The sequence below is a fragment of the Mobula hypostoma genome, chromosome 23, assembly GCF_963921235.1.
Source record: "Mobula hypostoma chromosome 23, sMobHyp1.1, whole genome shotgun sequence".
Classification (NCBI taxonomy): Eukaryota; Metazoa; Chordata; class Chondrichthyes; order Myliobatiformes; family Myliobatidae; genus Mobula; species Mobula hypostoma.
The window spans coordinates 58,677,956-59,831,388 of NC_086119.1; the positions used below are offsets into that span (position 1 = coordinate 58,677,956).

At 44.2% G+C, this 1,153,433-nt stretch overlaps 9 protein-coding genes, 1 long non-coding RNA gene and 1 other non-coding gene across 21 annotated transcripts in view; 3 read left to right on the forward strand and 8 right to left on the reverse strand.

Moving 5' to 3' along the window:
* LOC134336747 (T-box-containing protein TBX6L-like) overlaps positions 1-9,009 on the reverse strand; it is a 10,383-nt gene extending 1,374 nt beyond the window's left edge. Inside the window, exons 1-4 of the mRNA XM_063031170.1 lie at positions 8,777-9,009; positions 8,039-8,141; positions 3,388-3,552; positions 1,799-1,945 (exon numbers count right to left, since the gene is read on the reverse strand). Coding sequence (XP_062887240.1) covers positions 1,799-1,945; positions 3,388-3,552; positions 8,039-8,141; positions 8,777-9,009 — 648 coding nt within the window. The remainder of the gene's footprint in view (positions 1-1,798; positions 1,946-3,387; positions 3,553-8,038; positions 8,142-8,776) is intronic.
* A 114,217-nt stretch (positions 9,010-123,226) lies between these two features.
* cabin1 (calcineurin binding protein 1) lies at positions 123,227-816,551 on the reverse strand. 4 transcript variants are annotated; one of them, XM_063031768.1, is made up of 36 exons: positions 816,348-816,551; positions 799,763-799,852; positions 798,774-798,887; positions 783,243-783,377; positions 782,580-782,760; positions 746,659-746,788; positions 744,027-744,176; positions 739,071-739,357; positions 727,071-727,236; positions 720,479-720,615; positions 710,399-710,616; positions 700,170-700,248; positions 692,000-692,187; positions 685,220-685,369; positions 680,324-680,518; positions 679,365-679,601; positions 669,262-669,412; positions 655,372-655,484; positions 645,819-645,980; positions 637,226-637,432; positions 633,409-633,554; positions 622,746-623,007; positions 614,299-614,469; positions 612,009-612,098; positions 606,199-606,350; positions 590,674-590,756; positions 515,375-516,138; positions 456,257-456,370; positions 366,742-366,905; positions 339,657-339,753; positions 338,261-338,890; positions 254,598-254,672; positions 182,524-182,803; positions 155,337-155,513; positions 141,567-141,784; positions 123,227-129,289 (listed from the first exon to the last, which is right to left on the reverse strand). In XM_063031768.1, the coding sequence occupies exons 1-36, from the start codon at positions 816,348-816,350 to the stop codon at positions 129,143-129,145; spliced, it is 6,663 nt and encodes a 2,220-aa protein (XP_062887838.1). In that variant the 5' UTR covers positions 816,351-816,551; the 3' UTR covers positions 123,227-129,142. The 4 variants fall into 4 exon arrangements, with proteins under 4 accessions (XP_062887838.1, XP_062887836.1, XP_062887837.1 ...); XM_063031766.1 differs by having other exon boundaries at positions 590,587-590,756; XM_063031767.1 differs by having other exon boundaries at positions 710,399-710,619.
* On the forward strand, positions 420,284-420,387 carry LOC134337122 (U6 spliceosomal RNA). The gene has a single exon (XR_010015934.1). It is a non-coding gene; the product is annotated as a U6 spliceosomal RNA (small nuclear RNA).
* A 105-nt stretch (positions 816,552-816,656) lies between the features above and the next one.
* On the forward strand, positions 816,657-828,221 carry LOC134336984 (uncharacterized). The gene is made up of 3 exons (XR_010015912.1): positions 816,657-816,688; positions 820,715-820,905; positions 827,697-828,221. It is a non-coding gene; the product is annotated as an uncharacterized LOC134336984 (long non-coding RNA).
* A 4,602-nt stretch (positions 828,222-832,823) lies between these two features.
* Positions 832,824-873,066, reverse strand: LOC134337020 (protein PML-like). 2 transcript variants are annotated; one of them, XM_063031770.1, is made up of 6 exons: positions 872,997-873,066; positions 860,872-861,368; positions 845,403-845,980; positions 843,740-843,810; positions 841,081-841,312; positions 832,824-834,605 (listed from the first exon to the last, which is right to left on the reverse strand). In XM_063031770.1, the coding sequence occupies exons 2-6, from the start codon at positions 861,363-861,365 to the stop codon at positions 834,568-834,570; spliced, it is 1,413 nt and encodes a 470-aa protein (XP_062887840.1). In that variant the 5' UTR covers positions 861,366-861,368; positions 872,997-873,066; the 3' UTR covers positions 832,824-834,567. The 2 variants fall into 2 exon arrangements, with proteins under 2 accessions (XP_062887840.1, XP_062887839.1); XM_063031769.1 differs by lacking the exon at positions 872,997-873,066 and adding an exon at positions 866,744-866,813.
* Positions 865,250-869,704, forward strand: LOC134337021 (uncharacterized). 4 transcript variants are annotated; one of them, XM_063031772.1, is made up of 2 exons: positions 865,250-866,356; positions 868,553-869,704. In XM_063031772.1, exons 1-2 carry the CDS (start codon positions 866,344-866,346, stop codon positions 869,134-869,136), a joined length of 597 nt encoding a protein of 198 aa, XP_062887842.1. In that variant the 5' UTR covers positions 865,250-866,343; the 3' UTR covers positions 869,137-869,704. The 4 variants fall into 4 exon arrangements, 2 of the variants coding, with proteins under 2 accessions (XP_062887842.1, XP_062887841.1); XM_063031771.1 differs by lacking the exon at positions 865,250-866,356 and adding an exon at positions 866,449-866,477; XR_010015913.1 differs by lacking the exon at positions 865,250-866,356 and adding an exon at positions 866,944-867,168.
* A 4,471-nt stretch (positions 873,067-877,537) lies between the features above and the next one.
* Positions 877,538-882,099, reverse strand: LOC134336827 (protein PML-like). Of its 3 annotated transcripts, none has more exons than XM_063031370.1 (4): positions 881,878-882,086; positions 879,898-879,946; positions 879,641-879,773; positions 877,538-878,486 (listed from the first exon to the last, which is right to left on the reverse strand). In XM_063031370.1, exons 2-4 carry the CDS (start codon positions 879,910-879,912, stop codon positions 877,747-877,749), a joined length of 888 nt encoding a protein of 295 aa, XP_062887440.1. In that variant the 5' UTR covers positions 879,913-879,946; positions 881,878-882,086; the 3' UTR covers positions 877,538-877,746. The 3 variants fall into 3 exon arrangements, with proteins under 3 accessions (XP_062887440.1, XP_062887441.1, XP_062887443.1); XM_063031371.1 differs by lacking the exon at positions 881,878-882,086 and adding an exon at positions 881,822-881,857; XM_063031373.1 differs by lacking the exon at positions 879,898-879,946 and having other exon boundaries at positions 881,878-882,099.
* An 8,432-nt stretch (positions 882,100-890,531) lies between these two features.
* Positions 890,532-937,884, reverse strand: LOC134337025 (protein PML-like). The gene is made up of 9 exons (XM_063031785.1): positions 937,861-937,884; positions 936,796-936,857; positions 933,507-934,018; positions 914,598-915,181; positions 913,715-913,761; positions 908,345-908,540; positions 903,587-903,639; positions 894,765-894,954; positions 890,532-891,799 (listed from the first exon to the last, which is right to left on the reverse strand). The coding sequence occupies exons 3-9, from the start codon at positions 934,013-934,015 to the stop codon at positions 890,991-890,993; spliced, it is 2,388 nt and encodes a 795-aa protein (XP_062887855.1). The 5' UTR covers positions 934,016-934,018; positions 936,796-936,857; positions 937,861-937,884; the 3' UTR covers positions 890,532-890,990.
* Positions 937,885-951,527: 13,643 nt separating this feature from the next.
* Positions 951,528-1,025,083, reverse strand: ddx51 (DEAD (Asp-Glu-Ala-Asp) box polypeptide 51). The gene is made up of 16 exons (XM_063031374.1): positions 1,024,261-1,025,083; positions 1,022,298-1,022,698; positions 1,010,238-1,010,434; positions 1,007,600-1,007,750; positions 989,001-989,146; positions 986,563-986,634; positions 985,577-985,683; positions 973,426-973,534; positions 972,922-973,067; positions 964,174-964,387; positions 957,361-957,476; positions 957,084-957,200; positions 956,724-956,825; positions 956,250-956,313; positions 955,766-955,900; positions 951,528-951,738 (listed from the first exon to the last, which is right to left on the reverse strand). The coding sequence occupies exons 1-16, from the start codon at positions 1,024,281-1,024,283 to the stop codon at positions 951,709-951,711; spliced, it is 2,130 nt and encodes a 709-aa protein (XP_062887444.1). The 5' UTR covers positions 1,024,284-1,025,083; the 3' UTR covers positions 951,528-951,708.
* A 25,672-nt stretch (positions 1,025,084-1,050,755) lies between these two features.
* Positions 1,050,756-1,055,918, reverse strand: mif (macrophage migration inhibitory factor). Of its 2 annotated transcripts, none has more exons than XM_063031799.1 (3): positions 1,055,736-1,055,918; positions 1,051,347-1,051,519; positions 1,050,756-1,050,970 (listed from the first exon to the last, which is right to left on the reverse strand). In XM_063031799.1, exons 1-3 carry the CDS (start codon positions 1,055,841-1,055,843, stop codon positions 1,050,904-1,050,906), a joined length of 348 nt encoding a protein of 115 aa, XP_062887869.1. In that variant the 5' UTR covers positions 1,055,844-1,055,918; the 3' UTR covers positions 1,050,756-1,050,903. The 2 variants fall into 2 exon arrangements, with proteins under 2 accessions (XP_062887869.1, XP_062887870.1); XM_063031800.1 differs by lacking the exon at positions 1,055,736-1,055,918 and adding an exon at positions 1,052,046-1,052,234.
* A 1,285-nt stretch (positions 1,055,919-1,057,203) lies between these two features.
* LOC134337032 (solute carrier family 2, facilitated glucose transporter member 11-like) lies at positions 1,057,204-1,110,075 on the reverse strand. The gene is made up of 12 exons (XM_063031798.1): positions 1,109,881-1,110,075; positions 1,105,861-1,105,959; positions 1,104,275-1,104,435; positions 1,103,775-1,103,899; positions 1,088,915-1,089,044; positions 1,081,030-1,081,178; positions 1,080,219-1,080,406; positions 1,078,849-1,078,959; positions 1,078,628-1,078,729; positions 1,068,136-1,068,211; positions 1,063,377-1,063,504; positions 1,057,204-1,059,823 (listed from the first exon to the last, which is right to left on the reverse strand). Exons 1-12 carry the CDS (start codon positions 1,109,986-1,109,988, stop codon positions 1,059,599-1,059,601), a joined length of 1,602 nt encoding a protein of 533 aa, XP_062887868.1. The 5' UTR covers positions 1,109,989-1,110,075; the 3' UTR covers positions 1,057,204-1,059,598.
* Positions 1,110,076-1,153,433: the final 43,358 nt, after the last annotated feature.

Genomic DNA, 1,153,433 nt, shown 5'->3' on the forward strand with positions numbered 1-1,153,433 from the left:
TTGTCATTTTGCAGCAACATTGCAATACGTAATAATAAAAACTATAAATTACTACTTATTGAACCAACGTAACTACCTCAGTATTTTCCCCTCTGTTTTTGCACTACTTGTTTTTTATTTATACTACTTATTGTACTACTGAGGTAGTGTACATAGCTTCATTGTCCATGAGAAATCTGATGGCAGAGAGGAAGAAGCTGTTCCTGAAGTGTTGATTGTCTTCAGGCTCCGGGACCTCCTCCTTGAAAACAGCAAGGAGAAGAAGGCAATGTCCTGGGTGATGGGGGTCCTTAATTAAGGATGCTACCTTTTTGAGTCATTTCCTTTTGAAGGTGTCCTAGATGCTGGGGAGGCTCGTGCTTATGAGGGAGCTAGCTTTCTACAGCTTTATCTGATCCCGTGCGGTGGCCCGGCCCTCCATACCAGACAGTGATGCAACCAGTTAGAATCCTCTCCATGGGACATATGTAGAAATTTGCTTGTGTCTTTGGTGACATACTATTTCTCCCCAAACTCCTAATGATATATAGCCAGTGTCATGCCTTCTTTGCAATTGCATCAATATGTTGGGTCCAGGATCGATCCTCAGAGATGTTGACAGCCAGGGACTTGAAACTGTCCCCCTTTCCACTGCTGACCCTCAATAGGATTGGCGTGTGTTCCCTCAACTTCACCCAGCCTCAGTGGAAAAAGCCTGCTTGTGTTTACCCTATCTATACCCCTCATAATTTTGTATTCCTCAATCAAATGTCCCTTTATTCTCCTACGCTCTATAGAATGAAGACCTAATCTATTCAACCTTCCCTGTAGCTCAGCTTCTCGTCTCCCAGCAACATCATTATAAATTTGCACCGTGCTCTTTCAAAAAAGCACAATAGTGCCTCCTCCCCCCTCCAATGATTGGACAAGTTTGGCATGGGCCCCCAAATCCTGAGAACTTTCTACAGGGGCACAATTGAGAGCATCCTGACTGGCTACATCACTGCCTGGTATGGGAACTGTACCTCTCTCAATCACAGGACTCTGCAGAGAGTGGTGCGGACAGCCCAGTGCATCTGTAAATGTGACCTTCCCACTATTCAAGACATTTACAAAGACAGGTGCGTAAAAAGGGTCCAAAGGATCATTGGAGACCCAAGTCACCCCAACCACAAACTGTTCCAGCTGCTACCATCCGGGAAATGGTACTGCAGCGTAAAAGCCAGGACCAACAGGCTTCAGAACAGCTTCTTCTGCCAGGCCATGAGACTGATTAATTCATGCTGACACAACTGTATTTCTATGTTATATTGACTATTCTGTTGTACGTAATATTTATTACAAAGTACTATAAATTGCACATTGCACATTTAGACGGAGACATAATGTAAAGATTTTTGCTCCTCATATATATGAACGATGTAAGTAATAAAGTCAATTCAATTCAATTTTGTTGATATCTTTCCTTTTGGTAGATGACCAAAACTGCACACATTAGTCCAAATTATGCCTCGCCAATATCTTATACAACTTCAATATAACATCCCAACTCCTGTACTCAGCACTGTGATTTATACAGGCCAATGTGGCAAGAGCTCTCTTTACAACTCAATCTAGCTGCAGTAGGGAGTTCCAAACACCCTTGACAACTCTCTGCAACACAACATCCCTGACAGCCCTGACAGCTCTGTCCCCTCTGGCCTCAGCTGGAGTTGGACACCATTCCTGATACACTCCGTCCGGTCTATCTCTGACTCTCGGACCACCCACTCAGTCAACAAGAGGCTACTTGACAGTTTTTGTGGGGTGAGGGCTTCACCTTCTCGTTCTGGTATGCCGTCACTGCCATGAAGACAGTCTCCGGGAAGGTGAAGGTTTGGGAGATGCTCCATCGAACCCCGAAGGGATTCTCCTCCTGTACGATGTGGAAGCGGGGCTGGTAACGGTGCATAGAGTGCAACATAATCTGAAACACAGCACAAACACAGTCAGGGTCTGTGTATAGAGTGCAGCATAATGTGAAACACAGCACACAGTCAGGGTCTGCATAAAATGCAGCATAATGTGAAACACAGCACAAACATGGCCATGGTCAAGCCGGGCGGTTGGAACAGACATCAGACCACTGGGATCACATAGAGAAATCAGTCCTTGTCCCAGGGAGGGAGTGAGGGAGACTGGGAATCAGGGAGGGAGAGAGGGAGACTGGGAATCAGAGGGAGCGAGAGCTGAGAATTATTGGGAGAGATATAGAGAGACTGAAAATCAGAAGGAGAGAGAGAGTCTGGGAAAGGGGGAGAGAGGGAATCAGAGGGAGGGAGAGAGAGTGAGAATCAGAGGGAGGGAGAGAGACTGGGAATCAGAGGGAGAGAGAGACTGGGAATAAGAAGGAAGGAGAGAGAGAGAGACCGGGAATCATAGGGAGAGAGAAAGTCTGGGAATCAGAGGGAGAGGGAGAGAGTGTGGGAGTCAGAGGGAGAGAGCGGGATTGGGAATCAAATCGAGAGAGAGAGTCTGGGAATCAGATCAGAGAGAGAGCGTGACTGGGAATTAGAGGGAGGGAGAGAGGGAGACTGGGAATCAGAGGGAGCGAGATGCTAGGAATTATTGGCAGGGTGATAGAGAGAGACTGCAAATCAGAAGGAGAGAGTCTGGGAATCAGAGGGAGGGAGAGAGAAGGAATCAGAGATGCAAGAGTGAAAGAGTGGTTGGGAATCAGGGAGAATCTGGGAATGAGAGGGAGTGAGAGAAAGATGCATTGGGAATTAGAGGGAGAAAGATTGGGAATCAGATGGAGGGAGGGAGAAAGAGTGGGAATCAGAGGGATAGAAGAAGATAGTGGAATCTGAGGGAAGGAGAGAGAGAGAGAGAGAGAGACACTGGGAATCAGAGATTGAGAGAGCTGTTGGGAATCAGATACAGAGAGAGAGAGATTGGGAATCAGAGGGAGAAAGGGAGACCGACTGGGAATAAGAGGGAGAGAGAGAGAGAAAGACTGGGATTCAGAGATGGAGAGAGGAGTTGGAAATCAGAGGGAGAGTGAGAGGGTCGGTGAATCAGAGAGGGAGATAGGGGCTGGGAATCGGAAAGGGAGGGGTTAGGAATCAGAGGGAGAGAGAGAGAGAGAGGCTGGGAGCCAGAGGCAGCAGAGACGAGGGACTGGGAGCAATCCGCTCTTGCTTCAGGAGAGATGTACTGGGTTACTGGAGTGGTCTAATTTCAGGACTGTAATTATTCTGGAGGGAGGGACTGTGCCTTGGATCCTGGTGGCTCAAGGCAGGAGTGGGACAATGAGCAACATATCCCAAGTCCAACTGCGTCTTGCACATGCCTGCTCCGTGCTTTGGGAATGCTGGAATACTGGGAGAAGTTGGAAGAGAGACCTAGAACGCAGACAGAACCACATACGTGTCCAGACTGATCGAGCGTGTTGTTAGTGAGCTTCAGTTTGCGGAAGTGAACGGGCTGCTTCATCCAGTGGCTACCCAGGGCCGGAGAATCGGGGTGGATGTAGGTGACGCAGGGTGGCTGTGGTTCTGACTTGCCGGCCACACCCCACTGATCCTTGTACCACTGTGCAAGGAGGAGAGAGAGAGAGGAAAGTATCGTTACTGGAATTGGTTTATTATTGTCACCTCTGCAGAAATACAGTGAAAACCTTGTCTTGCATACTGTTCATGCAGATCCGATCACTACACAGTGCTTTGAGGTAGAACAATAATCTATAACAATTACTAGGGGATCAGCTATACTGGATTGGGTATAATGTAATGAACTGGAGGCGATTAGGGAGCTCAAGGTAAAAGAACCCTTTGGAACCAGTGATCACAATATGCTTGAGTTCAACTTGAAATTTGATCTGGAGAAAGTAAATTCTGACGTAGCAGTATTTCAGTGGAATAAGGGAGTAAGGAGGAGAAGATGGCGACGCGACGGCAGCGCACGCGGCCACTTCGCTGGTGATGTCTGTTATCTGTCAAGTAGGGGACCGTGCACAATTCTGATTTGATGGAGACAGACGTGAGAGTACAGAGGAACATCTGGAAAACTTCTGAAATGCCCGCTTCGCTGCCGCTGCTACTGTGTAGTAACCGGAATCTCTGGAGCAGAAGGCCCCAAAATCCTCGGCTTTGCGTGTTACAGCGGCCGGGGAGAGGTCGAAGGCGCTCGGCAGAGGATGGCGCTCGGGAGGCTGTATTGGAGAGGCTGGTCGGAAGCTCGGAGTTTTCGGACGGATGGACTCAGTGTCGGCTGTGGTCGGCTGCTTCCAAGGTATCGGCAAGTTGATGGTGCCTGGAGGTTTATGGCAGGGAGTTTCTCCCTTTTGCTGCCTGCTATCTGGGACTCAGGAGTCGACCGACTCGGGGACTTTTGAGACTTTATTTACTGTGCCCATGGTTTGTTCTTCATCAAATTATGGTATTGCTTTGCACTGCTGTAACTATACGTTATAATTACGTGGTTCTGTCAGTGTTAGTCTTTGGTTTGTCCTGTTTTCTGTGCTATCACTCCAGAGAAACATTGTATCATTTCTTAATGCATGTATGCATTTCTAAATGACAATAAAAGAGGACTGAGTGTTCTCATAATCTAATCTAAAATTTCAGTGGTATGAGAGAGGAGTAAACTGGAAGGAGCTGCTGGCAGGGATGTCAGCAGAGCAGCGATGGTGTGCGTTTCTGGGAAAAATGAGGAAGCTGCAGGTCATGTGTATTCTTAAACTGAAGACATACTCAAATGGTATAATAGTACAACCAGGGCTGACAAGGGAAGTCAAAGCTATTGTAAAAGCAAAAGAAAGGGCATACAACAAAGCAAAAATTATTGAGAAGATGGAGGATTGAAAAGTTTTTAAAAACCTACAGAGAGCAACTAAAAAAATCATTAGCAGGGAATAGATGAAATATGAAAACAAGCTAGCAAATAATATCAAAGTGGATATAAAGTTTTTCAAGTATGTTAAAAATAAAAGAGAAATGAGAGTGGATATAGAACTGCTAGAAAATGAGGCAGGAGAAATAATAACAGGGGACAAGGAGATGACCGATGAACTAAATTAGTATTTTGCGTCAGTCTTCACTGTGGAAGACACTAGCAGCGTGTCAGATATTGTAGTGGGTGAAGGAAGAGAAGTGAGTGCAGTTACTGTTACAAGAGAGAAGGTGCTCAAAAAGCTGAAAGACCTAAAGGTACAAAAGTCACCTGGACCAGATAAACTGCACCCTAGGGTTCTGAAAGAGGTAGAGTTAGAGATTGTGGTGGCGTTAGAAATGATCTTTCAAAAATCATTGGACTTTGTCATGGTGCCAGAGGACTGGAAATTTGCAAATGTTACTCCACTCTTTAAGAAAGGAGGGAGGTAGCAGAAAGGAAATTTATAGACCAGTTAGCCTGACCTCAGTGGTTAAGAAGATGTTAGAGTAGAGTCAATTGTTAAGGATGAGGTGATGGAGTACTTGGTGACATAGGACAAGATAGTACAAAGTCAGCATGGTTTCCTTCAGGGAAAATCCTGCCTGACGAACCTGTTGGATTTCTTTGAGGAGATTACATGCAGGATAGACAAAGGGAATGCAGTGGATGTTGTACATTTGGATCTTTCAGGAGGCCCTTGACAAGGTGCCAAACATGAGGCTGCTTACCAAGTTAAGAGCCCATGATATTACAGGAAAGTCACTAACATGGTTAGAGCATTGGCTGATTGGTAGGAGGCAATGAGTGAAAATAAAAGGATCCTTTTCTGGTTGGCTGCCAGTGATTAGTGGTGTTCCGTACGGGTTGGTGTGGGAACCACTTCTTTTTATGCTGTACATAAATGATTTAGATGATGGAATAGGTGGCTTTGTTGCCAAGTTTGCAGATGATACAAAGATTGGTGGAGGGGTAGGTAGTGTTGAGGAAACAGGTAGGATGCAAAAGGACTTAGACAGATTAGGAGAATGGGCAAGAAAGTGGCAAATGAAATACATTGTTGGAAAATGCATGGTCATGCACATTGGTAGTAGAAATAAATGTGCAGACTATTTTCTAAACGGGGAGAAAATCCAAAAATCTGAGATGCAGAGGGACTTGGGAGTCCTTGTGCAGACAACCTAAAGGTTAACTTGCAGGTAGAGTCAGTGGTGAGGAAGGCAAATGCAACGTTAGCATTCATTTCAAAAGTCTCGAATACAAGAGTAAGGATGTGGTGCTGAGGCTTTATAAGGCACTGGTGAGGCCTCACCTTGAGTATTGTGAACAGTTTTGGGCCCCTCATCTTAGAAAAGATGTGCTGGCATTGGAGAGGGTCCAGAGGAGGTTCACAAGGATGATTTCCTTGTGAATGAAAGGGTTATCATATGAGGAACATTTGATGGCCTGGGTCTGTACTCACCGGAATTCAGAAGGATGAGGGCGGATCTGATTGAAACCTTTCAAATGTTGAAAGACCTAGACAGAGTAGATGTGGAAAGGATCGTTCCCATGGTGGGAGAGTCTAGGACAAGAGGGCATAGCCTCAGGAAAGAGGGGCGCCCTTTCAAAACAGAGGTGCGGAGACAAGCTCTCCTCTACAATCACTCTGAGCACCGGTGCCCCACAAGGCTGTGTACTCAGCCCCCTGCTGTACTCACTGTACACCCATGATTGTGTAGCCAAGTTTCCATCAAACTCAATATATAAGTTTGCTGATGACACAACAATTGTAAGCCGTATCTCGGGTAATGATGAGTTTGAGTACAGAGAGGAAATTAAAGAACCTGGTGGCAGGGTGCGAAGACAATAACCTATCCCTCAACGTCAGCAAGACGAAGGAATTGGTTGTTGGCTTCAGAAGGAGTAGCGGACCGCACAACCCAATTTACATCAGTGGTGCGCAAGTGGAACAGGTCAAAAGCTTTAAGTTCCTCAGGGTCAATATCACAAATGACCTGACTTGGTCCAATCAAGCAGAGTCCACTGCCAAGAAGGCCCACCAGCACATTTAATTCCTGAGAAAACTAAAGAAATTTGGCCTGTCTCCTAAAGCCCTCACCAATTTTTATAGATGCACCGTAGAAAGCATTCTTCTAGGGTGCATCACAACCTGGTATGGAAGTTGTCCTGTCCAAGACCGAAAGAAGCTGCAGAAGATCGTGAACAGGGCGCAGCACATCACACAAACCAATCTTCCGTCCGTGGACTCACTTTACACTGCACACTGTCGGAGCAGTGCTGCCAGGATAATCAAGGACACGGCCCACTCAGCCAACACACTTTTCCTCCCTCTTCCCTCCGGGAGAAGGTTTAGGAGCTTGAAGACTCGTACGGCCAGATTTGGGAACAACTCTTTCCAAACTGTGATAAGACTGCTGAATGGATCCTGACCCGGATCTGGGCCGTACCCTCCAAATATCCGGACCTGCCTCTTGGTTTTTTTGCACTACCTTACTTCCCATTTTTCTATTTTCTATTTATGATTTATAATTTAAATTTTTAATATTTACTAATTTTAACTATTTTTAATATCTTTAATATTTAATATTTGTAATCCAGGGAGTGTGAAGCGCAGAATCAAATATCGCTGTGATGATTGTACATTCTAGTATCAATTGTTTGGCAACAATAAAGTATAAAAGTATAAGGTATTTCTTTTGACAAAGGGTGGGCCAGATGGCCTAATTATGCTGCTATGTCTTATGGTCTTACAGAGAAGGTGCTGTGCAGGAGCAAGGCCCTAATGAGATACATTATGAGGTCAGGAGTCCATCATCTCGTATAAGAGGTCCATTCAAAAGGTGTCCCTTGGCCCAACATAGGCTCTCGCCTGCCCCAGGTACACTGCCCTGTTACCTGGAAATCCCGCTGGGCTCAGGAGAAGAGGTCTCTGGGAGCATCGGAGCACTTCACCAAAGGCAAACCACTATCCCTCCCACTGCCCGCCGATGAGGTTGTGGGGAATAGGCAAGGGAAAGCAGGGCACCCTGGATCCTGGAGTTACACAGGAACTCAGGAGGGTTGGGCAGCATCCTTTTTGGGAAATGGACAGTTGACGCTGTATGGTGAAACCTGCCATTCGGATTGGCGGCTCCCATCCACTCACCTTGTAGCGCATACCGTCAGCAGGCACGAGGTCCACCATGATCATGTATCTGGAGAAGGGCAGCAGGCCTGACACACTGATCTTGCACTGAGGGAACATTCTCCTGAGGGAAGACACCACCAAGCACATCAGACACTTCACAGCCCAACACATCTGCCTCCCCTGCAGCCCCTTCACTCAGTGTTCCCTGTCTTAGCCAAGCAGCCAGTGCTGCTGTCTGCTGGCGATGTGTGTGAGGAGTTTTAGTGGTGACTGTGGCCCTGCATTGTGATCAGCCCTGGTGGGGAGATCACGGTCTTACAGCCACTGCCGGCCCCTGGGAGCGACTGGCCGTTATGATCAGCCCCGGTGGGCAGATCACGGTCTTACAGCCACTGCTGGCCCCTGAGAGCGACTGACCGTTGTGGGGGATCAGGGCCCAGTACCCATGGCCTTTGCTCCATCAGGCAACAGGTGCAGGGGATAGGAGTTCCTATGCTCCATGTCTGCCCTGGGAGGGTAGCAGCTCACCTTGGACACCCGTGGGACATGGGCCACACATCCCCATGAGAGAGAATCCATGCCACCTCCCCCAAAACCTCATTGACTGCCTCCCTCGCCGCCCACTCTACTGGTAATCTGGCAATCACCCACCACTCCTCTGGGCTCTCCTACCTCCTCCCTTTCCCTGGTCCTGCCCAGCCCCTCCCGCTCCCCACACACCACCCCAGCGAGACCACGGTTGCCAAGGAAACCTGCCTGCCCGCTTTGGTGATGATCATCTCAGTGCCGATCTGGTGAAACTTCTGCCACAGCGCCTGGTCCTCCAGGGTCACCCGGACGCCGTTCCAGGACTCGGCCTGCGTGCCCAACCCCCTGGGGTCCTGATGTGCCTTGGACACTGATGAAAGAAATGGGGGAGGACTCAGTGACTGGAAACGGCCAGAAGTCCGGCCTGAGGCTTGGGCCTTGAGCCAACCATGGTGCCTCATGACTAGGCCCTGCCCTCAACGGGGGGCGGGGGGGGTCTCAGGCAAGAATGAGGGGCAGAGTTCCTCAGTGCTAGACACGGTAAGATCCCAACAATAAGTGTGGTGTGGGAAGGGGAGGGGGATGACAGGAAAGCAATAATGGCTGGAATTCCTGGGAGTAATTCAGAAGGAACTGGATTGGTTCATCCCAAAGCAGAGGAAGTATTCTAAAACGAGGATGAGGCAACTGTGGCTGTCAAGGGAAGCGAAAGCAAATTACAATATTACAAAAGTTAGTGGAAAGTTAGAGGATTGGGAAACTTAAATATCACTCCACTCTTTAAGTGAGGGAGGGAAAAGAAAATAAATTACAGGCCAGTTAGCTTGACTTCAGAGATTGACAAGATATTACACTCCATGATTAAGGACGAAGTTTTGGGGTACTTGAAAACTCATGAAGAATAGGCTGAAGATGACATGGTTTCCTTAAAGGTAAATCTTTTCTGTCAAATCTGTTGGAATTCTTTGAGGAATGAATAGACAGGACAGACAAAGGAGAGTTAGTGGATGTTGTTGATTTGGATTTTTAGAAGGTTCTACACATGAGGCTGCTAAAGAAGATAAAAGCCAGGGTATTACAGATGGATAGAAGACTGGCTGACTGGCAGAAGGCAGAGAGTGGGAATAAAGGGAACCTTTTCTGGTTTGCTGCTGGTGACTGTTGGTGTTCTTCAGGGGTCAGTGTTAAACAGTTTGTTAATGATCTTGATAATGAAATTGATGGTTTTGATGGAGCAATTTTCAGACAATACAAAAATAGGTGGAGGGGCAGGCATTGCTGAGGAAGCATAGAGCCTGCAGAAGGATTGGGAGAATTGGCAAAGATATGGCAGATGGAATACAGTGTATGGTCATGCACTTTGGTAGAAGGGATAAAGGAGAGAACTATTGGTTTCCTAAAGATTAACTTACAAGTTCAGTCAGTGTTAACATTCATTTTGAGAGAACTAGAATATAAAAGAAAGGATGGAATGCTGAGTCAGACTGCATTTGGAGTATTGTGAGCACTATTGGGCCTCATATGTAAGGAAAGGTGTACCTTGGAGAGGTCCAGAGCAGCTTTAATACAATGATCCTGACAATGGAAGGTCCATATGAGGAGCATTTGATGTCGCTAGGCCAGTACTTGCTGAAATTTAGAAGAATGGGGGTGGGGGAGAGGTTCTCATTGAATATTGAAAGTACCAGATGAGAGGCCTATCCTCCCCTCAAAACTAATCAATATGCTTTGTCTTTGGCCTTTGGGTTTTCTTTAGTGCTGGAAATGGTTACATCCCGACACGCGGGACAGAAGCAAGGTCGCATTGTGCATTCCACGGACCAGCAAATTCCGGCCGGCTTAACGAACAGAGCAGCAGACACCCCTGCTGAAATTCGGAGGAAAACACACAGAGGATGCAGAGGGGGATCACAAAGCTGAGGAAAGAGGACTGGGTCCAAACAACAGAGACTTATGGAGAAGAGGAGTTCGGTGGGTAATACCATTCCGCCTGACCACCGAGAGCGGTAAGCATGAAGGATTGGGGTGCTTACTGATCTGGTTAACAACGGATGGTGCAATCCGGGGTATATTACGATCGAGGAATGTGTTTGCAGACTGGATATTGAACTTTTTACTGTTGGACTTCGGCCACATTCCACCGTGATACAACACTTGGTGGCACGGGAGTTCGTTCCTGCCTGTGGCCATCGAACGGGCAGCTCCTCCCGTGGAGGGTCAGACACCCTGAGCCAATTGACTGGTCCTGGACTTATTTTCCATCTGGCATAGTTTTGCATTTTGTTGTTTGACTGTTGGGGTTTTTTGTATTGCTATACTTACGCTCTATTCTTGGTTGGTGCGGCTGTAACGAAACCAAATTTCCCTCGGGATTAATAAAGTTATCTATCTATCTATCTATCTCAATACCTCCTTGTGCAATTGGATCCTCATTTCATTTGCAGGCTCCAGTCAGTCTGAATCGGCAGTAACATCTCCACAATCTCCATCGGCACAGGTGTACCATAGGGCTGTGTGCTTAGCTCCTTGTTCTACTCGCTTTATACTTATGACTGTGTGGCTAAGCACAGCTCCAATGCTATACTCAAGTTTGCTGACGACACCTCTGTAGTGGACCAAATCAAAGTTAGTGATAAATCAGCATTTAGGAGGGAGATTGAAAATCTGGCTGAGTGGTGCCATAACAAGAAGACCAAGGAGCTGATTGTTGACTTCAGGAGGAGGAAACCAGTGGTCCATGAGCCAGTTGTCATTGGGGGATCAGAGATGGAGAGAGTCAGTAACTTCAAGCTCCTCAGTGTTATAATTTCAGAGGCCTTCCTGGGCCCAGCACACAGATGGAATTAGGAGGAAAACCCAGCAGTGCCTCTGCTTCCTTAGGAGTTTGTGAAGATTCAGCATGACACCTTAAACCTCAACAAACTTTTATAGATGAGTGGTGGAGACTATATTGACTGGCTACATCACAGCTTGATATGGGAACACCTTTGAATGGCCCAGTCCATCACGGGTACTGTTACAGGAAAACAGCATCCATCATCAGGGATCCCCTTTACCCAGGTCATGCTCTCTTCTTGCTGTTGCTATTATGAAGAAGGTATAGGAGCCTCAGGACTCACACGATGTTCAGGAACATGATGAGGTCCATGAACCAGTCCTCATCGGGGACTGATATTACCCCTCAACCATCAGGCTCAGAACGAAAGGGGATAGATAACTTAACTTGACCCAACCTGCACAGGTTGACTCTGTGGTTAAGAAGGCATACGGTACATTGACCTTCATCAACTGTGGGATTGAGTTTAAGAGCCGAGAGGTTAATGTTGCAGCTATATAGGACCCTGGTCAGACCCTGCGTGGAGTACTGTGCTCAATTCTGGTTACCTCGCTACAGGAAGGATGTGGAAGCTGTAGAAAGGGTGCAAGGAAGATTTACAAGGATATTCCCTGGATTGGGGAGCATGCCTTATGAGAATAGGTTGAGTGAACTCGGCCTTTTCTCCTTGGAGTGACGGAGGATGAGAGGTGACCTGATAGAGGTGTATAAGATGATGAGAGGCATTGATTGTGTGGATAGTCAGAGGCTTTTTCCCAGGGTTGAAATGGCTAACATGAGGGACACAGTTTTAAGGTGCTTGGAAGTAGGTACAGAGGAGATGTCAGGGGTAAGTTTTTAACGCAGAGTGGGGAGTGCGTGGAATGGGCTGCCAGGGACGGTGGTGGAGGCGGATATGATAGGTTCTTTTAAGAGACTCCTGGATAGGTGGTACATGAAGCTTAGAAAATTAGAGGGCTATGTGTAACCCTAGGTAATTTCTAAAATAAGTACATGTTCGGCACAGCATCGTGGGCTGAAGGGCCTGTATTGTGCTGTAGGTTTTCTATGTTTCTATCATTGAACTGATCCCTCAATCTATGGACTCAATTTCAAGGAATCCTCATCTCATACGATATAGGAGCAGAATTAGGCCATTTGCTCCGTTCAGCCTGCTCCACTATGGCGATCCAGTTTTCCTCTCAACCCCAATCTCCTGCTTTCTCTCCAAATCCCTTTATGCCCTGAACAATCAAGAATCTTTCAACCTCCGCCTTAAATATACATAAATACTTTACCTCTTCAGCTGTCTGTGGCTAAGAATTCTACAGATTTACCACTCTCTGGCTAAAGAAATTCTTTCTCATCTTCATTCTAAAAGGACAGCCCTCTGTTTTAAGGCTGTCCTTTAGTCTTAGACTCTCCCATCATAGGAAACATCCTCTCCACATCCACTCAATCAAGGCCTTTCACCATTCCATAGATTTCAATCAGGCCACCCTTCATTGAATTCCAGTGAATACAGGGCCCAGAGCCATCAAGCACTTCAATTTCTCTTCAATATGACAAGCCATTCAATCCCCAAATCATTTTTGTGAACCTCCTTCGAACCCTCTCTAGTTTCAGCACATCCTTTTTAAGGGGCCTAAAACTGCTCACAATACTCCAAGTGAAGCCTCACCAGTGCTTTATAAAGTTTCAACATTACATCCTTGCTTTTATATTCTGGTCCTCTTGAAATGAATGTTAACATCACATTTGCCTTCCTCACCACAGACTCAATTTGCAAATTAACCTTTAGGGTATCCTGCATGAAGATCCCAGATCCCTTTGCGCCTCAGCTTTTTGTATTTTCTCTCCATTTAGAGAATAGTCAAACCTTTCATTTCTTCTACCAAAGTGCATGACCGTACACTGCCTAACACTATATTCCACCTGCTGTTTCTTTGCCCATGTGTCTAAAGTCCTTCTGTAGCCTATCTACTTCCTCAAAACTACCTGCCCCTCCACCTATCTTCATATTGTCTGCAAACTTTGCAACAAAGCCATCAATTCCATTATCCAAATCATTGACATATAATATAAAAAGAACCAGACCCAACACAGACCCCTGTCAATATCTCACGTTCAAGATGCTTATTTTTTTCTCAGCTCAAGGTTGTAAACCCTGAGATACAGGCTGGGCATAGCCAAGCACGCTCATTCCTCGATCGCTCGGAACTTTCAGACTATTCTAGTGGTGTTTAGTGTTGTGGCTTTCTGAAGATTTACGTAGATATTATTGTGCAGGCCTAATTGTTTAATGCTATTGTGTAGTCCCCTTGGGATGATACTCGTTGTGGATATCACTCTCAGGACAATAAATGCCTTGTTCATGTTTCATAGCCTTTGAATTTCCTCTTTTAATTCAGCATATTTCTGGTGTTTTTCACTGATTGATTTCTGTAAGTTGTGTGTATTTGGAATGGCTATATCTATGAAACAAATTGTTCTTGATTGTTTATCCTGTCATATCATAAACACAGTTATTATGGATTGTTCTCTTTATATTTGCACAGTATGTTGTCTTTTACACTTTGGATGCCCAGCCTGTTGATGAGGTCTTTCATTAATTCTATTATGGTTGTTGGATTTATTGAGTATGCCTGCAAGAAAATGAATCTCAGGGTAGTATATGGTGAAATTTATGTACTTTGATATAAATTTACTCTGAAGTAGACGTGGGGAGGATGTTTCCTATAGTGGAAGAGTCTAAGACTACGGGGTGCAGCCTCAGAGTTGAAGGATTCCCCCTTTAGAACAGAGATGAAGAGAAATTTCTTTAACCAGAGGGTGGTGAATCGCCACAGATAGTTGTGAAGTCCAAGTCTTTGGGTATATTTAAAGCGGAACTTGATAAGTTCTTGAGTAGTAAGGGTGTCAAAGGTTATGGAAAGAGGCAGGAGATGGGTTTGAGAGGATTAATAACTTAAGCCCATGCTATTACAGGATGCATGGATAGAAGATCGACTGAGAGAGGAGGCAAAGAGTGGGGATAAATGGGGCCTTTTCTGGTTAGTTGAGATGACTAGTGGAGTTTCACAGGGGTTGGTGTGGGACCGCTTCTTTTTACATTATATGTCAATGATTTGGATGATGGTATTGTGGCCGAGTTTGTGGATAATACAAGGATAGGTAGAAGGGCAGGTTGTGTTGAGGCTTGGATTAGGAGAATAGGCAAAGAAGTGGCAGATGGAATACAGTGTCAGGAAGTGTATGGTCATGCACTTGGTAGAAGAAATAAAGACGTAAATTTTTTTCTAAACGGGGAGAAAATTCAGAATTTAGAGGTGCAAAGGGACTTGGGAGTCCTTGTGCAGGATTCCCTAAAGGTTAACTTGCAAGTTGAGTCGGTGGTGGGGAAGGCAAATGCAATGTTAGCATTCGTTTCAAGAGGACTAGAATATAAAAGCAAGGATATAATGATTAGCCTTTACTAAGCATTGTTCAAACTGTACTTGGAATATTGCGGGCAGTTATGTAAGAAAGGATGTGCTGGCATTGGAGAGAGTCGAGAGGAGGCTCATGAGAATGATTCCAGGAATGAAAGAGTTAATGTATGAGGAATGCTTGATGGATCTGGGCCTGTATCCGCTGGAGATTAGAAGGATGATTGGTGTTCTCGTTGAAACCAACTGAATACGGAAAGGTCTAGGGTGGAGATAGAGGGGATGTTTTCTTTCGATGGCGATTCTAGGACCAGAGGGCACAGCCTCAGAGTAGATGGATGTCTCTTTACAACAGAGATGAGAAGGAATTTCTTTAGCCAGAGGGTGGTGAATCTATGGAATTTATTGCGACAGACAGCTGTGGAGGCCAAGTCATTGGGTATATTTAAAGCCAAGGTGTCCAAGGTTACAGGGAGAAAGGAGAATGAGGTTGAGAGGAATAATAAATCAGCCATGATGGAATGGCGGAGCCAAATGGCCTAATTCAGCTCCTATTTCTGGGCCAGCCCAGCCCAGCACTAACCTACGACACCAGCCTGGGTGCCTGCATTGGGCCAGTCAGCACTCCAGCCGAGGCAACTGCTCGGAGCTGGTCCATTGAGCTAACGTCAGCAGCCTCTACAGATGAAACGAGCTTGGCATCTGCTTCTCCCCGCAAAACAGGCTGGAGCAATGAGAATCCAATCCCCATAGGGCTAACTAACACTGTCTCTTTAAGAAACTAGACATCTTCAACTCGTATTAATTTGGCATAAATAGGTTGAGGTGGAACACAACTTTCTTAGGAGCAAGCTGCCTCCCTGCCGGTAGCAGAGTATTCTGCAGATTGGGGCTGTGTTGGAGAGCTCTCTAATTCACCCATGGAGAAGTGACAACTGCGCGAAGTGGGGTTACTGGTTTCTTTCTGGAATTATCAGAATGTCTTACGTCTCCAAAATTCAGGAAAACCTGCTGAACTGATGCAGTGTTTCAGGTTATGAGAGGGACAAGTGTGGATCTGTCAGAGAGATATAAGAGACAGAAAGACACAATCCATCACTGCAGATTTTTACACCTTCAAACACTCTCCTATAAGTACACAACAATAGCAGCAGCATCTTGTGTTTATACAGCACCTCAAACGTGGAGACCGTCTCCAGACGCTGCTTTCACAGAGCATCTACAAAGTCTGACACTGAACCACAGGGAGAGATCACAATAAGTGACTAAAAACTCTTATTGGGAGAGGGTTCAAAGGAGCTCTTCCTTGAAGGAGAGAGGGGAGAGGACTTGGGAGAGAATTCTAGAGTTCAGGAATTTACCTGCTGAAACCAACGGGGAGAGGGACGTTGAGGGTCAGGTTTAGCAGTCCAGGTATCTCAGAGGTTACAGGGCTGTGAGACGTAATGTGAATTTATCACTTAATAAAAGGCAAGAATGTTTTCACACTAACAACAGGAATTCTGCAGATGCTGGAAATTCAAGCAACACGCATAAAAGTTGCTGGTGAACGCAACAGGCCAGGCAGCATCTCTAAGAAGAGGTGCAGTCGACGTTTCAGGCCGAGACCCTTCGTCAGGACTAACTGAAGGAAGAGTGAGTAAGGGATCTCACACTATGTTTTCACACTAGTGTGAACAAGCAAACCTTGTGTCTGCGAGCCAGGCTGGAGAAGAATGATCCCACTTTTCCCAAACAATCGAGGGAGAACATGTCATTTTCATCGAGTGCAGCCTTGGAAAACTGCAGGAGGTGTCAATACCCACATCAGAAACTCCTGTGCTGAATGGTGAGACCATTTGGCCCATTGTGGACACCCACACCCATCCCATTGCTTTTAAATTCCTTCTGCAAGTTTATACTGAGCCACCCTGCCCAATCACACCTTGTTCTCCACCACACAGCTTTTTCATGAACAATGATGAACTGATTAGTCACCTTCATTCTCTTCCTTTACAATGTCCCATTGACCTGATCGGAAAAGAGCCCATCCCCACCCTCCCCCAGCCCAGCTTCATCCATACAGGGAATTACCCCAGTGAATCCCTCTGCCTGATCGACACCCTTCCTACAGAGTAAGCCAGTGTCACTGACTCTGTCTATAAAGCCAAGCATTGGCGTTCAGTCTCCTTTGAGGCATTGCCTTTCAAGGACAGCTTTAAGAGGCAGTTCCTCAAAATGTTGACCTCCATCATTAAGGACCCTCACCACCTAGGATATGCCCTCTCCTCATTACTACCCGAGAGGGTGAAGACACACACTCAATGGCTTAAAAACAGCTTCTTGCCCTCTGCATCACATTGCTGAACAGACAATGAACCCATGAAGACTACCTGACTATTTTTGCTCTCCTTATTTATTTATTCGATGTAATTTACACAGTATATTTCCTGTCTTGTACTGTACAGCCGCCACAAAACAACACATTTCGTAACGTATGTCAGTGGTAATAAATCTGGTTCTTCAACGTCCTCAACCTCTCAGACACTCCTGGCTTCTTTGGTTTAGAATGCCTTGCCACCAATCCATCACACTTCATTAAGTCCCAGCCACATCCCTTCCACTTCCCTCCTTCCCTCCCCAACTCTGAGCTGAGTACACACTGGGATCCCATCAGCGGGAAAGGGTATGGTCTGCACGGACACAGTTCGGGTAATGTGACAGAGAGGCAGGTGCAGGAATAGAGACGAGCAAAACTCCTTACAACACAACAGAAGTTATACACTGACAGTGTGAACTTACCCTGTGATACCTGCTCCATCCTCTCTGAACTAAACCTCCCAGCTAAACAGAGCAGCTCGTATTAGCGAGGGAAGAGCTGTGTGCCTTCAGTCCAGGGAGCGTGTCCCACAGGAGTGAGGTGCTAATGCTGTGTCAGAGAGAGGGGAGGGACAAGGCAGCTGCCGTCATTTATTGACGATATCCTGGGGAAAAGCAAGCTCCAGGAGCTCTGTCCCAAGGTGTCTGTGATTCCCTTTGAAGTGAGACTGCCTCCTCAGACAATGGGAGGGCACATCCTCTCAGGAGCTGGGGGGATATCAAAGGGAATTACCATGACCAAGACAGGCTCTACAGGAAGTGGGAACGCACCAGTGAGGGAGACCTTCAGCCTGATGTATATTGGAAGAAATGAGTGCAGGTTCTGACTCAACACCAGTGGCCAGGGCACAAATGAGCCCTGAACTCACCTGTGCAGGTCTGGAGGAGTGTGGCTACCCTACAGAACTCACAGGCCCCTCTGGCGAGGACACAGGTCAACAACTTGCTACTAAGTACTACCCAGAAAGCTTCTGCTCAGGCTGCTTCAGCAACAGTCCCACTCAACAGCAGTGGAGCTGAAACCCCACATAGTCCTTAACAATAAAGGCAGACATTCGAAGCCCTCATGTCAACCCAGTCTCTCAAACTGGATCTTGTACCCGGCTCCCTCACCCTGAGTCCTGTACCCAGCTCCCTCACTCTGAGTCCCGTACCCGGCTCGCTCACCCTGAATCCTGAACCCAACATCCTCACCCTGAGTCCTGTACCCAGCTCCCTCACCCTGAGTCCTGTACCCAACATCCTCACCCTGAGTCCTGTACATGGCTCCCTCACCCTGAGTCCTGTACCCAGCTCCCTCACCCTGAGTCCTGTACCCAACATCCTCACCCTGAGTCCTGTACCCGGCTCCCTCACCCTGAGTCCTGTACCCAACATCCTCACCCTGAGTCCCGTACCCGGCTCCCTCACCCTGAGTCCTGTACCCAACATCCTCACCCTGAGTCCCGTACCCGGCTCCCTCACCCTGAGTCCTGTACCAAACATCCTCACCCTGAGTCCTGTACGCGGCTCCCTTACCCTGAGTCCTGTACCCAGCTCCCTCACCCTGAGTCCTGTACCCGGCTCCCTCATCCTGAGTCCTGTACCCGGCTCCCTCACCCTGACTCGTGTACCCGGCTCCCTCATCCTGAGTCCTGTACCCGGCTCCCTCACCCTGAGTCCTGTACCCGGCTCCCTCAGTCTGGGTCCTGTATCCGGGTCTCTCACCCTGAGTCCTGTATCCAGCTCCCTCAGTCTGGGCCCTGTACCCAACATCCTCACCCAGAGTCCTGTACCCAGCTCCCTCACCCTGAGTCCTGTACCCGGCTCCCTCAGTCTAGGCCCTGTACCCTACATCCTCACCCTGAGTCCTGTATCCGGGTCTCTCAGTCTGAACCCTGTACCCGGCTCCCTCACCCGGAGCCCTGTACCCGGCTCTCTCATCCTGAACCCTGTACCCGGCTCCCTCAGTATGGGTCCTGTATCCGGATCACTCATCCTGAGTCCTGTAACCGGCTCCCTCAACCTGAGTCTTGTACCCGGCTCCCTCAGTCTGGGCCCTGTACCCAGCTCCCTCACCCTGAGTCCTGTACCCGGCTCCCTCAGTCTTGGCCCTGTATCCAGCTCGCTCACCCTGAGTCCTGTACCCGGCTCCCTCACCCTCGTTCCTGTACCCGGCTCCCTCAGTCTGGGCCCTGCACCCGGCTCCCTCAGTCTGGGCCCTGTACCCGGCTCCCTCACCCTGAGTCCTGTACCTGGCTCGCTCATCCTGAGCCCTGTACCCAGCTCCCTCACCCTGAGCCCTGTACCCGGCTCCCTCACCCTGAGTCCTGTACCCGGCTCCCTCACCCTGAGTCCTCTACCCGGTTCCCTCAGTCTGGGCCCTGTGTCCAGCTCCCTCACCCTGAGTCCTGTACCCGGCTCCCTCACCCTGAGCCCTGTACCCGGCTCCCTCACCCTGAGTCCTGTACCCGGCTCCCTCACCCTGAGTCCTCTACCCGGCTCCCTCAGTCTGGGCCCTGTACCCAGCTCCCTCACCCTGAGTCCTGTACCCGGCTCCCTCATCCTGAGTCCTCTACCCGGCTCCCTCAGTCTGGGTCCTGTACCCGGCTCCCTCACCCTGAGTCCTGTACCCGGCTCCCTCACCCTGAGTCCTGTACCCGGCTCCCTCAGTCTGGGCCCTGTACCCGGCTCCCTCACCCTGAGTCCTGTACCCGGCTCCCTCACACTGAGCCCTGTACCCGGCTCCCTCACCCTGAGTCCTGTACCCGGCTCCCTCACCCTGAGTCCTCTACCCGGTTCCCTCAGTCTGGGCCCTGTACCCAGCTCCCTCACCCTGAGTCCTGTACCCGGCTCCCTCATCCTGAGTCCTCTACCCGGCTCCCTCAGTCTGGGTCCTGTACCCGGCTCCCTCACCCTGAGTCCTGTACCCGGCTCCCTCACCCTGAGTCCTGTACCCGGCTCCCTCAGTCTGGGCCCTGTACCCGGCTCCCTCACCCTGGGTCCGGTACCCGGCTCCCTCACAGTGAGCCCTGTACCCGGCTCCCTCACCCTGAGTCCGATACCCAACATCCTCACCCTGAGTCCTGTACCCGGCTCCCTCACCCTGAGTCCTGTACCCAGCTCCCTCACCCTGAGTCCTGTACCCGGCTCCCTCATCCTGAGTCCTGTACCCGGCTCCCTCACCCTGAGTCCTGTACCCGGCTCCCTCAGTCTGGGTCCTGTACCCAGCTCCCTCACCCTGAGTCCTGTACCCGGCTCCCTCACCCTGAGTCCTGTACCCGGCTCCCTCACCCTGAGTCCTGTACCCGGCTCCCTCACCCTGAGTCCTGTACCCGGCTCCCTCACCCTGAGCCCTGTACCCGGCTCCCTCAGTCTGGGCCCTGTACCCGGGTCTCTCACCCTGAGTCCTTTATCCGGGTCTCTCAGTCTAAACCCTGTACCCGGCTCCCTCAGTCTGGGTCCTGTACCCGGCTCCCTCACCCTGAGTCCTGTACCCGGCTCCCTCAGTCTGGGCCCTGTACCCGGCTCCCTCAGTCTGGGTCCTGTATCCGGCTCCCTCAGTCTGGGTCCTGTACCCGGCTCCCTCACCCTGAGTCCTGTACCCGGCTCCCTCAGTCTGGGCCCTGTACCCAACATCCTCACCCTGAGTCCTGTACCCGGCTCCCTCACCCTGAGTCCTGTACCCGGCTCCCTCAGTCTGGGTCCTGTACCCAGCTCCCTCACCCTGAGTCCTGTACCCGGCTCCCTCACCCTGAGTCCTGTACCCGGCTCCCTCACCCTGAGTCCTGTACCCGGCTCCCTCAGTCTGGGCCCTGTACCCGGCTCCCTCACCCTGAGTCCTGTACCCGGCTCCCTCAGTCTGGGTCCTGTACCCGGCTCCCTCAGTCTTGGTCCTGTACCCGGCTCCCTCACCCTGAGTCCTGTACCCAGCTCCCTCAGTCTGGGCCCTGTACCCGGCTCCCTCATCCTGAGTCCTGTACCCGGCTCCCTCAGTCTGGGTCCTGTACCCGGCTCCCTCACCCTGAGTCCTGTACCCGGCTCCCTCAGTCTGGGCCCTGTACCCGGCTCCCTCACCCTGAGTCCTGTACCCGGCTCCCTCACCCTGAGTCCTGTACCCGGCTCCCTCAGTCTGGGCCCTGTACCCGGCTCCCTCACCCTGAGTCCTGTACCCGGCTCCCTCACCCTGAGTCCTGTACCCGGCTCCCTCACCCTGAGTCCTGTACCCGGCTCCCTCAGTCTGGGCCCTGTGTCCAGCTCCCTCACCCTGAGTCCTGTACCCGGCTCCCTCATCCTGAGTCCTGTACCCGGCTCCCTCAGTCTGGGCCCTGTACCCGGCTCCCTCACCCTGAGTCCTGTACCCGGCTCCCTCATACTGAGCCCTGTACCCAGCTCCCTCACCCTGAGCCCTGTACCCGGCTCCCTCACCCTGAGTCCTCTACCCGGCTCCCTCAGTCTGGGCCCTGTGTCCAGCTCCCTCACCCTGAGTCCTGTACCCGGCTCCCTCATCCTGAGTCCTCTACCCGGCTCCCTCAGTCTGGGTCCTGTACCCGGCTCCCTCACCCTGAGTCCTGTACCCGGCTCCCTCACCCTGAGTCCTGTACCCAGCTCCCTCACCCTGAGCCCTGTACCCGGCTCCCTCACCCTGAGTCCTGTACCCGGCTCCCTCACCCTGAGTCCTGTACCCGGCTCCCTCAGTCTGGGTCCTGTACCCGGCTCCCTCACCCTGAGTCCTGTACCCGGCTCCCTCATCCTGAGTCCTGTACCCGGCTCCCTCACCCTGAGTCCTGTACCCGGCTCCCTCACCCTGAGTCCTGTACCCGGCTCCCTCAGTCTGGGCCCTGTACCCGGCTCCCTCACCCTGAGTCCTGTACCCGGCTCCCTCAGACTGTGTCCTGTACCTGGCTCCCTCACCCTGAGTCCTGTACCCGGCTCCCTCAGTCTGGGCCCTGTACCCAGCTCCCTCACCCTGAGTCCTGTACCCGGCTCCCTCACCCTGAGTCCTGTACCCAGCTCCCTCAGTCTGGGCCCTGTACCCGGCTCCCTCACCCTGAGTCCTGTACCCGGCTCCCTCACCCTGAGTCCTCTACCCGGTTCCCTCAGTCTGGGCCCTGTGTCCAGCTCCCTCACCCTGAGTCCTGTACCCGGCTCCCTCATCCTGAGTCCTCTACCCGGCTCCCTCAGTCTGGGTCCTGTACCCGGCTCCCTCACCCTGAGTCCTGTACCCGGCTCCCTCATACTGAGCCCTGTACCCAGCTCCCTCACCCTGAGTCCTGTACCCGGCTCCCTCACCCTGAGTCCTGTACCCGGCTCCCTCACCCTGAGTCCTGTACCCGGCTCCCTCACCCTGAGTCCTGTACCCGGCTCCCTCAGTCTGAGTCCTGTACCCGGCTCCCTCAGTCTGGGTCCTGTACCCGGCTCCCTCACCCTGAGTCCTGTATCCGGGTCTCTCAGTCTAAACCCTGTACCCGGCTCCCTCAGTCTGGGTCCTGTACCCGGCTCCCTCAGTCTGGGTCCTGTACCCGGCTCCCTCACCCTGAGTCCTGTACCCGGCTCCCTCAGTCTGGGCCCTGTACCCGGCTCCCTCACCCTGAGTCCTGTACCCAGCTCCCTCACCCTGAGTCCTGTACCCGGCTCCCTCAGTCTGAGTCCTGTACCCGGCTCCCTCACCCTGAGCCCTGTACCCGGCTCCCTCACCCTGAGTCCTGTACCCGGCTCCCTCACCCTGAGTCCTGTACCCGGCTCCCTCAGTCTGGGCCCTGTACCCGGCTCCCTCACCCTGAGTCCTGTACCCGGCTCTCTCAGTCTGAACCCTGTACCCGGCTCCCTCAGTCTGGGTCCTGTACCCGGCTCCCTCATCCTGAGTCCTGTACCCGGCTCCCTCACCCTGAGTCCTGTACCCGGCTCCCTCAGTCTGGGTCCTGTACCCAGCTCCCTCACCCTGAGTCCTGTACCCGGCTCCCTCAGTCTGGGCCCTGTACCCAGCTCCCTCACCCTGAGTCCTGTACCCGGCTCCCTCACCCTGAGTCCTGTACCCGGCTCCCTCAGTCTGGGCCCTGTACCCGGCTCCCTCACCCTGAGTCCTGTACCCGGCTCCCTCACCCTGAGTCCTGTACCCGGCTCCCTCATCCTGAGCCCTGTACCCAGCTCCCTCACCCTGAGCCCTGTACCCGGCTCCCTCACCCTGAGTCCTGTACCCGGCTCCCTCACCCTGAGTCCTCTACCCGGTTCCCTCAGTCTGGGCCCTGTACCCGGCTCCCTCACCCTGGGTCCGGTACCCGGCTCCCTCACAGTGAGCCCTGTACCCGGCTCCCTCACCCTGAGTCCGATACCCAACATCCTCACCCTGAGTCCTGTACCCGGCTCCCTCACCCTGAGTCCTGTACCCAGCTCCCTCACCCTGAGTCCTGTACCCGGCTCCCTCATCCTGAGTCCTGTACCCGGCTCCCTCACCCTGAGTCCTGTACCCGGCTCCCTCAGTCTGGGTCCTGAACCCAACATCCTCAGCTTGAGTCCAGTACCCGGCTCCCTCACCCTGAGTCCTGTACGCAGCTCCCTCACACTGAGTCCTGTACCCGGCTCCCTCACCCTGAGTCCTGTACCCGGCTCCCTCACCCTGAGCCCTGTACCCAGCTCCCTCAGTCTGGGCCCTGTACCCGGCTCCCTCACCCTGAGTCCTGTATCCGGGTCTCTCAGTCTGAACCCTGTATCCGGCTCCCTCAGTCTGGGTCCTGTACCCGGGTCTCTCACCCTGAGTCCTGTATCCGGGTCTCTCAGTCTGAACCCTGTACCCGGCTCCCTCAGTCTGGGTCCTGTATCCGGCTCCCTCAGTCTGGGTCCTGTATCCGGGTCTCTCACCCTGAGTCCTGTATCCGGCTCCCTCAGTCTGGGCCCTGTACCCAACATCCTCACCCTGAGTCCTGTACCCAGCTCCCTCACCCTGAACCCTGTACCCGGCTCCCTCAGTATGGGTCCTGTATCCAGCTCCCTCATCCTGAGTCCTGTACCCGGCTCCCTCACCCAGAGCCCTGTACCCGGCTCCCTCATCCTGAGTCCTGTACCCGGCTCCCTCAGTCTGGGCCCTGTACCCAACATCCTCACCCTGAGTCCTGTATCCGGGTCTCTCAGTCTGAACCCTGTACCCGGCTCCCTCAGTATGGGTCCTGTATCCGGCTCCCTCATCCTGAGTCCTGTACCCGGCTCCCTCAGTCTGGGCCCTGTACTCAGCTCCCTCATCCTGAGTCCTGTACCCGGCTCCCTCAGTCTGGTCCCTGTACCCAGCTCCCTCACCCTGGGCCCTGTACACGGCTCCCTCAGTCTGGGCCCTGTATCCAGCTCCCTCACCCTGAGTCCTGTACCCGGCTCCCTCACCCTCGTTCCTGTACCCGGCTCCCTCAGTCTGGGCCCTGTACCCGGCTCCCTCACCCTGAGTCCTGTACCCGGCTCCCTCACCCTGAGCCCTGTACCCGGCTCCCTCACCCTGAGTCCTGTACCCGGCTCCCTCACCCTGAGCCCTGTACCCGGCTCCCTCACCCTGAGTCCTCTACCCGGCTCCCTCAGTCTGGGCCCTGTACCCAGCTCCCTCACCCTGAGTCCTGTACCCGGCTCCCTCATCCTGAGTCCTCTACCCGGCTCCCTCAGTCTGGGTCCTGTACCCGGCTCCCTCACCCTGAGTCCTGTACCCGGCTCCCTCATACTGAGCCCTGTACCCAGCTCCCTCACCCTGAGCCCTGTACCCGGCTCCCTCACCCTGAGTCCTCTACCCGGCTCCCTCAGGGTGGGCCCTGTGTCCAGCTCCCTCACCCTGAGTCCTGTACCCGGCTCCCTCATCCTGAGTCCTCTACCCGGCTCCCTCAGTCTGGGTCCTGTACCCGGCTCCCTCATCCTGAGTCCTGTACCCGGCTCCCTCACCCTGAGTCCTGTACCCGGCTCCCTCAGTCTGGGCCCTGTACCCGGCTCCCTCACATTGGGTCCTGTACACGGCTCCCTCACCCTGAGTCCTGTACCCGGCTCCCTCAGTCTGGGTCCTGTACCCAACATCCTCACCCAGAGTCCTGTACCCAGATCCCTCACCCTGAGTCCTGTACCCGGCTCCCTCAGTCTAGGCCCTGTACCCTACATCCTCACCCTGAGTCCTGTATCCGGCTCTCTCAGTCTGAACCCTGTACCCGGCTCCCTCACCCGGAGCCCTGTACCCGGCTCTCTCATCCTGAACCCTGTACCCGGCTCCCTCAGTATGGGTCCTGTATCCGGATCACTCATCCTGAGTCCTGTAACCGGCTCCCTCAACCTGAGTCTTGTACCCGGCTCCCTCAGTCTGGGCCCTGTACCCAGCTCCCTCACCCTGAGTCCTGTACCCGGCTCCCTCAGTCTGGGCCCTGTACCCAGCTCCCTCACCCTGAGTCCTGTACCCGGCTCCCTCACCCTGAGTCCTGTACCCGGCTCCCTCAGTCTGGGCCCTGTACCCGGCTCCCTCAGTCTGGGCCCTGTACCCGGCTCCCTCACCCTGAGTCCTGTACCCGGCTCCCTCACCCTGAGTCCTGTACCCGGCTCCCTCACCCTGAGCCCTGTACCCGGCTCCCTCACCCTGAGTCCTGTACCCGGCTCCCTCACCCTGAGTCCTCTACCCGGTTCCCTCAGTCTGGGCCCTGTGTCCAGCTCCCTCACCCTGAGTCCTGTACCCGGCTCCCTCATCCTGAGTCCTCTACCCGGCTCCCTCAGTCTGGGTCCTGTACCCGGCTCCCTCACCCTGAGTCCTGTACCCGGCTCCCTCATACTGAGCCCTGTACCCAGCTCCCTCACCCTGAGTCCTGTACCCGGCTCCCTCACCCTGAGTCCTGTACCCGGCTCCCTCAGTCTGGGCCCTGTACCCAGCTCCCTCACCCTGAGTCCTGTACCCGGCTCCCTCATCCTGAGTCCTGTATCCAGGTCTCTCAGTCTGGGTCCTGTACCCGGCTCCTTCAGTCTTGGTCCTTTACCCGGCTCCCTCACCCTGAGTCCTGTACCCGGCTCCCTCAGTCTGGGCCCTGTACCCGGCTCCCTCACCCTGAGTCCTGTACCCGGCTCCCTCACCCTGAGTCCTGTACCCGGCTCCCTCAGTCTGGGTCCTGTACCCGGCTCCCTCACCCTGAGTCCTGTACCCGGCTCCCTCATCCTGAGCCCTGTACCCGGCTCCCTCACCCTGAGCCCTGTACCCGGCTCCCTCATCCTGAGTCCTGTACCCGGCTCCCTCAGTCTGGGCCCTGTACCCGGCTCCCTCATCCTGAGTCCTGTACCCGGCTACGTCAGTCTGAGCCCTGTACCCAGCTCCCTCACCCTGAGTCCTGTACCCGGCTCCCTCAGTCTGGGCCCTGTACCCAGCTCCCTCACCCTGAGTCCTGTACCCGGCTCCCTCACCCTGAGTCCTGTACCCGGCTCCCTCAGTCTGGGCCCTGTACCCGGCTCCCTCACCCTGAGTCCTGTACCCGGCTCCCTCACCCTGAGTCCTCTACCCGGCTCCCTCAGTCTGGGCCCTGTGTCCAGCTCCCTCACCCTGAGTCCTGTACCCGGCTCCCTCATCCTGAGTCCTCTACCCGGCTCCCTCAGTCTGGGTCCTGTACCCGGCTCCCTCACCCTGAGTCCTGTACCCGGCTCCCTCATACTGAGCCCTGTACCCAGCTCCCTCACCCTGAGTCCTGTACCCGGCTCCCTCATACTGAGCCCTGTACCCAGCTCCCTCACCCTGAGTCCTGTACCCGGCTCCCTCACCCTGAGTCCTCTACCCGGCTCCCTCATCCTGAGTCCTGTACCCGGCTCCCTCAGTCTGGGCCCTGTACCCGGCTCCCTCACCCTGAGTCCTGTACCCGGCTCCCTCACCCTGAGTCCTGTACCCGGTTCCCTCAGTCTGGGCCCTGTATCCAGCTCCCTCACCCTGAGTCCTCTACCCGGCTCCCTCATCCTGATTCCTGTACCCGGCTCCCTCACCCTGAGTCCTGCACCCGTCTCCCTCATCCGAGGTCCTGTACCCGGCTCCCTCATCCGAGGTCTGTACCCGGCTCCCTCACCCTGAGTCCCGTACCCAGCTCCCTCACCCTGAGTCCTGTACCCGGCTCCCTCAGTCTGGGTACTTCACCCGGCTACCTCAGTCTGGGCCCTGTACCCGGCTCCCTCACCCTGAGTCCTGTACCCGGCTCCCTCAGTCTGGGTCCTGTACCCGGCTCCCTCACCCTGAGTCCTGTACCCGGCTCCCTCATCCTGAGCCCTGTACCCGGCTCCCTCACCCGGATCCCTGTACCCGGCTCCCTCATCCTGAGTCCTGTACACGGCTCCCTCAGTCTGGGCCCTGTACTCAGCTCCCTCATCCTGAGTCCTGTACCCGGCTCCCTCAGTCTGGGCCCTGTACCCAGCTCCCTCACCCTGAGTCCTGTACCCGGCTCCCTCAGTCTGGGCCCTGTATCCAGCTCGCTCACCCTGAGTCCTGTACCCGGCTCCCTCACCCTCGTTCCTGTACCCGGCTCCCTCAGTCTGGGCCCTGTACCCGGCTCCCTCACCCTGAGTCCTGTACCCGGCTCCCTCATCCTGAGCCCTGTACCCAGCTCCCTCACCCTGAGCCCTGTACCCGGCTCCCTCACCCTGAGTCCTGTACCCGGCTCCCTCACCCTGAGTCCTCTACCCGGTTCCCTCAGTCTGGGCCCTGTGTCCAGCTCCCTCACCCTGAGTCCTGTACCCGGCTCCCTCATCCTGAGTCCTCTACCCGGCTCCCTCAGTCTGGGTCCTGTACCCGGCTCCCTCACCCTGAGTCCTGTACCCGGCTCCCTCATACTGAGCCCTGTACCCAGCTCCCTCACCCTGAGTCCTCTACCCGGCTCCCTCACCCTGAGTCCTCTACCCGGCTCCCTCACACTGAGCCCTGTACCCGGCTCCCTCACCCTGAGTCCTGTACCCGGCTCCCTCACCCTGAGTCCTCTACCCGGTTCCCTCAGTCTGGGCCCTGTGTCCAGCTCCCTCACCCTGAGTCCTGTACCCGGCTCCCTCATCCTGAGTCCTCTACCCGGCTCCCTCAGTCTGGGTCCTGTACCCGGCTCCCTCACCCTGAGTCCTGTACCCGGCTCCCTCATACTGAGCCCTGTACCCAGCTCCCTCACCCTGAGTCCTGTACCCAACATCCTCACCCTGAGTCCTGTACCCGGCTCCCTTACCCTGAGTCCTGTACCCAGCTCCCTCACCCTGAGTCCTATACCCGGCTCCCTCATCCTGAGTCCTGTACCCGGCTCCCTCACCCTGAGTCCTGTACCCGGCTCCCTCAGTCTGGGTCCTGTACCCGGCTCCCTCACCCTGAGCCCTGTACCCAGCTCCCTCACCCTGAGTCCTGTACCCGGCTCCCTCATCCTGAGTCCTGTACCCGGCTCCCTCACCCTGAGTCCTCTACCCGGCTCCCTCACCCTGAGTCCTGTACCCGGCTCCCTCACCCTGAGCCCTGTACCCAGCTCCCTCAGTCTGGGCCCTGTACCCGGCTCCCTCACCCTGAGTCCTGTATCCGGGTCTCTCAGTCTGAACCCTGTATCCGGCTCCCTCAGTCTGGGTCCTGTACCCGGGTCTCTCACCCTGAGTCCTGTATCCGGGTCTCTCAGTCTGAACCCTGTACCCGGCTCCCTCAGTCTGGGTCCTGCATCCGGCTCCTTCAGTCTGGGTCCTGTATCCGGGTCTCTCACCCTGAGTCCTGTATCCGGCTCCCTCAGTCTGGGCCCTGTACCCAACATCCTCACCCTGAGTCCTGTACCCAGCTCTCTCACCCTGAACCCTGTACCCGGCTCCCTCAGTCTGGGTCCTGTATCCAGCTCCCTCATCCTGAGTCCTGTACCCGGCTCCCTCACCCAGAGACCTGTACCCGGCTCCCTCATCCTGAGTCCTGTACCCGGCTCCCTCAGTCTGGGCCCTGTACCCAACATCCTCACCCTGAGTCCTGTATCCGGGTCTCTCAGTCTGAACCCTGTACCCGGCTCCCTCAGTCTGAGTCCTGTATCCGGGTCCCTCACCCTGAGCCCTGTACCCGGCTCCCTCACCCTGAGTCCTGTACCCGGCTCCCTCACCCTGAGTCCTGTACCCGGCTCCCTCACCCTGAGCCCTGTACCCGGCTCCCTCACCCTGAGTCCTCTACCCGGCTCCCTCAGTCTGGGCCCTGTGTCCAGCTCCCTCACCCTGAGTCCTGTACCCGGCTCCCTCATCCTGAGTCCTCTACCCGGCTCCCTCAGTCTGGGTCCTGTACCCGGCTCCCTCACCCTGAGTCCTGTACCCGGCTCCCTCATACTGAGCCCTGTACCCAGCTCCCTCACCCTGAGCCCTGTACCCGGCTCCCTCACCCTGAGTCCTCTACCCGGCTCCCTCAGTCTGGGCCCTGTGTCCAGCTCCCTCACCCTGAGTCCTGTACCCGGCTCCCTCATCCTGAGTCCTCTACCCGGCTCCCTCAGTCTGGGTCCTGTACCCGGCTCCCTCATCCTGAGTCCTGTACCCGGCTCCCTCACCCTGAGTCCTGTACCCGGCTCCCTCAGTCTGGGCCCTGTACCCGGCTCCCTCACATTGGGTCCTATACCCGGCTCCCTCACCCTGAGCCCTGTACCCGGCTCCCTCACCCTGAGTCCTGTACCCGGCTCCCTCATCCTGAGTCCTGTACCCGGCTCCCTCAGTCTGGGTCCTGTACCCGGCTCCCTCACCCTGAGTCCTGTACCCGGCTCCCTCATACTGAGCCCTGAACCCAGCTCCCTCACCCTGAGTCCTGTACCCGGCTCCCTCATCCTGAGTCCTGTACCCGGCTCCCTCAGACTGTGTCCTGTACCTGGCTCCCTCACCCTGAGTCCTGTACCCGATTCCCTCAGTCTGGGCCCTGTATCCAGCTCCCTCAGCCTGAGTCCTCTACCCGGCTCCCTCATCCTGATTCCTGTACCCGGCTCCCTCACCCTGAGTCCTGTAACCGGCTCCCTCATCCGAGGTCCTGTACCCGGCTCCCTCATCCGAGGTCTGTACCCGGCTCCCTCACCCTGAGTCCTGTACCCGGCTCCCTCAGTCTGGGTACTTCACCCGGCTACCTCAGTCTGGGCCCTGTACCCGGCTCCCTCATACTGAGCCCTGTACCCAGCTCCCTCACCCTAAGTCCTCTACCCGGCTCCCTCACCCTGAGTCCTCTACCCGGCTCCCTCACACTGAGCCCTGTACCCGGCTCCCTCACCCTGAGTCCTGTACCCGGCTCCCTCACCCTGAGTCCTCTGCCCGGCTCCCTCACACTGAGCCCTGTACCCGGCTCCGTCACCCTGAGTCCTGTACCCGGCTCCCTCACCCTGAGTCCTCTGCCCGGTTCCCTCAGTCTGGGCCCTGTGTCCAGCTCCCTCACCCTGAGTCCTGTACCCGGCTCCCTCATCCTGAGTCCTCTACCCGGCTCCCTCAGTCTGGGTCCTGTACCCGGCTCCCTCACCCTGAGTCCTGCACCCGGCTCCCTCATACTGAGCCCTGTACCCGCTCCCTCGACCTGAGTCCTGTACCCAGCTCCCTCAGTCTGGGCCCTGTACCCGGCTCCCTCACCCTGAGTCCTGTATCCGGGTCTCTCAGTCTAGGCCCTGTACCCTACATCCTCACCCTGAGTCCTGTATCCGGGTCTCTCAGTCTGAACCCTGTACCCGGCTCCCTCACCCTGAGCCCTGTACCCGGCTCCCTCATCCTGAGTCCTGTACCCGGCTCCCTCAGTCTGGGTCCTGTACCCGGCTCCCTCATCCTGAGTCCTGTACCCAGCTCCCTCACCCTGAGTCCTGTACCCGGCTCCCTCAGTCTGGGTCCTGTACCCAGCTCCCTCACCCTGAGTCCTGTACACAGCTCCCTCAGTCTGGGCCCTGTATCCAGCTCCCTCACCCTGAGTCCTGTACCCGGCTCCCTCACCCTGAGTCCTGTACCCGGCTCCCTCAGTCTGGGCCCTGTACCCGGCTCCCTCAGTCTGGGCCCTGTACCCGGCTCCCTCACCCTGAGTCCTGTACCCGGCTCCCTCATCCTGAGTCCTGTACCCAGCTCCCTCACCCTGAGCCCTGTACCCGGCTCCCTCACCCTGAGTCCTGTACCCGGCTCCCTCACCCTGAGTCCTCTACCCGGCTCCCTCAGTCTGGGCCCTGTGTCCAGCTCCCTCACCCTGAGTCCTGTACCCGGCTCCCTCATCCTGAGTCCTCTACCCGGCTCCCTCAGTCTGGGTCCTGTACCCGGCTCCCTCACCCTGAGTCCTGTACCCGGCTCCCTCATACTGAGCCCTGTACCCAGCTCCCTCACCCTGAGTCCTGTACCCGGCTCCCTCACCCTGAGTCCTGTACCCGGCTCCCTCAGTCTGGGCCCTGTGTCCAGCTCCCTCACCCTGAGTCCTGTACCCGGCTCCCTCATCCTGAGTCCTGTACCCGGCTCCCTCAGTCTGGGTCCTGTACCCGGCTCCCTCATCCTGAGTCCTGTACCCGGCTCCCTCACCCTGAGTCCTGTACCCGGCTCCCTCAGTCTGGGCCCTGTACCCGGCTCCCTCACCCTGAGTCCTGTACCCGGCTCCCTCACCCTGAGTCCTGTACCCGGCTCCCTCAGTCTGGGTCCTGTACCCGGCTCCCTCACCCTGAGTCCTGTACCCGGCTCCCTCATCCTGAGCCCTGTACCCGGCTCCCTCACCCTGAGTCCTGTACCCGGCTCCCTCATCCTGAGTCCTGTACCCGGCTCCCTCAGTCTGGGCCCTGTACTCAGCTCCCTCATCCTGAGTCCTGTACCCGGCTACGTCAGTCTGAGCCCTGTACCCAGCTCCCTCACCCTGAGTCCTGTACCCGGCTCCCTCAGTCTGGCCCTGTACCCGGCTCCCTCACCCTGAGTCCTGTACCCGGCTCCCTCACCCTCGTTCCTGTACCCGGCTCCCTCAGTCTGGGCCCTGTACCCGGCTCCCTCACCCTGAGTCCTGTACCCGGCTCCCTCACCCTGAGTCCTCTACCCGGTTCCCTCAGTCTGGGCCCTGTGTCCAGCTCCCTCACCCTGAGTCCTGTACCCGGCTCCCTCATCCTGAGTCCTCTACCCGGCTCCCTCAGTCTGGGTCCTGTACCCGGCTCCCTCACCCTGAGTCCTGTACCCGGCTCCCTCATACTGAGCCCTGTACCCAGCTCCCTCACCCTGAGTCCTGTACCCGGCTCCCTCATCCTGAGTCCTGTACCCGGCTCCCTCACCCTGAGTCCTGTACCCGGCTCCCTCACCCTGAGTCCTGTACCCGGCTCCCTCATCCTGAGTCCTGTACCCGGCTCCCTCAATCTGGGCCCTGTACCCGGCTCCCTCACCCTGAGTCCTGTACCCGGCTCCCTCACCCTGAGTCCTGTACCCGGTTCCCTCAGTCATGGCCCTGTATCCAGCTCACTCACCCTGAGTCCTCTACCCGGCTCCCTCATCCTGATTCCTGTACCCGGCTCCCTCACCCTGAGTCCTGCACCCGTCTCCCTCATCCGAGGTCCTGTACCCGGCTCCCTCATCCGAGGTCCTGTACCCGGCTCCCTCACCCTGAGTCCCGTACCCAGCTCCCTCACCCTGAGTCCTGTACCCGGCTCCCTCAGTCTAGGTACTTCACCCGGCTACCTCAGTCTGGGCCCTGTACCCGGCTCCCTCACCCTGAGCCCTGTACCCGGCTCCCTCAGTCTGGGTCCTGTACCCGGCTCCCTCACCCTGAGTCCTGTACCCGGCTCCCTCATCCTGAGCCCTTTACCCGGCTCCCTCACCCGGATCCCTGTACCCGGCTCCCTCATCCTGAGTCCTGTACACGGCTCCCTCAGTCTGGGCCCGGTACTCAGCTCCCTCATCCTGAGTCCTGTACCCGGCTCCCTCAGTCTGGGCCCTGTACCCAGCTCCCTCACCCTGAGTCCTGTACCCGGCTCCCTCAGTCTGGGCCCTGTACCCAGCTCGCTCACCCTGAGTCCTGTACCCGGCTCCCTCACCCTCGTTCCTGTACCCGGCTCCCTCAGTCTGGGCCCTGTACCCGGCTCCCTCACCCTGAGTCCTGTACCCGGCTCCCTCATCCTGAGCCCTGTACCCAGCTCCCTCACCCTGAGCCCTGTACCCGGCTCCCTCACCCTGAGTCCTGTACCCGGCTACCTCACCCTGAGTCCTCTACCCGGTTCCCTCAGTCTAGGCCCTGTGTCCAGCTCCCTCACCCTGAGTCCTGTACCCGGCTCCCTCATCCTGAGTCCTCTACCCGGCTCCCTCAGTCTGGGTCCTGTACCCGGCTCCCTCACCCTGAGTCCTGTACCCGGCTCCCTCATACTGAGCCCTGTACCCAGCTCCCTCACCCTGACTCCTCTACCCGGCTCCCTCACCCTGAGTCCTCTACCCGGCTCCCTCACACTGAGCCCTGTACCCGGCTCCCTCACCCTGAGTCCTGTACCCGGCTCCCTCACCCTGAGTCCTCTACCCGGTTCCCTCAGTCTGGGCCCTGTGTCCAGCTCCCTCACCCTGAGTCCTGCACCCGGCTCCCTCATCCTGAGTCCTCGACACGGCTCCCTCAGTCTGGGTCCTGTGCCCGGCTCCCTCACCCTGAGTCCTGTACCCGGCTCCCTCATACTGAGCCCTGTACCCAGCTCCCTCACCCTGAGTCCTGTACCCAACATCCTCACCCTGAGTCCTGTACCCGGCTCCCTCACCCTGAGTCCTGTACCCAGCTCCCTCACCCTGAGTCCTATACCCGGCTCCCTCATCCTGAGTCCTGTACCCGGCTCCCTCACCCTGAGTCCTGTACCCGGCTCCCTCAGTCTGGGTCCTGTACCCGGCTCCCTCACCCTGAGCCCTGTACCCAGCTCCCTCACACTGAGTCCTGTACCCGGCTCCCTCATCCTGAGTCCTGTACCCGGCTCCCTCACCCTGAGTCCTCTACCCGGCTCCCTCACCCTGAGTCCTGTACCCGGCTCCCTTACCCTGAGCCCTGTACCCGGCTCCCTCAGTCTGGGCCCTGTACCCGGGTCCCTCACCCTGAGTCCTGTATCCGGGTCTCTCAGTCTGAACCCTGTATCCGGCTCCCTCAGTCTGGGTCCTGTACCCGGGTCTCTCACCCTGAGTCCTGTATCCGGGTCTCTCAGTCTGAACCCTGTACCCGGCTCCCTCAGTCTGGGTCCTGTATCCGGCTCCCTCAGTCTGGGTCCTGGATCCGGGTCTCTCACCCTGAGTCCTGTATCCGGCTCCCTCAGTCTGGGCCCTGTACCCAACATCCTCACCCTGAGTCCTGTACCCAGCTCTCTCACCCTGAACCCTGTACCCGGCTCCCTCAGTCTGGGTCCTGTATCCAGCTCCCTCATCCTGAGTCCTGTACCCGGCTCCCTCACCCAGAGACCTGTACCCGGCTCCCTCATCCTGAGTCCTGTACCCGGCTCCCTCAGTCTGGGCCCTGTACCCAACATCCTCACCCTGAGTCCTGTATCCGGGTCTCTCAGTCTGATCCCTGTACCCGGCTCCCTCAGTATGGGTCCTGTATCCGGCTCCCTCACCCTGAGCACTGTACCCGGCTCCCTCACCCAGAGTCCTGACCGGCTCCCTCACCCTGAGTCCTGTACCCGGCTCCCTCACCCTGAGCCCTGTACCCGGCTCCCTCACCCTGAGTCCTCTACCCGGCTCCCTCAGTCTGGGCCCTGTGTCCAACTCCCTCACCCTGAGTCCTGTACCGGGCTCCCTCATCCTGAGTCCTCTACCCGGCTCCCTCAGTCTGGGTCCTGTACCCGGCTCCCTCACCCTGAGTCCTGTACCCGGCTCCCTCATACTGAGCCCTGTACCCAGCTCCCTCACCCTGAGCCCTGTACCCGGCTCCCTCACCCTGAGTCCTCTACCCGGCTCCCTCAGTCTGGGCCCTGTGTCCAGCTCCCTCACCCTGAGTCCTGTACCCGGCTCCCTCATCCTGAGTCCTCTACCCGGCTCCCTCAGTCTGGGTCCTGTACCCGGCTCCCTCATCCAGAGTCCTGTACCCGGCTCCCTCACCCTGAGTCCTGTACCCGGCTCCCTCAGTCTGGGCCCTGTACCCGGCTCCCTCACATTGGGTCCTATACCCGGCTCCCTCACCCTGAGCCCTGTACCCGGCTCCCTCACCCTGAGTCCTGTACCCGGCTCCCTCATCCTGAGTCCTCTATCCGGCTCCCTCAGTCTGGGTCCTGTACCCGGCTCCCTCACCCTGAGTCCTGTACCTGGCTCCCTCATACTGAGCCCTGAACCCAGCTCCCTCACCCTGAATCCTGTACCCGGCTCCCTCATCCTGAGTCCTGTACCCGGCTCCCTCAGTCTGGGCCCTGTACCCGGCTCCCTCACCCTGAGTCCTGTACCCGGTTCCCTCAGTCTGGGCCCTGTATCCAGCTCCCTCACCCTGAGTCCTCTACCCGGCTCCCTCATCCTGATTCCTGTACCCGGCTCCCTCACCCTGAGTCCTGCACCCGTCTCCCTCATCCGAGGTCCTGTACCCGGCTCGCTCATCCGAGGTCTGTACCCGGCTCCCTCACCCTGAGTCCCGTACCTGGCTCCCTCAGTCTGAGTCCTGTACCCGGCTCCCTCAGTCTGGGCCCTGTACCCGGCTCCCTCATACTGAGCCCTGTACCCAGCTCCCTCACCCTAAGTCCTCTACCCGGCTCCCTCACCCTGAGTCCTCTACCCGGCTCCCTCACACTGAGCCCTGTACCCGGCTCCCTCACCCTGAGTCCTGTACCCGGCTCCCTCACCCTGAGTCCTCTACCCGGCTCCCTCACACTGAGCCCTGTACCCGGCTCCCTCACCCTGAGTCCTGTACCCGGCTCCCTCACCCTGAGTCCTCTGCCCGGTTCCCTCAGTCTGGGCCCTGTGTCCAGCTCCCTCACCCTGAGTCCTGTACTCGGCTCCCTCATCCTGAGTCCTCTACCCGGCTCCCTCAGTCTGGGTCCTGTACCCGGCTCCCTCACCCTGAGTCCTGTACCAGGCTCCCTCATACTGAGCCCTGTACCCAGCTCCCTCACCCTGAGTCCTGTACCCAGCTCCCTCAGTCTGGGCCCTGTACCCGGCTCCCTCACCCTGAGTCCTGTATCCGGGTCTCTCAGTCTGAACCCTGTACCCGGCTCCCTCAGTCTGGGTCCTGTATCCGGCTCCCTCAGTCTGGGTCCTGTATCCGGGTCTCTCACCCTGAGTCCTGTACCCGGCTCCCTCATACTGAGCCCTGTACCCAGCTCCCTCACCCTGAGTCCTGTACCCAACATCCTCACCCTGAGTCCTGTACCCGGCTCCCTTACCCTGAGTCCTGTACCCAGCTCCCTCACCGTGAGTCCTATACCCGGCTCCCTCATCCTGAGTCCTGTATCCGGCTCCCTCACCCTGCTCCCTCAGTCTGGGTCCTGTACCCGGCTCCCTCACCCTGAGCCCTGTATCCGGGTCTCTCAGTCTGAACCCTGTACCCGGCTCCCTCAGTCTGGGTCCTGTATCCGGCTCCCTCAGTCTGGGTCCTGTATCCGGGTCTCTCACCCTGAGTCCTGTATCCGGCTCCCTCAGTCTGGGCCCTGTACCCAAGATCCTCACCCTGAGTCCTGTACCCAGCTCCCTCACCCTGAACCCTGTACCCAGCTCCCTCAGTATGGGTCCTGTATCCAGCTCCCTCATCCTGAGTCCTGTACCCGGCTCCCTCATCCTGAGCCCTGTACCCGGCTCCCTCACCCTGAGTCCCGTACCCAGCTCCCTCACCCTGAGTCCTGTACCCGGCTCCCTCAGTCTGGGTCCTTCACCCGGCTACCTCAGTCTGGGCCCTGTACCCGGCTCCCTCAGTCTGGGTCCTGTACCCGGCTTCCTCACCCTGAGTCCTGTACACGGCTCCCTCATCCTGAGCCCTGTACCCGGCTCCCTCACCCGGAGCCCTGTACCCGGCTCCCTCATCCTGAGTCCTGTACCCGGCTCCCTCAGTCTGGGCCCTGTACTCAGCTCCCTCATCCTGAGTCCTGTACCCGGCTCCCTCAGTCTGGGCCCTGTACCCAGCTCGCTCACCCTGAGTCCTGTATCCGGCTCCCTCAGTCTGGGTCCTGTACCCGGGTCTCTCACCCTGAGTCCTGTATCCGGGTCTCTCAGTCTGAACCCTGTACCCGGCTCCCTCAGTCTGGGTCCTGTACCCGGCTCCCTCACCCTGAGTCCTGTACCCGGCTCCCTCATACTGAGACCTGTACCCAGCTCCCTCACCCTGAATCCTGTACCCGGCTCCCTCATCCTGAGTCCTGTACCCGGCTCCCTCAGTCTGGGCCCTGTATTCGGCTCCCTCACCCTGAGTCCTGTACCCGGCTCCCTCACCCTGAGTCCTGTACCCGGCTCCCTCAGTCTGGGCCCTGTATTCGGCTCCCTCACCCTGAGTCCTTTACCCGGCTCCCTCACCCTGAGTCCCGTACCCAGCTCCCTCACCCTGAGTCCTGTACCCGGCTCCCTCAGTCTGGGTACTTCACCCGGCTACCTCAGTCTGGGCCCTGTACCCGGCTCCCTCAGTCTGGGTCCTGTACCCGGCTTCCTCACCCTGAGTCCTGTACACGGCTCCCTCATCCTGAGCCCTGTACCCGGCTCCCTCACCCGGAGCCCTGTACCCGGCTCCCTCATCCTGAGTCCTGTACCCGGCTCGCTCAGTCTGGGCCCTGTACTCAGCTCCCTCATCCTGAGTCCTGTACCCGGCTCCCTCAGTCTGGGCCCTGTACCCAGCTCCCTCACCCTGAGTCCTGTACCCGGCTCCCTCAGTCTGGGCCCTGTATCCAGCTCGCTCACCCTGAGTCCTGTACCCGGCTCCCTCACCCTGAGTCCTGTACCCGGCTCCCTCAGTCTGGGTCCTGTACCCGGCTCCCTCACCCTGAGTCCTGTACCCGGCTCCCTCATCCTGAGCCCTGTACCCAGCTCCCTCACCCTGAGCCCTGTATCCGGCTCCCTCAGTCTGGGCCCTGTACCCAGCTCCCTCACCCTGAGTCCTGTATCCGGCTCCCTCAGTCTGGGTCCTGTACCCGGGTCTCTCACCCTGAGTCCTGTATCCGGGTCTCTCAGTCTGAACCCTGTACCCGGCTCCCTCAGTCTGGGTCCTGTACCCGGCTCCCTCACCCTGATTCCTGTACCCGGTTCCCTCATACTGAGACCTGTACCCAGCTCCCTCACCCTGAATCCTGTACCCGGCTCCCTCATCCTGAGTCCTGTACCCGGCTCCCTCAGTCTGGGCCCTGTATTCGGCTCCCTCACCCTGAGTCCTGTACCCGGCTCCCTCACCCTGAGTCCTGTACCCGGCTCCCTCAGTCTGGGCCCTGTATTCGGCTCCCTCACCCTGAGTCCTGTACCCGGCTCCCTCACCCTGAGTCCCGTACCCAGCTCCCTCACCCTGAGTCCTGTACCCGGCTCCCTCAGTCTGGGTACTTCACCCGGCTACCTCAGTCTGGGCCCTGTACCCGGCTCCCTCAGTCTGGGTCCTGTACCCGGCTTCCTCACCCTGAGTCCTGTACACGGCTCCCTCATCCTGAGCCCTGTACCCGGCTCCCTCACCCGGAGCCCTGTACCCGGCTCCCTCATCCTGAGTCCTGTACCCGGCTCGCTCAGTCTGGGCCCTGTACTCAGCTCCCTCATCCTGAGTCCTGTACCCGGCTCCCTCAGTCTGGGCCCTGTACCCAGCTCCCTCACCCTGAGTCCTGTACCCGGCTCCCTCAGTCTGGGCCCTGTATCCAGCTCGCTCACCCTGAGTCCTGTACCCGGCTCCCTCACCCTCGTTCCTGTACCCGGCTCCCTCAGTCTGGGCCCTGTACCCGGCTCCCTCACCCTGAGTCCTGTACCCGGCTCCCTCATCCTGAGCCCTGTACCCAGCTCCCTCACCCTGAGCCCTGTACCCGGCTCCCTCACCCTGAGTCCTGGACCGGCTCCCTCACCCTGAGACCTCTACCCGGTTCCCTCATTCTGGGCCCTGTGTCCAGCTCCCTCACCCTGAGTCCTGTACCCGGCTCCCTCATCCTGAGTCCTCTACCCGGCTCCCTCAGTCTGGGTCCTGTACCCGGCTCCCTCACCCTGAGTCCTGTACCCGGCTCCCTCATACTGAGCCCTGTACCCAGCTCCCTCACCCTGAGTCCTCTACCCGGCTCCCTCACCCTGAGTCCTCTACCCGGCTCCCTCACACTGAGCACTGTACCCGGCTCCCTCACCCTGAGTCCTGTACACGGCTCCCTCACCCTGAGTCCTCTACCCGGTTCCCTCAGTCTGGGCCCTGTGTCCAGCTCCCTCAGCCTGAGTCCTGTACCCGGCTCCCTCATCCTGAGTCCTCTACCCGGCTCCCTCAGTCTGTGTCCTGTACCCGGCTCACTCACCCTGAGTCCTGTACCCGGCTCCCTCATACTGAGCCCTGTACCCAGCTCCCTCACCCTGAGTCCTGTACCCAACATCCTCACCCTGAGTCCTGTACCCGGGTCCCTCATCCTGAGTCCTCTACCCGGTTCCCTCACCCTGAGTCCTGTACCCGGCTCCCTCAGTCTGGGTCCTGTACCCGGCTCCCTCACCCTGAGTCCTGTACCCGGCTCCCTCACCCTGATCCCTGTACCCAGCTCCCTCAGTCTGGGCCCTGTACCCGGCTCCCTCACCCTGAGTCCTGTATCCGGGTCTCTCAGTCTGAACCCTCTATCCGGCTCCCTCAGTCTGGGTCCTGTACCCGGGTCTCTCACCCTGAGTCCTGTATCCGGGTCTCTCAGTCTGAACCCTGTACCCGGCTCCCTCAGTCTGGGTCCTGTATCCGGCTCCCTCAGTCTGGGTCCTGTATCCGGGTCTCTCACCCTGAGTCCTCTACCCGGCTCCCTCATCCTGATTCCTATACCCGGCTCCCTCACCCTGAGTCCTGCACTCGTCTCCCTCATCCGAGGTCCTGTACCCGGCTCCCTCACCCTGAGTCCTGTACCCGGCTCCCTCAGTCTGGGTACTTCACCCGGCTACCTCAGTCTGGGCCCTGTACCCGGCTCCCTCAGTCTGTGTCCTGTACCCGGCTTCCTCACCCAGAGTCCTGTACACGGCTCCCTCATCCTGAGCCCTGTACCCGGCTCCCTCACCCGGAGCCCTGTACACGGCTCCCTCATCCTGAGTCTTGTACCCGGCTCGCTCAGTCTGGGCCCTGTACTCAGCTCCCTCATCCTGAGTCCTGTACCCGGCTCCCTCAGTCTGGGCCCTGTACCCAGCTCCCTCACCCTGAGTCCTGTACCCGGCTCCCTCAGTCTGGGCCCTGTATCCAGCTCGCTCACCCTGAGTCCTGTACCCGGCTCCCTCACCCTCGTTCCTGTACCCGGCTCCCTCAGTCTGGGCCCTGTACCCGGCACCCTCATCCTGAGCCCTGTACCCAGCTCCCTCACCCTGAGCCCTGTACCCGGCTCCCTCACCCTGAGTCCTGGACCGGCTCCCTCACCCTGAGTCCTCTACCCGGTTCCCTCATTCTGGGCCCTGTGTCCAGCTCCCTCACCCTGAGTCCTGTACCCGGCTCCCTCATCCTGAGTCCTCTACCCGGCTCCCTCAGTCTGGGTCCTGTACCCGGCTCCCTCACCCTGAGTCCTGTACCCGGCTCCCTCATACTGAGCCCTGTACCCAGCTCCCTCACCCTGAGTCCTGTACCCAACATCCTCACCCTGAGTCCTGTACCCGGATCCCTCAGTCTGGGCCCTGTACCCAACATCCTCACCCTGAGTCCTGTATCCGGGTCTCTCAGTCTGAACCCTGTACCCGGCTCCCACAGTATGGGTCCTGTATCCGGCTCCCTCATCCTGAGTCAGGTAACCGGCTCCCTCATCCTGAGCCCTGTACCCGGCTCCCTCACCCGGAGCCCTGTACTCGGCTCCCTCATCCTGAGTCCTGTACCCGGCTCCCTCAGTCTGGGCCCTGTACTCAGCTCCCTCATCGTGAGTCCTGTACCCGGCTCCCTCAGTCTGGGCCCTGTACCCAGTTCCCTCACCCTGAGTCCTGTACCCGGCTCCCTCAGTCTAGGCCCTGTATCCAGCACCCTCACCCTGAGTCCTGTACCCGGCTCCCTCACCCTCGTTCCTGTACCCGGTCCCTCAGTCTGGGCCCTGTACCCGGCTCCCTCACCCTGAGCCCTGTACCCGGCTCCCTCACCCTGAGTCCTCTACCCGGCTCCCTCAGTCTGGGCCCTGTGTCCAACTCCCTCACCCTGAGTCCTGTACCATGCTCCCTCATCCTGAGTCCTCTACCCGGCTCCCTCAGTCTGGGTCCTGTATCCGGCTCCCTCAGTCTGGGTCCTGTATCCGGGTCTCTCACCCTGAGTCCTGTATCCGGCTCCCTCAGTCTGGGCCCTGTACCCAAGATCCTCACCCTGAGTCCTGTACCCAGCTCCCTCACCCTGAACCCTGTACCCAGCTCCCTCAGTATGGGTCCTGTATCCAGCTCCCTCATCCTGAGTCCTGTACCCGGCTCCCTCATCCTGAGCCCTGTACCCGGCTCCCTCACCCTGAGCCCTGTACCCGGCTCCCTCACCCTGAGTCCTGTACCCGGCTCCCTCAGTCTGGGTACTTCACCCGGCTACCTCAGTCTGGGCCCTGTACCCGGCTCCCTCAGTCTGGGTCCTGTACCCGGCTCCCTCACCCTGAGTCCTGTACCCGGCTCCCTCATACTGAGCCCTGTACCCAGCTCCCTCACCCGGAGCCCTGTACCCGGCTCCCTCACCCTGAGTCCTGTACCCGGCTCCCTCAGTCTGGGCCCTGTACCCAGCTCCCTCATCCTGAGTCCTGTACCCGGCTCCCTCAGTCTGGGCCCTGTACCCGGCTCCCTCACCCTGAGTCCTGTACCCGGCTCCCTCAGTCTGGGCCCTGTACCCGGGTCTCTCACCCTGAGTCCTTTATCCGGGTCTCTCAGTCTGAACCCTGTACCCGGCTCCCTCAGTCTGGGTCCTGTACCCGGCTCCCTCACCCTGAGCCCTGTACCCGGCTCCCTCACCCTGAGTCCTGTACCCGGCTCCCTCACCCTGAGTCCTCTACCCGGCTCCCTCACACTGAGCCCTGTACCCGGCTCCCTCACCCTGAGTCCTGTACCCGGCTCCCTCACCCTGAGTCCTCTACCCGGTTCCCTCAGTCTGGGCCCTGTGTCCAGCTCCCTCACCCTGAGTCCTGTACCCGGCTGCCTCATCCTGAGTCCTCTACCCGGCTCCCTCAGTCTGGGTCCTGTACCCGGCTCCCTCACCCTGAGTCCTGTACCCGGCTCCCTCATACTGAGCCCTGTACCCAGCTCCCTCACCCTGAGTCCTGTACCCGGCTCCCTCAGTCTGGGCCCTGTACCCGGCTCCCTCACCCTGAGTCCTGTACCCGGCTCCCTCAGTCTGAACCCTGTACCCGGCTCCCTCAGTCTGGGTCCTGTACCCGGCTCCCTCACCCTGAGTCCTGTACCCGGCTCCCTCACCCTGAGTCCTGTACCCGGCTCCCTCATACTGAGCCCTGTACCCAGCTCCCTCACCCTGAGTCCTGAACCCAACATCCTCACCCTGAGTCCTGTACCCGGCTCCCTCACCCTGACTCCTGTACCCAGCTCCGTCACCCTGAGTCCTGTACCCGGCTCCCTCATCCTGAGTCCTGTACCCGGCTCCCTCACCCTGAGTCCTGTACCCGGCTCCCTCAGTCTGGGTCCTGTACCCGGCTCCCTCACCCTGAGCCCTGTATCCGGGTCTCTCAGTCTGAACCCTGTACCCGGCTCCCTCAGTCTGGGTCCTGTACCCGGCTCCCTCAGTCTGGGTCCTGTATCCGGGTCTCTCACCCTGAGTCCTGTACCCGGCTCCCTCAGTCTGGGCCCTGTACCCAGCTCCCTCACCCTGAGTCCTGTACCCAGCTCCCTCACCCTGAGTCCTGTACCCGGCTCCCTCAGTATGGGTCCTGTATCCAGCTCCCTCATCCTGAGTCCTGTACCCGGCTCCCTCATCCTGAGCCCTGTACCCGGCTCCCTCACCCTGAGTCCTGTACCCGGCTCCCTCACCCTGAGTCCTGTACCCAGCTCCCTCACCCTGAGTCCTGTACCCGGCTCCCTCAGTCTGGGTCCTTCACCCGGCTACCTCAGTCTGGGCCCTGTACCCGGCTCCCTCAGTCTGGGTCCTGTACCCGGCTCCCTCACCCTGAGTCCTGTACCCGGCTCCCTCATCCTGAGCCCTGTACCCGGCTCCCTCACCCTGAGCCCTGTACCCGGCTCCCTCATCCTGAGTCCTGTACCCGGCTCCCTCAGTCTGGGCCCTGTACTCAGCTCCCTCACCCTGAGTCCTGTACCCGGCTCCCTCAGTCTGGGCCCTGTACCCAGCTCCCTCACCCTGAGTCCTGTACCCGGCTCCCTCAGACTGGGTCCTGTACCCGGCTCCCTCACCCTGAGTCCTGTACCCGGCTCCCTCAGTCTGGGTCCTGTACCCGGCTCCCTCAGTCTGGGTCCTGTACCCGGCTCCCTCACCCTGAGTCCTGTACCCGGCTCCCTCATACTGAGCCCTGTACCCAGCTCCCTCACCCTGAGTCCTGTACCCGGCTCCCTCATCCTGAGTCCTGTACCCGGCTCCCTCAGTCTGGGCCCTGTACCCGGCTCCCTCACCCTGAGTCCTGTACCCGGCTCCCTCACCCTGAGTCCTGTACCCGGCTCCCTCAGTCTGGGCCCTGTACCCGGCTCCCTCACCCTGAGTCCTGTACCCGGCTCCCTCACCCTGAGTCCTGTACCCAGCTCCCTCACCCTGAGTCCTGTACCCGGCTCCCTCAGTCTGGGTCCTGTACCCGGCTCCCTCACCCTGAGTCCTGTACCCGGCTCCCTCAGTCTGGGTCCTGTACCCGGCTCCCTCACCCTGAGTCCTGTACCCGGCTCCCTCATCCTGAGTCCTGTACCCGGCTCCCTCACCCTGAGCCCTGTACCCGGCTCCCTCACCCTGAGTCCTGTACCCGGCTCCCTCAGTCTGGACCCTGTACCCGGCTCCCTCACCCTGAGTCCTGTACCCGGCTCCCTCAGTCTGGGCCCTGTACCCAGCTCCATCACCCTGAGTCCTGTACCCGGCTCCCTCAGTCTGGGTCCTGTACCCAGCTCCCTCACCCTGAGTCCTGTACCCGGCTCCCTCACCCTGAGTCCTGTACCCGGCTCCCTCAGTCTGGGTCCTGTACCCGGCTCCCTCACCCTGAGTCCTGTACCCGGCTCCCTCATCCTGAGCCCTGTACCCAGCTCCCTCACCCTGAGCCCTGTACCCGGCTCCCTCAGACTGGGCCCTGTACCCGGCTCCCTCACCCTGAGTCCTGTACCCGGCTCCCTCAGTCTGGGTCCTGTACCCGGCTCCCTCACCCTGAGTCCTGTATCCGGGTCTCTCAGTCTGGGTCCTGTACACGGCTCCTTCAGTCTGGGTCCTTTACCCGGCTCCCTCACCCTGAGTCCTGTACCTAGCTCCCTCATACTGAGTCCTGTACCCAGCTCCCTCACCCTGAGTCCTGTACCCGGCTCCCTCATCCTGAGTCCTGTACCCGGCTCCCTCAGTCTGGGCCCTGTACCCGGCTCCCTCACCCTGAGTCCTGTACCCGGCTCCCTCACCCTGAGTCCTGTACCCGGCTCCCTCAGTCTGGGCCCTGTACCCGGCTCCCTCACCCTGAGTCCTGTACCCGGCTCCCTCACCCTGAGTCCTGTACCCAGCTCCCTCACCCTGAGTCCTGTACCCGGCTCCCTCAGTCTGGGTACTTCACCCGGCTCCCTCAGTCTGGGCCCTGTACCCGGCTCCCTCAGTCTGGGTCCTGTACCCGGCTCCCTCACCCTGAGTCCTGTACCCGGCTCCCTCATCCTGAGCCCTGTACCCGGCTCCCTCACCCTGAGCCCTGTACCCGGCTCCCTCATCCTGAGTCCTGTACCCGGCTCCCTCAGTCTGGGCCCTGTACCCGGCTCCCTCACCCTGAGTCCTGTACCCGGCTCCCTCAGTCTGGGTCCTGTACCTGGCTCCCTCACCCTGAGTCCTGTACCCGGCTCCCTCAGTCTGGGCCCTGTATCCAGCTCCCTCACCCTGAGTCCTGTACCCGGCTCCCTCACCCTCGTTCCTGTACCCGGCTCCCTCAGTCTGGGCCCTGTACCCGGCTCCCTCACCCTGAGTCCTGTACCCGGCTCCCTCATCCTGAGCCCTGTACCCAGCTCCCTCACCCTGAGCCCTGTACCCGGCTCCCTCACCCTGAGTCCTGGACCGGCTCCCTCACCCTGAGTCCTCTACCCGGTTCCCTCATTCTGTGCCCTGTGTCCAGCTCCCTCACCCTGAGTCCTGTACCCGGCTCCCTCATCCTGAGTCCTCTACCCGGCTCCCTCAGTCTGGGTCCTGTACCCGGCTCCCTCACCCTGAGTCCTGTACCCGGCTCCCTCATACTGAGCCCTGTACCCAGCTCCCTCACCCTGAGTCCTGTACCCGGCTCCCTCACCCTGAGTCCTGTACCCGGCTCCCTCACACTGAGCCCTGTACCCGGCTCCCTCACCCTGAGTCCTGTACCCGGCTCCCTCACCCTGAGTCCTCTACCCGGTTCCCTCAGTCTGGGCCCTGTGTCCAGCTCCCTCACCCTGAGTCCTGTACCCGGCTCCCTCATCCTGAGTCCTGTACCCGGCTCCCTCAGTCTGGGTCCTGTACCCGGCTCCCTCACCCTGAGTCCTGTACCCGGCTCCCTCATCCTGAGTCCTGTACCCGGCTCCCTCACCCTGAGTCCTGTACCCAGCTCCCTCACCCTGAGTCCTGTACCCGGCTCCCTCATCCTGAGTCCTGTACCCGGCTCCCTCACCCTGAGTCCTGTACCCGGCTCCCTCAGTCTGGGTCCTGTACCCGGCTCCCTCACCCTGAGTCCTGTACCCGGCTCCCTCACCCTGATCCCTGTACCCAGCTCCCTCAGTCTGGGCCCTGTACCCGGCTCCCTCACCCTGAGTCCTGTATCCGGGTCTCTCAGTCTGAACCCTGTATCCGGCTCCCTCAGTCTGGGTCCTGTACCCGGGTCTCTCACCCTGAGTCCTGTATCCGGGTCTCTCAGTCTGAACCCTGTACCCGGCTCCCTCAGTCTGGGTCCTGTATCCGGCTCCCTCAGTCTGGGTCCTGTATCCGGGTCTCTCACCCTGAGTCCTGTACCCGGCTCCCTCATCCTGATTCCTGTACCCGGCTCCCTCACCCTGAGTCCTGTACCCGGCTCCCTCACCCTGAGTCCTGTAACCGGCTCCCTCATCCGAGGTCCTGTACCCGGCTCCCTCACCCTGAGTCCTGTACCCGGCTCCCTCACCCTGAGTCCTGTACCCGGCTCCCTCAGTCTGGGTCCTGTACCCGGCACCCTCAGTCTGGGCCCTGTACCCGGCTCCCTCATTCTGGGTCCTGTACCCGGCTCCCTCACCCTGAGTCCTGTACCCGGCTCCCTCATCCTGAGCCCTGTACCCGGCTCCCTCACCCAGAGCCCTGTACCCGGCTCCCTCATCCTGAGTCCTGTACCCGGCTCCCTCAGTCTGGGCCCTGTACCCAGCTCCCTCATCCTGAGTCCTGTACCCGGCTCCCTCAGTCTGGGCCCTGTACCCAGCTCCCTCACCCTGAGTCCTGTACCCGGCTCCCTCAGTCTGGGCCCTGTATCCAGCTCCCTCACCCTGAGTCCTGTACCCGGCTCCCTCACCCTCGTTCCTGTACCCGGCTCCCTCAGTCTGGGCCCTGTACCCGGCTCCCTCACCCTGAGTCCTGTACCCGGCTCCCTCACCCTGAGCCCTCTACCCGGCTCCCTCACCCTGAGTCCTGTACCCGGCTCCCTCACCCTGAGTCCTGTACCCGGCTCCCTCAGTCTGGGTCCTGTACCCGGCTCCCTCACCCTGAGTCCTGTACCCGGCTCCCTCATCCTGAGTCCTGTACCCGGCTCCCTCAGTCTGGGTCCTGTACCCGGCTCCCTCAGTCTGGGTCCTGTACCCGGCTCCCTCACCCTGAGTCCTGTACCCGGCTCCCTCATCCTGAGTCCTGTACCCGGCTCCCTCACCCTGAGTCCTGTACCCGGCTCCCTCATCCTGAGTCCTGTACCCGGCTCCCTCATCCGAGGTCCTGTACCCGGCTCCCTCACCCTGAGTCCTGTACCCGGCTCCCTCACCCTGAGTCCTGTACCCGGCTCCCTCAGTCTGGGTCCTGTACCCGGCTCCCTCAGTCTGGGCCCTGTACCCGGCTCCCTCATTCTGGGTCCTGTACCCGGCTCCCTCACCCTGAGTCCTGTACCCGGCTCCCTCACCCTGAGCCCTGTACCCGGCTCCCTCACCCTGAGCCCTGTACCCGGCTCCCTCACCCTGAGTCCTGTACCCGGCTCCCTCAGTCTGGGCCCTGTACCCAGCTCCCTCACCCTGAGTCCTGTACCCGGCTCCCTCAGTCTGGGCCCTGTACCCGGCTCCCTCACCCTGAGTCCTGTACCCGGCTCCCTCAGTCTGGGCCCTGTACCCAGCTCCCTCACCCTGAGTCCTGTACCCGGCTCCCTCACCCTGAGTCCTGTACCCGGCTCCCTCAGTCTGGGCCCTGTACCCGGCTCCCTCATCCTGAGTCCTGTACCCGGCTCCCTCACCCTGAGCCCTGTACCCGGCTCCCTCACCCTGAGTCCTGTACCCGGCTCCCTCACCCTGAGTCCTCTACCCGGTTCCCTCAGTCTGGGCCCTGTGTCCAGCTCCCTCACCCTGAGTCCTGTACCCGGCTCCCTCATCCTGAGTCCTGTACCCGGCTCCCTCAGTCTGGGTCCTGTACCCGGCTCCCTCACCCTGAGTCCTGTACCCGGCTCCCTCATACTGAGCCCTGTACCCAGCTCCCTCACCCTGAGTCCTGTACCCGGCTCCCTCACCCTGAGTCCTGTACCCGGATCCCTCAGTCTGGGCCCTGTACCCAACATCCTCACCCTGAGTCCTGTATCCGGGTCTCTCAGTCTGAACCCTGTACCCGGCTCCCACAGTATGTGTCCTGTATCCGGCTCCCTCATCCTGAGTCAGGTAACCGGCTCCCTCATCCTGAGCCCTGTACCCGGCTCCCTCACCCTGAGCCCTGTACCCGGCTCCCTCACCCTGAGTCCTGTACCCGGCTCCCTCAGTCTGGGCCCTGTACCCGGCTCCCTCACCCTGAGTCCTGTACCCGGCTCCCTCAGTCTGGGCCCTGTACCCGGCTCCCTCACCCTGAGTCCTGTACCCGGCTCCCTCAGTCTGGGCCCTGTACCCGGCTCCCTCACCCTGAGTCCTGTACCCGGCTCCCTCACCCTGGTTCCTGTACCCGGCTCCCTCAGTCTGGGCCCTGTACCCGGCTCCCTCACCCTGAGCCCTGTACCCGGCTCCCTCACCCTGAGTCCTGTAACCGGCTCCCTCATCCGAGGTCCTGTACCCGGCTCCCTCACCCTGAGTCCTGTACCCGGCTCCCTCATCCTGAGTCCTGTACCCGGCTCTCTCAGTCTGGGTCCTGTACCCGGCTCCCTCAGTCTGGGTCCTGTACCCGGCTCCCTCACCCTGAGTCCTGTACCCAGCTCCCTCAGTGTGGGCCCTGTACCCGGCTCCCTCATCCTGAGTCCTGTACCCAGCTCCCTCACCCTGAGTCCTGTACCCGGCTCCCTCAGTCTGGGTCCTGTATCCAGCTCCCTCATCCTGAGTCCTGTACCCGGCTCCCTCATCCTGAGCCCTGTACCCGGCTCCCTCACCCTGAGTCCTGTACCCAGCTCCCTCACCCTGAGTCCTGTACCCGGCTCCCTCAGTCTGGGTCCTGTACCCGGCACCCTCAGTCTGGGCCCTGAACCCGGCTCCCTCATTCTGGGTCCTGTACCCGGCTCCCTCACCCTGAGTCCTGTACCCGGCTCCCTCACCCTGAGTCCTGTACCCGGCTCCCTCACCCTGAGTCCTGTACCCGGCTCCCTCAGTCTGGGTCCTGCACCCGGCTCCCTCACCCTGAGTCCTGTACCCAGCTCCCTCACCCTGAGTCCTGTATCCGGGTCCCTCAGTCTGGGTCCTGTATCCGGGTCTCTCAGTCTGGGTCCTGTATCTGGGTTTCTCAGTCTGGGTCCTGTATCCGGGTCTCTCACCCTGGGTCCTGTATCCGGGTCTCTCAGTCCGGGTCCTGTACCCGGCTCCCTCAGTCTGGGTCCTGTATCTGGGTTTCTCAGTCTAGGTCCTGTTTCCGGGTCTCTCAGTCTGGGTCCTGTATCCGGGTCTCTCAGTCTGGGTCCTGTATCCGGGTCTCTCAGTTCGGGTCCTGTATCCAGGTCTCTCAGTCTGGTTTCTGTACCAGGGTCTCTGACCTTCTCCCGTACCTGCGTTCTGTATCCTGGTCTCTGAGTCTGGGTCCTGTATCCGGGTCTCTCAGTCTAGGTCCTGTATCCGGGTCCGTCAGTCTAGGTCCTGTATCCGGGTCTCTCATTCTAGGTCCTGTATCCGGGTCTCTCAGTCTCGGTCCTGTATCCGGGTCCGTCAGTCTAGGTCCTGTATCCGGGTCTCTCATTCTAGGTCCTGTATCCGGGTCTCTCATTCCAGGTCCTGTATCCGGGTCTCTCAGTCTGGGTCCTGTATCCGGGTCTGTCTGTCCGGGTCCTATATCCGGGTGTCTCTGTCTGGCTGCTGTATGGGGTCCCTCACTCTGAGTCCTGTAGCCAGATCTTTCACCTTGTTCTGTACCTGCGCCCCTCACACTGGGTCTTGTACCCAGGTCCCTCACCTTTCCAATCCCAGCCTTCTTGTACAGATGACACATCACCCTGTGCCTTCTGGATGGCTATGGTGGGCAGGAGACAGTCACCACCGCTTTGCAGTCTGTGGGTTTTCTCAGAGTGCATGGAGACTGACGAAAGGGTGAATCCCAGTAATAGAGGACTCTCTGATCTACAGGTGTTTCCAGGAGCACACCCCGAAACATACATCAGGTGCTACTGGATGGTTATCTGCTCAGAGAAAGTCTCTCTTTGGTCGGCCTGTAACCTGTTGGTCTCCCAGCACAGTGAGATGTCCGTGAGGGGATGGTGCCAGCGACACGGTGCTGGCTGCAGGGAGGTGTGCTGAGGCACACACTGAAGCTCGGTGCAGACAATGCAACGGGTCTGCTAGGTCTACAGTCTGAGCTCCTTCCATGATCATACATGCAGGGGAAGAGACGGGTGTCAGAAAACCCTTCAGCAGGCAGTATTATCTCAGGGAGCCTTGGGACTGGCAATGGGGCTATGGCTTAAAAAATTAATTCTACGGAATGGAATAACCATGAATAACAAATGCCCTGCACTGTCTTTATTCTTCAGTATATATATTCTTATTGTGAATAAAGATTATGTTTAAAATAAAAAAGTGGTTCCACACAAACAGCGCTGTCTGTATTTACACACACAACCTGAGCTGTCTGTATTTCCACACACAACCTGCACTGTCTGTATTTCCACACACAACCTGCGCTGTCTGTATTTCCACACACAACCTGCACTGTCTGTATTTCCACACACAACCTGCACTGTCTGTATTTCCACACACAACCTGAGCTGTCTGTATTTCCACACACAACCTGCACTGTCTGTATTTCCACACACAAACAGCACTGTCTGTATTTCCACACACAACCTGCACTGTCTGTTTTTCCACACACAACCAGCGCTGTCTGTATTTACACACACAACCTGAGCTGTCTGTATTTCCACACACAACCTGCACTGTCTGTATTTCCACACACAACCTGCGCTGTCTGTATTTCCACACACAACCTGCACTGTCTGTATTTCCACACACAAACAGCACTGTCTGTATTTCCACACACAACCTGCACTGTCTGTTTTTCCACACACAACCAGCGCTGTCTGTATTTACACACACAACCTGAGCTGTCTGTATTTCCACACACAACCTGCACTGTCTGTATTTCCACACACAACCTGCGCTGTCTGTATTTCCACACACAACCTGCACTGTCTGTATTTCCGCACACAACCTGCACTGTCTGCATTTCCGCACACAACCTGCCCTGTCTGTATTTCCACACACAACCTGCGCTGTCTGTATTTCCACACACAACCTGCGCTGTCTGTATTTCCACACACAACCTGCACTGTCTGTATTTCCGCACACAACCTGCGCTGTCTGCATTTCCGCACACAACCAGCGCTGTCTGCATTTCCGCACACAACCTGCGCTGTCTGCATTTCCGCACACAACCTGCGCTGTCTGCATTTCCGCACACAACCTGCGCTGTCTGTATTTCCGCACACAACCTGCGCTGTCTGCATTTCCGCACACAACCTGCGCTGTCTGCATTTCCGCACACAACCTGCGCTGTCTGCATTTCCGCACACAACCTGCGCTGTCTGTATTTCCGCACACAACCTGCGCTGCCTGTATTTCCGCACACAACCTGCGCTGCCTGTATTTCCACACACAACCTGCGCTGTCTGTATTTCCACACAGAACCTGCGCTGCCTGTATTTCCACACACGACCTGCGCTGTCTGTATTTCCACACAGAACCTGCGCTGCCTGTATTTCCACACACAACCTGCGCTGTCTGTATTTCCACACACAACCTGCGCTGTCTGTATTTCCACACACAACCAGCGCTGTCTGTATTTCCACACACAACCTGCGCTGTCTGCATTTCCACACACAAACTGCGCTGTCTGCATTTCCACACACAACCTGCGCTGTCTGCATTTCGACACACAACCTGCGCTGTCTGCATTTCCACACACAACCTGCGCTGTCTGCATTTCCACACACAACCTGCGCTGTCTGCATTTCCACACACAACCTGCGCTGCCTGCATTTCCACACACAACCTGCGCTGTCTGCATTCCCACACACAACCTGCGCTTTCTGCACACAACCTGTGCTGTCTGTATTTCCACACACAACCTGCGCTGTCTGTATTTCCGCACACAACCTGTGCTGTCTGTATTTCCGCACACAACCTGCGCTGTCTGCACACAACCTGTGCTGTCTGTATTTCCACACACAACCTGCGCTGTCTGTATTTCCACACACAACCTGCGCTGTCTGCATTTCCACACACAACCTGCGCTGTCTGTATTTCCACACACAACCTGCGCTGTCTGCATTTCCACACACAACCTGCGCTGTCTGCATTTCCACACACAACCTGCGCTGTCTGCATTTCCGCACACAACCTGCGCTGTCTGCACACAACCTGTGTGTGGTTAGCCATATATATATATGTTGTAACTGGGTTACCTGTCTGGACACGCCCCTCTGCTGACTGCCCCTGTGGCTCCTCTCTCAGGACCCTGAATAAAGGTGAATGCGCCATTGCTCCTCCTCTCAGTCCAGGGGCAGACACTCAGCATGGTGGAGCTCACATTTTACTGCTAATAAAAGTCTTTCAGTAGTTACTCTACTTCCAGTCTTTTGGAGTTATTGATGGTGCATCAATTTTATTCACAGTAATTTTAAAACATGGAACACGTTCTGAGACCTGACAAGTTAGATCTCGACCCCCAAACACCTGAAGCTGGAAATGTATTTGAACTCTGGCTGGCTTGCTTCGAATCATACCTAGAGGCGATTGGAGTGACCGAGCCCACCACGAAGCGCAGAGTTCTACTCTCCAGGGTCAGTCCATGAGTCTACTCGATGATCAGAGACCAGCCCAGCTACGACGGCGTGATGAGCACCCTCAGAAGACAATACCTGCAGCTGGTAAACACCGTCTATGCATGGCATTGCTTAGCGACGCGGCAGCAGCGCCCCAGAGAGTCGAGCGCTGAGTTCGTCCGGGCCCTACAGACACTCGTGCGGACCTGCGATTCCCAAGAACTGACGGCCGAACAGCATGCGGAGCTCCTAGTAAGAGACGCCTTCGTCATGGGGACCAGGACAGTGTATGTGCGCCAGCGGCTGCTGGAAAACGCCGATCTTACCTTATGTTCAGCGATTGAGCTGGCCAACACACTGGAGGCCACTCTGCACAACTCTGACGCTCTCCAGGTACGCAATCACCCGACGGCCTCGTGGGCACTGCAGACCCCGCAAACCACCGACGAATCGACCTTGGCTGCCGAGAGTTTTATCCACCCGGACACGGTGCAGCATTGCGGACTCGCGATACTGCCGGTAAGTCAGGGGGTCGCCATGGCTTCTGGGTCACATACAACAGACATCCAGGGGGGTTGTGTAGGACGCTAGTGATTCAGGGCACAGAATATCGAGACTTTACGTTACTGGTCATGCCTCAACTGTGTGCCCCTGTGCTATTGGGACTCAACTTCCAGAGCCACCTGAAAAGCGTGACAATGGAGTATGACGGGTCCCTCCCACCAATCACTGCCTTCAGCTGCATAAAAGGGGACATTGCCAAAGCAGCAATGCATGCGGTGGACAAGGCCATTCCCTTCCAAGTAGAGAGTGACGTCTCCGACTTCGCACTGGCTGCTACCCTCAACCAGGCGGGAAGACCAGTGGCGTTCTTCTCCTGTACCCTTCAAGGCCCTGAACTTCAGCACTCCACGGTAGAGAAAGAGGCCCAGGGAATAGTGGAAGCTATTAGGCAGTGGAGGCACTATCTCACCAGGAAAAAGTTCACCCTGCTGACTGACCAGTGCTCAGTCGCATTCATGTTTAGTAACCAACAGCGGGGCAAAATCAAAAATAAAGTTCTGAGGTGGAGAATCGAACTCTCCACCTACAACAATGACATCATGTACAGGCCTGGGAAGCTCAACGAGCCCTCCGATGCCTTATCCCGGGGAACGTGCACCAGCGCGCAGATCGACCAGCTATACGCTCCACATGTAGATCTTTGCCACCCGGGAGTCACCCGGCTTTTCCACTTCGTGAAAGCCCAGAACCTGCCTTGCTCCCTTGAGGAGATCAGGATGATGACCAGGGACTGCCAAGTCTGCGCAGAGTGCAAACCGCGCTTCTACTGACCCGAAAAGGCACCACTCATCAAGGCCACCCGCCCCTTTGAGCAACTGAGTGTTGACTTTAAGGGCCCCCTTCCCTCCACCGACCGCAATGTGTACTTTCTTAACGTAATTGACGAGTACTCACAGTTCCCCTTCGCCATCCCCTGCCCCGATACCACTACCACGTCAGTTATAAAAGCCCTGCGCAAGCTCTTCACTCTGTTCGGATACCCATGCTATATCCACAGTGACAGAGGGTCCTCGTTTATGAGTGACGAGCTGCGCCAATACCTACTGGCGAGGGGAATTGCAACCAGTAGGACCACGAGCTATAATCCCCAGGGGAATGGACAGATGGAGAAGGAGAATGGCACGGTGTGGAAAGCCACACTCTTAGCCCTCAGGTCAAAGGGACTGCCGGTCTCCCGCTGGCAGGAGGTCCTTCCCGAGGCACTCCACTCCATCCGCTCCCTGTTATACACAGCCACCAATGCCACCCCTCATGAGCGGCTCTTTTCTTTTCCCAGAAAATCGACCACTGGAACCACCCTACCAACTTGGCTGACGTCCCCGGGGCCAGTGCTGCTCCGGAAACATGCGAGGAGCAATAAATACTCCCTGATAGTCGAGAGGGTTCACTTACTTCATGCGAACCCCCAGTATGCCTATGTGGTTTTACCTGATGGGCAGGAGGACACGGTCTCCATCTGTGGCCTGGCGCCCGCAGGAGTACCGGGCCCCTACCCTGAACACTCCGTGGTGACTACTGACCCCGTACCCACCGATATATATACCCACGAGACACCGCACACTCCAAGCCCTACCCAGACACCACACGACTCTCCCATACCGGGCGCGACGCACGCGCACGAGGGATTACCGACGCCTAACCTGCTGGCACCTCAAGTCAGGCCGGAGCCAGCACAACTGTCGTCGTCAATGCAATCACCACCGGTGCTACGTAGATCACAGCGACGGACTCGACCGCCTGATAGACTTGACCTGTAAATATACTTGTTTTAAATATTGTCAGTCACTTCACCCCGCGGGACTCTTTTTAAAAAGGAGGGGTGAATGTGGTAAACCATGTATATATACACACACACACACACACACACACACACACACACACACACACACGCATATATATATATATATATATATATATATATATATATATGTTGTAACTGGGTTACCTGTCTGGACAGGCCCCTCTGCTGACTGCCCCTGTGGCTCCTCCCACAGAACCCTGAATAAAGGCGATTGCGCCATTGCTCCTCCTCTCAGTCCAGGGGCAGACACTCAGCATGGTGGAGCTCACATTTTACTGCGAATAAAAGCCTTTCAGTATTTGCTCTACTTCCAGTCTTTTGGAGTAATTGAAAGTGCATCGCTATGCTGTCTGCACACAACCTGCCATAGAACCATAGAACATTACAGCACAGAAACAGGTGTTTTGGCCCTTCTTGGCTGTGCCGAACCATTTTCCTGCCTAGTCCCACTGACCTGCACCTGGACCATATCCCTCCATACACCTCTCATCCATGTACCTGTCCAAGTTTTTCTTAAATGTTAAAAGTGAGCCTGCATTTACCACTTCATCTGGCAGCTCATTCCACACTCCCACCACTCTCTGTGTGAAGAAGCCTCCTCCAATATTCCCTTTAAACTTTTCCCCCTTCACCCTCAATCCATGTCCTCTGGTTTTTTTCTCCCCTAGCCTCAGTGGAAAAAGCCTGCTTGCATTCACTCTATCTATATCCATCATAATTTTATATACCTCTATCAAATCTCCCCTCATTCTTCTATGCTCCAGGGAATAAAGTCCTAACCTATTCAACCTTTCTCTGTAACTCAGTTTCTCAAGTCCCGGCAACATCCTTGTAAACCTTCTCTGCGCTCTTTCAACCTTACTAATATCCTTCCTGTAATTTGGTGACCAAATCTGCACACAATACTCCAAATTCGGCCTCACCAATGCCTTACACAAACTCACCATAACATTCCAACTCAATACTTTGATTTATAAAGGCCAATGTACCAAAAGCTCTCTTTACGACCCTATCTACCTGAGACGCCACTTTTAGGGAATTTTGTATCTGTATTCCCAGATCCCTTTGTTCTACTGCACTCCTCAGTGTCCTGCCATTTACCTTATATGTTCTTCCTTGGTTTGTCCTTCCAAAGTGCAATACCTCACACTTGTCTGCATTAAACTCCATCTGCCATTTTTCAGCCCATTTTTCCAGCTGGTCCAAGTCCCTCTGCAGGCTCTGAAAACCTTCCGCACTGTCCACTACACCTCCAATCTTTGTATCATCAGCAAATTTGCTGATCCAACTTACCACATTATCATCCAGATCATTGATATAGATGTGAAATAACAATGGACCCAGCACTGATCCCTGTGGTACACCACTAGTGACAGGCCTCCACTCAGAGAAGCAATCCTCCAGTACCGCTCTCTGGCTTCTTCCATTGAGCCAATTCAGTTCAGTTTACTACTTCAGTTTACTATCTGTCTTCACTAAGGAGGACATAAATAATCTTCCAGAAATAGTAAGGGACAGAGGGTCCAGTGAGATGGAGGAACTGAGTGAAATACATGTTAGTAGGGAAGTGGTGTTAGGTAAATTGAAGGGATTGAAGGCAGATAAATCCCCAGGGCCAGATGGTCTGCATCCTAGAGTGCTTAAGGAAGTAGCCCAAGAAATAGTGGATGCATTAGTGATAATTTTTCAAAACTCGTTAGATTCTGGACTAGTTCCTGAGGATTGGAGGGTGGCTAATGTAACCCCACTTTTTAAAAAAGGAGGGAAAGAGAAACCGGGGAATTATAGACCGGTTAGCCTAACGTCAATGGTGGGGAAACTGCTGGAGTCAGTTGTCAAGGATGTGATAACAGCACATTTGGAAAGCGGTGAAATGATCGGACAAAGTCAGCATGGATTTGTGAAAGGAAAATCATGTCTGACGAATCTCATAGAATTTTTTGAGGATGTAACTAGTAGAGTGGATAGGGGAGAACCAGTGGATGTGGTATATCTGGATTTTCAAAAGGCTTTTGACGAGGTCCCACACAGGAGATTAGTGTGCAAACTTAAAGCACACGGTATTGGGGGTAAGGTATTGGTGTGGGTGGAGAATTGGTTAGCAGACAGGAAGCAAAGAGTGGGAATAAACGGGACCTATTCAGAATGGCAGGCGGTGACTAGTGGGGTACCGCAAGGCTCAGTGCTGGGACCCCAGTTGTTTACAATATATATTAATGACTTGGATGAGGGAATTAAATGCAGCATCTCCAAGTTTGCGGATGACACGAAGCTGGGTGGCAGTGTTAGCAGTGAGGAGGATGCTAAGAGGATGCAGGGTGACTTGGATAGGTTGGGTGAGTGGGCAAACTCATGGCAGATGCAATTTAATGTGGATAAATATGAAGTTATCCACTTTGGTGGCAAAAATAGGAAAACAGATTATTATCTGAATGGTGGCCGATTAGGAAAAGGGGAGGTGCAACGAGACCTGGGTGTCATTATACACCAGTCATTGAAAGTGGGCATGCAGGTACAGCAGGCGGCGAAAAAGGCGAATGGTATGCTGGCATTTATAGCGAGAGGATTTGAGTACAGGAGCAGGGAGGTACTACTGCAGTTGTACAAGGCCTTGGTGAGACCACACCTGGAGTATTGTGTGCAGTTTTGGTTCCCTAATCTGAGGAAAGACATCTTTGCCATAGAGGGAGTACAAAGAAGGTTCACCAGACTGATTCCTGGGATGGCAGGACTTTCATATGAAGAAAGACTGGATGAACTGGGCTTGTACTCGTTGGAATTTAGAAGATTGAGGGGGGATCTGATTGAAACGTATAAGATCCTAAAGGGATTGGACAGGCTAGATGCAGGAAAATTGTTCCCGATGTTGGGGAAGTCCAGAATGAGGGGTCACAGTTTGAGGATAGAGGGGAAGCCTTTTAGGACCACAGCAAACTGTTGAGGCCAGTTCATTGGCTATATTTAAGAGGGAGTTAGATATGGCCCTTGTGGCTACAGGAGTCAGGGGGTATGGAGGGAAGGCTGGGGCGGGGTTCTGAGTTGGATGATCAGCCATGATCATAATAAATGGCAGTGCAGGCTCGAAGGGCCGAATGGCCTACTCCTGCACCTATTTTCTATGTTTCTATGTTTCTACTTCTCCATGTATACCTAGCGACTGAATCTTCCTAACTAACCTCCCATGCTCCCGCATGGCCTTACTGAAGTCTATGTAGACAACATCCACTGCCTTCCCTTCATCCACGTTCCTGGTAATCTCCTCGAAAAACTCCAATAGATTGGTCAAACATTACCTACCACACACAAAAACAACAGGAATTCTGCAGATGCTGGAAATTCAAGCAACACACATCAAAGTTGCTGGTGAACGCAGCAGGCCAAGCAGCATCTATAGGAAGAGGCGCAGTCGACGTTTCAGGCCGAGACCCTTCGTCAGGACTAACTGAAGGAAGAGTGAGTAAGGGATTTGAAAGCTGGAGGGGGAGGGGGAGATGCAAAATGATAGGAGAAGACAGGAGGGGGAGGGATGGAGCCGAGAGCTGGACAGGTGATAGGCAGAAGGGGATACGAGAGGATCATGGGACAGGAGGTCCGGGAAGAAAGATGGGGGGGGGGGTGACCCAGAGGATGGGCAAGAGGTATATTCAGAGGGACAGAGGGAGAAAAAGGAGAGTGAGAGAAAGAATGTGTGCATAAAAAAGAGTAACAGATGGGGTACGAGGGGGAGGTGGGGCCTAGCGGAAGTTAGAGAAGTCAATGTTCATGCCATCAGGTTGGAGGCTACCCATACGGAATATAAGGTGTTGTTCCTCCAACCTGAGTGTGGCTTCATCTTTACAGTAGAGGAGGCCGTGGATAGACATGTCAGAATGGGAATGGGATGTGGAATTAAAATGTGTGGCCACTGGGAGATCCTGCTTTCTCTGGCGGACAGAGCGTAGATGTTCAGCAAAGCGGTCTCCCAGTCTGCGTCGGGTCTCACCAATATATAAAAGGCCACATCGGGAGCACCGGACGCAGTATATCACCCCAGTCGACTCACAGGTGAAGTGATGCCTCACCTGGAAAGACTGTTTGGGGCCCTGAATGGTGGTAAGGGAGGAAGTGTAAGGGCATGTGTAGCACTTGTTCCGCTTACACGGATAAGTGCCAGGAGGGAGATCAGTGGGGAGGGATGGGGGGGACGAATGGACAAGGGAGTTGTGTAGGGAGCGATCCCTGCGGAATGCAGAGAGAGGCGGGGAGGGAAAGATATGCTTAGTGGTGGGATCCCGTTGGAGGTGGCGGAAGTTACGGAGAATAATATGTTGGACCCGGAGGCTGGTGGGGTGGTAGGTGAGGACCAGGGGAACCCTATTCCTAGTGGGGTGGTGGGAGGATGGAGTGAGAGCAGATGTACGTGAAATGGGGGAGATGCGTTTAAGAGCAGAGTTGATAGTGGAGGAAGGGAAGCCCCTTTCTTTAAAAAATGAAGACATCTCCCTCGTCCTAGAATGAAAAGCCTCATCCTGAGAGCAGATGCGGCGGAGACGGAGGAATTGCGAGAAGGGGATGGCGTTTTTGCAAGAGACAGGGTGAGAAGAGGAATAGTCCAGATAGCTGTGAGAGTCAGTAGGCTTATAGTAGACATCAGTGGATAAGCTGTCTCCAGAGACAGAGACAGAAAGATCTAGAAAGGGGAGGGAGGTGTCGGAAATGGACCAGGTAAACTTGAGGGCAGGGTGAAAGTTGGAGGCAAAGTTAATAAAGTCAACGAGTTCTGCATGCGTGCAGGAAGCAGCGCCAATGCAGTCGTCGATGTAGCGAAGGAAAAGTGGGGCACAGATACCAGAATTCTGCTAGACGGAGCAGAATTAGTCCTTACTCTTAATAATTTCTCCTTTTGCTCCTCCCATTTCCTCCAACCTAAAGGTGTAGCTATGGGCACCCGTATGGGTCCTAGCTATGCCTGCCTTTTTGTTGGGTTTGTGGAACAATCTATGTTCCGTGCCTATTCTGGTATCTGTCCCCCACTTTTCCTTCGCTACATCGACGACTGCATTGGCGCTGCTTCCTGCACGCATGCAGAACTCGTTGACTTTATTAACTTTGCCTCCAACTTTCACCCTGCCCTCAAGTTTACCTGGTCCATTTCCGACACCTCCCTCCCCTTTCTAGATCTTTCTGTCTCTATCTCTGGAGACAGCTTATCCACTGATGTCTACTATAAGCCTACTGACTCTCACAGCTATCTGGACTATTCCTCTTCTCACCCTGTCTCTTGCAAAAACGCCATCCCCTTCTCGCAATTCCTCCGTCTCCGCCGCATCTGCTCTCAGGATGAGGCTTTTCATTCTAGGACGAGGGAGATGTCTTCATTTTTTAAAGAAAGGGACTTCCCTTCCTCCACTATCAACTCTGCTCTTAAACGCATCTCCCCCATTTCACGTACATCTGCTCTCACTCCATCCTCCCACCACCCCACTAGGAATAGGGTTCCCCTGGTCCTCACCTACCACCCCACCAGCCTCCGGGTCCAACATATTATTCTCCGTAACTTCCGCCACCTCCAACGGGATCCCACCACAAGCATATCTTTCCCTCCCCCCCTCTCTCTGCATTCCGCAGGGATCGCTCCCTACACAACTCCCTTGTCCATTCGTCCCCCCCATCCCTCCCCACTGATCTCCCTCCTGGCACTTATCCGTGTAAGCGGAACAAGTGCTACACATGCCCTTACACTTCCTCCCTTACCACCATTCAGGGCCCCAAACAGTCCTTCCAGGTGAGGCATCACTTCACCTGTGAGTCGACTGGGGTGATATACTGCGTCCGGTGCTCCCGATGTGACCTTTTATATATTGGTGAGACCCGACGCAGACTGGGAGACCGCTTCGCTGAACATCTACGCTCTGTCCGCCAGAGAAAGCAGGATCTCCCAGTGGCCACACATTTTAATTCCACATCCCATTCCCATTCTGACATGTCTATCCACGGCCTCCTCTACTGTAAAGATGAAGCCACACTCAGGTTGGAGGAACAACACCTTATATTCCGTCTGGGTAGCCTCCAACCTGATGGCATGAACATTGACTTCTCTAACTTCCGCTAGGCCCCACCTCCCCCTCGTACCCATCTGTTACTCTTTTTTATGCACACATTCTTTCTCTCACTCTCCTTTTTCTCCCTCTGTCCCTCTGAATATACCTCTTGCCCATCCTCTGGGTCCCCCCCCCCCCCATCTTTCTTCCCGGACCTCCTGTCCCATGATCCTCTCGTATCCCCTTCTGCCTATCACCTGTCCAGCTCTCGGCTCCATCCCTCCCCCTCCTGTCTTCTCCTATCATTTTGCATCTCCCCCTCCCCCTCCAGCTTTCAAATCCCTTACTCACTCTTTCTTCAGTTAGTCCTGACGAAGGGTCTCGGCCTGAAATGTCGACTGCGCCTCTTCCTATAGATGCTGCTTGGCCTGCTGCGTTCACCAGCAACTTTGATGTGTGTTACCACACACAAAGCCATGTTGACTCTCCCTAATAATCTCTGTCTATCCAAATACTAGCAGATCCTATCTCTTAGTACTCCCTCCAATATTTTACCTATTACCAACGTCAAATTTACTGGCCTATAATTTCCCGGATTACTTTTAGAGCCTTTTTTAAACAACGGAACAACATGAGCTATCCTCCTATCCTCCGGTACCTCACCCGTAGATGCCAACATTTTAAATATATCTGCCAGAGCCCCTGCAATGTCAACACTAGTCTCCTTCAAGGTCCGAGGGAATACCCTGTCAGGTCCTGGAGATTTATCTACTCTGATTTGCCTCAAGATAGCAAGCACCACCTCCTCTTCAATCCGTATAGGTTCCATGACCTCACTACTTGTTTGCTTTATTTCCATTGACTCCATGCCAGTTTTAATACAGTTCTAAATACAGGTGAAATTTTGAGAGTGCGGAGTTTGTATGTTCTTGTCAGGATTAAAGGCAAAGTGAATAAGCATAAACCTTGGTTCTCAAGGGATATTGGAACTCTGATAAAGAAGAAGAGAGAGATGTATGACGTGTATAGGAAACAGGGAGCAAATAAGGTGCTTGAGGAGTATAAAAAGTGCAAAAAAAATTTTAAACTGTCCTGTTTACGTCCAACCTATCCTGTCTGCATCAAACCTGCTCTGTCTGCAGACAACCTGTCCTCTCTACACCAACCTGTTCTGCCTGCACCCAAACTACCCTGTCTGCCTTCCCGCACCCATCCCCCAGCAGGCACTTCAGAACCTGGGAACTGGAACAGAGGCCAGTTCTTTCAGCGCCATCACACAAATAGGAAGTGTGGCTGGTCACAGACTTGTCCTAACCCTGCAGCCTTCTCCAGTCCTGGCTCAGGACTGTCCACAGGGATGGGGCTAGTCCTCATAGCTGGCCGGGATGGAGGCTGTCCGACCTGCAGAGGGGTTCATTCAGACCCCATCTCTCCCCCATGCCCAGCCCCTTGTGTATTCCAGTGTCTAGACAGCAGTAAGCACTGTCAGCAGCAAAATATTCATACACCTACTTGAGGAGGAAGTGAACTCCTGGCTCAAAGCCCAGCTGAGATTCATCAAGGAAACTCTTTTAAATTCAAAACTCTGTATTCATGATGTCCTGGTGTCAGCCAGAGGCAACTCAGTCAGTCTGGGCTCCTGGGCTCCTGGGTCAGGGAGCTGTGGTTGTAGCATTCCAGTTCCACATAGCCCTACCCTATCCTCCCTCCCTCCACTCCTCTCCCACCTCCCCTCTCCACCCTCCTCTCAACCCCACCCTCCCCTCCCCCAAACCACTCCCCTCTCCTCTCCCACCTCCCCTCCCCAAACCACTCCCCTCTCCTCTCAACCCCACCCTCCCCACCTACCTCCCCCTCCCCCAAACACCTCCCCTCTCCACCCTCTCCTCTCAACACCAACCTCCCCTCCTCCAAAACACTCCCCACCCTCCCTCCTCTCCCACATCCCCTTCTCCCAAACCACTCCCCTCTCCACCCTCTCCTCTCAACCCCACCCTCCCCTCCTCTCCCACTTACCCCTCCACTCCTCTTCCACCTTCCCTCCCCCAAACCACTCCCCACCCTCCCCTCCTCTCCCACATCCTCTTCCCCAAACCACTCCCCTCTCCACCCTCTCCTCTCAACCCAACCTCCCCTCCTCTCCCACCTCCCCCTCCCCTCTCCCCTCAATCCCACCCTCCTTTCCTCTTCCAGATCCCCTTCCCCCAAACCACTCCCCTCTCCACCCTCTCCTTCGTGCCCTTTCTCTCAATACTCTCCCCACCCTCCCTTCCTCTCCCACCTCATCCCTCCCCAAGCCACTCCCATTTCAACCCTGTCCTCTCAACCCCACACTCCCCTCTCCTCTCAACCCCACCCTCCCCTCCTCTTCCAACTCCCCTTCCCCTATACTCCCCTCTCCACCCTCTCCTCTCAACCCCACCCTACCCTCCCCTCCCACCACCCCCTCCTCCAAATCACTTCCCTCACAACCCCCTCCTCTCAACCCTACACTCCCCTCTTCTCAATCCCACCCTCCCTGCCTCTTCCACCTCCTTTCTCCACCCTCTCCTCTCAACCCTACCCTCCTCTCCCACCACCCTCTCCTCTCCCACCCCATCCTCCCCCAAAATACTCCTCTCTCAACCCCACCCTCCCTTCCCTGAACCCCTTCCCTCTCCCTTCTCTCCTCTCAACCCCACCCTCCCCACCTACCTCCCCCTCCCCAAACACCTCCCCTCTCCACCCTCTCCTCTCAGGTTTACCCCCCTTCTCTATGACACAGAACGGTCCAAAACATGGAACATGAGGGGGTCTAGGGGGATGTTGGTGTGCATCATGGCGGATGAAAACAAATGAGCTGAATGTAGGTCAACAAGAACCCAAGAGTCCTTTATGCCCTGATGGGAGGTAGGAATGAGTGAAAAGGAATTGAATTTACTGAAGAGGGTGGAATGCTGTTGAGAGGCCGAGCAGGTAGTCGTGGCTTCAGCAATGAAATCACCTGGCATTCATTACAGCTGTTCGTATATCAACTCAGCTGTGGGTGACTGCAGGTCCTCTTTTGAGGTTGTTCTGAGCCCCAGCAGGACCCGTGGGAGATGATCGTGCCACCACTAGTCTGTCAAGGAAGCTCTCAGAGCAGCCTTTAAGGAGTGATGGAACTGCTCACATAGACCATTGGACTAGGGGTGATACACCATGGTGTGATGTAGCCTATCGCCGAGGTTCTGGGTCATCACTACCCAGAGGTCTGATATGAATTGGGGGCCATGGTCAGAGGAAACAACAGATGAGGTGCCAAACTGAGCAACCTAGATGCTGATGATCGCCCAAGCCACGTCTGCGGCCGTTGTTGGTGCTAGGCAGACGACCTGTGGCCACTTGGTGGTATGGTCCACCATGGTAAGAAGGTGTGTGAAACCATGGGAGGGGTGGGAGGAAGAGGACCAACGAGGTCCACATTGACACGGTCAAACTGTCACTCAGGGACCTCAAAAGATGGCAGTGGTACCTGAACATGACAGTTTTTTGCCCGCTGGGACTCCACATAGGCTGCAGTCCAATCACACACATCCTTTCTGAGGCCATGCCAAACAAACTTTAGTGCAGCCAGTTTCTGTGAGGCCTTCTGGCTGGGATGCAAGAGGCCAGGTATGCAGTTGAAAATAGTCAGCCTCCAGTTTGCAGTTGGGTTCCAAACTTACTGTCAGCTAGCCGCAGATCTGTGACTACTGTTCAGTAAGCCTGAACCTCTCGGTCTATAACATGGTTAGCTGCCATGCTGGCATAGGCAACCCCTATGTGTATGGCCTCAAAATCTGGCCATCAGAGGCAATCAGTCATGGCATTATATTTCCCCTTGATATGTTGTATATCTGTTGTGAACTCTGATATGTAGGCCAGGCGGTGTTGCTGCCATGCAGACCAAAAGTCTGATATTTTGGCCATCATGTGCACGAGGGGTTTGTGAAATGGCAACCTCCTAAAAGAAAATGAAAATGGCAGCCAGCCAGCTAGGAACCAAGAAGCTCACAGTCAAACGTACTGAACTTCCTTTCGGGGGAAGGGAGCTGCCAGCTGTAGACAGTCAGCGGCTGCCACACACCTCCAACCTACCGTTTGAGCACAGCATCCACAGCGTAGTCTGAAGCATCAGTAGTAACGGCTATGGGTGCCAGTAGGGTCACGCTGGAAAGAACTTGCTCCGTGTCATCAAATGCCCTGGTCATGCCTGCTGACTAGTCATGCACTTGACTTGGGGTGTAGTCTTTTCTTTTAAATCTTTTTATTAATTATTATTGAAAATCAACAACAGAGAAAAATACATCAAAATAATCAAGACAACATATCCCTATGTAAATAAGAGTTAAACTATCAACCAGGCTGAACAGTATATCAATAATAATCAAAAAACAAAGTATTAAAGCTTCTTTATGGAAAAAAAGGAAAGAAAGAAAAAAACAGCCCCGACTAACTAAAGCAGAGAAAACCCCTGATAACTGAAAAGGGGAAAAAAAACCCATTTGAAGCACAAACCCGGAGCTATGCACCATACAAGCTTCCATAAAAAAAAGACATCAAACTGCCAACCAAACCCAAGCATCAGAAAAGGACCATCTTTATTAACTCAAGTCAAATGATAATAACAGGCAAAAGAAACCCACCTTTTCTCGAAGTCAAATCTAGGATCAAAAGTTCGACTTCTAATTTTTTTCAAACTAAGACATAACATCACCTGAGGGAACCATTGTATCAAAGTGGGAGCAGAAGCATCTTTCTATTTTAATAAAATAGCCCTTCTGGCCAATAGTGTGACAAATGCTATTACGTATTGGTCAGATATAGAAATTGGGGTGTAGTCTTTAAGCGCACTCACAGGGTAAGCATAAGTTCAGGAGCTTGTGCAGTGAAGCGGTGATAGAAATTCACCACACCTAAAAACTTTTTGTGCAGTGTCGGGTGGTGGGAAACCCATAATAGTGGCAACCTTTGATGGGAGAGGTTTCACAGCTTCTGCGGAGATGCGATAGCTGAGGAAGTCAATGGTTGACAACCCAAACTGGCATTTAGCAGGGTTAATAATCAATCCGTGTTGACTTAAGCGCTCGAAAAGTGTGTAGAGATGAGAAACGTGCTCAGGTTTGGATGCACTGGTGACAAATAAGTCATCCAGGTAAACAAAAAAAATCTAAGTCTTTTAATACAGAGTCCATCAGCCATTGGAAAGTCTGTGCTGCATTTTTCAGCCCAAACAGTATGTGCAGAAACTCAGAGGGGCCAAATGGGGTTATCACAGTTGTTTGGGAATTTCCTCCAAGCACACAGGAACCTTTTGGTAGCCCCTAACTAAACTGACTTTGGAAAAAATTGACTTTCCATCTAAATGTGTCGAAAGTCTTGGATGTATGGGACCAGGTAACGATCGCGGGCGGTGGCCTCATTAAGGCATCAGTAATCATCACATGGGCAGCAACCACTATTGGACTTAGGGACCATATGGAGGGGTGAAGCCAGGGGGCTATTTGACCGGCGCACAATGTCAAGTCTTTCAATGTTGGCAAACTCAGCCTTCACGATTGCCAGCTTTTCAGGTCCAGTCTATGCACATGGACATGGACTGGTGAGCCATTTGTGGGAATGTGGTGCTCGACCCCATGTTTTGTGACTGTAGTGGAGAATGTGGGCTTGGTGAAGTTTGGGAATTCACCCAACGGTCAAGTAAACTCACACACAGTGGTTGCATGCGTTTGACAGAGTTGTTGTGGGGAACTTACTGGGGGAGCAGCGTAACCACCCAAAGTCCTTGACATCAGTTCTTGAGATTGACTAACAGTCCTTAGGCGCACAGGAAATCTGCACTGAGCAGAGGTCTAGCCACTTTAGCCAGGATGAAGTCCCACATGTAGCGTTGCCCACTGAAGCAGAACGTCAGCCGTCGTGTCCAAAAGTCTGGATCCTACTGCGGCTGCCGCCATTGGCAGCCTCCAGTGAGGTTTCCATAGAAACCATAGAAACCACAGCACAGAAACAGGCCTTTTGGCCCTTCTTGGCTGTGCCTAACCATTTTCTGCCTAGTCCCACTGACCTGCACACGGACCATATCCCTCCATACACCTCCCATCCATGTATCTATCCAATTCATTCTTAAATGTTAAAAAAGAACCCGCATTTACCACCTCGTCTGGCAGCTCATTCCATACTCCCAGCACTCTCTGTGTGAAGAAGCCCCCCCTAATGTTCCCTTCAAACTTTTCCCCCCTCACCCTTAACCCATGTCCTCTGGTTTTTTTCTCCCCTTGCCTCAGTGGAAAAAGCTTGCTTGCATTCACTCTATCTATACCCATCATAATTTTATATACCTCTATCAAATCTCCCCTCATTCTTCTACGCTCCAGGGAATAAAGTCCTAACCTATTCAACTTTTCTCTGTAACTCAGTTTCTCAAGTCCCGGCAACATCCTTGTAAACCTTCTCTGCACTCTTTCAACCTTATTTATATCCTTCCTGTAATTTGGTGACCAAAACTGTACACAATACTCCAAATTCGGCCTCACCAATGCCTTATACAGCCTCATCATAACATTCCAGCTCTTATACTCAATACTTTGATTAATAAAGGGCCAATGTACCAAAAGCTCTCTTTACAACCCTATCTACCTGTGACGCCACTTTTAGGGAATTTTGTATCTGTATTCCCAGATCCCTCTTGTTCTACTGCACTCCTCAGTGCCTTACCATTAACCCTGTATGTTCTACCTTGGTTTGTCCTTCCAACATGCAATACCTCACACTTGTCTGTATTAAACTCCATCTGCCATTTTTCAGCCCATTTTTCCAGCTGGTCCAAGTCCCTCTGCAGGCTCTGAAAACCTTCCTCACTGTCTACTACACCTCCAATCTTTGTATCATCAGCAAATTTGCCGATCCAATTTACCACATTATCATCCAGATCATTGATATAGATGACAAATAACAATGGACCCAGCACTGATCCCTGTGGCACACCACTAGTCACAGGCCTCCACTTGGAGAAGCAATTCTCTACCACCACTCTCTGGCTTCTTCCATTGAGCCAATGTCTCATCCAATTTACCACCTCTCCATGTATACCTAGCGACTGAATTTTGCTAACTAACCTCCCATGCGGGACCTTGTCAAAGGCCTTACTGAAGTCCATGTAGACAATATCTACTGCCTTCCCTTCATCCACTTTCCTGGTAACCTCCTCGAAAAACTCCAATAGATTGGTCAAACATGACCTACCACGCACAAAGCCATGTTGACTCTCCCTAATAAGTCCCTGTCTATCCAAATGCTTGTAGATTCTGTCTCTTAGTACTCCCTCCAATAACTTACCTACTACCGACGTTAAATTTACTGGCCTATAATTTCCTAGATTACTTTTCGATCCTTTTTTAAACAAAGGCACAACATGAACCACTCTCCAATCCTCCAGCACCTCACCTGTAGACAGCGACATTTTAAATATTTCTGCCAGGGCCCCTGCAATTTCAACACTTCAAGGTCCGAGGGAACATCACTCGTTGCATCACTCTTTGCCTTCTCATCATAGGCAATACTGGTAGCACACTCTCTTGAGCACCCGCAGCACACAAGAAACGTCACCCTGAAAGGGTGTCTGTAATGAATAGTAGACGTCCCTGGCAGCTGAAACCCATGGTGTTCACAGACCTCTGATGTCCCAATGTGTTGGCTCTGTCGAAGCTGCAAGGTGGTCAGCACTTGCTCGCATTCATACCAAAGCGTGCATGGTAAAAGCACAGGCCCGGCATTGTCTATTTCACAGGTGCGGCTGTCCTTATGTTGGGGGCCTTGCTGACCAGGCTCATTAAGGTAGAGAAAAGAGGAGGAATGATGCACCACTGCCTAGCTGAGTGTAGACTATCAGCCATTTTATCAAGCTACCTATAGTCTTTCATAGGTGCCTTAGTGAGGGCTATGTGAACTGGATCAGGCATTTGCTGTGCGAAGAGTTTTTTAAAAATGAAACAAGGATGGTAATTTCCCCAGGAGAGACGGCATGTGGTCCATTAGCTCTGACAATTTAGCATTGCCAAGACTGGGTAAGGAGAACAACTGTTTGGCGTGCTCAGACTCTTGATAGTTCAAAAGTCTGTACAAAGTGAGTTTTTAGAGATCGGTATTTATTGTATTCAGACAGACTCACCACTCTTATTGCCATGGAAATGCTGAGTGGCGCTATCGAGTAGAAATATTTGGTGGTGTTGGCGGAGATTTCTCGAAGCACGAATTGATCCTCCATTTGTATGAATCAAGTGACAGCATTTTGCTCCCAAAACTCCAGCAGTTTCAAAGCAACTGCAGTGATAACTCTGGAATCATCCGAGATCACCGAGGTCACTAATGTAGGTTTTCACAAATAAAATGAAGTGAGGCATTTTATGTTTCAGAAAAGCCATAGCAACTGATTTATTGAACCAAAAAAATTAACTCCAAGTGTGCTAAAAACTTTTATGTAATTACCTCATCAAGTCAAACCAGCTTCTTACAGCGAAACCCCAACTCAATGTTGTTGGTGGTGAACTGTGTACATTTCCACCAGTTATGTTACCCTACATAAATCTCTTCCTCCCCTCTGCCCCTCCCGTGGGATATACTTCAGAGAGGTGATGGGACCAGCACCTGAGTGCTTAGGTACTGATGATGAACAGAAGGACCTGTGCTCTATGGATTGGTGACATCCCCTGGCACTCTCTGCCACCCTCTCAAACCTCCGATCCTACACGAAAACCGGCCATCAGCAGCCCAATGCAGTGGAGCTTTCATTACTCCCACCATTGAGGACTTCTGTGAAAGACAATGAGTGGTAGAATTACAGAGAAGTAGAGTACAGAATGGCAGCGTTAAAGACCCACACCACTCTGGACGTACCCTTTCTCATCACCACCATCAGGGAGGAGGCACACACCCATCACATCTTCCTCTCCACTATCAGATTTCTCAACAAACTATGAACTAAGTCGTCATGTTGCTCTCTTTTTCAACATTTATTTTGTTTACATATTTCTTACTGTAACTTACAACAATTTTTAAAATGTCTTACTCCTATTGCCACCCCAAAACAACATATTTAATAACATATTTCAGAGATAATAAACCCAATTTAGATTTTCTGAGCTCCGGTTTTTGCCTTGGGAAGCTCCTGGAATCACCCAGAATGGCCATTCTCCCTCCCAGTGAAGGATCTCCCACTGGCAGGAATTGCCCAGAATGACCATTCTCCCCCCAGAGAAAGTTCTCCCACTGGTGGGAATCGCCCAGAATGGCCATTCTCCCCCCAGAGAAAGCTCTCCCACTGGCGGGAATCGCCCAGAATGGCCATTCTCCCCCCAGAGAAAGCTCTCCCACTGGCGGGAATCGCCCAGAATGGCCATTCTCTCCCCCACCCCATGAAGGTTCTCCCACTGTGCTGTTAAGGAGGGAGCTCTCAGAAATACCACCCAGCAATGTTTCAGAAGCAGCCTCTTTCCCTCTGCCATCAGATTTCTGAAAGGTCCGTGAACCCACGAACACTACCTCACGATTTACTCATCCATAGTACAGCTGTACAAGTTTGCAGGGGTCTTTAGTAACATACTAAACAGGTATTAAACAGGAAATTAGAAATGTGTGCAATAAAGGAACAGCAGTTATAATGGGTGACTTCAATCTACATGTAGACTGGGTGAACCAAATTGGTAAAGGTGCTGAGGAAGAGGATTTCTTGGAATGTATGCGGGATGGTTTTTTGAACCAACATGTCGAGGAACCAACTAGCGAGCAGGCTATTCTAGACTGGGTTTTGAGCAATGAGGAAGGGTTAATTAGCGATCTTGTCGTGAGAGGCCCCTTGGGTAAGAGTGACCATAATATGGTGGAATTCTTCATTGACATGGAGAGTGACATAGTTAATTCAGAAACAAAGGTTCTGAACTTAAAGAGGGGTAACTTTGAAGGTATGAGACGTGAATTAGCTAAGATAGACTGGCAAATGACACTTAAAGGATTGACGGTGGATATGCAATGGCAAGCATTTAAAGGTTGCATGGATGAACTACAACAATTGTTCATCCCAGTTTGGCAAAAGAATAAATCAAGGAAGGTAGTGCACCCGTGGCTGACAAGAGAAATTAGGGATAGTATCAATTCCAAAGAAGTAGCATACAAATTAGCCAGAGAAAGTGGCTCACCTGAGGACTGGGAGAAATTCAGAGTTCAGCAGAGGAGGACAAAGGGCTTAATTAGGAAGGGGAAAAAAGATTATGAGAGAAAACTGGCAGAGAACATAAAAACGGACTGTAAAAGCTTTTATAGATATGTAAAAAGGAAAAGACTGATAAAGACAAATGTAGGTCCCCTCAGACAGAAACAGGTGAATTGATTATGGGGAGCAAGGACATGGCAGACCAATTGAATAATTACTTTGGTTCTGTCTTCACTAAGGAGGACATAAATAATCTTCCAGAAATAGTAAGGGACAGAGGGTCCAGTGAGATGGAGGAACTGAGTGAAATACATGTTAGTAGGGAAGTGGTGTTAGGTAAATTGAAGGGATTGAAGGCAGATAAATCCCCAGGGCCAGATGGTCTGCATCCCAGAGTGCTTAAGGAAGTAGCCCAAGAAATAGTGGATGCATTAGTGATAATTTTTCAAAACTCGTTAGATTCTGGACTAGTTCCTGAGGATTGGAGGGTGGCTAATGTAACCCCACTTTTTAAAAAAGGAGGGAGAGAGAAACCGGGGAATTATAGGCCGGTTAGCCTAACGTCGGTGGTGGGGAAACTGCTGGAGTCAGTTATCAAGGATGTGATAACAGCACATTTGGAAAGCGGTGAAATGATCGGACAAAGTCAGCATGGATTTGTGAAAGGAAGATCATGTCTGACGAATCTCATAGAATTTTTTGAGGATGTAACTAGTAGAGTGGATAGGGGAGAACCAGTGGATGTGGTATATTTGGATTTTCAAAAGGCTTTTGACAAGGTCCCACACAGGAGATTAGTGTGCAAACTTAAAGCACACGGTATTGGGGGTAAGGTATTGGTGTGGGTGGAGAATTGGTTAGCAGACAGGAAGCAAAGAGTGGGAATAAACGGGACCTATTCAGAATGGCAGGCGGTGACTAGTGGGGTACCGCAAGGCTCAGTGCTGGGACCCCAGTTGTTTACAATATATATTAATGACTTGGATGAGGGAATTAAATGCAGCATCTCCAAGTTTGCGGATGACACGAAGCTGGGTGGCAGTGTTAGCAGTGAGGAGGATGCTAAGAGGATGCAGGGTGACTTAGATAGGTTGGGTGAGTGGGCAAACTCATGGCAGATGCAATTTAATGTGGATAAATGTGAAGTTATCCACTTTGGTGGCAAAAATAGGAAAACAGATTATTATCTGAATGGTGGCCGATTAGGAAAAGGGGAGGTGCAACGAGACCTGGGTGTCATTATACACCAGTCATTGAAAGTGGGCATGCAGGTACAGCAGGCGGTGAAAAAGGCGAATGGTATGCTGGCATTTATAGCGAGAGGATTCGAGTACAGGAGCAGGGAGGTACTACTGCAGTTGTACAAGGCCTTGGTGAGACCACACCTGGAGTATTGTGTGCAGTTTTGGTCCCCTAATCTGAGGAAAGACATCTTTGCCATAGAGGGAGTACAAAGAAGGTTCACCAGATTGATTCCTGGGATGGCAGGTCTTTCATATGAAGGAAGACTGGATGAACTGGGCTTGTACTCGTTGGAATTTAGAAGATTGAGGGGGGATCTGATTGAAACGTATAAGATCCTAAAGGGATTGGACAGGCTAGATGCGGGAAGATTGTTCCCGATGTTAGGGCGGTTCAGAATGAGGGGTCACAGTTTGAGGATAGAGGGGAAGCCTTTTAGGACCGAGATTAGGAAAAACTTCTTCACACAGAGAGTGGTGAATCTGTGGAATTCTCTGCCACAGCAAACTGTTGAGGCCGGTTCATTGGCTATGTTTAAGAGGGAGTTAGATATGGCCCTTGTGGCTACAGGGGTCAGGGGGTATGGAGGGAAGGCTGGGTTCTGAGTTGGATGATCAGCCATGATCATAATAAATGGCGGTGCAGGCTCGAAGGGCCGAATGGCCTACTCCTGCTCCTATTTTCTATGTTTCTATGTTTCTATACCAAGTCTCCTCAAACTCCCAGTGAAATGCAGACCCTGGCATGCCTTGTTCATAATTGCAAGAACATGTTGACCTTCAGAGATGTTGACACCCAAGAACTTAAATTGGCTCACCCTTTCCACTGCTGACCCCTGGATGAGGACCGGCGTGTGTTCCCCCAATTTCTCCTTCCTGAACTCCACCATCAATTCCTTGGTCTTTGTTGTAAACAAAAAAGGTCCATTTTAGTGTAAAGTGATCAAAATGGTCATACTGTCACTGAGCTGTAGTGATTAGGGTTGTGCCAGTGGTTCTGAAACCAAACGGTTGAAGAGAAGTCACTGTTCCTGAAGAACAGGGTTTATTTTCCTGTTGTTGCCTGTTCTGTACGTTCTGTTTTGCTGAGCGTTGTGGGAATGTGTGATGACACGTGCAGGCTGCCCCTGGTACATCCTTGGGTGTGTTGAAATGACACATTTCACTGTACATGTGAAAAATACTGCAAACTTAAATAAAACTGCAAATCTATATCTAATCTAAACTTTCTAAACTTCCCCTCACCAGAACCATCCACCCATACTCCATTATGTAGCTTAAAGCTTTACCTACAACCCCAGCCATGAAGGTGCTGGTCCTAGTCTGATTCCAGTGAAGCCTGTCAACAGCTTCCTCTTGCCCCAGTTCTAGTGCCAGTGAATTGAATCCCTCCCAATCCCTGGGCTCTCGGATAGCTATTACTATTTTTTATTATAACCTGATGTGGCTGCACTGTGGAGGTTGTCCGCATATCCAACTATGACAGGAAATCTGTGCTGGGACAGTGTTTAAAGTGCACTGGGACAGTTCCACTCTCTCAATCTCATAATTCTGGGTCCAGTGGTGCGAGTACTCATCACAACTAGGGTCTTCCTTGGTTCCCATCAATGACCATGACGTCTTCTGTGCCTTGTCATGCCCTTTGCTCTCCACAGAGCTTTGCAGAGCTTCAGTATTGTTGTCATCTGCCCAGTCCACTAGAGCTGACTTTGCCCACTACTGTTGAAGTGGTGTCCAGGGGTGTAGCCACAGGTGAGAGTCGAGAGTCCCGTGGGGACTAAAGGTGAGTGAGCTGCCCCAGAATGGGCATGATAAACTCTTCACCCCTCTCTGGATGCCCCAAACACCTCAGTCTGCACTGAGCTGCTGCCACAAAATAACAAATCTCATGTCAGCCCATCGCCTCTTCTACTGCCACACTAAGGGCTTTCTCAGGTTGCAGAGGCAAAACCTTATCTTCCATTTGGGTAGCCTCCTACCCGATGGCATGCATGTCAATTCCACAAACTTCTGGTAATTTGTCCTCTCTCTTCTTTCATTCCTCATTCTGGGTCCCCTTTCACCTCCTCTCACCCCCCTCGGGTGTCCCATTTTCTTCCTTTTCTCCAAGGCCCACCGTCCTCTTACATCAGCTATCTTCTTCTTCAGCCCTTTACCTTTTCCACCTATCACGTCCCAGCTTCTCACTTCATCCCCCTCCCCCAACACATCTACCTTCCAGCTCACATGACTTCACCCATCGTCGTCCAACTTGCACCCCTTCCCCTTTCTGCACCTGCTTTCACTGGCTTTTCCCACTTTCTTTCCAGACCTGCTGAAGGGTCTCGGCCCAAAACGTCAACTCTTTTCATTTCCATAGATGCTGCCTGACCTGTTGAGTTCCTCAGTATTTTGTGTAACACAGGATTTCCAGCATCTCGTCTCCAGTCCCAGGAGATGTCTCACCAATGGCGACACAGCCTTCCGGACCCTCTCAGCTACAGACAGCACCCCATTCCCCCCATTAACACTACCCCTGCATTCCCCAATGTCGTGCTGTCAGAATTGAGCACCTACTGGACAAGTGCAGAGCTGAGGCCAAGCAAGGCTGCAGGCCCGGATGGTCAGTACCAGGGTGATCAAAGTCTGTGCCCCTCAGCTATGTGGAGTACTTCGCCATGTATTCAACCTGAGCCTGAGGCTCCAGAGGGTTCCTGTGCTGTGGAAGACGTCCTGCCTCGTCCCTGTGCCGAAGACGCCACGCCCCAGCGGCCTCAATGACTACAGACCGGTGGCATTGACCTCCCACATCATGAAGACCCTGGAGAGACTTGTTCTGGAGCTGATCCGGCCTATGGTCAGGCCACACTTAGATCCCCTCCAGTTCGCCTACCAACCCCGACTAGGAGTTGATGATGCCATCGTCTACCTGCTGAACCGTGTCTACGCCCACCCGGACAAGCCAGCAAGCACTGTGAGGGTCATGCTTTTTGACTTCTCTAGTGCGTTCAACACCATCCGCCCTGCTCTGCTGGGGGACAAGCTGACAGCGATGCAGGTGGATGTTTCCCTGGTATCTTGGATTCTTGATTACCTGACTGGCAGACCACAGTACGTGTGCTTGCAACACTGTGTGTCCGACAGAGTGATCAGCAGCACTGGGGCTCCACAGGAGACTGCCTTGTCTCCCTTTCTCTTCACCATTTACACCTCGGGCTTCAACTACTGCACAGAGTCTTGTCATCTTCAGAAGTTTTCTGATGACTCTGCCATAGTTGGATGCATCAGCAAGGGAGATGAGGCTGAGTACAGGGCTATGGTAGGAAACTGTCACATGGTGTGAGCAGAATTATCTGCAGCTTAATGTGAAAAAGACTAAGGAGCTGGTGGTAGACCTGAGCAGAGCTAAGGTACCGGTGACCCCTGTTTTCATCCAGGGGGTCAGTGTGGACATGGTGGAGGATTACAAATACCTGGGGATACGAATTGACAATAAACTGGACTGGTCAAAGAACACTGAGGCTGTCTACAAGAAGGGTCAGAGCCGTCTCTATTTCCTGAGGAGACTGAGGTCCTTTAACATCTACTGGATGATGCTGAGGATGTTCTACGAGTCTGTGGTGGCCAGTGCGATCATGTTTGCTGTTGTGTGCTGGGGCAGCAGGCTGAGGGTAGCAGACACCAACAGAATCAACAAACTCATTCGTAAGGCCAGTGATGTAGTGGGGATGGAACTGGACTCTCTCACGGTGGTGAAAAGAGGATACTATCCAAGTTGCATGCCATCTTGGTCAATATCTCCCATCCACTACATAATGTACTGGTTGGGCACAGGAGTACATTCAGCCAGAGGCTCATTCCACCGAGATGCAACACAAAGCGTCATAGGAAGTCATTCCTGCCTGTGGCCATCAAACTTTACAACTCCTCCCTTGGAGGGTCAGACACTCTGAGCCAATAGGCTGGTCCTGGACTTATTTCATAATTTACTGGCATAATTTATATAATACTATTTAACTATTTATGGTTCTATTACTATTTATTATTTATGGTGCAACTGTAACAAAAACCAATTTCCCCCGGGATCAATAAAGTATGACTATGACTATGACTATGAGGCTCTAGTGCTGTCTTTTGGATGAATGTACATGCCTCCCTCAGTCACCCATCCTGGCCCTCTTCTTTGGCTAATTTTACAGTACTGAAGCTGTGGAATCTGCCTTCTGGAACAAGTGCCCAAATAACTTTTTCACTCAGCAGAGCTGAGACTCCAGATCATAAACTCCAAACCAAAGATCCTCAAGCTGTGAGCACCTGTTGTCGTTTCTGTGGTTTCCACTGATTTGTCAGCAAGTCATGGAAAGATAGAGCGACCAATTAGCCAATGTGGCTGGATGTCTTTGGGAGGTGGGAGGAAACCTGTGAGAAATGTACATAGTTACGGAGGAAGATACAAACTCAACACAGAGAGTGCCCGAGGTCAGGATTTGAATCTCTGTCTCTGAAACCGTGAGGTAGCAGCACTACCCTGTGCACAGCTCCCAAACACCACACATCTGCCCAGCTTTCTCTATCTGTCGTATCAATCTGTAAAACACATCATTTAATTTGCTTAATTCTTTAGATGTAAAACTATACATTGGCCTGAGAGTGGTGCAGCAGTGGACTCGTACATGATCACCTTTCACCTCAGCCACATATCATTAACATCAAGTAATCTATTGACTATTATAACTCAGAACCCATCACCCCCGAGGCCAAGAATCCCCAAGAGTCACTGCTCTCCAACTGATGAGGTTGCTCATCCTTCGTCCCAAACAACACCTCCCTTATTCTGAGATATCCATCCTGGGTTCTATACTCTGGCCACTGAATAAGGGTCTATGCAGCCCTCTCGACTTAGCCAAGGAAACACCTCCGTCTCATAAACAAAGGCAGGTCCTGAAAACACAGTCACATTTCCAACCCCAACTAAAACAGTGCAACTCCATAATCAATTAACAATCTCCATCCCCTGTCCAATAAAACTCTACCAAACCCCTGTCCAATAAACACAGTCCCACTTCCACTGTCCAATAAAACACAGTCTCCATCCCTGTCCAATAAACACAGTCCTAATCCTACTGTCCAATAAAACACAGTCTCCACCCTTGTCCAATAAGCACAGTCCCTATCCGACTGCCCAGGAAACATACTCCCTTCCCTACTATCCAATAAACACAGGTCAAAAACACCTGCAGAATAAACACAGTCCCAATCTCCAGTCGAATAAACACAGTTTCAACCCCCTGCCCAATAAATGCAGTCATGGTCCTACAAGTCTAATAAACACAATCCTAATCCCCGCCCAATAAATGCAGCTTCACACCAATGTCCAAAATACACATTCCCAATCCTTTGTCCAATAAACACTGTCTCAATTTACTATCAAACAAATGCAGTCCCCATCCCTTGCCTAATAAATACAGTCCTTAACCCTTTCCCAACAATACAGTCTCAATCCAACTCTCCAAAAATAGTGTCAAATGAACATAGTCCCAATCCTATTGCCCAATAAACACAGTTCCTACCCTCCGTCCAATAAACAGAGTCCCAATTCTATCGTGCAATAAAACAGCACAATTACCTGTCCAATAAACAGGGCCCCATCCTATTTATCAATAAACACAGTCCCAATCCTATTGTCCAATAAACACAGTCCCAATCCTATTGTCCAATAAACACAATTGCTATCCTCCAGTAGTCTGCTAAGTTAACAAATTTCACGTCACATGCCGGTGATACTATACCTGATTCATCCAATAAACACAGTCTCAATCCTACAGCCCAATAAATAAAGTCCCAATCGTATTGCCCAATAAACACTATCAATCGTATTGTCAAATAACCACAGTCGCATTCCTATTGTCACGTAAGCACAGTTCCCATTACCATCCAATAAACACAGTCCCAATCTTACTGCCAAATAAACAGACTATCAATCCTATTGTCCACTAACCACAGTCCCATTCCTATTGTCACGTAAACACAGTTCCCATTCCCGTCCAATAAACACAGTCCTAACCTTATTGTCCAATAAATACAGTCCCAATCCTATTGTTCCATGAACACAGTTCCTATTCCCGTCTAATAAACACAGTTTCAATCCTATTGTACAATAAACACTGTCAAAATCCAACTGTTGAGTAAAAACTGTCCCAGTCCTACTGTCTAATAAACAGTCTATATCTCCGTACAATAAACACATTCCCAATCCTTTTTGTCAAATAAACACAGTCCCAATCCTACACTCCAATAAACACAATACCAATAATTTTGTCCAATAATCTCTTTTCTTATTCCCGTCCAATAAACACTGTTCCAATCCTATCATCCAATAAATAAAGTCCCAATCCTACGGTCCCATGAACACAGTCCCAATCGTACTGTCCCATAAGCACATTCCCAATCTTTCTGTCTAATAAACATAGTTACTATTCCCATCCAATAAACACAATCCCAATCCTATTGTCCATGAAAAACACAATTCCTATCCCCATCCAATACACACTGTTCCAATCTTACTGTGCAATAAACAGGGCCCCAATCCTACTGTCCAATGAACACAGTTCCTACTTACATCCAATAAACACAGTCACAATTGTACTGTCTAATAAACACAGTCCCAATCCAACTATACAATAAACACAGTCCCAATCCTATTGTCCAATAAACATAGTCCCAATCCTATTGTGCAATGAACACAGTTCCTATCCCCATCCAATAACACATTCACAATCCTATTTTCCGATAAACAATGCTCCTATTCCCTTCCAATAAACGTAGTCCCAATACTACTGTCCAATAAACACAGTCCCAATCCAACAGTCCAATAAACACATTTCCTATCCTACAGCCCAATAAACAGTCCCCCAATCCTATTGTCTAACAGAGTTCCTATTCCCGTCTAATGAATACAGTCCCAATCCTACTGTCCAAAAGCACAGTCCCATTGTCTATTAAACACACATGGTACCAATTCTATTGTCCTGTAACCACAGTCCCAATCCTACTGTCCAATAAACACATTTTATTCTCATCCAATAAACACAATCTCAATCCAATTGTCCAATAAACACAGTCCCAGTCCTAATGCCCAATAAACAGAGTCCCAATCCTTCTGTCCAATAAACAGAATCCCATTTCTTCTGTCCAATAAACACAGTTCTTATTGCCGTCCAATAAACACAGTTCCTATTGACATCTGATAAACACAGTCCAAATCCTATTGTCCAGCAAACATAGTTCTTATCCCTGTCGAATGAACACAGTCCCAATCCTACTGCACAATAAACACAGTTCAAATCTTATTGTCCAATAAACACAGTCCCAATCCTGCAGTCTAATAAACACAGTCCCAGTCCTATTATCCAGTAAACACCGTGCCAATAGTATTGTACAATAAACACAGTCCCAATCCTTCTATCCAATATACACAGTTCCTATTCCCGTCCAGTAAACAGTCCTAATCCTACTGTCCAATAACCATATAACAATTACAGCACAGAAACAGGCCATCTCGGCCCTTCTAGTCCGTGCTGAACTCTTACTCTCACCTAGTCCCACCGACCTGCACTCAGCCCATAACCCTCCATTCCTTTCCTGTCCATATAGCTGTCCAGTTTAACTTTAAATGACAACATCGAACCTGCCTCAACCACTTCTGCTGGAAGCTCGTTCCACACAGTTACCACTCTCTGAGTAAAGAAGTTCCCCCTCATGTTACCCCTAAACTTTTGCCCTTTAACTCTCAACTCATGTCCCCTTGTATGAATCTCCCCCACTCTCAATGGAGAAAGCCTATCCACGTCAACTCTATCTATCCATCTCATAATTTTAAATAACTCTATCAAGTCCCCCCTCAACCTTCTATGTTCCAAAGAATAAAGACCCAACTTGTTCAACCTTTCTCTGTAACTTAGGTGATGAAACCCAGATAACATTCTTGTAAATCTTCTCTGTACTCTCTCTCTATTTCGTTGACATCTTTCCTATAATTCGGTGACCAAAACTGTACACAATACTCCAAATTTGACCTCACCAATGCCTTGTACAATTTCAACATTACATCCCAACTCCTATACTCAATCCTCTGATTAATAAAGGCCAGCATACCAAAACCTTTCTTCACCACCCTATCCACATGAGATTCCACCTTCAGGGAACTATACACCATTATTCCTAGATCCCTCTGTTCTACTGCATTCTTCAATGCCCTACCATTTACCATGTAAGTCCTATTTTGATTAGTCCTACCAAAGTGTAGCACCTCACATTTATCAGCATTAAACTCCATCTGCCATCTTTCAGCCCGATCTTCTAACTGGCCTAAATCTCTCTGAAAGCTTTGAAAACTTACTTCATTATCCACAACTCCACCTATCCTAGTAACATCTGCATACTTACCCACCCAATTTACCACCCATCATCCAGATCATTAATGTATATGACAAATAACATTGGACCCAGTACAGAACCCTGAGGCACACCACTAGTCATCGGCCTCCAATCTGACAAACAGTTTTCTACCACCACTCTCTGGCGTCTCCCATCCAGCCACTGCTGAATCCATTTTCCTACTTCAATATTAATACCTAATGATTGAACCTTCCTAACCAACCTTCCATGTGGGACCTTGTCAAAGGCCTTACTGAAGTCCATATAGAGAACATCCACTGCTTTATCCTCGTCAACGTTCCTAGTAACCTCTTCAAAAAATTCAATAAGGTTTGTCAAACACAACCTTCCATGCACAAATCCATGTTGACCACAGTTCCAATACTATTGTCCAATAAACACAGTCCCAACCCTACTGTCCAATAAACACAGTCCCAATCCTATTGCCCAATAGACACACTACTATTGTCCAATAGCCACAGTCAAATTCCTATTGTCAAGTAAACACAGTTCCTATTCCCATCCAATAAACACAGTCCCAATCCTACTGTCCAATAAACACAGAACCAATCCTACTGTCCAATAAACACAGTCCCATTCCTATTGTCAAATAAATACAGTTCCTATACCCATTCTATAAAAACAGTCCCATTCCTATTGTCCAATAAACACAGATCCTATCACCAGTCCCATAAACACAGTGCTAATCCTACTTTCCAAAAGACACAGTTCCTATCCCCGTCCAATAAACTGTTCCTATTCCTGTCTGATAAACACAGTTCAAATCCTACTGTACAACAAACACAGTTCCTTTTCCCGTCAAATGAACAGAATCCCAATACTACTGTCCAATAAACACAGTCCCAATCCTACTTTCCAAAAAACAGTTCCTATCCTGTTGTCCAATACACACAGCCCGAATTCTACTGTCCAATAAACATAATTCCTAATCCCGTCTGATAAACACAGTCCCAATCCTATTGTTCAATAAATACAGTCCCAATCCTATTGTACCAAAAACACAGCCCCAATCCTTCTGTCCAATAAACACAGTTTCTATTCCCATCCAATAAACACATTCCCAATCCTACTATCCAATAACCACAATCCCAATCTTATTGTCCAATAAACACAGTCCCAATCCTACTGTCTAATAAACACATTCCCAATCCTACTATCCAATAATCACAATCCCAATCTTATTGTCCAATAAACTCAGTCCCAATCCTATTGCCCAATAGACACACTACTATTGTCTAATAGCCACAGTCAAATTCCTATTGTCAAGTAAACACAGTTCCTATTCCCATCCAACAAACACATTCCCAATCCTACTGTCCAATAACCACAATCCCAATCTTATTGTCCAATAAACTCAGTCCCAATCCTATTGCCCAATAGACACACTACTATTGTCTAATAGCCACAGTCAAATTCCTATTGTCAAGTAAACACAGTTCCTATTCCCATCCAATAAACACATTCCCAATCCTACTGTCCAATAACCACAATCCCAATCTTATTGTCCAATAAACAAAGTCCTAATCCTATTGCCCAAATAAACACACTAGCAATCCTATTGTCTAACAACCAGAGTTCCATTCCCGTTGCCAAATAAACATTGTTCCTATTCCTGTCCAAAAATCACAGTTCCAATCCCACAGTCCATTAAACACAGCTGCTATCCCCATCCAGTAAACACACTCCCATTCCTATTGTCCAGTAAACACAACCCCAATCCTACTGTGCAATTAACACACTCCCAATCCTATTGTCCAAATAACACAATACCAATCCTATTGTTCACTAACCACAGTACCAATCTGACAGTCCAATAAACACAGTTGCTATCCCCATCCAATAAGCACAGTCCCAATCTTATTGTCCATTAAACACAGTTCCTATTTCCATACAAGAAACAAAGTCCCAATCCTACTGTCCAATAAACATGGTACCAATCTTACTGTGCAATAAACACTGTCACAATCCTATGGTCCAATAATTAGGCGCAATTGTATTGTCCAATGTACACTGCCCAATTTGACCCTGGCCGCCGAGCAACAAGCCAATCCAAGGACTCGGGGCCTTCCCCTCCGGAGATCCTGGATCACACAGTAGCAGCAGCAACGAAGCAGGCATTTCAGAAATTTCAACAGATGTTCCTCTGTGCTCTCACGTCTGTCTCCATCAAATCAGGATTTTGCATGGCACCCTACTTGACAAATAACAGACATCACCACTGGAGTGGCCGCTGTGAGCTGTGTTGCACCGCCATCTTCTCCTCCCTCCTGATTTGACCAATAAACACATTTCCTACCCCGTCCAATAAACAGACCTAATCCAGTTGTCCAATAAACTCTGTTCCTATTCCCTTCCAATAAAGACAATGCCAATTCTACTGTCCAATAAACACAATTCCAATCCTACCGTCCAATAAACACGGTCCGACTCCTACTATACAATACATACAGTCCCAATCTTATTGTCCAATAAACACTGTTTCTATTCCTGTCCAATAATCACAGACCTGGGCTAATTGTTCAATAAACAGAATTCCTATTCCTTCCCAATAAACACAGGCCCCATCCTATTGTGCAAGAAACACAGTCTCAATCTTATTGTCCAATAAACTCTGTCCCTATTCCCTTCCAATAAACACAGGGCCAATCCTTCTGTCCAATAAACACAGTCCCAATCCTGTTGCCCATTAAACACAGTTCCAATCCTACTCTCGAACAAACACAGTCACAGTCCTTCAGTCCAATAAACACAGTCTCAATCCTATTGTCCATTAAACACAATTCCTATTCTCGTCCTATAAACACAGTACGAATCCTATTGTGCAACAAACACCCCCCCAATCCTATTGTCCATTGACAGTCACAATCCTATTGTCCAATATACACTGCCCAATTCCACAGTCCAATAAACACAGTCCCAATCCTATTGCCCAATGAACACAGTTCTAATCCTACACTAAAATACATACAGTCCCAATTCTATTGTCCAATAAACACTGTTCGTATTCCTGACCAATAAAATCAGTCCCAATCCAATTGTTCAATATGCACTGCCCAATTCCAGAGTCCAATAAACACAGGCCCATTTCTATTGTGTAATAAACACATTCCTAATCCTATTGTCCAATAAGCACTGTTACAATTCCCTTCCAAGAAACACATTCCCATACTACTGTACAATAAACACAGTCCCAGTCCTACATTCCAATAAACACATTCCCAATTAGATGGTACAATCGACATGGTCCCAATACCATTGTCCAATAAACACAGTTCCTATTCTCGTCCAATAAACAGAGAAATAATACTACTGTCCAATAAATATTGTTCCTATCCCCATCCAGTAAACACATTACCAATCCTACTGTCCAATTAACAGAGTTCCAATCCTACTGTCCAATAAACATCGTTCCTATTCCTGTCCAATAAACACAGTCACCATCCAACAGTCCAACAAACACAGTCCCAATCCTATTCTCTAATAAACACAATTCCTATTCCCGTCCAGTAGACACAGTCCGAATTCGATAGTGCAACAAACCTTGTTCTAATCCTATTGTCCATAAACAGTCACAATCCAATTGTTCAATATACACTGCCTAATTCCACAGTCCAATAAACACAGTCCCATTTCTATTGTGCAATAAACACAGTCCCAATCCTATTGTCCAATAAGCACTGTTACTATTCTCTTCCAATAAACACAGTCCCACACCTGCTGTCTAATGAACACAGTCCCAATCCTACACGCCAATGAACATAGTTCCAATCCTACACTCCAATGAACTCAGTCCCAATCCTACATTCCAATAAACACATTTCCAATCAGACAGTACAATCAACAAAGTCCCAATACCATTGTCCAATAAACACAGTTCGTATTCCCATCCAATAAACAGAGACACAATCCTACTATCCAATAAACACAGTCCCAATCCTACTGTGCAACAAACACAGTCACAATCCTACAGTCCAATAAACACAGTCCCAATCCTACTGTGCAATAAAAACCGTCACAATCCTACAGTCCAATAAACACAGTCCTAATCCTATTCTCCAATAAACACAGTTCCTATTCCTGTCCAATAAACACAGTCCGAATCCGATACTGCAACAAACCCCGTTCCAATCCTATTGTTCACTTACTGTCCAATAAACACAATACCAATCCTACTGTCCAATAAACACAATTACAATCCTACAGTCCGATAAACATAGTCCCAATCTTATTCTCCAATAAACACAGTCCCAATCTTATTGTTCAATAACCAGTTAAAATCCTATTGTCCAATATACACTGCCCAATTCCACAGTCCAATAAACACAGTCCCATTTCTATTCTGCAATAACACAGTCCCAATCCTATTGTCCAATAAACACAGTTCCTACACCGTCCAATAAACACAGACCCAACCCAATTTTCCAATAAACTCTGTTCCTATTCCCATCCAATAAACACAATGCCAATTCTACTGTTCAGTAAACACAGTCCCAGTCCTACTGTCCAATAAACACAATCCTAATCATACTATACAACAAAGGCAGTCCCAATCCTACTGTCCAATAAACATATTCCCAATCCTACCATCCACTAAACACAGTCTGACTCCTACTATACAATACATACAACCCAAATCCTATTATCCAATAAACACTGTCTCTATTCCTATCCAATAAACACAGTCTCAATCCAATTGTTCAATAAACAGAGTTCTTATTCCTGTCCAATAAACACAGTTCCCATCCTATTGTGCAAGAAACACAGTCACAATCCTATTGTCCAATGTACACGGTCTCAATACCACAGTCCAATAAACACAGGCCCACACCTGTTGTCCAATAAACATGGTCCCAATCCTACAGTCTAATAAACACAGTTGCTATCCCCATCCAGGAAACAGAGTCCCAATCCTGTTGTCCAATAAACACAGTTCATATTCCCTTCCAATAAACACAGTCCCAATCCTACTGTCCAATAAACACAGTCACAATCCTACTGTCCCAATTAACACAGTCACAGTCCTACTGTCCAATATACACAGTCCCAATTCCACTGTCCAATAAACACAGCCCTAGTCCTTGCCCAATAAACACTGTTCCAATCCTGCAGTCCAAAAACACAGTACCAATCCTACATTGCAATAAACACAGTAACAATCTCATCGTACAATCAACACAGTCCTAATCTTATTGTCCAATAAACACAGTTCCTATTTCCATCCAATAAACACAGTCCCAGTCATAGAGTCCAATAAACACAGTCCCAATCTTATTGTCCATTAAACACAATTCCTATCCCCACAAATAAACACTGTCCCAATCCTATTGTGCAACACTCCCAATCACATTGCCCACTAAACAGTCACAATCTTATTGTCCAGTATACACTGCCCAATTCCACGGCCTGATAAACACTGTTCCATTTCTATTGTGCAATAAACTCAGTCCCAATCCAATCGTTCAATAAACTCTGTTCCTATTCTCTTCCAATAAACACAGCGCCAATCCTACTATCCAATAAACAGTCCAAATTCTACTGTTCAATAAATACAGTCCAAATTCTACTGTCCAATGTACACATTCCCAATCCTACTGTCCAATAACCACAGTCCCAATACTATTCTCTAATAAACACAATTCATATTCCTGTCCAATAAACACAGTCTAAATCCAATTGTGCAACAAACCCTGTTCCAATCCTATTGTCCACTAATCAGTTGCAATCCTATTGTCCAATATATACTGCCCAATTCCACAGTCCAATAAACACAGTTCCATTTCTATTATGCAATAAACACAGTCCCAATCCTATTGTCCAATGAACACAGTTCCTAACCCCGTCCAATAAACACCGTCCCAATCCAAATGTCCAATAAACTCTGTTCCTATCCCCTTCCAATAAACGCAGTGCCAATCCTACTGTCCAATAAACACATTTCCAGTCCTGTTGTCCATTAGACACAGTTCCTATTTCCACCAAATAAACACAGTCCTAATCCTACTGGCCAACAAACACAGTACCAATCCTACTGTCCAATAAATACAGTTCCTATTCCCTTCCAATAAACACAGTCTCAATCCTACTGTCCAACAAACACAGTTCCTATTCCTGTCCAATACAGTCCCAATCCTATGATACAACAAACACTGTCCCAATCTTATTGTCCAATAAACACAGTCCCAATCCAATTGTCCAATGAAAACAGTTCCTATCCCTGTCCAATAAACACACTACCAATCCTATTGTCCAATAAGCACTGTTACTCTTCCCTTCCAAGAAACGCAGTCCAAATCCTACTGTCCAATAAACACAATCCCAATCCTACTATTTAATAAACACAGTCACAATCCTATTGACCAATAAACTGTTTTCATATTCCCTTCCAATAAACACACTGCCAAACCTACCGTCCAATAAACAAAGTCTCAATCCTACTGTCCAATAAACACAGTCCCAATCCTGTAGTCCAATAAACACGGTCACAGACCTACTGTCCAATAAACACAGTCCTGACCCATCTGTCCAATAGACACAGTCCAATCCTTCTGTCCAATGTACACAGTTCCTATTACCTTCGAATAAGCACAGTCCCAATCCTACTGTCCAATAAATACAGTTCCAATTGTCAGATAAGCACAGTTCCCATTCCCATCCAATCATCAGTCCTAATCCTACTGTCCAATAAACACAGTCCCTGTCCTATTGTCAAATAAACACTGTCCCAGTCCTACAGTCCAATAAACACAGTCCCAATCCTACTATAAAACAAACACAGTCACAATTCTACTGTCCAATAAACAAGGTCCCAATCCTACTGTCCAACAAACACAGTCCTAATCCTACAATACAATACAATACATACAGTCCAATTACTATTGTCCAATAAACACTGTTCCTATTCCTGAACAATAAACACAGGCCCAGTCCTGTTGTGCACTAAACACAGTCCCATTCTTAATTCTTCAATAAACAGTCACAATCCTGTTGTCCAATATACACTGTCCCAATCCCACAGTCCAATAAACAAAGACCCACAATTAAGTAAACACAGTCCCAATCCTATTGTCCTATGAACACAGTTCCTATTCCCTCCAATAAACACCATCCAAATCCTGTTCTCCAATAAACACAGTTCCAATCCCAGTCCAATAAACAGTCCCAATCCTACAGTCCATCAAAATACAATCCTAATTCTATTGCCCAAGCAACACAGTCCCAATCTTATTGTCCAAGGAACACAGTTCCGATCCCCATAAAATAAACACATTCCCAATCCTACAGTCCAATAAATACAGTCCCAATCCTACTGTACAATAAACACAACCCCAATCCTACTGTACAATAAATGCAGTCCTAATCTTCCTGTCCAATAAACACAGTTCCTTTACCCGTCCAATAAACACAGTCCCAATCCTACAGCCCAATAAACACAGTCCAAATCCTACTGTACAATAAACATAGTCCGAATCCTACTGTAAAATGAACACAACCCCAATCCTACTGTACAATAAATGCAGTCCTAATCCTCCTGTCCAATAAACACAGTCCCAATCCTACAGTCCAATAAACACAGTCCCAATCCTACTGTACAATAAACACAACCCCAATCCTACTGTACAATAAATGCAGTCCTAGTCCTCCTGTCCAATAAACACAGTTCCTTTACCTGTCCAATAAATACAGTCCCAATCCTACAGTCCAATAAACACAGTCCCAATCCTACTGTACAATAAACACAGTCCCAACCCTACTGTACAATAAATGCAGTCCTAATCCTCCTGTCCAATAAACACAGTTCCTTTACCCGTCCAATAAACACAGTACCAATCCTATTGAGCAATAAAACACATTCCCAATCCTATTCTCCAATAAATAGTTGCAATCCTATTGTTCAATATGCACCATCCTAATCCCACAGTCCCAATCCTATTGTCCTTTGGTCATTCAACAAATACACTCAAAAGCTTTTATAGATGTATCGTGGCGAGCATTCTGACAGGCCATGGAGGAAAGAAGAAAGTGGGGGGACAGAGGGAGGCAATGGGCAATGGGTGGGCAAGGAGATAACATGAGAGAGGGACAAGGGGATGGGAAATGGTAAAGGGAGGGCGGGGGTTGGAGGCATTACTGAAAGTTTGAGAAATCAATGTTCATGCCATCAGGTTGGATGCTACCCAAAGGGAATATAAGATGTTGTTCCTCCAACCTAAGTGTGGCCTTATCCTGACAGTGGAGGAAGCCATGGAATCGGAATGGGAAGTGGAATTAAAATGGGTGGCCACCCGGAGATCAATTAAAATGGGTGACCACAGTATTGTAAGTGTTCATAGGTTCAGTGTCCATTTAGAAATTGGATGGCAGGGGGGAAGAAGCTGTTCCTGAATCACTGAGTGTGTGCCTTCAGGCTTCTGTCCCTCCTTCCTGATGGTAACAATTAGAAAAGGGCATGTCCTGGGTGGTGGGGGCCCTTAATGATGGAAGCTGCCTTTCTGAGACACTGCTCCGTGAAGATGTCTTGGATACAGTGGATGCTAGCACACATGATGGAGCTGGCTAATTTTACAACTTTCTGCAGCTTCCTTCGATTTTGTAAAGTTGTTCCCCCACCCTCCACACCAGACAGTGATGCAGCCTGTCAGAATGCTCTCCACTGTACATCTGTAGAAGTTTTTGAGTGTATTAGGTGACAAACCAAATCTCCTCAAACTCCTAATGAAGTATAGCCACTGTCTTGCCTTCTTTATAACTGCATCAATACGTTGGACCAGATTAGGTCCTCAGAGATTTTAACACCCAGGAACTTGAAACTGCTCACTCTCTCCACGTCTGATCCCCCTATGAGCATTGATATGTGTTCCTTCGTCTTACCTTCCCTGAAGCCCACAATCAGCTCTTTCGTCTTACTGGCATTGAGTGCCAGGTTGTTGCTGTGACACCACTCCACTAGTTGGTATATCCCACTTCTGTACGCCCTCTCATCGCCATCTGAGATTCTGATATCACAGAAAATTTATAAATGCCATTTGAGCTGTGCCTAACCACACAGTCGTTGGTGTAGAGAGAGTACAACGGTGGGCTAAGCACACACCCCTGATTGGAGGATGCTGATTGTTGATGGGAGAAGTTGTTTCCAATCCACACAGACTGTGGTTTTACAATTAGGAAGTCGGGAATCCAGTTGTAGAGGGAGGTACAGAGGCCCAGGTTCTGCAGCTTTTCGATCAGGACTGTAGGAATGATGGCGTGAAATCAATAGACTTCATCCTGACATTGGTGTTCATATTGTCCAGGTGATCCAAGGCTGTGTTGAGAGACACTGAGATCACACCTGTCGTAGACCTATTGTGGCAATAGGCAAATTGCAGTGGGTCCAGGTCCTTTTCTGCTATCAGGACGAATGTACAAGAGCTTCAGGTCTCTCACCACCAGGTTCAGAAACAACCACTACTGCTCAACCATCATTCTCTCGAACCAAAGGGAATTACTTCACTTGCCCCATCTCTGAAATGTTTGTACAACCTTCAATGTCTTTCAAAGACTCATCTCATGTTCTCATATTTGTTACTTATTTATTTATTATTATTAATTTTTGTATTTGCATCATTTGTTGTCTTTTGCATAAGGGATGAACACGCAGTTGGTGTGGTCTTTCATTGATTCTATAATAGCTATTATTCTATTATAGATTTATTGAGTATATCCACAAGAAAATGAATTTCAGGATTGCATATGGTGCCATGTATGTAATTTGAATATAAATTTACTTTAAGCTTGTCTTAATCTTGTATGTGCTGTGCAGCTACATGGAAAGCTCTAACAAGAGGTTGGACAGCTTGGGTTGTTTGCTCCGGTGCAGCAGAGGCTGAGGGGAGATCTGGTAGAGGTTTGTAAGATTATGAGAGGCAGAGATAGTCTAGACAGACAGTATCTTTTCCTCAGGCTTGAAACTGTCTATCACAAGAGGCTATGCATTTAAGGAGAGAGGGGGTAAGTTCAAATGAGATGTGAGGGGCAGTTTTTTAAATACACACACACACACACACACACACACACACACACAGAGTGGTGGGTGACTGGAATGTGTTGCCTGGAGTGATGGTGGAGGCATTAGAGACTTTAAGAGATATTTAGATAGCCATATATGAATGTGAGGAAAATAGAAGGATATGGACATTGTGTAGGTAGAAGGGATTCGTTTAGTCGGCCATTAGAGTACAGTACTAATTTAATTGGCTCAGCACAACATTGTGTGCTGAAGGGCCTGTTCTATGCTCTATGGGTGTTCCAGTTACATTCTACATCCAAAGCTGTGCTGGTTAGTGGGTGAATTGGCCACTGTACATTATTCGATTGTGGGTGAAGAGTAAGTCATTGGGAGTTAACGGGGAAGTGGCTCCTGTCTGTGTGCTGCCTGACTGAGATTCCCTTCCTCAATTACAGTCCCCTTTGCAAAATAAACACAAACCTTCTCCCTTGCTCAATAACCACAGCTCTCTGCCCTGATCTGCAAGTTACACTGTGCACTGAGCAAAGGCCAATGGAGCTATCGCATTCTCCCGCCTGCTCTCCCAGAGCCCGCCAGCAGGCGGCACTGTGAGGGGGAGATCTTAGGGAGCTCAGCAGTGGCACCAGGTGGTGACTGCTGGGACTGCAGGTCCGATCCTTCTGGTGGAGCTGGAGACAGTGGCTCAGGAAGGTGGGTGCACATACACGGGAGACCATAAGACACGGGAGCAAGATTAGGCCATTCAGCCCATCAATTCTGCTCAGACTTCCACCATGGCTGATTTAATACCCTCCCAACCCTATTCTTCTGCCTTCTCCCCAAAACCTTTGACACACTCACTAATCAAGAACCTTTCAACCTCCGCTTTCAATATATCCACAGATTCACCACCACTTGTCTAAAGAAATCGCTTCACATCTCTTTTCTAAAGAGACATCCTTGAAGACAGTGCCTCTGGTACCAGACTTTGAACGATAAGAAACATCCTCTCCACGTTCACTTTATCTATCCAATATTCAATAGGTTTCAATGAAATCCCCCCGCATTCTTCTAAACTCCAGTGAGTACAGACCTAGAGCCATTAAATGCTCCTCATACATTAACCTCTTCATTCTTGGGATCATTCATGTAAACCTCCTCTAGATCCACTTCAATGCTAGCACTTTGTTCTCAGATAAGCGGTGCGAAACTCCAAGTACGGCCTGACCAAAGTGGAGTAATGGTGAGCAACAGCACCACATGTGCACTTACACACTGAGAGCCACCTTTTTATATTTGAGAAGTACATTCTATTCTTAATGAATACATACAAAAACAACAACGGAACAAAAGATTACCCCTGTGCTGAACAGACACAAATTGCTAGAAGAACTCAGCAGGTCAGTCAGGCAGCATCTATGGAGGGAAATAAAAGAGTCGACATTTTGACAGCGCTCCTCACAGACATCTCGATGTTCTGGGAGACCACCAAGTCTCAGCCAGACCAAAGGACATCTTTCACTGAGCAGATGAACGGTCTGCTCAGTGGGGCAGAAAGGTAGCAAGAATTTAGTCGGGGGTGATGTGAGGAGGTAATTTGTGCAGATGCAGCAGTGAGAGATAATGGCGTAGTTTAGATTTGTGCATATGCAGCAGTGAGAGATAATGGCGTAGTTTAGATCCGTCAGTGAAGCTCAGCTCCCTGATCTCCCTCCCACTAAACAGTGTCTGTTGGTTTCTCCACCACCTTGCTGGCTAGGTAAACCTTTATAAAATGTTTACCACAATGCACCACTAATAATATGCTTCGCATTCCTCAGAACAGATATTCCCCCCCCCCACACTTTCGTACTGCAGTTGCAACATCTTTGCTCAATCCAGTTAACCTTTCTCAATCCCTTTGTACTTTCCCACCTGTCTTTGTAAATTTACCCAAGTTACTGATAGTAATTGTGTAAAGCTGTGACCTTAATGCTGGCTCCTGGCACACCACACATGACAATTTGACAGCCAGAAAATGGCCGGTCTTTGTGCTTCTCGTCAGCCAGACGAACTTCCCCCCACACCAAGATGTTACCTCGAACGATAACCTTTGATGTGCCATGTTAGCAAATGGCTTCTGGAAATCGAAGCACAGTGTATCCACAGTTCCCCTTGATCCACAGCCCTGTTACATCTTCAAAGAGCTCCAATAAATCAGCCAAACGAGATTTCCCTTTTGGTCAGAATGTTGAGTCAATTTAATTATTCAAATTTTCTCCAAGTGCCCTGTTATAAAGCCATTAATAACCTTCTACTATTTCCCAGTGACAATAATCTGTATATTCCTGCCTCCTGTCACCCTTTTTGAATAAGGGAGTCATATTTATCATTTTCCAAACTCATGAAAACTTCCACAAATCTAGGAAAATTTGGAAAATTAAAATTCACTGCCTGACTACCTCTTCTTAAGAGTCGAGGATGAAGTCCATCTGGATACACAAACCAATCAGCTCTAACAATTTACTCCCTGGAGCCCTGGTGTGATTATATTTCCCTAATACCTCCCCCACATTTTCACTTCTCAGCCCAGTTCTACATCCTACTGTAACCTCTGACAACCCCCCAGACTATCCACAACAGCCCCAACCTTTATGTAATCAGCAAACTTACTAGCCCACCCGTCTACTTCCTCAGCCTCCAGAGAAGTCATCACCCTGACAGTGATATCAAGAAAACTATCTCTCCATCAGTTGCAAAAACAAGGGAGCTGGTTGTGGACTACAGGAGGAATGGAGACAGGCTAACCCCTATTGACATCAATGGATCTGGAGTTGAGTGGGTGAAAAGATTTAAACTCCTCGGCATACACATCACTGAGGATCTCATATGGTCTGTACATACGGCTGTGTGGCGAAAAAAGCACAACAGCATTTCTTTCACCTCAGACAGCTGAAGAAACATAGAAAACATATAAAACCTACAGCACAATACAGGCCCTTCGGTCCACAATGCTGTGTCAAACACGTACTTACTTTAGAAATTAGCTAAGGTGACCCATAGCCCACTATTTTTCTAAGCTTCATGTTCCTATCCAGGCGTCTCTTAAAAGACCCTATCGTATCCACCTTCACCACCGTCACCAGCAGCCCATTCTACAAACTCACCACTCTCTGCGTAAAAAACTTACCCCTGACATCTCCTCTGTACCTACTTCCAAGCATCTTAAAACTGTGACCTCTCATGTTAGCCATTTTAGTCTTAGGAAAAAGCCTTTGAATATCCACACGATCAATGCCTCTCATTATCTTATAAACCTCTATCAGGTCACCTCTCATCCTCCGTCACTCCAAGGAGAAAAGGCCAAGTCCACTCAACCTATTCTCATAAGGCATGCTCCCAATCCAGGCAACATCCTTGTAAATCTCCTCTGCACCCTTTCTATAGTTTCCACATCCTTCCTGTAGTGGGGCGACCAGAACTGAGCACAGTACTCCAAGTGGGGTCTGACCAGGGTCCTATATAGCTGTAACGTTACCTCTCGGCTCTTAAACTCAATCCCACAGTTGATGAAGGCCAATGCACTGTATGCCTTCTTAACCACAGAGTCAATCTGCGTAGCAGCTTTGAGTGTCCTATGGACATGGACTCCAAGATCCCTCTGATCCTCCACATTGCCAAGAGTCTTACCATTAATACTATATTCTGCCATCATATTTGACCTACAAAAATGAACCACCTCACACTTATCTAGGTTGAACTCCATCTGTCACTTCTCAGCCCAGTTTTGCATCCTATCGTTGTCCCGTTGTAACCTCTGATACCCTCCACACTATCCACAACACCCCCAACCTTTGTGTCATCAGAAAATTTACTAACCCATCCCTCCACTTCCTCATCCAGATCATTTATAAAAATCACAAAGAGTAGGGGTCCCAGAACAGATTCCTGAGGTACACCATTGGTCACCAACCTCCATGCAGAATGTGATCTGTCTACAACCACTCTTTGTGGGCAAGCCAGTTCTGGATCCACAAGGCAGTGTCCCCTTGGATCCCATGCCTCCTTACTTTCTCAATAAGCCTTACATGGGGTACCTTATCAAATGCCTTGCTGAAATCCATATACACGACATCTACTGCTCTACCTTCATCAATGTGTTTAGTCACATCCTCAAAAAATTCAATTAGATTATTCCTAATCATATTATGCCTCTCCAAATGTTCATAAATCCTGCCTCTCAGGATCTTCTCCACCAAATCACCAACCACTGAATGAAGACTCACTGGTCTATAATCTCCTGGGCTATTTTTACTCTGTTTCTTGAATAAGGGAACAAATTCTGCAAGCCTCTAATCCTCCAGAACACTTCCCATCCCCATTGATAATGCAAAGATCATTGCCAGAGGCTCAGCAATCTCCTCCCTCGCCTCCCACAAGAGCCTAGGATATATCTTGTCTGATTCCAGTGACTTATCCAATTTGATGCTTTCCAAAAGCTCCAGCACATCCTCTTTCTTAATATCTATATGTTCAAGCTTTTCAGTCTGCTGCAAATCATCACTACAAACGCCAAGATCGTTTTCCGTAGTGAATACTGAAGCAAAGTATTCATTAAGTTCCTCTGCTATCTCCTCTGGTTCCATACACACTTTTCCACTGACACACTTGATTGGTCCTATTCTCTCACATCTTATTCTCTAAATCTTCATATACTTGTAGAATGCTCTGGGGTTTTCCTCAGTCCTGTTCACCAAGGCCTTCTCATGGCCCCTTCTGGCTCTCCCAATTTCATTCTTAAGCTCATTCCTGCTAGCCTTATAATTTTCTAGATCTCTATCCTTACCTAGCTTTTTGAACCTTTAAGAAACTAATGTCACTTCCTGGGGGTGCCTATATATTCAATAAAGTAACTGGATTTCCATCTATATTCCCCCTTACCCCAGAATATACCTGCCCTCCTTATCTCCAATTTCGAATACTTTTTCAAAATTTAGCTTGCTTGAGATGAGAATAGCAACTCCTCTTTTATGTCCTGATTTATATGAGGAGAAAAACAAATTAGTGAAGCCCATTCTCTTTAATTTTCCATGCTCATTATCACTTAAGTGAGTTTCCTGTAAATATACTACATGGGCTTGTTCTTTTTTCATTTTTGATAGAATTTTACTGCACTTGACTGGATTCAACAGCCCATTGACATTAAAAGAAATGAATTTTACTTTGTCCTTAGCCATGTGTATTTATCTGTTAGTACATCATTGAAATTTGCAGAATATAACTTAATTGATCTATTCCCTGAACAAATAAGAGCGAAAAAACGCGAATAATTTAAAAAAAGGTAACGAAGGTGTGATTCCAAGGCTGGGGTCTCTAGATGACCCTGGGTTGGGCTAGAAGGAAAGTCTAGCCGTGGGGGATAGCCCCTCCTACCTGTGGGTTGAGGGCCCCCGTTGCAGTACCTATAAATGTAAGTTAAAAAAAAACTATGTCCATTACACAGAAATGATTTCCCTGTGTATTCCTCCCATGTGTATATTCTCATTTATCTGGGGAAAAAGGAATGAATAAATGAATTTTTTAAAAATTGTTATTAAAACCACATTATAACATGTATTTCTCGAGATAGGTATATCACCATCTGTTTTTGCTTCCGTTTAGTTTATCAGCACTTTTAAAGTTAGCCAAACCTTATGGCTCTTCTGGAGGAGGTGAGGGCTGTCTTCGGAGAATTCAGTCTCTTCCTAATATCCTCCTCTCGTCCTGTTCCCGTTCCTGCTTTCTCGGTTCTCTTACTATTTCCCAAGCAGTTTGGGACAACTGCTCAGCCAGACTTTCCCTTGGTTTGACCACGCTAACGGGCAGCCCTCTGTTGTTCACATCTGTAGTCATGTCCTCCACCGTCTGGTACAGTCGCATCCCTTCTTGGTAGAATACTCTCAGTTTAGCAGGGTACGGGGTTTGAAATTTAATCTTTTTTCCTTTAATATTCGTTTCGCTTCGGAATACTCCTTCCTTTTCTGTAGGACCGCCGGGGGGGTAATCATGATTGAAGTATATTAACTTCCCGTTCCAAAGCACCCTCCTCTTACCCCAGGCCCTTCGTAGAATCTCCGCCTTGCTCTTGGATCGGAGAAATTTAAGTACTATCGAGCGCGGTTTACCTTCTCTGTCTCCGGGAGGCCGCTGGTCCCTTTTTATTTCCATCTCCATATTTGGGGGAATCTCCTATTCTCACACGGCTCATCCTCTTGCTCTTCACATACCCGTAGAGTGCCTTGGGGTTTTCCTTAATCCTGTCTGCTTAAGGCCTTATCATGGCCCCTTCTGGATCTCATAATTTCATTCTTTAGCTCCTTCCGGGCACCCTTGTAATTTTCTAGAGCTCTAGAAACCATAGAAAAACCACAGCACAGAAACAGGCCTTTTGGCCCTTTTTGGCTGTGCCGAACCATTTTCTGCCTAGTCCCACTGACCTGCACACGGACCATATCCCTCCATACACCTCCCATCCATGTATCTGTCCAATTTATTCTTACATGTTAAAAAAGAACCCGCATTTACCACCTCGTCTGGCAGCTCATTCCCCATTCCCACCACTCTCTGTGTGAAGAAGGCTCCCCTAATTTTCCCTTTAAACTTTTCCCCCTTCACCCTTAACCCATGTCCTCTGTTTTTTTTTCTCCCCTTGCCTCAGTGGAAAAAGCCTGCTTGCATTCACTCTATCTATACCCATCATAATTTTATATACCTCTATCAAATCTCCCCTCATTCTTCTACGCTCCAAGGAATAAAGTCCTAACCTATTCAACCTTTCTCTGTAACTCACTTTCTCAAGTCCCGGCAACATCCTTGTAAACCTTCTCTGCACTCTTTCAACCTTATTTATATCCTTCCTGTAATTTGGTGACCAAAACTGCACACAATACTCCAGATTCGGCCTCACCAATGCCTTACACAACCTCATCATAACATTCCAGCTCTTATACTCAATAATTTGATTAATAAAGGCCAATGTACCAAAAGCTCTCTTTACGACCCTATCTACCTGTGACGACACTTTTAGGGAATTTTGTATCTGTATTCCCAGATTCCTCTGTTCCACTGCACTCCTCAGTGCCTTACCATTAACCCTGTATGTTCTACCTTGGTTTGTCCTTCCAACGTGCAATACCTCACACTTGTCTGTATTAAACTCCATCTGCCATTTTTCAGCCCATTTTCCCAGCTGGTCCAAGTCCCTCTGCAGGCTCTGAAAACCTTCCTCACTGTCTACTACACCTCCAGTCTTTGTATCATCAGCAAATTTGCTGATCCAATTTACCACATTATCATCCAGATCATTGATATAGATGACAAATAACAATGGACCCAGCACTGATCCCTGTGGCACACCACTAGTCACAGGCCTCCACTCAGAGAAGCAATCCTCCACTACCGCTCTCTGGCTTCTCCCATTGAGCCAATGTCTAATCCAATTTACTCTTCATGTATACCTAGTGACTGAATCTTCCTAACTAACCTCCCATGCGGGACCTTGTCAAAGGCCTTACTGAAGTCCATGTAGACAATATCCACTGCCTTCCTTTCATCCACTTTCCTGGTAACCTCCTTGAAAAACTCCAATAGATTGGTCAAACATGACCTACCACGCACAAAGCCATGTTGACTCTCCCTAATAAGTCTCTGTCTATCCAAATGCTTGTAGATTCTGTCTCTTAGTACTCCCTCCAATAACTTACCCACTACCGACGTCAAACTTACCGGCCTATAATTTCCTGGATTACTTTTTGATCCTTTTTTAAACAATGGAACAACATGAGCCACTCTCCAATCCTCCGGCACCTCACCCGTAGACACCAGCATTTTAAATATATCTGCCAGGCCCCCTGCAATTTCAACACTAGTCTCCTTCAAGGTCCGAGGGAACACCCTGTCAGGTCCTGGGGATCTATCCACTTTAATTTGCCTCAAGACAGCAAGTACCTCCTCCTTTTCAATCTGTATTGTTTCCACGATCTCACAACTTGATTCCTTTAATTCCATAGATTTCATGCCAGTTTCCTTAGTAAATACAGATGCAAAAAAACCCATTTAAGATCTCCCCCATTTCTTTTGGTTCTGCACATAGCCAACCACTCTGATCTTCAAGAGGACCAATTGTATCCCTTACAATCCTTTTGCTCTTAATATACCTGTAAAAGCTCTTTGGATTATCCTTCACCTTCACTGCCAAAGCAACCTCATGTCTTCTTTTAGCCCTCCTGATTTCCTTCTTAAGCATTTTCTTGCACTTTTTATACTCCTCAAGCACCTTATTTACTCCCAGTTTCCTATACATGTCATACAACTCTCTCTTCTCCTTTATCAGAGTTGCAATATCCCTTGAGAACCAAGGTTCCTTATTCCTATTCACTTTGCCTTTAATCCTGACAGGAACATACAAGCTCTGCACTCTCAAAATTTCTCCTTTGAAGGCTTCCCACTTACCGATCCCATCCTTGCCAGAGAACAACCTGTCCCAATCCATGCTTTTTAGATCCTTTCTCATTTCTTCAAATTTGGCCTTCTTCCAGTTCAGAACCTCAACCCTAGGACCAGATCTATCTTTATCCATGATCAAGTTGAAACTAATGGTGTTATGATCACTGGAACCAAAGTGCTCCCCTACACACACTTCCATCACCTGTCCTAACTCTTTTCCTAACAGGAGATCCAATATTGCATCCTCTCTAGTTGGTACCTCTATATATTGATTTAGAAAACTTTCCTGAACACATTTTACAAACTCTAACCCCTCTAGTCCCCTAACAGTATGGGAGTCCCAATCAATGTGTGGAAAATTAAAATCCCCTACCACCACAACTTTATGTTTCCTGCAGTTGTCTGCTATCTCTCTGCAGATTTGCTCTTCCAATTCTTGCTGACTATTGGGTGGTCTATAATACAACCCCACTAATGTGGCCATACCTTTCCTGTTTCTCAGCTCCACCCATAAGGACTAGCAGTACCTAGTTTCTTAAACCTTTTGTAAGCTTTTCTTTTCTTCTTAACTGGATTTTCTACATCCTTTGTACACCATGGTTCTTTTACCCTACCATCCTTTCCCTGCCTCAGTGGAACATAACTATGCAGAACTGCATGCAAATATTCTCTGAATATTTGCCACATTTCTACCATACATTTCCCCTAGAACATCTGTTCCCAATTTATGCTTCCAAATTCCTGCCTGATAGCTTTATATTTCCCCTTACTCCAAATAAATGCTTTCCTAACTTGTCTGTTTCTATCCCTCTCCAACGCTATGGAAAAGGAGATAGAGTTGTGATCACTATCTCCAAAATGCTCTCCCACTGAGAGATCTGACACCTGACCAGGTTCATTTCCCAATACCAGATCAAGTACAGCCTCTCCTCTTGTAGGCTTATCTACATATTGTGTCAGAAAACAATATGAAACCAACTCAACCCCATCTAAACCCCTTGCTCTAAGGGGATGCCAGTCAATATCAGGAAGTTAAAATCACCCATCACACCATTATTGTTGCACCATTCCGATTTTGATTTCAATATTTTGAAGTTTGTGATTTTGAAATTTGTCAGGTACATAGATGGGAGGGGTATAGAAGATTATGGTCTGGGTGTAGGTCAATGGAACTAGGCAGTTTAAATGGATCAGCACAGACTAGATGGACAGAAGAACCTGTTTCTATGCTGTAGTTTTCTATGACTCTTTGTGGGAGTGCTAGGAGACCGGTAATCTCCCTGATAACTGTATGTGTGTGAGGTGTATCCAGCTGACTATCCTTCCAGACTATTAGGGAACTGGAGCTACAGCTTGATGACCACCAACTCATACTGAAGAATGAGGAGCAGATAAGTAAGATCCGCAGAGAGGCAGTCAGGAGGCAGGTAGCTACGTGAGTTTCACGAGAGGGAAAGGGAAGGATGCCAGTGCAGTGTATCCCTGTAGCCATTCCCCTCAATAGCAGGTGTACCTGCTTCGGATTCTGTCGGGGAGAGGGACAACCTACCAGAGAAAAGCTGTAGCAACCAGGTCTCTGGCACCGAGTCTGGCTCTGTGTCTCAGAAGGAAAGGGTGGGGGTGGGGGAGAAGAGGTGTGCAGTGGTGATAGGGGATTGAATAGCTTGAGAAGCAGACAGGAGATACAGTGCTATGTTGTCTCCCGGGTGCCAGGGTCAGGGACAGCTTGGATCAGGTCCACAGAATTCTAAAGGGGGAGGGTGAGCAGCCAGAAGTCACGCCACATATTGGTACCAACAACTTGGGTAGGAAAAGGGATGAGGTCCTGGAGAAAGAATATATGGTGCTAGGTAGGAAGCTGAAAAGCTGAGTCTTCAGGGTAGTAACATCGGGATTGTTGCCTGTGCCATGCATCAGTGAGGGTAAGAATAGGACGATTTGGCAGATTAATGTGTGGCTGAGAAATTGGTGCCGGGCTCAAGGTTTCAGAATTACAGATCTTTGGGATTACTTCTGGGGAAGGTATAACCTGTATGAAAAGAATGGGTTACATCTGATCTCAAGGGGGACCAATATCCTTGTGGGCAGATTTGTTAGATCTGTTGGGTGGGGTTCGAACTGGTTTAGCAGGGGGATGGGAATCAAAGTGACAGCTCAGAGGTTTGGCGAGTTGCTGTTCAGGGAGATGCAGCGTGCAGAGAGACTGTGAAAGATAGGCAGTGGAAAGGGCCTAATTGCAGTAGAGGGATGGATGGAAGTGTGTCTATTTGAATGCAACAAGGGTGATGAACGTAAAGCATAGGTCAGTATGTGGAACTATGGCATTGGCGCTGTTACAGAGACTTGGCTTTCACAAGGACAGGGAGGACTGCTAGATGTTTCAAGAGTGACAGGGAGGGAGGTAAAAGAGATGCGGGAGTGGCGTTACTGATCAGGGATAATGTCAGAGCTGCAGAAAGGGAGGGTGTGGGGATGGATTGAATTCTGCGTGGCAGTCAGAATCTGGAAGGGAGCACGCGTTGCCCAGCAGCAACAGAGACACTGAGCAACAGATCGGGAGCTAGATTCTGGAAAGGAACAAAAATAACAGGGTTGTTACTCATGGGGAATTTCAACTTTAGTAACATAGATTGCTCAATAGGTTTGTATGTGGCGGAATTTGTTAGGTGTGTCCAGAAAGGATTGCTGACAGGAAAACCGGAGGAGTGATGGTGCTCGGCACTGAACTAGACCTCTCAGTGATAGACCGTAAAACCGTAAAACCATAGTAAGGGATAGCAGCAGAATTAGGCCATTTGGTCCATCATGGCTGATCCATTTTCTCTCTCAGCCCCATACTCTTGCCTTCTCCCCATAATCTTTCGCAGCCTGACTAATCAAGAACCTACCAAGCTCTACATTAAATACACCCAGTGACTTGGCCTCCACATCTGCCAGTGGCAACAAATTCCACAGATTCACCACTCTCTGGTTAAAGAAATTACTCCTTGACTCCATTATGAATGGATGTCCCTATTTTCTGAGGCGGTGTCCTCTGGTCCTACGCTCCCTCATTACATCCTCTCCACATCCATATCTAGGCCTTTCCAACACTCAGGTTCTGTAGGCTGCATAAGTCTAGGGAAGACGTCTCTGGCCCCGTCAAACATGTGAGATTGAGGTGCAAGCCCACCCCAAACCCCCGTTTGTGGGGATGCTGTGTGATTTGTTACCCTGTCACAAATCAGTACCACGACATAACAGAGAGTACACTGCATACAATTAAATGATTCAGCTTTGTAATCCTTAATTTGACTAAAGGATTGGTAAAGAGAAAGTAAAAAAAAAGAAAGGGGCCCATTTTATTGAAACGGTCTAATGTGCACAAGTTGGAGCTCACAGTTTCTCCTTTCGCCGATCCTCCTTCGATCTCCCCGGGCTTCGTCAGATCATGGCCCCGCTCCGGGTCGAGTCCTACCACCTCTCCTCTCTGGCGTCTTCTCCCTTCATCTCCCGCCGAACAAAAGACCCAGATCACCCAGTGTCAGGCACACAACACGAAAACACATTCCCGTCATTGGACAGCTCACATTCCAAAGCACCCGTCATCTCTAACCATAACCTGAACACTGCTTCTACAGAAAGACCATTACGTTAGCAGTGAAACCTTTCCCAGGGTGTTACACCAGATTTCAATGAGATTCCCCTTCATATTCTAAGCTGAGGTGAGTACAGATACAGAGCCATACTGCTCATACAATAACACTTTCATTGTCGTGAACTTCCTCTGAACCTTCTCCAAAGTCAGCAAATTCTTTCTTATGTAATGCCCTGGTCCGTATTTTTTTTACTGCTGTACTGCATGTATTTCACTTTGTGCTGTTCTGTGCGAGCTGCTTGTTTTCCGCTATCTTTGGGTTATTGTTGAAGATAAGAGATGAGGAGACACGTCTGTCATCCAATTAGGACTGAATTGAAGGGGGGGTTTCTCTGGTGAGGGACACTAAGGTTGGGCTTGGGTTTTTTTTTGGGTGGTTTGAGGGAGAAGGAAAGATAGGATGCCAGAGAGCAGAGGTCATAGGATTTGACCTGGAGCGGGACCGTGATTCAACGGTGCCCGGGGTGAGATCGATTGAGGATACGTGACTTGGGGAAACCGTGAGCTCCAACTTGTGCACATTAAACTGGGCCCTTTTCTTTTTTTGTTCTTTTCTTTACTAACCTTTAGGTCAAATTAGGGATTATAAAGCTAAACCTTTTAATGGCATGCGCTGGACTTGTCTGTTATTTCGTGGCACTCATTAGTAACAGGGTGGCAAACTGCACAGCATCCACACAAACAGGGGTTTTGGGTGGGATCGTGGCTTAATCTCACACTTTGGAGGGGCCGGAGATCATCTTCCCTTGACTCACACAGCCGAGGAAACCAGACTGTTTCACTTAGATAAAGTTTTTTTTAAAAAAGTCTGTCACGAGCCTTGTGGCCCATCAGGCCGGTGCTTGTGCTGGTTTCTGTGGCGTGAAGCGACTGAGAGTACGAGACACCCCCCCCCCCCCGGATATGACGTCAGTCTATCGCGCGGTTAACCCCCAGCATTTTGCCAGTACCCATTTTCATCTGGGTGGACTGGAGCAGCGTGATAGTTAAGTGCCTTGCTCAAGGACACAACACGCTGGTGTCTTGGCTGAGACTTGAACCCATGACCTTCAGATCGTGAGCCCAACGCCCTAACCACATGGCCACGCGCCACACGTTTCACTTAGATAAGGGGTCTAAAACTGCTCAAAATACTCCAAGCGAGGCCTCACTGTGCCTTCTTTCTTTTTCAATCTTTTTATTAATTTCATAGAATGAAAACATAACAAAGCAAAAATACAAGTGGTAGGAGGTACATTGTTACATTTAAAATGAGTGATTGTAAAACCAAATAGTAAAAATTAACAAAGCTCCCAATCGTGCAGAATAATAGTGAATAATACAAAGCAAAAAAAAACTGAAGAAAAATCATGAAAAAGAAAAAAAAAACAAACCCCATCCCCAAAAAAAACTAAACTAAAAAGAATTAGTCAACTAAACTAAAAGACTTGGGCAGTACTAACAACTTAAAAATGGGAAAGAAGAAAACCTTAGTGTCGACGTCTCCATTCCTCTCAACCAGCAGTACAGAGAGATAAAACAAGTTTGGAAATGGTCAACTTACATCAAATGAAAATGCTGAATTAACGACCTCCAAGTTTTTTCAAATCTAATGGAAGGGTCATAAACCACACTTCCAATTTTTTCCAAATTCAAACACACCATAGCTTGTGAAAACCAATGGAATACAGTAGGAGGGTTAATCTCTTTCCAATCCAGCAAAATGGATCTTCTAGCCATTAGAGTAAGGAATGCAATCATCCTACGTGCTGAAGAGGTTAGATAATTTGAATCTATCATTGGGAATCCAAAGATAGCAGTAATTGGATCACTGTGCCTTCTAAAGGCTTAGTATTATAACCTTGCTTTCATATTCTAGTCCTCTCAAAAGGAAGTCCAACATTGCATTTTCCTTCCTCTTCATGACTCAACCTGTAAGTCAACCTTTATGGGATCCTGGATGAGGATTTTTGAATTTTCTGCCCATTGAGAGAAGAGTCTACACTTTTGTTGTTTCTACCAAAGTGCATGACCACACACTTCCTGACACTGTATTCCACTGCATGACACAGAGTCCTGACGAAGGGTCTCGGCCCGAAACGCCGACTGTATCTCTTCCTAGAGATGCTGCCCGGCCTGTTGCGTTCACCAGCAACTTTGATGTGTGTTGCTTGAAATTCCAGCATCTGCAGATTGCCTCGTGTTTACTGTATTCCATCTGCCACTTCTTTGCCCATTCTCCTAATCTGTCTAAGTCCTTTTACAGTCTCCCTGCTTCGTCAACAGTGCCTGCTCCTCCAACTATCTTTGTATCATCTGTAAACTTAGCCTCAAAGCCGTCAATTCCATTGTCCAAATCATTGACATATGGCATAAAAAGAAGCTGCCCCATCACCAACTCCAGCAGAACACCACTGCTTGTTATTTCCTCAAAGTTTTCCAACAGATTTGTCAGGTAAGATTTTCCCTCAAGGAAGCCATGCTGGCTTTGGCCTATTTTATCATGTACCTCTAGGTAACCTGATACCTCATCCTTAATAATTGACTCCAACATCGTCCCAACCACTGAGGTCAGGCTAACTGGCCTATAATTTCCTTTCTTCAGCCTCCCTCCCTTCTCAAAGAGTGGAGTGACACTTGCAATTTTCCAGTCCTCCGGACCATGACAAAATCCAGTAATTCTTGAAAGATCAGTACCAACGCCTCCGCGATCTCTTCAGCCACCTCTTTCAGAAACCTGGGGTGTTGTCCATCTGGTCCGGGTGACTTATCTACCTTCAGAACTTACAGTTTGCCAAGCACCTTCTCCCTAGTAATAGCAATTGCATTCACTTCTACCCCTTAATACTCTTGAACTTCCAGCATATTGTTAGTGTCTTCCATAGTGAAGATTGATGGAAAATATTTATGCAGTGCATCTGCCATTTCCTTACTCCCCCCTTATTACCTCTCCAGCCTCATTTTCCAGTGGTCTGATATCTACCCTTGCCTCTCTTTTATTCTACGTATCTGAACAAAGTTTTGGTATCCTCTTTGATGTTTTTGGATAGCCTGCCTCCATATTTCATCTTTTCCATCCTTCTGGCTTTTTGAGATACCTTTTGTTGGTTTTTAAAAGCTTCCCAATCCTCTAAGCACCCACTGATTTTTGCTCTATTATATGCATTTCAGAAGGCAGTGACTTCAATGCCCCGACTTTTACCATATGTTAGGCAGGAATAGGAGTAGATGGTTGTCAGGGCGCTGAAGCAGGGACCCAATCGCAGACCCAGTACTGTGTGCACTGTGATATTTACTGAGTAGCAAATCCCGAGGGGCAACAAAGTCAGCGTCAAAGTTCAGGCAGAGATCAAAACATTCAGAGAAATCCAAAAACCAGAATCAGGAAACAGGCAGGGTCGATATTCAGACGGCTAGAGTACAGATACGAATGCTGGAAAGGCTCAGGAAAATTCACTGGCACAATCTGGCCACAAACAGGTGAAAACACAGGACTGAAATACACTGACGATAAACAGAGAGGCAGATGATAGGTGGAGCACAATGAGACACAGGTGGCAGCAAAACAGGTAATAATGAGAAACAGATGAGAGGCAGAGTACTCTGGCGAAGATCTTTGCATCATCAGTGGGGATGGGAGAGGTTCCGGAGGATTGGAGGGTTGCGGATGTTGTTCCCTTATTCAAGAAAGGGAGTAGAGATAGCCCAGGAAATTATAGGCCAGTGAGTCTTACTGCAGTGGTTGGTAAATTGATGGAGAAGATCCTGAAAGGCAGGATTTGTGAACATTTGGAGAGGTATAATATGATTAGGAATAGTCAGCATGGATTTATCAAAGGCAGGTCGTGCCTTACGAGCCTGATTGAATTTTTTGAGGATGTGACTAAACACATTGATGAAGGAAGAGCAGGAGATGTAGTGTATATGGATTTCAGCAAGGCATTTGATAAGGTACCCCATACAAAGCTTATTGAGAAAGTAAGGAGGCATGGGATGCAAGGGGACATTGCTTTGTGGATCCAGAACTGGCTTGCCCACAGAAGGCAAAGAGTGGTTGGAGGTGGGTCATATTCTACATGGAGGTCGGTCACCAGTGGAGTGCCTCAGGGATCTGTTCTGGGACCCTTATTCTTTATGATTTTTATAAATGACCTGGATGAGGAAGTGGAGGGATGGGTTAGTAAGTTTGCTGATGACACAAAGGTTGGAGGTGTTGTGGGTAGTGTGGAGGGCTGTCAGAGGTTACAGCGGGACATTGATACAATGCAAAACTGGGCTGAGAAGTGGCAGGTGGAGTTCAACCCAGATAAGTGTGAAATGGTTCATTTTGGTAGGTCAAATATGATGGCAGAATATAGTATTAATGGTAAGACTCTTGGTAGTGTGGAAGATCAGAGGGATCTTGGGGTCCGAGCCCATAGGACATTCAAAGCAGCTGCGTAGGTTGACTCTGCGGTTAAGAAGGCATACGGTGTATTGGCCTTCATGAATCGTGGAATTGAATTTAGGAGCCGAGAGGTAATGTTGCAGCTGTATAGGACCCTGGTCAGACCCCACTTGGAGTACTGTGCTCAGTTCTGGTCACCTCATTACAGGAAGGATGTGGAAACCATAGAAAGGGTGCAGAGGAGATTTACAAGGATGTTGCCTGGATTGGGGAACATGCCTTATGAAGACAGGTTAAATGAACTCAGCCTTTCCTCCTTGGAGCGACAGAGGATGAGAGGTGACCTGATAGAGGCGTATAAGATGATGAGAGGCACTGATTGTGTGGATAGTCAGAGGCTTTTTCCCAGGGCTGAAATGGCTGCCACAAGAGGGTAAAGGTTTAAGGTGCTGGGGAGCAGGTACAGAGGAGATGTCAGGGGTAAGTTTTTAACGCAGAGTGGTGAGTGTGTGGAATGGGCTGCCGGCAGCGGTGGTGGAGGTGGATACGATAGGGTCTTTTAAGAGACTTTTGGATAGGTACATGGAGCTTAGAAAAAATAGAGGGCTATGGGTAACCCTAGTGATTTCTAAGGTAGGGACATGTTCAGCACAACTTTGTGGGCCGAAGGGCCTGTATTGTGCTGTAGGTTTTCTATGTTTACTCAGTAATACAGGGGCCGGAGCAGAGCAGGAGCACATGGGGCATGAAAACAAACAAGAGCACATGGCAATACAAAACCACAGACTGACAGCCAGGGGGAAAACACGTAAAAGAACAAAGTTCGACTGGAGGTACTGACAGTAACCCCCCCCCCACCCCCATCTATGGATGCCTCCTGGTGTCATGGCAGGTAGAGCTGGCTGCTGGCGATAGACATCCCTGATGAGCGAGGGGTCCAGGATGTTGCAGGCGGGGACCCAGCACCTCTCCTCAGGACCGTAGCCCTCCCAGTCCACAAGGGGCTGGAGGCCACAGCCCAGTGACGAGTGTCCAGCAGTTGATGCACCGTGAAGGCCTCTGTCCCATCAATGAGCCATGGCGGGGGTGGGGGGGTGTGGTTTGGGGACAGGACACTAGGTGGCTCATGAAGGGCTTGATGTGGGACACATGGAAGGTGGGATGAATGCAGCAGAGAGTGGAGGGGAGCTTGAGATGGACGGCCGCGGGGCTGATGACTTTAGCAATGGGAAAGGGGCTGATGAAGCGAGAGGCGAGCTTGCAGGATTCCACCTTGAGGGGCAGGTCTCGGGTTGAAAGCCACACACGCTGCCCCAGGCGGTAACATGGGGCCATGGAGCAATGGCGGTCAGCTTGACGCTTGTTCCTAGCAGAGGCATGGAGAAGGGCAGAGCGAGTGGGCCTCCACGTCCGCTGACAACGGTGGATGAATGCCTCGGCAGATGGAACGCCAACCTCCTCCTCCTGGGCAGGAAACAGTGGAGGCTGGTAGCCAAGGCAGCACTCGAGGGGGGACAGACCGATGGATGAGGGCAGATGAGAGCTGATGGCGTACTCAGCCCAGGGTATCTGCTGACTCCACGCAGAAGGGTTCTGGGAGACCAGGCACTGCAATACAGTCTCCAGCTGTTGGTTGGCCCGCTCAGTCTGGCCATTGGTCTGTGGGTGGAATCCTGAAGACAGATTCAGAGGCACCCAGAAGATTACAGAATGCCCTCCAGAGGGTGGATGTGAATTGAGCCCTTGTCTGACACAACATCTACAGGTAAACCATGTAATTTAAAAACACGCAGTCCTAGTAATTTGGCTTTTTCTTTGGCCGAGGGGAGTTTAGGTAAAGGAATGAAGTGTATAGACTTGGAGAAATGATTAACTACTGTGAGAATGGTGGTGTTACCATCTGATGGGGGAAGACCGGTGACAAAATCCAGGGCAATGTGGGACCAGGGTCTCTTGGGGATAGGCAGAGGTTGTAACAGACCAGCGGGTGACCGGTTAGAGCTCTTGCCTTGAGCACAGACCGAGCAGGCTGAGACAAAGTTGTGGATGTCATTTCCCATGGAGGGCCACCAGAACCGCCGATTGATGAAGGCCTGAGTACGCTTGGCTCCAGGGTGACAGGATAACCAGAAAGAATGACCCCACTGCAATACCTGTGAGTGGACAGAACTGGGAACATAAACACGGTTAGTGGGGCATTGACTAGGGCCTGCCTCACTCTGTTGAGAAGCTTGCACAATGGATTCAATGTCCCATTGCACTGCACCCACGAGACAGTGAGCAGGGAGGATGAAATTGTACGGCCAGATTTGGGAACAGCTTCTTTCCAACTGTGATACGACTGCTGAACGGATCCTGACCCGGATCTGGGCCGTACCCTCCAAATACCCAGACCTGCCTCTCGGTTTTTTTGCACTACCTTACTTTCCATTTTCTATTTATGATTTATAATTTAAATTTTTAATATTTACTATCGATTTGTATTCAAGGGAGCGTGAAGCGCAGAATCAAATATCACTGTGATGATTGTACGCTGTAGTATCAATTGTTTGGCGACTATAAAGTAAAATCGGGTACTTCAGGGGTCTCAGAGGAGGGAAATCTTCAGGATAGGGCATCAGGTTTTCCATTCTTGGAACCGAGGCAGAAGGACAGAGTAAAAATTAAATCTTGAGGAAAACAGGGACCAACGAGCTTGACGGGAGTTGAGACGCTTGGCCGTACGGATATATTCCAGATTCTTGTGATCAGTCCAGACTTAGAATGGCACCTTGATTCCCTCCAGCCAATGCCTCCACTCCTCCAGAGCTAGCTTCACAGCCAGCAGCTCCTGGTTTCCGACATCGTAATTCTGCTAGTGGGAGTGAGGTGGTGAGAGAAGGCGGCGCGGGGGTGTACCTTCACATCCTTGGCCAAGCACAGAGAGAACAGCTCCTACACCAATGAACTGCCGGTCGGTGTCGGGTTGAATCAGGATGGGGGCAGAAGTGAAATGTTCCTTCAGGTCAGAGAATGCTTTTTCAGCAACAGGGGACCCGGAGAATCTGACAGCCGATGAGGTAGGAGCAGTGAGTGGTCCAGCCAGTGTTCTGTAATTTCTGATGAAGCGGCGATAGAAGTTAGCAAAGCCCAAGAAGCGTTGCAACTCCCGACGAGTGGAAGGATGGGGCCATTCGACCAGCACCTTGACCTTCTGTTGGTCCATCTGAATGGAACCACCTGAAATTACATACCCCAGGAAGGAGACGGTATTGCAATGAAATTCACATTTCTCAGCCTTCACGAAGAGCTGGTTCTCCAGAAGGTGCTGGATAACTCTGCAGACGTGACCTGTGTGTTCAGCAAGGGACTTAGAAAAAAAAATTAAAATGTTGTCGAGATACACAAAAACAAATTGGTTGAGGATGTAATTTACCATGGCTTGGAAGACGGCGGTGCATTGTGAGACCGAGTGGCATGACCAGATACGCATAATGGCCTGAGGTGGTGTTGAAGGAAGTCTTCTTCTCATCCCCTTCGCAGGTGCGGACAAGATGGTAGGCGATACGTAGATCAAGCTTGGTGAAAACTGAGGCTCCTTGCAGTAGTTCAAATACTGAGGTGATGTGTGGAAGAGGGTAATGGTCCTTAACAGTGACTTCCTTCAGCCCCCGGTAATCAATGCATGGACTTAAGGAGCCGTCCTTCTTTTCAACAAAGAGAAAATTGGCACCAGCAGGGGAGGAAGATGGCCGGATGATGCCTGCAGCCAGAGACTCTGGAATGTACTTACTCATGGCTTCTGTCTCAGGTACGGACAGGGAATAGAGGCGGCCCCTTGGGGGAGATGTGCCAGGCAAGAGGTCAATGGCACAATCATATAGACGATGAGGTGGTTGGGAATTGGCCTGGAACTTGCTGAACACAGGCTTGAGGTCCATCTGTTCAGGAGGGATGGCACTAAGGTCCGGAAATTCCTCAGGGGATCTGGGCTTGGAGACAAGGGGATCTGAGCATGGAGGAGGCAGTGGGACTGACAGAATGGGCTCCAGCCTAGAACCTTGCAACTGAGCCAGTCAATTTGGGAGTTGTGTTTATCTAACCAGTGATGGTCCAGGACAATGGGAACTTGAGGAGAATCAATAACTTAAAGGGTTAACTGTTCATGATGGTTGCCGGATAATCTGAGACTCTGGTGCCGTGACATGGGTGACGTTAGCCAGTCTCTGACCGTTCAAGGCGTTGGCAATTAATGGTGACTGGAGAGCAGACATGGGTAGTCCTCTCTGGCATTGATAAAACACCCCTCAGCACTAGGATCGACCAAGATGGAGACTGCTCGTCGTTGGACACCCCACTCCAGAGAAGCAGATATGAGAGTGAGTGGTGTCGAGGAGGGCCGACAGGGGTCACGCTCACCAGTAATACTCATCCTACTGGTGAACATTTGGCTTTTACTGGGCAGGTGGAGATGAAGTGGTCTGGTTGGCCACAGCACAGGCAGGAGCGGGTGATGATTCTCTTTTGTCTTTCAGTCGACGTCAGGCAGGTACAGTCAACCTTCATAGTTTCAGGCTCTAGAATGGGAATTGTAGATGGGAGCAAACAGCAGGGCAATGTAGACTGACGAGGAGCTTGGAACTCACCCAGTGCCCCCAGGGACCCTCTGGAACCCCTCCCTCTGCGGCGCTGCTGAAGGCGAACATCAATACGGATAGCCAAATCCACCAGGGCTTCAAAGGTCCTGGGTGACCAGCTCATCTTTGATGTTTTCGGAGAGGCCGTTCAGGAAGGTATCATACTGTGCCTCTGGGTTCCAGTCACTGGAGGTGGCTAGGGTCCTGAACTCTATGGCGTAGTCTGACACAGATCTGTGCCCCTGGTGCATGGGCAGCATTTCACTGACAGCCTCTCTCCCATGTTTGGAGCGATCAAACACTTTTCCCACCTCCTCAGAAAATATCTGAAAACTGATGCAGAAAGGGGAACTGCCTCCCAGACGTCTGTCCCCCATTCTCTTGCCCGACCGGACAGCTGGGTGATGACGTAGGCTACCTTGGCTCGATCAGTCGAAAATGTTGTTGGTTGTAAATCAAAAATGTGGGTGCACTGGGAAAGGAAAGAGCGGCAGGTACCAGGCTCACCTGAGTACTTTCCTGAAGGAGGTTGCCGGGACTTTTGGATGGGAGGAGTAAGTGATATCGCGGAGGGCGGGACGGAAGATGCAGTCGCAGAATGTCGATGGGCACTCTGGGACAGTTGGAGTGACTGAGTCCGGGCCACAAGATTGGCTACATTAGCAGAAAGCGACTCCACTGGCCTGAACACAGAGTCCAGCTGGTTCTGGTGTCTCCCCAGCATCACTCCCTGTTGTTCCAGGACAGCTCTCAGACGACCAGGGTCTGCTGGATCCATTCTGGCCAGATTGTACTGTCAGGGAGCTGGAGCAGGGACCCAATCGCAGAGCCAGTGCTGTGCACACCGTGACATTAATTGAACAACAAATCCCGAGGGCCAAATAAAGTCAGCGTCAAAGTTCAGGCAGAGATCAAAACATCCAGAGAAATCCGAAAACCAGAATCGGGAAACAGGCAGAGTCGATATTCGGACAGATAGGGTACAGATACGAATGCTGGAAAGGCTCAGGAAAATTCACTGGCAGAATCTGGCCACAAGCAGGTGAAAACACAGGACTGAAATACACTGAGCAATATACAGAGAGGCAATTGATAGGTGGAGCACAATGAGACCCAGGTGGCAGCAGACAGAGTACTCAGTAATACAGGGGCCAGAGTAGAACAGGAGTGGGGACAGGAACACATGGGGCATGAAAACAAACAAGAGCACACGGCAATACAAAGCACAGACTGACGGCTGGGGGAAAACACACAAAAAGACAAAGTTCAACTGGAGGTACTGACAATGGTATGGGAAAGTATTTAACCGGGGAAAGGAAAATTACAATGCTATTAGGCAGGACCGTGAGAGCATCAACTGGGAACAGATATGCTCAGGGAAAAATGCACAGTGGAAATGTGAGGTTGCTTAGGGAACACTTCCATGGAGTTCTGGATAGATATGTTCCATTGAGGTGGGTAAAGTATGGTAGGATGAAGGAACTATGATAGACTGGAGATATGGAACATCTCAAACAAGAGAAAATCTGCAGATGCTGGAAATGCAAACAGCACACACAAAATGCTGGAGGAACTCAGCAGGCCAGGCAGCATCTATGGAAAAGAGTATAGTTGACGTTTTGGGCCGAGACCCTTCAGCAGGACTGGCTTTTTATGTGGAACATCTCACCATGAGGAAGAAAGTAGCTTTTTCAGACTGAGGAAGCAAGGATCAGACAGAGTTCTGGAGAGTTACCAGGAAGGACCTGAAAAATTGTTAGAAGGAGGCATGAGAAGGATTAAGGAAAAAACCCAGGCATTCTACACACATGTGAAGAACAGCAGGATGGTTAGAGTGATCAGGGATAGTAGAGGAAACATGTGCCTGGAGTTAGAGAAGGCGGAGAGGTCTTTAATGTATTCATCATTGACAGAAACCTCAACGATTGTGAGGACAGTGTAAAACAGACTGATAAGCTTGAACATGTTGATGTTAAGAAAGAGAATGTGCGAGAACTTTTGAAAAAACATTTGGATAGCTAAGTCTCCAGGGCCAGACAGGATATACCCCAGGTTACTACAGGAAGCAAGGGAAGGGATTGCTGTGGCTTTGGCAATGGTCACTGGCCACAGGAGGAGTACCAAATGATTGGAGGATGGCAAATCTTATTCTAATGTTCAAGAAATAACTCTGTGACTTATAGACCAGTGAGACTTACTTCAGTGACGGGCAAATTATTGAAGAAGATTCTTGGAGATAAGATTTAGGAGCATTTAGAGAAGCTTAGTCTGATTAGGGATAGTCAGCATGGCTTTGTGAGTGGCACTCATCAGTCTGATTGAATTCTTTGAGGATGTGTCAAAGCACATTGATTATGGAAGGTAGAGCATTGGTTATGGTGTTTAAGAATTTTACTAATAGCATGGAAGGCTCATTCAGAAAGTCAGGAGGCACGGGATCCAGACAAACTTGGCTGTGTGGATTCAGAATTGGCTTGCCCATAGAAGGCAGAGGATTTTAGTAAATGTTCTGCTAGGAGGTCAGTGACCAGTGGGGTTCTGAAGATTTTCATAAATGACTTGGATGAGGAAATGGAAGGGTGGGTTAGTAACTTTTCAGATGACACATGCGTTTGTGGATAGTGTGGAAAGCTGTCGGTCTCAGCAGAACGTTGACAGGATGCAGAGATGAGCTGAGAAGTGGAAGGTGGAGTTCAACTCAGAAAAGTGTGAAGTGCTTCACAGTCATAGTCATACTTTATTGATCCCGGGGGAAATTGGTTTTTGTTACAGTTGCACCATAAATAATTAAATAGTAAAAAAAACCATAAATAATTAAATAGTAATATGTAAATTATGCCAGGTAATAAGTCCAGGACCAGCCTATTGGCTCAGGGTGTCTGACCCTCCAAGGGAGGAGTTGTAAAGTTTGATGGCCACAGGCAGGAATGACTTCCTATGACGCTCTGTGTTGCATCTCGGTGGAATGAGTCTCTGGCTGAATGTACTCCTGTGCCCACCCAGTACATTATGTAGTGGATGGGAGACATTGTCCAAGATGGCATGCAACTTAGACAGCATCCTCTTTTCAGACACTACCATCAGAAAGTCCAGTTCCATCCCCACAACATCACTGGCCTTACGAATGAGTTTGTTGATTCTGTTGGTGTCTGCTACCCTCAGCCCGCTGCCCCAGCACACAACAGCAAACATGATCGCACTGGCCACCACAGACTCATAGAACATCCTCAGCATCGTCCGGCAGATGTTAAAGGACCTCAGTCTCCTCAGGAAATAGAGATGGCTCTGACCCTTCTTGTAGACAGCCTCAGTGTTCTTTGACCAGTCCAGTTTATTGTCAATTCATATCCCCAGGTATTTGTAATCCTCCACCATGTCCACACTGACCCCCTGGATGGAAACAGGAGTCACCAGTACCTTAGCTCTCCTCAGGTCTACCACCAGTTCCTTAGTCTTTTTCACGTTAAGCTGCAGATAATTCTGCTCACACCATGTGACAAAGTTTCCTACCGTAGCCCTGTACTCAGCCTCATCTCCCTTGCTGATGCATCCAACCATGGCAGAGTCATCAGAAAACTTCTGAAGATGACAAGACTCTGTGCAGTAGTTGAAGTCTGAGGTGTAAATGGTGAAGAGAAATGGAGACAAGACAGTTCCCTGTGGAGACCCATTTCATTTCAGAATGAAAATTCATTTCAGAAAGTTGAATTTCAAAGCAAAATACAGGGTTAATCGTAGGATTCCTGGCAGTGTGTTGGAACGAAGGGATCTTGGGGTCCAAATCCACAGATCCCTCCAAGTTGCTGTGCAAGTTGACAGGGTTGTTAAGAAGCCTTATGGTGTGTTGGTATATACTAGTCGGTATATTGAGTTCAAGAGCCAATGTTGTAGCTCCATAAAACTCTGTTTAAACCACACTTGGAGTATTGTGTTCAGTTCACAAGATCACAAGACAAAGGAGCAGAAGTAGGCCATTCAGCCCATCAAGTCTGCTCTGTCACTCCACCATGAGCTAAACTATTCTCCCATCTAGTTCCAATTTCCAGTTTTTTCCCCATATTCCTTGATACCCTGACTAATTAGATACCTATCAATCTCCTCCTTAAACACCCTCAATGATCGGGCCTCCACAGCTGTATGTGGCAACGAATTCCACAAATCCACGACCCTCTGGCTAAAAAAAATTCTCCTCATCTCTGTTTTAAATGGGTACCCTCTAATTCTAAGACTGTGGCCTCTTGTCCTGGACTCACCCACCAAGGGAAACAGCCTTTCAATATCTACTCTGTCCAACCCTTTCAACATTTGAAATGTTTCTATGAGATCCCCTCTCATTCTTCTATATTCTAATGAATACAGTCCAAGAGCCGACAAACGCTCCTCATATGTTAGCCCCTGCATTCCAGGAATCATCCTCATAAATCTTCTTTGAACTCTCTCCAACATCAGTACATCCCTTCTAAGATAGGGGACCCAAAACTGCACACAGTATTCCAAATGAGGTCTCACCAGTGCCCCATAGAGCCTCATCAACACCTCCTTACTCTCATACGCTATTCCTCTTGAAATGAATGCCAACATAACATTCGCTTTCCCTACTGCCGATCCAACCTGGTGGTTAACCTTTGGGGTATCCTGCACGAGGACCCCCAAGTCCCTTTGCACTTCCAATTTTTGAATTATCTCCCCATCTAAATAATAATCTGCTCGATTATTTCTTCTTCCAAAATGTACAACCGTACGTTTCTCAACATTGTATCTCATCTGCCATTTCTTTGCCCACTCTCCTAAACTGACCAAGTCTCTCTGCAACCTTTCCGTTTCTTCAACACCATAAGACCATAAGACCATAAGAGAAATAGCAGAAGCCGGCCATTCGGCCCATCGAGTCTGCTCCACCATTTTATCATGAGCTGATCCATTCTCCCATTTAGTCCCATTCCCCCACCTGCTCACCATAACCTTTGATGCCCTGGCTACTCAGATACCTATCAATCTCTGCCTTAAATACACCCAATGACTTGGCCTCCACTGCTGCCCGTGGCAACAAATTCCGTAGATTCACCGCCCTCTGGCTAAAAAAATTTCTTCGCATTTCTGTTCTGAATGGGCGCCCTTCAATCCTTAAGTCATGCCCTCTCGTACTAGACTCCCCCATCATGGGAAACAACTTGGCCACATCCACTCTGTCCATGCCTTTCAACATACAAAATGTTTCTATGAGGTCTCCCCTTATTCTTCTAAACTCCAAGGAATACAGTCCAAGAGCGGACAAACGTTCCTCATATGTTAACCCTCTCATTCCCGGAATCATTCTAGTGAATCTTCTCTGTACCCTCTCAAACGTCAGCACATCCTTTCTTAAATAAAGAGACCAAAACTGTCCACCGTACTCCAAGTGAGGTCTCACCAGCGCCTTATAGAGCCTCAACATCACATCCCTGCTCCTATACTCTATTCCTCTAGAAATGAATGCCAACATTGCATTCGCCTTCTTCACCACTGACTCAACCTGGAGGTTAACCTTAAGGTTATCCTGTATGAGGACTCCCAAGTCCCATTGCATCTCAGAACTTTGGATTCTCTCCCTATTTAAATAATAGTCTGCCCGTTTATTTCTTCTGCCAAAGTGCATAACTATACACTTTCCAACATTGTATTTCATTTGCCACTTCTTTGCCCATTCTTCCAATCTATCCAAGTCTCTCTGCAGACTCTCCGTTTCCTCAGCACTACCGGCCCCTCCACCTATCCTCGTATCGTCAGCAAACTTAGCCACAAAGCCATCTATTCCATAATCCAAATCGTTGATGTACAATGTAAAAAGAAGCGGCCCCAACACCCACCCCTGTGGAACACCACTGGCAACTGGCAGCCAACCAGAATAGGATCTCTTTATTCCCACTCTCTGTTTCCTGCCAATCAGCCAACGCTCTATCCACATATGTAACATTCCCGTGATTCCATGGGCTCTTACCTTGTTAAGTAGCCTCATGTGTGGCACCTTGTCAAAGGCCTTTTGAAAATCCAAATATACAACATCCACTACATCTCCCTTGTCTAGCCTACTTCTAATTTTCTCAAAAAATTGTAATAGGTTTGTCAGGCAGGATTTTCCTTTAAGGAATCCATGCTGAGTTCTGCCTATCTTGTCATATGCCTCCAGGTACTCGGTAATCTCATCCTTGACAATCGACTCCAACAACTTCCCAACCACTGATGTCAAGCTAACAGGTCTATAATTTCCTTTTTGCTTCCTTGTCCCCTTCTTAAATAGCGGAGTGACATTTGCAATCTTCCAGTCCTCCGGAACCATGCCAGAATCTATCGACTTTTGAAAGATCATGGCTAATGCCTCCGCAATCTCCACAGCTACTTCCTTCAGAACACGCGGGTGCATTCCATCTGGCCCGGGAGATTTATCTACCTTTAGACTATTCAGCTTCCTGAGTACTTTGTCGTAATTGTGACTGCGCACACTTCTCTTCCCTGCCAGCCTTGAGTGTCCGGTATACTGCTGAAGTCTTCCTCAGTGAAGACTGATGAAAAATACTCATTCAGTTCCTCCACCATATCCTTATTACAATTTCTCCAGCATCATTTTCTATCAGTCCTATATCTACTCTGCCCCAGAAGGCTGTGGAGGCCAAGTCTCTGGATGCTTTCAAGAAAGAGATGGATAGAGCTCTTAAAGATAGCGGAATCAAAGGTTATGGGGATAAGGCAGGAACTGGATACTGATTGTGGATGATCAGCCATGATCACAGTGAATGGCGGTGCTGGCTCAAAGGGCCGAATGGCCTACTCCTGCACCTATTGTCTATTGTCTATTACTCTCACCTGTCTTTTACTCTTTATATACTTGAAAAAGCTTTTACTATCCTCTTTAATATTATTTGCTAGCTTCCTTTCATAATTAATCTTTTCCCTCTTAATGACCTTTTTAGTTTCCTTTTGTAAGCTTTTAAAAACTTCCCAGTCCTCTATCTTCCCACTAATTTTTGCTTTTGAAAATCCAAATACACAACATCCACAGCCTCTCCCTTATCAATCTTATTTGAGATTACCTCAAAAAATTCCAATAGGTTGGTGAGGCAGGATCTTCCCTTCATGAAACCATGCTGGCTTAGGCCTACCTTGTCATGCACCTCGAGGTATTTCATAACCTCGTCCTTGAGGATCGACTCCAATAACTTTCCAACTACCGATGTCTTTTTGCTGCCTCCCTCCTTTCTTAAACAGCGGAACTACATTTGTGGCCTTCCAGTCCTCCAGAACCATGCCAGAATCTATTGATTCCTGGAAGATCATTTCCAATGGCTCCACAATCTCCAAAGCCACCTCCTTCAGAACCTTGGGTGCACTTTATCCGGTCCGGGAGACATATCTATTCTTAGTCCATTTAGCTTCCCAAGCACTTTCTCTCTAGTAATCTTGACTGTACCTAATTCTATTCCCTGAGACCGCTGGCTATCAGGTATGTTGCTAATGTCTTCCACTGTGAAGACAGATGCAAAATACTCATTTCGTTCTTCTGCCATCTCTTTGTTACCCATTATCATTTCTCCAGCATCATTTTAATCGGTCCTATATCTACCCGTGTCACTCTTTTACTCTTCATATATATAAAAAAACTCTTAGTATCCTTTTTTATGTTAATTGCCAACTTCCTTTCATAATTCATCTTTTCTTTCCTAATGACTTTCTTAGTTTCCTTCTGTAAGTTTTTAAAAGTTGTCCAGTCCTCAGTTTTCCCACTAATTTTTGCTTCCTTGTACGCAGTCTCTTTTGCTTTTATCTTAGCCTTAACCTCTCTCGTTAGCCACATTTGTGCCATTTTTCCATTCATGATTTTCTTTTTTCTTGGAATATATTTTTCCTGCACTTTCCTTATTTCTTGTAGGAATTTCATCCAATTCTGCTGCATCTAGCTTACTTTTCCAATCGACTTAGGCCAGTTCCTCTCTCATACCACTGTAATTTCCTTTGTTCCACTGAAATATCGATACAACTGATGTCAGCTTCTCCTTTTCAAATTTGAAACTGAACTCAATGATATTATGATCACTACTTCCAAGGGGTTCCATTACCTCCAGCTCCCTAATCGCCTCAGGTTCGTTACACAGCACCCAATCCAAAACAGCCTGGTGGGGTAATGGACAAGTTGCTCCAAAAAGCCATCCCGTAGGCATTCTACAAACTTCCTCTCCTGAGATCCAGTACCTTCCTGACTTTCCCAATCCACTTTCATATTAAAATCCCCCATAATTATCTTGACATTTTCCTTCTGACACGCTTTTTCTATTTCCAGCTGTAACTTGTAGTCCACATCCCGGCTGCTGTTTGGAGGCCTGTATATAACTGCTATTAGTGTCTTTTTACCCTTGCCATTTCTTAACTCGACCCATAAGGATTGCACCTCTTCTGATCCTGTGTCCTTTCTTTCTAGTGATTTGATATCATTGCTTACCATCAGGGTCACGCCTCCCCCTTTACCTTACCTTCCTATCTTTCCTATACACTGTATCCTTGGACATTCAGCTCCCAATCACATCCATCATCTAGCCATGACTCGGTGATGGCCACAATGTCATTTCTTTTAACCTGTAGCTGTACAACAAGGTTATCCACTTTATTTCTAGTGCTGCGTGCATTTAAATACAGTACATTTAGATCAGTAACTGTTACTGATTTTGCTATATTTATATCGCACAGCAAATTATCCTGTCTAGTCACCTGCCTGTCCTTCTTGCCGCCTCATTAGGAAAGATGTGGAAGCTTTAGAGAGAGTGCAAAATGGACTTATCAGGATACTGCCAAGACTGGAGCGCGTGTCTTATTAAGATAAGTTGAACGAGACTTGGCCTTTTCTCTTTGGAATGAAGGAGGATGAGAGGTGACTTGATAAAGATGCTAGGAGGCATAGATAGAGTGGACAGCCAGAGATGTTTTTCCCAGGACAGAGAGAAGGGGGCCATAATTTTAAGGTGGTTGGAAGAAAGTATAGAGGTGCTGCTAGAGGTAAGTTCTTTACAGAGAGTAGTGGGTGCATGGAACACCCTGCCAAGGATTCATTAGGGCCATTTAAGCAACTCTTAGATAGGTACATGCATGATAGAAGAATGGAGGACTATGTAAGAGGGAAGGGTTAGATTGATCTTAGAGTTGTTGAAAAGGTCGGCATCTCTTAATCTCTGTTCCAAGAAAACAACAAGTAACAATTCCAGTTTTGTTATTTACCTACAGTGAAATGTGCCATTTGCATTAACAACCAACACATCCATGGATTGCTGGGCAGAGCACAGTCCATCTTCAACATAGCATGGTCCAACTTTGGACCTTAGAAAGGGAATACCCTTAGAAACGGTTCAAAGGAGGTTTACGAAAATAATTCCAGGAGTTAAAATATGAAGAGTGTTTGATTGCTCTGGGCCTTGACTCACTGGAATTCAAAAGAATGAGTGGTGACCTCATTGAAACCTATCAAATGTTGAAAGGCCTTGAAAGAGTGGATGTGGAGAGGATGCTCCCTATGCTGGGGGAGTCTAAGACCAGAGAACCCAGCCTCGGAATAGAGGGACATCCATTTAGAATGGAGATGAGGAAGAATTTTTTAAGCCAGAAGGTGGTAAATCTGTGGAATTTGTTGCCACGGGTGGTTGTAGAGGCCAAGTCTTTAGGTATATTTGAGGTAGAAGTTCATAGGTTCTTGATTAGTCAGGGCATGAAGGGATATGGTGCGGGGGGAAGGCAGGAGACCGGGCTGAGATGGAAAATAAATCAGCTATGATGAAATGGTGCAGCAGACTCAGTGGGCCAAATGACCTAATTCTGCTCCTGTATCTTACGGTCTTATCTTCTAAATGAATAAGACCACACTTAGCTCTGCTTAGTGGTGTCACCTCACTGTACCCACAGCGCTCGGTGAAGGAAGTTTCACACCCCACTGTGGAATTTCTCAGAGCCAGGAAATTCAAGGCATACACTAGTTTTGGGGTTTAACAAGCAAAACAAGGAATGTAGTTTTTTACACAGAAGCTTCCCTGGGGCCCTTGGAGAGATGAGTCAAGAAGTAACAGAATTCAACAGTCTGTGGACACAAGAGGATACAGATACTGGAATCTGGAACAACACATAAAATGCAGGAGAAATTCAGCTGTTCATACATTGTGCAGAGAGAAATTGACAGTCAACATTTCAAGTCTAGACCCTTCATCTGGAATTCAGCAGCCAGTGGACTGATGGGGCGCAATGTACAGGCATGAAGGCAAGTGGTCTTTTCAAAGAAGTGTGTGCATTGCTGCAGAACTGACTGGGACTGAAAGAAGCAATGAACCACTGAGCAGGCTGATTTAGCAGGAGGGTGGAAGAATACTGTGGCGTGTGACAGGGTTCCCTAAGACCTCATTCTACCCAATTCCGTAGAAAGTCCATTGTGACAAGCTGGGATGGAGCACCCACCTACCTGTGATTCAGTGGAAAGGCTGTGTTACGTACTTTAGAACATTCAGATGTAGTCCCTCAAACTGAAACATGAGATGTCAAGAGCAGAAGCAGAATAACTGATCTGAATGACAATCAGAAACAAGAATCCACTGGGAATAAAAGGGGCCTGTGATCCAGGACATCAATAGCACTTATCAGAAATGGGAGCGTGCAGCCACTCCTCTGCTGGCTGCCAACAGGGCCGATGGTTATCAGGACACCAGCAGCAGCACAGGCTCGGCTGACTCTTGCTGTGCATCTGACTTCAGCCTGGATGGATGCAATGAGAAGTTCTGCTCTCTGCTGGTTTGAGTGCAGTTAGCTAGTATCTTTGCAAGAAACAAAGTTGTGATAGTAGGTGATTTTAACTTTGACTGAGACTCCCATTCTGTAAAATGGGAATAGAGTTTGTCAAATGTATTCAGGAAAGTTTCCTTAATCAATTTCTAGTGGTCTCAACTAGAGAGGGTGTGACTTCTGATCTCCTATTAGGGAACGAGACAGGGTAGGTGACAGAAGTTTGTGTAGGGAAACACTTTGGATTCAGTGATCATAATGCTATTACTTTGAAGGTAATTATGGAGAAGGGTAGCTCTGGTCCTTGCGGTTGATTTGAACATTTTAGAGAAGTTTGGATGATAACATAGATGGCAGGACTATGGTCCAGGTGCGGGTTGATGAAACAAGGGCAATGACTGCGTGGGCCAAAGTGTCTGTTTCTGTGCTGCAGTGCTCTGTGACTCTGGAGCAAATATGAAGCAAAGACACAAATAGGGTCAGATTGGCTGTCAAGCCCTCAGCCTGCCCGAGGAACTATAGTTTATTGATAGCTGCCTTCAGCTTGTAGCATTTCACATGCGGACACTGTAACAGATTTTCTGGTCTTCAAAAAAAAAACATTGTTTATACACAAAAGTTGATTTAAAATAGCTTTACAGTTAAAACATGGCATATACTGTATATAAAAAGCAGTTATCATTCCTGTGACAGAACATTCAACAGTCAAGCCCTAACATTTAATTGTTTTTTGCTGCTAAGCGGTTACATGGTTTAAAAAGACTTTCTTTAAAAATGTAGAAGTGTGCACTCCATGGGCAGAAGTCCTTAGAAAAAATGTACTTTATAAAAAGACATTCAATACTAACTGCAATCTGCAGCTGGGCACTCTGTCAGGTACTTTACATTTCTCAAGATATTCAAATACAAATTATACCCCTGTCATTTACCCTGAATTGTCTCAGCAAGGTAGTCTCTAACAAGGTATCAAAAGCGAATAATCACATTCTGGCTCTTCTTCCACTCAAGTGACCACGGGCAGAACCTGTGCTGAGAGTGCACCTCTCATCACCTGAAAGCTGTTCACTCCCTGATGCTGTTGTAATAAAATGAAAGCTGGTGGTGGCCTTCCTGAGAGCAGGTTGCCCTGGCCAACATAATTATCCTACTTGACCGAGCCTGCTGGTAGCAGGAAGCTTCAATAAGTGGCATTCTGAATGGCACCAATCAAGTGCAAAGTGGTCTGACCCACTTCCTATCCAACAGTTAAGTACCTTCTTCCCTGTATTGGCGCTATGTGAAGAATACAAGACTCAGTCTCTATAGCTGAATTGTAAATTATATCCAACTACTGTCATTGAAGAAAAAGTACCGTGTAAATTAAATTCCTATAGCACTTTATAGAACAATATTTCTTCAATTATTTGGTGGATGGAGCTTCTTTCTTCTTATTGGTTTATTGATGCATTACTAATAATGGTTCCCGACACACCTATCCAAGTTTTGACCCATTTCTCCTTTCTGTCTGCAATTTCTGACCTCTTCCACATCCCTAAATTTGGTCACTCCACCACTTTGATGTCCGGCGGGCCTGAAACCTCAGCTGCCAAGGGCGTACACTTGAGAATTCCCACTCCTCTAACTTGCCACTTCTTCCTTTGTTGCTCAAGTCTACCTTCCTAAAAGCATTTCCAAGAAGCTTTTGGTTCATCTTTAGATGCTATCCTATGAATGGCTGAGGACAATTTGCATTAATGTTACTAAATAAATACAAGTTCCACCTTCTTGTGCCAAAGGTTACTCATGGGACCTATCTAAACTCACCACCACTGTAGGTGACCACTGGTAAACGCACGAGCAAGCCTCAAACAATCTACTGACAGATTCAGTTTGCTGGGACACAACGGGAAGGAGAAACTGTGAGTGTGTGTCTCTCTCTCTGCAAGAGTGAGTGAATACATGAGTGAGTGTGTGTGAGTGTGAGTGTGTGTGAGTGTGAGTGAGTGAGTGTGTGTGGGTGTGTGATCTAATACACGAGTGAGTGTGTGTGTGATCTAATACATGAGTGAGTGTGTGTGAGTGTGTGATCTAATACACGAGTGAGTGTGAGTGTGTGAGTGTGAGTGTGTGTGTGAGTGAATGTGAGTGAGTGTGTGTGAGTGTGAGTGAGTGTGAGTGTGGGTGAGTGTGTGTGAGTGTGAGTGTGGGTGAGTGTGAGTGTGCGATCTAATACACGAGTGTGTGTGAGTGTGAGTGTGTGTGAGAGTGAATGTGAGTGAGTGTGTGTGAGTGTGAGTGTGTGAGTGTGAGTGAGTGTGTGTGAGTGTGAGTGAGTGTGTGATCTAATACACGAGTGAGTGTGTGTGTGTGAGTGTGTGTGTGAGTGAGTGAGTGTGTGTGGGTGTGTGTGTGATCTAATACATGAGTGAGTGTGTGTGAGTGTGTGATCTAATACACGAGTGAGTGTGTGTGTGTGTGTGATCTAATACATGAGTGAGTGTGTGTGAGTGTGTGATCTAATACACGAGTGAGTGTGAGTGTGTGTGAGTGTGTGAGTGTGAGTGTGTGTGTGAGTGAATGTGAGTGAGTGTGTGTGAGTGTGAGTGTGGGTGAGTGTGTGTGAGTGTGAGTGTGGGTGAGTGTGAGTGTGCGATCTAATACACGAGTGTGTGTGAGTGTGAGTGTGTGTGAGAGTGAGTGTGAGTGAGTGTGTGTGAGTGTGAGTGTGCGATCTAATACACGAGTGTGTGTGAGTGTGAGTGTGTGTGAGAGTGAGTGTGAGTGAGTGTGAGTGTGTGATCTAATACACATTCAGATACACAACTGTATTTTAGCAATTCATCAGTGCTTTCCCCATTTTGCAAATCATTTAATAATTTGAAAATGAAACGGTAACTTCAAAACCCATTTAATTATTATAAATTGTGGAATAACCAATGAGTGACAGATTTGCCAGAATCACTTCTTATTCTGCTTATAAAGACAGTGCGGGAATACTGATAACCAACTATCTTTTACTGTATTGTATGCTTTAGTTAGATGTTGATTGACAGCTTTCCTGTAGGCAGCTTTTGTGGGTTCCTATGCCTGATAACAGACGCTAGCCACTTCATTGGATTCACTCGGTAATGCACCAGTCCAGCCCAATGTACTGTGAAAAGGCCCAGAACAATGAAATAACTCCAGTATTAATTGATCTGAATGTACTGCAAAACCCTTTTTGGAAAGTATGCTTCTAATATTGCACAAGTTGGCCAGCAGGTTCAATGGATGCCTGGTGTTGCCAAGCTCTGGAACTCAATATATTTACATCACCCCACCACCTGCCTTATGCAAAAAAACATCTGGCTTTTCCCTTCATGTTTACTGCTAAAAACCTGTTAAATTCACTGTGCTTGCAATAGTTTCAATACTGAGATAATACAAAGCAATCAACCTGTCTGGGCCAGAAAAGGGCAACTTTTTAACTGTTGAGTTTCAATCCTCCATACAGCAAATTTTGTTTAGAGCAGTCTTTCTCAACCTTTTTGGCCTGGAGGAACCCTTGAAATAATTTTCAGGTCTCAGGGAATCCCTGTGTAAAAATTATATCCACAACTCACAGTACAGTAGCATGATCAGTAAATTGGAGATATAATAATCCACAAATAATTGTCTTTAAAGTAGAGAATGAATTTTTAGCCAACATTTCTTGAAAAAAGACAAGTAGTTAAGCTTAACCTCCCTTTCTTGAAATTAAATTCATAAAATTTTAAAACTCATAAGGGAAACGTAATAAATTTCTGTTAAATAATTGGCTTAAGCCAAAATGGGATTTAATTTTTCTAAAGGCAGACTCGGTAGATATAATTTTCTACTACACTGGTAGTTTGTTTGCTCCCATAAGTGGCGGGTAAGGGAAAGTTGGGGGAGGTAATCAAGAGGGGGAAGCTGACGTTCTAGCCCAAGTTGGGCGAGTCCATTCAAGGCTCGGAAAACACACTTCATGCTCGTCAGCCTACCGACCTCCATTCCATGTAATACATCGCTAACCAAATATCAGCCTACCTTCCTTCCCTCCATGCAATACAACATTCACCAATTATCAGCCTACCGTTCTCCCATCTGTACTATACAGCACTCACCAATTATCAACCTACTGTATTCCCCTCCATGCAATACAGTGCTCACCAATTATCAACCTACCATCCTCCTCTATGCAATATAACACTCACCAATTATCAGCCTACTGTCCTCTCTTCCATGCAATACAACACTCACCAATTATCATTCTACCATCCTCCCCTCTGTACCATACAGTGGTCACCAATTACCAGCCTACCATCCTCCCCTCCATGCAATATAACACTCACCAATTATCAGCCTACCGTCCTCCCCTCGTGCAATACAGCAGTCACCAATTATCATTCTATTGTCCTCCCCTCTGTACCATAGAGTGGTCACCAATTATCAGCCTACCGTCCTTCCCTCTGTCCAATACAGAGCTCACCAATTATTAACGGCTTCTCCTATCTTGCATCAAAAACTGAGAATGGACTCAAGCAAATAAGTACGGTCCTACTGGGCCTGCCAGACTGAGCTGAGACTTCTAATGAGATTGCTAATGGGGCAGCTCAGTCCTGCCCACCATGCTGGCACCGTGCATTGTGTCAAATTCAAAAAATGTTTTTTTTAATCACCATCTCTTGCTGACCACCTAGAGACCTCTCATGGAACCACAGTTGAAAAACTCTGGTTTAGAGAATTAAGATGTTTTATACTTGCTTCTGTTAGTATCATCTTTTCTCTTAACATAATCTTTCTTTATCAAAAAATAATCCCTTTTTGAAAAAAAATTCTGAAAAAGAATTCCTCCCAACTGTGGCTTTCTCAAATTTCTGGTTAAGGATACACTGAGATACTCTGTTGCCCAAACAGTGCCATTAATAGCCTCTAAATTATGCAGAAAATTCTAATTGACTTATAGAATGCAGGAAAATATCTAATTTACGGCTCCACCACAGAAAGATCTGGCCCAGAACATGAGGAGTGAGACAAAAATGAAGGTGGACAGTTGCTATATACAGACACTGTCAGTATTCTCAAACATATCAGACCTTGGTGATATTTTCTTGTTTGACACAATGTGACTGAGTGTGCTATTAGTTTCAGATTCCAGAGGTATTCATTGACCTGGTGTTGTTATATTAGTGAATGAAAATTGGATGACTGGCTACAGTTGTTTGGCTCCAGCTCTCCATCCTCCTTTTGGGTCTTGGGCTGACACTGACTACAAATTCAAAACTCTTCTTCTCTTTTTTGAAAGAACGTTGCTCTGTGTGACATCTCCCTTCTTGTGAGTTGCCTCCTCCCAAAAAAAATCTGAAACTCGAGCTTGCATGACCTTCTGATTATTAAATGAAAAGAGATATTACTGAAGAAACTTCCTGAAAAACTTGCTGTTGGGTTGGACAATTACATCTCGATCTTTACCCTCTCAACATCTCCCAGCATCCTACTCCACGTTCCAGACTCCTGGATCTAGCATTGAGAGCAGGCTTAGGTTCACTGAACTCTAAGATATACAGATGTATAATATTGACTAACATCATGCAAAGGAAACTAACATTTATCCATTTATGATTTAAAAAGTTGCAAGGCAGAAAGAGGTTCAGTATAAAAGTAACAGGAATTGCTGAAATCCTCTCTCCCACTAGATTTATGTAATGCCTGACTTCAGCTATGATGCATGGAGGGAAGTTAAGTGCATTATCTTACAAGAAGTTAGCAGAATCTATAGGAAAACTAACCAAGTCCCAATCCATTCTAAACTATGTGACCTGCACTTACTAATTCAAGGCGGGCTCTAAGAAGGGCTAAAAAGTCCAGCAGAAACTACACCAGGAAAGCTGGAAATAGCTAGGAACGGCTGGCAGGCCCTCAGTATTACAGAGCTATCATATTTCCACCATTCTCCATCCTCTGCTAATCATTAAGCTATACCTTTTGCTTGGTGTCTGCCGTAAGTGACTGTTTTTGGATGTCCTTACTTCAGATTTTCCACCCAAAGACTGAACTGGAAACTCAGTGAGGGAACAAGCTCCCTGGGTCAGAAAGGGGACCATTCCAATGGTTGAGTCTCGACCCTGAATGCAGTTAAATCTGCTCTTCCTAAATAAATCAACATTTCTCCTCCAGAAAGGTCTGAGCCTTCCCTTGAAGTTAGAAACAAAGAATCCAGTGAGGCTCAAAGGCTCGCTGCCATGGTGCTTTTAATATTTACAACAGCCAACACTGGTAAGAGAATGCTACAAACTTATCCAATGAGCTTCATAGAAAGTATCACGCACTCCCGTCTCACATAGAAAATTGTACTGCCATTTATTTTTACAACAGTATATGTAGATCCTCCTCATTTAGCTGCCCATAGCTGCAGCTTGAGAATCCAGTCATATGTCCATGTAGTCATCTTCCTCATCATCAGTGTCACTTTCCAATGAAGATTCTTGGCTCGATGTCTCCAGGATCTCTAGTGCTGGCTGTCGCAGAGCCTCTTTCTTCACATTGGCAGCAGACTGTGCAGACAGAATGGCAGTCTGAAGGAGAAAGAGGAGAGGAACTTTTAATCTGAACACTGGAGTCCCAATAACAGAAAAATTTAGCAAAAGCCAATCCACAAGATCATCTACATCAATGGGACGACCATATACAACATGGAACAGTACAGGATGAGAACAGGCATCTTGGCCCAAAATGTTGTGCGGAACTAGTAATGAAGTGCCTAACTGAATAACCCCTTCCTGCCTACACAATGCCAATTTCCCTGTCCTCCATGTGTTTAAGAGAGCCTCTTAAACACCTTTACTGGATTTACGTTTGCCTCCACCACCACCCCCTGCAGCACATTGCAGGTACTCCATAAAAACACTTGCCACGTACATCTCCTTTCTGCATGCCTTCCTGGTTAGACATTTCAACCCTGGTGAAAAGAGACTGGCTGTCTACTCTACCTGTGCTTCTAATAACTTTACTAACATTTATCAGCTCTCCTCTCAGCCTCTGCCGCTCCTCAGAAAACACATTTGTGTAAATTCAGATTTAGTCAGATACAGGCAGATGAACCAAACTAACAGAAAGGCAAGGTGAATTTCTCCAGGGCATATTTAAATTAAGAGAATTGCTCAAATAAACCAAGGAGACCTTAAAAACATTAGACTGATGAACTGCAGATACTTCCAAAATCCTCCAGCATGACCATTGGTTATGTTTTATCCCACGGTGATATACACGGGGAGGTTGTAACCCTGAGGTGCTTACTACAATCTTGGATGTTTGAATCATTTCAAGTCCAGACAAAGAAATTTCCTGCTAGGCTGTCCTACTTCCTCAGCTAATAAATTATTGTTGTTAGGTTCATTGGGCACATTAAATTATCATTGGAATCCAGCTAAACGAGTTGATGGGAAAGGGATTAGTAGAGGATTGGTGTAAATGTGTACTTGAAGGATAGCATATGCCGAAGGGTCAAAGGGCCATTTTCCATGCTGTTTAATTCTATGTTCCTTCAGGTTAAAAACCACTTGAGATCCGCGGGGAGGGACGTGTGCACCAGGGAGTTGCGGAGGGAACAGTCTATGCTCCAAACCTATACTGGTACTGCTCCCCAACTTCTCCTTCGCTACATTGACGACTACATCGGTGCTGCTTCCTGCACGCATGTTGAGCTCGTCAATTTCATTGACTTTGCTTCTAAATTCCACTCAGCCCTCAAATTCACTTGGTCCATCTTGGACACTTCTCTCCCCTTTCTCGATCTCTCGGTCTCCATCTCTGGAGACAGACTGTCCACTGACATCTACTGACTCTCATAACTACCTCAACTATACCTCTTCCCACCCTGCCACGTGCAAAAATGCCATTCCCTATTCCCAGTTTCTCCGTCTCCACCGCATCTGCTCCCAGGATGAGGCTTTCCGTTTCAGGACATCTCAAATGTCCTCTTTCTTTAAGGATCGTGGTTTCCTTTCTGTCGTCATCAATGATGCTCTCACCCGTATCTCCTCCATTTCCCGCACTTCGGCCCTCACCCCATCCTCCTGTCACCAAAACAGGGACAGAGTTCTCCTTGTCCTCACCTACCACCCCACCAGCCTCCGGATCCAGCACATCAGCATATTTTCCTCCTCAACTTCCGCCACCTTCAACAGGCCCCACCACTAAGCACATCTTTCCCTCTCCACCCCTCTCCGCTTTCCACAGGGATCGTTCTCTCCGCGACTTCCTGGTCCACACGTCCCTCCCCACGGATCTCCCACCCGGCACTTATCCCTGTAAGCGCAAGTGCTACACCTGTCCCTACACCTCCTCTCTTACCACCATTCAGGGCCCCAAACAGTCCTTCCGGGTGAGGCAAAACTTCACTTGTGAGTCTGTTGGGGTCATCTATTGCATCCGGTGCTCCCAGTGCGGCCTCCTCTACATCGGTGAAACCTGACGCAGATTGGGGGACCGCTTCGTCGAGCACCTCCGCTCCGTCCGCCACAACAGACAGGATCTCCTGGTTGCCACTCACTTCAACTCTGCTTCCCATTCCCATTCAGATATGTCCATACGTGGCCTCCTCTACTGCCATGATGAGGCTAAACTCAGGTTGGAGGAGCAACACCTCATATACCGTCTAGGTAGTCTCCAGCCCTTTGGTATGAACATAGAATTCTTCAACTTTTGTTAATTCCCTCCCCCTCCCTTCCCCTATCCCTATTTCAATCTGCCCCATCCCCCAGCTGCCTATCACCTCCCTCATGGTTCCGCCTCCTTCTACTACCCATTGAGTTTTCCCTTATTCCTTCTTCACCTTTCCTGCCTATCACCTCCCTGCTTCCCCTCCCCCACCCCTTTATCTTTCCCCTTACTGGTTTTTCACCTGGAACCTACCAGCCTTCTCCTTCCCACCCTCCCTCCACCTTCTTTATAGGGCCTCTGACCCCTCCCTCTTCAGTCCTGACGAAGGGTCTCGGCCCGAAACGTTGACTGTTTGTTTCCACAGATGCTGCCCGACCTGCTGAGTTCCTCCAGTGTGTTGTCTTTACCTTCTGATTCCTCACACATAATGCACCTGTTGTCCTTAGTAGGCCCTACATTTTTCCTGGTTATTCTTTTATCTTCAACATCTATCTCAATCCTGCCTGCCAGTAACACTTAGTGACCCTTTTCTGAACATAGAACACCTTCCTAATTTTTTAAGCATCATCCTATACTTGTTACACACTTGATGGGCCTCCCCCATCTTTAGTTCTCTACACACTTCCTTTCTCTCCCATTGTATATGCTCTCATGACAAGATTTTCCACACACGTCTTCCTTTACCCTTAACCGTGGCTTCCCCTCTATAATAGCTGACAGAGGCCTTGGCAGCATCTCAACTGCTTTCTGTGGTTCTGCTCTCACCCCTTCTCTAAGAGTAAGATTGAGTTCCCTGGGTCCCACAGTTCACTGCAACCAGCCTTTGTATTCAATGGGTCATCCTTCCAGCACCTCTTTCCCTTCAGCATCTCAATGTGATATTTCTCTTGGGAAATCCACTTTTCCATCTGCACCAACTACCTCCTTCTCACGGCACTTTCCCAGGCAACTGTAGGAAGTGTAAGACCTATCTTTTCACATCCTCCCACCACCATTCTTTCACAAACACTCATAAGGCCATAAGGGATAGGAGCAGAATTAGGCCATTCGGCCTATTAACTCATCTCCACCATTTCATCATGGCTGATCCATTTTGCCTCTCAGCTCCATTAACCTGCTTTCTCCCCATAACCTTTGACAGTCTAACTAATCAAGAACCTATCAACTTCTGCATTAAATACACCCAATGATCTGGCTTCCACAGCCCGCCTGTGGCAACGAATTCCACAGATTCACCGCTCTCTGGCTAAAGAAATTCTTTATCTCCATTCTAAATGGACATATCTCTATTGCCAAGAACCCCTTGGTTAATGCTAGGGGCCCGTGCCATAAAGGAGGTTGGGAGTCCCTGGTCTATTCTGAGGCTGTGCCCTCCGTTGCTAGACTCCCCCCTATAGGAAACGTCTACTTCACATCCACTCTTGTCTAGGCCTTTCAGCATTTGATAGGTTTCAAACAGATTTTCCCTCATTCTTCTAAATCCAGCGAGTACAGCCCCAGAACTACCAAAAGCTCCTTTATGATAACCCTTTCATATCTGGAGTCATTCTCATGAACCTCCTCCGAACCCTCTCCAATATCAACACATCCTTTCCTAGATAATAGTCATAGTCATAGTCATACTTTATTAATTCCGGGGGAAAAGGGGCCTAAAACGATTCACAATGTCCGTGCAGCCTCACCAGTGCGTTATAAAGCCTCAGCATTACATCTTTGCTTTTATATTCTAGTCCTCTCAAAATGAATGACAACATTGCATTAGTATTCCTTAGCACTGACTCAACCTGCAAGTTAACCTTTAGGGAACCTTGTACGAGGACTTCCAAGTCCCCTTGCACCTCAGATTTTTGAATTTTCTGCCCATTTAGAGAATAGTCTATGCTTTTATTTCTTCTACCAAAGTGCATGACCATTCACTTCCCTACATTGTATTCAATCTGCCATTTCTTTGCCCATTCTCCTGATCTGTCTCAGTCCTTCTGCAGTCTCTCTGCTTCCTCAACACTATCTGTCCTCTACCCATCTTCGTATCGCCTGCAATCTTGGCTACAAGCCAATAATTCTGTCATCCAAATCATTGAAATATAATATAAAAAGAAACTGTCCCAACACCGACCCCTATGGAACACCACAAGTCACTAGCAGCCAACCAGTAAAGGCTGCCTTTATTCCCACTCTTTACCTCCTGCCAATCAGCCAATGCTCTATCCATTCTTGTATCTTTCCTGTAATACCATGGCTCTTATCTTGTTAAGCAGCCTCATGTGCAGCACCTTTTCTAAGGTCTTCTGAAAATTCAAGTATATAACATCAACTGATTCTCCCTTATTTATTCTCTTTGTTATTTCCTCAAAGAATTCCAAAAGATTTGTCAGGCAAGATTTTCCTTTAAGGAAACCATGCTGACTTTGGCCGATTTTATTATGTGCCACCAAAAACCCTGAGACCTCACCCGTAATAATCAACGCCAACATCTTCCCATTACTGAGGTCAGGCTAACTGGGCTATAATTTTCTTTCTTCTGTCTCTCTCCCTTCTTGGAGTGGGCATTTGCAATTTTCCAGTCCTCTACACCCATGCCAGATTCTAGTAACTCTTGAAAGATCATTACCAATGCCTCCACAATTTCTGCAACCACCTTTCAGAACCTTGGAGTGTAATCCATCTGGTCCAGGTGACCTATCCACCTTCAGGTCTTTCAACTTCCCAACCACCTTCTCCCAAATAATAGCAATAACACTAAGTTCTGCCCCTTGACACTTTTGAACTTCTGGCAAATTGCTTGTGTCTTCCACAGTGAAGATGCAAAATATTTATTTAGTTTGTCTGCCATTTCCTTGTCCCCCATCAATACCTCTCCAGTATCACTTTCTGATGGTCCAATGTCTACTCTCGCCTCTCCTTTACACTTCAAATATATGAAAAAACTTTTGGTATTGCCTTTGATATTATTGGCTAGCATATCTTTATATTTCATCTTTTCCCTTCTTAATGGCTTTTTAGTTGCCTTTTTTTGGTTTTTAAAAGCTTCCCAATCCTCGAACTCCCCACTAATTTTTGCTCCATTATATGCCCTCTTTTTTGCTTTTATGTTGTTGTGACTTCCCTTGTCAGCCCACGGTTGCATAGTTCTGCCTTTAGAATATGACTTCTTCTTTGGGATGTATCTATCCTATGCCTTCCAAATTTCTCCCAGAAATTCCAGCCACTGCTGTTCTGCCGCCATCCCAGATAGTGTCCCCTTCCCATCAACTTCACTCATGTCTCTAAAATTCCCTTTAGTACACTGTAATACTGATACATCTGATTTTAACTTCTCTCTCTCAAAATGCAGGGTGAATTCTATCATATTATGATCACTGCCTCCTAAGGGTTCCTAATCAAATCAGAATAGCCTTTCCCTTAGTCCTGACGAAGGGTCTCGGCCTGAAACGTCGACTGCACCTCTTCCTACAGATGCTGCCTGGCCTGCTGCGTTCACCAGCAACTTTGATGTGTGTTGCTTGAATTTCCAGCATCTGCAGAATTCCTGTTGTTAGCCTTTCCCTTAGTTGGCTCAAGCACAAGCTGCTCTAAAAAGCCATCTTATAACCATTCTACAAATTCTCTCTCTTGGGATCCAACACCAACCTGATTTTCCCAATCTACCTGCATATTACTATCATAGCATTGTCCTTTTGACATGTGTTTTCCATCTCTGGTTGGAATGTGCCCCTCACCTCCTGGCTATTATTTGGAGGATTGTATATAACCCCCATCAGGGTCTTTTTACCCTTGCAATTTCTGAACTCTACCACAAGGATTCTACATCTTCCAATCATATGTCACTTCTTTTAATGGATTTGGTATCATGTTTTACCAACACAGCCACCCCATCCCCTACATACCTGCCTATCCTTTCGATACAATGTGTGCCCTTGGATGTTAACCTCCCATCTTCTTTCAGCCATGACTCAGGGATGTCCACAACATCATACCTACCAATCTCTAACTGCACTAGATCACCTCCCTTATTCCATAAACTGCATGCATTCAAATATAACAGCTTCTGTACTGTATTTGTCACCCTTTCTGATCTCGTCCCCATATTATATTGCAACTCATCTCGACTGCAATTTTGCCATGTTCTTCCTGACAGTCTCACTGTACATTGCATCTAGTTATATACCAACAGTCCCATCCTCAACCCCATCACTCTGGTTCCTATCCCCCTGCTAATTTAGTTTTTTTCTTCCAGGTGTAGCAGCAATTCACCTGCACTTCTTCATTCCAGTGATCTACATTCAATGCTCATGTTATGGGCTCTCCTATACAGGATAAACTAAATGCAGATTAGCTGATTTCTTTGCAAAAGATCTCCAGTGGCCTTTCACTTTAATTCTCATTCCACTCCCACTCCGAGTTGTCTGTCTGTGACCTCCTCCACTGTGCCAACCAGTTTGAGGAGCAACACTTCACCTTCTGCAGCCTTTGGCATTGAACAGTGAATTCAAAAATCTCACAAAACTTGTGTCAGATTAGCTTTATTTGTCACATAGTCATAGGCATAGTTATACTTTATTGATCCCAGGGGAAATAATAAATAGTAATAGAACCATAAATAGTTAAATAGTCATATGTAAATTATGCCAGGAAATAAGTCCAGGACCAGCCTGTTGGCTCAGGGTCTCTGACCCTCCAAGGGGGGAGTTGTAAAGTTTGACGGCCACAGACAGGAATGACTTCCTATGAGCTCTGTGTTGCATCTCAAAAGAATGAGTCTCTGGCTGAATGTACTGCTGTGCCCACCCAGTACATTATGTAGTGGATGGGAGACATTGTCCAAGATGGCATGCAACTTGGACAGCATCCTCTTTTCAGACACCACCGTGAGAGAGTCCAGTTCCATCCCCACAACATCACTGGCCTTACGAATGAGTTTGTTGATTCTGTTGGTGTCTGCCACCCTCAGCCTGCTGCCCCAGCACACAACAACAAACATGACAGCACTGGCCACCACAGACTTGTAGAACATCCTCAGCATCGTCTGGCAGATGTTAAAGGACCTCAGTCTCCTCAGGAAATAGAGACGGCTCTGACCCTTCTTGTAGACAGCCTCAGTGTTCTTTGACCAGTCCAGTTTATTGTCAATTCATATCCCCAGGTATTTGTAATCCTCCACCGTGTCCAAACTGACCCCCTGGATGGAAACAGGGGTCACCGGTACCTTAGCTCTCCTCAGGTCTACCACCAGCTCCTTAGTCTTTTTCACATTAAGCTGCAGATAATTCTGCTCACACCATGTGACAGTTTCCTACCGTAGCCCTGTACTTAGCCTCATCTCCCTTGCCGATGCATCCAACAATGGCAGAGTCATCCGAAAACTTCTGAAGATGACAAGACTCTGTGAAGGAGGAGTGAGTGGAATATGTGTTGGCTGGGGGCCGACAACAGATGGCTCATGTCGGGGATGGGCAGGGGCCACAATGTCAAATCTGTTAAAGAACAGGTTAAGTTCATTGGCCCTGTCCACACTGCCTTCAGCTCCTCTGTTGCTAGTTTGCCGGAACTACCCCTCCTCACAGTCCCCCATCCTGCTCTCATGACTATACCCCTTCTCCACACGAAACCACCACGGTGGGCTTCATAGCCGAACAGGTGAGAAGACAGCTGAAACATTTCAACCCAAGCAAGGCTGCAGGACCGGTTGGTGTCAGTACCAGGGTTCTCAAAGCCTGTGCCCCTCAGCTATATGGAGTACTTCGCCATGTATTCAACCTGAGCCTGAGGCTCCGGAGGGTTCCTGTACTGTGGAAAACGTCCTGCCTCGTCCCTGTGCCGAAGACACCGCGCCCCAGCGGCCTCAATGACTACAGACCGGTGGCATTGACCTCCCACATCATGAAGACCCTGGAGAGACTTGTTCTGGAGCTGCTCCGGCCTATGGTCAGGCCACACTTAGATCCCCTCCAGTTCGCCTACCACCCCTGACTAGGAGTTGAGGATGCCATCGTCTTCCTGCTGAACCGTGTCTACCCCCACCTGGACAAGCCAGCAAGCACTGTGAGGGTCATGTTTTTTGACTTCTCCAGTGCGTTCAACACCATCCGCCCTGCTCTGCTGGGGGAGAAGCTGACAGCGATGCAGGTGGATGCTTTCCTGGTGTCATAGATTCTTGATTACCTGACTGGCAGACCACAGTACGTGTGCTTGCAACACTATGTGTTCGACAGAGTGATCAGCAGCACTGGGGCTCCACAGAGGACTGTCTTGTCTCCCTTTCTCTTCACCATTTACACCTCGGACTTCAACTTCTGCACAGAATCTTGTCATCTTCAGAAGTTTTCGGATGACTCTGCCATAGTTGGATGCATCAGCAAGGGAGATGAGGCTGAGTACAGGGCTATGGTAGGAAACTTTGTCACATGGTGTGAGCAGAATTATCTGCAGCTTAATGTGAAAAAGACTAAGGAGCTGGTGGTAGACCTGAGCAGAGCTAAGGTACCGGTGACCCCTATTTCCACCCAGGGGGTCAGTGTGGACATGGTGGAGGATTACAAATACCTGGGGATACGAATTGACAATATACTGGACTGGTCAAAGAACACTGAGGCTGTCTACAAGAAGGGTCAGAGCCGTCTCTATTTCCTGAGGAGACTGAGGTCCTTTAACATCTGCCGGACGATGCTGAGGATGTTCTACGAGTCTGTGGTGGCCAGTGCTATCATGTTTGCTGTTGTGTGCTGGGGCAGCAGTCTGAGGGTAGCAGACACCAACAAAATCAACAAACTCATTCGTGAGGCCAGTGACGTTGTGGGGATGGAACTGGACTCTCTGACGGTGGTGTCTGAAAAGAGGATGCTGTCTAAGTTGCATGCCATCTTGGACAATGTCTCCCATCCATTACATAATGTACTGGGTGGGCACAGGAGTACATTCAGCCAGAGACTCATTCTTTTGAGATGCAACACAGAGCTCATAGGAAGTCATTCCTGTCTGTGGCCGTCAAACTTTACAACTCCTCCCTTGGAGGGTCAGACACCCTGAGCCAATAGGATGGTCCTGGACTTATTTCATAATTTACTGGCATAATTTACATATTACTATTTAACTATCTATGGTTTTATTACTATTTATTATTTATGGTGCAACTGTAACGAAAACCAATTTCCCCTGGGATCAATAAAGTATGACTATGACTGTTAGTCTATAATCATGTCTGACGGACAAGCCTCGTCTCACATAAAACATAGAACATTACAGCATAGTACTGATCCTTCTGTCCATGGCATTGTGCCTCCTCCAAGGCCATCTAACCCTTCTCTCCTATATAGCCCTCCATTTTTCTTTCATCCATGTACCTATCACAATCTCTAATGTATCTGCCTCTGCCATCACCCGTCAGTGCATCCACCACTCTGTGTAAAAAGCCTATTCCGATATCCCCTCTATACTTTCTTGCAATCACCTTAAAGTTATGTCCTCTTGTATTAGCCATTTCCACCTTGGGAAAAAGGCTCTGAGCCTCTACTCTATCTATGCCTCTTATCATCTTATACACCTCTATCAAGTCACTTCTCATGCTCCTTTGCTCCAAAGAGAAAAGCCTGACATATCAAAGACATATCCTTTGTCCTTCCCATTCCTCTCATCTTTTCTGCACGACAGAGCTAATTTCCTCCCTTCTCTCAGTCATTATTTAATACAGAAATAGGCCCTTCAGCCTAACCTGTCCATGCCAACCAACATTCCCTGCAAAACACACAAAAAATGCTGGTGAACGCAGCAGGCCAGGCAGCATCTATAGGAAGAGGTACAGTCGATGTTTCGGACCGGGACCCTTCGTCAGGATTAACTGAAAGAAGATGGAGGGTCTCAGCCCGAAACCTCAACTGTACTTCTTCCTGCTGCTGCCTGGCCTGCTGCGTTCACCAGCATTTTTTGTGTATGTTGCTTGAATTTCCAGCATCTGTAGATTTCCTCATGTCAACATTCCCTGCTAACCAGTTTCATTTGTATCATGTTCTGAGGAGAGTTTTCGATATGAAGAACTATCTCTGTTGGGTGACATCAATGGAGTTTAAAATAACTAGTGGAGTCCACAAAGTGAGGTTCTGAGGGACTTGAAAGGGAACACGCTGAGGAGGTTTTCCCTTACAGGAACCTAAAATTAGGGGTACGGATACTAAGGGGCTGTCTGTTTAAAATAGAGATGATGAGGAATTCCCTTTCTCAGAGGGTAATTATCTATCCTTTGATTTGTAATGATCTACTCCAGAGAGCTATGGCGATAGTGACTGCCACAGAATTTATTTAATGCTGAGACCTACAGGATTTTGCCTACATGGAAATGAAGAGTTTGAGGAGTAGACTTATAAAATTGAGCTGACACCAAGTTTGAATCAGCTATGATCTTAATGAATAGTGGAGCAGGTCCTAGGAGGTTGACTTCTGCTCCTATTTCTTCTGTTCTTAACATTCCAAGTCTAGTAGAAAGATGTGCTTTATCCCCCCCTTCCCCCATCCATCCATCTTCCTCCTTACCTGGTTTCACCTATCCCTGCTACCTTGTACTCCTTTCCCTCTCTGCTTTCTTATTCTGGCCTCCGCCACCTTCCTTTCCAGTGCTGATGAAGGGTCTTGGCCCAAAATGTTGACCGTATATTCACCTCTATTGATGCGGCCTGACCTGCTGAGTTCCTCCAGCAGTTTGTGTCTGTGTATTGCTCTCTTTCATTGTCCTGTTACCTCATGACAACCTGGAGAAGCTCAAGCAGTTACATCTCATCTTCCCATGAGACACACTGCAGCCAATTTCAGATTAACTCTGAAACTCCTGAGGCAACGTACTGGGGCTAGGATGCCTTGACCTTCAACAACCACCAAATTCCAAATAATAAATTGCCGAGGAATAGGGTGAGTGGCTGCCCTTAATCTCAACAACGTTTGACTGAGTGTGGCATCCAGAAGCCTTCCTAAAGCTCATGCCAAAGGGTGTCAAGGGAGAAACACCCCAAAGGAAGATAATTGCACTTGTTGGAGGTCACAAACACATAAGTAAATTTGAATATTGAATCTTGAATGTTGTTCTCTTATTCCAAAAGGGCAGTAGGGATAAGCCAAGCAACTAAAGGCCGATGAGCCTTACTTCAATAAGGAGAAGAAATATTGGAAAAACTTCTAAAGGACAGGATTTATAATCACTTGGAAATGGAGGGGCTGATTAGAAGGAGTCAGCATGGCTTTGATAAGGATAAATATCACGCAGAAACAGTAGAAGTGTTCCTGTTCAGGTGTGGTGCGGAGCTTGTATAACCCAGTCTCCATGAAAGGGAGGTACCGTCTAGTGGAGCGGACATCATCGGAGTCGTCTGAGTCAGTACTAAGGCTTTGGTTCAACACACGGAGGCAAGGTAAGTTTATTTCTCATTTCTTTTTCTTATTTAACTCTTGAGAGAATGGGCGGTATGTCTGCAGGGCCAGATGTGGGATTTCCAGGAGACTTCCAGCCTCGCTGATGGCCACATCAGACACTGGCACCTGGGAGACAAGCTACCATCCATGTTTCTTTTTCACATGCACAGAACCTCCTATTTGTCCCCCAAATTTTGAGTCCCCTATTACTGCTGCCATCCCCTTCAGTTCCCTATCCTTCTGACCCACAGGGACAGACTCAGTGCCAGAGGCACAGCCACTGTTGCTTCCCCCAGGGAGGTTGTACTCTCTCAACAGTACTCAAAATAGAGTACTTATTGTTGAGGGGGACAGCCACAGGGGTGCTCTCCACTATCTGACATTTTCCCCTTCCCTCTCTTGACAGTCACCCATTTATCTGTCACCTGTAGCCTTGTGGTGACTAACCCCGTGTAGCTCCTGTTAATCACCTCCTCATGTTCCCTAATAAGCCAAAGGTCATCGAGTTGCAGTTCCAGTTCTCTAACACAGTCTCTGAGCAGCTGCATCTCGAGACACCTCAGTCATTCCTCGCTGGAAACAATTTGCTCTTTATCTGATGCCCCAAAACACTGGCTAATCCTAAAAGCTTCTAGAAAAGCCTTTTCCCAGAAAGTGGGCACTGCATCAATAAGCAGATTTTGAGACTTCTGAGTGTCTGACCCAGTCACCTGAACACAACCTGGCAGAGAAGACAAAGGGATTTAAGATGCAAGTCTAAACAAAAACAAATTCAATGCAGGACAAATGTCAGTTTACCTTTAATTTTTGCTTGGTTTCCTCAGAGACACTGCCTTTTGGAGACAAGAGGGTAGGGGTAGGTGGTGTGACTGTTATCTCTGGCGGAAACTTTGCCACAGATGATGGGATGAAGAGTTTTGGCATGTTTGGAGGGACACGTGACTTTATCCGACTGCCATCTCCTTTGCAAGTCTGGGAAGCTGAGATGGTAGTGGGCTCACTTACCGAGCTGGAAGCTGCAGAGAAATAACATAGATTCATCAGATACAGTAAATTACAGCAGTCTCACATATCAGTAGATTTTAAAATGCTCAAACACCTTCCCAAATTAGGGAGCTTTCTATTTCATTCATCCATACTTTCAGCATTTTTACGTCAATTCTGCCTAAAATCTTTTAGCACTTAACCTTTTCCATCTTTCTATTGAAACCTTGCTCATTCCATGGAAAACATATTGTGATTTGTGTACCACCTCTGTAATTTGATTGTGACTATTTTTTAAGTTAAAATTCAACTTTTGGTAAGTATGGTAGTGCCCCTGTCAGCATTAATAAGGAACAATCAGCCCCTGTGTATAGCATAGGACATGTCAGGCCATTACAGATTATATAATGTGGTGTACAGCCTTAGTACATTGAGTCATATCACATGCAGCCATGCATACTAGAGATTTCAGGTTCCATGCACATTATATGGGATAACAAAGAAGTGTGTAATAACTTTTGGTAATTGTGCATATTGCAAGAAATTGAGATCATGTGTACACTTTGCAGAAATCAAAGCCCCTGCCGATAACCATATACTACCTTGAGATTCACATTCTCGCACACGCAGGCATTTACAGAAAAAATAAAGAAATACAATAGGATTTATGAAAAACTGTACATAAACAAAGACAGACAAACAACCAATGTGCAAAATATGACAAATTGTGCAAATCAAAAATAAATAATACTGAGAACACGAGTTGTACAGTCCTTGAAAGTGAGTCTGTAGGTTATAAAACAGCTCAGATTTGAGGTGAGTAAAGTTATCTACTCCAGATCAGGAGCTGATGATTGTAGGGTAATAATTGGTCCTGAGCCTGGTGGTGTGGGACTGAAGTTCAAGTCTATTGTCATTTGACCGTACATATATACAACCAAACAAAACAACATTCTACAGACCATGGTACACCCACAAAACATACATCATACACAGCACATAAAATAAAAATATTACCACAAAGAAGTTAATAAAATACAATATGTAGTACACAGTACAGAGCACAATAAACAGCTTACTATCCTAGTGATGAGACCTCAGTGGTGGCAAGGTATTCTTAATCTCACAGCCTGAGGGAAGAAGTTGATACCCAGTGTGGCAGTCTCAGTGGTGGTAGGGAACCTCAACAATGCTTCGTATATGACACACCGGTAAAGATCACAAACAAGGCATTATCCTCTGTAGGGTCTTGCAGCTTCTATACTACATAATGATACAACCAGACAGGGCACTCTTGATGGTGCTCCTGCAGGAAGCTGTTAGAATGGGGGTGAGGAGACTTGCACACTTCAATCTCCCCAGAAAGTGCAAACACTGCTGTGCCTTCTTGACTAATGAAGTGGTACTGTGGGTCCAGATTAGATGTGTCTGTGTGTGCACACCAAGAAACTTAGTGCTCTTCACTCTCCATAGTCCATTGATATGCAATAGAGAGTGGTCGACCTATGCATTCCTGAAGTCCACAATCATCTCTTTTGGTTTGTCTACATTGAGACTCCGGTTGTTCTCACACCATTTGACAAAGCCTCTCTACCTCCTCTCTGTGTACTGACTCATCATTGTTGCTGATAGGGCTAACCATTGTTGTATCATCAGCGAACTTAATGATGCAATTTGAGCCGAATCTGCTGGTGCAGTCATGAGTCAGCAGTGTGAACAGCCCTGGGAGCACCAGTGCTCAGCGTGATGGAGCTTGAGATGTTGCTGCCAATTTGGACTGACTGAGGTCTTTCCGTCAAGAAGTCCAAGATCCAGTTACAGAGAGGGGTGCTGAGTCCTAAAGAGAACAATTTACCCACCATCATCTGAGGGATGGTCATGTTAAACACTCAAGTTGAAGCCAATGAACAACAACCTGGCACGTGTGGCATCATTTTTAGGTGGAAAAGAATGGAGTGTAAGGCCGAGACAATGGCATTATCAGTGCACTCGTCTGAGAAGTCCAATGTAGCAGGATGGTGAGATTTTATACGATCCATTACCAGCAGCTCAAAGCACTTCATGATTGTTGAGGTCAGTGCCACTAGGTTGGAATCGTTCAGGCAAGTTACCATCACTCTCTTGGCATCGGAATAATGGCGGCTGCCTTGAAACTTGCAGGGATGGTGGACTGTTGCAAAGAGATAGTAAAGATGTCTGTTAAAACCTCTGTTAGCTGTGTTGTACAATCAGTCAGCACCTAACCAATTATATTGTCCAGCCCCGCAGCTTTGCATGGGTTTACCCAGGCTAGGATCTTCCTCACCTTGGCTGCGACCAGAGTCCCTGTTACTCAGGGGGAGAAGGGGCTTTCCTCGATGCCTCATCATTCATTGCATCAAATCATGCATAGAAGGCATTCAGCCTATCAGGATGGGAGGTGTCACTGTCACTGACGTGCAGGGTGGATTGTAAATTGTTATGGTTTGTAAACCTTGCCACAAGCATCAAGTGTCCCTGGTGTCACAAAAGTGTCTGTGAGTTTTCTGTGAGCACTCTCGCTTTGCCTTCCTGATTGCATGTGAAAGCATGGCTCCTATTGACCTCAGAGTCATTTTATCCCTCTGGTAGGTACAGAACCAGCTGCCTGATGGTAGTAGCAAGAAGAAAGCATGTTTTGGATGGTGGGGGTCCCTGATGATGGATATTGCTTTCTTGTGGCAGTGCTCCTTGTAAATATGGTCAATGATGGGGAGGGCTTTGTCTGTGATGGACTGGACCATATTCACCACCTTCTGTAGACGTTTCTGCACCGAGGCATTGGTATTTCACTACCAAGTCATGATGTAACCAGTCAGGGTACTCTGCACTGCGCATTTATAGGAGTTTAAGATTTTTAGTGACATTCCAAATCTACACAAATTCCTAAGAAATTAGAGATGCTTTTCTGCCTTCCTTGTGATGGCAAATATATATATATATTCCTCTTATATGATAATGCAAAAGAATTTTAAGTTACTGACGCCCCCCATCTCTGATCCCTAATGAGGACAGCCTTATGAACCTCCAGCTTCTTCCTCCTATAGTCCATATTCAGCTCTTTGACATTGCAGGAGGTTATTGTTGTGGCACTAATAAACCAAACTTAAAATTGCCCTCCTGTATGCTGATTCGTCACCACCTTTGATTCAACCAACAACAGTGGTGTTGTCAACAAACTTAAATATGCTATTGGAGCTGTACTTAGCCCATAAACATAGGTATAAAGTGTGTAAAGCAGGGGGCTAAGCACCTGTACTGATGGTGATTGTAGACAAGATGCTGTTGCCAATCCATTCTGACTGGGGTTTGCAGTGAGGAAATCCAGTTGCACAAGGAGGTATCAAGACCCAGGTCTTGGAGCTTAGTGATTAGTTTTGAGGGAATGATAGTACTGAATGCTGAGCTGAATTTATGTATTTTCATTGTTCAGGTGTTCCAGAGCTGAGTGAAGGCATCAGCTGTTGACCTGTTGTGATAGTAGGAAAATTGGAGTGGATCTAGGTCACTCCTTAGGCACGAGTTGATAAGCTTCCTGACCAGCTTCTCAAAGAACTTCATCACAGTGGATGTAAGTACTACTGGACGATAGATATTCAGGCAGGTTACCAAGTTCTGCTTGAAGCAGGTTGGTAGCTCAGACTATGAAGCACGAGGCTGAAGATAACTGTAAACACTCTAGCCAATTGATTAGCACTCGGCCAGGTACCTCATCTGGGACAAATGCTTTCCATGGATTCACCCTCCTGAAGGATGCTCTCACTTCAGCAGCAGAGACTGAAATCACAGAGTCATTGACGGCTTTGGAGTTCATGAAGGTGCCTCCATGTTCTGTCAATCAAAGCACGTATAAAAGGCATTGAGCTCATCTGAGAGTGCAAACTTGTTGTCATTTATGTTCGCAAACACAAGGAGATCTGCAGATGCTGGAAATTCATGCAACACACACAAAATGCTGGTGGAACGCAGCAGGCCAGACAGCATCCGTAGGAAGAAGCACAGTCTACGTTTCAGGCCGAGGCCCTTCGTCAGGACTAACTGAAACATTTATGTTACTTGGTTTTGCTTTGTATGAGGTGACAGCATTCAAGCCCTGTCACAGCTGTCAAGGATCCCTCTGTGATCCAAGCTTAGTCAAGAATTGCCATATCTCGGTGAAACAGTAACAGAGAATGCAGCAATCCCTCCTTACCCTTTGATACAGCAATCAGCCCTAAAGTCCTCTATCTTGCTCTCTAGTGACTGCACACTGGCCAGGAGAGTACTAGGGAGAGGTGGTTGAATTCCCATTTGCTTCAGTTTGGCCTGAAGTCCTTGTGATACCTTCTTTTTCTGTGATGGCGGACATCTGGTCACTTCAAGTTGCTGAGTCTTCAGGCTTATTAGGAGATTTTAAGATCACTAGTGCATTTAGATGGTTCAAAACTATGTTTCTTAAAGGGAAATTACAGGCTGCAGATTGCAGCAATAACTGTTGATTACATGTATATTTAGAAATTTTGTGAGCTGCCAACAAAATGTCACCATATATTGCCAGCACCATATTTTGGCATTAATAGTGACCGTTCAAGAGTTACTAGAATCAGGCATTGCTCCACAGGACTGGAAAATGGCAAATGTCACTCCACTCTTTAAGAAGGGAGGGAGGCAAAAGATACAGAAAGTTATTGGCTGACTAGCCTGACTTAAGTGGTTGGGAAGATCTTGGAGTCTATTATTAAGGATGAGGTTTCAAGGTACTTGGAAGCACATGATTAAAATAGGCTAGAGGATTGGGAAGCTTTTAGAACCATAGAACACTACAGCACAGAAAACAGACCGTTCGGCCCTTCTAGTCTGTGCTGAAACTTTAATCCGCTAGTGCCATTGACCTGCATAACCCTTCAGACCTCTCCCATCCATGTATCTATCCAATTTATTCTTAAAACTTAAGAGTGAGCCCGCATTTACCACATCAGATGGCAGCTCGTTCCACACTCCCACCACTCTCTGAGTGAAGAAGATCGCCCTAATCAGTGGTCCCCAACTATGGTGAGCATGTGCTACCAGGCTGCGCGGAAACGATATGATTTGGCGATATGGCACGGTATGAGTCAGCTGCACCTTTCCTCATTCCCTGTCACGCACTGTTGAACTTGAACACCCACTCCCCCCCACCGTCGGCCGGTCCACAAGGATATCGTCAATATTAAACCGGTCTGCGGTGCACAAAAGGTTCCCCCTAAACCTTTACCCTTTCACCCTAAAGCCATGTCCTCTTGTATTTATCTCTTCTAATCTAAGTGGAAAGAGCTTACTCGCATTTACTCTGTCTATACCCCTCATAATTTTGTAAACCTTTATCAAATCCCCCCTCATTCTTCTATGCTCCAAGGAATAAAGTCCTAACCTGTTCAATCTTTCTCTGTAACTGTCTCAGTACTTTTATATTTGTGTGCTGTAGCACTTACTTTTTATTCGCAGTTATTTTGTAAATAACACTATTTTTTGCATCGCAAACAACAGGAATTCTGCAGATGCTGGAAATTCAAGCAACACACATCAAAGTTGCTGGTGAACGCAACAGGCCAGGCAGCATCTCTAGGAAGAGGTACAGTCGACGTTTCAGGCCGAGACCCTTCGTCAGGACTAACTGAAGGAAGAGTGAGTAAGGGATTTGAAAGTGGGAGGGGGAGGGATGGAGCCAAGAGCTGGACAGGTGATTGGCAAAGGGGATATGAGAGGATCATGGGACAGGAGGCCCGGGGAGAAAGACAAGGGGGGGGGAAACCAGAGGATGGGCAAAGGGTATAGTCAGAGGCCTCCTCTACTGTAAAGATGAAGCCACACTCAGGTTGGAGGAACAACACTTTATATTCCGTCTGGGTAGCCTCCAACCTGATGGCATGAATATCGACTTCTCTAACTTCCGCTAATGCCCCACCTCCCCCTCCCGTTATTTATTTTTATATACACATTCTTTCTCTCACTCTCCTTTTTCTCCCTCTGTCCCTCTGACTATACCCCTTGCCCATCCTCTGGTTCCACCCCCCCCCGCCCGTTGTCTTTCTTCCTGGACCTCCTATCCCATGATCCTCTCATATCCCTTTTGCCAATCACCTATCCAGCTCTTGGCTCCATCCCTCCTGTCTTCTCCTATCATTTTGGATCTCCCCCTCCCCCTCCAACTTTCAAATCTCTTACTAACTCTTCCTTCAGTTCGTCCTGACGAAGGGTCTCGGCCTGAAACGTTGACTGTACCTCTTCCTAGAGATGCTGCCTGGCCTGCTGCGTTCACCAGCAACTTTGATGTGTGTTGCTACTATTTTTTGCATTTCTGGTCAGATGCTAACTGCATTTCATTGGCTTTGCATCTGTGCTTGGCAAATGACAATAAAGTTGAATCTAATCTAACTCAACTCCTGAAGACCTGGCGACATCCTAGTAAATCTTCTCTGCACTCTTTCAATCTTACTGATATCCTTCCTATAGTTAGGTGACCAGAACTGCATACAATACTCCAAATTTGGCCTCACCAATGCCTTATACAACCTCACCATAACATCACAACTCCTATACTCAATACTTTGATTTATGAATGCCCGGATGCCAAAAGCCTTCTTTACAAACCTGTCTAGCTATGATGCCACTTTCAGGGAATTATGTATCTGAACTCTCAGATCCCTTTGTTCCTCCGCACTCCTCAGTGCCCTACCATTTACTGTGTATGTTCTACCGTGATTTGTCCTTCCAAAATGCAACACCTCACACTTGTCTGCATTAAATTCCATCTGCCATTTTCTGGCCCATTTTTCCAGTTGGTCCAGAAAGCCTTCCTCGCTGTCCACTACACCTCCAATCTTAGTGTCATCAGCAAACTTGCTGATCCAATTTACCACATTATCATCTAGATCATTGAAATAGACAACAAACAACAATGGTCCCAGCACAGATCCTTGAGGCACACCACTAGTCACAGGCCTCCAGTGAGAAGCAATCATCCACTACCACTCTCTGTCTTCTCCCACACAGCCAATTTTGAATCCAGTTTACAACTTCACCATGGATACCTAGTGTCTGACCTTGTCAAAGGCCTTACTAAAGTCCATGTTGACAACATCCACAGCCTTTCCTTCGTCTACTTTCTTGGTAACCTCCTCGAAAAACTCTATAAGATTCGTTAAATACGATCCACCACGCACAAAGCCATGCTGACTATCCTTAATCAGCCCTTGGCTGTCCAAATACTTGTATATCTGATCTCTCAGAACACCTTCCAATAATTTACCTACTACTGATGTCAGGCTCACCGGCCTGTAATTACCTGGTTTACTTTTGAAGCCCTTTTTAAACAATGGAATAACATGAGCTACCCTCCAGTCCTCCAGCACCACATCTCCGGCTAAGGACATTTTAAATATTTCTGCCAGGGCCCCTGCAATTTCTACACTAGTCTCTCTCAAGGTCCAAGGAAATGTCATGTCAGTCCCAAGGGATTTATCTTTATTCGCTGTAAAGCAGCAAGCACCTCCTCCTCTTTAATTTCTATATGCTCTATGACACTACTGCTTGCTTCCTTTCCTTCCATATACGCTATGCTAATTTCCTGAGTAAATACTGATGCAAAAAATCAACAGAAGGCAACTAAAAAGGAGGTAAAAATATGTTAGCCAATATTATAAAAGAGGATACCAAAAGTTTTTTTCAGATATATGAAGAGTAAAAGAGAGGTGAGAGTGGATATTGGACCTCTGGAAAATGACACTGGAGTGGTAGTAATGGAGGACGAAGAAATGGCAGACAAGCTCAGTAAGTATTTTCCGTCAGTCTCCACTGTGGAAGACATCAACAGTAGGCCAGAAAATAGAGCGTATCAGGAGCAGAAGAGAGAGTAGTTGAAATTACAAAGGAGAAAGTGCTCAGATGGGTTCTGAAAGAGGTAGCTGAAGAGATTATGGAGGCATTAGTAGTGAACTTTTAAGAATTACTAAATTCTGGAATGGTTCTAGAGGACAGGAAAATTTCAAATATCACTCCACACTTTATGAAGGGAAGGAGGCAAAAGAAAGGAAATTATAGGCCAGTTTGCCTGACTTCAGTGTTTGGGAAGATTAAAATTAGAGTCCATTATTAAGGATAAAGTTTTGGGGTAATTGGAGGCACATGATAAAACAGGCCAAAGTCAGTAGGCTTTCCTTAAAGGGAAATCTTGCCTGATAAACCTGCTGGAATTCTTTGAGGAAATAACAGACAGGATAGGTAAAGGAGAGTAAGTGGATGTTGTTTGCTTGGATTTTAAGAAGGGCTTCGACAAGGTGCCGCACATGAGGCTGCTTAACAAGATAAGGGACCGTAGCATTAGAGGAAAGATACTAGCATGGATAGAGAATTGGCTGACATAGAGTGGGAATAAAGGGACCTTTTCTGGTTGGCTGCTGGTGACTAGTGATGTTCCGCATAGGTCGGTGTTATGACTGCTTCTTGTCTCATTATATGCTAATGATTTGGCTGACAGAATTGATGGCTTTGTGATAATTTGCAGACAATAAGAATATAGGTAAAGGGACAGGTACTGTTGAGGAAGCAGGGAGTCTGCAGGAGGACATAAGCAGATTAGGAAAATGAACAAAGAAGTTGTAGATGGAATGTAGTGCAGGGAAGTGTATGGCAGGAGGAATAAAGGCGTAGACTATTTTCTAACTGGGGAGAAAATTCAGAAATCAGAGGTGTAAAGATACTTGGGAGTCCTCATGCAGGATTCCCTAAAGGTTAACTTGCAGATTGAACTGGTGGTAAGGAAGGCAAATGCAATGTTAGCATTCATTTCCAGAAGACTGGAATATAAAAGCAAAGAAATAATTCTGAAGCTTTATAAGGCATTGGTCAGACACACTTGGAGTATTGTGAGCAGTTCTGGGCCCCTTATTTAAGGTGTGCTGGCATTGGGGAAGATCCAGAGGAGGTTCATGAGAAAGACTCCAGGAATGAATGCTCTGGGCATGTACTCACTGCTGCTTAGAAGGATGAGGGGAAATCTCATTGAAACCTATTGTATTAAAAGTCCGAGATAGAGTTGATCTGAATAGAATGTTTCCTATAGTGGGGGAATTGAGGACCAGAGTGTCCAGCTTCAGAATATAGCAACATCCCTTTAGAACAGAGAAGAGGAGGAATTTCTTTAACCAGAGGGTGGCGAATCTGTAGAATTCATTGCACAGCCAACTTTTGAAGGCCAAGTCATTGGGTATATTTAAAGTGAAGGTTGATGGGATCCTGATTAGTAAGGGCATTAAAGTTTATGGGGAGAAGGCAGGAGATGGGATTGAGAGTGATAATAAATCAGCTTTGATGGAAAGGTGGAGGAGACTTGTTGGGCCAAATGACCTAATTCTGTTCCTATGTCTTATGGTGTAATACAGGATACAATAGGCAATAGGTGCAGGAGTAGACCATTCGGCCCTTCGAGCCAGCACTGCCATTCACTGTGATCATGGCTGATCATCCACAATCAGTATCCAGTTCCTGCCTCATCCCCTAGCGGGACCTTTGATTCCGCTATTTTTAAGAGCTCTATCCATCTCTTTCTTGAAAACATCCAGAGACTTGGCCTCTACTGCCTTCTGGGGCAGAGCATTCCACAGATCCACAACTCTCTGGGTGAAAAAGTTTTTCCTCAACTCCATTCTGAATGGCTTACCCCTTATTCTTAAACTGTGGCCTCTGGTTCTGGACTCTCCCATCAGCGGGAACATGCTTCCTGCCTCCAGCATGTCCAATCCCTAAATAATCTTAAATGTTTCAATCAGATCCCCTCTCATCCTTCTAAATTCCAGTGTATACAAGCCCAGTCTCTTCAATCTTTCAACATATGACAGTCCCGCCATCTCGGGAATTAACCTCGTGAACCTACGCTGCACTCCCTCAATAGCAAGAATGTCTTTCCTCAAATTTGGAGACCAAAATTGCACACAATACTCCAGGTGTGGTCTCACCGGGGCCCTGTACAGCTGCAGAAGGACCTCTTTGCTCCTATACTCAATTCCCCTTGTTATGAAGGCCAGCATACCATTAGCTTTCTTCACTGCCTGCTGTACCTGCATGCTTGCTTTCAGTGATTGATGTACAAGAACACCTAGATCTCGTTGTACTTCCCTTTTCCTAACTTGACTCCATTTAGATAATAATCTGCCTTCCTGTTCTTATCACCAAAGTTGATGACCTCACATTTATCCACATTAAACTGCATCTGCCATGCATCTGCCCACTCACCCAGCCTGTCCTAGTCACCCTGCATTCTCATAACATCCTCCTCACATTTTACACTGCCACCCAGCTTTGTGTCATCTGCAAATTTGCTAATGTTACTTTTAATCCCTTCATCTAAATCATTAATGTATATTGTAAACAGCTGCGGTCCCAGCACTGAACCCTGTGGTACCCCACTGGTCACCACCTGCCATTCTGAAAGGGACCCGTTAATCGCTACTCTTTGTTTCCTGTCAGCCAGCCAATTTTCAATCCATGTCAGTACTCTGCCCCCAATACCATGTGCCCTAATTTTGCCCACTAATCTCCTATGTGGGACTTTATCAAAGGCTTTCTGGAAGTCCAGGTACACTACATCCACTAGCTCTCCCTTGTCCATTTTCATAGTTACATCCTCAAAAAATTCCAGAAGATTAGTCAAGCACGATTTCCCCTTCTATGCTGACTTGGACCTATCCTGTTACTGCTGTCCAAATGTGACATAATTTCATCTTTTATAATTGACTCCAGCATCTTTCCCACCACTGACATCAGGCTAACCGGTCTATAACCGATCATACCGATTATATCAATTGTAAGTAGCAGCTTTATCTTTGCTTGACCTGGAAAATTTCTCTTCAAAATTTCTTACTATTTGTAAATCTTTGCTGTTCTTTCTACCTCACATTCATCAGGATTGTGCTAATGCAGAATGTCTTTTTCATTTAGTTCTGAAATATTTGTAATATTTTACCTAAGGAATGCTGTGTTGCATGGAAACACTGGCAGTGAACTGCACATAGCTGAAACATTTGGACCAAAGCTGTGGACCAAGACCAAGGAACTGACTACAGACTTCAGGAGAGGGAAACCAGAGGTGGAGAAGGTTAGCAACTTTAAATTCATGGTTGTTACTATTTCAGAGGTCATGTCTTGGAACCAGCACATAAGTGCAATTGTGAAGAAAGCGCAGCAGCGGCTCTACTTCCTTTGGAGTCAGCAGAGGTTAGACATGACATCTAAAGGTTTGTCAAACTTCTATGGATGTGTAGCGAAGGGTGTATTGACTGGTTCTTTCATGGCCTGGTATGGAAACACTGATGCCTTTGAATTTAAAATCCTGTAAAAGGTAGTGGATTTGGCCCAGTACGTCATGGGTAAAGCCCTCCCAACCAATAAGCACATCAACATGAAATGCTGTTATAGGAAAGCAGCACCCATCATCAGAGATCCCCACCATCCATGTCATGCTCTCTTCTAGCTGCTGCCATCAAGTAGAAGGTACAAGTGCTTTAGAACTCGCACCACCAGGTTCAGGAACAGTTTCTACCCCGCAACCATCAGGCACTGAAAAAAGGGATAACTATACTCACTTGTCTCATCACTGAAATGTCCCCACAACCAATCATCTCACTTCAAGGACTCTTATCTCCTGATGAACCCCAAACTTGAGGTTATTGAAGCACAGTTCAGGAGGAACATGTGACTGAAGTTCACAGAGCACCATTCGCATCCTTCGTCTGGTCAGAAATTGAGCTATTGGGAATCTGGAGAAAAGTCAGTCTGTTCCAATAAAGTGAGGTTCAGAAATCCCAACTGCATGTAATCTACTCAAACCAGTTCTCTTCTGTCATTGACTCCACTTGGCTTTCAATTTGATTAGTTATTTTAGTCTGACTGTCTGAAGGTGTTTTTTCTTATCATTAATACATTTATAAAGACTGCAAATTGCAAAATTAACTTACTTTGCAAGAGTTAAAATGTGAAGGACATTCTGCTTGAGAAAACCAATAGAAGCAATCAAGACGTAATTAGTTCTACCGAATTGCACCCTTGCAAATGAAATGTGTTTTGTATTATTGCTGACATCTAGTGGTGATGCATTGCATTTTGTGCCTGCTACCTGATGAAATGTGTTTTATGTTTTGTGCAGCTGATGTATTTGAATTCAGTGGTTGACAACAGCATCAAGAACAAATTGCTGTATCAGGTAAATATTACTGTACCATGATACAGAAGTGTAATTAAGTAAGTTGAACATTTCTCCAAGGGTTCCCACACAAAATGCTGGAGGAACTCAGCAGGCCAGGCAGCATCTATGGAAAAAAGTACAGTCGATGTTTCGGGCCGAAACCCTTCTCCAGTCCTGCCAAACGATTTTGGCCCGAAACATCGACTCCGCTTTTTTCCATAGATGCTGCCTGGCCTGCTGATTTTCCCCCTGTTTGTTCATGGATTCCCAGTTGGTGGCCTGTCACTTAAGTGCCATTTTGCAGTTTACACTTTTGAACTTTAGCTCTGTTAGACTTGTACTCTGAATAGAAATAAAACTCCAATTACATTTAACATCTACGCTGCCCATGTAAATTTAAATATTTCAGGAGGCTTGATGGATAGTGGCATTTATAAACCTCAGAACTTGCATTAACAACTAATTTAAAAATACATCATTGTACGTGGAATAGGAATGAGCATTCATGTACATCAGAATAAGCTACTGAAAAAGCTGTACACCAACAGGTGCCTGATCCATTCAACAACCTCTTCCAGTAATGAACAATGCTTCGACTGTCCAAAGTGTCAGTTTCATTGCAAAGGAGTGAGGTGTTTTGATATTTTAGTTTTGATTCCAATTTTTAATAAATCAATGTAAATTAGGGACTAATCCAAAGAGGATAAGGGATACTCTAACTTGGGACTGTATTTCCATGACAAGAAAGTAGAAAATGACTAGCATGTCTAAACATTGGATTTCACCTGTTTTGTTGTGCTAAATGTGTTGCTTTTCATGCTAATGCCTGTAACCATTGATGAAGTTGCCCAGAAATACAGTAGAGCCAACACTATAGTGGTTTGCAAAAATGGACACATCCTGCTTTTGTGCAAGATCCACAGAACTCATTTGACCTTGTGATGCTGAACTATTTTTTTCTAAAATTCTAACCATTTTATTACTAAAACCCATGTGTTCATTGATTTGTCAGTTATTCACTAAACAGACCAACAGAATCATTAATGTTTCTACAAACAGAGCACAATGCCACATACTAAAGAGCCTGGAAACAATGCAGCAGCTACTTTAGTAAAGATTCACTTGGTTTAACGCTTAGGCATTTGAGAGCACATCCCTGCAGCTATACATTGGCAAGATTGCAAATATTCAAACTTATGAAGTTACTGCATTTCTTTTCAGTTGAAGCACCATCTGGTCCCACAGCAGGACTAGGCATTAGTAGGGACGGGGGATTGGCCGCAGAGTGCACTGCTGACATGGCCTCTCTTTGCACCAGCATACAGATTCATGGTTTACACACACAGATAGTTTCTGCTGGTTGTACTCACTGTGACTGGAGCAATGTTCAGGGTGCAAGCCCTCATTTGGTTGAGTGTAATTGCCCTCTTCCTGCCAGTGAGAGGTTTCGTGGGATGAAGTGACTGTCGCCATTTTCATCTGTTGGCACAAGTGAGTCTCCTGATGTCGATAGCTTAGCTCTTCTAAAGGTTCCTCAGAGTCCTCATCTGAAGGATATGGTGGACAGAACAGAATCATTCATCATTTCCTTATGTTTTATGCTTTCTAGCCAGACCGACTGATGCTAGTTTTATTGTGCCGTCCACCTTGGTACACATTTCAGTTCCTCTTTGTATTTCCTTCACATGATGATATCATCAATGTGTAAATTACTTAACGACAGATACTGAGTGAAAGGATTGTGACATCTAACCTAAACCAATAACTGTTAATAAAACAAAGTACACGTTACCCTTAAAGCAGTCAAAAACATATATGTTAAAAGTTTCTCCCCATCCCCACATTAAAAAGCATCACTAAGAACAAACGGGTGCAGATGGCCCACTGTGAAGAATAGAGGAGTCTGTAACCTTGTGCGGTTCACACACCGCTCAGATTGTGGCCTGGTATTGCTTCAAATTGCAGGACCTTGAGACTCAGTGACCAATATTGTCCCATTCCAATCTTCAGGGGAAGAGGTCTCCCCCCCCAGAAGGATCACATTATGCTTCTCCCTCCTCAATTCAGTCTCTTTTCCATGGCAACCTCAGGATGCCATGAAGCAATTTTTGTAGAGGTGCACTTTCCCAGGTCAGTGCACAAAGAGCGCACATAGCCTAGACAGCAGCAGTCCTGTGAATGCACAGTACACATTTGAGCAGGCGTAAAGGGCAGCAGACCACAGTGGTGACCTTTTTGTCTTCCTGCACTGCACCCTCTCTATGGGTGCTACACCGTGTCATGCATAGTAACTTCATTACGGAAACAAAAAGTTTTCACTGTATCTCAGTGCATGTGACAAAAAGAAACCAATACTAACCTAATATTGCAAAGTCTGTGTGACTTTCCATTTGGCATTTGCATTGCACACAGAACCCACATGGCACACCAAATGTAAGAGTACATCTGGACATTTATATGGTTATGCGGCTAATAAGAGTAATGGCACCAATATACAGAATATAACCTGCATCATACGTCAACATTGTGTCTTATGCTTTTTATGAGGCACTCAAAATCTCTATCCAACTTGGTTCCTACAGCACTTGAACTATCAGTGAGTCAAAGCAGAAACTGGAAGCATGGGATTGGGAGATTTTTCAACCTGATGAAATGAACATCAATTTTTCTAACTTTCAGTAACTGCTTCCCTCTTCCTCTTGCCCTCCACCGCTCCTGTTTTCCCTAATCCCTGTAGACCCATTACCCCTTCTCTTCCCCCTCCCCCAGCCTCATGGCCTGCCCATCTCCTTCACCCTCTTCCCTTTGTTCCCCACCTCTTGCCCTTCATTCCATCCTACTGTCCTTTCCTATCAGATTCTTCCTTCTTCAGCCATTTGCCTTCCTCACCTATCAACCCTCATCTTTCCTTTCTCCCCCTCCCCCCTCCCCCCACCAGCCCTCCTGGATTTACCTATCACCTGCTACCTCCAGTTCCTCCATTGCCTTATCATTTTATTCTGGATTTTGCCCACTTCTTTTCCAGTCTCAATGAGGTGTCTCAAATATCAATGGCTCATGGCCCTCCATTGATGTGACCTTCCCTGCGAATTCTTACAGCTTTTTGTGTGTGTGGATTTTCGTTATACCTTTTTCGCTATTTATTTATTTGGTAATATATAGTAATTGTATGCCTTTTCACATCATATCAGGCACCAATAATACACCTGATTCTGAGTCTGACCACTCTGCACATTTTGAGATGTGGAAGGAAATCAGGAACTCCTGAGGAAAACTCATACAGTCACAGTGAAATTGTGCCACATCTACTCAGATGTGGCACAATCCAGGGTCAGGATTGAGCCTGGGCAATAGTACCTGATGTAGCACAATAATCATGCCTTAATGAGAGGCCACAAATTTAACAAAGAAAGAGAACTAGTGAAGGACAAGTGTCTGAAAGATAAATGGTGCAGAGGAGATTCATGAGGATGCTGTCAGGGGTAGAAAGTTATAGCTATGCAGCCATACCATCCAGGCTGAGGCTAATTTGTTTTGAATAGCAAGACTAAAAGGAGAATAAGCTTGGGTGCATAAAATTATAAAGGAAATCATTTCAATAGATGGAGAGGTGCATTAGTAAGTTTGTTAATGTATAGGAGGATTAGAGGAAAGCTGAGGACATTTTTTTCACCCAAAGAAAGGTGGAGTCTGGAGCACCAACTGGAAGGAAGGTGGAGGCAGAAGTCTCTACATTCAGGATGTGAGAGGACACCTGAGGCTCTCTGTGAACTGGGAGCTGGGAAATGGGGGGCGGGTGGGGGCTTAAATAGCTCCACTGTTGCCTGGCAGGGCGGGAAGCATGTACCTACCAAGCTTAAGGACAACTTCTATCCTGTTGTTATTGGACTCCTGAATGGATCTCCCATACATTAAAGATGAATCCTTCATCTGCCAATCTACCTTGTCATGGCTCTTGCCTTTATTTTTTTTCCAGCACTCCACTTTCTTTGTAAGTGTATCACTACATTCTGTTTTCCTACCATTAAGTATTTATGTATGCCATGCAATCAGCCTGGATGGCACGCAAACAAAATATTTTCATTGTACATGACAATAAACCAATACCAATAGTTTTATGTTTTATTTTTCCACCTAAAGGGTGATTGGAATCAGGAATGCACTGCCTGAGAGGATGGTGGAGGCAAAAATTCTCACAATATGTGGGCAAGCCCTTGAATTATCAAGACGTAGAAAGTCAAGGACTGGGTATAATTTTGTAGTCATTATTTAGGAGATTATATAGTGACAGTGGAGGTAACTGACACTGAAATTGGACCAATTTCTGGGGTGAGAGAGCTATTATATGGATAAAGAAATTAGATCTATATCTTTTGATGTTTAAAAGAATCAAAGGTGATTTTATTAAAATATAAGGGCATGATAGGGTTGATATTGAGATACTTTCACAAGTGGGAGAATCTTGAACAAGGGACAATGGTCATTTAAAACTGAATAACACATGAAATTATTGAAGAGAATGTGAAAATCTCTGAAATTCTCTAGAGAATTGTGGAAACTGAATGATCAGGGGTATTGAAAGAGGAAGTAGATACTTTTTTTTCCCTAAAGATTAGGGAACTAATGGGAACTAGCCAAAGAGATGAGGCCTGGGTCAGATGAACCTTAATAACTTTGAATGGTAGGGAAGACTCAAGGGGCAGAATGGCCTGCTGCCACTCAATTTTCTTGAGTTTGTATGATCAAGTGCTGGTAAACAGAGTTGGTGTAGATTGATATTTTGATGGATATAATAGGCTGAAGGGTCAGCATTTATGCTATATGATTGCACGACTGTGATTTTTATAAAGGCGTTAAACTGTTCATTGGAAAATAATAAGAGTAAAAGGAGCCTGCAACAGAGTAGATTGGAGAGAAGCAGACTCAGATCCGTGGGTACCCTGGTCCATAGTTGTGCCTCACTGATCAGATTGTTCCCAAGCAGTATACAAAAGCTGTAATGAATTTGACCCGGTTGATTACCCTCTCAAACATGTTATTTGTTTGTAATCGTCATGCTTTTTGATGACTGTTTTAGTGAAGATAATTTTAAAAAGTAATTTCTTAAGAAGAAAAGCTTTTTTAAATAAATAATTCAGGTTTTTGCTAATGGAAAACAATTTTCAAAACGTATCCCAGCCCACACTGGAACATTTATTTAGTGATGCAGCGCCGAGTGGGACCTTCATGCCACACCTCCCCAGCAACCCCACAACCTCGATTAAGCCCAACCTAATCACAGGACAATTTATAATGACCAATTAACCTGTACAATACGTCTTTGGACAGTGGGACGAAACCATAACACCAAGGGAAAACTCACTCATTCCCTGGCTCCTTACAGAACAGCGCCAGAATTGAACTCCAAACTCTGGAACACCCCAACCTGTGATAGCTTCCCACTGACACAGCTTCAACATGTACTGTAGTTGAAGCAAAAGATCTCTCCAGATCATACACTGCTAAAACTAACCTCTGCCTAACAACAACATACAACCATCACAAAACAACTCTACCTGCTGCAGCATCATGCTATGACATAAAACAGTGAGACAAAGGTCTGGATTGTAACAAACAATATTAAACACTTAATTAACTGGGGAAAGAAAGACTCTGTTTGCATTTTAAAATAAAGCGGAACCAGTGCTGGTGAAAGAGGGAGCAGTTGCCTTGGGTGACATCTCACTCGAAACAGGTTGGGACTTCCGTCTTAGAAACTGAATTATTTATCTCCCTAGGCAAGCTTTAATAGTTCTATAAGGTAGTGGTTCAGCTGAGGGGAAATTTAGAAAGCAAAAATAAAGGGATGAACAAACCACACAGGTATTGAAATAGTAATGATACCCAGTGTGTGACAGGAAGGGACGGCAGGTGTTAATGAAGGAAAAAAGACATCACAGGATTTCTGTGATTGCAAAATTTCATAACCTCATGCAGACTATGAAAATGTATACAAGGACAACCCTTTATAACAGAAATGAGGAAGAATTTCTTCAGCCAGAGGCGATGAATCTGTGGAATTCATTGCCATGGACAGCTGTGGGGGCCAAGTCATTTAAAGCAGAGGTTGATAGGTTCTTGATTAGAAAGATTATGGGGAGAGGCAAGAGAATGGGGTTGAGAGGGTTAATAAATCAAACATGATCAAATGGCGGAGCAGATCTGAGGGGTCAAATGGCCTAATTCTGCTCTTATGTCATATGGTCTTATGGCTCTTTAATTAAATACCCATGGTACATATGCAAATAAATATTATCCAATAACCATCAGAGAGATGTAGCTGCAGGTTGACCTCGGCTGGAAACTAAATCTTCCATGGTTTTTGAAATTTTGGGAAGGATGGCAGAAAGGAAAAGTTGCTGGGGTAGAGGATAAAATCAGTGAGCCCTTCTGGAACTGATAATAAATGAGACACATCCCATTTGTTACCTATTGCCCACGGAACCCATCCAAGTGCTGAGGAATCATCTTTTCAGCTTGACATTCATTTCTGTTTTTTAACTCACTGGAGCATGATATTGGCAGTAATCTGTAGAGTATTACAGGAGATGCTCTTCTTTCAAATGTGCAATATGATATAGATGCTGTGAGCAGTACTAGACACACCTAAAAAGATGAGGCATCAGCCAAGTGAAGCTGCAACACTGGAACGAATGTGGTAAATGGTATATAATGGGCAACGAGCTAAATGGTCTCACAATCAAAGGAATTTAGCAAAGTTCTACATTTCAGCTACATCTCCAGCTCAGCGTTTCACTAAATCATTCCTGCAGTTCTGATCGAACAGCTCCAGAACCTGGGTCTCTGTACCTCTTTCTGCAACTGGATCCTCGACATCCTAACTGGAAGGCCACAGCCTGTGCAGATTGGTGATAACATCTCCACCTCACTGACAATTAACAATGGAACACCTCAGGGATGTGTGCATAGGCCACTGTTTTACTTTCTCTACACCGTGACTGTGTGGCTAAGCATAGCTCAAACGCCATCCATAAATTTGCTGACGACATAACCATTGTTGGTAGAATTTCGGATGGTTGCAACCTTGCACTCAACGTCAATAAAATCAAAAGAACTGATTGTGGACTTCATAAAGGGTAAGATAGGGAACACACACCAGTCAGGGATCAGAAGTGGAAAGAGTAAGCAATTTCAAGTTCCTGGGTGTCAATATCTCTGAGGATCTCTCCTGGGCTCAACACATCGATGCACCTACAAAGAAGGCTCAACAGTGGCTATATTTCATTCGGAGTTTGAGGAGATTTGGCATGTTACCAAAGACACTCGCAAATTTCTACAGATGTACTGTTGAGAGCATTCTAACTGGCTGCAATACAGCCTGATAAGAAAGGGGCTTCCCTTCCTCCACCATCAACTCTGGTCTCAAACGCATCTCCCCCATTTCACATACATCTGCTCTCACTCCATCCTCCTCCCCCCCGACCAGGAATAGGGTTCCCCTTGTCCTCACCTACCACCCCACCAGCCACCGGGTCCAACATATTATTCTCTGTAACTTCCGCCACCTCCAACAGGATCCCACCACTAAGCACGTCTTTCCCTCCCCACCCCCCCGCTTTCCGCAGGGATCACCCCTACGCGACTCCCTTGTCCATTCGTACCCCCCATCCCTTCCCACCGATCTCCCTCCCGGCACTTATCCTTGTAAGTGGAACAAGTGATACACACGCCCTTACACTTCCTCCCTCACCACCATTCAGGGCCCCAGACAGGCCTTCCAGGTGAGGTGACACTTCACCTGTGAGTCAGCTGGGGTGATATACTGCGTCCGGTGCTCCCGATGTGGCCTTCTATGTATTGGCCAGACCCGACGCAGACTGGGAGATCGTTTTGCTGAACACCTACGCTCTGTCTGCCAGAGAAAGCAGGATCTCCCAGTGGCCACACATTTTAATTCCACATCCCATTCCCATTCTGACATGTCTGTCCACGGCCTCCTCTACTGTCAAGATGAAGCCACACTCAGGCTGGAGGAGCAACACCTTATATTCCGTCTGGGTAGCCTCCAACCTGATGGCATGAACATTGACTTCCCTATCTTCCACTAATGCCCCATCTCCCCCTCGTACCCCATTCGTTATTTATTTATATACACACATTCTTTCTCTCTCTGTCCGTCTGACTATACCCCCTGCCCATCCTCTGGGTTCCCCCCCTCCCCCTTTTCCTTCTCCCTGGACCTCCTGTCCCATGATCCTCTCATATTCCTTTTGCCAATCACCTGTCCAGCTCTTGGCTCCATCCCTCCCACTCCTGTCTTCTCCTATCATTTTGGATCTTCCCCTCCCCCTCCCACTTTCAAATCTCTTACTAGCCCTTCCTTCAGTTAGTCCTGATGAAGGGTCTCGGCCCAAAACGTCGACAGTACCTCTTCCTAGAGATGCTGCCTGGCCTGCTTCATTCACCAGCAACTTTGATGTGTGTTGCCTGATATGTATGAGGTGGGGGCTACTGCATAGGATTGAAATGAGCTGCAGAGACTTGTAAACATAGTCAGCCCCACCATGGGCACCCACCAGCCTCCGTAGTATCCAAGACATCTTCAAGTAGACACACTGGGGGCTTGGGAGACAGATCAGTGGGTAACAGTCAGGAGAAGGAAGGGCAAGAGTCAGATACTGGAGAATACCCCTGTGGCTGCCCCCTTAACAATACATACTCCTGTTTGAGTACTGTTGGGGGTAATGGCCTACCTGGGGGAAGCAACAATGGCCACGCCTCTGGCACAGAGTCTGGCCCTGTGGCTCAGAAGGGTAGGGAAAGGAAGAAGGCAGCAGTAATAGGGGACTCTATAGTTAGGGGGTCAGACAGGTGATTCTGTGGACGCAGGAAAGAAACACAGATGGTAGTTTGCCTCCCAGGTGCCAAGGTCCGGGATGTTCCTGATCGTGTCCATGATATCCTGAAGTGGGAAGGTGAACAGCCAGAGGTCGTGGTACATATTGGTACCAATGACATAGGCAGGAAAAAGGAGGAGGTCCTGAAAACAGACTACACGGAGTTAGGAAGTTGAGAAGCAGGACCTCAAAGATAGTGATCTCCGGACTATGCCACGTGACAGTGAGCATAGGAATACAGTGAAGTGGAGGATAAATGTGTGGCTGAGGGATTGGAGCGGGGGCAGAGATTCTGATTTCTGGATCATTGGGACCTCTTTTGGGGCAGGTGTGACCTGTACAAAAAGGGTGGGTTGCACTTGAGTCCGAGGGGACCAATATCCTGGCAGGGAGGTTGGGGAGTTTAAACTGGAATTGCTGGAAGGGTGGGAAATGAACTGCAGAGACAGAGGAAGGGATGGTTGGCTCACAAATAGAGAAAGCTTGGAGACGGTGTGAGAGGGAGGATAGGCAGGTGATAGAGAAGGAAAACACTCAGACCGATGGTTTGAAGTGTGTCTATTTTAATGCAAGAAGCACCGTGAATAAAACAGATGAGCTTACAGCGTAGATCAGTACTTGGAGCTATGATGCTGTGGCCACTACAGAGACTTGGATGGCTGAGGGGCATGAATGGTTACTTCGAGTGCCAGGCTTTAGATGTTTCAGAAAGGACAGGGAGGGAGGCAAAGGAGGTGGGGGCTGATCAGAGATAGTGTCACAGCTGCAGTAAAAGGAGGAAGTCATGGAGGGATTGTCTACTGAGTCACTATGGGTGGAAGTTAGGAACAGGAGGTGGTCAATAACTCTACAGAGTGTTTTTTATAGACCAGCCAATAGAAACAAGGACATCGAGGAGCAGATAGGGAGACAGGTTCTGGAAAGGTGTAATAATTACAGGGTTGTCGTGGTGGGAGATTTTAATTTCCCCACTATTGAGGTTTACATAGGGTGGAATTTGAAGGTTTCCTGACACAATAAGCCATAAGAGGAGAGGCTATACTTGATCTGGTATTGGAAAATGAACCTGATCAGGTGTCAGATCTCTCAGTGGGAGAGCTTTTGAGATACTGATCACAATTCTGTCTCCTTTACCATAACATTGGAGAGGGATAAGAACAGCCAAGTTAGGAAAGCAATTAATTGGAGTAAGGGGAAATATGAAGCTATCGGGCAGAAACTGGGAGGCAGGAACTTGGAAGCATTAATTGGGAACAGATGTTCTCAGGGAAATGTACAGCAGAAATGTGGCAAATGTTCATAGTCATAGTCATACTTTATTAATCCCAGGGGAAATTGGTTTTCGTTACAGTGGCTCCATAAATAATAAATAGTAACAGAACCAGAAATAATTAAATAGTAATATGTAAATTACGCCAGTAAATTATGAAATAAGTCCAGGACCAGCCTATTGGCTCAGGATGTCTGACCATCCTAGGGAGGAGTTGTAAAGTTTGATGGCCACAGGCAGGAATGACTTCCTATGATGCTCAGTGCTGCATCCCGGTGGAATGAGTCTCTGGCTGAATGTACTCCTGTGCCCACCCAGTACATTATGTAGTGGATGGGAGACATTAACCAAGATGGCATGCAACTTACACAGCATCCTCTTTTCAGAAACCACCGTGACAGAGTCCAGTTCTATCCCCACAATATCACTGGCCTTACGAATGAGTTTGTTGATTCTGTTGGTGTCTGCTACCCTCAGCCTGCTGCCCCAGCACACAACAGCAAACATGATAGCACTGGCCACCACAGACTCATAGAACTTGGCAGATGTTAAAGGACCTCAGTCTCCTCAGGAAATAGAGAAATTCAGGGAATATTTGTGTGGCATTCTGCATAGGTACGTTCCAATGAGACAGGGAAAGGATGGTAGGGTACAGGAACCGTGGTGTACAAAGGCTGTTAAAAATCTAGTCATTACGAAAGGTTAAAAAAACTAGGTAATGATAGAGATCCAGAAGATTATAAAGCTAGCAGGAAGGAGCTGAAGAATGAAATTAGGAGAACCAGAAGGGGCCATGAGAAGGCCTTGGTGAGCAGGATTAAGGAAAACTCTAAGACATTCTACAAGTACGTGAACAGTAAGAGGATAAGACGTGAGAGAATAGGACCAATCAAGTGTGACAGTGGAAAAGTGTGTTTGGAACCGGAGGAGATAGCAGAGATACTTAATGAGTGCTTTGCTTCAGTATTCACTACGGAAAAGAATCTTGGCGATTGTAGGGATGACTTACAGCGGGTTGAAAAGCTTGAGCATACAGACATTAAGAAGGTGTGCTGAAGATTTTGGAAAGCATCAAGTTGGATAAGTCACCAGGACCGGATGAGATGTACCCCAGGCTACAGCCTACTGTGGGAGGCGAGGGAGGAGATTGCTGAACCTCTGGCAATGATCTTTGCATCATCAATGGGGACAGGAGAGGTTCCGGAGTATTGAAGTGTTGCAGATATCGTTCCCTTATTCAAGAAAGGGAGTAGAGATAGCCCAAGAAATTATAGACCAGTGAGTCTACTTCAGTGCTTGGTAAGTTGATGGAAAAGATCCTGAGAGGCTGGATCTATGAATATTTGGAGAGGCATAATATGATTAGGAATAGTCAGCATAGCTTTGTCAAAGGCAGGTTGTGCCTTACGAGACTAATCGATTTTTTTGAGGATGTGACTGAACACATTGATGAAGATAGAGCAGGAGATGTAGTGTATATGGATTTCAGCAAGACATTTGATAAAGTACCCTGTGCAAGGCTTATTGAGAAAGCAAGGAGGCATGGGATCCAAGGGGACCTTGCTTTGTGGATCCAGAATTGGTTTGCTCACAGAAGGGGAAGAGTGGTTGTAGACAGGTCATATTCTGCATGGAGGTCGGTGACCAGTGGTGTGCCTCAGGGATCTGCTCTGGAACCCCTTCTCTTCCTGATTTTTTATAAATGACTTGGATGAGGAAATAGAGGGATGGGTTAGTAAATCTGCTGATGACACAAAGGTTGGAGGTGTTGTGGATAGTGTGGAGGGTATCAGAGGTTACAGCGGGACATTGATAGGATGCAAAACTGGGCTGAGAAGTGGCAGGTGGAGTTCAACCCAGATAAGTGTGAAGTGGTTCATTTTGGTAGGTCAAACATTATGGCAGAATATAGTATTAATGGTAAGACTCTTGGCAGTGTGGAGGATCAGAGGGATCTTGGGGTCCAAGTCCACAGGACACTCAAAGTTGCTGCGCAGGTTGACTCCATGGTTAAGAAGGCGTATGGTGCATTGGCCTTCAGCAACCATGGGACTGAAATCCAGACTGTGAGTAATTCCACTTTCCAGATAAATGGTCATCCAGAAGGTGAGAATTAACCTGAATCTCCTGCATGCTGCAGGATGCATATCCCATCGGACTTCTCCCTCTTCTGCCAAGTCACTACTTATTAGGATATTTATTAGGAACTGTAATGGCGGCACCAAACTGTGGTCTCCGTCAAGATTATAGCTCAGATTTAATTCTTCATTTTAAGTTCATTGGGTTTAGTGCCAGAGAGGGGATTAAGAGGTTTAGGAACAGGATGTGGGGGAGTAAGAGGTCAGGACTGTGCTCCACATTCAAAGTCTAGCAACGTGGAAGGGTAACAAAGGACACCCAGAGTCTAGGCCTCTGCTCTGCACTCAGTGTGATAAAGGATATCAAAAGTCAAGGTCTCTACTCTGAGCTCAAAGCCAGTGACGTGGATGTGACAAAGGACACCCCTATGATGTCAGACTATCCCAGAATAAGGGGTCCTGGGATCGGATGTCCATGCGAGCAGGAAGTGCGAGGGCTGGAGTTCAAACTGGAGTATGGAAACCTGTCATTAGCTGGTCCGGAAGTCGATACAGAAGATCAAAGCCTGAAGGTTGATTGGAAGTCTGGAAGTTGAAGCCTAAGGGCTGGAGACTGGAGACATGTCCAGGAGTTGGAGAACTGTGTGTGTGTGTGTGTGTGTGTGTGTGTGTGTGTGTGTGTGTGTGTGTGTGTCTTGTCTGTGTGTGTGTTCCATTCCATGTTGTTCTGCCAAGCATTGTGGTCATGCTATTTTGGTGGCACAGTAGCAGGCTGCCCCCAGCAAATCCCTAGATGTTAGTTATTAATTCTAATGACACTTTTCAGAATCAGAATCAGGTTTAATATCACTGGCTTATGTTGTGGAATTTGTTAAATTTGTGGCAGCAGTACAATATAATGCATGATAATGTAGGGAAAAATGAATTACAGTAAAAAAAATACATAAATCAAATTGTTAAATTAAATAAGTAATCTAAAAACAGAAATTAAAAAGTAGTAACATTCATGGTTTCAATGTCCATTCGGAATCAGATGACAGAGAGGAAGAAGCTGTCCTGAATTGTGAGTGTGTGCCTCCTTCCTGACAGTAATAGTGAGAAGAGGGCATGTTCTGGTTGTTGGGGGTCCTTAACAGTGGATATTGCTCCTTGAAGATGTCTTGGATACTACAGAGGCAAGTACCCATGATGAAGCTGACTAATTTTAGAATTCAATCCTGTGCAATACATTTCACTGTATGTTTCCATGTACATGTGATAAATCAATCTAAACCTGAATCCGATAATGTCTTTTGATTTATTGAAGGGGTGCGGGCTTCGCAAGCTGAGTCAGCATTTCATTGCCCATTCCTAGTTGCCCAAGAAGGTCGATGGTGAGCTGCCTTACTAAACTGCTGCAGTTCTTGTGGTCGGTATATCCACAATACAGGATTTTGACCCTACAAAAGTGAAGGAGCTGTACTATATTCCCGAGTCAGGATGGTGTGTAGCACAGAGGGCAACTTCCAGGTTCTGGTGTGCCCATCCTTCTGCTGTCCTTGTCCTTCTGCCTGGGTTTGGAAGGTGTTGTCTAAGGAATCTTGATGAGTTGCTGCTACAAACTGTGCATCAGTGGTGGAGTGGATTGTGGGTCGCTGCTGGGTTGTGGATGGGAGACTATTAAATGTCCTGTATGGTGTTGAAGATGCAAGTGGAGTATTCCATTACACTCCTGACTTGAGCTTTGTAGTGGCTAGGCTTTGGAGAGTTACTCACTACACAATTCCTCGGCTCTGATCTGGCTATTCCAGTTTAGTTTCTGGCCAGTGGTATCCATGGATATTAACAGTGGGGGAGGGGGGATTCAGTGATGCTAATTTCAAGTACAACTCAGTGCCCAAGAAGAGCAGTATGAACTGCCTTATCAACCATCATCCACTAGCACTCACATCTAAGGTGATGAAATGTTTTGGGATTCTGGTCACAGTTCTGGTCACCAACCTATAGGAAAGATGTTAACAAAATTGAGAGAGTACAGAGAAGATTTACTAGAATGTTACCTGGGTTTCATCTCCTAAGTTACAGAAAAAGATTGAACAAGTTGGGTCTTTATTCTTTGGAACGTAGAAGGTTGAGGGGGGGGGGACTTGATAGCGGTGTTTAAAATTATGAGGGGGATAGATAGAGTTGTCGTGGATAGGCTTTTTCCATTGAGAGTGGGGAGATTCAAACAAGAGGACATGAGTTGAGAGTTAAAGGCAAAAGTTTAGGGGTGACATGAGGGGGAACTTCTTTACTCAGAGAGTAGTAGCTGTGTGGAACGAGCTTCCAGCAGAAGTGGTTGAGGCAGGTTCGATGTTGTCATTTAAAGTTAAACTGGATAGATATATGGACAGGAAAGGAATGGAGGGTTATGGGCTGAGTGCAGGTTGGTGGGACTAGGTGAGAGTAAGAGTTCGACATGGACCAGAAGGGCCGAGATGGCCTGTTTCCATGCTGTAATTGTTATATGGTTATGTGGGAGGTTGGTCACGTCAACACCTATCATTGTAAGGAACTGGACTCACTGCAAATTGCCTATCACCTCAAGAGGTCTAAGGCAACTGCGATCTCGGTGGCTCTCCACACAGCCATGGATCACCTGGACAATATAAATATCTATGTTAGAATGCTGTTTATTGACTATAACTCAGCATTTAACACCATCATTCCTACGGTCCTGATTGAAAAGCTACAAAATGTGGGCCTCTGTACTTCCCTCTGCAACTGAATGCTCGACTTCCAAACTGGAAGACCACAATCTGTGTGGATTGGAAATAACATCTCCTCCTCATTGACAATCAACACTGGTGCAGCACAGGGATGTGTGATTAGCCCACTGCACTCATGACTGTGTGGCAAATGCCATCTATAAAGTTGCCGATGATACAACCATTGTTGGCAGAATCTCAGATGACAATGGGAGGGTGTACAGGAGCGAGATAGACCAGCTCGTGAAGTGCTGTCGCAGCAACAACCTTGCACTCAATGTCAGCAAGACCAAAGAGCTGACTGTGGATTTCAGGAAGGGTAAGATGAAGGAATACAAACCAATCCTCATAGAGGGATCAGAAGCGGAGACAGTGAGCAATTTCAAATTCCTGGGTGTCAAGATTTCTGGGGACCTAACCTGGTCACAACATGTTGACACAGCTATAAAGAAGACAAGACAGTGGCTATATTTCATTTAGTTTGAGGAGATTTGGCTTGCCACCTAAAACACTCAAGTACTTCCACCAATGTACCGTGGACAGCATTCTGACTGGTTGCATCACCAGCTGGTATGGGGGACGGGGGGCAACTGCACATGATCAAAGCAAGTGGCAGAAAGTTGTAAAATTAGTCAGCTTCATCATGGCCACTAGCCTCCATAGTATTCAGGACACCTTCATGAGAGTGGTGCCTCAGGAAAGCAGCTTCCATCATTAAGGGCCCCCACCACCCAGGGCATGCCCTTTTCTCACTGTTACCATCAGGAAGGAGGTACAGAAGTCTGAAGGCACACACTCAGCGATTCAGGAACAGCTTCTTCCCCTCTGCCATCCAATTCCTGAATGGACACTGAACCCATGCACACTACCTCACAAATTTTTATTTCTGTTTTTGCACTACTTATTTAATCGAACTAGTTAATATACATATATATACTTACTGTAATCCAATGTTTTTCCATATTTATCATGTATTGCATTGTACTGCTGCCACAAAGTTAACAAATTTCACAGCATATGTTGGTGATATTAAACCTGATCCTGATCAGGTGGTTGTGGGAGGCAGAGGAACTGTAGGATTGCCTTGAGTCAGTGGACTGGGCTGAGTTCAAGAACTCATCCGATGAGAGTGTCCCCACAAAATCGTTCAGGGTTTTCCTCAGCCCTGAATAAAATCCGGAATTTGCTGACAGAGGCATTCAAGTCGGAAGATCAAGAATGCCACAAGAGGTGCAGGTTGGATCTCTGGAATGCCATCTCTTGGGCAAAGTGGAGATCCTGTAATCAACGAGGGATGCTTGACAGCTGTGGCAAAATTTGAATGCCATAACCTCCTACAAGTTAAATCTCGCGACACAGGGGACAGTAGAGCTTTGCTTCCAGATGAGCTCAATCCTTCTATGCTCACTTTGATCACCAGAACAGGGAGGAGCCATTGCACACCTCCATATCTCCTGATGACCCTTTGGTCTCAGTATCTGAAGATGACGTGATGGCTGCCTTCAAGAGAGTGAATCCAAGGAAAGCATCTGGTCCAGACAGAGTACGTGGCCGAGTACTGAAGATCTGGGCTAACCAGTTGGCTAGGCTATTGACAGATATCATCAACTTCTCACTCTGGCAGTATGTTGAACCCACCTGCTTCAAGCAGACTTCAATCCTACAGGTACCCAAGAAGAGCATGGTAATCTGTCTAAATAACTATCGCCCAGTGGCACTTACATCCACAGTGATGAAGTGTTTAGAGAGGCTGGTGTTGAAGCATATCAGCTCCTGTCTGAGTGGTGACTTGGATTCGGACCAATTCACCTACTGAAGCAACAGGTCTACAGCAGATGGTATCTTGTTGGCTCCTCACACAACCCTGGCACATCTGGACAGCAAAGATGCTCTTTATCGATTACAGCTCAGCATTTAACACAATCATCCCCTTAAAACTAATCAGTAAACTCCAAGACCTGAGCCTCAATACCCCTTTGTGCAATTGGATCCTGGATTTCCTCACTTGTAGAGCCCAGTCAGTTCAGATTGGCAAGAATATCTCCTGACAATCTCCAGCAGCACAGGAGCACCATAAGGATGTGTACCTAGCCTCCTGCTCTATTCACTTGACACCTATGACTGTGTGGCTAAGTACAGCTCCAACACCATATTCAAGTTTGCTGATGACACAAGTACTGTAGGCTGTATCAAAGGTGGTGATGAATCAGCATACAGGAGGGAGCTGGAAAACTTGGCTGAATGGTGTAATAACATTCAATAAAGTCAGTAAGACCAAGGAACTGATAGTAGACTTCAGGAGAGGGAAACCAGAGGTCCATGAGCCAGTAATCATTGGAGGATCAGAGATAGAGAGGGTCAGTAACGTTAAATTCCTGGGTGTTACTATCTCAGAGGACCTGTCCTGGAACCATCATATAAATATTATTGTGAAGAAAGCGCGGCAGCTCCTCTACTTCCTCGGGAGTCTGTGGAGATTTGGCATTAATCAAAAACCTGGACAAACTTCTATTAATGTGTGGTCAAAAGTGTGCTACAGGCTGCATTAAAGCTCGGTATGGGAACACCAAAGCCTTTGGGTGGAAAACCCTACAAAAGGTAGTGGATTTGGCCCAGTAAATCAGGGGGAAATGCTCCCAACTATTGAACACATCTACATGAAATGTTGCCATAGAAAAGCAGCATCCTCACCACCCAGGCCATGCTCTTTTCTCGCTGCTGCCATCAGTAGAAGGTACAAGAGCCTCAGGACTCACACCGCCAGGTTCAAGAACAGTTACTACCCCTCAACCATCAGGCTCTTGAACAAAAGGGGTAACTACACTCACTTATGTTATATTGTTATTTCATGCTCATTATTTATTGCTATTTATTTATAGCTGCATTTGCACAGTTTGTTTACAGTTACTGTTCTATAGATTTGCTAAGTATTCACACAGAAAATGAATTTCAGGGTTGTATGTGGTGACTAACATGTATGCACTCTGATAATAAATCTTACTTTGAACACTATTTAAGATGTTTTGAGTTACAGATTCACTTATTTTTATTTATATTTTAATGCATTTTTCTTTCTCTTCTCTTGTTCTCCAAACTCTCAAACTTTACTCTTTACCTGCTAAACACAGCTTTATTCCATTCTAAATTCCCCAGGCACTTCCTTGGCCTTTGCTGTCAGTAACCACACCTCATCAAGTAGCCATTTGGTGCTGACCACCTGATTAGCTGCTACCTGATATTGCTCAGCAGTTGCTTATCACTCACTAACACAGTCAATGTAATTACAAGTTTAAATTACATTAAATACTGAATACAGACTCAAGATTAATTTTTAAAATGAGACCATACCCTCACCAATTCCCACATCCATTAAATTCCCAACCTTCACTTGCAAGGTCACAGTAAAAAAATTAGGGGCTTGGTCACTTTTGAAAAGTGGTAGCTTGGAGGTAAATCATAAACACAAGAGTTTCTGCAGATGCTGGAATTCCAGCGCAACACACACAAAATGCTGGGGGGATCTCAGCAAGTCAGGAAGCATCTATGGAAATGAATAAACAGTCAATGTCTTGGCCGAGACCCTTCATCAGAACTGAAAAGGAAGGGGAAGAAGTCAGAATAAGAAGGTGGAGTAAGGAGAAGGGAGACAAGCGAGTCGGTAAAGCCAGGTGGGTGGGGGAGGGGGATGAAGTAAGAAGCTGGGAAGCTGGGAGGTGATAAGTGAAAAAGGCACCGGATGGAAAAGAAGGAGCCTGATAGGAGAGGAGAGTAAACCATGGGAGAACGGGAGGGAGAAGGGGGGGGGGGTGATAGGCAAGTGAGAAGAAAAGGTAAGAGGCCAGAGTGGGGAATGGGAAAATTACCAGAAGTTGGAGAAATCAATGTTCAAACCTTCAAGTTGGAGGCTATCTAGATGCAATATGAAGTGTTGCTCCTCCAACCTAAGAGTGGCCTCAACACAGCAGACGAGGAGGTCATGGAGCAACATGTCGGAACGAGAATGGGGGATAGGAATTAAAATGGTTGGTCATTGAAAAACTCTGCTTTCTGTGAATGGAGCAGGGGTAAGTGCACAGCCGTTTTTATAATTATCAAGGAAAAGTGTTAAAAGGTTATCCTATTCTTCCAGAAGAGCCATAAGGTTTGGCTAACTTTAAAAGTGCTGATAAACTAAACGGAAGCAAAAATAGACGGTGATATACCTATCTCGAGAAATACGTATTATAATGTGGATTTTATATTACTCAATTTTTAAAAATTCATTTATTCATTCTTTTCCCCACCTAAATGAGAATATATACATGGGAGGAATACACAGGGAAACCATTTCTGTGCAATGGACACAGATTTTTTAACTTACTTTTATAGGTACTGCAGCGGGGGCCCTCAACTCACAGGTAGGAATGCCTATCCCCCACGGCTATACATTTCTTCTAGCTCAACCCAAGGTCATCTAGAGACCCCAGCCTTGGAATCACATCTTTGTTACCTTTTTTAAAAATTATTCGCGTTTCTTGGATCTTATTTGTTCAGGAAGTAGATCGATTAAGTTATATTCTGCAAATTTCAATGATATACTAAGGACAAAGTAAAATTCATTTCTTTTAATGTCAATGGGCAGTCAAGTGCACCAAAATTCTATCAAAAATGAAAAAAGAACAAGCCCATGTACAATAATTTTACAGAAAACTCACTTAAGTCATAATGAGCATGGAAAATTAAAGAGAATGGGCTTCACTAATTTGTTTTTCTCCTCATATAAATTAGGACATAGAAAAGGAGTTGCTATTCTCATCTCAAGCAAGCTCAATTTTGAAAAAGTATTTGAAATGGGAGATAGGGAGGGCAGATATATTCTGGTAAGGGGGAATATAGATGGAAATCTAGTTACTTTATTGAATATTTATGCACCCCCAGGAAGTGGTATTAGTTTTTTCCAGAAAATTACTAATATTGTGGTAACGGAAACAGAAGGTCTCTTGATATGTGGGGGAGACTTACATTTACAATTACAACCAAAGTTAGACTCTTCCAATTGAAAAACTTATAAACAAAGTCCTTACATAAGAAAGTTAACACTCTTTTTGAGGATGTTGGTCTAATTGATATATGGAGGGACCTCTTCCCCGACAGAAGGGATTACACTCATTATTCTGCCCCCCCCATTCCATATATACAAGAATAGACTATTTCACAACATTTGGAAAAGATAGAGACAAAATAATCACCTGTGGAATTGGGACAATAGATGTAAGTGACCATGCACCTATATATTTATCTGTTGATTTTGACTGACAACCAAAGAATACTATTTGGAAACTAAATTCAAGTCTACTCAATGATCCCTATTTTAAGGAACAAATTAAAAAGAAATTGGTCTTTACTTAGAATTCTATGATAATGGACAGGATTCACCTCCCATTCTATGGGATACTCTGAAGGCTGTCTTAAGAGGGAAAATTATAGCGATATCTTCATTTCAGATAAATGAACCACCTTGGGCACGTGGCCAAGTGGTTAAGGCGTTCGTCTATTTATCTCAAGGTCGCTAGTTCGAGCCTCAGCTGTGGCAGTATGTTCGTGCCCTTGAGCAAGGCACTTAATCACACATTGCTCTAGTCTGTGCGAGGAGTGTTGCCCTACACAGACTTCCAATCTGCGCTTTGTAAGGCATGAAAATGCCCAACGCAGGCCTCTCATGGTCTGAATCGACGTTCCCTCCCTTCATATATGAAAAAAATAAGGAATAAAACATTAGAGGAATTACAAAATAAGCTGAAGGAACTAGACAAAAACACAAATTGAGTTTGGCACAGGATACACTAGAGGAAATTTAAAAAATTAGGAATGAAATTAATAGTTTGGCTACACAAGAAATTAGAAAAAATTTAATGTTTCTGAAACATGAGACACTACGAAAGTGGATCTAAATCTATGAAAATACTGGCGTGGAAACTGAAAAAAAAAAAGCAGAAAATACAATTCATTGAATTAGGGATCCAAGAACAAAAATGATTTTTAAAAAAAGTGAAATTCAAGAAGCTTTTGAAATGTTTTAGAAAACTCTATATTCCAAAATTCCAGGGGGAAGCATAACCCAAATTGACACCTTCCTGAATTCTTTAGTTACCCACTTTAAGCAAAGAACAAAATAGAACGATAACTGCTGACATAACTGAAGCTGAACTAAAAACTGCAATTAGAAGGCTTAAATTAAGCAAGTCACCAGGATCAGGTGGATATAAGTCAGAGTGGTATAAAGAGTTTAGAAGTGAGTTAATCCCTGTTTTACTCCCCACACTGAACTGGGCTCTAAGAAAGGCACAAATGCCCCCCAGCTGGAAGGAGATGATAATCTCAGCGATACCGAAAGAAGGCAAGGATAAAATGGAATGTGGGTCATTTAGACCAATATCTGTTCTTAATGTGGATTATAGAATATTTACCACCATCATGGCCAAACGATTAGAAGAGTTTCTACCCACACTGATACATAATGATCAGACAGGTTTTATACAACATCGCCAAACACAAGACAATATATGAAGGACACTTCATGTTATGGATCATATAAAAAAATGAAATTGAAGCAATACTGATAAGCATGGATGCTGAAAAGGCATTTGATTCCGTTAATTGGAATTTTCTTTACAGAGTTTTACATTGATTTGGTCTACATGACAGAATTATTAAAACTATACAGGCACTGTACGACAATCCTACTGCCAGGATTGAAACCAATGGATATTTATCTGACAGTTTTACCCTAGAGAGGGGCACGAGACATGGTTGTGCATGGTCACCGCTACTCTTCGCATTATATCTGGAACCATTAGCTCAATACATCAGACAAAATGAAGGTATCAGGGGAATTACTATCAAAGGGACAGAGTATAAATTGCCCTGTTACGCGGATGACATTTTGATCTATCTAGAGCAACCAACATACTCTTTACCTCCTTTGAACAATATGGCCAATTATCAGGATACAAGATCAACATAGACAAAACCCAACTACTTTCATATAACTATAGTCCACCAAGAGAAATTGGAAGTAGATATCCTTGGGCATGGCACACAGAGTCTGTCAAATATTTGGGCATCATTATGCCAAAAGATTTGGCAAAATTATCGGAATGCAATTAACAGCCTATATATAAAAAAATTAAGGAAGATATAACAAGATGGAACCTAATTCCTTTTCTTGGTCTCAGTTCAAGGATTGAATCTATTAAAATGAATATACTGCCTAGACTACTATATCTCTTTCAGACCCTACCAATAGAGATTAACCAAAATCAATTTAATGAATGGATCATGATATATACGGCAAGGTAAAAAGCCTAGGGTTCGTCTCAAAACTTTGCAATTAGCCAAGGAAAAGGGGGGATGGGGCCTACCTTCTCTTAGAGAATATTATTTTGCAGCACAGTTGAGAGCCGTGATATGCTGGTGCAACCCATCATATGGCGCTCAATGGAAAAACATTGAGGAGAGGATACTTTCCATCCCCATACAGGCAATTTTGGCTATTAACAACCTACAAAGTTACATAAATAATACTGACAACCCGTGGGTGAAATGGACTCTTAAAATATGGAAAACTATTATAAAAGAATATAAACTAGAAAGAGACATTGCAATTCTTAAATGGCGTGCATATGACTCGGATTTTACGCCAAATAAACTGGATGCTAGATTTAAGGACTGGACAGCTAAAGCAATAACAGCTAATAATGGTAGTAGAATAATTTCAAGCGTGTATAAGGGTTTGTCAAATCTTAAAACACATTCGACTTCATACATTAAAACAAAATGGGAGAAGGAAGGAGGGATCATAATATCTGAGGAAGACTGGTCAATAATATGGAGGTATCAATGGAAATGTACCAGTTCACAGAAATGAAGGGAGTTCGGGTGGAAAAACTTGATAAGATATTTTATTACTGTGACGCCAAACCAAGCTATCGGACAATTGATGCTAATGAGAGAGATAAGAGAGACAATGGAGAAACATTCAAAATGCTAATAAGAGAGGAGAGAGAGATTAATGGAAAAGAAACACAATTCAGAATATTGACAGACCGGTTGCTTTGAACCTGAACGGTTTGATGGACAGGTGATACCCCGGCAGGGGATAAAAAGAGCAGGTTCGCTAAGGCACGACACACCACGAGACAACGAGACCCTGGAAAGAGCACTGTGCCCCCACAAGTGGTGGGAGTTTGGAAGTCCAGTTTGCGGGAACCAGCCATAGGCTCACAGGGTGTAAAGGTACGATCGGTGGGAACCTGGTGTGTGTGTCCGCCCTTGCCTGGGTTCTGGGTTCACCGCGGAAGAATGATCGTATCCGGAATGAAGGGGTCACAGTCGGTGACCACAGCGGGATAGAAGACATCAAAAAGGGTCTGCCCAAAACCAACTGCGAAGACATCAAAGGTCTGCCTGAACCAAATTGCATCCCCCCCCCCTCTCTCCAACGGTACAACAGCGATTACTGCGAACTGCACTAAGCTGAAATGAACTCTGCGTCACTGTAAGACTGATCATTTTACCCCTAGACTGCGATAGAGCTTGGTTGATTCCTATTACCCTAGTTCTGTGTATAGGTGTGTATTATCATTGCTAACCTGTTACATTTATATCCTTACGATTAGAGCACTGTATTATTTGTTTCTTTAATAAAACTTTATTAGTTCCTAGTAATCCAGACTCCAACGAGTGTTCCATTTCTGCTGGTTTGGCAACCCAGCTACGGGGTACGTAACATTACACCCTCTCAGAAATCCCATTATGATAGTAACCTCCGTGTTTGCTGGATAAATTGTGGAAATCAAAATGCAAACCATTATCATATTTTCTGGGAATGCCCCGTTATCAAAGGCTATTGGAGTGGGATACATAATGCCCTACAAGACATCTTTAAATGTGAAATACCCTCAGAGAGTAAGACCATATATTTGGGTATATACCTCAAGAATGGTTGAAAAGAGGTAAATATTTAATGAATGTACTCTGGTGGCTGGTAAAAAGACTCTTACCAGGAAATGGTTATCTCAGGAGAGCCCAACTTTAAATGTATGGATGGAAATTACAATGGACATTTACAAAATGGTGAAGATAACAGCATCTATTAATCATAAGTTGGAACAATTTTATTCATACTGGAAAAAATGGTTTAACTACATAACACCTCATAGGCCTGATTTTATTCTCATAAGTCAGTGAATATGTTGTAAAAAAAAAGATCACTCCCTGCTCTGTACATAGTTTTCTTCTTTCAGTTGTTCTTTCTTGCCTCTCCTTTCTATAAGTGTAACAAAACCAAATTTCCCTCGGGATTAATAAAGTATATCTATCTATCTATCTACCTCAGATAAATATTATGTGGGGATTTGTGACAGATATGATTATATGATATATATGTACAGTATCTGAAATACATCTTACGGAAATGTTTGTTTGATGATGAAATTCAATAAAAAATAAACTAGAAAAAAAAAGTTTATCCTATTCTCAGATTCAAATATCTAAGATGAAGCCGAAACATGAGAAGTTGAACTGATGAGATGACCGATGACTCCTGTTGCACGGACTATTAAATATAAATTAGAAGAAACATAGAAACATAGAAAACCGACAGCACAATACAGGCCCTTCTGCCCACAAAGCAGCACCGAACACGTCCTTACCTTAGAATTACCTCGGCTTACCCATACCCTCTATTTTTTTTAGGCTTCATGTATCCATCCTGGAGTCTCTTAAAAGAACCTATTGTTTCCTCCTCCACCACCGTCGCTGGCAGCCCATTCCACGCACTCACCACTCTCTGCGTAAAAAACTTACCCCTGACATCTCCTCTGTACCTACTTCCAAGCACCTTAAAACTATACCCTCTTGTGTTAGCCATTTCAGCCCTGGGAAAAAGCCTCTGACTATCTACATGATCAATGCCTCTCAGTATCTTGTACACCTCTATCAGGTCACCTCTCATCCTCCGTCACTCCAAGGAGAAAAGGCAAGTTCACTCAACCTATTCTCATATGGCATGCCCCCCATTCCAGGCAACATCCTTGTAAATCTCCTCTGCACCCTTTCCACATCCTTCCTGAAGTGAGGGGAGCAGAACTGAGCACAAGTGGGATCTGACCAGGGTCCTATATAGCTGCAACATTACCTCTTGGCTCAATCCCACGATTGATGAAGGCCAACACACCGTATGCCTTCTTAACAACAGAGTCAACCTGCATAGCAGCTTTGAGTGTTCTATGGACTCGGACCCCAAGATCCCTCTGATCTTCCACACTGCCAAAAGTCTTACCATTAATGCTATATTCTGCCATCATATTTGACCTATCAAAATGAACCACCTCACACTTATCTGGGTTGAACTCCATTTGCCACTTCTCAGCCCAGTTTTGCATCCTATCCATGTCCTGCTGACAGCCCTCCACACTATCTACAACACCCCCAACCTTTCTGTCATCAGAAAATTTACTAACCCATCCCTCCACTTCCTCATCCAGGTCATTTATAAAAATCAAAAAGAGTAGGGGTCCCAGAACAGATCCCTGAGGCACACCATTGGTCACCGGCCTCCATGCAGAATATGACCCATCTACAACCACTCTTTCTCTTCTGTGAGCAAGCCAATTATGGATCCACAAAAAACAAGGTCCCCTTGGATCCCATGCCTCCTTACCTTCTCAATAAACCTTGCATGGGATATCTTATCAAGTGCCTTGCTGAAATCCATATACACTACATCTACTGCTCTACCTTCATCAATGTGTTTAGTCACATCCTCAAAAAATTCAGTCAGGCTCATAAGGCACGACCTGCCTTTGACAAAGCTATGCTGACTATTCCTAATCATATTATGCCTCTCCAAATGTTCATAAATCCTGCCTCTCAGGATCTTCTCCATCAACTTACCAACCACTGAAGTAAGATTCACTGGTCTATAATTTCCTGGGCTATCCCTACTCCCTTTCCTGAAAAAGGGAACAATATCTGCAACCCTCCAATCCTCTGGAACCTCTCCCATCCTCACTGATGATGCAAAGATCATTGCCAGAGGCTCAGCAATCTCCTCCTTCGCTTCCCACATTACCCCGTGGTACATCCCGTCCAGTCCTGGTGACTTATCCAACTTGATGCTTTCCAAAACCTCCAGCAGATCCTCTTGCTTAATACCTACATGCTCAAGCTTTTCAGTCCGCTGCAAGTCATCCCTACAATCGCCAAGATCCTTTACCGTAGTGAATACTGAAGCAAAGTATTCATTAAGCACCTCTGCCATCTCCTCCAGTTCCGCACACACTTTTCCATGTCACACTTGATTGGTCCTATTCTCTCTGTCTTATCCTCTTGCTCTTCACATATTTGTAGAATGCCTTGGGGTTTTCTTCCTTAATCCTGTATGCCAAGGCCTTCTCATGGCCCCTTCTGGCTCTCCTAATTTCATTCTTAAGCTCCTTCCTGCTAGATCTTCTAGATCTCTATCATTACCTATAATCTTCCAGATCTCTATCATTATCTGTAATCTTCTAGATCTCTATCATTACCTAATGACTATAAATTGCACATTGCAGATTTAGACGGAGATGTAACGTATAGATTTTTACTCCTCATGTATATGAAGGATGACACAATGGTTGGGGGTATGCTGATGACACAAAGGTTGGGGGTGTTGTGGATAGTGTGGAGGGCTGTCAGAGGTTACAGTGGGACATTGATAGGATGCAAAACTGGGTTGAGAAGTAGCAGATGGAGTTCAACCCAAATAAGTGTGAAGTGGTTCATTTTTGTAGGTCAAATATGATGGCAGAATATAGTATTAATGGTAAGACTCTTAGCACCATGGAGGATCAGAGGGATCTTGGGGTCCGAGTCCATAGGACACTCAAAGCTGCAGCGCAGGAGCCGAGAGGTAATGTTGCAGCTGTATAGGACCCTGGTCCGACCCCACTTGGAGTACTGTGCTCAGTTCTGGTTGCCTCACTATAGGAAGGATATGGAAACCATAGAAAGGGTGCAGAGGAGATTTATAAGGATGTTGCCTGGATTGGGGAGCATGCCTTATGAAAATAGGTTGAGTGAATTTGGCCTTTTCTCCTTGGAGCGACGGAGGATGAGAGGTACCTGATAGAGGTGTACAAGACAATGAGAGGCATTGATCGTGTGGATAATCAGAGGCTTCTTCCCAGGGCTGAAACGGCTAGCACGAGAGGGCACAGTGTTAAGGTGCTTGGAAGTAGGTATAGAGGAGATGTCACGGTTAAGCTTTTTATGCAGAGAGTGGTGAGTGCGTGGAATGGGCTGCCAGCGACAGTGGTGGAGGTGGATGGTCTTTTAAGAGACTCCTGGATAGGTACATGGAGCTTAGAAAAATAGAGGGCTATGGGTAACCCTAGGTAATTTCTAAGGTAAGGACCTGTTCGGCACAGCTTTGTGGGCCGAGGAGACTGTATTGCGCTGTTGGTTTTCTATATTCTATGTTCTAAGGATGTAAGTAATAAAGCCAATTCCATTCAATAACTCTAAAAGATTTCACATTCATAAATTGGAAGAAACAAGGGTTCTGAGTTAAATATAAATTTAAGGGTTTATGAGATAATGGAAAATTGAGCCTAAAGACCACCTTGTAGTTAAGATTTGCAGTTTCGATTGTTAATTAAGCCACTGGCATTCACCCAGAGGAAAAGTACTGGAAGCATTGTCAACATCTGGGATGCTTGAAAAGAAATTGGAAGAAAATCCTCTGTTCTCTTTCTGAATGAGAAGAAATGTTACTGGGTAAGAAAAGAATACTCTTTGCAACCATCTCATTACCGTTGTTGCATGTCAGCTCAATACATACCAATCCTAAAACACTGTTTCAATCTGAAACATCCACAATTTCTTTCCTCTCACAGACGCTATGCGGCCTGCTGAGTTCCAGCAGAACATTGCCTGCTGCTCCAGATTCCATCATTGGCAATTTCGAGTCTCCAAATAATCCTGTTAGCCCTCTACACTTACTGTTGCCGCTCAATATTAGCTCTAATTTACACAACATAGATAGCCCTCCAGCCTCCTCTATGCTGCACTGTAAATACTTTAAATCACTTTTTATAATGCTGTTTACATTGCAAACATATACTAATAGTTATGCACATTTTATTCCATACAACTTTATTTTTATATAATTCTTTACTATTGTTGAATGTTGGTTTTTGTTGCATGTCACACCTTGACCAATTGCACCACAGCAAATTTCTAATACATGTAAATGTATATAGTGAGTAAAATTGATCTTTGATCTGCAATTTAATTATCCTGTTTTTTTCATTTCCTATCTCCATAGTCACCTCCAGTTCTAAAAACTCCTCAAAATCCCCCAAGTTATTTTAATCCAATGTCTTGCATCATCCTTCCACCCTCCCTTTCCTCCCTAAATTCTGAACTAACCTTCGCAGATCTTCCACCTTTTCACCTGTCAGATGATCCTTCTCTAAGGCCCCATCTCTTAGGCTGCGTACATTTTTCCTTAAAGCTCTGGGAAACACATTGTGAAGCTTGCAAGCTGCTGTAGGATTTACCTTGAGTGAGGTACGCCGTACTGGAATGTGTCTCTGTAGATTGGGGTTCGGTGTCCCGCCCCGTTGGCAGTGATGTGACCTCAGAACCTCGCGTCTCACCTTGGGCCATGTGGCTTAACCTCATTTTAGGTTGTAAATCAGCTGGCCTGACGTTCTCAGACACCACTGTGCTGGGCGTCGTCAAAGTGGGAGCAGATGGGGATATGGTGCTGGATGTAGAAGGGAAGAAGCTTTCCTTACAGTCCTTGGAATATTTTGGCGTGGTTGGCGTCTCTCCAGACTGCAAGAAAGTTGAATGAAATTTAACTTAAGATATTTTATCGCAAAATTCAAAATATATCATACACCTAGTTGCCAGAGGACAAGATGACAGATTCATCAGTTCATGCAACTGTGGAGAGAGAAACAGAGTTAACATTTCAAGAGTTTTCATCAAAACTGCGGATGTTAGAAACCAAGTTTTAAGTGACAGAGAAGGGTGGAGAGAACAAAGGAACTATCCGTGATAAGATGAAAGCAGGGGTTCCCAACCTTTCTTATGCCATGGACCAATACCATTAAAAACAAGGGGTCCACGGATCTGAGGCTAGGAATCCCTGGGTGAAAGACTAACAGAGACTAAACTGTATAAGAGCTGAGGCATGATGGCAAACTGGATCCAAAAGTGGTTTAGTGATAGATGGCAGAGAGTAGTAGTAAGCAGAAGAGATTCCACAGATGCTGGAAATCTTGAACAATACACACTAAATGCTGAAGGTATTCAGTAGGCCAGGCAACATCTATGGAGGGGAATAAAGAGTTGACATTCCAGGCAGACTCTTCATTAAGACTGGAAAGGAAAGGGGCAGAAGCCAGAAAAAGAAGGTGAGGGAGGGGGAGAGAGAAAGGAGTATGAGCTAGCAGGTCCTGGAATCATTAACAAGTGATGTATTGCAAGGATCAGTGCTTGGTACTTTGCTGTTAGTGATAAGCTTTAATAATTTGGATGAGATTATAGATGGTCTGATCAGAAGGCTTGCAAATGACACAAAAGTAGTGGGGTTTGTAGATCATGAAGAAAGTTGTCTAAAGACGCATAATAGAAGGGTGGGTGGAGAGGTGACAGATAGAACAATCCAGACAAATGTTAAGACGATGCACTTCGGGAGGTCAGATTCTGTGGGGAGATGTGGAGTAAATGGTTGAAGTACAGCGAGAGAGATTGAGACGTGATGGAGGCCAGGTCTTTGGATGTATTTAAGGCAGAAGCTTAACAGGTTCTTGATTGGACACGGTATCAAAGGTTAGAGAGAGAAGGCCTGGGAGTGTGCTCAGCGGAGGGGAAAAGGATCAGTCATGATTGAATGGTGAAGCAGACCTGATAGGCCAAATGGCCTAATTCTGCTTTTATGTCTCATGGTCTAAATGGCAACTTAGGTACATAGGATAGTGAAGAAGGCACTTGATATTCTTGTCGTCATAGGCCAGAGCATTGAGGATAAGTAGTGTTGCAGTTGTACAAAACATTGGACAAACTGATTTAGAGTACTGTGTACACTGCAGGAAGGACGTGATAGCAATAGGGAGCGTGCGGAAGAAATTCACCAGGAGGTTGCCTATTTTGCAGGACTGCAGTTAAGGAATAGATTAGGTTTATTCTCATTGGAATATAAGAGGTTGACCTTAAAAGTTTATAACATTATGAGAAGCATAATGTTATAGGTTATCTAGTCAAAGTCTTTTCCCCAGAGCAGGGGAGTCTAGAAGTATACAACATAGACTTAAGATGAGAAGGTAAAAATTCATAAGTGATCTGAGGGGTATGTTTTTCATACGGAGAGTTATGAATATCTGGAAATATCTGGAATGAGCAATTGAATTATGACATTTAAAGGATATTTGACAGTAATTGAATAGGAAAGCTGTAGAGGGAAATGGGCCTTATGTGGAGGAGATGTAAATGGGAAATGAATGAAAACAAAGATTATAAAACATTGAACACTACAGCACAGCACAGATCCTTCAGCTCTTCCCTCCCACATGAGCCTTCATTTTTTTTTAATCATCCACATGCACGTCTTGGAGGGCGGTGCGACAAATTGAGGGCAAAGCAGCGAAAATATCACCCTTCACTCCATTAACCGGCAGTCCAGATTTTCAGCCTGGCATAATGGATTCTGGATTTAAACTTTGGATTTCTAAGGGTATTTTCCATCTAGGAGATTTGTTTGATGAAGGAACGATGATGTCTTTTAGTTAAATAGTACAGAAATTTGAAATACCCAACAAGGATCTTTTTTGCTTCTTTCAGATAAGAGATTATATACAGAAGAAAACATCATTGTTAACTGATTTCTATAGTTCTGACATAGAAAAGATGGTGTTTTGTTCTAAGGGTGAAGTCTCTATTAGTAGTTTTTACAGCATCCTGAGAGAATGTTCTTGTGGAGAGACTGAGCAGCTGGGAAGGGTCTGGGAGGAACAGCTGAGAGTAGAAATTACAGCTGAAACATGGGAAGACATCTGTGATAATGCAAAGAAGATTTCAGTTTGTAATAGAACTAAAGCATTGCAACTCAAAATTCTGCATAGAGCCCATCTGACTCCAGATCGTCTCTCAAAATTTAAGACGTGGGTTTCTCCAATGTGTTCTAAGTGTAAAGTAAATACGGGAACTTTCACCCACTGTTTTTAGACTTGACCCCAACTTCAGGCATACTGGAGCGATTTTTTTAGATTATGAGAACACTCAGTCCTCTTTTATTGTCATTTAGAAATGCATACATGCATTAAGAAATGATACAATGTTTCCCCAGAGTGGTATCACAGAAAACAGGACAAACCAAAGAATAACACTGACAGAACCATATAATTATAACATATAGTTACAGCAGTGCAAAGCAATACCATAATCTGATGAAGAACAAACCATGGGCACGGTAAATAAAGTCTCAGAAGTCCCCGAGTCAATCGACTCCCGAGTCCCCGATAGCAGGCGGCAAAAGGGAGAAACTCCCTGCCATAAACCTCCAGGCACCATCAACTTGCCGATGCCTTGGAAGCAGCCGACCATAGCCGACACTTAGTCCATCCATCGGAAAACTTCGAGCTTCCGACCAGCCTCTCCGATACAGCCCCGGCCGCTGAAACAAGCAAAGCCGAGGATTCAGGGCCTTCTGCTCCAGAGATTCCGGTTACTACACAGTAGCAGCGGCAGCGAAGAGGGCATTTCCGAAGTTTTCCAGATGTTCCTCCGTGCTCTCACGTCTGTCTCCATCAAATCAGAATTGTGCGCGGTCCCCTACGTGTCGTGCCGCCATCTTTTCCTCCTCCTCCCATTTTGGGTGAGATGGAAAAGATTCTGAAGATGGAGCTTGAACTGTACCCGGTGTCTTTTCTCTTAGGCTTACCCATCAGTCGTATTATTAATGCACATCAGAAAAAACTTTTCAGCATCCTGACTTTTTGTGCGAGGAAGAACATTTTACTTTGTTGGATATCCGATAAGGCCCCTGGACTTTTTGGTTGGCGTAAATTAATCATGGAATACATTCCTTTGGACTTCTTGACATGTATGGTACACTCAAAAACATATAGTTTTCATTAAATATGGCAACCTTCTCTGCAGTATATAGATGTAAACCTGTCTGCTATACTATTAAGGGCTTTTGTATAGAATGTTGTGGTGAAGTCTATATTTTGATGGAAGTGTTCTGATACCTGATATCTGTGAGGGGAAGAAATGTAAAAAGTGTATCTGGAAATTGAAAGTTTTGTTATGCTGAGCAAAAAAATAAAAAAAATCATCCACATGCCTGACATTTCTTAAATGTCCCTGATGTATCTGCCTTTAACATCACCCCTGGCAGCACATTCCACAAACCACCATTCTCTATGTAAAGAACGTACCTCTGACATCCCCTCTATACTTTTCTCCAATCACCTTAAAATTATGCCCCATCATATTAGCCATTCACCCTGGGAAAAAATCTCTGGCTATCCACTTGATCTATGCCTCTTATTATCTTGTACACCTCTATCAAGATCCCTCTCATCCTCCTTCACTCCAGAAAGAAAAGCCCTAGCTTGCTCAACCTATTCTCATAAAACATGCTCTCTACTCCAGGCAGCATCCAAGTAAATTTCCTCTGCACCCTCTCTAAAACTTCCACATCCCTCCTATAATGAGGCAACCAGAAGCGGACACAAATTTCCAAGTGTGGTCTAACCATGGTTTTATAGAGCTGCAACAGTAAAACAAATGCTGGAACTGTGATATACTGTACATGCTGCAAACACAAGATTACAAGAGGGAATGCTCAAAATGGTGATCTAAGTTTCCAGTTGCTTACCACTTCGCCATCACAATCCCGCAATTTCTTCTGTCACCGTTCCAACTAAGCCTATCACAAACTCAAGGAATAGAGCAGAGGTGCTTGACGAAGCAGACTCAATTTACGATGGGTCTCACCAATGTAGAGGGGGCGCATCATGAGCACTGGATACATTAGAGAACCCCAGCAGATTCACAGGTGAGATGCTGGAAGTCCTGGAGGGAATGTTTGGGGCCCTGAAAGGAGGTGAGGGAGGATGCGAACGGGTAGGTGTAGCACTTTGGCTGCTTGCATGCGAGGACAAGTGCCACAAGGGAGATAAGTGGAGAGGGACAAATGGAGAGGGAATCACAGGAGTGATCCCTGTGGAAAGCAGAGTTGGGGGGTGTGGAGAGGAGGGTAAAGATTCGTTGGGTGGTAGGATCCCTTAGGAGATGGCAGAAGTTGCAGAGAATAATGTGTTGGATGCAGAGGCTCATGGGATTGTAGGTATTTTATTTATCTTTATAAAAAGAATGAGTGTATCAGAAACCATTGCTGAGTCAGTGAACAGTGGTGAGAAATGCCATCATTCTGGACATGGTCTCTATTAATAGAAAAAGACGGATTCCTCGTTACACATGGAAGATCCTGGAAGGGGATCTCAATATCAGTTCAGTTTCACAGCTGGGGGGAGGGGTGGTCTGCTTTACAGCGCCAGCAAGCAGTAATCTGGGTTCAATTCTCACCTCACCGCTGTCTGTAAGGAGTTTGTACATTCTTTCCACGACCGCATGGGTTTTCTCTGGGTGCCTCCATTTTCTTTCACATTCCAAAGATGTATGGGTTAGGATTAGTAATCTCTGAGCATGCTGTGTTGGTGCTGGAAGCATAGTGAAACCTGTGGGCTGCTCCCAGCATAAGTTAAAATCTTTCTCCAAAGATACCTGAATGATACATGGCCCTTCTGAACGCTGATGGGTCACATACTCGTGGTTAACGACGAAAGCATGGGGTAGAGGTTGCTCAGAAGCAGCACACAATGGAATTTATGAGGGCACCAAATATAGTGAGTGCCTGATCTTTATGTAGTTTTCACAGACTGCTTTTCTCATGAAGACTCTGCACACTGAACTCTACACAGTAAAAGGAATGCTTGTTTGAAGCACATATTGTTTGTGGAAATTAGAATATTTTAAGGAGGCACTGAAAACTGAAGTGTTGAATTATTTTAACAGCATGCTGCCTAGATTCATGCCAAGCTCTGAAAAAATACAAAGGGCTCTGCCTAAAGCATGCTTAACTCCACTAAGGTCTGAATCAGCAACTTAAAAATGCTAATGAACACAGCAATTCCCCACTTGAACATAAATCAGGCAAATATTTTGTGTGTATAAAGTTGAGGAAGCCTATGAAGCCACATAAAATCTAGAATGATGCTGCATGCTATAGACCACAGTCAAATTTATTGTTATATGCATAACTAGAGTTATGCACAGGTGCAATAAAAAACCTGATCAGGGCACAACAGCACGGAAGCAGGTCCTTCAGTCCATCTAGTCCAGGCCAAACTATTATTCTGCCTAGTCCAATCAGAATAGCCCTCCCATTCATGTACTTTTCCAAACTTCTCAAGTGTTGAAATTGAACCTGCATTCACTACTTCCGCTGAAACCTTGTTTCACACCCTCACCAGACTCTGAAGAAGTTCCTCCTCAACTTCCCTTAAATATTTCACCTTTGACCCTTAGTAACTCAGACTTGTCACTATGCAAAGTGTAGCGATCTTGCCTGAAGAGGCAAAGCACGATGCTCTGAAGGACAGACTCATCACTATGCTGTTCACTGTCTGGTTAACAGTAGGAATGTGGGGGGGATGGAAGATCATCAGTCATTAGTACATATTTCAGGAATGGGAAAGGAAATGAGCAGGCTCACACCTCGTTGCTCCGGACAGATTATTTCAAAGATAGTAATATTGATGAAGTGTTGGGAGCAAGGTGCCAATAGCAAAAGTGCTTGTGCTAGTGATGTTATGAGTAAAAAAACTGAGATCTCTCTTTGATTGATTAAATCAGCAAGATGATTTACTCTATGATAATAATTCCTTAACAGGGATATGGTCTAAAGTGACAGATAGGATAAACATAACGCAAGCCTTATAAATACAGAATGCCTTTCTGTTTTACCATAGGTTAATGAAGCCCATTTAGAAGCAGCTATGGGAAATCTGCACAGGGATATTTGAAAGGTTTACATGATAAATACATGATCTCCAGGAGAGGCACTTCCACCACCTTCATTCTGGTGCTGTTCTTAAATGTCAATCACTGCCTTCACTTCCTAGAGCCTTCAGAAAAAGCGTGTTTTGCTTGCATCAAATTCTCCTCACTGTACCCTTCCAGCAGCTCTTTCCTCCATTCTCCTCCTTACTGACACAGATTCAGTGAATCAGATTCAGAATCAGGTTTAATATCACATGTTGTGAAATAGTTAATTGATTTCTACACCTGTAGCTGATAGAATCACTATAAAAAAAACTAATGCAACTTTACTTTAACATTTGTAGTACAATTTCCTTTAGGAACTAAATTTTGAATGGAATAACAGATTAGCTACCTTTAATTATTTCTCCAAATACAAGAAATCCTAGAGCAACACATGCAAAATGTCCTGTTTCGAGCTGAGACCCTTCATCAGGACTGGAAAGGAAGGGGGAAAGGCAAGAGGACAAGCTAGAAAGTGTTAGATGGGTGGGGGAGGGGAATGAAGAAGCTGAGAGGTGATAAGTGAAAAAGGCAGTTCTGGAGAAGAAGGAATCTGATAAGAAAGTGGAGCAAGGGAGAAAGGGAAGGCTGAGGGGCGCCAGGGGGAGGTGATAGGCAGGTGAGGAAAAGCAATATGAGGTCAGAGAGGGGAAATGAAGAAGAGGGAAGGGGCTGGGGAAAAATTTACTGGATGTTGGAGAAATTGATGTTCATGCCATCAGGTTGGAGGCTACCTAGATGGAATACGAAATGTTGTTTCTCCAACCTGAGAGTGGTTTCATCATGGCATAAGAGGAGCCCATGGACCACAACTCAAAACAGGAATGGGAATAGGAATAGGAATTGAAATGCAAACAACAGGAATTCTGCAGATGCTGGAAATTCCTGCAGCACACATCAAAGTTACTGGTGAATGCAGCAGGCCAGGCAGCATCTCTAGGAAGAGGTACAGTCGACGTTTCAGGCCGAGACCCTTCGTCAGGACTAACGAAGTGTGAAAATATCGACTGTACCTCTTCCTAGAGATGCTGCCTGGCCTGCTGCATTCACCAGCAACTTTGATGTGTGTTGCAGGAATTGAAATGGTTGGCCACTGGAATATTGTGCTTTTTGTGGATGGAGCTGAGGTGTTTGACAAAACGGTCCCCTAATCTATGTCACTCTCACCAATGTGGAGGAGTTGCATTGGGAGCAGCAGATACAGTAGACAATCCAACAAATTCTCAGGTGAAGTGTTGCCTCACCTGGAAGGGCTATTTGGGGCCCTGAATGGAGGTGAGGGAGAAAGTGAATGGGCAGGTGTAGCATTTCTGTTGCTTGCAAGGATAAGTGCCAGGAGGGAGATTAGCGAGAAGGGACAAATGGTCATGGGAATCACAGATCCTCGTGGAAAGTGAAGAGTGGAGGGGAGGTAAAGATGTATTTTGTGGTAGGGTCCTGTTGAAGATGGTGAAAGTTATGGAGAATGATGTGTTGGATGTGGAAGCTCATCGGGAAGTAAGTGAGGATAACTGGAACTCCATCCTTGTTGAGGCAGCAGGAAGATGGGGTAGGTGCGGATGTCTGAGAAATGGGGGAGATGCAGGTGAGGATGGCATTAATGGTGGAAGAAAGGAAACCTTGTTCTTTGAAGGAGGAGGACAACTCTGATGTTCTGGAAAGTAAAACCTCATTCTGGAATAGAAACAGCAGAGATGAAGAAACTGAGAAAAGGGAATGACATTTTTAAAGGAGACAGGGTGAAAAGAGTCAAGATAGCCATGGGAATCAGAGGGCTTATAAAAGGCATCAAAAAGATTGTCTCAAGAGATGGAGAGAGAAAGATTGGGAAAGGGAAGAGAGGTGCCAGAAATGGACCAAGTGAATATAAGAGCAGAGTGAAAGTTGGGGGCAAAGTTGATAAAATTAACAAGCTCAGCATGAGTGCATGAAGCAGCGCCAGTGCAGTGCAGGAAGAGTTGGGGAGCATTACTAGGGAAGGCATGGAACATGGACTGTTCTACATAGCCAATGAAAAGGCAGGCATAGCTTGGCCTATGCTGGTGCCCATGGTTAGACCTTGAGTCTGGAGAAAGTGGGAGGAGCCGAAAGAGAAAATGTTGAGGATGAGGGCCAGATGGCGGAGGACGGTGATTGAGGGGAACTTGTCAGGTCTGTTGGCCAACGAAACAGCAGGCATAGCTAGAACCCCGAAGATTTCTCTAAATTTCTCTTAAGTATTCATTTTCCACACAGAAATACATGGTCTATCACATAAACATATCACTAAGTTTGACAGTCTGCTCTGCATATTTGTTCTGGACATTTGTTTCAATTAAAAAACTCTTAGAAAGGCTCATGGATGACAGAAAAATGGAGGGCTATGTAGAAGGGTAAAGTTAGTTTGATCTTGGTTGACACAATATCATGGGCTGATGGGGCTGTATTGTGCTGTAATGTTCTATGTTCTAAGGTCTAGATTTCTGATGGCTGGTGTGAAGGTTGATAACAGAGAATGGTACAGGTGCCCCCCGCTTTTTGAACGTTCGCTTTACGAAACCTCACTGTTACAAAAGACCTACATTAGTACCCTGTTTTCGCTTTCAGAAGGTGTTTTCACTGTTACGAAAAAAAAAGCAGCGTGCGGGGAAAATCAGCGCGTGAAAAAAGGCAGCGCGCACCCCGAGCAGCCGCTCTCCCCCAGATTCGGAACGGATTCTCGCCGGCATTGCTTAAACACGTGCCTGTGAGCAGCTGTTTGCAAGATGAGTTCTATGGTATCGGAAAAGCCTAAAAGAGCTCATAAGGGTGTTACACTTAGCATAAAACTAGACATAATTGAGCGTTTCGATCATGGTGAACGAAGTAAGGACAAAGTGAGTTTAGCTTGTGGAAGCTGACGAAGATGATGTTGAAGAGGTTTTGGCATCCCATGACCAAGGACTGACAGATGAAGAGCTGATGCAATTGGAAGAGGAAAGGATAACAATTGAAACTGAATGCAGTAGCGAATGGACCGAAAGTGAAGTCGTCCAGGAACTGAACGTGAAACAACTGCATGAGATTTTCGCTGCAATGATAAAGTACGACTTTAATTTTGAAAGGGTACGTAGGTTTAGGGGATATTTGCGGGATGGTTTGAGTCCTTACAAAGAACTGTATGATAGAAAAATGCGCGAGGCTCAGCAGTCGAGCAAGCCTTCCACATCAGCCACAGCAGACGACGAACCTGGACCTTCGATATCGAGGCAGGCAGTCATAGGAGAAGTTGAGCTACCTGTTTTCTAATGGAAACAAACGACGAGGTGACACCCCAGTGTCCCACCACCTCGTGATTCACAGAGACTGCAGCGGTAGCCGGGGGGCACACAGCACACCTTAAAAGAAAAAAGCCGAAATAAACATGCTAATTAATTAGGTGCCGCCTGACACGTAATTGTCGGCTGAGATCAGAGACGACGCGATTGGAAATTGGCACTGATCTGGGCCGACAATTACGTGCCGGGCGGCACCTAATTAATTAGCATGTTTATTTCAGCTTTTTTCTTAAAGATGTGCTGGATGCCTCCCAGCTACCACTGTACCCCTGCATGCTTCGCGGCTCGGTATCTGTCGGCGGCCTGGAGGGTGGCGGCCACTGCACCACCCAACCTGCGATGACTCAGCCTAACACACCATCATCAGTGTGCTCAGCGCTGAACCAATTCCAGTAAGTGATACTACATTGTACATACATTATTTCTACTTTATATCGGCTGTGTATTTTTACGTGTTATTTGGTATGATTTGGTAGCTTCATAGCTTAAAGGTTACTGGAGAGCGCTTGCGCCGTGTTTTTGCCAACAGCGCTTGCGTGAGATTTTCTGCCGATGGCGCTTGTGTGAGATTTTCGCTACGGAGAACAGTACAGTAATGATTGTGGAAAAGTATTTCTACTTTATATCGGCCGTGTATTTATCATATCATTCCTACTTTTACTATATGTTACTGTTATTTTAGGTTTTATGTGTTATTTGGCATGATTCGGTAGGTTATTTTTGGGTCTGCGAACACTCACAAATTTTTCCCATATAAATAAATGGTAATTGCTTCTTCGCTTTACAACATTTTGGCTTACGAACCGTTTCATAGGAACGCTGTACCTTTGGATGGCGGGAGAAACCTGTATAATGACTATGGGAATGGCAGGTTTGGATAGCAAAAGGCCAAAATATATGGGGAAAGAAGTAAAGCTCGGTCTTTTTAAAATGATGTTCTCAAATGCACCAAGAGTAATTCCAAACAATAGCATTAAGTAGGTGAATGAATACCATCTATAACTTTTCTGGTTAATTAGGGGTAATATCAGGAGAAGAAAAGAAATTAAATGAAGAAATTTGAAGTTAGTATCTTTGTAAAACTTTTATCTTTTTAGAGCCAAATCATTACAATTTCCATACCTTCCAGATTGGCTGTGTGAATTCTTTTTTTTTCCTGAGAAAATCCTAAGAATTTGAAGCTTCTATCCTTCTTCATCTGGTAGACACCCCCACATGTGGTAATAAAACATTATAACTCATCCAGGACTGATTTTTGGCTCTTGTACAGATTTCACTTTGTTTATTGCACTCTGCCTGCCCAGATTCATCATTGGGAATCATTAATGACATGAGGCAGTACTTTCAGCTGGTTCTTCCCTGTGGCTATTTAACTGATTATTTCAGGAGCACAACATGCACAACATCGCAGCTTAATCAGTTCCATCACCACTTGAAATTGACATTCTGGTTCAGCAGCACCACAGCAACCGAGAGAAAAACAGCCACAAAACAAGCCATCAGCTTCATTTATCACAGTTCCAAAACAGGTTGACATCTGCAAGATTTCAATCCTACAACAGTTGACCATAGTATTCTCAGTGAGATGAGCCAGCGCTGATAAATCCAGCAAAACTCTGCCAACATGATTGCAAGGATTCAATATTTGCATGTAAATATATTCATGACTTTGTCCTATAGAACGCACAGATTTAGTCCTGCCTGCAACTAGCATTAAGCAATACAAATTATTAGAAATGTAATTTGAAGCATATAAAATTGTGTTCTGGTAATTGGATACAAGAAGTCTATAAACAGTAATAACAGGAACTAGATCACTGTTACGGTGAGCCTGCTGTCTTCTGCTTCATATAGGAAATTGAATGAATGACTGCAGTTTCAGTGGTGCTAACTTGAAATAGGAGATGACTCCTTCCCTCCCAGCCTTGTTACTACAGCTTAGATCATGACTCCTGTCATTTCACGACTATGTGATTACATTATCTATTCGTTTCTGTCTGAAATGCAGACAAATTCACTGCAATTTGTGACATGCTGCATGCAGATTTACACAAGGCAAAAGATGCGCATGGCATGAAAAAATAACTTACACAAGAACGAGGGAATCCAATAGATGATGGTAACACACATCAAAGTTGCTGGTGAACGCAGCAGGCCAGTCAGCATCTGTAGGAAGAGGTGCAGTCGACGTTTCAGGCCGAGACCCTTCGTCAGGACTAACTGAGGGAAAAGTGAGTAAGGGATTTGAAAGTTGGAGGGGGAGGGGGAGATCCAAAATGATAGGAGAAGACAGGAGGGGGAGGGATAGAGCCAAGAGCTGGACAGGTGATTGGCAAAAGGGGATACGAGAGGATCATGGGACAGGAGGTCCGGGAAGAAAGACAAGGGGGGGGGGACCCAGAGGATGGGCAAGAGGTATATTCAGAGGGACAGAGGGAGAAAAAGGAGAGTGAGAGAAAGAATGTGTGCATAAAAATGAGTAACAGATGGGGTACAAGGGGGAGGTGGGGCCTTAGCGGAAGTTAGAGAAGTGGATGTTCATGCCATCAGGTTGGAGGCTACCCAGACGGAATATAAGGTGTTGTTCCTCCAACCTGAGTGTGGCTTCATCTTTACAGTAGAGGAGGCCGTGGATAGACATGTCAGAATGGGAATGGGATGTGGAATTAAAATGTGTGGCCACTGGGAGATCCTGCTTTCTCTGGCGGACAGACCGTAGATGTTCAGCAAAGCGGTCTCCCAGTCTGCGTTGGGTCTCACCAATATATAAAAGGTCACATCGGGAGCACCGGACACAGTATATCACCCCAGTCGACTCACAGGTGAAGTGTTGCCTCACCTGGAAGGACTGTTTGGGGCCCTGAATGGTGGTAAGGGAGGAAGTGTAAGGGACCGCTTTGCTGAACATCTACGCTCTGTCCACCAGAGAAAGCAGGATCTCCCAGTGGCCACACATTTTAATTCCACATCCCATTCCCATTCTGACATGTCTATCCACGGCCTCCTCTACTGTAAAGATGAAGCCACACTCAGGTTGGAGGAACAACACCTTATATTCCGTCTGGGTAGCCTCCAACCTGATGGCATGAACATCTACTTCTCTAACTTCCGCTAAGGCCCCACCTCCCCCTCGTACCCCATCTGTTACTCATTTTTATGCACACATTCTTTCTCTCACTCTCCTTTTTCTCCCTCTGTCCCTCTGAATATACCTCTTGCCCATCCTCTGGGTCCCCCCCCCTTGTCTTTCTTCCCGGACCTCCTGTCCCATGATCCTCTCGTATCCCCTTTTGCCTATCACCTGTCCAGCTCTTGGCTCTATCCCTCCCCCTCCTGTCTTCTCCTATCATTTTGGATCTCCCCCTCCCCCTCCAACTTTCAAATCCCTTACTCACTCTTCCTTCAGTTAGTCCTGACGAAGGGTCTCGGCCTGAAACGTCGACTGCACCTCTTCCTACAGATGCTGCCTGGCCTGCTGCGTTCACCAGCAACTTTGATGTGTGTTGCTTGAATTTCCAGCATCTGCAGAATTCCTGTTGTTTGCAATAGATGATAGTAATCTTTTAGTCCCTGCAGATCTCGTTAAACAATTAAGAACTAAAGTTAAGATTAACAGATAAAAAATATTTAAAAAGAACTCCTAGTGGAACTAAAATATATTTCAGGCACAACAGAGCACCATGATTTCAGAGGCCAGCAATTTGGTGCCTTATAAACCGTGCAGGTGCTGATAGATAACCAGGACACAAGGAGGGATTCTTTGGCCACAGTGGTAAACCATGCATTGCAAGTAATCTGGGTATATCAGGTTTCAATCAGCAGATCACATCAAAGGAAGGCAAAAGTAAAGTGTACAGGTGTGGTAACATAATGTTTAAGTTACCAAATTAAACATTATACTCCAGACTGCAGCAGGAGCCCATATCCCATATTAACAATTGGAAATAGGAAATCAAATAATAAAAATGGATTATAAACCCATTATTCTTCCTATAAATGGCAACTTAAGAGGTGTAACACGCTATAAGGATTCACTGGTAATGTAATGGCTTCTCTGTAATGTTTCACTGCTAAGGCTAATGAAATGGCTTCTCTGTAATGTTCATTGCTGAGTTAACGGTTTCTCTGTGGCAGCAATGTTTGGGTTACGGCTGGAGATAACAGGACTGCGGTATGCATGCTAGCCAATCAGGAGATTGTTGCTTTGTCTTGTGAATCTGGAAGGAGATTTTTCATGGTCTTTTTGCCGGGGAGAGATGAGGAGGGAAGACGCGAATGGAGAGATCTGGTAGACCGCCAGACAGGGTGGATTTGGAGCGAGAGTCCAAAGGGCAGCAACGATCAGAGGAGGTTGATGGTGGAAGATCCAGCTTTACGCAACAGACTGTTTAATAAGATTGGGCCCTTTTTTTTCTTTTTTTTCGTTTCTTTACTAACCACATAGTCAAAGTAAGAATTATAAAGCTTAATTGTTTGATCGCATATTGTCTACTGCTTGTTATTTCTGGGTACTGGGTTGTAACAGGGGACACATAACGCAGCATCCACTTAAATGAGATTTCTTAAGTTTGGCCAGGCCAGGGGCTATCACCTCCTATATGAAGCCGCTACCCGAAGCGAGAGTTGCAATTGTGGGGGCTACATTCAGGATTGATTCCATTAGATGCTGTGTGATTACCCTGAGCAATGAACCAGTGGGGCAGATATCTGCACTCTGGATGAATTGTTAATTCCACTGTTAAGTACTGTTGAAGTTGCAATTGTGGGCAGAGGTTTGATAAAATGGCTGGCACAGCTCTCGTTTTAATGCAGACCAGCGCTGAGTAGCTGGGGGTGGAGATTTCAAAGACAGGGTTCTCTTGTTTCTGAGGAGTGAGGGGAAAGAGTGGTCGGATTTGGAATGTCTAATTAGTCCACGTCCCCCAGGGAAGAGTGAGAATTCTGAGTTAGTATCCACCCTTACTTCTCTGGCGAATAAATGGAAAAATCAGATTCAAAGTCCCAGCTATGGCAGGCTCCGCCTATTCTCTGGAATAACGCCCACCCTAAAGGGGAGGAGGAGTATGAGACTTGGGCGGAGCGGACCTCTCAATTGTTTGACGATTGGCAGTGCTCTGATGACGTAAAGCAACAGTTGGGGGTCAGAATGGGCAGGTTGCTGACATTGTGCGAGCCGTCAGGTTGAAATCTCCTGTAGCGACAGCTGTCAATTATCTGCAAGCACTGGACAATGCTTTTGGTCCGACTGGAAGCCCAATGGAACTCATGGTGGGGTTTCAAACGTGCGTCAAGAGAAGGGGGAGAAGCTTTCTGCTTTTATTTTTCGGCTAGAGAGACAGCTAAATTGCATGCAGCGCAGAGGGGTCATTCAAGTGGCTGAGGTGGATGAGTTAAGAATGGACCAGATAGCCAGGGATGCCCAGTTCCATGACCTGATTGCTTGGGGTCTCTGACAGTCTCGTAAGGCGTGCCCCCCGCTCCACCTTTTGTTGAGCTGATCAGAGAGGTACGGGAAGAGGAGAACGTGGCGGAGGTGCAGGAGGGCTCCAACGGCAGGGTACCGTCCTTGGTAGTAGTCTCCTGCAGTGAAGTGACCACAGATAGCCTACCACGGAGAGCGGTAGAGGAGATTGTGGCAAAGTTGAGACCGGAGGTATGTCAGCTGTTATCAGCGGGTGTGACCCCCGAATATGATGGAGCTGACGGGGGCCCAATTCCCCAAGGGGATGAACAATGCGGAGGGCTGCTGGCAGCAGGTGTCACGCCAGAAGGAGAGTGAACCCCCAGGTACCTCAGCAGCGAGAGTCGTTGGAAAAACATAGAGGAAACCCAGTGAGGAAATGGCCTGGTGTCTCTGGGGAGACATGCTCCCAGCAATATACAAAGGAACCCCCGAAAGTGAAAGGCCTAATTCCTGAAGGCTTAGTGGGACCATGCTCCAGTGTGTCGCTACGGATAGAGGGTATTTATGCTAAAGCCATACTCGATACCAGGTCGCAGGTCATGTTCTTGTACCGTTCGTTTTACAACCAGTATCTGAAGCATTTACCCTTGACACCATTCAGGGCACTGGAGATCTGGGGGCTTAGTGCTAGTGATTATCCATATGACGGTAATTTGTCAGTGTAGTTGGAGTTCTCGGAGGCCGATGTGGGAGAATCTGAGGTCCTTGATACATTAGTGCTGGTTTGTCCAGACCCTGTGGAGAAGGGCAGCGTTTCAATTGTGGTGGGGACCAACACCCCTCTTGTGAGGAGACTCATGGGGGACCTGCAAGGAGAAGGCTGGCGAGAGCTTTCTGGGAACGTTATCTGTGCACCCGGGGTTTTGTGCTGCTTTTGAGGAAATGCGTGGCAGCATTGGGCCAGATACCGAATTTAAACGAGGGACTGCGTGGTTCACCCAGTCGAAGCCAATGGTGGTGCAGCCTGAGGAAGTAGCAAGAGTGATGGGGACCCCAAATTTCCCGGAGTGCCTGAGGGCGAAGCCCTCTTAGTGGACGAGGAGTGGGAGAGCGTTCCTGTCCCCAGGGTGAAGGCCCTGTGTCAGTTTGTCATCACCGTGAAGGCAGAGGAAAAGGAGGGGCAGGAGCGAGCGGCGGATCAATTGGGGGCTTCTGATGATGCCACCCCCCAAGTTTATTGTAACCTGACTGCTCTGAAGACAAGTCAGCTGCTGGAATTGAGTTCTGGGGAAGTGGCTGCTGCTCAGTGAGATGATCTGGGCATTGGTACCATTTGGGTGGCGGTTGAAAAGGGAGACGTGGCTCGGGCGGAGAGGACGAAACACGCGTCGGTGCCTCCATTACTACGAAAATGGCCTTGGTTGGAGTTGAAGAACCAGATCTTATACTGGGTGACATCACCCCCAGACCGACCCCGGCGTTGCTAGCTGGTTCTGCCCGAGAGGTATCAGAGGATGGCGTTGAAATCATTTCATGATGATTCTGGACATTTGGGTGTGGAAAAGACCTATGGATTGCTCAGAGACCGGTTTTACTGGCCCTAAATGAAGTTGGAGGTCGAAGAATACTGCAAGTCATGCATTGGATGCATATGGCAGAAGACAATGCAAACGCGGGCAGCTCCCTTGTCCCACCTTCAGAGTGCGGGGCCTCCGGACCTGGTGTGTATGGGTTCCCTGTCAATAGAACCCGATGCCAGCAACACGGTGAATGGCTTAGTCATCACGGACCACTACACCAGATACGCTCCTGCTTTTCCTACCAAGGACCAGAGGGCGTCTACAGTGGCAAAGGTGTTATGGGAGAAGTATTTCATTTATTATGGCCTTCCCAGGCGAATACATAGTGATCAGGGAGCGGATTTCAAGAGCAGACTCATCCGTGAGTTACTGGGCATGCTTGGAGTCGAGAAGTCGAGGACCATGCCCCATCACCCGCAGGGTGATCCCCAGCCAGACAGGTTTAACTGGACCTTGCTAGACATGCTTGGGACCCTGGAGATCAGCAAGAAGAGCAGGTGGAGCCAACATATTGGCCATCTGGTCCACAGTTACAATTGTACTCGAAATGAAGCTACTGGGTACTCGTCATATTATCTGATGTTTAGGCGCGAGGCAAGGTTGCCCATTGACCTTTGTTTTGGGACTGACGAGGGTGACTTACCACTGAAGCCTTATCTGAAGTATGTGTCTGACATGAAAAGAGAGTTGAAAAGAGAGTTGAAAAGGGCTTATGAGTTAGCTGGGGTCGTGGCTGCCCAGCAGAATCAAGAGAATAAGAGAAGGCATGATCAAAAGGTGAGGTTCTCCCAACTCCTGCCGCATAAGGAATTTGGGGCTACCTGGAAAGCATAAGTTGGCTGACCGCTAGGCATCTACGCCCCATGTAGTGGAGAGTCAGATGCCAGATGTACCAGCTTTCCGGGTGAAACCAAAGGATGGGAATGAGCCTGTCAAGATTCTCCATCGGAACCACCTGTTGCCCCTGGCGGTCAAAGAATACTGCAAGTCGTGCATTCGATGCATATGGCAGAAGACACTGCCTACGCTGGCAACTCCCTTGTCCCACTTGCAGAGTTCGGGGCCTCTGGACCTGGTGTGTATGGATTTCCTATCAATAGAACCCAAGCAGGTAGACCCAGAGCCCGACTTGGAGCCTACACCTAGTAAGAGGACTCTTCGGAAATGTGGGGGGACTACCGGGCCCCCAACAGGCAAGGTTAGGCCAGCCCCCACCCCTGAGAGGGATACTGATTCGGAGGATGAGGACCTGGATGTGTGGTATATGCTGCCTTTTGCTAACTCCCCAGTGACTGAGGAACAGACTCCCAGCCCTTCTCCCGCTGAGTCAGGTGAAGTTGGGGGGGGGGGCTCTCTGTGGGCTGCCTGGGTTACAGCGGGACCCTGAAGGAGAGGAAGTGGGGCCTGGACACGGGACAGAGGGCTCTGAGTTGCAGGGGGGCACGAATGATAGGTCGGGGAAGGACTTGCCAAGTAGACCAGAAGTATCCCCAGTAGCGTCTGAGCCTGAAGAGTTAGGTGAGGAGGTACGGAGGTCTCAGAGAATTAGGAGACCACCGGATAGGTTGGCCTATGTAGCGCCAGGGAAACAGGGTGTGACCTCTACCATTTTGGGGAGCTATGTCACTGCCTTCTGCACCTGGATTGCGCTTTGTGTTTTGCAGGAAGGGCTGGCGAATTATCTCAACATCATGAGGACATATCTAAATTTGGTGGGGGGAGAGTGTAACACGCTGTAAGGATTTACTGCTAATGTAATGGCTTCTCTGTAATGTTTCACTGCTGAGGCTAATGAAATGGCTTTTCTGTAATGTTCACTGCCGAGGTGACAGTTTCTCTGTAGCAGCAAAGTTTGGGTTTATGGCTGGAGATAACAGGACTGCGATATGCATGGTAGCCAATCAGGAGATTGTTGCTCTGTCTTGTGAATCTGGAAGAAGATTTTTCATGGTCTTTTTGCCAGGGAGAGGTGAGGAGAGAAGACGCGAATGGAGTGATTTGGTAGACCGCCTAATGGGGTGGACTTGGAGTGAGGGTCCGAAGGGCAGTGACAATCGGAGGAGGTTGATGGTGGAAGATCAACTTATCAGTGAGCTCCAACTTTGTGCAACAGACTGTTTAATAAGATTGTGCCCTTTTTTTCCCTTTTTTTCGTTTCTTTATTAACCACATAGTCAAAGTAAGAATTATAAAGCTTAATTGTTTAATCACATATTTTGTACTATTTGCTATTTTGGGGTACTGAGTTGTAACAGGGGACACATCAAGCAGCATCCACCCAAATGAGATTTCTTAAGTTTGGCCGGGCCGGGGGTTATCACCCCCTATATCAGTGGCCCCCAACCACCGGGCTGCAGACAGGTACTGGGCCACAAAGCATGTGCTACCGGGCCACCAGGAAATGATATAATTTGGCGATACGAAGCGATATGGGTCAGCTGCACCTTTCCTCATTCCCTATCATGCCCACTGTTGAGCTTGAGTGCACGTGAGGTCATTACCCATGCGAGGTCATCAGTCGGTATGAGTAAAAAACAAACGTCGCTTGAGAGTTTCTTTGGAAGAGATGGTAGGGGATATAAAAGGCCTAACGATGATGATAACGCAGAGGCAGCTGAGGCAAAGACTGCAAAAAAAAAAGAAAGCTTCCTTCAACAGAAAATATGACGAGTTGTACATAAAATATGGTTTTATTGCGACCGGTGACTCGCACGCTCCAAGCCCCCTGTGTGTGATATGTGGAGACAAGCTGTCTAATCGCTACAGAGATTTATTTCAGGAAAAAAGTCACCACTGGCAGCACACTTCAGTGATGAGGAGTGGATTGCAAAACTCGCTTATCTGTGTGACATCTTCAACCTGCTCAATGAACTCAATTTGTCACTTCAGGGGAGAATGACAACTGTCTTCAAGTTGGCAGATAAAGTGGCTGCTTTCAAAGTCAAACTGGAACTATGGGGACGGCAGGTGGACAGGGGCATATTTGACATCTTCCCAACATTAGCTGGGATTTTGGGAGAGACTGAGACTGCACCGTCTTTCTCACAGCTGGTGCACGATCACCTAACTTCGCTGTTGACAGAATTCGAGCGTTACTTGCCAACCGCAAATGACCCAAGACGTGCATTTGTGAATGTCCCCGGTGAATCATCCATGTCAGTGAGGGAAGAAGATCAATTCCTTGAGCTTGTAAATTACGGTGGGCTGAAAAGTATGTTTGACGTAACATCTCTGCCAGCATTCTGGATCAAAGTCAAGGCTGAATATCCTGAGATAGCCACAAAAGCACTGAAAACGTTGCTTCCATTTCCAACATCATATCTCTGCGAAGCAGGATTTTCTGCAATGAATGCAACGAAAACTAAATTGCAGAATAGACTGGACATAAGGAACCCCCTTCGAGTATCGCTATCTCTAATCACCCCTCGATGGGAGCATCTTGCGGCAGGAAAACAAGCCCAGGGCTCCCACTGATTTACCGATATTGGTGTGTTGCAATGATCTTATATGTTCATACGGGGAAAATACGCGCAGTGTGTTTAATATCCAAACGTTACTTAAAATATTATGATGCTATTGACTTATACGTGACTTCTAATTGACTCATCACTATATTCATGGGAGGAAAATATGCGCTGTGTGTTTAATATTAAATTCGCTACATAAACCCTTTTAGAAACAAAATTGAATGCATTATTAGCCACTTATAAGTGACTTATAGTTTCACCTGTATTCCGGTCGTGATTAACACCCCTACCCCCAGGTCGGCTTGTCCGCAAGAATATTGACAATATTAAACCGGTTTGCGGTGCAGAAACGGTTGGGGACCCCTGCCCTATATGAAGCCGCGAGCCGAAGCAAGAGTTGCAGAGGCTTGTTGTAAAAGTCATCTTGTCAAAGAAAAGGAAATCTGCCATCTTCATCCAGTTTATTTGGTACACTTGCTCGTGAATGCAAATATCCAAAATCAGCCAACCATGTGGCAGCAGGTCAGTGCATTAAAAATAACAGTTGTTCAGGCCAAACATCAGAATAGGAAACATAGAAACATAGAAAATAGGTGCAGGAGTAGGCCATTCGGCCCTTCGAGCCTGCACCGCCATTTATTATGATCATGGCTGATCATCCAACTCAGAACCCCGCCCCAGCCTTCCCTCCATACCCCCGATCCCAGTAGCCACAAGGGCCATATCTAACTCCCTCTTAAGTATAGCCAATGAACTGGCCTCAACTGTTTCCTGTGGCAGAGAATTCCACAGATTCACCACTCTCTGTGTGAAGAAGCTTTTCCTAATCTCGGTCCAAAAAGGCTTCCCCTTTATCCTCAAACTGTGACCCATTGTTCTGGACTTCCCCAACATCGGGAACAATCTTCCTGCATCTAGCCTGTCCAATCCCTTTAAGATTTTATACGTTTCAATCGGATCCCCACTCAATCTTCTAAATTCCAACGAGTACAAGCCCAGTTCATCCAGTCTTTCTTCATATGAAAGTCCTGCCATCCCAGGAATCAATCTGGTGAACCTTCTTTGTACTCCCTCTATGGCAAGGATGTCTTTCCTCAGATTAGGGGACCAAAACTGCACACAATACTCCAGGTGTGGTCTCACCAAGGCCTTGTACAACTGCAGTAGTACCTCCCTGCTCCTGTACTCGAATTCTCTCGCTATAAATGCCAGCATACCATTCGCCTTTTTCACCGCCTGCTGTACCTGCATGCCCACTTTCAATGACTGGTGTATAATGACGCCCAGGTGTCGTTGCACCTCCCCTTTTCCTAATCGGCCACCATTCAGATAATAATCTGTTTTCCTATTTTTGCCACCAAAGTGGATAACTTTACAATTATCCACATTAAATTGCATCTGCCATGAATTTGCCCACTCACCCAACCTATCCAAGTCACTCTGCATCCTCTTAGCATCCTCCTCACAGCTAACACTGCCGCCCAGCTTTGTGTCATCCGCAAACTTGGAGATGCTGCATTCAATTCCCTCATCCAAGTCATTAATATATATTGTAAACAACTGGGGTCCCAGCACTGAGCCTTGCGGTACCCCACTAGTCACCGCCTGCCATTCTGAAAAGGTCCCGTTTATTCCCACTCTTTGCTTCCTGTCTGCTAACCAATTCTCCATCCACATCAATACCTTACCCCCAATACCGTGTGCTTTAAGTTTGCACACTAATCTCCTGTGTGGAACCTTGTCAAAAGCCTTTTGAAAATCCAAATATACCACATCCACTGGTTCTCCCCGATCCACTCTACTAGTTACATCCTCAAAAAATTCTATGAGATTCGTCAGACATGATTTTCCTTTCACAAATCCATGCTGACTTTGTCCAATGATTTCACCGCTTTCCAAATGTGCTGTTATCATATCTTTGATAACTGACTCCAGCAGTTTCCCCACCACCGACGTTAGGCTAACCGGTCTATAATTCCCCGGTTTCTCTCTCCCTCCTTTTTTAAAAAAATGAGCTCTAGGTGACCTTGACCATCATGATTGTTGGTGCCAGATGTGGTGGGGTTTGAGTATCTAAGAAATTCTAATTTTCATGCACAACAGTAAAAATAAAAAAATACTTTGAACATTGAGTTCTAGAATTTACCGAGAATTAGAGTGAGTGTGTCCAGAGACCCAAGTTCTTTGGGCACAGAGCTCGGAAAAAGCGACGCAACAGACTTTAACATCATAAATCAGCAAGTTGTTTGTTATGTCTCTCCTCTCGCTGTGAAACGGTGACATCTCTTCTTCCCTTATTAGGGAGCAAGAGAGAGAGCCTGTGGTATGTCGAATACTGGGTGAACTGCAGGCCTGTGTACTTATTGACGCTTTGCTGCATGCTTGAGTACTCAGTGGGGGGGGGGGTGCCAATTTTTTTTTTTGCTGGTGGGGGAGGGGGATCATTGCTTTGCTGTAGCTTACGCGCAGGAGGGGGGAGCTGGGGGGTGCTTTGGGGTTCTGACATTTAACTGTCATATATTCTTTGGGGCACTCCTCTGTTTTTGCGGATGGTTGCGAAGAAAAATAATTTCAGGATGTATATTGTATACATTTCTCTGACATTAAATGTACCCTTGAAACCTTTGAATTTTGCAAAAACCATCCAGTGAGTGGCAGTTCTGTGGGTGAAAATGCCTTGCTAATGACAGAGGTCAGAGGAGAATGGCTAGACTGATTGAAGCTGAGAGGAAGGCAACAGTAATTCAAATAACCACGCGTTACAAGAGGGGTGTGCAGAAGAGCATCTCTGCGTGCACAACATGTCGAACCCTGAAGTTGATGGGCTGCAGCAGAACACCACATCGGGTTCCACTCCTGACCTAATAAAGTGGCCTCCAAGTGTGTGTACGGTACATTTGGAAAGACATATATCGGCCATTCATTCAGCATTTTCATCTGATGTAATTTGATCATTTCCAAACTTGTTTTATCTCTCTGTACTGTTGTTGGAGGGGAATGGAGTCGTTGACACTAAGTTTTTCTTCTTTTCCATTTTTAAGTTGTTAGTTTTGCCCAAGTCTTTTAGTTTAGTTGATTAATTTTGTTTTTCTTTGGGGATGAGGTTTGTTTCTTTTTTGCTTTTTTTTTTCTTTTTCATGATTTTTTTCCCAGTTTTTTTTTGCTTTGTATTATCCGTTGTTAGTTCTACATGATTGGGAGCTTTGTTAATTTACACTATTTGATTTTACAATTACTTTTTTTAAGTGTAACAATATATCTTCTACTAGCTGTATTATTGCTATGTTTTGTCTCTATATTTTGAAATTAATAAAAAGATTGAAAAAGAAAGGAAAGACATATATTCATCCCGTTCTTCTAAGGGGGTAATCCTGTCTACTAATTTGACTGAGCTTTTTGGGAAGGCAACTAAAATTGAAGAAGGCAGAGCAGAAAACTTTGTTCATAACTGTATTTTCATAGTGCATTTTATCAGGTCTCCTATGGTAGGCTGGTTGAGAAGGTGGAATGGAATTCCACATGGAATCCAAAGCAAAATGGCTAACTGGATTCAAAACTAGGTTGGTGACAGGAGGCAGAGCGAGTGATGGGAAAATCTTTACTTACTGGAAATTTGTATCCTATGTTGTTTATTATATGTATCAACTTGCTTAAAAACACAAGGGGATCTGCATATTAAGTCTATAGATGACACAAGAATTGGTAGTGTTGTGGATAGTGAGAAAAACTGTCTGAGATTTGTTAAAGGGAGACGAGGGAGAGACTTGATCCATCAGGGGTGCCAATATGTGGAACGCACACAAAATGCTGGGGGAACTCATCAGGCCAGGCAGCATCTATGGAAAAGAGTACAATCCACGTTTCGGGCCAAGACCCTTCAGCAGGACTGGAGGAAAAAAGATAAAGAGTAGACTTAAAAGGTGGGAGAGGTGGAAGGGAGGGAGAAACAAGGTGATCGATGAAACCAGGGGCCTTTTTGTAAGAGAGGCCAGTGAACTGTGCAATATTCAAAATTCAAGATTGTTTAATGACATTTTCTGTAACCAAGGGTAAGGAGAACAAAATAATTCTTAGTGGGCTGACAGGGTAAACAAGTTGGATATTTCCCCTGGCTAAGGAGCACAAGACTAGGGGGCATGAATTCAAAGTAAGAAAGACTGAAATAAGGAAAATATTTCTTCACTCAAATAGTGAAGGATATTTGGAATTCTCTTCTTTGGAGGAATGTGGAGGATCAATTATTGAGTTTATTCCAAACAGACTTTTTTTTGGCTATTAAAGGAATCAAAGGATATGAAGCTAGAGCAAGAAAGAGGTGCTTGACTGAAAGTTCAATCAATTTCTTGCTAAACGTTCAACCATGATCTTTTTGTGTCTTGACAGGCTATTTCTTGAGTTCAATGCAAACAATATTTACTTGTTACAGAAGGAATGTACAAAAGAAGTGTGTAAGAATTCATACAAAACTAGCTAATTGCTTGTGATTTGTTCATAGGTAAATTTCGAATTTGTTTTATTCACATTGCTTTCTGACCAAAGATGACACCAAGTATTAAAAATCATGGAGACAGAGTTACAGAGCATGGAATGAGGCCCTTTGGCTAAACTTGTTGATGCTGACCAACTTGCTCACTTAATAGATAAGGTGGATAGCAACAGTCTTCCCCAGGGTAGGGGAGTTTCAAATCTTGGTGATATTGCTTTAGAAACATAGAAAACCTACAGCACAATACAGGTCCCTCAGCCCATGATGCCGTGCCGAACATATAATTATTCTAGAAGTTACCTAGGGTTACCCATAGCCCTCTATTTTTCTAAGCTCCATGTACCTATCCAGGAAACTCTTAAAAGACCCTGTTGTATCCACCTCCACCACCGTCGCCAGCAGCCCATTCCACGTGTTCACCACCCTCTGTGGAAAAAACTTATCCCTGACATCTTATCTGAACCTACCTCCAAACACCTTAAAACTGTGCCCTCTTGTGTTAGCCACTTCAGTCCTGGGAAAAAGCCTCTGACTATCCACACGATCAATGCCTCTCGTCATCTTATACACTTCTATCAGGTCACCTCTCATCCTCCGTTGCTCCAAGAGGAAAAGGTCAAGTTCACTCAACCTGTTCTCATAAGGCATGCTCCCCAATCCAGGTAACATCCTTGTAAATCTCCTCTGCACCCTTTCTATAATTTCCACATCCTTCCTGTAGTGAGGTGACCAGAACTGAGCACAGTACTCCAAATGGGGTCTGACAAGGATCCTATATAGCTGCAACATTACCTTTCGGCTCCTAAACTCAATCCCACAGTTGGTGAAGGCCAATGCACCGTATGCCTTCTTTACCAGACAGTCAATCTGCACGAGGAAATCTGCAGATGCTGTAATTTCAAGCAACACATATAAAAGTTGCTGGAGAACGCAGCAGGCCAGGCAGCATCTATAGGAAGAGGTAAAGTCGACGTTTCGGGCCGAGACCCTTCATCAGTCCTGACGAAGGGTCTCAGCCCGAAACGTCGACTGTACCTCTTCCTATAGATGCTGCCTGGCCTGCTGCGTACCAGCAACTTTTATGTGTGTTGCTAGTCAATCTGCACAGCAACTTTGAGTGTCCTATGGACTTGGACAACAAGATCCCTCTGATCCTCCACACTGTCAAGAGTCTTACCATTAATACTATATTCTGCCATCATATTTGACCTACCAAAATTAACCACTCCGCACTTATCTGGGTTGAACTCCATTTGCCACTTCTCAGCCGAGTTTTGCATCCTATCAATGTCCTGCTGTAACCTCTGACAGCCCTCTACACTATCCACAACACCACCCCCCCCACCAACCTTTGTGTCATCAGCAAATTTACCAACCCATCCCTTCACTTCCTCAGCCAGGTCATTTATAAAAATCACGAAGAGAAGGGGTCCCAGAATAGATCCCTGAGGCACACCACTGGTCACCGACCTCTATGCAGTATGTGACCCATCTACAACCACTCTTTGCCTTCTGTGGGCAACCCTATTCTGTATGCACAAAGCAATGTCCCTTTGGATCCCATGCCTCCTTACTTTCTCAATAAGCCTTGTGTGGGGTACCTGATCAAATGCCTTGCTGAAATCCATATACACTACATCTACTTCTGCATCTTACTACACTACATTCTACACTACATCTTAGTTCCATCCTCAAAAAATTCAATCAGGCTCGTAAGGCACAACCTGCCTTTGACAAAGCCATGCTGACTATTCCAAATCAGAGTGTGCCTCTTCAAATGTTCATAAATCCTGCCTCTCAGGATCTTCTCCATCAACTTACCAACCACTGAAGTAAGACTCACTGGTCTATAATTCCCTGGGCTATCTCTCCTCCTTTTCTTGAATAAGGGAACAAAATTTGCAACCCTCCAATCCTCCAGATTCTGCCCCATCCCCATTGATGACTCAAAGATCATTGCCAGAGGATCAGCAATTTCCTCCCTTGTCTCCCACAGTAGACTAGGGTATATTTCGTCTGGTCCAACTTATCCAACTTGTGCTTTCCAAAAGCTCCAGCACGTCATCTTTCTTAATGTCTATATGCTCAAGCTTTTCAGTCTGCTGCAAGTCTTCCCTACAATCGCCAAGGTCCTTTTCCATAGTGAATACTTAAGTACTTGCAGAATGCCTTAATCCTGCTTGCCAAGGCCCCTTCTGGCTCTCTTAATTTCATTCTTAAGCTCCTTCCTGCTAGCCTTATAATTTTCTAGATCTCTATCATTACCTAGTTTTTTGAACCTTTCATAAGCTTTCTTTTTCTTCTTGACTCAATTTTCAACAGGCTTTGTACACCACAGTTCCTGTATCCTACCATCCCTTCCCTGCTTCATTAAAACATACCTATGCAGAACATCACACAAATATCCCCTGAATATTTGCCACACTTCTGCCGTAGATTTCCCTGAGAACTTCTCTGATAGCTTCATATTTCCCCTTACTCCAATTAAATGCTGTCCTAACTTGTCTGCCCCTATCCCTCTCCAATGCTATAGTAAAGGAGATAGAATTGTGATCACTATCTCCAAAATGCTCTTCCACTGAGAGATCTGACACCTGACCAGGTTCATTTCCCAATACCAGATCAAGTACAGCCTCTCCTCTTGTAGGCTTATCTACAAACCCCATTTCCAGAGAAGTTGGGATATTTTCCAAAATGCAATAAAAACAAAAATCTGTGATATGTTAATTCACGTGAACCTTTATTTAACTGACAAAAGTACAAAGGAAAGATTTTCCATAGTTTTACTGACCAACTTAATTGTATTTTGTAAACATACACAAATTTAGAATTTGATGGCCGCGACACACTCAACAAAAGTTGTTCTTCCTGAACACACCTAACAAACTCCACACCATCTAAACCTCTTGTTCTCGGAAGACGCCAATCAATATTTGGGAAATTAAAATCTCCCATCACGATGACCCTGTTATTATTACACCTTTCCAGAATCTGTCTCCCTGACTGTGCCTCAATGTTTCTGTTACTATTGGGTGGTCTATTAAAAAACACCCAGTAGAGTTATTGACCCCTTCCTGTTCCTAACTTCCACCCACAGAGACTCAGTAGAGTATCACTCCATGACTCAAACAACAGGAATTCTGCAGATGCTGGAAATTCAAGCAACACACATCAAAGTTGCTGCTGAACGCAGCAGGCCAGACAGCATCTCTAGGAAGAGGTACAGTCCATGACTTCCTCCTTTTCTGCAGCCGTGACTATCTCTGATCAGCAGCGCCATACCCCACCTCTTTTGCCTCCCTCCCTGTCCTTTCTGAAACATCTAAAGCCTGGAACTCCAAGTAACCATTCCTGCCCTTCAGCCATCCAAGTCTCTGTAATGGCCACAACATCATAGCTCCAAGGACTGATCTATGCTCTAAGCTCACCTGCTTTGCTCATGATGCTTCTTGAATTAAAATATACACATCTCAAACCATCAGTCTGAGAGCATCCCTTCTCTATCACCTGCCTATCTTTCCTCTCACACTGCCTATAAGCTTTCTCTACGCGTGAGCCAACCTTTGGTTCCCGCCCCCCAGCAATTCTAGTTTAAACTCTCCCCAACAGCCTTAGCAAACCTTCCTGCCAGGATATTGGTCCCCCTGGGATTCAAATGCAACCTGTCCTTTTTGTACAGGTCATTCCTGCCCCAAAAGAGGTCCCAATGATCCAGAAATCTGAATCTCTGCCCCCTGCTCCAATCCCTCAGCTACGCATTTATCCTCCACCTCACTCTATTCCTATACTCACTGTCGCTTGGCACAGGCAGTAATCCCGAGATTACTACCTTTGCGGTCCTGCTTCTCAACTTCCTTCCTAACTCCTGTAGTCTGCTTTCAGGGCCTCCTCCCTTTTCCTACCTATGTCGTTGGTACCAATACTTCTTCGAGTGCAAGAAGGATGAGACCGCGCAGGCGCGTGACGTCAACAGGACAGCGTGGAGAATTTATAAAGGAGACCACCCTATACAGCGGGCTTCGGTGGTAATCAGGAAGAGGTGAGAGCGAAGCACCAACTCTTTTTTTCTCCACCACCCCCCTTCGCTAAACGGCCCGGACAGACAGGAACAGCAGGGCTCTCACAGTTAACAGTACGAGCTAACGCTTTAAAAAGTTCATCTGTTTGGCGAGGTACGTGGGTGAGTAGATTTATTTTACCTGTTTCATTCCTGTAGAATTAGATGGCATGCCTGCAGGGTTAGTACTTTGTTCAGGGTGTCAGATGTGGGAATCCTGGGAAACCTCCAGCCTCCCTGATGGCCACATCTGCGCCAGGTGCACCGAGATGCAGCTACTCAGAGACTGTGTTAGGGATCTGGAACTGCAGCTTGATGACCTACTGCTTATCAGAGAAAGTGAAGAGGTGATAGACAGGAGCTACAGGGAGGTAGTCATGCCTAGGCTACAGGGGTCAGAAAGCTAGGTCACTGTCAAGAGAGGGAAGGGAAATGCCCGGATAGTAGAGAGCACACCTCTGGCTGTCCCCCTCAGAAACAAATACCTTGTTCTGGATGCTGTTGAGGGGGATGACCTGACAGGGGACACCCACGGTGACCGGGTCTCTGGCACTGAGCCTGGCGCTGTTGTGCAGGAGAGAAGGAGGGAGAAGAGGAATGCGGTAGTCATAGGGGATTCCATAGTCAGGGGAATGGACAGGAGATTCTGTGAGCCTGATAGAGATACCCACATGGTATGTTGCCTCCCAGGTGCCAGGGTACGGGATGTCTCGGATCAGGTCCAGAATATTCTGAAGGGGGAGGGTGAGTCTTGGTATATGTTGGTACCGATGACATAGATAGGACAAAGGAGGAGGTCCTGAAGAGAGATTTCCAGGAGTTAGGAAGGAAGCTGAGAAGCAGGACCTCCAGGGTAGTAACCTTGGGATTGCTACCTGTGCCACGTGCTAGCGAGGGCAAGAATAGTAGGATCAGGCAGATGAATGCGTGGCTGAGAGACTAGTGCAGGGGGCAGGGCTTCAGATTCTTGGATAATTGGGATCTCTTCTGGGGGAAGTATGACCTGTTCAAAAAGAACAGGTTACACCTGAACCCGAAGGGGACCAATATCCTGGCGGGAAAGTTTAATAGAGCTGTTAGGGAGGGTTTAAACTAATTTGGCAGGGGAATGGGAACCGGAATGATAGAGCGGAGGAAGGGGAAAACAGAAATAAATCTAAGAGAGTGAGCAGTAAAGATGTCAGGAAAGACAGGCAGGTGATGGGGCAAATTTGTAGCCATTGGGATGAGTTGCAGTGCAATAAAGTTGCAGTGAAAATAAAGCGAAAAGTACCAAATACTGGTCTTAAGGTGTTATACTTCAATGCACGCAGCATAAGGAATAAGATGGATGATCTTGTCGTACAGCTACAGATTGGCAGGTATGATATTGTGGCCATCACTGAAACATGGCTAAAAGATGCATGTCTCTGGGAGCTGAACGTCCAAGGATACACAGTGTATCGGAAGGATAGGAAGGTAGGCAGAGGGGGAGGCGTGGCTTTATTGGTAAGAAATGATATTAAATTATTAGAAAGAGGTGATATAGGATCGGAGGGGTGCAGAATCTTTATGGGTTGAGCTAAGAAATCGCAGGGGTAAAAGGACCCTGATTCAGTTATTTATAGGCCTCCAAACAGCTGCAGTGATGTGGACTACAAATTACAACAGGAAATAGAAAAGGCTTGTCAGAAGGGCAGTGTTATAATAATTGTGGGGGATTTTAACATGCGAGTGGATTGGGAAAATCAGGTCGGCACTGGATCTCCAGAGAGAGAATTTGTCGGATGTCTGCGAGATGGCTTTTTAGAACAACTTGTTGTTGAGCCCACTAGGGGATCGGTTGTACTAGATTGGGTATTGTGTAATGAACCAGAGGTGATTAGAGAGATTGAGGTGAAGGAACCCTTAGGAAGCAGTGATCATAACGTGACTGAGTTCACTGTGAAATTTGAAAAAGAGAAGACGAAATCTGATGTGTCGGTATTTCAGTGGAGTAAAGGAAATTACAGTGGTATAAGAGAGGAACTGGCCAAAGTTGACTGGTAAGGGACACTGGTGGGAAAGACGGCAGAGCAGCAGTGGCTGGAGTTTATGCGAGAAGTGAGGAAGGTGCAAGACAGGTATATTCCAAAAAAGAAGAAATTTTCGAATGGAAAAAGGATGCAACCGTGGTTGACAAGAGAAGTCAAAGCCAAAGTTAAATCAAAGGAGAGGGCATCCAAGGAAGCAAAAATTAGTGGGAAGACAGAGGATTGGGAAGTTTTTAAAACCTTACAAAAGGAAACTAAGAAGGTCATTAAGAGGGAAAAGATTAACTATGAAAGGAAGCTAGCAAATAATATCAAAGAGGATACTAAAAGCTTTTTCAAGTATATAAGAGTATAAAACAGTTGAGAGTAGATATAGGACCAATAGAAAATGATGCTGGAGAAATTGTAATGGGAGATAAGGAGATGGCGGAGGAAGTGAACGAGTATTTTGCATCAGGAAGACATCAGCAGTATACCGGACACTCAAGAGTGGCAGGGAAGAGAAGTGTGAGCAGTCACAATTACGACAGAGAAAGTACTCAGGAAACTGAATAGGCTAAAGGTAGATAAATCTCCCGGACCAGATGGAATTCACCCGCATGTTCTGAAGGAAGTAGCTGTGGAGATTGCGGAGGCATTAGCGATGATCTTTCAAAAGTCGATAGATTCCGTGAGGAATGGTTCTGGAGGACTGGAAGATTGCAAATGTCACTCCACTATTTAAGAAGGGGGCAAGGAAACAAAAAGGAAATTATAGACCTGTTAGCTTGACATCGGTGGTTGGGAAGTTGTTGGAGTCGATTGTCAAGGATTAGGTTACCGAGTACCTGGAGGCATATGACAAGATAGGCAGAGCTCAGCATGGATTCCTTAAAGGAAAATCCTGCCTGACAAACCTATTACAATTTTTTGAGGAAATTACCAGTAGGCTAGACAAAGGAGATGCAGTGGATGTTGTATGTTTGGATTTTCAGAAGGCCTTTGACAAGGTGCCACACATGAGGCTACTTAACAAGATAAGAGCCCATGGAATTACGGGAAAGTTACATACGTGGATAGAGTGTTGGCTGATTGGCAGGAAACAGAGAGTGGGAATAAAGAGATCCTATTCCGGTTTGCTTCCGGTTACCAGTGGTGTTCCACAGGCGTCTGTATTGGGGCCGCTTCTTTTTACATTGTACATCAACGATTTGGATTATGGAATAGATGGCTTTGTGGCTAAGTCTGCTGACGATATGAAGATAGGTGGAGGGGCCGGTAGTGCTGAGGAAACAGAGAGTCTGCAGAGAGACTTGGATAGATTGGAAGAATGGGCAAAGAAGTGGCAAATGAAATACAATGTTGGAAAGTGTATGGTTTTGCACTTTGGCAGAAGAAATAAACGGGCAGACTATTATTTAAATGGGGAAAGAATTCAAAGTTCTGAGATGCAACAGGACTTGGGAGTCCTCGTACAGGATACCCTTAAGGTTAACTTCCAGGTTGAGTCGGTGGTGAAGAAGACGAATGCAATGTTGGCATTCATTTCTAAAGGAATAGAGTATAGGAGCAGGGATGTGATGTTGAGGCTCTATAAGGCGCTGGTGAGACCTCACTTGGAGTACTGTGGGCAGTTTTGGTCTCCTTATTTAAGAAAGGATGTGCTGACGTTGGAGAGGGTACAGAGAAGATTCACTAGAATGATTCCAGGAATGAGAGGGTTAACATATGAGGAACGTTTGTCCGCTCTTGGACTGTATTCCTTGGAGTTTCGAAGAATGAGGGGAGACCTCATAGAAACATTTTGAATGTTGAAAGGCATGGACAGAGTGGATGTGGCGAAGTTGTTTCCCATGATGGGGGAGTCTAGTACGAGAGGGCATGACTTAAGCATTGAAGGGCGCCCATTCAGAACAGAAATGCGAAGAAATTTTTTTAGTCAGAGGGTGGTGAATCTATGAAATTTGTTGCCACAGGCAGCAGTGGAGGCCAAGTCATTGGGTGTATTAAAGGCAGAGACTGATAGGTATCTGAGTAGCCAGGGCATCAAAGGTTATGGTGAGAAGGCGGGGGAGTGGGACTAAGTGGGAGAATGGATCAGCACATGATAAAATGGCGGAGCAGACTCGATGGGCTGAATGGCCGACTTCTCCTCCTTTGTCTTATGGTCTTATGGTCTAATATGTACCACGACCGCTGGCTGTTCCTCTTCCCACACAGGATATCGTGGACGTGATCAGAAACATCCCTAGATCCTAACGCGGGGAGGCAAACTACCATCCATGTTTCCTCCCTACGTCCACAGAATCGCCTGTCTGACCCCTAACTATAGAGTCCTCCATCACTGCTGTCATCCTCTTCCCTTCCCTATCCTTCTGAGCCACAGGGCCAGACTCTGTTGCTTCCCCCAGGTAGGTCATTTGGGGTGAGAGAGGAAAGATTTAAAAGGGACCTCAGGGGCAATATTCATTCACAGAGAGTGGTGAGTAGCTGGCAGAAAATGTGGTTGAAGCAGGCACAATAGCATCATTGAGAACACTTGGATAGGTACATGGAGCTACATGGACTAAACACAGGAAATTTGTGGCACTGTGGTCATCATGGACTGGTTGGGCCAATGGGTCTGTATCCATGCTGTACTGCTCTAAGACTCTGTCTAAGTTAGTCCCATTCACCTGTGCTTGGCTCATATCCCTCTGAACCTTTCAATCCATGTACCTGTGTATATGTGTTCTAAAGGTTGCAATTACAGGTCGACTTTCATTGATCCGACTACCTGTAATCTGGTTCCTTGATAATCCAGCACTGATTATGCTTAATGTGATCCTTCTGTAATTCGGCATTTTCACTAATCCGGCACTCTTCAGAAGTTAAGAGAACCTTGAATGTCCAGTGAAGTAATGAATTTAGCCAAGAAGAAAAAGGAAAAGTGTGTAAAGTTTCGGAAGGCGGATCAAATGAAGCAATGAAGATGTAGTGGACAGTGAGGAAGGTTTTCAAAGCTTGTAGAGGGATTTGGACCAGCTGGAAAAATGGGCTGAAAAATGGCAGATGGAGTTTAATGCAGACAAGTGTGAAGGACAAACCAAGGTAGAACATACAAGGTAAATGGTAGGGCACTGAGGAGTGCAGTAGAACAGAGGGATCTGGGAATACAGATACAAAATTCCCTTAAAGTGGCGTCACAGGAAGATAGGGTCGTAAAGAGAGTTTTTGGTACATTGGCCTTTATAAATCAAAGTATTGAGTATAAGAATCAGAATGTTATGGTGAGGTTGTATAAGGCATCCAGAACAATTGTGTATAGCAACCATCTAGAGACTTTTGCATCGTCTTGGTGAGTGTCCACGTCTCGCATTCGTACGTGAGAATGGACTCAATGACTGCTACGAAAATCCTCTTTTTAAGCCCTCTGGTCAGGTTCGACTTCCAGATTTCCTTCATGTCGTTCATAGCCCTTCACGCCAGCGCCTTCCGTCCCTTTATGCTCCAGATGGCTCTTGATGCAAGTTGGAAACAGCACATGACGAATGTTGAGCTCTATAACAACCTACCGATGCTCACCACTAAAATCGAGGCGAGAAGACTGCAACTAGCGGGGCACTGTCTACGCCACCCCGAGCTACCTGCCAGCCTAGTCATCATATGGGAGCCCAAGCACGGGAGGATGAACCCTGGGTGCCCTCCCAAGACTATGGTCAACACGCTCATGGAAGACAGCGGCGCAGCTAATGTAGATGAACTGAACACACTGATGAGGGAGAGGGAGAAGTGGGGAGTCTGTCATCATGCCCGACGCCGGCCCCCGAGGCCTGAGTCGACGTAGTCGTAGTAGTAGTGTATAAGGCATTGGTGAGGCCGAATTTGGAGTATTGTGAGCAGTTTTGCTCACCAAATTACAGGAAGGATATTAATAAGGTTGAAAGAGTGCAGAGAAGGTTTACAAGGATGTTGCTGGGACTTGAGAAACTCAGTTACAGAGGAAGGTTGAATAGGTTAGGACTTTATTCCCTGGAGCGTGGAAGAATGAGGGGAGATTTGATAGAGGTATATAAAATTATGATGGGTATAGATAGAGTGAATGCAAGCAGGCTTTTTCCACTGAGGCTAGGGGAGAAAAATACCAGAGAACATGGGTTAAGGGTGAAGGGGGAAAGTTTAAAGGGAACTTACCTTTGGCAAGTAAGGTGAAAATAAATCCAAAGGGTTTCTACAGCTATGTTAATGGCAAAGGGAAAGTGACGGATAAAATTGGTCCCTTAGAGAATCAGAGTGGACAGCTATGTGCGGAGCCAAAAGAAATGGGGGAGATTTTGAACAATTTCTTTTCTTCGGTATTCACTAAGGAGAAGGATATTGAATTGTGTAAGGTAAAGGAAACAAGAAGGGTAGTTATGGAAAGTATGACAATTAAAGAAGAGGAAGTACTGGCGCTTTTAAGTTATATAAAAGTGATAAGTGTCCGGGTCTGGACAAAGTATTCCCTAGGACTTGAGGGAAGTTAGTGTGGAAATAGCAGGGTCTCTGACAGAAATATTTCAAATGTCATTAGAAACGGGGAAGGTGTCGGAGGATTGGCGTATTGCTCATGTTGTTCCATTGTTTAAAAAGAGTAAACCTAGCAATTATCGGCCTGTGAGTTTGACGTCAGTGGTGGGTAAATTGATGGAAACTATTCTTAGAGATGGTATATATAATTATCTGGATAGACAGGGTCTGATTAGGAACAGTCAACATGGATTTGTGCGTGGAAGGTCATGTTTGACAAATCTTATTGAATTTTTTGATGAGATTACTAAGAAGTTGATGAGGGTAAAGCGGTGGATGTTGTCTATATGGACTTCAGTAAAGCCTTTGACAAGGTTCCACATGGAAGGTTAGTTAGGAAGGTTCAATCGTTAATATCGAAGTAGTAAAATGGATTCAGCAGTGGCTAGATGGGAGACACCAGAGAGTGGTGGTGGATAACTGTGTGTCAGATTGGAGGAGGGTGTGTAGCGGTGTGCCTCAGGGATCTGTACTGGGTCCAATGTTCTTTGTCATATATATTAATGGTCTGGATGATGGGGTGGTAAATTGGATTAGTAAGTGTACGGATGATACTAAGATAGGTGGCGTTGTGGATAATGAAGTTGGTTTTCAAAGCCCGCAGAGAGATTTAGGCCAGTTAGAAGAGCGGGCTGAAAGATAGCAGATGGAGTTTAATACTGAAAAATGTGAGTTGCTACATTTGGGTAGGATTAATCAAAATAGGACATACATGGTAAATGGTAGGGCATTGAAGAATGCTGTAGAACAGAGGGATCTAGGAATAATGGTGCAGAGTTCCCTGAAGGTGGAATCTCATGTGGATAGGGTGGTGAAGAAAGCTTTTGGTATGCTGGCCTTTATAAATCAGAGCATTGAGTATAGGAATTGGGATGTAATGTTGAAATTGTATAAAGCATTGGTAAAGCCAAATTTGGAGTATTGTGTACAGTTCTGGTCACCAAATTATAGGAAAGATGTCAATAAAATTGAGAGAGTACGGAGGAGGTTTACTAAAATGTTGCCTGGGTTTCATCTCCTAAGTTACAGAGAAAGGTTGAACAAGTCAGGTCTTTATTCTTTGGAGCGTAGAACATTGAGGGGGGTCTTGACTGAGGTGTTTAAAATTATGAGGGGGATTGATAGAGTTGACGTGGATAGGCTTTTTCCATTAAGAATGGGGGAGATTCAAAGAAGAGGACATGCGTTGAGAGTTAAAGGGCAAAAGTTTAGGGGTAACATGAGGGGGAACTTCTTTACTCAGAGAGTGGTAGCTGTGTGGAACGAGCTTCCAGCAGAAGTGGTTGAGGCAGATTCGATGTTGTTGTTTAAAGTTAAATTGTATAGATATATGGACAGGAAATGAATAGAGGATTATGGGCTGAGTGCAGGTTGGTGGGACTAGGTGAGAGAAAGAGTTCAGCACAGATTAGAAGGGCCGAGACGGCCTGCTTCCGTGCTGTAATTGTTATATGGTTATATGGAACATTCGGGGGGGGGGTTTCTTCACACAGAGTGGTGGGAGTGTGGAATGAGCTGCCAGGTGAAGTGGTAAATGCGGGCTCACTTTTAACATTTAAGAAAAACTTGGACAGGTACATGGATAGGAGGTGTATGGAGGGATATGGTCCAGGTGCAGGTCAGTGGGACTAGGCAGAAAAATGGTTCAGCACAGCCAAGTAGGGCCAAAAGGCCTGTTTCTGTGCTGTAATGTTCTATGGTTCTATGAGTAAAAAGAAGCCAGAAAAGGACCAAGGAAGGGAATTAGGAAAGCCAGGAGGGGCCATGAAAAGCCCTTGACAAGTAGGATTAAAGTGAATCCCAAGGCATTCTATACATAGATCAAGAGTAAAAGGATAACTAGGGAGAAGACAGAACCATTCAGGGATAAAGGTGGTAACATTTGCTTGGATGTAGATGATGTGAGTGAGTTACTTAATGAGTACCTTGCTTCAATCGAGGAGGTACTGTTGCGACTCCTATGGAGTATTAAAGTAGATGTCCATTGGGTATGATGAGATTTATCCCAGGTTATTAAAGGGGGCAAGAGGCAAGATTGCTGGGCCCTCAACCAGTATCTGTGTGTCCTCTCCAGCCACAGATGAGGTCCTGGAGGACTGGTGAGTGGCTAAAATTGTACCTCTATTTAAGAAGGGAAACTGCTGGAGAAAATTCTTTGGGATAGAACATATGAGCATTTGGAAACTCATGGCCTAATTAGGGAGAGCCAGTATGGCTTTGTGTGGGGTAGGTCGTATCTTATCAACTTCATTGAGATTTTTGGCAAGGTGACGAGGGAGATTGATGAGGGTAGGGCAGTGGATGTTGTCTACATGGATTTTAGTAAGGCATCGTACAAAGTCCCTCATGGGAGGCCAATCCAGAAGATTAGGATGCATGGGGTCTGTGGGAAATGGGCTGTTTGGATTCAGAACTGGCTTATGCATAGAAGACAGAGGGTAGCGGTTGAAGGAACCCGAAGGAACTTATTCAGATTGGAGGTCTGTAATTAGTGGTGTTCTGCAGGAGTCTGTGCTAGGACCTCTGCTATTTGTGATGTATATAAATGACCTGGATGAAAATGTAGATGGGCAGGTTAGTAAATTTGTGGATGATACCAAGATTGTTGGAGTTGTGGATAGTGCAGAAGACTGGTAAAAAAATACAGTGCGATATAAACCAGTTGCAGATATGGGTTGAGAAATGGCAGCTGGAGTTTCATCCAGATAAATGTAAGATATTGCACCTCAGTAGGGCAAATGAAAGGAGACAGTACACTGTTGAGGGCAAAGAGATCTTGGGATCCAAGTTAGTTCCTTGAAACCAACTACACAGGTCAATAAGGTGGGTAAGTCAGCTTATGGAATGCTTGCTTTTATTAGTCAAGGCAGTGAGTTCAAAAGACTGGAGGTTATGTTGTAACTTCTTAACACTCTGCATAGGCCACATCTAGAGTACTGAGTAGAGTTCAGGTTTCCCCACTCAGGTTGTTGAGGTTCACCAGGATGCTGCCTGGTTTAGAGGGCATGTGCAATCATGAGAGGCTGGATAAACTTGGGTGGTTTTCTCTGAAGCGCCAGAGGCTGAGGGGAGATCTGATAGAGGTTACAGGATTTTGTGAGGCACAAATAGGGTGGACACAGAGTATTTGTTTCCCTGGGTTGAAATTGAGGGCATACATTGAAGGTGAGAGGGTGTAGGGTCAAGGGGATTGTGAGGGGTAAATTTTTTTACTCAGAGTCATGGATGTCTGGAATGTGCTGCCTGGTGTGATGGTGAGAGGCAAATACATTGGAGGCTTTTAAGAGCTGCTGATAGGCATATGAATGTAAGGAGGATGGAGGGATATGGACATGGTGTAAGTAGGGGCGATTAGTGATTTTCTTTTTAGCTGTTTTGGCACAACATTGTGGGCTGAATGGACTGTTCCTGTGCTGTACTCTTCTATGTTCTATCTTTCCAACTTACCACTTCCTATGGCAGCCCGCTACCCCACTGCCTTCTGTGTGGAAAATTTGCTCCTCAGGTCCCTGTTAAATCTTTTCCTTCCCATCTTAAATCTGTATCCTCTAGTTTTAGACTCTCTTGCTCTGGGGAAAAAGACTTAGAACTATTCACCTTTTCTATACCCCTCATGATTTTATATACCTCTATAACAGGGGTTCCCGACCTCTTGGTTAATAGTAATGCTTCATGACATAAAAAAGGTTGGGTAACCTTTTTGAGTAAAGATCAACAGGGTTGTTCAAAAGAGAAATGCCTACATTTGTGGTAATAAAAACTCGAAACTTTAAGTAACAAAGCATCATGCCTCTTACAATGAAAGTCATACTATTCACTTCCTTAGCTATTAACCTCATCAAGCAGATGCTCTCAGATCTAAACTCGTCTTAGAAAGGTGTGGGTGTACAATAATTCCATGCAGTCAAACCTCAAATTCCTGTTTCAAGCCACAGTGTTTCTATATATCTCATTTTAAAGCTCATTGAACCAATTAAAGTTGATATCTTTATTGACAGATTTAAATCTCCAATCAACCAGCAGACTAGACTGGAGAATGGAAGTGCGTGTGCTCTTGATCACTGATCTACAGATTCAATGGATCTAAAACAACAAAAAATCTTAAAATGTCAACACACCAGCTCAAAGATTCCCTAAAATATGTGGGTCAGTTCATTACCCAACAGGGTAGTGTTACGTACCCCGTAACTGGGTTGCCAAACCAGCAGAAATGGATCACTCAGTTGGAGTCTGGATTACTGGAACTAAGAGAGTTTTATTAAAGAAACAAGCAACACAGTACTCTAATCAAAAGGATAATAAATGCAACAGTTCAGCAATGATAAACACACATGTACACAGAATTAGGATAACAGGATCAATCAAGCTCTATCATCGTCTAGGGGTAAATGACCAGTTTCAAAGTGACGCAAAGTTCAGTTCAACTGAGTTCAGTTCAGTTCACAGTAATCACTGCCGTGGCGATGGACAGTGGGGGGAAGGAGAGAGAGAGCAAAAACGAATGAATATTCAAATGGCTTCCACACAGACCTTCGATATTCTTCGCAGTCAGCTTTCGGGTGAGCCCTTTGTGATGTCGTCTGAGGTCACCGACCGTGACCCCTCCGTTTCCAGATACGATCGTTTCTCTGCGGTGAACCTGGCACCCAGCAAGGGCGGACACACACCAGGTTCCCGCCGATCGTACCTTTCCACCCTGTGCGTCTATGGCTTGGTCCCACGACCAGCCCTCTGAAACTCCCACCGACTTGTGGGAGGCGCACCGCTTCCAGGGTCTCGTTACCTCGTGGTGTCGTGTGTATCTTGCCTTAGCAAACCTGTCCCTTTTTATCCCCCTGCTGGGGTATTGCCTGTCCATCACTTCAAACAGTTCAGGGTTCAAAGAGGAGCCGATCTTGACAGCTCTCCTTCCATCCCTTTATTAACATCTCCAAATGCTGCTCCATTGTTTTCCTTATCTCTCTTTCTCCTGACGACAGGTGGCAGACCAACTGCTGATCCCACTGGTGCCAGCACAGGACAGTTAACATCTTAATCTATGTGTACTCTCGTCACAGTAGAAAGGCCTGTACCTCAACCAGGTACCAGGTTCAGTCTCTAAGATGATATACTTGCAGCGGAATCCATTAGCAGGAAGACACAGCATTATAATGATGACATCTTTTATTCATTCATTTTTCAGGGTGTGGGTATCTGTGAAAAGGCCAATCTTAATTACCCATTCCCAAATGTTCCCTGAGAGGGTGAAGGCAAGTTACCTTCAGAACTTTAGTGATGTTACAAAAGAATGACTTGCTTTGCTACAGTCATGAATCAATTACCGTGTCGTAGATCAAGTACAAGTTTAATTGTCATTCAACTATCCATGAGTAAAGCCAAATAAAAGTGTTACTCCGAGGCAAGGTGCAAAACAGAGTACCACCAGTCATACACAGCACAAGGCACATATAAGACATCAGTAAAATATAGTAACATGCAGAAAAATACATAGTCCATGTCCACAAATGTTGGAGCAACCTGCAGTCGAACACAATAACTTTGTCTTCTGCCGAACGAACGCGGTGGGGCGGGGGGGGAGGCAGCACCTACTGCAGTGGAGCACACCAGAGCGCACCAACCTCTCTCCAGGGCGGCTGCAAGCAGGCAACACTACAACTTGAGGCTTAGTCCTAGCTACGACCGACACCACACAACTCCCCTGCCACGCACCAATAAACTAGTGGGTCAGACTTCCTGCATTCCATATTTATGAATTCCAACAGCATCTTGTGATCACAAAAAAAGAAAGAAAGACGATCTCTTGCTGTTAGACTACACAGCTCTTTGTGCACTGGTGCCTGTCTCAGAAAACATCACAGTCTGCACCAAGTCCAGCTCCCTCAGTTTCTCTGCCAATGAGCAACTTGCTGATGGGGTAGACTTGCAGTGCTTTAACTTCTTAATGTCTAGCAAAGTCTTGCAATTGAAAAAAAGTTTTAAAAAAAGGCAATAACACCTTTGGTTGGCCCCAGAGAAGCCGCTGCATCCGAGTGTACTGTCATCTTACCGTAAGTACATGGATTACATATATACCAGACAAGGTAAAAACAGCAAATTAAAATGCAATAATGAATCCTACAATTTTTATGATAACTTACTGGTGCCATGATCCAATTGCTGAACTTATATTAAACAATTACATATTATTTAATTGCATGTACATTTCACCAACTTCTGGATCGCTGGTTCATCAATTTTGTCACTATGCCACAATTGTATCTTAACTGCTGGCTTCAAAACACTCCATATTATTGACATGAAGCCCAAATAATATACTGTATAGCCACTTAGCACCATTCCTATGGGTCCATAGGGATTTCCTACCCTTAAACAATAAATTAACAATTTACATAGAGCAGGGGTCCTCAACCGTTTCGTGCACCGTGGACCGGTTTAATATTGACAATATTCTTGTGGACCAGCTGACGGGGTGGGGAGGGGTTGTTAATCACGACCGGAATATAGGTTATAAGTCACTTATAAGTGGCTAATACACTCAATTTCGTTTCTAAAAGGGGTTATCTAACGAATCTAATAACAAACACACAGCGCATATTTTCCTTGCATGAATATAGTGATGTCAATTATAAGTCACTTATAAGTCAATAGCATCATAACATTTTAAGTAACGTTTGGATATTAAACACACAGCGCATATTTTCCTCGTATGAACATATAAAATCATTGCAACACACCAATATCGCTGAATCAGTGGGAGCCCTGGGCTTGTTTCCCTGCAACAAGACGGTCCCATCGAGGGGTGATGGGAGATAGCGATACTCGAAGGGGATTCCTTATGTCCAGTCTATTCTGCAATTTAGTTTTCGTTGAATTCATTGCAGAAAACCCTGCTTCGCAGAGATATGATGTTAGAAATGGAAGCAACGTTTTCAGTGCTTTCGTGGCTATCTCAGCCTCCTCCATGGATTGTCACCTTGTCATGGTGGAGAGGCTTGTGTGGTCCTGTGATCCCGAGAGCGATGCCGTCTGGAGCTATGATCCTGGTAGGGTCACCCATGGCGGTAAGGTTGAGGGTGAGGTCCCTGACAAAGAACAATCCAACCAAGACCTCAACGGTGGAACAGGCGGACGAAGTTACTTCGAACTCAACGGCTGTGAAGGCGGATGAAGGCTGCAACAAATCCATCAGCTCCTATTGTCGTGGTTTCCACGCCATTGGAATCAGTTGGTTGATTTGTGAAGTATTGTGTGCTTCTTGGAGTGCAACATCAGGTACACGTTAAACAAGTACACACACAGGCGTCTTCACTCTGTGGGCTACTTCTTCAGAACGAAGACCATCATCCTCGACCTCGAGGGATAGCCATGATGACGACAACGACGGCTATCTCAGGATATTCAGCCTTGACTTTGATCCAGAGTGCCGGCAGAAATGTTACGTCAAACATACCTTTCAGCCCACCGTCATTTGCAAGCTCGAGGAGTTGATCTTCTTCCCGCGCTGACATGGCTGATTCACCGGGGACATTCACAAATGGGTCATGGACCCATTCCTCTGCACGTCATGGGTTATTTGCGGTTGGGAAGTAACGCTTGAATTCTGTCGACAGCGAAGATAGGTGGTCATGCACCAGCTGTGAGAAGGACGGTGCAGCTTCAGTCTCTCCCAAAATCCCACCTAATGTTGGGAACATGTCAAATATGTCCCTGTCCACTCGCTGTCCCCACAGTTCCAGTTTGGCTTTGAAAGCAGACACTTCATCTGCCAACTTGAAGACAGTTGTCATTCTCCCCTGAAGTGACAAATTGAGTTCATTGAGCAGGTTGAAGATGTCACTCAGATAAGCGAGTTTTGCTATCCACTCCTCGTCACTGAAGTCTGCTGCCAGTGGTGACTTTTTTCCTGAAAGAAATCTCTGTAGCTGCTCTCTTATCTCAAAAACCCTGGCCAGGGCTCTCCCCTTGATAGCCACCTGACTTCAGTGTGTAAGAGAAGGCATTTGTGCTCTGCATCCATTTCCTCATGAAGCTGCTCAAACAGACGTGAGTTAAGGGCTTTTGCTTTGATGTGATTGATAACTTCAACAATGTCACTCAATACGCTGTTAAGATCAGGTGACATTTTTCGGCTAGCCAGCATTTCCCTGTGTAGACTGGCATTCAGGAGCAACCCCTTCGACTCGGGTAGTGAAACCAGACAGCCGTCCAGTCATAGCTGCAGCCCCGTCTGTGCATATTCCAACACAGAATGACCAGTCCAGTTTGCCTGACATGTAGTCATTCAAAGACTTGAATAGTTCTGCCCCAGTTGTGTTAGTTGGCAGCGGCAGTGCACACAACATACCCTCGTGCACATCGTCTTGAAATATATATCGCACATAAACCAGCAGTATTGCCTTGCTGTCGACATCGGTAGACTCATCGACTTGGATAGCGTACCATGGTGACTCGTTAAGCCGTTCCAACAGCTGTGCTTCGATGTCCCCTGCTATGTCATCGATTCTCTGTGAAACTGTGGTAGCTGAAAGAGAAACCTGTGCCATCTTGTTAGCTGCAGCTTCTCCCAACGGTTCACGGCACATGTCCTTGGCAGCAGGCAGAATCAATTCTTCACCAACAGTGAAAGGCTTCTTAGCCTTAGCAGTACGGCTAGCCACTGAGTACCACGCTCTCGGAGCAGCAGCATTTGTGGAGGTGGTGACGCTCAGCACTTGCTTCTGTCCTGCTTGCTCACGTTTTTTCTGCTCAGAAACTCAAAGGGTTTGTCTTTAATTGCAGGGTGCTTGGACTCAAGGTGCCAAAGCAGTTTTGGGGGCTTCATTGCCTCATTAGACAGCTTGCCTCCACATATCACACACAGGGGGCTTGGAGCGTGCGAGTCACCGGTCGCAATAAAGCCTTATTTTATGTACAACTCGTCATATTTTCTGTTGAAGGAAGCTTTCTTTTTTTTTGCAGTCTCGGCCTCAGCTGTCTCTGCGTTATCATCATCGTTAGGTGTCCCCTACCACCTCTTCCAAAGAAACTCTGAAGTGACGTTTGTTTTTTACTCGTTGAGTAGTTGTAGGTTAATGACCGACCGAGGACCTCGCGGATGTTGAAGTTGAAGAGTGGGCGTGACAGGGAATGAGGAAAGGTGCAGCTGCCCGGCGGCTTGGGACCACTGACATAGAGCACTTACTTCTGCAAAACATCCCAGGACATTTCAAAGGAAGCAGGTATTTTGATGAGCTAAAGTTTGGACACAGCACTGAGATTTAAACTGTAAGCAGGAAAGAAAAATCAGGTTGGTGACATAGTTTGGTATGAATCCACAGAGAAGGAGGTAAAGATAAAAGATTTGATATATAATGCAGAGGGAAATGAGATGGTAATAGGGGTCAATGAGGATCAAATTAATCACATGTCGCCATGACCTAGAAATACATCAGCTTTCCTTCAACATCAGAGAGTAACATTTCTGAAACGCCATACCACACAACACTTTAAGACTGTCAAGATAGCACATCATCATATTGTTAAGGGAGAAGTTAATCACAGCCTTTCACACCTGATTTTCAAATGCAACAACTTATTAAAATCACCACCCGTTTTACCACAATGCACTACCTTTAAAAGTTCAAAGTAAAACTGCCATTGACCAAAATGCAGAAAATAATCTTCCGTATCATCAGAAAGGGCACAGACTGCTGTTCCTATACAACAACACACGTAAAACAGAAAGAAACACAATTTAAATTTATGAAAATTTCCTCAGTATTATTAATAGAAATTTTAGCACTGAAATTGCTCAATTTTAAAAAATGGATATGCAGGAAAGGTTAAGGAAGCTGAGAATTCACATGGAGGACTATAGTATTCCAATGAAAATCACTGCTGAAAATATGAATAAAAAATCATTCTGGAAACAAGAAGCAAGAAGACCCCAGGACCTATCTCATCCATGCCAACCATCAAGTACCATCTATACTAATAACAGTTATTAGCACTTGGTACACAGTGCTGAAAGAGGGTGAGAGGAGCAGAGAGAGACTGTCAAATTTTGGCCATTTTATTTATTATTCAATTCACATTTCTTAGCACATGCACAGATAACGTGGTGGTTTATTTTAAGAGTGTTCTGTGTTGCAGTCTCCTCCCACCTCCAAGAATTTTCTACATTAAAGAAACCACACCAGCATCTCTCGTTCCTCAAAAGGCTGAGAAAATTTAGTATGTCCCCAATAACTCTCACTAGTTTTTACAGATGCAGCACAGAAAGTATCCGATCAGGATGCATCACAGAATGATGTTGCGTAAGACTTCACAAATTTGATGAGAGTTGTGAACGCAGTCCAGTATGACAAAACCAGCATCTCCTCCATTGAAGGAGTTATGCGTATCTCCTTCCAATTGTGTTGAGAAAACAGCCAACATAATCAAAGGCCCCTCCTACCTTGGTCATTTCTCTTCTTCCCTCTTTTGTCAGGCAAAAGTTACAGACCCCTGGAGAATACGTACACTGGGTTCAGGGATTGCTTCTTTCCTACTGTTATATTCTACAGACCTCTTGAGAACGTGTACACCGGGTTCAGGGATTGCTTCTTTCCTACTGTTATATTCTACAGACCTCTTGAGAATACGTACACCGGGTTCAGGGATTACTTCTTGCCTACTGTTATATTCTACAGACTCCTTGAGAACGTGTACACCGGGTTCAAGGATTGCTTCTTGCTTACTGTTATATTCTACAGACCCCTTGAGAACGTGTACACTGGGTTCAGGGATTGCTTCTTGCCTACTGTTATATTCTACAGACCCCTTGAGAACGTGTACACTGGGTTCAGGGATTGCTTCTTGCCTACTGTTATATTCTACAGACCCCTTGAGAATACGTACACCAGGTTCAGGGATTGCTTCTTTCCTACTGTTCTACAGATCCCTTGAGAATACGTACACCAGGTTCAGGGATTGCTTCTTTCCTACTGTTCTACAGATCCCTTGAGAATACGTACACTGAGTTCAGGGATTGCTTCTTTCCTACTGTTCTACAGACCTCTTGTACGACAGGGATGAACTCTTCATCTCTCATTCTACCTCATCATGCCATTTACACCTAACTTGACTGCACTTTCTCTGTAACCGTATCACTACATTCTGCATTCTGTTATTATTTTCCTTTGTATTATCTTGATATACTTATGCATAGAATGACTGGAATGTGTCCATACAAAAATTTTCATTGCATCTTGATATATGTGAAAACAATAAATCAATTACTATTATTATTTTCCGTCGAGGTGTCTGAAACCAAGCCAACAAACTTACATACAACTTGTAAACCCAAACTATTACAGTTACTTGTTGTGTGACTGTATCATTAGACTATCTTACCGACTGTATATTTAATATGTTTTAAAGTATATGTCTCCATTCAAACTGAATGGTGGAAGGTGATGAGCATCTACTGTGACTTACAGTTGCATACAAAAGTTTGGGCACCCCTGGTCAAAATTTCTGTTACTGTGAATAGCTAAGCGAGTAAAAGATGAATTGATTTCCAAAAGGCATAAAATTAAAGATGACACATTTCTTTAATATTTTAAACAAGAAAACTTCTTTATTTCCATCTTTTACAGTTTCAAAATAATAAAAAAGGAAAAGGGCCCAAAGCAAAAGTTTGGGCACCCTGCATGGCAGTATTTGGTAACACCCCCTTTGGCAAGTATCACAGCTTGTAAACGCTTTTTGTAGCCTGCTAAGAGTCTTTCAATTCTTGCTTGGGGGATTTTCACCCATTCTTCCTTGTAAAAGGCTTCTAGTTCTGTGAGATTCTTGAGCCGTCATTATCCTGCGGCCAAAAAGTTCTATTTTAACTTCATCAGTCCACAGGACTTGTTTCCAAAATGCATCAGGCTTGTCTAGATGTTCCTTTGAACCTTTCGAATAGAACTTTTTGGCCGCAATGAGTAAAAGTATGTTTGGAGAAAAAAGGGTGAAGAATTTCATGGAAAGAACCCCTCTCCAACTGATAAGCACAGGGGTGGATCGCCCATATTTTGGGCTTGTGTTGCAGCCAGTGGCACAGGGAACATTTACTGGTAGAGGGAAGAATGAATTCAATTAACTACCAGCAAATTCTGGAAGCAAACATCACACCGTCTGTAAAAAAAGCTGAAGATGAAAAGGGGATGGCTTGTACAACAGAATAATGAACCTAAACACACCTCAAAATCCACAATGGACTATCTCAAGAGGCACAAGCTGAAGGTTTTGCCATGGCCCTGACCTGAAGATCATCGAGAATCTGTGGATAGACCTCAAAGAGCAGTGCATGCAAGACAGCCCAGGAATCTCACAGAACTAGAAGCCTTTTGCAAGGAAGAATGGGCGAAAAACCCCAAACAAGAATTGAAAGACTCTTAGCTGGCTACAGAAAGCGTTTACAAGCTGTGATACTTGCCAAGGGGAGGGGGGTGTTACCAAATACTGCCATGCAGGGTGCCCAAACTTTTGCTTTGGGCCCTTTTCCTTTTTTGCTATTTTGAAACTGTAAAAGATGGAAATAAAGAAGTTTTCTTGCTTAAAATATTAAAGAAATGTGTCATCTTTAACTGTATGCCTTTTGGAAAGCAGTTCGTCTTTTACTCGCTTAGCTATTCACAGTAACAGAAATTTTGACCGGGGTGCCCAAACTCTTGCATGCCACTGTATATACAAACAACCACTGGTCACTTAAGAGATTTGCTTTAGAAACTGATAAAGTAATTTCTTAAGTGGTTCTACCACTGTGAGCCAATCACTGTGGCATTCATTATCACAGATGAGTGAGAAATATCCATAGGAATAAGATTCAATGGTACATAGGATTTAGCATTGAAGAAAATCACAATGTGGACTGTTTCTTTAGAAACACAACCACTTGTTATAATGGGTCTCCTGTAATTGTAAATTCTTCATCGCCAATAATTATTTTAGTGTAAGGATTTATAAATAAAACAAAGATCTTCAACTTTCAATACCTCTATCACCAGAAAAACCCATACTTTATTTCTTTCTTCATCAGCACCTATTAGCTCATAGGTATTGAATTTGCTGCCAGGTTTGATGGGCTTTTCATTTGCCTCTGCTAACATCACACATCAGACCTTGTCTGATTTCCTGATGACACCAATTCCTGCATGGCCTTAGCAGTAGAGCGTATTGTGGCGCATTGCTTCCTACAGTTTATAACAACATTTGAACTCTTCAGTGTATCACAAACTGGAACTAAAGTATAAAATTAACACATCAATAAAATCAAATACTATATACATTATCTGTGACATGACCAAACATGATTTTGTAGCAATCAGGAACACACCAAGTTATTTGTTCTATACACACCTGTATCTTCAAGTTCATGCACAAAAAAGTGCAACTAAGCCAATCAGACTTTCATATATCTTCCCAGTCTGTGGAGTACAGCAGTGATTAAGAGATGAAAATCTGACGTTGTATACGGGGGCAGAGAAGTGGTGGGTGTCTTGATTAGTTAACAGGAGTAACAAGACAGATTTTACATGAAATTTTTCTTTAGTTATATAATGCTTGCTGTATGGGCCAAGAAAAAGGTGGGTTGCATCAGTTCTCTGAAGCCGGTGTTAAGGGTGCTCTCCCATGTTGAATGTAATCATTCCATTAGCCAACAAATTCTTCCAGCAGGTGATGGGGATGAGCAGCCCATGTGCTGATGATAAAAGAGGGTTTCTGTTTGCCACAAAGAGCACCTGGAAAGTGTAGCACTTTCAGAAACATCCACCCAGTATAATTGTTTTGCAAACACTGGCTACAGATGGCAGGACCAATCTCAAACAAGAGAAAATCTGCAGATGCTGGAAATCCGAGCAAGACACACAAAATGCTGGAGGAACTCAGCAGGCCAGGCAGCATCTATGGAAAAAAGTACATTTGACGTTTTGGCCCGAAACATCAACTGTACTCTTTTCCATAGATGCTGCCCAGCCTGCTGAGTTCCTCCAGCATTGTGTGCGTGTATTGGTAGAACCCGGGGTGGGGGGGGGAGGGAGGGGAGGTGATGCGAGGGCACTCCAAGCAACTCTGCGAGAAGGTTATTGAAAAGCACATGTCAGGAGATGGATACAAGAAAATTTGCAAGTTACAGGTTTCCCCCGCCATCCGAAGGTAGAGCGTTCCGATGAAACGGTTCATAAGCCAAAATGTCGTAAAGCGAAGAAGCAATTACCATTTATTTATATGGGAAAATTTTGTGAGCGTTCGCAGACCCAAAAATAACCTACCGAATCATGCCAAATAACACATAAAGTCTAAAATAACAGTAACATATAGTAAAAGCAGGAATGATATGATAAATACACAGCCTATATAACGTAGAAATACTTTTCCACAATCATTACTGAACTGCTCTCCATAGCAAAATCTCACGCAAGCGCCATCGTCAGAAAATCTCACACAAGTGCTGTTGGCAAAAATACGGCACAAGCAATCTCCAGTAACCTTTAAGTTATGAAGCTGCCAAATCATACCAAACAACACGTAAAAATACACAGCCGATATAAAGTAGAAATAATGTATGTACAATGTAGTATCACTTACCGGAATTGGGACAGTGCAGAGCACACTGATGATGGTGTGTTAGGCTGAGTCGTCACAGGTTGGGTGGTGCAGTGGCCCCCACCCTCCGGGCCACCAACCGATACATTGCTGTGAAGCACGCAAGGGTACAGCGGTAGCCGGGAGGCACACAGTACATCTTTAAGAAAAAAGCCAAAATAAACATGCTAATTAATTACGTGCCGCCCCACACGTAATTGTCGGCCCAGATCAGTGCCGATTGCCGATTGCATCGCCTCTGATCTGGGGCAACAATTACGTGTGGGGTGGCGCCTAATTAATTAGCATGTTTATTTCGGCTTTTTGCTTAAACATGTGCTGTGTGCCTCCCGGCTACTGCTGCATTCTCCGCGAATCTGTACAGTATCTGTCCACGGCCTGGGTGTTGGGGTGATGGGACACTGGGGTGTCATCTCGTCATCTGTTTCTATTAGAGCAGACAGCTCATCTTCTCCTATGACTACCCTCCTCGATGTCGAAGGTTGAGATTCGTCGTCTGCTGTGGCTGATATGGAAGGCTTGCTTGACTGCTGAGCCTCGCGCATTTTTCCATCATACAGTTCTTTGTAAGGACTCAAAGAATCTTGCAAATATCCCCTAAACCTACATACCCTTTCAAAATTAAAGTCGTACTTTATCATTATTCATTCGGTTTCAATTGTTATCCTTTCCTCTTCCAATTGCATCAGCTCTTCATCTATCAGTTCTTGGTCATGGGATGCCAAAACCTCTTCAACATCATCTTCGTTAGCTTCCACAAGCCAAACTCACTTTGTCCTGGCTTCGTTCACCACGATAGAAACGCTTAATTATGTCTAGTTTTACGCTAAGTGTAACACCCTTACGAGCTCTTTCAGGCTTTTCCAACACCATGGAACTCATCTTGCAAATGACTGCTCACAGGCTCGTGTTAAAGCAATGCTGGCGAGAATGTCGTTCCGAATCCGGGGAGAGCAGCTGCTCGGGGCGCGCGCTGCTTTTTATCGCACGCTGATATTTTTTGCGCGCTGAATTTTTTATCACGTGCTGAATTTTTTTCATAACAGTGAAAACACCTTCTGAAAGCGAAAACAGGGTACTAATGTAGGTCTTTTGTAACAGTGAGGTTTCGTAAAGCGAACGTTCGAAAAGTGGGGGACACCTGTATTGAATATCCCTTGGAGTACAATTAAGTCAATCACCAGGAAATGGAAAGTATATGGCACAGCTGTAAATCTGCCTAGGGCAGGCCGTCCTCAGAAGCTGAATGACCATAGAAGAAGGGGACTAGCAAGAGAGGCTACCAAGAGACCTATGACAACTCTGGAGGAGTTACAAGCTTCAGTGGCTTAGATGGGAGAAATTGCACATACAGTTGTTGCCCGGGTGCTTCACCAGTCGCAGCTTTCTGGGAGAGTGACAAAGAGAAATCCACTGTTGAAAAAAACTCAAATGAAATCTTGGCTTGAATGTGCCAGTGGGTATGTGGGAGACTCTGAAGTCAGCTGGAAGAAGGTTCTATGGTCTGATGAAACCAGAATTGTGCTTTTTGGCCATCATCATGGTGGTGGCTTTATCATGCTGTGGGGATGCTTCATTACAGCAGGCCCTGCAAAGCTTGTGAAGGAAGAGGGTAAAATAAATGCAGCAAAATACGGGGAAATCCCAGAGGAAAACCTGATGCAGTCTGCAAGAGAATGTGACTTGGGAGATTTGTTTTCCATCAAGACAATGACCCCAAGCATAAAGCCAAAGCTTTACAGGTATGGCTTAAAAATAACAAAGTGATTGTCCTGGTGTGGCTAAGTCAGAGTCCAGACCTCAATCCAATTGAGAATTTGTGGCTGGACTTGAAAAGGACTGTTTACTCACGATCCCCACTGAATCTGGCAGAGCTTGAGCAGTTTTGCAAAGAAGATTGGGGAAAAATTGCAGTGTCCAGATATGCAAAGCTGATAGAGACCCATCCACACAGACTCAAGGCTGTTATTGCTGCCAAATGTGCATCTACTAAATACAGACTTGAAGGGGATGAATACTTATGCAATCAATTATTTTGTGTTTTATATTTGTAATTAATTTAGATCACTTTGTAGAGATCTGTTTTCACTTTGACACAAAAGTCTTTTTTCTGTTAATCAGTGTCAAAAAAGTCAAATTAAATCCAGCGTGTTTCAATGTTGTAAAACAATAAAACACTAAAACTTCCGGGGGAGTGGGGTGGTTTGAATATGTTTTATAGGCACTGTATATATTTTTCAGTGTGACTATATATTACTGCTATCTTATATGTGCTAGGTGTACTTTGTTTTGCACCTTGGCCCCAGAGTTATGCTGTTTCGTTTGGCTGTATTCATCTATAGTTGAATGAAAATTAAACTTGAACTTGAGAGGGAGAGGGAGGGTGAGACTGAGGCTGAGGGGGTGGGGGTGCGGAAACCAAGCTTACGAAAGAGTAGCCCCCAGTTCCCAGTTCGAATATAGAACGTAGAACAAATAGAACAGCACAGGAACAGGCCCTTCAACCCACAATGTTGAGGCGAACCAATAAATTAATAAACAAATGGCCAACTAAACTAATCCCTTCTGCCTACACAATGTCCACATCCTTCCATTTTCCTCACATTCACTTATCTATCTAAACGTCTCTTACGAGTCCCTAACATATCTACTACCATCCCAGGAAGTGCATTCCAGGCACCCATCTCAGTCTCTTTTGAAATGACCCCCTCTCATCTTTAAATGCATGTCCCCTGGTATTCGACATTTCAACCTTGGAAAAAAGATACCATCTGGCCTGAGATACTACCTGTTACCTAAGCCTCTCATAATCTTATAAATCTCTATCAGATTTCCCTTAACCAACTGCTCCAAAGAAAACAAGTCACATTTGTCAAACCTATCCTAGCACATCCTCAAATCCAGAGAGCACCCTGGTAAACCTTGTCTGCACCCTCTCCAAGGCCTCAACATTTGTGCAAAAAACATTTCAGTAGTGTTTTAAAAAGTGAGCAGATTGAGAAGGGGTGGTCATTTCTTCGGCAGTTTGAATGGGGCACGACTGCGCAAGCGCATGAAAGTCGGCCTGTGAGACAGTGGGAGAGTTTAAAAAGCAGATTAACAGAGCGGGCAACTGAGTAGTGGGAGACAGAGTAGGAAGGCTTTGGCTCGAGAGGCTTCGGTGAGCAGAGGCTGAGGACAAGCTTGCTCCCAGTGAGGTAAGGCCTCTGCGCAGGCGCGTGACCTCAGAGCACAGAAGGCTTAAAAAGAACACCAACATATCCAGCGGGCAGCGGAGTGAGAGGGTGCAGAGTGATAGGACTTTGGCTCAACAGGCTTAAGCAGAAACAGGAAGAGGCTTCCTGCGACCACTGAGTCTCATAGTAAGTTACAGGTTTATTTATTTAGTAATAACAGTAGCATTAGAGGTATGCATCTAGGATTAGTGTTGTGCTTGGAGTGCCAGATGTGGGGACCCTGGGAGACTCCCAGCCTCCCCAAGGATTACATCTGCACCAGGTGCATTGAGATGAGGCTCCTTAAGGACCATGTTAGGGATCTGGAGCTGCAACTTGATGATCTTCAGCTAATTAGGGAAAGTGAGGAGGTGATGGATAATACCTATAGAGAGATAGTGGACAGCACCTCTGTGACAGTCCCCCTCAGAAATCGATATATCGTGTAGGGCTCTCAGTATACTAGATGGACTGTTAACTGTTGATCGCTTATTACCAAAATGGCTTCTCTGAAGTGTTATATTAAAATGGCTTCTCGCAATGTTAACTGCTGAGCAAGGGGTTCTCTGTAACTGCAATCTTTGGGTTATACAGTGTGATACTGGAAATTGTATTCATTTGTTAGCCAATGGAAGTCATGTTCTGTATCTTGTATATGTGTGCTGAGTTGAGGAGCGCGGGCTTTTTTCGGGAGGCGAGCAGAGAGGACGGACGTGTGAGGAACAGACAGTGGTTCCCGGGCGGCGGACACCAGACCTCGGGGGTTTGGAGGGTGGCCGGAGTCTCGGAAGGACGTTGTGGATGGAATTGGAGGCATGACCTCCAACGTAAACAACTACAATACAAGGCGCCACATAAGTAACTTATCAGTCTTGTGCACGTAATATTTTAAGTTACTTATGTGGCGCCTTTTCTTGTAGTTGTTTCTACTAACCCATCACCAAATATTTGCTATATAGATCTTTACTTGCACTTTGTATATTGTTTCATACTTGTGTCGTGGCTGATCATTGGGCGACTCACACCTTATCCGCACCAAAGCAATCGCACTGTTTGGCGGGGTTGACGGCTATTCACCCTAGGCAATGGGGGGGGGGGTCAGTGGGGCAAAGACCCTTACAATTGTTTTAGATACTGTTGGAGAGGTTGACCTGACAGAGGAAGACAACCGTGAACAGGACTCTGGCACTCTGCCCAGTGCCATGATCAAGAGAGCAAGGAGAAATGCAGTAGTTATAGGGGATTCCATAGTGAGGGGAACAGACAAGAGATTCTGTGAGCCGGACAAGGATACCCAGATGGTGTGTTGCCTCCCTAGTTCCAGGGTACAGGATGTCTCAGATCGGGTCCAGAGTATTCTGAGGAGAGAGGGCGAGCAGCCAGAAGTCTTGGTACATGTTGGTACCAATGACATAGATAGAAAAAGAGATGGGGTCCTGAAGGAAGATTACTGGGAGCTAGGAAGAAAATTGAAAAGCTGGATCTCCAGAGTAATAATCTCAGGATTACTGCCTGAGCCACGTGCTAATGAAGGTAAGAACAGCAGAATTAAGCAGATGAATGTGCGGCTAAGTAAGTGGTGCAGGGAGCAGGGCTTCATATTCTTGGATCACTGGGATCTATTTTGGGGGAGGTATGACATATACAAAAATGATGGGTTACACCTGAACTCAAAGGGTACTAATATCGTGGCGGAATTGTTTAATATAGCTGTTAGGGAGGGTTCAAACTAAGTCGGCAGGGGGAAGGAAACTAGGGTGTTCGGGTCGAGGAAGAGGAAAATAGAAATAAGTCAAAGATACTGTGCAGCAAAGATGGCAAGAAGGACAGGCAGGTGAATAGACAGGATAATTTGCTGTGCGATAGAAATATAGCAAAATCGGTAACAGATACTGATCTAAATGAACTGTACTTAAATGTACACAGCATTAGAAATAAAGTGGATGACCTTGTTCTACAGCTACAGGTTAAAAGATATGACATTGTGGCCATCACCGAGTTATGGCTAAATGATGGATGTGATTGGGAGCTGAATGTCCAAGGATACAGTGTATAGGAAAGATAGGAAGGTAGGTAAAGGGGGAGGCGTGGCCCTGATGGTAAGCAATGATATCAAATCACTAGAAAGAAAGGACATAGGATCAGAAGAGGTGCAATCCTTATGGGTCGAGTTAAGAAATGGCAAGGGTAAAAAGACACTAATAGCAGTTATATACAGGCCTCCAAACAGCAGCCGGGATGTGGACTACAAGTTACAGCTGGAAATAGAAAAAGCATGTCAGAAGGAAAATGTCAAGATAATTATGGGGGATTTTAATATGAAAGTGGATTGGGAAAGTCAGGAAGGTACTGGATCTCAGGAGAGGGAGTTTGTAGAATGCCTACGGGATGGCTTTTTGGAGCAGCTTGTCCATTACCACATCAGGGGATCGGCTGTTTTGGACTGGGTGCTGTGTAACGAACCTGAGGCGATTAGGGAGCTGGAGGTAATGGAACCCCTTGGAAGTAGTGATCATAATATGATTGAGTTCAGTTTCAAATTTGAAAAGGAGAAGCTGACATCAGGTGTATCGATATTTCGGTGGAACAAAGGAAATTACAGTGGTATGAGAGAGGAACTGGCTCAAGTCGATTGGAAAAGTAAGCTAGATGGAGGGACGGTAGAGCAGAATTGGATGAAATTCCTACAAGAAGTAAGGAGAGTGCAGGAAAAATATATTCCAAGAAAAAAGAAAATCATGAATGGAAAAATGACACAAATGTGGCTAACGAGAGAGGTTAAGGCTAAGATAAAAGCAAAAGAGACGGCGTACAAGGAAGCAAAAATTAGTGGGAAAACTGAGGATTGGGCGACTTTTAAAAATTTACAGAAGGAAACTAAGAAAATCATTAGGAAAGAAAAGATGAATTATGAAAGGAAGTTGGCAATTAATATAAAAAAGAATACTAAGAGTTTTTTTAAATATATGAAGAGTAGAAGAGTGATATAGGACCGATTGAAAATGATGCTGGAGAAATTATAATGGGTAACAAAGAGATGGCAAAGGAGCTAAATGAGTATTTTGCTTCCGTCTTCACAGGGGAAGACATTAGCAACATACCTGATAGCCAGAGGTCTCAGGGAACAGAATTAGGTACAATCAAGATTACTAGAGAGAAAGTGCTTGGGAAGCCAAATGGACCAAGAATAAATAAGTCTACCAGACCGGATGAGGTGCACCCACGGGTTCTGAAGGAGGTGGCTTTGGAGATTGTGGAGGCATTGGAAATGATCTTCCAGGAATCAATAGACTCTGGAATGGATCTGGAGGACTAGAAGGTCGCAAATGTAGTTCATAGTCATAGTCATACTCATACTTTATTGATCCCAGGGAAAATAGGTTTTCGTTACAGTTGCACCATAAATAATTAAACGGTAACAAAATCATAAATAATTAAATAGTAATATGTAAATTATGCCAGGAAATAAGTCCAGGACCAGCCTATTGGCTCAGGGTATCTGACCCTCCAAGGGAGGAGTTGTAAAGTTTGATGGCCACAGGGAGGAATGACTTCCTATGACGCTCTGTGTTGCATCTCGGTGGAATGAGTCTCTGGCTGAATGTACTCCTGTGCCCAACCAGTACATTATGTAGTGGATGGGAGACATTGTCCAAGATGGCATGGAACTTGGACAGCATCCTCTTTTCAGACACCACCGTCAGAGAGTCCAGTTCCATCCCCACAACATCACTGGCCTTACGAATGAGTTTGTTGATTCTGTTGGTGTCTGTTACCCTCAGCCTGCTGCCCCAGCACACAACAGCAAACATGATCGCACTGGCCACCACAGACTCGTAGAACATCCTCAGCATCATCCGGCAGATGTTAAAAGACCTCAGTCTCCTCAGGAAATAGAGATGGCTCTGACCCTTCTTGTAGACAGCCTCAGTGTTCTTTGACCAGTCCAGTTTATTGTCAATTCGTATCCCCAGGTATTTGTAATCCTCCACCATGTCCACACTGACCCCCTGGATGGAAACAGGGGTCACTGGTACCTTAGCTCTCCTCAGGTCTACCACCAGCTCCTTAGTCTTTTTCACATTAAGCTGCAGATAATTCTGCTCACACCATGTGACAAAGTTTCCTACTGTAGCCCTGTACTCAGCCTCATCTCCCCTGCTGATGCATCCAACTATGGCAGAGTCATCAGAAAACTTCTGAAGATGACAAGACTCTGTGCAGTAGTTGAAGTCTGAGGTGTAAATGGTGAAGAGAAAGGGAGACAAGACAGTGCCCTGTGGAGCCCCAGTGCTGCTGATCACTCTGTCGGACACACAGTGTTGCAAGCACACGTACTGTGGTCTGCCAGTCAGGTAATCAAGAATCCATGACACCAGGAAAGCATCCACCTGCATCGCTGTCAGCTTCTCCCCCGGCAGAGCAGGGCAGATGGTGTTGAACTCACTGGAGAAGTTCCGCTGTTTAAGAAAGGAGGGAGGCAGCAAAAAGAAAATTACAGACCTATTAGTCTGACATCAGTAGTTGGAAAGTTATTGGAGTTGATCCTCAAGGACGAGGTTATAAAATACCTCGAGGTACATGACAAGATAGGCCCAAGCCAGCATGGTTTCATGAAGGGAAGATCCTGCCTCACCAACCTATTGGAATTTTTTGAGGTAATCTCAAATAAGGTTGATAAGGGAGAGGCTGTGGATGTTGTGTATTTGAATTTTCAAAAGGCCTTCGATAAGGTGCCGCAGAAGAGGCTGCTTAATAAGATGAGAGCCCATGGAATTACAGGAAAGATATTGGAATGGGTGGAGCATTGGCTGATAGGCAGAAAGCAAAGGGTGGGAATAAAGGGATCGTATTCTGATGGGTTGCCGGTTACTAGTGGTGTTCTGCAGAGGTCGGTGTTGGGGCCGCTTCTTTTTACAATGTATATTGATGATTTAGATTATGGATTGTGGCTAAGTTTGCAGATGACACCAAGATAGGTAGAGGAGTAGGAAGTGTTGCAGAGAGACTTGATCAGTTTAGGAGAGTGGGCAAAGAAATGGCAAATGAAATACAATGTTGAGAAATGTACGGTTTTGTACTTCCAAATGTACTTCCAAAATGTACATTTTGGAAGAAGAAATAATCGGTCAGATTATTATTTAGATGGGGAGAAAATTCAAAAATCGGAAGTGCAAAGGGACTTGGGGGTCCTCATGCAGGATACCCTAAAGGTTAACCACCAGGTTGGATTGGCAGTAAGGAAAGCGAATGCTATGTTGGCATTCATTTCAAGAGGAATAGCGTATGAGAGTAAGGAGGTGTTGATGAGGCTCTATGGGGCACTGGTGAGACCTCTTTTGGAATACTGTGTGCAGTTTTGGGCCCCCTATCTTAGAAGGGATGCTCTAATGTTAAAGAGAGTTCAGAGAAGATTTACGAGGATGATTCCTGGAATGCAGGGGCTAACATATGAGGAGCGTTTGTCTTGGACCGAATTCATTAGATTATAGAAGAATGAGAGGGGATCTCATAGAAACATTTTGAATGTTGAAAGAGTTGGACAGAGTAGATGTGGAAAGGCTATTTCCCTTGGTGGGTGAGTCCAGGACAAAAGGCCACAGTCTTAGAATTAGAGGGTACCCATTTAAAACAGAGATGAGGAGAAATTTTTTAGCTAGAGGGTCATGGATTTACAGAACTCGTGGCCACATACAGCTGTGGAGGCCCGATCATTGAGGGTGTTTAAGGAGGAGATTGATAGATATCTAATTAGTCAGGGTATCAAGGGATATGGGGAAAAAGCCAGAAATTGGAACTGGATGGGAGAATAGTTTAGCTCATGGTGGAGTGGCAGAGCAGACTCGGTGGGCCGAATGGCCTACTTCTGCTCCTTTGTCTTGTTGTGATCTTGTTGTTAGCCATCATTCAAAATTCATGGTGATAAGTTCTTAAGTAAGTTCATGATGTTTCCTTTTTCTATTTCTTTTCCAGGCAGTCACTGGCAAGACCAACATCTATTGCCCATTCCTCATTCTTCTTGAGCAGGGCTCTGAACACTTCCTCTGATGAAGTTGCTCCCAGTGTTGTGGGGAGGAAGTTTCCAGATTTAGATGTGGGGATGATGAAGGAACAGCTATATTTTTTACAAGTCAGAATGGTGTATGACAGAGAGGAACTTGCAGGCGCTGGCATTTTATGTCCTTGGTGATAGGGATGCAGCAAGAGAAGCCCAGACAGGTGCATGTAGTGCACTTAGTAGGTGGTACACAATGCAGCCTCAATTTAACAGTGAAGGGAGTTATTTTTTATACTTTGAATAGGGTGTTATCAAGCGAATGCTTCTCAGGTACAGTAATGGAGCTATACACTTGGTCATTTTGCTCCTTGAAGAGAAAGGAAGTCACTCTCAACTCACTGCTGGGATTTAGCTCTTGGATCAAGGCTGATATGAAGCTGGATGCACTTGGACTTGGTGAAACCCAAACTGAGCCATGAGCAACTGATTACTCTTCAATCATTATTGATGGGAGTTGAAAATTCAACTGAGTAAAACAGATGTCATTCTTTGAAGAGAGTCAAACCAACACAATCAACTTATGCAAGGCTTCAAACTCCCACTGACGCTGAGGCGCACAAACTGAATGAACACACATACACAGTGAAGATGGAACTTTTGAACAGCATTTTATAAACGGGCCTTCCTCAGCTGCCAACAGGCAAGTGTTGTGTTGCTCACTCACTCCAAGTAATTCAGATTTAAAAGCTAGTGGTTTATCAGAGATCAGCAGTCAGAGAACAGTAAAGTAGGTACACAAGGAACATTAGTGCTTCTGCATTGGTCTGTGAATTGCACAGGGACAGAGTGAATTGCCAGGAAGGCAAGGGACCATCTTGACATATGCATGTGGGAGATCTGAACTGTAGTTCCTTTCTTAAGTGTACTGTGTACAATTAATTCTAATAATTCTATTATACTATGCTTCAGGTTTGATCTTTACATTAACATGCATATTTAACTTAGAAATACGGCATTGAAGAGACATTTTTAGAACTTCACACAGATTTCTAATGGAAAGCTTGAACCACAAGATTTGTGACATTTCCCTCAAGACAGGAAACAAAAGCAGCAGGAAAGCAGCAAATGAGTCATCAATTTATTGGAAGCCCATTAGGGTTGGAAGCCCTTCAGCACAATCTAAGACAGTGAACAGCAGAGGAAAAGTACCCGAGGACTTCAACTATAATACTGTGTTCTGCTATTGTAGCAACAAGACCCCAAGCATTAAGCAGAAAAATGAAATGGCCTAAACTTCACTGTAGAAAGGGAAGAAGATTGTACATACTGAAACATAATGCTTGGAGTCTCCAGTCTCTAGAGGGGAGTAAGCAGATATCTTACAGAAAGCGTCATTGCAACGGCACAGCAACACAGTGAGCCACTCAGAATATGTTATTTTGCAAGTGCTGGGTTTTTCTCCTCATATTAGAAACTTTGGACTATGCCACAGATATTAAAAGCATTCTAGGAATAAGCTGATTGAACACTAAGAGGAACAAAAACAGGAAAAGTTAAAAACTCTCAGTAATGCAGGCATCATTCATAGAGAGAGAAAGAGCCAATGCTTCAGATCAATAATGGGAAATGGAAACAAGCTGGTTTTAAGTTGCAGAGAAGGAAATGGTGGAATGAGCACAGGCAATGACCATGTTAGGGTGAAGATGTAGGTTATGCAACACAAAGTGCTGGAGGGACTCAGGTCAGCCAGCATCTATGAATGGAAATAAACAGCCAATGTTTCAGGCCGAGACCTGTCCCGATGAAGGGTGTCAGCCCAAAATGTTGACTTTGTTCCCCTCCATATATGCTGCCTGACCTGATGAGCTCCCCCAGCATTTTGTGTATTGCTCTGGATTTCCAGCATCTGCAGAATCACTTGTGTTTATAATGTGCTGATAACAATTACTTTTTGTGCCAGCAGTCAGACATAAAAGAAGCAAATGAATATTTTGGAATAGTCTGGTCAGAAGAGAAGTTTGGAAACACTCAGCACTTCGGGTAGAATCCATGGGGATAGAAAAGCCCAGTTAAGGTTATGTGGATGAGTGACCTTGTGTCAGAGGCAGCCAGCTCTAATACAAGCAGCAAAGGTCGAATTCAACTGATGTGCGCCCAGATAAGATGTGGTACTGCTCCTTGGCTTTACATTGAGCATCACTGTAACAGGGCAGGAAGGCACAGACAGAGAGGTCAGAGTGCAGTGAGGTGGAGATTTAATGTGACTGGCAGCTAGAAGCTTTGGTCATCACGGTCAGATGCTCTGCAAAGTAATCACCTGACCTGCATTTAGTTTTTCTCCCAGAGAGGAGCCCACAACATGAGCAACAAATGCAATGGACTACAAGTGACTTGCTGCTTTATTTGGAAAGACAAGTTTGGGAAGGGAAGAGGTCAATGGGCATTGTCCGCCATCAGTACATGAGGTGCTGCCTCAAGAAGGCAACATTCATCAAAGATCCCCATCGTCTGGGCCATGACACTTTCTCACAACTGTCATCCGACAGGAGGTACAGAATTCTTAAGTCCAACACCACAAGCTACTTCCTTTCAACTATTCAGTTCTTGAACCAGCTGGACAAAACCCTAATCACTACATAAAGTTTTACAACACTACAACCACTTTGTACGCAAATAACTTTGTTTCTTTTCTGTTCTATTTTCTTTCCTGTAGAACAATTGCGTATAATTTAAGTTTTTCTTGTGAATGCTGCTTATCCGATGCTGTGTGCTTGTGACGCTCAAATAGCATTCACCAAAGTTGCTCATATGTAAGTGTTGGAGCTGTAAACCTTTAACACCAGTATGATGCCAAGTCACAGGCCAGTCTTCCAGTGAAGTGAATATCAAAGTATTTCATTGCACCTGTACATAAATGTACCTATGCATACGACAATAAACTTGCCTTTGATGATTCTATGCTAGAGATGGATGCATGAATCAGGGAGTTGTGAATGAAATGGTTCCTTTGGAAATTGAAAGGGAAGGGACACGGAATTTTTTGGGAATTGGTGGAAATTATGGAGGTTGATTGGAGTACTGCACAGATGCAAAAGCAGTGTTCCTGTGCAGGTCCAACAGACAGCTTGAAAAAGCAACAAGTTTTTCGACGGGAGTCATTGATTGGAGTATTGCGCAGATGCAACAGGTGCGTACCTGCGCAGGGCTGACGAAGATTTTTGACAGGACACCCAGTCTCTATAAAAGAGAGGTAGCGCCTTGTGGGAGCAGTCATCGTTGGAGTAGTCTGAGGCAGAGTAGTACGGCTTTGGCTTAACAAGGCTTCAATGAGACAGAGGCAAGGTAAGTTCATTCCTTCTTTCTGATTCAACTCTTGAGGGAATAGGGAGTATTTCTACAGAGCCACCGTTCTGTTCTGGGTGTCAGATGTGGGATTTCCAGGAGACTTCCAGCCTCCCCGATGGCCACATCTGCACCAGGTGTATCGAAATGCAGCTCCTTAGAGACTGTATTAGGGAACTGGAGCTGCAACACGATGACCTTCGGCTTGTTAGGGAAAGTGAAGCAGCAACAGACAGGAGCTACGGGAAGGTAGTCACCAAGGCCACAGGACAGAGATAAATGGGTGACTGTCAGGAGAGGGAAGGGGGAATGTTAGATAGTGGAGAGCACCCCTGCGGCCGTCCCCTTCAACGATAAGATCTTCATTTTGAGTACTGCTGGGGGGAGGGGGTGTGGAATGACCTACCTGGGGGAAGCAACAGTGGCTGTGCCTCTGGCACTGAGTCTGGCCCTGTGGCTCAGAAGGGTTGAAAAATGAAGAGGACAGCAGCAGTAACACGGCACTCCATAGTTAGGGAGACAACAGGCGATTCTGTGGATACATAAAGGAAACACGGATGGCAGTTTGCCTCCCAAGGGCCAGGGCCCGCAATGCTTCTGGATGCATCCACAATATCCTGAAGAGGCAGGGAGAACAGCTAGAAGTTGTGGTACATATTGGCACCAAGGATATAGGTAGAAAAAGGGAGGAGGTCCTGAAAACAGAATACAGGGAGTTAGGAAAGAAGCTGAGAAGCAGGACCTCAAGGGTAGTAAGCTCAGGATTGCTGCCTGTGCCATGCAACAGTGAAGATAGGAATAGAATGAGGAAGCAGATAAATGTGTGGTTGAAGAATTGGAGCAGGGGATAGGGATTCAGATTTCTGGATAATTGGGACCTCCTCTGGGCCAGGTGTGACCAGTACAAAAAGGGCAGATCCAAGGGGGACCAATATTCTTGCGGGCAGATTTACTAGAACTTTTGGGAGTGATTTAAACTAATATGGTGGGTGGAGGGATGGGAACCAATATGAGAGAGCTAAGGATGAGCCAGCAGGTTTACAGGTAGATGATGGGTGTAACATGAATGTAAGGAAGGAGAAGCCAGTGACTGGGTATGAATGCAGAAAAAGCAAAGAGTTAAATTGTAGCACAGAGGCAAAATTCAAAAGGGCAAAGAATGCAGGATTGAAGATGCTGTATTTAAATGCATGTAGCATTCAGAATAAGGTGGACGAACTCATGGCACAGTTAGAGATTGGTCAGTATGACATTATGGGCATCACTGAGTCGTGGCTAGAAGAAGGCCATAGTGGGAGCTTAACATGAAAGGATATACCTTGTATTGAGTAGGCGATGGTGTGGCCCTGTTGGTAAAAGACAGAATTACATCTTTAGAAAGAGGTGACATAGGGTCAGAGAATCTTGAATCTTTGTGGGTGGAGATAAGAAATTGCAAGGGTGAAAAAAACATTATGGGAATCATATATAAGCCTCCAAATATCCAAGATATGGGGTTAAGATTGTAAAGGGAGCTGGAAAAGGCATGTCACAAGGGTAATGACACAATTGCAATGGGGGACTTCAATATGCAAAATCAGTTTGGGGTCAGATCGCAAGAGAGAGAATTTGTAGAAAGCCTACGAAATGGCTTATTAGAGAAGCTTGTGCTTGACACTACTTGGGGAAAGGCTATCTTAGATTGGATGTTGTGTAACAACCCAGATCTTGGTAGGGAGCTTAACATAAAGGGACCCTTAAGAAGCAGTTATCATCACATGATTGAATTCATACTGCAAATTGAGGTAGAAATCACATGTATCAGTATCACAATGGAATAAAGGGAATTACAAAGGCATGAGTGGGGAGCTTGCCTAGGTGGATTGGAGGAGGATACTGGCAGGGATGAGGGCAGAGCAGAGATGGCTGAAGTTTCTGGGAATAGTTCACAAGGCACAGGATAGATAAGTCTCCCAGAGGAAGAAGTTCTCGAATGGCAGGGATAGGCAATGATGGGCTGACAAAAGTAATCAAGGACTACTTAAAAGCCAAGCATATAAGGTAGCTAAGGTGAGTGGGAAGTTGCATGATTGGGAAGCTTTTAAAACTCAACTAAAAAAGCTATAAAAAGGGAAAAGATGAAATATGAGGGCAAACTAGCCAATAATATAAAGCAGAATACCAAAGATTTTTCCAGTTATATAAAGAGTAAAAGGGAGGTGAGAGTTGATATTGGACCACAGAAAAATGATGCTGGTGAGGTAGTAATGGCAGATGAACTTAATGGGTACTTTGCATCTCTCTTCACTGTGGAAGACACCAACAGTGTTCCAGAGGTCTGTGAGTGTGAGGAAGCAGGACTGAGTGCCATTGCTATTACAAATGAAAAAGTGCCAGGCAAACTGAAAGGTCTGAAGGTGGATAAGTCACTTGGACCAGGTGGACTACATCCCAGAGTCCTGAGAGAGGTTGCTGAAGAGATAATGGATGCATTGGTCATGATCTTTCAAAAATCACTTGATTCTGGTGTGGTCCCGCAGACTGGAGGATTGCAAATGTCACTCCACTCTTTAAGAAGGGAGGAAGGCAAAAGAAAGGAAATTATAGTCCAGTTAGCCTAACCTCAATGGTTAGGAAAGTATTGGAGTCCATTACTAAGGACGAGGTTTCAAGGTACTTGGAGAATAATGATAAAATAGGTCAAAGTCAACATGGTTTATGTAAAGGGAAGTCTTGCCTGACAAATCTATTAGAGTTATCTGAGGAGGTAACAATCAGGGTGAACAAAGGAGAGGCAGTGGATGTCACTTACTTGGATTTTCAGAAGGCAATTGATAAGGTGCCACACATGAGGCTGCTTAACAAGATAAAATCCTATGGCGTTACAAGAAAGATACTAGTATGTGTAGCAGAATGGCTGGCAGGCAGGAGGCAGCGAGTGGAAATAAAAGGGGGCCTTTTCTTGTTGGCTGCCGGTGACTAGTGGTGCTCCTCAGGGGCCAGTATTGGGACTGCTATTTTTCACATTGTTTGTCATTGATTTAGACAATGGAATTGATGGCTTTGTGGCAAAGTTTACAGATGATACGAAGATAGGTAGATGGTAGGTAGTGCTGAGAAAGAAACGTGGTTGCGTCAGGACTTAGACAAATTGGAAGAATGGGCAAAAAAGTGGCTGATGGAGTACAGTGTTGGGAAATGTATGATAACGCATTTTGGTAAAAGGTATAATAGTGCAGACTATTACCTAAATGGGGAGAAAATTCAAACATCAGAGGTGCAAAGGGAATTAGGTGTCCTCATTCAAGACTCCCAGATTAATTTACAGGTTGATCTGTAGTAAAGAACGCAAATGCAATGTTGGCATTTATTTCAAGGGGAATAGAATATAAAAGCAAAGAGAAAATGCTGAGCTAGTCAGGCCACACTTGGGAATATTGTCAACAGTTTTGACCCTGTATCTCAGAAAGGATGTGTTGTCTTTGGAGAGAGTTCAGGAGCTTCATGAGGATGATTCCAGGAATGAAGGGGTTAACATATGAAGAGCATTTGGGCAGCTCTGGAATTTAGAAAAATGCTGGGGGGGGGAGGTGGGGTCAGTGTGGATCTCATTGAAACCTACCATATGTTGAAAGGACTAGATAGGGTGGATGTGGAGAGGATGTTTCCTGAGGTGGGGGTATCTAGAACTCGAGGGCACAGCCTTAAAATTGAGGGTGTCCCTTCAGAACAGAGGTAAGGATGAATTTTTATAGTCAGAGAGTAGTGAATGTGTGGAATGCTCTGCCACAGACTGTGGTGGAGGCCAACTCCATGGGTATATTTAAGACGGAAGTTGGTTGTTTTCTGATTGGTTAAGGCATCAAAAGATATGGCAAGAAGGCAGGTGTTTGGGGTTGAGTGGGATCTGGGATCAGCCGTAATGGAATGGTGGAGCAGACTTGATGGGGTGAATGGCCTCATTCTGCTCCTAAGCCTTGTGTCTTATGATCTGTTGAGGTTGGCTGGTGGGGAGGAAGCTGAGGATATGGGAAGTCTATCCTTGTTCTGGCAGGAGGAAAGGCGAAAACTGCAGGAATCAGAAGGCTGAGTGTCCTACCAATCACAGTAGTAGAGGGAAAACCATAATGACACAAAGGTTGGGGGGTTGTGGATAGTATGGAGGGCTGTCAGAGGTTACAGCGGGACATCGATAGGATGCAAAACTGAGCTGAGAAATGGCAGATGGAGTTCAACCCAGATAAGTTTGAAGTGGTTCATTTTGGTAGGTCAAATATGATGGCAGAATATAGTATTAATGGTAAGACTCTTGGCAGTGTGGAGGATCAGGGGGATCTTAGTGTCCGAGTCCATAGGACACTCAAAGCTGCTGTGCAGATTGACTCTGTTGTTAAGAAGGCATACGGTGCATTGGCCTTCATCAATCATGGGACTGAGTTTAGGAGCCGAGAGGTAATGTTACAGTTATATTGGACCCTGGTCAGACGCCACTTGGAGTAGTGTGCTCAGTTCTGGTCACCTCACTACAGGAAGGATGTGGAAACCATAGAAAGGGTGCAGGGGAGATTTACAAGGATGTTGCCTGGATTGGGGAGCATGCCTTATGAGAATAGGTTGAGTGAACTCGGCCTTTTCTCCTTGGAGCAATGGAGGATGAGAGGTGACCTGATCGAGGTGTATAAGATGATAAGAGGCATTGATCATGTGGATAGTCAGAGACTTTCTCCCAGGGCTGAAATGACTAGCATGAGAGGGCACAGTTTTAAGGTGCTTGGAAGTAGGTACAGAGGGGATGTCATCGGCTAAGTTTTTTTTACACAGAGAGTGGTGAGTGTGTGGCATGGGCTGCCAGCGACGGTGGTGGAGGTGGATACGATAGGGGCTTTTAAGACAGCGGTCCCCAACCACCGGGCCGCAAAGCATGTGCTACCGGGCTGCGAGGAAACGATATGAGTTAGCTGCACCTTTCTCCATTCCCTGTCATGCACTGTTGAACTTGAACATAGGGTTGCCAACTGTCCCGTATTTGCCGGGATAGCCCGTATATTGGGCTAAATTGGTTTATCCCGTATTTGCCCCGCTAAGGTAGAGCACTCCTATGAAACCTTTCATGTCGAAATGGCATGAACCTAACAAATCATACCAAGTAACACATAAAACCGAAAATAAATAACACTAACATATAGTAAAAGCAGGAATGATATGATAAATACACAGCCTATATAAAGTAGAAATAATGTATGTACAGTATAGTCAGAAAGATGAAGGCCAAACCCATTTGTGGGGGGAAAAAAATCGGTACGTACGCGTACACGCACGCGCACATCATGCATGCGCACACAGGTGCCCGCGCAAGGCTTCATGGTCATGGTAGTCTTTCCTGGGGTAAAGTGTCCCGGGATTTGACTGCTACTTTTGTCCCTTATTTGGGAGTGAGAAAGTTGGCAACCCTAACTGCAAAAGACATGTTGAAGTGAGTTTAACCCTACTCGAACATCCGCCCCCCCACCCCCTCCCCCCGGTCGGCCAGTCCGCAAGAATATTGTCAATATTAAACAGGTCCGCGTTGCAAAAAAGGTTGGGGACTCCTGTTTTAAGAGACTCCTGGATAGGTACATGGAGCTTAGAAAAATAGAGAACTATGGGTAACCCAATGTAATTTCTCAGGTATGGACATGTTCGGCACAGCTTTGTGGGCCGAAGGGCCTGTATTGTGCTGTAGGTTTTCTATGTATCTATAATTATGGAAAAAGGATGGGCCCCTATTGGTATGAAATGTCTCATCAGAGCAAACGCTGTGGAGACATTGAGAAACTGGAGAATGGAAACAGTGTGGGAGGAGCTGTAGTTGACTCAGCTGTGGGAATCTGTGGACTTTTAATGGATATTGGTTTCAACAAAAATAGAAAATGTTGGATCCGTCACCAGGCCAGACAGCATTGTTAAGGCTAGTGCTGGAACGTGCTGTTCTTTTCCAGGCACAGGGAATGCATCTTGTTTCAAGCATTGTTTGAAAAAAATAGCATTTGTGCATGTATCAGCAGTTTTGCCACCATCACCTGGGTCTGAGAGGGTGTGAAAGCAGTTTGTGGCCTGATGCGAGCACTGCTGGTTAAACCAGACTGCACAGTGCAAAGGAGATGTTTCTCTTCCCTCAGCATCTCCTCTTGTGACAGTGGCACAATCACTTACTAACAAATAAAATGAAAACCACACATTTGAAAAAGATACTTTGATATTCACTTCACTGGAACACTGGCTTGTGACTTGGCCTCATACTGGTGTGAAAGGTTTAGAGCTCCAACACATACATATGAACAACTTTGGTGAATGCTATTTGAGAGTTCACAACTCATTATGAAGGAGCACATCTGGGTAATTTATAAGCATAGGCTGTGAAAACCACAGATCTTTTCTTTTTTTTTGAGGTGACAAGACTATAATGAAGTGATCTCAACAGCTCTAGTGGAGAAGTGTCACTTTTGTCAGTCTGCTATATTCTGTTGACAGACTCTAAATAACTCATGGTCAGCAAAATGATATTAATCAAATTTAAACTTTTTTTTAAGGAAGAGTTTCTTCAAGCTGAACCATTGACTCAGGTAACCTGCATCTTCAGAGGTGGGATTACACTGATCAGGGAGGTTAAACCACATTCTGCTGATAAGATCGCAGGAAGCTGTTGCTGTTGACATGTCAGTTATCACACAGACCTTCCTGGCTGTTGCCTATTTGCATCTGCTTTTTCAGATTGCAGATCAAGTTCTCCTTTCCTTCAAATTGGTACTGTTTCCAAGTATTACTGGGAAATCAGAAACATTTTCAAATGCTTGCAGTAATTTCAATAAAGCTATTTATTTGTTTACAAATGCAGTAGCACAATTTTATTCCATTCAAGGGTTGTCATTACTATGCAGAACCTGGTTTTGACAGTTTACGCTTGAGACTGGGAAAGCAAGGAATTATGACCCATTTCAAATTTACTGATAACAAACAACAAAGGACCTCTTTTCCGTAGTACTAACATAAACACGTATGCAAAAATAATGAGCAAGCTTCAAATTGCAACATGCGAGTATGCAAGTTGTAACGTTTGTGCCCTGTGGTTTCCTATAGAGTGACAACATGCAGAGCGTGCAGTGTAACACATGGGAAACACTGAGAGCTCTAAAAGCTATGCCTATTTTATTAGATGCTCTTAAAGATTAGCTTTATTTGTCATATGTACATCAAAGCATATGTCATTTACATAAAATGTGTCCTTTATATCAAATCAAATTAGCGAGGATCATGTCGGGCAGCCCACAAATGTCACCACGTTTCCAGCACCAGCCAAGTTTCCCCACAAATTACTATTGGAAAGTGGGAGGAAACTGGAGCACCCGGTGGAAATGCACACGTCACGAGGAGAACATGAAAACCATTTACAGACAGCGGTGGGTCTGGAAGCAATGCACTAACTACTAACGACTGTGCTGCCATTCCGCCCCAATCATACCAATGCACTGTCAAACAGTTCTCTTACACTTATCACAGAAACCACACCACAGAGACGTATTGCATAACGCTTGCTTTGTTCCAGATCATTCTCCCTTCGCTTCCAGAGTTGGCCAAGCCAGACTTAAGTTATGCTGAGGCTCACTATTCTGTACGAGTGCATCCTCCCACTGAGTGCACAATTGATCTGTAGCTTGGAATACATCCTGTGAGTCTAAGGCACCAGACCTTTTGCTATGTATACTGATCTCTCAGCTCCTCTATCTGAGGCTGGATGAAAATGTGAAGCAATTTTGATGCCATTTCATTTCACAAACTGAAATGACTGAAGTGATTGAAGTTATGGACCACTTTCTGATACATTCTCCCTAGGAAGACCAAGATGGGGTCATGGGTCAGAATCAGAACCAGGCCAAGACACTAGCTTTTTCTACACTGTTCAGCTCCACTTGTGTAGATGGCTTTGGACTCGACTTTGACTTTCCAGCAGTGCTAAAACTGGAGAGTGTTCAAAGGAGGTTCACGAAAATGATTCCACGATTGAATAGTTTATCATATGAAGAGCGTTTGATTGCTCTGGTCTTGTATTCACAGGAATTCAGAATAATGAGGGCTGTTCTCATTGAATGGTGAAAGGCCTTGATAGAGTGGATGTGGACAGGATGCTTCCTATAGCGGCAGAGTCTAAGATCAGAGGACACAGACTCAGAATACAGGGGCACCCTTTGAGAATGGAGATGAAGAGGAATTCCTTTAGTCCAAGAATGGTAAATCTGTGGAATTCGTTGCCACAGGCAGCTGTGGAGGCCAAGTCGTTATGTATACTTAAGGCAGAGGTTGATAGATTCTTGATTGGTCAGGGCATGAAAAGATATGAGGAGAAGGCAGGAGATTGGGGCTGAGAGGAGAATTGGATCAGCCATGATCAAATGGCAGAGCAGTCTCAATGGGCCAAAAGGTCTAATTTTGCTCCTATATCTTATCAGCTCATGGTGACAGTCCCATTGTGAGGTCTGGCAGTAATCCAGCATAATATTGGACCATGCTAGAGAAAGAATGTCATTTGTTAATATTGTCTATTTTCTAGCTTTGACAATGGCCTTGCCCTTCTCCAGGTAGTCTCCCAAAGCCATTTCTTTCTACACAGCTATATTTACTCTTCTGCACACAAAACCTAGTGAATGCTTCCTCAAGGATTCTTGCTCATGTAAATGTAAACAGTTTTATCTGCTTCAGGTACCACCATGACCACAGTGGTTATTCAATCAGACTGTGAAGCTTTGGCCTTCACACTGTGTCACTTGGTTTGTTCACTTCCTCCTCTACTTACTCTTTCAGTGCTCTGGGTCTACAGCCACTTGCTTTGATGTTTGGCCTCATGTCTATGTGGGTTTTGTAGATATGAACACATCTACAGTTGTCCTCAAACCTGTTTGCCCATTCCTTCAATCCATTTTTAATTCTCTGACCTATTCATTATACTCCTATAGTGAGAGGGACATAGAGAACAAGCATGTGAGTGAGTGAGTGTGTGCATGCAGGCCAACATGGGAGCACAAATCAATGACAGCAAGGAAGTGTATAAGAGGATAAATGCGAAAAAGCTTTGCAGTCTATGACATGAGGCACAGCATATTCACAGTGTCACCAGGCTGCTTGGCTACTGCTGAAGCTGTCACATCACACTGCCAAAGCCCTCAATAAACTGTACCTCATTCTGTCGCCTCTGATAACCCCTAACAATAGGAACCATCAAAATCCTGCTCTGAAATTAGTATATCATATGTCTCACACTTACCTTTGATCAGTGTAGTTACCCTAAGTTTCAGATATTTCTGTCTAGCATATTCACTTCACAGCCACCAGCCACAAGTTGTGTAGTCTAAATAATGAACAATGTTTTATACCAGAAATTTTCTTTCTACAGAATCTGGGTATAAACTAGAAGATTGACAATTTCAAGACACAAACATCAACACATAACATTTGCACGAACACTCAGTTCCCATCACCCCAGTGAGCTTACAACCTGTATTAGTTACCTGCTTCTGTGTTGATGTGGCCATTTGCAGTTGGCAGAACTTCATGGCTTGCTCTAAAGCCACATCTTCATCAACCTGGCAAAGAAAAAAAGATGATAAAATAAACATGAGAAACCACAACATCTTACAGGAATTCTCAAGCATCAAATTAATGTCCTTGGTACTAACAGTACAGGGGTAAAGGGGTGGGTAGTGGGGGGGCATTGTGAATGCCATTACAGTGAAGTCACAATTACCACTGGTTCAGTTACAACTGAAACGTCGTGCCCAGACTTTAGGGAAGCTATGAAGACTTCAGAGAAGGTGCAGAAAAGATTTTAAAAAGTGATTACAGATATGAGGGACTTTTTTTTTGCAGAAAAACCGGACAAACAGGCTTTGTTCTCTTAGGTACATATAAGGAGATCTGATATGGGCTTTTAAAATTATAACACAAACAAATAGACTTAGATAAAGAGAAATTGTTTTGCAGAACAATCTGGAACAAGAGGACACTGAGTGAAGTGCTTGGCAAAGGAACTGAAAGAGACTTGAGGATTTTTAGAATTTTATACAGCAAGTGGTTGGCTGCCAGGTATAATAATGGAAGCAAACAGTAGTGCTCGATTACAGAATTAGTAGCTGCAAGAAACTAATAAGTAGCTGCAAGAAAAGAATTTGCAACACTTTAGGATAGAGTGAGATTATTTGAATAGGTCATACATTGAACCAATGGACCAAATGGCCCAATACTGTACTGTGATCCTGTAATTTAGGTTAAGTTCCTGACAAGAACACAAATGTTTTTAATCTACTAAAAATGATGAGACCCAACAAGCTGTTTCTGCTTCCTCATGTACCTCAACCACTTCTTGCAATGGAACAGCACAATGGATTTGTGTAATGCTCTAATTAAAAAATCCTCTTTTCAGATGAAGTCCCGGGAACAATTTGGATGGAGCAAATTTTTAATTGACTCATCAAATAGTAAATCCTTCAGTCAGATAACCTGGAGGCGCTAAAAAAAAACTATAGAAACCATAGAAAAACTACAGCACAGAAACAGGCCTTTTGGCCCTTCTTGGCTGTGTCGAACCATTTTCTGCCTAGTCCCACTGACCTGCACACAGACCATATCCCTCCATACACCTCCCGTCCATGTATCTGTCCAATTTATTCTTAAATGTTAAAAAAGAACCCGCATTTACCACCTCATCTGGCAGCTCATGCCACACTCCCACCACTGGGAAGAAGCCCCCCCTAATGTTCCCTTTAAACTTTTCCCCCCTCACCCTTAACCCATGTCCTCTGGTTTTTCTCTCCCCTTGCCTCAGTGGAAAAAGCCTGCTTGCATTCACTCTATCTATACCCATCACAATTTTATATACCTCTATCAAATCTCCCCTCATTCTTCTACGCTCCAGGGAATAAAGTCTAACCTATTCAACCTTTCCCTGTAACTGAGTTTCTCAAGTCCCGGCAACATCCTTGTAAACCTTCTCTGCACTCTTTCAACCTTATTTATATCCTTCCTGTAACTTGGTGAACAAAAGTGAATGCAATACTCCAGATTCGGCCTCACCAATGCCTTATACAACCTTATCATAACATTCCAGCTCTTATACTCAATAGTTTGATTAATAAAGGCCAATGTCCCAAAAGCTCTCTTTACGACCCTATCTACCTATAATGCCACTTTTAGGGAATTTTGTATCTGTATTCCCAGATCCCTCTGTTCCACTGCACTCCTCAGTGCCTTACCATTAACCCTGTATGTTCTACCTTGGTTTGTCCTTCCAACGTGCAATACCTCACACTTGTCTGTATTAAACTCCATCTGCCATTTTTCAGCCCATTTTCCCAGCTGGTCCAAGTCCCTCTGCAGGCTCTGAAAACCTTCCTCACTGTCCACTACACCTCCAACCTTTGTATCATCAGCAAATTTGCTGATCCAACTTACCACATTATCATCCAGATCATTGATATAGATGACAAATAACAATGGACCCAGCACTGATCCCTGTGGCACACCACTAGTCACAGGCCTCCACTCAGAGAAGCAATTCTCTACTACCACTCTTTGGCTTCCTCCATTGAGCCAATGTCTAATCTAATTTACCACCTCTCCACGTATACCAAGCGACTGAATCTTCCCAACTAACCTCCCATGCGGGACCTTGTCAAAGGCCTTACTGAAGTCCATGTAGACAATATCCACTGCCTTCCCTTCATCCACTTTCCTGGTAACCTCCTCGAAAAACTCCAATAGATTGGTCAAACATGACCTACCACGCAAAAAGCCATGTTGACTCTCCCTAATAAGTCCCTGTCTATCCAAATGCTTGTAGATTCTGTCTCTTAGTACTCCCTCCAATAACTTACCTACTACTGACATTAACTACCGGCCTATAATTTCCCAGATTACTTTTCAATTCTTTTTTAAACAACGGAAAAAAATGATCCACTCTCCAATCCTCCGGCACCTCACCTGCAGACAGTGACATTTTAAATATTTCTGCCATTTCAACACTAGTCTCCTTCAAGGTCCGAGGGAACACCCTGTCAGATCCTGGGGATTTATCCACTTTAATTTTCCTCAAGATAGCAAGCATCTCCTCCTTTTCCCTCTGTACAGTTTCCATGATCTCACTACTTGTTTCCCTTAATTCCATAGACTTCATGCCAGTTTCCTTAGTAAATACAGACGCAAAAAACCTATTTAAGATCTCCCCCCATTTCCTTTGGTTCCGCACATAGCTGACCACTCTGATCTTCAAGAGGACCAATTTTATCCCTTACAATCCTTTTGCTCTTAATATACCTGTAAAAGCACTTTGGATTATCCTTCACTTTGACTGCCAAGGCAACCTCATGTCTCCTTTTAGCCCTCCTGATTTCTTTCTTAAGTATTTTCTTGCACTTCTTATACTCCTCAAGCACCTTATTTACTCCCTGTTTCCTATACATGTCATACAACTCCCTCTTCTTCTTTATCAGTTGCAATATCCCTTGAGAACCAAGGTTCCTTATTCACATTCACTTTGTCTTTAATCCTGACAGGAACATACAAGCTCTGCACTCTCAAAATTTCTCCTTTGAAGGCTCCCCACCTACCGATCACATCTTTGCCAGAGAACAACCTGTCCCAATCCACGCTTTTTAGATCCTTTCTCATTTCTTCAAATTTGGCCTTCTTCCAGTTCAGAACCTCAACCCTAGGACCAGATCTATCCTTGTCCATAATCAAGTTGAAACTAATGGTGTTATGATCACCGGAACCAAAGTGCTCCCCTACACACACTTCCGTCACTTGTCCTAACTCATTTCCTAACAGGAGATCCAATATTGCATCCCCTCTAGTTGGTACCTCTATATATTGATTTAGAAAACTTTCCTGAACACATTTTACAAACTCTAAACCATCTAGACCCCTAACAGTATGGGAGTCCCAACCAATATATGGAAAATTAAAATCCCCTACCGCCACAACTTGATGTTTCCTGCAGTTACCTGCTATCTCTCTGCAGATTTGCTCTTGCAATTCTCGTTGACTATTGGGTGGTCTGTAATACAATCCCACTAATGTGGCCATACCTTTCCTGTTTCTCAGCTCCACCCATAAGGACTCAGTAGACAAGCCCTCTAATCTGTCCTGCCTGAGCACTGCTGTAATATTTTCTCTAACAAGCAATGCTACTCCCCCACCTTTCATTCCTCTGCCTCGATCACATCTGAAACATCGGAACCCTGGAATATTAAGCTGCCAGTCCTGCCCCTCCTGTAGCCAAGTTTCACTAATTGCTATAACGTCATAATTCCACGTGTCAATCCACGCCCTCAACTCATCCGCCTTCCCCGCAATACTCCTAGCATTGAAATATATACACCTCAGAAGATTTTTACCACCACTCACAACCTTTCTATTAGCGGATTTGCTTGAACTTTTAACATCATTTATTTTCACCCCAGCCACACTGTCAGCTCTGGCACTCTGGTTCCCATCCCCCTGCAAATCTAATTTAAAGCCTCCCCAATTTATTATTGTCTCTGTTCACTGTCTGGATAAAGTGGTACAATACTGCAGCTACCAATAAGTTTATTTCTGACTCTTCAAAACCATAGGACAACTTCATACTCTAGTGTAAAAACATAGCAGCCTCTGACAAACAGCATTGCAATAAGTTATGTAACTTAGGTACACTGTTTTCTTTAATGATATTGCAAGTAGCCAAGTGTGAATTCTCTAGCTCTTCCTCCTATGACCATAGATTGTCCAATGAAGAAAGCAGAAAGAGAGCCTCAGAATGCCCAATACAGTATCTGAGGTGGAATGCCTATCAGTACTGCACTGAGAACATCACTGGAATGGAATTGAACCTAGCATTAGAGGTTTTCTCATGTATGAATGAAAACTCAATCCCAACCCAAAGTGAGCCACGTCTGAGGATTTATAATTCTTTCCCCAAGGTATAATGATCCCAAACATGATATTAATCTGCTTCAAGACAGAACACCAAATCTTGATTAGGAGCAGAGGGAACATACAGTAATACTTAGCCAATCATCCTCACCTGAGCAAGGCAAGTAAAGCACATCACAATCCCACATGTTCTGCTGCCATCAGCATTTATACTTACCTTTCATAGGCATTTCAAACATTTGGCCACTGTCTTCAATAATAATGGACAACATGCACAATGCTAACTAATAATGTTAATTACTTTTAAGGATTACATGATGATCTGTGGCTTGTTCTTTTGTATGTGTTGATTATGAGATATGTGGGGGTGATGGCAGTGTAGCTGGGATCATAGTTGGGAAATGATGACTTATATCTGTACTGAATAATTAAAGTGTATTGACAACACTCTCAAATGTCAAGAGGTTGAGTAATGACAAAGGAATTAGTCTATTTAACAACAAAGTCAAACTGAATTAGAAATGAGTTATTTAAAGAATAGACATACAATAACCACAGTGACATCTGAAAATCAATGTAAATACTCCAGAAAACTGCAAGCAATAGTTGTGCATAACATCAGTCTCTGTCACTTGCAGTTACATGGGAAGCAAATTGAAATGATAGGAGTTCACCTTGTCTTTCCCACACTGGCTGCAGATCACCACTTTCTAATGACTGAGAAACATGCCTACTCTGCCAAGAAACGCCCTTCCTTCTCCAGTCTCCTCAGCTGGTTATCATTTCTAAATTTCTAAGTTTAAGGCAGTCATCATTGGGTCAAGGCAGGTGCGGGATATGATTAGAAAGAATTCTCCAAAACATGACAGCAAAGATGGCAGGAACAGGTGGGATTAGATATTGGAGTATCATGTAGATATCCTTTACTGGCTAGTTTAACCATTGTTGCCATAGTATATACTAAATTTTTGCTGTAACTGGAAGCACGCAAAGGGATCCTCCAATGATAGTTATCTTTCCTTTCTTGGGTATTGATGTTTCCATACGTGGCCATGATGTAACCAGTCAGGAGACTCTCCACTGTGCTTCTATCGAAGGTTGTCAAAAACTTTAGATGACATGCTGAATTTGCACAAACTCCTAAGAAAGTCGAGGCTGTGGGTGCAACTTGCTATCTGTACTCTGTAACTGATGATTGTGCTTCTTTGTGATGGCACTTAGTCACATCCTCTGAAGTGATAACGCCAAGGATTTTGAAGTTACTGACCCTCTCCACCTGTGATCCTATAATGAGGACTGGCTCATGGACCTCTGGTTCCTTCCTCCTGTCATCAATAATCAGCTCTTTGGTTTTGCTGTAGTTGAGTGAGCGGTTGTAATTGTGGCACATTCATACAGATTTTCAATCACTTTCCTACATGTTGATTCATCACCACCTTTAATGTGACCAACAACAGTGGTGTTATCAGCAAGCAAAGTCATACGTATAAAGCCATAGAGCATAGGACTCAGCACTCAGCCTTGTGGTGCACCTGTGCTATGGTGTTGTGGAGGAGATGTTGTCAATCCATCAATTCCTTCATCTACATAACTATATCATGTCTTTATTAAGTCATTTGTCATATGAACTGCCCCATGTCATGGCATGTCTTTATTAAGTCATCTGTAGCCACATCTACCATTTCTAGTACTGTTCTGATACTTCTCTAAGGGAATTTCTGGGTACTAACTTATAGAAACCCAAATTGATGTCCTCTTTATCCCGATATAGAAACATACAAAACCTACAGCACAATACAGGCTCCTCGGCCCACAAAGCTGTGCCGAACATGTCCTTACCTTAGAAATTACCTCGGGTTACCCATAGCCCTCTATTTTTCTAAGCTCCATGTACCTATCCAGGAGTCTCTTAAAAGACCCTATTGTATCTGCCTCCACCATAATTGCCAGCAGCACATTCCACTCACTCACCACTCTCTGAGTATAAAAACTTACCCCTGACATCTCCTCTGTACCTACTTCCAAGCACCTTAAAACTGTGCTAGCCATTTCAGCCCTGGGAAAAAGCCTCTGACTATCCACACAATCAATGCCTGTCATCATCTTATACAATCTTATACGTTTGCAGGCTTTCTGTGGTCCATCTTAAACACACCCTAAGAACACCAGCTACAGGTGTACAGATTATCAAGTTGCACCCACAGGCCTAGGAATTCCTTCAGACAATTCTTTTTTTTTTATTTTTTAATTTTTATTTTTTAATTTTTATTTTTATTGAAGGAATGACACAATACAGAATATATAATGGATTACATTTTCCTTCATTTTGCTTTAGTATCGTACCCCCAAAACAAACCTCCCCCCCACCCACCCTCCCCTAACATATCATGGCAGCTAATATATCTACAACACAACAATTCACAAATACAAGTACGGACATTTCACAACCGTACCCCCACACTACTTCAATACGACAGCTCATACACATCTGCAACATGTCAGATGATCCAAAATACACTCATATTTACAATTCATCAACCACCCTGTGAGGTAAATTATAAGTGTGTTAAATGGGAGGCAGCTTCCTAAGTACAATCAAATGCCCTCAACCAGTAGGTAATTCCTTAAGACTCCCAAAATATGATAAGAAAGGTCCCCATTTCGAATAGAACTTTTTCACAGACCCCCTCAAAGTGAATTTAATCTTTTCTAATTTCAGAAAAAACATTACATCTTCTAACCAAGCAGCAGCAGTTGGGGGAGTGGCAGATTTCCAAACCAGCAAAATTCTCCTACGGGCCAATAGCGATGTAAATGCAATGATATCCGACTGGCTTGCATTTAAACCCAAATCATCATCTGCCACACCAAATACAGCTATAAGCGGGCAAGGTCTCAGTATCACCCCCAAAACCTCACTGATAATTTTAAAAACCAGTGCCCAATAGTCATCAAGCCGAGGGCATGACCAAAGTGCATGTATTAAACCAGCCGGAGAGAAGGAACACCTGTCACAGCCAGCGTTTGTCCCAGGGTATATGTCTGCCAGTCTGGCTTTACTTAAATGTACCCTGTGTAAAACTTTGAATTGTATGAGCCCCAGTCTAGCACATGATGATGAGAAATGAACCCTATTCAATACTTTTGCCCAATATTCTTCCGCAAGGTCCATACCGAGGTCGTCCTCCCACCTACTCTTAGTTTTGTTTAGATCTTGAACTCCCAAAGACATCAGCTGAGAGTATAGTTCAGAAATCAGCCCCTTATTGTTAAAGCTAAGAGTGAATTTTTCCCATAACATAGCAGGTGGTAGAAAAGGAAAAGAGGGAAATTTTTCCTTGACAAAGTGGCGAATCTGCAGGTATTTAAAAAAATGATTATGCGGAAGGCCATACTTACCGCGCAGGTTATCAAAACTATCAAATATGTTATCAGTATACAAATCCTTAATGCGCATAAGACCGTTCAAACCCCATTGTCTAAAAGCTGAATCGAATGTGGAGGGAGGAAATAAATGGTTTTTATGAATGGGGCCCAAAACTGAAGCTGATATGAACTTATAGTGGCAGCGAAATTGATTAAAAATTTTGAGGGTAGAGAGCACGACCGGGTTAGATGTGAATTGAGAGGATTTCAATGGTAAGGAAGAATACATCAAAGCTGGGAGAGACGAGGAGTGGCAAGACCGTGACTCAAGCAGGCACCAGATTATATCTGGCCGGTGAAGCCAAAATAATACTTTTTGAATGTTCGATGCCCAGTAATAATGAATAAAGCTGGGAAGACCCATTCCACCTATGTCACGACCTCTTTGAAGAATGCGCTCATTAACCCTTGGGACCTTATTTTCCCAAATAAAGGAGGTTATAGCTTGATCAACTGATTTAAAAAATAACTTAGATAAGAAAACTGGCAAACACTGAAACAAATAGAGAAATCTAGGAAGTATAGTCATTTTCACTGACTGAATTCTCCCAGCTATAGTAAGGGGTAAACTGCGCCATCTCTCAAAATCAGCCTTCATTTGGCTAACCTGAGGCCCGTAGTTAGCTTCAAACAGAGATGTAAAAGAGCGAGTAATATGTATTCCTAGGTATACAAAACCATCTTGAGATAAAGGAAAGGGCAAGGATTCCTGTCGGATCTGTAGGGCCAAGTTATTAATGGGAAAGCATTTGCTTTTTTGAAAGTTCAGTTTATAGCCAGAGAAGGCTCCAAATTGACCTAATAATGACACAATAGCAGGACTACTACCTATAGGGTCGCTAACATAAAGTAAGAGGTCATCAGCATATAGGGAAACACAGTGTTCCATGTCCCCTCTTCTAACACCTTGAAATAATGTAGTTGACTTAATTGCAATAGAAAGAGGCTCAATTGCAATTGCAAAAAGAAGAGGGGACAGTGGGCAGCCTTGGCGAGTGCCACGTGTTAATGGGAAATAGCCAGATCGAAAATAATTTGTCTGTATACATGCTAAAGGCGAGTGGTATAATAGCTTAAGCCAAGCTATAAATATTCTGCCAAATCCAAATTTCTCCAAAACACTAAATAAGTATACCCATTCCACTCTATCAAATGCCTTCTCCGCGTCCAAGGCGATAACAACCTCTGGACTTGGAGAATCACTCAGTGAATAAACCACATCAGCCAGTCGACGGATATTAAAAAAAGAATAGCGATTTTTAATAAAACCTGTTTGATCATCTGAAATTATCTTGGGAAGGGGATGTTCTAAACGACATGCAAGCACTTTAGCCAAAATTTTCACATCTACATTCAAAAGTGAAATGGGGTGATATGATCCACATTGAGTCGGGTCCTTGTCCTTTTTAAGAAGTAGTGAAATAGCTGCCTGTGAAAGAGAAGGGGGTAAGGAGCCATTCTCCAAAGATTCCTGAAACACCTCTAGAAGGACCGGTGTGAGCTTACCCTTAAATTTCTTATAAAATTCTATTGGATAACCATCAGGACCTGGGGACTTACCACTCTGCATAGCCATAACGGCATTATTAATCTCTTCCTGCCCAAGAGCCCGATCTAGGTTCTTCACTTCCTCTGATTCAAGAGTTGGTATTTCCAAATTATCTAAAAAACGTTCCATATTTGTTTTATCTGAGGGGAACTCTGAGGCATACGGAGAGGAATAAAAAGTTGCAAAGATGTTATTAATCTCTTTTGGATTGCTTGTCAAGTTCTGGTGCATGTCTCTTACCTGAGGAATAAGTCGTGATGCAGCTTGATGTTTCAACTGATGAGCCATAAGCCGGCTCGCCTTGTCACCATATTCATAATAGAGGCCACGTGTCTTAAGAATTAATTGTTCTGATAGGTTTGTAGATAGAAGATTAAACTTCGCTTGCAAATCAACCCGGCTTTTATATAATTCCGCAGTGGGTGCCTCAGAGTATTTTCTATCCAGGTCCCAAATAGATTTCAGTAACACTTGCATTTCCTTCCTACGCTCTTTATTGGCATGTGAAGTATAAGATATTATTTGACCCCTCAAGTAAGCTTTTAAAGTTTCCCAAAGTAAAGAGTACGATACCGACTCAGTTTTGTTAGTCTCGAAGAATGTGTCAATGTTAGCCGATATATAACTACAAAATTTCTCATTAGAAAGCAAAAGGGGGTTAAGTCTCCACAGAGGCCGTTCTCTAACGTTTAAAGGAAAACATAGGTCCAGTTTCACGGGCGAGTGATCAGATATAACTATAGCAGTGTATTCAATTTGTCTAATCAGAGGTATCAAGGAATTACCTATAAAGAAATAGTCTAGCCTGGAATAGGAGTGGTGAACATGAGAGAAGAAAGAGAATTGCCTAACTGATGGATTCAAAAATCTCCAAGGATCCATATAACCATTTTGTTGCATAAACATCGAGAAGGCCTTTGCCATACCAGAAAATGTTCCCCTAGGGCAAGACCTATCAAGCAGTGGGTCAATAGCACAGTTCAAATCTCCGGAAAAGATTAGCTTATGTGTATTCGGGTTAGGTATTAATGACAAAACCCTATTTGCAAATTGGGCATCGTCCCAATTAGGAGCATAAACATTTACCAAAATAACAGGTATCTGAAAGAGAGAGCCAGAGACTATAATAAAGCGACCATTAGGGTCACTGATTACATCAGATGGTGTGAACTGCCTTCTTTTGGTGATTAATATTGCCACCCCCCTGGACATACTATTAAATCTGGAATGAAAAACCTGACTAATCCATGCTTTACGAAGTCTATTATGGTCCTCCACTCTTAAATGTGTCTCTTGTAGAAATAGTATATCTGCTTTTAATTGTTTCAAATGAGAGAAAACTTTAGCTCTTTTAACCGGACCACTGAGCCCCTTTACATTCCAAGAAATAAACCTCACAGGGTGGCCTCCATCAGCAGCGCTCACGTTAACCATATCAAAAGGCACACAGGGCCTACAATCCAAAACAGTGCGAGGGCATAAGTTGCACACAATAACGCACAATGAAAAGAAAGTCTGATCAATCCGTAACACACAAAAGAATAAACTGCCATGGTAATCCCCCAAAACATTCCCCCCACCCCTTTACACAAACAAAAAAACCCAATTAACCCCCGAAACCTAGATCTACCTCCCCAATTGAGGATGATCGCAGGCAGTACCCAACAAAAAACTTCCAAGGTGTTCCCCATACAGCCCAATTTTCAATCTAATCTAGGGTGGCTCCCCTCCTTAACATTTATCCTATCACTTATACTACCTTTAATATAACATATAGGCTAAAGATAACACAGGTCAATCTAAGCATTAAAAACAAAAAAAAAACACACTGGGCAACTTAAACACCCGAGATATAAATCCCAAATATTTACATTTTGCTGGTTGAAAGTTTTTGTTAATCAGTTTCAGCAGCATAGCAGTTCGACCCTATCGCGTTCCACAAATTAAACTGGAAAAAATGAACAAAGAAGTGGATTGTGAAAATTAACAGTTTCCCTCGGCATGAGGCCCCTTCAATGCTGCATGAATAACCTAAAAAAAAGTCATTGCTCTTCTCGTTCTTCTTCTCCCCAGCGCGAATGGTAAAACTCTTTGGCCGCCTCTGGTGTATCGAAATAATGCTTTTTACCTTCATGCATGACCCGGAGCTGGGCAGCATACAAGAGGCCAAACCTGACCCCTTTCCTGTAAAGCAGGGATTTCACTTCCTTGAAAGCTGCTCGTTTTTTACCCAGCTCCGCACTAAAATCTTCATAAAAAAACACGCGGTGTCCGCGGAAATACAGCTCCTGCTTCCGTCTGTTGATGATGCGTTGCTTATCTTGAAAGGAGTGAAAGATAACCAGGAATGTTCTTGGTCTCGTTTGCTTGGCTCCAGAGACACCGGATGGTTTACGTCCGACTCGGTGAGCACGCGAAAGTACGAGAGGACTTGGGAAAAAATCTGCCCCCAGCATTTCGTCAAAAAACTCGGTCATAAATTTAACAGGGTCCGAACCTTCCAAATTTTCAGGAATGCCGACCACTCTCAAATTGGATCTCCGCGACCGATTTTCGAGGTCATCTAGCTTTCCCTTCAGAACTGTGTTTTCGCTCTGCAACGCTGCAATGGCGGCTTCGGCGCTCACCAGTCGGTCACTGTAATCATTCAGGCCGTCTTCAACCTCACGAATGCGTTCGTCGTGTGTCTCGTAAGCAGACATAATTTGTTCCATGGTAGTAGTCACTGGTGATAAAGCATCTTCAAGTTCTCTTTTTAGGGCAGAATGCACCGCTTGCGTCATGTCAGTAATAAGTACTAAATGAAGCCTCTCCAAGTCATCGGGTAGGGCAGGTCCGGGACCAGCTCCAGCAGCGTGCAACAGCGCCATTACTGTAACATCCGCCTTCTTGCTCGAGGCTTCGCTATCTTTTTCCCCAGCTTTACTTCGAAGGTACATTCTACTTGCCATTTCAATGTCCAGCTATGTCCCGCGTTGTTCACAATGGTAAATATCCAGTTATCTCGAGCATACAGCAAAGACAAACAGGTAGATTTTCAATAAAAATCGGGAGCCACACTCACACGCACCGACTCACTCCATACTTGACCCCGGAAGTCTCCTTCAGACAATTCTGTAAGAAAGCAGAGTGCTGCTACTGTACTGGATGTCTGAATTATCCCACATCTGAGTTTCTCAGCACTCACCATGAAAATTTACCCAGTCTTTTGACAGGGCTTTCGTTTGTCCAAGCATCTACTATCTGCTAAAAACTCCTCCAATGATGTCAACAATTGTGCAGTACTCAAAATTAGTCTCCTGCAAGATATTCAACCTCAGTGACACAAAATTTTATAGTGCTCACTCAGTAAAAAGAATAACCAGTTTTTCACAATTTCCCCTCAAATTGCACTGCTTAAAGAGACAATACTCAAAATAGCATTGTCATCCAGTTCAGTTAGAGGCCTTTCATCTTGCCAACCATACAGTGGCCATCTATGCTAATTACATTTTACTCCCTCAATATTCTCATTCTCTCTCTACAGGTTCTACCAATCACACCAGGGACAGTTTTACAGTGGCTGATTAACCTACCAGCCTACATAGATTTGGGGCACCTAAAATATGGCCCACATTACTGCAGTGTATATTGGAATCCATACTCCATCACTTACACTATATCTTGGATATACTATTTCTACCAATTAAACCAATTTCCCCCAGGTTCAATAAAGTATGACTATGACTACAATATCCTGGAAGACATTTCCAGTCATTTATCCCTGATCATTTCCATAAATACTAAATTGTCATTAAATCCAAGGAGATCCTGGAATTAATCCATGATCATTTCTAGTTTTGCTTGCAAGTTATTCTTGGTCACCTCTAGACCTTGAAATCCATCCTTAGTCAGCTCCAGAATTGCCTAGAATTGATCCTTCGCTGCTTCCAGTTTTCGACATAATCTATCCTTGTCCTGAACAGCATATCCTGGAAACTGTTCTTAGTTACTTCCTGTACATCTTGGAATCTATCCTAGGCTAATTCAATATTTTTCTTTCTCCAAAACAATGTACCTGCCACACTAAGACAACAGTCTTTGGTCAGCAAATTAATTTGAGCTTACAAATAATAAAGCGTTCCTTTTAGCATGATCATGCACTGTATGTGTATTTCCTACACAAGATTTCAATGACAGGTGTCACTACAACTGAATACAAGAAAGTCCCCAGACAGAAAGCTTGGAATCCCCAGCCAGACGGTGCGGTTTAGTGGGCATGCCGGGAACCAGCTGTCACAACAGCAGCTTCAGGCTTCTTCACGCACCAGTGAACTAAGCAAAAATACCTTCTGTGATTAAAACTACAGTACAGAGAGGTGAACATTATAATATTTGTCCAAATTATTACTTGATTTAAATAGCAGAATCTCTTATTTCAAAGAAAATGAGTCACACAAAGCTGGAGAGTTCATTGGGTTAAACAAGAAAATGAAAGGAAGGTTATCAATAGTATTTTTAATATGAAGATAAATCACAAATCATTCATCTCATGGTGTGATCAAGAATATTTGTTTATGTTAAGTGTATTAATAAAGATTAAACTACAAATAAAGGCAAATTTACATAAGATTGCAAACCAGACCCAGGTGACATTATTGAAGTTTATAAAATCATGAGGGGGATAGAAAAAGCAAATAGTCACAGTCTTTTTTTTCTAGGGCACTGCAGTCTAAAACTTGAGGATATAGGTTTAAGGTGAGAGGGGAAAGATTTAAAGGGAACCCAAGGGGTAAGTTAAAGGTTTAAAGAGACTTAAAGATTTAAGATGTAAAAGATTAGCTTCATTTATCGTGTGTATATGAAATCATAGTGAAATGCATTACTTGCGTCAAAACCACAGTCCGAGGATGTACAGGGGCAGTCTGCAGGTGTCGTCATGCTTTTCATGCCAAGATAACATGCTACAACTCACTAACCCTAACCTGTACACCTTTTGGATTGTGGGAGGAAACTGAAGCATCTGGAGGAGACCCAGGCAATCAGAGGGAGAACTCCTTACAGACAGCCGAGGGAATTGAATTGCAATCTTCTGATCACTGGTGCCTTAAAGTGTACCAAGTTCCCTAATTTTGTTTAATACTGTCTGGCCTTTGAAAATCCAAATACACTACATTAGCTGGGTTGTCCATATGTGTAATTCACTAGTTACAACATCAAAAATCACCCACATATTTGTCAAAATAACCGACCTTTCATAAGCCCATGATGACACTACCACTTTCTGAATAATAAATTCCAGCATGTTCCCAACTACTGGTAAATTGGTTTATTATTGTCACATATACTAAGGGCCTTTGATGCCAATTCAAAGCCTCTGCCATTTACTTGTTAATTTTCTAGTCTCAGCTTCTAAAAGATCCATGTCAGAAGGAAATAGAGAGCAATGGCAGCAGGATTCTGGAGAGAGCAGCAACAATGGGTGGATCACAGAAGCAGAAGAAGGGAGCAGGGATCTGAAGATGGTACAAGAAGCAGCTGGCACATAGAAACAGCTCAACCAAATGAACAGTTGAATTGGTCTAACATATTACAGAATATAAAGAAGAAAATAAATGGAAGACTAAAAGATCACCAGAAACCAGATTAATACACATTTAATGTTGAGGTGACTGTCATTGAGACTGATGCTGGGAGCTATTTTGGCTCCCGGCCATGGTGTAGAAAGAGGTTTTTCGGCGAGGAGGCAGCCAGCTAAGACAGAAAATACAGTCTGAATGCCCCCAAAGAAACAACCTTTGGCTTCTTAAATTCTGTACTAAGGTTAACGTTGGTGAGGCATGTCTGAACATATAATACTCACACCGTTGTACCCAGGTAGGTCTCAAGACAGAGATAGAGTAAAGATTTAAAAATTGCTGAGCTAACACAATAGCTCTAGAGTGGAAGAAATGACTGTCAAATTCAGCACAAGCTTGAAGGGATTTTCCAAGGGTTTAAAAGTGATTAGCATGGCACTCTGTAACAACAGCAAAAGTTTGTTTTTGTGAGTTATATGAATTTATATGACTCTTATGAGTCATTCAAAAAGTACCGAACATTTGGTGAAGGCAGCCTTTTTACTCATTCAATTACAAGGCTTTTCACAATACCGGTCACTTTGCATCTTAATACTTTATCTGATACTCTCCTCCAGAACAGCAACACAGTTGTCTTGCATTGTCCTTGAAACAGATGGCAGGATAATCTTTAACAAAAGATGGGAGGGTCTTGCATTTGACGATCACAAAGGTCATGTGTCAAGAAACACAAGTGAGATATTTCAAAGCTCCCTGAAATGTGCAGACACTAAAGATTGATGATCTTTACTGGGGTGAACTATAGGCATTGAGACAATCAAAGTCAATATGTGGCTCCATCTTAGAACCCCCTGACCAAGAGACCACAACACATTCAGAAATACTCCGAAGGAAAGTATTCAAAGAGTTTGCTTCAGAAACCTGTCATACCTCAAAAAGGTGCACTACCGAAATAGGGTTGGTATGAACCTTCTTATAGGGCAATCCAAAATGGGATACAGAATGTGGATCTGTAGAATTACATCCTATCCTGTGATTACAAAGTACTGGTGTCCGGTTAGGAAAGGGACTGAAGGTAGTTTGGATGACCATGGCAAATGGAAGCAGAGTCAGGAGCAGTCTAAAGAGAGATACCAAAATGGAAAAGTATTTTGGAAGTTATGGGATATACACATGGTCATAGGCATATTTGCTCTCTATCAATAAATGGGCTACTTGTTGGAGAGGTAGCTCTCACAACAGTAATGTTGAGTGTCTGGGTTCTCTTCCTCAGACACTTCTAGATTATCTGTGTGAATTAGTTCGTTGTAGCTAACAATCAGAGGTGTTTGAGGGTTCCTATTATAAATACGTAATTCAATTGAACCATTGTTGGACTTAAGATACTGAAATAAATGAAGCCATTGTACCTACTGAACTTGTATTGAATCACCTGCTGTTACCTTTGTTTTTAATATACAAAACTTTGATGTACTTTGAGTTTGGGGAGATTCCACTGGGAATGTCTTCAAGAAAATGCCTGCTTATTGTGATGAATAAAGATTTTTTTGCTTTCACTGTCCAGTGGTGCTAGAAAGTTTGTGAACCCTTTAAAAGTTACTCTATTTCTGCATAAATATGACCTAAAATGTGATCAGATCTTCACGCAAGTTCTAAAATTAGATAAAAAGAACCCGATTAAATAAATAACACAAAAACATTATACTTTTTTATTTACTTATTCAGAAAAATGATCTAATATTACATGTATTTGTTGAAAAAAGTATGTGAACCTTTGCTTTCAGTAACTGGTGTGACCCCCTTGTATAGTAATAACTTCAACCAAATGTTTAACAAATTTCATGTCACATGTTGGTGATGATAAACCTGATTCTGATTCTGATGTTTCCAGTCACCATTGATCAATCCTGCACATCAGCTTAGAGGAATTTTAGGCCATTCCTCCTTACAAAACTGCTTCAACTCTGGGATGTTGGGGGGCTTCCTTACATGAACTGCTTGTTTTGGGTCCTTCCACAACATTAGGATTAAAGTCAGGACTTTGACTCAGCCATTCCAAAACATGAAATTTCTTCTGCTTTAACCGTTTATTGGTAGACTGACTTGTGTGTTTAGAGTCATTATCTTGCTGCATGGCCCACTTTCTCTTGAGGTTCAGATCATGGTTGGATATCCTGAGATTTTCCTGGCAAATTTGCTGGTACAATTCAGAATCCATTGTTCCATCAAGCCATCCTGGTCCTGAGGCAGTAAAACGGGCCCAGACCATGACACTGCCACCACCATGTTCCACAGGTGGGATGAGGTTCTTATGCTGGAATATAGTGTTTGCTTTTCGCCAAACATAGCGCTTCTCAATTAAGCCAAAAAGATAAACTTTGCACTTGTCTGCCCACAGAACGTTCTTCCAATAGCCTTCTGGCATATCCATATAGTCTTTAGCAAGCTCTAGATGGGCTGCAATGTTCTCCTTGGAGAGTAGTAGCTTTCTCCTTGCAACTCTGCCATGTACACCACTGTTGTTAAGTGTTTACCTGATGGTAGATTTATGAACACTGACATTAGCCAATGCAAGAGAGGCCTGTAGCTTCTTAGGTGTTACCCTGGTGTTCTTTGTAACCTCATGGAATACTACACACCTTGCTCTTGGAGTGATTATTGTTGGTCAACCACTCCTGGGGAGAGTAACAAAGCTGTTGAATTTCCTCCACCTTCTGCCTGATGATGGATTGGTGGAGCCCAAACTCTTTAGAAATGGTTTTGTATTCTTTTCTAGCCTGATGAGCATCAACATTTTTTTTCTGAGGTCCTCAGAAATCTCCTTTGATTGAGGTATGGCACACTTCTGAAAATCTGGTGGTGAAGATCAGTCTTTGATAGTGAAGACCCAGGTTTATGCTCTTTAAATAGGGCAGGGCCTCCCATACTCACACCTCATTGTCTTCCCATTGGTTGAAACAGCTGATCCTAATTTCTCCTTTAAATGAACTGATAATCCTAGAGGTTCACATACTTTTTCCAACAAATAAATGTAATATTGAATCATTTTTCTCAATAAATAAATGAACAATTATCATTTTTTTTGTGTTATTTATTTAACTGGGTTCCCTGTATCTAGTTTTAGGACTTGTGCGAAGATCTGATCACATCTTAGGTCATATTTATGCAGCAATAGAGAAATTATACAGGGCTCACAAACTTACTGGCACTACTGGAGTCCCCTCACAGCAAAGCACCACGGCGTTTTTTATTTCCTTACCTGCTGATGACTATTGTTGAACTACACGCACATCGTGAAACCTGTGCACGGCATGGCTGACATATTTGTGGAAAAGGGCAGCTTTTAACTCAGTTCTTTATGAATGAGTGTGGTGTTGCAGACAATTTCCAGATGCACTGGCACCGGGCAGGCTCTCTGACTTATATCCACGGCTGCTGAGACTCCAGGGTGCCCCTGTGGCGACTGAGTGCTGACAGATAATTCTATACCATAAGACCCAATGCTGTTGACTCACATGACTCATAAATACACCTGACATTGTAATCAACTTTTAGAAGTGAAGACCCAAAGCCAAGCATGTCATCTTTTAACCGTGCCATATTTTGAGATCAAGGTTCACATACACAGGCTCAGTTTCATTTGGGTAGTAATACACCTTCAGGTAAATGCAAGTCCTCTTCCTTACAGTACATCCTGCAGTGTCTTTTTGCAGTAAGTCTACTTGAAGAGGTATTGGAATCCAAGAAGATAAGAGGAGCAGGAGTAGACCAGTCCACGTCCACCCTTCACGCCTGCACCAGCCATGCTGGCCTTGATTCTTCTTCAGCACAAGTTCCCCATAAACCTTAATTCTTACCGCTGTGTAGTATCTATGCCAGGACCACCAGAATCAAAAAACAATTACTTTCCCCAAGCAGTAAGGCTTATCAACACCCCCACCCACTAGCTCATTCCTCCACATCCCCAACCATCACTACTTTATCAGTTCCCGTCAGAGTCACCTTATGTACAGACGCTCCCGTGCCTAGCATCACTTTATGGACATACAATCAATGTTTATAAGCTATTTTATGTATTTATATTTATTGTAGTTTTTTATATTATTATTGTGTTATCTTATTCTGTTTTTTAATGCTGCGTCGGATCCAGAGTAACCATTATTTTACTCTCCTTTACACTTGCGTACTTGAATCTTGAAATATTTCTCCATGCCCAACCTAAATAGTCATAGTCACAGTCATAGAGCGCTAGAACACAGAAACAGGCCTTTCAGCCCATCTAGTATGTACTGAAATCTTACAAAATTATCGATGTACATGTGACAAATGAAGCTAATCTTTAATCTATTTTTATCTCTTTATCCTTGATCTTATTCAAAAAAGAGATGCTGTGATGTTTTCTCTAATGGGGAAGTCATGAACAATGGAACTCAGCTGCATAAGTACAGACCATAAAACGTATGCAATAATCCAGCTTCAATCACACTTTCTAGAGCTCTACCACTGAGAGAATAAATTTCCACACACCTGGGTATTAAATGACCTACCCCTTCCTTTGTATCTTGTTCCCTTGTTCATGACTCTTCCACTAATTAAAACATCTCAACATCTAGTCTCAGCATCTTGTATGTTTGAATAAGGTCAAAGATAGAGAAAGATTAACCATTAGCTTTATTTGTCACATGTATATCGAAACAGCGAAACATATAGTGAAATGTGTCATTTTGCGTTGCCATGTTTCCAACACCAACATAACATGTCCATAACTTACTAACCCTAACTTGTGCGTCTTTTGTGACAAGTTTGTTAGTGTTTGGTGACAAGTGGAACCCCCTTAACCTCCTAAGAAACTAAAGATGATGGACTGCTGTCCATCTGTGCTGGACCCAGGACAGGTTGCCCAATATGCTAACACCCAGGATTGAAGGCTACTGACTCTCCCCACTCCAATACCCCAACTTAGACTGGTGGACGTACACCCGCCATCCTGTCAACAATCAATTCTTTAGTTTTACTGACATTGAGTGAGAGACTGTTGTGTCACCACTCAACCCAGGCTTCTTATCTGCACGGTGATTCAGCCAACAACAGTGATGTCATCAGTATATTTGAAGGTGGCATTGGAGCTGTACTAACCCACCTAGTCGTGCATGTATAGTGAGTAGAACAGGGGGATAAGCATGCAGCCTTCTGGTGTGTTCAGATTTACTGAGGAGATGCTGTTACCAATCCTCAGTGATTGACGTCTGCTGATGAGGAACAGAGTATCTATTTGCAGAGGGAGGCGCAGAGGCCCAGGTCTTGAAGCTTGATGATGAGTTTGGATGGGATGATTATGTTGTACATCGAGCTATAGTCAATGAACAGCAGCCTGAGTACAAGTTCTTGCTATCCAGATAGTCCAAAGCAGAGCAAGGAGCCAGAGAAATCACATTTGTGTTGACCTGTTGTGGTGGTAGGCAAACTGGAGTGGATCTAGGTCATCTCTGAGGCAGGAGATAACCACATGTATTTCCTCTGCTCCAGTTCTCACCCCTCCCCGATCCCAAGACTTTTGGTCCAGGACGCTGCATTAGTTCTAAGGAAAGGTTACAGACCTTAAACATTACCCGTTTATTTCTTTCGAGATACTGACTGACCTGCTGATTTTTTGCAGCATCATTTGCTTTTATTTCAGATGTCCAGCATCTGTAGTTTTTATTTTTTTAATCTGGGACATCAGTACCTATTCCAATAGTAATTCAAAAGCAAATAGAAAGAAAACATAGGTGGTTGATGGAGGGTTGGAAAGTTGTTGGCTAGGGAGGGGAAGCAACACATGCTCTACTAGAGTAATTTCAAGCACAAAAACATAAATGGGTTTTCATGGTGGATTTCCATAACCATTTCCATGTACCATTCTGAGAGGATGCCATCAGAAGTTTTAATACTACAAACCACTAAAAACAATGACATTATTAACTCTGGTCTAATCCTAAAAGTAGTTTTTCTAAAGGTACTGTATAATTCCCTTAAAACGAGTGGAGAAAAATCTAGATTTTTTTCAGTAAGGTCCTCACAGACATTTTCTATATCTCTAATTAAGCTAATCACAGCTGAACTCATGTCAAATATTCAAATTTTACAACCAAAGTTAAGTGAAATCTGACACAAAAGAAAATAACATGGATGGTAAAAATGTCGGATACATGACAATAATGGCCATTTATCTGAATTCAGTGTTGAGTCTGGAAGGTTGTAATACAGCAAATCACACGAAGAGCTGTTGTTCCTTGAAGTGAGATTGACCTTTAGTTGGGGCAATCTAGGAGACCAAAGGCAGAGCTCAGAATGAGAATTGAATGGAGGTTCAGAGTTTCAAGATCAATAGCCATCCAGGACTGCACAACCAATTTTTCCTTCCTCAGCTACCATTGGCACCAGATTTTGATTCAAAATAGATTATCAAAAGGAAGAGTCAATACAGCATGGTATTGCAATACCTCCCCCAATGTCCACAATTTCCACCGAGATGCAGCACAGAGCTTCATAGGAAGTCATTCCTGCCTGTGGCCATCAGACTTTACAACTCCTCCCTTGGAGGGTCAGACACCCTGAGCCGATAGGCTGGTCCTGGACTTATTTCATAATTTACTAGCATAATTTACATGTTACTATTTAACTATTTATGGTTCTATTTATTGTTTATGGTGCAACTGTAACGAAAACCAATTTCCCCCGGGATCAATAAAGTACGACTATGACTATGGAACAACAGGGCATAAAATTCGTTGTTTCCCATGATACTCTAAAATTGGACTATAATGTAGCAAATAAATACATTTTACATACTGTTCTACCATACTGAGAATGCGACAGAAGCAACAGCTTGAAAAAAAATCAATGTTCTGTTCCTGTGCTGTCTAATAAACCTTGCATGAACCTACCACATTCATTTTCATAAACACGAGGAATTCTGCAGATGCTGGAAATTCAAGCAACACACATCAAAGTTGCTGGTGAACGCAGCAGGCCAGGCAGCATCTCTAGGAAGAGATACAGTCGACGTTTCGGGCTGAGACCCTTCGTCAGGACTAACTGAAGGAAGAGCTAGTAAGAGATTTGAAAGGGGGAGGGGGAGATCCGAAATCATAGGAGAAGACAGGAGGGGGAGGGATGGAGCCAAGGGCTGGACAGGTGATTGGCAAAAGGGATATGAGAGGATCATGGGACAGGAGCAGGAGGCCCAGGGAGAAGGAAAAGGCAGGGGGGGAACCCAGAGGATGGGCAAGGGGTATAGTCAGAGGGACAGAGGGAGAAAAAGGAGAGGGAGAGAGAGAGAGAGAGAAAGAATGTGTGTATATAAATAAATAATGGATGGGGTACGAGGGGGAGGTGGGGCATTAGCAGAAGTTAGAGAAGTCAATGTTCATGTCATCAGGTTGGAGGCTACCCAGACGGAATATAAGGTGTTGTTCCTCCAACCTGAGTGTGGCTTCATCTTCACAGTAGAGGAGGCCGTGGATAGACATATCAGAATGGGAATGGGATGTGGAATTAAAATGTGTGGCCACTGGGAGATCCTGCTTTCTCTGGCGGACAGAGCGTAGGTGTTCAGCAAAACGATCTCCCAGTCTGCGTTGGGTCTGGTAACAGTGAAAAAAGGGCATGCCCTGGGTGCTGGGGGTCCTTAATAATGGACACTGCCTTTCTGAGACACTGCTCCCTAAAGATATTCTGGGTACCTTGTAGGCTAGTGCCCAAGGTGGAGCTGACTAAATTTACAACCCTCTGCAGCTTCTTTCGGTCCTGTGCAGTAGCCCCCCCCCCCCCCCCGCCATACCAGACAGCGATGCAGCCTGTCAGAATGCTCTCCACAGTACATCCCCCCCCCCATACCAGACAGTGATGCACCCCGTCAGAATGCTCTCCACAGTACATCCCCCCCCCATACCAGACAGTGATGCAGCCTGTCAGAATGCTCTCCACAGTACGTCTATTGACGTTTTTGAGTGTTTTTGTTGTCATATCAAATCCCTTCAAACTTCTAAAGAAGTATAGACGCTGTCTTGCCTTCATTATAATTACATTGATATGTTGGGACCAGGTTAGGTCCTCAGAGATCTTGACACCGAGGAACTTGAAACTGCTCGCTCTCTCCACTTCTGATCCCTCTATGAGGATTGGTATGTGCTCCTTCATCTTACCCTTCCTGAAGTCCACAACCAGTCCTTTCGTCTTACTGATATTGAGTGCCAGGTTGTTGCTGCGACACCACTCCACTAGTTGGCATATCTCACTCCTGTACACACTCTCGTCTCCATTTGAGATTCTACAAACAATAGTTGTATTATCAGCAAATTTATAGATGGTACTTGAGCTATGACTAGCCACACAGTTATGAGTATAGAGATAGAAGAGCAGTGGGCTAAGCACACACCCTTGAGGTGTTCCAGTGTTGATCGTCAGCGAGGAGGAGGTATTATCACTAATCCGCACAGATTGTGGTCTTCCGGTTAGGAAGTTGAGGATCTAATTGCAGAGGGAGGTACAGAGGACCAGGTTCTGTAACTTCTCAATCAGGGCTCTGGGAATGATGGTATTAAATGCTGAGCTAAAGTTGATGAACAGCATCCTGACATAGGTGCTTGTATTGTCCAGGTGGTCTACGGCCATGTGAAGAGCCATTGAGAAAGTTTGTGAATAAATAAATGTAGGCCCAGACAAGATGTAAACAGGAGGAGACACTTGAAATCTGAAACCTAACAAGAGGAGGGAGACTGTAGAAAGGAATTTGGAAGTGAGTGTCAATAATATGGAGTGGAGGCCAAGTCATTGGGTGTATTTAAGGCAGAGATTGATAGGTATCCGAGTAGCCAGGGCATCAAAGGTTATGGGGAGAAGGCGGGGGAGTGGGACTAAATAGGAGAATGGATCAGCTCATGATAAAATGGCGGAGCAGACGCGATGGGTCGAATGGCCGACTTCTGCTCCTTTGTCTTGTGGTCTTATGATCTAATATTTTGGGAGGTAATCTTAATCAAACCTACTCAACAGGAATCTAAGAGTGAGTCTGAACAGAGGGGTTCAGATAGAGAGTGAACCATGGGCGTAAAAATGCTGTTTAAACTTTTTCCAAAGTGCAGCTCAGATTAAAATCACATACCTTGTGTCTGAGAAAGTGCATAACTTATTTCTGGCTGCATTTACCCAAACACACATGGCCAGTTTTAACTGGGAAATCAATAAAACTGCTATGGTTGGAATCAATAAAAGGTACCCTTCAAAGATCACCTTCAATAAGCACCTCTCCAAAGATCAAATGAGGCTGCAAGCTCGTTCCCAGCATACAACTGCATCTCCTGCAAACTCAACCTTTAAACTCAGAGAATTTCTAGTTCCCAATATACTCCTCAAAGGAAAAGAGAACCTGTCAGAAACAATATCAGTGTGTGTGACACAGGATGATGATGAAGGTCAGGTTAGAGGTAGAAGGAAGTGAACTTGGTGATAGAAGGAATGACTAAAAATAAGAAGTTTAGTTCAATCCAGCTGAATGTTCATGTGGTGCCATGCCTGTGGTCTGAAGCAAGGACAACGTTGCTGCCCTTCCAACGTTCAGTCAGAAGTTGGTAAAATCCATCCACAGGTGGAGAATCAAACAAGGTACACTTCTGGTGAAAGTGTAATGTAAAGTGAAGGCTACGGCATGCTAAAATTCAGCTGTGTTTTCCTGGCACTGTCACTTCCCCGAGGAACCAAATTGTCAATTACCACAGGGAAGATTTCTGTAAATCTATGATTGGGGTGGTATTAGAGCATTCTTCAGAAGCTGTTTTAGGGAATGCACTGCGAGAGATAGAGAGTTGAGGTCCCTTACTGATTGACTTCAGAAAAATCTAATCTCACTCAGTATTTCTTATCAGTTATTAACAGTTGGTTTAAAAAAAGCACTTCTGCGCTTATCTTTTACACATTTTGCAATAAAGATTTTTCAGAAATTGAGAATCACTTTTAGCCTGAGATTAAAAGCCCCCTTCCCAAGTATTAAGCTACTAAAGCTTATTCCTCTCTCTGTTTTGGAGTACAACGGTAAGAGGCAGCATCCACAAACAATTGATAAGGTCACCCTCAGTTTACAGCACTCTGGGACAGCAACATACCAATGCTGAAAGGTCCCAAATGTAATCCATCTGACGTTACATACAACGATTTGTCCTTCCCAGCTAGCCAGCTTTCTCATCCCAGCACTGGCTTTAAATTATGCATAATTAGTAGTTCTGTCAATTACTAAATTTTATTCAGCTTTTCCTATTTACCATGTATTTTGCTTGAATTAACACTGTTACCATTAGCTGTGGAGCAGTTGTCCACCAGAGAACTGAAAAACCTCATCAGCTGCCAACTGTTGAATTCTTACACGTTTTCAAGACAAACTACGATTAATGGAATATGATGAATAAGTTCCTAAAAATGTTCAAACATTAACAGACTGCATCACGTAACTCAGAAACATCAGGTATCTTATGCCTCCAAAATTAATAGAACACCAGCCAGCTATCTTCAGCTGGAATCCTTTCTGAACAGGTTCCCTCCTCAGACCTCCCTCTTCATGCATAACAGGCAGGTTCTTCTCTGCCATTTCCATCACCTCCAATACATCTGTATACATATCTCCCTCCCCTTTAGTATTCTGACAAGATTCTCTCTATCATTCCCTTGTTTACTTCTTAGAGGCCTTCCATTTTGCTCCTTCATTCTTTGCCTTACAATATGCTGGAGGAACTCAGCAGGTCGGGCAGATCCGTGGAAACGATCAGTCAACGTTTCGGGCCAGAACCCTTCATCAGGACTGAAGAGGGAAGGGGTAGAGGCCCTATAAAGAAGGTGGGGGGGAGGGTGGGAAGGAGAAGGCTGGTAGGCTCCAGGTGAAAAACCAGTAAGGGGAAAGATGAAGGGGTGGGGGAGGGGAAGCAGGGAGGTGATAGGCAGGAAAGGTGAAGAAGGAATAGGGGAAAACACAATGGGTAGTAGAAGGAGGTGGAACCATGAGGGAGGTGATAGGCAGCTGGGTGAGGGGGCAGAGTGAAATAGGGACAGAGGAAGGGAGGGGGAGGGAATTAACGGAAGTTGGAGAATTCTATGTTCATACCAAGGGGCTGGAGACTACCTAGACGGTATATGAGGTGTTGCTCCTCCAACCTGAGTCTAGCCTCATCATGGCAGTACAGGAGGCCATGTATGGACATAGCTGAATGGGAGTGGGAAGCAGAGTTGAAGTGGGTGGCTACTGGGAGATCCTGTCTGTTTTGGCGGACAGAGCGGAGGTGCTCGACGAAGAGGTCCCCCAATCTGCGTCAGGTTTCACCGATGTAGAGGAGGCCGCACCGGGAGCACCGGATGCAATAGATGACCCCAACAGACTCACAAGTGAAGTGTTGCCTCACTTGGATGGACTGTTTGGGGCCCTGAATGGTGGCAAGAGAGGAGGTGTAGGGACAGGTGTAGCACTTGCGCTTACAGGGATAAGTGGGAGATCCGTGGGGAGGGACATGTGGACCAGGGAGTCGCGGAGGGACCGATCCCTGCGGAAAGCAGAGAGGGGTGGTGAGGGAAAGATGTGCTTAGTGGTGGGGCCCTGTTGAAGGTGGCGGAAGTTGCAGAGGATAACATGCTGGATCTGGAGGCTGGTGGGGTGGTAGGTAAGGAGAAGGAACCCTTTGACGAAGGATTCCGGCCCGAAACATCGACCGATCTTTTCCACGGATGCTGCCTGACCTGCTGAGTTCCTCCAGCATGTTGTGAGTGTTGCTTTGACCCCAGCATCTGCAGATTATTTTGTGTTTATCATTCTTTGCCTTGTTAGTCATGTGTTTAACTTTTAAAGGTATTGATCTGAAGTGCTAACTTGGTTTCCCTCAGAAGACAGATGCTGCTTGTCCTGCTGAGTATTTCCAGCATAATCTATTTTACTACTGTCTTTCTTTTAGCATAATTCCACTATGTCTTTATGGCACATTATGATCAGGGGTCTCACTGAATAATTGCTTCTCTAGGAGTTATGCAGGAGTGTCTGGAGGCCATAATTACAGGGCTGTATAATCAGCAGATCTTCCCTGGGAATATGGACAGTTCAGCTCAAGGACTGGATATTTTTTAAACAGACTAAAAGATTTGCAAGCACATAAAGCAAAAATGGCAGTAATGGTGATAAACTAGTCCTGGAAGAAGACTCCTGGCTATTCTAGCAATGAATGGTTATCATCATTAGCCCACCAAAATGTTCCACTGTCATTTGTTTCTCTTTCGGTCTTTGAAAAGTCCTGATTTCCAGATGCATCACTTCAAATATTGATTCACATAGTGGGAGAATTTAAAGACCAAAAGTACATCAGTCACTTGTAGCCTACAATGATAGTCATTGAGTAGAAGATTAAGCTGACTGCTGAGTGACTGAAGCATAATCATGTGCTAATGATGCTGTTTCAGGCTACGTCCACACTAGACCGGATAATTTTGAAAACGCTGGTTTCACGTAAAAACGATAGGCGTCCACACCAGGCGTTTTTGAAAATACCTCGATCCACATTAAAGCGGGTATTTGGGTGAATCTCCTCCTACTGGGCATGTACAGGACACACAGAAAACAAGCAAAGAGGAAACGGTGTACTTGGTGCACGTTTGTCCAGTTACAGACTAGAAAAACTTAAAAGGAAATTGCCAAACGAAAGACTTGGTGCGTGTTTGTCCAGAAACATTTCCTACAGCCATAGTCTCTTCACAGATGAAAGGGACGACAATGAAAGGGACGACAGCTACAACTAAATGCAATAAGGCTTGTTACTGGGCAAGAGTGAAATTTGCTGTTACCTCATTTGTTTGCCTTTACTTTTGCCATGTCTTTGTGTATATTTTGCTGTATTTAACATGTGCAATAAAACGAGTTACTGGGCAAAAGCGACAATTGCATCTATTGAATGTTTGCACAAGCAATACATTAATAAAGCACCTTGTTAAATGTATAAAACATGTCTGCATCAGTGTTATCTTGTACTTCCATACAATGTTACATTAGACTGTTACGCATCTACTGTCAGATATTGTTGTTGTGGTGTTGGTACACATCTACTGTCAGATATTGTTGTTGTGGTGTTGGTACACATCTACTGTCAGATATTGTTGTTGTGGTGTTGGGGGTTGCGTTCAAGAAAACAATGAAATGCCGGGCTGCTGCCACCATTTGTTCCGGCACGTCATGACAGCAGTTTTAAAATTAGCCGATTACTCCGTACACACTACACCGCCCAGCCAGCATTTTCAGATTTAAACACTGTGGAGAGTGTTTTAGAAAAGCTCCATTTTCAGGGGAGGAAAACGCCATTTCAGTGTGGATGGAGGGTGAAAACGAAGAGAAAAAGCTTCTGTTACGGATTTATCCGGTCTAGTGTGGACGTAGCCTCAGTCATGTCAGAGTGACCTGCACACCAATGAAAGGTGCTGCGATATGGAATTCAACCATAGATATGTTATGTCCAGTGCAGGGCTCTTGCAAAGGAAGCTGTGAAGGGTTAATATGTATGATCCGGGCCCTCTCAAACTATTACTATGCTGGCATTGAGGATTAGAGTGCAGAAGAGGTCACTGCCTGGATTGGGCCATAATTTCCCAGCTTCATTCTGGAAAGTCTATCTCCATTAGGGACTCACTGCCTACCTTTTCCACTCGGCAGGGCCTTGTCCTCAAGTAGCCTTCCTTGTTCTCCTGACCTTGCTGCTATTTTGCCTGTGGCTCTAGCCCACCAGGCTCCAGGTCAGCAGGCTGCTTTCCAACCATCACCAGTTGCTGTCCTCAGAGTAAACCACACAGCATTATTCAACAAGGTCCCGCACCAGTAAGAGTTACTCAGTTGCTGTGGCAAGACTGTGAAATAGTGACAGCAGCCACGGACATAGCATGTAGGTAGCCTTCGTCCCCCTGGATCCACCCCTTCTAAGCAGTACCAGCTGCAGAAAACAGGTGGGAATTCATTTTAAGGAGGTTGTAGGTCATTGACAAAAGCTCCAGTTCTCTGCTGGCATGAGAGGAATGCAAATTCAGCAGTCAGTGATATCATCAGATGCATTTTTGACCCTAGAGACAGTCTGCAGTCCACTTTCTTAATGGTCACAATGTCAACTAAAGCGATCACTATTAAGATCTAACCTGGATTGTAACCAAATATTTTCCTTATACACAGTTTACACACAAAGGTGTTAGAAGACTCAATTTTTGGACATGCATCTTCCACTGTTAATAATATTGTCTGCTTGTTTCCATCCAGCCTAATTTAAGCTCAGTATGTGATCATATCACTGTAATTCTGGCCTCTACAGATTCTACCTTGAGTTTGTCTGGTTCATTATGCCAAGTGCAGACCTGACTTGTGCATTTCCCACTCCAGTTAGTACCACTACTTGTAACCGCATCTGAACTGATCAAATTTCTTTGTGAACTTTTAATTGTTGGTTGAAGTTCCTTTAATAGAAGAAAGCACTTCCTATGGCTCTGGATTCAGTAATGAATGAAATCCAGGTTTACTCAAGATGTCATGCAGACTGGTGGTATTACAGATTCAGCTGAGTGCCTTTCCCAAGGTATTCTTTCATTTTCATATGAGCCAAGGAATTACCATACTTCACACTAGAGCAACACTGTCAGAATTTGGTGTTTACTATACAGTGTGTCATTATGTTGACCTCTCATGATTAGTTTCTCATATTCAGTGGCTACAAGATACAGGACAAAGGTGTAATTAAATGACTTGATGGCTCACTCAATAAACCTGAACTACAGTACTAACAAAAACCCAGCCATCATTGAACTCTTATTGCAGATTTTCTCTTGTTTTTGGTAGTACAGAAAACATCCATTCTTCTGCCTTCTGAGAACTGTGTGCACACATGCTATCCACCCCCCCCATCACTGCAAATCCCAACAATTTCACTAATCCACAAGATCGATCCTCCTCCATTTCCAGTTCTTGTGCATACCCTCATTTCTCTGCTTTGAACATTTTGCCACAGGTGACCATGTCTTCAGTTCTCTAGAATTCCCTTTCTAAACCTTCCACCTCTCTATTTCCTTCTCCTTTAAGTTATTCCTTAGCCTAGCTCAAAGTCAAAGTAACTTCATTATTAAAGTATGCATGTCACCACACACTACCTTGAAATTCATTTTCCTGCAAAACTTTACAGGAAAATAAAAAAAATGATAGAATTTATGAAAAAACTATACATATACAAAGAATGACGAACACCAATGTATAAAAAAAGACAAATCAAACGAGTAATAAAAAATAGATACATAATAATGAGAACATTGCGCTGTAAATGTATTACATAAGGAAGATACCCATTTTGTTTTTAGTATTCCCTCTTGATCACACTGCACACCCACTCATATAAACCCAGCTTAACAAACTACAACAAATCAAAGTTACATAGCGAGCAACAGTTTGGGGAGAAGATATTCTCACTAGGAGCATGGAGGTTTTAACCAAGTAGACTGAGATTGAGAGTATTCCCAGGTCTTATTACACCAATGTTGTGTGCTGTTTTCTGGGATCAATCAAGCCATTGACCCCAATATTGCTGAAATTCAGACTAATAATCATCAGGAAATCTGTAATATCTAAAGCTGATAAAAATGTGGTGTACTTAATTTAAGGTTACATTAAAAGTATTAAATATAATAATTACCATATTTTTGGCATTTTTCTATTGATTTTCACAAGCAGCTTAGATCTCTTCTGATTAGCATGAAGATGAATCAGTTTTTGACGGGATATATAAACAGCACTCTCAACTCTTCCCAGTCACTCCAAAGAAATTACACAACTGCAATACACTCTGATTTATGTTTGGTCCAATCATAGGAATGAATCTGGTCACTGATAACTTACCTTAAAATGCCAAGATAACAGATGTATAATATAGAAACATAGAAACATAGAAAATAGGTGCAGGAGTAGGCCATTCGGCCCTTCGAGCCTGCACCGCCATTTATTATGATCATGGCTGATCATCCAACTCAGAACCCAGCCTTCCCTCCATACCCCGTGACCCCTGTAGCCACAAGGGCCATATCTAACTTCCTTTTAAACATAGCTAATGAACTGGCCTCAACAGTTTGCTGTGGCAGAGAATTCCACAGATTCACCACTCTCTGTGTGAAGAAGTTTTTCCTAACCTCGGTCCTAAAAGGCTTCCCCTCTATCCTCAAACTGTGACCCCTCGTTCTAGACCTCCCCAACATCGGGAACAATCTTCCCGCATCTAGCCTGTCCAATCCCTTTAGGATCTTATACGTTTCAATCAGATCCCCCCTCAATCTTCTAAATTCCAACGAGTACAAGCCCAGTTCATCCAGTCTTTCTTCATATGAAAGACCTGCCATCCCAGGAATCAATCTGGTGAACCTTCTTTGTACTCCCTCTATGGCAAGGATGTCTTTCCTCAGATTAGGGGACCAAAACTGCACACAATACTCCAGGTGTGGTCTCACCAAGGCCTTGTACAACTGCACAATGTGTGATCATCATCTATTATATAGACTAAAATTTCTGCAGCATTCCAAACCTCAGAGCATTGAACTAGTCAGAATAAATTGCTATAAGTGGACATACTATGAAGTGCCTCTGTGTGTGTGTGTGTTTGCTGATGGGTAGTGATAAATCGATGTCTGAGTACATAAAGACCAATCACATTAGAACAGTGTTAACACTTGCAAAACTGCTTGTATGATATTAAATTCAGAATGGTGGCAGACAGTTTGTTTTCTATACCTTTAGTTAACTAATAGGTGATCAATGGCACAGGAGCATGGTGGCTTGTTGACCACCAACCACTACTTTGTGTTAGGTATTATTGTGGAGTTCTAAAATCATGTGAATATAGCAGATATTAATTCAAGCAATTATCACTCTTCAGTTCTTAATGTAAATTGCAATATAATGTAAATGTAACTTGCAAGCAGTAACCGAGAGCACAAGCTGCTGACCCATAGCAGGGGGACTGGATGCTCAAGAGATATAATTTGCAAAGTAAAGTAACCAAGACACTTTCTGCAAAAGCCTAACACAAGACAATGAGTTATGTTAGTTGGCCTGCGTCAAACCAGGAAACATGGGCTAAGTTATTTTGCACCATTGTAACTGAGTACAAGCTGGCAGACCAGACTGCCATTCAGTACATCAAACACGGTATAGTTGATCAATCAATAGTTGGGATAATTGTGTTTTCAGAGTCAATGTCTAGGATCTTTATCCTCAGAAGCGTGACGTAGCGTGCCAAGGTTTAAAAAGAGAAATTTTCAACGGTTCTTGTTTCAGTCGAAGCAAGCAGCTGAGAAGAGTGAAGAAATCTGGTGCGAAAAGTCTTTTTTTTTTAACACTGCTCGGGGAGAAGGGTCTGCACTGCACAGGTGCGTGACGTAGCGCGCCAAGGTTTAAAAACAGACCACCATGTACAGCGGGCAGCGGAGTAAGATGGAGCAGAGTGGGACGGCTTTGGCTTAACAGGCTTCAGTGAGAACAGGCAGAGGCCAGGGTAGGTTCTGGTTGTCAAACTTTTGTCCAGTTTGCTTAGAGCAGAGAGAATGCCAGGTAGGATGTTGGAATGCTCCTCTTGCAGGATGTGGGAAGTCAGGGAGCCCTCCGGTGTCCCTGACAACAACACCTGCAAGAAGTGCATCCAGCTGCAGCTCCGAACAAACTGCATTAGGGAACTGGAGCAGGAGCTGGATGACCTCCGGATCATTCGGAGTCTGGTTCTGCAGTGCAGAAGGGAGGGTGGAAAAAGAGGACAGCGGTAGTGGTAGGGGACTCAATAGTTAGAGGTACAGATAGGAGGTTCTGTGGTCGTGACAGAGAATCCAGGATGGTTTGTTGCCTCCCGGGTGCCAGGGTCAAGGATGTCTCTGATCGCTTGCATGACATTCTGGAGTGGGAGGGTGATCAGCCAGATGTCGTGGTGCACATCGGTACCAATGACATAGCAAGGAAGAGTGAGGAGGTCCTGGACAGTGAGTATAGAGAGCTTGGTAGGAAGTTGAAAAGCAGGACCTTGAGGGTGGTAATCTCAGGATTACTACCTGTGCTACGTGCCAGTGAGGGTAAGAATAGGATGCTCTGGAGGATGAACAAGTGGCTGAGGAACTGGTGTAGGGGGCAGGGTTTCAGATTTCAGGATCATTGGGACCTCTTCTGGGGCAGGTGGGACCTGTACAAGAGAGACGGGTTACACTTGAACTACAAGGGGACCAATATCCTTTCAGGGAGGTTTGTTAGTGCTGTTGGAGAGGCTTTAAACTAGATTTGCAGGGGGATGGGAACCAGAGTGCCAGAGCTGACAATGTGGCTGGGGTGAAAAGAAATGATGTTAAAAGTTCAAGCAAAGCCGCTAATAGAAAGGTTGTGAGTTGTGGTAAAAATCTTCTGAGGTGTATATATTTCAATGCTAGGAGTATTGCGGGGAAGGCGGATGAGTTCAGGGCGTGGATTGACACGTGGAATTATGACATTATAGCAATTAGTGAAACTTGGCTACAGGAGGGGCAGGACTGGCAGCTTAATATTCCAGGGTTCTGATGTTTCAGATGTGATCGAGGCAGAGGAATGAAAGGTGGGGTGGGGGGATAGCATTGCTTGTCAGGGAAAATGTTACTGCAGTGCTTAGGCAGGACAGATTAGAGGGCTTGTCTGCTGAGTCCTTATGAGTGGAGCTGAGAAACAGGAAAGGTATGGCCACATTAGTGGGGTTGTATTACAGACCACCCAATAGTCAGCGAGAATTGGAGGAGCAAATCTGCAGAGAGATAGCAGGCAACTGCAGGAAACATAAAGTTGTGGTGGTAGGGGATTTTAATTTTCCACATATTGATTGGGACTTCCATACTGTTAGGGGTCTAGATGGTTTAGAGTTTGTAAAATGTGTTCAGGAAAGTTTTCTAAATCAATATATAGAGGTACAAACTAGAGGGGATGCAATATTGGATCTCCTGTTAGGAAACGAGTTAGGACAAGTGACGGAAGTGTGTGTAGGGGAGCACTTTGGTTCCAGTGATCATAATACCATTAGTTTCAACTTGATCATGGACAAGGATAGATCTGGTCCTAGGGTTGGGGTTCTGAACTAGAAGAAGGCCAAATTTGAAGAAATGAGAAAGGATCTAAAAAGCGTGGATTGGGACAGGTTGTTCTCTGGCAAGGACGTGATCGGTAGGTGGGAAGCCTTCAAAGGAGAAATTTTGAGAGTGCAGAATTTGTATGTTCCTGTCAGGATTAAAGGCAAAGTGAATAGGAATAAGGAACCTTGGATCTCAAGGGATATTGCAACTCTTGATAAAGAAGAAGAGAGCGTTGTATGACATGTATAGGAAACAGGGAGTAAATAAGGTGCTTCAGGAGTATAAAAAGTGCAAGAAAATACTTAAGAAGGAAATCAGGAGGGCTAAAAGAAGACATGAGGTTGCTTTGGCAGTGAAGGTGAAGGATAATCCAAAGAGCTTTTACAGGTATATTAAGAGCAAAAGGATTGTAAGGGATAAGATTGGTCTTCTTGAAGATCAGAGTGGTTGGCTATGTGCGGAACCAAAAGAAATGGGGGAGATCTTAAATTGGCTTTTTGCATCTGTATTTACTAAGGAAACTGGCATGAAGTCTATGGAATTAAAGGAATCAAGTAGTGAGATCGTGGAAACTGTACAGATTGAAAAGGAGGAGGTGCTTGCTATCTTGAGGCAAATTAAAGTGGATAAATCCCCAGGACCTGACAGGGTATTCCCTCGGACCTTGAAGGAGACTAGTGTTGCAGGGGCCCTGGCAGATATATTTAAAATGTTGGTGTCTATACGGGTGAGGTGCCGGAGGATTGGAGAATGGCTCATGTTGTTCCATTGTTTAAAAAAGGATCGAAAAGTAATCCGGGAAATTATAGGCCGGTAAATTTGACGTCGGTAGTGGGTAAGTTATTGGAGGGTAAATTACTAAGAGACAGAATCTACAAGCATTTGGATAGACAGGGACTTATTAGGGAGAGTCAATATGGCTTTGTGCGTGGTAGGTCATGTTTGACCAATCTAGTGGAGTTTTTCGAGGAGGTTACCAGGAAAGTGGATGAAGGGAAGGCAGTGGATATTGTCTACATGGACTTCAGTAAGGCCTTTGACAAGGTCCCGCATGGGAGGTTAGTTGGGAAGATTCAGTCGCTAGGTATACGTGGAGAGGTGGTAAATTGGATTAGACATTGGCTAAATGGAAGAAGCCGAAGAGTGGTAGTAGAAGATTGCTTCTCAGAGTGGAGGCCTGTGACTAGTGGTGTGCCATAGGGATTAGTGCTGGGTCCATTGTTATTTGTCATCTATATCAGTGATCTGGATGATAATGTGGTAAGTTGGATCAGCAAATTTGCTGATGATACAAAGATTGGAGGTGTAGTGGACAGTGAGGAAGGTTTTCAAAGCTTGCAGAGGGACTTGGACCAGCGGGGAAAATGGGCTGAAAAATGGCAGATGGAGTTTAATACAGACAAGTGTGAGGTATTGCACTTTCGAAGGACAAACCAAGGTAGAACATACCGGGTAAATGGTAGGGCACTGAGGAGTGCAGCAGAACAATCCCTAAAAGTGGTGTCACAGGTAGATAGGGTCGTAAAGACAGCTTTTGGTACATTGGCCTTTATTAATCAAACTATTGAGTATAAGAGCTGGAATGTTATGATAAGGTTGTATAAGGCATTGGTGAGGCCGAATCTTGAGTATTGTGTTCAGTTTTGGTCACCAAATTACAGGAAGGATATTAATGAACCGGAGGTGATTAGAGAGATTGAGGTGAAGGAACCCTTAGGAGGCAGTGATCATAACACGATTGAGTTCACTGTGAAATTAGAGAAAGAGAAGCTGAAATCTGATGTGTCAGTATTTCAGTGGAGTAAAGGAAATTTCAGTGGCATGAGAGAGGAACTGGACAAAGTTGACTGGAAAGGGACACTGGCAGGAAAGACGGCAGAGCAGCAGTGGCTGGAGTTTATGCGAGAAATGAGGAATGTGCAAGACAGGTATATTCCAAAAAAGAAGAAATTTTCGAGTGGAAAAAGGATGCAACCGTGGTTGACAAGAGAAGTCAAAGCCAAAGTTAAAGCAAAGGAGAGGGCATACAAGGAAGCAAAAATTAGTGGGAAGACAGAGGATTGGGAAGTTTTTAAAACCTTACAAAAGGAAACCAAGAAGATCATTAAGAGAGAAAAGATTAACTATGAAAGGAAGCTAGCAAATAATATCAAAGAGGATACTAAAAGCTTTTTCACGTATATAAAGAGTAAAAGACAGGTGAGAGTAGATATAGGACAGATAGAAAATGATGCTGGAGAAATTGTAATGGGAGATAAGGAGATGGGAGATAAGGAGATGGCAGAGAAACTGAACGAGTATTTTTGCATCAGTCTTCACTGAGGAAGACATCAGCAGTATACCGGACACTCAGGGTGGCAGGGAAGAGAAGAGTGCGCAGTCACAATTACGACAGAAAAAGTACTCAGGAAGCTGAATAGGCTAAAGGTAGATAAATCTCCTGGACCAGATGGAATGCACCCTTGAGTTCTGAAGGAAGTAGCTGTGGAGATTGCGGAGGAATTAGCGATAATCTTTCAAAAGTTGATAGATTCTGGCATGGTTCCGGAAGACTGGAAGATCGCAAATGTCACTCCGCTATTTAAGAAGGGGGCAAGGAAGCAAAAAGGAAATTATAGACCTGTTAGCTTGACATCAGTGGTTGGGAAGTTGTTGGAGTCGATTGTCAAGGATGAGGTTGCAGAGTACCTGGAGGCATATGACAAGATAGGCAGAACTCAGCAAGGATTCCTTAAAGGAAAATCCTGCCTGACAAACCTATTACAATTTTTTGAGGAAATTACCAGTAGGCTAGACAAGGGAGATGCAGTGGATGTTGTATATTTGGACTTTCAGAAGGCCTTTGACAAGGTGCCACACATGAGGCTGCTTAACAAGAGCCCATGGAATTACGGGAATGTTACATACGTGGATAGAGCGTTGGCTGATTGGCAGGAAACAGAGAGTGGGAATAAAGGGATCCTATTCTGGTTGGCTGCCAGTTACCAGTGGTGTTCCACAGGGATCAGTGCTGGGGCTGCTTCTTTTTACATTGTACATCAACGATTTGGATTATGGAATAGATAGCTTTGTGGCTAAGTTTGCTGACGATACGAAGATAGGTGGAGGGGCCGGTAGTGCTGTGGAAACGGAGAGTCTGCAGAAAGACTTGGACAGATTGGAAGAATGGGCAGAGAAGTGGCAAATGAAGTACAATGTTGGAAAGTGTATGGTTATGCACTTTGGCAGAAAAAATAAACGAGCAGACTATTATTTAAATAGGGAAAGAATTCAAAGTTCTGAGATGCAACGGAACTTGGGAGTCCTTGTACAGGATACCCTTAAAGTTAACCTCCAGGTTGAGTCAGTAGTGAAGAAGGCGAATGCAATGTTGGCATTCATTTCTAGAGGAATAGAGTATAGGAGCAGGGATGTGATGTTGAGGCTCTATAAGGCGCTGGTGAGACCTCACTTGGAGTACTGTGGGCAGTTTTGGTCTCCTTATTTAAGAAAGGATGTGCTGATGTTGGAGAGGGTACAGAGAAGATTCACTAGAATGATTCCGGGAATGAGAGGGTTAACATATGAGGAACGTTTGTCCGCTCTTGGACTGTATTCCTTGGAGTTTCGAAGAATGAGGGGAGACCTCATAGAAACATTTCGAATGTTGAAAGGCATGGACAGAGTGGATGTGGCAAAGTTGTTTCCCATGATGGGGGAATCTAGTACGAGAGGGCATGACTTAAGGATTGAAAGGCGCCCATTCAGAACAGAAATGCGAAGAAATTTTTTTAGTCAGAGGGTGGTGAATCTATGGAATTTGTTGCCACGGGCAGCAGTGGAGGCCAAGTCATTGAGTGTATTTAAGGCAGAGATTGATAGGCATCCGAGTAGCCAGGGCATCAAGGGTTATGGTGAGAGGGCGGGGGAGTGAGACTAAATAGGAGAATGGATCAGCTCATGATGAAATGGCAGAGCGGACTCGATGGGCCAAATGGCCTACTTCTGCTCCTTTGTCTTATGGTCTAATAACATTGAAAGAGTGCAGAGAAGGTTTACAAGGATGTTGCCGGGACTTGAGAAACTCAGTTACAGAGAAAGGTTGAATAGGTTAGGACTTTATTCCCTGGGGGATAACCTATTCCCTTATTAAAGAACTGTGTGATAGAAAAATGGACGCAGCTCAGCAGTCAAGCAAGCCTTCCACATCAGCCACAGCAGACGACGAACCTCGACCTTCGACATCGAAGCGGGCAGAGATAGAAGATGAGCTGCCTACTCTAATGGAAACAGGCGACGAGATGACACCCCAGTGTCCCACCACCCCAACCCCAGGCCACGGACAGATACCGATTCGCGGAGAATGCAAAGGTAGCCGGGAGGCACACAGAACATCTTTAAGAAAAAAGCCAAAATAAACATGCTAATTAATTAGGTGTCGCCGACATGTAATTATCGGCCCAGATCAGAGACAACGCAATCGGAAATCGGCTCTGATCTGGGCCGACAATTACAGGCGGCACCTAATTAATTAGCATGTTTGTTTCGGCTTTTTTCTTAAAAGATGTGCTGTGTACCTCCCGGCTACCGCTGGACCCCTGCGTTCTTCGCGGCAATGTATCGCTCAGCTGCCCAGAGGGTGGGGGCCACTGCACCACCCAAACTCCGACAAGTCTAACACACCATCATCAGTGTGCTCTGCGCTGTCTTCCCGATTCCGGTAAGTGATACTACACTGTACATACATTATTTCTACTTTATATAAGGCTGTGTATTTTTACCTGTTATTTAGTAGATTTGGCAGCTTCATAGTTTAAAGGTTACTGGAGAGAGTGTTCTTGCCAACAGTGCTTGCGTGAGATTTTCTGCCGACAGCACTTGCATGAGATTTTTGCTTCGGTGAACAGTTCAGTAATGATTGTGGAAAAGTATTTCTACTTTATATAGGCTGTGTATTTATCATATCAATCCTGCTTTTACTATATGTTACTGTTATTTTAGGTTTTACGTGTTATTTGGCATGATTTGGTAGGTTATTTTTTGGGTCTGCGAACGCGCACATATTTTTCCCATATAAATAAATGGTAATTGCTTCTTCGCTTTACGACATTTCCGCTTACGAACCGTTTCATAGGAACCCTCTATCTTCGGATGGCGGGAAAAACCTGTATATAAAATTATGATGGGTATAGACAGAGTGAATGCAAACAGGCTTTTTCCACTGAGGCAAGGGGAGAAAAAAACCAGAGGACATGGGTTAAGGGTGAGGGGGGAAAAGTTTAAAGGGAACATTAGGAGGAGCTTCTTCACACAGAGAGTGGTGGGAGGGTGGAATGAGCTGCCAGACGAGGTGGTAAATGTGGCAACACACATCAAAAGTTGCTGGTGAACACAGCAGGCCAGGCAGCATCTCTAGGAAGAGGTACAGTCGATGTTTCAGGCCGAGACCCTTCGTCAGGACCAACTGAAGGAAGAGTTAGTAAGAGATTTGAAAGTGGAAGGGGGAGGGGGAGATCCAAAATGATAGGAGAAGACAGGAGGGGGAGGAATGGAGCCAAGAGCTGGACAGGTGATTGGCAAAGGGGATACGAGAAGATCATGGGACAGGAGGTCCGGGAAGAAAGACAGGCGGGGGGGAACCCAGAGGATGGGCAAAGGGTATAGTCAGAGGGACAGAGGGAGAAAAAGGAGAGTGAGAGAAAGAATGTGTGTATATAAATAAATAACAGATGGGGTATGAGGGGGAGGTGGGGCATTAGCAGAAGTTAGAGAAGTCGATGTTCATGCCATCAGGTTGGAGGCTACCCAGACGGAATATAAGGTGTTGTTCCTCCAACCTGAGTGTGGCTTCATCTTTACAGTAGAGGAGGCCGTGGATAGACATGTCAGAATGGGAATGGGATGTGGAATTAAAATGTGTGGCCACCGGGAGATCCTGTTTTCTCTGGTGGACAGAGCGTAGGTGTTCAGCAAAGCGGTCTCCCAGTCTGCGTCGGGTCTCGCCAATATATAGAAGGCCACATCGGGAGCACCAGACGCAGTATATCACCCCAGCTGACTCACAGGTGAAGTGTCGCCTCACCTGGAAGGACTGTTTGGGGCCCTGAATGGTGGTAAGGGAGGAAGTGTAAGGGCATGTGTAGCACTTGTTCCGTTTACAAGGATAAGTGCCAGGAGGGAGATCAGTGGGGAGGGATGGGAGGGACGAATGGACAAGGGAGTTGCGTAGGGAGCGATCCCTGCGGAAAGCAGAGGGGCGGGGAGGGAAAGATGTGATTAGTGGTGGGATCCCGTTGGAGGTGGCGGAAGTTACGGAGAATAATATGTTGGACCCGGATGCTGGTGGGGTGGTAGGTGAGGACCAAGGGAACCCTATTCCTAGTGGGGTGGCGGGAGGATGGAGTGAGAGCAGATGTACGTGAAATGGGGGAGATGCGTTTGAGAGCAGAGTTGATAGTGGAGGAAGGGAAGCCCCTTTCTTTAAAAAAGGAGGACATCTCCCTCGTCCTAGAATGAAAAACCTCATCCTGAGAGCAGATGCGGTGGAGACGGAGGAATTGCGAGAAGGGGATGGCGTTTTTGCAAGAGACAGGGCGAGAAGAGGAATAGTCCAGATAGCTGTGAGAGTCAGTAGGCTTATAGTAGACATCAGTGGATAAGCTGTCTCCAGAGACAGAGACAGAAAGATCTAGAAAGGGGAGGGAGGTGTCGGAAATGGACCAGGTAAACTTGAGGGCAGGGTGAAAGTTGGAGGCAAAGTTAATAAAGTCAACGAGTTCTGCATGCGTGCAGGAAGCAGCGCCAATGCAGTCGTCGATGTAGCATGACAGATACTAGAATAGGCACGAAACATAGATTGTTCCACAAAGCCAACAAAAAGGCAGGCATAGCTAGGACCCATGCGGGTGCCCATAGCTACACCTTTAGCTTGGAGGAATTGGGAGGAGCCAAAGGAGAAATTATTAAGAGTAAGGACTAATTCCGCTAGACGGAGCAGAGTGGTGGTAGAGGGAACTGATTAGGTCTGGAATCCAAAAGGAGAGCTTTGACACTTTCCTGATGGAGGATGGAAGTATATCGGGACTGGACATCCATGCTGAAAATAAAGTGGTGGGGGCCAGGGAACTTAAAATCATCAATAAGTTTAAGAGCGTGAGAAGTGTCAAGAACATGGTAAATGTGGGTTCTTTTTTAACATTTAAGAATGAATTGGACAGATACATGGATGGGAGGTGTATGGAGGGATATGGTCCGTGTGCAGGTCAGTGGGACTAGGCAGAAAATGGTTCGGCACAGCCAAGAAGGGCCAAAAGGCCTGTTTCTGTGCTGTAGTTTTTCTATGCTTCTATGGTTTCTAAGCTTTTAGTTAGACCATCTGTGTGAATTACTTTGTCCTAGCAAAGCTGTTTGAACATTCAGACACATTTGACTTCCACTGATCTGTAATTCAAAGGAACAATGTCAACTCAAAATATTGAAATAAATGACGTCATAGAAACTATTGAAATCGTATTGAATCACCTGCTGTTACCTTTGATCTTAAGGGTATAAAATGTGATGTACTTTGAGTTTGGGAGACTTCACTGAGAGGGTCTCCAGGAGACTGCCTGCTTGTTGTGATGAATGAAGACCTTTATATCACCAGCACCAGTGTCTCTACAGTGACTTAGATCACAGTCATGACACTTTGTACTAGGTATGATAGCAACCATGGAAGGGTTTCTCCCTGATTCCTTGTGACTCCAGTCAGCCAGGGCTCCTTCATGCCATACTCAATCAAATGTTGCTTTGATGTCAAGGGCAGTTAATCTCACCATCTCTGGATTATGTTCTGTTGTCCACATTTGAAACTTGGCTGTAATGAGGTCAGGAGCTGAGTGGCTCTGCTGGAAGCCAAGCTGAACACCTGTGAGTAGGTTGTTGCTAAGCGAGCGCTGCTCGACAGCACGATCAGTTACTCCTTTTTTCACTGCAATATAACTCGGAGTATACTAATAGTGTGGTACTTGGCTGGATTGGATTTGTCCTGCTTTTGTAGAGGATATATCCAGGCAATTTTCCACATTGTCCAGTAGGTGAGACACAGTTGGAGCTGTACTGGAACACATTGGCCAAGGGACAGGCATGTTCTGGAGCACAGAGTTTCAGTACCAATACCAGAATGTTTATTAGAACACATGGTCTTTGCTGTATCTAATGCCCTTAACATCACGTAGAGTGAACTGAATTGGCTGAAGACTGCTGGGGAGTCCCTGGAGGAAGATTCTTGATGGATTATCCTGTTGACACTTCACAGAAGAACTTCATATCTTATATATAAAAAAAGTCTTGGAAGCCATTTGGCCTGTGGAGTCTATGCAGACTCTCAGAACAATCCCATCAGTCTCATTCCCCTGCAACTATTCTCTCACACATGTTTATTAACACCCCACTGGATCTACCTCCACCCACCTCCAAAAGGATCAGCCAGTTAAGTGAACACATACACATCTATAGGGTGTGGGAGGAAATAAGAGCACCCCAGGGAAACCCACATGGTCACATGAAGAGTGCAAACTCAACAATGATGATCACGATTGAACCCAGCTTGCTGAACTATGAGACACTTATAAGACCATAACGTATAGGAGCAGAATAAGGCCTTTACGCCCATCAAGTCTGCTCTGCCATTTCATCATGGCTGATCCAATTTCCTCTCAGCCCCAATCTCCTGCCTTCTCTCCATATCCTTCATGCCCTGACAACTATCAACCTCTGCCTCAAATATACATAAAGACTTGGCCTTCGTGGCTGCTTGTGACAATTCCACAGATTCACCACTCTCTGGCTAAAGAAATGTCTCCTCATCTCCATTCTAAAAGGACGCCCCTCTATTCTGAGATTGTGTTCCTGGTCTTAGACTCTACCATCATAGGGTACATCCTCTCCACATTCACTCAATCAAACTCTTTCACTATTCAATAGGTTTCAATCAGTCACACCTCATTCTTCAGAATTTCAGTGAACACAGGCCCAGAGCCATCAAACACTCTTCATATGACAAGCCATTCAACTCTGAAATCATTTTCATGAACCTCCTTTGAACCACCTCCAGTTTCAGCACATCCTTTCTAACATAAGAGGCCCAAAACTGCTCACAATACTCCAAGCGAGGCCTCACTAATGCATCCTTGTTTTTATATCCTAGTCTCTTGAAATGAATGTTAACATTGCATTTGCTTTCCGTATTACCAACTCAACCTGCAAATTGAGCTTAGGGAATCCTCCACAAGGACTCCCAAGTCCCTTTGCATTTCAGTTTTTTGTATTTTCTCTATCAGAAAATAGTCAACCCTTTCATTTCCTCTACCAAAGTGCATGACCATACACTTCCCGGTACTGAATTCTATTTGCCATATCTTTGCCCATTCTCCTACTCTGTCTTTCTATAGCCTCTCTACTTCCTCAAAACTACCTGCCCCTCCATCTATCTTCATATCATATGCAATTTTGCAACAAAGCCATCAATTCCATCATCCAAATCATTGACATATAACGTAAAAAGAATCAGTCCCAACACAGACCCCTGTGGAACACCACTAGTCAGCAGCAGCCAGCCAGAAAAGGCTCTCTTTATTCCCACTCTGACTCCTGCCAATCAGCCACTGCTACCTTAAGGAAACCATGTTGACTAGGGTCTATTTTATCATGTGCCTCTAAGTACCTTAAGATCTCATCCAACATCTTTCCAACCACTGAGGTTAATCTTATTACATGCCTTTTCCAGAACCCTTTGCAATCTTAACACCACATCTTGGCTAACTAGCCTACAGTTTCCTTTCTTCTGCCTCTCTCTCTTCTGGAAGAATGGAGAGACATTTGCAATTTTCTAGTCTTCCGGAACCATTCCAGAATCTGGTGATACTTGAAAGTTCATTACTAATGCCTCCATGATCTCTTCAGTCATTTCTTTCAGAACTCTTGGGTGTACACCATCTGGTCTAGGGGACTTATCTATCTTCAGACCTTTCAACTTCTCGAGAACCTTCTCTCTAGTTATGGTAACTTCACATACTTCATTCCCTCTTATACCTAGAATTTCCACCATACTGCTCGTGTCTTGCACAGTGAAGACTGACACTACGTCACCACTGTGCAGATCAGTGAAGTCATGTTGAGGAAGAAAAGATAAGATGATCATAGTGCATTGAATTGGGATCCAAGCGGCAACGAACAGCTCAAATGGCAATTTCTGAAACAGCTCAGTGAACATGAGTAAGCAATGGAATATAAAGTGTTCAAGCCCTGAAGTAAACAGTCAAGTCAAGTTTATTGTCATTTAACTATATACATTTATAGCATCAAATCAGACCACTTCTCCAGACCAGGATGTAAAGCACAGTCGCACACATAACACACAACAACTGATGAAAGTAAGGGTAAAATCTACAGATGAATTACACATAAATAAACAAAATGCATAAATTAAATATTGTAAAGTACCGAACAGACTAACCAGTCACACTAGGAATGCAGTATGGCAGGCAGTTCAGAAGCCTAATGGCCTGAAGGAAGAAATTTTATTCCATCCTGACCGTCCTTGTTTTTAATGCATCAGAGTCTCCTGCTTGATGGTGGAAAGTCAAAGAGGATGCTGGATGGATGGATGGGATCCTTGATAATAACAAAGGCCCTGCATACACAGTGCTCCTGATAAATGTCCCCAGTGGATGGTAAAGAGACCCCCATGATCCTCTCAGCTGTTCTCACAGTCTTTTGTAGGGATGCTCAGCTGCTCCCATACCAGATGGTGATGTAACTAGTGAGGGCGCTCTCAATGGCACTCCTATAAAGTTCGGTTACGATGGGGGGTGGAGGGAGCCTCACTCGTCTCAATCTCCTTGGGAAGCAGACGCACTGCTGTGTCTTCTAGTTCACGGAGGTGATATTAAGGGATGTGATGTGAACTACCAGGAACTTGGTGCATTTAACTCTCTCTATGGAGGAACCATGTAATTGCAGAGAGGGGTTGTTCATCCACACTTCCCTGAAGCCCACATGATTTCCTCTGTCTTCTCCACGCTCAGACTTAGATTGTTCTTCTCGCTCCACTTCCTCTTTGTACTCTGACTCATCATTGGAGAGTGCCAGTGCTGGGTGTAATGGGACTATAGATGTTACTGCCCATACTAACTGACTATGGCCTTTCTGTTAAGTAGTCCAGGATCCAGTTGCAGAGGAAGGTGTTGAGACTCAGCAAAGACAGTTTCCCCTCCAATTTCTGGGGTATGATGGTGTTAAACATTGAACTGAAGTCTATAAACAGCAGCATAGCATACAAGACCCACTTTCCAGGCGGGACAGGACAGAGTGGAGAGCAGCGTTACTGCATCGTCAGTGGATCGATTTGAACAATAAGCAAACTGGAAATGGTCCAGTGTAGCAGGAGAAAGGCTTTAATGTGCTCCATGACCAGCCACTCAAAGCATTTCATAATTGTTAATGTTAATGTCATCAGACGATAGTCCTTCAGACAGGTCACTGTCGCCTTCTTTAGCACTAGAATGACAATTGTCATTTTGAAAACCAAGGGTACAATGGACTGTTCCAGAGAGACGTTGAATATATCCAGACATCTCACCCTGCAAAAACTCATTTCAGGGAGGCAGCACCATCAATTTGTGGGAGACTTCCGGGAGAGGTGGGATGTCTGCAATAGAGTAGCTCCTTAGCAGCTGGCCAGCTAGTTTAAATAACGTTAGCTATGCTAATGAACAAATGACACCTGTTAAACTCACCTCAACATGTCTTTTACAGTCTTAACCCACCACGGGCAATAGAAAAGTCACTGTTGCAAACAGTGCAGCGAGCAACGCTGTCATTATTTTTGACCCCTATTAGGCAGGGGTACACTTTAGGGTAGTCTGGGGTGACGTACATTTTATATTTTCTTATTTTGGAACACTCTGCCATGGCGCGCACACGCTCTCTCTCTCTCGTGGTCGCTTGCTCGCTCGCTCTTTCTTGCTCTCTCGCTCTCAAAAAAATTGATTTCCGGGATATTGTATATAATTTGCGGGCATCAGGGAGCCACTATCAATATGCGGGAGACTCCTGGAACTTCCGGGAGAGGTGGGATGTCTGTATATCTGTCAGCACCTCAGATAGCTGTGCTGCACAGCCTTTCAGAATCCAATAAAAATAGTTTTCAGTCTTTGGATCTGAAACCCATTGGCAGAGGAGGTAGTAGAACCAAGTGACATATACTATAATTATTTCTTAGAAGCATTTAGACAGATACTTAAACAGGTAAGGCACAGATGGATAGAGTTATTATGCAGGCAAATTAGTTTAGTCTCGATGGACAAACACAAACCATAAATTTTGAGGTGTACACACTTATTACTTTCTCTGCTCAATTTACACTCTGTGGCCACTTTATTAGGTATACCTGCTTATTAATGCAAATATCTTATCAGTCAATCATGAGGCAACAACACAGTGCATAAAAGCATGCAGACATGGTCAAGAGGCTTATTTGTTACTCAAGCCAAACATCAGGATGAGGAAGGAAATCTGATCCAATGCCTTTGACCATGGAAAATGGGGTGGTGTCAGATGGGGTGGTTTGAGTATCTCAGAAACTGCTGATTTCCTGGAGTTTTCATGCACCATTGACTGTAGAGTTTATAGCGAATGGAGCTTAAAAAAAAATCATCCAGTAAATGGCAGTTCTGTGGTGAAAACACACTGCTAATGAGAGAGATCAGAAGAGAATGGCCAGACTGATTCAAGCTGACCATCTCTGAACAACACATCAAACCTCGATGTAGAAGACCATGAACATAATCCATTGCCCCTTTATTAGGTACAGGAGGTAACGAATAAAGTGGCCATTGAGTGTAAAATGTCAGGTAGGTCATAGCTGGAGTACTACATGCAGTTCAAGTCACCACACTATAGGATAGATGTGGTTTTCACTGGAGAGGGTGCAGAGGAGATGCAAAGCAATGCTGTCTTGATGAAGCACCTCAATTATAAGGAGAATGTGGATAGGTTGGGTTTGTTTCTTTAAAAGTGCAGAATACTGAGAGATAGATGAAATTATGAAGGGCATAGACAGGGTAGATAATGAGAAACAAACAAACTTCTATGACTGGAACTTATAAGTTGAAGATAAAGGGTGGAAGATTTAGAGGGATTTGAGGTTAAAAAAAACATTTTTCACCTAGAGGGTGACTGAAACCAGGAACACATCACCTGAAAGGATGGTGGAGACAGGCACTCTCAAAGCATTTAAATATTTACTTGAACACTTGAAATGTCAAAACATAAAAGGCTAAAGACCAGGTGCTGGAAATTGAGATTAATACAGATGGCCTCTATATGCTGAAGCAGTTTGGGTAACAGAAATTTGCTCTTACCAAAATCACAAATCACTACAAAAAAAGATCTAAGGTATAGAATAAAAATTGCCTTCCACACATCTATGTTCAAATGAAAACAAATAAATACAAAATACTTATCAACTGACATTTCTTGATCCGTGGGCAGATGATGTGGAAAACAGTGATGGAGGGCTTTGTTGGAACACAACCCCCCCCCACCCCAACCCACTGATAAATCAGGGGTTGCCTGGATATTATGGGGAGCATAAACATGATGGGCTGAAAGACTTGCTTGTGTACTTTACATTTCTATGACACAAATGTGCAAGTTGAAACCATACTTCAGAGGCACACAATGGTTACAGCATGAAGGTGGTCAGTTGGCCCATCGAGTTCTTACTGTCTCTGCTTCAGAGGCCATTAATTAGTCGCGCTGTCCTGCTCTTTTTATGTATAGAGTCCTACAGACTGATACCATTCAGATACTTATCTAGTAACTTTTAAAATTGTTATTAAACTGGATCATCTCTCCATACTTGTCTTCGCAGGTCAGGGCATAGACTACAACAGTTGGGATGTCATGTTACAGCTGTACAAGCACAGTACCAGTTACCTACCCCTAGGAAGGATGTGATAAAGCTGGAAGGGGTGCAGAAAAGATCCACAGGCATGTTTTGGGGTCTGGAGGTTTTGGGATATGAGGATAGGTTGGGGGTGTTTTCCCTGGAGCATGGGAAGCTGAGGGATAACCTTAAAGGTATATAAAATTAGTTTATCACAATTGACTCTTGCTACTCTACTTACCTTTCCCAGCCTCCAAAACTTGTGGCTACCCATTTGAACATCATCAGCTTCTAGAATAATCTTTGCTTCGGTGGTAGAATTCCTACTTTTGAGTCCGAGTACAGACTCAAAGCTTGTTACGGACAATGCTGACAAGTTCTGGTCCCAAATATCTCGGAAGGATGTTTTCATCCAATGGGTTCTCACTAAAGCCTCTGGCAGTATAAGACAAACCACCTCACTGGCTTATATAAAGCTGGTTAAGGCCACAGAGGAAGTGTTCATGCACCAGCAAACAGCTCTCTGAGGGAAGAGTAAGGCTATGAAAACAACATCTGCTGCTTGTCAACCCACCCCAATTCTATCTAGATGCTTCTATTTTTAGTCCATTGTTCCCAGGTTTGCAGACTTAGCTTCTTTTCTGTCTTTACTTTCAAACTATTGTTGTAGAACATCAGGATTAACCTCTGTTTTTGAGGAACTTCACCAATTGCCAATTTTGCACCTATCAAGTCCTTTGCTTCCTCAAGCAGAGATATTCTCTGGTCCATTCCTCTCAAACCCAAGTCTTATCCAAATCATCTCCATCTGAACTAATTTCAACCAGAGTCCTCTTTGACCCTTTACTGTGTAGTGAACTCACAGAAATACTGCACAAGTTTATACATATAAAGTGTAAACTAAACACAATACATCCCACTCAACGTTTTGATATTCTTTAAACTAAATAATTAAAGCATTGCAAATAATACAAAGAAAGTCAAACTTCTTAAAACTTATGGATAGAAAGATGAAAGAAATGACACAAACAACAAATAAAGCTCCAAAAAGATCAGAAAAAAAAACAAATTTTACTAGTAGTTTGCTTATCAGTGAATTCAACCAGTCATATGGCTAATCAGTGAGCAAACTCAGCAACTTTCCTTCAAATCCTTCAGCACTTCTATTTCATAAAAATATACTGACAATTAATAATTGATCAAAAATCACTGTTAACCATAGAGCAGTTTGCAATCAAATGTGATGAAGTCTGTGACCCTTCTACAAGATGAATAGCACATTAGCACTGCCAGCTCCAGCAGTCCAGGTTTAATCACCATTCTGTGTGCTATCTCCATGGAATTAGTCTACTCTTCCTGACACCAAATGGGTTTTCCTGGGGTGATCTGGTCACCATGCTGGTTGCTAGGTTAATTGTCTGCTGTAAAGTGGCTCCAGTGTTATTGGTAGCAAGAGAGCCAGTGTGCAATTGATGGGGATGCAAGGGAAAAAGTGAGTTTAGTAGATGGGTGCCTGGTGGTGGGCATGGATTCTGTGAATTGGGGAGCTGCACCACTCTATGAAGTAGGCCACAGAAGTGCAACCAGACAAAGCTATTGTATATCCAAGCCAACAAGGCAGAAAGCTGCACTGAATTCAGTAGATGACAATCACCAAATTGCAGATGCTGGACATCTGGAATAGAGATAGAAGATGCCAAAGGTTCTTAGTAGGTCAGGCACGTCTGCGGAATGAGAAACAGTGCAAACATTTCAGGGTAAACACTCATTAGAACACAACAGATTAGATGCAGGCCAATATGTCATCTACAATCAAGACAGACATAAATGAAACAGGTAACTGTAGATCCTTCAATCTCACATTAGCAACTGATAAAGTAATTGACTCAATCAAGTAGTAAAGTTATAGAACATCTACTTGAAAATAACTTCCTAAATGACAGCCAGTGTAGTTTAAGGGTAGATACTACCTGCCTCATCACCTTGATTCTTTTTAAACAACTGAGAACTTCAGTGGATTTCGACAGCTACAGACAGCAAAGTTGGTGGCTCCATATTAAATCCTGCTTCTTAAACTTTAGGTATTAAGCATTGTAGATAAAATCTAACCTAATTCATTATTAAGTGCCATAGAAAAACCACAGCAAGGATTGGCAAGGGGACTGATATCAGGTAGGAGCGGGAATATCATTGAAGCCTTTAAAGATTAGCTTTATTTGCCACATACACATTGAGACATCAAAACATATAGGTGAATGTGCTTGCATCAATAACCAACACGACGTTCTGGGACAGCCCGGAAGTGTCACATAGTATTCCTACTACTTGCTAACCTAGACTAACCTTTGTGTCTTTGGAATGTGGGAGGAAACTCACATGGTCAAGGGGAGAATGTACAAACTTCTTACAGATAGCGATGGGAAGTGAACCTTGATTGCAGGTCTGCACGCATTACAGTTGCAGCTAATGCTTTACAGATTCTTAAGGGTATAAATCAACTGGGGAAAAATATGACTTACAAAGGATAATAGGGAATATTCTGGAGGTAGGTGAATATAGCAGATATTAATTCAAGTAAAGTCCAGTCTTCAGTTTTTATTGTAAATATAAATACATTCAGGAAACTTGCAAATAGCCTTCAATACTTTTTGTAAATTGCAGAGTGTAAACTGAAGTTAAACTGGCTCACAAAGAGATTGCATATGCATCAGCCAAATGTCAAACCAATGGTACAGTATTGTGTTAATTGGCTTGCATCAAATCAGACAACATGGCTACGTTACTATTGGGACTGAGTTCAAGCTGGCAGACCAGGCTGATCTTGTCACTTAGCATATCAAACATGGTCATAGGTAACACACATCAAAGTTGCTGGTGAACGCAGCAGGCCAGGCAGCATCTGTAGGAAGAGGTGCAGTTGACGTTTCAGGCCGAGACCCTTCGTCAGGACTAACTGAAGGAAGAGTGAGTAAGGGATTTGAAAGTTTCAAATCCCTTACTCACTCTTCCTTCAGTTAGTCCTGACGAAGGGTCTCGGCCTGAAACGTCGACTGCACCTCTTCCTACAGATGCTGCCTGGCCTGCTGCGTTCACCAGCAACTTTGATGTGTGTTGCTTGAATTTCCAGCATCTGCAGAATTCCTGTTGTTTATGGTCATAGGTATCTAATCTGTAGCTGAATAGCAGTTGATCTATTTTGTACTCTGGTATCTGGCTCTCTGTCTTCAGAAGTATTTAGAATATCTGTGTCAACAGGGATGTTTGAGCATTTAGGTGTCTCCCACTGAAGATATATAATTCAAAGGAAGCATATTCAACCTAAAATATTGTAGTAAATGATGTGATTGCGATAAATGCACGACTCTATTTCACCATAAGTGCTAGGGCCCAAATTGGATTCACAAATAAACATGCTCACGCATTCCACATTCAGTCAGAATGATCTGTTTTTAGAGAAATGCTTAGGCTATCAAAGGTTTCTTTGAAAATCTTGGGTAAATGTGTGTGAAAATTTGGAACAGAACCATAGGCTGAGCTTATCACAGCCATCATTCTGTGCCAGACAGCTGCAGGATTGTCTTTACCTTCCCTCTCTCCTTCTAATTTTGATTTTATGTGCATTGTAGACACTGTCCCATGAAGATCAGAAGTCAGTTCAAACTGCATGTTAAAAAATCTTCAGTTCTGCTTTGTAATAGGAGGAGTGATTTTTAAAAATGCTATACTTTCCGGGGTCTGACCATGACACATCATTAATTGTGTGGTGACTTGGAGCCCAGTTAACAAATATGCACAAATGCTAAATCTAAAGCACAACTCAACAGCCTGCAAGTTCTGACATGGAAAGGAAATAGCTGAGAGAGTCTGAAAGAGGGAAGGCTGAAGTGAAACAAGGGAGGGTTGGAACAGAAGACAGACAGAGAGAGAAATTATAAGCCATGCCTGCCAATGATAGGTAATGAAAAAAATTTAGATTTCACAATTATCTACCACTTTGAAAATAGAAGTTAAGAGACAGAATCCATTTAAATAATTTTCCTGCTTTTTAACCTCTGCCAGATACTGCAAACCTCCCAATAATCTGCCAAGGACCAGCAGCTGTTAGGTGCCCAGCTCCAGCTCTGTGAAGTGGGCAACTTCAAGGTTGGTCTAAACTAGTCATTTACTAGGCAAATGGATTTCAATTCACTGCAAGAGTAAATGCCTCACATGAATAAATGTCTTACAACTTCAGTATAACAATGTGACATTGAATCCCCCACTATCAAGGTGTTGGGGATGAACATTGAGCAGAAACTGACTGGAAACAGCCATATACAGAATGCAACAAAAGCAGGTCAGAGGTTGGAAATCATGCAGCCTGTCCACAAGGCTCCATCAGCATTGTGATTTAACACTCTCCTCTTGCCTCGATGAGTACAGCTTCAACAACATTCAAGAAGCTATACACCACTCAGAACATAGCCCATCTGACAAGCACCCCATCTACAATCATTCACTCCTTCCACAATAACAAGTAGTTTGTACCGTCTCCAGAATGCACTGCAGCAACTCATCGAGACTCCAAACCTTCAAAAACATGACCTGTACCAGCAAGGACAATGGGAACACCAACACACGGAACTTGCCCCCTGAGCCACACACTATTGTAACCTAGAAACATATCACTGTTTCTCCATTGTCATTTGCCAGAATCCCGGAACTCCACATCTAATAACACCGTGTGTATACCCACACTTCAAAGTCTACAGTGGTTTAAGTCATCTCACCACCACCTTCTTAGAGGCACCTTAGAATGGGCAATTAAATGCTGCCTCATCCCTTGTATGAATAAAAAATTTTATCGCTCTAAAGTAATCAATTCTAAGAATATACACTTAGTGGCTATTCTATTAGTTACAACTATACAGCAGCTCATTAATGCAAATATACAATCAGCCAATCATTTGGCAGCAACTCAATGCATAAAGGTATGCTAACATGGTCAAGAGGTTCAATTACTGTTCAGATTGTGACGAATACACATAGATAAGATGTTAGCTGTCCTGTGTGATCAGCAGTTGGTCTGCCACCTGTCTTCAAGAGAGAGATAAGGGACACAATGAAACAGCACCTGGAGATGTGCAGAGAGCTGTCTGGAGCGGCTCCCCCTTTTGAACCTTGAACTGTTTGAAGTGATGGACAGGCGATACCCCAGCAGGGGGATTAAAAAGGGACCGGTTCGCTAAGGCAGCAGACACACGCCACCCGAGGTAACGAGACCCTGGAAGCGGTACGCCTCTCACGAGTCGGTGGGAAGTACCAGACAATGGCCAGGGTGGAAAGGTATGATCAGTGGGAACCCAGTGTGTGTCCACCCTTGCTTGGGTGCCGCGTTCACTGCAGAGGATCGACCGCATCTGGAGGAGGGGTCACAGTCGGTGACCTCAGGTGACATCACCAAGGACCTGCCCAAAAGCTGCTTGTGAGCCATATCGCCGGTCTGTGAGTGAAGCCGTGTCTGAATGATCAGTTGTTCCTGTTCCCTCTCTCTCTCCCCCCACGTTGTCCATCGCCATAGCAACGATTACTGCGAACTGAATTACTAAACTGGACTGAACTTTGAGTCACTTTGAAATTTGGTCATTTACCCCTAGACAACGATAGAGCTTGATTGATGCTGTTATCTTAATTCTGTGCACATGTGTGTTTATCATCGCTGAACTGTTGCATTTATTATCCTTTCGATTACTGTGTTGCTTGCTTCTTTAATAAAACTTTCTTAGTTCTAGTACTCCAGACTCCAACTGAGTGATCCATTTCTGCTGGTTTGGCAACCCAGTTACGGGGTACGTAACAAGATCAACATCACAATGGGGAAAAAATGTGATCTAAGTCACTTTGACCACAGAAGAATTGTTTGTCCCAGATGGGGTTGTTTGATTTTCTCAGAAATTGCTGTTCTCTTGGGAGAAGATCCTGAGAGGCATTTGATAAGGTACCCCATGCAAGGCTTATTGAGAAAGTATGGAGGCATGGGATCCAAGGGAACAATGCTTTACGGATCCACAATTGGCTTGCTCACAGAAGGGAAAGAGTGGTTGTAACCATATAGCATATAACCATATAACACTTACAGCATGGAAACAGGCCATCTCGGCCCTTCTAATCCGTGCCGAACTCTTACTCTCTCCTAGTCCCACCGACCTGCGCTCAGCCCATAACCCTCCATTCCTTTCCTGTCCATATATCTATCCAATTTAACTTTAAACGACAACATCGAACCTGCCTCAACCACTTCTGCTGGAAGCTCGTTCCACACAGCTACCACTCTCTGAGTAAAGAAGTTCCCCCTCATGTTACCCCTAAACTTTTGCCCTTTAACTCTCAACTCATGTCCTCTTGTTTGAATCTTCCCCACTCTCAATGGAAAAAGCCTATCCACGTCAACTCTATCAATCCCCCTCATAATTTTAAACACCTCTATCAAGTCCCCCCTCAATCTTCTACGCTCCAAAGAATAAAGACCTAATTTGTTCAACCTTTCTCTGTAACTTAGGAGATGAAACCCAGGCAGCATTCTAGTAAACCTCCTCTGTACTCTCTCAATTTTATTGACATCTTTCTTATAATTCGGTGACCAGAACTGTACACAATACTCCAAACTTGGCCTTAGCAATGCCTTCTACAATTTCAACATTACATCCCAACTCCTATACTCAATGCTCTGATTAATAAAGGCCAGCATACCAAAAGCTTTCTTCACCACCCTATCCACATGAGATTCCACCTTCAGGGAACTATGCACCATTATTCCTAGATCCCTCTGTTCTACAGCATTCTTTAATGCCCTACTATTTACCATGTATGTCCTATTTTGATTCGTCCTAAAATGTAGCACCTCACATTTTTCAGCATTAAACTCCATCTGCCATCTTTCAGCCCTCTTCTAACTGTCCTAAATCTCTCTGCAAGCTTTGAAAACCTACCTCATCATCCAGATCATTAATATATATGACAAACAACACTGGACCCAGTACAGATCCCTGAGGCACGTTGTAGACGGGTTATTTTCTGCATGGAGGTTGGTGACCAGTGGTGTGCCTCAGGGATCTGTTCTGGAGCCCCTTCTCTTTGTGATTTTTATAAATTACCTGGATGAAGAAGTGAAGGGATGGGTTAGTAAATTTACTGATGACACAAAGGTTGGGGGTGTTGTGGATAGTGTGGAGGGCTGTCAGAGGTTACAGCGGGACATCGATAGGATGCAAAACTGGGCTAAGAAGTGGCAGATGGAGTTCAACCCAGGTGTGTGAGGTGGTTCATTTTGGTAGTTCAAACTTGAAGGCAGAATATAGTATCAATGGTAAGACTCTTGGCAATGTGGAGGATCAGAGGGATCTTGGGGTCTGAGTCCATAGGACACTCAAAGCTGTTGCGCAGGTTGACTGTGTGGTTAAGAAGGCATATGGTGTATTGACCTTTGTCAACTGTGGGATTGAGTTCAAGAGCCAAGAGGTAATGTTGCAGCTATATAGGACCCGGGTCAGACCTCACTTGGGAGTACTGTGCTCAATTCTGGTCACCTCACTACAGGAAGGATGTGAAAACTATGGAACAGGTGCAAAAGAGATTTACAAGGATGTTGCCTGGATTGGGGAGCATGCCTTATGAGAATAGGTTGAGTGAACTTGGGCTTTTCTCCTTGGAGCGACGGAGGATGAGAGGTGACCTGATAGAGGTGTATAAGGTGATGAGAGGCATTGATCATATGGATAGTCAGAGGCTTTTTCCTGGGGCTGAAATGACAAACACAAGACAACACAGTTTTAAGGTGCCTGGAAGTAGGTATAAAGGAGATGTCAGGGGTAAGTTTTTTTACGCAGAGAATGGTGAGTGTGTGGAATGGACCGCTGGCAATGGTGGTGGAGACAGATACAATAGGGTCTTTTAAGAGACTCCTGGATAGGTACATAGAGCTTAGAAAAATAGAGGGCTATGGGTAACCCGAGGTAATTTCTAAAGTAAGTACATGTTCGGCACAGCATTGTGGGCCTGTATTGTGCTGTAGATTTTCTATGTTTCTATGATTTTCACGCACAACAGTCTCTGGATATTACAGAGAATAGTGCGAAAAACAAAAAGAATCCAGTGAGCAGCAGTGCTGTGGGCAAAAACGCCTTGTTGATGACAGAGCTCAGAGGAGAATGACCTGAGTGGATCAAACTTCAGGAAGGCGACAGTAAGTCAAGTAACCATACGTTACAACAGTGGTGTGCAATACAGCATCTCTGAACTCACATGTCAATCCTTGAAGTGGATGGGCTACAGCAGCAGAAGACCATGAGCCTAATAAAGTGGCCACTGAGTTTATGTATAGTTAGGCAAATTTGATATGACAACTGTTTTCTACCAGTTAAATTTCATCTGTTGTCACCCTCATATGAAGTTTTCATCCTGGCCCACACTTCACTCTTGTGTACAGTCTTCCTTTTCTTCAGTGCCCCACATAGTTGTATCGATTAAAGTCCTTGTTATGTAGTTACATTATTATTGTACCTCTTGTGACTCAGAGGGAATTTGCTTCCATTCCAGTTCTGCCAGCGTTGAAGTGACTAATGAGGACAACCTGGGGCTTACAGACTGTGCGAGAGGCAAGAGGCACCTGATTGGGTGACTGGATGCTTTGGGAAGTGGAGCTGTACTTATCACTGGGCTTGTGAGTGCTTCTGATAAAGAGCTTAGAGGTTTCCACGCTATCCCATGTGGTCATCTCACTCTTGTGCTTATGGGCCCGTATCAGACCTATGTCAGTCAGATTTCTAGTGCCATAGGGAGTGCCCAGGGTAATTATTCACAGAGATGCACTGAAGTGATAACAATATATTGTTTGTATTTTTCATTGTGGTGTCGCTGATAGTGCAGGTTTTCTTCAGCTTTGCTATTTGTTCAATAGAAACTCCAGAGTTTATTTCCCCCCTCCACCCCCCACACAATGCATCTTCTGTAAAGGTTGCTGCAAGGTATATATAGTGCACTACTTTTTTGCTACTCACTGCTAATAGGTACATGCTCTTGCTCCTGGCTGATGGTAACATTACTCTGCTTGTCCCCGTATCAGTTTCCATTCCATCTACAAATAAGAATTCTGCATCTTTTCTGCTATTTCTTCAAGTTTGTCTGTGGTTCTAGCCAATGATCAATAGAATTTCCTTTCCCAAAGAAAGAGAATCTTTGGCAAAATGGCAAACTCCTAACCTTAGTTATTAAGACAACAGGCTCGAGACACAAATAGACGCCAGTAGCAAAGAAATAAAAATGAAACGCTGCTCTGAAAGATGCTACACAGAATCTTCAGCAGCACATGGAAGAAGTGACAGCCACTAAACCTCAGCCAAAATTTCATTCATTTTGAATCTGCCCATGTGAAGATAGGTGCATGCTGATAATGAGAATGAATACCATAAGTCCCAAAACAGGCCTGACAAAGGACAAATCCTGCTGGGTGACCTGCAACATCAATTGTTCTTGCTTATTTAATTTATATCTGGAGTAAATTATGTCAAGAGCATGACAGACCGCCCTCATTATGCAAAAAACATGTAGCTACGTCACTCACAAGATCAGAGCCTAATGGACAGCAATGGAGGGGGATGTGCTTTCACTACAAAATGATTACCGCGGCAGCTTCTGGCATGAATACAAACATGGGAATTTGTAAAACACAGAAACTGTACACAGGTCGGTCTCTACTGTGCTTATGCTATTGCTATTGCATGCACGCTAATGGAACTTCCACTGCAGGCTTACTCTGTGCACAGTGTGGGGGAATTTATGTCTTCCTTTCAACTACTTGTATGGTTTTCTATATTCTGTGGCTGTCTGGAGAAGAGACAAATTTCAGAGCTGTATTCTGCACATATACTTTGATAATAAAATGAACCTTTGAACCTTTAATGCAATGCCATCTGTTAAAAATGAAAAGCAGTGCCAGCAGGGGATTGATTGGTTAGTCTGACATCAGAATTGAAGATAATTCCTGAGTCTATTGTAAACCACGAGATGATGGAGACCCGGAAAACCGTGACAAGATAGGTTAAAATCAACATGGATCTATGAAAGGGAAATCATGCTTGAAAATTTACTGGAAATTTTTCTGAGGGAATGGACAATGGCAGGTGCAGTATCATGTGGATAACTCCGCTGATTCATTTTGGGGGCAATAACAGAAATGTCTATTGAATTAACTTTATTTCTTACATCCTTCACATATATGAGGAGTAAAAATCTTTACATTACGTCTCCGTCTAAATGTGCAATGTGCAATCATAGGAATTAATAATAAACAGAACAGTCAATGTAACACAGAAATACACTCAAATCAGCATGAGTTAATCAGTCTAATGGCCTGGTGGAAGAAGCTGTCTCAGAGCCTGCTGGTCCTGGCTTTTATGCTGCGGTACTGTTTCCTGGATGGTAGCAGCTGGAATAGATTGTGGTTGGGGTGACTTGGTCCCCAATGATCCTTCGGGCCCTTTTTGTTCAACACACCTGTCTTTCTAAATGTTCTGAATCATGGGAAGTTCACAACTACAGATACGCTGGGCTGTCCGCACCACCTTCTGCAGAATCCTGTAATTAAGGGAGGTACAGTTCCCATTCCAGGCAGGATGCTCTCAATTGTGACCCTGTAGAAAGTTCTTAGGATTTGGGGGCCCATATCAAGCTTCCTCAACTGTCTGAGGTGAAAGAGGCCCTGTGATGCCTTTTATACCGCACAGCTGGTGTGCACAGACCACGTGAGGTCCTCGGTGATGTGGATGCCGAGGAACTTAAAGCTGTTTACCCTCTCAACCCCAGATCCACTGACATCAATAAGGGTCAGCCCATCTCCATTACTCCTGTAATCCACAACCAGGTTCTTTGTTTTTGCAAAATTGAGCGAGAGGTTGTTTTATGATTATTTGAATAGCAATAAATTAAGAAAGTAACAACCTAGATGTCCATTCAGTAGAAGTAAGGGTGCAGCTGCAATAGGTAATATGAAGGAAAGTGGTACATCAGTCTCCATAATCAAATGTATGAGCAATAATTAGTGAAACCACACCTAGAAAATTGTGTGTAGTTTTGATTTCCTTATCTGAGGGTGTTCTTACCATGCAGTAGGTATACTGGCGGTTCACCAAAATGCTGGACTAACAGATTAAGAACTATTGGGCTGATCATGTTTTTTTTTAAGAGTTTAAAAGAATGAAAGGGGATCTCACTGTAATCTACAAGATTCCTATGTAACTGGATAAATTAGATGCATGGAGGGTATTCCTAATAATGGAGCAGTCCAGAATCAGATCACAGTCCCAGGACAAGGACAATAGCTGAAGTAAAGAGAATATTATTGCTCCAAAGAATAATGAACCTCTGAAAGTATAGGAAGCCTAATTATTAAATAGTTTCAAGGAGATAAACATTGTTCTTAGTACTAGAAATATAGACAGAAAGCACGATGATCAGCCATGAATACATTGAACGGCTTGATGTGCTGAAGAACTTCCACGTGGAGCTAATTTCTACATTTCTTTGTGAAGAAAGAAGAATGATTAGTGGGAAATGTAAGCAGCCGAAAAAGAAAAAGGAGAAAAAGGAAAAATTAAAGGAAGGAATGTATTTGAAGGCAGGAATTAAATTGAAGGCAAGGGAGAAAATAGAATTAGAAGGAATTGAATTAGAAAGTGAGAGGAAATCCTGTTGGAGTATGTTGTAGAATATATATTTTTGTATTTTCCTTGTAGTTTAACTTTACTATGATTGCTTGCATTCTGAGTATAATCACTAATATACAAGTAATTGTTCAGTGAATTTTCCAGTAAATACATTGCTTCTGTATTGGTCTAGAAACTTCTTAGTTTTCAGTAGCAGATGAAATGCCACATGAATCTGGCTATTTTATAGGTTAATTTTATCACTGGAATTTTGGTCTTCGAGTATGAGTATAACCTACTAACCAGTATGTCTTTGGACTGCAGGAGGAAACCCATGTGTTGGTGGAGAGAATGTACAAACTCCTCACAGATAGTGTAGGAACTGAACTCCAAACTCCACAATGCCCCAAGCTGTAATAGCGTTGCGCTAACCTCAATGGAGGATTATCCAATGTGGTTGGCAGGTTGGAAGAACAAAGATTTTGGAATACATTTCAAAAAAACTGTGGCATGTATTAGCACTGCAGTTATTTACCCAGGCTACCCACAGCATTCATCAACAAGGACAAAGATAATAGGAACACCACTCTCTTCAAGTCACACACCATCCTGACTAGATATTGTATCACTTTTTGTTTACTGTAACTGGGTCTAAATAATAGAACAACCTCCTCAGCAGCACTTTGGAAGAACCTTCAGCAGTTCAAGAAGGCAGTTTACCCACCACTTCTCAAGGACAGACAGAGATGGGCAATAAGTACGGGTCTTGCAGATGATGCCCAAGCCTCAAACATGAACATTCCAATGTTCTGCTGACCAGCTTTTTAAAACATATCTTTCTCCTACAGAAATCAATGCTTATCTAAACCTCTGTTGGCTGTATTCTAACAGTATTTGATATTTTTTGTTTAAATTAAATTCTTGAGATTCTAGGATTTATTTCTTGCTTGTCTCACTTCTGCTCATAACTTACATTTGGAGTCAAGTAACAGTTTGAGAAATCTTCATTGCAACTGCACCAGCCTAGTGCTCATCCTTCCTCAGGTGCACTGCCCAGAACTGTCCACAGTACTCTAGATGTGGTCCAGCCAGGGTTTTGACTAGCTACAATATAATTTCAGCCACTTTGCATTTGACTCTGGAGGTAATAAAAGCTTGCATGAGTATTTCAAAATGATTGTAGTTGGAGCTGCTACAAACAATATTATGTGATAGAAAGGACATCATGTTCAGGATACAACACTTGCAAGTGGTCTGATTTAAAAAAAATTCAGCTCATCTGAAATTAATTTCATTCATATGTCTCACGGGTGGGCTATCAAAATGGATGATCCTCTGGGCTAACATTTATTATTTTCCCTTTTGATGGATATGATAAGACAATGTACAGTGACTAGTTTAAATTGGGTTATTATTCTTCACTTGCCTTCTAAGTTGATTAACAAGACACTGTCATTTAACACGAATAACTTGCACAGTCACACAAGCACAACAGTGTTTTGGTGCTGAAGCAGAAACAAAATGAAACCTCAAAAGGCTATCTAGACTTTTGATTTGCATTAACTACGACACACCCACAAGGGTTAATCTCACCAGGACATTTTTTCACTCAGCATTTCCCGAGACCCAAAAAGCTATCTCCCTGTTCGTTAAAACCAGAAACCATAACTACTAGTATAGTCATTAAATTACAGCGGAGTTGGCTGTAGTTACAATAACATACGTTGCCAGGAGATCAAAACAAAACACAGCAATTAATTTTCAAATTTGTATTATTTTATCCTGGGGCTAAAATGTCAGTCTTCAGACTCAAGCAAAATGGAACACATCCTTCCATTAATGTAAACAGCCTCACTTGTTAATCCATTTCAGATTGTTGCAGCAATATGGATAGAAATTCAATAATGGCATTTCAATTCACAAACATGAGTAAAGGATTTCCCTGTTTAGTTTGCTTATGTCCACTGCACTGTTGACTAGAGCTCAACAAGAAGTTTACATTTGACTCTTCTGACACATGTTAAAACTCCATTTTAATGCATTGGATACACCTTGCACGCTGGACCAACAAGCATCTATTTTACAGCAAAAACAATTTTCAGAAAGAATGTTGCATACTTACCTAGAGCAGGCACAGCTTGGCGTTGTGTGATGAGTCATTGAATCATCTCAGGCACTGCTTACTACCAGCTTGAAACATATATTCAGAACTCTATGCTTTTAGTTCAGCCACAATACTTCATCAAGAATGCAAGATGGTCACTGGTAGAGTCAACTCTTCTGTTGATCACTGTTTACAATAAGTGCTTATTTTAGGATATAACATTTGCTGCTAACACTGAATTACGGCCAGCTGACAAGTCAATGGGATTGACAGATCTGTACCAATTATAAAATGCAGTTAAGAGACAGATGACAGTGGTTAAGGCAGAATTACAGTGCCAGACAAACAAATTCCATTTGGGTTTGTAACACGACTTTGTTACTTGTAAATATATCACCCCTTTCCAGCTCCCAGACCTGCGAAACTGAACCAGAAGATAGCTCCCTCCCGTCCCCCTCCTGTCTTCTCCTATCATTTTGGATCTCCCCCTCCCCCTCTCAAATCTCTTACTAGCTCTTCTTTCAGTTAGTCCTGACGAAGGGTCTCGGCCCGAAACGTCGACTGTACTTCCTCCTAGAGATGCTGCCTGGCCTGCTGCGTTCACCAGCAACTTTGATGTGTGTTGCCATAAGATAGCTACCGCATTGACCTGTTAATTTGCATGCCTAGAGTACAGCACCACAGATCAGATGTTAGAGAGGGGATCAACAAACAAATCAGATCTCTTCGTTATACAGATTTCAGAATCAAGAACCCACGGACCCTAGAATGTAAACAAATTGCAATTTATTTGCAGTATTTGGTTCAGTAGGGAGACATCAGCATCAATCTTTCAACTATATAGCGGAGATCATTAAAGATAAAAAGACAAAGATTAGCTTTATTTGTCTATCGAAACATACAGTGAAATGCACCGATGGCGTCAAATCAGTGAGGATTGTACTGGGGGCAGTCCACAAGTGTCGCATCTGGCGCTAACGCAGCATTCCCACAACTAACTAACACTAACCCATACGTCGTTTGAATGTGGGAAGAAACCAGAGCACCTGGAGGAAACCTGTAAGGTTGTGGGGAGAACGTACAAACCCTTTACGGACAACTGTGGAAATCAAACCCAGACTGCTGACACTGACAAGCAAATCCACTAACCGCTATGCTAACATGCCATCCACACTTTCCGGTGGATGTCCTACTTTCCAGTGTTACCATTAGCCTGATGTGCTGGAATATCACTTACCCACCTGACAGGTTAAACCTCATGCAGGACAAAAGACCCATTAAAATAGATGGGAGCTTTGTGACTTAGATGAATGTCAGACCACACTTTATGAGTAACTAATGCAGTAAACCAGGTAAATGCAAAGGGTCCACAACCTTTTTCTTGCAACAGTAAATAAATTCAGAAAAGTTTGCAATATTTGTCCCAGCAAAGGTATTTGAACATTTAGAGGTTTCTCCGCATGTAGATATGCAACTCAAAGAAAGCATAGTCAACCCAAAGTATTAAAGTAAACAATGTTGTTGTAATTGTATTGAATTGCCTATTGTGAGCTTTGATCTTAAGGGTATAAGAATGAGTTTGGGAGACTCTACTGAGAGAGACTCAAGGAGAATGCCTGCTTGTTGTGAAGAATAAAAACTTCCACATACTGTCTCCTGTCATTTTGATCACTGTTACAACAGGTGACATGGTGAGTAAGTGTGTAAATGACACAAAGAGTAGTGGAGCTGTTGATAGTATGGTCTTCAGCTACAGGGTGAAATGGGCTGAGAAACAGTAGCTGGAGAATATTCCAATTAAGTGCAAGGTTGTGCATTTTGGAAGTGCTAATGAGGCTTGGGATGTACATCATGAATACTAAGGTCCTAGAGAGTACTGAGGAACTTTGGTGTGCAAGTTCAAAGCTCCTCAAAGGTGACAGCTCATGTAGATAATGCAGTTAAGAAGTTAACATAGAACATAGAATAGTACAGCACAGTACAGGCCTTTCAGCCCATAATGTTGTGTCGACCCTCAAACCCTGCCTCCCATATAACCCCCCACCTTAAATTCCTCCATATACCTGTCTAGTAGTCTCTTAAATTTCACTAGTGTATCTGCCTCCACCACTGACTCAGGCAGTGCATTCCACGCACCAGCCACTCTCTGAGTAAAAAACCTTCCTCTAATATCCCCCTTGAACTTCCCACCCCTTACCTTAAAGCCAGGTCCTCTTGTATTGAGCAGTGGTGCCCTGGGGAAGAGGCACTGGCTATCCACTCTATCTATTCCTCTTATTATCTTGTACACCTCTATCATGTCTCCTCTCATCCTCCTTCTCTCCAAAGAGTAAAGCCCTAGCTCCCTTAATCTCCAATCATAATCCATACTCTCTAAACCAAGCAGCATTCTGGTAAATCTCCTCTGTACCCTTTCCAATGCTTCCACATCCTTCCTATAGTGAGGCAACCAGAACTGGACACAGTACTCTAAGTGTGGCCTAACCAGAGTTTTATAGAGCTGCATCATTACCCTAAACTCTATCCCACAACTTATGAAAGCTTTCTTAACTACCCTATCTACCTGTGAGGCAACTTTCAGGGATCTGTGGACATGTACCCCCAGATCCCTCTGCTCCTCCACACTACCAAGTATCCTGCCATTTACTTTGTACTCTGCCTTGGAGTTCGTCCTTCCAAAGTGTACCACCTCACACTTCTCTGGGTTGAACTCCATCTGCCACTTCTCAGTCCACTTCTGCATCCTATCAATGTCTCTCTGCAACCTTCGACAATCCTCTACACCAGGAGTCCCCAACCTTTTTAGCACCGCGGACCGGTTTAATATTGACAATATTCTTGCGGACCTGCCGACCGGAGGGTGGGGGTGGTGTTCAAGTAGGGTTAAACTCACCTCAACATGTTTTTTACAGTTAGGGTTGCCAACTTTCTCACTCCCAAATAAGGGACAAAAGTAGCAGTCAAATCCTGACGAAGGGTCCCTGCCCGAAACTTCGACTGTACCTCTTCCTGCAGATGCTGCGCTCACCAGCATTTTGTGTGTGTGTTGACGAGACACTTGTGTTTACCCCAAGAAAGACTACCATGACCATGAAGCCTTGTGCGGGCTCTTGTGTGCGCATGAGCATACGTGCCGATTTTTTTCCCCCCAACATCAGTTTTGGCTTAATCTTCCCGACTATACTGTACATACATTATTTCTACTTTATATAGGCTGTGTATTTATCATATCATTAATGCTTTTACTATATGTTAGAATTATTTTAGGTTTTATGTGTTATTTGGTGTGATTTGTTAGGTTTTTTTGGGTCTGGGAACACTCAAAAATTTTTCCCATGTAAATTAATGGTAATTGCTTCTTCGCTTTACGCCATTTCAGCATGAAAGGTTTCATAGGAACGCTCTACCTTAGCGGGGGAAATACGGGACAAGGGCGGTCCCGTATGGAACAAACCAATTTAGCCCAATATACAGAATGTCCCAGCTAATACGGGACAGTTGGCAACCCGATGTTCAAGTTCAACAGTGCGTGGCAGGGAATGAGGAAAGATGCAGCTGACTCACATCGTTTCCTCGCGGCTCGGTAGCACATGCTTTGCGGCCCGGTACCAGTCCGCGGCCCAGTGGTTGGGAACTGCTGATCTACACTACCTACACCACCACCAACCTTTGCGTCGTCTGCAAACTTGCCAACCCACCCTTCTACCCCCACATCCAGGTCGTTAATAAAAATCATGAAAAGTAGAGGTCCCTGGTGTCCTTGTGGGACACCACTAGTCACAACCCTCCAATCTGAATGTACTCCCTCCACCACGACCCTCTGCCTTCTGCAGGCGAGTCAATTCTGAATCCACCCGGCCAAACTTCCCTGGATCCCATGCCTTCTAACTTTCTGAATAAGCCTACCGTGTGGAACCTTGTTGAATGCCTTACTCAAATCCATATAGATCACATCCACTGCACTACCCTCATCTATATGCCTGGTCACCTCCTCAAAGAACTCTATCAGGCTTGTTAGACACGATCTGCCCTTCACAAAGCCATGCTGACTGTCCCTGATCAGACCATGATTCTCTAAATGCCCATAGATCCTATCTCTAAGGATCTTTTCCAACAGCTTTCCCACCACAGACATAAGGCTCACTGGTCTATAATTACCCGAACTATCCCTACTACCTTTTTTGAACAAGGGGACAACATTCGCCTCCCTCCAACCTCCGGTACCATTCCCGTGGACAACGAGGACATAAAGATCCTAGCCAGAGGCTCTTCAATCTCTTTCCTCACCTCGTACAGCAGCCTGGGGAATATTCTGTCAGGCCCCGGGGGCTTATCCCTCCTATTGTATTTTAACAACTCCAGCACCTCCTCTCCCTTAATATCAACATGCTCCAGAACATCAACCTCACTCATATTGTCTTCACCGTCATCAAGTTCCCTCTCATTGGTGAATACTGAAGAGAAGTATTCATTGAGGACCTCGCTCACTTCCACAGCCTCCAGGCACATCTTCCCACCTTTATCTCTAATGGTCCTACCTTCACTCCTGTCATCCTTTTTTTCTTCACATAATTGAAGAATGCCTTGGGGTTTTCCTTTACCCTACTTGCCAAGGCCTTCTCAGGCCCCTTCTTGCTCTCCTCAGCCCCTTCTTAAGCTCCTTTCTACCGTATATTCCTCAATAGACCCATCTGATCCTTGCTTCCTAAACCTCATGTATGCTGCCTTCTTCCACCTGACTAGATTCTCCACTTCACTTGTCACCCATGGTTTCTTCACCCTACCATTCTTTATCTTCTTCACCGGGACAAATTTATCCCTAACATCCTGCAAGAGATCCCTAAACACCGACCACATGTCCATAGTACATTTCCCTGCAAAAAGATGATAAGTTGGGGCAATGGATACGAGAGCAGGGAGGATATGCTCCAATGTTATAAAATATCAGTCAGACATCAGCTGGAGTACTGTGTGTAGTTACAGGAAAGAAGTGATAGTGGAGAGAGTGCAGACAGAATAGGTTCGCCAGCATGTTGCTGTTTCAGTTATTCAAAGAGGCTAGATTTTTTTTCCCTGAAGCGGAGTTCGTTAATTGAAGTATATAACATTATTAAGGGTACAGATAATGGCTGACTGCAGAATATCTTTTCATATCAGAGGTAAATAAATTTAGTAAACATAGATTGAGGGTAAGAATATGAGGGTTTCATCCAGAGACTTCACTGCCGAAGAGTGGTGGAAGCAGAAACGCTGACAGCATTTAAAAGGTGCCCAGGCATAGGAAGGCAGTGAAATTTGCCCAGGCCTAAAAGGCTATGGGCCAAGTACTGGTCAGTGTGGACACAGTGGTTCAAATGACCTGTTTCTATGTCGTATTACTATGCATTTTTGCATCATAACTCACTGCCTTTTATGATGGTGGAAATAAACAGGGCTTTCAAAACGGGAACCATGGAGGAAGTAAAGAGAACAACAGGAATTCTGCAGATGCTGGAAATTCAAGCAACATACATCAAAGTTGCTGGTGAACGCAGCAGGCCAAGCAGCATCTATAGGAAGAGGCGCAGTCGACGTTTCAGGCCGAGACCCTTCGTCAGGACTAACTGAAGGAAGAGTGAGTAAGGGATTTGAAAGCTGGAGGGGGAGGGGGAGATGCAAAATGATAGGAGAAGACAGGAGGGGGAGGGATAGAGCCGAGAGCTGGACAGGTGATAGGCAAAAGGGGATACGAGAGGATCATGGGACAGGAGGCCTAGGGAGAAAGACGGGGGGGGGTGACCCAGAGGATGGGCAAGAGGTATATTCAGAGGGACAGAGGGAGAAAAAGGAGAGTGAGAGAAAGAATGTGTGCATAAAAAGGAGTAACAGCTGGGGAACGAGGGGGAGGTGGGGCCTAGCGGAAGTTAGAGAAGTCAATGTTCATGCCATCAGGTTGGAGGCTACCCAGACGGAATATAAGGTGTTGTTCCTCCAACCTGAGTGTGGCTTCATCTTTACAGTAGAGGAGGCCGTGGATAGACATGTCAGAATGGGAATGGGATGTGGAATTAAAATGTGTGGCCACTGGGAGATCCTGCTTTCTCTGGCGGACAGAGCGTAGATGTTCAGCAAAGCGGTCTCCCAGTCTGCGTCGGGTCTCACCAATATATAAAAGGCCACATCGGGAGCACCGGACGAATATGCTTTCACTCTCCTTTTTCTCCCTCTGTCCCTCTGAATATACCTCTTGCCCATCCTCTGGGTCACCCCCCCCCGTCTTTCTCCCTAGGCCTCCTGTCCCATGATCCTCTCGTATCCCCTTTTGCCTATCACCTGTCCAGCTCTCGGCTCTATCCCTCCCCCTCCTGTCTTCTCCTATCATTTTGCATCTCCCCCTCCCCCTCCAGCTTTCAAATCCCTTACTCACTCTTCCTTCAGTTAGTCCTGACGAAGGGTCTCGGCCTGAAACGTCGACTGCGCCTCTTCCTATAGATGCTGCTTGGCCTGCTGCGTTCACCAGCAACTTTGATGTATGTTGCAGGAAGTAAAGAGAAGATGATTTGCAGAAGTCTGGCAAGGACTGGCATAATGGAAATAGCATGATTGATCTTACAAAGATCCATTACAGAATTGATGGCTAAAATCAGCTCCTGTTATGCTGCAGTGATATACCACTAGGATTATCATGGATCATTAAGATAATACACCATCACTGCTGAAGGATAAAATGGACTGAACAGCAAAATGTTAGCCTTGTCTGTGACATGAATATCTTGAAAATAAAGAAAAAGAGCTGTAAAATTGAATATATTATTCACTGTGCATAAACAAAATTAATTACAATGTCTCTGAGTTTACAGATCAAATAACCATCAGCTTTCAAGTAGGCAGTTTGTATTAGTATTGGTGTATGTGCTCTGGCATAAGTTTTGCTCTAGTCTATAGATATAACAAACCGCTGGACAAAATACTACTGATTGAGTTCTTTTCCAAATTAACAATGAAGACTCTCATGAGAGACAGAAAAAGGAGGGAGACAATGGACTGAGAAAGTGCAGTGAGCGAGTGAAGAACAAGGGAAAAATGAGACAGCACGATAGAGTGACGAAAAAGCAGAACAAGTCAGTTAAGTGTTGCCACAGAAACGGGCCCTTCAGCCACTTTATCCATGTTGACTATGATGAATATCTGCACTAATCTCATTTTCTCACATTTGGCCCATTTCTCTCTACACCTCACTTCAATTGTTTACATGATTTGCGTTTTTCCCTTTTCTCTTATGCATCGGGTGTTGGTCTTTTAGTTTTTTTTAAATGGCGTTCTTTTTGGTTTTTTGCTTTGTGGCTGCCTGTAAGCAAACAAATCACAAGGTTGTATAATTTATAATTCTTTGATAATAAATGTAGTTTGACCTATCCAAATGCCTTTTAAGTGGCATAATTATATCAGCCTCTAAAAAATTTACCCTTCAAATCACTTTTAAATTTCTCTTCACCTTAAGACCATAACACATAGGAGCAGAATTAGGCCACTGGGCCTCTCAAGTCTGTTCCGCAATTCAATCATGAGTGATTGATGTATTATTTCCTTTCAAACCCTTTCTACTACCTTCTCACCGTAACTTTTGACATTGATCAAACTCCATGTTTAGTATACCCAATGACTTGGCCTCCACAATGAATTCCACAGATACACCAACCCCATGGCAGAAGAAATTGCTTCTCATCTCCATTCTAATGGAGAGTCCTTTCATTCTGAGGCTGTGCCCTACGGTCCAACTCTCTCCACTACTGGAAACATCTTTTCCAAGCCCACTCTATACAGAGCTAATCTTCAGTAGGTTTCAGTAAGATTCCTCCACGTTGGAGGGGGGATGCAGTGAGGAAGGCAAGGGGGTGTGCAGCCAAGGTGGAGGGGTACAACTGGGTGTGGAGGGTGTAGCAGGTGTGGGGGGGGGGGAGGCATGAGCAGCAAGGCTAAGAGGGAGGCAGAGTGAGAGTGAATGGAGACTGAGATTAAACCAGCAGTGAGGAACCCTCTGTGGGGGCTGCATTCTACATTGTAGTCATGTGTTTTGGGTGCATTCAAAATGTCTCTGCAATATCCCCTCAATCACCACCAGAAAAGGCACCACAGAATGAATAGCAGTGGACTCAAACATGAGAAAATCTGCAGATACTGGAAATCCAAGCAACACACAAAAATTGCTGGCCAGGCAGCATCTATGGAGAAGAGTACAGTTGACATTTCGGGCCAAAACCCTTCATTAGGTCTGGAGAAAAAAGGCTGGAGTCAGAGTAAACAGGTGGAGGAAGGAGAGGAAGAAATACAAGGTGATAGGTGAAACTGGAAGGGTGGGGGGAGCGGTGAAGTCAAGAGTTGGGAAGTTGTTTGGTGAAAGAGATACAGACTGGAGAAGGGGGTATCTGATACTCAGTTACAATTTGTGTTCTTGTTCAACATTAAGGAAACCTCCAAAATACAATGGAAAACTTTGAAGGAAAGAGTTCTAGCATTAACTGTGGTTCTGTTTTTAATTGGTGTTTATTGGCTTGCATCAGTGTTTGCAAAATATGTTAATTTTAGTTATTAAGAACTCCAGTCCCAGTGAGGCATTAACTTTTTGAATCCATAAATGTAATTAAGTTGGAATAATAACAGTGGTAGGCTGATAGGTTTGGGCACTGGTTCTAGAACTGACATGGTGAAGCTATTTCATGATGTGAAATCTTCTTTTACTGATTTTAGGTGAAAACAAACAGGCTTCCTGCCAATTGCTGAACATGGTGTACAAAAGAGGCCTTAACTCTCCTTTTAAGGAGAGAGTGGATTTTATCTTTAACTGGGTATCATTCAGCAGCTGAAGCAAGCAATTTTGCAATCTGCCAGGAAATGGGTTTAACACCAAATGGAATCCTGTTAATCAAAATGTCTTATTTTAGTGCCTGGTTAAATACTGGCGACCTCTCACAAAATTTCTTCTAGGCAACCAACTCAGCATTTTTAGCACAATCTTCTACTTTTGCCTGGATTACTACCCATTGCCACATTAACCCTTGTGGTAATGTTCGTAATGACCATGCTGCTAACCAATTCTTCCCACATATCGGTCAACAGCACATCTTGATAGAAAAATTAAGGGAAATTTTTGGTGTTTATACATCAAGTTGGAAATTAATTGGAGAATTTGAAAAATAGATGTGTCACAACTATGCTTTTGGTGATTTACTTTTGGTCTTTATTAGCAAAAGCCATTCAACATCCATGTATATGAAAAATGGATGTCAAACCAAGTGTGGATTATATTGAAGTGGAAAGCAGTCAAAGTTCAGGAGCTTAGAAAGCCACAGTCACTAACCATATAGCATATAACCATATAACAATTACAGCACGGAAACAGGCCATCTCGGCCCTTCTAGTCCGTGCCAAATGCTTACTATCGCCTAGTCCCACCGACCTGCACTCAGCCCATAACCCTCCATTCCTTTCCTGTCCATATAGCTGTCCAGTTTAACTTTAAACGACAACATCGAACCTGCCTCAACCACTTCTGCTGGAAGCTCGTTCCACACAGCTACCACTCTCTGAGTAAAGAAGTTCCCCCTCATGTTACCCCTAAACTTTTGCCCTTTAACTGTCAACTCATGCCCTCTTGTTGGAACATCCCCCACTCTCAATGGAAAAAGCCTATCCACGTCAACTCTATCTATCCCCCTCATAATTTTAAATACCTCTATCACGTCCCTCCTCAACCTTCTACGGTCCAAAGAATAAAGACCCAATTTGTCCAACCTTTCTCTGTAATTTAGGAGATGAAACCCAGGTAACATTCTAGTAAATCTTCTCTGTGCTCTCTCAATTTTGTTGACATCTTTCCTATAATTCGGTGACCAGAAAAACAAACAAATAATATATTCTATTTATAAAATATTACAAACTACAGGCTTTATTAAAAATATGACAGATTCCTGGCTCCAAGTGCTTCAGAACTCATTTACCTCTACACATGTATTGTTAAAAGTATCCAGAATGATTGCGTCATGGTCTGGTAAGGCAACTCAAATGTGCAGGAACATAAGAAGATGCAGAGTGGTGGACTCAGCCCAATAGATCACGGCACTTCCCTCCCCAGCATTAGTAGCATCTACAGGATCAGAATCAGGTTTAATATCACTGGTGTATGTTGTGAAATTTGTGCATAGCAGTACATTGCAGGGCATAGTACTTTTAAAAACTATGAATTACAATAAGAAATATATATTAAAAATTAAATTAAGTAAGTAGTGCAAAGAAAGAAACTTCCATCAAGAATCCCCACTATCCAGGCCATGCCATCTTCTCACAGCTACCATCAGGAAAGAACAACTGAGGAACAAAATAATTATTACTCCAGACCCCATGCAGCACAAAAAAAAACACAGTAAGGACACAGTAACAATAACAATAACCATATAATAATAATAATAATAAATAAGTATAAATATACAAGGTAGCTTATATACAGAGATTGATAGTATGTTTAAGAAGTAATGCTAGGCACATAAAGTGACTGAAGTACAGGTGGATAGGGGGATGTGGATGGGTGGGTTAGTGGGTGGAGGTGTTGATCAGCCTTACTGCTTGGGGAAAATAACTGCTTTTGAGTTTGGTGGCCCTGCTGTGGATGCTATGCAGCTTTTTCCCTGACTGAAGTGGGACAAACAGTCCACGAGCAGGGTGGGTGGAATCCTTCATGATGTTACGAGTCCATTTTCTGGCACCTTTCTGTATATAAGTCTTTGATGGTGGGTGGGCTGGTGTTGGGCAGTTTCGACTACCTGTTGTAGAGCGTTCCTGTCCGCTGCAGAGCTCTCTTGAAAAAAAAACTGATAGAGCCCTCATCACTACAACACTATGAACACTTTGAGTAAAAGGATTTTTTTGTTCCAATTGTGTTCTTTCTCCAGTAAGTGATGGATCAGCTAAGCTCCCAGCCAGCGAGTCCGGGTGGGTCTCCTATGCCCAGGCACCTAGCATAGGAGACCCTCCCAAGTTCGAGTAAGTGGAGTTGGAGGAGTCAGGGAAGGTTTAGGTGCAACAACCACAGGGACCACCAGGCCGGAAGAAGATCATAGCATGTGAAATGTGGAATATGCGATGGGTGGCATTACCAGGGGAACCAGGAATGACATATCTGAATACCCAACGAGTAACAGAATAGCATGTGTTTACCCTACATTACAGAATGACAAAGTGTTGGATGCTGGTGGCAGTGGTGATGATACTGACCTGCACTGGGCAGTCCTAAACATGTTGTGTATGAATATGCAAACAGGACTAACATGTGAGATTGCTAGATTTGTATGAGAACTCCTAACAACGCCGCGGAAAGGATGCCATTAATACCGATCCTAGTCGATGACAAGGAGGAAGATTGTTGGGGGAAATTAAGCTGCTTCTCAGGTTTTGGCATTCTGCTTTGGGGAAAGCCGGGAGGGAGTGGTCTATTCCAGCCAACCTCACCCCATAATATGGCTGCGGTTTTAAAGAACTTGAGCCTTAATAACCCCTGGTAGAATAAGTGTTTTAAGGGCTGGTACATCCCTACGTATGATCTGTTTAATTCAAAGGTCCCAATTAATTCCCCACCCAACAGGGAAGGGAAAAGAATGCTGGTGCAGGCTGTATGATGAGTTCAAGTCAATGAGATACAGCAAGTGCGAGTGGGAAAAGTACCCAGAGATGGCTGTGGCTATGCCAAACGGTACTGTAAAGATGCGTATTCCTTGGACACTGAATGGCACTAACTGGATACGTGACTGTCAGGCCCACTTGTAGCTCCCGACGGGGTGGTACAGCTGCTGCTATCCGAGATATGTCGTGCCATTCATACATCACCTCGGTGCCCTGGATGAACACCCTATGTTGGCTGGCATAGGAGAGGGCTGTCACAGGGGCAGAAAGGTTCTGGATGATAGCCTTTCCCATGTATGGTATTGCTAGGCTGTCCCAAGAAATTATAGGCATGGTCTCTGCAATAGAGATGCTGGCTAACAAGACGACCATAGCTCTCAAAAATATGGAGGAAACATTAACTCAAGTATAGGACAAGGAAGTAGCTATTTGAATGGTTGCCTTGCAGAATCGGATTGCCTTAGATTAGCTGCTCGCAGAGAAAGGTGGTACTTGTGCCAATATTGGTCAAGAATGCTGCACCTTCATTCCTGACGAGTCGGGGAACATCACTCATCTGGCTGACCACATTAGACAGTCGGTGAGTAAGGTTATGAAAGTAAGGGCCAGTTCTATATCTATTACACTCTGGGGGGAAGTTAGTGGCCTTACGGGGCACTGTGAGGCTGGTGGACTACTATAATACACTGGGGGGGTTATACATTGGGCTTATAATTCTGGGTATTATAAGCTATTTTAAACTACTTATGTATCTGTAAATTAGTGGGGCCTCTGCAGAGGCTTCACTATCCTGAAGGCTGAACTGTCACAGTGTTGCATCTTTGGTGGGGGGTGGGGGAGTGTCATGTGGCTTATTTGCCAATCGGAAGCCACTTCTGCCGTGGCAGTCATTGATTGGTCATTTAAAGAATACAGCTGCTCTTTCCAGTTCCGGGCACCTCGGGGGTATAAGAAAAGAACATGTGGGAGGCTCAGTCTCTTTCCTGGCATTCATGGGGGCCACTTCAGGCTGGAGTCACGACCAGTGCTGAAGGACCATTAGGAAAGAGCATTGCAGATGTAGATGCTCCCTCCTCCCTACCCCCCCACTCAGAGGCCGATGTTAGCCTGTCTTTAAAGACAGTGAACCCTCGCAAGGTGGAAGGTCCCGATGGAGTACCTGGTGAGGCTCTGAAAACCTCTGCCAAAAAACTAGCAGGAGTATTCAAGGACATTTTCAACCTCTCACTGCTACAGGTGGAAGTTCCCGCTTGCTTCAAAAAGGCAACAATTATACCAGAGCCTAAGAAGAATAATGTGAGCTGCCTTAATGACTATCACCCGGTAGCAGTCAATCTACAGTGCTTTCAGAGGTTGGTCAGGACTAGACTGAATTCCTGCCTCAGCCAGGACCTGGACCCATTGCAATTTGCCTATCGTCACAATAGGTCAACAGCAGACACAATCTCAATGGCCAACTAGTGGAGTGGTACCGCACCAACAACCTGGCACCCAATGTCAGTAAGATGAAAGAGCTGATTGTGGATTTCAGGAAGGGTAAGACGAAGGAACACATACCAATCCTCATAGAGGGATCAGAAGTGAGCAGGTGTCAAGATCTCTGAGGATCTAACCTGGTCCCAACATACCGATGTAGTTATAAAGAAGGCAAGACAGCAGCTATACTTTATTAGGAGTTTGAAGAGATTTGGCATGTCAACAAATACACTCAAAAATGTCTATAGTTGTACCGTGGAGAGCATTCTGACAGACTGCATCATTGTCTGGTATGAAGGGGCTACTGCACAGGACCGAAACAAGCTGCAGAGGTTGTAAATCTAGTCAGCTCCATGTACCCAGGACATCTTTAGGGTGCGATGTTTCAGAAAGGCAGTGTCCATTATTAAGGACTGTCAGCGCCCAGGGCATACCCTTTTCTCATTGTTACCATCAGGTAGGAGATACAGAAGCCTGAAGGCACACACTGAGTGATTCAGGAACAGCTTCTTCCCCTCTGTCATCTGATTCCTAAATTGAATCTTTGGACACTACCTCACTTTTTTTTAATATACAGTATTTCTGATGTTATTTTTACCTATTCAATATACGTAATTGATTTACTTGTTTATTTATTATTATTTTTATTTTATTTATTATTATTATTTGCTTTTTCTCTGCTAGATTATGTATTGCATTGAACTGCTGCTGCTAAGTTAACAAATTTCATGTCGCATGCCAGTAATAATAAACCTGATTTCTGATTCTGAATGGAGTTAGAGCATCCATCAACAATGATGAAGCACTGACCTGTTTAGTTGTGTTTCTAATGAATTTTCAATGAATTATCTCTCCATAGAGTGTAGGAGATTGAGAGGTCATATAAGATCACCTCTCTGATTCCTACAGTCTATGCAGTAAAATCCCCCTAGCCAGTCCAACCTCCCCCCTAAAACACAGTCTCTCAAGTTCTGGCAACATCCCTGTAATTTTTTTTCTGCTTATTTTCCTGTTTAATTTAATCTTTCCTATAGCAGGACAACTAAAACTGAATACAATACTCCATGTGCAGCCTCATCATCAACACAACCCCAGCATAACCTCTCAGATTTTATACTCAGTGCCCTGATATATAAAGGCCAGCATAACCAAATACTTTTTTTACCACCCTGTCCACCTGTGATTCCACTTTCAGGGTCCTCTGCTCAATAACACTTCCCAGGCCCTGTCATTCACTATGAAAGGTCTACCTGGATTTGACTTTCTAAAATGCAAAATGCAACAGGCATAGGTGAGTGGGAAGACATTTAAAAGGAACTTAATGGGCAGTTGTGTTTTTTTTTACACAAAGGGTGGTACCTATCTGGAATCAGAGAAGATGGTTGAGGCAGATACAATAACAACTTTTAAAAGATAGTTGGACAGGTACATGGATAGGAAAGATTTAAAACTTTTCAGTGCAAATCTGGCAAATGAGACTAGCTTGTATGGGGCAAACACGAGGAAATCTGCAAATGCTGGAATTTCAAGCAACATACATAAAAGTTGCTGGTGAATGCAGCAGGCCAGGCAGCATCTCTAGGAAGAGGTACAGTCGATGTTTCGGGCCGAGACCCTTCGTCAGGACCCTTAATAAAAAAACAAACTTATTCTTGAATATTAAACCATAAGATATAGGAGTAGAATTAGGCCATTTGGCCCATTGAGTCTGCTCCGCCATTTAGATTAGATTAGATTATGAGGACACGCAGTCCTCTTTTATTGTCATTTAGTAATGCATGCATTAAGAAATGATACAATATTCCTCCAGTGTGATATCACAGAAACACAGGACAGACCAAGACTGAAAAACTAACAAAACCACATAATTATAACATATAGTTACAACAGTGCAACAATACCATAACTTGATGAAGAACAGGCCATGGCACAGTAAAAAAGTTCAAAATCTCTCGAATGTTCCACATCTCACGCAGACGGGAGAAGGAAGAAAACTCTCCCTTCCATGCCCGACCACAGTCCGACTATGAGTCACCCGAAAGCTTCGAGCTCTGATCAGCCCTCCGACACCGAGTACCGAGCACCATCTCTATCCGAACACTTTGACCTCAGCCTCGGGCGCCAGCAGCAGGCAAAGCCGGGGGATTTTGGGGCCTTCCCTCCGGAAGATACTCGATCGTGCAGTAACAGCGGCAGCGAACCGGCATTTCAGAAATTTCTCCAGATGTTCCTCTGTGCTTTAACGTCTGTCTCCATCAAATCAGAATTGTCCATGGCCCCTATTTAACAGATACAATATTTCACCGGAGAGCTGCGCGCGCTGCGTCGTGCTGCCATCTTCTCCTCCCGCCTAATTCATCATTGCTAATTCATTTTTTCCCTCAGCCCCAAATTCTTGCTTTCTCCCTGTATCCCTTTATGCCCCAACTAATCAAGAATCTATCAACCTCTCCCTTCAATATACCCAATGACTTGTCCTCCACATCCGCCTGTGGCAACAAGTTCCACAGATTCACCACTCTCTGGCTAAAGAAATTCCTCCTCATCCCCATTCAGAATGGATGTCCCTCTATCTGAGACTGTGTCCTCTGGTCTTAGACGCTCCCAACATAGGAAACATCCTTCATCAGGTCTCGGCCCGAGATGCTGACAGTTAAATCTTTTCCATAGATGCAGCCTGGCCGGCTGAGTTCCTCCAGCATTTTGTGTGTTGGTTTGAATTTCCAGCATCTGCAGATTTTCTCATGTATAGGATACATCCTCTCTACATTCACTCTATTGAGGCCTTTCAACATTTGATAGGTTTCAGAGAGATAGGTTCTTTATTCTTCTGGATTATAGCAAGTACAGGCCCAGAGCCATCAAGCACTCCTCATACAATAAGCCTTTCAAATCCCAGAGTTATTTTCATGAACTTCCTTTGAATCCTCTCCAGTTTGAGCTCACTCTTTCTTAGCTAAGGGGCCTAAAACTGCTCACAATACTCCAAACAAGGCCTCACCAGTGCCTTAAAAAAACCTCAACATTACATCTGTGCTTTTATATCTTGTCCTCTCAAAATGAATGCTAAAATTGCGTTTGCCTTCCACACCACCGACTCAACCTGCAAGCTAACCTTTAGGAATCATGCACAGGGGCTCCCAGGTCAATTTGCACCTCTGATTTATAAATTCTCTCTCCATTGAGAAAATAGTCTAGGCTTTTATTTCTTCTGTCTAAGTGCATGACCATACACTTCCCAACATTGTATTCCATCTGCCACTTCCTTGCTCTTTCTCCAAATCTTTCTCTACGACACTACATTGATTGGCCTAATCTCAAACAATAACAAGGTGGCCTGCAGGGAAGAAGTCATCTTTCTGATACTGTGGTGTCAAGAAAACTATCTCGGATTTGCCTGCTGGTCACTGATGGAGTAACAGCTCTCTGCTGGTGCTCCTAACTTACTTACTTTTGTTTCCAACCTTTTAAAATGCTACTGTTAGATAGGTTATCATATTACTATGACTACCAAAGCAGCTTTGGAAGCTATTCAAAAGCATACTGAGGAGTTTCAACAATTCAGAAAAGAAGCGTCGGCTGATTCGCAATAACAGCGCTGAAATTAAACAAGTAGGTATGAAATTAGACGATATTCAGGCAACTGTAACCGAGCTTGATAAGAAGATAAAGGAACACCAAGAGGTTATTACTATACTGGATGAGAGAATAGATGATTTGCAAAAGCTATATGAAAAACAATCCAAGTCCAATGAAATACTGAGACAGAAGATTATTGATTCGGAAAACAGAAGTAGGAGGAACAACTTATGAATCTTGGGACTTAAAGAGCAAACGGAAGGAGAATTCCTAAAGAATTCTTTGCAAATCTTCTGATGGAATTATTCCCTGATATTACGAAGTCTCTGCCTTTGATTGATCGTGCTCACAGATCGCCTATCTACGGATCAACTTCAAAATCAAAACCAAGATCAGTCATTATATGTTTCCATGAATTTCAAATAAAGGACCGTCTGATTCATGATGCCTGTGGAAAAGGTATGATTGACTACCAAGGTCAGAAGATTCGTATTGTTGAAGATTTTTCATCAGAAGTTATGGCAGAACGTGTTAAGTTTAAAAAAGTTATGGTGGAGCTTTACAGCCAAAATTTTAAGCCTTCTCTTCATTTTCCAGCTCGACTGAGAATCACAATGGAAGATGGATCATTTAAATGATTTTGTACGAAGGAGCAGACGCAAGAATTTTTAGACCAAGAAAAAATGACTGTATATATATATTGAATAGATTAATAATCTTGCATAAACAGAAATACTATATATTATTAAAAAATGACTGCTTAATATTTTTCAGTATGAATAATTGCTCTTTCTGTTTGATAAACCTGTCTAAACTTGACTTTTTACTGTATATTATTTAGTCTTGGTTGGAACAGTAAATAACTTTGAATTTTTTGGAGCGGTTCCAACAGGCTTTCTAAGGGGATGTTTTCAGTGGGGGTAGATAGCGATTGTTCTTTGACTGATTTTCTCCCTTTGGGAGGAGTGAGGGGGACAGGGATGGGGAGTTCTTTTTTCTTGAAGCTGATTTGGGAATCCAGTCAATTCTGTTGCTTAGCTAGTATATCTCAAGGTATATTATTTGGGTTTAATATACATTTCTTTGATTGCTACTTTAACCTTTCTTATAAACAGTTTTAAAATGGGTGAAAGTATTAATTTACTTAGTTTTAACGTGAAAAGGCTAAATCACCCTGTGAAAAGAAATAAGATTTTTGCCTATATTAAAAAATTTAAGGTACCAATTGTTTTTCTTCAAGAAACCCATGTACGCAAGTGTGACAATTCACGCCTTTTTAATCGATGGAGAGGGTCTCATTTCCATTCCTCGTTTCAGGCCAAAGGCAGAGCGGTTTTGATTCTTATAGATAATAAAGTTTCCTTTGTTCAACATAAGGTAATTTCTGATACTAATGGGCATTCTGTTATAGTATCAGGGAAACTAAATAACAAACTAACGGTATTTGCCAATGTGTATGCTCCAAATATAGATGACCCAGATCTCTTTGAGCGTTTTTTTTTTATTTTTGCCAGATCTAAGTCTGTATGCATTGGTGATGGGTGGAGACTTTAATTGTTGCTTAAATCCAGCTTTAGATCATTCATCTTCTAAACTAATGATACTAAATAAATCAGCCGTGTTTATTAAATCTTTTTAAATGAAATGTGGTATTGTTGATGCTTGGCATTTTTTTCATCCAGTAGACAAGGAATATTCGTTTTTCTCTCACGTCCATCATACATATTCCAGGATTGATTTTTTTTAATTGATTATTTTTTTTTTAAACCTAGCACATTTATTTTTTAACATAGTCCCCTCCTACATGTACACACTTAGTCCAGCGGTCGTGGAGCATATGGATCCCTTTTTTGTAGAAGTGGTCCACTGCAGAGGTGATTGATAAGTTCATGGCCTAAGGCAGATGGAGATGAGTTATTAACTTCAAACTTTCTGCATAATTACTCAAAGAGTTCAACATGCCCTCTCATTGTGCACGTGCATGTAACGAGAGTGTCTTGGACCTCCAGGTGGTCCACAGCAGGGGTGATTGATAAGTTTGTGGCCTTAGGAGATAAGTTATACAGCTCTTGTTACATGCACATGCGGTTCAACTCTTTGAGTGAAAACGCAGAAAGTTTGAAGTTAATAACTCATCTCCTTCCACCTTAGGACATGAACTTATCAATCACTCCTGCTGTGGACCACTTTCTGGAGGTGCAAGACACTGACTTCTACAAAGAAGGGATCAGTATGCTCCACGGCCGCTGGGCTAATTGTGTAAATGTAGGAGAAATAAATGTGCTAGGTTTTCTAAAATTGACTCCTTCTACCTTAAGCCACAAACTTATCAAACACCCATCGTACACCTCACAATTTGAGGAAAGTTTGGTTCTTTATCAGAATCAGGTTTAATATCACCAGCATATGTCATGAAATTTATTAACTGTACAGCAGCAGTACAATGAAGTACATGATAAATAAACAGAGAAAAAATGCATTACAGTAAATACATGTATATATTTATATCTATTAAATAGTTAAGTTAAAATAGGTAGTGCAAAACAAAATTGAAATAAAAAAGTAGTGAGGTAGTGTTCATGGGTTAAATGTACATTTAGAAACTGGATGGCAGATGGGTTGAAGCTGTTCCTGAATCACTGAGTGTGTGCCTTCAGGCTTCTGTATCTCCTTCCAGATGGTAACAATGAGAAGAGGGCATGTCCTGGGTCATGGAGGTCATTAATAAGGCTCCTTCCTAAGGCACCGCTCCTTGAAGATATCTTGCATACTATGGAGGCAAGTATGCATGATGGAGCTGACTAATTTTGCAAATTTCTGCATCTTACTTTGATCTTGTGCAGTTCCCCACACCAATATCAGAACAGTGCTGCAGCCAATCAGAATGTTCTCCATGGTACATTTGTAGAAGTTTGAGTGTGTTAGTTGACAAACCAAATCTCTTCAAACTCCTAATGAAATATAACTGCTGTTTGCCTTCTTTATAGCTTCATCAATATGTTGCATCAAGGTTAGGTCCTCAGAGATACTCTCACCCAAGAACTTGGAATTTATTTTTATCAAAAACCATTACCATTGTGCACATAAGATGTATTTACTACAAGGAAGACATCTCTACAATCTGTCATCTTTGTTTCAGTAGACAAAGTCTTCACCAATATCCAGAAACTTATTACATTTACTCTCATTTGCCTTTACCAGGGACACATAGCTACCCCCAGATTAAGACATTCCTGCATCTCTTTGACATGACGCAAATTAAATTGTTTGACATGATACAGACACAACTCAGCACAATGTCACACTAATCCTAAGGCCATATTGAAAGGACAAAGTGCGTTTAAAAATAAATATACTCCACAGAATTCATAACCAAGTGTACTTGCAGATGATACTATGACACTTTACCAAGCAACATTTTGAGATGCCTTTTACATTTTTAAAAAATCCAATATAAATATTTCTCTGAAGAATAAACTTTTAAAACATAATATCTGTTAAGGTATATAGCAAATATTAATTTCACCAGCAACCAATTTTCAGATTTGAATGTGAATTGTAGGTTGGATTTAAAATGCAGCTTAAGACAATTAGATTTCAGAAGCCTGTATGTGGTCGAGGGTCAGTGGAGATTAATATTCGTTTTGAATGATTGGAGTGTGGGTGCGAAGAAGGTGTGTGAAAGCCATACAGTGGCATGCAAAAGTTTGGGCACCCCTTGTCAAAATTTCTGTTACTGTGAATAGCTAAGCGAGTAAAAGATGAACTGATTTCCAAAAGGCATGAAAGTAAAGATGACATATTTCTTTAATATTTTAAGTAAGAAAACTTTTTCATTTCCATCTTTTACAGTTTCAAAATAAGAAAAAGGAAAAGGGCCAGAAGCAAAAGTTTGGGCACCCTGCATGGCAGTACTTAGTAACACCCCCTTTGGCAAGTATCACAGCTTGTAAACGCTTTTTGTAGCCAGCTAAGAGTCTTTCAATTCTTGTTTGGGAGTTCTTGCCCTTTCTTCCTTGCAAAAGGCTTCTAGTTCTGTGAGATTCTTGGGCCATCTTGCATGCACTGCTCTTTTGAGCTCTTTGCTCATTAAGGCCCAAAAGTTATATTTTAACTTGATCAGTTCACAGGACTTGTTTCCAAAATGCATCAGGCTTGTTTAGATGTTCCTTTGAACCTTTTGAATAGAACTTTTTGGCCGTAATGAGCAAAGGTATGTTTGGAGAAAAAAGGGTGCAGAATTTCATGAAAAGAACCCCTCTCCAACTGTTAAGCACGGGGGTGGATCGATCATGCTTTGGGTTTGTGTTGCAGCCAGTGGCACAGTGAACATTTACTGGTAGAGGGAAGAATGAATTCAATTAACTACCAGCAAATTCTGGAGGCAAACATCACACCGTCTGTAAAAACAGCCGAAGATGAAAAGGGGATGGCTTCTACAACAGGATAATGAACCTAAACACACCTCAAAATCCACAATGGACCACCTCAAGAGGCGCAAGCTGAAGGTTTTGCCATGGCCCTCACAGTCCCCTGACCTAAAGATCATTGAGAATCTGTGGATAGACCTCAAAAGAGCAGTGCATGCAAGACGGCCCAAGAATCTCTCAGAACTAGAAGCCTTTTGCAAGGAAGAAAGGGCGAAAATCACCAAACAAGAATTGAAAGACTCTTAGCTAGCTACAAAAAGCATTTACAAGCTGTGACACTTGCCAAAGGGGGTGTTACTAAGTACTTCCATGCAGGGTGCCCAAACTTTTGCTTCGGGCCCTTTTCCTTTTTTGTTATTTTGAAACTGTAAAAGATGGAAATAAAAAAGGTTTCTTGCTTAAAATATTAAAGAAATGTGTCATCTTTAACTTTATGCCTTTTGGAAATCAGTTCATCTTTTATTCGCTTAGCTATTCACAGTAACAAAAATTTTGACCAGGGCTGCCCAAACTTTTGCATGCCACTGTATGTAATTTAAAGAAAGCATTGTGGACACATTGTAACTATAGAATTGTCCTGCTGTTACCTTTGATCTTTAGCATATAAAACTGTCACATACTATTGGTCGAGAGGCCTCTTTTTCCAAGATTGTCTCAATATGATGCCTGCTGCTCGTTTTTTTGAATAAAACACTTCTATATCCACTAGCTTCGGTGTCTCTCCAGTGACTTTGTTCACGTCGCAATATCCATGCCTTACCTGCTTGATCAGCATGTAGGTCTCCGACATGATTTTCTCAATCTTCCCAAGATCAACAGTCATAACCTTTTGACCTTGCTGCCAGACTCTGTATGCATCCAGCAGTAGAGTTTTCCCAGATTCAGTGTCATCTATCAGTTTTCTCTTCCTGCCCATTTTTCTGACCAGTTGGTTGGCCACAACGTATGACCCTGTTGATCCTTGCTGTTTTGAACTGATACTCAGCTCCTCCAAAGAAAGTTCAGCAGGTTTGCATTCAGAGCCCTTCCCCTCAGTGAGGCCAACAGTTTTGCTGTGGTCTGTATCCGAACCACCAGGAGGCTTGAATGAAAACTCCAATATTCCTTGTGCAGCAGAGCTATCAAGTTCCATTGGTTCACCTGTGCCAGTGTATGGTTTACCGAGCTCACCCAGAACTGCTTCCACTTGTTCCATCTCCACGCATTTCGGAGTTTGGTCCCTTGGAATATCCTTTACTCCATTTTCTGTATTTTTTAAAGGCCCCTCAGTGATGGTGGGTTTTTTTGCCACATCACCTTTGTGCTCCTCAGCATTTGGCTTGTTTGAAACATCCGATGTCATTTCCCCCATTGGAGGAATTATTGATTTTGGAACCTGATCTTCGGATACCTAAGTAATGAGATGGAAAAATGTTGGAGCATTCATTACACAAACCCATTAAATAGTGGCTTACTTTGACACTTATTTCAAAGCAAATGTCCCCATGCCTTCTCCATTGATTCACATCCACCTAATTCTTTTTAACCTGTGGATATCCACAGTGCTGCAGTGCATAGGTTAGAAAAGGACTCGACTCTCATTACCTTCTTGTTTCATTACAGAAGATCTTACAGCCTGACAGAAGATCCTTCATCTCATTTACCCACAACTATCAGGGGCAATGGTATTCCTGATGTGAGAACTTGTAATCTGTGCAGTCACAAACCTAGACTTCAGTCTCCCTCACCAGAAGTGCCACAATGTTGCTTTGAATAGCTTGGAAAGTAACATAAAACATAAGCATAGCTTACAAGCCAAAAAATTCAGATCCCTAGAAACACGTGTATGATATCTGCACCGTTCCCAACATTTCTATCCCAACACCGGTCAGCATTTCTAGAGGCAGTACTTTAACCAGATGCAAAAAGAAAATCAAAGAATTCCATTCGCTGAATATCTTAAATAAGAGCAGAAAATGCTGGAAACACTCAGCAAATTGGACAACATTTGTGAAGTTTTCCACCAATGCTGTCTGACCTACTGAGAAATTCTCACATTTCCTGCTTTTGTTTCAGTCGTAAAAAAGCAGGCTAGGCAATTTTATACACTGTCCAATACAAAGAAGGCACATAGAAAAATTCTTGACAATTATCTATGTAATAATTCATAGCATTACCCCAGATAATTTCTTTAAGTTGTCCTCAAGCACTTTTACTGTCAATATTAATGCCCGCTTGGCAAGCACTTGACGATCCACATCACGTAAATATTTTCTGTGGAGAAGACCAGAGGGAAATCCATAAGAGCAGACCTTTATACATTGATTAATGGAGCCACACAAATTTGTATTGTATGTGAGTCATCTCTTCAATGGCAGCTGAAGCTAAATCTCAATCGACTCTAAAAAAGGAACAATCACATTTCTCATCTCAGTGTTTGTAAATACTTCGAATTTCATTTGCGCATTAAGTCCCAGCTCTAAATGCAATGGTGGATTTCAAAGCAAGTTAGAACAGCTTCACCACACTGACTCAAAGACTAGCTTGTATAGGACAGCATATTTAGTGAGTTGTAGCGACATTTTGAATTTTTGGAGGAAACTGAAACCCAGCAAATAAAAAAGATGTGGAAGTTTCATAGCTTTCCAATTTTCATTCATGCCTGTACTCTGTGACCTATATCATTTCCTTACATTCAAACCTCTCTACCTTGCCCCTCCCTATTTCTAGAATATCCAACTAGTCAAATACTCTGGTCTCTTGGTCAGTTTCCCTCTTCTCGGTACTCCCGTTGGTAATCAGACTTTCCCCTATTGATGTGGAAGCAATGGAAATGGTACAGAGGAGTTTTACCAGGATGCTGCCTGGTTTAGAGAGTATGCATTATGATCAGATCTTAAGGGAGCTAGGGCTTTACTCTTTGGAAAGAAGGAGGATGAGAGGAGACATGATAGAGGTATACAAGATATTAAGAGGAACCCACAGTGGATAGCCAGCGCCTCTTCCCCAGGGCACCACTGCTCAATACAAGAGGACATGGCTTTAAGGTAAAGGGTGGGAAGTTCAAGGGGGATATTAGGAATATTGAGGAATATAGGGAAGCAAGAAAGGATCTTAAGAAAGGACTGAGAAGAGCAAGAAGGGGGCATGAGAAGGCCTTGGCAAGTAGGGTAAAGGAAAACCCCAAGGCATTCTTCAATTATGTGAAGATCAAAAGGATGACAGGAGTGAAGGTAGGACCCATTAGAGATAAAGGTGGGAAGATGTGCCTGGAGGCTGTGGAAGTGAGCGAGGTCCTCAATGAATATTTCTCCTCGGTATTCACCAATGAGAGGGAACTTGATGACGGTGATGACAATATGAGTGAGGTTGATGTTCTGGAGCATGTTGATATTAATGGAGACGAGGTGTTGGAGTTGTTAAAATACATTAGGACGGATAAGTCCTCGGGCCTGACGGAATATTCCCCAGGCTGCTCCACGAGGTGAGGGAAGAGATTGCTGAGCCTTTGGCTAGGATCTTTATGTCCTCATTATCCATGGGAATGGTACCGGAGGATTGGAGGGAGACGAATGTTGTCCCCTTGTTCAAAAAAGGTAGTAGGGATAGTCCGGGTAATTATAGACCAGTGAGCCTTACGTCTGTGGTGGGAAAGCTGTTGAAAAAGATTTTTAGAGATAGGATCTATCGACATTTAGGGAATCATGGTCTGATCAGGGACAGTCAGCATGGCTTTGTGAAGGGCAGATCGTGTCTAACAAGCCTAATAGAGTTCTTTGAGGAGGTGACCAGGCATATAGATGAGGGTAGTGCAGTGGATGTGATCTACATGGATTTTAGTAAGGCATTTGACAATGTTCCACACGGTATGCTTATTCAGAAAGTCAGAAGGCATGGGATCCAGGGAAGTTTGGTCAGGTGGATTCAGAATTGGCTTGCCTGCAGAAGGCACAGTGTCTTGGTGGAGGGAGTACATTCAGATTGGAGGGTTGTGACTAGTGGTGTCCCACAAGGATCTGTTCTGGGACATCTACTTTTCGTGATTTTTATTAACGACCTGGATGTGGGGGTAGAAGGGTGGGTTGGCAAGTTTGCAGACGACACAAAGGTTGGTGGTGTTGTAGATAGTGTAGAGGATTGTCAAAGATTGCAAAGAGACATTGATAGGATGCAGAAGTGGGCTGAGAAGTGGCAGATGGAGTTCAACCCGGAAAAGTGTGAGGTGGTACACTTTGGAAGGACAAACTCCAAGGCAGAGTACAAAGTAAATGGCAGGATACTTGATAGTGAGGAGGACCAGAGGGATCTGGGGGTACATGTCCATAGATCCCTGAAAGTTGCCTCACAGGTAGATAGGGTAGTTAAGAAAGCTTATGGGGTGTTAGCTTTCATAAATCGAGGGGTAGAGTTTAAGAGTTGCGATGTAATGATGCAGCTCTATAAAACTCTGGTTAGGGTACACTTGGAGTACTGTGTCCAGTTCTGGTCGCCTCACTATAGGAAGGATGTGGAAGCATTGGAAAGGGTAGAGGAGATTTACCAGGATGCTGCCTGGTTTAGAAAGTATGGATTATAATCAGAGATTAAGGGAGCTAGGGCTTTACTCTTTGGAGAGAAGGAGGATGAGAGGAGACACGATAGAGGTGTACAAGATATTAAGAGGAATAGATAGAGTGGATAGCCAGTGCCTCTTCCCCAGGGCACCACTGCTCAATACAAGAGGACATGGCTTTAAGGTAAGCGGTGGGAAGTTCAAGGGGGATATTAAAGGAAAGTTTTTTTACTCAGAGAGTGGTTGGTGCGTGGAATGCACTGTCTGAGTCAGTGGTGGAGGCAGATACATTAGTGAAGTTTAAGAGACTACTAGACAGGTATATGGAGGAATTTAAGGTGGGGGGTTATATGGGAGGCAGGGTTTGAGGGTCGGCACAACATTGTGGGCCGAAGGGCCTGTACTGTTCTATATTCTGTGTTCTATAAATCCCCAAGGTCTGAAGTTACATCCTGGATGTTCTCCAAACCCTCCCTCTACCTTTCACACCAAGCTTTTAACCAATGACTGAAGTAGCACAGTGACTATACTTGTGCAGTCCATTGACATTGATTACAAGTGTTGCATAACCCCATCAAGTTCAATGGCAATCTATAATCTGCTGGCCAATGTGACCAACCTCTAACTCTCAAGTCACAAGAGTTTGTTAGGCACAACTGCCCCATTTCTACCCAGCAAGTTAGTCAGTTCAAATGCCATTAAGAAGGTAATAGATGCATGACTTGCCCACAGCACATGAATGAATAAGAAGAAATTCATACCCCAAGGAAAATAGTTCTGAGATCAAAGTTCTCCTGCATTATGTCTATAGTACTTCAGCGCAAGAACAGATTTTTAAATAACTTCAGATCAAATTTGAATAAAATGCTCTGTTTTTAATGTCTGGTTTGGAACACCAATGCCCTTCAATGAAAAATCCTAGAAAAAGTTGTGGGTAAGGCCCAGTCCATCATGGGTAAAACCCTCCTCACCATAGAGCACATCTACACAGAACGTTGTTACAGGAAAGCAGCAACCTTATCAAGGACCTCTACCACCCAGGCCATGCCCTCTTCTCACTGCTGCCACCAGGAAGGTGGTACAAGAGCTTCAGGACTCACACCACCAGATTCAGGAATAGTTGTTACTCCACAATCATCAGGCTCCTGAAGCAGAGGAGATAACTTCACTTGACTACACTTGCACAGTGTACACTACACAGTGAATAGACCATCACTGAACTATTCCCAGTACCTATGGACTCACTTCCAAGGCCTCTTTATCTCATGTTCTTTGTATTTATCGGAGATTTATTAATTTTTTTTTCTTTCCTTTTTGTATTTGCACAGTTTGTTGCCTTTTGCAAACTGGTTTGTCCGCCCTGTTGGTGCGGTCTTTCATTGATTCTATTATGGTTATTCGATTTATTGAGTATGCCCACAAGAAAATGAATCTCAGGGTTGTATATAGTAACACACAGTACATGTATCTAGAAATAAATTTGCCTTTAACTTTTGAACTTTGAAAGAAATGTGACAAGTATAGCAATAATGGTAAGCAACAAAGAAAGGATGTAGTTTTCAAAGAGAACTTTTGCTGTATGGTATTAATTTGGGCACCTGTCAAAGGAGGTTACAAACCATGAAACAGCCAACCAAAGGTGTACTGAGTAAAGAAGATAAGGCAGCTGCCATACAAAGCTGTCTTTAGATGGTTCTAATATAGTTAAACTTATCACTGAAAACAATAATCTGTAAATGTAAACTCTTTCAAATATATTTATCCTTGCACAACGTGGGACTCCAAAAAAAAACTCAAGCAGGTTCTTTAATGTAGGCTAATTGAATATGCCTCCTGACTACAATGGAAAAGAACATGACATCCTTGTCAAAATCACAGACACAACATATGCTTTTTCCCAAAACAATCAGTGCCAGGAAATGTTCCTTTAAACAATAGCCAATTCTTACCAAATGGAGGCTGGCCAGATAAGAAATATATATATTTCAATCTGTTAATACATATTTTTTGACCAGTTGCCTTAAAAGAATTATAATAGGCTTTGGAAGCTTATCCATTTAGAACTTGAATCTGCTCAGTGAAAAATCTGACTCCGCTCGAACACTCCTATGCCAATGCATGCAAGACTAATCTTAATTTAAAAGCAATTCTCACTTACATAAAGGTTAAGTACTTTAATCTTGCTGTCACAGTTAATTTGAAGCTATTTTCAGAGTTTATCTCATAAAATGTAATATTTTATATATATCTCATGGTATCTCATATTCTAACCCTTTCCTTTTCTGGCAAAAGGTTGTGGGGATTTTTTTGGCTTTCATGGCACCTACAGCAAAGTCTGGATCAGTCTTTCTGATTTTCTTGGAAGCTAGCCATCCTGGCAATGCCATCAATATTTACGAACCACCCTCTAGTTACATTGCAATTCATCTTTTGAAGGTGAATTATTCTTCAATGTCATATAATACGAGTTTACTCAGCCAACAGTTAAAAGTCAAACTGGTTAATGTCGTTTGGGGGTCACAGGTACACCGGACTAGATAAGCAAAGGACATCACTGAACCAGTGGATTTTTATATAATTATTAATGAGCTTGATTATTATTTTTACTTAAATCATTTCACTGAAATCAGATTCTTTAAGTAACATAAATTTTAAAAATTTGAAGGAGTCTATTACACTGGACAACAAATTTTTTTGAAAATGTTGCTTCCTCATCATTTTTTTTTTGTTTATGGAAGACCAATTGAAGTTGAACACAAATATAATTTCAGACTACTTGTTTAACGTAGAAATTTGGAGAAACGTGAAATTAACTTTTATTGAACATAATGTTTTTAAGTGCTGATGATTTTCGTTTGTACTCGGTGTCTGGAGCTTCTTGCTTAAGTGTCCAACAATGATCAGCCAGCACTGTTGGATCCTAGCTACCGATACCATTGCTCCATTTCCGCAATGAAACCTTTGGTCACTGACAGCATCAAGATTTGCAGGAAGAAGTCTAAATGGGAATGCAGAAAATGAATCTTTATATATTGCACTGTACAGTTTTGTATGCTTGAAGCATGATGTCAACCAGCTGCAGTGCATATAGTTTGGTACTCCATAAGTTGCTAAAAAAAAATTTTCAACATCCTTGGATACCGACCATGTGGTTTTCTCCGGTCTCACTGGAAGTTCTTCGAAGTGCCTGTCACTGATTACCCGTTTGATTGTGGTCCAACAAAAATGCCTTCTTTAATCTTGGCATCTGTTATTCTGACGTGAATTATGAATTAAAATAACAAATATCGGCAATTTTTTTAAAAATAGTGCATTTTGGGGAAATTTCATGGCTATTTTCCTGATCAGCAGCCCAAAATCCATAAGATACCCCTGAAGTATTCAGGAAGCAAAATTTTTGTTGCCCAGTGTTATCAAAGTCATTTCACTGCCTGTATGTATTTCTTATGTATTTTACAAAATCTCCAGAAAATAGTACTTCTCGCTTGATACATGTTCAATCTATGAATTGTCTGCAGTTTTGTGTAGTAGTAGCATTCCCATATTACCTCTAAGCATTGTATTAGTATAATGCAAACTAAAATATGATGCCACACCCACAAAACATGACTGTTGCCGAGAAGGTACTGAGTGATGTGGTTTTAGCAGAGGAGGTTTCCAGTAGAGTAAATCCAGGATCTATATACAAGGGACATTTCAAGAATATATAATATGAGCTTACAAAAGCTACTCGAACAATTATCCAAGTTAAAACCAAAAGCCTGGGCTCTGTTTTACCTGTCATCACTTTTCCCCACATCTAATATCTTGATACAAATAGATTTTGAATGCAGCAATAAAGGTCCTTCCACCTCTCCCCACCCCATCACCACCAGCTTTGGCTAGAAATTTCAAATGAGCACACAAGTTTATGCTAAATTTACCAATCTTCCACAATTACCTGAAATGCATTACAACCAATGAGAGGAATACTGGATAAAAAGCTGCTGAAAACTCCTTGACTAAGTCCACCTGAAAGAAGAAAAGTCTACTATCTGAAGGACTTCATTCAGACAATATAATACTGCCTCATTTCTCCACCAGAGCATCAGCCTAAACCTCATGAGTAGATGAAGAAATTAATCTATATTCTTTTGATTTTCGGAAAACAAACGAGTTCTTAAGGAGGCTAGGGCAGTGGAGATAATGAGGGAGAATGAGGAGACACAGGTCTATGATGAGGGGTAGTTATTTAAAAATAAAATGCATAAGGACTTCTCACATTGTGGAATTTCCTACCTGAGTATTATGGAGGCCAGACCATTAGGGGTATTTAAAAAGGAAGTAGAACCATTTTTGAAAGATTAGGAAATTGAGGACACTGGGAGCTTCAATAAAAGGAAACTGAATCTGTCGTAGATCAGCCAGTGACTGGCAGGATAGGCTTGGAGGGCCAAATGGCTTACTACTGCTTCCATTTTCTTATGTTCTTACATTCTGTGTTGACAAATGAAGAATATCCATTGATGTGGTACTAAACTACTGATATGTGTAGAATTGAACTGTGTAGGTCAATACTTTCCGGAAAGGCAAGGACAAGCAGAAGTTAGAGAAGCCATAAAATGGGAATGAGCTTTATTATTACTAACACCGTATGGGGCGTCAGGGAGGGGTAGCACCTCTGGTGGGGGAACATGTCACGTCCTTTTCAGGGCAGTTAGTCCACCTTTGGTCCCCACCTGGCACTCAGCTCTCACCTGTGGCTCCCCGTAGCTGTTTGCATGCGACAGCGGCCACACCCCGGGCAACGGCTTCAGCAAGCCGGCTAAACCAGGTGAGGGTAGCAGACAGGTCTCAAACCCTCGGTGAGATAGGGAGTTGTCTTATGTGAAGACAGACTCCGGCGGATTGAGCGGACGAGACCAATGGAAGGTCCAACGGTCAAGAAGGCGGTCTCTGCAAGCGTCGTGGAACGTGTAGAGCAGGACAAGACACAGAAGACATCCTGGTCATCCACTGCGCCTAGTCCCATCTCCAGCCATCCAGACTCTGTCTTGCCACTGGATCCAGATGGGAATTGGGAAGAGAGAGTGAGGCTGACGCTGCGCAACTTTCCCTCACTTAAATCCAAATCACGCGCTAGTCTCAACACCATCATTATGGTGTCGAGGTCCTCATCGACGTCAATGATGAACGAACAACTAACACCCTGGACACGGCGTGTGATAAATCACAGGGGGATGGAGTCATGGAGAGAAACTATAACAGCGTCAGTGTTTATTCATTATATGGATACTCATTCTTAAACACTGATTAGTAAAATTTATATTTAAAACAAATCCCTATTTACGTTTGTATTCTAGCATGTAATCTAGCATGTATTCCAGTATGTAGGGGGTAAATACAACCATAGGTATCATGCTATGATATCTGAGTAGAAATTATTCAGCAATGATTCTTTTTCATATTGAACAAGTGAAACAGAAGGGAGAAAACAGTCAGAGTCCTCCGTATTTGATCTGTAGACAGCAATTTCTAAAATGCATGTATGCGATTCGTGTGAAACTGCACATGTCAAAAAAAGGAAGATAGCAGTTCCAATACAGGTTAAAATGGCAATATCTGCTCGGCAGGCAACTCAAAACTGCACTACAATACGTAAGCAGACACTACAGGAAATTTTGAAGAGACTTCAGTTATATAATAGCTACAGAGATTACTTACAGTAAGACACAGGGTGAAGACACTGGATTGCCACAATGTTCTTTCTTATCTGCAATTTAGGATTGAGTTCAAACCTGGTCTAGGTAGATGAAAATATTTTCTCTCACCTCTAATTTAGCGGTTAATGTGGAATAAATAAGTGAAAAACCTTTAAAGTAGAATAAATCTAAATAATCCTAAAGCAGTATTTAGTCAGCAAATGTTAACAACAATGTTGAAATTGAGCAGCTTGGACCTATGCTTAATGACATTAAGAACATGACCTTACTGAAACAAGATTTCGAGGGACTTAGGCAGGTTAGGGAGGAACCTAGCTTCAAAGTAAGAGCTCACTCATTTGAGATAGAGATGAGGATTTTTTTTAAATCTCACTGGGTGACGGATCTTTGGAATTCCTTAAGCATTGTACAGGATGTTCAAGGTTATAAGGAAGAAAAAGTAAAATGGAGGAAATCCAACATCAGAATCACTAGTGGAATAATATTGAAGAGCCACAGAACTCACTCTGCTCCTGTTCTTTGTTCATATGTAGGCTGGTGTAGTACAAGCACTAAGATAAGTTGCTAAGTACAACAAAACAGAGATGCTTTAACAAGAATCAGGAAAATCAAAAAAACATTATAGTAAAATCAGCAGATCTGGTGAAAAATAATGTTAACAAGAGTTTTAGCCTCCAAGACCTGAAGGTACATCTAAAATTTCATTTACTCTCAGTTAAGTTAGAAAGCAGGCAGCCTTGAAATTCATTTGCTCCCATTACAGCAGAGCAGAGTTCTGCCCTGGTGTTGTTTTAAAATGTTGTCTCAGATCCATCCTCAGTCACTATGTAGATGCAACAAGATAGGCCTTGCTACTTCTATCTAAAGCTTCCTATTTGAACAGAAGCTAGTCCTAAAACAGCCTCCAACTGAACCTACTTATGTCCACCAGAACTATAGACATAGTCATATTTTATTGATCCCGGGGAAATTGGTTTCTATGCACTCTCCTCTAGCTGTGGCTGAACCAACATTTTAGATAGTTGTACCATAATCTCCCTACTCTTATATACCCTGTCTCAGCTAAACAGGTATCCTGTCTGCCTTCTCAACCACCTTATCTATTGTCCTGCTGCCTTGGATACATTCACCAAGGTTTCTCTGATCCTCAATATATTTTAGGATCTTACTGTTCACTGTGATTAACTTAGCCTATCGATCTGGCCAAAATGCGATATCTAGCAAGGACATTAGAAATGCTCATGTACAAAAATCCAGTGGAGCACAAGGTCATAGTACCTGGAAAATGCTCACACAAATGGACAGGGTAGTGAAGAAGGCATATGGTGCAATTGACTTTATAGATTGAGGCACTGACTGTTGGGATGTCTTACTGCAGTTGTATAATACTGGTCAGGTCACTCGTCTGAGTGTTACTGGTACCATGTGACCCAGTACTACCTGTCGCATGGTCGGGTAGTCGGCAACTAAACTGGCTCCCCCACCAGGCTTGGCTGGTGAGGAGGGTGGCAAGACACCCTGCAGGACGAAAAACAAGACCTGTCAAAGGGCGGATGAACCCTCTGGTAGGGTCAACGGCCATCCAGCAAACACTGTCGTGAAGCGCGGAAAGGGCATCCCTTGTATTGAAGCTTGGTCTGGCCATTCACTGCAACAGAACTTCCCACAGCCGTCTTGGACCCCACCATGCCGCTGGATCCGGGAGGGGATGTCGAGAGAGTGGGTCTGGACCTGTGCAACCCCCTACTCACCTAAAATCCATTCACGCACATGCTGTTCCTGAGGAGTGGGGTACCACCCCACTAACTGACTGAAAGGAACCATCATCATCCTATGGGATGGATAATCAGGGAGAGAGAGAAGTAACATTCAGTGTCCTGCATACATTTCTGGTCAACACAACAGGAAGAGGATGCAGTAATATTAAAAAGAGTGCGGAAGGGATTCACTAGGAAGTTGCCTAGAGTGGAGGGCTTTCGTTACAAGGAGAGATTGGATAGGCTGGGTTTAATATCACAGGTAAACAGAAGGCTGAGAGGTGACCTTACACAGGTTTATAAGATGATGAGACATAGGGTAGATAGTCAGAGTCATTTGCCCGGGAATCTATAACTAAAATCATATGTTCAAAAGTGAGAAGCAAAAAATTTAAAAGTGTACATTCAAAATATAATTATAGTATTTAAGTTACTTAGACAGGTACGTTGACAGGAAAGTAGTAGAAAAAGATGGGCTTTCTGTAGGGGGAAAAAGGATTAGCACATATAGCCATCACAGTCAGCATGAATGAAGTGGGCTGAAGGGCCTGTTTTTGTACTGTACGGTTCCATGACTATAAAGTCTATCTGCAATATTCTGCCCTTGTTACAAATTCATAAAACTGCCTTTCTAATTTTCAAGAGTATCATCAATTTTTATGTCACCTATGAACTTGCTGATGATATCTTCTACATTCATATCCAGACTCCTTGCCACTGATATCAGCGATAGCCTGCAATTACCTGACGTATCACTTCAGTCTCTCTAAAGAAAACAAAAGGTAACAAATGGCCAAGAAGGTTCACTTCTTTAGAAGTGTTACTACATTTTTGATGTTTAGAATCCAGAGCACCAGATTTAACTCTTTAAATATAGAGATTTTTTTTTCATTCCTAGTGCCGCATGTGCTAATGTATTTGAATTTATAAAAGGTAAGGTCAAAGGTAGATCTGTGATTTTTGTTTCCAAGTGTTCAGTAAATAAGAGTGCAGAAGATTAACTGCTATCAAAAGTATATTACTACATATTGTCCCTGTTCTTTGGCCTACGTCTCTGATTATAAATCAAGTTTTTAGCAAGAACGATCTGTTTTATAGCAGACTTAGCCTTCACTATTACAGAAGCAAAAGTTACTTGAAGCACCACATTCTAGTCTGATGTCTTTTATCATTACAACAAGATATATACAGTGATCATAGTCTGACAATCACCACCACAAGTAACCACAATGCCTTCACTCCCAACCTTAGATGTTTTCTCCTTAGAAAACAACAGGCACTCTGATGTCAGTGGCAGCTCTGGTTCAACGCTTGCCATTAAACATAACCTCTGTGAGTATGAAATTCCCCTGCCCATCTAAGACAACTACACTTCCCTGTCTGCCTCTAGGTCCAAACAAGCAGAATGCAACTCTGAAAATAAAGTTCTAATTTTAATCAGTGTCACAATTTGGCATTTAGAATTAAATAATTTCATGAATCAGAATCAGATTTATCATCACCGGCATGTGACGTGAAATTTGTTAACTTAGCAGCAGCAGTTCAATACAATACATAATCTAGCAGAGAGAGAAAAAAAACATAATAATAAATAAACAAGTAAATCAATTATGTATATTGAATAAATTACTTTAAAATTTGCAAAAACAGAAATACTGTATATTAAAAAAAGTGAGGTGTTGTCCAAAGCTTCAAAGTCCATTCAGGAATCAGATGGCAGAGGGGAAGAAGCTGTTCCTGAATCACTTGAGTGTGTGCCTTCAGGCTTCTGTATCTCCTACCTGATGGTGACAGTGAGAAAAGGGCATGCCCTGGGTGCTGGAGGTCTTTAATAATGGACGCTGCCTTTCTGAGACACGGCTCCCTAAAGATGTACTGGATACTTTGTAGGCTAGTGCCCAAGATGGAGCTGACTAGATTTACAACCTTTTGCAGCTTCTTTCGGTCCTGTGCAGTAGCCCCTCCATAACACACAGTGATACAGCTTGTCAGAATGCTCTCCATGGCACAACTTTAGAAGTTTTTGAGTGTATTTGTTGACATGCCAAATTGCTTCAAACTTCTAATAAAGTATAACCGCTGTCTTGCTTTCTTTATGATTACATCAATGTGTCAAAGAGCTGATTGTGGACTTCAGGAAGGGTCAGACAAAGGTACGCATACCAATCCTTATAGAGGGATCAGAAGTGGAGAGAGTGAGCAGCTTCAAGTTCCTGTGTGTCAAGATCTCTGAGGATCTAACCTGGTTCCAACATATCGATGTAGTTATAAAGAAAGCAAGACAGCGGCTATACCTTATTAGGAGTTTGAAGTGATTTGGCATATCAACAAACACACTCAAAAACATCTATAGATGTACCGTGGACAGCATTCTGACAGGCTGCATCACTGTCTGGCATGGGGGAGCTACTGCACAGGACCGAAAGAAGCTGCAGAGGGTTGTAAATCTAGTCAGTTCCATCTTGGGCACTAGCCTGGGAGCGGTGTCTCAGAAAGGCAGCGTCCATTATTAAGATCCTCCAGGGCATGCCCTTTTCTCACTGTTACCATCAGGTAGGAAGTACAGAAGCCTAAAGGTACACACTCAGCAATTCAGGAACAGTTTCTACCCCTCTGCCTAAATGGACATTGAACCCTTGGACACTACCTCACTGTTTTTAATATACAGTATTTCTGTTTTTTGCACATTTTAAATCTATTCAATATACATATACTGTGAATGATTTATTTTTAAAATTTTATTTATTATATTTTTTTCTCTTCTAGATCATGTATTGCATTGAACTGCTGCTACTAAGTTAACAAATTTCACGTCACATTCCAGCGATAATAAACCTGATTCTGATTCTGTAATATTTTCAGCTGAAGAATGGTAGGGGTCTAGAATTCACTGTCTGAAACTATGATGGAGGCAGAAATGCTCATGACATTTCAACATTGCTTGTGTGAAATATAGGGCTTGAGGTGCTGTGCTGGAAGGTGATTGTGGGCTGAGTATCTCCTTTTTTGACTTCTACAGACTTCTGTATTATAAATTTCTTTTCATCAGATTAATTGCATCACAGAGTTAACATTATGATTATTACACATCTGACTGACTATCATTTCATTATTGAAGTGGTTTCTGAACACAAATCAAATGATCCATTGGATGTAAATCTCAAAGTATCACGACTGATGAAAAATGCAAGGGTACTTTATGCAAGGGGCAGTAGTTCCAGGCTGATCTAAATCTAGGCTGACATATTTGGAACGGCAATCACCAAGGAGCCCATGGGAGGAACAACAGTTGAGCCAATTAAACCTCTTGTTACAGTTCTGTGCAATCATTACCTTGAGACTTAGTTATTGGAGTACACTTCCAGACAACCTCCTTCATTCCATTCTCCATAGATCTGAGGTCATCTACAACACTGCTGCTCACCTCACTCCTCGGCTCACACAGCTCCCATGCCTTCACTAGCCCCTGTCTGCTGACCGGGGGTTAGGCATCTAATTAATTTTAAAACACTCAGCCTCATTTTTTTCCCCACAAACTTTCCATCATCATCTCTGTAATCTTCTCTAACTCTCTAATTATCCAACAGTTCCATGATCTTCCACTTCAGCCTCTGAAACATTGATGATTTCACTTGTTATGCTGCTGAGTGCTTTCTGTGAAATTCCATTCTAAATATCTCTACCCGACTCTCTCTAAATATGTACTTAAAACTTTTCTTTGACTAGGTTTTTAATCATTTGTATGCTGTCTCTTTGTCAGATAATGATTCTCAGATGTGTCTTGGGTGTTTTAGTGTTTTAAGTTAGTTATATAATATAACTAATCTCTGGGAAACAGATTGTGCACTTGAATGTTGTGACACAGAAGCAGTTTTGTTCGCTGAAGAGGAGCAGAGAGGCTGCAGTATTTCCTGCACACCTCTAATTAGGGCAAGGACATAAAGCAGCAAATGCTAGAAGGGTGTAAAAACAGAATAAAAGAATACTTCAGTTATAGTAAAATAGACCAGAGACTAATGCATAAAGGAAAGACAAGAATGACTAAAATATGTTAAAAATGTTTTTTATCCTGAGTGTTATCAGAACAAGGAAATAAACAGTGCTAGATCTAGTTTGGCCAAGATTAAATTATCAAAGAAGAAAACTCAATTAGAAAATATTGAATTATACTGAAATGAAAGGGATCAGAAACAAAGATTAGAAACAAGGACATTCTTTAACAAGGAAAGGAACAGTTTTCCAGAAAATTGAAAATATAGCATGTACAGAGGAAGAATGAAAGTGGAAATTAAAATGTGTGAGTGACAAAATGGAAATAAAAATGACATTATTTTATGACTATAAAAACTGTAAAATGGGAATCAAAGAAAAGGTGGCATCAATTTAAAAAACAGCAACAGAAAACAAAATAATCTTCATGAAGCAGACAAGATTGTAAAAGGCACTAAAAGTACATTCCATCTGTCTTTACACAATCAGAACAGCCATTAATCCAGTGAATGAGAAGGTAACAGAGAAATAAAATCAGTATCAGGTTTAATATCACTAGCATATGTCGTGAAATTTGTTAACTTCACAAATTTCACAACATATGTCAGTGATATTAAAGCTGATACTGATTCCGATTCTGAAATAGGGTAGGATTAGGAAAACTAACAAGGAGTTAGCAGTACTCAAAAGTATTGTGATTTCCAAGTCAACGCAGAATGCCTCTTAGGTTGTGATGGAATTAAGGATGGAAACAGCAGAGATGCTGGCAGAATATTTCAAACGACCTTGAATTTCATTTCAGGCAGCGTTTTGACCTACCTCCAACTCCAAACCATGCACTCAGAAGTCATCAGTGAGGCTGTGCCACATGGGGCAAGCAGGAGATAGCTTGAGACAGGGAGTGCTCCTTCTGCTGCCTGCATCAGGATTCCTGCAGAGACTCAATGAACCTTTTCTATTTTGAGCAGTTATGGGCCAGAATTTCCCATAGACCAATGAGGACATCACATATACATTTTGAGATTGGTTTCATTTGAGCACGGGGTAATCTCTTGCCATGAAAGAGCTCAGAATGGAATCATGTTCGGCATGAAAATTTCCAATCTTGTTCATCAGAGCCAACTGACTAACCACGACCTCTCTGTGCTGGATTTTTGGCTAAGAAGAAGACGCTGATGCTGATTTCCTTATCCTTTAGAAATCTTTCAGGCCTTGCCAGTTTAGCATCTTTGTTTCAAAGGGTGAAATAGGCTAGGTAACTAGGTAACTATCAGATAGGCCATTTTACCTAAGCTGTAAGGAATAATCAGAAACAAAATAATCTATCACTGGGGGGGGGGGGGGGGTCCCTAAAGATAATAGCACACAAAGAGGTGCTACATGCAAATTGCATCCGATTAATTTTTATTACTTCTGTAATGAAATAAAGGAGGAGCTGATGAAAGTTATACACAAAGTATACAACTCTCAATCTTGCTAAATGTGGTACTTTATCCCTTACTCACTCTTCCTTCAGTTAGTCCTGACAAAGGGTCTCAGCCTGAAACGTCGACTGCACCTCTTCCTACAGATGCTGCCTGGCCTGCTGCGTTCACCAGCAACTTTGATGTGTGTTGGTACTTTATTAAATTCCTTTGCAAGACATAGGATTAAAGGAATGAAAATAAAAGAAAAACTGCAGATGCAAGAAATCTGAAACAAAAGTAGGAAATGCTGGAGATACTTAGTAAGTTCATACATCTTGGGAAAGAGAAACAGAGTTCACTTTTTCAGGTCTTCAACCTGTTTGTCTTTTCACAGATGCTGGCTGACCTGCTGAGTGTTTCCATCAGTTTGTGTTTTTATTATCATAGTGAACAGCTGTATTTCAGTCTGGAGGGAAGTATGTTGTGATGCTCCCAGCAGTTGGTTTTCAGAATACAACATTTTAATTTATACTGACCCCAGATTTGTGCAATGGGAGTATAATTTAAAAGTCTGCAGCTGACACAAAACCTGAAAATATAGTAAACAATGAGAAGGATAGCAGATGTCAAGAGGATGTAGGCAGACTAGTAAAATGGGCAAACATATGGCAGATTAAATTTAATGCAGAGAAGCGTGAAGCAATCTATTTTGGAAAGCAAAATGATGAAGGGGAGTATCAGTTAATTACCATTTTGAAGAGAATGCAGGGACAGGGAAGATCCATAAGAGTACATATACAAATTGTGAAAGGTGCCAGAACAAGTTCATAAAATTTAAAACAGATGGAACAGTTGGACTGAAAAGTTGAGGCAATGGAGATAGGAGCTATTCTGATTCAACAAACCCTACAGATAGGTAGGCTGCCTGGCTACAAAGACTGTAGCGTCATGGTATGGAGAGTTAAAACGGGGTGGGGGCTATGATGGGAAAAGCATAGACACTGTTGGAATGGGGGAGGGGCTGCCATATGAGAGTTATTGAATCACTTATTGAAGACAGAGGAAACGCTTTAATGGTAAAGGAAACTAAACCTCCAAAGCCAGAAGCAAGGATGACACTGTAACAATCTGTCTATGTAGCTCTGCTTCCACCTGCTGAGTTTTCCCAGGGTCTGGGATTCCTGAGCAACACAGTAAAGACAGGAACACTACTAACATAAAAGGTATGTAGCCTCCTTAAAACATTTCAAGAACTGATACACATCAAGTGATTGGTTTAACCAGATGTGATGCCAATTTGAACACAGAATTGTAGGAATTTAGATCAGACCATTAAGAGGTATGATGGAATGAAGTATGGGGTTAACAAAAGCTGGATGAGGTTAGAACATAATAACCTGAAAAAATAGGAGCAGGATGAGGCTATTCAGCACCCCCCAAGCCTGTCCCGTCATTCAATATGCTCCATCTCAAATTTAGCCTCCTTTTTTGTATCAGTTCCCCATACCCCTTAATCCTCAAATCTTTCAAAGGTGTATTTATTTTCTTTCCAAATTCCCTCAATAATCCACCCTCCAGGGGAAAGAATTCCAGAGACTTGGCATCTTTTATGTGGAGAAACAGTAAGCAAAAATTGATTCACCCAATACCTTACATGCTTGGAGAGACGATATTTATTCAAATACTCCAGAGTGATAACTGCTATTGGTGGAGAATGTTTCCTGTACATTTGAGGCCTTGTCATGCTGCTGAACTGACATCAGCTTCTGATGAATGCCCTCTTAATGCACTGATACAGTACTTTTGATTATTCCAACCAAAAGAAGAACACAGCAACTACACACTAAATTTACAGACCTAAAGTAATTTACAGGACAATATATAGCCTGCTGGATTGCCACTCGCTCTTTGCTAGTATCTTCATCTGCATGATCCTTCAAATAGCAATATCGTAATGACAGGGTAACCTTTTATAACAAACAAGAGAAAATCTGCAGATGCTGGAAACCCAAGCAACACACACAAAATGCTGAGGAACTCTGCAGGTCAGGCAACATCTATGGAAAGGAGTACAGTTGACATTTTGGTCCGAGACCTGCTGCAGGGTCTCAGCCCAAAATGTTGACTGTACTCTTTTCCATAGATGCTGCCTGACCTGCTGAGTCCCTCAGCATTTTGTGTGTGTTGCTAACCTTTTATTAATTGTCATTAATCTTAGTAATTTTAGTTCTTTGAAATAACACCATGGGACTCGATACATCTACTTGTAAGAGAAATCGGGATCTCAGTCTAACATCTCATCTGAAATGTCAACATTTTTCCCGTTGTTCACTGTCAGTGCCACTCTCCAGAGTGCTTGGTCTTTGAATTGGAACTGGAACCACAACACTCTGAGTCAGAGCTATGGCACTACCAAATGAGAGTCAACATCTGAAAAGGACAAACATCACATCATTACTAAAATTCCACATTCTAGTATGACTAACTCTAACTGTAACAGGATGATACAAAGATTTACAACAGCAAAATAGCCAAAGGCATGATAAGGTAAAATGTTACTTGAGAAATGCAAAATGCAAAATGTTCAATTGCTCAAGAATTTAGTTTAATGCAAGGCAAGTATGTGCTCACAAGGGTTAGGAACTCTACCTATAGGTAACAAAGAGAAAGAAAGATTTATAGAACTAAAGGATAGTGTGGATTTGGGAATTGGGATGAAAATACAAAAGAAACAACAAAAACAAAGTGAGAAAATTTGCTGATGAATAACAAGACTTCAAAATCACCACCAGTAATGTTAAAAACAGATGCTGTGGAACCGCAAATACGCTGAATCGGAGTAAAACAAAATCACAACGATCTACTGTACCTAAAGACATATAACAACAATATTAGAACATAGCACATAGAAATCTAAAGCACTTTACAGGTCCTACATGTTGTGCCAACTATGCAACCTGCTTTCGAAGCTGCCTAGAATTTCTCACCCACATAGCCCTCTATTTTTCTAAACTCCATGTTATATCTAAAAGTCTCTTAAAAGACCCAATTGCATTTGCCTCCACCACCATCGCCAGCAGTGCTTTCCATACAACCACCACTCTGTGTGAAAAACTTACCCCTGACATCCTCCCTGGACCTACTTCCAAGCACCTTTAAACTATGTCCCCTCATATTAGCCATTTCAGCTCTGAGGAAAAGCCTCTGGCTATCCACATGATCGATGCCTCTCATCATCTTATACACCTCTATCAGGTCACCTCTCATCCTCCGTCGCTCCAAGGAGAAAAGGCCAAGTTCACTCAACCTATTCTCATAAGGCATGCTCCCCAATCCAGGCAACATCCTTGTAAATCTCCTCTGCACTCTCTCCTTAGTATCCACATCCTTCCTGTAGTGAGGTGACCAGAAATGAACACAGAACACCAAGTGGGGTCTAGCTAAGATCTTACATAGCTGTAAAATTACTTCACGGCTCGAACTCAATTCCACGGTTGATGAAGGCCAATGCACTATATGCCTTCTTAACAACACTGTCAACCTGTGCAGCAGCTTTGAGTGTCCTATGGACATGGAACCCAAGATCTCTCTGATCCTCCACACGGCCAAGATATCTTACCATTAATATTACATTCTGTCTTCTAATTTGACCTACGAAAATTGACCACTTTCACACTTATCTGGGTTGAACTCCATCTGCCACTTCTCAGCCCAGTTCTGCATCCTATCCCTCTGTAACCTCTGACAACCCTCCGGATCATCCACAACATCCGAACCTTTGTGTCATCGGCAAACTTCCTCACCCAGGTCATTTATAAAAATCACAAAGAGGAGAGGCCCCAGAACAGATCCCTGGGAACACCACTGGTCACAACCTCCATGGAAAATATGAACTATCTACAAGCACCCTTTACCTTCTGTGGGCAAGCCAATTCTGGATCTGCATAGCAAGGTCTCCTTGAATCCCATCCCTCCTTATTTTCTGAAGGAGCCTTGCATAAGGAACCTTATCAAATGCCTTAATGAAATCTATATACACCACTCTACTTTCATCAACCTGTTTTGTTACATCCTCAAAGAATTCAATCAAGCTCGTAAGGTATGACCCATCCTTGACGGTCATGCTGACTATCCCTAATCAGATTATGTCTCTCCAAATGCTCATAAACCTGCCTCTCAGGATCTTCTTCAACAACTTGCCCACCACTGAAGTAAGACTCTCTGGTCTATAATTTCCTGGGCTATCTCTACTCCATTTCTTGAACAATGGAACAACATCTGCAACCCTCCAATCTTCTCCCATCCCTATTGATGATGCAAAGGTCACTGCCAGAGGCTCAACAATTTCCTCCCTCGCTTCCCACAGTAGCCTGGGGTATATCTTGTCCAGACCCAGCGATTTATCTATATTAATACTTCTCAAAAGCTCCAGCACATCCTCTTTCTTAATGTCCATATGCTCAAGCTTTTCAGACCCTACAAATGCCAAGGTTCTTTTCCCTGGTGAATACTGAAGCAAAGTATTACACAAGTACCTCTGCTATCTTCTCTGGCTCCATGCACACATTTCCACTGTCACACCTGATTGGTCCTATTCTCACATGGCTCATCCTCTTGCTCTTCACATACTTGTAGAGTGCCTTGGGCTTTTCCTTAATCTTGCTTGCTAAGGCCTTCTCAAGGCCTCTTCTAGCTCTCAATTTCATTCTTAGCTCCTTCCTGGCACCTTTGTAATTTTCTAGAGTTCTAACAGGACAAAGTTTCTTGAACCTTTCGTAAGCTTTTCTTTTCTTCTTAACTGGATTTTCTACATCCATTGTACACCATGGTTCTTTCACCCTATCATCCTTTCCCTGCCTCAATGGAACATACCTATGCAGAATGCCATGCAAATGTTCCTTGAACATTTGCCATATTTCTGCTGTGCATTTCCGAGAACATCTGCTCCCAAGTTTTTAACCTAATAATGTCATATTTTTCTACCCTAATTGTCTGCTCCTATCCCTCTCCAGCGCTATGGTAAAGGAGATAGAGTTGTGATCACTACCCCAAAAATGCTCTCCCACTGAGAGATCTGACACCAGGTTCATTTCCCAATACCAGATCAAGTACAGCCTCTCCTCTAGTTGGCTTATCTACATATTGTGTCAAGAAACCTTCCTGAACACACCTAACAAACTCCACCCCATCTAAACTCCTTGTGCTAAGGAGGTGCTAATCAATATTAGGGAAGTTAAAATCATCCATCACAACAACCCTATTATTATTACACCGTTTCAGAATCTGTCTCCTTATCTGATCCTTGATATCTCTGTTACTAGGGGGGGCTGGGAGGGGGGCAAAAAAAAAAACACCCAGTAGAGTTATTCTCCCCTTCCTGCTTCTGACTTCCACCCACACTGACTTACTCCTTTTCTGCAGCCATGATACTATCCCCGATTAGGAATGCCACACCCACGCCTCATTTTTTTCCCTCCCTATCCTTTTTGAAGCATCTAAAGCCCAGCACACTCAGCAGCCATTCCTGCACCGAGACATCCAAATCTTTGTAATGGCCACAACGTCATAGTTCCACACATTGATCCAAGTTCTAAGTTGATCTGCTTTGTTTATGATACTCCTTGCATTAAAATAGACACATCTCAAACCATCTGGCTGAGCGCATCTTTTCTCTATCACCTGCCTATCCTCCCTCACAATTCCCCTACAAGCTGTCTCTACTTGTGTGCCAACCGCCCCATTCTCTGCCTCTTCACTTTGGTTCCCACCTCCCTGCATCTCTCGTTTAAACCCTCCTCAAAAGCATGAGCAAACCTCCTTCCCAGGATATTGGTTCCCCTCCAATTCAGGTGCAACCCAACCCACGTGTACACGTCACCCCTTCCCTAGAAAAGGTTCCAATGATCCAAGAACTTGAAACCCTGCCCCCTGCATTTTCCCCTCAGCAACTCATTCCTCTGTGCTATCTTCCTGTTCTGACCTTCCCTAGCACGTGTCATCAGTAGTAATCTGGCGATGACCACCTTGGGTGTCCTGCTGTTCAGCTTCCTTCCTATCTCCCTAAACTTACCGCACAAAACCTTTACCCCTCTCCTGCCTATGTCATTGGTACTAACATGTCACAACTTCCAGCTGCTCACCCTCCCCATCAAGAATATTCTGCAACCACTCAGAGATGTCCTTTGACCCTAGTACCTGGTAGGCAACACATTACCCTGGCATCTTTTTTGCTGCCACTGAATCTCCAATTTGTCCCCCTAACTATTGGGTCCCCTATGACTATTGCTCCGCCTGACTTCACCCTACACTTCTGAGGCTCAGAGCCAACCACAGTGCTGTTGGTCTGGCTGCTGCTGCCTTGCCCAGATACAGTGGCATGCAAAAGACTGGGCACCCCGGTCAAAATTTCTGTTACTGTGAATAGCTAAGCGAGTAAAAGATGAACTGATATTTCAATCTTTTACAGTTTCAAAACAACAAAAAAGGAAAATGGGCCCGAAACAAAAGCTTGGGTACCCTGCATGGTCAGTACTTAGTAACACACCCTTTGGCAAGTATCATAGCCTGCAAATGCTTTCTGTAGCCAGCTAAGAGTCTTTCAATTCTTGTTTGGTGATTTTCGCCCTTTCTTCCTTGCAAAAGGTTTCTAGTTCTGAGAGATTCTTGGGCCATCTTGCATGCACTGCTCTTTTGAGGTCTATCCACAGATTTTCGATGATGTTTAGGTCAGAGGACTGTGAGGGCCATGGCAAAACCTTCAGCTTGCACCTCTTGAGGTAGTCCATTGTGGATTTTGAGGTGTGTTTAGGATCATTATCCTGTTATAGAAGCCATTCTCTTTTTACCTTCAGCTTTTTTTTTTACAGACGGTGTGATGTTTGCTTCCAGAATTTGCTGGTATTTAATTGAATTCATTCTTCCCTCTACCAGTGAAATGTTCCCCGTGCCACTGGCTGCAACACAAGCCCAAAGCATGATCGATCCACCCACGTGCTTAACAGTTGGAGAGGTGTTCGTTTCATGAAATTCTGCACCCTTTTTTCTCCAAACATACCTTTGCTCATTGCAGCCAAGAAGTTCTATTTTAACTTCATCAGTCCACAGGACTTGTTTCCAAAATGCATCAGGCTTGTTTAGATGTTCCCTTGCAAACTTCTGACGCTGAATTTTGTGGTGAGGACGCATGAAAGGTTTTCTTCTGATGACTCTTCCATGAAGGTCATATTTGTGCAGGTGTCGCTGCACAGTAGAACAGTGCACCACCACTCCAGAGTCAGCTAAATCTTCCTGAAGGTCTTTTGCAGTCAAACGGGGGTTTTGATTTGCCTTTCTAGTAATCCTATGACCAGTTCTCTCGGAGAGTTTTCTTGGTCTTCCAGACTTCAACCTGACCTCCATCGTTCCTGTTAACTGCCATTTCTTAATTGCATTACAAACTGAGGAAACAACTACCTGAAAACGCTTTGCTATCTTCTTATAGCCTTCTCCTGCTTTGTGGGCATCATTTATTTTAATTTTCATAGTGCTAGGCAGCTGCTCAGAGGAATCCATGGCTGCTGATTGTTGGGACAAGGTTTGAGGAGTCAGGGTACTTATAGAGCTTTTAAATTTGCATCACCTGGCCTTTCCTAACGATGATTGTGAACAAGCCATTGCCCTAACAAGCTAATTAAAGTCTGAGACCCTGGTAAAAGTTATCTGAGAGCTCAAATCTCTTGGGGTGCCCAAACTTTTGCACGGTGCTCCCTTCCTTTTTTTCACTCTAAAATTGTACAGAACAAAAATAATACACTAATCTTGCTTAAGATGTTGAAAAGAATGTTTCATCTTTAATTTTATGACTTTTGGAGATCAGTTCATCTTCTACTCACTTTACTATTCACAGTAACAGAAATTTTGACCGGGGTGCCCAAACTTTTGCATGCCACTGTAGATCAACCCACTCATCAGTATCCAAAGGGGTCACCATTTTCTGAGGGGATTGACTACAGGAGCACCCTGCATTGTCTTCTTTCTCCCTTTACTTCTCTTGGTGTTTACCCATCTCCTCCTTGAATTCTGCACTCTGGGTGTAACCACCTGCTCAAAAGACTTATCTATTAATTGGTCTGCCTCCTGGATGATCCTTAGTTCATCCAACTCCAGCTCCTTAATGAGGTGTTTCAGGAGCTGGAGATGGCTGCACTTCCCACAGGCGTAGCCATCAGGGGGACCATCAGGTTCCATGAATTCCCACATCCTACAGAAAAGTAGTATTCCATTGCCATATCTGCCATCCTGTCTGCACTTACCATGGGCAATCAAGACCAGCAATAATGAAAGGAAAAATCTACCCTCCTTACCTGTTTCTTTGGTCTTAACCTCTTGAGTCAAAGCCTCTAAGTTCCCACTCTGACTCTTGCCCATTCCGACGATGGCCACTTCAGTGACGGCCACTCCGCTAGAACCTCTCTCTCACTTATGGTTTAAAAAATAAGAAAAACTTCCATGCAAGGAGAAAGAACTTACTCCGTTTGGTGGTGCACCGCCTGCCTTCTGCTGCCGCTGATGCCTCTGACACATGTTTCAGTAATTGCTGTTCTTTGCTACAAATGGGACTATATACCCATGGGAAGATTACATCAACTAGCTTTCCTCCAGGACAATGGAGCAAAACGGAGTTGTCTTAGGAATCTATCTGCATTGCATGTGGTATTGCCATTACCTCTCTAGTGACCTATACACACGCAACTGCAATGCTGGAATCCAGAGCAACGACAATCTACTGGAGAAACTCAGTGGGTTGAGCAGCACCTGTGGGAAGGGAAGAAATTGTAGACATTTTGAGTCAAAACCCTCTATCGGGACCCTAATGCAAGGCTTTGGCATGGATAATGCCTTTCCCTGCCACAAATGCTGCTCAACCTGATAAGTTCCTCCAGCACGTTGTTTGTTCCACTTTGATAATCTCCTGCCATGACTCCAGCCCTGATGATTCATGTGGACAGTCATAGTCATACTTTATTGATCCTGGGGGAAATTGTTTTTTGTTACAGTTGCACCATAAATAATAAATAGTAATAGAACCATAAATAGATAAATAGTAATACGTAAATTATGCAAGTAAAATATGAAATAAGTCCAGGACCAGCCTATTGGCTCAGGGTGTCTGACCCTCCAAGGGAGGAGTTGTAAAGTTTGATGGCCACAGGCAGGAATGACTTCCTATGACGCTCTGTGCTGCATCTTGGTGGAATGAGTCTCTGGCTGAATGTACTCCTGTGCCCACCCAGTATATTATGTAGTGGATGGGAAACATTGTCCAAGATGGCATGCAACTTAGACAGCATCCTCTTTTCAGACACCACCATCAGAGTCCAGTTCCATCCCCACAACATCACTGGCCTTACGAATCAGTTTGTTGATTCTGTTGGTGTCTGCTACCCTCAGCCTGCTGCCCAGCACACAACAGCAAACATGATCGCACTGGCCACCACAGACTCGTAGAACATCCTCAGCATCGTCCAGCAGATGTTAGAGGACCTCAGTCTCCTCAGGAAGTAGAGACGGCTCTGACCCTTCTAGTACACAGCCTCAGTGTTCTTTGACCAGTCCAGTTTATTGTCAATTCGTATCCCCAGGTATTTGTAATCCTCCACCATGTCCACACCGACCCCCTGGATGGAAACAGGGGTCACCGGTACCTTAGCTCTCCTCGGGTCTACCACCAGCTTAGTCTTTTTCACATTAAGCTGCAGATAATTCTGCTCACACCATGTGACAAAGTTTCCTACCGTAACCCTGTACTCAGCCTCATCTCCCTTGCTGATGTATCCAACTATGGCAGAGTCATCCGAAAACTTCTGAAGATGACAAGACTCTGTGCAGTAGTTGAAGTCCGAGGTGCAAATGGTGAAGAGAAAGGGAGACAAGACAGTCCCCCGTGGAACCCCAGTGCTGCTGATCACTCTGTCGGACACACAGTGTTGCAAGCACACGTACTGCGGTCTGTTGATGGCCTTCTGACCCTATGGCAACACACATCCGATCCCTCACTTTATCACAACCCTCATCTGTTAAGGAAAAGCACTCTGCTGTAACTGGAAGAGTACTGCTTGTAAATTGGTACATCTCTTTAAGGGCTGGTTGCCAATGTTGCAGCTGTGATACAAAATGCAACAGATTAACAAAGCCGTGGAACACTCACAGTGACAGCACAGTTTTACACAGGGAAACCTTGCACAGTAACACAATAGTCTTGGTTGGAGCAAAAAACTGCTCATGTTGGAGATCCAAATAAAAACAGTATGATGGTGTTGGTCAAGTAACGTTAGTGGGTAAGGATTGTTCTGGCAACCTCACAATTGAAGGTCACAATCTTTATGAGATTTTATTCAGTTTTTGGTTGATACAAAATGTTGACTTAATTTCATTATAAAATAGTAAAGGAAATCCTAGTCTTTTATATATGTTCTCGTATATTTCCATATAAAGAAAGGAAGTCATCTCTCCCAACCCTCCCATATTTCTACTTATCTTAGTGCAACTTATTCTCCTTGTTGATCTGTTGATTCTCCTTCCACCAACATGGACTGACACCACTTTACAGTTGCCAAATAACTGAGCAGTGTGGACTTTATCAATTATGTCACAAGAAAAAGTATAATCAAGGATAATATTGACTCTTTAAATATAAAAAAATTAAAGAAATGGCCAACTTGTTCAGTAATCAATTGGTGGCAAGATTTCACAGAACTATACAAGAAAAGAACAGGTAAGGTAACTGTGAGCTATGGCTCAGAGATCTCTCAAGTTAACCAAAACACAAAAAAGCATGTCCCATCTCCAGATGCTGGCAGTTTCCATCACAGGGGTTCAAAGCAAGTCAATAAGGAAATGGCAGATCTTCAGCCATAACCTTCCAAAATAGTTTCAATTCAGAAATTCTCCCTTCAGATTAAAAAAAACCTTCAGGAATAATTTTCTGATGGAGATAGAACAGGAAATCATAAATCTTTCAGAAAATTATTTTCTGTAGGGTTGCTAATGGAGTTGAAAGTTATACATTAAGTGGACTTTCTTACTTCAGACCTTATTGTAAAGGAAGTCAGTGAGAAACAAATGACAATAGTACCCACACAGCTTGGCTGGAGTGAGAGCTACTATAGAGCTGGGTGATTTTTTTTTAACATCATTCGGAGTAACTAAATTGGTGTAAGGTAGGTTTTATGTCAGTAGAGATTGCAGTTGGAAGCTGCAACATGTTGTCCAATTGGCATTTCCGGTGAGGATGGTTGCAAATCCTTCGGCCTTGTCTTTGTCACTCGTGTACCAGGCTTTGTTATTGCCAAGAATGGGGATAGTGCTATGGATTGTGTTCGCCTTAACAGCATATTAGTGCGTAGATATAATTACCTTCTGCTCTTGCTTCTTTTTTGTACATTTGCAGTATGGTTCTTTATACCAATTCAAAGTACCACAACAATGCATTTTACATAACTGAAATATTTATGCAAATTTGAGATTTAGCACTTAAGTAAAAATAAAAGACTGAAGAAACAAAACTGAATAGAATAAATAGAATGAAACCAATATCACTTTAGGGGAGAGTCCAGAAGTACTTGCTGTTTCCTCTGGAGTATAATCCAAGGCAGTGTAGTATGCAATGATAGAATAAAAGAAATAGATAAATATCTGGAATGTTCAGCACTTAACTGTTTTCATGATAGCATCTGCGGAAGGAAATAATGAAGGGAATGTTTCAATTTCTCCAATTTTATGTGAATATTCACATTTCTGTTTCTTTAATCTGAGGAAGGAAACTACATTAGAATCTGTATGCATATAACTCTGAAGTTCCGAACATGTACACTTACTTTCCTTGGTCAGGTGTCCTTTGAAGCATGGAAGATACTCTCAACAGAGTATTATGGTCCTTCAGTTGTGATAAAACATCAAGTAAGATGACAATTGAACGGTTCATATGTGAGGCAAAGCTGCCAGGACGGTCGATTTCATCCACAGGAATACGCCAGATTCCCTACAGAGGTAAAACAATAGTTTGAGTCTTTCAATATCCATCTTTAAAACTTGAGAATTAAAGATAACCATATCGGCATGACTGCAAAATATTATCCAAGATCACCAGATCACAAATTGGTGAGGAAAATTTCACACAACAGTTATTTGTACTTTAAGCTGTAACATTTCAGAAAAGTTCTGGGATTCAGTGCACACTCAACGATTCAGGAACAGCTTCTTCCCCTCTGCCATCCGATTCCTAAATGGACATTGAATCTTTGGATACTATCTTACTTTTTGTTAAAATATACAGTATTTCTGTTTTTGCACATTTTTTAAAATCTCTTCAATATATGTAATTGATTTACTTCTTTATTTATTATTATGTTTTATTTATTTTCTCTCTCTCTCTCTCTCTCTCTCTCTCTCTCTCTACTAGATTATGTATTGCATTGAACTGCTGCTGCAAAGTTAACAAATATCACGTCACATGCCGGCGATAATAAACCTGATTCTGATTCTGGGCTATCCCCATGATGGCTATATTGCAGCACATTAGAATAGAGGTCATAATCATACCCAAAATGCACGTTTACACATCAGTATAATTTATTGCAGAGCACAAATTATTCAGCCACAGAGTGCATTTGTCTCCCACAGAATATTTATTCACCTGCTTTCCATATTCCATTATTTCCTTTCCTTTCATCCGCATAACTAATCTAATCTTGAATGTTGACAGTCCTGCCTGCACCTCTGGAAAGGAATTCCACAACTTCCTAACTGCGTGTTTAGAGGGCTGTCATCTCTTGTTTTCTAATCCTTGTTTCTATCTACATCCTACTTAACCCTGTCATAATTCTAAATATTTGTATAGATCACCTCAAAATCCAAATATTTCATCATTGGCACATGATATAATCTATGCTATTCTACTAACGAAGGCTTCAATTTTTCCAAGGTTTTGTCCTTCAAACCAAGCAGCACCTTATTGCTTCCTTTTCACAAGGCACAACTTCCTTCCTTAAAGTGAGAAGACCTAAATGACATGGATACTCCAGGAAAGTATTAATGTTCTGTACAAGATGATTTCTATCTCTTGACTTCATAGTCTACATACTCTATGCAAAATCTGGAACTTAATTTCTTCTAACAAATAGCCACATCTTACGAATGTATTCTGAGCCCATATCAGAGTTTCTCTTGTCCTTTCTCCATGCCAAGCCTATTATATTTGGAGTGTGATTGCTTCCATCTTCTTACAATCAAAAATGCATTACTTCACAATTAATAATATTGGCTTCCATTTTTCAAATACTTGCCCATTCCTTGATTTTATTTATAATTATCTGGTCTTCAGAAGAGTCAGCTTTAGTAAAATCTATCACAGCAAAGCTACTGGTTCCACATAGTAAACAGAAGTGACCTGAGGAGTAAACCACATGGGCCACACTGCCCAGTCGAGTCACTGAAGAAGTGCCCACAACTGCATGGCTTGCTATTGCATGTTAATTCTCTACCACTTTATCATTTCCAGCTACCTTCTGTGTAGTCCCTTCTTTAAAGTTCAAAGTAAATTTTATTATTAAATTACTGATATGTCACCATATACAATCCTGAGATTCATTTTCTTGTGGGCATACTCAATAAATCTCTAGAATAATAATCATAACAGAATCAATGAAAGACCACCCAACTAGGGCATTCAACCAGAGCTCAGAAGACAACGAACTGTGTAAAAACAAAAAAAAAGAGATCATTAAAGAGATATCTGCAAATAATCATGAATACAAGGAGGCATATTCAGAGGATGTTAATTATTAGCAGTGGTTTTTAACCATTGAAAGAGGTGACCATTTACTTATTTGAAAATAAGCAATGTATTACAATGATGGAGCTCTACTTGGGAGAAGTTTATTGAGAGTTATATTACTGTAATTCATGAAGGTTTATGTCGAGAGTTTTTATTAGGTTATTATTTGAACAATTTTGAACTTTTAATTTAAGAGATTTTAGGGTGCTCCTGGGCTAATCATTTCATGAACAAAATATTTTAGAAGAATGATACACAATTACTTCTTCCCATGGGACTTGAGCCCTAGCGAGAGCAGACAGCTCCTGCCTACATCCTGTATGTATGTGGCAACTAACTCAATGGGATTAGCTTAAAATTTTTAGAATAACTCAGAACATGAATACTGAAGGAATATAATATTTTTCTTTTACAGTATTTCTTGGTACACCAGCTTATTAGTTCTACAAAATATAGGAAGAATAGTTCTTTCATGGCACACTCTAACATTCATGAATCATCTCAAAGTTCAAAGTAAATTTATTATCAAAGTATATTATGTCACCATATACTATGAAATTCATTTTCTTACAGGCATTTGCAGTAAGTACAAAGAAACACAACAGAATCAGTGAAAAACCACACACAATAATACAGCTGAACAACTAATGTGCAAAAGACAATAAAGCACAAAAAGAAAAAAATTTAAATAAATAAGCAATAAATATCAGGAACATAGAAGAGTACAGCACAGGCACAGGCCATTCAGCCCACAATGCTGTGCCAAACCAGCTAAAAAGCAAATTGGAAACACCCAAACATTAATCCCTCATACCTACATCATGCCCATATCCCTCCATCTTTCTTACATCCATGCGCCTATCCAAACATCTCTTAAAAGCCTCCAGTGTATTTGCCTCTACCACCCTACCAGGCGGCACATTCCAGGCATCCACCACTCTCTGAGCAAAAAAAAACTTAACTCTCACATCTCCTTTGAACCTACCCCCTCTCACCTTCAATGAATGCCCTCTGGTTTTAGACATGTCAACCCTGGGAAACAGATACTCCCTGTCTACTCTATGCATCTCTTAATCATGTGAACCTCGATCAGATCTCCCCTCAGCCTCTGCCACTCCAAAGAAAACACCCCAGGTTTGTCCAGCCTCTCATGCGAGCACATGCCCTCCAAACCATTCAGCATCCTGGTAAACCTCTTCCGCACCCTTTCCAAACCCTCAACATCCTTTCTATTATGGGGTGACCAGAACTGTATGCAATACTTTAGATACGGCCTAAACAGCGTTTTATAAAGTTGCAACATAACCTCTTGACTTTTGAACTCAAAGCCTCAAATAATAAAGCAAGCATTTCATAAGGCTTCTTAACCACCTTATTTATCTGTGTAGCCAGTTTCAAAGAGCTATGAACTTGGATCCCAAGATCTCTATGCTCTGCAACATTGATAAGGATCTTACCCATAACGGTCTCCTTGCATTTGCCCTACCAAGGTTCAACACCTCACACTTATCTGGGTTAAACTCCATCTGCCATTTCTCTGCCCAGTTCTACAACTGGTCTATATTGTGCTGTATTCTTTGCCAATCTTCTACACTATCCATAACACTACCAACCTTGTTATCATCCACAAATTTACTAACCCACCCATCTACATTTTCATCCAGGTCATTTATATACATCACAAACAGCAGAGGTCCCAGCACAGATCTCTGCGAAACACCACTAATTACAGACCTCTAGTTTGAACAAGTCCCTTCAACCTTTACCCTCTGTCTTCTATGCGCAAGCCAACAGCCAATTCACTGCAGATCCCATGCATTTTAATCTTCTGGATTAGCCTCCCCATAAGGGACTTTGTCAAGTGCCTTACTAGAGTCCATGTAGACAACATCCAATGTCCACCATTCTCTTGTCACCTTGTCAAAAATCTCAATCAAGTTGGTAAGGAAGGACTTGCCACGCACAAAGCCATACACGCTCTCCTTAATTAGGCCACGGGTTTCCAAACGCTCGTATATCCTATCCCTGAGACCCACCAGTCTATAGTACCCAGGATTTTCCCTCGTTTCATTCTTAAATAGAGGTACAATTTAGCCACTCACCACTCAGCATGCACCTCACCTGTGGGTAGAGTTCATGAAGATACTGGTCAAGGGCCCAGCAATCTCGTCTCTTGCCTCCTTCAATAACCTGGGATAAATCCCATCAGGCCCTGGGGACTTAACCACCTTAGTACTCACTTAGCACAACACTTCCTCCTCCTTGACCTCTATTCGCTCTAATGTATTTATACACTCAGCACTGATCTCCTGATCCTCCATATCCTTTTCCTTGGTAAATACTGAAACAAGGTACTCATTAAGTACCTCACTCACATTCTCCTTATCCAGGCAAATGTTCCCCATTTTATCCTTGAGGGGTCCCATCCCCTCCCTAGTTATCCTATTGTCTTGATGTAGTGGTATGCAAAAGTTTGGGCACCCCGATCAAAATTTCTGTTACTGTGAATAGCTAAGTGAGTAAAAGATGAACTGATTTCCAAAAGGCATAAAGTTAAAGATGACACATTTCTTTAATATTTTAAGCAAGAAAACTTTTTTATTTCCATCTTTTACAGTTTCAAAATAACAAAAAAGGAAAAGGGCCAGAAGCAAAAGTTTGGGCACCCTGCATGGCGGTACTTAGTAACACCCCCTTTGGCAAGTATCACAGCTTGTAAACACTTTCTGTAGCCAGCTAAGAGTCTTTCAATTCTTGTTTGGGGGATTTTTGCCCACTCTTCTTTGCAAATGGCTTCTAGATCTGAGAGATTCTTGGGCCGCCTTAAATGCACTGCTCTTTTGAGGTCTATCCACAGATTTTCGATGCTGTTTAGGTCGGGGGATTGAGAGGGCCATGGCAAAACCTTCAGCTTGCACCTCTTGAGGTAGTCCATTGTGGATTTTGAAGTGTGTTTAGGATCATTACACTGTTGTAGAAGCCATCCTCTTTTCATCTTCGGCTAAAAACTTCTATTCAAAAAGTTCAAAGGAAAGATGCATCTGGGGGTGGCGTCTGGCTTCTATCAGAGGAGACAGTATCTTCTGATTCTCCCAATTTTTTTTTATTTTTCACTTTGATTGTTGTGAGTTTTTTTTCTCATTAAAGTACAATTTATATAAAACAAAGTTCAAAGGAATATCTAAACAAGCCTGATGTATTTTGGAAACAAGTCCTGTGGACTGATGAAGTTAAAATAGAACTTTTTGGCCGCACTGAGCAAAGGTATGTTTGGAGAAAAAAGGATGCAGAATTTCATGAAAAGAAAACCTCTCCAACTGTTAAGTATGGGGGTGGATCGATCATGCTTTGGGGTTGTGTTGCAGCTAGTGGCACGGGGAACATTTACCAGCAAATTCTGGAAGCAAACATCACACCGTCTGTAAAAAAGCCAAAGATGAAAACAGGATGGCTTCTACAACAGTAAGGGAGGAAAGCGTAGCGATGTGCTACACACAGAGCTAGAAATAACGACACGCAGTCTGTAAGTCGCACTCGAGACAAGTTTATTCAAACTTCACGGCACTGGCTTTTAAGCAGTTCCCTTCTAGCCCTCTCCGGGCGGAAATGACGTCAGAGGTGCATTACAAAAGTCTCTCCCCGTGAGCGGGCTATTTTGTGAGCCGGTTCGCTTGTGTAGAAAGTGGGTCGCTACATAACCCCCTCTCCAGAACCGGCGATACACCCCCAATGTCCACAGTCTGGATCAGTCTCTGTTTGGGCCGTCTGCCTCTGCGCCGCGGTGCCTGAACCTCGACCGGCTGCGTCAAGTCCACGTGGGCCGGTTTGAGTCGGTCCACCGTGAAAACCTCTTCTTTCCCCCAATGTCCAGAACATACGTGGACCCGTTTTTACTGATCAGCTTGAACGGCCCCTCGTACGGCCGCTGTAGCGGTGCCCAGTGTGCGCCCCTTCGTACGAATACAAACTTACAGTTCTGCAGGTCGGGCTCTGTCCGTGCTGTGAAGTCGGTATGGGGGCCAGATTGCTGAGCCTTTCGCATAGTCTGTCCAGGACTGCTGTGGGTTCTTCCTGTTGCCCCCTTGAGGCTGGTATGAACTCTTCTGGGACGACTAGGGTGTGCCATACACCAGCTCGGCTGACGAGGTGTGCAGATCCTGTTTGGGTGCTGTGCAGATTCCAGGCAGGACCCAGGGAAGCTCGTCCACCCAGTTAGGCCCTTTCAGGCGGGCCATCAGAGCCGATTTTAAGTGACGGTGGAAGCGTTCCACTAGTCCGTTTGACTGTGGGTGGTAGGCAGTTGTGTGGTGTAATTGTGTTCCCAACAGACTGGCCACAGCCGACCACAGGCTGGAGGTGAACTGGGCGCCTCTGTCGGAGGTAATGTGGGCCGGTATCCCGAAGGGTGCTACCCAGGTTGCAATCAGCGTTCAGGCGTAGGAATCGGCGGTGGTGTCGTTGAGCGGGACTGCCTCTAGCCATCTCGTGAACCGGTCTATCATAGTTAGGAGGTACTGCGCTCCTCGCGACACTGGCAGGGGCCCCACGATATCCACATGAATGTGGTCGAACCTCCGGCAGGTGGGTTTGAACTGCTGCGGCGGGGCATTGGTGTGCCGCTGCACCTTGGCCGTTTGGCACTGCGTGCACGTTTTGGCCCATTCACTGACCTGTTTGTGAAGTCCGTGCCACATGAACTTGCTGGAGACCAACCGGACGGTTGTCCTGATAGATGGGTGCACCAAGCCATGCATGGAGCTGAAAACTTGCCGCCACCAGGCTGCCAGGACGATGGGGCGGGATTGGCCGGTAGCCACGTCACACAGGAGGGTCCTCTCACCTGGGCCTACGAGGAAGTCTTGCAGCTGCAAACCCGAGACTGCGGTCCTGTAGCTGGGCATCTCGTCGTCTGCCTGCTGCGCCTCCGCCAGTGCTGCATAGTCCACCCCCTGGGACAGGGCCTGGATAGCTGGTCTGGAGAGTGCGTCCGCCACGACATTGTCCTTTTCCGAGACATGCTGGATGTCCGTCGTGTACTCAGAGATGTAGGACAGATGTGTTGTTGGCGGGCCGAACAGAGATCGGACACCTTTGTGAATGCGAAGGCCAACGGTTTGTGGTTCGTGAACGTGGTGAACGGCCTGCCTTCTAAGAAGTACCTGAAATGCCGGATTGCCAGATATAGTGCCAACAGCTCCCGGTTGAAGGCATTGTACTTGAGTTCAGGTGGCCATAGGTGCATGCTGAAGAATGCCAGGGGTTGCCAGTGCCCCTCGATGAGTTGCTCCAGTGCCCCACCGACTGCTGTGTTGGGTGTGTCCACTGTGAGGGCGGTTGGAACGTCCATTCTGGGCTGCACCAGCATCGCGGCGTCTGCCAAGGCTTCCTTGGCTTTAACGAAAGTAGCCACTTCCTCTTCGTCCCAAGTAATGTCCTTGCCTTTACCCGACATCAGGGTGAACAAAGGGCGCATGATACGGGCTGCTGAGGGGAGGAAGCGGTGGTAGAAGTTCACCATACCAACGAACTCCTGCAGGCCTTTGACTGTGTTGGGCCGGGCGAAGTGGCGGATCGCATCTACCTTGGCGGGCAGAGGTGTTGCCCCGTCTTTGGTAATCCTGTGGCCCAGGAAGTCCATGGTGTCGGAGTCCGAACTGACATTTGGCCGGGTTGATCGTGAGGCCGAAATCACTCAGGCGGGAGTAGAGCTGGCGGAGGTGGGACAGATGCTCCTGATGACTAATGCTGGCTATGAGGATGCCGTCCGAATAGATGAACACAAAGTCCAGGTCGCGTCCCACCGCATCCATTAGTTTCTGGAACGTCTGTGCGGCATTCTTCAGGCCGATCGGCATTCGGAGGAATCCAAACAGGCCAAACGGGGTGATGAGTGCTGTTTTGGGGATGTCTTCAGGGTGTACCGGGATTTGATGGTAGCCCTGGATGAGGTCTACTTTGGAAAAGATGCTTGCCCCATGCAGGTTTGCTGCAAAGTCCTGTATGTGCGGCACGGGGTAGCGGTCTGGAGTTGTAGCCTCGTTCAGTCTGCATAGTCACCACATGGTCTCCAGCCCCTGGCTGCTTTGGGTGCCATGTGCAAGGGGGAGGCCCATGGGCTGTCGGACTGCTGTACGATCCCCAATTTCTCCATCCTCTTGAACTCCTCCTTCGCCAGGCGGAGCTTGTCCGGGGGAGAGCCTTCGTACGCGGGCATGGAGTGGTGGTCCCTGGGTCGGAATGTGGTGCTGTACTCCGTGTCTGGGCATGGCTGCCGTGAACTGCGGTGCCAGAACTGATGGAAAGGCCGCCAGGATTCTGGTGAATTCGTTGTCAGACAGCGTGATGGAGTCCAGGTGTGGGGTCGGCAACTTGGCTTCACCCAGGGAGAACGTCTGGAAAGTCTTGCATGGACCAGTCTTTTCCCTTGCAAATCGACCAGCAGGCTGTGGGCTCGCAAGAAGTCCGCCCCCAGGCGTGGTTGGGCCACGGCGGCCAGTGTGAAGTCCCACGCGAACCGGCTGGCGCCGAACTGTAGCTGCACTGTGCGGGTGCCTTAGGTCCGATTCCTGCTGCCGTTTGCGGCCCTCAGGGTGGGTCCCGTCACCCTGTTGCGGGTGTCATACCCCGTCGGGGGTAAGACGCTGATCTCTGCTCCGGTGTTGACCAAGAAGCGGCGTCCCGACTGTTTGTCCCAGACGTACAGGAGGCTGTCCTGGTGGCCAGCTGCCGTAGCCATTAGCGGCGGCTGGTCCTGGCGTTGCCCGGGAACTTGCAGGGCGGGCGACAACGACGGGCTCCTGTGCCCCACCGCTGGTGGTAGAAACACCACTGTTCATTGGCCTCCTCACTCCTGCCTCTGGGTTGTGTGCGCTCTATTGCTAGGCCTGGTCGGGCCTGCTGTTGGGCGTGTGGTTTGGTAATCTGTCCAACGGACGCCCCGCTCTCCCTCTTGGCTTTCCACAGTACGTCTGCCCGGGCCGCCACCTTCTGGGGGTCACTGAAATCTGCGTCGGCCAGCAGCAGATGTATGTCCTCGGGCAGTTGTTCTAGGAACGCCTGCTCAAAGATGAGGCAGGGCTTGTGTCCTTCAGCCAGGGCCAGCATCTCGTTCATTAATGCTGACGGTGGCCTGTCTCCCAAACCGTCCAGGTGCAGCAAGTGGGCACCTCGCTCACGCCGTGAGAGGCCAAAGGTTTCTAAGAGCAGCGCTTTGAATGCTGCATATTTGCCTTCTTTGGGGGGTGACTGTATCAAATACTCAACCTGTGCGGCTGTCTCCTGGTCAAGGGAGCTCACCACGTAATAGTAACGTGTGGAATCCGAAGATATCTGCCGAATCTGGAACTGGGCTTCTGCTTGATCAAACCACATGCATGGTCGCAGCGTCCAGAAAGTCGGCAGTTTTAGCGAAACTGCGTGAACAGATGAAGAAGAGTCGATCATCTTTGGTCCAAATCCCGTTTGGACCGTCGCAGTGACCAACGTAGCGATGTGCTACACACAGAGCTAGAAATAACGACACGCAGTCTGTAAGTCGCACTCGAGACTAGTTTATTCAAACTTTGTGGCACTGGCTTTTAAGCAGTTCCCTTCTAGCCCTCTCCGGGCGGAAGTGACGTCAGAGGTGCATTACAAAAGTCTCTCCCCACACGCGGGCTATTTTGTGAGGCAGTTCGCTTGTGTAGAAAGTGGGTCGCCACAAAAGAACATTAATAGACCTTAAAACAATTTAAAACACAAGTAAGAGAAGATAATACCCTTGGTCCAGATAGACTTGGTCCATGCTAAAAAAAGCAAAGGTGATATACCTAACAATAACTAGAAAAGAACCAGCAAGTAACTAAAGTCCTTCTTGTGTTTGTACAGAGAAACAAAGTACAAGAACAATTAACTAATTACACTACTGACAGCAGAAGAAAAGGCAATGGGATCTTCATTCAAAGATGTCAGAGAAAAGTAAGCAGAAAACATTAAGAGTAAAAGATTTAGAAAAACTAAATACAGAAACATAGAAAACCTACAGCACAATAGAGGCCCTTCCAGTCCACAAAGTTGTGCCGAACATGTCCCTACCTTAGAAATTACTAGGGTTACCCATAGCCCTCTATTTTTCTAAGCTCCATGAACCTATCCAAAAGTCTCTTAAAAGACCCTATCGTATTCACCTCCACCACCGTTGCCGGCAGCCCATTCCACTCACTCACCACTCCTGCGTAAAAAACGTACCCCTGATATCTCCTCTGTACCTACTCCCAAGCACCTTAAACCTGTGCCCTCTTGTGGCAGCCATTTCAGCCTTGGGAAAAAGCCTCTGACTATCCACACGATCAATGCCTCTTATCATCTTATACACCTCTATCAGGTCACCTCTCATCCTCTGCTGCTCCAAGGAGAAAAGGCCAAGTTCACTCAACCTATTCTTATAAGGCATACTCCCCAATCCAGACAACATGCTTGTAAATCTCCTCCGCACCCTTTCTATGGTTTCCACATCCTTCCTGTAGTGAGGCGACCAGAACTGAGCACAGTACTCCAAGTGGGGTCTGACTGGGGTCTGACCAGGGTCCTATACAGCTGCAACATTACTTCTCGGCTCCTAAATTCAATTCCACGACTGATGAAGGCCAATACACCGTATGCCTTCTTAACCACAGAGTCAACCTGCGCAGCTGCTTTGAGCGTCCTATGGACTCAGACCCCAAGATCCCTCTGATCCTCCACACTGCCAAGAGTCTTACATTTAATACTATATTCTACCATCATATTTGACCTACCAAAATGAACCACTTTACACTTATCTGGGTTGAACTCCATCTGCCACTTCTCAGCCCAGTTTTGCATCCTATCAATGTCCCGCTGTAACCTCTGACAGCCCTCCACACGATCCACAACACCCCCAACCTTTGTGTCATCAACAAACTTACTAACCCTCCACTTCCTCATCCAGGTCATTTATAAAAATCACGAAGAATAAAGGTCCCAGAACAGATCCCTGAGGCACACCACTGGTCACTGACCTCCATGCAGAATATGACCCGTCTGCAACCACTCTTTGCCTTCTGTGGGCAAGCCAGTTCTGGATCCACAAAGCAATGTCCCCTTGGATCCCATGCCTCCTTACTTTCTCAATAAGACTTCCATGGGGTACCTTATCAAGTGCCTTGCTGAAATCCATATACACTACATCTACGGCTCTACCTTCATCAATGTGTTTAGTCACATCCTCAGAAAGTTCCAGCAGGCTCATAAGGCACAACCTGCCTTTGACAAAGCCAGGCTGACTGTTCCTAATCATATTATGCCTCTCCAAATGTTCATAAATCCTGCCTCTCAGGATCTTCTCCATCAACTTGCCAACCACTGAAGTAAAATATGAGTGACAAAGCTTTCTAAAAGTTTCTGGAAACTGAGAAAATGAAAGGAAAGTGGCAGATGTAACAATGCAACAAGAAGTTGAATTACCCAACCTGATATGAAGACATGCAGCTTTCGCAATAATTAATGGCAGGTACCTTGATTTCCAGGGCAGGTGGGTATCTGGCTGGATAATGGGGAGATAGTGTTGGAGAAGGAATACAATGCTGAGCTTTGGGCTCAGATGTGAGAGAATCACAGGCTTTAAAAAAAGACTGCAAGATACACATTCCTTAAGTATGCCGGCTGTTGAAAGTGAGCAACTTGATCAATTCTTTGGCTGTGTCCTATTGGGAGCCATATAGCCATACAGCATGGACACAGGCCCTTCAGCTCAACCAGTCCAAACTGACAACTGTCAGTCCTAATTTCCTGTATTCATCCTGCAAAGAAGCACCATATACATCTATGTCCAGGGAAGTGCTTTCGGATCAGCACAACGTGACCAGGCTCGGCCTGCAGTTCAGTTATACACTGTCAAACACATCAAATGTCATCTGTCAGGGCCACTCTATAGGTGAGTAATAGCATAAACCCTGACTATCAGGCCCATTTTTGGATTTTCAAAAAGATTTCCAGGGTTATGGAATCTCAGAACTAAAAGGGAAAGATCAGAGAGTCCGGTATCATGCAGCTGTTCAGGATGAAGCTCGACAAGGACCTGCTCAAAGTCCACGAGAAAGTCCAAAATAATCTCATCCTTGCTGTAGCTACCTTTAAGGCAGTGTGGTAAGATTGAGACTGACTGGACTGAAGGCTTCTTTCTCTCCGCTGAGGAACGAGACGATTATTCTTGGTTCCCTTCTCTCAGTTAGCAGTTCAGTTCACATGCACAGTGTCCCCTGCCACCAAGCTGCAGTGACCATCTCATCCTTCTGGCTGAGATGCTCACTGCGGGCAGCTCCAAGGTAAGCAGTACACTACATCTTCTCATCCATGGGTGGGATCTGAAGAGAAATCTATTAAGTTGCTGTTGATAACTGTAGAGGGGACTCACTATCACTGGCTTTGTTGGAATGAAGCCACAAACACATGCCCTCCATGAGCCTTGGAGTTGAATGGTGATTTTGAGCCAAGGCCAGGTGTTTCTCTCTGTGGGACAACACTGGTTTGGACTAACATTCATCACAGTTAATTGCCAAACCAGCTTTTAGTCAGCAGACAAAGTGCTGTGATAAACATTAAAAGAGAAAAAAACAATACAGGCATTTTGTGCACAGTTTTTTTTCTCTCTCAAAAGATACACTCAGCAAAAGGAAGGATATATTTACCTTTGAGCAGTTGAAAAAAAGTATCAAATATAAATTTCATATGAAAGCTTATTTTTCTACTTAGGAGTAATATCATATTTAATATCATAGTTAAATGCGAGCTTAAACCTGATTAAACCCATGCTATTTTCTCTTGTTTTAATTTCGTGTACTGTACTCACCCATTTTAATTTACAGTAATATTGAAAATTACTTCATCAAAGAAAGGTAATTACAGTAATTATTGAATGCCGAATTAGGTTTCTGTTCTTTGCTGAACACAATAGCGAGAGCAAAATTGAAGAAGAATCAGGAGTACAGTTCCAGCTCAAAAGGATGAGTTTCCAACCTGGAGTTACTGTGCAATGGACTTCACTTTTCTTGTGCATCATCCCAGGTATTGCTGTGCACCGTACAAATACCTCTATTCCACCTTCACCATTTAATTAGCACAGATCTACCATTAGCATGCTCAGTTGAGATCTTTTAAAACTAATCTAATCATTTATTTTAATTACAGGTAGTTAGTTCAAAAAGAGATGCCTTGCATCTCATGTGAAAAATAATATTTGCTTAACAGCAATATACTAATTTCAATCACCGTATCTGACATGAAGAAGGTTGACTGAGGGGCTAGCATATATTGTCTTTCACAAGATGTTAAATGTAGGTCTCTGGGTTCAGATTTATACAAAACTGTACTACCTCAAGATGTGCAAGGATGCTCCTACTCACCAATAATCCTTCTTGATAGGATGTATACACATTTCATCTGCTGAGTATCTGATAGCATCATTGGCCCAAAAAAATCACAAATAGCCACTTTTCAAATAAGCGCCTTTTTTATTGGTTGAAATGCTCTGAAACCTCCTGGTTAACAGAAAATTCAAATCGGAAATCCCCTCTGATATTCTGGGGGGAGAAGCCAACTACTAAAATCTTGAGGTTTGAAACTCGGAAACTAAATTAGGATATTCAGTTCAGTTCATTAGTTCATTCGACTAGACTTTCTTTATAATGTTCTACTCATATAGAAAGATCTGCAAAGACAGGGCAGTGCAAACCTTAACAAATACAGAACACAAACAAATTCTCAGTTGTGGCTAATGGCTTCCAAGAACAAATTAACCAGTGGAAGTACTTTAGTGGAAATGCAATTACCTTCCTTACAGAGTAACAATTACTCATTTCACCCACTGGTAGGTAGACAAGAAGTTATCAAGGAATGATACCTGGGGATCAGTGGGACATTAATTAGATTCACACCAAATGTGGCAATACAAACCAAACGCAGAAAGGAGGATCATACAGACTAAGTATAAAAGAAAAAATGGGCAGCACAGTAGTACACGTAGCATTTAACGTAACACTTTCAGTTCCAGTGACCCGGATTAATCTGCTGCCACTGTCTCAATGGTGTTTGCAGTTCTCGTGACTGCAGGGGTTTCCATAGGGTTGCTTCAGTTTCCTTCCACATCCCAAAGACGTACAGGCTGGCAGGTTAATATTCACAGGGAAGTCACATGGTTAATATTCATAGGAAGTCACAGGAAGTCATTCCTGCCTGTGGCCATCAAACTTTACAACTCCTGCCTTGGAGGGTCAGACACCCTGAGCCAATGGGCTGGTCCTGGACTTATTTCCTGGCATAATTTATATATTATTATTTAATTATTTATGGTTTTATTTTTCTATATTTATACTCCATTCTTGGTTGGTGCAACTGTAACAAAACCCAATTTCCCTCAGGATCAATAAAGTATGACTATGGGTGGCACAGGCTCAGGGGGCTAGAAGGGCCAGTTACCGCACTGTATCTCATTGAAACAAAGAGAGATAGAAACATAGAAACATAGAAAATAGGTGCAGGAGTAGGCCATTCGGCCCTTCGAACCTGCACCGCCATTTATTATGATCATGGCTGATCATCCAACTCAGAACCCTGCCCCAGCCTTCCCTCCATACCCCCTGATCCCCGTAGCCACAAGGGCCATATCTAACTCCCTCTTAAACATAGCCAATCAACTGGCCTCAACAGTTTCCTGTGGCAGAGAATAAATAGATGGATAGATACACACACAGACAGACAATCTACCTGGAATGCTAATTGTTCTATACTTTGGAACACACTCACTCAGCAGAAATGGCATTGTATCTAGACTGCAACAGAGCACTCAAATTTTTTAATATCCTAAAAAGCAGGAACAACTAGGCTTCACAATCCCGAAGAAATCACACTCCCACTGTATAAAACCATAAGACCATAAGACATATGAGCAGAATTAGACCATTTGGCCCTTTGTGTCTGCCTAGCCATTTCATCAAATTTCATCTAATCCAATTTTCCTCTCAGCCCCAATTTCCTGGCTTCTCCCCGTTTCTCTTCATGCCCTGAACAATCAAGAAACTCTCAACCTCTGCCTTAAATATACAGAAAGACTTGGCCTCAACAGCTGCTTGTGGCAAAGAATTCCACAGATTCACCACTCTCTGGCTAAAGAAATTCCTCCTCATCTCTGTTCTCAAAGGATGAGGCTGTGTCCTCTGGTCTTAAACTCTCCCATCAAAAGAAATATCCTCTCCACATCCACTCTATCAAGGCCTTTCACCATTCAATAAGTTTCAACGAGGTCACAGCTCATTCTTCTGAATTCTAGTGAATACAGGCCCAGAGCCCACTCTTTATATGACAAGTCATTCAATCCTGGAATCATTTTTGTGAACCTCCTTTGAACCCTCTCCAGTTTCAGCACATCCTTTCTAAGATAAGGGGCCCATTACTATTCACAATACCCCAAGTGAGGCCTCAGCAGTGCTTTATAAAGTTTTAATATTACATCCTTGCTTTTATACTCTAGTCCTCTTGAAATGAATGTTAACATCGCATTTACCTTCCTCACCACTGATTCACCCTGCAAGTTAACTTTCAGGGAGCCCTGCACAAAGACTCCCAACTCACTTCAGGTTTTGTATTTTCGCTCCATTCAGAAAATAGTCACCCTTTCATTTCCCCTACCAAAGTGCATGACCATACATTTCCCGACACTGCATTCTATCTGCCATTTCTTTGCCCTTTCTCGTAATCCATCTAAGTCCTTCTGTAGCCTCTCTACTTTCTCAAAACTTCCTGCCCCTCTGCCTATCTTCATATTGTCTGCAAATGTTACAAAAAAGCCATCAATTTCATCATCCAAATCATTGACATATAACGTCAAAAGAATTGATCCAAACACAGACCCCTGTGGAACACCACTAGTCACCAACACCCAGCCAGAAAAGGCTTTCTTTATTCCCACTCTGACTCCTACCAATCAGCCACTGCTTTATCCATACTCAGACATCCCCCCCCCTGCAAAAACTCATTTCAGGGAGGTAGCACATCAATTTGCGGGAGTCTTCCGGGAGAGGTGGGATGTCTGCAATAGAGTAGCTCCTTAGCAGCTGGCCAGCTAGTTTAAATAACGTTAGCTATGCTAATGAACAAATGACACCTGTTTTTTTTTAATATAAATTTTATTGAATTTTCAAAAAGAATACATGAAAAGATAAAATCTACCCACCCCCCCTCCCCTTAACCCTCCCCCCCCCCATGTATATAGTCCTACCTAAAAGAAAGAAAGAGAAAAAAAAAGAAGAGCCGCCTGGGTATTGGAAGGTTTCCACATGCTCCATGGGATTCAAAATAAATTTGGTATAATTATTCGTTATTTTCCCCAAGTAACCAAATTCTTTGTCAGAGCACTTAAATATGACATCCTATCTTTTGTAAATAAGGGCGCCAAATATTCGAGAATGTTAGATAATTATCTCTTAAATTATAAGTAATTTTTTCAAGTGGAATAGAACTAGCCATTTCATTATTCCAACGATCCATACTTAAATACGAATCAGATTTCCAAGTAACTGCTATAGTCTTCTTAGCTACTGCCAATGCAATTTTTATAAATTCTTTCTGATATTTATTCAATTTAAGTTTCGGTTTTATCCCTTCAATATCACCTAATAGAAATAATACAGGGTTATGTGGAAGTTGAATTCCAGTAATTTGTTCCAATAAGACTCTTAAATTTATCCAAAAGGGTTGAATTTTAAAACAAGACCAAGTAGAATGTAAAAAAGTACCAATTTCTTGATTACACTGAAAACATTTATCAGATAGATTTGAATTTAATCTATTTATTTTTTGTGGTGTAATATATAATTGGTGTAAAAAATTATATTGTACTAATCTAAGTCGAACATTTATTGTATTTGTCATACTGTCCAGACAAAGTCTTGACCAATTTATTTCATCAATATTAATATTCAGATCTGTTTCCCATTTTTGCTTTGACTTATGGGTTCCTTGTTTAATTGTCTGTTCTTGAATCAAATTATACATACAAGAAATAAATTTTTTAATTTTCCCTTTTTGAATTAAAATTTCAATTTCATTAGCTTTTGGCAAAAACATTGTTTGACCCAGCTTACCTATTAAGTAAGCCCTTAACTGAAAGTAGCAAAAGAAAGTATTATTAGATATTTTATATTTATCCTTTAATTGTTCAAATGACATCAATATACCTCGCTCAAAACAATCTCTTATAAATTTAATTCCTTTTTGGTACCAATTATATAAAAGTTGATTGTCCATTGTAAAAGGAATAAGTCTGTTTTGAAACAAAGGTCTCCTTGCTAATAGAGATTTCTGTGTTTCCTTATCAACATTTATCTTATTCCATAGATCAATCAAGTGTGTTAATATAGGAGATTCTTTCTTTTCCCGTATCCATTTATATATAAAATCTTCAGGTTTATTTTCTCCTATCTTGTCTAGTTCTATTTTAATCCATGCTGGTTTTTGATCATCGAAAAAAGATGCAATAAATCTAAGTTGATTTGCTTTATAGTAATTTTTAAAGTTTGGAAGTTGTAACCCTCCTAACCTAAATTTACATGTCAGTTTTTCCAATGATATTGACATCTTACCTTTCCAAAGAAATTTTCTCACAGATTTATTTAACTCTTGAAAAAATTTCTGTGGCAATTGTATTGGTAATGTTTGAAACAAATACTGTAATCTCGGAAATATATTCATTTTTACAACATTGACTCTACCTACTAATGTTATTGGTAGTATCATCCATTTGTCAAGATCTTCTTGAATTTTTTTCAATAGTGGTAAATAATTAAATTTATATAAATTCTTTACATCACTATCAGGTCTTATACCTAAATACTTTATACCATTTACCGGCCATCTAAATTGGGTTACTAATCGACATTGACTATAGTCTCCTTTAGTAAGAGACAAAATTTCACTTTTATCCCAGTTTATTTTGTAACCTGATACCTTCCCATATTCATCCAATCTAGAAGATAATTTATGTAACGAATGTTGTGGGTTTGTTAAATAGATCAAAACATCATCGGCAAAAAGATTAATTTTATATTCCTCTTGGTTAACTCTAAAACCCATAATATCTGGATCCAATCTAATTAGCTCTGCTAATGGCTCTATCGCCAATACAAATAGAGCAGGTGATAGTGGACAACCTTGTAGAGTGGACCTTTTTAGCTGAAATGGTGTTGAAATTTGAGAGTTTGTCACTACTTTAGCTTTAGAGTTAGAATTTAAAGTTTTAATCCAATTTATAAAAGATGTTCCTAACCCATATTTTTCTAATACTTTAAATAAAAAATCCCATTCTAATCTATCAAATGCTTTTTCCGCATCCAAAGCTACTACTATACTCTTCTCAACCCTTTTTTGTGCCAAATGAATTATACTGAGTAGCCGAGTTACATTATCTGCCAGTTGTCTATTTTTAATAAATCCTGTTTGATCCATATGTATTAATTTTGGTAAATATTTAGATAATCTATTCGATAAAATTTTTGCTATTATTTTATAATCCGTATTCAATAAAGAAATAGGCCTGTATGATGTTGGTTTCATAGGATCTCTGTCCTTTTTTGGCAATACTATTACAATCGCTGTTGAAAAAGATTCTGGAAGTTCATGTATTTTTTCTGCTTGACGTATTAGTTCCATAAAAAGAGGAAATAATAAATCTTCAAATTTTTTATAAAATTCAAGTGGAAAACCATCTTCTCCTGGAGATTTATTACTTTGAAGTGATCCTAAAGCTTCTTCAACTTCTTTTAATGTAAAAGGCATATCTAATCCCCTCTGTTCTTCCAAATTCAATTTTGGAAGAGAAACTTGTGATAAAAACCTTTCTATCTTATTAACATCGTTTTGGGATTCTGATTGATATAATTCAGAATAAAAATTTTTAAAGGTTTCATTTATTTCAAGAGGTTTATAAGATATTTTATTTGCCCTTGTTCTAATTGCATTTATTGTTTTGGAAGCTTGTTCTGTTTTCAACTGCCAGGCAAGAATTTTATGTGCTCTCTCACCTAACTCATAATACCTTTGTTTAGATCTTATAATTGCTTTTTCCGTTCTATATGTCTGAAGTGTATTATATTGTAACTTCTTATTGACAAGTTGTCTTCGTTTTTCTTCTGACATATATCTTTGTGATTCTTTTTCTATTCTTGTAATCTCTTTTTCCAATAGATCTAGTTCTGCCATATATTCTTTCTTAATTTTAGACGTATAACTTATTATCTGTCCCCTAAGATATGCTTTCATCGCATCCCATAATATAAATTTATCCTCCACTGAATGAAAATTTGTATCCAAAAAAAATTGAATCTGCTTTTTCATAAAATCACAAAAATCTTGACGTTTTAATAATATTGAATTAAATCTCCATCTATAAGCCACTTCTTCCTTATCAGCCATTATTATTGTCATTAATAAAGGAGAATGATCTGATAATATTCTTGCTTTATATTCCATATTTTTCACTCTGTGTTGAATATGCATTGATAATAGAAAAAAATCTATCCTTGAATAAGTTTTATGTCTATGGGAATAGAACGAATAGTCTCTTTCTTTAGGATTGATTCTTCTCCATATATCAATCAAATTTAAATCTTTCATCAATGATAAAGTTAGATTTACTACCTTCGATTTTATAACAGCCTTGGTTGATCTATCTAAGACTGGGTCTAAGCAAAAATTGAAGTCGCCTCCAATTAATATTTTTTCATGTGCATCCGCCAGATTCAAAAAAGTTTCTTGTATGAATTTTGCATCATTTTCATTTGGTGCATAAATATTCATAAAAGTCCATAGTTCGGAAAAAAGTTGACAATGTATAATCACATATCTCCCCGCAGAATCAGTTATTACATTTTGTATCCTAATTGGTAACGTTTTATTGATCAAAATTGCTACTCCCCTCGCTTTTGAATTAAATGAGGCCGCAACAACATTACCCACCCAATCTCTCTTTAGTTTCTGATGTTCTGTTTCCGTTAGGTGCGTTTCCTGTAAAAAAGCTAAATCTATCTTCATTTTTTTAATATATGTTAAGATTCTTTTTCTTTTCACTGGTCCATTAAGCCCATTAACATTAAAACTCAAAAAATTCAACAAATTAGTCATTATTCTTAACAAAGTTACTCCAATCTAAAACATTACTTATCTTCTCAACTCTCATAGTTCCTTGGGGAATCACTTTAAACTTCACCATGATGCTATGTGTTCCCCCCCCAACCTTCCAGGCAAAAAGAGAAAAAAAAGATAGAAAAAAAAAGAAAAAACAAAATACCCCCCCACTAATGTTGTGAATGAAAAGATACACAACACTACCCCCCTCCATTTTACGGGTTGCGGCAAAAGCCACGCTTGCACACATGATTAACGTAGCAATCGATCAGTGCTTCTTCCAGCTCCCCCGCAACAAAAAAAGTTATATATATATATATATAAACAAAATTAGTATTATTATTCCTAGCTAATTTCCTCCAGTATTAACCTTTCTTACCCCCCTCATATAATTAATACTATATTTATACTTTCATCCAGCTTCAAAAAATCCAACAAATCCATTCTTAAACCCAATCTTCATCTTCAATCTATCTCACTCTCCTGAGTTTGTTCTTGTATCTGGTGAATATTCAGAGAATCTTGCACAAACTGCTCTGCTTTCTGTTAGTCATCAAAAAATCTTTTTTCTCCACCAGACAAAAAAATCTTCAAAGTTGCAGGATAACGCAGTATAAATTGATAACCATGCTCCCATAGGGTTTTTTTCACTGGATTAAACTTCTTCCTTTTCTTCAAAAGTTCGTAACTTATATCAGGGTAGAAAAAAACTCTTTTCCCTTTAATTATCAATGGCCCTTTTCTATCTTTGGCAGCTCGAACAGCTGCCTGTAGAATCCTTTCCTTGTCTTGAAATCTTAAGAATTTTATTAAAATCAATCGTGGATATTGGTCATCTTTTGGTTTTGGTCTTAAAGCTCTATGTGCCCGCTCAATTTCAATTGATCGAACCTCCTCTCCCATTTGCAAAACCTCCGGGATTCATCTTTGAAAAAATTCTATTGGCTTTTCTCCTTCCATACCTTCTGTAAGACCAACAATTTTTATATTATTACGTCTACTGAAATTTTCCAACATGTCCACTTTCTCCAAGAGTCGGTTTCTTTCCGAGTTCCAGACAAGCAAATCATTTTCTGTTTTTTCCACTCTATCATTCATAAGCCCCATTTCTCTTTCCATCTTCTGAAGCTTCTTTTCCATTTTGTCCTGTCTTTCCATAACTTTATTATAGCATCTCTTCGTATCTCTAAGCTCTTCTCTTACTTTCCTTAATTCAGCCGTTGATCGCAATACATCCTCTCTTATGTCTCTATCATCTCCTTTACTTCCACTCGCTTCCAATTCTTCCTCCTCTTCTTCATCTGTGTTCTCTGCAGAATCCAGTTCTGACTCTGAGTCATTTTCAATTGCAGTGGGTGTCGGTTCTTGTAGTTTGCGTTGTGTCGATTTGCGCATGCGCAATTCCATTGTCTTCTTCGGAGCAACCTCTGCCACCGCCATTGCTCCCTGTTCTACCGAAGGAGATCCAACCTGAGTCCGAGGCTCCATCGTTGCAGTAGGCCCTTTTTTCTTCCCCTCTCGCGGCTGCTTCGCAACAGCAGACTTCTTTTGTTGCGGTTTAGGAGGCATACCGTAAAGTAGTCTTACAAAGTTTATAAATAGTTTTCAAAAAATATTTACCAACTTTGTTTTATTTAAACGGTACTTCACTGATTTGTTGCGGGAGAGCTGAATTTACACGTCTCAATCCCACGTCATCACGTGACGCCCCCCAAATGACACCTGTTAAACTCACCTCAACATGTCTTTTACAATCTTAACCCACCATGGGCAATAGAAAAGTCACTGTTGCAAACAGTGCAGCGAGCAACACTCTCATTATTTTGACCTTACTAGGCAGGGGTACACTTTAGTGTAGTCTGGGGTGACGTTATCTATTTATTTATTTATTGGAACACTCTGCCATGGCGCACTCTCACTCACGCTTTCTCTCTCTCTCGTGGTTGCACGCGTGTTCTCAAGAGCTCTCGCTTGCTTTCGCTCTCGCTCGCTCTCTCACTTGCTCTCGCTTTTTCTCACGCACACACGCTCTCTCTCGTGGTCGCTCTCGCACTCTCTCTTGCTTTCTCTCGCTCGCTCTCAAAAAAATTGATTTCCGTGATATTGTGTACAATTTGCGGGCATCAGGGAGCCACTATTCATATGTGGGAGACTCCCGGAACTTCTGGGAGAGGTGGGATGTCTGCATACTAGAATCTTTCCTGTAATAACATGGGTTCGTAGCTTGTTAAGCAGCCTCATGTGTGGCACCTTGTCAAAGGACTTCTGAAAATCCAAGTACATGATATCAACCAATTCTCTTTTGTCTATCCTGCTTGTTATTTTTGTAACGAATTCCAACAGATTTATCAGGCAAGATTTTCCCTTGAGGAAACCATGCTGACTACCGGCTATTTTATCATGTGTCTCCAAGTACCTTGAAACCTCATCCTTAATAATCGACTCCAACATCTTCCCAATCACTAAGGTCAGACTGACTGGCCTACAGTTTCATTTCCTCTGCCTCTCTCCCTTCTTGAAGAGTGGAGTAACACTTGCAACTTTCCAGTTTTCCGGAACTATTCCAGAATCTAGTGATTCTTGAAAGATCAGTACCACTGCCTCTGCAATCTCTTCAGCCACCTCATTCAGAACTCTGAAGTGTACACTATCTGGTCCTAGTAACTTATCTACTTTCAGACCTTTCATTTTCCTCCTCTCTAGTTACAGTAACTTCACACACGTCATGACCCCTGACACCTGGAATTTCCACCATACTGCTAGTGTTTTCCACAGTGAAGACTGATGCAAAATACTTATTCAGTTTGTCTGCCACTTCCTTGTCCCCCATTGCTACCTCTTCAGCAATATTTTCCAGTGGTCTAATATCCACTCTCGCCTCTCTTTTACACTTTACGTATCTGAAGAAACTTCTGATATCTTTAATATTACTGGCTTCTTACTTCCGTATTCTATCTTTTATTTCTTAATGACTTATTTAGTTGTCTTTTGTTAGTTATTAAGAGCTTCCCAATCCTCTAACTTCCCACTAATTTTTGCTTTATTATATGCCCTCTCCTTGGCTTTTATGTTGGCTATGGCTTCTCTTGTTAGCCATGGTTGTGCCATCTTTCCTTTAGAATACCTCTTCCTCTTTGGGATGTATATATCCTGTGCCTTCTGAATTGCTTCCAGAAATTCCAGCCATTGCTGTTCTGTCCTCATCCCTGCCAGTGTTCTGGCCAACACCTCTCTCGTACCTTTGTAATTCCCTTCACTCCACTGTAATACAGATACCTTTGATGTTAAGCGTCTCCTTCTCATATTTCAGGGTTAGTTCGATAATATTATGATCACTTTCCCCAAAGGGTTCTTTTACGTTAAGTTCGTTAATCAATTCTGGTTCATTGCACAACACCCAATCCAGAATAGCTGATCCTCCAGGGGGTTCAACCACGAGCTGCTCTAAAAAGCCATTTCATAGGCACTTGAGATATTCCCCCTCCTGTAATCCAGCACCAATCTGATTTTCCCAATCTACTTGCATATTGAAATCCCCTATTGTAACACTGCCCTTTTGACATGCATTTTCTATCTCCCGTTGGCCAAGCCACATCTTTACTACTGTGTGGGGGTCTGTAAGAATTGTTATAAGAATAAGTGAAAGAATTGTTGTTTTCCGTAGGCTGCAACTACAGATATAGGAAACCCCTGCATTCACCTTACACAATTCATAAATCAATATCAAAAATTTGAGATAAGTAAGGAATAAAATTCACTCTTATGGAACTCATCTGAAAAAGCTAAATAAACAATTTTTTTCATCTGCTGTCTCTTGATGCACATGCAGATAACATAGAAAACATAGAAAATAGGTGCAGGAGTAGGTCCTTCGGCCCTTCGAGCCTGCACCACCATTTATTATGATCATGGCTGATCATCCAACTCAGAACCCTGCACCAGCCTTCTCTCCATACCCTCTGATCCCCCTAGCCACAAGGGCCATATCTAACTCCCTCTTAAATATAGCCAATGAACTGGCCTCAACTGTTTCCTGTGGCAGAGAGTTCCACAGATTCACCACTCTCTGTGTGAAGAAGTTTTTCCTAATCTCAGTCCTAAAAGGCTTCGCCTTTATCCTCAAACCGTGACCCCTCGTTCTGGACTTCCCCAACATCGGGAACAATCTTCCTGCATCTAGCCTGTCCAATCCCTTTAGGATTTTATACGTTTCAATCAGATCCCCCCTCAATCTTCTGAATTCCAACGAGTACAAGCCCAGTTCATCCAGTCTTTCTTCATATGAAAGTCCTGCCATCCCAGGAATCAATCTGGTGAACCTTCTTTGTACTCCCTCTATGGCAAGGATGTCTTTCCTCAGATTAGGGGACCAAAACTGCACACAATACTCCAGGTGTGGTCTCACCAAGGCCTTGTACAACTGCAGTAGTACCTCCCTGCTCCTGTACTCGAATCCTCTTGCTTTAAATGCCAGCATACCATTCGCCTTTTTCACTGCCTGCTGTACCTGCATGCCCACTTTCAATGACTGGTGTATAATGACACCCAGGTCTCGTTGCACCTCCCCTTTTCCTAATCGGCCACCATTCAGATAATAAGCAACACACATCAAAGTTGCTGGTGAACGTAGCAGGCCAAGCAGCATCTGTAGGAAGAGGTGCAGTCGACGTTCAGATAATAATCTGTTTTCCTATTTTTGCCACCAAAGTGGATAACTTCACATTTATCCACATTAAATTGCATCTGCCATGAATTTGCCCACTCACCCAACCTATCCAAGTCACCCTGCATCCTCCTCACAGCTAACACTGCTGCCCAGCTTCGTGTCATCCGCAATCTTGGAGATGCTGCATTTAATTCCCTCATCCAAGTCATTAATATATATTGTAAACAACTGGGGTCCCAGCACTGAGCCTTGCGGTACCCCACTAGTCACTGCCTGCCATTCTGAAAAGGTCCCGTTTATTCCCACTCTTTGCTTCCTGTCTGCTAACCAATTCTCTATCCACATCAATACCATACCCCCAATACCATGTGCTTTAAGTTTGCACCTAATCTCCTGTGTGGGACCTTGTCAAAAGCCTTTTGAGAATCCAAATATACCACATCCACTGGTTCTCCCCTATCCACTCTACTGGTTACATCCTCAGAAAATTCTATGAGATTCGTCAGACATGATTTTCCTTTCACAAATCCATGCTGACTTTGTCCGATGATTTCACCGCTTTCCAAATGAGCTGTTATCACATCTTTGATAACTGACTCCAGCAGTTTCCCCACCACCGACGTTAGGCTAACCGGTCTATAATTCCCCGGTTTCTCTCTCCCTCCTTTTTTAAAAAGTGGGGTTACATTAGCCACCCTCCAATCCTCAGGAACTAGTCCAGAATCTAACGAGTTTTGAATTTAACGCAGTTCCATGTTATAGAGAATTGTTATATGGACTATTTGCTGAGAATGCAGCAACTCCCAGCCATCCCTTCCCGCTGCCCCTCGCAGTACTGTGGATACTGTCTGTAACGACTTATAATAGGTAACAAAAAAACAAAATAGGCTTTTGCAGAAAAAGAAGCCACTCAGGCTTTACTGCCAGTGTAAGAATTGCATCCAAAGCTCTCAAAATAAATTCGGGATGAGTTTGTACAGATTGAGGGCAGCAAAGCACTCTAATTTGAACTATATGGACAGAAAGGGAGACAAAAGTTTTGAATTCTAAACTGTTAGTCAAGAATTTGAAACATGCCCTCAGCCAGTGATGGATATTGATGAAAACTTGTTAGGAGACTGAGGAAATAACAGTGAATAAACAAAAAGCAGACAGCTGGTGGGGCCAAAGCTTCCACTTACAGCATGGGGAATGAGAATGCTAACTCAAATCAAGACATCAAAGGGATATTAATGATCTGTCTGAGTATTCTTTGTTCAATGATAATGTCAAAACAGATCTATTGACAAGAGAAGTTCTCTAAAGCAATTAACAGTATACTAATGAATTTTGCAGAATATTTAAAGCTAGTGCTGACCAAAACAGCATATTTTGTTCTGACAACACACACAAAAAATGTTGGTGAATGCAGCAGGCCGGGCAGCATCTATAGGAAGAGGTACAGTCGGAGTTTCGGGCCGAAACCCTTCAGACTTTCAGGTCTCAGCCCAAAACGTCGACTGTAGCTCTTCCTATAGATGCCGCCTAGCGTGCCATGTTCACCAGCATTTTTTGTGTGTGTTGCTTGAATTTCCAGCATCTGCAGATTTCCTCGTGTTTGGATATTTTGTTCTGAATCTACTTCTTATGTGCCAAAACTGAACAGGCTAAGACCATGCCAAAACAGAACAGACTAAGATCAACTGATGTATAACCAGTGTCATATTCTCCAAGCTCTGAGTTCCGAGTTGTGCTTAATGCATTTTGACAGTTCCCTGCTACTAGCCTGGAGTAATTCAGAATCAGGTTTAATATCACTGGCGTAAGTCGTGAAATTTGTTGGTTTTGCGGCAGCAGTACAATGCAATACATAATATAGAAGAAAAAAATAATAAATAAGTAATCAATTTCAGTATACATATATTGAATAAAAATTATGCAAAAAAAACCCAAAAATAATATATATTTTAAAAAAGAGGTAGTGTTCAAGGGTTCAATATCCATTTAGGAATCGGATGGCAGAGGGGAAGAAGCTGTTCCTGAATCACTCAGTGTGTGCCTTCAGGCTTCTGTGCCTCCTACCTGATGGTAACAGTGAGAAAAGGGCATGTCCTGGGTGCTGGAGGGCCTTAATAATGGACACTGCCTTTCTGAGACACCGCTCTCTAAAGATATTCTGGGTACTTTGTAGGCTAGTACCCAACATGGCGCCGACTAAATTTACAACCCTCTGCAGCTTCTTTCGGTCCTGTGCAGTAGCCCCCCCATACCAGACAGTGATGCAGCCTGTCAGAATGCTCTCCACAGTACATCTATAGAAGTTTTTGAGTGTTTTTATTGACATACCAAATCTCTTCAAACTCCTTATGAAGTATAACTGCTGTCTTGCCTTCTTTATAACTACATCGCTATATTGGGACCAGGTTAGGTTCTCAGAGATCTTGACACTGAGGAAATTGAAACTGTTCACTCTCTCCACTTCTAATCCTTCTATGAGGATTGGCATGTGTTCCTTCGTCTAACCCTTCCAGAAATTAACAATCAGCTCTTTTGTCTTACTGACGTTGAGTGCCAGGTTGTTGCTGCGACACCACTCCACTAGTTGGCATATCTCACTCCTGTACGTCCTCTTGTCACCGCTCCCTAAAGATGTCCTGGGTTCTTTGTAGGCTAGTGCCCAAGATGGAGCTGAGTAGATTTACAACCTTTTGCAGCTTCTTTCGGTCCTGTGCAGTAGCCCCTCCGTAATACACAGTGATGCAGCCTGTCAGAATGCTTTCCATGGTATAACTATAGACGTTTTTGAGTGCATTTGTTGACATGCCAAATCGCTTCAAACTCCTAATGAAGTATAGCCGCTGTCCTGCCTTCTTTATGACTACATCAATGTGTTGGGACCAGGTTAGATCCTCAGAGATCTTGGCACCCAGGAACTTGAAGCTGCTCACTCTCTCCACAACTGATCCCTCTATGAGGATTGGTATGCGTTTCTTCGTCTTACCCTTCCTGAAGTCCACAATCAGCTCTTTCGTCTTACTGGCATTGAGTGCCAGGTTGTTGCTGTGATACCATTTCACTAGTTGGCATATCTCACTCCTGTATATCCTCTCATCACCATCTGAGATTCTACCAACAATGGTTGTACCATCAGCAAATTTATAGATGGTAGTTGAGTTATGCCTCGCCACACAGTCATGAGTATAGGGAGAGTAAAGCAGTGGGCTAAGCACACACCACTGAGGGGCACCAGTGCTGATCGTCAGCAAGGAGGAGATGTTATCACCAATCCGCACAGATTGTGGTCTTCTGGTTAGGAAGTCGGGGATCCAATTGTAGAGGGAGGTACAGAGAGGCCCAGGTTCTGTAACTTCTCAATCAGGTTTGTGGGAATGATGGTAATAAATGCTGAACTATAGTTGATGAACAGCATCCTGACACAGGTGTTTGTGTTGTCCAGGTGGTCTAAAGCCATGTAAAGAGCCATTGAGATTGCATTGACCTATTGTGATGATAGGCAAATTGCAATGGGTCGAGGTCCTTGCTGAGGCAGGAGTTCAGTCTAGTCATGACCAACCTCTCAAAGCACTTCATCACTGTAGATGTGAGTGCTACTGGGCGATAGTCATTAAAGCAGCTCACATTATTCTTCTTAGACACTGGTATAATTGTTGCCTTTTTGAAGCAACTGGGAACTTCAGCCCGTAGCAGTGAGAGGTTGAAAATGTCCTTGAATACTCCCCCCAGTTGGTTGGCACAGGTTTTCAGAGCCTTACCATCTGGACCTTCCACCTTGCAAAGGTTCACTGTCTTTAGAGACAGCCTAACATTGGCCTCTGAGACACAGATCACAGGGTCATCAGGTGCAGCAGGGATCTTCACAGCTGTAGTTATATTCTCTCTTTCAAAGAAAGCATAGAAGGCATTGAGTTAATCTGGTAGTGAAGCATCACTGTCATTCATGCTATTGGGTTTTGCTTTGGAGGAAGTAATGCCTTGCAAACCCTGCCAGAGATGTCACACATCCAATGTTGCCTCCAACCTTGTTCAAAATTGTCTCTTCGCCCTTGAAATAGCCCTCCGCAAATCATTCCTGGTTTTCTGATACAGGCTTGGGTCGCCAGACTTGAATGCCACAGATCTAGCCTTCAGCAGACGACATAGGAAAGGCTAGACGTAGGAAGATTGTTCCCGATGTTGGGGAAGTCCAGAACGAGGGGTCACAGTTTGAGGATAAAGGGGAAGCCTTTTAGGACCGAGATGAGGAAAAACTTCTTCACACAGAGAGTGGTGAATCTGTGGAATTCTCTGCCACAGGAAACAGTTGAGGCCAGTTCATTGGCTATATTTGAGAAGGAGTTAGATATGGCCCTTGCGGCTAAAGGCATTGGGGGTATGGAGAGAAGGCCGGTACACGGTTCTGAGTTGGATGATCAGCCATGATCATACTGAATGGCGGTGCAGGCTCGAAGGGCCGAATGGCCTACTCCTGCACCTATTTTCTATGTTTCTATACCTCCTGGTTCTCCACGGCTTTTGGTTTGGGAATGTACAGTAAGTCTTTGTAGGCACATACTCATCCACGCAGGTTTTAATGAAGTGCAGCATACTCATCCAGGTTCGAAGATGAATCCCTGAATACAGTCCAGTCCTATGTTCCCTCTAAGTTGTGGGCGTGCACACACATTTTTCAACCAGCACACACAGGAAATTTATGTGCGCACAAAAGGTTAGTTACCTAAAATAATATAGTAATTAATAATTATACTTATTCAAAATAATCTTTCAGCTAAATGTTTCTGTTAACTAGTTGTTTTTTCCAATACCACAATGCACATCACTAATTTACAGCTTCTTACCTTTCCTGTTCTGGGATCTGAGAGACAATGTTTCATGGAGTGACAAAGTTAAAGTTTTGCTAAGCCAACAACATGAAGAAAACGTCACAGTAGATACAAGTTCGCTGTTGACTTTTATAAATAGTCTTTGTGTTCATTTAGAAGCAAGGTTTCCTGAAGATGAGGTATAAGAATGATCAGCTTTTGATTTCTCCGCAATTGCAGATTGTGACTTCACATTTGGCGATGAAAAAGTTAATACCTCATGTCTAAGATATCATGATTTTCTAGCTGAAAATACTGTAATAGTTAGACAGTTTAATGATGTCAAATTTTTCGTACAAGAAAAAATTAAACCCAAACTGATTTCAAACTTTGCTCAAATGGTGGCATTTGTACTTCAAAATGAACAGTTTTGCGACCTTGCACAGTTGATGGACATTGGGGGAACCTTTCTTGCGTCTAGTGCGGACTGTGAGCGAAGTTTTAGCCTAATGAATCAACTCAAAAACAAGCTGAGAAACCATTTAGGTGAATGTCATTTGGATATGTTAATGAGAATCAAAAGCTATCAATTGGATGGAAGTTCTATTAGGTTAGATAGAGTTTACAAAGAATGGGTAAATGCCAAAGACAGGAGAGAGAAAAAATAACTGAGTGACTTAAATATGTATGTTATTTTGTTGTTATTCTGTGCAGTTTTATGTCAAATATTTTGTAAACCTACATAAACTGTGCCACATGTGCATTCAGTGCGCACATACTTTTGTCACAGGAAAAGAATTTGCACAACATAAGATTTTTGTGCACACTGACTACTAAAAATTAGAGGGAACATTGGCCAGTCCATCAATTCAAAATTGAATTACAGTAAAAAAAAATACAATAGTTAAATAAGAGGTGCAAAATAGAAATTTAAAAAAATGTCTGAAGTAGTGTTAATGGAAGAAACTGTTCCTGAATCATTGAGAATGTGCCTTCAGGCTTTTGAACCTCCTCCCTGATGGTAGCAATGAGAACAGAGCACGACCTAGGTGATGGGGGTTCTTAGTGATGGACAACACCCTTTTGAAGCATCGCTCCTTGAAGGTGTCCTGGATACTATGGAGGATGATGCCCATGATGGAGCTAAGTTTATAACTTTCTGCAGCTTACTTCAATCCCGTACAGTAGCCCCCCCCCCCACCCCCCCATACCAGACAGTGATGCAGCTAGCTAGAATATTCTCCACGGTACATCTGTAGGAATTTGCAAGTATTTTTGGCGACATACCAGATCTCCTCAAACTCCAAATAGCTACTGCTGCTGCTGCTGTGCCTTCTTTGTAGCTGCATTGATGTGTTGTTTCCTCAGATATTGCTGCCCAGGAATTTGAAATTGTTCACTCTTTCCACTTCTGATCCCTTGATGAGGACTGATGTCATACCCTTTCTGAAGTCCACATTCAGTCCTTTGGTCCGACTGATATTGAGTGGAAGGGTTGTTGCTGCGATACCACTCAACTAGCTGATATATCTCACTCCTGTATGCTCACGCATCACAGACATCACAGAATCAGAGCAAGCAGACACCAACTCCATGAAAGAACAATCTAACCAGTAGAGAGACAGTGCATGACAGACTCTTCCAGTCAAAGAGCCTACGCCATCGAATTACACCATGTGACTGATTAACCTCATTTGTAGCCTCTGTAGAATCATCCTCTCTAGTCTATATTGCCATTTACTCTTCTTATCAAAATGTAATACACAATTCTTTCATTTTCTACCTGTCCACTCAGTCCACCAGTCTTGACTAAGTCTCCTTCAACTCTACTTTATGCTCTTCCTAGCTCATTAAATTTTGTGTGATCTATAAATTTGGCAATTGTATCTTATACTCAAGTCCAATATATATTAAGAACAGCTGTGCTCCCCGGACCAATCATTATATAATTCTATCTGACCCAGAAAGCCTTTTGTTACCTCTGTATCCCATTTTCTATCCATACTCCAATGGAACCTTTTAATTTACACCCTTCAGTCTTGCAGATAACCCACTGTGCGACACCATATTCAATTTTTAGAAGTCTATCTCTCAGCTGCTTTTCTCTCAATGACCCTTTGTAACCTCATCAAGATAGCTAGACAAAATTTCCCCTCACAAATCCATGCTGGTTTTCTCGAATTCAACCACACATTCCAAGTGACTTCAGTTCTATCCCCGATTGCTGCTCCTAGAAGTCTTACCACCATCACAGGTAAACTGTTAGTCTGTAGTTACTGGCTTTAGAGCCAATACACAATAGACAATAGGTGCAGGAGTAGGCCATTCAGCCCTTCAAGCCAGCACCGCCATTCACTGTGATCATGGCTGATCATCCACAATCAGTACCCTTTTCCAGCCTTCTCCCCATATCCCTTCACTCTGCTATCTTTAAGAGCTCTATCTAACTCTTTCTTGAAAGAATCCAGAGAATTGGCCTCCACTGCCTTCTGAGGTTGAGGCAGAGCATTCCACAGAACCACAACTCTGTGTGTGAAAAAGTTTTTCCTCAACTCCGTTCTAAATGGCCTACCCCTTATTCTTAAATTGTGGCCTCTGGTTCTGGACTCCCCCAACATCGGGAACATGTTTCCTGCCTCTAGCGTGTCCAATCCCTTAATAATCTTGTATGTTTCAATCAGATCCCCTCTCATCCTTCGAAATTCCAGTGTATACAAGCCCAGTCGCTCCAATCTTTCAACATGTGACAGTCCCACCATCCCGGGAATTAACTTCGTGAACATACGCTGCACTTCCTCAATAGCAAGAATGTCCTTCCTCAAATTTGGAGACCAAAACTACACGCAATACTCCAGGTGTGGTCTCACCTGTACAACTGCAGAAGGACCTCTTTGCTCCTATACTCAACTCTCCTTGTTATGAAGGCCAGCATGCCATTAGCTTTCTTCACTGCCTGCTGTACCTGCATGCTTGCTTTCAGTGACTGATGAACAAGGACACCTAGATCTCTTTGTACTTCCCCTTTTCCTAACTTGACACCATTCAGATAGTAATCTGCCTTCCTGTTCTTGCCACCAAAGTGGATAACCTCACATTTATCCACATTAAACTGCATCTGCCATGCATCTGCCCACTCACCCAACCTGTCCAAGTCACCCTGCATTCTCATAACATTCTCCTCACATTTCACACTGCCACCCAGCAATCTGCAAATTTGCAAATGTTACTTTTAATCCCTTCATGTAAATCATTAATGTATATTGTAAATAGCTGCAGTCCCAGCACCCAGCCATAGGGTCATACAGCACTACAGCACAAAGGTCCTTTGGCCCACCTAGTCCATGCTGAACTGTTATTCTGCCTTGTGCTATCGGCCCACACCTGCACCATAGCCCTCCATATCACTCATATCCATACACTTATCCAAACCTCTTAAAATATTGGATTCCGCATCTACCACTTCTGCTGACAGTTCATTCAACACTCCTGTACCACACTCTGAGTAAAGAAGCCCCCACCTCCGGGTTTTCCTTAAATATTTCACTTTTCACCCTTAACCTACCAGATCCAGTTCTAGTCTACCAAGGCTCAGTGGAAAGAGCCTACTTGCATTTACCCTGTTTATACTTCTTATAATTTTGTATACCTCTAACAAATCTCCACTCGTTCTCCTATGCTTACAACACTTTTTTTTAAACCCCATCTAGAGAATAGCAGATCTAATTTTGTAATACCCAGGCACCACACTGAACCTACAAATATTTGGGAGAGATCGGCAATAACTTCCCTTACTTCCCCCAGTAACCAGGGATGCATCCCATCTGGACCAGGTGATTTAGCACATGTGCAAGTGCAGCTTGTTTTAGAATTATCTACTGCTTCTTAGTTTTTAGAGAGTTTCCTCTGCTGAAACTCCAGCACATTTTCCTTGGTAATGTGACGAAAAACCAAGTTATCAGAAGATTGATGCTGATGAGGGAGATAAGAAAGACAAAGGGAGAAGCGTTCAAAATGTCAATGAGAGAAGAGAGTGATTAACGAAAAGAGACAGAGTTCCGAGTATTGACAGACCGGTTGCTTTGAACCTAAACTGTTTGAAGTTTGAAGGACAGGCAATACCCCAGCAGGGGGATAAAAGGAACAGGTTCGCTAAGGCAAGACAGACACCACGAGATCACGAGATAACGAGACCCTGGAAGTACGGTGTGCCCCCACAAGTTGGTGGCAGTTTGGAGGTCTGGTCGCGGGACCGACCAATAGACGCACAGGGTGAGAAGGTACGATCGGCGGGAACCTGGTGTGTGTGTCCGCCCTTGCCTGGGTGCCGGGTTCACCACGGAAGAACGATCGTATCCGGAACGGAGGGGTCACAGTTGGTGACCTCCGAAGACAGTAAAAGGGCTCGCCCGAAAGCTAACTGCGGGGAACATCAAAGGTCTGTTGAATCGAAATTTGCATTCGCTCTCTCTCTCTCTCTCCAGCGGCACAACAGCGATTACTGCGAACTGTACTCAGCTGAACTGAACTCTGCGTCACTTGAGACTGATCATTTTACCCCTAGACTACGATAGAGCTTGATTGATTCCTATTATCCTAGTTCTGTGTACATGTGTGTTTTATCATTGCTAACCTGTTGCATTTATATCCTTACGTTTAGAGTACTGTGTTACTTATTTCTTTAATAAAACTTTCTTAGTTCCAGTAATCCAGACTCCAACTAAGTGGTCCATTTCTGCTGGTTTGGCAACCCAGTTACGAGGTACGTAACAGTAAAAACTATGATTTCTGACCAATTTAACCTCTTCTCTTATAACCCTTTACAAAGTTGCATGTCATTAGTATTAAGTTTGTGTTTCCTTCCAGTCTTTCCTTTTGCTCTTGCTTGGACTCTGCTTTTCTATTTAAATTTCCCCTCAATACTTTCTATCATCATTCCTGTAACAATTTGACATTGGTCATCAGCCCTTTTTTACTGCTGTTTGTGACATCAGTGGGCTCTGGCTTTAATTTCCCTGTCCTTTAACCTGAAACATATCCATCTTATAATCCGTCCATGATCAATTGAAAGTTTGCCTGCCAGACTGATTCCAATATATTTTGGCCAGATTGAATTGGCCCTTCCTCGATTAACTACATTCACCTTGTAAAAAAAATCTATACCCTTTTCCCTAGATATTTGTAATTTTATGATATTAAATTCATGTCATATTCATCATTTCCTAATGCTATCCCAATGATACCTGCTCCACGTTTTGGCTTTTCCCATGAACCAATCCCAAGGAAGCCAATTCACTAGGGCAGAAAAAAGTTCTCCTAAACATAGTAACTTTTCCCAGGCACCACCCCTAAACCTACGTATATTTAGGGTGAGTGTCCAGGTAACGCTCTACTATCATCGGGCAGGAGATACAGGAGCCTCAGCTCCCACATCACCAGGTTCAAGGAATGTTGTTACCATACAACCATCAGACTCCTGAACAGGCATGGATAACTTCACTCACCACAAGCCTGCTATGATTCCACAAACTACGGACTCACTTTCAAGGACTCACGTCCTCGGTATTATTTATTTATTTTTTTGCACATTTTGTCCTCTTTTGCACATTGGTTGTTTGTCAGTCTTTGGTTATGTATAGTTTTTCATAAATCTATTGCATTTATTTTCTCATAAATACCTGCAAGAAAACAAATCTCAAGGCAGCATATGGTGACATATGCACTTTGACGATAAATTTTTGGAGGCAGAGCTAAATGGCATCTCCTTTGCTGCTACGGTCCCTTGTGGGAATGGGACCTGCTCTCGTGGTTTCATGACTGGCCATTGTTCAGCACACCAATGACTCGGCCTAAGAGTCTGACTCAGATTTGGAAGCCTTGCATCGCGGGGCTCTGGAGACCAGCGGATCGAGGGTTGGTGTCACAGCAGGAGACCCGTGTGTCGTCGGGGGAGTCGAAATATCTACAGCCTGTGTGTCCGGAGACCCGAGATCTTTGAGATCTTCAGGTACAGAGCTCAAAAAAAGCAACGTAATGGACTTTTAACATCGTAAACTAGTGAGTTGTTTGTTATGTCTCCCAACTCGATGGGAAAACAGAGACGTCCCCTTCTCCCTTATTAGGGAGAGGGAGAACCTGCGGTATGTCGAATACCGGGTGAAATGCGAAGTCTTTGGGCTAACTGCAGGTCTGTGTCTTTGCTATTGCTTTGCTCACGCTTGAGTGCTCAGTGGCGGACGCCCATACTTTTTTTTGCCGGTGTAGGAAGCGGGGATTGCTGCTTGTTGCTGCTTATGCGTGGGAGGGAGGGGAGCTTGGGGGGGTGGGGACTTTGGGGTTCTAACATTTAACGGTCATTCTTTGGGGCACTCCTCTGTTTTCATGGGTGGTTGCGAAGAAAAAGCATTTCAGGATGTATATTGTATACATTTCTCTGACATTAAATTGGACTTTTGAACCTTTGAATTTGACTTTTTTGAATTCAGGTCTCTGCTACTGCTACAATAATATGAATCCACATGTCTAATTGTGCCTGGAGTTCACCTTTCTTATTGAAGATGTTTCTCACGTTTAAGTATGCCATTAATCTATCCTAGACCTTCTTGAATTCTCTCTTAAGTCTAGATCAGGGGTTCCCAACCTTTTTTATACTATAGCCCCCCACCATTAACCAGGGGACTGAAGACCCAGGTTAAGAACCCCTGGTCCAGATCTGGTGCTTTTAACCTCTCCCAATTTCCCTTGTGGCACAGGAAAAAATAAAAAGAGAAATTGAGGGAGATTAAAAGCATCATAATATAAAGCATACAAAGATGCCTACCTTTGAGGTCCTGTTTCTTGATCTCTTTCCAAACTCCTTAAAATATTCTTGTCAGACATCATGCTTTTCTCTTCCCGCATTACTGTTGGCACCAACATGGATCATGACCTCTGGTTGCTCACCCTCTCTCACAGAAATATGCTCTGCAGGTGCTTAGTGATGTCCTTAATCCCAGCATCTGGGAGGTAATGTACCATCCCAGAATCCAACCTGAGACTGTAGAATGCCTTCCACTAATTTTTCCTCTCCCTCACTAACAGCCCATTGACCCATGGTGCTACAGTCTTGAAGTCAAGTTTATTGTCATTTAACTACGTACATGTATAGAATGTATATAACCATATAACGTATATAGAAATTAGAAGTTTCTCTGAACCAGGGTGTATAGTAGTACATGTAACACCTATAACACATTATAACTTATGAACTTATAAAATCTACAGATGAATCACAAATAACCAAAATATAGCATATTAATATTAAATATTGTAAGGTAAAGAACAGATTAACCATGTAGTCTCCTGTTTGATGGCAGAAAGCCAAAGAAGATGCTGGATGAATGGGTGGGATCCTTAATAATATAGTGCCCTATATACGCAATGCTCCTGATAAATGTCCCTGAAGGAGACCCCTATGATCCTCTCAGCTGCTCTCAGCCCTTTGTAGGGATTTCTGGTCCAATGCTTGACTGCTTCCATACCAGATGGAGATGCAACTTGTCAGGACGCTCTCGATGGTGTTCCTGTAAAATGCAGTTAAGATGGGGGCAAGGGGACGGGGTGGAGGCCTTGCTTGTCTCAGTCTTCTTAGGAAGTGGAGGTGATATTAAGGGACCAGGTAAGGTCATCTGTGATGTTAACTCCTAGGAATTTGGTGCACTTAACTCTCTTTATGGAGGAGCCAGGTATTCGCAGAGAGGAATGGTTTGTCTGCACCTTCCTGCTCCACAATGATTTCCTGTGGTTTTTCTCCACATTCAGGCTTAGGTTGTTCTTCTCACACCAATCCACCAGCTACTCCACTTCCTCTCTATTCTCTATCTCATCATCATTCTTGAGAAGGCTAACCACAAACTTGATGACATTGTTTGAGCTGGATCCTGTGACATAGTCATTTGTCAGCAGTGTGGACAGCAGTAGGCTGAGCACACGGCCTTGGGGAGCACCAGTGCTCAGCGTAATGGGACGAGTGATGTTGCCACCCACACAGATTGACTGTGGCCATACTGTTAAGAAGTCCAGCATCCAAATCTAGAGAGAGATGATGAAATCTAGCAAGGACAGTTTCCCCACCAGTTTCTGGGGTATGAAGGTGTTGAACACTGAACTGAAGTCTATAAACAGCAGCCTAGCATATGACCCTATTTTCCAGTTTGGACAGGACAGAGTAGAGGGCAGAAGCTATTGAATCATCAGTGGATCAATTTGAGCGATAAGTGAACTGGAAAGAGTCCAATGTCACCAGGAGAAGGCTTTAATGTGCTCCATGACCAGCCGCTCAAAGCATTTCATAATTGTTGATGTTAATGTCACCAGACGATAGTCCTTTAGACAGGTCACTGTCGCCTTCTTTGGAACTGGAATGATGGTTGCTGCCTTGAAAACCAAGGGGACAATGGATCCGTCAGCACCTCCATCAGCTGGGCTACGCAGCCTTTCCAAGCCCAATGTAGTATATTATCGGGCCCTACAGCTTTGCGTGGGTTGTCTCTGGCCAGGGTCTTCCTCTCCTCAGCTTCAGCCAGATGGAGTGTTCGCTCTCCTCATCACCAGCACTTTTTCTGCACATCAAACTGGGTGTAGAAGACATTCAGCCTTTCAGGCAGTGAAGCATCCTGTCACTGATACACAGAGTAGACTTGTAATCTCTAATCCTCTGAATTTCCTACCACATGCGCCTCATGTCTCTGGTATTACAGAAGTGGTTGGAAATTCTCTGAGAATACTCAAATTTTGCCTTCCTGATGGAGCAGGAAAGCACAGCTCTTGCTTCCCTGAGAGTATTCCCCGATCTAAAGGCAGCATCACGATCCCTCAGCCGTGCATGGATCTCTGCAACAAGACATGGCTTCTGATTTGCCCTCACCCGGATGTGTTTGGTGATCTAACATTCTTAGTACACTTCTCTATGTACACGGTCACAGAATCCACATATTCCTTGTTGTTAACATGGTTGCCATAGGTAGCAACCTTCCCGAACATTCTCCAGTTTGCATTATCAAAGCAGTCCTGCAGTGCAGAGATTACACCCTCACGTCAGGCTTTCACTACCTTTAGAACTGGTCTGATCACTGGTTTCTATGCTGGAATTGACGTTACAGATCAGTGATCTGAGAGTCTCTTGACTTTAGCACCTTCTAATGGAAACCTCTTCCCATCCGTGTTCCAAAGTGACCACTGTTTAGAGAGCCAGATGGTATCAAGGGTCTGCAGGACTAGTTGCCCGCTCTTTTCTGCCATTTGACGATCATTCAGTTCCTCTCTGACTGTGCTCTCCAGCTGGGGGAAGACAACTTCCTGAAATATAGTTTGCTCATGGTCAGGATTAATTTTGCTCAGGCTCTGAAAACCAGAGACACAGCGGATGCAGGTAACAATACATCAGATACCTATGGTTGCCCAGGACAAGGAAAACAGTCCAAAGCATCTCTGTTTACAAATTCTGGGTTATAGACAGGATCCATTTTCACAGGTGTCCATCAGTCGATTTTCTCCATCAAGTTAGAAAACAAATCACGGTATATGGTAACCATATCTCCACAATATCGTTATGAATTATATCAAAAGCATGCAAGGCTGATGAGGTAGAACTGCTACTCAAAGTGAAGAGAGGGATGAAACTAGTTCTGCTGTTTGTAGGAAAGTACGTCAGACTTCTGTATTTAATAGGCAGAACGTTCTGTCCTTAGCAAGGGCCTCACTTTTGTTCCCCTCCATCCACACCTCAGTGAGTTCCGTGCCCGCCATGACGCTTAACTCTTCTTCTGTTGCCAACGTCTCCGAGCCTATTTCTTGGGCAAGGATTCCCCTCCCCCTACTGATGACCCCCTTCTCCCGTCATCAACCCTCCTCCTCCTCCTGGACACCCCGCCCAGGCCTTCTACCTGCACTCGATCTTTTCATCTCCAACTGTCGCCGAGACATCAATCATCTCAACTTCACCACTCCTCTCTCATGTTCCAACCTCACTCCCTCTGAACGCACTACCCTCCAATCTCTCCGCACTAATCCCAACCTCACCATCAAACCCGCAGACAAAAGTGGTGAGGTAGTAGTCTGGCAGACAGACCTCTACCTCACTGAGGCCAAACGACAGCTCTCTGACACCTCCTTTTACTTACCCCTGGAACAGGACCCCACCAAGAAACATCAAACCATTGTCTCCCGTACCATCACCGCCCTTATCAACTCCGGAGACCTTCCAACCTCAGCCACTAAACTCATTATTCCCACACCCCGCACCGCTCGGTTTTACCTCCTCCCGAAGATCCACAAGCCTGACTGTCCCGGTAGACCCATAGTTTCTGCCTGCTCCTGCCCCACCAAACTTGTATCTGCTGACCTGGACTCTATTTTGTCACCCGTAGTTCAGTCCCTCCCCACCTACATCCAGGATACATCCCATGCCCTCCACCTCTTCAATATCTTCCAGTTCCCCTGTCCCAACCACTTCATTTTCACTATGGATGTCCAATCCTTATACACTTCCATTCTCCATCAAGAAGGCCTCAAAGCCCTCCGCTACTTTCTGGATAATAGACCTCACCAGTTCCCCACCACCACTACCCTCCTCCGGTTTGCGGAACTGGTACTCACACTTAATAACTTCTCTTTTAGCTCTTCCCACTTTCTTCAGACCAAGGGTGTAGCTATGGGCACTTGCATGGGCCCCAGCTATGCCTGCCTCTTCATTGGTTATGTAGAACAGTCTATGCTCCAAACCTATACTGGTACTGCTCCCCAACTTTTCCTTCGCTACATTGACGACTACATTGGTGCTGCTTCCGGCACAGATGCTGACCTCGTCAATTTCATCGACTTTGCTTCTAACTTCCACCCAGCCCTCAAATTCACTTGGTCCATCTTGGACACTTCTCTCACCTTTCTCGATCTCTCGGTCTCCATCTCTGGAGACAGACTGTCCACTGACATCTTCTATAAGCCTATTGACTCTCATAACTACCTCGACTATACCCTTCCCACCCTGCCACATACAAAAATGCTATTCCCTATTCCCAGTTCCTCCGTCTCTGCCGCACCTGCTCCCAGGATGAGGCTTTCCGTTCCAGGACATCTCAAATGTCCTCTTTCTTTAAGGATCGTGGTTTTCCTTCTGCTGTCATCAATGATGCCCTCACCCACATCTCCTCCATTTCCCGCACTTCGGCCCTCACCCCATCCTCCCCTCACCACAACAGGGACAGAGTTCCCCTTGCCCTCACCTACCACCCCACTAGCCTCCGGATCCAGCACATTATCCTCTGCAACTTCCGCCACCTTCAACAGGACCCCCCCCCCCCACTGCTAAACACATCTTTCCCTCTCTACTCCTCTCTGTTTTCCGCAGGGATCGTTCCCTCCGTGACTCCCTGGTCCACACATCCCTCCCACCCGGCACTTATCCCTATAAGCGTAAGTGCCACACCTGTCCCTACACCTCCTCTCTCAGGGCCCCAAGCAGTCCTTCCAGGTGAGGTAACACTTCACTTCGCTTCTGTTGGGGTCATCTATTGCATCCAGTGCTCCTGGTGTGGCCTCCTCTACATCGTTGAAACCCGATGCAGATTGGGGGACCGCTTCATCGAGCACCTCCTCTCAATCCGCCACAACAGACAGGATCTCCCGGTTGCCACCCACTTCAACTCTGCTTCATATACCTATTCGGATATGTCCAATCATGGTCTCCTCTACTGCCATGATGAGGCCAAACTCAGGTTGGAGAAGCAACACCTCATCGCGAGTAGAGTTTGTGACTGTTAGATGCAGACCATTCTATTTGGCATGGGAATTCACTATTGTCCTTATAGTCTGTGTATACATTCCCCCCAGCGCTAATGCTAAGGAGGCGCTCTGTGAACTGTATGGGGCTATTAGCGAGCTGCAGAACGCACACCCTGATGGACTGTTTATTGTCGCCAGAGGTTTTAACCACGCGAACCTTAAGTCAGTGCTCCCCAAATTTCATCAGTATGTGGACTTTGCAACGAGAGGGGAGAACGCGTTGGACCTTGTTTACACAAACATTCCCGACGCGTACCAGGCGGAGACCTGCCCCCATCTCAGTTACTCAAACCACATCTCTGTTATGCTAATCCCAGCATACAGACTGCTCGTCAGACACTCCAGACCAGTTCAGAAGCAGGTGAGAACCTGGCCAGCAGCAGCTATCTCTGCTCTTCCAAGACTGCTTTGAGTACACTGACAGGCACATGTTTAGGGAGGCTGCAACCGACTTAGAGGAGTACATGGCAAGTGCATTAATGGTGTCACTGTGGCCAAGACCATCACTACACGCACTAACCAGAAGCCATGGATGACCGTGGAGGTGTGTGCGCTGCTGAGGACCCGTGACTCCACCTTCAGAGCAGGCGACAAGGCAGCCCGAACAACAGCGAGGGCCAAACTGTCCCAGGCCATCAGAGAGGCAAAGCGTGCACATGCCCAGCGAATCCACAGCCACTTCCAGGACAGCGGCGACACACGGTGCACGTGGAAGGGGATTCAGGACATCACCAACTACAACTGCGGTGCTCCCTTGTCTTGTCTCCCTTTCTCTTCACCATTTACACCTCGCACTTCAACTACTTAACAGAGTCCTGTCATCTTCAGAAGTTTTCGGATGACTCTGCCATAGTTGGACGCATCAGCAAGGAGATGAGGCTGAGTACAGGGCTATGGTAGGAAACTTTGTCACATGGTGTGAGCAGAATTATCTGCAGCTTAATGTGAAAAAGACTAAGGAGCTGGTGGTAGACCTGAGGAGAGCTAAGGTACTGGTGACACCTGTTTCCATTCAGGGGGTCAGTGTGGACATGGTGGAGGATTACAAATACCTGGGGATACGAATTGACAATAAACTGGACTGGTCAATGATCACTGAGGCTGTCTACAAGGAGGGTCAGAGCCGTCTCTATTTCCTGAGGAGACTGAGGTCCTTTAACATCTGCCGCACGATGCTGAGGATGTTCTACGAGTCTGTGGTGGCCAGTGCGATCATGTTTGCTGTTGTGTGCTGGGCAGCAGGCTGAGGGTAGCAGACACCAACAGAATCAACAAACTCATTTGTAAGGCCAGTGATGTTGTGGGGATGGAACTGGACTCTCTGACGGTGGTGTCTGAAAAGAGGATGCTGTCTAAGTTGCATGCCATCTTGAACAATGTCTCCCATCCACTACATAATGTACTGGGTGGGCACAGGAGTACATTCAGCCAGATACTCATCCCACCGAGATGCAACACTGAGCGTCATAGGAAGTCATTCCTGCCTGTGGCCATCAAACTTTACAACTCCTCCCTTGGAGGGTCAGACACCCTGAGCCAATAGGCTGGTCCTGGACTTATTTCCTGGCATAATTTACATATTACTATTTAATTATTTATGGTTTTATTACTATTTAATTATTTATGGTGCAGCTGTAATGAAAACCAATTTCCCCCGGGATCAATAAAGTATGACTATGACTATAAGAAAACACCACCTGCCTGTGCTGGTGATTCCTCCCACCCAGATGCGTTGAATAACCTCTACGCTTGCTTTGAGGCAGAAAATGACGTGGCAGTGAGGAAGACCACCCCTCCTCCAAACCACCAGGTGCTGTGTCTTACCATGGCCGATGTGAGGAGAACCCTCTGCAGGGTCAACCCACAGAAGGCTGCTGGACCAGACAATACTCCTGGCAAAGTGCTAAGAGGATGTGCAGACCAGCTAGCTGAGATTCTCACTGACATCTTCAACAACTCCCTGAGCAGCGCCATCATTCCTACATTCTTCAAGGCCGCCACCATTGTCCTTGTGCCAAAGAAGTTTTCAGTGTCCAGCCTCAATGACTACCGTCCCGTCGCACTCACATCCATCATCATGAAGTGTTTCGAGAGGCTCGTCATGAGGCACATCAAGACCCTGCTGCCCCTCTCACTGGACCCCCTGCAGTTCACGTACCGTCCCAACCGTTCAACAGACGACGCCATCGCCATCACCCTCCGCCTGGCCCTAACCCACCTGGACAAAAAGACACGTATGTTTGAATGCTGTTCATAGATTTCAGTTCAGCATTCAACACAATCATTCCTCAGAAACTGATTGGAAAGCTGAGCCTATGGGGCCTGAACACCTCCCTCTGCAACTGGATCCTAGACTTCCTGACTGGGAGACCTCGGTCAGTCCGAATTGGAAGCAGCATCTCCAACACCATCACACTGAGCACGGGGGCCCCCCAGGGCTGTGTGCTCAGTCCACTGCTGTTCCCTCTGCTGACCCACGACTGTGCTGCAACACACAGCTCGAACCACATCATCAAGTTCGCCGATGACACGACCGTGGTGGGTCTCATCGGCAAGAACGATGAGTCAGCATACAGAGAGGAGGTGCAGCAGCTAACAGACTGGTGCAGAGCCAACAACCTGTCTCTGAATGTGAACAAAAGAAAAGAGATGGTTGTTGACTTCAGGAGGACACGGAACGACCACTCTCCATTGAACATCGACGACTCCTCTGTAGAGATTGTTAACAGCACCACATTTCTTGGTGTTCACTGGGTGGAAAATCTCACCTGGTCCCTCAACACCAGCTCCACAGCAAAGAAAGCCCAGCAGTGTCTCTACTTTCTGTGAAGGCTGAGAAAAGTCCATCTCCCACCCCCCATCCTCACCACATTCTACAGAGGTTGTATTGAGAGCATCCTGAGCAGCTGCATCACTGCCTGGTTCGGAAATTGCACCATCTCGGATCACAAGACCCTGCAGCAGATAGTGAGGTCAGCTGAGAAGATCATCGAGGTCTCCCATTACAAACATTTACACCACATGCTGCATCCGTAAAGCAAACAGCATTATGAAGGACCCCATGCACCCCTCATACAAACTCTTCTTCCTCCTGCCATCTGGCAAAAGGCACCGAAGTATTTGGGCTCTCACAACCAGACTGTGTAACAGTTTCTTCCCCCAAGTCATCAGTCTCCTCAATACCCAGAGCCTGGACTGACACCAACCTACTGCCCTCCACTGTGCCTATTTGTCTTGTTTATTATTTATTGTAATGCCTGCACTGTTTTGTGTACTTTATGCAGTCCTGGGTAGGTCTGTAGTCTAGTGTAGTTCTTGTGTGGTTTTACGTAGTTTGGTGTAGTTTTTGTATTGTTCATGTAGCACCATGGTCCTGAAAAACGTTCTCTTGTTTTTACTGAGTACTGTACCAGCAGTTATGGTGGAAATGACAATAAAAAGTGACTTGACTTGACTTGATATACCATCTGTGTAGTTTCCAGCCCCTTGGCATGAACATTCCCTCCCCCTCCCTTCCCCCATCCCAGTTTCACTCTGCCCCCTCTTCCAGCTGCTTATCACCTCCCTGATGGTTCCGACTCCTTCTACTACCCATTGTGTTTTCCCCTATTCCTTCTTCACCTTTCCTGCCTATCCCCTCCCTGCTTCCCCTCCCCCACCCCTTGATCTTACCCCTTCCTGGTTTTTCACTTGGAACCTACCAGCCTTCTCCTTCCCACCCTCCCCCCACCTTCTTTATAGGGCCTCTGCCCCTTCCCTCTTCTGTCCTGACGAAGGGTCTCCGCCCGAAACGTTGACTGCTCGTTTCCACGGATGCTGCCCGACCTGCTGAGTTCCTCCAGCGCGTTGTGCATCTGCAGAGTATTTTGTTTTTCTGTATTTAATATTATAGGAGTTTATTCACAGGTAAGAATGTCTGTAAATTGGGTGCTCTTAACCCAGGAACAAATTAAGTCAACTAACAAATAAAGTCTCAACTGAAAATACCAAACTATTCAGTTCCTTCAAATTTTACCTTCTCTTATGGAACTTTCTAATTGCAAGGTTCTTTGTTCAAACTAAACACATGGGGCTGAGAGGAATTTCCCTGAATTAATTCTAACACAGATCCTGGAGAAGTCAGATCCTGCTGCAGCTCTTGGAGAAGTCAAATGCTTCTTTGGCCTGGATGGAGGTAATTAGATGGCTGTGTTCTCAAACCCAGGATAATTTTATGGCTCTGTTCAGGGGCTCAGGATAATTGTTACAAGCCTAGCACAATTAGATGGCCCTGTTGCAGTTCCTAAGGCAAATAGGTTAGGTGGCTCTGGGTCAATGTTATGCTGCCCTGATGCCTTGTCTGGGGTAATTAGATGTCTCGTTTCTGGGATGTGGTTTGGTTGAAGGGTTGGGGGTAACTAGATGGCTCTGCTGCCAGGCTTGAGGGAAGTAAATTACGTAGAATAAATGTGGCAGCTCTGGGGTAATTAAATGGCTACCAATGTCAGGGGTAAGTAAATGATCATGTTGTTGGGAGTGGGGTAGTTAGCTGGTTCTTACACATCACCTGGGGCAATTTGGTAACAGAGGCTGATCTGGGTGTCTGGGTACTGTCAGACACTGTCAGCTCCTGCACTTCGAGGCAACACCTCCAGACATCTGACTGGAGGTGTTGGGGATATCCATGCCTGCCTTTGGCGCAGGGATGTTGGTGCAGGCTGCTGTCCAACTCTGTGTGTTTGGGAAGCTATGATGCAATGTCTTTATTTTATATTTTATTTAGATCTACAGCACAGAAATGTACCCTTCCAGCCAATGACCCACGCGGCCCAATTACACACACCTGACCAATTACCTACTAATCTGTACATCTTTGGCATGTGGGAGAAAACTGGAGGACCCAGAGGAAACATAGTCATAGTCATATTTTATTGATCCCGGGGAAATTGGTTTTCGTTACAGTTGCACCATAAATAATAAATAGTAATAGAACCATAAATAGTTATTGGCTCAGGGTGTCTGACCCTCCAAGGGAGGAGTTGTAAAGTTTGATGGCCACAGGCAGGAATGACTTCCTATGACGTTCTGTGCTGTATCTCGGTGGAATGAGTCTCTGGCTGAATGTACTCCTGTGCCCACCCAGTACATTATGTAGTGGATGGGAGACATTGTCCAAGATGGCATGCAACTTGGACAGCATCCTCTTTTCAGACACCACCGTCAGAGAGTCCAGTTCCATCCCCACAACATCACTGGCCTTACGAATGAGTTTGTTGATTCTGTTGGTGTCTGCTACCCTCAGCCTGCTGCCCCAGCACACAACAGCAAACATGATAGCATTGGCCACCACAGACTCGTAGAACATCCTCAGCATCGTCCAGCAGATGTTAAAGGACCTCAGTCTCCTCAGGAAATAGAGACGGCTCTGACCCTTCTTGTAGACAGCCTCAGTGTTCTTTGACCAGTCCAGGCGGTCACGAGGAAAACATACAAACTCCTTACAGATAGTGGCAGAACTGAACCTAAGTTGCTGGCACTATAATAGTGTGAAGCTAACCACTACACTACTATGCTGCCCCACAGGAAATATCATTCCTGTTAGAGCACATGATTAAAACATTGACAAAATTAAGACTAATTTGTGATTACAATCACACAAACGTTAACAGTAATTAACCGATGTTCACAATGGGTTGTGTGGAGGTTGCAGGATAGGTCAGATTGTTTTCAGAGCCAGGCTGTGTCTGGTGCTTTCTGTGTAACCCTGTGTTTGTGAAGTACAAAACTAAGCATCACACTCGACAGCTCTATAGAAGAATAGTCAGACTTAAAGTTATATCGCCATAGAACGCTCTCTCATTCTTGGAGAGAAACTGACTCTGAAGTCAGCCTACTTCTGTACCAACACTAATATTAGTATGGCTTGATGGAAATGATGTGAAAGGTTTATTCATAGTTCTTTTGTAAAATTCTATTGTATTTCTTTTTTCCCCGTAAATGCCGGTAAGAAAATGAATCTCAAGGTAGTATATTGGCAACATATACGTACTTTGATAATAAACTTACTTTGAACTTTGAAAAGGTTGTTCACATTGTATGCAGGGTGGTCACTTGCTCATTTGGGGTTTCACTTTCATAAACTGTCCATTATTAGGCAAACCTGGTAATAGTGTTGAACCATGGATTTGTTCGGCTAGCCTTGCTGCCTACATATATCATTCCCTTCATTCTTGCCTGTGGGTATACATACAAAACAAAAATAACTTGCACATATCCCTTCATCGGGAGAGGAAAATTACTGAATTACTGGTCACTATTTCTGGAAAATTTGACTATCTGTTTTTCATGAGCTTTGCAGATCTCAATAAGCAGGCCACATACACCAAGGTGTTCAAGCAACTTGGGGTTTCAGAGCAACCAAAGCAAACCAACATTTTCAACCCATTATGTATTACGAGGAACATTCATCATGCAAAGTTCAAATGTATAAACACCCATGGTCAAGGAGTTCTTTTAAAACTCCAAGCGGTTTAAACTTTAAAGGGGCCACAAGTAATAAAACATATGAATACTTTTATAGAACTCAGCAGACTTCAGGGTCAGGGTCAATAAAATAACGTTGTATGCAATGTATACCAAAGTAATTTTAATTCTGAATATTCACAAGTAGGAATGTACAGGTTGTGATGCTCCATAAAAGCAGGGCTTCTGGTTATCTAAGGGTTAATCACACTTATTAATTTCCATTCCAATCATTAACCCCACAGATAACCAAATTTTACATACTTCTTGCAAAACCATCAAATTAGCATTGCTATTCTGCTTTTGCAAAGTCACAGATATAATTTTGTAAACAATACAATGAATATGAATGCCTCGCCTTAGATTGTTCCTTTTGAAGCAATGTTTTGCACAGCCATGCGATTTATACATTCACAGACAATAAGAATTATTCTGTTCTTCAGGCACCAAGCATACTTCTTAACCCTCCACAAAATGACCAAAAAAAATAGACAAGTAATTAAGGACTGGGGTGGGAGGTAAAAACACTTTTCATCAATTACAAAAAAATCAGCAGTCACGTTCTCACACCCTTTTCAAGATATCTCAATTACTTCAGAGAACCCGAAAGTGTTAAACAGATTATACCAACCATTTTTGTAGGTTGGAACTTTATGAAAACCCCTTCTTTAATTAAATGCATTTGACTGACACACGCTACAAGAAGCCACAAATATTTTACTCACATTTACTTCACCTTTTCGATAATCCTCCACACCATTTACATTAAAAATTCAAAAGGGAAACTAAGCTGTGTTTACCACAAGATGAAACCAAGTTGGAGCAGCTGTAATGCAAATACTTGCCAGAAACACTGCCCTACTGTTTATATATGCATACCAGGGAAAAACACACTACAGACTTCAGTTCATCACACTATGCATCAAGAGACTTCCAGCATGCTTGTGAAGGGATTCCCCTGTCCTAACCAACGGTGATAGAGAGAAAGAGGATGGTATTCACTGCCAACTTCAAGGTACTCACCATTACAACAGTAACTACAGCCTCATCCAATTACCATCGTATTTAATACTCAAAAGCCTCCCATAAATCTCCAGCTGAAAGGAATAACGATAGACAACCATGCGGCCTGGCAAGCGAAGCACTGACAGAGACACAAAAGCGTCTGCAGGTCTGAGGGAGCCAGCATGCTGCTGTCAGACGTTTGTTCCTCTTTCAAGCGTTCCATCTCACGCCCACACAGTACCCCTTGACCCCGGCTTCACTGCTTTTAAGGCAGCTTGAGGCTCAAGGCAGCCAATCACAAAACCCCAAGACAGCCCACCCATCCACCCACACAAACATACATACCCACCTGATTGTACAGTACATACAGTAGGGCTACAAGTAGCTACATATTCCACAGGAAAAAAAAACAAATACTACTGCCTCCAGGTTGTTTTCTGAAAGAAAGACTGTGCAGTGCTTACACAGCCGAGGAGCCTATTTAATTGTGTCCCTCTGATTTCTATCTCTCACCATCTGTGGTAGTGGTGCACCTAGACATTTCCTGGACTTTCATCTGTATTTTTTTGCAACAATGTCAGTTTTAGTCTTTCAGTTAACCCCTTCCATTCTGGGATCCTCATACTTCGTTCAGCAGTCAACAAGGTTGGTTTGTAAAGAACAAGCGCTAAGTAATGATAAGTGAATACTAATTCACTTTCAGCACTTGAACAGGCTTTGAATCAAACCCGAATATATTTTAGTCAACAGCAGCACACGTAAAGAAACACTTGCTTTCTCTCCCCTTCTCCAGCCCCATAGTTACAGCTGTGGAGCTCAACACCTTGAAACAAGCCAGCAGAATTCACTCTGGATGTCATCAGATACAAATTCACATTTGCATTTTATTAAAATTATGTTTTAAGTGGTCAGGACACATACTACTTTATTCTTCTTCCAAAATCGTAAACATTGAAAAGTGCAGTAATGTCAGGTACTTGGAAGGTTTCAAAACGTATATGTTAATGTATGCTGAAGCTACCCACCAGCTTATTATTCACCAGAATACAACGCCCACTGACAAAACTCAGTACAGGCATCATCATGGAAAAATCACTGGAGGCCTAACAAGAATGGACCAACATTTCTACAGTCCCCTTTCCCATTTCTCAATGTTACTGTGAAATTTATGTAAGCACAAGAGAAAGAATCAAAGGGAACACCCCAAAAATGGGGCTGAAAGTGGTGATGGCTACGTTGTGACTAATGGTAAACCAGATTCTGAATGATGATTTGGAAAGTTGAAGGGTACAATACAGGATGGACAAGAGTGACGTCAGAAAGCTTGACACCGAAGAAGGCAAGGCAGACATCCCACCTCTCCCGGGAGTTCCGGGAGCCTTCCGCATATCGATAGCGGCTCCCTGATGCCCACAAATTATTTACAATATCCCGGAAATCGATTTTTTAGAGAGGGAGAGGGTGAGGGAAAAAAAGAAAGAAAGAAAATGAATGAATCCTGCTTGATCTCTCTTTGTGTTAAGTAGACCTATCAGTTTTCTCTGAGGGCAGGCTTTATAGTCAATCTCTCTCTCTCTTCCATAGTCCATCAGTTCAGTTACTGCCATCAGTAATGACATCGAAATGATCCGGACAACTGTCAGTGATGAAGTACAAAAGCCTGGTGAAGAAATTCCCAAGGCTGGTGGTGACAACCTGACTAAGCGAGGCTGTCCTATACGGGCGGGGCACGTTGGCATCTTAAAGGGGATTAGAGCAGGGTTTAAATTGGAGCAAAATTCCAAAATCGTCCGCTAAGATATCTTTAAAAACGTGCTCGCAGCAAGCAAATTCTTCGGGGTTTCTTTCCTGAAACACTTCCACTCACAGGTACATCAAAGCCCACCATGGGCTGGGTTTAAGTGTTTTCAGAAGAAAAACCGATTTTAATAAATACCCGGCCCCCACCGAGGTCTCATAATTAGGACAGCGAACTGTTTACCTGTGCTGTGCTTTTTGAATTACACTTTATTAAATAATATGGTAATATATTGTTTTATGTGGTGTGCGTGATACATGTATTGTGGCTACACCATGGTCCAGACAGAGATTGTTTCATTTGTGAACAATCAGCCAGATGACAATAAACTTGAACTTGAAGATACAGAACTTCTAAATCACTCATTTAAAATCCCCTATTCCGATGTAAAAAAGTAAGTTCTGATCCCGATTATTGCAGGCAGTGTGTGTGTGCGTGTGTGTGAGACTACGGACGTATATGCAATCGGACGTTGTCCGAATGGACGTTAAGCGGCGCACACCTGTAATAAGGATACACCTTATGCTTTTATTTCTTTTAGGGACCACAACATATTAGGGAGGCTAAGTGCAGAGAAGGCTGCTCGAGTATTTCACAGTTCTTTTCAGCAGAAAACCAAAGTCTGACAGAGGACACACATCAAAGTTGCTGGTGAACGCAGCAGGCCAGGCAGCATCTCTAGGAAGCGGTACAGTCGACATTTCGGGCCGAGACCCTTCGTCAGAGAACATCACTAGAGCTGAGGTGTACTTTACATCTTTCATCATTGAGCATAACCTGCCATTCCAGGTGTGTAAGCACACAGGCAAGCTATTCAGGAAAATGTTCCTAATTCAGAAATAGCAAAAAACTATGCCTGCTCATCAACCAAGACAGCAGCTATTGTGAACTTGGCACATTAAGAGAGAATTCAGAAGTCAGCTGTCTCACAAAACACTTGTGAATCTGATGTCTTGCAAGATTAACAAATTCATTGACACAGACTGCTATGAGGTTGAGACTTCCGGTTGAGACCTCCCTGAAATGAGTTCTTGTAGGGTGGGATTTCTGACAAGGGATAATGAGTAACACATACAAAATGCTGGAGGAACTCAGCAGGTCAGGAAGCATATCTGGAGGAGAATAAACAGTTAAAGTTTTGAACTGAGGCCCTTTATTAGGACTGGAAAGGAAGGGAGAAGAAGCCAGAATAAGAAGGTAGGGGGAGGGGAGATGAACTGATAAACTGGGAGGTGATAGGTGGATAAGGTAAAGGGCTGAAGAAGAAGGAATCTGATTGGAGGGGAGAGTGGACCATGGAGAAAGGGAAGGAGGAGGGGCACCACAGGGGGGTGGGGTGAAGATGACAAGCAGGCAAGAAGGAAGAGGTAAAAGGGGAGACGCAATGGGGAATGGCAGAGGAAAAGGGGAAAGGGAAAATTGACCAGAAATTAGAGATATCAATGTTCATGCTATCAGGTAGGCAGCTGCCCAGATAGAATAGGAGGTGTTGCTCCTCCAGTGTGACAGTGGTGATGATGCAGTAGAAGAGGCCATGGACTGTTATGTCAGAATGGAAATAGGGATTGCAATTAAAATGGTTGGTCACCGGAAAATCCTACTTATTGTGGATGGAACAAAGGAGCTCAACAAAGTGGTTTCCCAACCTATTTCAGGTCTTGCCAATGTAGAGGAGGCTGTGTCGGGAGCACCAGAAACAGCAAATAACCCAAACAGATTTGACAGTGAAGTGTTGCCTCATCTGGAAGGACTATTTAGGGCTCTGAATGGAGGCAAAGGGGGGAGGTGGATGTGCAGTTGTAGCACTTGCAGGGATAAGTGCCGGAAGGGAGATTTGTGGGAACGGACAATTGGATAAGGAAATCATGGAGAAAATAATTCCTGTGGAAAGCAGAGAGCGGGGGGAGGTAAAGTTATGCTTGGTGGTAGGATCCCACTGAAGATGGCGGAAGTTGCGCAGAATAATATGTTGAATGTGGGGGTAAAAAAGGAATTCTATCATTGTTAATGTGGCAGGAAGATGCGATGAGGGCAGACATCTGGGAAATGGAGGAGATGTGGGTAAGGGCAACATCAATGGTGGGGGAAGAGAAATCCTGTTCTGTGAAGGAAGAGGACATCTCTGATGTTCTGGAAAGGAAATGGCATTTTTACCGGAGGGAGGGTGGGAAGAAGAATAGTCAAGGCAGCTGTGAGAGTTGGAAGGCTTATAAAAAATATTGGTAGACAGCTTGTCCCCAGAGATGGAGACAGAGAGATTGAGAAAGGTGAGAGAGGTGACAGAAATGGGCCAAGTGAATTTAAGGGCAAGGTGGAGGTTGGAAACAAAGTTGATGAAAATGACAAACTCGGCATGGGTGAACCAGCATCAATGCAGTTGTCATTTTAGTGCAGAAAGAGACGGGGAGCATTTCCAGTAAAGGCTTGGAACATGATGATGGTGTGGTAGTTTTATTACTGAAAGGGAACCCGACAATATCAGTGCGTAGAACATCAGCAGTTTTAATTACTTTAAGATGAGTTATCCAAGTACATTTCACCGATAACTATATCCCTAACTTTTTCAAATCCCACTGCCCCGTCTCTTCCTCTGGTTTCCCTTCAGCTTGTTCTTGCTGATTGATGAGACACTGGGCCTTAAGTTCTGCTCAAGCTCCTAACGACACTGAGATTCTATATTCTCTGAGTCAGAGAAAGCAGCTATGAATCACCTAAGTATCAAAGCTGCATGCCAAAGTTTCACAAGTAGTCCAAGGTACTGATCCACACCCTGAGCAACCATCAACATGAGAAATCAGTAGTGTGTTTTCACCCCCCCCCCTTAAGTGCTTGCATCAGCTAGCACATACTAAAATTGGAACAATACAGCGAAGATCACCAGAGCCCCATTGCAAGGCTGATCCGTGAATCTGTGGTGTTCCGTAGGGAAAAAGAGCAAACACCAGTCTTTTCTGAACATTAGTTCCCCAAGCATTATCTATCTTCAATGAAGAAAATTACATAATGGATTAAAATAAAGAAGCATGATTTCCAGGTACAAAATAAAGGGAAGTCTTACATAATGTAGCACGGTACAGTTTATGTGTTTATTAAAATGTAGTCATTGTTCTAACGTAGGACATGCAGCTAGTAATTCTGTCAAAAGATCACACCCACAAACTGTACACTGATGACAACTTGATCACTTATTTCACTGAATACTGGCCTGAACACTGAAGGCAGTTCATTTCTAAGAAGCATAAGAAATTTTGTCAGAATCAGAATCAGAATCAGGTTTATTATTACTGGCATGTGACATGAAATTTGTTAACTTAGCAGCAGCAGTTCAATACAATACATTATCTAACAGAGAAAAAATAATAAATAAAATTTAAAAATAATAATAATAAACAATTAAATCGATTATGTATATTGAATAGATTTTTTTAAATGTGCAAAAACAGAAATACTGTGTTTTTGTTTTAAAAAGTGAGATAGTGTCCATAGCTTCAATGTCCATTTAGAAATCGGATGGCAGAGGGGAAGAAGCTGTTCCTGAATCACTCAGTGTGTGCCTTCAGGCTTCTGTACCTCCTACCTGATGGCAACAGTGAGAAAAGGGCATGCCCTGGGTGCTGGAGGTCCTTAATAATGGACGCTGCCTTTCTGAGACACTGCTCCCTAAAGATGTCCTGGGTACTTTGTAGGCTAGTGCCCAAGATGAAACTGACTAGATTTACAACCTTCTGCAGCTTCTTTCGGTCCTGTGCAGTAGCCCCTCCATATCAGACAGTGATGCAGCCTGTCAGAATGCTCTCCATGGTACATCTATAGAAGTTTTTGAGTGTATTTGTTGACATGCCAAATCTCTTTAAACTCCTAATAATAAGTATAGCTACTGTCTTGCCTTCTTTATAACTACATCGATATGCTGAGACCAGATTAGATCCTCAGAGATCTTGACACCCAGGAACTTGAAGCTGCTCACTCTCTCCAATTCTGATTCCTCTATGAAGATTGGTATGTGTTCCTTCGTCTTATCCTTCCTGAAGTCCACAATCAGTTCTTTCGTCTTCCTGACGTTGAGTGCCAGGTTGTTGCTGCGGCACCATTCCACTAGTTGGCATATCTGACTCCAGTATGCCCTCTCGTCACCACCTGAGATTCTCCTCTTGTCACCACCTGAGTTTCTACCAATAATAGTTGTATTGTCAGCAAATTTATAGATGGTGTTTAAGCTATGCCTAGCCACACAGTCATGTGTATATAGAGAGTAGAGCAGTGGGCTAAGCACACACCCCTGAGGTGCGCCAGTGTTGATTGTCAGCAAGGAGGATATGTCATCACCAATTCTCACAGACTGTGGTCTTCCAGTTAAGAAGTCGAGGATCCAATTGCAGAGGGCGGTACGGAGGCCCAGGTTCTTCAATTCCTCAATCAGGATTGTGGGAATGATGGTATTAAATGCTGAGCTTTAGTCGACGAACAGTGTCCTGACGTGGGTGTTTGTGTTGTCCAGGTGGTCTAAAGCCGTGTGGAGAGCCATTGAGATTGCGTCTGCTGTTGACCTATTGTGGTGATCGGCAAATTGCAATGGGTCCAGGTCCTTGCTGAGGCAGGAGTTCAGTCTAGTCATGCCCAACCTCTCAAAGCATTTCATCACTGTCGATGTGAGTGCTACCGGGTGATAGTCATTAAGGCAGCCCACATTATTCTTCTTAGGCACTGGTATAATTGTTGCCTTTTTGAAGCAAGTGGGAACTTCTGCCAGTAGCAGTCAGAGGTTGAAAATGTCCTTGAATACTCCCTCTAGTTGATTGGCACAGGTTTTTAGAGCCTTACCAGGTACTCCATCGGGACCTTCCGCCTTGTGAGGTGGCTCTGTTTAACTCCTCATTCAGACTGTGGCACTTCTGACAGTGCAGCATACTTTATACTCCATTGGAACATCTCCAAAATAGAACAAATCATAAACCTTCTGAAATAGAGGAAAGAATATTGCAGGCTGAACCACGGCTAATACTTACAGATGAAACTCAGTAAAATAATCAAAAAGAACTGGTCTGACCAGAGAAGGAGAACTTTTTAAGTCATGCAGATGTTATACGAGGACAATGTATAAGGACAAAGACATAAGGGAGAAGGTAGAGGAACCTGAAGACCCACACTCAACAATTTGGGACCAGTTTCTTCACCATCAGAAAGGTCCATGAACAGTACCTCAGTATTCCTCTTTTACACAACCTATTTATATTTGTAACTTGTAATACTTAAGCCTTTGCTGATTCAGGAGACTTCCATAATACTGAGACAACTTTGGTATTATCTCAGTGCAATCCTACAAAACATTCTGCGGTACAGTATTTTCAAGCATTCACAGAAAGCTCAAGACAGTGCCTGTGATCCAGTAGCATCTAAAAGTAAGGTAAAATTACACATCACACCCACATGTACACAAACTACTAATTAACCTCAAACATAAATAGAAAATCTGGAAATATTCAGCAAGTCAGGTAGCATCTGTAGGAAGGGAAACAAATAAAAGGGCAGAACCTAAAATATTAACTCTATTTCTCTCTACGCATATGCTGCCTGACCAGTTGTTTACTGGCTGCAATTTCTCTCAGGGTGTTAAACTAATAGTGTCTGCAGGATTTTATTTTTTGTATTACTTAGCTGTAAGGTTTTAAGGTAGGAACCTGAAAAGAAATTGCAATTTTGAAGGCAAGTCTGAAAGTCATATAATCTCATAATCTAATCTAAGTGTCAGTGGCTGATAATGAAGGGGCTACAGGCGAAAGCTAGGCCTTCCTCAGTCAGATGAAAAGGCATCCAGTGGGTAATGTTTCACAAGATTTATTGGAGGAAACCACTTCTCTCTAGCAAGGGGAGAAGCTAATGAACGCTAGCATAAATGAAGAGTTATAAAGTGGAAAAATAAATACATTTAAGTTTATTTGATAGCTTAGCAGGACATCTCTGTGATTCCCTCAGCATTAATGAGTTTATTGCAACTATTTCCATATAGCAGCAGCTATTTTGCACAGAGAATGAATAATCAGTTTGTCTAACTTCTGGAAAAATCTCCTACTGGTTTGCCAACAGCTTGAAGACCTGTGCAACATAACATCCACATGTGCAATAAAAAGGGAACCCAAACCAAATATTCTAACGCATTAAAATTTCCAACAATGTAGGGCTTAGTACTGGGCCCTGTGTTTGTCTGAGGTCTGGTGGCAATAGTGTATGGCTCTGTGGACCATGCAAACAGTTAAACTGCAATATCTTCAAAGTTAAAGCACCTTGTTTGAAAAATTGCCAGTCATCTTTTTGTGATATGACAATAAGGCCACTTGCTTGAATAAACCAGTAAAATGCTACTGTATGATCTAAGATCAGGCATTAGACAAATGTGTGGCCACAAAACTACTTCACATTATCATTCACCAGTGAACTCACAGAGCAATAATTGCACAATATATTCTGGCTAGAGCACTCACAAGTGGAAAAACCTCTAATAAGTAAATTCAGTGAATCCATTAAATTTTATAACTGGTATCCTATGCCATTGTAGATAACAAACACTTTGCAGAGTACTCAGGTCAAGTGTGGTTAGTGAGTCAGGATGAAAAGTAAGAAAGGGAAAAAGAATGAACCAGAGAGAGTAGGAAGTAGAGAAAGACAGCAAGGGGAAAGGACATAAGGAGACAAGGACATAAACAGATGCAAGATCAGATTATACTGTCAACTGAGCCTGTACCAACAGGATCATAGCTGATCAACAAGCTCTCATGCCAGCCCAATCAGCAGGTTCCTTGATCAGTGCCCAAAAGTGCATTAATCTTAATTGTGAACATTCTCCTTGATAGAACTGCATCACCATGATAAGTTTCAAAACTCTCTAAATGGAGAAATTTTTCCTTTTCATAGCACCATAGAGTTACACGGCAGCTCATATCAACGCCAAACAAAATGCCCTTCTGACTTTTCCCATTTGCCTGCATTTAGTCCATTGGCCTTCTGTCCTTTACTATTCATTGGAATTGCACCCACCTCCTCAGCTTCCGAGAGCAGCTTGTTCCATATACTCACCAGAATAAAATCAGGTTTATTATGTTATGTACCCCTAGGGGTCATATTTTTTATGCACTATACCTTTAAAAAGAGAGAGAGAGAGTTGTTCAACACAAGCACCTATTAAAACGTGAGAGAGAGGCGAAGACTGCTTTGAGATAGTGTTATGGTTTCTCTGCAGCATGTTTACACTTTTGCAAGGCACTGCCAGCTTCGTGTTCTTACAGAGAGAGAATTGAGGAGCTACTTGATGGACAGCTGGTGTTCAGCATGATGAGATAAATAGAAGGTCAGCTGATAGACTGACAGACACATGGTTTTGGACACTGGATGAGCTTTGTTGTGCCTGCAGAAAGGTGGGTTTTTGGAGGATTGATCAGGAGGATCGATCAGTGGCTCTCACAGTGGGGAGTTATTCGTGTGTCCAACCCTTGCCTGGGTTGATAACTCCAGCACAGAGAACAGTCCCTTTGTTGTGGTCACATTTGGTAACTTTAAAGGAAGAGAAGAGGGGAGAGGAAGGTTTGAAACAGAAGAAACCTAGTGACAAAGAGGTCACTGTTTGGACTCTCTCTCTAAGTAGCCCGTAAAGGTGAGTTTGAGTTCCATTTGAATACGAAGGTGTGGCTGTCATGTAGTTAATCACAAGAGTGGGTTCTCTGGTGAGGGGAGTACCTTTGTGAATACCACTTATGTGTTATGCTTGTTTGGGTGTGGTAGTTCACTGAAGAAAGGCACCCCTGTGGCAAATCACTGTACTTCGTATGTCGTGGAACCGGATAAGTGGCTATCACATTGTGTTTGGGGTTGGTTCCCTTAGTGATAGACTACTGTTGGGGATAATCCATATGTAGATTCTGTTTATATCCTGTGGCCACCGCTTTGGAATGACCCGTAGCTGAATTCGGGTGTGGTACCACTTGTGTTGAAAGGAAATTCGTTGCAGATCATTGTTGGTGATACTTCGTGTGTGGAGTGGAACAACTTCGGAGATAAAACCTACTACTATTGTTATTTTGTATTGCTGTCGTGGAATCTGTGGAATATCGACGTAATTGCCTCCTCTCGACATTTACCCTGGATTACAAATATCTCTCTCATCACCTATTCCGTGGATGAACTGAACTTTCATACTTTACCATCTCAAGACTCTAAGCCTTGTTTCCCCCAAGCTCAATAGTTTGGGAGTTATATTTGCACACATATATACACGTAACACTGCTAACTTGTTTGATTTATCTAGTTATATATGACTGCATTGTGTAGTTACTAATAAATAGTATTAGCGAATAGCAATACCAGACTCCAAAGTGTTTTCTATTTCTGCTGGTTCTTTAACCCGTCACGGGGTACGTGACAATTATCACTGACATACGTTATGAAATTTATTGTTTTGTGGCAGCAGTACAGTGCAATGAATAAAATATACCATAAATTACAAAAAGAAATATAAAAAAAAAATTAAGTAGTGCAAAAAAGAACAAAAGTAGTGAGGTGGTGATCAAGGAGGGTTCAGAAATCTGATGGTAAATGATATAGGCATACCAGTTTAGACTCGCTTTGACTCATCAGGCTGAGGTGAGATCAGGCTTGGGTGAGGTAAAGTATCTTGTTAATTTCTCTCTTTCTGTTCTGATTTAAAAATAGAAAACATACTGCACAATACAGGCTCTTCAGCCCACAAAGTTGTGCCAAACATGTCCTTACCTCAGAAATGACTACAGTTACCCATAGCTCTCTATTTTTCTAAGCTCCATGTACCTATCCTAAAGTCTCTTAAAAGACCCTATCGTATCCACCTCCACCACCGTTGCTGGCAGCCCATTCCACGCACTCACCACTCTGCGTTAAAAACTTACCCCTGACATCTCCTGTGTACCAACTCCCAAGCACCTTAAAACTGTGCCCTCTTGTGGCAGCCATTTCAGCCCTGGGAAAAAGCCTCTGACTATCCACACGATCAATGCCTCCCATCATCTTATACACCTGTATCAGGTCACCCCCTCATCCTCAGTCGCTCCAAGGAGAAAAGGCCGAGTTCACTCAACGTGTTTTCATAAGGCATGCTCCCCAATCCAGGCAACATCCTTGTAAATCTCCTCTGCACCCTTTCTATGGTTTCCACATCCTTCCCGTAGTGAGGCGACCAGAACTGAGCACAGTATTCCAAGTGAGGTCTGACCAAGGTCCTCATTTGGTCCTGATTTGTTTATTCCTCATCTGTTAGGGCATAGTAGTGTAGTGATAACGGCTCCAGGCCAGACTTTTGTACTCTGTGTGGGATGTGGGATGTCTGCGAGACCAGTCTCCCAGATAAACACAACTGCACCAAGTGCACCAGGCTGCAGTTCCTAAGCGAACTGGAGCTACAGCTTGATGACCTTCGATTCGTACAAGAGAATGAGGAGGTGTCAGATAAGAGCTACAGGGAGGTGGTCACTGTTAGATTGCAGGAGACAGGTAACTGGGTGACTTTCAAGAGGAGGAGGGGAACTGCACACCAGTGCAGAGTACACCTGTAGCCATTCCCCTCAATAATAAGTATACAACTCTAGATGTTGTTGAGGGGGATGATCTACTAGGAGGGAGCCACAGTGACCAGGTCTTGGCACTGTGTCTCAGAAGAGCAGAGAAGTGAAGAGGACTGCAGTGTTGATAGGTGATTCCATAGTCAGAGGAACAGAGACAAGGTTCTGTGGGTGTGATGGAGATACTTGGATGGTGTGTTGCCTCCCTGCTATCAGGATTAGGGATATCTCAGGTTGGGTCTGTAACGTATGGGTATACTTCCTTTAAAGCAATGACTCCCCCATCTCCCATAGCACTACATAATTTTTCTGTTGTCTAAGTAATTGCATTGCTATCTCACTCTCATGTTAATAGACCAGATAAAGCCATCTCTTGCACATGTGCTTTTGATATGTAGTTATACACAGACACAATAAATTGGTGATGCTTACGAACCTGAATGTCAGAAAATATGACAAACTGCACTGACAGTTACAGGACAAAACAGCGAGAGTTAAACAGCACAAGAAGGAAACAGTGAAAGAAGTGCTGAATTTAAAGTGAAAATAATGTGGCGATGGCTTCAGTCAGAAAAAATGATGAATTTTATAGTGCTAATAAAGGATAAGAGTCGTACATGGAGAAGGTGGAACTGTATTTTAACACAAAACAATGTCCCTATGCTTCTTAGCTTAATGGGTGCAAGGACGTACAGTATCTTATGCAACCTAATAAGCCCTGCAAAGCCAGCAAGCAAAACATTCGATGAAATTATTATAATTTTACAAAATCACTTGAGCTCTAAACCACTGGTAATAGCTGAGAGATTTAGGTTTTACAAAAGGAACCAGTCAAAAAATGAAAGTATTTCTGAATACATTGCAGAACTGAGCAAACTTTCCAAGTACTGTGGCTTTAGAGATGAACTTTCTGATGCATTAAGGGACAGGTTTGTATTTGGCATGCATAGTCAATGCACTCAAAAGAGGCTACTGTACGAAAGACACCTAACCTTAGAACGTGCATTAACCATTGCAATATCATTGGAGACTGCAGCAAAGAATGCAGCAGGACTACAGAAAAAGAGGTTAGAAAGTGAACTGCACAAAATGTCCCTGAAAGGTGCAAAAATCCAAAGATGTTATTGATGTGGCAAATCCTCCCATGGTGCAAATGACTGTTGGTTCAAAGAAAGCAGAAAGTATCACAGACAAGGTTACATAGAGAGAATGTACAAGGCAGACAAAAAGCACAAGAGTGAGAAGTCTCAAACACAAAACTAAGCAAATGCATGAAGTTACCAAATGTAAAACAGAATCAAACAACAGAGTCTGACAAAGGTGAACTGTCATGTCTGGGACTGCATAATATAACTGAAGCAGATCACAATATCATCTAGACCACAACAGATGTGTCTGGTGTAAAACTGAAAAGGGAGCAGGCTACAGCATCAGCTTTGTCTATAATTCCAGGGGCTGACTACAACAGACTAAGATACCATTAGAGAAGACCTCAGTGATGCTAAAGACCTACACTGGTGAAAAAGCATCTCCCAAAGGCAAACTGAAAGTAAATGTGACGTATGGAGGCCAGACATCTCAGTTACAGCTTTATGTATTGAAAAGTGGAGGGCCAGCACTTTTCGGGTGTGAGTGGTTGAGAAAAATCCAACCAGACTTGCACTCAATCAAGGTTGTTAATGTGACATCAAAACAGGAAACAGCAGTCCCAATGGCAGCATTAACCAGAGACCGTCATAGCTGCTTAATGCTAATGAGAAGATATTTGAGAAGGGTATTGGTAAACTGAAAGGCATGAAGGCCAGAATTGAACCAGATGAAGCAGCAACACCAAGAGTCCATAGAGCACGTCCAGTGCCTTATGCACTATGTCCTAAAGTGAATGCTGAACTGCAGAGCTTGGAGGCGTCTGGAATTCTCTCCAAGAATGAGTGGAGCGGTTGGACCACGGCCATTGTCCCGGTGATCAAGAAAGGGAAGGCCAGAGCCATTTGCGTATGTGCGGATTTCAAGGTGAACATCAACCCAGTGCTGCGTACTGTGCAGTATCCCCTGCCATGAATAGAAGACATTCTTGCATCTTCGGCAGGCAGGGAGAGGTTTTCAAAGATTGACTTGTCACAAGCCTATCTGTAAATGCAGATTGAGTAGTCAAGCAGGAAGTTCCTCACAATCCACACTCACAAGGGACTGTTCCAGTATAATCGTCTCACCTTTGGCCATCGCAATTTGCAAAGAGCAATGGACCAAGTGCTTCAGGGTATCCCAGGAACACAATGTTACCTTGATGACATCATTGATTTGGCAAAAATGATGAAGAGCACCTCCAGATCCTTGGTAAAGTGCTTACCAGGCTGAGTGAGTATGGTCTGCGTGCAAAAGAGAGAGAAATGTGAGCTTCTCAAGAATGAAATCTCACATTGTGGACATGTCATTGACAAGCATGGCTTACATAAGTCACAAGAGAAGATTGAAACAGTGCTACAGGCACACAAACTGGAAAATGTGTCAGAACTCCGGTTGTACTTGGGCCTTGTAAACTACTACACCGGTTTCTCCCAAACATTGTTACAGTGCTGCATCCATTGAATGCACTGTTACAGACAGGAACAACATAGGAGTGGTCAGAATGAAATGTAAAAGCATTCAAGGAAACAAAGAAACTAATAACATCCAATAAACTGCTCACTCATTATGACCAATCCCTGCCCATCAGACTGGCGTGCAATATGTCCCCTTATGGCATTGGAGCTGTTTCATCACATATTATGAAAGATGGATCTGAACGCCCGATTGCACTTGCTTCAAGATCACCGATGAGTGCAGAATGCAACTATACACAAATTAACTGAGAGGTCCTCAGTCTGAGGAATAAAGTTGTTCCACCTCTATCTCTACAGACAAAAGTTTATGCTAGTGACAGATCACCAGCCCCTTGTGTTCATTTTTAATCTCAGGAAGTGAATTCCAGTGATGACTACTACCTGGTTACAACGTTGGGCACTATTCCTAGGAGCCCATTCTTATGACATAGAGTTCAAGGCTACCAAACAACATGGCTTGTCTCATCTTCCAGTATTGGCAACTGAACAAAAGTTTTCATACATTGGTGGACCAGTTGCCGGTAACAAACTCTGAAATATAAAGGGAAACAAGGAATGACTTGACATTGTCAAAAGTCTACTAAATCACAATGCAAGGATGGCCAGCTCATGGTAATCCTATGTTTCCAGAGTTCTCAGTGAGACTAGACCAACTGTCACTATGTCAAAGAATGGTGATGTGTGGATCTCGTGTTGTGGTTCCCTCTAAGCTGCATACCAGAGTATTAGAGAATCTGTATGAAGGACACTTGGGTACAGTCAAGATGAATAGTCTCGCCCGGAACAATGTGTAGTGGCCAGGAATAGTGGACAGATTGAAATCTTGGCTAAAAGCTGTACGGAATGCCAAAAAGTTCAAAATGCACCCCCACAGGCACTGTTACACCCATGGGAGTGGACTTCTTCACATTGACTTTGCTGGGACATTCATGGACTCCATGTTTCTAATTGCTGTGGATACTCAAAGTGGCCTGAGGTTATACCAATGAAGTCAACCACCTCACCAAAGACTGTCTCCGTTCTGAGGACTATCTTTGCCAGAAATGACTTACCAGAACAAATTGTAAGTGACAACTGACCATAATATACATCATGAAGAAAAATGGCATCAGACATTTCAAGTCAGCTCCTCTCCACTCAGTAACAAATGGGCTTGCTGAAAAGTTTATCCAAACCTTCAAGAAGTCCATTAAAGCTATGGATAAGGAGGACATTTCTCTACAACATAAGGTGGACAATTTCCTTTTTGTGTATCGGAAACATTTTTGTGATCATGAACAGGAATCTGAGATCTCACATATGCCTCCTGAAACCAGATCTACGGATGGAAGTACAGAATAAATAGTTCAGCCAATTGTGAAGTGAAACAGCCAGGAGCTTCGAGATTGGACAGGAAGTCCTAGTGTGTGATTACCAAGAAGACAAGTGAACATCCAGTAAGATAGCAACAACAACTGGACCACTGATGTACACGGTGGATGTTGGAGATCAGACATGGAGAAGACATGTGGACAAAATAATGGATGCTCAACCGAAGAACGCTTCCAAGTTGACTGCATCCAACAAATCGGACACATTACAGTAACCAGACTTACCCCTCAGTGATGATGTTACTGACAGCAACGTTACACCAGAAACCAAGAACTCTGTCTTAGACAAGACACCTGCCATACCTGATGCCACTCCACAGGTTTAGAGGCGCTATTATGAAAGAATCAGAGCACCACCTAAAAGACTGAACCTTTAGAACTGTGAAGTTAGTTATGGACTGTTATTGTGAAAGCATGTTTATTTGGAATATGGGTTTATGAAAGTGAAATTTAATGTTTTATACATATACAATTTTATGTTGCATTAATCTAAAGAGGGAGGAGGTGTAATATATGGATTCATTTCTTTTACTCCACCTCCTTAGCACCACTGTTCTCCCTCCCACTGCCCCTCTCCCCACCCCCACCTCCATGTTTTTATTTAATTGATATGTAGTTGTGCACAGATACAACAGGATACATGGTATTCTCCAGTCGAGGGTGAGTAACCAGAAGTTTTGGTGCATCTCAGGAGGTCTTGAAGAGAGATTTTAGGGAGCTAGGTAGAAAGCTTAAAAAAAAGAGGACCTCCAGGGTAGTAATCTCTAGATTGCTGCCTGTGCCACATGCCAGAGAGAGTATTAATAGGATGATTTGGCTGGTGAATGTATGGCTGAGGAATTGCTGTAGGGTGCAGGGTTCAGGGTTCAGATTAATGGATCATTGCGATATCTTCTGGGAAAGATATGACTTGCACAATAGGTAAGGGGTTACACCTGAGCCCGAGGGGGTCCAATATCCTTGAGGTAGGTTGACAAGAGTTTTTCAGGAGGGTTTAAACTGACTTAGGAGGAGGGTGAGAACCGAAGGATGAGGTAGCTTGTTTACAAACGAAGGCAATGTGTAGTGAGACTCCAAGAAAGGAGAGGCTGATGACAGGGCAAAATGGGAGTCAACAGGATGAGTTGTAATGTAAAAGGGAGACAAAATTGATAAGGGTGAATACAGAACTGAAGGTGTTTTATTTGAATGTGCACAGTATACGGAATAAGGTAGATGAGCTTGTAGCATAGTTAGAGATTGGCAGGTATGATGCTCTCGGTGTCACTGAATCATGGCTGAAAGAAGATTATAGCTGGGAGCTTAACATTCAAGGATACACATTGCATCGACAGGACAGGCAGGTATGCAGAGGGCACGTCGTGGCTCTGGTGGTAAAAATGAAATTAAATCATTAGAAGGAGCTGACATAGGTCAGAAGGTGTTGAATCATTGTGGATGGAGCTAAGAAACTGCAAAGGTAAAAAAAAAAGTTACAAATACACCCCCAAATAATAGTAATGATGTGGTCTACAAATTACAACAGGAGATAGAAAATGCATGTCAAAAGGGCAATGTTAGTCATGGGGCAGTTCAATATGAAGGTAGATTGGAAAAATCAGATTGGTGCTGGATACCAAGAGGGGGTATATCTAGAATGCCTACGTGATGGCTTTTCAGAGCTACTCATAGTTGAGCCCTCCAGGGGATCAGCTATTCTGGATTGGATGTTGTGTAATGTACCAGAATTGATTAGAGAGCTTAAGGTAAAAGAACCCTTGGGGGAAGTGATGATATAATCACTGGTGCAGCCAATTGCTTTTAGAAGTCATATAACTAATTAAATTGAAATCACTTGTGTGCAGTCAAGGTGTTTCAGTTGATTGTAGTAAAAATACACCTGTAGCTAGAAGGTCCAACTGCTGGTGAGTCAGTAGCTTGGCAAAACTACACTCCAAGCAACTCCACAAAAAAGTTATTGAAAAGCATAAATCAGGAGATGGATACAAGAAGATTTCCAAGTCACTGAATATCTTTGGGGTACAGTCAAGTCAATCAAGAAATGGAAAGAATATAGCACAACTGTAAATCTGCCTAGAGCAGGCCATCCTCAAAAACAGTGACTGTACAAGAAGGGGACTAGTGAGGGAGACCACCAAGAGACCTACAACAATTCAGGAGGAGTTACAAGCTTTAGTGGCTGAGATGGGAGAGGCTGCGCATATAACTATTGCCCAGGTGCTTCACCAGTCATAGCTTTATGGGGAGTGGCAAAGAGAAAGCCACTGTTGGTAAAAAAAAACCTCACATAAAATCTTGGACAGAGTTTATCTGAAGGCATGTGGGAGACTCTGAAATCAGCAGGAAGAAGGTTCTGTGGTCTGAAGAAACCAAAATTGAGCTTCTTGGCCATCAGACTAAATGCTATGTTTGGCATACACCAAACACTGCACATCATCAAAAACACACCATCCCTACATTGAAGCATGGTGGTGGCTGCATCATACTGTGGGGATGCTTCACTGCAGCAGGCCCAGGAAGGTTTGTGAAGGAAGAGGGTTAAATGAATGCAGCAAAACACTGGGAAATCCTGGAGAAAAAGCCTGATGCAGTTTGCAGGTGAGGGTAGAAATAGAAATGAGGTGGCAGATAAATGCATGGCTGAAGAATTGGAACAGGGGGCAGGGATTCAGATTTCTGGATAATTGTGACCTGTACAAAAGGGACGGCTTGCACTTAAATCTGAGAGGGCCCAATATTCTTGTGGGCAGGTTTACTAGGGCTGTTTGGAGTGGCTTAAACTAATATGGCAGAGGGATGGGAGCCAGCTGGTTCACAAGTAGATGACGGGTGTAACATGAAGGTAAGGAAGGACAAGCCAATGACTGGATACAAATTCAGATAAGCAAAGAGTTAAATTGTACCACAGAGGCAAAATTCAAAAGGGCGAAGAATGCAGAACTGATGGTGCAGTATTTAAATGTGCATAACATTCAGAATAAAGTGATGAACTGGTGGCACAATTCAAGATTGGTCGATATGATGTTGTGGGCATCACTGAGTCATGTCTGGAAGAAGGCCATAGTGGGAGCTTAACATCAAAGGATATACTCTGTCTCGAAAGGACAGGCAGGAAGGCATAGGCGGTGGTGTGGCTCTGTTGGTAAAAGATGGAATTGCATCTTTAGGAAGAGGTGACATAAGGTCAGAGAATGTAGGTGGAAAAACTGCAAGGGTAGAAAAACCATTATGGGAAATCATATATAGGTTTCCAAATTTCCAAGATATGGGGTTAAGATTGCAAAATGAGCTGTAAAAAGCATGTAATAAGGGTAATAACACAATTGTAATGGGGGACTTCAATGTGCAAGGGGATTGGGAAAATCAGGTTAGTGTCGGATCGTGAGAGGGATTTTGTTGAATGCCAACAAGATGGCTTTTTAGAGCAGCTTCTGCTTGAGCCTACTTGGGGAAAGGCCACCTTAGATTGGGTACTGTGTAATAATCCAGATCTTATTAGGGAGCTTAACGTAACGGAACTCTTAGGAGTCAGTGATCATAGTACGATTGAATTCAGACTGCTGCAATGCCCCCAGTAAAGGTTTTAACTGCTAATGTGGTAGGGTATTTTATGTAATGGTGTTTCTGTAGAAGCAGTGTTCGGGTTACTGTTAAAGATGAAGGATGCTTAGGAATGTGAGCCATCCAATCAGGAGAGTGGACTGGGGAGAAGGTTCTAAAGAAGGCTGGGGAAGCGGCTTTGTGACTGACACTGGTGGTGGGTCTTGGTGTTTGGTCAGTGGAAGATGAAGAGAAAAGACGCTGGAGAGAACCGTCGTGGGATTCGATCTGGTGGGGAAACGCGATTCGATGGAGCCAAGGTGGGAGGTCGACCGAGAATTGGTGAATATGGCTTTTGGAAGATTTGAGCTCCAACCTGTACACATTTGACTGTTTAATAATAATGGGCCCTTTTTTGGTTTTTTTCTTTCTTTTCTTTATTAACTTCAGTTAAGTTAACATTCACAAATATATTTCTTTATAACTGTATGCAGTGGGCGATCTGTTATTTCATACCAACAGGCTATTGCAGGGCAGTAAATCACACAGCATTCACACAAACCGGGGTTTGGGTGGGCGAAACATCCCGATCTCACAGATACGGTGGGACCAAAGTCATATACACCTTAGATGTACGAAGCCGGCGAAAGGTGGGTTCTTCGCTATGGAATCCAGTGGCTGTTAGTGAGGGGCTAACAGGCTGCATCTCCAGAGATATCCAGTAAAAGGGAGTTTCAAAGCAATTTGAAAGGGAGAGGCACAAGTCACATGTATCAGTATTGTAACAGAATAAAGGGAATTACAGAAGCATGAGAGAGGAGCTTGCCTAGGTGGATTAGAGGAGGATACTGGCAGGGATGACGGCAGAGCAGAGGTGGCTCAAGTTTCTGGGAATAGTTCACAAGACACAGAATAGGTATTTCTCACAGAAGTAGTAGTTACAGGAAAGCTAATGGCATGGATAGAAGAATGGACAACAGGCAGGAAGTGGCAAGTGGGAATAAAGGGAGCCTTTTCGGTTGGCTGCCGGTGACTAGTGATGTTCCTCAGGGGCTAGTATTGGGACTGCTACTTTTCACATTGGTTGTTTATGATTTAGATAATGGAACTGATGGCTTTGTGGCAAAGTCTGCGGATGATATGAAGACAGGTGGAGGAGTAGATAGTCCTGAGGAAGAAATGCAATTGCAGCAGGACTTGAACAAGTTAGAAGAATGGGCAAAAAATTGGCAGATGTAATACAGTGATGGGAAATGTATGATAATGCATTTTGATAAAAGGAACAATAGTGTGGATTATTATCTAAATGAGGAGAAAATTCAAACATCAGAGGTGCAAAGGGACTTGGGAATCCTTGTGCAAGACTCCCAGAAGGTTAATTTACAAGTTGAGTCTGTGGTAAAGAAGGCAAAGGCAATATTGGCATTTATTTCAAGGGGAATAGAATATAAAAGCAAGGAGATAATGCTAAGCCTTTATAAGACACTAGTCAGGCTGCATTGGAGCACTGTCAATAGTGTTGGGCCCTATATGTCAGTAAGGATGTGCTGTCATTAGAGAGAGTCCAGAGGAGATTCACAAAGATTATTCCAGGAATGAAGGGGTTAACAGATGAGGACCATTTGGCAGCTTTGAACCTGTAGTCAATGGAATTTAGAGGAATGCATGGAGATCTCATTCAAACCTACTGAATGTTGAAAGGACTAGATAAGATGGATGTAGTGAGGATGTTTCCTGTGGTGGGGGTATCCAGAACTAGAGGGCACAGCTTCAAAACTGAGGGACAACTTTTTAGAACAGAGGTAAGGAAGAACTATTTTAGCCAGAAAGTAGTGATTCTGTGGAATGCTCTGCCACAGACTGCCGTGGAGGCCAAGTCATGGGTATATTTAAAGCAGAAGTTGATAGTTTCCTGATTGGTCAGAGCATCAAAGGATATGGTGAGAATGCAGGTGTATGGGGTTGAGAGGGATCCGGGATCAGCCCTGATGGAATGGTAGAACAGTCTCGATGGGCTGCAAAGCCTAATTCAGCTCATATGTCTTACAGACTTGGGAGATTTGTTTTCCAGCAAGATAATGACCCCAAGCATAAAGCAAAAGCTTTACTGGAATGGCTTAAAAACAAGAAAATTAATGTCCTGTTGGTGATGGTCGAGAATATTTTTCAATCAGCACTGTATCTTATGGTCTTGCCATGACATGGTATCTACATTCTGGTGCCACCTTCAGGTGATACTTGCACAACAGGCAGTATTGGTAAATTCTCAATTGATTTCTTCATTAATACTGATTTCATATGCTTAGAGTAGAAAGTTGCAACATTAATGATTTCAACATATAATAGATATGACATTATGTGCATAGCCCATTTTAGAATTTTGTACAGAATACAATAAATGGTCCAGAATAACCAAACCTGTTTCCATACATGAACCACTTTGCACAGATTTGAATTGAATTGAACTGACTTTATTTTTTTTACATCCTTCACATAAGACCATAAGATATAGGAGCAGAAGCAGGCCATTTGGCCCATCGAGACTGCTCTCTCATTCAATCATGGGCTGATCCAAATCTGTTCAGGCCTTTTAACATTCAGAATGTTTCTAAGAGATCCCCCTCATTCTCCTGAAATCCAGGGAATACAGCCCAAGAGCTGCCAGACATTCCACATATGGTAACCCTTTCATTCCTTGAAACATTCTCGTGAATCTTCTCTGAACCCTCTCCAGTCCCAGTATATCCTTTCTAAAATAAGGAGCCCAAAACTGCACACAATACTCCAAGTGTGGTCTCACGAGTGCTTTATAGAGCCTCAACATCACATCCCTGCTTTTATATTCTATACCTCTAGAAATGAATGCCAAAATTGCATTCACCTTCTTCAAAACCAACTCAACCTGGAGGTTAACCTTTAGGGTATCCTGCACAAGGACCCCCAAGTACTTTGCATCTCTGCATTTTGAATTCTCTCCCCATCTAAATAATAGTCTGCCCATTTATTTCTTCCACCAAAGTGCATGACCATATACTTTCCAACATTCTATTTTATTTGCCACTTCTTTGCCCATTCCCCTAATCTATCAAACTTTCTCTGCAGGCTCTCTGCTTCCTCAACACTATCTTCCTCCACCTATCTTTGTATCATCAGCGAATTTAGCCACAAATCCATTAATCCCATAGTCCAAATTATTGACAAACATCGTAAAAAGCAGAGGTCCCAACAATGACTCCTGTGCAATTCCACAGGTAACTGCAGCCAAGGAGAATAGGATCTCTTTATTCCCACTCTGTTTACTGCCGATCAGCCAATGCTCCACCCACGCTAGTAACTTCCCTGTAATTCCATGGGCTCTTATCTTGCTAAGCAGCCTCATGTGTGGCACCTTGTCAAAGGCCTTCTGAAAATCCAAGTACACCATATCTACTGCATCTCCTTTGTCTACCCTGCTTGTAATTTCCTCAAAAAATTGCAGTAGGTTTGTCAGGCAGGGCTTTCCTTTCAGGAAACCATGCTCTTGACATGTGCCTCCAGGTACTCCATAATCTCATCCCCAACAATCGATTCCCCAACAACTTCTCAACCACTGATGTCAGGCTGACAGGTCTATAGTTTCCTTACTGCTGCCTCTCACCCTTCTTAAATAGCGGAGTAGCATTTGCAATTTTCCAGACATCCGGTACAATGCCAGAATCTATCAATTCTTGAAAGATCATTGTTAATGCCTCCATAATCACTCCAGCTACTTCCTTCAGAACCCGAGGGTGCATTCCATCAGGTCCAGGAGATTTATCCACCTTCAGACCATTAAGCTTCCTGAGCACCTTCTCAATCATAATTTTCACTGCACATACTTCACCTCCCTGACACTCTTCAATGTCCAGTATACTGCAGATGTCTTCCACTGTGAAGACTGATGCAAAATATGCATTCAGTTCCTCTGCCATCTCTGCATCTCTCATTACAATATTTCCAGTGTCATTTTCTATCAGTCCTATATCTACCCTCGACTCGCTTTTAGTATCTTCTTTGATATTACTCACCAGCTTCCTTTCATAATTCTCCTTTTCCTTCCTAATGATCTTAGTTTCCTTCTGTAAGTTTTTAAAAGCTTCCCAATCCTCTATCTTCCCACTAGCTTTGGCTTCTTTGTATGCCCTCTCTTTTGCTTTTACTTTGGCTCGGACTTCACTTGTCAGCCACAAGTACCCTTCTTCGAGTCGAAAATTTCTTATTTGGAATATATCTGTCTTGCACTTCCCTCATTTTTCCTAGAGACTCCAGCTTTTACTGCTCTGCTGTCCTTCCTACTCGTGTCCCTTTCCAGTCAACTTTGGCCAATTCCCCTCTAATGCCATTGTAATTTCCTTTGTAATACCATTGTAATACCAACACATTGGAATTTAGTTTCTCCTTCTCAAATTTCAAAGTGAACTCGATCACATTGTGATCACTGTTTCCTAAGGGTTCCTTAACCTTAAGCTCTCTTATCACCTCCGGATCATTGCACAACACCCAATCCAGAACAGCCAATCCCCAAGTGGGTTTAACAACAAGCTGTTCTAAAAAGCAATCCCTGAGTATTCTACAAATTCTCTCTCTTGAGGTCCAGTACTGGCCTGGTTTTCCCAATCTACTTTGGGAATCCAATGGGAAGCAGAGTTGAAGTGGGTGGCGAAGTGTGGGCTCCCTCACTTAGTGGTCCCACCACTAAGCACATCTTTCCCTCTCCACCCCTCTCTGCTTTCCGCAGGGATCGGTCCCTCCCCACGGATCTCCCACCCAGCACCCATCCCTGTAAGCGTAAGTGTTACACCTGTCCCTACACTTCCTCTCTGCCACCATTCAGGGCCCCAAACAGTCCTTCCAGGTGAGGCAACACTTCACTTGTGAGTCTGTTGGGGTCATCTATTGCATCCGGTGCTCCTGGTGCGGCCTCCTTTACATTGGTGAGACCCGAGGCAGATTGGGGGACCACTTTGTCGAGCACCTCCACTCCGTCTGCCACAACAGACAGGATCTCCCAGTAGCCACCCACTTCAACTCTGCTTCCCACTGCCATTCAGATATGTCCATACATGGCCTCCTCTACTGCCATGATGAGGCTAAACTCAGGTTGGAGGAGCAACACCTCATATACCATCTAGGTAGTCTCCAGCCCCTTGGTATGAACATAGAATTCTCCAGCTTCTGGTAATTCCCTCCCCCTCCCTTCCCCTATTCCTATTTCACTCTGCCCCCTCCCCCAGCTGCCTATCACCTCCCTCATGGTTCCCCCTCCTTCTACTACCCATTGTGCTTTCCCCTATTCCTTCTTCACCTTTCCTGCCTATCACCTCCCTGCTTCCCCTCCCCCACCCCTTTATCTTTCCCCTTACTGGTTTTTCACCTGGAACCTACCAGCCTTCTCCTTCCCACCCTCCCCCCACCTTCTTTATAGGGCCTCTGCCCCTTCCCTCTTCCGTCCTGACAAAGGGTTCCAGCCCGAAACGTTGACTGATCATTTCCACGGATGCTGCCTGACCTGCTGAGTTCCTCCAGCGTGTTGTGAGGATATTGCACCCCTTTGGGTTGAGGTGTAACCTGTCCTTTTTGTACTGGTCGTACCTCCCTCAGAAGAGGGCCCAATGATCCAGGAATCTGAAGCTCTACCCACTACACCAGGAGAAGTAAAAATCATGGGGAGTAAAAATCTTTACGTTACGACTCCTGTCTAAATGTGCAATGTGTGATCATAGTAATTTATAATAAATCGAAGTCAAGGTGGTAACACAGAAATACACTCAAATCAGCGTGAGTTAATCAGTCTAATGGCCTGGTGGAAGAAGCTGTCCCGGAGCCTGTTGGTCCTGGCTTTTATGCTGCGGTACTGTTTCCCAGATGCAGCTGAAATAGATTGTGGTTGGGGTGACTTGGTCCCCAATGATCCTTCGGGCCCTTTTTTTCCACACCTGTCTTTGTAAATGTCCTGAATCACAGTAAGTTCACAACTACAAATGCGTTAGGCTGTCCACACCACCCTCTGCAGAATCCTGCGATTAAGGGAGGTACAGTTCCCATATCAGGCAGTGATGCAGCCAGTCAGGAGCCCCCGTAGAAAGTTCATAGGATTTGGGGGCCCATACCAAACTTCCTCAACCGTCTGAGGTGAAAGAGGCACTGTTGTGCCTTTTTCACCACACAGCTGGTGTGTGTACAGACCACGAGGTCCTCAGTGATGTGGATGCCGAGGAACTTAAGAGCTGTTCACTCTCTCAACCCCAGATTCATTGGCGTCAATAGGTGTTAGCTAGTCTCCATTCTTCCTGTAATCCAAAACCAGCTCCTTTGTTTTTGCGACATTGAGGGAAGAGGTTGTTTTCTTGACACCTCTGTCAGAGAGATGACTTCTTCCCTGTAAGCCACCACATTATTGTTTGAGATTAGAGCTGTGGGTGACAATAGACAATAGGTGCAGGAGTAGGCCATTCAGCCCTTCGTGCCAGCACCGCCATTCACTGTGATCATTGCTGATCACTCACAATCAGTACCCCGTTCCTGCCTTCTCCCCATATCCCTTGACTCCACTATCTTTAAGAGCTCTATCTAACTCTTTCTTGAAAGCAATTCTTGGCAATACAGTCAGGAGTATACAGGGAGTAAAGGAGGAGACAGTACACAGCCCTGAGGGGCTCCTGTGTTGAGAGTCAGAGGGGTGGAGGTGAGGGAGCCCACTCTTACCACCTGCTGGCGATCTGACAGGAAGTCCAGGATACAGCTGCACAAGGCAAGGTCATGGCCGAGGTCTTTGAGCTTCCTGTTGAGCCTGGATGGAATTATGGTGATGGAATGCTGAACTGTAGTCCAAGAACACCATTCTCACATAAGCATTCTTCTCTTCCAGACGTGTCTGTAGAGCAGTGGCTATTGCGTTGTCTGTCGATTGGTTGTGTCGGTAGGAGAATTGTAGGGGGTCCAGTGTGGATGGCAGCAGGCTGCAGATGTAATCCTTGACCAGCCTCTCAAAGCATTTGCTTATTATTGACGTAAACACTCTTACTAGCTCTTCCTTCAGTTAGTCCTGACGAAGGGTCTCGGCCTGAAACGTCGACTGTACCTCTTCCGAGAGATGCTGCCTGGCCTGCTGCGTTCACCAGCAACTTTGATGTGTGTTGCTTATTATTGAGATGAGTGCAACAGGACGACAGTCGTTCAGGCATGTTAACTTGGTCTTTTTTTGTGCAAAGTGGATAATTTGAAACAAGAGGGCACTCTACACTGGGAGAGGGAGAGTTTAAAAATGTCTGTAAATACACCTGGCAGTTGTGCTGCGCACATCCTGAGTGCTCGCCCTGGGTGCCATCCCGTCCTGCAGCCTTGCGATTGTCCATTCATTGGAAACATCTGCATACCTCATCCTTACAGATGACCAGATTGCAGGTTGTAGCAGTGGCTTTTCTCAGAGGCTCAGAGTTTGCAACATTGAACCGAGCGTAAAAGCGATTCAGCTCATCTAGGAGAGAGGCTAGGATGCTGGCGGCACCACCATGTTTGGTTTTGATGTCTGTGATAGTGCAGCCCTTGCCACAAGTCACGTGTGCTGTTGTGAATCTTGACTCAATCTTGTCCCTGTATGTTAACTTTGCATAGATCGTAGCTGCTGTTCTTGAGCTCCAGCTGATTGCCGGCAATGTATGGTCTATGTCGCACGGAACTATTGATCCAGGGTTTCCGGTTCAGAAGACCCTGACCGACTTCTGGGGGACAACATCGTCGATACACTTCCGGATGAAGCATGTGACTCTATCCGTGAACTCGGGAGACATCCTCATCGTGGAAGACATTCCGGTCAATGTCATCGAAGCAATCCTGCAGCATGGTCGGACCAACAGTGGACAGTTTTAACCATGGCCACCTCTTGCTTCAGCTTCTGCCTGTGCGTCAGCAAAAGCAGGATCGAAGAGTGGTCTGATTTTCCAAAAGCTGTGCGAAGGAGAGCTTTGTAAGTGTTGTGGAACGGAGTGTAACAGTGGTTAAGTATCTTATCTCCATGAGTGTTCAAATAATGATTTTCTTTTCAGCTGACTAAGCCAAAACCATAAAGTAAACCCAGCCTCAACATTGAACACTCCAAGAAACAAAGCAAGCCAGCTTCCTGGTTCCTTGACTCAAATGCCTGATCTGGACCGAGCCATTTTTTAAACAAAAATTCACAGCCACAGTGGTGTTGTTGGAAATTGATTTAATATTCTGATGAAGTTTATTAAAAATGCACACTTGTTTGCTCATTAGGTTGCTGGGTGGTTAAACAGAAAAAAAAACTGTCAATACTGGTGCTGACTCAGAAGCATTCTTGAAGGGGCAAGTGCTGATAATGCAAAGCCTGATTCACCAATGAATAACACCAGACAAATCACTGTGTGGAAATGGCTGAATTCCTCTTCTGGATGACAACATAGTTAATTTACTTCTCAACAGAAACAGGTCAGCTCATTCTGCAAGGACAAACATGTGAAATACAATCGATTTGAAAAATAACTCCAGAGTGCTGGACATCACTGAATTACCTTAATCGAAGAGAAAGTGAAAGTAAATTTATTATCAAAGTAAGTATGTAGTACATCACCATCCAGTTTCCTCTTTCAATGAGGAGGTTAACTGGTCATTGTAAATTGTTCTGTGATTAGGCTAGGGTTCAATATGCAGGTTGATGTGCGGCATGGCTCGTTGGGCCTGAGGACCTGTTCCATGCTCTATCTCTAAATTTAAAAAAATACTACCACTTGGCACTCACAGAACAAAGAAATACAATAGAATCAATGAAAACTATATACAAAGACTGATAAAAAACCAATGTGCTGTAGAAGAGACTGACAGACATAGAACATGAGATGTAGAGTATGGAAAGTAAGTACACATGTTGCAGCAACACACGCAAAATGCTGGTGGAACGCAGCAGGTCAGGCAGCATCTATAGTGAGAGGTACAGTCAATGTTTCGGGCCGAGTTGTAGTATCAGTTCAAGTTGAGCTGAATGAAGGTCATATGAATGGTGATTACATGTATATGAATGCTCACTATCATACATAGGTGGAAATATCTAAGATGGTATTATTGGCCCAGAGTTTCAAATATTAGTACAAAATTCACCAACAGCCTGATGTATGTTGATCACAAAAGCAACAAAGGGGGTAAAAATTAGAACTACTCGTCATGGGGTTGATAGGGGAGATTTAGGATACAGTAAGATATGACAGTCTGATCAGCTGGGCAGAAAAAATAAAAACTGGATTTAATCGTGAGTAGGTTGAAGTGTTGTATATGGCTCCATCAGTGAAGGAAACATACAATAAATAAGAGGAGGGGTGTGGAGAACCTGAGAGACCTTGGAGTGTGTGTTCACCGATCTATAAGGATAGGACATGATGATAAAGTGATGAACTTAAGAATCACAGTTAGAAATAGTAGGAAAGTAGGCCATCTGACTCTTTGAACTTACAGGATGCTTTCCATTACAGGTCAAGCATAAGCTATAAGAGAGCAATAATGTCATGGTGACTTGAATACAACAAGGGCTCAGCCACAACTTGAGGACATCAAAAAGGTCTTGTAACCACAGTGCAGGACAAATTCAATTGCACTAGAATGTGTGGAGATATGTTGACAGGGCTGAAAAACTGAAGCAAGGGCGTAGGATAGTGAGGCTGGGTTTGTTTATTTCAAATAGACGGGGCAGAAGGGAGACGATTCAGTTACATTCAATTTAAATAGGCAGGACCAATTTCCTTTAGCATAGAGATCAAAACACATGGCACAGTTTAGTAACTAGCACTAGAGAGGTGATGAAGGAGAGATGACTGTTATATTTTTCATACATAAAGTGTTAGAGGTCTGGAACTTACTGCCTGAAAGGATGGTAGAAATTCTAATCACTTAAACTTGGATCTGATGACCTGTAATCTGCAGAGTAAGAAACTCTGTACTGGAAGGTGTGATTAGCTTGGTGGCTCGTCTGATGTTGTGACAAAGAAATTGTTTTCAGACTTTTATTCTGAAATATAGCCCTGCTGACTTTTATTTTGATAGCGCTGCCACCTTTAATTTTAAAATTCAATTGGACCACATCAGGCATGCAGTCATTTTGATTTCGTTCAGATTTTTGATCAGACTAAAATACAAAAACACAAACCTATGTTGTCTTTCTTTAACTTGTGCTATTAAAAATGCAGTTCATAAAGGAGAACCTATCTGAGCAATATTTTGCAGTAATATTACATAGAAGTTTACTCTTGATTATTGCTATAGTGTTTGAACAGCATTGGTAATTTAAGGAATGTTTACATGATGTTAATCTGTTTTCAAATTTTAGAGCTTTTACTTATGTTGTATTTAATAATGTAAGTCTAACTTCACATATTCCTAATTTCTTATAAATGTGTGACTTAATCATAAGTTTGCTGCATTAAGCATTTTTCTGGTTAAGGAAGGACATCCTGGCTGTGGAGGAGGTGCAGCGTAGGTTCACTAGGTTAATTCCTGGGATGTCCGGACTGTCTTACACAGAGAGGTTAGAGAGACTGGGCTTGTACACGCTGGAATTAAGGAGATTGAGGGGGGATCTGATTGAGACATATAAGATTATTAAGGGATTGGACAAGATGGAGGCAGGAAATATGTTCCAGATGCTGGGAGAGTCCAGTACCAGAGGGCATAGTTTAAGAATAAGGGGTAGGTCATTTAGGACAGAGTTGAGGAGGTACTTCTTCTCCCAGAGAGTTGTGGAGGTGTGGAATGCACTGCCTCAGAAGGCAGTGGAGGCCAATTCTCTGGATGCTTTCAAGAAGGAGCTGGATAGGTTCTCCTTTATGAACTGCATTTTTAATGGCACAAGTTAAAGAAAGACAACATAGGTTTGTGTTTTTGTATTTTAGTCTGATCAAAAATCTGAACGAAATCAAAATGACTGCATGCCTGATGTGGTCCAATTGAATTTTAAAATTAAAGGTGGCAGCGCTATCAAAATAAAAGTCAGCAGGGCTATATTTCAGAATATGGATAGGGGAATATTTCAGAATAGGGGAATCAAGGGTTATGGGGACAAGGCAGGAACCGGGTATTGATAGTAGAAGATCAGCCATGATCTCAGAATGGTGGTGCAGGCTCGAAGGGCCGAATGGTCTACTTCTGCACCTATTGTCTATTCTCAGTTTTACTCTTACTCACTTGTATGTGTGACTGCTGCCCAAATAAAGCACAAAAAGCTAGGACTCTGTATCCTGACTCAGAGTCAAAGAAAGGTACAGCAAAGATAAAGGCCATTTTGGCCCATCTAGTCTATGCCATACCATTTAAACTGTCTAGTTACGTCAACATGCATCTAGAATATCTCTCCATAGCATTGCCATTAATGTACCTATCCAAACTTCTCTTAAATATTGAAATAGAACTCGCCTGCACCACTTACACTGGCAGCACATTCCACGTTCTCACAACCCTCTGTCTCTGACTAGTAACGCCATCCCTTCCCCTTAACTGCTCCCACTCTGTTGATCAAAAACCATATTTAGGAGCAGAATTAGGCCCTTTGACTCAAGGAGTCTGCTCCACCATTCCATCATGGCTGATCGATTTTCCCTCTCAGCCCAAATCTCCTCCCTTCTCTCTGTATCCCTTCATTCCTCTGACCAATCAAGAATCTATCAACCTCTGCCTTAAATATACCCAATGAGTTGGTCTACAGCCACCTGCGGCAACGAATTCCACAGATTTACCACTCTCTGGCTGAAGAAATTCCTCATCTCCATTCTAAAAGGATGCCCCTCTATTTTGAGGCTGTATCCTCTGGTCTTAGACTCCCCCACAGTAGGAAACATCCTCTCCACATCTACTCTATTAAGGTCTTTCACAATTTGATAGGTTTCAATGAGGTCACCTATCATTCTTCTGAAATCCAGTGAATACAGGACCAAAACCATCAAACGCTCATCATATGACAAGCCATTCAATCCTGGAATCATTTTCATGAACTCCCTTTGAACCCTCTCCAGTTTCAGCACATTCTTTCTACAATAAAGGACCCAAACCTGCTCAAAATACTCCAAGTGAAGCCTCACCAGTGCCTTATATCCTTGCTTTTATATTCTAGTCCTCTTGAAATGAATGCTAACATCACATTTGCCTTCCTCACCACTGGCTCAACCTGCAAATTAATCTTTAGGGAAAGATTAATTTGCACAAGGAATCCCAAGTCACAATGCAACTTAGAAGTTGGAATTTTCTCTCCATTTAGAAAATATTTTTGGCCACCAGACTAAACGCTATGTTTGGCGCAGCAAACACTACACATCATCAAAAACACACCATCCCTACTGTGAAGCATGGTGGTGATTACATCATGCTGTGGGGATGCTTCACTGCAGCAGGCCCTCGGAAGCTTGTGAAGGTAGAGGGTAAAATGAATGCAGCAAAATACAGGAAAATCTTGTACGAAAACCTGATGCAGTCTGCAAGAGAACTGCGACTTGGGAGATTTGTTTTCCAGCAAAATAATGACCCCAAGCATAAAGCCAAAGCTTCACAGGAATGGCTTATAAACAACAAAGTTAATGTCCTGGAGTGGCCAAGTTAGAGTCCAGACCTCCAGCCAATTGAGAATTTGTGGCTGGACTTGAAGCAGGCTGTTTACTCATGATCCCCATGCAATCTGACAGAGCTTGAGCAGTTTTGTAAAGAAGAATGGGGAAAAATTGCAGTGTCCAGATGTGCAAAACTGATAAGAGACCTATCCACACAGACTCAGGGCTGTAATTGCTGCCAAAAGTGCATCTACTAAATACTGACTTGAAGGGGGTGAATACTTATGCAATCAATTATTTTGTGTTTTATATTTGTATGTATATAAATTAGATCACTTTGTAGAAATCTGTTTTCACTTTGATACAAAAGAGACTTGTTCTGTTGATCAGTGTCAAAAAAGCCAAATTAAATACACTGTGATTCACTCTTGTAAAATAATAAAACCTGAAATTTCCAGAGGGGGCCGCGGTGTGAATACTTTTTATAGGCACTCTATATCCTTATGCCTCTTCTGGCCACAAGTTCCATCTCTGCTATCCTCACCTTTCTTGATCTGCAGGATATTCCGTCAGCATCATTGGTGTATCCAAACAGGAACAGGTGATCTACCAGCTTCCTAACCCACTAGCCATAAACAGGTGTGCTGGAGTTGAATCCGTTGTGACTGTGATGATTACAGACACGCTGACAGTATGTACCACCACGTTCAGGGACAGCATCTATCCCCACTGTTATAAGACAACGGTTCCCTCGTGCAATAAGATGAACTCTTGACCGCACGATCCACCTTGCCTTACACTTTAGTTTCTACCTCTACCTCCTTTGTAGCTGTAACATGTTATTATACACTCAATTAGTGTTTAACCTTGAACTCCCTCAATGCACAGCTGTAATGAATCAATCTGCATATCTTGGTACATGTGACAAATAAACCAATTATCAATTTACCCACATCCATTAATTCTGCCTTTCCAGCTGAGGCTACACAGTTATCAGATCCTCTGTAATACAATAATAGTTAGGGCTTTTCCTGTTTCTGTTCTGAAAAAGACAGTTGCATTGAAGTTCAGTGTGATTGCCACATGCACAGAGGATATTATTCAAGGACAGCTCTCTCAGTGCAGGTCTTGTTTCAGGATTGACACAATTCTTTGAAACTCTGTCTAGTCACATCCTTCAAGCAGTCGATTTAGATAGATAATGCTTGGCTTCATCACTAGAAACCATAAAACTGCCAAGTGTTTTCACACATCTGCAAAATGCGTGAGTCACTAAATTCTAATAATGTACATGCAGAAATGGTATTTCCACTGCCTGAGGTATAGAACTAGCAGTCAACAATCTGGCAGCTCATTCCACACTCCCACCACTCTGTGTCTGAAGAAGCCCCCCCTAATGTTCCCTTTAAACTTTTCCCCCTTCACCCTTAACCCATGTCCTCTGTTTTTTTTCTCCCCTAGCCTCAGTGGAAAAAGCCTGCTTGCATTCACTCTATCTATACCCATCATAATTTTATATACCTCTATCAAATCTTCCCTCATTCTTCTACGCTCCAGGGAATAAAGTCCTAACCTATTCAACCTTTCTCTGTAACTCACTTTCTCAAGTCCCGGCGACATCTTCGTAAACCTTCCCTGCGCTCTTTCAACCTTATTAATATCCTTCCTGTAATTTGGTGACCAAAACTGTACACAATACTCCAAATTCAGCCTCACCAATGCCTTATACAACCTCACCATAACATTCCAACTATCATACTTAATACTTTGGTCAATGTACCAAAAGCTCTCTCTACGACCCTATCTACCTGTGACGCCACTTTTAGGGAATTTTGTATCTGTATTCCCAGATCCCTCTGTTCTACTGCACTCCTCAGTGCCCTACCATTTACCTTGTATGTTCTACCTTGGTTTGTCCTTCCAAGGTGCAATACCTCACACTTGTCTGTATTAAACTCCATCTGCCATTTCTCAGCCTATTTCTTCCAGCTCGTCCCTTACTCACTCTTCCTTCAGTTAGTCCTGACGAAGGGTCTCGGCCTGAAACGTCGACTGCACCTCTTCCTGGAGATGCTGCCTGGCCTGCTGCGTTCACCAGCAACTTTTATGTGTGTTGCTTGTATTTCCAGCATCTGCAGAATTCCTGTTGTTTGCCTTCTATTTGTGACTTTGCATGAACTTTTAACATCATTTATTTTCACCCCACTCCACTATCTGCTCTGGCACTCTGGTTCTGTTGACTTTAAAATCTTATCTAAAACCTTAGCATTGCGATTAGAAACTGTGTTACCTTTTATCATAAAAGAGGATCAAATGGGTTTTGTAAAAGGCCGTAGATCAGCTAATAATGTCAGAAGATTACTTAATGTGATTCAGGCAGGTCAGCAACAGGCAGTGGACGGCTTGGTGGTTTCCTTAGATGCAGAAAAGGCCTCTGATCGTGTCGAATGGCCATATCTTTTTTTCACTTTAGAACAATTTCGTTTGGGCAATAATTTTGTTAAGTGGGTGAAGGTTCTTTCTAATGACCCTTTGGCTGCGATTCTCGCTAATGGTATTAGGTTGGATGATTTTAGTATTCTGAGGGGCAGCCGGCAGGGCTGCCCTTTATCACCACTACTTTTTACACTAGTGATCGAGCCACTGGCTGAGGCTATTCGGCGAGACCCCAAAATATCTGCTCCAGACATAGGACTAAAGTCACATAAAATTACATTGTATGCGGATACGAGGAAATCTGCAGATGCTGGAATTTCAAGCAACTCACACAAAAAATGCTGGTGAACGTAGCAGGCCAGGCAGCATCTCCAGGAAGAGGTGCAGTCGACGTTTCAGGCCGAGACCCTTCGTCAGGACTGACTGAAAGAAGAGATAGTAAATGCTGGTGAACGCCTGCTGCGTTCACCAGCATTTTTTGTGTGTGTTGATTGTATGCAGATGATGTTCTAATTTTCTTATCAAACCCTGCTATATCAGTGCATCACCTTATACAATGCATCAATTCATTTAGCACCTTTTCAGGTTATAAAATCAACTTTACTAAATCAGAGGAATCTGCAGCAGGTACCTGACACTCAGGGTGTTTTCCCCTTTAAATGGTCGCAGACAGGTTTTGTTTACTTAGGCATATTTATCACACCTACGTTTGATCAATTGTTCAAAGCTAACTTTGCACAGTTATTTGACAAAATCAAACAGGATCTTGAGCAATGGAGCACTCTTCCCATTTCTTGGCTTGGCCGAATATCCTTCCTCGTCTGCTCTACCCAATATGAATGATTCCAGTCATTTTTACCCAACGAATACAAATGTTTGTACTTAAAAAAAATAAATGGCCCGTTTGTTTCTTTCACCTGGAACAAAAACAGACCCTGCATTAAAATGTCTAAGTTACAGCTTCCCAGTACTCTAGGGGGTCTGGATTTTCCAGACATCAAAAAATATCAATTAAGTTCCTTTTTATCTTATGTGGTTGACTGGGTTTGCAGGGCCCCCTCCTCAATTTGGCTAGACATTGAATCTTCATAAGCAAAATGCCCTCTTATTGATTTGTTTTTCCTCAATAAGATGAAACTAGTTAAGGAATATTGTCGCAATCCAATAACAATTAATACAGGAGGGCGGTGCGACAAATTGAGGGCAACGCAGCGAAAATATCACCCTTCACTCCAATAACTGGCAGTCCAGGTTTTCAGCCTGGCATCATGGATTCTGGATTTAAACTTTGGATTTCTAAGGGTATTTTCCATCTGGATTTCTAAGGGTATTTTCCATCTGGGAGATTTGTTTGATGAAGGAACGATGATGTCTTTTAGCCAACAAACTTATTCGTAAGGCCAGTGATGTTGCGGGGACGGAACTGAACTCTCTCACGGTGGTGTCTGAAAAGAGGATGCTGTCTAAGTTGCATGTCATCTTGGACAAAGTCTCCCATCCACTACATAATGTACTGGGTGGGCACAGGAGTACATTCAGCCAGAGACTCATTCCACCGAGATGCAACACAGAGCATCATAAGAAGTCATTCCTGCCTGTGGCCATCAAACTTTACAACTCCTCCCTTGGAGGGTCAGACACCCTGAGCCAATAGGCTGGTCCTGGACTTATTTCCAGCCATAATTTACATATTACTATTTAATTATTTATGGTTTTATTAATTTAATTATTTATGGTGCAACTGTAACGAAAAACCAATTTCCCCCGGGATCAATAAAGCATGACTATGACTAATTCAAAAATACATATCTTCACATATGAATTACAAGTAAAAAGCTGCTCTGTTCCTTGCCTGTGAGACCATTTCATAAAATCATAATTGAGCTGTTTTTAAGCTCAACTCCACATTCAAACCTACCCACAATAATCTTTCATCCCCATCTTTATCAAGGATTGGCCTACCTCTACAAGTGACTATGGAGAGGATGGTTCTTCTTATGGGAGTATATAGAACTAGGAGTCACTGCTCAAAAAAAGGACATCCATTTAGGTCTTGAGTCTTTGGATCTACCTTTCTTTTAGAGTACCACATTTACTCTGACAAAATGTGTTTAAATTTAAAAGTAACAGAGAGGATATGTTTGAAATCAGCATGACAAAGGCACATTAAGTAAACACTGATGACAAATAAATGCAGTATGCTGTCCGATAGAATGTGTCACATTCAATTAATATCAAAGTCAATAACAAGCCAACTGCTGGGCATCAGAAAGTTTTGAGTGACCGGTTATTATCATCAGCATTATGAAAGTCTGAAGTTTACATTGTTTATTGTTTACTTATTCATTCTAAAGTATACAAGACCCTTGGTTTACTAAATAGAAGCATAATGACAAATATAACTCACAAAAACAGATCATGACAAATATTAATATTTTAATATGAAACCCAACCAGCCTTCAACCTGCCCACTTGTGAACTGAACAGAAGGAGAGCAAGGAGTGAGGTCCCAGGAGGCAGGATGAGACTGGCCACTTCTGAATTAAAACAGAAACAGACATTGCCACAATCATTTAGCAGATGGAGGGAGAAACAGATTCAACATTTTATATCAATGACTCCACCACAGAACTTCTGATTGAACCTGAGTTTCAGTTTTAACAATGACTTGTGAGGTTTCTCTGGTCCTGGGAAATATGGCACCTAGTGAGAATCAGCTTTACTATCAATGATGTGAGATTTGTTGTTTGGCAGCAGCAGTAAAACAAAAAGACAGATGACAGAAATAAATAAACAGTACAAAAACTGATGCAGTGTTCATGGTAGATGGTATCTGATGGTGGAGTGGCAGAAGCTGCTCTTGAATCATTGAATATGGGTCTTTAAGTTTCTATGCCTCTGCCCTGGTGCAGCAGGGAAATGCAGCAATAATGTCAGTCTGCAGGTTTCTGCTCCAACTCTAAATTAGCCCTTTAAACACATAATTGCACATAATTTGGAGCCTTATGTTTTAGATTTTCAAACACAACTGCTCAAGGAAGGCCATTAAACAAATATAGAATTATATTGTTTTTTATAATGCTTTTTTAAAAAAAGTTATTTTTATTGAGGGAATGACACAATACAGAATACGTAATGCAATACATTTTCGTCCATTTTGCTTTTATATCTTACCCCTAAACAAAACTCCCCTCACCCGCCCTCCCCGAACATACCACGGCAGCTAATATGTTTACAATGCAACACTTCACAAATACAAGTACAGACATTTCACAGCCATACCCTCACATTCCTTCAAGACGAAGGCCCACACACATCCACAACACGTCAGATGATCCAGAATACACTCATATTACAATGCATCAACCACCCTATGAGGTAAACCATATGTGTGTTAAAAGGGGGCAAATCCCCAAGTACAATCAAATGCCCTCAACTGGTAGGTAATTCCTTAAGACTGTCAAAATATTACAAGAAAAGTCCCCATTTCAAATAGAACTTTTTCCACAGACCACCTCAGAGGAAATTTAATCTTTTCTAGTTTCAGAAAAAACATTACGTCCTCTAACCAAGCAGCAGCAGATGGGGGAGTGGCAGATTTCCAGACCAGCAAGATTCTCCTACAGGCCAAAAGCGATGTAAATGCAATGATATCCGACTGGCTTGCATTTAAACCCAAAGCATCATCTGCCACACCAAATACAGCTATGAGCGGGTAAGATCTCAGTGTCACCCCCAAAACCTCACTGATAATTTTAACAATCAGTGCCCAATAACCGGTTTCTTATAATTCTGATAGAATATTATAATCTAAGAGAGAATGCAAGCTTCATTTTGCATCACTTCCAGTTAGTTACTTCAAAACTGTTAAAAGCAGACTATGCTTTGAAGATTTATAAACACAGTCTACTGTACTGCTTCCAACATAACTATGGTCATCATTCCAACAGAGCAGTCGTTAAGACTGCATCTAGATATGTCATGTGTCGGATGAAAATCCCTCAGCAAATTCACACACTTCTGTTGCTCTGACTAGAGCAGCATGATATTTCAGATTTTGAAAACATCACCTTCCCTCAGACTATTCTTACTTTCATAAACAGAGAATTAATTGTTCCCAGGATGTCAGTGAATACCTTTGCTGTGGGCTCCCAGTAATTTCAGACTTGTAATAAATTAACTTTCAAGAATAGATGACCTAAATGAGGAACTGGAGGGATGGGTTAGTAAATTTTCTGATGACACAAAGGTTGGGGGTGTTGTGGATAGTGTGGAGGGCTGTCAGATGTTACAGGGGACATCAATAGGATGCAAAACTGGGCTGAGAAGTGGCAGATGGAGTTCAACCCAGATAAGTACAGAACAGAACAGAATAGCACAGCACAGTACAGGCCCTTCGGCCCACAATGTTGTGCCGACCCTCAAACCCTGCCTCCCCTATAAGCCCCCACCTTAAATTCCTCCATATACCTGTCTAGTAGTCTCTTAAACTTCACTAGTGTATCTGCCTCCACCACTGACTCAGGCAATGCATTCCACGCACTAACCACTCTCTGAGTAAAAAACCTTCCTCTAATATCCCCCTTGAACTTCCCACCCCTTACCTTAAAGCCATGTCTTCTTGTATTGAGTAGTGGTGCCCTGGGGAAGAGGCGCTGGCTATAAGTGTGAGGTGATTCATTTTGGTAGGTCAAATATAATGGCAGAATATAGTATTAATGGTAAGACTCTTGGCACTCTGGAGGATCAGAGGGATCTTAGGGTCCGAGTCCATAGGACACTCAAAGCTGCTGCGCAGGTTGACTCTGTGGTTAAGAAGACATATGGTGCATTGGCCTTCATCAACCGTGGAATTGAATTTAGGAGCCGAGAGGTAATGTTACAGCTTTATAGGACCCTGGTCAGACCCCACTTGGAGTACTGTGCTCAGTTCTGGTCACCTCACTACAGGAAGGACGTGGAAACTATAGAAAGGGCGCAGAGGAGATTTACAAGGATGTTGCCTGGATTGGGGAGCATGCCTTATGAGAATAGGTTGAGTGAACTCGGCCTTTTCTCCTTGGAGTGATGGAGGATGAGAGGTAAGAGGTCTATAAGATGATGAGAGGCATTGATTGTGTGGATAGTCAGAGACTTTTTCCCAGGGCTGAAATGGCTAACACAAGAGGGCACAGTTTTAAGGTGCTTGGAAGTAGGTACAGAGGAAATGTCAGGGGTAAAATTTTTTATGTAGAGGGTGGTGAGTGTGTGGAATGGGCTGCTGGCGATGGTGGTGGAGGCGGATACAATAGGGTCTTTTAAGAGACTTTTGGATAGATACATGGAGCTTAGAAAAATAGAGGGCTATGGGTAACACTAGGTAATTTCTAAAGTAAGTACATGTTCGGCACAGCATTGTGGGCCGAAGGGCCTGTATTCTGCTGTAGGTTTTCTATTTTTTTTTCGAATAAGGTAGGAGTGCAGTCTTCTAAAAGCCTGTTAAGAGGGCAAGCAAGCAGCACTGCCATCTTTAACTGCAAACTTTTAACAAATCTAATTTAATCTTTAGACATACACAAAGTTTACTGAATTGACAGTTTTTTTCTTCTTGCACGCACTTTTCATCAGTGTGATTATCAGTATAACCACACAGACATAGTAGTAGTAAAATACATGTGAATTTTTATAACAAAATACTGACTGCACATAACTGCAAACTCAAAATTTACCTGTTATATCAAAACTATCAACATCCACCATTATCATTTTGTGAAAATAGCAGTAATTTCCAGAGAGAACATTTGCACACCTAAATAGAGAAATATATAAGTTTCTGCCAGCGATTCCTTGCTAATCCAGAGAATGCACCGTTTTATAGCAACCTCCAGCATAAAGAAAGGAAATTAGTAAGCTGGTATTTACAAACTATTCTTGTTGCTATACACCCTGAAAATATTACACTTTGCTGTATACAACTGAGTTTCTAATGATAGATTAGACTTACCTAAATTTCTCATTAAAATAAATCTAATTCTGTCTACTTAAGACTCCAATTTCCTTAGGTAAATATTCAAACATAAAATACCTTAAATTCTTTTAATTAGCTTTAAAATAATGATTAAGGAAGTTCAGATTCTATTTTAAATCTATGCATATACTTTAACTTTACACTTTAAAATTCTCTGTCTAAATATCCTTTAAACATTGCAATGAACTTGCCTTCTGCCACTTTCTCTGACAGCATGTTCTATGTGCAAACCACCTTTCATATGAAGAACCTATCATGCAGATCAGTGCTAAATGCACTCACTTTAAACCAATACCCTATAGTTTTGTATTCCCCTAATGTGGAGAAGAAAAAGTGTGTGACCATTCACCTTATCTACGCCCCTCATGCTTTTTATAAGTTCATCCCCCCATCCACCTGTGCTCCAGTGAAAACAGTCGCAGCCCATCCGGTCTCTCCTCATAACTCAAACTCTCCAGTCCTAGTAACAAGCTTATGAATCTTTTCTACATGCAATACTCAAAAGGCACTCTCACGTGCATCTTGCTACAGCCCATGACATCCCAGCTCTTGTATTCAATGCCCTGACCAACGAAGGCAAGTGTGGAAAAAAATCCTGTTTAATTATTTCTTTTGGTGAGGTCCAGCAACTGCTCATAATATATGATGCATTTAATAAAATGATAGGATTAAATTATTTGAATGAACATTTTTCCATAAAACTTACATTAAAAAAATTTGTCTTGTTCCTCTCATAAAAGAGTCCTTGTGCTGGCATATGCTTCAACTGTTGCCATGGAACAGTGACGCCTAGCAACACATCTCGAGCCCAGTTCAAATTCTGCAGAAAAACCAAAATGATGCAAGTTACAAATCAAGTGATTTAAAGATAACTAGAGACTTTGCCTAAAAGTGGCACCTGATTAAAAAAAATGTCGATAGCATTAAAAAGGAATACATAATGAGATAAAGTAAAAAAGCTGTGTCCTGTGGCTTCCAGTGTTCAGCCATTCCCAAACAATTCTCATCCGGACTTAGCTGGACACACGTTTGGAAGTATTTTAATGGTGTTCTTAATTAAACTGTGAAATTTTGTTCAGACTTAATTTTTTAAAATCACTTGCTGAAGTTATTTAAATTGCTGTTAATAGGTTTTAATTGTCATGTCAATACATTTTAAAATAGTGGATCTTAAGTTTCCTTCCTTCAAGTCAAACAAAACTCCATTAATCCAGCAGGCATTAAAGACTAGCTTTAAATATTAGCTTAATTTGTCGCATGTAGATGGAAACATGCTGCATAGTGGAAGTGCATCCACCACCAACAGAGCCCAAGGATTGTGCTGGGAGCATCTTGCAGGTGTGGCTATGCTTCCAGGGCCAACATAGCATACCTACAACTCACTAGCATTAACTCATGTCTTTGGAATGTAGGAGGAAACCAGAGCAACTAGAGGAAACCTACGTGGTCATGAGAAGAATATACAAACTGCTTACAGCCAGTCGCAGAAATTGATCATGGGTGCTATAAAGCATTGCACTAATTGCTGCACTACCATGCTGCCAGACTAGCAAATTCTCCAGACTGTTGATTTTATTAATTTCCTTTTAAATTGTATTCAGCTCTCCAATATAATAATTTTTCCTTATAAACCTAGCCATTTTCCAAGAGTGCAGAAACCAGGACCCCATGCATCGGAGGAAATGAAGAAAACACAAGCCAGGTGCTAAATTCTTGAGATTTCCAAACAATCAGCAGAAAATCAATAGTTTCACTGTACTATAAATCTGTGTTTATGCGCAAATCCTTATTTGCACTATATAAATACTAGTTTTAAAATTGAACATTTTACTTCCTGGTTTGCTGTCATATAACTCAGATGATTTAATAAGACAAAGAGTCCACACCACTGCTGCCTTCCTTCAGGCTATCTGGGAACCAGGCCTCTGGACTCCATCAATCAAGGCCACTTCCCACTGAAACTTCACTGCGCCTTGCTGTGACTCTGAACTGCTAACAGCCAGTATGCTTTTGGCCAAGTATAACGCAGTGAGCTCACCTAATCGACAATCAACTGAGTCAAAGTGTAATCACCAGAGAGCAGCAAACATTTCCAACCACGTTCTGCCAAAAGTGCCAATGGATAGTCCACCTGGGCTTCTGCCTGAGATCCCTACCATTCAATTTAATTCACTTCACATGAACCAGCTGAGATCACTGCAAACAGCAAAGGACCAGACAACATCCTGGCTGTAGCACTGAAGACTTGCTCCACTCCAACCAAACTGTTCCAGTGCAGTTACAACTCTGGTATCTGCTCAAAGCCAAAAACTGCACAGCATTGTCCTCTTCATAAAAAGTAGGGTAAACATAGGTGAACACGAGGAAATCTGCAGATGCTGGAAATTCAAGCAACACATCAAAATGCTGGTGGAACACAGCAGGCCAAACAGCATCCACAGGAAGAAGCACAGTCAACGTTTCCAGCCGAGACCCTTCGTTAGGGCTAACTGAAGGAAGAGCTAGTAAGAGATTTGAAAGTGGGAGGGGGAGGGGGAGATCCAAAATGATAGGAGAAGACAGGAGGGGGAGAGATGGATGTGGTAAACCGTATATATGTTGTAACTGGGTTAATTGTCTGGACATGCACCTCTGCTGACTGCCCCTGTGGCTCCTCCCACAGACCCCTGTATAAAGGTGATTCCGCATTGCCCCTCCCCCTCAGTCCGGGGGCAGACACTCACCATGGAGGTTGTATTGTACAGCGAATAAAAGCCTTTCAGTATTTTACCCAACTTCAGTCTTTTGGAGTTATTGAAGATGCTTCAATGGATCTAAGGGCTGGAAAGTTGATTGGCAAAAGAGATACAAGGCTGGAGAAGGGAGAGGATCATGGGACAGGAGGCCTAGGGACAAAGAAAGGGGGAGGGGAGCACCAGAGGAAGATGGAGAGCAGGCAAGGAGTTATTATGAGAGGGGCAGAGAGAGAAAAGAGAGAGAGAGAAAAAAAAGAAAGAAAGAAAGGAAGAAAATAAATAAATAAATAAACAAATAAATAAGGGATGGGGTACGAGAGGGAGGAGGGGCATTAACGGAAATTAGAGAAGTCAATGTTCATGCCATCAGGTTGGAGGCTACCCAGACGGAATAAAAGGTGTTGTTCCTCCAACCTGAGTGTGGCTTCATCTTGACAGTAGAGGAGGCCGTGTATAGACATATCAGAATGGGAATGGGATGTGGAATTAAAATGTGTGGCCACTGGGAGATCCTGCTTTCTCTGGCGGACAGAGTGTTGGTGTTCAGCGAAACTATCTCCCAGTCTGCGTTGGGTCTTGCCAATATATAGAAGGCCACACCGGGAGCACCGGACGCAGTATATCACCCCAGCCGACTCACAGGTGAAGCGTCGCCTCACCTGGAAGGACTGTCTGGGGCCCTGAATGGTGGTGAGGGAGGAAGTGTAAGGGTATGTGTTGCACTTGTTCCACATACAAGGATAAGTGCCAGGAGGGAGATCGGTGGGAAGGGATGGGGAGTTGCGTAGGGAGTGACCCTTGCGGAAAGGTGGGGGGGAGGGAAAGATGTGCTTGGTGGTGTGATCCCGTTGGAGGTGGCGGAAGTTACGGAGAATTATGTGTAATCCAACTAACCATGGACGGCCCAGGACGTGCGATAAATTAAGATAACATTTAAATCTTTAAGCAATCTGCATTTCCTTTCAAGTTGCACACTATCCTGACCTGGAAATATATTACCAGTTGTACACTATTACTAGATCTGCAACACTCTGGGAGTAACATTAACTAGGAGGACTGCAGCAGTTCAAAGTGGCAATTTGACCCCCCCACCACCCTCCTTTTCAAGGGTGATTAAGAAGGGATAAGGATGGATAATAAACACTGGCCTCACCAACGACATTCCTAAAGGAGACAGTAGGATCTGAGAGTATTATCCAAGTAGAATGCTGTATCTGTGATTTACTCAGAGCATAAGAAATATATTCATTCTAGTAAAGAATAAAACAGAAATAAGTGGAGATAATTGTGATTATCCAATGCATGTTCACAGATTGATTTCTGGCAGAGAGTACATTATCCAATAAACAAAAAATTAAGTAGACCCTTTACAGTTCATTAAAATAAAACCTGAAATATGAAAAACTCTTTTATATAACAATTACAGCACGGAAACAGGCCATCTCGGCCCTGCTAGACCGTGTCGAACTCCTACTCTCACCTAGTCCCACCATCGCTTTCAGAGTCAAAAACCATATCACAATTACAGCATGGAAACAGGCCATCTCGGCCCTACTAGTCCCGTGCCAAACTCTTACTCTCACCTAGTCCCACCATCACTTTCAGAGTCAAAAACCATATCACAATTACAGCACAGAAACAGGCCATCTCGGCCCTTCTAGTACGTGCTGAACTCCTACTCTCACCTAGTCCCACCATCGCTTTCAGAGTCAAAAACCATATAACAATTACAGCACGAAAACAGGCCATCTCGGCCCTGCTAGTCCGTGTCGAACTCCTACTCTCACCTAGTCCCACCATCGCTTTCAGAGTCAAAAACCATATAACAATTACAGCACGGAAACAGGCCATCTCGGCCCTGCTAGTCCGTGTCGAACTCCTACTCTCACCTAGTCCCACCATCACTTTCAGAGTCAAAAACCATATCACAATTACAGCACGGAAACAGGCCATCTCGGCCCTGCTAGACCGTGCCAAACTCTTACTCTCCAGAAACAGGCCATCTCGGCCCTGCTAGACCGTGTCGAACTCCTACTCTCACCTAGTCCCACCATCACTTTCAGAGTCAAAAACCATATCACAATTACAGCATGGAAACAGGCCATCTCGGCCCTGCTAGTCCCGTGCCAAACTCTTACTCTCACCTAGTCCCACCATCACTTTCAGAGTCAAAAACCATATCACAATTACAGCACAGAAACAGGCCATCTCGGCCCTTCTAGTACGTGCTGAACTCCTACTCTCACCTAGTCCCACCATCGCTTTCAGAGTCAAAAACCATACAACAATTACAGCACGAAAACAGGCCATCTCGGCCCTGCTAGTCCGTGTCGAACTCCTACTCTCACCTAGTCCCACCATCGCTTTCAGAGTCAAAAACCATATAACAATTACAGCACGGAAACAGGCCATCTCGGCCCTGCTAGTCCGTGTCGAACTCCTACTCTCACCTAGTCCCACCATCACTTTCAGAGTCAAAAACCATATCACAATTACAGCACAGAAACAGGCCATCTCGGCCCTTCTAGTACGTGCTGAACTCCTACTCTCACCTAGTCCCACCATCGCTTTCAGAGTCAAAAACCATACAACAATTACAGCACGAAAACAGGCCATCTCGGCCCTGCTAGTCCGTGTCGAACTCCTACTCTCACCTAGTCCCACCATCGCTTTCAGAGTCAAAAACCATATAACAATTACAGCACGGAAACAGGCCATCTCGGCCCTGCTAGTCCGTGCTGAACTCTTACTCTCACCTAGTCCCACAATCACTTTCAGAGTCAAAAACAGAGTGCTGAGGGGTTCAGTGGGTCAAGCAGCATCTGGGGTTGGGGAGAGATACCTAAAACAGGGGTAACATTCTCAAAGCAAAGGGGTCAGCCATTCAGAACACATGAGAAGAACTTTCTTCACCTGATGAATTTTTAGAAGTAAATTTCTGAATTCTCTTCCTTAAAGACAATGGAAGCTTAGTTGCTGAATGTAATCAAAACAGAAATGGATATACTTTTGGATATAAAATGAATCTAGAAGATGGGGTTAAGTCAAGAAAATTATGTTGCTGTTGGAAATGCTCAGCCATGGTCTCAATGAACCAGAGCACAGACGTTAAGTGTCCAAATAGCTGACTTCCATTTCTGTCTAAGTTCTTACTTGCAACAGTAGCACATCCCTTCCATTACCAATTTTTATCATTTAGAGTCATGACATGGGATACCAGCTGAGACCCAATTAATCTGGATTCTACTGCACTCCCATCAAATATACAGTGAACTGACTTTCAGAGTAGTTAGATAGATGATGTGGTTTAACTACAAGCATTCAAATGCCTCAAAAATACTTTATATATAGATACTTGAAGTTGCTCTGTACAAGTTGCACGGAAATCTTTAATTCCATGAAACAAGAGTATGTCACAATCAAATCCATTTCAATACAGTAATTACAAGTACTCATCAAGAATCTATTTTTGTGCTTTTTGACCCTCCTACTTCTAATACTTCAGCTTTGAAAAGAAAACTCCTGTAATGTTAGGAGAATTGGCTGAGAATTACCAGAAATTGCCAGGGTCCGGGATGTCTCTGACCGGGTGCACGACATCCTGGTACGAGAGGGAAAGCAACCAGAAGTCGTGATACATGTTGGGACCAATGTCGTAGGCAGGAAGAGGGATGAGGTCCTGAAGTGTGAGTTTCGGGAACTAGGCAGAAGGCTGAAGAACAGGACCTCAAGGGTGACGTTCTCAGGATTGCTGCCAGTGCTACGTGACAGTGATGGTAAGAATTGGAGGAGATGGCAGTTGAATGCGTGGCTGAGGAGTTGGTGCAGGGAGGAGGGTTTTAGATTTTTAGAACATTGGGATCTCTTCTGGAGAAGGTGGGACCTGTACAGATTGGATGGGTTGCACCTGAACTCGAGGGGGAGCAATATCCTTGCAGGTAGGTTTGCTAGCATGGTTCAGAAGGGTTTAAACTAATTTGCGAGGGGGATGGGACCCAGAGCGATAGAGCAGTGAAAGAAGTGCATGGAGTAAAGCCAGATCTAACATACAGAGAGGCTTTGAGGAAAGAGAAGCAGAATAAATGGTGTAAAGGCAGTAAGGTAGAAGGGCTGAAATGTGTGTACCTCAATGCAAGAAGCATCAGGAACAAAGGTGATGAACTGAGAGCTTGGATACATACATGGAATTATGATGTAGTGGCCATTACAGAGACTTGGCTGGCACCAGGGCAGGAATGGATTCTCAATATTCCTGCATTTCAGTGCTTTAAAAGGGATAGAGAGGGCGGAAAAAGGGGAGGAAAGGTGGCATTACTGGTGAGAGATACTATTACAGCTACAGAAAGAGTGGGTAATGTAGCAGGATCCTCTTTTGAGTCAATATGGGTGGAAGTCAAGGAACAGGAAGGGAGCAGTTACTCTACTGGGGGTATTCTATAGGCCCCCTGGTAGCAGCAGAGATACAGAGGAGCAGATTGGGAGGCAGATTTTGGAAAGGTGCAAAAATAACAGGGTTTTATCATGGGTGACTTTAACTTCCCTAATATTGATTGGCACCTGATTAGTTCCAAGGGTTTAGATGGGGCAGAATTTGTTAAGTGTGTCCAGGATGGATTCCTGTCACGGTATGTGGACAGGCCGACCAGGGGGAATGCCATACTAGATCTAGTACTAGGTCAGGTCACAGATCTCGTAGTGGGTGAGCATCTGGGGGACAGTGACCACCGCTCCCTGGCCTTTATAATTATCATGGAAAAGGACAGAATCAAAGAGGACAGGAAAATTTTTAATTGGGGAAAGGCAAATTATGAGGCTATAAGGCTAGAACTTGCAGGTGTGAATTGAGATGATGTTTTTGCAGGGAAATGTACTATGGACATGTGGTCGATGTTTAGAGATCTCTTGCGGGATGCAAGGGATAAATTTGTCCCGGTGAGGAAGATAAAGAATGGTAGGGTGAAGGAACCATGGGTGACAAGTGAGGTGGAAAATCTAGTCAGGAGGAAGAAGGCAGCATACATGAGGTTTAGGAAGCAAGGATCCGCTGGGTCTATTGAGGAATATAGGGAAGCAAGAAAGGAGCTTAAGAAGGGGCTGAGAAGAGCAAGAAGGGGGCATGAGAAGGCCTTGGCGAGTAGGGTAAAGGAAAACCCCAAGGCATTCTTCAATTATGTGAAGAAAAAAAGGATGACAGGAGTGAAGGTAGGACCGATTAGACACAAAGGTGGGAAGATGTGCCTGGAGGCTGTGGAAATGAGCGAGGTCCTCAATGAATGCTTATCTTCGGTATTCACCAATGAGAGGGAACTTGATGATGGTGAGGACAATATGAGTGAGGTTGATGTTCTGGAGCATGCTGATATTAAGGGAGAGGAGGTGTTGGAGTTGTTAAAATACATTAGGACGGATAAGTCCCCGGGGCCTGACGGAATATTCCCCAGGCTGCTCCACGAGGCGAGAGAAGAGATTGCTGAGCCTCTGGCTAGGATCTTTATGTCCTCGTTGTCCACGGGAATGGTACCGGAGGATTGGAGGGAGGCGAATGTTGTTCCCTTGTTCAAAAAAGGTAGTAGGGATAGTCCGGGTAATTATAGACCAGTGAGCCTTACGTCTGTGGTGGGAAAGCTGTTGGAAAAGATTCTTAGAGATAGGATTTATAGGCATTCAGAGAATCATGGTCTGATCAGGGACAGTCAGCATGGCTTTGTGAAGGGCAGATCGTGTCTAACAAGCCTGATAGAGTTCTTTGGGGATGTGACTAGGCATATAGATGAGGGTAGTGCAGTGGATGTGATCTATATGGATTTTAGTAAGGCATTTGATAGAGTTCTTTGAGGATGTGACTAGGCATATAGATGAGGGTAGTGCAGTGGATGTGATCTATATGGATTTTAGTAAGGCATTTGACAAGGTTCCACACGGTAGGCTTATTCAGAAAGTTAGAAGGCATGGGATCCAGGGAACTTTGGCCAGGTGAATTCAGAATTGGCTTGCCTGCAGAAGGCAGAGGGTGGTGGTGGAGGGAGTACATTCAGACTGGAGGATTGTGACTAGTGGTGTCCCACAAGGATCTGTTCTGGGACCTCTACTTTTCGTGATTTTTATTAACGACCTGGATGTTGGGGTAGCAGGGTAGGTTGGCAAGTTTGCAGATGACACAAAGGTTGGTGGTGTTGTAGATAGTGTAGAGGATTGTCAAAGATTGCAGGGAGACATTGATAGGATGCAGAAGTGGGCTGAGAAGTGGCAGATGGAATTCAACCCAGAGAAGTGTGAGGTGGTACACTTTGGAAGGACAAACTCCAAGGCACAGTACAAAGTAAATGGCAGGATACTTGGTAGTGTGGAGGAGCAGAGGGATCTCGGGGTACATGTCCACAGATCCCTGAAAGTTGCCTCACAGGTGGATAGGGTAGTTTAGAAAGCTTTCATAAGTCGAGGGATAGAGTTTAAGAGTCGCGATGTAATGATGCAGCTCTATAAAACTCTGGTTAGGCCAGACTTGAAGTACTGTGTCCAGTTCTGGTCACCTCACTATGGGAAGGATGTGGAAGCATTGGAAAGGGTACAGAGGAGATTTACCAGGATGCTGCCTGGTTTAGAAAGTATGCATTATGATCAGAGATTAAGGGAGCTAGGGCTTAACTCTTTGGAGAGAAGGAGGATGAGAGGAGACATGATAGAGGTGTACAAGATAATAAGAGGAATAGATAGAGGGGATAGCCAGCGCCTCTTCCCCAAGGCAGCACTGCTCAACACAAGAGGACATGGCTTTAAGGTAAGGGGTGGGAAGTTCAAGGGGGATAATAGAGGAAGGTTTTTTACTCAGGGAGTGGTTGGTGCGTGGAATGCACTGCCTGAGTCAGTGGTGGAGGCAGATACACTAGTGAAGTTTAAGAGACTACTAGACAGGTATATGGAGGAATCTAAGGTGGGGGCTTATATGGGAGGCAGGGTTTGAGGGTCGGCACAACATTGTGGGCCGAAGGGCCTGTACTGTGCTGTACTATTCTATGTTCTATGTTCTGAAACTGTTGATAAACCTGAGGCTGCCTCTGCTTCTCCATATTCCCCTCACACGTCCTTCCAAGCCGGCTAACTGGCACAGTCTGCAATGCATATTGCATAAAATAAAAAAATAAGTGTGGGCACAGTATTATCGGGAGGAGGAGAAGATGGCGAAGCGACGCAGTGCGCGCGGCATCTCTGGTGATGAATATCTGTAATCTGTCAAGTAGGAGGCCGTGCACAATTCTGATTTGATGGAGGCAGACCTGAGAGCACGGAGGAACATCTGGTGAAAATTCTGAAATGCCCGCTTCGCTGCCGCTGCTACTGTGTGATCCGAAATCTCTGGCGGGGAAGGCTCCGAATCCTCAGCTCTGCTTGGCGGCTGGGGCCGGGGTCAAAGTGCTCGGCAGAGATGGTGCTCGGCACTTGGTGTCGGAGGGCTGGTCAGAGGCTCGAAGTTTTTGGACAGACTCAGAGTTGGACTGTGGTCGGGTGCTTCCAGGGTGCTGCATCAGCAAGATTGCGGCGCTGGAAGCTCATGGCAGGGAGAGTTTCTTCCTTCTACCATCTGTGTAGAAGACGGGACTTCAAGACCTTTTTTTAACTGTGCCCATGGTCTGCTCTTATCAAATTACGGTATTACTTTGCACTGTTGTAACTATATGTTATAATTAAAACGCAAACAACAGGAATTCTGCAGATGCTGGAAATTCAAGCAACATACATCAAAGTTGCTGGTGAACGCAGCAGGCCAAGCAGCATCTGTAGGAAGAGGTGCAGTCGACGTTTCAGGCCGAGACCCTTCGTCAGGACTAAATATGTTATATTTATATTTATGTTATAAATAAATATTTATAAAATATGTTATAATTATGTGGTTTTTGTCAGTTTTAGTCTTGGTCTATCTTGTGTTTCTGTGATATCATTCTGGAGGAACAATGTATCATTTTTTAATGCATGTATTTCTAAATGACAATAAACGAGGACTGAGTGTCCGCATAATCTAATCTAATCTAAAACAAAAGAGCCATTAATGTAGCCAAAATCTCTCCCACTAAGTCACAAACAGAAATTACACACTCTGCTACTGGTGTGCAGATATTTCAACAAGGCATTTTAGGTTCTTATTTGCGAACCATCCCTTACAGAGTCTCCAACCGAACCAACATCAAGCCTGGATGTGTTATCACCTCCAATCTATGCCCAAAATTCCCGCAGCGAGTCCCAGTAATCAGCGTGGTGACCATAAATCGGAATTCTATAGGTTCAACTTCCACGAGTGCTTACTGAGGGGTAATGCTTTCTGATTAGATAATTAATATCTGTACAATACATATTATATAGAAGGTGCTTGAATAGCATTTCAATAACTAAGCAACCAAGTGGGATGGAAAATGGTGTTTAGAATACTTACCTGCAGAAAGTAACATTTCCCAATCCTGGCTAAACCTCAGTCACTTTCAGATGCCAGAGAAAAGTAAATTTTGATGAAGGGAGGGGTTGATAGGAAGCTGCAAGCCATGACAACAATTATTGTCAGTATCACAGCTAAACGGTTCATCGAGGGAGAGAGGAAGAGAGCCATCCGCAGTACCACCGATGCGGCAGAGAGGGCCTCAAGATGGCTGTGGCTCAAAAGAGGGAAGCCATGGAGTCATAACCAGAGTGGGAACCAGAGGGCCAGAGCTGACAGTGTGGCTGGGGTGAAAATAAATGATGTCAAAAGTTCAAGCAAATCCACTAATAGAAAGGTTGTGAGTGGTGGTAAAAATTTTCTGAGGTGTATATATTTCAATGCTAGGAGCATTGCGGGGAAGGCTGACGAGTTGAGGGCGTGGATTGACACGTGGAATTGTGACGTTATAGCAATTAGTGAAACTTGGCTACAGGAGGGGCAGAACTGGCAGCTTAATATTCCAGGGTTCCGATGTTTCAGATGTGATCGAGGCAGAGGAATGAAAGGTGGGGGAGTAGCATTGCTTGTCAGGGAAAATATCACAGCGGTGCTCAGGCAGGACAGATTAGAGGGCTTGTCTACTGAGTCCTTATGGGTGGAGCTGAGAAACAGGAAAGGTATGGCCACATTAGTGGGATTGTATTACAGACCACCCAATAGTCAAAGAGAATTGCAAGAGCAAATCTGCAGAGAGATAGCAGGCAACTGCAGGAAACATAAAGTTGTGGTGGTAGGGGATTTTAATTTTCCATATATTGATTGGGACTCCCATACTGTTAGGGGTCTAGATGGTTTAGAGTTTGTAAAATGTGCTCAGGAAAGTTTTCTAAATCAATATACAGAGGGACCAACTAGAGGGGATGCAATATTGGATCTCCTGTTAGGAAACGAGTTAGGACAAGTGATGGACGTCTGTGCAGAGGGGCACTTTGGTTCCAGTGATCATAACACCATTAGTTTCAACTTGATCATGGACAAGGATAGTTCTGGTCCTAAGGTTGAGGTTCTGAACTGGAAGAAGGCCAAATCTGAAGAAATGAGAAAAGATCTAAAAAGCGTGGATTGGGACAGATTGTTCTCTGGCAAAGATGTGATCGGTAAGTGGGAAGCCTTCAAAGGAGAAATTTTGAGAGTGCAGAGTTTGTATGTACCTGTCAGGATTAAAGGCAAAGTGAATAGGAATAAGGAACAACAGGAATTCTGCAGATGCTGGAAATTCAAGCAACATACATCAAAGTTACTGGTGAACGCAGCAGGCCAAGAATAAGGAACCTTGGTTCTCAAGGGATATTGCAACTCTGATAAAGAAGAGGGAGTTGTACGACATGTATAGGAAACAGGGAGTAAATAAGGTGCTTGAGGAGTACAAGAAGTGCAAGAAAATACTTAAGAAAGAAATCAGGAGGGCTAAAAGAAGACATGAGGTCGCCTTGGCAGTGAAAGTGAAGGATAATCCAAAGAGCTTTTACAGGTATATTAAGAGCAGAAGGATTGTAAGGGATAAAATTGGTCCTCTTGAAGATCAGAGTGGTCGGTTATGTGCGGAACCAAAGGAAATGGCGGAGATCTTAAATAGGTTTTTTGCGTCTGTATTTACTAAGGAAACTGGCATGAAGTCTATGGAATTAAGGGAAACAAGTAGTGAGATCATGGAAACTGTACATATTGAAAAGGAGGAGGTGCTTGCTGTCTTGAGGTAAAATAAAGTGGATAAATCCCCGAGACCTGACAGGGTGTTCCCTCAGACCTTGAAGGAGACTAGTATTGAAATTGCAGGGGCCCTGGCAGGAATACTTAAAATGTTGCTGTCTGCAGGTGAGGTGCCTGAGGATTGGAGAGTGGCTCATGTTGTTCCGTTGTCTAAAAAAGGATCGAAAAGTAATCCAGGAAATTATAGGCCGGTAAGTTTAACGTCGGTAGTAGGTAAGTTATTGGAGGGAGTACTAAGAGACGGAATCTACAAGCATTTGGATAGACAGGGACGTACTAGGAAGAGTCAACATGGCTTTGTGCATGGTAGGTCATGTTTGACCAATCTATTGGGAGTTTTTCAAGGAAGTTACCAGGAAAATGGATGAAGGAAAGGCAGTGAATATTGTCTACATAGACTTCAGTAAGGCCTTTGACAAGGTCCGCATGGGAGGTTAGTTAGGAAAATTCAGTCGCTAGGTATACATGGAGAGGTGGTAAATTGGATTAGACATTGGCTCAATGGAAGAAGCCAAGGAGTGGTAGTAGAGAATTGCTTCTCCGAGTGGAGGCCTGTGACTAGTGGTGTGCCACAGGGATCAGTGCTGGGTCCATTGTTATTTGTCATCTATATCAATGATCTGGATGATAATGTGGTAAATTGGATCAGCAAATTTGTTGATGATACAAAGATTGGAGGTGTAGTAGACAGTGAGGAAGATTTTCAGAGCTTGCAGAGGGACTTGGACCAGCTGGAAAAATGGACTGAAAAATGGTAGATGGAGTTTAATACAGACAAGTGTGAGGTATTGCACGTTGGAAGGACAAACCAAGGTAGAACATACAGGGTTAATGGTAAGGCACTGAGGAGTGCAGTGGAACAGAGGGATCTGGGAATACAGATATAAAATTCCCTAAAAGTGGTGTCACAGGTAGATAGGGTCGTAAAGAGAGCTTTTGGTACATTGGCCTTTATTAATCAAAGTATTGAGTATAAGAGCTGGAATGTTATGATGAGGTTGTATAAGGCATTGGTGAGGCCGAATCTGGAGTATTGTGTTCAGTTTTGGTCACCAAATTACAGGAAGGATATAGATAAGGTTGAAAGAGTGCAGAGAAGGTTTACAAGGATGTTTCCAGGACTTGAGAAACTCAGTTACAGAGAAAGGTTGAATAGGTTAGGACTTCATTCCCTGGAGCGTAGAAGAATGAGGGGAGATTTGATAGAGGTATATAAAATTATGATGGGTATAGACAGAGTGAATGCAAGCAGGCTTTTTCCACTGAGGCAAGGGGAGAAAAAAACCAGAGGACATGCGTTAAGGGTGAGGGGGGAAAAGTTTAAAGGGAACATTAGGGGGGGCTTCTTCACACAGAGAGTGGTGGGAGTATGGAATGAGCTGCCAGGACGAGGTGGTAAATGTGGGTTCTTTTTTAACATTTAAGAATAAATTGGACAGATACATGGATGGGAAGTGTATGAAGAGATATGGTCCGTGTGCAGGTCAGTGGGACTAGGCAGAAAATGGTTCAGCACAGCCAAGAAGGGCCAAAAGGCCTGTTTCTGTGCTGTAGTTTTTCTATGGTTTTTTTCTATAAGTAGCTAGCTATCTGGACACAAGCTAGGATCTGATCAGCCCCGGCTGGATCACCTGGAGGAGGTTGTATGATGTTGAAAGACCCGAAACACCCGATGATTCCAGGAACGTCACTGAAGATGTGCCAGAAGCATCAATAGATGTATGTACACAGCAGGTTAAACTATTCAGAAAGACATGCTGGGGATGAGATTTACTATCCTCTCCTGTTTATGATCAGAAATGCCTGTGAGGCACCGTGTACAAGAGGAGTTCCACTGTAATCATTTGAAAATAAACTCTTTGACTGGGCCACCTGAAATAAAATTGGTTTACAGTTGCAGAAATGAGTCAAAATTTGTGGTAAATTGGGATTATACATTCAGAATTAATATGAATCAAAAACTCAGAATGAGTTGGTCTCAGATCTGAAGTTGTTCTCCAACCAGTAGAAATTGACAGGTGAACTCTAATGGCAACAGTAATATGACATTCAACATCAAAGTCTTATATTCTCCATGATTTATTTAACTTGACTTTTCCAAAAGCACAAGAATCAACCTACATAGAAAATACCCATGTCAGTAGTTTCTAAACAATATTTTCCTGAAGTGACCAATAGTATTTTTCTTTTAACACCAATGCTGACTGAAGAAGCTTGCTGTGCCGTTACACGATAAAATACAGAAAGACACGTGCTCAAGGCTGAAAAAGCTTTCAGGAAAAAGAAAGCAGGACTTGTTCAAGGACCCACATGGCAGACTGGTCAAAGAGGTGCGTCAGATTAACCCTGCTACAAAGACACAGATGCATGTTGTACTAGACATGCTGTGTAGTGACTGAGAGAAGTGTGAGCAACACACACAAAATGCTAGAGGAACTCAGCAGGCCAAGCAGCATCTATTGAAGAGTATAATTGACCTTTTGGGCCGAGACCCTTCATCAAGACTGGAGAAAAAAAGATGAAGAATTAGAGTAAGAAGGTGGGGGGAGCAGAGGAAGAAACACAAAATGATAGGTGAAATTGGGAGGGGATGAAGTAAAGAACTGGGAAGTTGATGAGTGAAAAAGACAGAGCTGGAGAAGGGGGAACCTGATCGGACAGGACAGAAGGCACAAGAAAAAGGGAGGAGCACCAGAGGGAGGTGTTGGGCAGGTAAGGAGATAAGGTAAGAGGGGGAAATGGGAATAGGGAATGGTGAAGGGGGGGGCATTAAGGGAAATTCAAGAAATCTATGTTCATGCCATCAGGTTGGAGGTTACCCAGACAGAATACAAGATGTTGTCCCTCCCACTGATCTTCCTCCTGGCACTTATCCTTGCAAGTGGAATAAGTTCAACACCTCCTCCCTCACTACCATTCACAGCCCCAAACAGTCCTTCCAGGGGTGCTCCTGCTGTGACCTCCTGTATATATGTGAGGTCCAACGTAGATTGGGAGACCACTTCGCTGCACCTATGCTCCATCCCCCAGAAAAAATGGGATCTCCCGGTGGCCACCCACTTCCCATTCCAACATGTCAGTCCATGGCCTCCTCTACTGTCATGATGAGGCCACACTCAGGTTGGAGGACCCTCTCTCATCTTATCTCCTTACCTGCTCCTCCCCTTTTCTTTCTTCCATGGCCTTCTGTCCTCTCCTCTCAGATTCCCCCTTCTCCAGTCCTGTACCTCTTTCACCAAACAACTTCCTAGCTCTTTACTTCACCCCTCCCCCTCAGGTTTTACCTATCACCTTGCGTTTCTTCCTCCCCTCCCCCCACCTTCTAACTGACTCATCTTTTTTTCCCAAAGGGTCTCGGCCCGAAATGTCGACTATAATCTTCCATGGATACTACATGGCCTGCTGAGTTCCTCCAACATTTTGTGTATGTTGCTTGGATTTCCAGCATCTGCAGATTTTCTTTTGCTTGTCAGAGCAGTGTAAGCAAGCTGGAATTTATAAACACAGGATCCAAACTCAAGCAGCGAATTGGCTCAGTGGCAGAAATCTAATGCTAAGGGCATTTTTGTGAGCGAAAGCTGTTACTGCCAGGGTTTCAGTCACAATACTGAGAGCTCAGTCCCCACATTTTGCAATACATAATGATTTCGAGAAATACAGCAGGTGATCATAATAAAGAGTCTGCACATAAGACCAAAACTGACAGTATGAATGACAGTGAAGAGATTTAGACTACAGGAATTAGCAACTTCCAAGTTACATGGACAGCAAAAAAGAAGTGCTAAGTAATGCATGTAGGGAGGCAAAATAAGGCAAAGGGAATATACCAAAAAAAACAGGAAGTTGAAAGGCAGGGAGTGTTGGTTCACAAAGATAATGAGCGATATATGACCACAAGACCATAAGATATCGAAGCAGAATTAGGCCATTTGGCCCATTGGCTCTGTCTGTCATTTCATCATGGCTGATCCATTTTCCTCTCAGACCCAATCTCCTACCTTCACCCTGTAACCCTTCACACCTAGACAAATCAACAACTTATCAAGTTCTGCCTAAATATACCCAATGATTTAGCCTCCACAGCTGCCTGTGGAAACAAATTCCACAGATTCACCACCCTCTGGCTAAAAGAAATTCCTCATCCCTGTTCTAAAAGGCTGCGCCCTCTGACCCTAGACTCCCCCACCATAGGAAACATCCTCTACACATCCACTATATCAAGGTCTTTCAACATCTGAAAGGATTCATTGCGACCCCCCCCCCATTCTTCTGAATTCCAGTGAGTACAGGTCCAGGCCATTAATTGATTCTCATATGGTAACCTTTTCATTCTCAGAATCATTCCTGCGAACCTCCCCTGAACCCTCTCCAATGTCAGAACATTCTTTCTTAGATAAGGGGCTCAAAACTGCTCACTATACTTCAAGGACAGGCCCTACCAGTGCCTTATAAAGCCTCAACGTTACATCCCTGCTTTAATATTCTATTTCTCTCAAAATGAATGCTAACATTGCATTGGCCTTCCTCATCACCGATTCAGGCTAGAATTAGGCTGAATTGCATTTTTTTTTAAATCAGCACTCAGAAAATAGGTCAAATGGCCTCCTTCTCCATCAAAAAACTTATTTATACCCGTCATAATTTTGTATGCTTCTCTATGATCTCCCAACATTCTCCTGCACTCCAGGGAATAAAGTTCTAACCTATTCAACCTTTCCCTATAACTCAGGTCCTCGAGTAACAGCAACATCCATATAAAGTTTTCTGTGTGCACTTCTAAACTCATTAATATCACTCCTGTAGGTAAGTGACCAGAACTACACACAATACTCCAAATTTTCCCTCAACAATGCCTTATAGAACTTCAATATAACCTCTCAACTCCTGTACTCAGTGCTTTAATTTAAGAATGCTAACATACCAAGAGCTCTCTTAATGGCCCTATCCACCTGTGATGCCACTTTCAAGGAATTATGGATCTGTACTCAAGGTCCCTTGGTTCTATCACACACCCCAGTGCCCTTACCATAAGTGAGTTTTAGTCTAACATCCTCCCAAACTGTAACACCGTACACATATCTGCATTAGACTCTGTCTGCCTTTTCCAGCACATTTCCCCAGCTAGTCCAGAACACTTTGCAAGCTTTGATAGCCTTCCTCATCGTCCGCCTTGCCCTCCAATCTTGGTGTCATGTCCTATCACAATGTAGCTTTTACACTTAGCATCCACAAAACGGAAGTCTTTTACCAACCAGCCTCTGTTGTACACTACCCTCCACAAGTAGACAGTGAAAAATGTGGCAAACGGTGGAGCCACTTCTCAATGAAAACAGAAATTCATTGATGAAATTCACCATTTGTTCCAGTCTGTGGACATTGCAAGATTTTATTTATTTGTTTAGAGATACAGCACCATAACAGCCCCTTAGTAGATTTATTTGGCGAATTAACCTACTAACTAGTATGCATTTGGAATATAGGAGAAAACTGGGACACCCGGAGGAAACACACATGGTCACGGGAAGAGCCAACTAAAACTCCTTGACAGACAGTGATGGAATTGAACCCAGGTCACTGGCACTGTAATAGTGTTACTCTAACCATGATGCCCAAAGATGAAAACATCAAACCCAGCAAAAAAAATTATGGTTGACCAGGTAATAGTTATCCCTCCTAAAAGCATCTAACATACAGACTACCTACAACAGATAGCTCATAACACTCATGGGAACAGTTACACTACATGTTAACACTGGGAGCTGACAAAAGAGATGCAAGATACACGCACAAACATACACCCAACAAAACTACTTACATTCAGATACATTTTACAATGCAGTTCCTAACAAGAGAGTAAAGATAGTTTACAGATTATAATTGCTCAGCTTCAGCAATGTAGTATTGTATGTACGTACACATCAAACTGACTGTTCTTGAGAAAATAGCTACACATTGCTAGAGCAGATGGCAGTAGCAGACGGTGGAATCACTTTGCAGTTTCCTGCTGTCCACCATGCTGTCAATATGAGCCACGTCCACTGCGGGAAGGAATGGACTCACCTCAAGGTGCCCTGGCACTATGTCCATTATGTGGCACTTCTCATGCAGCACAACTGGTGAATCATGTACTAACTAGGGCTAAAAGGACCAAAGTGAAATCGATGCACATGTTTGGGATGATTTAGACAAGTGCAGGAGGATGCAAAACCACACTCCTTTGTCTTCTCACCACATTCCCCAGCCAAAACCACAACTCTCTGGTACAAACTGAGTTCGTGTTAAACTTCAAGCTGCAGAGAAAATAGCTGATAAGTTTCAGATTTGAGATGTTAGGAAGTATGGACAGGTGAACTGGGAGATCTGGTTTATAAAGCTTGGTTTATGCCTTAACCAAATTTGAGCAAGATCAAATGTCTGCACATTTGTGACTTCTAGCAATTTGAGAAATCTTCTGTCATATCATCTAACATAGCCTGAGCAGTTGTATTAGTAATGGTTGGCAGTGCCCAAGAAGAGTAATTTGAGCAGCCTTAATGACTATTGTCCAGTAGCACTCAATCTACAGTGATGAAATCCTTTCAGAGGTTGGTCACGGCTAGAATCAACTCCAACCTCAGCAAGGACCAGTGCAATCTCCTCCCGGGAGTGGGGAGAAGATGGCCGCACAACAGCAGCGCGCGTGGCCACTTCAGTGATGATATCTGTTACTTGTCAAGTAGGGGACCGTGCACAATTCTGATTTGATGTAGACAGACGTGAGAGCACGGAGGAACATCTGGAAAACTTCTGAAATGCCCGCTTCGCTGCCACTGCTACTGTGTGGTAACCGGAATCTCTGAAGCTGAAGGCCCCAAAATCCTCGGCTTTGCATGTTTCAGCGGCCGGGGAGAGGTCGAAGGCACTCGGCAGAGGATGGCGCTCCAGAGGCTGTATCGGAGAGGCTGGTCTGAAGATCGAAGTTTTCGGATGGATGGACTCAGCGTCGGCTGTGGTCGGCTGCTTCCAAGGCATCAGCAAGTTGACGGAGGTTTATGGCAGGGAGTTTCTCCCTTTTGCCGCTTGCTATTGGGGATTCGGGAGTCAATCGACTCGGGACTTTGAGACTTTTTTTTTTACTGTGCCCATGGTCTGTTCTTCATCAAATTATGGTATTGCTTTGCACTGCTGTAACTATATGTTATAATTATGTGGTTCTGAAAGTGTTAGTCTTTGTTCTGTCCTGTTTTCTGTGATATCACTCCAGAGAAACGTTGTATCATTTCTTAAAGTTGCTGGTGAACGCAGCAGGCCAGGCAGCATCTCTAGGAAGAGGTACAGTTGACGTTTCAGGCCGAGACCCTTCGTCAGGACGTCCTGACGAAGGGTCTCGGCCTGAAACGTCGACTGTACCTCTTCCTAGAGATGCTGCCTGGCCTGCTGCGTTCACCAGCAACTTTGATGTGTGTTGCTTGAATTTCCAGCATCTGCAGAATTCCTGTTGTTTGTATCATTTCTTAATGCATGTATGCATTTCTAAATGACAATAAAAGAGGACTGAGTGTTCTCATTATCTAATCTAAAAAAAAAATTCGCCTCTCGCCACAATAGGTCTACGGCAGACACAGTCTCAATGGCTCTTCACACAGCCTTAGGTGGACAACACGAACACCTATGTCAGGATGCTGTTTGTTGACTATAGCTCAGCATTTAACACCATAATTCCTACAGTCCTGATCGATAAGCTACAGAACCTACGCCTCTGTAACTCCCTCTATGATTGGATCCTCAGCTTCCTAATCAGAAGACCAAAATCTGTGTGGGTTGGTGATAAATTCTCCTCCTCACTGACAATCAATACTGGTGAACCTCCATAAGACACAGGAGCAGAATTAGGCCATTTGGCCCATTGAGTCGGCCCCGCCATTCAATCATGGCTGACCCTTTCTCACCTCTCAGCTCCATTCCGCAGCCTTCTCCCCGTAACCTTGATGCCATGTCCAATCAAGAACCGATCAAGCTCTGCCTTAAATACACCCAACAACCTGGTCTCCACAGCTCCCTATGGTAATAAATTCCACAAAGTCATCATGCTCTGGCAAAAGAAATTTCTCTGCATCTGTTTTAAATGGATGCTCCTCTGTCATGAGGCTGTGCCATCTTGTCCTTGACTCCCTCACCAAAGGAAACATTCTTTCCACACCTACTCTGTCTAGGCCTTTCAATATTCGAAAGGTTTCAATGAGATCCCCCTTCATCCTTCCAAATTCAAACAAGTACAACCCAGAGACAAGCTCTTAACTTGGTAAGCAGCCTCATGTGTGGCACCTTCTCAAAGCCCCTTTAAAAGTCCAATTATACAACATCCACTGCTTCCCATTCATCCATCCTATGTGTAATCTCCTCAAAGAATTCCAACAGGTTCATCAGGCAAGATTTTCTCTTAAGGAAACCATGCTGAATTTGTCCTATCTTATCCTGTGTCACCAAGTACTACATTACCTCATCCTTAAACATTGACTCCAACATCTTCCCAACCACTGAGGTCAGGCTAACTGGTTTATAATTTCCTTTCTGCTGCCTTCCTCCTATCTTAAAGAGTGGAGTGACATTTGTAATTTTCCAGTCCTCTGGTACTATGACAGAGTCCAATGACTTTTAAATCATCATTACTAATGCCACCACAATCTCTAACACTACCTCTTTCAGAACCCTGGGGTGCAGTTCATCTGGTCCTGATGACTTATGTACCTTTAGGTCTTTCAGCTTTTTGAGCACCTTCTCCCTTTTAATAGTAACTGCACTCACTTTTCTTCCCTCACACACTTCAACATCTGGTACACTGCTAGTGTCTTCCACAGTGAAGACTGATGCAAAATACTCATTTAGTTCACCTGCTATCTCCTTGGCCTCCGATATTATTTCTCTGGCCTCATTTTCTAGTGGTCCTACATTCACTCTCATCTCTTTTATTTCTTTATTACATACTTGAAAAAGTTTTTACTATCCACTTTGATATTGCTTGCTAGCTTGCTTTCATATTTCATCTTTTCCCTCCTAATGATTCTTCTAGTTGCTCTCTGTAGGGTTTTAAAAGCTTCCCAATCCTTTATCTTAGCACTAAATTTTGCTTTGTTGTATGCCCTCTCTTTTGCTTTGACTTCCCTTGTCAGCCACAGTTGTACTACTTTGCCATTTGAGTATTCCTTTGTTTTTGGAATACAACTATCCTGCACCTTCCTCGTATTTCCCAGAAACTCACGCTACTTCTGCTCGCTGTCATCTCTGCCAGCATCTCCTTCCACTGTAATTTCTTTTACTCCTCTAAAATACTGCTACATCAGACTTCAGTTTCTCTCTATGAAATTTCAAGTTGAACTCAATCATATTGGGATAACTGACTCCTGAAGGGTTCTATTACCTTAAGCTCCCTAATTACCTCCGGTTCATTACATAGAATCCAATTGAGTACAGCTGATCCCCAGTAAGCTCAACGACAAATTGCTCTAAAAGGCCATCACATAGGCATGCAACAAACTCACTCTCTTGAGATCCATTTCCTACCTGATTTTCCCAATCATGTTAAAGTCTCCCGTGACTATCATAACATTGCCTTTTGACATGTATTTGCTATTTCCCGTTGTAATCTGTGGTCCACATCCCAGCTATTGTTGGAAGGACTGTATATAAATGCCATCAGGGTCCTTTGGACCCTTGTAGTTTCTTAATTCAACCCACAAGGATTCAACTTTTTCTAATTATTTGTCACATTCTTCTACTGATTTGATGCCATTTTTTACCAGCAGAGCTACGCACCCCCTCTGCCTACCTTCCTATCCATCTGATACAACATGTAACCTTGGTCGTTCAGCTCTCCATGCTTCAGACACAATTCAGTGATGGGCACAACATCATACGTCAATCTGTAATTGTTCAACAAGATCATCTACATTATTTCTTATACTCCATGCATTGAGGTATAACACTTTGAGTACTGTATTTGCTAGCCTTTCTCATTCTTCATTACTATTGCACTGATACTCACCTTGCCAGCTGTAATTATGTCCCATCATCTGCCTGCCCTTCCTGACAGTCAGATTGAACACTATCTTGGCTTTTATACCATCTGTCCCATCACTCCGGTTCCACCCCCTGCCAAATTAGCTTAAACCCTCTGCAACAGCTCTAACAAACCTGCCCACAAGAATACTGGTTCCCCTTGGGTTCAGATGCAACTCGTCACTTTTGAACAGGTCATACCTCACCCAGAAAAGATCCCAACGATCCAAGGATCTGAAGCCCTGCCCCCTGCATGAGCTTCTCAGCCACACATTAATTCGCCAAATCATCCTATTTGTATCCTCAGTGGCGTGTGGCACAGGTAGCAATTCAGAAATTACTAATCAGCCGGTCCTGTTTCACACCTTTCTAGCTACCTCTCTAAATTCTCCTTTCAGGACCTCTTTGCTTTTCCAATGTCATTGCTACAATATGTATCAAGAAATCTGCCTGCTCACCATCCCTCTCCAAAATGTTGTGGATACGATCTGTGACGCCCTTGACCCTGGCACCTGGGAGGCAAAATACTGTCCTGGTATCCTGTTCACATCGAGAATCTCCTGAATGTTTCCCTGGCTATTGAGTCGCCTAGCACTACAGCTCCCCTCTTCTCCTCCTTTCCCTTCTGCACCACGGACCCATGCTCAGTGCCAGTAACCTGGTCTCCATGGCATTGCCTTGGGAGATCATCCCCCACAACAGTATCCAAAGGGGTACACCTATTATGAGGAAAATGGCCACTGGGGTGCTCTGCGCTAACTGCCTATTCACATTTCCATTTCTCCTGAGTCACCCAGCGATTCACCTCCTACAATGTAAGGGTGACTACTTCCCTATAACTCTGATTGGTTATCTCCTCACTCTCCCTTATAACATACAACATAGAACAGAGAAATCTACAGCACTCTGTAGATGTTGCACCTGCTAGAAATCTTGTTGCTGTGGCTTGCTCCTGTTGCTCATAGGCCCACTGCTCTGCTCCCTCTATACCCATGACTGTGTGGCTAAGCATAACTCAAATGCTATCTATGAATTTGCTGATGATACAACCATTGTTGGCAGAATTTCAGATGGAGGCAAGAATGCATACAGGAGCGAGATATACCAACTAATTGAGTGGTGCCGCGGCAATAACCTGGTACTCAACATCAGTAAGACGCAAGAGCCGATTGTGGACTTCAGGAAGGGCAAGACAAGGGAACACAAACCAATCCTCAGAGGGATCAGAAGTGGAGAGAGTGAGAAACTTCAAGTTCCTGGGTGTCAAGATCTCTGAGGACCTAACCTAATCCAAATATATTGATGCAGCTATAATGAAGGCAAGACAATGGCTATATTTCAATAGGAGTTTGAGGATATTTGGTTTGTAATCTAAAATACTTGAAAACATCTACAGATGTACCATCTTTATAGGCACCCGTTAGTCTCATGAGACCATGGATTTGCGCCTTGGAAGGTTTCCAGGGCGCAGGCCTGGGCAAGGTTGTATGGAAGACCAAGTAGTTGCCCATGCTGCAAGTCTCCTCTCTCCACACCACCGATGTTGTCCAAGGGAAGGGCATTAGGACCCATACAGCTTAGCACCGTTGTCATCGCAGAGCAATGAGCGGTTAAGTGCCTTGCTCAAGGACACACACGCTGCCTCAGCCAAGGCTCGAACTAACGACCTTTAAATCACTAGACGAACACCTTCACCACTTGGCCATGCGCCAACACAATGTACCATCAACACACACAAAAAGTGCTGGTGAACGCAGCAAGCCAGGCAGAATCTATAGGAAGAGGTACAGTCGACATTTCGGGCCAAGACCCTCCGTCAGGACTAACTGAAAGAAGAGATAGTAAGAGATTTGAAAGTGGGAGGGGGAGGGGGAGATCCGAAATGATAGGAGAAGACAGGAGGGGGAGGGACAGAGCTAAGAGCAGATGTACCATGGAGAGCATTCTGACAGGCTGCATCACTGTCACTGTATGGAGAGGAGGGGCTACTGCACAGGATTGAAAGAAGCTACAGAAAGTTATAAAATTAGTCAGCTCCATCATGGATACTAGCCTCTATTGTATCCAAGTCACCTTTAAGAAGCAGCGTCTCAGAAAGGCAGCACCCATTATAAAGGACCCCCATCGCCCAAGTCGTGCCCTCCTCTCATTATTACCGTAAGGAAGGAACTACAGAGCCTCAAGGCACAGACTAAGCAATTCAGCTACAGCTTCTTCCCCTCTGCCATCCAATTCCTAAATGCACTTTGAATGCACAAGAGCTACCTCACATATTTATTATTTCTGTTTTAGCACTATTTTCAATTTAAATATTTAATATACTTACTGTAATTGATTTACTTCTTTTCTATATCATGTATTACAATATGCTGCTGCTAAGCAAACAAATTTCACAACATATGCCTGTAATATTAAACGGGATTTGGATTCTGACCAACTTCTCTTATCAAGAGAGCAGCAGTCTCCACACACCGAGTAGACAGACAGTCTGGTTTAATGTCCAAGCTCAATTGTCACAGCCATACTTTGTCACCGCGGATCAAAACTGCATCAACATTAGCCAGGGCTGAATTCTACTACAGCAGGAAGAAGCCAGGACCCAGAAATGGACAGGGTCCCTGATTCACACGAGCCGAGAGGGGGGGTGGGGCGGAGATATCTGGTCAACATGGGATAACACAGAGGAAAGCAGCAAATAACATCAAAACAAATTGTGTGATTTCCCCTGAAGGCCTGGCGGTATACTTTCTGGCCATTGTCTGATAACCCCTGTTGGAACAAGCTTCCATTCAGAAAGAGTCAAGTTCAGTCTCTCGGAATCAAGCCAAAAGAAAACACCCTTTCTCTCATATATGAGAAATAACTGACCTGCTGAGGTACCAGCGGGCTGGGGAAATCCACCCTGCTGCATATTCAAAGCGGGTTTAGAAACAAAAATCAGCAAGAGAGAAAATCCAGAAATTCATACAATCCGAGAATTTATAATATTGCTAAGTAGCCATCAACCCCAACACACACAGGGTTTGGTAGTGGTTAGGATAGAGTAAATCAAAACCTACTTTGATTCCAGCTGTATAATGGGATCTAATTTGCACAGCGGAAGTACTGTACTGACATTTTCAGTGCCTTGCACTTCCCACAAGGACATACAGGTGCTGTCCTGGATTTGCCTGGCAAGCTGACAGCCCACTCTATCGGGAATTTGGCAAGGACAACAGCAGCAGAGGAAAGCTGCAAACAGCAGCCATAAATAATTGGAATACATCTGCTGAGTGCCATTTTGGGAGATCTGGCTCCTAGATATTTACAAGAATCAGTTACAACTATTGTTATTATGGTATAGTGCCAAGTTTGGTAATATAAATACATTTAATAAGTGGATTTTAAAAAGACTTGATAATTCTCAAGTGCTATTTTGGTTTCCTCATTTATCTTCATTTCTATTCTCACCTTTTATTTAGTTTCAACTTTTCTCTGCACCTATTATCACACTGCCCATTGCTGGATAGGAAAGACAACAAAAAAAAATTCCAATCAATCTTATTTTTACTCAGACTACACTTTTTAAAATACCTTATTTAGGAATCACAATTTAAGACAGGCAATGTACCTTCTGGTACGCCTACAGTTTCTACCCTGAGAATTCTTCAGAGTCAGCATAACACATTCAAGAATCTCATCTTATTACTCATGTTTCCACACATATTTTCAGAGTCTTATCTCTAAATCCTCAACAGTAATCCTAGCTAACAACTAATATTGTTAAATTCAACAGCTCTTACTGATCAGCTCATCAGCTTCAGAGAGAAACACAATGTCAAGGCCATCAGGGACAGAATTGAGTAGAGAGCTTAAGGTAAAAGAACTCTTAGGGGCAAGTGATCAGAATATGATCGAATTCGCTCTGAAATTGGAGGAGGAGAAGCTAAAGGGACTCTATAGTTAGGAGGTCAGACAGGTGATTCTGTGGACACAGGAAAGAAACTCGGGTGGTAGTTTGCCTCCCAGGTGCCAGGGTCCGGGATGTTTCAGATCGCGTCCAAGATATCCTGCAGCGGGAGGGAGAGCAGCCAGAGGCCATGGTACATATTGGTACCAATGACATAGGTAGGAAAAGGGAAGAGGTCCTGAAAAAGAGTACAGGGAGTTAGGAAGGAAGTTGAGAAGCAGGACCGCAAAGGTAGTAATCTCAGGATTACTGCCTGTGCCACACGACAGTGAGAATAAGAATAGAATGAAGTGGAGGATAAATGCGTGGCTGAGGGATTGGAGCAGGGGGCAGGGATTCAGATTTCTGGATCATTGGGACCTCTATTGTGCAGGTGTGACCTGTACAAAAAGGACGGGTTGCACTTGAATCCCAGGGGGACCAATATCCTGGTGGGGAGGTTTGCTAAGGCTACTGGGGAGAGTTTAAATTAGAATTGTTGGGGGGTGGGAACCGAACTGAAGAGACAGGGGAAGAAGAGATTGGCTCACAAATAGAGAAAGCTTATAGACAGTACAAGAGGGAGGATAGGCAGGTGAGAGAGAAGGGATGCACTCAGATTGAAGATTTGAGATGCGTCTATTTTAACGCAAAGAGTGTTGTGACCAAAGCGGAAGAGCTTAGAGAGTGGATCAGTACTTGGAGATCTAATATGGTGGCCATTACAGAGACTTGAATGGCTGAGGGACAGGAATGGTTAATTCAAGTGCCGGGTTTTAGATGTTTCAGAAAGGACAGGGAGGGAGGTAAAAGAGGTGGGGGCATGGCACTGTTGAACAAAGATAGTGTCACAGCTGCAGAAAAGGTGGACTCCATGGAGGGATTGTCTATGGAGTCTCTGTGGGTGGAGGTTAGGAACAGGAAGAGGTCAATAACTTTACTGCATGTTTTTTATAGACCGCCCAATAATAACAGGGATATCGAGGAGCAGATAGCGAAACAGATCCTGGAAATGTGTAATAATAAGAGTCATCGTGATGGGAGATTTTAATTTCCCAAATATCGACTGGCATCTCCCTAGAGCAAGGGGTTTAGAATGGGTGGAGTTTGTTAGGTGTATTCAGGAAGGTTTCTTGACACAAAAAGGCATTGATCATGTGGATAGTCAGAGGCTTTTTCCCAGGGCGGAAATGGTTGCCACAAAAGGATACAGGTTTAAAGTGCTGGGGAGTAGGTACAGAGGAGATGTCGGGTAAGCTTTTTACTCAGAGAGTGGTGAGTGTGTGGAATGGGCTGCAGGTAACAGTGGTGGAGGTGGATACGATAGCGTCTTGTAAGAGACTTTTGAATAGGTACGTGGAGCTTAGGAAAATAGAGGGCTACAGGTAAGCCTTGTAATTTCTTAGGTAGAGACATGTTCGGCACAACTTTGTGGGCCGAAGGGCCTGTATTGTGGTGTAGGTTTTCTATGCTTTCTAAAGTCAGATGTATCAGTACTACAACAGAGTAAAGGGAATTACAGAGGCAAGAGAGGAGCTAGCCAGAATTGATTCGGAAAGAACACTGATAGGGATGATGGCAGAGCAGCAATTGCTGGAAATTCCAGAAACAATTTGGAAGGCACAGGATACATACATGCCAAAGAGGAGAATTAAGGGTTATCGGGTAAAGGCAGGTAGGTGGAGATGAGTCCACGGCCAGATCAGCCATGATCTTATTCAATGGCGGAGCAGGCTCAACGGTCCAGATGGCCGACTCCTGCTCCTATTTCTGATGTTCTTATGTTAAGAAGAGGAAGAAGTATTTTAAAGGCAAAATGACACAACCGTGGCTAACAAGAGAAGTCAAAGTCAACATAAAAGCTAAAGAGAGGGATATAATAAGCAAACATTAGTGGAAAGTTGTGGATTGGGAAGCTTTTAAAAACCAGCAGAAGGCAACTTAAAAAGTCATTATGGTAAAGATAGAATATGAAAGTAAGCTAATAATATTATCGAGGATACCAAAAGTTTCTTCAGATACATAAAAGTGTAAAGGAGAGGCAAAAGGGGATACAGGTGTCCCCCGCTTTTCGAACGTTCGCTTTACGAAACCTCACTGTTACGAAAGACCTACATTAGTTCCCTGTTCTCACTAACAGAAGAGGTTTTCACTATTACGAAGAAAGGCAGAGCGCAAAAAAAAATCAGCGCGCGCCCTGAGCAACCACTCTCCCCCGGATTCGGAATGGCATTCTCACCGGCATTGCTTAAACACGTGCCTGTGAGCAGCCGTTTGCAAGATGAGTTCTAAGGTATCGGAAAAGTCTAAAAGAGCTAGTAAGGGTGTTACATTTAGCGTTAAACTAGACATAATTAATTGTTTCGATCGTGGTGAACGAAGTAAGGACAAAGTGAGTTTGGCTTGTGGAAGTTGACGAAGATGATATTGAAGAGGTTTTGGCATTCCATGACCAAGAACTGATAAATGAAGAACTGATGCAGTTGGAAGAGGAAAGGATAACAATCAAAACCGAATGCAGTAGCGAATGGACCAAAAGTGACGTTGAGGCAGGCAGACATAGAAGAAGATGACCTGCCTGCCCTAATGGAAATAGACGACGATGAGATGACACCACAGTGTCCCACCACCCCAGCCCCCAGGCCGCGGACAGATACCAATTCGCAGAGAATGCAGTGGTAGCTGGGAGGCATCCAGCATATCGTAAACGTCGGCCCAGATCAGAGGGGACCGGGCGGCACCTAATTAAGTAGCTTGTTTATTTCGGCTCTTTTCTTAAAGATGTGCTGGGTGCGTCCCGGCTACCGCTGTACCCCTGCATGCTTCGCGGATCGGTATCGGGTCGCTGCCGGGAGAGTGGGGGCCACGACACCACTCCAACCTCTGATGATTCAGCCTAACACATCATCATCAGTGTGCTCGGCGCTGTCTTCCCGATTCCCATAAGTGATACTACACTGTACATACATTATTTCTACTTTATATAGGCTGTGTATTTTTACGTGTTATTTGGTATGATCTGGCAGCTTCATAGCTTAAAGGTTACTGGAGAGCGCATGCACCGTGTTTTTGCCAACAGTGCTTGCGTGAGATTTTCTGCCGACGGCGCTTGCGTGAGATTTTCGCTACGGAAAACAGTGCAGTAATGATTGTAGAGAAGTATTTCTACTTGATATAGGCTGTGTATTTATCATATCATTCCTGCTTTTACTATATAGAAACATAGAAAATAGGTGCAGGAGTAGGCCATTCGGCCCTTCGAGCCTGCACCGCCATTTATTATGATCATGGCTGATCATCCAACTCAGAACCCAGCCTTCACTCCATACCCCCTGACCCCTGTAGCCACAAGGGCCATATCTAACTTCCTTTTAAACATAGCTAATGAACTGGCCTCAACAGTTTGCTGTGGCAGAGAATTCCACAGATTCACCACTCTCTGTGTGAAGAAGTTTTTCCTCATCTCGGTCCTAAAAGGCTTCCCCTCTATCCTCAAACTGTGACCCCTCGTTCTAGACCTCCCCAACATCGGGAACAATCTTCCCGCATCTAGCCTGTCCAATCCCTTTAGGATCTTATACGTTTCAATCAGATCCCCCCTCAATCTTCTAAATTCCAACGAGTACAAGCCCAGTTCATCCAGTCTTTCTTCATATGAAAGACCTGCCATCCCAGGAATCAATCTGGTGAACCTTCTTTGTACTCCCTCTATGGCAAAGATGTCTTTCCTCAGATTAGGGGACCAAAACTGCACACAATACTCCAGGTGTGGTCTCACCAAGGCCTTGTACAACTGCAGTAGTACCTCCCTGCTCCTGTACTCGAATCCTCTCGCTATAAATGCCAGCATACCGTTCGCCTTTTTCACCGCCTGCTGTACCTGCATGCCCACTTTCAATGACTGGTGTATAATGACACCCAGGTCTCGTTGCACCTCCCCTTTTCCTAATCGGCCACCATTCAGATAATAATCTGTTTTCCTATTTTTGCCACCAAAGTGGATAACTTCACATTTATCCACATTAAATTGCATCTGCCATGAGTTTGCCCACTCACCCAACCTATCCAAGTCACCCTGCATCCTCTTAGCATCCTCCTCACTGCTAACACTGCCACCCAGCTTTGTGTCATCCGCAAACTTGGAGATGCTGCATTTAATTCCCTCATCCAAGTCATTAATATATATTGTAAACAACTGGGGTCCCAGCACTGAGCCTTGCGGTACCCCACTAGTCACCGCCTGCCATTCTGAAAAGGTCCCGTTTATTCCCACTCTTTGCTTCCTGTCTGCTAACCAATTCTCCACCCACACCAATACCTTACCCCCAATACCGTGTGCTTTAAGTTTGCACACTAATCTCCTGTGTGGGACCTTGTCAAAAGCCTTTTGAAAATCCAAATATACCACATCCACTGGTTCTCCCCTATCCACTCTACTAGTTACATCCTCAAAAAATTCTATGAGATTCGTCAGACATGATTTTCCTTTCACAAATCCATGCTGACTTTGTCCGATTATTTCACCGCTTTCCAAATGTGCTGTTATCACATCCTTGATAACTGACTCCAGCAGTTTCCCCACCACCGACGTTAGGCTAACTGGCCTATAATTCCCCGGTTTCTCTCTCCCTCTAACCTGTCTAGACCTTTAACAGTATGGGAATCCCAATCAATATGTGGAAAATTAACATCCCCTGCTATCACAACTTTATGTTTCCTGCAGTTGTCTGCTATCTCTCTATAGATTTGCTCCTCCAATTTTCTGTTATTTTAGGTTTTATGTGTTATTTGGCATGATTTGGTGGATTATTTTTGGGTCTGCGAACGCTCACGAAATTTTCCCATATAAATAAATGGTAATTGCTTCTTCGCTTTATGACATTCCGGCTTACGAACCGTTTCATAGGAACGCTCTACCTTCGGATGGCGGGGGAAACCTGTATTGAACCGCTGGAAAACTATGCTGGAGAGGTAGTAATGGGGGACAACGAAATAGCAAACTGAATATTTTCCATCAATCTTCAATGTGGAAGACACTAGCAGAATGGTGGAAGTTCCAGATGTCAGAGAATATGAAGTGTGTGAAGTTACCATAAGTAGACAGAAGGATCTTGGGAAACTGAAAGGTCTGAAGGTACATAAGTCACCTGGACCAGATGGTGTACAGCTCAGGGTTCTGAAAGAGGTGGATATCATGGAGGCATTAGTAATGATCTTTCAAGAAACACCAGATTCTGGAATGGTTCCGAAAGACTGGAAAATTGCAAATGTCACTCCACTCTTCACGAGGTAGAAGAAAGGAAACTATAAGCCAGTTAGTCTGACCTCAGTGGTTGGGAAGATGTTGGAGTCAATTATAAAGGATGAGGTCTCAGGGTACTTGGAGGCACATAACAAAATAGGCTGCAGTCAGCAAGGTTTCCTCAAGGGAAAATCCTCCCCGGCAGATCTATTGGAATTCTTTGAAATAGTTACGACATTATAGCTATTAGTGAAACTTGGCTACAGGAAGGGCAGAACTAGCAGCTTAATATGCCAGGGTTCTGGTGTTTCAGACATGATAGAGGCAGAGGAATGAAGGGTGGGGGGGTGGCATTGCTAGTCACGGAAAATGTTACAGCAGTGCTCAAGCAGGACAGATTAGAGGGCTTGTCTACCGAGACCATATAGGTGGAGCTGAGAAACAGGAAAGGTATGACCACATTAATGGGGTTGTATTACAGACCACCCCATAATCAGCGAAAATTGGAGGAGCAAATCTATAGAGAGATAGCAGACAACTGCAGGAAACATAAAGTTGTGATAGCAGGGGATGTTAATTTTCCACATATTGATTGGGATTCCCATACTGTTAAAGGTCTAGACAGGTTAGAGTTTGTACAATGTGTTCAGGAAAGTTTTCTAAATCAATATATAGAGGTACCAACTAGAGAGGATGCAATATTAGATCTCCCATTAGGAAATGAGTTCGGACAGGTGACGGAAGTGTGTGTAGAAGAACACTTTGGTTCTAGAGATCATAACACCATTAGTTTCAACTTGATCATGGATAAAGATAGATCTGGTCCTCAGGTTGAGGTTCTAAACTGAACAAAGGCCAAATTTGAAGAAATGAGAAAGGATCTAAAAAGTGTGGATTAGGACAGGTTGTTCTCTGGCAAGGATGTGATTGGTAAGTGGGAGGCATTCAAAGGAGAAATTTTGAGAACGCAGAGTTTGTATGTTCCTGTCAGGATTAAAGCCTTGGTTCTCAAGGGATATTGGAACTCTGATAAAGAAGAAGAGAGAGATGTATGACATGTATAGGAAAGAGGGAGCAAATAAGGTGCTTGAGGAGTATAAAAAGTGCAAAAAAAACTTAAGAAAGAAATCAGGAGGGCTAAAAGAAGACATGAGGTTGCTTTGGCAGTCAAGGTGAAGGATAATCCAAAGAGCAGGTATATTAAGAGCAAAAGAATAGTAAGGGATAAAATTGGTCCTCTTGAAGATCAGAGTGGTCGGCTATGTATGGAACCAAAAGAAATGGGGGGGATCTTAAATGGTTTTTTTTGCGTCTGTATTTAAGGAAACAGGCATGGAGTCAATGGAAATAAGGCAAACAAGTAGTGAGGTCATGGAACCTATACAGATTGAAGAGGAGGAGGTGCTTGCAATCTTGAGGCAAATAAGAGTAGATAAATCCCCAGGACCTGACAGGGTATTCCCTCGGACCTTGAAGGAGACTAGTGTTGAAATTGCAGGGGCCCTGGCAGATATATTTAAAATGTCGGTATCTACGGGGGAGGTACCGGAGGATTGGAGGATTGCTCATGTTGTTCCGTTGTTTAAAAAAGGCTCTAAAAGTAATCCGGGAAATTATAGGCCAGTAAGTTTGACGTTGGTAGTAGGTAAATTATTGGAAGGAGTACTAAGAGATAGGATCTACAAGTATTTGGATAGACAGGGACTTATTAGGGAGAGTCAACATGGCTTTGTGCGTGGTAGGTCATGTTTGACCAATCTATTGGAGTTTTACGAGGAGGTTACCAGGAAAGTGGATGAAGGGAAGGCAGTGGATGCTGACGACATGGATTTCAGTAAGGCCTTTGACAAGGTCCCGCATGGGAGGTTAGTTAGGAAGACTCAGTCACTAGGTATACATGGAGAAGTAGTAAACTGAACTGAATTGGCTCAATGGAAGAAGCCAGAGAGCGGTACTGGAGGATTGCTTCTCTGAGTGGAGGCCTGTGACTAGTGGTGTACCACAGGGATCAGTGCTGGGTCCATTGTTATTTGTCATCTATATCAATGATCTGGATGATAATGTGGTAAATTGGATCAGCGAATTTGCTGATGATACAAAGATTGGAGGTGTAGTGGACAGTGAGGAAGGTTTTCAAAGTCTGCAGAGGGATTCCGACCAGCTGGAAAAATGGGCTGAAAAATGGCAGATAGAGTTTAATACAGACAAGTGTGAGGTATTGCACTTTGGAAGGACAAACCAAGGTAGAACATACAAGGTAAATGGTAGGGCACTGATGAGTGCAGTAGAACAGAGGGATCTGGGAATACAGATACAAAATTCCCTATAAGTGGCGTCACAGGTAGATAGGGTCGTAAAGAGAGCTTTTAGTACATTGGCCTTTATTAATCAAAGTACTGAGTATAAGAGCTGGAATGTTATGGTGAGGTTGTATAAGGCATTGGTGAGGCCGAATTTAGAGTATTGTGAGCAGTTTTGGTCACCAAATTACAGGAAGGATAGTAAAAAGATTGAAAGTGTGCAAAGAAGGTTTACAAGGGTGTTGCCGGGATTTGAGAGAAATTGAGTTACAGAGAAAGGTTGAATAGGTTAGGACTTTATTCCCTGGAGCGTAGAAGAATGAGGGGTGATTTGACAGAGGTATATAAAATTATTATGGGTATAAATAGAGTGAATGCAAGCAGGCTTTTTCCACTGAAGCATAGGTTAAGGGTGAAAGGGGAAAAGTTTAAAGGGAACATGGGGGGGTGCTTCTTCACACAGAAAGTGGTGGGAGTGTGGAATGAGCTGCTAGATGAAATGGTAAATGCGGGCTCACTTTTAACATTTAAGAAAAACTTGGATGAGAGGTGTATGGAGGAATATGGTCCAGGTGCAGGTCAGTGGGACTAGGCAGAAAAATGGTTCGGCACAGCCAAGAAGGGCCAAAAGGCCTGTTTCTGTGCTGTAATGTAATGTTATATGGTTCTATAGTAACAAGCAGGATAGGCAATGGAGATTTGGTTGATGTTGCGTACTTGGATTTGCGGAAGGCCTTTGACAAGGTGCCTTACATGAGGCTGCCTCAGTAGAAGAAATGAAAGGGTTGCCTATTTTCTAAATGGAGAGAAATTACAAAAAACCGAGATGCAAAGGGACTTGGGAATCCTTGCGTACGATTCCTTAAAGGTTGATTCTGAGAGGAAGGCAAAGCAATATCAGCATTCATTTGAAGAGGATAAAAACAAGGAAACTTTATGAAGCACTGGCGCGGCCTCACTTGGAGTATTGTGAGCCGGTTTGGGCCCCTTATCTTACCGAAGAATGTGTTGAAACTGGAGTGTTCAAAGGAGGTTCACGAAAATGATTCAACAATCGAATGGCTTGTCATATGAAGAGCGTTTGATGGCTCTGGGCCTGTATTCACTAGAATTCAGAAGAATGAGGGATGACCTGCTTGAAACCTATCAAATGGTGAAAGGCCTCGATAGAGTGAGTGTGGAAAGGATGTTTCCCATAGTGAGAGTGTCTGACCAGAGGACATACCCTCAGGATAGAGGGGTGCCCTTTTAGAAAGGAGATGAGGAAATTCTTTAGCTAGAGAGTGGTAAATCTGTGGAATTATTTGCCAACGGCAGCTGTTGAGGCGAAATCTTTATGTATATTTAAGGCAGAGTTGATAGATTCTTGATTGGCCAGTGTATGAAGGGATACGGGGAGAAGACAGGAGATTGGAGCTGAGGTGAAAATTGGATCTGCCATGATGAAATGGAAGAGCAGACACAATGGCCCAAATGGCCTAATTCTGCTCCTATATGTTATGAGCTAGATGGAGTTCTCAGCCCAATTTAATGTGATCTCAACACCATTCAAAATGAAGCTAGTGTAACTGCAAATCTAAGATCAAAAATGTTGCTGATGTGAACATTTATAATATGCAGCACTTTTATAATCTATTTTTAATTACATCAGATATTTATCACCAATTCTGATATTACCCATTTGATTTAGTGTAGATTTTGATTTGAAATAATGTCCTAAGCCTTTTGAAAGTGTTGTAAAAGACTATTAATGATAAAGTCTATTAAATGCATCAAGAATCAGCTCTCAGAAAGATAAACAATCTTCGACTGTCCACTCACAGAAGGAATTTCATGATTTTTACCCAGTGACAAGGAAGGAACAACGATATGTTTCCAACTCAGAATGATAAGTGACTTGGAGGGGAATTTCCGAGTGGTGGTGTTCCCAGGTATCTGCTGTTCTCATCCTTCTAGATTAGGGGTCGCCAACCCGTTGATCGCGATCGACCAGTCGATCTTTGAGACTTTCCCAGCAGATCCCGAAGAAAAATCAAAAATAAATACACAAATACTGTAGTAATGTGAGCATTATAAAAGTAAGTAATACTAATTAGGATAATAGTAATATAGCAATATTTTCACTAGAAAGCTGTTTGTAGAGAGAGATTGTTTCCGGGTTGCGGGGGTTTAGTTCCGTTCTTTCTGCCCAGTGCGCATGTGTGTAGTTCCCTCGCCATGCACCACATTTTCAGCGTAGCCTGCGCTGCACCAAAGTGACAAATCAGATTAGGTAACAGTACAGAGTGTCGCAAACATCAATATACGGCAGTGTCCCCAACCTCCGGGCCGCGAAGCATGCCGGGGCGCAGCGGTAGTTGGGATGTACACAGCACACTTTTAAGAAAAAAAGGCAAAATAAACAAGCTAATTAATTAGGTAACATACATCAAAGTTGCTGGTGAACGCAGCAGGCCAGGCAGCATCTATAGGAAGAAGCGCAGTCGACGTTTCAGGCCGAGACCCTTCGTCAGGCCTAGTTAATTAGGTGCTGCCCGGCACATAAATGTCGGCTCAGATCAGAGGCGACACAATCAGCAATCGCTCGTGATATCCTGATAGCATGGCGGAGGCTCCACGAAAGAAGGCGAAAACATACAAATTCCATCCAGAATGGGAAGAGGAATTTCTATTTACCTTGGTGAAAGACAAGTGTGTATGTATGTTGTGCCACCAAACACAAGCATTGAATAAAAGAGGGAATCTGGAGCGGCACCACAACACCAACTACCAGGAATTTAAAGACACCTACCCCCCGAACAGCGCAATTCGTGCCTGGAAAGTTGAGGAGCTGAAATCGGGGTTGAAGGCCCAGCAATCGTTTTTCACAAAACATGCTGCTCAAAATAAGGCTGCTATTGAAGCATCATTTCGTGTAAGTCACCTTTTGGCTGAACACAAGAAGCCTTTTACAGATGGCGATTTATTCAAGGAAGCCATGGTCATTACCGCAGAGCCTGTTTTTAACGACTTTAAAAACAAAAACGGCATCACAACCGCAATATGTAATACACCGCTTGGCCCTGCAACAGTGACAAGGAGGGTGGAGTCACCGTCAGAGGACGTGGATCGACAAGTGTTAAAGGACTTGTCACTCTGTGAATATTTTTCACTGCAGTTCGATGAATCCCTGGATGTAATGAAAACAGCTCAGCTTGTTGTATTTGTCAGAATGGCTTTCCAGGATTTTACAACAAAGGAGGACTTCCTCACTCTTTTGCAATTAAAGGAAAGAACGAGAGGTTAAGGGTATTTACAATGAGTTTAAAAAAATATGTCCATGAAAATGACAACCCCATTCATAAACTGGTGGCAATTACTACTAATGGGCCGAGCAATGAGCGGTGTGTGCGTTAGTTTTATAGCACTAAAAGTCAGTACCTACTTCGGATCAGCTTATCTATGTGAAATTGCATTTTCACAGATGAAAATTATTAAATCTAAGTACAGGAGCTGACTTACTGACAGACACCTCACTAGGGTTGCCAACTTTCTCACTCCCAAATAACAGACACAAGTAGCAGTCAAATCCTGGGACATTTGTGTTTACCCCGAGAAAGACTACCATGACGATGAAGCCTTGCACGGGCACCTGTGTGCGCATGCGTGATGTGCCGATTTTTTACCCCACAAATCGGTTTTGGTTTAATTTTCATTATTTCTACTTTATATAGGCTGTGTATTTATCATATCATTCCTGCTTTTACTATATGTTAGTGTTATTTTAGGTTTTATGTGTTATTTGGTATGATTTGGTAGATTTATTTTGGGTCTGTGAACGCTCAAAATTTTTTTCCATATAAATTAATGGTTAATTGCTTCTTTGGCGTAAAGCATTTCGGCAGGAAAGGTTTCATAGGAACGTTCTACCTTAGCGGGGGGAATACGGGACAGTTGGCAACCTTACACCTCACAGACTGTCTCAGACTGGCTGTCTGTAGTTATGAGCCAAATTTCAGGGAACTAGCAGAAAGTATTCAGCCCCAGTCATCACACTGAGTGCAACCGTCAATTTTTATTCATTTATTTTTCGTGTTGAAATAAAATTAAATAATGAAACTTAGAATTAAAGGTGTGAAGTATTGTAATATTCTTAAAGAAAGACAGTTATGGCCTGTTTGATATGCTAGTTACAGTGTTTTCTTCTTTGAATTAATTTGAAAGTTTGACAAAAGTATTTTGTGTAATTCAAATACAATTTGCCCAAATAAAAGGCCTCAAATTGGAAGTACAATCTGAGCTGTGTTCTCTCTGAACGATTTAGTAGGTAGATCTTGCCTTTCACTGAGGTCGAGGTAGGGGATCTTGGGCTTAAAAAGGTTGGTGATCACTATTCTAGATGGTAGTGGTTGTGGATCTGAAAGGTGTTGCCTTAGGAACTTTGGTGTGTTGTTGCAGTGCATCTCGTAGATAGTACACACTGCTGCAACTGTTCATTGATGGTGGAGGGATCGGATGCTTGTGGAAGGGGTACCAATTAAGTGGGCTGCCTTGTACTGGATGGTGTCGAGCTTCTTGAGTGTTGATGGAGTTGCACTCATCCAGGCGAGTGGCAGGTATTCCATTATTCCATTACACTTCTGACCTGAGCCTTGTAGATGGTAGACAGGCTTTGGGGAGTCAGGAGGTGAGTTTTACACCAAAGGATTCCTAGCCTTTGACCTGCTCTGGTAGCCACAGTGTTTATATGGCTAGACCAATTCAGTTTCCTGTCAATGGTAACCCCCAGGAAGTTCACTGTATACGTGGTAGCTGTGATTGGTAGTTTGGCAAGCCATGGGAAACAGAGGATTAGAGTCAAGTTTTCCCTCTGTACATCCTGGATGCAACAAAAAGTGAGAAAATTATTGTTTTTCAGTGACCAAAGGCTGCGAAAGAACCAGGATGAATTATGAGATGACATAACCCAAAGAGAGAAAAGGAAATAAATTGTTCATTTTTCAAGTGGATTAAACTCATTAATGGCTCCTTAAGGTTGTCATAGCCAGGGTGGTAGTGGGGATAAGCTCTCACTACCTATTAAATGCTCCCTATCATCACCAGCATGTGTCCTGAAATTTGTTAACGTAGCAGCAGCAGTACAATGCAATAAATGATAATATAGAAAAAAAGTAAATCAATTCAAGTACATATATATTAAATAAGATTAAAATAGTGTAAAAACAGAAATAATATATATTTAAAATCGTGAGGTAGTGTCCATTTAGGAATTGCATGGCAGAGGGGCAGAAACTGTTCCTTAATCATTTAGTGTGTGCCTTCTTGCTTCTGTACCCACTAGCTCCTTCCTGACAGTAACAATGAGAAGAAAGCATTCCCTGGGTGACAGGGGTCCTTAATAATGGAGATTGCCTTTCTGAGGCACTGTTCCTTGAAGAGATCTTGGATAATATGGAGGCTAGTAGCCAAGATGGAGCTGACTAGTTTTACAACTTTCTGTAGCTTCTTGTGCAATAGATACTCCCCTCCCCTCCCCACACACCAAACAATGACGTAGCCTGTCAGAATGCTCTCTGTGGCACATCTACAGAAGTTTAAGTGTTTTAAGTGACAAACCAAATCCCTTCAAATTCCTAATGAACTATAGCCACCGTCTTGCCTTCTTTTTAGCTTACTGATATATGGGGACCAGGTTAGATCCTTAGACCCCAAGAACATGAAATTGCTCACTTTCTCTACTTCTAATCACTCTATGAGGATTGGTTCATGCTCCTTCGTCTTCATATATCTCACTCCTGTATGCCCTCTCATCTGCATCTGAGATTCTATCAATAATGACTGTATCATCAGCAAATTTATAGATGGCATTTGAGCTATGCCATGGTAGAGGGTAGACTAACACTGTGTTGATCATCAGCAAGGAGAAGATATCATCACCAATCCGCACAGATTGTGGTCTTCTGGTTAGGAAGTTGAGGATCCAATTGCAGAGGGAGGCATAGAGGCCAGGATTCTGTAGGTTTTCAATCAGGACTGAAGGAATTATGGTGGTATACGCTGAGCTGTAGTCAATGAACAGCATCCTGCATTGTCCAGGTGATCCAGGCGTGCAAAGAGCCATTGAGATTGCATCTGCTGTAGACCAATAGTGGTAGTAGGCAATTGCAGTGGGTCCAGGTCCTTGCTGAAGCAGTTCATTCAACCATGACGAACCTCTCAAAGCATTTCATCACCACAGATGTGAGTGCTACTGAACAATAGTCATTAAGGCAGCTCACACTACTCTTCTCAGGCACTGGTATAATTGTTGCCTTTTTGAATGAGGTGGAACTTACAATCGTAGGGAGGAGAGGTTGAAAATGTCCTTGTTCCTTTTCACTCCTGGCCATTTATGGCATCTCCAAGCATGAATACTTGAAAACGCAGAGAGAAAACCATTCCGATTATATTTCTCACCAACTACCAGTGACAAAAATCAGTGCTTTTTGAACATAACCACATGCAACTGCTGCTATTTAAAAACTGTTCATTCTAAGCATGTTGTAGTGTCTAACAGCCACAAGAGTACATGCTACTTAGAAACTGTTCGGCAACAGTCCCCCACCCCAATTAAGCAGCACAGGGTCCATTTTCTTCATTAGTATTTTTTTGCTCTTTATTAGCTGTCTTAAATAAATGGCTGCTTCAATTCACTGATGGACTAATTAACTGGAACCCACTGTTTTAAGAATTTGCTGCGATGTGACATAACAGCATGAAGAAAGCACAGTAGCGCCTCCTCTTCCTCATGAGTTTGCGGAGGTTCAGCATCACGTCTAAAACCTTGATGAACTTCTATAGATGTGTAGCAGAGAGTATATTGACGGGCTGCATCACAGCCTGGTATGCATATACCAATGGCCTTGAATGGAAAATCTGACAAAAAGTAGTGGATATGGCCATGGTGGCCATCCTGAGTAAGGCCTTCCCACCATTGAGCTTATCCACACAAAACGCTGTCACAGGAACGCTGTATCACAGGGACACAAACCACTCACTGCTGTCATCAACAAGGTGGTGCAGGGGGCCTCAGGACTCACACCTCCGGGTTCAGGAAGAGTTATTACACCTCAACCATCAGGCTTTTGCAACAAAGGGGATTACGGTGATGAGTAGACTGATGGGACTGAAGGCTAACAAATCCCCAGGTCCAGATGGTCTGCATCCTAGGGTACTAAAGGAGGTGGCTCTGTAAATTGTGGATGCATTGGTGATCATTTTCCAATGTTCCTTAGATTCAGGATCAGTTCCTGAGGATTGGCGAATGGCTAATGTTATCCCACTTTTTAAGAAAGGAGGGAGGGAGAAAACAGAGAACTATCGCTCTGTTAGCCTAACATCAGTAGTGGGGAAGAAGCTAGAGTCCATTATTAAAGATGAAATAGCAGCATATCTTGGTAGCAGGTAGAGGATTGGGCCGAGCCAGCATGGATTTACCAAGGGCAAATCATGCGTGACTAATCTATTGGAGTTTTTTGAGGATGTAACCAGGAAGATAGACGCGGGAAATCCAGTGGATGTGGTGTACCTTGACTTTCAGAAAGCATTCGATAAGGTACCACATAGGAGATTGGTGGGTAAAATCAGAGCTCATGGCACTGGGGGGAGGATATTGACATGGATAGAAAACTGGTTGGCAGATAGAAAGCAAAGGGTAGCAGTGAATGGGTTTTTCTCGGAATGGCAGGTGGTGACTAGTGGGGTGCCACAGGGTTCGGTATTGGGACCACAGCTGTTTACGATTTATGTCCATGATTTAGAGGAAGGCATTGTGAATAACATCAGCAAGTTTTCTGATGATACTAAGCTGGGTAGCAGTGTGATATGTGATGAGGATGTCAGGAGAATTCAAGGTGACTTGGATAGGCTGGGTGAGTGGAAATTTCTAACTTGTAGATATCTAAAAAAATGTATTCTTGATAAATTATATTTATTAGATAATTGTTCAAAAGACATAAGGGAACCATCTAAAAATAAATCCAAAAACCGTGAAATACCCTTAGTCTTCCAAATTTGAAAAGCACGATCCGTAAAAGAGAGAGGAAAAAATATGTTACCTAAAATAGGAATCGCTATCCCAAATTGGTTAAGACCAAAAAATTTTCTGAATTGAAACCAAATACGTAAGGTATATTTAACTATCGGGTTAGATAACTGTTTGAGCCGTTTCAAATCAAAAGGAAGAGAGGAACCTAAAATAGAGCCAAGTGTATAGCCCTGAACAGATTGTAATTCCAATGCTACCCATTTGGGAATGGATAGTATATCCTGGTCAAGTAACCAAAATTTCATATGTCGAATATTAATTGCCCAATAATAGAATCTAAAGTTAGGTAATGCTAAACCTCCATCTCTCTTAGCTTTCTGTAAATGTATTTTACCCAGTCTCGGGTTTTTATTTTGCCAAATAAATGAAGAAATTTTTGAGTCAATTTTATCAAAAAAAGATTTTGGAACAAAAATCGGTAATGCCTGAAATATATATAAAAATTTTGGCAGAGAAAACATCTTAACTGCATTAATACGACCAATCAAAGTTAAATATAAAGGAAACCATTTAGATGAAAGTTGAATAATATGGTCAATTGAGGGTAAAAAGTTAATCTTAAATAAATCTTTGTGTTTACAAGTAATTTTAATCCCAAGGTATGAAAAATAATTATTAATCAATTTAAACGGAAAGTTATGATATAAGGGAAGTTGTTTATTAATCGGGAAAAGTTCACTCTTACTAAGATTTAATTTATAACCTGAAAAAAGACCAAATTGTGCTAATAACTCTAAAACAACAGGGATGGATTTTCGAGGATTAGAAATATATAAAAGTAAGTCATCAGCATAGAGTGATATTTTATGGGACTTTAAGCCCCGAGTTATCCCAGTAATATTTGGAGATTCTCGAATGGCAATTGCAAAAGGTTCTAATGCAATATCAAATAATAAAGGACTAAGAGGACAACCTTGTCGAGTACCTCGAAAAAGAGGGAAAAAAGGTGAGCTTAGAGAGTTAGTACGGACCGAGGCCACAAGAGAATGATATAACAATTTGATCCAGGATATAAATTTCGAGCTAAAATTAAACATTTCAAGCACCTTAAATAAGTAAGGCCATTCTACTCTATCAAAAGCTTTCTCAGCATCTAAAGAGATAACACACTCAGGAACATTTTGTGAGGGGGTATAAACAATATTTAACAGTGTGCGAATGTTATAAAAAGAGTAACGACCTTTAATAAAACCCGTTTGGTCTTCCGAAATAATAAAAGGAGGTACTTTTTCTAATCTGTTTGCTAATAACTTAGAAAAAATTTTAGAATCAACATTTAATAAAGATATTGGTCTATAAGATGCACATTGAGCAGGATCTTTATCCTTCTTTAATATTAGAGAGATCGACGCTCCGTTGAAAGATTCGGGAAGTTTACCAAGTTTTAATGAAGCCTCGAAAACCCTACAGAGCCAAGGGATTAATGAAGGTGCAAAACATTTATAAAATTCTATGGTAAACCCATCAGGGCCAGGAGCTTTCCCCAGGTTCATAGAGGAAATAACATTCTTAATCTCATCAGTGGTGATGGGAGTACCTAGCATAGAAGACATATCCTGTGAAATCTCAGGGAAGTCTAGGTTATCTGAAAAATCATTCATATATTTAGAGTCTCGAGGAGACTCTGATTGATATAAGGAAGAATAAAAGTCAAAGAAGGTTTGATTAATCCCGGCATGATCAAGTATCAGTTGATCATTTTGATTATAAATCTGATTAATTTGAGATTTAGCATAGTTAGATTTCAATTGGTTAGCCAACAGTTTGCCAATTTTGTCACTATGTACATAAAATTCACTTCTTGTTTTCTTTAATTGGTTTACAATCGAGGACGAAAGTAATAAACTGTGTTCCATTTGAAGTTCAGTTCTTTGTTTAACAAGTTATCTACAAGTTAGAAATTTCCTAAGTACTATACTTTCTTCCTTTCCAATGCTTCCCCCTACATACATTTTAGATACTATAATTAACCTTAATCCATGTCAGAAAGGTGCATCGGCTATGATTTATAATATTATTATGAAACTTAGGAAAGCCCCATTTGATAAGATTAGGGTAGATTGGGAACAGGAATTGGGGTTTATCATTTCTGTGGATGACTGGGGGCAGATTTTACAATTAGTCAATACTTCCTCTATCTGTGCTAAACATTCCCTAATTCAATTTAAAGTTGTTCATAGAGCACATATGTCCAAAGGTAAATTAGCTCGCTTTTATTCTCATATTAATCCTTTTTGTGATAGATGTCCGGGGCAGATAGCCTCTTTAACTCATATGTTTTGGTCTTGTCCTACTCTGGAAACTTTTTGGAGAGACATTTTTAATATTATCTCAAAGGTATTGAATACAGATCTCTCTCCTCACCCTATTACTGCTATCTTTGGACTACCTAAAATTTCCAGTAATCTTTCTCCTTCAGCCCGTAGAATGATTGCATTTCTTACTTTAATGGCGAAAAGATGTATCTTACAACATTGGAAAGAGCTTAATGCTCCAACCACCTTTTTTTGGTTTTCTCAGACGATATCATGTTTGAATTTAGAGAAAATTAGAAGTAATCTTTATGATTCCTCACTTAAATTTGAACAGACCTGGAGATCTTTTATTCAATATTTTCATTTAATGTAATTTTTTTTTCTTCTCTTTTTTACTCCATATTTATATACCCTTCTTGGTTTTTTTTACTGTTTTTAATGGAGGTCAGGTTTGAGGACGTGATTTTAAGTTCTTTAACTCTTCTTGGTTCCAAGTTAGCCCATTGCTTTGCTTTGCTTTTAGTTTAGTTGCACGGTGGGTTTTTTTGGGGGGACTTTTTTTTCCTTTTCTCTATTGATATATATATATAAAGATTAGTATACTATTATCTTACCTTAGTATGTTATGGTTAAATTACATTGTTTGTATCACTTTTTTTTTCTGTATTAATATCTCCTGTAATTTTATTATATTCTAACAGTGTATTTGTGCCTATATGGCTTACCTTTTTGTATACTTATTCAATAAAAAGATTTAAAAAGAAAAGGCTGGGTGAGTGGGCAAAAACTTGGCAGATGGCGTTTAATGTGAATAAGTGTGAGGTTATTCACTTTGGGAACAAGAACAGGAAGGCAGATTATTATCTGAACGATGTGGAGTTAGGTAAGGGAGAAATACAAAGAGATCTAGGAGTACTTGTTCATCAGTCTCTGAAGGTGAATGAGCAAGTGCAGCAGACAGTGAAGAAGGCTAATGGAATGTTGGCCTTTATTACAAAGGGAATGGAGTAGAAGAGCAAGGAAATCCTTTTTGCATTTGTACAGGGCCCTGGTGAGACCACACCTGGAGTATTGTGTGCAGTTTTGGTCTCCAGGGTTAAGGAAGGACATCCTGGCTGTGGAGGAGGTGCAGCGTAGGTTCACTAGGTTAATTCCTGGGATGTCCGAACTGTCTTACACAGAGAGGTTAGAGACACTGGGCTTGTACACGCTGGAATTAAGGAGATTGAGGGGGGATCTGATTGAGACATATAAGATTATTAAGGGATTGGACAAGATAGAGGCAGGAAATATGTTCCAGATGCTGGGAGAGTCCAGTACCAGAGGGCATTGTTTAAGATTAAGGGGTAGGTCATTTAGAACAGAGTTGAGGAGGAACTTCTCCCAGCGAGTTGTGGAGGTGTGGAACGCGCTGCCTCAGAAGACAGTGGAGGCCAATTCTCTGGATGCTTTCAAGAAGGAGCTAGATAGGTATCTTATGGATAGGGGAATCAAGGGTTATGGGGGCAAGGCAGGAACCGGATATTGATACAAGATGATCAGCCATGATCTCAGAATGGCGGTGCAAGCTCGAAGGGCCGAATGGTCTACTTCTGCACCTATTGTCTATTGTCTATAATTTCACTCACCCCATTACTGAAATGTTCCTACAACCAATATACTCACTTTCAAGGTCTCTTCATCTCATAATCTTGATATTTATTGCTTATTTATTTATTTATTTCCTTCTATTTGTATTTGCACAGTTTGTTCTCTTCTGCATTCCGGTTGAGCGCCCACGTTGGGTGGCCTTTCATTGATTCTGCCATGGTTATTATTCTATAGATTTGCTGATTGTGCCCACAAGAAAATGGATCTAAAGGTTGTATATGGTGCTAATTGTGTACTTTGATAATAAATTTACTTTGAACTTTGAACGAAAGTAAATGTTTTATTGTCAAAACTGCAAGGCCTAACTGGTTGTTTAACCTGAAGCATCATTTCACTGTCCAAAGAAACAAAGGATCCACCTATTTCAACATCTCCTCTACAATCACCATCAGCATAAGCGCACCACAAGGCTGTGCACTTCATCCCCTGCTCTACTCACTTTATTGTTATGAGTGTGAGGCTAAGTACTGTCCAAAGACATATTTAAGTTTGCTGATGACACCACTGTTGTCGGTCAAATCAAGGATGATGCCAAATCAGCATTTTGGAGGAAGATCGAAAATTTGGTTGAATGTTGCCACAAAAACTTGAGTCTCATCATGGACAAGACTAAAGAGATGACTGTATACTTTAGGAAAATGTAGGCACCACTCCTCACTGCACTTAAATGGCTCCTTCGTGGAGAGAGTTAGAAGCACCACTTTTCTGGGAGTACAGGTGCCAGGTGCCAGGGTACGAGATGTCTCGGATCGGGTCCAAAATATTCTAAAGGGGCAGGGCGAGCAGCCAGTTCTCTTGGTACATGTTGGTACCAATGACATAGATAGGGCAAGGCAAGACGTCCTGAAGAGAGATTTCTGGGAGTTAGGAAGGAAGCTGAGAAGCAGGACCTCCAGGGTAGTAATCTCGGGATTGCTACCTGTGCCACGTGCTAGCGAGGGCAAGAATAGTAGGATCAGGCAGATGAAAGCATGGCTGAGAGACTGGTGCAGGGGGCAGGGCTTCAGATTCTGGGATAATTGGGATCTCTTCTGGGGGAAGTATGACCTATTCAAAATTGACATGTTACACCTGAACGCAAAGGGGACCAATATCCTAGTGGGAAAGTTTAATAGAGCTGTTTGGGAGGGTTTAAACTAATTTGGCAGGGGGATGGGAACCGGAATGATAGAGCGGAGGAAGGGGAAAACAGGAATAAATCTAAGATAGTGAGCAAGAAAGATGTCAGGAAAGACAGGCAGGTGATGGGGTAAATTTGTAGCCATTGGGATGAGTTGCAGTGCAATAAAGTTGCAGTGAAATCAAAGTGAAAAGTACCAAATACTGATCTTAAGGTGTTATACTTAAATGCACGCAGCATAAGGAATAAGGTGGATGATCTTGTTGTACAGCTACAGATTGGCTATTGTGGCCATCACTGAGACATGGCTAAAAGATGCATGTCTCTGGGAGCTGAACGTCCAAGGATACACGGTGTATAGGAAGGATAGGAAGGAAGGCGGGGGGAGGCGTGGCTTTATTGATAAGAAATGATATTAAATCATTAGAAAGAGGTGATATAGGATTGGAAGGTGCAGAATCTTTATGGGCTGAGCTAAGAAATCGCAGGGGTAAAAGGACCCTGATGGCAGTTATTTATAGGCCTCCAAACAGCTGCAGTGATGTGGACTACAAATTACAACAGGAAATAGAAAAGGCTCGTCAGAAGGGCAGTGTTATAATAATTGTGGGGGATTTTAACATGCAAGTGGATTGGGATAATCAGGTCGGCACTGGATCTCAAGAGAGAGAATTTGTAGAATGTCTGCGAGATGTCTTTTTAGAACAGCTTGTTGTTGAGCCCACTAGGGGATCAGCTGTACATAGAAACATAGAAAATAGGTGCAGGAGTAGGCCATTCGGCCCTTCGAGCCTGCACCACCATTCAGTATGATCATGGCTGATCATCCAACTCAGAACCCTGTACCAGCCTTCCCTCCATACCCACTGATCCCTTTAGCCACAAGGGCCATATCTAACTCCCTCTGAAATAACTGGCCTCAACTGTTTCCTGTGGCAGAGAATTCCACAGATTCACCACTCTCTGTGTGAAGAAGTTTTTCCTAATCTCAGCCCTAAAAGGCTTCCCCTTTATCCTCAACTGTGACCCCTTGTACTGGACTGGGTATTGTGTAATGAACCGGAGGTGATTAGAGAGATTGGGGTGAAGGAACCCTTAGGAGGCAGTGATCATAACATGATTTGGAGTTCACTGTGAAATTTGAAAAAGAGAAGCCAAAATCCGATGTGTCAGTATTTCAGTGAAGTAAAGGAAATTACAGTGGCATGAGAGAGGAACTGGCCAAAGTTGACTGGAAAGGGACACTGGCGGGAAAGACAGCAGAGCAGCAGTGGCTGGAGTTAATGCGAGAAGTGAGGAAGGTGCAAGACAGGTATATTCCAGAAAAGAAGAAATTTTCGAACGGAAAAAGGATGCAACTGTGGCTGACAAGAGAAGTCAAAGCCATAGTTAAAGCAAAGGAGAGGGCATATAAGGAAGCAAAAATTAGAGGGAAGACAGAGGATTGGGAAGTTTTTAAAAGCTTACAAAAGGAAACTGAGAAGGTCATTAAGAGGGAAAAGATGAACTATGAAAGGAAGCTAGCAAATAATATCAAAGAGGATAAAAGCATTTTCAAGTATATAAAGAGTAAAAGACAGGTGAGAGTAGATATAGGACCGATAGAAAATGATGCTGCAGAAATTGTAATGGGAGATAAGGAGATGGCAGAGGAACTGAACGAGTATTTTGCATCAGTCTGCACTGAGGAAGACATCAGCAGTATACCGGACACTCAAGGGTGGCAGGGAAGCTTAGTGTGCGCAGTCACAATTATGATAGAGAAAGTACTCAGGAAGCTGAATAGTCTAAAGGTAGATAAGTCACCCGGACGAGATGGAATGCACCCTCGTGTTCTGAAGGAAGTAGCTGTGGAGATTGCGGAGGCATTAGCCATGATCTTTCAAAAGTCGATAGATTCTGGCATGGTTCCAGAGGACTGGAAGATTGCAAATGTCACTCCGCTATTTAAGAAGGGGGCAAGGAAGCAAAAAGGAAATTATAGACCTGTTAGCTTGACATCGGTGGTTGGGAAGTTGTTGGAGTCGATTGTCAAGGATGAGGTTACAGAGTACCTGGAGGCATATGACAAGATAGGCAGAACTCAGCATGGATTCCTTAAAGGAAAACCCTGCCTGACAAACCTATTATAATTTTTTGAGGAAATTACAAGTAGGCTAGACAAGGGAGATGCAGTGGATGTTGTATATTTGGATTTTCAGAAGGCCTTTGACAAGGTGCCACACATGAGGCTACTTAACAAGATAAGAGCCCATGGAATTACGGGAAAGTTACATACGTGGATAGGGCGTTGGCTGATTGGCAGGAAACAGACTGGGAATAAAGGGATCCTATTCTGGTTGGCTGCCAGTTACCAGTGGTGTTCCACAGGGGTCCGTGTTGGGGCCACTTCTTTTTACATTGTACATCAACGATTTAGATTATGGAATAGATGGCTTTGTGGCTAAGTTTGCTGACAATACGAAGATAGGTGGAGGGGCCAGTAGTGCTGAGGAAACAGAGAGTCTGCAGAGAGAAGAATGGGCAAAGAAGTGGCAATGTTGGAAAGTGTATGGTTATGCACTTTGGCAGAAGAAATAAATGGGCAGACTATTATTTAAATGGGGTAAGAATTCAAAGTTCGGAGATGCAATGGGACTTGGGAGTCCTCGTACAGGATACCCTTAAGGTTAACCTCCAGGTTGAGTCAGTGGTGAAGAAGGCGAATGCAATGTTGGCATTCATTTCTAGAGGAATAGAGTATCGGAGCAGGGATGTGATGTAGAGTATCGGAGCAGGGATGTGATGTTGAGGCTCTATAAGGCGCTGGTGAGACCTCACTTGGAGTACTGTGGGCAGTTTTGTTCTCCTTATTGAAGAAATGATGTGCTGACGCTGGAGAGGGTACAGAGAAGATTCACTAGAATGATTCCGGGAACGAGAGGGTTATCATATGAGGAACGTTTGTCCGCTCTTGGACTGTATTCCTTGGAGTTTAGAAGAATGAGGGGAGACCTCATAGAAACATTTCGAATGTTGAAAGGCATGGACAGAGTGGATGTGGCAAAGTTGTTTCCCATGATGGAGGAGTCTAGTACGAGAGGGCATGACTTAAGGATTGAAGGGCGCCCATTCAGAACAGAAATGCGAAGGAATTTTTTTAGCCAGAGGGTGGTGAATTTATGGAATTTGTTGCCACGGGTGGCAGTGGAGGCCAAGTCATTGGGTGTATTTAAGGTAGAGATAGGTATCTGAGTAGCCAGGGCATCAAAGGTTATGGTGAGAAGGCGAGGGAGACTAAATGGGAGAATGGGTCAGCTCATGATAAAATAGCTGAGCACTTGATGGGCCGAATGGCCGACTTCTGCTCCTTTGTTTTATGGTCTTATGGTCTTACATAATAGACTATCTTACCTGGTCCTCAACACCACCTCTTTGGTCAGGAAAGCACTGAAGCACCTTCATTTATTGAGGAGATTAAGGCAAGTAAGGCTCTCCTCCGCCACTCTCATTAACCAATTTTTACAGAAGTATTATCCAGAGCATCCTGACCAGCTTCATCTGGAGTACAATGTTGGTAAATCCAAGGTCATTAGAAGATCAGATTATTATTTAAATGGTAAAAGTTTGCAGGATGCTGTTGTGCAGAAGGACTTGGGAGTGCTTGTGCATGAATCACAAAACGTTGGTTTGCGGGTGTAGCAGGCTATCAAGAAGGAAAAGGGAATATTGGCCAGGGAGGTTATGCTGCAACTGTAGAGGGTCTTGGTGAGACCACATCTGGAGTACTACGTGCAGTTCTGGTCTCCTTACTTGAGGAAAGATATACTGGCTTTGGAGGCAGTGAAGAGAAGGGTCACCAGGTTGATTCAAGAGATGAGGGGGTTAGACCATGAGGAAAGATTGAGTCGCTTGGGACTGTACTCACTGGAATTCAGAAGGATGAGAGGAAATCTTATAGAAATATAAAATTTTGAAAGGGTTAGATAAGATAGAGGCAGGAAAGTTGTTTCCACTGGTATGTGAGACTAGAAGTAGGGGACATAGCTTCAAGATTCAGGGAAGTAAATTTAGGACAGAGATGAGGAGGATCTACTTTTCCCAAAGAGTGGTGAATCTGTGGAATTCTCTGCCCAGTGAAGCAGTGGAGGCTACCTCAGTTAATATATTTAAGACAAAGTTGGATAGATTTTTGCATAGTAGGGGAACTAAGGGCTACGTGGAAAATGCAGGTAGATAGAGATGAGTCCATGCTCAGATCAGCCATGACCTTATTGAATGGTGGAGTAGGCTTGACGCACCAGATGGCCTACTCCTGCTCCTATTTCTTACATTCTTATGGCCATCTAGTATGGGAGCTCCAAGGCATCTGCCTACAAAGGATTGTGAGGACTCCCAAGAGCATTGTCGGGATCTCTCTTCTACCCATCACAGCTATTTATTAGGAGTTCCTTTTCATCTCAGATTTTTGGATTTTCTCCCAGTTTAGAAAATATCATTACTAATGCCTCCATGATCTCCACCGCTGCATCACACCCACATTCGGCACACTACTAGTGTCTTCCACAGTGAAGACTGATGCAAAATATTCATTTAGTTCATTTGTCATTTCCTTTCCCTAATTTCTCCAGCCTCATTTTCTAGTGGTCCTATATCCACTCTCATCTCTCCTTTATTTTTTACATACTTGACAAAGCTTTTGCTATTCACTTTGATATTGTTAATATTTTGCCATTTGAGTATTTCTTTGCCTTTGGAAGACATCTATCCTGCACCTTGCTCATATTTCCCAGAAACTCATGCAATTGCTGCTCTGATGTCATCCCTGCCAGTATCTCCTTCCAATTTATTTTGGCCAACTCTTCTCTCATATAACTGTCATTTCCTTTGCTCCAATGAAATACTTACGCAATCAATTATTTTGTGTTTCATCTTTGTAATCAATTTAGATCACTTTGTAGACATCTATTTTCACTTTGACATGAAAAGTCTCTTTACATTGATTAGTGTTAAAAACATCAAATTAAATCCACAGTGATTCAATGTTGTAAAACAATAAAACACGAAAACTTCCGGGGGGAGGAGGGGGTAAATACTTTTTATCAGCACTGTAGCTGATCCCCTAAAAAGCCATCTCATAGGCATTCAACAAACTCCCTCTCTTCCGATCCATTACCAACCTGATTTTCCCAATAGACATGCATGTTGAAATCTTCCGCGACTATCATAACATTGCCTGTTTGACACACCTTTTCTATTTCCCATTGTAATCTGTGGCCCACATCCCAGCTACTGCTGGGAAGCCGGTATATAAATGCTATCGGGGTCTTTTTACATTTGCAGTTTCTTAACTCCACCCACAAGGATTCAACATCTACCAATCCTACGTCACATCTTTCTACTGATTTGATGCCATTCTTTACCAGCAAAACCATGCCACCCCCTCTGCTTATCTTCCCATTCCTATGATACAACATGTAACTTTGGACATTCAGCTCCCAACTATAACCATCCTTTACCCATGATTCAGTGATGGCCACAACATTATACCCAACAATCTGTAATAGTCCAACAAGATCATCCACCTTATTTCTTATACGCCATACATTGAGATATAACACTTTGAGTACTGCATTTGCCTCCCTTTTAAATTCTGCATCCCTAATACACTGATACTCACCCTGCTGGCTACAATTGTGTCCTACAATCTGCCTACCATACCTCACAGTCTGACTACACGCTATCTTTATTTTTTCACCATCCATCCTATCCTGAGTTGCTTCACTTCTGTTCCCACTCTCTTGCTAAATTAGGTTAAACAGAGGACCGTCCCTGTCTGCAAATGGAGTAGCAGTATTTTTGTGCTGCTCTTAGTTTTCTTTCTCTCCCCCTAGGTTAAGCTTTGAATTTAAAATTTTTACTGCTGATTCTTGAGGGGGAACAATATGTCTATGTCTACAAGAAGTGGGAAGAATTTAGCTAAACCTAGTGATAAAGGTAATGGGAAAGGAAAGGTGCAAAAGGAAAGATCTGATGAAATGCCATCATGGGCTGAAGATATCGTTCGGAGACTGAATTCAATTAAGGATCAGAATGGATCAATTAAAAACCAACTGGAAAAGAATAGTAATGAAATTAAGTCATTTCTGGGAAAACTTAAAGACCTGGAAACTCAAGTTATTACACATGAAGAGGAATTGAAGATAACTAAGCAAAAGTTGTCTGAAGCTACAACTCGTTTGGAAAGATATCAAAATAAGATTATAGACCTGGAAACTAGGTCTCGACGAAAGAATATATGAATTGTTGGATTCTAGTAAACCAAGATCTGTTCTGGTTTGCTTTCATCACTTTAAAATTAAAGATCAAATAATGCGACAGGCAAGAAAACAGAGAGCTTTTAGATTTATGGAATCTGAGTTCCGCATTTACGAAGATTATCCAAGAGAGATAATGAAACAAAGATCAAAATTTGCCCCAGTAATGAAACAAGCATATGATAAAAAACATTTCCCTCTTTGAGGTACCCGACAAGAATTAAAGTTTTTCCTGCTAATTCTCCTCCTCGTACTTTTTTTGATCCAAAAGCTGCACTAGACTTTGTTCAGGCTATACCCGTCGCTGTTACTGACACCGCTGCTGAATGAACTATCTGAAAGGCTGTTTGGCTATCTGTATATTATTCGCATTTTGGAAAAAAGATTTATGAAGGTCATTTGCATATTTCATTGAGAGACAAATTAAAGAAGACAAGGAGAGTTGTTCATTATTGCATATTGTTGGTTTTCCTTTGGAAAGATTTATGGCTTAAGTATGTCTGTCTAAATGATCATCTGAACATTCGACGACTGAGAGAAGAAGGGTATTTGTTCCTTTAATTTAATACTTGTTTTTTTTTAATTAGGTAATTGGTAGTTTTTTCCTACTAGTAGGGCTTTTTATATATTTTTTCTGTTTTATTATCACATTTTATATTTGAATTTCAAGATTTTTTAGGGAATTAATATTAAACTTAAAGATGGCACCGGTTTTTCTCTCTGAGAGAAATGCGTGTAATAATGGGTGACTTCAATATACATATAGATTGGGTGAACCAAATTGGTAAGGGTGCTGAGGAAGAGGATTTCTTGGAATGTATGCGGGATGGTTTTCTGAACCAACATGTCAAGGAAACAACTAGAGAGCAGGCCATTCTAGACTGGGTATTGAGCAATGAGGAAGGGTTAGTTAGCAATCTTGTCGTGAGAGGCCCCTTGGGTAAGAGTGACCATAATATGGTGGAATTCTTTATTAAGATGGAGAGTGATATAGTTAATTCAGAAACAAAGGTTCTGAACTTAAAGAAGAGTAACTTTGAAGGAATGAGACGTGAATTAGCTAAGATAGACTGGCAAATGATACTTAAAGGGTTGACGGTGGATATGCAGTGGCAAGCATTTAAAGATCGCATGGATAACAATTGTTCATCCCAGTTTGGCAAAAGAATAAACCAGGGAAGGTAGTGCACCCGTGGTGACAAGGGAAATTAGGGATAGTATCAATTCCAAAGAAGAAACATACAATATAGCCAGAAAAAGCGGCTCACCTGAGGACTGGGAGAAATTCAGAGTCCAGCAGAGGAGGACAAAGGGCTTAATTAGGAAAGGGAAAAAAGATTATGAGGCAAAGCTGGCAGAGAGCATAAAAACTGACTGTAAAAGCTTTTATAGATATGTGAAAAGAAAAAGATTGGTTAAGACAAATTGTAGGTCCCTTACAGTCAGAAACAGGTGAATTGATCATGGGAAACAAGGACATGGCAGACCAATTGAATAACTACTTTGGTTCTGTCTTCACTAAGGAGGACATAAGTAATCTTCCTGAAATAGTAGGGGACCGAGGGTCTAGTGAGATGGAGGAATGGAGGGAAATACATGTTAGTAGGGAAGTGGTGTTAGGTAAATTGAAGGGATTAAAGGCAGATAAATCCCCAGGGCCAGATGGTCTGCATCCCAGAGTGCTTAAGGAAGTAGCCCAAGAAATAGTGGATGCATTAGTGATAATTTTTCAAAACTCTTTAGATTCTGGATTAGTTCCTGAGGATTGGAGGGTGGCTAATGTAACCCCGCTTTTTTAAAAAAGGAGGGAGAGAGAAACCAGGGAATTATAGACCAGTAAGCCTGACATCGGTGGTGGGGAAAATGCTAGAGTCAGTTATCAAAGATGTGATAACATTTGGAAAGCGGTGAAATCATCAGACAAAGTCAGCATGGATTTGTGAAAGGAAAATCATGTCTGACGAATCTTATAGAATTTTTTCAGGATGTAACTAGCAGAGTGGATAGGGGAGAACCAGTGGATGTGGTATATTTGGATTTTCAAAAGGCTTTTGATAAGGTCCCACACAGGAGATTAGCATGCAAACTTAAAGCACACGGTATTGGGGGTAAGGTATTGATGTGGATAGAGAATTGGTTGGCAGACAGGAAGCAAAGAGTGGGAATAAACAGGACCTTTTCAGAATGGCAGGCAGTGACTAGTGGGGTACCGCAAGGCTCAGTGCTGGGACCCCAGTTGTTTACAATATATATTACTGATTTAGATGAGGGAATTAAATGCAGCATCTCCAAGTTTGCGTATGACACAAAGCTGGGCGGCAGTGTAGCTGTGAGGAAGATGCTAAGAGGATGCAGGGTGACTTGGATAGGTTAGGTGAGTGGGCAAATTCATGGCAGATGCAATTTAATGTGGATAAATGTGAGGTTATCCACTTTGGTGGCAAGAACAGGAAAACAGATTATTATCTGAATGGTGGCCGATTAGGAAAAGGGGAGGTGCAACGAGACCTGGGTGTCATTGTACACCAGTCATTGAAAGTGGGCATGCAGGTACAGCAGGCGGTGAAAAAGGCCAATGGTATGTTGGCATAGATAGCAAGAGGATTCGAGTATAGGAGCAGGGAGGTTCTACTGCAGTTGTATAAGGCCTTGGTAAGACCACACCTGGAGTATCATGTGCAGTTTTGGTCCCTTAATCTGAGGAAAGACATTCTTGCCATAGAGGGAGTACAAAGAAGGTTCCCTAGATTGATTCCTGGGATGACAGGACTTTCAAATGAAGAAAGACTGGATCAACTAGGCTTATACTCGGTAGAATTTAGAAGATTGAGGGGGGATCTGATTGAAACGTATAAAATCCTAAAGGGATTGGACAGGCTAGATGCAGGAAGATTGTTCCCGATGTTGGGGAAGTCCAGAACAAGGGGTCACAGTTTGAGGATAAAGGGGAAGCCTTTTAGGACCGAGATGAGGAAAAACTTCTTCACACAGAGAGTGGTGAATCTGTGGAATTCTCTGCCACAGGAAACAGTTGAGGCCAGTTCATTGGCTATATTTAAGAGGGAGTTAGATATGGCCCTTGTGACTAAAGGGATCAGGGGGTATGGAGAGAAAGCAGGTACAGGATTCTGAGTTGGATGATCAGCCATGATCATACTGAATGGCGGTGCAGGCTCGAAGGGTCGAATGGCCTACTCCTGCACCTATTTTCTATGTTTAAAAGGACTTAGGCTATTGGGAGAATGAGCAAAGCAGTCACAGATGGAATATAGTGCAGAGAAGTGTATGGTAATGCAATTAAAAGAATATATGAGAAGATTATTTTCTGGGGGGGGGGCGGTGGAGTTCAAAAATCAGAGATGTAATGGGGCTTGGGAGTCCCCGTGCAGGATTCCCTAAAATTTAACTTGCAGGTTGAGCTAGTGGCAAAGATAGCAAATGCAATGTTAGCATACATTTTGAGACGGCTAGAAAATAAAAGCAAGATGTATGCTGGGGCTTCATCAGACCACACTTGGAATATTGTGAGCATTTTTGGGCTCCAAGAAAGAATTGGAGAGAATCCAGAAGAGGTTCACAAGAATTAATCTGGGAATGAAAAAGTCAATGTATCAAGGGGGAAAACTGTCAAAGGTTGTAAGGCCTGGATAGAGCAGACACAGAGAGGATGTTTCCTATAGCGAGGAAGTCTAGGACCAAAGGGAACAGCCTCAGAATGGAGGGACATCCATTTACAACAGATAGGAGGAGGATAAATTTCTTTAGCCAGTGAGTGGTAAATCTATGGAATTTGTTGTCACAGACAGCTGTGGAGGCCAAGTCATTGGGTATATTTAAGGTAGAGGTTGATAGGTTCTTGGTTTAAGCAGAGTGTCAAAGGGAAGGAGAATGGGGTTGAGAGGGGTAATAGGAGAGGGATAATAAAAGAGGGATAAGAAATAAGAAAGGTATGAACATGTTCATGGGGCTATATTACAGACCACCCAACGGTCTGAGGGATTTCGAGGAACAAATTTACAGAGGGATCACAGACTGTTGCAAGAAATTTAAGGTTATTGTAGTAGGTGATTTAACTTTCCACATAATGACTGGGACTAACATACTGTAAAAGGACAAGATGGGTTAGACTTTTTCCAAATGTGTTCAGGAATATTTTCTTAATCAAAATTGAGAAGTCGCCATGAGGATGTGTACGATACTTGACCTGCTGTTAGGGAATTAGACAGGGCAGGTGACTGAAGTTTGTGTAAGGGAACACTATGCATCTAGTGATCACAATGCCATTAGTTTCAAAGTAAATATGGAAAAAGATAGGTCTGGTCTGAAGGTTGAGATTCCAAATTGGAGAAAAGCCATTTTTGATGGCATCAGAAAGGATCTGGCAAGTGTGGATTGGAACAGGTTGTTTTCTGGCAAAGGTGTACTTGGCAAATGAGAGGTCTTCAAAAGTGAAATTTTGAGAGTCCGAAGCTTCTAGTGAATGTGCCTGTCAGAATAAAAGGTAAAGGTAACAGGTGAGATATTGAAGCTATAGATAAGAGAAAATAGGAGGTGCATTGCAGGTATAGGCAGGTAGGAACAAATGAGGTGCAAATGGTATACAAGAAATGCAAGAGAACACTCAAGAAAGAAATCAAGAAGGCTAAAAGAAGTTATGAATGGAGGCCTGTGACCAGTGGACTGCCACAGGGATCAGTGCTGGGTCCACTATTGTTTGTCATCTATATCAACGATCTGAATGATCACATGGTTAACTGCATCAGCAAACTTGCAGATGACACGAAACTTGGGGGTGCAGTGGACAGTGAGGAAGGCTATCGTGGCTTGCAGCAGGATCTAAACCAGCTGGAAAAATGGCAGATGGAATTTAATGCAGACAAGTGCAAGGTATTGCACTTCAGACTAAGCAGGGTAGGTCTTATGCAAGGAATGGTTTGGCATAATTTGTTGAAAGTGGTGTCACAGGGGAAAAGGATCATTTTTGCACATTGGCCTTCATAAATCCAAGTATTGAGTGTAGGAGATGGGATGTTTTGTTGAAGTTATACAAGACATTGCTGAGGCCTGATTTGGAGTGTAGTGTGCAGTTTTGATCACCAACCTACAGGAAAGATGTAAATAATGTTGAAAGAGTACAGAGAAAATTTACAAGGATATTGCCGAGTCTGGAGGACCTGAGTAATAAAGAAAGATCGAACAGGTTAGGATTTCATTACTTGCCACTTAGACGATTGAGAAATTTGATAATGGCACACAAACTTATGAGGGGTATAGATAAGGTAAATGCAAGGAGGTTGGTTGGGATCACAATCAGAGGTCATGAGCTCAGGGTGAAAGACGAAAACTTTAAAGGGAACACGAGGGGAAACTTCTTCATTCAGAGGGTCATGAAAGAGTGGAACACGCTGCAAGCAAAAGTGGTATATTTGAGCTTGATTTCAACGTTAAAGAGAATTTTGGATAGGTACATGAATGGTGGTGGTATGGAAGGCTATGGTCCTGGTGCAGGTGTATGGGAGTAGGCAATTTAAATGGCTCATCATGGACTAGATGGGCCAAAGGGCCTGTTTCTGCACAGTACTTTTCTATGATTAAGTAATGCCAGTTCTGCTCGCCAACCAAGACTGTAGTTGAAGCTGTAACACATTCACAATAAAAATGAAATTTCACAAGGGTAGCGAAATTGATCATGCTTTTGTGTCACTGTATTTTTTCACTATGCGAATATGTGTCGACCATATGGATCACCAGGGGTTTGAACTTCCAAAAGCTTGCATACTTGCACGGACATGATCAGGTTTTAGATAAAATTCAACAATGCAGCTCAAAAGAACATTGTGTTACATTAGAACTTCTAGACTGGAACATTAAATCAGTCATCGCTGAAGAAATCCTCACCCCTCCCATTTTAGCATTTCTTCCAACAATTACATTCTTTCAGTTGCATAAAGTTTATCTTTTCACACAGCAATTTATTGCTAAAATCTGAATGAAGCTCTGTAAATAATGACACAAACTTACCTTGTGTGTTTTGCTATAGATGTACAGATATGCCAGCCTGTAGAGACTCTTGTAGTGCTGAGGGAATCGACAGAGACACAGATGCAAGGCTCTAATGCACTGTTCGATCAAGACCCAGCGCTGCTCCCTCTCATCTCCTGGCAAGCTCTGAGGGAGGTCCTCCAATCTATAGGTGTCTTTCATATCTCCTGATGGTTCAGTTGTTTTCTTTTTTGAGTCACAGAGAGATGATGAGGTGGTCCTGGTGGGAGTGACAACAGCAGTACTGATGCTACTACTCTGACTCTGTGACTCGGTGTGCAACTTTGCCCCTGCTTGTGCTGCCAGTCTCAAAGCCAGAGCATCTATGCCTTCACTGATTTCCACATTGCTTCCTCGACAGAGTTCAGAGCAGACTCTTCCAACAGAATCCTCTTCTTCTAACTTCCTATAATTCTCTCTTGATGATACAGTGCTCTCCACAGGTGCTCTGTTACCTGAACGTTCTGCCAACCTCAAAGTCAAAGCATCAATGGCTTCTGTAATCGCTGCACCGCCTCCTCTGCAATCCTCTGAAGACATTCGTAACCCAAAGTCATCTTCGTCTAGTTTTCCATGGTTTTCCCTAGGTAATACATTAGCTTCCACAGTTGAAGAAGATGAAGGACTACCTTTACCAGAGTGAATTTTCTTGCTACTGTCCTGGGAACTGGCTGCATCTGTAAAGATGTCCTGTGTTGAGCTAGAATCAGACAGTACCAAAATCACGCTATCTTGACTCCTCTCTGAAAAGAAAGCACAAGTAATTCAATCATAGGTTGCAGTTTTTAATATAACAGAATCATTTCAACATGGAAGTTGCCTGTTTGGCCTGCCCTCTGCCAGAACTATTCAGTCAAACACATTCCTCAACTCAGTCCCCTGAATTTACAATTATTTCTTTCTCAGGTCCCTTTGAGACACATTGGTTGAATGAAAATTTGAACTATGCTTATTACATTGCTTCATATCCCATGCTAACCTTATCCAATGAAAAGCTGTAATTCAGTCCCTTGTTTCAACAGATTGATAGTTTCAACTGATCTCCAACAACCATGCCATTTTGGGGATAAACAAGATGTTCCCCAATTTTTCTCTTAAACAATTTAGCTCAAATTGAACTTGCATTGACAGTTTGCAATTCCTGCAGAGGTAAATATTTCACATTATCCACTGAACTAAAATTCTCATCCTTGACGTCCAATCACAAGAAACAGTGGTAAGAAAAGTTCATTTAATATTGTTCTTAATCTTTTTTTAAAGCTTTCTCAACATAATACTGATCCATGCAATTTCAAATGCAATAAGGATGTCAAGAAGACACACAACAGCTGTCATTTTCCAATAAATAAGGGAAATGAAGGAAAGCTATATTTTAGGAACCAGTTTGACATCAGTAACTTGCCAAAACCCTTACTTTAAAAACAGTTTTTCCAGACAGCAACATTTTTACAAAGAATTACATTCGTTAAAGCATATTAAATTGACGCTGTTCTACCAGCTCACCATAAACAAGGCTGTGGAATATATTAAACAAAATCCCTCCTCACCAATGTCAGTTTAACCTTACAATATGCTTATAACACAAAATTTATGCTTTTATAATTATACACACTTGACCCCAATAGAACTCGCTAATATGCCACATTCTGGTCTCTCTTTAAGATGTTAACCAGTATCACAATAAATTTTCCAGTAGGCCAGGTAAGCTTAAAGAGTGTGAGCACCAGGCATTTCACTAAGGCATTACCTGGAATTTCTGAATTATCAGGTATCGATTTATCAGAGTTTTATCAAGTCTTTACATATAAATAAAACCATGAATCTTTGTGAATGTTAAACAGGGAAGGAAAATCTGGAGAGAATGCTTTTTATTCCACATAGTCCCTGCTGTATTGCGGAAAAAAGTCACCTTATTGCAAAAATGGAGACACAGAAGGCTGCAACTGCTGGAATCTGGAGTAACCTACATGTGTTGGAAGAACTCAGCAGATCAGACAGCATCTATGGAGCTTAGAATAAAGGGAGGGAAATGGGGAGGGGAAGCCACAGGAGGTAAACACAAAATACTCTGCAGACGCCGGGGTCAAAGCAACACGCACAATACGCTGGAGGAACTCAGCAAGTCGGGCAGTATCCGTGGAAACGAACAGTCAACGTTTCGGGCCGAGTCCTGCCAAAGGGTCTCAGCCCGAAACGTTGACTGTTCGTTTCCATGGATGCTGCCCAACCTGCTGAGTTCCTCCAAAGTGTTGTGCGTGAAGCCACAGGAGGAGTGTGCAGCAAACTGGGCAACTGCTTTGACAAGCACCTCCACTTCCATTGCCATGTCAGTAAACATTTCTACACTAACATGCCTACCCTCAACATCCTCCACTGCCAAGTCGAGGTAAACCCAAATTAGAGCAACATCATCTCATATTCTGTCTGAGCAGTTTCTCTGTAATCTCTGTAACACTGGCCAGAGGCTGACATGACTTAGTTCCAATAACTATACCATCTTTCTTTGGAATCGGTGCAATTCCAACCTATGGAATGTTTTCTCTGGGTTTATACTGACTTCATTTTGCCCAAGTCTCCTTAATGTTCAAATCATGGCTAAACAAAAATGCTGGATGTGATCACCGGCATATGACGTGAAATTTGTTAACTTAGCAGCAGCAGTTCAATGCAATATATAATCTAGCAGAGAGAAAAAAATAATAAATAAAATAAAACATAATAATAAACAAACAAGTAAATCAATTACAGGTTCCCCCCGCCATCTGAAGGTAGAGCGTTCCTATGAAACGGTTCGTAAGCCGAAATGCCGTAAGGCGAAGAAGCAATTACCATATATTTATATGAGAAAAATTTGTGAGCGTTTGCAGACCCAAAAATAACCTACCAAATCATACCAAATAACACATAAAACCTAAAATAACAGTAACATATAGTAAAAGCAGGAATGATATGATAAATACACAGCCTATATAAAGTAGAAATACTTTTCCACAATCATTACTGCACTGTTCTCTGTAGCAAAAATCTCGCGCAAGCGCTGTCGGCAGAAAATCTCACGCAAGCGCTGTTGGCAAAAACACGGCGCAAGCGCTCTCCAGTAACCTTTAAGCTATGAAGCTGCCAAATCATACCAAACAACATGTAAAAATACACAGCCGATATAAAGTAGAGATAATGTATGTACAGTGTAGTTTCACTTACCGGAATTGGTTCAGCGCTGAGCACACTGATGATGGTGTGTTAGACTGAGTCGTCGCAGGTTGGGTGGTGCAGTGGCCCCACCCTCCGGGCCGCCAACAGATACCGAACCGCGAAGCATGCAGGGGTGCAGAGGTAGCAGGGAGGCGCACAGCACATTTTTAAGAAAAAAGCCAAAATAAACATGCTAATTAATTAGGTGCCGCCCAGCACTAATAGTCCGCCCAGATCAGTGCCAATTTCTGATTGCGTCGTCTCTGATCTGGGCCGACAATTACGTGTCGGGCAGCACCTAATTAATTAGCACGTTTATTTCGGCTTTTTTCTTAAAGATGTGCTGTGTGCCTCCTGGCTACCGCTGCATTCTCCGCAAATCGCGGGGTGGTGGGACACTGGGGTGTCATCTCATCGTATGTTTCCATTAGAGCAGGCAGCTCATCTTCTCCTATGACTGCCTGCCTCGATGTCAAAGGTCGAGGTTTGTCGTCTGCCGTGGCTGATGTGGAAGGCTTGCTTGACTGCTGAGCCTCACGCATTTTTCTATCATACAGTTCTTTGTAAGGACCCAAACCATCCTGCAAATATCCCCTAAACCGACATACCCTTTCAAAATTAAAGTCGTACTTTATCATTACTCATTCGGTTTCGATTGTTATCCTTTCCTCTTCCAATTGCATCAGCTCTTCATCTATCAGTTCTTGGTCATGGGATGCCAAAACCTCTTCAACATCATCTTCGTCAGCTTCCACAAGCCAAACTCACTTTGTCCTTACTTCGTTCACCACGATCGAAACGCTTAATTATGTCTAGTTTTACGCTAAGTGTAACACCCTTATGAGATCTTTTAGGCTTTTCCAATACCTTAGAACTCATCTTGCAAACGGCTGTTCACAGGCATGTGTTTAAGCAATGTCGGGGAGAATGCAGTTCCAAATCTGGGGGACAGCGGCTGCTCAGGGCGCGCGCTGCTTTTTATCGCGCGCTGATTCTTTTTTGTAACAGTGAAAACACCTTCTGAAAGTGAAAACAGGGTACTAATGTAGGTCTTTCGTAACAGTGAGGTTTCGTAAAGCAAACGTTCGAAAAACCGGGGACATCTGCATGTATATTGAATAGATTCTTAAAAAACATGCAAGAACAGAAATACTGTATAGTGAGGTAGTATCCAAAGCTTCAATGTCCATTTAGAGGGGAAGAAGTTGTTCCTGAATTGCTGAGTGTGTGCCTTCAGGTTTCTGTACCTCCTACCTGATGGTAACAGTGAGAAAAGGTGCTGGAGGTCCTTAATAAAGGACAAGCCAGCTGGCCTAACCTCAGTGGTTGGGAAAGCGTTCAAGTCTAGGATGAGGTTTCAACGTACTTGGAGACTAATGATTAAAAAAAATTCAAAGTGAGCATAGTTTCTGTAAAGGAAAATCTTGCCTGACAAACATGTTAGAGTGCTTCGAGGAAGTAACAAGCAGAGTGGACAATGGAGAGGCAGTGGATATCATTTACATGGATTTTCAGAAGGCATTTGATAAGGTGCCACACATGAGGCTGCTTAACAAGAGAAAATCCTATGATGTTACAGGAAAGATATTGGCACGGATAGAGGAATAACTGACAGGCAGGAGGCAGCGAGTGGGAATAAAGGGGGCCTTTCCTGGCTATCTGCCAGTGACTAAAGGTGCTTCTCAGGGGGTTAGTATTAGGACCACTAGTTTTCACATTGCCATAAATTCTATTATCTACATTACTGACAAACAATGTTTGCGAATGATACGAAGATAGGTGGAGGGTTAGGTAGTGCTGAAGAAGCGATGCAATTGCAGCAGGAATTAGGTAAATTGGAAGAATGGGCAAAAAAGTAGCAGACTGAATACAATGTTGGATAATGTATGATAATGCAACTTGGTAAAAGGAACAATAGCGCAGATTTATCTCAATGGGCAGAAAATTTAAACATCAGAGCTACAGAAGGACTTGTGAGCTCCTGTGCAAGACTCTCAGAAGGCTAGTTTACAAGTTGAGTCTGTGGTAATGAATGCAAATGAAATGTTGGCATTTATTTCAAGGGGAATAGAATATAAAAGTAAGGAGATCATGCTGAGCTTTATAAGACCACACTGGGAGTCCTGTCAATAGTTTTGGGCCCCATATCTCAGAAAGGATGTGTTGTCAACGGAGATTGTCCAGAGGAGGTTCACGAGGATGATTCCGGGAATGAAGGGGTTTACATACGAGGAACAACTGGCAGCTTTGGGCCTGTACTCACTGGAGTTTAGAAGATTGCAGGGGATCTGACTGAAACCTACCGAATTTTGAAAGGACTAGATAAGGTGGATATGGACAGGATGTTTTCTCTGGTGGGAGTATCCAGAACTAGAATGCACAGCCTCTGAATTGAGGGGCAACCTCTTAGGACAGAAGTAAGGAGGAATTCTTTTAGCCAGAGAGTGGTGAATCTGTGGAATGCTCTGCCACAGACTGTGGTGGAGGCTAAGTCTGTGGGTATATTTAAAGTAGAAGTTGATAGTTTGCTGATTGGTTAGGGCATCAAGGAATATGGCAAGAAGTTAGGTGTATGGGATTGAGTAGGATCTGGGATCAGCCATAATGAAATGGCGCAACAAACTCGATGGGCTGATCGGCCTAATTCTGCTCCTATATCTTTTTGAATGAATGAATGCATGCATTAAAAAATGATACAATGTTCCTCCAGAATGATATCACAAGAAACACAGGACAAACCAAGACTAAAACTGACAAAACCACATAATTATAACATATAGTTACAACAGTGCAAAGCAATACCGTAATTTGATAAAGAGCAGACCATGGGCACAGTAAAAAAGATTCTCAAAGTCCCGACAGACTCATCATCTCACGCAGACGGTAGAAGGGAGAAACTCTCCCTGCCATGAACCTCCAAGCGCCACAAACTTGCCGATGCAGCACCATTGGAAGCACCCGACCGCAGCGGACTCTGAGTCCGTCTGAAAACTTCGAGCCTCCAACCAGTCCTTCAACACCAAGCATCCTCTGCCGAGCTTCTGAAGCTTTATAAATACCCTGACTCCTCAAACCTTGTCCCAACAATCAGCAGCCATGGGCTCCCCTAAGCAGCCGCCTAGCACTCTGAAAATTCAAATAAATGTTGCCCACAAAGCAGGAGAAGGCTATAAGATAGCAAAGCGTTTTCAGGTAGCCGTTTCCTCAGTTCGTAATGCAATTAAGAAATGGCAGTTAACAGGAACGGTGGAGGTCAAGTTGCAGTCTGGAAGACCAAGAAAACTTTCCAAGAGAACTGCTCGTAGGATTGCTAGAAAGGCAAATCAAAACCCCCGCTTCACTGCAAAAGACCTTCAGGAAGATTTAGCAGACTCTGGAGTGGTGGTGCACTGTTCTACTGTGCAGCGACACCTGCACAAATATGACCTTCATGGAAGAGTCATCAGAAGAAACCCTTTCTAGCATTCTCACCACAAAATTCAGCATCAGAAGTTTGAAAAGGAACATCTAAACAAGTCCTGACGAAGGGTCTCGGCCTGAAACGTCGACTGCACCTCTTCCTACAGATGCTGCTTGGCCTGCTGCGTTCACCAGCAACTTTGATGTGTGTTGCTTATCTAAACAAGCCTGATGCATTTTGGAAACAAGTCCTGTGGACTGATGAAGTTAAAATAGAACTTTATGGCCGCAATGAGCAACGGTATGTTTGGAGAAAAAAGGATGCAGAATTTCATGAAAAGAACACCTCTCCAACTGTTAAGCACAGGGGTGGATCAATCATGCTTTGGGCTTGTGTTGCAGCCAGTGGCATGGGGGACATTTCACTGATAGAGGGAAGAATGAATTCAATTAAATACCAGCAAATTCTGGAAGGAAACATCACACCGTCTGTAAAAAAGCTGAAGATGAAAAGAGGATGGCTTCTACAACAGGATAATGATCCTAAACACACCTCAAAATCCACAATGGACGACGTCAAGAGGTGCAAGCTGAAGGTTTTGCCATGGCCCTCACAGTTCCCTGACCTAAAGATCATCGAAAGTCTGTGGATAGACCTCAAAAGAGCAGTGAATGCAATACGGCCCAAGAATCTCACAGAACTAGAAGCCTTTTGCAAGGAAGAATGGGCAAATATCCCCCAGACAAGAAATGAAAGACTCTTAGCTGGCTACATAAAGCGTTTACAAGCTGTGATACTTGCCAAAGGGGGTGTTACTAAGTACTGACCATGCAGGGTGCCCAAACTTTTGCTTCGGGCCCTTTTCCTTTTTTGTTATTTTGAAACTGTAAAAGATGGAAATAAAAAAGTAATCTTGCTTAAAATATTAAAGAAATGTGTCATCTTTAACTTTATACTTCTTGGAAATCAGTTCATATTTTACTCGCTTAGCTATTCACAGTAACAGAAATTTTGACCAAGGATGCCCAAACTTTTGCACTCCAATGTATATACTAATCTCACTTACCTGCATTTGGTCTATACCCTTCTATACTTGGCAACTCAAATGTTCGTCCATGATTCTGAAATGCGATTATCTGTCTCCAGCACCTCCTCAGGCAGCACTTTCCAGATTCCCCCAGAGTTCAAGTGACAAAAATCCACCTCAAACTTCCTGCCTCTCACTTAATATCTATAATCCTCTTAATTTAAATACCCCAGCATGGAAAAATGATTCCTACCTTTCTATCCTTCCTACAATTGTATACACCTCTAACAGGACACTCATCAACCTCCCCTCTTCTGGGTTAAACAAATCCAGCCTCACCTTTTAACTGAAATCCTCTTTCCCAGGGAACATACTGGTGAAATCTCCTCTGCACCTTGTCCAGCACAATCACATCCTTGCTATAGTATAGCAACCAGAACTGTGCACAGTACTACTGGTGTGACCTAATCAATGTCTTACAGTCAGAACACAACATCATTGCTTTTATATTCTGTGTCATGGATGCTGAGGCAAGCAATCCATATGCCTTCTTGCGCCCCTATCTACCTGCACTGTCACTTTCAGGGATCTGTGCACTAGTACACCAAGAGCTTTCTGTTCATCAAAACTCCCCAAGGCCCTATCATTTACCTTACATGTCCTACACCCACTTAACCTTGCCAAATACTTTACATTTGTCAGGAATAAATTCCATCTGCAATTGGCATGCTTATATTAAAGGAAACATGTCTGAAAAGCAACATAAAATGTAAAGGTAAGCTGACACTAGAGATAATACAGTAGTGCTAGAAAGTTTGTGAACCCTGTAGAATTTTTCTATTTCTGCATAAATATGACTTAAAATGTGATCAGATCTTCACACAAGTTCTAAAACTACATAATGAGAACCCAATTAAATAATAACACAAAAACATTATATTTGCTCACTTACTTGAGAAAAATGATCCAACATTACATGTATTTGTTGGAAAAAGCATGTGAACCTCTGGGGTAATGCCTTCTTTACAGGGTTCACAAGCTTTCTAGTACCACTGTACATCTAGATAAATAAATGATCAAATCAAACTAGGAAGTACTCTTTCTGGAAAAGGATCAGAAGAGATTTGGAAGAGATTAAATAAATTCTCAATGTTAAGACTGGGAAACTCTGGAATGGGGGGCATATTTGAACAATGCAGAATGATGAAAATGCAGGATATAATACAATTGAAAATAGCATAGAAACAATAAAAATAGACAACTGAAGAGTATACTTTTGCCATATTCCTAAATTTTAAAAATGCTGTGACTTGCTATTTCTTAAATAAATCAGGAATTTGTTATTGTACTTCCATACCTTCCATCTTTTCTCAAAAACTGCTCATCAGACAGAGTGGTCCAAACAAAGGTGTTTTTTTTTAATTACACAGGTCCACAATGAGGACAAAGGTGGGTAAAGTGATCATTCCATAGAGGATGGGGGGGGACAGTAATTTCAGTGGTCTGTGAGTGGCTGAGAATTTCCTCAAATCTGACAAAGTGTGCTCAGGTTGAAGTATTAGTTCCATACTCTTCCACAGACGCAGCTAACCTGCTGGGTTTTTCTAGTATTTTCTGTTTTATTTTAGCTTTCCAGCATCTACAGCTTTTTTCTGATTTTCACTCACTGATTTCCTCCCAGTTTCATCAAATGATTCTTACTGCCAGCTTGAAACCCACTCCATAGTGTTGGAAGTGATCAGTAGGGAGTACTAGACCTGCCTTCATAAGAGCACCCATGGAAACTCAAAATGAAAAGTATAATTTAACCAAATCAGCAGGCAAGTTGAGTGAAAAATAAAACTAATTATAACAGCAATGGCCAAAAAACTAAATAAGGTAAATGAAAAATAATAGCAATAAAAAATAATAAACTATTCAAATAAACTTCCTAATTAAAAAGAAACCAAGGCAACTGAAAAGGCTAAGCACTCGAGGAATTCTATTGAAGGCCCACAGGCTACAAGAGTCACCTCACCAAAATGAGTGTCAAAGGGGTCCAAACTCAAACCAGCATGCCCCACATCTCCTTCCAACGCAGAAATTTATTGAATAACAATCTCCCAATGTAGCATTGTGCAGCATTATCTTTGTGCAACTTTTGCATGAAATACAAAGATTGCTTCATTTGTCACATGTACATCAAAATATGTCACTGACCAACACAGTCTGACACCAACATAACATGCCCATATCTTACTAATCCTAACCTGTAAATATTTGGAATGTGGAGGAAACCCATGTGGCCACGCAGGAGAACGTATATACTATAGATAGTGACGGAATTTAACCCAAATTGTTGATGCTATAATATTGTTACGCTAACTGCTACACTACTATGCCATGTACAAGAACTATTGCATACAAATTCTTGTATTTTTGTAGTTCATTTAGTCTACCTTCTATAATGAATGATATTATCATTATTTAAATAAGTACCAATACCAAACAAAAAGTGTGATATGCCATTAGCTCAATTTCAAACGCTTAAGAGTTGCCAACAGTGTACTAAACCTGACTACTGGGAGGTGTGAGAACCTTAATTAGTATAATATGCTGTGAGGGGCAGAGAATGAGGAAGAGGTACCTCAATTCACCTCCAAATGAGGAATACAAAATTCCCAGGATTCAGGATATGAAATCAAGCTCTCATTTCTAATAAAGGTTTAATCCAAAGATTTTAAAAATGAACAGAACAGACTGATTACCACAGCAGATCAGGAAATAAAGAGATTTAGTGGAAGTAGGCAGTGAGGAAATCTGTTGTAGAAACCTCTTTGGGATAATTACAGTAACACTTAAAAATGCCCTCTTTAATGTAAGAATGGCTGATACATCTTTGAAAAGGTTTTCCTGTAGTAGACAGAGAAAGATTTAGAATGTGCATTTGAAAACTGTTCCAAGGTTTGGTGAAAAGTGGTGACATGTTTCTAATATGACTGCTTTACAGACAATAGTTTATTAATACTCATGCTAAACATCATTTGCACAGCCAAGTATTATGTTCTGTTGGCAAAGGTTTCAAAGAGGAGGAGCTCAGGAGAATTAACGGGGCCTAACGGCAACACCTTTGCTTGCATCTTCGGAAACAGCTTTAACATCTTTATTTTTCCCTTTCAGGGTTCATTTGAAGACCCTGACCTGGAGTTACACGCTATGGTTCTTTGCAGGAATGGGACCCGCTCTCGAGGTTTCATGACTGGCCATTACTTGTCATGCCAAGGGCACGGCCTAAGAGCTCAGCTCGCCTTTGGAGATCGAAGGTGGGTAGAAGATCAGTGTGTCGTGGGAGATGCAAGATCCAAGGCTGTGTGCCCAGAGACCCAAGATCTTTGGGCATAAGGCTCGGAAAAAGTGATGCAACAGACTTTTAACATCGTAAACCAGTGAGTTGTTTGTTATGTCTCCCCTCTCGCTGTGAAATGGAGACATCTCTTTCTCCCTTATTTGGTGGGGGGGGAGAGGAGAGAGGAGAAGAAAGAGAGAGAGAGAGAGAGACACACACACACACACACACACACACAGAGGCTATGGTATGTTGAATACTGGGTGAACAAGTAGTCTTTGGAGTACTGCAAGTCTGTGTCTTTGCTGTTGCTTTGCTCACGCCTGAGTGCTTGGTGCTGGGGCCAATGCTTTTTTTTGACGGTGGGGGAGGGGGATTGTTGCTTGCTGCTGCTTACACGTGGGAAGGAGGGGAGCTGGAAGGGACTTTGGGGTTCTAACATTGAACTATCATTCATTATTTGGGGGCACGCCTCTGTTTTTTATGGATGGTTGTGAACGAAAAGCATTTCAGGATGTATATTGTATACATTTCTCCAATATTAAATGTACCTTTGAACCTTTGAAGTTCTTATTAGCACCAAACCTTGCTTTGCAAGCGAAGTTTTCATTATAAACTGCTGGCTATTCCAATAACCTAGCACCCATCTTGAGAGGATAGTGGTATTACAGCATTTCAGATAGCATACTGTATGCATTCTCTGATATTAAAGGAATCTAAATCTAAATGCACTCAGTTCTTCTTTAAAGTCAATCCCAAATTAAGTCCTGTCGATCACTGTCAATGTGAATGCTACCGGGCAATAGTCATTAAGGCCGCCCACATTATTCTTCTTAGGCACTGGTATAATTGTTGCCTTTTTGAAGCAAGTGGGAACTTCCGTCCGTTGCAGTGAGAGGTTGAAAATGTCCTTGAATACTCCCCCCAGTTGGTTAAAACAGGTTTTTGAGCCTTACCAGGTACTCCATCGGGACCTTCTGCCTTGCGAGGGACCACTCCTATAAAAGGCAGCCTAACATCGGCCTCTGAGACAAAATAACAGAGTCATCGGATGCAGCAGGAATCTTCTCAGCTGAAAGGGCGTCTCCCTTTCAGAACGTGCATAGAAGAGGTTCAGTTCATCTGGTAGTGAAGCATCACTGCCATTCATGCTATTGGGTTTCGCTATGTAGGAAGTAATGTCTTGCAGACCCTGCCAGAGTTGCTGTGCACCTGACGTCACCTCCAATCTCATTCAAGATTGTCTCTTGGCCCTTGAAGTAGCCCTCCACAAATCATACCTGGTTTTCTGGTGCAGGCCTGGGTTACCAGGCCTGAATGCCACAGATCTGGCCTTCAGCAGATGACATACCTCCTGGTTCATCCATGGCTTTTGGTTTGGGAATGTACAGTAAGTCTTTGTGGGCACACACTCATCCACACAGGTTTTAATAAAGTCAGTAAAAACTGTAGCATACTCATCAAGATTCGATGATGAATTCCTGAATACAGTCCAGTCCACCGATTCAAAGCAGTCCTGTAGGTGCTCCTGTGCTTCCCTTGTCCATACCTTCTTGGTCCTCACTGCTGGTGTTGCAGTCTTCAGTCTCTGCCTATACTCAGGGAGCAGAGCTACAGCCAGATGATCAAACTTCCCGAAGTGAGGGTGTGGAATAGCACAGTAGGCATTCTTGATGGTGGTCTAGCAATGGTCCAGTGTGTTGTTTCCTCTGGTATTGCAAGTGATCCGTTGATGGTAGTTGCTTAGTGATTTTTTCAGACTGGCCTGGTTAAAATCTATCAAAACGATGAAGGCGTTAGGGTGCGCTGTTTCATGCATGTTGATCCCATTTCTCAGATAATCTAAAGCCTGCTTCACATTGGCCTGAGGTGGAACGTAAACTGCTACCAAAATGACCCCACAGAACTCCCATGGTAGTTAAAAAGGACGGCACTTTACTGCTAGGTATTCCAGGTCTGCTGAGCAGAATTGGGACAGCAATGATATATTTGTGCATCAAGAAGAGTTGATCATGAGGCATACTCCTCTACCTCTGTTTTTGCAAGCCTCTGTAGATCTATCTGGACGGTGTATAGTAAACCCGTCGATCTGGATCGCTGCATCTGGTACAGAAGGGGTTAACCAAGATTCCGTGAAACAAAGTATACACGCAGTCCTAATGTCCTTCTGATTTAGCACCCTAACTCTGAGATCATCGATGTTATTCACCACAGACTGCACGTTTGCCAGCAAGATAATCTGTATAGGGAGTTTAAAATCCCGTTTCCTTAAACACACTTGTAACCCTGATCTACACCCGCGCTTCCTCCAAGGCGTCCTCTGTGGGCACTTCCAACCATAATCGGTGTTGTTTCCTTCGGTTTAAGCAATGATAGTTCGTTTAAACTCATTAAGACATCTTGGTTGACTGTACTGACCTTGGAAGCAGTTGTGCTTTTTAGGCTGAACGGGAATATTTAATCGTATCTATTGGGAGTACTGCTGATACTTGAGTTGCGTCTAGGCACCCCAGAAGTAATAGTGGCCTGTATGTCAAATAATGATGTCGAAGTACAGGAAGGAGATAGAGAGACTAGTGTTATGACCACAACCTTTCACTCCATATCACAAAACAGAAGTGCTGTTCATTGTCTTCAGGAAGGGGGTGGTGCTCATGCCCCTGTTTAATGGTGCTGAGGTCGAGGGTGAACTGTATGCAAGGCAAGTTTCTCACTATTCCTTAGTACATGTGGCAATAATAAAGTTCAATCTGAACTTCAAGAACAAGATAACAACCTAGAAATTCCTTCTGTTTTTTTTCCCCCTAATGTTAAAACAATGATATTTCATTGCAAGATGTAACAGCCCAATCAGACTCCCTGGTATAATAACCTTCTATTTCACTTTTAGCACATGCCATTCAAATCCTCCACTGTAATATCACACAGCTGCCAGCTCTCAGCCACACAGCTGAGATCCCAACAGCCAGCCATTAAAGGTACTTGGGCATAACACAATCAACACTCTTTCAACTTCTGTACAGGGATGCAAGCAGATTTTCTGAGAACAGCCTTGAGATTAGAAAGCAACATAACCCAATGATATGAGCAAGACACAGATTGTTCAGCCCATAATGTTGTGGTTACTTTTTAATCTACCCCAAGGTCTATCTAATCCTTCCATCTCATATTACCCTCCATTTTTCTTTATGCATGTGCCTAAGATTTCCTTAAAATTTTCTAATGTATCTGTATCTACCATCACCCCAAGCAATGCGTTCCATGGACTTACCATGTTCTGTGAAAAAAAACTACCTCTGACATCCTCCCTATACTTTCTACCAACCACCTTAAAAGGACTGCATGTTCTCTCATTTTAGCCACAGCTGCCTATCCGGTCAATCTAATGCTTCTCATCACCTTCTGCAGCTCTATCAAGTCGCTTCTCACCCTTTTTCACTTCAAAGAGAAATCCAAGATGGACCTCACAAGGCTGCAGGCCCCGATGGTGTACTTGGTAAGGCACTGAAAATCTGCGCCAACAACTGGTGGGAGTGTTCAAAGGCATCTTTAATCTCTCAAAACTTCAGCTGGAAGTTCCGATCTGCTTCAAAAGGGTGGCAATCATACCAGTGCCCAAGAAGAGGAAGGTAAGCCCACCCCAACGACCACCCAGTTCCACTCACATCTTCTGTGATGAAGTGCTTTGAGAGGTTGGTCAAATCTGCTGCAATTTGCCTATCACAACAATAGGTCTACAGCTGATGCCTTCGACCACTTAGACAATAGCAACACCTACATCAGGCCGCTGTGTATTGATTACAGCTCAGCCATCAACACCCTCAGAACCTCTCAACAAGCTCTAAAACTTGGGTGTCCATACCTCCCTCTGCAACTGGATCCCTGACTTTCTCATCAGGAGATCACAGATCAGAAATAAAATCCTCCTCTCTGACAATCAACATGCTCACTGCTCTACTCCTCTCTACACACACAACTGTGTGGCCAGGCACAAGCTGATATGCTGCCGATGATACAACTGTTGCTGGCAGAATTTCAGATGATTATGAGGTCTCGAGGGATCAGCAGTGGAAAGGATGAGCAGTTTCAAGTTCCTGGGTGTCAACATCTCTTTAGATCTATCGTGGGCCCAACGTATCGATACAATTACAAAGGCAGCACTACAGCAGCTATACATTATTAGCACTTTCAGGAGATTTGGTATGTCACCAACGACACCAGCAAATTTCTACGGATGCACTGTGACGAGCATTGTAACTGGTTGCATCGCCATCTGGTATAGAGAGGCCACTGCAGAGGATCGGACAAAGCTACAGTGTTGCAGACTCAACCAGCTCCATCATGGGAACTAGTTTCCCCATCGTCGAGGACCTCTGGTAAGCTGGCAGCACGCTCTGACACAGCAGCTTCTATGGAGCCAACCAAAGGTGTTATTATCTTTTTTAAACATATTTGTTCCAATTGCAAAACCCTGCTAAACAGTAAGAACTGCAAGTACCGCAGGTCATACTGCTGCCTATGTCAAAGAGGCGTCAGTCCGCAAAAATGATGTGTAATCTAACAGTGAGTAGCTGTCTAAGTTCTTTTTCTTGTGATCATAAGATCCTGTTGGGCATTGGTAATGTGGAATGTTGACGTTCGAATCACTGTTTTATTGGCAAACAGTGGGAGCAGACAGCAGGAGAGCTGCCTGCCCTCGGTCATAACAAGGACTAGGCCTCAAGCCTCTGTGCAGCTGCCCAGCAGGTGTCAGAATCAGTGCATTCCACCTGAGTGCTGGAGGTGGTATGGCATGGTGCCCATGCTGGAGTCAGTGCTGCCCTCCGGTACTTGCTCAGCAGAAGACAAGATGTATTGCGTTCAACTGCAGATTGCTGCAAGATTCATGGACTCAGGGACTTGGACTGTTTTGTGTGTGACTGTATTTTACTGCTGTCTTATACACGCAATGTCTGCCTCGAGCTGTGAATGACTTAGTACTGTGATTTTCACCCGCGGTTTCATTTGGCTATATTCATAGGTATTCATGTATGGTTGAATACACACACACTTAACATAATTTACATTTTTTATTATATATTGCAATGCACTGCTGCCACAAAACACAAAAAAAAATCGTGATATACGTTAGTGATATTCAACCTGATTATGATTCTGAAAAGCCCTAGCTTGCTCAATCTCTAATACACGCAGTATCCTGGTAAATCTTTTCTATGTCCTCGCTAAAGCTTCCACATCCTTCATATATTGAAGTGACCAGAACTGAGTACAATACTCCCAAGTGTGGTGAAACCGAAGATTTATAGAGCTGCAACCTTATCTTGCAGCTATTAAACTCAATCCCTTGAGTTCACTATCAACTTACATGGCAACATTGAGGGATCTATGGACATGCAGCTGGATCCCTCTGTTCCTTTGGGTCAGTGTGGCCCCTGACAGGTGAAAGGTACAAATGTGAAGGAAACATGAGCTGCCTACATGACTTGAACATCCATGCAAAGCCACTGTGAAGATCAATCACAGGATGCTCATTCAGGAAATGGAGCTCCTCTGATTAATCAACTGCTCAGGCTTTTGGTGGAGAACCGTGAGTGCAGCCTGTTCATCTGTGCCTAGATTTGAGGAAGAGTTACAATGGCATAAATCCTTGTAACAGATCTGTTCTTGTGGCACAGCATCAGCCACCACCTTACCACAGCCTTCAGCAACAAACTGTAACATATCACTAAATTAGCAGCAAACTGGAAGCTGAGAGTGTGGCTTGGACTATGAAAACATTTCAGGCCTGTATCTCAGTGGGGACTGTTTTGAAGTTCACCCACTTCCGGATCCAGAAGCTGGGGTGGGTGGAGAATCTAGCTGCCAGTGTGGATTCTCTAAGCTCTGAGTAGATGGGAGATGGGTAATGAGCCCCCCCATGTCAGGTTTGGTGCCAGACAGACCAGATTCAATTGAATAGTCGTAGTGCCTCTCAACTAAAACTGGGATGCAGCAAATTTAACATAAGCAAAGATACAAGGCACAAATGAGTAGATTTGCAGGGGGATGAGAACCAGGGTGCCAGAGTGGCTGGGGTGAAAATAAATGATGTTATAAGTTCAAGCAAAGCCGCAAATAGAAAGTTTGTGAGTGGTGGTAAAAACCTTCTGAGGTGTATATACTTCAATGCTAGAAGTATTGCGGGGAAAGCAGACCAGTTGAGGGCGTGGATTGACACGTGGAATTATGACATTATAGCAATTAGTGAAACTTGGCTACAGGAGGGGCAGGACTGGCAGCTTAATATTCCGGGGTTCCAATGTTTCAGATGTGATAGAGGCAGAGGAATGAAAGGTGGGGGGGTGGGGGGGTAGCATTGCTTGTCAGGGAAAACGTTTACAGCAGTGCTCAGGCAGGACAGATTAGAGGGCTTGTCTACTGAGTCCTTATGGGTGGAGCTGAGAAACAGGAAAGGTATGGCCACATTAGTGGGATTGTATTATAGACTACCCAACAGTCAACGAGAATTGTAGGAGCAAATCTGCAGAGAGATGACAGACAACTGCAGCAAACATAAAGTTGTGATAGCAGGGGATTTTAATTTTCCACATATTGATTGGGATTCCCATACTGTTAAAGGTCTAGACGGGTTAGAGTTTGTACAATGTGTTCAGGAAAGTTTTTTAAATCAATATATAGAGGTACTAACTAGAGAGGATGCAATATTAGATCTCCTGTTAGGAAAAGAGTTAGGACAGGTGATGGAAATCTGTGTAGGGGGGCACTTTGGTTCCAGTGATAATAACACCATTAGTTTCAACTTGATCATGGATAAAGATAGATCTGGTCCTAGGGTTGAGGTTCTAAACTGGAAAAAGGCCAAATTTGAAGAAATGAGAAAGGATCTAAAAAGCGTGGATTGGGACAGGTTGTTCTCTGGCAAGGATGTGATCGGTAAGTGGGAAACCTTCAAAGGAGAAATTTTGAGAGTGCAGAGTTTGTATGTTCCTGTCAGGATTAAAGGCAAAGTGAATAGGAATAAGGAAGCTTGGTTCTCAAAGGATATTGCAACTCTGATAAAGAAGAAAAGAGAGTTGTATGACACGTATAGGAAATAGGGAGTAAATAAAGTGCTTGAGGAGTATAAAAAGTGCAAGAAAATACTTAAGAAGGAAATCAGGAGGGCTAAAAGAAGACATGAGGTTGCCTTGGTGGTCAAAGTGAAGGATAATCCAAAGAGCTTTTACAGGTATATTAAAAGGATTGTAAGGGAAATTGGACCTCTTGAAGATCAGAGTGGTCGGCTATGTGCAGAACCAAAAGAAATGTGGGAGATCTTAAATGGGTTTTTTGCATCTGTATTTACCAGGGAAACTGGCATGAAGTCTATGGAATTAACGGAAACAAGTAGTAAGATCATGGAAACTGTACAGATTGAAAAGGAGGAGGTGCTTGCTATCTTGAGGCAAATTAAAGTGGATAAATCCCCAGGACCTGACAGGGTATTCCCTCAGACCTAGAAGGAGACGAGTGTTGAAATTGCAGGGGCCCTGGCAGATATATTTAAAATGTCGGTGTCTACGGGTAAGGTGCCGGAGGATTGGAGAATGGCTCAGGTTGTTCCGTTGTCTAAAAAAGAATAGAAAAGTAATCCGGGAAATTATAGGCCAGTAAGTTTGACGTCGGTAGTGGGCAAGTTACTGGATAGAGTATTAAGAGACAGAATCTACAAGCATTTGGATAGACAGGGACTTATTAGGGAGAGCCAACATGGCTTTGTGCGTGGTAGGTCATGTTTGGCCAATCTATCGGAGTTTTTCGAGGAGGTTACCAGGAAAGTGGATGAAGGGAAGGCAGTGGATGTTGTCTGCATGGACTTCAGTAAGGCCTTTGACAAGGTCCCGCATGGGAGGTTAGTTAGGAAAATTCAGTCGCTAGGTATACATGGAGAGGTGGTAAATTGGATTAGACATTGGCTCAATGGAAGAAGCCAAAGAGCGGTAGTAGATAACTGCTTCTCTGAGTGGAGGCCTGTGACTAGTGGTGTGCCACAGGGATCAGTGCTGGGTCCATTGTTTTTGTCATCTATATCAATGATCTGGATGATAATGTGGTAAATTGGATCAGCAAATTTGCTGATGATACAAAGATTGGAGATGTAGTGGACAGTGAGGAAGGTTTTCAAAGCTTGCAGAGGGACTTGGACCAGCTGGAAAATGGGCTGAAAAATGGCAGATGGAGTTTAATACGGACAAGTATGAGGTATTGCACTTTGGAAGGACAAACCAACGTAGAACATACAGGGTTAATGGTAAGGCACTGAGGAGTGCAGTAGAACAGAGGGATCTGGGAATACAGATACAAAATTCCCTAAAAGTGGCGTCACAAGTAGATAGGGTCGTAAAGAGAGCATTTGGTACATTGGCCTTTATTAATCAAAGTACTGAGTATAAGAGCTGGAATGTTATGATGAGGTCGTATAAGGCATTGGTGAGGCCGAATCTCGAGTATTGTGTTCAGTTTTGGTCACCAAATTACAGGAAGGATATTAATAAGGTTGAAAGAGTGCAGAGAAAGTTTACAAGGATTTTGCCGGGACTTGAGAAACTCAGTTACAGAGAAAGGTTGAATAGGTTAGGACTTTATTCCCGGAGCGTAGAAGAATGAGGGGAGATATGATAGAGGTATGTAAAATTATGATGGGTATAGATAGAGTGAATGCAAGCAGGCTTTTTCCACTGAGGCAAGGGGAGAAAAAAACCAGAGGACGTGGGTTAAGGGTGAGGGGGGAAAAGTTTAAAGGGAACATTAGGGTGAACTTCTTCACACAGAGCGTGGTGGGAGTGTGGAATGAGCTGCCAGATGAGGTGGTAAATGCGGGTTCTTTTTTAACATTTAAGAATAAATTGGACAGATACATGGATGGGAGGTGTATGGACAGATATGGTTCATGTGCAGGTCAGTGGGACTAGGCAGAAAATGGTTCAGCACAGCCAAGAAGGGCAAAAAGGCCTGTTCCTGTGCTGTAGTTTTTCTATGGCATAGTTTCTAAATCTTCAAGGCCAAATGGTTCCCATTACAGAGTCAAAACAAAGTAGACGAAAATATTTCAGTTGCCCTATCCAAAAGAAATGAATTCAGAATCTCAGTTCAGTAACACATAGGAAAAATGCTGAGAGTTTGAACCTGCTAATTCTTACGGTCACTGATCCCAGCAATTCAATCATCTGAATTTTTACTATTATGTTTAATAACATGAAAGATGAAAGAGCTCCTGCATAAGGAACTGTAATGAAGTTTGAGGGGTACTTGTAAATTCTCCAGCTTACTGCCATGAGGAACTTTGTTTACCAGACTCTTCAGCACACCAATTACAATATTTAAAACATCTCCTAATATCACAGTTCCCAACTCCTCCTGGTTGAAAGCTGTGTTATCAACAAGAAAGCCAGTGTCTATCATTTACAGCCCAACTGTAGAACTGTTATATGTCAGCAACCTGGATTTTTACGTTTTCTACCGAAGCATACAGATATAATCAAGAATCCAAACTGAAAGGATTAAGCACATTTGCAAAGCATAGTACAGACACAGAAGGAAAAAAAAAGATATCCCAGATTCACGACTTCACCTCTTCGTCCTTCAAAAGAAAATCCTTATCTATTCTTAGTTACATATCCTTACCCACATTAAGTCTGCCTGATTTAATTACTATTTTATAATTTGGCCATGTGATTAACAGTGAGGTAGAAAGCTTGTTCTGCATGACAAAATCAAAATTCAAAGTAAATTTGTTATCAAAGTACATACATGCCATATATACAAACACCGAGATTGTTTTTCAAGCGAACAATCACAGTAAATACAAGAAACACAACAGAATCAATGAAAGACCTCACCCAACAAGGTGGACAACAACCAATGTACAAAAAAAACAGTAACAGAGATGGACCAAGTGAATTCAAGGCAGGGTGGAAGTTAAAGGCAAAGTTGATAAAATTGACGAGTTCAGCATGGGTGCATGAAGCAGCACCAATGCAGTTGTAAATGTAGCAGAGGAAGAGTTGGGGAGTATTACCAGGGAAGGCTTGGAGCATGGATTGTTCTACATAGCTAACAAAGAGGCAGACATAGCTGAAGCCCATGCGGTGCCCATGACTACCCCTCGAGTTTGGAGAAAGTGGGAGGAGCCGAAGGAAAAACTGTTGAGGGTGAGGACCAGTTCTGCCAGGCAGAGGAGGGTGGTGGTGGAGGAGGGGAATTGGTTGATTCTTTTGTCAAGAAAGAAGCAGAGAGATTTGAGGCCTTCTTGATAGGGAATAGAAGTGTATAGGGACTGAACATCCATGGTGAAGATAAGGCAGGAATTGAAATTCAAGGCCAGGGAATCGAAGGAGATCAAGGGCATGAGAAGTGTCGCAGATGTAGGTGGGGAGGAACTGAACAAAGGGGGTATAGAATGGAAGCGGTATGAGGACATGAGTGGGGCATGAACAGGTGGAGACAATAGGCCTACTTGGACAGCCTGATTTGTGGATCTTGGGTAGGAGATAGAAGTGAGCAGTGCAGGGCAAGGGAACGATGAGCTTGGTGGCAGTAGATCGGAGATCTCCAGATTTGATAAGGTCAGTGATGGTGTCGGAGACAGTTATCTGATTGTCTGGAGGTAGGTATGAGGAGGTGTCCGAGAGTTGCTGCCTGACCTCAGCAACGTTCGAGGTCAGTGAGCCACACTAAACCAGCACCCACTTTGTCAGCAAGTTTGATGCCAAGGTTGGGATTGGTGCAGAGAGAATGGAGGGTAGTGCATTCAGAGGGGGTAAGGTTCAAGGAGGAGAGAGGAGTACTGAAGTTGAGACAGTAGATGTCTCATCGACAATTCAAAATGAAAATATCTAGGGCAGGCTGAGAACTAGAGCAGAGTGTCCAAGGAGAGTAGGACGGGAAAAGAGGTCATCCGTGTGGGGAGTGGAATTCTTGCCAAAGTAGTGGGCCCGGAGACAGAGGTGACGAGAAAAAAGAGCTCGACGTCGTGGCAGGTGTGAAACACACTGAGATGTGGGTGAAGGACACGAAGGTGAGACCCTTGTTGAGGACAGATTGTTCTGCCTCAGAGAGCGAAAGTCATTCTTCATCTGCTAGCACATGACAAATCCATTATCCTAGAAATCAATCTGGTGAACATTTACGCCATTCCCTTTATCACAGCTAGGGACCAGATTTTTGGACATTATTACTAGAACGTGGCATCTTTATACAATCAAGATGATTATATTTTGCCTGTCCCTTTGTTTACTGAACATGCGTGCCATCTCTAATTGATACTTGCACAAGGGTATCCAGGTCCATCTGAACACCAACAACTTTCAAATCTCTCACTTTTTAAGAAATATTCTGACTTTCCCCCATTCCAACATGCCAGTCCATGGCCTCTTCTACTGCCACGATGAGGCAACTCTCACGTTGGAGGAGCAACATCTCATATTCTATCTGGGTAGCCTCTGACCTGATAACATGAACATCAATTTCTCTAACTTTCGGTAATTTCGCCCCCACACTTTTCATTTTTTCCATTCCCCATTCTGGCTCCGCTCTTACTCCTTCTCCTCCCTTGCCCATCACCTCCCTCTGGTGTCACTCCTCCTTCCCCTTCTCCCATAGTCCACTCTCCTCCTACCAGATCTTTTCCACCTATCTGCCTCTCATTAAGGGGAAATCTTGCCTGACAAACTTGTTGGAGAATTCTTTGGGGAAACAATAGGCAGGATAGACAAAGGAGAGTCCATGGATGTTGTATGTATGGATTTTCAGAAGGCTTTTGACAAGATGCTGCGCATGAGGCTGCTTAACAAGACAAGAGCCCATGGCATTACAGGATAGATACTAAGATGGGTAGAAGAATGGTTGACTGGCAGGAGGCAAGAAGTGGGAATAAAGGGGGCCTAATCTGGTTGGCTGCTGTTGACCAGTGGTGTGCCACAGGGGCTGAGACCACGTTTTTCACATTATATGTCAATAATTTTATTGAAGAAATTGATGGCTTTGTAGCCAAGTTTGTGATTGATATGAAGATAGATGAGGGAACAGGTAGTGAGAAGCAGAGTGTCTGCAGAGGCCTTTGATAGATTGGAAGAATGGGCAAAGAAGTGGCAGGTGGAATATAATATAGGGAAGTGCATGGTCATACACTTTGGTAAAAGGAATAAAGGCATAGATATTGTCTAACTGGGGAGAAAATTCAAAAATCAGAGCTGCAAAAGGACTTAGGAGTCCTCGTGATAAAATTCCTAAAGGTAAATTTGTAGGTTGAGACAATGGTAAAGAAGGCTAATGCAAAGTTAGCATTCATTTGAAGAGGACTAGAATATAAAAGCAAGGATATAATGTTAAGGCTTTATAAGTAATTGGTCAGACTGTACTTGGAATATTGTGAGCTTTATTGGGCCCCTTATCTAAGAAAAGATATGCTAACATTGGAGAGCGTCAGAGGAGGTTCACTCGAATGATCCTGGGAATGAAAGGGTTAAAATATGGAGTGTTTGATGGCTCTGGGTCTGTACTTGCTGGAATTAAGAAGAATGGGAGGCAGGGGATCTCACTGAAACCTAATGAATATTGATAGGCCTAAATAGAGTGGATTTAGAGAGGATGTTTCCTATAGTGGGAGAGTCTAAGACCAGAGGACACATCTATTTGGAACAGAGATGAGGAGAAATTTCTTTAAGCAAAGGGTGGTGAATCTGTGAAATTCATTGTCATAGAGAGCTGTGCAGGACAAGTCACTAGGTATATTTAAAGCGGAGGTTGATAGGCTCTTAATTAATCAGGGTGTAAAAGGTTACGGGGAAAAGGCAGGAGTATGGGTTGACAGTGATAAAAAATCAGTCATGGTAGAATAACAGAGCAGACTCAATATGCCGAACTGCCTAATTCTACTCCTATGTCTTATGGTCTCACTTCATTTCCCCCCTCCACCACCCACCTACCTTCCCCCTCACCCGATTTCACCTATCACTATCTCACTTGTACTTCTTTCCCTCCCTCCACCTCCTTATCTGGCTTCCCTCTTCCTTTCCGATCCTGATAAAGGGTCTCGGCCAGAAATGTCAACTGTTTATTCCTCTCCAGAGATGCTACTTGACCTGCTGAATTCATCCAGCATCTAATTTGTTATTCTTGATTTCCAGCATCTGCAGAATATCTTGTATTTTTCCATTTCTGACCAGGGAATGTTACTGGAGACCCACCTCTTCACAATTTCGATGAAGCTAGATTTAGAAGTAAGATCGCGTATAATCTGTTCACTTTGTTGATGATACAAACTAGACAGCAGTGTGCTCTGTGAGGAAGACACAGAGAGGCTGCAGAGGGATAAACACCAGGAAACATAGAAACATAGAAAATAAGTGCAGGAGTAGGCCATTCGGCCCTTCGAGCCTGCACCGCCATTTATTATGATCATGGCTGATCATCCAACTCAGAACCCTGCACCAGCCTTCCCTCCATACCCCCGATCCCCATAGCCACAAGGGCCATATCTAACTCCCTCTTAAATATAGCCAATGAACTGGCCTCAACTGTTTCCTGTGGCAGAGAATTCCACAGATTCACCACTCTCTGTGTGAAGAAGTTTTTCCTCATCTCGGTCCTAAAAGGCTTCCCCTTTATCCTCAAACTGTGACCCCTCGTTCTGGACTTCCCCAACATCGGGAACAATCTTCCTGCATCTAGCCTGTCCAATCCCTTTAGGATTTTATACGTTTCAATCAGATCCCCCCTCAATCTTCTAAATTCCAACGAGTACAAGCCCAGTTCATCCAGTCATCCAGGAACGTGGAGGTCCAAGAATGTGGTGAATATGGGAGGAATATAATGTAGCTTTACATCCCAGTTATGCACAGCTTAACAATTCTGCAGAGTTTTGGCTCCTAAATGACAGAAAGGTTTGATTGCACTGGAGTAGGTATTAAGAATTAATTGTAGCTATGAGGAATGGGATAAAACAGTTGTTTTCTTTGGAGAAGAGGAGACTTAACAAAGATGCATAAAATTTGAGGAGCCGTTAATCAGTAATAAATAGAAAGGATCTACTTACATTGGGATAGGGGTCAAAGTTTTCGGTACAAAGATGATGAGAGAAAGCAGGATCTGGAACTCACTGCTTGAAAAGAGGGCAGAGGCAGAATCCTACAGTACATTTCAACAGAGTTTAGATGCATGCTGAAGCATCATACTCTGTAGAAATGAAGCTGTCATAAAATTTCTATAACATTTTATGAAACTAGCAAAATCCTAGTATTTTCTTTAGCATTTCAGCTCCAAGGCAGATAGTTCCCTGCTTTGTGACAGCATAGACATGGATAACTCAACATTGAAACAGGCACTTCAGCTCACTACATCCAGGCTGGCCATCAGGCACATTATTCCTACACTAGTCTCCTTTTTTTAAAAATTCATATTCCCATCAACTCCTCTCAGATTTCTTCTATTGATGTGTTATTAATTGTCAGGTGGATTTCAGTTCCCTTGTTAAGCAAAATTAACATGAAAATATAGCAAGCATTTAAGAGCACAATTGGCACCAACAACAACCATTAACCATTCCTTTGCACTTAACCCCATCTCCAATTCTTATACCACCCACCTACACTGGGGGCAAGTTACAGTAGCTAATTAAACCACTAACAAATACAGAAAAAAACTGGTATCCTTGAGAGAAAATTGCACAGTCATGGGGAAAATGGGCAGAGTCCACACAAATAGCCCAAAGGGTCAGGATAAAGTCCAAGTCTTGACCCATTAGGCAGTAACACTAATCTCTAGGAATCAAGCAGTACTACAGACAGGGTACCTGAAAGATTGATTCCACTTCTCCCTCTACAGATGCTGCCTGATCTACTGAGTATTACGTTTGCTCAAAGTCTGTGGTATAGGAAGGATATATTTGCCTTGAGACAATGCATCAAGGGTTCACCAGAACATTTTCTTAAATAACAGGGCTGGCTATACTCAATTTACTTTGACTGGGCTATAATATTTGGAGGTTGGATGGCTGGAACACGCTGGTTTCTAAGTGGAACTACAAAAGTTGAAAATCGAATAAAGCTTCCTGTGGCTGGAGTCCACAGATAGAAGTAATCTTCTTAAGCCCAAGAGCAGCAGGAATATCTATCCTCAAAGACTTGTTTTTTTTTGGCATACTCTATCCCAGAAGCCTCTGATGCTTAATTATCAAATTGACTCAAAGCACAAACTAGTACTTTTCTGAGCTCTCAGGTTTCTGGGGATTAGAGGTGTGAGTGAGTTAGCCATAAGCCCTTGTGATTTTTGGGTTTGCTTTATGGATTTCTTGAATGGTGAGGTTCTAATCATTACGTTTTAATTCATGGAGCCATTCAAGAACAATGAACTCTGAACGCTCAATACCTCTCATCTCTCCAGCCACCTATCTTAAAACCACAGGATGGCCACTTTTATTCCACTAATTAGTATTCTGCTAATATAATATAAATCACCTATATTTTTCCAAATATGCAGCAAATAACATTAAGGACCTCAACTCTAATAAGTTATTTTGTTTCTTTTTCATTTATCAAAATATTAAAGTAAATTCTCCGCCATTTTCTCATTCCCATTATATTCTCTCCTTCCAAGGCATTCATTTACTTTCATAATTCCTTTTATTTTAACACACTTAAAATCTGTTTACTATTAATTTAATCTGCTAGTCAAAAGTAATAGCTTACAGAAGAAATTGTTGAAAGTATTAAGAACAAACCTGAAAGAAGAACTATTCCAGAACTAAATTAATATGACAAGAATTTTGGCTTACTGCTTAATTACTTCCACTCATGCATCCAGATTTCTTAAGCATATGAGGAAAATTGTGATTACCCCCTCATTTTTCTTTATTTTTGTTGTCAGCAAAAGAAATTAATGTCAGTCTGCCCATGTCCCTGATTGTTTATACCTGCACTGCCATTCAGAAAGATGATTGATCCGTACCTTGCCCACATTACTATCCAATTCCTACATCCTGCTCAATTCTTTCAGTTTATTAATGCTGCATTCTGAGGTAGAGAATTCTAAAGATCTACAAACCTTTGAATGAAGTGATTTCTTTTATCACAATCCTGAAGGATAATCCCTTTAGCCCAAACACTCCCTAGTCTTGAATCTTCATTCTCAACATCTATCCTGACATCACTTTCAGAGTCATATTGTTCATTCCTTGTCATACCATGTTACTAGTAATTATTTTCTTCATTGGCCATTCCATTATGTGCTATTCATTGCTCAACTTCCTGTGGGGCCTTTTAAGACCATATCAATCTCAACACAGATGTTCTCAACCTCTCCACTGTTGCTAAATTGTCAAATTAGCTATCCATGAATGAATAAGCAAAAAATTTCATTGCATTTTTCCATTACAGAGAAAACCAAATTAGCTGTTTTAAGTTCTCACACAAACTACCTTTTCCATCCTACTCCTGGAAACTACTCAAGACCAAACTAGCCCTTTTCAATCTCGGTGCTACATTGAGCTGAGCTCCCACCCACATATTCCACCTAGCCAGCGAGCACTGTGAGGGTCATGTTTTTTGACTTCTCCAGTGCGTTCAACACCATCCGCCCTGCTCTGCTGGGGGAGAAGCTGACAGCGATGCAGGTGGATGCTCCCCTGGTGTCATGGATTCTTGATTACCTGACTGGCAGACCACAGTACGTGTGCTTGCAACACTATGTGTTCGACAGAGTGATCAGCAGCACTGGGGCTCCACAGGGGACTGTCTTGTCTCCCTTTCTCTTCACCATTTACACCTCGGACTTCAACTACTGCACGGAGTCTTGTCATCTTCAGAAGTTTTCTGATGACTCTGCCATAGTTGGATGCATCAGCAAGGGAGATGAGGTTGAATACAGGGCTACTGTAGGAAACTTTGTCACATGGTGTGAGCAGAATTATCTGCAGCTTAATGTGAAAAAGACTAAGGAGCTGGTGGTAGACCTGAGAAGAGCTAAGGTACCGGTGACCCCTGTTTCCATCCAGGGGGTCAGTGTGGACATGGTGGAGGATTATAAATACCCGGGGATACGAATTGACAACAGACTGGACTGGTCAAAGAACACTGAGGCTGTCTACAAGAAGGGTCAGAGCTGTTTCTACTTCCTGAGGAGACTGAGGTCCTTTAACATCTGCTGGACGATGCTGAGGATGTTCTACGAGTCTGTGGTGGCCAGTGCTATCATGTTTGCTGTTGTGTGCTGGGGCAGCAGGCTGAGGGTAGCAGACACCAACAGAATCAACAAACTTATTCGTAAGGCCAGTGATGTTGTGGGGATGGAACTGGACTCTCTGACGGTGGTGTCTGAAAAGAGGATGCTGTCCAAGTTGCATGCCATCTTGGTCAATGTCTCCCATCCACTACATAATGTACTGGGTGGGCACAGGAGTACATTCAGCCAGAGGCTCATTCCTCCAAGATGCAGCACAGAGCGTCATAGGAAGTCATTCCTGCCTGTGGCCATCAAACTTTACAACTCCTCCCTTGGAGGGTCAGACACCTTGTGCCAATAGGCTGGTCCTGGACTTATTTCATAATTTACTGGCATAATTTACATAATACTATTTAACTATTTATGGTTCTATTACTATTTATTATTTATGGTGCAACTGTAACGAAAACCAATTTCCCCCTGGGATCAATGAAGCATGACTATGACTATCTCATCTTCTGCCGAAATGCTCGCCTTACAAATATTAGGAAAATACCAGGAAAACGTCCCTCTTCCTACTCTCCGCAAACATGAGGTCATCCAAACCTTTCTGACCCGTCACTCAGCTATGCTTGCTAATCTACATTAATGTCCAAGTTTAAAATTCCTACCTTTGCTTTGAAATCACTCTGTAGGTTCACTCCTCCCCCATCTCTACAGCCCTGTATTAGAGCTCTGTTATTTCTGGCCTCATGAGCTTCCCAAATTATTGTACCTACAAGAGCTGTGCATCCAGCAGCAAGGATTTTATACTCTGGAATTCCATTCCTAAACCTCTACCTTTCCTCTTCTCCCCCAAGACTCCCCTTAAGAATCTCCCTCTGACCTGATCTTTGCTCTTTTCCCAGAATTTCCATGCAGTACAATGTTAGATTCTGTTTGATTACACACCTGTGAAGCTAGCTCAACACAAAGTCATAACAATCAGTTATGACTCCAGCACAGCTCCAGGGACCCGTGTTCAATGGAACTCATGTGGATTTGTGTGGTGCCTATGTAGTTTGCACATTCTCTGCGTGACCACGTGTCCCAAAGGTGGTAGGTTAATCAGCTACTGCAAATTATCCCTTGATAGGTAGTGGCAAAAGCATCAGTTAAGGTGCATTGTGTGAGCCTGAATAAGTTGCAAAGGTACAGGTAAATAAGGAGCTTGAGAATTGAGGATTGCCCAGCAAGAGTCAGTGCCAAATGACCTCCTACTTTAAGGATAAGTAAATATCAATTATCATTGGTGTAGGAAGAATTTACAGTTCAAATATACTTGTATATTATCTTATCTGAATAATTGAAAATGAAAATTTGTGTTCTTAACAGGCTTTCAAGTCTGCTCCAATACCATGTTTCCAGAGCCAATATAAACAGTACAGAAACAGGCTCTTGAGCATTTAGTCTACACTGACCATCAAGCACCCATTTACTAATCTTACATTCATCCCTTTATCTTTATTCTCCCTATTCCCCCTCATATTCTACCACCCACCTAAACATTCGGGGCAATATGCAGCAGCAATTAACCTAACAACCTCCCATCAAAGTTGCTGGTGAATGCAGCAGGCCAGGCAGCATCTCTAGGAAGAGGTACAGTCGACGTTTCGGGCCGAGACCCTTCATCAGTCCTGACAAAGGGTCTCGGCCTGAAACGTCGACTGCACCTCTTCCTAGAGATGCTGCCTGGCCTGCTGCGTTCACCAGCAACTTTTATGTGTGTTGCTTGAATTTCCAGCATCTGCAGAATTCCTGTTGTTTGCAACCTAACAACCTGCCCATTTCTGGAATATGGGAGGAAACTGGCACACCTGGAGTAAACATGAGGTCATAAGGAGAATGTACCAACTCCACAGTCAGCACTCGAAGTTAGGATTGAACCCAGGTCTCCAGTGCCGTAAGGCAGTGGCTTTACTAGCTGCTCGGCTGTTTTACTAGAATTCTGAAAATAACCGTCCCCTTCTCATTTATCACAAAGTACTTCACTGTCAGTGTGTGGGGAGGACAAAGGTAGTGCAGCTCTTCAATCTCCATCTCAACAGTTTCCCCAAAGAGTTATTCACCATTGCTATGATTACTATCCTATTTCAAGATAGATGTTCACTTAAAAGTTCCAAATGCTGTTCCTACCTTTGGATGATATAAGTGTTATGATTTAACTTAAGAACTTGCCCAGTACTAAATTTATCACCATCTTTCAAAAGATCTCAGCCAATCACCTCAGTTTAGATTTGTTGAGACGCTGACTACAATATTATGACAACAGACATGCAAAAGCTTTAAAAGGTTAGGTTTAGGTTTTCACAGTTTTTTAAAATCATAAGTCACAGTTTTTGTCAACCTAATCAGATCAAGTTCCTATTATTCAGCACAGCGCAAAAATAAAATATTTTTGAGATGAAAGAAAGCAATTTTCCACAATTAAAAAGGATATTTTCGGACAATTTTTTGTAAACAATTTCACTTCAAGCTGAGCATGCAATGTGTTTTATCATCAAGCAAGTTTTTGACAAGTGCAAGCAGGCAAAGATTGATAGGCATATTATCCAATAAAGGTGATAAGCAAACTGGGCAATATGGCTGCTCTGGGATTCCAATACACATTTAACACCACGGCACAACACCAGTGCACAAACATCAAACACAAATTTCACAAACAAGGATCACAGCTTACCATGCTGATACCTTCAAACATCAAAGTAAAAGATACAAGTAAACACTCAGTTCTTCCAAACCCTAACAGACTCAACAACTTTAGATATGGAAACAGTTCACTTTGTGTGATCAACAAGAAACCCAGAATATTGTGAAGAAATAGTTGAAGGCACCCCTCTTGCAAACTCTGGCAAAACACTCGGGCATGATTTTTATCAGCATAGGTGCACTGCAAGTCCCCTGCTCTACTCACCTTACACTTTTGACTGCGTGGCTAAGCACAGCGATGCTATGTTCAAGCTTGCTAACGACAGCACTGTCATAGGCTGAATCAAAGGTGATGATGAATCAGCATATAGGACGGATACTGAAAATCTGGCTGAGTAGTGTCATGACAACAACCTTTCACTTAATGTTAGCAAGACCAAGCAGCTCATTACAGACTTCAAGAGGAGATAACCAGAGGTCCAAGAGCCAGACTTCATTGGAGAAGCAGACATGGAGAGGATTAGCAACTTTAAATTCCTAGCTGTTAGTCCTTCCTGGGCCCAGCACACAAGTGCAATTACGAAGAACGTACAGCAGCGCCTCTACTTCCTGAGGAGTTGCAGAGATTCGGTTTGACACCTAAAACTATGACAAACTTCTATACATGTGTAGTGGAGACTATATTGACTGGCTGTATGGAAACACCAATGCCCTTGAACAGAAATTCCTACAGAAAGTAGTGACATGGCCCCGTCCTTCACCGATAAAGCCCTCTCAACCACTGAGCACATCTACATGAAATGCTGTCACAGGAAAACAGCATCCATCATCAGGGATCTCACCATCCAGAACATGCTCTCTTCTTGCTGCTGCCATCAGGAAGAAGGTACAAGTGCGTCAGGTCTCTCACCACCAGGTTCAGGAACACTTACTACTCCTCAACCGTCAGGCTTTTGAACCAAAGGGGAAAACTTCACTCAACTTCACTTGCCCCTTCAGTGAAATGTTCCCACAACCTACGGACTCACTTTCAGAGACTCTTCATCTCATGTTCTCCATAGTCATTGCTTGTTTATTTATTTATTGTATTCGCACTCTGGTTGAACACTCTAGTTAGGTCGCCTTTCATTGATTCTGTTATGGTTATTATTCGATAGATTTGTTGAGTATGCCCACAACACACTGAATCTCAGGGTTGTATATGGTGACATATATATACTTTGATAATAAATTATCAAATAATTTACTTTCACATCAGGATGATGTGATGCAATTTGAAGGAAAATTTTACAAGTAGTATTGTTTCTTCACATCTGCTGTCCTTGCCCTGTGTGCTAGAAGCGAAGTGTACATTATCAAAGAAACCTTGGCAAGTTGATGTTCCTCGCATGGTGATCCTGATAAATCTTTACTCAATAGTGCCCCGTCAGATTCCCCTGACTATTCCTTATCCTACAAGGATGCTGAGAAAGGACTTGACAATATTAATTCCAATCAGTTCTCCTTGTTGGAGATCATTAACTGACACCAACTGAGCACAGATGTTACTGAGCAATTTTCAGTCTATATCTAGATGCTATCCAGGTCCACATAAAGCAACTAAAGATGGTTGAGCCTTGGATATGCCCAGAAAGGTGGGAACAAGAGGCCAAAAAAAGAAATTTGATTGACTGAGTAACAAACAATGTGAGAGTGAGTACACATTCTTAAGGTGCCTTTTCACTGACAAGAATCATGTCATTTTCCCTGAGGAAACCACCTCGTTTGGCTGATATCATCACCCTCCCCATCCTGTTCAAACCCAACCATCCAATCTGCAACAAATCACCCAACTGAAAGAAAACAGTTTAATGTTTTCAGACTGTTGTGATCCTCATGTCACCCCATATTATTTAACCACATAATCAGTAGGGAAAATGGCCTTGAAGATCTCGACAAGCAGCCGGGGGTAATAAAATTAACCACATGAAACTAACAAACTGATCATATTCTTTTAATTCTGTCTGAAGTGATAGTCTGGATGTTGAAAACAACCACAACTTGGTAGGGAAATAAGCTCTGTTGCTAGATAGTTGACTCAATACTTGTGAGGTTATTACACTTCCAGGGTCTTGATAATATTGAACTCATGCATTATTCTCTGTTTCATGTATTTTGATTAGAGTTATAGAAAAGTACAGCATAGAAACAGGCCATTCAGCCCATCTAATTCATACTGAATCCCATCAACCTGCACCTAGACCATAGACCTCCGTACTGCACCATCCATTTACATATCCTCACATACACTTGCACTGGTAGCTCATTCCACACTTTCACAACCCTCTGAGTGAAGACGTTTCCTCTCATGTTCCCCTTAAACTTATCACAGTTCACCTTGAACCCATGACCTCTAGCTGTAGTCCCACTCAACTTCAGTGGAAAAAGTCTGCTTGCATTTAATCTATCTATACCTCTCATAATTTTGTATACCTGGATCAAATCTCCCCTCAAAATTCTACGTTCCAAGGAATAAAGTCCCAACCCATTCAATTTTTCCTGATAGAAACAGAAAACCTGCAACACAATACAGGCCCTTTGGCCCACAAAGCTGTGCTGAACATATCCTTACCTTACAAATTACCTAGAGTTACCCACAGCCCTCTAATATAATTCAGGTCCTCCCTTCCCAGCAACATCCTTGTGAATTTTCTCATTACTGTTTCAATTTCTTTTACATCTTTCCTGTAGGAAGGTGATCAACACTGCAGACAGAACTCCAAAGTATACTCACCAATGCCTTATACAACTTCAACATAACATTCCATCTCCTGTACTCAATACTTTCATTTATGAAGGCCAATGTGCCAAAAGCTTTCTTTACAACCCTATCTACGTGTGATGCTATTTTTAATGAATTATGGACCTGCATTACCAGATCCCTTTGTTCCACCACACTTCTCCAGTTCACTGTGTAAGACCTACCCTGGTTGCTCCTACCTAAGTGCAACACCTTACACTCGTCTGCATTAAATTCCATCTCCCATTTTTCAGCCCATTGTTCCAGCTGGTCTAGATTCTGCTGCAAGCTCTGATAGCCTTCCTCACTGTCCATTACACCCCCAAACTTGGTGTCATCTACAAATTAATGAGAAATATTCTCTTGAAGTAACCGAGTTTGTCCTTTATGTACTGGAGATGTACACCACTTGCATCAACAACTTAACATTTTTGCAACACACAAAAATGTTGAAGGAATTCAGCAGGTTAGGCCTCTTTAGATGCTGCCTAACCTGCTGGATTCCTCTAGTGTTTTGTATATTGCTCCAAATTCCACCATCTGCACTCGTTTGAATCATCAGCTTAACTTGCTAGCTTGAAACAAACACACATCCCACTCTACTGCATTCTATCGGTTAGAATGAGCTTTGTTTTCTTAGAAAGATTCCAAATATGAAATATGGCAATGAAAAAATTATGATTTTGAAATTGCATTTTATAGGTTGAAGTTTCTTTCTTTCATCATAGTGGACCATTAGTATGAATGAGGGCCATAATTTCAGTTGTGAGGGAGTTGCTCAGAGTTGGAGAGGGAGAGCGGGAGCAATACAAGAGCAGACAAAGCAAGAAATTGGCTGTTTGGGTGGGGGGGGCGGGTTGATTTTGCTTGATAAGGATTTGAGGTTGCAAGCAAATATAATTGAGATACAGACTGTAGTATTGCACTAACAAAACCTTTCGTACTGCATGCCCTATGCAGCATTTCTTTCACTTTTATTATATAAACAATCCTGAGTGTTGTTTGCCTGAGATGTGTAAAAAGGATCACTGGGGACCCAAGTCAATCCAACCACAAAATGTTCCTGCTGTTGCCATCCAGGAAACTGTACCGCAGCATAAAAGCCAGGACCAACAGGCTCCAGGACAGCTCCTTCTACCAGGCGATCAGACTGATTAATTCACACTGATACAATTGTATTTCTATGTTATATTGACTGTCCTGCTGTACATACTATTTATTACAAAGTACTATAAATTGCACATTGCACATTTAGACTGAGACATAAATTAAAGATGTTTACTCCTCATGTATGTGGAGGATGTAAGTAATAGAACATAGAACATAGAATAGTACAGCACAGTACAGGCCCTTCGGCCCACAATGTTGTGCCGACCCTCAAACCCTGCCTCCCATATAACCCCCCACCTTAAATTCCTCCATAAACCTGTCTAATAGTCTATTAAATTTCACTAGTGTATCTGCCTCCACCACTGACTCAGGCAGTGCATTCCATGCACCAACCACTGTCTGAATAAAAAACCTTCCTCTAATATCCCCCTTGAACTTCCCACCACTTACCTGAAAGCCATGTCCTCTTGTATTGAGCAGTGGTGCCCTGGGGAAGAGGTGCTGGCTCTCCACTATATCTATTCCTCTTATTATCTTGTACACCTCTATCATGTCTCCTCTCATCCTCCTTCTCTCCAAAGAGTAAAGCCCTAGCTTCCTTAATCTCTGATCATAATGCATACTCTCTAAACCAGGCAGCATCCTGGTAAATCTCCTCTGTACCCTTTCCAATGCTTCCACATCCTTCCTATAGTAATAAAGTCAATCAATCTACAAAAATATTTGATTAGATGTTCTTGCCTTGTTATTTGTCTTACTGAACAACAATACAGAAAAACTACAAGAGAGCGAAGAAGCCACCAATATAAAACTGATCAATGGAATACACGAGGAATGTAAGTGGGAGAAATAGGCAAACTTTGCTGTCAAGTACATATCCATGATCGTAGAAGTTTATTATTAACTCCTCATTGCTCAGAAACATAGACACATAGAAACATAGAAAACCTACAGCACAACACAGGCCCTTCCGCCCACAAAACTGTGCCGAACATGTCCTCACCGTAGAACTACCTAGGCTTACCCAGAGCCCTCTATTTTTCTAAGCTTCATGTATCCAACCAGGACTCTTTAAAAGACCCGATCGTTTCCACCTCCACCGCCGCCGCCGGCAGCCCATCCCATGCATTAAAAGAAACTCTGTATTAAAAAAACTTTCCCCTGACATCTCCTCTGTACCTACTTCCAAGCACCTTAAAACTGTGCCCTCTCGTGCTAGCCATTTCAGCCTTGGGAAAAAGCCTCTTGAGTATCCACACGATCAATGTCTCTCATTATCTTATAAGCCTCTATCAGGTCACCTCTCATCCTCCGTTGCTCCAAGGAGAAAAAGCCGAGTTCTCTCAACTTATTCTCATAAGGCGTGCTCCCCAATCCAGGCAGCATCCTTGTAAATCTCCTCTGCACCCTTAATATGGTTTCCACGTTCTTCCTGTACTGAGGCGACCAGAATTGAGCACAGTACTCCAAGTCGGGTCTGACCAGGGTCCTATATAGCTGCAACAATTACCTCTCGGCTTTTAAACTCAATCCCACAATTGATGAAGGCCAATGCACTGTATGCCTTCTTAACCACAGAGTCAACCTGCGTAGCAGCTTTGAGTGTCCTATGGACTCTGACCCCAAGATCCCTCTGATCTTCCACACTGCCAAGAGTCTTACCATTAATGCTATATTCTGCCATCATATTTGACCTACCAAAATGAACTACTTCCCACTTATCTGGGTTGAACTCCATCTGCCACTTCTCAGCCCAGTTTTGCATCCTATCAATGTCCCGCTGTAACCTCTGACAGCCCTCCACACTATCCACAACACCCCCAACCTTTGTGTCATCAGCAAATTTACTAACCCATCCCTTCATTTCCTCATCCAGATCACTTATAAAAATCACAAAGAGAAGGGGTCCCAGAACAGATCCTTGAGACACACTACTGGTTACCGACCTCCATGCAAAATATGACCCATCTACAACCACTCTTTGCCTTCTGTGGGCAAGCCAATTCTGGATCCACAAAGCAATGTCCCCTTGGATCCCATGCCTCCTTAAGCCTTGCATGGGGTATCTTATCAAATGCCTTGCTGAAATCCATATACACTACATCTATGGCTCTACCTTCATCAATGTGTTTTTCACATCTTCAAAAAAATCATTCAGGCTCATAAGGCACGATCTGCCTTTCACAAAGCCATGCTGTCTATTCCTAGTCATATTTAGCCTCTGCAAATGTTCATAAATCCTGCCTCTCAGGATCTTCTCCATCAACTTACCAACCACTGCAGTAAGACTCACCGGTCTATAATTTCCTGGGCTATCTCTACTCCCTTTCTTGAATAAGGGAACAACATCCGCAACTTTCCAATCCTCCAGAACCTCTCCCGTCCTCATTGATGATGCAAAGATCATCGCCAGAGGCTCAGCAATCTCCTCCCTCACTTCCCACAGTAGCCTGGGGTACATCCCATCCGGTCCCAGTGACACATCCAACATGATGCTTTCCAAAAGCTCCAGCACATCCTCTTCCTTAATATCTATATGCTCAAGCTTTTCAGTCCGTTGCAAGCCATCCCTACAATCGCCAAGATCCTTTTCCATGGTGAATACTGAAGCAAAGTATTCATTAAGTACCTCTGCTATCTCCTCTGGTTCCATGCACACTTTTCCACTGTCACACCTGATTGGTCCTATTCTCTCATGTATTATCCTCTTGCTCTTCACATACTTGTATCTTCACATACTTGCTCTTCACATACTTGGGGTTTTTCTTAGTCCTGTCCGCCAAGGCCTTCTCATGGCCCCGTCTGGCTCTCTAATTTCATTCTTAAGCTCCTTCCTGCTCGCCTTATAATTTTCTAGATCTCTATCATTACCTAGTTTTTTTAACCTTCTGTAAGCTCTTCTTTTCTTCTTGACTAGATTTACAACAGCCTTTGTACACCACAGTTCCTGTACCCTACACCTTCCTTTTCCTGTCTCACTGGAATGTAGCTATGCAGAACCCCAGCAAATATCCCCTGAATATTTGTTACATTTGTTCTGTACGTTTCCCTGAGAACATCTGTTTCCAATTTATGCTTCCAAGTTCCTGCCTGATAGCCTCATATTTCTCCTTACGTTTCCCTCACTCGTCTGTTCCAATCCCTCACCAATGCTATGGTAAAGGAGATAGAATTGTGATCACTATCTCCAAAATGCTCTCCCACTGAGAGATCTGACACCTGACCAGGTTCATTTCCCAATACCAGATCTAATACAGCCTTGTAGGCTTATCTACATATTGTGTCAACAAACCTTCCTGAACACACCAGAATTTCCTGAAACCTTCCTGAAATTGCTTATTCCAATCTTACCAGTATACCAAAGTCCAAATCTTTGTTTTTAAAAAAAGTACCAAAATCGGCACATGTCCTAATGCGAAAATCTGAGAACCTATTCTCAAGTCTGCAATATTCCTCTTCCTTCTGGACACCATCTTCAGGCCTTTTAATCTCCCTTGACCTTTTCATCTCCAATTGTCACCACCTTGACTTTTTCACTCCACTCACCACTCCAACTTCACCCTATTAGAGAATCTCTTAGATACTGACGTAGATCTTAGATCTTTAAAGACTGGATGAACTGGGCTAAAGACTGGATGAACTGGGCAAAGACTGGATGAACTGGGCTTGTACTCGTTGGAATTTTAGAAGATTGAGGGGAGATCTGATTGAAACGTATAAAATCCTAAAGGGATTGGACAGGCTAGATGCAGGAAGATTGTTCCCGATGTTGGGGAAGTCCAGAACGAGGGGCCACAGTTTGAGGATAGAGGGGAAGCCTTTTAGGACCGAGATTAGGAAAAACTTCTTCACACAGAGAGTGGTGAATCTGTGGAATTCTCTGCCACAGGAAACAGTTGAGGCCAGTTCATTGGCTATGTTTAAGAGGGAGTTAGATATGGCCCTTGTGGCTACGGGGGTCAGGGGGTATGGAGGGAAGGCTGGGGCGGGGTTCTGAGTTGGATGATCAGCCATGATCATAATAAATGGCGGTGCAGGCTCGAAGGGCCGAATGGCCTACTCCCGCACCTATTTTCTATGTTTCTGTGTTTCTATACCTCCTCACACCTACCCCTGGACAACACAACAAATGAACACCAGGCCACTGCCTCCCACATGGTCACAAATCTTCAAACGTCACAGATCTCCCCTCCATAGCCCCCAACCTGACAGTGCACCAATTCTATACTTCCTGCTTCCTCATCTTTATGAACATTCTAGGGGTAATTGTGCATTTTGGCACCAGTGACATTGGCAGAAAAGGGAAAAAGGTCCTATGTAATCAGCGTATAGTGTCAGGAAAGAGGCTGAAGAGAAGGACCTCCAAGGTAGCAATCTCCAGATTATTCCCAATGTTGCAGACTAGTGCAGGTTGGAATGGAATGATAGCACAGATGAATGAGTGGCTGAGGATTTTCAGTTCTTGGAACATTGGAACCTTTTCTGGGGAAGGGCCAAACCTGGCCGGGAGGTTTGCTAATTCTACTCAGGAGGGTTTAAACTAGTTTGTTAGGGGTCTGGGAACTGCAGCACAGGTCAGTTGGTAAAGGTCCAGACAGGAAGGTAGATGTCAGGGAAAGCGTTGAAGGAAATTCGAAGTAACAGGTACGATAGGTTGGATAGGAGTGAAATGGGTAAAGGTGATGAAATTAGAGCATGGATCAGTACATGGAACTACAATGTTGTGGCCATTACAGAAATTGGGTTGAAAGAAGGGCAAGAACGGGTGATTAACGTACCAGGTTTTTGATGTTTTAGAAAAGATAGAGAAAGAGGTAAAAGAGATTGGGGGGAGGAGTTGCACTATTCATCAGGGACAATATTACAGCTGCACTCAGCGGAGACATAATGGAGGGGGTCAGAAATGAGTCCATTTGGGTAGAATTCAGATTTAGGAAGGATATAATTACACTGATGGGATTTGTGCTACAGACCCTCCAACAGCCATTGGGACACTGAACAGATATGTAAGCAGATTAAGGAAATGTGTAAAAATAATAGGGTTATTGTCATGGGGGTTTTCAATTTCCCGAATATAAATGGAGACTTTCTTAGTACAAGGGGCTTAGACGGAGCAGAATTTGTTAAGTGTATCCAGGAGGGTTTATTCAATCAATACATGGAGGATCCAACAAGAGGAAGGGCTGTACTGGATCTAGCATTGCGTAATGAGCCTAGATAGGTGACTGACTTTTCAGTGGGAGAGCAGTTAAGGGACAGTGACCACAACTTAACTTTCATGATAGCTATAAATAAGTACAGGTATGGTCCTTGTGGGAGAGGGTGTTTAAAGATCAATTACGCAAAGTACAGGAATGACATGTTCCTGCTAGAAGGAAGGACAGGGATGGAAAGATAAGAGAACCTTGGATGTCCAGAGGGGTGATGAATGTAGTCAAGAAGAGAAAGGAAAAGTATGTAAAGCTTCAGAAGTTAGGATTAAACGGAGCACATAAGAACACTGGCAGGGATGACTGAAGAGCAGCAATGGCTGGAATTTCTGGAAACAATTCAGAAGGCCCAGGATACATACATCCCAAAGAGAGAAAAGTATTCTAAAGGAAAGATGACACAACAGTGGCTAACAAGAGAAGTTAAAGCCAAAGGGGGCCATATAATAGAGCAAAAATTAGTAGGAAGTTAGAGGATTGGGAAGCTTTTAAAAACCAACATAAGGCAACTAAAAAAAGTCATGAAGGTAAAGATGGAACACGAAAATAAGCTAGCCAATAATATTAAATAAGATATCAAAAGTTTCTTCAGATACATAAAGTGTAAAGAGAGGCCAGATTGGATATTGGACCACCAGAAGACGATGCTGGAGAGGTTGTAATGGGGGACAACGAAATGGCAGATGAACTGAATAATTATTTTGCATCAATCTTCACTAGCAGGAAGTGTGGAAGTCAGGAAGTGTGTGAAGTTACCACAAGGTAGGAAGCAGTAGGCTGGAGGAGCTTAGTAGAATCAATGGCACCTAACAGTAACTCCTTTGCTTGCATCTTTGGAAAAAGCTCTATTTCTATCTTTAATATCTCTAATTTTCACATTCAGGGTTCTTTTGAAGACTCTAACCTGGAGTTACATGCTGACTACAGTTCTTTACGGGAATGGGACCCACTCTTGGGGTTTCACAAGTGGCCATTATTCGACATGCCAAGGGCACGGCCTAAGAGCTTCGCTTACCTTCAGAGTTCCGAGATCTCGTGGCTCTGGAGACGGGGGCGGGGGGGGAGTGGGGAGTTGGAGGTCAGTACCTGGGCAGGAGATCGGTGTGTCTTGGGAGTCAAAAGATCTATGGCTGTGTGCCCAGAGACCCAAGATCTTTGGGAACAGAGCTCAGAAAAAGCAATGCAATAGACTTTTAACATCATAAACCAGCGAGTTGTTTGTTATGTCTCCCCTCTTGCTGTGAAACAGAGACACCTCTTTCTCCCTTATTAGGGAGAGGGAGAGAGAGCCTGCAGTATATAACCATATAACAATTCCAGGACGGAAACAGGCCATCTCGGCCCTTCTAGTCCGTGCTGAACTTTTACTATCACCTAGTCCCACCGACCTGCACTCAGCCCATAACCCTCCATTCCTTTCCTGTCCATATATCTACCCAATTTAACTTTAAATGACAACATCGAATCTGCCTCAACGACTTCTGCTGGAAGCTCGTTCCACACAGCTACCACTCTCTGAGTAAAGAAGTTTCCCGTCATGTTACCCCTAAACTTTTGCCCTTTAGCTCTCAACTCATGTCCTCCTGTTTGAATCTCCCCTACTCTCAATGGAAAAAGCCTATCCACGTCAACTCTATCTATCCCCCTCATAATTTTAAATACCTCTATCAAGTCCCCCCTCAACCTTCTACGCTCCAAAGAATAAAGACCCAACTTGTTCAAACATTCTCTGTAACTTAGGAGATGAAACCCAGGCAACATTTTAGTAAACCTCCTCTGTACTCTCTCAATTCTGTTGACATCTTTCCTATAATTCAGTGACCAGAACTGTACACAATACTCCAAATTTGGCCTTACCAATGCCTTCTACAATTTCAACATTACATCCCAACTCCAATACCCAATGCTCTGATTTATAAAGGCCAGCATACCAAAAGCTTTCTTCACCACCCTATCCACATGAGATTCCACCTTCAGGGAACTATGCACCATTATTCCTAGATCCCTCTGTTATACTGCGTTCTTCAATGCCCTACCATTTATCATGTATGTCCTATTTTGATTAGTCCTACCAAAATGTAGCACCTCACATTTATCAGCATTAAACGCTATCTGCTATCTTTCAGCCCACTCTTCAAACTGGCCTAAATCTCTCTGAAAGCTTTGAAAACCTACTTCATTATCCACAACTCCACCTATCTTAGTATCATCTGCATACTTACTCATCCAATTTACCACCCCATCATCCAGATCATTAATATATATGACAAACAACATTGGACCCAGTACAGATCCCTGAGGCACACCACTAGTCACCAGCCTCCAATCTGACAAACAGCTATCCACCACTGCTCTCTGGCCTCTCCCATCCAGCCACTGCTGAATTCATTTTACTACTTCAATATTAATACCTAATAATTGAACTTTCCTAACTAACCTTCCATGTGGAACCTTGTCAAAGGCCTTACTGAAGCCCATATAGACAACATCCACCGCTTTACCCTCGTCAACTTTCCTAGTAACCTCTTCAAAAAATTCAGTAAGATTTGTCAAACATGACCTTCCACGCACAAATCCATGTGGACTGTTCCTAATCAGACCCTGTCTATCCAGATAATTATATATACCATCTCTAAGAATACTTTCCATCAATTTACCCACCACTGATGTCAAACTCACAGACTGATAATTGCCAGGTTTACTCTCAGAACCCTTTTTAAACAATGGAACCACATGAGCAATACGCCAATCCTCTGGCACCATCACCGTTTCTAATGACATTTGAAATATTTCTGTCAGAGCCCCTGCTATTTCCACACTAACTTCCCTCAAGGTCCTAGGGAATATCCTGTCAGGACCCGGAGATTTATCCACATTTATATTCCTTAAAAGCACCAGTATTTCCTCTTCTTTAATCATCATACTTTCCATAACTAACTTTCTTGTTTCTATTACCTCACACAATTCAATGTCCTTCTCCTTAGTGAATACCGAAGAAAAGAAATTGTTCAAAATCTCCATCTCTTTTGGCTCCACACATAGCCGTCCACTCTGATTCTCCAAGGGACCAATTTTATCCCTCACTATCCTTTTGCTATTAATATAACTGTAGAAACCCTTTGGATTTATTTTCACCTTACTTGCCAAAGCAACCTCATATCTTCTTTTAGCTTTTCGATTTTCTTTCTTAAGATTCTTTTTACATTCTTTATATTCCTTGGGCACCTCATTTACTCCAAGCTGCCTATATTTATTGTAGATCTCTCTTTTTCCGAACCAAGTTTCCAATATCCCTTGAAAACCATGGCTCTCTCAAACTTTTAACCTTTCCTTTCAACCTAACAGGAACATAAAGATCCTGCACCCTCAAAATTTCACCTTTAAATGACCTCCATTTCTCTATTACATCCTTCCCATAAAACAAATTGTCCCAATCCACTCCTTCTAAATCCTTTTGCATCTCTTCAAAGTTAGCCTTATGTTGAATATTGGGTGAACGAGTAGTCTTCGGAGTACTGCAAGTCTGTGTCTTTGCTGTTGCTTTGCTCACGCCTGAGTGCTCGGTGGCGGGTGCTGGTGCTTTTTTTTTCGCTGGTGGAAAGAGGGGGATCATTGCTTGCTGCCACTTATGCGTGGGAGGGAGGGGAATTGGGGGGGACTTTGGGGTTCTAGCATTTAACTGTCATTCATTCTTTGAAGGCACTCCTCTGTTTTTCGTGGAATGTTGGCGAAGAAAAAGCATTTCAGGATGTATATTTTATACATTTCTCTGACATTAAATGTACCTTTGAAATCTTTGAACTAGACAGAAAGTTCTTGGGAAACTGAAAGGTCTGAAAGTAGATAGGTCACCTGGACCAAATGGGGTACATCCTCGAATTTTAAAATAGGTGGATGAAGGGATCGTGGAGGCATTGGTAATGTTCTTTCAATAATCACTAGACTCTGGAATGCTCAAACAGACTACTCATCGAATTGAGAGGGAACAGGTGTTATTCAGGCAAACTATTAACGAGCAAGAATTGAAGATGTCATCTATGGAAAAGAAAATTAATGAAGTTACTTTGGAATTATCAAGAACGAAGAAAAAACGACTGATTTAGGTAGCAGAATGCGCAGGAGGAATTTACGTATATTGGGCTTGCCTGAAAATACTGAAACTAGTGACCTGTTAACAGTTCTTTTCAGATATGCTATATTCACTTTTTAGCAAGATTCTTGAAGCGAACCCTGTACTCGATAGAGCTCATCGAATCCCACGATCTAAGCCCTCACCCGAACTACGCCCATGACCACTGATACTATGCTTGCACTATTTCACAGCCAAAGAAGCTATACTCCGAGAGGCAAGAAAAAGCGGTAAGCTAATCTACAATGCAACAGAAATTCGTATCGTGGAAGATTTTGCTCCAGAGATTTTTGCTGAAAGAAGGAAATATCAGGAAGTGATGGTTGAATTATATAAAATAAAATGTCACCCATCGCTCCGTTATCCGGCACGTTTGATAATTTTTCCACCTGACTCTCAGCCACAAAAGATTAACTCTCCAGATGAAGGTTGGGAATTTATTAAGGGGTTTAAGTCTATGTTGAATGCAACTTGAGTAGGCAATCGCGAGCTGGGAGATGTTTATAGATGCTTTGAGGAAAGTCTGTTCTTCGTTTTATGGATGTCTGCACAGGACCTGATTGATTTAATTTTTTTCTTGCTTGCCTCAATATTAATATAGCTCTGGGTTTGATATAAATATATTTACTTAGTTTTTTTCTATGATTTGTAAGTTTTTTTTTAAATTTCAGTTGTAATATATTATTTGCTTGGATTTATCCTTTTCTGAATACATGATTAATGTACTTTAGATGAATTTAAGATGGCCGTCGCCAACTATATTTTAACTATTGTTAGACATAACATTATAATATTTGAAATTTATTCATCTCTTTTATTATGGCTACAATTGGTGGTGTAAACATATAACTTTGTTAATATAGCTGCAAAGTGGAGATTGGGGTTAGGGTCATAGGTTAGCATGCTATCCTTCTATTGGATGGATGGCTTTTCGGTCTTGGGGGAGAGGGGTGGAGCTATTAGAGTAGCTTGTTTTCTCAACTGGGCAGTTCTGAGAGGTTATATCTTGTATCAATCATGTCGTCCCTTCTGGTCAAGTCAGTGCTGTTTTTTTCCTTTGGATCTAGTTTGCGCTTGCACAATAGCTTTCTTTATAAAATTTTAAATTAAACCTTAAACATGGACGCTAATAAAATTAATATAATTTCTTGGAATTTGAACGGCATGAATCATCCCATTAAGCATGAAAAGATTTTTAAGAAATTAAAAACACTTCATGCAGATAGTATTTTCACGCAAGAAACTCATGTACGTAAAAAATCATGCATGAAATTAGAATCATGAGGAAAATCAGAGTGGTAGAGAGGTATAAAATTCTTGAAAGGTTTTGTTTATCCCAACATGATCAACTGTCAAAGTATCATCGTGTTTACAAATCTTAGTAATTTGACGTTTAACCAAATTGAATTTCAATTGATTAGCCAATAGTTTACCCGATTTATCACTATGAATATAAAAATCACTTCTAGTTCTCATTAATTGATTTTCAATCGAGGATGTTAATAATAAGCTATGTTTTCCGAAAGTATCACCCGAAGATTGCTTATCATTAGAAACTCCTATTACAGAGGAAGAAATAATAACTGCAATCTCATCATTGAATTCTGGTAAAGTACCCAGTCCGGGGGTTTACAGTGGAATTTTTAAAATTCTTTTCCTCCATTCTCTCGCCGAGGTTGTCTAGAATATTCAAAGAAGCAATCAGTTTAGGTAAATTACCACAATCGTTTTATGAAGCCTCTATCTCTCTAATTATTAAAAAGAATAAAGATCCTACTGATTGTGCATCATACAGACCGATATCTCTTTTGAATGTAAGATTCAAACATTTTTTCAAAAATTCTAGCAACTAGGTTAGAGAAGGTATAACCTCAAATTATATCTATGGATCAAACCGGGTTTACTAAAAATCGCTATTCATCTTTTAATATCAGGAGGTTAATGAATATTGTTTATACCCCTTCACTTACTACCCTAGAATGTATTATCTCATTAGATGCCGAGAAAGCCTTTGACAGAGTTGAATGGCCTTATTTATTTAATGTCCTTGAGAAATTTAATTTTAGTCGGACATTTATATCTTGGATTAAATTGTTATATTACTCCCCGGTAGCCTCAGTTTGTACTAATAATCATAGATCTTTTTTTCGGCACTTTCGTGGCACTAGGCAAGGATGTCCTCTTAGTCCTTTATTATTCAATATCGTCCTTGAACCTTTAGCAATTGCTATCCGCAACTCGCCCAATATTTTTGGTATTACCCACGGAAATGAAATACATAAATTATCATTACATGCAGATGATTTGTTGCTATGTATCTCTAACCCGGAGAAGTGAATTCCTGCTATTCTAGATTTGTTGGCTCAATTTAGTAATTTTTCTGGTTACAAATTGAATCTTAATAAGAGTGAATTATTTCCTTTAAATAAGCAGGTACCTATTTATGGACGTTTACCATTTAAATTGGTTAGTGATTCATTTATATATTTAGGGATAACAATTACGAAAAAGTATAAAGATTTATTTAAAGCTAATTTTTTACCTTTAATTGATCAGATTAAGCTTTTGTTTATTAGATGGTCACCAATCTCTTTGTCTTTGGTCGAATTAATGCTATTAAGATGATTATTTTGCCCAAATTTCTATATGTATTTCAATCGGTTCCAACTTTTATCCCAAAATCTTTTTTCGACAACGTAGATTCAAAAATTTCCTCATATATATGGCAGAACAAAAATCCTAGATTAAGTAAAAAGTGTTTGCAGAAACCTAAAAAGGAGGGGGGGGGCTTGCTCTCCCGAATTTTAGATTCTATTATTGGGCAATTAATATTCAATATTTAAAATCTTGGTTATGAGATTTGGATGTACCTTTAAATCCACATTGGGTAAATCTTGAATGTAATTCTTTACAAGGGTTCTCCTTGGGCTCAATTTTAGGAGCTTCGCTTCTTTTTACTTTTTCTAAATTGTATAAACAAATCAATAATCCAATAGTTAAGCACACTTTACGTATATGGTTTCAATTTCTTAGAGTTTTTGGGTTTAATCAATTTATTTTAGCAAGTCCTATCCTATCTAATTTCCTTTTTCAACCTTCCACTATGGATCAAGCTTACTTTGATTGGAAAACCAAAGGTATAATACATTTTTGTGATTTATTTTTGGATAATTGTTTCATGACTTTTGATCAACTTTCTAATAAATATAACTTACTCAGATCTCACTTTTTTAAATATTTACAGATTAGAAACTTCTTAATTACTGTTTCTCCTAATTTTCCACACCCATACCCAATGGACACTTTGGAAAAAATTTTAGATTTAAATCTTTCTCAAAAAAGTGTTGTAGCAATTATATATAATTATGAATTTATGCCCTGATGTTTCCAATAAAATTAAAGCTGATTGGGAAAGAGAACTTAAGGTTGTTATACCGATTGAAAAATGAGAAAAAATTCTTCACTTGGTTAATTTATCCTCTATATGTGCCAAACATGTGTTGATACAGTTTAAAGTAGTGCACCGGGCCCATATGTCCAAAGATAAACTATCTCGTTATTACTCTTACATTAACCCAATATGTGATAGATGTCATTGCGAGATAGCTTCTTTAACTCACATGTTTTGGTCATGTCTTTTGTTGGAAAAATATTGGAAAGATATTTTTGTCATTATTTCAACGGTTTTGAATATAGACCTATTACCTCATCCAATTACTGCTATCTTTGGATTACCAATGATAGATTCAAGTTATTTAACCTCTTCAGCACGTAGGATGATTGCATTTCTTACTCTAATGGCTAGAAGATCAATTTTGATGAATTGGAAAGAGATTAACCCTCCTACTGTATTCCATTGGTTTTCACAAACTATGGTGTGTTTGAATTTGGAAAAAATTACAAGTGCGGTTTACGACCCTTCCATTAAATTTGAAAAAATTTGGAGGTCGTTTATTCAGCATTTTCATTTGATGTAAGTTGACCATTTCCAAACTTGTTTTATCTCTCTGTACTGCTGGTTGAGAGGAGCGGAGTCGTCGACACTAAGGTTTTCTTCTTTCCCATTTTTAAGTTGTTAGTACTGCCCAAGTCTTTAGTTTAGTTGATTAATTTTGTTTAGTTTAGTTTTTTTTTGGATAGGGTTTTTTTTTCTTTTTTTTTCTTTTTCATGTTTTTTTTCAGTTTTTTTTCTTTGTATTATTCATTCCTATTCTACACGATTGGGAGTTTTGTCAATTTACACTATTTGGTCTTACAATTATTTATTTTAACTGTAACGATGTATCTCCTATTACTTGTATTATTGCTATGCTATGTTTTCATTCTATGAAATTAATAAAAAGATTGAAAAAGAAAGAAACTCATGTACGGAGACAGGATGAAAATTGCTTTTTTTAAATTCTGGAAGGGAACTTTATATCATTCTTTAACAAATAAAATAAAATTAGAGGGGTATCTATCTTTGTTAACTCTAAAATCCCTTTTGTATATTTTAATACTGTTACTGATTTAATTGAAAGATATTTAATTGTCACTGGTTTGCTATGTGGTCAAAAGGTGGCTTTGGTGTGTATCTATGCACCTAATCTAGACAGTCCTGAATTTTTTAAGAAGCTATTTTCCACGCTCCCAAATCTAAATGAATATAAGTTGATTATGGGTGGTGACTTTAACTGTTGTCTTAACCTGTTGATTGACAGGTCGTCAACCAATCCATTGCTTCCTAATAAAGCGGCGACTTGTATTAATTCTTTTCTATTAGAATATGATTTGGTTGACATTTGGAGATATAGGCACCCTAATGATAAAGATTTTTCTTTTTTTTTACATGTACATCATAAATATTCAAGAATAGATTTTTTTTCTCGATACACGATTGCTGTCTTCCGTTGCCGATTGTGCATACGACGTCATTGCGTTGTCAGATCATGCACCTATGAAATTAACTTTGAGGCTTTCTGATACTATTTTGAAAATGTCACAGTGGAGACTGAATCCCATATTGTTACAAGATCCAACTTTTGTTAGTTTTATCAAGGAACAAATTTCTTTTTTTTTGAATTTAATACAAATGAAGGTATATCAAATTTGATTATATGGGATAAGATGAAATCCTTTCTTAGGGTACATATAATTTCATATTCAGCAGGCTCAAGAAGGAAAACCAAAGCAGAACTTTTCGTGATTACTAATAAAATTAAAGAGATAGATAAAGCGTATTCAGTAAGACCTAGTGAAGATCATCTATATAAGGAAAGGATTGAACTCCGAACACAGCATGATCTGCTTTTCACTTTCCCCATTGATCAGCAACTTTTTAGATATGAAAGTCAATTTTATATACATGGTGATAAATCAGGTAAATTCTGGCTGGTCAGTTGAAGGCAAAAATGGCCAGAAGACAAGATGTTGAAAATATGTAGACCAGATAGAACTGAAACATTAGATCCTCATGAAATTAATAAGATATTTATGAATTTCTATTCTAATCTTTATAAATCTGAATTTTCTGATCTTTATGAATAGATTTTTGCAAAAATTAAATATACCTAAAATTTCTATTCATTAACACATCAGATGCGCCTATTAAACAAGAGGAAATAGCTAGGGCTATATCCTCTGTGCAACTAAGGAAAGCTCCAGGACCAGATGGATATACAGTGGAATTTTATAAGACTTTTACTGAAATGTTTACATCACATCTATGTCAAACTTTCACTGATTCTATATCCTCTGGGAATCTCCCGAAAACGTTTTATGAGGCATCAATCTCATTGATTCCTAAAAAAGAAAAAGATCTATCTGAATGTGCCTCCAATAGACCAATTTCCTTATTGAATGCGGACTTTAAAATTCTCTCTAAGATTCTGGCTAATAGGCTTGAGAATATTTGGCCTACTGTTATTTCAAGTGATCAAACTGGATTTATTAAAAATAGGTATTCACATTTTAATATTCAAAGATTGTTAAATATTATTTATTTTCCCTCATTTAAAGAATCTGAATGTATTTCTCTCTTGATGCAGAGAAAGCCTTTGATCGGGTGGAATGGCCTTATTTATTCCAGGTTTTGGGGAGATTTAATTTTGGTCTGGGATTTATTTCCTGGATCAAACTGATCTATCAAGCCCCGATGGCTGCGGTTTTAACTAACAATCAAAAATCTCTTATTTTAGACTATATAGAGGAACCCGTCAGGGTTGTCCTCTTGGTCCTTTATTATTTAATTTGGCTTTAGAACCACTTGCTATCGCTCTTAGGGACTCCAACTCTGTTCAGGGTATTAAGAGGGGGGATAAAGTACATATGGTTTCGTTGTACGCAGATGACTTATTAGTTTACATTTCAGACCCTAGGAAATCTATTCCTTCTATGTTATCCATATTTACTGAATTTAGTACTTTCTCTGGATATAAGTTAAATTTACATAAAAGTGAATTATTTCCTGTGAATTATTTCCTATCAATAATTATTCGCGTCACTATGATCAAACACCTTTTAATATCACTAAAAATTATTTTACCTATCTTAGTATTAAAATTACTAAAAATTTTAAAGACTTAAATAAATATAATTTTCTTCCTTTAATTGAATATACAAAACAAACGCTTCCCAAATGGTCGCCTATGACGATGTCGTTAATTGGTCGAATAAATGCTGTAAAAATGACAATTCTACTGAAATTTTTTTTAACACATTTCAAGCTGTTCCATCCTTTGTCCCAAAAACGTTTTTTGGTAGAATAGATTCTATAATCTTATCATATATCTGGAATAATAAAAGCTCTAGATTGAGTAAACTTTTACTGCAAAAATTAAAAAAAGATGGTGGTTTGGCTTTACCAAACTTTAGATTCTATTACTGGGCAATTAATATGCATTATATTACTTGTTGGATTCGCTGTATAGATAACCAGGACCGTGGTTGGACTTGGAGGAGAACTCGGTAAAGGGGTTCTCTTTGGCTTCTTTACTGGGAGCTCCTCTTCCCTTCTTGTTTTCTAAGATTGGTAAACAAAGATCTTAATCCCATTGTTAGACATACATTAAAAATTTGGTTTCAGTTTCGCAGATCCTTTGACTTAAATAACTTTGTCGTTTCTGGTAATATCCATTTTAACTATTTTTTTAAACCATCAATTTTAGATAAGTCCTTTTTAACATGGAAAACTAAGGGAATAATAACTTTTCTAGATTTGTTTTTAGAGGATTGTTTAATGTCTTTTTCTCAGCTAGTGGGCAAATATGATTTATCTAATGCACAATTTTTTTTAGGTATTTAGAAGTTAGGAATTTTTTTACGCGATTTGTTACTGAATTACCCATTTGCTCATTTACCAAATATGATAGATGTTATCTTTCAGCTTAAACCATTCCAAAAAGGATTGATCGCCATCATATATAAACGGCTATTGAATTTACAAATGATGTTTAATGATAAGGTTAAATGTGCTTGGGAATTGGAACCTCAAGAGTCACTTTCAGATAATCAATGGAATAAAATTTGTCAATTAGTTAATAATTCATCTATTTGTGCCCGTCACTCCTTGATTCAGTTCAAGGTAGTGCACAGGGCGCATATGTCAAAAGATAAACTAGCACATATTTTTTCTAATATAAATCCTACTTGTGATAGATGCAACACTGAGGTGGCCACCTTAACTCATATGTTTTGGTCCTGCATAAAGTTAAATAATTTTTGGAGGGATGTTTTTAGAACATTATCAAAAGTCATAGGTTTGGATCTACAACCTAACTCACTTACAGCAATCTTTGGGATTATTCCAACGGAAGCAGGAAACAATAAACAATAGACAATAGGTGCAGAAGTAGACCTTCGAGCCTGCACCGCCATTCTGAGATCATGGCTGATCTACTATCTACTATTGATCTACTATCAATACCCGGTTCCTGCCTTGCCCCCATAACCCTTGATTCCCCTATCCATAAGATATCTATCCAGCTCCTTCTTGAAAGCATCCAGAGAATTGGCCTCCACTGCCTTCTGAGGCAGCACGTTCCACACCTCCACAACTCGCTGGGAGAAGTTCCTCCTCAACTCTGTTCTAAATGACCTACCCCTTATTCTTAAACAATGCCCTCTGGTACTGGACTCTCCCAGCATCTGGAACATATTTCCTGCCTCTATCTTGTCCAATCCCTTAATAATCTCATATGTCTCAATCAGATCCCCTCTCAATCTCCTTAATTCCAGTGTGTACAAGCCCAGTCTCTCTAACCTCTCTGCGTAAGACAGTCCGGACATCCCAGGAATTAACCTAGTGAACCTACGCTGCACCTCCTCCACAGCCAGGATGTCCTTCCTTAACCCTGGAGACCAAAACTGCACACAATACTCCAGGTGTGGTCTCACCAGGGCCCTGTACAAATGCAAAAGGATTTCCTTGCTCTTCTATTCCATTCCCTTTGTAATAAAGGCCAACATTCCATTAGCCTTCTTCACTGTCTGCTGCACTTGCTCATTCACCTTCAGAGACTGATGAACAAGTACTCCTAGATCTCTTTGTATTTCTCCTTTACCTAACTCCACATCGTTCAGATAATAATCTGCCTTCCTGTTCTTGTTCCCAAAGTGAATAATCTCACACTTATTCACATTAAACACCATCTGCCAAGTTTCTGCCCACTCACCCAGCCTATCCAAGTCACCTTGAATTCTCCTAACATCCTCATCACATTTCACACTGCCACCCAGCTTAGTATCATCAGCAAACTTGCTGATGTTATTCACAATGCCTTCCTCTAAATCGTTGACATAAATCGTAAACAGCTGTGGTCCCAATACCGAACCCTGTGGCACCCCATTAGTCACCACCTGCCATTCCGAGAAAGACCCATTCACTGCTACCCTTTGCTTTCTATCTGCCAACCAGTTTTCTATCCATGTCAATATCCTCCCCCCAATGCCATGAGCTCTGATTTTACCCACCAATCTCCTATGTGGTACCTTATCGAATGCCTTCTGAAAGTCAAGGTACACCACATCCACTGGATTTCCTGCTTCTATCTTCCTGGTTACATCCTCGAAAAACTCCAATAGATTAGTCAAGCATGATTTGCCCTTGGTAAATCCATGCTGGCTCGGCCCAATCCTATCACTGCTACCGAGATATGCTGCTATTTCATCTTTAATAATGGACTCTAGCATCTTCCCCACTACTGATGTTAGGCTAACAGAGCGATAGTTCTCTGTTTTCTCCCTCCCTCCTTTCTTAAAAAGTGGGATAACATTAGCCATTCGCCAATCCTCAGGAACTGATCTTGAATCTAAGGAACATTGGAAAATGATCACCAATGTATCTGCAATTTCCAGAGCCACCTCCTTTAGTACCCTAGGATGCAGACCATCTGGACCTGGGGATTTGTTAGCCTTCAGTCCCATCAGTCTACTCATCACCGTTTCCTTCCTAATGTCAATCTGTTTCAGTTCCTCTGTTACCCTATGTCCTTGGCCCATCCATACATCTGGGAGATTGCTTGTGTCTTCCCTAGTGAAAACAGATCCAAAGTACTTATTAAATTTGTCTGCCATTTCTCTGTTTCCCATAACAATTTCTCCCAATTCATTCTTCAAGGGCCCAACATTGTTCTTAACTATCTTCCTTCTCTTCACATACCTAAAAAAACTTTTGTTATCCTCCTTTATATTCCTAGCTAGCTTGCGTTCATACCGCATTTTTTCTCCCCGTATTGCCTTTGGTGATCATCTTTTAGTTAAGTTCTGTTGCTCCTTAAAAATTTCCCAATCATCCGTCTTCCCACTCACCTTAGCTCTGTTATACTTCTTTTTTAATGCTATGCTATCTCTGACTTCCTTTGTCAACCACTGTGGCCACTTTCCCCCCTTTGAATCCTTCCTTCTCCGGGGGATGAACTGATTTTGCACCTTGTGCATTATTCCCAAGAACACCTGCCATTGCTGTTCCACTGTCTTTTCTGCTAGGATATCCGACCAGTCAACTTTGGCCAGCTCCTCCCTCATGGCTCCATAGTCTCCTTTGTTCAACTACAATACTGACACTTCTGATCTGCCCTTATCCCTCTCAACTTGCAGATAAAAACTTATCATATTATGGTCACTACCTCCTAATGGCTCCTTTACTTCAAGATCACTTATCAAATCCTGTTCATTGCACAACACTAAATCCAGAATAGCCTTATCCCTGGTCGGCTCTCGTACAAGCTGCTCCAAAAATGCGTCCCGTAGGCACTCTACAAACTCCCTATCCTGGGGTCCAGTACCAACCTGATTTTCCCAGTTCACCTGCAGTTCACAACATCTCTGCTTCTGCTCAACGCATGATAGTTTTCTCAACTTTATTGGCTAGAAGAGCTATTCTATTGTACTGGAAGGATCCCAATCCACCTACGGTTTTTTTTGGCTCTCCTCCAATATGTCTTGTTTAAGTTTGGAGAAAATAAGGAGTCGGACGTTTGATACATCTTTTAAATTTAAGCAAATTTGGCGACCTTTTATTCAATATTTTCATATGATCTAATTCCTTTTACTTTTCCAGTTAATTTTTTTTTCTCCGCAAAGTTTTAGATTTAATCAGAAGGATTTCCCCTTTTTTTTAAACTGTATCCTCAAAATGGACTGCCCAGTCCCCCACTTTTTTTTGTTTTAGGTTAGTTTAGCGAGGGTTTTTTTCCCAATAACAGGAAATCTTGAGTCTTTTTTTCTATGAACTGTTAAGAGGAGAAATGGATCTTTTCTCTCTTTATTATTAGCTTAATACTATATATGATTTTGACAATGTATATTCCTTTCTTTGTTTCTACTATTATTGATATATGTATTTGAGATAACCTCTTTCCGGTTTGTATTTATCCTTATTCTTTTAAATCAATAAAAAAGATTGAAAGAGAAAGAGAGAAAGAGAATCGGTTGATGTTCACTTGGATTTTCAGAAGGCCTTTGACAAGGTGCCACACAAGGCCGCTTAACAAACCATGAGTCCATGGTATTACGGGAAATATTCTAGCATTATTAAAGTAGTGGCTGATTGGCAGGAGGCAGAGTGGGAATAAAGGGAGCCTTTTCTGGCTGGCTGCCAGTGACTAGTGGTGTTCCACAGGGGTCTGTGTTGGGACCGATTCTTTTTACGTTATATGTCAATGATTTGGATGATGGAATTGATGGCTTTGTTGCAAAGTTTGCAGACAATATTAAGATGGGTGGAAGGGCAAGTAGCTTTGATTAGAAGAATGGGCAAAGAAATGGCAGATGAAATACAGTACCACTAAGTGTGTGGTCATGCGGGACTTGCGGGTCCTTGTGCAGGGTTCCCTAAAGGTAAATTTTCCAGCTTGAGTCTGTTGTGAGGAAGGCCAATGCAGTGTTAGCATTCGTTTCAGGAGGACTAGAATATAAAAGCAAGGATGTAATGTTGAGACTTTATAAAGCACTGGTGTGGCCGCAATTGGAGTATTGTGAGCAGTTTTGGGCCCCTAATCTGAGAAAGGATGAGCTGAAACTGGTCAGAGTTCAAAGAAAGTTCACAAAAATGATACCAGGATTGAATAGGTTGTCCCATGAAGAGAGTCTGATGGCTATGGGTCTGTATTCGCCGTAATTCAGAAGAATGAGGGGTTACCTCATTGAAACCTAAAGAATGGTGAAAGTCTTGACAGAGTGGATGTGGAGAGGATGTTTCCTGTGACGGGAGAGTCTAAGACCAGAGGACACAGCCTCAGAATCCAGGGATGTCCTTTTAGAACTGAGATGAGGAGGTATTTCTTTAGCCAGAGAATGGTGAATCTGTGGAATTCTTTGCCACAGGCAGATGTGGAGACCAAGTCTTTATACATATTTAAGACAGAGGTTGATAGGTTCTTGATTGGTCAGGGCATGAAGGGATACTGGGGGGGGGGGCGGGGGTATGGGGAGGAAGCAGGAGATTGGGGCTGAGGGAAAGATTGGATCAGCCATGATGAAATGGTGGAGCAGAATCGATAGGCCAAATTGCCTAACCTTGCTCCTATATCTTATGGTCTATACTGATCCCAGGGGAACATAGTTCACTCTAGTATAAACACATCTTTAAAACACATTAGAAGAGCAAGAACCTGAAATTGACTGACATACTGCAGTATAAAAGTCGTCCAACGTGATAATCAGTGGTCATTTATCAACTGGCACAATATAACTATCTGCTAAACGAACTGGTAAAATTGAGTCTCGTTTTATCTATTGTTAACATGCTAATAAATAATGTAAAAACATAAAATCTTCTCCCTCACCAGAAAAGCTACACCTGAACTGAGAACATCCAGTTTTGCAGTGGGAAGTAGACAAATAGAAAGACATATTTGCATCAAAATGAAAATGATATTCTCTTCACTTTTTTCATAAATACTTGTTAGTGTACAGCTTATAAAATTTAGTTGAAATTTTAAAAAAACACAAAAATATATAAAAAGAATCAAAAATAGTATAATAGCACAAAGGTTTAAATATATGAGGTGTTCATAAATACATAAGACAATGACGAGAGGGCGTACAGGATCAAGATAAAGCAGCTAGTTGTCTGGTGTCGTAGCAACAAACTTACACCCAACGTTAGTAAGACCAAACAGCTGATTGTGGACTTCATAACAGGTAGACTGAGGGAATAAAGGTCAATCCTCAGAGGATTCAGAAGTGGAGAGAGTGAGCAATTTCAAGTTCCTTTCAATTTCTACCCTAACCCTAATCTGGTCACAACATATTGATGCAGCTATAAAGAGGCAAGACAATGGCTATACTTCATTAGGAGTTTGAGGAAATTTGGTTTATCACCTAAGACAATCAAAAACTTCTACACATGTACCGTGCAGATCATTCTGATTGGCTGCATCACCATCTGGTATGGGGGTGGGGGGTGGGTGGCTACTGCACAGGATTGAAATAAGCTGCAGAAAGTTGTAAAATTAGTCAGCTCCATCATGGGTACTAGCCTCCATAGTATCCAAGACATTTTCAAGGGGTAGTGCCTCAGGAAGGCAGCATCATTAAGGACCCTACAACCCAGGACATGTCCCATTCTCATTGTTACCATCAGGAAGGAGGTACGGAAGCCTGAGGCACACACTCAGCGGTTCAAAAACCTCTGCTATCGATTTCTAAATGACATAGAACCCATGAACACGAACTCACGACTATTTTTTATTTATTTCTATTTTTGGACTACTTATTTTAGCTTACCCATTTAATATACAACGAGTTACTTTAATTCAGTTTTTTCTACATTCATCATGTACTGCTGCCACAAAGTTAACAAACTTCACCACATATGCCAGTGATGTTAAACCTGATTCTGATATATTACACAATAAGTATGATACCACAATATTACAATGTAACTGATACTCATACTGAATTGGGAAAACAAACCCATTATTTTGTTGTACACACTTAATGTGTACTGTGTATGTCTCCAGAACTGAACGCTGTGGAAAAGCAAAAGTACAAACATCAAAACCTAAATTGGTTGAGATACAGATTAAAAACAGCAAGTTTGTTTTCCCTGTTCATTGAGAAAACTGGGTGAGGGTTTTAAATCTGGGCCAATAGTACTGGAACCAGCAATGTAGAAAAGAGTAAGAAAACAGGCAAACAAGGACACAGCAGACTGACAGCACCAAGCCTGTGTTTCACAAGCCTGCAAAGAATGTGAGGAGACAAACATCGGAAATAAACAGCAAAAGAACGTGAAGGAAGAAAGCAGGAAAATAGATGGAATTATATGCAATATTGTTAAACTGACAAGCTAGATGATAAAATTTTAAAAAACAGACATGGGAATATTCATGCTAACCACATGGTAAATGAGATGTTAACTGAATAGAGTTGGGGTTGAAGAGATCCAGTTTTGGTTCATAATATTGCATTCACAGTAGAAAAGTGGAACTTACATCTGCTGGTTGGAATTGTATGCAACACAGCAAAGAAAACAAAGGCCAAGTATTGTTTTAAAATGATCTTTAGGGTACAGGTTGAGAAAAACAACATAATAAATGGACTATGTCCAGTACCACCAATAAACATTGCATAACTTCCCAATGTGTGAAATTTATACAGAACACTGAGATGTGATTGGGTGGGGTGGGTTGATCTAAAGCAAAGATTCTGCAAGTAGTTTTGAAGGAGTGAAGTAAGCTAGCATCTTGAAGTGTACAGTCACACAGTAAAGGGATTTAGAGAAATAAATTGAAGGGGAGTCAAAGTCAACAACTTAAAGAAGACTGCATACAAAGATGTGGAAGTAGGAACTGGATTTAGGCAATTCACTGAGTTTATTGATTTTGAATTTAATGGACACGCATTGTCAAGGTGATAAGAAATCAGTGTCAGTTACCTCAGGACAAGATCCAGTGAAAAAGCTCAAAGAACGATGATGTTGTGGCCATTACAGAGACTTACATGACTCAGGGGCAGGAACGGCTGCTGAGTGTGGTGGGCTTTAGATGTTTCAAAAACGACAGGGAGGGAGGCAAAAGAGGTGGGGGCGTGGCACTGCTGATCAGAGATGGTGTCACAGCTGCAGAAAAGGAGGAAGTCATGGAGGGATTGTCTACTGAGTCATTGTGGGTGGAAATCAGAAACAAGAAGGGGACAATAACCCTATTAGATGTTTTTAATGGACCCCCCCCCCCAAAATAGGACAGAGACATTGAGGGACAGCTAGGAAGGCAGATTCTGGAATCACAATAATAGGGTTGTTGTGATGGATGATATTAACTTTTCTAATATTGATTGGCATTTCCTTAGTGCAAGGGGTTTAGATGGGGTGTGTTCAGGAAGGTTTCCTGATGCAATATGCCAACTAGAGGAGAGGCTGTACTTGATCTAGTACTGGGAAATGAACCTGGTCAGGTATGACCAGGAAGAACATTTTGGAGGTGGTGACCACAACTCAGTCTCCTTTACCATAACAGTGGAGGGCGATAGGAGCAGACAATTTGGGAAAACATTTAATTGGGGTAGGGGAAATATGATGCTATTAGGCAGAAACTTGGGAACAAATTGGGAGCAGATGTTATCAGGGAAATGCATGGCAGAAATGTGGCAAATATTCAGGGAACATTTGCATGGCATTCTGCATAGGTATGCTCCACTGAGGCAGGGAAAGGATGGTAGGGTAAAAGAACCATGGTGTACAAAGGATGTAGAATATCTAGTTAAGAAGAAAAGAAAAGTTTTTAGTTCAAGAAACTAGGTATTGTTAGAGCTCCAAAAAAATAACTAGGGTGCCAGGAAGGAGCTGAAGAATGAAATTAGGAGAGCTAGAAGGGGCCTTGGTCAGCAGGATTAAGGACCCCCCCCCCCCCCCAAGGCATTCTACAAGTATGCGAAGAGCAAGAGGATGAGCTGTGTGAGAATAGGACCGATCAGGAGTGAGAGTGGAAACATGTGCTTGGAGCCGGAGGAGGTAGTGGAGGTAAATAATGAATACTTTGCTTTGGCAATCATGGGAATGACTTAAAGTGGACTGAAACGCTTGAGTGCAAAAACATTAAGAAAGAGGATGTGCTGGAGCTTTTGAAAGGTATGCAGTTATACAAGTCACCCGGACTGGATGAGATATACCCCAGGCTACTGTGGGAAGCGAGGGAGGAGATTGCTGTACTTCTGGTGATGATTTTTGTATTATCAACAGGGACAGGAAAATTACCAGAGGATTGAAAGGTTGTAAATGTTGTTCACTTGTTCAAGAAAGGGAGTAGAGATAACCCAGGAAATTATAGCACAGTGGTGGGCAAGTTGTTGAAGAATATCCTGAGAGGCAGGATTTCTGAGCATTTGGAGAGACATAACCCAATTAGGGATAGTCAGCATGGCTTTGTCAAGGGCAGGTCAGGTCTTATGAACCCGATTGAATTCTTTGAGGATGTAACAAAACACACTAATGAAGGTAGAGCAGTGGATGTAGTGTATATGGATTTCAGTAAGGCATTTGATATTGCTCCCCATGCCAGGCACATTCAATAATTGAGGTGGCATGGATCCAAGGAGACCTTGCTTTGTGGATCCAGAATTGTGGATTCCCCATAGAGGAAAAAGGGCGATTGTGGATGGTTCTTATCCTGCATGGAGGACAGTGACCAACGTTGTTCCAGGGGCATCTGTCCTGGGTCACCTCTCTTCGTGATTTTTATAAATTACCTGGATGAGGAAGCAGATGGGTAGATTAGTAAATTTGCTGATGATACAAAAGTTGCGGGTGTTGTGGATAATCTGGGGGGGTGTCAGAGGTTACAGCAGGACATCTATAGGATGCAGAACTGAACTGAGAAGTGGCAGATGGAGTTCAACCCAGATAAGTGTGAAGTGGTTCACTTCGGTAGGTCAAATTTGAAAACAGAATATAATATTAATGATAAGACTCTTGTCAGTGTGGAGGATCAGTGAGATCTTGGGTTCCATGTCGATAGGACACTCAAAGCTGCTGCGCAGGTTGACAGTGTTGTTAAGAAGGTGTATGGTGTGTTGGCATTCATCATCCGTGGGACTGAGTTCAAGAGCCGTGAGGTAATGTTATAAAAGACCTCAGTCAGACCCCACTTGGAGTACTGTGCTCAGTTCTGGTCACCTCATTACAGAAAGGATGTAGAGAGAGTGCAGAGGAGATTTACAAGGATGTTGCCTGGATTGCAAAGCATGCCTTATGAGATTAGGTTGAGTGAACTTGGCCTTTTCTCCTTGGAGTGACAGAGGATGAGAGGTGGCCTGATAGATGATGAGAGGCACTGATCATGTGGATAGCCAGAGGCTTTTTCCTCAGGGCTAATACGAGGGGGCATAGTTTTAAGGTGCTTGGAAGTAGGTACAAGAGGGATGTCAGAGGTAAGATTTTCCACACAGAGCGTGGTGGGTGCGTGGAATGCACTGCCAGCAAAGGTGGTAGAGGTAGATACAATAGGGTCTTTTAAGAGACTCTTTGATAGACATGTGGAGCTGTAGGGAAATTCTAGGCAGCTTCTCGAGTAGGTTACATGCTCGGCATAACATTGTGGGCCAAAGGGCCTGTACTGTGCTGTAGATTTTCTATGTTCTATGTAGCCCAAAGATGATAGACGTGTGGCTGAATATTTTAGCAGTAGAGGGTGCCTTAAGCACAGAGGCAGTTGCAAAAGCAATAACAGGTGCATTGGCTTAATTTTGTTCATCAATGAAATCTATTTAATGATAGAACCAAATAAAGAGCACGGGCAAGCATATTCACAGCATTAGCTACTATGGAGGGAGCGATAAAATAAAGACTTGACCTTCAAACAGAAGGTACTTCATAGCTTCTAACACAAATCCGAAAGCACAGGCAAAGAACACCATTTAATTACATGCAGCTCTGAAGTCTTTTCTATCATTGATTTATGGAAATCAACAGCTACCTTTCCCCAGAACAAAAAAAAAGTTCCTTTTCAACGGCACCCATTTTCCTCTTAAATCACTGCCTTCCTGAGAGCTTACCCTCTCAGGTTTTCAGCGTTCTACATTTTTTCCTTTAACGTGTTTCCTTCACCTGTACATGAATTCCATGCATTACCCAAACCACTACTGGTTCACTAATTGCTCCACACTTCATTCTTTAAACTAATCGCAATCTTTTACACTCTGTGTAATGGTTTAATTACTGACTCGCAATTTTCAGTGGAGTAATAAAGCATATAACTTCATAAGTCTAATGGCTGTTGCATTTTGCCTTTGAAGGTTTCATGATGAGAGCACCACACCATCAATAAACTGACCATAGCCTCTAGCCTCAATGAAACTATTAAAGCAAATCCATCCCCAGCAAACTGTTTCCTCTTTCATGCCAAACAAACCATTTCCACATCTTAAGGCCTAAAGTTCCACAGCCAGCCAGCCAAGCCAATCCTGACAATTCACTAAAACCAGGCATCAACGACTGCTGCTTTTATCTATCTAATGCTTTTAAAACAGAAAAGCTTTTCAAAGTACTTCACAGGTGCACTGTCAAACAAATGTAACAACACTACATAAGGCAATATTAGGAAATAATCATTGAGGTGGACCTTAAGGAATGTCTTAAAAAGAGACATGGAGAGCGACACTCAGTTCAAAATCTTGGCATCAGGTGGCGAATGGTTAAGTTGAGAGTCCAGACAGAAATGAGAATTAGAAAGTGTGGATGGTCGTGTGTTAGGGCAGATAAAAGAAAAAGCAGAGGATCATGGGAAGACTTTAAAACAAGGAGGAGAATTTTAAAAATATGCCTTTGCAAGACCAGAGACATCTTAGGCAAGCAAACAACAGGGATGGAGGGTAGGGATCCAGCAAAAATTGGCACCAACGATATAAATGAGCTCAAGCTAATGGAGAGTGGAAAATCAGTCGTCTGACTTGAGAGTATTTAAACAGTCAAATCCAAGGTATCAAAGGCACTGTTGGGAATTTCAGCAGAAAATGAGTTAAAGGAGGGTCAGAGATCAGCAGCAACATGGAATTGAAAGGAGATGATCTGGTGATGAAGTGATCTGTTAATGATGTCCTCTGAATAGAACTCGACACAACGTTGTTAATGGTTTAGTTCAACTAGACAGTGGTCAACATATAAAGATAGGAACAGTACAACCCAGCACCAAGACTGAATGCTTCAGCTTCTGTTAGCTCTCTCCCTCTTTGTCCTTTCTCTCTCCTACTGATCTACCTAGGTCCCCTCACACACCCTTTCTATCCAAACCACCACTCCAACCTCCTAGCACCCAGTTTCTTTTCCCCACCCCCCCACTTACTCCAGCTGCCCATCATCCATATGCTCCCCATCCTCTCCAAGCCTCTATCGCTATTTCGATCTCTTCATCTCCCACCTTAAAGTCAGTCAACTCTTAAACAAAAGAGATATACCTACATAGAGCTGTGGACATACAGTGCCTATAAAACTTCCCTTGGAAGTTTTCATGTTTTATTATTTTACAACATTCAATTACAGTGGATTTAATTTGACTTTTTTTGACACTGATCAACAGAAAAAAACTTGTGTCAAAGTGAAAACAGATCTCTACAAAAATTAATTCCAAATATAAAACACAAAATAATTGATTGCATAATTACTCACCCTGTTCAGGTCAGTATTTAGTGGATGCAACAATTACAGCCTCAAGTCTGTGTGGACAGGTCTCTTATCAGTTTTGCACATCTGGACACTGCAATCTTTTCCCCATTCTTCTTTACAAAACTGCTCAAGCTCTGTCAGATTGCATGGGGATCGTGAATAAACAGCCCTCTTCAAGTCCAGCCACAAATTCTCAATTGGATTGAGGTCTGAATTTCGATTTGGTCACTCCAGGACATTAACCATTGTTTTTAATCTGTTCCTATGTTGCTTTGGCGTTATGCTTGTGGTCATTGTCTTGCTGGAAAATAAATCATCTCCCAAATCACAGTTCTCTTGCAGACGGCATCAGGTTTTCCTCCAGGATTTCCCTGTGTTTTGCTGCTTTCATTTAAGCCTCTACCTTCACAAGCCTTTCAGGGCCTGCTGTAGTGAAGCATCCCCACAGCATGATGCGGCCACCACTAACTTCACGGCAAGGATGATGTGTTTTTGATGATATGTAGTGTTTGGCTTACACCAAACATGGTGTTTAGTCTGATAGTCAAAAAGCTCAATTTTAGTTTCATCAAACCATAGAACCTTCTTCCAGCTGACTTCACAGTCTCCCACATGCCTTCTGGCAAACTCTAGCCGAGATTTCATGTGAGCTTTTTTCAAACAGTGGCTGTTTCTTTGCCGCTCTCCCATAAAGCTGCAACTGGTGAAGCACCCGGGCAACAGCTGTTGTATGCACAGCCTCTCCCATCACATCCACTGAAGCTTGTAACTCCTCCAGAATTGTCATAGGTCTCTTGGTGGCCTCCCTCACTAGTTACCTTATTGCATGGTCATTCAGTTTTTGAAGACAGCCTGCTCTCGGCAGACTTACAGCTGTGCCATATTCTTTCCATTTCTTGATGATTGACTTAACTGTACTCCAAGGGATATTCAGTGACTTGAAAATTTTCTTGTATCCATCTCCGAACTTGTGCTTTTCAACCACCTTTTCATGGGGTTGCTTGGCATGTTCTTTTGTCTTTGTGGTGTAGTTTTTGCCAGGATACTGACTCACCAGCAGTTGGACTTTACAGATACAGGTGTATTTTTACAACAATCAATTGAAACACCTTGACTGTACACAGAGATTTCCATTTAGCTAATTATGTGCCTTCTAAAACCAATCAGCTGCACCAGTGATGATTTGGTGTGCCATATTAAAGGAGGTGAATTCTTATGCAATCAATTATTTTGTGTTTTATATTTGTAATTAATTTTTATCACTCTGTAGACATCTTTTTTCACTTTGACACAAAACTATCTTTTTTTTGTTGATCAGAGTCCACTGTGATTCCATGTTGTAAAAAAATAAAACATGAAAACTTCCGGCGGGGGGGTGGGTGAATACTTTTTATAGGTACTGTAGTTCAGGTCATCATGAAACCATCCTCCCATCCATGGATTCTATCCATACTTCCCATTGCCTTGGGAAAGTACTCAACCCACCTCAGTCAATTCTCTCTTTCCCCCACTTCCATCAGGCAGAAGGTACGATTGTTTGTAAACACACACCACCAGACCCAAGGACTGTTTTTATCTCATTGCTATAAGACTCTCGATGGATTTGTCCCACAATAAAGATGAACTCTAGACCTTGTTGCCGTACTGCAGTTTACTTTTTCTGTAACCATAACACTACATTCTCCAATTTATTAATTATTCCTTTCCCTTCCTTTCTATCTCAATGTACCCAAGTTGAAATTACAAAACAAAGTTTTTCACTGTATCTTAGTATATGGGATAATAATTTGCAGATCACCAGTCACCTATTATTTACCAGCTATTGCCCCACTCCTCACTTTTCCCTCTTTATACTGGCCATGACCTCTCTACTCTTTCAGTCCAGATGAAGGGTCTCAACCTGAATCACTGACTGTCCAGTTCCTGCCATGGATGCTGTCTGACCCACTCAGATCTTCTATTAGCCCATTTTAGGTATAGGGTACCAATAGGCAAAAACTGTGGCAAGGAAACAAACTGTCCAGGATTGAATTATAATAAAGTTGATAATCACTGGCATATCTGTGCTATCTGTCCAGGAAGTAATGTTGAAATGCCATTACAGATGCTTCATAAAGAAGGGAACTGAGTAAATGGTCCAACTTGGGTGGACATGGGAGAAGAGTAAATCATGATAAATTTGCCTAAAGTCAATCTGCCCTGGTAAATTACACTGCAGTTTCCAGCCTCAAGTTTTCTTTCCAATGCCAACGTCACTGCAGACAGAGTATGGCCAACACCTGAACAAATGAATATTAATTATTTCTAAATACCTTACACCAAAGGCAATAAAATTACAAAATTTAAAGGAGGCAATTACAATTAAATCTAAGATTGGAAGCCAAAAACACTCTAGTTTCCAACTAGGACTGCAAAAATTCTGTTCGGGCAGATACACAATTATAGAACATAGAATAGTACAGCACAGGACAGGCCCTTCGGCCAACAATGTTGTGCCAACCCTTAAACTCTGCCTCCCATATAACCCCCCACCTTAAATTCCTCCATATACCTGTCTAGTAGTCTCTTAAATTTCACTAGTGTATCTGCCTCCACCACTGACTCAGGCAGTGTATTCCACGCACCAACCACCCTCTATGAGTAAAAAACCTCCCTCTAATATCAGGCAGTGACTAGTGGGGTACCGCAAGACTCAGTGCTGGGACCCTAGTTGTTTACAATATATATTAATGACTTGGATGAGGGAATTAAATACAGCATCTCCAAGTTTGCGGATGACACGAAGCTGGGTGGCAGTGTTAGCTGTGAGGAGGATGCTAAGAGGATGCAGGGTGACTTGGATAGGTTGGGTGAGTGGGCAAATTCATGGCAGATGCAATTTAATGTGGATAAATGTGAAGTTATCCACTTTGGTGGCAAAAATAGGAAAACAGATTATTATCTGAATGGTGGCCGATTAGGAAAAGGGGAGGTGCAACGAGACCTCGGTGTCATTATACACCAGTCATTGAAAGTGGGCATGCAGGTACAGCAGGCGGTGAAAAAGGCAAATGGTATGCTGGCATTTATAGCGAAAGGATTCGAGTACAGGAGCAGGGAGGTACTACTGCAGTTGTACAAGGCCTTGGTGAGACCACACCTGGAGTATTGTGTGCAGTTTTGGTCCTCTAATCTGAGGAAAGACATCCTTGCCATAGAGGGAGTACAAAGAAGGTTCACCAGACTGATTCCTGGGATGGCAGGACTTTCATATGAAGAAAGACTGGATGAACTAGGCTTGTACTCGTTGGAATTTAGAAGATTGAGGGGGGATCTGATTGAAACATATAAAATCCTAAAGGGATTGGACAGGCTAGATGCAGGAAGATTGTTCCCGATGTTGGGGAAGTCCAGAACGAGGGGTCACAGTTTGAGGATAAAGGCAAGCCTTTTAGGACCGAGATTAGTAAAAACTTCTACACACAGAGAGTGGTGAATCTGTGGAATTCTCTGCCACAGTAAACAGTTGAGGCCAGTTCATTGGCTATATTTAAGAGGGAGTTAGATATGGCCCTTGTGGCTACGGGGATCAGGGGGTATGGAGGGAAGGCTAGTGCAGGGTTCTGAGTTGGATGATCAGCCATGATCATAATAAATGGCGGTGCAGGCTCGAAGGGCCGAATGGCCTACTCCTGCACCTATTTTCTATGTTTCTATGTTTCTATCCCCCTTGAACTTCCCACCCCTTACCTTAAAGCCATGTCCTCTTGTATTGAGCAGTGGTGCCCTGGGGAAGAGGCTCTATCTATTCGTCTTAATATCCTGTATACCCTTATCATGTCTCCTCTCATCCTCCTTCTCTCCAAAGAGTAAAGCCCCAGCTCCCTTAACTCTGATCATAATGCACACACTCTAAACCAGGCAGCATCCTGGTGAATCTCCTCTGTACCCTTTCCAATGCTTCCACATCCTTCCTATAGTGAGGTGACCAAAAATGGACACAGTACACCAAGTGTGGCCTAACCAGAGTTTTATAGAGCTGCATCATTACATCGCGACTCTTAAAATCTATCCCTCGACTTATGAAAGCTAACACCCCATAAGCTTTCTTAACTACCCTATCCATCTGTGAGGCAACTTTCAGGGATCTGTGGACATGTACCCCGAGATCCCTCTCCTCCTCCACACTACCAAGTATCCTGCCATTTACTTTGTACTCTGCCTTGGAGTTTGTCCTTCCAAAGTGTACCACCTCACACTTCTCCGGGTTGAACTCCATCTGCCACTTCTCAGCCCACTTCTGCATCCTATCAATGTCTCTCTGCAATCCTCGACAATCCTCTACACTATCCACAACACCACCAACCTTTGTGTTGTCTGCAAACTTGCCAACCCACCCTTCTACCCCAACATCCAGGTCATTAATAAAAATCACGAAAAGTAGAGGTCCCAGAACCGATCCTTGCGGGACACCAGTAGGCACAACCCTCCAATCTGAATGTACTCCTTCCACCACGACCCTCTGCTTTCTGCAGGCAAGCCAATTCTGAATCCACCTGGCTAAACTTCCCTGGATCCCATGCCTTCTGACTTTCTGAATAAGCCTACCATGTGGAACCTTGTTAAATGCCTTACTAAAATCCACGCAGATCACATCCACTGCACTACCCTCATCTATATGCCTGATCACCTCCACAAAGAACTCTATCAGGCTTGTTAGACACGATCTGCCCTTTACAAACCCATGCTGACTGTCCTCGATCAGACCATGATTCTCTAAATGCCCAGAGATCCTATCTCGAAGAATCTTTTCCAACAGCTTTCCCACCACAGACGTAAGACTCACTGGTCTATAATTACCCGGACTATCCCTTCCACCTTTTTTGAACAAGAAGACAATATTCGCCTCCCTCCAATCCTCCAGTACCATTCCCGTGGACAACAAGGACATAAAGATCCCAGCCAGTGGCTCAGCAATCTCTTCCCTCGCCTCGTGGAGCAGACTGGGGAATATTCCATCAGGCCCTGGGGACTTATCCATCCTAATTTATTTTAACAACTCCAACACTTTTATAGATATGTGAAAAGAAAAAGATTGGTTCAGACAAATGTAGGTCCCTTACAGTCAGAAACAGGTGAATTGATCATGGGGAACAAGGACATGGCAGACCAACTGAATAACTACTTTGGTTCTGTCTTCACTAAGGAGGACATAAATAATCTTCCAGAAATAGTAGGGGGCCGAGGGTCTAGTGAGATGGAGGAACTGAGGGAAATGCATGTTAGTGAAGTGGTGTTAGGTAAATTGAAGGAATTAAAGGCAGATAAATCCCCAGGATCACATGGTCTGCATCCCAGAGTGCTTAAGGAAGTAGCCCAAGAAATAGTGGATGCATTAGTGATAATTTTTCAAAACTTTTCAGATCTGGATTAGTTCCTGAGGATTGGAGGGTGGCTAATGTAACCCCACTTTTTAAAAAAGGAGTGAGAGAGAAACCGGGGAATTATAGACCGGTAAGCCTGACATCGGTGGTGGGGAAACTGCTAGAGTCAGTTATCAAAGATGTGATAACAGCACATTTGGAAAGCGGTGAAATCATCGGACAAAGTCAGCATGGATTTGTGAAAGGAAAATCATGTCTGACGAATCTCATAGAATTTTTCCGAGGATGTAACTAGTAGAGTGAATAGGGGAGAACCAGTGGATGTGGTATATTTGGATTTTCAAAAGGCCTTTGACAAGGTACCACACAGGAGATTAGTGTGCAAACTTAAAGCACACAGTATTGGGGATATGGTATTGATGTGGCTAGAGAATTGGTTGACAGATAGAAAGCAAAGAGTGGGAATAAACAGGACCTTTTCAGAATGGCAGTGACTGGTGGGGTACCGCAAGGCTCAGTGCTGGGACCCCAGTTGTTTACAATATAAATGACTTAGACGAGGGAATTAAATGCAGCATCTCCAAGTTTGCGGATGACACAAAGCTGGGCGGCAGTGTTAGCTGTGAGGAGGATGCTAAGAGGATGCAGGGTGACTTGGATAGGTTAGGTGAGTGGGCAAATTCATTGCAGATGCAATTTAATGTGGATAAATGTGAGGTTATCCACTTTGGTGGCAAGAACAGGAATACAGATTATTATCTGAATGGTGGCCAATTAGGAAAAGGGGAGGTACAACAAGACCTGGGTGTCATTATACACCAGTCATTGAAAGTGGGCATGCAGGTACAGCAGGCGGTGAAAATGGTATGCTGGCATTCATAGCAAGAGGATTCGAGTACAGGAGCAGGGAGGTACTACTGCAGTTGTACAAGGCCTTGGTGAGACCACACCTGGAGTATTGTGTGCAGTTTTGGTCCCCTAATCTGAGGAAAGACATTCTTGCCATAGAGGGAGTGCAAACAAGGTTCACCAGATTGATTCTTGGGATGGCAGGACTTTCATATGATGAAAGACTGGATTGACTAGGCTTATACTCTCTGGAATTTAGAAGATTGAGGGGGGATCTTACTGAAACATATAAAATTCTAAAGGGATTGGAAGGATGTAGGAAGATTGTTCCCGATGTTGGGGAAGTCCAGAACGAGGGGTCACAGTTTGAGGATAAAGGGGAAGGCTTTTAGGACCGAGGTGAGGAAAAACTTCTTCACACAGAGAGTGGTGAATCTGTGGAATTCTCTGCCACAGGAAACAGTTGAGGCCAGTTGATTGGCTATATTTAAGAGGGAGTTAGATATGGCCCTTGTGGTTAAAGGGATCAGGGGGTATGGAGAAAAGGCAGGTCCAGGGTTCTGAGTTGGATGATCAGCCATGATCATACTGAATGGCGGTGCAGGCTCGTAGGGCCGAATGGCCTACTCCTGCACCTATTTATGTTTCTATGTTTCTATGTAACACCTCCTCTATCTTAATATCAACATGCTCCAGAACATCAACCTCACTCATATTGTCCTCACCATCATCAAGTTCCCCCTCATTGGCCAATACCGAAGAAAAGTATTCATTGAGGACCTCGCTCACTTCCACAGCCTCCAGGCACATCTTTCCACCTTTATCTCTAATTGGTCTTACCTTCACTCCTGTCATCCTTTTTTTCTTCACATAATTGAAGAATGCCTTGGGGTTTTCCTTTACCCGACTCGCCAAGGCCTTCTCATGCCCCCTTCTTGCTCTTCTCAGCCCCTTCTTAAGCTCCTTTCTTGCTTCCCTATATTCCTCAATAGACCCACCTGATCCTTGCTTCCTAAACCTCATGTATGCTGCCTTCTTCCACCTGACTAGATTTTCCACTTCACTTGTCACCCATGGTTCCTTCACCCCCTACCATTCTTTATCTTCCTCACTGGGACAAATCTATCCCTAACATCCCGCAAGAGATCTCTAAACATCGACCACATGTCCATAGTACATTTCCCTGCAAGAACATCATCCCAATTCACACCCGCAAGTTCTAGCCTTATAGCCTCATAATTTGCCTTTCCCCAATTAAAAATTTTCCTGCCCTCTCTGATTCTATCCTTTTCCATGATAATGCTAAAGGCCAGGGAGCGGTGGTCACTGTCCCCCAGATGCTCACCCACTAAGAGATTTGTGACCTGACCCAGTTCATTACCTAATACTAGATCTAGTATGGCATTCCCCCAAGTCAGACTGTCAACATACTGTGACAGGAATCCGTCCTGGACACACTTAACAAACTCTGCCCCATCTAAACCATTGGAACTAATCAGGTGGCCAATCAATATTAGGGAAGTCACCCATGATAACAACCCTGTTATTTTTGCACCTTTCCAAAATCTGCCTCCCAATCTGCTCCTCAGTATCTCTGCTGCTATCAGAGGGCCTATAGAATACTCCCAACAGAGTAACTGCTCCCTTCCTGTTCCTGACTTCCACCCATACTGTCTCAAAAGAGGATCCTGCTACATTACCCACCCTTTCTGTAGCTGTAATAGTAATGCCACCCCTTCTCCCCTTTCCCCCTCTCTCTATCCCTTTTAAAGCACTGAAATCCAGGAATATTGAGAATCCATTCCTGCCCATTCCTGAATTACTGCAAATTCCCTCCAGCACTGGTTAAACTCATCACTTTTACAGCACTAATAAGACTAAAAATGAGAGAACTGCATATCCACTTCCGGTTTCAAATTGCTCTTGATTGCCTCAGTCAACACAACTTCTGCCAAACTGGTTCTGCCCCTGCAAGTTGGCCTTGGATGGAAATACTTACAAAAGTTGAGTTTATTCAAAATAAAATCCATATACATGCAAACCAACTCCTTTAACCAAGAAACACAAGTAGCCAAAAGCCTTTAACATTTGAGGTGAAGAGAATTCAATAATTGAAGAATGAAGCCAAATTCTACAATAATTCTCTGTCAATGTGAATAGGGATTTTATTTTATTGCAATTCTGAACTTCAGCTGAAAAGTTACCCAAACATTTAAAAAATACTTTAGGGCAAAATCTCTGCAATCACTTTCCCCAGCTCTAATTAATTATTAGCAGTTAATATAACCAATTAAATATGTTGAAGTAATGGCCAAACTACTCACTCTTTGATAACCCTGAGCATGAATGTGGGTTTTGGCAAGCATTGCCCTTCCTAAATTGATCTTGGGAAGCAGCTACTTTCTTGAACTGGTGTATGTGTTTTGGTGAAGGTGCCTTCACAGTTGTACGGAACAATAGTCCAGAATTTAGCCCGAGCAACAATGAAGGAAATATTTTAAGATGGTGACCCCGGAGGGCTAACTGCAAGTTCCCATATGCCTGCTGCCATGGTCCTTTTTTATGGGAGATTCTGTCAAGAGCAGCCTGGGTAAATAACTGCCCTAAACAAGCATACAGAACTGGGTTTCCCTTCCTCCACTATTGACACTGCCCTCATCCACACCTCCTCCATTTCTCAAACATCCACATCTTCCTACAGCCTCACCTACCACTCCATGACCCTCTGCACTCAACTCATCAACTTCCACAATCTTCAATGGGACCCCACCCCAAACACATCTTTACCCCCTCCCACCCACCCTCCCCTTTCCACAGGGATCACCTCCTCCCTGATTTCCTTGTCTCTTCATCCCTCGCCACTAATCTCACTCCTGACACATACCCCTGCAAGGGACAGAAATGCTGCACAAGTCCATTTACCTTCTCTTTTAATGTCTATCAGGGCCCCAGACAGTCCTTCCAGATGAGGCAACACTTCACCTGCAAATCTATTGGGGTCGTCTACCATATCCAATCCATCTGATGCTGTTTCCTCTACATTGCTGAAACCTGACGCAAATTGGGGAATCACTTTATCAAGTACCTGCACTCCATCCGCCAAGATCAGAATTTCCCAGTGGCCAGCCACTTTAGTTCCTAACCCCGTTCCATAAGACTGCACTCAGGGTGGATGAACACCTCATATTGCCTAGGTAACCTGCAATCTGATGGCATGAATCTCGATTTCTCCTTCTGGTAATTTTCTTCCCTTTCCTTTCGCTCTTCTTCTGTTCCCCACTCTGGCCTCTTACCTCTTCTCCTCACCTAACTATCACCTTCCCCCGGTGATCTTCCTTCTTTTCTTTCTCCCATGTTCCACTCTCTTCTTCAGATCTTTATCTTTCACACCCACCTGGCTTCACCTGTCATCTTCTAGCTAGTTCTTCTCCCCAACTCCCCACCTTTTTATTTTTACATCTTCCGCCTTCCTTTCCAGTCCCACAGAAGGGCCTCAGTCCGAAATGTCAACTGTTTATTCATTTCCATACATGCTGCCTGACCTGCTAATTTCCTCTAGCACTTTCTGTGTTACCCCATACAAGCTGTAAATGGTACATACTGCAGCCACTGTGTACAGGCAGTGGAGGGAATAAATGTTTAGGACAGTTAGGGTACTTCTTTGTCCAGGATGGTATCAAGTTTTTTTTTGAATATGTCCTTGAACACTCCAACTGACTGGACTGTTCAAGGACATCTTTGACTTCTCACTGCTGCAGTCAGAGGTCCCCACCCACCTCAGAAGGGTTTCAATCAAACTTGTGCCCAAAAAGAGAAGGTTGAGCTGCCTCAATGATTATTACCCAGTAGCACAACATGTACTGCGATGAAATTCTCTGGCAAAAATTAACTCCTGCCTGAGCAAAGGCCTGAACGTGTTGTAATTTGTCTTCTGCCACAATAGACCTACAGTGGACACAATTTCACTGGCTCTCTACTCGGCTTTGGGGCACCCAGAAAACAGCAAAACATATGTCAGGCTACTGTTTATTGATACAGTTTTGTGTTTAATACCATCATCCCCTAGGTACTAATCAACAAGCTTCAAAACCCGGGCCACTACGCTTTCTGCAACTGGATTCTCAACTTCCTCAGGAAACCACAGTCAGGGCAGATCAGTAATAACATCTTCTTGCTGACAGTCAAGGATATGTGTTTACCCATTGTTCTACTCTTTGTATACTCACGATTGTGTGGCTAGATCAAACACCATCTATAAATTCACTAGTGACACCACTGTTGCTGGCAGAATCTCAGATGGTGAGCAGAAGGTGTACAGCAATGGTGTCACAAGAACCTTGCATGACCAAGAAAATGATTGTGGACTTCAGAAAGGGGAAGTCAGGAGAACACACACCAGTTTTCATTGAGGGTCACTAGCGGAAAGGATGAGGACTACAAGTTCCTCGGTGTCAACAATCTTAGAGGATCTATCTTAGGCCCAACACAATCATAAAGGAAACACACCAACTGCTCTGCCTCATTCAAAGTTTGAGGAGATTTGGTTTGTCACCAAAGACTCTAGCAAATTTCTACAAATATATGGCGGAGAGCATTTTGACTGGTTGCATCACTGCTTGGTACAGAAACATAGGATCAATAGGATGCAAAGGATTATAGACTCAGCTACCTCCACCACAGGCACAACTGACTCACTGATGCACAAAACATCGTACCGACCAATCTCTAATTGTGCCACGAGTTCATCCAACTTATTCACAGTTGAGAAAATCTTCAAGAGAGGATGCCTCAAAAGGGAGGCATCCGTCACTAACGACCCTCACCTGCCCTCTCCACATTTCTACCAGCCAAAGGATCCTGAAGCCCCAAACTCAACGTTTTAGGAACAGCTTCTTCCTTTCTGCCATCAGATTTCTAAATGCTCCATAAACCCACAAACACCACCTCCTCGTTCCTCTTTGGCATTTTTTGCACTGCACTACTGCCACAAAACAAATTTCACAACATACATCAGCGATGATAAATTTGATTCTTATTTCAATTGTGATTCCACCTTGATCTTTGCCTTGTGGATTTGTAAATGGTAAAGAGGCTTTAGGGTGTAAGCAGGTGAACCAATGGATGCCCAACCTCTGACCTGCTCTGTTTATATGATTGGTCTGATTAAGTTTGAGTTTAAGGTCAAGGTAACCACCCAAGGTGTTAAGGATGAAGAACTCAGCATTCACAGGATGCCAAGAATTTTATGGCAAGACTCTCTCTCTCTGTTTCTCTCTCTCTCTTTCTGGACATGTTCATTGCTTGGCACTTTTGGATTCTGAAATCAGCAAAAGCCCAAAAATAACAATAAAAGTCACAGAATCAGAAAATTGCAAACACAAAGCATGCACAAGTAGCTAAAATAACTGCAGCATATAAAATCTGTTTTAATTCAAATGATGTCTGCAGGAATCACCACAAAACTATTGTTGTGGGTACCTGCTGTGTTTTATGGAAGAAAAGTATTTTTAGGCCTAAGCCAGAGAACCAGAAGCAAGGGCTAGTGTGGCATCATTCAGTGCAAGCTTATTTTGCTAGTATATTTCTTGTAATGACACTGAATGCAGCCAAACTGCACTTCATACAAATGCAAGCAAAGCAGCAAACACTTAAAGAAGCCATCAACAATCCAAGCAAGCACTGCAAAGGAACCTCATTCCCATCATTTTAAGAAAGCTAGACAGCAGCCATATTGCCCATTTTCCTATACACCATCACCCAGTGTTGAGCATTTAACAGAATTCACCACGATGATTGCCCAATTATTATCCACCTCCCAAGTTTGTCATTATAACAAGAAAAATACCATCAATTGAAGCCTGCTGATGGGGGATTTTACGTTTGACGTAATCGTGGTCAGTCGGAGTGGCTGTGTAAGGTGGGGATGTCAGACCTGGACCCGAGGTAAGGTTTCCTTGACCTTGCACGGTTCCAACGGAAGAATGGGAGTCATCATCATTTGCACAGGACTTTTCCCTAGAGAAGAGAGAAGAGCATAAAAGGGGTGTCATGATACAGCTCTCCATAATAATCACGATTCATCATCTAAATATTTTCATTTTGAACAAGGAATAGAAATATCTTACACTGCACATTGTGGTATAACAGCCATAGCCACGGAAATAGTATAAAAGCTGTAATGCCAGACCCCTATCTGTAGGTGCCACTGAAGTGCTATGAATGCAACTATCAGGTTGTACAATGCAACTGTCTAGGCTTTGCTGGATTCAGAGTTCAAAGTTAATTTATTGTCAAAGTATGTATATGCCACCATATACTACCCTAAGAATCATTTTCTTGCAGACATTTACGGTAGAACTAAGAAATACAACAGAATCAATGAAAAACTACAAAAATTGACAAGCAACCAATGTTCAAAAAAAGACAAATTGCAAACACATGAAAAATATTTAACACTGAGACGTGAATTGTAAATTACGTTGCCTGATTATTTGGCTCTCCCATGCATTTGTGGAACTACTGACCTTACAGGCCAAAACCCATAGCAGGTTCTCAGTTGTAATCCACTATAGCTTATTGTGATTCTCTATGATTAACAAAGAAATCTGCCTCTGGACCCCATGACTTGTCAGACCTAGCAATGGATCACTGACAACACACATCAAAGTTGCTGGTGAACGCAGCAGGCCAGGCAGCATCTCCAGGAAGAGGTACAGGCCAAGAATCTTCGTCAAGACTAACTGAAAGAAGAGCTAGTAAGAGCTTTCATCCTCTTTCCTATTGCATAGTCTGGCCTACAGAGCATATCCTACAGCCTTACTATTAATAACAGATCACACAAAGAAAGAGAATCTCAACTGTCACTTAAATCATGTTGAAGATATTCCTTTCATTCTGTGTAACGCCAATTTCTACACTATGAAAAAATAACTTGTTTTCTTTCCCTGTTCTGATGAACGATCCTGAACTGCAGACATTATCTGTTTTTCTGTTTCTATTTGAGATTTTCAGTATCTGGAGTATTTTTTTATTTTATTTAATGTAAATACATCTTGGCTTTAAGTGATGGAGAGAGCAACAGTCCATGCCTAGCTTTATTCCACTTTTGTTTTGTTAAATACACCACAAACATAGCAAATCATTAAAAAAGTTGATTCTTGTATAACATTTAGTTTTAATAGTAAATGTTAAGTTATAAGTTCAGAAAGGAATTGTTAGTTTCTGAGGAAATGATTGGGAGCAGTTTTAAACTGGCATTTCCCCTTTGGGAAAAGTAGCATGCTCCAGTAATGGTGCAATGGAAGGAAGGCATAGAAATTACATGAGGTAGACACTTGGAGAAGTAGCATTCAAAGAGGGGGGGACATAGAATCAGGAGACATAGAGTCAGTATGGATAGAACTGAGAAATTCTAAGGTAGAAAGACCCTAATGGGAGTTATCTACAGGCCCCCAAACAGTAGTCTGGATATAGGGTGTAAGTTGAATCAAGAGTTAAAATTGGCATGTTGCAAAGGTAATGCTACAGTTGTTATGGGGGACTTCAACATGCAGGTAGACTGGAGGAATCAGGTTGGTGCTGGACCCCAAGGAAGGGAGTTTGTGGAGTCCCTCTGAGATGGATTCTTAGAACAGCTTGTACTGGAGCCTACCAGAGAGAACGCAATTCTAGATTTAGTGTCGTGCAATTAACCGGATTTGATCAGGGACCCCGAGGTAAAGGAGCCATTAAGAGGTAGTGACCATAATATGATGTTTTAATCTACAATTTGAGAGGGAGAAGGGAAACTCAGAAGTGTCAGTATTACAGTTGAACAAAGGGAACTATGGTGCTATGAGGGAGGAGCTGGCCAAAGTTCAATGGAACAATACCCTAGCAGGGATGACAGTGGAACAGCAATGGCAAGTGTTTCTGGGAATAATGCGGAAGGAGCACGATCAGTTCATTCCAAAGAGGAAGAAAGATCCTAAGGGGAGTAAGGGGAGGCCGTGGCTGAGAAGGGAAATAATGGACAGTATAAAAATAAAAGAGAAGTATAACATAGCAAAGACGAGTGGGAAGCTGGAGGATTGGGAAACTTTTAAAGAGCAACAGAAGGTAACTAAAAAGGCAATACACAGAGAAAAAATAAGGTACGAGGTAAACTAGCCAAGAATACAAAGGAGGATAGTGAAAGCTTCTTTAGGTATGTGAAAAGGAAAAAAATAGTTAAGACCAAAATTGGGTCCTTGAAGACAGAAACGGGTGAATTTATTATGGGGAACAAGGAAATGGCAGACGAGTTGAACAGGTACTTTGGATCTGTCTTCACTAGGGAAGATACAAACAATCTCCCAGATATAATAGTGGCCAAAGGACCTAGGGTAATGGATGAACTGAAGGAAATTTATATCAGGCAGGAAGTGGTGTTGGATAGACTGTTGGGTCTGAAAGCTGATAAGTCCCCGGGTCCTGATGGTCTACAGCCCAGGGTACTCAAGGAGGTGGCTTTAGAAATCGTGGACACATTGGTAATCACTTTCCAATGTTCTATAGATTCAGGATCAGTTCCTGTGGATTGGCGGGTGGCTAATGTTGTCCCTCTCTTCAAGAAGGGAGGAAGAGAGAAAACAGGGAATTATAGACCGGTTAGCCTGACATTGGTGGTGGGAAAGATGCTGGAGTCAATTATAAAAGATGAAATTACGACACATCCGGAAAGCAGTAACAGGATCGGTCCGAGTTAGCATGGATTTACGAAGGGGAAGTCGTGCTTGACTAATCTTCTGGAATTTTTTGAGGATGTAACTATGAAAATGGACAAGGGAGAGCCAGTGGATGTAGTGTACCTGGACTTTCAGAAAGCCTTTGATAAAGTCCCACATAGGAGATTAGTGGGCAAAATTAGGGCACATGGTATTGGGGGCAGAGTACTGACATGGATTGAAAATTGGTTGACTGACAGAAAACAAAGAGTAGCGATTAACGGGTCCCTTTCGGAATGGCAGGTGGTGACCAATGGGGTACCGCAGGGTTCAGTGCTGGGACCGCAGCTGTTTACAGTATATATTAATGATTTAGATGAGGGAATTAAAAGTAACATTAGCAAATTTGCCGATGACACAAAGCTGGGTGGCAGTGTGAAATATGAAGAGGACGTTATGAGAATGCAGGGTGACTAGGACAGGCTGGGTGAGTGGGCGGATGCATGGCAGATGCAGTTTAATGTGGATAAATGTGAGGTTACCCACTTTGGTGGTAAGAACAGGAAGGCAGATTATTATCTAAATGGAGTCAAGTTAGGAAAAGGGGAAACACAACGAGATCTAGGTGTTCTTGTACATCAGTCACTGAAAGCAAGCATGCAAGTACAGCAGGCAGTGAAGAAGGCTAATGGCATGTTGGCCTTCATAACAAGGGGAATTGAGCATAAGAGCAAAGAGGTCCTTCTGCAGCTGTACAGGGCCCTGGTGAGACCACACCTGGAGTACTGTGTGCAGTTTTGGTCTCCAAATTTGAGGAAGGACATTCTTGCTATTGAGGGAGTGCAGTGTAGGTTCACAAGGTTAATTCCCGGGATGGCGGGACTGTCATATGTTGAAAGATTGGAGCGACTGGGCTTGTATACTCTGAGAGGGGATCTAATTGAAACATGTAAGATTATTAAGGGATTGGACACGCTGGAGGCAGGAAGCATGTTCCCGCTATTGGGTGAGTCCAGAACCAGAGGCCACAGTTTAAGAATAAGGGGTAGGCCATTTAGAACGGAGTTGAGGAAAAACTTTTTCACCCAGAGAGTGGTGGATATATGGAATGCTCTGCCCCAGAAGGCTGTGGAGGCCAAGTCTCTGGATGCTTTCAAGAAAGAGATGGATAGAGCTCTTAAAGATAGCGGAATCAAAGGTTATGGGAATAAGGCAGGAACTGGATACTGATTGTGGATGATCAGCCATGATCACAGTGAATGGTGGTGCTGGCTCGAAGGGCCGAATGGCCTACTCCTGCACCTATTGTCTATAAAAAATGAATTGATTCAGAATCCAGTTGATAAGGCCTCATGTCTCACTGTCAGCCTGGGAGTGTCAGTGCCAAATGGCCAAAGCTATTCTGAGAATAAAATGATACTGCGAAGACAACACTGGATCAGTTTTATATGATTTTTATCCTAACTTGAATAGTAAAAATGATACTTTCTAATTCTTCACACAATTTTCATACACTCAAATCAAAAAGGTGAACACATTTAGCATACAACACAACCACACATTGCATCAAAGAATCAAATATCATTTAAAAGTAATTCACAAAGGCATTTTATTCTGTGTTGAGGGATACTGTATCATCTGGAACCAGACCACAGGCTGTCCAGACAGATTAATGGAACTGGTTTCACAGAAGATCTTAATCAAATGTCAAAGATGCTAAAAAATATCTCCACAATCAGCATGTTCCACCAGGCTCAAGAACAGCTTCTAGCCTGGTTTTATGAGACAACTGAATAAGCCTCTTGTACAATAAGGTAGATTTTGACTACACAATCTACATTATTATGACCCTTGCAACATTGGCTACCTGCACTTTCACTGCAATTGTAACACCATATTCTGCATTGTTATTGCATTTTTCCTACCACTTTCCGCATTAATCACTTCTGCTTTCCATCTAGTCACATACTTTGCCTTATTTTTCCCTCCCACCGAGTCTGCACTGACAATCAAACATGAATGAACATGGCTCCTACGGGGGCGGCGGGGCGGGGAGGGGGGGGAGAGGATTTCAATGAGAAACCTGCCAGATACTTAAAGGCCTGGATTGAGAAGACATAGGGTGGATGTTTCCATATGTAGGCAAGTCAAGGATTCTAGGCCTTAGAAAATAATGAAGAGTAATTTCTACAGCCAGAAAATGGTGCATCGGTGAAATTTGTTGCAACAAAAGATTGTGGAGGCCAAATATTTGGGTGTACTTAAGGCAGAGATTAAGAGGTTCTTAATTGGTATGGGGGTTAAGGGTTACATGGAAAAGTATGAGAGAATGGGGTTGAAAATAAGCCATGACCAAAGGTGGTGCAGACTCAATAGGCCAAGTGGTCTAACTCTTAAGGTCTTTTCTTTTCCAATATTTTTATTATTAATTTTACATATAAGAATACAGAGTACACGAAAAAAAATCAATAAATTATACTAAATTGTATATAAAGACTCCTTACCCTATATTCATACAGATTAATTAATTTATAACATTGAAATATAGTAATATTATTATATTAAAACAATCTAACCCACTACCAAGACCGAAGCTGATTAGTAAAGAAAAAAAGGAAAAAAAATTATTCGTCATCATCTGTGCTTTAACAGCAACTCAAAGGTTTTGAAAAAAATTCAAAGAAGGTCATCTTTCCATTTAAGCAAGAGCATCTTTCTGGCCAGAAGAGAAATAAAAGCCAAAATGTGCAAATCAGATGGCTCCAAAATAATATCCTTTCCTCCAACAATACCAAATAAAGGATTAGGCTTAAAGTTTACTTGAAACTTTAAGTGAGAAAGTTTGAAATACTTCTTTCCAATATTTTCCAAGACTCGGGCATGACCAAAACATATGAATGAGTGAAGCTTCTCCATTATTACATTTATCACAATACGGCGATATATATAAATAAAAGCAAGACAACTTATCCTTGGTCATATGGGCCCTATGGACCACTTTAAATTGTAGGAGAGAGTGGCGGGCACATAACGATGAAGTGTTAACCAATTTAAAAATTTGATTCCAAGTTTCCTCAGAAACTGAAGTCTGTAAATCTTGTTCCCAAAGATTTTTAATTTTATCTAAAGGAACACCTCTTATTCCCAACAGCATATTATATATATTAGATATAGATCCATTATAAGGTTTCCAATTAAAAATTACATCTAATAGATACTTATCAGGACTTTTAGGAAATGTACTTATTTGAGACCGTAAAAAATCTCTTATTTGTAGGTATCGAAAGAAATGAGTTTTGGGTAAACTATATTTAGTTGACAGTTGTTCAAACGAAAAGAGACTTCCCTCTACAAACAAGTCCTGAAAGCATTTAATACCTAATCAAATCCCATTCTTTAAAAGCCACATCAATCATAGAGGGTTTAAAAAAATAATTAGAAAAAATGGGACTCGAAAGAGAAAATCTCAATAAGCCGAAGTATTTTCGGAATTGTATCCAAATTCTCAGATTGACCTTAGTTACCAGATTATCAGTTAATTTACTCAGAGACAAACGAAGTGAGGATCCAAGAAGAGAAATAATAGAAAATCTATTGACAGAGTTAGCTTCTAAAAAAAAAATAGGGCAATCCTCACGATTAATGTAATATAACCGAAATGTAAGATTTCTTACTTTGACTGCCCAATAATAAAATCTAAAGTTTGGTAAGGCAAATCCTCCATTATTTTCATCTTTCTGAAGATGAATTTTATTTAATCTAGAATGCTTATTCTTCCATATATAAGACGATATAATAGAGTCAAGAGAATCAAAGAAAGATTTAGGAATAAAAACAGGCAATGCCTGAAGAAGATATATAAATTTAGGTAATATATTCATTTTAATAGTTAATTTGGCCAATCAGTGATAATGAAAGAGGCGACCAATTTGATAGTATCCTTTTTACGTGATTCAACAGAGTAAGAAAATTTTCTTTAAATAGACGCTTATAGTTTTTAGTAATTGTTACACCCAAGTAGGTAAATTGGTTTCTTACAATTTTAAAAGGAAGGTGAGAATTTGTTGGTATCAAATTATTCAAAGGGAAAAGTTCACTTTTATGTAGATTTAATTTACAACCTGACAACTGGCTAAAGTAGGAGAGTAAAGAAAGCGCTTGGGTAACGAAGTCTCAACATTAGAAATAAATAGCAGCAGATCATCAGCATACACGAGACTTTGTGAATAGTGTCTCTCCCTAAAATACCAGTGATATCATTAGATTCTCAAAAGGCAATGGCTAAAGGTTCTAAGGCCAGATCAAAAAGCAAAGGGCTCAACGGACAGCCTTGTCTAGTGCCACGTTGAAGCTTAAATGGTTTGGAATTATGAGAATTAGTGATAACCCTAGCGGAAGGAGCTAAATAAACTAATTTAATCCATTGAATGAAAACGGGTCCAAAATTGAATTTTTCTAAAGTTTTAAATAAATAATTCCATTCAACTATGTCGAAAACTTCCTCAGCATCCAGGGATACCACACATTCCGATATCATGTTAGAAGGAGAATAAATAACATTTAATAACCGAAGAATATTAAAGTGAGAATATCGATTTTTGATAAATCCAGTTTGGTTATTAGAAATGACAGATGGTACAATATTTCCAATCCTATGGGCCAAAACTTTAGATAGGATTTTAGCATCAGCTAAAGAAATTGGTCTATAAGAAAAGCATTCAGTTGGATCCTTATTCTTTTTAAGGATAAGCGAAATGGAAACCTCATAAAAAGATTGAGGGAGTCTGCTCGACTTGAGTGAATCCAAAAAAACTGAACATAAATGAGGTATAAGCAGTGAGGAAAAGGTCTTGTAAAACTCTGCAGAAAATCCATCTGGACCCAGAGCTTTCCTCAAATGTAATGAGCGCACAGCCTCAACAATTCCCTCGAAAGAAATAGGTTGTTCCAACAACTTTCTGTTGTCGGCAGAAATTGTAGGAATGTTTAGTTGGTCTAAAAATTGTTCATTAGTGTTATCCTTAGAAGATTCAGAACCATAGAGTTTAGAATAAAATTCTCTAGAAGTATCATTTATTTCTAAGTAATCAGTTGTCCTATCACCATTAGCTTTGCATATTTCTTTAATCTGCTGTTTAGCTATAAAGGTTTTAATTTGATCCACCAATAGTTGACCTGTTTTATCTCCATGAATATAAAATTTACTCTTATCTTTGAGGAGTTGGGTTTCAATTGGATAGGTTAAAAGGAGATCATATTTAGTTTTAGTTTCAACATGTCTTTTATATAAGACAGGTTCTGGAGCCAAGGCATACTTTTGGTCTAATTGTTTCAGCTGATTAGCTAAATCACTTTTCTCTCTATTAGCTTTTTTCTTAATACTTGCACTACAAGAAATAATTTGTCCTCTAATATATGCCTTAAAGGCATCCCATCTGATAAGACTAGAAGTCTCCTCTAACGTATTCTCTTCAAAAAAAGAGTAATTTATCTCTCCAAAAACTTTTTAAAAATCCTTATCAGATAACAAAGTTAAATTAAATTGCCAAAACCTATTTGTTTGAAGAAGACCAGGGAGATTCAAAGATAGGAGCACAGGAGCGTGATCTGAGACAGCAACCTCTTTATATTCACAGGATCGAACTGATGGAGTCATTTGGCTATCAATGAAAAAATAATCAATCTTGGAATATGTATGATGGACATGAGAGAAAAACGAATATTCCTTGTCTACTGGATAAAAAAAATGCCAAGCATCAACAATACCACATTTCATTAAAAAAGATTTAATAAACACAGCTGATTTATTTGGTATCATTAGTTTAGAAGGTGAACGATCTAAAGCTGGATCTAAGCAACAATTAAAGTCTACACCCATCACCAATGAGTACAGACTTAGATCTGGCAAAAATGAAAAAAACACTCAAAGAAACCTGGGTCATCTATATTCGGAGCATACACATTGGCAAATACCATTAGCTTGTTATTTAGTTTCCCTGATACTATAACAAAATGCCCATTAGTATCTGAAATTACTTTATGTTGAATAAAGGGAACTTTATTATCTATAAGGATCAAAATGCCTCTGGCTTTGGCCTGCAACGATGAATAGAAATGAAACGCTCTCCATCGAATAAAAAGGCGTGAATTATCATACTTACGTACATGGGTTTCTTGAAGAAAAACAATTGGTACCTTAAGTTTTTTAATATAGGCAAAAATCTTATTTCTTTTCACGGGGTGATTTAGTCCTTTCACGTTAAAAATAAGTAAGTTAATACTTTTATCCATTTTAAAACTATTAAAAGAAAGGTTAAAGTAACAATCAGAGAAATGTATATTAAACCCAAATAATATACTTTGAGATATATTAACTAAGCAACAGAATTGACTAGATTCCCAAATCAGCTTCAAAAAACAGGAACTCCCCATCCCCATCCCCCTCCCTCCTCCCAAAGGGAGAAAATCGGTCAAAGAACAACCACTATCTACCCCCACTGAAAACATCCCCTTAGAAAGCCTGTTGGAACCGCTCCAAAGAATTCAAGGTTACTTACTGTTCCAACCAAGATTAAATAATTTACAGTAAAAAAACAGGTTTATCAAACAGAAAGAGCAATTATTCATACTGAAAAATATTAGTCATTTTTAATATACAGTATTTCTGCTTTTGCAAGATTTTTAACCTATTCAATAAATATATATATATTGATATATTGCGTCTACAGTTGAGTCTACATGCTCTCACGTGGATTTTAGTTCACAATGACATTCTGAGTTCTCCTGCTTTTTGAGTGGTCCTTAGGGTTCCTACAACAGATTATTTGCTGTTACTCTAGACTGCAGTCTCTAGCATCTGAATTAAACAACAATGGGGAATTTCATTGTTAATACCTGTGTGTCTAAAGGATAGTGTTAAGAAGTGGACCACATTTTCCTTTGTCTCATCAAGAATATTTTTTTTTGTCGGACGAGTTTGGATTATATAATGGGGTAGGTTTGTAAGGACTGAACAAGTTGATAGCTCTTGGTCTCTGAATGTATATACCACGATCTCTGACAGTTTTACTGGAGTGTGACTATAGAGGTTGGGTGACCTTGGATCTGGAGTGGAGATTCTTGTGAAAATTAAATGTTAACTTTATGTGCGATTGATATGATAGGAATAGAGGTCATGATACAGAGTTTTTATGGTAGGGCCTTAGATCAGGTAACCAAAAAATATCAGAAATACTCTATAGGTCAGGCAGCACAAGTGGAGTGCAAAATTAAACCCCTGTTTCAGTTGAAGACCTGCGTGGTTAGTGGAGCTGCTGCCTGCAGTTCCCAGATCCCCAGGTTCAGTCTTGACCTGTGTGCAGTTTGTAGGTTTTCCCTGTGACTAGGGGATATTCTGATTTCCTTCATTGACCCAAAGAAGTGTGGACAGGTTGATTAATTGGCTCACTGTGTATTTCTCTATTGTATAGGTCAGAAGTAGATTCTGGAGGGAGTAAATAGGAAATTAAATAGACTCCATAAGACCATAAGGGGATTTGCCTGGTGGCCGCTGATGGAGTAACAGCTCTCTGCTGGTGCTCCTAACTTACTTACTTTTGTCTCCAACCTTTTGAAATACTACTGTTGGACGGCTTATTATATTACTATGACTACCAAAGCTGCTTTGGAAGCTATTCAAAAGATAACTGAGGAGTTTCAACAGTTCAGAAAAGAAGCGTTGGCCTGTCTTTAAAGAGAGTGAGTCCTCACAAGGTAGAAGGTCCAAATGGAGTACCTGGTAAGACTCTGAAAACCTGTGCCAACCAACTAGCAGGAGTATTCAAGAACAATTTCAACTTCTCACTGCTATGGGTAGAAGTTCCCACTTGCTTCAAAAAGGCAACAATTATACCAGTGCCTAAGAAGAATAATGTGGGCTGCCTTAATGACTATCGCCCAGTAGCACTCACATCGATTGTAATGAAATGCTTTGAGAGGCTGAACTCCTGCCTCAGCAAGGACCTGGACCCATTGCAATTTGCCTATCACCACAATAGGTCAACGGCAGACGCAATCTCAATGGCTCTCCACATGGCTTTAGACTACCTGGACAACACAAACACCTACATCAGGGTGCTGTTCATCGACTACAGCTCAGCATTTAATACCATCATTCCCACAATCCTGATTGAGAAGTTGCAGAACCTGGGCCTCCGTATCTCCCTCTGCAATTGGATCCTCAACTTCCTAACCAGAAGACTACAGTCTGTGCAGATTGGTGATAACATATCCACCTTGCTGACGATCAACACTGGTGCACCTCAGGGGTGTGTGCTTAGCCCACTGCTCTACTCTCTACATGCACATGACTGTGTGGCTAGGCATAGCTCAAATACCATCTACAAATTTGCTGACGATACAACCATTGTTGGTAGAATCTCAGGTGGTGACGAGAGGGAGTACAGGAGTGAGATATGCCATCTAGTGGAGTGGTGTTGCAGCAACAACCTGGCACTCAACGTCAGTAAGACGAAAGAACTGATTGTGGACTTCAGGAAGGGTAAGACGAAGGAACACATACCAATCCTCATAGAGGGAACAGATGTGGAGAGAGCGAGCAGCTTCGAGTTCCTGGTGTCAAGATCTGTGAGGATGGAGTTCAACCCAGAAAAATGTTCATTTTGGTAGGTCAAATATGACGACAGAATATAGTATTAATGGTAAGACTCCTGACAGTGTGGAGGATCAGAGGGATCTTGGGGTCCGAGTCCATAGGACACACAAAGCTGCTGCGCAGATTGACCCTGTGGTTAAAAAAGCATACGGTGCCTTGCCCTTCATCAATCGTGGGATTGAGTTTAGGAGCCAAGAGGTAATGTTGCAGCTATATAGGACCCTGGTCAGACCCCACTTGGAGTACTGTGCTCATTTCTGGTCGCCTCACTACAGGAAGGATGTGGAAACTATAGAAAGGGTGCAGAGGAGATTTACAAGGATGTTGCCCGGATTGGGGAGCATGCATTATGAGAATAGGTGGAGTGAACTCAGCTTTTTCTCCTTGGAGCGACAGAGGATGAGGGGTGACCTGTTAGAGGTGTATAAGATGATGAGAGGCATTGATCATGTGGATGGACAGAGGCTTTTTCCCAGGACTGAAATGGCTAGCACGAGAGGGCAGTTTTAAGGTGCTTGGAAGTAGGTACAGAAGAAATGTCGGGGGTAAGTTTTTTTTAAAACAAAGAGTGGTGTGTGCGTGGAATGAGCTGCCAGCAACTCTGGTGGAGGTGGATACGACAGGGTCTTTTAAGAGACTCCTGGACAGGTACATGGAGCTCAGAAAAATAGAGGGCTATGGGTAACCCTAGGTAATTTCTAAGGTAAAGACATGTTTGGCACAGCCTTGTGGGCCAAAGGGCCTGTATTGTGCTGTAGGGTTTCTATGTTTCTATCTAACCTGGTCCCAACATATCGATGTAGTTACAAAGAAGGCAAGACAGCAGCTATACTTCACTAGGAGTTTGAAGAGGTTTGGCATGTCAACAAATACACGCAAAAACTTCTATAGTTGTACCATGGAGAGCATTCTGACAGGCTGCATCGCTGGAGGGGCTACTGCACAGAACAGAAAAGGCTGCAGAAGGTTGTTAATCTAGTCAACTCCTACAAAGTACCCAGGACATCTTTAGGCAGCGGTGTCTCAGAAAGGCAGCGTCCATTATTAAGGACGTCCAGTACCCAGGGCATGCCCTTTTCTCACTGTTACCATCAAGTAGGAGATACAGAAGCCTGAGGGCACACACTCAGTGATTCAGGAACAGCTTCTTCCCGTCTGCCATCTGATTCCTAAATGGACATTGATGCTTTGGACACTACCTCACTTTTTTAAAAAAAATATACAGTATTTCTGTTTTTGCACGTTTTTTAAAAATCTATTCAATATACTTAATTGATTTACTTGTTTGTTTTTTATGTTTTATTTTATTTTTTATTATTATTATTTTCTCTCTGCTAGATTATGTATTGCGTTGAACTTCTGCTGCTAAGTTAACAAATTTCACATCACATGCCAGTGATAATAAAGCTGATTCTGATTCTTCTAGATACTTCACTGGAGGATCATTCCCCGAGCTTGCTCCTCTCCCCATGTGCTCTTGCCTTCCCTTTCTTGTTGAATTGTTAATTGTACTGCACCCCCTAAATATCCCGCTGACAAAGAGAAACTACTTGCAATAGATACAATCACCATACATACTACCATCACAAGACTTCAGACTCAACTCAACCCTACCCACCTTAAATCAGTTTGTCAAGTGTCATACAAGAGAAAATAAAACACTGGATCTTTTGTATGCAAATGTTAAAGATGCATACAGCTCTACAACTCTCCCCTTGGAAGATCAGATCACAACCTGGTTCACCTCATTCCCTTGTACAAGCCCAAAGTACAGCTAGCTACCTCTAAGAGAGTAAAGAAATTGACTGGAATGTGTTTTGTGAACCACATGGGGAGGACATAAATGATTGCATCACTGGCTACATCAACTTCTGTGTGAACACTGTAATGCCATCAAGGACCAGTGATCTAAGGCTCTTCTCAACCACAAAAAGAGATTTTTGGTCAGGAGATGGGGGAATTAAAACATGTGCAGAGGGAGCTAAAGAAGATCAAGATGTCCAAAGAGCACTATAGGACACAGCTGGAGAACAAGCTTGGGCAGAGTAGCACATGGGAGGTGTGGAGAGGCATGGAGAACATCACTGGCTTCAATCAGCCTGGCTGTGGAGACTCAGAACGCAGCCGCGAATAGGCTAATGAGTCAAACTAATTCTGCAATAGGTTTGACAATTGCCCTCGTATTCACATCCGCCTCAGCACAGCAATCCAGGCACAGGGGCACCCAATGCTCCCTCAGCACCAATGTCTCCCCTCCTCCCCCTTCCAATTCAATACCTCGATGAAGAACACAGGCTACCACTGTCTACATCCTTTCCTTGCCCTGTATCTACCATCTACAACTCCACATCCCAACTGCTATCGTTCCGATCTTCATCTTCACCTTCCCCAGCCCCCACTCCCTAGTCACCATGGATTCACCTTCACTGCTGAGCAGGTGAGAAGGGCTCTGGGAAAACCCCCAGCACGGCATGGCTAAGCATTGGGACCAGAAGGTGTGAACCCCAAGGTCCTGAAAGAGTGTGCTGAGCAGCTGTGTGGAGTTCTCCAGTGCATTTTTAATCTGAGACTCCGCCTGGAAAAGGTCCCAGCAGCGTGGAAAACGTGTGGTCTCAGTACCCAAGAAGGGCCAACCAGAAGTCTTGGATAACAACCACTCAGTGGCTCTGACCTCACACATCATAAAGACCCCAGAGCGGCTGGTCATGACTCACCTCCGACACCTGATCAGATCAACACTCAATCTCCTGCAGTTTGCCTATCAGGAGCACAATGGAGTCAACGATGCTCTCATCTACCTACCAAACAGAGCTGACTCCCATTTGGATAAGCAGGGTAGCATTGTGAGGATCATCTTTTTTGATTTCTCAAGTGTCTTCAATACCATACAGCTCTAATTGCTGGGGGAAAAGCTGGGGGAATGAAGGTTGGCACTTCTATTGTAACCTGGATTATGGACTACTTGACTGGCAGACCACTTTGTGCGGTTTCAGAGCGGTGTGTCAGACATGGCTACACGTAGCATGGGGCCCCACAGGGGACTGTATTGGCTCCCTTCTTGTTTATCCTGTATACCTCGGACTTTAGATATAATACCGAGTCATGTCATTTGCAGAAATTCTCTGATGCCTCAGCAATAGTTGGGTGTATAAAGGGAGGACAGGAGAATGAATACAGGACCCTGGTGGAGGACTTTGTCAAATGGTGCAAGCTGAATCATCCGCAGCTCAACAACAGTCAGACAAAGGTGATGGACTTTAGGAAGACTAAGCCTGCATTGCTCCCTGTTACTACTGACAGTGAGGACATGGATCTGGTGAGGACCAACAAGTACCTGGGGGTGCACCTGGATGACAGACTTGAGTAGAGCACTGACACAGAGACTGTGTACAAGGGCCAGAGTCGCCTCTACTTCCTGAAGAAAATGAGTTCCTTTAGAGTATGCAGGCCTCTCCTTCACATTTTTTACCAGTCTGTTGTCGCCAGTACAATCTTCCATGCAGTGGTGTGCTGGGGCACTGGCATCAACATGGGTGATGCCAACAGGCTCAATAAATTGATTAGAAAGACTGGCTCTGTTATAGGAGTCAAACTGGACACTCTGGAGGCTGTGGTAGAACAAAGGACCCTACGGAAAATCCTGGCAATTCTGGACAATGTTTCTCATGCTCTGCATGCCATCTTGGCTGAACAGAGGAGCACTTTTAGTAACAGACTAAGACAACTCTCCAAAGAGCATTATATGAGGACATTCTTACCCTCATCTATTAAGCTCTAAAATAAGTCAACCTATAGCCAGAGAAGTGATAACCCCTTCCTGTTAGACTGCTTATGGCAACTTACTTTTTATTCTTTCTATTTCTCTTCTAATATTTATATCTACTTGCAATGCTACTGTGATACAATAATTTCCTTTGGGATCAATAAAGTATCTTTCTTTAAACTGAGTATTACAATGCTGATCATACTGCTTATCGGACAACTTTTCTATGAGAAAGGATTCACTTCCAAATAGTAGTAATAGTATCTAAAAGCAAACAGCTTTAACAAGGCCAAAAGATCAGAAATCTAACTGTAATTACATGTTGTTATCACTAAAGTTCTATTTAATGACACTTACTTCTCATTGACTTTAAAAGTACTCTTCTCTTCACCTCTGGCAAAAGGTCCATGTGCTGCTTCTTTTATGTAGCTGAAGAGCATCTCACAATCCACAGTCACTTCATCCTTCTCCAGCAGTTTAAGGATTGAGGCATGAAGCCTGAAGTACACCTGAACATCACCAGATGGTTACATGCACAGATAACCACTAAAATTCCCCCCAGTTAACGTAACGATTCCCAGTAGTAATAATAATAATAATAATAATAATAATTCGGGTTTCTTGTGGATTACTTCACTTAATCGCTTCTCTATGTCTAGGGATGTAAACATTGGGAATAGTAAGAACATCCATGCATTTATTTTGCCGTCGACATCACTTAATAAAGGGACAGCCATTTTACGATAGGTCTTCTGGCCAGCAGTGAGGGATGTATGCAATGACCTGCTAATTCATGCTGGCTGCAATGCCTGCATGTTTTCCACTGGAATGTTTGTCCATGTACACCAGCTTATCACAGGGACTAATTCCCTGCTGAATTTGAAAACATATTATACTGATATATGTTGTTTAAAAAAAGAAAGCAAGATTATTTTATTGAATATTAGTAAATGGGCAACTCATTGAAAATATTCAGACTACTCCTCAAATACTCCCTAAAGAAATGTGGTACATGCAGGCTATTCGAGTTGGATCTAAACTTTTCAGTGAATTAGAGGGGAGGAGCCCGTGCGGCCACTCCAAAATGATATCGTATTTGTTAAATAGGGGCCATGCACAATCCTGATTTGATGGAGACAGGCGTGAGAAGCATAGAGGAATATCTGGAGAAACTTCTGAAATGCCCGTTTTGCTGCCGCTGCTACTGCGCGATCCAGAATCTCCAGAGGGGAAGGCCCCTAAGCTTCGGCTTTGCCTACTGCCTGTTGCCGGGGCTGGGGTCAAAGCGCTTGGCAGAGATGGTGCTTGGTGTCAGAGGGCTGCTCGGAAGCTCAAAGTTTTCGGATGTACTCAAGAGTCGGCTTTGGTCGGGTGCTTCCAGGGTGCTGCATCGGCAAGTTTGCGGCGCTGGAAGCTCATGGCAGGGACAGTTTTTTATCTTCCTTCTACCGTCTGCGTGAGATGATGGGACTTTCGAGAGACCTTGAGACTTTCTTTTTTACCATGCCCATGGTCTGTTCTTTATCAATTTATGGTATTGTTGCACTGTTGTAACTATATGTTATAATTATGTGGTTTTTGTCAATTTTTTAGTCTTGGTTTGTCTTGTGTTTCGGTGATATCATACCGGAGAAACATTGTATCATTTCTTAATGCATACATTACTAAATGACAATAAAAGAGGACTGCGTGTCCTCATAATCTAATCTAATCTAAATGCAACAGAGTAGAACTCTGGTTCCTGGTCGTAAGGCCCACATAGAAATTGAATTTTTTTTTAATTTTCATTGGCTTTTAATCTTTTATAAAGAGAGATGATTGCAATATGGCAACTGAACACCACACACAACAATTTTTACTCCAAACTTGGAACTAATTAATTAATTGGGCACCACAGTAAGGTAGATACTGTTACAGCTCAGGTTAGAGTTCAGAGTTAAATCTGGAAGGAGTCTGTACGTCCACCCTGTGGAATGCATGGGTTTTCTTCAGGTGCTCCAGTTTCCTCCCACAATCTAAAGACGCAGGATAACTGATCATTGTAAATTGTCCTGCAATCGGAGGTTGCTGGGCAAAGTAGCTCGAAGGGCCGTAAGGGTATATTCCTTGCTGTCTCTTAAATAAAATAAATAATTCCAGTGTGGTTTTCTTTCACAAAGTAGCTTTACTGAAGCAGTTAAAGCTTTTAATAATAAAAATGGTCACTAAATAGAACTTAAAAATACCTTAATCCTGAGAAAGTAGAGTGAAGCAAAAAAAAAACGAGGTAATGATATAGGACTAAAACTGCAGAAACAGAATCAGCTTTAATATCACTGGCACTTGCCACAAAATTTGTTGTTTTGCGGCAGGTCCATTGCAATACATAATGATTTAAAAAATATATACACATACATACACACATCACATACAGTCATAGAAAACTGCACAGAAACAGACCCTCAGCCTATCTGAAACATTTAAACTGCACAGTCCTATTGAAATGCAGCCAGAACACAGCCCTCCATATCCCTCCCATCCCATCCATGTACCTATCCAAACTTCTCTTAAAATCAAATTCATGTTCACTACTTGCATCGGCAGCTTGTTCACACTCTCAGCATCCTCTGAGTGAAGTTATTTCCCCTCATACTTTGACTCGAGAGATTCTGGCAGTTTTGGCAGTTGGTCTGTGCAATCAAGTCAATCAGCATTTGAAGAGCTCAGACTCAGCAGAAAGCAGCTGATTGGGCAGTCGAGGTCAGGTGACCAAGCATTTTGAAAAGCTCAAACAGATAAATAGAGGGGTAACTCAAGCGAAGCGGCCTGTGGAAAATGGCCAGTGAGTGAGTAGGTGGGCAAGTGAAGGAGTGGAGCTTTGAGGCTTTGACTCGAGAGGCATCGACAAGAAGAGGCAGAGGACAAGCTTGCTCACAGTTAGTCTTTACAATGTTTCCTGAGACGGTGATGTGCCTCTCACGTGAGATGTGGCAGTCTTGGGGGAACGCCCCTCTCCCGCAGAGTCACATCTGCCAGAAGTGCATACGGCTGGGCGATCTGGAAGACTATGTAAGGAATCTGGAGCAGCAGCTGGATGACCTTTGACTCATAAGGAGAATGAGGCAGTCATATATGAGAGCTACAGGGAGGTAGTCATACCTAGGCTGTTGAAAGCAGGTCACTGGGTGACAGTCAGAGGGGGGAAAGCAAAGGTGAGCAGACAGGTAGTGCAGAGCACCCCTGTAACCATTCCCTTGAATAATAAGTATACCGTTCTGGATACTGTTGGCGGGGACGACCGACCAGGTGTGAGCCATGGTGGCAGGGCCTCCGGCACTGAGTCTGACCCTGTGGTGCAGAAGGGTGGGACGGAGAAGAGGAGAGCTTTCGTCATTGGAGACGCTATAGTCAGGGGAGCAGACAGGACATTTTGTGGACTTGAGAAGGACACCCACATGGTTTGTTGCCTCCCGGGTACCAGGGTCTGGGATGTCTCTGACCGGGTGCACGACATCCTGGTACGGGAGGGAAAGCAACCAGAAGTCGTGATACATGTTGGTACCAACGACATAGGCTGGAAGAGGGATGAGGTCTTGAAGTGTGAGTTTCAGGAACTAGGCAGAAGGCTGAAGAACAGGACCTCAAGGGTGGCATTCTCAGGATTGCTGCCAGTGCTACGTGACAGTGATGGTAAGAATTGGAGGAGATGGCAGTTGAATGCATAGCTGAGGAGTTGGTGCAGGGAGCAAGGTTTTAGATTTTTGGATCATTGGGATCTCTTCTGGGGAAGGTGGGACCTGTACAGCTTGGATGGGTTGCACCTAAACCCGAGGGGGAGAAACATCCTTGCAGGTAGGTTTGCTAGCATGGTTCGGGAGGGTTTAAACTAATTTACAAGGGGGATGGGACCCGAAGCGATAGAGCAGTGAGAGAAATGCACTCATTCATAAGGCCAGTGATGTTGTGGGGATGGAACTGGACTCTCTGACAGTGGTGTCTGAAAAGAGGATGCTGTCTAAGTTGCATGCCATCTTGGACAATGTCTCCCATCCACTACATAATGGACTGGGTGGGCACAGGAGTACATTCAGCCAGAGACTCATTCCACCGAGATGCAACACTGAGCGTCATAGGAAGTCATTCCTGCCTGTGGCCACCAAACTTTACAACTCCTCCCTTGGAGGGTCAGACACCCTGAGCCAATAGGCTGGGCCTGGACTTACTACCTGGCATAATTTACATATTACTATTTAACCATTTATGGTTTTACTACTATTTTTTATTTATGGTGCAACTGTAACGAAAACCAATTTTCCCCGGGATCAGTAAAGCATGACTATGACATCATCTAGGTACACCAGTACTTCAAGCAAGTTTATGTCCCTAACAGTCTTCTCCAAGGCACATTAGAAAGTAGCTGATGTTCCTGATATGCTCTGGGGCATCCTTTCAAAATAAAAGAATCCAAGTGGACATATGAATACCATTTTCCCTTTGTCAGCTTCACTCATGGGTACCAGATAATACTCACTCCTTAGGTCCAGCACACTGAAGCATTTTGCTCCACTCAGACAGGCCAGCACATCCTCGATCCGCAGAACAGTATATTGGTCGGGGATCGTACATCAGTTCAGTGTCCAATATTCAACACACATTGTACCTACCCATTCTTCTTCCTCACCACCACTACTGGTGATACATAGGGACTCCATGACTCGGTGATAATCCCAGCTTCCTTCGTTTCAGCAAATGTTGAACATCCCCCATCTCTGCTGGTGTTGATTGCCGAAACATTCCTCTGAAAGGGATGTCGTTTGTCATTCAGATCTTGTGGCGACCCACATCAAATTTGTTAGCAGAAAAGATCTTCGAATTTTAACATCTTCTCTGTCAGTCTCCTTTTCCAACTGCCAGGTACCGGGGAGTCAAAGTTGAAAGACTTGGCTGTTAATTTTTCTAATCCAGAAGATGTTCTCCTTCCTGGTTTTCTCATAGGAAAGCTAGACATTTCAGTCACTGGAAAAAGATTTGTCATCAGCATCCCACATCTGAGGGTGACCTCTATCTGAGGTGTTCCTGACAATCGCTGCCATCCTGAGGGAAGAAAATGTGAGGTAGTGTTCATGGGTTCATTGTCCATTCAGAAATCTGATGGTGGAGGGGAAGAAGCTTTCCCTGAAATGTTGAGTGTGTGTCTTCAGGCTCCAGCATCTCCTCCTTGAAGGTGAAAATGAGAGGAGGGCACATCCTAAGTGACAGGATGTCCTTAATGATGCATGCCTCCTTTTTGAGGCAAAGGTGTCCTCGACGCTGGGGAGGTTAGTGCCCGTGACAGAGTTGGCTGAGTTTACAACTTTCTGCAGCTTTTTCCAATTCTGTGCAGTGGCCCTGCCATACCAGATGATGATGCAACTAATCAGAATGCTTTCCACGGTAAATCTGCAGAAATTTGCAAGCATATTTGGTGACATACCAATTCTCCTCAAACTCCTAATGAAAGTAGACACTGTCGTGCCTTCTTTGTAATTGTATCAATATGTGCAGCCCAGGATGGATTTTCAGAGATGATGACACCCTGGAACTTAAAACTGTTCACCCTTTCCACTTTTGATCTCTCAATGAGGACTGGTGTGCATTCCCTTGACTTCCCCCTCCCGATGTCCACATTAATTCTTTCGTCTTAATCAACGCTGACTGTAAGGTTGATGCAACAACACTCAGCCAGATGATCTACCTCACTCCTGAACACCACTCTGTCATCTTTTGAAATTCTGACAACACTAGTTGTGTCATCAGCAAATTTGTAGATGGCATTTGAGCTGTGCCTAGCCACACAATCCTGGGTCTAGAGAAAGTAGAGCAGTGGGCTAGGCAAACATTAAATCACCATTGATTAATGATATGACAACAAATGAAAAAGATTTCTTGTCACCTAATGCTCAATTGTAACACAGATCTCTAATATCTTACAGCTATGCTGACATGGAAAGAAATGGAAATAAACTGATCCTATTATTGATAGCAAACAAATAATCATTTGTTAATTCTGCAGTTAAACTTTCTATCTAACTATATTTCCTGAAAGCTCCAGAATATGTGAACACTGAAATAATAGTTGTGAAATCATACAATAAACGCCAGCACTCCAATCCTAGAGGTCTTGGTTTGATTGTCATTTGATTCAGTACCTCTAGAGCTTCCATTGCTAGATCTGGTGGATTGTGGTAGTGGATTTTCCGTGGGTAATGTGCTGCGTCCTCGTGTAGATTACGTGCTGCCTGAACAAAAGAAAGCATGACAGAGTAGTAAAAAAGATATATTTACAGAACAACTTAAATTAAATAACTATGTTCAATTTCTTAAAAAGCAATGAAGCCTGCTTGAAAATGCAATCTTAGTTGTAATGTGGGAAAATTTGGCATTCAATTAGCACACAGCAACATTCCATATACAGCAATGAAGAAGTGATATGATAACCTGTCTGGGTGATGCAAACTGAATGACAGCTTTCATCAGGACACCGAGAGATGACACCAGCACCAGCATGAAATAAGATATTTGTAATCATCAGTAACTTTAAATTCCTTGGTGTTATCCTATCAGAAGATCTGACCTGGGACCACACATAAGCACAGAAAGAAGGCACAACAGCACTTCTACTTTCTTAAAAGTCTGTGCAGATTCAGTATGTCATCTAAAACTTCTACTGATGCACAACATCCTGACTGATTACATTATGGCCTGGTAAGGAAACACCAATGCCCAAGAATGGAAAAGCCTACAAAAGATGGTGGATTGTGTTGACTGCTATACTGAAGCAGTGAAAGTGCAAATGTGGAGTCCATGGAGGGGACAAAGGTTTCTGCATTGTGTTGAAATGGGCAGTTGATGTTTCAACACCCTACATCTGGAGCTAAATTTCACAAAGCAACTTGAAAGAAAGATTGGTGCCAGAGTGGTGCTGCCCGTAGGACTGCTGCCTTGCAACTCCAACAGCCCCACTTCAATTCTGACCTCTAGTAACGCTCTATGTGGAGCTTGCACAGTTTCACTATGATCCGTGCATTTCCCCTGGGTCTTCAATATCCTCTCACATCCTAAAAAAAGATGCAGATCTTCGGGCAATTGGCCACTTTAAACTGGTCTGGGTGTGTAAGTGAATGGTAGAATCTGGAGCAAGCTGATGGGAACGTGGAAAGGATAAAATAGGATGAGTATAAATGGGTGTTGAGTAGCTAGTACAAGCTTGGTGGTCGAAAGGGCCTAGGCTTGTTCCTGTGCTGTATCATCCTTTGATCTTTAAGATCAATGACAAAAGAATCCCAAAGATTAGGACCACAGCAACTAAAAGTAGGCCACTGAGAATTATACAATTAAAATCAGGAGTATACAAAAATCAAGAGTTGAATTAGCTCAGAAGGTAAGCAAGCTAAAAAGAAAATCATGGATCAAAAGAATTTACAGTGATCAGGTGATTCAAGCACAGGCAAAATAAGCAATAGACATGCAGCACATTTGGAATTTGGCCAGCAAAGCTCAAATGTATTATAGGTCCTAATAGATATCAGATGAACAGTGAGATAAATCTGAAGCAAAGAAATGATACAGCAAGGGGTTTATGAAGTAGTGCTGAGTGCACAATGCACAAATGGAACCCAATTGCTGTGCCTTTGTGATATGGAACATGGAGATACACAAAACAGAATAAGCAGACTCGGTTTAATTGAAGCTTTGAAAAAATACATTCTGGAAGTAACAATAACAAAAGGAAAAGCATCACTAGTACCAGAAAATGATAAACATTCAAGCTCCACTGACAGGTTACTGAAGTCCAGCAACAGAGCAGACAACAATTCTGGTGGCATCTGTCACCTGAAAGCAGCAGAGTGCCAGCAGGCTCCCCTTATAAAACATTAAACAGGAGGTTAACAGGACCTTAGATCCTCTACATGCATAAAACAGATGGAGAGTTCAAAAGAGAACCTTCTGAATAAGACGATAAAGTTAATTGAGAGACAGGTATTAGACTAGATAAACCTTGGCAAAGATGGTCTAAATGCCCCTTTTTCTATCATGCAATTTCAGCATTCTTACATGGCAAGGCAGAGCTCACAAAAGATACAAACCTTGTTTTGAAAGTGACATGGAGCAGTGAGGATTTGCACTAAAATGTCACGGGGACTGGGCAGGGAGAAACTAGGTCATGGAAATCAATGTCAGGCCCTTCCACTTCTTTACTCTTACTGCTCTACAACCAACATCACACCAAGAGAGAAGATTTTCTACATCTCACTGGAGCATTAGACTAGCCCCTGCTCCGTAATTTTTAAATATACCAGATTGTTAAGAAAGGCATTAAGGAGAATACAGTAAACACCAGCAACAGTCATGTATCTATTCTGAACTATTTAGGTATAGTGAGACAAGGATGTCAAAGATACAACAAAAAATTCACTGGCACTGAAGGTCAATGCTGACCTGCTTGTAATGTTCCAAGTATTCTTTTGGTGGCAGTTTCTGTTTTTCTGCTATTTTACCCAACATGTAGTGAATGAGCCACTCCTCCTCATCGCCATCACCTTCACAGTGTGTTGCTGAGAGGAAACATTGCTTGGCTGTCTCAAGCATGCTGTCTCTTCTTTCTTCCATCTGCAGTACACAACAAAGACAGTGACGGTCACAAATAAAACACTAGGTTGCTCAACGACCACTCAGAATGTTGTTGGGACCAATGGCAGTAGACCACTGATCTGCTCTATCGTCATATCCAGCCTATGTAGGCAATCACAAGGAAGATATGCTAGTGGCTCTACTTTCTTAGAAGGATTCTTAGACACATCACCAAACCTCCAACAAATTTCTAAAGATGTTCTGTTGAAAGCATCCTAAATAGTTCCATCATTATCTGATATAGCAATTTGAATATGCAGGACCACAAGAAGCAGCAGAGTGTGGTGAACTCAGCCCAATACATCCCTCCCCACCAACTGTAGAATCTACATGAAGCACTGCCTCAAGGAGGCAACATCTATCAAACATCACCAGCAAGACACATACCATCTTTTCAGTTACCATCAAGCAGAAGCCTGAAGTCCCATACAAGCAGGGTCCAGAGCAGCCAAACCCCTTGAACCACTGGGCACAACCCTAATCACTAACACGAGGAATTCTGCAGATGCTGGAAATTCAAGCAACACACATCAAAGTTGCTGGTGAGCGCAGCAGGCCAGCCAGCATCTCTAGGAAGAGGGACAGTCGACGTTTCGGGCCGAGACCCTTCATCAGGACTAACTGAAGGAAGAGCTAATAAGAGATTTGAAAGTGGGAGGGGGAGGGGGAGATCCAAAATGATAGGAGAAGACAGGAGGGGGAGGGATGGAGCCAACAGCTGGATAGGTGATTGGCAAAAGGAATATGAGAGGATCATGGGACAGCAGGCCGAGGGAGAAAGGGGGAAGGGGGGGAAACCCAGAGGATGGACAAGGGGTATAGTGAGAGGGACAGAGGGAGAAAAAGGAGAGAGAGAAAGAATGTGTGTATATAAATAAATAACGGCTGGGGTACGGGGGGGAGGTGGGGCATTCCCCAGACAGTCCTTCCAGGTGAGGCGACACTTCACCTGTGAGTCGGCTGGGGTGATATACTGCGTCCGGTGCTCCCGATGTGGCCTTCTATATAATGGCGAGACCCGACACAGACTGGGAGATCGTTTTGCTGAACACCTACGCCCTGTCCGCCAGAGAAAGCAGGATCTCCCAGTGGCCACCCATTTTAATTCCACATCCCATTCCCATTCTGATATGTCTATCCACGGCCTCCTCTACTGTAAAGATGAAGCCACACTCAGGTTGGAGGAACAACACCTTATATTCCATCTGGGTAGCCTCCAACCTGGTGGCATGAACAGTGACTTCTCTAACTTCCGCTAATGCCCCACCTTCCCCTCATACCCCAACCGTTATTTATTTATATACACACATTCATTCTTTCTCTCTCTCTCCTTTTTCTCTCTCTGTCCCTCTGACTATACCCCTTGCCCATCCTCTGAGTTTCCTACCCCCTCCCCATTTTCCTTCTCCCTGGGCCTCCTGCCCATGATCCTCTCATATCCCTTTTGCCAATCACCTGTCCAGCTCTTGGCTCCATCCCTCCCCCTCCTGTCTTCTCCTATCATTTTGGATCTCCCACTTTCAAATCTCTTACTAGCTCTTCCTTCAGTTAGTCCAGACGAAGAGCCTCGGCCCGAAACGCCGACTGCACCTCTTCCTAGAGATGCTGCCTGGCCTGCTGCATTGACCTGCAACTTTGATGTGTGTTACCCTAATCACTACCTCAGTATAGCAACACTAGGCCCACTTTTCACTACAAAGGACTTTGATTGCAGACACGAAGTCAAAGTCTCACTTCTAAACCCAAATTCTCCATGTTGCTGAAGGGAAAGTCTGCTGAATATAGTAAGAATAGAAGTTTAAACCATGGTATTTCCACAGAGTCAAGCCATCCAAAGAAAAAGGAAGGTGGGCTGATAATGGCAATCATCACACTGATGGTAGTGGAATGGCAGAAGGAAATAACCTGATCCAGCTGTTGGAAGCATCATACTTAATATTCTTTTTTCCAAACATTCAACTTTCTTAAATGTGCATGCCATACAATTCCATTCTATTTTTGTTTTTCTAATGCAGGTGCACATGACAACTTCTTCTACAAACAGCAGTCTTTATGTGAAGATACTATGCTTTGAATAGTGGCTACTCCCGATAAAGCTGAGAATCATGATTAACATAAATTGCTTTCTCAATTTTCTCAGTTGACAGTTGAGAACAGGATTCTTTATTTAATGTTATCCCTCCTCATTCTTCCCACTAAATGAATCACTTCATTTCTTAACATTAAACTTCATGTCCCATCCCCATTCCACCAATCTGTTCATATCCAACTGCAATCTACCACTACCCTGTTTGCAGTTTACAATGCTGCCAACTTTGGTGTTATCTACAAATTTGGAAATTGTGGCTTTATTTTATTTCGAGAAACAACACAGAATAGGCGCTTTCAGATCTTCAAGCTGCACTGCCCAGCACACTCTGACAACCCCTACCTCACCATAACCTAATCACGGGACAATTTACAATGACCAATTAACCTTCCCTGGTACATCTTTGGACAGTGAGAGAAAACCTGGGGAAAACTCAGACTCCTCACAGAGGATGCCGAGATTGAACTCCAAACTCCGACGCCCCGAGCTACTACACTACCATGTCTCCCCAGATTGTTTCACTTGTAGCCATACACTCAGTGGCCATGTTATTATGCAAATATCTAATCAGCCAATCGTGTGGCAGCAACTCAATGTGTAAAAGCATGCAGACAGTCAACAGATTCAGTTATTGTTTAGATTAAACATTAGAACGTAGAATATAGAATAGTACAGCAAAGTACAGGCCCTTTGGCCCACAATGTTGTGCTGACCCTCAAACCCTGCCTCCCATATAAGCCCCCACCTTAAATTCCTCCATATACCTGTCTAGTAGTCTCTTAAACTTCACTAGTGTACCTGCCTCCAACACTGACTCAGGCAGTGCATTCCACGCACCAACCACACTCTCTGAGTGAAAAACCTTCCTCTAATATCCCCCTTGAACTTCCCACCCCTTACCTTAAAGCCATGTACTCTTGTATTGAGCAGTGGTGCCCTGGGGAAAAGGCGCTGGCTATCCACTCTATCTATTCCTCTTATTATCTTGTATACCTCTATCATGTCTCCTCTCATCCTCCTTCTCTCCAAAGAGTAAAGCCCTAGCTCCCTTAATCTCTGATCATAATGCATACTCTCTAAACCAGGCAGCATCCTGGTAAATCTCCTCTGTACCATTTCCTATGCTTCCACAACCTTCAAATAGTGAGGTGACCAGAACTGGACACAGTACTCCAAGTGTGGCCTAACCAGAGTTTTATAGAACTGCATCATTACATCGCGACTCTTAAACTCTATCCCTCGACTTATGAAAGCTAACACCCCATAAGCTTTCTGAACTACCCTATTCACCTGTGAGGCAACTTTCAGGGATCTGTGGACATGTACCCCGAGATCTCTCTGATCCTCCACACTACCAGGTGTCCTGCCATTTACTTTGCACTGTGCCTTGGAGTTTGTCCTTCCAAAGTGTACCACTTCACACTTCTCCAGGTTGAACTCCATCTGCCACTTCTCAGCCCACTTCTGCATCCTATCAATGTCTCTCTGCAATCTTTGACAATCCTCTACACTATCTACAACACCACCAACCTTTGTGTCGTCTGCAAACTTGCCAACCCACCCTTCTACCCCCACATCCAGGTGGGTAATAAAAATCACGAAAAGTAGAGGTCCCAGAACAGATCCTTGTGGGACACCACTAGTCACAATCCTCCAATCTGAATATACTCCCTCCTCCACCACCCTCTGCCTTCTGTAGGCAAGTAAATTCTGAATCCACCTGGCCAAAGTTCCCTGGATCCCATGCCTTCTAACTTTCTGAATAAGCCTACCGTGTGGAACCTTGTCAAATGCCTTACTAAAATCCATATAGATCACATCCACTGCACTACCTTCATCTGTATGCCTGGTCACCTCCTCAAAGAACTCTATTAGGCTTGTTAGACATGATCTGCCCTTCACAAAGCCATGCTGACTGTCCCTGATCAGACCATGATTCTCTAAATGCCCAGAGATCCTATCTCTAAGAATCTTTTCCAACAGCTTTCCCACCACAAACGTAAGGCTCACTGGTCTATAATCACCCGGACTATCCCTACTACCTTTTTCGAACAAGGGGACAAAATTCGCCTTCCTCCAATCCTCCGGTACCATTCCCATGGACAACAAGGACATAAAGATCCTAGCCAGAGGCTCAGCAATCTCTTCTCTCGCCTCGTGGAGCAGCCTGGGGAATATTCTGTCAGGTCCCAGGGACTTATCTGTCCTAACGTATTTTAACAACTCCAACACCTCCTCTCCCTTAATATCAACATGCTCCAGAACATCAACCTCACTCATATTGTCCTCACCATCATTAAGTACCCTCTCATTGGTGAATACTGAAGAGAAATATTCATTGATGACCTCGCTCACTTCCACAGCCTCCAGGCACATCTTTCCACCTTTATCTCTAATTGGTCTTACCTTCACTCCTGTCATCCTTTTTTTCTTCACATAATTGAAGAATGCCTTGGGGTTTTCCTTTACCCGACTCGCCAAGGCCTTCTCATGCCCCCTTCTTGCTCTTCTCAGCCCCTTCTTAAGCTCCTTTCTTGCTTCCCTATATTCCTCAATAGACCCACCTGATCCTTGCTTCCTAAACCTCATGTATGCTGCCTTCTTCCACCTGACTAGATTTTCCACTTCACTTGTCACCCATGGTTCCTTCACCCCCTACCATTCTTTATCTTCCTCACTGGGACAAATCTATCCCTAACATCCCGCAAGAGATCTCTAAACATCGACCACATGTCCATAGTACATTTCCCTGCAAGAACATCATCCCAATTCACACCCGCAAGTTCTAGCCTTATAGCCTCATAATTTGCCTTTCCCCAATTAAAAATTTTCCTGCCCTCTCTGATTCTATCCTTTTCCATGATAATGCTAAAGGCCAGGGAGCGGTGGTCACTGTCCCCCAGATGCTCACCCACTGAGAGATCTGTGACCTGACCCGGTTCATTACCTAGTACTAGATCTAGTATGGCATTCCCCCTGGTCGGCCTGTCCACATACTGTGACAGGAATCCGTCCTGGACACACTTAACAAACTCTGCCCCATCTATACCCTTGGAACTAATCAGGTGCCAATCAATATTAGGGAAGTTAAAGTCACCCATGATAACAACCCTGTTATTTTTGCACCTTTCCAAAATCTGCCTCCCAATCTGCTCCTCTGTATCTCTACTGCTACCAGGGGGCCTATAGAATACCCCCAATAGTGTAACTGCTCCCTTCCTGTTCCTGACTTCCACCCATATTGACTCAAAAGAGGATCCTGCTACATTACCCACCTTTTCTGTAGCTGTAATAGTATCCCTGACCAGTAATACCACCCCTCCTCCCCTTTTTCCGCCCTCTCTATCCCTTTTGAAGCACTGAAATCCAGGAATATTGAGAATCCATTCCTGCCCTGGTGCCAGCCAAGTCTCTGTAATGACCACTACATCATAATTCCATGCATGTATCCAAGCTCTCAGTTCATCACCTTTGTTCCTGATGCTTCTTGCATTGAGGTACACACATTTCAGCCCTTCTACCTTACTGTCTTTACACCGTTTATTCTGCTTCTCTTTCCTCAAAGCCTCTCTGGATGTTAGATCCGGCTTTACTCCATGCACTTCTTTCACTGCTCTATCGCTCTGGGTCCCATCCCCCTCGCAAATTAGTTTAAACCTTCCCGAACCATATCAGCAAATCTACCTGCAAGGATATTGCTCCCCCTCGAGTTCAGGTGCAACCCATCCAATGTGTACAGGTCCCACCTTCCCCAGAAGAGATCCCAATGCTTTAAAAATCTAAAACCCTGCTCCTTGCACCAACTCCTCAGCCACGCATTCAACTGCCATCTCCTCCAGTTCTTACCATCACTGTCACGTAGCACTGGCAGCAATCCTGAGAACGCCACCCTTGAGGTCCTGTTCTTCAGCCTTCTGCCTAGTTCCCGAAACTCACACTTCAGGACCTCATCCCTCTTCCTGCCTATGTCGTTGGTCCCAACATGTATCACGACTTCTGGTTGCTTTCCCTCTCACACCAGGATGTCATGCACCCGGTCAGAGACATCCTGGACCCTGGCACCCAGGAAGCAACAAACCATGCGGTTATCCTTCTCACGTCCACAAAATCTCCTGTCTGCTCCCCTGACTATACAGTCTCCAATGACAACAGCTCTCTTCCTCTCTGTCCCACCCTTCTGAACAACGGGTCAGACTCATTGCCAGAGGCCCTGCCACCGTGGCTCACACCTGGTCGGTCGTCCCCACCAACAGTACCCAGGACAGTAAACTTATTATTCAGGGGAATGGCTACAGGGGTGCTCTGCACTACCTTTTAGAATGGGGAAGAACAGTGATCTAAGTGACTTTGACCCATGCAAAGATAGTTGGTGCCAGATAAGATGGTTTGAGCATCTCAGAAACTGATAAACACCTGGGATTTTCACGCACAACATTCTCTAGCGTTTGCAGAGAACGGTGCAAAAACAAAAGTTCAGTGAGCAGCAGTTCTGTGAGTGAAAATACCTTGTTAATGAAAAAGGTCTGATGGTAATGGTCAGACTGGTTCAAGCTGACAAGAAGGCGGTAGTACTCAAATAATCACATGTTACAACTGTGGTGTGCAGAACAGCATCTCCGAACAAACAATACGTTGAACTACAGCAGTGGAAGAGCACACTAATTTGCATTCCTGTACCTAATAAAGGACCCCTGAGTGTACGTCCAGGTCAAAATTATATAGCCTGAAAAGAGTAATGGCCCCAATGCCAATCCCTGGGCAGCACAAGTTTAAAAGATACGCTTGTGGTACCCAGACACTCTTGTGGTCTGTACCTTGGTCAAACTTGTACCAACACCACCAATATTCTCTTATGCCTTCTGGAAGTCCATTTAAATGCCAAATACATTAGCCTCATCAACTCCATCCACTACATCAAACAATTCAATCAGCATAGTAAAACATGATCTACCACGATCTGTGCTGGCTTGCCTTAATTATTAATTTCCCTCCAGATAACTATTAATCTTGTCTCTCATTGACGTTTCTGAACACTTAAGCTAACTGGCCAATAGTTGTTGGACTTATCCTTACATTAGTATTTAACAAGGGAGTGACATTCGAAGCTCCAGTCTTCTATCACTGCTCGCATATCCAGACAGGACTGGAAGAGGGCTCTCAACTTCCTCTCATATATCCCTCAGAATTCTAACATGCATCCCATCTGGTCCTGCTAGCTCAGCCGACTTTTCTAACATCTTCATGTTATTAATTTTAACAGAGTGTTTTAACTAGGTCCTCCTTCACCACTACTTTGGAAGGCAGATGCAAAGTATTCATTTTGTAATTTAACCTTGCCTTCAGCATCCACGTGCAAGTTCCTATTTTTGCCCTTTGTAATCCCATAAAATCAGGAGCTCACAGCAGTAAGATATACCTTTACCTGAACAAAGTATTGTGCCAAAAAATAATGTGGTGTCCAGTGATTCAAAAGGCAGAACATAAAACTGCTCTTCATGTATGATTGTATTGGGCATGTAGCCAAGTGGTTAAGGTGTTCGTCTAGTGATCTCAAGGTCGCTAGTTCGAGCCTCAGCTGTGGCAGTGTGTTTGTGTCCTTGAGCAAAGCACTTAATCACACATTGCTGTAGTCTGTGCAAGGAGTGGCGCCCCACACAGACTTCCAATCTACGCCTTGTAAGGCATGAAAATGCCCGACACAGGCCTCTCATGGTCTGAGTCGCGTTCCCTCCCTCCCCTCATATATGATTATATGTCAATAAAGAGCATTCCATTTACTCATACTGATGTTCTGTAGTGAACCGAAAAGGAGAGTATGTTTTTAACACAGATCTACAGGAGTCCAGATACTTATACAGAATACTCAAAGTATTTGTCTCAAAGCAGCTGAATAATGGTGAAATTAAGAACATAAGAACAAAGACTGACAGATAACACCAACTAGAGACAGCTTTCTTTAAAATTCAACAGAAACAATTAACTTACAAAACTCCAAATCCACATTCCTTCCCCGCTCCCACCACCACCAGCCATTAAACCTGTTTTGCTGATAATTTACTACTACTACTACAACATCGACGCTGGCCCCCTAGGCCTGAGTCGAGTAGTAGTAGTAGTAGTAGTTTGCTGATAACTTGAACTAGTACTGTAACATTTAGATACTCACCTGTTGTACAACTTCCGAAGGCAACTCTGTTTTCCACTGTTTCAGCTGGCGTGAAGCAAATGAATGCAGGGCATAGGACATGGAGCCATATTCAATCCAGAGTGAGAGATTGGTGCGATCTATCTCAAGTGCCCGCTTAAAGCAGTTCAAAACAGCAACTGAGTGTTTCCAGATGGGTCCATCGCTCTTTAACTCATTTGAGTTCAGCTTGTCCTGGATACGGCTAGCTCGAGCCAGAGCCATGCCTGCCCAAGAATCAAACCTACACATCAGAAATATAAAATATAAGAAAGATAAAAATCATCTGTGGTATGTGTTACTAGTTTTCAAGTCTCCAGAGAACAATTCTCCAAACTACATAACATATCTTTTCTTTTTAGGAAAGAAACTATTACAGTCGCTGGAAGCTTATTTCTTGCTCATTGTGCAACTGCTTTCTAACAACAAATGCAACCCTCACAAATTAGCTGCACACAAATAAATTGTTGCATTCGTCAAATCTTAAAGGCTCAAATGACCCAATAGTACTCAGTTTACTTCCATTGTAGCCATGCCTTTTACAAAGCAGAGATAAAATAGCTTCTGAAAGATATTTCAATGTAGAAAAATTGTCTTTAATCTATTTTTGGTGCACTTAATATACTTTAATATACTTTATAATTTATTGTTGCCAAACAATTGATTCTAGAATGTACAATCATCATAGCGATATTTGATTCTGCGCTTCTCGTTCCCTGGATTACAAATCGACAGTAAATATTAAAAATTTAAATTATAAATCATAAGTAGAAAATAGAAAAATGGAAGGTAAGGTAGTGCAAAAAAACCGAGAGGCAGGTCCGGATATTTGGAGGGTATGGCCCAGATCCGGGTCAGGATTTGTTCAGCAGTCTTATCACAGTTGGAAAGAAGCTGTTCCCAAATCTGGCCGTACGAGTCTTCAAGCTCCTAAGCCTTCTTCCGGAGGGAAGAGGGACAAAAAGTGTGTTGGCTGGGTGGGTCATGTCCTTGATTATCCTGGCAGCACTGCTCCGACAGTGTGCGGTGTAAAGTGAGTCCAAGGATGGAAGATTGGTTTGTGTGATGTGCTGCGCTGTGTTCACGATCTTCTGCAGCTTCTTCCGGTCTTGGACAGGACAACTTCCATACCAGGTTGTGATGCACCCTAGAAGAATGCTTTCTACGGTGCATCTATAAAAATTAGTGAGGCTTTTAAGGGACAGGCCAAATTTCTTTAGCTTTCTCAGGAAGTAAAGGCGCTGGTGGGCCTTCTTGGCAGTTGACTCTGCTTGGTTGGACTAAGTCATTTGGGATATCGACCCCGAGGAACTTAAAGCTTATGACCTGTTCCACTTGCGCACCACCGATGTAAATTGGGTCATGCGGTCCGCTACTCCTTCTTGTCTTGCTGACGTTGAGGGATAGGTTATTGTCTTCGCACCACGCCACCAGATTCTTAATTTCCTCTCTGTATTCAAACCCATCATTACCTGAGATACGGCCTACAATTGTGGTGTCATCAGCAAACTTATATATTGGGTTCGATGGAAACTTGGCAACACAATCATGGGTGTACAGTGAGTACAGCAGGGGGCTGAGTACACAGCCTTGTGGGGCACCGGTGCTCAGAGTGATTGTAGAGAGTGATTGTAATGGCCACTATGTTTTGCTCCAAAGCTAAAACTAGCCATCACCGAAAAAATACTGCAAAAAACAAATAGCAAAACATTGCTGTTCTAGTTTTCTCACATTTTAAGTTGTTGGAATTCCAATTGTACAGTGACAGCAACTCCTATCTGAGCACACAAATGCCATCATATTCTCCCTAACATTAAAGTGAAATGTGACAAGAAATATCCAATCCAATTTGCCAATGGGCAGCACAAACAGCGATGTAAACATGGGTTGAGATAATTTGTTAATCAGGTTTATTATCACCGGCATACGTTGTGAAATTTGTTAACTAAGCAGCAACAGTACAATACATGATAAATATAGAAATAAATTACAGTAAATATTAAATCGTTAAATTAAAAATAGTAATGCAAAGACAGAATATTTTATAAAGTGAGGAAGTTTCATGGGTTTGATGTATTTTTAGAAATCGGATGCTAGAGGGGAAGCAGCTGTTTCTGAATCAATCATAACTACAACACTCTATAATGCCAAATCACCTGAGCCAGAAAACATTAAAACATATTAAAGACATTAAATGACCATATCATCCACTTGGAGGAGTTGGAAGAATTAGCAGTTCGAAATCAGCAGTAAAGGGCCACAGAACCATTAGTAGCAACAACCCCCTAATGCAATGTCCAAAGAAATACCATCTCCCAACAATGTCAGAAGGGCTGTGACGTATGGACTGCAGCCATACGTTCTACCTTCAGTTGAAACAGTCAAGCAATACAGGAACCCTCTCCGGATTAAACATACCTTTCCTATAGCAGGATGACTAAAACAGAACATAATATCCCCACTCTGAGCTGTCCAATGTCTCATACAACTGCAACATAACATCTCAATTTCTATACCCGATGCCCTGAATGAAGGACAGAATGCCACCTGTACATCTCGGTCACTCTGTTCGACAACACTCCTCGGTGTTCAACCAACCACTGTAAATATCCTGCCATGATTTGTCTCCCCAAAAATGCACATCTCACACTTACCTGAATTAAACTCAGTGTTGGAATGATCTGGTCAGACCTGCCTAGGGCGTTTGTAGAATTCTACATTAATCATTGTGTACATACAAGTATGTGAACAAATCAGAGAGTCTACAATCTCAGCAGCCATGATCCACTTTCAAATTACCTCTTAGTTGCTTTTTATTTAATATTTCAGCAATATCCCACGGCAAACATCTCAATCCAGTGCTGCAAATTTTGGCCGGAAAATTCATCAAAAAGATTATCTGACAGCATTTAAAGCATTTACCATAAATCAATAGCAAATAAACAGATGCTGCACTCTGCAACATAGTCATAGTCATACTTTATTGATCCCAGGGGGAACTTGGTTAACAACCAGCTGAAACAGGGCAGACCTTACCTCCAGCATGCTCAGTTCAGGCAGCATCAGAAGTTGCAATGCGCAGAGAAAAAAAGCAACATACACTCAATGCAGACATCCCACCTCTCCCAGAAGTTCCAGGAGTCTCCCGCATATTAATAGAGGCTCCCTGATGCCCGCAAATTATATACAATATCATGGAAATCAATTTTTTTGAGAGCAAGTGAGAGAAAGCAAGAGAGAGCGCGAGAGCAACCACGAGAGAGAGCGAGAGCAAGTGAGAGAGTGAGCGAGACAGAAAGCAATCGAGAGCGCGTGAGCGAGAGTGAAAGCGAGAGAAAGCGCGAGCAAGAGCGCACCAAGGCAGAGTGTTCCAAAAAAAATATAAAACATACGTCACCCCAGACTACACTAAAGTGTACCCCTGCCTAATAAGGGTCAAAATAATGACAGTGTTGCTCGCTGCACTGTTTGCAACAGTGACTTTTCTATTGCCCATGGTGGGTTAAGACTGTAAAAGACATGTTGAGGTGAGTTTAACAGGTGTCATTTGTTCATTAGCATAGCTAACGTTATTTAAACTAGCTGGCCAGCTACTAAGGAGCTACTCTATTGCAGACATCCCACCTCTCCCGGAAGTCTCCCGCAAATTGATGATGCTACCTCCCTGAAATGAGTTTTTGCAGGGGGGGATGTCTGTCAATGGCCACTTTATTAGGCATCTCCTGTACCTAATAAAAGTGGCCACTGAGTATATATTCATGGTCTTCTGCACACTGTTGCAATGCATGACTAGTTACTGTCGCCTTCCTGTCAGCTTGAACCAGTCTGGCCATTCTTCTCTGACCTCTCTCATTAACAAAGCCTTTTCACCCACAGAACTGCTGCTCAGTGGAAGTTTCTGGCACCATTCACTGCAAACTCTAGAAACTGTTGTCCCAGAATATCAACAGTTTCTGAGGTAATTAAAACAATACCATGGTGTACCAACGATCATTCTACAGTCAAAATCACATAGATCATTGAGTATTGAGTACAGGAATTGGGATGTAATGTTGAAATTGTAGAAGGCATTGGTAAGGCCAAATTTGGAGTATTGTGTACAGTTCTGGTCACCGAATTATAGGAAAGATGTCAATAAAATTGAGAGAGTACAGAGGAGATTTACTAAAATGTTGCCTGGGTTCCATCTCCTAACTTACAGAGAAAGGTTGCACAAGTTAGGTCTTTATTCTTTGGAACGTAGAAGGTTGAGGGGGGACTTGATAGAGGTATTTAAAATTATGAGAGGGATGGATAGAGTTGACGTGGATAGGCTTTTTCCATTGAGAGTGGGGGAAATTCAAACAAGAGGACATGAGTTGAGAGTTAAAGGGCAAAACTTTAGGGGTAACATGAGGGGGAACTTCTTTACTCAGAGGGTGGTAGATGTATGGAACGAGCTTCCAGCAGAAGTGGTTGAGGCAGGTTCGATGTGGTCAGTTAAAGTTAAATCGGATAGACACATTGACAGGAAAGGAATGGAGGGTTATGGGCTGAGTGCAAGAAGGGCGAGACTGCGCAGGCATGTGACGTCAACAGGACAGTGCAGAGAGTTTAAAAAGGCGGGTTGCTACCAACGGTTGTCTTTTGGATCGGGCTACAGAGCATCGTGGGAGCTGAATTCTGAAGGAAGGCAGTTTTTTTAAAAACGTCTTCAAGTGCAAGAAGGGCGAGACTGCGCAGGCATGTGATGTCAACAGGACCGCGCGGAGAGTTTAAAAGGGAGACCACCCTATACAGCGGGCAGCTGTTGGAGCCGGCAGCGGAGTGAGTAGGAGCAGAGTGTAGGGCTTTGGCTTCAACGGGCTTTGGCAGTAAACGAGAAGAGGCGAGAGCGAAGCACCAACTCCTTTTTTCTCCCCCCACTTTTCGCGAATCGGCCTGGCCAGACAGGAACAGCAGGGCTCTCACAGCTAACGGTTTAAAAAGTTCGTCTGTTTAGCGAGGTAAGTGGGTGAGTAGACTTATTTTTCCTGTTTCATTCCTGTAGAATTAGATAGCATGCCTGCAGGGTTGGTGCTTTGTTCAGGGCGTCAGATGTGGGAATCCTGGGAGACCTCCAGCCTCCCTGATGGCCACATCTGCGCCAGGTGCACCGAGATGCAGCTCCTCAGAGACCGTGTTAGAGATCTGGAGCTGCAGCTTGATGACCTACTGCTTATCAGGGAAAGTGAAGAGCTGATAGACAGGAGCTACAGGGAGGTAGTCATCCCTAGGCTACAGGGGTCAGAAAGCTGGGTCACTGTCAAGAGAGGGAAGGGAAATGCCCGGATAGTGGAGAGCACCCCTGTGGCTGTCCCCCTCAGCAACAAAATACCTTGTTCTGGATGTTGTTGAGGGGGATGACCTGACAGGGAATGCCCACGGTGACCGGGTCTCTGGCACTGAGCCTGGTGCTGTTGTGCAGGAGAGAAGGAGGGAGAAGACGAATGCGGTAGTCATAGGGGATTCCATAGTCAGGGGAACGGACAGGAGATTCTGTGAGCCTGATAGAGATACCCGCATGGTGTGTTGCCTCCCAGGTGCCAGGGTACAGGATGTCTCGGATCGGGTCCTGAATATTCTGAAGCAGGACCTCCAGGGTAGTAATCTCGGAATTCCTACCTATGCCATGTGCTAGCGAGGGCAAGAATAATAGGATCAGGCAGATGAATGCGTGGCTGAGAGACTGGTGCAGGGGGCAGGGCTTCAGATTCTTGGATAATTGGGATCTCTTCTGGGGGAAGTATGACCTGTTCAAAAAGGACAGGTTACACCTGAAGGGGACCAATATCCTGGCAGGGAAGTTTAATAGAGCTGTTAGGGAGGGTTTAAACTAATTTGGCAGGGGGATGGGAACCAGAATGACAGAGCGGAGGAAGGGGAAAACAGAAATAAATCTAAGATAATGAGCAGTAAAGATGTCAGGAAAGACAGGCAGGTGATGGGGCAAATTTGGAGCCATTAGGATGAGTTACAATGCAATAAAGTTGCAGTGAAATCAAAGCGAAAAGTACCAAATACTGGTCTTAAGGTGTTATACTTAAATGCACGCAGCATAAGGAATAAGGTGGATGATCTTGTCGTACAGCTACAGATTGGCAGGTATGATATTCTGGCCATCACTGATACGTGGCTAAACGATGCATGTCTCTTGGAGCTGAACGTCCAAGGATACACAGTGTATCAGAAGGATAGGAAGGTAGGCAGGGGGAGGTGTGGCTTTATTGGTAAGAAATTATATTAAATCATTAGAAAGAGGTGATATAGGATCGGAAGGTGCAGAATCTTTATGGGTTGAGCTAAGAAATTGCAAGGGTAAAGGGACCCTGATGGCAGTTATTTATAGGCCTCCAAACAGCTGCAGGGATGTGGACTACAAATTACAACAGGAAATAGAAAAGGCGTGTCAGAAGGGCAGTGTTATGATAATTGTGGGGGGATTTTAACATGCGAGTGGATTGGGAAAATCAGGTCGGCACTGGATCTCAAGAGAGAGAATTTGTAGAATGTCTGCGAGATGGCTATTTAGAACAACTTGTTGTTGAGCCTACTAGGGGATCGGCTGTACTGGATTGGGTATTGTGTAATGAACCGGAGGTGATTAGACAGATTGAGGTGAAGGAACCCTTAGGAGGCAGTGATCATAACATGATTGAGTTCACTGTGAAATTTGAAAAAGAGAAGCCGAAATCCGATGTGTCAGTATTTCAGTGGAGTAAAGGAAATTACAGTGGCATGAGAGAGGAACTGGCCAAAGTTGACTGGAAAGGGACACTGGCGGGAAAGACGGCAGAGCAGCAGTGGCTGGAGTTTATGCGAGAAGTGAGGACGGTGCAAGACAGGTATATTCCAAAAAATAAGAAATTTTCAAATGGAAAAAGGATGCAATCGTGGTTGACAAGAGAAGTCAAAGCCAAAGTTAAAGCAAAGGAGAGGGCATACAAGGAAGCAAAAATTAGTGGGAAGACAGAGGATTGGGAAGTTTTTAAAAGCTTACAAAAGGAAACCAAGAAGGTCATTAAGAGGGAAAAGATGAACTATGAAAGGAATCTAGCAAATAATATCAAAGAGGATACTAAAACCTTTTTCAAGCACATAAAGAGTAAAAGACAGGTGAGAGTAGATATAGAACCAATAGAAAATGATGCTGGAGAAATTGTAATGTGAGATAAGGAGATGGCAGAGGAACTGAATGAGTATTTTGCATCAGTCTTCACTGAGGAAGACATCAGCAGTATACCGGACACTCAAGGCTGGCAGGGAAGAGAAGTGTGCGCAGTCACAATTACGACAGAGAAAGTACTCGGGAAGCTGAATAGTCTAAAGATAGATAAATCTCCCGGACAAGATGGAATACACCCGCGTGTTCTGAAGGAAGTAGCTGTGGAGATTGCGGAGGCATTAGCCATGATCTTTCAAAAGTCGATAGATTCTGGCATGGTTCCGGAGGACTGGAAGATTGCAAATGTCACTCCGCTATTTAAGAAGGGGGCAAGGAAGCAAAAAGGAAATTATAGACCTGTTAGCTTGACATCAGTGGTTGGAAAGTTGTTGGAGTTGATTGTCAAGGATGAGGTTACAGAGTACATGGAGGGATATGACAAGATAGGCAGAACTCAGCTTGGATTTCTTAAAGGAAAATCCTGCCTGACAAACCTATTACAATTTTTTGAGGAAATTACCAGTAGGCTAGACAAGGGAGATGCAGTGGATGTTGTATATTTGGATTTTCAGAAGGCCTTTGACAAGGTGCCACACATGAGGCTACTTATCAAGATAAGAGCCCATGGAATTACGGGAATGTTACATAAGTGGATAGAGCATTGGCTGATTGGCAGGAAACAGAGAGTGGGAATAAAGGGATCCTATTCTGGTTGGCTGCCGGTTACCAGTGGTGTTCCGCAGGGGTCCTTGTTGGGGCCGCTTCTTTTTACATTGTACAGCAACGATTTGGATTATGGAATAGATGGCTTTGTGGCTAAGTTTGCTGACGATGCGAAGATAGGTGGAGGGGCCGGTAGTGCTGAGGAAACGGAGAGTCTGCAGAGAGACTTGGATAGATTGGAAGAATGGGCAGAGAAGAGGCAAATGAAGTACAATGTTGGAAAGTGTATGATTATGCACTTTGGCAGAAATAATAAACGGGCAGATTATTATTTAAATGGGGAAAGAATTCAAAGTTCGGAGATGCAATGGGACTTGGGAGTCCTCGTACAGGATACCCTTAAGGTTAACCTCCAGGTTGAGTCAGTGGTGAAGAAGGCGAATGCAATGTTGGCATTCATTTCTAGAGGAATAGAGTATCGGAGCAGGGATGTGATGTTGAGGCTCTATAAGGCGCTGGTGAGACCTCACTTGGAGTACTGTGGGCAGTTTTGTTCTCCTTATTGAAGAAATGATGTGCTGACGCTGGAGAGGGTACAGAGAAGATTCACTAGAATGATTCCGGGAACGAGAGGGTTATCATATGAGGAACGTTTGTCCGCTCTTGGACTGTATTCCTTGGAGTTTAGAAGAATGAGGGGAGACCTCATAGAAACATTTCGAATGTTGAAAGGCATGGACAGAGTGGATGTGGCAAAGTTGTTTCCCATGATGGGGGAGTCTAGTACGAGAGGGCATGACTTAAGGATTGAAGGGCGCCCATTCAGAACAGAAATGCAAAGAAATTTTTTAGTCAGAGGGTGTTGAATCTATGGAATTTGTTGCCACGGGCGGCAGTGGAGGCCAAGTCACTGGGTGTATTTAAGGCAGAGATTGATAGGTATCTGAGTAGCCACGGCATCAAAGGTTATGGTGAGAAGGTGGGGTAATGGGACTAAATGGGAGAATGGATCAGCTCATGATAAAATGGCGGAGCAGACTCGATGGGCCGAATGGCCGACTTCTGCTCCTTTGTCTTATGGTCTTATGGAGTGCAGGTCGGTGGGACTAGGTGAGAGTAAGAGTTCGGCACGGACTAGAAGGGCCGAGATGGCCTGTTTCCATGCTGTAATTGTTATATGGTTATATGGTTCTATCACATTTCTTCCCCATTCTGATGTTTGGTCTGAACGGCAACTGCATGCTGCTATGCATTGAGATGCTGCCGCATGATAGACTGATTAAATATTTGCATTAACAAGCACGTGCACAGGTGTACCTAATAAAATGGCCAATGAGTATAAATAGGGATGAACACTAACTGATACTGAAGATCAGAGGACCCCGCAGCCTATTTGATTTAATATTTAAAATATTCAGTTAAGCCCAATTACAACCACTAGAGACGGAACAATCTGACTGGTAATGATGTAGAATGCCTTAATGGAATGGTCCCAATGTTGCAGACATGACTAGTCATTTTTGCATTGTCATGGGATCCTGAATTATCCCTATGAACTGTGCTTTTAAAAGAGAGAGACAGAGAGAGAGAGATGTCCAACACAGACACCTTGTTATTAAGAGAGAGAGAGGCGAAGACTGCTTGGAGATGGTGTATGGTTTCTCTGCAGCATGTTTCCATTTCTGCAAGGACACTGGCAGCTTCTAAGTTCTTAGAGAGAGAAGGGAGGAGCTACTTGATGGACAGCTGGTGTTCAGCACAACAATATTTAAACCAGCGTAATTGCTTATTTCACAGGACACGCAGACGCACTAAGGTGTGGTGAAGTTACCACTATCCTGTCTAGGGGACCGTGGATCCATTACGAGGTATCGATTTGCGATTGTTAGTGCGTGAAAGAGCGACCTTGTGGAGTCTACTAGTGTGTCTAGCCCTCGCCTGGGTTGGTAGACTATCACTCGAAGATGGTGCTCTTAAGTTGGTCAAGTTTGGCTAACTTGGAAGTTTCAGAGGACAATGGGAAGATCGACGGCATCAGCTCATCTGAAGAACCAAACACCTCTCTCTCTCCATCACTACTCCACTCAATACCACAAACTGAACTGAACTTTACTCATCACCGTAAGACTGTATCCATTTACCCCTAGACTTGAAGAAGCTTGTTTTTTCCCTATTTCCACACTTATATATATAATCATTGCTAACCTGTTTGATATATCTGCATTTATATGACTGCATTGCATTGTTACTAATAAATACCACTAGTTAATAGCAATACCAGACTCCAAAGTGTTTTCCATTTCTGCTGGTTCTTTAACCCGTCATGGGGTACGTGACATGCATGCATTCACTATCAGCAAGGTTCCAAGAATTTTATCAACCTGGTTTAGTTTACTCTGGTTCCAAATCAGAAGTAGTAGAGTCTATACCCGCTCTAGGGCTTGAAAATAAAATATAGGCTGACATTGCATTACTAAGGTATTGCTGAATAATTCTCAGATTCATATAGCTATAAAAGATCATATTGTGATATCACAAAAATAGCAGCACGGTTCTCTCAAAGCCATGGCTAATATTTATCGCTTAAAGAATTCTGTCCTACTATCCCTGACAGTAGGCTGGAACGATGGACATGAACCATACAAGCTGAAAACTACTATTAGAAATGTAGAAAATGGGTTAAATGTTATTCAGGCACAAAGTATGCACCTTAGCCATTACAAAATAGGAAACATCCCAAAATATCTCTATGATTCATTTTCTTGATTTCAGAACACCAATGTAACCAACAATACAAACCTGCCTGGGCAGACACAAATGTCATGCATATAGAATTTAATAGCTTTGGCCTGTTCTTTGTTCTTGAAATGATAATCAGCTAAGAGGTAATACAATTCATTGACAAGAGGAAGCCCAGAATCTGCACCTTCAGGGAGCACTGGCACCTGAAACAAAAAAGAATTCATCAGGTTCAAAGCTATAAGATTGCCCTAAAAAAAAATGGTCATCAACAGTCCATTTCTAATCCCAAACAAAGCTAGTAATGAAAACCTTCCAGGAAAGTCTTTAACACAAGCTGCTACCGAATTATTGAATCACAAACAAGAGAAAATCCACAAATGCTGGACATCCGAGCAACACACACAAAATGCTGGAGGAACTCAGCAGGCCAGGCAGCACCTATGGGAAAAAGTACAGTTGATGTTCTGGGCTGAGATCCTTCGGCAGGACTGGAGAAGCTGAAGGGTCTTGGCCCGAAACATCGACTATACTTTTTCCCACAGATGCTGCCAGACCTGCTAAGTTCCTCCAGCATCTTGTGTGTGTTAATTATTACACTTATTACTTGACCCCTTTTCTCTTTCATTGCTTCCAAAAAGATCTCTTTTAACAGATCTGACTTCATAGATTGAATTGAATTGACTTTATTTCTTACATCCTTCACATACATGAGTAAAAATCTTTATGTCTCTATCTAAATGTGCAATCATAGTAATTTATGATCATTTATAATAAATAGAACAGTCAATGTAACATAGAAATACACTCAAATCAGTGTGAGTTAATCAATCTGATCGCCTGGTAGAAGAAGCTGTCCTGGAGCCTGTTGGTCTAGGCTTTTCTGCTGCGGTACCATTTCCCGGATGGTAGCAGCTGGAATAGATTGTGGTTGGGGTGACTCGGGTCCCCAATGATCCTTCGGGCCCTTTTTTTCACACCTACCTTTGTAAATGCCCTGAATCACGGGAAGTTCACAACTACAGAATGAACATAAAACCATACTAAGGTTTACCTGTAAAGTTTCTTCAAACAAGCACTATCAAATATTTATCCCTCAGTTTGCATAACTAATTCATCCAATAGGAAACAGAGTTTCTGACCCAGTCTTTGAAGCTCTTTGGGTACAAGTAACCAATTCTGATCGGGTATTCACAAAGCTTTCACACACAGTCTCCAGCTTTCAATCACACCCTTTTCACCTTGCATTTTTTTAAAATGTTCAAGAAAAATGAGAATAGTTAATGTTTTTTATCCTGATTTCCAATAGCACTATCCAGGCTTAAACCTTAAATTCTGGTTTGCCACTAGCTTGAACTGACCATTTGGGAACTTCCCAAACCAATTCATTTCACGGCTTTTATGTTCCCTTATTTCAGTCCTCTCTCATATTTTGCCTGCATTTCATAATTTTTGTATCCTTGTTCAGAATCAGATTTGGGTTTAATATCACTGGCATATGTTGTGAAATTTGTCATTTTGCAGCAACATTGCAATACGTAATAATAAAAACTATAAATTACTACTTATTGAACCAACGTAACTACCTCAGTATTTTCCCCTCTGTTTTTGCACTACTTGTTTTTTATTATTACTACTTATTGTACTACTGAGGTAGTGTACATAGCTTCATTGTCCATGAGAAATCTGATGGCAGAGAGGAAGAAGCTGTTCCTGAAGTGTTGATTGTCTTCAGGCTCCGGGACCTCCTCCTTGAAAACAGCAAGGAGAAGAAGGCAATGTCTGGGTGATGGGGGTCCTTAATTAAGGATGCTACCTTTTTGAGTCATTTCCTTTTGAAGGTGTCCTAGATGCTGGGGAGGCTCGTGCTTATGAGGGAGCTAGCTTTCTACAGCTTTATCCGATCCCGTGCGGTGGCCCGGCCCTCTATACCAGACAGTGATGCAACCAGTTAGAATCCTCTCCATGGGACATATGTAGAAATTTGCTTGTGTCTTTGGTGACATACTATTTCTCCCCAAACTCCTAATGATATATAGCCAGTGTCATGCCTTCTTTGCAACTGCATCAATATGTTGGGTCCAGGATCGATCCTCAGAGATGATGACACCCAACAACTTGAAATTGCTCACTCTTTCATCTTCTGATCCCCTGATGAGGACAGGTGTGTGTTCCCTCAACTTACCCTTCCTGAAATCCATAAGTTCCTTTGTCTTACTAATGTTGAGTGCAAGATTGTGCTGCAACTCCACTCAACCAGCTGATCTACCTTCCTCCTACCTTATCACCATCTGAAATTCTGTCAACATTAGTTGTGTTGTTGGCACACTTATAGATGGCTTTTGAGCTGAGCTTAGCCACACAATCATTCGTGTAAAGAGTAGAGCAGTGGGCCAAGCCAACAAATGTACCCTCCACTAAATTTTTTTCTCATTAACCGATGAGCTAGATGGCTCCATCCTCCAAGAGGACCACATCTTGCTGTTGGGTTTGGAGACGTGTGTGCCTCAATGACCCAGAGAGCTATGTTAGATGGAGTTGAGGCTTTATGGTTTGGCTCTTGGTAGGGTGCCCATGCCAAACTGGCCAAAGGGTTGAGTTGAGGCTAGGCTAAGAGTGGTCCCACTGGTCCTCCAGGTTCGGGGTGGGGGTGGGAGGGTTCAGCTCGGAGCTAACAACACAGTCTGGTCAAAACAAAATTATTACGGAAACGACAATGAAGAATCCTTCTATATATGTGTGCAAAAGTAATAAGGCCAAGGACAGACAGAGGTGCTGTGCAAACGTCATCGGCATAACAGGCAGTAAATAACTTGATGACTTTATCAACCGTTTCTGCCCCAGCAATACCAGACAGATAATCACTTTGTCCTATCCATATCTCCCTAAAGTCTCATCAACTCATTTGCCCTCTTTCTCAGATCTGCTAAACTGACTTCAACTTCTATTTCTTTTCTCTCATATACTGCCTGACCAACAGAGTATTTCAGGCATTTTCTGGGATTACTTCTGACTTTCCATATCTGCAGTTTTTGATTTGTCATTCACTCTTGAGGTCTATGAATGCTCATGTTCAAATAGATCTGGCTATCCTCAAACAATAAACAAAAGGTTAGCTCACAGATATAGTTGTGATTAGGAAGACAAATGTTTTTTTTAAAGAATTAAAGTGAAACAATACAAAGTAGGAACACCTGCCACATTAAATGTAACAGCTAGAGTGCTAAACACTGGAGACACAAGAAACTGCGATGCTGGAATCGAGAGCAACAAACTAAATTCTGGAGGAACTCAGTGGGTCAGTCAGCAGCTGTGAAAATAGACAGTTAATATTTTCGGTCAAGATCTTTCAACTGGACATTTCCACAAATGCTGTCTGACTGCATAATTCTTCCAGCATTTTGTTTGTCTGTGATACCTCATTTAAAGGGCAAAATTATCTCTCAAACAGATGATTGAGTAAACCTTTTCTACACAAATTACCAAGTGTCTAAAGAGGAAAGACTCAGCAGAAAATATCAATTTTCCCCAGACATTGGAATAATCAAAGTAATCTGGCAGACTTCAAGGTACATGAAAGAGTGTTGATATGATGGTGTTTCCACTTGTGGGGGAATCCAAGATGAGGGACAGAATCTCAGAATGATGAAACCACCATTTAAAACCTGAGAACAAATTTTCTTTCTCAGATGATTATAAAATCTTTGGAATTCTCTACCCAGGAAGCTGTGGATGTTAAGTGATTAATTACTTACAAAGCCATGACACTTTCAGACTCTCATGGAATTAAAAGTTCATAGAATCAAACAGGAAAGAAGAATTGAGATAACAATCAGTTTAGATTTTGATAATTACTCCTCAGTGGAATTCTCATTACCGTGTCAACAGAGCCTTCAATATACGCTGTTACACTCTCTATAGAGAGAGGTAGATTATCTTCATCACGATCTATCGCAGCAATCTTCTTCAAGAGATTTGCCAAATCTGCAGACACCGTGCTGGTCTTGTAACTGTCAAACTCTGGGTAATTCTTGGGTTTGAAATAATCAAACATGAATTCTGCATCATCCCAACCCAGTTCAACCTGTAGTTGAAACCAAGAGAAAAGGACAATAGTTTACCTTGAGCCACTGCTTTTAATTCAAAGGACAACCATCAGGAAAAAAGTAAAACAAAAGTAACTTGCTGCAGGAAAAAATGTATTAATCTCCTTACAGCAACTCAGTAAACATTGATAGCCGAGAATTTGCTGTCAGTGCCAAAATTACTGAAGTCATCCCCACTTTAAAGGAACATCCCCACAAATATACAGCACTGCATAAAACAAGAACAAGATTGGTTAATGTCATTTCCAGTACACACGTGTAAAGGAAAACAAAGTAATTGTAACTCTGTATCCAAAGCAACACAAAAAAAAGCTAAAAAACATAATAATAAAAACTAAATTTAAATATAAGATGGCTTATATACATAGAGTCACAGAGAAGTACAACACAGAAGCAGCCCCTGCAATCCATCCAGTCCATGCCAAAAACAATTTAAACTGCCTACTCTCATCCACCTGCACCAGGACCATAGCCCTCCATATCCCTACCATCCATGTACCTATCCAAACTTCTTTTAAACGTTGAAATCAAGCTCACGTGCACCACTTGTTCTGGCAGCTCATTCCACATTCTCACAACACTCGGAGTGAAGAAGTTTTCACTCATGATCTCCTTAAACTTCTCACCTTTCATCCTTCACCCATGAACTCTGGTTGTAGTCCCACCCATCCTCAGTGCAAAAAGCCCCTTTGCATTTACTCTATCTACAGTATACCCCTCAAAAATTTGTATATCTCTATTAAATCTTCTCTTAATTATCTGCTTCTGAAGAATATAGTCCTAACCTATTCAATCTTTCCTTATAACTCAGGTCCTCCAGACTGGGCAACATCCTTATTAATTTTGCCTGTACTCTTTCAACCTTATTTACATATTTCCTATAGATTGGTGACCAAAACTGCACATAATACTCCAAACTAGGCCTCACCAATGTCTTATACAACTTCAACATAACATCTCATCTTTTGTACTCAATATATTGTTTTACGAAGGCAAAAATGCCAAAAGCTTTCTTTACGACTCTATCTACCTGTGACACCACTTTCAATGAATTATGGACCTGTATTCCCAGATCCTTTTATTCCAGCACTCTCCTCAGTGTCCTACCATTCACTGTGTAAGGCCTACCCTGGTTGGTCCAACCAAACTGTAAAACCTTGCGCTTGTCTGCACTAAGTTCTATCTGCCATTTACGAGCCCATCTTCCCAGATTCTTCTGCAAGACATGATAGCCTTTCTCACTGTCCACTACAGCTCCCAATCTTGACGTCATCCACAAATTTGCTGATCCAATTAACCACATTATCATCTAGATCATTGATATACACGGCAAACAACACAGACCCAGCATCAATCCCTATGGCACGCCACTAGTCACAGGGCACCAGTCAGACAGGCAACCCTCTACTACCACTTTCTGGTTTCTCCCACAAAGTCAATATCTAATCTAATTCTATTTACTACCTCATCTTGAAAGCCAAGCAACTGAAACTTATTGACCAGCATTTCATGTGGGACCTTGTCGATTGCCTTGCAAAAGCCCATGTAGGCAACATCCAGTGCCTTGTCAACATCTACTGCCCTATCTTCATCAGCTTTCCTTGTAAGGTCCTCGAAAAATTTTACCAGATTGGTTAGACATGATCTACCATGCACGAAACCCTGCTGACAATCCTTAATCAGTCCATGTCTATCCAAATACTTATATATCTCATACTTCTGAATACTTTCCAATAACTTTCCCACAACTGATGTCAGACTCACTGGTCGATAAATTTCCTGGTTTCTGTTTAGAGCCATTTTTAAACAGCCAAACAACATTGGGCATCCTCCAATCCTCTGGTTCCCCTCCTGTCGCTAAATATGCTTTAAATATCTCTGCTAGAGCCCTGGTAATTTCTGCACTTGCCTCCCTTCAGGTCTGAGGGAACACCTTGTCAAGCCTGGGGGATTTATCCACCCTGATTTGCCTCAAGGTAGCAACTATCTCCTCCTTTGGGTGCATGAAGTTGATGCCGTTTTGCCTCACTTCTATAGACTCTGTATCTATCTCCTGAGTAAGTACAGATGCAACAAATCTTAAGATCTTCACCACCTGTACAGAATCAACACATGGATTACCAAACTGGTCTTCCAGAGGACAAATTTTGTCCCTTGCAATCCTTTTGTTCTTAACATACCTATAGAATCCGTTAGGATTCTCCTTCACCTTGTCTGCTCAAGCAACTTCATGTTCATGCCTTATTTTAGCCTTCCTGATTTCTTTCTAAATGTTCTCTTGCATTTCTTATACTCAAGCATCTCATTTGTTCCTACTTGCCTATACCTACAATGCACCTCCTTTTTCTCTTATCCAGAGCCTCAATATTTCTTGTAAACCAAGGTTCCCTACACTTGTTATCTTTACCTGTTATTCTGACAAGCACACACAAGATTTGTACTCTCAAAATTTCACTTTTGAAGGCCTCCCATTTTCCAAGTACACCTTTGCCAGAAAACAGCCTGTCCCAATCCACACTCCCCAGGTCAATTCTGATACCATCTGATACCTTTCTCCAATTTAGAATCTCAAACCGCTGACTGGACTTATCTTTCTGCACATCTACTTTGAAACTAATGGCACTGTTGTCACTGGATGCAATGTGTTCCCCTACACAAACTTCTGTCACCTGCCCTGTCTCATGCCCAAATAGAAGAACCAGTATCATATACTCTCTGATTGGCACTTCTGCATACTGATGAAAGAAATTTTCCTGAACACATTTGACAAACTCTACCCCGTATAGTCATTTTGTACAGTATGGGATTCAGAGTCAATATGAAGAAAGTTAAAATCACCTACCATAACAACCTATGTTTTTTGCAACACTCTGTGATCTCTTTACAAATTTGTTCCCCTCAAGGACTGTAATATAGCCCCATCTACATGGTTATAGACAGATTGTATATCTATTAAGTAAAGCTAGGCACAGGAGTGTCTCTACATAAGGTAACTGACAGGAAATGGTACAGTAGTGGAGGTTGAGGGTGTGGAGGGGTGAGCTAGTGGGTGGATGTCTTGATCAGTCTTACTGCTTGGGGAAAGTAATGGTTTTTGAGTCTAGTGGTCCTGGCATGATGCTATGTGACCTTCCCCTTGATGGGAGTATGAAAAACAGTCCATGAGCAAGATCAGTGGGATCCTTCACGATGTTACTGACCCCTTTACTGGTCTCTGGCACTGAGCCTGGAGCGGTTGTGCAGGAGAGAAGGAGGGAGAAGAGGAATGCGGTAGTTGTAGGGGATTCCACAGTCAGGGGAACGGGATGTCTTGGATCGGGTCCTGAATATTCTGAAGGGAGAGGGCAAGCAGCCAGTTGTCTTGGTACATGTTGGTACCAATGACATAGATAGGACAAAGGAGGAGGTCCTGAAGAGAGATTTCCAGGAGTTAGGAAGGAAGCTGAGAAGCAGGACCTCCAGGGTAGTAATCTCGGGATTGCTACCTGTGCCACGTGCTAGTGAGGGCAAGAATAGTAGGATCAGGCAGATGAATGCATGGCTGACAGACTGGTGCAGGGGGCAAGGCTTCAGATTCTTAAATAATTGGGATCTCTTCTAGGGGAAGTATGACCTGTACAAAAAGGATGGGTTACACCTGAACCTGAAGGGGACCATTATCCTGGCGGGAAAGTTTAATAGAGCTGTTAGGGAGGGTTTAAACTAATTTGGCAGGGGGATGGGAACCGGAATGACAGAGTGGAGGAAGGGGAAAACAGAAATAAATCTAAGATAGTAAGCAGTAAAGATGTCAGGAAAGACAGGCAGGTAATGGGGCAAATTTGTAGCCATTGGGATGAGTTGCAGTGCAATAAAGTTGCAGTGAAATCAAAGCAAAAGGTACCAAATACTGGTCTTAAGGTGTTATACTTAAATGCACGCAGCATAAGGAATAAGGTGGATGATCTTGTCGTACAGCTACAGATTGGCAGGTATGATATTGTGGCCATCACTGAGACGTGGCTAAAGGTTGCATGTCTCTAGGAGCTGAACGTCCAAGGATACACGGTGTATCGGAAGGATAGGAAGGTAGGCAGAGGGGGAGGCATGGCTTTATTGGTAAGAAATGATATTAAACCATTAGAAAGAGATGACATAGGATTGGAAGGTGCAGAATCTTTATGGGTTGACCTAAGAAATTGCAAGGGTAAAAGGACCCTGATGGCAGTTATTTATAGGCCTCCAAACAGCTGCAGGGATGTGGACTACAAATTACAACAGGAAATAGAAAAGGCTTGTCAGAAGGGCAGTGTTATGATAATTGTGGGGGGATTTTAACATGCGAGTGGATTGGGAAAATCAGGTTCGCACTGGATCTCAAGGGAGAGAATTTGTAGAATGTCTGCGAAATGGCTATTTAGAATAGCTTGTTGTTGAGCCTACTAGGGGATCGGCTGTACTGGATTGGGTATTGTGTAATGAACCGGAGGTGATTAGAGAGATTGAGGTGAAGGAACCCTTAGGAGGCAGTGATCATAACATGATTGAGTTCACTGTGACATTTGAAAAAGAGAAGCCGAAATCTGATGTGTCGGTATTTCAGTGGAGTAAAGGAAATTACAGTGGCATGAGAGAGGAAACGGCCAAAGTTGACTGGAAAGGGACACTGGCGGGAAAGGCGGCAAAGCAGCAGTGGCTGGAGTTTATGCGAGAAGTGAGGAAGGTGCAAGACAGGTATATTCCAGAAAAGAAGAAATTTTCGAATGCCAAAAGGATACAACCGTGGTTGACAAGAGAAGTCAAAGCCAAAGTTAAAGCAAAGGAGAAGGCATACAAGGAAGCAAAAATTAGTGGGAAGACAGAGGATTGGGAAGTTTTTAAAACCTTACAAAGAAGGTCATTAAGATAAAAAAGATTATCTATGAAAGGAAGCTAGCAAATAATATCAAAGAGGATACTAAAAGCTTTTTCAAGTATATAAAGAGTAAAAGACAGGTGAGAGTAGATATAGGACCTATAGAAAATGATGCTGCGGAAATTGTAATGGGAGATAAGGAGATGGCGGAGGAACTGAACGAGTATTTTGCATCAGTCTTCACTGAGGAAGACATCAGCAATATACTGGACACTCAAGGGTGGCAAAGAAGAGAAGTGTGCGCAGTCACAATTACGACAGAGCAAGTACTCAGGAAGCTGAATAGTCTAAAGATAGATAAATCTCCAGGACCAGATGGAATGCACCCTCGTGTTCTGAAGGAAGTAGCTGTGGAGATTGCGGAGGCACTAGCGGTGATCTTTCAAAAGTCGATAGATTCTAGAATGGTTCAGGAGGACTGGAAGATTGCAAATGTCACTCCGCTATTTAAGAAGGGGGCAAGGAAGCAAAAAGGAAATTATAGACCTGTTAGCTTGACATCGGTGGTTGGGAAGTTGTTGGAGTCGATTGTCAAGGTAGAGGTTACAGAGTATCTGGAGGCATATGACAAGGTAGGCAGAACTCAGCATGGATTCCTTAAAGGAAAATCCTGCCTGACAAACCTATTACAATCTTTTGAGGAAATTACCAGTAGGCTAGACAAGGGAGATGCAGTGGATGTTGTATATTTGGATTTTCAGAAGGCCTTTGACAAGGTGCCACACATGAGGCTACCTAACAACATAAGAGCCCATGGAATTACGGGAAAGTTACATAAGTGGATAGAGCGTTGGCTGATTGGCAGGAAACAGAGAGTGGGAATAAAGGGATCCTATTCTGGTTGGCTGCCGGTTACCAGTGGTGTTCCACAGGGGTCCATGTTGAGGCCGCTTCTTTTTACATTGAACATCAACCACTTGGATTATTGAATAGCTGGCTTTGTGGCTAAGTTTGCTGACGATACAAAGATAGGTGGAGGGGCCGGTAGTGCTGAGGAAACAGAGAGTCTGCAGAGAGACTTGGATAGATTGGAAGAATGGGCAAAGAAGTGGCAAATGAAATACAATGTTGCAAAGTGTATGGTTATGCACTTTGGCAGAAGAAATAAACGGGCAGACTATTATTTAAATGGGGAAAGAATTCAAAGTTCTGAGATACAACGGGACTTGAGAGTCCTTGTACAGGATACCCTTAAGGTTAATCTCCAGGTTGAGTCAGTAGTGAAGAAGGCAAATGCAATGTTGGCATTCATTTCTAGAGGAATAGAGTATAGGAGCAGGGATGTGATGTTGAGGCTCTATAAGGCGCTGGTGAGACCTCACTTGGAGTACGGTGGACAGTTTTGGTCTCCTTATTTAAGAAAGGATGTGCTGACGTTGGAGAGGGTACAGAGAAGATTCACTAGAATGATTCCGGGAATGAGAGGGTTAACATATGTGGACCGTTTCTCCGCTCTTGGACTGTATTCCTTGGAGTTTAGAGGAATGAGGGGAGACCTCATAGAAACATTTCGAATGTTGAAAGGCATGGACAGAGTGGATGTGGCAAAGTTGTTTCCCATGATGGGGGAGTCTAGTACGAGAGGGCATGACTTAAGGATTGAAGGGCGCCCATTCAGAACAGAAATGCAAAGAAATTTTTTTAGCCAGAGGGTGGTGAATCTATGGAATTTGTTGCCACGGGCAGCAGTGGAGGCCAAGTCATTGGGTGTATTTAAGGCAGAGATTGATAGGTATCTGAGTAGCCAGGGCATCAAAGGTTATGGTGAGAAGGTGGGGGAGTAGGACTAAATGGGAGAATGGATCAGCTCATGATAAAATGGCGGAGCAGACTCGATGGGCCAAATGGCCGACTTCTGCTCCTTTGTCTTATGGTCTTTTCAGAAAATGTCTTGTATACATGTCCCTAATGCCAGGTAGGCTGGTGCCAGTAATGCATTTGGCAGTTTTGTCTACACATTGTAGAGCCTTCCTGTCCACCACAGTGCAGTTTCCAAACCAATGCAGTGATGTAGCTTGTTACAGTGCTCTCTACTGAGTATCTGTAGAACAACACATGTACTGATGTGCATAGTCCAGCTCCCTTCAGCTTCCGCAGACAGTAGGTGCTGGTGAGCTTTCCTGATTGTGTAGAATGAGAGATTTGCAAGATGTACACTCCCAGGAGTTTAAAACTGCTCGCAGTTTCCGCGATGTGAGTGGTAGGAGTCCTCCTGAAATCAAAGACCATCACATCTGCTTGTTGATAATGGGGGAAGATGTTATTTGTCTGGCACCAGGTCCTGAGCACTTCCACCTCCTCTGTCTCAAATTCATTGGTGATGAGCATTGGCAAAATTGACAATGGTATTTGGCTGTGCGGTCACAGTGTACAGCAACGTGCTCAGCAAACAGCCCTGGGGCACCCATGTTGAGGACGACGTGGAGGGAGGAGCGGTTGGGTGCATCGTGACTATCGGAGATCTGTTGGTTAGTAGGTCCAACACTCAGTTGCATTGTGGTGTATTTAGACCACAGAGTATCTGTTTATTCATAAAGGGCTGTAGAAAATAGTGCTGAATTCTGAACTGAAATCTGGAAACAGAATTCTGACATAAATGTCCTTGTTTTCTAGGTGTGTCAGGGCCAGATGCATGACAGATGCTACAGCATCTGCAGTAATGTGGTAAGCATATCGGTGAATGTCCAATGTGGCAGGAGTTGACTTTTTGATAGGTGCCATTGAACAACAGTTGTTTAGTTCTGAAGGTGTTCGGCTCTTTGGTGCAGGGATGATGGTGGCTGATTTGAAGCAGATTGGACAGCAGCTTGGATGAGTGATGTGTTGAAGATGTCCGTGAAGACATCAGTGAGCTGGTGTGCAATCATTAAGCACTCGGCCTGGGATGTTGTCTGGTCCCGGCCACCCTACGGCACTTGACTTTCTGCAGAGTCCTTGCCAGGTCTGCTGATATTACAGACAGCAGATGCTCACCTGGGAGAGGGGTAGCTTTCGTGGCCGACATTGTGTCGCATGCCTCAAAAAGTGCATAAAAGTTTTTTAGAGTGTCAGGGAGGGAGATGCCACTGATACAATTGATGCTGTTTTTCCTCTTATTGCAATGTAATGCCATCAGGTCTCTGTTAAAAGTGTTATCAAGGTTGGCACAGAAGCCAGAGGTCATTCAGGGTCAGCATCCAAGCAAGTAATTGTTAAGAACATTTGAATAAAACATCAACAAATACCCCTCTTCAGTTAACTGTAATGCACAATCTGATTCCCAAAGCCCACACCAACACGAAAAAAATATTTGTGACAATCAGAAAAGTAGGAATATACATTCATAGAAACTAAAATTGTTTTTAGCCGTTCATGATTAAACTACACTCAATGGAATAATTTCACATCAGTATGAAGCTTATTAGCAACTATTTCTACACCATAACGTATGGTACGCTGCCTTGCATACAACTCATGTTGTTGACTCATACCTGCTGAGCAGAGTGTTCCTCCAAATACCTGGCTTTACTTTTCTTGCTGGGATAGGCATAGAGACAGTAAAAACATTGTTCAAGTGCAGTCTCCAGCTCCTCTTTGAAAGGGTGAGCATCTTCAGCTCTTGAAGCAGACAACTCCTTCTGAAGAACTCGAACCTATTGTGGAAGTATAATACAAAACTACATAATTGCAGTGGAGTAACAGGCCAGTTGACCAGTTTATGCTCCCAGACTATTTCATCTAATCCTTCTCATGTGCTCATTCACATACCTCACAAGTGCAGTATATATCTAATTTCATTACAACTGTACCTTGCAGTTCTGTATCTAAACAGTCTGCATAAAGTAATCTATCCTCAACTATCTGTTGGATTTATTAATAATTATATCGTTATTATGAGAAGAGACAAAAGTGAAAGTGATGCTGGAATCTGGAGCAAAAAAATAAACCACGGGAATGATTCAGCATTTGAGGGCCGTGCAGCATTTGCAGAGGAAAAGCATGGTCAATCTTTCAATTTGAGACTCTGCATTAGGAGTGAAAGTGCAGGCAGTGTACAGAAGTGAGAGGAAGTGGAAAGGCAAGGACTGGCAGGTGATAGGTGGAAACAGGTAAAGCAGGGAAGATGGGTAGATGGAACCAGGTGGGAGAGGGATAGAAAAAGTGAAAGAAGAGTGAAAAAACTCATGGATTGATATGTGGCTGCTGGGCATATGGAATCAGGCTCTGTAGGGGATGGTGAGTCTAGGTTACAAGGGGTGAAGGGATACTCATAGAGAGCACCGAGACAGAACCCGGGTACACTGATGGGAGTGAGAAAGAAACATGGGGTAGTAAGTTACCTGAAATTGAAAACTCAGTGATCGCAACAGCAAGTTGCAGACTACCCAGGTAGTAAATGTGGTACTGTCTAGCTTGCATTTAAACTTACCCTCACAGTGGGGGTCAAGGGCAGACATATTGGTATGGGAATGGGAAAGGGAATTGAAATGACATGCAACGAGAAGTTCAGGATGGCCATTGCAGACAGTGCACAGGAGCACTGCAGAACTGTCAGCTAGTCTATGCATGGTCTCAACAATGTAGAGAAGGCCACCCACATCACAAGGAGTGAATGCGATAGATCAGGTCAACAAGTGCCTCACCTGGAAGGGCTGCTTCAGACACTGAACAGTGGTGGGAGTGGTGGTGTAGGAAGAGGTTTTGCACGTCCTACGGCTGCATGGAAAGTGACAGGGGAAGAAGGGTTGCTGAGAAAGGATGAGCAGACAAAGGAATCATAATCCATGCAGAAATGGAGGAAGCGCATGTGAGGACTGTAACAATTACAACAGGTTAAACACCACATTTCCTGAAGAGGGAGAAGATATCCTAGAACAGAGAGCCTGATCTTGAGAGCAGATATAGTAACAGAGAAGGTGCCCATACAAGAGGTGGCGGAAGAGCTGTAGTCAAGGTAGCTGAGGGACTCCGCAGTTACCAGTGGAATTTATCTCGTGAGATGAAGACAGTGAGATCTACAAAAGGAAATGTGTCAAAATTTCTCCAAGTTAATTTGAAGATAAAGTAGGTTCTCTCTTCTTTATTCACTTTTTCCATAATAAATTCTACGTATCCAAGCTACCATTCTACCGGCGTTTCCCAAAATTAGACTAGATGTATTAGTGTGCTTTTATCGTCACAAAGTATTTCAGAGCCACTTAAGTATTGCTGAGCATAATCAGTGTGGTGCACAGCAATGCGATTTCTTGCAGGTCGGCGACGTCTATTTAAAAGAAGAGTATCATGGGTGTTCAGGCTAATTCTGACAGCCCAAACAGCGACAGGAGCAAGCCACAGCAATGAGATTTCTTGCAGGTCGGCGACGTCTGTTTAAAAGAAGAGTATCATGGGTGTTCAGGCTCGTTCTGACAGCCCAAACAGCGACAGGAGCAAGCCACTGTGATGAGGTTTCTCGCAGGTCGGCGACGTCTGTTTAAAAAGAGAGTATTATGGGTGTTCAGGCTCGTTCTGACAGCCCAAACAGCGACAGGAGCAGGCCACAGCGACAAGGTTTCTCGCAGGTCGGCGACATCTGTTTAAAAATACAGAAGGGACAAGTGGGGCAGCCATTGTCGGGGTGACCATTATCAGAAGTAGGGCAGTGGTGAGAGTAGGAGTGTCAGGCTTTGGCTCAAAGGAGACTTCGGCTTGAAAGAGGCATTGGCTCAGGGTAAGAACACAAGAAATCGGAGCAGGAGTAGGCCATCTAGCTCCTTCTGCCATTTAACAGGATCATGTCTGATCTGACCATGGACTCATCTCCACCTACCTACCCTTTCCCCATAACTCAATATTCCCCTACTATGCAAAAATCTGCCCAAGCTGGTCTTAAATATATTTACTAAGGTAAACTCCACTGCTTCATTAGATAGAGAATTCTGCAGATTTCTGTTATATTCTGTTACGGTAAGTTTCTGCTAAGGTTCCTTTTTCTCTCTCTCACTGTACGAGTGTAGTAAATAGCTGTTGTGTGTTCTTCATGCAAAATGCTGCAGCCCTGGATCTGGATCTGGAGCAGCAGCTGATTACCTTTGGCTTGTACAGGAGAGTGAGGAGACAATTGATCAGAGTTACAGGGAAATAGTCACCCTGAAGTTGCTGGAGGCGAGTACTGGGTGACTGTCAGGAGAAATGGAAATGTGAATAGGGAGTAGCACACAGCACCACTGTGGCCATTCCCCTCAATAATAAGTTGGATACTGTTGTAGGGGATGACCTCCCAGGAAAAATGCCACAGAGACTGGGTTACTGACACTGAGCATGTCTGTGGTGCAAAAGGGAAAGAAGGAGAAGAGAGGAGTGGTAGTGATAAGGGACTCAATAGTCAGGGAAACGGACTGGAGATTCTGTGGAAGTGAACAGGACACCTGAATTTAGATTATGAAGACATGCAGACCTCTTTTATTGTCATTTAGTAATGCATACATTAAGAAATGATACAATATTTCCTCTGGTGTGATATCACAAAACACAGGACAGACCAAGACTGAAAAAACTAACAAAACCACATAATTATAAAATATAGTTACAACAGTGCAACAATACCATAACTTGATGAAGAACAGTCCATGAGCACAGTAAAAAGTTTAGTCTCTCAAATGTCCCACATCTCACTCAGACAGGAGAAGTAAGAAAAACTCTCCCTGCCATGCCCGACCACAGTCCGACTCTGAGTCATCCGAAAACTTCGAGGCTCCGATCAGCTCTCCGACACCGAGTACTGAGCGCCATCTCTATCCGAACGATTCGACCTCAATCTCGGTCGCCAACAGCAGGCAAAGCTGGGGATTTTGAGGCCTTCCCTTCGGAAGATTCCCGATCGCGCAGTACAACAGCAGCGAACCTGCGTTTCAGAAATTTCTCCAGATGTTCCTCTGTGCTTTCACATCTGTCTCCATCGAATCAGAATTGTCCACGGCCCCTATTTAACGGATACGATATCATTTTTCACCGGAGGGCTGCGCACGCGTGGCATCCTGCTCTCTCTCCTCCCACATGGTATGATATCTCCGAAGTGCCAGAGTCAAGGACATCTTGGATCGCATCCACAACATCTTAGAGAGGGAGGGAGAGCAGCCAGATCTCCTGGTATATATTGGTACCAATAACATGGGAAGGAAAAGCAGAGGTCCTCAAAAGAGAATTTAGAGAGCAAGGCAGAAAGCTGAGGAGTAGGACTTCCCAGACAGTAATTTCTGGATTGCTGCCTGTGCCACACGCCAGCGAGGGGAGAAACAGGATGACTTGGCAGATTAATGCATGGCTGAGAAGCCAGTGCAGGGGGCAGGGCTTCAGGTTCTTGGATCATCGGACCTCTTCTGGGGGAGGTATGACCTGTTCAAAAGTGATGGGTTGCACCTGAACCTGAGGGGAACTAATATTCTTCCGGGCAGGTTTGTTAGAGCTGTTTGGGAGGGTTGGAACTAATTTGACAGGGGATGTGAACCAGAGTGAAAGGACTCAGGATAAGATGAATGGTGAAGAAGCAAAGGTAGCATACAGTCAAACTATCAGGAAGGGCAGGCAAGGATAGGGCACAACTGCAGGCAGCAGGGTGAGTATGTGTTCGTCCATCGTCGACGTCGATGAGGACCTCGACACCATTTGATGGTGTTGAGACCAGCGCGTGATTTGGATTTAAGTGAGGGAGAGTTGCACAGCGTCAGCCTCACTCTCTCTTCCCAATTCCCATCTGAATCCAGTGGCAAGACGGACTCAAGACGGCTGGAGATGGGATTAGGTGCAGTGGATGACCAAGATGTCTTCTCTGTCTTGTCCTGCTCTATACATTCCACGACGCTTGCAGAGACCGCCGCCTTGACCGTTGGACCTTCCATTGATCTTGTCCACTCAATCCGCCGGAGTCTGTCTTCACATGCTGGGATAGACAACTCCCTATCTCACCGAGGGGAGGGTTTGAGACCCGTCGGCTACCATCACCTGGTTTAGTCAGCTTGTCAAAGCCGTTGCCCGGGGTGTGGCTGCTGTAGGATGCAAACAGCTACAGGGGGCTACAGGTGAGAGCTGAGTGCCAGGTGGGGACCAAAGGTGGACTAACCGCCTTGAAAAGGACGCAACATGTTCCCCCACCAGAGGTGCCCTTAATCTATCCTCTCCCCTCCCTGACACCCCACACACCATAGAGTCTGAGTATAAGTGCATTAGGGATGCAGAATCAAAAATGGTAGCAAATGCAGCACTCAAGTGTTACATCTTAATGTATGGAGTACAAGAAATAAGGTGGATGATCTTGTTGTACTGTTACGGATTGCAGGAATAAAGTTGAAGGATGGTTGTAGTTGGGAGCTAAACGTCCTAGGTTACATGTTGTATCAAAGGGACAGGAATGCAGGCAGAGAGGGTGGCATGGGTGTGCTGGTAAACAATGGTATCAAATCGGTAGAAAGATGTGACATAGGATTGAAAGATGTTTAATCTTTGTGGGTTGAGCTAAAAAACTGCAAAGTTAAAAGGACTCAGATGGCAGTTATATACAGGCCTCCCAGCAGTAGTTGGGATGTGGACCACAGATTACAATGGGAAATAGAAAAGCTGTGTCAAACAGGCAAGTTATGATAGTCATGGGAGATTTCACCATACAGGTCAATTGGGAAAATAATACTGTAAATGGATCTCAAGAGACTGAATTTATGAGTGCTTATGAGATGGCTTTTTAGAGCAGTTTGTCATTGAGCCTAATAGGGAATCAGCTACACTGGATTGGATGTCATGTAATGAACCAGTAGTGATTAGGTAACAGAACCCTTATGAGGCAGTGTTCACAATATGCTTGAGCTCAACTTGAAACTTGATAGGGAGAAAGTAAAGTCTGACGTAGTAGTATTTCAGTGGAGTAAAGGAAATTACAGTGGTATGAGAGAGGAGTTGGCCAAAGTAAATTGGAAGGAGAGGCTGGCAGGGATGACAGCAGAGCAGCACTGGCATGAGTTTCTGGGAAAAAGGAGGAAGATGCAGGATAGATGTACTCAAAAAGTGAAGAAATACTCAAAAGCTGAAAGACCCAAGGGTACATAAGTCACCCGGGCCAGATGTACTGCACCCTAGGGTTCTGAAAGAGTTAGCGATAGATATCTTGACGGCATTGGTAATGATCTTTCAAAAACCATTGCAAAATGGCATGGTGTCAGAGGACTGGAAAATTGCAAACGTTAATTCACTCTTTGAGTCTGCAGAGAGACTTGGATAGATTGGAAGAATGGGCAGAGAAGTGGCAAATGAAGTACAATGTTGGAAAGTGTATGGTTATGCACTTTGGCAGAAAAAATAAACGGGCAGACTATTATTTAAATGGGGAAAGAATTCAAAGTTCGGAGATGCAACGGGACTTGGAAGTCCTCGTACAGGATACCCTAAAAGTTAACCTCCAGGTTGAGTCAGTAGTGAAGAAGGCGAATGCAATGTTGGCATTCATTTCTAGGGGAATAGAGTATAGGAGCAGGGATGTGATGTTGAGGCTCTATAAGGCGCTGGTGAGACCTCACTTGGAGTACTGTGGGCAGTTTTGTTCTCCTTATTTAAGAAAGGATGTGCTGACGTTGGAGAGGGTACAAAGAAGGTTCACTAGAATGATTCCGGGAATGAGAGGGTTAACATATGAGGAACGTTTGTCCGCTCTTGGACTGTATTCCTTGGAGTTTAGAAGAATGAGGGGAGACCTCATAGAAACATTTCGAATGTTGAAAGGCATGGACAGAGTGGATGTGGCAAAGTTGTTTCCCATGATGGGGGAGTCTAGTACGAGAGGGCATGACTTAAGGATTGGAGGGCGCCCATTCAGAACAGAAATGCAAAGAAATTTTTTAGTCAGAGGGTGGTGAATCTATGGAATTTGTTGCCACGGGCAGCAGTGGAGGCCAAGTCATTGGGTGTATTTAAGGCAGAGATTGATAGGTATCTGAGTAGCCAGGGCATCAAAGGTTATGGTGAGATGGCGGGGGAGTGGGACTAAATAGGAGAATGGATCAGCTCAGATAAAATGGCAGAGCAGACTCGATGGGCCAAATGGCCTACTTCTGCTCCTTTGTCTTATGGTCTTATGGTCTTATGGTCTTTAAGATAGGAGGAAAGCAGCAGAAAGGAAATTATAGATCAGTTAGCCTGACCTCAGTGATTCGGAAAACGTTGGAGTCAATTGTTAAGGATGAGGTTATAGAGTACTTGGTGACATGGGACAAGATAGGAAAAAGTCAGCATGGTTTCCTTAAGGGAAACTCTTACCTGATGAACCTGTTCGAATTCTTAGAGGAGATTACACATAGGATAGATTAAGGGCATGCAGTGGATGTTGTATATTTGGACTTTCATAAGGCCTTTGACTTTCAGAAGTTGCTACACATGACACTGCTTACCAAGTTAAGAGCCTATGGCATTACAGGAACGTTACTGGCATGGTTAGAGCATTGGCTGATTGGTAGAAGACAGCAAGTGGGAATAAAAGGATCCTTTTCTGGTTGGCTGCCAGTGACTAGTGGTGCTCCACAGGGATCGATATTGAGACCATTTCTCTTTATGCTGTATATCAATGATTTAGATGATGGAATGCATGGCTTTGTTGTCAAGTTTGCAGATGATATGAGGATTAGTGGTGGGGCTGGTAGTGCTGAGGAAACAGGTAGGATGCAGAAGGACTTAGACAGATTAGGAGAATGGGCAAGAGATTAGCAAATGAAATATAGTGTTGGAAAATGCATGGTCATGTACTTTGGTAGAAGAAATAAATGTGCAGACTATTTTCTAAACGGGAAGAAAATCCAAAAATCTGAGATGCAAAGGGACTTGGGAGTCCTTGTGCAGACAACCTAAAGGTTAACTTGCAGGTATAGTTGGTGGTGAGGAAGGCAAATGCCATGTTAGCATTCATTTCAAGAGGGCTGGAATACAAGAGCAGGGATGTGATGCTGAGGCTTTATAAGGCACTGGTGAGGCCTCACCTTGAGTACTTGTCAACAGCTTTGGGCTCCTCATCTAAGAAAAGATGTGCTGGCATTGGAGAGGGGTCAGAGAAGGTTCACAAGGATGATTCCAGAAATGAAAGGGTTATCATACGAGGAACGTTTGAGTCTGTATTCACTGGAATTTAGAAGGATGGGGCGGGGGGGAATCTCATTGAAGTCTTTCGGATGTTGAAAGGCCGAGACAGAGTAGATGTGGAAGGGATGTTTCCCATGGTGGGGGAGTCTAGGACAAGACAGTACAGCCGCAGGATAGAGGGGCGTCCATTTAAAGCAGAGATGCAGAGAAATTTCTTTAGCCAGAGAGTGGTGATTTTGTAGAATTTGTTACCACAGGCAACTGTGGAGGCCAGGTTGTTGGGTGTATTTAAGGCAGAGCTTGATAGGTTCTTGATTGGACACGGCATCAAAGGTTATGAGGAGAAGGCTGGAGAGTGGGGCTGGGGGGGTGGGGGGAACAAAATAATAATAATAAATAAAACAAGTAAATCAATTACGTATATTGAATAAATTATTTTAAAATGTGCAGAAACAGAAATATTGTATATTAAAAAAGTGAGGGAGTGTCCAAAGCTTCAATGTCCATTTAGGAATCCGGTGGCAAAGGGAAAGAAGCTGTTCCTGAATCTCTGAGTGTGTGCCTTCAGGCTTCTGTATCTCCTCCCTGATGGTAACAGTGAGAAAAGGGCAAGCCCTGGGTGCTGGAGGTCTTTAATAATGGATGCTGCCTTTCTGGGACACTGCTCCCTAAAGATGTCCTGGGTACTTTATAGGCTAGTGCCCAAGATGGAGCTGACAAGATATACAATCTTCTGCAGCTTCTTTCGGTCCTGTGCAGTAGCCCCTCCATACCAGCTTCAAGCTGCTGGGTGTCAAGATCTCTGAGGATCTAACCTGGTCCCAACATGTTGATGTAGTCATAAAGAAGGCAAGAATCGATGGGCCAAATAGCCTTATTCTGCTCCTATATCCAATGGGTTTATGGGTATGGAAAACATGGAATCCAAGTGCCACAGCATAATGACAATAATGAGATTTTTAAAGAAATTTTTTAAGTATGACTAGAGAACAAAAGAGAATTTGACTATTTAATATTTGTTTATAGGTATATCCTCTACGTTCTAGTTTTATATAAAATAAACCCAATCAATCTCTAGAACTTGAGGATCAGTCAAACAAATAAATTAGAAACTGCTCTAAACCTGACAGCTGTTAACCTTGTACTCAAAAGTGGACAGTACACTGCAACAGCTGTAAAGTCCTTGTGTTACATAAAGCATATGTAATTCCTTACAGTTAGTTCTTCTGAATTATGAAAAGGATTATATTAAATGTATTTAATATTTAATATAAACTCATTCGTAAGGCCAGTGATGCTGTGGGGATGGAACTGGACTCTCTGACGGTGGTGTCTGAAAAGAGGATGCTGTCCAAGTTGCATGCCATCTTGGACAATGTCTCCCATCCACTACATAGTGTACTGGTTGGGCACAGGAGTACATTCAGCCAGAGACTCATTCCACCGAGATGCAACACTGAGTGTCATAGGAAGTCATTCCTGCCGGTGGCCATCAAACTTTACAACTCCTCCCTTGGAGGGTCAGACACCCTGAGCCAATAGGCTGGTCCTGGACTTATTTCCATCTGGCATAATTTACATATTATTATTTAATTACTTATGGCTTTATATTGCTATATTTATACTCTATTCTTGGTTGGTGCAACTGTAACGAAACCCAATTTCCCTCGGGATCAATAAAGTATGTCTATCTATCTATCTATCTTTTCTATTTCTTTCTTTAGGTCTGACAGCAGAGCTCCTCTAATGTGTATCTCCTCACCAAGAACTTCTCTTTAAAAGTTTTCCCCAGGAAAAAAAACTACGTATTTCACTAAAGATAATTAAGCGTCCAGAACAATATTGAAAAGGGGAAAAGAAAAGGCTTATATTGTATGAGTGAGAATCAGGTGGGACTAAATGGACCAACTGCTTTGTTTCCTGCACAGTAATATCACACATCAGGCTACTCACGTAGAACTTCAGCAACGCTCCATCAGAGTTACAGCACCAGGATCTCCGTCCGAGATATTCATGCGCTGTGTTCAGTAACATTAGAGACGAAGGCAGCATTGGAGTTTCGGTATCTACAGAAAACAGAGATTTTGAAAGAAACATTTGTGTGAAAAATTTGAGAAATGCACCCCTTGTCATGAATAACAAGAAGCACAAATGGGTATGATAGAATAGTGGTTGAAGTATTGAACTAACAGCCAGTTTTGAACCATTGGCTCATGTTGAAGCACTCCAATTGACCCTTAACCATCTCTCAGTCAGAGGAAATTGAGGTTGAACAACAATTTCTGCCATTACCAGTGAGGTACCCATGCCATGAACAAATAATTTAAATAAAAACTAATTCATAACATTAGTAGAATGAATACCGGTATCCAAGGGTTATGGGGAGAAAGTCAGTCAAGATTCCAAATCTCAAACCATTGCACCACCAATTGAAGGAGATTTGGGCTTATCTGCACTGAGAGAACACGTCTTGGCAAGACTGGCCTCCGCACTTCTCGATGGAACATGTCCATTTAAGATATCAGAGCATATCCATGTTAAAGTACATAAAACAGGAAAGAGTGCTTAATGAATAATTCCTGTTAAAAAACAATTCATACCTGGGATTGTGCAATCCAGGATCTAATGGCAAAAGTTATGACATGGCCACATAATAAATCCATAGCTTTCCTATACCACCAAAGTACCCTCCACTTACCTACCCAGTTCAGAATATCTCACATCCTGTTACTGTGCTCACAATCTCAATGACCTGAGCAGAGCAGAGTTTCTAACCTCATATTATTTTAACCACAAAACAACTACTTTCTGACTCCATAACACAGCTTAAATTGTATCTAGTGCAGCTCTGAAGTCCCCTGATAGCTCAAAATGAAATTACTACAATACTCTACAGGCTAGCCTCCATCTGTCTCATATTGCCCAACCCATTGCATCCTACTCGCCCATGAGTTCAAGTGTGAGGTTTTCACAGCCACGTAAAAGACATTACATACACATAGTAAAACTAATAAGAACTGGGAAACCTGAAGCATGAAACCATGAAGCAAGTGTAAGATACAGACAAATTTCCATGGGCAGCTGAATTTGAGGGTGTCCCACAACCCCTTTTAACTGACAAGAGTCCAAGGATTTAGCAAGGTCCAAGAAGATCACAAACAGTGATTAGTACTGCTCAACGCATCTGAAGTGGTAAAGAACACATGGACAGAATCCATAATGTGATTCATGGAGCAGCTCTTCAGCCATTGGGAGGCAGTAGGTGAGGAAGACCTTGACAATCACATTTCCTGGAACAGCAGGAAGACCATGGCTACATTGGCAACGTAAGCAGGCTGCCACCTTGGACAGTGTTGTTTCATTGTCGCAAACAATGAATTTCACTGTATATTTCAATTTACAAGTGACAAATAATATTATTTTCTTTACCTCTCTCTCTTCCAATGGAAAGGATTACTCTGCACAGCTTTCTATAAACTGGAATAGATGAAAATCAACAAGGTCCCCAGATTCTACCACTAATTTTGAGAAGATTTGATCCATAAATGATGAAATTTGGATCGCCAATTAGAATCAACTGGTCAATCAATACACATATAGTGATGCACTACCAATACATTCAAAGAACTGGTTACCTTGCACAATTTCCTCCTAATGATTAAAACCACTAAGGACTACATGTGGATCTGCATCTGCAGTTGAGCAAAAGAACAGGTTAACCTAGTGTGACGGGGCCCTGAATTACCCCTATGAACTGTGCTCGATTACCCCTATGAACTGTGCTTTGGAAGAGACAGAGAGAGAGTTATTTAACACCAACAACTTGTTTTTAAAAGAGAGAGAGAGAGACGAAGGCTGCTCACAGGTTGTTTATACTTTCTTCAAGGACATCGCCTGCTGGCATTTCTTACACAGAGAGAGGAAGGAGGAGTTATTTGAGTGACAGCTGGTGCTCAGTACGGGAAAATAAAATAGGAGGTCAGATGACGTAGACCTCAGACACATTTTGGGACACTGAATGAGCTTTGTTGTGCCCGCAGAAAAAGTGGGATTTTGGAGGATCGATCAGGTGGATTGATCAGTTGCTCTTGCAGTAAAAAGAAAAGGCACTGACCGGTGGGGAGTTGTCCATGTGTCCACCCTTTCCTGGGTGATAGCTCCACCACAGAAAACCAGTCCCCTTTTTTGTGGTCACAGTCGGTGACTTTTAAAGCAGCGGTCCCCAACCACCGGGCCGCGGACCGGTACTGGGCCGCAGAGCACGCGCTACCGGGCCGCGAGGAAACAATATGATTTGGCGATAGGAGTCAGCTGCACCTTTTCTCATTCCCTGTCACGCCCACTGTTGAGCCACTACGCATGCGAGGCCATTACCCGCGCGTCATCCATTTCAGCGCGGGAAGAACAACTCCTCGAGCTTGAAAATGATGGTGGGCTGAAGAGTATGTTTGACATAACATCTCTGCCTGCATTCTGGATCAAAGTCAAGGCTGAATATCCTGAGATAGCTACGAAAGCACTGAAAACATTGCTTCCATTTCCAACGTATCTCTGCAATGAATGCAACAAAAAGTAATTTGCGGAATAGACTGGACATAAGGAACCCTGTTTGAGTATCGCTGTCTCTCGTCACCCTTCGATAGGACCGTTTTGTTGCAGGAAAACAATCCCAGGGCTCCCACTGATTCAGCGGTATTGGTGTGTTGCAATGATTTTATATGCTCATACAGGGAAAATTTGTGCTGCGTGTTTAATATCCAAACGATACTTAAAATGTTATGATGCTATTGACTTATATTATATAACTCCACTGGGTGGTTTTATAGACTCTTGGGGCCCCCCCCCCCCCCAATAGTAACAGGGATATCAAAGAGCAGATAGGGAGGCAGATTCTGGAATGGTGCAATAATAATAGTTATTGTGATGGGAGATTCTAACTTTCCTAATATTGATTGGCATCTCCCTACATCAAGGGGTTAGACAAGATGGAATTTTTTAGGTGTATTCAGAAAGGTTTCCTGATGCAATATGTAGATAAGCCAACTAGAGGAGAGGCTGTACTTGATCTGGCATTGGGAAATGAACCTGGCCAGGTGTCAGATCTCTCAGTGGGACAGCATTTTGGAGGTAGTAACCACAACTCTATCTCCTTCACGATAGCACTGGAGAGGGATAGGAGGTAACAATTTGGGAAAACATTTAATTGGGGTAGGGGGAAATATGATGCTACTAGGCAGGAACTTGGGAGTAGATGCTCTCAGGGAAATGCATGGCAGAAAAGTGGCAAATGTTCAGGGAACACTTGCGTGGAGTTCTGCATAGGAATGTTCCATTGAGGCCGGGAAAAGATGGTAGAGTTAAAGATCCATGGTGTAAGAAGTATGTAGAAAACCTAGTTAAGAAGAAATGAAAAGCTTACGAAATGTTCAAGAAACTAGGTACTGTTAGAGCTCTAGAAAATTACAAGGTTTCTAGGAAGGAGCTTAAGAATGGAATTAGGAGAGCTAGAAGAGGCCATGAGAAGGCCTTGCTGAGCAGAAGTAAAGAAAACCCCAAGGCACTCTACAAGTATGTGAAGAGCAAGAGGATGAGCCGTGTGAGAATAGGACCAATCAGGTACGATAATGGAAATGTGTGCATGGAGTCAGAGGAAGTACCAGAGATACTTAATGAATACTTTGCTTCAGTATTCATCAGGGAAAAAGACCTTGGCAATTGTGGGGATGACTTACAGTGGACTGAAACGCTTGAGCATATGGACATGATCTCTGCGTCATCAATAGGGACGAGAGAAGTACCGGAGGATTGGAGGGTTGCAAATGCTGTTTCCTTGTTCAAGAAAGGGAATAGTAATAGCTCAGGAAATTATAGACCAGTGAGTCTGACTTCAGTGGTGGCCTAGCTGTTCCGAGAAAATCCTGAGAAGTGGGATTTATGAGCATTTGGAGAGACATAATCTGATTAGGGATAGTCAGCGTGGCTTTGTCAAGGGCAGGATGTGCCTTACGAGCCTGATCCAATTCTTTGAGGATGTAACAAAACACATTGATGAAGGTAGAGCACTGTATGTGGATTTCAGTAAGCCATTTGATAAGGTTCCCCATGCAAGGCTCATTCAGAAAGTAAGGAGGCATGGGATCCAAGGAGACCTTGCTTTGTGGATCCAGAATTGGCTTGCCCACAGCAGGCAAAGGGGGGCTTTTAGATGGACCGTGTTCTGCATGGAGGTCGGTGACCAGTGGTGTTCTGCAGGTATCTGTTCTGAGACCCCTCCTCTTTGTGATTTTTTATAAATGACCTGGATGAAGAAGTAGAAGGATGGGTTAGTACGTTTGCTGCTGACACAAAGGGTTAGGGGTGTTGTGGATAGTCTGGAGAGTTGTCAGAGGTTACAGCAGGACATCGATAGGATGCAGAACTGGGCTGAGAAGTGGCAGATGGACTTCAACCCAGATAAGTGTGAAGTGGTTCATTTTGGTAGGTCAAATTTGAAGACAGAATATAATATAAATGGCAAGACTTTTGGCAGTGTGGAGGATCTGAGAGATCTTGGGAGTCTCTGCTGATAGGTCACTCAAAGCTGCTATGCAGGTTGACTGTGTTGTTATGAAGGCGTATGGTGCGTTGGCATTCATCAACCATGGTATTGAGTTCAAAAGTTACAGCTGTTACAGCTATATAGGACCCTGATCAGACCCCACTTGGAGTACTGTGCTCAGTTCTGGTCTCCTCACTACAGGAAGGATGTGGAAACCATAGAAAGGGTGCAGAGGAGATTTACAAGGATGTTGCCTGGATTAGGGAGCATGAGAATAGGTTGAGTAAACTTGGCCTTTTCTCCTTGGAGCGACGGAGGATGAGAGGTGACCTGATAGAGGTGTATAAGATGATGAGAGTCATCAATCGTGTGGATAGCCAGAGGCTTTTTCCCAGGGCTGAAATGGCTAACACGAGGGAGTATAATTTTAAGGTGCTTGGAAGTAGTTACAAGGGGAATGTCAGAGGTAAGTTTTTCCACACAGAGTGGTAGGTGCGTGGAATGCACTGCCAGCAGCGGTGGAGGAAACAGATACAATAGAATCTTTTAAGAGACTCTTAGATAGGTACATGGAGCTTAGAAAAATAGAGGGCTATGCCTTAGGGAAATTCTAGGTAGTCTCTAGAGCAGGTTACATGTTCGGCACAACATTGTGGGCTGAAGAGCCCGTAATGTGCTGTAAAGTTCTATGTTCTATGTTCTTTTTTTCTCTTTTTAAATCTTTTTATTGAATAAGTATACAAAAAGGTAAGCCATATAGGCACTAATACACTGTTAGAATATAATAAAATTACAGAAGATATTAATACAGAAAAAAAAGTGATACAAACAATGTAATTTAAACATAACATACTAAGGTAACATAATAGTATACTAATTTTTATATATATCAATAGAGAAAAGGAAAAAAAAAACCACAAAAAAAACCCACCGTGCAACTAACTAAAAGCAAAGCAAAGCAATGGGCTAACTTGTAACCAAGTAGAGTTAAAGAACTTAAAATCACATCCTCAAACCCGACCTCCATTAAAAACAGTAAAAAAAAACAAGAAGGGTATATAAATATGGAGCAAAAAAGAGAAGAAAAAAAAATTACATTAAATGAAAATATTGAATAAAAGATCTCCAGGTCTGTTCAAATTTAAGTGAGGAATCATAAAGATTGCTTCTAATTTTCTCCAAATTCAAGCATAATATCGTCTGAGAAAACCAAAAAAAGGTGGTTGGAGCATTAAGCTCTTTCCAATGTTGTAAGATACATCTTTTCGCCATTAAAGTAAGAAATGCAATCATTCTACGGGCTGAAGGAGAAAGATTACTGGAAATTTTAGGTAGTCCAAAGATAGCAGTAATAGGATGAGGAGAAATATCTATATTCAATACCTTTGAGATAATATTAAAAATGTCTCTCCAAAAAGTTTCCAGAGTAGGACAAGACCAAAACATATGAGTTAAAGAGGCTATCTGCCCCGGACATCTATCACAAAAAGGATTAATATGAGAATAAAAGCGAGCTAATTTATCTTTGGACATATGTGCTCTATGAACAACTTTAAATTGAATTAGGGAATGTTTAGCACAGATAGAGGAAGTATTGACTAATTGTAAAATCTGCCCCCAATCATCCACGGAAATGTTAGACCCCAATTCCTGTTCCCAATCTACCCTAATCTTATCAAATGGAGCTTTCCTAAGTTTCATAATAATATTATAAGTCATAGCCGATGCACCTTTCTGACATGGATTAAGGTTAATTATAGTATCTAAAATGTATGTAGGAGGCAGCATTGGAAAAGAAGAAAGTATAGTACTTAGGAAATTTCTAACTTGTAGATATCTAAAAAAATGTATTCTTGATAAATTATATTTATTAGATAATTGTTCAAAAGAATATTGTTCTAAAAATAAATCCAAAAACCATGAAATACCCTTAGTCTTCCAAATTTGAAAAGCACGATCCATAAAAGAGGGAGGAAAAAATATGTTACCTAAGATAGGAATCGCTAGTCCAAATTGGTTAAGATCAAAAAATTTTCTGAATTGAAACCAAATACATAAGGTATATTCAACTATCAGGTTAGATACCTGTTTGAGGTGTTTCAAATCAAAAGGAAGAGAGGAACCTAAAATAGAGCCAAGTGTATAGCCCTGAACAGATTGTAATTCCAATGCTACCCATTTAGGAATGGATAGTATATCCTGGTCAAGTAACCAAAATTTCATATGTCGAATATTAATTGCCCAATAATAGAATCTAAAGTTAGGTAATGCTAAACCTCCATCTCTCTTAGCTTTCTGTAAATGTATTTTACCCAGTCTCGGGTTTTTATTTTGCCAAATAAATGAAGAAATTTTTGAGTCAACTTTATCAAAAAAAGATTTTGGAACAAAAATCGGTAATGCCTGAAATATATATAGAAATTTTGGCAGAAAAAACATCTTAACTGCATTAATACGACCAATCAAAGTTAAATATAAAGGAAACCATTTAGATGAAAGTTGAATAAATGGTCAATTAAGGGTAAAAAGTTAATCTTAAATAAATCTTTGTATTTACAAGTAATTTTAATCCCAAGATATGAAAAATAATTATTAATCAATTTAAACGGAAAGTTATGATATAAGGGAAGTTGTTTATTAATCGGGAAAAGTTCACTCTTACTAAGATTTAATTTATAACCTGAAAAGAGACTAAATTGTGCTAATAACTCTAAAACAACAGGGATGGATTTTTGAGGATTAGAAATATATAAAAGTAAGTCATCAGCATAGAGTGATATTTTATGGGACTTTAAGCCCCGAGTTATCCCAGCAATATTTGGAGATTCTCGAATAGCAATTGCAAGAGGTTCTAATGCAATATCAAATAATAAAGGACTAAGAGGACAACCTTGTTGAGTACCTCAAAAAAGAGGGAAAAAAGGAGAGCTTAGAGAGTTAGTATGGACCGAGGCCACAGGAGAATGATATAACAGTTTGATCCAGGACATAAATTTCGAGCTAAAATTAAACAGTTCAAGCACCTTAAATAAGTAAGGCCATTCTACTCTATCAAAAGCTTTCTCAGCATCTAAAGAGATAACACACTCAGGAACATTTTGTGAGGGGGTATAAATAATATTTAACAGTGTGCAAATGTTATAAAAAGAGTAACGACCTTTAATAAAACCCGTTTGGTCTTCCGAAATAATAAAAGGAAGTACTTTTTCTAATCTATTTGCTAATAACTTAGAAAAAACTTTAGAATCAACATTTAATAAAGATATTGGTCTATAAGATGCACATTGAGCAGGATCTTTATCCTTCTTTAATATTAGAGAGATTGACGCTCTATTGAAAGATTTGAGAAGTTTACCAAGTTTTAATGAAGCCTCGAAAACCCTATAGAACCAAGGGATTAATGAAGGTGCAAAACATTTATAAAATTCTACGGTAAACCCATCAGGGCCAGGAGCTTTCCCCAAGTTCATAGAGGAAATAACATTCTTAATCTCATCAGTGGTAATGGGAGTATCTAGCATAGAAGACATATCCTGTGAAATCTCAGGGAAGTCTAGGTTATCTAAAAAATCATTCATATATTTAGAGTCTCCAGGAGACTCTGATTGATATAAGGAAGAATAAAAATCAAAGAAGGTTTGATTAATCCCCGGATGATCAAGTATCAGTCGGTCATTTTGATTATAAATCTGATTAATTTGAGATTTAGCATAATTAGACTTCAATTGGGTAGCCAACAGTTTGCCAATTTTGTCACTGTGTACATAAAATTCACTTCTTGTTTTCTTTAATTGGTTTACAATCGAGGACGAAAGTAATAAACTGTGTTCCATTTGAAGTTCAGTTCTTTGTTTATATAACTCCTCAGAGGGAGCTGTAACATATTTCTTATCAATTTCCTTAATCTTGTCTACAATTACCAACTTCTCCTGCTTCAGCTTCTTCCTCAAATACGAAATAATCTGACCACGAATATAAGCTTTAAAAGTATCCCAAAGAATGTTCACAGAAATATCCTCTGTATAGTTAATTGTAAAAAAAAAGATCAATCTGTTCATTCATAAAGTTAACAAAGTCCGAGTCCTGAAGCAACAGCGAATTAAAACGCCATTGTCTATTATTTTGTGTATTGACCTGAATTTTAATAGAAAGCTTAAGTGGGGCATGATCCGAAATGGTTATAGAGTCATAATCACATTTAATCACTGAAGAAATAAGACGAGAGTCAATAAAGAAATAATCAATTCTTGAATAGGAATGGTGAACATGTGAAAAAAAAGAAAAATCTTTTTCCTGAGGATGCAAAAAACGCCAAATGTCCGTCGACCCAGAATCAGAAAGGAATGAATTAATCAAAGTTGCAGATTTATTAGGTAAGGTCTGTAGAGGAGCCGAACGGTCCAAAGCTGGAGATAAACAGGTATTAAGGTCTCCGCCCCAGATCAATGAAAACTCATTCAAATTCGGGAACTGATTGAATAATGATTTATAAAATTCCGGACAGTCCATATTGGGAGCATAAACATTAACCAAAACTACCTTTTTATTAAATAGTAGACCACTAACCAGTAGAAATCTACCATTCAGATCAGAAATAATATCATGTTGTATAAATGTAACTGAGGAGTCTATAAAAATAGAGACGCCTCGAATCTTAGCATTAGAGTTCGAATGAAACTGTTGTCCCTTCCAGAATTTAAAAAAACATAGTCTGTCCCCCCTCCGCACATGGGTCTCTTGTAAAAATAAAATTTGTGCTTTAAGTCTCCGGAACACTTTAAAAACTTCTTTCCTTTTAATAGGATGGTTAAGACCATTAGTATTCCAGGAGACAAAATTAATAATAGACTCCATAAACCCTAAAGTCAACCCGCAACAAGGAGGATTGACGATAGGCTCGACTCACGAACCCGGAAAGGGAACAGAACAAATAAGAGATACCGGGAAGGAGAACGCAACCAATACTTCAATAATATACATAGCCCAAGAAGAAAAAAACTAAAACGTGAAGCCCCTCCTACCACCCCCCACCCCATAAAACCAAGGCTAAATCTAACACAGACCAGCCAGAAAGAAGCAAGCACTAAAACTACCCCCATGACTTCCAATAGACGCTCCCTAAAAAAAAGTGTAAATATAAAAAAGATCAGCTAGTTATAAAACAGTAAAAGAATAAAAAAAGTAAATCAATTAAAACAAACACTTAATATAACAGAGAAAAAGCCAGAAAATATAAAAACCGCAACAAACCCCAGACCCTATGAATAAACAAAAAAAGAAATGAAATTATTAACATAAACTAGTTATGAAAACCTACAAAAAAAAGATTTAAAAACTACAAAATTTAAGGCCTCAAAGGAAATACATAGAATGACGCTGAGGGAATAACCATCCAGAATCCCCTGGGAAAAAGAAAGGAATGACGCAGATAGAAAGAAAGTTTAGCAACCGTATTAATTAATCAAAAATAAACTTTTCTGCCCATATAAGGCAAAAAAAAATTAAGGCCGACAAATTCACAACCTCCGATCAAACGGAGATAGTTAAAAATTACGATTAAGATGTTGAAGGTGAAAATTGATCCAGATAACTCTGGGCATCCGATGGAGATTCAAAAAAACGGAGGGCTCCATCCAACGTACGAATCCTTAGACGTGCTGGGTAAAGCAGCGCTGGTTTTAAATCCATCTTGTAGAGTTCCGACATCACAGATCTGTAACGAACCCGCTGATCCCGAATTGGTTTGCTGAAATCCTCCACGAATCGAACAAAGCGAAACAGTTTCTCCTTGTCTTGAAAGTAATGAAAACGTAAGATAACATGTCGAGGTTTATCTGACTTAGACGAGTATGATGGAACTCTGTGAACACGATCCAGTAACGGTGGTTGGTCAGGAAATACAGTAGGAAATGCATCTTTTAAAAGTTGAGAAAAATACGTCATAGGGTTATCAGATTCCACAGCTTCACGCACCCCGATCATTCGAAGATTCTGCCGTCGCATTCTGGATTCTAAGTTAGAGTTTTTAAAGGTCAGAAAGTCAAGTTTCTTCTTCATTACATTGTTTCTTCGATTTTCTCCATCTTGAGTTCATTTTGTTGCGTGGATTTTTGAAGATCAGATATAGCCGACTGATGTTCCGTAATAGATGTTTGTATCCTATCGATTGAATCAGCAATTTTCTGGAAATTAGTTGAAATTTCCGCATGAATCAGCTCCGTAATAGAGGTTGAAATTTCCCTTTGAATTAGATCCGATATAGCTTTCAAAGTCACCGGTGGTTCAGTCAGAGGAAAATCGGTACCTTTCGGTCTAACCGGAGGTTTGCCGTCCTTCCCGTTTTTTCCATTCTTAGACATAGCAGACCTTAAAAGCATCCGATTATCAAAGGGCCCAATTTAGTCGATGCCTTAATGGTTAATTAAAATATAGCTGATCATAAGAAGAAAAACTCAGAGGTAATGGAGCGAGTCAAGAACACAACTTCACTCCATGAGCTCTACCGGAAGTCCCCCTTATGTTCTATCTTCTAAAGTGTGCAACAGTGGATTTAGTGAAATAGGGCAAGCCAACATGGCCAGGTTCTGCTCAACCTCCATTTATAGGTTTGTAGATTACAACACCACAGAACAAGTTGGAGTGAGAGAGGGGGAGCCTATTTACATGATGTGAAGACAATAACCCTTTCTTTAATGTCAGTAAAACATAACAGCTGGTCATTGACTTCAGGAGGACAGATGGTACACATGCTTCTGCTGTTTGCATTAATGATGTTGAGTGATAGATAACAGCTTCAAGTTCCTAGGTATAAACATCAACAACAGCTTATCCTGGTCCAACTACAGACACAAAGGCCAAGAAAGCTCACCAGCACATCTACTTCGTCAAGAGGCTCAGGAAATTTGGTATGGCCATTGATCCTCACCAATTTTTAGAGGCAGACTCACCCGACCTAGAATCATCAGTGTTTGTTATGGTGACTGATCTGTCCTTGACCGCAAGAAACACTAGAGCTGTGGGCACAGCTCAACACATCAAAAAAATCAAGCCCCTGTACATGGACTCTGCCTACTCTCTTCACTGCCTCAGTGAAGAAGCCAGCATAATCAAAGACCCCACTCACACTAGATATTATCCCTTCTCACCACCCTCCCATTGGGCAGAAGGTACAAAAGCCTGAAACCACATACCAGCAGGCTCAAGGATAACTTCTCTCCCACTGTCATTAAACTATTGAATGCACCTCTTCTATGATAGGATGGGCTTTTGACTTCACAATCTATCTTATCAGAGCCTTGCACCTTATTATCTGCCTGCATGGCACTTTCCCTGTAGCTGTAACACTTTATTCTGCTTTTGCCTTGTCCTACTTCATGTGCTGATGTAGCAAAACAAAGTTTTTCTACTGTACCCCGATACATGAAACAGTAATAAACCAACTGCACGATCATTACATACAAACCTGCATGGCACTTTCCCATCACTTGCAGCACTTCAAATTTGTCTGATTACAATCAGCTCAGTATTCCAGGGTTCCATTGTTTTAGCCGTGTCAGAGCAGGAGGAATTAGAGAGTGGTGGTGTTACTAGTCAGGGAAATGTCACAGTAATGCTCTGTCAGGACAGACTGGAGCATTCGTCTAGTGAGGTGTTATGGGTGGAACTGAGAAGTAAGAAAAGTATGGTAACATTAATGGGCTATATTACGGACCACTCAACAGTCCTAGAGATTTAGGGGAACAAATTTGTAGAGAGATCGCAACTGTTGCAAGATTTTAGCTTTCCACATATTGAATGCAAATCCCATCCTGTGAAAGTACTAGATGGGATAAAATCTGTCAAGTGTGCTCAGGAAAGTTTCCTTCATCAGTACGTAAAAGTCCCAACGAAGGAATATGTGATACTGGATCCGCGATTGGGGCATGGGACAGGGCAGGTGACAGAAGTATGTGTAGGGGAACATTTTGCATCTGGTGATCACAATGGCATTAGCTTCAAAGTGAACGTGCAAAAAGGTAGGTCTGGTCTGCAGGTTGAGATTCTAAATTGGAGAAAGGCCAATTTTGATAATAACCGAAATGATCTGGCAGGTGTGGATCAGGACAGCCTCTTTTCTGGGAAAGGTGTACTGGGTAAGTGGGAGGCCTTCATAAGCGAAATTTTGTGAGTACAAAGCTTGTATGCTGTCAGAATAAAAGGTAAAGATAGGGTCGTAAAGAAAGTTACTGGCATATTGGTCTTCATGAATCAATGTATTGAGTATAGATAACAAAAGAAAACAAGTGGTTTTCAAGAGATATTAAGGCCCTGGTAAAGAGAAAAAAAAGGTGCATTGCAGATACTAGCAGGTAGGAACAAATGAAGAAGTACAAGAGATGCAAGAGAACATTTAAGAATGAAATCAGGAGGGCTAAAAGAAGGCATGAAGTCACTCGAGCAGATTAGGTAAAGCAGAATCCTAAGGGATTCTGCAGATATGTTAGGAGCAAAAGGATTGCAGGGAACAAAATTGGTCCTCTGGAAGATCAAAATGGTGATCCATGTGTGGAGCCAAAACAGATGGGGGAGATCTTAAAACAAATTTTTTGCATCTTTATTTACTCAGGAAATGACACAGTATCTACAGAAAAAGGGTTAAGTGGGAACGGTGAAAAGTTTAAGGATAACATAAGGGGAAACATCTTCACTCAGAAGGTCATAAAAGTGTGGAGTGAGCTGCCAGCACAAATGGTGCAATGTGAGCTTGATTTCAATGTTTAGGAGAAGTTTGGATAGGTACATGGATGGTACACGGAGGGCTACTGTCCCAGTGCAGGTCGATGGGAGTAGGCAGTTTAAGTGGTTTTGGCATGGACTGGATGGGCCACAGGGCCTGTTTCTGTGCTGTACTTCTCTATGACTCTAAGGGCATAGGAACATACTTAGACCATTTGGCCCATTGAAATTGCTTTGCTAATCATGCTTGCTGATTTATTATCCCTCTCAACCCCATCTTCCTGCCTTCTCGCTGTAACCTTTGATATTCCTGCTAATCAAGAACCTATCAACATTCTCTTTAATGATTTGACCTCCACAGACATCGGTGGCAATGAGTTTCGCAGATTCACTATATTCTGACAGAAGACATTCCTCCTCATCTCTGTTCTAAAAGGACATCCTTGCATTCTGAAGCTGTGCCCTCTGGTCCTAGACTTTTCTACTTTTGGAAACATCCTCTCCACATCCACTTTATCCAGGCTTTTCAATATTCGATAGGTTTCAACGAGATCTTCTAAACTCCAGCGAGTTCAGGCAGAAATACTAACCGGAGTCTTCGCTCTTACAATGCTGCCGGCGGAGTGTGTCAAACTCATCCTCTTCATGCTTTATGATTCTGTACAAGGTTATCCAAGGCAGCACTGATGACACATTGGGTTCTTTGGCATCTTCTGATAACCCCATACTGCTGTCAATTATCTGTAACAGTAATCAGATATATAGAGACTATAATTATTATTTCCAGTGTTACATTCCTGCCACCATGCCACTGCATGGTCACTTCTGCAGTGAATTCTTCGTCAGACGAAGGGTCTCGGCCTGAAACATCAACCGTACCTCTTCCCAGAGATGCTGCCTGGCCTGCTGCGTTCACCAGCAACTTTTATGTGTGTTGCTGGAAATGGGTGGTTCCATTTTAGAGAATAGAAGCACCAGTGAAAAGACAGGAAAGAATTAGTTGACAAGAATAACCTTAAGTCTTAAAATTTTAAATGAAGTTAAACATCTCCAAGGGTCTGATGGGTTAATAAAGATTTAGGAGACAAACAAATTTTGAGAAGAAATCTGAAATGACCATTAACATGGATGGAACATTTCGTGGAACAGGCTTATTTTCCAATTTCTACTACAAAAAAAAAACAAAATATAGGTAAACACGAGAAAATCTACAGAGGCTGGAAATTCAAGCAACACACACAAAATGCTGGTGGAACGCAGCAGGTCAGGGAGCATCTATAGGAAGAAGTACAGTCGACATTTCAGGTCAAGACCCTCCGTCAGGACTAACGGAAAAAAGAGATAGTAAGAGATTTGTAAGTGGGAGGGGGAGGAGGAGACCCAAAATGACAGGAGAAGACAGCCGGGGAAGGGATGAAGCCCAGAGCTGGGAAGTTGATTGGCAAAAGAAATACAAGGCTGGAGAAGGGGGAGTATCATGGGATGGAAGGCCTTGGAAGAAAGAAAGGGGGAGCACCAGAGGAAGATGAAGAACAGGCAAGGAGTTATTATGAGAGGGAAAGAGAGAAAAGAAAAAATAAATAAATAATAAATTAGGGATGGGGTAGGAAGGGGAAGAGGGGTATAGTTTTATAGAGTAAGTGTATGCAGTGGTACACATTGAAACACTTAAAAGCAGAGAACGCTTAAGAATTAGAAAGAATAAAGAACAAAGTACTACATTGGTTAGGAAAAGTAACATAATTTTAAGCTAGAAAACTCTTTTGTAACTTAAGACCTGGGCCTTGATACCTCCTTGTGCTATTGGATCCTGGATTTCCTCACTTGTAGACCCAGTCAGTTCGGATTAGCAAAAACATCCCCTGAACAAATTCCATCAGCACAGGTGCAGCACAGGACTGTGTATTTAGCCCCCTGCTCTACCCCTTTTACACCTGTGACTGTGTAGCTAAGTACAGCTTCAATACCATATTCAAGTTTGCTGATGACACCACTGCTGTGGGCCGCATCAAAGGTGGTGATGAATCAGCAAACAGAAAGGAGATTGAAAAATTGGCTGAGTGGCGTCAACAACAACCTCTCACTCAATGTCAGCAAGATCAAGGAACTGATTGTAGACTTCAGGAGAGGGAAACCAGAGGTCCAAGAGCCATTACTCATCAGAGAACCCGAGGTATAGAGGGCTAATAACTTTAAATTCCTGACTGTCACCATCTCAAAGGACCTATATAAATGTAATTGCAAAGAAAACACGACAGCGCCTCTACTTCCTAAGAAGTCTGTGGAGATTCAGCACGTCATCAAAAACCCTGACGAACTTCTACAGATGTGTAGTGGAAAGTCTTGACTGGCTGCATTACAACCTGGTATGGGAATACCAACACCTCTGAGTAGAAAATCCAACGAGAGGTAGTGGATTCAGCCCAGTACATCATGGATAAAGCCCTCACATCCATTGATTGGAATGCTGTCATAGGAAAGCAGCATCCTATGATGTACTCAATGGATGGGAGGACGCATCCTTTTCTCGCTGCTGCCATCAGATTGCAGGCACAAGTGCCCAATGATCCACACCAACAGTTACTACCCCTCAACCATCACCTATTGAGCTGTTCCCACACCAATTATCTCACTTTAAGGACTCTATCTTGTTATTTTATGCTCTCATTATTTATTGCTGTTTATTTATATATGCATTTGTAGTTTGTTGTTTTCTATGCTCTTGCTCTTCCATTGACCCTGTTTACAGTTACTATGCTATAGATTTGCTGAGTATGCCTTCAGGAAAAAGAATATCAGGGTTGTATGTGGTGACATGCGTGTACTCTGATAATAAATTTTAATTTTGAACTCTTTTTCTTAACCATTGGTTCATTATTGAGCATGAAATAAAACTAAATAAATGCTACCACTTCAGTTCTCTGGAACGAGGAGGCGAACCGTGGGACCGTCAGACAGAGGCACTTTCCATATGCCACTTCCATTGAGCTTCTGAAAAGTCCAGAGAGACCATCTGAGAATGTATGTGATGTCTTAAATTAATAGCTCTCATAACTATTCATTACCAAGAAGGACATTGTGTTGGAGAATTGAGAAAGGGAGGGTGGTGGAATTCTAGAAGAAATCTAGGAGATACGAGATACAAGTGGGCTTAAAAGTGGACAAATCCCCAGGACCTAATTAGACATATTCCAGGCTGCTATGGATGACTGCTGCACTGATTTTTTAGTCTTTTGCGTCATGGACAAAGTGTCAGAAGAAAGGAGGAGAACAGTGAATACCTCAATGACTATCACACAGTAGTGCTCACATCTAATGTGATGTGAGAAATTGGACATGGCAAGAATTAACTCCTGCCTGAGCAAAAGCACTTGAACAAGCTGCAACTTGCCCATCAGTGACTCCACTGACTCAACAATTGGCTTTGGAGCACCTAGACAACAGCAAAACATGTCAGGCTACAGCTCAGTGTTCAACACCATCATCCCCTCACTATTAATCAACAAAGTTCAAAAGCTGAACCTCTCTACATCTCTCTGCAACTGGTTCCTTGATTTCCTCATCCAGACACAATGTGCACATCGGTAATAACATCTCCTGCTCGCTAAAAATCAACTACTCAGGGATGCGCATTAGTCCACTGCTCTACTCTCTCTACGCTTATGACTGTGTGGCAAGGTACAGCTCCAACGTCATCTATAAATTCACCAATGACCTCTGTTGTTGTCAGATTCAGATGATAATAAGGAAGCATACAAGATTGACATACATCAGCCAGTTGAATAACCTCACATCCCACGTCAATTCAGCGTCAAAACTTCAGGACAGGGAAGTCGGGAGAACATATACCATTCTTCACTGAAGGGTCAATTCTGGACAGAGTGAGCAAATTGAAAGTCCTGGGTGACAGAACCGCAAAGGTTCTATCCTGAACTCAACACGACAACAGTTACACTTTATTAGGAGTCTGAAAATAATTGGTATGTCATCAAAGACTCTTGTTATATTTCTATTGATATACAGTGGAGACCATTCTGACTGGCTACATCAGTCTGTTGCGGAGCTTCCAATGCACAGGACGCAGAAGGCTGCAGAGACTTACAGTCTGTCAGCTCCAGTATGGACAAATACCAAAATAGTCCTATTCTAAAGGGAGGATGAGGTAACCATGGCTGACAAGGGAAATCAAATACAGCATAAAAGCAAAATTAGTGGGAAGCTAAAGGATTGGGAAGCTTTTAATAGCCAACAGAAGGCAACTAAAAAGCAACTGAAGTATGAATATTGAGTTCTCTAACTTCCGTTAATTGCCCCCTTCTCCTTCTTACCCCATCCCTAATTTATTATTTATTTATTTGGGTGGGGTTTTTTCTCTCTTTCCCTCTCACAATAACTCCTTGCCTGTTCTCCATCTTCCTCTGGTGCTCCCCTCCTCCTTTCTTTCTTCCAAGGCTTTCCGTCCCATGATATTCCCCTTTCTCCAGTCTTGTATCCCTTTTGCCAATCAACTTCCCAGCTCTTGGCTTCATACTTCCCCCTCCTATGTTCTCCTATCATTTTGGGTCTCCCCCTCCCCCTCCCACTCTCAAATCTCTTACTATCTCTTTTTTCCATTAGTCCTGACGAGAGGCCTCGGCCCGAAACATCGACTGTACTTCTTCCTATAGATGCTGCCTGGCCTGCTGCGTTCCACCAGCATTTTGTGTATGTTGCTGAAATATGAAGGTAAGCTAGCCAATAATATGAAAGATGATACCAAATATTTTTCCAGATGTAAAAAGGGTAAAAGAGAGGCAAAAGCGAATACAAGACCACTGGAAAATGGCACTCGAGATAATAAAGAGGGACAAAGAAATGGCAGATGAATGTAATAAATATTTTGCATGTTTTCACTGTGCAAGACACCAGCAGTATGCTAACAGTATGCTACTGTGGGAGGCGAGGGAGGAGATTGCTGAGCCTCTGGCAAAGATTTTTGCACCATCAATGGGGACAGGAGAGGTTCCAGAGGATTGGAGGGTTGCAGATGTTGTTCCCTTATTCAAGGAAGGGAGTAGAGATAGCCCAGGAAATTATAGACCAGTGAGTCTTACTTCAGTAGTTGATAAGTTGATGGAAAAGATCCTGACAGGCAGGATTTATGAACATTTGGAGAGGCATAATATGATAATGAATAGTCAGCATGGCTTTATCAAAGGCAGGTTGTGCCTTACGAGCCTGATTGAATTTTTTGAGAATGTGACTAAACATATTGATGAAGGTAGTGTAGTAGATGTAGTGTACATGGATTTCAGCAAGGCATTTGATAAGGTACCCCATGGAAGGATCCAAGGGGACATTGCTTTCTGGATCCAGAACTAGCTTGCCCATGGAAGGCAAACAGTGGTTGCAGAAGGGTCATATTCTGCATGAAGGTCGGTGACCAGTGGTGTGCCTCAGGGATCTGTTCTGGGACCCTTACTCTTCGTGAATCGTATAAATGACCTGGATGAGGAAGTAGAGGGATGGGTTAGTAAATTTGCTGATGACACAAAGATTGGGGGTGTTGTGGATAGTGCGGAGGGCTGTCAGAGGTTACAGTGGGACATCGATAGGATGCAAAACTGGGTTGAGAAGTGGCAGATGGAGTTCAACCCAGATAAGTGTGAGCTGGTTCATTTTGGTAGGTCAAATATGATGGCAGAATATAGTATTAATGGTAAGACTCTTGGCAGCGTGGAGGATCAGAGGGATCTTGGGGTCCAAGTCCATAGGACACTCAAAGCTGCTGAGCAGGTTGACTCTGTGGTTAAGAAGGTACATGGTGGATGAGCCTTCATCAATCGTGGGACTGAGTTTAAGAGCCGAGAGGTAATGTTGCAGCTTGGAACACTGTGCTCAGTTCTAGTCGCCTCACTACAGGAAGGATGTGGAAACCATAAAAAGGGTGCAGAGAAGATTACAAGGATGTTGCCTAGATTGGGGAGCATGCCTTATGAGAACAGGTTGAGTGAACTTGGCCTTTTCTCCTTGGAGCAACGGAGGATAAGTGACCTGATAGAGGTGAATAAGATGATGAGAAGCATAGTGGATAGTCAGAGGCTTTTTCCCAGGGCTGAAATGGCTAACACGAGAGGCAGTGATCGTGTGGATAGTCAGAGACTTTTTCCCAGGGCTGAAATGGCTAATGCACAGTTTTAACGTGCATGGAAGTATATACAAAGGAGATGTCAGGGGTAAGTTTTTTTTTAAAAACGCAGAGAGTGGTGAGTGGGTGGAATGGGCTACCGGTAACAATGGTGGAGGCAGATATGATAGGGTATTTTAAGAGATTCCTGGATAGGTACATAGTGCTTAGAAAAATAGAGGGCTATAGGTAACCCTAGGTAGTTTCTATAGTAGGGACATGTTCAGCACAGCTTTGTGGGCCAAGGGGCCTGTATTGTGCTATAGGCTTTCTATGAATTTCAAAGAGTGTCAGTGGGAAGAAGGTGGTGTAGTTGTTTTTACCAAGGAGAACGTGCTGAAAGGCCTGAAGGTACATAAGTTACTCGGACCAGAGTTCTGAAAGAGGGAGCTGAGGAGATTGTAGAGACATTAATAATGATTTTTCAAGAATCACCAGATTCTGGCATGTTTCTGGAGGACTGGAAAATTACAAGTGCAGGGGAGGCAAAAGACAGGAAATTGTAGGCCAGTTAGTCTGACTTCAGTGGTTAGTAAGAAGTTGGAGTCCATTATAAAGGATGAGGTTTCGGAGTACTTGGAGACACATGTTAAAATAGGCCAAAGTCATCATGGTTTCCTTAAGGGGAAATCTTGCTGTCAAATCAGTTGGAATTCCTTGAGGAATTAATTGGCAGGAAAAAAGGCATGAAGGGAAGATAGTGTTAAGGAAGTAGGAAGTCTGCTCGCTTTGGAGAGGGTCCAGAGGATGTTTGCAAGAATGATCCTAGGAATGACAGGGTTACTGTATGAAGAGCATTTGATAGTTTGGGGCCTGCACTTGCTTAAGCTTAGCAGAAAGAGCGGGGAAAATCACATTGAAATCTATTGAATATTGAAAGGCCTGGATAGAGTAGAGAAGGAGAGCCTAGGACCAGAGGGCACGGCCTCATAGTGTGAGGCCGTGCCCTCTGGAGGGGCATCCAGAACAGAGATGAGGAAGATTTTCTTTAGCTAGAGCTTAGGGAATCTATGGAATTCATTGCACAGACTACTGTGAAGGCCAAGTCATTTAGTATATTTGAAGAGGAGGTTGATAAGTTCTCAATTAATAAGGATGTCAAAGGTTACAGAACAAGGCAGGAGAATGAAATCAAGATGGATAATAAATCAGCCATGATGGAATGATGCCACAGACTCAATGGGCCCAATGGCCTAATTCTGTTCTTGCGTCTTATGGTCTAACCCTCTCTGCCATCGAGAACATTACCAAGAGGCGGTGCCTCAATAAGGAGCATCCATCATTAAGGCCCTCACCATGCTGGACATGCTCTCACCATCAGGAAGGAGGTGCAGGAGCGTTCACCCAATGTTTTCAACTTCTTTCCCTCCGTCATCAGATTTCTTATCAGTCCACGAACCCATTAACACTACCTTATTGCTTGTCTTTTCTACTACTTAGTTTGTAACAGAGTAATTTTTTTATGTCTTGCACTTTTCTGTTGCCACAAAACAACAAATTTCACAACATATGTCAATGATGTTAAAACAGGTTCTAATTTTGAATGGGATGCCTTTATTCGGAAAGGGCAACAGAGATAAGCCAGCTGTTCATATTATTCAGAACTGAGCAATGAGAATGAGGCAATTCGGTGTAAATAACAGAGGTGGTCGGGGTAAACAATAGGTGGAACAAAAGGAATGTCAATAACAGAGTGAAATAATGTACAACAGTTTGGAGTTTAATTGTCTATTTAATTTTGAGTCAGTTTTACATAATTGCCACCATCATCTGCAGGTTCTCAGTAATGATGAAGGAACAACAATTACACTTTGAAGTCAGGATAATAATTTGTCTAATTTGGTGGGGAACTTGCCAGTGGTACACCATCCTGACCCTACAACCTTTACAGCATTCTACCGTTCTGGGCACTTTGCTGTTTATTATTACCATGTACGCTGCTTACTCTGAGGGCTTCATGTGAGCTGGGAATTTCATTCTACTCTGGTTTTATGACAATAAACTAATCTAATCTAATGCATTTGAATGTTAAGGGTTGGTGGTTAGGTGGCAAATGGGTACAGTGACGTGAATGTTACTGCTATCTGTGGGGTTCTGAACATTGGGCATTGCACAAATATTCCTATTTTTGCCCTTGTGACAGCAGGCCTTTGAGGAAGCAGTTCAAAGGAATAGGTGACTATCAAGAAAAGGGAAGGAGGCAGGCATGCAGTCCTGGAAGCCTCCGAGTGCATCTTGCTCCAGAATTTTTTTTGGGGGGGGAATGTTCTTCTGGACAGTACAGTCAGAACCAAGTCCATAACCCTTTAGTTCTTCTGCTACATAGAGGTGGAGCAGAAAGAGTCCAAAGGCACTTGTGGTAGGAGAACTGACATTGAGGGGTAACAGAAATATAATTATGTGTTTGTATACACAAATGCAGGATGAATTTTTGCTTCTGGTACCAGGGTGAAAACAGGCAGAGAATGGTTGCAGAGCATTCTAAGGGGTGGGGGGAACAGTTAGAGGTCATGGTTCACAGTGATACTAACAACTTCAATTAAAAAAAAGATTTGATGTTTAAGAGCTGTGTAACAGATTAAATGTCAAGACCACTACATTGTAAGCTGCATTATTTTCAAAAAAAATGAGGTAACAAGTACAGGGATAGGAAAACAGGCCAGGCGAACAAAGAGTTGCCAGTTCTAGAAATGCTAAGGTCTTTTCACACAAACAGTCGGCAAGATGTACTTTATGAAGTCCTCCAGTCAGTCACAAGAATTGCAAATCAGGGAGGTCAGGTAAAATTTCTATGGGTTCCAGCACATGTAGGGGTGAAGGGGAATGAGAGGGTGGATGAGTTGGCAAAGAGGGCATTAAAGAAAGAGAATGTAGAAATGCACATTAGTATCAGTAAAGCAGAGGTTAAGTGTGTAATCTGGGAAAAAGTCAACCAAATGTGGCAAGAAAGATGGGACAGGGAGGGGAAATGGAGACATTTATATCAAATACAAAAAAGTGTTGCAGGTACGAGGGTAGGTAATGGAAACAGAAGAGAGGAAATTGTGTGGACTAGGTTAAGGCTGGGGCACTGTGCATTAAACAAAACATTGAAAATGATAGGGAAACACCAGACAGGATTGTGTGAGGAATGTCAGGAAGAGGAGTCAGTAGAACATGAAATTCTGTGTTGCAGAAAGTATGGGATACAGAGAGAGATGATGAGAATTAAACTAAGGGAGTTGGGAGTGCAGGAATTCACATTAAAAGGGTTGCTAGGCATGGGTGAGAGAGCACAGGTCCGGGTATTTTTAGCGTTCTTAAGGGGTACAGGGGTTTTTTATAGGATATGACGGATAAACAGGAATAGGGTACTAGGATGGTCAAAGGTGGGAGGGTGAAGTGTAGGTTTGTGTGTGTGTGCGCACGTGTGTGGGTGTGTGCGCGCGCGAGCGAGATTGGGTGAAGGGATTTAGATTATATGTCCAGTGCACATTCCGGAGCAGAAGGTGGCGGTAATGCACCACTAATCTGGATGCCAACCGCCGTAAAACAAGACACAGACAGACAGACAGAAGAGTTGAAAAATGATGTTTTAAAAAACAACTTTATATTCCAGGATCATCAGGACCATTTCTGGGGAATGTGGGAATTGTACAAGCAAAATAGACTGCATCTGAACTAGAATACATCCACATCCTTGTGAAGAGGTAAGCTACAAATGTTGGGAAGGGTTTAAAGTAATTTGGCAGGGGAATGAAGCAGAGTATAGTAGAAGAAGAGTAACAGACATGAGAGGGAGAGGGAGAGGGGGAGGGGGGAGGGAGAGGGAGATATATATAGGGGAAGAACTCATTCGTGATTGAGGGGACAGAAAAAGGAAATCACCCAGAGCAAATGAATCTTCACTATTCCTCACGTAGGAGAACTGTGGGTTTTCAGTACTTTCAGAATTGGGACTGAAATGTTTGGACGTGAAAAGAATCAAGGGATAAGGGTTTTGGTGCAGAAATATAAACAAATACAAAATTTTTTTTAAATGCCATTTCTCAAGCAGAACAGTGGCTGCAGACAAAAATTGCTTGAAAACTGCAGGTGGGGCAAGAGGAACAGAGCATTGCAAGCTCTTGTAGGCACACAAGACAGGTGCCTCAGAATATTAAGTTACATTTTAGATGTATCAGGTTCTCAGTGAGGTCAGAATTTTAACAAGCGAGTCAAATAAAATGTACATGTATACAGATGGATGAACATACCTAACCAATTCAAGAAATAGTTAATCTTTCTGGTTTTACATTCTATTAGCATTGATTGTATAAGAAACAAATAGACATGTATCACACATATTAAAACATTACTCTGACAGAAGCAAGAAATTACAAATCAATTGGATACGGGAATGTGTCAGTTCTATAGGAAAAAATTGCCCAGCTATCCAGTTAATCCAGAACTATTCTGGGATAAACACAAACTAGAAAAGACCTCCACAGGAAATGATTGAAAGCAACTGAAATAGATGTGTTCCACTAAATAACATGGTCTCTCTACCTGTATCAGATTGTTAGCAAATCTGACAAAGCAAGGATTCATAGCCTGCTCCTCCAGAATACTGCTATCACCAGACAAAGAATAGTCAATCCCAGTTAACAGCTGAGTCACTGTTGAAACCCACTCTTCCTTTGAGGATGAAGATGATACATTATTCATCTGTTGAATGGCTTCATTCAGTGCAACTTCAGAACATTCCAAGCACTGTCGATAATCTTTCAGCTTTAGTAAGGAATCCTAATAAAAAGAGAGAATAAGAAGCTATTCATCAAATCAAGGAAGTATTTTGGGAAACAGTGAAGTGAAAAGAAACAATGAAAAAAAAGTTTCCAAATCGATGTGTTACCCCACAGTTAATACAAATTTAAGAGGAAATTTATATTGCAGGAATAGGATACGTACACTAGTTGGTTCAAAGACATCAGTACATTTGCATATCATTGGATATTTTATAAATATTCCATGTATTGATAGGTTTACGTCACTACTATTCATCTACAAACGTTTGTATCTGTAATTCAGAAAATCATTTAATTCCACAACAGTGACATTTTGGAGGCTGCATTTAGGACATTGTTAAAAGAATAAAGATCTCTGCCACAATATCAGCCTTAAAATCGATGATTAACTCTCAGTTAAAATTTAATCAGGATTTTAGTTTCTGATCAAATCCAACGCACTTGACTCAACTCACTGATGCAAAATGGTCAATTTTTCAGAAAGGGATTCAACCTGTTCCTGACAAGCAATCTTTATGTTATTCCCACCAAATAAACTGACTGATAGTAAACAAACACAGGCCTCGGCTACATACGAGATAGGACACTGGATACAAGCCTGCTTTGAATAATCAAGGTTCACAGCTGAAGTCATTTCTGTGGTGAAGTATTATTAGCTCGTTTTCTATTGAGCAAAGGCCTCTGAAACACCAAAATGCTGAATTGAGACGTCTGGATTACCTGTAGCAGGAGGAGCTGAGCAGGTCGCTCAGGGATGGATGTACCAAATTCCAGGGGCTTTGTTCTACCAATTGCACCAAGGGATAATGTGGGTCGCAAAAGCTTCACAACTTGGTCATATTCACCCATCTCGTACAGCCGCTGAACCTCCTCTAGGCTTTGGCACCTCTCAAGTGACTTAAGTTTTTTATCAATCTAGTATGAGCAGGGGCAAGAAAAAAGTGCCATTAGAAACTAAACATTGTCAAACCTGAGAAGCAGATATATTAATCTAACTAATTGACACTGAAAATATGAAAGTATTTCTAGGCTTCACTGTAAAGAGCATTGTCTACATTAAAATGGATTCACACCAGTAGTTGAAGCTTTTGCAATGGCCATGTTTTCAAGTTACAAGCTTTGTAGCAAGACATTTAAACAGTTGCTGTTAAAACTTCTTGCAGAGGATGGTAAATCTTTGAAAGTCTCTACCCTAGAGGGTTGTAAGGCTTTATACTGGAGGTATTTATAGAAGTAAACCATTTTTAAATGGAAAGAATCAGGGCCTAGAACAGAAGAGGGAAATATTCCTGGATAGATTGGCTGTGATTCTACAGATGAGAGGGCAATTACTCCACAGCTGCTCCTATTTTCTTGTCTTCAACTCATGTTTGTACATTTACCAGTATAACTAAACTATATAGTTATTAACTATACTAACTACATTAGTCTGGTAACTAAACAAACTAGAATAAGCTTCTGTACTTGTATTATACAGTACCTATAAAAAGATTCCCCCACCACATGGCTTTCATGTTTATTCTTTTACAGCATTGAATCACAGTGGATATATTTTGGCTTTTTTGGACACTGATCAATATAAAGGACTTTTTTGTGTCAAAGTGAAAACAAATTTCTACAAATTAGTTTAAACCTATTATAATTTTTAAACATAAAGTAATTGTTTGCATAATTACTCACCGCCTTCAAGGCAGTATTTAGCAGATGCTCCTTTGGCACTGTAATTTTTCCCCCATTCTTATTTACAAAACTACTCGAGCTCTGTCAGATTGCATGAGGATCATGAGTGAACAGCCCTTTTCAAGTCCAGCAACAAATTCTCAATTGGTTTGAGGCTTAGACTCTGACTCGGTCACACCAGGACATTAACTTTGTTGTTTTTAAGCCAGTCCTGTGTAGCTTTAGCTTTATGCTTGGAGTCATCGCCTTACTGGAAAACAAATCTTCTTCTAAGTCGCAGTTCTCTTGCAGGCTTTCCTCCAGGATTTCCCTGTACTTTAGACCATATGACATAGGAGCAGTGTTAGGCCATTTGGCCCATTGAGTCTGCCCCACCATTCAATCATGGCTGACCCTTTTTACCTCCTCAACCCCATTTCCCAGCCTTCTCCCTGTAACCTTTCATGCCATGTCCAATCAAGAATCTACACATATCCTGCACCTTCCTCATTTTTCCCAGAAACGTACATCATTGCTGCTCTGCTGACATCCCTGCCTGCAGCTCCTTCCAATTTACTTTGGCCAAATCCTCTCTCATGCCACTGTAATTTCCTTTACTCCACTGAAATACTGCTACATCAGACTTTACTTTCTCCATATCAAATTTCAAGTTGAACTCAATCATATTGTGAGCACTGGTTCCAAAGGGTTCTTTTACCTTAAGCTCGCTAACCGCCTCTGGTTCATTACATAACACCAATCCAGTATAGCTGATCCCCTAATAGGCTCAACAACAAACTGCTCTAAAAAGCCATCTCTTAGGCATTCAACAAACTCACTCTCTTGAGATCCATTACCAACCTGATTTTCCCCAATCGACCTGCATGTTAAAATCTCCCATGACTATCATAACATTGACCTTTTGACATGCTTTTTCTATTTTGTCACATTCATTTTACCCTTTACCTTCACAAGCCTTCCAGGGCCTGCTGCAGTAAAGCATCCCCACAGCCATCACATGCTTCACAGTAGGGATAGTGTGTTTTTGATTATGTGAGATGTTTAGCTTACGCCAATCATAGCATTTAGTCTGATGGCCAAAAAGCTCAACTTTGGTTTCATCAAAGCATAGAAATTTCTTCCAGCTGACTTCAGAGTCTCCCACATGCCTTCCCGCAAACTCTAGCTGTGAATACATGTGAGTTTTTTTTTAAACAGTGGCTTTTTCTTTGCCACTTTCCCATAAAGCTGCAACTGGTGAAGCACCCGGGCAACAGTAGTTTTATGCGTCTCAGCCACTGAAGCTATTAACTCCTCCGGAGTTGTCAGAGGTCTCTTGGTGCCCTCCCTCACTAGCCCTATTCTTGCAAGATCACTCAGTTTTTGAGGACAGCCTGCTCAAGGCAGATTTACAGCTGTGCCATATCCTTTCCATTTCTTGATGATTGTCTTAACTGTTCTCCAAGGGATATTCAGTGACGTACAAATTTTCTTGTATCCATCTCTTGACTTGTGCTTTTCAATAACCTTTTCACAGAGTTGCTTGGAGTGCTCTTTTGGCTTCATGGTGTAGTTTTTGCCAGGATACTGACTCACCAGCAGTTGGACCTTCCAAATACAGGTGTATTTTCACTACAATCAATTGAAATACCCTAACTGCACAGAGGTCTCCATTTCTCATTGTTACCATCAGATAGGAGTACACAAGTCTGAAGGCACACACTCAGGAACAGCTTCTACCCCTCTGCCATCTGATTCCTAAATGGACATTGAACCCGTGAACACTACCCGCCTTTTTTATATGTATGATTTATGTTTTTGCACGATTTTTAATCTACTCAATATATGTATACTGTAATTTATTTATTCTTCTACATTATGTATTGCATTGAACTGCTGCTAAGTTAACAAATTTCACAACACATGCCAGTGATAATAAACCTGATATGTGACTTCTAAAATGAATACTTATGCAATCAATTCTTTGTTTTATATTTGTAATTAATTTAGATCATTTTGTAGAGATCTGTTTTCACTTTGACACAAAACAGTCTTTCTCTGTTGAAAAAAGCCGTATTAAATCCACAGTGATTCAATGTTGCAAAGCAATAAAACATGAAAACTTCCAAGGAGGGATGAATACTTTTTAAGGGCACTGTATGAACAGTAACGTGTTGAAATATCTGTTACCTCAAGGCAATATGTTTCACAAAGCAACAAATGAAAATATTAAAAGCCAAAATCAATACATTTAATTTTCTATGGTGTGCAGTACAAAAATGCACACAGTATACTGCAATCTAGTCGTGAAAGGCTTCCTCATCTAACAACAGTAATTCCAGTATCAGCTTGTAATAGGATAATTCCTGGGGATGAAAGTATATTGTATGGATTAGATAAGAGAACAGGGTAGGGATATATAGATACATACATAGACACACACACACACACAAGAATGAATAAATGTTGGGCACAGGTTTGCTTTTGGCAGCTGTAGAGAGATTCATACAATCGATGCTGGGTTGTTGAATTACCAAGCTATTGATGGGAAATTAAAGGATAGCAAGTATGTGCCTCCACTCAGAATCAAAGTACTTTGAGTTCAGACATTACTGACTGCTGGTCCTTTACAACTTTACTAGATTTCATTGTTGCATCCAGTATAAGAAATAGACTGAATTAAATACTAAGGAAAAGCGAGATCTCCCTTTAACAGCCATTTCAATTCTACTTTGCATTCCCATTCCAACATGCAAGTCCATGGCCTCCTCTACCACATCCTTCAGTTTGGAGGAGCAACACCTTATATTCCGTCTGGGTGGCCTCCAACCTGATGGCACGAACATCGATTTCTCAAACTTCCAGTAACTGCACCCGCATCCGTTTCACCATTCCCCATTCCCCTTTCCCTCTCTCACCTCACTCCTTACCTGCCCACCACCTCCCTCTGTTGTTCCTTCCCCTTCCCTTTCTTCCATGGTCTTCTACACTCTCCCATCAGATTCCCCCTTTTCCAGCCCTTTATCTCTTTCATCAACCAACTTCCCAGCTTTTATTTCACCCCTCCCCTTCTCTGTATCACCTATCACCTAGTACTCCTCCCCTCCCCCCACTATTTTCTTTACTCTTGACTTCTCATCATTTTTCCAGTCCTAATGAAGGGTCCTGGCCCAAATAGTCAATACTGCCTGGCTTGCTAGGCTGCTCCAGCATTTTGTGTATTGCCTAAATACTAAGTACCTTCATTTTAAAAATAATTTCAGGTATAATTTCAGTCTAAAAATTTAACTGATTTAAATTTGGTATGATAATGCAAAGCTTTCCCCGGCAAAGTTACAGCAAAGATATTTTCCTTTTTCTATTTTTATCTCCCTAGGAACCAACAAAATGAATGATGAGGGCAGATGATTTAACAAGTTCATTCCATCAAAGGATATGATTAATTCTATAGTCCACAGACACTAGAGTGGCTGTAGATGCTAGAAATCTAGATAAACACACACAAAATGCTGGAGGAACTCAGTGGGTCATGAAGCATCAATGGAGGGAAATGAACAATGTGTCAGGCCAAGACCCTGCCTCAGGACTTGACAGTCCTGCTGATTCGAATTTGATAAATGAAAGAAACAGGTATATGCGTGTATTTCTCCACAGCAAATTACCAGTTACAGATCCAATAAAGATAATTGTTGAGGGTAGTGGGGAGAACAGGAAGGAAACATCAGTACCACATAGCTAGCAGGTGCCTCAGGTTTGGCAATAGCACAATGCTTATAGACAAGGCGAAGGCGAAAAGTAAACTGCACATTTGCTTAGAAGTGATGTTCAATACATGAATTCCTAAAGAGCGATGGTAAGTTAACACACCAACAAACACAACTAATTGTATAAAAATCAACTGTCAACTCATTTGATATTGTTACTCAAGTTTTCATTACAGAAAGAAAGACTTTGTACCTCTTCCAGCGATATGGCAGAATCCACATGTAAATTTGGCAGTCTGATAGTGAAACCATCACCACTCCTGCTGCTCATCTTAATTCCCAATGAACTGCAAAACAAACTAGTGCAGATATCATAGCTCTCCAGAGCTTGTTCCATATCACCCTGTGAAATGATACGTTGAAACTTCAAACTGGTGGCTTTGATTCTTACTCAAACTATTGAAAAACACTTTGCTCCATGAACAATTTCATAATACATGCCTGCTCACAATTTTATATTATTAACAATAGCTAACAGGCTTGTAAGTTGTACTATACTGGTCTATATAATATCTGATCTATCATGACAGAAACGTTTAAAAATGCTGAACTGCATAGTATACACTCATTAGCCACTTCATCAGGTAGCTCCTGTACCTAATGAAGAGACCACTGACTGCATGTTCAAATTCTTCTGCTACTGCAGCCATTGCCTACAAGTTGACAAGTTGTGAGTTCAGAGATGCTCTTCTGCATACCATTGTTGTAATGCATGGTTATTTGAGTTACTGCCCTCTTCCTGTCAGCTTGAACCAGTCTGACCATTCTCCTCTGACCTCTCTCATTAACAAAGCATTTTCACGCACAGAACTGCCGCTCACTGGATTTACTTTTGTTTTTCACACCATTCTCTGTAAACTCTAGAGACTGTTGTGTGTGAAAATCCCAGGATCTAAACAGTTTCTGAGATGCTCAAACCACCCTGTCTGGCACCAACATTCATTCCACGGGCAAAGTCCCTTAGATCACGTGTCTTCCCCATTCTGATGTATGATATGAACACTTACAGAACCTCTTGACCATGCCTGCATGTTTTTATGCATTGAGTTGCTGCCACATGATTGGTTGATTAGATACTTGCATTAACAAGATGTACAACTGTACTTAATAAAGTGACCACTGAGTGTACAGGATAAAGACAATTTGCACTATTGATTCTTTCAAGTGGACTGAAATGTGTAACCTTGCATGATACATAGAATAGAATAGTACTGGATTGACATTTGATTTTCAAGAAACAAAGAATTCAAACCCAATAAAAACAAGATGATACAAATTGGGGGCTCCAATACAGATGGGACATATATTATAAATGTTACAATAAACAGGATGCTGATTTCAGTCCAGATTGAAGGAAGTGAAAAATATCCTACAAAATAGAAAAATCAAGGATTCATATTCCTGAGTGCAGAAATTTCAATTTAAATCACTCTTAAACAGCATTAAATTACAACTGTGATTCACTAGTTCTGGACTTCAGCTGGAAGAAAACAGCTCTTAATATCTACACTGTTAAATTCTGCAGGTTTCAATCAGACCAATTTTCCAGAGAATATAGGCCCATTCTACTTTTAAATTTCTTCAATGGCCAGTCCTATCATCATAGAATGAATCTAGTGAACCCTTACTGTATCTTCAGCACAGTAACTATATCCTTCCTTACAAGTGGCAGCAACAAAAACCCACATTGGCACATGAACCAACCCTTCTGTAATTATTATTTGCCTTCACAAATCCTGATTCGGGTTTAATTCGGAGAAGGAAATCTGAGAATCGGAGCGGGAGTGCGGAGGAAGCCTTTTTGAATTTTTCGGGTTTTTCTTTGATCGACGTTCAGAGAGGCGGGACTGCACAGGCGTGTGACGTCGGGGAGTGAAGCGCAGAAGATTTAAATGAACGGAGCCTTATACAGCGGGCAGTGTAGTTTCAGGCTGCAGAGTGAGCCGGGAGCAGAGTGAAGGCTAAAGGGCTTTGGCTCAACGGGCTTAGGCAGAAACGGGCGAGGCGAGGAAGGTTTGGTATTAATTTTTTATTGCTATTTGAGGAGAGGGGGAAGTATGAGTGTGAGGGCAGCTTGTTGTTCTCAGTGCTGGATGTGGGAGGTCGTGGAGTCTCCCAGCCTCCCGGACGTCCACATCTGCGCCAGGTGTGTCGAGATGCAGCTCCTAAGAGACCGCGTTAGGGAACTGGAGCTGCAGCTCAATGGCCTTCGTCTGGTCAGGGAGAATGAGTAGTTGACAGAGAGGAGTTACAGGCAGGTGGTCACACCAGGGCCACGGGAGGCAGACAAGTGGGTCACGGTTAGGAAGGGGAATAGGAAGAATCAGGTAATAGAGAGTACCCCTGTGGCTGTGCTCCTTGACAATAGGTACTCCTGTTTGTGAGTACTGTTGGGGGGGACAGCATACCTGGGGGAAGCAACAATGGCCGAGCCTCCGGCACAGAGTCCAGCCATGTAGCTAAGAAGGGTAGGGAAAGGAAGAGGAGGGCAGTAGTAATAGGGAACTCGATAGTTAGGGGGTCAGATAGGCGATTCTGTGGATGCAGTCCGGAGACCCAGATGGTAGTTTGCCTCCCTGGTCTGGGATGTTTCTGATCGCATCCAAGAGATCCTGAAGTGGGAGGGAGAGGAGCCAGAGGTCGTGGTACATATAGGTACCAATGACATAGGTAGGAAAAGGGGAGAGGTCCTGAAAGAAGAATATAGGGAGTTAGGAAGGGAGTTGAGAAAAAGGACTGCAAAGGTAGTAATCTCGGGATTACTGCCTGTGCCACGCGACAGTGAGAGTAGGAATGCAATGAGGTGGAGGATAATTGCGTGGCTGAGGGATTGGAGCAGGGGTCAGGGATTCAAGTTTTTGGATCATTGGGACCTACTTTGGCGCAGGCGTGACCTGTACAAAAAGGACGGGTTACGCTTGAATCCTAGGGGAACCAATATCCTGGCGGGGAGATTTGCGAGGGCTACTGAGGTGACTTTAAACTAGAATGGTTGGGGGGAAGGAATCAAATTAAAGAGACTAGGAGAGAGGAGGTTAGTTCACAAATAGAGAAAGCAGGTAGACAGTGTGTGACGGAGGATTGGCAGGGAACAGAGATCAGGAGCACTCAGACCAAAAATGTAGGGGACAAGGAAGAAAATGGAGCAAACAACTTTGTTATCTTTAAGGATAAACAGAGAGTAGGATGTGGACAGTTTCTTAAATGCATCTATTTTAATGCTAGGAGCATTGTAAGAAAGGTGGATGAGCTTAGAGCATGGATTGATACCTGGAAATATGATATTGTAGCTATTAGTGAAACGTGGTTACAGGAGGGGTGTGATTGGCAACTAAATATTCCAGGATTTTGTTGCTTCAGGTGTGATAGAATAGGAGGGGCAAGAGGGGGAGGTGTTGCATTGCTTGTCAGAGAAAAGATTACAGCGGTGCTCTGGCAGAATAGATTAGTGGACTCGTCCAGGAAGGCTACTTGGGTGGAATTGAGGAATAGGAAAGGTGTAGTGACGCTTATAGGGGTGTATTATAGACCACCTAATGGGGAGAGAGAATTGGAGGAGCAAATTTGTAAGGAGATAGCAGATATTTGTAAGGAGATAGCAGATATTTGTAAGGAGATAGCAGATATTTGTAAGGAGATAGCAGATATTTGTAGTAAGCACAAGGTTGTGATTGTGGGAGATTTTAATTTTCCACACATACACTGGGAAGCCCATTCTGTAAAAGGACTGGATGGTTTGGAGTTTGTCAAATGTGTGCGGGATAGTTTTTTGCAGCAATACATAGAGGTACCAACTAGAGAAGGGGCAGTGTTGGATCTCCTGTTGGGGAATGAGATAGGGCAGGTGACGGAGGTATGTGTTGGGGGACACTTCGGGTCCAGTGATCACAATGCTGTTAGTTTCAATATAATTATGGAGAAGGATAGGTCTGGACCCAGGGTTGAGATTTTTGATTGGAGAAAGGCTAACTTTGAGGAGATGCGAAAGGATTTAGAAGGAGTGGATTGGGACAATTTGTTTTATAGGAAGGATGTAATAGAGAAATGGAGGTCATTTAAAGGTGAAATTTTGAGGGTACAGGATCTTTATGTTCCTGTTAGATTGAAAGGAAAGGTTAAAAGTTTGAGAGAGCCATGGCTTTCAAGGGATATTGGAAACTTGGTTTGGAAAAAGAGAGGTATCTTCAATAAATATAGGCAGCATGGAGTTAATGAGGTGCTCGAGGAATATAAAGAATGTGAAAAGAATCTTAAGAAAGAAATTAGAAAAGCTAAAAGATACGAGGCTGCTTTGGCAAGTAAGATGAAAATAAATCCACAGGGTTTCTACAGTTATGTTAATAGCAAAAGGATAGTGAGGGATAAAATTGGTCCCTTAGAGAATCAGAGTGGACGGCTATGTGCGGAGCCAAAAGAGATGGAGGAGATTTTGAACAATTTCTTTTCTTCGGTACTCACTAATGAGAAGGATATTGAATTGTGTAAGGTAAAGGAAACAAGAAGGATAGTTATGGAAAGTATGACGATTAAAGAAGAGGAAGTACTGGCACTTTTAAGGAATATAAAAGTGGATAAGTCTCCGGGTCCAGACAAGATATTCCGTAGGACCTTGAGGGAAGTTAGTGTGGAAATAGCAGGAGCTCTGACAGAAATATTTCAAATGTCATTAGAAACGGGGATGGTGCTGGAGGATTGGCGTATTGCTCATGTGGCTCCATTGTTTCAAAAGGGTTCTAAGAGTAAACCTGGCAATTATCGGCCTGTGAGTTTGACGTCAGTGGTGGGTAAATTGATGGAAAGTATTCTCAGAGATGGTATATATAATTATCTGGATAGACAGGGTCTGATTAGGAACAGTCAACATGGATTTGTGCGTGGAAGGTCATGTTTGACAAATCTTACTGAATTTTTTGATGAGGTTACTAAGAAAGTTGATGAGGGTAAAGCTGTGGATGTTGTCCATATGAACTTCAGTAAGGCCTTTGACAAGGTTCCACACAGAGGGTTAGTTAGGAAGGTTCAATCGTTAGGCATTAATATCGAAGTAATAAAATGGATTCAGCAGTGGCTAGATGGGAGACCCCAGAGAGCAGTGGTGGATAACTGTGTGTCAGATTGGAGGATGGTGTGTAGCAGTGTGCCTCAGGGACCTGTATTGGGTCCAATGTTGTTTGTCATATATGTTAATGATCTGGATGATGGGGTGGTTAATTGGATTAGTAAGTATGCAGATAATACTAAGATAGGTGGCGTTGTGGATAATGAAGTAGGTTTTCAAAGCTTGCAGAGAGATTTAGGCCAGTTAGAAGAGTGGGCTGAAAGAAGGCAGATGGAGTTTAATGCTGAAAAGTGTGAGGTGCTACATTTTGGTAGGACTAATCAAAATAGGACATACATGGTAAATGGTAGGGCATTGAAGAATGCTGCAGAACAGGGGGATCTGGGAATAATGGTGCATAGTTCCCTGAAGGTGGAATCTCATATGGATAGAGTGGTGAAGAAAGCTTTTGGTTTGCTGGCCTTTATTAATCAGAGCATTGAGTATAGGAGTTGGGATGTAATGTTGAAATTGTAAAAATTCAAATTTTGAGTATTGTGTACAGTTCTGGTCACCGAATTATAGAAAAGATGTCAATAAAATTGAGAGAGTACAGAGGAGGTTTACTAAAATATTGACTGAGTTTCATCTCCTAAGTTACAGAGAAAGGTTGAACAAGTTAGGTCTTTATTCTTTGAAGCGTAGAAGGTTGAGGGGGGACTTGATAGAGGTGTTTAAAATTATGAGGGGGATTGATAGAGTTGACGTGGATAGGCTTTTTCCATTGAGAACGGGGGAGATTCAAACAAGAGGACATGCGTTGAGAGTTAAAGGGCAAAAGTTTAGGGGTAACATGAGGGGGAACTTCTTTACTCAGAGAGTGGTAGCTGTGTGGAACGAGCTTCCAGCAGAAGTGGTTGAGGCAGGTTCGATGTTGTCGTTTAAAGTTCAGTTGGATAGATATATGGACAGGAAAGGAATGGAGAGTTATGGGCTGAGTGCAGGTCGGTGGGACGAGGTGAGAGTAAGAGTTCAGCAAGGACTCGAAGGGCTGAGATGGCCTGTTTCCGTGCTGTAATTGTTATATGGTTATGGTTAATTGGTTGCTGTACCTGGATGCTGACTTTCTGTGAATCTTGTACAATGACACCAAGATTTATGCATTTATAGAAAACTGTGCAGAATAGGCCCTTCGCACTACACCACCCAGCAACCCTGACTTAACCCTAACCTAATCACAGGACAATATACAACGACAAGATAGGGCTCATCAGCTATGTTTGGCAGCTTATCTAGGAGAAGGAAAACTCTAATCACAAACCTCCACTGCCTTACAGCTATACCCACCCATATTGAAGATTTTGGAAGTAAACGCCAAGGAAAAATCCAGAGCTGGAGTCTCTAAAGCAGTCCTGTGTTGAGTTCAACGCTGACTGGCAATACGCTGACTGGCAACTTTTGCCATGCGAATAGTGTCAACTGTATTAGTCTCTACCATTCTGTTTGATTCACTAGCTGTGTGGAGAGTGGGAGCCATTATCGTACTACCCTGATTTGTGTACGAGCTGGCATAACACATAGGACACAATATCCATGGTTGACCTCGACCAATGGAGCATCTCCAAGTGAGCTAAGGGAAGTAGAGAGATCTCTCCAACCTAAATCTGTCTTTGGCTTGTTCCTATTGAGACTGCCAACCCCACCCATTAGAAATCTGGACTCAGACTGCCCGGGTTTATTTTTAAGGAGAAAATGGTTCTTGTCGTCATCTAGGCAGTACTGCCCACTTTCCCTTCACTTAGTAGAACTTTCAAAGTGAACCTGGTACAATTACAGAAATAACCTCCCAATGTCTCTTCGGTGAGCCGAGAATCAGAAAACTGGGTATCAGTGTATTCCCCTTTCAAGCAACAGTATTGACCAGAAAATACAAACCTGCAATGCCATGAAGCGGGCTTTCAACCAGTACACTTGAACAACAAATACCAGCCAGTCATTCTCGAACAGATCCCTCTGCGAGGAAGTGAAGGCCAGTTGAATTAGATCCCCCAAATAATGGCTTCCCGGAAAATCAGGACCCAATTGCGCTGCGGTGTTGCTGGAGGTACATTTCCGAGGGGAAACTGAAGGGGGAGGGGGGAGAAAGATCAGGATTTCATGTCAATTAGAATAGATTCCTCATGTGTCACGTGGGAAGAAATTCTTCAAAATATCACATTCACAACGACCAAGACAATAATCACACCTGCCTGATTGAAACTGCTCACTTTAAATGAAGCACATCAGAACTTCACACAGGGCAAGTTCCCTCTGCAGATTATAAATGCAACATCATGACTTCAGTCAGAAAATCCAGGAACTGAAATCTGTGATGCCAGTAAATTACTATTTACAATTTACATTAACTATTTTCTGTCCTCCAATCAATTCCATCATACCACAAACTCCAAAGCAAAATTCCACAACCATCCAAAGATCTTTCACCCACCTTTCTTTTACGATACTACAGAAGTTTATTTATTCCCAAAATACAACCATCAGAGATTTACAACACTTAATAATTTCAAATTAAAATATGGTTACTACCACAGATTTAGTACTCCTTATCTGAAATGGTTGGGGCCAGAAGAACTTTGAATTTTGGAATATATAATGATGGGATCACCATCATTTCCAACTCTGAATTTATGTGCTACTAGTAAGCAGTCTTTGCCTTACGCTTGTTCATCACACATATGTACTTAACAGTAAGAATTATGATATACCATTAATATAATGAAAAAAAATGCGTGCAGGGTCTTCTTCGGTTGTCCATCGAAATCCGATGAGGACGTCCACTCCTTTAACGGTGAGATCTTTGATGACTATACAGTCCTATCCTGGACCCACAAGCTCTATTGCAGGTGGGACATGTATATGTGGTAGTCGTGGCAACCATGGCTGCATTTCTCCTGGCTCTCGTCTGCTGTCTTCTGGTTGTTCTTTCCATCTCCAGAATACGAACCCCATCCCTACACAGCTGTCGCCAAGTGGTACGGTCAGCAGCAACATCCTCCAGGTCCTCGATTCTAATCTTGCATTTCCTTAAAGCATTCTTCATCTAATCCTTAAAGCGCTTCTTTGGCCCTCTAGCTGAGCGTTGACCATGATGTAGCTAGCCATGATGTAACTCTGCGGGGTAGCCAACAGTGCAGGGTAACAAAAGCAGACAGCAGCATCGGGAGAATACCTGAATCAGCTGTTGAACAACAATGAGCAACAGCAGGCTTTCAGTCTTCACCTACAATGTTCAGATTAAAAGACGACGGGACACAGTACTTGTAGTTTACATTTTTTTGAGGTTTTATGTAAGGTATAAAATCAGTGTTGTAGACTTGTTCCGGTGTTTCATCAGTGGCTCTTTAAAAGTTTAATACCATAATGTAATGTATAAAAACAATTAGCATCATAGACTTGTTCTAGTGCTAGATTCTTGTGATTAGCAGATGCTTTGAAAAAATTAGTGTGTTTTCTGAAATTTTACCAACCAGCTTGCTGAATATTCACAATTACTTTCGATTTTCAGTCCATTGGGATAGATTTTTGCTTGTTTTAAGATCAGCATATGTTCACCCTGACGATGATGATACATGATTGAGATCTTCATTTTTCACTTTATGCAGTATTTATTTTTCATTAACTTCCGTTCATTACATACATGAGCTCACTTCTCAGAACTGTCTGTGGTGATGCGCATCACCTGGGAACCTTTCTAGTGTACTGTGAAATTTTCCATTTCTGACATCATATCAGCAATCAAAAAAAAAATTGGATTTCGGAGGTTTTCGGATTTCAGAATTTCAAATAAAGGGTACTCAACCTGTACCTATAAAGCACTCAATTCCCTAGGGGCCTACCATTCCCGGAATTCCCTCACTCTCCATCTGCACTCTGGAAGTTGCTTCACCTACTGTGCAGATGTCGATGTCCCGGAGGGAAAAGAGCAGCAGGACACAAACCCTCAGCAAGCATCTTCCCAAAGGATTGCCTTCATTTCTAATTGCTTCAATATTTAATATCAGAGATATGTCTGCCACAATATTAATAAAATTAGTCTGTCATGATAATGGGACACTCATGACACGGTTAAAAAGCTTTAGTGAGATGACCATTCTCACAGCAGATCCAGTTGTAATGTCTGAATAGTTCCAGAAATACCAGTGCCCTTTGTAGCAGTCACACCTTTCAGTTTCTTGCACACTTCCAATCCGGAAGAATCCACAATGACTGCATTCCACCCCACCAGCCATGCAGGATCCTTCCGTGGAGAGTTGTAGTACCACAACTGACACCAATACACCTTGGAGCAGAGTTTCTGTCAGATTATCTGATGAAGATTATGACCCAGGCTAAAATAAGTATCAACTTCATCTGCAAACTCTACCTAGGACACCAACATAGCCTCTACTTTCTTACTGATGTACGTCAAGTACTGTACTCTGCTTTCATCAGTGTGTATCCTGAAACATCCATGGAGATGCAGTTGGACGTGGTTAAGGTCTATCACTCAGTTAAGTAGCACTCAGGGCTCTGGAGCATTCTCCCACCCTGAAACCATTTCAGATTCTGTGCTCCATAAAAAGACTAGGTAAACCACTCATAAACCACAGAAGCCAAACTTTCAGGACAGGTGCATGGATTGGAAAGGCTTAGAAGATTATGGATCAAACACAGTCAAGTGGGACCATGAATGGGTTATCTTTGTGAACATGGACCATTCAGGCTAAAAGAGTCTGTTTCCGTGCTATATGATATGACCTTGACTTAATATTCAAACACCACTATGATAGAAACATAGAAAACGTACAGCACAATACAGGCCCTTCGGCCCACAATGCTGTGCCAAACATGTACTTACTTTAGAAATTATCTAGGATTACCCACTATTTTTCTAAGCTCCACGTACCTATCCAGGAGTCTTTTAAAAGACCGTATCGTATCTCCCTCCACCACCGTCACCAGCAGCCCATTCCACGCACTCACCACACTCTCAATAAAAAACTTCCCCTGACATCGCCTCTGTACCTACTTCCAAGTACCTTAAAACTGTGCCCTCTCATGTTAACTATTTCAGCCCTGAAAAAAAGCCTATGACTATCCACACGATCAATGCCTCTCATCTTATACACCCCTATCAGGTCACCTCTCATCCTCCATCACTCCAAGGAGAAAAGGCCGAGTTCACTCAACCTATTCTCATAAGGCATGCTACCCAATCCAGGCAACATCCTTGTAAATCTCCTCTGCACCCTTTCTATAGTTTCCACATCCTTCCTGTGGTGACGTGACCAGAACTGAGTACAGTACTCCAAGTGGGGTCTGATCAGGGTCCTATATAGTTGCAACATTACCTCTCGGCTCTTAAACCCAATCCCATGATTGATGAAAGCTAATGCACCGTATGCCTTCTTAACCACAGAGTCAAACAGTGCAGTAGCTTTGAGTGTCCTATGGACTCGGATCCCACGATCCCTCTGATCCTTCACACTGCCAGGAGTCTTACATTTAATACTATATTCTGCCATCATATTTGACCTACCAAAATGAACCACTTCACACTTACCTGGGTTGAACTCTATCTGCCACTTCTCAGCCCAGTTTTGCATCCTATCGACGTCCTGCTGTAACCTCTGCTAGCCCTCCACACTATCCACAACACCTCCAACCTTTGTGTCATCAGCAAATTTACAAACCCATCCCTCCACTTCCTCATCCAGGTCATTTATAAAAATCACAAAGCGAAGGGGTCCAGAACAGATTCCTGAGGTACACCACTGGTCCCTGACCTCCATGCAGAATATGACCCATCTACAACCGCTCTTTGCCTTCTGTGGGCAAGCCAATCCTGGATCCAAAAAGCAAGATCCCCTTGGATCCCATCCTCCTTACTTTCTCAATAAGCCTTGTATAGGGTACCTTATCAAATTCCTTGCTGAAATCCATATACACTACATCTACTGCTCTTCCTTCATCAATGTGTTTAGTCACAGCCTCAAAAAATTCAATCAGGCTTGTAAGGCATGACCTGCATTTGACAAAGTCATGCTGACTATTCCTAATCATATTATGCCTCTCAAATGTTCATAAATCCTGCCTCTCAGGATTTTCTCCATCAACTTACCAACCACTGAAATAAGACTCACTGGTCTATAACTTCCTGGGCTATCTCTACTCCCTTTCTTGAATAAGGGAACAACATCTGCAACCCTCCAGTCCTCCAGAGCCTCTCCCATCCACATTGATGACGGAAAGATCTTCGCCAGAGGCTCAGAAATCTCTTCCCCCACCTCCCACAGTTGCCTGGGGTACATCTCACCCGGTCCTGGAGACTTATCTAACTTGATGCTTTCCAAAAGCTCCAGCACATCCTCTTTCTTAATGTCTATATGTTCAAGCTTTTCAATCAGTTGTAAGTTATTCCTACAATCGCCAAGATCCTTTTCTGTAGTGAATACTGAAGCAAAGTATTCATTAAGTACCTCTGCGATCTCCTCCAGTTCCATACACACTTTTCCACTGTCACACTTGATAGGTCCTATTCCCTAACATCTTATCCTTTTACTCTTCACATACTTGTAGAATGCTTTGAGGTTTTTCTTAATCCTGTCCGTTAAGGCCTTCTCATGACCCCTTCTGGTTCTCCTAATTTCATTCCTAAGCTCCTTCCTGCCAGCCTTATAATCTTCTAGATCTCTATCATTACCTAGCTTTTTGAACCTTTCGTAAGCTTTTCTATTCTTCTTGACTAGATTTTCAACAGCCTTTGTAAACCACAGTTCCTGAACCCTACCATCAGGGTCTGATGGTACCCGTCTCATTGGAACGTACCTATGCAGAGCACCACACAAATATCCCCGAATGTTTGCCACATTTCTGCCATACATTTCCCTGAGAACATCTGTTCACAATTTATGCATCCAAATTCCTGCCTGATAGCTTCATATGTCCCCTTACTCCAATTAAACGCTTTCCTAACTTGCCTGTTCCTATCCCTCTCCAATGCTATGGTAAAGGAGATAGAATTGTGATCATTATCTCCAAAATGCTCTCCCACTGAGAGACCTGAGAGACCAGGTAGGCTTATTTACATATCTTGTAGGCTTATCTACATATCGTGTCAGGAAACCTTCCTACACACCTCCAAGCTCCACCCCATCTAAACCCCTTGCTCTAGGGAGATGCCAATCAATATTTGGAAATTAAAATGTCCCACCACAACAACCCTGTTATTATTACACCTTTCCAAAATCTGTCTCGATGTCCCTGTTACTATTGGGTGGTCTATAAAAAACCCCCAGTAGTGTTATTGACCCCTTCCTGTTCCTAACTTCCACCCACAGAGAGTCAGTAGACAACCCCTCTATGACTTCCTCCTTTTCTGCAGCCATGACACTATCTCTGATCAGCAGTGCCACGCCCCCACCTCTTTTGCCTCCCTCCCTGTCCTTTCTGAAACATCTAAGCCTGGTACTCTAAGTAACCATTCCTGCCCCTCAGCCATCCAAGTCTCTGTAATGGCCACAACATCACAGCTCCAAGTACTGATCCACACTCTAAGCTCATCTGCTTTGTTCATGACGCTTCTTGCATTAAAATAGACACACCTCAAACCATTGGTCTGAGTGTATCCCTTCTCTATCACCTGCCTACCTTCCCTGTCACACAGTCTCCAAGCTTTCTTTATTTGTGAGCCAACCTCCCCTTCCTCCGTCTCTTCAGTTCAATTCCCACCCCCCAACAATTCTAGTTAAACTCTCCCATATAGCGTTAGCAAACTTCCCTGCCAAAATTTTGGCCCCCTCGGATTCAAGTGCAACCTGTCCTTTTTGTACAGATCACGCCTGTCCCAAAAGAGGTCCCAATGATCCAGAAATCTGAATTCCTGCCCCCTGCTCCAATCCCTCAGCCACACATTCATCTTCCACCTCACTCTATTCCTATACTCACTGTCACATGGCACAGGCAGTAATCCCGAGATTACTAGCTTTGAGGTCCTGCTTCTCAACTTCCTTCCAAACTCCCTGTAGTCTGTTTTCAGGGCCTCCTCCCTTTCCTACCTATGACGTTGGTACCAATATGTACCACGACCTCTGGCTGTTCACCTTCCCACTTCAGGATATCATGGACACGATCAGAAACATCCCGGACCCTGGCATCTGGGAGGCAAACTACCATCTGTGTTTCTTTCCTGCATCCACAGAATCACCTCTCTGATCCCCTAACTATAGAGTCCCCTATTACTGCTGCCTTCTTCCTTTCCCTACCCTTCTGAGCCACAGGGCCAGACTCTGTGCCAGAGCCGTGGCCACTGTTGCTTCCCCCAGGTAGGTTGTCCCCCCAACAGTACTCAAACAGGAGTACTTATCGTTAAGGGGGACAGCCACAGGGATACTCTCCAGTATCTGACTCTTGCCCTTCCCTCTCCTGACTGTTAACCACTCATCTGTCTCCCTATAGCTCCACTCTATCACCTCCTCACTTTCTCTGGCCAGACGAAGGCCATCGAGCTGCAGCTCCAGTTCCCTAACCTGGTCCCTAGCTGCAGCTCGACGTATCTGGCACAGATGTGGCCGTCCGGGAGACTGGGAGTCTCCTGGACATCCCACATCTCACACCCAGTACAGAACACTGGCCTCACAGATATACTTCCTGTTTCTATTCCCCACAGGTAACTTACCTCGCCTTGACCCGTTATCGAAGGCCGAATGAGCCAAAGCCCTACCACTCTGCCTCAGATCACTCCATCAATGATTGCTCCACTAGGCAGTGTCTCCCTTTTATCCCTGAACCTTTCCTGCCATCTAACTCATGATTGGTGTTGCAGTTATAGCTGCTGATAGGTCATGTACAATGGACAAATGTTCTCGAAGCTCCCTTTTTAAATAACAGCCGCCGACCTACGTGAAATCCCTCCACGTGCTTTCTAGGACTTTCTGTTCCCCCTTCTCTTTCTGCAGCTGCAAGAATAAATGTTGTCTGAAACAAGGAAATCATTCCCACTGACCCACTGTCAGCCTTGAAGAATATTGGCTGGCTCTAAATGGAATTTGAATACACAAAGCGGTAATTTAACACAAAAAGAAAATCCCTATCTTGACCATGATGACAATCGGATAGAACAAACAATAAACCATTACCTCACATCCTGCCCAAGATATACATTTCATAATGACATCTTTAAAATAAGTCCCTTCTCCCAAAAGCCACAGTATTTTATAAACCTCAGATTAATTTTATAAACTAATTTTCTATTAAAGAGTTTACAGTAAATACAACTTAATAATTCCCAACTGTAAACAGCACATCAGTTTCTTCTTATGTGCTGCTATCCATATTAAAGTACCTATTTTGGCATTAGATTTTAATGCAAGGTACAGGTCTGAGATTGCAGACTTTGTCTTTCCTGTTCGTTGCTCAAGACTGGCTGGCTATCTATTTTCAGTAACTACTTTATTTTTCTCCTGACAGATTTACTTGAAGCATTTAATGTTATTAAGTGGATATAGTAGTGTTCAACATGAAAAGGCAGTGAATCAACATAATCTGATTTGAAATTTGAACCAATGTGTTTTGTGCCGTCTTTGTATCAAAATAGGAAAAGTTCACATTCTTTGGATGCCTGGCCTTCAACCAATTTCACTGAAAATTGTTGGGGGGAGAAAATGAATCCTTTGTTTTCTTCTGGGGTGAGCAGTCAAGATAAATTCTGCATTTCTTAGGCAGTTAGTTCTATAGTTCTTCTGCAGTTAGTTCTATCTTGCATAGAATTTTCCTTGGTGCAGAAATAGCCCAGGAATGTCATTGCTCTGTTCACTCCCTCTGCTGAAGAGCACACATTTATACAGCATTTTGGAACATCCTAACGTTTCCATAGCTAATGAATAATCTTTCAAGAGTAGTTACGAAAGTAAGCAACTGAGGCCAATAGTTTTAATATAACAGGTCTCAGAAGCAATCTTTATTCAGTCATCTAATAAAGGTTGCCTACAAAACGGAGTGCCATGAATTGTAAATTTTGAAGCTTATTAAATAACCTAAAATTGTGAACCTTTCAAGTGGTCCATACCTGTGGTACTTTTTGACTTTGTCAGAAGCCACTGATCGAGCTGTAGCTCCATACATATTAGGCACATCACCATCATGTCCTGAAACAAAGGGTGAAAAAGTAAGTATGCTAATGCAAAAAGAGTTCAAGCCATTATGCACAGAACAGTTACTTATTTTAAAAAATGATGAAAATACAGTATCTAAAAAAAAGCATTGATATCAGTTAGTCATTTAATTTAACTGAATGTTAAACAGCATCAAAACAGTCACACAAGTATTTTCCCCCAAATATTTCCCCAATTTTAGTACATTTTGGGCTCATTAACAAGTATTAAAAATAAAATACTTGAACTCTATTGCTATCCAATAACAAAGCCTACAACTGAAGGATCTGTGATCTGCGACACTATGATTACAAATGGAGATGCTTTTGATTACTCAGTCCAGGCTGATGAATGAAGACCGGTTAAGCACCAGAGATGTCATAGAACATGCTGAACCAGATACTGATTTGGATTCCAATCAGAAGATTAAAAAAAATACTTCAAATGGATCAAGGCTTCTGGGGACTTTTGCTATTGCTTGCATGGTGGGGCGGTTGGGGGGGGCGTTGTTGGTGCTTTTGCTGGCGTGAGTGGGAGGAACGATTGATGCTTTTGCTGCTCCTTCTGCAAAGAGTGAGGGGATGGGGGGTTAGCGGGGCTTCAATGTTTTATCAGTCATTCTAATGGGGTCTCTTGTTTCATTGATGTCTGTGAAGAGCACGAATTGCAAGTTGTATACTATATACAAACCCCATTTCCAGAAAAGTTGGGATATTTTCCAAAATGCAATAAAAACAAAAATCTGTGATATGTTAATTCACATGAACCTTTATTTAACTGACAAAAATACAAAGAAAAGATTTTCAATAGTTTTACTGACCAACTTAATTGTATTTTGTAAACATACACAAATTTAGAATTTGATGGCTGCAACACATTCAACAAAAGTTGGGACAGAGGCATGTTTACCATTGTGTTACATCACCTTTCCTTTTAATAACACTTTTTAATCATTTTGGAACTGAGGATACTAATTGTAGTAGATTTGCAATTGGAAATTTTGTCCATTCTTGCTTGATATAAGACTTGAGCTGCTCAACAGTCCGTGCTCTCCGTTGTCTGATTCTCATCTTCATGATGCGCCATACATTTTCAATAGGAGATAGATCTGGACTGGCAGCAGGCCAGTCAAGCACATGCACTCTGTGTCTACAAAGCCACGCTGTTGTAGCCCATGCGGGGAATGTGGTCTGGCATTGTCCTGCTGAAATAAGCATGGACGTCCCGGAAAGAGACGTTGCCTTGGTGGCAACATATGTCTCTCTAAAATCCTAATATACGCCTCAGAGTCAATGGTACCTTCACATACATGCAACTCACCCATGCCGTGGGCACTGATGCACCCCCATACCATCACAGGTGCTGGCTTTTGTACCTTTCGCTGATAACAATCTGGCTGGTCGTTTTCCTCTTTGGCACGGAGAACTTGTCGCCCGTTTTTTCCGAAAACTAGCTGAAATGTGGACTCATCTGACCACAGTACACGGTCCAACAGTCTTTCGGTCCATCTGAGATGAGCTCAGGCCCAGAGAACTCACCGGCGTTTCTGCATAGAGTTGATGTATGGCTTCCTCCTTGCGTAATACAGTTTCAAGCTGCATTTCTGGATGCAGCGACGGACTGTGTTGAGTGATAATGGTTTTCCAAAGTGCACCTGAGCCCAGGTGACTATAATTGTCACAGTAGCATGACTTTTCTGTGCACTTTTCCATCTTATTTTAACTCTGTCCCAACTTTTGTTGAGTGTGTTGCAGCCATCAAATTCTAAATTTGTGTATATTTACAAAATACAATTAAGTTGGTCAGTAAAACTATTGAAAATCTTTCCTTTGTATTTTTGTCAGTTAAATAAAGGTTCATATGAATTAACATATCACAGATTTTTGTTTTTATTGCATTTTGGAAAATATCCCGACTTTTCTGGAAATGGGGTTTGTACATTCTCTGATATTAAAGGAACCCAAATCAAAATCTGAGTCAAAATAGATGGCAGTGGGAAAATAAATACAAATCACCACTGCTATGCTCACAAGAATTTTCATATCAATCAGAATACACGTCAAACCAAACAGCAACCATTTCCATTTAGTGCCTTTCAACAAGTAAAATATCCAAAGGGGCTATACAGCTATTGTTTAAGATGTGACCTAAAGCTACCCAAGGACAGTTCACAAAACCTTGGACAAATAGGTAGATTTATAAACGAGTGGCATGGTAGTGTAGCAGCTAAAATTGTGATTCCCAACGGGGACAGTTACGTGTCCTAAGGGTGAAAAAAGTTGTCAGTGGGCATTTAAGATTCTTGGGGGGAGTAATCAGCACCATATCTTCATAACTTGAGGCATGAGACCTGATCGACTGTTAGTAGAACAGACACTTCCAAAAAAAAAGGAAAGGAAGAAAGAAATGATGAGGCACTGGATCACCGGAAGAACCATAGCTCTGCAGGGAGTGAGCAGTCAACATCACAGCGTGTCTGGAACTCAGCATTCTCATTGAACCTTACCGATCAAACAGACATTATTGAGGATGCATAAACCACCCGACAATTCCCCTTAACTCGCAACACAGAACGAGTTCATGCAATTTAACAGTTGGTAAGTCAAGTACACCCTCTCAACTTTCTGTACAGATCTACGGAAAATAGGTCACACAATGATACATCACTGGCCGGAACCAAACAGTGCAATAGAGCCAATAGTGAACCTGCCAACCCCGAGGATTCCTCTTCAGTTGTTCAAAGTGACCTCCCACTTCATATGTGCAGTCAAGAACCATCTTTGGGGATTATGAGACCTTGGGTGATTATTCAATTGAGTTAAAGTATAAAGTATAACTGGAATAGTATGAAGTTCCTGATATTGTCTGGTCAGAATCCCACAGGAACTAGAGAGGGGGAAATCGCTAGTTAAGGAGATGTCCGAGCAGTCTGGGAAACTTGCTGCTAAGCTTAAGAAATCTAGCTGCCAGGTCTCAAGGAAGGGAAAGGCTCCTTTACGCCGATCCTTGAAGCTTATTCCGGGGTGGGGGGTGGGTAGCACGAACACTCTGTAACACCTCGTTCCCTTTGCCTGTGGATATAGACAGGGATTTGGACTGTAATTTGGCCACTATTTCTACGTATGAACTTTGTGAGCTTAGGGAGAGGACTTTGAGGTCCATTGAATCACCCGTGTCAACTAAGAAGCCTCAGGAGTCATTCTCAAGGAAGGTCCAGAGGAGAGGACCATCATTTGCATCCTCTCTATCAATGGTCCATCTGATAGGGGTGTATAAGATGATGTGAGACATTCATCATGTGGATAGTCAGAGGCTTTTTCCCAGGGCTGAAATGGCTATCAAAAGAGGGCATAGTTTTAAGGTCCTTGGAAGTAGGTACAGAGATATCAGGGGCAAGTTTTTTATGCAGAGAGTGGTGAGTGCGTGGAATGGGCTGCCGGCGACAGTGGTGGAAGCGGATACGATAGGGTCTTTTAAGAGACTCCCGGACAGGTACATGGGGTCAGAAAAATAGAGGGCTATGGGTGACCCTAGGTAATTTCTAAGGTAAGGACAGGTTTGGCACGGCTTTGTGGGCCAAAGGGCCTGTATTGTGCTGTAGGTTTTCTATGTTTCTATGCTTATATATCTTGACGAACATCAGCTCTATCCCAACTAACATTCAGATTCCCATCCGAACCCTTATCAACGTAATTTTCACTGTTGTAATTATCTTCATCTTCACCTCACTGTTCCTTTATGTGCCGCCACCATTGTTCAATTCCATGTCAGCTAGCTGCCCTCATTAATATCCGATAGATATTCCCAGTTTGTGTTAATTTTCTATTTTAATTTAACCCCGTTAATGATGGATAGCGCAATCTCTACGAGTCTGAAGGCAGTGAAGCCTTGAATTCTAATCCTGCTAAAGAGAAGAAACGACAGAAAGTGCTCAATACAATGCTACATAGCTGGAGTATGGTTTTACTGCATTCCCATTAGATCAGCAATACCCCATGTGTCTTATTTGTAATACTGTACCATCTAATTAAGCCAGGAAACCATCAAGATTGCAGGAGATTAGTGGGCAAAATTAGGGCACATGGTATTGGGGGCAGAGTACTGACATGGATTGAAAACTGGCCGGCTGACAGAAAACAAAGAGTAGCGATTAACGGGTCCCTTTCGGAATGGCAGGCGGTGACCAGTGGGGTACCACAGGGTTCGGTGCTGGGACCGCAGCTGTTTACAATATATATTAATGATTTAGATGAGGGAATTAAAAGTAACATTAGCAAATTTGCCGATGACATAAAGCTGGGTGGCAGTGTGAAATGTGAGGAGGATGTTATGAGAATGCAGGGTGACTTGGACAGACTGGGTGAGTGGGCAGATGCATGGCAGATGCAGTTTAATGTGGATAAATGTGAGGTTATCCACTTTGGTGGTAAGAACAGGAAGGCAGATTATTATCTAAATGGAGTCAAGTTAGGAAAAGGGAAGTACAACAAGATCTAGGTGTTCTTGTACATCAGTCACTGAAAGCAAGCATGCAAGTACAGCAGGCAGTGAAAAAAGCTAATGGAATGTTGGCCTGCATAACAAGGGGAATTGAGTATAAGAGCAAAGAGGTCCTTCTGCAGCTGTACAGGGCCCTGGTGAGACCACACCTGGAGTACTGTGTGCAGTTTTGGTCTCCAAATTTGAGGAAGGACATTCTTGCAATTGAGGGAGTGCAGTGTAGGTTCACAAGGTTAATTCCCGGGATGGCGGGACTGTCATATGTTGAAAGATTGGAGCGACTGGGCTCGTATATTCTGGAATTTAGAAGGCTGAGAGGGGATCTTATTGAAACATATAAGATTATTAAGGGATTGGACACGCTGGAGGCAGGAAGCATGTTCCCGCTGATGGGTGAGTCCAGAAATCAGAGGCCACAGTTTAAGAATAAGGGGTAGGCCATTTAGAACGGTGTTGAGGAAAAACTTTTTCACCCAGAGAGTGGTGGATATATGGAATGCTCTGCCCCAGAAGACAGTGGAGGCCAAGTCTCTGGATGCTTTCAAGAAAGAGATGGATAGAGCTCTTAAAGATAGCGGAATCAAAGGTTATGGGGATAAGGAAGAAACTGGATATTGATTGTGGATGATCGGCTATGATCACAGTGAATAGTGGTGCTGGCTCGAAGGGCCGAATGGCCTACTCCTGCACCTATTGTCTATTGTCTATTGAATACTTCCATAAAAGATACCCTGAAAAGGCTTCTTATGGTGTAACTCAGTTCCAGAAGATGAAAGAAGCATTAGAAAAGCATTGCACACTCAAGTCTTTTGCCAAGAAAGCTAAAAATGACCTCCATCTTTAATATCTCTGTTTTTCCCTTTCAGGGTTCTTTTGAAGACCCTGACCTGGAGTTACATGCTGACTACAGTTCTTTGTGGAATGGGACCCGCTCTCAAGGTTTCATAACTGGCCGTTGTTCAGCACGCCAAGGGCTCAACCTAAGAGTCTGGCTCAGCTCTGGAGGCCTAGAATCTCGGGGTTCTGGAGACAGGTGGATCGAAGGTTGGTGTCATGGCAGGAGACACCGAGGGAGTCGGAATATCTACGGCTGTGTGCCCAGACACACGAGATCTTTGGGCACAGAGCTCAAAGAAAACGACATAATGGACTTTTAACACTGTAAACCAATGAGCAGATTGTTATGTCTCCCCGCCCGCTGTGAAAATGGAGACAATTCTTTCTCCCTTATTAGGTAGGGGGAGAGACCCTGTGGTATGTTAAATGCCAGGTGAACAATGTAGTCTTTGGGGTTACTGCAAGATTGTGTCTTTAATGTTGCTTTGCTCATGCTTGAGTGCTCTGTGGTGAGTGCCGAAGCCTTTTGTTTTGTTGTAAAGGAATTACAGAAGCACGAGAGGGGAGCTGAGCAAAGTTGATTGGAAAGGGATACTAGCAGGGATAATGGCAGAACAGCAACTGCTGGAGTTTATGCAGGCAATTCCGAAGGCACCTGATCGACACATCCCAAAGATGTAGTATTTTAAAGGGAAATGTGGCAACTATGATCAACAAGCAAAGTCCAAGACAGTTTGAAGTGATTTGGCATGTCAACAAATACACTCAAAAACTTCTATAGTCGTGGAGAGCATTCTCACAGGCTGCATCACTGTCTGATATGGAGGGGCTACTGCACAGGACCGAAAGAAGCTGCAGAAGGTTGTAAATCTTGTCAGCTCCATCTTGGGGATTAGCCTACAAAGTACCCAGGACATCTTTAAGGAGCGGTGTCTCAGAAAGGCAGCGTCCATTATTGAAGACCTCCAGCACCCAGGGCATGCCCTTTTCTCACTGTTACCATCAGGTAGGAGATACAGAAGCCTGAAGGCACACACTCAGCGATTCAGGAACAGCTTCTTCCCCTCTGCCATCTGATTCCTAAATGGACTTTGAAGCTTTGGACACTACCTCACTTACAGCATTCCTGTTTTTGCACATTTTTTAATACTTAATTTTCAAATTTTTCAAAAAAAAACAACGAAATCAACAAGAATATACCAGCTCAGACATGTGTAAAAATGAAACAAGCAAAAAAAAGGGGCATAACATTAGAGGGATGCCTATTGTACAAAGTGCTCAAAAATACTAAACGTTAAATCTCAAATGAGGGCCGTGAGAAATCAGCTGGGGGGAAATTATTCATCTGCCCCCTGCCTCGTCCAGGTAGGCAAGAAATGGATCCCAGATAGCTGAAAATTTTTTAATTGAATTGGTTCTCAAGAACCTAAGTTTTTCCATCTGTATGACTGAGATCATATCAGCCACCCATCTCCGAATCCATCAGAGACTATTGTATAGCTGTAGGAAAACAAATAGTAGATTGCCAGCAGCCAAAGATGGTGAGACCAGCTTCCAAGGGGAAGGATCTTTTATAAGCCTTTGAGTACCAGTCGAATATTTTGGACCAAAATCCAGTCAGTAATGGGCAAAACCAAAAGGTGTGTGACAACGTGGCCTCCGTCCCTTGGCACCCATCACAGTGCAGCACATCACACAAACGAATCTTCTGTCCGTGGAGTCACTTTACACCGCACGCTGTCGGAGCAGTGCTGCCAGGATAATTAAGGACACGACCCACCCAGCCAACACACTTTTCATCCCTCTTCCTTCCGGGAGAAGGTTCAGGAGCTTGAAGACTCGTACAGCCAGATTTGGGAACAGCTTCTTTCCAACTGTGATAAGACTGCTGAACGGATCCTGACCTGGATCTAGGCCGCACCCTCCAAATATCCGGACCTGTCTCTCAGTTTTTTTGCATTCCTTACTTCCCATTTTTCTATTTTCTATTTATGATTTACAATTTAAATTTTAAATATTTACTAATTTTAACTATTTTTAATATTTAATATTTGTAATCCAGGGAGTGTAAAGTGCAGAATCAAATATCACTGTGATGATTGTACGTTCTAGTACTAATTGTTTGGCGACAATAAAGTATAAAGATGATGGAATTGATGGCTTTGTGGCCAAGCTTGAGACAATACAAAGATAGGTGAAGAGGCAGGTAATGTTAAGGAAGCAGGAAGTCTGCAGGAAGACCTGGACAGATTGGGAGAATGGACAAAGTAGTAGCAGATAGAATATAGTGTAAGGATGTGTATGGTCATGCATTTTGGTAGAAGAAATAAAGGTATAGACTATTTTCTTAACAGAGAGAAAATTTAAAAATCAGAGCTGCAAAGGGATTTAAGAGTCCTTGTGAAGGATCTTCTAGAGGTTAACTTGTAGATTGAGTTGATAGTAAGGAAGGCAAATGCATTGTTAGTATTCATTTCGAGAGGACTAGAATGTAAGAGCAATGGTGTGATGCTAAGGCTTTAGAATGCATTGGTCAGACTGCACTTTGAGTATTGTGAACAGCTTTGAGCCCCTTACCTAAGAAAAGATATGCTGGCACTGGAGAGGATCCAGAGGACGTTCATGAGAATGATTCCAAGAATGAAAGGATTAACGTATGAGCAGCATTTAATGGCTCTGGCCCAAAACTCACTGGAATTTGGAAGAAAGAGGGAGGATCTCACTGAAACCTATTTAATATTGATATGCCTGGATAGAGCGGACATGGAGAGGATGGTTTGATAGTGAGTGAGTCTAAGACCAAAGGGCACAGCCTTAGAATAGAGGGGTGACCATTTAGAACAGAGATCGAGAGGAATTACTTTAGCCAGCGGGTGGTGAATCTGTGGAGCTCATTGCCACAGATGGCTGTGAAGGCCAAGTCATTAAGTATATTTACAGCGGAGTTTGAGAGGTTCTTGATTAGTCAGGGCATCAAAGGTTATGGTGAGAAGGCATGAGTATGGGATAATCAGCCATGACGGTACACCAGAGCAGACTCGATGAGCCGTTTGACCTAACCCTGCTCCTACATCTTATAGTACACTGACTTGTTTCACCGTGGTCTAGTATGAAGCACCAATACCCACAAAAAGTAGTGAATATGGCTCAGTCCATCACAGGTATTGTGCACATTGAGCATAACAACATGGAGGGCTGTCGCAGGAAACCAGCATCCATCATCAAGGATCCCCGCCAGCCAGGACATGCTCCTGTCTCACTGCTGCCATCAGAAAGAAGCCTTAGGACAAACACCACCTGGTTCAGGAACAGTTATTACCCTTCAACCATCAGGCTCTTGAACCAGAGGAGATAACTTCACTCACCCCATCACTGAACTGTTCCCACAACCTATGGAGTCACTTTCAAGGATTCTTCATCTCATGTTCTTAATGCGTATTGCTTATTTATTATATTTTTCTCTTTCTTTTTGTACTTGTAGAGTTTGTTTTTTGCACGTTGGTTGTCCGCCCTGTTGGGTGTCACCTTTCATTGATTCCATTGATTCTCTTGTATTTACTGTGAATGCTCACAAGAAAATGAATCTCAGGGTTGTGTGATATATGTACTTTGATAATAAATGTATTTTGAACTTTGAAATATCTTGGGATTTAAGTTATAACACAACCCAAGAAAAACATTAGGGAGAAAAGTGTTCCACTGTAACTTAGAAATTAAATACTTTTATCCACCCCCCCTCCAAAGTTTCCAACTTTATATATTACATTCCATTACTAATGTAGTGTTCCATTTCTACATGTTTTTAGATGTGTAGAAAATCCTCTCTTATAAACTTAAAGTAGTAATGAATTCCAACATTGAACAACATATGCAAGCTCGTCATTTGGTTACGACCAAAGAACAATCTCTCATTTTGAAATATTACAACTTTAAAGAGGAATACACTTTGGAAAACAAAAGCAGCATGATAAATACAAAGCACTTCCATACACATCATGCAGAGCATATCCACTATTCTGAGCATATAGTATGTTATGAGGTGGCAGCAACCATCGCTGGAACTGTTCATAAGCACAGTCTAAGTCCCGGCGGGAGGAGAGAAAGCAGCGCGCCGTGCGTGCACAGCCCTCCGGTGAAAAATGATATCGTATCCGTTAAATGGGGGCCGTGAACAATTCTGATTTGATGGAGACAGACGTGAAAGCACAGAGGAACATCTGGAAAAATTTCTGAAACTCTCGTTCGCTGTTGTCGTTACTGCGTGGTCGGGAATCTTTCCGAGGGAAGACCTCAAAATCCCCGGCTTTGCCTGCTGTTGGCGATCGACATGGAGGTCGAATCGTTCGGATAGAGATGGCGCTCAGTACTCGGTGTCGGAGAGCTGATCAGAGCTCAAAGTTTTCGGATGACTCAGAGTCGGATTGTGGTCGGGTATAACAGGGAGAGTTTTTCTTCCTTCTCCCTTCTGCGTGAGATGTGGGACATTTGAGAGACTTTGAACTTTTACTGTACTCATGGACTTCTTCATCAAGTTATGGTATTGTTGCACTGTTGTAACTAGATGTTATAATTATGTGGTTTCGTTAGTTTTTTTTCCAGTCTTGGTCTGTCCTGTGTTTTGTGGTATCACACCGGAGGAAATATTGTATCATTTCTTAATGCATGCATTACTAAATGACAATAAAAGAGGACTGCGTGTCTTCATAATCTATCTAAGTTTGCATAAAATACCAAGGGTTGGTGGTTTAGTACAATCAAAATGAAAAATATCTAAGGTTATTAGAACTATGTAGATTGATTGCAATACCTTAATGTGCTGGTTGCTGCACTCTCTCAGGATAGGATTGGGCAAACTGCTGCAGTGTTTCCTCCAGTTGTTGTAGATCAAAAGGACAACTTCTGTCAGTTTAGGTGGCCATTTTGCCAAGAACTTCTGACCAAGAACTTTTAAATATTTTAGCATTAGATCCAGTATCCCTCCATTCTTCAGATTATTCAGTAAGAACTTATGAACTTCTTGCTTTTCTGCTTGTATAAAAATAAAGTTAAGGTTAAAAAGATCTACTAATGATTAATGTGCTACACTTCATTAAGTATGGCCCATCTCAATCCCCTATATTATTCACATTCAGATTTCTTTCAATTGTGAAATATACACAAGCCCAAAGAAAAGTTATCAAACAACTTATATTCCGAACCACATTGAAAATAAACATTGTGGAAAAGTTGGTACTTAGTGCAAAGCCTGAAAAACAAACACAATAAGTTCAGCAAATCTGCAAGTGAATAAGACATGCCAATTAATGTCCCTACCTTAGCTTGTTCCATTAGCCTGAATTCGACCTACAGTATATCCCCCAAAGCCTTTCCTATTCATGTAGCTGTACGATATGTGCTTTTGTTTTTAAACACTACCTTCCTCTAACACTTTCTCTGAAAGTTCATTCCATATATACACCAGTTTCTGGGAAAAAGCTGCCCTCCAGTTCCCTTTAAATCTTTTCTTTCTCAACTTAAACCTTTGTCCAGCAGTTTTAGATTCCCTTATCCTGACCATAACGATCCACCTTACTATACTGCTCATGATTTTATAAACCTCTGTAAGGTCATCCAAGGAAAACAGTGCCAGCCTATCCGGGCCTCTTTTTTTAAACTCAGCTCCTCCAATTGTGGAAACATCCTTGTGAATACTTGTTGCACCTTGTCTAAGTTAATCACAGCCTTCTCATAATCTGGTGACTAAAACTGCAGACAACATTCTAGGTGTCACCTCACTAACGTTTTACTGAACTGTAGTGTTACAAACAAACCAATGAAGGCAAATGGGCCACATGCCTTCTTCACTCTCCTGTCTATCTGTGTGCTGCTTGCTGGGAACTACACACTTGGACCCTCTGGGTCTGTCAGTTCCCAAGGACTTGCTATTCGCTGTGTCCATCCTGCCCTGGTTTAACTTCCCAAAATGCACAACTTCACGCTTGCCTGAGTTAAATTTTACCTGTCAATCCTTTGCTTACTCCCAGTTAATCAAGATCCTTTAGTAACTTTGTGTTGAAACCAATGTTCTTCACTCTACACCATACTACCAATTTAGTAATCATACCACCAACATTCTCACCCAAATCACAGGCATCTAATCGTGAAAACAACTAGGAAGCATTGACTCCATCTGCCAAGCCACCTTTGTATTGTGGAAAAAAAGAGGAAACAAAATGTTTCACAGATACTGTATAGGGGGGAGAAAAAACAGAAGGGCTGGCCTGTGAGTCTCCACATCTCTTATTCCCTCTTGGGTACACAGATGTAGACCAGAATAACAGCAGACCCATGAAGGGCCAGTTACTGGTACTAAATATACTAAAAGACCAAGGAAAGGCCAGCGAAGGAGCTCAAATAGTGGTGGACTGTGAGAGGTCAGTCACCAGCAGTAGGAAATTTTGAAGAACATGAAAAGACACACTACACAGAGGCCAGCAAGCAAGACTCACAATTGGCGTAACAGTTCAAAGAATGACATATTATATGGGGAGGAAGAAGATAGTTAGAAATGGGGTATTCCTAGCTTTTTTATTATTTTTATTTTCAAAACTAAGAGAAAAGATAGGAACTCCCAGATTAAAATAGATGATGCTTTGAACCAGATAGGGTCCCTGGAGTAATTAATATTCTAAATTAAAGAGAGCAATTACGGTGGTTAATTTCTGCCCCAGTGCAGGCATCTCCAGCGGCAGATTCAGCACCAGGATAACCCAGTTGGGAGAGGTGGTGGTAAAATGAATGAGTATTCTTGTACAGCAGACAATGAAAGTAAACATGCACATACAGCAAACAGATAAGTAAAGTGGAACACTGGCCTGCATGGCAAAAGGTTTCAAGCCCAAGAGTAGGGTCAGTGTCTAAGATAATGGGTAAAAGCCATGGAGAATAGAGATGATCATAAATGTGGAAATATTATATATATATATATATATATATATATATATATATATATATATATATATATATACACACACACAAATGTTCACAATTCTGATCTAAGGCTCTGAACGTCAAGTTTCTGAGAGTTGGTGGTTTCAAATATACAACATCGGTGACAAGAATTCATTGTATTTCAAGAAATCTGGCAAAGTTCTATATTTCTACTCAAATTAAGGAACAGCAAACTATTTGACACAACAAAAAGTTATTTTTACATAACAAGTGTAAATTCCCCAGAACAAATAAAATTTAATGAGAAGCTGTTGAAGACAGAACAGCCAATAGAGACTGCAAATGCTGGAATCTGGATCTACTGTAGGAATTCAGTGGGTTGAGAACCATCTATTGGGAGACAGGAACTGTCAATGTCTCAAGTTGCAATCCTGCATCAGGAATGGTAATGGAGATGGGAGTGATGAGGCAGTAGTCTGACACGACTGATGGACTGGAGAGGGATACAGGATGACTGGCAGGCTGCGCCAGCAGACAACAGGAGGAGTGGAGTATGAAGACAATGACAGGTCATTATTTTGTTACGTTGCCGCGTCATATGACATGAGCGATCATAGTCTTTCCATGACAATGAATGTTTTTGGCAAATTTTCCTACATAAGTAGTTTGTTACTGCCTGCTTCTGGGAGGTGTCTTTATAAGACTGGTGACCCCGGCCATCATATGCTCTTCAGAGATGGTCTGCCTGGCATCAGGACATGTGATATACACCAGCTGTGCATACAACCATCCACCACCTGCTCCCATGGTTTCATGTGACCCTGATTGGGAAGTGGGGGTGGCTAAGCAGGTGCTACATGTTCCCCAGGGGTGACCTGCAGGGCCAACCAGAGAGAAGGAGCACCTTATAACTCCTTTAGTAGAAATGTATCTTATCTCTACCCGCCACCAAAGGCAGGTGGATGATTGATAAAGGCAGCTAAAGAAACAACAGCAACACACACAAAATGCTGGAGGAACTCAGCAGACCAGGCAACATCTATGGAAGAAAGTACAGTCAATGTTTCAAGCCGAAACCCTTGGCCTGTCACATTTTGTGTGTGTTGCTCAGATTTCCAACATCTGCAAATTTTCTCTTGTTCAAAGAAACAACAGAATAAGGAGCAGGTGGAGTGAGAGAAATGTGAAGGTTGGAGACGGCTGCTGGAGGAAGATAAATAGGAACACAAAGGTTTACACCTTTGAATGCTGGAATGTGACAAGTAAAGGTGGTGATAATGGTGAGAGGTGAACTAAAATGAGAGGAGAGATGGAACGAGAATCAGATGGGGGGAGGGAGGGGTTTGAGGGAAAGGAAACAACAATGAGAAGACAGGAAGAGGACCAGAAGGGTGAGTGGAAGGAGGGAAAAGAACTCACTAGAAGAGAGTGTAACCTAAAATTGGAAAACTCAGTGTCCACCCACAATTATATTGTAGACTATTCAGGGAAATATGAGGGGTTGTTCCTCTAGTTTGTGTTGAGCCTCACCCTAGCCGTGCAGAAGACCAAGGACGGACAGGTCAGTGTAGGAATAGGAAGGGATGATGAAATGACATACAGCTGAAGCTTGGGGTGACCATTGCAGACTGAGCATAGGGTGTTCTGCAAAACAGTTACCCAGTCTATATTTGGTCTCACTGACAAGCATCAGAAGCATCAATGGAGCAGAGAAGGTTGGAGGTGGTTTGTGGCAATCTTTTTCCAAAAGTTTCTGCAAAGACAAGCTTGGTGAAAGAGACAAGTTTTACCAAGTGCCTTAAAGAAGGAAATAAAAGCTAAGAGACAAGACGATTAGAGAGGAGATTCCAAAGAGTAGGTTCCAAACAACTGAGGAGGCAAATATCAAAGTTTACCATAACCAAAAGGTCAAACTTTGAGTAGAACTAATGTCAGGGGGCCAAGACTGAAGGAAACTACAATGACAGAAATGGTCAAGGTCATGGGTTGATTTAAAAGACAGGTGGAAGTCTGAAAAAACTGAGTTGTTGTTTAGCCACATCAACACAAATCCAGCACACACAGAGTTTACTGATTTATGTTAATCAGACCTTCACAAAGTAAAAAGCTCTTTTCTGAAGTTAACAAAACGCTATAACATTCTCATAGCCCAACTAATTCTCAAGTTTCCTCAGAAAATAAAAACCAGATGAACTGCATAATTACAAGCCATAAACAGTTGAAGGAATATGGATATGTAACTTTTCTATCTAAATTACAAAAAAACATAAGATTCAGAATTTTGTTTTGAAGTTTTACACCTTACATGATCACTTCAGCTTTTTCGGGTGCTTCCTGGACAAAATACTGGCTAACATTTCCAATCTGTAATCATGACATAGATGCAAAAATATCAAAGTTTCAACTTTGCTTAATCTGGCAATCACAAAGTTAATCCCCAAACCTCATGTACCAGGACAAAATCTCCAAACCTCACATACTGAGATTAGTTGGGGAATTATTGAAAAATGAAAGTGTTGAGAAATGTGGACTCTGGTTTCCGCCTACATTCCCAAACATGCAAGACAATAGGTTAACTGGCCACTGTAAGGTGTGGGGCAGACAGTAGCTTAACATTTAACACAATGCGTTACAGCACCCTAGCTGTAAGATTAGGGTTTGACCCCCACTGCTGTTGGTAGCTTGTATGTTCTCTGCATGACCATGTGGTTTTCTTCTGAGTGTTTCAGCTTGCTCCCACATTCCACAGTCATAAGGGTTCGGGCCGCTGGTTTTTGGACACGTTACTTTGGTAAGTGAAGCAACGCACAGGGCTACAATGCTCACAGACGTGATTCGATGCAAACAACGCATTTCCCTGTATGTTTCGATGTACATACAAGAAATAAAGCTAATCTTTATTTTTAGTCTCCTGACTAAGTGAATAGGTGACTTGTACAATCTGAGGGGAATTGAGGAGAATGTTAGAACATTTTTTTAAAAATGGGATTAATACTGGATAAGTAAATATGTGTCAGTGGCAGATGAAGAGGCTGTTATGACCATAAGACACAGGAGCAACACACACAAAATGCTGACACAGGACCTCTCAAAGAGCTTGGACCCAAAACGTTGACTGTACTTTTTGCCACAGGTGCTGCCTGGCCTGCTGAGCTTAAAACATAGAAACCATACTGCATAATACAGGCCCTTTAGCCCACAATGCCGTGCGAAATACGTACTTACTTTAGAAATTACCTAGGGTTACCCATAGCCCTCTACTTTTCTAAGCACAATGTGCCTGTCCAGGAGTCTCTTAAAAGACCCTATCGTATTCGCCTCCACCACCATCACCAGCAGACAATACCACACACTGGAATTCCTTCCTTCCATCTGTATTAAAAACTTACCCCTGACATCTCCTCTGTACCCACTTCCAAGCACCTTAAAACTGTGCCCTCTCGTGATAGCCATTTCAGCCTTGGGAAAAAAACCTCTGACTATCCACACGATCAATGCATCTCATCATCTTAGACACCTCTATCAAATCACCTCTCATCCTCCATCGCTCCAAGGAGAGATGGCCAAGTTCACTCAACTATTCTCAGAAGACATGCTCCCCAGTCCAGGCAACATCCTTGTAAATCTCCTCTGCACCCTTTCTATGGTTTCCATGTCCTTACTGTAGTGAGGTGACCAGAACTGAGCACAGTACAACAAGCGGGGTCTGACTGGGGTCCTATATAGCTGTAGCATTACCCCTCGGCTCTTAAACTCAATCCCATGATTGATGAAGGCCAATGCACCGTATGCCTTCTTAACCACACAGTCAACCTGCTCAGCAGCTTTGAGTGTCCTATGGACTCAGACCCCAAGATCCCTCTGATCCTCCACACTGCCAAGAGTCCTACCATTAATAATATAGTCTGCCATCATATTTGACCAACCAAAATGAACTACTTCACACTTATCTGGGTTGAACTCCATCTTCCACTTCTCAACCCAGTTTTGCATCCTATCAATGTCCCGCTGAAACCTCTGACCATCAGAGAGGCAAAGCATGCACATGCCCAGCGAATCCACAGCCACTTCCAAGACAGCGGCAACATGCGGCGCATGTGGAAGGGCATTCAGGACATCACCAATTACAGGACACCACCACCTGCCTGTGCTGGTGATGCCTCCCTCCCAGATGCGTTGAACAACTTCTACGCTCAGTTTGAAGCGGAAAATGACATGGCAGCGAGGAAGACCACCCCTTCTCCAAACGACCAGGCGCTGTGTCTTACCATGGCCGATGTGAGGAGAACCCTCTGCAGGGTCAACCCACGGAAGGCTGCTGGACCAGACAATATTCCTGGCAGAGTGCTTAGAGGATGTGCAGACCAGCTAGCTGAGATTCTCACTGACATCTTCAACATCTCCCTGAGCAGTGCCGTCGTTCCTACGTGCTAAGGCCACCACCATCATCCCCGTGCCGAAGAAGTCTTCAGTGTCCAGCCTCAATGACTACCATCCCGTTGCACTCACATCCATCATCATGAAGTGTTTCGAGAGGCTCGTCATGAGGCACATCAAGACCCTGCTGCCCCTCTCACTGGACCCCCTGCAGTTCGCGTACCGTCCCAACCGGCATCACTCTCTACCTGGCCCTAACCCACCTGGACAAAAAAGATACGTATGCTCGAATGCTATTCATAGACTTCAGTTCAGTATTCAACACAATCATTCCTTAGAAACTGATTGGAAAGCTGAGCCTACTGGGCCTGAACAGCTCCCTCTGCAACTGGATCCTAGACTTCCTGACTGGGAATCAGTCCGGATTGGAAGCAGCATCTCCAACACCATCACACTGAGCACGGGGGCCCCCCAGGGCAGTGTGCTCAGTCCACTGCTGTTCACTCTGCTGACCCACGACTGTGCAGCAACACACAGCTCGAACCACATCATCAAGTTCGCTGATGACACGACCGTGGTGGGTCTCATCAGCAAGAACGATGAGTCAGCATACAGAGAGGAGGTGCAGCGGCTAACGGACTGGTGCAGAGCCAACAATCTGTCTCTGAATGTGGACAAAACAAAAGAGATGGTTGTTGACTTCAGGAGGACATGGATCGACCACTCCCCACTGAACATCGACGACTCCTCCGTAGAGATTGTTAAGAATACGAAATTTCTTGGTGTTCACCTGGTGGAGAATCTCACCTAGTCCCTTAACACCAGCTCCATAGCAAAGAAAGCCCAGCAGCGTCTCTACTTTCTGCGAAGGCTGAAAAAAGACTATCTCCCACCCCCCCATCCTCACCACATTCTACAGAGGTTGTATTGAGAGCATCCTGAGCAGCTGCATCACAGCCTGGTTCGGAAATTGCACCATCTCGGATCACAAGACCCTGCAGCTGATAGTGAGGTCAGCTGAGAAGATCATCGGAGTCTCTCTTCCCGCCATTAGAGACGTTTACACCACATGCTGCATCCGTAAAGCAAACAGCATTGTGAAGGACCCCACACACCCCTCATACAAACTCTTCTCCCTCCTGCCATCTGGCAAAAGGCACCGAAGTATTCGGGCTCTCATGACCAGACTATGTAACAGTTTCTTCCCCCAAGCCATCAGACTCATCAACACCCAGAGCCTGGACTGACACCAACCTACTGCCCTCTACTGTGCATATTGTCTTGTTTATTATTTATTGTAATGCCTGCACCATTTTGTTGTACTTTATGCAGCCCTGGGTAGGTCTGTAGTCTAGTGTAGTTTTGCGTTGTTTTTCACCTAGTTCAGTGTAGTTTTTCTATTGTTCATGTAGCACCATGGTCCTGAAAAACGTTCTCTCGTTTCTACTGTGTACAGTACCAGCAGTTATAGTCGAAATGACAATAAAAAGTGACTTGACTTGACGGCCCTCCACACAATTCACAACACCCCCAACCTTTGTGTTATCAGCAAATTTACTAACCCATCCCTCCACTTCCTCATCCAGGTCATTTATAAAAATCACAAAGAGAAGGGGTCCCAAAAAAGATCACTGAGGTACACCACTGGTCACTGACCTCCATGCAAAATATGACCTGTCTACAACCACTCTTTGATTCTGTGGGAAACCCAATTCTGGTTCCACAAGGCAAGGTCCCCTTGGATTCCATGCCTTCTCACTTTCTCCTTGCATGCGGTACCTTATCAAATGCCTTGCTGAAATCCATATACACTACATCTACCACTCTACCTTCATCAATGGGTTTAGTCACACTCTCAAAAAGTTCAATCAGGCTCGTAAGGCACTACCTGCATTTGACAAAGCCAAGGTGACTATTCCTAATCATATTATGCCTTTCCAAATGTTTATAAATCCTGCCTCTCAGGATCTTCGCCAGCAACTTACCAACCACTGAGGTAAGACTCACTGGTCTATAATTTCCTTTCTACTCCCTTTCTTGAATAAGGGAACAACATCTGCAACTCTCCAATCCTCTGGAACCTCTCCCATCCTCATTGATGATGCAAAGATCATTGCCAGAGGCTCAGAAATCTCCTCCTTCGCCTCCCACAGTAGCCTGGAGTACATCTCATCCAGTCACGGTGATTTATCCAACTTGACGATTTCCGAAAGCTCCAACACATCCTCTTTCTTAATATCTATATGCTCAAGCTTTTCAGTCTGCTGTAAATCATCCCTACTATCGCCAAGGTCCTTTTCCGTAGTGAACACTGAAGTAAAGTATTCAGTAAGTACCTCCACTATCTCCTCCGTCACACTGTCATACTTGATTGGTCCTATTCCCTCACGTATTATCCTCTTGCTCTTCACATACTTGTAGAATGCCTGGGGGTCGTCCTTAATCCTGCTCGCCAAGGCCTTCTCATGGCCCTTTCTGGCTCTCCTAATTTCATTCTTAAGCTCCTTCCTGCTAGCCTTATAGTTTTCTCGATCTCTATCATCATCTAGTTTTTTGAACCATTCGTAAGCCTTTTTTTATTTCTTCTTGACTTTATTTTCAACAGCCTTTTCAACATGGTTCCTGTACTCTACCATCCTTTCCGTCTCATTGGAACGTACCTATGCAGAACTCCACGCAAATATCCCCTGAACATTTGCCACATTTCTGCCATACATTTCCCTGAGAACATCTGTTCACAATTTATGCTACCAAGTTCCTGGCTGATAGCCTCATATTTCCCCTTACTCCAATTAAACGCTTTCCAAACTTGTCTGTTTCTATCCCTTTCCTATGCTACGGTAAAGGAGATAGAACTGTGATCACTATCTCCAAAATGCTCTCCCTCTGGGAGATCTGATACCTGACCAGGTTCATTTCCCAATACAAGATCAAGTACAACCTCACCTCTTGTAGTCTTATCAACATATTGTGTCAGGAAACCTTCCTGAACACACCTAACAAACTCCACCCCATCTAAACCTCAATATTGGGGAAATTAAAATCTCCCACTACAACAACCCTGTTATTATTGCATCTAGTCACTGACAGCCTACCAGAAAAGGACCCCTTTATTCCTACTCATTGCCTCCTGCCAGTCAACCAATCTTCTATCCATGCTAGTATCTTTCCTGTAATACTATGAATTCCTATCTTGTTAAGCAGCCTCATGTGTGGTACCTTGTCAAATGTTATCTGAAAATTCAAGGGTACCACATCCACTGCCTCTCCTTTGTCTATCCTACTTGTTATTTCCTCAAAGATTTCCAACAGATTTGTTAGACATGACTTCTCCTTAAGGAAACCATGCTGACTTTGGCCTGACATTCCTGAATTTCTGGCATACTGCTAGTGTCTTCCATAGTGAAGACAGACACAAAATACTAATGAATTTTATCCGAATTTTTTTTGTTCTTCATTGCCATTTCTTTGTCCCTCATTATGGTGCTCTAGACTGAATGTTTCTGTCAAGGTTTGACACAGACAACTGGAGAGTTCTATGAGGAAAGAATCTCAAAGAAGCCCCAATTTGAAAACCTACCAAATTCCATGAAAGATGAAGGGTCAGATTGCATTCTATAAGGGCCCATTAGTTGTTGACTTTCCTTTTTCATTTCTGTCTGTACTTCAAAAGTGTTAAAAGCATCTTCTTCATCCTCCAGTTCTACCCTTTTCAACCTAGTGAGAGAACAGAAATTAGGATATAATGTAATTGTCTCATTATTGAATTAGTACTGTGTGTATCGGCTGGATCTCAAGAGATACAAGAGTCCTAAAAAAAGATGAAGCAATTATTAGGCCCTTGAACTTGCTCTACCATACAATAAGAACATTGCTGACCAATCTTGGCCACAACGCAGATTGCTCTCCACATATCCTTTAACTTTTATACAAGGATAAAATGAAGGATATACACTTAGTGGCCACCTCATTAGATACACCTACATGTGAATGCAAATATTTAATTGGCCAACATGTGGCAGCAACTCAATGCATAAAAACATGCATACACGGTCAAGCAGTTCAGTTGTTTTTCAGACCAATGGAGAAAAAATATGATCTAAGTGACTTTGATCGTGGAATAATTGTTGGAGCCAGACGGGATGGTTTGAACATCTCACAAACTGCTGATCTCCTGGGATTTTCACACACAATTGTTTCTAGTGTTTACAGAGAACGGTGCAAAAAAACCCAAAAAATATTCAGTAAGCAGCAATTCTGTGGGCAAAAACACCTTGTTCATGAGAAAAGTCAGAGGAGAATGACCAGGTTGGGCAAGCTGTCAATAAGGTGACAGTAACTCAAATAACCACGTGTTAAGTAACAACAGTGGTGTGCAGAAGAGCATCGCTGAATGCAGAACATGATGACCCTAAAAGTGGATGGGCTACTGCAGAAGACTGCACCAGGTTCCGCTCTTAGATCTAAAAAAGAGGCCAGAGTTTAGGTCTAGGAGGAATGTAGAAAAATCTTAATTCACTCACCACATGCATGACAGTATGATTCTAGAAATTAATAACTTAAACAGGATAAATAATTCATCTCTTTTAAATCATTTAAAATTTTTGATGTGTTAACTAGGAAAACTGATGCAAGCAACATTTCAGATAAGGTTTACAATCTTGTCGTGTGAGGCCCCTTGGGTAAGAGTGACCATAATACGTTGGAATTCTTCATTAAGATGGAGAGTGATATAGTTAATTCAGAAACAAAGGTTCTGAACTTAAAGAAGGGTAACTTTGAAGGTATGAGATGTGAATTAGCCAAGATAGACTGGCAAATGACACTTAAAGGGTTGACGGTGGATATGCAATGGCAAGCATTTAAAGATTGCATGGATGAACTACAGCAATTGTTCATCTCAGATGTGCAAAAGAATAAACCAGGGAAGGTAGTGCACCCGTGGCTGACAAGGGAAATTAGGGATAGTATCAATTCCAAAGAAGAAACATACAAATTAGCCAGAAAAAGCAGCATACCTGAGGACTGGGAGAAATTCAGAGTCCAGCAGAGGAGGACAAAGGGCTTAATTAGGAAAGGGAAAAGATTATGACAGAAAGCTGGCAGGGAACATAAAAACTGACCAAAAGCTTTTGTAGATATGTGAAAAGAAAAAGACTGATTAAGACAAATGTAGGTCCCTTACTGTCAGAAACAGGTGCATTGATCATGGGGAACAAGGACATGGCAGACCAATTGAATAACTACTTTGGTTCTGTCTTCACTAAGGAGGACATAAATAATCTTCCAGAAATAGCAGGGGTCGAGGGTCTAGTGAGATGGAGGAACGGAGCGAAATACATGTTAGTAGGGAAGTGGTGTTAGGTAAATTGAAGGGATTAAAGGCAGATAAATCCCCAGGGCCAGATGGTCTGCATCCCAGAGTGCTTAAGGAAGTAGCCCAAGAAATAGTGGATGCATCAGTGATAATTTTTCAAAACTCTTTAGAATCTGGATTAGTTCCTGAGGATTGGAGGGTGGCTAATGTAACCCCGCTTTTTAAAAAAGGAGTGAGAGAGAAACCGGGGAATTATAGACCGGTAAGCCTGACATCGATGGTGGGGAAAATGCAAGAGTCAGTTATCGAAGATGTGATAACAGCATATTTGGAAAGCAGTGAAATCATCGGACAAAGTCAGCATGGATTTGTGAAAGGAAAAATCATGTCTGACGAATCTCATAGAATTTTTTGAGGATGTAACTAGTAGAGTGGATCGGGGAGAACCAGTGGATGTGGTATATTTGGATTTTCAAAAGGCTTTTGACAATTTCCCACACAGGAGATTAGTGTACAAACTTAAAGCACACGGTATTGGGGGTATGGTATTGATGTGGATAGAGAATTGGTTGGCAGACAGGAAGCAAAGAGTGGGAATAAACGGGACCTTTTCAGAATGGCAGGCAGTGACTAGTGGGGTACCGCAAGGCTCAGTGCTGGGACCCCAGTTGTTTACAATAGATATTAATGATTTAGACGAGGGAATTAAATGCAGCATCTCCAAGTTTGTGGATGACACAAAGCTGGGCGGCAGTGTTAGCTGTGAGGAGGATGCTAAGAGGATGACTTGGATAGGTTAGGTGAGCGGGCAAATTCATGGCAGATGCAGTTTAATGTGGATAAATGTGAAGTTATCCACTTTGGTGGCAAGAACAGGAAAACAGATTATTATCTGAATGGTGGCTGATTAGGAAAAAGGGAAGTGCAATGAGACCTGGGTGTCATTGTACACCAGTCATTGAAAATGGGCATGCAGGTACAGCAGGTGGTGAAAAAGGCGAATGGTATGCTGGTATTCATAGCAAGAGGATTCGAGTACAGGAGCAGGGAGGTACTACTGCAGTTGCACAAGGCCTTGGTGAGACCACACCTAGAGTATTGTGCGCAGTTTTAGTCCCCTAATCTGAGGAAGGACATTCTTGCCATAGAGGGAGTACAAAGAAGGTTCACCAGATTGATTCCTGGGATGGCAGGACTTTCATATGATGAAAGACTGGATCGACTAGGCTTATATTCTTTGGAATTTAGAAGATTGAGGGGAGATCTGATTGAAACGTATAAAATCCTAAAGGGATTAGACAGGCTAGATGCAGTAAGATTGTTCCCAATGTTGTGGAAATCCAGAACGAGGGGTCTCAGTTTGAGGATAAAGGGGAAACCTTTTAGGACCGAGATGAGGAAAAACTTCTTCACACAGAGTGTGGTGAATCTGTGGAATTCTCTGCCACAGGAAACAGTTGAGGCCAGTTCATTGGCTATATTTAAGTGGGAGTTAGATAAGGCCCTTGTGGCTAAAGGAATCAGGGGGTATGGAGAGAAGGCAGGTATAGGGTTCTGAGTTGGATGATCAGCCATGATCGTACTGAATGGCGGTGCAGTCTCGAAGGGCCAAATGGCCTACTCCTGCACCTATTTTCTATGTTTCTACATGGACTTCAGGTAGGCCTTAAACAAAGTCCTATGAAGGTTGGTCTAGAGAGTTAAGGCACAAGGGATGGCAAACTGGATCCAGATTTGGCTTGGTGAGAGGAGTCAGGAATTGGGGTTGGATGATTGCTTCTCTGTCTGGAAATCTGTAACAGATGGCGTGATCCAGGAATTGGTCCTGGCACCTTTTTGTGTGTGTGCACCTTTTTGTGTGTGTGTGTGTGTGTGTGTGTGTGTGTGTGTATTATATATGTATTATATACAATATAAAAATTTGAATAAGAATGTCAGTGGGCCACAAGTAAGTTGCAGATAAAATGACAATTGGTAACAACACTACAAGAATGCACAAGAGATTTACTGGGACTTTGCCCAGTATAGAAGGCACCAGTTAAAAGGAGAGATTGAATAGGCTGGGTTTATTCTCACTGGAACATAAAAAGCTGAGGGGTGACATAGAGGTTTCTAAAATTATGAAGGGCATAGATAGGATCGATAGATAGAATCTTTTTCTCAGGACAAATTAGTCTGGAAGGCACAGGGTTAAGGTGAGCAGGGAGAAATATAAAGAGGATCTGAGTGGTAGGACTTTCCACAAAGGTTGGTAGTTATATAAAACAAGTTACCAGAGGAAGTGGTACAACTTGGACACATGTTTAGATATGAAAGGCATAGATGGATACGGACATCACAGTTTCTATGGATGAGTCAAAAGTGTCAGTTTTCACACTGTGATTCCACAATAACCTGAAGGACCATAACAGCAGCTACAATTAAGCAGAAAGGCAACTAGAGAGGATGATGGTCATCATGGCATCTGTTTCTTTTATATTATCTATGCAAATCTGATTATGATACTGTAATGAACCACATGGAAAAGTTAGTTGACTGGAGTCATTAGATTGATCCTGGGATGAGGAGAGATTACATGAGATTGAAAAGAATCGACGTTCATCACTGGGAAGACAAGATTTGATTTTATTAAAACAATAATACAATATACAGTATTAGTCATTTAATATTATTAATACAATAATATAATAATTTAATTTAATGGTTTTGGATGGGATTGACAGGATAGATGTGAAGATGTGAGAATCTAGAACCTGAGAAGGGCTGTCTTAAGAATGGCAGGTTAGGAAAAAGTAAAGAAATTTCTCTTCAAAGTGGAATTTTTAAGAATTCCATCTTTGGAATTCTGTTCTATAATCCATATATTTTTAGAATAAAGAGGAATCAAGGAGATTGAAAAGTTGACTGTACAGGATGAGTCACGATTTTCTTGAAAAGCAGAGCAGACTTGAGGTTTAATATAACCTACTACAACCTAATTTGTACATTTAAAGAGACCACACAAGTGACTGACCATTGAGCTAAAATCCTGATATACTTGCTTAATTCTTTTATCAAACAAGCTTAATGCTTTTACATTGCACTCAAGTTAGAAGAGAGACCTAAATTAATACTTCAAGAGTTTCTGGCCTTTTCTTAGATTGGTTAGTGATTTGTCGTTAGTCAGAAATGTGAAAACATTTGACAGTTTTTCACGACTCTTTTTCTCCAGGTGTCCTCTGTTACACTAACTTGTTTTATTGATCTCTTGAAAATATTCTAAGCTTGAATTGATATTTGTTTAGAACATTGTACAGTGTAGCACAGGAATTAGCCCTTCAGCCCATGATGTGCTAAACTAATTAAACCAGTAATCAAATGCCTAACTAAATTAATCCTTTCTGCCTACACAACATCCATATCACTCTATTCTCTACATATTGACGTGCCTCTCTAAAAACCTCTTGAATACCACTACTGTATTTGCCTCCACTGCCACCTAGGCAGTGCATTCTAGCCACCCACAACGTTGTGTAAAAATAATTGGGCCTGCACATCTCCTTTGCACTTACCCTCTCACCTTAAATTTCAACTCTGAGGAAAAGATACCAGCTGTCTACTCTAGTTATGTCTCTCATAATCTTGTAAATTTCAACCCTGAGCCGAGCCTCCACCACTACAGAGAAAACAACCCAAGTTCATCCAACCTCTCCTTAGAGCACATGCCCTCCAATCCAGACATCACCCTGATAAATCTCTTCAGGACCCTCTTCAATGCCTACATATCCTTTCTCTAATGGAGTGACCAGAATTATATGTAATACTCCAAATGCAGCCTAACCAGAGCATCGGTGACAAACTAATCCACCATGTCAACTAAGGAATCTAAATAAATTTAGAATAAAAGGCTAATTTCAGTAATATTGACAGTACAATTACTAATATATTGTAAAAACCCAGTTCTCACTTCCAAGAAATTTGTTATTTTGAAGTATGACATTTTATATACACATTTACCTTGAGTAAAGAAAGGGTTAAATTATGGAACTAAATCATTCTCCTTGTCCTTACGTTGAGTCTCCACATCATTCCCTGTCATTTCCACCATCTTCAACAGGATCCTACGACAAAGCACATCTTTCCCTCCCCTCCACTTTCTGCAGGGACTCTCATGTTCACTCCTCCCTCTCCAGTGATATCCCTCCTGACACTGATCCCAGCATGCAAAACAAGCCCACTCTCCTTCTCCCTCACCACCATTCAGGGCCCTCAGGCAGTCCTTCCAAGTGAGGCTACACTTCAACTGCGAGTCTGTTAGGCTTGCATACTGTATCTGGTGCAGCCTCCTTTACGTTTCCAGCACCTGCAAAAGCACTTGTGTTTACGAACTGTAAGTGAAGCCATGATCAGACTTATCAGAATGTGATTCATAGGAACCTTGTTAAAATCTAATTAAAAATCATACTTCATACGACCATGGATTAAACAGTAGAAGATAGATATTACAACTACATGCAGATGGAGGAGTCTGCAGAAGGAATTCCTGCTTTCCCTGCTACTGGACTCTGGATTTTCTGTTTGCAAGGTTGTAGAGCAGCTGTTAGCCACTTAATGAAATGTACGAATATTTGTTTAAAAAAAAAAGGAGGGTGAAGGCAGGAACAGATGTTTTTCATACCACTTCAACCCATACAAATTACTTGGGCAACCTCTGATGTGACTCTTACAGTGCAGGTCGATGGGAGTAGACAGTTTAAATGGACTAGATGGGCCAAAGAACCTGTTTCTGTGCTGTACTTTTCTATGACTCTATAGCTCTAACATTTGATATCTTCTTAAAACATGGCAACATTTTTATTTTTAAGGGCTGCTTTACCTTGAAGGCAGGAACTTGACCAGCAATTCCTGAAAATCTATCTTCTCTTCTTTCTTGCACTTGGTATTTCTCACTCGGGCAGAGCGCCTCTTAGCTGGTTCACCAGCCTCATCAGTAATTCGCTTCCTTTTGGAGCCTTTCTTCACCTTGTCCATGATTAAAGAGTCTGTTTAGAACAAGGTTATTTCAACAGAAAACATCAGAAATTTACAAAAGGCAACAGTAATAACTGCAAGAAGATTACTTTGTCAATCACACTATCTTAACTTTCTTTCCTATAATCATAAAAATAGAACCAAACTTGACTGCCACCAATTCATTTTACAATTTTCTAGTAGTAATGGTGAGTTTAACACGATTAGTCAAACATCACTCAGTGTCTTGACAATTGGAACTTAAGATATTATGTGCTCATTATATTTTGCTGGTTGTGAATGTTTCAATAGATGATACAGTAGTGCAAGATTCATATCCCTTCCCTATACTGTATCTATAATCTCTTCCAGTCCTAAAACACTCTCAGCATTGCATCTTGCTGTTGCTGAGGGCATCTGTTGAGGACGATAGCCAAAAAAAAATGAATGGTTAGACATGTAGCAAAACAGCAGCTGGAATTCAGTTGTGAGGTGCTGTACTTGGGAATGGCAAATGAGATGAAGGAATTTACATTAAGTGGAAAGATATCAAAAATATGGCAGGAAGGCAAAGGCACACACACAAATGCTTTAAAGTACACGTGAGGCAGAAAAAGTGATGGAGGTGATTATAGAATATTTCATTACTTATCAAGGTGTGAAATAGAAGATCAGAACCAAAAGAAGAAACTACAGGTGTCCCCCGCTTTTTGAACGTTCGCTTTACGAAACCTCACTGTTACGAAAGACCTACATTAGTACCCTGTTTTCGCTTTCAGAAGGTGCTTTCACTGTTAAGAAAAAAAATTCAGCGCGCGCCCCGAGCAGCCGCTCGCCCCCGGATTGGGAACTGCTTTGCTTTAACACGTGCCTGTGAGCAGCCATTTGCAAGATGAGTTCTATGGTATCGGAAAAGCCTGAAAGAGCTCGTAAGGGTGTTACACTTACGATAAAACTAGACATAAATAAGCGTTTTGATCATGGTGAACGAAGTAAGGACAACCTGAGTTTGGCTTGTGGAAGCTGACGAACATGATGTTGAAGAGGTTTTGGCATCCCATACCAAGAACTGACAGATGAACAGCTGATGCAATTGGAAGAAAAAAGGATAACAATCAAAACCAAATGAGTAATGATAAAGTATGACTTTAATTTTGAAAGGGTACATCGGTTTAGGGGATATTTGCAGGATGGTTTGAGTCCTTACAAGGAACTGTGTGATAGAAAAATGCATGAGGCTCAGCAGTCAAGCAATCCTTCCACATCAGCCACAGCAAACGACGAACCTCGACCTTCAACATTGAGGCAGGCAGAGATAGAAGAAGATGAGCTGCCTGCTCTAATGGAAACAGACGATGAGATGACACCCCAGTGTCCCACCACCCCAAACCCCAGGCCATGGACAGATACCGATTCGCGGAGAATGCAACGGTAGCCGGGATGCACACAGCACATCTTTAAGAAAAAAGCCAAAATAAACATGCTAATCAATTAGGTGCCGCCGATACGTAATTGTCAGCCCAGATCAGAGATGATGCAATCGGAAATTGGCACTGATCAAGGCCGACAATTACACGTCGGGTGGCACCTAATTAATTAGCTTGTTTATTTCGGCTTTTTTCTTAAAGATGTGCTGTGTACCTCCCGGCTACTGCTGCATTCCTGCATGCTTCGCGGCAGTGTATCGGTTGGTGGCCCGGAGGGTGGGGGCCACTGCACCAGCCAACCTGCAACGATTCAGTCTAACACACCATCATCAGTGTGCTCAGCAAGCTATCTTCCCGATTCCCGTAAGTGATACTACAGTGTACATACATTATTTCTACTTTATGTCCGCTGTGTATTTTTACGAGTTATTTGGTATGATTTGGTAGCTTCATAGCTTAAAGGTTACTGGAGAGAGTGTTCTTGCCAACAGCGCTTGCGTGAGATTTTCTGCTGACGGCGCTTCTGTGAGATTTTCGCTACGGAGAACAGTTCAGTAATGATTGTGGAGAAGTATTTCTACTTTATATAGGCTGTGTACTTATCATATCATTCCTGCTTTTACTATATGTTACTGTTATTTTAGGTTTTTTGTGTTATTTGGCATGACTTGGTAGGTTATTTTTGGCTCTGCCAACGCTCACAAAATTTTCCCATATAAATAAATGGTAATTGCTTCTTCGCTTTACGACATTCCGGCTTACGAACCGTTTCACAGGAACGCTCTACCTTCGGATGGCGGGGGAAACCTGTATATAGCTTGCAGCCAAAAATACTGTATGCAGTCTCAACATAAGAAATAAGGAGCAGGAGTAAGCCATCTAGCCCATCGAGCCTGCTCCGTCATTCTATAAAACCATGGCTCATCTGACAATGGACTCATCCCCACCTACCTGCCTTTTCCCCATAACCTTTAATTCCCCTACTATGCAAAAATCTATCCAACCTTGTTTTAAATATATACTTACTGAGGTAGCCTCCACTGCTTCAAGGCAGGGAATTCCACAGATTCACCACACTCTGGGAAAAGCAGTTCCTCCTCATCTCCGTCCCAAATTTACTCCCCCGAATCTTGGCGCTATGTCCCCTAGCTCTAGTCTCACCTATCAGTGGAAACATTTTTCCTGCCTCTATCTTATCTATCCCTTTCCTAATTTTGTACATTTCTATAAGATCTCTCATACTTCTGAATTCCGAGTAAAGTCCCAGGAGTCTCAATCTCTCCTCATAGTCTAACCCCCTCATCGCTGGAATCAACCTCCTCTGTACCACCTCCAAAGCCAGTATATCCTTCTCAAGTAAGGAGACCAGAAATGCACAGAGTACTCCAAGTGCGGCCTCACCAGTACCCTGTACAATTGCAGCATAACCTCCCTGCTCTTAAAATCAATCCCTCTAGCAATGAAGGCCCACACTCCTTTTCTTAATAACCTGCAAACCAAACCTTTTGATATTCATGCAGAAGCACTCCCAAGTCTTTCTGCACAGCAGCATGCTGCAATTTTTTACCATTTAAATATTCCGATCTTCCATTTTTCCCTCCAAAGTGGATGACCTCATATTTAGCAACATTGTAACTCCATCTGCCAGACCTTTGCCCACTCACTTAACCAATCTATAGCTCTCTGCAGACTCTCCGTATCCTCTGTGCAATTTGCTTTTCCACTCAATTTAGTGTCAACAGCAAATTTGGATACACTACACTTGGTCCCCTCTTCCAGATCATTAATGTATTTTGTGAACAGTTGTGGGCCCTGCACCAACCCTTGCAGCACACCACTTACCACTGATTGCCAACCAGTGTAACACCCATGTATCCCAACTCTCTGCTTTCTATTAGTTAACCAATTCTCAATTCATGGTAATACATCACCCCCAACTCTATGCATCCTTATCTTAGGAGAATCTTACTATAGGAAGTATGGCAAAATCAGTAAAGAATGCTATAGAGAATTTATAAGGCAATTGCAGAGTTATAACAGAGGGAGATCGACTAGACTTTCTAAGGAATAGAAATAGGTTGAACCTGGAGTCAAAGGAAAATTACTACACATCTGTAGGTTGTAGGGTAACTAAAGGCTCAAGTACAAGACCTGCAGATTCTTCCACATTTGGTGTAGACTCTTTTCACTGTTTATGCTTGGTCTCAACTTACTCCTGTCATGGAGACACAGTGCTTGGTGCCTTCCTGAATGGTTCTCTGACAAATTAAGCAGTCTTGTGTTAGATGTCCATGAGTGACAGCCAGCTTCAAGAGCCCAGCGGCAGACAACCTGGTTCATTTAACAAAATTATTGAGCATGTCCAGAACCGTCAGTTGAGCAAGGACACAGACACTGGTTCACTTGTTCTGCCAGTGGATTTGGAGAATTTGGTTGAAACTGCAATGGTAGTATCTCTGGAGAACCGCTGTACCTACATTGTTGCCTGTATTTTGTTTAATACAGAAGGGTTGGATCATTACTGCTTGGCAGAACACAAATCCATTCCCAGGTACCACGTCTAGGCCTTGGAATAGTCATAGTCATAATTTATTGATCCCAAGGGAATTTGGTTTTCGTTACAGTTGCACCTTAAATAATTAAATAGTGATAAAACCATAAATAATTAAATAGTAATATGTAAATTATGCCAGGAAATAAGTCCAGGACCAGCCTATTGGCTCAGGGTGTCTGACCCTCCAAGGGAGGAGTTGTAAAGTTTTATGGCCACAGGCAGGAATGACTTCCTATGACGCTCTGTGTTGCATCTCGGTGGAATGAGTCTCTGGCTGAATGTACTCCTGTGCCCACCCAGTACATTATGTAGGGGATGGGAGACATTGTCCAAGATGGCATGCAACTTGGACAGCATCCTCTTTTCAGACACCACCGTCAGAGAGTCCAGTTCCATCCCCACAACATCACTGGCCTTACGAATGAGTTTGTTGATTCTGTTGGTGCCTGCTACCCTCAGCCTGCTGCCCCAGCACACAACAGCAAACATGATTGCACTGGCCACCAGAGACTCGTAGAACATCCTCAGCATCGTCCAACAGATACTTTAACCTGGCAGCCAAGGATATGTTAGTGCACTCTAGGCAGTGACAGACATGCCACTGATGTCTGCTGTCATTGAGATTATGGCTTCAGAGATAGAGGATGTTATCCATGCTGACCAGAGTCTAACGGATTTTTGCCGGGGGGGGTGGGGTGCGGTCTTTGCTGTACATTGGAAGTGAAGGCTTCTAAATGCTTAGTGCAAGACTAATACTTTCAGACACTTCAGTAAAGATATCACTAACAATTTGGAGTTTAGTCTCATAGAATGCTTACATACAACTGTCATCCTTGTACAGCAACTTTAACAGCCAAGGTTCAGATGATCCTGGTTCTGAAATGGAAGAAAATACTTAACGATTCCAGCTATCCCTATGGATTAACCAAGCCAAGCAGAAAGCTTATTGAAGAAAGCATTGTAACAATGAAGATTAAGAGGAGTGTTGGTGCAATGACCAACTCCACATGCCCCCAATCTGCAAGCGGATCTGTGTTGGATCCATTAACGAGAATCACAACTTGCATGCGATTGTGGAGCAGACAAAAGGATTCTGACAATTTCATGAGAGGCCAAATTTGTAAAGGAATTTGTCCTTTTGAAAGGCCAATAAATTCTAGATCCAGTGATTGGTGCTGCTCCAGGTTCTTGTATTAGTTGCATAGTTAAGATCCACTCCACTGAACTATCAGAAAGAAAAGACACATTCTCTGGAAGAGAACAGAGGATATTTTTCCCCAATCACTGAGTTATAAACCTAGAACTCACTGCCTAAATGGTTTGAAACAGAAATCGCCTATTGCATTAATAGGAATAGGTTTGGAAAAAAATTTAGATTTAAATCCTTTTCAGAAAGGTGTTAGAGCAATTATTTATAATACAATTATGAATATATGTCCTGATGTATCGAATAAAATTAAGACTGATTGGGAAAGAGAACTTAAGATCACTGTACCGATTGAAAAATGGGAAAAAATTCTTCAATTATATGTGCTAAACATACGTTGATACAGTTTAAAGCAGTGCATAGGGCTCATATGTCTAAAGATAAATTATCTCGTTATTACTCTTATATAAACCCTATATGTGATAGATGTCATTCCGAGATAGCTTCTTTAACTCATATGTTCTGGTCATGTCCTTTATTGAAAAATATTAGAGAGATATTTTTGATATTATCTCAACTGCTTTGAAGATTGACTTACAACCTCACCCAATTACTGCCATTTTTGGGTTACCAATGATAGAATCAAGTCATTTAACCTCTTCAGCTCGTCAGATGATTGCATTTCTTACATTAATGGCTAGAAGATCCATTTTGCTGAATTGGAAAGAGATTAATCCTCCTACCACATTTCATTGGTTCTCTCAAACTATGCTGTGTCTAAATTTGGAAAAATTAGAAGTGTTGTTTATGATCCCTCTATTAAATTCAAAAAGACCTGGAGGCCATTTAGTCAACATTTTCATATGACGTAATTTGACCTTTTCCAAACTCCTTCTATCTCTTTGTAATATTGTTTGTGAGGAATAGAGTCGTCAACACTAATGCTTTCTTTTCCTTTTTTTTCATGATTTTTTTTTAGATATTTTTCTTTGTTTTATATTGTTCATCTGTATCCTACATGATTGGGAGTTTTATCATTTAAGTGTCAACTGGCTTTATAATTAACTATGCCAATTATAACAATGTATTCCCAATAACTTTGTACCATTACTATGCTATGTTTATCATTATGAAACTAATAAAAAGATTTAAAAAGGAATAGGTCAGTTCTCAAGATGGCTCAACATGCCAGGTTACAAATTGAGCACTGGAAAGCACACAACAACAGGAATTCTGCAGATGCTGGAAATTCAAGCAACACACATCAAAGTTGCTGGTGAACGCAGCAGGCCAGGCAGCATCTGTAGGAAGAGGTGCAGTCGACATTTCAGGCCGAGACCCTTCGTCAGGACTAAAGCACAATTAGCCTTTTGCAACTAATCACCAACAAAGTGGATCAAAAGACCTCCTTTTCACCAAACATTTTTCAGATGATTTGAGGCTCATTTGGTTGTTGCTCAATTCTTTCACCCCACTTGATAGTCTTGCCTTCAACAGTGCTTCAGTCCTTTTTCCTTAAATCATTTCAAACCTCTACCTCCCTCCCTTTAGCATGCAACCTGTTCAACCAAGTTTTTAATCCCGATTCCTCCTTCTGACAACTTCTCTTAAATTTTACATTGTAAAGTTGGAAGGTTTGCTTGGAAAATTTAAACCACTTTAAAAAGGTATTACAAAAATCCAACTGTTTTCTTCTAATAAAGAAAGGGAGGTAGAACTTAGTAGGAAATGGACTAATCTGTCAATTCCTGCAAATAGGTCCAAATGAAACATTTTTATACTCGAGTAGAAGCTACAGCAAATTAATTGAATGAGTGTGGATAAACAAATTATTCTGTTCACCTTAACAAATTATTTTACTTTATAAACGTAGTACCATTAGAAATCTATTTCATATATGGCAGACATAAATTGTTCACAAAAACTCTTATTTTTTAAAGTAACAAGTTGACCAGAGGCTTGAGTTAGTCACTAGTTCCCTGAGAGGGCAATACCTTCTCTGACCATCTTTCACACAATCCCTTTACTAAATATATTGATGCCCCATGAAGCCAAAGCAGAACAGGACTGCTAACCAGTTCCTAGGTCTGTACCAGGAATATCTTAAAATTTTAGAAGTTGTGAATATCTTATAAATTCCTTCCCTCAAGCAGTTAATCTGATCAACCATTCTAGTTAGCCCCCCCACCAACCCCTCTATATACCCTTGTCGATGCAGTGTAAAAGCTATTTTTATAATGCTGCTTACATTGTAAATACATGCTAGTATTTATGCACATTTTTATTCCATACCCATACTTTATCTTCTAACTTTATTTTTTTATAATTCTTTCTATTTAGTGAATGTAGCTTCTGTTGCATGTTGCACCAGCACACCAAATCAAATTCCTAAAACAGGCGTCCCCCGCTTTTTGAACATTTGCTTTACGAAACCTCACTGTTACGAAAGACCTACATTAGTTCCTTGTTTTCGCTAACAGAAGGTGTTTTCACTGTTACGAAGAAAGGCAGCGCACGATAAAAAAAAAGCAGCACACGAAATAAAAGGCAGCGCGCACTCCGAGCAGCCACTCTCCCCCGGATTCGGAACTGCATTCTCGCCGGCATTGCTTAAACACGTGCCTCTGAGCAGCCGTTAGCAAGATGAGTTCTAAGGTATCGGAAAAGCCTAAAGGAGCTCGTAAGGGTGTTACACTTAGCGTAAAACTAAACATAATTAAGCGTTTCGATCGTGGTGAACGAAGTAAGGATAAGGTGAGTTTGGCTTGTGGAAGCTGACGAAGATGATGTCGAAGAGGTTTTGGCATCCCATGACCAAGAACTGATAGATGAAGAGCTGATGCAATTGGAAGAAGAAAGGATAACAATCGAAACCGAATGAGTAATGATAAAGTACGACTTTAATTTTGAAAGGGTACGTCGGTTTAAGGCATATTTGCAGGATGGTTTGAGTGCTTACAAAGAACTGTGTTACATACCCCGTAACTGGGTTGCCAAACCAGCAGAAATGGATCACTCAGTTGGAGTCTGGATTACTAGAACTAAGAAAGTTTTATTAAAGAAACAAGCAACACAGTAATCGAAAGGATAATAAATGCAACAGTTCAGCAATGATAAACCCACAATGTGCACAGAATTAAGATAACAGCATCAATCAAGCTCTATCGTTGTCTAGGGATAAATGACCAATTTCAAAGTGACACAAAGTTCAGTCCAATTTAGTAGTTCAGTTCGCAGTAATCGTTGCCATGGTGATGGACAACGTGGGGGGAGGGAGAGAGAGAACGAGAACGGCTTCCACTCACAGACCGGCGATATTGCTCACAAGCAGCTTTCGGGCAGGTCCTTTGTGATGTCACCTGAGGTCACCGACTGTGACCCCTCCTCCAGATGCGGTCGATCCTCTGCAGTGAACCCGGCACCCAAGCTAGGGTGGACACACACCGGGTTCCCGCTGATCGTACCTTTCCACCCTGTGCGTTTAAGGTCCGATACTTCCCACCGACTCGTGAGAGGCGCACCGCTTCCAGGGTCTCGTTACCTCGGGTGTCGTGTGTGTCCTGCCTTAGCGAACCTGTCCCTTTTTATCCCCCTGCTGGGATATCGCCTGTCCATCACTTCAAACAGTTCAGGGTTCAAAGGGGGAGCCACTCCAGACAGCTCTCTCTCTCCCGTCCCTTCATTACACATCTCCAGATGCTGTTTCATTGTGTTCCTTATCTCTCTCTTGAAGACAGGTGGCAGACCAACTGCTGATCACACAGGACAGCTAACATCTTATCTATGTGTATTCTTGTCACAACTGTATGATAGAAAAATGCGCGAGGCTAAGCAGTCAAGCATACTGTTGTTTTTCAAGCCTTCCACAGCAGACGACGAACCTCGACCTTCGACATCGAGGCAGGCAGAGATAGAAGATGAGTTGCCTGCCCTAATGGAAACAGACGACAATGAGATGACACCCCAGTGTCCCACCACCCCAACCCCCAGGCCGCAGACAGATACCAATTCGCGGAGAATGCAGTGGTAGCCGGGAGGCACACAGCACATCTTTTAAGAAAAAAGCCGAAATAAACATGCTAATTAATCAGGTGCCGCCCGGCACGTAAATGTCAGGCCAGATCAGAAGCAATTGCTGATTTCACTTGCTTTATGCAATCGGCAGTCACCTCTGATCTGGGCCGACAATTACGTGCCAGGCGGCACCTAATTAATTAGGTTGTTTATTTCGGCTTTTTTCTTAAAGATGTGTTGGGTGCCTCCCGGCCACCACTAAACCCCTGCATGCTTTGCGGATCGGTATCGGGTTGCTGCCCAGAGGGTGGGAGCCACTGCACCACCCAAACTCCGACAACTCAGTCTAACACACCATCATCAGTGTGCTCGATGTCTTCCTGATTCCCATAAGTGATACTACACTGTACATACCTTATTTCTACTTTATACTGGCTGTGCATTTTTACGTGTTATTTGGTATGATTTGGCAGCTTCATAGCTTAAAGATTACTGGAGAGCGCTTGCGCCGTGTTTTAGCCGAGGGCTCTTGCGTGAGATTTTCGCTACGGAGAACAGTTCAGGCAATGATTGTGGAAAAGTATTTCTACTTTATATAGACTGTGTATTTATCATAACATTCCTGCTTTTACTATATGTTACTGTTATTTTAGGTTTTGTGTGTTATTTGGCATGATTTGGTAGGTTATTTTTGGGTCTGCAAACACTCACAAAATTTTCCCATATAAATAAATGGTAATTGCTTCTTCACTTTACAACATTCTGGTTTAAGAACCAATTTCAAAGGAACGCTCTACCTTTGGATGGCGGGGGAAACCTGTATACATGTAAATGTATATGGCAAGTAAAGTTGATCCTTGAACACCTCTCTTGTATTACCCCTTCTTTGAATCCACTTCCATCCACCCTGCTATTACAGCTTTTCCCACATGGTTTAAGGCAAAAGCATAAAGGAACACTACTGCACTCAAAATGACAATTCAAAAATTAACCAATACAAGGCAAAAAATCTATTATAACTCAAGAACAATACTCAAAAGAGAACTATTATTTTAAAAACTGGCTCAAAAGCTGTTTTCTCACTTTATCCCATCATTCTTCATGATCACATATATACAATGTCTATAAAAAGTACTTAACCCCCTTGAAAGTTTTCATGTTTTATGGTTTTACATTATTGAATCACTGGATTTAATCTGGCTTTTTGACACTGATCAACAGAAAAAGACTCTTTCATGTAAAAATGAAAACAGATCTCTACAAAGTGATCTAATTTAATTACAAATATAAAACATGAAATAATTGATTCCACAAGCATTCACCCCCTCCAAATCAGTATTTAGTAGAAGCAGCTTTGAGTTTGTGTGGCTGGTCTCTATCAGCTTTCCCCATCTAGACACAGCAATTTTTCCCCATTCTTCTTTGCAAAACTGCTCAAGCTCTAGTTGGATTGCATGGGGATTGAGAATGAACAGCCCTTTTCAAGTCCAGCCACAAATTCTCAGTTGGATTGAGGTCTAGACCCTGACTTGGCCACTCCAGAACATTAACTTTGTTGTTTTTAAGCTATTCCTGTGTAGCTTTAGTTTATGCTTGGGATCATGGCCTTGCTGGAAAACAAATCTTCTTCCAAGTTGCAGTTCTCTTGCAGACTGCATCAGGTTTTCCTCCAGGATTTCCCTGTATCTTGCTGCACTCATTTTACCCCCTACCTTCACAGGCCTTCCAGGACCTGCTGCAGTGAAGCATCCCCACAGCATGATGCAGTCACCACCATGCTTCACGTAGAGATGGTGTGTTCTTGATGATATGCAGAGTTCGGTCTGAAGGTCAAAAAGCTCAAATTTGGTTTCATCAGACCATAGAATCTGCTTCCAGCTGACATACCTTCTGGCAAGGTCTAGCCCAGATTTCCTTTGTTTTTTCCCTCTCAACAGTGACTTCCTTTTTGCCACTCTCTCATAAAGCTGCGACTGGTGAAGCACCCAGTCAGCAGTTGTTGTATATACAGTCTCTCCCATCTCAGCCACTGAAGCTATTAACTCCTCCAGAGTTGTCATAGTTCTCCTGGTGGCCTCACTCACTAGTCTCCTTCTTGCATGGTCACTCAGTTTTTGAGGACAGCCGTCTCTAGGCAGATTTACAGCTGTGTCATATTCCATCCATTTCTTAATGATTGACTTAACTGTACTCCAAACTGTACTTCAAAATTTTCTTGTACCCATCTCCTGACTTGTGCTTTTCAATATTCTTTTTACAGAGTTGCTTGGAGTATATTTTTGTCTTCATGGTGTCCTTTTTGACAGGATACTGACTTACCAGCAGTTGGACCTTCCAGACACAAGTGTATTTTTACTACTATCAATTGAAACACTCTGACTACAGAGGTCTCCAAAAACAAATCTCTGTTTGACTAATTATGTGACCTCTAAAACCAACTGTTTGCACCAGAGATAATGTGGTGTATCGTATTAAATGGGCGGGGGGGGGGGAATACTTATGCAATCTATTATTTAGTGTTTTATATTTGTAATTAATTTAGATCATTTTGTAGAGATCTGTTTTCACTTTGACACAAAAGAGTATTTTTCTGTTGATCAGTGTCAAAAAAGCCAAATTAAATCCACTGTGATTCAATGTTGTAAAACAATAAAACATGAAAATTTTGAGGGGGGGGGTGAATACTTCTTATTGGCACTATAAATGGTAATGATTCGCGCTGACCTTGCACTACAACAGCTTCTGCTACACTTGGAATAGGAGTTGGCGCAGCTGGTGTAACTGTGGCTGCTGCTGACATTGTTGGCGTTGTCACCACTGGTGTAGAACTGGAAGTCGTAGGATTAGGCTGGATGACACTGACAGGTGTGCCTGCTGATGATGTCAAGAGATGCTGGGAAGGATCTCTGTACATGCAAAGATCTATCATCCTTCCAAGACCGGGGTGAGGTGGCTCAGATGACGTCAAGCTGATGTACGTAGCCAACAGGCTCTCACCCAGGCACATCCACCTGCAATAAGAAAATCATATTCAGTGGCAATGTTACTTACAGAAACTCAAGTACTTAGTCAGTACTGTACAGGGGTGTTCGTGTGAATTGCATTAGAATGACAATCACAACAAAATACCAAATGATAATTCCATCAATAAAAGGCAGTGTTGACAGGCAGCAACTGTTCACCCTACAATTCATAGTATATATACCGCACAACTTAATTCATGAAGCAGTTTTAAAATTTGGTTTTCATTGTGTATTTGTACTTCCATACCAATTCTAGAGATAAACAAAGTGGATAAAGTTTGATTCCCTGCATTCCTCAGTAAGTAATATTTCCACTTTAAGTCTAGTTTCTTAGAAGGGAAGATAAGTAGGGCTTCAAGAATATTAAATCAATAAGGGAGAGAGGTGGAGAGACTGGGAAAAAAATCTAGCTCTAAACACAAGATGAAAATTAAAATTTTAAAACTGGAGGCAAAATGAGAATAAATAGCAGAAAAAGGTAACGATCAATCAAGAAAGAATAGAAAATGTGTACATGGCCACTTTAAATAGAGGAAAATGAACAACTGCAAAAGCCAGTCAGATTTACAGCCTGTTTAGAGCTGCAGTTCAAATGACACTTTTGATACACAAGGGAAGGAGTAACATCGCTGAAGCACGTTTATTCCTCTGAATGGAGACTTTAACCGTCAAAAAAATGTGTTCAACTTACTTCCTTTTTCATAAAAGGATGTTTACAGCTCAGAATGAAGCTACTCAACCCATCATGTCCATGTCAGCTCTGTACCAGAGCAACTCCAGATTCTTTCCCATATCATCAGGCAACCACAGAAACATAGAAACATAGAAAATAGGTGCAGGAGTAGGCCATTTGGCCCTACGAGCCTGCACCGCCATTCAGTATGATCATGGCTGATCATCCAACTCAGAACCCTGTACCTGCCTTCCCTGCATACCCCTTGATCCCTTTAGCCACAAGGGTCATATCTAACTCCCTCTTAAAATATAGCCAATCAACTGGCCTCAACTGTTTCCTGTGGCAGAGAATTTCACAGATTCACCACTCTCTGTGTGAAAAAGTTTTTCCTCATCTCGGTCCTAAAAGGCTTCCCCTTTATCCTTAATCTGTGACCCCTCGTTCTGGACTTCCCCAACATTGGGAACAATCTACCTGCATCTAGCCTGTCCAATTCCTTTAGAATTTTATAGGTTTCAATAAGATCCCCCTTCAATCTTCTAAATTCTAGTGAGTATAAGCCTAGTCAATCCAGTCTTTCTTCATATTAAAGTCCTGCCATCCCAGGAATCAATCTGGTGAACCTTCTTTGTACTCCCTCTATGGCAAGAATGTCTTTCCTCAAATTAGGGGACCAAAACTGCACACAATACTCCAGGTGTGGTCTCACCAAGGCCCCGTACAACTGCAGTAGAACTCCACTGCTCCTGTACTCAAATCCTGTTGCTAGGAATGCCAGCATACCATTCGCCTTTATCACCGCCTGCTGTACCTGCATGCTCACTTTCAATGACTGGTGTACAATGACACCCAGGTCTCACTGCACCTCCCCTTTTGCTAATCAGCCACCATTCAGATAATAATCAGGCGGGGGGAGAGAGAGCAGCGCGCCTTGCATGCGCAACCCTCCAGTGAAAAATGATATCGTATTCGTTACATAGGGGCCGTGGACAATTCTGATTTAATGGAGATGGATGTGAAAGAACAGAGGAACATCTGGAAAAATTTCTGAAACGCCAGTTCGCTGCTGTTGTTACTGCGTGATCAGCAATCTTTCGGAGGGAAGGCCTCAAAATCCTCAGCTTTGCCTGCTGTTGGCGACTGAGAGGGAGGTTGAATCGTTCAGACAGAGATGGCGCTCAGTACTCGGTGTCGGAGAGCTGATCAGAGCTCAAAGTTTTCAGATGACTCAGAGTCGGACTGTGGTCGGGTATGGCAGGGAGAGTTTTTCTTCCTTCTCCTGTCTGCGTAAGATGTGGGACATCTGAGAGACTTTGAACTTTTTACTGTGCTCATGGACTTCTTCATCAAGTTACGGTATTGTTGCACTGTTGTAATTATATGTTATAATTATGTGGTTTTGTTAGTTTTTTCAGTCTTGGTCTGTCCTGTGTTTTGTGATATCACACTGGAGGAAATATTGTATCATTTCTTAATGCATGCGTTACTAAATGACAATAAAAGAGGACTGCGTGTCTTCATAATCTAAATCTAATCGATAATCTGTTTTCCTGTTCTTGCCACCAAAGTGGATAACCTCACATTTATCCACATTAAATTGCATCTGCCATGAATTTGCCCATTCACTTAACCTATCCAAGTCACCCTGCATCCTCTTAGCACCCTCCTCACAGCTAACACTGCCGCCCAGCTTCTTGTCATCCACAAACTTGGAGATGCTGAATTTAATTCCTTCGTCTAAATCATTAATATATATTATAAACAACTGGGGTCCCAGCACTGAGCCTTGAATCCCTCCCCCTTGCACCATTTTTCAAGCCATGTATTCATCTGATATATCCTCCTATTTCTACTCTGACTAGCACGTGGCACTGGTAGTAATCCAGAGATTATCACCCTTGTGGTCCTACTTTTTAGTTTATCTCCTAACTCCCTAAATTCACCTTGTAGGACCTCATCCCATCTTTTACCTATATCGTTGGTACCTATGTGCACCACGACCACTGGCTGTTCACCCTCCCCCTCCAGGATGTCCTGCAGCCGCTCAGAGACATCCTTGACCCTTGCACCAGGGAGGCAACATATCCTCCTGGAGTCTCGTTTGTGGTGAGAGTCCTGGTGGCAGCAGTGAGAAGAAAGCATCACTTGGGTATTGCGGGGTCCCTGCTAACAGATGCTGCTTTTCTGCAACAACACTCCATGTTGATGTGCTCAATGGTGGGGAAGGTTTTACCCAAGATGGACTAAGCATATCATCATGCAGAGCTTATGACACTAAAATAGCATGGCTTTCCCAAAAACAAATTCAGTACTAGTTTAAAAGGATGATAAGTTAAAAAAAATTTAAAATTCTTGGCGTTAATGAGTTCTGAAAATAAGCTGGAAAATTATAGGCCTGCCATCAGCAGTTATTGGAAGGTAGTTTAAAGTATTTGAATAGACAAGGACTGATTAGGGATAATCAACATGGCTTTGTGCGTGGTAGGTCATGCCTAACTAATCTTAAGAGTTTGCAAGGAAGTTACCAGGAAAGTTAATTAAGGTAAGGCAATGGATGGACTTCAATACAAGGACTTCAGCAGGGCCTTTGACAAGGTCCCACATGGAAAGCATGTCAAGAGGTTCAGTTGCTTGGCATTCAGGATGAGGAAGCAAATTGGATTAGAAATTGGCTTCACAGGAGACACCAGAGTGGTAGTAGGTGATTGCCTCTCTGATAAGTGGCATGCCACAGGTATCAGTGCTAAGTCCATTGTTTTTTGTCACCTATATCAATGATCTGTATGATAATGCAGTAAACTGGATCAGCAAATTTCCAGATGACACCAAGATTAGGTGTGTAGTGGACAGTGAGAAAGGCTATCAAAGCCTGCAGTGGGATCTGGACCAGCCAGATGAATTAATTGAAAAATGACAGACAACAGTGAAGTGTTGCACTTTGGGAGGACAAAGCAGGGTAGGACTTCCACAGTAAATAAAGGGGCACTGAGGAGTGCAGTAGAATATAATACAGACCCATAATTCCTTGAAACTGACTTCAGAAGTAGATAAGGTCATAAACAGACCTTCTGGCACATTGGTCTTCATAAATAAAAGTACAGGAGTTAAGATGTTATGTTGAAATTTTGTATACTTTGGTGAAGCCTAATTTGGAGTATTGTGTGCAGTGTTGGTAACTTACCTATAGGAAACTTGTAAGCAAGATTGAAAGAGTGCAGAGAAAGTTTACAAGGATGCTACCAGGACTTGAGGACCTGCGTTTTATGGAAAGGTTGAATGGCTTAAGACGTTATTCCCCACAGCAGAGGAGAATGAGGAGAGATCTGATAGAGGTATACAAAATTATGAGGGGTACAGATAGGGAAAATGCAAGAAGGCTTTTTCCACTGAGCTTGGGTGAGATTAAAACTAGAGGTCATGGGTTAAGTGTGAAAGCTAAAATATTTAAGGGGAACATGAGGGGGTACCTCTTCACTGAGAGAGTGGTGAGAGTATGGAAAGAGCTGCAATCATAAGCTGATAGATTCATGTTTGATTTTAACATGAGAAATTTGGATAGGTACATGGATGGGAGGGTTACGGAGGGCATGGACTGGGTGCAGGTCAATGGGACTAGGCAGATTAATAGCTCAGCACAGACTAGATGGGCCAAAGGGCCTACTTCTGTGCTGTAGTGTTCTTTAACTCTATCTATTTCATTCATAACGTCTCTCAGAGAATTGCGACGTGATCTCAATTACAGAAATTTAGGATGTTAATGGTAGGCACCAAAATTTAAAGTATTTAATTAGTTATGATCATTATATAATCCTGTCAAGATATGTTCTAATTTCATCTAGTTTTACAAATACTTAATTGCAGATTATTTACTTTTTTTATGGTAAAGGAATCTACCGTTTGCTGAAAACACATGGTAGTTGAAAATAGAGCAGATAGGGGATTAAACATGCACTTCACCAATAGACTGCATTGGTTACATACGTGAATTGAGAGATTGGTTGTGCTAGCTGAAGACACGGCTCTTCCTCTTGAACTGCCAGTGCCTGTTTACTCCTGCGTAGCTCAAGTGCTTCCTCAATCACAGCCCGAGCCTCAGCTGGATCCACATCCAAAGCATGAATGGACATATCACTAACCACAAAAAGAACACAAATTAAGCAAATGTTGAAGTGAAAACTAATAAATATTGCAGCACAAACTGACTTCTTGTCCTTTTGTGCATTGTTTTGAATTAAGATCTGTGAGGAAGAGAAAAGCCAACTAAACTTCCTCACTTTAAGATTATATCCCATGTGCAAGATCTCAACATACAGTTATGTCTGCTAGAGGTGCCTTTGGCAAAAATAGGCACAAATTATAATTTTTCATCCGTGCAGAATTCATCTTCATTTTTTTTATTCCTTCTCCCTCTCGCTCCAGAAATGTATCCCAATTAAACTGTAATAACCAAAGATAAAGTGTGGTTTGATAAAGCAATCGAAAAAATTGAAGGATGGCACAGCTGATATTGTTAAAAGCCGTTTGACAGACTTGCCGCACGATATAGCTAACTGGATGAGAGGGGTGGAGGTTGGGCAATAAAAATTGAATCACGAAAGGCAGATAACAGCTGCTTCTGAGAATGTTTTTAAATGTTATTGTTCTGATCTGGAGCAAGGCCCGCCCTCAATACTCATTAGAAATATGGAATGATCACTCAGCAGTTAGTGCTCTATATGAAATAAGTGATGAATAGGCAAGGTTTTCTTTTGCAGAAACATACAAAAATAGAATGCAGCAACAGGTTTCAGATGATGATATGAACAGGGGTGAGCTGGGAATACAAGTGAAATATAAAACTAGAATTGTGTAGGGATTCCTTTTGCAACAAAGAATATGCACAATACATAATAAACAGTACAATTATTGTTTTCAAAGGATGAGAAATTGCAAGCCTAGACAGTTTTCACAAAGATTGTTGACATTGGTTAGATACATTACAATATTTGTTAATAAAATTCATTAATACATTTGTTAAAAAGATTTTATTGACTTTGCAAATAGAAGTACAGAGGGGAAAAAAGTTTAGCCTCTAGTGATGGCTGATATTGACATTCTTGAATCTAATTCTGGACACCAGACTTTAGAAAATCGTCTAGGGCTTTTAGAGTATGTGTGGAAGGGATCAACAAGAGATTACCAAGGATGAAACTTTTAAGTTTCATAGTGACTAGACAATGTGAATACTTCTGGTGGTGAAGTTAGGATTTGTTAGAGTTTAACATTTTTAAGTTGTTGATGAAATATGTAAATATTTCTGTCAGAAAGATTGGCAGCAAGAGACACTATTTAAGGTAACTGTCAACAGAATCAGAGGGGACACAAGATATAAAGATGATCCTGCAGTGTTTAAAATTGGAAAATATCAATAAAAAACCTTTCATACAGCAACTGGACAAGCTGAAAAGGGAAAGGTCTACATGGAAAAAGTCTAGGGATTTGGACTATTCAGATAACTATTTCAAAACGCAATTTCAGGCAGAGACTGTACAGAAATAGCCTTGCTCTGTGGTACATCATTCTATTATCCTATAAACCAACTCCTTCATTACAAGACAAACACTCATTGCTGTAGGGTAACAAGTGCCAAAATAAAAACCGAAAACATTTCGCTGCAGAAAACTATATAATTACCAAGTACAACAAACACCTGTTCTATTTAGAAACAGCTGAATTATGTGCACAACAGGCATAGAAGAGGGCAGTCTCTTCCTGCAAGAATGTCTTGCAGTGTCTGGGTTTAAAAATGGAGAAATCAAAAATATTCACCAAATATTTGAAAGCTGCAAAAGAAGAACTTAAATTTGTCTTCAAACAGGATGCAAGGGATGCAACAATCCTGAAACATATTCATTGAAGTTATTTGAGTGTATTGTAGTCATACTCGATTTAAAAGATGCAACAAAGTCACTGTTCTCAATTTAGCTTACCCTCTCCATTTTATAGTTGAAATATTTACCACTTCAATTCTTATAACTTTCGTCTCCATTGTTGTCATTCTCTCTTTAGCATATATGCACACTCTTCATTCTTGCCCACTGTCATTCACTGCCTTCTCCCTTCTTCTGATTCCCCATCTCTTCATTAACATAACATTGTTTCTCGCCCATTTTTGTAACATTACTTATTTTAAAAACTATTGCAACCACTTTACCCTATCAATTTTTCTTCCTCTAGTCTGCAACTATTTTCAATAATCTGCCAGCTCCACACCTCACTGCCCACGTGCTCAACAAATTCCAAACGGCTTCATTTACTCTCATTTTCACTGCTATCCATTTTCCCCATCTTTTATTTTTCTCTACCATTTTCCTTGTTATCCATCGTCGTTGCTGTTTTATTATCCTTTTCTATCAATCTCAGGTGCTGATTTCCAACTCCCTTTGTCACCTTTTGCACCCATTTCCAATTAGTTAATCCTCAATTTACCTCCATTACATTTACCTATAGTTTTCAAAAATAGAATTATTGTATCTGGTTCAGAAAATCGATCTACCACAGTGAGATCGTAATTTTGTCCACTACTATCACCAAGTGAGAATTAAATTGAAACGTTGTTTGTGTGGCTACTTACCATTTCAAGAACATACGAAAAGAATCCTTCCTCAAGCAAGGCTGCTCTTCAAAAATCTTCTCTTTCAAAACTAGGCCCTTACTATACCGGCAGTCTTTCTCCAAAGCTTTGCATATGTAATAAAGACAATCTGAAATGAGAAACAATGAGGTTTCACATGTGTTGTTTTAAATAATGCATGGTTTGCTAACCCACCTCCAAGTATCAGACATTTCAGTGTCTATAATGATCCACCTACAAAGTTTCAAACCCCAGGTTAAACTACAAAGCCTTTTGGCTTTGAGTCACTGACAAATTAAGCAAAGTACTCTGCAAAAAAAGATTGTGTTGAAATTATTCTACAGCAGAGAGTGAATTAAACTAGCAATGTGCTGTTGGCCAACACATGTACAGTGCTAACCATTTAAATCAATGCTTCTGAGCCCATATAACTCTGTCCACGTAACAGATAGTCAACATTGCCTGCCAAAGGTAAAGTTAGACCTTGGCTGAGGTATATTGATAATATAATGTTGCAACATCAATTCATCTTCAATGCTTATGATGTTGGCATGTAACCAATTTCATACAAAAAAAACACAATTCAATCTGTGGAAGAGCCCTTAATCAATGATCCCAATACCAGCAGTCCATCATGAATACATATACCAAAAATAAAAACTCAAACACTTCAAAACCCAACACTAGCAACCATTCTAACAATCAATTAATTTTGAAAAATGTTTCTCCTCTACAAGATAGGAAAACTGTTTCAGTAGCTCGTGCTTTTTGAAGGCATCCAGTTGAAAATAGGCAAGCAATGAGTATAAATAATTTTACTACTCAGCACTGGTAATACACAACTATTCAGCTGCTGTCAGTATCTCGTCTTCCTCAGCTACCTTCTTGGATGCTGCTGCCTCAGTAATTGCTCCCTTCATGCTATCCCTTTACGAAGTTACAATATTACTTACAGGATCATTGATAACTGCAATAGCCAATAATTCGCTATTCCATATTCCTAATTTTAGGAAGAGTTCAGCATCAGCATGATCTACTATAATTTCACATGGTGAAAATATATTGAAGTTATCATTACTTCAAACAAAAATGTACATGGAGCAATTCTGTATTGTTTCCTGCTTTAAATGTATCCCAGTTTTTCTTCAGGAAGTTCACTGCTTGAAGCAAATGCACATTAAAGGATAGGCATCTTGCAGTAATTTTTTTAATATATAAATCATAGATTTATACATAAATCAAGAGTCCAATGACTCTACTCGATTTACAATTATGACTACGTAGCTGAGCACTGCTCCAATGCCATACTTAAGTTTGCTGATGACACCACTGTTGTCGGTCGAATCAAAGGTGGTGATGAATCAGCATATAGGAGGGAGATTGAAAATCTGTACCCACTTCAACTCTGCTTCCCACTCCCATTCAGATATGTCCATACATGACCTCCTCCTAGTGCCATGATGAGGCTAAACTCAGGTTGGAGGAGCAACACCTCATATACCATCTAGGCATTCTCCAGCCCCTTGGTATAACACAGAATTCTCCAACTTCCAGCTATTCCCTCCCCCTCCCTTCCCCTATCCCTATGTCACTCTGCCCCCTCCCCCAGCTGCCTATCACCTCCCACATGGTTCCACCTCCTTCTACTACCCATTGTTCTACCCTATTCTTTCTTCACCTTTCCTGTCGATCCCCTCCTTGCCTCCCTTCCCCCACCCCTTTATCTTTCCCCTTACTGGTTTTTCACCTGGAACCTACCGGCCTTCTCCTTCCCACCCTCCCCCCACCTTCTTTATAGGGCCTTTGCCCCTTCCCCCTACAGTCCTGACAAAGGGTTCCAGCCCGAAACGTCAACTGATCATTTCCACAGATGCTGCCCGACCTGCTGAGTTCCTCCAGCGTGTTGTGAGTGTTGCTTTGACCCCAGCATCTGCAGATTCATCGTTTCCACGGATGCTGCCCGACCTGCTGAGTTCCTCCAGCGTGTTGTGAGTGTTGAAAATCTGTTTGAATGGTGCCACAACACCACTCAGCAATACCAAAGAGCTGATTATTTACTACAGGAGGAAGAAACTCTAGGTCCATGAGCCAGTTCTCATTACAGGTGTCCCCGCTTTTCGAACATTCGCTTTACGAAATCTCACTGTTACGAAAGACCTACATTAGTTCCCTGTTTTCGCTAACAGAAGGTGTTTTCACTGTTACGAAAAAAGCAGCGCGTGCTCCGAGCAGCCGGTCTCCCCGGATTCGGAACGGCATTCTCGCCGGCATTGCTTAAACACGTGCCTTTGAGCAGCCGTTTGCAAGATGAGTTCTATGGTATCGGAAAAGCCTGAAAGGGCTCGTAAGGGTGTTACACTTAGCATAAAACTAGACATAATTAAGCGTTTTGATTAATTATTATTAATTATTAAGTAAGGACTAAGTGAGTTTGATTTGTGGAAGCTGACAAAGATGATGTTGAAGAGGTTTTGGCATCACATGACCAAGAACTGATAGATGAAGAGCTGATGCAATTGGAAGAGGAAAGGATAACAATCGAAATCGAATGAGTAATGATAAAGTACAACTTTAATTTTGAAAGGGTACGACGGTTTAGGGGATATTTGCAGGATGGTTTGAGTGCTTACAAAGAACTGTATGATAGAAAAATGCACGAGGCTCAGCAGTCAAGCAAGTCTTCCACATCAGCCACAGCAGACGACGAACCTCAACCTTCGACATCGAGGTGGGCAGTCATTGGAGAAAATGAGCTGCCTGTTCTAATGGAAACAGATGATGAGATGACTCCCCAGTGTCCCACCACCCCAACACCCAGGCCACGGACAGATACCCACTCGCGGAGAATGCAACGGTAGCCAGGAGGCACACAGCACATCTTTCAGAAAAAAGCCGAAATAAACAAGCTAATTAATTAGGTGCTGCCGGACATGTAATTGTCGGCCCAGATCAAAGGCGATGCAATCTAATCCACTAATGAGCACATCTACAAAGAGCACTGCCAAAAGACAGCAGCATCTACTGTCGAGGACCCTATCACCCTGGCCATGTTCTCTTCTCACTGCTGTCATCAGCAAAGAGGTACAAGTGCCTTAGATCCCACACCACAAAGGTCAGGAGCAGTTATAACTCTTCAAACATTAGGTTCCTGAACCATCATGGATAACTTCACTCACCGCAACACTGAACTGATTCACAACCTATGGCCTCATTTTCATCTTGTGTTCTGGATATTATTTATTACTTATGTATTTATTATTACACTGGATTCTGGATAACCAAGTCACATCAGGACCAGTACATTTTGGCCCAATTAGCAGCTGCCCCAACTCGCCAGAGTTTCATGCAAATAATTTTAAAAATATTTAAAAAAAGACAAACTGAGGTTTAACTGAGTAACAAATCATATATTTAAATGAAATACAGAATATATTAGAACACTATCAATACTACTACAGTACTAAAAACTAATAGTTATTGGAAGAATTTATCCAGTGTACACTGCTACGTTCTTTTGATTGGCTGTAAATGAACAAAATCAGTGCCAACACCTAGTGTAGATAATGGCCTTCATACAATGCCTTCAATGATTACATCCTCCAAATGTTTATTTTCATGGTAACATTAAAGACAATTGTCAATAACTTCAAATTCTTCATAGTTCCTAATTTGAAGTAGTGAAATTGTTTTAATTTTCATTCCCGGCAGTTTTTTGGGCATCTCTAAGCCTGAATGCTTGAGACTGTAGTGAGCAAAAGAGTTCTGAATTGGCTTACTGCTTATTTCTCACCAGCTATCAGTGACAAAAACACAAACACATGCAACTAACGCTAAATAAAAACTGTTCTTTCCACACATAGTGTAGTGTCTAACAACCAAACACAAGTGTACACAACTGTTGCTAGTTTGAAACTGTTTGGCAACAGTCTCCTGTTCCAATTAAGCAGCAAAGTATCCCAAACTAACAAAAGGGATTCTGGCTATTTTCCTCGATTAGTTTTGTCTTCAGGATTTGTCTCAAATCCAGCCCTGATTTATCAATGGCACAATCCACCGTATTTGGTTTTTTTTTGTATTTGTACAGTTTGTCTTCTTTTGGACACTGTTTGTCAATCTTTGTTCATGTATAGTTTCTTGTAAAATCTATTGTATTTCTTTAGTTTGCTGAAAATGTCTACAAGAAAATGAAACTCAGTAGTATATGGAGATATATACTGTACATATTATGATAATAAATTTACTTTGACTTTGAATGACTTTTAGTCCCTGGACTCAAGAAAAGCTGAGCAATCATCCACGAGCAACAGGACTATGTGTTAATGGAAGAGCATGTGGGGACTGAGTTCCTGAACGCATGAGATGATTAGTGAAAGCATCTTGGCCATCTTCAACTGTTGATGAGTAATGAGCCATAATTTCTTTTTGTTCTGGACATATCTACAGCAATAATCTTTTGTTTGCTGAGCACTAACAGTAGCTTGGCCTTTGACACAGTAAATTTTATCCAGCATGTATCTATGGGAGAGGGCAGTTTCACCTACATTAAAGATAGTAGTGGGATTAAACTCATGAATATATTTCTGCCAGCCAGATGTCACAATTCAAACAGCAAAAAACAGCTATCATTAGGATTAAAACTGTCAGCCATTGCTGCAAAGCTTTCAACTTTCTGCACAATACTTTCTTTTGATAAAACTATGCTTGGGCAAGCTTTAACTATCATATCAAGCAAAGTGTACCTTCTCCAATCTCAGATTTTTTCAGGTCATTCCTTTTGGTGTTAGTATTTCATCCTCTGCTCAATCTTATTTTTTCTTTCAGCATTCTTTATCCAGTCAGTGTATTATACTTGACATAAAATTCAGTCTGTATTTCTTTGCATGTTCTTTCTTCATTGAGACCCTTCAGTGCTTTGCACTTAGTGTGCAGTTCTTGAAAGGTAACAAGTTTTTTTGCCAAGGCCAGTTATGATGCTCATTTACACTTTAAGGGTTCATTTGCACAAAACAAACTCATCAAATAGAAATTGGAGCACACACTAATGTGTTCAAACATTTGTCTCAAATCCAGCCCCAATTTATCGACGGCCCAATCTACTGTATTTGTTTTTTTTTGTATTTGTACAGTTTGTCTTCTTTTGGACACTGGTTGTTTGTCAATCTTTGTTCATGTATAGTTTTTCATAAAATCTGTTGTATTTCTTTAGTTTCCTGTAAATGAATAGTGGATTCATTGCCATATGGAGACACAAGAGACTGTAGATGCTGAAATCTCATTCATTGCCACATACTTCAATGTGGAGCAAATGATGACAACAATATGCAGAAGCTGCCTATGAGGGCTGGAGTTGGTTAGACTGAGGAGAGCACTGTGGCCACTCAGTATGAAAATGCTGGGTGCTGGACTCTGGGCTCAGAGCTTCAAACTCACCGGGACATTGTTGGTATCATTGACATTATGGACTGTTGTTGGGGAAGCACTAGTAAATAAGCTTATAACTGTGGAGAAATTTCTGGACGAGAGAGCTGTGCACTGGATGATAAGGAAGATCATAGTGTCCTTTTATTTTAAGATATACATTATTCATAATATACCCAGTAAATATAATCACTGCTCTACTTTGTCTACATTCACCATGCCATTAGTTCATTCTTTTCTCAAGCAACACAGCCATGGACACATAGGGTGCGGGCCCGCAATGTCCATTGTGGTCTTCCCCTTCACCATGCTTCACCATGCTTCAGTTTGTCCATCAGCATAGACATCTGCACTTTGGTGACAGCATTCCCTTGCAGACATCTCCTCACACTGGAAGACTCAAGTTTCATGCAGATGACAGTACAGCTTTCACTGGATTACTGATCCTCCAGCAGTGTCTATCTGTGTTGGTCTACAAACCAAGGAATGCTCAGGACAAGCTTCTAAAGAACTTCGCATCCTTTTCCAGACCTTGGCCGATGCACAACGCACAAAGTGGAAAATTACCTCATCCACACTGCCACCAACTTAAGGACACCAAGCAGTGAGTGTGAGACTAACTGTGCAGGAAGTCTTTGATGAGTAGGGTCCTTCTTGTTGCCAGCCAAACAAGGTCTTGGTGAGTCCTGGTGAAGAGGAATTCAGTCAAGCAACTGACAGTCTGCTTGAGAAATCATCCTGCAGAATCCGTCATGTCCCCCCCTGTCATCCCTGCAGAACTTTCCATGGTGGACATGGCCAAAGGCTGGTTTTCCAAAGAGACATAGAAATAGACATAGACTTCTCTGCAAAGGGCAAACAGTACAGCAAAGCCCAACTGAAAGGAACTTTGCATGGCAACAAGGTGAGGCCCAGCCTTCACAACACTGAGGACAGGTAGAATTTCAGCAAGAGTGAAAGCTGCAACGTGGTCTGCATGAAACTGGGTGTTCCAGTGTGAGGAGATGTCAGCAAGGGAATGCTGATTTACAGAGGCAATATGTAGTGAGGAGAGGGCAACATTGCACTCAACAGGACAAGCTGCAACGTAAAAGGTAGACAAAATCTAAAAGGGCGAACACAGGACTGAAGGCATTATATTTGAATGCACGCAGTATACAAAATAAGGTAGATGAACTTGTAACGCAGTTGCAGATTGGCATGTGTGATATTCTAGGCATCACTGATGCATGGCTAAAAGATTATAGCTGGGAGCTTAATGTCCAAAGATACACATTGTATCAAAAGTGCAGGCAGGATGGCAGAGGGAATGGCGTTGCTCTGTTGGTAAAAAAAAATGAAATCAAATCATTAAAAAGACATGACATAGGGTCAGAAAGTTGAATCAACTGAAGGAATGGCAAGGGTAAAAAAAAAGACCCTGAAAAGAGTTATATACAGACCCCCCCCCCCAAAAAGTAGTAAGGATGTGGTCTACAAATTAGAGTAGGAGATAGGAAACACATGCCAAAAGGGCAATGTTACAATAGTCAAAGGGAATATCAATAGGCAGGTAGATTGTGAAAATCAGGTTCTTGCTGGATTCCAAGAGGGGGAATTTCTAGAATGCCCATGAGATGGCTTTTTAGAGCAGTTCGTGGTTGAGCCCACTAGGGGATCAGCTGTTCTGGATTGGGTGTTGTGCAATGAACCAGAATTGATTAGAGAGCTTAAGGTAAAAGAACCCTTAGTGGCAACAATCATAATATGATTGAATTCACCCTGAAATTTGAGGAGGAGAAGATAAAGTCAGATGTATCAGTATTACAGTGGAGTAAGGGAATTACAGTGGTATGAGAAGTGAGTTGGCCAAAGTTGATTGGAAAAGAATACTGGCAAGGATGACGGCAGAGCAACAATGGCTGGAATTTCTGGAAGCAATTCAGAAGGCACAGGATATATACATCCCAAAGAGGAAGAGGTATTCTAAAGGAATGATGACACAACCATGGCTAACAAGAGAAATCAAAGCCAACATAAAAGCCAAAGACAAGCAACACACATCAAAGTTGCTGGTGAACGCAGCAGGCCAGGCAGCATCTCTAGGAAGAGGTGCAGTCGATGTTTCAGGCCGAGTCCCTTCGTCAGGACTAACTGAAGGAATATAATAGAGCAAAAATTAGTGAGAAGTTAGAGGGTTGGGAAGAGTTTAAAAAACAACAGAAGGCAACTAAAAAAGTAAAGATGGAACATGAAAGTGAGCAAGCCAATAATATTAAAGATGATACCAAAAGTTTCCTCAGATACATAAAATGTAAAAAGGCAGGCCAGAGTGGATATCGGATCACTGGAAAACGGTGCTGGAGAGGTGGCAATGGGGAACAAGGAAATTGCGAATGAACTGAGAAGTATTTAACATCAGTCTTCATTGTGGAATTCTATGAAGAAACAACAAGCAGTTTAGACAAAGGAGAATCAGTTGATATTGTGTACTTAGATTTTCAGACAGCCTTTCACAAGGTGACACGCATGAGGCTGCTTAACAAGTTACGAGTCCGTGGTATTACAAGGAAGATTCTAGCATGGATAAAGCAGTGACTGGTTGGCAGGAGGCACAGATTGGGAATAAAGGGAGCATTTTCTGGCTGGCTGCTGGTGACGTGGTGTTCCACAGGGAGTCTGTGTTGGGACAGATTCTTTTTACAAAATATGTCAATGATTTGAATGATGGAATTGATGGCTTCGTTGCAAAGTTTTCAGAAGATATAAAGATAGATGGAAGGGTAGATAGTTTAGAGCAGTGGTCCCCAACCTCCGGGCTGCGGAGATCTGATCTGGGCCGACATTTACTTGCCGGACGGCACCTAATTAATTAGCTTATTTATTTCGGCTTTTTTCTTAAAGATGTGCTGGGTGCGTCCCAGCTACCACTGCACCCCTGCGTGCTTCGGAGGTTGGGGACCACTGGTTTAGAGGAAGTAAAGAGGCTACAGGTGGATTTAGATTAGGAGAAAGGGCAAAAAAAGTGGCAGATGGAATACAGTGTCAGGAAGTGTGTGGTCAAGCACTTTGGTAGAGGAAATGAAAGGGTTGATGGTTTTCTAAATGAAGAGAAAATACAAAAGTCTGAGGCATAAAGGGATTTGGTAGACCTTATGCAGGATTCCCTAAAGGTTAATTTTTTTATTTCAAGAGAGCTAGAATATAAAAACAAGGATGTAATGCTGAGAAGAGAAAATCTGCAGATGCTGGAATCCAATCAACACACACAAAATGCTGGGAGGAACTCCGCAGACCAGGAAGCATCTATGGAAGAAAGTACAGTTGACGTTTCGGGTTGAGACGCATCAGCAGGACTCAATGTAATGCTGAAACTTTCCAAACCACTGGTGAGACCTCCCTTGGAGTACTGCAAGTAGTTTTGGGCCCCTTACCTTAGAAAGGATGTGCTGAAACAGGAGTGGATTCAAAGGAAGTTCACGAAAATAATTGCAGGATTGAATGGCTTGTCATATGAAGAGCATTTGATGGCTCTAAGCCTGCACACCTTCTCGTCTCCATCTGAGATTCTGCCAACAACAGTTGTGTAATTTGTGAGTTAAAGATGGCATATGAGCTGTGCCGAACCACACAGTCGTGAATGTAGAGCGAGTAGAGCAGTGGGCTAAGCACACATGTCTGAGGTGCGCCAATGTTGATCAACAGCAAAGAGGAGATACTATTACCAATCCGCAGATTGTGGTCTTCCGATTAGGAAGTAGAAGATCCACTTATAGACGAAGGTACAGAAGCCCAGGTTCTGTAACTTATCAGAATTGTAGGAATGATGGTGTTAAACACTGAGCTATAGTCAACGAACAGAATCCTGACATAGGTGTTTGAATTGTCCAGGTGATTGAAGGCCATGCAAAGAACCATTGAGATTGCATCTGCTGTAGACCTGTTGTGGCGATAGGCAAATTGCAGTGGGTCCAGTAACTTGCTGAGCCAGGAGTTGATTCTAGCCATGACCAACCTCTCAAAGTACAATAGTAATCAATGCAGCTCACAGTACTCTTAATGGGCACTGGTACAATTGTTACAGTAAATACAAATTTTCACTGTGCCTAAATGGTCATAATTGAGAGGTAATCCTGGTTGCAGGATGGTTGGGTAGTGGCTGATTTAGGACCTGTGTTTTCTTTTAATATTCAAAACACGCTCCAGGGCCCAATATGCCTTGGTAAAGGCATTCAGGATATATCGGAGATCTTTTTCAGAGTATTCTGAGATGGCAGTAATGCATTTCTCAATATAGTATAATGCTGCAATAACTCCTGACACACACCCATATGTTTTCATTTATGGGATCCATTCTAAGCAACAGAAACAGAACAAGGATCATCAGCCTTCAACCTGTTCTACCATTCAACAAGATCAAAGCTGGGCTTTGTCTCAATGCCACTTCCTGCACTAACCCCATATTACAGGCTGACCACCACTTTTCCAGAAACTGATGGTTCAGCGCCCCTTTTAATTTGGACAAAATTATAAGACACAGTTTACTGGGCAGCCATCTGTGGTGAGATTCATTTTGATGAAAGCATGCCATTTTTTATTATTTACATTACACTAGGTGGTAGGCCCAATAATTTGTTTATTTTATGTAAATTTAACACTAGCTATGGCTTCTAAGATAAGTGCAAGTACCAGTGGTGGTATTGATCCAAGAGTAGGTTGAAATGTTGAAAAAACTGGACCAAGGATCCGGTGACATCATCATCCAGAACGGCAGCTTAAATCAATAGCTCCTCTGGAAAATGCATATATTGCCCTGTTAATCCATCAAATATAAGATCTTTCGAAAATATCTGAATTGATAAGGGGGGCAAGAATGGGGAGAAAGAATGGAGATAAAAAAAGCATCATTGCGGAGCCTATGGACGCAGTGCAATGTGCGGCTCTCCTACCTGAACACGTGCTAGCAAGGCTGACAATGGGCCTCGTTCAGGCAAAACAACAAATATGATAAAAATTCTGGAAGAGATACGGGGATTTCAAAAAGATATAAAACAGCAACTCATTGATATCGAGTCAGAGCTCGCCAACGTCAATCAAAAAATAGCGGTGGCAGAGACTCAAATTGAGAAGGTGGAAGATTGTATGTGCAAAACGTGGAACGGATACTAAGAAAGACAATAAAAATATTAAATCAACAAGAAAGTAAACTGATCAACCAGGAGGGAAGATCACGATGGAAAAATATTAGGATATACAGTGTTCCCGAAGGAGCGGAGGTTTTGTCTATGATGGAGTTTGTAAGAAAGTTGCTGCGGGATGCGCTAGAGATTCCCTCCACCATGGAGCTTGAAATTGAGAGGGTGCATTGTGCGCTTGTCCCGAGGCTTACTGGAGACAGAGAAGATAAGCCACGCTCAATAGTAATTAGATTCCTTCAATACAGTACCAAGGCAGATATTCTACGAAGAGCCTGGGGTAAGAAGAGGGTGTTTTTGGACGGGAAATTAATATATTTCGATCAAGATTACCTCCCCGGTGGTCCTGCAGAAACATAAAGAATATTCTGCAGTAAAGCGAATATTAAAGCAAGGAAAGATTAGATTCCAAACTCCGTACCCTGCTAAATTGCGGGTGTTCTATGAAGATGGCATGCAACTATATCAGACAGTGGAAGAGGCAACTACAGACATGAGGAACAGAGGGCTGTCCATCAGCGTGATCAAACCGAGGGAAAGCCTGGCTAAGCAGTTATCCCGATCTGCTTGAGAAATAGTAAGAGAACCGAGAAACCAGGGGACGGGAGGAGGGCGAGAGAATATCAGGAAGAGACTGTGAGTTTTCCAAAGACAGCCCTCACCCCCTCCAGAACAGCCATAAGGTTTGGCTAACTTTAAAAGTGTTGATAAGATAAACGGAAGCAAAAAGAGACGGTGCTATACCTAATTCAGGATATTATAATGCGGATTTTATATTAACTCAATTTTTTTTAATTCATTCATTCACTCCTTTTCCCCCACCTAAATGAGAATATATATATGGGAGGAATACACAGGGAAATCTTTTCTGTGCAATGGACATAGACTTGTTCACTTACTTTTATGGGTACTGTGTAATGGGGCCCCCAACTCACAGGGAGGAGGGGCTATCCCCCACGGCTAGATGTTTCCTCCAGCTCAACCCAGGGTCATCTATTAGAGACCACAGCCTTGCAATCACACCTTCGCTGCCTTTTTTTATTATTCACGTTTCTTAGTTCTTATTTGTTCAGGGAGTAGATCGATTAAGTTTTATTCTACTAATTTCAATGATATATTGACAGATAAATACACATGGCTAAAGACAAAGTAAAATTCATTTCTTTTAATGTCAATAGGCTGGATTTAACATGGAAAATTAAAGAGAATGGGCTTCACTAATTTGTTTTTCTCCTCATATAAATCAGGACATAGAAAAGGAATTGCTATTCTCATCTCAAGCAAGCTAAATTTTGTAAAAGTATTCGAAATGGGAGGTAAGGAGGGCAGATATATTCTGGTAAGGGGGAATATAGATGGAAATTCAGTTACTCTATTGAATATATACGCACCCCCAGGAAGTGATATTAGTTTCTTTCAAAAAATGACTAATATTATGGTAACGGAAACAGAAGGTCCCCTGATATGTGGGGGAAGTCTTAAATTTACAATTACAACCAAAGTTAGACTATTCCAATAGAAAAACCTATGAAACAAAATCTTTACATAAGAGAGTTAATACACTTTTTGAGGATGTTGGTTTAATTGATATAAATTGTTATTTGTCAAGTAGGGTGCCGTGCACAATCCCAATTTGATGGAGATGGACGTGAGAGCACGGAGGAACATCTGGTGAAACTTCTGAAATGCCTGCTTCACTGCTGCTGCTACTGTGTGGTCCAGAATCTCCGGAGGAGAAGGCCCCGAGTCTTTGGCTTTGCTTGTTGCTCGGCAGCCAGGGTGGGGTCGAAGCGCTGGGCAGAGGATGGCGCTCAGAGAGGCTGTGTCAGAGGGGCTGGTCGGAGGCGCGAAGTTTTCGGACGGACTCAGAGTCCGCTGCGGTCGGGTGCTTCCAATGGTGCTGCATGGACGAGTTGGCGCGCTTGGAGGTTCATGGCCAGGAGAGCTTCTCCCTTCTGCTGCCTGCGTGGGACGATGAGTCTATCGGGATTTTGTGTTTTTTTTACCGTGACCATGGTCTGCTCTTTATCAAATTATGGTATTGCTTTGCACTGTTGTAACTATATGTTATAATTATGTGGTTTTGTCAGTTTTCGTCTTGGTTTCTCCTATGTTTTCTTGTGATATCATTCTGGAGGAACGTTGTATCATTTTTTAATGCATGCATTTCTAAATGACAATAAACGAAGACTGCGTGTCCTCATAATAATTTATATGGAGGGACCTTTTCCCCGACAGAAGGGATTACGCTCATTATTCTGCCCCCCATTCCGTATATACAAGAATAGACTATTTCGCAACATTTGGAAAAGACAGACAAAATAATCACCTGTGGAATTGGGACAGTAGATGTAAGTGACCATACACCTATATATTTCTCTGTTGATTTTGACCTACAACCAAAGAATACTATTTGGAAACTTAATTCAAGTCTACGCAATGATCCCTACTTTAAGGAACAAATTTAAAAAGGAAATTGGTCTTTACTTAGAATTCAATGATAATGGAGAGGTTTCACCTCCCATTCTATGGGATACTCTGAAAGCTGTCTTAAGAGGGAAAATTATAGCGATATCTTCAGATAAGAAAAAAATAAGGAATAAAATTAGAGGAATTACAAAATAGGCTGAAGGAACTAGAAAAAAAAACCACAAATTGAATTTGGCACAGGCTACATTAGACGAAATTTTAAAAATTAGGAATGAAATTAATAGTTTGGCTATGCAAGAAATCAGGAAAAATTTAATGTTTCTGAAACAGGGACATTATGAAAGTGGATCTAAGTCTATGAAAATACTGGCATGGAAACTGAAGAAAAAGATAGCAGAAAATACAATTCATAGAATTAGGGATCCAAGAACAAAAATGATTTTTAAAAAAAGTGAAATTCAAGAAGCTTTTGAAATGTTTTACAAAACTCAATATTCCAAAGTTCCAGGGGGAAGCATAACCCAAATTGACACTTTCCTGAATTCTCTGGAGTTACCCACTTTAAGCGAAGAACAAAATAGAACGATGACTGCTGAAGTAGAACTAAAAACTGCAATTAGTAGGCTTAAATTAAACAGGCCACCAGATTCAAATGGATATACGGCAAAGTGGTATAAAGAGTTCAGAAGTGAGTTAGTTCCTGTTTTACTCCCCACACTGAACTGGGCTCTAAAAAAGGCACAAATGCCACCCAGCTGGAAGGAGACGATAAATCAAGGAAGGTAGTGCACCCGTGGCTGACAAGAGAAATTAGGGATAGTATCAATTCCAAAGAAGTAGCATACAAATTAGCCAGAGAAAGTGGCTCACCTGAGGACTGGGAGAAATTCAGAGTTCAGCAGAGGAGGACAAAGGGCTTAATTAGGAAGGGGAAAAAAGATTATGAGAGAAAACTGGCAGAGAACATAAAAACGGACTGTAAAAGCTTTTATAGATATGTAAAAAGGAAAAGACTGATAAAGACAAATGTAGGTCCCCTGCAAACAGAAACAGGTGAATTGATTATGGGGAGCAAGGACATGGCAGACCAATTGAATAATTACTTTGGTTCTGTCTTCACTAAGGAGGACATAAATAATCTTCCAGAAATAGTAAGGGACAGAGGGTCCAGTGAGATGGAGGAACTGAGCGAAATACATGTTAGTAGGGAAGTGGTGTTAGGTAAATTGAAGGGATTGAAGGCAGATAAATCCCCAGGGCCAGATGGTCTGCATCCCAGAGTGCTTAAGGAAGTGGCCCAAGAAATAGTGGATGCATTAGTGATAATTTTTCAAAACTCGTTAGATTCTGGACTAGTTCCTGAGGATTGGAGGGTGGCTAATGTAACCCCACTTTTTAAAAAAGGAGGGAGAGAGAAACCGGGGAATTATAGGCCGGTTAGCCTAACGTCGGTGGTGGGGAAACTGCTGGAGTCAGTTATCAAGGATGTGATAACAGCACATTTGGAAAGCGGTGAAATGATCGGACAAAGTCAGCATGGATTTGTGAAAGGAAAATCATGTCTGACGAATCTCATAGAATTTTTTGAGGATGTAACTAGTAGAGTGGATAGGGGAGAACCAGTGGATGTGGTATATTTGGATTTTCAAAAGGCTTTTGACAAGGTCCCACACAGGAGATTAGTGTGCAAACTTAAAGCACATGGTATTGGGGGTAAGGTATTGGTGTGGGTGGAGAATTGGTTAGCAGACAGGAAGCAAAGAGTGGGAATAAACGGGACCTTTTCAGAATGGCAGGCGGTGACTAGTGGGGTACCGCAAGGCTCAGTGCTGGGACCCCAGTTGTTTACAATATATATTAATGACTTGGATGAGGGAATTAAATGCAGCATCTCCAAGTTTGCGGATGACACGAAGCTGGGTGGCAGTGTTAGCAGTGAGGAGGATGCTAAGAGGATGCAGGGTGACTTGGATAGGTTGGGTGAGTGGGCAAACTCATGGCAGATGCAATTTAATGTGGATAAATGTGAAGTTATCCACTTTGGTGGCAAAAATAGGAAAACAGATTATTATCTGAATGGTGGCCGATTAGGAAAAGGGGAGGTGCAACGAGACCTGGGTGTCATTATACACCAGTCATTGAAAGTGGGCATGCAGGTACAGCAGGCGGTGAAAAAGGCGAACGGTATGCTGGCATTTATAGCGAGAGGATTCGAGTACAGGAGCAGGGAGGTACTACTGCAGTTGTACAAGGCCTTGGTGAGACCACACCTGGAGTATTGTGTGCAGTTTTGGTCCCCTAATCTGAGGAAAGACATCCTTGCCATAGAGGGAGTACAAAGAAGGTTCACCAGATTGATTCCTGGGATGGCAGGTCTTTCATATGAAGAAAGACTGGATGAACTGGGCTTGTACTCGTTGGAATTTAGAAGATTGAGGGGGGATCTGATTGAAACGTATAAGATCCTAAAGGGATTGGACAGGCTAGATGCGGGAAGATTGTTCCCGATGTTGGGGAGGTCTAGAACGAGGGGTCACAGTTTGAGGATAGAGGGGAAGCCTTTTAGGACCGAGGTTAGGAAAAACTTCTTCACACAGAGAGTGGTGAATCTGTGGAATTCTCTGCCACAGCAAACTGTTGAGGCCAGTTCATTAGCTATGTTTAAAAGGAAGTTAGATATGGCCCTTGTGGCTACAGGGGTCACGGGGTATGGAGGGAAGGCTGGGTTCTGAGTTGGATGATCAGCCATGATCATAATAAATGGCGGTGCAGGCTCGAAGGGCCGAATGGCCTACTCCTGCACCTATTTTCTATGTTTCTATGTTTCTATGTTTCTATAATCTCAGCTATACCGAAAGAAGGCAAGGATAAAATGGAATGTGGGTCATTTAGACCAATATCCGTTCTTAATGTGAATTTTAGATTATTTACCTCCATCATGGCCAAACGATTAGAAGAGCTTCTACCCATAGTGATACACAAGAATCAGACAGGTTTTATACAACAATGCCAAACACAAGACAATATACGAAGGACACTTCACATTATGGATCATATACAGGTGGCCCCCGTTTTCTGGACGTTCGCTTTACGACACCTTGCTGTTACGAAAGACCTACATTAGTTACCTGTTTTCGCTAACAGAAGGTGTTTTCACTGTTACGAGAAACGGCAGCGCGCGCCCGAACAGCCAAGCTCCTCCCCCAGAATTGCATTCTAGCCGCGGCAGCCGCCATTGCTTAAATACGTGCTTTATGTTGATTTATTTTGTGCATCCGTTAGCAAGATGAATTTTAAGGTATCGGAAAAGCCTAAAAGAGCTCGTAAGGGTGTTACACTTAGCGTAAAACTAGACATAATTAAGTGTTTCGAGCATGGTGAACGAAGTAAGGACGTGTCCGCGCGTTGAACTTGCCTGCATCCACCATTTGCACTATTTATACACAGAGAGAAATGACGTGTGGTTATTCTGATAAGCATGTGCTTAACTGTGACAAAACTGCAATTTATTGGAAAAAATCGCCGAGCAAGACATTTATTTCGATAGAAGAAAATCATGCTAAGGGACACAAGGCATCAAAGGACAGGTTTACCCTAAGTTGGGTCTTTATTCTTTGGAACGTAGAAGGTTGAGGGGGGACTCGATAGAGGAATTTAAAATTATGAGAAGGATAGATAGAGTTAACGTGGATAGGCTTTTTCCATTGAGAGTGGGGGAGATTCAAACAAGAGGACATGAGTTGAGAGTTAAAGGGCAAAAGTTTAGGGGTAACACGAGGGGGAACTTCTTTACTTAGAGAGTGGTAGCTGTGTGGAATGAGCTTCCAGCAGAAGTGGTTGAGGCAGGTTCGATGTTGTCATTTAAAGTTAAATTGGACAGCTATATGGACAGGAAAGGGTTATGGGCTGAGTGCGGGTCGGTGGAACTAAGTGAGAGTAAGAGTTCGGCATGGACTAGAAGGGCCGAGATGGCCTGTTTCCGTGGTGTAGTGGTTATACGGTTATAATGCCTATTATTAACACCACTGGCGATGCTGCCCTTGAGCCTCTACTCATTCAGAATATCTTAGGGCACTTAAAGGCATTGATAAGAAAACACTTCCCGTTGTGTTCCGTTCACATCCAAGTGGTTGGAAAACCAAGTGCTTTTTTCTGAGTACATGAGTGAATACATTAGTCTTTTTGTTGAAAAATACTGTAGAGAAAATAACCTCGATAATAGGTGTCTGGTGATTGTCGATAATTCTGCTGCTCATCCACCTGGCATTACCGAGTATGGCGGTAACATTCATGTTGTGTTTTTACCACCAAATACGACATCGTTGCTGCAGCCATGCGACCAAGGCCTAATAGCCACAATTAAGGCTTACTAGATGCAAAATGTGATATGTTTTATTTTAAGTACCATTGACAGAGAGGGCAACTCCGAAGCGTCTTTGCGAGACATCTGGAAAGAATACAATATAAAATTGGCAATTGCCAACATTGGAGATGCTCTCGATAGGCTAACAGTCTCGATGAGAAATGACGTTCAGAGGAAACTGTGTCCCAAAGCAGTGAACGATTTTAAAGGCTTCGAACCATCAATAAATACGGCAATAGTAGGTTTGGTTACTGTACATACATTATTTCTACTTTATATAGGCTGTGCATTTTTTATGCATTATTTGGTATGATTTGGCAGCTTCATAGCTTAAGGGTTACTGGAAAGAGTGCTTCAGCCGAGAGCGTTTCCGTCGAGAGTGCTGCCGTGAGATTTTCATTGCGCTAGACAGTGCTGAAGAGTATTTCCACTTTATGCTGTGTACTTATCATATCATTCCTGCTTTTACTATATGTTACTGTTATTTTAGGTTTTATGTGTTATTTGGCATGTCTTTGTAGGGTATTTTTTGGGTCTGGGAACGCTCAAGAATTTTTCCCATATTAATAAATGGTAATTCCTTATTCAGTTTATGATATTCCAGCTTACGAACCGTTTCGTAGGAATGCTCTACCTTCGGATAGCGGGGGAAACCTATATGAAAAAAATAAAATCAAAACAATAGTGGATGCTGAGAAGGCATTTGATTCAGTTAATTGGAATTTTCTTTACAGAGTTTTATATAGATTTGGTTTCCATGACACAATTATTAAAACTATACAGGCACTATATGACAACCCTACTGCTAGGATTAAAATCAATGGATATTTATCAAATAGTTTTATTCTAGGAAGGGGCACGAGACAGGGTTGTGCATGGTCACCGCTACTCTTCGCATTATATCTGGAACCATTAGCTCAATACATCAGACAAAATGAAGATATCAGGGGAATTACTATTAAAGGGTCAGAGCATAAATTGGCTGTTACGCGAATGACATTTTGATCTATCTAGGGCAATCAACATACTCTTTACCTAAACTGATGCAATCCTTTGAACAATATGGTCAATTATCAGGATACAAGATCAACATAGGTAAAACACAACTACTTTCATATAACTATAGCCCACCAAGAAAACTTGAAAGTAGATATCCTTGGGCATAGCAAACAGAGCCTGTCAAATATTTGGACATCATTATGCCAAAAGATCTGTCAAAATTATCAGAGTGCAATTATCAGCCCAAATATAAAAAAAATTAAGGAAGATATAACAAGATGGAACTTAATTCCTTTTTTCAGTCTCAGTTCAAGGATTGAATCTATTAAAATGAATATACTGCCCAGACTACTATATCTCTTTCAGACCCTACCAATAGAGATTCATCAGAATCAATTCAATGAATGGAACAAAATGTTATCAAGATATATACGACAAGGTAAAAGGCCTAGAGTCGTTCTCAAAACTTTGCAATTAGCAAAGGAAAAGGGGGGGATGAGGCCTACCTTGTCTTAGAGATTATTATTTTGCAGCACAGTTGAGAGCCGTGATATGTTGGTGTTAGAGTGAAGTTTTTTTGGGTAGATGATTTATTTACACTTAAATGACTTTGGACATTAGACTTCTATTTTAACTGTTTGGGCTTCCTAAGAGGTGTGAATACCAGATGCTTCTGGCTCCGTAGTTTGACCTAATGCTGTAGTTTCGAAGACAGTATTATCTATACATTATAAATATTAATTGTCTTCTATGTTAGCATGGAAAATGTCAAATAAATGTATCATAGATTTAACTTACATTCCTAAAGCCTGTGGATACCAATCCAGACATGTCGGCGTCGGAAGGAAAGGATGGTGTGACATTTTGTATGTAGCTTCAATAGGGAGCATTGTCTATGCATTGTCTATAACTAATTGCCTTTGTGTTTAGCATATAAATAGAGCCCACATTGAGTTAGCAGGCCTTTCTGCGGAAAGCGTCTCCATCCGTAAGATGCCTGCTGTACCTTGTTGTGTCGAATAAAGAAGCTGCTTTGTATCTACCAGTGACTCTGTCTCTCCAGTAATTTCATCCACGCTACAACAGTTGGTGCAACCCATCATATGACTCTCAACGGAAAAACACTGTGGAGGGGATACTTCCCATCCCCATACAGACAATTTTGGCTGATAACAACCTACAAAGGTACATACTACTGATAATCCATGGGTGAAATGGACTCTTAAAATATGGAAAACTATTATAAAAGAATATAAACTAGAGGGAGAAAATGCAATTCTTAAATGGTGTGCATATGACTCTGATTTTACGCCGAATAAACTGGATGCTAGATTTAAGGACTGGACAGCTGAAAGAATAACAGTTCTTTGCAATATAATGAAAGAAGGAACACTGTTCAGTTTTGAAATGCTTAAAGAGGGTTCCGGTGATGTCATCGTTCAGAATGGCAGCTTGAATCAACAGCACCTCCGGAAAAAAGCATATTTTGCCCCGTTAATCCATCAAATATAAGATCTTTCGAAAATATCTGAATAGATAAGGGGGGCAAGAATGGGGAGAAAGAATTGAGATCAAAAAAGCACCACTGCAGAGCCTATGGAAGAGAGAGGTACAACGCGCGGCTCTCCTACATGTGCACGTGGCAGTGAAGCTGACGCTGGGCCTCGTGCAGGCAAAGCGGCAAATATGATAAGGATTTTGGAAGAGATAAGGGAAGTCCAAAAAGATATAAAGCGCAACTAAATGATATAAAGTCAGAGCTCGCCAACGTCAATCAGAAAATAGCAGTGGCAGAGATTCGAATTGAGAAGATGGAAGACCGCGTGCAAAACATGGAACAGATACCAAGTAAGACGATAAAAATATTAAATCAACAGGAAAGTAAATTGCTTGACCAGGAGGGAAGATCGCGACGGAAAAATATCAGGATTTATAATGCTCCTGATGGCGCAGAGGGATGGTCGATGATGGACTTTGTAGACAAGCTGCTGCGGGAGGCGCTGGAGATTCCTCAGACTATGGAGATTGATATTGAAAGGGCGCATCGTCCGCTTGTCCAGCAGCCTCCCAGAGACAGAGAAGGTAAACTGCGCTCCATTGTACTTAAATTCCTTCAATTCAAGAGCAAGGCGGAGATTCTACGAAGGGCCTGGGGTAAGAAGAGGGTGTTTTGGAATGGGAAGTTAATATACTCCGATCATGATTACCCCCCGGTGGTCCTACAGAAACGGAAGGAATAGTTCAAAGCGAAACGAATATTAAAGCAAGAAAAGATTAAATTCCAAACCCCGTACCCTGCTAAACTGAGGGTATTTTACCAACAAGGGATGCGACTGTACCAGATGGTGGAGGAGGTGACTACAGACATGAACAACAAAGGGCTGCCCGTTAGCGTGGTCAAACCAAGGGAAACTCTGGCTGAGCAGTTGTCCCGAATTGCTTGTGAAATAGTAAGAGAACCTAGAAAGCAGGGGACGGGAGCAGGACGAGAGAAGGATTTTAGGAAGAGACTGTCAGTTCTCTGAGGGCAGCCCTCACCTCCTCCAGAAGAGCCACAAGGTTTGGCTAATTTTTAAAGTGCTGATAAACTAAACGGGAGCAAAAATAGACGGTGATATACTGTACCTATCTCAAGAAATACGTGTTATAATGTGGATTTTATACTACTCAATAATTTTTTTTTTTTTAATTCATTTCTTCATTCCTTTTTCCCCACCTAAATGAGAATATATTCATGGCAGGAATACACAGGGAAATCATTTCTGTGTAATGGACATAGTTTTTTTTAAACTTACTTTTATAGGTACTGCAGCAGGGGCCCTCAACCTACAGGTAGGAGGGGATATCCCCCATGGCTAGACTTTTCTTCTAGCCCAACCCAGGGTCATCTAGAGACCCCAGCCTTGGAACCACACCTTCGTAACCTTTTTTTTATTATTCACTTTTCTTGGTTCTTATTTGTTCGGGGAGTAGATCGATTAAGTTATATTCTGCAAATTTTAATGATATACTAACAGATAAATACCCTTAGAGAGTAAGATCATATATTTTGGGTATATACCTCAAGAATGGTTGAAAAGAGACAAATATAAATATTTAATGAATGTACTGCTGGCGGCTGGTAAAAAGACCCTTACCAGGAAATGGTTATCTCAGGAGGGCCCAAGTTTAAATGTACGGATGGAAATTACAATTTACAAAATGGAGAAGATAACAACATCTGTTAATCATAAGTTGGAACAATTTGATTCATACTGGAAAAAATGGTTTAACTACATAACACCTCATAGGCCTGATTTTATTCTCACAATCAATGAATATGTTGTAAAAATCACTCACTACTCTGTACATAGATTTCTTCTTTCGATTGTTCTTTCTTTCCTCTTCTTTCTATAAGGGTATACTTCAGATAAATATTATGTGGAGATTTGTGACAAATACATATGATATTTATTTACAGTATCTGAAATACATCTTATGGAAATGTTTGATGATGAAACTCAATAAAAAAATAAATTACAAAAAAAATGAAATGCTTGAAGAGAAACACTTATTAGAAAAACAAGATTTATCGGTATCTACAGAGGCGACAGTATGTTAATAGGAGGGTTAAAAATGTAACCAAGGCAAGTACATGTTTGATAGAGCTATTTAGAAAAGCATATAATTCAGATAACAGTAGTAGAATTATTTCAAGCGTATATAAGGGTTGGTCAAATCTTAAAACACATTCAACTTCATACATTAAAACAAAGTGGGGGAAGGAAGGAGGGATAATTATATCTGAGGAAAAATGGACAATAATACGGAGGTATCTGTGGAAGTGTACCAGTTTCACAGAAATGGAGGGAGATTTGATAAGATATTTTATTACACCCTCTCAGAAATCCCATTATGATAGTATCCTCCCTGTTTGCTGGAGAAATTGTGGAAATCAAAATGCAAACCATTATCATATTTTCTGGGATTGCCCCATTATCAAAGACTATTGGAGTGGGATACATAATGCCCTACAAGACATCTTTAAATGTGAAATACCCTTAGAGAGTAAGACTATATATTTTGGGTATATACCTCAAGAATGGTTGAAAGATAAATATTTAATGAATATACTGCTGGTAGCTGGTAAAAAGACCCTTACCAGGAAATGGTTATCACAGGAGAGCCCTACTTTAAATGTATGGATGGAAATTACAATGGACATTTACAAAATGGAGAAGATAACAGCATCTGTTAATCATAAGTTGGAACAATTTGATTCATACTGGTAAAAATGGTTCAACTACTTAACACCTCATAGGCCTGATTTTATTCTCACAAATCAATGAATATGTTGTTAAAAAAAAAGATTACTCCCTACTTGTACATAGTTTTCTCCTTTTGCTTGTTCTTTCTTTCCTCTCTTTTCTATAGGTGTATACCTCAGATAAATATTATGTGGAGATTTGTGGCAAATATGATTATATGATACATGTATAATTTCTGAAATATATCTTATGAAAATGTTTGTTTGATGATGAACTTCAATGAAAAATAAATTACAAAATAAAAAACTGGACCAAGGTGTATCTGTACGTAAGCTGTGTGATGACTGAATGGTTTCACCAGCGTCAGAGTGATGGAGTCGACTTATCAGGGGGTATGATAATGAACCAAGCTTAGTTGTTCCATAAAGAATTTAAATTAGAACATGCGCGTGACTATAGTGAAGGATGGCTTCTTAGCGCCACGGAATTTCTATGCATAAAGTGAGTGGAGGAAGACAGTGTGTAAACCATGAAGGAGCTGCTGAGTACATGGACAAACTTACGAAGATCATAGCTGACGAAAACCCTAGGCCTGAGCAGGTGTACAATACAGATGAAACTACATTATACTGGTGATGTACACTGAGGAATACATTAGCAACAGAAGACGAAGAAGATCACACAAGATTCAAACAATCTAAGGACAGAGTTACCATTTTAGGGTGCTCCAACGCAGCAGGAATGCCACTGTTTAAAAAAAGATTTAGGAAAAAGGCAGGTAACTATAAGCCAGTTAGTTTAACATCCGTAGAAGGGAAAATGCTTGAAGCTATTATTAAAGAAGAAATTGCGAGGCATCTGAAAAGTAATGGATCCATGAGGGAGACGCAACATGGATCCAGCAGAGACAGATCCTGTTTGACAAACTTACTGGAGGTCTTTGAAGATATAACAAGCACAATGGATGAAGGGGAACAGATGGACATTATTTACTTGGATTTCCAGAAGGCATTCAATAAGGTGCTACATAATACTTCTCCATAAGATAAGGATGCATAGAGGGGGTGATGTATTAGCATGGAAAAGAATTTGTTAACCAATAGAAAACAGAGACTTGGGATACACAGTGGTTCTCTGGTTGGCAATCAGTGGTGAGCGGTGAGCCGCAGGGGGTCAGTACTGGGCCCGCAACTGTTCAAGAAGTACTTTGGAGGAAAAAACGGAAGATCAGATTATTATTTAAATGGTAAAAAAAAAACTGTAGCATGCTGCTGTGTAGAGGGACTGGAAGTGCTTGTGCATGAATCACAAAAGGTTGGCTTGCAGGTGCAGCAGAATATGAAGAAGGTAAATAGAATGTTGGCCTTCATTGTTAGAGGGATTGAATTTAAGTGCAGGGAGGTTATGCTGCAACTGTACAGGGTACTGATGAGGCTGCACCTGGAGTACTGCGTGCAGCTCTGGTCTCCTTACTTGAGGAAGGATATACTGGCTTTGGAGGCACTGCGGAGAAGGTTCATCAGGTTGATTCAAGAGATGAGGGGGTTAGTCTATGAGGAGAGATCAAGTCACCTGGGACTGTACTCATTGGAATTCAAAAGAATGAGAGGAGATCTTATAGAAACATATAAAATTATGAAAGGGATAGATAAGATAGAGGCAGGAAAGTTGTTTCCATTGATTGGTGAGACAAGAACCAGGGGGACATAGCCTCAAAATTCAGGGGAGTAAATTTAGGATGGAAATGAAGAGGAACTGTTTTTCCCCAAAGAGTGCTGAATCTGTGAAATTCTCTGCCCAGTGAAGGCTACCTCAGTAAATATACTTAAGACAGGGTTGGACAGATTTTTGCAAAGTAAGGGAATTAAGGGTTATGGAGAAAAGACAGGTAGTTGGAGATGAGTCCACAGTCAGATGAGCCATGAAATTATTGAATGGCAGAGCAGGCTCGATGGGCCAGATGGCCTACTCCTGTTCCTATTTCTGATGTTCTTAGATGTAAACCACTGGTGATTGGGAAAAAAAACTAAATGCCCTAGGGAGTGGTTTGAAAAATATTTCGAGCCAGAAGCCAGAGCACATTGCACATCTGTAGGGCTACTGAAATATTGCAAAATTCTTATTTTGGATAACTGTTCAGCTCACCCTAAAGCTGAACTCCTGTGAAAGAATAATGTTTTTACAGTGTATTTACCACCAAACTATACATTGCTTGCCCAACGCCAAGGAATACTGTGCTCTCTAAAGGTCAAGTATCGCTCACTTTTCATGAAACACCTGTTAGATGAAGTGAATGCTGGCAATCCTGTACAGGCATTGAAAGAATTTACCATGAAGGATATTCTTTGCTCATTGCTTATGGGTAGGAGAAGGTAGAACCTTCAACACTAAAGAAAAGCTTGATGATTATTTTACAGGATTTTGCCTACCAAGTAGCTGTTCATGAATGTTTGCACATGTGCTTGCTGCTTTCAAAGATATAGCAACTAGTCTTAATGAAGAAAATCTGCATGAGTAGATGACTGTCGACGACAAAACACCTGTAGTGCATCACATTACAGACTTGGAAATTATGGATGGTGTTCTAAGTGCTGATAAAAATTGGAAGTAATGAAAAAGACAGCGATGATAATCAAGTCAAGTCACTTTTTATTGTCATTTTGACCATAACTGCTGGTACAGTACAGAGTAAAAATGAGACGTTTTTTCAGGACCATGGTGCTACATGAACAATACAAAAACTACACTGAACTACATAAAAAACACAAAACTACACTAGACTACAGACCTACCCTGGACTGCATAAAGTACACAAAACAGTGCAGGCATTACAATAAATAATAAACAAGACAATATGCACAGTAGAGGGCAGTAGGTTGGTGTCAGTCCAGGCTCTGGGTATTGAGGAGTCTGATGGCTTGGGGGAAGAAACTATTACATAGTTGGTCGTGAGAGCCCAAAGACTTCGGTACCTTGTGCCAGATGGCAGGAGGGAGAAGAGTTTGTATGAGGGGTGCGTGGAATCCTTCATAACGCTGTTTGCTTTACGGATGCAGCGTGTGGCGTAAATGTCTCTAATGGTGGGAAGAGAGACCCCGATGATCTTCTCAGCTGACCTCACTATCAGCTGCAGGGTCTTGTGATCTGAGATGGTGCAATTTCCAAACCAGGCTGTGATGCAGCTGCTCAGGATGCTCTCAATACCACCTCTGTAGAATGTGGTGAGGATGGGGGGGTGGGAAATGGACTTTTCTCAGCCTTCGCAGAAAGTAGAGACGCTGCTGGGCTTTCTTTGCTATGGAGCTGGTGTTGAGGGACTAGGTGAGATTCTCCACCAGGTGAACACCAAGAAATGTGGTATTCTTAACGATCTCTACGGAGGTGTCGTCGATGTTCAGTGGACAGTGGTCGTTCCATGTCCTCCTGAAGTCAACAACCATCTCTTTTGTTTTGTTCACATTCAGAGACAGGTTGTTGGCTCTGCACCAGTCCGTTAGCCGCTGCACCTCCTCTCTGTATGCTGACTCATCGTTCTTGCTGATGAGACCCACCACAGTCGTGTCATCGGTGAACTTGATGATGTGGTTCGAGCTGTGTGTTGCTGCACAGTCGTGGGTCAGCAGAGTGAACAGCAGTGGACTGAGCACACAGCCCTGGGGGGCCCCCGTCCTCAGTGTGATGGTGTTGGAGATGCTGCTTCCAATCCGGACTCACTGGGGTCTCCCAGTCAGGAAGTCTAGGATCCAGTTGCAGAGGGAGGTGTTAAGGCCCAGTAGGCTCAGCTTTCCAATCAGTTTCTGAGGAATGATTGTGTTGAATGCTGAATTGAAGTCTATGAACAGCATTCGAACGTACATATATTTTTTGTCCAGGTGGGTTACGCCAGGTGGAGGGTGATGGCAATTGCGTCTGTTGAACAGTAGGGATGGTACACGAAATGAAACTGGAAGTTTTATCATTGACAAGTTAATTGAGTTGCTGAACGATTTATTCAAAGGGTTAGAGAAACATACCTTTGTGACAGAACAAGAGCTAATGAATTTTTATTTGATGCAAGAAAAATTACATAGGGAAAGATCAAAACACAAGAAACAACTTCATCTGGATGAAGTGTTTAAAAAGATAACTGAGAAGCAACATTCTTTGTAAACACAGCATTTAATAACTTTATGTTTCATTTTTGTGTAATTAATGATCCTTTTTAAACTCCTGCAGTCCATTATTATTACGCAACATTGATCTGGCAAGGCTCGAGAACCAAGGGTGCCAGAAAAATCTGTGATCAACCTGTACTTGATTCACTTAATAGCCAAATAATTACTGATCTCTCCCTTTTAAATATACTCAGCATCAGGGCTCACTCACAAAGAAATCTAGAGGCTCACTACTCTGAAGGCAGAGGTTTCTATTATTTTATAACTGTGACACCAGGGACCTTTCGATTTTCCAACTTTGCTAATAGAAAATGTATAAATAGGTGATATAATCAATACAGAAACAAAGAAATAAAGTAACTAGGTAGTCTAGATGCTATTAACATTATATGAATATTTTAAAAGAATGAACATAAAAAGCAGTCATGTCATCCTGGTTTTCAGCTAAATTCTGTCTATCTCCTACTTCACAAAATTTTCAGTTCAGAATACAGATCATAAGCTCTTCCCAGGGCACAATCAAGCACAAGTAGTGAAATATTCCTACTATACATCTATCAAGTAGATAGGTGGCAAAAAGAATCAATAAGCACATGCAAGAGAGAATAAGATGCTAGGATACTAGAAACAAGGGATAAATGAGACAACTAACATTTCCCCACTTAGGAGCCAACATGACATGATGGGCCAAATGGGCTCCTTCAGTATTATTACAAGAACATGAAGTCACTATGTTTAAAATACTAATTCTGGGATTTCTCTATCCAAAGGGATCGCAGATGACATGAAAATTGGTGGTGTTGGACAAGTTGTCCAAGTCTATAGCAGGGTATAGATCAAAGCTGGGCAGAAGATTGACAGGTGGAATTTAATCCAAGCAAGTGGGAGATAATGCACTCTGAGAAATTGAGTTGTAGTACAACATATACAGTTTTTAAGGTTTTAAGGAATGTAGATCAACAGAGGGACCTAGGGGTCCAAATAACGTGGCAATGCAGGTAGAAAAGAGTGGTGAAGGTAGCACATGATCTGCTTGTCTTTACAGGTCAGGCCACAGAATACTAATATTAGAATGTTGCATTGCTAACACTGGTTAGACCACACTTGGTGTACTGCATACAGTCCTTGTTGATGTGATTGTACAAAAGTGCAAAGGATGTTTACCAGGATATTACATGGATTGGAAGATTTTAGTTATAGGAAGAGACTGGATAAGGTGGTCTCATTCTACCTGGAGCAAAGGTGGTTGAAGAATGACCCTTTAGAGGTATGCAAGATAAGAGGCTTAGAAATGTTAGATAATCACATCATTTTTCCCATGGTAGGGTTCCCAAAAGAGGGGATGTTTATGGTAAGAAGAAAGAGCTGTAAAATAGTGGTCACCAACCTTTTTAAGCCCAAGATCCCCTACCTCGACCTTTGTGAAAGGCAAGATCTACCTACTAAATCGTTTAGAGAAAAAACGGCTCAAATTGTACTGCCAATTTGAGGCCTTTTATTTGGGCTAATTGTATTTGAGTTACACAAAATACTTTTGTCAAACTTTCAAATTAATTCAAACAGGAAAACACTGTAACTAGCATATCTTTCTTTAAGAATATTACAATACTTCACACCTTTAATTTTAAGTTTCATTATTTAAATTTTATTTCAACACGAAAAATAAATGAATAAAAATTTACTGTTGCACTCAGTATGATGACTGGGGCTGAATACTTATTGCTAGTTCCCTGAAATTTGGCTCATAACCTCAGACAGCCAGTCTGAGACAGTCTGTGAGGCATCTGTCAGTAAGACAGTTCCTGTACCTAGATTTAATAATTTTCATCTGTGAAAATGCAATTTCACACAGATAAGTTGACCCGAAGCAGGTACTGACTTTTAGTGCTATAAAACCAACACGCACACTGCGCATTGCTGGGGCCCCATCAGTAGTAATTGCCACCAGTTTATGAATGGGGATGTCATTTTCATGGACATATTTTTTAAACTCATTGTAAATATCCTCACCTCTCATTCTCTCCTTTAATTGCAAAAGAGTGAGGAAGTCCTCCTTTGTTGTAAAATCCTGGAAACCATTCTGACAAATACAACAAGGAAAGACATCTTTGCCATAGAGGGAGTACAAAGAAGGTTCACCAGATTGATTCCTGGGATGGCAGGACTTTCATATGAAGAAAGACTGGATGAACTGGGCTTGTACTCATTGGAATTTAGAAGATTGAGGGGGGATCTGATTGAAACATATAAGATCCTAAAGGGATTGGACAGGCTAGATGCAGGAAGATTGTTCCCGATGTTGGGGAAGTCCAGAACGAGGGGTCACAGTTTGAGGATAGAGGGGAAGCCTTTTAGGACCGAGATTAGGAAAAACTTCTTCACACAGAGAGTGGTGAATCTGTGGAATTCTCTGCCACAGAAAACAGTTGAGGCCAGTTCATTGGCTATATTTAAGAGGGAGTTAGATATGGCCCTTGTGGCTACGGGGATCAGGGGGTATGGAGGGAAGGCTGGGGCGGGGTTCTGAGTTGGATGATCAGCCATGATCATAATAAATGGCGGTGCAGGCTCGAAGGGCCGAATGGCCTACTCCCGCACTTATTTTCTATGTTTCTATGTAACAAGCTGAGCTGTTTGCATTACATCCAGGGATTCATCGAACTGTAGTGAAAAATATTCACGTCCTCTGACAGTGACTCCACCCTCCTTGTCACTGTTACAGGGCCAAGTGGTATATTACGTATTGCGGTTGTGATGTTGTTTTTGTATATAATGTCATTAAAAACAGTCTCTACAGTAATGGCCATTGCTTCCTTGCATAAATCGCCATCTGCAAAAGGCTGGTGTTTAGCCAAAAGGTGACTTACACGAAATGATTCTTCAATAACAGCCTTCTTTTGAGCAGCATGTTTTGTGAAAAACGATTGCTGGGCCTTCAACCCTGATTTCAGCTCCTCAACTTTCCTGGCATGAATTGCGCTCTTCGGGGGGTAGGTGTCTTTAAATTTCTGGTGGTTGGTGTTGTGGTGCCACTCCAGGTTCCCTCTTTTAGACAGTGCTTGTGTTTGGTGGCACAACATACATACACACTTGTCTTTCACCAAGCTAAATAGAAATTCCTCTTCCCATTCTGGATGGAATTTGGATGTTTTTGCCTTCTTTCGTGCAGCCTCCGCCATGCTATCAGGATATCACGAGCGAGTGTCATATATTGATGTTTGCGACAGTCTGTACTCTTATCCAGTGGTCCCCAACCTCCAGGCCGCGAAGAATGCAGCGATACAGCGGTGGTCGGAATGCACCCAGCACATCTTTAAGAAAAAAAGCTGAAATAAACAAGCTAATTAATTAGGTGCTGCCCGGCACGTAAAGGTCGGCCCAGAACAGAGGCGACACAATCGGTAATCGCCTATCGCCTCCGATCTGGGCCGACATTTATGTGCCGGGCAGCACCTAATTAATTAGCTTGTTTATTTTGGCTTTTTTTTTTAAAAGATGTGCTGAGTGCATTCCAACTACCGCTGTACCGCTGCGTTCTTCGCGGCCCGGTGGTTGGGGACTACTGCATATGTAATTTAATCGGTCACTTCGATGCAGCACAGGCTACGCTGAAAACGCGGTACATGGCGAGGGTGCTACAGACATGCGCACTGGGCAGAAAGAACGGAACTAAAACCCCACAACCCGGAAACAATCTCTCTTTACAAACAGTTTCGTAGCAAAAGTACTGCTATAGTACCATTACCCTAATTAGTATTACTTATTTTTATAATGCTCACATTTGTGTATATATTTTTGATCTTTTTCGGGATCTACTGGGCAAGTCTCAAAGATCGACCGGTCGATCGCGATCGACGGGTTGGCGACCCCTACTGTAAAAGGTATCACTACAGAAAGTTTCTTTTTAAACAGAGATTGCTATGTGGAACATGCTACCAGAAGTAGTAATAGATTCTAATACAGTTACTTTATTAAAAGATACATTTAGACAAGCACTTGAATAGGCAAGTCATAGAAGGATATAGACCTAATGCAGACGAACGGGATTAATATTGATGGGTAAAAAGTTCAGCATGGACATGGTGGGCCAAAGAACTCATTTCTATGCTGTATGACACTATGACTAACAAGGACATGTTTTATTTTATATGAGTACACTAATTTCAAAGACAAAGCAGACATGCAAAGGCTCAATACACTAATAACTGGAACAGTGGACTGCCTGCACAATTCCACAATGTTCTGCAATGACCACTGCATCACACCATCCATGGAAGACTGCAGTTAATTCTTTGCAGTCTTACAATCCTTTCAATTAAACATTCTCATCAAGTGAGCTGAGTAACCACACTAAAATTTGAATGGAAATTAAGATAAACAGATTAGTATCCAGACATTTATGAGGGTTTAGTCAGTCAGAGGGCAACAGCACAGAAATAGGCCCTTCAGCCCATCTAGTTAATGTTGAACTCTGCCTAGTCCCATTGACCCACACCTGCACAACAGCACTTCATAAACCTCCCATCCATGTACTTATTTAAGCTTCTCTTAAATATTGCAAACAAATCCACATCCACCACTGCTGCTGGCAGCTTGTTCCACACTCTTAGCACCTCTGAGTGAAAAAGATCCCCTTCAGGGTCCCCTTAGATATTTCACCTTTCACCCCTAACTTATGACATCTAGTCCCAAGTCTAACCCAACGCCCCATCTCCTGTACTCAATCCTCTGATTAATGAACGCCAATGTGCCAAAACTCTCTTTACAACCCTATCTAGGAATTATGGATCTGCATTCCCATTTCCCTTTGTTCTACACACTCCAATCTTGAACAAAGGAGCAACATCAGCTAACTTCCAGTCCTTCGGCCTGTCACCTGTGGCTAAGGACATTTTAAATGCCCCTGCATTTTCTACACTAGCATCCCAAAAGCTCCAAGACGACACCATATTAGGCCACAGGGATATAAAACACCCTAGTTTGCCTCAAGACAGCAAGCGCATCTTCTTCTGTAATCCTGATATGAATCATGACCTCACTACTGTTTTATTCAGTTCTATAGACTCGTATCTGTGAGTAAATACAGTTTGAAAATTTTCAGTTAAGATCTCCACATCTCCTTCGGCGCTGTGCAGAGATGTCCACACTGATCCTCAAGAGGACCAGGTTTAATATACCTGTAGAAGCTCTTGGGATTATTTTTCACCTTGTCTGCCAGAGAAACCTGCCTTCTTTTAGTCCTAATTTCTGTTTTAGTATTATCTTGCATTTCTTGTACTCCTCACACACCTCATTAGTTTCTTGCTGCCTATACCTGCTATGTTCCTCCTTCTTCCTAACCAGGGCTCCAATATACCTCAAAAACCAAGGTTTCCCAAACCTGTTAGAATTGCCTTTTATTCTAACAGAAACTTACAAACTCTGTAGTCTCAATATTTCACTTTTAAACTTTCATTTCCCACCTACCAAGCATCCCCTTGCCAGAAAACAACCCATCCACACCTGCCAGATCTTTTCTGATGCCAGTTCAGAACTTCATCCTGACAAGCAGTTCTACCCTTTATCATTATCTTGAAGCAAACAGAATTATGATCGCTAGATCCAAAGTGTTCTCCTACACACACATCTGTTACATGGCTTGACTCGTTCCATAACAGGAGATTGCATTTTTTCTAGTTGGAACCTCGAAATTTTGTTTAAGGAAATTTTGCTAAACACATTTGACGAACTCTATCTCATCAAGTCGATTCACAGTATGGGAGACTCAGTCAATATTTGGAAAGTTAAAATAACCTATTATCACAACTTTGTATTTTTTTACAACTGTCTGATAGCTCTCTACAAATTTTCCTCCTCTAAATCCTGCTAATGGGAGGTCTAAAATATAACCCTAATAACATGGTTATCGCAAACACGAGGAAATCTGCAGATTCTGGAATTTCAAGCAACACACACAAAAAATACTGGTGAACGCAGCAGGCCAGGCACCCCAGAAGAGGTACAGTCGACCCCAGAAGAGGTACAGTCGACGTTTCGGGCCGAGACCCTTCATCAGGACTAACTGAAAGAAGAGCTAGTAAGAGATTTGAAAGTGGGAGGGGGAGGGGGAGATCCAAAATGATAGAAGACAGGAGGGGGAGGGATGGAGCTAAGAGCTGTAAAGTTGATTGGCAAAGGGGATATGAAGCCAAAGAAGGGAGAAGATCATGGGACGGGAGGCCTAGGGAGAAAGAAGGGGGAGGGGAGAAGCCTAGAGGATGGGCAAGGAGTTATAGTTATACACTACCTGCTCCTCCATCTATCTTTTATCATTGGCAAATTTAGCCACAAATCCATTAATCCCATAGTCCAAATCATTGACATACATCATAAAAAGCAGCGCTCCCACTGGTAAGCAGCAGCCAGCCAGAATAGGATTCCTTTATTCCCATCCTCTGTTTTCTGCCGATCAGCCAATGCTCCACATTTGCCAGTAGTTTCCCTGTAATTCCATGGGCTCTTATCTTACTAAGCAGCCTCATGTGCGGCACCTTGTCAAAGGCCTTCTGAAAATCCAAGTACACCACATCTACTGCACCTCCTTTGTCTACCCTGCTTGTAATTTGCTCAAAAAATTGCAGTAGGTTAGTCAGGCAGGAAACCATGCTGGCTTTGGTCTATCTTGGTCTATCACCCCCAAGGTGCAGGAGACAGGCAGCTAAGTGTCTGTCAGAGGAAAAGGGAATAAGCAGACACCTAGCTACCTGTCTTGTCTCCTGCACCTTGGGGGTGATTGCTTCCCCGTAGTTCTCATCTATGAAAGCTTCATTCTCCCAAATGATCCGAGGGCATTCAACTCCAGTTCCCTTACATTTTCCTTATCAACTGCAGTTGTGTCCACTTTCTCTGCAACTACTCATCAGGGATAGTGGGGAGCTTCCCGTCTTCCCACATCCTGCAATGCAAAAAGAGCACTCCATGTCCTGACTGTCATCTCCACTGATCTAACTCAACAATAAGAAAGAAAGAAGCCTGACAGGAACCTCACTCTAGTCTCTACCTCTCCTCACCTAAGCCTCAGGCTTATCTCATTACTCTATGTGTAATATGGCACTAATCCGGTTCTGTTTTAAATTCGAGAGATACCATCTAGATGCCAGTGCATTATAGAGAAAACCGTGGCTGACAGCAGCTAGCGAGATGACAAGCATTTCTAAGAATGAATGAATAGATAGGGGCAAAATCTGGCTCCAGATGTTAGTGACAGACATTATTCTAACATGTGGGCAAGTGAGAGTTAGACTTTAAAATATACTAACCATAAGGACAAGCAACACACATCAAAGTTGCTGGTGAACGCAGCAGGCCAGGCAGCATCTATAGGAAGAGGCGCAGTCGACGTTTCAGTTAGTCCTGATGAAGGGTCTCGGCCTGAAACGTCGACTGCGCCTCTTCCTATAGATGCTGCCTGGCCTGCTGCGTTCACCAGCAACTTTGATGTGTGTTGCTTGAATTTCCAGCATCTGCAGAATTCCTGTTGTTTTTGTAACCATAAGGACAAGCTTCCTTTAAAATGTTTATTCCTTTAAAACTGTACAAATTAGTTATGTTAACCTATTGGTTGTAGAGGAAAGACATAGTGTACACTGTTAAAACACTATGAAGGCAACTTAAAGCCTGCTGGGACAATTAACAGCTTCAGAAAGCCAGCAACAGTGGAATCCAATGCATCTAAGATCTCATCTAAGGAGTTGTAGGCCTGTGAGAGTATATTGACCACAACTTGTTTATCAGTTCATAAATTTGGAGAATTTTGCATTGGTGACACTTTTTCCAGTGCTATAGTTAGCCTAGGTCTGAAAAGCATTTGGAGGCAGTGATAACTGCACCTCAGTACTCTACGAGTTTTGTGCCAGGTCTCAGATCTTGATCTTCAAAATGTGCGGGGTGTTTTGAGAATATGAAAAGTCAGTCACATAGGCTAAAGCGAAACCTATCCACCAACAAATCTCAATTAATATCAATGTTTCTGACAGAACTATGTATAAAAATCATCGTACTCTAACAAACGGAGGCAATAGACTTGGTGATTTTCCTTTCAATTGAACAAAACCTTGCTATATGTGTAGTTCTAGACTCAGATGAAGATGAATCAGACATAAAACGAATGTAATTGTTTAGGAAATGGGTGAATTAAGAATGATGAAGTGTAAATAAAATATAAATTTTAAATATAAGTTACAAAGAACTTACTTTTCTCAAAATGCATTCAGATTTTACTTCCAATGTCATAGGGCATAAAAGGACTCAGAATTCAAAGAATCCCCTTTCTTTCTTCCAAGGCCTTCCGTCCCATGATACTCTCCCTTCTCCAGCCTTGTATCCTTTTTGCCAATCAACTTCCCAGCTCCTGGCTTCATCCCTCCCCCTCCTGTCTTTTCCTATAATTTCGGGTCTCCTCCTACCCCTCCCACTTTCAAATCTCTTACTATTTCTTTTTTCCGTTAGTCCTGACGAAGGGTCTCAACCCGAAACCTCGACTACTTCTTCCTATAGATGCTGGCTGGCCTGCTGCGTTCCACCAGCATTTTGTGTGCGTTGGTTGAAATTCCAGCATCTGCAGATATTCTCGTGTTTGCTTCAAAATTCAAAATTTAGTCTGACAACTAAGTGGTTCAGATTAAGCAAAATTAAACAAAATTACTCAGCCATTCAGCAATAAGTACTTCTGAAAATATTTTTAGAATGAACTAGATACCAATGCAAATCTTCTGAAATATTAAAAGTTATACTGAAATATTTAATGGACGATTAATGAAAAATTTGGGTACTCTCTCTCCACATGATCCACAGGTCTCACTGAAGGAGACTGTTCCCTTTCTGGACCATATTTTCTTCCTCAAAAGGTTTGACAATTCATTTCATGCGTCTCAGAAGCACTGCTTCTTCCAAGGGGCAAACCTAGAAACTCAGTGCGGCTGGACATATCACCCAGGATGTTACTGAAATCAAAGACCAAACCTGGCCACTTTGAACAGCTACTGTTTCCAGCAGAGGTTACTGTAGAGGTCAGATATTGCAAAGCAAATTAGAAGCACTTTAAAGATCAATCTAATTGCACAAAGAAATGTTGTGAACTTGAGAGATTTCAACTTACTGGTATAATCACTAAGTGTGTATAGTACAGTAATAAGATTGTCCAGGCACGGCCAATGATCAGCATTACACTTCAGTCCTTCTTCAAAAGCATGGCGAGCCAATGGAATTCGAATCAATTTTAGTGCCACTCTTCCTATTTTATACCAGAGATTTACATCAGTAGAATCCAACATTACAGCCTGTGTGAGAAAATCATTGAAAATAATGATTAGGCAGTTCAACAATGGAAATACACCCTTAAACTATTTCATAGATCATTCTATTTCAAACTAGTGGCAATACCATCACATAGAGGGAAATGGCCTGGTTCAAATAGGGTGCCAACAAACTGTTATCCCCACACCACCCCAATAGTTTTCAGTATGCTGCAGAAAGCCACAGCACAGACAGCAGAGAGCATGGGGAAGACAAAGAGTGAGAAAGAGAAGGCATCATATAAAGTAACACACAAAATGCTGGAGGAACATAAGGTGGTGAACTGCCTCAGCCTGAAACATTAACTGTTTATAGATGCTACCTGGCCTGCTGACTTCCTCCAGCATTTTGTGTGTTGCTTCGGATTTCCAAAATCTGCCACAGTCAAGTTGATGACTTAAATGCAAAAATGCCCTCCTACATATGGTCAATTTCTTGCATCTTTAAAATGCATTTTGTTCCTTACCTCCAGATAAAACTTCATTGCTGTACTCAGGTCATCCTTTTGGGAAGCCAAGCTGGCTAAGTTTTTATAGGTAGAATACTTCAACATCAACCCTGGGTGCTTTAAACCTTCATTCTCATCACCTGATAGAACAGCCTAAAGAAAAATTACTGGAGCATTAGTGTGTACATTTTCCATCAAGGTACATAGCTATGATAGATATCCAACAGCAAGATGGCTGATGACTTTTTATACCAAACTGCCACTAGCTCAGCACAAAAGCTATTCAGTACAATAATAAAAATTAGAGAACAAAATTGCAGGTTATTTTGAATTGGCCTGGTGATATTTACTAACCTGTGAAACAGATAAAAATCAATGTGGACTCAATGGTAAAGAGATTAGGAGAGGCAATATTCACTCTACAGGATAGTGACCAAGTGACAGACTCATGCTCTCAAACAATGACTTCATCTCCACGGGCCAGGAAATCATATATCGAAATCATCACCAGTGCAGCCAATTGGTTTTAGTTAAATGGAGATCACCATGTGCAGTCAAAGTGTTTCAATTGATTGTAATAAAAATACTCTGGAAGGTCCAACTGCTAGTGAATCGGTATCCTGGCAAAAACTACACCATGAAGACAAAAGAACTCTCCAAGCAACTCCACGAAAAGGTTACTGAAAACCACACATCAGGAGATGGATATATAGAAACATAGAAAATAGGTGCAGGAGTAGGCCATTCGGCCCTTCGAGCCTGCACCACCATTCAGTATGATCATGGCTGATCATCCAACTCAGAACCCTGTACCAGCCTTCCCTCCTTACCCCCTGATCCCTTTAGCCACAAGGGCCATAACAAACTCCCTCTTAAATATAGCCAATCAACTGGCCTCGAGAATTCCACAGATTCACCACTCTCTGTGTGAAGAAGTTTTTCCTAATCTCGGTCCTAAAAGGCTTCCCCTTTATCCTCAAACTATGACCCCTCGTTCTGGACTTCCCCAACATCGGGAACAGTCTTCCTGTATCTAGCCTGCCCAATCCCTTTAGGATTTTATACGTTTCAATAAGATCCCCCATCAATCTTCTAAATTCCAACAAATATAAGCCTAGTTGATCCAGTCTTTCATCATATGAAAGTCCTGCCATCCCAGGAATCAATCTGGTGAACCTTCTCTGTACTCCCTCTATGGCAAGGATCTTTCCTCAGATTAGGGGACCAAAACTGCACACAATACTCCAGGTGTGGTCTCACCAAGGCCTTGTACAACTGCAGTAGTACCTCCCTGCTCCTGTACTCGAATCCTCTTGCTATGAATGCCAGCATACCATTCGCCTTTTTCACCGCCTGCTGTACCTGCATGCCCACTTTCAATGACTGGTGTATAATGACACCCAGGTCTCGTTGCACCTCCCCTCTTCCTATTCGACCACCATTCAAATAATAATCTGTTTTCCTGTTTTTGCCACCAAAGTGGATAACCTCATATTTATCCACATTAAATTGCATCTGCCACGAATTTGCCCACTCACCGAACCTATCCAAGTCACCCTGCATCCTCTTAGCATCCTCCTCACAGCTAACACTGCCGCCCAGCTTCGTGTCATCTGCAAACTTGGAGATGCTGCATTTAATTCCCTCATCTAAGTCATTAATATAGATTGTAAACAACTGGGGTCCCAGCACTGAGCCTTGCGGTACCCGACTAGTCACTGCCTGCCATTCTGAAAAGGTCCCGTTTATTCCCACTCTTTGCTTCCTGTCTGCCAATCAATTCTCTATCCACATCAATACCTTACCACCAATACCGTGTGCTTTAAGTTTGCACACTAATCTCCTGTGTGGGACCTTGTCAAAAGCCTTTTGAAAATCCAAATATACCACATCCACTGGTTCTTCCCTATCCACCCTACTAGTTATATCCTCAAAAAATTCTATGAGATTCGTCAGACATGATTTTCATTTCACAAATCCATGCTGACTTTGTCCGATGATTACACCGCTTTCCAAATGTGCTGTTATCACATCTTTGATAACTGACTCTAGCAGTTTCCCCACCACCGATGTTAGGCTAACCAGTCTATAATTCCCCGGTTTCTCTCTCCCTCCTTTTTTAAAAAGTGGGGTTACATTAGCCACCCTCCAATCCTCAGGAACTAGTCCAGAATCTAAAGAGTTTTGAAAAATTATCACTAATGCATCCACTATTTCTTGGGCTACTTCCTTAAGCACTCTGGGATGCAGACCATCTGGCCCTGGGGATTTATCTGCCTTTAATCCCTTCAATTTACCTAACACCACTTCCCTACTAACATGTATTTCCCTCAGTTCCTTCATCTCACTAGACCCTCGGTCCCCTACTATTTCCAGAAGATTATTTATGTCCTCCTTAGTGAAGACAGAACCAAAGTAGTTATTCAATTGGTCTGCCATATCCTTGCTCCCCATAATCAATTCACCTGTTTCCGTCTGTAGGGGACCTACATTTGTCTTAATCAATCTTTTTCTTTTCACATATCTATAAAAGCTTTTACAGTCAGTTTTTATGTTCCCTGCCAGTTTTCTCTCATAATCTTTTTTCCCTTTCCTAATTAAGCCCTTTGTCCTCCTCTGCTGGACTCTGAATTTCTCCCAGTCCTCAGGTGAGCCACTTTTTCTGGCTAATTTGTATGCTTCTTCTTTGGAATTGATACTTTCCCTAATTTCCCTTGTTAGCCACGGGTGCACTACCTTCCCTGATTTATTCTTTTGCCAAACTGGGATGAACAATTGGTGTAGTTCATCCATGCGATCTTTAAATGCTTGCCATTGCATATCCATCGTCAACCCTTTAAGTGTCATTTGCCAGTCTATCTTAGCTAATTCACGTCTCATACCTTCAAAGTTACCCTTCTTTAAGTTCAGAACCTTTGTTTCTGAATTAACTATGTCACTCTCCATCTTAGTGAAGAATTCCACCATATTACGGTCACTCTTACCCAAGGGGCCTCTCACGACAAGATTGCTAATTAACCCTTCCTCATTGCTCAATACCTAGTCTAGAATAGCCGGCTCTCTAGTTGGTTCCTCAACATGTTGGTTCAAAAAACCATCCCGCATACATTCCAAGAAATCCTCTTCCTCAGCACCCTTACCAATTTGGTTCACCCAATCTATATGCAGACTGAAGTCACCCATTATAACTGCTGTTCCTTTATTGCATGCATTTCTAATTTCCTGTTTAATACCAACCCCAACCTCACTACTACTGTTAGGCAGCCTGTACACAACTCCCACCAGCGTTTTCTGCCCCTTAGTGTTACGCAGCTCTACCCATATCGATTCCACATCCTCCCAGCTAATGTCCTTCCTTTCTATTGTGTTAATCTCCTCTCTAACCAGCAATGCTACCCCACCTCCTTTTCTTTCATGTCTATCCCTCCTGAATATTCAATATCCCTGAATGTTGCGTCCCCATCCTTGGTCACCCTGGAGCCATGTCTCTGTGATCCCAACTATATCATATTCATTAATAACAATCTGCACTTTTAATTCATCCACCTTGTTAAGAATGCTCCTTGCATTGACACACAAAGCCTTCAGGCTCGCTTTTACAACACTCTTAGCCCTTATACAATTATGTTGAAAAGTGGCCCTTTTTGATTTTTGCCCTGGATTTGCCGGCCTGCCACTTTTACTTTTCACCTTACTACTTTTTGCTTCTACCCTCATTTTACACTCCTCTGTCTCTCTGCACTTGTTTCCATCCCCCTGTTGTGAACTAATCTCCTCTCTCCTAGTCTCTTTAATTTGATTCCTTCCCCCCAACCATTCTAGTTTAAAGTCACCTCAGTAGCCCTCGCAAATCTCCCCGCCAGGATATTGGTCCCCCAGGGATTCAAGTGTATCCCGTCCTTTTTGTACAGGTCACACCTGCGCCAAAAGAGGTCCCAATGATCCAAAAACTTGAATCCCTGCCCCCGCTCCAATCCCTCAGCCACGCATTTATCCTCCACCACATCGCATTCCTACTCTCACTGTCGCGTGGCACAGGCAGTAATCCTGAGATTACTACCTTTGCGGTCCTTTTTCTCAACCTTCAATACAATACAAATACAAGAACATTTCCAAGTCACTGAATACCCTTTAGAGTACAGTTAAGTCAATCATCAAGAAATGGAAAGTATTACAGCTGTAAATCTGCCTAGAGCAGGCCATTCTAAAAAGCTGAGTGACTGTGCAAGAAGGGGACTAGTGAGGGAGGCCACCAAGAGACCTCTGACAACTCTGGAGGAGTGACAAGCTTCAGTGGCTGAGATGGGAGAGACTGTGCATACAACAACTGTTGCCCGGGTGCTTCACCAGTCGCAGCTTTATGGGAGAGTGGCAAAGAAAAAGCCACTGTTTAGAAACAACTCGCATGAAATCTCAGCTAGAGTTTGCCAGGAGGCATGTGGGAGACTGATGTCAGCTGGAAGAAGGTTCTATGGTGTGATGAAATAAAAATTGAGCTTCTTGGCCATCAGACTAAATGCTTTGTTTAGCATAAGCCAAACACTGCACATCAAAAACACACCATCCTTACCATAAAGCATGGTGGTGGCTGCATCATGCTGTGGGGATGCTCCACTGCAGCAGGTCCTGGAAGGCTTGTGAAGGTAGAGGGTAAAATGAATGCAGCAAAATACAGGGAAATCCTGGAGGAAAACCTGATGCAATCTGCAAGAGAACTGTGACTTGGGAGAAGATTTATTTTCCAGCAAGACAGTGACCCCCCAAGCATAAAGCCAAAGCTAAAAAAAACTAAAACAAAGTCTTTTTTAATATAATTTTTATTGAATTTTCAAAATGAATACATGAAAGGATAGTGTCTACCTTCCCCCCTCCCCTTAACCCTCCCCCCCCCCATGTATAGTCCTACCTAAAAAAGAAAAAAAAGAAAAAGAAGAGCCGCCTGGGTGTTGGAAGGTTTCCACATGCTCCATGGAGTTCAAAATAAATTTGGTATACTTATTCGTTACTTTCCCCAAGGGACCAAGATCTTTATCGGAGCACTTAAATATGCCATCCTATCTTTTGTAAATAAGGGCGCCAAATATTCGGAAATGTTACATATTTATCTCTTAAATTATAGGTAATTTTTTCGAGTGGAACAGAACTAGCCATTTCATTATTCCAACGATTCATACTTAAACATGAATCAGATTTCCAAGTAACTGCTATAGTCTTCTTAGCTACTGCCAATGCAATTTTTATAAATTCTTTCTGATATTTATTCAATTTAAGTTTCGGCTTTATCCCTTCAATATCACCTAATAGAAATAATACAGAGTTATGTGGAATCTTTATTAGCAAGGAGACCTTCGTGCCGAAACAGACTTATTCCTTTTACAATGGACAATCAACTTTTATGTAATTGGTACCAAAAAGGGATTAAATTTATCGGAGATTGTTATGAACGAGGTATATTGATGTCATTTGAACAATTAAAGGATAAATATAAAATATCAAATAACACTTTCTTTTGTTACCTTCAATTAAGGGCTTACTTAAAAGGTAAGCTGGGTCAAACAATGTTTTTGCCAAAACCTAATGAAATTGAAACTTTAATTCAAAAAGGGAAAATTAAAAAATTTATTTCTTGTATGTATAATTTGATTCAAGAACAGACAATTAAACAAGGAATCCATAAGTCAAAACAAAAATGGGAAACAGATCTGAATATTAATATTGATGAAACAAATTGGTCAAGACTCTGTCTTGACAATATGACAAATACAATAAATATTCGACTTAGATTAGTACAATATAATTTTTTTACACCAATTATATATTACACCACAAAAAATAAATAGATTAAATTCAAATCTATCCGATAAATGCTTTCGGTGTAATCAAGAAATTAGTACTTTTTTACATTCTACTTGGTCTTGTTTTAAAATTCAACCCTTTTAGATAAATTTAAGAGTCTTATTGGAACAAATTACTGGAACTCAACTTCCACATAACCCTGTATTATTTCTATTAAAAAAAACAAAGTTGATAGGGTTAGGGTTAGGGTTCACCTACCACCCCACCAGCCTCCGGATCCAGCAGATTATCCTCTGCAGCTTCCGCCACCTTCAACAGGACCCCAGCACTAAGCACATCTTTCGCTCTCCACCCCTCTCTGCTTTCCGCAGGGATCGGTCCCGCCGCGATTCCCTGATCCACACGTCCCTCCCCACTGATCTCCCACCCGGCACTTGTCCCTGTAAGCGCAGGTGCTACACCAGTCCCTACACCTCCTCTTTTGCCACCATTCAGGGCCCCAAACAGTCCTTCCAAGTCAGGCAACACTTCACTTGTGAGTCTGTTGGGGTCATCTATTGCATCCCTTGCTCCCGGTACGGCCTCCTCTACATCGGTGAGACCCCACGCAGATTGGGGGACCGCTTCGTCGAGCATCTCCACTCCGTCCGCCACAACGGACAGGATCTCCCAGTAGCCACCCACCTCAACTCTGCTTCCCACTGCCATTCAGATATGGCCTCCTCTAATGCCATGATGAGGCCAAACTCAGGTTGGAGGAGCAACACCTCATATACCGTCTAGGTAGTCTCCAGCCCCTTGGTATGAACATAGAATTCTCCAACTTCTGGTAATTCCCTCCCCCTCCCTTCCCCTATCCCTATTTCACTCTGCCCCCTCCCCCAGCTGCCTATCACCTCCCTCATGGTTCCACCTCCTTCTACTACCCATTGTGTTTTCCCCTACTCCTTCTTCACCTTTCCTGCCTATCACCTCCCTGCTTTCCCTCCCCCACCCCTTTATCTTTCCCCTTACTGGTTTTTCACCTGGAACCTACCAGCCTTCTCCTTCCCACCCTCCCCCCACCTTCTTTATAGGGCCTCTGCCCCTTCCCTCTACAGTCCTGACGAAGGGTTCCGGCCCGAAACGTCAACAGATCTTTTCCACGGATGCTGCCCGACCTGCTGAGTTCCTCCAGCGTGTTGTGAGTGTTGCTTTGACCCCAGCATCTGCAGATTATTTTGTGTTAACAAAGTTGATATCCTAGAGTGGCCAAGTCAGAATCCAAACCTCAAACCAATTGGGAACTTGTGGCTGGACTTGAAAAGGGCTGTTCACTTACGATCCCCATGCAACCTGACAGAGCTTGAGCAGTTTTGTAAAGAAGAATGAGGAAAAATTGCAGTGTCCAGATGTGCAAAGCTGATAGAGACCTATCCAGACTCAAGGTGCATCTACTAAATAGTGACTTGAAGGGGCAAATACTCATGCAATCAATTATGCTGTGTTTTATATTTGTAATTAATTCAGATCACTTTGTAAAGATCTGTTTTCATTTTGACACGAAAGAGACTTTTTCCTGTGGATCAGTGTCCAAAAAAAAGCGAAATTAAATCCACAGTGATTCAATGTTGTAAAACCATAAAACATGGAAACTTCCAAAGGAGGTGGGTACCTTTTTTTTTTAAATCTGCACTGTATATATGCTTACAAGATTATTATGTGCCATGCACACATAGTGGGAGTAGACATGGACAGGGTACGTGACAGAGGAATGACTGGGACAGAATCGTCAAAGTAAGGAAGGAGGGGACCAAATGGCTGGGTCAAGACACAGGATGGGAATTAAATGTTAAAGGGAAGGAGAGGAAGTTGGGGGGGGAGGTGACATCCAGAATTTGGCAGGATCAAGAGTAACAGGGTACAAAGGATGAGTGCACGGAGATGCGCCCAGGTACAAAACAAGGAGGCAGCAGCCCACCACGTACATGTGTGCAGATGTGCTAAATCATGCTAACGCTGCAAAGCCAAATCCCATCATCCAGCCCTCTATGTCCAAGCAATACGAGCACTCACCTAGACATTTCTTAAAAGCTCCCAGTCATCCAACTTCAGACAGAGTATTCTGCATACTTGGCACTCTCTGGGTAAAAAAGGTCCCTCTTCATATACTATCTGCACCTCTTCTCTTACCCATGTCCTGTAGTGTTATTTATCTCTGATACGGAAAAAAATTTCCAACAGTCTACCTGAACCATACCCCTCATAATTTAATACTCCTCAATCATAAGCCCTCTTAAGCTTCTCTCTGAAGAGAAAAGACCTAGCTCCTCCAGGCTTTCCATATAACTGAATTTCTCCATCCCACACAACATTCGGGTGAAACTCATCTTCACTCTCTGCAGTGCTATCATGTCCATCCAATACATCAGTGACCAGAAGAAATATCTAAGATCTGGTTTCATAAAGTTAGAGCATAACTTCCCTCCTTCTGTATTCAATGCCTCAACTTATGAATCTTATGTGCCTTCCGAAACTATGTTGTCTACCTGCATTGTCACCTTCAAGGTTCTGTGGACTACATTTTCACCTTCAAGGATCTAATTTTCCAACTCACCCTGGATCCCATGAGCTTAATTTCTGAACTAGTCTCCCATAAGGGTCCTCGTCATAGGCTATGCTGAAGTCTCTGTAAAGCCATAAGACATAGGAGCAGAATAAAGCCACATGTTCCATCAAGTCTACACCATTAAAAACATGGCTGATTTACCTTCCCTTTCAACCCCATTCTCCAGCCTTCCCCCTACAACCTTTGACATCCTAACTAATCAAGAATCTATCAACCTCTGCTTTAAATATTCTTAATGATTTGGCCTCCAGACTTATATGTGTCAATGAAATCCACAATGAATTCACCACCCTCTGACTAAAGAAATTCCTCCTCATCTGTTTTAAGAGGACATCCTTCTATTAAAGTTGTATCCTCTGGTCCTATACTCACCCACTGTAGGAAAGATCCTCTCCCACCCACTCTATCTAGGCCTTTCAGTGTTCAATTGGTTTCAATGAGATCCCCCCCCCTCATTCGTCTCTCTAGCAAGTGCAGTCCCAGAACATTAAAGGCTCCTCATATAAACCTTTTTTTTAAACCAAGGATCCGTGTTGTGAGCCTCCTCTCCAATGCTAGCACATCTTTTCTTAGATAAAGAGCTCAAAACTTCTCACAATACTTCAAATACAGTTTGACCAATGCCTTATAAAGTCTCAGCAGTACATCCTTGCTTTTATAATCTTGTCCTCTCGAAGTTTGCCTTCCTTACCACTAACTCAACCTACAAATTAACCTTTAGGGAATCTGCATGAGAAGTCCCAAGTCCCTTTGCACCTCTGAATTTATCTCCCCATTTAGAAAATATTCTACACCTTTATTCCTTCTATCAAAGCACATGACAATACATCTCCCTACACTATATTCCATCTGCCAGTTCTTTGCCTATTCTCCGAATCTGTCTAAGTCCTTCTGCAGACTCCATGCACCAACACTACCTGCCTCTTCACCTATCTTCGTATCTGCACACTTGGCCACAAAGCCATCAATTCTGTCACCCAAATTATTGACATATAATGTGAAAAAAGTGATCCCAACACCAACCTCTGCCAACCAGAAAAGCCTTCCTTTATTTCCATTCTTTGCCTCCTGTCAGTCAGCTAATCTTCTATCTATTTTTCCTGTAATACCATGGGCTCTAGTTAAGCAGCCTCACATGTGGCACCTTAACCAGGAGAGACATGCTGGCTGGAGTCAGGGCTTTCTGCTTTGGCATAAAGGTCACCCATGCCAAACAGGTCAAAAGCAGACTAAGAGTGGGCCGCCTGTCCTCCAGGTTCAGGGGTTCAGCTCAGGGTTAACAACCCTGACTGGTAAAACAAAACTATTATGGAAACAGCAATGAAAAATCCTTCTACATCCGAGTGCAATGATTTTCCTGATTCTCCTCCCGGTACTTGCATGACTGACAGTAGTGAAAACCAAGTTACTGACACAATGAAGGAAGCCCTGAACACTGCCAGAGATGGCAGACCTTCATTGCTCCCCTAAACACCAACAGCTTAACGGGCAGTAGGTAGGTAGGTACTGTGCAAAAGACTTAGGCATCCTAGATTTTTAAATACAAACTTTGTTTTAGATGTTTATTTTTTTGCTTTCTGCGTTAGTGTGTCAGTAGGAAAGAACGAATTTAAGATTTACAATTATTTATTTTCCAAAAAGTTTGATGTTAGAGATATTTTTGTATTTTATTACAGAAAGTAACATTAAGTAATAGACCTACTTTTCAAATAAAAACTTGATTATAGTCCAGTGCATGATTAAACAAAGATAGCAAACAGGTGCTAATGGTCAGTGACAGTGAGTTGAATGAACTGAACTGATTAACTGAAACAGAGACGGGTGTAGAAGGACTCAGACTGGATGAGGGGCAACCAAAGGTGAGGGTGTGGCAGATGTTTAACCTCCAAATCATCAACTCTTACATCATGGCAAGAATGACCATAGCAACAACACACAAGGGGCCATCAGCAAGGTCTCTTCCAAGCAGAAATGTAACAGCAGACAGGAGTTTCAAAATGTGCTGTCCAAGCTCTTCTGAAGAAACACAAAGAAACAGGCAAGGTTGAGGACCAGAAACGCAGTGGTCAGTCATAGAAACAGTGCAGCAGATGAGAGAGACATCAAACTGATGTCCCTTCTAACTCGGAAAAAGTCCAGCACTGCTATAAGCTCTGAACTCACACAAACCACTGGAACCCAAGTACATCCCTCTACAGTCCAGAGAAGTCTTGTCAAAAGTGGTCTTCATAGAAGAGTTGCTGCCAAAAAACACATTCCTATGAAGTGGAAACAAAGCCAAGTGAGTAACCTACATACAAAAACACAAGGGCTGCTGTACTGAACAATGAGAGCAAGTACTCTGTACTGACAAGTTAAAATTTCAAACTTTGAGCTCGAAACAGGAGGCAGTTTTTCTATAGAAAAGCCGGAGAACACTACATGTATAAGTATCTGCAGCTAGCAGTGAAGCACAGCAGATCTGGGGCTACATTTCTGCAAATGGTGACTTGGACAGAATTGATGGAATCCTCAATGCTGAGTACAAGCAGATTCTCATCCATAACGCAATACCTCTGGAGTCTCGATCAGTCCCAACTTTATCTACAGCAGGACAATGGCCCCAAGCGCATGCCCAAGGTCATAAAGAAGTATCTTCAGCAAAAAGAACAGGAGTTCTGCAGCAGATCATATGGCCTCCACAGAGACATGATCTCTGAGGATCTAACCTGGTCCCAACATATTGGTGTAGTCATAAAAAAGGTAAGACAGTGGCTATACTTAATTAGGAGTTTGAAGAGATTTGGCATTCAACAAATATGCTCAAAAACTTTTATAGTTGGACCGTGGAGAGCATTCTGACAAGCTGCATCACTGTCTGGTATAGAGGGGCTATACACAGATCCGAAAGAAGCTGCAGAAGGTTGTAAGTCTAGTCAGCTCCATCTTGGGCACTAGCCTAAAAAGTACCCAGGATATCTTTAGGGAGCGGTGTCTCAGAAAGGCAGCGTCCATTATTAAGGACCTCCAGCACCAAGGGCATGCCCTTTTCTCACTGTCACCATCAGGTAGGAGGTACAGAAGCCTGAAGGCACACACTCAGCGATTCAGGAACAGCTTCTTCCCCTCTGCTATCCGATTCTGAAATGGACATTGAAGCTTTGGACACTACCTCACTTTTTTTAATATACAATATTTCTGTTTTTGTACATTTTAAAATCTATTCAATGTATGTAATTGATTTACTTATTTATTATGTTTTATTATTTATTTCTCTCTCTGCTAGATTATGTATTGCATTGAACTGTTGCTGCTAAGTTAACAAATTTCACATCACATGTCGGTGATAATAAACCTGATTCTAATTTAAACATCAAGGCTGTCTGGGATTACCTGGAGAGACAGAAGCAAGTGCAATAGCCAAAGTCTGCAGAAGAAATATGGGGAGTTCTCCAAGATGCTTGGAAAAACCTACCAGCCGATTTTCTTATAAAACTGCTTGACAGTGTAACTAAGAGAATTGATGCAGTTTTAAAGGCAAAGGGTAGTCTAGCCAAATACTGATTTGATTTAGTGTTTTTTTAACTGTTTACTGCTCTTTATAGCAAACTTGATATTTAGAAACTTTTCAATTATTTTTGAAAGCATCTTAGTTTTACAGAAGTTTTTTACATATGCACATGATTTTTGCACAGTACTGTACCTCTGACATCCCCCGCTATATTTTCTTGCAATCACCTTAAAATTATGCCGCCCCCATATTAGCCATTTCCACCCTGAAAAGTCTCTGGCTATCCATTCTATCTATGTCTCTTATCATCTTGTAGACACCTTACATCCTTCTTCAGAGGTATTTTTTTATATATAGACAGTGTGGTGGGGATATGGAACGTGCTTCCAGGGGTGATGGCCGAGGCAGATACATCAGGGACATTCAAGAGACATATGGATGAAAAAAAAACACTGGAAGGCTATTTAGAAGGGAAGGGTTAGATTGATCTTGGAGTAATTTAAAAGGTTGGCACAACATCATGGGCCAAAGGACCTATACTATGCTGTATTGCTCTATATGCTATAGAGTGTGGCCAATTTATTAGTCATCTCCTGTATCTAATAAAGTGGCCAATGAGTGTAGATTTGTGGTTATGGGTTGAGTGCAGGTCAGTGGGACTTGGTGAGAGTAAGAGTTCGGCATGGACTAGAAGGGCCAAGATGGCCTGTTTCCGTGCTGTAATTGTTATATGGATATATGGTTATACGGTCTTCTGCTGCTGTAGCCCATCCACTTCAAAGTTTGACACTGTTAATCATATCTACTGCACTGCCCTCATTGACACACTTTGTCACCTCTTCAAAGGATTTAATTAGTCAAACAGAATCTGCTCCTGACAGAGCCACTTTGGCCATCCCTGATTCGTCCTTGCCTTTTCAAATGACCACTCATCCTCTCATTCCACACCCCCCCACCCCCGAGTATTTTCCTTACCACTCGTGAGGCTCACAGGTCTTGGTTACCAAGTTTTGCCTGCTTGAAAAGGCAGACGTATTTGCTGTCCTCCAGTTACCTGGTACCCCACATGGCCAGCAAGGATTAAGAAAATGTCACACGAGTTCCAGCAATCCCTTGCCTCCAAGAGCAGCCTAGGATAAACTGTCAAGGACAAATGAAATGTATCCACCTTTAAGCCTGCCAAGGTAATAACTCCTGTTTCTAGACACCAGCACTAGGCTTTCACCATCCCCTTTCACTGAATTCTCCAACTACAAAGTCTCTTCTCTTTGTGAATTCCAATGAAGTATTCATTTGGGACCTCACCTACACCTTCTACGCACGGATTATGCCTGTCGTCCCTCATGGGCCCTACTTGTTCTCCAATTAATCCTTTGCCTCTTACATACTCTTGACTGCTCCCAATTTTCCAATTTCCTTTTTAAGCATCTCCCTATACTTTTTAGTGTCTTGACAGGCCACTTCCATCATTAGTTCCTGAAATCTGTCATGTACTTACACTTTATTCTCTTTATCAAAACTACAATATCCCTAGGCATCCAGGAAAGCCTACTTTAATGAAGACCTCCTCTAGAAAAACAATCTCGAGAGTCAAGCACAGTACTCTGGATCCAAGTGTTGGCACCTGTTAGGTTACATTACCACCCCAGTTAAACCAAAAGAATGCCTTTGTCACATATCCCATGGCTGTGAATGATCTTCTCCTCGGACACCTTCATCCCTATCAGCCTGGCCCCCAAAACAACAGTGGCAACAGAAATATTGCTGCGATAAAAAAAAACACAAAGGTTACAAGAAAGGAAGTCTTTCACAGATAGCTTCTCTCGAAAAGCAAACTAACAAACTGCTTACTATCCTTGTAAGCGGAACAAGTGCTACACCTGCCCTTACACTTCCTCCCTCACTACCATTCAGGGCCCCAGACAGTCCTTCCAGGTGAGGCGACACTTCACCTGTGAGTCGGCTGGGGTGATATACAGCGTCCGGTGCTCCCGATGCGGCCTTCTATATATTGGCGAGACCCAACGCAGGCTGGGAGACCATTTCGCTGAACACCAACGCTCTGTCCGCCAGAGAAAGCAGGATCTCCCAGTGGCCACGCATTTTAATTACACGTCCCATTCCCATTCTGATATGTCAATCCATGGCCTCCTCTACTGTAAAGATGAAGCCACACTCAGGTTGGAGGAACAACACCTTATATTCTGTCTGGGTAGCCTCCAACCTGATGGCATGAACATTGACTTCTCAAACTTCTGTTAATGCCCCACCTCCCCCTCGTACCCCATCTGTTATTTATTTATTTTCTTTCCCCCTTTTTTCCTCTCTTTTTTCTCCCTCTGTCCCTCTCACTATAACGCCTTGCCCATCCTCTGGGTTTTCCCCCCTCCCCCTTTCTTTCTCCCTTGGCCTCCCATCCCATGATCCTCTCCCTTCTCCAGCCTCATATCCCTTTTGCCAATCAACTTTCCAGCTCTTGGCTCCATCCTTCCCCCTCCTGTCTTGTCCTATCATTTTGGATCTCCCCCTCCCCCTCTCACTTTCAAATCTCTTACTAACTCTTCCTTCAGTTAGTCCTGATGAAGGGTCTCGGCCTGAAACGTCGACTGTACCTCTTCCTATAGATGCTGCCTGGTCTGCTGCGTTCACTGGCTTTTTTTTGTGTGTGTTGTAACAACATCCAGAGTGCCCTCCTCTTGGAATGTTACTGATATTGCAGTAATGACTACACAAGCTCCAGCTGAGACTACTACCTGTACTTGTTTCCAAGATTTCACACGGCACAGAAGCATTTTCCATGGCTTCAAGATATATTGTCATGCCACTACATCTTAGATTGAACCACAAATCAAAAACAGCACTTTATTCCCCCCATTTAAAAGCCCAAGTTTTGCACACTCTTAAGAAGTACTCCATATTCTTGCTAAAACCTCCCGTATTTATGGTAAATAAAATTCCAAAGACCCAAGTCCATCTCTACTGACAGCAATTACTAGTAACCAGCAGGCTACTAGTTCACTGGGCAACCATCCGGAGTTTGTTTACCAATAAATAATACCATGAAAGATAGGCCAAAGTTAAATGCCAAATGAAATAATTAAACTTACTTCTAGAGATATAACAGCTGATAAAACACTAAATTTCCTGATCACCAAAATCTTAAGTTTCTTACTCTGTAGTGGTTGCTGCTTGCTTGTCTACTATTTCTTACGAAGGATATTGGTTTGAAAGAATATATTTAGGTTAATATTAAACATAATAAACTTATTTCAGTTATTAAATGATTTCTGTTTGTGAGTGAGCACAACAAGGCTATGATCATTTTTCTCAACAGAGTCCATGCAAATATCTATGCACAGCTAAATTCATAGAAAGCCTGCTGCAAAAGATCCAAAATCTATAATCAATGATAAAAATCATTCCACTCAAAAGACCCCTAAAGAACACAAAGGAATGAATCCATGAAATACTTGTAAAAGAATGGAAATTGATTTCCATTCAACATTCTATGAATATTTTAAAATGACATGTACAGCACTAAACAGTAGCTTTTTTAAAAAAAGCTAGTCTTACAAAATAGTTTTTAAATAGTTTATTATTAACTACAAATATCTTGTAATGGCATGAAGCTTTTTATGGATTTGCTAATGCTTACCTCTTTCAACAGCTGTGTATTCAGTAGCTCATGATAAGCTTTGGTAGATTCTTCATAGCAATCATGCTTCTGTAGATCTAATGCTTTGTGGTACAGGGAAAATGCTTCAGCTTCCTATATTAGAGAACACATGCTTGGTTAACGTCTGAAGATCTGCCTCCAATGAACATTACCTAATCTGCGCAACACATCTCCACCTGAGAAACAAAATAAGCCATTTAAGTCCAAAACAAGAACACATGAAGTCAAGAGCAACCACACGCCCCTCAAGTCAGCCCTACATTTAATTGGATTAAAGCACATCTGCCCAGGCCGCAATTCTCCTCTGTGTCAGACCAGCAAAGCTCTCCGGTCTCTGATCTCTTAAAATCTGAATGCTTTCAGAGATCCACCCTCCAGGTGCTAAGAATTCCAGTGAATCACCACCTTCTGCAAGAAGAGATCCTTATACATCTCAGTTCCCTTACCTCACAAATATATCCCTCATTCAGAACTGTCCCACCAGTAGAAACAACTACATATCTAGTTTCTTAGAATTATGTTTCCATAAGATCATCCTTCATTCTTCCAATATGTAAAAGTTATCTAAATAGGATGACAATCTCATCCCAGGAATTAGCTTAACAAATTACTGAACTACCTCCAATGCCAATATCTTCTTTTTTAACATAAGAGGACCAAAATGGTGCACCCTCATCAACATCCTATACAAATTCTAGCACTGCTTTTCTGCTTCCAAACTCCACCATCTCTTGCGATAAATTCCAATGTGCCTTTTGCCTTCCGATTTACATGTATTGCCACAATGCGCTTTTTTTTTTGTTTCATGCACAAGCCTCTAATCCTGCTGCTGATTGCAGCAAGCCCTCCACCACACAAACAAAATCTCATTGCCCTTTAATATCCTAGGGCTTTTTCCAATTTGTGCTGATCAAGCTGACATCATCTGGTATTAACATAATATAGGTATAACATTAGATAATACAAACCTGCGCTTCTTTTGTTTGAGTTTTGTGACTCTTGAAGGATTCTTCATAGTCCTCCACCACGGTAGTGTCATTTAAAGCTGCAATTCGAATCTAGTTTTAAAAAAACAAAAACAATTAACTGGGCTCATTACCTTATCCAAGGTACACTGCTACAGCCTAACAGCTTCAACATTCAGATGTTATTTCCAATTCATCTGCTTATGCACTGCAGGCACACATGGAAAAGGTTGCAGCAAGTCAGTAACCATCTCTCACATTCAGGGCATGTATGAGTATTTTCAATCATAGTCTTTACAAATTACCAGAAGACGCAAGAACAGAATTGGGCCATTTGCCCATCGAGTCTGCCCCCCACCAAAATACAAGATACACCAGTCGCAGAATAAAACGCAACTAGCAACCTTACTGTATAATATATAGCTTTTATTCTAGGGCCATATTGTACAAAAATATAAAGTAGGAAGTTTCTTATTAGGGAGGTAGTCATCCCTAGGCTACAGGGGTCAGAAAACCGGGAGACTGTAAGGAGAGGGAAGGGAAATGCCCGGATAGTGGAGAGCACACCTGTGGCTGTCCCCCTCAGCAACAAATATCTTGTTCTGGATGCTGTTGAGGGGGATGACCTGACAGGGGACACCCACGGTGACCGGGTCTCTGGCACTGAGCCTGGCGCTGTTGTGCAGGAGGGAAGGAGGGAGAAGAGGAATGCGGTAGTCATAGGGGATTCCATAGTCAGGGGAACGGACAGGAGATTCTGTGAGCCTGATAGAGATACCCGCATGGTGTGTTGCCTCCCAGGTGCCAGGGTACGGGATGTCTCGGATCGGGTCCAGAATATTCTGAAGGGGGAGGGTGAGCAGCCAGTTGTCTTGGTACATGTTGGTACCAATGACATAGATAGGACAAAGGAGGAGGACCTGAAGAGAGATTTCCAGGAGTTAGGAAGGAAGCTGAGAAGCAGGACCTCCAGGGTAGTAATCTTGGGATTACTACCTGTGCCACGCACTAGCGAGGGCAAGAATAGTAGGATCAGGCAGACGAATGCGTGGCTGAGAGACTGGTGCAGGGGGCAGGGCTTCAGATTCTTGGATCATTGGGATCTCTTCTGGGGGAACCCGAAGGGGACCAATATCCTGGTGGGAAGGTTTAATAGAGCTGTTAGGGAGGGTTTAAACTAATTTGGCAGGGGGATGGGAACCGGAATGATAGAGCAGAGGAAGGGGAAAACAAAAATAAATCTAAGATAGTGAGCAGTAAAGATGTCAGGAAAGACAGGCAGGTGATGGGGCAAATTTGTAGCCATTGGGATGAGTTGCAGTGCAATCAAAGCGAAAAGTACCAAATACTGGTCTTAAGGTGTTATACTTAAATGCACGCAGCATAAGGAATAAGGTAGATGATCTTGTCGTACACCTACAGATTGGCAGGTATGATATCATGGCCATCACTGAGACATGGTTAAAGGATGCATGTCTCTGGGAGCTGAATGTCCAAGGATACACAGTGTATCAGAAGGATAGGAAGGTAGGCAGAGGGGGTGACGTGGCTTTATTGGTAAGATATAATATCAAATCATTAGAAAGAGATGACATAGGATCCGAAGGTGCAGGATCTTTATGGGTTGAGCTAAGAAATCGCAGGGGTAAAAGGACCCTGATGGCAGTTATATACAGGCCTCCAAACAGCTGCAGGGATGTGGACTACAAATTACAACAGGAAATAGAAAAGGCTTGTCAGAAGGGCAGTGTTATGATAATTCTGGGGGATTTTAACATGCAAGTGGATTGGAAAAATCAGGTCGGCACTGGATCTCAAGAGAGAATTTGTAGAATGTCTGCGAGATGGCTTTTTAGAACAACTTGTTGTTGAGCCCACTAGGGGATCGGCTGTACTGGACTGGGTATTGTGTAATGAACCAGAGGTGATTAGAGAGATTGAAGTGAAGGAACCCTTAGGAGGCAGTGATCATAACATGATTGAGTTCACTGTGAAATTTGAAAAAGAGAAGCCGAAATCCGATGTGTCGGTATTTCAGTGGAGTAAAGGAAATTACAGTGGCATGAGAGAGGAACTGGCCAAAGTTGACTGGAAAGGGACACTGGCGGGAAGGACGACAGAGCACCAGTGGCTGGAGTTTATGCGAGAAGTGAGGAAGGTGCAAGACAGGTATATTCCAGAAAACAAGAAATTTTTGAATGGAAAAAGGATGCAACCGTGGCTGACAAGAGAAGTCAAAGACAAAGTTAAAGCAAAGAAGAGGGCATACAAGGAAGCAAAAATTAGTGGGAAGACAGAGGATTGGGAAGTTTTTAAAAGCTTACAAAAGGAAACTAAGAAGGTCATTAAGAGGGAAAAGATGAACTATGAAAGGAAGCTAGCAAATAATATCAAAGAGGATACCAAAAGCTTTTTCTAGTATATAAAGAGTAAAAGACAGGTGAGAGTAGATACAGCACCGATAGAAAATGATGCTGGAGAAATTGTAATGGGAGATAAGGAGATAAGGAGATAAGGAGGAACTAAATGAGTATTTTGCATCAGTCTTCACTGAGGAAGACATCAGGTGGCAGGGAAGGGTGTGCGCAGTCACAATTATGACAGAGGAAGTACTCAGGAAGCTGAATAGTCTAAAGATAGATAAACCTCCCGGACCAGATGGAATGCACCCTCGTGTTCTGAAGGAAGTAGCTGTGGAGATTGCGGAGGCATTAGCGATGATCTTTCAAAAGTCGATATATTCTGGCATGGTTCAGGAGGACTGGAAGATTGCAAATGTCACTCCGTTATTTAAGAAGGGGGCAAGGAAGCAAAAAGGAAATTATAGACCTGTTAGCTTGACATCGGTGGTTGGGAAGTTGTTGGAGTTGATTGTCAAGGATGAGGTTACAGAGTACCTGGAGGCATATGACAAGATAGGCAGAACTCAGCATGGTTTTCTTAAAGGAAAATCCTGCCTGACGAACCTATTACAATTTTTTGAGGAAATTGCAAGTAGGCTAGACAAGGGAGATGCAATGGATGTTGTATATTTGGATTTTCAGAAGGCCTTTGACAAGTTGCCACACACGAGGCTACTTAACAAGATAAGAGCCCATGGAATTACGGGAAAGTTACATACGTGGATAGGACGTTGGCTGATTGGCAGGAAACAGAGAGTGGGAATAAAGGGATCCTATTCTGGTTGGCTGCCGGTTACCAGTGGTGTTCCAAAGGGGTCCATGTTGGGGCCGCTTCTTTTTACGTTGTACATCAACGATTTGGATCATGGAATAGATGGCTTTGTGGCTAAGTTTGCTGATGATACGAAGATAGGTGAAGGGGTCGGTAGTGCTGAGGAAACAGAGACTTGGATAGATTGGAAGAATGGGCGAAGAAGTGGCAAATGAACTACAATGTTGGAAAGTGTATGGTTATGCACTTTGGCAGAAGAAATAAACGGGCAGACTATTATTTAAATGGGGAGAGAATTCAAAGTTCTGAGATGCAACGGGACTTGGGAGTCCTCGTGCAAGATACCCTTAAGGTTAACCTCCAGGTTGAGTTGGTGGTGAAGAAGACGAATGCAATGTTGGCATTCATTTCTAAAGGAATAGAGTATAGGAGCAGGGATGTGATGTTGAGGCTCTATAAGGCACTGGTAAGACCTCACTTGGAGTACTGTGGGCAGTTTTGGTCTCCTTTTTTAAGAAAGGATGTGCTGGCGTTGGAGAAGATACAAAGAAGATTCACTAGAATGATTCTGGGATAACATATGAGGAACGTTTGTCCATTCTTGGACTGTATTCCTTGGAGTTTGGAAGAATGAGGGGGGACCTCATAGAAACATTTCGAATGCTGAAAGGCATGGACAGAGTGGATGTGGCAAAGATGTTTCCCATGATGGGGGAGTCTAGTACGAGAGGGCATGACTTAAGGATTGAAGGGCGCCCATTCAGAACAGAGACGCAAAGAATTTTTTTTAGCCAGAGGGTTCGGCACGGACTAGAAGGGCCAAGATGGCCTGTTACCATGCTGTAATTGTTATATGGTTATATGGGTGGTGAATCTATGGAATTTGTTGCCACGGGCGGCAGTGGAGACCAAGTCATTGGGTGTATTTAAGGCAGAGATTGATAGGTATCTGAGTAGCCAGGGCATCAAGGGTTATGGTGAGAGGGCGGGGGAGTGGGACTAAATAAGAGAATAGATCAGCTCATGATAAAATGGCAGAGCAGACTCGAAGGGCCGAATGGACGACTTCTGCTCCTTTGTCTTATGGTCTTATTACTGCCTAAATCTAGCACATATCAATCAAAAACACAGTAAGCCTTCATTTACTCAGGAAGTCCCTTAAGGCTGAGGATGAATTGCTTCAACACTGGTTCTGTCAGTTCTGATGTAGATAACGAGGCCAATTTGGGATCTGCGGAATCTCTTCAACAGAAAGAAAAGTTAACTGGCAAGGCTACTGGGTCATTTGTGAGGTGGTATCAGGTTCCAGAAGTGTGTGGACACTGAAGAATACAGTCTACACTTACAATGGAGTCCTCGTGCAGGATACCCTTAAGGTTAACCTCCAGGTTGAGTTGGTGGTGAAGACGACGAATGCAATGTTGGCATTCATTTCTAAAGGAATAGAGTATAGGAGCAGGGATTGCTCAAGGCAATCGGTCTTATAATTAACATCCAAAGATCCTCTCCAAACTTACCATTCTGCATCACACTCCCAACCCACAGTGACCCTTGAAACATGAACCACTTCCCCTTTCCCAGAATCACTTCTCAGCAAAAGCAGTGGTTGATGATAAAATTCACCACCATCTTCAATATGCCAGCATGTCCCTTGGTCAATTGAGAAAAAGTACATTTTTCAGATCGGGCACAAACAAAACTCCAGTTTGACAAAGTAAATTTTTTTCCTGAGGATCAGTTTAATATGGTGGATAAAAGGTAATAAGTGGAGTAAGAAACATTTTCAAATGTTAAAAAATGCAATATACATACATACACACACATACATGGGAAGAGTTGAAACATGAAAATTCTGTAAACACTTGCGGGTCAGAAAAGAAAAAGTTAATATTTCAGGTGAAAGGTCCTTCACCAGAACTGGGAAAATAAGTTAGCCTGGATAGAGGATTAGTCAATTATAAATTAATTTATCATTGTCAGTGACCAGCTGTTGTGAGTGAAGTGCTTTATAGATCAATGGACTTCAGTTATTTACTGAACATATTAATGCCTTAAATAAAATGGCTGATGAATGAATTTGTCAGCTGCTAATGAGAAAACTAGATGGGAAAGCAAGCTGCACGGAGGACATTGCAGTTGCTAAGAGACAAAGCCAGGCTCAGTGAGTGAAGAAAAAAGATGGCAGATGGAGGATAATATGGACACATTAAAAACTTTTCATTTTTGCTAAAATGAAAAACAATCTTTTTGCCTGGAGAACAACTCCAAGATGTAGGTCATGAAAATCACCTTCTGTCCTATGAAAATTAACCTGTATTTTCTCTTTACCAGAAAAGAACATTGAATGTTTCTTTTTCCACAAAGGCTGCCTGAGCTCTTCCAGCATTTTCTGCTTGTTCATTAAATGCCACTGCTCTGGCTACTTTCAGTATCCTCATTTGTGAATCACAAAGTTAAGGCTGATTTATACTTGTGCGTACGGGCTACACTGTAGGCCTGATTTATACTTCTGCGTAGCCCTACACCGTAGCGAGCATGTGTAGTTGTGTCTGCGTCGCTCTGCAATTCACCACCAAAACGCTAGTTGGCGGTGGGGTTTCTATGCCACTGTGTTGAGTTTCTTCGTGACAGACATGGATGAGGAAATGCATTTCAAATATGACGATTTGGTTTGTTGTCTCCAACCATTTATTTCGCATCAGTGTACAGACATGGCGGAGAAAAGCAACCGGAAGTGTGTATGAGGAAATGCAATGCTACCAAGCCGACCAATCACAGTTCACAAGACAAAGGAGCAGAAGTAGGCCATTCGGCCCATCGAGTCTGCTCCGCAGCTCCCCCATGAGCTAAACTATTCACCTATCTAGTTCCAATTTCCGGCTTTTTCCCCATATCCCTTGATACCCTGACTAATTAGATACCTGTCATTCTCCTCCTCAAACACCCTCAATGATCGGGCCTCCACAGCTGTATGTGGCAACGAATTCCACAAATCCACGACCCTCTGGCTAAAAAAATTTCTCCTCATCTCTGTTTTAACTGGGTACCCTCTAATTCTAAGACTATGGCCTCTTGTCCTGGACTCACCCACCAAGGGAAATAACCTTTCCACATCTACTCTGTCCAACCCTTTCAACATTTGAAATGTTTCTATGAGATCCCCTCTCATTCTTCTATATTCTAATGAATACAGTCCAAGAGCCGACAAACGCTCCTCATATGTTAGCCCCTGCATTCCAGGAATCATCCTCATAAATCTTCTCTGAACTCTCTTTAACATCAGAGCATCCCTTCTAAGATAGGGGACCCAAAACTGCACACAGTATTCCAAAAGAGGTCTCACCAGTGCCCCATAGAGCCTCATCAACACGTTCTTACTCTTATACACTATTCCTCTTGAATGAATGCCAACATAGCATTCGCTTTCCTTACTGCCAATCCAACCTGGTGGTTAACCTTTAGGGTATCCTGCACGAGGACAAAGTCCCTTTGCACTTCCGATTTTTGAATTTTCTCCCCATCTAAATAATAATCTGCCCGATTATTTCTTCTTCCAAAATGTACAACCGTACATTTCTCAACATTGTATCTCATCTGCCATTTCTTTGCCCACTCTCCTAAACTGACTAAGTCTCTCTGCAACCTTTCCGTTTCTTCGACATTTCCTGCTTCTCCACCTATCTTGGTGTCATCCGCAAATTTAGCCACAAAACCATTTAATCCATAATCCAAATCATCAATATACATCGTAAAATGAACCGGCCCCAACACCAACCCCTGTGGAACACCACTAGTAACTGGCAACCAATCAGAATACGATCCCTTTATTCCCACCCTTTGCTTTCTGCCAATCAGCCAATGCTCCACCTATTTCCATATCTTTCCTATAATTCCATGGGCTCTCATCATATTAAGCAGCCTCATATGTGGCACCTTATCAAAGGCCTTTTTAAAATCCAAATACATATCATCCACAGCCTCTTCCTTGTCAATCTTATTCGAGATTACCTCAAAAAATTCCAATAGGTTGGTGAGGCAGGATCTTCCCTTCATGAAACCATGGGGGCTTTGGCCTATCTTGTCATGCACCTCGAGGTATTTCATAACCTCGTCCTTGAGGATCGACTCCAATATGTTTCCAACTACCAATGTCAGACTAATAGGTCTGTAATTTTCTTTTTGCTGCCTCCTTCCTTTCTTAAACAGCGGAACTACATTTGCGACCTTCCAGTCCTCCGGAACCATGCCAGAGTCTATTGATTCCTGGAAGATCATTTCCAATGCTTCCACAATCTCCAAAGCCACCTCCTTCAGAACCCTTGGGTGCACTTCATCCGGACCAGGAGACTTAGCTGTTCTTAGTCCACTTAGCTTCCCAAGCATTTTCTCTCTACCTAATTCTATTCCCTGACACCTCTGGCTATCAGGTATATTGCTCATGTCCTCCACTGTGAAGACTGATGCAAAATACTCATTCAGTTCCTCCGCCATCTCTTTGTTATCCATTATAATTTCTCCAGCACCATTTTCAATCAGTCCCATATCTACCCTTGTTGTGGTCTGTGTCGCCACGACACGCGAGTTACAATTTTGAGGAGGTGCACGTCACCCTACAGTGTACCTACGGCGTACATTTGACGCACAAGTATAAATCAGCCTTTCGTCTGCAGGTACAACAAGCAACTAAAAGCAAACAGCACATTGACCATTATGGTAATGAGACTGAAGAACAAGGGCATTTATTACATTTAAGCAATGAATTGCTGAAACCAAAGCTGGAATACTATGCCGAGATTTGGTTTCCCTATCAAAGGAAAAGGAAAAAAAAATACCTTGGAGGCAATACTTTTTTAATAAAAATATTTTGTTTATCGTTTCTTCTTTATAATTAAACAGTTAAAGCAGTAGGAAAGCCAGGCAAGATAGATGAATGCTCCTCTTGCAGGATGTGGGAAAGCAGGGTGGCCCTGACGACTTCACCAAGAGGAACTGAATCCAGGTACAAATTCTAACACTCCATGTTAAGAAATTGGAGCTGGAACTGGATAAACTCTGGATCATTTGGGAAGCTGAGTTGACAGACAGGACATATAGAGAGATGCTTACACCCAAGGTGCAGGAAACTAGGTGACAAGTCAGGAAGGGGAAAGGGGTTAAACAGCTTGTGCAGAGAAACCCTGTGGCCATCCCTCCCAACTCTGTGGTATACCACTTTGGATATTGTTGTGGGGGATGACCTAGCAGAGGAAAGTCATAGCAGTCAGGTCTCTGGCACTCAGTCTGGCCCTGCAACTGAGAAGGAGTAGTGACCTGTGATAAGGGATTCATTAGTTAGGGAACAGAAAGGAGGTTCTGTGGAAGAGAATGAAATTCCCAGATGGCACATTGACTCTCGGGTCCCAAGGTTCAGGACATCTCGGATCAAGTCCTCAGTATTCATAAATGGGAGGGTGAGCAGCCAGATATCTTAGTCCATAGAGATACCAATTTGAAAGATACAAAGAGGGATGAGGTTCTGCAAAGTGAGCTCAGGGAGTTAGGTGCCAAGTTAAAAGACAGGACCTTCAGGGTCTCAGGATTGCTACCTGTGCTATGTGTTAGTGAAGCCAGAAATAGTAAGATCATACAGTTTAACATACGACTAAGGAGTTGGTATAGGGGAAGGGCTTCAGATTTTTGCATCACGGGCTCTCTCTCCTAGAAAGTGGGACTTGTACAGAAGAGACTGTTTGCATCTAAACTGGAGGGGGACTAATATCCTAGCATGAAAGTTTGCTGCTCCTGCATGGGTGTGGGGCAGGCGAGGGGGTTTAAATTAGAGTTACAGGTGGATGGGAAACAGAGTGCCAGGACAGACGTTGGGGTGGTTGTGCAGACAGATGTTGTTAAGGCCTCAAGAAAAGTCAGGAATCAAAAGGTTGAGCATGGTTGGACGAATCTTCTGAGTTGTGTATAGTTCAATGCAAGTGAATAGGAAAGGCAGATGAGCTCAGGGCATGGATCAACACACAAAATTATGATATTGCAGACATTAGTGAGACTTGGTTGCAAGAAGGGCAAGACTTTTGTAGCTCAGTATTCCAGCATTCCATTGTTTCAGATTTGATAGAACAGAAGGAATTAAAGGGGGAGGGGTGGCATTTACTAGTCAGGAAGAGTGTCACAGTAGTGAAGCTTTATGGGTGGAATTGAGGAACAAGAAAGTTATGACCACATTAATAGGCCCATCCCAATAGTCCACAGGATTTAGAGGAAAAAATGTAGAGAGATTGCAGACTTGCAAGAAACATAAGGTGATAGGTGATTTTAACTTTTGGAAATTGACTGGGACTCCCATACTGTCGAAGGACTAGATGGGACAGTTTGTCAAATGTGTTCAGGAAAGTTTCCTTCATCAGTACATAGAAGTCCCAACAAGAAAGTGTGCAATACTTGGTATGGAAACATCAGAGCCTTAGAATGGAAAAGATAGTGGATTCAGCTCAGTACATCATGGGTAAAGTCCTTTCAACCACTGAGCACATCTACATGAAACGCTGTTGTAGGAAAGCAGCATCTATTATCAGGGATCCTCACCACCTAGATGGTGCTCTTTTTTCACTGCTGCCATCAGGAAGGAGGTACAAGTCTCAGAATTCACACCACCAGGTTCAAGAACGGTTTTGCACCAAAACTATCAGGCTACTCAACAAAGGAGGATAACCGCACTCACTTGCCCACCCATTGAGGTGTTCCCACAACCAATGATCTCTCTTTAGGGGCTCTTTATTTCATGTTCTCATTATTTATTGTTATGCATTTATACTCGCACAATTTGTTGTCTTCTACACTCCAGCTGATCTTTCACTGACCCTGTTATAGTTACTATCCTATAAATTTGCTGAGTATGCCCACAGAAAAATGAATCTCAGGGTTGTACATGGTGACATACATGTACCCTGATAATAAAATTTATTTAAATTTTGATCTCCTGTTGGGGAATGAGTCAAGGCAGGTGACACAAGTTTGTGTAGGGGAACAATTTGCATCAAGTGATCATAATGCCATTAGTTTCAAGGTAATTATGGAAAAGCACAGGTCTGGTCTTCTGGGTGAAATTCTAAATTGGAGAGTGACAAGTTTTGATGGTATCAGATATGGCAAATGTTTTCTGATAAAGGTGTACTTGGTAAGTGGGAGGCCTTCAAAAGTGCAATTTTGAGTACAAAGCTTGTATGTTCCTATCAGAATAAAAGACCAAGATAACAGATTTAGGGAACCTCAGTTTTCGAGAGAGATTGAGGTCCTGGTTAAGAAGAAAGAAAAGTAAGTGCATAGTATGTATAGGGCAGACAGGAACAAATAAGGTACTTGAGGAATTTCAGAAATACAAGAGGACATGGAGAAAGAAATCAGGAGGGTTAAAAGAAGGCACGAGGTTGCTCTAGCAGAATCTGAAGAGCATCTACAGATATGTGGAGAGCAAAAGAATTTCAAGAGACAAAACTGGTCCTCTGGAAATTCAGATAGTATTCCAGGTGTGGAACAAAAGTGATGGGGGAGATCTTAACTGGATTTTTCGCATCTATATTTAATCACGAGATGGACACAGAGTCTACAGAACTGAGGCAAAACAACAGCGAGGTCATGGACCCTATACAAATTACAGAGGAGGTGGTGTTTGCTGTCTTGAGAGAAATTAGGGTAGACAAATCTCTAGGGCCTGACAAGGTGTTACCTCAGACCCTATGGGAGGCAAGTGCAGAAATTGCAGGGTATTTGAACAATGACTAATTATCCTAACAACTGGTACACCTTTGGACTTTGGGAGGAAACCAAAGCGCCTGGAAACCCATGAGTCACGAGGAGAACATCCTTACAGACAGCAGCGGGAAGTAAACCCAAGTCATCTGTACTGTAAAATGTTGTGCTAACTACAACGCTACCAGGCGAGGTACAAGAGGATTGGAAGATAGCTAATGTTGTTCTGCTGTTTAAAAAGGGCTCTTAAAATAAGCAAGGAAATTATAGGCCAGTGAGCCTGACATCAATAGTAGGAAAGTTATTGGAAGGTATTCTAAGGGATCAGATATGAGTATTAGAATACTATGGCTTTGTGTGTGGTAGGACATGTCAAACCAATCTTAGAAAGTTTTTTCAAGGAAGTCACCAGGAAAGTTGATGAAGACAAGGCAGTGGATGTTGTCTACGTCAACTTCAGCAAAGCATCTGACAAGGTCCCTCAAGGGAGGGTGGTGAAGACTGTTCAGTCACTCGTCATTCAAGCTGAGGTAGTAAATTGGATTAGACATTGGCTTTGTGGGAGAAGTCAGAGTAATAGTAGTAGATGGTTGTGTCTCTGACTGAAGGCCTGTGACTGGAAGAGTGTCACAGGTTTCAATGCTGGGTCAATTATTTTTTATCATCTGTAGCAATGATCTGGATGATGATATGGTAAACTGGATCAGCAAATTTGCAGATGACACCAAGACTGATGGTGTATTGGGCAGCAAGACTTTCAAAGTTTGCAGCGGGATCGGGACCAGATGGAAAAATGGGCAGAAAAATGGCAAATCGAATTTCATGCAGATAATTGTGAAGTGTTGTAATTTGAGAGGACCAACCAGGTAGGTCTCACACAGTGAATGGTAGAGCACTAAAGAGTACAGTTGAACAAAGGGGTCTGAGTGTGCAGGTCCATAATTCATTGAAAGTGGTGTCACAGGTAGATAGGTTTGTAAAGAAAGCTTTTGGCACATTGGCTTCATTGATCGAAGTATTCAGTACGGGAGATGCAATGTTTTGTTGAAATTGTACAAGACATTGCTGAGACAATTTGGAGTATGGTGTACAGTTTTGATCACCTACCTATGGGAAAGATGTAAATAAGCTTGAAAGAGTACAGCAAAAATTTACAAAGACATTGCTGGGACTAGAGGACCTGAGGAAAAATTGAATAGGTTAGAATTTTCTATCTTAGAACTTTCTATCTTAGAACATAGAAGATTGAGCGGAGATTTGATAGAGGTATACAAAGATTATGAGAGGTATAGATAGGGTAAATGCAAGCAGGCTTTTTCCAGAGGTTGGGTGAGACTAGAACTAGATGTCATGGGTTAAAGGTGAAAGGTGAAATGTTTAAGGGGGACATGAAGGAAAACTTCTTTATTCAGAGGGTGGTGATTGTGTGGAATGAGCTGCCAGCGGATGAAATTTCAATTTCAACGTTAAAGGGAAGTTTGGATAGGTACTTGGATGGGAGACGCTATGGTCCCGGGTGCAGGTGGATGGGATGAGGCAGTTTAAATGGTTCAGCAACTGAAAGGCCTATTTCTGTGCTGTAGTTTTCTATGACTCTAAATTAAATTGATTTCTGGAATTAATTGCTTGTCCTTTGAGGAAATATAGCATAGAATAAGCACTGCTTTTCACTAAGGTTTGGAAGAATGAAGGTGATCGTACTGAAACATACAAGATTAGGAAGGCTGCTGTGAGATGGTGTCCCAGCTGGATGTCCTACATGTCCAATCCCTTATGCTAGTGAGATACAGACCAGAGGTCTAGGGGAACGTGTTCATTTAAAGGTTTAGCAATCTTTCGAACTCTCCTCCTCAGAGACTGTGTAAGCTCCATTGTTGCGTACATTCTAGACTGGGATCAATATACTTTTAGAATCCAAGCAATTATGAAATGTGGGGATCATGTGTGAATATCAATTTGAGTTACAAGATCAGCCCTGTCAATAATGGGTCAAAGTTCATGCAGCACAGAAGCAGGCACTTCAACCCACTATGGCCACACTGGCCATAAATTACATCTATACTAATTCCTTTTATAAACATTTACTTGCTCCTTAGCCTTTTATGCCTTGGCAATTCAAGTATCATCTAAATACTCTACCATTGTTAGTAGAATCTCAGATGGAGATGGGAGGGTGTACAGGAGTGAGATATAGCAACTAGTTGAGTGGTGTCACAGTAACAACCTTGAACTCAATATCAGTAAGATGAAAGAGTTGATTGTGGACTCCGGGAAGGGTTAGACAAGGGAACATGAACCAATCGTCAGAGGGATCAGAAGTGGAGAGAGTGAGCAATTTCAAGTTCCTGGGTGTTAAGATCTCTGAGGAGCTAACCTGGTCCCAACATATCAATGCAACAAAGAAAGCAGGATGACTGTTCGAAGAGATTTGGAGGTGGTGGAAGTTACGGAGAATAATAGGGTTCCCCTGGTCCTCACCTACCACCCCACCAGCCTCCGGGTCCAACATATTATTCTCCGTAACTTCCGCCACCTCCAACAGGATCCCACCACTAAGCACATCTTTCCCTCCCCCTCCCCCCGCTTTCCACAGGGATCACTCCCTACGCGACTCCCTTGTCCATTCGTCCCCCCCATCCCTTCCCACTGATCTCCCTCCTGGCACTTATCCTTGTAAGCAGAACAAGTGCTACACATGCCCTTACACTTCCTCCCTTACCACCATTCAGGGCCCCAAACAGTCCTTCTAGGTGAGGCAACACTTCACCTGTGAGTCGACTGGGGTGATATACTGCGTCCGGTGCTCCCGATGTGGCCTTCTACATATTGGCGAGACCCAACACAGACTGGGAGACCGTTTTGCTGAACACCTACGCTCTGTCCGCCAGAGAAAGCAGGATCTCCCAGTGGCCACACATTTTAATTCCACATCCCATTCCCATTCTGACATGTCTATCCACGGCCTCCTCTACTGTAAAGATGAAGCCACACTCAGGTTGGAGGAACAACACCTTATATTCCATCTGGGTAGCCTCCAACCTGATGGCATGAACATCGACTTCTCTAACTTCCGCTAATGCCCCACCTCCCCCTCGTACTCCATCTGTTTTTTATTTTTATACACACATTCTTTCTCTCACTCTCCTTTTCCTCCCTCTGTCCCTCTGACTATACCCCTTACCCATCCTCTGGGTTCCCCCCTGCCTTGTCTTTCTTCCCGGACCTCCTGTCCCATGATCCTCTCGTATCCCCTTTGCCAATCACCTGTCTAGCTCTTGGCTCCATCCCTCCCCCTCCTGTCTTCTCCTATCATTTTGGATCTCCCCCTCCCCTTCCCACTTACAAATCTCTTACTCACTCTTCCTTCAGTTAGTCCTGACGAAGGGTCTCGGCCTGAAACGTCAACTGTACCTCTTCCTAGAGATGCTGCCTGGCCTGCTGCGTTCACCAGCAACTTTGAAGGATGAACACTACCTCACTTTTTTAATCCATATTATTTGTTTTTGCACTATATATCTGGAATGAATATATATATCTCCAAAGGTAGTCATAGCCGAAGGGTGGTAGTGGGGACGAGCTCCCACTGCTAAACAAATGCTCCTCGTGGCGTGCAACTCAAAAGCCTCTGACAACCAAGTCCAACTCCTGGCCTTCACGTGTGGCATAGTTCTTATGCCCAGCGGAGCTGTTCTCACTGACAGGAGAAGGGGTAAAAACAGGTCACTGGCGCCTTAAAACCGGTTGCTCCGGGCAGATGGGGCTCGTTAACCACGGATGGTAGCTTATCTCGGAGAGGGAAAACTCCAATTTCAAACCTCCGCTGCTCCGCTTACGGGAAAGGCTTTGGGAGTAAACCCTGAGGAAAAATCTGGAGTCGGAGTCCCAAAGGCGGCTGATTGCTGTACCCAGAACCAGCACGGCAACTCCTGCGATGCTGCTGGCACCAAACTGTACCGACTTTCGTCGTTGCTTTGGACCTATCATCAGCATTGGGGGGGGGGGTCCCACTGCATGGGCTGGATCTCCATATCAACTCTGCCCTGGCTTGCGCCCTGGAGAGGTCACTCCAGCTTCATTTTATAGCATCTTAAACCAGTGACTACCAGAGGTGTAGTACCCATGGTCAACCACGACCGGAGGCCACACACACACACACATACTTACTTACTGTAATTGATTCATCTATTTTCTTTCTATATTATTATGTATTGCATTGAACTGCTGCTAAGTTAACAAATTTCATGATGCATGCCGGTGATAATAAACCTGATTCTGATTCATTAAATGTTGCAAGATTCCCTGTCTCCACCATCCCAATAAACTACCCACTCACTGGAAGAATTCCTCCTCAGATCCCTTCAACTTCTTGCATATTGCTCTCCAGTTTTAGACAAATCTGCTATGGGATAAAGTTTCTTACTTTTACCCAATCAGTTCTCTCTCAACCTCTTGAAAACAAACCAAGGCTATCCAGTTTCTCCAGTTCCATTCCAGGCAACATCTTGGAGAATGTACCCAGCACTGTGTTCACATCATTACTAAGATACTTCAGTTGTAAGCTAACTGACCTACTGTATGTTGTATAAAATTGTACCATTAAACACCTGGCTCTTGCATTCCACAAATGAAGGCATTATTCCACAGGCCTTCTTCACCACTTTATCAACTTGTGCTGCCACCTTCAGTGAGTTTGTATACCAAGGTCCCCCATCTTCAATATGCAAGTCCATATGCTTCATTCTGGACACCTTAACCACATCAGCCCTCCCAAAGTGTAACACTGCATGCTTAGCAGAAATGAATTCCATCTGCCATTGCTCTGTTCATCTCAAAAACATCATTCTGTAGTCCCAGACTCTTATCAACAGCATCATTTTTTACGTTATCTACAAACTTACTAAACGTCCCTCTTACATTCATATCATTAAAGAACACAAAAATAGTGAGGGCAATAGCATTCATCCCTGTGATATACCATTGACATCCCACAAAAATCACACTTCATTTTCTGCCACCTATATCCACGCCACATTTGCATCCACTAGGCCTTCAACTCCAAGGGCTGAACATTTTGATGACCCCATGTGGAATAATCCCCCATCAAAGCCACAACAGCCACATATGATTAATTCTTACTTTTCGTGGTATACATACATTGTGTCTGAGGCCAGTACTCAAGACCACTGACATCATCTAGGTCATTACTCTAGATGCCAAATTCACGACACCTCTTTCATACTAACCACCACGTGCAGTATTTTTTATCGGAGAGAGAATGCACTGATAATGGTCAATTTCGTTTTGTCCAAATTGCAACACTGAAACCAAGGACAACAGCAATGAACTCATGGGAACAGCATTATATTGCTTCCCCTCTGGATCAGCCTTTCCTCAACACTGAAGAACAACCCTGTAAATTCCACAAAGGTTACTGCGATGCCTCAGGAAGTAATCCGCTCCACCTATGTCCCTCACCAGTTCTGATCGTGCTGACAATACGACAGTGCACTGCGCAGACGGACGCCACCTCCGACCAGCATATCAAGCGGCAGTGGTCCCTCAGCCGCTCGGCACCAATTTATATCGTAGGACTGATGAGCTTCGAGCTCCTCACACTCAAGTGACACTAGGTTAGGAGGAGCGGTCGCTTGGGCCCGGGAATCCACTCACTCACCATTCTGCGCCGCCGCTGAGCTTCGGAGCGTAAGGCCAGCACACAAGTTCCCGAGCCGGTCCCGCTGAGCTCCCAAACCGGATTAACGGTTCTTCCCCGCCGGCCGCAATGCGTCCAGCACCAATCCGCGACTCCGCCCGGAAGCCGGTGCCAAAACTCGGCTCTTCCCTGCCGACCGGCCGCCAACCCCTCAGCGCCACCCCGTTTCCATGGGTTTACCTCACCCTTCAATAAGCCGTTTTCCTAATGGCTTGCAGCATCCAATCACCATTAGAGCTCTGTGTGGGCGGGACCTGCAACGGCGGGAGGAGCATGCGCACCATGAACAGGTCCGAATGTAGGTCAGTGCCAATCCCGGGTACCGGGGGACGGGGCAGGATTAAAAATAGGGATTACAGGCTGCAGCAAGCGGACAGATGGCGAATGAGGGGTTCGAGTTGGTTAGGTCCGGCGCTAACAGAGTGAAGGAAGATTACCAAGTGGTAATGCTCATGGAAAGAAGCAGTAGTAATTCCGTCAAAACCCACTAGCTACAGACCAATAGCATTATTTATTCAGGCATCCGTTAGACTTGAGAGACCATGGATCTGCACCTGGAAAGTCTTCACTCTCCAGGGCGCAGGCCTGGGCAAGGTTGTATGGAAGACCAGCAGCTGCCCATGCTGCAAATCTCCCCTCTGCACGACACTGATGTTGTCCAAGGGAAGGCCATTAGGACCCATACAGCTTGGCATCAATGTCGTCGCAGAGCAAAGTGTGATTAAGTGCCTTGCTCAAGGTCACAACACGTTACCTCGACTTCAGGTCGCTAGTCCAAAGCCTTAACCACTTGGCCACGTGCCCACACACATCCAACAGCATTAACATCAAATATATGTAAGATAATAGAAAGGATGATAACAGAAAGGTTATCGTATGAGCTTGAGAAGAGGGGAATGCTGGCAAGTTATCAGAGTGGTTTTAGGAAGGGAAGGAATTCCATGGACTCAGTGATAAGGATAGAGGCTGAAATAAAGGCCCAAGCAAATTAAGAGTCAGTAGTTGCAGTGTTTTTTGACATTGAAAAGGCCTATGATATGATATGGAAGGAAGGACTTAATTAAACTGCTCAAGATGGGGGTTGGTGGAAGAGTTTTTAATTGGATTAAAGATTTTTTGTTTGGTAGAAAAATTCAAGTTTGGAATGGATCAGAATTATCAAAACAGTACATAGTGGGAAATGGCACACCTCAAGGTAGTGTGATTAGCCCGTTACTTTTTTTCATTATGATCAATGTTGTCTTCACAAAGGTACCAGTGGATATAGGTAGGTCACTGTTTGCGGATGATGGGGCCTTGTGGAGAAGAGGCAGGAACATGAAGCATATAATCAGGAAACTACAAGGAGTGGTAGAATGGGGTTATGATTGGGGATATAGATTTTTAGTACAAAAACTCACTGTATTTTTCACCAAGAAAAGAATTGAGGTAGGGAAGAAGTTAAGGATGTATGGGATTGAATTAGAAAGGGTCGGATCACTTAAATTTCTGGGAGTTATATTTGATTCACGATTAACATGGGCAGACCATATCAGGAAAGTTGAGGAGAAATGTAAAAAAGTAATAAATGTGATGAGATGTTTGACTGGTAGGGAATGGGGTGCAAGTTGTTCAGTGTTGAAGAGAATGTATGTGGCTTTAGTAAGATCTGTGTTGAACTATGGAAATATAGCATATGGATCAGCAGCTAGATCTCTTAAAAAGGAAACTGGATGTGATTCAGGCTCAGGCTTTGAGAGTGTGCAGTGGGGCTTTTAAAACATCACCAGTGTGAGCCCTACAGGTAGAAATGGGAGTAATGCCTTTGGAACTAAGAAGGATGCAATTGATGGCAAACTACTGGGCTAATTTGCAGGGGCACAATGATTCTCACCCTGCTAAAGGAGTGTCGCAGGAATGTTGGGGAAATGGGAGGTTTCAGAGGGATAACTTTAGTCGGGTAAGGAATGATGTTGCTAAAGAATGTGGAGTGTTTGATCTAAGGATAAGTCCTTCAGTAGTTTATCCGGTTGTAGCTCCATGGAAGCTTGTATGGCCTGACATAGACTGGCATTTGTTAGAGGTAAGAAGGAAAGGAAAATATAAAACTGATTTGGTAAGTGCATTTAACTGTCATGTGATGGAAAAGTATAAGGGATTATACTCAGATTTATACGGATGGTGCTAAGGAACCTGAAACAGGAGTGACAGGGTTTGGGGTGGTAATACCAGCAAAAGAAATTGGAATCAGCAGAAGAACATCCAATAAGTTAGGGGTGTATACAGTGGAGATGCTGGCAGTGTTGGTTGCGTTGCGATAGGTGGAGAAAGCTAGACTAGTCAAGGTGTTGATATGCTCAGATTCATCCTCAGTTCCAGCAAGCTTACTGTCTTTTCTCTGAAACAGTCGGCAAGATGTACTTTATGAAGTCCTCCAGTCAGTCACAAGAATTGCAAATCAGGGAGGTCAGGTAAAATTTCTATGGGTTCCGGCACATGTAGGGGTGAAGGGGAATGAGAGGGTGGATGAGTTGGCAAAGAGGGTGTTAAAGAAAGAAAATATAGAAATGCAAATTAGTATCAGTAAAGCAGAGGTTAAGTGTGTAATCTGGGGAAAAAATCAACCAAATGTGGCAAGAAAGATGGGATAGGGAGGGGAAAGAGAGGCATTTATATCAAATACAAAAAAGTGTTGCAGGTACGAGGGTAGGTAGTGGATACAGAAGAGAGGAAACTGTGTGGACTAGGTTAAGGCTGGGGCACTGTGCATTAAACAAAACATTGAAAATGATAGGGAAACACCAGACAGGACTGTGTGAGGAATGTCAGGAAGAGGAGTCAGTAGAACATGTAGTTCTGTGTTGCAGGAAGTATGGGATACAGAGAGAGATGATGAGAATTAAACTAAGGGAATTGGGGGTGCAGGAATTCAGATTAAAAGGGTTGCTGGGCAAGGGTGAGATAGCACAGGTTAGGTTATTTTTAGCTTTCCTAAGGGGTACAGGGTTTTTTTTATAGGATATGATGGATAAGCAGGAATAGGGTACGAGGAAGGCCAAAGATGGGAGGATAAAGTGTAGGTTAGGGTATGTGTGGATGTGTGATTGGGTGAAGGGATTTAGAATGTAAGTCTATTGCACACTCCGAAGCAGAAGGTGGTGGTAATGCACCATCAAGCTGGGTGCCAACCACCGTAAAACAAGACGGAGAGAGAGAGAGAGTAGGTCTGGCACTAGAGGACATCAGAAAGCAGGAGGCAGGAGATGTTTTATTACAAAAACCTGTAGCCCCCTTTGTGCCTGCTCCACCATGCAACACAATTACAGTTCAACTATTGGCATACAATGAAGAGATAGATACTGCAGAGCAACAAAATGCTGGAAAAACTCAACAGGTTAGGCAGCATCTATGGAAATGTCGCGTTTCAGACCGACCCATCTTCAGGAGTAGAAAGCAAGGAGGGAGACGCCAGAATAAAAAGGTCGGGGAAGGGTAAGAAGGACTAGCTGGAAGGTGATAGGTGATGCCGGCTAGGTGGGAAAGGTAAAGAGCTGGAGGAAAAGGAACCTGATATAGGCGAGTGGACTATGGGAGAAAGGCAAGGCCAGCGGGTGTGATAGGCAGGTGAGGGTAAGAGGAAAGAGTGGCTCATAGAAGAGGGAAGGAGGAAGAAAATGTTTACTGGAAGGAGATATCAATGTTCATACCATCAGGTTGGAGGCTAACCAGATGGAATATAAGGTGTTGCTCCTCCACCCTGAGAGTGACTTCATCATGGCAAAAGACAACACTATGGGCCGACAGGCTATGTTCCCTCTAAGCTGTGCGTGCACACACACATATTTTTCAACCAGCACACAAAGGAAATTAATGTGCGCACAATAGGTTAGTTACCTAAAATAATGTAGTAATTAATAATTATACTTATTGAAAATAATCTTTTAGCTAAATGTTTCTGTTAACTAGTTACACACATCAAAGTTGCTGGTGAACGCAGCAGGCCAGGCAGCATCTCTAGTCCTGATGAAGGGTCTCGGCCCGAAACGTCGACTGCACTTCTTCCTAGAGATGCTGCCTGGCCTGCTGCGTTCACCAGCAACTTTGATGTGTGTTGCTTGAATTTCCAGCATCTGCAGAATTCCTGTTGTTTGCGCTGTTAACTAGTTAGTCAGTTTTTCAAATACCACAATGCACGTCACTAATTTACATCACCTCACCTTTCCTGTTCTGGGATCTGGGAGACAATGTTTCGTGGAGTGACAAAGTTAAAGTTTTGCTAAGCCAACAACATGAAGAAAACGTCACAAGTTCGCTGTTGACTTTTATAAGTAGTCTTTGCGTTCGTTTAGAAGAAAGGTTTCCTGAAGATGAGCTACAAGAACTCGAAGTTCAGAGCTCGAAGTTTTCGGATGACTCAGAGTCGGATTGTGGTCGGGTATAACAGGGAGAGTTTTCTTTCCTTCTCCCGTCTGCGTGAGATGTGGGACATTTGAGAAACTTTGAACTTTACTGTGCTCATGGACTTCTTCATCAAGTTATGGTATTGTTGCACTGTTTGTAACTATATGTTATAATTATGTGGTTTTATCAGTTTTTTCAGTCTTGGTCTGTCCTGTGTTTTGTGATATCACACCGGAGGAACTAATGTATCACTTCTTAATGCATGCATTACTAAATGACAATAAAAGAGGACTGCGTGTCTTCATAATCTAAAAAAAGAATGATCAGCTTTTGATTTCTCCGCAATTGCAGATTGTGACTTCACAATTCACGATGAAAAAGTTAATACCTTATATCTAAAATATCATGATTTTCTAGCTGAAAATACTGTAATAGTTAGACAGTTTAATGATTTCAAATTTTTCGTGCAAGAAAAAATTAAATCCAAACTGATTTCAAACTTGGCTCAAATGGTGGCATTTTTACTTCAAAATGAACAGTTTTGCGACCTTGCACAGTTGATGGACATTGGGGGAACCTTTCTTGCGTCTAGTGCGGACTGTGAGCGAGGTTGTGGCCTAATGAATCAACTCAAGAACAAGCTGAAAAACCGTTTAGGCGAATGTTATTTGGATATGTTAATGAGAATCAAAAGCTATCAATTGGATGGAAGTTCTATTAGGTTAGATAGAGTTTACAAAGAATGGGTAAATGCCAAAGACAGGAGAGAGAAAAAATAACTGAGTGACTTAAATATATATGTGATTTTTTTGTTATTCTGTGCAGTTTTATGTCAAATATTTTGTAAACCTACATAAACTGTGCCACATGTGCATTCAGTGCGCACATACTTTTGTCACAGGAAAAAATTTGCACAACATAAGATTTTTTGCGCACACTGACTACTAAAAATTAGAGGGAACATTGCAGGTCATATCTACCTTGAAAGCGGCTTCATCCATTTTAATTCCTACCCCAGTTACCATTTCCATTCCAACAGTGAAAATTGATGCAAAATACTTATTCAGTTAAACTGTCATTGCTTTTTCTCCCATTACTACCTCTCCAACATTATCTTTCAGGGGTCCAATGCCCACTCTTGCTACTTCATATATCTCAAGAAACTTTTCAAAGTTCCAAGTAAATTTATTATCAAAGTGCCTATATGTCACCATATACAACTCTGAGGTTCATTTTCTTGCAGGCATACCCAATAAATCCATAATAGGATAATGACCATTTGAGGCAGGGGAAGGATGGTTGACAAGAGGTGTGGAACATCTAGTAGAGCGGAAGAAGCTTACATAAGATTTAGGAAGCAAGGATCAGATAGGACTCAAGAGAGTTGCAAAGTAGCCAGGAAGGAGCTGAAGAATAGACTTAGGAGAGCTAGAAGGGAGAAGCATGAGAAGGCCTTGGCAAGTAGATTAAGGAGAATCTTAAGACATTGTACATATTTGTGAAGAACAGGAGGATGACTAGAGTGAGGGTGATCAGGGATAGAAGAGAAAATGTGCCCGGAGTCAAAGTCCAAAGTATAATTTATTATCAGTCTACATACAGACCATCAGATACAACCCTGAAATTCTTTCTTCCTGAGGGCATAGTCAGCAAATCTGCAAATGGGTTAAATGTGCAAATTTGCACAAACTGTGCAAATGCAAATATAAATAAATAGTAATAAATAACAAGAGCATGAAATAATAAGATAAGGAATCCTTAAAGTGAAATCATTGGTTGTGGGAACACCAGAAATAGAATGAGTGTAGATAAATCTTTTGTTCAAGAGCTTGATGATTGAGGGTAATAACTGCTCCACAGCTGGGTGGTGCAAGTCCTGAGGAACCTGAACCTTCCACCTGATGGTAGCAGTGAAAAAAAGAGCATGGCCTGGGAGGTGAATTTTGCTTTTCTACGACATACTTTTCTCATGCCTTACCCGTGATGTACTGGGCCAAATCCATTACCTTTTGTAGGATTTTCCACTCAAAGGCATTGGTGTTCCCATACCTGGCTGTAATGCAGCCTGTAGCACACTTTCCACCACACATCTATAGAAGTTTGTCAAGGTTTTCAATCACATGCCGAATTTCCACAGACTCCTGAGGAAGTAGAGACAATGCCATGCTTTCTTTACAATTACATTTATATGAGGACTCCAGGACAGGTCCTCTGAGATAGCAACACCCAGGAATGTAAAGTTATCGATCCTCTCCACCTCTGATCCTCCGATGATACTGACTCTTGGACCCCAGGATTCCCGCTGCTGAAGTCTACGATCACTTCCTTGGTCTTATTGATGTTGATTGAGGGGTTGTTGTTATGACGCCACTCAGCCAAATTTTCAATCTCCCTCCTGTGTGCTGATTCGTCACCACCTTTGGTACGGCCCACAACAATGGTGTCATCAGCAAATCTGAATATGGTGTTGGAGCTGTGCTTAGGTGTAAAGCGAGTAGAGAAGGGGACTAAGTACACTGCCTGTGCTGATGGAGATTGTGGAGCAGATGTTTTTGCCAATCTGAACTGACTGGGGTCTGCAAGTGGGGAAATCCAGGATCCAATTGCACAAGGGAGTATTGAGGCCCAAGTCTTGGAGTTTACTGATTAGCTTTGAGAGGATGATGGTGTTAAATGCTGAGCTGTAAAGAGCTGTCTCCTGTGAGGTCACCATTGCCTTCTCTCTGTTTCTCCATCTCTGCTGCTCTTAGGTCTTCGTGTCTAGGACTTCAGAAATGTCTTTTGAGAAAACAGATGAGATTCTGTGAATGTGAAAGAGACAGCCAGATGGTATGTTGCCTCCCAGATGCCAGGGTCAGGGATGTCTCCGATCAGGTCCACAGCATTCTAAAGGAGTAGGGTAAAAAGCTGGAAGTCATGGTACTGCCGTGAACAAAGTCACCGGAGAGATTCAGCTTGTAGATGGAAAAGTCTCTATTCAGGACACACACAAACTAACTACCTTTCAAACCACTTCAGAGAGAGAGAGAGAGAGACTCCCTGACCCAAAATTACAGCACATTTTTACATGTTGAAGAACAAAGGTAACAGGTCAATTTCTATATTTACGATGCCCTCATGTGCTTCTTTTGAGTTGCATGTAATCTTTCAAAAACCTGGATCTTCCCACCAACGCACCCAAAATGAGCGTTAACTACTGTGGTCTCTGAGTCATATTCATGCAATGGGGTGTTGTGTGCATTCATGCATATGCAGACATTTAGTCTAAAATGCAGCTCCAGAAAGACCATTGTTCCGAGCTACAGTTTAAATTCAATCTACAATCCATATTCAGATCCGAAGACTGGTTGCTGTTGAAATTAATATTCGCTATATTACATATCTCCAGAATACACCCTAACAGTACTTAGTGGTACTAATGACATAGCTAAGACAAAAACAGGATGAGATCCTGAACAGAGAATATAGGGAACTAGTTCAGAAACTGAAAAGCAAGACCTCAAGGGTAGTAATCTCTGGATCGTTGCCTGGACCTCGAGCCAGTGAGGGTAAGAATAGATGATATGGCAGTCACATGTGTGGGTGAGAAATTGGTGTGGGGGGGGCAGGGTTTCAGATTTGTGGATCACTGGGATCTCTTCTGAGGAAGATATGACCTGTACAAAAGAGACGGGTTATACCTAAGCTCGAGGTAGTCCAATGTCCTTAATCACTCTTACTCACTCTTCCTTCAGTTAGTCCTGACGAAGGGTCTCGGCCTGAAACGTCGACTGCGCCTCTTCCTATAGATGCTGCTTGGCCTGCTGCGTTCACCAGCAACTTTGATGTGTGTTGCTCCAACGTCCTTAAGAGCAGGTTTTCTAGAGTTGTTGAGGAAGATTTAAACTAATTTGGCAAGGGGATGGGAATCAGAGTAATAACTCAGAGAATGGGGCAGTTAGTTTAAGGGTTGGGGCTGCCTGTACAATGAGAAAGCATAGGCAGTGCAACTGCCATAATTGCAGTCAGCTGGTTGGGTTAAAATGTGTTTATTTAATGCAAGGCGTGTCAGGAACAACTGTGATGAAAGTAGATCATGAGCCAGTACATGGAACTACAAAACTGTGGCCATTACAGACACTTGGTTGTCACAAGGGCAGGAATGGCTGCTGGATATTCCAGGGTTTAAATGTTTCAAAACGAAAAGGGAGGGAGGTGAAAGATGAGGGAAGCAGGATTGCTAATCAAGGATAGTATCACATCTGTAGAAAGGGAGGACATTGTGGAAGGATTGTCTACTGAGTCAGTATCAATAGGAGGAGGAAACAGGAAGGGAGCAATCAGTCATTGGGAGTATCCTATCGAAACCACCCCCCCCCCATAGCGAAGAAGACAACAAGGAGCAGATCAGGAGGCAGAGTTTGGAAAGATGCAAAAATAACAGGGTTGTTGTCATGGGTGATTTCAACTTCCCTAATACTGAGAGTACAAAAGGTTTAGATGGTGTGGAATTTGTTAGGTGTGCCCAGGAAAGCTTCCTGACACAGTACGTACACAGACGAGAGGAAAGGCTATGCTGGATCTGGTACTGGACAATGATGCTAGTCAGGTGGTAGATCTCTTTGTGGACGAGCATTTCAGAAACACTGACCACAACTCCCTACCCTTTACTAGAAACATAGAAAACCTACAGCACAATATAGGCCCTTCGGCCCACAAAGCTGTGCTGAACATGTCCTTACCTTAGAAATTACCTAGGGTTACCCATAGTCCTCTATTTCTCTAAGCTCCTTGTACCTATCCAGGAGTCTCTTAAAAGACCCTATCGTATCCGCCTCCACCACCATCGCCGGCAGCCCATTCCATGCACTCACCACTCTGCATAAAAAAACTTACCCCCGACATCTCTGTACCTATTACCAAGCACCTTAAAACTGTGCCCTCTTGTGCTAGCCATTTCAGCCCTGGGAAAAAGCCTCTGACTGTCCACACAATCAATGCCTCTCGTCATCTTATACATCTCTCTCAGGTCACCTCTCATCCTCCATCGCTCCAAGGAAAAAAGGCTGAGTTCACTCAACCCGTTTTCATAAGGCATGCTCCCCAGTCCAAGCAACATCCTAGTAAATCTCCTCTGCACCCTTTCTATGGTTTCCACGTCCTTATTACAGTGAGGCGACCAGAACTAAGCACAGTACTCCAAGTACTATAGCCTTTGAGAGGGATAGGAGCAGACAGTATGGGAACTTATTTAATTGGAGAAGGGTGAATTATGATGCTATTAGGCAGGAACTTGGGAGTGTGAATTGGAAACAGATGTAATCAGGGAAATGCACAATAGAAAGGGTGAAGGAACCATGGTTGACAAAGGAATGGAACAGCTAGTCAAGAGGAAGGGTGAAGCATACTTAAGTTTTTGGGAAGCAAGGATCAGGCAGGGTTCTAGAGAGTTGCACAGTAGCCAGGAAAGGAGCTTAAGAGCTAAGAGAGTAAGAAGGCTTTGGTAAGTAGGATTAAGGAAACCCCCAAAGCATTCTAAAAGTATGTGAGAAACAGGAGGATGATTAGTGTCAGTGTCAGGGTAGGATCGATCAGGGATAGAAGAGGAAATGTATCTGGAGATCCTTAATGAATACTTTGCTTCAGTATTCACCAGTAAGGTACCATAAAGATTGGCCTCTCTCCAATTTAGAATCTCAAACCGTGGACCAGTTATATACTTCTCCATAATTATCATGAAACTAATGGTATTATGATCACTGGATGCAAAGATTTCCTCTATACAAACTTCTGTCACCTGCCCTGTCTCATTCCCTAAAAGAAGAGCAAGTATTGCACACTCTCTCTAGTTGTGACCTCTAAACACTGATGAAGGAAATTTGCTTGAACACATTTAACAAACTCTATCCCATCTAATCCTTTTACAATATGGGATTCCCAGTCAATGTGTGGAAAGTTAAAAACACCAACTATCACAACGTTATGTTTCTTGCGAAAGTCTGCGATCTCTCTACAAATCTGTTCCTCTAAATTCCGCTGACTAGTGGGTGGTCTATAATATCATCCCATTTACATGGTCATCCCTTTCTTATTCCTCAGTTCCACCAATATAGCCTCAGTACGTGAGCTCTCCAGCCTGTCCTGCCTGAGCATTTCCATTACAATTTCCCTCACTAGTAATAGCACGCCCCCCCCAATCCCTCCTGCTCTATCACAGCTAAAACAACAGAACACTGTCAGTCCTGCCCCTCCTGTAACCAAGTCTCACAATGTCATAGTTTCACATGCCAGCCCATGCCCTACAATATGACTTGCATTGAAATATACATTAGTCCCACCATGGCTCAACCTTTCAATTCCTGATTTTGTATGTAGGCTTAACAACACCTTTCCCCAGAGTTAGTACTCTGTTCCCCATGCCCTGCCATTTTAATTCCACTGCCCACTGCCATTTCTGCAAGTCCTCTACTGCCACGATGAGGCCGTTCTCAGGTTGGAGGAGCAACACCTTTTATTCCATTTGGGTGGCATCCAACCTGATAACATGAGTATCTATTTCTCCAACTTCTGGTAATTTCTGCTCCCTCGCCAAACTCTTTTTCTGTTCCCTATTATGGGTGCTTTCTTACCTCCTCTCTTCTCTTCAGCTGCCCACCAACTACCTCTAGTGCCCTTCCTCCTTCCCTTCCCAACATGTCCACTCTCCTCTCCTATCGGATTTCTTCTTAAGCCCTTTATCTTTTCCACCTATCACCCCCCAGCTTCTCACTTTATCCCTCCTCCTCCACCACCCACCTATTTTCCACCTCACCTGGTTTCACCTATTGCTTTTAGCTTTTACTCCTTCCCCTCCTCCCACCTTCTTGTTCTGGCTTCTCCCCCACACACTTCCTTTCCAGCTCTGATGAAGGGTTTCAGCCTGGAACATTGGATCTTTATTCCTCTCCATAGATATTGCCTGACCTGAATCGTTGCTCCAGCATTTTGTGTGTGTTTCTCCGATTAGACACACCCAGACACCGTGTTCAGTATCGATGCCCTCATTATCGGAAGGAAATGGAAGCTTTACAGTGAACGCAGGGGAGATGTACTGGGACACTGCCTGACACTGGAGGAAGACTGAAACATCGAGGAGAATGCAGAAGTTAGCGAGTACTCTCCACAGAGACCATGGGTCAACAGTGGTTGATTGCTGGGTTGGCGGCACAGTGTCACTCTTCGCAGGAGGACTGAGTTTGAGCAGCTGTTCTCAATTCCGGCAGGAGGATGTTTTCGAAATTCTGAGATTGATGTATTATTCGAATGTAGTTTATCTTGCTCTCCTTTCTGTGTTTTCTTTCTTATTGCCGATTGGCGGGTTGGGGTTCCAGGTGGGTGATGTGTTGGTTTTTATGTAAGGAAGGAATTGGGGTCTTGGGGTCTGATGTTTTTAGTGTTTTTTCTGTGTGGGTGATCTGTTGTTTATTTTTGTGCAAGGTGGGGGTTTAGGGTTTGTGAGCTTTGTTTCTTTTTCCTTTTCATGTGGGGAGGGGGTGTTTTCTTCCAACGAATCCTGTGGTTTTCTGTATTTCATGGCTATCTGAAAAAGACAAATATCAGAGTTGCATTGTACATGCATACTTTTGACAATAAATGAACCTTTGAATTCGAGAGCAGGTTTTATGAGGATAGATCGAGTGCGCTAGGGCATTTTTCTTTGCAGTGAAGGAGAATGAGAGGCCACTTGATAGAGGTGTACAAGATGATGAGAAGCATAGTAGAGTGGACAGCCAGAGACTTTTTCCCTGGGTAGAAATGGTGACTATGAGGAGGTGTAAAGGGTATGTCAGAGGTAAGATTTTTTTTCACATAGAGGGAGTGGTAGGTGTGTGGAATGCACTGCCAGAGGTAGTGGTAGAGGCAGATATTTTAGGGACTTTTTAGGCATCTGTTAGTCTCGTGAGACCATGGTTTTCCAGGGCGCAGGCCTGGGCAAGGTTGTATGGAAGACCAGCAGTTGCCTACGCTGCAAGTCTCCCCTCTCCACGCCACCAATGTTGTCCAAGGGAAGGGCACTAGGGCCGATACAGCTTGGCACCGGTGTCGTCACAGAGAAATATGTGGTTAAGTGCCTTGCTCAAGGACACAACACACTGCCTCAGCTGAGGCTCGAACTAGCGACCTTCAGATCATTAGACAGACACCTTAACCACTTGGCCACGCACCAAGTATCTTTTAAGAGACTTAGATACTTTATTTTATACTTTATTGTTACCAAACAATTGATACTAGAACGTACAATCATCATAGCGATATTTGATTCTGCGTTTCCCGCTCCCTGGATTACAAATCAATAGTAAATATTAACAATTTATATTATAAATCAAAAATAGAAAAATGGAAAGTAAGGTAGTGCAAAAAAACCGAGATTCAGGTCCGGATATTTGGAGGGTACCGCCCAGATCCGGGTCAGGATCCATTCAGCAGTCTTATCACAGTTGGAAAGAAGCTGTTCCCAAATCTGGCCGTATGAGTCTTCAAGCTCCTGAGCCTTCTCCCGGAGGGAAGAGGGACGAAAAGTGTGTTGGCTGGGTGGGTCGTGTCCTTGATTATCCTGGCAGCACTGCTTCGACAGTGTGCAGTGTAAAGTGAGTCCACGGACGGAAGATTGGTTTGTGTGATGTGCTGCGCCGTGTTCACGATCTTCTGCAGCTTCTTCCGGTCTTGGACAGGACAACTTCCATACCAGGTGGTGATGCACCCTAGAAGAATGCTTTCTACGGTGCATCTATAAAAATTAGTGAGGGTTTTAGGGGACAGGCCAAATTTCTTTAGTTTTCTCAGGAAGTAAAGGCACTAGTGGGCCTTCTTGGCAGATAGATAGGGACATGGATGAAATAAAAATGGAGAGCTAATGGGAAGGAAGGATTAGATCAATATTGGAGTAGGGTAAGAGGTCAACAGAACATTGTGGGCCGAAGGGCCTGTACTGTGTTGTACTGTTCTGTGCTCTATGACATCCTTCTTCAGACATATACACCTCCTTCTGCTGTAACTGATGGAGCCTACTTCGGCATCTCTGGTTTCATCCCACCTCAGATAGAACAGAGTTCCTCAGGTCCTCACCTTTCACTGTATGAGCATCCACATCCAGAACATCATCCTGTATCATTTTCACCAGCCACATCTTACCCTCTCCTTTCTGCAGGGAGCATCCCCTCCATAACTCTAATCTACTCACCTCCCACCCTCCTCATGCCCCCCTCCCTGAACACTTACCTGCAACAGCAGAAGATGCAACACTTGTCCCAACACCTTGCCTCTCACATCCACGCAGGGGCTAAATGTCCCTTCCATATGCACCTCCTCCAACCTCGGTGTTCGTGATGTAGTCTCCTTTACATTGGGGTGTCTAAGTGCAGACAAGGCAACTATTTTGCCATTGAGTCCCCATTTGCGTGGCATCTCAGCTCCCATTCCCACACCAACCTGCCTGGCCTCACCCTCTCCACTTTCAGAGTGATGGCAAATGCAAACACCCATATTCCATTAGTATGAACAGTGAATTTTTCAGCTTCAGGTGACACACACCAACTGTGTTCCTTTCCTACTCCTCCCAGTCCACCCATAGTTCCTCTCCTATTTTTTTTACTTTATCCATCCTTCGCCCCACCCCTCCCCGTTGCCTAGATTAGTTATCCTCCCCCACCTGGTTCTATCTGCCTATCATCCACATACCTCTCCACCTGGGTTTCCTCTCTCTTAGCCTTCATTTCCTATCCTGTCCCCTGTATGACTGCAGTTGCCCTTTACTCCTTCCAATCTGGTTCTGCCTATCAGCTACCAGCCTCTGTCTCCACTTTCCATCCACCCTCCAACCTGGCTCCATCTGCCTACCAACCCCAACATTACCTGGTTCCACCCTTCCCTCTGACCTATGTACATTGGCTATTTTCACTCTACACTCTTGGGCCCGACGTTGGGTCTTAGACCAAAATGTTGACAATTCCTTTGCCTCCACGAATGCTGCTTGGCCAACTGTGTACACCTAGCCATTAGTTTCTTGTCCATCATCCTGAATGTGCTCTGTGACTGACCCTCCAGTGAATTCCAACATGGTGACAGGCCCTTCTGGTCCAGTGAGCCCTCAGTGCCCAATTAACCTACTAACCCATACATCTTTGGAATGTGGGAGGAAATCAGAGCACCCAGAGGAAAACCATATGGTCATGGGGAGGACATACCAAACTACTTGCAGACAGTGACGGGATTGGAACCTAGATCTCTGGCGCTGTAATAATTAGATTAGATTAGATTCAACTTTATTGTCATTGTGCCAACTACAGATACAAAGCCAATGAAATGAAATTAGCATCTGACCAGAAGTGCAAAAGAATAGTGTTACTTACAAAAACTGTGAATAAAAAGTAAGTGCTACAGCACACAAATATAAAAGTACTGAGACAGTCCAATACGGATGCAATACTGCTTAGCGCTGTGATGTGAGGTTCAGCAGGGTCACAGCCTCAGGGAAGAAGCTCTTCCTGTGCCTGCTGGTGCGGGAGTGGAGGCTCCTGTAGTGCCTCCTGGATGGGAGGAGAGTAAAAAGTCCATGGTTAAGGTGAGATGCATCCCTGATAATGCTTTTCGCCCTGCCCAGGCAGCGTTTATGGTAGACATTCTCAAAGGTGGGCAACTGGGTGCCAATAATCTGCTGGGCAGTTTTCACCACACACTGGAGAGCTGCTAATGTTACGCTAACTGCTATGCTTCTGTGCAGTCACATACTTGACACTTATTGAGGCAAAGCCTCTCCCCAGACCAATAGGAATTTTAGCTGTTTTAATGAAATATCATCTCATCCTTTCTGTATAAATCTGGTAAGGGTTTGGTGTACTCTTTATCGCAAGTGAGGTGAGGGTCAAACCAGCACACCACATCCCAGATGCTGCCTCACTAGGATCCTCTCAAATATCTTTTAACAAATCATCTCACAATAAAGGCCAGCATATAATGTGCCTTCCTAATTTGATTGTTCCATCTATAACTTAAATTTTTGGTATAACCAACCTCTCAATCCAGAGGGAATTAATTTATTGTATGCTATTTTCTAGTAATTTTCCAGTCTATGTCCTCTAATTGGATTTAATAGCCTCCATAGCAGCCAATCTAGACTCTTGAAAGTCCAAACACTTTCATCCTTACCAAACTGCAGATAACAGCCCAACTGATCACAGCTTTCCTTCTTCCTTAAATAGAGGGATCTTCTAATCTATAGTAACTGTTCTTGACTCAATGAACTTTGGAAGACAACAACCAGTTTATCTTATCCACCCACAGATCCCGCTGTTCTCGACACAATGAATTTTGGAAGATGACAACCAGTTTATCCACCCACAGCTGCCTCTTTCCCATTTTCATAACCAGGCAAGCAGGTCCTTGAAATTTGCCAGTTTTCAGTCCCATTAAGTTATCCAACACCACTCATGAACTAATGCTAATTTCCCTCTGTTCCTTATTCTCCAATACTTCCAGGAGGTTTATTGTGTCACCTTCTGTGAAGACAATCAGAAAAATATTTATTTAATTTTCATAATCTTCAAAATAACTTTTCAGTGTGGAAAGGATCCTTGTTAGCTTTGATAATCTTCAAAACAGAGACGTTACTGTCTAATATACAAAGTATATTACTGTAATTCATGTTTTTTTCTATTGTTATGTATTGCATTGTACAGCTGCTGCAAAGGCAACAAATTTCACAACAAATGCTGGTGATATTAAACATGATTCTGACAAGTCCATTGAGGACATTTTAAAAGGTGGTGTCTCCAGATTGCACACCCCTGCCATTTGAGAACTTCTTCCTCTCTGGAACATACCTATGACACAAAGGTTGGGGGTGTTGTGGATAGTGTAGAGGTTGACATGGTTGTAATATGTAATGCCTAGACTATTGATCTGGTATCTGGAATTCCATCTCAGCACTTAGAGGAAATGGCATTCAAATAGTTAAATGTAGGCTTTTTAAAAGCTATTGCAATTGCCCTGTCAATTTACTACCACTATTAAGCCATCTGGCCACTGTTGTTGCGAGAATGAAGTCACTGGAGAAAAGTACTGGTAGATATGAAGCAGCTTCTTTATTCAACAAAACAAGATACAGCAGGCATCATTGGGTGGAAACATCTGCTTATGCCCAGCACTACACACATTTTATGTGTTAAACATCAAAGGACCATTTCATACTCACAAAGCTTTCTCTGCAACTACACTTAAAACTTCACACCTACACCACACAAAGCAATGAATTTAAATCAGCATTGTCTGGTCTGTGACCCACCGCTTTTAAGAACCGATTATTCATTTAAATTAAATCTACAACTTACATTCAAAGATTGGGACTGAGAAGTAATTTGCTAAATGTAAATGTGCTAAACTCTAAAATTGTTCTAATAGCTTTCAGACGGAATCCTCTGCTTTACTTGCTTTGGCCTGCATCCACAGTCTCATTTTATTTATATATAAAGTCCATGTAATCCTGATGAAGGGTCTCAGCCTGAAATGTCATCTGTTTATTCCTCTCCGTAGATGCTTCCTGACCTGCTGAGTTCCTCCAGCATTCTGTGTGTGGTACTGAGGCATCTCTTGTGTTTGGCCTGGACCCAACTGCAGCCGCACCCCCCCCCCCCCAACGTTAGTGATTCTTAACTGCCCTCTGCATCGACAGAGCTGGTAACTCTATTCAGGTGGCAATTAAGGATCACATTGACAATATGCATTTCACCAGCCACTCTTTCTCAGGCTTAGTACATCACAGATTGTGTGTATGCTAAAGTTCTCATTGTGTTCTTCAGCGAACATGCAGTGGAGTGTATTTCTAACCAGTAGGCCAGCAGGTACAGTATTTTATTGTGGACTGCTGTGCCTCGTTGAAAACGTATCCAGTGTAGTTTTTGGATAGATGTGCAGATAATGATTCTGGCTAACCCTTCCCTCCTTGCCCTTGAGTCACTGTCCCCGATTACAGTCCAAGTCACCCAGTGCTGCTGGGATTCTTGCCGTTTCAAGCTGCAGTCATCTGCAAGAAGGAATTTTTATTTAATCTTTCGCTTCTCCTTCGCTGTCTCTGAAACACATTGTTTTGAAGTGTTCTACTGTTTTATTCCAGATTGCCAACATCGACTGTCTTTAATTTTGTCAACAATAAGAAATTCAGGGATCAACTAGATTGACATAGAGAGAAATGAGATTAGCATATTTTATTGCAGTCTTTAAATGTATCACTTGGCACTGTGTAATTTCTCTTTCATATTAAATATCCACTCTCTTAAAACAAAGTTCGGCTGTAAACCAATCAGTTTATCAACATAGTAAGTAGATTACTAAATTTGGCATGATTCAGTCTAAGTAGTTACTGTTTTTTATATTCTATTCGATTCTTTTCAAAAATAATAATGGTAATTTTTTTGAAATCTCTTGCCCATCAGCACATCACGTCTATGCTGGTCCATCTACACTGATCCCATTTGCCAGGATTTGAACCATATCCATCTATGCTTTGCATTTTTAAGTGCCTGAAAAAAATGCATCTGCAAGAACGGTTATGTCTGACTCCATCAGCCCCTCACAATGAGTTTCAGATATCATGGGGATGAAGGCAGAGCAGAGACAGCTGAAGTTTCTGGGAATAGTTCACAAGGCACAGGGTAGACACAGAAACATAGAAACATACAGCACAATACAGGCCCTTCGGCCCACAAAGATATTAATCACCACAGTCTGTGTATCAGTGCTGCTGCTGGGCCCTTCCGTTCCAATTCAGACCTTTATCTCCAGCCAAATCTCAGTTGGAATCTTCAGAATCTATCTGTATCATCTCCACTGGAAAAGTTGAGAGAGAGAGAGAGTCAGGATCAGATTGTGTTTATGATATAAACAGAGCAATCAATTAGAACCTGTAATGTTGGAGAGAATGAGATGAATGTTCGAGAATCTGCCACGAGTTTTGAAAGAACATTTACAGGAATGCATTGCTTGTTCAACATTAAATAGTGACCGGTAGATCCCAGTGCATTGTCTGAGACAATACTCGCTCAGCAACTGCAGCAGATTCCTTGTATTCAGAGCTAAGAGTGCTCCTCATTAGCTTCATGGATCAATTTAGCTCACTGACAGAGATACAAGAAACACCCACAAATTCTGTAAATCTGGAGGGACTCGGCAGACCAGGCAGCATCAATGGAGGGAAATTAACAGTCAATGTTTTGTGCCAAGACCCTTCTCCAGGACTGGAAAGAAAGAGGGGAGGTAGCCAGTATAAAAGGTTGAGGGGGTGGTGGTGGTAGTGAATGGAGAGAGAGCTGGCAGGTGACAGATGAATCAAGGTGAGAGGGCAAGAAAGACATGGTGGAGGGATTGGGATTGATGCAAGAAGCTGGGAGGAGATAGGTGGAAGTGACAAAGGTTTGAAGAAGATGGAATCTGATAGGAGAGGACAGTGCACCATGGAATAAAGGGGTGAAGAGGGGAACTAGAGGGAAATGGGGAGGAAAGAGAAGGGGAATTACAGTCAGTGGGATAAGAGAAAACAAGGGGGATTGAGTACTGGAGTTAGAGAAATCAATGTCCATGCCATCAGGTTAGAGACTACCAAGGCAGAATATGAAGTGCTGTCTAACTGCATCTGGCCTCCACGTGCCAGGAGGGGGGTCTGTGAACAGATGTGGAAGGTGGAATTACAACAGCTGGCTACCGGGAGATACTGGCTATTATTGATGGAGTAAAGGTGCTTGACAAAGTGATGTCCTGATCTGTGTCAGGTCCCACTGATTGAGAGGATTTCTGACTCATGGATAGAACTGCATCTTAGACAAGTGGGCAACAGTCAGGAGAGGGAAGGGCAGGAGTCACAGGCTAGAGAGCACCCCTGTGGCTGTACCCCTTGACAATAAGTACTCCTGCTTGAGTACTGTTGGGTGGGGGGGGGGAGAACAGCCTACCTAGGGGAAGCAACAGTGGCCCTGTGGCTCAGAAGGGTAGAGAAAGGAAGTGGAAGGCAGTAGTGATAGGGGATAACTCTATAGTTAGGGGATCAGACAGTCAATTCTGTGGACACAGGAAAGAAACACAGATGGTAGTTTGCCTCCCAGGTGCCAGGGTCTGGGATGTTTCTGATCACGTCCAAGATATCCTGCAGTGGGAGGGAGAACAGCCAGAGGTCGTGGTACATATTGGTACCAACAACATAGCAGGAAAAGGGAGGAGGTCCTGAAAGCAGGAAGTTAGGAAGGAAGCTGAGAAGCAGGACCTCAAAGGTAGTAATTTCCGGATTACTGCCTGTGCCACATGACAGTGAGAATAGGAATAGAATGAGGTGGAGGATAAATGCGTGGCCGAGGGATTGGAGCAGGGCGCAGGGATTCAGATTTCTGGATCATTGGGACCTCTTTTGGGGCAGGAGTAACCTGTACAAAAAGGACGGGTTGCACTTGAATCCTGGCAGAGAGGTTTGCTGAGACTACTGGGGAGAGTTTAAACTAGGATTGCTGAGGGGTGGGAACCAAACTGAAGAGATGGAGGAAGAGGAGGTTGGCTCACAAATAAGTAAAGCTTGGAGACAGTGTGAGAGGGAGGATAGGCAGGTGATAGAGAAGGGACATTCTCAGACCAATGGTTTGAGATGTGTCTATTTTAATGCAAGGACTATTACAAACAAAGCCGATGAGCTGTGATGTTGTGGCCATTACAGAGACTTGGATGGCTCAGGGGCAGAAATGGTTACTTTGAGTGCCAGGCTTCAGATCTTTCATAAAGGACAGGGAAGGAGGCAAAAGAGGTGGGGGTGTGGCACTGTTGATCAGCGATAGTGTCACAGCCGTGGAAAAGGAGGAAGACATGGAGGGATTGTCTACGGAGTCTCTATAAATGGAAGTTAGGAACAGGAAGGGGTCAATAACTCTACTGGGTGTTTTTTATATAACAATAGTAACAGGGATATCGAGGAGCAGTTAGGGAGACAGATTCTGGAAAGGTGTAATAATAACAGGGTTGTCGTGGTGGGAGATTTTAATTTCCCAAATATCGATTGGCATGTCCCTAGAGCAAGGGGGTTTAGATGGCATGGAGTTTGTTAGCTGTGTTCAGGAAGGTTTCTTGACACAATATGTAGACAAGCCTACAAGAGGAGAGGCTGTACTTGATATGGTATTGGGAAATGAACCTGGTCAGGTGTCAGATCTCTCAGTGGGAGAGCATTTTGGAGATAGTGATTACAAATCTTTCTTTTTCAATCTTTTTATTAATTTCAAAATATAGAAGCAAAACATAGCAATAATACAAATAGTAGGAGATATATTGTTACACTTAAAAAAAGTAATTGCAAAACCAAGTAGTGTAAATTAACAAAGCTCCCAAACATGTAGAACTAACCACGGATAATACAAAGCAAAAAAAAACTGGAAAAAAAAATCATGAAAAAGAAAAAAAAAACAAAACAAAAAAAAAGCAAACCCCATCCCCAAAGAAAAACAAAATTAATCAACTAAACTAAAAGACTTGGGGAAAACTAACAACTTAAAAATGGAAAAGAAGAAAACCTTAGTGTCGACGTCTCCATTCCCCTCCAACAACAGTACAGAGAGATAAAACAAGTTTGGAAATGATCAAATTACATCAGATGAAAATGCTGAATGAATGGCCTCCAAGTTTTTTCAAACTTAATAGAAGGGTCATAAACTGCACTTCTAATTTTCTCGAAATTCAAACACACCATAGTTTGTGAAAACCAATGAAATACAGTAGGAGGGTTAATCTCTTTCCAATTCAACAAAATGGACCTTCTAGCTATTAAAGTAAGAAATGCAATCATCCTTCGTGATGAAGAGGTTAAATTATTTAAGTCTATCATTGGTAGTCCAAAGATAGCAGTAATTGGATGAGGTTGTAAGTCTATATTTAGGACCGTTGAAATAATATCAAAAATATCTTTCCAATATTTCTCCAACAAGGGACACATCCTTTCCAATATTTCTCCAACAAGGGAATCTATCTCCTTCACCACAGCATTGGTGAGGGATAGGAACAGACAAGTTAGGAAAACATTTAACTGGAGTAAGGGGAAATATGAAGCTATCAGGCAGGAACTTGGAAACAGATGTTCTCAGGGAAATATATGGAAGAAATGTGGGAAACGTTCGGGAATATTTGCATGGAGTTCTGCATAGGTATGTTCCAATTAGACCGGAAAAGGATGATAGGGTACAGGAACGGTTGTGTACAAAGGCTGTTGTAAATCTAGTCAAGAAGAAAAGAAGAGCTTATGAAAGGTTCAAAAAGCTAGGTAATGATAGAGATCTTAAAGATTATAAGGCTAGCAGGAAGGAGCTCAAGAAAGAAATTAGGAGAGCCAGAGGGGGCCATGCGAAGACCTTGGCGAACAGGATTAAGAAAACCCCCAAGGCATTCTACAAGTATGTTAAGAGCAAGAGGATAAGACGTGAGAGAATCAGACCAATCAAGTGTGACAATGGAAAAGTGCGTATGGAACCGGAGGAGGTAGCCAAGGTACTTAATGAATACCTTGCTTCAGTATTCACCATGGAAAAGGACCTTGACAATTGTAGGGATGACCTACAGTGGACTGAAAAGCTTGAGAATGTAGATATTTAGAAAGAGGATGTGCAGGAGCTTTTGGAAACATCAAATTAGATAAGTACGAGAGGTACCCTAGGCTACTGTGGGAGGCAAGGGAGGAGATTGCTGAGCCTCTGGCGATGATCTTTGTTTGCATCATCAATGGGGTTGGGAGAGGTTCCAGTGGATTGGAGGGTTGCGGATGTTATTGCATTACTCAAAAAAGGGAGTAGACGTAGCCCAGGAAATTATAGACCAGTGAGTCTGACTTCAGTGGTTGGTAAGTTGATGGAGAAGATCCTGAGAGGCAGGATTTATGAACATTTGGAGAGACATAATATGATTAGGAATAGTCAGCATGGCTTTGTGGAAGGGAGGTCATACCTTACGAGCCAGATTGAATTTTTTGAAGATGTGACTGAACACATTGATGATGGTAGAGCAGTAGATGTAGTGTATATGGATTTCAGCAAGGTATTTGACAAGGTACCCCATGCAAGGCTTATTGAGAAAGTAAGGAGGCATGGGATCCAAGGGGACATTGCTTTGTGGATTCAGAACTGGCTTGCCCACAGAAGGCAAAGAGTGACTGTAGACGGGTCATATTCTACATGGAGGTCGGTCACTAGTGGTGTGCCTCAGGGATCTGCTCTGGGACCCTTACGCTTCGTGATTTTTATAAATGACCTGGCTGAAGAACTGGGGGCATGGGTTATCAAATTTGCTGATGACGCAAGGTTGGAGGTGGTGTGGATAGTGTGGAGGGCTGTCAGAGGTTACAGCGGGATATTGCTAGGATGCAAAAACAGGCGGAGAAGTGGCAGACGGAGTTCAACCCAGATAAGTGTGAGGTGGTTCATTTTGGTAGGTCAAATATGATGGCAGAATATAGCATTAATGGTAAGACTCTTGGCAATGTGGAGGATCAGAGGGATCTTGGGGTCCGAGTCCATAGGACACTCAAAGCTGCTACGCAGGTTGACTCTGTGGTTAAGAAGGCATATGGTGCTTTATCCTTCATCAATCATGGGATTGAGTTTAGGAGCCAAGAGGTAATGTTGCAGCCATATAAGGACCCTGGTCAGACCCCACTTGGGAGTATTGTGCTCAGTTCTGGTCGCCTCACTATAGGATGTGGAAACCATAGAAAGGGTGCAGAGGAGATTTACAAGGATGTTGCCTGGATTGGGGGGCATGCCTTATGAGAATAGGTTGAGTGAACGCGGTCTTTTTTCCTTGGACCAACGGAGGATGAGAGGTGACCTGATAGAGGTGTATAAAATGATGAGAGGCATTGATCGTGTGGATAGTCAGAGGCTTTTTCCAGGGCTGAAAGGGCACAGTTTTAAGGTCCTTGGAAGTAGGTACAGAGATGTCAGGGGCAAGTTTTTTTACGCAGAGAGTGGTGAGTGCGTGGAATGGGCTGCCAGCAACGGTGGTGGAGGTGGATACGATAGGGTCTTTTAAGAGGCTCCTGGACAGGTACATGGAGCTTAGAAAAGTACGGGGCTATGGGTAACCCTAGGTAATTTCTAAGGTAAGGACATGTTCGGCACAGTTTTGTGGGCCGAAAGGCTGTATCGTGCTGTAGGTTTTCTATGTCTCTAATTCACCATTTTTAGGTTTATGGGAGCTTATTGCCAGTTAAAAAACACACTATTATTTATTGAGTTTACAGTGCCCACTGACAACAGTGGATAGAGAAATTATTGCACTCTTTGAGAGATATGAAAATTCACCAAAAATAAACAAAATTGTGGGATGTTTGCAGAGAGCATGGAATGGATTTGCTTACAATGTCAAATATACACTCAGTGGCCCCTATACCTAAGAAAGTGGACACTGAGTATGTTTGTGATCTGCTGCTGCTGTAGCCCACCCACTTCAAGTTTCAATGTGTTGTGTTGCACACTCAGAGAATCTCCTCTGCACACCACTATTGTAATGAGTGGCTATTTGAGTTAATGTACTATTGTAATTCAGAGAATCTCCTCTGCACACCACTATTGTAATGAGTGGCTATTTGAGTTAATGTACTATTGTAACTCAGAGAATCTCCTCTGCACACCACTATTGTAATGAGTGGCTATTTGAGTTAATGTACTATTGTAATTCAGAGAATCTCCTCTGCACACCACTATTGTAATGAGTGGCTATTTGAGTTAATGTACTATTGTAACTCAGAGAATCTCCTCTGCACACCACTATTGTAATGAGTGGCTATTTGAGTTAATGTACTATTGTAATTCAGAGAATCTCCTCTGCACACCACTATTGTAATGTGGTTACTTGAGTAAATGTTGCCTTCCTGTCAATTTAAACCAGTCTGGCCATTCTCTTCCGACCTCTCTCATTAACAAGGCATTTTCACAGACAGAACTGCCACACACTGGATGGTTTTGTTTGCTGCACCATAATCTGTAAACTCTAGAAACCGTTGACTGTTGCGCATGAAAATCCCAGGATATCATCAGATTCTGAGATAGTCAAACCAACCTGTCTGGCACTCACAATCATTCCACGATCATAAACTCTCAGATCACACTTCTTCCCCATTCTGACGTTTGGCCTAAGTAACAAATAAACTTCCGACCACATCTGCATGCTCTTAAGCACTGAGTTGCTGCCAAACGAGTGGCTAATTAGATATTTGCATTAAGGAGACAGTGTACCACTGTACCTAACAAAGTGGCCACAGAGTGCAGCTGAAGGAAAGTAAGTTTACCTGCGTCCTGAAACATGTTTGTCTGTTCCTGTACGTCAGTGTCAACAATAGAAATCACTCTCTGTGTGCAGGGACTGGGGCTCTGTACAGTGCCACTGGGGCCAGCAGTGGAAAGTGCCTCCATCTTGTTGCTTGGTTCCTCCTTCAGGCATGGCTTTTTGAAGACTTGTGTTTCCTTGGCCTCAAGACATTTCCTTTTGTTGAAATTGCACTGCGATGTCTCGCCCACTTCCTGAAGAAGCGAATGTTTAGCAAGTTACCAACAGAACTCAAACCCAGCTCATCTTGGGAAGTGCTGGACTTACAACCGGCATCAGTCTCAGCGGTGCCCCTTAGTTCTGCCTGAAAGAATTCTTCTGAAGTCAAATACAACTTAAATTCTAACCGACAATTGATTCACAACGGTGAGAACTCAATGGGTCCCTCAATATAGCCACAGCTCTCACCAAGATTGACTGCTTATGCCCTCATCTGTCAGGGTTCTAATTTTTATAAACCCTGGGGTGCAGTTCATCTGGTGCGGGCACCTTCTCTCTTGTAACAGTAACTGCACCCACTTCTCTTACTTCACATACTACAAGTTATGTGCAGTTCTCGTCATCTAACTACAGAAAAGATATCGGTAAGCTTGAAAGAGTACAAAGAAAATTTACAAGGATGTTGCTAGAATTTAGGGACCTGAGTAATATTATTTAACCTGAGTTAAGTAAGTTCGGACTTTATTCCCTCCAGTGTACAAGAATGAAGGGAGATTTGATAAAGGTATACAAAATTTTGAGGGGTATAGATAGGCTAAATGCAGGCAGGCTTTTTCCACTGAGACTAGAACTAGAGGCCATGGGTTAAGGGTGAAGGGTGAACTACTTAAGGGGGAACTTCTTCACTCAAAGGATAAGGGAGTCTGTAATGAGCTGCCAGCATTACTGGTGTATTACAACATCTAAGAAAAATTTGGATAGGTACATGGATGGGAGAGGTATGGAGGGCTGTGTTCCAGGTGCAGGCCAATGGGATTGGGCAGAATAATAGTTCGGCAGGGACTAGATGGGCCAAAGGGTCTGCTTCTGTGCTGTATTGCTCTGTGACTGTGGGACAGACAAGGCTGGGGCTGGAAGTCTGTGACCACTGACCACGTGAGCATTCCTCAGCCAGCCAGCACTGGGAACCCTGCAGAGGGAGAGCAGACAACCTGCCTCCTCCTTACTGGCATGTCCCCTCAACACAGGCTGAAGCTTTGCTCAGTCTCTTGAGCTGTGTTAAGGAGAGGGGAGAGAGCTTGAGGAACAGGATAACACAGCCCTGGTGAATCATACACAGCACTCACTTAGCTGCACAATGTTGTACACAATTGGATACAATAGGGTCTTTGAAGAGACTCCCAGATAGGTACATGGAGTTCAGAAAAATAGAGGGCTTTGGGTAACCCTAGGTAATTTCTGAAGTAAGTACATGTTCGGCACAGCTTTGTGGGCCAGAGGGCCTGTATTGTGCTGTAGGGTTTCTATGTTTCTACAATAGGTACGTCGTAAGTCCCAGTACAATACAGGAAGCAACAGCCTGCTGACTAACCATGTAGAAAGTCAAGCATGCTATTACAGTCAGCCCCCTTATCCGCGGGGGATTGGTTCCGGGACCCCCCGCGGATACCAAAAAACGCAAATGCTCAAGTCCCTTATTTAACCTCAGTGTGGTGGATTTTAGGACCTGGTGGAGCTCTGAATCCGCAGTGTTTCTGTTCACGAAAATAATCACGATCACGAATGAAAATGAAGTGGAAATAATAAAGCGATCGGAAAGAAGTGAAATGCCATCGGTCATTGGAAAAGCATTAGGCTACAGTCGGTCAACGATCGGAACAATTTTAAAGGATAAAGTGAGAAAGGCCCTGCCCCGATGAAAGCTACAATTATTACTAAGCAACGCAGTGGTTTAATTATCGAAATACCTTAGTTTCTTAAGTGTTTTATATGCATAGAAAGGAAAAATATATACCGTTTTTATTTCAATACTGATCCGCAGTAACCTACGCACATCCTCCCGTATACTTTGTCATCTCTAGATTACTTATAATACCTAATACAATGTAAACGCTATGTAAATCGTTGTTATACTGCATCGTTTGGGGCATAATGGCAAGAAAAAAAAGTCTGTTCATGCTCAAACAACGAGTGCTGGAGAGAGAACTTCCGGGTTTTCCCATTCCGCGGTTGGTTGAATCCGCGCGTGCGGAACCTGCGGGTAAGGAGGGTCGACTGTACTCCTGTTCCCTTCGCAGACAGGAATAAGGTAGGAAACACTCACTTTGTGACCAGCTGCAACCCACTCCAGGCAAGCAAAGACAAGCACCTCCCAGTTCATGGCAGGGATCGAAAAGCCACGTGACTCTCAGTGAGAAACAGTAATGACAGGGCAAGGTGAGGTAATGGAAGAAGAGGTGGGGTAAAGTAGAAAGCAGTGTGATAACGGATGGAGTTAATACCAGTTTGATTTGGAGCTACTCCTGCACTGATCCTCGCCAGCCACAGTGGTTTGTGACAGAGCTGGAAGTCAGCTGGTCATCACATTTTATCCAATTACTTCCTCAGTTTTGTCACAGAATTCTCAGCTTGGTGTTGAACCCACTTTAAATCCTTGAATGAGACTAATTATGCAAATTCACCTTATTACATGGAGCAGCAACATCACATCCCAATGACTTGAAATTCTCTTTCGAAGCAGACCCAGGCATCACTGAAAAATAATAAACTTGATCAATAAATGATGTATATATCTAGTCCTAACACATAAAGGTGTAACACGCTGTAAGGTTTCACTGCTAAGGCTAACGTAATGGCTTCTAAGTAATGTTCCACTGCTAAGGTAATGGTTTTTCTGTAGCAGCAATGTTTGGGTTATGACTGGAGATAACGGGACATGTTAGCCAATGAGCAGGATGTTGTGTGTCTGGGAGCTGGGATTTCCATCGGGGAGCGATGCAGAGAGAGGACGCGAATGGAGAGAGTTGGCAGACCACCAGACAGACTGGACTGAGGAGCGAGGGTCCAAGGGCCGGCTACGCTCGGAGGCTGATGGGAACAAATGAACAAACAGTGAGCTCCAACGATGCGCAATAGACTGTTTCACAAGATTGGGCCCTTTTCTTTCTTTTGTTTCTTTACTAACCATATTGTCAAATTAAGAATTATAAAGCTCAATCGTTTAATCGCATTTTGTGTACTGTTTGATATTTTGCGGTGCAGGTTTGTAACTGGGCGACACATCACACAGCATCCACACAAACGTGATTTCTCCGTTTGGCGGGGCCAGAGGCTGTTTTCCCCAGATGACCACGGGCTGGTCGAACCTGAGGTCTTGAGGGTCACAAAGAGAAAGGATTAACTTATGTTTATATCTACCATTCATTGAAAACAGTTCTTGGAGTGCCCATAGGACCAAATTAACAAATGTCACGGGGAGCAGAAAGAGAGCAACAGATCATCTACTGGAAGAACTCAGCGGGCCGAACAACATCTATGAGAGGGAAGGAAGTGTTGATGTTTTGGGTTGTAACACTGCATCAGAACTGAGAGTTGAGTGGGAAGATGGCCTCATATTCCACCTGCGTGGTCTATATCCCAATGGCATGAACAATGAGTTTTTCAATTTTTGGTAATCTGCCCCTTTAGTTAATCATTTCAACTTCTTTCTCTACCTCCCCCCTTCTCTCTTTCTAATCCTCCACTAGCCCACCCATTCCCTCAGCTGGCCCGACATCAGCCACCTTCATCCCCCTCTTGGTTCCATTACACACACACATTCATCGTGCTCACAGTTCCCCAAAGGAGTTCTTGTTGCATCTGCCATGCTGGAAGTTGCTTCCAGTGGAACAACATACCACAGAATGGGGAGAATACCCATGCTTTCACATCAGATACTGTATACACGGATACTGACACAAGAAACTGCAGGTGCTACAGTCTGGGTGGGGGTGGGGTAAGTGTGAGCTCCAGCTGTAGGAACCCACAGCACATCTCTCTAAATGACAGTCAGGTAACACTGCTGGAGCACATGGGCTGTGACCCAGTGATTTCCCTACAAGGCACAGACAGGCACGGGTGTTGATGGGACATAGGACACATTTTCGGGACTGGACACGGCCTGGGATCAGGTCACATTCTGGGAGTCTGTCCACCAGACACCAGTAGCATGGCTTTGAAATATCCTTCCCTGCTCAGAGGAGGAATTCGGGGTCTCATCAAAGCCCTTGCCACTGTCCACTGATAATTTAGGGTGACTGTCACTCTAATCATGAAAGGCAACAGGAGTTCCTGATGATTACTTACTTCTTGTAATGATCAAATTGCCTAGCATTTTCTCTGGAAGGATGCAGCACTCCTTAAAGTCAATAATGCTGTTTTCCACCTGCACATCCATTGGCTTTTTCTCCTGCAGCTGGTTCAGAGCCAACTTGACCATCCCCTGCAGCCTCAGGATTTCCTCTTCCGTGGCATAACGTAGCAGCTGGGACACCATGTCTCTGCTCGCTGCCATTCTCTTCAGCACGTTCTCCGTGCTGGTCAGGCACTCCTGGAGCTTCTGGGTTTTGGATGAGTGAAGCTCCTGCAGCTCGCGGAGCAGCCTGTGCTCCTCCTCCTTCACCTTCTCCAGGGCAGCAGCAACCCGGGCTCTGATCAGATCCTCCAGCTTGTACTTGTCCTTGTTCAGTTTGTCCACCAGCTGTTCCAGTTCAGTCTGGGATTCCTCAAACTTCAACTGGCTCGCCTGGATGTCAGTCAGTGTCTCACGCAGTTCGCTCTTCTGGAAGGTGATCTGCTTTCGCACAGTTATGCAGTTGTGGTCCTTGTGTTCCAGGAGCACGCACAAGACACAGAGCCATGTTGAGCAGGTCCTGCAGAACAGACTGCACACAAAGACTCATTACATTTGCTATCAGACCAAAGCATAAAACCCACATTCTTTTCTAACACTTCATGAAGAGCCCTCTGATGGAAGTTGGGTTAGAATCCCAAAGTGGAAACGACCAACTCATCCAGGCTGACAGCTAGTCCCATTTAACAACGTGTGGCCCTTCCCATCTATGTAACATGCTGTTCTTGTACCTGCCTGAACCACTTCCTCTGGCAGCTCGTTCCATATATTCACCACCCTCTGTATGAAGAAGTTGCTTCCCAGGCCCCAATGAAATCTTTCACCTCTAGACTTTAGTACCCCTTCACTGGGAAAAAGACTATTCACCCAATCTATACCCTTAATGATTTGATTTACACCTCTATAAAATTACCCCTCAATCTCCTCTGCTCTAAGGAATAAGATCCAAGCCTGCCCAATCCCTCACTATAACTCAGGCCCACAAATCCTGACAGGATCCGTGTGAACTTTCTCTACACTATTTCCAGTTTCATAATGTCCTTCCTATTACAGGGTGATGAATAATGTACACCATACTTCATGAACTCTTGGACATCCACAACATACAAACCCTATCTTACCGTATACTTACAGAATGTTGCAATAAACCTATTTGACCCAGAAAAGGTTACTAACTCAGCTGCTTCAGAAAGTAGGTAAGAGTCAATAACATACGGTAGGTAGGTGGAGATGAGAGACACATGAGCAAGTGAGAGCAGACCAGCCTGAGGGGTATTAGTGATTACAGGGATTTTTAATAATAAATCAGTCTATGGCTCAGTAGGATAGCGGTTTATTTAACAGTATACGCTGCCAGTGATGTTGGTTTGATTCCCACTGCTATCTGTAAGTCCCACCGCAACCTCCGCATGACTTCCTCCGGGTTTTCTCCCATATATTGTGGGCACACTACACAGGCGCCAAAAGCATTGCACCATTTTCAGACTGCTCCCAGCATATACTCCTCATCCTGCAAAATGACACCTTTCACTGGATACTTCAATGTAGATGCGACAAATCAATCTAATCTCTCATTCTTTATTAATGGAACGGTCCAGTGAACAAATAGTTCTATTTAAAATCCTCACTTCATTTATTTGGTTGAATTTCAATTCCCTGCCATTTCAGGTCACGAGGTGAAATGTGTAGTCCTTTGGATATTAGTCTGGAAACCAGTGTCTGATGGGGTCACAGAGTGATATTAGTCTGGAAACCAGTGTGTGATGGAGTCAGAGTGATATTAGTCTGGAAACCAGTGTGTGATGGGGTCAGAGTGATATTAGTCTGGAAACCAGTGTGTGATGGAATCAGAGTGATATTAGTCTGGAAACCAGTGTGTGATGGAGTCAGAGTGATATTAGTCTGGAAACCAGTGTGTGATGGAGTCAGAGTGATATTAGTCTGGAAACCAGTGTGTGATGGGGTCACAGTGTGATATTAGTCTGGAAACCAGTGTGTGATGGGGTCACAGAGTGATATTAGTCTGGAAACCAGTGTGTGATGGGGTCACAGAGTGATATTAGTCTGGAAACCAGTGTGTGATGGAGTCAGAGTGATATTAGTCTGGAAACCAGTGTGTGATGGAGTCACAGAGTGATATTAGTCTGGAAACCAGTGTGTGATGGAGTCAGAGTGATATTAGTCTGGAAACCAGTGTGTGATGGAGTCAGAGTGATATTAGTCTGGAAACCAGTGTGTGATGGGGTCACACAGTGATATTAGTCTGGAAACCAGTGTGTGATGGAGTCAGAGTGATATTAGTCCGGAAACCAGTGTGTGATGGGGTCACAGAGTGATATTAGTCTGGAAACCAGTGTGTGATGGGGTCAGAGTGATATTAGTCTGGAAACCAGTGTGTGATGGAGTCAGAGTGATATTAGTCTGGAAACCAGTGTGTGATGGGGTCAGAGTGATATTAGTCTGGAAACCCGTGTGTGATGGAGTCAGAGTGATATTAGTCTGGAAACCAGTGTGTGATGGGGTCACAGAGTGATATTAGTCTGGAAACCAGTGTGTGATGGAGTCAGAGTGATATTAGTCTGGAAACCAGTGTGTGATGGGGTCAGAGTGATATTAGTCTGGAAACCAGTGTGTGATGGAGTCAGAGTGATATTAGTCTGGAAACCAGTGTGTGATGGAGTCAGAGTGATATTAGTCTGGAAACCAGTGTGTGATGGGGTCACAGTGTGATATTAGTCTGGAAACCAGTGTGTGATGAGGTCACAGAGTGATATTAGTCTGGAAACCAGTGTGTGATGGGGTCACAGAGTGATATTAGTCTGGAAACCAGTGTGTGATGGGGTCAGAGTGATATTAGTCTGGAAACCAGTGTGTGATGGAGTCAGAGTGATATTAGTCTGGAAACCAGTGTGTGATGGGGTCAGAGTGATATTAGTCTGGAAACCCGTGTGTGATGGAGTCAGAGTGATATTAGTCTGGAAACCAGTGTGTGATGGGGTCACAGAGTGATATTAGTCTGGAAACCAGTGTGTGATGGGGTCACAGTGTGATATTAGTCTGGAAACCAGTGTGTGATGGAGTCAGAGTGATATTAGTCTGGAAACCAGTGTGTGATGGGGTCACAGTGTGATATTAGTCTGGAAACCAGTGTGTGATGGAGTCAGAGTGATATTAGTCTGGAAACCAGTGTGTGATGGAGTCAGAGTGATATTAGTCTGGAAACCAGTGTGTGATGGAGTCAGAGTGATAGTAGTCTGGAAACCAGTGTGTGATGGGGTCACAGTGTGATATTAGTCTGGAAACCAGTGTGTGATGGAGTCAGAGTGATATTAGTCTGGAAACCAGTGTGTGATGGAGTCAGAGTGATATTAGTCTGGAAACCAGTGTGTGATGGAGTCAGAGTGATATTAGTCTGGAAACCAGTGTGTGATGGAGTCAGAGTGATATTAGTCTGGAAACCAGTGTGTGATGGGGTCACAGAGTGATATTAGTCTGGAAACCAGTGTGTGATGGAGTCAGAGTGATATTAGTCTGGAAACCAGTGTGTGATGGAGTCACAGAGTGATATTAGTCTGGAAACCAGTGTGTGATGGGGTCACAGTGTGATATTAGTCTGGAAACCAGTGTGTGATGGAGTCAGAGTGATATTAGTCTGGAAACCAGTGTGTGATGGGGTCACAGAGTGATATTAGTCTGGAAACCAGTGTGTGATGGGGTCACAGTGTGATATTAGTCTGGAAACCAGTGTGTGATGGAGTCAGAGTGATATTAGTCTGGAAACCAGTGTGTGATGGAGTCAGAGTGATATTAGTCTGGAAACCAGTGTGTGATGGAGTCAGAGTGATATTAGTCTGGAAACCAGTGTGTGATGGAGTCAGAGTGATATTAGTCTGGAAACCAGTGTGTGATGGGGTCACAGTGTGATATTAGTCTGGAAACCAGTGTGTGATGGAGTCAGAGTGATATTAGTCTGGAAACCAGTGTGTGATGGAGTCAGAGTGATATTAGTCTGGAAACCAGCGTGTGATGGAGTCAGAGTGATATTAGTCTGGAAACCAGTGTGTGATGGGGTCAGAGTGATATTAGTCTGGAAACCAGTTTGTGATGGAGTCACAGAGTGATATTAGTCTGGAAACCAGTGTGTGATGGGGTCAGAGTGATATTAGTCTGGAAACCAGTGTGTGATGGAGTCAGAGTGATATTAGTCTGGAAACCAGTGTGTGATGGAGTCAGAGTGATATTAGTCTGGAAACCAGTGTGTGATGGGGTCAGAGTGATATTAGTCTGGAAACCAGTGTGTGATGGGGTCACAGTGTGATATTAGTCTGGAAACCAGTGTGTGATGGAGTCAGAGTGATATTAGTCTGGAAACCAGTGTGTGATGGGGTCACAGAGTGATATTACTCTGGAAACCAGTGTGTGATGGGGTCAGAGTGATATTAGTCTGGAAACCAGTGTGTGATGCAGTCACAGAGTGATATTAGTCTGGAAACCAGTGTGTGATGGAGTCAGAGTGATATTAGTCTGGAAACCAGTGTGTGATGGAGTCAGAGTGATATTAGTCTGGAAACCAGTGTGTGATGGAGTCAGAGTGATATTAGTCTGGAAACCAGTGTGTGATGGAGTCAGAGTGATATTAGTCTGGAAACCAGTGTGTGATGGAGTCAGAGTGATATTAGTCTGGAAACCAGTGTGTGATGGGGTCACAGAGTGATATTAGTCTGGAAACCAGTGTGTGATGGAGTCAGAGTGATATTAGTCTGGAAACCAGTGAGAGATGGAGTCAGAGTGATATTAGTCTGGAAACCACTGTGAGATGGAGTCACACAGTGATATTAGTCTGGAAACCAGTGTGTGATGGAGTCAGAGTGATATTAGTCTGGAAACCAGTGTGCAATGGAGTCAGAGTGATATTAGTCTGGAAACCAGTGAGAGATGGAGTCAGAGTGATATTAGTCTGGAAACCAGTGAGAGATGGAGTCAGAGTGATATTAGTCTGGAAACCAGTGTGTGATGGAGTCAGAGTGATATTAGTCTGGAAACCAGTGTGTGATGGAGTCAGAGTGATATTAGTCTGGAAACCAGTGTGTGATGGAGTCAGAGTGATATTAGTCTGGAAACCAGTGTGTGATGGAGTCAGAGTGATATCAGTCTGGAAACCAGTGTGTGATGGAGTCAGAGTGATATTAGTCTGGAAACCAGTGTGTGATGGGGTCACAGAGTGATATTAAGTCTGGAAACCAGGGTGTGATGGGGTCAGAGTGATATTAGTCTGGAAACCAGTGTGTGATGGAGTCACAGAGTGATATTAGTCTGGAAACCAGTGTGTGATGGAGTCAGAGTGATATTAGTCTGGAAACCAGTGTGTGATGGGGTCACAGTGTGATATTAGTCTGGAAACCAGTGTGTGATGGGGTCACAGAGTGATATTAGTCTGGAAACCAGTGTGTGATGGAGTCAGAGTGATATTAGTCTGGAAACCCGTGTGTGATGGGGTCACAGTGTGATATTAGTCTGGAAACCAGTGTGTGATGGAGTCAGAGTGATATTAGTCTGGAAACCAGTGTGTGATGGAGTCAGAGTGATATTAGTCTGGAAACCAGTGTGTGATGGAGTCAGAGTGATATTAGTCTGGAAACCAGTGTGTGATGGGGTCACAGAGTGATATTAGTCTGGAAACCAGGGTGTGATGGGGTCAGAGTGATATTAGTCTGGAAACCAGTGTGTGATGCAGTCACAGAGTGATATTAGTCTGGAAACCAGTGTGTGATGGGGTCACAGAGTGATATTAGTCTGGAAACCAGTGTGTGATGGGGTCACAGTGTGATATTAGTCTGGAAACCAGTGTGTGATGGGGTCACAGTGTGATATTAGTCTGGAAACCAGTGTGTGATGGGGTCACAGTGTGATATTAGTCTGGAAACCAGTGTGTGATGGAGTCAGAGTGATATTAGTCTGGAAACCAGTGTGTGATGGGGTCACAGAGTGATATTAGTCAGGAAACCAGTGTGTGATGGAGTCAGAGTGATATTAGTCTGGAAACCAGTGTGTGATGGAGTCAGAGTGATATTAGTCTGGAAACCAGTGTGTGATGGAGTCAGAGTGATATTAGTCTGGAAACCAGTGTGTGATGGGGTCACAGAGTGATATTCGTCTGGAAACCAGGGTGTGATGGGGTCAGAGTGATATTAGTCTGGAAACCAGTGTGTGATGCAGTCACAGAGTGATATTAGTCTGGAAACCAGTGTGTGATGGAGTCACAGTGTGATATTAGTCTGGAAACCAGTGTGTGATGGAGTCAGAGTGATATTAGTCTGGAAACCAGTGTGTGATGGAGTCAGAGTGATATTAGTCTGGAAACCAGTGTGTGATGGGGTCACAGTGTGATATTAGTCTGGAAACCAGTGTGTGATGGGGTCACAGAGTGATATTAGTCTGGAAACCAGTGTGTGATGGAGTCAGAGTGATATTAGTCTGGAAACCAGTGTGTGATGGAGTCACAGAGTGATATTAGTCTGGAAACCAGTGTGTGATGGGGTCAGAGTGATATTAGTCTGGAAACCAGTGTGTGATGGAGTCAGAGTGATATTAGTCTGGAAACCAGTGTGTGATGGGGTCACAGTGTGATATTAGTCTGGAAACCAGTGTGTGATGGAGTCAGAGTGATATTAGTCTGGAAACCAGTGTGTGATGGAGTCACAGAGTGATATTAGTCTGGAAACCAGTGTGTGATGGAGTCAGAGTGATATTAGTCTGGAAACCAGTGTGTGATGGGGTCACAGTGTGATATTAGTCTGGAAACCAGTGTGTGATGGGGTCACAGAGTGATATTAGTCTGGAAACCAGTGTGTGATGGAGTCAGAGTGATATTAGTCTGGAAACCAGTGTGTGATGGGGTCACAGAGTGATATTAGTCTGGAAACCAGGGTGTGATGGGGTCAGAGTGATATTAGTCTGGAAACCAGTGTGTGATGCAGTCACAGAGTGATATTAGTCTGGAAACCAGTGTGTGATGGGGTCACAGAGTGATATTAGTCTGGAAACCAGTGTGTGATGGAGTCAGAGTGATATTAGTCTGGAAACCAGTGTGTGATGGAGTCAGAGTGATATTAGTCTGGAAACCAGTGTGTGATGGAGTCAGAGTGATATTAGTCTGGAAACCAGTGTGTGATGGAGTCAGAGTGCTATTAGTCTGGAAACCAGTGTGTGATGGGGTCACAGAGTGATATTAGTCTGGAAACCAGGGTGTGATGGGGTCAGAGTGATATTAGTCTGGAAACCAGTGTGTGATGCAGTCACAGAGTGATATTAGTCTGGAAACCAGTGTGTGATGGGGTCACAGAGTGATATTAGTCTGGAAACCAGTGTGTGATGGAGTCAGAGTGATATTAGTCTGGAAACCAGTGTGTGATGCAGTCACAGAGTGATATTAGTCTGGAAACCAGTGTGTGATGGAGTCACAGTGTGATATTAGTCTGGAAACCAGTGTGTGATGGAGTCAGAGTGATATTAGTCTGGAAACCAGTGTGTGATGGAGTCAGAGTGATATTAGTCTGGAAACCAGTGTGTGATGGGGTCACAGTGTGATATTAGTCTGGAAACCAGTGTGTGATGGGGTCACAGAGTGATATTAGTCTGGAAACCAGTGTGTGATGGAGTCAGAGTGATATTAGTCTGGAAACCAGTGTGTGATGGAGTCACAGAGTGATATTAGTCTGGAAACCAGTGTGTGATGGAGTCAGAGTGATATTAGTCTGGAAACCAGTGTGTGATGGAGTCAGAGTGATATTAGTCTGGAAACCAGTGTGTGATGGGGTCACAGTGTGATATTAGTCTGGAAACCAGTGTGTGATGGAGTCAGAGTGATATTAGTCTGGAAACCAGTGTGTGATGGAGTCACAGTGTGATATTAGTCTGGAAACCAGTGTGTGATGGAGTCAGAGTGATATTAGTCTGGAAACCAGTGTGTGATGGGGTCACAGTGTGATATTAGTCTGGAAACCAGTGTGTGATGGGGTCACAGAGTGATATTAGTCTGGAAACCAGTGTGTGATGGAGTCAGAGTGCTATTAGTCTGGAAACCAGTGTGTGATGGGGTCACAGAGTGATATTAGTCTGGAAACCAGGGTGTGATGGGGTCAGAGTGATATTAGTCTGGAAACCAGTGTGTGATGCAGTCACAGAGTGATATTAGTCTGGAAACCAGTGTGTGATGGGGTCACAGAGTGATATTAGTCTGGAAACCAGTGTGTGATGGAGTCAGAGTGATATTAGTCTGGAAACCAGTGTGTGATGGGGTCACAGTGTGATATTAGTCTGGAAACCAGTTTGTGATGGGGTCAGAGTGATATTAGTCTGGAAACCAGTGTGTGATGGGGTCACAGAGTGATATTAGTCTGGAAACCAGTGTGTGATGGGGTCACAGAGTGATATTAGTCTGGACACCAGTGAGTGATGGGGTCAGAGTGATATTAGTCTGGAAACCAGTGTGTGATGGGGTCACAGAGTGATATTAGTCTGGAAACCAGTGTGTGATGGAGTCAGAGTGATATAAGTCTGGAAACCAGTGTGTGATGGAGTCAGAGTGATATTAGTCTGGAAACCAGTGTGTGATGGGGTCACAGAGTGATATTAGTCTGGAAACCAGTTTGTGATGGAGTCAGAGTGATATTAGTCTGGAAACCAGTGTGTGATGGGGTCACAGAGTGATATTAGTCTGGAAACCAGTGTGTGATGGGGTCAGAGTGATATTAGTCTGGAAACCAGTGTGTGATGGGGTCACAGTGTGATATTAGTCTGGAAACCAGGGTGTGATGGGGTCACAGAGTGATATTAGTCTGGAAACCAGTGTGTGATGGAGTCAGAGTGATATTAGTCTGGAAACCAGTGTGTGATGGAGTCAGAGTGATATAAGTCTGGAAACCAGTGTGTGATGGAGTCAGAGTGATATTAGTCTGGAAACCAGTGTGTGATGGAGTCAGAGTGATATTAGTCTGGAAACCAGTGTGTGATGGAGTCAGAGTGATATTAGTCTGGAAACCAGTGTGTGATGGGGTCACAGAGTGATATTAGTCTGGAAACCAGTTTGTGATGGAGTCAGAGTGATATTAGTCTGGAAACCAGGGTGTGATGGGGTCACAGAGTGATATTAGTCTGGAAACCAGTGTGTGATGGAGTCAGAGTGATATTAGTCTGGAAACCAGTGTGTGATGGACTCAGAGTGATATTAGTCTGGAAACCAGTGTGTGATGGGGTCACAGAGTGATATTAGTCTGGAAACCAGTGTGTGATGGAGTCAGAGTGATATTAGTCTGGAAACCAGTGTGTGATGGAATCAGAGTGATATTAGTCTAGAAACCAGTGTGTGATGCAGTCAGAGTGATATTAGTCTGGAAACCAGTGTGTGATGGGGTCACAGAGTGATATTAGTCTGGAAACCAGTGTGTGATGGGGTCAGAGTGATATTAGTCTGGAAACCAGTGTGTGATGGGGTCAGAGTGATATTAGTCTGGAAACCAGTGTGTGATGGGGTCAGAGTGATATTAGTCTGGAAACCAGTGTGTGATGGGGTCAGAGTGATATTAGTCTAGAAACCAGTGTGTGATGGAGTCAGAGTGATATTAGTCTGGAAACCAGTGTGTGATGGGGTCAGAGTGATATTAGTCTGGAAACCAGTGTGTGATGGGGTCAGAGTGATATTAGTCTGGAAACCAGTGTGTGATGGAGTCAGAGTGATATTAGTCTGGAAACCAGTGTGTGATGGGGTCAGAGTGATATTAGTCTGGAAACCACTGTGTGATGCAGTCACAGAGTGATATTAGTCTGGAAACCAGGGTGCGATGGACTCAGAGTGATATTAGTCTGGAAACCAGTGTGTGATGGAGTCAGAGTGATATTAGTCTGGAAACCAGTGTGTGATGGGGTCACAGAGTGATATTAGTCTGGAAACCAGTGTGTGATGGGGTCACAGTGTGATATTAGTCTGGAAACCAGTGTGTGATGGGGTCAGAGTGATATTAGTCTGGAAACCAGTGTGTGATGGGGTCAGAGTGATATTAGTCTGGAAACCAGTGTGTGATGGAGTCAGAGTGATATTAGTCTGGAAACCAGTGTGTGATGCAGTCACAGAGTGATATTAGTCTGGAAACCAGTGTGTGATGGAGTCACAGTGTGATATTAGTCTGGAAACCAGTGTGTGATGGAGTCAGAGTGATATTAGTCTGGAAACCAGTGTGTGATGGAGTCAGAGTGATATTAGTCTGGAAACCAGTGTGTGATGGGGTCACAGTGTGATATTAGTCTGGAAACCAGTGTGTGATGGGGTCACAGAGTGATATTAGTCTGGAAACCAGTGTGTGATGGAGTCAGAGTGATATTAGTCTGGAAACCAGTGTGTGATGGAGTCACAGAGTGATATTAGTCTGGAAATCAGTGTGTGATGGAGTCAGAGTGATATTAGTCTGGAAACCAGTGTGTGATGGAGTCAGAGTGATATTAGTCTGGAAACCAGTGTGTGATGGGGTCACAGTGTGATATTAGTCTGGAAACCAGTGTGTGATGGAGTCAGAGTGATATTAGTCTGGAAACCAGTGTGTGATGGAGTCACAGAGTGATATTAGTCTGGAAACCAGTGTGTGATGGAGTCAGAGTGATATTAGTCTGGAAACCAGTGTGTGATGGGGTCACAGAGTGATATTAGTCTGGAAACCAGTGTGTGATGGAGTCAGAGTGATATTAGTCTGGAAACCAGTGTGTGATGGGGTCACAGAGTGATATTAGTCTGGAAACCAGGGTGTGATGGGGTCAGAGTGATATTAGTCTGGAAACCAGTGTGTGATGCAGTCACAGAGTGATATTAGTCTGGAAACCAGTGTGTGATGGGGTCACAGAGTGATATTAGTCTGGAAACCAGTGTGTGATGGAGTCAGAGTGATATTAGTCTGGAAACCAGTGTGTGATGGAGTCAGAGTGATATTAGTCTGGAAACCAGTGTGTGATGGAGTCAGAGTGATATTAGTCTGGAAACCAGTGTGTGATGGAGTCAGAGTGATATTAGTCTGGAAACCAGTGTGTGATGGGGTCACAGAGTGATATTAGTCTGGAAACCAGTGTGTGATGGGGTCAGATTGATATTAGTCTGGAAACCAGTGTGTGATGCAGTCACAGAGTGATATTAGTCTGGAAACCAGTGTGTGATGGGGTCACAGAGTGATATTAGTCTGGAAACCAGTGTGTGATGGAGTCAGAGTGATATTAGTCTGGAAACCAGTGTGTGATGGGGTCACAGTGTGATATTAGTCTGGAAACCAGTTTGTGATGGGGTCAGAGTGATATTAGTCTGGAAACCAGTGTGTGATGGAGTCACAGAGTGATATTAGTCTGGAAACCAGTGTGTGATGGGGTCACAGAGTGATATTAGTCTGGACACCAGTGAGTGATGGGGTCAGAGTGATATTAGTCTGGAAACCAGTGTGTGATGGGGTCACAGAGTGATATTAGTCTGGAAACCAGTGTGTGATGGAGTCAGAGTGATATAAGTCTGGAAACCAGTGTGTGATGGAGTCAGAGTGATATTAGTCTGGAAACCAGTGTGTGATGGAGTCAGAGTGATATTAGTCTGGAAACCAGTGTGTGATGGAGTCAGAGTGATATTAGTCTGGAAACCAGTGTGTGATGGGGTCACAGAGTGATATTAGTCTGGAAACCAGTTTGTGATGGAGTCAGAGTGATATTAGTCTGGAAACCAGGGTGTGATGGGGTCACAGAGTGATATTAGTCTGGAAACCAGTGTGTGATGGAGTCAGAGTGATATTAGTCTGGAAACCAGTGTGTGATGGAATCAGAGTGATATTAGTCTGGAAACCAGTGTGTGATGGGGTCACAGAGTGATATTAGTCTGGAAACCAGTGTGTGATGGAGTCAGAGTGATATTAGTCTGGAAACCAGTGTGTGATGGAATCAGAGTGATATTAGTCTAGAAACCAGTGTGTGATGCAGTCAGAGTGATATTAGTCTGGAAACCAGTGTGTGATGGGGTCACAGAGTGATATTAGTCTGGAAACCAGTGTGTGATGGGGTCAGAGTGATATTAGTCTGGAAACCAGTGTGTGATGGGGTCAGAGTGATATTAGTCTGGAAACCAGTGTGTGATGGGGTCAGAGTGATATTAGTCTGGAAACCAGTGTGTGATGGGGTCAGAGTGATATTAGTCTAGAAACCAGTGTGTGATGGAGTCAGAGTGATATTAGTCTGGAAACCAGTGTGTGATGGGGTCAGAGTGATATTAGTCTGGAAACCAGTGTGTGATGGGGTCAGAGTGATATTAGTCTGGAAACCAGTGTGTGATGGAGTCAGAGTGATATTAGTCTGGAAACCAGTGTGTGATGGGGTCAGAGTGATATTAGTCTGGAAACCACTGTGTGATGCAGTCACAGAGTGATATTAGTCTGGAAACCAGGGTGCGATGGACTCAGAGTGATATTAGTCTGGAAACCAGTGTGTGATGGAGTCAGAGTGATATTAGTCTGGAAACCAGTGTGTGATGGGGTCACAGAGTGATATTAGTCTGGAAACCAGTGTGTGATGGGGTCACAGTGTGATATTAGTCTGGAAACCAGTGTGTGATGGGGTCAGAGTGATATTAGTCTGGAAACCAGTGTGTGATGGGGTCAGAGTGATATTAGTCTGGAAACCAGTGTGTGATGGAGTCAGAGTGATATTAGTCTGGAAACCAGTGTGTGATGGAGTCAGAGTGATATTAGTCTGGAAACCAGTGTGTGATGGGGTCAGAGTGATATTAGTCTGGAAACCAGTGTGTGATGGGGTCAGAGTGATATTAGTCTGGAAACCAGTGTGTGATGGGGTCACAGAGTGATATTAGTCTGGAAACCAGTGTGTGATGCAGTCACAGAGTGATATTAGTCTGGAAACCAGGGTGCGATGGAGTCAGAGTGATATTAGTCTGGAAACCAGTGTGTGATGGAGTCAGAGTGATATTAGTCTGGAAACCAGTGTGCGATGGAGTCAGAGTGATATTAGTCTGGAAACCAGTGTGTGATGGGGTCAGAGTGATATTAGTCTGGAAACCAGTGTGTGATGGAGTCAGAGTGATATTAGTCTGGAAACCAGTGTGTGATGGGGTCACAGTGTGATATTAGTCTGGAAACCAGTGTGTGATGGGGTCACAGAGTGATATTAGTCTGGAAACCAGTGTGTGATGGGGTCAGAGTGATATTAGTCTGGAAACCAGTGTGTGATGGAGTCAGAGTGATATTAGTCTGGAAACCAGTGTGTGATGGGGTCACAGAGTGATATTAGTCTGGAAACCAGTGTGTGATGGGGTCACAGAGTGATATTAGTCTGGAAACCAGTGTGTGATGGAGTCAGAGTGATATTAGTCTGCAAACCCGTGTGTGATGGGGTCAGAGTGATATTAGTCTAGAAACCAGTGTGTGATGGGGTCACAGAGTGATATTAGTCTGGAAACCAGTGTGTGATGGGGTCACAGAGTGATATTAGTCTGGAAACCAGTGTGTGATGGGGTCACAGAGTGATATTAGACTGGAAACCAGTGTGTGATGGAGTCAGAGTGATATTAGTCTGGAAACCAGTTTGTGATGGGGTCAGAGTGATATTAGTCTGGAAACCAGTGTGTGATGGGGTCAGAGTGATATTAGTCTGGAAACCAGTGTGTGATGGGGTCACAGAGTGATATTAGTCTGGAAACCAGTGTGTGATGGGGTCAGAGTGATATTAGTCTGGAAACCAGTTTGTGATGGAGTCACAGAGTGATATTAGTCTGGAAACCAGTGTGTGATGGGGTCACAGAGTGATATTAGTCTGGAAACCAGTGTGTGATGGGGTCACAGAGTGATATTAGTCTGGAAACCAGTGTGTGATGGAGTCAGAGTGATATTAGTCTGCAAACCCGTGTGTGATGGGGTCAGAGTGATATTAGTCTAGAAACCAGTGTGTGATGGGGTCACAGAGTGATATTAGTCTGGAAACCAGTGTATGATGGGGTCACAGAGTGATATTAGTCTGGAAACCAGTGTGTGATGGGGTCACAGAGTGATATTAGTCTGGAAACCAGTGTGTGATGGGGTCACAGAGTGATATTAGTCTGGAAACCAGTGTGTGATGCAGTCACAGAGTGATATTGGTCTGGAAACCAGTTTGTGATGGAGTCAGAGTGATTTTATTCTGGAAACCAGTGTGTGATGGAGTCAGAGTGATATTAGTCTGGAAACCACCGTGTGATGGGGTCACAGAGTGATATTAGTCTGGAAACCAGTGTGTGATGGGGTCACAGAGTGATATTAGTCTGGAAACCAGTGTGTGATGGAGTCAGAGTGATATTAGTCTGGAAACCACCGTGTGATGGGGTCACAGAGTGATATTAGTCTGGAAACCAGCGTGTGATGGAGTCAGATATTCGTTTGGAAACCAGTGTGCAATGGAGTCAGAGTGATATTAGTCTGGAAACCAGTGAGAGATGGAGTCAGAGTGATATTAGTCTGGAAACTACTATGAGATGGAGTCACACAGTGATAGGAAGCACAGCACATAAATAGACCTTTGGCCAAAAACTCTTAAGCTGCCTCATCCCATGAACCTGCACAGGACCACAGTCCTACATACCCTTATTATCCATGGACCTATCCAAACTTCTCTTAAATGTTGAAATCAAGCTTGCATCTGCTACTTGTGCTGCTGGCTCATTCCACACTTTCATGACCCTCTGAGCATAGAAGCTTCCTCTTTCCCCCTTCACCTCTAGTTGAAGTCCCACCCAACTTCAGTGGCCAAAGCCTGCTTGCATTTATCCTATCTATACCCTTCATAATTTTGTATACCTCTATCAAATCTCTTCCCACTCTATCAATGCGTCTTATCATCTTGTACACCTCTATCGTCATCTTTCACCCTCCTTCTCTCTAAAACTAAAAGCTGCAGCTCAGTCAACCTATGCTCATCAGGCATGCCCTCTCGTCAGGGCATCATCCTGGTAAATTTCTTTTGCACCCTCTGCTAAGCTTCTGCGTTCTTCCTACAATGAGGCGACTGGAACTGAACACAATACTGCAGGGGTTTATAAAGCTGCAACATTAATTACTTCGTGGCTCATTAAATGAATCCTCCATCAAATGAAGGCCAACACTTTTAACCATCCTACCAATTTACGTGGCAACTTTGAGGGTGATCTATGGTCATGTCTGTCTGGAGGTCACTCCAATGAATCCTCACTACCAGCCCCTCAGTTTGCCTGCAGCTCATTCCCCCTGTGGACCACAGTGTTTTCTCGTCTTTGCCTTCCTGCTCTCCCCTGATTTTGCAAAATACAAATGTTCGAAATGAAATGGAGAGCAAAAAGAAGCAAGTCTAATTTAAAAAAACAAGCCAAACCTGCAGGGCAAACCTTACTTAATCAGCTGATCTTCATGAGTACTGCAGGGGATGGCCTTTGATCTTCTCAGAATATTCAAGAATTCATCTGAGTTCAGCTTTCTCAAGGTTCCCAAGGTTTGCACGTGCTTCGTGTGATCTGCCACCAGCACCTGGTGGACCTGCAGACACTTGCTGCACAGAAGCTTGTCACACTCCGGGCACATGTACTCCGCCAGAGTGTCCCCCTCACAGGAGGCACAGTGCAGCCCCACATTGGCCAAGATCTGCTGCTGCTTTTTCATGCTATTCTGTATGTTTGACACCAATATATTGTCCTGCAGGGAGGAGACACTTGAATGAGTCGCCATTTCACAGGTGGGACATTTGACATAATCCTTCTTGCAATCACGCTCCAGGCAACCTGCACAGAAGGTATGAAGACACGGCAGGAGCTTTGGATTTGTTGCTGGCCTACTGCAGAGGCGGCACTGAAAAAATTCCTCAATGTTAGTCACCGACTCTTTCGCCATGACCTGCAACAAGGAAATACTCAATAAAACATATTTATATTATACAACGAGGAACATAGAACATTGCAAAAAGGACAGGTCTTTTGACCTACAATCTTGTGTCAACCTTTTAATCTACACTATAATCAACTTAACACAGCCCTCCTGCGTAGCTCTTCATTTTTCTAACATCAGTGTGCCAATCTGGGAGTTTCTTAAATGTCCCTGGTGTATCTGCCTTGACCACTACTCCATGAACACTGTCTGTGCAAGAAAATTTAGCTCTGACATCCTCCCTCTATACTTCCCTCCAATCACCTTAAAATTATGTTCCTTGTATTAGCCATTTCCAGCCTGGGAACAAGTCTGTCCACACTATCTACAAACCCCATTTCCAGAAAAGTTGCGATATTTTCCAAAATGCAATAAAAACAAAAATCTGTGATATGTTAATTCACGTGAACTTTTATTTAACTGACAAAAGTACAAAGAAAAGATTTTCAATAGTTTTACTGACCAACTTAATTGTATTTTGTAAATATACACACATTTAGAATTTGGTGGCTACAACACCCTCAACAAAAGTTGGGACAGACTCCTTTGTGCCAAAATTCGTGAGGGAATTGTTAGTCAGTTCAAAAGGAACATTTCTCAACGCAGAGAATTTAGGTCTTTCAACATCTACAGTAGATAATATTGTGAAAAGATTCAGAGAATTCAGAGACCTCTCAGTGCGTAAAGGGCAAGGTCGGAAACCACTGTTGAATGCGCGAGATCTTCGAGCCCTCAGGCGGCACTACCTAAGAAACCGTCAGGCTACTGTGACAATTATAGCCACCTGGGCTCGGGAGTACTTCAGAAAACCATTGTCACTCAACACAGTCCATCGCTGCATCCAGAAATGCAACTTGAAACTGTATTACGCAAGGAGGAAGCCATAGATAGATAGATCTACTTTATTAATCCCGAGGGAAATTTGGTTTCGTTACAGCCGCACCAAACAGGAATAGAGCGTAAATATAGCAATACAAAAACCACCAACAATCAAACAGCAAAATGCGAACTATGCCAGATGGAAAATAAGTCCAGGACCAGTCTATTAGCTCAGGGTGTCTGACCCTCCACGGGAGGAGCTGCATGTTCGATGGCCACAGGCAGGAACGACCTGCCATGCCGACAAGTGTTGTATCACGGTGGAATGTGGCAGAAGTCCAACAGTAAAAAGTTCAATATCCAGTCTGCAAACATGTTCCTTGATTGTAAAATGCCCCGGATTGCACCATCCGTTGTTAACCAGATCAGTAAGGACCCAACTCCTTTACGCTTACCGCTCTCAGTGCACTTCCGGTCAGGCGGAACGGTATTACCCACCGAACTCCTCTTCTCCAGAAGTCTCTGTTGTCTCGACCTGGTCCTCTTTCCTCGACTTTGTGATCCCCCTCTGCATCCTCTGTGTGTTTTCCTCCGGATTTCAGCAGGGGTGTCCGCCGCTCTGCTCGCTAAACTGGCCAGCATTAGCTGGAATACACAATGCGACCTTGCTTCTGTCCCGTGTGTCGGGATGTAACCATTTCCAGCGCTAAAAAAACCCAAATAAAACTCTCTCTACCAGCATGCTAGAGAGGGTGCAGCTTTGACGTGTTACCGTGAGAAAAAAAATACAAAAAATAACGTAAATTAGAAAGTAAGAAGAAAGTAAGAATAGATCAGAACGGCTGTACCAGGCTGCATGCACGACTGGCGCATGCGCACATGGACATCAACTCTATGCAAAAACGCCGGCAAGTTCTCTGGGCCCGAGCTCATCTCAGATGGACTGAAAGACTGTGGAACCGTGTGCTATGGTCAGATGAGTCCACATTTCAGCTAGTTTTCGGAAAAAAACGGGTGTCAAGTTCTCCGTGCCAAAGCTGAAAACGACCATCCAGATTGTTATCAGCGAAAGGTGCAAAAGCCAGCATCTGTGATGGTATGGGGGTGCATCAGTGCCCACGGCATGGGTGAGTTGCATGTATGTGAAGGTACCATTGACTCTGAGGCGTATATTAGGATTTTAGAGAGACATATGTTGCCGTCAAGGCGACGTCTCTTTCCGGGACGTCCATGCTTATTTCAGCAGGACAATGCCAGACCACATTCCCCGCATGGGCTACAACAGCGTGGCTTTGTAGACACAGAGTGTGTGTGCTTGACTGGCGCTGCCAGTCCAGATCTATCTCCTATTGAAAATGTATGGCACATCATGAAGAGGAGAATCAGACAACGGAGACCACAGACTGTTGAGCAGCTGAAGTCTTGTATCAAGCAAGAATGGACAACATTTCCAATTGTAAATCTACTACAATTAGTATCCTCAGTTCCAAAACGATTAAGAAGTGTTATTAAAAGGAAAGGTGATGTAACACAATGGTAAACATGCCTCTGTCCCAACTTTTGTTGAGTGTGATGCAGCCATCAAATTCTAAATTTGTGTATGTTTACAAAATACAATTAAGTTGGTCAGTAAAACTATTGAAAATCTTTTCTTTGTACTTTTGTCAGTTAAATAAAGGTTCACGTGAATTAACATATCACAGATTTTTGTTTTTATTGCATTTTGGAAAATATCCCAACTTTTCTGGAAATGGGGTTTGTAATTGTCTTATCATCCTGTAGACCTCTCATCCTCCTTCTTTCCAAAGAAGAAAACCCTAGCTCGCTCAATCTATCTTCATAAGACATGCTGTTTAATCCAGGCAGCATCCTGGTAAATCTCCTCCGCACCCTCTCTGAAGTTCCCACATCTTCCCTATAATGAGGTGACCAGACTGAATGCAATATTACAAGTGTAATCTAATGTCATAGAGCCGTAACATTACCTCGTGGCTCTTGAACTCAAAGTGAAATGCAAGAAACTGTAAATACTGGAAATCTGAATGTGGGAAATACCCAGCGGAGAAATACAGAGTTATCATTTTAGGTCAGAGTAAGCAGACAGAGACAGGGAATTCCTGTCAGAGAGAGAGGTGGTGTTCCTGAAGCAAATTTATAGTGAACTCAACATTAATCAAAAAGCAAACCAAAACTGTAAATATTGAACAAAGTAAAGATGACAAAAAATATCTGTCTCGTTTACATTTAATTTCATATTTTTCCTAATTCTTATGAAGGGTTTCATCCTGAAACATCAACTCTGGTTTTCTGTTCACTGCCTAACTTGCTGAGTCTGTCCAGCATTTTCTATTCTGGCCATTTTCAACATTGCCTGAGCCCCTTGCTGACACGCAAGTGGCGGTGAACGTCAGAACAGCAGGAAATGGTACATAGCCTCCAGGTTTCCAGTTTGTCTATTCAGCAGCGCAGGGGTGAATGTCCACGCTGTGGTCAGTGCGGCCAATAGTGAGGAGAAATCAGAGCTCTGCACTTGTCACTGGGTAAAGCTTGGGATCCATAACCAAGGAAGTGGTAACAGGATACCGCACAGTGTTTATGATCAAGCAGGATCGAAGGGGCTGTGACAGCTGAGCGAGTCACAATCATGACTCAGTCCCCTAAGGTTAGCTGCACTTCCCAGCGTGACCCGCAGATGGCTCTGGACCCAAAGCAACGGAACCGAGGGCTAGCAACAAGTCGGAGACGACCGGCAGCAACTCAGATACCAGATTCGGACACGGCGGAATCATATCCACTCTTAAAGTGGGGTCCGGACTTACAGAGTTCTTCCAACCCTTATAAGAAATTCTTTGACCTGCACCTCACTCTCCAGTCCCAGCATTTCCAGCATCTACGGCGGTATAACCACCTAGAGTGCTCGCTCCTCCCACACTGATCCACCACTCCAAAAGCCCCCACCCCTTCTAAACCTGTGACCTTTTTCACAGGAGGACAGGGGACCAGGCCACTGGGTAACCTCTCACACAACCCCGCCATGGGGAGCACCTTCATCTGGAGAAAAGCAGCAGTTCAGAAAGGCAGCCCCGAACGACCCCGTCTCCCCACCAGTATACTCACATTCCCGAGGACAACTGGAGATGTGCCGTAAACAAACAAGATCAGACATGGCCTCTTTCCTCCCTCTGGGCCATTCTCTCCTCCACAGCACTGACATCATGTTCTCAGGAGATCTTCCCACGAGGGCTTCCAGTCTTACAAACCCTTCCCTCTTCTATCCAAAACCCAATAGTACTTCATTGATCTGGCCTGTTCCTGCCCATAGAACAGAGCAGGTCGTTCTGCTGATCTTGTAACCTATTATGAGATCGATCTAACCTTCCCTTCCACTTAGTCCTCCATTTAACTATCACCCATGTGCCTACGTTTTTTTAAAATGCCCTAATGTATCTGCCCCTACCAGCACCCCGGCCGGACATTCAATGCATCCAACACTCTACCTCTGGCATCCCCAGTACTTTCCTCCAATCACCCCAAAACTATGCCCCTAGTATCAGCCTTTTCCTGCTAACCTTGGCTGTGCTCCCTTTTCTCTGATTATGCCTATTCCCATATCCGATCATACTACCGCGTCAATATTTCTGTGGTCCCAACATGCTCATCTCCACCTCTATCTTAGCATCTTCATCCACGCCAATTTGGTCCGAGAACCCTTTACTTCTTCGTTGAACAGAAGCCCAGTCTCCCCGTGACAGATGCCTGAACGTGTTCTCACAGTGAATAACTTCGACTGAATCCAAGTCAAAGGTCCTCACAGGGGTCCGAGCCTCTCTCTCTCTCTCTCTCTCTGGGTTACGTGGAGCAGTTTAACTTTCAGTCCTAGCTTATTTTTAATATTGCTTTGTTCAACTTCTTTTCCATTACACCGAGGACTGTATTAGTACTGCTTCCTGCCCTCCAACACAACACCAATATATCAACCGATTTGCTGCCAGTTTCCACCCCATTCTTCAGGTACCTGCGCACCGTGCCGCCGGGGGTTACCTGGGTTATGTACCGGAGTTAAAGCGGGAAATCGTGCAAATCTCAGCAGCACGATCTGTGGAGCGAGGAGGGTTAACGAACGTTAATGAAAAAGAGAGGTAACAAGTCATCACAACTGAGGGAAGTTTGAAACTGAATATGTTTAAATACAGGGAGAGGGTGGGGAGGACAGAACGCTGTCAGTGTGGAAGATCAGCATGAACAGGAAACACTCAGCAGGTCAGTCAGCGCCGGCGGAGGGGCCCGCGCAAAAGCCTGATCACTCTGCCAAAGTTCCCTGCCTCTAGACCCTTCCCTTTTCCGTCCCGACCCTTTGCTTCCCGGTCCGGCCTAGCCGCCAGCCAGCTACTAGGGTGGGCTAGCAGGCCGTTCGGGAGTTGGGGTGGTGGGGGGGCGGGGACGGGAGATATCCGGGCGGCTCTGGAGGGCGACGGGCAGCGCAGTTACGGGACTCGGTGTCAGGTCTCCCGGCTGCTGTTACTCACGGACGGTACGATCGGCGGTCCCCTCCGCTACTCCTCCAACTTCTGTCGCTTCGGGAATCGAAAGTGAAAGTTGGGAGGGGCGGGGCCGTCCCGCTGATTGACACTTCTAGGAGCTGCCCCCCACCCCTCACCCATTTACCCGAGCCCCGGAGGGCCGTCCCGCTGATTGACACCTCTAGGAGCTGCCCCCCCACCCCCGCCCCATGTCTCCGAGTCCCGCGGGGCCGTCCCACTGATTGACACCTCTAGGAGCTGCCCCCTACCCCTCACCCATTTCCCCGAGCCCCGTGGGGCCGCTCTACTCAGTGAGTAACACGCATCAAAGTTGTTGGTGAACGCAGCAGGCCAGGCAGCATCTCTAAGAAGAGGTACAGTCGACGTTTCAGGCCGAGACCCTTCGTCAGGACTAACTGAAGGAAGAGCTAGTAAGAGAAACGGAGGTAGAAACGGGAAGTGCGGGGTGTGGGAACTATAAGGTTGGTAGCAGTGGATGGGAGATCCCCTGAGCGGATAAAGTCGGTGATGGTGTGGGAGACAATGGCCTGGTGCTCCTTAGTGGGGTCACGATCAAGGGGTAAATAAGAGGATGTATCCGCGAGTTGTCACTGTGCCTCGGTGAGGTAGAGGTCAGTATGCCAGACTACAACAGCACCCCCCTTATTGGCAGGTTTTAAATAAGGTAAGGATTAGTGCAGAGGGAGTGGAGAGCAAAGCGTTCGGAAGGAGTGAGGTTGGAATTGGAACAAGGTGCGGTGAAGTCGAGGCAGTCGATGTCCCGTTGGCAGTTAGCGATAAAGAGATCCAGAGCAGGCAGAAGACCAGAGCGGGGTGTCCAGAGCAGGTAGAGCATTCAGTGAGTGTCGGGGGAAGCAGCACCGGAAGAGGGAAGGAGCTCTGCGGCTGGAGAGTGTAGAGTATGTAGTATGTAGAATGAAACGCTTGAAGATGAGTGATTGGAGTCTCCTTTCCCAACTCCTGGCCCCCGAGCTCCCATCTTTGTCCCCCTCATGGTACAGTTTACCGTTCCTCAGCTCGCCAATCACCCCAGACCCCTTGGCTCAGCACTCCCTCCTCCTCTATATCCACCTCGCCTCTCGTTCTTGGTACTCAAAATGTCAACCACCTTCCTCCCAACAGATGCTGAATCAACCCCCCCCCCCACCCAGCAATCTGTGTGTTTATCCAGATCCCAGCATTTGCAAACTCCAGTCTCCCACACATCAGGTCAGCCGCTGGATGAAGGAAAGCCTCTCTGGCCCGCACAACAATCACCGGCTTAGAGAAATAGAGGGTAATGCACTAGGGAAATTCCAGGCAGTCTGTAGGGTAGGTAACATGGACAGCACAACATTGTGGGCTGAAAGGCCTGTAATGTGCTGTAGATTTATGTTATAGATATGTATAGATCTATATATCTATACACCTTTTAAATCTACTCCTCAGCTCTTTTTCTCCAGTCAGATCTATCTCTTTGAGTTTGTCAAGTTACCACTGAAAACCTGATGTTCACTAGTCATGTTACATCTGCACATGGTCACAGGAGGAGATGTGTTCAGCTAGATGCTTCAAGTATTTAGTGAACTGAGGCATTACTAGGGGGCTTCCACTGCCGTAGAGGATTGTGGGATTACCTGACCTCCATTGTGAACTTTCAATCACTTTCACTCTCCTGCCACAACCAACTGGAAAGGGAGACAGGTGGTCAGGGGTTGCTCGTGCCAGGCAGCGGAGAGGAGTCCAAACTGTAGGTCCACGTAATGTTTACACAGGCCTGAAAGGAATGTTGTGTTTTAATATTATGTCTTCCAGAAAATAATTGTGACATGGTACAGCTGTCGGCAGTAAGCGGTGAGAAGATCTTTGACAAGTACATACTGCCCGTCAAGTCCATCTCAGAAGGTGCATCGGCTATTAATGGGTTTCAGGTCATGGATGGGGTGCTGTACCGGTTTGGGGAACCTCAATCCACCAGCAGCCTCCAGGAAACCATGGAAGCTTTCCTGCAGTTCCTGAAGGCTCTGGGCACCCCTTTGCTAATAGGTCACAACATCTGGAAGTTTGATGCCCCTATCCTATTACGAGTCTTGGAAGAGCTGTCCATGAAAGATCAGTTTGCCAGTTGTATAACCGGGTTCCTGGACACCCTCTGGCTCGCCGAGTGTGCTGTCCCCAGGTCAGAGGTTAAAAGCTATATGCAAACTGAATTGGTGCAAGTATTTCTCAAGAAAGGTTATAAAGCTTACAATGCTGTAGAAGATGCAAAGAGTTTGCAGGAGCTGTATTCTGTCCTTAAATCCCATGGAGGACACAATTACAAGATCATGTTCAATAGGATGATTAATCATGGAAATGCTGCCGGATTGTCCCATTTATCCTTTGGGGAAAAAATCTGAAATATTTAAGAAAGAGGACGCTCCTGGACATATTCTCCCTAATGCGAATTCAAAGTCCCCCTATAATGGCAGAGATGATCCAATAGGAGACCAGAAAAGATCCCACACTGTCTCATGTCTGCAGAACCACCCAAAATGTGCAGTAGAAACTCCAGTTCCCTCATTCTTATCACTGCCAGGCTGATCTTGCCCCTGACAGAGGCAGCCTTATGTGGGGATTGAGAGTTGCTGAGAGCTAAACTTTTGGAGGAACAACATGGCAGTTATCTAAGCATGGTCAAAATGAAAGCATAGGCTCAGATAGATCAGCAGATTGAGCAACTTGCCATGCACCGTTCGGGATGCCAACACATCCAGAAGAGTGTCCAGAGCTGTCAGAACCATTTCCTGCAGTCCCAGAATCAACTCCTACAACCACCATGGAGGAGGCCCAGAACCTGAGATTGCTTTACAGCCACAAGCCATACAGGTTGAGATGCATTCTCTATTGAGTTGCACTTTCTAACTAAACGGAGAAGTGATCTGTACTTAATATTTTACTATTGTAAATAAATTGTTTGATTAAGTACTCGTTGTTGTTTACATAATTCATTACAGGTTATACAGGTTATATGTAAAAATACGTGAATGGCAGACATCATCACACCATGCATTCATTCGAAGTAAAACAAACTAAGGACTCATTAGTCCTAGCACTGTTTTCTTTCAAATAGTTTTGTTTTTGAGTTACACCCAGCTCCCAACCCCATGGGGGTGGAAAGCTCCTGCAGTGGTGCACGTATACAGGGTTGGGCCCGCTTCCCATCTGTAGGTGCAAGCCTCCTGGCTCTGCACTCCACACGGTGACGTCTAGTAACCCGTAGATGGCAGACCAGGCGGCGCTACCCCATGCACCTGATCAGCAGCCGGATATCCCCATCCCCATCCCCATCCGGACAGCAACCGAGAGTTTCCTGAAACTCAGGTCAGCACCCATCCCTCCCGTCCAGCCTGTCAACTCTCCCCACTACCCTCCTCCCTGTCCTCTGTCCCACCATCTCCACTCCCTCTGTTTATCCCACACTCTCTTCATTTCTCCCATCACATTTTCCCTACTTCCAACCCCACTCCTTAAAAAGAACGGAATGTTTATAGACCCATGCTCGCCTAAGTCTCTGAACAGAGCAGCCCCTGGCTTATCTGCAGGGATAGCTGTCCACTGACTTGCCCTGTCATTGGTTCCTTGGTTTAATTTCAAGAATAAACTTTATTCATTATATATATACACACAAGAAAAAAATAGCACAATGCAGAGTTTCTTACATTTCCAGTGTCATTTGGCCAGTTCACTTTGCACTGTCTGCACAACCTTTCTTATCCACATTGCTCTATAACCACCTGCGGACTCCTGGGGTTAACAGCCTTACTGTTAGAAATCTGTCTCTCAGTGTTCAGTAATAGAAGGGCTCCTTCCCCACAGAGCTTTGGCACCAAGCTTTAATGCACCCCTCAACATGCAGACTGGACTGTGCTTTAAGGCACCCCTCAGCGCGCCGTCCTGCGGCCAGGACTGTGCTTTAAGGCACCCCTCAGCGCGCCGTCCTGCGGCCCGGACTGTGCTTTAAGGCACCCCTCAGCGCGCCCTCCTGCGGCCCGGACTGTGCTTTAAGGCACCCCTCAGCGCGCCCTCCTGCGGCCCGGACTGTGCTTTAACGCACCCCTCAGCACGCCGTCCTGCGGCCCGGACTGTGCTTTAACGCACCCCTCAGCACGCCGTCCTGTGGCCCGGACTGTGCTTTAACGCACCCCTCAGCACGCCGTCCTGCGGCCCGGACTGTGCTTTAATGCACCCCTCAGCACGCCCTCCTGCGGCCCGGACTGTGCTTTAATGCACCCCTCAGCACGCCGTCCTGCGGCTCGGACTGTGCTTTAATGCACCCCTGAGCACGCCGTCCTGCAGCCCGGACTGTGCTTTAATGCACCCCTCAGCACGCCGTCCTGCGGCCCGGACTGTGCTTTAATGCACCCCTCAGCACGCCATCCTGCAGACAGGACTGTGCTTTAATGCACCCCTGAGCACGCCGTCCTGCGGCCCGGACTGTGCTTTAATGCACCCCTGAGCACGCCGTCCTGCGGCCCGGACTGTGCTTTAATGCACCCCTCAGCACGCCGTCCTGCGGCTCGGACTGTGCTTTAATGCACCCCTGAGCACGCCGTCCTGCAGCCCGGACTGTGCTTTAATGCACCCCTCAGCACGCCGTCCTGCGGCCCGGACTGTGCTTTAATGCACCCCTCAGCACGCCATCCTGCAGACAGGACTGTGCTTTAATGCACCCCTCAGCACGCCGTCCTGCGGCCCGGACTGTGCTTTAATGCACCCCTCAGCACGCCGTCCTGCGGCCCGGACTGTGCTTTAATGCACCCCTCAGCACGCCATCCTGCAGACAGGACTGTGCTTTAATGCACCCCTCAGCACGCCATCCTGCAGACAGGACTGTGCTTTAATGCACCCCTCAGCACGCCGTCCTGCGGCCCGGACTGTGCTTTAATGCACCCCTGAGTACGCCGTCCTGCGGCTCGGACTGTGCTTTAATGCACCCCTCAGCACGCCGTCCTGCGGCCCAGACTGTGCTTTAATGCACCCCTGAGCACGCCGTCCTGCGGCCCGGACTGTGCTTTAATGCACCCCTCAGCACGCCGTCCTGCGGCCCGGACTGTGCTTTAATGCACCCCTCAGCACGCCGTCCTGCAGACAGGACTGTGCTTTAATGCACCCCTCAGCACGCCCTCCTGCGGCCCGGACTGTGCTTTAATGCACCCCTCAGACTGTACCGGTCAGCAGCATTTCCTTGTGGTCATCTTGCTGTACTGCGAGACCAACAAGTTTCGGGCAGATCAAAGAGATCACCAAGATGATGACTTTCCAGTCGTACTTAGAGCCTTGCATCTTTCTCCACACCCTCTTATGAAACCCAGAATGTGCACAGATGCATAACTGTCTCAATCCCAAGCACTCAGTAGGTGGGGAGCGAGATATTAACTGTGCAGGATGGCTCTAACTGGGAGGGCCCCTCTCACTGCCAACCAAGCAAAGTCTTAGTGCTTGACACGAGGAAACCTGCAGATGCTGGAATTTCAAGCAACACACATCAAAGTTGCTGGTGAACGTAGCAGGCCAGGCAGCATCTCTAGGAAGAGGTACAGTTGACGTTTCAGGCCGAGACCCTTCGTCAGGACTAACTGAAGGAAGAGTGAGTAAGAGATTTGAAAGTGGGAGGGGAGGGAGAGATCCAAAATGATAGGAGAAGACAGGAGGGGGAGGGATGGAGCCAAGAGCTGGACAGTTGATTGGCAAAAGGGATATGAGAGGATCATGGGACAGGAGACCTAGGGATAAAGAAAGACTCTCCCTCCTTTTTCTCCCTCTGTCCCTCTCAGTATCCCCCTCCCCCTTTCTTTCTCATATCCCTAACAGGGAACCACTGTCTGGTGTTGTCCATCAAGTTCCTGTCCCACAATGGCTGCCAGGCATTCTGCACTGACCACTGTCATGTGTAGTTGTGGTCAAAGGTGTTTACTTGGTAGAGTTTTTCCACAAAGGACAAGTGTGGCAACGTGCAGCTGACTGGGATGCTGTGCAGGAACAGGACTGGACTCGTCACCCACACCAGGAACAGGTGTTCGTCAAGGCGCGGGTGATGTTGAGTATGCTTCCCTCTCCATTGTCCCTGTATTTGTTCATCGTGACCAATCTTGGATCCCCAGCGGAATGGGAACAAGTGCCAGATGTTTAGCCCAACGGATCTGCTGGCTGTTGTTACTCAGCAGTCCACTTTCCACCTTCCACCAAACAAAAATGAAAATTGAGCAGGAGGGCTTACCGTGATTGGTTTTGCCAGTTCAAAGCCCAAAGGGCTTGTCTTCCGACTGGTTCTGCCAGTTCAAAGCCCAAAGGGCTTGTCTTCCAACTGGTTCTGCCGGTTCAAAGCCCAAAGGGCTTGCCCTGTGACTGGTTCTGCCGGTTCAAAGGCCAAAGGGCTTGTCTTCCGACTGATTCTGCCAGTTCAAAGCCAAAGGGCTTGTCTTCCAACTGGTTCTGCCGGTTCAAAGCCCAAAGGGCTTGTCTTCCGACTGATTCTGACAGTTCAAAGCCAAAGGGCTTGTCTTCCGACTGGTTCTGCCGGTTCAAAGCCCAAAGGGCTTGCCCTGTGACTGGTTCTGCCGGTTCAAAGGCCAAAGAGCTTGCCTTGTGATTGCTTCTGCCGGTTCAATGCCTGATATGAATCTTCTATGTGTTCCTATGATCTCTTGGGTCACTCTGCTCACAGTCCGTCTGGGGAGAGGAACACTCAGCCTGGGACAACTACATGGACAGGTATTGGTGTTTAAACAACCTGCTGAAGAAAATCAACGTGTCGAGTAGTGACTGTCTGGTGAAAGGGTTTTCCCCACCCTAGCTGCCTATCACCCATCTTAGCCTCCACCCACAGTTTACCTTTCCCCAATCCACCAATCACCTCAGACCCCTGGCTCACCACTCCTTCTCTCCTTAAACACAAAACACACTGCAGATGCTGGGGTCAAAGCATTCTCTCCTTATACTGTCCACCTCCCCCCTCGTTCCTTCTGTTGGGTTTTTGTCTCGAAATGTCAACCATCACTTTCCTGTAAGTCCCCCAGCAATCCCACATCCCAAAGATGTGCAGGTTGGTGGGTTAGTTGTTGCTGTCAGCAATCCCCAGTGTACAGTGGCAGGAGGGGGCGGGGAGTAGGAACGTGGAGAAACCTCTGGGACATCTCATCTGGACCAGACAGGAAGGAGGACTGGTACAACTCAGATTTAAAGTAAACCATTTAGGCAAAGTGTTTGTACTGTGAATTGCAATGCTTTTATGAGCATATGTTTGGAAAAAAGTCATGAAGGAGAATGTAGGTGAGCAGCAGAGGGTATCGACAGTTTGTTTCTGGCTTACCCTGCCCACCATCATACAACAACGAAGCCTGACACTCCACCTGTGGGCAGCGGTCATGTTGTCGTGTGCCGGGGCAGGTGTGGGCAACAGTGAACCATCCGAGTTATCACAAAAAATCAAGACCTTTTTAAAAAAATCGCAATGCAGCTGGCTACATCAGCATTGATTGTCTGTCCGTACCTCCTCACTGTGCTGGATGGCATGTACTGCATCTCAACGGCAGGAATAGTCATTGCCTGGCATGTCTGCAGCACAGATGCCATTTACCCATTACTGTCCATTGCCTGAATCTTATCCAGCTCATTAATAATGCATGGATTATTCGTAAGGCCAGTGATGTTGTGGGGATGGAACTGGACTCTCTCACGGTGGTGTCTGAAAAGAGGATGCTGTCCAAGTTGCATGCCATCTTGGACAATGTCTCCCATCCACTACATAATGTACTGGGTGGGCACAGGAGTACATTCAGCCAGAGACTCATTCCACCGAGATGCAGCACAGAGCGTCATAGGAAGTCATTCCTGCCTGTGGCCATCAAACTTTACAACTCCTCCCTCGGAGGGTCAGACACCCTGTACCGACAGGCTGGTCCTGGACTTATTTCACAATTTACTGGCATAATTTACATATTACTATTTAACTATTTATGGTTCTATTACTATTTATTATTTATGGTGTAACTGTAACAAAAACCAATTTCCCCCTGGGATCAATAAAGTATGACTATGATTATGACTATGGCTATGACTATGGATAGCTTGCTGAACAATTGGGAATGTTTAATTGTAAGTAAACATCAAGGAAAGCAGAATATTGATGGAGAGGGAACTGCCTTGGCAACTGTCCTTATTGAGAAAGTAAGGAGGCATGGGATCCAAGGGGACATTGCTTTGTGGATCCAGAATTGGCTTGCCCAACTGGCAAAGAGTGGTTGTAGATGAGTCATATTCTGCATGGAGGTCGATGCCCAGTGGAGTGCCTCAGGGATCTGTTCTGGGACACTTACTCTTTGTGATTTTTATAAATGACCTGGATGAAGAAGTGGAGGGATGGGTTAGTAAATTTGCTGATGACACAAAGGTTGGGGGTGTTGTGGATAGTGTGGAGGGCTGTCAGTGGTTACAGCAGGACATTGATAGGATGTAAAACTGGGCTGAGAAGTGGCAGATGGAGATCAACCCTGAAAAGTGTGAGCTGGTTCATTTTGATATGTCAAATATAATGGCAGAATATAGTAGTAATGGTAAGACTTTTGGCTGTGTGGAGGATCAGAGGGATCTTGAGGTCTGAGTCCATAGGACACTCAAAGCTGCTACTCAGGTTGACTCAGTGGTTAAGAAAGCATACGGTGCATTGGCCTTCATCAATCATGGGATTGAGTTTAGGAGCCCAGAGGTAATGTTGCAGCTGTATAGGACCCTGGTCAGACCCCACTTGGAGTACTGTGCTCAGTTCTGGTCACCTCATTATAGGAAGGATGTGGAAACCATAGAAAGGGTGCAGAGGAGATTTACAAGGATGTTGCCTGGATTGGGGAGCATGCCTTAGGAGAATAGGTTGAGTGAACTCGGCCTTTTCTCCTTGGAGCGACAGAGGATGAGAGGTGAACTGATAGAGGTGTATAATGAGAGGCATTGACCGTGTGAGTAGTCAGAGGCTTTTTCCCAGGGCTGAAATGGCTAGCACGAGAGGGCACAGTTTTAAGGTGCTTGGAAGTAGGTACAGAGAGGATGTCAGGGGTAAGTTTTTTACGGAGAGAGTGGTCAGTGCGCGGAATGGACTACCAGCGACGGTGGTGGAGGCAAATACAATAGGGTCTTTTAAGAGACTCCTGGATAGGTACATGGAGCTTAGAAAAATAGAGGGCTGTGGGTAACCCTAGGTCATTTTTAAGAAAAGGACATGTTCGGCACAGCTTTGTGGGCCAAAGGGCCTGTATTGTGCTGTAGGTTTTCTATCTTTCTACGAATCCGTACGGTGTTATCCTGGGGCTGGAACGTTTGGGAAATATCTCTTCCTCTGTATATAGCATGCCTCACATTAACAATGTAGCCTCCTGTACATCAGTGAGACCTGACGTAGATGGGAGACCGCTTCGCCGAATCTGCCAGAAAAAGCAGGATCTTCCAGTGGCCACCCATTTGAATTCCACTTCTCAATCCCAAATGACCATCCATGGCCTCCTCCACTGTTGTGACAAGGCCACACTCAGGTTGGAGGAACAACACCTTATATTCTGTCTGGGTAGCCTCCAACCTGATGGCATGAACATTGACTTCTCTAACTTCCGCTAAGGCCCCTCACACTCTCTTTTACCTTTCCCCACCCCCTTTTCCCTCTCTCACCTTATCTCTTTGCCCACCCGTCGCCTCCCTCTGGTGCTCCTCCCCCCTTTCTTTCTTCCATGGCCTTCTGTCCTCTCCTGTCAGATTCCCCCGTCTCCAGCCTTGAATCCCTTTCCTGAATCAACTTCCCAGCTCTTTATTTCATCCCTCCCAGTTTCACCTATCACCTTCTGTTTGTCCCTCCACTCCCCCACCTTTTAACTCCACTCCTTATCCTTTTTTCTCCAGTCCTGCTGAAGGGTCTCAGACCAAAACATCGACTGTACTTTTATCCATAGATGCTGAGTTCCTCCAGCATTTTGTGTGTCGATCAGACTTCCAGCATCTGGAGATTTTCTCTTGTTTGTGCTTGTGACTCACATTAATAGTGTTTTCTCTGGTTGCCCATTGATACCAGTGCTGCTGGTATCAAGAAGGGGAGTGGAATGGAACCTGATGGGAGGAAGGTTATTGATGAAGCAGCTGAGGACAGTTGAGCCCAGGACACGGCCCTGAAACGGTGAGAGGGTGGTGCCCCCTGTTCAGGTGGGATCTGGACACTGGAACCAACTTTTATCGCAGATGTTGAAAGCAACAATGATGCATCCAAGGCTGGGGCTGAACCCATGAGCTCAGTGTGTGAGCTGTGATCTGTGTTTCCGACACCATCAGCGAGCAGGTGTGACATGTCTTCGCACAACATGGCTGCTTTTACATCCTCAGTAACACCAACCTGATCCCTATTTGACCCCATCTCACCCTCCTTTCCCAACAAGCATGATTTCACGCACACTGTTCCAACCCCAAAGCTGATCAGTATCAGATCCCACCCCTTCAGTCTTCAGGATCGTAAACTGTCCCACACACGTCACCCCGACCATCCTCCAACATTCCCAGAAATGCTTCATTCATCACTCCACTCTGCTGCTCTACCCAGTCCACTATCCTGATAAATCCCCTTCCCCTCTCCTTACTCCCACCCACCACACCGCGCTCTGTGCTGAGGCCCACGGATCCCCACCCTCACCCAACTTCAACCTCAATCCAGAACTCCTGATCAGTTCTCCTTCTCCACTCCTCCTTAACTGTAACTCACACACTCTGTCCACATGTAATCTACAGCCAAAATTAAAAAATATTTATTTAAGACTTCATAAGATAAATTTGCATTAGATTTATAAAAACGCACTATTAATTGTTTGAACAATGCAGAGATCTAGAGCGATGGGGTAAAAACAGCGGTAGAAAATGTTGTAGCTTCAGGGAAAAGAACAGTGCTTGTCGAGTGGAACATCGGTTCTGGTTGTTGAGTTCCACCAGCGATACGTCACCCTTCACTTACTGAAAAACTTTGAGAGTCTAATGTAGTTACGCTCCGTGTGTCCCAGAGACTCGAGGAAACTCTTCAGTCCTTCACTCCCACCCTGTTGGTGCGCTGACTGCAACTTCTCGAGACTAACTCCCTGCATTGCAAGTTTATCAGCTAATTGAAAGAAAATTAGTTTTTCTTTGAGCAAGGGCTGCAGAGACACTTGGCACTCAAGCTGAGTGATTGAAAACTGACTACTTTTCTTCTGTTCTGGAGTAAATTTAAGGACAGAATACAGCTCCTGCAAACTCTTTGCATCTTCTACAGCATTGTGAGCTTTATAACCTTTCTTGAGAAATACTTGCACCAATTCAGTTTGCATATAGCTTTTAACCTCTGACCTGGGGACAGCACTCTTGGCGAGCCAGAGGGTGTCCAGGAACCCGGTTATACAACTGGCAAACTGATCTTTCATGGACAGCTCTTCCAAGACTCGTAATAGGATAGGGGCATCAAACTTCCAGATGTTGTGACCTATTAGCAAAGGGGTGCCCAGAGCCTTCAGGAACTGCAGGAAAGCTTCCATGGTTTCCTGGAGGCTGCTGGTGGATTGAGGTTCCCCAAACCGGTACAGCACCCCATCCATGACCTGAAACCCATTAATAGCCGATGCACCTTCTGAGATGGACTTGACGGGCAGTATGTACTTGTCAAAGATCTTCTCACCGCTTACTGCCGACAGCTGTACCATGTCACAATTATTTTCTGGAAGACATAATATTAAAACACAACATTCCTTTCAGGCCTGTGTAAACATTACGTGGACCTACAGTTTGGACTCCTCTCCGCTGCCTGGCACGAGCAACCCCTGACCATGTGTCTCCCTTTCCAGTTGGTTGTGGCAGGAGAGTGAAAGTGATTGAAAGTTCACAATGGAGGTCAGGTAATCCCACAATCCTCTACGGCAGTGGAAGCCCCCTAGTAATGCCTCAGTTCACTAAATACTTGAAGCATCTAGCTGAACACATCTCCTCCTGTGACCATGTGCAGATGTAACATGACTAGTGAACATCAGGTTTTCAGTGGTAACTTGACAAACTCAAAGAGGATAGATCTGACTGGACATGAAATACAGGGGCACTGGTGAAGGTATGTTGTTAATTAGTGTGGGGTAGGAGTGAATGATGGATGGAGTGGCCTGGAAAGTAGACAATTGAGAAACATATAGACTGGAGGTAGACTAAGCTGGAAATGACACGTGGACAGAGTGGTTGAGAGACGGAAAGCGTCTGGGAGTAAGAGACAGAGACAAGGGCCCAGAGTGAATCAGACAGGGTGTCCCCTGAAATCAGTAGTGATCCATCGATTTTACTACCTTTGCGGATGAAGTGTGAGGTCCAGTTTCCCCAAGGGTGTCCACACTGCTCTGCCTTAGTTCCATCTCAAACTGAGTTCCTGTACTGATCACCTCTTCCCCACTCCACTAATTGTTACAGTAATTAAACAGGATGTAGTGAAAAATGCTTCCTAGATAGCAGCAACGACACAGAATCCCCTGGTCAGCGCAGCTGAAACCAGTATCTACAGTGTGAGGAGAAGGTGTTATTTGCAGGGCCTTGGGGAACTGATTACTTTACCAGGAGCCAGCAGGGAATTGATGGGTTGTAAACAAAAAATAATCTGCAGATGCTGGGGTCAAAGCAACACTCACAACACGCTGGAGGAACTCAGCAGGTCGGGCAGCATCCGTGGAAAAGATCGGTCAATGTTTCGGGCCAGAACCGAAACGTCAACCGATCTTTTCCACAGATGCTGCCCGACCTGCTGAATTGATGGGTTGACTGAATACCCATTCGAGGGCTCTTCAATTCTATGGTTCATGTAGCAGACGGGGTCTTACATGATCACACATCTGTTACCTAGTCCTGTGGTTTCCAGATCAAAGAACACCAGGGTCTCCTCCGTGCTCCCCCGAGGATCACTCTCTTCAACGACAACTGTCTCACCACCAGACTCCATCTGCACTGCCTCTCCAGGCCCAGCACCTGCAGCCTGTGGGAAAAGGATTCACTCATTGTCACATTAATAAAAGTAACACTTAGTGAATGGTGTTGAGAGCCCAGACGATGTCCCACAGCCTGGAACATATGTATAGATGCCTCTCGACAATGCTTACCACAGAATCTGCCATCTATTCGCTGCTGTGCCCAAACTTGCTGCAGGACCTGTAAGTACAAAGCTCATGCTCAGTGACCCCCTTCCTGTTCCCTCACTTCACCACCCCTCATCCCTGAAAACTCCCCTGGGAACCCCAGTCTACAGCACAAAATGATTTTTTTTTTCTGAAAATCATAAAGCTGCCAACACTGAGAAGGTAAATTAAAAACAGGAAACACTTGGCAATCCAGGCAGCCCCTGTGGACAGAGAATCGGTTAATGTTTCAGCCTGGGACCCTTCATCTGGAACGTTAACTGTTCTACCTTCAACAGCTGCTGCCTTCCCTATGGACGCACCAGAAGGCTGTCAAATGCAACTTTGTCAGCAACTTTGTGTCCGGTTCCCAGATTGCTTCACACTTTCCCTTCCCCTTTACTACTACTACTAATAATAATATTATACAGTATATGCAAATCTTCAGAAAGTTCTTTCCTGGTGGTACCTGCTGGGCGAAGCAGTCTCGCAATATACATCGCGTCTCATACAGGAGGCCACATCAGGACTTCCCAATACCAGACATCCCCCCCCCCTGCAAAAATTCATTTTAGGGAGGTAACACCATCAATTTGCGGGAGACTTCCGGGAGAGGTGGGATGTCTGCAATAGAGTAGCTCCTTAGCAGCTGGCCAGCTAGTTTAAATAACGTTAGCTATGCTAATGAACAAATGACACCTGTTAAACTCACCTCAACATGTCTTTTACAGTCTTAACCCACCACAGGCAATAGAAAAGTCACTGTTGCAAACAGTGCAGCGAGCAACACTGTCATTATTTTTGACCCCTATTAGACAGGGGTACACTTTAGTGTAGTCTGGGGTGATGTACGTTTTATATTTTTTTTGGAACACTCTGCCATGGCGCGCGCGCTCTCTCTCGGTCGCGCGCGCGCGCTCTCTCTCTTGTGGTCGCTCTCCCGCTCTCTCTTGTGGTCGCTCTCCCGCTCTCTCTTGTGGTCGCTCTCCCGCTCTCTCTTGTGGTCGCTCTCCCGCTCTCTCTTGTGGTCGCTCTCCCGCTCTCTCTTGTGGTCGCTCTCCCGCTCTCTCTTGTGGTCGCTCTCCCGCTCTCTCTTGTGGTCGCTCTCCCGCTCTCTCTTGCTTTCGCTCGCTCGCTCTCAAAAAATTGATTTCCGTGATGTTGTATATAATTTGCGGGTATCAGGGAGCCACTATTCAAATGCGGGAGACTCCTGGAAGTTCCGGGAGAGGTGGGATGTCTGGGATACAGTAGAGAGGGAGGAGGTGTAGGGGCAGGTATGGAACTTGTTCCCACTTGCCACGATACGGGCTTTTAACAATTCGAGCTACACAGCAATATCTATGTAAATCTGCAGAGAATCACAACACTAAACACCACTAGAATAGTCCGAAAGGTCCTAGCGATTGAGAAATGAGTGTGCTTGGCTATGCCCGTACCCCAGGTTTTACCAGCTTGAGCTGAGAAAAAATAAATAGTAATAATAATGATTATCTGCGGGTGTGGGTTGCCACAACGATCCGTCACCCTGCTCGCTGGCCCGGGGAACACAAGCAGGATATGGATGGGAAGAGATTTTTTTTCACCCGGGGCGGTGGAGCTCCGTCCCCGTGTGTCGTGAGAATGGTCGAAGGATCTGTAGATGTTCAGGAAGCCACCGAATGGAGAATCCCCTCCCTCTGGGTCACCGGGACATTCCCATCAGAGACAGGGAATTCCTGTCAGAGAGAGAGGTGATGTTCCTGAAGCAGATTTATACTGAACTCAACGGGACTTTCCGATCTCTGGGTCACTGGTATTCCACCCCCCACGACCTCCGGTTCACCGAAACTTCCATCCCCCAGGTCTTCGGGACCTCCATTCTCCGCGACTCCCGATCTCCAGAAACCGAATAGAGTGGGTTACAGACCTCTGTCCTGTAGTCCCGTAGCCCAGCTCTTCCGCCCACCGCCGCGGAGTACTTACCGTACCGCGCTCCGCTCGACGCTGACCCAGCTTCTGCCCGCAGCGCCGCCTCGGCCGCTCGCTTTTCTGCGGGAGACCTGCCCACTGACTCACCGGGACCTGCCCGGGCAGCACCAGGAGGGCGGTGACATTATCGGGGAGACGCGAGGGGAGCGGCAGAGTAGGGGAAAGAGGTGGGGTTGAGGTGGGGTTGAGGCGGGGGCAGAGGTGGAGTTGAGGAGGGGGAAGAGGTGGAGTTGAGGCGGGGGAAGAGGTGGGATTGAGGAGGGGGAAGAGGTGGGGTTGAGGAGGGGGAAGAGGTGGGGTTGAGGAGGGGAAACAGGTGGAGTTGAGGCGGGGAAAGAGGTGGGGTTGAGGAGGGGGAAGAGGTGGGGTTGAGGAGGGGAAAGAGGTGGAGTTGAGGCGGGGGAAGAGGTGGGGTTGAGGAGGGGGAAGAGGTGGGGTTGAGGAGGGGGAAGAGGTGGAGTTGAGGAGGGGGAAGAGGTGGAGTTGAGGCGGGGGAAGAGGTGGAGTTGAGGAGGGGGAAGAGGTGGAGTTGAGGCGGGGGAAGAGGTGGGGTTGAGGAGGGGGAAGAGGTGGAGTTGAGGAGGGGGAAGAGGTGGAGTTGAGGCGGGGGAAGAGGTGGAGTTGAGGCGGGGGCAGAGGTGGAGTTGAGGCGGGGGAAGAGGTGGAGTTGAGGAGGGGGAAGAGGTGGAGTTGAGGAGGGGGAAGAGGTGGGGTTGAGGAGGGGAAAGAGGTGGAGTTGAGGAGGGGAAAGAGGTGGGGTTGAGGTGGGGTTGAGGAGGGGGAAGAGGTGGGGTTGAGGAGGGGGAAGAGGTGGAGTTGAGGTGGGGTTGAGGAGGGGGAAGAGGTGGAGTTGAGGTGGGGTTGAGGAGGGGGAAGAGGTGGGGTTGAGGAGGGGGAAGAGGTGGAGTTGAGGCGGGGAAGAGGTGGAGTTGAGGCGGGGAAGAGGTGGAGTTGAGGCGGGGAAGAGGTGGAGTTGAGGCGGGGGAAGAGGTGGAGTTGAGGAGGGGAAAGAGGTGGGGTTGAGGCGGGGAAGAGGTGGGGTTGAGGAGGGGAAAGAGGTGGAGTTGAGGCGGGGAAGAGGTGGGGTTGAGGAGGGGGAAGAGGTGGGGTTGAGGAGGGGGAAGAGGTGGGATTGAGGAGGGGGAAGAGGTGGGGTTGAGGAGGGGGAAGAGGTGGGATTGAGGAGGGGGAAGAGGTGGGGTTGAGGAGGGGGAAGAGGTGGGGTTGAGGAGGGGGAAGAGGTGGGGTTGAGGAGGGGAAAGAGGTGGGGTTGAGGAGGGGAAAGAGGTGGAGTTGAGGCGGGGGAAGAGGTGGAGTTGAGGAGGGGGAAGAGGTGGAGTTGAGGAGGGGAAGAGGTGGAGTTGAGGAGGGGGAAGAGGTGGAGTTGAGGAGGGGGAAGAGGTGGGGTTGAGGAGGGGGAAGAGGTGGAGTTGAGGCGGGGGAAGAGGTGGGGTTGAGGAGGGGGAAGAGGTGGGGTTGAGGAGGGGGAAGAGGTGGGGTTGAGGCGGGGGAAGAGGTGGAGGTGAGGAGGGGGAAGAGGTGGGGTTGAGGAGGGGGAAGAGGTGGGGTTGAGGCGGGGGAAGAGGTGGGGTTGAGGCGGGGGAAGAGGTGGGGTTGAGGAGGGGGAAGAGGCGGGGAAGAGGTGGGGTTGAGGCAGGGGAAGAGGTGGAGTTGAGGAGGGGGAAGAGGTGGGGTTGAGGAGGGGAAAGAGGTGGAGTTGAGGCGGGGGAAGAGGTGGGGTTGAGGCGGGGGAAGAGGTGGGGTTGAGGAGGGGAAAGAGGGGAAGAGGTGGGGTTGAGGAGGGGGAAGAGGTGGGGTTGAGGAGGGGAAGAGGTGGGGTTGAGGAGGGGGAAGAGGTGGGGTTGAGGAGGGGAAAGAGGTGGAGTTGAGGAGGGGGAAGAGGTGGGGTTGAGGAGGGGAAAGAGGTGGGGTTGAGGAGGGGAAAGAGGTGGAGTTGAGGCGGGGGAAGAGGTGGGGTTGAGGCAGGGAAGAGGTGGAGTTGAGGAGGGGGAAGAGGTGGAGTTGAGGAGGGGAAGAAGTGGAGTTGAGGAGGGGGAAGAGGTGGAGTTGAGGAGGGGGAAGAGGTGGGGTTGAGGAGGGGAAAGAGGTGGAGTTGAGGCGGGGGAAGAGGTGGGGTTGAGGAGGGGGAAGAGGTGGAGTTGAGGCGGGGGAAGAGGTGGGGTTGAGGCGGGGTTGAGGAGGGGGAAGAGGTGGGGTTGAGGCGGGGAAAGAGGTGGAGTTTAGGCAGGGGAAGAGGTGGGGTTGAGGAGGGGGAAAAGGTGGGGTTGAGGCAGGGGAAGAGGTGGGGTTGAGGCGGGGTTGAGGAGGGGGAAGAGGTGGGGTTGAGGCGGGGAAAGAGGTGGAGTTTAGGCAGGGGAAGAGGTGGGGTTGAGGAGGGGGAAGAGGTGGAGTTGAGGCGGGGAAGAGGTGGGGTTGAGGTGGGGTTGAGGCGGGGAAGAGGTGGGGTTGAGGAGGGGGAAGAGGTGGAGTTGAGGCGGGGAAGAGGTGGGGTTGAGGAGGGGGAAGAGGTGGAGTTGAGGAGGGGGAAGAGGTGGAGTTGAGGCGGGGAAGAGGTGGAGTTGAGGAGGGGGAAGAGGTGGAGTTGAGGCGGGGAAGAGGTGGGGTTGAGGCGGGGGAAGAGGTGGGGTTGAGGCGGGGGAAGAGGTGGGGTTGAGGAGGGGGAAGAGGTGGAGTTGAGGAGGGGGAAGAGGTGGAGGTTGAGGCGGGGAAGAGGTGGAGTTGAGGAGGGGGAAGAGGTGGGGTTGAGGCGGGGGAAGAGGTGGGGTTGAGGCGGGGGAAGAGGTGGGGTTGAGGCGGGGGAAGAGGTGGAGTTGAGGAGGGGGAAGAGGTGGAGTTGAGGAGGGGGAAGAGGTGGGGTTGAGGAGGGGGAAGAGGTGGGGTTGAGGAGGGGGAAGAGGTGGATTTGACGCAGGGGAAGAGGTGGAGTTGAGGCGGGGAAAGAGGTGGAGTTGAGGAGGGGGAAGAGGTGGAGTTGAGAAGGGAACAAGCTGCGAGCGAAGCACACCAGCTGCAGCAAACTGAAGTGGAAGGTTATGAAACGCGTCTCGGGTGAATTTCATGTTGTTCTCCAAATTGCGTGGTTCAGAGAACCCAGGACCATGTCCCGCTCCAGGCCGGAGTCTGAGCGATTGTTCAGTGGTCTTGATACCGAGGTCCTGGACAGAAATGGATCAATTTCTCCCTCACAGCTGCACACCGGTTAAAGACCACAGAATACGCGTTAGAACCGGTCACAGACCCGCACCCCGGCTCCACTCCCAGCAGGCAGAAGTCACAAAAGCTACCACCAGGCTCAAGGCCAGCTTCTATCCCGCTGTCATGGAAACTTGAATGGCCCCTAAGATGGACTCTTCACCTCACAATCTACTCGGTTTTGCGGCCTTGTATATTATTGTTTGCCACTGCACTTTCTCGCTAAATGTCCCTAATGTAACTGCTGCTACCACCCACCCGCTACTCTCTGTGTAAAACAAACCTACCTCTGACATTTCCCTGTACGTTCCTCCAAACACTTTAATGTCAAGCCACTTCTGCCCTGGGCAAAGTTCTCTGGCTATCCACTCTGTCTATGCCGCATATCATTTTGTACACTTCTATCAAGTCATCTCTCTTCCTCCTTTGCTCCAAAGAGAAAAGCCCCAGCTTGCTCAACTGATCATTCTCTCTAATCCAAGCAGCGTCCTGGTAAATGTCCTCTGCACCCTTTCTAAAGCTTCCACATCGTTCCAATAATGAAGCAACCAGAAATGAACACAATATGCCAAGTGTGGTCCAACCAGTCTTTTATACAGTTGCAATATTACCTCACAGCTCTTGAACTCAATCCCAACACACCACACACCTTCTTAACCACCCTATCAACTTGCACTGCAACTTTGGGGGAACCTATGGATGTGAACTCCAACATCCCTCTGTTCCTAAATACTGTTAAGAATCCTGACATTAACCCAGTATACTGCCTTCAAGTTTGATCTTCCAAAGTGAAACTTTTATGGGTTAGACTCCAGCTGCCACCTCTCAGCCTAGCAATGCAACCTATCAATGTCCCACTGTAACCTTTGACAACCTTCTACACTGTCCACAACACCACCAACCTTTGTGTCATCTGCAAGCGTATTAAGTCATCCTTCCACTTCCTCATTGAAGTCATTTATAAAAATCACAGAGCAGGGGTCCCAGAAGAGAGTTCTGTGGAACACCACTGGTCATCCTCCAGGAAAAATACATTTCCTCTACAGCCACCCTCTTCATTCTGTGAACAAGCCAATTCTCAATCCACACTGTGAAGTTTCCATGGATCCTGTGCCTACTGACTTTCTGAATGAGACTGCCACAGGGAACTTGTCAAAATCTCACTAAAATCAATATAGACACCACACCCACTGTTCTGGCTTCAACTTAAGGCAAGGACAACTACGAGGTGGACAGAGGAGGCACACGATTGCTTTGAGTTGGTGGAATGGGCCATGTTCACAGAATCAGAGGACCTGATGAATGCACCACAGTTGTCACAGACCTTATAAAGATACTTATGGATGAGTGTGGACCTACAAAATAATTCAAACTCTTCCCCAACCAGAAGCCCTGGATAGGGTAGTGGGAGGTATAATTTGTCCATCTCTGCTGATCACCCCATCTTTGACTAAGCTATTCCACCATGAACACAATCTGTTATGAGTCAACATGATGTTTTTAGATCAGGTCATGCATAGCACATACCTCCGCTGCACCACTCAGGTGTGTTTCTGGGGTACAGGGGCTAGTGACCCTTGTGCCTGGTTTGCGTTCTATCGCTGAGCAGCAGTGATTGGCCTATCAGAGTTCTCTTTGGGAACTAGCTGACTTGATCAGCATTTCTGATCCAGCTATTGTTCACGATTGCACTTAATTAAAAAAAACCAAGAGATGCACAATCTGCTGAGGGCTAGATCAGTGGCATTCAGGTCTAGAAACCAAGGAAAATACAAGAGGTCCAGATATGTTCAGTACAAGGGCATTAGTGTTTTCATACAGGCCATGATACATTCAGTCAATATACTTTCCACTATACATCTACAGGAGTTTAACAAAGTTTTCGATGACATGCCAAATCTTTGCAATCTTCAAAGAAAGTACAGATGCTGCTGTGCTTTCTTCGTAATGGTACTTACGTGCTGGATCCAGGACAGATCTTCTGAAATGTTAACACATAAAGTTGCTGACCCTTTCCAGCTCTGAACCCTTGATTAGGACTCAATCATGGACCTTCAGTTTCTTACTCATGAAGTCAATAATCAACACAAGAGGACAGAGGTTTAAGGCGCTGGGGAGTAGGTACAGAGGAGAGGTCAGGGGTAAGTTTTTTTTAACGCAGACAGAGGTGAGTGTGTGGAATGGGCTGCCGGCAACGGTGGTGGAGGCGGATACAATAGGGTCTTTTAAGAGACTTTTGGATAGGTACATGGAACTTAGAAAAATAGAAGGCTTTGGGTAACCCTAGTAATTTCTAAGGTAAGGACATGTTCGGTACAACTTTGTGGGCCGAAGGGCCTGTATTGTGCTGTAGGTTTTCTATGAGGGTGAATCCACAGAAAGTATCCAGCCCAGACTGGGTATATGGCTACTAAAGACCTGTATTGATCAACCGGCTGGAGTGTTCACTGATCTCTCGCTTCAGCAGTTTGAGGTATGCCCCTGCTCCAGTTATAACGGTGCCCAAGAACAATGTAGTGAGCTGCCCCAATGATTACCGTCCAGCGGCACTTACATCCACTGCGATCAGGTGCTTTGAGAAGCAACTTGGACCCACTGGAATTCGCCAAGCATCACAGCAGATGTCACTTCATTGGCTCCTCACTGGACATCAGGATGCTCTTTATCAGGATTGACTACACCTTGACATTCAAGACCTGGCACTCAATACCTCCTTGTGCAACTGGATCCTTGACTTCCTCACGTGCAGCCCCCAGTCAGTTCGGGGACAGAATCAGGTTCAATAGCACTGGCATACAGTATATGTCATGAAATTTGTGGTTTTGCAGCAGCAGTGCATTGTAATACATGTGACAAAAGACCAAGTTATCAGAGGATTGATGCTGATAAGAGAGACAAAGAGAGAAACATTCCAAATGCTAATACGAGGGACAAGAGAGATTAATGAAAAGAGACACAGTTCCGAGTATTGTCAGACCGGTTGCTTTGAACCTGAACCGTTTGAAGTTTGATGGACAGGTGATACCCCAGCAGGGGGATAAAAGGAACAGGTTCGCTAAGGCAAGACAGACACCACGACATCACGAGACCCTGGAAGTGCGGTGTGCCCCCACAAGTTGGTGGAAGTTTTGGAGGTCTGGTCGCGGGACCGACCAATAGACGCACAGGGTGGAAAGGTACGATCAGCGGGAACCTGGTGTCCGCCCTTGCCTGGGTGCCGGGTTCACCGCGGAAGAACGGTCGTATCTGGAGCGGAGGGGTCACAGTCGGTGACCACAGAAGACATTACAAAGGGCTCGCCCGAAAGCCAACTGCAAGGAATATCAAAGGTCTGCTGAATCAGATTTGAATATCATCATTCGCTCTCTCTCCCTCTCTCTCTCTCCAACAGTACAACAGCGATTGCTGCGAACTGTACTAAACTGAACTGAACTCTGCGTCACTTGAGACTGATCATTTTACCCCTAGACTGCGATAGAGCTTGATTGATCCTATTATCCTAGTTCTGTGTACGAGTGTTTTACCATTGCTAACCTGTTGCATTTATATCCTTACTATTAGAGTACTGTGTTACTTATTTCTTTAATAAAAACCTTCTTGGTTCCAGTAATCCAGACTCCAACTAAGTGGTCCATTTCTGCTGGTTTGGCAACCCAGTTACAGGGTACGTAACATACATAATAACAAAAGCTATAAATTACAGTAAGTAAACATATCTAAAAACTATATTAAGTAAGTATTGCAAAAAGAGAGGGAAGGATACTGAGGAAGTGTTCATGGGTTCATTGTCCATTCAGAAAACTGGTGGTGGAGGGAATGAAGTCGTTCCTGAAGTGTGGAGTTCGGATTGGCAACAACATCCCCTCCACAATCGCAATCTGCACATGCAGTGTGCTTTGCCTCTTGCTATACTCACTTTACACTTATGACTGAAAGGCTAAGCACAACTCCAATGAAGTTTGCTTATGATACCACTATCACTGGCCAAATCAAAGGGAGATTGAAAGTCTGGCTGAGTGGTGTCACAACACCACCTCTCACCCAATATCAGCAAGACCAAGGAGCTGATTATTGACTTCAGGAGGAAGAAATCAGAGATCCATAAGCCAGCCCTCACTGGGGGAACAAACATATAGAGGGTCAGCAACTTTAACTTCCTCAGTGTTCTCATTTCAGAGGATCTGTCCTGAGTCCAGCACATAAGGGCCATTACAAAGAAAGTTTGCGAAGATTCAGCATGTCATCTTAAACTTCGTCAAAATTCTATCGAAGAGTATATTGACTGGCTTCATCACAGCCTGATATAGAACACCAATGCCCTTGAATGGAAAATCCTACAAAATGTCGCAGACACAGCCCAGTCTATCACAGGTAAAGCCCTCGTCACCAATGAGCACATCAAAATGGAGCACTGTTGCAGGAAAGCAGCATCCATCCTCTCTTCTTGCTGTTGCCATCAGGAAGGGGGCACAGGAGCCTCAGGACCCACACCACCAGCTTCAGAAACAGTTATTACACTTCAGCCTTCAGGCTGTTGACCAGAGGGGCTAACTTTACTCACCCCATCACTGAACTGTTCCCACAACCTATTGGCTCACTTTCTCTAACTTCCATTAATGCCCCACCTCCCCTTCGTACCCCATCCCTGATTTATTTATTTATTATTATTATTTTTCTCTCTTTTTTCTCCCTCTATCCCTCTCACTATAACTCCTTGCCCATCCTCTGGGCTCCCCTCCCCCTAGGCCTCCCATCCCATGATCTTCTCCCTTCTCCAGCCTCGTATCCCTTTTGCCAATCACCTGTCCAGCTCTTGGCTCCATCCCTCCCCCTCCTGTCTTCTCCTATCATTTCAGATCTCCCTCTCCCCCTCCCATTTTCAAATCTCTTACTAACTCTTCCTTCAGTTAGTCCTGACGAAGGGTCTCGGCCCGAAACATCGACTGTACCTCTTCCTATGGATGCTACCTGGCCTTTCCAGCATCTGCAGATTTCCTCATGTTTACGGCTCACTTTCAAGGACTCTTCATCTCATGTTCTTGATGTATATTGCTTATGTATGTATGTATGTATGTATGTATGTATGTATGTATTTGCACACTGGTTGAGCACCCAAGTTGCTGTGGTCTTTCATTGATCCTATTATGGCTAGTATTCTATTATGGATTTATTAAGTATGCCCACAAGAAAATGAATTGCAGGGTTGTATAATGGTTTTTTATATATATATATATATACACACACACACACACAATTTGATAATAAATTTACTTTGAATTTTGAACAGATGGCAGATTTGTTCAGGGAAGAAGCTCATGCTTGATTAACAGTTGACTCCTTTAGGGTAATAAGGAATGTGGATGAGGATTTTGTGCTTGATTGGGTTAACCTGGATTTTAGCAAGGCTTTTACCAAAGTCCAATATAGCAGTGAAATTCAACGGGATCCAAAGGTGAACTGTATTTAACATTGCTTCCAAGCAATAGTCTCAGGGAATGGCTTGTCGGCAGGCAATCAACCCTCCCCTTTGATACAAGAGTTCCCAAATTTGATTTGAATCCATCTAGGTGAGATAACACTGCACAAAAGAGAACAGCTTTAAATTCCTTAACAGTTTATTGTATCTTCAAGAACTACAAAAATGTCAGACTCTGCACTTTTTGATACTTTTTACTTCAACTCATACACTGTGGTTTTTAACTTTGGCTGATTAAAGAACTGTTCATCCCGACGATCACTCGGAGGGATCTGTCACTCCATCACCTCCGCACTTCCTTGCATGTTGCCGCTACTTCTTGTACTTTACTCTTTTCATTCGAGGAATGACGGCCGTCGCAAATGATTGTCAGAATAGCCCCTGCATACCAAATATTCTGTAACACATGCTGCACTGGCTAACTGGTGTTTGATTTATACTTGGCCTTTGTCCCTTGCTGTGCCTGCTTGAGCTGTCCTCTCCTGTGCTTCTGGCACAGTAAGAAGGAGCCAATAGCCTTGGTGATCTTCCGGATCCTTGGTAATCCCAAATTCCGGCTGGCTCGAACTAAGTTGTTCAGGCCCGACTTCCGGTCACTCTGGTGGGCTAACTCCAAGATATTCAGACTGATTTCTTCAAAGGCAAGTTTATCTGCAATCAGCCGGGAAATAACTTTCTGGTCAACAAGTGGCTGCAGGGATCTGCGGCATTCCAGCTGGTACAGAGTAAACTGACTGTCTTCTGCCTGGTGCAGTGTTGGGTTCAGAGCCAAGTACAATTTCTGCAGGGCCTGCACACCAAAACCAACCTGCTCACCAACCAAGACCTCCACTAAATGCGTCAGCTTGAAGTTACTGACCTTCGACTTGGGGAGAACTTTCTTGGCCAACCAAAGAGTATCCAGGAATCCTGACATATGTTTGGCAAAGCAATCTTTCATGTACAGCCCTTCCCAAGCATTACAAAGAATCTGACTGTCGTGGGTCCAGATGCGGTGACCAACCAACAGTGGCAGATCCAGCTGCTGAAGGAACTGGAGGAAAGACTTCATAACATCCTGGAGGCTGCAGGCTGCCTGAGCTTCCCCACGCTGGTACAGGACACCATCCACCATCTGAAATCCACTATCAGTGGGTATGCCGACCAACATGGGCTTTCTGGGCAGGATATACTTGTTAAAAGTCTTCTCACCACTCACTGCCGAGAGCTGTACCATATCATCGCCTCCTATCACAAACAGACATGGTCATTGGGAGGTTCACGAGAGTGACAGGGTTAACATAAGAGGTGAGTTTGATGGTTCTGGGATTGTACTCACTGGAGTTTAGAAGAATGCGGAGGGGGATTCCACTGAGATCTATTGAAACCTAAAGGCATCTCCTTTGCTTGCATCTTTAATATCTCACTCTATTTCTATCTTTAATATCTCTATTTTTCCCTTTCAGGGTTCTTCTGAAGACCCTGGCTTGGAGTTACATGCTGACTTTGGTTCTTTGCGGGAATGAGACCCGCTCTCAGGGTCTCACGACTGGCCGTTATTCGATATACCAAGGACACAGCCCAGAGGATTAGCACGCCTTTCGAATTCCAGGATTTGGTGGCTCTGGAGGCAGGCGGACTCGAGGTCGGTGTCTCTGCGGGAAATCGGTATGTCGTGGGAGACGCAAGGTTGAAAGCAGCAATCTGGCTGCTGGCTGTTTGGCTGTGTGCCCAGAGACCCAAATTCTTTGGGCACAGAGCTCAGAAAATGCGTTGCAAAGGACTTTTAACATCGTAAATCAGTTAGTTGTTTGTTATGTCTCCCCTCTCGCTGTTAAATGGAGACACCCCTTTTTCCCTTATTAGGGGGAGAGAGCGAGCCTGTGGTATGTCGAATTACTGGGTGAACGAGTAGTCTTTGGGGTACTGCAAGTCTGTGTCTTTATTGATGCTTTGCTGAACACTTGAGTGCTCAGTGGGGGGCACCGATGCTTTTTGCTGGTGGGGGAGGAGGGATCATTGCTTTGCTGTTGCTTGCTCATTAGGGTTAATTTATAACAAAGTTTACGCAGTGGGGGAGGGGGGAGCTGGAGGGGCTTTGTGGTTCTAACATTTAATTGACATTCATTCTTTGGGGCACTACTTTGTTTTAGTGGATGTTTGCAAAGAAAAAGCATTTCAGGATGTATATTGTATAAATTTCTCTGACATTAAATGTACCTTACAATGTTGAAAGCCTGGTAAGTGGACGTAGAGACAATGTTTCCCATAGCGGGGGGGAGCTGTAAGATTAGAGGGTACAGACTCAGAATACAGCGACGTCCATTTAGAAAAGAGATAGAAGGAATTTCTTTAGCCAGAGGATGGTGAATCTGTGGAATTCATTGTCAGAAACAGCTGTGGAGGCCAAGTCACTGGATATATTTTAAACAGAGGTATGTTCTTGATTAGAAAGGGCGTCAAAGTTTACAGGGAGAAAGCAGGAGAACAGAGTTGAGAGGGATAATAAATCAGCATGACAGAATGCCTGAGCAGAATTGTTGGCTGAATGGCCGAATTCTGCTCCCATGTCTTATGGTCTTATAACCCACCGAGCAGAGTCAGATTCACCACATCAGTGATTCCAGGAGTGATAGGACACTCTCTGGGAAAGTGGAAGGGCATCAGCTCCAACAAGTGTTTGGTGAAGGACTTGGGGAAGACAAACTAGGGCAGCACAGAGAGGGTGAAGTGGAGTGCTGTAGGACAGAGAGACAAGGGGTACAGGTGACCTTCTTAGTTCCCTGAAAATGACAACGCAGGCAGACAGAGGTGCATGGCTAACTGGCCTTCACCAGACGGGATGCTGGGTTCAAGAGCTGAACACCATATTACAGCTGTACAAGACACTGTGAAACCACACCTGTAATCTTGTATGCAATTCTGGTTGTCTGAAGGATATTATTAGACTTGAGAGACTGTAAACAAAAAGAGATTCACAAGAATCAAAAAGGACTAGAGGGCTTGAGTTACGAGGAGAATGTGTATATCTGGGACTGTTTGTCTGGAGTGTTGAGGGCTGAGCGGTGACCTTACAAAGGTATATGAAACCATGAGAACAGAGAACAGAGAGAAGGTGAATGGTCAGTCTTTTTTCTTGGATGAGGGAGTCTATAACTAGAGGGTACAGGTTTAAGGGGACATTTTAACCTGCTCTAAGGTCAATCTAACCCTTCCCTCCCACATAGCTCTCCACCTATGAGCCTAAGAGTTTCTTAAATGTCCCTAATATATCGGCCTTTACCACCATCCCTCCACACACCCACCACCCTCTGTGTAAAATATTTAACTCTGACATCCCCCCTATACTTTGCTCCACCTTAAAGTTATGCCTTTCTATCAGCCACTTCCCCGCAGGGAAAAGCTCTCTGGCTGTCCACTCGATCTATGTGTCTATCATCTTATATACCTCTATCAAGTCACCTCTCATCCTCCTTCAGTCTAAAGAGAGAAGCCCTGGTTTGCTCAACTTTTTCCTCATAAGACTTGCTCTCTAATCCAGGGTAAGATTTAAATAGCATCCGAGAGGCAACATTTTCACTCCGAAGGTGGTGGGGGCTTGGAACAAGCTGCCAGGAGTGCTGAGTCAGGTACACCAGCATTGTTTAAAAGACATTTGAACAGCTACATGGACACATGCCTTAGAGGGAAATGGGCCAATCACAGGCAAAAGGGACAAAGCTTAGGAAAGCAGTTTGGTTGTCACGGATGAGTTGGGCAGAAGGACCTGTTTCACTACTGTGTAACTCCAGGATCTTCTGCTGAGCCACTCCTGATATTTAATCCTATAGTCTTCAAGGAATTTTATTCTGTGTAAGCTGCTCTGTAATATACTGGCAGCACTTGAGTGGAGGCAACACAGGACTGATATCTATGGTGGGGTGGAACCCCAACAAAGAGAGAGCAGTGAAAGTGAATTACGTAGAATAGTACAGGCTCTTCAGCCCACGCTGTTGTGCTGACCTTCTAAGTTACTCTAAGATCAATCTTACATAGACCTCCATTTTTCTATCATCCGTGTGTGTGTGTGCGCGCGTGCACATACGTCTGAACGTGTGCGTGGATGGGTGGGGGGGGGGTTTGTTGTACCAGATCCTGGTATGGGGGATGATACTGACAGGTGCTGCCCATAGGCAGAGGAAGAGGGGAGATGAAAATTCTGAACTAAACTCACCTATGCACGTGGTTTGGATCTGGAAGAACACCAGTGGATGGCCTCGCAGTTCCAGGCTCTGTCCCACAGCTGACGGCCCCTCCTGGTACCAATCCCCATTAATCTGACCACTACCCTCATTTGCTCCATGGTCATTTGATGTTTTGGAAGCCTCAGGATGTGTCGGCAAAGTCTCGAAGTGTTCCATGACCTAAGCAAGAAAGACAGCACAGTGATCACACTTAATTCTCCTATGTCAGTGAAGTCCCAAAGCCAGGGGACATCAGTGAATTCCCCACCACTCCATCCACCCAATCCAACTCTGGGACTTTAGTAAAACCTCCCCAATCCTGGGGATTCAATGAAATGCCCCTCAATCCTGGGGCTTCAGTGAAACACCCCAAACCCCAGGATATTCCCCACTATCCATGTTTTCCGATGGTTGTGGAGAAGACTTCTGCAAGAGTACACATTACAAACCATGTGAAGGGTCTCGGCCTGAATCGTCGACTGCACCTCTTCCTAGAGATGCTGCCTGGCCTGCTGCGTTCACCAGCAACTTTTATGTGTGTTGCTTGAATTTCCAGCACCTGCAGAATTCCTGTTGTTTGGTACTTTACATGATTAGTTTATGCAGTGAGCAAAGCAGAGTGTTGCGTATACTGCACTGTGTACGGTACAGTGCATCGTGATGCACACCGCAGCATGCAGTCCTTCCTCACGCATTGTGCTGCACAGACTGTACTTTCAGAATCAGAATCAGGTTTATTATCACCGGCATGTGATGTGAAATTTGTTAAATTAGCAGCAGCAGTTCAATGCAATACATAATCTAGCAGAGAGAGAAAAAAAATAATAAAACATAATAAATATCTCCTCCCGGGAGGGGGGAGAAGATGGTGGTGTGACGACAGCACGCGTGACCACTTCGGTGCTGAATATCTGTTATCTGTCAAGTAGGGGATCGTACACAATCCTGATATGATGGAGACAAACGTGAAAGTACGGAGGAACATCTGGAAAACTGGCAGCCCGCTTTGCTGCCGCTGCTACTGTGTAGTAACTGGAATCTCTGGAGCAGAAGGCCCCAAAATCTTCGGCTTTGCGTGTTTCAGCGGCCGGGGCGAGGTCGAAGGCGCTCGGCAGAGGATGGCGCTCGGGAGGTTGTATCGGAGAGGCTGATTGGAAGCTCAGAGTTTTCGAACGGATGGACTCAGGGTCGGCTGCTTCCAAGGTATCGGCAAGTTGACGGTGCCTGGAGGTTTATGGCAGGGAGTTTCTCCCTTTTGCCGCCTGCTATCGGGGACTCGGGAGTTGATCAACTCGGGACTTTGAGACTTTTTTTTTTACTGTGCCTATGGACTGTTCTTTATTAAATTATGGTATTGCTTTGCACTGCTGTAACTATATGTTATAATTATGAGGTTTTGTCAGTGTTAGTCTTTGGTCTGTCTTGTTTTCTGTGATATCACTCCGGAGAAATATTGTATCATTTCTTAATGCATGTATGCATTTCTAAATGACGATAAAAGAGGACTGAGTGTTCTCATAATCTAAATAAAATCTAAATAAACAAGTAAATCAATTACGTATATTGAATAGATTAAAAAATGTGAAAAAACAGAAATACTGCATATTAAAAAATGTGAGGTACTGTTCAAAGCTTCAAAGTCCATTTAGGAATCGGATGGCAGAGGGGAAGAAGCTGTTCCTGAATCGCTGAGTGTGTGCCTTCAGGCTTCTGTACCTCCTACCTGATGGTAACAGTGAGAAAAGGGCATGCCCTGGGTGCTGGAGGTCCTTAATAATGGACGCTGCCTTTCTGAGACACCACTTCCTAAAGATGTCTTGGATACTTTGTAGGCTAGTGCCCAAGATGGAGCTGACTAGATTTACAACCCTCTGCAGCTTCTTTCGGTCCTGTGCAGTAGCCCCTCCACACCAGACAGTGATGCACCCCGTCAGAATGCTCTCCACGGTGCAACTACAGAAGTTTTTGAGCGTATTTGTTGACATGCTAAGTTGCTTCAAATTCCTAATAAAGTATAGCCGCTGCCTTGCCTTCTTTGTGACTACATCAATATGCTGGGACCAGGTTAGATCCTCAGAGATCCTGACACCCAGGAACTTGAAGCTGCTCACTCTCTCTACTTCTGATCCCTCTACGAGGATTGGTATGTGCTCCTTCGTCTTACCCTTCCTGAAGTCCACAATCAGCTCTTTCGCCTTACTGATGTTAAGTGCCAGGTTGTTACTGCAGCACCACTCCACTAGTTGGCATATCTCACTCCTGTATGCCCTTTCGTCACCACCTGAGATTCTACCAACAATGGTTGTATCGTCAGCGAATTTATAGATGGTGTTTGAGCTATGCCTAGCCACACAGTCATGTGTATACAGAGAGTAGAGCAGTGGGCTAAGCACACACCCCGAGGTGCGCCAGTGTTGATCGTCAGCGAGGAGGATATATTATCACCAATCCGCACAGATTATGGTCTTCCGGTTAGGAAGTCGAGGATCCAATTGCAGAGGGAGGTACAGAGGCCCAGGTTCTGCAACTTCTCGATCAGGATTGTGGAATGATGGTATTAAATACTGAGCTATAGTCGATGAACAGCATCCTGACGTAAGTGTTTGTGTTGTCTAGGTGGTCTAAAGCCGTGTGAAGAGCCATTGAGATTGCATCTGCCGTTGACCTATTGTGGTGATAGACGAATTGCAATGGGTCCAGGTCCTTGCTGAGGTGGGAGTTCAGTCTAGTCATAACCAACCTCTCAAAGGCATTTCATCACTGTAGATGTGAGTGCTACTGGGCGATAGTCATTAAGGCAGCTTACATTATTCTTCTTAGGCACTGGTATAATTGTTGCCTTTTAAAAGCACGTGGGAACTTCTGCCCGTAGCAGTGAGAGGTTGAAAATATCCTTGAATACTCCCGCTAGTTGGCTGGCACAGGTTTTCAGAGCCTTACCAGGTACTCCATCGGGACCTTCTGCCTTTGCTGGGCATCATACTGCATACAGTATGATGGAGTGATATATACAGTCCCATGTCTTGCAACATGCACCAGGGGGAGGTACACTCCTGCCACTTACAAGAGACAAGGGGCCCCAGGTGCTCCTGAGAGGAGGTTCACAAGAACGATCCTGGGATTGAAAGGGTTAACGTATGAGGAGCATATGAGGAGTGTTTGATGGCTCTGGGCCTGTGCTTGCTGGAGTTTAGAAAGGGGGGGCGGAAAGAGGGGTGAATCTCATTGAAACCTATCAAATATTGAAAGGCCTAAATGGAGATGTTTCCTATAGTGGGAAAGTCTAGGACCAGAGGGCACAGCCCCAGAATACAAGGATATCCCTTTAGAACAGAGATGAGGAAGAATTTCTTTTGCCAATGGCTGATGAATCTGTGGACCTCATTGCCACAGTCAACGGTGGAGGTCCGTGATTAGTTAGGGTATCGAAGGTTACAAGGAGAAAGCAGCCACGACTGTATGGCAGAGAAGACTTGATGGGCCAAATGGCCTGATTCTGTTCCTACGTCTCATGCAACCTTCTCGCAGCTACCATCAGGCAGGAAGTACAGGAGCCCAAAGTCCCAGAGCACCTGGTTCAAGAACAGCTACTTCCATTCACATACTGGGGTCTTGAACCAACCTGCACAATGCTGATCACTACAGTTTAGCAACACTTTGCACACTGTGTTGCACTTTCTCGTTGTAATTATTTGTTCGCTTGTATCACTTTGTATAATTTACGTTGATTTTTTCGTGTCAATGCAGCTTGTGTGTCTCCAATGCTGCTGTAAGTAAGTTTTTCATTGCATCAGTTCACCCATGGAATTGTGCAGATGACACAGCTTTGTCTATGACCTTAATCCTGCTCTTTATCCCCAACAAGCTTCCCACTGGAGTGGACCAGTCATGCCGTGAAGATTATGTGCACTGTGCTTCCAGATAGACAGGCTCTACATGTGACTGGGGGAGGAGGTAATCCTCTGCTCCCTGTGATGTGCTATGTGAAGGTCCTCTAGGGTAGGCAATAAGTAATGATGAGGTTTCAGACACCCTGAGTATGTGAAAGGCAAAGCACACAAATGCTGGAGGGACTCAGCAGGCCAGGCCGCATCTATGCAAAAAAAGTACAGTCAACATTTCCGGCCGAAACCCTTTGACTGGCCCGCTGAGTTCCTTCAGCATCTTGTGTGTGTTGATTTGGATTTCCAGCATCTGCAGATTCTTTCTTTTTGTGAAAGGCAAAGCACCAGTGTCAGACCAGAGGTCATAACTGATATCTCACTCGTAAACGCCACAGCACTTGTGAATTTGTGATGAGTGTCCACAAGACTGTAAGACACAGGAGCAGAATTAAGCCATTCAGCCCATCGAGTCCATCTGCTATTTCATTATGGCTGATCCCGGATCCCACTCAGCCCCATACACATGCCCTGTCACCATCTCCTTTCATGCCCCGACTAATCAGAAATCTATCAACTTCTGCTTTGAATATACCCACTGACTTGGCCTCCAAGGCAGTCTGTGGCAGAGTATTCCACAAATTCGCCACTCTTTGGCTAAAATTATTCCTCCTTAACTTCTGTTCTAAAAGGTCACCCCTCAACTTTGAGGCTGTGCCCACTAATCCTGAATATGCCCACCAGAGAAACATCCTCTCCACATCTACCTTATCTAGTCCTTTCAACATTTAGTAAGTTTCAATCTTCTAAATCCCGCATTTTTCTAAATTCCGGTGAGTACAGGCCCAAACCTGCCAAATACTCCACATATGTTAACCCCTTCATTCCCAGAATCATCCTCATGAATCTCTTCTGGACTCGCTCCAATGACAACATGTTATTTCTGAGATATGGGGCCCAATACTGTTGACAATACTCCCAAGTGTGACCTGACTGGTGTCTTATAAAGGCTCAGCATTTTCTCCTTGTTTTTATATTCTATTCCCCTTGAAATAAATGCTATATAACAATTACAGCACGGAAACAGGCCATCTTGGCCCTTCTAGTCCATGCCGAACTCTTACTCTCACCTAGTCCCACCGACCTGCACTCTGCCCATAACCCACCACTCCTTTCCTGTCCATATATCTATCCAATTTAACTTTAAGCAACAACATCGAACCTGCCTCAACCACTTCTGCTCGAAGCTCGTTCCACACAGCTACCACTCTCTGAGTAAAGAAGTTCCCCCTCATGTTACCCCTAAACTTTTGCCCTTTAACTCTCATGTCCTCTTGTTTGAATCTCCCCCATTCTCAATGGAAAAAGCCTATCCACGTCAACTCTATCAATCCACCTCATAATTTTAAATACCTCTATCAAGTCCCCCCCTCAACCTTCTACGCTCCAAAGAATAAAGATCTAACTTGTTCAACCTTTCTCTGTAACTTAGGAGATGAAACCCAGGCAACATTTTCGTAAACCTCCTCTGTACTCTCTCAATTTTATTGACATCTTTCCTATAATTCGGTGACCAGAACTGTACACAATACTCCAAATTCAGACATCCCACCCTGCAAAAACTCATTTCAGGGAGGTAGAACCATCAATTTGCGGGAGACTTCCGGGAGAGGTGGGATGTCTGCAATAGAGTAGCTCCTTAGCAGCTGGCCAGCTAGTTTAAATAACGTTAGCTATGCTAATGAATGAATGACACCTGTTAAACTCACCTCAACATGTCTTTTACAGTCTTAACCCACCACAGGCAATAGAAAAGTCACTGTTGCAAACAGTGCAGCGAGCAACACTGTCGTTATTTTGACCCCTATTAAGCAGGGGTACACTTTAGGGTAGTCTGGGGTGACGTATGTTTTATATTTTTTTGGAACATTCTGCTATGGTGCGCTCTCGCTCGCACTCTCTCACGCACGTACTCTCTCTCGCGCTCTCTCTTGCTTTCCTCTCGCTCGCTCTCAAAAAAATTGATTTCCGTGATATTGTATATAATTTGCGGGCATCAGGGAGCCACTATTAATATGCGGGAGACTCCCAGAAGTTCTGGGAGAGGTGGGGTGTCTGCAAATTTGGCCTTACCAATGCCTTATACAATTTCAACATTACATCCCAACTCCTATACTCAATGCTCTGATTTATAAAGGCCAGCAGACCAAAAGCTTTCTTCACCACCCTATTCACATGAGATTCCACTTTCAGGGAACTATGCACCATTATTCCTAGATCCCTCTGTTCTACTGCATTCTTCAATGCCCTACCATTTACCATGTAAGTCCTATTTTGATTAGTCCTACCAAAATGTAGCACCTCACATTTATCAGCATTAAACTCCATTTGCCACCTTTCAGCCCACTCTTCTAACTGGCCTAAATCTCTCTGCGAGCTTTGAAAACCTACTTCATTATCCACAATGCCACCTATCTTAGTGTCATCTGCCTACTTACTAATCCAATTTACCACCCCATCATCCAGATCATTAATATATATGACAAACAACATTGGACCCAGTACAGAACCCTGAGGCACACCGCTAGTCAGCAGCCTCCAATCTGACAAACAGTTATCCACCACTACTCTCTGGCGTCTCCCATCCAGCCACTGTTGAATCCATTTTACTACTTCAATATTAATACCTAACAATTGAACCTTCCTAACTAACCTTCCATGTGGAACCTTGTCAAAGGCCTTACTGAAGTCCATATAGACAACATCCACCGCTTTACCCTCGTCAACTTTCCTGGTAACCTCTTCAAAAAATTCAATAAGATTTGTCAAACATGACCTTCCACGGACAAATCCATGTTGACTGTTCCTAATCAGACCCTGTCTATCCAGATAATTATATATACCATCTCTAAGAATACTTTCCATCAATTTATCCACCACTGACGTCAAACTCACAGGCCGATAATTGCTAGGTTTACTCTTAGAACCCTTTTTAAACAATGGAACCACATGAGTAATATGCCAATCCTCCGGCACCATCCCCGTTTCTAATGACATTTGAAATATTTCTATCAGAGCCCCTGCTATTTCCACACTAACTTTCCTCAAGGTCCGAGGGAATATCTTGTCCGGACCCAGAGACTTATCCACTTTCATATTCCTTAAAAGTGCCAGTACTTCTTTAATCATCATACTTTCCATAACTACCTTCTTGTTTCCTTTACCTTACACAATTCAATATCCTTCTCATTAGTGAATACGGAAGAAATTGTTCAAAATCACCCCCACGCCTGTTGGCTCCGCACATAGCCGTCCACTCTGATTCTCTAAGGGACCAATTTTATCCCTCACTATCCTTTTGCTATTAACATAACTGTAGAAAGCCTTTGGATTTATTTTCACCTTACTTGCCAAAGCAGCCTCGTATCTTCTTTTAGCTTTTCTAATTTCTTTCTTAAGATTTGCATTCTTTACCACAGACTCAACCTGTAAATTAACCTTCTGGGAGTCTTGCAAGAGGACTCCTAAGTCCCTTTGCACCCCTGATGTTTGAATTTTCTCACCATTTAGATAATAGTCCGCACTATTGTTCCTTTTACCAAAATGCTTTATCACACATTTCCCAACACTGTATTCCATCGCAAACAACAGGAATTCTGCAGATGCTGGAAATTCAAGCAACATACATCAAAGTTGCTGGTGAACGCAGCAGGCCAAGCAGCATCTGTAGGAAGAGGTGCAGTCGACGTTTCAGGCCGAGACCCTTCGTCAGGACTAACTGAAGGAAGAGTGAGTAAGGGATTTGAAAGCTGGAGGGGGAGGGGGAGAACTGTATTCCATCTGCCATTTTTTACCCATTCTTCCAGTTTGTCTAAATCCTGCTGCAATCACATTGCTTCCTCAGCACTACCTACCCCTCCTCCTATCTTTGTATCATCTGCAAACTTCACCACAAAGGCATCAATTCCATGATCTAAATCATTGACAAAGAATGTGAAAGGCAGTGGTCCCAATACTGACCCCTGAGGAACACCACCGGCAGCCAACCAGAAAAGGCCCCCTTTATTCCCACTCGCTGCCCCCTGCCTGTCACCCATTCCTCTATCCATGCCAGTATATTTCCTGTAACACCATAGGGTTTTATCTTGTTAAGTAGCTTCATGTGAGGCATCTTATCAGATACCTTCTGAAAATCCAAGAAAATGATATCCACCCTGCTTGTTACTTCCAGGAAGAATTCTAACAGATTTGTTAGGCAAGATTTCTCTTTACATTAACCATGCTGACTTTAACTTGTTTTATCATTAGTCTCCAAGTACCCTGAAACCTCATCCTTAATAATAGCTTCAAATTCTTTCCAAACCACTGAGGTTAGGCTAACTAGCCTATAATTTCCTCTCTTTTGTCTTCCTCCCTTCCCTTCAAGAATCACTTGATTTGCAATTTTCCAGTCCTCCAAGACCATACCAGGATCAAGTGATTTTTGAAATATCGTGACCAACGCATTCATTATATCTTCAGCAACTTCTCTCAGGACTAAGGGATGCAAGTCCTTCAAGACTTGGGATATTATTCAGTGTGTGATCTCAGCTGGGAAATCCTCACCAGGATAGGATGAATCCCGTGGGTGCTCAGGCCATCTTGCCATGGGCACAGCTTACCTGGCAACAACTCACATGTAACCTAACACAGGCTAAAATTGCTTTCATAGTACAATATGCGCATGAGAAACTAGGGATCATGGACCCAACTCCTGTGCTTGTACCTTTTTCGTACAGAACACCAGTGCTAATATCATGAAGTTTGTACCCGATCTGAATGTCTCCTGCACACTGTATGTTTAGGCAGAATTACCCTGTGTTTGTTACACAGGATGGTGGGGACAGGGCCATGTTCGTATTATTTCCATAATTTGAGGGAGAAGACCTTACCGTGAGGAAGCCATCAGTATCCACACTGTCATCAGATAACTTTATTACCAACTCTGTGAAGAGAGAAGTTTATTTTCAGCTGTAGTCTGCTTGCTTTTGATTCTTTGAATATATTCAACAGTGAATAAATGCCAGTCCTTATTCCTGAAATTAGTCCAGGACTCCTAAAGCAACTACATTCATTAAATCTCCACTGATCTTTATTTGAAGTCAGAAGTAAGTGCACATGGGACCTTTGTTACTACAGAATTAACTGACATTAATACACATTCATGTGGGGCATTGAATCCATTGTCATTGGGAGGAAAAACCACAATATTATGAGAATTATTTGGCTGTGTTTTCCAATATTGGTATCATCTCACAATAAGTTATTGGCTCAAATGTGGTGAAATATTTTCCATTGACGTAAGGGAATGCAAAGATGAGGAGGACCTTTGATGAGAGATGAGAATGCAGGAGAAAGATCTTACATTTACCTGGTGCCTTTCCCAACCAGAGTCCCTGCATGATTATTCACATTGGCAGCCTAGGCTACCAGATAGGTAATTTCAGGTTGGAAGATGCAATGGGAGCACACGGCCGGTGTGGTATCACCAACCTGTCCTCAGAAATGGGAGGTGGGCCCTTCAGCCCACCATGTCGATGTCGTTGTCCACGGGAATGGTACCGGAGGATTGGAGGGAGGCGAATGTTGTTCCCTTGTTCAAAAAAGGTAGTAGGGATAGTCCGGATAATTATAGACCAGTGAGCCTTACGTCTGTGGTGGGAAAGCTGTTGGAAAAGATTCTTAGAGATAGGATCTATAGGCATTTAGAGAATCATGGTCTGATCGAGGACAGTCAGCATGGCTTTGTGAAGGGCCGGTAGTGTCTAATAAGCCTGATAGAGTTCTTTGAGGAGGTGACCAGGCATATAGATGAGGGCAGTGCAGTGGATGTAATCTATATGGATTTTAGTAAGGCATTTGACAAGGTTCCACACAGTAGGCTTATTCAGAAAGTTAGAAGGCATGGGATCCAGGGAAGTTTGGCCAGGTGGATTCAGAATTGGCTTGCCTGCAGAAGGCAGAGGGTGGTGGTGGAGGGAGTACATTCAGATTGGAGGATTGTGACTAGTGGTGTCCCACAAGGATCTGTTCTGGGACCTCTACTTTTTGTGATTTTTATTAACAACCTGGATGTGGGGGTAGAAGGGTGGGTTGGCAAGTTTGCAGACGACACAAAGGTTGGTGGTGTTGTGGATAGTGTAGAGGATTGTCAAAGATTGCAGAGAGACATTGATAGGATGTAGAAGTGGGCTGAGAAGTGGCAGATGGAGTTCAACCCGGAGAAGTGTGAGGTGGTACACTTTGGAAGGACAAACTCTAAGGCAGAGTACAAAGTAAATGGCAGGATACTTGGTAGTGTGGAGGAGCAGAGGGATCTCGGGGTACATGTCCACAGATCCCTGAAAGTTGCCTCACAGGTGGATAGGGTAGTTAAGAAAACTTATGGAGTGTTAGCTTTCATAAATCGAGGGATAGAGTTTAAGAGTCGCGAGGTAATGATGCAGCTCTATAAAACTCTGGTTAGGCCACACTTGGAGTACTGTGTCCAGTTCTGGTCACCTCACTATAGGAAGGATGTGGAAGCACTGGAAAGGGTACAGAGGAGATTTACCAGGATACTGCCTGGTTTAGAAAGTATGCATTATGATCAGAGATTAAGGGAGCTAGGGCTTTACCCTTTGGAGAGAAGGAGGATGAGAGGAGACATGATAGAGGTGTACAAGATAATAAGAGGAATAGATAGAGTGGATAGCCAGCACCTCTTCCCCAGGGCACCACTACTCAATACAAGAGGACATGGCTTTAAGGTAAGGGGTGGGAAGTTCAAGAGGGATATTAGAGGAAGGATTTAACTCAGAGAGTGGTTGGTGCGTGGAATGCACTGCCTGAGTCAGTGGTGGAGGCAGATACACTGGTGAAGTTTAAGAGACTACTAGACAGGTATATGGAGGAATCTAAGGTGGGGGCTTATATGGGAGGCACGGTTTGAGGGTCGGCACAACATTGTGGGCCGAAGGGCCTGTACTGTGCTGTACTGTTCTATATGTTCTATGTCCATGCTGACCAGCAACGACCCATCAGCACTTGGTTTATAGACAACCATGGCTTGGTGCTGGAAGATAGACCCTTTAAAGTGCTCAACTCAGGGTGCTGGAGTGAAGTGAGTTGTGGTAGGAGAGTGTGGGGTTCCGAAAGGGTCAGTGTGACATAGAGCCTCTTGGGGGTGATTGTGTGGAGGTGATCCAAAGAGTGTGAGAGTCTGTGGAAATCCCAGCAAGGCAAAAGTTAAGGCATTGTCCAGACAAGAACAGTTTACAGATAGTGTGCAGTCAGCCCAGGCAGGAGATGCTTTTGAACAACAGTACAAGCTAAGGATACAAAGGAAGGATTCTAGGGTAAAACTTACTATTGGTCAGTTACTTTACTAATTCAGAAGTATGATTGACCTTTAATGTGTAAATTCTATTAGCTGTTAATACTTATATTACCATAGTGTGATTGGTGATTGATTATGTAAATAAGGAATTTGAACATGCACAAGGCGACCAATTGGATTAATATATGTATCCACTAGTCAATTTGTGTATAAAAATGGCATCTCTCTGTTTGAACTGGAGGACAGCCTGGAGACAGGGGCCCTCGTGCTCTCCTTGTGCACAAGTACATGAAGTGTGATTGAGGAATGAGTGCTTGCTATCAGAGTCCAGTTAATCAGCAACAAGTCCTCTGAACGATGGTCCCCCACGCCTGGTTTCACTGACAGCAGCTCGACTCACAGTCCAGAGGCAGCGAATAAGGCTGAAGATGGCTAGATTGAGCTGAACTGGGAATATCCAGAGATGATTCCCAACATGGAAAGGTCAGCCGAGAATTCACGGCCAATATGAAGATGAAAGGCAAGGATGGCCATGTTCAGTAACACTGGATGACAAGGAATGTTGAAGTTTAATCAGGAAGGGGAAAGGGATTTGGGAAGCAGAAGTCAGACAGGGACCTTGACAAACATAAAGCAAACAGAAAGGAATCAGAATTTACAGAGGGTGTGAAAGATCCTTGGCAAATAGGATCGAGGAAAATCACAAGGCAATTTAAACTTGCTTTCAACACAAAGCTCTGGAAAGGGTAGGTCCACTCAAGAACAAAGAAGGGAACTTACCGCTGGAGTCAGAGCAAGTTACTAAATGACCATTGGTATTCACCAAGGAGAAGGACATGGATGATAATAAGATCGGGCGGCGGGGGGGGGTGGTGGGGTTCATTGATTTTAAGCTGTTGTGCTGAATGTCTTCTTGATAGCATCTATCCAGCACCTATCCCACAGAGGCTACGCAGAGCTTTTATCCTCTTAAGCTACAGAAGTTGGTTCAGAAGACTGGAGAGTCACCAGTGTTACTCCTTTGTTCAAAACAGGTAATCAGCATAAGGCTGAGAGAGATCAGATAGAAACATATTTATTATGAGAGGCAAAGATAGGGGTAATAGTCAGTCTTCTTTTTCCCCCCAGAGTGGAATATCATATGGCTAAGGGCATAGTTTTAAGCTGAGGGGGGGCAAGTTCAAAGGAGATTTCTGAGACAATTTTTAGTGGTGGCTGTCAGGGAAGGAGGTACAATGTCAATGCTTAAGAGGTGTTTAGACAGACAGTGAATCGAGAGATACTGACCATATGTTGGCAGGTGGGATGAGTTAAGATTGATAGCACAGACACAGTGATTCTCCAGTACGTTGTATGCCTGATATATTAATTTATAAATGGGGAAAGGAGTGGGAGTAACAGTGTGAGATGGAGCACATCAGAGGCAAGGAGATGAGAAACCTAGGTTACCTACCTCGAGATAATTGGAAAGTTTTGAAAGCGATGCAGGGTGCTTCTGCACAGGAACAAGTGGGCAAGGTTGGCTTCTGGGTAATGATGAGTAAGAAGAGAAGCTGGAGGGTAGGGCCAGCAAGGAGCTGGATGCAGAAGGAAGCACAGCAATCATTGTTGAATCCTTCAGCTAAACGAGTCAGTTTCTGACTGGAGGGATTGGAATTACATGTGCCCTTACAAGGGTCGGTACCACTACAACATTTAAGAGGCACTTCAGCAAGTACCATCATAAGAAAGGTTTAGATCAGGGGTTCACAACCTATTTTATGCCATGGATCCCTACCATTAACCGAGGGGTCCACGGACCCAGGCTGGGAGTGCTGGTTTCGAGGGATATGGAATAAACATGGGCAACTGGGACTAGATGAGTTTTCGATAACAGAATCTCAAGGGGGAAAAGGGGAAAGAGGGAAGAGAGAGGACGCTGTCAAATTTAAAATTGATTAAAACAAAATTATACATCCTACTACTTTAACAAGTAGCTTCATTCTGAATTGAATCCATGCTGTCCTCGCCTTGAGAATGTGTTATGAGATAAAGTAGTAGGAGAGAGCATCACTTTGTGACCAAGCCATGCTGTACTGGGAGAACAATTGGATCTATTGCCTACTATCCCTATTAGAAGCCTTTTAAACTGAGGAACTGTACCAAGTATCTAACCTGTGTTGTCTCTGGCCTGGAGATCCATACACAACTATTAATAGCCATGCAATTTGCTTCTTTATCCTATACTTCAAACTATGCATATAACTTCCGGGAAATCTCCAACATTGTTTCTGCACACCCTCCCGCCCCCCGCACACACACCCAACGCAAACAGAGAAGGTTGCAGCCTGACCTGCAGGAGGTTGCTGGGATTCAGCACTGAAAGCATTGAGGGTGAACTCCTCTGTATCGCTTGGTGAGGGTGAGTCCGGCACTCCACCCCTCAGACTGTAGTTGTGCTCATTGTGCCAGTGGTGTTGCTTGCCATCTGTTGTACTTTCCTCTTCCACTGAAGAAGAATCTTCAGCTTGTAGTTCGTTTGAAGCATTCTGGACAGAAAAAAAAGAACCATCGAGCAACTGGCAGAATCTCTGGCCTTCAGAAGGCACCCCCTTGTAGTCAGCAGTTGATGAGTTCTCTTTCTCTCTTGTGCTATGAACCCCACAGGCAATAAGGCCCAGCTGGGTGGGGGGGGGTGGAGGAGGGGTAGGTGCGAGGACACTCTGCTTGCTGCCTGTCCCAGGCTTGTGCTCCATGCAGCAGTGCAGGGTCCTCCGTCTCAGAAGGTGGTGGGAGTGGATACAGGTGTAGTGGGCTGCACACTGTAAGGTGGTGGGAGTGGATACAGGTGTAGTGGGCTGCACACTGTAAGGTGGTGGGAGTGGATACAGGTGTAGTGGGCTGCACACTGTAAGGTGGTGGGAGTGGATACAGGTGTAGTGGGCTGCACACTGTAAGGTGGTGGGAGTGGATACAGGTGTAGTGGGCTGCACACTGTAAGGTGGTGGGAGTGGATACAGGTGTAGTGGGCTGCACACTGTAAGGTGGTGGGAGTGGATACAGGTGTAGTGGGCTGCACACTGTAAGGTGGTGGGAGTGGATACAGGTTTAGTGGGCTGCACACTGTAAGGTGGTGGGAGTGGATACAGGTGTAGTGGGCTGCACACGGTAAGGTGGTGGGAGTGGATACAGGTGTAGTGGGCTGCACACTGTAAGGTGGTGGGAGTGGATACAGGTGTAGTGGGCTGCACACGGTAAGGTGGTGGGAGTGGATACAGGTGTAGTGGGCTGCACACTGTAAGGTGGTGGGAGTGGATACAGGTGTAGTGGGCTGCACACTGTAAGGTGGTGGGAGTGGATACAGGTGTAGTGGGCTGCACACTGTAAGGTGGTGGGAGTGGATACAGGTGTAGTGGGCTGCACACGGTAGGGTGGTGGGAGTGGATACAGGTGTAGTGGGCTGCACACTGTAAGGTGGTGGGAGTGGATACAGGTGTAGTGGGCTGCACACTGTAAGGTGGTGGGAGTGGATACAGGTGTAGTGGGCTGCACACTGTAAGGTGGTGGGAGTGGATACAGGTGTAGTGGGCTGCACACTGTAAGGTGGTGGGAGTGGATACAGGTGTAGTGGGCTGCACACTGTAAGGTGGTGGGAGTGGATACAGGTGTAGTGGGCTGCACACTGTAAGGTGGTGGGAGTGGATACAGGTGTAGTGGGCTGCACACTGTAAGGTGGTGGGAGTGGATACAGGTGTAGTGGGCTGCACACTGTAAGGTGGTGGGAGTGGATACAGGTGTAGTGGGCTGCACACTGTAAGGTGGTGGGAGTGGATACAGGTGTAGTGGGCTGCACACTGTAAGGTGGTGGGAGTGGATACAGGTGTAGTGGGCTGCACACGGTAAGGTGGTGGGAGTGGATACAGGTGTAGTGGGCTGCACACTGTAAGGTGGTGGGAGTGGATACAGGTGTAGTGGGCTGCACACGGTAGGGTGGTGGGAGTGGATACAGGTGTAGTGGGCTGCACACTGTAAGGTGGTGGGAGTGGATACAGGTGTAGTGGACTGCACACGGTAGGGTGGTGGGAGTGGATACAGGTGTAGTGGGCTGCACACTGTAAGGTGGTGGGAGTGGATACAGGTGTAGTGGGCTGCACACGGTAGGGTGGTGGGAGTGGATACAGGTGTAGTGGGCTGCACACTGTAAGGTGGTGGGAGTGGATACAGGTGTAGTGGGCTGCACACTGTAAGGTGGTGGGAGTGGATACAGGTGTAGTGGGCTGCACACTGTAAGGTGGTGGGAGTGGATACAGGTGTAGTGGGCTGCACACTGTAAGGTGGTGGGAGTGGATACAGGTGTAGTGGGCTGCACACTGTAAGGTGGTGGGAGTGGATACAGGTGTAGTGGGCTGCACACTGTAAGGTGGTGGGAGTGGATACAGGTGTAGTGGGCTGCACACGGTAGGGTGGTGGGAGTGGATACAGGTGTAGTGGGCTGCACACTGTAAGGTGGTGGGAGTGGATACAGGTGTAGTGGGCTGCACACTGTAAGGTGGTGGGAGTGGATACAGGTGTAGTGGGCTGCACACGGTAGGGTGGTGGGAGTGGATACAGGTGTAGTGGGCTGCACACTGTAAGGTGGTGGGAGTGGATACAGGTGTAGTGGGCTGCACACTGTAAGGTGGTGGGAGTGGATACAGGTGTAGTGGGCTGCACACTGTAAGGTGGTGGGAGTGGATACAGGTGTAGTGGGCTGCACACTGTAAGGTGGTGGGAGTGGATACAGGTGTAGTGGGCTGCACACTGTAAGGTGGTGGGAGTGGATACAGGTGTAGTGGGCTGCACACTGTAAGGTGGTGGGAGTGGATACAGGTGTAGTGGGCTGCACACTGTAAGGTGGTGGGAGTGGATACAGGTGTAGTGGGCTGCACACTGTAAGGTGGTGGGAGTGGATACAGGTGTAGTGGGCTGCACACTGTAAGGTGGTGGGAGTGGATACAGGTGTAGTGGGCTGCACACTGTAAGGTGGTGGGAGTGGATACAGGTGTAGTGGGCTGCACACTGTAAGGTGGTGGGAGTGGATACAGGTGTAGTGGGCTGCACACTGTAAGGTGGTGGGAGTGGATACAGGTGTAGTGGGCTGCACACTGTAAGGTGGTGGGAGTGGATACAGGTGTAGTGGGCTGCACACTGTAAGGTGGTGGGAGTGGATACAGGTGTAGTGGGCTGCACACTGTAAGGTGGTGGGAGTGGATACAGGTGTAGTGGGCTGCACACTGTAAGGTGGTGGGAGTGGATACAGGTGTAGTGGGCTGCACACTGTAAGGTGGTGGGAGTGGATACAGGTGTAGTGGGCTGCACACTGTAAGGTGGTGGGAGTGGATACAGGTGTAGTGGGCTGCACACTGTAAGGTGGTGGGAGTGGATACAGGTGTAGTGGGCTGCACACTGTAAGGTGGTAAGGTGGTGGGAGTGGATACAGGTGTAGTGGGCTGCACACTGTAAGGTGGTGGGAGTGGATACAGGTGTAGTGGGCTGCACACTGTAAGGTGGTGGGAGTGGATACAGGTGTAGTGGGCTGCACACTGTAAGGTGGTGGGAGTGGATACAGGTGTAGTGGGCTGCACACTGTAAGGTGGTGGGAGTGGATACAGGTGTAGTGGGCTGCACACTGTAAGGTGGTGGGAGTGGATACAGGTGTAGTGGGCTGCACACTGTAAGGTGGTGGGAGTGGATACAGGTGTAGTGGGATGCAGATTGTAAGGTGGTGGGAGTGGATACAGGTGTAGTGGGCTGCACACTGTAAGGTGGTGGGAGTGGATACAGGTGTAGTGGGCTGCACACGGTAAGGGTGGTGGGAGTGGATACAGGTGTAGTGGGCTGCACACTGTAAGGTGGTGGGAGTGGATACAGGTGTAGTGGGCTGCACACGGTAGGGTGGTGGGAGTGGATACAGGTGTAGTGGGCTGCACACTGTAAGGTGGTGGGAGTGGATACAGGTGTAGTGGGCTGCACACTGTAAGGTGGTGGGAGTGGATACAGGTGTAGTGGGCTGCACACTGTAAGGTGGTGGGAGTGGATACAGGTGTAGTGGGCTGCACACTGTAAGGTGGTGGGAGTGGATACAGGTGTAGTGGGATGCAGACTGTAAGGTGGTGGGAGTGGATACAGGTGTAGTGGGCTGCACACGGTAGGGTGGTGGGAGTGGATACAGGTGTAGTGGGCTGCACACTGTAAGGTGGTGGGAGTGGATACAGGTGTAGTGGGCTGCACACGGTAGGGTGGTGGGAGTGGATACAGGTGTAGTGGGCTGCACACTGTAAGGTGGTGGGAGTGGATACAGGTGTAGTGGGCTGCACACGGTAGGGTGGTGGGAGTGGATACAGGTGTAGTGGGCTGCACACTATAAGGTGGTGGGAGTGGATACAGGTGTAGTGGACTGCACACGGTAGGGTGGTGGGAGTGGATACAGGTGTAGTGGGCTGCACACTGTAAGGTGGTGGGAGTGGATACAGGTGTAGTGGGCTGCACACTGTAAGGTGGTGGGAGTGGATACAGGTGTAGTGGGCTGCACACGGTAGGGTGGTGGGAGTGGATACAGGTGTAGTGGGCTGCACACTGTAAGGTGGTGGGTGTGGATACAGGTGTAGTGGGCTGCACACTGTAAGGTGGTGGGAGTGGATACAGGTGTAGTGGGCTGCACATTATGTGCCTCATGACATGCTGTGCAACTTTGTCATGCCAATTACGTCCATCACAACACCTATGTTCAATAGCCTGGAATGTGGTGACATGTCAGTTGTGGTCATAATGAAGTAGGATTGTTGCAATAGTCTATCTGGTTTACTCATGTCCTTCAGAACTGGCCTACATGTGACTCCCAACACCTTTTGGCTGCTCTGCTCTTGAAGATCACCACTTCCACCTGCTCCACCTTCCTGCCCACGTCCTTCAGCGTTCAACAGTCTCAAACATGGTGCATCAGCACCCACAGGCTCCAAGGCAGAGAGTCCCAAAGGATTGTCTTCCGGGTAGGGAATGACTCCCTTGTCTCAGTGTTAAGTGACAAAACTCTCTGTTTCTGGGCTCTCCCAATTCTCACTGCTCAGATCTGGTCCTTCAACAAGGTTCTCAGAAGGGATGCCAAATCCAAAACAAACCACTCGGGTCAAGAGGTAAATGAAGGACAGATCAGAGCAGGGCCTACAACAACAGCTACCGCATCCTTTCATCAGATCCGCAGCTTAAAGGACCTGTTGCCACCATACAGTATCCACCTTGCCCTTGCAAGATCAGCTGGAGGTCAGAGTTGATTTGCAGACCATGGATTTTGGCAATGTCTGTATTCTGCAAGGATTCTAGGGGATTTGTTGAGGTAGCGGCAATTGGAAATGGGAAATAATGGGCCCAGATGAGGTTTGCAAACCATGGCCATGGGGCAGGAGGCTTACACAGGGTAAGGTAAGGTCTCTCATGTCGGCAGCAAGTGCCCTCTGCATGTCTCCAGGGGATTGATGCTCTAGAGAACCAATTTGCAATTCAACTCCCGCCTACCATCTCCACCATTGCTGACTCCTGCCGTCATGCAGGTGAGATAGACTACGCATTTCGCTTTGAACATTGAAACGACTATTTCAAACTTTAATCTTTCCTTTCATGTAGCACCACAAAATTAGGCATAATAGTTACCCAATGAGATCACAATGAGATTTCAATCACAACTTACCTGCAGATCCTCCTTGGTTTCTGGGCCGTCCAGTCCCTCTCCCTGCTCTGAAAACAACAAAAGGTTCTCAGATCCAAGGGCTCAGCGTACACATGTATCCCATTTCCAAAGTACGATCAGCTGCCTCACTCACCTGGAACTCGGTGCCCTGGGGCACGCTCTGTATCAGTAGCACCATTTGCTGGTTACAATGAATAACCCTCTGCCTTTCTCAACAAGCTTCCCTGGAGCAGAAAAAGCAGCCGAATCAGGAAGACACCTTTCTGCTGCTCTGCTCTTGAAGATCACCACTTCTACCTGCTCCACCTTCCTGCCCACATCCCAAGGATTTTGGATCCTTCAGCGTTCAACAGTCTCAAACATAGTGCATCAGCACCACAGGCTCCAAGGCAGAGAGTCCTAAAGGATTGTCTTCCGGGTAGGGAATGACTCCCTTGTCTCAGTGTTAAGTGACAAAACTCTCTGTTTCTGGGCTCTCCCAATTCTCACTGCTCAGATCTGGTCCTTCACAAGGTTCTCAGAAGGGATGCCAAATCCAAACTATTAACTGTTTCTCTCCACTAATTTTCTGTTTCTAATTTTAGATTTCTAACACCTGCAGTTTTTTTTTTTGTTTTTTGGTTCTAAAAACTTTGTTGAGTTCAGGTTGCAGTGAGATTCAGGATAATACTTCTCTCAACAATGTTCTAATGCTTCCCAGGACCCTGAGTGGGACACTTCTAATCATAAACTCCTTTCACCTCTGAACATGGTATCCTAGATGTCCACGTTTGTGTGTGTTGGACAGCTGGACATGTAGTCCTTTAAGTGTGTTAGTTAGTATCATTATCCAAATAACTGGCATCATCACAGCCAACTTCCCCTCCCACTTTATCCCATTTACCTCTGTTGAAATTGAAAGTCCCAAGCAGGTCCTTCGTCTCCAGGCAGCATTCCTTGAATTCCAAGCAAGTGACTTCAGTGCTCAAGTTTAAGGGCCTTGCCTCCTTCAGAGCCACAAGGACTGATGTGATTGGCTGGAACATCTCCATCACCTCCTCATTGACGCCAAACCTCAGCATAATGTCTGCCAGCCTGTGCCCGGCTCCCATCCTTTCAATATTTTGATGTGTTTGAGACAGGCCATTGGCCAGTCTAGTCTGCTGCAGCTCGTGCTGAGCCTCCAGCTCCTGCAATAACCTGTCTCCTTCACTCACTATTTCTTGTGTGATGACAATGGCCCTTTGCTTGATTGCATCTTCAATTTCATTTCTCATTAAGTCCACTCTTTCCTTCAGGGACATCACTTTTGAGTAGCTGTCAGTAAATCTATTGTAATTTTCTTCTGTTGAGTACACCATTTGTTTCAAGACTTCCTTCTCCAGCATTACCTCCTCCTCAATGCTGTGGTAACTATGACCTTTGGGAGTGTGATGAAGCAAGAGACAGTGGCAACAGACACCAATGGAACACGTCTTGCAGAAAAAACTGAAAATAAATCAGGTGGATCAAGAAGGTGATACAGCGATACAGTGACAAAACAACAAGCTTTTTTCTGTCCCTCAGCCCTTGGTCAGAAAACTCTTACTCCTCGATGTAAATACATTACTGTGCAACCTGGTGTTGGACTTCCTAACCAACAGACCTCAGATAGTCAGGATGCACAACCACCCCTTCCTCCCCATCATCCTCAACACGGGTGGTCCCAGGGCAGGTGCTGCCCCTTTCTCACGGCATTTCCCATGCAAATGTAGAACTGTAGCACCTTTTCCCATCTTCCAGAGGCCCAAATAGCCCAGCCTGGTGAAGCAGTGAATCACCCGCATTTCTTCCAATTCAGTGCACTGCAGTCAGTGTTCACAATGTGGCCTCCTCTCCACTCGTGAAACAAGGCACAGATCAGGGGACTGCTTTGTGGAACACCAGAGGCCTGAGAGCACATACCTGCAAGCTAAAGGACAACTTCTACCCCCTGCAGTTATCAGATTCTTGAATGGACTTTCATACAATAATTCAGACTCTTGACATCACAATCTACCTCTTTATGATCTTTCACTTTCACTGGCACTGAACTTTCTCTGCATTGTTATTGTTTAACCTTGTTCTACTCCAATGCACTAAGCAATTGTTTGATAATAGACAATAGGTGCAGGAGTAGGCCATTCAGCCCTTTGAGCCAGCACCGCCATTCACTGTGATCATGGCTGATCATCCACAATCAGTACCCCGTTTCTGCCTTCTCCCCATATCCCTTCACTCCACTATCTTTAAGAGCGCTATCTAACTTTTTCTTGAAAGCATCCAGAGAAATGGCCTCCACTGCCTTCTGAGGCAGAGCATTCCACAGATCCACAACTCTGTGTGTGAAAAAGTTTTTCCTCAACTCCGTTCTAAATGGTCTACCCCTTATTCTTAAACTGTGGCCTCTGGTTCTGGACTCCCCCAACATCAGGAACATGTTTCCTGCCTCTAGCGTGTCCAATCCCTTAATAATCTTATATGTTTCAATCAGATCCCCTCTCATCCTTCTAAATTCCAGTGTATACAAGCCCAGTTGCTCCAATCTTTCAACATATGACAGTCCTGCCATCCCGGGAATTAACCTCGTGAACCTACGCTGCACTCCCTCAATAGCAAGAATGTCCTTCCTCAAATTTGGAGACCAAAACTGCACACAATACTCCAGGTGTGGTCTCACCAGGGCTCTGTACAACTGCAGAAGGACCTCTTTGCTCCTATACTCAACTCTCCTTGTTATGAAGGCCAGCATGCCATTAGCTTTCTTCACTGCCTGCTGTACCTGCATGCTTACTTTCAGTGACTGATGAACAAGGACACCTACATCTCGTTGTACTTCCCCTTTTCCTAACTTGACACCATTCAGATAGTGATCTGCCTTACTGTTCTTGCCACCAAAGTGGATAACCTCACATTTATCCACATTAAACTGCATCTGCCATGCATCTGCCCACTCACCCAGCCTGTCCAAGTCATCCTGCATTCTCATAACATCCTCCTCACATTTCACACTGCCGCTCAGTGAATTGTGTGAACAGTGGGCAAGACAAGCATTTCTCGGTCCATGTGACAAAATAAACACATTGCAATTGCAAATGAGCGCCCCTGAACTCCATCCCACTCTCACACTGACCATTTTGCCTGTGGCCTACCAGACTTAATGCTGAATTCTGCAGCTTTCTGTGACTCCTTTCTCTGCATTGAAACCAGCCATTTCTGCTGCAAGTCAGAGGGTATGGGGTGAAAGCAGGGGAGTGGGGATGACTGAATGAAGTGGATCAGCCATGATTGAATGGCAGAGCAAACTCAATGGGCTGAATGGCCTGCTTCTGCTCCTAAATCTTATGGTCTAAGTCATTCACTGTAACATTCGTTCAGTCTCTCTCTCTCTCCACAGCCTGCTAGTGGCACTGTGCATGCTCCTCAGTACAATTATAGTATCATAGAGTCATGAACTATTACTCTACCCATTCTCTGTAACTGAACAATAGCCCTCCACAACCTTCCCATCCATGTAGTTAACCAAACTTCTTTTAAATGTTGGAATCAAACCCCCGTTCACCACTTCTGCTGGCAGCTTGTTCCACACTCACACTGTACAAGTCTTACCCTGGTTGGTCCTCTCAAAGTGCAACACCTTACTTTTCTATATTAAATTCCATCTACCATTTTTTTTAGCCCATTTTTCCAGCTGGTCCAGATCCTGTTGCAAGCTTTGATAGCTGTCCTTGCTATCCACTACACCCTCAGTTGAGTCAGTTGCATTGTCTTGTTGGCCTCCTCCTGTGCTGTACAGTATTTATGCATCTATTATTCTTTCTATACTTCCTGCATGTGGACAAAGTATAGGACATCCCCACACATTCCCACAGATCCTACACTTCCGGTCCATTCCAGGAAACACAGATATCGGTTAATACTCTTTAATAAGTCACACCAATATTCTAATAAACAAAAGTTCTCACTTACAGATTATATGAGAATAAGATCAGTGTAATTTTATAACTGAATAGTCTTGATGAGACATGGCTGAAACCTCCATTAAACCCCAGTAACAAACCTGCTTCACCCATACAGAACACATAGCCCGACATGGATTAATTTATTATGTTCTCTATGTATGTTGTGATGTCATCTTTAACTCTCACTTCGTCATTTTGAGGTACCCACCGGCTTCAATCACACCGTTGCCCAAGCAGAATGCAGTAACCTACCTCCGTGACTATCGCCCAGTGGCACTGTGGTCACGCCACGACTGTCGCCCGGTATCACTGTGGTCACGCCACGACTGTCGCCCGGTGGCACTGTGGTCACGCCACGACTGTCGCCCGGTATCACTGTGGTCACGCCACGACTGTCGCCCAGTGGCACTGTGGTCACGCCACGACTGTCGCCCAGTGGCACTGTGGTCACGCCACGACTGTCGCCCAGTGGCACTGTGGTCACGCCACGACTGTCGCCCGGTATCACTGTGGTCACGCCACGACTGTCGTCCGGTATCACTGTGGTCACGCCACGACTGTCGCCCGGTGGCACTGTGGTCACGCCACGACTGTCGTCCGGTGGCACTGTGGTCACGCCACGACTGTCGCCCGGTGGCACTGTGGTCACGCCACGACTGTCGCCCAGTGGCACTGTGGTCACGCCACGACTGTCGCCCAGTGGCACTGTGGTCACGCCACGACTGTCGCCCAGTGGCACTGTGGTCACGCCACGACTGTCGCCCGGTATCACTGTGGTCACGCCACGACTGTCGTCCGGTATCACTGTGGTCACGCCACGACTGTCGCCCGGTGGCACTGTGGTCACGCCACGACTGTCGTCCGGTGGCACTGTGGTCACGCCACGACTGTCGCCCGGTGGCACTGTGGTCACGCCACGACTGTCGCCCGGTATCACTGTGGTCACTCCACGACTGTCGCCCAGTGGCACTGTGGTCACGCCACGACTGTCGCCCGGTATCACTGTGGTCACGCCACGACTATCGCTCGGTGGCACTGTGGTCACGCCACGACTGTCGCCCAGTAACACTAAAGACACTCCACGACTATCACCCGGTAGCACTGTGGTCACGCCACGACTGTCGCCCGGTGGCACTGTGGTCACGCCACGACTGTCGCCCGGTATCACTGTGGTCACGCCACGACTGTCGCCCAGTAACACTAAAGACACTCCACGACTATCACCCGGTAGCACTGTGGTCACTCCACGACTGTCGCCCAGTGGCACTGTGGTCACGCCACGACTGTCGCCCGGTATCACTGTGGTCACGCCACGACTATCACCCAGTAACACTAAAGACACTCCACGACTATCGCTCGGTATCACTGTGGTCACGCCACGACTATCACCCAGTAGCACTGTGGTCACGCCACGACTGTCGCCCAGTAACACTAAAGACACTCCACGACTATCGCTCGGTAGCACTGTAGTCACTCCACGACTATCGCTCGGTAGCACTGTAGTCACTCCACGACTATCGCCCGGTAGCACTGTAGTCACTCCACGACTATCGCCCGGTAGCACTGTGGTCACTCCACGACTATCACCCAGTGGCACTGTAGTCACTCCACGACTATCGCTCGGTAGCACTGTAGTCACTCCACGACTATCGCCCGGTAGCACTGTGGTCACTCCACGACTATCACCCAGTGGCACTGTAGTCACTCCACGACTATCGCCCGGTAGCACTGTGGTCACTCCACGACTATCACCCAGTGGCACTGTAGTCACTCCACGACTATCGCTCGGTAGCACTGTAGTCACTCCACGACTATCGCCCGGTAGCACTGTGGTCACTCCACGACTATCACCCAGTGGCACTGTAGTCACTCCACAACTATCGCTCGGTAGCACTGTAGTCACTCCACAACTATCGCTCGGTAGCACTGTAGTCACTCCACAACTATCGCTCGGTAGCACTGTAGTCACTCCACAACTATCGCTCGGTAGCACTGTAGTCACTCCACAACTATCACCCAGTAGCACTGTGGTCACTCCACGACTATCACCCAGTGGCACTGTAGTCACTCCACGACTATCGCCCGGTAGCACTGTGGTCACTCCACGACTATCACCCAGTGGCACTGTAGTCACTCCACGACTATCGCCCGGTAGCACTGTGGTCACTCCACGACTATCACCCAGTGGCACTGTAGTCACTCCACGACTATCGCTCGGTAGCACTGTAGTCACTCCACAACTATCACCCAGTAGCACTGTAGTCACTCCACAACTATCACCCAGTAGCACTGTAGTCACTCCACGACTATCACCCAGTAGCACTGTAGTCACTCCATGTCTATCACCCAGTAGCACTGTAGTCACTCCACGACTATCGCCCGGTAGCACTGTAGTCACTCCACGACTATCGCCCGGTAGCACTGTAGTCACTCCACAACTGTCGTCCGGTATCACTAAAGACACTCCACGACTATCGCTCGGTAGCACTGTAGTCACTCCACGACTATCACCCAGTAGTACTGTAGTCACTCCACGACTATCGCTCGGTAGCACTGTAGTCACTCCACGACTATCACTCGGTAGCACTGTAGTCACTCCACGACTATCGCTCGGTAGCACTGTAGTCACTCCACAACTGTCGTCCGGTATCACTAAAGACACTCCACGACTATCGCTCGGTAGCACTGTAGTCACTCCACGACTATCACCCAGTAGCACTGTAGTCACTCCACGACTATCGCTCGGTAGCACTGTAGTCACTCCACGACTATCGCCCGGTAGCACTGTAGTCACTCCACGACTATCACCCAGTAGCACTGTAGTCACTCCACGACTATCACCCAGTAGCACTGTAGTCACTCCACGACTATCACCCAGTAGCACTGTAGTCACTCCACGACTATCGCCCGGTAGCACTGTGGTCACTCCACGACTATCACCCGGTAGCACTGTAGTCACTCCACGACTGTCGTCCGGTATCACTGTGGTCACGCCACGACTGTCGTCCGGTATCACTGTAGTCACTCCACGACTATCACCCAGTAGCACTGTAGTCACTCCACGACTATCACCCAGTAGCACTGTAGTCACTCCACGACTATCGCCCGGTAGCACTGTAGTCACTCCACGACTGTCGTCCGGTATCACTGTGGTCACGCCACGACTGTCGCCCAGTAACACTAAAGACACTCCACGACAATCGCTCGGTAGCACTGTAGTCACTCCACGACTATCGCCCAGTAGCACTAAAGACACTCCACGACTATCGCTCGGTAGCACTGTAGTCACTCCACGACTATCGCCCGGTAGCACTGTAGTCACTCCACGACTATCGCCCGGTAGCACTGTAGTCACTCCATTACTATCGCCCAGTGGCACTGTAGTCACTCCACGACTATCACCCGGTAGCACTGTAGTCACTCCACAACTGTCGTCCGGTATCACTGTGGTCACTCCATTACTATCACCCAGTAGCACTGTAGTCACTCCACGACTATCGCCCGGTAGCACTGTAGTCACTCCACGACTATCGCCCGGTAGCACTGTAGTCACTCCACAACTGTCGTCCGGTATCACTGTGGTCACTCCACGACTGTCGCCCAGTAACACTAAAGTCACTCCACGACTATCACCCAGTAACACTAAAGTCACTCCACGACTATCACCCAGTAACACTAAAGTCACTCCACGACTATCGCTCGGTAGCACTATAGTCACTCCACGACTATCACCCAGTAACACTAAAGTCACTCCACGACTATCACCCAGTAACACTAAAGTCACTCCACGACTATCGCTCGGTAGCACTGTAGTCACTCCATTACTATCACCCAGTAACACTAAAGACACTCCACGACTATCGCTCGGTGGCACTGTAGTCACTCCACGACTATCGCCCAGTAACACTAAAGTCACTCCACGACTATCACCCAGTAGCACTGTAGTCACTCCACGACTATCGCTCGGTAGCACTGTAGTCACTCCACGACTATCGCCCGGTAGCACTGTAGTCACTCCACAACTGTCGTCCGGTATCACTGTGGTCACGCCACGACTGTCGCCCAGTAACACTAAAGACACTCCACGACTATCGCTCGGTAGCACTGTAGTCACTCCATTACTATCACCCAGTATCACTGTAGTCACTCCATGTCTATCACCCAGTAGCACTGTAGTCACTCCACGACTATCGCTCGGTAGCACTGTAGTCACTCCACGACTATCGCCCAGTAACACTAAAGTCACTCCACGACTATCACCCGGTAGCACTGTAGTCACTCCACGACTATCACCCAGTAGCACTGTAGTCACTCCATTACTATCACCCAGTAGCACTGTGGTCACTCCACAACTATCGCTCGGTAGCACTGTAGTCACTCCACGACTGTCGTCCGGTATCACTGTGGTCACGCCACGACTGTCGCGCAGTAACACTAAAGACACTCCACGACTATCGCTCGGTAGCACTGTAGTCACTCCACGACTATCACCCAGTAGCACTGTAGTCACTCCACGACTATCGCTCGGTAGCACTGTAGTCACTCCACGACTATCACCCAGTAGCACTGTAGTCACTCCACGACTATCACCCAGTAGCACTGTAGTCACTCCACGACTATCACCCAGTAGCACTGTAGTCACTCCACGACTATCGCCCGGTAGCACTGTAGTCACTCCACGACTATCACCCAGTAGCACTGTAGTCACTCCACGACTATCGCTCGGTAGCACTGTAGTCACTCCATTACTATCACCCAGTAGCACTGTAGTCACTCCACGACTATCGCTCGGTAGCACTGTAGTCACTCCATTACTATCACCCAGTAGCACTGTAGTCACTCCACGACTATCGCCCGGTAGCACTGTAGTCACTCCACGACTATCGCCCGGTAGCACTGTAGTCACTCCATTACTATCACCCAGTAGCACTGTGGTCACTCCACGACTATCGCTCGGTAGCACTGTAGTCACTCCACGACTGTCGTCCGGTATCACTGTGGTCACGCCACGACTGTCGCGCAGTAACACTAAAGACACTCCACGACTATCGCTCGGTAGCACTGTAGTCACTCCACGACTATCACCCAGTAGCACTGTAGTCACTCCACGACTATCGCTCGGTAGCACTGTAGTCACTCCATTACTATCACCCAGTAGCACTGTAGTCACTCCACGACTATCGCCCGGTAGCACTGTAGTCACTCCATTACTATCACCCAGTAGCACTGTGGTCACTCCACGACTATCGCTCGGTAGCACTGTAGTCACTCCACGACTGTCGTCCGGTATCACTGTGGTCACGCCACGACTGTCGCCCAGTAACACTAAAGACACGCCACGACTGTCGCCCAGTAACACTAAAGACACTCCACGACTATCGCTCGGTAGCACTGTAGTCACTCCACGACTATCGCCCGGTAGCACTGTGGTCACTCCATTACTATCACCCAGTAGCACTGTAGTCACTCCACGACTATCGCCCGGTAGCACTGTAGTCACTCCATTACTATCACCCAGTAGCACTGTGGTCACTCCATTACTATCACCCAGTCGTACTACTGTGATGAAGCGCTTTGGGAGGCTGGTCATGAAGCATATCAACTCCTGCCTGAGGAGTGACTTGGATCCATTCCAATTTCCCTACCGTCATAACAGGTCAACAGCAGATGCCACCTTATTGACTCCTCATCTGGACAATGAAGGTGCACACATCAACATGCTCTTCATTAACTACAACTCAGAATTCAACACTATCACCTATTCCTCTAAACCCTTTCCTATCCATGTGCTGTACCTGTCCAAGTGTCTTTTAAATATTGTTAATATACCTGCCTCAACCATGGCAGCTCATTCCATACACTGGCCATTACCTAGGTGTAAAAGTTGCCCCTCAAGTTCCTATTAAATCTCTCCCCCCGTGGCACGGTAGCACTGTGACTTGTGCATCGCTTTACAGCACCAGCCAGTGATTAACGATCAGGGTTCAATTCCTGCCACACCCTATAAGGAGTTAATACGTTCTCCCTGTGAACACATGGGTTTCCTCCGGGTGCTCTGGTTTCCTCCAGCATACATTCCAAAGTGGTACGGGGTAGGGTTAGTGAGATATAAACATACTATGCTGATTCCCGAAGAGTGGTGGCACTTGGGAGCTACCCTCAGTCCAATTCTCGCTGATTTCACTGTATGTTTCAATGTACATGTGACAAATAAAACTAATCTTTAATCCTTCATTCTCTCATCTTAAACCTGTGCCTTCCAGTTCCAGATTCCCCAACCCTGGGAAAAATACCTTATCTATGCCCCTTATAATGGTATCCATCTCCGTAAGACCACCTCTCCTTAGCTCCGATGAAAAAACTTGCTCAACCACTCTCCATGACGCAGTCCCATAAGTCCCAGCAACAGCCATGTAAATCTCCTCCTTCGAGCTTAATGGCATCTTTCCATCATAGAAGACACTGATAATAGATATGAAACTGATTCTGAAACCTTCCTACAGTAGGGAGACCAAAACCAAACACAATTTTACAAATGCTGCTTCACTAATGTCTGTACAACTACAACATAACATCCGAACCTCTGTATTCAATGCCTTGCCAGATGAAGCCCAGCGTGCCAATGCCTTCTTCACTACCCCATCTGCCTGTAACACCAGGGAACCTTGTATCTATCTATTCTCCACCACCATTGACTGTAAAAATCCTACCTGTTGCCTTACCGGAATGTAACACATTCTATTCTGGAGTATTGTGTGCAGTTTTGGTCCCCTAATCTGAGGAAAGACATTCTTGCCATAGAGGGAGTACAAAGAAGGTTCACCAGATTGATTCCTGGGATGGCAGGACTTTCATATGAAGAAAGACTGGATGAACCAGGCTTGTACTCGTTGGAATTTAGAAGATTGAGGGGGGATCTGATTGAAACGTATAAAATCCTAAAGGGATTGGACAGGCTAGATGCAGGAAGATTGTTCCCGATGTTGGGGAAGTCCAGAACGAGGGGTCACAGTTTGAGGATAAGGGGGAAGCCTTTTAGGACTGAGATTAGGAAAAACAACTTCACACAGAGAGTGGTGAATCTGTGGAATTCTCTGCCACAGGAAACAGTACAGGCCAGTTCATTGGCTATATTTAAAAGGGAGTTAGATATGGCCCTTGTGGCTACGGGGATCAGGGGGTATGGAGGGAAGGCTGGTGCAGGGTTCTGAGTTGGATGGTCAGCCATGATCATAATAAACGGCGGTGCAGGCTCAAAGGGCCGAATGGCCTACTCCTGCACCTATTTTCTATGTTTCTATGTTTCTATTTAACAGAATTAAACTCCATTTATCATTCCACAGCCCATTTACCCAGCTGATGAAAATCCCTCTCTAAACCATCTTCACTGTCTGTGACATCAACTATTTTAGTGTCATCTGCAAACTTGCTAACTATCCCTAGTACATTCTCGCCCAGGTCATTCACAGTACACACAGCAATGAGCCCAGCACTGACCCCTGGGGAACACCATGAGTCATGGGCCTCCAAACTAAAAAACAACCTACTACCATCACTCTGTTTCCTACCATCAAGCCAATTCTGCATCCAATTAGCCAACTCTCCCAGGATCCAACTTCATGCAGTATGTGAGCTGTACAACCAGAGGGGAGAGAACTCTGGACTTGATGTACACTAACGTTAAGGATGCATACAGCACCTATCCCCTCCCCCCATTGGGAAGGTCAGATCACAACCTGGTGCATCTAAAACCCTGCTACGTGTCTCTGGTGAAGAGTAAACCTGCAACCTCGAGGACAGTGAGGAAATGGTCGGAGGAGGCTTATGAGGCGCTCCAGGGTGGTTTTGAGGTGACAGACTGGCAGGCACTCTGTGAGCCACATGGAGAGGATATTGATGGGCTCACAGAGTGCATCACTGGTTACATCAACTTCTGTGTAACTGCAATGTTCTGACAAGAACTGTCCTTTGTTATTCAAATAACAAGCCATGGGTAACAAATGACATTAAGGACATCCTGAATGCTAAAAAGAAGGCGTTTAGAGATGGAAATAGGGAGGAGCTGAGGGCAATACAGAGGGACCTGAAAGCCAGGATCAGGGAGGCTAAAGACAGGTACAGGAGGAAGCTTGAGTGGAAACTCCAGCAGAACAACATGAGAGAGGTCTGGAGGGGGATGAGGACCATTACTGGGTTCCGGCAAACTAGCAACAGAGGAGCTGAAGGCAGTGTGGACAGGGTCAATGAACTTAACCTGTTCTTTAACAGATTTGACATTGTGGCCCCTGCCCATCCCCCACGAGCCATCTGTTGTCGGCCCCCAACCAACACATTCCACTCTCCCCTCCTACCCCTCCTCACAGTCCCCCACCCTGCTCTCATGACTATACCCCTTCCCCACATGAAACCACCACGGTGTGCTTCACAGCTGAACAGGTGAGAAGACAGCTGAAACATCTCAACCCAAGCAAGGCTGCAGGACCGGTTGGTGTCAGTACCAGGGTGATCAAAGCCTGTGCCCCTCAGCTATGTGGAGTACTTCACCATGTCTTCAACCTGAGCCTGGGCTCTGGAGGGTTCCTGTGCTGTGGAAGACGTCCTGCCTCGTCCCTGTGCCGAAGACGCCGCGCCCCAGCGGCCTCAATGACTACAGACCGGTGGCATTGACCTCCCACATCATGAAGACCCTGGAGAGACTTGTTCTGGAGCTGCTCCGGCCTATGGTCAGGCCACACTTAGATCCCCTCCAGTTCACCTACCAGCCCCGACTAGGAGTTGAGGATGCCATCGTCTACCTGCTGAACTGTGTCTACGTCAACCTGGACAAGCCAGCGAGCACTGTGAGGGTCATGCTTTTTGACTTCCCCAGTGCGTTCAACACCATCCGCCCTGCTCTGCTGGGGGAGAAGCTGACAGCGATGCAGGTGGATGCTTCCCTGGTATCATGGATTCTTGATTACCTGACTGGCAGACCACAGTACGTGTGCTTGCAACACTGTGTGTCCGACAGAGTGATCAGCAGCACTGGGGCTCCACAGGGGACTATCTTGTCTCCCTTTCTCTTCACCATTTACACCTTGGACTTCAACTACTGCACAGAGTCTTGTCATCTTCAGAAGTTTTCGGATGACTCTGCCATAGTTGGATGCATCAGCAAGGGAGATGAGGCTGAGTACAGGGCTACGGTAGGAAACTTTGTCACATGGTGTGAGCAGAATTATCTGCAGCTTAATGTGAAAAAGACTAAGGAGCTGGTGGTAGACCTGAGGAGAGCTAAGGTACCGGTGACCCCTGTTTCCATCCAGGGGGTCAGTGTGGACATGGTGGAGGATTACAAATACCTGGAGATACGAATTGACAATAAACTGGACTGGTCAAAGAACACTGAGGCTGTCTACAAGAAGGGTCAGAGCCGTCTCTATTTCCTGAGGAGACTGAGGTCCTTTAACATCTGCCGCACGATGCTGAGGATGTTCTACAAGTCTATGGTGGCCAGTGCTATCATGTTTGCTGTTGTGTGCTGGGGCAGCAGGCTGAGGGTAGCAGACACCAACAGAATCAACAAACTCATTCGTGAGGCCAGTGATGTTGTGGGGATGGAACTGGGCTCTCTCGCGGTGGTGTCTGAAAAGAGGATGCTGTCTAAGTTGCATGCCATCTTGGACAATGTCTCCCATCCACTACATAATGTACTGGGTGGGCACAGGAGTACATTCAGCCAGAGACTCATTCCACCAAGATGTAGCATTGAGCGTCATAGGAAGTCATTCCTGCCTGTGGCCATCAAACTTTACAACTCCTCCCTTGGTGGGTCAGACACCCTGAGCCAATAGGCTGGTCCTGGACTTATTTCCTGGCATAATTTACATATTACTATTTAACTATTTATGGTCTTATTACAATTTATTATTTATGGTGCAACTGTAACGAAAACCAATTTCCCCCAGGATCGATAAGGTATGACAATGACTGTGACCATGACTATCCCATGAAATCTAACTCTCCAGAGTCCACAATGCACAACCTTATTAAAGACCCTTTGTAAGTCCATACAGATCATGCCGACCGTCCTGTCCTTATGGAACTTTTTATTAATTCTTCAAACAACTCAGGTTCATGAGACATGATCTCCCATACACAAAGCCATGCTGACTATCCCTAAATAACCCACCTTTCTAAATGTCTGTATAACTTATCCATCAGAACACCCTCCTGTAATTACTCTGTTCTTTGTAGCCGTCAATGTCTCATATCCTACCAATATATTTATTGCAAGGCCCCATTCCCATACCTTGGTATTTATACAGATTTAATACATCTGATTTATTTACAATCTGCTTTCCTAGTTGACAGCAAAGAAGTCTTTGCTACAACAGTCCTGGGCTGAGTTTGCTCAGCCTTCAGTTCTGGGATCAATCCTACTCACTACTCAAGTGTTCTGAATCGCAGTAAAGCAGCTGCACACCAGGGGAATATGACTGGCCCGGCTGCTGGAACCATATAGCACTGATTCTACCTGATCTGTTGCTCCTTGCGTTCTTCACAAATGGACTGGAACCATGCAACACTGATTCTAGACACTAGACACTAGAATACTAACAGTACAGTACAGGCCCTTCAGCCCTCGATGTTGTGCCGACTGTGACAAAAGTACACATAGATTAAGATGTTAACTGTTCTGTGCTATCACAAGTGGGATCATCAGTTGATCTGCCACCTGTCTTCAGGAGAGAGAGATGTAAGACAATGGAGCAGCATTTGGAAATGTTAATGAGGAGACGAGAGAGTTTAACAGAAGGAGACACCGATCTGAGTATTGTCAAGACCGGCCGCTTTGAACCCTGAACTGTTTGAAGTCTGAGGGACAGGCGATACCCCAACAGGAGGGATAAAAAGGGACGGGTTCGCTAAGGCAACAGACACCACGAGGTAACGAGACCCTGGAAGCGGTGCGCCCCCACAAGTCGGTGGGAGTTTTGGAGGGCTAGTCGCGGGACCAGCCATAGACGCACAGGGTGGAAAGATACGGTCGGCGGGAACCTGGTGTGTGTGTCCGCCCTTGCCTGGGTGCCGGGTTCACCGCAGAAGAACGGTCGTATCTGGAACGGAGGGGTCACAGTCGGTGACCTCAGAAGACATTACAAAGGGCTCGCCCGAAAGCTGACTGCGAGGAATATCGAAGGTCTGTTTGGAATCCGATTTGAATATTCATTCGTTCTCTCTCTCTCTCCAACGGCACAACTGCGATTACTGCAAGCTGAACTAAACTGAACTCTGTCACTTGTGATTGATCATTTTACCCCTAGACTGCGATAGAGCTTGATTGACCCTATTATCCTAGTCCTGTGTACACGTGTGTTTTACCATTGCTAACCTGTTGCATTTATATCCTTACTATTAGAGTACTGTGTTGCTTATTTCTTTAATAAAACTTTCTTAGTTCCAGTAATCCAGACTCCAACTGAGTGGTCCATTTCTGCTGGTTTGGCAACCCAGTTACAGGGTACGTAACACGACTAATATATTCCTTTAAAACAAAGTACAAAATCCACTCTACCCTGTAACCCTCTATTTTTCTTTCATCCAGGTGCCTGTCCAAGAGGCTCTTAAATACCCCTCATGTTTTAGCCTCCACCACCATCCCTGGCAAGTCATTCCAGGCACCCACGACCCTCTGTGTAAAAAAACTTAGCCCTGATACCTCCCCTAAACTTCCCTCCCTTAACTTTGTACATATGCTCTCTGGTGTTTGCTATTTGTGCACTGGGAAACAGGTACTGGCTATCCACCCTATCTATGCCTCTCATAATCTTGTAGACCTCGATCAAGTCCCCTCTCATCCTTCTATACTCCAAAGAGAAAAGTCCCAGCTCTGCTAACCTTGCCTCATAAGACTTGTTTTCCAATCCAGGCAACATCCTGGTAAATCTCCTCTGCACCCTCTCCATAGCTTCCACATCCTTCCTATAATGAGGTGACCAGAACTGAACACAATACTCTAAGTGTGGTCTCACCAGAGATTTGTAGAATTGCAACATCATCTCTCTACTCTTGAACTCAATCCCCTATTAATGAAGCTTAGCATCCCACAGGCCTTCTTAACTATCCTATCAACCTGTGCAGTGACCTTGAGGGATGTATGGATTTGAACCCCAAGGTCCCTCTGTTCATCCACACTCTTAAGTAACCGACCATTAACCCTGTACTCAGCCTTCTGGTTTGTCCTTCCAAAATGCATCACCTCACACTTATCCGGATTGAACCCCATCTGCTACTTTTCTGCCCAACTCTGCATCCTGTCTATATCCTCTTGTAACCTGCGACAACCTACAGCTCCATCCACAACTCCTCCAATCTCCATGTTATCCGCAAATTTACTCACCCATCCTTCTGCCTCTTCATCCAGGTCATTTATAAAAATCTCTAAGAGCAGGGGTCCCAGGACAGATCCCTGCGGCACTCCACTAGTCACCAACCTCCAGGCAGAATACTTTCCTTCCACTACTACCCTCTGCTTTCTTCCTGTAAGCCAATTTTTTATCCAAACAGCCAAGGTACCACTGATCCCATGCCTCATGACTTTCTGGATGAGTCTCTCGTGGGGGACCTTGTCAAATGCCTTGCTAAAATCCATGTAGACTACATCTACCGTCCTACCCTCATCAATTTATTTTGTTACCTCTTCAAAAAACTCAATTGGCTCGTGAGGCACGACTTTCCCTTCACAAAGCCATGTTGACTATCCTTGAGTAGACTGTACTTCTCCAAGTGCTCGTAGATCCTATCTTTAAGAATCCTTTCCAATAGTTTGCAGACCACTGACGTAAGACTCACCGGTCTATAGTTCCCAGGATTCTCCCTTTTACCTTTTTTAAACAAGGAAACTACATTTGCCATTCTCCAATCCTCCGGCACCTCCCCTGCAGCCGAAGAGGATTCAAAGATCATAGCTACTGCTCCAGTGCTCTCACCTCCCACAGCAACCTGGGGTATATCAATCTTGATGTTTTTAAGAAGATCCAACACTTCTTCTTCCTTAATCTCCACATTGTCCAGCACACAGGCCTATTCTATTTCGACCTCACCCTGATCAGGGTCCTTTTCACTTGTGAATACTGAAGCAAAGTATTAGAAACATAGAAACATAGAAACATAGAAAATAGGTGCAGGAGTAGGCCATTCGGCCCTTCGAGCCTGCACCGCCATTTATTATGATCATGGCTGATCATCCAACTCAGAACCCAGCCTTCCCTCCATACCCCCTGACCCCTGTAGCCACAAGGGCCATATCTAACTTCCTTTTAAACATAGCTAATGAACTGGCCTCAACAGTTTGCTGTGGCAGAGAATTCCACAGATTCACCACTCTCTGTGTGAAGAAGTTTTTCCTATTCATTTAGGACCTCCCCAACCTCCTCCACCTCCAGGCACATGTTGCCTTCTTTATCTTCATTCTTCATTCTTGTCATCCTTCTGTTCTTCACATACGCATAGCACGCCTTGGGGTTCTCCTTAATCCTACATGCCAAGGCCTTCTCATGCCCCCTTTGAGTTCGCCTAAGTCCTTTCTTAAGCTCCTTCCTGGCTACCCTATATTTCTCATGAGCCCCTCCTGCTTCCTATATCTAACATATGCTTCCTTCTTCCTCTTGATGAGTTGCCTCACGTGTTTCGTCAGCCACGGTTCCCTTTTCCTACCATTTTTTCCTTGTCTCAGTGGGACAAACCTATCCTGAACCCAGCACAAGTGGTCCTAAACTTCCTCTACATTACTTCTGTGCTTTCACCCTTGAACATCTGTTTCCAATTTATTCTCGCTAGTTCCTGCCTCATTCCTTTATAGTTAGCCCTTCTCCAGTTAAGCACTTTCCCATTTTGTCTGTTTTTATTCTTTTCCATAGCTATGCTGAAGCTAAGGGAGTTGTGGTCACTCTCACCAAAATGCTCCCCCACCAAGAGGTCTGCCGCCTGACCAGGTTCATTACCCAGAACTAGATCCAGTATGGCCTCTCGTCTCAGCGGCCAGTCCACATACTGTGTCAGGAATCCTTCTTGAACACACCTGACAAATTCAGCCCCATCTATCCCCCTTGCAGTCAGGAGGTGCCAGTCAATATGAGGGAAGTTGAAATCACCCATAACTACAACCCTGTATTTCCAGCACCAGTCTAAAATCTGCCTGCTTATCTGCTCCTCAGTGCCCCGTGGGTTATTTGGGGGCCTATAGACTACTCCCAGCACAGTGATTGATCCCTTCCTATTTCTGACTTCCACCAACATCGACTCAGTGGACACTCCCTCTGCAGCGTCCTCCCTTTCTATAGCCGTGACTATCCCTGATCGGTAATGCTACTCCCCCCCGCCTTTTCTACCTCCCATCCTATTCCTTTAAAACACCTAAACCCCGGTACCTGCATCAGCCAATCCTGCCCTTCCTCCAGCCAAGTTTCAGTAATGGCCACAACATCATAATTCCACATACCATTACATGCTCTAGGTTCATCCCCTTTATTCCTAATACTCCTAGCGTTGAAATAGACACATTTCAACCCCTCTAACTGGCTACATTTATGTTTTGTCCCCTGCCTGTCCTTCCTCACTAATTCAGAACACATAGAATCATGCCCTTGTCCTTCTACCCTAATCTCTGCACTCACATTCTGATTCCCACCCCCCTGCCAAACTAGTTTAAACCCTCCCCAACAGCTCTAGCAAACCTGCCTGCCAGGATATTGGTCCCTTTCCAGTTCAGGTGCAGCCCGTCCTTTTTGTATAGGTCAGACCTTCCCCAGAAGAGATCCCAATGATCCAGAAATCTGAACCCCTGCCCCCTGCACCAACTCTTCAGCCACACATTCATCTGCCATGACTTCCTGTTCCTCCCCTCTCTGTCTCGTGACACAGGCTGCAATCCCAAGATTACCACCCTTGAAGTCCTGCTTTTTAACTTCTTTCCTAACTCCCTATATTCCTTCTTCAGGACCTCATCCCTACTCCTATCTATGTCATTGGTCCCCACGTGGACCACGACATCTGGCTGCTCACCCTCTCTCCTGAGAATACCAAGAACTCAATCCGAGATATCATGGACCCTGGCACCAGGGAGGCAACAGACCATCTGGGATTCTCAATCTCTCCCACAGAACCTCTTATCTGTCCCCCTAACTATCGAATCCCCTATCATTACTGCTCTCCTCTTTTCCCTCCTTCCTTTCTGAGCTGAGGGTCCAGTCTCAGTGCCAGAGACGTGACCACGACAACTTGTCCCTGGTAGGTCGTCCCCACCAACAGTATCCAAAACACTATACTTATTGTTGATGGGAACGGCCACAGGGGTGCTCTGCTCATTCTGTCTATTCCCCTTCCCTCTTCCGACAGTCACCCAGCTACCTGTTTCCTGACTTTTAGGGGTGACTATCCCCCTGTAACTCCTGTCTATTACTGCCTCTGCCTCCCGAATGATCCGAAGTTCATCCAGCTCCAGTTCCCTAACTCGGTTTAACAGGAGCCGCAGCTGGATGCACCTTTTGCAGGTGTTGTTATCAGAGACAATTGTGCTGTCCCTGACTTCCCACATCCTACAATCAGAGCACTGGACTGCCCTAACTGCTGCCTCCATTACCAACTCCTAAGTTAATTAAATTAATTAAAGGAGCTTACCCGGCCTTACCTCACTGGGAGCAGGCTCATCCTCAGCCTCTGGAGCCAAAGCCTCAAAGCTCCACTCCTACCCTGAGCCACTCACTCACTGGCCGCTCTGCACTGATTCTACCTGATCTGTTGCTCTTTGTGTTCTGCACAAATTGACTGGAGCCATGCAACACCGATTCTACCTGATCTGTTGCTCCTTGTGTTCTGCACAAATGGACTGCTTCTTGTTCTTTGCAATGTCTGCAAGCTCCTCACAGCTGAGCGCCTTCAGGTCATCAAAGGACATCACCACATGTCTGTACTTCTTCGTCAGAAGCTGGTGGCTGTCGCAGCACCTCAGGCACAGGAACTGATCGCACTCGAAGCAGACAGAAGTGGCAGGCTCCTCATTGCTATGTGCCAGGCAGACACTGCAGCAGGTGTTGACCCCAGAGCCAATCCTCTGCCACATCTGCAGGGTGCTCACCAGGTAGGCCAAGAGCGTGTTGTCTTGTATTTTGGTGACATCCCTGTCTGAGGGGGCACTGCAGATGGGGCAGCCGGTGAAGTTCTGCTCTGCCCACACAATCTGCAGGCATTCCAGGCAAGCACTGTGCAGGCACGGAAGTAGCTTGGGTCTCCTCAGTTGGTTATGACAAACTCCACATGTTACACTTTCATCTGACAGACTGGTAGCTGATCCAGGTTCCATTACCTTCATTCATTCAGAAGAAAAAAAATAAACATATCATCTGAGAACAATGAATGCAAAAGTTATATTAGTATTCAATTGCACCAGCACCTCAGAAGGCTAAGGAAATCTGGCAGGTCCCTGACAACCCTCACCAAATTTTACAGATGCACCATAGAAAGCATCACAACTCAGTATGGCAACTTTACTGCCCAAGACTGCAGAGAGAAGTGAATGTGGTGCACTATCAGCCTCTCCTCCACTGACTCCGTCTACATTTCCCGCCACATCAGGGAAGCAGCCAACATAACCAAGGCCCCTCCCAGCCTATTCATTCGCTCATCTACACATTCCACCCCCCGCCCGCCCAGGAGATACATCAGCTCGGAAGCACAAGCCACTAGACTCGAGGATAACTTCTATCCCACTACTATTAGACTCTTGAATGGACATCTTATATGAACCCTTGACCTCCCCGTCTACCCCATCATAGCCACTGCACTTTATTTGTCCCCCTGCACTGCACTTTCTCATTAGATGCTGCAACAATCACAAAATGCTGGAGGCCAGGCAGCATCCTATTCTCAGCACCTTACAGCAGGACTGGTTTCTGCATTCTGTGTTTCTGTTTACTATCTTGATGCCTTGACTTATCAATCTTCGCCTTAAATACACCGAATGACTTGGCCTGCACAGCTGCCTGTGAAATGAATTCCACAGATTCACCACCCTCTGACTAAAGAAATTCCTTCTCATCTCCATCCTAAATGGTCACCCCCATTTCTGAGGCTGTGCCCTGTGGTCCTAGACTCCCCCATAATATCCAGGCCTTTCAATATCCGATATGTTTCAATGAGACTCGCCCCTCATTCTTCTAAATTCCAAGAGTACAGGCCCAGAGCCATCAATTGCTCCTTATATGATAACTCTTGTATTCACAGAATCAGTCTGGAGAGCCTCCTCTCCAATCTCAGCTCATCCTTTCTCGGGTAAGGGGCCAAAACTGCTCGCAGTACTCCAGGTGAGGCCTCACTTATCGAGCCTCAGCATCACATCCTTGCTTTTATATTCTAGTCCCTTCGAGATGAATATTAACATTGTATTTCCTTTCCTCACCACCGGCTCAACCTGCAAGTTAACCTTTAGGGAATCCAGCATGTGGAATCCCAAGTACTTTTACACTTCTGATTTTTGAATTTGCTCCCCATTTAGAAAATAGTCCATGATTTTGTTCCTGCTAGCAAAGTGCATGATCATACTCTTCCCAACACCGTATTCCACCTGCCACTTGTTTGCCCACTGTTACACTGCAACTCATCCCACTGACAGCAATTTTGCTCCATCATCTACCTGTCCCTCCTCAGTCTCATTACAGTGCCTCTGCTTGAATACCAACTGTTGCCTCCTCAGCCCTATCACTGAGGTTCCCAAATCCCTGCCAAATTAGCTTAAAGCCTCCCCTCAGGTTCAGGTGTAACTTGCCACTTTTATACAGGTCATGCCTTCTCCAGAACAGATCTCAACGACCCAAAAACATGAAACCATAGCCCCCTGCACCAGGTCCTCAGCCATAGGACAGAGACAGAGGTTGATTATGTACTCAAATACCAATCTCTGTCTCTATCCCCCTGAATCAAGGAACTGCATATACCTCTTCAAGCCCGGCCTGTTCACTTTGCTCCATTTTCCAGCACTAGTCCTCTGTATCTAATTCCCCAAACATTCAGAATTCTAATGAGTTCTGTTTCGGTGGAGAATGAGGAGCCTCTATCAAAGGTGCCTGCCACCCTGTCAGCAAAGAAACTTTCTCCCAAATGGGCTACCCCTTGTTCTGAAAGTGACCTCCAGCTCCCAGCTTAGAAACATCCCAGAAATGTATTCCCTGCATCCAGTCTGATGAACTCTGCAACTAATTTGTAACCTTGAACCAGATCACCTTTCATTCTTTCAAAATCTGTGGAGAATCCAGTCTCCCTCATCTCTCCTCCCACAGTAGGACCTGCCTAGTGAATTTTCCTCTGTGGAAGTATGTTCCTTTCTGTAAACAATACTCCAGCTGTTGTCCCACAATACTACCCTTTTTACTCAAATCCTCTGGTAGCCAGAGGCCTCTATACTATTTTCCTTACTAATCATAAACAGAAACTATAAATTTGTGGTTGGCCTAAAATGTCAACCATTTATTCCCCTCCACGGATGCTGCCTGACCTGCTCAGTTTCTCTGTGCTGCTTTACCAATCACTTGCCTGACTCTCCGATCCCTTTGAATGTGGACAGCACCAAGTCTCTCCTTTAAGGCCTAAACTCCCACATCAACCTATCAACCAGGTGATTTCATCCAGAAGTCCCGACAAATAAACTGCAAGGTCCATGACCAGATCGATTGGGAGATCAAGACTTAGTTAATGAGAGTTTGGTAACAGCGAGATAGTAGCTATCCCTGAATCTGGTGATTTGTGCTCCGACAGATCTTCAGTCACTCCTCTCCACCCCTCCCAAGCAGCCCACCTCTCTCTCTCCCTCCCTGCCGCCGGCGAGGAAGGCTCTTCTCTCTGAGGAAGGGGCGCGGGGCTGTTGGTCGCTAACTTCAAACAGAAATCAGGCCGGGGGAGGGGCAGTTCCCGCACCCCACTTGCTCAGGGGTGAGGGAAGCCGAGACAGAGGGAGAGCGGGATTCCACAGCTGGATAGGTGCAGCGAACAGGAGTAGAGATGCCCCATCAGCGGGAATCCGGTGGGCCGGGCCGTATGATGAACCGCGCATAGCCGGTGCTGCCTCCTGGAAGGGGGCCGAGCACTTACCGGCGCCGCCGAGGCGAGAGAAGGGTGACCGCTGCTCTCCAAGGCCCAGCCTTCCAGTCGATCTGGGGAAGGGGAAATGAAAGTGAAAGGGAAAGCTGGCGGCTTCCGGCTGGTCCGCACTCGGCAGCTCCAGCGGCCCAGAGCCCCTTCAAACTCCCGTGTCCGCACAGCCCCCGACCGCCGCCCGGCCCGCACTGTCCCCGACCGCCCGGTCCACACAGCCCCCGACCGCCGCCCGGCCCGCACAGTCCCCGACCGCCCGGTCCGCACAGCCCCCGACCGCCGCCCGGCCCGCACAGCCCCCGACCGCCGCCCGGCCCGCACAGCCCCCGACCGCCGCCCGGCTCGCACTGTCCCCGACCGCCGCCCGGCCCGCACTGTCCCCGACCGCCCGGTCCGCACAGCCCCCGACCGCCGCCCGGCCCGCACAGTTGCCTACCGCCCGGCCCCCACAGTCCCCGACCGCCGCCCGGCCCGCACAGTCCCCGACCGCCCGGTCCGCACAGCCCCCGACCGCCGCCCGGCCCGCACAGCCCCCGACCGCCGCCCGGCTCGCACTGTCCCCGACCGCCGCCCGGCCCGCACTGTCCCCGACCGCCCGGTCCGCACAGCCCCCGACCGCCGCCCGGCCCGCACAGTTGCCTACCGCCCGGCCCGTACCGCCCGGCCCCCACAGTCCCCGACCGCCGCCCGGCCCGCACTGTCCCCGACCGCCGCCCGGCCCGCACTGTCCCCGACCGCCGCCCGGCCCGCACTGTCCCCGACCGCCGCCCGGCCCGCACAGCCCCCCGACCGCCGCCCGGCCCGCACAGCCCCCCGACCGCCGCCCGGCCCGCACAGCTGCCTACCACCCGGCCCGCACAGTCGCCTACCACCCGGCCCGCACAGTCCCCGACCGCCGCCCGGCCCGCACTGTCCCCGACCCCCGACCGCCGCCCGGTCCGCACAGTCCCCGACCGCCGCCCGGCCCGCGCAGTCCCCGACCGCCGCCCGGCCCGCGCAGTCCCCGACCACCACCCGGTCCGCACAGCCCCCGACCACCACCCGGCCCGCACAGCTGCCTACCGCCCGGCCCGCACAGTCCCCGACCGCCGCCCGGCCCGCACAGCTGCCTACCACCCGGTCCGCACAGCCCCCGACTACTGCCCGCTAGAATTCGGCCATTCAACCCATCAAGTCTGCTCTGCTATTCTAGCTGATCCTGCCTCCCCCCTGAAACCTTTGACACCCTGACTGATCAAGAACCTGTCAACTTCTGCCCTATGACCTGACCTCCACAGCCCCATGTATCAATCAATTCCACTACCCGCTGGCTAAAGAAATTCCTCCTCTCCTCTGTTCTAAATGAACATCCCTCTATCCATCTCGTCCTAGACTCCCCACTTTTGGAAATATCCTCTCCACATCCAGTCTATGTCGGCCTTTCAATATTCAATAGGTTTCAGTGAGATCCCCTTCATTCTAAATTTCAGCAAGTACAGGCCCGGAGCAATTGTGTTAACTCTTTCATTCTCAGAATTATTTGTGTGAACTTCCACTGGATTCTCTCCAATACCAGTACGTTTTTTCTTAGACAAGGGGCCCAAAAGTGTGTACAATACTCCGTGTGGTCCAACCAAAGCCTTACATAGCCTCAAAATTACATCCATACTTTTATATTCTAATTCTCTTGAAATAAATGCTTTTCCCTTCCATACCAGCAAATTAAACTTTAGGGAATCCTGCATTAGGACTCCCAAGTCCTTTTGCAACTCGGAGGTTTGAATTTTCTCCCCATTTGGAAAACAGTGCACACCTTTAACCAGAAGTTTAAAGTTTAAATCGGAAGTTTGGAGAGGACTTCAATCAGGTCCACCTCCCAAAGATAAAAAGAGAGCAGCAGGTTGCAGCGGTGAAGAAGAGCTTTGACCAGCAATCATCGGCATTTGGGATTGATTAGAAATGCAAATTAAAGGAGGACTACAGCTGTGAGAAGTTCATCCGGCTTCAGCTTCTAGCAAACCACGTTAAGGAGTTGCAGCTGGAACTGGATGAACTCTGGATCATTCGGGAGGCTGAATGGGTGATAGTTAGGGCATATCGAGAGGTAGTTACACCCAAGGTGCAGGTCACAGGAGACTGGGTGACAGTCAGGAAGGGGAAAGGGGTTAAGGAGCCAGTGCAGAGTATCCCTGTGGCCATCCCCCTCAACAATAGATATCACTTGGGATACTGTCGTGGGGGGGGGGAAGGGAATGTCCTTACGGAGGAGAGTCACATTGGGTGGGTCTCTGGCCCTGAGTCTGCCCCGTAACTCTGAAGGAAAGGGGGAAGGGGAGAAGATGCTGTGGTGATAGGGGATTCATTGGTTAGAGGAACGGGCAGCAGGTTCTGTGAGCGAGAACAAGTTTCACAGATGGCATGTTGCCTCCCGGGCACCAGGGTCCAGGATATCTCAGATCAAATCCTCAGCATTCTTAAGTGGGAGGGTGATCAGCCAGAGGTTGTGGTCTATGTAGGTACCAATGATGTGGATGGGATGAGTGATGAGGTTCTGAATAGGGGGTTCAGGGAGTTAGGTGCTAAGTTAAAGGGTCGGACCTCCAGGGTTGTGATCTCAGGATTGCTATCCTTGCCACATGCAAGTGAGGTGGGAACTAGGTGGGATTATACAGTTTAATATATAGCTAAGGATTTAGTGTAGGAGGGAAGGCATAAGGTTTTTGGATCATTGGGCTCTCTTCCAGGGAAGGTGGGACCTGTACAGAAGGGATGGTTTGCACCTGAACTGCAGGGGGACTAGTATACTACCGGGAGGCTTCTTAATGCTGCACGGTGGAATTTAAACTAGACTTGCAGAGGGAGGGACCCAGGTACCAGAACAGTTCATGGAGAGGTTGTGGGGGCAGATATATTGGAAAGAGCTCAGACAACGTTAGGAATCAAAAGGTGGAGCATGGTGTGACTGGTACAGTATCCTGAGCTGTGTGTATTTCAATGCAAGAAGTCATATAGGAAGGTGGATGATAGTGCTGAAGATGAGGTAGCTGGTTTACAAACAGAGGCAATGTGTAGTGAGGAGAGGCTGATGATAGGGCAAAATTGCAGTGAACAGGATGAGTTACGACACAAAAGGTGGACAAAATCAAAACGGGTGAATACAGGACTGAAAGGTGCATCTGAATGTGCGCGGTATAATCAATAAGGTCGATCAACTGGCAGCATAGTTACAGATTGGCGGGTATGATACTGTAGGCATCACTGAATCATGGCTGAAAGGAGATTATAGCTGGGAGCTTAATGTCCAAGGATACATGTTGTGTCAAAAGGATAGGCAGGAAGGCCAAGGGGGCAACATTGCTCTGTTGGTAAAAATGACATCAAATTATTAGAAAGAGGTGATATGGGGTCAGGAGGTGTGAATCATTGTTGTTAGGGCCAAGGAACTGCAAGGGTTAAAAAACCCTGATGGGTGTTGTATACAGACTCCCATACAGTAGTAAGGATGTGGTCTACAAGCTACGATGGAGATAGAAAAGATGTACCAAAAGGCATACAATAGTCATGGTGGCTTTTAATATCCAGGTAGATTAGGTAAAATCATGTTGGTGCTGGGTTACAGGACGGGGAATTTATAGAGTGCCTATGAAATGGCTTTTTAGAGCAGTTCGTGGTTGAGCCCACTAGAGAATCAGTTATTCTGGATTGGGTGTTGTGCAATGAACCAGAATTGCTTAGAGAGCTTAAGGTAAGAGAACCCTCAGGGGAAGGTGATCATAATATAATCAAATTCACCCTGAAATTTGAGAAGGAGAAGCTAAATGTATCAGTATTACCGTGGATTAAAAGGAATTAGAGAGGCATGAGAGAGGAGCTGGCCAGAATTGATTGGAAAAGAACACTGGCAGGGATGACAGCAGAGCAGCAATGGATGGAATTTCTGGAAGCAATATTAGTCCCCCTCCATCTATACATACCAAAGAGGAAGTAGTATTCTAAAGGTAAGATGATACAAGGTAACCCCTCCTGTCAGGATTAAAGGCAAAGTGAATAACAATAAAGAACACGAGGAAATCTGCAGATGCTGGAATTTCAAGCAACACACATCAAAGTTGCTGGTGAACGCAGCAGGCCAGGCAGCATCTCTAGGAAGAGGTACAGTCGACATTCCGGGCCAAGACACTTCGTCCTGATGAAGGGTCTCGGCCTGGAACATCGATTGTACCTCTTCCTAGAGATGCTGCCTGGCCTGCTGCGTTCACCAGCAACTTTTAAGAATAAGTTACCTTGGTTCCCAAGGGATATTGGAACTCTGATAAAGAAGAAGAGAGAGATGTATGACATGTATAGGAAAGAGGGAGCAAATAAGGTGCTTGAGGAGTATAAAAAGTGCAAAAAAATACTTAAGAAAGAAATCAGGAGGGCTAAAAGAAGACATGAGGTTGCTTTGGCAGTCAAGGTGAAGGATAATCCAAAGAGCTTCTACAGGTATATTAAGAGCAAAAGGATAGTAAGGGATAAAACTGGTCCTCTTGAAGATCAGAGTGGTCGGCTATGTATGGAACCAAGAGAAATGGGGGAGATCTTAAATGGGTTTTTTGCATCTGTATTTATTAAACAGGTAACAGGCATGGAGTCTATGGAAATAAGTCAAACAAGTAGTGAGGTCATGGAACCTATACAGATTGAAGAGGAGGAGGTGCATGCTACCCGGAGGCAAATCAGAGTAGATAAATCCCCAGGACTTGACAGGATATTCCCTCGGACCTTGAAGGAGACTAGTGTTGAAATTACAGGGGCCCTGGCAGATATATTTAAAATCTTGGTATCTACGGGTGAGGTGCCGGAGGATTGGAGGATAGCTCATGTTGTTCCGTTGTTTAAAAAAGACTCTAAAAGTAATCCGGGAAATTATAGGCCGGTAAGTTTGACGTTGGTAGTAGGTAAATTATTGGAAGGAGTACTAAGAGATAGGATCCACAAGTATTTGGATAGACAGGGACTTATTAGGGAGACTCAACATGGCTTTGTGCATGGTAGGTCATTTTTGACAAATCTGTTGGAGTTTTCCGAGGAGGTTACCAGGAAAGTGGATGAAGGGAAGGCAGTGGATGCTGATAACATGGATTTCAGTAAGGCCGTTGACAAGGTCCTGCATGGGAGGTTAGTTAGGAAGATTCAGTCGCTAGGTATACATAGAGAGGTAGTAAATTGGATTAGACATTGGCTCAAATATTACAGCAGTGCTCAGGCAGGACAGATTAGAGGGCTTGTCTACTGAGTCCTTGTGGGTGGAGCTGAGAAACAGGAAAGGTATGGCCATATTAGTGGGATTGTATTACAGACCACCCAATAGTCAACGAGAATTGGAAGTGCAGATCTGCAGAGAGATAGCAGGCAACTGCAGGAAACATAAAGTTATGGTGGTAGGGGATTTTAATTTTCCATATATTGATTGGGTCTTCCATACTGTTAGGGGTCTAGATGGTTTAGAGTTTGTAAAATGTGTTCAGGAAAGTTTTCTAAATCAATATATAGAGGGACCAACTAGAGGGGATACAATATTGGATCTCCTGTTAGGAAACGAGTTAGGACAAGTGACGGAAGTCTGTGTAGGGGAGCACTTTGGTTCCAGTGATCATAACACCATTAGTTTCAACTTGATCATGGACAAGGATAGATCCGGTCCTAGGGTTGAGGTTCTTAACTGGAAGAAGGCCAAATTTGAAGAAATGAGAAAGGATCTAAAAAGCGTGGATTGGGACAGGTTGTTCTCTGGCATGAATGTGATCGGTAGGTGGGAAGCCTTCAAAGCAGAAATTCTGAGAGTGCAGAATTTGTATGTTCCAGTCAGGATTAAAGGCAAGATGAATAGGAATAAGGAACCTTGGTTCTCAAGGGATATTGCAAGTCTGATAAAGAAGAAGAGGGAGTTGTATGACGTGTATAGGAAGCAGGGAGTAAATAAGGTGCTTGAGGAGTATAAGAAGTGCAAGAAAATACTTAAGAAAGAAATCAGGAGGGCTAAAAGAAGACATGAGGTTGCCTTGGCAGTCAAAGTGAAGGATAATCCAAAGAGCTTTTACAGGTATATTAAGAGCAAAAGGATTGTAAGGGATAAAATTGGTCCTCTTGGAGATCAGAGTGGTCGGCTATGTGCGGAACCAAAGGAAATGGAGGAGATCTTAAATAGGTTTTTTGCGTCTGTATTTACTAAGGAAACTGGCATGAAGTCTATGGAATTTAGGGAAACAAGTAGTGAGATCGTGGAAACTGTACAGATTGAAAAGGAGGAGGTCCTTGCTGTCTTGAGGAAAATTAAAGTGGATAAATCCCCGGGACCTGACAGGGTGTTCCCTCGGACCTTGAAGGAGACTAGTGTTGAAATTGCAGGGGCCCTGGCAGAAATATTTAAAATGTCGCTGTCTACGGGTGAGGTGCCGGAGGATTGGAGAGTGGCTCATGTTGTTCCGTTGTTTAAAAAAGGATCGAAAAGTAATCCGGGAAATTATAGGCCGGTGAGTTTAACGTCAGTAGTAGATAAGTTATTGGAGGGAGTACTAAGAGACAGAATTTACAAGCATTTGGATAGACAGGGACTTATTAGGGAGAGTCAACATGGCTTTGTGCGTGGCAGGTCATGTTTGACCAATCTATTGGAGTTTTTCGAGGAGGTTACCAGGAAAGTGGATGAATGGAAGGCAGTGGATATTGTCTACATGGACTTCAGTAAGGCCTTTGACAAGGTCCCGCATGGGAGGTTAGTTAGGAAAATTCAGTCGCTAGGTATACATGGAGAGGTGATAAATTGGATTAGACATTGGCTCGATGGAAGAAGCCAGAGAGTGGTGGTCGAGAATTGCTTCTCTGAGTGGAGGCCTGTGACTAGTGGTGTGCCACAGGGATCAGTGCTGGGTCCATTGTTATTTGTCATCTATATCAATGATCTGGATGATAATGTGGTAAATTGGATCAGCAAGTTTGCTGATGATACAAAGATTGGAGGTGTAGTCGACAGTGAGGAAGGTTTTCAGAGCCTGCAGAGGGACTTGGACCAGCTGGAAAAATGGGCTGAGAAATGGCAGATGGAGTTTAATACAGACAAGTGTGAGGTATTGCACGTTGGAAGGACAAACCAACGTAGAACATACAGGGTTAATGATAAGGCACTGAGGAGTGCAGTGGAACAGAGGGATCTGGGAATACAGATACAAAGTTCCCTAAAAGTGGTGTCACAGGTAGATAGGGTCGTAAAGAGAGCTTTTGGTACATTGGCCTTTATTAATCAAAGTATTGAGTATAAGAGCTGGAATGTTATGATGAGGTTGTATAAGGCATTGGTGAAGCCGAATCTGGGGTATTGTGTTCAGTTTTGGTCACCAAATTACAGGAAGGATATAAATAAGGTTGAAAGAGTGCAGAGAAGGTTTACAAGGATGTTGCCGGGACTTGAGAAACTCAGTTACAGAAAAAGGTTGAATAGGTTAGGACTTTATTCCCTGGAGCGTAGAAGAATGAGGGGAGATTTGATAGAGATATATAAAATTATGATGGGTATAGATAGAGTGAATGCAAGCAGGCTTTTTCCACTGAGGCAGGGGGAGAAAAAAAACCAGAGGACATGGGTTAAGGGTGAGGGAGGAAAAGTTTAAAGGGAACATTAGGGGGAGCTTCTTCACACAGAGAGTGGTGGGAGTATGGAATGAGCTTGCAGACGAGGTAGTAAATGCGGGTTCTTTTTCAACATTTAAGAATAAATTGGACAGATACATGGATGGGAGGTGTATGGAGGGATATGGTCCGTGTGCAGGTCAGTGGGACGAGGCAGAAAATGGTTCGGCACAGCCAAGAAGGGCCAAAAGGCCTGTTTCTGTGCTGTAGTTTCTATGGTTTCAATGGAAGAAGCCAGAGAGTGGTAGTGGAGGATTGCTTCTCTGAGTGGAGGCCTGTGACTAGCGGTGTGCCACAAGTATCAGTGCTGGGTCCATTGTTATTTGTCATCTATATCAATGATCTGGATGATAATGTGGTAAGTTGGATCAGAAAATTTGCTGATGATACAAAGATTGGAGGTGTAGTGGACAGTAAGGAAGGTTTTCAAAGCCTGCAGAGGGATTCGGACCAGCTGGAAAAATGGGCTGAAAAATGGCAGATGGAGTTTAATACAGACAAATGTGAGGTATTGCACTTTGGAAGGACAAACCAAGATAGAACATACAAGGTAAATGGTAAGGCACTGAGGAGTGCAGTAGAACAGAGGGATATGGGAATACAGATACAAAGTTCCCTAAAAGTGGTGTCACAGGTAGATAGGGTCGTAAAGAGAGCTTTTGGTACATTGGCCTTTATTAATCAAAGTATTGAGTATAAGAGCTGGAATGTTATGATGAGGTTGTATAAGGCATTGGTGAAGCCGAATCTGGGGTATTGTGTTCAGTTTTGGTCACCAAATTACAGGAAGGATATAAATAAGGTTGAAAGAGTGCAGAGAAGGTTTACAAGGATGTTGCCGGGACTTGAGAAACTCAGTTACAGAAAAAGGTTGAATAGGTTAGGACTTTATTCCCTGGAGCGTAGAAGAATGAGGGGAGATTTGATAGAGATATATAAAATTATGATGGGTATAGATAGAGTGAATGCAAGCAGGCTTTTTCCACTGAGGCAGGGGGAGAAAAAAAACCAGAGGACATGGGTTAAGGGTGAGGGAGGAAAAGTTTAAAGGGAACATTAGGGGGAGCTTCTTCACACAGAGAGTGGTGGGAGTATGGAATGAGCTTGCAGACGAGGTAGTAAATGCGGGTTCTTTTTCAACATTTAAGAATAAATTGGACAGATACATGGATGGGAGGTGTATGGAGGGATATGGTCCGTGTGCAGGTCAGTGGGACGAGGCAGAAAATGGTTCGGCACAGCCAAGAAGGGCCAAAAGGCCTGTTTCTGTGCTGTAGTTTCTATGGTTTCAATGGAAGAAGCCAGAGAGTGGTAGTGGAGGATTGCTTCTCTGAGTGGAGGCCTGTGACTAGCGGTGTGCCACAAGTATCAGTGCTGGGTCCATTGTTATTTGTCATCTATATCAATGATCTGGATGATAATGTGGTAAGTTGGATCAGAAAATTTGCTGATGATACAAAGATTGGAGGTGTAGTGGACAGTAAGGAAGGTTTTCAAAGCCTGCAGAGGGATTCGGACCAGCTGGAAAAATGGGCTGAAAAATGGCAGATGGAGTTTAATACAGACAAATGTGAGGTATTGCACTTTGGAAGGACAAACCAAGATAGAACATACAAGGTAAATGGTAAGGCACTGAGGAGTGCAGTAGAACAGAGGGATATGGGAATATAGATACAAAATTCCCTAAAAGTGGTGTCACAGGTAGATAGGGTCGTAAAGAGAGCTTTTGGTACATTGGCTTTTATTAATCAAAGTATTGAGTATAAGAGTTGGAATGTTATGGTGAGGTTGTATAAGGCAATGGTGAGGCTGAATCTGGAGTATTGTGTTCAGTTTTGGTCACCAAATTACAGGAAGGATATAAATAAGGTTGAAAGAGTGCAGAGAAGGTTTACAAGGATGTTGCCGGGACTTGAGAAACTCAGTTACAGAGAAAGGTTGAATAGGTTAGGACTTTATTCCCTGGAGCGTAGAAGAATGAGGGGAGATTTGATAGAGGTATATAAAATTATGATGGGTATAAATAGCGTGAATGCAAGCAGGCTTTTTCCACTGAGGCTAGGGGAGAAAAAAGCCAGAGGACATGGATTGAGGGTGAAGGGGGAAAAGTTTAAAGGGAACATTTGTGGGGGGCTTCTTCACATAGAGTGGTGGGAGTGTGGAATGAGCTACCAGATGAAGTGGTAAATGTAGGCTCACTTTTAACATTAAAAACTTGGACAGATACAAGGATGAGAGGTGTATGGAGGGATATGGTCCAGGTGCCGGTCAGTGGGACTAGGCAGAAAAATGGTTCAGCACAGCCAAGAAGGGCCAAAAGGTCTGTTTCTGTGCTGTAATGTAATGTTATATGGTTCTACAACCATGGCTAACAAGTGAAGTAAAAGCCAAAGAGAGGGCAAATTATAGATCAAAAATTAGTGGGAAGTTAGAGGATTGGGAAGCTTTTAAAAGCCAACAGAAGGCAACTAAATCAGTCATTAGGAAGGTAAAGATGGAATACGAAAGTAAGCTAGCCAGTAATATTAAAGCTACAAAAAATTTTTTCAGATGCATAAGGAGTAAAAGAAAAGCAAAGGTGGATATCGGACCAGTGGAAGATGATGCTGGATAGGTAGTAATGGAGGACAAGGAAACGGTAGACAAACTGAATATGTATTTTGCATCAGTCTTCACTGTGGGAGGCACTAGCAGTATGGTGGAAGTTCCAGGCATCAAGAGTGATGAAGTTACCATAACTGGAGAGAAGGTTCTTGGGAAACTGAAAGGTCTTAAGATAGATAAGTCACCTGGACCAGATCGTGTATACCCCACAGTTCTGAAAGAGGTGGTTGAATAGATCCTGGAGGCATTTGTAATGTTCTTTCAAGAACTACTGGATTCTGGAAAATTGCAAATGTCACTCCACTCTTCAAGAAGGGAGGGAAGCAGGAGAAAGGAAGCTATAGGCCAGTTAGTCTGACCTCAGTGGCTGGGAAGATGTTGGAGTCGATTATTATGGATGAGGTCTCAGTGTACTCAAAGGCTGTAGTCAGTATGGTTTCCTCAAGGGAATGTCTTGCCTGACAAATCTGTTGGAATTCTTTGAAGAAGTAACGAGCAGGATAGACAAAGGAGAATCGGTTGATATTGTGTGCTTGGATTTCCAGAAGGCCTTTGACAAGTTGCCACACATGAGGTTGTTTTACAAGCTATGAGCCTGTGATATTACAGGAAAGCTTCTGGCATGGGTAAAGCAATGGCTGATTGGCAGGAGACAAAGCGTTAGAATAAAGGGAACCATTTCTGGTGGGCTGCCAGTGACTACTGGGGTTCCACGGGGGTCTGTGTTGGGACTGATTCTTTTTCAGTTATACGTCAATGATTTGGATGATGGAATTGATGGCTTTGCTCCAAAGTTTGCAGACTATATGAAGATAGGTGGAGGGGCAGGTAGTTTTGAGGAAGTAAAAAGGCTACAGAAGGACTTAGTCAGATGAGGGAGTGGGCAAAGAAATGGCAGAGGGAATACAGTGTCCAAAAGGGTATGGTCGTGCACTTTAGAAGAAGAAATGAAAGGGTTGACTATTTTCTAATTGGAGAGAAAATACAAAAATACTGAGGTGCAAAGGGACTAGGCAGTGCTGGTGCAGGATTCCCTAAAGGTTATTTTGCAGGTCGAGTCCATGGTGAGAAAAGCAAATGCAACATTAGCATTCATTTCAAGAGGACTAGAATACAAAAACAAGGATGAAACTCTGAAACTGTATAAAGCACTGGTGAGGCCTCACTTGGATTGTGAGCAGGTTTGGGCCCCTTATTTTAGAAAGGATGGCCTGAAACTGGAGAGGGTTCAAAGGAGGTTCATGAAAATGATTCCAGGATTAAATGGGTTGTCTTTATGAAGAATGTTTGATGGCTCTGTGCCATCACTAGAATGCAGAAGAATGAGGGGTGACCTCATTGAGACCTTTTGAATGGTGAAAGGCCTTGAAGGAGTGGATGTGGAGAAGATGTTTCCTATGGTGGGAAAGTCCAAGTCTGGAATAGAAGAACATCCTTTTAGAATGGAGATGAAGAAGTTGTTCTTTCGCCAGAGAGTGGTGGATCCATGGAATTCTTTGCCACAGGCAGCTGTGCAGGACAAGTCAAGGGATACAGGGACAAGGCAGGAGATTGGGGCTGAGAGGAAAATTGGATCAGCCATTATGAAATGACAGAGCAGACTCGATGGGCCAATTGGCCTATATCTTACGTTTTTTATTCCTACCACCAAAGTGCATGACCATACACTTCCCTACACTCTATTCCCTCTGCCGCTTCTTTGTCCATTCTCCCAATCTGTCTAAGACCTCCTGTAGACTTACTACTTCCTCAGATCTACCTGCCCCTCCACGTATCTTCATATCAATAACAAACCTGGCTACAATGCCATCAATTCCATCATCCAAATTATTGACATATAATGTAAAAAGATGCAGTCACAACACCAAACTCTGTGGAACACCACTAGATTCTGGAAAAGCCCCCTTTTATTCCAACTCTTTGCCTCCTGCCAGTCAGTTGATCTTCTAACCATGTTTGTATCTTACCTATCATACCATGGGCTCTTGTTATGCAGCGTCATGAGCGGTTCCTTGTCAAAGGCTTTCTAGAAATCCAAGTATATAACATCCACTGACTCTCCTTTGCTATCATGCTTGTTATTTCCTCAAAGATTTGTCAGGCAAGATTTCCCCTTAAGGAAACTATGCTGACTTTGGCTTATTTTATCCTGTGCCTCCAAGTACCCCAAAATCTCATCCTTAATAATAATGGACTCCAACATCTTCCCAACCACTGAAGTCCAGCTGACTTCATTGGCTGGGAAGGGTTAAATTAATCTTAGAGTAGGTTATAATGTTGGCACATCATGAACTGGAGGGACTGTACTGGAGTACATATTGTCGTAGATTAAGGTATCAATAAGCTTGAAAGAGTGCAGAGAAAATTTACAGGGATATTGCGGGAATTGAAGACATGAGTTATAGGAAAAGTTTGAATAGTTTAGGACTTTACACCCTGGAGGTTACAGAGGTATAGAAAATTACCAAGTTTAGATAGGGTAAACACATGCTCTCTTCACTGAGGTTGGTTATGACCAGAACTAGATGTGATAGGTTAAGTGTAAAAAGTGAAATGTTTAAGGAGAATCTGAGGGGGTACCTCTTCACTCAGAGAGTCATGAGAGCATGGAGTGAGCTCCCAGCAGAGCCGATGAATGTGGGTTCAATTGCAACATTTAAGATAAGTTTGGATAGGTATGTGTGTGAGAGGGTATGGAGGTCTATGGTCTAGGTGCAGGTAGATGGGACTAGGCATATAAACAGCTCAGCATAGACTAGATGGGCTGAAGGGCCTGTTTCTGTGCTGTAGTTCTCACTGACTATGTCAACGCCAACTAGATCAAACAATTCATGGACTTAAAGCAAATAGGTTTAAGATGAAACAATCAAAGGAAGGCTACTTCAATCAAATTACGAGGGGTATCCTTCGTTATGCTCCAGGTGAACTTTAGAAACTTGTACGGGAAGTAAGTGTTGCCACTATTCTGGATTCAACATTGCATGCCCATAATGCTTGGTAACAACACTAAACACAACAAGCAACAAAACAACAACAGCGCCACCCTCCCTCCCACCCACTCAAAAACACAGACAGTTCTCCAACTTCAGCACAGACCTCCAGTCATCGGGCTTCAATGTTAGGACTACAATCGAACTTTGGTATCAACTCCCAGGCGACTAAGTTGGTTGATTTAGTGAATTAGTCCACGTTCAATCTGTTTGATGTGTGAGCTTATCAGTACTCTGAAAGATTCTTGTACATGGATTTTACTCCAGTGATGAATCTAATGGCACCACTTTGCAAATCCATGCCAACTTATAAATTATACTGTAGCCAAATCACAGCAGTGAGTTAAATTCCCATAGGCAATTGCTGCACCGTGAGTCTATTACCTTGGCTAAGTGCAAAGTTTACCTCATCTGTCCTGATACCCAAGGTTGTAACACATCTATAAAGCACGTTGGGAGTGATAGAATATTCCCCATTTGCCTGGATGTGTAGCCTCATTAAATAATTGTGGCCCAACCAAGGACAAAGCAGCCCAATTGAATGGCATGCCATCAATCACCCCAAATACACATTCCCTCCACTATAGCCACACAGTGCTTATAGTGTGTACCCTGTGCAAAATACACCACATTTAATCATTAACTATTAAATATGCACCTCTATAGCCAAGGGGGAGTAGGAGACTGGAAAGACCAACAGTTCCTAGTTTCATCGCATCCTGACTTTGAAATCTTTCATTGTTTCTGGGTCTAAATGCTCAAACTCCCTCCTCAACATCACTACCGCAGCATCTTCCCTTGGACTGCAACAGTTCAAGGATGCAGATCGCCTCCACCTCAAGGGTGTTTAGGGACATCATTAAGTTCCCACCTTGCCAGCAAAAAACAAATCCTTAAATTGAAGACATACACAAATTATCAAATGAAATGTGAAGTGAGGGTTTCCTACTTACACCATAAGCTCCATCAAAATTATCATGTTTTTTAGAAAGGACAGTAGAGAGTGGAAAGGGGACTCCCTCAGAGTGACAGCTGAAAGCTCTGCATTTAAAGTGGGTCAAAAACAGACGAACTGGAGGGCAGAGCCAGAAAATATAGACCAATTTTCAGAATGTTAAGGGAGATACACAGTGATGTTGAGAAGGGAGTGTGGATTAGCATGGTAAACTTTTTTTTCAGTTTTAAGCTAGAGTTGTTCACAAGGCTAGCTGATGAGAAAGGAGAGTCACCGTGGGGCAGGCTATGGGAAGAACTTTACTGCAAAATTTGGTGTCAGGTAGACAGACTGAAACCCTTTCCATTCACAGCCGTGGTAATACTTTGAAAGCCTCTTTTCAAAAAAAATCTGGCCTGATTGGACTTGGTGTCATGTGATATCTATAGGTTAGAAATCCCCATTCAACATAATGTACCTTCCTGCTCTGGTTATAGATTTATGCCCATAGCCATTGCCAGAATCTTCAAAGCACTTTCACTTCAATCCAGGCTTGCAAATACTCTTTATTGTCCCAAAACACAGACTGTTCACTACAGCATTTTATTACATGTAAAAGTGTTTCCAACCATTAATAACTAAATAATACACATGTTTGTACAAGGCCATGTCAGGAATTTCCAGTCAGGACTTCCTAAGGTTCAGATGTTCACCACATCGTTAAACTTTGTTTCTTCAGATTGAGAGACTCTTCTTTTTTTCATCCTGTGTGGAATATATTATAACTTAAATAATTTGTAAGAAACAGACTGAGAAACAAACCACAATCCCCAGAATTTACTGCCAATCAACATGTGAATAGACTACAAATAATTAAACAGCTTATTATGGTTCTCCTCAAGACACAGTTCGTTTTAATTTTGCTGTAGACTTCAATAGCTCATGATGTTTTTCTTTAAATCCATATATCAGTGCTCTACTTTACCTCCCAATAATCACTTACAAAATTTCCATGAACCATTTAATGTGGACGAATCAAAATCATGTCTGACTAACAATAGGAAAATACTTCAAGCACGAGGAAATTTGCAGATGCTGGAATTTTAAGCAACACACATAAAAGTTGCTGGTGAACGCAGCAGGCCAGGCAGCATCTACAGGAAGAGGTACAGTCGATGTTTCGGGCCGAGACCCTTCGTCAGGACTAACTGAAGGAAAAGTGAGTAAGAGATTTGAAAGTGGGAGGGGGAGGGGGAGATCCAAAATGATAGGAGAAGACAGGAGAGGGACGGATGGAGCCAAAAGCTGGACAGGTGATTGGCAAAAGGGATATGAGAGGATCATGGGACAGGAGGCCCAGGGCGAAAGAAAAGGGGGAGGGGGGAAACCCAGAGGATGTGCAAGGGGTATAGTGAGATGGACAGAGGGAGAAAAAGGAGAGAGAGAAAAAAGAATGTGTGTATATAAATAAATAACGGATGGGGTACGAGGGGGAGGTGGGGCATTAGCGGAGGTTTGAGAAGTCAATTTTCATGCCATCAGGTTGGAGGCTACTCAGACGGAAAATAAGGTGTGGTTCCTCCAACTTGAAAATACCTCCATTGTGTTTGGCTCTTGCCATGGCCACTCTTTGTCACCATCTCCTCTCCAAACAAGAAACCTGATGAAAGGTCATTACCCAGAACAATGACCATTTCTCTCTCTGTAAGAGCTGCCTCACCTGCTCAATATTTCCATCATCTTGTCAGAATTAGGTTTAATGTCACCGGCATATGTCATGAAATTTCTTAACTTTATGGCAGTACTACAGTGAAATACATGATAAACAGAGAGAAAAAGAAACTGAATTACATTAATTATATATGTCCATTAAATAGTTAAGTTAAAATAAGTAATGCAAAAAAAACCGGAATAAAACAAGTAGTGAGGTAATGTTCATGGGCTCAACGTGCATTTAGAAATCTGATGACAGAGGGGAAATTGCTGCTCTCGAATCACTGAGTGTGTGCCTTCAGGCTTCTGTACTGCTTTCTCAACGGTAACAATCAGAAGGGGTGGGGATCCTTAATAAGACCATAAGATAGTGGAGAAAAATTAGGCCATTCAGCCCATCTCGGATCCCACTCAACCCCATACACCTGCCTTCTCGCCCACCATATCCTTTGGTGCCCTGACCAATCAGGAAACTATCAACTTCTGCTCTAAATATACCCACAGACTTGGCCTCCACCACAGTCATTCCACAAATTTACTACTCTGTGGCTAAAATAATTCCTCATTACCTCTGTTCTAAAAGGTTGCCCCTCAATTTTGAGGCTGTGCCCTCTAGTTCTGGATACCCCCACCATAGGAAACATCCTTTCCACATCCACCCTATCTAGTCCTTTCAACATTTGGTAGGTTTCAGTAAGATCCCCCCACATTCTTCTAACTTCCAGTGAGTACAGGCCCAAAGCTGCCAAACATTCCTCATATGTTTACCCCTTCATTCCCGGAATCATCCTTGTCAGCCTCCTCTGGACTCCCTCCAATGACAACACATCCTTTCTGAGATACGGGGCCCAAAACTCCAAGTGCAGCCCGACTACTATTTTATAAAGCCTCAGCATTTTCTCCTTGCTTTTATATTCTATTCCCCTTGAAATAAATACCAACATTACATTTGCCTTCTTTACCACAGACTCAACCTGTAAATTAATCTTCTGGGAATCTCGCACAAGTCCCTCTGCACCTCTGATGTTTGAATTTTCTCCCCATTTGGATAATAGTCCGCACTATTGTTTCTTTTACCAAAATGCATTATCATACATTTCCCACCACTGTATTCCATCTGCCACTTTTTTGCCCATTCTTCCGATTTGTCTAAGTCCTACTGCAATCACATTGCTTCCTCAACACTATCTACCCCTCTACCTGTCTTAGTATCATCTGCAAACTTTGCCACAAAGCTAACAATTGCATTATCTAAGTCACTGACAAACAATGTGAAAAGTAGTGGTCCTGATACTAATCTCCGAAGAACACACTAGACACTGGCAACCAACCAGGAAAGGCTCCCTTTATTCCCACTTCCTGCAGCCTGCCTGTCAGTCATTCCTCTGTCCATGCCAGTAACATTCCTATAATACAATAGCATATTATCTTGTTAAGCAGCTTCCAGTGTGGCACCTTTATCAAATGCCTTCTGAAAATCCAAGTAAATGACGACTGCCTCTTCACCCTGCTTGTTACTTCCTCGAAGAATTCTAACAGATTTGTCAAGCAAGATTTTCCTTTACAGGAACCATGCTGACTTTGACTTACTTTATCATTAGTCTCCAAGTACCCTGAAACCTCATCCTTAGTAATAGACTCCAACACTTTCCCAGCCACTGAGGTTAGGCTAACTGGCCTATAATTTCCTTTCTTATGCCTTCCTCCCTTCTTAAAGAGTGGAGTGATATTTACAATTTTCCAGTCCTTCAGTACCATGTCAGAATTAAGTGATTCTTGAAAGATTAAGACCAATGCATCCGTTATCTCTTCAGCAACCTCCCTCAGGTCTCTGGGATGTAGTACATCTGGTCCAGGTGACTTATCCACCCTAAGACCTTTGAGTTTGCCGAGTACTTTTTCCTTTGTAATAGAAATGGCACTCACTCCTGCTCTCTGACACTCACAGACCACTGGCACACTGCTAGTGTCTTCCACAGTGAAGACTGATGCAAAGTACGCATTAAGTTCATCTGCCATTTTTTGTTCCCCATTACTACTTCACCAGCTTCATTTTCCAGTGGTTCAATATCAACTCTCACCTCCCTGTTACACTTTATATAACGGAGAAAACTTATAGTATCCTGCTTTATATTAATGATGGTCACCACCTTCCTGAGGCATCACTCCTTGAAGATGTCTTAGATACTACAGAGGCTGATACCCATGATGGAGCTGACTAACTTTACAAGTTTCTGCAACTTACTTCGATCTTCTGCAGTAGCTCCCATCCCCATACCAGATGGTGATGCTGCCAGTAACAATGCCCTCCACAGTACATTTATGAAGCTTTTGAGTGTTTTATTTGACAAACCAAATCTCCTCAAACTCCAACTGAGATATCGCTGTTGTCTTGCCTTCTTTATGGCTGCGTCAATATGTTGCATTCAGACTAGGTGTTCAGAGATATTCATACCCAGAGACTTGAAACTGCTCACCCTCTCCACTTTCGATCCACCTGTGAGGATTGGTTTGTATTTGCTCATCTGACCCTTCCTGAAGCCCACAATCAGCTCTTTGGCCTTGCTGATGTTGAGTGCAAGGTTGTTGCTACATCACAACTTAACTTGACAGTATATCTCGCTCCTGTACGCCCTTTTGTCACCATCTGAAATTCTGCCAACAATTGTATCATGAGCAAATTTATAGATGGCATTTGAGCTGTGCCTCCACACGGGTTAAGGTTTTTAAGAACCTTAGCGTCCTGTTTGACAGACAGTTTCAACCTGTACATCATCATCAATGGCAGAACCACTATTTCATCCACTTTCTCCTCCTTCCCCACCCCACTATATCGCTAATCCTTATCCACATCTTTATACTCAACCCAGCTCAATCTATACCCTTCATTGTGGAGAGAGGGTGGCCGTATCAAAAGCCAAAGTCAGTGGAGGCATCTGAGCCAAATAGTGGGTGAGAAATGCCAAAGAGATGGCTATCTGGTGTATGTGCCTAAATTGTACATGTTGCAATTAAAAGTTTAAAAAATTAATAAAGTTTGAAAGATCACATAATAAGATTCCACCAGGCTCTGACTCACCTTAAGGATCTGACGAAGCTCTCGTAAAGCCTCCTCATAGCGCGGGATGAGGGGCCTCAATTGTTCTGGTTTCACCAGCTGCCTTTTCAGGTTGGTGCTGCCAGCGTCACTCAGCATCTGAAGAAACTGTTTCTCCTGCAAATTAAATGACCAAATGACCAAAAGTACAGCACTCACAAGGCAGACTAACAGGAAACAAACACAGGTAAAAGGAATAAATCTGCATTAACACGGGACGAATCTAAAAACAACAATGGCATCTGCTGAAGCAGCTCAGTCCCCAAATCACTGATAACGCTCTTCTTCAACATGTGTATCTGACCACCAGGTTACAGACATTGATAAACAGTCACTTTGCACAATGCCAGGGGCAGAGGTACTTGCTCTCTCTTCCGACTATCAGAAGCTGGTGGAAGATTGAAGGGTCTGTGACGATTTCTATTCAATAGGAACACGGGAGTGAGAGTGGCTCCCATGGACTCACCTGCACTTTTAGAAGGAGTGTGAACGCAAGCCCAGTGTTCCCAGCTCGAGCTGTTCGACCAACTCTGGTGGGGAGGCGGGGGGGGGGGCGGAGGTGGAAAAGGAGCAAAGTCAGTAAGTATAAACTCTAGTAAAAGAATAACAAGGAACTGTACAATACAAAAACTTGGCATAGTCAAAGGGAAGGAATAAGCCCTTCCTGAGGTCATTGTGTGTTCATTTCTCCCATACTCTGACAGATCACTTTAAATCAAATTGCAGGTTGTCTACAGGAAATACAGAGCTGCTGTACAGTTGACATCCTGACCAGACAAGTGCACGGAACTCATGGATCATCACTCAACAAGCCAAATGTTCTCCCAACCCCACTATCAACTCTCTTTGAAGGCAGGTCAAATCTAATCTGTCTCTCCTCTGTCACAAAGTGACGGAAGATGTAATCTGCTATCAAATGATACTGTCCAGTCTGCGTTACCTGTGGATATACGTTCGGATGAAGTGTGGAGCATCATAATTAATCACACATGTGACATTGCTCACATCAATTCCCCTGGCAGTGGCATCAGTGCTGATCAGTCTGTGGGGAAGAAAGCATAAACGACTGAAACGGACAATGTGACACCAATCCACAATCCCAGCAATAAGTGACACATGCTCACTGACCATCCTATATAACCATAGCCAAGCATACACATATAACATGCTACACATGCACTCCGCGATTCATGAAAATGCACCATGCTGCATGCGTGCAAAGGACATGCATCAAGCAGAGACAAGTTACTGTCAGCCTGTGGATTTTACATAACACCCTAATGCATGCACGCACACTTACACTTGGAGCTTTCCTTGTTCGAATTGTTTCAGTGTTTTTCGTCTTTCGTTGGGTGATAGTCTGGAAGAAAACTCTGCCACGTGAACACCACCAAAGGCACGAAGCAATAGGAACAATCTAAACCAGGACAGGGAGATGAATTACTGTCAGCCTGTGTATCTTGTATAACAAGGAGACAGCCCATGCATGAGCTTGCTACTCTGGGCTGTGTAAATGCAGGATGTCTCACTGAAAATTACATTTTAAACAAAACTAGTAACTGGGAAATGCTGTCAACCTGTGAGATGCATTCCTGGAATTAGTAAAGCACAGGATTCGACTGAACTTCATTCTCAGGATGAAGTAGAGGATTGTCAGTGGCTTCTTGTTGAGTGAACATGGGACATAAAATTCCTGTAGAAAAGAAGAAGCAGATCTTTGAAGAATATTCAAGATTTCACATTATACAATCCAAATACAAAAAGTCTTACATATCTTTTCAAATGCAGCTTGCCACTTACTGACTACAATAGATGTGGAACAGAAGATAGAAAAATGTCTAAAACATCACTAAATATACACTATTACCATATACCTTAGAGTGGCTCTGCGGAACAACTAATAGAGCTGCTTACTCCCTGTCCAGAAGATCTGATTCAATCCTGACCTCCAGTACTGTCCGTGTGAAATTTGCTTGTTTTCTCTGTGACAACATGGGTTTCTCCTGGGAGCTCCTATTTTGTTCCATATCCCAAAGACAAACAGGCCCATAGGTTAATTGAGTACTGTGAATTGTTCCTAGTGTGTAAGTGAGTGTCAGAATCCAGAGTAGGTTGATTGGAATGTTGGGAGAACAAGCTATGGAGATATTAGCGTGAGAATGATTGCCTTTGTAAATTCATATAGACATGATGATCCAAAATAGTTTCCTTCTACATTACAATGAAATATAGTCACAAGGCACCCTCCTCCAGTAGAATATTACCACAAGTTTCCATATCTTGTTCAAATATCTCACTGATGGCACTGCTCCATTTACTCTTGGAAGCAATGTGATACAATGTGAATGAGAAACAGTAAGCCTCCGTAGAAAGGGGCTGAAGAAGAGGAAATAAGGGGGAGCCAATAGCTCAGTGGATAGCACTCCCATTCCCAGTCAGAAGGTTAGGATTTGAAGTCACACTCCAGAGATTTAAGCATTAATGCAGATGGACCCTTCAGTGCAGTACTGAGGGGCATGGCATGGCTGGAAAGCTACTTTTGAGATGAGACATTAAAGCAAGAACCTGTGTGTTGGCATAGGTGAAAGGAGAAAATTCATCATCTGAATTCTCCTTGGTATTCTGGCCAGTGACTACCCTCAGACCAACATCATCAGAACTATCTAGAGTCACAGAGAAACTCAGCATGGAAATAGACCCTCAGCCCATCAAGTTTATGGTGACCATCAACCCATTGCACCAATCCTACGTTAATCTAACTTATATTCTCCCCACATTCTCATCAATTTTCCCCAGAATCTATCACTATGGGCAATAGGCCTGCTGCTATCTTATCCTATCTGCAGTTTGTACAATTGGTTCCGCTATTTCTTACAATACAACTTCAAATTCATTACAAAATTTCTACGTGACTGGAAAATATTGGGGATGATTGTGGTTATCAGAATCATAAAACAAATACAAGTCTTTTTTTTTCCAGAGGGGCTAATTGGCAGAACTTGCATGTGTATCAGTTTAAACCCTCTGTCAATCAGCACAAAGTTGTCCCGTTCCGACAAGCAAGAAGTTTGGCTCATGTGATTTTCCAGATTCTGCTCTGTTCCTTCGCTCCTACTCTTTCAGATCAAAAGGTGTGGTGATGTTTCAAACTTTTCCTAATCCTTGCTGCGTTGGTACTTATCCTACTCAGCTAAAGGGTGGTGCAGTCTACAGCACAACTTTCACATTATGAGTTGCTGCATTGCAACTCAAACACACCCATCACAGGTGCTGACAAATATCAATAGAACAGGCATAATTAACAATATATGAATGCTGTCTGGGACAGGGCAGATTCCTTTAGCATAGGATCACCCAGTACCTTGCCCAACTCACATCTGCTATGGAAACAAGTACCAATTAAATGTGTTTTTAAAGAGTGAAACACTAATCCACAGCCCTCATCCAAAAACAGTCTGAAGGAATATAACAGCATTCAGACCCAGGACAGCTTTGGCAGGCCTGTGTCAGCTTACCCAGTCATATACCACTTCCTCCATCCGGATTTCTGTCATGGAACTGACTAACGGGGCCGAGCTCTACCCATGCCCATATGCTCTCCTTCTCTGCCATAACGAGGCAACTCTCAGGTAGGAGGATGAACATCTCATATTCTGTTTGGGTAGCCTCCAACCTGATGCACAATCATCGATCTGTCCAACCTTTGATCATTTCTCCCCCTTCCCCCTTTTCTATTCACCATTATCCGTTTTCTTTTCCTCAGCTCCCTCTGGTGCCCCTCCTACTTCCCTTTTCCTCATAGTGCACTCTCCTCTTCCATCAGATTTCTTCTTTAGCCCTTTACTCCTTCCACCTATCACCCCCTAGGTTCTCACTTCATCCCCTACCCAATTACCTTTCCCCTCACCTGGTTTCACCTATCACCTGCCAGCTTGTATGCCCTCCCCTCCCCTCACTATTCTGGTCTTTTCTCCCTTCCTTTCCAGTCCTGATGAAGGTGATAGGTGAAACCAGGAGGGGAACGAGTGAAGTAAAGAGGTGGGAAGTTAATTGGTGAAAGAGATACAGGGCTGGAGAAGAGGGAATCTAATAGAAGACAGACGGCCAAGTAAAGTAAGAAAAGGGGGGAGGAGCACCAGAGAGAGGCGATGGGAGGCATGGAGGTAAGGTGAGAGATGGAAAAGGGGATGGGGAATGGTGAAAGAGAAGGGGGGCATTACCAGAAGTTCAAGAAATCAATGGTCATGCCACTAGGTTGAAGGCTACCCAAATGGAATACCAGATGTTGTTCCTCCATCCTCAGCGTGACTTCATTGAGACAGTGGAGGAGGCCGTGGATACCACATGGGAATGGCAAGTGGAATTAAAATAGGTGGCCACTGGAAGATCCCACTTTTTCTGGCGGGCTTCTCGGCAAAGTGGTCTCCCAATCTGCCTTGGGTCTCATCAATATGCTGGTGTTGGACAGGGTCCTGAGGAGGTTCACGAGAATGACTCCAGGAATGAAAGGGTTCGTGTATGAGGAGCATTTGATGGCTCTAGGCCTGTACTCAGTTGGGTTTAGAAGAATGAGGAGGAGCTCATTGAAACCCTTCGAATATTGAAAAGCCTAGATAGAGTGCGTGTAACGAGGATGCTTCTTACAGTGTGGGAGTCCAGGCACAGCCTCAGAATAGGGGAATGTCTATTAAAAACAGAGATGAACATTTCTTTAGCCAGTGTGATGAATCTGTAGAATTCGTTGTCACATACAGCTATGGAGGCCAAGTCTTTGGGTATATTTAAAGCGGAGGTTAATAGATTCTTGATTAGTCCGGGTGTCAAGGTTATGGAGAGAAGGCAGGAGAATGAGGTTAACAGGGATAATAAATAAGCCATGATGGAATGGCGGAGCAGACTCGACAGGACGAATGGCGCGATTTTTCTCCAATGTGATATGGATATTACAGGAGGCCACACCGGGAGCACCGGACACAGGACAGGAGAAGTCTTGCCTTACCTGGAAGAACTGTTCTGGGCCCTGAATGGTAGTGAGGGAGTAAGTGTAGGGGCAGGTGTAGAACTTGTTTCGCTTGCAAAGTATCAGGAGAGAGATTGGTGGGGAGGGACAAATGGACAAGGGAATTATGTCTTAACTAAGGAGGACATAAATAATCTTCCAGAAATAGTAGGGGACCGGGGGTCTAGTGAGATGGAGGAACTGAGGGAAATACATGTCAGTACGGAAGTGGTGTTAGGGAAATTGAAGGGATGAAAGGCAGATAAATCCCGTGCCAGATGGTCTGCATCCCAGAGTGCTTAAGAAGTAGCCCAAGAAATAGTGGATGCATTAGCGATAATTTTTCAAAACCCTTTAGATTCTGGACTAGTTCCTGAGGATTGGAGGGTGGCTAATGTAACCCCGCTTTTTAAAAAAGGAGGGAGAGAGAAACCGGGGAATTATAGACAGGTTAGCTCAACGTCGGTGGTGGGAAACTGCTGGAGTCAGTTATCAAAGATGTGATAACAGCACATTTGGAAAGCAGTGAAATCATCAGACAAAGTCAGCATGGATTTGTGAAAGGAAAATCATGTCTGACGAATCTCAAAGAATTTTTTGAGGATGTAACTAGTAGAATGGATAGGGGAGAACCAGTGGATGTGGTATATTTGGATTTTCAAAAGGCTTTTGACAAGGTCCCACACAGGAGATCAGTGTGCAAACTTAAAGCACACGGTATTGGGGGTAAGGTATCGATGTGGATAGAAAATTGGTTGGCAGACAGGAAGCAAAGAGTGGGAATAAACGGGAGCTTTTCAGAATGGCAGGCAGTGACGAGTAGGGTACTGCAAGGCTCAGTGCTGGGACCCCAGTTGTTTACAATATATATTAATGACTTAGATGAGGGAATTAAATGCAGCATCTCCAAGTTTGTGGATGACACGAAGCTGGGCGGCAGTGTTAGCTGTGAGGAGGATGCTAAGAGAATGCAGGGTGACTTGGATAGGTTGGGTGAGTGGGCAAGTTCATGGCAGATGCAGTTTAATGTGGATAAATGTGAGGTTATCCACTTTGGTGGCAAAAACAGGAAACCGGATTATTATCTGAATGGTGGCCTATTAGGAAAAGGGGAGGTACAACGAGACCTGGGTGTCATTATACACCAGTCATTGAAAGTGGGCATACAGGTACAGCAGGCGGTGAAAAAGGTGAATGGTATGCTGGCATTCATAGCAAGAGGATTCGAGTACAGGAGCAGGGAGGTACTACTGCAGTTGTACGAGGCCTTGGTGAGACCACACCTGGAGTACTGTGTGCAGTTTTGGTCCCCTAATCTGAGGAAAGACATTCTTGCCATAGAGGGAGTACAAAGAAGGTTCACCAGATTGATTCCTGGGATGGCAGAACTTTCATATGATGAAAGATTGGATCGACAGACTGCTCTGGAATTTAGAAGATTGAGGGGGGGATCTTATTGAAACGTATAAAATCCTAAAGGGATTGGACAGGCTAGATGCAGGAAGATTGTTCCCGATGTTGGGGAAGTACAGAACGAGGGGTCACAGTTTGAGGATAAAGGGGAAGTCTTTTAGGACCAAGATGAGGAAAAACTTCTTCACACAGAGAGTGGTGAATCTGTGGAATTCTCTGCCACAGGAAACAGTTGAGGCCAATTTATTGGCTATATTTAAGAGGAGGTTAGATATGGCCCTTGTGGCTAAAGGGATCAGGGGGTATGGAGGGAAGGCTGGTACAGGGTTCTGAGTTGGATGATCAGCCATGATCATATTGAATGGCGGTGCAGGCTCGAAGGGCCGAATGGCCTACTCCTGCACCTATTTTCTATGTTTCTATGTTAAATGAGATATACAATTGCATGTCATCTGCATAATTGTGGAAATCAAATTTATGTTCTCTAATAATGTCTCCTAAGGGAAGGTATATGAAGAAGAGTAGGTGAGCAACACCAAAAGATACATTCTATCTCTCAGAGACAGACAAAAGTTTTCTCTCTAAAATATATGAAAGAAATCAATTAAGGGTGCTACCAGCAAGGCCAACCCAGTTCTCAAGGCCATCTCGGAGAATACTGTGGTCAATAGCAGCACCTAGATCGAAGACAATTAGAATTGAGACCCTACAGCATCAGTGCTGAGCCTCAGGTCACTAACAATTTTGTTAAGGTTCGTCTCTGTGCTGTGGCTTACTCTAAAACCTGACTGAAAATTTCCTAGAATATTGTTCTCATTCAGAAAGTTGGTTGAAAATAACTTTCTCAAGAATCTTGCCCAGATTTGATATAGGTCTATTAGCTAATACCTCACTATCAAGATTTGGCTTTTTAAGTAGGAGTATGACAGCTGGAATTTTGAAGGCATCTGGAACAACTCCAGTTTTAAAGGATGTGTTCGTAATTTTTCTAACAGAATTGAAAATACTATTAAAAGAGTTTTTAAAATGTATAGAAGGGATAGGGTAGTGACAGCAAGTACATGATTGACTCTTCGTTACAATCTGAGTTAGAAATGCATGTAAATTTTGACATCATCACTGTCCTTTAAAAGGTTGGTTCCAGAGGTTACCATTATCTGCAGCTATACTCGAATGGAAATAATTATGTTGTTAAAAATATTGTGAATTCTTCATATTTTGCGGCAGATGCTTGACTGAAGACATTAAAGTTTGGGTCAGGCTTTTAGTTGAGAAGAATATTCTTGAATTGCTGCTATTCTCATCTTGGATAAATGGGCTCTTCTCGCAGGGTGTATAGCAGCATTAAAGAAAGATAGCTTTCCTACTTCTCACACAGGATTTATTAACCAACACAAATCCCCCCAAACCTGAATGGAAGCAGAGTCATTCTCAATTTCGGGACCTAGAAAGATGATCAGTAATATGCTTCATTATTAATATCTCAGTTTGAGGACCCATACCTCACAAGTTACTTTACCAGCCAAAAAACGTACCTATTTACCTACTTATCTCTGCTCTCTGTTAACTAACCAGTCCTCTAGCCATGCCAATATATTACCCTCAATGCCACAAATTCTTACCCCTTGTATAATTTTATTTATACATGGAACTTTATCAAAAACTTCCTGGAAATCTAAGTGCACGACCTCTGTTTATTCCCTTTATCAACCCTGTGCCTCAGATCCTCAAGAATTCTATCAAATTTGCCAAAAATGTTCTCATTTTCATAAAACCACGTTAACTCTATTACTTTTTGTCCTGGCTGCTTTAACCCCTCAGCCTATTATCACCCGAGGAAATTATCTGATTTTCTCACTACTACAACACTGGCTGTAAAGCACATTGAGGTTCCCTTTAGCTGTGTAAGGTTCTGTGTAAATATAAACTCTCTCCTTATATGACAAAATCAAACCGATCTGAAACCATCAGTACGTACTGTCAATCCCTCAGGCAAGGTGTACTTGTTTTCCGCAGAGTCAACTGGTAGCTGTTGCGCGCCCAGGGTCACTTGTGGTTCCTGCTCCTGTGACGTGTAATTGGCAGTAAAGAGCCGAGGCTGGTGCAATGCCAACTGTTGTAACTTCTCAGAATCCTTGGTGAGGGTAGCAGAGAACAGCAGCTTCTGCAGAGGCATCTGCAAGCGGGAGTGGCTGTGGAATGGACCTCAGGTTACGAAACATGAACACAGAAATATAAAGAAATGATTAAGTTTCAAAAAGATGTTAACAATTCAGGGCCTGAGTGTAGCTAAACTGATGACTACTAATACTATTGTGACTTAATTACATGGAGCCCTTCTTTCCATTCATCAACAAAAATAAAGCATTGAAAGAAGAGAATTATAAAGTAATTATTTTATACAAGTTGCCATCACTCACTGTGAATTTAAAAACAGAAGTAACCTACTTCCTCAAGCATTTAAAGTGCTCTTCACGTCAGATCATAAGACCATAAGACATGGGAGCAGAATTCAGCCATTTGGTCCATCGAGTCTGCTCCACCATTTCATCATGGCTGATCTAATTTTCTTCTCAGTCCCAATCTCCTGCCTTTTCCCCGTATCCCTTCTTGCCCTGACCAATCAAGAATTAATCAACTTTGGCCTTAAATATACATAAAGACTTGGCATCCACAGCCGCCTATGGCAACGAATGTCGCAGATTCACCACTCCTCTTAATCTCCGTTCTAAAAGGACGTCTCTCATGTGGATAGGGTGGTGAAGAAAGCTTTTGGTATGCTGGCCTTTATTAATCAGAGCATTGAGTATAGGAGTTGGGATGTAATGTTGAAATTGTGTAAGGCATTGGTAAGGCCAAATTTGGAGTATTGTGTACAGTTCTGGTCACCAAATTATAGGAAAGATGTCAATAAAATTGAGAGAGTACAGAGGAGGTTTACTAAAATGTTGCCTGGGTTTCACCTCCTAAGTTACAGAGAAAGGTTGAACAAGTTAGGTCTTTATTCTTTGGAGCGTAGAAGGTTGAGGGGGGACTTGATTGAGGTATTTAAAATTATGAGGGGGATTGATAGAGTTGACGTGGATAGGCTTTTTCCATTGAGAGTGAGGGAGATTCAAACAAGAGGACGTGAGTTGAGAGTTAAAGGGCAAAAGTTTAGGGGTAACATGAGGGGGAACTTCTTTACTCAGAGAGTGGTAGCTGCGTGGAACGAGCTTCCAGCAGAAGTGGTTGAGGCAGGTTCGATGTTGTCGTTTAAAGTTAAATTGGATAGATATATGGACAGGAAAGGAATGGAGGGTTATGGGCTGAGTGCAGGTCGGTGGGACTAGGTAAGAGTAAGAGTTCGGCACGGACTAGAAGGGCCGAGATGGCCTGTTTCCGGCTGTAATTGTTATATGGTGATATGTTACATGTGTGTTACGTACCCCGTAACTGGGTTGCCAAACCAGCAGAAATGGACCACTTAGTTGGAGTCTGGATTACTGGAACTAAGTAATTAAAGAAATAAGTAACACCGTACTCTAAACGTAAGGATATAAATGCAACAGGTTAGCAATGAATAAACACACATGTACACAGAACTAGGATAATAGGATCAATCAAGCTCTATCGCAGTCTAGGGGTAAAATGATCAGTCTCAAGTGACACAGAGTTCAGTTCAATTTAGTTCAGTTCGCAGTAATCGCTGTTGTGCCGTTGAGGAGGGAGAGAGAGCGAATGAATATGCAAATCTGATTCCAAACAGACCTTCAATATTCCTCGTAGGTAGCTTACGGGCGAGCCCTTTGTAATGTCTTCTGAGGTCACCGACTGTGACCCCTCCGTTCCAGATACAATCATTCTTCTGCGGTGAACCTGGCACTCAGGCAAGGGCGGACACACACACCAGGTTCCCGCCGACTGTACCTTTCTACCCTGTGCGTCTATGGCTGGTCCCACGACCAGACCTCCAAAACTCGCACCAACATGTGGGGGCACACCGCTTCCAGGGTCTCGTTACCTCGTGGTGTCGTGGTGTGTCTGTTGCCTTAGCGAACCTGTCCCTTTTATCCCCCTGCTGGGGTAATGGCCTGTCCATCAAACTTCGAACAGTTCAGGTTCAAAGCAACCAGTCTTGACAATACTCAGAACTGTGTCTCCTTTTCGTTAATCTCTCTCGTCCCCCATTAACATTTCTGAATGTTCCCCCAATGTCCTCTTATTGGCATCAATCTTCTGATAATTTGGTCTGTTGTCACACATGGTTATTCTAAGGCTGTGTCCTCTGGTCCTAGACTCTCCCACCATAGGAAAAATCCTTTCCACATCCACTGTATCGAGACCTTTCACCATTCAGTAGGTATGAATTAGGTCATCTCTCATTCTTCTGAATTCCAGTGATATACTGAGAGGTAATGTTGTAGCTATATAGGACCCTAGTCAGACCCCACTTGGAGTACTGTGCTCAGTTCTGGTCGCCTCGCTATAGGAAGGATGTGGAAACTATAGAAAGAGTGCAGAGGAGATCTACAAGGATGTTGCCTGGATTGGGGAGCATGCCTTATGAGAATAGGTTGAGTGTACTCGGCCTTTTCTCCTTGGAGCGACGGAGGATGAGAGGTGACCTGATAGAGGTGTATAAGATGATGAGAGGTATTGATCGTGCAGATAGTCAGAGGCTTTTTCCCAGGGCTGAAATGGCTAGCACGAGAGGGCACGGTTTTAAGGTCCTTGGAAGTAGGTACAGAGGAGATATCAGGGGTAAGCTTTTTTCACACAGAGAGTGATGAGTGCGTGGAATGGGCTGCCAGCGACAGTAGTGGGGGCGGATACGATAGGGTCTTTTAAGAGGCTCCTGGATAGGTATAAGGAGCTCAGAAAAATGGAGAGCTATGGGTAACCCTAGGTAATTTCTCAGGTAAGGACATGTTTGACACAGCTTTGTGGGCCGAAGGGCCTGTACTGTGCTGTAGGTTTTCTATGCTTCTATGTTTCTATGACTACAGGCTCAGAGCCATCAAATGCTCTTCATATGACAAGCCCTTCAGTGCTGGAATCATTTTCGTGAATCTCCTTTGTACCCTCTCCAGTTTCTGCACATCCTTTCTAAGTTATGGACCCAAAACTGTTCACAATACTCCAAGTGAGGCCTTACCAGTGCTTTATAAAGTCTCAACGTTACATCCTTGCTTTTATATTCTGGTCCTCTTGTAATGAATGCTAACATTGCATTTGCCTTCCTCACCACAGATTCAACCTGCAAATTAACCTTTAGGGAATCCTGCACAAAGTTCCTTTATGCCTCAGATATTTTAATTTCCTCTCCGTTTAGAAAATAGACTACTCTTTTATTTCTTCTACCAAAGTGCATGACCATACACTTGGACTTTTTTGATGAAATAACAAACAGGATAGACAAAAGAAAAAATTAGTTGATGTTGTATACTTAATTTTCAGAAGGCAACATTTTTCCCTTGACCATCATGTGTCTCCAAGCGTCCTGAAAACACATCCTTAACAATCAACTCCAACATTTTCCCAACCATTCTAGTCAGACTAACTTCAGCCTTTGTCCCTTCTTCAAGTGAAGTGTCATTTGCAATTTTCCAGTCTTCCGGAACCATTCCAGAAGCAAGTCATTCTTGAAAGATTATTACTAATGCATCCACAAATCTTTTCAGTTACATCGTTTAAAGCCCTGGTCTAGGCAAATTATCTACCTTTTAGTTTCCCAAGAATCTTCTGCCTAGTAATGGCAACCTCACACACTTCTGACCCCGACACTCTGGAAGCTGCTCCACAGTGAAGACTGATGCAAAATACTTACTCATTTTGTTTTGCTCCATTACTATACCTCTCCAGCATAGTTTCCAGCATTCTGATATCCATTCTCACCTCTCTTTTACAGTTTATGTATCTGAAGAAACTCTTGGCATCCTCTTTAATATTATTGAAGATTACTTTTGTATTCCATCTTTTCCTTCTTAATTACTTTATTAGTTGACTTCTGTTGGTTTTTAAAAGCTTGCTAATGCTCTAACCTTCCAAGAATTTTTGATCTTTTATTTGCCCTCTCTTTGGCTTTTATGTTGGCTTTGACTTCTCTTATTAGCCATGGTTCTATCATCTTGCCTTTAGAATACTTCTTCCTGTTTAGGATGTATATATCCTGTGCCTTCCGAATTGCTTCCAGAAATTCCATCCATTGCTGGAATGCTATCATCCCTGCCAGTGCTCTTTTCCCATCAATTTTGGCCAACTCATGCCCCTCTAATTCCCTTTATCCACTGTACTACTGATAACTCTGACTTTAGCTTCTCCTTCTTAAATTTCAGGGTGAATTTGATTATATTATGCTCACTTGCCCCTGAGTTTTCTTTTACCTTCAGCTCTCTAATCAATTCTGGTTCATTGCACAACACCCAATCCAGAATAGCTGATCCTCTAGTGGGCTCAACCACGAGCTGCTCTAAAAAGCCATCTCATAGACATTCTAGAAATTTCCCCTCTTAGGATCTGGCACCAATGTGATTTTCCCAATCTACCTGCATATTGAAATCCCCCATGACTACTGTAACATTGCCCTTTTGGCATGCATTTTCTACCTCCCATTGTAATTTGTAGACCATATCCTTACTACTGTCTGGGGATCTATATACAACTCCTATCAAGGTCTTTTTATCCTTGCAGTTCCTTCGCTCTACCCACAATGATTTAATATCTTCCGACCTTCTATCACCTCTTTCTAATGATCTGATTTCATTTTTTACTAACAGAGCCATGCCAACCCCTCTGCCTACGTGCCTGTTCTTTCAATACAATGTGTGTCCTTGGATGTTAAGCTCCCAGCTATAATCATCTTTCAGCCATGATTCAGTATTGCCTACAAAATCATGCAAGCTAATCTGTAACTGTGTTACAAGTTTATCTATATTATTCTGTATACTGTCCGCATTCAAATATAACACCTTCCGTACAGTATTCACTCTTTTTGTTTTTGTCTGCCTTTTACATTGCAACTGATCCTGTTGACTGCAATTTTGCCCGCTCATCAGCTTCTCCTTGCTAGGAGTCTGACTGCATATTGCCTCTGTTTGTAAACCTCATTTTCAGCACTATTATTCTGGTTCCCAATCCCCTGCAAAATTAGTTTAAACCCACCTGAACAACTCTAGCAAACCTGCCTGCAAGGATACTGGGACCGTACTCTTTTCCTAGATGCTGCCTGGCCTGCTGAGTTTCTCCAGCATTCTGTGTTTGTTACTGCTCCCCCTTGGATTTGGGCGTAATCCATCCTTTTTGTACAGGTCATACCTTCCCCAGAAGAGATCCTAATGATCCCGAAATCTGAACCTCTGCCCCAGTTCCTCAGCCAGGCATTCACCTGCCAAATCATCCTATTCTTCCCACACTGGGGCGTGGTACAGACAGCAATCCAGAGATTACTACCCTGGAGATTCTGTTTTTCAGCTTTCTACCTAGCTCCTTAAAACCTCTCTTCAGGAATTCCTCCCCTTGTCTACCTACGTCACAAATGGTGCCAATATGCACCAAGACTTCTGGCTGCTCACCCTCGACATTGATCCGGTCAGAGACATTGCTGACCCTGGCACCAGGAAAGCAACATACCATGCGGGTGGATCTATCATGCCCACAGAATCTCATCTCTGATCCTCTGACTATAGAATCACCTATCAACACTGCAGTCTTCTTCACCTCTCTGCTCTTCAGAGCCACAACACCAGATTCAGTGCCAGAGACCGGCTCACTATGTCTCCCACCAGTAGGTCATCCCCCTCAATAGTATCTACACCTTGCCCAAAGGTGACTGCAGGCTAGCAGAGGTAAGGAGTGCCTTACACTTCCTTTGGTAGACCCATATCTCCATCCCACCACTCATCAAAATATTACAATTGTTATTTCAGTATCAGTTTCCAAAGCTGGTTTTATAATTTTGTATTCTATAGTAACAACAAAACAACTGAAATCTTAAAGTGCCAGCAAGAATCCAATTACAATTGCTTCCATTTTATCCCAAAGTAAATCTAAGCTGATGCTCTCAGATAAAAGTAAATTATCTTTTCAAGAAGAGCAAACTTCTTTTTTTTGTCATTTGCTAACTTTAACTCTTTAACCATGCTCACTAGTATAGCTTACCTAGAAAGTACTGCCCTTTCTACTTGCTGGTCCTCCGTGTATCGTAATGAGTTTCCTTCCTTACAACAATAATTACAAAAAAGTGTTTCACTTGCTGTTACCAGGTCAAGCAGATTCTGTAGAAATGTAGGTATTTTCTCTTGTAATGAAGCAGTCTATTCATTGGGTATGCTAACTATTGACACTAAACAGATTTGAAAATTCTCAATAAAAAGTTGCCAAATAGCAAGATATCCAATGACTATATTAGAAATAACAGGTCTTCAGAAGCCAACAACTTGTTGAGAAACGCAGACTCAATCTCAGAACTGTTCAAATACCTATTTAGTTCATAAATGTTTAGACTGGATAGACTATTTTGCAACTAATTTCAGAAAATTTAATATCAATGTAATAATTAGCCACTCCCACCAGGCATATTAGGATGTGTCATAATTTGTATGCTTTATTTCCAGAGGAACAAAATTGCTTAACTTTGACTTAAAGCTTGGACAGCTGAATCCAATGGTAAGATTGTAGAATGAAAGATAAATCTGCAACATTTTGGATAAAGGAGATTACATCACCTGGTGCACACCCATCTCAATCATGAAACAAACCCAGCCAAATCTGAGATTGGATATCTGAGATTCAGTTTGTACTGCACAATTCCCTCAACTAACTAACAAAGAAAGGGAATAAAGCTATAACTCAACACCTTTATGTATCTTGAAGACACTTAGCTGTTATTAACTTTGCAATTTTGTACAAATTATTGAAGGCCAATTTGGAATATGATATTAGGTACTGTTCCATCAAAAGATCAATTAAGCACTTGAATACACAAAGGAAGCAAAGACTCAAAGGCTCAAATAGCATGGAAACTGTCCATTTGACCCCTTATCCATGCCATCCAGTGGGCACTCATCTGCATTATTCCCTTTCCCAACACCTGCAAGATGAGGTTTGATTCTAAATATCAGGATTTCAAGTTTTAACAGAAAATGGTATTGATTTTCATGACAAGATTGTGGGTGCAATTAAAGCCTTTAATACAAAGAGTTTAGGCTAACTTAGGTATATTTCTCAACCATGACTTGTTAGGACAGAGCCACAGGAATTCAAAACTACCTCATTTTAAGACACTTCCTTCCCTCTGAGCTGAGAATGAAACAAAGACACTTAACAATTGCACTGTATCATAGCAACTAACTTTCAAAAATACTTAGCGCAAATAGATGATTAATCAAAATCCCTAAAGGCAAAAGAACACAATGAATCACTTATGCTGGTAACTAATGTGGTACTTTATGGTTGCAGACAAGAAGCTTAACTTCTCTTAATATATAAACAGGGCAGGACCCTTGCTATGGTAAATTACTCCAGGCCTGTGGGAGTTAGAGCAGTGATAGGCTAAAGAACTTTTAACCTTTATAACTTCATGATATTCAATACAGTCGGAGAAGATAGTATAAAGCCATACACTTGAAATATTTCTAAAACCATAACACATTTTCAAATTAAAAAACTATATCTTTTCCAACCCAACTATGTGTTCTAACTGCTCATATGAAGGGTGAGGAAAGGGAATCCAGCTGCTCCATGCCCACGATTGGTTGCACTTGTGTTATAATTGCACTGGAGGACTATAAGAACAAAAGACTGCTATTTAGTGTGAGTCCATACAGTCTCATTCATTGTGCTAATATCTGTTCCGTGTCTAACTTTGGCTTTGGGCCCACCCCTGCTACAGGAGCACTGCGCTGGATACAAGACCATTTTTTAGTCATGAACCAACTAACCTGTCCCCAGCCCTGAATCTTGTTTTTTTTCACAGGAACCTTTATCACAAGGAATTCTGCCTTGTACCAGTCCCACTACCCTAGGCACAACATGATCTGGCACCAGCCCAATCCTATGCCTTTACCCTGGGAGCAGGAAGCCTCAACTCTATCTCTACCCACTGACACATGGACAGTCTATCTTGGCCTACTCCAAATCTGCTCTACATACTGCCTGTCTTTGTTCTAGTACTCTTCCCTGGGATTCCCAACTCCAGGCACAGACCAGACCCAAAACCAGTTCCATCTGCCATTTATCTTTCCTCCTAATGGCTCCCATTACCACCTCCTTTACATATCAGATTCTAGCATTGGTAGCCATTTGTGTTCCTGCTCATCTCCTTCCAACAGCTGTCTCTCACATTCACACTTCCTTCCTCACCACACCTCACTCCACCTGCCTCTCGTTTTGTTTCTCTTCGTGGTCCTCCATCTATCATTCACCAGCCACCATATCCTAACTCCAACCTGACTTGGAGCAATCTGTCTGTTGTTTTTTCGCTCCTCTTCAGTATTTGGGTCTTTAATCACCCTGGACCCTTGTCTCACCACTCTGCTTTCTTTTAATCCAGCCCAACGTTGTGACCTGACACATCAAATCCTTTCCTCCTACAGATGAGCAGCTCGACCTGAGTTCCTCCAGATTATTTGTTGCTCCAACTCCATCATCCATGATCAGACCACATACACATCTCAACTCTGACTCATAATGCTCCTGTACCAGCTCTTACCTCACCACTATCTGCAGCTTAGCTCCAAATCCTTACCTTACAGCTGTGCAGACACCTGGCTCCACCCTCTGAAACAGGGCATCTGATGCTGAATATTCATCCACTTTGTATACTTCCTTCACCACCTGGTTCAGCCAATTGTGATGCATACTGTCAATCATTCGATCAGCTTCATCAATGATCTGAAAAACAATCACACAAAGGGTTACTGTCCTTATTCCTTTCATCACACACTGTCCATGATCCTTGATAGATCCTTGCAAGAGACAGTGGAATACTTCTGCATCATTCATCAGGACAGAGACACACACTGATGCTAGACACACACAAGTGGATGTCAAGTATCCAGCAAAACTCTCAAGTCATCCTTCCCACAATCAAATGTCCCAACAATAAGATGCACCTCAATTCACAACAACAGAAAGCTGGCCGAGGAATTGGGAGGTGGATCTGTGAACTGCTTAGTTATATTGGTCATGTTATGGAAAGGAAGAAAGTTATAATTATTGAGAAATGTCAACCAGCTGCTTGAAGTCTTACCAAGTATCGGAGATGCTGTAGACTGAATCCATCTGTTTTGGTAATGTGGTCAACCAGACGTCCCGGAGTTGAAATTACAATATCTGCCAAGCTGCGGTAACCCATAATTCTTCAGCGATGAAAGTATGTAAAAGGCAATAGGAATTGTGACTCCCAATGATAACATTGCAACAACAGTCAAATATTGATGCATGTCTATCAGAAAACAACAATAACATTGCAACTACAGTACAGGTGTCCCCCGCTTTTCGAACGTTCGCTTTACGAAAGACCTACATTAGTACCCTGTTTTCGCTTTCAGAATGTGTTTTCACTGTTACGAAGAAAGGCAGCGCGCGAAAAAATCAGCACGTGCCCCGAGCAGCCACTCTGCCCGGATTCAGAACGGCATTGCTGAAACACGTTGCATTGAGCAGCCGTTAGCAAGATGAGTTCCAAGGTGTCGGAAAAGCCTAAAAGAGTAAGGGTGTTACACTTAGCGTAAAACTAGACATAATTAAGCATTTCGATCGTGGTGAACGAAGCAAGGACAAAGTGAGTTTGGCTTGTGGAAGTTGACGAAGATGATGTTGAAGAGGTTTTGGCATCCCATGACCAAGAACTGATAGATGAAGAGCTGATGCAATTGGAAGAGGAAAGGACAACAATCAAAACCGAATGCAGAAAGTGAAGCAACTGCGTGAGATTTTTGCTGCAATGATAAAGTACAACTTTAATTTTGAAAGGGTACGTAGGTTTAGGGGATATTTGCAGGATGGTTTGAGTGCTTACAAACAACTGAATGATAGGAAAATGAGCGAGGCTCAGCAGTCAAGCAAGCCTTCCACATCAGCCACAGCAGACGACAAACCTCGACCTTCGACATCGAGGCAGCCAGTCATAGGAGAAGATGAGCTGCCTGCCCTAATAGAAACAGATGGCGATGAGATGACACCCCAGTGTCCCACCACCCCAACCCCCCGGGCCCCCAACAGATACCGATTCGCGGAGAATGCAGCGGTAGATGGAAGGCACACAGCACATCTTTAAGAAAAAAGCTGAAATAAACATGCTAATTAATTAGGTGCCACCCGGCACGTAATTGTCAGCCTAGATCAAAGGCGATGCAGCCTCTGATCTGGGCCGACAATTACGTGCCGGGCAGCACCTAATTAATTAGCATGTTTATTTCAGCTTTTTTCTTAAAGGTGTGCTGGATGCGTCCCGGCTACCGCTGTACCCCTGCATGCTTCGCAGCCTGGTATTGGTCGGCAGCCCATAGGGTGGGGGCCACTGCACCACCCCAACCTGCGACAACTCAGTCTAACACACCATCATCAGTGTGCTCGGCGCTGTCCCAATTCCGGTAAGTAATACTACACTGTACATACATTATTTCTACTTTATATCGGCTGTGTATTTTTACGTGTTATTTGGTATGATTTGGCAGCTTCATAGCCTAAACGTTACTGGAGAGAGTGTTTTGCCAACAGCGCTTGCGTGAGATTTTCTGCCAAGAGCGCTTGCACCTTGTTTTTGCCGAGAGTGCTTGCATGAGATTTTCGCTACAGAGAACAGTCCAGGCAATCGTTGTAGTATTTCTACTTTATATAAGCTGTGTATTTATCATATCATTCCTGCTTTTACTATACATTACTGTTATTTTAGGTTTTAAGTGTTATTTGGCATGATTTGGTAGGTTATTTTTGGGTCTGCGAACTCTCACAAATTTTTCCCATATAAATGAATGGTAATTGCTTCTTCGCTTTATGACATTCCGGCTTACGAACCTGTACAGGTTTCCCCTGCCATCCGAAGGTAGAGCATTCCTATGAAACGGTTTGTAAGCGGGAAATTCCACAAGCCAAACTCACTTTGTCCTTACTTCGTTCACCACGATCGAAACACTTAATTATGTCTAATTTTACGCTAAGTGCAACACCCTTACAAGCTCTTTTAGGCTTTTCCGATACCATAGAACTCATCTTGCAAACGGCTGCTCACAAGCAATGCTGGCGAGAATGCAGTTCCGAATCCGGGGGAGAACGGCTGCTCGGGGCGCGCGCTGCTTTTATCGCGCGCTGATTTTTTATCGCACACTGCTTTTTTTTCGTAACAGTGAAAACACCTTCTGAAAGCAAAATCAGGGAACTAATGTAGGTCTTTCATTACAGTGAGGTTTTGTAAAGCCAACGTTCGTAAAGCGGGGGACACCTGTATTCCAAATGAACACTATTTATATGTTTGCGTTAAGGAACAAAATGAATAAATTACAGGTATATATTCAACTTGGAGACAATCACAAATAGCTAATACTGATGTAGACCTGCAAGAGGGTCATGCTGTTGACTAATGTATTGAACAACAAGATTTACAAGAAAGATATAGATATATTGTGGTGGTAGGGGATTTTAATTTTCCATACTGTTAGGGGTCTAGATGGTTTAGAGTTTGTAAAATGTGTTCAAAATCAGTATATAGAGGGACCAACCAGAGGGGATGCAATATTGGATCTCCTGTTAGGAAACGAATTAGGGCAAGTGACAGAAGTCTGTGTAGGGGAGCACTTTGGTTGCAGTGATCGTAACACCATTAGTTTCAATTTGCATGGACAAGGATAGATCTGGTCCTAGGGTTGAGGTTCTGAACTGGAAGAAGGCCAAATTTGAAGAAATGAGAAAGGATCTAAAAAGCGTGGATTGGGACAGGTTGTTCTCTGGCAAAGATGTGATTGGTAGGGGGGAAGCCTTCAAAGGGGAAATTTTGAGAGTGCAGAGTTTGTATGTTCCTGTCAGGATTAAAGGCAAATTGAATAGGAATAAGGAACCTTGGTTCTCAAGGGATATTGCAACTCTGATAAAGAAGGAGTTGTACGACATGTATAGGAAACAGGGGGTAAATCAGGTGCTTGAGGAGTATAAGAAGTACAAGAAAATACTTAAGAAAGAAATCAGGAGGGCTAAAAGAAGACATGAGGTTGCCTTGGCAGTCAAAGTGAAGGATAATCCAAAGAGCTTTTACAGGTATATTAAGAGCAAAAGGATTGTAAGGGATAAAATTGGTCCTCTTGAAGATCAGAGTGGTCAGCCTTGTGCGGAACCAAAGGAACTGGGGGAGATCTTAAATAGGTTTTTTGCGTTCTGTATTTACTAAGGAAGCTGGTATGAAATCTATGGAATTGAGGGAATCAAGTAGTGAGACCATGGAAACTGTACAGATTGAAAAGGAGGAGGTGCTTGCTGTCTTGAGGAAAATTAAAGTGGATAAATCCCTGGGACCTGACAGAGTGTTCCCTCGGACCTTGAAGGAGATTAGTGTTGAAATTGCGGGGGCCCTGGCAGAAATATTTAAAATGTCGCTGTCTACGGGTGAAGTGCTGGAGGATTGGAGAGTGGCTCATGTTGTTCCATTGTTTAAAAAAGGATCGAAAAGTAGTCCAGGAAATTATAGGCCGGTGAGTTTAACGTCAGTAGTAGGTAAGTTATTGGAGGGAGTACTAAGAGACAGAATCTACAAGCATTTGGATAGACAGGGGCTTATTAGGGAGAGTCAACATGGCTTTGTGCATGGTAGATCATGTTTGACCAATCTGTTGGAGTTTTTCGAGGAGGTTACCAGGAAAGTGGATGAAGGGAAAGGCAGTGGATATTGTCTACATGGACTTCAGTAAGGCCTTTGACAAGGTCCCGCATGGGAAGTTAGTTAGGAAAATTCAGTCGCTAGGTATACATGGAGAGGTGGTAAATTGGATTAGACATTGGCTCGATGGAAGAAGCCAGAGAGTGGTGGTAGAGAATTGCTTCTGTGAGTGGAGGCCTGTGACTAGTGGTGTGCCACAGGGATCAGTGCTGGGTCCATTGTTATTTGTCATCTATATCAATGATCTGGATGATAATGTGGTAAATTGGATCAGCAAGTTTGCTGATGATACAAAGATTGGAGGTGTAGTAGACAGTGAGGAAGGTTTTCAGAGCCTGCAGAGGGACTTGGACCAGCTGGAAAAATGGGCTGAAAAATGGCAGATGGAGTTTAATACAGACAAGTATGAGGTATTGCACGTTGGAAGGACAAACCAAGGTAGAACATATAGGGTTAATGGTAAGGCACTGAGGAGTGCAGTGGAACAGAGGGATCTGGGAATACAGATACAAAATTCCCTAAAAGTGGTGTCACAGGTAGATAGGGTCGTAAAGAGAGCTTTTGGTACATTGGCCTTTATTAATCGAAGTATTGAGTATAAGAGCTGGAATGTTATGATGAGGTTGTATAAGGCATTGGTGAGGCTGAATCTGGAGTATTGTGTTCAGTTTTGATCACCAAATTACAGGAAGGATATAAATAAGGTTGAAAGAGTGCAGAGAAGGTTTACAAGGATGTTGCCGGGACTTGAGAAACTCAGTTACAGAGAAAGGTTGAATAGGTTAGGACTTTATTCCCGGAGCGTAGAAGATTGAGGGGAGATTTGATAGAGGTATATAAAATTATGATGGGTATAGATAGAGTGAATGCAAGCAGGCTTTTTCCACTGAGGCAAGGGGAGAAAAAAACCGGAGGACATGGGTTAAGGGTGAGGGAGGAAAAGTTTAAAGGGAACATTAGGGGGGGCTTCTTCACACAGAGAGTGGTGGGAGTATGGAATGAGCTTGCAGACGAGGTGGTAAATGCGGGTTCTTTTTTAACATTTAAGAATAAATTGGACAGATACATGGATGGGAGGTGTATGGAGGGGATATGGTCCGTGTGCAGGTCAGTGGGACTAGGCAGAAAATGGTTTGGCACAGCCAAGAAGGGCCAAAGGGCCTGTTTCTGTGCTGTAGTTTCTATGGTTCTATGGGGTAGAGGATGAGGAGCACCCAAATGATGAAGACTTAAACATTTCAACAATAGAGGTGCACGAAGTGTTTTTTTAAAAAATTAAAGTTTAGGACTTCAACAGGAGTAACTTGATCAGCCTTTGGTAGTGACTGTGCAGTGGTAGGATAAAACATGATCATGAGACATAGGAGCAAAATTAGACCATTCAGCACATTGAGTTTGCTCCACCATTTCATCATGGCTGATTCATTATCCTTCTCAGCAGTAGCCTCCCCTGCATTCAGGACACCTTTAAAGGCGATGCCTCAAAAATGGCGACATCCATCATTAAGGGTCCCCATCACCTAGGACATGCCCTCTTCTTATTGCTACCACCAAGAAGCTTGAACATACACAATCACTATTTCAGCAACATCTTCTTTCCCTCTAGCATCAGATTTCTGATTGGACAATGAACCCATAAACACTATTTTTTCCTTCCCTTTTTGCGCTACATATTGAATTTAATTTTCTTTTTTAATATATATGCTTCTTATTGTAATTTATAGTTTTTAGTATTATCTATTGCAGTGCACTGCTTCAGCTAAACAACAACTTTCGTGACATATGCCAGTGATATTAAATCTGATTATGATTTCCATTCCCCTTTCTTCTCCTTACTAATCAAGAACAAATCAGCCTCATTTTAAATATACCCTATGACTTGGCCTCCACAACCAGTTGTGGCAATTAATACCAGAGATTCACCATGCTCTGCCTATAGAAATCCTTCCTCATTTAAGTTGTAAAGAGATGTTCTTGTATTCTGAGGCGGTGCCCTCTGTCTGGTCTTAAGACTCCCCCACAACAGAAAACATCCTCTCTACCTATATATTTGGCCTTTCAATAGCTGATAGGTTTCAATGGGATCCCCCATTATTCTTCTAAACTACACTAAGTAAAGGCACAGTGGTATCAAACATTCTTCACATGTTAACCCTTTCATTACTGGAATCATTCTCATGAACCTCCTCCGGATTATGTCCAATGACAGCACATCCTTTCTCCGATATGAGGCCTAAGACTGCTCAGAATATTCCAAGTGTGATCTGATTAATGTCTTATAAAGCCTCAGGATTACATCCTTGCTCTTATACTCTTGTCCGCTCAAAATGAATGCTAACGTTGCATTTGTTTTCCTTACCACTGACTCAACCTTTAAGTTAACCTTTACGGAACCCTGCACAAGGACTCCCAAGTCCATTTGCACCTCTGATTTATAAATTTGTTCCCCATTTAGAAAATAATCTATGCCTTTATTCCTTCTACCAAAATACAAAATCATGCACTTCCCTACACTGTATTCCATATGTCATTTATTTGTCCATTCTCCTAAGCTGTCCAAGTCCTTCTACAGACTCCCTGCTTATTCAACACTACCTGCCTCTCCACCTTATATTTGTATCATCTGCAAACATGGCCATAAAGCCAAAAATATATAATGCAAATATTATGCAAGCATGTAGATTTATGGAAGTACAAACGTATTTTAATTCTTGTATATATTGGGGAACATGAACTAGATCTTGTCAGAAATATGGGAATAAATATGGGAATGTTCAAGATAATTTTCTGTAACAAAGATTCAGAACCAATAAGACATCAGGCAATTTTACATTTAGAGTGGAATAATGAAACAAGTTTAGCTTACTTGACTGCATACGATGTTTATTGAGAGATTTGTCCCCCCTAAACTGGGCAAATCTATTTATGGTTAAAATAGTGTTAGATCGGCAGAAGGAATTCAGAAAATAACTTGACCTGATTTTAAAAAAATCATTTCTATTCTCTAGCCACAAAAAAATAGAACGTTGAACTAAAAGAAAAAAATGTCAAAATAAATCCAGCCAATGTAAATAAAGCATGCAATAATAGTTGTAGTCCATGGCTGTGAGGTTGAGAGTAATAAAAATATTTATTAAGAATATTAAATATTTTAACAACTTTATTGTAAAATAATGGGTGGTCAGGCACAAAGTGAGCCCTTTCACTATTTCACAATGATAAGATGGATACAGCGCCATTTTGAGGGATTACTGCATTCTCTCTATTTCACAGGAGACATGGCTCACTCCAGACACATTGAATACAGCACTCCCAACAGAAGGATTTTCAAACTACCAGATGGTTGGAACTGCTGATTCACTGAAGACAACTGGTGAGGGTCTGTGTTTCATGATAAACTCTTCTTGGTGTTCAAAAGTAGGAGTCTTGTCGCACTCTTATTCTCCCAACCTGGAACATCTAATGATTACTGAGAGAGTCCTCCGTGATCCTCATAGCAGTCTACATACTGTATTGTATGCCACAATTAGTAAACAAGAAAAAGCCTACCCCAACACCTTTTAAATCATTGCCAGGAACTTGAAGGTTCACTTGTGGAAATTAACACCACATTATCATCAATATATCACCCGCAGCACCAGGGGTCCCAACACACTCAACCACTGCTACACCACCATCAGGAATGCCTACTGTTCCATCTCTAAACAACATTTCAGGAAACCTGAACTTCTGACCATCATCTTCCTACTTGCACGTAGGCAGAGACCACAGAGCAAGGCTCCAGAGGTAAGAACGGCAATGAGGTGGTCGGGGAAGGCAAAGGAGCAGCTATGGGACTGCTCCAAGTTGATGGACTGGACCATGTTCAAGGACTCTGATGATCCGAACGAATAAGCCACAGTTGTCATGAATTTTACAAAGTCACTCATGGATGAGTATGCCCCACAAAAACATTCAGAGTCTTCCCCAATCAGAAGCCCTGGATGAACCAAGACATCCATAATCGGCTGAGTGCCTGATCAGTGGCGTTCAAGTCTAGCAACCAAGTTAAAAACAAGAGGTTCAGGTATGATCTCCAGAAAACCATCTCACATACGAAGTGGCAACTCTGGATCAAACTTGAATCACAGCAGGATACTTGAGTGCTGTGGCAGGGTTGACTGCTATCACCTACGACAAAGTAAAACCAAGCTGCAAATGTGACAACAAGGTTTCGCTCCCAGGTGAGCTGATTGCCTTTTATGCTTGCTTTGACTGACAGAACATGGAGACACCTTCTGCAACTCAACAGCCCCTGATGACCCTGTGATTTCAGTCTCTGAGACTGATGTGAGAGCATCCATCAAAAAGATTGAACCAACAAAAAGATTGTGCCCGGACCATGTACCTTGCTTTGGGAGATTGAGGTACTCGTCTGCTTCAAGCAGGCTTCGATCATACCAGTGCCCAAGAAGAATGTAGTAACGTGCATCAATGACTATCGTTCGGCAGCACTTAAATCCACTGTAATGAAGTGCTTTTGAAAGGTTGGTAATAAAACATATGATTTAGCTTAGAAAAATAGGGGGCTAAGGGTTACCCTCGTTAACTTCTAAAATAAGTACATGTTCAGCACAGCATCGTGGGCCAAAGGGCTTGTGTTGTGCTGTGGGTTTTCTATGTTTCTAACTCCTGCCTGAGGGGTGACTTGGATCCACTCCAAAGTGCCTATCAGCACAGATCAACAGTAAATGCCATTTCATTGGCTCTTCATTCAATCCTGGAACATCTAGACAGTAAAGATACATACATCAAGATGCTCTTCTTTGACTACAGCTCTGCATTCAACACTACCCCCTCAAACTAATCAATAAACTTCAAAACCTAAGCCTCAGTATCTCCTTGTGCAACTGGATCCTTGATTTCCTCATTTGCAGATCCAAGTCAGTTTGGATTGGCAACAACATCTCCTCCACAATCACCATCAGCACAGGTACACCACAAAGCCCCCTGCTCTACTTGTTTTATACTTATGACTGTGTAGCTAAGTACAGCTCTAATGCCATCGTTAAGTTTGCTGACGACACCACCGCTGTTGCACAAATCAAAGGTGGCGATGAAACAGCATATCGAGGGAGATTTAAAATCCGTCTGAATACTGCCACAACAGCAACCTCTCACTCAATGTCAGCAAAAGCAAAGAGCTGGTTATTGACCATAGGAGGAGGAAACCAGAGGTCCACGTGCCAGATCTCATCAGCGGATCAGAGATGGAGAGGATCAGCTACTTTAAAATCCTCAACATTATCATTTCAGACGATCTGTCCCGGGTCCAGCACATTAAATGCCATTACAAAGAAGGCATTGCAGCACCTCTACTTTCTTAGAAGTTTGCGAAGATTCAGCATGTCATCTAAAACTTTGACAAACTTCTATAGACGTGCAGTGGGGAGTATACAGACTGGTATGGAAACAACAATACCCTTGAATGGAAAGGCCGACAAATAGTAGTGGATATAGCCCAGTCCTTCAGAGGTAAAGCCCTCCCCACCATCGAGCACATCTACAAGGAATGCAGGCACAGGAAAGCAGTATCCATCATCAGTGACCTCAACCACCATGCTCTCTTTGGGACACCAAAAGCACTGATCTCATTTTATTTTCCCCATATTTACATCAATTCTCCTCAAATCTCATCACTCATTACAAACTACGGGTAAATCACAGTGGCTAATTTACCTAGCACTCGCATGCCTTTGTAATGTGGAAGGAAACCTGCATAATTACAGGGTCAATGTGCAAACTCTGCACATTCAGCACTGAAGGTCAGAATGAAACCCGGATCCCTGGATCTTGAAATTTGAGGGAACCATTCTTATCAGATGTACAGTCTACAAAAAGTACTAGATACAGCCCAGTGCATCATTGTCAAAGCCCTTCCCACCATCTACAAAATAATGCAGCATCCATCATCAAGGACCCCACCATCCAGGTCTTGCTCTCTTTTCGCTGCTGCATTGGGCAGGAGGTATTGGAGCCGTTAAGTTCCACACCACCAGGTTCAGCAACAGTTATTATCCTTCACCTATCAGGCTTCTGAACCAGCATGGATAATCTCACTCACCTTAACAACGAAATAATTCTACAACCTAAGGACTCTACAACTCATGTTCTCAGTTTTATTTACCAACTTTATTTATTTGTTTATTATTATTATTTTGTATTTGCACAGATTGTCTTTTCCACATTAGTTGTTTGATCGTATTGTATTTCTTTGCTCTATTGTGAACATCTTCAAGAAAATGAATCTCAAGTAGTACATTTAAAAACGCAAACGCGAGGAAATCTTCAGATGCTGGAAGTTCAAGCAACACACATCAAAGTTGCTGGTGAACGCAGCAGGCCAGGCAGCAACTTACTAGCCCATGCTTGAGTACTCTATTTGTCTTGGAATACTTCAGTTTTGCTGATGAGTAAGAGCATTTTCTGACAATTTGCTACAGGCTGAGTAAACCGGCAAGCTTTAAATGGATACGTCATACCTGGAAAATATTTCACAGTACTGGTTAGCTAGCTGTAGTGGAAGAGCTGCCTAAAGGTTCAATTAGTTCTAGGGCATGTCTTTACCACCACATCAAGATTTTGTCAGATCCCATTACGTTTATCTGAATTACCATTCTAACTGGTTGCATCACCAACTGGTAAGGAGAGGTCGATGCACAGGAGTGGAAAAAGCTGCAGAGGGTTGTAAACTCCAGCTCCATCATAGGCAATAATCTCCGCAGCAGCAAGAGTATTTCCAAAATGCAATGCCTCAAGAAGATGACATCCATCATTAAGGACTCACATCACCCAGTACACGCCATCTTCTCATTACTACCATCAGAAAGGAGATACAGGTCCCTGAAGATACACACTCAATGTTTTAGGAACAGCTTCTTCCCCTTCAACAACAGATTTCTGAAAGGTCAATAAACTCATGAACACTACATTGCCATTTTTGCTCTTTTTTCACTATTTATTATTTTTATATATATATATATATATATATATATATATATATATATTTGTTACTGATATTTATAGCATATGTTATGTATTTCACTGTAATGTTGCCATAAGACAAATTTCATGAATATACTCAGTGGCCACTTTATTAAGTACACCTGTATACCCGCTTGCTAATGCAAATATCTAATCAGCTAATCATGTGGCACTCATTCAGTGCATAAAAGCATGCAGACATGGTCAAAAGGTTCAGTTGTTCATACCAAACATCAGAATGAGGAAGAAATGGGACTTTGACTGTGGAATGATTGTTGGTGACAGATGGGGTGGTTTGAGTAGCTACAAAACTGCTGATCTCCTGAGATTTTTACACACAGCAGGCTGTAGAGTTTTCAGCGATAAACAAACAAAAACACATCGAATGAGTAGCGATTCTGTGTGCAAAAGCGCCTTGTTAATGAGAGTGGTCAGAGGAGAATGGCCAGACTGGTTCAAGCTGACAGGAAGGCGACAATAACTCAAATAACCACGTGTTACACAGTGGTGTGTAAAAGAGAAGAGCATCTCTGGCATACACTCAGTGGCCACTTTATTAGATACAAGGGGGATAAAATGGCCACTGAGTATATACATACTTCTTATTGTAATTACCATATATTTTACTAATTGCACAGTACTGCTACCACAAACCAAATTTCACGGCATTTGTCAGTGATAATAACTCCGATTTTGATTCTGCAGAATCTAAGTGCTCCCTATCAACATCTATTATCGCATGGAATGACTCAAGCCAGTTGGCTTTTGTGATGGTTGAACCTCAGGAAGAACCAAAATGGTTCCCGGCACTTCTGGCTACAAATGCTTCAGCACAGGTTTTGACACTTGCATGCTCTCGCCCATCATTGAAGATGCTCACAGTATGTCCTTGGAGCCTTTTCTCTGATCACTCTTATCTAAACCATTTGTTTGGTATGACTACAGAGTGTGGGATCACTAAGCAATGCCTTTTAAATGCTACTTTTGTTCTTTGGCCAATGTACCCTTGAGCAATAGGTTCCAGATAGCAGCTCATTGCCTGGTCTTGTTTCTGCAATGCTCACTGAACCAAAGTTGATCCCTGGTAATGGTGGACCAAGGGATTGTTGGGGAAGACATTTTTGCTGCTGCTGGCTCACTTCACCTCTATCTAAATTTAGCATACTAGGACAGCCATACAAAACAGAGGGTGCCTGCTGTTAGCTAGTACACAGGCAACCAAAATATGGAATATGCAAGGTGAAGCAGGAGAGTGAGCTAGGGTTGGTGATGTTAACAAATTCAAGGAGGAACATAAATTTAGGAATTAATGAGGGTACTAAAGATAGAGAATAGAACGCAATTTTCTTTCAAACGTTAGACATCGTCAGGTGCAGTGAAATCATTTTTCTTGAACATACACATTCCTGAGATATAAATCTATTCTACTGCTAGTTATATTAGTATATTTGTATCTTATTAATTTGGTAGAATTTCCAAAACAAAACATGCAAAAGTTAGAAATACTTACGTATGTTCAACAAGAGAGGACTGCTCCACAGCAAAGGGTTTTTGTCCAGCAATGATTACTACTCTTAAGTCTATGCCTTCAGCGTAGGTACTGAAAATCTTAAACACCTAAAAATAATCATTTAAATTAAGGAAAGAGAATTATTTGAATTTTTCAAATTTATTAGTTGGTGTGATGCATGATTTCCTAGCCTCCCATCTGATCTGTTCCTATAAAAAGAAATTAGCACATACAGCTGAAGTTAAAACAGGGATGATAATGCATGCCCACATCAAGGGATCTGAGATAGCAGGAGGTGACTTAATTTCCCCCAAGTGTTACCTTGTGGGGCACATAAGAGCACCACCCGGCCTTGCTACAGCAAGTATTTAACAATTGGAGCTACTTACATCACCATAGTAAGTCATTTCCCACAGTGGGTGTGTTGCCAAACTCCGCCGTACAAAGACAGACTTTCTAACCTGGAAAATGTGATTAATGACTAAAAAGTCCAGGCTTGAGCTAGTATCTTTTCACATTGAAAATCTTATAGAATTGGCAACTCTTGAGAACCTGTGGATTTGATTGAAAACTGGAACTAAAAGAAAACTAATAACAAAACTGAAAAATGAACATTTTCAATGTTTTGCATCCTTTTCCATTACAAAAAAATTAAGTACAGAATGAGTTAGCTTTTACGAAGCAATTACTTTCTGCTTACTGACTATATTTTGCTCTCTTTACTTGCTGAGCCATTCTTCGCCAGTGGAGATCACTGGTCGATAGTTAATGGCTTGTAACAGCTTTGGATAATTCTCCTTCACTTGGGGGCTTTGCTGTGACGTGGTAAGCTTTGAGTTCTAATCCATACTTTATCCCACTGGCTAGGGTCCCAAATATACTACATGGCCCACAACACCAACTTATCAATACAACCCACAGAACCTGTTGTCATCAGATTTCTACAAAGTAGATGCAAAATAACTTGAGTACCATCTCTTCTTTACCTGTAGAGCAAGTTCTTTAGTAGGCAATAAGGCCAAGGCTCGAACTCTGCACACTGCGCAGCCCATCAATGCCTGTAAATGGACCCAAAGATTAATTTGAAGTATAGAATGAATGCATAAATGATGAATTGCAATCTCAGAACAACCTAAAGAAAATAAACTATTTTTGAACATTAGTCACTCTGGGAATATAGGCTGGCAATCTGCACATAATAAACTGATAAACGGCACTGGGGTAATAACTAAATATTTTCCCCCAGTGGTGCTGAGTAAAGGATTGGCCAAGAGACTACAATGAAATTTGCTCCTCATCAAAATTGTACTGTGGAACTTTTTAGGTCCAATTGAATGGTTGGATAGATCTCAATTAACCAGTTGTCATGCACAACTGTGTCAGGGTAGATCTCTGGATCAATTATTTGAACACATAATGTGAACTTGAGGCAACAGTCAGTATCTGCTTGGCAGTGCATCGAGGTCAATAAGAAGCTCACCAACATGACAGCATGCTGTCTACAACGCAGTTACCTGCAGTCTAGTAAATAGGTGGCAAGGGATTACATTTAATTTGATGCTGTTTATCTGACATCAGAATGCTAACTACTAAAGCAGACAGCAAACAGGATTTTTAGTCCACAGTCTTCTCCAAGGACCAGGGACAAATTGTGCCATTATGGGACCTGCCTAGTTTAGTTAATCTGCCAGGACAAAACACAGGTTTGAATGCCATTTGCCTTGGCAAGATTATTACTAAAATGGAAACCATCTGAACAAGGGTACTTCACAAGGGCCAATGAAGAAGTTAAGTTTAAGCTGAGTGGTCATTGTTGGAATGGGACAGACCTAGAGTGGAGAGCTTGAAGTTTTCACTCAAGAGACTTCAGCAAGCAGAGGCGAAGACTAAGAAAAGTCTCCAGTAAGTTTCCTTCTTTCTTATTACACAGTTAAAAAGCAATGGGAATGCCAGTCAAGACTGGGGAATGTTTCTCCTGCAGGGTGTAGAAAGACAGACCTCCAATATCCGACGATTACACTTGCAAGAAGACCATGTTAAGCAACTGGAACTGGATCTAGATCATTCAGGAAGCTGAGGGATTGATTGATAGGAGATACAGGGAGGTAGCTATATGCAGAACACAGGAAACAAGGTGACCATCAGGAGGGGGAAAGGGGATAAGCAGCCAGTGCAAGGTACCATTGTGGCTGTTCCCCTCAATAACAAGTATACTGCTTTGGATACTGTTAGAGGGACAACCTGGGAGAGTAAAGCCACAATGGTTAGGTCTCTAGCACTGTGACTCAGAAGGGAAGGTGGGGGGAGGAGAGCGGTGGTCTTAGGGGATTCAATTGTTGGAGTCATAGTCATAGAACAATCCAGCACAGAAACAGGCCCTTTAGTCCATCAAGTCTGTGCCAAACTATTATACAGCCTAGTCCCCCAACCTGCACCTGAACCATAGCTCTCCATACCCTTCCCATCCACATACAGTACCTACCCAAATTTCTCTTAATGTTGAAGTTGAACCTGCATCCATCACTTCCACTGGCAAATTTCCTGTAGGTTGAGCTTCTCTTGGAGAAGAGGATGAGAGAGGTATACAAGATGATAAGAGGCATAGATAGAGTGGATAGCCAGTGGCATTTTCCTGGGGCAAAAATGGCTAATACAAGGGAGAAAATTTTAAGGTGCTTGGAGGAAAATATAGGGGGATGTCAGTAGTTTTTTTTAAATACAGAGAGTGGTAGGTGCTTGGAACATGCTGCCAAGATTGGTCATAGAGGAAGATATATAAGGAATGTTTAATGGGATGAAAGAAAACTGGAGGGCTATGTGGGAGGGAGGGGTTGGACTGATCTTGGAACAGGTAATGGCCTGTACTGTGCTACACTGTTCTGTGCTCACTGTGGAGGAAGAGTCAACGTAGTTGATGTATACTAATTTTTAGACAACATTTTATGCAATATGATCAACTAATAGATTGCATCAGTGCCAACCTTAGGTTAAGTGATAAAACCAACAATTGTGATTACTGGGAATTTATCAAACCACACATTGTAAGCTATGAGGGCTTGAGTGGAATGAAGATGCAATAAATGAAGCTTTCAATTTTGTAATGAAATAAACATTCAATGTAGTTAGGTCCTTGAAGTTAAGTACTATAAATATATGCATAACTGCAGCAGATAAGTGGGAGACAGTGGCCACCATTTACATGCTCATGTACAAATTGATTTATGTATGTAATTAACATAAATCCTTATTACAGCTAAATGCGCAAATCCAAATACCCACAACCTTCTAATTCAGAAACAAGTGTGAAACTGACACTGACAATTAACCATTTATCTTACAGCTTTTTAAAATATTAACTGAGTGCACTTTTGTCATTTCCAATTGAAGAAACAGAAAATAGGAAGAAGTGACACATCAAGCTCACCTGAATAACAGGAATAACAAACGCCAGTGTCTTGCCACTACCAGTTGGTGCAGACACACAGATATCACTTGGCCTGTAGCCTGCTCTGCCCAGTATAAGCCCATGCTTTGAACTTTCCAGCAAGGCAGGGATCACCTCAGCCTGAACTGCAAAGGGCAAAATAGGATTGAAAAGAAGTTAACCACAGAATGTTTAGTCTTAGAACCATAGAACATTACAGCACAGAAACAGGCCTTTTGGCCCTTCTTGCCTGTGCCAAACCATTTTTCTGCCTAGTTCCACTGACCTGCACCTGGACCATATCCCTCCATACACCTCTCATCCATGTACCTGACCAAGTTTTTCTTAAATGTTAAAAGTGAGCCCGCATTTACTTCATCTGGTAGCTCATTCCACACTCCCACCACTCTGTGTGAAGAAGCCCCCCACCCAATGTTCCCTTTAAACTTTTCCCCCTTGCATTCACTCTATCTATACCCATCATAATTTTATATACCTCCATCAAATCTCCCCTCATTCTTCTACGCTCCAGGGAATAAAGTCCTAACCTATTCAACCTTTTCTGGCGACCCACTTTCTACACAAGCGGACCGGCTCACAAAATAGCCCACGTGTGGGGAGAGACTTCTGTAATGTACCTCTGACGTCACTTCCGCCCGGAGAGGGCTAGAAGGGAACTGCTTAAAAGCCATTGCCACAAAGTTTGAATAAACTAGTCTCGAGTGCGACTTACAGACTGCGTGTCGTTATTTCTAGCTCTGTGTGTAGCACATCGCCACATTGGTGACCCCCAATGGGATTTGGACCAAAGATGATCAACTCTTCATCTGTTCACGCAGTTTCGCTAAAACTGCCAACTTTCTGGACACTGCAACCACGCATGTGGTTTGACCAAGCAGATGCCCAGTTCCAGATTTGGCAGATATCTTCAGATTCCACACGTTACTATTACGTGGTGAGCTCCCTTGACCAGGAGACAGCTGCACGGGTTGGGGATTTCATACAGTCACCCCCCCCCCGAAGAAGGCAAATATGCAGCATTCAAAGCGCTGCTCTTAGCGACCTTTGGCCTCTCACGGCGTGAGCGAAGTGCCCGTTTGCTGCACCTGGACGGTTTGGGAGACAGGCCGCCGTCAGCATTAATGAACGAGATGCTGGCCCTGGCTGAAGGACACAAGCCCTGCCTCATCTTTGAGCAGGCGTTCCTAGAACAACTGCCCGAGGACATACATCTGCTGCTGGCCAACGTAGATTTCAGTAACCCCCAGAAGGTGGCGGCCCGGGCAGACGTACTGTGGAAAGCCAAGAGGGAGAGCGGGGCGTCCGTTGGACAGATTACCAAACCACGCGCCCAACAGCAGGCCTGACCAGGCCTAGCAATGGAGCGCACACAACCCAGAGGCAGGAGTGAGGAGGCCAATGAACAGTGGTGTTTCTACCACCAGCGGTGGGGCACAGAAGCCCGTTGTTGTCGCCCGCCCTACAAGTTTTTGGGAAACGCCACGGCCAGCCGCCGCTAATGGCTACGGCAGCTGGCCACCAGGACAGCCCCCTGTACGTCTGGGACAAACAGTCGGGACACCGCTTCTTAGTCGACACTGGAGCGGAGATCAGCATCTTACCTCCGACGGGGTATGACACCCGCAACAGGGAGACGGGACCCACCCTGAGGGCCGCAAACGGCAGCACGAATCGGACAGTGCAGCTACAGTTCGGCGCCAGCTGGTTCACGTGGGACTTCACACTGGCCGCCGTGGCCCAACCACTCCTGGGGGCGGACTTCTTGCGAGCCCACAGCCTGCTGGTCGATTTGCAAGGGAAAAGACTGGTCCATGCAAGACTTTCCAGATGTTCTCCCTGGGTGAAGCCAAGTTGCCGGCCCCACACCTGGACTCCATCACGCTGTCTGACAACGAATTCACCAGAATCCTAGCGGACTTTCCATCGGTTCTGGCACCGCAGTTCACGGCAGCCATCCCAGACACGGAGTACAGCACCACATTCCGACCCAGGGACCACCCCTCCATGCCCGCGCACGAAGGCTCTCCCCCGGACAAGCTCCGCCTGGCGAAGGAGGGGTTCAAGAGGATGGAGGAATTGGGGATCATACGGCGGTCCAACAGCCTATGGGCCTCCCCCTTCCACATGGTGCCCAAAGTAGCCGGGGACTGGAGACCATGCGGTGACTATCGCAGACTGAACGAGGCTACAACTCCAGACCACTACCCCATGCTGGAGAATAAAATGGACGAACTGACTGCGCTTGTCAGGAGTCAGAGAACATTTCAGGAGAGCATTGTCATGTGCTTCACTGAGACGTGGCTGCACGAGGACATTCAGATCAAAACGTTTCCATAGAGGGCTTCCAGACCGTTCGAGCTGACCAGAATTGCACTGAGAGTGGTAAGCGTAAAGGAGGGGGGCTTGCGGTTCTGGTAAATAACAGATGGTGCAATCCTGGGCATATTACGATCAAGGAACAGGTCTGTAGCCCGGATATTGAACTTTTTGCTGTTGGACTCCGGTCATATTATTTGCCAAGGGAAATCTCACATGCAATTGTGGTTGTTGTGTACATCCCTCCCTCTGCCAACCCGACGTCGGCGTGTAACATCATTTACACCGTCATAGCCAGATTACAAACCCAGCACCCGAGTGTCCTCATTATTATCTCGAGTAACTTCAATCATGTTACCATGGCTAGAACACTGCCCAACTTCACGCAGTATATGAGCTGTACAACCAGAGGGGAGAGGACTCTGGATTTGATGTACGCTAGCATTAAGGATGCATACAGCCCCTCTCCCCTCCCCCCACTGGGAAGGTCAGATCACAATCTGGTGCATCTAAAACCCTAGCAACACACATCAAAGTTGCTGGTGAACGCAGAAGGCCAGGCAGCATCTTTAGGAAGAGGTGCAGTCGACGTTTCAGGCCGAGACCCTTCATCAGGACTAACTGAAGGAAGAGTGAGTAAGGGATTTGAAAGTTGGAGGGGGAGGGGGAGATCCAAAATGATAGGAGAAGACAGGAGGGGGAGGGATGGACCCAAGAGCTGGACAGGTGATAGGCAAAAGGGGATACGAGAGGATCATGGGACAGGAGGTCTGGGAAGAAAGACAATGGAGGGGCGGAACCCAGAGAATGGGCAAGAGGTATATTCAGAGGGACAGAGGGAGAAAAAGGAGAGTGAGAGAAAGAATGTGTGTATAAAAATAAGTAACAGATGGGGTACGAGGGGAAGGTGGGGCATTAGCGGAAGTTAGAGAAGTCGATGTTCATGCCATCAGGTTGCAGGCTACCCAGACGGAATACAAGGTGTTGTTCCTCCAACCTGAGTGTGGCTTCATCTTTACAGTAGAGGAGGCCGTGGATAGACATGTCAGAATGGGAATGGGATGTGGAATTAAAATGTGTGGCCACTGGGAGATCCTGCTTTTTCTGGCGGACAGAGCGGAGGTGTTCAGCAAAGCGGTCTCCCAGTCTGCGTCGGGTCTCGCCAATATATAAAAGGCCGCATCGGGAGCACCGGATGCAGTATATCACCCCAGTCGACTCACAGGTGAAGTGTCACCTCACCTGGAAGGACTGTCTGGGGCCCTGAATGGTAGTAAGGGAGGAAGTGTAAGGGCATGTGTAGCACTTGTTCCGCTTACACAGGTAAGTGCCAGGAGGGAGATCAGTGGGGAGGGATGGGGGGGACGAATGGACAAGGGAGTTGCATAGGGAGTGATCCCTGCAGAATGCAGAAAGAGGGGGACAGGGAAAGATGTGCTTAGTGGTGGGATCCCGTTGGAGGTGGCGGAAGTTACGGAGAATAATATGTTGGACCCGGAGGCTGGTGGGGTGGTAGGTGAGGACCAGGGGAACCCTATTCCTGGTGGGGTGGCGGGAGGATGGAGTGAGAGCAGATGTTACATGAAATGGGGGAGATGCATTTAAGAGCAGAGTTGATAGTGGAGGAAGGGAAGCCCCTTTCTTTAAAAAAGGAAGACATCTCCCTCGTCCTAGAATGAAAAGCCTCATCCTGAGAGCAGATGCGGCGGAGACGGAGGAATTGCAAGAAGGGGATGGCGTTTTTGCAAGAGACAGGGTGAGAAGAGGAATAGTCCAGATAGCTGTGAGAGTCAGTAGGCTTATAGTAGACATCAATGGATAAGCTGTCTCCAGAGACAGAGACAGAAAGATCTAGAAAGGGGAGGGAGGTGTTGGAAATGGATCCAGAGACAGAGACAAAAAGATCTAGAAAGGGGAGGGAGGTGTCGGAAATGGATTTTTAAAGAAAGGGGCTTCCCTTCCTCCACTATCAACTCTGCTCTTAAACGCATCTCCCCCATTTCACGTACATCTGCTCTCACTCCATTCTCCCGCCACCCCACTAGGAATAGGGTTCCCCTGGTCCTCACCTACCACCCCACCAGCCTCCGGGTCCAACATATTATTCTCCGTAACTTCCGCCACCTCCAACGGGATCCCACCACTAAACACATCTTTCCCTCCCTGCCCCTCTGCATTCTGCAGGGATCGCTCCCTACGCAACTCCCTTGTCCATTCATCCCCCCCATCCCTCCCCACTGATCCCCCTCCTGGCACTTATCCGTGTAAGCGAAACAAGTGCTACACATGCCCTTACACTTCCTCCCTTACCACCATTCAGGGCCCCAAACAGTCCTTCCAGGTGAGGCAACACTTCACCTGTGAGTCGGCTGGGGTGATATACTGCGTCCGGTGCTCCCGATGCGGCCTTTTATATATTGGCGAAACCCGACGCAGACTGGGAGACCGCTTTGCTGAACACCTACGCTCTATCCACCAGAGAAAGCAGGATCTCCCAGTGGCCACACATTTTAATTCCACATCCCATTCCCATTCTGATATGTCTATCCACGGCCTCCTCTACTGTCAAGATGAAGCCACACTCAGGTTGGAGGAACAACACCTTATATTCCGTCTGGGTAGCCTCCAACCTGATGGCATGAACTTCGACTTCTCTAACTTCCGCTAATGCCCCACCTCCCCCTCGTACCCCATCTGTTACTTATTTTTATAAACACATTCTTTCTCTCATTCTCCTTTTTCTCCCTCTGACCCTCTGAATATACCCCTTGCCCATCCTCTGGGTCCCCCCCCACCTGTCTTTCTTCCCGGACCTCCTGTCCCATGATCCTCTCGTATTCCTTTTGCCAATCACCTGTCCAGCTCTTGGGTCCATCCCTCCCCCTCCTGTCTTCTCCTATCATTTTGGATCTCCCCCTCCCCCTCCAACTTTCAAATCCCTTACTCACTCTTCCTTCAGTTAGTCCTGACGAAGGGACTCGGCCTGAAACGTCGACTGCACCTCTTCCTAGAGATGCTGCCTGGCCTGCTGCGATCACCAGCAACTTTTATGTGTGTTGCTTGAATTTCCAGCATCTGCAGAATTCCTGTTGTTTGCATCTAAAACCCTGCTAAGTGCCTCTGGTGAAGAATAAACCTGCAACCTCGAGGACAGTGAGAAAATGGTCGGAGGAGGCTTATGAGGCGCTTCAGGGTTGTTTTGAGGTGACAGACTGGCAGGCACTCTGTGAGCCACGTGGAGAGGATATTGATGGGCTCACAGAGTGCATCACTGATTACATCAACTTCTGTGTGGACTGCAATGTTCCGACAAGAACTGTCCTTTGTTATTCAAATAACAAGCCATGGGTGACAAAGGACATTAAGGACATGCTGAACACTAAAAAGAAGGCGTTTAGAGATGGAAATAGGGAGGAGCTGAGGGCAATACAGACTGACCTGAAAGCCAGGATCAGGGAGGCTAAAGACAGGTACAGGAGGAAGCTTGAGTGGAAACTCCAGCAGAACAACATGAGAGAGGACTGGAGGGGGATGAGGACCATCACTGGGTTCCGGCAAACTAGCAACAGAGGAGCGGAAGGCAGTGTGGACAGGGTCAATGAACCTAACCTGTTCTTAACAGATTTGACAGTGTGGCCCCTGCCCCCCCCCACGAGCCATCTGTTGTCGGCCCCCAACCAACACATTCCACTCTCCCCTCCTACCCCTCCTCACAGTCCCCCACCCTGCTCTCATGACTATACCACTTCCCCACACAAAACCACCACGGTGGGCTTCACAGCTGAACAGGTCAGAAGACAGCTGAAACATCTCAACCCAAGCAAGGCTGCAGGACCGGATGGTGTCAGTACCAGGGTGATCAAAGCCTGTGCCCCTCAGCTATGTGGAGTACTTCGCCATATATTCACCCTGAGCCTGAGGCTCCGGAGGGTTCCTGTGCCGAAGACGCCACGCCCCAGCGGCCTCAATGACTACAGGCCGGTGGCATTGACCTCCCACATCTTGAAGACCCTGGAGAGACTTGTTCTGGAGCTGCTCTGGCCTATGGTCAGGCCACACTGAGATCCCCTCCAGTTCGCCTACCACCCCCGACTAGGAGTTGAGGATGCCATCATCTTCTTGCTGAACCGTGTCTACGCCCAACTGGACAAGCCAGCAAGCACTGTGAGGGTCATGTTTTTTGACTTCTCCAGTGCGTTCAACACCGTCCGCCCTGCTCCGCTGGGGGAGAAGCTGACAGCGATGCAGGTGGATGCTTCCCTGGTATCATGGATTCTTGATTACCTGACTGGCAGACCACAGTACGTGTGCTTGCAACACTGTGTGTCCGACAGAGTGATCAGCAGCACTGGGGCTCCACAGGGAACTGTCTTGTCTCCCGTTCTCTTCACCATTTACACCTCAGACTTCAACTACTGCACAAAGTCGTGTCATCTTCAGAAGTTTTCTGATGACTGTGCCAATAGTTGGATGCATCAGCAAGGGAGATGAGGCTGAGTACAGGGCTACGGTAGGAAACTTTGTCACATGGTGTGAGCAGAATTATCTGCAGCTTAATGTGAAAAAGACTAAGGAGCTGGTGGTAGACCTGAGGAGAGCTAAGGTACCAGTGACCCCAGTTTCCATCCAGGGGGTCAGTGTGGACATGGTGGAGGATTACAAATACCTGGGGATACGAATTGACAATAAACTGGACTGGTCAAAGAACACTGAGGCTGTCTACAAGAGGGGCCAGAGCCGTCTCTATTTCCTGAGGAGACTGAGGTCCTTTAACACCTGGATGTTCTACGAGTCTGTGGTGGCCAGTGCGATCATGTTTGTTGTTGTGTCCTGGGGCAGCAGGATGAGGGTGGCAGACACCAACAGAATCAAGAAACTCATTCGTAAGGCCAGTGATGTTGTGGGGATGGAACTGGACTCTCTGACGGTGGTGTCTGAAAAGGGGATGCTGTCCAAGTTGCATGCCATCTTGGACAACGTCTCCCATCCACTACATAATGGACTGGTCGGGCACAGGAGTACATTCAGCCAGAGACTCATTCCACCGAGATGCAACACAGAGCGTCATAGGAAGTCATTCCTGCCTGTGGCCATCAAACTTTACAACTCCTCTCTTGGAGGGTCAGACATCCTGAGCCAATAGGCTGGTCCTGTACTTATTTCATAATTTACTGGCATAATTTACATATTACTATTTAACTGTTTATGGTTCTATTATTATTTATTATTTATGGAGCAACTGTAACGGGATTAATAAAGTATGATTTTGTAATGCACCTCTGACGTCACTTCCGCCCGGAGAGGGCTAGAAGGGAACTGCTTAAAAGCCAGTGCCACAAAGTTTGAATAAACTAGTCTCGAGTGCGACTTACAGACTGCGTGTCGTTATTTCTAGCTCTGTGTGTAGCACATCGCTACGTTGGTCACTGCGACGGTCCAAACGGGATTTGGACCAAAGATGATCGACTCTTCTTCATCTGTTCACGCAGTTTCGCTAAAACTGCCGACTTTCTGGACGCTGCGACCATGCATGTGGTTTGATCAAGCAGAAGCCCAGTTCCAGATTCGGCAGATATCTTCGGATTCCACACGTTACTATTACGTGGTGAGCTCCCTTGACCAGGAGACAGCCGCACAGGTTGAGTATTTGATACAGTCACCCCCCAAAGAAGGCAAATATGCAGCATTCAAAGCGCTGCTCTTAGAAACCTTTGGCCTCTCACGGCGTGAGCGAGGTGCCCACTTGCTGCACCTGGACGGTTTGGGAGACAGGCCACCGTCAGCATTAATGAACGAGATGCTGGCCCTGGCTGAAGGACACAAGCCCTGCCTCATCTTTGAGCAGGCGTTCCTAGAACAACTGCCCGAGGACATACATCTGCTGCTGGCCGACGCAGATTTCAGTGACCCCCAGAAGGTGGCGGCCCGGGCAGACGTACTGTGGAAAGCCAAGAGGGAGAGCGGGGCGTCCGTTGGACAGATTACCAAACCACACGCCCAACAGCAGGCCCGACCAGGCCTAGCAATAGAGCGCACACAACCCAGAGGCAGGAGTGAGGAGGCCAATGAACAGTGGTGTTTCTACCACCAGCGGTGGGGCACAGGAGCCCGTCGTTGTCGCCCGCCCTGCAAGTTCCCGGGCAACGCCAGGACCAGCTGCCGCTAATGGCTACGGCAGCTGGCCACCAGGACAGCCTCCTGTACGTCTGGGACAAACAGTCGGGACGCCGCTTCTTGGTCAACACCGGAGCAGAGATCAGCGTCTTACCCCCGACGGGGTATGACACCCGCAACAGGGTGACGGGACCCACCCTGAGGGCCGCAAACGGCAGCAGGAATCTGACCTAAGGCACCCGCACAGTGCAGCTACAGTTCGGCGCCAGCCGGTTCGCGTGGGACTTCACACTGGCCGCCGTGGCCCAACCACGCCTGGGGGCGGACTTCTTGCGAGCCCACAGCCTGCTGGTCGATTTGCAAGGGAAAAGACTGGTCCATGCAAGACTTTCCAGACGTTCTCCCTGGGTGAAGCCAAGTTGCCGACCCCACACCTGGACTCCATCACGCTGTCTGACAACGAATTCACCAGAATCCTGGCGGCCTTTCCATCAGTTCTGGCACCGCAGTTCACGGCAGCCATGCCCAGACATGGAGTACAGCACCACATTCCGACCCAGGGACCACCACTCCATGCCCGCGTACGAAGGCTCTCCCCCGGACAAGCTCCGCCTGGCGAAGGAGGAGTTCAAGAGGATGGAGAAATTGGGGATCGTACAGCAGTCCGACAGCCCATGGGCCTCCCCCCTGCACATGGCACCCAAAGCAGCCAGGGGCTGGAGACCATGTGGTGACTATGCAGACTGAACGAGGCTACAACTCCAGACCGGTACCCCGTGCCGCACATACAGGACTTTGCAGCAAACCTGCATGGGGCAAGCATCTTTTCCAAAGTAGACCTCATCCAGGGCTACCATCAAATCCCGGTACACCCTGAAGACATCCCCAAAACAGCACTCATCACCCCGTTTGGCCTGTTCGGATTCCTTTGAATGCCGTTCGGCCTGAAGAATGCCGCACAGACGTTCCAGCGACTAATGGATGCGGTGGGACGCGACCTGGACTTTGTGTTCATCTATTCGGACGGCATCCTCATAGCCAGCAGTAGTCATCAGGAGCATCTGTCCCACCTCCGCCAGCTCTACTCCCGCCTGAGTGATTTCGGCCTCACGATCAACCCGGCCAAATGTCAGTTCGGACTCCGACACCATCGACTTCCTGGGCCACAGGATTACCAAAGACGGGGCAACACCTCTGCCCGCCAAGGTAGATGCGATCCGCCACTTCGCCCGGCCCAACACAGTCAAAGGCCTGCAAGAGTTCGTTGGTATGGTGAACTTCTACCACCGCTTCCTCCCCTCAGCAGCCCGTATCATGCGCCCTTTGTTCACCCTGATGTCGGGTAAAGGCAAGGACATTACTTGGGACGAAGAGGAAGTGGCTACTTTCGTTAAAGCCAAGGAAGCCTTGGCAGATGCCGCGATGCTGCTGCACCCCAGAATGGACGTTCCAACCGCCCTCACAGTGGACACACCCAACACAGCAGTCGGTGGGGCACTGGAGCTACTCATCGAGGGGCACTGGCAACCCCTGGCATTCTTCAGCATGCACCTGCGACCACCTGAACTCAAGTACAATGCCTTCAACCGGGAGCTGTTGGCACTATATCTGGCAATCCGGCATTTCAGGTACTTCTTAGAAGGCAGGCCGTTCACCACGTTCACAAACCACAAACCGTTGGCCTTCGCGTTCACAAAGGTGTCCGATCTCTGGTGGGCCCGCCAACAGCACATCTGTCCTACATCTCTGAGTACACGACGGACATCCAGCATGTCTCGGGAAAGGACAACGTCGTGGCGGACACACTCTCCAGACCAGCTATCCAGGCCCTGTCCCAGAGGGTGGACTACGCAGCACTGGCGGAGGCTCAGCAGGCAGACGACGAGATGCCCAGCTACAGGACCGCAGTCTCGGGTTTGCAGCTGCAAAACTTCCTCGTAGGCCCAGGTGAGAGGACCCTCCTGTGTGACGTGGCTACCGGCCAATCTCGCCCCATCGTCCCGGCAGCCTGGCGGCTGCAAGTTTCCAGCTCCATACATGGCTTGGCGCACCCATCTATCAGGACAACCGTCCGGATGGTCTCCAGCAAGTTCGTGTGGCACGGACTTCACAAACAGGTCAGTGAATGGGCCAAAACATGCACGCAGTGCCAAACGGCCAAGGTGCAGCGGCACACCAAGGCCCCGCCGCAGCAGTTCAAACCCACCCGCCGGAGGTTCGACCACATTCATGTGGATATCGTGGGGCCCCTGCCAGTGTCGTGAGGAGCGCAGTACCTCCTAACTATGATAGACTGGTTCACGAGATGGCTAGAGGCAGTCCCGCTCAACGACACCACCGCCGATTCCTATGCCTGAACGCTGATTGCAACCTGGGTAGCACCCTTCGGGATACTGGCCCACATTACCTCCGACAGAGGCGCCCAGTTCACCTCCAGCCTGTGGTCGGCTGTGGCCAGTCTGTTGGGAACACAATTACACCACACAACTGCCTACCACCCACAGTCGAACGGACTAGTGGAACGTTTACACCGTCACTTAAAATCGGCTCTGATGGCCCGCCTGAAAGGGCCTAACTGGGTGGACGAGCTTCCCTGGGTCCTGCCTGGAATCTGCACAGCACCCAAACAGGATCTGCACACCTCGTCAGCCGAGCTGGTGTATGGCACACCCTAGTCGTCCCAGGAGAGTTCATACCAGCCTCAAGGGAGCAACAGGAAGAACCCACAGCAGTCCTGGACAGACTATGCGAAAGGCTCAGCAATCTGGCTCCCGTACCGACTTCACAGCACGGACAGAGCCCGACCTGCGTACCCAAAGACCTGCAGAACTGTAAGTCTGTATTCATACAAAGGGGCGCACACTGGGCACCGCTACAGCGGCCGTATGAGGGGCCATTCAAGCTGATCAGTAACAACGGGTCCACGTATGTTCTGGACATTGGGGGAAAAGAGGAGGTTTTCACGGTGGACCGACTCAAACCTGCCCATGTGGACTTGACGCAGCCGGTCGAGGTTCAGGCACCGCGGTGCAGAGGCAGACGGCCCAAACAGAGACTGATCCAGACTGTGGGCATTGGGGGTGTATCGCCGGTTCTTGGGGGGGGTGGGGTATGTGGCGACCCACTTTCTACACAAGCGAACCGGCTCACAAAATAGCCCGCTCACGGGGAGAGACTTCTGTAATGCACCTCTGACGTCATTTCTGCCCGGAGAGGGCTAGAAGGGAACTGCTTAAAAGCCAGTGCCGTGAAGTTTGAATAAACTTGACTCGAGTGCGACTTACAGACTGTGTGTCGTTATTTCTAGCTCTGTGTGTAGCACATCGCTACACTTTCTCTGTAACTCAGTTTCTCAAGCCCCAGCAACCTCCTTGTAAACCTTCTCTGCACTCTTTCAACCTTATTATTATCCTTCTTGTAATTTGGTGACCAAAACTGCACACAATACTCCAAATTCGGCCTCACCAATGCCTTATACAACCTCACCATAACATTCCAACTCTTATACTCAATACTTTGACTTAAAAAGGCCAATGTACCAAAAGCTCTCTTTACGACCCTATCTACTTGTGACGCCATTTTTAGGGAATTTTGTATCTGTATTCCCAGATCCCTCTGTTCTACTGCACTCCTCAGTGCCCTAGCATTTACCTTGTATGTTCTACCTTGGTTTGTCCTTCCAAAGTGCAATACCTCACACTTGTCTGTATTAAACTCCATCTGCCATTTTTCAGCCCATTTTTCCTGCTGGTCCAAATCCCTCTGCAAGCTTTGAAAACCTTCCTCACTGTCCACTACACCTCCAGTCTTTGTATCATCAGCAAATTTGCTGATCCAATTTACCACATTATCATCCAGATCATTGATATAGATGACAAATAACAATGGACCCAGCACTAATCCCTTTGGCACACCACTAGTCACAGGCCTCCACTCAGAGAAGCAATCCTCCACTACCACTCTCTAGCTTCTTCCATTGAGCCAATGTCTAATCCAATTTACCACCTCTCCATGTATACCTAGTGACTGAATCTTCCTAACTAATGTCCCATGCAGGACTTTGTCAAAGGCCTTACTGAAGTCTATGTAGACAATATCCACTGCCTTCCCTTCATCCACTTTCCTGGTAACCTCCTCGAAAAACTCTAATAGATTGGTCAAACATGACCTACCATACACAAAGTCATGTTGACTCTCCCTAATAAGTCCCTGTCTATCCAAATACTTGTAGATCCTATCTCTCAGTACTCCTTCCAATAACTTACCTACTACCGACGTCAAACTTACCGGCCTATAATTTCCCGAATTACTTCTAGAGCCTTTTTAAAACAACGGAACAACATGAGCTATCCTCCAATCACCTGGCACCTCACCCGGAGATACCGGCATTTTAAATATATCTGCCAGTTCCCCTGCAATTTCAACCCTAGTGTTCTTCAAGGTCCAAGGGAATATCCCATCAGGTCCTCGGGATTTATCTACTCTGATTTGCCTCAGGATTGTGACTAGTGGTGTCCCACAAGGATCTGTTCTGGGACCTCTACTTTTCGTGATTTTTATTAACGACCTGGATGTGGGGGTAGAAGGGTGGGTTGGCAAGTTTGCATTCGACACAAAGGTTGGTGGTGTTGTAGATAGTGTAGAGGATTGTCAAAGATTGCAGAGAGACATTGATAGGATGCAGAAGTGAGCTGAGAAGTGGCAGATGAAGTTCAACCCGGAGAAGTGTGAGGTGGTACACTTTGGAAGGACAAACTCCAAGGCAGAGTACAAAGTAAATGGCAGGATACTTGGTGGTGAGGAGGAGCAGAGGGATCTGGGGGTACATGTCCACAGATCCCTGAAAGTTGCCTCACAGGTGGATAGGGTAGTTAAGAAAGCTTATGGGGTGTTAGCTTTCATAAGTCGAGGGATAGAGTTTAAGAGTCATGATGTAATGATGCAGCTCTATAAAACTCTGGTTAGGCCAGACCTGAAGTACTGTGTCCAGTTCTGGTCACCTCACTATAGGAAGGATGTGGAAGCATTGGAAAGGGTACAGAGGAGATTTACCAGGATGCTGCCTGGTTTAGAGAGTATGGATTATGATCAGAGATTAAGGGAGCTAGGGCTTTACTCTTTGGAGAGAAGGAGGATGAGAGGAGACATGATAGAGGTGTACAAGATAATAAGAGGAATAGATAGAGTGGATAGCCAGCGCCTCTTCCCCAGGGCACCACTGCTCAATACAAGAGGACATGGCTTTAAGGTAAGGGGTGGGAAGTTCAAGGGGGATATTAGAGGAAGGTTTTTTACTCAGAGAGTGGCTGGTGCGTGGAATGCACTGCCTGAGTCAGTGGTGGAGGCAGATATACTGGTGAAGTTTAAGAGACTAGTAGACAGGTATATGGAGGAATTTAAGGTGGGGGCTTATATGGGAGGCAGGGTTTGAGGATCGGCACAACATTGTGGGCCGAAGGGCCTGTACTGTGCTGTACTATTCTATGTCTATGTTATGTTAAGATAGAAGCACCTCCTCCTCTTCAATCTATGTAGGTTCCATGACCTCACTACTTGTTTGCCTTATTTTCATTGACTCCACGCCAATTTCCTTAGTAAATACAGATGCAAAAAACCCATTTAAGATCTCCATTTCTTTTGGTTCCATACATAGCCAACCACTCGGATCTTCAAAAGGACCAATTTTATCCCTTACTATCCTTTTGCTCTTAATATACCTGTAGAAGCTCTTTGGATTATGCTTCATCTTGACTGCCAAAGCAACCTCATGTCTTTTTTTGGCTCTCCTGATTCCTTTCTTAAGTTTTTTTTGCACCTTTTATACTCCTCAAGCACCTTATTTGCTCCCTGTTTCCTATACATGTTATACATCTCTCTCTTCTTCTTTATCAGAGTTCCAATATCCCTTGAGAACCAAGGTTCCTTATTCTTATTCACTTTGCCTTTAATCCTGACAGGAACATACAAACTCTGCACTCTCAAAATTTCTCCTTTGAAGGTCTCCCACTTACCAATCACATCCTTGCCAGAGAACAACCTGTCCCAATTCACACTTTTTAGATCCTTTCTCATTTCTTCAAATTTGGCCTTTTTCCAGTTTAGAACCTCAACCTGAGGACCAGATCTATCTTTATCCATGATCAAGTTGAAACTAATGGTGTTATGATCACTGAAACCAAAGTGTTCCCCTACACACACTTCCGTCACCTGTCCTAACTCGTTTCCTAATAGGAGATCTAATATTGCATCCTCTCTGGTTGGTACCCCTATATATTGATTTAGAAAATTTTCCTGAATACATTTTACAAACTCTAACCCGTCTAGACCTTTAACAGTATGGGAGTCCCAATCAACATGTGGAAAATTGCAGGAACAGTAGTGGGGATTTTGCGTAACATGGTAATTCCCACCAGTAAACAATGGTGTACATTTCAACCTTCAAAGAGCAGTAACAGGAACAGGAATTGGCGATTCAGTTGTTTGAATCGCCTTCCATTTATCAGCCTTTGTTTCTTATCGCATTGACACTTGCACCCAATGAATATCTACTAAGTTTTCCTCTTTAATATTTTCAACTGCCTTTACTGATTTTTTTTGTCAGGACAAGGTTAGGCTGATGAAAAAGCTCTAGATTTTTACTGCCGATTGATAAAGGATCTAGTGCTTTCCCAGCATAGATGGGAAGATGGGAAGATCTCCTTGGGAAGAACATCCCTGAAGAAGATGGGAGCGTTTGTCACGGAAACGTCAGTTAGAATTGATACCTGTACCTAGCTGGAAGCCCGAGAAGAGTTTATTCGTGTATGATTGATGTTTTTCATGTGAAAGCTGCTTTTATGATGCTGTATGCCTGTCACGTCTCTACAAGTAAATGCTTCGTCGCACTTGAGCATACATGTACTTGCGCATATGAGAACAAACTTTACTTTCAGCTTCATGCACCCTGGTGTATACAGCAACAAATTCATCTGAATCATAGATAATGAACAATGTAAAGCATCTGAGAAAAGAGGAAACGTTAATCTTTCTGGGCAATGGCTCTTCATTAGAACCGGAAAAGTGAGAGAATTGGCATGTTTTACATTACAGGAAAGGGAAGTGAGAAGTGGAGAGAATAAAGATAATGCCTGTGATAGGATGGAGACCAAGATTTCCCAAGTAACACACGTTAGCAATCGGGTGTCCATTCCTCCACTATCAACACTGCCCCCAACCGCATCTTCTCTATTTCAGACACGTCTGCCCTTACCCATCCTCCCGCCACTCTACCAGGGATAGGGTTCCTCTTGTCCTCACCTACCACCTCTCTAGCCTCTGCATCCAGCACATAATTCTCTGAAATTTCCATCACCTCCAATGGGATCCCACCACCAAGACATCTTTCCCTCCACCCCACTTTCTGCTTTCCACAGGGATTACTCCCTATGCGACTCCCTTGTCCATTCGTCCTTCCCCACTGATCTCCCTCCTGGCATTTTGTGTGTGTTGCTTAGCACCAGAATGTCAGGCAACATTTGAGGGCTACCCCCAGAACAACCCTGGGTGTGTTGGCAGTTAACGAACGACACATTTCACTGTATGTTTCGATGTACATGTGATAAACAAAGCTGAACTGGAATCTGCACCTGGATCTGAAAGATTCCTCAACTTACTTTCTGAAATTGTAAAATATGTTTTCTTCCCTATGGAAAATAACCTGTTATGTTCCAAATACACCCAAAGTCAGTTGGCCTTAAACATTCACTCTTCCTTAGTAATGGCAATTCAAATATGCACGGGCTCAACTAACATACTTGGCTGAAACTGAAGAGGAAATCATTTGCCTGCTGAAAAATATCTAAACACATCCTATTTAGCCCAGTCACATGTTTTACCTATAGATAATGCTGATAATATAGCTTAACACCCCAAGATATTTCACAAGTGTTAACAGACCAACAGCAACACAAAACAAAGGAGATGCTAGGCTGACTTAGCTTGGGGTCAAGATCGGCTCTAAGGATCTTGTAAAAGACAAAACGAAAGATAGGTAGGCAAGCAGGAGAAAGAGGGTGGGGATTCCAGAGCACTGGTCCTTCATAGTTAAGAGCATAAATGGCAGTGGTGAAAATAAGAATTGGAGCTGTTCAGGTAAGGTTGCCTATTTGGAAGAATTATTACTATAGAGGGGAAAGGTTTAAAAACAAGCAAGGGAATTTTCAAATGGAGCCATCAAAGGAAAGGAAGCTAATGCAAGTTAAGTGAACAGATAACTATAATTTTGCAAATGAAGGGATCCCCCTCAAACTATTGGATGTGCCCAAGTTAGAGGCCAAGGAACTGTAAGTTAGAAGCAATTATTCGAGCTGAGGCTCCCAAACTTCAGTGGTAGGCAGAATTATTGCAGAAGGTAATGAAGGCTAAGAGATTCCTGATCGTATATCCCTGAAAATATAATTCCACAGGCAGAACACTCATCAAAGAGCAGAAAATATCAGGTCTGTAAAATATCATGGTGCACTTGTAAACTCCTGGGAGAGACCCACACCTGAGAGAGAAATCCAGAGGATGGAAGGTACATAACAGTGAAGGACAGAAATCATTGGGAAGTGAATACAGTCAATTTCATACAGCACATACAGGCCCTTCGGCCCAAGTGACCATACTGATCAAAATGCCCCGTGCAAGCTGGCTTCATTTGCCAGATTCAGCCCAATAGCCAGAGGGCAGATAGGTATTTATATAATTGCTAAATTATATAAGTGCCTGATTCTAGAGGAAAGGATATAAATTATATAAGTGCCTGATTCTAGAGGAAAGGACATCATCAAGAGTATAGAACATTCTGAGGGGAAAAACCATCTTAAAATCAATGACACAGGCATGATTTACTTGATCACGATAGGTAGGATGTTTCTGAACACGAACAGATACAATATACCCAAGGTATCACAAAAATATGTAATAGATTAGGAAGCAGCCACCAGCCACTTAGTCTGTACCTGTTCTTTCAAAAACCTATTACTTATTCTTAACACAAACTCTTTTCTCACATCCTCACAAATTTATCTTTTAAGTAGTATTTATCCAATTTCTGTTTGAAGGCAAAAGTTAAAGGACAAAATGTCCAGTAGATTTGTAAATCTGAGCACCAAAAATTCATGAATTCTAAAATTCATGTTTAAAAGTAAATCATTGTGTAACTTCGGCATTTTCATTTAGCTTATATCTATACCCTTTCATTATCAGCCATTTAGTGCGCATGCGCCGGTCGTGCATGCAGCCTGGTACAGCCGTTCCGATCTATTCTTACTTTCTTCTTCTTACTTTTCAATTTATGTTATTTTTTGTATTTTTTTTCTCACGGTAACACGTCGAAGCCACACCCTCTCTAACATGCTGGTAGAGAGAGTTTTATTTGGGTTTTTTTTTTAGCGCTGGAAATGGTTACGTCCCGACACACGGGACAGAATCAAGGTCGCATTGTGTATTCCAGGGACCAGCTAATCCTGGCCGGTTTAGCAAGCAGAGCGGCGGACACTCCTGCTGAAATCCGGAGGAAAACACACAGAGGGGGATCACAAAGCCGAGGAAAGAGGACCGGTTCGAGACAACAGAGACCTTTAGAAAAGAGGAGTTCGGTGGGCAATACCGTTCCAGCTGACCGGAAGTGCACTGAGATCGGTAAGCGTAAAGGAGTTGCGTGCTTACTGATCTGGTTAACAACAGGTGGTACGATCGAGGAATGTGTTTGCAGACTGGATATTGAACTTTTTACTGTTGGACTTCGGCCACATTCCACCGTGATACAACACTTGTCGGCACGGGAGGTCGTTCCTGCCTGCGGCCATCGAACGTGCAGCTCCTCCCGTGGAGGGTCAGACACCCTGAGCCAATAGACTGGTCCTGGACTTATTTTCCATCTGGCATAGTTTGCATTTTGTTGTTTGATTGTTGGGGGGTTTGTATTGCTATACTTACACTCTATTCTTGGTTGGTGCGGCTGTAACGAAACCAAATTTCCCTCGGGATTAATAAAGTATATCTATCTATCTATTCCTCCAATAAAATACTGTTCTTAAATCTTACGATTTATGCACCTCATAAAATTGCTCTTGATCTTGAAGACAAACAGAACTATATATATATAAAATAAGGAAGCAACATACCTGGGAAGAAGGAATGGATCCCATTGGCTTGAAGCTTCTGAATTAGTTTAGGGTGGATTCCTGGAACATCCTCAAGTCCTATAAGATTCTGTTTGATATCTTTGTTGACCAATGTAGGTTTGGAGAGCCACTGCGGTAAAACACGCTGTACCTGTGGGTAAAATGGTATATAGTTTGTGAATGAAGACAAGGAATACAGAGAATAAAACATTATCCAATTCATCATTTACCTCATTCCAGCATTACCATTAATCTCCAGTTCAAGAGGGTTCAAGTACATGACGTGCTAGATAAGTTGAGGGAAATTGTGTTGCCATTCTGTGAAAATTAGTGTGATCAAGACAACCATGCACATTCTATGTTGCCCACTTCAAATACTCTCAAAACAGGTAATATATATATAAATTACATTCACAGTACAGTCCTTTCTATGTTTTGTAATAGAAGTAAATACTAAAATGAAATTCATAACAAAATCTCTCTCCCGTACCAGTTCCCAGGACAATCACAGCATCACTAAACACACCAACCTATCACCATTCCCAGGACATAAACAGCATGGCTTAAGAGCTCAATATACTTCTCCTATCATAACTCTCAGTAAAGACGAGATAAAGACAGAAAAACCTCCTGCACACTGAAGTTGGTTAACGGCAATGGCAGGAAATATGAGCCTTGGATTTACCAGGAAGGGACAGTATGTTTTACTATGGTGTGCAAGTGTTTGCAATAAAAGGAATTAAGAGTCAATAAACTGGAATATGAGATCAGGACAACACAATGATTCAGGAAAGGGGAAGGTTATCTGAACACTGTTCCACGGGAAGGCAAAAGACATAGGATGGTGACTCTGAACGTGGCACGTACGTGAATCCAAAAGACAGCACTACAGCCTCAGCTCTGCAGCTCTGCATTTGTCCGATAGGTGCTCAATTCTAACAGAGCAAACACTGCAGGGAGAATGAGCAATCTAATCATAGAATAATGATACAAAGGCCATTCAAGTTGGGTGACTGAAAACCAATATAGCAGCGACAAGGTATAATACAAGTAGGGTCTTCATTGCACGTTTCCTCAAGGCTGGAGAATAAATTTGAAGGGAAAGATTCAACTTTCATGGCCTACATGAGAGCCAATAGAATATATAACCAACAGAGTGATCTTGCTATCCTTGTATACCAACAATAGACAGTTAATATGCAGATACAGCAAGCAACCAGAAAAGGCAAAGGATATCTTGGCTTATCTGCAAGATCATTTGAGTAGAAGAATCAGGCCATCTTACTGCAATTATATAGGGGCCTGATGCACTTGGAACATTATTGACAGATTTGTTCTCCATAAAACGAAAGGAAATATTTGCAATATAACCAAATTGATTCTTGGATGGGTTATAGGATGGGATGTTAGAACTTGTTGCATGAGCAGAGATTAAACAGACTGCACCTCTACTCTCAAGCTTGGAGAGGAGATTTAATGGAAACCGAGAAAACATATTACAAAGCTTAACAAATGGCTACAGGGAGGAAGCTTTTGCACCCATTGTATCCGGGACCACAGATCAATCAAACATGGGTCAGACATTCAGAACTGAGATGAGAAGAAATTTCTTCATCACGGGGCAGTGAAACTTGCTGTAGAGGATATCATTGAAAATATTCAGTGGATTTTTAAAAATATTATAGGGAATCAGGGGACATGGTGTTATTGCAGGATAGTGAGAGCAAAATAAAAGATCAGCCATGATCATACTGGTGAAACAGCTGCAAACTGCTCAACGTCCCGATCGCTTTGCACGTTACACCAGCATGATCGTGGCTCAACGTCCTGATCCTACTTCTATTTCATTTGTTCCTTTTAAACATTCCATGGACAAGAACAGTAGGAGTGAGGTGCAGAATAAAGCTCCCTTTCAAATGTTATCAATGTAGAAGAAACAAATGTTAAATTGAGAATGAGGTTCTCTACAGTCTGACTTTTCGTATAATACTTGATTAAATTATACTTTAGGGAGCATGCACAGGAGATTTACCGGGATGCTGCCTGGACTAGAGGCCATGTATTATGAAGATAGGTTGAGCGAGCTAGGGTTTTTCCTCTTTGGTGTTAAGGAAAATGAGGGGCAAGTTGACAGGATGTACAGGATGTTAAGAAGCATAGATAGTGGATAGCAGAGATCTTTTTCCAGGGCAAAAATGGCTAATACAAGGGGGCATAATTTTAAGGTGATTAACGGAAAGTATAGGGGGGGATGTCAGAGGTAAGTTATAACAGAGAGTGGTGGATGCATGCTGGAGGCATGGTAGTACATTAGGGACATTTAAGTAACTTTTGAATAGACACATAGATGATAGAAAGATTAAGAGTTATGTAGGGAGGAAGGGTTAAATTGATTTTAGAAAGGGTTAAACGTTCGGCACAAAAGGCCTGAACTGTGCTGTAATGTTCTATGTTTTATGTTAGTACAGGATGATATAGATTTTTTAAAAAGAACCTCTCCTCTCTGACCTATCAAACATTCTTGGGTAGGGGTAGCATGGGCAATGGAATAAAGCTCTTTTTACCCAAATGAAACAAACCTTGGATACCCTTTCAAGTTGATCATTTTCAAAATCATTTTTTTCATAATTTTATTAACCTTTTGAATATTTTTCCTCATAAAACCTCCTAGGATGGTGATTGTGGATGTGGGAACAGTTGATGTCTGATTCTCATTTTGAGCATTTTCTTCTTCGAGTTGCTCTGCTTTCTCCAAATCTTCATTCTCCTTTCCTTGCACATTAGTTAGTTCTCCAGATACATCCAATGGTCTTGAATCATCATTAATAACTTCATCTGCAGTGGAGAATCAGTAAAGCAGACATGTCAGCACATTACTGTACAGCAAAACAATTCGAGAAGCTGTCTTATGCAGGCAAATTCATTTTTGAGTTGCAACTGCCACACTGACTACCATTTAATACATTCATGAGATGGAACCACTGGCATATGTGTTCTGATTATAGCATGAATACGAACAGACATAACAAGTTGCTACTCTTCACCAAATCAGGATCTATGACATCCACAAGGTCATCAAACTTTGTTCTTTTTTTGAAAGGGACTGCCTAATCCACATTGGGTAAATCTTGAATGTAAATCCGTACAAGGGTTTTCATTGCGTTCTATTTTAGGGACCTCGCTTCCCTTTGCTCTTTCAAAATTGAATAAACAAATGAATAATCCAATAGTTAAATATACTCTTCAACTATGGTTTCAATTTCGAAAATATTCTGGGTTGAATCAGTTTGTCTTAGTAAGCCCTATTATATCTAATTTTTTTTCAACCCTCTATTTGGTCTGGAAAGCAAAAGGTATAATACAATTTTGTGATCTGTTTTTGGATAATTGTTTCATGTCTTTTGAACAATTATCTAATAAACATAATTTACCTAGATCCCACTTCTTTAGATATTTACAGATTAGAAACTTTTTAAATACTGTTCTTACTATCTTTCCGAATCTATATCCAATGGATATTATGGAAAAAATTTTAGATTTAAATACCTCTCAAAAAGGTTTAATAGCAATTATTTATAATATAATTATGAAAATTAATTCAGATGTATCTAATAAAATTAAGAACGATTGGGAAAGGGAACAACCTCACTTTACCTACAGAGAAATGGGAAAAAATTTTCAATTAGTTAATTCATCCTCTATATGTACTAAACATGCGTTGATACAGTTTAAAGTAGTACTGTGACGGGGTCTTGAATTACCCTGATGAACTGTGCTTTTGAAAAGAGAGAGAGTTATCTAACACTGACATTTTATTTTGAAAAGAGAGAGAGAGAGAAAGAAAGAGAGAGAGATGAAGACTAACTTTTGGACTGTCACTTTAAGGCACGAGAAAGAACTGGCTAACTTTTGAATTTCTGCTGAGTTGGAGATGGCACTGAGCAGCTCCTAAGTTGCTATGGTGACCGAGGGTGGCGTTATTTGATGGACAATTGATGTTATGATTTTTCGGCAGCGTGTTTATACTTCTCAAGGACATCTGCCTGCTTGTACGTTTCCTACACAGAGGAAGGAAGGAGGAGTTATTTGAATGACAGTTGGTACCCAGTACAGTGAGATAAATAGGAGGTCAGATGATATAGACCTCAGGCACATGTTTTGGACACTGAATGAGCTTTGTTGTGCCCACTGGAAAAAGTGGGTTTTTGGAGGATCGATCAGGTGAATCGATCAGTAGCTCTTGCGGTGAGAAAAGGGGTTGACTGGTGGGAAGTTGTCCATGTGTCTAAACCTTGCCTGGGTTGATAGCTCCATCACAGAAAAACGGTCCCCTTTGTTGTGGTCACAGTCGGTGCCTTCTAAAGAATTTCGGAGGACGAGAAGATCGACGGGGTCAGCTCAACTGAAGACTCAAATCTCTCTCTCTCTCTCTCTCTCCATCACTACTCAACTCAATACCACGAACTGAACTGAACTTCACTCATCATCGTAAGACTGTATCATTTTACCCCTAGACTTGAAGAAGCTTGATTCATCATATATATTTCCACATCTACTGATTTACTTACTTATATATAATCATTGCTAATCTGTTTGATTTATCTACATTTATATTACTGTATTGCATAGTTACTAATATTATTAGTTTATAGCAATACTGGACTCCAAAGTGTTTTCTATCTCTGCTGGTTCTTTATTCCCGTCACGGGATACGTGACAGTACATAGGGCTCATATGTCTAAGGATAAATTAGCTCATTATTACTCTCATATAAATCCTGTATGTGACAGATGTCATTCTGAGACAGCTTCATTAACTCATTTGTTTTGGTCTTGTCCTTTGCTGCAGAAATATTGGAAGGATATCTTTGATATTATAACATTTGTATTTCAACTGTTCTCGATATTGATTTACAACCTCACCCCCTTACTGCAATTTTGGTTTACCAATGATAGAACAAAGTCATTTGACCTCTTCATCATGTCGGATGATTGCATTCGTTACATTAATAGCTAGAAGATCCATACTATTGAATCGGAAAGAGATTAATCCTCCTACTACATTTCAATGGTTCTCTCAAACTATGTCATGTTTAAATTTAGAAAGAATTAGAAGTGTCATTTATGATCCTATTAAATTTGAAGAGACTTGGAGGCCATTTATTCAATACTTCCATACGTTGTAGTTTGACCCTCTCCAATTCTATTCTGCTACTTTTAAATATATGGAGAAAGGAGCGGAGTTAATGACACTATTGGTTTTATCAGATGTTACATAATAGCCCAGTTCTTTTTCTTTTTTTAGTTTAGTTGATTAGTTGATTTAGATTAGGGGTTTTTTTTTCCTATTGGGGCTTTTTTTTTCTTTTTCCATGATATTTTTGTATATTTTTTTTCTATATACTACTATATTTGTACTTTGTAAGATTTCGGGAGGTTAATATCTGTGTATTAACTGTGTTTTTATCTATATATACTAATTATTAACAATGTAATCCCAATAGCTTTGTATTAATTCTTTGTATTGTTTGAGAATTTGATATTAATAAAAAGATTGAAAAAGAAAGAAAGGGACTGCCATATTTCATAACAAGTGAAGATAAGTTGATTGTTCTATTCTATTTCACTTACTGTTTTAACGGATTTTGCCAGTTAAATATTTAAGTAGCTTTTTAAAAAAATTAACTACCTTTATTTTTATTTATAAATACAAGGAAGTCTGCAGATGTTGGAAATCCAGAGCAACATGAACAAGATGCTGAAGGAACTCAGCAGGTCACGTAGCATCTATGGAAATGAGTAAAAAGTCAATGTTTTTGGCTGAAATCCTTCTTTCAATGGTTTTTAAATCCCCCTTAATGAATGCTTTGCTTCAGAATTCACCAGTGGGAGGGACCATGACACCAATGCCAGACACAGAAAAGGCTACAAAAAGTGATGAATACTGCCAGTCCCTCAGAGACAAAGCCCCCCCCTACCACTGAATACATTTACATGGAGCGCTGGCACAAGAAAGCAGCATACATCAAAGACTCGCACCATCCAGGCTATGTTCTCTTCTCACTACTACCATGGGCAAGAAATACAGAAGCCATAGGTCCCATATTAGCAGTTCAGAACATTTATAAGCCTACAACCTTCAAGCTCCTGAACTGGTGTGGGTAACATCAATCACCACTACTCTGAACTGATTCTACAAGCTACAAATTAACTTTCAAGTACTCTTTACAACTCATGTTAGAAACATAGAAACATAGAAAACCTACAGCAGAATACAGGCCCTTCGGCCCACAATGCTGTGCCGAACTTGTACTTACTTTAGAAATTACCTCAGGTTACCCTTATTTTTCTAAGCTCCATCTATCTGTCCAGGAGTCTCTTAAAAGACCCTATTGTATCCGCCTCCACTGCCGCCGCATTCCACGCACTCACCACCCTCTGCATAAAAAAACTTACCCCTGACATCTCCTCTGTACCTACTTCCAAGCACCTTAAAATTGTGCCCTCTCGTGTTAGCCATTTCAGCCCTGGGAAAAAACATCTGACTACTCACATGATCGATGCCTCTCATCATCTTATAACCTCTATCAGGTCACCTTTTATTCTCCGCTGCTCGAAGGAGAAAAGGCCATGTTCACTGAACCTAAAAGGCATGCTCCCCAATCCAGGCAACACCCTTGTAAATCTCCTCTGAACGCTTTAATAGTATCCACATCCTTCCTGTAGTGAGGTGACCAGAACTGAGCACAGTACTCCAAATGGGGTCTGACCAGGGTCCTATAAAGCTGTAACTCCTCCTGCCACTTCTCTGCCCAGTTTTGCACTCTATCGATGTCCCGCTGTAACCTCTGACAGCCCTCCACACTATCCACAACACCCCCAACCTTTCTGTCATCAGCAAGTTTACTAACCTATCCCTCCACTTCTTCATCCAGGTCATTTATAAAAGTCATGAAAAATAGGGGTCCCAGAACAAATCCCTGAGGCACACCACTGGTCACCGACTTCCATGCAGAATATGACCTGTCTACAACCACTCTTTGCCGTCTATGGGCAAGCCAGTTCTGGATCCACAAAGCAAGGTATCCTTGGATCCCATGCCTCCTTACTTTCTCAATAAGCCTTGTATGGGGTCCCAGTGACTTATCCAACTTGATGTTTTCCAAAAGCTCCAGCACATCCTCTTCCTTAATGTCTACATGCTCAGCTCAAGCTTTTCAGTCTGCTACAAGTCATCCCTACAATGGCCAAGGTCCTTTTCTGTGGTGAATACTGAAGCAAAGTATTCATTAAGTACCTCCGCTACCTCCTCTGGTTCCATATGCACTTTTCCACTGTCACACTTGATAGGTCCTATTCTCTCACGTCTTATCCTCTTGCTCTTCACATACTTGTAGAATGCCTTGGGGTTTTCCTTAATCCTGTCCGCCAAGGCTTTCTAATGGCCCCTTCTGGCTCTCCTAATTTCATTCCTAAAGTCCTTCCTGCTAGCCTTATAGTTTTCTAGATCTCTCTCATCACCTAGTTTTTTGAACCTTTTGTAAGCCTTTCTTAACTTCTTGACCAGATTTACAAAAGCCTTTGTACACCACGGTTCCTGTACCCTTCCATCCTTTCCTTGTCTCATTGGAACATACCTATGCAAAATGCCGGGCAAATATCCCCTGAACATTTGCCACATTTCTGCCGTACATTTTGGGGAAATTAAAATCTTCCACCACGACGATCCTGTTACTGTTATACCTTTCCAGAATCTGACTCCCTATCTGCTCCTCGATGTCCCTCTTACTATTGGGTGGTCTATAAAAGACACACAGTAGAGTCATTAACCCCTTCCTGTTCCTAACTTCCACCCAGAGACTCAGTAGACAATCCCTCCATGACTTCCTCCTTTTCTGCAGCTGTGACACTATCTCTGATCAACAGTGCCATGCCCCCACCTCCTTTGCCTCCCTCCCTGGCCTTTCTGAAACATCTAAAGCCTGGTACTCGAAGTAACCATTCATGCCCCTCAGCCATCCAAGTCTCTGTAATGGCCACAACATCATTGCTCCAAGTACTGATCCACGTTCTAAGCTCATCTGTTTTGTTCATGATGCTTCTTGTATTAAAACAGACACATCTCAAACCATCAGTCTGAGCGCATCCCTTCTCTATCACCTGCCTATCTTCCCTCGCATACTGCCTACAAGCTTTCTCTATTTGTCAGCCAACCACCCCTTCCTTCATCTCTTCAGTTCAGTTCCCACCTCCTAGCAATTTTAGTTTAAACTCTCCCCCCATCCTGCCAGGATATTGGTCCCCCTCGGATTCAAATGCAACCAATCCTTTTTGTACAGGTCACGCCTGCCTCAAAAGGGTCCCAATAATCCAGAAATCAGAATCCCTGCCCTCTGCACCAATCCATCAGCCAGGCATTCATCCTCCACCTCACTCTATGCCCATACTCACTGTCACGTGGCACAGGCAGTAATCCCAAGATTACTACATTTGAAGTCCTGCTTCTCAACTTCCTTCCTAACTCCCTGTAGTCTGTTTTCAGGACTTCCTCCCTTTTCCTACCTATGTTGTTGGTACTAATATTACCATGACCTCTGGCTGTTCACCTTCCCACTTCAGGATATCATGAACGCGATCAGAAGCATCCCAGACCCTGGCACCTGGGAGACAAACTACCATCAGCGTTTCTTTCTTACATCCACAGAATCACCTGACTGACCCCCTTATCACTGCTGCCATCCTCTTACTTTCCCTACCCTTCTGAGCCACAGGACCAGACTCTGTGCCAGAGGTGCAGCCACTGTTGCTTCCCCCAGGAATACTTATTGTTAAGGGGGACAGCAACAGGGGTACTCGCTAGTATCTGACTCTTGTCCTTCCCTCTCCTGATTGTTACCCACTTATCTGTCTCCTGAGGCCCCGGTGCATCTACCTGCCTATAGCTCCTACCTTTACCCTCCTCATTCTCCCTGACCAGACGAAGGTCATCGAGCTGCATCTCCAGTTCCCTAATGCACTCCCTAAGGATCTGCAGCTCGACACACTTGGCGCAGATGTGGCCGACCGGGAAGCTGGGAGTCTCCCGGACATCCCACATTTAACACCCAGTACAGAACACCGGCCTCACAGACATACTTCCTATTCCTCACAAGTAGCTTACTTCTCCTTAATCCATTATCGCCAACGCCCCGTTGAACTAAAGCCCTCCTACTCTGTCTCCCTCTACTACAGCACCCGCTCTTTCGAGCTCTCTTCCCGCTGGTCTAACTCACTGACGTCCATGTGCTTGCACATTCGTGCCACAATCAACTTGATATTATTAGTGCTCTTCGTATTATTTTTTATTTCCACAATTTGTATTCTTTTACACATCGGTTGTAAGTCTTTGTCTTTTTGTATAGTTTTTCGTAAGTTCTTTTGTATTTCTTTTTTCCTGTAAATGCCTACAAGAAAATTCATCTATGCACTTTGATAATACATTGACATTGAACTTTGAATACAAGGATAACATAGCTAATATTGTATGTTGGAACATGCTAACATGAAGAAAGTAAACATGCTGGAGCTTTTAAAAAACATTAGGTCTGTAGGGCCAGACAGGATATACCTCAGGTTAAAATAGGGAGTGAGGGAAGGGATTGGCAGCTGTGTCTTTGGTGATGATCTTTGCATTCTCATTGTCCACAGTAGAACCAGATGACTGGAGAGTGGCAAATGTTATTTCTTTGTTCAAGAATGGAAATAATGATAATCCAGGGGATTATGGACCAGTCAGCCTTAAAACGGTGGTGGGCAACCTATTGTAGAGGATTCTTAGGGACAGGACTTATGACTGATTAGAGACAGTCAGTATGGCTTTGTGAGGAGCAGCTTGTGTCAAACAAGCCTGACTGAATTCTTCGAGTAGTGACAAACATATTGATGAATTAGAGCAGTGGATGTGGTATATATGGATTTTAGTAAGTCTCCCCATGGAATGCTCATTCAGAAAGTCAAAAGGAATGGAATCAGGGGAAATTGCCTGTGTGGATTCAGAACTGGCATGCCCACAGGAAGGAGAGGGTGGTAGATGATGGAGCATATTCTGCCTAGAGGTTGGTGAACAGTGGTGTTGCACAGGGATATGCTCTTTGTGATTTTTATATAAATGACTCAGATGAGCAAGTGGAAGGGTGAGTTGGTGTGCTTGCAAATACCACTCCACAAAGGTTGGTGGTGTTTTTTGAGTAGTGTAGAAAATTGTTGTAGGTTACAAACGGACATTGACAGGATGCAAAGCTGGGCTAAGAAATGGCAGATGGAGCTCAAACTGGAAAAGTCTGAAATTATTCACTATTATGGAAGGCGACATATATGGTTCATTGCAGAATTCTTAGCAGTGTGAAAAGTTGGCTTTCATTAGTCAGAGGATTGAGTTCAACAGCCATGAGGTAATGTTGCAGCTCTATAACACCCTGGTCAGACCACACTTGGAGTAATGTGTTCACTCCTGGTTGTCTCATTATAGGAAGGATGTGGAAATTTTAGAGAAGGTGCACAAGAAATTTATTAGAATGCTAACTGGATCAAAGCACATGTCTTTTGTGGAAAGGTCGAGCGAGTTAGGGCTTATCTCTTTGGAGCAAAGGTGAATGAAAATGACTTGATAGAGGTACATATGATGATATGGAGGCATAGCCAGCGCTCTATCCTCAGGACAGAAATAGCTAAAATGAGAGGGTATAATCTTAAGGTGACTGGAGGAAAGTATCGGGGGGGGGCGGATATCAGAGGTAGATTTTTTTTATTTAATACACAGAGAGTGGTAAGTGTGTTGAACACACTGCTGAGGCTGCTGGTAGAGGCAGATACCTTAGGGACATTTAAGCAGCTTAGATAGGCACATAGATGATGGAAAAATGGAGGGCTTTGTGGGAGGGATTCATTTGATTGATCTTGGATCAGGATAAAGGGTTGGCACAAGGTAGTGGGCTGAAGGGCCTGCACCGTGCTGTAATGTTTGATGACATTAGGGAACGGTGAAGAGCATTACAGCAGTGAACAACAGGACTCTCAGGTTGCCCTGCTGGAGGACAACTGTGAGGCCTCAGAGTTTGGAATCCATAGGGCTAGCCTGGGAATTAGCCAGATCCAGCACAATCCAGGCTACCACCCTGCCTTATAACCATCAGATACTAGCCGACACAGTATGAAGATGAGTTCATTAAATAACCACTGCCCATTTGCCACGTCCCCTGAATTGGCAATGATTATTATTTTATTGATCCACTATTCAACTTAAAACTCTTACATAAAACATAGAATAGTACCACACAGTGCAGGCCCTTCGGCCACAATGTTGCGCTGACCCTCAAACCCTGCCTCCCATATAAGCCCCCACCTTAGATTCCTCCATATACCAGTCTAGTAATCTCTTAAATTTCACTAGTGTATCTGCCTCCACCACTGACTCAGGCAGTGCATTCCACGCACCAACCACTCTCTGAGTAAAAAACCTTCCTCTAATATCCCCCTTAAACTTCCCACCCCTTACCTTAAAGCCATGTCCTCTTGTATTGAGCAGTGGTGCCCTAGGGAAGAGGTGCTGGCTATCCACTCTATCTATTCCTCTTATTATCTTGTACACCTCTATCATGTCTCCTCTCATCCTCCTTCTCTCCAAAGGGTAAAGCCCTAGCTCCCTTAATCTCTGATCATAATGCATACTCTCTAAACCAGGCAGCATCCTGGTAAATCTCCTCTGTACCTTTTCCAATGCTTCCACATCCTTCCTATAGTGAGGTGACCAGAACTGGACACAGTACTCCAAATGTGGCCTAACCAGAGTTTTATAGAGCTGCATCATTACATCGCGACTCTTAAACTCTATCCCTCAACTTATGAAAGCTAACACCCCATATGCTTTCTTAACTACCCTATCCACATGTGAGGCAACTTTCAGGGATCTGTGGACATGTACCCCCAGATCCCTCTGCTCCTCCTCACTACCAAGTATCCTGCCATTTACTTTGTACTCTGCCTTGGAGTTTGTCCTTCCAAAGCGTACCACCTCACACTTCTCCAGGTTGAACTCCATCTGCCACTTCTCAGCCAACTTCTGCATCCTATCAATGTCTCTCTGCAATCTTTGACAATCCTCTACACTATCTACAACACCACCAACCTTTGTGTCATCTGCAAACTTGCCAACCCACCCATCTACCCCCACATCCAGGTCATTAATAAAAATCACGAAAAGTAGAGGTCCCAGAACAGATCCTTGTGGGACACCACTAGTCACAATCCTCCAATCTGAATGTACTCCCTCCACCACGACTCTCTGCCTTCTGCAGGCAAGCCAATTCTGAATCCACCTGGCCAAACTTCCCTGGATCCCATGCCTTCTGACTTTCTGAATAAGCCTACTGTGTGGAACTTTATCAAATGCCTTACTAAAATCCATATAGATCACATCCACTGCACTACCCTCATCTATATGCCTGGTCACCTCCTCAAAGAACTCTATCAGGCTTGTTAGACACGATCTGCCCTTCACAAAGCCATGCTGACTGTCCCTGATCAGACCATGATTCTCTAAATGCCCAGAGATCTTATCTCTAAGAATGTTTTCCAACAGCTTTCCCACCACATACATAAGGCTCACTGGTCTATAATTACCCGACTATTCCTACTACCTTTTTTGAACAAGGGGACAACATTCGCCTCCCTCCAGTCCTCCGGTACCATTCCCGTGGACAATGAGGACATAAAGATCCTAGCCAGAGGCTCAGCAATCTCTTCCCTCACCTCGTGGAGCACCCTGGGGAATATTTCGTCAGGCCCCAGGGACTTATCCGTCCTAATGTATTTTAACAACTGCAACACCTCCTCTCCCTTAATATCAACAAGCTCCAGAACATCAACCTCACTCATATTGTCCTCACCATCATCAAGTTCCCTCTCATTCGTGAATACCGAAGAGAAGTATTCATTGAGGACCTCGCTCACTTCCACAGCCTCCAGGCACATCTTCCCACCTTTATCTCCAATCGGTCCTACCTTCACTCCTGTCATCCTTTTTCTCTTCACATAATTGAAGAATGCCTTGGGGTTTTCCTTTACCCTACTCGTCAAGGCCTTCTCATGCCCCCTTCTTGCTCTTCTCAGCCCCTTCTTAAGCTCCTTTCTTGCTTCCCTATATTCCTCAATAGACCCATCTGATCCTTGCTTCCTAAACCTCATGTATGCTGCCTTCTTCCACCTGACTAGATTTTCCAGCTCACTTGTCACCCATGGTTCCTTCACCCTACCATTCTTTATCTTCCTCACCGGGACAAATTTATCCCTAAGATCCTGCAAGAGATCCCTAAACATCGACCACATGTCCATAGTACATTTCCCTGCAAAAACATCATCCCAATTCACACCCGCAAGTTCTAGCCTTATAGCCTCATAATTTGTCCTTCCCCAATTAAAAATTTCCCTGTCCTCTCTGATTCTATCCTTTTCCATGATAATGCTAAAGGCCAGGGAGCGGTGGTCACTGTCCCTCAGATGCTCACCCACTGAGAGATCTGTGACCTGACCCGGTTCATTACCTAGTTCTGGATCTAGTATGGCATTCCCCCTAGTCGGCCTGTCCACATACTGTGACAGGGATCCGTCCTGGACACATTTAACAAACTCTGCCCCATCTAAACCCTTGGAACTAATCAGGTGCCAATCAATATTAGGGAAGTTAAAGTCACCCATGATAACAACCCTGTTATTTTTGCACTTTTCCAAAATCTGCCTCCCAATCTGTTCCTGTGCATCTCTGCTGCCACCAGGGGGCCTCTAGAATACTCCCAATAGAGTAACTGCTCCCTTCCTGTTCCTGACTTCCACCCATACTGACTCAAAAGAGGATCCTGCTACATTACCCGCCCTTCCTGTAGCTGTAATAGTGGCACTTGGGTTAGTGTTAGGATTGAGTATTTAAAGGTAATGTGATCCAGGAGGAAGCATATGTTCTACGAGTCTGTGGTGGCCAGTGCTATCATGTTTGCTGTTGTGTGCTGTGGCAGCAGGCTGAGGGTAGCAGACACCAACAGAATCAACAAACTCGTTCATAAGGCCAGTGATGTTGTGGGGATAGAACTGGACTCTCTGACGGTGGTGTCTGAAAAGAGGATACTGTCCAAGTTACATTGCATCTTGGACAATGTCTCCCATCCACTACATAATGTACTGGGTGGGCACAGGAGTACATTCAGCCAGAGACTCATTCCACCGAGATGCAACACTGAGTGTCATAGGAAGTCATTCCTGCCTGTGGCCATCAAACTTTACAACTCCTCCCTTGGAGGGTCAGACACCCTGAGCCAATAGGCTGGTCCTGGACTTATTTCCTGGCATAATTTACATATTACTATTTAACTGTTATGGTTTTATTACTATTTATTATCTATGGTGCAACTGTAACAAAAACCAATTTCCCCCAGGATCAATAAAGTGTGACTATGACTATATTGGGGGATCAGAGGGGAAAGGCAGGATGATGGGATGGGGAGAGAGTTGTAACAATTTGAAAAGAGCACACAGAGCAAGCAAGAGGTTTTCTGTTTTATCATTAATTAATCAATTTCCCTTCTTTTAGATCTCTATTTACACCAGATGACACAGATATTTCAAGAATGCACGCATGCTGACTACATCTGTCAATAGCCCAAGACACAAACCTGTGGCCTTTGTGCCATGAAACTTATGGTGACCTTTTCTCTTTATTCCACCACTGATCTTTACATTCTCCTTGCATAACGTCTCAGTTACAAGCTCTGCATCACAGCCTTCATTGGATTTTGGTTTTCTTCCGCTTTCCTTGTTGCCTCGAGATAATCGCTTTGTTTTCTTCCTACTTTCTTCTGAAATTGACACTTCTTCCTTTGCTTTCCTTTTCCTCTCCTTCACAATTTCCACCCTTTCACTTTCCCAGTTCTCTTCCTGTTCGGCATCTGTGGTGTCAGTCTTGACTTCCAGTAGCTGCTGCCTGGCTTTGGCTTCTTGGTGAAGCTTCTGCAGTAGAATTTGGGATCGGGATTTGTCATCCAGACTGGTGCTGGGTTTAACATCACCCAGGTACCTACCGTTCAAGAAAGACCATTAAAACTGTTAGTAACTACAGGCCAACAGTCAACAGCCGCTGGAGATGAAAATTTATATTTCTACACCCAGCTACCAATAAATAGGCTCCAACATAAGTCAGGAATCTGTTCCAATGCAGATTTCATGACAAGGCATTTCCATAATTTGCTGGAGTGAGTTGACACTAAAAAGAGATTGTACAATACAAAATATGGGAATGGGAATGACTGCCCATCAGCACATTTTGTAATGTGATGAAACCAATTGCACCCATCTGCTAACTCATTGCCTTCCCCATAATACTGTTTTTCCATAGCTTTGAAGATGTACCTCACCAACCTCACCCTGCCAGCTTCAAATACAAATATAACTTACTGTATAATACATTTTAGTATACAGTACACTAGGCAAAGTTTGCTATGAAGTTCCTTCACAGTTTGTTGAAACTGCTTCTGTACTTTGTTCACTTTTCTTTAAGCTGGGCACTGCTGGCAGTTACTCACACAGCTGCCAGCAAGTTCTTTTCAGAAACTTAAACAAAATGATGAAAAAGACTCAACAAATCAGGCAGTGCTTGTGGAGAGAAAAACAGAGTTAACATTTCAGGTCAATGAATTTGTATCAAAACTGAAGAAGATGCTAAAGAATTTGCAGACAGATAGAAAATGAAGAAAAGAGAGGGAATGCTTAAAAAATACATGATATCAATATCCTTGAAGATGGATCCATGACTACTTGTTATTTGCCACTGTAACTGTCCAAAGGAGGGGTAACAAAAGAAAGATGAGTGTGTGAGTGAGTGTGTGTGTGTGTGTGTCTGTGAGTGTGTGAAGAATGAAGATAAATGCTGGAAATGTGAATGCAGAACAAGCAGTTAATAGAAATCTGAAACATAAGAAAATAGTGGAAATAAGCAGTCTGGGTAAGAATTGCATAGAAAAACTGTACGGGACAAGGATAAATGGATGGGCAGTTCAGAGACAAAAATGTAACAGTTGGTTAATGGAAATTGTTGATCATAGCATTCCATCCTCAGGCTCACCATGTGCACAGAGAAAGATGATGGGGTATCGTTCCCTTAGCTTAGTTGGAACAGCGTCAGAGGCCAAAGACCGAGGTCAGAATGAGAGAATTACAGTGTCAGACAGGAATCTCAATATCAGAGAACGGTGAAAGGGGCAGCATACTATAGACTGGAGTACTGGAACAGTTTACAAGATCCAGATCGCACTCCGCACATCACCTCTCCCCCCTCCCACTTCCTGGTGTCCCCACTCACACTCGCACTGTAGCGTATTTAATGTTTCAGTAACATTGTTTGATTAAGATTTTTTTGTTAGTTTACATAATTCATTGTGAGTTACAGCTTCTGGAGTTACAAAACACAGCAACCACCGTGACCTTCTCCTTTCAGTCCCCTCCAGACCCACAAACCCAACCTCCTCACATCAGCTCCTTCCACACCCACCCTCACAACCTCTTCCCTTCAGTCGCCTCCCCATCTCCTAAGCATTTCCCTCCCTCCTACTCAGAAGAAGAGAGGGAGAAGTCCGAGCCCACCTGTTCATATGGAAGAGAGCCATGACCACGCTGCCCGTTCCGTCCCGATCCCGTCACCGGGCAACCAGGCGGCGCATTTTTATGATGTCAGAGCGAGCGCCAACACAGTCTGATGCAGCGACAGCGCTCCTGCCGATGGGAGGCCGTCATGGAGGACTAGCACTCGCCTGTGGGAGGGAAGGTTATCTCCAGCTCTCAACCAACCACACAGCGGCAAAAGACATAAAATGTTGAAGGAACTCTACAGGTCAGGCAATATTTGTCTGTGGAGGGAAATGAACGGTCGGCGTTTGGGACCGAAAGGACTGGAAAGGAAGAGGGCAGAAGCCGGAATATTGCTAAGGAGGAGGGAACCAGAGGTTCATGAGACAGTCCTCGGAGGTGGAGAGGGTCAACAACTTTAAATTCCTCGGTGTTGTTATTTCGGAGGACTTGTCCTGGGCCCAGCACATAAGTGCAACGACGAAGAAAGCCCGGCAACGCCTCTGCTTCCTTGGGAGTTTGCGAAGATTTGGCATGACATCTAGAAGTTTCTATAGATGTGTAGTGGAGAGTACAGCATATCGACTAGTTTCATCACAGCCTGGTACGGAAACAGCGTTACCCTTGAACGGAAAATCCTACAAAAAATAGTTAATACATCCCAGTCCATCACGGGTAAAGCCATCCTAACCATTGAGTACAACATTAAACGCTGTCACAGGAAAACACCATCCATCATCGTCCACCTACAATAAACCAATTCAGGCTCGTTATCGTACCTATCACCTGCCATTTTGTGCCAACCCCTGCCCACCCTTTTATTCTGGCTTCCTTTCCAATCCTGATGAAGAGTCTTGGCCAAAACATTGACTGTTCATTTCCCCTCGCAGGCGTTGCCTGACTTCCAGTATCGGCAGAATCTCTTGTGTCTCCAAGCAGTGGCAAAGGAATATTGAAATTCAGTTTACGTACGTACGTTGCTCCAACCGTGCACTAAAATAAATGGTTCCCGTACAGGGAGGGTTTTCCAGCACCGTGAGCAATAACCTTGCTTCCATCTCATCAGAAGTGAGGATAATTTGCTGATGATCACACGGTGTGCATCCCATTCACAATTACTCAGCACACAAAGTAATCCCCAACTGCATGCAACCAGACTCGGACAACATTCAGATAACTCACAATCACAGAAGTGCAAAACACTGACTTCTCCCGTTATCAATATCCTGGGTGTTACATTTGTCTGGAGACTCAGCTACTTAAATATTATAGTTTATAGAGTAGGTCAGAGCCTCTGACTTGTACACTGTAGTGAATAACTTTACCTGCTAACAGCTCAAGGCCTTTCCACCATATGCAGGGACAAGTCAGGGTTGTGATGGTATTGTACTTGCTTGAATAAGTGTAATGCCAATAACTCTCGAGCAGCTCAATGCCATACGGGACAAATCAGCCCACATCATTCAGAGCCCATGTAGCGGCCTGCCCCACTGGAACACAGTGTTCATCATCTACAAAATACACTGCAGTTACTACTTCACCTTTCGAAACCACAATCTCTGCTGTCACTTAAATGGTCGAGGGCAGGGGAACACAACCACTTTCTGGTTCCCTCTAATTCACACACCATTCTGATCTGCAAATATTTTGCCGCTGTGGCATCATTGCTGGGTCTAAAACCTGAAACTTCCTGGCAAACACCATGATGGAAATACCTTCACCTCAAAAGATCCTCTCCCAAGCTCCCTGGAACAAAGGTGATTAAAGATGATCTGGTAAGTGGGGTATTTTAAGTCATTAAAAATTTAGACTGACCAAATAGAAAGAAGCTAATGTAAGGACAGAATAAAGATGCTGGAAAGATTCAAAATTAACATGGACATGACAGAACATTCTTACATGGCAAGTTAAAGTTTACAATTTATTGCTGGAGACAGTAGTGGAAGCAGATTCAACAGCTTTCAGAAGGTGGGTGGATAGGTAGGGCTCTGGATGAGCTGGATGGCTCTTACTGAGAGCAGCGTGGACTTGGTGGGCTGAATGGAGTCCTTCCATTCTGTCATTATTCCAGATTTAACAGTTCTAGTCCCTTCAATAATATAAATGCAGCCCTCTCAGAATCATCTTTGTTGGATTAGACCATAAGACATAGGAGTAGAATTAGTCTATTTGGCCCATCGAGTGTGCTCCACCATTCAATCATGGCTAATCCCTTTTTTCTCCTCCTCAACACCATTTCCGGGCCTTCTCCCCATAACCTTGATGCTGTGTCCAATCAAGAACCTATTAAGCTTTGCCTTAAGTACACCCAACATCCTGGCCTTCACAGCTTCATGTGGCAATGAATTCCACAAATTCACCACCCTCTAACTAAAGAAATTTCTCCACATCGCTGTTTTAAATGGATGCCCCTCTATACTGCAGCTGTGGCTTCTTGTCCTAGACTCTCCCACCAATGTGGAAACATCCTTTCCACATCTATTTTGTCTAGTTCTTTCAACATTCAAAAGGTTTCAATGAGACCCCTCCATCCTAAATTCCACCCAGTACAGACCCAGAGCTATCAAATGTTTCTCTTATGATAACCCTTTCATTCATGGAATCATCCTTGTAAACCTCCTCTGGGCCCTCCCTAATGCCAGCACATCTTTTCTAAGATGAGGAGCCCAAAACTGTTCAGAATACTCAAGGTGAGGCCTCACCAGTGCCTTATAAATCCTTAGCATCACATCCTTGCTCTTGTATTCTAGACTTCTTGAAATGAATGCTAACGTTGCATTTGCCTTCCTCACCACCAACTCTACCTGCAAGTTAACCTTTAGGGTGTTCTGCACAAGGGCTCCCAAGTCCCTCTGCATCTCAGATTTGTGGATTTTCTCCCTGTTTAGAAAATAGCCCGAACATGTATTTCTACTACCAAAGTGCATGACCATGCATTTTCCAACATTGTATTTCATTTGCCACTTTCTTGCCCATTTTCCTAATCTGTCTAAGTCCTTCTGCATCCTACCTGTTTCCTCAACACTACCTATCCCTCCACCAATCTTCGTATCATCTGCAAACTTGGCAACAAAGCCACCTATTCCATCATCTAGATCATTTATATACAGCAATAAAAAGAAGTGGTCCCAACACTAACCCCTATGGAACACCACTAGTCACTGGCAGCCAACCAGAAAAGGATCCTTTTATTCTCACTCACTGCCTTCCTCCAATAAGTTAATGCTCTAACCACCTTAGTAACTTTCCTGTAATACAATGGGCTCTTAATTTGGTAAGCAGCCTCATGTTTGGCACCTTGTCAAAGGCCTTCTGAAAGCCCAAATAGATAACACCCACTGTTAAATACACTCAATCTATCTATCCTGCTTGTAATCAGTGTCCTATCTTGTGTCACCAAGTATTCCGTCACCTTGTCCTTATCAATTGACTCCAACATCTTCCCAACCACTGAGGTCAGGCTAACTGGTCTATAATTTCCTTTTTGCTGCCTTCCTCCTATCTTAAATGAACACTTTGCTTCAGTATTCACAAGTGAAAAGACCTTGATCAGGGTGAGGTCAAAATAGAACAGGCCTGTGTGCTGGACAATGTGGAGATTAAGGAAGAAGGAGTGTTGGATCTTCTTAAAAACATCAAGATTGATATACCCCAGGTTGCTGTGGGAGGTGAGAGAAGAGATCGCTGGAGCAGTAGCTATGATCTTTGAATCCTCTTTGGCTTCAGGGGAGGTGCAGGAGGATTGGAGAATGGCAAATGTCGTTTCCTTGTTTAAAAAAGGTAAAAGGGAGAATCCTGGGAACTATAGACCGGTGAGTCTTACGTCAGTGGTCTGCAAACTATTGGAAAGGATTCTTAAGAATAGAATCTACGAGCACTTGGAGAAGTACAGTCTACTCAAGGATAGTCAACATGGCTTTATGAGGGGTAGGTCGTGTCTCACGAGCCTAGTTGAGTTTTTTGAAGAGGAAACAAAAGAAATTGATAAGGGTAGGGCAGTAGATGTAGTCTACATGGATTTTAGCAAGGCATTTGACAAGGTCCCCCACGAGAGACTCATCCAGAAAGTCATGAGGCATGGGATCAGTGGTACCTTGGCTGTTTGGATAAAAAATTGGCTTACAGCAAGAAAGCAGAGGGTAGTAGTGGAAGGAAAGTATTCTGCCTGGAGGCTGGTGACTAGTGGAGTGCCGCAGGGATCTGTCCTGGGACCCCTGCTCTTAGAGATTTTTATAAATGACCTGGATGAAGAGGCAGAAGAATGCGAACAACACGAAGATTGGAGGAGTTGTGGATGGAGCTGTAGGTTGTCGCAGGATACAAGAGGATATAGACAGGATGCAGATTTGGGCAGAAAAGTGGCAGATGGAGTTCAATCCGGTTAAGTGTGAGGTGATGCATTTTGGAAGGACAAACCAGAAGGCTGAGTACAGAGTTAATGGTTGGTTACTTAAGAGTGGGAGAACAGAAGGACCTTGGGGTTCAAATCCATACATCCCTCAAGGTCGCTGCACAGGTTGATAGGATAGTTAAGAAGGCCTATGGGATGCTAGGCTTCATTAATAGGGGATTGAGTTCAAGAGTAGAGAGGTCATGTTGTTACTCTAGAAATCTCTGGTGAGACCACACTTATAGTATTGTGTTCAGTTCTGGTCACCTCATTATAGGAAGGATGTGGAAGCTATGGAGATTTACCAGGTTGTTGCCTGGATTGGAAAACAAGTCTTATGAGGCAAGGTTAGTAGAGCTGGGACTTTTCTCTTTGGAGCGTAGAAGGATGAGAGGGTCTTGATAGAGGTCTACAAGATTATGAGAGGCATAGATAGGGTGGATAGCCAGTACCTGTTTCCCAGGACATGAATAGCAAACACCAGAGGGCATATGTGCAAAGTTAAGGGAGGGAAGTTTAGGGGAGACATCAGGGGTGGTTTTTTTACACAGAGGGTTGTGGGTGCCTGGAATGATTTGCCAGGGATGGTGGTGGAGGCTAGAACATTAGGGGAATTTAAGAGCCTCTTGGACAGGCACCTGGATGAAAGGAAAATAGAGGGTTACGGGGTAGTGTGGGTTTAGTACTTTTTTTTAAGGAATATATGGGTCGGCACAATATCGAGGGCTGAAGGGCCTGTACTGTGCTGTAGTATTCTACTGTCTAGTGTCTAGTGTCCTCAAAGAATCCCAATGGGTTCATCAGGCAGGATTTTCCCTTAAAGGAAACCATGAAACCTGTGTCCTGTCTTGTCCTGTGTCACCAAGTATTCCATCACCTTGTCCTGAACAATTGACTCCAACATCTAACTGGTCTATAATTTCCTTTCTGCTGCCTTCCTCCTTTCTTAAAGAGTGGAGTGACATTTGTAATTTTCCAGTCCTCTGGCACCATGCCAGAGTCCAATGATTTTTGAAAGATTATTTCTAATACCGCCACAATCTCTAATGCTGTCTCTTTCAGAATCCTAGGGTGCAGTTCATCCCTAGGGTGACTTTTGTACCTTTAGGTCTTTCAGATTTTTGAGCACCTTCTCTCTTGTAACAGTAACTGCACCCACTTCTCTTCCTTCACCCACTACAACATCTGACACACTGCTAGTGTCTTCCACAGTGAAGAATACTCATCTGCCATAGCCTTGTCCCGCGTTATTTCTTCTGCCTCATTTTCTAGTGGTCCTATATCCACTCTCATTTCTCTTTTATTTTTAATATACATGAAAAAACTTTTACTATCCACTTTGATATTGTTTGCTAGTTTGATTTCATATTTCATCTTTTCCCTTCAAATGATTCTTTTAGTTGCTCTCTGCAGATTTTTAAAAGCTTCCCAATCCTCTATCTTCCCACTAATTTTTGCTTTGTTGTATGCCCTCTCTTTTGCTTTTACATTAGCTTTGACTTCTCTTGTTAGCCATGGTTGTACTATTTTGTCATTTGAGTATGTCTTCAGTTTAAGAATACACATATCCTGCACCTTCCTCATTTTTCCCAGAAATGCACACCATTGCTGCTCTGCTGACATCCCTGCCAGCAGCTCCTTCCAATTTACTTTGGACAACTCCTCTCTCATACCACTGTAATTTCCCTTACTCCACTGAAATACTGCTACATCAGACTTTACTTTCTCTCTATCAAATTTCAAGTTGAACACAATTATATTGTGATTACTGGTTCCTAAGGGTTCTTTTACCATAAACTCCCTAATCACCTTCAGTTCATTGCAGAACACCCAATCCAGTACAGGCGATTCCCTAGTAGGCTCAACAACAAACCGCTCAAAAAAGCCCTCTCTTAGGCATTCAACAAACTCACTCTCTTGAGATCCTATACCAACTTGATTTTCCCAATCAATCTGCATATTAAAATCTCCCATGACAATCATAACATTATCCTTTTGACACACCTTTTCTATTTCCTGTTGTAACCTGTGGTCCACCTCCCAGCCACTCTTGGAAGGCCTTTTACTCTTGCAGTTTCTTAACTCAACCCACAAGGATTCAACATCTTCTTATCCTATGTCACATCTTCCTACTGATTTGATGCCATTCTTTACCAGTGGAGCCATGCCTCCCCCTCTGCCTACCTTTCTGTCCCTCCAATACAACGTGTAACCTTGGACATTCAGCTCCCAACTACAACCATCCTTCAGCCACGATTCAGTGATGGCCACAACATCATACTTGACAATCTGTAATAGTGCAACATAATCATCCAACTTATTTCTTATACTCTGCACATTGAGATACAACACCTTGAGTACCGTATTTGCTACCCTTTTTGATTTTGCATCCCTAATGTACTGATACTCACCTTGCACCTTGTTTCTTTTTAAATCTTTTTATTGAATAAGTATACCAAAAGGTAAGCCATATAAACATTAATACAATGTTAAAATATAATAAAATTACAGAAGGTATCAATACCAAAAAAAATACTACAAACAATGTAATTTAAACATAAGAAACCAAGATAACACCTTGTTGATTCTGATTATGTCCCATCATCTACCTGCCCTTCCTGACAGTCTGACTGCAGGCTATCTTTACTTTTTTACTATCTGTCCTATCCTGAGTCCCTTCAGTTCAGTTCCCATCCCCCTGCCAAATTAGTTTAAACCCTCCCCAACATCTCTAACAAACCTGCCAGCGAGAATATTGGTCTCCCTCTCGGGTTCAGGTGCAACCCATCACTTTTGAACAGGTCATACCTCCCCCAGAAGAGATTCCAATTATCCGAGAACCTGAAGCCCTGCCCCCTGCACCAACTTCTCAGTCATGCACTTATCTGCCAAATCATCCTGTTTCTACCCTCACTGGCACGTGGTAAAGGCAGCAGTCCAGAAATTACTATCTGGGAGGTCCTGCTTCTCAGCTTTCTACCTAGCTCTCTAAAATCTCTTTTCAGGACCTCACTGCTTTTCCTTCCTATGTCATTGGTACCAATATGTACCAAGACATCCAGCTGCTCTCCCTCCCTCTCCAAAATGACGGTTAGGGTTTTGACTGTTTTTGTTGTGTTTGTCTGTTGTTTTAGTTTTCCTTGTGTTTGCCTGTGCCTTTGTATAATCACCTATTTGTCTATAAACTCTAGTCACTGGTGGTATACTTGGTTCTATTCTTCTGTAGTTCTTTGTCTGAAAAGTTGAAGTGTGACTCAGACACTACTTGCATACTGTTTTTTTAAAATCTATACCAGTTCAAATTGCTTAGCAGTATAAACGGAGAGCATATATAAGGAAAGAGTTAAATTGGATTCCTCCTTGGTATATGGTAAAATATGGAGCACAAAATGGAAGTTTGCAAGACAAAATGGTGTTAGCCTGGGGTGTGGGAATGTTTGAGAACGTACAAGGGGGAACGAGACCAGAGATATGTTTTGACACCTTAGTGAGAATACCAGTCTACAGCCTTGAGAGTGAAAAACATGTTTGCAAAAGAACTGAGTAAATGTTATGATAGGAATCTTAAGGGTATAAAAAGGGGCAATTTCTTTGTGAAAATGGGAATATTCTCTTAGGCTGGGTCACAACCAGTGCTAAGAGTTGGAGATAGAGACATCGAGACATGGAGAGAGACAGAGAGAGGGAGAGAGAGAAAAAAGAAAAAGAAAGAAAGAGAGAAAGCTGTCAGGCATCTGTGGTTCCCTCTGGTGGTATGTTGTGTGGAGTGATTGATAAATATTATTTTGTCCCTTCATTAATCTTTTAGCTTTTTTCTGTATTTTATTCATTATACAAACACTAATAAAGTAATTTCTTTAACCTTTAACATATATGTAGTGCCTCCTTTGTTTGCAGATACCTCTTGCTGCTGAATCAGAAAAGAACAAGGAATGAATTTTAAAATGTTTTCATTACAGCATATGCTCAAGCTTCTTAGTTACTTCCGGCCTTGCATGCTGGTACACACTGACCCTGTCTGACCTGCACTATGATGAATATCTAATATTTTTAAAAAGCTGTATCCACAGGATTTTTGCCTCTTTCTTCTGAAGAATTTTCTGTACAAATTCACCTCTGGATCTGACAACTTAGTGTCACAAACAAGGTAGACAAGAGAATAAAGGATGGGAAGAATCCCAGATGAGATAGAAAGTTCCGGTGTGCTCTTTACTTTCCTTGTTGTCTGAAAAGCACATAGTTCCAGCCTCAATGCCATTTAATATCCCTGTCAACCTTACCAATTTTTATCAGTGTGCCATATTAAGCATCCAATCTGGATGTGCAACAGCTAGGTATGGCAACAACTCTGAACGTGACCACGGGAAATTGTAGAGTTGTGGACACAGTTCAGCACATTACTGAAGCCAATCTCCCTTCCATGGACTCTGTCTGTCACTAACTCGGTAAAGCAGCCAGCATAATCAAAGACACCACCCACATCTCCCATCAGGCAGAAAATACGTACCATCAGGTTCAGGGACAGTTTTGTTCCTTCTGTTATCAGATACTTGAACAGACCTCTTGGACCAGGGGTCCCCAACCTTTTTTGCACTGCGGACCGGTTTAATACTGACAATATTCTTGCGGACCGGCCGACTGGGGGGCGGTGGGGGGGTGGGAGGTGTAGGGTTGCCAGCGGACAAGAGTTGCAGTCAAATACGTTGTGTTTGCCCCAAGAAAAACTACAATGACCATGAAGCCTTGCGCGGGCACCAGTGCTCATGTGTGATCTGCCGATTTCCCCCCTCCCGCCCCCCCCGCAAATCGTTTTTGGCGATTCTGTTCGATTGGGGGGGGGTTGGGGGTGGTTGTTAATCACGACCGGAGTATAGGTGATAAGTGGCTAATACACTCAATTTCGTTTCTAAAAGGGTTTATCTAACGAATTTAATATTAAACACATAGCGCATATTTTCCTCGCGTGAATATAGTGATAAGTCAATTATCAGGGGAGCTTGAAGTAAGTGTTGAACGAACTTCCAGTAGAAGTGGTAGAGGCAGGTTCGATATTATCATTTAAAGAAAAAATGGATAGGTATATGGACAGGAAAGAAATGGAGGGTTATGGGCTGAGTGCAGGGCAGCGGGACTAGGTGAGAGTAGCGTTTGGCATGGACTAGAAGGGCCAAGATCGCCTATTTCCGTGCTGTAATTGTTATACGGTCACTTATAAGTCAATGGCATCATAACATATTAAGATATTAAACACAGAGCACACATTTTCCCCGTATGAACATATAAAATAATTGCAATACACCAATATCGCTTAACCAGTGGGAGCCCTTTTCCTGTTTCCCTGCAACAAGACGGTCCTATCGAGGGGTGATGGGAGACAGCGATACTCGAAGAGGGTTCCTTATGTCCAGTCTATTCCGCGATTTAGTTTTTGTTACATTCATTGCAGAGATATGTTGGAAATGGAAGCAACGTTTTCAGTGCTTTCGTGGCTATCTCAGGATATTCAGCCTTGACTTTGATCCAGAATGCCAGCAGAGATGTTATGTCAAACATACTTTTCAGCCCACCGTCATTTGCGAGCTCGAGGAGTTGATCTTCTTCCCGCACTGACGTGGATGATGCGCGGGTAATGACCTCGTGTGCGTTCAAGCTCAACAGTGGGCGTGACAGGGAATGAGGAAAGGTGCAGCTGAGTCATATCGCCAAATCATATCGTTTCCTCGCGGCCCAGTAGCACGTGCTCTGCGGCCCGGTACCGGTCTGCAGCCCGGTGGTTGGGGACCACTGTCTTGGACAATAAGATGGGCACTTAAGTTCACAGCCTACCTTGGTATGATCTTACACTTCAGTGTTTACCTGCACTGCACTTTCTGTTTTGTTGTACCACTTTATTCTGTACTGTTACTGTTTTACCTTGTTCTACCTCAATGCACTGTGTAATTACTTGATCTGTATGAACTATGTGCAAGACAAGCTTTTCACTGTGTCTTGGTATATGTGACATTAATAAACCAACCCAGGGATTCTCTCCTCTGCTCTATTTTAAGTGAAATGAAACAGTACCGTCCTGTGCATAGACCATTCTGTGTAATCTATTCAGCAATGTATAATCCATTTGAATTTCAATCATATAATTTATTGATTTGAACTAATGGCTCCCAAAGATTCAGGTTATAGGCCCCCAGTAAACAAACAATTGTTCTATATCTACACATCTAGTAGGAGAATCAAAGCTGTGGCCAGGTCAAATAATAAATCTACGACAGAAAGGGGGGGAACTGATCCACCAGTTGTTATGTTTGAACACATGACTGTGGGTTTGAGTTCTCCTTTAAACAAAGTATTCCAACAGGGTGGTGAAGAAATCAATACGAGATACACCATCAGTGCTGAGTCTAATGCAGAGATTCCCTGTCTTCTTCGTGCCATGCACCAATATCATTAAGCATGCACCCCAGGTTGGGAACCCCTGGTCTAATGCTGGATGATGTCAGAAAGGCCTGGGGGAAAGAAGAAAACCTGATGGGTGCTGGCACTCGAGAACATGTTCGGTTACAAAGTCTGCATGTAAGAAATCTAAAGGGGAAATCTGCACTAACTGAGGAAGGAAAGGGAGAGTAGTGACAAATGACAAAAGTCAGTATGATAGAGACAGTAAAATATCTAAAGAGGAAATCTGTAAATTAACTGAACAAGGGAGAAAACAAATGTAGAAGTGTGGTCGAGTTGAAATGAACTGTACAAAACTCAGAGACAAACTAAGCTGAGGCCCTCACAGTGAGGTCCTCAGAAGGGTGGTCCTGTCACTGACCCTCCCCTTGGGACAATAATCCAAAGCAGCACCTCGTTCTCAGCAATTACAGAATGGACATGACTCTGATATCACAGTTTTCTCTAGTGATCCAAGTGATGTTGACAAGGATGAGAAAATTCGGACTGGCAGCCATGTCTTGACCAGCTCTATTATAGACCAGACAAGTAAAAGAATGGGAAAATTAGAACAGATTCTCTGAAAGAAGATAGTAATTTTCTCACAGATCTCTAGAACCTGAGAAGACAGATAAATGGTCCAAAGAGACCCCACATCCTGAAGAATGAGGTTCAGAGCCTTGGACTGAAATTCAGCGTATTAAGAATATGTACGGCCTGCCCCATATGATGGCAAACAAGTTCTGTCCACCATGTTATCACCTGGTCAAGTCATTCAGGTGGTGTGTAAAGTTAATAGGAGAGGATAAGCAGAATCTACCAGGTGGTAAGAATGCCATTGACAAGCGGTTGCATGAACAAAGCCTAAGAGCAGCACTCTGAGGACATCCCTGATTACAAGAAACACCTAAGAACAGTGGTTGAACCACTCAGGAGTTCCAACGGTAAATGAGGATAATGTTGAGGGATCTATGGTCCACTCAAGTCAACCTTCATGAAGGGCTGAAGCCTGATGTTGCCAGAATGGTTAGATTGACAAGACCAAATTGGAATGAACTGAACACTCCAGAATTGGAAATATTTTTTTTAGTAACTGACACGTCATGAAACTTGTTGTTTTGCAGCAGTAGTACAGTGCGATATGTATGGAGTACTATAAATTACAATACAAATAGGCATCCGTTAGTCTTGTGAGACCATGGATTTGCACTTTGGAAAGTTTTCCAGGGCGCAGGCCTGGGCAAGGTTGTATGGAAGACCGGCAGTTGCCCATGCTGCAAGTCTCCCCTCTCCACGCCACTGATGTTGTCCAAGGGAAGGGCACTAGGGCCGATACAGCTTGGCACCAGTGTTGTCGCAGTGCAGTGTGTGGTTAAGTGCCTTGCTCAAGGACACAACACGCTGCCTCAGTTGAGGTTCGAACTAGCGACCTTCAGATCACTAGACCGACGCCTTAACCACTTGGCCACGTGTCACACAATACAAATAAGTAGTGCAGAAAGACAGGAAAAATAGTGAGGTGGTGTTCATGGGTTCATTGAGCATTCAGAAATCTGATGGCGGAAGGGAAGAAGCTGTTCTAAAACATTGAGTGTGTGTCTTCAGGCTAATGTACCTCCTCCATGATGGTAGTAATGAGAAGACGGCATGTCCAGGGTGGGGAGGCCTTTTTCAGGCAACACCTTTTGAAGATGTCCTCGACAGTGGGAAAGCCAGTGTCCATGATGGAGTTTGCAAACCTCTACAACTTTTTCCCATGCTGTGATGGAAGGAGACATGCAAGTATAGGTAAAGCATTACAGGCAGGACTACCCATTGAGGAGCATAGTACTATTGTGTTAAAATAGGACATTGGACTAGAATTGTTGGGCTGGAAAGGTGGTCAATGGAAATAGGGTCAAGCACCAGCTTCACCAATGATGGAAGACTCTGACCAGACAGCACAGTTTCATCAACTAACTATTGATCAACAAAGACAACATTTGGATGCAGTCTCATGGTTAAAAAAAACGGCTAATTCCTTGCAGCCTTTGCTTGCCCTGACAGAGCAAAGTTAATTTACTAATTGAACACAAATGTGTTGAATTATGTTTTAGATTCCAGAGCTGACCTGAAATGTATGACCAAAACCATTGCTAAAAACCGCAACATACCTCCGACCAATATTCATGGATGTTCACATGGTGCTGGAGGACAGAAAACCAGACCAGGTGAAGCACAACCTAGTCCTCATCTACTAAAAATACCATTTTGGGTGGGAGATATCTCTCAGCCTCTCCTTAGAGTAGAAGTTTTACACAGAATGCAGAGCATCAGTAGAGGCCCTTTGGTCTGGTCTGCCATTCTATCATGCCAGACATCCCACCTCTCCCAGAAGTCTCCCGCAAATTGATGGTGCTACCTCCCTGAAATGAGTTTTTGCAGGGTGGGATGTCTGTCATGCCCAATTGATTATCCGTCTCAACCCCATTCTTGTGCATTCTCCCTTTAACCTTTGACATCCTTACTATTAAATAACTTATCAACCCCTGCTTTAAATGATTTGGCCACCACAGCTGCAGGGGTGGTGAGTGTCAGCGTCAGAGGCCCACTGAAGTCTGGGGTGCAAATATAAAAGAGCAGACTCGGGTATATTCAGGCTTTTCTTGGAGGCTCTGGCTTGGGGAGTATGATTCTCAGCGTCAGAGCCCTATGGAAGTCGGGAGAGAGCGTATAAAAGGAAGAAGGCCAGTCTTTTCGGGCTGCACAGGTGCGCTAAGTGTCGGCATCAGAGGCCTAAATTCAGCTGCAAATAAAAGGAGGGTAGGCTCAAGTGGAGAGGCCGTTGTTGGAGTGTGCCAGTGACAGTGTCAAGGCTTTGGCTTAACAGCACAGGCACGGTTAAGAACAGGCAAGCCTTTTTCTATTTTAGTACTGAGTAGTCAGGAGTAGTCACTGAGTAGCTCCTCCTGTCAGACTTGGGAATTCAGGATATCTGACGGTTTCCCCAATGACTACACCTGCAGGAAGTTCACCCAACTTCAGCGTTTGACTGACTGGGTCAAGGAGTTGGAGCCGGAGTTGGATGTACTCAGGATCATTCAGGAGGCTGAAGATATTATAGATGAGACTTTTGAAGAGGTGGTCACACCCAGAGTGCAGGCTTCAGACAGTAGATCGTTGACCACCAGGAGAGGTAAGGGGGTTAAGAAGTCAGTGCAGGGTTCCCCTGTGGCCACTCCCCTCAGCAACAAGTATACTACTTTGGATACTGCTTAAGGGGGTGCGGGGGGGGTGACCCATCAGATCATGGCACCCCTATGGCTGGCTCTGACTCTTGTTAGTTATAGTGGACTCGATCATTAGGGGGACAGAAAGCAGATTCTGTGGCCGCAGATTCTGTGTGTTGCTTCCCGGTGCTAGGGTTCATGATGTATCAGAGTGCTGCAGGATATTCTCAAGGAGGAGAGGGAACAGCCAGAGATTGTGGTGCATGTTGGCGTCAGTGACAAAGGCAGAGAAGGGGAAGAGGTCCTATGCAGTGAATATGTAGAGTTAGGAAAGGCGCCAAAGAGAAGGACCTCCAAGGTAGTAATTTCTGAATTACTTCCTGTGCCACAGGCTAGCGCAGTTAGGAATGGGGTGATAGCATGGATGAATGACTGGCTGCCGAGGTGATGCAGGGGACAGGTTTTCAAGTTCTTGGATCATTGGAACCTTTTCTGGGAAAGAGCTGACCTGTACAAGAGGGATGGGTTGTACCTGAATTGGAGGGAAACCAATATCCTGGCTGGGAAGTTTGCTGATGCTAATTGGGAGAGTTTAAACTAGTTTTGCAGGGGTCTGGGAATCAGAGCCCCAGGTTAGTAAGGGAAAGATCAGACCAGAAGATAGATATCAGGTAAAGTATTGAAAGGCAAAATCAAGAATACAGGTATGATGGGTCAGATAGTTTGAAGTGTGTGTATTTTATGGGTGAAGATGATGAACTTAGAGCATGGATCAGTACATGGAACTACATTGTTGTGGCCATTACTGAAACTTGGCTGAGAGAGGGACAGGAATCTGTGATTAATGTACCAGGTTTTCAAAGTTTTCGAAAAGATAGAGGAGGAGGTAAAATGGGGAAGGGGAGAAGTAGCCCTTTACCCTTGCAGTTCCTTAGCTCTATCCACAATGATTGAACACCTTCTGACCCTCTGTTGATCTGATTTCATCTTTTACCAACACCACCCCCCTGCCTTCCTGTCTATCATTTCGATACAATGTGTATCCTTAAACATTATCTCCCAGCTATAATCTTTGATGCCGTATCCAATCAAGAACCTATCAAGCTCTGCCTCGACCTGGCCTCCTGAGCTGCCTGTGGTAATAAATTCCACAAATTCACCACCATCTGGCTAAAAAAAAATTCTCTGCATCTTTGTTTTAAATGGACACCCCTCTATCCTGAGGCTGTGCCCTCTTGTCCTAGACTCTCCTACCATGGGAAACATCCTTCCACATCTATTCTACCTAGGCCTTTCAACATTCGAAAGATTTCAATGAGATCCCCCCTCATCCTTCTAAGTACCTGTGAGTACTGAGCCAGACCTATCAAATGTTCCTCATAAGAAAACCCTTTCATGTCTGGAATCATCCTTGTGAACCTCCTCTGAACCCTCTCCAAAACCAGCAAATCTTTATACTTATAGTCGCCAAACAGTTGATACTAGAGTGTACAATCATCACAGCGATATTTGATTCTGCGCTTCACGCTCCCTGGAGTACAAATCAGTAGTAAATAGTAAAAATTTAAATTATAAATCATAAATAGAAAATAGAAAAGGGAGAGTTAAGTAATGCAAAAAAACCGAGAGGCAGGTCCGGATATTTGGAGGGTACCGCCCAGATCCGGGTCAGGATCAGTTCAGCAGTCTTATCACAGTTGGAAAGAAGCTGTTCCCAAATCTGGCCGTATGAGTCTTCAAGCTCCTGAGCCTTCTCCCGGAGCGAAGAGGGACGAAAAGTGTGTTGGCTGGGTGGGTCGTGTCCTTGATTATCCTGGCAGCACTGCTCTGACAGCGTGTGGTGTAAAGTGAGTCCAAGGATGGAAGATTGGTTTGTGTGATGTGCTGGGCTGTGTTCACGATCTTCTGCAGCTTCTTCTGGTCTTGGACAGGACAACTTCCATACCAGGTTGTGATGCACCCGAGAAGAATGCTTTCTACAGTGCATCTATAAAAATCTTTTCTTAAACGAGGAACCCAAAACTGTTTTTACAATACTCAAGATGAGGCCTCACCAGTGACTGATAAAGCCTCAGCATCACATCTCTGCTCTTGTATCTTAGACCTCCTGAAATGAATGCTAATATTGCATTTGCCTTTCTCACCACCAAGTCTACCTGCAAGTGCATGACCACACATTTTCCAACATAGTGCATGACCATATATTGTCAACAGGCTGAATGGCCTAATATGGCCTAATTTTGCTCCTATGTGTTATATATATATATATATATGGTTTGGGGTGAAGATGGGTACGACAATCAGACCATAAGATGAGCAGATTTAGGCCATTTGGCTCATCGAGTCTGCTCCACCATTCAATCATGGCTGATCATTTTTTCCCCTCTACAACTCCACTCCCCGGCCTTCTCTCTGTAACCTTTGATGTCATATCCAATCAAGAACCTATCAAGCTCTGCTTTAAGTACATCCATTTACCTGGCCTCCGTAGCTACATGTGCTAATAAATTCCACAAATTCACCATCCTCTGGCTAAAGAAATGTCTCCACATCTCTATTTTGAATGGATGCCCCTCTATCCTGAGGCTGTGCCCTCTTGTCCTAGATTCTCCTAGCATGGGAAACATCCTTTCCACATCTACTCTGTGTCAGCCTTTCAACATTCGAAAGGTTTCAATCAGATCCCCTTCATCCTTCTAAATTTCTGGGAGTACAGAGCCAGAGCTATCAAATATTCCTTGTATGATAACCCTTTCATTCGTGGAATCATCCTTGTGAACCTACTCTAAACTTCTCCAATGCCAGCACATCTTTTCTTAGATGAGGAGCCCAAAGCTGTTGACAAGTACTCAAGGTGAGGCCTCACCAGTGCCTTATAAAGCCTCAGCATCACATCCTTGCTCTTGTATTCGAGACTTCTTGAAATGAATGCTAACATTGCATTTGCCTTCCTCACCACTGACTCTACCTGCAAGTTAACCTTTAGGTTGTTCTGCACAAGGACTCCCAAGTTCCTTTGCATCTCAGATTTTGGGATTTTCTCCCCGTTTAGAAAATAGTCTGCACATTTATTTCTACTACCAAAGTGCATGACCATGCATCTTTCAACATTGTATTTCATTTGCCACTCTCTTGCCCATTCTCCTAATCTGTCTATGTCCTCCTGTTTCCTCAACACTACCTGCCCTTCCACCAATCTTCGTATCATCTGCAAACTTGACAATAAAGCCATGCATTCCTTCATCTAAATTATTGAAATACAGCATAAAAAGAAAACACAAAATTCTCTGCAGATGCTGGGGTCAAAGCAACACGCACAACACACTGGAGGAACTCAGCAGGTCGGACAGCATGCAGGTCTCAGCCTGAAATGTTGACTGTTTGTTTCCACAGATGCTGCCCGACCTGCTGAGTTCCTCCAGTGTGTTGTGCATGTAGCATAAAAAGAAACAGTCCCAACACCAACCCCTGTGGAACACCACTAGTCACTGGCAGCCAACTAGAAAAGGATCCTTTTATTCCCGCTCTCTGCCTCCTAGCAATCAGCCAATGCTCTAACCATGATTGCAATTTTTCCTGTAATACCATGGACTCTTAACTTGGTAAGCAGCCTCATGTGTGGCACCTTTTCAAAGGCTTTCTGAAAGTCCAAATTCACAACATCCACTGCATCCCCTTTATCTATCCTGCGTGCAATCTCCTCAAAGAATTTCAACAGGTTCATCAGGTAAGATGTTCCCTTCAGGAAACCATGCTGACTTTGTCCTATCTTGTCCTGTGTCACCAAGTACCTCATAACCTCGTCCTTAACAATTGACTCTAACATCTTCCCAACCACTGAGGTCAGGGCTAACTGGTGAGTCATTTGTTTTCTTTTGCTTTCCTCCTTTTTTAAGGAGTAGAGTGACATTTGCAATTTTCCAGTCCTCTGGCACCATGCCAGAGTCCAATGATCGTTGAAACAACATTACTTATGCCTCCACAATTTCTACCGCTACCTCTTTCAGAACCCTAGGGTGCAGTTCATCTGGTCCGGTTGACTTTTGTACCTTAGGTCTTTCAGCTTTTTGAGTACCTTCTCCATTGTAATAGTAACTGCACTCATTTCTCTTCCCTCGCTCCCTTCAACACCTGGCACACTGCTAGTGCCTTCCACAGAGAAGACTGATGCAAAATACCCATTTAGTTCATCTGCCATCTCCTTGGCCCCTGTTATTATTTTTCTGGCTTCATTTTATAGTGGTTTTATATTCATTCTCATCTCTTTTATTTTTCTACGTATTTGAAAGAGCTTTTACTATCCACTTTGATATTATTTGCTAGCTTGCTTTCATATTCCATCTTTTCCCTCCTAACGATTCTTTTAGTTGCTCTCTGTAGGGTTTTAAAAGCTTCCCAATCCTCTGTCTTCTTACTAATTTTTGCTTTCTTGTATGCCCTCTCTTTTGCTTTTACATCAGCTTTGATTTCACTTGTCAGCCGCAGTTGTACTATTTTGTCATTTGAGCATTTCTTCACTTTTGGAATACATCTATTCTGCATTTTTCCCAGAAATGCACGCCATCGCTGCTCTGCTGTCATCCCTGCCAGCAGCTCCTTCCAATTTACTTTGGCCAACTCCTCTCTCATAACCTGTAATTTCCTTAACTCCACTGAAATACTGCTACATCCATCTTTACTTTCTCCCTATCAAATTTCATGTTGAACTCAAGCATATTGTGATCACTGCCTCCTGAGGGTTCTTTTACCTTAAGCTCCCTAATCACCCTGGTTCATTACATAACACCCAATCCAGTATAGCTGATCCCCTAGTAGGCTCAATGACCCTGGCACCTGGGGGTCTACATATCATCTGGGTGTCTCTATCGTGCCACACAAAGTCTCATCTCTGTTCCTTTAACCAGGGAATCTCCTACCAACACTGCAGTCCTCTCCACCTCTCTGTTCTTCTGTGCCACAGCACCTGACTCAGTGCCAGAGACCCAGTCATTGTGGCTCCCTCCTGGTAGGTCATCCCCCATAATAGTATTTAAAGTTGTATACTTATTATTGAGGGGAACAGCCACAGGTGTACTCTGCACTGGCTGTGCACTTCCCATCCTTATCTTGATAGTCACCTAGTTGCCTGTCTACTGCATTCTAGGGATGACTGCTTCTCTTGTCTATCACCTCCTCATTCTCCCATATGAGTTTAAGGTTATCAAGCTGCAGCTCCAGTTCCTTAATACGTTCTCTCAGGAGTTGCAGCCCAGTGCATCTGGTGCAGATGTGTTTATCAGGGAAATGGGAGGTCTCCCAGACTTCCCACATCCCGCACAGAATACAGAACACTTCCCGGGGAGCCATTCTCATGACACTACTATGCCCTAACAGATAAGGATGAACAAATAAGAACAGAAAGAGAGAAACCTACCAAAGCCACACTAAACATAGGCAAAGTCCAAAAATGGTTATTGGACTTCAATTATTTTTACCGGCCTTTTCGAATGAATCCCTCATTGATTGGTCATTCCTCAACTCAGAAAAACTGCTGCAAAGCTCTGCCTTTTTAAATTCTTAATGTTCACAATGCCTTTCCTGCTTTGACAGTGTTTCAAAATCGTAACTTACGAATGAGACCAACAACCAGCTTTCCTGGAACACAACTCTTAACATAGAGCAGTACGCCAAAGCAAAACGTCCTTCAGCCCATGATGCCAATTTAAATTGATCCTATCTGCCTGCATATGGCCTGTATCCCTCCACTCCCTTCCTGATTATTCATGTGTACAGATAGGGTAAATGCAAACAGGCTTTTCCCACTGAGACTAAAACTAAAAGTCATAGCTTAAGGGTGAAAGGTGAAATATTTAAGGGGGAACTCTTTCACTGTTTAGGGGATGGTGCGAATGTGGAATGAGCTACCTGGGTTTGATGTCAGCATTTAATAGAAATTTGGATAAATTCGTGGATAGGAGAGGATGGAGAACTATGGTCTAGGCATGGGTTAATGGGACTAGAATAATAGTTCAGCACAGACTAGATGGGTAGAAGGGCCTGTTTCTGTGCTGTCGTGATCCATGAATCCAAGTTGAGGTTTTTGTACATAGTCTGAGTTTAATTGTGATTCTCTTGTTTTTAAATTAATTAGTGAACACATTTACAAGGAACTCTGCCACAAGAAAGCAGCGTTCCTCATCAAGCACCCCATTGACAATGCTTTCTTCTTGCTACTACATCAGGCAGGAGGTACAGGACCCTGAGGTCCCACACCACCAGGTTCAGGAAAAGTTATTACCCTACAAACATCAGGCACGGATATACTGATTTCATTCACCTCAATGCCAAATGGACTGCACAATCTGTAGACTCACTTTCAAGGACTCTACAACTTAGTATTAAAACAAAAGGTTCAGAGAGCTACGTAATGTTAGAGATCTAGAAGATTATAAGGCTAACAGGAAGGAGCTTAGGAAGGAAATTAGGAGAGCCAGAAGGGGCCATGAGAAGGCCTTGGTGGGCAGGATTAAGGAAAACCCCAAGGCATTCTACAAGTATGTGAAGAACAAGAGGATAAGACATGAAAGGATAGGACCTATCAAGTGTGACAGTGGGAAAGTGTGTATGAAACCAGAGGAAATAGCAGAGGCAAACAACAGGAATTCTGCAGATGCTGGAAATTCAAGCAACACACATCAAAGTTGCTGGTGAACGCAGCAGGCCGAGCAGCATCTCTAGGAAGAGGTGCAGTCGACGTTTCAGGCCGAGACCCTTCGTCAGGACTAACTGAAGGAAGAGTGAGTAAGGGATTTGAAAGCTGGAGGGGGAGGGGGAGATGCGAAATGATAGGAGAAGACAGGAGGGGGAGGGATAGAGCCGAGAGCTGGACAGGTGATAGGCAAAAGGAGATACGAGAGGATCATGGGACAGGAGGTCCGGGAAGAAAGACGGGGGGGGGGGTGACCCAGAGGATGGGCAAGAGGTATATTCAGAGGGACAGAGGGAGAAAAAGGAGAGTGAGAGAAAAAATGTGTGCATAAAAATAGCAGAGGTACTTAATCAATACTTTACTTCAGTATTCACTATGGAAAAGGATCTTGGTGATTGTAGTGATGATTTGCAGCAGACTGAAAAGCTTGAGCATGTAGATATTAAGAAAGAGGATGTGCTGGAGCTTTTGGAAAGCATCAAGTTGGATAAATCGCCAGGACTGAATGAGATGTACCCCAGGCTACTGTGGGAGGCGAAGGAGATTACTGAGCCTCTGGCAATGATCTTTGCATCATCAATGGGGACAGGAGAGGTTCCGGAGGATTGGAGGGTTACAAATGTTGTTCCCTTATTCAAGAAAGGGGGTAGAGATAGCCCAGGAAATTATAGACCAGTGAGTCTTACTTCAGTGGTTGGTAAGTTGATGGAAAAGATCCTGAGAGGCAGGATTTATGAACATTTGGAGAGGCATAATATGATTAGGAATAGTCAGCATGGCTTTGTCAAGGGCAGGTCGTGCCTTATGAGCCTGATTGAATTTTTTGAGGATGTGACTAAACACATTGATGAAGGAAGAGCAGTAGATGCAAGGCTTATTGAGAAAGAAAGGAGGCATGGGATCCAAGGGGACATTGCTTTGTGGATCCAGAGCTGGCTTGCCCTCAGAAGCCAAACAGTGGTTGTAGACGGGTCATAAACTACATGGAGGTCAGTCACCAGTGGAGTGCCTCAGGGATCTGTTCTTGGACTCTTACTCTTCGTGATTTTTATAAATGACCTGGATGAGGAAGTGGAGGGATAGGTTAGTAAGTTTACTGATGACACAAAGGTTGGAGGTGTTGTGGATAGCGTGGAGGGCTGTCAGAGATTACAGCGGGACATTGGTAAGATGGATAAACTGGGCTGAGAAATGGCAGATGGAGTTCAACCCAGATAAGTGTGAGGTGGTTCATTTTGGTAGGTCAAATATGATGGCAGAATATAGTATTAATTGTAAGATTCTTGGCAGTGTGGAGGATCAGAGAGATCTTAGGGTCCGAGTCCGTAGGATGCTCAAAGCAGCTGCGCAGGTTGACTCTATGGTTAAGAAGGCATACGGTGCATTGGCCTTCATCAATCGTGGAATTGAACTTAGGAGCCGAGAGGTATTGTTGCAGCTATATAGGACCCTGGTCAGACCCCACTTGGAGTACTGTGCTCAGTTCTAATCACCTCACTACAGGAAGGATGTGGAAGCTATAGAAGGGGTGCAGAGGAGATTTACAAGGATGTTGCCTGGATTGGGGAGCATGCCTTGTGAGAACAGGTTGAGTGAACTCAGCCTTTTCTCCTTGGAGTGATGGAGTATGAGAGGTGACCTGATAGAGGTGTATAAGATGATGAGAGGCATCGACCATGTGGATAGTCAGAGGTCTTTTCCCGGGGCTGAAATGGTTGCCACAAGAGGACACATGGTATTGGCAGTAGGGTATTGACATGGATAGAAAATTGGTTGGCAGACAGGAAACAAAGAGTAGGGATTAATGGGTCCTTTTCAGAATGGCAGTGACTAGTGTGGTACCGCAAGGCTTGGTGCTGGGACCGCAGCTACTTACAATATAGATTAACGATTTAGATGAAGGGATTAAAAGTAACATTAGCAAATTTGCAGATGAGACAAAGCTGGGTGGCAGTGTGAAATGTGAGGAGGATGTCATGAGAATGCAGGGTGACTTGGACAGGTTGGGTGAGTGGGCAGATGCAGTTTAATGTGGATAAATGTAAGGTTATCCACTTTGGTAGCAAGAACAGTAAGGCAGATTACTATCTGAATGGTGTCAAGTTAGGAAAAGGGAAGCACGAGATCTAGGTGTCCTTCTTCATCAGTCACTGAAAGTAAGCATGCAGGTACAGCAGGCAGTGAAGAAAGCATGCTGGCCTTCATAACAAGGAGAATTGAGTATAGGAGCAAAGAGGTCCTTCTGCAGTTGTACAGGGCCCTGGTGAGACCACACCTGGAATATTGTGTACAATTTTGGTCTCCAATTTTGAGGAAGGACATTCTAGCTATTGAGGCAGTGCAGCATGGGTTCACGAGGTTAATTCCCGGGATGGAGGGACTGTCATATGTTGAAAGATTGGAGCGACTGGGGTTGTATACACTGGAATTTAGAAGGATGAGAGGGGATCTGATTGAAACATACAAGATTATTAAGGGATTGGACACGCTAGAGGCAGGAAACATGTTCCCAATGTTGGGGGAGTCCAGAACCAGAGGCCACAGTTTAAGAATAAGGGGTAGTCAATTTAGAACGGAGGGTTGTGGTTCTGTGGAATGCTCTGCCTCAGAAGGCAGTGGAAGCCAATTCTCTGCATTCTTTCAAGAAAGAGTTAGATAGAGCTCTTAAAGATTGTGGAGTGAAGGGATATGGGGAGAAGGCAGGAAAAGGGTACTGATGGTGGATGATCAGCCATGATCACAGTGAATGGTGGTGCTGGCTCGATGGGCTGAATGGCCTACTCCTGCACCTATTGTCTATTGACACAGGTTTCAGGTGCTGGGGAGTAGGTACATAGGAGATGTCAGGGGTAAGTTTTTTTTACTCAGAGAGGTGAGTGTGTGGAATGGGCTGCTGACAATGGTGGTGGAGGTGGATATGATAGGGTCTTTTAAGAGACTTTTGGATAGGTACATAGAGCTGAGAAAAAATAGAGGGATATGGGTAAGCCTAGTAATTTCTAAGGGACATGTTTGGCACAACTTTGTGGGCCAAAGAGCCTGTATTGTGCTGTAGGTTTTCTATGTTTGATTTAAAAATATATTATTTGCACAATTTGCTCTGTTTTGCACATTAGATTTTTGTCAGTCTTTGTTGAGTATAGTTGTTCGTAAATCCAATAATATTTCTTTATTTTCCTGTAACTGCCCAGAAGAAAATGAATCTCACGGCTGTATATGGTGACATACATGTACTTTGATAATAAATTTACTTTGAACTTCAACTTCCATTGTTTTTGTAAACATCTATTCTAAATGTTTACTCAAAGCTGCACATTTTTGGAAAATGTGTTTCAATGTGACACTAGGAGGTTCTGAACTTCTCTCTTGGTTTGTTTCCTCAGAGCCAAGTTGGTCAGTCAGGGGGGAATCTTTTGAGTTAAAATTGTAAACTACATTCTACTGGATTAATATTCAACAGCCAGGTTTACTCGCTGCAATCTATTCCAGTATTAAACATGAAATGGAGAGGCACATGCTGTTGACATGATCAGGGACCTTCAGGGCTGATACTTCTTGGCTGTCTTAGATACCTTAGGGATCATACACTAATCTACAGTGCACTGCTGAAAGGAAATCAATGGAAAAATCATAGAAGCACTTTTGTCTTTGAATACTTATTGTCAATCAATAGGAAGGGTTTCTTAACTGTAAAAAAGAGAGGGCTTAATGGTGGAGCTCATCCAATGAGACACAGAACAGTACAGATGAGACATGATACTGCAGATGCTGGATCCTATAGAAACAAAACAATCCACTGGAGGAACTCAGTGGGTCGAGCAGCATCTGTGGGAGGAAATAGATTGAAGTTTCAGGTCAAACTGCATCAGCCTCAGGAACAGGGCCTTCAGTCTATGCCTGTGGCAAACATGATGCTGAATTAAAACTAAATCCCTTCTGCCTGTGTCTGTATTCTCTTCATACTTGTGTCTAAAAGTCTCTTAACACCTCTATTGTATCTGCTTCCACCAGCCCAACAGCTCATTTCAAACATCTACCAGTTTCTGCGTAAAAAGACTAGCCTCGCTCATCTTCTTTAACCTTCCCCCCTCTCACTTCAAATGCAGGCCCTCTGGTATTTGATATTCAGAGCACTATAGCATCTATTCCATACCAAACAACTATTCTGCCTAGTTCCATCAACCTGCACCGAGACCATAGCTCTCCACACTCCTCCCCAACCATGCACTATCCAAACTTCACTTAAATGTTGAAATCAAATCGATGTCCACCACTTCTGGTAGCTGCTCATTCCACACTGAGTGAAAAAGCTTTTCCTCAAGTTCCTGTTAACATTTCACCCTTAATCCATGACCTTTCGTTCTAGTCTCAGTGGAAAAAGCCCACTGAGACTAGAGATTTTCTCTGCACTGTTTCAATCTTTTATCTTTCCTGTAGGTAGGTGACCAAAACCACACACAGTACTCCAAATGAGGCCTCACCAACAGATATAGGGGTTGGGATGCTAAGTTGAAGTTGTACGAGAGCACAACTTCACCTTAACATCCCAACCCTTATACTCAATACTTTGATTTATGAAGGTCCATGTGCCAAAAGCTTTCTTTATGACCCTATCATCCTATGACACCACTTCCAAGGAATTATGGATCTGTATTCCCAGACCCCTCTGTCCTATCACACTCATTGCCCTACTGTTCACTGTGCAAGCCCTACTGGTTTATCCTTCCAAAATGCACCACCTCACACTTGTTTGCAGTAAATTTCTATACTATAAAAGACTCTGTCAACCCTATCCATGCCTCTCATAACTTCATCAGTTCTACCCTTGGGATCTGATGCTCCAGAGGAATCAATACAAATATGTCCCACCTCACACCCTCTAATCCAGGCAGCATTCTAGCAAAACCTCTTCTGCACCCTCTCAAAAGCCTTCCTGTAATATGGTAATCAGGATTACACAAAATGATACCCCCAGGAATTTGCCCAGAGCTGGATCTTCAGGCTCCTGCACCTCCTCTCTGATGACAGTAATGAGAAGAGGGCATGTTCCAGTTAGACCCTAACAGATGGCACACCTTGTGAAGACGTTTTAACGATGGGAGGGTTGTGCCCATGACGGAACTGGCTGAGTCTACAACTCTGCGGTGTCTTTCAGTCCTGTACATTGGAGTCTCCATGCCAGCCAGAATACATCCGTAGAAATTTGCAAGAGTCTTTGGTAGCACACCAAATGTCCTCAAACTCCTATTGAAATAGAGCCACTGGCATGCCTTGTTCATGATTACACCTATGTGCTGGCCCAGAATAAATCCTCTGAGATGTTGACGCCCAGACCCAAAGCTGCTCATCCTTTCCACTGCTAACCCCTGGAGGAGGACTGGCACACCTTCTGAAGTCCACAATCACTTCCTTGGTCTTGCTGAAGACGAGTGTAAGTTTGTTGTTGAGGCACCCACCATCTCTCTAACACAGACTGGATCTCAGTCCGATATCTTACTGAACATTTAGCTCAACTTTCTCATCTCTGGAAAAAGACCAGAGTGCAAGGGTTTGGTATGGTATCTTGGACAGAGGGGTCTGGATAACATGCACAATGATGGGCAGAGTACAATATGCACATATATAGTGATAATTATAGTACAAGTGCAGAATATTTACCCAACACCTTGCAAAAACATGCACTATACTTTCACACACACTGCAAACATTAACTGTACATATGTAACATACAGCATAAAAACACGTGAACAAACACATTGCACTGATGGTCTGAGATAAAAGGACAATTTACACAATGAAAGTTGCTGAATTTAATTTATTGTTGCAAGGAATTACCTACATGATGTCAAGAATCACATTTCTGGCTTATCAGCCACTATTAATATAAGACAACAAACAAAACTATTACTGTGCATATCATGGTGGGATGGTCTTAGGATCACAACCTAGCCAAAGGTGGAGTTATCCCAGCCAACATTAGCGGGATTCAGATCCTGGAAAGTGATGTACATCCTGCGGGTCAAAAAAAGGAAAAGAAATCAGCAAGCAGCCCAGACAGGAATCCCTTTCTGAGCAAAGCAGACTAAATCTGAAATTCAGTAAGCTAAAACATGCTTGGTGCTGCAACTCTCCAAATCAAAGCAGCACCCCACCCAGACCTTTGTATTTTCTGTAACCCGTGGGGCTCCTCCCTTGAAGCTCAGACTGATAATTATCCTTTGATTATGAAAGCACTCCAGTGGGTTTCAAATGATTAGCCACACATAGCAGAACTCTGAGAGGATGCCAGGTGTGGGAGTGGCAGATAGTCTCTGAGATGAGGTACCAGAGAACTCACTGTACACCCAAACCTGTCAGCCCCACCGCCACCCCACCCAGCCAGCCTTACCTGTCAGCAGAAATGTGCAAGTGCTTGTTCACCAATTCAAACAGCAGTCTGGAGTAGTGCTTGTTCTGCTTGTTGTTGATTTTGCCAATGCTGGATAAAGAGGCAAGGGCACAGGGATCCGAGGATCCACCGAAATGCATCAACTGGTCGGGCACAATGTGCACTGCGATATACTGAAAAACACATGAAGAGTTCACCAGTTACGTCCTTGCTCCCAGCACAGGCTGAGTAGTCCACAGGGGGAGGCATCAACACTACTCAGAGGAACAGCTGGGGGTGGGGGAAGAGGAGACTATCAGCTATCAGCTCAATTTCTTGGATGTTTTCCATGGACTCCTAACCCAACATCCAATCCCAGTCATCACCCAATACATCCAATTCTGGCCTAGTCACTTCTACTTCCCAATCACGTTGCCACTCCTAACCCCACACTCACTTCCACTCCTACTTCCCTGGGACTCCATGCAGCCCAGCCCCATGAGCTGAGCTTTGCTCATGCCAGTGTCCCTGTCGGAGGGTGCACTGGGGCCTCTCACCCATGCAAAGCCCTGGCAGCAGACAGAACTGCTCTGGGATGAGGGGAAGGTAATTTGGTTAGTAAGATTTAGCCCCCCCAGGCCGGGCAATCCGGTTAGTAGGAACACTGCACCCCATTCACCTTCAAACCTGATCTTGCATTCAAACTACACGCACAATCACCTTAACTCTTCCCTTCTGGCTGCTTGCATCACTGACATCTATCTTTGTGTAATCAGCCTCCACTGAGGACTTCACCATTCAGGATCAGAAAGGGGGCAATCAGAAGGTAGTGCCAACAGGTTATTCAATACAACAAAGATGAGGAGAAATTTCTGAACCAGAGGGTGGTGAAACTGTGGAATTTATTGCCATAGGAAGCTGTGGCAGCCAAGTCAAAGGGTACATTTAAAACAGAAGTTAATAGGTAAGGGTCCACTCCCATACTCCTCTCCTCCCTCACTCTCCGCTCCCCTACTCCTCTCCTCCCTCACTCTACTCCCCCACTCCTCTCCTCCCTCACTCCTCTCCTCCCTCACTCTCCGCTCCCCTACTCCTCTTCTCCCTCACTCTACTCCCCCACTCCTCTCCTCCCTCACTCTACTCCCCCACTCCTCTCCTCCCTCACTCTACTCCCCCACTCCTCTCCTCCCTCACTCTCCGCTCCCCTACTCCTCTCCTCCCTCACTCTACTCCCCCACTCCTCTCCTCCCTCACTCTACTCCCCCACTCCTCTCCACCCCCACTCTCCGCTCCCCTACTCCTCTCCTCCCTCACTCTACTCCCCCACTCCTCTCCTCCCTCACTCTACTCCCCCACTCCTCTCCTCCCTCACTCACCACTCCCCTACTCCTCTCCTCCCTCACTCTCCGCTCCCCTACTCCTCTCCTCCCTCACTCTACTCCCCCACTCCTCTCCTCCCTCACTCTACTCCCCCACTCCTCTCCTCCCTCACTCACCACTCCCCTACTCCTCTCCTCCCTCACTCTACTCCCCCACTCCTCTCCTCCCTCACTCACCACTCCCCCACTCTCCTCCCTCTACTCCCCCACTCTCCTCCCTCACTCTACACCCCCACTCTCCGCTCCCTCACTCCTCTCCTCCCTCACTCTACTCCCCCACTCCTCTCCTCCCTCACTCTCCGCTCCCCTACTCCTCTCCTCCCTCACTCTACTCCCCCACTCCTCTCCTCCCTCTCTCTACTCCCCCACTCCTCTCCTCCCTCACTCACCACTCCCCTACTCCTCTCCTCCCTCACTCACCACTCCCCTACTCCTCTCCTCCCTCACTCTACTCCCCCACTCCTCTCCTCCCTCACTCACCACTCCCCTACTCCTCTCCTCCCTCACTCTACTCCCCCACTCCTCTCCTCCCTCACTCTACTCCCCCACTCCTCTCCTCCCTCACTCCTCTCCGCCCTCTCTCTACTCCCCCACTCCTCTCCTCCCTCACTCACCACTCCCCTACTCCTCTCCTCCCTCACTCTACTCCCCCACTCCTCTCCTCCCTCTACTCCCCCACTCTCCTCCCTCACTCTACACCCCCACTCTCCGCTCCCTCACTCCTCTCCACCCCCACTCTCCGCTCCCTCACTCCTCTCCTCCCTCACTCTACTCCCCCACTCCTCTCCTCCCTCACTCTACTCCCCCACTCCTCTCCTCCCTCACTCTACTCCTCCACTCCTCTCCTCCCTCACTCGCCGCTCCCCTACTCCTCCTCCCTCACTCACCGCTCCTCCACTCCTCTCCTCCCTCACTCCCCCACTCTCCGCTCCCTCACTTGCCGCTCCCCTACTCCTCTCCTCCCCCACTCCTCTCCTCCCTCACTCTACTCCCCCACTCCTCTCCTCCCTCACTCTACTCCCCCACTCCTCTCCTCCCTCACTCACCACTCCCCTACTCCTCCTCCCTCTCTCCGCTCCCTCACTCCTCTCCTCCCTCACTCTCCGCGCCCCCACTCTCCGCTCCCCCACTCCTCTCCTCCCCCACTCCTCTCCTCCCTCACTCTACTCCCCCATTCCTCTCCTCCCTCACTCTACTCCCCCACTCCTCTCCTCCCTCACTCTACTCCCCCACTCCTCTCCTCCCTCACTCTCCGCTCCCCCACTCCTCTCCTCTCTCACTCTCCGCTCCCTTACCCCTCCTCCCTCACACCTCACCACTACCCTTCCTCTCCCTCACACAACCCTACCCCTTTCCTCCATTACACTCCCCTCCCCTCACACTCCAGTCCCCTACCCCTCTCCTCTCTCACTCCCCTCCCTCATTCTCCGCTCCCCTACCTCTCACCTCCCTCACAATCCCCTCCCTTCTCCCTGAAAATCCATTCCTTCTCCTCCCTCACACTCCCCTACCCCCTCCTCCCTCCCATTCCCCTCCCTACTCCCCTCCTCCCTCCCATTCCCCTCCTCACCTCACCTCCATTCCACTCCCCACTCCCCTCCTCCCTTCCATTCCCCTCCCCTCCTCCCCATTCCCCTCCTCACTTCCATTCCCCTCCCCACTCCCCTCCTCCTCCCTCCCATTCCCCTCCCCACTCCCCTCCTCCTCCCTCCCATTCCCCTCCCCACTCCCCTCCTCCTCCCCTCCCATTCCCCTCCCCACTCCCCTCCTCCTCCCCTCCTCCCCCTCCTCACCCATTCCCCTCCCCACTCCCCTCCTCCTCCCTCCCATTCCCCTCCTCCTCCCCTCCCATTCCCCTCCCCTCCTCCCCCCATTCCCCTCCTCACTTCCATTCCCCTCCCCACTCCCCTCCTCCTCCCTCCCATTCCCCTCCCCACTCCCCTCCTCCTCCTCCCTCCCATTCCCCTCCCCACTCCCCTCCTCCTCCCTCCCATTCCCCTCCCCACTCCCCTCCTCCTCCCTCCCATTCCCCTCCCCACTCCCCTCCTCCTCCCTCCCATTCCCCTCCCCACTCCCCTCCTCCTCCCTCCCATTCCCCTCCCCACTCCCCTCCTCCTCCCTCCCATTCCCCTCCTCCTCCCTCCCATTCCCCTCCCCACTCCCCTCCTCCTCCCTCCCATTCCCCTCCCCACTCCCCTCCTCCTCCCTCCCATTCCCCTCCCCACTCCCCTCCTCCTCCCTCCCATTCCCCTCCTCCTCCCTCCCATTCCCCTCCCCACTCCCCTCCTCCTCCCTCCCATTCCCCTCCCCACTCCCCTCCTCCTCCCTCCCATTCCCCTCCCCACTCCCCTCCTCCTCCCTCCCATTCCCCCCCATTCCCCTCCTCCCTCCCATTCCCCTCCTCCTCCCTCCCATTCCCCTCCTCACTTCCATTCCCCTCCCCACTCCCCTCCTCCTCCCTCCCATTCCCCTCCCCACTCCCCTCCTCCTCCTCCCTCCCATTCCCCTCCCCACTCCCCTCCTCCTCCCTCCCATTCCCCTCCCCACTCCCCTCCTCCTCCCTCCCATTCCCCTCCCCACTCCCCTCCTCCTCCCTCCCATTCCCCTCCCCACTCCCCTCCTCCTCCCTCCCATTCCCCTCCCCACTCCCCTCCTCCTCCCTCCCATTCCCCTCCCCACTCCCCTCCTCCTCCCTCCCATTCCCCTCCTCCTCCCTCCCATTCCCCTCCTCCTCCCTCCCATTCCCCTCCTCCTCCCTCCCATTCCCCTCCCCACTCCCCTCCTCCTCCCTCCCATTCCCTTCCCCCCTCACTCTCCCCATCCCATCGCCTCACCCCTACCCATCCTCCTTCGCCTCTCTCCTATCCTTCTTCCTCCTCACTCCCTGCCCCCGGCCCTACCGCTCTCACCCCTCCCTCTCCCTCTGCCCCTCCAGCCGCACTCCTTTGCGTCATTGAAATGTCGACGAATCCCTGCGAGAAGGGATGGAGCGTCTCCGGTCACCTCAGCAAGCGGCGCAGGTCCCGCTTACCTTCTGAGGCTTTCCCATTTGTTCACTCAGCAGGGCCGTGATCTCCTCTGCCAGCACGTCCGGGATGTTCGAGCGGCTCAGATTCGTGCTCAGGACAAAAGTCGGCATCTTTGCTTTTGCTGCTGACCCGACCTCACACTGCGGCAAGCGGCAAGCGGCAAGCGGCAAGCGGCAGGCGGCAGCACGTGGTCACCGTCCTCCCAACACCAGAGGGCGCGGTGGGTACCGACGCGCACACCACCAACAAAGGGCCAGGCGCCGGTGTCCAGCACTCTTCCCAACACCAGAGGGCGCGGTGGGTACCGACGCGCACACCACCAAAGGCCAGGCGCCGGTGTCCAGCACTCTTCCTAACACCAGAGGGCGCGGTGGGTACCGACGCGCACACCACCAAAGGCCAGGCGCCGGTGTCCAGCACTCCTCCCAACACCAGAGGGCGCGGTGGGTACCGACGCGCACACCACCAACAAAGGGCCAGGCGCCGGTGTCCAGCACTCTTCCCAACACCAGAGGGCGCGGTGACCACCAAAGGCCAGGCGCCCATTTCCGAGTGACCCAAAACTGAAGATCTTACAAATGCAGTACTCCCAACACTATTATTGTCGCCAAATTTGGATGACCAGCCTTATGTCCTCTTAAATTAACCCAATAAACCACTGGTAACTATAACGGTATAAAAGTACTTCACACATTTCTACCAGTAATGCTGAAATCGAAGGTGATTTATTAGCACCACAACATAATCTCAATGTTTGAGCTTGAATTTTATCTCGGGGCTTTACTGCTGGTACAGCTGACCCATGAGCAACACACCCAAGGACAGATCTGATTAAAGCAATATACGTTTGTTTATGTGACCTCCTACTCACATCTTTTTTTCTAACCTGCAGGAGCGAATGGTCATACTGAAGAGATTCTGCAGATGCTGGAAATCCAGAGCAACACACAAAATGCTGGAGGTCACCAGAGGTAAAGCCTGAAGAAGAAATGAGGTAGAAGAGGAGAGTGGGCCATGGAAAAACAGGAAGGAGTAGGGGCACCAGAGGAAGGTGATGGGTGGGAGAGGAGCAAAGGGTGTACGAGGGGAGACATAATGGAGAATGGAAAAGAGAGAAGGGGGAGGGAATTACTGAAACTTAGAAAAATCAAAGTTCATGCCATCAAGTTAGCTGCTACCCAGATAGAATATGAGGTTTTGTTCCTCCAACCTGAGAATGGAATCATCGAGACAGTAGAGGAGGTATTGGACCAACATCAGAATAGGAATGGGAAGTAGAATTAAAATGGGAAATCCCACTTGTTGTCCTACTGAAGTAAAATGGGCTATGAAAATTATTGCAGTCATACAAATAATTTGGACAGTAACATAAGCCAGACCTTACATTGTTGTTTATTACCATTTATCTTTGAATACATTTTCACAATAGATATTGATAGTTTGAAGTAATGTTGTAAAACATTCGTGAACAGTAAACAATAAATGTAGAACATACATCAGGAGTGCATCAGATGCATCAGTACAAAGCACAGCATGATGTAAAAGGAGGCTTCACCTCAGCTTAGCACCCATTTGATGATCTCATCAAGGGTCACTGGGTATCAACAGGCAATCTTTAACAGGTCAAATAAATAAGACTTGAAAATGTCAAAAAGATAGAGTGCTCCGTGATCAACAAGTAGTTTAAGCTTCTGGTCAGTTACCCTGTCGAGTTTGGTGTTCAGCCAGTACCTTCCCAGTTTTCACATACTAACATATGAACTCTTTGGAAGGACTTGCCTGTGAAGTCCCAGTGTAAACTCATCACCTTAGGTTCACCATGAAGGTATGATGGAGATTCCCTTACAACGTAAATGAGTTGCTGAGGCTGGTCCCACGAGCTTGCAGTGTGCTCCAACAACCCTAGCTACTGTTGGTGAAGGTATCAACCAGCTGGCTTTAAGATGAAGAACAGAACTGTAATCTTTGTCAACCTGGATACCAGAGTGGCTTTGATGCTTTGTAAGAGAATGGATTGAATTGATGATAGAATGAATGGAGAAAAAGACATCCCAATTGTATTTACTGTATATATTATGAATAAAATCTTTACTATCATTCCTCTGCATATCAACTCACCATAATAGGTGTGGTGAACTGAGAGGAACATGAGTTTGTTTCTGCAGTATTAGTGTTGTGAAGGTATTTGGCTTGCACAGAAAAAAGAAACGGAATGCTTAGAGGTTTGTAACAAGACTGGCATTATTTCATTTTCACTGGTCAACCATACCCATCTGCTGATTGAGATGGCCATTTTACAACCACAATGGCCTTTTTATATCAGTCACTTACTTAAAATCCGGATGCACAGCGGCCCCACAGGTAATGGTGCTGTCTCAGAGCTCTCGTGACCTATGTTTGTGCCTTGCCTCAGGTGGTGTGTGTGGAATTTGCACTTTCTCCCTGTGCCCACATGTAACTAGAGAAAGATCTTGTCAGAATCCTCAGATCAACTCACAGGAAGGCACTGAGCCCCGAAACCTTTCCAGCAAGCGCAGAGAGCAATAAATCTAAGCAGTAAACTGAAATCCCAGAGAGACAGCTCAAGTCTCCAATTAATGTTAAATTAGATCCCAAAAAGTAAGCACTGGAGTGGAGAAAACAACTAGGACTTTTCCAACATATTGATCACCTAGTTTTCACTCCTGATGGTACACTTTGACTTTCTGCAAGTTGAAACTAATGTAAGCAGAACTTTGGAAAGGGCGGTCACTGAGCTATGCAGAAAGTCCAATCAGAGGGTGTTATGTTAAGAGCTGGGAGCAGTGGAACAGAAGTGCCAGCTGATTACTTAAGCCCAGAACTCCTGCTCCCAGCCAATGCTTGTGGAGTGTGCGGTGTGAATCGCATTTAACAGCATACTGGAAATGGCCAAGACAAGGACTTCCTAGACCATGGCAAAGGGCAATGAAGAGACCGAGTGGGACTGTGCTCACTAAATTCCCTCCCTAAACGATATAATGGGCAAGTTGTTCAATAGTTTGACCGTTTTACACTCATTTTTATGGAAACCATGTCTCTGAACCCAACTGTGAGACACTGCTACAAAATCCAAAATCAAATCAATAGAGACTACAGACACTTTTAGAATATTAAAATTTAAGAGACACCACCAAAACCTGTGTAACAGCATCACAGCACTCCACTGGCAGGTAACATTTTCATGTCACCTTTCTGTCTGCTGTGGCTGAGGCAGAGGTATCTCTCCTCAATTTACAAACTGTGATTTTGTCCTGTTCCACATTCTCAAACCCAACCGTCTAAGCTAATTCTCCAATGCAGCACAGAGGACGAAAGAGGCACATTTTCCCTTTTGCATCATATTAAAACATTCCCATAACACTAGTCCGTGGAGCAGCAGGATTCTCACAACAAAACAGATTGGTCATTATCATATTGCTGTTTATGCTGTGCACACATTGACTGCTGTGCCTCCTACATTAGTTACTTGACAGGCTGTAAGATGCTTCTGCTCAGCCCAAGGGTGCAAAAGGCACTTTGTTTCTTTATTCTATGTTAACAGTAGGCTCCTTACAACCCTCAGCAAAAATTCAACCGAGAACACAGAGTGAATCAAACCCACTAACAGCAAAAGGCGAAACCAGACAAAGTAATTACAGCCTTGTTATTTTCAACCAAAACCATTCAAAAAATATAACAAATCCAACATCCAGAGCCTCAGTGCCCACCCCAGTTGTAGAAATAGTTTCCACAATGTCAGCATACTGACTGGAATTGCAGCCCACAAAAGGATCTGAGCTCAGAGCTGTATCTCACTCACCACCTTCCAGTGGTTGCATCTGTTGCAGTTTTTGATGCTAACCTCTTACAGTTTGGTAGCAATGACAAAGACCTCTGGAACGTTCTGAGACAGTCTTCTACGAATTGCCACCGAGCTGCCCCCCATCCTCTTCCGGTTTATTTTCCGAAACTCTCCTGTGATCTCCAGAACAGTTTTCCCTTTAGTTTCTGGCAAAATGATGAAGACGTACACGGCAATGATCAAACAGTCGCCCAGGAATATGAGGAAGCAGAATGGACCCAGTCCCTCCTGGGAAAGCAAGAGACAGCAGCATGAACACTCACTAGTCACACCTTCAACATGCAAACTCACCCCTGTCATTCTCAGGATTCTGCCAAGGCAGCTCTAAAGGTACCTCCTGCTACCACGACATCTGGAAAATTCAAGCGTACACATACAAGAGAAAAGAACCCAAGAGATTCTGCAGATGCTGAAAATCCAGACCAACACAAACAAAATGCTGGAGGAACTCAACAGGTCAGGCAGCATCTATGGGGAGGAATAAACTGTCAACATTTTGGGCTGAGACCCTTCATGGGACTGAAGGAAGGGGGCAGAAACCAGAAGAAGAAGATGTGTAGAAGGGATGGAGTACAAGCTGGCAGGTGATCGGTGAGAGGGGGTAGGTAGGTGGGTGAGTGGGCTCGAAGTGAGAAGCTGGGACGTGATAGGTGGAAAAGGTAAAGGGCTGAAGAAGAAGGAATTTGATAGGAGAGGAGAGTGGACCATGGGAGAAAGGGAAGGAGAATCACTAACACATCCAACTATAAATTCAAAAGCAATTCTTCACCAGGGAAACTATTAGTAATAGATTTCACAACCACAAAGCATCATTAGGGTGACCAATAGAAATGCAAATAAGCACATGGAGCAAAGCATATAAATGATATATTAACAGGGATTGGCGAAGAAGGAAACACCAGTGGGGCATAAACTGGGCTTGGACTTGTTTAGCCAAAATAAACTTGTTTCCATGTTTTAGATAGCAGTATCACAGAAGGGTGAGCCTGACAGCAGTCATAAGTATTAAACAATTTCAAAATAACATCTCAACTCTTGTGTTCAATGTCCTGATTTATGAAGGCCAATGTGCCCAAAGCTCTCTTTAAGATCCCATCTGCCTGTGATGCCACTTAGAAGGAATTATAGATCTATATTCCCAGATCCCTCTGATCTTTCTACTTTAGGACAGCATTCTGTCTGTAAGTACTTGGACAGACAGGGTCTGATTAGAAATAGTCAATGTAGCTTCTTGCATGGTAGGTCAATGTCTAACCGATCTTATAGTGTTTTTTTGAGGAGATTACCAAGAAGGTTGGTAAAGGAAAGGTGGTGGATGTTATCTACAAGGCCTTTGACAAAGTCCTGCATGGAAGGCAGGTCCAGAAGGTTAAGTCGCTTAGCATTCAGGATGAACTAGTGAATTGGATTCAATTTTGACTTAGCAGAAGCTAGACTGTGATAGTAAACAGTTGTCCCTCCGACTGGAGGTTTATAACTAGTGTTGTGCCACAGGGATAGGTGCTAGGTCCATTGTTGTTCACCATCTATATTAATGATTCAACTAATAATGTGGTAAACTGGATCAGCAAATTTGTAGATATCAACAAGCTTGGGGGCATGGAGGGTAGCAAGCACAATTATTCAAGCTTGAAGCATGATATAGACCAAATGAGAAAATGGGCTGAAAAATGTTAGATGGAGTTTAACATAGACAAGTGTGAGGGTTGCACTTAGGGAGGATCAAACAGGGTAAGACTTACACAGTAGATTGTCGGCTACTGAGGTGGAGGTGTGCAGTAGAAAGAACAGAGGGATCTGGGAATACAGATCTATAATTCCTTGTAAGTGGCATCACAGGTAGATGGGATCTTGAGAGCTTTGGGCACATTGGCCTTCATAAATCAGGACACTGAACACAAGAGTTGCGATGTTATTTTGAAATTGTTTAAGATGTTGGTGAGGCTGAATTTGCAGGTCTGGTCACCCGCCTACCTACCACAAACAGGAAAAATGTCAATAAGCTTGAAAGAGAGCAGAGAAAATTCACAAGGATGTTGCCTGGTGTTGAGGACCTGAGTTATAGGGAAAGGGAACTTAATTCACTGGAGCACAGGAGAATGAGGGAGGATATTCTAGAGGTAAACATATTTATGAGGATTATAGATACTGTGAGTGCATGCAGGCTTTTTCCCCTCAGGCTGAGTGAAACTAGAACTAGAGGTATATCTTTACTATAGCTCTTTCTACCCTGTTTCCTGTAAAAACGCTATTCCCTTCTCTCAGTTCCTTCGTCTCCGCCGCATCTGTTCCCAGGATGAGGCTTTCCTTTCCGGGACATCAGAGTTGTCCTCCTTCAAAGAACTGGGTTTCCCTTTCTCCACCATTGATGCTGCCCTAACCACATCTCCCCCATTTCCCAGACTTCCGCGCTCGCCCCCATCTTCCTGCTTCCTGAACAGGGATAGAGTTCCTCTCGTCTTCATCTACCACCCCATGAGCCTCCACATCCAACACACTACTCTCTGCAACCTCAACCATTTTCAACAGGATTTCACCACCAAGCACATCATTCCCTCCCCTCCCCACTCTCAGCTTTGTGCAGGGATCGCTGCCTGTGTGATCCCCATAACTATTTATCCCTCCCTACCAATCTCCCTCAGGCATAGATCCCTGCAAGTGACAGAAATGCTACACCTACCTGTTCCTTTAACTCCTTTTTGGGCCACTAACAGCCCTTTCAGGTGAGGCAAGACTTCACCTGTGAATCTGCAGGGGTTGTCTATTGTATCCAGTGCTCCCAATGCAGCCTCCTCTACATTGGTGAGACCTGACATAAACTGAGGAACCACATTGTTGAACACCTCTGCTCCACCTGCCAAAAGGAGAATTTCCTGGTGGCCAATGATTTTAATTCATATCCCCATTCCATTCTGACATATCGGACCATGGATTCCTCTTTTGCCATGATGAAGCCACTCTCAGGATAGAGGAGGAATACCTCATATTCCATCTAGATAGCCTCCAACCTAATGGTATGAACATTGATTTCTCTTCCGGTATCCCTCTCCCTTCCCTCTTCTTTTATTCCCTGCTTTGGCCTCCCACCTCTTCTCCTCCCCCTTCTCCTCCCCTGCCTATCACCTCCCCCTGGTGTCCCTCCTTTTTCCCTCCCATAATCCACTCTCCTCTCCTATCAGATTCCTTCTTTTCCAGCCCTTTATCTTTTCCACCCACCTGTCTTCCAGCTAGTCCTTCTAACCCCTCCCCCCACCTTTATACTGGTATCTTCCCCCTTCCTTTCCAGTCCTGAAGAAGGTTCTCAGCCTGAAATGTCGACTGTTTATTCATTTCCAGAGACGCTGCCTGACCTGCTGAGATCCTCCAGCATTTTGTATGTGTTGCACTAGAGGTCGTAGGTTGAGGAGGAAAGATGAAGTACTTAAGGAGAATTTGAGGGGAACATCTTCACTCAGAGGTGGTGTGAGTGTGAAACAAGCTGCCAGCAGAAGTTGTAGATGTGGGTTCAATTGTAGCATTTAAATAGGGTCGTGGACAAAAGAGGTGTGGAGAGCCATGTCCCAGATGTAGGGAGATGGTTCTAGACTGGCATGGGCTAGATGGGCTGAAGAGTCAGTCTCTTTGCTCCGGAGTCCTACGTCTCTATAACCATGCCAAAGCAACGGAAGGTGTTACGGGTCATCAGTGGAGTACGTGAGCTGAAGAACAATAGTAGATACCACGGGAATTAGACTGAGCAGCCTTCCTTTCCCAGGGTTTCTCTATCACTGTACTTACTTACCACAATATACGGGAAGATCATTCCCATGAGGACGAGTCCTAGCCACTGGAAGGAGCCATTAATCATGAAGGCAACAGGCCGGTATGGCTGAGTAAAGATTTCGAAGGGAATGATTGCAGTCACACCCGCTGGAAAGGCAAGCAATTGTAGCATCAGTATAGACCGTCACAGTGACTTGGCAGTGCTGAGACTCCAGAGCTATGTTCCCGCTAAGCTGCGCGTGCACACGTTTTTCAACCAGTGCACAAAGGAAATTAATGTGCGCACAAAAGGTTAGTTACCTAAAATAATGTAGTAATTAATAATTATTGAAAATAATCCTTTAGCTAAGTGTTTCTGTTAACTAGTCAGTTTTTCAAATACCACAATGCACGTCACTAATTTACATCACCTCACCTTTCCTGTTCCGAGTTGTACAGCTGCATCACGGCAGCAGCCATCTTTGGTGGACAGTGTTCATATCGTAAAGTTTACAAAGATCTGTTTCAAATCCTGTTGATAGCTTACTAAGTTTTTATTGAAAAAGATCAGTCAAATAACCCTGTGGCTAAATACTGTCATAAGAATTTGATAAACATCACATACAAAGTAGCTTTACAGGTTTTAAGTGATGTCTTTGATGAACTGGCTGCACTGTGCAAGATTCTGCAAAAGAGTGGCCCTGACACCGATTGATTCGCTTCATTTTGCGCGAGGCAAAATTAACAAGATAAGAAAGCAGTATCTGGGAGACAATGTTTTGTGGAGTGACAAACAAACTTTTGCTAAGCCAACAACATGAAGAAAACATCGCAGTAGATACAAAGAGGACGGGTTACACTTGAATCCTAGGGGGACCAATATCCTGGCGGGGAGATTTGCGAGGGCTACTGAGATGACTTTAAACTAGAATGGTTGGGGGGAGAGAATCAAATTAAGGAGACAAGGAGAGGGGAGGTTAGTTCACAAATAGAGAAGGCAGGTGTGAGGGAGGATAGGCAGGGGACAGAGATCAGGAGCAATCAGACCAAAGATGTAGGGGACAAGGAAGAAAAAGATAACAAAGTTGTTTGCTCCATTAGGGATAAACAGAGAGTGGGAGGTGGAGAGTTTCTTAAATGCATCTACTTTAATGCTAGGAGCATTGTAAGAAAGGTGGATGAGCTTAGAGCATGGATTGATACCTGGAAATATGATATTGTAGCTGTTAGTGAAACGTGGTTGTAGGAGGGGTGTGACTGGCAACTAAGTATTCCAGGATTTCGTTGCTTCAGGTGTGATAGAATAGGAGGGGCAAGAGGGGGAGGTGTTGCATTGCTTGTCAGAGAAAATATAACAGCGGTGCTCTGGCAGGATAGATTAGAGGGCTCGTTTAGGGAGGCTATTTGGGTGGAATTGAGGAATAGGAAAGGTGTAGTGATGCTTATAGGGGTGTATTATAGACCACCTAATGGGGACCGAAACTGGAGGAGCAAATTTGTAAGGAGGTATCTGTAGCAGATATTTGCAGAAAGCACAAGGTTGTGATTGTGGGAGATTTTAATTTTCCACACATTGACTGGGAAGCCCATTCTGTAAAAGGGCTGGATGGTTTGGAGTTTGTCAAATGTGTGCAAGATAGTTTTTTGGAGCAATACATAGAGGTACCAACTAGAGAAAGGGCAGTGTTGGATCTCCTGTTAGGGAATGAGATAGGGCAGGTGATGGAGGTATGTGTTGGGGAGCACTTCGGGTCCAGTGATCACAATACCATTAGTTTCAATATAATTATGGAGAAGGATAGGACTGGACCCAGGGTTGAGATTTTTGATTGGAGAAAGGCTAACTTTGAGGAGATGCGAAAGGATTTAGAAGGAGTGGATTGGGACAATTTGTTTTATGGGAAGGATGTAATAGAGAAATGGAGGTCATTTAAAGGTGAAATTTTGAGGGTGCAGGATCTTTATGTCCTGTTAGGTTGAAAGGAAAGGTTAAAAGTTTGAGAGAGCCATGGTTTTCAAGGGATATTGGAAACTTGGTTCGGAAAAAGAGAGGAATCTTCAATAAATATAGGCAGCTTGGAGTTAATGAGGTGCTCGAGGAATATAAAGAATGTAAAAAGAATCTTTAGAAAGAAATTAGAAAAACTAAAAGAAGATACAAGGCTGCTTTAGCAAGTAAGGTGAAAATAAATCCAAAGGGTTTCTACAATTATGTTAATAGCAAAAGGATAGTGAGGGATAAAATTGGTCCCTTAGAGAATCAGAGTGGACGGCTATGTGTGGAGCAAAAAGAGATGGGGGAGATTTTGAACAATTTCTTTTCTTCAGTATTCACTAATGAGAAGGATATTGAATTGTGTAAGGTAAAGGAAACAAGAAGGGTAGTTATGGAAAGTATGACAATTAAAGAAGAGGAAATACTGGCGCTTTTAAGGAATATAAAAGTGGATAAGTCTCCGGGTCCGGAAAAGATATTCCCTAGGACCTTGAGGGAAGTTAGTGTGGAAATAGCAGGGGCTCTGACAGAAATATTTCAAATGTCATTAGAAACGGGGATGGTGCCGGAGGATTGGCGTATTGCTCACGTGGTTCCATTGTTTAAAAAGGATTCTAAGAGTAAACCTAGCAATTATCGGCCTGTACGTTTGATATCAGTGGTGGGTAAATTGATGGAAAGTATTCTTAGAGATGGTATATATAATTATCTGGATAGACAGGGTCTGATTAGGAACAGTCAACATGGATTTGTGCGTGGAAGGTCATGTTTGACAAATCTTATTGAATTTTTGATGAGGTTACTAAGAAAGTTGACGAGGGTAAAGCGGTGGATGTTGTCTATTTGGACTTCAGTAAGGCCTTTGACAAGGTTCCACACGGAAGGTTAGTTAGGAAGGGTCAATCGTTAGGCATTAATATGGAAGTTGTAAAATGGATTCAGCAGTGGCTAGATGGGAGACGCCAGAGAGTAGTGGTGGATAACTGTGTCAGATTGGAGGACGGTGTGTAGCGGTGTTCCTCAGGGATCTGTACTGGGTCCAATATTGTTTGTCATATATATTAATGATCTGGATGATGGGGTGGTAAATTGGATTAGTAAGTATGCAGATGATACTAAGATAGGTGGCGTTGTGGATGATGAGGTAGGTTTTCAAAGCTCGCAGAGAGATTTAGGCCAGTTTGAAGAGTGGGCTGAAAGATGGCAGATGGAGTTTAATGCTGATAAATGTGAGGTGCTACATTTTGGTAGGATTAATCAAAATAGGACATACATGGTAAATGGTAGGGCATTGAAGAATGCAGTAGAACAGAGGGATCTAGGAATAATGGTGCATAGTTCCCTGAAGGTGGAATCTCATGTGGATAGGGTGGTGAAGAAAGCTTTTGGTGTGCTGGCCTTTATTAATCAGAGCATTGAGTATAGGAGTTGGGATGTAATGTTGAAATTGTATAAGGAATTGGTAAGGCCAAATTTGGAGTATTGTGTACAGTTCTGGTCACCGAATTATAGGAAAGATGTCAATAAAATTGAGAGAGTACAGAGGAGGTTTACGAAAATGTTGCCTGGGTTTCATCTCCTAAGTTACAGAGAAAGGTTGAACAAGTTAGGTCTTTATTCTTTGGCGCGTAGAAGGTTGAGGGGGGACTTGATTGAGGTGTTTAAAATTATGAGGGGGATTGATAGAGTTGACATGGATAGGCTTTTTCCATTGAGAATGGGGGAGATTCAAAAAAGAGGACGTGAGTTGAGAGTTAAAGGGCAAAAGTTTAGGGGTAACATGAGGGGAACTTCTTTAGTCAGAGAGTGGTAGCTGTGTGGAACGAGCTTCCAGCAGAAGTGGTTGAGGCTGGTTCGATGTTGTCGTTTAAAGTTAAATTGGATAGATATATGGACAGGAAAGGAATGGAGGGTTATGGGCTGAGTGCAGATCGGTGGGACTAGATGAGAGTAAGAGTTTGGCACAGACTAGAAGGGCCGAGATGGCCCATTTCCGTGCTATAATTGTTATATGGTTATACAGTTAAGTTCGCTGTTGACTTTTATAAATAGTCTTTGTGTTCATTTAGAAGAAAGGTTTCCTGAAGATGAGGTACAAGAATGGTCAGCTTTTGATTTCTCCACAATTGCAGATTGTGACTTCACATTTGGCAATGAACAAGTTAATGCCTTATGTCTAAAATATCATGATTTTCTAGCTGAAAATACTGTAATAGTTAGACAGTTTAATGATTTCAAATTTTCCATGCAAGAAAAAATTAAATCCAAACTGATTTCAAACTTTGCTCAAATGGTGGCATTTTTACTTCAAAATGAACAGTTTTGCGACCTTGCACAGTTGATGGACATTGGGGGAACCTTTCTTGTGTCTATTGCGGACTGTGAGCGAGGTTGTGGCCTAATGAATCAACTCAAAAACAAGCTGAAAAACCGTTTAGGCGAATGTTATTTGGATATGTTAATGAGAATCAAAAGCTATCAATTGGATGGAAGTTCTATTAGGTTAGATAGAGTTTACAAAGAATGGGTAAATGCCAAAGACAGGAGAGAGAAAAAAAAAACTGAGTGACTTAAATATGTATGTTATTTTGTTATTATTCTGTGCAGTTTTATGTCAAATATTTTGTAAACCTACATAAACTGTGCCATGTGTGCATTAAATGCACATATACTTTTGTCACAGGAAAAAAATTTGCACAACATAAGATTTTTGCGCACACTGACTACTAAAAATTAGAGGGAACATTGCTCTATAGTCATTCCTCTTCCCACACCCGCCCTGCTGCCTTTTGCCTGAACTCACCTGGACCAATGCCATAACTGAAAATGTAGGCAAAAATGAGGAATACGCTGCAGTACGGCAACCAGGTGAACTGATGCTAGAAAACACCAGAAAAATCACTCATTAGCATTATCCTGCACGTTACTTTGTCTCAAGTAGTTACTCATTCCATTAAAAAGTAGGAGCAGAATTTGGCTATTTGGCCCATCAACTCTGCTCTGCCTGATCATAGCTGATTTTTTTATTCCCACTCAACACCGTTCTCCTGCCTTTGCCCCATGACCTTTGACACCCTTAATAATGAAGAACATATCACTCCTATTTTAAATATACTCAATGACATGGTCTATACTGCAATTCCACAGGTTCACCACCCTCTGGCTAAAGAAATTCCTCCTCATCTCTGATTAAAAGGGACATACAGTATTTATATTCTGAGGGTGTGACCTCACTACTGGAACCATCCTTTCCACATCCACTTCTAGGCCTATCAATAGGCTTCAATTAGATTCCTCCCCCGCACCTTCTTATTCTTATAAACTCTAACTAGTATAGGTCCAAAGCCATCAAACGCTCCTCTTTCATTCCCAGGATCATTCTCGTCCACCTCCTCTGGACCCTCTCCAATGCCAGCAGGCTGGTCAAGGATTACATCTGCAGCTTGCTACCACCTACACCGGACCCCTACAATTCGCCTACTGATACAACTGACAATGCCATGGCCACAGCACTAGACACAATCCTCACTCACCTGGAGAAGAGGGATGCATACGTTAGAATGCTGTTCTTGGACTACAGTTCAGCATTCAACACCATAATTCCCCCCAGGCTCGACAGGAAGCTCAGAGTCCTTGGCCAGCACCCCACCTTGTGCAGCTGGATCCCGGACTTCCTGTTCCATCGCAGACAGGTGCTAACGATGAGCTCCCTCACCTCTGCCCCTTTGATCTTGAACAACAGAGCCCCCCAGGGTTGTGTCCTGAGCCCCCTCCTCTACTCCCTATACACCCACGACTGTGTTGCCATGCGCAGCTCCAATCTGCTGATCAAATTTGCAGATGGCACGGCACTGATGGGCCTTATTTCCAACAATGATGAGACAGCCTACAGTGGAGAAGTCAGCATCCTGACACAGTGGGACCAAGAAAACAATCTCCCCCTCAATGTCAAAAAAATGAAGGAGTTGGTTGTGGATTACCGGAAGAACAGAGACAGGCTAGCCCCTATTGACATCAATGGGACAGGCTAGCCCCCTATTGACCTTAAAGGGTATTGTAGTTTAGAGGGTGAGTAGTTTCAAATTCCTCCGCATACACATTACCGAGGATCTCACCTGGACTGTACATACCGGCTGTGTGGTGAAAAAAGCACAACAGCAACTCTCTCACCTCAGATGGTTGAAGAAGCTTGGCATGAGTCCCCAAATCCTCAGGACTTTCTAAAGGGGCATAATCCATCAAGAGCATCCTGACTGGCTGTGTCAATGCCTGGTACAGGAACTATCTGCCCTCAATCACAGACAACCCAGAGAATCTGTGGATTTGAACTTTCCTCTATTCAGGACATTTAGAGCAGGAAGTGTGCAAAAAGGGCCCAGAGGATCATCAGGAACTCCAGCTACACCAACCACGAAGTGTTTCAGCTGCTTCTGTCTGGCCAACAGTACCACAGCATTAAGGCCAGGACCAACAGGCTCCAGGACAGCTTCTTTCACCAGGCCATCAGATTTATCAATACACATTGATCTGATTATATATCTGACTGTACATACATGTATACAAAACAATTCTGTATACATTCTTAGTGTTTGGGCAACATCCTCCCACATTTCCCTTCCTTAGCAACAGGGACGTAACAATGATTTTTACTCCCTCATGTTGTGAGATGGATAAAAAAATTCTAATTCCAATAAGGGACCCAATACTGTTCACGATACTCCAAGTATGATCTTACCAGCAGCTTATAAAACCTCTACTACATCCTTGATTTTATATGATAGTCCTCTGGAAGTGAATGCTCACATAGTATTTGCCTTCCTTCATAACACACAAACTGCCAGAAGAACTCAGCAGGTCAGGCAGCATCTTTGCAAATGAACAAAACAGTTGCCATTTCAGGCCTGGAAAGGAAAGCAGAGGAAGCCAGAATGAAAAGGTGGGTCAAGGGGAAGGAGGATCGCTGAAAGGTGATAGGCGAAGCCAGGAAGCCAGGTAGGTAGATAAGAAGGGCAAAGGGCTGGAGATGAAGGAATCTGATAGAAGAGAAGAGTGGACCATGGGAGAAAAGGCACCAGGGGAGATGATAGGTAGATGAGGAGAGGTAAGGGGCCAGAAGAGTCATAGTCATACTTATTGATCCCGGGGAAAATTGGTTTTCGTTACAGTTGCACCATAAATAATTAAATAGAAATAAAACCATAAATAGTTAAATAGTAATATGTAAATTATGCCAGGAAATAATTCCAGGACCAGCCTATTGGCTCAGGGTGTCTGACCCTCCAAGGGAGGAGTTGTAAAGTTTGATGGCCACAGGCAGGAATGACTTCCTATGACGCTCTGTGTTGCATCTCGGTGGAATGAGTCTCTGGCTGAATGTACTCCTGTGCCCACCCAGTCCATTATGTAGTGGATGGGAGACATTGTCCAAGATGGCATGCAACTTGGACAGCATCCTCTTTTCAGACACCACCGTCAGAGAGTCCAGTTCCATCCCCACAACGTCACTAGCTTTACGAATGAGTTTGTTGATTCTGTTGGTGTCTGCTACCCTCAGCCTGCTGCCCCAGCACACAACAGCAAACATGATGGCCCTGGCCACCACAGACTCGTAGAACATCCTCAGCATCGTCCGGCAGATGTTGAAGGACCTCAGTCTCCTCAGGAAATAGAGACAGCTCTGACCCTTCTTGTAGACAGCCTCAATGTTCTTTGACCAGTCCAGTTTATTGTCAATTTGTATCCCCAGGTATTTGTAATCCTCCACCATGTCCACACTGACCCCCTGGATGGAAACAGGGGTCACCGGTACCTTAGCTCTGCTCAGGTCTACCACCAGCTCCTTAGTCTTTTTCACATTAAGCTGCAGATAATTCTGCTCACACCATGTGACAAAGTTTTCTACCGTGGCTCTGGGGAATGGGGAATAGAAGAGGGGAGAGGAAGGGAGTTTATGGTTGGGGTGAGCCACCTCTCCCTCTCCCTCATCAGTGTGTTCAGTTCATCTACATTAGCCGTGCCGCTGTCTTCTAGGAGCGTGTTGACCATAGTCTTAGGAGGGCGCCAAGAGTTCATCCTCCCGTGCTTGGGCTCCCATATGATGACTAGGCTGGCAGGTAGCTCGGGGTGGCGTAGACAGTGCCCTGCTAGTTGCAGTCTTCTCGCCTCGATTTTAGTGGTGAGCATCGGTAGGTCGTCATAGAGCTCAATGTTCGTCATGTGCTGTTGCCAACTCACGTCAAGAGCCATCCGGAGCATTCATTCACAGCAACCATCTAGAGACTTCCGCATAGTCTTGGTGAGTATCCACGTGGTATATGAGAATGGACTAGGCCTGAGTTGACGTAGTAGTAGTAGTAATAGTGGTGACTGGTGTCTCCGATTATCTTTATACACCTGCTGCTGTAAATGTCCTCACATCCAGAGGTGCAGGGCTGTCCGTACCACTCTCTAGTTACCAGTGATCAAGGTTGGTGCAGTTCCCATACCAGGTGGTGATACAGCCAGTCAGGATGCTCTCAATGGTGCCCCTGTAGAAGGTCTTAAGGATTTGGGAGCTCATGCCAAACTTCTTCAGTCACCTGAGGTGGAAGAGATGCTGTTGTGCTTTTTTTGCCACCAAGTCGGTGTGTAAAGTCCAGGTGAGATGTTTGGTGATGTGTATACAGAGGAACTTGAAACTACTCACCCTCTCAACTGTAGACCCATTGATGTTGATCACAGTCAGCCCTTTTGTTTTTCAGACGTTGAGGGAGAGGTTGTTATTTTGGCCCCACTGTGTCAGGATATTAACCCCTCCTCTGTAGGCTGCCTCATTACCACCAGAAATAATGTTGTGCCATCTGCAAATCTGACCAGTCCAAAGGATAAATTGTTGAGGGTGAAGATCAGTTCTGTCAGACAGGAGAGGGTGGTGGTGGAGGGCAACTGGTTGGTTCTTTTATTAAGAAAGAAGCAGTGAGCATCAAGGTCTTCCTGATGGGGGATAAAAGTGTTTAGGGACTGGGCATCTATAGTGAAAAGTAAGTGGTCAAGGCCAGAGAATTGGAAGTTAGAGAGCACGAGAAGTGTCACAACGTAGGTGGGAAGGGACTGAACCAAGGGTGATAGAATGGAGCTAAGGGGTAGCCTTTAATGAATCCTGCAATGGTCCTCCCAAATCCCTTTGCACCTTGAACTTCCGAGTTCTCTCCCCACTTAGAAAATAGTCTACACCTTCATTCCTTCTGCCAACATGCCAGGCAATACACTTTACTGCACTGTATTCCATCTGCTCATTCTCTGCCCATTCTCCTCATCTGTCCAAGTCCTTCTGCAGACTCCCTATTTCCTCAACACTACATTCCCCTTCACCTATCTTTCCATCATTCACAAAGCCATCAATTCCATCATCTAGATCATTAACATATAACATGAACACTGGAACACTATTGGTCACTAGCAGCCAACCAGAAAAGGCCCCCTATATTCCCACTCTTTGCCTCCTTCAGTCAGCCAATCTTCTATCCACACTGGTGCCTTTCCTGTAATACCATGGGCACCTATCTTGTTTCGCAGCCTCATGTACAGCACCTTGTCAAAGGAATTCTGAAAATCAAGTAAACAATATTCATTGACTCTCCTTTGTCTATTCTGCCTGTTATTTCCTTAGAGAATTCCAACAGATTCGTAAGGGAAGATATCACCTTAAGGAAACAATGCTGATTTTGGCCTATTTTATCATGTGCTTCTAAGTACCCCGAAACCTAACTCTTAATAATGGACTCCAACATCTTACCAACCATTGAAGACAGGGTAACCAGCCATATTTATCTTTTTTTTTTGCTTCTATCTGTACATATAGCAAGAGAAGGAAGATAACCAGGAAGCAGGTAGGACCTCTGAAGGATGAAGGAGGGAAGATGTGCTTGGAGGTGAAGGATGGAGGAGACCCTAAATGAGGACTTTGCATCCGTATATACCAAGGAGAGGGATGTGGAGGATAGGGAAGTTAATGTGGAGCATGCAAATTTGTAAGGACATTTTGAGAAAAAGAAGTAGTTAGTACTAGTCTCTTAAAAAACATTGAGGTGGTTAAGTCTCATGTACAGCACCTTGTCAAAGGACTTCTGAAAATCAAGTAAACAATATTCATTGACTCTCCTTTGTCTATTCTGCCTGTTACTTCCTTAGAGAATTCCAACAGATTCGTAAGGGAAGATATCACCTTAAGGAAACATGATGGGATATACCTCAAGTTATTAACGAGATAGGAGGAAGAACCAAGATCTTCCAAGGGCCCAGAGATCTGGAAAATAGTTGATGGTATTCCATTATTCAAGAAGGAAAATAGGGATAATCCTAGAAATTAGTGATCAGTGAATCTCAGGTTTGTGGGGACAGGTTTTTGGAGACAATTCCTAGGATTAAGATTTGAGTATTTGGGAAACTATGGCCTAATTAGGGACAGAAGGCAGGGCTTTGTGCAGGGAAAGTGATATCTTACTAACTTGATTAAGTTTTTGGAAGAGGTTACAAAGATGATTGATGAAGGTAGAACTGTGAATGTTGTCTATATAGATTTTAGTAAAGCAGTTAACAAGGTACCACATGGGAGGCTCATCCAGAAGATTAAGATGCACAGGCTCCACAGTAAATGAACGCCTTCTCAGTCCTAACTGATTCTACTTCCACCAATTTCTCAAGGGCAATTAGGGGTGGGCAATAGAATGCTTTCTCAGCTTGCAAAGCCCACACCTTTGAAAGCAGATCATTACTGCTCCAGCTGAAAGCAATTACTTTATTCAGGGTAAAAAATAAATTTATGCTCATAGTCATTGAAACATTGTACATGAAACCAGGTTCCTCTACTTACTCTGCCAAACTCATCATGACTCTTCTATCCCCAGTAAATCATGTCACAACTTCTTTGCTCTCAACTGAATAATGATCGCTTTTTGATTAGGATCTTATAGCATGCCACCATCAAGAAGGAGATAACAGGAGCCTGAAGATGCACACTCAATGTTTTAGGGACAGCTTCATCCCCTCCACCAATAGATTTCTGAATGGACTATGAGACCATGTACACTATCTCAGTATTTTTCTTCTCTCTTTTTGCTCTAATTATTTAATTCAAGTACTTTTGTATATATTTCTAATTGTAATTTACCAGTTTTATTATGTATTGCAATGTACAGCTGTTGCAAAACAGCATATTTCACAACATATACCAGTGATATTAAACCTGATTTTGATTCCGAGATCATTCAACCCTAGCAAGTAATTTCTGCACCCTCTCAGATTCTTCCTGAAGGGTGCGGATTCAATGCTCTAGCTATGGTCTAATCAATGTTTTGTGTCAACACAACTTCTCTACTTTCGTACCTTTGAATATTGATTTCTCTAACCTGATAATTTCTCCTCCTCCCTTTCCTTTGTTTCCCATTCCCTTCTTACCCCTTCTCTTCTCCTCACCTGCTTATTATCACCTCTCTCTGGAGCTCCCCCTTCCTTCCTTACTCCATGATCCACTGTCTTCTCTTTTCAGATTCCATCTTCTTCAGCCCTTTACCTTTTCCACCTATCACCACCTCCCAGCTGCTCACTTGACCCCTCCCTGCCCCCGCCCACCAACCTTACCCCTCAACCAGCTTCACCTATCATTTGTCAACGTGTACTCCTTCCCCTCCTCCCTACCTCTTATTCTGGCTTCTTCCCCCTTTCTTTGCAGTCCTAATGAAGAGTCTCAGTTGAAAATGTTGACTGCTTATTCCCCTGCATGGACCTGCTGAGTTCCTCCAGTACTTAGTGTGCATTGGTCTACTATTGTACTCAGTGGTTGGATATCTAGAGGTCACAAGTATCAAATACAAGGGAAAAGAACTTCTGATCCTACATGCTTTACTTACCACTTTCCGTACTGTTTGCTATTTTTAAAGACTTACTTTTGATACACTCTTGTCCCTCTGCTTCAAGTGACATCAAGAACCGTGGTCACTTGCACCACATTTCTTCCCCATTCGGTCTAAACAACTGTACCTCTTGACCGTGTCTGCATTGAGTTGCTGCCACATGATTGGCTATTTCTTGCATTAAGAAAGCCGGTGTACCTAATAAAGTGGCCACTGAGTGTAGATTTATTCTGAACATTAATTTGGCCAAAATTCACACTTCTCCATGAAACTCCATCTGCTGTTGGTCTGCTCACTGCCAGCTTCTCTGTGCCTTCTTGTACTTTGTTACTATCCTCCACACTTCTAAGTGAATGCTCATCCTCACTTACCTTGCTAAGTTATGTTGAAGCCACTAATGTATATCTAAAAAACTCTGGTCCAAGCACTGAGCCCTGGGGATCACCAGGGTTTACCACCCAAATGCAGCTCTAAGCCATATCTAATTAGGGTAAATGGTTAAAAAAGAGATTTGAAGTAGAGACCAGCAGACATATTTGCAGTAGCCCCTCATTACTGAATCATAAAACCATAAGACCCTGTCCATAAGATACAAGAGCAGAATTAGATAATTCACCCATTGAGTCTGCTCCACCATTCAAATCTGGTTGATTTATTATCCCCCTTAATCCCATTCTCCAGCCTTCTCCCTATATCCTTTGATATCCTTTCTAATCAAGAACCTATCAACTTTCACTTTAAATATACCCAATGACTTGCCTCCACAGCTGTCTGTGGCAATGAATTCCACAGATTCACCACCCTCTGGCTAAAGTAATTCCTCATTTCTGTTCTAAAGGGACATTCTTGTATTCTAAACACAAAATAATCTACAGATGCTGGGGTCAAAGCAACATTCACAACACACTGGAGGAACTCAGCAGGTCGGGCAGCATCCGTGGAAAAGATCAGTCAACGTTTTGGACCGGAACCCTTCTTCAGGACTGAAGAGGGAAGGGGCAGAGGCCCTATAAAGAAGGTGGGGGGAGGGTGGGAAGGAGAAGGCTGGTAGGTTCCAGGTGAAAAACCAGTAAGGGGAAAGATAAAGGAGTGGGGGAGGGGAAGCAGGAAAGGAATAGGGGAAAACACAATGGGTAGTAGAAGGAGGTAGAACCATGAGGGAGGTGATAGGCAGATGGGGGAGGGGGCAGAGTCCCTATTCCTTCTTCACCTTTCCCATCACCTCCCTGCTTCCCCTCCCCCACCCCTTTATCTTTGCCCTTACTGGTTTTTCACCTGGAACCTACCAGCCTTCTCCTACCCACCCTCCCCCCACCTTCTTTATAGGGCCTCTGCCCCTTCCTTCTACAGTCCTGACGAAGGATTCCAGCCCGAAACATCAACCGATCTTTTCCACGAATGCTGACCGACCTGGTGAGTTCCTCCATTCTTGTATTCTGTGGTTGCACCCTCTGGTCCCACAATAGGAAATATCCTCTCCATGTCCCCTCTTATGTAGGCCAGAGATTCCCAACCTTTTTTATGCCATGGGCCACTACCATTAACTAGGTTGGGAACACCTGATCTAGACTTTTCAATATTCAATAGGTTTCAATGAGTTCCTGCCCCCAATTCTTCTAAACTCCGGTGAGTACAGGCTCAGACTCATAAAGTGTTCGTCATACATTAACCTTTCACTCCTGGGATCATTCTCACGAACCTGCTCTGGACCCTCTCCAATGCCAGCACATCTTCAGGGGACCCAAAACTGCTCACTACACTTCAATGCCTTATAGAGCCTCAGCATTATCCTTGCTTTTATAGTCTAGTCCTCTTGAAATGAATGCAAACACTGCACATCCCTTCCTCAGCACTGATTCAACTTGCAGGCTTACCTTCGGGCATTCCTGCATGGGGACTCACAAATCCCTTTGGACCTCTGACTTCTCAATGGTGAGAAACGACATTGAATAAAATAACTTGGGAATGTGTGTGGACAAATAATTACAAGTGACAGGGAATACTGAGAAAATGGAGAAAAGGCAAACACAGTTCCGAGCTGTATCAACAGCAGCATCCATCAAGGAGAGCACCCCCCCCCCACCGCCCATCCTGTCCCCCTCTTATCGCTACAACTGTTGGACAAGAGGTACGGGAGACTTAGGTCCCATATCACCAGATTTAGGAACAGTTATTACTCTATATCATCACTCTCCACAACTCTGAACATCACTCTCCACAACTTACAGCCTCAGTTTCAAAGACTGACGTTCTTGTATTATTTACTTTATTTGCATTATTTATCTTCTTTTGCACATTGTTTATCATTCTTTATGTATAGTTTTTCATAAATTCTATGGAATTTATTTTTCCTGTGAACACCTGCAAGAAAATGAATCTCAAGGTAGTATATTCTGACATATATGTACTTTGATAATAAATTTACTTTGATTTTGACAGAACGTTGAACACCACAGTTCAGTACAGGCCCTTTAGCCCACAATGTTGTGCCATCTTTACAATCAACTCTAAGATCAATCTAATCCATCCAACCTGGGGTCCATGGACCCCTTGCTTAAAGCTTTGGTCCATGACATAAAAAAGGTTGGAAATCCCTGATGCAACATTTCCTTCCTGCACATCCCTCTGTTTTCTATGATCAGTGCGCCTACTGGTCCACCTACAACTGAAGAAAGTGGTCACACTGTAAGAAGGATGTTAGAAAAGGCTGGGGGAATGCAGCAACACTTGTGGAGGGAAACCAACCAGTTAACATTTCCGTTTGCCATTGTGTGTGTTGCTCTAGACTTCCAGCATTAGCAGTTTCATGCCTTCTTACAGGAGCGTGTACTAGGATGAGGATCAACACGTTGATGTTGAGTGGAGGCTTGTGTGCTTCAACTCAGGACCACTCATGTTGGAACGATTGCGGATGAGATGCCAGGTGAAGATTAATCCACACCCGGCTCTCGTGCCTGCCTCGCCAGGACCACACTTCATGAATCAAGCCAACTTTTGACAAAAAACAATTAGAAGTGAAGAGAAAAACACCTGCCATATGAAACAACAAAACTAGGATGAGAAGCTATGGTTACATGAATAAATTGGAGAGGATGGGAGGTTGAGGTGAGATCTAATGGAAGGATATAGAATGATGAGGGGTCTGGAGGGGGGAAAGGGGGAGCCTGTCCCATTCATCAGAGCTAGAAAGGGGAGTGAGTGACAGGTGGGAATTTTTTTTTCTGCAGGGTGTGACTGGACTCCGCTGGAGGATGTGTTCCAGTTTGGTCTTCAGGAAGGAACTGGATAAATCGATGGTGTAGAAAATTTGCAAGACCATTAGTTGTTCTGATAAAGATGTGAAAATGGACCAAATGTCCTCACTGTGATCTCTACCCATTCTGTGTTCTCTGATTGCACACTCACCTGCAGAGGCAGAGCGACACACAGGAGAGCTGCCCACAGTGTCATTAAACCATATCCTTTCCACAACAAGGCCTTTCTCCCATCTCGCTCAATGAACAACCCCTGTGCAAAACAAAAGGATTTCAACAGCTTTAGTGGAAGGAGAGCGCTGGAGCGGAGAGTGTGAAGCCCATCCTCCATATCTCCCTGTTCCACCCCGTCTCCCAATGCCCAGCACTTACACTGACCACTGACGTGAGCAGCAGTGTGGCCCCTGCCCCCACCACCACATATGGTATCGTCCAGTCAGGAATTCCAGCTTCCTGGAATACCTCGGAGGAATAGAAATAGATCTAAGGGGCAAAAAAAAACAAGTCAACCTTAGTGTTGAGATTTCCACTTCACAGAGGCAACACAAACATAATCACAGAGACAACAGACACCCCGTCACAGGGACAACGCACCCTTGGCAATTCTCATCTTATCCCTGGCCTGGTGCATCTGCATTTACTGGCAGTTTTACTCCACCTGTCACCACGTTTCTGTCAGTGTGTTTACTCTGCATGTTTACTCCACGTGTCACCACGTTTCTGTCGGTGTGTGTGTTTACTCCACGTGTCATCACGTTTCTGTCGGTCTGCATGTCACCACGTTTCTGTCAGTGTGCGTGTTTACTCCATGTGTCACATTTCTGTCAGTCTGCATGTCGCCACGTTTCTGTCGGTCTGCGTGTTTACTCCACGTGTCATCACGTTTCTGTCGGTCTGCATGTCACCACGTTTCTGTCAGTGTGCGTGTTTACTCCATGTGTCACATTTCTGTCAGTCTGCATGTCGCCACGTTTCTGTCGGTCTGCGTGTTTACTCCACGTGTCATCACGTTTCTGTCGGTCTGCATGTCACCACGTTTCTGTCAGTGTGCGTGTTTACTCCATGTGTCACATTTCTGTCAGTCTGCATGTCGCCACGTTTCTGTCGGTCTGCGTGTTTACTCCACGTGTCATCACGTTTCTGTCGGTCTGCATGTCACCACGTTTCTGTCGGTGTGCGTGTTTACTCCACGTGTCATCACGTTTCTGTCAGTGTGTGTGTTTACTCCACCTGTCATCACGTTTCTGTCGGTCTGCGTGTCGCCATGTTTCTGTCAGTCTGCGTTTACTCCGCGTATCACGTTTCTGTCGTGTGCGTTCACTCTGTGTGTCCCCACACTTCTGCCATGTGCATGTTTACTCCGCGTGTCGCCACGTTTCTGTCGGTCTGCGTTTACTCTGCGTGTCACCACGTTTCTGCCGTGTGCGTGTTTACCCTGCGTGTCGCCACGTTTCTGCCGTGTGCGTGTTTACCCTGCGTGTCGCCACGTTTCTGCCGTGTGCGTGTTTACCCTGCGTGTCGCCACGTTTCTGCCGTGTGCGTGTTTACTCTGCGTGTCACCACGTTTCTGTCGTGTGCGTGTTTACTCCGTGTCGGCACGTTTCTGTCAGTGTGCATGCAAGCATTTCTGCCTGGGTGTTTATTTCTGTCTGTATTCTTTTCTGCAGTGTGTACCAATGTGAGTTTGTGCCCGCTGTGCCCCTGCATTGAATTAAACACAATTAAAGGTGTCTCCTACTCACTGCATTGATACCACACAGCTGCATGGCGACAGTCAGCATGATATTGGTGATCAGTTGCCACCGCACTGAGCGGTCTTGGAACAGCTCACAGGCCGTCTTTGCTCGCTCGCCTTTTGATGCGGCTTGTTCCGCCTCCATGTCTTGAACTTCCTCAAAGAAATCTCCCTGACCCCAGAGTCTGCGGAGAGCTGCAGGGCACGGAACAAGTGCAGGTGGTTAGGTGGAGGTAAGGCTGCAACAGAAGCCCACTTCTCCTCACTTTATAAATAGAGACACGCTGCCCCTGAGATCAGAGTGGGGAGAGTAGGTTCCGAGTGATTTTGGCAGTGGGATCGGTAATCAGCTACATCTCTGTTCTCCATCTCTGGCCTTTTTGCCTCTGCTGTGACTGTCCTGAACTCTAAAGTTTCCACTCATACCTTGCGGCCTCCCTAACTCTTCCTTCCCCCTTGAAGGCACTCCTTAAAACCCACCTTTGGTCAACTACCCTAATATCTCCTTACATGTCTTGGTGTCAATTAGTGTCTGATTATGCTCTTGTGAAGTGCCTTGGCTCCTCAACAAGGGTTGTTGCAGAACCAGGAGGGGCACTGATTATACAACGCAATGCAACTATTCACGGGTTTCTAAAAAAAAAAAGAGCAAATGGCTTGGTTCAGAGCGGACCAACCTTGACCGAATTTTACTCTCTGGTCCTGTGCGTGTCTTGAGGTCGCTGGGTGGTTATAGCACCCAATCCGTTACTGTAACGTCAACATCGTTGTGAAGAGCTACACCCCAAAGGAAGAACAACCTCACCGCTTCCACTCACCGTCCACACACAAGTCCTTGTCACCCCTGTCAATCAGCAAGTATCTGGGGCTCTCTGGGAACCAGGGCAGGAGGACGAGCTGGATGAGGGCAGGGAGACCGCTGAAGGCCAACAACAAGGGCCAGGCACTCTCTGTTCCCAAAATCTCCCTGGAGGAAAGATAAATGTCAGATCGCAGTCATAACAGCCATCAATGGGAGCCCAGCTATCTAATCAGAACTACTGGAATGTCAGAATCAGCTTTAGTACCACCAGAACGTGTTGTTTTGAAGCAACAGTACATTGTAATACATTATAAAAACTATAAATTACAATATATATTTAAAGAATAATGCATAGTGCAAAAAAGAGGGAAAATAGTGAGGAGGCGTTGATGGGTTCATTGTCCATTCAAAAGTCAGATGGTGGAAGAGAAGAAACTGACACTGAAACATTGAATGTGAGTCTTCAGGCTCCGATACCTCCTCCTCAATGGAGAAGGGAGGGTGTCCTGGGTGGTGGGGATCCTTAATTTGGCTGGAGGGTGGGAACCGGAATGATAGTGCTGAAGATGAGGTAGTTGGTTTACAAACAGAGGCAATGTGTAGTGATACTCCGAGCAAGGAAAAGCTGATGATAGTACAAAATTGCAGTCAACAGGATGAGTTGAAAAGTAAAAGGCAGACAAAAATCGGAAAGGGTGAATACAGTTATATCTGAATGCATGCAGTGTACGGAATAAGCATGATGAACTTGCAGCACAATTACAGATTGGCGAGTATGATGTTGTAAGCATCACTGAATCATGGCTGAAAGAAGATTCAGTCTTACCTCAGTGGTTGGTAAGTTGATGGAGAAGATCCTGAGAGGATTTGTGAACATTTGGAGAGGTATAATATGATTAGGAATAGTCTGCATGGCTTTGTGAAAGGCAGGTTATGCCTTACCAGCCTGATTGAATTTTTTGAGGATGTGACTAAACACATTGATGAAGGTAGAGCCGTAGATGAGAGTATATGGATTTCAGCAACGGATTTGATAAGGTACCCCATGCAAGGCTTATTAAGGAAGTAAGGAGGCTTGGGATCCAAGGGGATATTGCTTTGTGGATCCAGAACTGGTTTGCCCACAGAAGGCAAAGAGTGATTGTAGATGGGTCATATTCTGCATGGAGGCTGGTCACCAGTGGTGTGCCTCAGGGATCTGTTCTGGGACTCCTACTCTGTGATTTTTAAAAATGACCTGGATGAGGAAGTGGAGGGATGGGTTAGTAAATTTGCTCCTGACACAGAGGTTAGGGGTATTGTGGATAGTATGGAGGGCTGTCAGAGGTTACATCGGGACATCAATAGGATGAAAAACTGGGCTGAGATGGAGTTCAACCCAGATTTTTGTGAGGTAGTTCATTTTGGTAGGTCAAATATGATGGCAGAATATGGCATTAATGGTAAGACTCTTGGCAGTGTGGAGGATCAGAGGGATCTTGGGGTCCGAATCCATAGGACACTCAAAGCTGCTACACAGGTTGACTCTGGTTAAGAAGGCATAAGAAGGCCTTCATCAAGTTTAGGAGCTGAGAGGTAATGTTGCAGCTATATAGGACCCAACTTGGAGTACTGTTCTCAATTCTGGTCGCCTCACTATAGGAAGGATGTGGAAACCATAGAAAGGGTGCAGAGGAGATTTACAAGGATGTTTCCTGGATTGGGGAGCGTGCCTTATGAGAATAGGTTGAGTGAACTCAGCCTTTTCTCCTTGGAGCGACAGAGGATGAGAGGTGACCTGATAGAGGTGTATAAGATGATGAGAGGCACTGACTGTGTGGATAGTCAAAGGCTTTTCCCCAGGGCTGAAATGGCTAGCACGAGAGGGCATAGTTTTAAGGTGCTTGGAAGCAGGTACAGAGGAGATGTCAGGGGTAAGTTTTTTTTTTACACAGCGGTGAGTGCATGGAATGGGCAGCCGGCGGCAGTGGTAGAGACGGAAACGATAGGGTCTTTTAAAAGACTCCTGGATGGCTACATGGAGCTTAGAAAAATAGAGGGCTATGGGTAAGGCCTAGGTAGTTCTAAGGTAGGGACAAATTCGGCACAGCTTTGTGGACCGAAGGGCCTGTATTGTGCTGTATGTTTTCTATGTTTCTGTGTTTCTATGTTAAGATTATAACTGGGAGCTTAATGTCCAAGGGTACACATTGTATCAAAAGGACAGGCAGGAAAGCAAAGGGGTGGTGTGGCTCTGTTGGTAAAAAAAAATGAAATTAGATCATTAGAAAGAGGTGACATAGGGTCAGAAAATGTTGAATCGTTGTGGATAGAGCTAAGTAACTGCAAGGACAAAAAGACCCTGATGGGAGTTGTATACAGACCCCCAAACAGTAGTAGGAATGTGGTCTACAAGTTACAATGGGAGATAGAAAGGCCAATGTTACAATAGTCATGAGGTATTCCAACATGAAGGTAGATTGGGAAAATCATGTTGGTACAGGATTCCAAGAGGGAGGAATTTCTAGAATGACTACGAGATGGCTTTTTAGATCAGCTTATGGTTGAGCCCACTACAGAATCAGCTATTCTGGATTGGGTGTTGTGCAATGAACCAGAAATGATTAGAGAGCTTAAGGTAAAAGAACCCTTAGGGGTAAGTGATCATAAAATGACTGAATTAACTTTGATATTTGAGAAGGAGAAGCTAAAGTCAGGTGTATCAGTATTACAGTGGAGTGAAGAGAATTAGAGAGGAGCTGGCCAGAATTGACTGGAAAAGAACACTGGCAGGAATGACGGCCCAGGAGCTATGGCTGGACTTTCCTGGAATTAATTAAGAAGGCACAGGATATATACATCCCAAAGTGGAAGAAGTATTTCTGAAGGCTAAATGATACAACCATGACTAACAAGGGATGTCAAAACCAACATAAAAGCATACAATAGGGCAAAAATTAATGGAATATTAGGGGGTTGGGAAGATTTTAAATATTAACAGAAGGCAACTAAAAAGTCATTCAGAACATAAAGATAGAACATAAGAAAGTAAGCTATTCAATAATATTAAAGAGGATAACAAAAGTTTCTTCAGATACATAAAATGTAAAAGAGAGGCAAAAGTGGATATCAGACCACTGGAAAACAATGCTGGAAAGGTAGTAATGGGGGACAAGGAAATGGCAGACAAACTGAATCAATATTTTATATCAGTCTTCACTATGGAAGACATGAGCAGTTTGGTGGAAGTTTGAGAGTGTCAGGGGGCATGAAGTGTGTGAAGTTACCATTACTAGAGAGAAGGTTCTTGGGAAACTGAAAGGTCTGAAGGTAGGTAAGTCACCTGGACCAGATGGTGTACACCCAGGGTCCTGAAAGAAGTGGCTGAGAGGGTGTGGAGGCATTAGTAATGATCTTTCAAGAATCACTGGATTCTGGAATGGTTCCAGAAGACCGGAAAATTGCAAATGTCACTCTATTCTTCAAGAAGGGAGAGAGGCGGAAGAAAGGAAATTATAGGCCAGTTAGTCTGACCCCTGTGGTTGGGAAGATGTTGGAGTCGATTGTTAAGGTTATGGTTTCAAGTACTTAGAGGCACGTGATAAGCCACAGTCAAGATGATTTCCTTAAGGGAAAATCTTGCATGACAAATCTGTTGGAATTCTTTGAAGAAATAGCAAGCAGGACAGACAAAGGAGAATCTACTGAAGTTATGTACTTGGATTTTCAGAAGGCCTTTGACAAGCTGGCACACATGAGGCTGCTTAACAAGCTATGAACTCATGGTACTACAGGTAAGATTCAAGCATGGGTAAAGCAGTGGCTGATGGCAAGGAGTGGGAATAAAGGGAGCCTTTTCTGGTTGACTGTCGGTAACTAATGGTATTCCAGAGGGGTCTGTATTGGGACTGATCTTTTTTCGTTATATGTCAATGATTTGGATGATGGAATTGATGACTTTGTTGCAAAGTTTGCAGATGATAAGAAGATAGGTGGAGGGGCAGATAGTTTTGCAGAAATAGGGAGGCTACAGAGGACTTTAGATAGATTAGGAGAATAGGCAAAGAAATGGCAGCTGGAACACAGTCTTGGAAAATGTATGGGCATCACTTTAGTAGAAGGTGAAACATATAGAAAATAGGTGCAGGAGTAGGCCATTCGGCCCTTCGAGCCTGCACCGCCATTTATTATGATCAAGGCTGATCATCCAACTCAGAACCCCGCCCCAGCCTTCCCTCCATACCCCCTGACCCCCGTAGCCACAAGGGCCATATCTAACTCCCTCTTAAACATAGCCAATGAACTGGCCTCAACAGTTTGCTGTGGCAGAGAATTCCACAGATTCACCACTCTCTGTGTGAAGAAGTTTTTCCTAATCTCGGTCCTAAAAGGCTTCCCCTCTATCCTCAAACTGTGACCCCTCGTTCTGGACTTCCCCAACATCGGGAACAATCTTCCTGCATCTAGCCTGTCCAATCCCTTTAGGATCTTATACGTTTCAATCAGATCCCCCCTCAATCTTCTAAATTCCAACGAGTACAAGCCCAGTTCATCTAGTCTTTCTTCATATGAAAGTCCTGCCATCCCAGGAATCAATCTGGTGAACCTTCTTTGTACTCCCTCTATGGCAAAGATGTCTTTCCTCAGATTAGGGGACCAAAGCTGCACACAAAATACAAAAATCTGAGTTGCAAAGGGATTTGGGAGTCCTTATGCAGGATTCCCTAATGGTTAATTTGCAGGTCCAGTCTGTGGTGAGGAAAGCCAGTGTGATTTTAGCATTCATTTCAAGAGTACAGAGTACTAGACTATAAAGGCAAGGATATAATGTTGAGACTTTATAAAGCACTGGTATGGCCTCCCTTGGAGTATTGTTAGCAGTTTTGGGCCCCTTATCTTAGAAAGGATGTGCTGAAACTGGACAGGATTCAAAAGGGGTTCATAAAAATATTTCCAGGATTAAATGGCTTGTCATATGAAGAGCATTTGATGGCTCTGGACATGTATACACTGAAATTTAGAAGAATGAGAGGAGACCTAATTGAAATCTATTGTATGGAGAAAGGCCTTGATACAGTGGATGTGGAGAGGATGTTTCCTATGGTGGGAGAGTCTAAGACCAGAGGACACAGTCTCAAAATAGAGGGGTGTCCTTTTAGAATGGAGATGAGGAAGAATTTCTTTAGCTAGAGAGAAGTGAATCTGTGAAATTTGTTGCCACAAGCAGCTGTGGAAGCCAAGTCTTTACGTATATTCAAGACAGAGGTTGATAGATTTTTGATTGATCAGGGCATGAAGGAATATGGGAGGAAGGCAGGAGAATGGAACGGAGAGGAAAAGTGGATCAGCCATGCTGAAATGGCGGAGCAGACTTCACATGCCAAATGGCTTAATCCTGCCCCTCTAATTTATGGTCTCATGCCATCTTTTTGAGGCATTGTTTTTTGAAGGTGTCCTGGATGCTGGGAAGGCTAGTGCCCATGATAGAACTACAACTTCCTGCTGCATTTTCTGATCCTGTGCAGTGGCCCCTCCACACCAAACAGTGATGCAACCAGTTAGACTGTTCTCTGTAGAAATCGGCGAGTGTCTTCAGTGACATACTCACATACTCTCCTCAAACTCACAATGAAATACAGCTGCTGTCGTGCTTTCTTTATAATTGTATCAATATGTTTGGCCCAGGATAGATGTTCAGGGATGTTGACACCCAGGAAATTGAAGTTCTTCACCCTTTCCACATCTGATCCCTCTATGAGGACTGGTGTGTGCTCCCTCAACTTACCCTTCCTGAAGTCCACAATCAATTCTTTGGTCTTACTGACGTTGAGTGAAAGGTTGTATTGAGACACCATTCAACCAGCTGATCTATCTCACTGCAGTCCCCCTCCTAATCACCGTCTGAAATTGTGCCAACAATAGTTGTGTCACCGGCAAATTTATAGATGGCATTTGAACTGTGCCTAGCCACACTGTTGTGGTTTTGGGAAGGACAGAGCAGTGAGCTAAGCACACATCTCTGAGGTGCACTAGTGTTGATTATCAGTGAGGTGGGATGTTATTTCCGATCCGTACAGACTGTGGTCTTCCAGTTAGAAAGTCAGGGATCCAGTTTCAGAGGAAGGTACAGAGGCTCAGGTCTTGAAGCATGTTGATTAGAACTAAGCATATGATTGTGTTGAATGCTGATCTGTAATGCACCCTTTCTATGGCTTCCACATCCTTCCTGTGGTGAGGCAACCAGAATTGAGCACAGTACTCCAAGTGGGGTCTGACCAGGGTCCTATATAGCTGTATAAGAATACAGCATAAAGCAGCAAGTAAAATCAAAACTCCAGCCCAGACATTCTCTCTTCTCCCTTCGGGCAAAAGATGCAAAGATACCTCTCAGCTCCTAAATTCAATTCCACGATTGATGAAGGCCAATCCACCGTATGCCTTCTTAACCACAGTCAGCCTGCGCAGCAGCTTTGAGTGTCCTATGGACTTGGACCCCAAGATCCCTCTGATCTTCCACACTGCCAAGAGTCTTACCATTAATACTATAGTCTGTCATCATATTTGACCTACTAAAATGAACCACCTCACAATTATCTGGGATGAACTCCATCTGCCACTTCTCAGCCCAGTTTTGCATCCTATCAATGTCCCGCTGTAATCCCTGACAGTCCTCCACACTATCCACAACACCCCCAACCTTTGTGTCATGGAGGCACAGGGTCTACTTCTGACTTCATTCCCACATTAAGCAGCGGCTCTCACTTCCTTCAGAGCCCCAATCCTTACCAATTTTAATTGATGCACCATAGAAAGCATCTGGATGTCTCATGGTTTTGTACAGCAACTGCCTTGGATGTGACAACAAAACAACTGCAGAGAGTTGTGGACACAGCTCAGATCGTAACATAAACCACCCTCTCCTCCATGGACTCTGTCTGCATTCTTATTGCCTGATAGACAAGAATACAGCATAAAGCAGCAAGTAAAATCAAAACTCCAGCCCGGATATTCTCTCTTCTCCCCTCAGGCAAAAGATGCAAAAGCTTGAAAGCACGTACCAACAGGCTCAAGAACATCATTAATCCTGCTGTTGAATGGCTCCCCAGTACAAGAGATGGACTCTTGACCTCAGAAACTACTTCATTCTGATCTTGTACCTTATTGTTTACCTGCACTGCACCTTCTCTATAGCTATTACACTGCATTCTAAAGTTGTCTTTACCTTGTTCTACCTCAATGCACTGAGTACTGATTTGATTCATATAATAATATGCATGGATCAAATCACTACTCAGTGCATTGCCATTGCCAAAACCAACTTCCAACAGACACATTTCTATGACAACAAGCCTTAGGCGACTAAAATGTTATAACTGGTCAATCTCACTGTATGCTTCCGAAACATGGACTATAACACCAGAACGCCAGAGAAACTTAGAAGCAACAGAACTGTGGTTTCTTGGAAGAATGCTGAAAGTATCACACAGAGATAGGGTAACTAATGAGACAGTACTCCAACGTGCCCATACAAAAAGATCTTTAATGAGAACATTAAATGAGAGGAAACTTAAATTCCTGGGCCATGTCATCAGAAAGGGAGAAATAGAATACCTGACATTACAAGGCTGTATACCTGGGAAACGCGGAAGAGGAAGGCGAAGAAGAAAATATATGGACACTGTGAAAGAACTAACTGATCTAAGTGTGCGAGATATCACTGATGCTGCATGGGATCGTTCGATGTGGAAAGCCATGATCGCCCAAGTGTGTAACGTGCAAAGCACATGAAGAAGAAGAATATGCAAGACAAATTTTTCACTGTATCTCAATATGGATGAGAATAATAAATTATTTCCAATACCACAGGCTTGCATTAGCAGAAGGCAGAAAATAAGTGAGATTTGAAAAGCTGATAGGCTTACCCGAGTCCAATCACTTGTCCTATGAATTTACCAAAGGCAACGAACATCGCACGAGTCAGGGACACCAGGCCTCGCAGTTCTTTTGGTGCACTTTCCCCGAGATACATACTGTGAACGTTGAGGCCAATACCTTCAAACAGACATGAAGACATGAACTGACAAAAGACGGCCCTTGCTGCACTGTCAATTTTACAAAGCATTCAAATGCAATCATCGTGTGAGTATTGCCCACCCTCTTCTTGTCCCACTTACTCATTCCAATTCAGTCTTGAAATACAGTGATCACCAGTAACACGTCACACTGAGTGTCTAAGACTTAACACAAACACCACAATGTAGGGATCTGTCCAACAACAGCCTCAATAAGAAGGGGGCAAAAGAAAGAAAACTCTGTTTTTTTCTGGTCACCAGACCCAACCAGTTCCCCTCCACCACCACTCTCTTTGGCCTAGTGGAACTTGTCCTCACGCTCAATAATTTCTCCTTTGGCTCCTCCTACTCGCATGGGTCCCAGCTATGCCTGCCTGTTTGTCGGCTACGTGGAACAGTCTATGTTCCAAGTCTGCACTGGCGTCCATCCTGCGCATTTCCTACACCCATGCTGAAATTATCAACTTCATCCACTTTGCCTCCAACTTCCACCCTGCCCTCAAATTTACCTGGTCCATTTCTGATACCTCCCTCCCCATTCTCGATCTCACTGTCTCTATTTCCAGACACAGCTTCTCCACTGATGTCTATTATAAACCCACAGACTCTCACAGCTACCTGGACTATACCTCTTCCCAACCTGTTACTTGTAAAAACGCCATCCCCATCTCGCAGTTCCTCTGTCTCCACTACATCTGCTCTCAGGATGAGGCTTTTCATTCTGGAATGAAGGTGATGTCTTCCTCTTTCAAAGAAAGCGGCTTCCCTTCCTCCACCATCAACGCTGCCCTCAATTGCATTTCTTCCATTCCACGTGTGTCTGCTCTTACCCCATCCTCCCACCACCCTACTAGGGTTAGGGTTCCTCTTGTCCTCACCACCACCCCACCAGCCTCCACATCCAGCACATAACTCTCCGAAACTTCCGCCATTTCCAATGGGAGCCCACCACCAAGCACATCTTCCCCACACTCACTTTCTGCTTTCTGCAGGATCGCTCCCTAAGCAACTCCCTTGTCCATTGTCCTTCCCTATGGACTCGGACCCCAAGATCTCACTGGTCCTCCACAGTGCCAAGAGTCTTACCATTAATATTATATTCTGTCTTCATATTTGACCTACCAAAATGAACCACCTCACACTTATCTGGGTTGAACTCCATCTGCCACTTCTGAGTTCAGTTCTGCATCCTATCGATGTCCCGCTGTAACCTCTGACAACCGTCCAGACTATCCACAACACCCCCAACCTTTGTGTCATCAGCAAATTTACTAACCCACCCTTCTACTTCTTCATCCAGTGCGTGCAACTAGAGGAGGTAGCAGAGGTACAAAATGAATAGTTTGCTTCAGTAATCACCAGTGGCAATCATAGGGATGAGTTACAGCAGACTGAAATGCTTAAGTCTATAGATATTAAGAAAGAGGAGGTGCTGGAGCCTTTGAAAGGTACAAGTTATACAAATTGCCAGGACTGGACGAGATATATATACCCCAGGCTATTGTGGGAAGCGAGGAATCACAAAGAGGAGGGGTCCCAGAACAGATCCCTGTAGAACACCAGGGGTCACCGACGTCCATGCAGACTACGAACCATCCACAACCACCCTTTGCCTTCTGTGGGCAAGCCAATTCTGGATCCATAAAGCAATGTCTCCTTGGATCAAATGCCTCATTACTTCCTGATGGAGCCTTGCATGGGTAATCTTATCAAATGCCTTACCAAAATCCATATACACTACATCCACTGCTCTACCTTCATCAATGTGTTTTGCTACATCCTCAAAGAATTCAATCAGGTTTGTAAGGCACAACCTGCCCTTGACAAAGCCACGCTGACTATCCCTAATCAGACTACGTCTCTCCAAATGCTCATAAATCCCGCCTCTCAGGATCTACTCCAACAACTTGCCCACCACTGAAGTAAGACTCATTGTCTAAAATTTCTTGGGTTATCTTGTTCCCAAGGGAACAACCTTCCAATCCTCTGACACTTCTCTTGTCCCTTTTGATCATCGCCAGAGGCTCAGCAATCTCCTCCATCACTTCCCACAGTAGCCTGGGGTATATCTCGCCAGTCCTGGCAATTTTGTATAACTTAATACCTTTCAAAGGCTCTAGCACATCCTCTTTCTTAATGTCTATAGACTTAAGCATTTCAGCCCACTGTAACTCATCCCTATGGTTGCCACTGAATACTGAAGCAAACTATTCATCATATACCTCTGCTACCTCCTTCAGCTCCATGCACATGACCCCTTCTGGCTCTGCTAATTTCATTCTTAAGCTCTAGCCTTATAATCTTCTAGATCTCTATCATGACCTAGTTTATTGAACCTTTCATAAGCTTTTCTTTTCTTCTCAACTAGATTTACAACAGCCTTTGTACACCACGGTTCCTGTACCCTACCATCCTTTCCATGCCTTATTGAACTCCACGCAAATATCCTCTGAACATCTGCCACATTTCTTCCATGCATTTCTGAGAACATCTGTTCCCAATTTATGCTTCCATGCCTGATAGCTTCATATTTCCCCTTACTCCAATTAAACGCTTTCCTAACTTGTCTGTTCCTATCCCTCTCCAATGCTATGGTAAAGGAGATAGAATTGTGATCACTATCTCCAAAATGCTCTCCCACTGCGTGATCTGACACCTGACCAGATTCATTTCCCGATACCATATCAAGTACAGCCTCTCCTCTTGTAAGCTTATCTACATATTGTGTCAAGAAACCTTCCTGAACACACCTAACAAACTCCACCCCATCTAAACCCATTACTCTAGGGAGATGCCAATCAATATTTGGGAAATTAAAATCTCCCACAACAACCCTGGTTATTACTCATTTTCAGAATCTGTCTCCCTATCTGCTCCTCGATGTCCCTGTTACTTTTGGGTCGTCTATAAAAAAAACACCCAGTAGAGCTATTGACTCCTTCCTGTTTCTAACTTCCACCTACAGAAACTCAGTAGAAATCTCTCCATGACTTCCTCCTTTTCTGCAGCCGTGAAATTATCTCTGATCAACAGTGCAACACCCCCACCTCTTTTGTCTCCCTCCCTGTCCTTTCTGAAACATCTAAATCAGGAGTAGGCAACCAACTGCCTGCGGGCCAGATCCAGCCCGCGAAGGTATTTTGACCGGCCCGCGAGCGATTTTCCCTTATTCTGAGTGTTTCACGCGACCACACTGATGGACATGCATGGCGTCTTGGTTCCCTTTTGTTCCAAACCAAAAACTAGTATATACGACTGACAGGAAGGCAGATTACCTTATTAATATGCATTAGATACTCTCCGTGCACGCGTAGGTTTTCAGATGGGATCGTTCAAATTTGTAAACAGAAACAGCATCACTGTGTTTTAACAAGAAATCCACACTAAATATCCAGATATTTACATGTGCTACAATACTTGTTGAATAACTCGCGTTTCAAAATAAAATCAGGAAAAAATTCCAATGACAATGAATGCAAAACGCAGGAAGGTAGACGCTGAGTGCTGAAAAAGCAGGGAAAATGAAGGAAATACCCGTGCCAGCTACAAAGTCTCAAAACGTATTGCAGAAAAGATAAAGCCTTTTACAAATGGAGAGTTTGTCAAAGAACGTTTACTGGCAGTGGTGGATATTGTTTGTCCTGAAAAGAAATCTTTATTTGCATCTAACAGCCTTCCAGCAAGAACGATCACACGGCGAGTTGAAGAAATGTCAGCAGATGTTAAAAGTTGTTTAAGGGATGCCTGCAACGAATTGTGCTTGTCAAGAGTACAGTCTTGAGAAACACTGCTCAACTTGCAGTGTTAGTGCAAGAAGTGACCTCAACTTTTCAAAGTTTTCAACAGTTTATTCAATTAATTCCTACGAAGGACACGGTTACTGGAGCAGACATTTTTGAAGCTTTGCTGAAAATGATGTCGGAAATGAAACTTAATGTGTCGAAGGTAATTGGCATCACAACTGATGGGGCACCAGCAATGGTGGGACAGAAAAACTAAACTGAGTTCTTTGATTACTAATTGGCATCCTTCCTTAAGCGCAAATGATTTTCTAGAATGTGTTATTCATTAATTTGAGGCAAAACATAACTATATGTATTTAAATGGATAATTCCCATATTTAAAGTTTTTATGGCATTTATCTGGCCCACCATCCGCTCATGAATACGCAACCCGGCCACAGAGCCAAAAAGGTTGCCGACCCCGATCTAAAGCCTGGCACTCTAAGTAACCATTCCTGCCCCTGAGCCATCCAAGTCTCTGTAATGGCCACAACATCATAGCTCCAAGTACTGATCCACGCTCTAAACTCACCCCCTTGCTTATGCTACTCCTTGCATTAAAATAGACACATCTCAAACCATCTGGTTGAGTACTTCTTTGCTCTATCATCTGCCTATCCTTCCTCATAAACAAGCTGTCACTACTTGTGTGCCAACTGACAAATCTTCTGCTTCTTCACTTCGGTTCCCACCCCTTGCAAATCTAGTTTAAACCCTCCCCAATAGTGTTAGCAAACCTCCCTCCTAGGATATTGGTTTCTCTCCAGTTCAGGTGCAACCCGTCCCACTTGTACAGGTCTCCCCTTCCCCAGAAAAGGTTCCAGTGATCCAAGAACTTGAAAGCCTGCCCCATACACCATCTCCTCAGTCACTCATTCATCTGTGCTATCTTCCTGTTCTGACCTTCACTAACTCGTGGCAGCAGGAGTAATCCGCCTTCACTAACTCGTGGCAGCAGGAGTAATCCGCCTTCACTAACTCGTGGCAGCAGGAGTAATCCGCCTTCACTAACTCGTGGCAGCAGGAGTAATCCGCCTTCACTAACTCGTGGCAGCAGGAGTAATCCGCCTTCACTAACTCGTGGCAGCAGGAGTAATCCGCCTTCACTAACTCGTGGCAGCAGGAGTAATCCGCCTTCCCTAGCTCGTGGCAGCAGGAGTAATCCGCCTTCACTAACTCGTGGCAGCAGGAGTAATCCGCCTTCACTAACTCGTGGCAGCAGGAGTAATCCGCCTTCACTAACTCGTGGCAGCAGGAGTAATCCGCCTTCACTAACTCGTGGCAGCAGGAGTAATCCGCCTTCACTAGCTCGTGGCAGCAGGAGTAATCCGCCTTCACTAACTCGTGGCAGCAGGAGTAATCCACCTTCACTAGCTCGGGCAGCAGGAGTAATCCGCCTTCACTAGCTCGTGGGAGCAGGAGTAATCCGCCTTCACTAACTCGTGGCAGCAGGAGTAATCCGCCTTCACTAACTCGTGGCAGCAGGAGTAATCCGCCTTCACTAGCTCGTGGCAGCAGGAGTAATCCGCCTTCACTAACTCGTGGCAGCAGGAGTAATCCGCCTTCACTAACTCGTGGCACCAGGAGTAATCCGCCTTCACTAACTCGTGGCAGCAGGAGTAATCCGCCTTCACTAACTCGTGGCAGCAGGAGTAATCCGCCTTCCCTAGCTCGTGGCAGCAGGAGTAATCCGCCTTCACTAACTCGTGGCAGCAGGAGTAATCCGCCTTCACTAACTCGTGGCAGCAGGAGTAATCCGCCTTCACTAACTCGTGGCAGCAGGAGTAATCCGCCTTCACTAACTCGTGGCAGCAGGAGTAATCCGCCTTCACTAGCTCGTGGCAGCAGGAGTAATCCGCCTTCACTAACTCGTGGCAGCAGGAGTAATCCACCTTCACTAGCTCGGGCAGCAGGAGTAATCCGCCTTCACTAGCTCGTGGGAGCAGGAGTAATCCGCCTTCACTAACTCGTGGCAGCAGGAGTAATCCGCCTTCACTAACTCGTGGCAGCAGGAGTAATCCGCCTTCACTAGCTCGTGGCAGCAGGAGTAATCCGCCTTCACTAGCTCGTGGCAGCAGGAGTAATCCGCCTTCACTAACTCGTGGCACCAGGAGTAATCCGCCTTCACTAGCTCGTGGCACGGGGAGTAATCCGGAGATGACCATCTTGGAGGTCCAGCTCTTCAGCCCCCTTCCTAACTCGCTAAACTTACCGCGCAGGACCTCTACCCCTCTCCTGCCTATGTCATTGGTACCAACATGTACCACGACCTCTGGCTGTTCACCCTCCCTTTCAACAATATTCTGCAACCGCTCAGAGACATCTTGGACCCTAGTACCCGGGAGGCAACACACTATCTTGGTGTCTCTTTTGCTGCCGCAGAATCTTCTAGCTGTCCCCCTAACTATTGGGTCCCCTATGACTATTGCTCCGCCTGACTTCACCCTACACTTCTGAGGCTCAGAGCCAACCACAGCGCTATTGGTCTGGCTGCTGCTGCCTTGCCCAGATAGGTCATCCCCCACAGCAGTATCCAAAGGGGTCACCTGTTGCTGAGGGGAATGGTCACAGGGGGACCCTGTACAGACTTCCTTCTCCCTTTACTTCTCTCGATGTTCACCAGCTGTTCCCTGAATTCTGCACTTTGGGTGTAACCACCTGCTCAAAAGTCTTATCTATCAATTCTCTGCCTCCCAGGTGATCCCAAGTTCATCCAGCTCCAGCTCCTTAATGTGGTCTTTCATGAGCTGGAGTTGGCTGCACTTACTGCAGGTGTAGTCATCAGGGAGACTATCAGGTTCCATGAATTCCCACATCCTACGGAAGGAGCATTCCAGTGTCATATCTGCCATCCTGCCTGCACTGTACTATGGGCAAGCAAGACCAAATCCTCTAACCTGTGTCTTTGGCCTCAGCCTCTTCTCATTGAAGCCTCTTGAGTCAAAGGCTGATGCTCCTACTCTCACCGCTGGCCTGCTCCCAACAATGGCCCCGCTTGCTCCTTCCGTACTTCTATTTAATTCACAGGGCTCTGCTCCCAATGCTGATTGGACCTCCGGAATGTCAGAACGCCCATGAGACTCTTCTTTTATACTAGCTTCGCTGACCTGCGAGTAAACTCTTCAAACTGCTCTACTCAGAGCTCTGGAATATTGGTGAGACCCGAAGTAGATTGGGAGACTGCTTCACAGACACCTACGCTCTGTCCACCAGAGAAAGCAGGATCTCCCAGTGGCCACCCATTTTAATTCCACTTCCCATTCTGATATGTCCATCCATGGCCTCCTCCACTGTCGTGATGAGGCCACACTTAGGTGGGAGGAACAACACCTTATATTCCATTTGGGTAGCCTCCAACCCGATGGCATTCTCGTTCACCATGTCCATCCCTTCTTCCTCTCTCACCTTATGTCCTTGCCCGCTCATCACCTCCCTCTGATGCTTCATGCTTTCTTTCTTCCATGGCCTTCTGTCTCTTTCACCTATCACCTTCCCAGCTCTTTATTTCATTCCTCCCCCTTCAGGCTTCACCCATCACCTGGTGCTTCTCTCTCCCCTCCCCAACATTTTAAACCTACTCCTCAGATTTTTTTCTCCAGTCCTGTTGAGGGGTTTTGGCCCAAACCGTTAACTGTACTCTTTTCCATAGACGCTGCCTGGCCTGCTGAATTCCTCCAGCACTTTGTGTGTGTTGCTCGGATTTCCAGCATCTGCAGGTTTTCATCCATACTACTCCACAAACAATAAATGCATCAATAACTTTCAGAAGAATGTTGTCTTCTGGAACACACCCAACATTAAAACCACCCTTATCATATCCAGCATTATAGCTGTTTGATATCACAACCTCATTTTTACACTGGGCATTACAACCCTCAACAACACACCCAGTGCAAACTCACTCGATACAACATCAGAAATAAAAAAAAAACTCGATACCTAACTGACAGAAACACCATCAGCGACACATCCAAAATCATAGGCAGAAGGATTACATCAAATGTTTGCAGGCAACTGTAGCAAGCCTAGAGTTACAGTAATCAGTAATAGATAGATCGTTAGTTATCCTGGACATTACCTCCCAGAATTGCTATCATTGAAAACACATCCAGCAATATATCCATCAATATCCTACACATCAGATCAACTCTGTAATACTTAGAACATTATAGCCATAAGTAACCCAGTTGATATTCCAGGGATAAGTAACACACCGAACATCACAAACAGCGGTAACACAAAGTGATCAAGTCAAGTCGCTTTTTATTGTCAATTCGACCATAAACTGCAGGTACAGTACACAGTAAAACGAAACAACGTTCCTCCAAGACCCTGGTGCTACATGCAACAACACAAAACTACACTAGACTACAGACCTACACAGGAGTACATAAAGTGCACAAAACAGTGCAGGGCAGTACAATAAACAATAAACAAGACAATAGGCACAGTAGAGGACAAATTACAATATAATAATAAATGATGTAGATGTCAGTCCAGGCTCTGGGTATTGAGGAGTCTGATGAAACTGTTACACAGTCTGGTCGTGAGAGCCCGAATACTTCAGTGCATTTTGCCAGATGGCAGGAGGGAGAAGAGTTTGTATGAGGGGTGCGTGGGGTCCTTCACAATGCTGTTTGCTTTACGGGTGCAGCGTGTGGCGTAAATGTCTCTAATGGCGGGACGAGAGACCCCGATGATCTTCTCAGCTGACCTCACTATCCGCTGCAGGGTCTTGCGATCGGAGATCAATAACCTACCCAGTATTATATCCATTAGGAACACGCCCGGCATTATAGCTAACCGGGACCGGCCGAACATTGTCACCTGGAATAAACAATACCGCATTGTAGCCTTCGGTAACCTATGCAGCGTTGGCTTCATAGTAACACACTCAACGTTACTGACATCAGAAGTACGACGTACATCATTATAGCAATGTTTGATATTGCTATCAATGGTAACACAAGCCACATTACAGTCAATAAAACCCACACACCATTCAGCCCTCAGTAATATTTATGTAACCCAAGGATAATTAAACCCAAAGTTGTAATGTTAGAAAGTTCTACCTGTGGAGGGATGAAAACGAGGTTTACCAATTTTAAAAAAAGAGAATTTGAAAAAACCGCTATGCGAAGGAGGGGCGGGCAGGACATAGGACGAATAAGGAAAGAAACGCAGCAACGATTAGAAGCTGAAGACATGCACTGTTAAAAGTGGAATTAGAAGTGAGTATCTTTACCCTACTAACTTGAGACCCTCAGGGTGAAATCCCTAGAGGAAAGACAATAGCGATAAAAGATTTATTGAAGCTACGGCTACAACACGCAGCAGCTTTAACGAGACAATAGCAGCAGAGACCAGTGTCCAAAATCCCTACCGTGTAGTCGGGAATTAGTTCTGCAAAATCATACCAAGGCATTTGTAAATGATAAACTATTTCGTCCAACGGAACCAAGACCCAAGATGGCGACCCACCCAAGACCCAGCGTGGGAACGAAAAATGTGTAATGACGCAGAGGATTTAATACGGTTGGATAAGTTTATTTTCATTCGAAGAATCTGAATTTGATTTTCTGCAAGAAATCATTATTTTTGTAAAGACTTTGATAAGTTACTGAATGAGATTTACTTTATTTAAGAGTTGGAGAATTGTCGTGAAGGGAGTTAACTGTGCATATATAATTTTTGAACTTGAATTTCAACTTGTAGATATACTGCCTGGAACTGAAACTGAAGTTAACTATAATACTTGAGAATAGGAATTATAGCTGGTTTTCTAACTAACTAGGGATAAGTAAAAAGGGAAGTTTAGTTTGTAAACTTTTAAATAGGGAATAATACTAGATCTAATTAGTGAGGGAAATTGGAGGTTATTCTAATGAATATCGCTGATTCTAACTAAAAGGAATTTGTTGTGGTTTGATATCTAAGATTTGAAACTTAAACAGAATTTTGAATTGTTCTTGCTCATGTATTTTTTTCTTATAAACAAAACTTATTTCCAGAAGTGTGTGGTTTCTATTCACTGCCTCCTTCCGATACCCAAAAACTTCTGATGCCCTGTTAGCACCTGGTGTAACTTGATTTTCTCTAAAGAGTGCGACGACTGGTCACACACCATAAGACTGGTGCTACACAGGTGTTACACTTACAAAATTGCGACCATCAGTTGCACACTCAACAATCCAGCAATTAGGAATACTTGCAGCAAAAATACACATCACCATAAAGGCAACATTAATATGTCTCAAATAAAACTCGCGGCAATAAATTGAATGGTTGGGCCTAACACACGCGGCGGTTAGGGACAGAGTTGATTTAGTGCTTCGGCACCATGGACGTTAAGTATGAATCAGCATTCACTGGACAACAAAGATTTTGCTTCATAAATACATTTGGGTGTATCTTATGGATTTTGAGCTGCTGATCATGAAAGTCATATTAAAATTTCCCTATCACGCACCGGAAAACCGCCGATATTATTTCCATTCATAATTCAAGCGCATTAAAAGGATGCCCACAATGTAAGCTGAAAAGTTTTCTATCTTGTCCAGGCGTGCTTAGGCAGTATGGATGCTGGATGGCTGGACAGGTTTTAGAAAAGCTATATAACCATCATGCACACACCATTCTATGCGTTGTGTTTATAAGTATATCAGTTTGCGATCACGTTGATGCACATGCTCAACTCGCATAGCATATTGTATGTACTAATTATAAGAAAGTAATTGTATTTTCAGAAGTATTTGCGATAGCAAAATGTCTCACCAATGTTGCAACAGATGTGATACTTTCTTTTATATTTATGGCAAGATGCCCTTAAATCTCAAAGACAGAGCATGACTCCTCTTATTAAGAAAGCTGATGAGCTCTACCTCGGGTGTAAAATTGGTGACCGAAACAAAGCCTGGGCTCCTCACATTTGTTGTGCAACATGCACTGTTGATCTTAGAGCTTGGCTTAGAGGTATTTGGAAGTCAAATCCGTTTCCTGTCCCGATGATATGGCGAGAGCAGAGAGCTCCTTCTATCTGACCAGTGTGTCTAGTTTCTCTGCAAAAACAAGAAATACATTGAATACCCCAATCTCCCTTCAGTCATGCTGTATGACGACCGTCTTCCAGTACTGAAGCCACCAGGGACATGGAGTCTAGAGGAGGCAGAGGAAGATGACATGATGTACGAGCCAGGAATGGAAAACGACAGTAATACAGATACAGACTTTGAACCCTTTATGTCGAACGAGCCTCATCTTATAAGTCAATTTGAATTAAATGACCTGGTTAGAGACTTGGGTTTGTCACAGGCAAAAGCAGAATTACCAGGTTCAAGATGGCAAGGATGGAATCTGCTGTCACCAGGCACAAAGTTTTCTATGAAGGATTTCAATATTTGGGACAGATTTTGCCCAGAATAACTGATGCCAAGATTAAGGAAGTTACTTTTTGTTGGTCCACAGGTCATCAATGACTGGCAATTTGAAGAACTTCTAGTGGGAATGGAGAAAATCACATGGAAGGCATTCAAGGATGTTGTTGAAATTTTCTTGGCACCTACAGAGCACCAAGCAACATGCAGCTGGTTGACAACATGCTTCAAACATACAAAACCATGAAGTGACTCAGTACAAAACCAATACTGTATGTGACTAAAGATTCATTTTTTGCGTTCCCATTTATATTTCTCCCTGCAAATCTTGGCACGGCACTGCCAGTGACGAGCGTGGTGAAAACACATTTAATTCAATAAAAGTTAATTTTTTTGTTTCTCCAAATTCCGACGTGGTACAAATAGTCTGAAGCTATATTTGTGTTCAGCTTCAAGTGACCTATCAAAACCAACAAAAAAAAATCTGAGGAAGCAACACTTAAAAAAAAATCTGTCCAGTGTGATGGATGGTCCAGGATCCTGGGGTCCTTATCAATAAGACACTCAAAGATGCTGCACAGGTTGACAGTGTTGTTAAGAAGGTGTATGGTGGGTTGGCATTGATGGGATTGAGTTCAAGAGCCATGAGGTAATGTTAGAGCTAAATAAGGCCCTGGTCAGAACCTATCTGGATTACTGTGTTCAGTTCTGGTCACCTCACTACAGGAAGGATGTGGATACTATAGAGAGAGTGCAGAGGAGATTTACAAGGAGGTTGCCTGGATTGGAGGGTGTACCTTATGAGAATAGGTTGAGTGAACTTGGATCGATGGAGGATGAGGGGTGACATGATAGAGGTGTATAAAATGATGATGGGAATTGATCATGTGGATAGCCAGAGGCTTTTTTCCAGGGCTGAAATGGCTAGCTTGAGGGGGCATAGTTTTAAGGTGCTTGGAAATAGGTACTGAGGGGATATCAGGGGTAAGTTTTTCACACACAGAGTGGTGAGTGCATGGAATACACTGCCGGCAGCAGAAGCGAAGCAGATTCAATAGGGTCTCTTAAGAGCCTCTGAGATAGGTAGATGGAGTTTAGAAAAACAGAGGGCTATGCGCTAGGGAAACTCTAGGCAGTTTCTAGAGTAGGTTACAAGGTTGGCACAGCATTGTGGGCCGAAGGGCCTGTAATGTGCTGTAGATTTCTATGTTCTATGTTCTAAGTTTCCCAAAAGCTCATCTCCTCATTGGTCAGACATCATAATCTGAGTTCGGAGACTCGCCCCATTATATGGCGAAAGAGGGGTTTGCCCAGTGGATTGGAGGAGGATACTGGTGGGATGACAGCAGAGCAGAGATGGCTGAAGTTTCTGGGAATAGTTCATAAGGCGCAGGACAAATATGTCCCACAAAGGAAGAAGTTCTCAAATGGCAAGGATAAGCAACCGTGACTAACAAGGGAAGTTAAGGACTGCATAAAAGCCAAGGAAGGGGTATATAAGGTAGCAAAGTGAGTGGGAAGTTGGGTGATTAGGGAGCATTTAAAATCCAACAAAGGGCAACCAAAAAAAAGGCTTAAAAAGGGAAAAGATGAAATATGAGGGCAGACTAGCCAATAATATAAAGCAGGGTACCAACATTTTTTTCAGTTATATAAAGAGTAAAAGGGAGCTGAGAGTTGATATTGGACAACTGGAAAATGATGCTGGTGAGGTAATAATGGGGGCAAAGAAATGGCAGATGAACTTAATGGGTACTTTGCATCTGTCTTCACTGTGGAAGACACTAATAAAGACACTGTGGAGGCAGGTGTGAGTGTCATTTCTGTTACAGAGGAAAAAGTGCCAGGCAAACTTAAGGTGGATAAGTCACCTGGGCCAGATGGACTACATCTCAGAGCCCTGAGAGAGGTTGCTGAAGAGATAATGGATGCATTTGTCATGATCTTTCAAGAATCACTTAATTCTAGTATGGTCCCAGAAGACTGGAAGATTGCAAACGCCATTCCACTCTTTAAGAATGGAGGAAGGCAAAAGACAGAAAATTATAGGCAAGTCAGCCTAACCTCAGCGGTTGGGAAAGTGTTGGAGTCTATTACTAAGGACTTGGAGATTAATGATAAAATAAGTCAAAGTCAACATGGTTTCTGTAAAGGGAAATCTTGCCCAGCAAATCTGTTACAGTTCTTCAGGGAAGTAACAAGCAGGGTGGACAAAGGAGAGGCAGTGGATGTCATTTACTTGGATTTGCAGAAGGCATTTGATAAAATCATATGGCATTACAGAACGGATACTGGCATGAATAGTGGAATGGCTGACAGGCAGGATGCAGTGAGTGGGAATAAAAGGGGCCTTTTCTGGTTGGCTGCCAGTGACTAGTGGTGTTCCTCAGGGGTCAGTATTGGGACCGCTGCTTTTTACAGTGTTTGTCAATGATTTAGACAATGGAATTGATGGCTTTGTGCAAAGTTTGCGGATGATACAAAGATAGGAGGAGGGGTAGGTAGTGCAAAGGAAGCAATGTGATTGCAGCAGGCCTTAAGCAAATTGGAAGAATGGGCAAAAAAGGGGTGGATGGAATACAGTCATAGGAAAAGTATAATAATGCATTTCGGTAAAAGAAAAATTCAAACATCAGAGGTGCCGAGGGACTTAGGAGTTCTTGGGCAAGACTCCCAGAAGGTTAGTTTACAGGTTGAGTCTGTGGTAAAGAAGGCAAGTACAGTGCTGGTATTTATTTTAAGGGGAATATAATATAAAAGCAAGGAGATAATGCTGAGCTTTTATAAGACACTTGGAGTATTGTCAACAGTTTTGAGCCCTATATCTCAGAAAGGATGTGTTGTCATTGGAGAGCCCAGAGGAGATTCACGAGGATGATTCTGGGAATGAAAGGGAAGGCTTGGGCCTGTACTCACTGGAATGTAGAAGAATGGCGGCGGGTGGGGAGGTGTGGTGTGGATTTCATTGAAACCTATTGAATGTTGAAAGGACTAGACAGGATGGATGTGGAGAGGATGTTTCCTATGGTGGGGATATTCAGAACTAGAGGGTGTAGCCTCAAAATTGAGGAGTGCCCTTTTAGAGCAGAGGTAAGAAGGGAATTTTTTAGCCAGAGAGTAGTGAATGTGTGGAATGCTCTGCCACAGACTGCGGTGGAGGCCATGTCCGTGTGTATATCTAAGGCAGAAATTGGTCGTTTCCTGATCGGTCAGGGCATCAAAGGATATGGCAAGAAGACAGGTGTGTGGGGTTGAGTGGGATCCAGGATCAGCCGTGATGGAATGGTGGAGCAGACTTGATGGGCTGAATAGCCTAATTCTGCTCCTATGTCTTATGGTCTTATAACTTACTCCAAACAAGACTCTTAGCTGTCGAGCGTCATTGCATTCAGCTCCTAGTACAGTAATTACCCGGGATGAATGGACCACCGTAATTCAAAGTGATCGCCTAGTCCCCCATTGTTAGACCCAGCAGCATGTAAGGTGCTAATTGAAGTCATGGCTAATAAATCCTGAAATACAACCGATGCAGAAGGACGCAAGTTGGTTAAGTACCTGCATTAATGCCGTACAGAAGTCGGCCTACCAGAATCATCTCAAACGACTGGACCCTCTTGCTGAACATCATGATTATCGCAGCTGTAATGGCCACAATGTTGTTGAACAGTAAAGCATTCTTCCTGGAACATAGACACAATGGCTTCATTAAATGGGGTAAAGTCACGTATTCCTCTGCCCTTTGCTTACATGGATGGCGTGTCTGCTGGTAACCACTGGGGGGAAAGCAGTTAGCTTAAAGATCACTCTTGTCATAGCCGCATCTCGAAAGGTAAAATACCCAATCCGTCCAGATGTGCTGGCCGTTGGGTTCCTTGCCTTCCTCTCTAGACAACCCCCCCCCCCACCCCACACACACAGAGTCTCTCTCACTCATACACATACACACACACACACTGAGCAAGTTCCCGTGCCAGCCTGCATCCCTGCGGGTGCCGCTCGGATGGCATTAAACAGAAAGACAGGGAAAGGACCGGTACTCGCCAGCCAGTCCTTACCTCCCGTATTTCACCGAGAGGTGACCGGCGCTTAAGGCTCCAAGCAGTCCTCCAATTGGATACACCGAAACAATGACGCACCAGAGCAGTTTCACTGTCGTCCCGTCCACGGAATTCCCAAAGCGTTGGACCCACGTCTCAGCAATGAATTCCTTAATGAACTGCATTACAATTGTGTTTAAATAAAACAATCCCACGTTAGCAATCCGAATTCTGGGTGTAAAATAGTAGAAAGACAGATGGGCATTTCTAAAGCGCCTTTCACAACTCTCCCAATCTCTTCTGGTGTTTAGCGGCTGGGGACCTGGGATTGATTAATTGATGTATCTCTCCATCTATCTATGTGTTTATTTGTGGGGTTGCGAGGCTTCCCAGTAAAGTTAGCATTTATTTCTAAGCAGGAAGTCCCCGTCCTCCTTGGTGGCAGAGGGCGCAGTTTTATGAGAGGTGCTGTGGGCTATGTATTCAAGATGTTCACAGCTGGCACAGATTGAGCAGGGGAAAAACTGCTGGAGAAACTCAGCAGCAGGGCGACATCTGTGGAGACAGAGGGATAGTCGACGTTTCAGTTCGAAAGTATGTAGGTATAAGAGTGGAGACAGAGTCATAGAGCACCACAGCACAGAAACAGATTCTTTGTCCCACCTAGTCCGTGTGGAACTGTTGTTCTGCCTATTTCCATCGACCCGCTGAACCATTGCCCCCCATACCTCTCCCAAACATGTAATTATCTAAACTTCTCTAAAATCTTGAAACCGAACCCACATTCACCACTTCCGCTGACACACTCTCACTACCCTCTGAGTGAAGGTTTCCCCTCGGATCGCCCTTAAATATTTACCTTTCACCCTTAACCCGTGACTTCCAATTCTAGTCTCACCCATCCTCAGCGGGAAAAGCTTGCTTATAATTGTGTGTACCTCTCGCAATCTCCCCTCGTTCTCCTACGCTGCAGGGAATAAAATCCTACCGTATTCAGCTTTCCCCTTTCACTCAAGTCTTCAAGTCCCGGCTACGTCCTTGTAAATTTTCTTTGCACTGTTTCAATCTAGGTCTCTGCATTCCCAGACCCCTTGGTGTCCTAGCTTGATTTGTTCTCCTACTTCACACTCCTCTCCATTAAACTCCATCTGCACAACATTAGCGACCCTTCCTTCCTCGGGCAACTTAATCGTGGCCAAGGGCGTTTTAAATACCTCTTCCTGGGCCCCTGCAATTTCTGCACTATGGCGAGCAAGATAAGGTGATCAGTATAAAGAAATGAAATAGTGTGTGTGTGTGTGTGTGTGTGTGTTCAGGCTCCTGTACCCCCTTTCTGATCCCAGATCAATGTAAATATTGTTATAATCTAACCACTATTGCGGTGTACTCGCTGCTGTACTGTACAAACATAAAACCCGTTGCAGAACAAGCACTTGGTTGATGGACCGAATGCACTCATATCTTCCACCTGTATGTTTCTATCTCAACTAAATCTTCAGCGTGAGGGGAATTTCACTTAGCCTGGTTTTCTCCTAGACCCCGCGTCTAGGACTAGCCTTTTCAAACCCCTAACTTGGTAAAATGCTTCCGATTTTTGTCCTTACCGTTGAAGGCGCGTTGATGGAAGACATGTTGAATCCGTACTGGAAGCCGCCTCCAATGCCGGTGACCAGGATCAGCGGGAGGAGCATCCGACCCCGAAGCTGCGAGGTGAACAGAGGGGTGAGACACGGGACGTAGGCTAAACTCTTCACACTCGTCAAGTCCTGCCAAATAACAGAATGAGCAGCCAGGGCATCTTAGCACAGGCAACTGGGAAGTTATTTACTTCGGACTTAGAAAAGATAGAATGCTTCCAAACGGCGAGAAACGGGGATCGCTGGAGGCTCGGAGAGGTTTAAGGGCTAATGTCAGAGATCAGCTAACTCCGATGAACGGGTACAAACGGTTTCCTATGTTCTAAACAAAATTCAACCCATTAGAATCCTGGCCGTAGAGCGACGCAGCGGATGAAATGTATTGTTATTCAGAGAAATGCCTTCCGTTCTAGCCTTTCACTGACTCATGGGAGAGTCCACATTCCCGGGAAAGGTACCAGGCGTACGGGTCTACGGTGTAATCAGTATTACTTTAGAATTATTGATCATTAACAGTAACAATGAAGCTAGGATTATATTCTTCTGAATGTGGATTGTCTGGCGATCGAAGTAAACGGCCCTCTGATTTGAGGATTTCTGAGGATAAAACTGAATCTGACTACTGGAAAAGGGGTGTCCATTTCCCCCAACAACGGGCTGGAGAAACGGGTGTCCGTTTCACCCAACAACGGGCTAGAGAAACGAGTGTCCATTTCCCCCAACAACGGGCTGGAGAAACGGGTGTCCATTTCACCCAACAACGGGCTAGAGAAACGGGTGTCCATTTCACCCAACAACGGGCTGGAGAAACGGGTGTCCATTTCACCCAACAACGGGCTGGAGAAACGGGTGTCCATTTCACCCAACAACGGGCTAGAGAAACGGGTGTCCGTTTCATCCAACGGGCTAGAGAAATGAGTGTCCATTTCCCCCAACAACGGGCTGGAGAAACGAGTGTCCATTTCACCCAACAACGGGCTGGAGAAACGAGTGTCCATTTCATCCAACAACGGGCTAGAGAAACGGGTGTCCATTTCACCCAACAACGGGCTGGAGAAACGAGTGTCCATTTCACCAAACAACGGGCTGGAGAAACGAGTGTCCATTTCACCCAACAACGGGCTAGAGAAACGGGTGTCCATTTCACCCAACAACGGGCTGGAGAAACGAGTGTCCATTTCACCCAACAACGGGCTGGAGAAACGGGTGTCCATTTCACCAAACAACGGGCTGGAGAAACGAGTGTCCATTTCACCCAACAACGGGCTAGAGAAACGGGTGTCCATTTCACCCAACAACGGGCTGGAGAAACGAGTGTCCATTTCACCTACAACGGGCTGGAGAAACGGGTGTCCATTTCACCCAACAACGGGCTGGAGAAACGAGTGTCCATTTCCCCCAACAACGGCCTGGAGAAACGAGTGTCCATTTCCCCCAACAACGGGCTGGAGAAACGAGTGTCCATTTCCCCCAACTACGGGCTGGAGAAACGGGTGTCCATTTCCCCCAACAACGGGCTAGAGAAACGAGTGTCCGTTTCACCCAACGGGCTGGAGAAACGGGTGTCCATTTCCCGTAACAAGGGGCTGGAGAAACGGGTGTCCATTTCACCCAACAACGGGCTGGAGAAACGAGTGTCCATTTCACCCAACAACGGGCTGGAGAAACGAGTGTCCATTTCCCCCAACAACGGGCTGGAGAAACGGGTGTCCATTTCACCCAACAACGGGCTGGAGAAACGGGTGACCATTTCCCCCAACAACGGGCTGGAGAAACGAGTGACCATTTCCCGTAACAAGGGGCTGGAGAAACGAGTGTCCATTTCCCCCAACTACGGGCTGGAGAAACGGGTGTCCATTTCCCCCAACAACGGGCTAGAGAAACGAGTATCCGTTTCACCCAACGGGCTGGAGAAACGGGTGTCCATTTCCCGTAACAAAGGGCTGGAGAAACGGGTGTCCGTTTCCAGGGTAGATGCTGAAATGCAGCGTAATGCACTTTGGGAGGTAAAATTCTGGTAGGGCAGGGCAGAGCATACAGAGTAAATGACAGAGACCCGAGAAGAGATGATTGCGGAGAGATGTGGTAGCAACAGAGAGGATGCCGGAGAGAATTGCAGGAATGCCTGTTGAATGGAGTACTGTGATTAGAGGGGAGATTGAATATGTTCTCTCTGGAATGTAAAGAGCTGAGGGCGACTTTTTAGAGGTTTATCAAGGGCACGGATAGGCGAGATGGCCATAGTGTTTTTTCCAGGGTTCGGAACTCTAGGGCGAGGGTACAGGCTTAAGGTGAGAGGTAATAAACTTAGAGGAGACCTGAGGGGTAACTTTTTTTTAAACAGAGGGTGGTGAATATTTGGAATGAGCTGCCAGAGGAGGTGAGGAGGCGGATATAATTACAGTGGTTAAAGAGCGTTTGGACAGTTTCTTGGAGAGTACAGGGGCTTGGAGTAGATCACTGCCGCACGGACGAAATGCGCCGACAAGGCCCGTTTTCTGCGATATGCGACTGACTTTCTCTACTGATAATACGTAATTCGTACTATGTAATAGGTAATTAAACTAGGGTTAGGGTTAGACCAGTGAGTCTTACTTCAGTGGTGGGCAAGTTGTTGAAGTTGGGGGCTCAGGGCTGTGTAGTAAGTCCCCTCCTTTAACTCTGTATGATGTTCGTCCATCGTTGACGTCGATGAGGACCTCGACACCATTTGATGGTGTTGAGACCAGCGCATGATTTGGATTTAAGTGAGGGAGAGTTGCATAGCGTCAGCCTCACTCTCTCTTCCCAATTCCCATCTGGATCCAGTGACAAGACAGAGTCGAGATGGCTGGAGATGGAACTAGGCGCAGTGGATGACCAGGATGTCTTCTGTGTCTTGTCCTGCTCTACACGTTCCACGACGCTTGCAGAGACCGCCTTCTTGACCGTTGGACCTTCCATTGGTCTCGTCCGCTCAATCCGCCGGAGTCGGTCTTCACATGCTGGGATAGACAACTCCCTATCTCACTGAGGGTTTGAGACCCGTCGGCTACCCTCACCTGGTTTAGCCAGCTTGTCGAAGCCGTTGCCCGGGGTGTGGCCGCTGTCGCATGCAAACAGCTACGGGAAGCCACAGGTGAGAGCTGAGTGCCAGGTGGGGACCAAAGGTGGACTAACCGCCCTGAAAAGGACGTGACATGTTCCCCCACCAGAGGTGCTACCCCTCCCTGACACCCCATACACATGGGAACGAGTGCCAGATGCATTTTTTTTCCTCGGATGGCAATCACTTGCCTCATCAAAGAGTCCCAGGGTAGATGAGACAGTTAGAAACTAATGAAATTCACTCTGAACTCTCCCAACAAATACTCTCAGGTAGAGACAAACCAGATCCACTCCAATTTAAACTCCTCCTCGCATGTCTTCAGGAAACACAAATAGGAAGAGTTAGTTTCCTCTGGAGATACAGGAAGACCGCAGATGGTGCAATCCGGAGCAACAAACAATCTGTCGGAGAAACTCAGGGGGCGGAGCAGTGTCTGTGGAGGGAAAGGAATTGTCGACGTTTCAGGTCGAGACTCTTCATAAGAGTTTCCTTTCGAATGGCCATCCGAAACTTGCGGGGAAGTAACACTGCATTGCTCCGGTATTGCCTGAAGCTCCCTCTATCCTCTCTTATTAAACTCTGTCAGGGCAGGTACAGCGCAAGTTAGAGTTAACAGACACAGGAGAAAAAGCCCCAAACCCTTCAAACATTCTCCGAGTCACTAATGAGCTACATTAGTTAGGAAAGAAGTCACATTTGTGTCCAGCACTCGCCCCAAGATCTGAACAAATCCCTTTCCGTGCCAGAATAACGTCTGTTTCCTCGGTAGTTTTTCTGGGGAGTGGGCGGTGGGGGGATTCCACCTTCATGCTAGCCACACACTATCCATCAGTCTAGCCAACAGACTGAAGGGTTGGAGAAGCGGTAACAACGAGAACGAATCCACGGAGAGTACATACCAGTTTCTTTAGCATGGCGCCCTTCGGATGCCCCCAGTGAGTTTCCTTAATTCCGCCGGATTTGTCTGACCAGCAGGGAGCTGGGCTTTTAAGGACCAAAAGTAACATGAAGTAATCAACCACTGTTGTTTTTTAACCCGAGCCTAATTCATTAACAACCCTTTGCCCGCAGTAAAATCCCAGAGATGTACTTTCACGGCCTGTTAACTTCGATTACGTTTCCAGCTGATTCTCTGCGTCATGACAATGGGGTGAAATCAAACGTTGCACCCGAGTTGTTTGCCAACAAAGTTTCTTCGCAGTAAACTGGCCCTAAGACCCGTCGTCCTGAAGGAGGTCTTCGCGCCAGGCTTCGCTTGAAGTGCAGTCAATGTCCTCCCTCCCTGATTACTGCAGGCTTCCGTTTCTGTAACTATTCGTAACCCCGAAATGCGGCTGCGAACCGGTTCCCACACGGCAGAAGATGCCTCGCAGTAGCCGGCAGATCCTGCCGGTCTCCTAAAGTAGGACGTCCGTAACCCGCGGATGATCTATACTGGTTTATCTCGTGGCGTTCCGCGGATGCACCGGCCTCTACCGGCGGTCATCTTCTCAGAACATCTCAATCACTTCACAGCCAAGGGATTATTTTGTTAATTCAACAAATGATTTGCACGGGATGTCCAATAAATGAGAGGGTAGTGACCGTGCAAAGCTAGGTGATAGTTCATCAACAGTCCCCTCTAAGGTTTTGGTGTTGTGTGATCTTTGGTGAGGATAATGATTACCTATTTGAACTCAGATTTGCGCACCCTCGCGCCGCCCCAACAATCTCTCTGAATGTCACTGCCAGAGCTCGCTTCTCTCTTACCTCACCGCTCCGAGACCGGGTTCACGTTTACCCTCTTCATAAATACAATAGATCTGCAGATGCTGGTTATCCAGAGCAACGAATAAAATGCTGGAGGAGCTCGGCAGGTCAGGCAGCATCTACAGAAGGAAATAAACAGTTGACGTTCCAGGCCGAGACCCTTCGTCAGGAACCCTTACTAGGATTTTCAGCATCTGCAGAATCTCTAGTGACTCTATTATTGCTTTAATGTCTTCTACCCCAATGACTGGATCAATATGACAGGATGCAAGACAAGATTTTCTCCGTATCTTGGTATCTGCGGCAATAGTAAACCAAACCAAATCCAATTCAAATTTTATCCATTTTCACTAATAGTGGTTTTCTGTAATTCACGCACTCAGTTCGTCCATTTGATACACGTTTACATTCTACACAGCATCTGGACACACCTCACTCTCACCCACTCTCTGTTACCCTTACCGATTCCCCTCTCCCTCTCTACTTTCCCTCTCTCTAATGCTTTCCCGTTCCTCTCCCACCCCACCCACCTCCAGCCTCTCCCATTGATCACTCTCTTGAAATCCTTCCCTCTCTCCCATCTTCTCCGGCGAAGCGGGAATTCCAGCCGTCGAGGCCTAGGCTGGGAAGGAATGAGAGACTTTGGGCCCGGTATAGCCAGAAGTGACCACACAAAGGGGGATTGGAGTACTCGGGGGAGAGTCCCGATCAGGACTGGTACCGGCCATCGTCTGTCCTTCCTGGTTAGGACTAGGTTGTCTGTTGGTCCGGATTGGCGTGGACAGGGGAAGCGGTCGGGAATATTTTACTAATGAGAACCCTGCAGGAAGGGTGCGCGATGGAAGGAAGGTGGGAAATTCCAAGAAATTTCTCCAACAGTCAAGCTCCTTGCTGGGAAATCAGGGTGAAGGAGACAGGATCGGGAGTAGCTGATAACATGCTAGAGTGGTCTACAAACAACCTGCGCCATAGCGCCGCAGCCGTTTCCTGGTTCTGAAGACCTGAGTTGGATTCTGACCTGGGCTGCTGCGGAATCTGCACGTTTTCCCAGTTTCTCCCGGGTGCTCCAGTTTTCCCCAAAATCCCATAGACGTGAGGGGAAGAATCTGGGGAAGGGTGATAAGAATGGGGAGGGATGTAGTTCGTGTCATTGAACGCGACCTCAAAGGGGCGAAGGACCTGTTCTTGGGGATGCAAAAAGGCTATCATTCAGTGGCGAACATCCTGAAATGTGCTTCCAACTATAATGGAGGCAAAAAGATGGTTAATTTTCCGTAAAGACAAAGTGAGCTGTGTTGGGAGACAGGATGGCTCTTACACCATCCTTCCAAGACAGAGAGGTACTTAGTCCAATAGCTTCTCACTTTGAACCAACAATGAAGAAGGGACACCAGGGCTTTACTTTGTTAGAAGCTCCAGGAGATATGGTATGTCATCAACTTTCCTTCAAAGTTTCTATAGATGTGCAATGGAGAATATTCTGACTGGTTGCTTCACTGGCTGATATGGAGCCTCCAATGTGCAGGTTACAGGAGGCTGCAGTAGCGTTGTAAACTCAGCCAGCTCCACCATGGGAACAACCCTCCCCACTATCAATGACATCCTTCCAGTGGTGGTGCCTCAGAAAGATGGCATCCATCACTAAGGACCCTGAACATCTGGAACACATCATCTTCTCATTACTACAATTGGGAAGGCTGTACAGGAGTCTGAAGACCCACACTCAATATCAGGAACAGTTTGTTCCCTTCTACCATCAGACTTCTCAGTGACCCATGAACACTACCTCATTTTCCCCTTTGCACTATCTATCTGTCTGTCTATGTCTGTCTTTCTATCTATCTATATGTCTGACTGTCTATCTATCTGTCTATATGTCTGTCTTTCTATCTATCAGTCTGTCTGTCTAGATGTCTGTCTGCCTATGTATCCATCTATCTATCTATTTATCTGTCTGTCGATATGTCTATCTGTCTTCCTATATGTCTGTCTATTTATCTGTCTATAAGTCTATCTGTCTCTCTATATGTCTGTCTAGCTGTCTGTCAGTCTATATGTCTATCTATCCATCTGTCTGTCTTTATGACTGACTGTCTTCTATATGTCAGTCTGTCTGACTGTATGTCTGTCGGTCTAAGGTACCCCATGCAAGGCTTATTGAGAAAGTAAGGAGGCATGGGATCCAAGGGGACATTGTTTTGTGGATCCAGAACTGGCTTGCCCATAGAAGGCAAAGAGTGGTTGTAGACGGGTCACCAGTGGTGGGCCTCAGGGATCTGTTCTGGGACCCTTACTCTTTGTGATTTTTATAAATGACCTGGATGAGGAAGTGGAGGGATGGGTTAGTAAATTTGCTGATGACACAAAGGTTGGAGGTGTTGTGGATAGCGTGGAGGGCTGTCAGAGGTTACAGTGGGACATTGATAGGATGCAAAACTAGGCTGAGAAGTGGCAGATAGAGTTCAGCCCAGATAAGTGTGAAGTGGTTCTTTTCGGTAGGTCAAATATGATGGCAGAATATAGTATTAATGGTAAGACTCTTGGCAGTGTAGAGGATCAGAGGGATCTTAGTGTCCGAGTCCATAGGATACTCAAAGCAGCTGCGCAGGTTGACTCTGCGGTTAAGAAGGCATATGGTGCATTGGCCTTCAATCATGGAACTGAGTTTAAGAGCCGAGAGGTAATGTTGCAGCTATATAGGACCTTGGTCAGACCCCACTTGGAGTACTGTGCTCAGTTCTGGTCACCTCACTACAGAAAGGATGTGGAAACCATAGAAAAGGTGCCAAGGAGATTTACAAGGATGTTTCCTGGATTGGGGAGCATGCCTTATGAAAACAGGTTGAGTGAACTCGGCCTTTTTTCCTTGGAGCAACAGAGGATGAGAGGTGACCTGATAGAGGTGTATAAGATGAGAGGCATTGATCATGTGGATAGTCAGAGGCTTTTTCCCAGGGCTGAAATGGCTGCCACAAGAGGACACAGGTTTAAGGTGCTTGGGAGTAGGTATAGAGGAGATGACAGGGGTAAGTTTTTTTATGCAGAGAATGGTGGGTGTGTGGAATGGGCTGCCGGCAATAGTGTTGGAGGCAGATACAATAGGGTCTTTTAAGAGACTTTTGAATAGGTACATGGAGCTTAGGAAAATAGAGGGCTATGTAATTTCAAAGGTAGGGACATGTTCAGTACAGATTTGCAGGCCGAAGGGCCTGTATTGTGCTATAGTTTTTCTATGTTTCTATATCTGCCTCTCTGTCAGTCTGTCTGTCTATATGTCTGTCTGTCACTGTTTATTTGTCTATATGTCTATCTGTCTGTCTATTGGTCTGTCTGTATATGTATGTCTGTCTATATATCTATCTGTCTATGTCTGTCTATCTTCCTGTCCATTTGTCTATCTATATGTCTGTATTTTCTGTCTATATGTCTGTCTATCTATCTGACTACATGTCTGTCTGTCTATCTATCTGACTATATTGACATTACAATATATTTCATGTCTTGTACTGTACTGCACTGCACATTTTACAATTTATACCAGTGATAATAAATCCATTTCTGATTCTGAAGAGACCTTTGACAGTTTAACATTCTGGACACTTCACAAGTTTGGCAGCAGCAAATGCATGGTCAGTTCTCCAAAAGTGGGCTTGAATTTGAAAGCTGTGGGCTCAGAATGATGGGGATGCTTACCTCTACTGAAGGGAGAAGGAATGTTGCCCACTTTGTAACCATTCTTCTGTCTGTCACTGGGTAATCAGCTTTGTGTCACAAGGGGTGCTGGGAACAGACCCAAATGCAAGACACAGACACTGAAGTACAAGGAACAGGACTTAACTAGAGTAGGGATGTGACAGGATTCAGACTAGGAGCAGGTACAAGAATGCAGAGTTGGGCTTGGGAAAGCAGGACCAGGACTAGGAACCATGGACTAGGAGCCAAGGCTTGGATTCCAAGCCCGAGACTGGACAAGAACCCAGAACCTAGGCCTTGCCTCAGGCTCGGACCCCAGAACCAGGCAAGGACATGACATGGCTTGAGGCTTGGGTTCTCAGAGCTCAGAGACAGACTGGGAGCTAAACATCAACACAGAGCCAGGACTCATCTTTAAAAGGACACTAACACAAGACAGGACAGAACACAGACAGAGCTGGGACTTAGATCCTAAGACAAGCCAGGACTCAACTTCTCCACACCAAGGTGGGACAGGTCCATCTGTTGGGTAACAGCAGGATGGCCAGACTTACCCAACAGAGGCAAAGACATGTCCCCCCCACAGGGCAACAGCAAGACAGCCTGACTCAACCCACAGAGGCAAGGACAAGACAAGACATGACCCCCCACAGGGCAACAGCAAGACAGCCTGGCTTACCCCACAAAGGCAAGGACAAGAAGAGACAAACACCAAAGAACAACAGACAGTTCCATCTCTGCTCCGGGGTAGCTCCAAGTCTCAGTTCAGCCAGCAACCTCAGCTGACTACAGAAACAGCCAGATCTCTACCTAGCTCAGAATGGCTGGCAGCTACTCAGCTGGCCCAGGAAACAGCTGGATCCATACCACAAAGACCACCCCAACAAGTGACAACAAGGCTCCATGAAGCAGTGGTCCTCCAACCAGGCCGAGAGATCACAAATGGTTCCATCAGCAGGTTGCTCCAAAGGGGGCTGACAAGAGAAACCAGCCACCCACACTCAATCCCAAGACTACTTATATTGCAAGCCCTAAATTGGGAATCAGGTGCCTTTGATTTAGTCAAACAAGGGACAGCTGGAAGACCTGGAGTCCTGAGTCCATGGACCGGACCGTGAACCGGAATGCAGACTTTACAGACTGAACCATGACAGTTTGTCAGTGATTGGGTTGACAGCTATCTATCTGTAATTTGTTTTTCCCTGACCACATGATCACTGTCAAAAATTTTGGAACATCTTCCTTTATTTCTTCATCTACTGGGTGACGAGTTGCTATACATTACTTTATTGCATGGGCTAATGAACATCTAACTGTAAATGTTTTCATGATTATTTCATCTGAATTGTGAACTAATGAATATGAGAAGAATATTCTGGACTCTGCATTTGAAGTTCGTTACCTTGCTAATTCATGACGTAGCAAATGGAACCCGAGCAAATCTGAGCATTAATGTTAATTAGCTAACCATGTGGAATTGAGACTGTGAGAATGACGATCAAAATAAAGGAGATGATTAAATATTGGGCAGAAACATTCACTTTAGTAAAGAAACAGCCACCTGTATTAATGCTGATACAATTTCCCACTAGTTTCCATGAAGGTCAAATGACATATTAGCCATTTTATGCAAATGAATTGAGGTTTAAAAGTAAATTGGTAGATAAGTTTATTATTGTCATATGTACCAAGGTGGTGAAATTAAAGGTGGCATGCCATCCATATGGATTATTTCAACACTACAGTGCACTGAGGTAGAACAAGGCAAACAGTAACAGTGTGGAATCATGTGAGAGTGCAGTGCAGGGACACAATAGGTGCAAGGCTATGGTGAGGGGCCAAGAGACAATCTTATTGTACTAGGAAACCTTTCAATAGTCATAACAGCAGGATCTGAGCCTGGTAGTGTATGCTTTCAGTCTTTTGTAATAGAAGAGGGGAGAAAAGAAAATGGGGTCGGTGGGGTGTTAGATTACGTTAGCTGCTTTACTGAGGTAGTGTGAAGTGTGGACAGGGTCGATGGAGGGGAGGCTGGTTTCTGAGATGTCCTGAGCTGTAAATTATTAAGTACAACTGTAGTTAGTGAGGGCTGTGGCCAGACCATATATAAGCAGTTCCTCACCATAGGAAGGATATTCTTACCTGAGACATGACCTCATTGATTTGATTCCCAGGTAGAGACAGTTACAAACACACATAACTATTAAAAGTACACTCTTTACTTTCCAATGGTTTCAGGCCTGATGAAGAGTCTCAGCCCAAAACATCAACTGTTTATTCCATAGGTGCTGCCTGACCTGCTGAGGTCCTCCAGCATTCTGTGTGTCTCACATGGAAAGAAGTGGTTGTTTTTGTGGCTCATCATCATACATCACTGTTCAACTTGTTTATAAACTGATTCACTCTTCCATCTCCAACTACAGCCACTCTCCTTCCCGTGCAACTGCTGGAGCTCCAGCATCTGCCTTTGTTACCTTCTGTCATACCACCTACATAACTAATCAGTAATTGGGATCCATACACGAGGGAACAGTGCTGTCAGAATGTTGGAAAGCGTGCAGGCGGGAGATACGCACTGTTCATTTATTTCTGTAACTTTTGGTAAATTTCGCGTCTCGGACTGTCCTGCTGTAAAACAACAATTTTCACGACAAATGTTGGTGTTAGTAAACCTGATTCAGATGTGCTTTTGATAGTGTCACTGTATGGGATGTGACTGAGGAATCATAAGACCATAAGACAAAGGAGCAGAAGTCGGCCATTCGGCCCATCGAGTCTGCTCCGCCATTTTATCATGAGCTGATCCATTCTCCTATTTAGTCCCACTCCCTCGCCTTCTCACCATAACCTTTGATGCCCTGGCTACTCAGATACCTATCAATCTCTGCCTTAAATACGTCCAATGACTTGGCCTCCACTGCTGCCTGTGGCAACAAATTCCATAGATTCACCACCCTCTGACTAAAAAAATTTCTTCACATTTCTGTTCTGAATGGGTGCCCTTCAATCCTGAAGTCATGCCCTCTCGTACTAGACCCCCCCATCATGGGAAACAACTTTACCACATCCACTCTGTCCATGCCTTTCAAAATTCGAAATGTTTCTATGAGGTCTCCCCTCATTCTTCTAAACTCCAAGGAATACAGTCCAAGAGCGGACAAAGGTTCCTCATATGTTAACCCTCTCATTCCCGGAATCATTCTAGTGAATCTTTTCTGTACCCTCTCCAACGTCAGCAAATCCTTTCTTAAATAAGGAGACCAAAACTGCCCACAGTACTCCAAGTGAGGTCTCACCAGCACCTTATAGAGCCTCAACATCACATCCCTGCTCCTATATTCTATTCCTCTAATAATGAATGCCAACATTGCATTCGCCTCTTCACTACTGACTCAACCTGGAGGTTAACTTTAAGGGTATCCTGTACGAGGACTCCCAAGTCCCGTTGCATCTCTAAACTTTGAATTCTTTCCCTATTTAAATAATAGTCTGCCCATTTATTTTTTCTGCCAAAGTGCATAACCATACACTTTCCAACATTGTACTTCATTTGCCACTTCTCTGCCCATTCTTCCAATCTATCCAAGTCCCTCTGCAGACTCTCCGTTTCCTCAGCACTACCGGCCCCACCACCTATCTTCGTATTGTCAGCAAACTTAGCCACAAAGCCATCTATTCCATAATCTAAATCATTGATGTACAATGTAAAAAGAAGCGGCCCCAACACGGACCCCTGTGGAAAACCACTGGTAACTGGCAGCCAACCAGAATAGGATCCCTTTATTCCCACTCTCTGTTTCCTGCCAATCAGCCAACGCTCTATCCACTTATGTAACTTTCCCGTAATTCCATGGGCTCTTATCTTGTTAAGCAGCCTCATGTGTGCCACCTTGTCAAAGGCCTTCTGAAAATCCAAATATACAACATCCACTGCATCTCCCTTGTCTAGCCTACTGGTAATTTCCTCAAAAAATTGTAATACGTTTGTCAGGCAGGATTTTCCTTTAAGGAATCCATGCTGAGTTCTGCCTATCTTGTCATATGCCTCCAGGTACTCTGTAACCTTATCCTTGAGAATCGACTCCAACAACTTCCTAACCACCGATGTCAAGCTAACAGGTCTATAATTTCCTTTTTGCTTCCTTGCCCCCTTCTTAAATAGTGGAATGACATTTGCAATCTTCCAGTCCTCCGGAACCATGCCAGAATCTATCGACTTTTGAAAGATCATCGCTAATGCCTTCACAATCTCCACAGCTACTTCCTTCAGAACACGAGGGTGCATTCCATCTGGTCCGGGAGATTTATCGACCTTTAGATTATTTGGCTTCCTGAGTACTTTCTCTGTCGTAATTGTGACTGCGCACACTTCTCTTCCCTGCCACCCTTGAGTGTCCGGTATACTGCTGATGTCTTCCTCAGTGAAGACTGATGCAAAACGCTCGTTCAGTTCCTCTGTCATCTCCTTATCTCCCATTACAATTTCTCCAGCATCATTTTCTATTGGTCCTATATCTACTCTCACCTGTCTTTTACTCTTTATATACTTGAAAAAGCTTTTAGTATCCTCTTTGATATTATTTGCTAGCTTCCTTTCATAGTTAATCTTTTCCCTCTTAATGACCTTCTTTGTTTCCTCTTGTAAGGTTTTAAAGACTTCCCAATCCTCTGTCTTCCCACTAATTTTTGCTTCCTTGTATGCCCTCTCCTTTGCTTTAACTTTGGCTTTGACTTCTCTTGTCAACCACGGTTGCATCCTTTTTCAACTCGAAAATTTCTTCTTTTTTGGAATATACCTGTCTTGCACCTTCCTCACTTTTCGCATAAACTCCAGCCACTGCTGCTCTGCCATCTTTCCCGCCAGTGTCCCTTTCCAGTCAACTTTGGCCAGTTCCTCTCTCATAACACTGTAATTTCCTTTACTCCACTGAAATACCGACACATCAGATTTCGGCTTCTCTTTTTAAAATTTCACAGTGAACTCAATCATGTTATGATCACTGCCTCCTAAGGGTTCCTTCACCTCAATCTCTCTAATCGCCTCTGGTTCATTACACAATATCCAATCCAGTACAGCTGATCCCCTAGTGGGCTCAACAACAAGCTGTTCTAAAAAGCCATCTCGCAGACATTCTATAAATTCTCTCTCTTGAGATCTAGTGCCGACCTGATTTTCCCAATCCACTCGCATATTAAAATCCCCCACAATTATCATAACACTGCCCTTCTGACAAGCCTTTTCTATTTCCAGTTGTAATTTATAGTCCACCTCCCTGAAACTGTATGGAGGCCCATAAATAACTGCCATCAGGGTCCTTTTACCCCTGCTCAACCCATAAAGATTCTGCACCTTCCGATCCTATATCACCTCTTTCTAATGATTTAATATCATTTCTTACCAATAAAGCCACTCCACCCCTTCTGCCTACCTTCCTATCCTTCCAATACACTGTGTATCCTTGGACGTTCAGCTCCCAGAGACATGCATCCTTTAGCCATGTCTCAGTGATGGCCACAATATCACACCTGCCAATCTGTAGCTGTACGACAAGATCATCCACCTTATTCCTTACATTATGCATTTAAGTATAACACCTTAAGACCAGTATTTGATACTTTTCCCTTTGATTTCACTGCAACTTTATTGCATTGCAACTCATCCCAATGGCTGCAAATTTGCCCCATCACCTGCCTGTCTTTCCTGACATCTTTACTGCTCACTATCTTAGATTTATTTCTGTTTTCCCCTTCCTCCGCTCTGTCATTCCAGTTCCCATCCCCCTGCCAAATTAGTTTAAACCCTCCCTAACAGCTCTATTAAACTCTCCCACCAGGATATTGGTCCCCTTCGGGTTCAGGTGTAACCCATCCTTTTTGAACAGGTCATACTTCCCCCAGAAGAGATCCTAATTATCCAAGAATCTGAAGCCCTGCCCCCTGCACCAGTCTGTCAGCCACGCATTCATCCGCCTGATCCTACTATTCTTGCCCTCGCTAGCACGTGGCATAGGGAGCAATCTCGAGATTACTACCCTGGAAGTCCTGCTTCTCAGCTTCCTTCCTAACTCCCAGAAATCTCTCTTCAGGACCTCCTCCTTTGTCCTATCTATGTCATTGGTACCAACATGTACCAAGACAACTAGCTGCTCACCCTCCCCCTTCAGAATATTCAGGACCCGATCCGAGACATCCCGTACCCTGGCACCTGGGAGGCAACACACCATCCTGTGGATGTTCGTTGTTTATGTGAGACTGAGATTGATGGAGTTCAGTGCACTGAGGGAATTAAGGGATGTGGAATAGTAGAGCTCCGATCCCTATTGAAGCCACAATGTTTTCTATTCCTGGATACAGCACTCCTTCCAGGTGAAGCAGTGGCTCCACTTATACTTCACTCAATCTGGTGCATTCAGTGCTCACCAGATCTTCAAATGCAGATTAGGATCATGGACCACCCAGGACACATCCTCTCAGTCTGCAAGGGAAGTTGCAGACTGTTGAATTCATTCTCCATCACATTTTCTTTCTGACTTGGACTTCTTACGTTCCTCTAATGAAGCCGAGGAAGTGTGAAGAGCAACATCTCATCTTTAGCCTGAGCACATTAGAGCCCTTGGGATTCAACATTGAATTTAATACTTTCAGATAACCAGACTTCCCAATTTGGTATCCAGCATTACCTGCATTTAATTAATTTTCTTTCATCTTCTGGTATTTCAGAATCGACTTACTTCCTCCTAGTTTTCCTTCACCAGCCTTACTCTCCTCTTTCAGTCAGCGCCAACCAGGTCTTCTCCCCTTCACACACACAATCCTTTTTATTTGCTCTGCTACACTGCATCCTTTTCTGCAACTTTAAACCACTTTGCTTTCCGCCTTTCACCAGTTCTGGTGAAAGGTGATTGACCAGAAATGTATTTTTTCTCTCTTCACAAATGTTGCCTGGCTTTCTGCTTTTATTAGAGAATATTCTCCTCATCTCCAGAACCAGATAGCCAGAACCTTGTTTTGAAACAATGTGCCATGGGTTCCAAGTTACTTTCAGTTTATTGAAAGAGTTCCTGTGTTCCCATCAGATCATTTTTTATTCTTCCAAACATTTGAGAATATAACTTCTGCCTAGAATAGACTTCTCATGTAGTGATTGGCTAATATTCTTTGTACTTCCTTAGAAGGCAAATAAATATATATTTCTCCTTAGGGAAAAGGAATAAAATTATACACATAACCCAAGCATGGTTTCACCAGATCCTATATAACTGGAGCAAGACTTTATTCTTACACCTTAACACTCTTCCAGTAGGTAAAATTTCCTCACTGCGTCCGCATTAACATTCTGCAATCTGAGTCAGCCATGTCACTCTAGCCAGTTTCTCACCTGCTTTTTCATTGATCATAACATTTCAAAGTTGCCCAATCACTATATCTGTTTGTACCCTCTCTGTATCCTACTAATGGCCACTTTCAAGGTCAGAGGAGAATGACTGGACTGGTTTAAAGTACAGTAACTTAAATAACCATGTGTAACAATAGTGGTGTGCAGAAGAGCATCTCAGAACGCACACATGTCAAACCTTGAAGTGAGTGGCCTACAGTAGCAGAAAACCATGAACACACACTCAGTGGCCACTTTATTAGGTACAAGAGACATCTAATAAAATAGCCACTGAGTGTAGATTTTATCCAAAGCAAACCTTATACACTTCAGTCTAATTCATCATCATATGTTCAGTCCTAAGTCATTGTTAATAATTACAAATACTTTGGTTTCAATCTTTGTGACACTCTATCAGTTACACCTAATCTGTTCATAGTACAAGTTACACTCTCAAAAAACTCTAATACATTTGTTGAGTTCCTTTCATAAAACACCTGTTGAATCTGTCTAATTGTAATGATTCATCAGGGAAGGTAGCAGACACAAAATTGCACCTAAAAATTAGACAAACTTCTAAGGATGCACAGTGGAAAGTACCCTCTACCACACCCTCAACTTCTTATTACAAATCCAATTTGAGTTTGATTTATCAGCTGGTCTTATATATATGGGCTCAAACCTTTTGGACCAGCTTCTCATGTGGGACCTTGTCAAAGGCCTTACTGAAATCTATGTAAACCACATCAACCACACTGCCCACCAGAATACACTTTGATGTTTCTTCTAAAAATTTAATCAAATTGGTCATAAGCACAAGAGATTCTGCAGATGTTGGAAATCCAGAGCAACACATACAAGGTGCTGGAGGAACACAGTATATCTGAGGAGGGAAATAAACAGCTGACATATTGGGCCAAGACCCTTCATCATAGCTGGACAGGAACAGAGCAGAAACCAAAATATGAAAGGGGGACCTGGATTGGAGGGTGTACAGATGGGCAAGTGATGGGTGAGAGCAGCTGAGAGAAGCAGAGGGTGGATATGGGTGGGCGGCAGAAGGGATGAAGTGAGAAGCTGGGAGGTGAGAGGTGGATAATGTAAAGGGCTGAAGAAGGAATCTGATAGGGTAGGAGAGTGGACCATGGGAGACAGGAAAGGAGGGAGGGGGCACCAGAGGGAGGTGATGGGCAGGTGAGGAGAAGAGAAGTGGTAAAAGGGAGCCCAGAGTGGGGAATAGAAAAAGAGTGAAGGGGGAGGCGGGAGAAATTACCACAAGTTCGAGAAATCTATATTATGCCATGAATTGAATTCAATAGGGGTTAGCTTGTCTCTGTTCCTCCATTCAACCAGCTCCTTTGTTCTTGCAACTTTGTGGAAGAGGTTGTTTTCTTGACACCACTGTTACGACTTCTCTGTAGGCTGCCTCATTATTATTTGAGGTAAGGCCAATCAATGTAGTATCATCTGCAAATTTAATTAGCAGATTGGGGCTGTGGGTGGCAGCACAGTCATGGGTATACAGAGAGTAAAGGAGGGGGCTTAGGGCACAGCCCTGGGGGTGGGGGGGGCTCCTGTATTTTGAGTCAGAGGGGCAGAGTTGAGGGAGCCCACTCTTACTACCTGCCGGCGATCTGGCAATAAGTCCAGGAACCAGCTGCACAAGGCAGGGCCAACGCCAAGGTCTTCGAGCCTCTTGTCAAGCCTGGAGGGAGAACAGCATTCCCTCATAAGCATCCCTCCTCTCCATGTGTGTAAATCTGTGTGCATCTGTGGCTATTGCGTCATCTGTTGATCGGTTGTGTCGGTAGGTGTACTGTAGGGGATCCAGTATGGGTGGTAGCAAGCTGCAGATCTAGTCCTCGACCAGCCTCTCAAAGCATTTGCTTATTATTGAGGTGAGTGCCACAGGACGCCAGTCGTTCAGACATCTTACAATATAACCATATAACAATTACAGCCGGAAACAGGCCATCTCGGCCCTTCTAGTCCGTGCCGAACTCTTACTCTCACCTAGTTCCACCGACCTGCACTCGGCCCATAACCCTCCATTCCTTTCCTGTCCATATAGCTGTCCAATTTGACTTTAAAGGACAACATCGAACCTGCCTCAACCACTTCTGCTGGAAGCTCGTTCCACACAGCTACCACTCTCTGAGTAAAGAAGTTCCCCCTCATGTTATCACTAAACTTTTGCCCTTTAACTCTCAACTCGCGTCCTCTTGTTTGAATCTCCCCCACTCTCAATGGAAAAAGCCTATCCACGTCAACTCTATCTATCCCCCTCATAATTTAAAATACCTCAATCAAGTCCCCCCTCAACCTTCTACGTTCCATAGAAAACCATAGAAACCATAGAAACTACAGCACAGAAACAGGCCTTTTGGCCCTTCTTGGCTGTGCCGAACCATTTTCTGCCTAGTCCCACTGACCTGCACACGGACCATATCCCTCCATACACCTCCCATCCATGTATCTGTCCAATTTATTCTTAAATGTTAAAAAAGAACCCGCATTTACCACCTCGTCTGGCAGCTCATTCCACACTCCCACCACTCTCTGTGTGAAGAAGCCCCCCCAATGTTCCCTTTAAACTTTTCCCCCCTCACCCTTAACCCATGTCCTCTGGGTTTTTTTTCCCCTTGCCTCAGTGGAAAAAGCCTGCTTGCATTCACTATACGTATCTATACCCATCATAATTTTATATACCTCTATCAAATCTCCCCTCATTCTTCTATGGTCCAAGGAATAAAGTCCTAACCTATTCAACCTTTCTCTGTAACTCAGTTTCTCAAGTCCTGGCAACATCCTTGTAAACCTTCTCTGCACTCTTTCAACCTTATTTATACCCTTCCTGTAATTTGGTGACCAAAACTGAACACAATACTCCAGATTCGGCCTCACCAATGCCTTATACAACCTCATCATAACATTCCAGCTCTTATACTCAATACTTTGATTAATAAAGGCCAATGTACCAAAAGCTCTCTTTACGACCCTATCTACTTGTGACACCACTTTTAGGGAATTTTGTATCTGTATTCTCAGATCCCTCTGTTCTACTGCACTCCTCAGTGCCTTACCATTAACCCTGTATGTTCTACCTTGGTTTGTCCTTCCAACGTGCAATACCTCTCACTTGTCTGTATTAAACTCCATCTGCCATTTTTCAGCCCATTTTTCCAGCTGGTCCAAGTCCCTCTGCAGGCTCTGAAAACCTTCCTCACTGTCTACTACACCTCCAATCTTTGTATCATCAGCAAACTTGCTGATCCAATTTACCACGTTATCATCCAGATCATTGATATAGATGACAAATAACAATGGACCCAGCACTGATCCCTGTGTCACATCACTAGTCACTAGTTCCAAAGAATAAAGACCCAACTTGTTCAACCTTTCTCTGTAACTTAGGTGATGAAACCCTGGTAACATTCTAGTAAATTTTCTCTGTACTCTCTCTATTTTGTTGACATCTTTCCTATAATTCGGTGACCAAAACTGTACACAATACTCCAAATTTGGCCTCACCAGTGCCTTGTACAATTTCAACATTACATCCCAACTTCTATACTCAATGCTCTGATTAATAAAGGCCAGCAAACCAAAAGCTTTCTTCACCACGCTACCCACATGAGATTCCACCTTCAGGAAACTATGCACCATTATTCCTAGATCCCTCTGTTATACTGCGTTCTTCAATGCCCTACCATTTATCATGTATGTCCTATTTTGATTAGTCCTACCAAAATGTAGCACCTCACATTTATCAGCATTAAACGCTATCTGCTATCTTTCAGCCCACTCTTCAAACTGGCCTAAATCTCTCTGAAAGCTTTGAAAACCTACTTAATTATCTACAATGCCACCTATCTTAGTATCATCTGCATACTTATCTAATTTACCACCCCATCATCCAAATCATTAATATATATGACAAACAACATTGGACCCAGTACAGATCCCTGAGGCACACCGCTACACACCCTCCTCCAATATGACACACAGTTATCCACCACTACTCTCTGGCGTCTCCCACCAAACCACTGCTGAATTCATTTTACTACTTCAATATTAATACCTAACGATTGAACCTTCCTAACTAACCTTCCATGTGGAACCTTGTCAAAGGTCTTACTGAAGTCCGTATAGACAACATCCACCACTTTACCCTCATCAACTTTCCTAGTAACCTCTTCAAAAAATTCAATAAGATTTGTCAAACATGACCTTCCACACACAAATCTATGTTGACTGTTCCTAATCAGACCCTGTCTATCCAGATAATTATATATACCATCTCTAAGAATACTTTCCATCAATTTATCCACAACTGATGTCAGACTCACAGGCCGATAATAGCTAGGTTTGCTCTTAGAACCCTTTTTAAACAATGGAACAACATGAGCAATACACCAATCCTCTGGCACCATCTCCGTTTCTAATGACATTTGAAATATTTCTGTCAGAGCCCCTGCTATTTCCATACTAACTTCCCTCAAGGTCCTAGGGAATATCCTGTCAGGACCCAGAGACTTATCCACTTTTATATTCCTTAAAAGCTCCAGTACTTCCTCTTCTTTAATCACCATAGTTTCCATAACTTCCCGACCTGTTTCCCTTATCTTACACAATTCAATATCCTTCTCCTTAGTGAATACAGAAGAAAAGAAATTGTTCAGAATCTCCCCCATCTCATTTGGCTCCACACATAGCTGTCCACTCTGATTCTCTAAGGGACCAATTTTATCCCTCACTATCCTTTTGCTATTAATATAACTGTAGAAACCCTTTGGATTTATTTTCACCTTACTTGCCAAAGCAACCTCATATCTTCTTTTAGCTTTTCTAATTTCTTTCTTAAGATTTTTTTTACATTCTTTATATTCCTCGAGCACCTCATTTACTCCATGCTGCCTATATTTATTGTAGATATCTCTCTTTTTCCGAACCATGTTTCCAATATTCCTTGAAAACCATGGCTTTCTCAAACTTTTAACCTTTCCTTTCAACCTAACAGGAACATAAAGATTCTGTACTCTCAAAATTTCACCTTTAAATGACCTCCATTACATCCTTCCCATAAAACAAATTGTCCCAATCCACTACTTCTAAATCCTTTCGCATTTCCTCAAAGTTAGCCTTCCTCCAATCAAAAATCTCAACCCTGGGTCCAGACCTATCCTTCTCCATAATTATATTGAAACTAACAGCATTGTGATCACTGGACCCGAAGTGCTCCCCAACACAAACATCCGTCACCTGATCAATCTCATTCCCTAACAGGAGATCCAACACTGCCCCTTCTCTTGTTGGTATCTCTATGTATTGCTGCAAAAAACTATCCTGCATACATTTGACAAACTCCAAACCATCCAGCCCTTTTACAGAATGGGCTTCCCAGTCAATGTGTGGAAAATTAAAATCTCCCACAATCCCAGCCTTGTGCTTACTACAAATATCTGCTATCTCCTTACAAATTTGCTCCTCCAATTCTTGCTCCCCATTTGGTTGGCTATAATACACCCCCATAAGTGTTACTACACCTTTCCCGTAACTCAATTCCACCCAAATAGCCTCCCTAGGTGAGCCTTGGTCTTTTTAGGTACAGGGACATTGGTGGATGTTTTGAAGCAGGAAAGCACTATACACTCGGAGAGGGAGAGATTAAAAATGTCTGTAAACACACCTGCCAGATGTGCTGTGCACATCCTGAGTACTCGCCCTGGGGATGCCGTCCAGTCCTGCAGCCTTGCGACTGTCCACTCATTGGAAACACCTGCATACGTCAGCCTCAGAGATGACCAAGAAGCAGAACACATCAGCGACTCTCCTTGGGGACTCAGTGTTGGTGACATCAAACCAAGCATAAAAAAGATATAGCTGGTGAGCTATAGCAGAGAGGCAGCAATGTTGGAAACTCCACTGCATTTAGCTTTGAAGTCTGCGAGGGTGTGCAGACTTTGCCATAAGCTGCGTGTGTTGTTGGTGGAAAGTTGTATCCAGATCATGAGGCTGGAGGCTACGCAGAGAGAAAATGAGGCGTTGCTCCTCCAACTAGAGCAGCCTCATTGTGGCAGTAGAAGAAACCATGGATTGATGTGTCAGAGTAGGAATGGAGAATAGAATTGAAATGGGTGGTCATAGGGAAAAGTTGGTGGTCAGTCAGGACATCCCTCAAAAACACAGTGCTGGATATTTGTGATCAGTCCCCATGTTTCCAAGTGTAGTGTAATCCTGACCTTCAGAATTTTCTCTGAAAAGCTCCTTACTTTGTTATATTGATTTCCCAAATGTTGAGTGACTAACTTAATCCCATCCTGCTAAAGTACCTTTGCCAGAATTCTGCAATTGTTCACAATAATCTCCAGACAGCTGCATTCCGAAAGTTAGAAGTAAACCTATATATTTGGTGTGATTAGATGCAAGGCACAGAAGATTGGGGAGAGAAGACCACACAGAAACCAAGATCAAACCATGGATCCACAATGGCGGCCGCTAATCGAGAAGTTTGTTTTTTAAGGAAGTTACTTTCCTGCCAGAATTGCCACTATAGCATTTTCTTTCTTAACGTTAAGTTCCAACTAGATTAGGCATTGACTGTTAAGTATTTGCATTATCAACACAGTGTTTAACCATTAGCTTTAATACCCATCAGCAGGAGCCTCCATCATATTATGGCTGGTCCTAATGAGGTTTAAAGATCAGTGTAATTCAATCATTAAGTAAACCCCCAGTGGATCACTGAGCAACTATATAATTAGTTGTACAAAGTATGCAACCTCAACATGAATCACCTCAGCCCCACTGACCAAGCACTATATGGATCCCCATCAAAAAAAGGAAGACTAAGATGGAACTGATTAGGCTGGTGGGAGTCATAAAGCACTACAGCTTCCATTCAAGCAGTCTGTGCTGAACTGTTATTCTGCTTGGTCCCACTCACCCATCCATCTACTTGGCGAGTAGGGTAAAGGAAAACCCCAAGGCATTCTTCAATTATGTGAAGAAAAAAAGGATGACAGGAGTGAAGGTAGGACCAATTAGAGATAAAGGTGGGAAGATGTGCCTGGAGGCTGTGGAAGTGAGCGAGGTCCTCAGTGAATACTTCTCTTCTGTATTCACCAATGAGAGGGAACTTGATGATGGTGAGAACAATATGAGTGAGGTTGATGTTCTGGAGCATGTTGATATTAAGGGAGAGGAGGTGTTGGAGTTGTTAAAATACATTAGGACAGATAAGTCCCCGGGGCCTGACGGAATATTCCCCAAGCTGCTCCACGAGGCGAGAGAAGAGATTGCTGAGCCTCTGGCTAGGATCTTTATGTCCTCGTTGTCCACAGGAATGGTACCAGAGGATTGGAGGGAGGCAAATGTTATCCCCTTGTTCAAAAAAGGTAGTAGGGATAGTCCGGGTAATTATAGACCAGTGAGCCTTACGTCTGTGGTGGGAAAGCTGTTGGAAAAGATTCTTAGAGATAGGATCTATAGGCATTTAGAGAATCATGGTCTGATCAGGGACAGTCAGCATGGCTTTGTGAAGGGCAGATGGTGTCTAACAAGCCTGATAGAGTTCTTTGAGGAGGTGACCAGGCATATAGACGAGGGCAGTGCAGCGGAGGTGATCTATGTGGATTTTAGTAAGGCATTTGACAAGGTTCCACATGGTAGGCTTATTCAGAAAGTCAGAAGGCATGGGATCCAGGGAAGTTTGGCCAGGTGGATTCAGAATTGGCTTGCCTGCAGAAGGCAGAGGGTGGTGGTGGAGGGAGTACATTCAGATTGGAGGATTGTGACTAGTGGTGTCCCACAAGGATCTGTCCTGGGACCTCTACTTTTTGTGATTTTTATTAATGACCTGGATGTGGGGGTAGAAGGGTGGGTTGGCAAGTTTGCAGACGACACAAAGGTTGATGGTGTTGTAGATAGTGTAGAGGACTGTCGAAGATTGCAGAGAGACATTGATAGGATGCAGAACTGGGCTGAGAAGAGGCAGATGGAGTTCACCCCGGAGAAGTGTGAGGTGGTACACTTTGGAAGGACAAACTCCAAGACAGAGTACAAAGTAAATGGCAGGATACTTGGTAGTGTGGAGGAACAGAGGGATCTCAGCTACATGTCCAGAGATCCCTGAAAGTTGCCTCACAGGTGGATAGGGTAGTTAAGAAAGCTTATGGGGTGTTAGCTTTCATAAGTCGAGGGATAGAGTTTAAGAGTCGCGATGTAATGATGCAGCTCTATAAAACTCTGGTTAGGCCACATTTGGAGTACTGTGTCCAGTTTTGGTCACCTCACTATAGGAAAGATGCGGAAGCATTGGAAAGGGTACAGAGGGGATTTACCAGGATGCTGCCTGGTTTAGAGAGTATGCATTATGATCAGAGATTAAGGGAGCTAGGGCTTTACTCTTTGGAGAGAAGGTGGATGAGAGGAGACATGATAGAAGTGTGCAAGATAATAAGAGGAATAGATAGAGTGGATAGCCAGCGCCTCTTCCCCAGGGCACCACTGCTCAATACAAGAGGACATGGCTTTAAGGTAAGGGGTGGGAAGTTCAAGCGGGATATTAGAGGAAGGTTTTTTACTCAGAGAGTGGTTGGTGTGTGGAATGCACTGCCTGAGTCAGTGGTGGAGGCAGATACACTGGTGAAGTTTAAGAGACTACTAGACAGGTATATGGAGGAATTTAAGGTGGGGGCTTATGTGGGAGGCAGGGTTTGAGAGTCGGCACAACATTGTGGGCCGAAGGTCCTTTATTGTGCTGTACTATTCTATGTTCTATGATCTAAAAGTTGAATCCACCACTTCAGCTGCCAGCTCATTCCCTACTCTCATCACCCTCTGAGTGATGAAGATCCCTCTCAGGTCCCCCTTAAATATTTCACCTTTTGACCTTCACCTTTCGGAAGTGGAGAAGGTCACGCAATAACATTCACACTTGGGTTTTAAATAAACTGGTCATAACCGTTTAAGCAACGTCATAGAGAAATATTCCAGGCTGTTCCACGGAACCGTCATAAGCCAAGAGTTTACATTTCAGGTCACAGGAGCCACGGTTAGGAATTCTGGAGCTCAGGGCCAATGCAGCTAAAGTCAAGCCCTCCAGCAGAGTGTGGTGCATGTTTGTAGTGGAGAGCGAAGTGTGGAGAGGGGAAAGTGGAGAATGACTTCTGTCCCCGTGAGCACATACCTCACACCACCAACAAGCATCATTGCCCTCACCTGCCTAAGGGGAACTTCCTTCAAACAGCAAGATTATGGCTGTCAGTGCTGTGCATAATCATCCAGATCGTTGATGAGTTGTTATGATTAGACAGACTCACAGACTCAGCACTGCAGGCTCATTGAATCATTTCAGCCCAGGGTTTTGTTGCAGAGAAGCTTTGGAACTAAGGATGATTAAAAATGAGAGTGTGTATTTGCAGTTTGTCTTCTCTAGCACATTGACTGTTTGTCAGTCTTTGTTGTGGTGTGTAGTTTTTTATTGATTCTGTTGTAGTTTTTTAATCTTCTGTGAATGGCTGAAAGAAGATGAACCTCAGAGTAGAATATGGGGACATGGATGAACTTCTATGTGCCTAAGAATGGTCTGGTGTCCTGCCTCAATTAACTGTTGCCCAGTAGCACTTACATTCGCTGCGATGATGAAACACATAAACTCCTGCCTGAGAGGCGATTTGGATCTGCTCCCATTTGCCTACTGGCACAACAGGTCCACAGCAGATGTCATCTCACTGGCTCTTCACTCAGCCAGGGAACAAATGGGCAGCAACAATGCATATTTGCAGGGGGATGGGAACCAGAGTGCCAGAGCTGACAGTGTGGCTGGGGTGAAAATAAATGATGTTAAAAGTTCAAGCAAATCCGCTAATAGAAAGGTTGTGAGTGGTGGTAAAAATCTTCTGAGGTGTATATATTTCAATGCTAGGAGTACTGCGGGGGAGACGGATGAGTTGAGGGCGTGGATTGACACGTGGAATTGTGACGTTATAGCAATTAGTGAAACTTGGCTACAGGAGGGGCAGGACTGGCAGCTTAATATTCCAGGGTTCCGATGTTTCAGATGTGATCGAGGCAGAGGAATGAAAGGTGGGGGAGTAGCATTGCTTGTTAGGGAAAATATTACAGCAGTGCTCAGGCAGGACAGATTAGAGGGCTTGTCTACTGAGTCCTTATGGGTGGAGCTGAGAAACAGGAAAGGTATGGCCACATTAGTGGGATTGTATTACAGACCACCCAATAGTCAACGAGAATTGGAAGAGCAAATCTGCAGAGAGATAGCAGGCAACTGCAGGAAACATAAAGTTGTGGTGGTAGGGGATTTTAATTTTCCATATATTGATTGGGACTCCCATACTGTTAGGGGTCTAGATGGTTTAGAGTTTGTAAAATGTGTTCAGGAAAGTTTTCTAAATCAATATATAGAGGGACCAACTAGAGGGGATGCAATATTGGATCTCCTGTTAGGAAACGAGTTAGGACAAGTGACAGAAGTCTGTGCAGGGGAGCACTTTGGTTCCAGTGATCATAACACCATTAGTTTCAACTTGATCATGGACAAGGATAGAGCTGGTCCTCGGATTAAGGTTCTTAACTGGAAGAAGGCCAAATTTGAAGAAATGAGAAAGGATCTAAAAAGCATGGATTGGAATAGGTCGTTCTCTGGCAAGGATGTGATTGGTAGGTGGGAAGCCTTCAAAGGAGAAATTCTGAGAGTACAGAATTTGTATGTTCCAGTCAGGATTAAAGGCAAAGTGAATAGGAATAAGGAACCTTGGTTCTCAAGGGATATTGCAACTCTGATAAAGAAGAAGAGGGAGTTGTATGACATGTATAGGAAGCAGGGAGTAAATAAGGTGCTTGAGGAGTATAAGAAGTGCAAGAAAATACTTAAGAAAGAAATCAGGAGGGCTAAAAGAAGACATGAGGTTGCCTTGGCAGTCAAAGTGAAGGATAATCCAAAGAGCTTTTACATTAAAGAGCAAAAGGATTGTAAGGGATAAAATTGGTCCTCTTGAAGATCAGAGTGGTCAGCTATGTGCGGAACCAAAGGAAATGCGGGAGATCTTAAATAGGTTTTTTGCATCTGTATTTACTAAGGAAACTGGCATGAAGTCTATGGAATTTAGGGAAACAAGTAGTGAGATCATGGAAAATGTACAGATCGAAAAGGAGGAGGTCCTTGCTGTCTTGAGGAAAATTAAAGTGGATCAATCCCCGGGACCTGACAGGATGTTCCCTCGGACCTTGAAGGAGACTAGTGTTGAAATTGCAGGGGCCCTGGCAGAAATATTTAAAATGTCGCTGTCTACAAGTGAGGTGCCGGAGGATTGGAGAGTGGCTTATGTTGTTCCGTTGTTTAAAAAAGGATCTAAAAGTAATCCGGGAAATTATAGGCCGGTAAGTTTAACGTCGGTAGTAGGTAAGTTATTGGAGGGAGTACGAAGAGACAGAATTTACAAGCATTTGGATAGACAGGGACTTACTAGGGAGAGTCAACATGGCTTTGTGCGTGGTAGGTCATGTTTGACCAAGCTATTGGAGTTTTTCGAGGAGGTTACCAGGAAAGTGGATGAAGGGAAGGCAGTAGATATTGTCTACATGGACTTCAGTAAGGCCTTTGACAAGGTCCCACATGGGAGGTTAGTTAGGAAAATTCAGTCGCTAGGTATACTTGGAGAGGTGGTAAATTGGATTAGACATTGGCTCAATGGAAGAAGCCAAAGAGTGGTAGTAGAGAATTGCTTCTCTGAGTGGAGACCTGTGACTAGTGGTGTGCCACAGGGATCAGTGCTGGGTCCATTGTTATTTGTCATTTATATCAATGATCTGGATGATAATGTGGTAAATTGGATCAGCAAGTTTGCTGATGATACAAAGATTGGAGGTGTAGTAGACAATGAGGAAGGTTTTCAGAGCCTGCAGAAGGACTTGGACCAGCTGGAAAAATGGGCTGAAAAATGGCAGATGGAGTTTAATACAGACAAGTGTGAGGTATTGCACGTTGGAAGGACAAACCAAGGTAGAACATATAGGGTTAATGGTAAGGCACTGAGGAGTGCAGTGGAATAGAGGGATCTGGGAATACAGATACAAAATTCCCTAAAAGTGGTGTCACAGGTAGATAGGGTCGTAAAGAGAGCTTTTGGTACATTGGCTTTTATTAATCAAAGTATTGAGTATAAGAGCTGGAATGTTATGATGAGGTTGTATAAGGCATTGGTGAGGCCGAATCTGGAGTATTGTGTTCAGTTTTGGTCACCAAATTACAAGAAGGATATAAATAAGGTTGAAAGAGTGCAGAGAAGGTTTACAAGGATGTTGCCAGGACTTGAGAAACTCAGTTACAGAGAAAAGTTGAATAGGTTAGGACTTTATTCCCAGAGCGTAGAAGATTGAGGGGAGATTTGATAGAGGTATATAAAATTATGATGGGTATAGATAGAGTGAATGCAAGCAGGCTTTTTCCACTGAGGCAAGGGGAGAAAAAAACCAGAGGACATGGGTTTAGCGTGAGGGGGGAAAAGTTTAAAGGGAACATTGGGGGGGCTTCTTCACACAGAGAGTGGTGGGAGTGTGGAATGAGCTGCCAGACGAGGTGGTAAATGCTGGTTCTTTTTTAACATTTAAGAATAAATTGAACAGATACATGGATGGGAGGTGTATGGAGGGATATGGTCCGTGTGCAGGTCAGTGGGACTAGGCAGAAAATGGTTTGGCACAGCCAAGAAGAGCCAAAAAGGCCTGTTTCTGTGCTGTAGTTTCTATGGTTCTATGGTTCTATGCTCTTTATTGACTATAGTTTAGCGTTCAATACCATCATTCCCTCGAAACTAATTAATAAGCTACTAGATCTTGGCCTCAATACCTCCTTGTGCAACTGGATCCTTGAAATCCTCAATTGCAGACCTTAGTCAGTTCAGCTTGGCAAGATTATCTCTTCCACAATCTCCATCAGCACAGCTGCACCACAAGGCGGTGTGCTTAGTTCTACTCATTTTACACTTTTGGCAGTGTGGCTAATGTCGTATTCGAGTTTGCTGATGACACCACTGTTGTCGGCTGAATCAAAGGTGGTGATGAACCAGCATATTGGAGGGAGACTGAAAATCTGGCTGAGTGGTGCCATAACAACAACCTCTCACATAAAGTCAGCAAGGTGCTGATTATTGACTTCAAGAGTCAATCCTTACAGGGGGATCAGAGGAGAGGGTCAGCAACTTCGAATTCCTCAAACTTATCTTTTCAGTAGACCTGTCTTGGGCCCAACATGTAAGTGCAATTATAAAGAAAGCATGGCAGCACTTTAACTTCCTTTAAAGTTTAAAGTTCCTTTAAACACATGAAAAGATTTGACATGACATCTGAGACTTTGAAAAACTTCTATAGATGTGTGGTGGAGAACATATTGACTGGTTGTACCACGTCTTGGAATGGAAGCACCAATACCCTTGAATGGAAAATCCTACAAAAGTAGTGGATATAGCCCAGCCCATCATAGGTAAAGCCTTCGTCACCATTGAGCACATCCACATGGATCATGTCGCAGAAAAGCAGCATCCATCATCAGGCAACCCACAACCCACCACCCAAGTCATGCGCTCTCCTCACTGCTGCCATCAGGAAGAATTGCACAGGAGCCTCAGGACTCACACCACCAGGTACAGGAACAGTTCTTACACCTCAACCATCAGGCTCTTGAGCCAAACTTCACTCAACTTCACTTGCCCCATCACTGAACTGTTCCCACACTTTCAGGGACTCTCCATCTCAGGTGCACACTATTTATTGGTGAACGCAGCAGGCCAAGCAGCATCTATAGAAAGAGGTGCAGTCGACGTTTCAGGCCGAGACCCTTCGTCAGGAGTAACTGTTAGTCCTGACGAAGGGTCTCGGCCTGAAACGTCAACTGCACCTCTTTCTATAGATGCTGCTTGGCCTGCTGCGTTCACCAGCAACTTTGATGTGTGTTGCTTGAATTTCCAGCATCTGCAGAATTCCTGTTGTTTGCACACTATTTATTGCTTTTTTTTTCTTATAGTCACTCAAGTCAAGTCACTTCAAGTCATTTTTTAAAAATTGTCCTTTCGACCATAACTGCTGGTACAGTACACAGTAAAAACACTGCCATCTTATTCTGCTGCTTCCTAAACTCATACTGAGCTGGTCAATTTCATCAACTTGGTCTCCAACTTCCACCCTACCTTCAAATTTACTCTCTCTGTCTCTGACACCTCACTCCCCTTACTCGATCTCTCTGTCTACTTGTATATTTAATAAACCTACTGACTAACAGCAAACTTGACTATATCTCTTCCCATCCTGTCACTTGTAAAACTACTATTCTCTTCTCTCAGTTCCTCTGTCTTCACCACATCTGTCAGACAATAAGACATAAAATCAGAACTAAGCCATTCAGCCCATTGAGTCATTCCATCATGGCTGACCCATTCATCTCGCCATAATCTTTGATGTCCTGACCAATCAGGACAGGAGAGGAGCAGCCTACCACCATTGAGCTCCAAGCCAAGGAGGTAGTGCTAATTCACTGGGGAATTGACGCTCTTGTTTGCAAGGCCCAAGCACAGAGACTAGTGTTGAAATTGCAGGGGCCCTGGCAGAAATATTTAAAATGTCGCTGTCTACAAGTGAGGTGCCGGAGGATTGGAGAGTGGCTTATGTTGTTCCGTTGTTTAAAAAAGGATCTAAAAGTAATCCGGGAAATTATAGGCCAGTAAGTCTAACGTCGGTAGTAGGTAAGTTATTGGAGGGAGTACTAAGAGACAGAATCTACAAGCATTTGGATAGACAGGGACTTATTAGGGAGAGTCAACATGGCTTTGTGCGTGGTAGGTCATGTTTGACCAAGCTATTGGAGTTTTTCGAGGAGGTTACCAGGAAAGTGGATGAAGGGAAGGCAGTAGATATTGTCTACATGGACTTCAGTAAGGCCTTTGACAAGGTCCCACATGGGAGGTTAGTTAGGAAAATTCAGTCGCTAGGTATACTTGGAGAGGTGGTAAATTGGATTAGACATTGGCTCAATGGAAGAAGCCAAAGAGTGGTAGTAGAGAATTGCTTCTCTGAGTGGAGACCTGTGACTAGTGGTGTGTCACAGGGATCAGTGCTGGGTCCATTGTTATTTGTCATTTATATCAATGATCTGGATGATAATGTGGTAAATTGGATCAGCAAGTTTGCTGATGATACAAAGATTGGAGGTGTAGTAGACAATGAGGAAGGTTTTCAGAGCCTGCAGAAGGACTTGGACCAGCTGGAAAAATGGGCTGAAAAGTGGAGTGCAGGAACTGAATTCCGGGTGTGGAAAGGGAGTGCGGGAACTAGTTTCCGGGAGTGGAAAGGGAGTGCAGGAACTGGATTCCGGGAGTGGAAAGAGTGCAGGAACTGGTTTCCGGGAGTGGAAAGGGAGTGCAGGAACTAGATTCCACGAGTGGAAATGGGGTGCAGGAACTGAATTCCAAGTGTGGAAAGAGAGCAGGAAGTGGATTCCGGGAGTGGAAAGGGAGTGCAGGAACTGGATTCCGGGAGTGGAAAGGGAGTGCAGAATCTGAATTCCGGGAGTGGAAAGGGAGTGCAGGAACTGGATTCTGGGAGTGGTAAGGGAGTGCAGGAATTGGATTCTGGGAGTGGAAAGGGAGTGCACGAACTGGATTCCGGGAGTGGAAGGAGTGCAGGAACTGGATTCCGGAAGTGGAAAGGGAGTGCAGAAACTGAATTCTGGGTGTGGAAAGAGTGCAGGAACTGGATTCCGGGAGTGGAAAGGGAGTGCAGGAACTGGATTCCGGGAGTGGAAAGAGTGCAGGAACTGGATTCCAGGAGTGGAAAGGGAGTGCAGGAACGGGATTCCGGGAGTGGAAAGGGAGTGCAGGAACTGGATACCGGGAGTGGAAAGAGTGCAAGAACAAGATTCCGGGAGTGGAAAGGGAGTGCAGGAACTGAATTCTGCGAGTGGAAAGGGAGTGCAGGAACTGAATTCCTTGTGTGGAAAGAGCACAGGAATTCGATTGCGGGAGTGGAAACAGTACAGGAACTGAATGCCGGGAGTGGAGAGAGTGCAGGAACTGTATTCCGGGAGTGGAAAAGAAGTGCAGGAACTGGATTCCGGGAGTGGAAAGAGTGCAGGAACTGGTTTCCGGGTGTGGAAAGGGAGTGCAGGAACTGGATTCCGGGAGTGGAAATGGAGTGCAGGAACTGAATTCCGGGTGTGGAAAGGGAGTGCAGGAACTGGATTCTGGGAGTGCAGGAACTGATTTCCAGGTGTGGAAAGAGTGCAGGAGCTGGTTTCCGGGAGTGGATAGGGAGTGCAGGAACTGGATTCCGGGAGTTGAAAGAGTGCAGGAACTGAATTCCGAGAGTGGATAGAGTGCCGAAACTGGATTCCGGGAGTGGAAATGGAGTGCAGGAACTGAATTCCGGGTGTGGAAAGAGAGCAGGAACTCGATTTTGCGAGTGGAAAGGGAGTGCAGGAACTGGAATCCCGGAGTGGAAAGTGTTCAGGAACTGAATTCCGGGAGTGGAAAGAGTGCCGGAACTAGATTCCGGGAGTGGAAAGGGAGTGCAGGAACTGGATTCCGGGAGTGGAAAGGGAGTGCAGGAACTGAATTCCGGGAGTGGAAAGGGAGTGCAGGAACTGAATTCCGGGAATGGAAAGGGAGTGCAGCAACTGGATTCCGGGAGTGGAAAGGGAGTGCAGGAACTGAATTCCGGGTGTGGAAAGAGAGCAGGAACTGGATTCCGGGAGTGGAAAGGGAGTGCAGGAACTGGATTCTGGGAGTGGAAAGGGAGTGCACGAACTGGATTCCGGGAGTGGAAAGAGTGCAGGAACGAGATTCCGGGAGTGGAAATGGAGTGCAGGATCTGAATTCCGGGTGTGAAAGAGAGCAGGAACTGGATTCCGGGAGTGGAAAGGGACTGCAGGAACTGAATTCCGGGAGTGGAAAGAGAGCAGGAACTGGATTCCGGGAGTGGAAAGGGAGTGCAGGAACTGAATTCCGGGAGTGGAAAGGGAGTGCAGCAACTGGATTCCGGGGGTGGAAAGGGAGTGCAGGAACTGAATTCCGGGAGTGGAAAGTGAGTGCAGGAACTGGTTTCCAGAGTGGAAAGGGAGTGTAGGAACTGAATTCCTGGTGTGGAAAGAGCACAGGAATTGGATTCCGGGAGTGGAAAGAGTGCAGGAACTGTATTCCGGGGGTGGAAAGGGAGTGCAGGAACTGGATTCCGGGTGTGGAAAGAGAGCAGGAACTGGATTCCGGGAGTGGAAATAGTGCAGGAAATGGATTCCGGGAGTCGAAAGCAAGTGCAGGAACTGAATTCTGGGAGTGGAAAGGGAGTGCAGGAACTGGATTCCGGGAGTGGAAAGGGAGTGCAGGAACTGGATTCTGGGAGTGGAAAGGGAGTGCACGAACTGTATTCCGGGAGTGGAAAGAGTGCAGGAACTGAATGCCGGGAGTGGAAAGAGTGCAGGAACTGTATTCCGGGAGTGGAAAAGAAGTGCAGGAACTGGATTCCGGGTGTGGAAAGAGAGCAGGAACTGGATTCCGGGAGTGGAAATAGTGCAGGAAATGGATTCCGGGAGTCGAAAGCAAGTGCAGGAACTGAATTCTGGGAGTAGAAAGGGAGTGCAGGAACTGGATTCCGGGAGTGGAAAGGGAGTGCAGGAATTGGATTCTGGGAGTGGAAAGGGAGTGCACGAACTGTATTCCAGGAGTGGAAAGAGTGCAGGAACTGAATGCCGGGAGTGGAAAGAGTGCAGGAACTGTATTCCGGGAGTGGAAAAGAAGTGCAGGAACTGGATTCCGGGAGTGGAAAGAGTGCAGGAACTGAATTCCGGGTGTGGAAAGGGAGTGCAAGAACTGGATTCCGGGAGTTGAAAGAGTGCAGGAACTGAATTCCGAGAGTGGATAGAGTGCCGAAACTGGATTCCGGGAGTGGAAAGAGAGCAGGAACTGGATTCCGGGAGTGGAAAGGGAGTGCAGGAACTGAATTCCGGTTGTGTAAAGGGAGTGCAGGAATTGGATTCCGGGAGTAGAAAGCGAGTGCAGGAACTGAATTCCGGTTGTGGAAAGGGAGTGGAGGAACTGAATTTTGGGTGTGGAAAAGGAGTGCAAGAACTGGATTCCGGGAGTTGAAAGAGTGCAGGAACTGAATTCCGAGAGTGGATAGAGTGCCGAAACTGGATTCCGGGAGTGGAAAGAGAGCAGGAACTGGATTCCGGGAGTGGAAAGGGAGTGCAGGAACTGAATTCCGGTTGTGTAAAGGGAGTGCAGGAATTGGATTCCGGGAGTAGAAAGCGAGTGCAGGAACTGAATTCCGGTTGTGGAAAGGGAGTGCAGGAACTGAATTTTGGGTGTGGAAAGGGAGTGCAGGAACTGGATTCCAGGAGTGGAAAGGGAGTGCAAGAACTGGATTCCGGGAGTGGAAAGAGAGCAGGAACTGGATTCCGGGAGTAGAAAGGGAGTGCAGGAACTGAATTCCGGTTGTGTAAAGGGAGTGCAGGAATTGGATTCCGGGAGTAGAAAGCGAGTGCAGGAACTGAATTCCGGTTGTGGAAAGGGAGTGCAGGAACTGAATTCCGGGTGTGGAAAGGGAGTGCAGGAACTGGATTCCGGGAGTGGAAAGGGAGTGCAAGAACTGGATTCCGGGAGTTGAAAGAGTGCAGGAACTGAATTCCGAGAGTGGATAGAGTGCCGAAACTGGATTCCGGGAGTGGAAATGGAGCGCAGGAACTGAATTCCGGGTGTGGAAAGAGAGCAGGAACTCGATTTTGCGAGTGGAAAGGGAGTGCAGGAACTGGAATCCCGGAGTGGAAAGTGTTCAGGAACTGAATTCCGGGAGTGGAAAGAGTGCCGGAACTAGATTCCGGGAGTGGAAAGGGAGGGCAGGAACTGGATTCCGGGAGTGGAAAGGGAGTGCAGGAACTGAATTCCGGGAGTGGAAAGAGAGCAGGAACTGGATTCCGGGAGTGGAAAGGGAGTGCAGGAACTGAATTCCGGGAGTGGAAAGGGAGTGCAGGAACTGAATTCCGGGAGTGGAAAGGGAGTGCAGGAACTGAATTCCGGGAATGGAAAGGGAGTGCAGGAACTGAATTCCGGGTGTGGAAAGAGAGCAGGAACTGGATTCCGGGAGTGGAAAGGGAGTGCAGGAACTGGATTCTGGGAGTGGAAAGCGAGTGCAGGAACTGAATTCCGGTTGTGGAAAGGGAGTGCAGGAACTGAATTCCGGGAGTGGAAATGGAGTGCAGGAACCCAATTCCAGGAGTGGAAAGGGAGTGCAGGAATTGGAATCCGGGAGTGCAAAGAGTGCAGGAACTGGATTACGGGAGTGGAAAGGGAGTGCAGGAACTTAATTCCGGGAGTGGAAAGGGAGTGGAGGAACTGAATTCCGGAAGTAGAAGGAGTGCAGGAACTGGATTCCGGGACTGGAATTAGTGCAGGAACTGGTTTCCGGATGTGGAAAGGGAGTGCAGGAACTGGATTCCGGGAGTGGAAATGGAGTGCAGGAACTGAATTCCGAGTGTGGAAAGAGTGCAGGAACTGAATTCCGGGAGTGGAAAGAGTGCAGGAACTGGATTCCGGGAGTGGAAAGGGAGTGCAGCAACTGGATTCCGGGAGTGGAAAGGGAGTGCAGGAACTGAATTCCGGGAATGGAAAGGGAGTGCAGGAACTGAATTCCGGGAATGGAAAGGGAGTGCAGCAACTGGATTCCGGGAGTGGAAAGGGAGTGCAGGAACTGAATTCCGGGTGTGGAAAGAGAGCAGGAACTGGATTCCGGGAGTGGAAAGGGAGTGCAGGAACTGGATTCCGGGAGTGGAAAGAGTGCAGGAACTGAATTCCGGGAGTGGAAAGAGTGCAGGAACTGAATTCCGGCAGTGGATAGGGAGTACAGGAACTGAATTCCGGGAGTGGATAGAGTGCAGGAACTGGATTCCGGAAGTGGAAAGGGAGTGCAGGAACTGAATTCCGGCAGTGGATAGGGAGTACAGGAACTGAATTCCAGGAGTGGAAAGAGTGCAGGAGCTGTATTCCGGGAGTGGATAGGGAGTACAGGAACTGAATTCCGGGAGTGGAAAGAGTGCAGGAACTGAATTCCGGCAGTGGATAGGGAGTACAGGAACTGAATTCCGGGAGTGGAAAGGGTGCAGGAACTGAATTCCGGCAGTGGATAGGGAGTACAGGAACTGAATTCCGGGAGTGGAAAGAGTGCAGGAATTGAATTCCGGCAGTGGATAGGGAGTACAGGAACTGAATTCCGGGAGTGGAAAGAGTACAGGAACTGGATTCCGGGAGTGGGAAGAGTGCAGGAACTGGATTCCGGGAGTGGAAAGGGAGTGCAGGAACTGGATTCTGGGAGTGGACAAACTGGATTCCGGGAGTGTAAAGCGTGCAGGAACTGAATTCCGGGTGTGGAAAGGGAGTACAGGAGCTGGATTCCGGGAGTGGAAAGAGTGCAGGAACTGGTATCCGGGTGTGGAAAGGGAGTGCAGGAACTGGATTCCGGGAGTGGAAATGGAGTGCAGGAACTGAATTCCGGGTGTGGAAAGGGAGTACAGGAGCTGGATTCCGGGAGTGGAAATGGACTGCAGGAACTGAATTCCGGGTGTGGAAAGGGAGTGCAGGAACTGGATTCCGGGAGTGGAAAGGGAGTGCAGGAACTGAATTCCGGGTGTGGAAAGAGAGCAGGAACTGGATTCCGGGAGTGGAAATAGTGCAGGAAATGGATTCCGGGAGTCGAAAGCAAGTGCAGGAACTGAATTCTGGGAGTAGAAAGGGAGTGCAGGAACTGGATTCCGGGAGTGGAAAGGGAGTGCAGGAACTGGATTCCGGGAGTGGAAAGGGAGTGCAGGAACTGAATTCCGGGAGTGGAAAGGGAGTGCAGGAACTGAATTCCGGGAGTGGAAAGAGAGCAGGAACTTGATTCCGGGAGTGGAAAGGGAGTGCAGGAACTGAATTCCGGGAATGGAAAGGGAGTGCAGGAACTGGATTCCGGGAGTGGAAAGGGAGTGCAGGAACTGAATTCCGGGTGTGGAAAGAGAGCAGGAACTGGATTCCGGGAGTGGAAATAGTGCAGGAAATGGATTCCGGGAGTAGAAAGCGAGTGCAGGAACTGAATTCCGGGAGTGGAAAGAGAGCAGGAACTGGATTCTGGGAGTGGAAAGGGAGTGCAGGAACTGGATTCCGGGAGTGGAAAGGGAGTGCAGGAACTGAATTCCGGGAGTGGAAAGGGAGTGCAGGAACCCAATTCCAGGAGTGGAAAGGGAGTGCAGGAATTGGAATCCGGGAGTGAAAAGAGTGCAGGAACTGGATTACGGGAGTGGAAAGGGAGTGCAGGAACTTAATTCCGGGAGTGGAAAGGGAGTGGAGGAACTGAATTCCGGAAGTAGAAGGAGTGCAGGAACTGGATTCCGGGACTGGAAATAGTGCAGGAACTGGTTTCCGGATGTGGAAAGGGAGTGCAGGAACTGGATTCCGGGAGTGGATAGGGAGTACAGGAACTGAATTCCGGGAGTGGATAGAGTGCAGGAACTGGATTCCGGAAGTGGAAAGGGAGTGCAGGAACTGAATTCCGGCAGTGGATAGGGAGTACAGGAACTGAATTCCAGGAGTGGAAAGAGTGCAGGAGCTGTATTCCGGGAGTGGATAGGGAGTACAGGAACTGAATTCCGGGAGTGGAAAGAGTGCAGGAACTGAATTCCGGCAGTGGATAGGGAGTACAGGAACTGAATTCCGGGAGTGGAAAGAGTGCAGGAACTGAATTCCGGCAGTGGATAGGGAGTACAGGAACTGAATTCCGGGAGTGGAAAGAGTGCAGGAACTGGATTCCGGGAGTGGGAAGAGTGCAGGAACTGGATTCCGGGCGTGGAAAGGGAGTGCAGGAACTGGATTCTGGGAGTGGAAAGGGAGTGCAGGAACTGAATTCCGGGAGTGGAAAGAGTGCAGGAACTGGATTCCGGGAGTGGAAATGGAGTGCAGGAACTGAATTCCTGGTGTGGAAAGAGCACAGGAATTGGATTCCGGGAGTGGAAAGAGTGCAGGAACTGGATTCTGGGAGTGGGAAGAGAGTGCAGGATCTGAATTCCGGGAGTGGAAAGAGTGCAGGAACTGGTTTCCGGCAGTGGATAGGGAGTACAGGAACTGAATTCCGGGAGTGGAAAGAGTGCAGGAACTGAATTCCGGCAGTGGATAGGGAGTACAGGAACTGAATTCCGGGAGTGGAAAGAGTGCAGGAACTGGATTCCGGGAGTGGAAAGAGTACAGGAACTGGATTCCGGAAGTGGAAAGGGAGTGCAGGAACTGTATTCCGGGAGTGGAAAGAGTGCAGGAACTGGATTCCGGAAGTGGAAAGGGAGTGCAGGAACTGGATTCCGGAAGTGGAAAGGGAGTACAGGAACTGAATTCCGGGAGTGGAAAGAGTGCAGGAACTGAATTCCGGCAGTGGATAGGGAGTACAGGAACTGAATTCCGGGAGTGGAAAGAGTGCAGGAACTGGATTCCGGGAGTGGAAAGAGTACAGGAACTGGATTCCGGAAGTGGAAAGGGAGTGCAGGAACTGTATTCCGGGAGTGGAAAGAGTGCAGGAACTGGATTCCGGAAGTGGAAAGGGAGTGCAGGAACTGGATTCCGGAAGTGGAAAGGGAGTACAGGAACTGAATTCCGGGAGTGGAAAGAGTGCAGGAACTGGATTCCGGAAGTGGAAAGGGAGAACCTGAACCGCAGCATCAACCAATGGGAAGGGTGTGCAGGACCCGAAGTCCCAGTTAATGGGAGTGTTCCAAGTATCACTTGGTCATCTAGGTGACCAACCACTGCAATTTCCAAATTGTTGGAGAGAAAATAATCAGAGGTCCACTATAGGCTGTATTAATAGGTGCTCCAAACAAGAGAAAATCTGCGGATGCTTGAAATCCGAGCAATACACACAAAATGCTAGAGGAACTCAGCAGGCCAGGCAGCATCTATGGAAAAAAGTACGGTCACCTACCGTCCCACCAGCCTCCATGTTCAGCACATAATTCTCCAAAATTCCAACAGGATCCCACTACCAAGTACATCTTTCCCTACCTCTGACTTTCTGCTTTCTGCAGGGATCGCTCCCTATGCAACTCCCTTGTCTATTCATCCCTCCCCACTGATCTCCCTCCTGGGACTTACCCTTGCAAGCTGAAGAAATGCTACACCTGCCCCTACATCTTCTCCCTCACTATCATTCAGGGCCCCAAACGGTCCTTCCAGATGAGGCGACACTTCACCTGTGAGTCTGTTGGGGTTATTTACTGTGTTCGGTGCTCCTGGTGTAGCCTTCTGTATATTGGTGAGACCCAGCGTAGATTGGGAAACACCTACGCTCTGTCTGCCAGAACAAGTAGGATCTCCCAGTGGCCACCCATTTTAATTCCACTTCCCATTCTCATTCTGGTATGTCTATCCATGGCCACCTCCACTGCTGTGATAAGGCTATATTCAGGTCAGAGGAACAACACCTTACATTCTGTCTGGGTAGCCTCCAACCTGATGGCATGAATATCGATTTCTCAAACTTACAGTAACTTCCCTCCCTCTCCATTTCCCATCCCCTTGTCCCTCTTTCATATTATCTCTTCGTCTGCCCATTGCCTCCCTCTGATGCTCCTTCCCACCTTTTTCTTTCTTCCATGTCTTTTTCACCAATCAACTTTCCAGCTCTTTACCGCATCCCTCCCCCTCCAATTTTACCTATTGCTTGTTGTTTTACTTTCCCCCTCTACCCCCCAGTTTTCAAATCTACTCCTCAGCCCTTTTTCTCTAGCCCTGCTGAAGGGCTTCGGCCCAAAATGTCGACTGTACTTTTTTCCTAGGTGTTGCCTGGCCTATTAATAGGTGATGTTCAAATGAACCTAAAAGATTTCCTGCTTTCTTCAATATTTTAATTGGTGTTCTGGCTAAAAGACACTTGCACTTTCAGAGTCAGATTCATTTATTTATCACATAAAACATATGGTGCAATGCACTGTTTGTGTTAACAACTAACATAGCCAAGGCTAAGGACAGCTCTGAAGGGTTGCCGCACATTCTTGTGGAAACAGAGCATGCCCGCAATACTTGGTAGAACACAACAAAAATGGAACACCGCGAGCAACAAAACAATAACAGCAAATCAAGCCCTTCCCTCCCTCACACACATGCGGTCCATCATCCACCTACAGGCCTCTGGGCTTTAGCCTTGGCTACAACTTCCAGACTTCTGATTGACCTTTGGGTATTAAGGGAGGGAAGTTTAGGGGAGACATCAGGGGTAAGTTTTTTACACAGGGGGTTGTGGGTGCCTGGAATGAGTTGCCAGGGATGGTGGTGGAGGCTAAAACATTCGGGGTATTTAAGAGCTTCTTGGACAGGCACATGGATGAAAGGAAAATAGAGGGTTACGGGGTAGTGTGGGTTTAGTACGTTTTTAAAGGAATATATAGGTCGGCATAACATCGAGGGCGAAGGGCCTGTACTGTGCTGTAGTATTCTACTGTCTGGTGTCCAGACACCACAGTTTGAACTCAAGTGCACCGACTGACCAGCTTTACTGCCCCCTGCTGGCATGGACATGTAGTCAGCAACCACGGATGTCCATCAAGGCAGCTTAACTGATTCTATGACTTGTTCTCTGTCTGCTTTCCCTTGTGGTGCACAAGCTGCTGGACTTAATCTTAATTGTAATTCATCTTAATTGTAATGTACATTGAAATTTTATTGAAGGAAAGGGAAAATGTGTTTCACCAGGAAAAGTTTTCATATGAAAAAAATCAAATAAAATATCTAAATGGAAAGAGAGGTAATTGACAGGAAAAACTCTAATGATAAATAAAATACTTGAAATTACTTGGCCAATGCTCGGAACATTACTTTGCTGATTACTAAATTTCATACAATCTTTATGTAAATTGTTAATTTCCCAAATTACTATGAAACTTAACAAAAATCAACACCAACTCACAGGGGGTGTACGGCCATTTTAAAATTCTCTGAGGAGCAGATGGTGATAATACAGATGAAACAAAGTAACTGGTAACGATGGTCTCTAACCTTAAATCGTCTGACTGGCAATGGAACCAGATGACGCCACTGATCTGCGTCACTGCAAGCTAATATGTTATCTGCAGTTCAAATTTCACATCCAGCTGATGCCACATTTGAAAGATTCAGTGTTTTTGAATGGACTTTCACCCCATTTTCTGAGAGGTTTGTGCTGAGATTAGAAAGACTGCAGCAAAACACAGCAAGGGGAAGCAATTGAACTATTGGCCTGGTACTCAGCTGCACTGTTAATATTTGACGGATGTTTAAAATTAGACCTCAGTGAAAATGAACTGAGGAAAATAAAGAAAAGTAGGAGTGGGAGGTGGAAGAGAAATATGGAAATTCCACCTTCCCCAGAACATCCTGGTGCAATTCTACACTGCCATCATAGAGAGTATCCTCACATCAGTCACTAACGTCTGGTTTGTGCAGCATCCACTTACAATATATGAAAACTACACTTAACTAATGTACACTTTTTTAGATATTTACAAATTAGGTATTTTTTACGTGGCTTATTGCCAAATTATCCTTCTGTTTATCCACCTAATATGACAGATTCTCTCTTTCAGCTTAAACCATTTCAAAAAGAGTTGATAAACGGTTATCGAATTCACGAATAATATCTAATGATAAAATTAAACGTGCTTGGGAATTGGAATTTCAAGACTCTTTTTCAGATAATCAATGGATTAAAATTTTTCATTTGGTTAATAACTCATCTATTTGTGCCCGTCATTCCTTGATACAGTTCAAAGTAGTGCATCGGGCCCATATGTCAAAGGATATACCGGCGTGTATTTTTTCCAATATTAATCCTATTTGTGACAGATGTAATATTGAGCTGGCCACTTTAACTCATATGTTTTGGTCTTGTATATGTTGGTCTAGATAACTTTTGGAGAGATGTTTTTAAAATGCTATCAAAAGTCTTGGATCTGGATTTACAACCTAGTTTACTTAACGGCAATTTTTGGGATTATCCCATCGGAAGCAGGAAATATTCCTATTTCCACTCAACGTATGATAGCCTTTTCGACTTTATTGGCTAGTAGAGCCATTTTGTTGAAGTGGAAGGATTCTAATCCACCTTCAGCCTTTTTTTGGCTTTCCTCCATTATGTCCTGAGAAAATAAGAAGAAAATAATCAAGAGAAAATAAGAAGTCGGACATTTGATACATCCTTTAAGTTTGAGCAAATATGGCAACCTTTTATTTTATATTTTCATTTGATTTGATTTATTATTCTTCCAATTATTTCATTTTTTTGAAGTTTTAGATTTGATCAGAAGGTCTTTCCTTTTTTCTTGGTTGTATCCTCCGAATGGACTGCCCAGTCCCCCCTTTTTTTCCCTCTTTTGTTTAGTGTAGTGGGTTTTTTCTTCTTTATTTTAAATTTAAAGTTTTATCCTCTCTTTATGAATTGATAAGAGGAGAATTAGCTGTCCTTTCTTTATAATATATTGCATATTTGCTTATTACTATGCATGATTATGATACTATCTATTTTATCTTTTGTTTATATTGTTGCTGATATATATTTGAGATAATTCTCCCCTTGTCTGTATATATGTTTTCACAAAATCAATAAAAAGATTAATAAAAAAAAGAAAACTACAGCAAACTGGTAGGTCAGCAGAAAAGGTCATTAGCTGCAGCCTACCATCACTGCAGGACTTGTATGTGTCCAGGACAAGGAAGTGGGCAGGAAAAGTCATTGTGGACACCACTCACTCTGCAAGCTGCCTTTTACAAAAGCTCCCTTCTGGAATATGTTATAGGACTATTAAAACAAAAACAAAAGAAAATCATACCATTTTAAAAGCTTCTTCCTCCAGGAAGTTAATCTGATCAATCATTCTAGTCAGCTGCCCCAACCCCTCTATCTAATACCCCAGTCACCCCACTGCACTGTAAACACTTTAAACAACTTTGTATAATGCTGTTTACATTGTAAACACACACTGGTATTTATGCATTTGTGCATATTTTATTCCATATCTGTACTTAATTTTTATGAGTCTTTATAATTGTTGAGTGCTGTTCTTTTCTGTAACTTGTTGCGCTAACACAGCACAGCAAATTCCTAACACATGTAACTCTATGATATGTAGCAAATAAAGTTGGTCCTTGAAATGATCTGAAGTTCTTATTTTAAAAATTAAAGGGATTTGCCTGCTGGTTGCTGATGGAGTAACAACTCTCTGCTGGTGCTCCTGCTAGACGGGTTATTATACTACTATGACTACCAAAGCAGCTTTACGGGCTCAATTCAAAAGCTTACTGAGGAGTTTCAACAGTTCAGAAAAGAAGCGTTGGCTGATTCACAACAAATCAGCACTGAAATTAAACAAGTAGGTAAGGCAACCGTAACCAAGCATGATAAGAAGATAAAGGAACATGAAGAGGTTATTACTTTACTGGACAAGAGAATGGATAATTTACAAAAGCTGTATGAAATACAATCCAAGTCCAACAAAATGCTGAGACAGAAGATTATTGATTTGGAAACCAGAAGTAGGAGGAACAACTTACCAATCTTGGGACTTAAAGAGCAAATGGAAGGAGATAATCCTAAAGAATTCTTTGCAAACCTTTTGATGGAATTATTCCCTGATATTATAAAGTCTCTGCCTTTGATTGACTATGCTCACAGGTCACCTATCTACGGATTGACTTCAAAATCAAAACCAAGATCAGTCATTATATGTTTCCATGAATTTCAAATAAAGGACCATCTGATTCATGATGCCCGTGGAAAACGTATGATTGACTACCAAGGTCAGAAGATTCATATTGTTGAAGATTTTTCATCAAAAGTTATGGCAGAATGTGTTAAGTTTAAAAAAAGTTATGGCAGAGCTTTACAGCCAAAATTTTAAGTCTTCTCTCCGTTTTCCGGCTCGACTGAGAATCACAATGGAAGAAGGATCATTTAAATGGTTTTGTACGAAGGAGCAGGCGCAAGAATTTTTAGACTCAAAAAAATGACTGTATATATATATATATTGAATAGATTTACAAACTTGCAAAAATAGAAATACTGTATATTATAAAAATGACTGTTTAATATTTTTCAGTATGAATAATTGCTCTTTCTGTTTGATAAACCTGTCTAAGTTTGTTTTTTTTACTGTATATTATTTAATCTTGGTTGGAACAGTAAATAACCTTGAATTCTTTGGAGCGGTTCCAACAGGCTTTCTAAAGGGATGTTTTCAGTGGGGGTAGATAGTGGTTGTTCTTTGACTGATTTTCTCTCTTTGGGAGGAGGGAGGGGGATGGAGATGTGGAGTTTTTTTTCTTGAAGCTGATTTGGGAATCTAGTCAATTCTGTTGCTTAGCTAATATATCTCAAGGTTTATTATTTGGGTTTAATATACATTTCTTTGATTGCTATTTTAACCTTTCTTATAAACAGTTTTTAAATGGATCAAAGTATTAATTTACTTAGTTTTAGCGTGACAGGGCTAAATCACTCTGTGAAAAGAAATAAGATTTTTGCCTATATTAAAAAACTTAAGGTACCAATTGTTTTTCTTCAAGAAACCCATGTACGTAAGTGTGACAATTCACGCCTTTTTAATTGATGGAGAGGATTTCATTTCCATACCTCGCTTCAGGTCAAAGCCACAGGCATTTCAATCCTTATAGATAATAAAATTCCCTTTGTTCAACATAAAGTAATTTAGTAATTTTTCAGAGTGTGCTCTAAACATACTGTATGCCAACATCAGTGAACTTGAGACCAGGTATCCGGAGGCTTTGCTCATTGTAGCCGGGGACTTTAACCAGGCCAACCTCAGAAAGGCATTGCCAAAGTTATACCAACATGTCTCCTGCCCCAGTAGAGGCCCAAATATACTTGACCACTGCTACACAGCAGTCAAGGATGCCTACCGTTCCGTCCCATGACCTCACTTCTGAAAATCGGACCATCAGGCCGTACTCCTCCTCCTGGCTTACAAACAGAAACTGAAGCGGGAGGTCACAGTGTCAAAAGTGGTGTTGCGTTGGACGGAGGAAACGGATGAGGTCCTCCGTGACTGCTTTGAATCGGTGGACTGGTTAGTATTCAAGGACTCGGCAGCTAACCTCGATGAGTATGCCTCAGCTGTCACGGACTTTATCTGGAAATGCACGGAGGACTGTGTGTCTCGCAAGATGATCCGGGTATTCCCTAACCGGAAACCTTGGATGAATTATGAGGTCAAGTCCCTTTTAAAGGCTAGAGCTGCGGCTTTTAGGTCCGGGGATACCCGTCACTACGTGGAATCCAGGTGTGAACTCCGGAAATTCATTAAGGGCACCAAGAGGCAATATTCCAAGTTGGAAGCCCAGGCTAACCAGAGGGATGCCAGTAGACTATGGCAAGGTCTAAATGAGATCACTGGGCACAAAGAAAAGGCTGGGAATATCAATAACTGTGGCACTTCTCTTCCTGATGAACTTAACGTATTCTACGCAAGATTCGAACAGAAGAGGAGAGTCCCGCTGCCTCCAGATGAACCAGACCTGGTGGCATCGAGATTCATCGTCACCAAGGAGGATGTTAGAAGGGCCTTCCTGAAGATAAATCCAAGGAAGGCGACGGGCCCAGATGGTGTCCCAGGTCGGGTTCTCCGAGCCTGTGCAAGCGAACTAGCTGGAGTGTTTGCTGACACCTTCAACTGCTCCTTGCTTCAGTCTAAGATCCCCTCGTGTTTTAAGAAGGCAACGATAATCCCGGTGCCGAAGAAGAGCAAGGTGGCATGCCTGAATGACTATCGACCTGTGGCTCTGACATCAATTGCTATGAAGTGCTTCGAGAGATTAGTTATGGCACACATCAACCATGGCCTACCAGTCAACCTCGACACTTTGTAATTCGCCTACCGGAGCAACAGGTCAATGGCAGATGTCATCTCTCTGGCCCTACATTCCTCCTTAGAACACCTGGAGAATAAAGATGCATACGTAAGGCTCCTTTTCATTGACTACATCACTGCCTTTAATACCATCATGCCAAATAAACTGATTCCTAAGCTCCGGAACCTAGGCCTTAGCACTCAGATCTGCAGCTGGATCTTCAATTTCCTCACAGACAGGACCCAGGTTGTAAAAATAGGGGACAAGCTCTCCTCTACAATCGCTCTGAGCACTGGTGCCCCACAAGGCTGTGTACTCAGCCCCCTGCTGTACTCACTGTACACCCATGATTGTGTAGCCAAGTTTCCATCAAACTCAATATATAAGTTTGCTGATGACACAACAATTGTAGGCCGTATCTCGGGTAATGATGAGTTTGAGTACAGAGAGGAAATTAAGAACCTGGTGGCATGGTGCGAAGACAATAACCTATCCCTCAACGTCAGCAAGGAGTAGCGGACTGCACAACCCAATTTACATCAGTGGTGCACAAGTGGAACAGGTCAAAAGCTTTAAGTTCCTCGGGGTCAATATCACAAATGACCTGACTTGGTCCAACCAAGCAGAGGTCACTGCCAGGAAGGCCCACCAGCACCTTTACTTCCTGAGAAAACTGAAGAAATTTGGCCTGTCCCCTAAAACCCTCACTAATTTTTATAGATACACTGTAGAAAGCATTCTTCTAGGGTGCATCACAACCTGGTATGGAAGTTGTCCTATCCAAGACTGAAAGAAGCTGCAGAAGATCATGAACATGGCGCAGCACATCACACAAACCAATCTTCTGTCCGTGGACTCACTTTACACCGCACGCTGTCGGAGCAGTGCTGCCAGGATAATCAAGGACACGACCCACCCAACCAACACACTTTTCGTCCCTCTTTGCTCTGGAAGAAGGCTCAGGAGCTTGGAGACTTGTACGGCCAGATTTGGGAATAGCTTCTTTCCAACTGTGATAAGACTGCTGAACAGACCCTGACCCGGATGGGCCGTACCCTCCAAATATCCGGACCTGCCTCTCGGTTTTTTTTGCACTACCTTACTTCCCATTTTTCTATTTTCTATTTATGATTTATAATTTAAAATTTTAATATTTACTCATTTTAACTATTTTAAATATTTTTAATATTTAATATTTGTAATCCAGCGAGTGTGAAGCGCAGAATCAAATATTGCTGTGATGATTGCACGTTCTAGTACCAATTGTTTGGTGACAATAAAGTATAAAGTATAATTTCTGATACTAATGGGTGTTTGTTATAGTAACAGGGAAACTAAATAACAAACTAATGGTATTTGCCAAAGTGTATGCTCCGAATATAGATGACCCAGGTTTCTTTGAGCATTTTTTTTTTCATTTTTGCCAGATCTAAGTCTGTACTCATTGGTGGTGGGTGTAGACTTTAATTGTTGCTTAGATCCAGCTTTAGATCGTTCATCTTCTAAACTAATGATACCAAATAAATCAGCTGTGTTTATTAAATCTTCTTTAATGAAATGTGGTATTGTTGATGCTTGGCGTTTTTTTATCCAGTAGACAAGGAATATTCGTTTTTCTCTCATGTCCATCATACATATTCCAGGATTGATTTTTTTTATTGCTAGCGAAATGATTCCATCAGTTTGATCCTGTGAATATAAACAGATTGCTGTTTCAGATCACGCT

Bases quoted from the DNA above. Each gene is read 5' to 3' on its own strand.
- cabin1 (XM_063031764.1), bottom strand. The intron at 669,413-679,364 runs GTAGAGAGACCA...TTACTGTTACAG, and splicing joins TTGCTAACAATCTGATACAG to ATAATTGACAGCAGTATGGG. The intron at 633,555-637,225 runs GTAATGAGAATT...TTTTTGTTTCAG, and splicing joins TTGAAGGCTCTGTTGACACG to GTGCCAGTGCTCCCTGAAGG.
- LOC134337020 (XM_063031770.1), bottom strand. From the start codon at position 861,365: ATGGCGAAAGAGTCGGTGACTAACATTGAGGAATTTTTTCAGTGCCGC. The intron at 845,981-860,871 runs GTAAGGTTTGCC...CTTTGTGTGCAG, and splicing joins CATGAAGATCAGCTGATTAA to TCTGTTCTGCAGGACCTGCT. The intron at 841,313-843,739 runs GTGAATTTGCAT...TCGCTTCTTCAG, and splicing joins TTGCTGCTCCATGTAATAAG to GAAGTGGGCGAGACATCGCA.
- LOC134337021 (XM_063031771.1), top strand. From the start codon at position 866,456: ATGAACAGGAAACACTCAGCAG. The intron at 866,478-868,552 runs GTCAGTCAGCGC...TATGTCTTCCAG, and splicing joins GAACAGGAAACACTCAGCAG to AAAATAATTGTGACATGGTA.
- LOC134336827 (XM_063031370.1), bottom strand. The intron at 878,487-879,640 runs GTAACAGATGTG...TATGTCTTCCAG, and splicing joins TCTGGAAACCACAGGACTAG to AAAATAATTGTGACATGGTA.
- LOC134337025 (XM_063031785.1), bottom strand. From the start codon at position 934,015: ATGGAACCTGGATCAGCTACCAGTCTGTCAGATGAAAGTGTAACATGT. The intron at 903,640-908,344 runs GTCAGGCTGCAA...CTCTCTTCACAG, and splicing joins ATCCCAGCAACCTCCTGCAG to AGTTGGTAATAAAGTTATCT. The intron at 891,800-894,764 runs GTGAGTTTAGTT...TGTTTGTGATAG, and splicing joins GATCCAAACCACGTGCATAG to GAGGCGATGATATGGTACAG.
- ddx51 (XM_063031374.1), bottom strand. From the start codon at position 1,024,283: ATGGCTCTCTTCCATATGAACAG. The intron at 1,022,699-1,024,260 runs GTGGGCTCGGAC...CTTGAACGGTAG, and splicing joins GCTCTCTTCCATATGAACAG to GTACCTGGGTGATGTTAAAC. The intron at 951,739-955,765 runs GTGAGTCAGAGC...TATTCCACACAG, and splicing joins AGCTTCGTCAGATCCTTAAG to GATGAAAAAAAGAAGAGTCT.
- mif (XM_063031799.1), bottom strand. From the start codon at position 1,055,843: ATGCCGACTTTTGTCCTGAGCACGAATCTGAGCCGCTCGAACATCCCG. The intron at 1,051,520-1,055,735 runs GTAAGCGGGACC...TGTGTTTTTCAG, and splicing joins AAATGGGAAAGCCTCAGAAG to TATATCGCAGTGCACATTGT. The intron at 1,050,971-1,051,346 runs GTAAGGCTGGCT...TTTGACCCGCAG, and splicing joins TTGCACATTTCTGCTGACAG to GATGTACATCACTTTCCAGG.
- LOC134337032 (XM_063031798.1), bottom strand. From the start codon at position 1,109,988: ATGTTACTTTTGGTCCTTAAAAGCCCAGCTCCCTGCTGGTCAGACAAA. The intron at 1,105,960-1,109,880 runs GTATGTACTCTC...TTCACCTCGCAG, and splicing joins GCGCCATGCTAAAGAAACTG to CTTCGGGGTCGGATGCTCCT. The intron at 1,059,824-1,063,376 runs GTAAGTAAGTAC...TTGCTTTCCCAG, and splicing joins TGATCTTCCCGTATATTGTG to GAGGGACTGGGTCCATTCTG.